The sequence below is a fragment of the Chlorocebus sabaeus genome, chromosome 9, assembly GCF_047675955.1.
Source record: "Chlorocebus sabaeus isolate Y175 chromosome 9, mChlSab1.0.hap1, whole genome shotgun sequence".
In the NCBI taxonomy this organism is placed as follows: Eukaryota; Metazoa; Chordata; class Mammalia; order Primates; family Cercopithecidae; genus Chlorocebus; species Chlorocebus sabaeus.
In genome coordinates, this window is record NC_132912.1 from 54354646 (window position 1) to 55508078 (window position 1153433).

Below are 1153433 nucleotides of genomic sequence, written 5' to 3' on the forward strand. Positions count from 1 at the left end.
ACCATGTTGGCCAGGCTGGTCTTGAACTTGTGACCTTGTGATCTGCCCACGTCAGCCTCCCAAAGTGCTGGGATTACAGGCATGAGCCACCACAGCTGGCCATAATTTTTTTTTAAATTAGAACTAGGCTGAGCGTGGTGGCTCACACCTGTAATCTCAGCATTTTTGGGAGGTCGAGGCGGGTGGATCACTCTATCCCAGGAGTTCAAGACCATCCGGGGCAACATGGTGAAACCCCATCACTATGAAATATACAAAATTAGTCGGGTATGGTGGCACGCGCCTGTAGTCCCAGCTACTTGAGAGACTGACAGGGGAGGATCACCTGAACCCAGGAGGTGGAGGTTGCAGTGAGCCCTGATTGAGCCACTGAACTCCAGCCTAGGTGAAAGAGTGAGATCCTGTCTAAAAAAATAAAAAATAAAAAATTTAATTTCATTAAAAAAATTAGAACTGGATAATGAAAATAAAATATATGAAAAGTCATGGTGCCGGGCATGGTGGCTCACACCTGTAATCTCAGTACTTTGGGAAGCCAGGGTGGGTGGATCACTTGACTCCAGGAGTTCACGACCAGCCTGGGCAACACAGTGAAGCCCTGCCTCTACAAAACACACCAAAACATTAGCTGGGGTGGTGGCATGTGTCTGTAGTTCTAACTGCTTGGGAGGCTGAGATGAGAGGATTGTGTGAGCCTGGGGAGGTCAAGGCTGCAATAAGCCATGGTCACGCCAATGCCCTCCAGCCTGGGAGACAGAGTGAGACCTTGTCTCAATAAAAAATACATTGACTGGGTGCCTACTATGCGCCAGGCCCTGTTCTGGGCACTGGAATTTAGCAGTAATGAAAGACACAAAACTCCTGCCTTCATGAAGCTCACATGCTAGCAGATACATAATAAAAATATGCTATCTGGCAGTGAGAAGAGGCGGTGAGAGGTAGTCAGATTCTGGGCATAATTTGAAATGGAAATGAGGGGTAATAAATGAATTATATAAAGGGAGGTGGTGTCACAGTTGTTCCGTGTTTGGTGCCTAGGAGCTCAGTGAAGGGAACTGAGCTATGAAAGGCTCATGGGTTACACACATGTTGGTGGGGAGGGTCTCTGGGTTTAGTTTCTATATATGATGTAGGAGATGCCTGTGAGACATCCAAGGGGAAAGGGTGGATGGGCGCCTGGATGTGTATGTTTAGGAAATGTTAGGATTGAAGCTACAAATTTGGGAGTCATCAACACGTAGGTGGTGTTCCAAGTCATGAATCTTGGTGGTCTTATGGGTTATTTCAGTGTTGGAGGTGGGTTTAGTTGGGCCCTCCTCCCTCATGAATGGCTTGGTGCCCTCTCTGCGGTAATGAGTGAGTTCTGATTGTATTAGTTCGCGTGAGATCTGGTTGTTGAAAAGAGCCCGGTGCCTCCCTCCCTATTCTCTTGCTCCCTCTCTTACCATGTGACATCTCTGCTCCCTCTCTGCCTTTTGCTTTGATTGGAACCTTCCTGAGCCTTCACCAGAAGGAGATGCTGGCACCGTGCTTCTGGTACAGCCTGCCAAACAGTGAGCCATAGAAACCTCTTTTCTTGATTACCCACCCTCAGGTACTCCTTTATAGCAATGCAAAACAGATGAATGCACCTTCCTATAAAGAAAACACTTGGCCCGTTTACTTTTACTGGTGAGTTTTCCAACATTTTAAGAAAAAAGTAACAACAGTGCTATATAAAACTCTTTAAGGAAATAAAAAAAGAGGAAATACTTTTCCAACACGTTTTATGAGACCCATTTGTCCCTGACACCAAACCCTGATGTGGACATTGTAAGAAAGAAAGATTGTACTGTAGTCCAATCTTTCATGGCTTGGATGTGAAATGGTAATAAAATGTTAGCCAGTAAATTACAGCAATATATAAAAATGTGGCTGGACGCGGTGGCTCACTCACGCCTGTAATCCCAGCACTTTGGGGTGCCAAGGCAGGTAGATCACCTGAGGTCAGGAGTTCGAGACTAGCCTGACCAACATGGTGAAACCCTGTCTCTACTAAAAGCTGGGCTTGGTGGCAGGCACCTGTAATCCCAGCTACTTGGCAGGCTGAGGCAGAAGAATTACTTGAATCTGGCAGGCTGAGGTTGCAGTGAGCTGATATCACATGACTGCACTCCAGCCTGGGTGACAGAGTAACACTCCGTCTCAAAAAAGACAAAAACAAAAAGTGAACACCTCACAACCAAGTTGGCTTTATATTAGGAAAACAACCGGTCATCTGTGTGCATAAAAGCTTCTGCACACTCCTGATCTCAACCTGTGGCCCCTTCTTTTCCCTGCCTCACTTCTTGGTGGTCTTAATGGCTTGGAATAACCCGTAAGACCACCAAGACTCATGACTTGAAACACTACCTATGTGTTGATGACTCCCAAATTTGTAGCTTCAATCCTAGCATTTTCCTAACTGTATATATCCAGGCGCCCGTCCACCCTTTCCCCTTGGATGTCTCACAGGCATCTCCTACCCCATATGTCAAAACTAAATTCTGAAACCCTCCCAAACAATCTGTATGTAACCCATGAGCCTTTCATAGCTCAGTTCCCTTCATTGAGCTCCTAGGCACCAAACGTGGAATAATTGTGACACCACCTCCCTTTATATAATTCATTTATTACCTTCTCACTTCCATTTCAAATTATGCCCAGAATCTGACTACCTCTCACCGCCTCTTCTCACTGCCAGATAGCATATTTTTATCATATATCTGTTCATCATCTCTCTCCCCTGCTAGCGTGTAAGCTTCATGAAGGCAGGAGCTTTGTCTCTTTCATTACTGCTCAATTCCAGTGCCCAGAGCAGGGCCTGACACATAGTAGGCACCCAGTCAATGTATTTTTTTATTGAAACAGGGTCTCATTGTCTCTCAGGCTGGAGTGCAGGGTCATGATCACGGCTCATTGCAGCCTTGACCTCCCCAGGCTCACCAATCCTCTCATCTCAGCCCTCCCAAGTTAGAACTACAGACACGTGCCACCACCCCAGCTAATGTTGTCGTGTGTTTTGTAGAGACAGGGTTTGCTGTGTTGCCCAGGCTGGTCATGAACTCCTGGAGTCAACTGATCCACCCACCCTGGTCTTCCAAAGTACTGGGATTACAGGTGTGAGCCACCGTGCCCAGCCCTCATCAATATTTTTACAAATAATGACCTCAAGTGTTTTTAAATACATCACACATCTTAAAAGATTGATACCATCTCCTTTGTAAGGATGTTGGGCCACAGGTACACGTTCATAAACTGCGTGTGTGAGTGTAAATTGTTATAGCTTTTTTAAAAATAGACTTTATGCCAGGTGCGGTGGCTCACGCCTGTAATCCCAGCACTTTGGGAGGCCGAGGTGAGCGGATCACAAGGTCACAAGTTCAAGACCAGCCTGGCCAACATGGTGAAATCCTAAAATACAAAAATTAGCCGGGCGTGCTGGCTCATGCCTGTAATCCCAGCTACTCAGGAAGCTGAGGCAGGAGAATCACTTGAACCAGGGAGGTGAAGGTTTCAGTGAGCTGAGATTGAGCCATTGCACTCCAGCCTGGGCAACAGGGCAAGACTCAGACTCAAAAAAAAAAAAAAAAAAAAGACTTTATTTATTTATTTATTTATTTATTTTTTATTATTATTATTTTTTGAGATGGAGTCTCGCTCTGTTGCCCAGGCTGCAGTGCAGTGGCCGGATCTCAGCTCACTGCAAGCTCCGCCTCCCGGGTTTACGCCATTCTCCTGCCTCAGCCTCCCGAGTAGCTGGGACTACAGGCGCCCGCCACCGCGCCCGGCTAGTTTTTTGTATTTTTTAGTAGAGACGGGGTTTCACCATGTTAGCCAGGATGGTCTCGATCTTCTGACCTCATGATCTGCCTGCCTCGGCCTCCCAAAGTGCTGGGATTACAGGTTTGAGCCACCGCGCCCGGCCAAAAAGACTTTATTTTTTAGAGTAGTTTTAGTTTTACAGCAAAATTGAGTGGAAGGTGCAGAGATTTCCCAGGTACCCCCGTGCCCACAGCACGCACAGCCTCCCCCACGATCAGCATCCTGCGCCAGTGCCGTGCATTTGCTACAATCAGTAAACATGACATATCATTGTCACTCAGAGGCCAAGTTTACATCAGGGCTCACTCATGGCCTTCTATGCTCTGTGGGTTTGAACAAACGTACAATGACATCTATCCACCATGTTAGTGCCATACAGAGTACTTTCACTGCCCTAAAAATGTTTTGTACTTCACCTATTTATCCTCCCTCAATGTGACAGCCTTTACAGAGGTCAATTTGAGGGTATCTATTGAAATTGTAAAGATGGGTATCTTTTGACCCAGAAATTTTTTTTTGTAATCCATTGAAGAAAACACTTGTATTGTACCCAAAGAATAAATATGACTATGTTCTCTGCAACATCAGAATAGTGAAAAATGAAAACTCCCTGAATGCCCCTGAGTAAGGAGATTGCTGCTGAACAAAGTGTGGTCCTTCTTTGCATGGAACATCACACAGCAGCAAAAAGAAAGAGCTGGCTCTTGTGCTGACCAGGAAAGAGAAAGTCATATTTTTAAGAGGGAAATTTAAGTGGCATAGTAATATGTACAGTGTGTTCTATCAGTTGAAGTATATATATAATTTCCATACATGCTTGTGAGTGCATAGATGGAAAAATTCTGAAAGGCTAAATATCAAACTCATAGTTATTATTTCTGGGGGATGAGATGAAGGGAGATACAAGGCAAATTTTGTTTATTCTGTATTGATTTGGATTTCTTTATCTCTCTCCCCTCTTTCTCTCTCTTCCTCATTTCTCTTTCTTTCTCTTTTCTTTCTTTCTTTCTTTCTTTCTTTCTTTCTTTCTTTCTTTCTTTCTTTCTTTCTTTCTTTCTTTCTTTCTTTCTTTCTTTCCTTCCCTTCTTTCTTTCTTTCCTTTCTTTCTCTTTCTTTCTTTCTTTTTTCCTTCCTTCCTTCCCTCCCTCCTTTTTCTCTTTCTTTCTTTCTTTTTTCCTTCCTTCCTTCCTTCCTTCCTTCCTTCCTTCCTTCCTTCCTTCCTTCCTTCCTTCCTTCCTTCCTTCTTTCTCTCTCTCTCTTTTCTTCTTTTTCTTTTTTTTGGAGACAGGGTCTCACTCGGTTTCTCAGGCTGGAGTGCAGTGGTGCTATCATAGCTCACTGCAACCTAGAACTCCTGGACTCAGGTGGTTCTCCCACCTACAGGAAGTATAGGCATGCACCTGGAACTACAGGCATGCACCACTATGCCCAACTATTTTTTTTTATTTTTGTAGGGACAGGGTCTCACTCTGTTGCCCAGGCTGGTCTCAAATTCCTGAGCTCAAGTGATCCTCCCACCTTGGCCTCCCAAAGCACTGGGATTACAGGTGTGAGCCACCACACCCAGCCTGGACTTCTTTTAAATGAGAATATACTTATTCATTTCCTATGTATTAAAAATAAGTTGAAAAAGTCAGGAAAACAAATGAACAGACAAAAAGTTTAGCATTGTTATTTAGAAGGGGTCGGCAGAGGGTGCTGAATATTGAGCCATATCTAAATGATGACCTGCTTACATTCAAGAGCAGCTAGAAATCCACACTTAGTTTAGTTAAAATAGTCCTGATAGCTCAGTGGAAACCTGACCCCTGTGAAGCAGATTATTATTCTTTATTGCCAGAAGCAATGGATATAATAACCATGTTATCTATAGCTAACAGTTCCTGAGTGGTTTACATGCAATGTATATTTCAACAAGCATCATGCGAATGGGTTAATGCTAAAATGAGCCCACTCCTTCAATTCTTTAGGAATATGAGCAAAATTAAGAATGGTTCTTGAGGGCTGGGCGCGGTGGCTCAAGCCTGTAATCCCAGCACTTTGGGAGGCCGAGATGGGCGGATCACGAGGTCAGGAGATCAAGACCATCCTGGCTAACACAGTGAAACCCCGTCTCTACTAAAAAATACAAAAACCTAGCCGGGCGAGGTGGTGGGAGCCTGTAGTCCCAGCTACTCGGGAGGCTGAGGCAGGAGAATGGTGTAAACCCGGGAGGCGGAGCTTGCAGTGAGCTGAGATCCGGCCCCTGCACTCCAGCCTGGGCGGCAGAGCGAGACTCTGTCTCAAAAAAAAAAAAAAAAAAAAAAAAAAAAGAATGGTTCTTGAATCCTTTTACTGAATGTCTTGATTCTCTAAAACAATCCTCAGCCAGTCACAGTGGCTCATGCCTGTAATCTCAGCACTTTGGGAGGCTGGGGCAGGAGGATCGCTTGAACTCAGGAGATTGAGACCAGCCTGGGCAACATAGCAAGACTTTGTCCCTACTAAAAATAAAACAAACAACGAAAAAGTTAATTAGACATGGTGGTGCTCCAGCAGTCTCAGCTACTTGAGAGGCTGAGGTGTGAGGATCTCTTGAGCCCAGGAAGTAGAGGCTGCAGTGAGCCAAGATTGTGCCACTGCACTGCAGGATGGGTAACAGAACAAGACTGTCTCAAAAATAAGTAAATATGTAGCTGGGCACGGTGGGTCACACCTGTAATCCCAGCACTTTGGGAGGCTAAGGCAGGTGGATTGCCTGAGGTCAGGAGTTCGTGACCAGCCTGGCCAACATGGTGAAACCCCATCTCTACTAAAAATACAAAAAATTAGACGGGCATGGTGGCACATGCCTGTAATCCCAGGTACTCAGGAGGCTGAGGCAGGAGAATTGCTTGAACCCAGGAGGCAGACGTTGCAATGAGTCGAGATTATGCCATTGCACTCCAGTCTGGGTGACAGAGCAAGACTCCATTTCAAAATTAATTAAATAAATACATAAGTAACAAAATAATCTTAGAAAAGAGTGTCTAATAATGAAAATAGTCAATATCCAAATTAGTCTGTTCAGGGTATTTAAAGTGTTTAAAAACACCTGGAACAGGGGAGTAAGATGTGAGAATATGGCCATTGTCTGCTGATTAACAACCAAGACTTAGGAAGCAGCTGGTGAGAGAGTCCAAGTCCACCTCTAAAGAAGATCAGTGTGCTTTGAAAACAGTCCCTTTAGCTGTCCGGTAACACTAACTGATCGCCTGATTGAAAACCTAAACTCTGAGAATAGAAAACAACAGAATTTTCACTGTGGGCTTTTCTCACAACCACCCTGAGGAATTAGTTGAGCTCTGAAATGGGGATGTACTGAAATGAAGTTATCACTTTCCAGTGAGACTGAGCCTTTTACTTTCGTAATCACAAGCCTTTGAAAGTGCTAAAAAAAAAAAAGGCCGGGCACGGTGGCTCATGCCTGTAATCCCAGCACTTTGGAAGACTGAGGGGGGTGAATCACCTGAGAGCAGGAGTTCCAGATCAGCCTAACCAATATGGTGAAACCCCATCTCTACTAAAATACAAAAATTAGTGGGCATAGTGGTGCACACCTGTAATCCCAGCTACTCAGGAGGCTGAGGCGGGAGAATCGCTTGAACCTGGAAGGCAGAGGTTGCAGTGAGCCGAGATCATGCCACTGTACTCCAGCCTGGGCAACAGAGTGAGACTCTGTCTCAAAAAAAGAAAGGGAGAAAGAAAAAGAAGAAAGAAAAGAAAGAGAGAGAGAGAGAAAAAAAAAAGAAAGAAAGAAAGAAAGAAGGAAGAAGGAAAGAAAGAAAGAGAAAGAAAGAAGGAAGGAAGGAGAAAGAAAGAAAGGAAGGAAGAAAGGGAAAGAAAGAAAGAGCTAAAAAAAAGTTAAGGTGATTTTGGGGAGGACAATTGCAATATGAAATGAAAAATCAACACAAATCCTAAGGTATGTGGCTCTTGGGGTTTTATTTGAGGAGTTTTTTCCTGGACTCAACTGTCAAGATTGGGAGGGCATGACCATGTCAAGGGTCTGGCGTGTGCTGAGTGCTTTCACGTAACTTTTCTGGCATAACTTCTCCAACATCCTAGGATGATGGGTGGGTGGTATCTGTGTTTTACAGAGAAATAAATCCCGTGTCATGAGTCTGGATTAGCCACCTGAGGTCACATGGGGGCAGGATCAGAATCTGAACCCAGGTCTGCTTGATTCCCACAGCAGCCGGGAGCCCCGAGACCCCATGCTGTCCTTCCTGGGTGGCCACTCCTGTAGCCCCTGTGTACGCATTCCTGAATTTTTCTGTTTTATAGTTTTCCCTGTTCAGTTAAAGTTTGTTGAGGGCAGGAAGTCGGTTTTATTCATGTTTGAATACTCAGTGTCCTACTGAAACTATCTCAAAATGACTTTTTATTTTTATCTCAACCAATTACTAAAATAAATTCTGATTCCTTGTAGCAAGGACAAAACCACTTAAAGTTCTAAGGAAGAGAGTAATTAGAAGCAAGAGAATTTCAGGAGAGACAAATATATTAAGTAAAGAAAAATATATTAAGAGAATGGACCTCACGGGTTTGAGTGTTCTAGGAATCAATTCATGAGTCAATTGGCACCTCATGATGAAGGGAAGATAAATACTTAGAAAAATAAGCAAATTATTAACCTACAGGAAATAAAGTTTCACGAGAAAATAAATGCAATCATAGTACAGTATACATGGTTCACTGGGTAATATTTACACAGTTGTAATCATGAATGTTGAATACTGAGTATTGATCTCACCAAAACTTGTGATAGAACTTTACTGGGGAGATATGTGTGGGGCATAGGAGAGGGAAAATCTAGTCTTCGAGGGCAGACAGTCAATGGAAAAGTCAAGAAAAAGCAGTATAAGCATATTGTTTAAAAATACGGAGTAAAGGCTGGGCGCAGTGGCTCACGACTATAATCCCAGCACTTTGGGAGGCCAAGGCAAGTGGATCACGAGGTCAGGAGTTCAAGAGCAGCCTGATCAACATGGTCAAACCCTGTCTCTACTAAAAACACAAAAATTAGCCGAGTGTGGTAACGGGTGCCTGTAATCCCAGCTACTCAAGTGACTGAGGCAGGAGAATCGCTTGAACCCGCGAGGCAGAGGTTGCAGTAAGCTGAGATCGCACCACTGCACTCCAGCCTGGGCAACAGAAAGAGACTCTGTCTCAAAAAATAACATAAAATAAAATAATAATAAAATTAAAATACAGAGTTAAATCAACTGGCAGAAAAAAGCAGGTGCCAGGGCTGGTAGAGGGTGCTTTCCGGGAACAGAGGTCAATGGTGAACTGCAGAGCCAGGGAACCGGTAGTTTTAATTGTAAGCATTTTCACTGTAAAACGTTTGATTTTTAAAGATATGCACACTTATTACTTCGATAGCGATAAAACTCAAGCTATAAAAGGAAAGTGAGGGGCCAGGCACAGTGACTTGTGTCTGAAATCACTAGTCAGAGACTAGGGTGGCTGAGGCAGGAGGAGCACTTGAGGCCAAGAGTTTGAGACAAGCCTGGGTAGGATAACAAGACCCTGTCTCTACAAACAATAATTTTGAAAAGATTTAATCAGGCATGGTGGCATGAGCCTGTAGTCCCAACTACTTTGGAGGCTGAGGAAGGAGGATTGCTTGAGGCCAGGAGGTTGAGGTTTCAGTGAGCCATGATTGTGCCACTGTATCCAGCCTGTGACAGAACGAGACCCCAGCTCTTTTTTTTTTTTGAGACGGGGTCTCGCTGCAATGCCTGGGCTAGAGTGCAGTGGTGCCATCTTGGCTCACTGCAACCTCCGCCTCCTGGGGTCAAGCAATTCTCCTGCCTCAGCCTCCCGAGTAGCTGGGATTACAGGCACCTGTCATCATGCCCGGTTAATTTTTGTATTTTTAGTAGAAACGGTGTTTCACCATGTTGGCCAGGCTGGTCTCGAACTCCTGACCTGGGGTGATCCCCCCAAAATGCTGGGATTACAGGGGTAAGCCACCATGCCCAGCCAAGACCCCAACTCTTAAAAAAAAAAAAAAAGAAAAAAAGTAAAGTGAGTGGCAGCTGGGACTGGCTTTGGGTTGGAAACCACATCCTGAATTGAACCTTTAGACCATGGAAAAGTTTCTGAGGCATGTAAGCATGAATTTTTGCATGATTGGCCATGTGACACATCAAATAGTTTTTGGTAACTAAACTGAAATAATAAAAAATACATTTTCAGGGTTTCAGTACTATAGTTGTCAGTACTGTACTTACATAGCGACCCATGGAAAATAAAACAAGACAAACCAAATATTACATAAGCACACACTGCTACTCTAACTTCTTCTGTTTTATGTTGCTGTCATCCAAGGAGAAAATTTAAGCACAGCTTTCATAAAAATAGCTTGCCTGCGCTGAACATGCGCTATATATATGCCAGAGTCTGCAGAAACCACATCCTGCGTTTAACCTTTGGATCACTGAACAGTTTCTGAAATGGTAAGCATGAATTACTGCACAATCCACCATGTCCAGACAGAAATAGTTTAAGTGGACTAATATTAAATATAGCATTTATTTTTAGGGTTGTAAGAGTGACAGAGAACCCATACACAAGAAAAACTAAAATGGAGTAAACTATCTTACTTCAGCACCTGTTACTGTTCCAACGACTGCCTGATCATGCCTCTCCAGCCCAGGATGATGTTCTGAGGAATGTTTTTAATATTAATTGTGAACATTCACTGAGCACTTAGAATGTGCCTGGCAGTCTTCAATTATTTATTTATTTTTTTTAGAGATGGAGTCTAGCTTTGTCGCCCAGGCTGGAGTGCAGTGGTGTGATCTTGGTTCGCTGCAACTTCTGCCTCCCGGGTTCAAGCATTTCTCATGCTTCAGCCTCTTGAGTAGCTAGGATTACAGGTGCCCAAAACCATGCCTGGCTAATTTTCATATTTTTAGTAGAGACGGGGTTTCTCCATGTTGGTCAGGCTGGTCTCAAACTCCTGACCTCAAGTGATCCGCCTGCCTCTGCCTCCCAAAGTGCTGGGATTACAGTTTGTGAGCAACCATGCCCGCCCTGTCTTCAATTTTCAGATACTTCCAGAAGAGTTTATGTTTCAATTTTGGGTTTCCGGATCTATGCGTCAAGAGTTCATAACGTGTGAACAGACAAACTCTTACCTAATTTTCAAGGCAGTGTGAAGTTAAAGAAACAACAGGTTTACTTTGGGCACTGCCTGGAAGTGTATGAATTGTTTATAGCGGAGCATGTAGGTGTCTCATACACAGCAAATTAACATAATGCCATTTTAATCAAATATTCTACCTGGTCAAATGATGAGTATGGTGATATAATGTACTAAGAGTGAGCCACAGGTATGTACAGCCTGGCATGGGAGAAAAAAGAACAACCTCTTTACAAGGAACAGTGCCAGGTGCGGACAGCCCACAAAGGCCTGATTTCTTTTATTTTCCTTTCTTTTTCTTTTTCTTTTTCTTTCTTTCTTTCTTTCTTTCTTTTTTTTTCTTTTTTTTTTAAACAGAGTCTTGCTCTGTCACCCAGGCTGGGGTGCAATGGTGTGATCATAGCTCACTGTAGCCTCAACCTCCCTGGGCTCAAGCAATCCTCCTACCTCAGCCTCCTGAGTAGCTGAAATTACACACATGCACCACCCTGCCTGACTAATATTTTACTGTTTGTAGAGATGGGGTCTCACTATGTTTCCCAGGCTGGTCTTGAACTCCTGGGCTCAAGTGATCCTTCTGCTTTGGGCTCCCAAAGTGTTGGGATTACAGGTGTGAGCCACGATGCCCGACCAGGCCTGGTTTCATGACAGGTGATGAAGTGGATGGACAGGGCCAGCTTTCTGCAGGGCTGGGTTGCACCATGGTCCGAGTGGAAGCCAACGTCTATTGAACACCTACTAGGTGGTTTATGTGCACTGTCTCATTCATTGTCACTCCTCTTTTACAGCTGTGGGAACTGTGGCCTACAGAAGTCAAGGATCACAGCTAGCAGATAAGGGCCCAGTCCATGCTTTGCCTCAATTCTCGGAGTCTGGGCTGTAACAGCAATGCTTCCTGTGTCTGCGAGCTCGCAGCTCTGAAGTGCACAGAATTTCCTGTCTGAGCACTGTGGGTGTTTCCTGAAATAATCTGCTGGGTCAGAGGCTGATGCGTGCTGTCTGTGCAGTCTTTGACATTTATTTCTGTTTTGCTCCACCTCCGTTTGCACGGAGGCTTTGGATTTATGAAGATTTAGCTGGAATAGGAAATCCAGGAAGAAGCTGGGTGGAGTGGGAAAGTGTCAAGAGAAGCGACTGATTTATTTATCTAACCTGGGGTTACCCAAGATAGGTTTTTTTTTTTTTTTTTTTTCTCATTCTTAACAATGACAATAAAATATTTTTAGCCCAGCTTTAGTCTCTTAGACTGCACACTATCCCCGTGCATTTCCTGAAGGCTGGTTCTCATAAACACAGATGACTCCTCATGCTGGTGTGGAGCTCAGCATCCTGGTTTTAGCACCTGTTTGTGTTTGTTATAGGGACAGTGGTAGCCAGTATCTGAAAGTTTTACAAGAGCTCAATGGGAAAGGAGAGGATGTGTTCAGGCAATCCTTAATGAGCTGTTGAGAAGAGAGCAGAGTCAGAGATAACGGGTATCAAGGCCCACATGGGGAGGGAGGTATGTTGGATCCCCCAGCTGTAGTTGAACCACCTGAAGACACCACGTGGAGAAGGATAAGCTATGCCCACTGAGCCCTGCTAAACTCCACAGAATCATGAGTGACAAATGCTGTTTTGAGCAACCAAGTTTGGGTGTACTTTGTTACACAGCTATAGCTGACTGAGACAGATACTTATCAGGAAGAGTCAAAACGAAGGGTTCACAGATTCACAGGCCATGGTCAAATTCAAGTCAGCTAAACTCATGAGATGGAAAAGGTCCACAGAAGAAAGGGAGAGAGGCTAAGGCAGGAGCAGAGATAAACTGAGTCAACATGAAGGGGAAGATAAAGCCAGTTCTGTTTCCGAGGCATCAGTCAGATGACCTGATCCTTAGAGAAGTTGGCATGATGTCTGCATGTGGCCGAAGTTCAAATAGTATTTGTGGAATAAACAAAAGAATTCATGAAGCAGTCTGCTTTCCTGTTCTACTTATCTTCATTTCATCAGCAAAATACATTCCTCTCAACTGTGTCACCTGGTTTCTTGTTTATCCTGTGAGTCATTTGTTTTTTTTTGAAACAGAGTTTTGCTCTTGTTGCCCAGGCTGGAGTGCAGTGGCGTTATCTAGCCTCACTGCAACCTCCACCTCCCGGGTTCAAGCAATTCTCCTGCCTTAGCCTCCCGAGTAGCTGGGATTACAGGCATGTGCCACCACGTCAGGCTAATTTTGTATTTTTAGTAGAGATGGGGTTTCACCATATTGTCCAGGCTGGTCTTGAACTGCTGACCTCAAGTGATCCACCCGCCTCGGCCTCCCAAAGTGCTGGGATTACAGACGTGAGCCACCGTGCCCAGCCCTGTGAGTCATTTTATGCTCCTAATAATACTTAATGTCTTTGCTATATTTGTTCACTGTGATTCAAGTGTCTCTCCTTAGGCCAAATGTCAAGGAGTCCAAAATTCTTATACAGGGAATGCTGGGGAGGGGAAATCTGCTTGAAAGAGAGAACTTGTGGGCCGAGCGAGGTGGCTCACGCCTGTAATCCCAGCACTTTGGGAGGCTAAGGTAGGCGAATCACTTGAGGTCAGGAGTTCGAGACCAGCCTCAACATGGAGAAACCCCTCTCTACTAAAAACACAAAATTAGCCGGGCATGGTGGTGCATGCCTCTAATCCCAGCTACTCAGGTTGCGGTGAGCCGAGATCGCACCATTGCACTCCAGCCTGGGCAATAAGAGCGAAACTCCATCTCAATAAGAGCGAAACTCCATCTCAAAAAAAAAAAAAAAAAAAAAGAGAGAGAGAGAGAGAACTAGTGGACTTAAAAAAATATATATATATAGTAGAATATGCAAATCTTAACTGTACAACTCGATAAAACTTTTCATGTGTATATACAATGTAACCACCACTCAGATCAATATCTAGAACATTTCCATCATCCCAGAAGTTTCCCTCACGTTTCTTCTCAGGCAAGACCTTTCCCCACCAAAAGGCAACCACTATTGCAACTTCTACCATCACCGATTAATTAGAACATCATATATATAGAACCATACAGCATGTATGTATCTGACTTCTTTTGATCTACGTAATGTTGGAGATTCATGCATGTCACTGTATCAGTAGTTTGCTCTTTTTAATTGTATAATATACCACAATTTATTTACCTTGTTGGTAAACATTTAGTTTGTTTCCAATTTAGGGCTATTCTGAATAAAGCTATCATGAAGAGTTTCGTGTATGTCTTTTATAGATATATGTTCTAGATTGTTTCTAGTGTGGGGCTATTATGAATAAAACTTTCATGAACAGTTGCATGCATGCCTTTTATAGCTACACGCGCTAATTTCTTTTAGGTAAATAGGAGTGAAATTCTGGGTCATAGAGTAGGGCATATATTTAACTTTAGTAGATATTGTCCAACTGTTTTCTGAAACAGAAACATGGATTACTCTCCCTCTGACAATTAATGATAATTTCCAGCTGCTCCATAACCTTGCTAGCACTTAATATTGTCACACTTTTATATTTCAGCCACCCTGTCTGGTATGTGATGGTATCTCACTGTGGTTTTCATGTATATTTCTCCCATGAGTGATGAGGTTGAGCACTTTTTCATGGACTTATGGGTTATTTGGATATCTTCTTTATGAAGTGTTTGTTCAAGCCATTTGCCCATTTTCTAATTGAGTTGTTTTTTAATTGCTATATGTTTTAAAATATATTTTGCATATTAATACTTTGTCAGATCCATGTGTTGCGAACATGTTCTCCCAGTCACTGGCTTGCCTAATAATGATGTCTTTTGCTTAATGTAAGTACTTAATTTTAACAAATCAAGATTTACCTTTAAAAAAAATATAGGCCAGGCGCGATGGCTCACGCCTGTAATCCTAGCACTTTGGGAGGCTGAGGTGGGCAGATCACCTGAAGTCAGGAGTTCAAGACAAGCCTGGCCAACATGGTGAAAACCTGTCTCTACTAAAAATACGAAAATTAGCTGGGTGTAGTGGCATGTGCCTGTAACCCCAGTTACCTGGGAGACTGAGGTAAGAGACTCACTGGAACCTGGGAGAAAGAGGTTGCAGTGAGCTGAGCTGAGATCACACCACTGCACTTCAGCCTGGGTGACAGAGTGAGACTCTGCCTCAAAAAAAAAAAAAAAAAAAAAAAGAAATATATATATATATGTATGTATACGTATATATAGCATATGTAAGTTATAATGTAATACAGTGAATATGGCAAGCCTGCCCCAAACTTCAACTCTTGAATGTGACCATTTGGAGCAGTATGCCTCTCCCTTATGCCAACCCCTGCCTCCCTCTCTACTCTTCAGCGTAAGGTAACTACTACCTTAAATTTTGTGTTTATCATTTTCATGCTTTTGAAAATAGCGTTAGCTAACATGACTATATCTCTGCTATAGAGATACATGGTCTAAATGTGTCCCCCAAAATATGTGAGGTGGGGCCTAATGGGAGGTGTTTAGGTCATTCGGGCTCTGACCTCATGATTGGATTAATGCTGCTATAAAAAGGGCTAGCATGCCAGGCGCTGTGGCCTGTAATCCCTGCACTTTGGGAGGCTGAGGTGGGTGGATCACATGAGGTCAGGAATTCCATACCAGCCTGACCAATATGGTGAAACCCTGTCTCTACTAAAAATACAAAAATTAGTTGGACATGGTGGTGTGTGCCTGTGGTCCCAGCTACTTGGGAGGCTGAGACAAGAGAATCACTTGAACTTGGGAGGCAGATGTTGCAGTGAGCCAAGATCGCACCACTGCATGCCAGCCTGGGTGATACAGGGAGACTCCATCTCAAAAAAAAAAAAAAAGAAAAGAAAAGAAAAGAAAAGAAAAAAGGGCTAGCAGGAGTGGGTTTGTCCGCTTCCACCTTCTGCCGTGTGAGGATGCAGCGTCCCTCCTCTCTGGAAGACACAACAAGATGCCATCTTGGAGCCAGAGATAAAACCTGCTGGTGCCTTGATCTTGGATTTCCCAGCCTCTAGAACTGTGAGAAATAAGTTTTTGTTCTTTATAAATAATCCAGCCTCAGATATTCTGTTACAGCAGCACAAAATGGACTAACATGATCTGTAAACAACATGTTGCTTGGTTTTGCCTGTTTTTGAGATGTATAAAAATGTACCTTATAATGCGCTGTCTTCTGAAGGATTCCTTTTTTTTTCCCCACTCACTTTTATGTTTCTGAGATTTAGCTTTATTGCTACATGTAGCTGTAGGTCATCCATCTCCACAGCTGGATAATATTTCATTACATGAAATTTCCACAGTTTATTTATGCAGTAGCCCATCCATGGAAATATGGAATGTTCTCAGAATTATTTGTTTTATTTTTATTTTTTTGAGTCAGAGTCTTACTTTGTTGCCCAGGCTGGAGTGTAGTTGTATGATCTTGCCTCACTGCCACCTCCGCCTCCCAGGTTCAAGTGATTCTCCTGCCTTAGCCTTCCGAGTAGCTGGGACTACAGGCGTGCACCACCATGCCTGGCTAATTTTTGTATTTTTAGTAGAGATGGGGTTTCATCACATTGGCCAGACTGGTCTCAAACCCCTGACCTCAAGTGATCCGCCCACCTCGGCCTCCCAAAGTGCTGGGATTGCAGGTGTGAGCCACTCTGCCTGGCCCTCCAAAGATTTTTAATTTCAAAGAATTCTGTTATGATCTGTTTTGTAAATATCTCCTCATGCATATGTACAAGAGTTTCTCTAGATAGATACCTAAGAGTGAAATATCTAGCTATAGGATGTGTGCATATTCAGTTTAAAATACTGTCAACTTGTTTTCCAAAGTGACTGTGCCAATTTATACTCCCATGTGCAGCTAAAGGCGTCCCTACTGCTCTATCTTTGCACCAACACTTTGAACAATCAGATTTTTAAATCTTTTGCCAATTTGATGGATATAAAATAGCATCTCAAGTGTCATCTTTATTTCCATTTTCCTGATTACTGGTGAGGTTGAGCATATTTACAGACCACTGGTCTTTTGTCCATTTTTCTATTGAATTGTCTATCTTTTTCTTACTGATTTTTTTTTTTTTTTTTTTTTTTTTGAGACAGAGTCTCACTCTGTTGCCCAGGCTGAAATGCAATGGCACGATCTTGGCTTACTGCAACTTCTGTCTCCCGGATTCAAGAGATTCTCGTGTCTCAGCCTCCTGAGTAGCTGGGGCTACAGGCGCTTGACACCATACCTGGCTAATTTTTGTATTTTTAGTAGAGACGGGGTTTTCCATGTTGGCCAGGCTGGTCTTGAACTCCTGACCTCAAGTGCTCTGCCTGCCTTGGCTTCCCAAAGTGCTGGGATTACAGGCATGAGCCACCACGCCTGGCCTCTTATTGATTATTATACTTACATGTTCTGAATATGATTTCCTTGTTGATTATGTATGTTGTGAATATATTCTTCCAGTTTGTGGCTTGACTTTTCACTTTCTGTACAGTGTCTTTTACGAAATAGAACTTTTAAATTTTAATGCAGTTGCATTTATTAATCTTTTCCTTTTTTCTTATTCTTTTTTTGTTTTAAAATGAAGATGAAATGTGCCTTCATGTTCTGGAAGGTTTTTTTTTTTTTTTTTTTTTTTTTTTTTTTGAGACAGGGTCTCACTCTGGCATCCAGGCTAAAGTGCAGTGCCGTGATCTCGGCTTACTGCAACCTCTGTTTCCCAGGCTCAAGCAATCTTCCCACCTTAGCCTCCTGCGTAGTTGGACTACCAATGTGCAGGTGCGCATCAACATGCCTGGCTAATGTTTTTGTGTTTTTGTAGAGGTGAAGTTTCACCATGTTGCCCAGATTGATCATGAATTTTAGGGCTCAAGTGATTCACCTGCCTTGGCCTCCCAAAGTGCTAGGATTGTAGGTGTGAGTCATTGTACCTGGCCCAATCTTTTGTGATTCCAATTTTTAATATATTATTTAATAAATCCTTCTCTACCGAAGTTGTTAAAACATTCTCCTATATTAGTTTCAAAAAGTATTAAACTTTGATTTTCACATTTAAGTGATCTTTTTGAAATTATTTTTTGTATTACAAATATAAATTTTGTTTTTTTTCCATATGAACAACCAATTGTCCCAGCACCATTTCTGTCCTTTCCCTGTCGGTCGGTCTTTGTGGTAGGCTGAACAATGGTTCTCCGTAGATGTCCACATACTAATATCTGTAACTGTGAATGTGTTACTTTGTAAGGCGAAAAGGAATCTGTAGATATGATTAAGTTAAGGATCTTGAGAAGGGGAGATTATCTTGGATTATGTGGTGATCCCAGTATAATCAGAAGGTCCTCATTGGAGGGAGGCAGAGAAGTTAGAATCAGAACAATGTAAAGACACAAGCAGCTCAGGGGTTGAAGTGATGCACGTTAAAAATGGAGGAAGGGGTCACAAGCCAAGGAATGTAGGCTGGCTCTAGAAACTATAAAAGAATTCTTCCTTTGAGTCTCCAAAAGGAACAAAGCCCTGCAGACACATTAGAATTCTGGCCTCCAGAACTGCCTGATAATATATATGTATTGCTTTAAGTAACTAAACTGGTGGTAATTTGTTGCAGTAGCAATAGGGAACTAATATAGTATTCAAAATCACCTTTGTCAGATATCAAGTTTTCATATTCTTCTGAGGTCGTTTCTAGGTTCTCTTTCCTGTTCCATTAGTCTACTATGTATCCTTCTGCTGATACCACACTCTTAGTTATAGTAGCTTCATTATAAATATTGACCTGGTAAATCAGGTCCTTTATCCTCCTCTTCCTACCTGTGTCATGGCTACTTGACTCTTCTAGGGCCTTTGCTTTTCTAGATAAATTTCTTTCTTTTTTTTTTTTTTGTTTTTTGGGATAGAGTTTTGCTGTGTTTCCCAGGCTGGAGTGCAGTGGCACGATCTTGGCTCGCTGCCACCTTCGCCTTGAAGGTTCAAGTGATTCTCCTGCCTCAGCCTCTCTCCCAAGTAGCTGGGATATATGCCACCATGACTGGCTAATTTTTGTGTTTTTAGTAGAGACGGGGTTTCACCATGTTGGCCAGGCTGGTCTCGAACTCCTGACCTTGAGTGATCCACCCCCCCCTCAGCCTCCCGAAGTGCTGGGATTACAGGGGTGAGCCGCTGTGCCCAGCCTCCAGATAAATTTCAGCATCTGCTTATCAAGTTCCTCAAATATGACCATCGGGGTTTTTGTTTATAGTTACATAGATTCTAGAAATCAATTTGGGAAAAATTGACCTCATTCGGTATTGAGTTTTCTAAAAACACATTATACTCTTGTATTTATTTATGTCCTTCATATATTGTAATAAAGTCTTTAAATTTTTTTCTTACACATCTTTTGTAAGACTTTTTTCCTAGATACCTTGTATTTTTTTGTTCCTAATGGAAAAGTATTATTTTAAAAATTATCCATAATTTAAAAGACTATGCTTTCTAGCTGCTGTTGTATAAAAATGCAATTGATTTTTACATAAGCTCTTATTAGTATACTAAATTATCTACAGATTTCTTGGTTTTCTATTAGATATGAATATCTCCTGCATAATGAGTTTTGTTTCTGCCTTTTCACTTTTTTATATGTCTATTTTCTTTTTCTTCTCTTACTGTGCTGGCTAGGATTGCCAGTATAATACTGAATAGAGAGAGTGATAGCGGTCATCCTATATATATTTTGACATTTCTCATTGAGAATAATGTGTGATGTTGATTTTTTTTTTTTTTTTTTTTTGCCCAGGCTGGAGTATAGTGGTGCTATCGCGGCGTGGGAGCCGCCTTCCAGGCGCGCTCTCTGCCTCCAGAGGTGCTGGCACTGCCGGGCCCCAGTCATGCCCGCGGCCTCAGTCTCCCAATCCGAGAAGTGGGTGGGCAAAGAAGAGCTCAGCAGAGCTGTGTCTCCAACTCCCTGCTCTCCCCTAGGGGAGTCCACCAGCTTGAAGGTCACTGCAACTTTCGCCTCCCGGTTTTAAGCAATTCTCCTGTCTCAGCCTCCCAAGTAGCTGGGGCTACAAGCACCCACCACCACACCCAGCTAATATTTCTATTTTTGCTAGAGATGTGGTTTCACTATGTTGGCCAGGCTGGTCTCAAACTCCTGGCCTCAGGTGATCCACCTGTCTCGGCCTCCCAAAGTGCTGGGATTACAGCCATGAGTTACCACACCTGGCCGTGTGATGTTGATTTTTAAAAAATTCTTGGCCAGGCATGGTGGCTCATGCCTGTAATCCCAGAGGTGGGTGAATCACCTGAGGTCAGGAGTTGGAGACCAGCCTAGCCAACATGGTGAAACTCCGTCTCTACTAAAAATACAAAAATTAGCTGGGTGTGGTGGCGGGCACCTGCAGTCCCAGCTATTCAGGAGGCTGAGGTAGGAGAATCGCTTGAACCCAGGAGACGGAGGTTGCAGTGAGCCAAGACTGAGGCACTGCACTCCAACCTAGGTGACACAACCAGACTCCATCTCAAACAAACAAACAAAAAACAAAACAAAACAAAACAAAAAAAACCTGGTGTTGAAGTTTACCAAGTGCCCAAGTTCATGTTTTTCTTTCAGTGAAGTGCACCAGTGTTTTCCAGTAAGAATGAGTTGTCCCTGCTGTTGTCTTTGATTGCTTCTCTTTGGCATCTCTACCAGACCTGTCAGTCAACTTTTGAACTAATCTGCTTTGCCATAGCTCAGGAAGGGGCAGCGTTGGTGACCTCACCCAAGAGTGGACACATGACCCAGTGTACACATGGCCGAATGCCAGCCAATTATTTCAATGTCAAGATCCTTAACTGTGAGCAGAAGTGTGGAACACAGGAGCTTCCAGGTCACAGAGATGAGAGGTCAGAATTGGCTCCAGGGCAACGGAAGATCAGTGCAGGATGAAGTCATAGGGCACAGAAACTGGAGCCACAGAGGACAGGGCAGAGTCACAGAAAGGAGACACATACATGGAAAGAGGAGCTTTCTCCAATCTTAATGATTCCCAGATCTCAGCCTTGTTTCTGTAAGGCCTGACTCGGCTTCATCTCTGCCCTTAAGGAAACTCCCCCTTCCTCCAGGTAGACTGAATAGGCTTCTCCACCTGATTAAAGGAGTCACACCCATATCCCCTGGCACTGGCTTGCATAGCACCTGTCCCTTTGACCTCTGCTTTTCCATCCCCATCACCACATTCAGGTCCTTCTCATGCAGCACCAGGCCTCTCTTGCTCTTGCCAAACCAGTCTCTGGCTTGCCTTTAGGAAAATCACCTTCTCCAGCCACAAATGTGGCTTTCTGCAGCCCAGCTCCAAAACCATCCCTGCCCTTTGGATCACCCCGCCTCAGCTGCCAGCGCCTTTTGGAAGTCTGACCATCTCACCCTGGCATTCAAGGACCCACGTGATTCAGTCTCACTGCCTCTCAGAGTTATGTCTCCTCTTGGTTACAGGCGACCCAGTCGGCAAGTAAACTGTCCTGCATTGGGCCCTGCTGTGTCGCTCTCCGCACCAGCCTTTGCCTCTGCACTTCGCTCTATGAAGTCCTCTCATGCTGCACGGAAGGACGACTCTCTCAGGTCCCTTAGCGATGGAGACTCAGGGACATCAGAACACATCTCAGCGGTGGTGACTAGCCCTCGGATTTCCTGCCATGGTGCTGCCATTCCCACCGCCCGTGCCCTCTGCCTATGCTGTTCCTGCTGCACCAAACGCCTTCTCCTGCCACCGCCCTTTCTTTAGAAGCCCCTGCCAGCACCCGAGCTCTCTGCAGATTGCTGTTCCTCCCAGTCTGCGGAAGCTCTGCCCATACGCTTTCCTTAAAAGGGCTCTGGGCAGGGCAAGTGCCTCCACTTCTCAGGGATCCCCTCCTTTTGTCTTCAGCTCTCCTTACCAGATATCTATATATTTGTATATATTCAGTTTCACCAACAATGCATCAAGTACTTTTTTTTTTTCAGTCAAGATAAGAAGCGCACTCATCAAACCGGAGTCCCATTGATTCCCCACCCCCCACTGCCCCAAATCTGGCACCTCCCAGAGGTATCCTCAGAACCATTTGGGGTGTCCTTTGGCATTGGATAATAGAAATAAATTTTTACCTCTTTCTACCATAAATTGTACCAGGTTTTATGTATTGCTGACCCCCTTCATCTGACTTATTGTTGTTTATTTTAGAATATTTTCTCTTTGAAATTTTTTTTTCGGCAAAAAGATACGACACCGAACACAGTGCTCCGAAGGCAGAGGCGGATGAACGCGGGAGGCCTGCCTTCGTCTCCGTAGGCGACGCCCTCCCACCCCTTCCCTTGTTCTCACGGCACTCCTCACTGCTGGCAAAGTAGACGTGCCAGTTTCTGCTGCTCCCCCACGGAATGGAAGCCCCAGAGGGCAGGGACCTAGTCTGTCACGTCCCAGGCCTCTCCCCAGCTCCTCTGAGTAGTGCTGGGTCGGGGCATCTGCAGGGCTGTGCGGGCGGCGGGGGAGGGAGAGCCCTGGAGCGCGGCCCCAGTCCTGGGAGGGAGAGGTGTCCTTCCAGGAAAGGGACAGAAGAGAATTGAGGATAGAGGTTCAAGGGGAAGAAAGAGGGAAAGGATAGGCGTGAGGAGGACGTCCGGGCGGGGTGCGGAGGGCCCCGGGCGAGGTCCGGCCCACAGGCTTTCTAGGGCGCGTCGCAGCTCAGGGCCGCGGGTGTGCTCTCCGATCCAGTCCGACCGCCCAGACGCTGTAATCTCCTCCGAGGCTGGCTCTTCTGCCTCGAGGCAAGCTCGGGTCTGGCATGGAGCAGTGGGAAGGGCGGGAGATTGCCCCTAGCGGACTCCCAAGTCCAGCCCCTATCCCTGGACACGTCTCGACACTTGCTGGATCGCGGAGGAAATCCGGTCGCGGTTCCCCAGCCAGCACCGGCGCCCGCCTCGGCTTCGCCCCCTTTACCCAGAGGTGGCCTTGGAGGCCAGGGTGCGGCGCGCCGCTCACCTGGAGAGGAGGCTGGGGGTCGGGGGACGCGCGCGCCCTTAGGCCCCACTCCTGTCTTCTGCCCTTTTTATTCTCCCCTGCACCCTGGGGCGGGCGGCGCGGGGCCAGGGTTTGCCAGTGTCACCTGCATGGTAAGTAGGTGGGCGAGTGACGCATCGCGGCGTGGGAGCCGCCTTCCAGGCGCTCTGCCTCCAGAGGCGCCGGCACTGCGAGGCCCCAGTCATGCCCGGGGCCCCAGTCATGCCCGCGGCCTCAGTCTCCCAACCCGAGAAGTGGGTGGGCGAAGGAGAGCTCGGCCGAGCTGCGTCTCCAATTCCCTGCTCTCCCCTAGGGGAGCCCACCAGCTCCAACCGCGACCTCTTCTGTCCCCAAACCACAGACCGTAGCCCGCCTTGGGGACCCGGATATGGAAGGAGCTGTGGGGCGTCCTGGCCTTGATCCACCCTGGGCCGGGCGGGCGTTCGGGAGGCTGTGGGGCTGCAGCCCATCCTCCCCGCCTGGAAGGTGCGGGTGTGGGAAGAGCGGGAGACTGAGAGGCCGACTCAAGTCCCGCGCGACCCGTGGCGAAGCCCAGAGCCAGGCTAGGAGCGCGCCCAAGCGAGCTCGGGGGAAGGCCGAGAAGGCGAGCCGAGACCTGGCGAGAGACGGGGCGGGGTGACGGGGCGGGCCGGGTGAAGAGGCGGGCCCCACCCCAGGAGCGCGGGGCCACACGGACACGGGCGGGCGGTCTCCCCCGGGATGCGCGGGGATTGCAGGCCTCCAGCCGACCCGCCCGCCGCCTCCGCCCTCGCGCGCCGGGGCTGCCAGTCCGGCGGGTTCTGCCGGTCCTCGGCCGTGCGTATGGGGTCTGGATCCCCGGCTCCGCTTGCCGCGAGCGCGAGGGTCAGCCGACTAGCTCCGGACCGCACGGAGCAGCTCCCGCAGGGCCACAGCCGCGGGTCGTCGCTGATTGCCAGCTCCGCGCCCACTGCACCGTTGGGCGGCTGACTAGGGCTCATCGCGCGGAAGTCGGCCGGGTCCCTCCCCTGTGCTAGAAGGGGCCGTTCCTCCCGCGCGGTCGCGCTCTGTGTTGGATGCGAGAGAGGCTTCTGGGCGCGTCGCGGGCTAGGTCCGGGAGCTGCGGTCATCTCCGAGGTCTCAGTGTGCCCGCAGCGCCCCCTGCAGTGCGTCCCCTGCACGGGGCCCGGAACACATTCTTGCCTCCACCAGGCCTGGAGGCCCGAGCGCCTGCCTTTCATCCACTCTGCCCACCCGCCTCCTTGGGCGCTGGCCTTAGCAATTCTGAGTTTGAATTCAATCGCCAATACACAGAAAGCCACACAAATGTGAAGCTTTGTGAATTATTATAAAATAAACACCTTTGTAACCACTACCCAAGCCAAGACATAGTACTTTCCCTTAGAATACCTTGCTCGTGCTCGCCCCCGATTTCACTCGACTCCCTCCTTCCCAAAGTAGCCACTATCCTGCCTTTCATAATAATTACTTAACTGAGTTTTTAAAAAACTATTGTCACCCAAGTTCGCCTATCTAGAGGCTATAAATTAGACTTGCTCATTTTGTTAATATCTTTTAAGTCTCTTTAATTTGTAGTTTCTTTCTCCATCACTTTGTTTTCCTTGCAATGTATCCTTGGAAGAATCTGAAGAGATTTCTAGTCTGGATTTCATTGATTGCATTCTCCTGGTTCAGTTCAACACATCTCCCTGTTTTCTGCATTTTCTCCAAATTGACAGCTGGATCCAAAGCCTTGATCAGACTCAGGTTCAAGATTTTTGGTAGACTCCAGGTAGTGGAGTGCTGTTTTGTCAGGAGGCAGATCATGTTTGGTTGTCGCTCTTTTTTGAGATCTGAGGAGAGATGATGTCCAATGCTTGCATTCATTAATTCACTGGGGGATGAAAATGGTGATATACTAATTATATAGTTTATTTTTCATTTATCATCTGGGTTGATTTTATAAAGAGACTCTCCTCCTCATCTGCTATTTGGTTACCCAGTGGAAGCATTCACAGAGGAAAGGCAGGGTAAATGCTTGTTTCTTTGCATTTATTTATCCATTTTCAAGATAATGAATTGCTACCCTGTCATCCTCCCAAAGTGAAGGATGAGTTAAAAAAATATACCATTATGATGCCAAGGATTTAAATGTGCTAGATGGATTTCAATACATTGCAGTTACTGTCAGTGCTGACATACAAATGGTCCCATATTTGGGCAGCTGGAGACTCTTTAGGTTAACTCTTGAGTCCTTTAGATGTGACCCTAGTAGTCTTTGAACACTTCCTTGTTATCTGGAATGACAAGACGTCTTACCAGTTTAGGATGCTAGGAATTCTCTTCACTTCTTGGTTGATCTTTGTTTCTAGGTCTTTTCAATGGATGGGCTATAAATTACATATATGATAAAATACACTGGGAATTTATACTGATGTAACTAAGTTAAATGGAGGACTTCTTGATTACACCTGTATTTCTTTTCTTCCACACTGGGAATCCTGGTTCTTAAGGACACCGGGAATAACTGAATTAGAATCCAATTAAGCATTTGTTTTATTTCAATTTATATACTTACAGGTTCAGAATAACAATATCAATACCATAACTAGCTATAATTTCTGAAAACACCTAAAACTTTTTCTTTCTGCATATGTTATTTCTATCCCCCCCATTTTTTTTTTTTTTGAGACGGAGTCTTGCTCTGTTGCCTAGGCTGGAGTGCAGTGGCACACTCTTGACTCACTGCAACCTCTGCCTCCTGGGTTCAAGCGATTCTCCTGCCTCAGCCTCCCGAGTAGCTGGGATTACAGGCACATGCCACCATGCCTGGTTAATTTTTTAGTAGAGACAGGGTTTCGCCATGTTGGTTAGGCTGGTCTCGAATCCCTAAACTCAGGTTATCTGCCCTTCTCAGCCTCCCAAAGTGTTGGGATTACAGGTGAGAGCCAATGTACCCAGCCTCCCCCCTATTTTTGTTTGTACTCTACATTCTCAGATGGTAAAGCTATTAGATAGTATAATCTCTCTTTTTAAACCCTCATTTAGTCTTCATTCCACAAATAACTATACATTTGTTAATCATCACCAATCATTAATGTGATGTTTCTCTAGTTATTTTGGTCTCTGCGGCTGGTGCTTTAGTAAATCCTCAAGAAGGGCTATGGACCATGTTACCGTATCACTGTAATTAAGACGGGATCAGCATCACTGGTTATTCCTTTGTCCTCAGGCTCCAGTATGGTTCAGTACAAGACTATTAATATCCTATCTTTATTTAAAAGTTTGATATTTTGTTCATCATGGATTTTTTGGCATTGAATTTGGTTTAAAAAAATTATTGCATTAAAATCTCATTTTCTGCATTCCTGAACTGTTTAGTGCGCTCTGAAATTCTGTGCTGCAGGCCAGGACCTGTCTCTACTCACCTGCCTCACCCTGGTTGGAGATGAGTTGGAGCTCCTCTTTCCTTGCTCTTTATTTTTCTTATCCTGTTCAAAAACAACAACAGCAGCAACAACAACAACAAAAAAAAAACTCAGCAGGCGAGTTTAAAGAGACTGGGTCTTGCTATGTTGCCAAGAGTGGTCTCAAAATCCTGGCCTCAAGCAATCCTCCCACCTTGGCCTCCCAAATTGCTGGGATTACAGGTGTGAGCCACCATGCCTGGCCCTTGCTTAATTTTGATTCAATTTCCAGCAGTTGCTGTCCATTGTGGGGGTGCAGTCTGGAAGAGAGCCCTGGCAGGTCAGTGAGAGAATTCACAGACCTTCAGATCTTACCGCAGACCTCTGGTAAGATCTGGAGTGAGCCAAACCTGCTGTTCCTCACCTGGCCCCTGCGCTGTACATGAACAGGGCCCTCAAGTGCCCAGGTAACCTGTTGCTTCCCTCTGCTTTCCCCCAACACATGCTGATACTATGCAGGAGTCATGGCTATTGTCTACCCACTTGCATTTCGTGGTGACAGGATACCCTGTCACTTAGTTTTGTTGCAATATTGTCCACAGCTTTTGGTTTTAATGTCTTGTTGCTCTGACTGTATTTATGTGGGGATTCAGAAAGCACAAATTTATGTTTCCACCACCACTGCCCCTTTCTCAGATTAAATTTAATTTATTTTAAAAAAGACACTTTGTTTTATTGATATATGATGGTTGTATATATTTTGAGGGTACACCCAATAGTTTGATACATATATGCAATGTGTAATGATCAAATTCAGGTAACTGGGATATGCATCACCTCAAACATTTTTCTTTGTGTTGGAAACATTCCAATTCTTCTCTTCTAGCTATTTTGGAATATACAATCAATTATTGCTAACTATAGTCACCCTACTGTACTATCAAACACTAGAACTTATTTCTTCTAACTGTAGATTTGTACTCAGTAACCAACTTTTCATTATCTCTTCTCCCTTCTACCCTTCCCAGGCCCTGGTAAGCACCATTCTACTCTCTGCCTCCATAAGATCCACTTTTTTAGCTCCCACATATGAGTGAGAACATGTGATATTTGTATTTTTGTACCTGGTTCATTTCACTCAACATAATGAACTCCAGCTCCATCCATGTTGCTACAAGTGAAAGGATTTTATTTTTTTTTATGGCCAAATAATGTTTCTTTGTGTATATATAACACATTTTCCTTATTCATTCATTCATTGGTGGATACTTAGGTTGATTTCACTTCTCGACTAATGTGAACAGTCTGTAACAAACATGGGTGTGCAGATAGCTCTTATGTACACTGATTTCCTGGCTTTTGGATATATATCCAGCAGTGGGATTGCTGGATCATATGGCAATTCTACTTTTAGTTTTTTGAAGCGCCTCCATACTGTTGTTCATAGTGGCTGTCCTAGTTTATATTCCCACTAACGGTGTATGAGTGTTCCCCTTTCTCTGAATCCTTGCCAACATCCATTATTTTTTGTCTTTTTGATAACAGCCATTCTAACTGGGGTGAGATGGTATCTCATCATGGTTTTGATTTGCATTTCCCAGATGATTAGTGATATTGAACATTTTTTCATTTACCTGCTGACCGTTTGTATGCCTTCTTTTGAGAAATGTCTATTCAGGTCTTTTGTTCATTTTAAAAATGAAGTTATTTGTTTAAAAAGGATACTTTGAAGCCAGGCACAGTGGCTCACATCTGTAATCTTAGCATTTTGGGAGGTTGAGTTGGGCAGATCACTTGAGGTCAGAAGTTCAAGACCAGCCTGCCCAACATGGGGAAACCCCGTCTCTACTAAAAATACAAAAATTAGCCGTGTGTGGTGGTGGGCGCCTGTAATCCCAGCTACTTGGGAGGCTGAGGCAGGAGAATCTCTTGAACCTGGGAGGTGGAGCTTGCAGTGAACTGAGATCACACCACTGCACTCCAGCCTGGTGACAGAGAGAAACTCCATCATAAGTAAATAAATAAATAAGTAACATACAGGCTGGGTGTGGTGACTCATGCCTTGTAATCCCAGCACTTTGGGAGGCTGAGGTGGGCAGATTGCTTGAGCAGGAATTTGAGACCAGCCTGAGCAATGTGGCAAAATCCCATCTCTACAAAAATAATAAAAAATTAGCTGGGCGTGGTGGCATGCACCTGTAGTCAGTGCCAGCTACTCCAGAGGCTGAGGTGAGAGGGTCACTTGAGCCTGCAAAGTAAAGGCTGCAGTAAACCATGATTGTGCCACTTCTCTCCAGCCTGGCTGACAGAGAGAGACTTTCTCTTAACAACAATAACAACAACAGCAGCAACAACAAAATATATATGTAGGCTGGGTGCTGTGGTGCATGCCTGTAATCCAAGCATTTTGGGAGGCCGAGGCAGGAGGATCACTTGAGCCCAGGAGTTTGAGACCAGCCTGAGCAACATAGTGAGACTTCATCTACTAAAAATATAAAAAAACTAGCTGGGTGTGGTGGGGTGTGCTTGTAGTCCCAGCTACTTGGGAGGCTGAGGTGGGAGAATCGCTTGAGCCTGGGAGATGGAGCCTGAAGTGAGCTATGATCTTACCCCTGCACTCCAGCCTGGATGACAGAGTAAGACTGTCTAAAAAAAAAAAAAAGTCAAAATAACAATAACAGCAACAATAAATAATAATAATAATAAAGGCTAAAATTATCCCTGCCTTAAAAAAAGAAAAAGAAGAAGAAACCTTTACTTCCATACACCCATAAGATCTGCACAACTTAAAAAGTCTGATGTCACTTTTTTTTTGAAACGGAGTCTTGCTCTGTTGCCCAGGCTGGAGTGCAGTGGCATGATTTCAGCTCACTGCAACCTCTGCCTCCTGGGTTCAAGCGATTCTCCTGCCTCAACTTCCCGAGTAGCTGGGATTACAGGCTCATGCCACCACACCCAGCTAATTTTTTTATTGTTTTTATTTTTATTTATTTATTTATTTTTGAGACGGAGTCTCGCTCTGTCGCCCAGGCTGGACTGCAGTGGCTGGATCTCAGCTCACTGCAAGCTCCGCCTCCCGGGTTTACTCCATTCTCCTGCCTCAGCCTCCCGAGTAGCTGGGACTACAGGCGCCCACCACCACGCCTGGCTAGTTTTTTGTATTTTTTAGTAGAGACGGGGTTTCACCGTGTTAGCCAGGATGGTCTCGATCTCCTGACCTCGTGATCCGCCCGTCTCGGCCTCCCAAAGTGCTGGGATTACAGACTTGAGCCACCGCACCCGGCCCACCCAGTAAATTTTTAATATTTTTGGTACAGATGGGGTTTGACCATGTTGGCCAGGCTGGTCTTGAACTCCTGACCTCAAGTGATCCACTCGCCTTGGCCTCCCAAAGTGTTGGGATTACAGGTGTGAGCCACTGCGCCCAGCCCTGATGATACATTTCATTTTAAACTATCGTTCAGGAGTAAGGGTAAAACAAGATTTTCAGAGAGGGAACCATAGGGAAGCTGGCGAGACTGTGGCAGAAACAGGAAATTGTGTACTCCATTTGTTGAAGTCTGAATCAGCCGACTATGTGGAGAGCACTTTGGTAATCCTACTTAGATATCTGCATACTTTGTGGTAGAGACATTTGTAAGTATCAGCTCTAGGGAAACCTGTTCCTATGTTCGCAAGGGCATAAGTACCAAGATATTCACTGTGGCACTGTCCGCCATTCTAAAGAAATGGAAAAAACCCGACTCTGCCCTGGTAGGAGAACAGGAGGTGAGATGCAGCATTGCCTATCATCGAATACTGCAAAGCAACGAAGCCAGAGAGTACGAAACTCCATCTGCCAATGCATTGAAACATCAAAAACATGATGCAAGAAAAAAGCAAGCGGCAACACGATATACACAGTATTATCATAATTTATGTAAAGTGAAATACACTGAAGCTGTAATATATATCATTAATGGAAATATACACATATATCAAAGTGTAGAAAAGTCAATTAGACTTACAGCTGACTACTTAACACAATAACCAATACTACACGTCAACAGCTGTGCCACTGGGGCAGGGGGAGGGGAGGGGAGGGGAGGGATGAGCCTCAGCTCTCTCCATAGTGGTTTATTTCTAGTAGATAGAGAAAGAGCTCCAAAGCAAAGGGATTTCATGGGTTATTTCTCCATGGCCAGTAAGGGTGTCTGTTACATCATTATTTTTCTGTATGTTTTAAAATTTTGTAATTACAATGTATTATCTCTGCATGAGCACTTTTAATTTCCCCTGTGAAGTAATCAGAAGAGTTGGAAAATAAATAAGAAGGAAATAACTTTATCATTCTGCAGTTGAGTATAATTTGAAGTTTAATTCCTGACTGTCTATCACCCTCCATCCTACCAGTGCTGGAGAATGCCTGGGAGGAGGTGTGAGAGGCCCGGCCGAGTCCAGTGAGTGTTTGCCCTGGTGATCCTCTTCCTTCTTGTGCCCATGACACTGCACCTTGATGTCCTGCTCTACTGCAGTGCCTGTCCCACCCCCTTGCTGCTGCAGCCCCATCCCTGGCCTCCGTGTCCTCCCATTGCACATTCTTGCTTCATATCCCAAGCAGTGCTGCACACACAGTGTGATGTCATTGTGCATCTCACTGTCACAATACGATAACAAAATGAGTGTTTTAAAAAGAAGAATTGGGCCGGGTGCAGGCTCACACCTGTAACCCCAGCACTCTGGGAGGCCGAGGTGGGCAGATCACCTGAGGTCAGGAGTTTGAAACCAGCCTGGCCAACATGGCGAAACCCCATCTCTACTAAAAATACAAAAATTAGCTGGCATGGTGGCACGCGCCTGCTAGCTACTTGGGAGTAATCCCAGCTACTTGGGAGGCTGAAGCTTGAGAATCGCTTGAACCCAGGAGGCAAAGGCTGCAGTGAGCTGAGATCATGCCACTGCACTCCAACCTGGGCCACAGAGTGAAACTCTGTACCCTCACCCCCCAAAAAAGGAAAAAAATAAAAAGAAAAGTTAGCATTTCTCCCTTCCCCCTAATAGTTGGGTCCACCTTCCTGGCCCCACATCTTAGTGTTGGATGGGGCCGTGCTTGCTGACCACATGTCACTTGCACACTTTCCCCAGCTTCAGTCCGCCAGGATAGGGTGACAGTACAGGGCCCAGGACTCAGAGGGAGGAGACCAGCAGAGGCAGGTGGAGGCAAGACTTGACCTTCCTCTTTCAATAACTCTAAATTAGTTCTTGCTGCTTTCACTCATGCAGGTTGACAGACTCCCTGAGACATGCAGACATGACTTCCTAAGCATCATTCGTGTGTCCATCCCAGCGCTGCCCGGCCATTTCTGACCTGGGCTCAGGATGGCACTGGCACCCAGGGTGATTTAGGGGTCAGGTTTCAGCGGGCTTTACCTGAGGTAGGCTCAGGTCACAGAGCACAGCCAGGAAGGAGAACCAAGCTCTTCTAGGAGTGTATGGAAAGAGTTCCAGGAGGAAGAGCTGCCTGGCTGAGCCCGGAGTTGGCCAGGTACTGGGGGAGGTGGGCTCCAGTGCTGTGGCCAACCTCACTGATGACACTTCCCAGGTCGCAGCCTTCTCCCCTACTCCCACCCTGCCCCTTGCAGCCCCTGCACTTACCCCACCTCCAGACTCCCCTTGCTCCCCTCCCCTTCCAGGGCACTCTCAGGGACTCTAGCCCCCAAGCTCCCCCTATCCGCATTCTTCTCTGAGCATCCCACCCTGATGCTTTGATAGACATGGGCTGGCCTAGGCCCCGCCCCTTCTTCAGTCTTCTCCAGTGTGGGGATACCATTTCCTCTCCTGCTATCAGCAGTCCGGGCCTGGGAGATGTGGAGTCTGTCCTTAGAGACAGGTCTCTAAGGTCTGTCCCCAACTTAGAGCATTTCTCCTTTCCTTCCAGCAGTTCCTTCTCTCTAAACCCGGTCTTGGGAGGACCCGGTCTTGGGAGGACCACGGAGCCTGTCTCCCAGCTGTGAGTGCACTCTCTGGCTGGCACCTTCCTCATCCCTCCTCCCTCAGGAGTGGCCCCTCCGGGCTCTGGTGCATCTTCTCTCTCCTCAGGGACCTGTTCCCACACCTCCTCCTTCCCTCCTCTCCCTCTCCTGGGGGCTTCCCTGGCCTCCCAACAGGCCCAGGAGGCCCTAAAAAGAAAACAAACCAAACTTCCCTTGACTCCACAACTCCCTCCAGCTACTGTCTCCTCTCCTTCCCCTGTTTATATCTACAGGTGTTTTCTAATCTCAGTTGGTGACTCTACTGTCCTTTTTAGCTTGTAGCTTCACCCAGCATCCCATCTGCTAAGGTCACCAGGGACCTCCCGGGCCACGTGTAATCACCACATCTCAGTTCTTGACTTCTGAAGTCCCTTGCTCTGCCTCTTCCCTTGTTTCAAGCTCCAGGCTCTTCAGTTTGCTCCTGGATTCACTCCCGCACCAGGGCCACATGGTCTCAGTCTCCTTGCTAATTCCTCCTCCAGGCTGCCCTCTAAAATTGCACCCCACCTTCCCCTGCCCCTGCTCAGCTGCTCAGTTGCTCAGTTGCTCAGCTCCTGCCCTTCTGTCTCCACCTGACCTCCCTAGACCTGAGGTTCTCAATCTTAGTTTGCATGAGAATCATCAGGGAGTTCTGTGAAATGCTGATGCCCAGGCTGATCGCATCCAGGGGAGGCCCAGGGTCACTGGTATTTTTCCAACACTCCCAGGTGATATAAGTGCTCTGTGAGGGCTGAGAAGCCCAACCCAGGGTGTTGCCTACACTATCAAGGCACCAGCATCGTGTCCTACGCAGGTGCCTTCCAGCCTGACCCCTCCTCTGAGCCCCACCTGCCAGTATGACAGCTCCATCTGGCATGGGAAGCGGAAAAAAATGTTACTTAAAAATCCAGCGAACTTATTAAGGAATCTGTGGCTGCAGTCCGAGCTGGTCCCTACAGGCTCGTGGTTCTTCTTAATCAAGTAGTAAATTCTTTATAAGGTGGTGTCTCACCACAATCATATGACCTAGATGTTATTATTCCCACTTTACAGACAAGGAAACAGACACAGAAACTTGCCCAAGGCCATGCAGGTAGCAGGAGGTGGAGCTGGGATTACAAACCCAGACAGTTTTGGCTCAACAGTCCAGGGTCATAACCAGTGCAGCTGCAGTGAGTCCTGCTACCTTCACAGGGGACAGCAGCCGGCAGGGTTGACTCCTTGGGCTGGTCACACAGGGACACGGGGACAGGTAGGCAGACGATGGGACTGCAATCGCCACATACACGTGACAATCTGCTGCTGCCTTTATGTTCCATTCCTTAAATACCTCTCCCCAGGATCAAGGCTGGCTGCAACATTTATCCAGGCCCAAACTCAGCATAGGCAGAGTCCAGCCCCACCAGGCATGGCAGCATTTTTTGTGATCTGGAGTAAGACCTTCTACCAGCAACTTCACTGGAAATTCCCTGGTAAGCGGTTTCTCCCAGTGATTTAAGTATTGGAACAGATTTGCTCTAATCTCACGAGTGTCAAAGGTTTAGTGGCCCCAAACTGCCTTCTGGAACGACCTCTCCCCCTTCCTGAAGTGGCAGCTCCTCTCTGCAGCTGCTTAAGCCAGAACCCTGGGGTCTGTGTTGGCTGCTCTTTTTTTTTTTTCTTTTCTTTCTTTTTAAATTTTTATTATCACCCCCACGTGCAGTTAACTCATCCCCAGGTCCCATCGATTCTAACTCCAAAATCTATCCGTCTCTACATCTGCCTCCACTCCCTGGTCCCGGCTGGCTCTGGCCCTATTCCTGATTCACGCTTTTCACTTCCATTTCTCTCTCCCTCCCATCCAAGTGAGAGGTGTTTACAAGACAAATTTGATCCTGTTTCTCTGGGGGCAAACAAAAGTATCAGTGGCCCTTTGAGGAAAAGCCCAAATCCTCATTGGGGCCTCAAGCCCCTCCTCCTCCCAGCAGCCCGCCTGGCGAGCCCAGCCACACCGGTCTTCTCTCTGCGCCTCCAAGGAACGCCCCCCGCCCCAGTTTCAGACGCCCCAGGCCTAGCCACCTCCTCGCTCTTTGCCTGGATATTAACCCATTCTTCAGCTTGCCCCCAGGGTTCCTCCACCCTGAGCCCGCAGCTCCTCCCTGACGCCTCGCCGCGGGTCTCGGGCGCTGTCAGCCCGGTGGGCGCAGTGGTAGGTCAGACCAGTAAGGGGCGCGAGGCCGGGGTGGGAGGGGACCTCAGGCCCAGGCCCCGCGGCTGCGCGGCCGCCAGCACTCAGGTGCGCCCAACTGGCTCTGTCGCCTCCCGGCGGCAGCGGCGACCCCGGCCCTCTCTCTCTTCAGCGGTCCCGGCGAGGCCTGGTGCTTCCCGGACCTGGGAAAAGGGGACCAGCAGTGCTGCCGGAGCCCCGCAGTTAGCCGGCGTTGCTCGGGTATTGAGAGAATGCTAACGCCCAGACCTGGGAGCACAGGATCCGAGGGCGGGGCGGGGCTTCCCAGCACTGCCCCGCCCACCTCTGGCCACGTCCTCTCCAGCTTCCTGGTGGTAATCAGCTAGGTCTTTGCTGGCTCCGCGGTCAGAGACGCCGGGTGCAAGTTCTCTGCCGCTTTACTATGTGGCGTGTGCAAGTCACCCTCACTCCTTTAAAGAACATTGACTGACCCTCTTTCACGTGCCAGGCACCATTACAGGCACTGAGCATACCGCCTGGAGCTTACAGTCTACTGTGGGGAGATTGATAACAAGCAAATAGGTTTTTTTTTGTTTTGTTTTGTTTTAAGACGGGTCTCGCTCTATCGCCCAGGCTGGAGTGCAGCCCCGCAATCTTGGCTCACTGCAACCTCTGCTTCCCGGATTCAAGCGATTCTCCTACCTCAGCTTCCTGAGCAGCCTGGACTACAGGCACGTGCCACCACGCCCAGCTAATTTCTGTATTTTCAGTAGAGAGGGGTTTTCACCATATTGGCCAGGCTGGTCTGGAACTTCTGACCTCAAGTGATCCGCCCCCCTCGTCCTCCTAAACTGCTGGGATTACAGGCATGAGCCACCGCGTCCGACCACAAATAAGTTTTTAAAAAGCATAGACTGTTAGGTGGTGATACTCCTTAGGGGAAAACATAGCAGGAAAGGGGATAAGGATCGCAGGAAAGAGGACCTGCAGTTTTAAGTAGGGTGGTCTGGGAGGCTTCCTCCTGCGGAGGGAGCTTTTCCTCTGAGGGAGGAGGGAGCCGAAGGTTCTCAGCAGAGGAACGACAGGACGCGACACGCTGTGTAACTGAGTCAGTCTGGCTGCTGTTGCTGCAAACACGCTGCAGGGGGCACGGGTGGGATCCCGGGACCAACTAGGAGCTCTTGCAATGAGGCAGGAGGCCTCGGCGGTGGTCGCGGAGGGGTGAGAAGGGGCTGGATTCTGATTTATGGAAGACAGAGCACACAGGATTTGCTGCTGGCTTGGATGTGGGGTGGAAGGAGGGAAGCAGAAAGTTAGGGATGACTCGCAAGTTTTTGGCCTGAGTTTCAGAAAGGATAGAAGTTGCCGGGATGGGGAAGGCTGCAGGAGAAGCCGGTTTGGGGGTGGGGAGATGTGGAACTCACTTTTGGGCACCTCCCATTGAAGATGAATATTCCACCTTTAAGTGGAGATGATGGTTAGATGCTGGCTGTGTCAGTGAGGCAGGACTTCACGGGGGGAGAGTTGGGGGTGGTGGGCTAGAAATCAAGATTTGGGAGTCATAACGTAGATATGGCATTTTAAAGCATTGGAACTGGATGAGATCATCCAGGGACTGACTGAGAAAAGCTGGGTAGGGGAGATAGGAGAAGGAGAGACTGGAGGAGATTGAGCTGGAGCAGTCAAGAAGGCTGGAGAAAAACCAGGAGGGTGGGGGGAGGCCCTTAAAACCAAGTGAAGATAGTGTTTAAGAGGAGGGCTGCTCAGCTGTCCCAAATGCCGATGACAGTTCAAGAGGAGGACTAACAGGCGACCATTGGATGTAACACCATGAGGTCATTAGTGAGGCTGATAGAGCAGCGTGGGTGAATGGTGGGGGGAAAGCTTGATTGGAGTGAGTTCAAGAGAGAAGGAGAAGAGAACTGCTGGAGACAGTGAGTCTAGACAAGCCTTCCCACAGTGTGAGCTTTGAAGGGAAGATGGGGAGCATCTGGAGGGAGATGTGAGTGCAGGTCCTGCAGAGGCAGGTGGGTTGATGCAGGAGAGGGAGGCCTGGCAGAGCAAGGCCTAGTGCTGGCTGTCAGGAGGTGCTTCAACCACAGCAATGAGCAGGAGGCTACAAATTATGCGCACGTCGCTGCAGCTAGGTGGGGCTTGTGGAAGTTCTCCTTTTTCCCCTTACGCTAACAATATTTTCTGAAAAGTGCATAAAACACAAATATGCCATTTTGTGAATGAAGTAGGTACTATGTAACCATCACCCAGGTTAAAAAAATTAAGGGTACTAACACCTCACCCATCTTCCCAGTGCTCCTCCACAATCATAATGCTTTCCTTCTGCTCTAGATATAACCACCATTCTGGCTATGCTGATAGTATTTTATTTTTATTTTTGAAACAGAGTCTCACTCTGTTTCCCAGGTTGAAGTGTAGTAGCACCATCTTGGCTCTGCAACCTGTGCCTCCTGGGTTCAAGTGATTCTCTTGCATCAGCCTCCCAAGTAGCTGGGATTACAGGTGTGTGCCACCGTGTCTGGCTACTTTTTTGTATTAACATTTTTAGTAGAGACGGGGTTTTGCCATATTGCCCAGGCTGGTCTCAAACTCCTGGCCTCAAGTGATCCTTCCACCTTGGCCGCTGAAAGTGCTGGGATTACAGGTGTAAGCCACCATGCCCAGCCAACAGTGATAATATTTAAAAAGTAGTTTTTTACTATCTCAGTACATTCCTAAATTTGTTTTGGTTGTTATTTAACTTCATTTGAATAGAAGGCCACTAAATATGGTTGTTTTTTGTTTTGTTTTGTTTTTGCCTTTTATTCAATGTCATGTTTGTGAATAGCATTCATGTTTTCTATAGTTTTAGCTTGTTCATTTTCATGGCTGCATAGGGGTCCATTGTAGAAACATATTGCAGTGATCTATTTACTTATTCCACTAAGATGGAAGTTTGGGGTGTTTGCAGATTCTGCCTTTCACAAACAGTGCTGCTGTGAACCTTTGTAGGTCTGTCACATGTGTCCTTGAGCAGGAGTCTCCCCGGGGGTAGAGTGGAAATGCTGGGTCAGAGGGCATGTGTATCTGCAGCTTGAATAGGTGATGCCAAACTCTTTCCAAAGTGGACACATAATTTTACACACTTACATTTTGATGGATGTGTAATGGCATCTCATTCTAGTTTTAATTTGCATTTCTCTAATCATAAATGAATTTTTTCATTTGAAAAAGTACCTGTTCAAGCGTTTTGTCTATTTTTCTATTAGGTTATAGCAGTACATAACCAACCACCCCAAAATTTTGTGACCGGAAAAAGCAGCACTAATTTCTTTCTTTCTGTTTTTTTTTTTTTTTGAGACAAAGTCTCGCTCTGTCACCCAGGCTAGAGTGCAGTGGCCAGATCTCAGCTCACTGCAAGCTCTGCCTCCCAGGTTTATGCCATTCTCCTGCCTCAGCCTCCCGAGTAGCTGGGACTACAGGCGCCCACTACCTCGCCCAGCTAGTTTTTTTGTTTTTGTTTTTTTTTTTTTTAAGTGGAGACGGGGTTTCACCGTGTTAGCCAGGATGGTCTCTATCTCCTGACCTCGTGATCCGCCCGTCTTGGCCTCCCAAAGTGCTGGGATTACAGGCTTGAGCCACAGCGCCCCGGCCAGCAGCACTAATTTCTTTTGCTCATGGGTCTTCAACTTGAGCAGGACTTGTCCTCAGCTGTGATAACTCAATGGCTGGGGGTGGGGCTAGCTGGAGAATGGCTTCTTCACAGCCAGCCAGTCTCAGGAGTACCCCAGAACAAGCATTGCAAGCATTGGGTGGAAGTGCAGGGCTTCTTCTGACTTAGTGTTGAATGTCCCAGATGTGTTTTTTCAGTCAAGCAAGTCACTAAGGCCAGCCCAGGTTCAAGGAAAGGGGAATCGGATTCTACCTTTCAATGAGAGGAATAGCAAAGAATTTGTAGTCAACTTTGATCTCCCTTGACTGTAACTTTTTTTCATATTGATTTGTAGTTCTTTATATATTCCCTCTATTTGTAATTATTTATTTTGGAGAGTTATTTTTTATTTATACCTTATCCCATCATGGCTTTGTTTTTACTCTATAGCTTTTCCCCGCTTTGTGGCTAATGCTTTATAAGTCTTGTTTAAGTTTTCCCCTCCCTCAAGGTCATAAGAGCTGTCTAACTTTCTAATCTAACTTTCTAATCATCTGAAGATTTCTGTCTTTGTCTTTCTATTTAGGTCATTAATCAACCTGGAATTTACTTTAGTGTATGGTGTGAAGTAGGGATCCAATTTAACTTTTTCCTCATATGGATATCTAAGTGTCATTTATTAAGAAGAATGTCCTTTCCTGTCTGCTCTGCAGCGCCACTTTGGCCAGAGAGCAAATGTTTGTGTATGCAAGAGTCCTTTCTGGGCTCTCTATTCTGTTCCATTCTAATATTCTATCTTTGAGTCAATACCACACTGTCTGAATTTCTATTTGTAATAGGTCTTGACATCTAGCAGAATAAGTTCTCCCATCTTGCTTTTCCTTAAAAGTGTCTTGGCTATCCTGTTTTTAAAAAATACTTCTTAATACATTTTAGACTCACTTTACAAGTTCCACAAAACATCTTTTGAATTTTTTATTTAAACTGACATCTGTATCATATTTGTTCTTCCAATATGTATTCGTAGTGTATCCCTTCATCTATGTAGGTGTTCTTAAAGCTTCTCACTGCACCTTTTTTTGTTCCATAGAATCCACAGGGTTTCGTATATTTTTCCTCCTTCAATCCATTACAATGTGGTGAATATCATTGATTTTTAAAAATTTAAGCCAATTTGCATTACTAGAATACATAAAATTTGGTCATGATGGATTATATATTTATAATATCTTTATATTTTATTGATATATCTTTTGATTTGGTTGGCTAATGTTTGATTTAGAATTTTCGCATTTACTTTCATGAAAGTGAGTGGTTTGTGATTTTCATTTCTCTAATGTCTTTGTCAGGTTTTAATATTAAGGCTCTGCTGGCATCATAAAGAAGTTGGGATGGTTCTTCTTTTTCTTTTCTTTACCTTTTTTTTTTTGAGACGGAGTTTCACTCTTGTTGCCCAGGCTGGAGCGCAATGGCTCCATCTCGGCTCACTGCAACCTCCGCCTCCCAGTTCAAGCGATTTTCCTGCCTCAGTCTCCCGAGTAGCTGGGATTACAGGCATGTGCCATCACATCCAGCTAATTTTGTATTTTTAGTAGAGATAGGGTTTCTCCATGTTGGTCAGGCCGGTCTCAAACTCCCCACCTCACATGATCTGCCTGCCTCGGCCTCCCAAAGTGCTGGGATTAGAGGTGTGAGCCACTGCGCCCAGCCTGGTTCCTCTTTTTCTGATCTATGGAAAAGTCTGTGTAACAGTGACATTGTTTCTTCCTTAAATGTTTGGTAGAATTCACCAATGAAGCCATCTGGAATTCAAGGATTTACATTTCTTTAATAATTGTAAGACTGCCCAAGTTACCCATTTCCACTGGTATAAATTTTGGTAAATTATATTTTAGAGAGAAATTTATCCATTACATTTGAATTTTCAAATATATGTTCATACTATTTTCTTATTTTTTGATGTCTGTAGGATCCTTGGTTAACTTCTCTTTTTCTTACTCTTGCTTAGTTATTTTCATTCTCTTTCTCTTTTTCTCTCTTCCATTTTGATCAGTCTTGCCAGGATTTTTTAACTTTGTTAATAGTTTCAAAGAAATGACTTTTGACTTTTAAATTTTATTTTGATTTCTCTATTGCATGTATTATGTTTGTTTCATATTTTATTAATTTATACTCTCAACTTTTTTATTCTACCTTTTTGGGTTATTTTACATTTCTTTTTCTAATGTCTGAAATGGACACTTTTTCATTAATTTTCTGACTTCCTTCAAGACTATAAATCTTCCAAGTACATAAAAGGCTACTTAGAGAGAAGCACAAGTTTTGATATGTGACATTTTTGTTATTCTTCTGTTGTAAATATTTTCTAACTTTCATGTATCATTTTCTTTTTGTATACTGAGTTGTTTAGGAATGTATTTCTCAGTTTTATTTTTAATATTAATTACCAAGTTGATTACATTGCTGTCAGAAATCATGTTTAATGGCTGGGCGCAGCAGCTCACGCCTGTAATCCCAGCACTTTGGGAGGCCGAGGCAGGCAAATCACGTGAGGTCAGGAGTTCGAGATCAGCCTGGGCAACACGGTGAAACCCCGTCTCTACTAAAAATAGAAAATTAGCTGGGCGTGGTGACACATGCCTGCAATCCCAGCTATTGGGAGGCTGAGGCAGGAGAATCGCTTGAACCTGGGAGGCAGAGGATGTGGTGAGCTGAGATCACACCATTGTACTCCAGCCTGGGCAACAAGAGTAAATCTCCGTCTCACCAAAAAAAAAAAAAAAAAAAAAAAAAAAAAAAAGAAATCATGTTTAATACTATTTCAATCAAACATTATCTTTTTTTTTTTTTTTGAGATAGAGTCTTGCTCTTTTGCCCAGGCTGGAGTGCAGTGGTGTGATCTTGGCTCACTGCAACCTCCGCCTCCTGGATTCAAGTGATTTTCTTGCTTCAGCCTCTTAAATAGCTGAGATTACAGGCACACACCACCACGGTGGGCTAATTTTTGTACTTTTAGTAGAGATGGGGTTTCGCCATATTGGCCAGGCTAGTCTTGAACTTCTGACCTCAGGTAATCTGCCCATCTAGGCCTCCTAAAGTGCTGGGATTAAAAGCATGAGCCACCGTGCCCGGCCTAAACATTATCTTTTTGTAAATGTTCATGTATGCTTGAAAAGAAACTGTAATCTGCTCTTGTTGAGTGCAGTATTCTGTATGTGTCCACTAGATCAAATATGTTAATAATATTGTATAGATGGTTTATTTCTTCCCTGAATTGTGATGGCTTTTTACTGCTTTTCTTGTCTATACTGAGAGACTTGTGCTAAATTCTCTCACTATGATGTTGGATTTGCTTTCTTCTTGTAGACACATAATTTTGGGCTTTATATATTTTGCGACTATGTGGTTAAGTGCATACAAATAGAACATTTTTATGTCTCTCTTGTAAATAGAATATTTTATCATCACATAATAATCCTCTTTATCTCTAATAATACTTTTTTGCTTTAAAATCTATTTTGTCTGACATTACTATAGCCACAGTAGCTCTTTTTTGGTTAATGCTCACATGGCACATTATACTTATTCCTTTTATTCTCAATATTTCTTTATTTTTTATATCCTAAATGTGACTTTTGTCACATCTAGATTTTCACAAAAAATCCAATTTACTAACATTTGCCATTTGACTGAAGCATTCATTTCTCTTACATTTAATATACTTATTAATGTATTTCTGTTTTTAAAATATCACTTTATTTTGGGCTATTTGCCTTTCTGTTCTACGTTTCTTTTTCTTGCTTTCTTGGGCTCAATTGTATTTTCTTGGACTTCGCTGTACTTTGTCATACATTTTCCATCAGAAGTTATTGTCTCCTTTTGTGTGTATGTGCTTTCCTTCAAAATTAAAATCTGCATACTTAATTTACCAAAGTTTACAGTTAATGAATACTTTTGCTATATTCCCCAGGCAATCCATGTATTGTCTTATATTTTAGTTCTTATTTTTTTGTATGCCGTAGGCATCACTGTTCTAGACAGTGTTCATTTATATTCACCCATGCATTTAAATGCTCATTGCTTTTCACTCTTTCCTGTACATAGGTCCTTCCATCTGGGATCACTTTCCTTCTGCCTGAAATAGCTCCTTGAGCATTTCCTTTAGTGAACGTCTGCTTCTAATTGAACTCTCAGAGTTTTTGTTTGCCTGAAAAAATCTTTATTTCATCCTAATTCTTGAAAGACATTTTTTTCCTTAGTGTGGAGTTCTAGGGTAGAAATGTTCTTTCAGCTCATTGAAGCTACCACTCCACTATCTTCCGCCTTGTTATGTGTGTACTGTTGTTGAGAAGTTAGATGTCAGTTTGAGACGTCTGTTTTTTCTTCTCTAGCTGCTTTTACAATTTTTCTCTGTATCTTTGGTTTTCTGCTGTCTCACTATGATGTATCCAGGGGTGAATTTCCTATTGACCAGGAGTTCCAAAGGCATGTGGATGGGTTTCAGCAGTTGGGGAGGGCTGGGAGGTGGGATCAGATACGGGGATGCCTGCAGCTTGTAGGGGATTGACCTGGGATGCCACATCATTGAGCCTCAGCTGTGTGCTCTGTAAAAGAGGGTTGATGATATTTACTTTGCCTCTCCATCTTCATTCAGTAAGCATTGATTGAGAACCCATTAGGTGCTAGACCCTTTCCTGGGTAGTGAGAACACAAGATGAGTCTCAGCTTTTGAGACTCTTCCAGCTAGAAGGGGAGGCAGGTGTGAGAACAGACATATATGATGGTGGATGCTACAGCCACAGGTGGCCCAAAGATGGGTCACTTTCACATGGGGTTGGGGGTGTAGGTAATAAAGGCTTCCTGGTTCATGGAGCTTCAACCTCATCTTAAAAGCCGCATACATTTTTAGTGGACCATCCACGAAAGAAGGCATTCCTAGGAGAGGGAACAGCAGGGGCTGGGAGGTGGGAAACAGTGTGGCTCATTAGTGTTACCAAATTGTTTCACACTGGGGGGTTGGGAGCCCTTTGGAAGGCTTCTGTTCTAGCCAGTAATCTTTTGGTTACCAGTGACCATAACACATGGCAGAAACTCACACTGCAAAGGTAGGGAGGGCAGAGGGATGGCCACCCCCTCTTGCCCCTACTTCTCTGGTTCCTTCCACCCATCAGGGATCATGTCTGCCCACCTAGCCTGACTTCACATCTTACATTCCCACCACCTAGAGGGCCAGATTCTCTTTATTCTAGTTAGAGCATTCTGAGGAGGGTGCTGATTGGCTAGTTTGGAGTAGGTGACCATCTTCAGACCAATCAGACATAGGGCCTGGGTCTTCTATGACCTTAGTCATTCCTGCTACAGCCCTGTGTTGTTTTGATGGCACAGCTCCCAGGGTAGGGGGCATTGCCTGGGGCCAGTCCTGCAGAAATTCACTACAGCATAAATGCTGTGGAACTCAACCATTGTTCTGCAGACAGAGGGCCCAGCGAAGGGTTTGTTTAATTTTATATTATTTTTATTTTTAATTGTGATAAAATACACATAATATAGCATTTACCATCTTAACCATTTTTAAGTGTACAGTTCAGTGGCATTAGGTACATTCACATTGTTGTGCAACCCTCACCACCATCCGTCTCCAGAACTTTTTCATCTTCCCAAACTGAAACTCTGTCCCCATTAAACAACTCCCCATTCTCATCTCCCCTCGGACCCTGGCAACCACCATTCTACTTTCTGTCTCTATGAATTTGACTACTCTAGGTACCTCCTGTGAGTGAATCATACAGTATTTGTCTTGTCTTTTCTTCTTTTTAGATGATGTCTCACTCTGTTACCCGGGTTGGGGTGCAGTGGTACGATCTTGGTTCACTGCAACCTCTGCCTTCCAGGCTCAAGCCATCCTCCTGTCTCAAACTCCCAAGAAGCTGGGACCACAGGTGTGTGTAACCACGCTCGGCTAATTTTTTTGTATTTTTTGGTTGAGGCAGGGTTTTGCCATGTTGCCCAGGTTGGTCTCAAACTCCTGAGCTCAGGCAATCCACTTGCCTTGGCCTCCCAAAGTGCTGGGATACAGGCATGAGCCACCGAGCCGGGCCAGTATTTTTCGTTTTGTGATGGGCTTATTGCATTTAGCATAATGTCCTCAAGGTTCATCTATGTTGGAACATGTGTCAAAATGTCCTTCCTTTTTAAGGATGAATAATATTCCATTGCATGGATGGACCACAGTTTGTTTATCCATCATTTGTTGATGAACACCTGGGTTTCTTCCACCCCTTAGCTATTGTGAATAACATTGCTATAAATATTGGTGTACAAATATCTCTTTGAGGACCTGTTTTCAATTCTTTTGGATATATACCCATAGTGGAATGGCTGGATCATGTAAAAGGAAATAAAATTTCAGGATCCTCTAAATTTATTATACCAAGGGGAAAGGCTCATTCATGTAGCATGTTTGCAATTCTGCTTCTTAGATTATAGATTAAGGCCGGGTGTGGTGGAGCACACCTGTAATCCTAGCACTTTGAAAGGGCGAGGTGGGTGGATCACTTGAGTTCAGGAGTTCGAGACCAGCCTGGCCAACATAGTGAAACCCCATCTTTACTAAAAATCCAAAAATTAGCTGGGCGCGGTGGCAGGTACCTGTAATCCCAGCTACTTGGGAGGCTGAGACAAGAGAATTTCTTGAACCCAGGAGGCAGAGGTTGCAGTGAGCCGAGATCACACCACTGCACTCCAGTCTGGTGACAAAGTGAGACTCAGTCTCAAAAAAAAAAAAAAGAAAAAGATTATAGATTAACTCTTTTACTCATTGCTCTTGTTCTGTAAATGACTAGGGGAGACCAGAGACCATAACTCCCCACTTCCAATCACTGATCTTTGTTATGGATTAACTGCCATTTTTATTGTCCTATACCTAACTTAGACCAGATAGCAGCCAAGACCCCATGACAGTTACATCTTCAGTGTGGAATGTTAAGTATACCTTTCCCGGAAGAAAAAGACCATCTTGACTAATCAGATCATTGTAACTATGTATTAAGCCATACATAAAAAGATGTTGAATGTTCTGTTAAGCTTCCCTAAACTTTGTCTGTATGCATGACCCTAAACTTCTACACTTTGGATCTACACTGACTTCCATCCTTTGGAATCTTTGCTTCCTGGGCCACTTGTCCTTGAACTTTGCACTTAATAAACTCTTTAAGTGAGATTCTGACCCTTTCGGTTAAGTTGGAAATCACATGGTAGTTCTATTTTTAATTTTTTGAGAAATGGTCTACTGTTTTCCGTAGCGGCTGCACCCTCTTACGTTCCCACGAATAGTTCACAAGGGTTCCGATTTCTTCACATCCTTGCTTGTGATTTATTGATTGATTGCGATTAGTGTGTAATGGATGTGAGGTGGTATCTCATTGTGGTTTTTATTGCATTTCCCTAATAACTAGTGATGTTGAGCATCTTTTCATGTGCTTATTGGTCATTTATATCTCTTCTTTGGAGATACGGCTATTCATGTCCTTTGCCTGATTTTTAATCAGGTTGGGTCTTTTTGTTGAGTTGTAGTAAAGAGCTTTAAGTAGGACTGTCACAGTTTGACTTACGGTTTTGACAGAATTGAGCCTGAAACTTTGGCAGGAATCAGGGTGAGGGGGAAGCGGCAAGAACTTGGGGCTGCCAGGACGGACACTGCACACAGTGGGCTCTTCGCAAAAGCTGAGCTCACCCAGGCCCTCTTCCTGCTCCGGATCTTGGATGGCCTAAGGAGGAGGACACTGGGATCACCTCTTTGGATCCTGGCCTTTTTTTTTTTTTTTTTTTTTTTTTTTTTGAGATGGAGTCTCGCTCTGTCGTCCAGGCTGGAGTGCAGTGGCGCAGTCTCGGCTCACTGCAAGCTCCGCCTCCCGGGTTCACGCCATTCTCCTGCCTCAGTCTCCTGTGGATCCTGGCCTTTTAAGGCTCTCAGGGAAGGCTCAGGCAGTCTCCAACAGACCCCTGGGAAATCCAGGGCCCTAGTTCCTCCATATGTGGTCCAGACGGAGAATGGTTAATGATCCACGCTTTAGGACACCTGCCTGCTATTTGCAGCAGGGGCTGACCATGGGGGTTGGGCTCTAGAAATCCGCAGGAATTTACACATAGGTGCTGGGCTGTATAAAGGTGGATCCCCCACTGGCTTTTCTGACTGGCAGATAGTTCAAAGACGTGGGCTGGGGAGCCAGAATGCCTGGGTCCAAATCCTATTTTGCCACATACCACCTGGGCATATTACACAACTCTTTTGTGCCTCCATTTACTGCTCTATAAAATGGGAATAATAAAAGCGCCTCCCTTATGAAGGATTGGGTGAGGATTACATGAGTTAATGTATGCAAAGCGTTGACATAGTGCCTGTCTCGTAGTAAACGCAATATAAATGTGGGTTATTGCTGTTATTTTCACTGAGACCAGGCCTTGTTAGGCTTCCCACCGCCCAGCAGCCTGCAGGCCTCCCGGACCACGTGGAGGTGTGGTTATCCTTGGGACGGGTCCTGCCTCCTGGGGCGGCTCGCACGGCAGCGCCTGGGGCCCGTTCCCGCGATTGCCGGCAGGGGGCAGCATTGCACTGCGACTGCTCCTGGGCGGCGCCGGCGGTCGGGCTTGGGAACCGCTCCTCGCGTGGGCCCGTGCCCTCGCTGCGTGCCTCGCGCTGTCACCTGCGACATCGGCGGGGTAGCCTGTGTAGCTGTCTGCCCAGTAGGGCTGGTATGGGGGCCGGAGACCACTGTCTCTGTTCAGCCCAGGGTCTCTTGGGGCAGGGCGCCCCACCGCCTCTTCCACGAGGCTCTCCAGCCCTCGAGTCCCCGGCGTGTGTGGCTCTTTCTCGGCCTCTCGTGGGGCCTGGATGCCCTTGACCGTCTTTGTTCCGTGCACAATCCCCCCATCTGTGAAATGTGGGCAATTGCGCGGTGGCTCAGGGCGCAGCCCAGGCCAGGCACAGAGTGTGAGGGTCGGGAGATGTTTGGACAACCCCCACCTCGGCCTTATTAAGTCGCGGACAGGCTGGGCCTGAGCGGTATTGCAGGCGCACGTGGCCTCTGGGGAGGGAGTGTGGCGGAGAGGATGTGCGCACCGTGTGGTCCTGATCTGGGCTTGAGCCCACCCCATGCTTGAATCTGCTCTGGGCCTTTTCTTATGCTCAGCCTGCTTCCTGGAATGGCTCCCCCTTCCTCCTTATTCAACCCCCTCGGGTATCTCAGAGTCCGTAACAGCCTTCCAGGTGTCAGGGCCTGGCATCAGCTTCCTTCCCCTGCCAGTCCCCAGAAACGTCTAGTCCTCGCCTGGGCCTACCCTTCACCCCCCACCACCAGACTCTGGGTCCACATTAGGACTTGTGTCTGTCCTGCCCACCATGACCCTTGGCAGGGGATCACGGGGATGGCCCGGCCTCCTGTGAAGGAAGGTCAGCTCCGTGATTCCAGTTGATTTTAGTCTGGAAATCTCGTGGACTCCAGAGGTCTAGCCTTTGGCTACTCTCCCCCACATTTCCTGGAGAGGCTTGACCACTGGCCCATAGGCCAAGGGGACCCTCCCTTCTGTGGTCACAGACCTTCAACAGATGATGGCAGATGCAGGCCACTACCCTCAGGTGACCCCACAAAGAGCCACACACTGGGGAAAGAACAGTCAGTGTTCCCAGTGAGTGGGAAGTGCACCCTAAAACAACTTAGAGATACAATTTTTCATTTATCAAGAATGAAACAAAGAATAATGTTTAGTGTTGGTGAAGGTGCAGAGCAGCAGACACTTTCATGAACTGCCCATGGAAATGTAGATTGGTTTTAAAAACAGCTTTGGAGGGCAATTTTGGAACGATGTATTAGAGACTTAAATGATGCATAACCTTTGACCCAGCAATTCCACTGCTAGGTATTTTTTCTACTAAGAAAATAATTGCATAAAAGTTGAAAATGCATGTATAAGTATTTTTACCGAAGCACTGTTTATAATGGTAAAAATTGGGGAGAATGTTCAACAGGAAACGAAGGATTGAATAATGTATGATAGCTCCATGGAATAGAACTGTAATCAGCCATTAAAAAAATCACATTTTTGGAAGAGAATTTCATAGCAGAGTTAAATGCTCACATTAAAATGTTCATTCATTCACTAATTAATTGATTTAACATTTATTGAATATCTGTGAGACATGCCAGGTATTCTTTTAGGCACTGAGAATACAACTGTAAATAAGATAAATACTATCGCCCTCCTTACTGGGCTTTCCTTCTATAGGCAAAGACAGGCAAGAAAGAAGTGAAAAATAATTTCAGGTAGTAATACTTTTGTCTGTTTCTCTTTCAAAATTATACTTGAATAGGAAAAAGGATGGGAAGAAGAGCATCAGAATGTCAACGGCGGTTATTTCTGGTTGGTGGTATCAGGTAGGATTTGTGTTAAGTTACGAGTAACTGAGAACTTCACTGTAGAAGCTTATAAAGACCAGGGTCTGATTGGCTCCTGTGTCCTGGGCTGATAAAGCAGCTCCACTCTGCCCTCCTGAAACGCAGGCTGTGCATGCCCTGCTTGGCTTCTCAAGGTCACAGGACGGTAGGCTTTCCTCCGGGTCTCCTGTCTACCTTCCATGCAGGAAGAAGGGGGAAGGCAGAGGAACAAAGTCTTTCTCCTCCAGAGGCTCTGCCTTTTATTTTATGTGAACAGAGCTTCAGTCAAGGTCTCATTGGTCAGAATGGACCACTTGGGAAGAACATGGAGGTAGTGTCATGGGTTATCATCATTTTCTTCTTCACATTTTCTGGCATTTTGTAAATCAAACAAGACATTAAAACTAGCTTCTGTGTATAAGAAATGAAGGACTTTTTGCGTTTTAAGAAACAAGGTTGGGGTGGATTGCTATGTGGGAATGGAGGGCAGAGGGCAGGCAGTTGCAGTTGGGCTCAGACACAGCTGCTATGGGTGCTGCGGTCCTGGAGGTCTCTCCCACTAATTTCCATCCCCCTGGGTCCTGTGTGCCCCTGAAGACTGGTGCAGTCCTCAGAGGACACGGTGGAGTGCAGGACTGTGGCTGTCCCTGGGAGGGCCGTACCTGTCTACTGGCCGCCTTGCTGACTGCCCTAACTCTCTCTGTTTGCTGGTCTCCAGGAAGGCTTTGTGGCTGCTGGGGTGAGTGTGTACAGCCCGGGCTCATGATGGGCTGGACTGACTGGCCCTGGGGCTTTCTCCCCAAAGGAGCTGGGGTTTGTCACCATGTGCAGGGCTGGTGGGTCATGTCAGGCTAATCTCGGTCTGTGTCCTGGCCTCTGCATTGTGTTCATTTCCTGTGGCTGCTGTATGAAATTTCAGCTTCTGGTGGCTGCCCGCATTCCTTGGCAGGGGGCCGCGCCCCTCCAATCCCTGCCTCTGTGATCACATGGTCTTCTCTGTGTCGTCCTTCTCTGACTCTTTCTTAGATGGACATTCATGATGGCATTTAGGGCCCACTTGGACAATCCAGGACCATCTCCTCATTTGCAGATGCTTGACTTAATCAAATCTGCAAACGCTCTCTCCAAATAAGGTCACATTTACAAATTCTGGGGATTAGAATGTGGACATCTGTTGGGGGCTATTTTTCATTAACTGTCCGGTGACTTTACTGCTCTGAGCCTTGATGATCTCATCTGTAGAGTGGGGATAAGAGTCCCATTCTCACAAAGTCTTGAGTCAGTCACCAACAGGCTGTGAGCAGGCGCTCGGCAGGCAACAGTGAGTGTTCCTCAGTGGTTGAGCCCTGCCCTGCCCCTCCCCTCTGACTGCTGAGGCTGCTTCTCCCTCGCTTTCTCTTGTTGGTTGATCTGCCCTGGTCCTGGAGACAGTGAGAGGACCTGGGTGGCAGGCCTGCCGATGGCCTCTGATCTGCAGACCCTTTTTCCTGTTTCCATCCCCTTCTCCTTCCACTGCCTGTCCCCACAGTGAGGCGTGTGTGCTGCTGTGGTGTACACAGGCCTTGCGCTTGGCAAGGGTTAAGCACATGCAGGCTCCTTCCCTGGGAGCCTCCCCTGGGGGCTTCTGCTTCCTCCCACTCCCTCTTCTGTTCCCTCATATCAAAGCTCCCACCAGGCTCAGTGGCTGAGGCCTGTAATTTCCCAGCACTTTGGGAGGCTGAGGCAGTCAGATCACTTGAGGTCAGGAGTTTGAGACCGCCTGGCCAACCTGGTGAAACCCCCCTTTCTACTAAAAATACAAAAATTAGCCAGGCATGGTGACACATGCCTGCAGTCCCAGCTACTTGGGAGGCTGAGGCAGGAGAATCACTTGAACGTGGGAGGTGGAGGTTGTAGTGAGCTGAGATCATGCCACTGTACTCCAGCCTGGGCAACAGAGCAACACTGTCTCAAACAAACAAACAAACAAACAAAGCCAAAACCCCCAAAACAAAAGACATCTCTGGGTCCCTCTCTATTTTCCAGACAGATCTCTGGCAAGTCAGGACTTTGCCCAAGGTTGCCTAGCATATTGACAGTGGATTCCGAGCCTTTGCCATGTTCCTGCCTCATCTGAAGGAGTTCCAGGCAGCCCTTGCTCCAAACCAAGTCTCCAGAAGCCTCCTGGGAGGTAGTACTTCCCCCCTTTAGGTTTACAGGGTGCTAAATGCACTATGGTGCCCAGATAGGAAAAATCAATCACAATTTCACTTCATTGCCAGATGGAAGAAGAGGTTTACAGGCCAGATAACCCGCTCTTGGAAATGGGTGTGTCCATATGTAGGGTGCTCAGATCCATTAGGGGCTGTGTTTAGCTGGAGGGCTGGGTCTGGGGAAGGGGCTTTCTGTTGGATGAGCAAGGGCTTCAGGTGGATGCAGCTCCCCCTATCCCTGCTCCCTTGGGAGAGTCAGGGACTCGGCTCTGAAAGACTGTGGGCTGCTGGGAGCCCCTGTGCTGCACCCCACTTAGGAGGATGGGGTGAGGAGGGGTGTGGTGGGGTGGACCTCTCACATCCATTGAACAAAATGTCTGTGCAGCTCCTGGCCTGCTGTGCAGGCTGACATTTAGGTACCTCATCTTAAACAAGGAGCAGGGGGCGTCTGGTGAGCAACAAGGCCCCACTCTATGTGTGGACACTTGCAGCCTCATTCCTGGGGAGGGCAGAGGACATGTGACTGGCATAGAGCATTATGTATAGAACCAGGGTGCGACAGTCTCCCATGAGTTCCCTGGTAGCCAGGAGGACAAAGACCTCTCACTCCACTGTTTAAGTTCCCTTTTGCGGATTGGTGATTCTCTTGCCCAGGATGTCCACTGAAGACATGATGGTTGACAGGCCTCTGGCTGCCATGATGCCACCCCAGACCCACTCTGTGGAGATGTGTTTGGGAAGGAGCATGTCTGGCTTTAGCATCTCCCACCAGGACCATTCTGTCAACTTCTATCCTGGTCCCTCTGCTGCCTCCTTCTTCCCACCTTGCTACTCTCCCCACAGCCTCCCCTTACTTGCTTCCACCTCCATACCTTTCCTCTTGCTGTTCCCTTCGCCTGCAATGTACACTCCCTTCCTTAACTCAGCTCAAGGTCTCAGCTAAACCTGTGTGGAGCCCTGGAACCCAAAGCAGGAGATGACAGGGGCAGGAGGAGCCCTGGGCAGTGGTGGGAGGGGCAGGGGCCTCTGTGGCACTTCATGTTCTGGGACAGTCAGGCGGTGACTGTTGAGGGTACAGGAGCCTGAGTTCAGCTCTGGGGTCAGACAGGCCAGGATTCAGGACCCTGCCACTTAGTCCTTCCAGTCATTGGGGAATAGAGTGGTCTCCAAAGTGCAAAAACAGCAGAGTTGCAGAGCCCAGTTGTTGGGGAGAGAGGAGAGGAGCCACCCCAGGCAGGCGTTGGGGTTGGGAAGCAGGGAGCCCAGCAGGTCTCCTGGGAGGGCCTAGGCCAGCCTGTGGGCTCTAGGACAGGCTTTTCAGGGTTGTGGTTTTACACGTGTGAGCTGCAGCAGCAGAAGCCATTCTCTACACACAGGTAGACTCAAAGCGCCCATGCCCAAGGCTGTCTATGGACGTGGAGTGGCGTTCTCAAAAACCCCGAGCTTCCTCTGGAGAGCCTCTTAGATCCAGGCTTTGGGGCACATACTTGGAGAATCTCTGCTTTAGCAGGAGGTGAGACACAGGCTGCCCCTAGAGGCCTGGGACTGAGATGACAGCTCCTGGGGGTCGTTCCTCCGACCTGAGCCTTCCTTCTCCTTTGCTCTCCCTTGGCGTTTGCAGATGCCTTTGTACACACTCCAGCTTGCCTTATCTGACTTTTGCAGGGTTCTAAGGAAGGGATGAACCTTGCTGGATTCCAAGGGGTCAAAGGGAGTCCTGGATGTCAGCATGAGAGCCCCAGATGAGCCTGAGCTGCTGTTCAGTCCTGCCACCCACCCTGCCTGGAGAGCCTGAGTCCAGGAAAGAGACCTCTGGAGTTCCTTGCTTTTGCAAAGGAAGCAATTTTCCACACAGGTAACTTTTTGGACTAGTTGATTCTAAGCAGACTGAAGACCCAGTCCTGAGTCCCAGTTTCCTGACTGTATAATGGGGGTAAAGAGGTCCTTGCCCTGGAAAGATGAGGCCTCCCTATCTAGGGTGGACACACAGTGTGTGATTTCCTTTCTCCTCATTGGCCCATGGGGCACGGCTGTGGCCCACAGAAGCCCTCCCTCACCTGGGCTGCCCGACATGGGTGTCTGCACCGTGCCATGGGAAGGGTACAAAGGGGCATAACAGTGGGTCTCGCCCTGGTGGCTGAGGCAAGCTGGTGCTGGAATTTTCCTTCTCCCTAACCTCGGGAAAACCAAGGAATGAATCAATAGAAGTCTCAAATTAATAGAATGAACAATGCAAAAGATTGCTGGACTGGGAAATTTAAAGTAAAAACCCATGAGGCTACCAAGAGTAAAAGTAAACTAAAAAAATACAGTAATATAAAAGAAGATCAAATAAAATAAATACGAGCTGAGAAACATTAAAAATAAGATGAAAGAGGTTGGCAAGAAAGGGTAGTAAGGAAGACAAAGTAGAGACAGACAATTCACATTCGACTGAAGAGCCAAAGCAGTGCTGGGAGAACAGATGAAAAAAGCAATAAACAAGGGTGTTTAAAAAAAAAAAAACAACAAAAAACAAAGCTGGCGTGGTGGCTCACGCCTGTAATGTTGGCACTTTGGGAGGCTAAGGCAGGAGGATTGCTTGAGTCCAGGAGTTTAAGACAGCCTGGGAAACATGGTGAAACCCCATCTCTACAAGAAATGAAAAACATTAGCTGGGCGTGGTAACATGTGCCTGTGGTCTCAGCTACTCAGGAGGCTGAGGTGGGAGGACTGCTTGAGCCCAGGAGGTGTAGGCTACAGTGAGACATGATCACATCAATGTCCCCTGGCTTGGGTGACAGACCAAGACCCTGTCTTCAAGAAAAAATTAAAAAAAGGAAGAACCCAGTGGGTTAAGAGAGGAAGGCAGCAGTGAGATTTTCTGAGCTTGGATCTTGGCAGAAAGTGGGTTCCCTGGAGCCTGTAATGACAGATGAGGCTGGCAGCAAGACTCCTTCCCAGATGCCTACAGACTCTTTCCTGGGGGCTTGACCTCAAGACCTGGGTTGGCCTCTACCCTGTGTACAACGGACAGCTGGGTTCCATGCCAAAGCCTGCAGAGAATTCCCCAGGCTTGGACTTGACCTTTCTTTGCCAGCAGGGCCTGGGCTGAATCGTCTTCCATATCACTGGTGGGCTCTGTGCTGAGGAGGGAATGAGGAAGATAGAGTTTTGGGGCCCTCCCTGGAGACGCATGATTCAGGAGGGGCACTTCTGCAGGGGTTGGGCACTGGTGGTTCTGCATCAGGCAGGCAGCTCCTCAGGATTGTGCCTGGGAGGCAGGTCACTTGGAAGGCCAGGACTCCAGCTGGCCTTTCCTTAGTCCAGCTCTTGGCTGGGGTGAGAAAGAAGGCAATGGAGAAAGGAAAGGTCTGCATTTCTGGAATGACAAAGCTTTAAGTCACAATGATTGTGGCTTCCAAGTAGACCACTGAGGCCTCTCTCTGCCTTGACATTTCACCTACAGCTTCTGTGGCCAACTACTAGCTTCCAGTGTTGTTTCAGTTGAGATTCCTGATAAGCCCAGTTTATCTTTTTGCACCCTCCTTCCATTTCCTTGTGTGTAAAATGGGATGACCATCTCCTCGGTAAGATGTCAGGTGGTGAGCATAGTGCCTGCATGTGGTAAGTGCTAAAGAAAAGTAATTAGAATCAGTAAAACTGAAGAACTCTTTAGAAAAAGCAGTCACCTGTGCTGGCTGAGCTTGTGTAAAAGAAAGATTTACTGACTCAGTTTTAATTGTTTTGAATACACCTTTGTGTAGTGAGGAGCAAACCAAGAGGACTGAGCCTTGGGCCTGCCAGCAACTCACCTGATGCTTTTCTCTGGGCCTCAGTTTTTCTGTCTCTGAAGTGGGTGTGTGTCATATGACCCAGAGATTGCTAATCTATCTTCTCCAGCTAGATTCTTGCAGTAGGGGTGAACTTGTTCATTGGGTAGAGCTGCTTCCCCTGGTTTTGGAGAGGCAGCATTTGCAGCCCCAGAGGCTATCAGGGATAAGGGTGTTGGGCCAGGGATAGCTGGGCCAGGAGCAATAAATTGTTAAGGGCTTTATGAGTCTGAGCAAGCCACCACTAACAGTCAATGCCCCTGGAACCTGGCAACTCCAACTTTAGGTGGCAGAGGATTAAACACATTTTGCCTCAAGGTGAGTCTGTACAGGTCCCCAGTGGTCTCTGGGCCTGCCTCCCAGCTCTGTGAGGAACAGGAGCTGAGCAGAGTGCCTACAGTCACCACACAAGGGGTGTTCAGGGGATTGTAGCCTGAATAGGAAAACTGGCTTGGCTGAGTGGACTGTCCCAGGGTGAGCATCTGGGAATGAGCATATGGGGATGGCAGACTACCACACGCCCTGGAAGCTGGAGGGTAAGGAGGCACCTGGGACAGAAGGTGAGGTTGCCCCAGGTCAACAGCTTCAGATGAGATCCACCTTGAGTCATGATCCTCAGATGCCAAGCCACAGGAACTTCATCACCCACCTCATCATCCAAACTGGAACTTGATGGAAATCACTCCAAAACTATGTGTTGGTGGGTTGTCTTCTTAATACTTGGAAGGAGGTCTTAATACTTGTTCCACTGAAATCATGCTACCTACACCTAGCAAAACACACATCAAAGAAAAACTTCTAACTGGGTATATCACATGCCCACTGTACTAACACACTGGAGAACCCCCAACAACAGGAGACCCTGGGAGTGTCCCTGACCCACAGGGACTTCAGGTCAAGACCACACCCAGCATCCTTTCAAGGTGGAGACAGTCCCCGTAGGAACCAAACTGATGTATAATAAAACTCATCATTGATTTCTCTTCTCCTTACAACATTTCAGCCAGTGAATGGTAGAATTTTGCAGGAATGAGAATTAGAGGCATAGAGGGTTTTGAGATGCAAGGTGGGTCAGGTTTCACTACTCAAGGACCCTAAGACAGGTTTTTGGAAGAAGTGTGTGTGTGTGTGTGTGTGTAGGAGCACACTCAGCCACTCCCATGGGCAAGTATGACCACTCCTCTCTTCTTGCTCCCTGGTCCCAACTTGGAAGCTACCTTGCTGGCCCATGGGATTCCTTGATACTTCTGCAATCCAGCTTCTCTGCTCCACCATGCTGTCCCTGCCCAGCTGAGCTGGCCCCCTCAGGGTTCCCTCACAGGGCTATGGGCCTCCACTGGCCCCCTCAGCACAGCCCATCCTCTCCAATCTTTCTTTCCAAAGTGAAATCTACCAATGATTACTCTTTGGCTGGCCACATGGGAGACAGACAGACATACAGACACACATACTTCTTTCTTTTTGCCTTGGCTCACCACCGTTCAATGCCTGGAAGCCTTATTTTCTCCTTGGGAACTTCCACTCAGTCTTTACAACTGTCACCTCCTCCAGGAAGCCATCCCTACTCTTCTTCCCAGGCTGGGTCAGAGCCCAGGCATCTGAGCATACACAGCTCATTCATAGTACCCCCCAACATTTAAAAGATGACCTGGTTAGGTGTCTGCCTCGCTCACCGCTCTGGGAGCTCTGGGCAAGGGCTGTGGTGGGAGCCTCTCCGCCTCCCTCGAGCTCGAGCACCACCTGGTGCGCGGCGGGAGTCCTGGGGACGTTCCCAGGCTTGCCGGAGGAGCAGCTTTCGAACGAGGCTCTGCCAGGTCCCAGACTCCAGGAAACTCAGCTGTCTCCTCGTAATCTTGGGGGTGCCACATGGAGCCTAGTCCCTTTCAGGCAGGAGCCCACAACAGCTTAACGCTCTTTGGTGGTGGCCGGCCGGAGGCAGGCACCGGAGGCGGAGGGAGCCCCGTTCCGCTATGGCCGCGAGGAGCGGGCTCTTCGCCCGGGCTCGCGCAAGAAAGCTCCGTGCAGGGTCGGAATCTGAGCCCGCCGGCCGCTTGGAAGGCTCCTCACGTCCAGGCGCCGCGGTCACGGCTGCGCCGGTTTCCGGCCATGAATTGGGCTTCAGAGTCCGAGCCTCCTGCCGACTCCCGGCTGAGTGCGCTGCAGGCGGGGCGGGGGATGGGCGCCCGCCGAGGTCCGCGCGGTCAGCCAGGGTTCGAGCCCGCGGCCCGGGCTCTGCTCCGAGATGCTAGCGGCGGCCGGACCCCTTTGGCTCCCCAGGTGTCCCGGGGCCTGGCCCGGCGCCCCGCCCCGGTCTCTCTTCTTGTTCCCCAGGTCCCACTCCACGAGGAACGGTCTGTTTCGGCCGGGGACATGACCCGAGACCCGCGGCTGCTGAGATCGCCAGGGCGCTTCGGGAGCCCCTCGAGGGCAGTTAGCTGCCGGCCCTCCTCCGTTCTCCCGCCCCTGGTGAACCGGAGAAGGAGGCCCGGACAGCCACGGCTCGGCGCGCCGCAGCCCAGGCTGGTCCCCGCCGCCGTGCCGGTCTCCGAGCGTCCCCCGGGCTGGGAGCGTGGAGCACCCGGCGCCCCCTCCGAGCCGCGAGCGGGCGAGCGCCGCGCGGCGAGGCCGAGGCTCCGCAGTCACGTGGTAGAGAGAAGGGCGGAGGGGAGGGAGGCGGGCAGGGAGGGGAGGGGGAGCGGAGCCCAGGGGGAGGGGGAGGGGAGGGGGCGTCCTCCGCAGTTCGCTCCTCGCCGGGGCTCAGACACACAGCCAGCCCAGAGCCGCCACGCCAGCCCGGCCGCCGCCGCCACCGCCTCAGCCTCCCCCGAAGCCGCTCTAGCCGCGGGAAGCGCCGCTGCCACCGCCGCGGGCCGCCCCCGCCGCGCCGGCCTGGGCTCAAGCTGCCAGCGCCGCCGCAGCCGCCACCGGAGCCGGAGCGGGAGCCCGACCGCGCTGGGCTGGGCTGGGCTGGGCTGGGGCGGGCGCAGGGCGCAGGGGCGGGCGCGCGGGGGAAGACGCACGGGCGGGCTCGGCTCTCCCGGGGAGCGGCCCGGGACTGCACCGGGACCAGCGCCTCCCCGCTTCGCGCTGCCCTCGGCCTCGCCCCGGGCCCAGGCGGATGAGCCGCGCGCCCGGGGGACATGGAAGCGCTGACGCTGTGGCTTCTCCCCTGGATATGCCAGTGCGTGTCGGTGCGGGCCGACTCCATCATCCACATCGGTGAGCGTGGCTGGCTGCCGGGCCGAGGCTGGGCGGGGGCCCCAACGGGGAAGGGGGTGCGCGGCGTCCAAACTTGGCGGTTCCCCGGGCCGAGGGGCTCGGCGGGCGGTGCTCCCCCGAAGGGCCGCGCCGCGCCGCCCGGCGGAGAAGCTGTGCACGGGCCGCGCCGCGCTCCCGCTGGCTGCTACCGCTCCCCGGGGCTCCGATCTCCGCGCGGGGCCCCGCGGCCTCTGCCGACACTTAGGGCCGAGGCTTCGGAGAACACCGGGATGGACGCGCGTCGAGACCCGCGCCCTTAGAGGGGCCGTCGGCGGGTCGGGAGGTCCTTTCCGCGCCGCTCAGAGCAGCTGGGGGCAGGGGAAGGCACGGCGGGGGGCTCGCCAAGTTGGCAGGGCAAGATCAAAGAGACCGGACCGGAACCGTGTGTGAATGTGTGTGGGTGCGTGTTGTCAGCGTGTGTCGCTGTGTGCGCCTGGCACGGTGTCCGTGTTACTGCGAGAGGGCGTTGGGGTGTGTGGGGCCATCTGAGCGTGTGTTGGTGCGTGCACGACTGTCAGCCTGTTAGAGTGGACACAGTGTCTGCCTGCTTCTCTGGTGTGTCTGTGTAGCTCTCGGTGTATGTGTGGGTGCGTGTGTATCTGGTTGTGGCGACTGCAGCCCCATCCTGGACAGTCCCAGAGTTTTGCGTGGTCCAAGTCTTGGGGGCCCAGACAGTCTGGGTGCTGGGAGCCGAGGGAAGAAGCGTGGGCAGCACGGGGTAGGGGGATGCTGAGCGGGAAGAGATGGATAGAGAGAGGGAACCGGGAGAGAAGATGAGAGAGCAGAGGAGGAGGGGGCGCGCCGAGGGGGAGTGGGTGGGAGTTGGGAGCAACACGGGAGGAATCTCGGGAAGTTAGGCCGAGTTGGGGGGCTGACAGCGGTCGCTTTGGGAGTCCCTCCGCAGTCGTCTTTCCGGAAGTTGGGAAAGACCAGCGATCACAGGGAAACTGGGGGTTGGGAGGTGTTGAAGGCGAGGAGGACGGGACAGGCGGGGCCGGGGCGTGGAGTGGGGTGGTGAGTACTAGGCCTGGGCTCAGAGAACTACGATTCCCCTGCAGGGGCCCATGACCAAACCTGCTTCCCGCCCTGGAGGGGTGCGGGTCTCGCGGTCAGCATTGCGGCTCCGGCTCCGGGTGTAGTGAGGAATCGGGGCCTCCCTCTTCCTACCCAGCCCCCAGCTTGAGGGATCACTGGGCCTAGCTCCGGGACCTCAGGGACCCTCGGGGCTTGGTGAGGCGGGGTGTGGGTGACTGACTCCAGAGCTGCCCAGGTTGCGGGACTAGGCTCGGGCTGGTCGGACGCATCTCGGCTGGAAGCGCGGGGTCCGCGGAAGCTGTGCTAGGTGCACAAAGCGCCAGCCGGAGGGCGCCCTGGAGGAGCTGTCCGCGGTTCTACAAAACCCTTCAAGAACAGGTCCTTCTGGGACCCCCAGTCCCCCTAGATCTGAACGTGGAGGCGCCTAGGACACAGTCCCCTTCCCCCACTCCCCTCGACAGACATACAGGAAATGGAAGTGGGGAAGGATGGAGAGTAGGAAGCTGAGTTCAGGGCGCCAGGCCGGGCAGCGTCACAGCCAACCAAGCTGCAGGCCACCGGAGGCCCCTGACTAAGGAAGACCCCTCTGTGCAGGAAAGCCAACTGTAGGCCTGCTTCGCTCAGCTCCACTCAGCAGGGGACGTGCATGGCAGAAAGGAGTCATCATTCTGTCCTGGGGTTTGGGTGGCGGACACCACCCTACTGGGGAACTTCCTGGCTCCTGGGATGGGATTTATGGAAGGCATTTGGGCACTGCCTGGGGCCACCCCAGCTTGGCTTAGTCCCTTGTGTGGGGTATGGCTAGGACATGTGGTGCCTTGGTTGTGAGACACGTGTGTGACCTGGTGGCAGCATGTGGGATGTGCATGTGTAACTCATGTCAACTGTGTGCACGTGTGCGCTGAGGGCTGCTGGGGGGAGGGGAGCATATTCCTGTGCGGGTGGAGATGGGAGAGCCTTATTCTACCCTGCCAAGCTGAAATCCCAGCTCAGACTTCCCACCACCTGGCAATCATCGGTCTGCGAGTGCCTTGACCCTCGGGCTAAGGGAAGCGGGGAGAGGGTTCTTGTCCAGGTCCGGTCTTGATCCCTCCTCTCCTTCAGGTGCCATCTTCGAGGAGAACGCAGCCAAGGACGACAGGGTATTCCAGTTGGCGGTATCCGACCTGAGCCTCAACGATGACATCCTGCAGAGCGAGAAGATCACCTACTCCATCAAGGTCATCGAGGCCAACAACCCGTTCCAGGCTGTGCAGGAAGGTGAGTGACCGCTGTGCCCAGGGCCCACTGGGACACGGTCTGTGAGGCGTCGCAGCAGTGGGCACAGGCGGGGTTGGGGACGAGCTGGGCTATGCGGGTCCCTCTCTGCTCCTGGGCAGCCGCGGTGCTACACGCGGTGGCGCGCCTTCCCTGGCCCACCTAGGCAGCGGCGCCAGGACTGCTCTGCGCTGCGGGCCGGCAATGAGAGCCTGCGAGCGCGGGGAGCTGGGCTTCTTGCGGGTTGCGCGCCGCCTTTCGGGCTGTGTGGGCGCGGGTGTGCGCCCAGCGCTGGCTGCGCAGGCGTGCGTGGCTCGGGGCCGTCTTTGTTTCTCGGTGTTTGGGGGTGGGCGTGTCTGCGTGCCCCCCCCCCCCCCCCCCCCCCCCGGTCTCGGTGGGCCGGTGTTTTCCTTGCTTCCAGGTGAGGAACGCCCAGCGCCTGGATCCCGCCCTGTCTCCTTCTCCCGGGCATAACCTGGTAGGCGCGGTGTTTCGCGCCCCACTGCCCTCAGAGCCTCAGCCCGGCGCTTCTCTGCCGCGCTCCTCCACCAGGTTTGGAGGAGCGGGTTTCTCTATAGCTGTCCGCGCCGCGGGCGGAGGCGCCGCCGCCTGGGCCGGAGGTGGGCGCTGTTCGCCCAGGAAAGGAGCGGAGCTGGGCTAGTCCGGCTGCGGGGAAATCCTAGCTTGCGCCGGGGCCGCCCCTGTCCACGGCCATTGCCTGCGGTCGGGCCCCGCGGCAGGCGCCACAGGTGCGCGGCGAGGGCGTTCGTGACAGCAACTCCCTCTGCTTTCCCTCCTCTCTCCTAGTCCCTCCCCTTCAACCTGACTTTCAGCTCCGGAACCCTGGTTCCTTCTCCAAGCCTCCAGCTTCTTGGTTAAGGCCTAAGGCTCCATCTCTGACACTTACCCAGCTTAAGTCCGTTCTCCTTCCCTCTGCCTTGCTCCCCACAACCATGGGGACTCTGAGGCCAGTGCCCCTCAGTGCTGAGGATAGAAGGGCACAGTTAGTGGTGCAGGATGCAGGGATTCCTTGCTGGAGGAACTGGTAGGGCAGTGTAGAGAGGGCAGTGGGCGTAGTGGGAGGTGGGCTGGCTAAGAGCTCCGGGCCGGTGCTTTCTCCTCAAGCCCCTTGAGCCCAGAGTCCTCTTGCTGCTATGGTACACATGGGCTGCTAGTCTCCCTGGTGCCTGCAAGGACAGAATACCTCGATGATGGCTCTGGTCTGGGTCTGGGGTGTCAGAGCTGGTGTTGGGGAGGTCGTTGTGCTGGAAGGAGGAATTCTGGGGGTCTCCTATTCTTGGGTGCAGCAGAGGAAGGAAAGGGGCCAGCTCTGGGGGCAGGGACCGGGGACTAGTTCTGGGGACTGAAGGTCCAAGGATTACTTGAGGTGGTTTTACAAACTGGGAGTCCCAAGTGTTTTCTCTGGGCGGGGGGTGAGGCTAACACTGCTTATTATGGGAGCTGCTGCTTCCAGCTGTGACAGATGTCCATTGTCAGATGTCTGTTGAGGTACAGGGAAGAGGAATTCCTGCCCTTCTTTGGTGTCTAGTGCCCCACCAGCAGTCTCTGTCTCCAGACACCCCCTGTTCTGGACTTCTTTTCGGTGTGCCCTTATCACAACTCCTTGCAGGTTCTTGGGGTGGGCTCCAGCCAGAGGAGGGCAGGGCCTTCTTAGTGGAAGGAACCCTAACTGGGGTGGGGACCTGGGGTGACAAGCTACAACTTTCACATTGCCTCCTGTTCCCTTGACACTGGCTCCACACACCCCATCTCTGTCAACATTCATTCTTTGTGCTTGGGAGCCGAAGCCACAGTTTGGAAGCACATATTTCCTGGACCCAGGAGCTCCCAGTGTAGTGGAGACCCTGCCTGTGTTCCATGTCTGGTGACACACCTCTGTTGACTCCCCTCTGCAGTGTTGAGTATCCAAGCTCATTCATTTTGCCCCTGAATGATGCCCGTTCACTCCCATCAGCAGTTCCCCAGGGACTAAACAGGGTGCTCTTGCACAAGGTTGCCACCTCATGCAGGTAACACACAAGGATGAACCGGGCAGCTGGTTCCTGTGGTACCTGGAGTACAGGGCCTGAAGAGGTCATCTCCATGAAAAGATGGAGCTGACACACAGCTTTAACAGATTTTGCCGTTGGGAGTGAAAATCCTACTGTTGTAGACGTGCTGATTTATTTTTTTAAGAGGAACCCCAAATCTGGACCTTAATGTAAAATTTGATTTAAAGTTGTCATCAACTAATAAAGCAATGTAAACAACACAGCACAAGCCACACAAAACATAGCTATGGGTGATTCAACCTGTAAGCTCCTCAAAGCAACTTTGTCCTGGGGACAAATGTTCCACCCAGGGGCCTTTTCTGGGTCTCGGTTTCTCTGTTTGTATAACTGGAAAAATGTCTCAGGCTCCAAGGATGGCAGGCTGACACGGTCTCTGTGGGGTGTGAGAGTGAGTGTTTCTGCATGTCTGGAAGTAGGGAGTTAGATTCTGGTGGTTGACAGTTGTCGAAGGAGAGAGACACTGGCCAGGTATTGTTGCTGGGCTGCCTACTGCCCAGAGAGTTTGTGCTGGTGAAAGCTGGCATTTACTTTCATTTTATGAGTCTGGTGGACTGAAATCCATTGTTATCCTGTGACCTTGCATAGCCCTTGGGTGCCTACAAGGGATGGGAGGAGCCAGCCTTGGAAAGCCTCTGGGAGGGGCAGAGCAGTGCTCATCAGCCTCCTTTTCCCTTGCCTGGGGCTCTGCTGCAGGTACTCAGCTCTCTGGATGTCCTTCCTTGGCTGTACTCTGTGGGGTGCTTTTCCATCACCGGGCTTGATCCCTGCTTGATGAATGGCTTCTTTCTCACTCCTGGACCTGGACATTCATTGCAGCAGGACATGGGTTGTCGATACAGGTTGAGTAGGAAAGAAAAAGAGTTTTAGTAGGGGAGTGGTCAGGGATGGAGAGCAAATGCAGATGGGGGCTCGATCTCCATCATTGACTGGACAAGCCCACAGTGACCTCTCAGTAGAGTGGTGCTGTAGCTGTTTTGGTCTGAGAGGCAGTGCCATGCAGCGATAAGAGCTTGGTGGAGCCTAAAGAGTTTCAGTTCCCATCTTGTCTTCACTCACTGTGTGACCCTGGAGCCCTGCTCTGAGCTTCTGTTTCCAGATCTGTTCGAAGGGAATAATCATAGGATTTGCCTCATGGGATTGCGAGGATTAAATGAGATGAGACGTGTGTAAATCGTCTGCATAAGGCCTGAGGTGGGTGTTCTGTAAACAGTAATTCCCTTTCCATTCCTTGACCCAACTGTGAATCCATCTCAGCTTCTCTTGAGACTGTTGATATTTTCAGCTACACCATTTTTTTAAGCTAGTGAATTCCTTGAGAGAGGACCCAAACTGACCTTTTCATTTTTAGCTCTTACTTTTTTTCCCTGATTATAAAAGAAAATACATTGCTGCAATGAGCATGTATTAATATAAAAATATAAAAAAGAAAAAGGGCAATGTGTGCTTATTATGTAAAACGTGGAAGGTACAGGAAAGCATCAAGAAGCAGAACAAAATTGCTCTGAATTGCACTAGTGTTGTTTCTTTCTAGTCTTTCCCCCACCACTGTATTTTATAAAGTTTGAGAGCTCCCATTCTGTTCAGTTTTATATCCGTTTTTTTTTTTTTTTCCCATTTAACATCATTGGCCTATTCTGAAATCACTGTGAACTATTTGTAAACATTACTTTTAGTAACTGCATACATTTCTCAATGTTCAAAACTTTTTTTTTTTAAAGGAACTATTTATGCTGAGATATGCAGAATTAAATATTCCTGAACAAAATAAGAAACTCGGCCTGGATATATTGGTCCTAAGATTTATATTTAACAATTTCTTTAGGCTGACTTTTAACAAGCTCCTTACAAGCACTGCCTTTTAGGACATTTGGTCAATTTATGGAAAAGAATGGATCACACCATAAAATATCCATTTGATAAGGACTGAAAGTTAGCAAATAACACAGAAAGGACATTTAAATCTCTAAAATGTTACATCTTAGATTTAGCTGGCAAAGTCCATATTAACAAATAGTGTGAAAATTTGTCTTCTAGATACTAAAAGAGATCCTAATTTGTTAAATAAAAAAAATTTCAGATTGTCATAAAGTGCCTGCTCAAGTAGGAGGTTATATAAATGCATATAATTTATATAAAAGAACCGGCTGAGCACGAGTCTTCTCATTTCCCAGCATTACTTTTTACTGTGAGTAAAAGATGTGAGTTATTGGATATGCTGTAGATATACCTGTCGCAGCGTGGAGGGATAACAGTTTAGGGAAGAGGCAGAAAAAAGGAATGCATGCAAGTGAGGCAATATTCCTTTTAGTTATCATAAGCACAAAAGGGTTCTAGGAAGACATAAACATTACCAAGAATAGCTTGTGGTTCACAGAATGAAACAATGAAATAAAATAAAAATGAAACACAGCGAGCTTGTTTTGCCCATGTGGAGGCCTTGCTCAGTTTATATCCGTTACCTTCTAAGTGGTCACTCTGCCCCTCACTGGCCACACTGGTATCTAGACATTCTGCTAGCTCTGATGGCTTCTGGCATCTTCCTTGGCTTCCATTCAGAATTATAGAGAATTGTAGGTCCCATCGAGGCCACACCCTTGCAGTCCTGCAGGCAGCCTCACCAGACACTGTCAGAGGCTGTCTGAGTGTGATGTCCGTGTCTTCCTAAAGATGCTGTAGACCCCTTATTCCCATCCTCTCAGCTGTGTTAGTTTTCTTGTGGTGCTGAAACAAATTTTACCCCAAATTTAGTTGGTTAGATCAACATACATTTATTCTCTTGCAGTTCTGCAGGTCAGAAGCCTAACATGGGTCTTGCTGGGCTAAAATCTGGGTCTTTCTGGAGGCTGGAGGAGAGAATTGTTTCCTGGCCTTCTCTAGCTTCCGAAGGCTGCTGGGTTCCTCAGCCCCTGGCCCTTTCCTCCATTTTCAAGGCCAGCAATGGCGAGTCAAGGCCTTTTCACATCCTCTCATGCTGACCTGGCTTCTGTTATCACGTCTCCTTCTCTGACTCTTCTTCCAACCCCCTTTTCCACTTGGGTCCCTCTTTCAAAGACCTTTGTGGTTATATTGGGCCCACCTGGATGATCCCAGATAATCTCCTCATTTTTATTATTACTATTTTTTGAGACAGAGTCTCGCTCTGTCGCCCAGGCTGGAGTGCAGTGGTGCGATCTCAGTTCACTGCAAGCTCCGCCTCCTGGGTTCACACTATTCTCCTGCCTCAGCCTCCCGAGTAGCTGGGACTACAGGCGCCTGCCACCACGCCAGGCTAATTTTCTGTATTTTTAGTAGAGATGGGGTTTCACTGTGTTAGCCAGGATGGTCTCAATCTCCTGACCTCGTGATGCACCCGCGTCGGCCTCCCAAAATGCTGGGATTACAGGCATGAGCCACCGCACCCAGCCCTCCCTATTTTAAGGATAGCTGGTTTGCAAGCTTAATGCTGTCTGCAACCTGTGCCATGTAGCCTAGCATATTCACAGATATGGAGATTAGGATGTAGACATCTTTATGGGCCATTATTCTGCTACCACGTTGGCACACCTGTCTTTGCCCAATGTAGCCAATGTGCACTGTCCACCTCCACTTTCCTTCCACCCTGATAATCTTTTGCATGCTTAACTGCACTCTTGCTTACTGGGGGGCATCCTCTTGTCTTCGCTGGGCTTGCTACAGTCACCTGGGATGGATGGCTATGTTTCCTTTCCATTTCTACAAAGCTCACTCTGGAAGCATCACACTGTAAGCTTGTGGGGCCTCCACAGACTTACCTGTGTTCTCCAATGACATGCCAGCTTCTTTTCCTGGGCTTGGCTGCTGCTTGTGCATAAGGAAGTTCCTGGAGGAAACTGCTGTTTGAATAGTCAGACTGTAAGTTGATGCTGCCGCTTGGACCCAGGGCCTCTTTTCTGCCTGGGCAGGTTGTTCTTCAGAACCTCACCATCTATGCCCATGCCTACCTAGAGCCCAAGGGAGGGCCCTCATTGAAGTCAATCTTGCTTTGCTGCCCAGGGTCCCACAGAGAGCTGTTGTTCCTGGACCCCTCAAGGGCTACTGCCAGTGATAACAGCTGTGGATGAGGCTGCAGGCATTGATAGTCTGGAGTTAAGCATTAGGTCCCCTCTCTGGATTTCCCACAAACCTGTGCTGAACTCACGGTGTCAGGGTGCTGAACTCATAGGCGTCAGGGTTCTCCTTCATTCTGGAGTCACTCCTGTGCAGGTGCACACACATGCATGTGCAACACACACACATGCATGCATATACTCCAGCACACACACATCCACACGTACTCAAGAGCACACACACATGCACACATACATGGGGACACACACACTTTCTCATTTTATAGACTACACTCCAGCACCACCCACTTCCTCAAATTTTGGGTTCAAGAGGCTCCCTTCATTCCTTATTGCCATGGCTCGGCTCTCTAGATTGAGAGGTTGGACTTAACTGGCAATGAGCAGATGTATACCTCATGCCAGGCGTGCGGGAGAGGTCACGGATCATACTGCCTCTGAGCTGCTGCTGTTCCTAGTCCTGGGCTGGCCTGTGATAGCCCCTTTCTCTGGGGTGCTCCCCTCTCTGACAGGCATTGGGCCCAGGAAGGCAGCTGGATCTGTGTCCAACATCTCAGCTAGGCTGTCTGAGTCCTTCCTCCCAGCCGGTAAACAGCCAGTTTCCTGGCCAATGGCCACAGTTGAGAAAGAAGAACCCAGAGTTCCCCCTTCTGGACCTGAGGTGTGGGCAGGGTGGCCTAGAAGGGATGAGATGGCACCTTCTGTTTCTAGGTCTAGGACATGAGTACTTTGACAATTTTCCTGCTGGGGCCATTTCTCCAGGTTTCTCTTGGGGGCCAGCTAAGGCTGTCCCTCAGCACTTATAGTCACCTCTTGTAATGGCAGACAGACTCTCTTTCCCAATTCTTGTAGCTGCCAGGTTGAAATCCTCTAGCTTTGTCCTCACAGCAGCTGTCTTCCCTCTTCACTGAGCCTTGTACTGCCCAGGAAATGCTGTCGCCTGACAACTCAGAGCATCCCATCTGCCCTGCCTCTTCCCAGATCATTTCTAACCCATTCCATCCCTGGATGTGATTCTTTTTACACTTGGTTACCCATGGCCATGCCTGTGGGTCTCCACCCTTTGGTTTTGCTCTGTGTTTCCCAGTATATGAGTCAGGGGAGACTAAGTTATGCTGCAGTAACAAACAATCCAAAACTCCCAGCAACTTGCACGACACAGTATTTCCTGCTCCTGCTGTGTGTCCATTGCCGGTCAGTGGGGAGCTTGGCCCCTCATAGTCACTTCACTTGGTTGTTGCCAGTTGCTGTGCCAGAGGGGAAGAGAGCTCTGGGGGGCTCAGCCTGGATGTGCCCACATCACTTCTGCTTATGACTCATTGGCCGCAACCAGTCATATGGCCGCAGCCAGTCACAAGGGATCTAGGAAGCACAGCCCTACTATGTGCCTGGAAGCAGAGAGAACTGGAAACAACTGGTGAGCAACAGAAATGCCTATTTCCCATTCATGTTGAAACAGCCTTCCTATTTCCTTGACGATTCATTCAAACAATAGCAACAAACAAAAAGCAAAAAACAATTTTAGGTATTGGATGCTAGGTTGGGTGGAATCCGTGGCTCCCATCGATTCCCCATTGTGTACTCAGCGACTTGTCCCTCCTCTGCAGACCTCTGGGCAGCCCTTCCTTGTGCTGGGAAGTCAGGAAGCCAGGGTCCCCAGCCCGGGCCGGGGTTGCACCTCTGCTTTTCTCCTTGTCTGCCAATCTTGTGCTCTGTAAACTAGCGCCTGGACAATCCCAGCTCTCAGGAGTGTTGAGCTAGTCATGAGGTGAAGATTGGGTTCTCGGCCCAGCCACCGACAGGACCAGCACCCATGACCTCCCCCTGTCCCCGTAGCTGGACTTGGCAAGTCTGCACTTTCCACAGCTTCAGCCCTGTGGCCCTGTCCCTCATATAGACTCCCACGCCTTGCCCCTGCTGCCCCACGAAGCGGCAGCCCTCTCCTGCTAATGGCAGTGGGCTGGGGCGGAGACCACATATCTCTCTGCTGTTGCTGGCCTGTGACAGCCCCTTTCTCTGGGGTGCTGCCCTCTCTGACAGGCATTGGGCCCAGGAAGGCAGCTGGGTCTGTGTCCAACATCTCAGCTAGACTCTCTGAGTCCTTCCTCCCAGCCCGTAAACAGCCCGTTTCCTGGCGGATGGCCATGGTTGAAGAAAGGAGAACCCAGAGTTCCCCTTTCTGGGCCTGAGGTGCGGGCAGGGTGGTCCGGAGGGGATGAGATGGCCCCTTCTGTTTCTAGGTCCAAGCTGTGGGCAGTGTAGATTACCAGTGGGTGAGGTGGAGGGTGTTAGCTGGGGGCCCAGAGTGGTCCTGAGCCCAGGCTGCCCCTCCTCCTCCACCCAGGTGTGGGACATGTGGCCCTGAGGCCGCATCTTTCCAGTTTTCCCTCACACTCGTCCCTCGACAGACCCTAGGTGAGGCAGCTGTGCTCTGCGACTGCATCTCCACCTGACCCGCCCCAGTTCCCCACTGTGCTCAGCCTGGCGCTTCCCCATGCCTCCGCCGGAGCATCCGTGTGGTGTCCAGGAGCTGAGGGGGCGGGAGTGTAGTGGCTGTTCCTCACACAGACTGGGGCTCCCACCCCTACTCTGCTTTCTGACTCTGGGTGGGCAACCTCGGTTTCCATGACTGTAAAATGGAACAGAGGACAGCTGAGAGGATCAGTTGAGGAAACGCACTAGAATAGCCCAGCCCAGGGCGAGCACAGGGCAGTGACTGGGTGAAGAGGCGGAGGTGGCTGTGATCTTACTAGCTTGAGTGATCTATGGTGGAGACTTGTCCTCCTCTCACTTCCTGCCCTGGGCTGGGCAGTGTGAGCAGGTTCCCACAGCCTTGGCCCCACTTAGGGCGGTGGAGATGTGCGGCTTGGGGTTGAGCCCCAGCCATTCTGGGTGCCTCAGGAGAGCAGGGAAGGAGGTCAGTGTTGACCACATGGCTCATATGGAGGCTGCTCAGAGCCTTCCATATGGGCTGGGACTCTGGGAACCTGTGGACTGTCACGGCATGGTATTTCCATCTTGCTGTGGCCTTGTCTGCTCTGAGTGCATGAAGTGGCCAGAATCCCACTGGCCTGCCCCTGCCTCCGTAGGACCTGGCCATAGGGCAGGCCTACCTTGTGCTATTTGGTGGAAAGGGGTCAGGCAGGTATGGGTTCAGTTCCCAAATCTGACTGATTAGCTGTGTGTTCTCGAACAGATCACTTTCCCTCTCTGACCCTCAGTCTCAACCTCTGCGAAATGGGGCTGGCTTGGGGTTGTGGTGGTGGATCTAGAGAGGATGTACTGCCAGCAGGAGGGAGGCTGTGGTGAGCGACAGTCCACCATGGTGCCCGAGAGAGGGGTACTTAGTGCCTTGGGGCTCATTCTTGCATTGAGGGCATGGGTGCTGGCACATAGTATGTTCAGGAGGCATTCGTTTTTGTTGTGTCCTGGCCACAATGTTTTCCATCCTCCTAGGACCCTGCCAAGGTACACGACACCTCTTGGTCTCTGGGTCCTGTCTGGGTGCTAGCAATCCCCAGGTCAGGGCTGAGACACAGGCCTTGCTGCCTGGAGCTCTGGGCCCAGCCCACCCATGGCAGTTTATAGTGCCCCTATAAACTGGGTCCTGGTCTGGCCTGGAAGGCCGTCTCCTTGCTCTCTGTCCCCCATGGCACTCCTCCTGCCTTGATTCAGCTGGGCTCTAGGGTTCCTGCCACCTTCCCTGCCATGGCTGTAACATCCAATGCTGCTCCTTCTTTGTCCCAGGAGGCTCCCAGGGTACCTGCCCTCACTCACCTCTCCCACAGGGTTCTGGTAACTAAAACAACCCCGTGGGCCACCCCCAAGTCCTGCAGTTTGCTAGCCTGGGCCTGGAGAGCTGAGGGTGGGTCTCTCCTTATCACAGAACCCCAACTGGAGCTGGCCTAAGGCTTGCTGCTGGGGTCCAGCTCTGCGCAGGGACCTGAGCCTCAGCTCTGGGCATCTCCTGTGCACCTGATAAAGGCTTTGGAGGGCTGAGCCATCACACTGCTGGAACGGGTTCCTCCTGTTCCAGGAGGAACATGGCCATAGGTGCCCTGGAGAGTCCAGCAGTGTGATGGCTCAGCCCTCCAAAGGGCTTTTGGGGGCTCTGGTGTGGTGGGCAGTGCTGAGCAGGTGTGTATGTACACAGACACATGCACACACAAGGAGACTGTTGCAGACACCCATGCTGCCTGGGCATGTTTAGCAGAAAGAGCCAAGGCTTCCAGCTGCTGCTTGGAGCACTGCTAGCTCCCTCACACTCCTCCTGGACTCACGTGAGGTTCCAGTTGGGAGGTGGCATCCTGAGGGTGCATCCCAGCACCCACAGGAGACTGGCCTGGCCATGTGCTCCCCTTGCCTTGTGTTTCCTTTGACTTGCTGGTGATGCCTCCTGGAGGTTGTGGACTGTGGGGAGGGAGGGACTCGGTTGCTTTTGTTCCCTGTGGTATCCTCAGCTCTAAGGGCAGTTTGTAGTGCACACTCAATAAATACATTTTCCTCTCCCTCCTGGGGCACATTCCTGGCCTCAGATGTGTAGGCCTGACTCCGGGACCCTCAGAGATCATCCAATGGGATGGTCATTGCAGTGGTGGTCACTTAACTTGGCCAAGGTCAGGAGGAGGCCGCAGACAGCACCTTAAGTGCTTCTTCATTGTCGGTGTCATCTGTAGCATCTCAGCATCATGCTAGTGGGATGAGAGGGAGCCAGTCTGCCTACCACCCCAGGGAGTGGCCCTCTTGGGATCTCAGCTATACAGGTCAGCAGATGTCAGAGTTCTTGTGTCCAGAGCTGAGGGGGCCATGCAAAGCCAAGGCCAGACTGGGGGAAGGTCTAGAAGTGTTATGGACTGAATGTTTGTTTTCCCTAATTTTATATCAAAGGACTTAACCCCCAATGTGATGGCATTGCAGGCAGGGCCTTGGGAGGCAATTAGGTTTATATGGGGTCATGAGGGTGGGGCCCTCATGATGGGATTAGTGGCCTTATAAGAAGAGACACCAAAGAGCTTGCTGTGTCTCTTTGCTATGTGAGGATGCAGCAAGAAGGCAGCCGTCTGCAAGCCAGAAAGACAGCCCTCATCAGGAACCAACCATGCTGGCACCCTGATCTTAGACTTTCAGCTTCCAGAACTGTCTGTTGAGAAAATAAATTAGTCTGTTGTTTAATCCACCTGGTCTATGGTGTTTTGTTTTAGCAGCCAGAGCAGACTAAGACAGGAGAGGAAGGGCTGTGAGCAAACTCTGGCTTGGGGCTAGACCTGGCCAGGCACCGACTGCCTGAGGGAGCATGGGCCAGCCTGCCTTTTCAGGGCTACAGTGCCCAAATTTCTAAAATCCAGCCTTGAACCACATGAGCTGAAGATCCTTGTACCTCTAAGGATTGGTGACTGTCATCTCGGACAGTCTTTATGCTGAGCTGTATTTTTAGTAGAGATGGGGTTTCACCATGTTGGTCAGGCTGGTCTCAAACTCTTGCCCCTGTGATCTGCCTGCCTTGGCTTCCTAAAGTGCTGGGATTACAGGTGTGAGCCACTGCGCCCAGCCCCTTTTGTCACTGCCCCTCTTAACACACAGGGTCCCTGGGACATAACTCGCAGAGCCTCAGCATTCCTTCCTGTACACTTGGGATACTGGTGCCCCCACTTAATGGGCTGTCTTCGGGAACAAATGAAGTAATGACTACAGAGGACTTAGCATGTGCCTGGCACAAAGGAGGTGCTCAGTAAAGAGCAGCTACAGTTATTGTCCTCGTGAGGTCACCTGGCCAGTGCAGAGGGATGGGAATGGTCACTGCTTGTTCAGGATACTCTGCTGATGCTGATGAAGCCAAAGAGGACACTGGCTTCCCAATTCACTGCCTGCTGTGGCTCTGGGTAAGCCTCTGATCCTCAGGCTCTGGGATCTTCTCCCAAGAAAAGGGGGTGCATCAGACACCCCTGCCAATGCTCATGCAGCTGGCTATTTGACTCCAAATGTGGATTGTACACTGACTCCTTTAGTCCAGTGTGTTCAGAGCTCTGCGAATCTCATGCTTACTTTCTAGAGGTAGCTGGCTGTCTTTCCCAGCCCCAGCCACCTTGCAGGGAGGCCTGTGCTGCCCTCACTGACCTCAGAAATGTCCAGCAGGCTGGACCTAGGCCTGATCCCTCAGTCCACCTCCCCAGCCTGCCCTGTGGCTTGACACTGGGTCACAGACCAGCTCCTATGTGTGCTATAAGAATCCCAGAAATCCCATTAGCCCATGCATGTCTGCACCTGACTCAGTCCTGCACACTTTTTCTATCCACATACACCGTCTCGTGCATGTTTCATGGAGCCATGGGATGTCGGAGTTGGCTGGGGTCCTGGAGCCATTTCAGCTAATCCTCCTTTCATTGTAGAAGCCTCATGGACAGTCACCTGTGTGGTGCTTGCAGCTGGCCCAGGAATCTCACTCGGGAAAGGAATGTGGTGAGCTTGGCAGCGTCTGCCATACTGCAGGCTCCTGGTGATTGCCTGTCCAAAAGCAGAGGCATCTGCATGTTCTCACTCATGTGGGAGCTAAACACATTGAACTCATAGAAGTAGAGAGTACAATACAGGTTACTAGAGCCTGAGGAGGGCAGGGGAAAGGAGGATAGGGAGAAGATGGTTAAGGGATACAAAGTTACCGCTGGTTAGGAGGCATAAGTTCTAGTGGTCTAGAGCACTGCAGGGTGACTATAATTAACAATAATTTATTGTATATTTTCAAACAGCTAGAAGAGAGGAATTTGGATGCTGTCAACACAAAGAAATGATGAATGTTTGAGGTGATGGATATGCTAATTACCTGATGTGATCATTACACGTTGTACACATGTATTGAAATATCACTCTGTACCCCATAAATATGTACAATTACTATACGTCAATTTAAAAAAAAGCAGAGGTGTCTACCAATACATTACAAACTGCCCAGGGCTGTCTGTGCATCATCTCAGGACAATCCTGGGCAGTACAGGGAATGACACAGAAAGCAAAGTGAAGCAGGGATTGCTTAGGGAGTGTGAAGGACTGGCAGCCAAGCTGGTGCTCTCCTTGTACCTGCTGGGCCTCCCACTATGCACCTGGCTTTTGTCTGGTTCTCTCCACCTCCACTGCCATCTCCCCAGCCCTAGCCTGGACACTTGAGGTCACTTCCTCATGGCCCCCTGCTTCTGCCCTTCCCTCCAGGCCATTGTCCGTATAGCAGCCAGAGTTATCTGGAAAATCAATCTAATCACCTCCCTCTCCTGCTGAAACCCTTCAATGGCTCCCCATTGCACTAAGAATAAAATCCAGACCCCTCGCTGGGGCCACAAGTCCCCAAGGACCCTGACAAAAGCCGATCTTACCTGTGTCTCAGTCACCACTTCTCTTGACCTCACTGCTCTGGCCACATTGGCCTTTTCCCCATCTCTCCAACAAGCCAAGTATGCATCTACCCTGGGGCCTTTGCACATGCTGTTCCTACTATCTGGAAGGTTCTTTGCATGCTGGGCCCCTTCTCAGCCTTTGGCTATGCCTCTGATCTTACCTCCTCAGAGGAGCTCCCCTTGGCTCCAAGTAGGGCCCCTATTACTCTACCAAAATGTTATTTTCCTTCTTTGCAGGCTTCCTCATCAGCAATGATGTTAATAATTTATTTGTGAGGGCCGTCATGTCTGTGAGGGCAGAGAAGTGTCTGTCTTGTTTGCTGCCAAGTCCTCAGAGCCAAGCCTGGTATGAGGCTGGTTGGAGGTATTCAGTAAAAGTCCCTGGATGGGCGACGGGATGGAGGGACTCATAGGACCTCTGCTCTCTGCAGCCTCTGCATGCTGTTGCTCCTTGTCCTGTGTTCTTTCTCAGGACCACTTGGGGTCGCACAGCTGTGTGTATAGCAGTCCTGTCCTGCCCTCTGTGGGTCTGCCTGTGCTAACCCTTCCTTCCTGGTCAGCTTCTGCACTGAAGATCTTCCTGTCAAGAAAAGATGGGAGCTGATGGCACTGCTTCTTCCTGGTAGTGGCTATTTATATGAGGTCTTCCAAGGCCACATGCAAAGGGGAGAACCATGATGGAGATGTTTCCAATACTCACTGGCTAGAGTGGGAAAGTTCTGGAGGCCCCATACCTCTGTATGCCTGAGGTGTGCCTGTGCAGGTGGGGGTGAGTGGAGAAGCCTTGCAGAAGAAATAGAAGCTCACCCGGGCTCCAGGTGCTGGCGGTGTGAGCTTCTGCACCAGAACCTGGGTTTGTCTTCTCTTCTCCCACCTGGGAATTTTCCTGTGGGCTTAGGAGCCCCTCTGCCCCCAGCAGTCTCCATGGGTGAAATGGGGCTGACATGGTCCTGGCCACTGCCTCTTTCTGGCCAGGGTAGGTGGAAGGGTCCCTGGCCAGGAAGGGGAGGAGCTCTTGCAGGTCTGGAGTGGCGAGCCTGACAGCTGTGAGCTTGGCAGGGAGGTGCTTCCCACCGGCTCCCACCAGCGCCTCCCTCTGCACTCCAGAAGCTGCTGACCATTACCCGTCTGAGTTCATAGCCAGCAGCCACTGCTGTCGCCACGTTGGCCTCTGAGGAAGCAGGAGCTGGACCCCTCCTGGTGAGCAGGGGCTACAGGGGCTTTGAAGCTCTGTGGTTGTTCATGCTCAAGCTTTCTCAGGAGAAGCCTGCATGAGTACAGCCGGGATGGGGTCCCACTGCTTTAGGCTACTTAGCTCCTGAGAAGAAAATTAACATTGTTAAAGGCAGGACAGCGAGGTCTGTGATGAGTCTCAGCATGCACTGATCAGCACTGGTGAGTGCTCCTGGGGGCTCCTGGATGTCAGGTGCAGCTAGCAGGGGCATGCATGTGGCTCTGCCTTGGCCTTGCCCTGGGATGCTGTCACGTGGACATGCTATGTGCGTGGACGTGCCGGGGCTCTTGTGTGCCAGCCCAGGCACTGGGACATGGCAGATGGGCCCCCACTCAGCCTTGCCCCTCAGAGCTCCCCAGGGCATCTTCCCGACACCAGGCCCCTGTGGCTGCTGGCCTGCAGGGTCACACCTGTGCTCAGCATTCACGTCCTCGTGGTCTGGCCTCTGCCCTGGCATCCAGTCTGCTCTCTCCTGGTTGCCTACACCCGTGCACCCTGTGCCACCGAGCCCTGTCTCCAGTCTCAGCTCTGTACGCTCTTCACGAGGCCTTTCCTGGCCACTCTGCTTCCTCTGTCTGGGCCAGGGCTGCCTCGTTACTGCCATGCCATTCATTGTGTCTTAGTTGGCGTCTGGCTTCTACATGCGCCTTTGAAGTCTGTGAGCACCAGCACCATGAACTCATCTTGGGACTCCCGGGCCTGTACAGCCCTAGGCACATGCAGGGGTGGAGCAAATGTTTGTTGAGTGGCTGTCTGACTGGACCTCTGGCAAGTACACACCAGGACCTGCACACACACACTGCATGCACACTGTGTGTCCCAGAGAGCTCACAGTGCACACCTGCTGTTGGACTGAGACCCCAGTGACAGGTGGTCTAGGGGCCATCTTCCCAGAGAGCCCCTCCCTGGGGGAGCCTGTCTAGATGTGCTGGGAGGTCCCCACTGGGACCATGGGGAAGGTGGCCAAGCCTCGCACCCTGTGGCATGTAGGGGTTTCCGCCTCTTATGGCCTGTGGGGAAGTTATGGCCCACATGTGTCGTTTGTCAGAATGCTAAAGCAGACCATCTGAGACTATCGCCCTCAGGGAAACCTGCTGTGGGTCTGAAATAACCCTCCGTGTTAGTCATATTAATCATGCTGGTGTCAGAAACCCTCATTTGGGCCTAAGCAAAACAGGGATCATTATTAGGCCATGTAATGGAAAAGGCCAGAGGCTGCGTAGCTTCAGGCATGGCTGGATCCAAGGCCCAAATGGTATCCACAGGACTTTGTCTCCGTCTCCACACCCCTTGTCCCTGCTGTCTCCTGGGTCGTTTCCTTCCTGAGCAGCCTCCTGCCTGTTGCAGGCTGATGTCTAATCAGCCCAGCCACCTGGCCACTTGACCCTGGAAGAGGGGAATTATTTAACAAGAGTCTCACAGGAGTCCCAGGACTGCAGCCCACTGGGCTGGTATGGGGCCGAATCACTTCCTCCCTGAATCAATCCTGGTGCCCAAGGAGTAGAACACCCTGATTGTCAGGCTGGTGGGGGCTGCCCAGTCCCTGGACTGAGAGTGAAAGAGGCACAGTAGATGGGGGTGGGGTCACCTGGAGAGGAAGAGAAAGGATGCCGAGACGGCAGCAGCATCCAGCCGGGGGCTTCTCTGCCACAGGCACTTGGAATGTGGCCTGTCACATTAAGGGGCGATTGGACTGGGAGCCTCAGGGCAACAACACCTGGTGACAGTTGTTCCAGTGAACTCCAGGAGACCCAAACAGTGCTGGCTGGAAGCCTCTTTGGGGACAGGAGAGTAAGGAGGGGAAGGACCAGGCTTTGAGCTCTGTGGTGTGTCCACGGGTGTGTGGGGCAGGCAGGAGGGTGGGGCTGGGTAGTTAGGGTAGGCTTTCTGGGGTAAGAGATATGTGCCAGCCCGCAGGATGACACCTGTGCTTGGCATTCATGCAGGGTACGGGGCCTGGGGCTCTCACACATAGCCCTCACTATGTAGCTGCCATGTGTGCTCTTGTTCCTGGTTTTAGTCTTCCCCAGCCGGCAGGCCTCTCCTAACCCCATGCATACATTGTGGGTGGAGATGTGTGCTTTCTTCCTCCCAATGGGCACATTTGTGGGGAACCCTGAGAGCTCCTTCCAGGTTCCAAGGGACAAGGAGGAGTCCTGGGCCAGCAGCCTTGCCCCATCCTACCGGCTAGCCTCTGTTTATCCTTCTGCCTAGTGGGGCCAATACCTGGGGCTGCTGTGGACTTCAGGAAGCTGGGCTGCTGCTGGGAGGTGGCTGCCTTATCAGCATGGGCCTGGCTCCTGCCTCCTGGGCAGCGCCTGCTCTGCTCTGAATGATTAATTGAATAGAAATCCTCGCACTGTGAGGCAGAGCTAGGGCCCTGCCTAATCTCATTAAGAAGTCCCCTGACAGTCTCATTAGGCGGCTGACTGCTCAGAGAGGTTTATCTCTGCCACAGGATGGTCAGGCCCTGGGGGGGTGGACCCGGGGCCAGGCCCCACCCAGCTGCTCTCCAAACACAGGCCTGGGCAGAGACGAGGCTATGGCACCTCTGCTGGCCAGCACCAGTTCCTACTTAATCGGTTATGGTTTGCTGGACTTAATTACTTTAAAATTATTAACTTCAGCTGGGGAAACCAGGTGGTGGTGGTCCAAGAAGAAATGTGAGCCTTCTTAAGGGGTGTGAGGCGGGCTGGGGCGGAGAGGGTGTTTTCCAGCTGGCAGAGTCCATGTGCTGGAGTTGCCCTGGCAGGCCACACCCAGCAGCGGGTCTGGACACTGTGCATACATATTATGCCCACTGGCTGGGTGTGGCAGGGACAGATGAGTGGCCTAAGAATGTGATGCATGCTACAAGAGAATGAAGCCTGCCCAGGGGTGTGGGAGCACAGGGGTGGTGCCTAACCTAGCCTGGGCTTGGGGGCAACCAGGGGAGACTTCCTGGAAGAAGTGACTTCTGAGCTGAGTCTTAAGTGTGGAACAGGGGTTGGTTAGGTGAAGAAAGGGAGGCAGGCACTCCAGGTAGTGGCATAGCTGGAGCTAGTGCTCAGAGGTGAGCTGTCCAGGGTCCCTGGACATAGACGGAGGAGGGTGCTGACGTCCTGGCAAAGTCTGCAGGGGCCTTAGGGCTTCTCTCTGGTACAGGCAGAAGTGGCTCAGGACTAAGGCCCTGAGCATCAAAGGATCTAGGATGTGGGCCACTGGAGGGGACATTGCTGGGGCTCAGAGCCGCGCACCTCCATCCAGGCCCTTAAGCTGTGAGGAGAGAGGCCTGTGAGGATGGCAGAATTGCACAGGCCAGTCAGCTCCCCCAGCCCCTGCCTCTGCAGGCATCTGCGCTCTGGACTCAGGGCAGCTCCCCGAGGATCCCAGGTGCAGAGCATCTCATTCTTGGAGGTTTCAGGACTTCTACATGGCTGAGGCCCATCCCTAAGCCTGGCTTCTGCCTCCCATGGCCACAGATTCCTGGCCTGCCATAGAAGAGGGGAGAGGAGGAGCAGGCTGCTAGGCTGGCTGGCTTCTCCTTGGATGGGGAGCAGGGCTCAGAGCCCCAAATTTGCCCAAGGCCTGGTGGTAGGTCTGGTAGCCCCGGGCCTCTCTCTTCTCCACCCCAGGGGCCCGTTCCTGTCCACCCAAGCTGCACCACTCTGAGTGACTTTATTACATATACTGTTGAGATGGTGCTGGCTTATGACAAGGGTACCTGCATTTCATAAGATATGGCAGCCTGAGGCCCCTCCACGAAGACATGAAGATGAAGATGTCTCATGTCAGACATCTGAGATGAAGGCTCATGCGCCCGCAGGGGACTTTGGAACATATGCCAAGGGAAGAGGAAGTGTGAATCAGGGTAGGAGGGAAGGCCAGTCTGACTGGTCACTGCCAGGGTTCCTTCCTGCTGGGGCCCTCCAGGGAACCACAAAAAGGGCATCTGGATTGTCCATCTGGGCAGGGAAAGTGGGAGCATTTATCCACCAGTCCACTCCTCACTGGTCAGAGGGGCCTGGTGCTGCTCCCTTCCCAGCTATTCCAGGTTTGTGCAGCAGCTTGGCTGGGCAGTTCCCACCTGGTGCCAGCAGAGAGGCCCCTGCTGAGCAGAGGTGAGGGCTGCCCAAGGATACCTGTATGCAGCCAGTCACCACAGCAACAGGTGGAGAGGTGGCTGAGAGGATGTGACATGGGCCACAAGAGTTGTCTAGAGACCTGAATTCTTCCAGACTTCTTACAGTGACCTAGTGGTAAAATTCAGGTGTCAAGACAGGGCTTTCCTGGTGTGTGGAAATTATATCCTACAAATGTACTTTGGCCCCAAAAGAGACTGGTGTAGGTTGGGCTATGCCCCATTTCTCCCCAGCACCTGGTGGCATTGCTAGACCACTGTGGCCTCAGAGGCAGCCTCTGGCTCCTGCTGGTCCCTGCTTCTCCCCTAGCTTCCGGTCCAGTGTGGGGCACATGTGGGCCAGTCTTGGCTGGGGGAAGGCAGGTGGGATAGGGTGAAGTCTCTGAATCATCTTTGACACTGGACAGTGCTGTGGCTGGGCCGAATCCCTCTTCTGCCTATTATTGGCCGTGCAAGTCAGTACATGTTCCTCTACATATCTGCGCCTCAGTTTCCTCATCTGTAGGATGGGGATACTCACATCTACCTTGAAGAAGAATTGTTTTGAGAATCTGAAGACATGGTATGCATACAGTGGGTGCCCATTTGTTCCCTGCCCACACGTCTCTGGAGGGTTGACCCAGTGCCAGCCACTGTGGGCACAGCAGACCCAGGCCCCAGGAATTCAGAAAAGTGTCAGTGCCCAGGCTCCGCCCCAGAGAGCTTGATTTCACAAGACTGGCAAGGGCCCAGGCACTGGTATTCTCTAAGAGCTTCCTGGGTGGTGCCAAGGGGCAGCCAGGGCCAGCCAATGAATGGTGGCCTTTCGTGATGTAGAGATGGAATGCCAAGGGCCAGGCGTGGCCACGTGCTTTCCCGCCCCGGCTCCCAGCAGGTACTTGGCTAGTGGGGGTACTCTCACTGTTGATTTCCTTCATCACAGCTCTGGACATGCTCCCCTAGTTCAGACTGAAATACACGCTTGTGCTGCACAAGGCGGGGTTCGTGGCTGGGCCATGACTGTCATTCTCTCCATCCCCCTGCATGACAGCGATTCTCCCTCATCAGACACAGGGTGCCATGGTTCACTAGGGAGGTGTGGGGAACCACGCCTCATTAACTTCAAGGCTGGGATTTCTAGAAAGGATACCCCGTCATACTGGCTGACCACCTCCTTTCCCACCTTGGGGACCTCAGCCACCAGATGCTGTGTACGCCCAGCAGAGCTCTGAGCCAACAATGGCTTATGTTCTCTGCAAGGAATATTTCTCTGCAAGGAATATTTCATCTCATTTTATCAGTAATATGGAGCAGTGGAGTGATGGTACGTACGTGTTCTAATTCATAATTTTACAGTGATTTTAGAAAACTCAAGATATTGGTTTTCTTTCCATTAGTGAGATGGTGGCAGGCAGTAAAGCCCACTGTCTTTTTATAATCGGATTTAAATTGTTTTAATTATACAGCCCATATTCTCTCAGTAACATACCATCTCTGTGAGTTAATGGGCTTTGAAATCTTCTTTTGTTCCATACACTGTAGATACAGATTTTTTTGTTAAATGATTTATTTTATATATAGAAATCCAGAAAATTAGCTGTGAGATAGCTTAAGATGAGAACTGGGAGGTTCTGTTCTGTTAGAAGAAGGCGAATAACCCTCTGCAGAAAACCCAACCCTAATTCCTGGATGGAATTCCGAACATCTCATCTCCAAAACAAGGTTTTAAGAGCACAAGTGATGGAGAGTGCTATCAGCAGAGAGAACATTCACATGGCTGAAAGGCTGCTGCACAAAGTCCTCTGTTGATCCTTCAGTGGGGATAGTATAAAGGAAATGTCCATTCATTTGTTCATTCATTTCCTGAGTACCTACTGTGGACTGGCCCTGGCCTTGGGCATATACAGTAAGGAACTCTAGGATCTTTATCTTTAAAGAGCCTGTGCTTTTCAGAGGAACAAACATTTGTATTTATGACAAATAAGACCTTTCAATGGTCAGTCCTTCCCCGGAATGGGCTGCCGGGCCGGGGCTCACAGCACACAGGGCTTGCTCACTGCTGGGGCTCCCTCAGTGCTGAGGGGTACACTGCGGTGGAGGGGGTAGATCGCTACCCGACTCAGGCTGCTCCTGGGCAGGGAAGCAGCGTGGGTTCCCTAGGGCTTCCTGGAGGGTGGGCCGGGCTGGGCCAAACTTCCTGTTCTCTGGATGTCCCTCAGGCCTGCCCTCCACACTCCGTCCTGGGGGCATGGCCAGCCCGTGGGTCTCAGTCCCCCTTGGGTATCTAACACAGCCCAGCCAGCCCCTTAACTGGGTTGGGCTGTCCCAGTTAGGCCAGCCAAGTTACCCAAAAGACTTCTGGGGCTTAACAGACCTTGGGTGAGGACATGGTGGGGTGTGTGTGTATTAGGAAAGGAGCTGGGATTCATCTTGATTTCCACCCCACCTCCTTCTTGGTTCTTTGGACCTGGGGTTGAGGCATCACTGGGACCGGGACTTGGACCTCCTGGCGGGCACAGCACCGCTGTGTGGCCTTTGTGAGCTACAGCCCTCTCTGGTTTCTGACATTGGCTGTGTGCAGCAGTGCCCGCAGCATGAGGGCCGTGTGACCTGCCTATTCCAGCACTCCCCTCTCGTCCCTGCTCCTGGACACATGGGGCACTTGGTTTGGAGCCACCTCGGGAGTAAGCAGAGGTGGATGAGGCCCAGAAGGTCACACCAGCCCCTCAGTTGGAGGAGCCCAGGGTGACTCTTCTTTAAAAGCTCCCAGATGAGAACCTCAAGCTCAGGACTAGCTCCCCATCTCACAATAGAACTTCTAGAATCAGTGCCCTAAAATCCAGATCCCCGGGCTGGGCTTGGAAACTCTGGCATAGAATCCAAGGAAAAGATGCTCCCGGGAAAGTCCCCAAGGCCACATCCCTAAACTGGGGCTCCGCGGACTAAGAACTGCAGGCGCACAGCTCTTGAGCCTGGAAACCCCATCTGGAAGCCACCCGGCCCAGGCCCTTTGAGCCCAGGGCCCCTCTCTGGGCGGACAGGGCTGGGAAGAGGGGCAGGGCTGTGTGTCTACCCCACTGCCCGAGGTACCAACTCCACAGATGTAAATGCCAGGCTCATGGCAAGAGACCACATGTTGTGAAATGTGGCCGTGGTTTTGTGGCACGTTCTCTCAGTGTGTCTGTTATTTACAGCTGGCGAGGAAGGCCTAGCTCTGGGAGCTGCAGGAGAGGGAATGCTCAGGCTGAGGGAAAGCCATGGCCGGGAGCCCTGCGGGGGAGGATGCCCATCCTCACTGGCTGCCGAGAAGCCACCTTTAAGGTTTTTGGTTAAGGTTAAACATTTCCCTGAGCGGGCCCTTCTGGAAACATGTGTGAGGAAGGGGCACCATGTGAGCACCCAGGATCCCACCAGGACCTCATCCCAGTCCCTCCGTCCTCTGGGACTGTTTAGTGGGCAGTGCAGGCTCTGGGGCATCCAGGGCTCAGTGTCGGTGGTAGGATTTTCTTACTATCTCTAGAAGCACTCTGCTCCTTTTGTTTTTGTGTTTTAGGGGACCACGTTGAAAGGATGGACCTGGGGGATCAGGGGCAGTCCCTGGAGCAGGGGGTTTCTTAAATGAAGCCTGAATAATACGGAGGAGGGAGGATACACAGCATATGCAAAGGCCAGAGGCCAAAGGACAAGTGTCCAGGAGGAGGTAAAGACAGAAGGGCCAGTGGGGGTCGGGAAAGGCAGGGCTCCCTCTGAGAGTCAGGGGATTGCAGTAACTGGCCTGGATCTGTCTGCTGTAGGAACTGGACAGAGAGGCCCAGAGTTAAGGGGGACGGGGTTGGGGGCCACCTGTGGTCCTTGACTAGGAGGAGGCCTGAACTGGAGTAGGCTCCTGAGAGGCAGAGTGAAGGCCTTTCTCTTCCTCCCTTGACACCCTCCAGGTGTTTGTCCAGGGCCACCGCCTCCAGGCAGCTTCCCACTCCAGTCCTCATCCAGTTGCTCTGCGCTGTCTTTGTAGGCCCTGGCTGCCGCGGGGACTTCAGCAGGCAGGGCCATCTTGCCTCCTTTTTTCTTCTTCCCTCCTCCCCTTCTAGTTTTTGATTTTATCAAAGTTATTCATGCAGGTAGTTTCAAGAGCCCATGATTTCTATAAGGTCTAGAGAAACAGCGACTCCCCTCCCCTGCCTTCCTCTCCCAGAGGCCACCGTGCCCCTGGAGTATTCACCTGCAGAGTTCCCAAGTGCGTGCTTGGCTCCACCCCTTGATGTTCCCCTTGTGGACGTCTGTATTGGCTTCTCGCCTCAGAGGACGGGAGTCATGGGCTTTCCCTCCCTCTGTGCTCTGCATCCTGCCCTCTGGGTGGCGGGTCATGATGGTGCTCTGCAGTCTGGTCAGATCCATGATTCACATTTTCTGCATTAGGCCTGTGTCAACACACAGCACAGCCCAGTTAGGGAAGCGCTGCCTTAGCCTTTCCTGTCCCACATTTTGCTTCCCCTGGAGTTGCTGATTGACTTTTTGGTGGTTCGGGGCTTTGCCTGCTATGCATCTCTCGCCATTTCATGCTCGCGCTCTCAGCTGGGTGTCTGAGTGCCCCCTTGCTCTGATCCTGGCTCCGCTCCTCCTGGGGTTTCCATTCCACTGCTTGGCTGCTTGACCTTCTCCCCAGGAGCCTCCCAACTGCTGCAGGGGGCACTCTCCCTCATCTGTGAGGCTCACTCTCCCCTCCTCCAGTCCCTGCTGTCTCCTCCTCTATTAGTTCTTCCCTGGGATCCATGCAGAATTTCACCCTGCTCCCTACCCCACTGCCGCTCCCCACCCTACTGCAGCTCCTCCCGCCCTCCTGGTGCTGCCTGTCTTTCTCTGTAGTTCTCATCTCCTTCTCATAGGCCACTTGGCTGGATGATGAATTAACCTAGTTGTTGCTCGTTCACCTCTATCCCAAGTGGAAGTTTTAGGAGGGCAGGGATTTCTGTCCTCATCTCTAGCGCTGTGCCTTGCACACAGCAGGAGCTCCATCAATGCAGGTTGCATGGAGGACTAAATACCTCTGAGCTGGCTACCAGACCCCAGAGCTTGACACCTCCTCCTGAGGTCACTTTGGTCTGCTGACTCCCAGCCTCCCCACTCTGCTCGTTCCCTCCTTTGCTGTTGTGGGTTCCTCAGCAAGATGCGGCTGGCCTCCTCACTGCCCGTGAGGCTGGTCACATGGCCATCCCTGAGGGCCCGCTCTAGGTTCTCCTCCCCAGCGGGAGGCAAAGGCCTGAGCTTTCTTCCTCAGTGTGCATCCTGCAGTGTGGTTCTGCCTGCCTAGCTCAGCCACAGGGTGCAGTGGGAACTACCACACCCCTGGGAGCTGCAAGTTAATTGGTGTAGGTGGAGCCAGGACTGGGTAATCACCGAATCCACTCCCCATGGGCAGGCCTGTGCCAACCCCCAGCCTTCCTGCATGGGGCTTTGAGGTGCCCTGGCCTGGCCTCTGCCAGGCTTGGAGGCTTCTCTCACCCCATGCCTCTTCCTCCTCCTCCCCTGCCTTCCCCTGCAGCTCAGGAGATGTTTCTCGGGAGTGCAGGATTCCTGGGAGGCTCCTAGGAGATGTCCAGGTGTGGCAGGGCAGAGAGCATTTGTTCAGTTCGCAGATGTTCACTGGTGTCTTGTCTGGGCCAAGCACCAGGCACTGTGTTGGGTGCTGGCGTTCAGGGTGGACATGGAACCTGGAGCTTGCCTTTGAATGGAGAGAGGAGGTGACAGACAGCACTTTGGAGGCAGATCAGCTGGATCTGAACCCAAGCTCTGCCACTGACTATTTTATTTTTATTTTTTTTGAGACGGAGTCTCGCTCTGTCACCCAGACTGGAGTGCAGTGGCTCAATCTCCTCTAATTGCAAGCTCCGCCTCCCGGGTTCACGCCATTCTCCTGCCTCAGCCTCCCAAGTAGCTGGGACTACAGGCGCATGCCACCATGCCCGGCTAATTTTTTATATTTTCAGTAGAGACGGGGTTTCACCGTGTGAGCCACGATGGTCTCGATCTTCTGACCTCGTGATCCGCCCGCCTTGGCCTCCCAAAGTGCTGGGATTACAGGTGTGAGCCACCGTGCCCGGCCCACTGACTAGTTTTTGACCTTGAGTAACTTACTGAAGCTCCCTGAGCTTCACTTTCCTCATCTATAAAATGGGGATAAGCATAGGCCCTGTCACTCAGGGTATCTGTGTGAATTAAAATGGGAGCCAGGCACGGTGGCTCACACCTGTAATCCTAGCACTTTGGGAGGCCGAGGCGGGCAGATCACTTGAGGTCAGGAGTTCAAGATCAGCCTGGCCAACATGGCGAAACCCTGTCTCTACTAAAAACACAAAAATTATCTGGATGTGGTGGTGTGCACCTGTAATCTCAGCTACTCGGGAGGCTGAGGCAGGAGAACTGTTTGAACCCGAGAGGTGGAGGTTGCAGTGAGCCGAGATTGTGCCACTGAACTCCAGCCTGGGGGATAGAGTGAGACTCCTCCCTCCCCAGGGGGGCTGGTACTGTGGACTCTCAGGTGGGAGGGACCAGCAAGTTTCCCAAATGTATTCCTGCTGTGGTTTCTTCAGCTGTACAGGACAAAGATCCAACTCACCCTGGTCTTTGCCAAAAGGAGATTCAGGGCAGGCTGGATTCTGGGCTGTGGAGTATCTCTTTGTGGCTCTGCTTGACTTCACTTTGTGCATGCTCCTTCCACGTCATCCACTCTTCCTGCTTGGCAAAAATGGTAGCGACCACATTCCCTTTCCACTCCTGGGAAGGGGTCCTCAGAGGACTTTGATTGGCCCACCCTAGTTCATGTGCTTATCCATGAACCAATCAGTGCTACAAGGGACAGGGCTATCCTGATTGGCCCAGCCTGGGTCATGTGCATATCCATGAACCAATCAGTGCTACCAGGGATAGGCTTATCCTGACTGGCACAGCCTGGGTCATGTGCCCATCCAAGAGCCACTCAGTGTTATCAGGGAGGGGTATTTTCATTGGCCAGCCTGAGCCATGTGCCTGCTTCTTTCCAAAAACAGGTAGTATTGGAAGGAGGTTCGGGGTCGGGCTGCCATGGCTCACGCCTGAAATCCTAGCACTTTGGGAGGCCGAGGCAGGTGGATCACCTGAGGTCAGGAGTTTGAGACCAGTCTGGCCAACATGGTGAAACCCTGTCGCTACTAATAATACAAAAATTAATGGCGTGTGGTGGCGGGCACCTGTAATCCCAGCTACTCCGGAGGCTGAGGCAGGAGAATCACTTGAACCTGGGAGACAGAGTTTGCAGTGAGCAGAGATCGTGCCACTGCACTCCAGCCTGGGGGATAGAGCGAGACTCCATCTCAAAAACAACAACAACAACAAAAAGAATTCCCAAAAAGAAAGAGAAAGGCTGTTAGCAGGATAAGGTGAGCAAATCAATTGTGCTGGACATTCAGAACTGTAACTTACAGACTACCACAAGGAGCAGTTCTTCCTTGGTGGCTGTAGACATTGACCTCTGCGGTCCTCCCCTGCGGTTTTCAGGCCGTCTAGGCCACCCCTACTGGTGGGAGTTCCCTTATTTCAGGACATGGGAGGGTCGAGACTGGGGTCAGTGTCTCCCCGAGTCCCGGCTTTCTGTGGTGGTGTAGCTGGGGCCCAGTGTGGTTGGAAGCTGTCTGCTCCTTACAGGATGGTGTCCCTGTGGGAAGGCCCTGGCTAAGACTGCTGAGCCAGGGAGTACACAAGGTCAGGGATCAGAGCCTCCCAGCTTCTGCCTGGGATGGCACAGCCGTACTCCCAGGCAGCCTCTGGTCCTGTCCTGCCCACATGCAGGTTGGAGGGGCCGGTGGGCTCGTGGGGGGCCTCCCTAATAGGGGATAGGCTGCGTTCCTGCTGGCTGACTTGTGGTTAGTGTCGGTCGATCAGTCGGTCAGATAAAGAGTGGGCCAGGCAGTCAGCAGGCCAGGCAGTCAAAAGGGCTGTGTGTCAGGGTCTTTCTAGAAATGCCTACAGATGAGTGGGTGATGCTTACATGAAATAACACAACTGTCAGAAACAATTTATAGCCATGTTCCCATGGAGCCAGGTCTGGTTATGACTCTGCGTGCTGCCTTCTGGCAAATGAGGTTTGTCACCTAATCATTGCACTTTAGTACCTGATATGAAAACCAGCCCTGGAGCCTACTGGTTGGGGACACCATGGGGTTCCAGGCATCCAGAGGACGGCAGGGGGATGGGGAGGTGTGGACCTGGTGAGGGTGGGAAACAGCATTAGTTGTCACCGTGGAGGAGGCTGGGTTGTGGACATACACTTGTGTTTCTTCTTCAGTTGCCTGCTTGGGCTCTAGAGGAGTCCTGGAGCCCAGAGTGTCACTGCTGCAAGGAGCATTGACATTCTTGGAGGCCCCCACTCCCAACCTTCTGTTTCCTGGATGTCACAGTTCTTCCATTCCATCATGAAATCCTGTCCAATTCCTAATCGTGTGCTTGGCCAGGGGCTGGGGATTACAGTGGAGATCAGCCTTTAGCCTCTGCCTCTGCCATTGTGCACCCCATTAGTGTTCCTATGTGTTATTGTGTACATTTTATTGCAAACACTGTGAAACAATCTCCTTCTTAGACACAACACTGGACAAGTAAGTCCAGTGATCATACTCCTAGGAGAGCAACCTAGGGTTGTCTGTGATAGACACAGCCTTCAGAAAGGTGGAGTGGAGCAGCCTCTGCCGCCCTCCTGTCTTCAATGTTTGGGATCAACAGGTGTGATGTTCATGTGACTCCTGGATTCCTGCCCCTTCACTGGCTGGTTAGGCCCCATGTAAAACCATGCTCAGCTGGACTGGGGTGGGAGGGCCCCTCTAAGGGTTTACCCTGTGTTGGGACCAGGCCAGGTGCCTGCATACCCAGTCCCTTCACAGTCTACCTGGTTGTGGGGTAGGTTGGTGAGGGCTTCTTTCATGAGCTTTAGAGAAGTGGCCATGGGAAGTGTAAGGAGTTTGAAAGAGTCACATACTTTCAGAGTGTTGTCCCAGCTCTCCCCTCCATGGCCATTGGCTGGGCATCTCTTCATATAGCTCCCAACTGTTTGTCAAGGGCCTGTTGTGTGGAGGTCTCCATGCTGGATGCAGGGGATATAGCAGTGAATGAGAGAGACCTCATGAGTGTGTTTCTTCATATCTAAGATAGGGACAGCAATGGCCACTTTCCAGGCTGGGGAAGAATAGAACAGTATGTCCCAGATTGAATTTTGCACAACTGATTTTACTGCATATTGTGGGAGAAAACAGGCTCTGTGGCCAAATACATATGACCCAGCTAGATGCTTCTCTTGAGGACATCACCACATACATCAGCATATTTATGGCTCTGAGAAGTCCTGCAGTAAAGAAGCCTGTTAACTTTTGTGAACTCAGAGTTTGCAGGCTCAGTTGAACATGGAACTTTATTTGGCAGAGCACCTATTAACATCCTGTGTAATTAGTGCTTTGCAAAACCCATTTTGGAAATGCCAAGGCAGCATATGTAAAATACTCCACAGAGTGCCCAGCACCTGGGAGGTACTCAATAACTGTGAGTCTTTCCCCCACTTGGCGTCCTGGAGGAGGCAGAAGGATAAGGCAGCCCTGGCTGGCTGCAAATCAGCTTGGAGGAGCTGACAGTAGCGAACACTCTGGTTTTAATGGTTATAGCAATGAAAGTCTAAGTGAGTTTAATTTTAAAAGACAAGGAGTGATTTCCCCCATGTTCTGCCAAAATGGGACTTCATAAATATTACAGCAGGATGTGCTAGGTGGTGGGCACATCTCCTGGTTGAGCAAAATCTCTGCAAAGCACCATGCAGCAGCAAATGGCTCCTCCCAAACCACACTCCTATTCTTGTTTAGCAGGACATGCCACTTGACAGATTTACCTGCCAGCACCGCTGCTGGCCAGGAGATGGCAGCTGATGTAGCAGACCTGTGTTCTGGAAGTGGGGAGGGACTGAGGCTGTGGGAGGGCTCTGCAGACCCAGCCACATCCTCAGCCTCCCAACCATGGTCCATTATCAGGGAGCCTCGGTTTCCTCCTCTGGAACATGGGGATGATGATCAGCACTGTGTGTCCCTTGAAGCAGGGACTGCATCTTTCTCCTTTGTGTCCCCAGAACCCATCACAGATGAAAATCAGAATTGGGTTTTGAAGGATGAGTAGGAGTTTCTTATGCATACAATAGAAGAAGGGCATTTAGACAGATAGTCTTAAATGCCCTTCTTCTACTTCAGGTACAAAGGTGTAGAGGCCTGAAAAAGTCTGACATGTGATATGAACCATAACCAGACAAGGAGTGTTAGTCATAATTGAGCAAGTGACAGAAAACCCTTTTCACTTGGGTTGCTTAAGGCAACTTTGGGGATCTGCTTTCTGTGCCAGAAGAGACACCTGGAAGGAAAGCATGGTGCATGCGGAGACAAAGGTGATCCCCACCCCCATCCACTCTGGGAGCTGCTTCACTTCATCTAGACAGCCAGCAGCAGCAGTAAATGAGGGAGATGGAACGTGTTATTTTAATTATATACTCTCACCACCTAATTATAATTTTAATTGATATGTGAGCAGGTGCTATGCTCTTCAAAGCAGTTTAAGGCAGGAATATTCCCCGGAAAAGGAACACAGGTTGTTCTGTTCATTAGTCAAGCAGATGGATAGGCCAGGGGACTAGGGGGCCAGGTGGGGGGAGGCAGCCTTTGCCCTGAGTGATGTAGGAGGTGAGGGGCTTCCCCTGGCCAGACAGAGCACAGCTTGAGGGAAGAGGAGAGGAGGAGGGGTGACAGCTGGCATCCAGTGCTAGTGGATTGATTCCTTTATTCACTCAGCTATGCAGTTGACCCTTAAACAACATTGGTTTGAACTGTGTAGGTCCATTTACACAAGATTTTATTTCTCCTTTCCCAACCCTGAGACAGCATAACCAACCCCTCTTCTTCCTCCCCCTCAGCCCACTCACTGTGAAGACAATAAGAATGATGATCTTTATGATGATCCACTTCCACTTAATAGTGGAATAGTAAATATTCTTTCTCTCTTCCTTATGATTCTTTTCTCTAGTTTATTGTAAGAATACAGTACATAATACATTTAACATACACAAATATGTGTTAATAGATGGCTTATGTTATCAGTAAGGCTTCCAGTCAACAGTGGGCTATTAGTAGTTAATTTTTTAGGGAGTCAAAAGTTGTACTCAAAAATTTGACTGCATGAGGGGTCAGCACCCTAACCTCTCATTGTTCAAGGGTCAGCTGTACTTTCAACCAACATTTGTTGACAGCTTGCTGCAAGGCAGGCTCTCTGCTAAATCCAGGGGATTCCAGGATGGCTCCAGCATAACTCCTTTCCTCCAAATGTTCCCAGTCTAATGGGGAAAGCGTAGATGTGGAAATAAATATTTATAGTTCATGGAATAAATGGGAAATTATCCTAGAAGCAGCATGGACTGGCGGGAACGTTTTGCTCTCTAGTGAAGTTAGGGAAGGCTTCCTGAAAGACACTTTAGTTGGGATTTTGAAGTGTGGATAGGAGTTGAGCAGATTGCCTAAGATGAGGGATAAGAGATGGTGGTGGGAGATGGCATTCTGAGCAGAGATGGGAAACCTCCATCTGTGGGGTGTGCAGGGAGTGCCTGGTGGTTTGCTGGAGCACTGGCCTGACGGAAGATCTGGTAGGAGATGAGGCTGGAGGTTTGGGTGGTAGGTGGGTCTCCCAGGAGCAGAAGCTGGACCTCGTACTGATAGCAGAGAGGAGCTTGGAAGGATTTGAAGCTGGGGGTGATGTGATGGGTTTGTGTTTCTGGGAGGCCACTCTGGTGGAAGGTGGGCTGGACAGGCTGATGGTGCAGCCAGGCAGACAAGCGAGGAGAGGCTGTGTGAAGGTCAGAGCAGGAGCTTGGAGGTTGGCTTCTGGGTATTGGAGTAAGGGAAGGGAAACATCAAGGTGAAGGTCATGTACACGCTTGGGCCTCAGGGAGGCCATCTTTGAGACGAGGAGTCAGGAAGGAGCAGGGGAAGATGTGAGGTCAGTGTAGACCATGGAGTTTGGGGTACTTGGGGGACCTGGGTGAGGTGTCAGGAGGAGAGAGGTGTGCTGGAGGCATCACTTCAGGAGTCACTGTGGGAAGGCAGGGAAGGAAGCCCCAGCGGGGATGAGGTGGGGGCCTGGGACACAGTGTCAGTTCCAGGGAGCTGAGTCCAAGTGGGATTTTGGCTTTTAGGAGCTTATTGGGGGTGACATTGGGATCTGCACCTGGGGAAGGCAGAGAAAGGAGTCAGGCCAGGCAGGACACAGACTGAGGGATGAGAGGCCATCCCAAAGGAAGCCCCAGCTCTGAGGCTGAGTGGCCCTTCAGAGGCATTCTGAGCTGCAGGGAGAGGGTTGCACCCTTCATACCTCATGCCGCTCAATCCTAGGGGTCCATCTAGAATTCTCCTTCAGGAATGCATCATCCTCCTCTTCAGGGGCTGTTCGTGCCCTCCCTTCACCGTCCTAGGGCAGCCCCCTCCTCCAGCAGGAAGTTGGCCTGGATTCTGGAGGAGTCAGGGAGGGGCTGTGAGAAAGCCAATCCAGCCATGGGGGTGGGGAGGCCAGGGATGGTCCTTTTGAGCCCCACCCTGACACTGGCCAGCTGCATGACCTCAGGGAAGTCACCCCTGGCCTGGACTCCAGGTTTCCCATCTCTGAAATGAATGGTCTCGCATTGGCAGGTGCTATGGTGTTGCAGGCATGCCCTGAGCCCTGCGGCCTCAGTCTGATTTGTCCTGACTCTCAGTTTCTGCTTTCTGTGTCATTCCTGTCCAACAGGATGACCAGTGTCTCGGGCAGTAGGCTCGCATCCGATGCATTTCCGCCCACCATACACCTGGCAGAGACAGTGGCTGGATCCTCATTGCTGGAGAATAGGCAGTGACTTTGCTTTTACTGAGCACTTGTTCTGTGCCAGACCAGTTACTAGCAGTAGGCGTGTATTTTTCACAGCAACTTGTCTGCAGATGAGGAAATGGAAACTGAGACACTTGGTACCTGCCCCAGGGACCAGAACTGGGGTAGAAGTGACCGCTGAGCTGGGGACCCAGGCTTGGTGACCCCAAAGTCTGAACTCTTTCTGTTCACCCTGCTCCTGGGGTCCCGAGGCAGTGTTTTGGGGAGACTAGGAGTCTCTGTCTCTCCAGCCCTGTCCCATGGAGGGCACTGGTGGAATGTCTAGCACTGTGTTGACTCCAGCCCTCCAGCTTCCAATGGGTTGTGGGCACGTTGTACACCTTGCGGAGAGGGTGGGGGTATTACCATCGCTACCAAGCCCACACACTGCCCTGGGCCACCCCTCCTGACTGCACACAGAGCTGCTCAGGCTCAGCAGGTAGTGACCTCCCTGGGTAGTTGGGGGAGGGGGGCTCTGAAGGCTGGGAGGCCCTGTCAGGGCGGCTCTGTGTGCCCCCTGCTCCAGCCAGGGCTGTCTAGCATGGGAGTCCAAGGCTGGAATGCCCAGTGAGAACCTAGAAGCCACTTAAAGAAGCTGTGGTACTCTGGGCGGCTGGCAGAGAGGTGAGGGGTGGGGGAAAAGTGGAATTAGCAATATATCCCATGAACCAAGCCAAGCCAGCAGCTCTGCATGGGTGACAAGTCTCAGCGATGGGCTTCCAGATGCCTCCTACATGCGCCGGCCCTGCCACTGCCTCCCTGGATTGTTTACGGCGGGACCCTGGCGGCCCTTCTCTCATGGTGTTCCTGGGGCGGCCTGGGGCATGCAGCCTGCCTTTCCTCTTCCTTCCTTGTTCACTAGTCCTGGCCTCCAGACCCTCCTGCCTCTTGGCTGCAGGACCTTGCTGTGGTCCCCCAGCTCTCTGAGGCTCAGTTCCTGCAAGGTGACGTCAGTGAGATGAGCCATCACCTGCCAGGGCAGTTGTACCAGGTCTGTGGGTGTGCCCATGTGCGGTGGGCTTCCTGGACGTGCTGCTCCCGTCTTATGTGGCTTACATTTGCCAGGAAACCTACTTTCCTCTGCATCTGGCCTCACCTGAGCTTTGCTGTGAGCCACACCAGGATTAATTTCTAGCTTCTCCTCTTCCTGGCTGTGTGGCTTCACACAAGGTATGAAGCTGGTCTTGGCCTCTACTTGCTGCTTGGCCCTGTGGGGACCCTGATGGCAGCCTCCTGCTGTGGTTGGGGCAAGAATGGGGTGAGATGCTGTTCCCAATGCTTGGTCAGGCTTGGAAATGGGCGCAGCCACCATCATTGTGACTGTGCAGTCTCCAGGGGTCTGCTCCTGGCCATCTGTCCTGAGCCCTGGGCTGTGGGTGGGCTTGCTGGAGGGGAACTGGAAGAGGGAGAGGTGTCTAGCCCTGGTGGTGTTGCCAGCCTGCTGGACCCAGGGTTCAAACTTGTGGGGTGGCCAGGACCTCCTGCCTTCTGCAGAGGCCTCCTTTGCCTGCCTAAGGAGCTTGAGGGGAGAGGAGCCCCCCAGGAAGGCTGGTGAGGGGGTGGGGAGGAAGGGAAATTGGCGTACTGCAAGAGGGAAGGGTGTGAACCACCCCCGAGGTGGGAATGGTGAGTCTGGGGTCAGTGGGAAGGGCTGAGCCCCTCCCCAGGGCTGGGGATGCAGAGGAAACAGAGATTCGGTCCTGCCCTGGGGGAGTCACAGTCTGTCCATGATACAGGCGCTGATGCCTGATGCTACTGGGATGGGGGAGGGGAAGGACTTCATGGGGAATGAGCAGGAGGGGAGGAAAGTCCTGCTGGCCAGCTCAGCATGCAGGGAGGGAGCCCATCCTCGAGATCAGAGCGTGGGGAGTGGTGCAGGAGCTAAGGAGAGGGCTGTGGTGGTCAGTATCTGGGGTGGGTCGTGCTTGGCCTCACAGGCTGGCCTGGAAGGGAACCGATGATGCCAAACTGTGATGTGGCCTGGTTTGCTTCAAGGGAGGCGCCCCCCCCTCCAACTTCATAAGGAAGATTCAGGCTCTGGGTCCTTGGGGTTGGATTCTGAGTTGTCCAGAGCATGAGCAGGGGTAGACTGGCAGGCCAATTTGAGCAGAAACCCCCCAGCAGAGCCCCTTTGCTGAGACTTTGTGTCTGGGACCTCTGGGTTCGTCCAGTTGGCTGGTTGGGGATCAGGGGTCAGTCAATGGATGTGGGCCGGGGGATGGTCACAGAAGGTAGCATGTATGTTCAGAAAGGTCATTTGGGTCATTTTGTCATTGACAGATGAGGGAGTCTGCACACTAGGCCCACCCCTGTCCTTTGACCAGTAGGCAGGAGGCTCCTTGCCAAAGCCCTTCCCAGGGCAGAACCACAGGCTCTGGTGCGTGGACATCAGCTGTCCCCCTTCCTCCTGGATTCCATGGAGGCGTATTTGGGTGCTCACCCCCAACCACATGGGCTGTAGACACCTGGCTAGTTGGGGTTGGCGGTTGTTTGTAACCACAGCATGTTCACTTGCCTTGGAGGGCCCTAGAGGAGGGCCCATGGTGTGATAGTTGGGGAGAGGCGGCCTGGCCAAGGCAACCTGGTGGACCCTGCAGTGGGCAGCATGCACGTCTGTGGTCAGCAGGGCTGGCCAGGGCAAGGGAACCAGGCAGCTGCTTTATCACTTTACATTGGAGGGCTCAGGACGGATGCCCTGAAGGTGTTCCTGCATGTGGGAGGCAATGCTGGCGGGTATTTGTCTCACACCCTGCTTCTTTCTCTGAGCCAGGGCTTTGCTTTCCTCCTGGGCTTCTTGGATATGGTCACCCAGCCCATAGTGACAGGGCTTCTGGGCTTGAAGAACACTCAATCCTTATAGCCTTGGGGGTCCCCAGTTCAGCCCCCAAATTTCCAGGTCTTGGACTTACTCTCTTGTCAAGTGCTATACAGGGAAGTAGAGGCTGGGGGTGGGGTAACCCCAGGGGTCCTGGCAGGGCCCTAGAGGTAAAGGGCCTTGTGCAGAGTCCTCAAGTCCTGGGAGTCTCACAGCTTACAGGAAAGGTGAGTCTGAGCATGTTGGTGGGGGTGGGGGTGGGGTGGGAATGGGGTCTTGCCAGGCACACATAGAGTTCCAGGGCTCACTCTTGACCCATGAATCAATTCTGGGGATGTGAGAAAATCTATAGGGAACCTCTCCTTAATGGAGAGTGGAGCACCAGCCAGCTGCACGTAAAAATGCTTCCTGAATTTTTCTGATTGTAAAAGCAATATGCGGGTATCACGGAAAAATGAGGACATGCGGAAAAGCCTATGAAAGTGCTTTCGTTACCTGGCAAGATAAATGCTGCCAGGAACCCAGCCATGCAGAGCACTGCTGCTCACGGCTTCCAGCCTCTCCTCTTGCAGACTTCTTCACATGGCTGAGCACATAACCATTCACTCAATTTTGTCTTCAGCCTTCAACCTTAACACTTTTATTTCTTTAAATATCACAAATAATACACAAACCCATCTCATTATGAAAGACAAGAAATAATTAAAAGAAACAAAAGCCCCATTTCCTGCCTCAGAGGGAAAACTGCAATCAGCTTGCTCTGTATTCCTGCAGAACTTTCCCTCTGTGTTTACATGTAGAGAAATGTAACCTACACACATAACAGAATAAAGAGTTTTGCGTTCTTTTTGTGTGTTTTGTATATATAAATAATGCCGACTACACATATTTATTGTACTTGCTTGTTTTCATGCATCAGTGTCTTGGTGGGCTTGCTGTGCTATTTCATATAAATCCACCACATTTCAAACAGAGTTTCATGACATACATGAAACTGTTAGTACATATTTAACAGATTCCTCCTCTTAATAGATAGTTAGGTTATTTTTAATTTGCACAGTAACAAACCATATTGTCATGCAAATCCTTATACATGCCTGTGTATCTAGGTAGACTCTTAAGATGTGGAATTGCTTGTCTGAATAACATGCACATTTAATTTAAAAATAACTTCTGCCAAATTGTCCTCCAGAAAGTGGAATCAATTTGCACACCCAGCAACAGGGCAAGAAGAGCACCCACTTCTTCACATTCTTGCCAAGACTTGATATCATCAGCCTTTTAATTCTTGTCAGTCCAATGGCTAATAGGCAGTACCTCATCGTTATTTTCTTTTCCATTTCCCTAATTACTGTGAGGCTTCTCTTCTACCTAACACATGCAGTTCTAGCAGATCTTGTTAACAGAAATATTATCTTGTTTAATTTGTTTATCCTAAGAGTTCACTGCAAACACAATTAACAATGGCGTTCTTTTCCAGTAAGATACAGCATTTAATGAGCTCAGTGATAAAACTTTTGAAAGAGCAGTATATAGGTGTCCATGACTCAATACTGGCATTGATTGATTGTGAGTGCTATTGTTCTCATGTGGGTTTGCTCTACTCTTTGGCTGCTTGCGGAAATTCTTTAAGATGCTGTTGTCCAAGGGTGGGGTCTCTGGCAGTGGGTAAAGTCTGCCATCCTGATGATAGCATGCTGGGTAGAGATAACTAACATATAACCAGTGTTACAGCAAGACCCTTGGATCCTCTAAGCACTGGGATTTTAGGCTCCGTAACTAACTCAAAATAACAACAGCATTAAACTATAGCATAAATGTAAGGATATCCAACAAGGGTGTTCATTTTCGTAACTAACTCAAAATAACAACAGCATTAAACTATAGCATAAATGTAAGGATATCCAACAAGGGTGTTCATTTTCGCAGGATGACTTACTTTGAAATCAAATTCTTTTTGTTGTTTTTGAGATGGAGTCTTGCTCCGTCTCCCAGGCTGGAATGCAGTGGTGCAATCTCGGTTCACTGCCACCTGCGCCTCCTGGATTCGAGTGATTCTCCTGCCTCAGCCTCCCAAGTAGCCGGAATTACAGTAGCTGCCACCATGTCTGGCTATTTTTTTTTTTTTTAGTAGACACAAGGTTTCACGATGTTAGCCAGGCTTGTCTCGAACTCCTGACCTCAGGTGACCCACCCACCTCGACCTCCTGAAGTACTGGCATTACAGGTATGAACCATTGTGCCCGGCCAAAATAAAATTCTTTTAAAAATGTGTTCTTATTTTAGGGCCCCACTTTGCTGGTTGCCTCCTGGGTAACCTGGCATCTGCTCCACTCTCGCTTCCAGTTTACCATGTGGTGTGCCCACAGCTGTGGCCCACACCTCCGATGTTATGTGCATCCATGGGACTTCAACTCGCTGATTATTGAAGGCTGGCACCGTTTGCTTGGGCCGACAGTACTCCGTTGCTTCTCTTCCAACGGCAAATTGTTCTTCTCTTTGTTTGATGCTCTTTGGTCTCTCTGTGGCTCTAAATTTTAATTTTGGTCTTATGGACGATTTGAACTGCCTTCTACTTTTTCATTACAGTTTCCCTCCGATTTTTCAGAATTTGTTCCTGTGGTTCAGACCGTTTTACCCTTCTTCAAACTTTCATACATTTGATTAGGTAAATAAGTGCTCAGTAAATGCATGCAATTCTTGTGGGTAGACACTAGCTACTTGTCATCCACTACTGTTTGCAATTATACGTGAAAATGTGTGTCTGTCAGTGGGTGCTTTGAATATATAGATAAGGCAGGAGCTCCCAGCTTCATAATAGGAACAGTTACCAACCCAGGGCGTAGTGTGTCTCCCCATTTATTTTGGGTCTCTTTAATGCTTTTAGTAAAGTTTTATGTTTTTCTTTGTGTAGGTCCCACACATTTCTTACTAGGTTTTTCCCCAGGGATTTTATCGATTTTATTTCTAACACAAATGAGCTTTCTTTTACATTACATTTTCTAATTGGGAGTGCTCCCATACACGAAAGTTATTGATTTTTACATATTGATTTTATATCCCTGAGTTTTGCTGAACTCTTCTATAAGTTCCAATGGTTTATTAGTTAATTCTCTTGGAGTTCATAGGTGGATACCTATATTTTCTACAAATTATATCAATTTTGTCTTTCCTTTTTCAACACTTGTCCATATTTATTTTTCAGGTGCTGTCACATTGTCTGGGACAATGCTAAATATTTTTAGTGGTAGAACACTCTACAGTTTCACAGTTAAGTGTGATGCTTGTTGTAGGTTTCTAGGAGATGTCCTTTATCAGGTTACGGTTATTCCTTTTAATCCCTAGTTTACCAATAATTTTACAGAGTATGATTTTAGCCATATGCCAATAGGTGCTCAATTCAAATTAATTTCTAAATAGTTTGGAATTTCTCTTGTTATGTTCTCTTAAGCCAGCAGGTATAAAAAAGAAGTTTTAAGCGTTCTAAGTGGATAGATTAGGAAGGAGGTTTCTTTTATTGTTAATTCCTAGTCTTATTGCACTGGACTTCGTTAATGCCCAGTGAATTTTTGAATACTTTTTTCTTAAGGATTTTACTGAGATTTCTACTGTGGAAAGTTGGGTGTGCATGGAAGACAGTGCTGTCTCTTTTGGGTCTCAAGAGAGGGAGCGTAAGTGCAGGTTGAGTGTACAAGCTTTGGGGCCAGTGCCTGACTCAAACCCCAGCCCTGCCTCCTGCTGTCCATAAGATGGTGAGTAAGTTGCTGGTAATCAGTTTCATCATGTGTCCAATGCATAGGATAGTAGTGCCTACTTCATGGCACTGTGTAAGAATGATATTCGTTAATATATGTAGAACTTTAAACCAGAACTTAGAATATAAGTATTTAATACAATATTGTTAGATAAACGTATACAAGTGAGGTGTACAAATCTTTTATATTATTTTTTGCTCACTGAATCTGAAAGAAAAATGTTAAAATCATCTTTAAGATTGTGGTTTGGTTGGTTTCCCCTTCAATTATTGTTAATTTTGCCTTATCTATTTTGAAACTGTGTTGCAAGGTTCATATAGTGTCATGACTGTTATATTTTTGGTGTACGTGGTGTCTTTTATCAAAATGAACTCTTGCTGCCTGTTCCTTTGAGTGCTTCCACCTTGAACTCTTATTTTGTCTGATACACATCCCCTTTTTCTGGTTATTTTTTGCTTGGCGTTGTTTTTCTCATCCTATTATCTTGAACCTTCCTGGGTGTTTGTTTTGTATTTTTGTAAAATGTTATGTCATGATGAAACAAAAATATCGCATCTGTTTATTGAGGATTTTATTAGCATAATTTAATCTATTTACTTTTATTGAGATGGTTGATATGCCTGGACTTTTCCTTGCCATTTTATTTTGTGTTTTTTGTTTGCTATGCTTTCTTGTGCTACTTTTGCCCTTTCCTGCCTTTTATTGAATCAATTGTGTTTTCTTTGTCCGGGTTTTTGTTCCTTAAAGCAGTTTTCTCAACAGTGGCCCTGCATCCTTTGGGTGGGACTGTACCTTGGGCTGTGGGAGTCTTTGCTGCACCACAGGGCATTTGGCATCCCTCTCGCTGGACACTAAGCTACAGCAGACCCCAACCATCTTGTGACAACCAAAAAGTCCCCTCCCCTTTTCTCCCAGTGGAGAGCCATCCACTAAGGGTTCAATAATACATTACGTGTTTGTTTTTCTAGTGGCTGCTTATATTTTAAAGATACCTTTATGTTTACATGTGTCTCTCAACATATAATCAGTGTATCTTGGAACAAATGGAGACCTTTCTATGTCTCAATGGCCTTCTGCCCTGAGCTGTATCACTGCCTAACATGAGGCCAACTGGGATTTTATACTTAATAAAAGCCAATAATTTTTTTTTTTTTTGAGACAAGTCTCACTCTGTCACCCAGGCTGGAGTGCAGTGGCACAATTTTGGCTCACTGCAATGTCTGCCTCCTGGGTTCAAGCGATTCTCCTGCCTCAGCCTCCTGAGTAGCTGGGACCCCAGGTTCACACCACCATACCCAGCTAATTTTTGTATTTTTAGTAGAGACGGGGTTTCACCATGTTGGCTGGGCCGGTCTCAAACTCCTGACCTTAAGTGACTCACCCACCTTGGCCTCCTAAAGTGCTGGGATTACAGGTGTGAGTCACTGCACCAGGCCTCAATAAAGTTTTAATGATAAGTTTTAATTTTTTCTCACTACTGCTTTTGCATTCCACATCATGTTCTTAGATTCCTTTTTTTAAATTGTGGTAAAATGCACATCACATGATTTTAATCATTTTAAAGTATACACTTCAGTGACTTCCAGTACATTCCAATGTTGTGTAACCATTGCCACTACCTAATTCCAGAACATTTTCATTATCCTGAAAAGAAACCCTGTACCCGTTGAGCAGTCACTCCAATTTCCGCTCCCCCTGGCCCCTGGTAGCCACTCACCTCTCTGCTCTCTGGATTCATTTTTGTGACTGCTGGAGCATACCATTTGGTAATTCTTTCCAAGAGGGTTTGTGGTGGTGAACTTTCTGTATCTTCACATTTCTGAAAATGCCTGTTTCCTTCCTAAAAGCTGAGTAGAGAATTTAAGGTTTATGCCATTTCTCTCCTAAGCTCTTTGGAGATACTGTTTCATTGACTTGTATGCATCCATGTCCTCAGAAACAGTGACAGCTACGATGAATATAGTGTGTGCTTTGCACCAGTGCTTTATACATAGTAAGTCATCTAATTCTACTGACAACTCTGTGAGGCTGGAGCTGCTCCTCACATAACAGGCAGAGAAAGTGAGGCTGAGTGAAGAGAAGCCCCACATCCCCTCAGCTAGGAAAGAGGCCACCCTGGCTCTCAAGAAGTTGCCATCTACCACTTCAGCTTCTGCTCCTCTGTAGGCAGGCTGTGTTGTTTTCTGGGAGAATTTGGCATTTTTCCTTTCTCCCTTTGATTTTTATGTTTTCTTTTTCATATAGAGTCACACTCTTTAACCTTGGTTGGAGTGCAGTGGTGCGATCTCAGCTCACTGCAACTTCTGTGCCTCCTGAGTTCAAGCGATTCTCCTGCCTCAGCCTCCCGAGGAGCTGGTATTACAGATGTGCGGCACCACACCTAGCTTTTTTTTTTTTTTTTTTTTTTTTTGTATTTTTAGTAGAGATGGGGTTTCACCATGTTGGCCAGGCTGGTCTTGAACTCCTGGCCTCCCTTGTGCTGGGATTACAGGCATGAGTTACCCTGCCTGGCTGTCCCTTGGATTTTGAAATTTCACTACTCTGTGCCTAATATTTTTATTATGTATTTATTTATTAAAAAAATAATTCAAGGCTGGGCATGGTGGCTCACACCTGTAATCCCATCACTTTGGGAGGCTGAGGCGGGTGGATCACCTGAGGTCAGGAGTTTGAGACCAGCCTGGCCAACATGGTGAAACCCCATATCTACTAAAAATACAGAAATTAGCTGGGCATGGTAACGTGTGACTGTAGTCCCAGCTACTTGGGAGGCTGAGGCAGGAGAATCGCTTGAACCCAGGAGGCGGAGGTTGCAGTGACCTGAGATCATGCCACTGCACTCCAGCCTAGGCAACAGAGCAAGAATCTGTCTCAACAACAACAAGCATAATTCTATTTTGCATGTGGTAGGTTCTGTCAATCTGAGGACTTGTGTGTTTCTGCATTTTCTTTTCTAATTTCCCATATTCTGTCAGGTCTCTTTTTGGAGTTCCTTTTAGGTGGTAGTTCCTTCATGTCTTTTAATTTACTTTTATCCTTTCCATCTCTGGGTTTTTGTGCCATCTGGGAGAGTTCCTGTCTCAGCCCTCTAGGTGACTAATTTGATCTTCATCTGTTCCATGCTGCTATTCAGCCCCTTTTTAAACTTTAATGATGAAATGTTTGGTTCCCAGATCTAGTTCATTCATTTCAAATGGATGTGATAGCCTCTCCCCTCTCTCTGTTTTCTCGTTCAAAGTGTCGTTCTGCTTGTCCTAGTACCCAAGTCCTCAGGGGTGCATTCATTTAGCAGATGAGTTTGGTGTGCCTCTTTCGATGTATGTGTAATCTTCTTAATAAGGTAGGTGATTCTGGGTTGCCTGCTCATCTTTGTGTTTGAAGGCTTCTGTTATCCTATCTGTGAGGCTGAACTCACACACTGGATGGGGAGAACTGTGGTGCCAGCTGGAGCAGATCCCAGTCTTTGGGTGTGGGCTCCACTGACCTCCTGTGTGTTGGTGTCACTCGAGGGCCGCCTCCCCTACTCCCTGCCTCTGCCTGCGGGCAGTTGCTTTTGCAAGTCACTGCTTGGCATCATGGCCCTGCCAGCCACCCTCACATTTGATTTGGAGCTTCTTCTGGGTCCCCATTTTCTGGGCTTCCCAGATTGGAGCTGCCATTTTCGTGGCAGCCCTCTCCCCGGTATGCTTTGTCCTGTGGTACCATTTCCAATCTGAACCCATCAGCCTTGCAAACATTCTTCATGATTCCTGCCCTAGTAAGAACCTCATTCTTCTTCTTTTTTTAAAAATCCAGCTTCTGCAGGAAAGAACCCCATTCTTGTTTTTCAGCACTGCTATGGATTTTTAAAAAAGTATTTATGTTACTTTTAGGGTTTTTGTATTGGGAAGAGGCAAAATGTGACCCTAGGCCATCATTTTGGCTCAATCTCTGTTCATTTTTACTGGATGACCTTGTTCCAGAAGAGATTTATAATGTGGCACGTCATTTCATATAATTACCATGCTATGGTAATTATTTCCTGGGTCATTAAAATTTCTCCATAATCACTATTTTAATGACTGCATAATATTTTTTCTGGTGGGTATATCTGAATTGACAGCTGTTTCCTTTTTCTTCCCAACATTTTACTATAATAAAAAAATGCCACAATGAACATCTTGTGCTTGAAATTTTGTCCACATTTGGAACTATTTTCCTAAGGTAGAGTCCTAAGATGTGTGTGTGTGTGTGTGTGTGTGTGTTAAAATGTACATAACATTTACCATTCCAGCCATTTTTAAGTGTACAGTTCAATGGCGTTAATTCACATTCTGTGCAACTATCACCACCATCCATCTCCAGAGCTTTTTCATTTTCCCGAACAGAAACACTATAGCCCTTAAACAATGACTCCCTCTTCCTTTTCCTCCAGCCCCGCAAAACCACCATTCTCCTTTCTCTCCTTCGGACTTTGGTTACTCCAGGTACTTCATACAAGTGGAATCATATAGTACTTTTGTGATGTGCTTACTTCCCTTAGCATGATGTTTTCAAGGTTCATCCATGGTGCAAATGTGTGTTTGAAATGCCCATTCTGTCTCCCCTACCTCCTGGCTGCCCTCCCTGAGATCCACCCCCTACAATGTTTGGGAATGCATAGTAATCTCTCAGGAGGTGGCCTGGGTGTCTCTCCTCCTTCCTGTGTAGAAGGGTTCTTCCCGGAGACTCTGCCATCCTCATTTGCTTAGTGATTCATCTCAGAGCTAGAGCCAAATGAAATGGATTTCATTCCCAGCAGGGCTAGTTTGAAAGTTTGTGCTCATAAACTTGCTTTACCGTAATTTATAAATTGAGTTTTCGCGCTCTGCCGACTCTATTTCTCCCGCCTCTGCCAGACATATTGCCACATTGGGCTGCTGGGCCCAGGCATGAGGGGAGCCCCCAGGATGCTCTGTGCCTATGGAGGTGCAGTGGGGATTGGTGATGGCGAGGGGGTGTGGTTTGAACATGTAATTGCATTTCATTACTTGATTATTGCTGCTGCTGTCACTGAGGGAGCTAGGGAGCTCCTGGTACAGCTGCTTGTTACTGTAGTTCATGTTCTAATATCTGATCCTAGGAGGGAATTGATAGAGTAGAAGGAGGAGGAGAGGAGGAGGGGCAGCCCCTGGGCACCCTGGACAGCAGATCCTCCTGAAAGCCATCAGCAGCGTCTTCACCACGCTCCCTGTCCCCGTCAGCAACTTCTGCAGACACCAGGATTGCCCACCTCCCAGATTATCTCATGGAAGCCTCTGAGGCAGCTGCTACTATTTATTGGAAGCTCTTTGCCTGAAGTCATAGCTGGAGTGTGCTCCCCATGGCGGGATGGGTGCTTTACCCACAGGAGTGAGGGGAGAGGGGAGGGTAGCTGGAGTTTTCCCAGGGCCTAGGGCAGAGGGAGGGGATCCCACCCCTTCTTCCCACGCCAGGCAGAAAAGTGTGGAGGCAACAGCTGGAGACCTGGATTGCATTCCTGGCTTGCATTCCTGGCTCTGCAATCCTGGCTGAGTGACCTGAGATGAGCTGCTTAACCTTTCTGACCTTGACCCTCTCACTGTAACACCCCTAGGTTGTGGCCAGGTTGGGTGAAGCTGGCACTTCAGGCTGGTCTCCATACTTCTATTCCCAACAGAGTTGTCAGAGTGAGCCTTTGAAAATAAAGGGAGGCTGTGACTCTTTTGCTTACAACCCACCATGGCTCCCCGTTTCCCTCAGAGTCAAAGCCCAAGAGGCCCTTATGATCTTGTCTCATTTTGGCCTCTTCTACTCCCTTTCTCCCTGGGTGCCTCCCTTGCAGCCACAGTGGCCTAGTCCTTGCTCCTGCAGCACCCCAGGTGTGGTCCAGCCTCAGGACCTCAGGGTCTTTGCATTCCCAGTTCCCCCCGCCCAGAATACCCTTTCCGGGACACTCATATGACTTCCCTTCTACCTTCACCATCTCGGTGAGACCTACCTTAAGCCCCATCTTAAAACCCATGACAAGCATAATATTTCTTCAATTTCCTTTTCCCTGGTCTGTTTTTCCATAGAGCTTCTCACCTGGCACTCATGATGTGTATGTATTTACTTGTTTAGTTTTTAGTGCTTTCTCTCCTGCTAGAATGGAGCTCCATGAGAACAGGTTCTAAGTCTGGTTCTCAGATGAATCCTAAAAGCGTGGTGACCAGTAGGTGCTTAGTTGAACGAATGAATGAATGAATGAATGAGGGAGTGAATGAGTGAATGAGTATCTAGCAGATTGCCCTGCATATGGTAGGGTCTCAGCAAGAGTGAGTTCCTTTTCCCTGCTGTCCCTCACCCTGCCGTGTCCTCAAGCTCAACTTCTGGCTCCAGGGAATGGACAGGGAGGACGCCAGACCTAGCCTGTGTTGGTTCTCTTGTCCTCAGGCCCTGTGGCATCCCCAGGACATCAGAAGTGGGCTTTTCATAGCAGGAGGGGGCTGCAATCTGAACTTTACTCCCAACCTGTCAGCCTGTGTGGACCCCTGGTATGGGCTGGCCCTGGCAGGCAGAGGGCAGGACATTCGGAGTAGCCACTGCAGCAGAGCACGGAGCTTGGCTGGTGACAGAGGGTGTTTTCCAGCTCTGGCATGGCTTCTGTGTAGCAGCAGTGGCCATGACTAGGTCTGAGTTACATGCAATGTGCAGAATTAAAGCCAAGATGGGGCTATGACTTCTGGGGTCCACTGTGTTCCAGCAGCTGGGGAAGGGTAGACAGCCACCCCTGGCAACAGCACTCAGGTACTGAGTCATTGCCTTTACCTGCCTACCTTAAGGGGGCCTTGGCCTTTCTCATACCTCTGAAGAGCAGGCAGGCAGTGAGGTGAGGCTCCCCAAGCGCATGGGCCTTTTTCTTTCTGCTTGGGGAGCCCAGCCCAGCCCTTCAGTCTGTATGAGTCAAAGGATGAAGGTCAGGTGCAGTGGCTTGTGCCTGTAATTCTAGTGCATTGGGAGGCCAAAGTGGGAGAATCGCTTGAGGCTAGGAGTTCAAGACCAGCCTGAGCAACAGCAATACTCTGTCTTTACAAAAAAATAAAAAAAATTATCTGGGCATGGTGGCTTTTGCTGGTGGTCTCAGCTACTCAGGAGGCTGGAGGGCGGGGGATGGGGGAGGATCACTTGAGCCTGGGAGGTCAAGGCTGCAGTGAGCTATGATTGTTCCACTTCATTCACTCCAGCCTGGATGACAGAGTATGGCCATGTCTAAAAATTAAAATTAAAAATTTAAAAAATGACACAGATTGGGAGAGGATCCCTTGACCTCCTGCTCTTTAAGTCAGTCGGGAATGGGGACCCTCTTGCTCTCATGGCCCGGCCAGAAGCACTAGCTGAGATAATTGGGTGTGGGGTCCCTGCTGCCCGAGGCCTGCCCACCTCTTTCTGCCATCCCAGCAGAAATGGGGTACAAGGATGCCAGATGTGTGTTCCCAAGAAATGTGGCAGTATGGAGAATCCACACTTTCAGCAGGTGAGATGTAATTGTGGGTAATTGAAAAACACCATCAAAGCTATTTGTCGTAATTTTAACAAATGCTTTCTTCCTGGGTCATTCATAACACTTCTGGAAACTCACAGATCCACGGAACACCTACTCACATGCTTTCCTTTACCCTGCGGGAGTCTTGTCTTGTTCAGAGTGGGAAAGGAGGCCTGTGGATGAGACAGCCAGGCCTGGAGGTGTAGCTTGCCTCTCAGGAGGGAGCTGCAAGCCAAGTGTCTAGAATCAGGGTATGAGGAGATCAGGACAAAGGGGTCGCTATTCAGACTTGGGATGAGCCCTGAAGCCCTGAGCAGATGCCCAGGGCTGGTCCAGGCAGAGGTCTGCTTCCTGCAGAGAAGCAACGGGTGGGGAGCCAGGCAACTCTCTTTTGCGGGGATTCAGATGTGTGTTGTTCTGTACTGAGTGGCCCCTGGGGCCACATGGATCAGAATTACCAAGGCTGTACTTTTATACAGATTCCTGTCCCCACACCCCCACCAGCTGGACTGAATCTCTTGGGGAAGGGCCTGGGGATATGCATTTTAGTGGGAGTGATTCTTGTGCACACTTAGGGGTGAGAAGCACTGGCTTGGAATAAGGTGCTTCTGAATGCCAGCCTGTCTATGTCTCATGGAAAATCACATAAAAGCAATACAGCCATCTCATCTGGCAGCTGAACAGGAGGCTGAACAGGTCAGTTGGGGTTTGTGGGTCTGTGAGCAGGCCCCAGGAGTGACCTTGGAGGATGCAAGGCTGCTGCTTAGGAGCGCTAGGGCTTTAAATTCACAGTGCTGGCTCATTCCAGGCTAGGTACCCCTTGCTGTCTTGGGAGCTGGCTTCATCTCCACCCTGTGTCCCATCTTCCACTGGGGCTCTGCCCTCCCGAGCCTGGAGCCTTTGCCTGGCTGTTCCACCTAGGCTGGGGCAGCTTTGAGGGGCCTCTGGGTCCAGCACTGGTTTCAGGAATGTGCAGAGCTTCAGGGGCCAGGCTGTGCCTGATGCGGGGGATTATTGTGTCTCTGGACTCTGGAGAACACTGACTTAGACTGGCTTCTCTTGCAAGTCAGGGCTGCAAAGGCCCTGACATGAAGGAACTGTCAATCCTTGCTGTGGGGGTGTGTGGGAGGGTGGACAGTGAATGTGATGTGATCTCTGCCTTAGTGACCAAATGTGCAGAATGTATTGGCAGCATAGAGTCTGCCTGGGGTATTCTGGGGCACACCTGGTGGCGTGTCCCAGAGTGCAGCAACTGAAGGTCATGGGGAGTGTTGGTCAAGTGGAGGTCCCCAGTGTGGACCAGGGTGGCTACTGTGGCTGTCTGTGACCAGTTCTAGCTCCCTGGCTATCTAGTCTTATATTTTGTGATGCTCTTACTCCGTCTCATCAAAGTGGGGGATGGATGTGTAGGTAGGTGAATAAGTGATGGATGGGTGCATGTGTAGATGGATAGATGGATGAGTGGATGGGTTGACAGGTAGGAGTTAGAAAAATGGGTAGATGGATGGATGGATAGATGAAAACCTGGCTGAGTTTATTACTGCCTGGGTGGGTGGCCAGTGGGAGGATGTGTAGATAGATGGATTGATGGGGATTGGAGCTGGATAGGTGGCTGGATGAATTGTAGGTTGGGGATGGTTGGATAGATGGTTGGGTTGATAGAGTGTGAGTGGGAGTAGATAGATGGATGAGTAGATGGTTGGAGGCAGATATATATGGGTGACTGAAGGAAAATATGGGGGCATATGAATGGATAGGTGGGAGGATGGATGGATAAAGGGGAGGGTGAATGCATGGATGGGTCTACAGGTGAATGGGTTAATGTGACTGGAAGGAGGCATTGTGGGGCAGGAAGCAGATCAGGTGGGTGGCCAGGTTCACTGATACAAAATTAAACTGTGGACAGATATGCAAAAATCCAGTTCCTTGTGTGACTCAGAGGCCATGGTAGTTCTGAGAGGAGTTGCCCAGCCCTGGACTCATTAGAGGAAGCAGCCCCAGCCCCCTTCCTGAGCCACGCAGACCATGTTCCTGGCCTGGGCATCTCTCTGCTCCATGTGCTGATGCCTCAGCCCTCCTTGCCTGGGGTCCAGCAGTGCTGGCCAGCATGTGGCTGTGCCTGGCCAGGATGACAAATTGCAAGAACCTTGCGGTGGCTATTGGGGGTGGGGGCTGGAGGACAAAGGCTGAGGAAAGAGAACGGGCCTTTGCTTTATCTAGGCTCCACCAGGCAATGTGCTAAGTGCTTTGAGCATGTTGCTGTTTCATGTTTGTGACAGCTGGGGAGGTATGGACTCCACAGATGAGGAGTCTGAAGGTGACTTGCTCAAGGTCATGCTGTTTGACAGAGGCAGAGCCTGGAAGCTTGATGGAAACAGGGCGGCTCTGAACTAGGTGCGGCACAATAGGATCCGATGCCAGCAGTGGGTGGGGGCAGAAGGTCAGTCCTGGGAAGGACAGGTTGCATGGAGGTCCTGACTGCAGGCCCAAGCAGGGGAGGACTTCAGGGAGGGTTCCCATGGGATGGACTAACACAAGGGCTTGGTGGCTCTGTGATGGATCCTGGGGGCTCTGGCTGTGTACCATGTGGCCTTTCAGATGCTCCTGCAGTAGGTCTCAGGGCACTGGGCAGAGCTCCGAATGGCAGCCTCAGATTCTGGGCTCAGATTCTAGCCTAGAGGGCTAGGACAGCTGGCACACATCTGAGGAGTGCTGGGAAAGGGAACTGTTGGCCCAAGAGCTGAGGTTGACTTCATAAGAGGTGCCATCTTCAGAGAGCAGTCTCCTCAGGGAGTCTTCTGGTGAGCAGCAAGCGCTTCTTGCAGCCCACTGACCCTGTCCTTCTAAGGGCACCTGTGCCACTGTTTCCCAGGCCTGGCAGGAAACGCCCCCAGAACACCTGAAGCTTCCTTGCCCATCTCTGGGCTAGGCCAGGGATTCCTCTGATATTTCCCCAGGCCAGGCTCTGCAAGCACAGCTGATCCCACCCTGAGGGGTCAGGGAGGCAGATGACCACTGATCACCAGAGCCCAAGGAGCAGGAGAAGCCCTCGTCTCAGGGATCTGAGCCACCTTTATGTCACCTGCTGTCATCTGGAGTTTCTGACTTCATGGTTGGGACAACCCTTGGGACCTGTCCCACCCATGCTCATGTGGGGGCTCTTCATTCTATGGTGGGTTGCAGGTGGGAGTCAGCTCTCAGCAGCTCAGACCCCGAGCACCAGCTGAAAGCAGCCAGCCCCACCTCTTGGCTACAGTATCTGAGGGGCAAGGAAGTGGAGCCTCAGGAGTGAAGAGCTGGAAGCCACTCATGTTCAGGAGGAAGGAGAGAGGAAGCTGGACCTTACCTGTCCTTAACAAAGAAAGATAAAGCAGGAAAAACCGAAAAGTAATTTTAGTGCATTAGGCTAGAGATGGGAGAGTGTTTACGGATCATTTAGTTTACGGATGGTGATAGGTTAGTGGTTAGATTAGCAGGAAGCCAGTCAGCTTGAAAGGAGTGAATTAATTTATGAGATTGCAAAGGGGAAAATTATTTGCAAGAAATACAGGGGTTTTGTTGTAATGGCATGGAGTTTAGCAGAAACAACAAGCGCTGGCAGGCCCAGTTGTCCCTCAGGGAGCCAGCCAGGAGTGCCAGTCTAGGGGCTGGGGATGTGTGGGAAGAGTGGGACGCCCCCGCACAGGGTGCAGCCCAGCTCTCACCTGCTCCCTAGCTGGGGGGAAGGTTGTTCCTCTCCCACGAATTTCCTGGGCTTTGGCATTGAGGTTTAGGATTGGGAGAAGCTTTGGTGATAGGCGGGCAAGTTCCCGGACATCATTACATCTTGTGCCAAGGACCTACTGAACTGAGCCTAAAGGGGGACACTTCCCTGCCACAGAGACTCTTCCTGCCCCTGTGCCACACTTCAAGTTCTGGGGAGTGGGGATCTGAGGAGAGGAGCTCGGAGCCTGGAGAGTCCTCTGTTCATGACGCTAACATTTCCCATGCATGACAGGGCCAGAGAAACTGGTTCCAATTCCAGACCCATAAATTAGTGGCTGAGTGATTTGGGCAAGTTGTTGAGCCTCTAGGAACCTCTGTATCCTCATCTGTCAACATCTCAGGGTTGTTGTGAAGATGACCTGAGAAGATATGTGTGAGGAACTTGGCCCGGTGCCTGGCACATGGTTAGTGCTGGGTAATGATCGCCGTTAGTATTTTCACGGTTACTTTAATGGCAGAGGAATTAAACAGAGCTTGCCAAGTTCCAGCTTCTGATCCCCCTTTCCCCCACTGCACAGTCTCAACCCCAGTTCCCTCCACAGGACTTGCCTCTTGCCCAGGCTCCTCCCCCAGCCCTGACTGGTGGCTCTGTCCAACCCACCTGGCCTCTCTCAGCCCTAGAGCCTGTGCTAGCTGAGCTGTGGCTAAAGTCTTGGGGCTTCCTGATGCCGTCTGTGCTCTGCCCTGTTGTTTCATTGCCACAGCTCCGCAAGACGCTAGGCATCCTTGAGGCGTGCCTGAGTTTGGGATCCACCGTCCTGGTTTCCTGTGCTGCAGAGCCTCTTGGGTGTTCTGTTGCTCCTCCCTCAGTGGGTGGGCCACCGCTAATGTTGCCACTAGGGTTTGTCCACAGACACCCCCTGACTGCAGGAGACACACTCCAGGGCTCTGTTCACTGCAGTCTATGTGGATGGCATCCCCTGGGGTGGTGCAGGTGACAGCCCTGATAGCTCCTAATAGTTTATAAAAGGCTCAGTCTCCCAAGTCACCTTGTGAGATGTGATTGACAGTGATTTCAAGAAAGGTGGAACATCTTGCCCAAGTTGCAGGACTAGTGAGTGTTGGAACCAAGATTGGAACCTTCCTCCCATGGCACCCACTGTTCCCTATTTCACTGGCCCTTGGGGTCTAAGGTGGGTCTCCCCATGGACTTCAGGGAGGCAGAACCAAGGCTTCTGAATCCACTACCAGAGGCAGATGGGAAGAAATCCTTTTGGAAGAACAGATTGGAAGGAAAGCAGTCCCCTCCCTTTGCTGACTAATGAAGGGTGAGCTTGCTCCTTTGGAGGTGATGAGTAAGTGCTCTTGTCATTAGCTCCAGCAAAGAAAGGGACGGTGTGTTTAGGGTGGGGTGGGAGACCAAAGAGTGCATTTCCTCCAGCTACTTCTTGGCACCACTGTGGAAAGTCATTTTTCCAGCATGGGGGAATTTGTTTTGAAAGTGAAATGACTCTGATGTCATCTGGGCTTGAAGGAGCTAAGCCATCTGGAAACATTTGGAGATAGGTTTGCCTTGTTTTCACCCACATTTAACTTCACAGTAGCCGAGGCAGTCTGAACTTTACAGAAGTGCCCTGTCAGCAGAAAGAGCCTGTGCGGTGGCAGTCAGCCACAAGGTACTTTGCACAAATTACAAGTGCTGGGAGACAGAGGCCAGCCCCCAAGGCAGAAGTGGGCTCCCCAGTTCTGTTTACAGTGGTGGATACTCTGGTTTGAATAATCTGTGAGATTCTCAGACCTGTAGACCCAAGGGCTTCAAAACCAACTAATTAAAACAGATTGTGAGGCTGCCGATTTGTCTTTTCTTTTAAGCCAAGGTCTCACTCTGTTGCCCAGGCTGGAGTTCAGGGGTGCAATCACATAGCTCACTGCAGCCTAGAACTTCTGGGCTCAAGTGATCCTCCCATGTCAGCCTCCCAAAGTGCTGGGATTACAGGCATGAGCCACCATGCCCAAACTGTCAGTAGATTTTTGACTTAAGTTTTGAACTCTCAGGTTGGATGGATGGAAGGGCAGAGAGAGAGAGAGAGAGAGAGAGAGAGAGAGAGAGGGAGGGAGAAAGAAAGAGCGAGGCAGCAGTGCATTTTTTTTTCCCCCACTTTGGCAGCCCAGTGTTCTCAGGAGCCCCTGCACCTCTCTAGGCATTTGCCATACAGGTGTGGTCTAGGCATTTGCCTTGCCTGGCTAGAGAGGCCCAAATGGGAACCAGTAACTCCTTCAGGCTTTGATGGAGGCAAGTTTTGTTGTGGGGCCACACCCCGTGATACAGCAAAGCATTATGGGAGCAAGTATATATGTGACACCTGTCTGCTATTCTGACTGGGTCTCCCAGCTGCCCCAGGATGTCCTCCTCCTGCCTGCTGAAGCTGCACCGTACAGTGGAAAGAGCATGGCCTTTCACTTCTGGCAATCTGAGTCTACATTTCCTGGCTATGTGATTTAAGGACATTTCTTAATATCTCTGAGCCCTCTTTTCGTCAATGGTAATGAGGCAATAATTCTTGCTCAATAGGCTCTTGGAGGATTGAACAAGATACCACTATATAGTGTCTTAGTTCTGTGGCTGGCACAGAGGAGGGTCTCAGAAAATATCAGTCTACCTTTCCTCCCTGTCTCCTTCCTCCTCGTCCTCACTGCCCCTCCTCTTCCTCCTGCCCATGTCCTCCTCACGCTGCTCCTCCTCCATCTTGACCCACGAGGCTCTTTCAGGATGGATTGGCTGGAAATCTATCATGCTCACCTTCCTGTACCCTCTGCTGTCTGGGATGGAGAGATCTGAGCTCAGAGATAACAGGCTATTACTGAACAGACTGCTGCACGGTGTTACCAAAGACAGCCAAGTTGTAAATTCCTCTGACTTTGGCTTTTTGGAAGTTCCAAAAATAAATGTGGGGGCATTTCAGTCTCCAGCAGACCGGGGTGCTCCAGCAGACGTGGAGTCTCTGGGCTGAGGTGACAGAGGGCAGCGGATGTGTCTGTCTAGGTCTGAGGGGCATCAGCTGCCTTTTCTGGAGTCTCCATCCTCTTTGCAGAAACCCCGCATGGCACAGTGGGAAGCCTGGAGACTGGATAGTTATATGCCTTTCTCCCCAACACTCAGGCACCTGATCCTCAGCAAGGGCACTGGCTGGCTGATGCACCCAATTGTGATTGGGGTACTGAGGGCTCAAGGCACACTGGTGGTGTCAGGCACAAGTTGGAAGCTGATGGAGGCTTGCTGCCCACCCCTCTACCCAACACAGGGCTGGGGACCACCTTGCTGGGGATGGAGAGGAACAATGGCCAAGTATATAAAGAACTTAAGTGTGGCTCTGTCTTGAGCAGCCCCTTGAGGTACAGTCCATTGAGAAGAACATGATGGGGAAAGCTTTGGGGGCATTGGGCTATGTTCACAACAGGACCAACTAGTGGTTATAGGCCTGGTTAGAAGGATCTGGGCTTGGGGATGGGGCCAGAGGGTATGAGGGCTGCTCGAAATTTCTTAGGGTCAGGTCAGAGGCAACAGGAGAGTCAGGTAAGGGTGAGGGCACTGTCCTGTGCACAGGATTCTGGCTCAGCAAACAGCAGAAGTGATTCAAGCAGTGTAGGTGGTGGAGCTGAGGCTGCTGACCCTAGCAGTGGCCTCAGGCCAGCTGGCTTGGACCTGAGGGGTTGGTGGTGGGCTTGAAGCTGTGAGTTCTGGAAAGGTGGTGAGAGAGAGATGGAGAACAGCTAGTTGTGTCCTGGCTGGAGAGCACACAGTTCAGAGGCTGAAATCATTGAGGCACTGGCATCCTCTCTTAGGATGTCTCTTCCAGCAAGAAGGCTTTGTAGGAGGAGGGACTTCAGTGCAACCTTTGTGTGCTAATTGCACAAATATACTTCAGAAGGAAGGACCTTGAAGGCTATTGATCCTATTCTACTTATTGGACCTCCCTTAAGTGGTTCTTTGATGGCAGTGACCGTGGAGGCCAGAGGCCACACTGCTAGCAATTCAAGTCCCCCATAAAGATCACTGGGAGAACAAATGCTGCCATCTCCAGTTCAGAGTTCCTCCCATGTGTTGCTGCCAGGACAGGATGCTGCCAGGTAGAACAGAGGAGGCCATGTGGACTTTTTCAATTCTTTACAATGTTGAAACAATGCTTGTGGTAGCCACAGCATCTGTGTACTGTGCCCAGGAAACATGAGCATGCAGGCATGATCCCTTTTATGTAAGACTGCTTTCTTCGCCCACTACTCAACTCCCTCCAAACTATGCAAGTACTTCTCCCAGGGTAGTTCTGACAAGAGCCAACACTGCTCAGTTATTTTATCTACTATGGTTTTGTTAATTATTGTGTCATTAGCATAAGGAGGGGACCCCTTAATGGATGACTGAGGATGCTGTCTGTAGGCTCTTGTCTCATCTGGACCCCATTTTTCACTTTGTCAAACTCCAACTGTGTCTTTAGTACTCACCTTACTCTGATGTTTTAAGAAAATTAATGCTCTGAAGCTTCCTAGCCCCTTATCTCTATTGCGACTTTGTAAACCCTGAGTACTAAGACAAGTTCTCCTAAATTCACTAGTTGACTGTATTGTCTTCCTACTGACAGAGCATAGGCTATATCCAAACATAAATAACTAGATAAATATATTTTTAGAAACCATCTGCTATGGTTTGAGTGTCCTCTCCAAAATGCATGTTGAAATTTAATTTCCATTTTGATGGTGTTAGGAAGTGAGACCATTAAAAGGCGAGTAGGTCGCGAGGGCTCTGCTCTCATGAATGGATTAATGTTGTCATTGAGGGAGTGGGTTCATTATGGAGAGTGAGTTGTTAACGAAGTGAGATAGGCCCTCTCGTGCCGTCTCATGCTCTCCTGCCCTTGTGTCTTCCGCCTTCTGCCATGAGATGATGTGGCAAGAAAGCCCTCAGCAGATGTGGGCCCCGTGACTTTGGACTTCCCAGTCTCCAGAAGTGTAAGGAATAAATCTCTGTTTTTATTTTTTTATAAATCACCCAGTCTCGAGTGTTTTGTTATAGCAACATGGGATGGATTAAGAGCTTCTCTAACCAAATGTATTTTACATACTTACCATTGGACCTAATACGTTTCCTTCTGCAGCATAGTAGATTTCTCTTTTGAACAATACCACCCCATGGGAGAGTCTATGGCTTGTGAACAGTGACACACAGTCACTCGGAGGTTGGGTGTTTGGTGTTTGTATTCCATCAGTTCCTTTGGGTGTAGACTTCCTTGCCCCTCCAGTTTGTCAGGATGTACAGAAGCAATGACTTGTTTCAACCAAATATCCACAGATTCTGGAAGTGGCTCTGGGGCCGGGGCCAAGGGCTGGGGCCTCATCCCAATGTCTGGTGGGCCCTAGTTCAGGTCTGGAGGTAGAGGGACCCAGCTGGCCACTCAGAGGTGGGCTCAGTTTGCATGTCCATTAGGATAAAGAGGAAATGCTTCTGGAGGTGGGGCAGGCTGGAAAGTGAATGTCTAGGGTTGCACAGTAAAGATGGGCAGGATGGCAGGGAGTGAGAGCAGAACTCTGGACTGCGGAATTCACACTGAGGTGGAAGCCAGGAGTGGAGATGAAGAATGGTGGTCCTTGGGGGAGAGGGATGTGGGGGCTGTTGTTCAATGGATATAAACCTACAGTTGTATGAGATGAGTATGCTCCGGGGATCCACTGCACAGCATGGTGCCTGTAGTTAACAATAGGAGATTGTATATGTAGAAATTTGTTCAGAGCATAGATCTCACGTTTAGTGCACAAACATATGCACAAAAACAACATCAACAAAAACAAAGGGACAAAGGACATTTTGGTTTTACTTGATTTTCCTCCAGCTTTATTAGATACAATGGACAATAAAATATTTAAGGTGTACAACACGGTATTTTGATGTACACTGTAAAGTGATCACCAGAATCAGGCTAATGAACATATCATCACCTCATATAGTTAACCTTTTCTTTGTTGTGGTGAGAAAGCTTAAGATCTACTCTCTTAGTAAATTTGAAGTATACAGTACATTATTGTTAACTATAATCTGCATGCTGTTCATTACATCTTTAGAACTTATTAATCTTGCAACTGAGTTTATACCCTTTGACCAAAATCTCCCCATTCCCCCTCACCCCAGCTCCTGACAACCACCTTTCTATGCTCTGCTTGTCTGAGTTCTACTTCTTTAGATTTCCACATGTAAGTGAGATTGTGCAGTATTTGTCTTTATATGTCTGGCTTATAACAAAGCATAATGTTCTCTAGGTTCACCCATGTTATTGCAAATGGCAGGATTTAATTCTTTTTTAAGGCTGAATTCCATTATGTATGTATACCACGTTTTCTTTATCCATTCACTCATTGATGGTCACTTAGGCTGTTTGCATACCTTGGCTATTGTGGATTATGCTGCAATGGACATGGGAGTGCAATATTTCTTTGAGATACTGATTTCATTTATTATTATTATTATTATTATTTGAGACAGAGTTTCACTCTTGTTGCCCAGGCTGGAGTGCAGTGGCACAATATCCGGCTCACAGCAACCTCCGCCTCCTGGGTTCAAGCAATTCTCCTGCCTCAGCCTCCCGAGCAGCTGGGATTACAGGCATGTGCCACCACACCCAGCTAATTTTGTATTTTTAGTAGAGACAGGGTTTCTCCATGTTTGTCAGGGTGGTCTCGAACTCCCAACCTCAGGTGATCCGCCCGCCTCGGCCTCCCAAAATGCTGGGATTACAGGCATGAGCCACTGCACCCGGCGAGATACTGATTTCAATTCCTTTGGGTATATATCCAGAAGTGGGATTGCTGAATTATATGGTAGTTCTATTTTTAGTTTTTTTATAGAACCCCCAATACCCAATACTATTTTCCATAATGGCTGTTACCAGTTTACAATCTCATCAACAGTGTGCACAGGTTCCCTTTTCTCCACATCTTCACCAATACTTATCATCATCTGGGGACACAAGGTAATTCTTGGAAGTAATGGGCATGTTTATTACCTGTACTATGGTGAGGGCAGCACAGCTGTTTACACATGTCCAAAATAACCAAATTGTAGATATTGATTATGTGCAGTGTTAGGTATACCAACTATATCTCAACAAAGGTGGATCAGTACCTCGGACAGCGCCAGGAAGGCGCTGTTATCCTAAGCTCTTGTGAGGCAGAACCGTCTGGCTCTCTCTAACTTTTAGCTGTTAGGGAACCTTAGAACTTTAATGTCAACATGGTCCTTAGGGGCTTTGGATCTCTGTTTCTGGAGGACACCTTTGTTTTCTTGCCTGGGTGCTGGACCTCTTTCTTCCCCCTCTCTCTCTTTTTCCCTTCCTCCTTTCTTCACTGCTCTGACTGTGGGCTTCTGGAAGCCAGATCAAGGCAAGCACAGGAGGGAGAGATTGGAGGGAACTGAGCCCAGTACAGGAGGCCTTCATCTTGAAGTCCCTTTGGTTTCTGAGCCCAGGTTACCACAGGTTTCTACTTGGAAATTTCTAGATAGTTTCCTCTATCTGTCCCTGGGATTTGGAAGTCTCCTTGAATCAGATAAGTGAGTGCCAAATGTGACTAGGAGTATTTTAAATCGCTGAGAGGAAGCTATTGGGGAATGTTACCTGAACAAAGAGCTTTCTCCACTGGTTTTGGCTCAAGAGAGCCCTGGATAAGCCCACCAGGGCCCATGAATACTCACAGTTCTTGTGAGAGCCAGAGCTGTAGCAGGGGACCAACTGGGGCCTGGGACTCCAGCATGAGGGACTCCCAAGTTAGGTCCCTAAGCTCGGAGGAGGAGTCTTTCTTTTAAGATCTGGAGAAGAGGCTAGTACCCACTTGTTTGCCCAAAGCCTTGACTAAAGGGTTTTGATGGAACACTCTCTGAAGGCTTTTCCTCCTCTCTGCAACCACAGGTCAGGTGGAGTCATCTTTCCCCATGGCTGAGAGACATAAGGAAAAAGTTTCTAAATGTAGTCAGGGTATATGTTGGGGCACTGATCACTGCCAAGTTATGGTGGGCGGAATTGGGCTGGAACATAGGAGTGTGCATTTGTAAATGTCTTGTATCACATTCTTCAGAAAGAGAAGCCTTGTGTCTTAACTCCTTGAGCCTCAAGTTTCTCATCTATAAAATGGAGACAATGTTATAGAATTGTTGTGAAGATGGTAGACAAAGTATAGAAAGTGCTTAGTGGGAGGTTCAGCCCCTCCTTTCTCCCCAGAGGGCTGAAGGTATTGTGTGATCCTCCTCTCTGAAATCCCAGGGAGCCATCTGTTCTGGCTCCAGGAGAAGACCTTACTGGAATCCCCAATTCCTGTTGTTTCTGAGAGATAATGCTCCCACTGCTCCTATTATGGTGGTGGTGGGGGGCAAACTGAGAAATGTCTGTATGTAGAGGCCCTCCCCCTCCCCACCGGCTGCTGCCCTCACAGCCTTTGGGGCCTCAGATATGTGATGTTAGACATCCTAGTGCTTCCCAGGCATGAGAGACTGAGGAGAAGGCAGTGATGTCTGAGAATCACATGGTTATGCAGTAAAAACTCTTTCTTTCGGGTTTTTACACAATCCTAAAGCCAAGATCCATGCTCGGCCATGTCACTTCCAGTCAATTTAAGAGAAATAGAGACAGGCTTATGGGACACATCTCAGAGCAGGCACAGGCCCTGCCTCTCAGCACTTGTCATGTGCTCCTGACCAATGATGGGAGGTTGAGGGAGGGCTTCACCAAGGAGATGGAATTATCTTACACGAGTGTAGGCTCTGGCAAGTCCGAAATCTGCAGAGCAAGCTTCCAGCCTGGGGAGAGTTGATGTTGCAGTCTTGAGTATGAAGGCAGTCTAGGGACAGAATTCTTTCTTCCTCAGGGGACATCAGTCTTTCTTTTTTTTTCTTAAGCCCTTCAGCTGATAAGACCCACCCACACTATAGAAGGTAATCTGCTTTACTCAGAGTCTACTGATTAAATGTTAATCACATCTGAAAAATACCTTCATAGAAATCTCTAGACTTGTGTTTGACTAAATAACTGGCCCCCATAGCCTAGAAAAATTGACCCATGAAATTAACCACCACAGACAGGGACAATGCCACCCAGGGGCTTTAAAGTGCTGCTTTAACCCAGATGTAGACCAAGAGGCTCAGCTCTGAAAACATCCATACCCTGACCATGGAAAGAGTGTGGCTTTGAAGTTTGCCAGCCTGAGTTCTAACCCCTACCTCCCCACTTCTCTGACAAAGACAAGTTACCTTGTCCCTCTTGAAGCTTTTATTTTTCCATCTGTAAAATGGAGATCGTAGCTCCTATCTTACAGGAGTGTTGGAGATTGACAGAGATGATGGATGTGGCAGGACTGAGCACAGTGCCAGGCCATGACTCATAACTTAGCAGTGTGTTAGCTTCCTCCCAGTTTCTCCTTCTGCCTTTGGGGGCCTCCATCAGCAGCCCTGAAATCTACCATGCCTTCTGTGCTCAGGATAGTGGACAGAGGGATAGTTCTGTGGGGCTTAGCAGGTGCCTACTGGATCCTGCTCAGGGGTCCAGGAGCAGAAGTGTTCTTCTGTGGACCCCAGCAGCTGAGCCAGGGGTAGGCAAGGGTCAGGATTCACAGGGAGCTGAGTGAGGCAGCTGAGGGTGGGACATGTGGAGCATGTGTCCAGGGGAAGGGAGGGGAGGAGTCCCCTCTGCCAGATGTCTTCCTCAACATAAGTATGTTGGGGCTCCTGCCCTCTCTTTGTCCTGGTGCATCTTAAACATACAGCTTCTGGGCTCCCCAGGAGACATCACACAGTGGGCCGGGGGGCAGAATGCATTTTGAAGCAGGCTGTTGAGGAGGCAGGACAGGTAGGAGGTGCAGAGAAGTGCAGTGGAGTGAGCTGGGGTAGGTCCTTGGGTCCCTCTTGATGCCTCCTCTGGGTGGGGTAAGAGCAGAGAGTCACTACCAGTGTTGCGGGCTCCACAGCCTGCAAGAGCCTCCGGCTGGAGGGGGAGGAAATGATGGAGATAGGAAAGGCCACGGCAACAAGAAGTAATGACCAACGACCTGAGACTAAAAAGGGAAAACTGGTGTGTCTTTAAAAGGTCAGAGGCAGCAAGGGTAGTTAAGCCTGGAGATAACATGTGGAGTCAGATCTTAGAGGGAGTGCCCAGAAAAGCCCCAGGAGAGACAGAAATAGTTCAGAACGAGCCCTGCTGGCATCTCCTGCTGACATCTGAGTGCCCAGAAGAGATTCAGGTGAGGCTTCTCGAATAGCTCGCTGTGCAACCGGGTGAGTTGCTGGTGGATTGGAGAGAGCCCAGGGGTGTCACTGAAATCCTGTCCACGACCCTTAATAACTGTGTGATGTGGGGCAATGTGGTATCCATTAGCTGGCTCAGTTTCCTTATCTGTAAAACAGGGTTAATGAGACCACCTCATGGAATGGCATGAAGATCAATGAGGAAAATAAATATCCGCAGCTGTCATGCCTCTTAGATAGTGAGCGCTTGAGAGAGGCATGCTCTCCCCTTGCCTGCTTCTTCCCTGTGCGCCACCTTCCTGCTGAGCACAGTCTCTGCCACGCGGGGAGAGAACGTGCGCTGACATCTTCCTGGGCATTGCTCTACTCTTTGTTTAGAAAAACCCTAATGAGGTAAGGGGTTCTTTCCTTATGTTTCTAATTTTTATCATAAAATATTTTGGTACATGCAGAGTATAGACTAGTGTAATGGACATAGCCATCATCTGGATTTAACCATTGTTAACATTTGTCATATATCTGCCTCATCTGTTTTTTGTTGTTGAAATATTTCAAAGTAAATTACAGACATCATGGCATTTTACTGCTAAACACTTAAGTATGCATCCCTAAAAATTGGAGGACATTTTCCTACATTTCATGCCTAGCAGAATAATTCTAATTTCTTAATATAGTCTAACACAATCCATATTCAAATTTCCCTAATTGCCCCCAAAATATCTCTTATACCTGATTGGTTCCAGCTGGGATTCAATCCAGGACAACACATGTGATTCATTATTTCACATAAATCTCTTCCTATTTAGATGAATGTTTGTCAGACTTCTGTGTGTGCACACAGATCACCTGGAGATCTTGCTAAAATGCAGATTCTGCTTCTAGGTCCAGGGAGGGCCTGAGATTCTGCATTTCTAACAAGCTCTCAATTGGCGCTGCTGTTGGTGGTTCATGAAATACATCTTGAGTAACTAGGGTCTAGAACAACCAACCTCCTTTCTTTCCTATGACATTGACTTGTATAGCATAGGCCAGTTGTCCTGTAGAATGTTTCAGCTACTGGATCTAGCCAATTGCTTCCTTAGGGTGACATTTAACCTGTTCCTCTGCCCTCTGTATTGCCTGCAAGCTGGAAGTTGGGTCTGGAGGTGAGTGTGATCCAGGGAAGGCATTTGTGGTAAGCATACAGGATTGGGGGTGCTGTGTGTTTCATATGTCATCATGTCAAGAAGCACATCCACACACCTTTCACCGCGATTTATGGTTGAGCATCCTTGGCCATGTGAGGTTGTAGGCAGAGGCTCTGTAGATTTGAGCATAGACCTTGGGGGGGGGGGTGTGGGGAGAGGATTCATTGGTTGCATCAAATTCTCAAGGAGGTGTTAGAAGTTTTCATTCACAAAAAGTACCCCAGAGTGCTTCTCAAACCTCTGAGGTACATCAGTGCTGCCCCTGGTTCCCCTTTCTTTTCCTCTGCTGGGCAGGGACCACTGCCTCTTGCCACAGATGTGTCTCCCAAGGAGGCGCGGTGGCCCCTGTGGAGTGAGTCTCAGGGAGGCGCTGCTGTTTGTGTCTAGGATATGCCTGCCAGGCCGGGTCACATCCTGCAGAGACCTCACCTGGCTGTGACCTAGACCATGTGCCAGGGTGAGGAGGGAAGCTAAGGGTCAAAGAAATGGAGCTGTCTGAGCCAAGTGAGGCTTTTAGCACAGAAGTAAGTGGTGGGCCAGAAGCCAGGGAAGGCCGGAAGTAGAGTGCGGGTCAGTCAGGTGACCTGGGAGCCAGGCGGCAAAACATGGCTTTGTCTGAGCCCATTTTAGGGGGTGCAAACATAGCCTTGATGACTTAAGAGGCTCTTTCAGGTACAAAACCAATGAAGACACCTGAAATGTGTTTGCTCTGTTGAATCAGAAAGCTGTTATCTGAGGGTTGTGAACATCTGCTCTTTTTAGTAGTACTGAAGCCTTAAGAAGGGTAAAGAAACTGATTGCAGAAGGGGTCCTTGGGGTCCGTTATCAGTAATGATTATCCATTCTGGGACCAATGGTGACAATGGTTCAGGCAAACACTGCTCAGAGGCAGGGGGCTGGATGCATTGGCTTTCTCATTCTCAGGCCTCGGGGGTCCCTGCTGTCCCTTTCCTTGGGAAGGTGGGGATACAAGGTTGGAACAGTTCCTTGTGGCTGAGGGTTCATCTGCTGGATGTTAGGCCCCTTGAAAATGGGTCTAGATCTGGGTGAGATGTGTGTCTGCTCCCCCTTTAAAGATTTGGCAGAGATGGAGAGAAAAGCACATGTGTGCAGGCTCAGGGGAAAGATAATGCTGTATAATTTTATATCTTCTTTTATGCTGTGTCTTAGCCACACACCATTAGCACAACAGGAAGGAAAATGAATGGAAATGAAGGGTGTCAGTGGCAGAGATAGATAGATGGAGCTGATTGATTTTTGATGTTTCTTCAGTGCAACCTGAAGCAGAAAATCGACAAGCCACTCTGAGCTAGAGTCCACCAGGGCCCCCAGCAGCAGGTCCAAGGTGAGGTACCTCCCAGCTGGTCTGTGGCCTGTGGCTTGGTCCTTGTGGTGAGTTGGGCTCACTGTCTCTTTTCTGCTTCCATGGGCAGGTGGGTCGGGGGTACCTGAAAGCTAAGCATTTATTCCCTTAGCTTTCCTTGGATGGCAGGAGACCCTCCAGGGCCTGTGCATTTTGACCTAAACATATAGACTAGCAATAGAGAGGGTTCAGCAGCTTCTCTAAGACCACCCAGCTGGTAAATGGTGGAGATGGAAGTTGAACCCAGTCTTTCTGCTTCCAAAGCTCCCACTCTCTGCCCTTCCCATTCCCCAGGATGCTGTGGTTCTGTCTTCTCTTCTGTCTTTTCTTCCTGGCCCAGGCTTCCCGGGCTGCACCCTGGACTCTAGGTGCATTCACCAGGTGGGAGTGGGAAGCGGCTGGCTGTGTCATGGTGGAGCGGGCTGGAGCCCAGGGAAATGCTGTGCTTGGAGGAACTCCATTTAAGGGAAAGATCTTTCCAGGTATTTTGTTTTTTCCCTCCCCTCCCTTCCCCTCCCCTCCTTCCCCCCCTCCTCTCCCCTCCTCTCCCCTCCCCTTCCCTGCCTTTCCTCCCTCCGTCCATCCCTCCCCTGTTCGCTCTGGCTCTGTCACCCAGGCTGGAGTGCAATGGTACAATCATAGCTGATTGCAGCCCCAAACTTCTGGGCTCAAGTGATCCTCCTGCTTTGGCCTTCTGAGTAGCTGGGACCACAAGCTCGTGCCACCGAGCCCACTGTTTTAGTTTTCTAGGGTTACCATATCAAATTTACACAAACTGGATGGCTTACAACAACAGAAATGTATTCTCCCAGTTTGGGAGGAATTCTTCCTTTCCTCTTGTAGCTTCTGTGACTTCTGGTGTGCCATACCTGTCTTTGGCTTGTAGATGCATCCCTCACTTTCTGCCTCCAATGGGCTTCTTCTCTCTGTAATGTCTCTGTGTGTCCTCTCCTCTTCATATGAGGACACCAGGTGTTGGAGGTAAGGCCCTCCCTAATCTAATATGACCTCATCTCAACTAATGACATCTGCAAACACACTATTTCTATATAAGGTCATATTCTGAGGTTGGAGTGGACGTGACTTTTTGGAGAACACTATTTAGCCAAGTACATATTCCACTGTGCCAAGTTCAGGCAGGGGATTGGAAAGTCCTCGTGGAGGCTGTCAGCAGTGCCGAATTTCAGTGTCCCCAAGACTAACTCCAGCACGTGGGTCTATCCCATTTGTAGTTTAGTGGCCCGAGTGTCAGTGGTAGAAAGCAGTGTCTTTGGAGTAGGGAGTGTGGTTCATGGGCCCTTGACTCTGCTTGGGTGTTGGAGAGGCAGGCACAAGCCCTGGATTTTCTGTTGGCTTTCTGCTAAGCCCTCACAATCCACATTGGCAAAACGCTATTGAATTCTTATTGCCCACATGGAAAGCTAGTCCTTGTCCTGCAGTACAACATGGAACAGGCAGGCAGGATTGGTTGTCTGTGACGTTACGTCTCTGAGCTTGTGAGGGCACCTATAAAGTAGAGGTGATGATAGTTACCCTTATAGGGCTGGGTGGGGGTGGAATGGAATAGGGCATAGAACTATCCCCAGTGCCTCGGATATGTGAGCTCCTTTCCTCTGCATCTAGCCCGGGAGCTTCTGGAAGAAAGGATGCTGTCCACTCCTTCTTCACGTGCCACCCAGGCTTGGCATAAAATTGCAGGCCAGGGATCCGTAAGTGGTGAACAAACCATTACCAATATCTGCTTTGTACCAGGCCAGAGCTCAGCACTGGGCTTTCAGACACAAACTGGGTAGAATCACTGCCCTCAAGGAAACCCCGGGCCGGGAGCTGGTCACAGGACATTCTGGCAACTCCGTGTCTGGGACAGTTGCAGTTACTGTAGGGGTGGAGTGGGATTGAGAAACAGAGAGGAAGGTGAGGAAGCCTCAGGGGCATGTTCAGCTCCAGGATGAGTCCTGAAGGAGGGGCCTTTCCAGGGAGGTGGAAAGGGCATTTCAGCCACACCAGGAGAAGCACAGCAGAAGCCTGGGTCTCCTGTGCACCCTGGGCAGGCCAGGCCTGGGTGAGTCCTCACAAGAATGGCCAGGGCTGCCCATAGCCCCACACCCCTAGCACAGGGGTTCTGGAGTGCAGGGAGTGAATGTCAGGTGAGGCTGACCTCATAGCTAAAGAGACTCCTTTGTCTGAGTTTTTGTGTAATACACAAAAATGCTATTACATTAGAATGGAAATAATAGAGCCAGACTCCATGGTTCTATTTTCATTTTCTATATTCCCTTCCAGTCGTTGGTCTGTAGACATATTTTTAATCATGGCAAAACTACAGCTTTGGTTGTGACTTCCTTTATTATACTGTAAACATTTTTCACTGTTGCTACAGTTTTCATAATTATCATTTCAATGGTTGCATAAATTGGCCATTAAATTGATGTTCTTTAATTTATTTAAACATCGCCTTTTGTTAGAGGTTTAGATTGTTTTCTGTTTCTGGATATTATAAATCATGTTGAACATCTTTTTGAAGCAGTCATTTCTTTCTAACGAATTATTGTCTCAGAAGAAGTGAGATTATTGGGTTAAAAAATGTGGGCATTTTTATGGTACTTGCAATGGTAATGCCAGATTGCTTTTGAAAAGATCATTTCCTGTCAGTGCGAAAGAAGATCGGTTTTACCACAACTCAGCAAGCATTTGATGTGGCAATTAAGCCTTTGTTTTTCTTTTTCTGCTATTTTAATAGAGGTGACCTTCCATTGGATTCCCAGAGAGGTGGATTCTCCTGTGTTTACTACCAGCACCTTCCCATGGGTGGATTTTCTGTCCCGCCCATTCATCCGCTGGCATCTGGGAGTTCTGCTTTTTATAACCATTTGTGTGAACTCCTTATTTTATAGTTATCAATGCTGCCTGACGCACTGCTACAAATGTTTTTCATAGACTATTTTGATTTTAGTTATCTTGTTTCTTTCCTACAAAGCTTTTGTACTTTTTATATTGTTGAATTGTTATCTTTTTATTTGTACTTTTTTTTATCAGTATGAAACTTGAGAAGTTATCACTTCCTCCAAGGAATAGATAAATATTTCCTTCCATTTCCTTCCATTTCCTGCTAGGTTTCTTTCATTTGACTTCTCTAGTTGACTCCTTAATCTCTCCACCGTTTATTTTCTGATGTATGAGGAAAGGTGTGTTTCTGAACTAATTACTTTTCCTCAAAACTATCAGTGCAATTTATTAATCAAGAATTCCTTTCCCCATGACTTGTTGACACCTGCTTTGTAATGCATTAAATTCTTGTATGCAATGAGGTCTTTTTCTAGATTTTTAAATTCTGATCCATATTTCAATTTTTGTGCAAGTTCTACAGTACTTTAATTATTATTGCTTTATAATGATTTTTATATCTAGTTTCCTCTCATTTCTTTTCCTTTATTGAATTTTATTTATTTTTCTCATCTATTTATTTTCAAAATGATTTTAGAATAACTTTATATAATTCCTTGGGGAAATCCTTTTGAGATTTTGATTGAGATTGAATTAAATGTATAAGTTAACTTTTGGGAAAATTAACATCTTTATAACATAAAGTCCCATCTGGGAACAGTTATTTTCTCTATTTATTCAAGCCATCTTTTATAGCTCTCAATAAAGTTTGGTAGTTTTCTTTACACGGGTCATGCACATCTCTAGTGAAGTTTTATTTCTAAATAGTTACACTCTTTGTTGCTTCTGTGAGTGAGATCTTCTTGCTCATTTTAAATAATATTTTTGCCTGTGTAGAATACAGTAGTAGAATAGGTTTTATGTATGTATGTATGTATGTATGTATGTATGTATGTATATATATATTTATTTTTGAGATGGAGTCTCCCTCTGTCGCCCAGGCTGGAGTGCAATGACATGATCTTGGTTCACTGCAACCTCTGTCTCTCGGGTTCGAGCGATTCTTCTGCTTCAGCCCCCCAAGCAGCTGAGATTACAGGCATGTGCCACCACGCCCAGCTAATTTTTGTATTTTTAGTCGAGGCAGGGTTTCACTATGTTGGCCAGACTGGTCTTGAACTCCTGATCTCAAGTGATCTGCCCGCCTCAGCCTCCCAAAGTGCTGGGATTAACGCTGTGAGCCATTGCGTCTAGCCTATTTTTTTAAAAATCATACTTTTAATTTATTGTATAACCAAGATGGCAATAGCATTGCAGAATTTAAAAAGAAAACAAAGGAGGAACCACTATCTCACCACCTTAACAAGCAAATGGTTTTAATTTTTCTGTGGTTCTTTCTAGAACTTGTCCTCAAACAGACAGACATTAGGCACAGCTATAACCACAGTGGTGATCTGTTTTGCCTCCTGTGGCTTCTTCTATAATACCATAGCATTTTCCTTGTTGTCACAGGATTTTGCTAAAGGTCCCAGTTAATGGTGAGCCACTGGGACTGAGCGTTGGTTCTTAGATGCTCTGAAGAGTGTATGGAGACATTGGAGATGGGCTGTGGCTGCCGGCCAGGGTGTGGGAGTCACTGTGGTTAACTCAGGGCTGGTGGAGCCAGTGCTATGGGGAAACTGGCTCCTGCGCTTGGTCTGCTTCCTCTGCAGCTACTGTCCTCTGCGTCTCCTCTGCTGCTCCCCCACCCCCTTACAGCAAAGCTCTTGAAAAGGCTGGTCTGTACTCTCTGTCTCCCATGCCTTTCTCTCCATTGCTCCTGTGCCCACTGTGGTCAGGCATTTACCCTCACGACTCTCAGAGCTGCTCCTATGAGTATTCTCATGACTTCTGTGTGACTTGGTCCAGTGGCCCAATCTCAGTCCTTTCCTTACCTGGCCTGCCCTCACTGTTTCCTGGGCTCAGGGCTGTAGCCTCCCTCCTCCTGGCTCTCTGGTGGGTGTGCCTTCCCAGTCCCATTGCTGGTCTCTTCTCATCTCCTAGCCTTAAAACTCTGGCATGTCCTGTGGCCCTGGCCTTGATTGTGTTGTACTCCTTTTCTTGGTGACTTCTGACTTTCTCACACCTTTGAATATTACCTACCCACAGAGGACTTCGCAGTTCTGCCAACTTTCCTCTCGCATTAGCTCTAGATTCTCTGTCCACCGCTTCTCCACTGGGATGACATAGGCTTTTTACATAAGCATGTCCCCAAGCTGGGTGCTTCAGCCCACACCAGCTCCCCCTGAGGCTTCTCCAGCTGCCCTCCCTCCAGTGCTCAGGTCCAGTGCCTTGGGGTCCCCTTCACTCTCCCCTCTTCCCATTCCCAGGAGCCCACCCTTCTCGCTCAGCCCACTGACCACCCCCACGGCTAAGCCACCACCATCTCTTCCCTGGATTCTTAGACTGGTTTCCTGACAGGTCTCCCTGCCTCCGCCCTGTCCCGCTTGGTCTGTTCTCATCATGGCACCAGAATTATGCTGGTGCACACAGCTCACTCACATCAAAATCCCCAACAGCTTCCATCTCACTAGAGGAAAGGTCAGGGTCCACACAGGAGTCGCCAGGCGCTGTGTTGCCCGTCTGCTCCCCCAGGCCTCAGCGCTCACTGCCCTGGGCCGCCTGCGGTGTTCTCCTTGCCTTCACCAGAACTGGTACACCTCTCTTAGAGACTCAGCCCCAGAGCTTGCCCCAGGACTCCCCGAAGCCTTTACCCTCACTTCCTGGTGCTGACCAGACCTGCCTAGTCTCCTCTCCATACTCCTCCAGCCTCTACCCTAGACTCTTCTGATCCTCTGCCTCGATTAAGTTTTTACCCATAACAGTGGTCACCTGCGAATGTACTCTATCATCCAGTCAGCTATATTTTTGAATTGACTTAAAATGTTTTCTTTGACATCATTGCCTTAAAATTTTTATTTATTATCTTATTGTTATTTTTTATCCATCAACCATTTTTAATTTTACTAGAGCCTTAGCTCCAAGAATACAGACATCTATGTTTGGTGCAAATGCACCCAGCACAGTGCCTGGACCAGAGAGAGCGCTGACGACGTTTGTGGGAGGAATGAGTGGTGAATGAATGAATGAAGGAATGCATTCCAGCCCAGCTGCAGTGTCTCCTTCCCCACCCCTCCCTATGGTCTGAGTCTGTCTCTGTGCTGACAGATTGGTGTGGATGCAGGCTCCCTCATGCTGCAGCCCTGAATCCAGGGCCTGGTGCGGGAAGCAGCAGGTTGCTTTGTGGGGAATACAAAAGGTCTTTGCTCTGAGGATTGGTTTGGGGTTTTTGTTTGAAATGTAATATGCAGAATAATAACAAAAAAAGTCTTTAACATGTAAATGGTTCTGCTTGGCAGAGCCAAGTAATCAAATAAAATGGCTCTTCTTCTATGCCTACCCCATCCCCAAGGCATTGCTGGCACCAAGGAGTTCCTCTGGGGCTTTGTTAGTGAGCTGGTGGGGGTAGCTGCAGGAGCCTGAGCAGTATGGGAGCCCTTCTCTTCAAGTCTCAGAGACTGGCACGCCTGGGCCAGGGAAAGACATGGGGAGGTAGGCGATGGCTCCTTCTCCCTCTCTGGCATTGGAGTGTGTGGCCTCCACGCCATGGCAGCCCTGCATGGGCCACAGGGAAAGAAAGAAGGAGTGATAACAAAGCTGGGAAAGGTTGGAGCTCTAGGAAGACCCCGGGCTTCTTGAGACCTTCCCACAACAACCTGCAATGGTACAGGGGTTGGGCGGAGGGAGCGCTGGCACAGCTGGGGCACAGGACACAGCTCTGGGCTGGGCATGGTGCCAGGCAAAGGAGTGAGAGGCTGGGTCTGCAGCAGGGCCTCAGGGAGTCTGAGGTCTGTGATTTTCGTAGAGCCCAGGCCCAGTCGGCTTTCTTTCCACAAGGGTCCATCCATCTGCCCCCATCCATCTCTTCACACAGACACCCTCACTCACACCCACACTCACACGGCTACCTTCCACACCCATATCTGCCACACTCACAAACTCATACATATACAATCCCACACAAACTCACACATTAACATCCACACTCACACTCACCCACACTTACATACACACACCCAGACACTGTCACACTCACACCCACTCCCACCGACACTCACACCTACCCACACTCTCACCCACCCACCCACATCCACACTCACACTCACCCACACTTGCACACACACCCACACACCTCACACTCACATGCACACACAGAAACGCCTTGGCCCTGAAGAGAGGGAGGAAGGCAGGGTAAAGGGAGGCACAGGTGGACCCCTCCCCAGCCTCAGGGCAGCAGATTGCTGTTCGCTCCGTTGGACCAGAGGAGGTACCGGGGTGACGCATATCCCTGAGCTCAACTCCAGTTTACCAGCAATTGCCGTAGGAGCTGCTGTTCCTGAGAACTGAGCCTTTCTTCCTGGCCTAGTGATGCTTCCCTGGGGCATGTGGCTGCAGGGCGAAAAGGGAATCCATTTTCCCAACAGGGAAATGTCGCCCTGTGCATCTTGGCTGCTGTCAGTCCTGACAGTCTCCTGAAATGAAGCTCGCAGGTGAGCAAAGAAGAGCTCCCTGCAGCTCCGAGGCCTGCGGATGCGCCATCCTTCCCAAAGCAGGAAGTGGGGCTGGAGGCAGAGCTGAGGGGTGGCGCCCTTGTGGCTTCTTCCCTTGGGCAGGTTCCCCTGAGTCTGTGCTGGGGGGTGGGTGCTTTTTCTTGCACAAGCCTGCAGCCTCTGTTTGTCAGGGGTCTGACCTGGAGGGTGTCTGTGGAGGGGCTTCCCTGACCCTGTGTGTGGGCCCCAGTGCCTCCTCTGCCCAGGTTTCCAGGCAGCCCCAGACTCTAGGTGATGATGACAGTGAAGGAGAGGAATAGGCCCTGGCTTGAGAATCAGACTGGCCTGGGTTTGAGTCCTTCTCAAAGGGCCCTGGCTGGGTAACTTGCCCTCGATTTTCTCTGTCGGGTGGGCATGATAATCCCTTGATCAGGGCCGCATGTTGAATTGCTACTGCCTGCCCCCGCCCCAGACCTTGCTGTGCTATGTCCGTGTGTCATGGGCTCAAGGCATGGTGCTAGCACTGATGGAATGGTTACTTTGCATCAGCCTTGGAGGTGAGCTGATGTACTTATTCCCACGGAGCTCTCTGTTTGGTGGGGGAACCAACACGGAAACAGAGACTCAGCGTTGTATATCTTGCACCAGCTGAGATGAACAGGGGGTGGTGTTGGGGACAGCAGCCTAGGGCAGCCCCACATCCAGGAGAAGGTGTCTGGAGGGCTTCCTGGAGGAGGATGGCCTGTGCTGAAGCCCAAAGGCTGAGTGAGAGGCTTGTGCTGTGCCCCTGGGCTGAGGCAGGGCTGGTGCTGGGGAGGCTGCTGTGGGGTGAGCCTGGTACTGCCCGGAGTTGGGGAGTCCCTCTTACTCAGCCTGTGCCTTCCCTGGGAGTGACTCATTTCTGCTTTCCCTGGTTTCCTCAGCTTCCGTTCCCCTAGCCCGGTCCTAACATGGTTTCTGGGCCAAAGCCTAGGGCCAGGCTAGGGCGAGGAGTCAGTGGGGATGGAGAGTGGGGGTCTGGGTTCTCATCCCCTTCCTGCCTCTTGTTGCGTGCTCTGTGCACCGCGCTGTGGATCTGGAGGCCCTCTGGGCTCTGCTTTCCACCCCCCTGCCACAGGTCCCCTTCTCTGCTTTGCCCCTGGGCCTTGTGCCTGTGGCCCATGGTGGTCATGCTCCCTGGGGGCTCAGAGCTGCTGGGAGCAGAGCAGTGCAGACTTTCAGGATCTTCACAAGCTGTCCTGGTCCTGGGAAGCTCTTGGGGCCTGGAGCTTTGCTGCTCCTCCCTTTGAGCTTTTCAGGGACTGGGACTTGGACTGTCAGGATCTCACTGCTGCCCTAGGCTGCTTCCTCTCCAGGACGGCTCTCTGTCCTGGATTTCAGGGGTGCAGTGTGGCCTGAGGAGGTGTTCTCTCTTGCTGGTCTATTAAACAAAGTCTAGATTCATTAACAGAGGGAAAAGACCCTCACCTCATGATCCATACTGACTCATTCTTTGCTTTCCACAACTGCCTCTTGCCTTATTGTTCATACTACTTCCTATTTCCCCCAAACACATTGTGGTCTTTCATGCTTTCTTTGTGGCTCTCTTACCTGGAATGTGTTTTATTTTATTTTTGAGATAGAGTCTCACTCTGTTGCCCAGGCTGGAGTGCAGTGTCATGATTTTGGCTCACTGAAACCTCTGCCTCCTGGGTTCAAGCAATTTTCCTGCCTCAGCCTCCCGAGTAGCTGGGAGTATAGATGTGCACAACCACACTTGGCTAATTTTTAAATTTTTATTTTTAGTAGAGATGGAGTTTTGCTATGTTGGCCAGGCTAGTCTAGAACTCCTGGCTTTGAATGATCTGCCCTCCTTGGCCTCCCAAAGTGCTGGGATTACAGGTATGAGCCACCGCGCCTGGCCGGGAACATCTTTTAAATGATGGCTTTGATGTATCCTGCCCTGGGAGCACCCCATAGCTCTCAGCCAGAATGAGGCACTGCCTCTTCAGTGCTCACAAGAGCAATTTGCATTTCCTATTAGTTTTATCAGGCACCATGTTTTATGAAAATTATTTGTTTATCTATAGTCAAGTCCACTTATTTTTGCAGGCATGGGGAGATGTATTAATCAGGACTGTTGGTTGAAAGTGATAAAAATACCAGTTAAATTGGTTTAAGTAAAAAAGGGATTTATTTTTAGCTTATATGACAAAGTGATCCAAGGATGTGCTAGCTTCAGGCATGGCTGGATCTAGCGGTTACGCCTTCTCTTTTGCTTTCTCTTTCTTGCTCCCTCGGGGTGTCTTGTTTCTCTTCTTCTCTCATTGCCTTGACTCTTAGGAATGTCCTCCCCACCCAGTGACAAAGAGGAACCACAACTCTAGCTTGTCTGGTCTTTGGTGTCCACAGTCTCAGCACAAGTAAGAGTCCCTGTTTGGAAAGCTCAGGCAAAGGCTTTAAGGATATAGTATTGGCCCAGCTGGGGTGGCCACCCATCCCTGAACCAATTAGGGTGAGTAGGACACTCTAGTTGGGGTGGGCTGCCACTGCATCTGGCCAGCCCACTAGAACTCATGGACTAGGAGTAGAGGGAGGAGGCTCTGCAAAAGAAAATCGGGGTGGGAGGCTGGGCAGGATGGACGAGTGGCTGCCCCCTACAGGAGCCATTAGAGCTTGGTAAACAGGAGCTGGGGAGATCAGAGCCGTGTTTTAGAAAAATTAAGCCAACTGCAGTTAGGAGAGTGGCACGGGGTGGCTGGGGGTGTGGGCACTGGGCCACCGAGAGGCAGCATCCTGGGTCCCCTGGAAGCAAGGGTGGAAGAGGCTGAGGTAGCAGAGCTTGGCTTGGCCTGTGCTGAATCACCAAGGGCAGCTGAGGGTTCTAAAGGGGTGATGACTGCTTCAGCTGGCAGATGTTCTGTCTCTCAGGGATTCACAATTAGGATAATGACGCGAAGGATGACATTGCCCCCAGTGGTCTCCAGGCCCTTCCCCCCTTCCTCACTCAGTTTCGTGCTTCTTGGAGCCCTCTGTTTTTCATGGCTGGGGCTGATGTTCCTGGGCATTAATTGGTCTTCATTAGACAGTTTGAGAGTTGGGGATGCTTTGGGCCTCACTGTATCCTCCCAGCCAGCGTCGGGGGTCCATTGGTCTGTCAACCTTGAGTGACAGGGATATTCTGAGTCCACTTTTCAAGTGTGTAGCTCTAGTGATTGTGCTCCTGAGGCCCAGTGGGAGAAGAGGCATGGGAGGCAGAACAGTGGTATCTACACATATTTTTGTTCACATAGAAGCCTGGACAGACATGGTGGGGTGAGCTGCATCCGTGGCCATGTCCTCTTGCTGAGCAGGAGGCTGCTAAGTTCTAGGGAGTGGCGGGGCCTCTGTTCTCCTGCAGCCTTCACCCCATGCTTGTACGGGGTGTCTTGGTGCCTGCACTGCCTGCTGTGTTCATGAGGTTGGCATAGCCAGTCAGCCCTGCTCAGAGAAGCGCTCTGGCTGTCTCTGCACACTGAAGAAGAGGTGACAGCCACCCACTGTCAGATTGACATTATCTGGCAATTTGGGTGCTGCCGCTTTGAGGTTTGGGGTGACAATGGTGATGTTTGAGAGGGAACCCAGAGACCCAGGTGCCGCTTTGAGGAGGCTCCAACGTAACTAAGCTACTTTCCCTCCAGAACGCACCTTAGAGGCCAGCATGGCTGTTCAACAGGACTCCTGGGTTCTCACAGAGTTCCACCTTGTTTCTGGTTTCGGAGTCAACTGAAGAGCAAGTTGCTGAAATGGATGTTGACCACATTCTAGAATAGCAGTGTGGTTGCCTCATAAAAGCCTTGCTTGTAGGCATATTAAGATGAATGAACATTGCCAGAGAGAACCCCCTTCCTCAAAACTGTGACTGATCACACACTCTACAAACAGCAGGTGCCATTATTGTCTCTGGAGACTGGAGACTGTGGGCTCTCCTGGGCTCCCTGGGGACATCCTTGGTCAGCCATGCCTGGCCGCTCCAGCTGAGGAGTTACTGTTCAGGAGACATGGGGGACTCTTGGTGTTCGCTGATGAACTCCACTCTCGCAGGAGAACAGGTTCACGGGCAGGGAGATCCTGACCTGTGGGGAATGTGGCAGGTGGGCAGATGTGAGTCTCTGCCCTCACTTTGTACCCATAGACTCAACTTCTGCCAGGCAGCCTGGCATCTTCCTGCTGCCTTTTCCCCAGGAGGCAATGGTACAACTCTGCAACGAGCATCTTTGGTGGAGGCAGAGCATGACAAGGGCTGGGCAGGCTTGGAGGGCAATGCTAGACCTGCATGGATCATGTGGAACTGGAGGAAGAGACCTTTACTGGCTAAGGAGCAATTTCCTGGAGTCTCGTGGGTACATACTCTAGTGATCCTGATGCCAGCCACCTTCTGCCATCCTAGATATGGGTGTCTAGGAAAGCACAGAAAATCTCTGGCAACAGGAACTTTGGGCTGAAACCATGTGGCTCAGAAGTTAGGCTGACCACTGAGAAACCATTTAAACTGGGAAACTTTTAAAAGTGAAATTAATAATTTCACTAAAGAACAGGTGCAACGGCTGTGCTGGGCAAATGAGGATGCACGGCCACCTGTTCAGGGCAGGCTCTGTGGACTCTAATGGTTGTGGTCAGGGCTGGGGCTAGAAAGTAAGGACCTAACATGGCAGGCTGGCCTTAGTATTGAGATGTCAGGACTGGTTCTGGTGCACAAGCCCATTTGATCCAGGGTGCCAGCGCAAGCACTGTGCAGTTGTTCATTTTCATTTTTTTTCCTCTGTTGCAGAAGACACTTGGCAAAACAATAGCAGCAGCTGCTTTTGGTTAAGTGATGAATTACTGGGACCAGGAATGGTGCCCAGGGCTCTCCCCTGATTATCTCTTGCTTTGAGGTAGGCACCCAACTTTTAGTTATGAGAGAATTGAGTCAGTGACCTGACTCAGAGGAACTTCCAGTCCTTCAGGGATACAGGGGGGAATCTGGGGACTGCAATTCAGGCTTCTCATATGACAAGGTTGCTTTCTCTCTGGTCCTGTTTCTGCCCCAGACTCACCTGCGACTCTTTCCCCATGGGACCTCCTGTGCCCAGGCATTCCATCTATTTCCATGCCTCCAGAGCTGTCCTGTGCATCCTTCTGGACCTCACCTTCTCAGCCTTTAGGGTCCTGCTCGGTTGTGCTCCCTGAGCCACTACTGCACTGCCTGGGGTCACGTGTCTGCCTCCCCCACCAGCCTATAAGAGCATGGCTCATAGGAGCAACACCAGGTGGCGGTGTCTATGGCCTAAGATCTTGCAGGTGCCCAGGCAGTGGTGGTCCTATCACAGTGGCCTTTCTGCTGGGAGGGGTCTTGAGGGCCCTAATTTCTGCTCCTCTGGTTTTCTGCATGGGTGCTGACTTCTTCCCACTCACAGTAGAAAGCTGTCAACCCTGCCGGCGCCCAGAGTGGAGAGCTGTCAGGCTCTGCCCCTGGGGTAGGTACCATTGTTGTCCCATTTTACAGATGAGAAAGTGAGGTGCAGAAGGCAGGTAACTCCCTCACGGTCACATAGCAGGGCAGGGCTACGATGGAATCCTGCCTCTATCTGACCTGATTCCAGGATCTTGACAATTTGCTGAGCCGCTGAGAAGTGTTTCCTGTCTGCCTTGCGATGCCATGGAGAAGCTCTTTGTGGAGCGCATCCTGTGCTGCAGATTCCTGCCTGGCTTCTTGTGGCCTCTCTCGTGGGCGGAAGCAGGGACTTCGTGGACCCCATGGTGGTTCCCCCAAAACTAGTAAAAAGGCAGGAGAGGGAACGGTGCCCAAGTGTGGAATCTTTTGCTGACGATGGAGCCATGGAGACTGCCTCATCTCCAGCCAGGGGGGCATAGGCTGCTCCCTCAGCATGCTTCCTGGGTCCTCAATGAAGGCCCAGCACCCAGGTCAGTGCTGGGTGGTGGTCCAGGCTCACCGTCATGCTTGTTTCCTCATCTGTAAATATTTGTCTCTTTATAGGGTTGTGGTGAGGAACAAGATGATCCTATAACTATACATCTACACTTCAATATACCTATGCACCTATATCTATGCCTCATCTATACCTCTCTCTACCTACACCTACAGGCTACCCCTAACCTCTACTTATACCTACACCTACAGCCTGCATCTAACGTATTCCTATCCCTATCCCGACATCTAATTTAAATCTATATCTATATCTACATCTCATCTATACTTACACCAATTTCTAGACCTAAACCCACATCTACAATAAGTTCTTGCTTAATGTTGTTGATAAGTTATTGGAAACTTTATGCAAAACAATGTACAGCAGGTTCTCAAATAAGGTTTTGCTCAAATGTCTTCATTACAATGTTGATGAGAAAAAAATTTGGTTTCCATTATACATTGTTTCGCTTAAAGTCCTATCAGTGATGTTAAGTAAGGACTTACCATATATCTAATCTATGCCTTGACCTCCTTCTACTCCTATTCCTATTCTTACATCTAATCTGTACCTGTTCCTAGACCTACAACCATGCCAACACCAGCACCTACACCTGCGCCCTCATCTCCAGTACGTATCTCAGAGCAGTGTCTGGCATCCTGAAAGCCCTGTGCAGACATGCTGACATATGGTTATTATTACCGCAGGCCAGGTGGTGGGCACAGTGCTGGTCTCTCGGAGGTGGCACAGGTTTCCTGCATTGTTGACCCAGTCGGCAGGGGCCCTGGGCTGGGGCATTTAAGCAGCATGTTGATGAGAAGCTGTGCCCTTTGTTTCTGTGACGGGCGGTGGCTGGAGTCTCCCTGGCTGCATCCTCTTTTTGGGTCATTAAGAATGTCACATTTGGTTTAGGCAAGCGTGTCACTGCAGGCTTCACCATGAGTGTCATGTGCAGGGCGATCCTGAGCATGCCATCTAGGAAGTCCCTGCTAGCAGCCTGAGACGGAGGCGGGAAAGGGTGTCTGGCTTCAGAGCCATCGCTGTCAACAGATGTTCGCCTGGCTCAGGGGAAGCCAGGCCTCACAGGCTGTAGAGTCTGACACTACTGGTGCTGCGGTGGTGTTTGCAGGGACACTCTGGATGCTTCCTCTGGGCTGAGGAGGGGTAGAGGCAAAGGTCCCTGGCCATGGGGGGTGGGGTGGGGTGGGGGGCTCACTCGTCTCTTCTCCTGACTCCATCACCATGGAGGGAGGACTGTCCACCTGTGGGCTAGAGAAGCATGGCATGGTCTTGTTGTACCTTCTAGCAACCCCATTACTGTTGTCTCCATGGTTTAGGTCTTGACACTGAGGCTCAAGAGGTGGCAAGGCTGTCCTGAACCACTCTGCAGACCAGGGTACAGCCAGACCTGAGTGGCCACAGCCCAGTTTTCTTCCCCTGTATCGCAGTGCCCACTGCCCACTCTGCCGTCTCCCTCTGCTGCGACCCTATGCCCCATCCTTAGACTCTGACCCAGGATGTTGGCTCCTGACAGTGGATGGCATTGTGGCCTTTCCCCACAGCATCCACGTTTACTGAGGGCGCTCTCTTAGCTTTTCTGCCTGCCTTGACAGCCACACTGAGAGCCTGTGACCTGCAGGGCCCACATTTGCTGCTTCGGGAGCTGCTCTGAGAGGCCTGGCTGTGTGGTGGAGCAAAGCAGCTTTGTTGGCCCCCACCTGGGAGCTGGCAGAAGAAGAGCTGGTTCACCTCAGCAATGGTAGGGCAGCCCTTAGCTCAGCAGTAGTGGAAGTGGGTGTGTCCTGCGAGCTGGAGCTCTGGTTTTGTTTAAGAGGAGCATTTGTAGTCTCCATGGCTTGGAGATGGAACCTCTAAGTTCCTGTGTGCCTCAGTGAATCAGAGCCTGATTAGGAGGTGGCTGAGCTGCTCGAGGAGACTCCGTTTGTAATTGAAAATGCAGCAGTGACAAGGGTGGGCTGTGTGTGTGTAGGGGTGCATGTGTGTGCAAGTGTGTGTGATGGCAGACGTGTTGTGTGCAGGTGTGTGTGTGAAGGCAGATTGAAGACAGGTGTATATATGCAGGTGTGTGTATGAGGGCAGGTGTGTATGTGTAGGTATGTGTGTGAGGACAGATGTGTGTATGCAAGTGTGTGCCTGAGGGCAGGTGTGTATATGCAGGCGTATGAGGGCAGGTGTGTATGTGCTGGTATGTGTGAGGGCAGGTATATATATGCAGTTGTGTGTGAGAGGGCAGGTGTGTATATGCAGGTGTGTGTGTGAGGGCAGGTGTGTATATACAGGTGTGTGAGGGCAGGTGTGTATGTGCAGATGTGTGTGAGAGGGCAGGTGTGTATATGCAGGTTTGTATGTGAGGGCAGATGTGTATGCAGATGTGTGTGTGAGGGCAGGTGTGTATATGCAGTTGTGTGTATGAGGGCAGGTGTGTATGTGCTGGTGTGTGTGAGGGTAGGTGTGTATATACAGATGTGTGTGTAAGGGCAGGTTGTATGTGCAGCTGTGTGTGTGAGGGCAGGTGTGTTTGTATATGTGTGTGCATGTGTGTGTGAGGGTAGGCGTGTGTGTGCATGTGTGTGCATGTGTGTGTGAGGGCAGGTGTGTACGTGTGTGTGTCATATGGGCAAGCTACCCAGCCACAGCTCTTTCCAACCAAGAGCCTGATGCCAGGCCCTCCTTCTCTAGCAGGCCAGTTCCCCTAAAATCTGCTTGGTCCTGCTGAATCCTTCCTTCCAGCCAGGGAGTGGGCTAGACACTGGGGCCCCTCACCACATGTGGGGAGCTGAATGAGTTGAAAGGTCTGCGTGCTGTCTTGAGGAGGTCTGAGTCCTCCCTTCCTCCTCCCCAGTCTGTGCAAATAGCACAGGGGAAAGGATAGTATGGGGGCTGAGCTTTCCCGGAGGAGAGTCTCCTAACCCTGCCTGGGGAGGAATCTCCAGGGAAGACTACCTGGAGGAGATGGTGCCAAAGCAGAGCCTTGGAGGATGAGTTGGAGGAATTGGCCAGGCATGCAGCAGGGCAGGGACGGGCATTGCAGGCCATGAGGGCACATGGACAGGCAGAGAGGTGCCTAGGGTAGGGGGCTGGTGTCTTAGAAGAAGTGAGAGCAGTTCAGAAGGTGTAGGGGATGGCAGGGGTAAGGGTGCACTGGTGGGCAGAGGCCTGGCCCTGCCTGTGAAGGGTCCTTATGCTACTGGGGAGAGCTCGGCCTTGACTGTGAGCCAAGTGGGTTGCTGCTGAGTGGCTTCAGGTGGAAGAGTGGCATGAACAGATCTGATTCTTGGAGGGTTTCTCTGCTGAGGGTGGAGAATGGGTTGGAGGCAGGGCTGGTGTGGACATCTAGGAGGGAGATAATGGCTGATCTTGGGCCATGGCAGTGGGGGGCTCAGAGGACATGGGAGGGGAGCTCCCAGGGAGGGGCCACAATCCCTGAATTTAGGGGGTGTCTAGTGAAAGAGGCCAGCACTCTCTGTTACTCCCTGGGAAGAGCCCTCGTGCCCACCCTTGGATACTGCCATGCTTAAATGGTCTTGCTGCTCATGGTTGCTCTTTACTTACACACAAACGTCCTCCAGTACAGCCTCTTTTCTTCCTGGGCTGGTTGGGATTCAAGAGCTTGCTGGGGAATTGCACTCTTTGAACTGTTCCCTGAGATGGACCACGGATCCCCTGAGAGGACAGACTCAGCCAGCACCTGGACCCATGGAAGGGCTATGCTCTGAAGACTCCCTGTCTCTGATTTCCCTGGTGGAGTAAAGAAACAAAGGCCCAGCTCCTGCTGTGGTTTTCTCCATTTTACAGATGAGGCAACCGAGGCCCAGAGAGGTCCAATGATTTGCCCAAGTAACCCAGGGAGAGAGAGGGACACCCAAGCCTCCTGCCTCTACCTTTAGAGGCTGGGATGGGAGCACGAGGGCACTGCTTGGACATCTGCTGTATGCTAGGATTTGCAGGGACTTCATGAATTCACTTTCCCATTTCATTCTTCTAGCAGCCATGCAAGCTGACAATGGTCTTCCCAGTTTGCGGATGAGCAAACCAAGGTTCTAAGTGGTGGAATCACTTGTCCAAGGCACCACTCTGTGGGATTGGGATGCAAACCTAGATGACTAGATGCCAGGGTCTGTCTGAACCTAACCACTGGGCTATTGTGCTTTCCACTGAGGAGTATGGGAAGGAGTGGCATTTAAGCAGACCTTACAGAAGGCAGGAGGCCTCCTCCCTGAGCAGTGCTCTGTCCCCATCCTAGAATAACTGTGGGCTGGAAGAAGTCCTTCCTAGGCCGAGGGTCTCAACCTGGCTGCCCAGCAGAATCATCTGGGGGAGCTTTTAAAGTGTGCTCAAGCTCTGATCAATTGAAATTGCATTTCTGGAGATGGGACATGGGCATCTACATTTTAAAAACCTCCCCAGCTGATCCTGATGCCCAGTGAAGGCCTAGGACTACTGTCCTAGGCCTCAGGCCATGGGTCTGTGGGCAGTGGGAACCCAGAGCACCTGCTTCCTTTCTCTAACTGCTGGGCACTTGAAACTCCTGAATTTGGAAGATCTCATGAACAACAAAGTTGCTTTTGGCCATAGTTCCCCATGCTGATTTTCAGATGAACTCCAAATAAGCCAGGGTTAGGCACAGCCGCCTGCCCAGTGGGTAGGAGAGGAGGGTAGATGAGGCAGCAGAAATGTTACAGTTTTCCTCTAGCCCAGGACGGCACTGGTGAGAAATTCTCCCTGAAGAGCCAGCCCACCTTGCTGTACCCCATAACCCCTCTGTGGCCACTGGCCACAATAGGTGCAGCTCTACTGTGCACCTCAACTTCCTCTGCAATCCCAGCAGCTCAGTGTCAGAGAGGAAGTAAATGAAAGATGCCTTCCCCTCACCACATCATTTCTTGCCTCTCTTTATCCAAGTATTCCATTTCCTTCCTCTTTCCAGATGAAGCCACTTCCTCCCCCCTCTTCCAACACTTACCAATGGTTTCTTTTGCTGTGCCAGGCCCTGCTGGAGGTACTTTGGGTTGTATAGATGAGCCAGATGTAGGCTCTGCCCTATCTGGCTATTGCATTCTCAGTCAGTACAGGAATTAGACAAGAAACACATCCCAAAGGGAAAGTGCCCCTGGCTCCAGGCGAGGCTCAGAGGAACGGTGATCCCCATGGTTGGTAGAGTCAGGGAGGGCTTCTTGGAGAAGGAGGCATTTTCAGCTGGTCTGTAAGGGCTGAGAAGGATTTGGATATGGGCAGAAAGAAGAGTAATTGAGGCTGGAGAATGAGCTGTAAAAGGAGAGAAGGAAGAAGGGAAAATGGGGGAGAGAAAATACATGGATATTTTATGCACTGACAAGGGAAACTGTAGGGGAGGTATGGGGAGCAGTGAATCCATTTAGCTGGCAGAAAGGGTCAGTGAAAGGAGGTTAGGGGAAAGAACATTGGAAAAGTAGGTAGGGGGCTGGATCATGGCCTTGAAAGCTGTGCTGAAGAGTCAGGGCTTGATTCTATGGGAGAGGCATGATGAAAGCTTTTGTGAAATAAATGAAGAGAGGAGAGATGGAAACCACTCAGCCCCTGCTACAATGACTTAGGAAGGCTTTGCTCCTTCTGCTTTCACAAGGGTTCTCACCATAATGAATGTCTCCATGTTAAGTATTAAAACTCTCTTTGCAACTGATATCATTGCTATTCTGAATCTACTGGCCATACTGAGGAGCTTGTTAAGTTTGGCGTTGACTGTGCTCCTGAAATGAAGAACAAGGAATCATTGAAGGAGCAGCAAGTAGAGGAGGGAGAAGATGAAGGATAAGTTGTCATGGTGGAAATTTTGTCAGACTGGTCCCTAAATACTCCATTTTTGATGCTATTGTGAATAATATTTTAAAAATTTTAAATTTGTAATATACAATTGAGTTTGATATATTGATCTTTCATTTTATTTGAATTTATTTTTAGAGACAGGGTCTTGCTCTGTTGCCCAGGCTGGAGTGCAATCATAGCTCACTGCAGCCTTGACCTCCTGGGCTCAAGCAATCTTCCAATCTCAGCCTCCTGGGTAGCTGGGACTAAAGATGTGCACCACTATGTCTGGCTAATTTTAAAATTTGTGGTAGAGATGAGATCTTGTTATGGTGCCCAGGCTGGTCTCAAACTCCTGGCCTCAAGTGATCTCTTGTCTGTCGCTCCCAAAGCACTGAGATTACAGGCGTGAGCTGCTGCACCCAGCCTGTATATTAATATGTAGCAATGTTGCTAAACTTACTTATTGGTTTTAGCACCTTTTTTTAAAGGGTAGATTCCATCAAATTTTCTAAATAAATGATAATGTCACCTGTGAAGAAAGACAGTTTTGCTTTTTCCCAATTTGGATGACTTTTATTTCATTTTCTTTATTGCAATGGCTGGAACTTCTTGTAAAATGTTAGAAGTGATGAGAGTGAACATCCTTTTTTCTGATCGTAGGAGAAAACCACCCTTTTCAGTCTTTCAACACTAAATATGATGTTAGCTGTAGGTTTTTATAAATGTTCTTTATCAAATCAAGAAGTTCCCTTCTATGCCTCATTTGCTGAGAATTTTTATTAGGATTGATTTTACAATAGTCAAATGCTTTTACCATGTTCAATGAGATGATCATATGTGTTTCTTTTTGGGCTTGTTGATATGGTGATTTGATTGCAAATGTTAAGTTAAATGTTAACTCTTACTTAGTCATGATATATTATCATTTTTATATATTATTGGATTTGATTTGCTAAAGTTTTTGCATCTAAATTCATGAGCGATATCGGCAGGTTGTCTTCGTTTATAAGGCTGCTATAACAAAGTGCTCTAAACTGGAAACTTATCAGTAACGGAAATTGATTTCTTACAGTTCTGGAGGCTGGAAGTCTGAGGGGGATACCAGTATGGTCCCGCATTGATGAGGGCCCTCTTCTGAGTTGTAGACTGCTGACTTCTTGTGGTACCTTTCCATGGTGGAAAGAGGGCAAGAGAACTCTCTAGGGTTCCTTTTATAAAGAATTCATCACATTCATGAGAGCACCACTCTCATGACCTAATTTCCTTCCAAAGATCCCACCTCCTGATACCATCGAATTAGTGATAATACTTCAACATGTGAATTTTGGGGGAACACAAACATTCAGTCCGTTACACATGTGGTTTATTATTATTATTTCTTGTAATGTCTTTGGTTTTGTTATCATGGTAATTTTGTCCTAATAGAACAAATAGGGAAGTATTTATTCCTTTACAATTTTCTGGAAGAAGCTATGTAGAATTGGTATCATTTCTTTCTTAAACATGTGGTAGAATTCATCAGTGAAGTCATCAGGGTCTAGAGTTTTCCATGTTGGATAGTTCTTAACTCCAAATTCCATTTCCTTCATGGATAATAAGGCTAGTCAGGTTATCTGTTTCTTCTTGAGTGAGCATTAGTAGTTTGTGTCTTTCAAGGAATCGGTCCATTTGATCTATGCTGATGAGTTTATTCTTGTTCATAATATGTCCTTATTATCTTTTTAATAGCTGTAGGATCTGTAGTAACGTCATCTCTTTTATTTCTGATATTGATAATTTATGTCTTTTTGTTTTATCTTGATCAGTGTGGCTAGATGTTTATTAATACTATTGATTTTTGAAAAAAAGCCAGCCTTTGGTCTCATTGATTTTCCTATTGTTTTTCTGTTTTCTATTTTATCCTTTTTTTGCTTTGATATTTATTATTTCCTTTATTCTATTTACTTTGGGTTTAATTTGCTCTTCTTAAGACAAATGCTTAAAGCAGAAACCCAGGTCACTGGATTGACCCTTTAAAATTTATGTACAATGACTTTCTTTATCTCTTCTTATAGTTTTGACTTACAGTCAATTTGAAAAATAGTGGTATAGCCACCCCACTTCTTTTTTGGTTACAATTTGTATGGAATATCTTTTTCCATCCTTTCACTTGTGACCTGCTTATGTCTTTGGATGTAAAATGAGTCATTTACCTTCAATCATGTTTTGTAAAATTTACTATTGCAGCCCCTGTCTTTGGTTGGAGAGTTTAACCCATTTACATTTAAAATTACTATTATTTTGATAATTATTGATAAGAATATACTTACTTCTGCCACTTGACTATTTATAGTTTAACCCATTTACATTTAAAGTTATTATTGATAGGAATATACTTACTTCTGCCATTTTACTGTTTATAGTTTAACCCATTTACATTTAAAATAATTATTGATAAGAATATACTTCTTCCATTTTACTATTTATAGTTTAACCCATTTACATTTAAAGTAATTATTGATAAGAATATACTTACTTCTACCATTTTACTGTTTGTTTTCAGTATGTCTATTAATTACTTTTTTGTCCCTCATTTTCTCTATTAATGGCTTCTTTTGTGTTTAGTTGATTTTTTTTGGTAGTGAAACACTTCGATTCCCTTTTAGTTTCCTTTTGTGTATATTCCTTGGATATTTTCTTTGTGGTTACCCTCAGGATTACACTTAACATCCTAAATTTATAACAATCTAATTAGAATTGATACCAGCTTCAACAGCATACACAACTATGGTCTTATATATCTTTATTTCCTTGTTTATGTTATTATGACAAATCACATCTTTGTCAATTGTGTGCCGATTAAAATAGATTTATAATTAAAAATTCATGTGTTTTAAAAATTATGTAAAAAATAAAAGTAGAGTTATAAACTAAAAATACAAGAATGGCTTTTATGTTTGCCCATGTAGTTACCTTTGCATTTATTCCTTCATGCAGCTTTGAGTTAATGTGTAGTGTCCTTTCTTTTCAATCTGAAGGACTTCCTTTGGCATTTCTTACAGAGAAGATCCAGTGGTAAGAAATGCCCTCAGCTTTTGTTTGTCTAAGCATATCTTAATTTCTCTTTTTAAAAGTTGTGGTAAAATTTATATAACCTAAACTCTACATTTTAAACTATTTTTAAGTGTATTGTTCAGTGGCCTTAAGTACATTCATATTGTTGTGCAGCCTTTACCACCCTCCATCTTGAGAACATTTTAATCTTCCCAAACTGAAACTCTGTACGTGTTAAACAATAACTCCCTATTTTCCCCTCCCCCCGGCCCTTGAAAACCACTATCCTACTTCCTGTCTCTATGATTTTGATGATTTTAGGTATCTCAGATAAGCAGAATCATAAAGTGTTTGTCCTTGGTGACTGGCTTATTTCATTTAGCACAATGGCTCTCTCTTTTAAAGGACACTATTGCTGGATTTAGAACTCTTGAGTTTTTTAGTTGTTTTTTTTTTTTTTTTTCCCAGCACTCAAAATATGTCATCCCACTGCTTTCTGACTGCCTTGATTTCTGATGACAAATTGGATGCTAAATCTTATTGAAGGCTGGGTGCAGTGGCTCACGCCTATAATCCCAGCACTTTGGGAGGTCGAGGCAGATGGAATACTTGAGGTCAGGAGTTTGAGACCAGATTGGCCAATATGGTGAAACCCTGTCTCTACTAAAACTACAAAAATTCACTGGGTGTGGTGGTGGACGCCTGTAATCCCAGCCACTCTAGAGGCTGATGCATGAGAATCGCTTGAACCTAGGAGGCGGAGGTTGCAGTGAGCTAAGATTGTACCACTGCACTCCAGCCTGGGTGACAAAGTGAGACCCCTGTCTCCAAAAAAAAAAAAAAAAAAAAAAAAAAAAAAAATTCGTATTGAATGTCATGTGTTGAATTGTGTCTCAAAAAATTCATATGTTGGAGTGCTGACACACAGTACTTCAGAATGTGCACTTGTGAACTTATTTGGAGATAGGGTCATTGCTGATATAATTAGTTAAGATGAGTTCATTAGGGCGGGCCCTAATCCAATATGACTTGCATCCCTATAGAATGGGAAAATTTAGTCACTGAGATAAACATACATAGAGGGAAGACGGTGTGAAGAGACATAGGGAGAAGATGGCAATCTATAAGCCAAAGAGATAGGCCTGTAACAGATCCTTCTCTCAAAGTCCTTACAAGGAACCAGCCTTACTGACACTCCCATTTCAGACTTCTATCCTCCAGACTGTGAGACAAATCATTTCCATTGCTCAAGCCACCCAGTTTGTGGTATTCTGTTATGACACTCCCAGTAAACCAATGCATTGGGAATCCCTTGTACATGACAAGTTCCTTCTTTCTTTATGCCTTTAAGATTCTTTCCTTGTCTTTGTCTTTCAATAGTTTGATTATAAAGGGTCTCTGTATGGGTCTATGAGTTTATCTTACTTGGAGTTCGCTGAACTCCTTGGATTTTAATTTTATGTCTTTCATCAAATTTGGGAAGTTTTTAGCCACTATTTCTTCAAATATTCTTCTTCCCCTTTATCTCTCTCTTCTCCTTCTGGAACACTCATAACGAGTATGTTAGTCTGCTTGATGGTATCTCATAGGTCATTTAGGTTCTGTTCACTTTTCATCTTTCTCTTTTCTTTCTGCTTCTCAGACTTGATAATTTCAGTTGTCCTATCTTTAAGTTCACTGTCTTCTGTCCATTTAAATCTGTTCTTTAATGCCCTAGTGAATTTTTCATTTCGTTATTGTGCTTTTTAGCTCCAGAATTTCTATTTGCTTCTTTTAAAAATTAATCTTAATCTTTTTATTGATTTTCTCATTTTGTTCATATATAATTTCCTCGATTTTCTTTAGTTCTTTGTCCATGTCTTCCTTTACCACTTTCAGCATATTTAAGACAGTTGTTTTAAAGTTGTTATCTAGTAAGTCTGATGCCTGGGCTTCCTTAGGCATGGTTTGTGTAAATTCACTTTGTTCCTTTGAATGGGCCATATTTTCTTGTTTCTTTGTGTCCTTTTTTAAAAAAGGACATCTGAGTATTATAATGTGGTAACTCTGGAAATCATATTATCTTCCTTCCCCAGAGGCTGCTGTTTTTTTTTTTTTTTTTTTTTTTTTTTTTTTTCCTAATTGTTGAAGGGTGTATACTTCTTTGTTTAGTAACTTTCTCAAAGATTATATTTATTGTCTGGTGTGATCACTGAAGTCTCTGATCCTTTAGCTTGTGTTTGGTTAATGTTTTGACAGATAATTCCTTGAATGTCATGAGCTAAAAGCAAAACAACAACAACAAACAAACAAGAAAAACAGAAATACACCAGACATCTCTCTCAGTCTTTGCAGATTTCTCTGTGTTGGGGAAATCCTTCAGCACTTAGCCAGGCTGGCATTGTGCCTAGAGATTAGTGTGCCTAGAGATTAGTGTGCCTAGAGAAAGCTTAGGGTCTTCTTATTTCTTTTCTTAGCATGCATCTTGCCCTATGCCTAATGTAGCTTTTTAAATTCCTCAGTATAAATTGGTACTTTTGAATGTCCCAATTTCCCAAAGAATGTTCCAAGATTTTCCTCACAGGTCTTAGGCAGTCTATTGTATGTCTCAACTGTGTCTTTTATCCCAAGTGTCTGTGAGTTGTTCGTTTGCTTTGCAATGTTGTGAGTAATGCCTGTTACTTTTTGGTCTAAGTTCCAAGTTAGGGGGAACGTAGAAGAGTACCTTGCATCAATCCTTCAGGTATCCCTCAGACAGCCTATAACAGATAGTCATAATAATTTGTGAATAATATCTGCTCTGCTCCCTCTAGAACTAGAGATGAAGGTCTTACAATGGGAGCATGGGATGGCACCACTTCAAGATGGCACCACTTCAACCTAACACCATGCTGGGGGAGGGAGGGGGCATGGGCAAGTAAAAATGCCACAATACCTCCCTAAAGTTGCCTTTTTCTTTTCTTTTCTTTTTTTTTTTTTTAGACGGAGTCTCGCTCTGTCGCCCAGGCTGGAGTGCAGTGGCCGGATCTCAGCTTACTGCAAGCTCCGCCTCCCGGGTTTTCGCCATTCTCCTGCCTCAGCCTCCCGAGTAGCTGGGACTACAGGCGCCCGCCACCTCGCCTGGCTATTTTTTTTGTATTTTTTAGTAGAGACAGGGTTTCACCGTGTTAGCCAGGATAGTCTCGATCTCCTGACCTCGTGATCCGCCCATCTCGGCTTCCCAAAGTGCTGGGATTACAGGCTTGAGCCACCGTGCCCGGCCAGTTGCCTTTTTCTTGACTAAGTGTTCTCTTGGTTGTTGTAAACCTTTGACTGTTTTCCAGAGTTTTGACAAAGTTGGCTCTGGCAGTTTTTGCTTTTTTGTTTGTTCATTTTTTGAATGTTTCTGTAGGAAGATTAGAACTTGGAGTTGTCTACTCTGCCATTCTAGTCCACCATCATTTTTGAAAGATTTTTTTTTTGTAGTATAAAAATCTAGGTTGATAGTTTTTCTCTCTTTCAATACTAAAGATGTTTCTGCATTGTGTTCTATTTGCATTGTTTCTGATCAGAAATTTACTGTCATCCTTATCCTTTTTCCTCTGAACATTATATATTTCTCTGGCTGCCTTCTCTTTATCTTGATTTTTATCATTTTGATTATAACGTGTCTTGATACATTTTTCTTCATGTTTCTTGTGCTTGTGATTTCTTAAGATTTTTGCATCTGTGCATTTATGGTTTTTGTCAAATTTGAAATTTTTCATGAATTATTTCTATAAATATTTTTTCTTTTCCCTCCCACTCTTCTCCCCTCTGGGACTCCAGTTACACATATGCTAGACCACTTGACGTTGTCCCATTGCTCACCAATGTTACTTTCTTTCTTCTTTTCTCTTTTTTGATTATTTTTCTTTCTCTGTTTAACTTTGGATAGTTTCTTTTTCCATGTGTTTAAATTTGCTCATTTTTTTCTGCTGTATCAAATTTGACATTAATCTAATTCAGTTTATTTTTTAAATCTCACATATTGTACTTTTCATCTCTAGAAGCTTGATTTGCATCTTATTTTAAATCTTCCATGTCTCTACTTAACGTTTGAACATACGGCATGTAGTTATAATGACTGTTTTAATATCTTTGTCTGCTAATTTCAACATCTGTTTCAGTTGTGGTTTGCTTTTGATCAATTGATTTTTTTTCTTCATATGAGTAAATTTTTTTCCTGCTTCTCTACATACCTAATCAGTTTTGATTGTATTCCAGACATTGTGATGGATATTTTTGCATTCTTAGAAATATCCTTGGGCTTTATTCTGGGATGCAGTTATGTGGAAATAGTCTGATCCTTTTGGGTCTTGCTTTTACTATTTGCTAGGCAGGACAGAGCTGCTACTACTGAGGCAGGACCTTTCTACATACTCTACCCAATGTCCTGTGAATCATGAGGGTTTCTAGTCTTGTTGGAAACGGTCACTGTTCTTGAAAGTACCAGATACTATTCCCTCAAATCTTTTGGATGATTCTTCTCCTGGCTTTGGGGCGTCTACTCACACTCTGCCGAACACTTGAGTGGGAGTTTCTGAAAGCTCGCCAGGTGTCTCTCTCTGTGCCCGTCACTCTTCTCTGGTACTGTCCTATGAACTCTGGCAGCCTTGGTCTCTAGACTCTGAGCTCCAAATCTGCAACTCAGGACATCTGCTGGACTCTGCCTCCTGTGTTACCCTGGGAAGTCCCTAAAGACAGCTGAAGAAATTGTAGGGCTTGCCTTGTTTGATCTTAGCCTCTGGAATCACTGTCCTTCATTGCCTTCTCTCCAATGTCTTGAAAAACCATTGCTCCATATATTTTGCTCATTTTTTTCTTTGGTTATTCCATGAATAAATTCTGATTGGCAAATTGGATTCCTCTTACTTTAGCTGGGTTAGAAGCAGAAGTACAAATTATTATTATTATTATTATTTTTGAGATGGAGTCTCGCTCTATTGCCTAGGCTGGAGTGCAGTGGCACAATCTCGGTTCAATACTTCAACCCCGCCTCCTGGGTTCAAGCAGTTCTCCTGCCTCAGCCTCCTGAGTAGCTGGGATTACAGGCATGCACCACCACACCTGGCTAATTTTTGTAGTTTTGCTAGAGACAGGGCTGCACCACGTTGGCCAGGGTGGTTTCGAACTGCTGACCTCAAGTGATCCACCCGCCTTGGTCTCCCAAAGTGCTGGGATTACAGGCATGAACCACATGCCTGGACCAATTATTATTTATTTTTAATAGTTGTATCTGAGCTCATTTAATGATGGAGGGAATGGAGAGAATGAAGGGTGGGGGTGGTAGAGAGGAGGCAATTGTTGGAGTGAGGTGGATAGTGATTTAATGATTTAATCTGCTACTGATCACTGTTCTGTGCCAGGCCCCAGTGGGTACTGAATGGAACAACTTATAGCCCCTGCCCTCAAGGAGGCCACAGTCTGAAGGGGTGAGGGAAAGGCTTTATCATTGTTTTAATCAGAAGATTCGGCTGCTCAGACAAAGCAGATGTTCCATGTTTCCAAACTATTGAGAATTAGATTCATTTAAAATGCTTTTCATTGAATGCAATTATGAACACTGTTCCAGGAAGACCTACAAATAAGGATAGGTTTGTTTGGTATTAAGGGAAGGGGATGTTTAATTCTGTGAGGGAGGCTGTAGGGAGGAGCTTGGGTCAGAAGACTCATGTGTGAGCCCTGTAGACCCCTTCCCTACAGGGGTCTTAGTGCCCATAGCACAGTGAAATGGTACCTTGTATTACAGGCATCTTGCGGGGTTTTCATGGGGTACACCTAGGCAATGGTCAATAAATGTGGGTCTCATGTCTTAGAGGGGCAGCAAAAAGCAAACAGGATGTGCCCCTACCTTCAAGAAGTTGCTGCCAATCTGCCTCAGAAGTCCAACTTGGGAATTGAGACTAAAGGGTAGTGAAAGCAGCCCTAGATGGGGCCTGAGGAAAGGGCCAGCTGTGACCAGGGAGGATGAGAGGAAGGACTGAGAACCGGGAAAGGCACAAGGCTAAGGCCAAGAGAACTCTTAATTAGCAAGGGGTCAATGCCAGCCAGTGTGCAGAGCCAGAAATGGTGTCTCTCAGAATGTGTGTGGGTGAAGGGGCAAGGGAGCTGGGTGCATAACTTGGAGCATTGGCTTGGTGACCTCAGTGAGGCCAGCACAGCAGGAGCTGGGGCCTCTGTGTGCCCTGTGTGGGTGGGTGTCATCTTAGATACAGCCTATCCTCAGTTACCTGGCTGTGCTGGAGCCTGCCCAGGCCAGGGCTTGGGACTCAGGCCAGTTCCTCCTGCCCCCAGCCCTCCAGGCATCTTGGAGCTAATCAAAGGTTAGCCACCCTGAGCAATGGAAAATTCTCAATGTGCCAGACACTTTATATGTGATGTCTGTGCTCCTGTTATTTTAAGAATGCCCTGGGAGGTAGGTTTTGTTGCACCTACTTTAGGATAAGGAAACCAAGGTTCACAGAGGTGAAGGGATTTGTCCAAAGTCACAGACGTGACTTAGCTTGGATTTGAACCCAAGTCTGCTTTCCAAACCCCAATCTTTCTTTTCTTTTCTTTTTTTTTGAGACAGAATCTCACTCTGTCACCCAGGCTGGAGTGCAGTGGCGTGATCTCAGCTCACTGCAACCTCCGCCTCACAGGTCAAGCAAGCCTCCTGCCTCAGCCTCCCAAGTAGCTGGGACTACAGGCATGTGCTACCACACCCAGCTAATTTTTGTATTTTTAATAGAGATGGGGTTTCACCATGTTGACCAGGCTAGTCTCAAACTCCTGACCTCAAGTGATCAGCCCGCCTTGGCATCCCAGAGTGCTGGGATTATAGGTGTAAGCCACGGCACCCGGCTCCAAACCCCAATCTTTCTAACATGCCTCACGTGCCTCTTCCTTTTTCAGATTTCATCATGTGGTTATTGTAGGGACACACCTGGCACTAAGTCTATGTAGAAAGCCAGCCAGTGGTGTTGGTGGCCTCCCATTAGAGTCCCTGACCCTTGTGCTGGCCTGGACGCTGCAGGAAGCATGGTTCTTTCACACCTTGCATGGGTTAGAATAGACTAGCCCCTGTGGCAGTAACTAACAACCTCCACACTTCAGTGACTGATTCCTCGCTCAGGCTGCATGTCCATCGTGGATGGTCCTGGGCTATGCTCCCTCCCATCCTCTTCCTCCAGGAAGCAGGCTGACAAGCAGCCAGTATCCAAATGCTGTTGGTGATAGCGGTAGAGAGGAATCGGGAAGCTGGAACCAGCTTGGAAACATCTACCAGGAAGAAATGCTTATCACATGGCTTCCATTTCATTGGCCAGAGCAGGTCCCTGGCAGACCTAGCTCTGAGGAGTGGAGGAGCATACCGGGTAGCAGTTGACTATGGATACCCTGAAAGTTCCCATCAGTGGTGACTTTCAGATGCCCCATGTGTGTTCTTCTGTGCAGAAACGGGGGCTGCTTGCTGGAGAGGGGCCCCTCTAGAAGCTTACTGTCTAGGGGAAGGGATAGTCATAACCCAGGAAAGGGACACCTCCACGTAAGATGACTGTGCATGACACGAGCGAGCACTGGGTTGTGGGTGCACAGAGTGGTGACACATTCTTCATAGGGAGAACTGCAGAGGGGATAGTGTCTGAGCCCCCAGTTTGAAGCTAAGAAATCCCTAGTGAGGCACAAGAATGGAAGGGCCTCTGCAGTGTGAGGGACAGAGTGTGAAAAGGTGCAGGGATGAGAGTGCGGTGCTGGGTGCAGGCTAGTGGCGTGTGTCTCTGGAGCTCTGGAGACCTATGGAAGTGTGTGGGCGGAGGAGGAGGCTAGAGAGCTGGGCAGGGCCAGGAGTAAGGCTTTCTTCATTGTGGGTGGGATGTCATGTGCCTTTTGCTGTCTTTCAGTTGAGCTATGGCTGTGGAGTTCTGGCCAGTGGGTGTGGTGGGTGCTCAGAACTACCTGCCCAGAAGGGTCCAGCGAAGGCCAGCGCTCAGAACTACCTGCCCAGAAGGGTCCAGCGAAGGCCCCGACCCTGCATGCATCCATCCAGTCTGGGTGGCTCTAGGCTGCATTCACAGGTCTAGACCCTGCTGTTCACCCTGGGGGGATGAATCAGCTTCATTCTTCCTGAACAAAAGCTTCTGGGTTGCCAGGGAGATGTAGGGGCTGCCGCCTGCACTTCCTGGAGCTGCAGTTTGGTGACAGGAAGAGATGGGCACTTAGCAGCCCCAGGATGGGGCTGGGTTGAGCTACCATCACCACTGTTGTCGTTGTTGAATGGGACTCTATGTGGATCAGAGACAGCAGAGCCTCTGAGTTTGCACAGATTTGGGTTTGAATGTGGCTCTGCCCATTGATGGCTATATGACTTTCAGCCACAGTCTGCTCTTTTGAAGCCTGTTTCCTCAAATTGAAGTTGGGATGATAATATCCAGCTTGCAGGAGCTGAGATATTTCATGAGGTAACAGTTGGAAGGCATTCCATCTATTCATTTATTTAATACATGTTTGTGGCTGTCTGCTGTGTGCCAAGCACTGTCCTGGGGTGGGAATCCATGCCGTGACGTGATGCTGACATGGCCCTGTGCTGAGTGGTCAGCCTGGCTGGCACCATGCTAGGCACACAGAGAGCCTCACTAAATGGTATTTACTATTGTTCCTGGGGACAGAGACTCTGTGGGGATAGGTGAAGAGTCCTCCCTGGAGTTTGCCTGGTCTTGGGCACTTTGGGAAAGTGGAGGGGTGGGGGGAATCCCACTCCCCAATCCTGTAGCCCGGCAGGAAGTAGTAGGCCTCATGAGAAAACCCTGCAGACTTAAGCTCCACGCTGCCTGTGAATCCCAGGGTTCAGGGGACCAAGAGGGTTTCCTAAGCCTGTGAAAGCTGCTGCAATTGGTGTTGAGGCCACCACAGAGCCACAGTCCAGAGGCCCAGTGGGCCTTTTCTTATCTGTCTTGCCAGGCCACAGAGTAGGCTCTGGAGAATTGGGCCTGGCAGCTCTGAGCTGGGCTGGTACCCATCGCTGACCTGGGATCATGGGAGTCAGGCAGGAGGGCCTTCCCCTGGGAAAGAATCCTCTCATCTGACTGTAGTGTGTAAAAGATCGGGAAGCCTTAACTGATTAGGGCGGAGCTGGGGACAGGTGCAGAGTCTGGGGGCTCCTCAGCTGTGCAGAAGTGCTGGGAATGCACGAAGTGTATTTAGGGGTCAGACGTGGTAGTTTTGGGGTTATTGATGGAATTTGGGGGTAAGCAGGGATGCTGTGTGTGAATGCTCTGGGAAGAGGTTTGGGGGAATTAGAGGGATTTGCTGGAGGAGCTTTCTGATGGCGTCATTGGTGCTGTGCACTGGGGGTTGGTGGTAGGTCCTGGAGTCATAGCTGGGGTCATAGGTGTGTTAGGGAGGCAGTGATGATGGGTTATTAGGAGGGGGAGGATCACTGATGAGGTGGGAGGTGGGAGCAGTGAGGATGGGATGGTGCTGTTGACCAGGGGGTTCTCAGTGACTATCCCAGCAGGTTGGCTTCAACTATAAGCTCTGGTGTGTCTGTTTCTTGTCTCAGTGCTCCAAGGAGAAGTTTAGGCCTGAGCCTCTGAGAGGGTTCACTGGGCAGAGAGACCCTTGGATCTCAGAGGGCTGAAAGGGGAGGTGAATGGTAGGCATGGATGGCAAGGGGCTGAGCCAGGGCAGTGGAGGAGTCAGGGGCGTGGGAGGCTGGGCTGCTGATCAGCGACTTTGCAGATCCTCAGGGTCATTACTTGCTGTTGTTGCCGGGGAAAGTTGCAAAATGAAAATTAACTGTCAGAGAAGATTGATTCTTTTGCAGTCTAACCAGGAGCAGCCTTTTATTGCTGTAAAATGTTGATTTCCTCTTGCCTGCAATGACAGGTGAGTGTTAGTGGCACTGAAGGAAGACAGACCCCCGAACAGAACTTGCAGACACCATCCCCTGAGGGGCTCAGCCCTCTTCCCTCCATCTTCCATGGCTGCAGGAGTGGGACTCAGTGTCTGATTTTACTCATGGGGTGAGAACACACCTGTGGGTGTGCCAGCCACGTGGCAGGGCTGGTGGTAAGATCTGGGGCTCTGGATTCAGACACATCTGGGTTCACATCCAGGCTGGGCCACTTAATAGCTTTATGCCTGTGGGCAAGCCTCAGTGTCCTCATCTGTAAAACAGAAGGGTCATACCTAATTAAGTCCTAGATTTTAAAGCACTTGGCACAGTGTCTGGCACAGGTTATCAGGGCTGGGTCCAGTTGAAATGATCAAAAGCTGCTGAAATTCAGAACTTGGGTCACTTTTGCAATAGCAGCATTGGTCAGGGGGCAAGGATGGGACCAAGGCAGGACAAGAGTCAAGAGAGGGACAATCAGTGAAGTGGAATGGGAGGTGAGCAAGGACAATTTGTTATAATGGAACCATGCCTGAGGTGGGGGTATGGGAGCTAACAGCTATGGGGGGCCGGGCAGGGTGGGCCACTCAGCCTGCAGGCCTGGGTCAGGCTAGCTGCTTGGAAAAGATGAGCAGCCCAGGTCTGCCCCTGCCCAGTGTGTGACCAGGGGATCCTCTCCATGCCCATGCCACTTGTCTTGCTTAAGTGTGAGTAGGAAGGAAAAGGCTGGGCAAGTGCAGCTCCTGCCTGACTGATCCAGGTCTTGATGGCAGATAGCTATGTTCAGAGGGTTTCCTGGGGTCGGGGGAGCAACCCTTCTCCTCCAGGAGCCTCTGGTCAGCAAGGAGTGCATTTGGCTGCAGGTTGGAGGGCTTCCTCGTCTGCAGGGCCAAGCAGGAAGGGGCGGCGGTGACACAGACAAGCGAGCGTGTGGGAGGTCTCTGTGTTGGGCGTCTGTCTGCCCGCATGCCTGCCTCTCTGTTGCTCTGAAGGAGGCAGGGGCTGGGCCTGCAGCTGCCTGGGCAGAGCGGCTCCTGCGTGGGACATGGCTCTTCTCTCTGGTTACAGACTCACCACTTCGCTCCCAATCTACTTCCACGGTCAGCGTGGGGCATCAGGGAAGGCCCTCCTGAGCCAGAGAAGATTGTGGAAACCTTGCTCTCCAGGTGGAGTGGCCAGCCTCTGGGAGGTGTTCAGGGAATGGGCCCCTAGAGAGTGTGGTAACCTCAGACTGGATCTGAGCTGGGCAAAGCTGTTTCCAAGGGGGGCCCGCATCCAAGGGACCGAGTGGTGGTGGGATTCCTTGCTCTGGGTTAGTCTCCAGCCTGTGGGACAGAGGTACAGGGTACAAGGGGCAGACAAGATGTAGGGAGGACAGGCAGGAAGTTCCAGCAAGTTTCCGGGCCAAGGAAATGTTGTAGAGAACCAGAGGATGAGAGGAAATAACAAATGAAGGACAAATGAAAAGGCCTTGCCAGGCTCCGGAGTGGGGCATGTTGAAGTCTGAGGGTCATGGGTCTCACCTGTTGGTGGGGCTGGGCTCTTAGCCCCAGCGTGGGGTGGTACTGCAGCTGCTGGGATGGGAGAGGAGGGTGCCCAGTGGTACCTTCCATGGGTCAGCATGACTGGCAATGAAAATGAGGTGAATGAACATCCCAGGAGCTCATGCTGCCAATAAAATACCTGACCCAGCAGGTGGGCGGCCTGGATTCGGCTCCCAGCTTTGCTGTGAACTTGCAGAGGCTCCTGGACAAGTCCCTTCCCCTCTCTGGCTTTCTGTTTGCTCCTCTGCAAAATGTGAGCCAAATATTTTCAAGCAGTGGCACTCCGTTCAAATGAAATATTCCATGAAACCCACTTTTCTTAACTGAGTGAAGAGGGTTGAGGTGGGGAAACCCAGTGGTCTAGCCCATCTCCAAAGCCTACTTCCAAACATAAGCAATTGTCCTAGATTTTAAAAATTAATATTTTAAAACCAACTCTTATTGAGCACTTGATATGTGCCAGGCACTGTTCTAAGCACTTTATAGACAGTGACTCAATTCTCACAACCCGAGGGGGAGGGAGGTGGGGAAACAGGCATCACAGGTCAGGTGACATCTCAAGGTCCCACACCTAGTGAGTGGCACAGCAGGATTCCAGCTCAGGCAGTGGGGTCTAGGACGGGGTTTGCCCTGTATTCTCGCTGCCTGTAGGTGCTGGAGAAGGGGGCAGCTTGTTCTGTAGGAGAAAGGCCACGGCGCCCACGTGACTCGGTGCTGCGCGCTGGAGCCCCGAAGTCAGTGTCTGGGGAACAGTCCCGTTAGGCCTGGATCCCGACTAGCTGGGAGAGGCGGGATTCTCCCCTCTGCCCTCTCATTTCCCAGCTGGCCCACCGCAGCCCCGCCACTCCAAGGCCGGTTTACAATGGCAACGTTGCGCGCCGTGGCGCGTAGGGAATTGAATGCGGGAGCTTCTCCGCCAGGCACACACTCTAACCACCAAATTTATTTAAGCAGATAAAATGCAGGGGTGTAATGTCAGATTAATGGATAAATAACCGTTCTGGTTTTTGGCACGATGACGGGGAGCTGTAGTGAGAAGCCTCATTATGTGCGGCTCTGCCTCGAAGAACAAGCCTCGTGCTGCAAGCCCAGCACCCGGGCCCGCGAACAGAGCATTAAATTGTTGGGAATGGCTCCCCTTCACTCGCAGAACAAAGATGTTTTCTCCAGAATAAATTGACTCCCTCCCAGCGCGCTGAGCCCTGGTTTCCCACAAACGCTGCCTATGCTCTCGGGGGAGGGAGGGCGGGCGGTGCGGGCCTGGGAAAGGCGCGCAGGGAGCTTCCTGCGGGGGCGGGCTCGGGGCTTCTGGCTCCTGGGCTCTCTGCCGCCAAGCCTCCGTGGTAAAGGAGCAAACCTTTAGTTGTGTGGACAACGCGGAAGTCTGGCGGAATCGGGGTTGGAATTAGAGTGCGCTGAGGCAGTGTTCCTTGGTTAGGGCTTTGCGTTTCGTGTCCCTAGGTTTGCATGTCGTTGGCCAGCTGGGCGATCTTCAGGCAAGTTACTTAACCTCTCTTAGCTCAGTTTAACAGTGAAGTGGGGAAGGGGCCCTTCCTAACAGGCCTGTGGTCCCGAACACCCTAATAAGAGAACGCTTGGGGGTGGAGCCACGTTCCCTTACTCCAGAAGGCGCCCTCCGCTCTGACACTCTGCCAGCATCCATGCCGAAGATGGTGTGATGGGGTGTGGGGACCCAGGAGGCTGCTGTCCGGCTGGGCCTAGACCCTGTAGCATGGACCAGGGGGCCGAACTGAAGGACTCAAGCTCTTTGAGGTGGGTGGGGGAATAAAGCCTCCCTTCCTGGGTACCCAAGGTTTGGCCAGTGCCTAGTAAGCCCCTGGCTGGGTGGGATCAGAATCTCAGTGCAGAGCTTGGCTTTGCTCTGGGCCAAATTTAAAGACAGCCATTGCCTCCCGGAGCCACTGTGCTTGGTTTCTGCCTGGCTTCCTGGGCTCACTAGGAGCAGAGCTCCAAGAGACTGCTGAGGGGCAGACTAATTGCTTTCAGATGAGCGCCTTTCTTCCCCTCCTTCCTCCTCCTTCTGGAAGGTGACTTACACAGTGTAAAGAGCGCAGGCTTTGGGGCCACTGTCACCTCCTCCTGGCTGTCACCTCCTCCTGGCTGTGTTACGCTGGACACACTGCTTCACCTATCCATGCCTCAGTTTTCACCTGCGGATGCCAGAATAATACTTTCACTTTGTAAGACTGGCATGAAGAGTGAAGCTTCTGGGCTGATGTCTGGCACAGGGCTCTTTGGGCCCCAGTGTTCTGTAACAAATGCTTATGGAGTACATACTTGGTGCCAGGCTCTGAGATACAATGGTAAGCAGTGCAGCCGTGTGTGACCTCCAGGGGTTGACTGGGGAGCAGGATGACCTGGATACTGGTGGCCGCCCGGATGTGTATGTGTGTGTGCCACCTCCATGCACCTGCTCAGGTGAGAGTGGGTGACCTGGGGTTTTGCTGCATCCAGCAGGATCTGGCCTTTGGGATGGTGGGTTGCCTCTGTCTTGCGCTGCCTTTTCCTTGTCCTTTTGGCCTTGCTCCTTCTTACCTGCTCCACCCCAGTTTCTCACTGACCTAACCAAGAGGTTGGAAAAGGAAAACGCCCCTGGCTTGGGGCAGGACTATGGGTCCCAGCAGTTTGTGGAGCACCTCCTTCCCAGTGCATTGGGTGCTCTCCAGGCACTGGGGGCCCCGGTGAGCAAAGTAGATGAGGTCTCTGTCCTTGTGGTGCTTGCAGTCTTCTGAGTACTGACAGCGACTGAGCATTTGCCCAGTGCCAGGCTCTGTGCTAAGTGCTTTTCCCATCTGATCCTCACTATGCGATGAATAGTCTGTGGCCGGCTTTGAACCCCACCCCTTTGTCATGCCGGCAGGTCCTGGGGGCCCTTTTTCTCCCCCAGGGGTCCTGCAGGCCCTGCCAGGATAGAGCTCTGGACTCAGATAGGGGTAGCTTTGAGCTTGGTTCTGTCCTGTTATTTTGCAAGTCACATAACTTGTGTAAGCCTCAGTTTCCTCAGCCACAAAATTGGGATAATCATAGTACCACCTCGCAGGGTTGTGAGGAGGAAGCACCAAGCATAGACCCTGGGTTACTGCCGGAGCCCAAGCCCTCGTGGCTGGGTGTTTTGCTCCCTGTGGAGTGGGCACAGAGGCTTCTCCGGGCTTTGCAGCCCCCACCCAGCTTTTTCTTTGGTTTGAGGAACGTGTGTTTAGGAGGCTAGGAGAAGGCTCTCCAGGCAGCGCTCCTTCTCCCACGTGCTGGGTCTTTGTTTAGCTCCAAATTAAAGCTAAAGCAGAAAGCACAAAACATTTCCTCCATCGCAGGTGAAGGAACCGTCTGTCTTATCAGCTCTGGCGCCGGGTGGTTTGGCATGCGTTTGCTGGTAATTGTGGAGTCTGAATGAGGGGGTCTCTCTGGGGGCCATGCATTCCCTCACTGTCCGTGTCTGTTATCATGATTATCTCATTCCCAACCAGGCTCAAGGGAAGTGGGGCTGGGTGAGGATTTTCCATTTTCCGGAGGCTCACATCCCATCTCCGCCTGCTTACTCATTCCGATTGCCCGGCTCTTAACAGCCCTCCCTGGGCTCTGCCTTGATCCTTCTAGGATGTCATCTGCTACTGGTGTCTATTCCAGTTCTGTCTGTCTGCATCTCTATGAAGACCAGGAGCTCCTGAAGGTCCTGCTAGAGTCCAGGGATTATTGATGAAGCTCTAACCAGGAAGAGAGAGTGGGACACATGGTGGGGGTGGTGGGAGGACTGAAGTTCTTAGAGGCAGATCTGGCTTGTAAATCTAGCTTTGTCACTTGCTATGTGACCTAGGGAAAGTTACCTAAGTTCTCTGAGCCTGGCTTTCCTGATTTCTAAAATGAAGGTGTTTCTGGTACGTGCTGTTTGTAAGGATTGGTGTAAGTATTATCATGAAGTAATATCCACAGTGTGTAGCTGAGTGCCTGGCATGGAATCAGTGCTTTGCAGTGCTGGCCCAAAAGTGGCAGGAAGCCATATGGGTGGTACTCAGATTTCCCTGTTGAAGGTAGAACAGAGAACAAAGTGCAGGAGAGGAAGGCTGGTTGTTGCCCTGACCACTCCACACAGCTGTTCCATGGAGTGGGGGCAGGCTCACTGTTATCTCAGTACCAGCTAGAGACCAGTTCACACTAACCAAGCTCATAAGAGACTGATTTTTGGCTGAACACAAGCCAGCATATTAATTCACAAGGAGAAACCACTGCCTGGGCTCTCATGTGCTTCCCCAGTGAGAAATCCTAGTGAGCCAGGTAACTAGGTGCTTCCCACTGGATGGAGGGACCTGCAGAGGGACTGCCGGTGGGTCTCAGGGTCTTCTTGATCACTATATAGAGCCTGCTATGGAAGAGGTCAGAGTGTGGCCTCTATCTGGCCTCTTCCTCTCAGTTCACTTTCCTTACTGGACTCTCCTCTCTTTGCCTTCTGCTGTCTTTCCTCCCCTGTCCCTGCCATTTATGCAGGCTGGCACACGCATGTGTGTGCACACATATACACATGCACACAGACATGTTATTAGGAATGCAGCTGGACTCTGCACTTGATTGAATTTGAAATAATTGACTTCATTTCTGATTTGCAACTTACAGATTCCCCACTCCCCTATGTTGGCAGTACCCACGTTTTTCCTTGACAATTTGTATTTTTGAATTAATATATTTATATAACCTCATATGTAATGATATAGATGTATTTATATAATTTAATGATATTCTTTAATAATTCAGAGATATTCAGCTTTCTGTATGCATAGTTTACACGCACATGAGGGAGGAAAGTCATTAGTTGTCATCAGTGAATATGGACAGGTATAGATTAAGGAGGGAGGGGAGAGAGAGAGAGAGAGAGAGAGAGAGAGAGAGAGAGAGAGAGAGAGAAAGACTGCAGAGGTCTGGAAACAGAATCTTGTCTTTACATTTTTACATTTTTGGGTGAAACTGTTAGGGCTGACAGTTTGAAAAGAGGTCAGGCTAGGCCACCTGCCCTAGGGTAGGGGGCTGGGTCATCAGAGGAAATAGCTCCATGTTCTTATAGCTCCTCCTGCAGCTTCAAGGGCACAGCTGGGCAGCACATGTTGGCCTGTGTCCAGCCATCAGTGCCCACCTTCGTGAGGCCACAGCTGCTCTGTTTTCCTCATCAGAGGTTCTCTCTTTTTCTTTGAAATTTAAGCATTGTTCAGTTATGAAACTTAGCATTAATTTCGGTGCATAAACTAAGACTGGTTGTGTCCTTTTGATTTCTAATCTGAGTTCTTCATTCAGTTCCAGGAATTTTTCTATTGAGTTTATGATCAGCTATGATCAGTTTCTTATGTCTTTGGAAATCATGTCCCTGTAATTGGGTTCTCCCTGCATTTTCTCTTGTATGTGTCATCTTTCACATTACACAAAGCCTCCACTTATTCTATTGTCTGGATATGTGCAGTAGATTGTTTCATTCTTCACAATATCCACTGCTTCTCTCTGTGGGAGGATTTACAGGCTGCCCTGATGATGTCATCCTTGGCCATGTGATTTGCCAGGGCCAATGAAGTGAGGGTGAAAGTGACAGAGGCCTCTTTTGAACAGAAGCTCCAAGAGCTGCCACATTATTTGTTTTTCCCTCTGCCATGAGAGATGGGGGCTGCTCCCTCAAGCCTGGGTCTTGGAATAAAGATGCCATGGGACAGAGCTGCAGCCAACCTACAATAAACAACCTACGAAAAACAGTGTGAGAGGAAAATCACTTTTTACTGATTTAAACCACTGAGATTTTGGGGTTGCTTGTTACAACAGCATATCTTAGCTTAAACTGACAAATACATTTCTCAAATATATTCTTTGTTTCACTGGTATAGTTTCTTGGCAATACCAATTTTGTTTTTACAGCTTCCAACAGTGGTTCTATTAGAATCATACAGATATTAATTTTGTTTTGAATTATATCATTCAGTTGATGTATTTTTTTCTCTTTGAAAATAATTGGTAGTATTTTTCTAAAATCTTATGCTCTATATGTGAGTCTGTTTTAGGGTTGGCTATTCTCATGAAATTTTTATATTGGACTGTAGGGATTTTTATGTCATTTACCTATTTACTACACTTTGAGTGTTCTCTGTTGTTCCTTCCTGTTTTGCTGAGGGGCTTAGAAGCCTCATTGGGGTAGAAAGTTGTGGGGCTGGAGGCGGGACACCAACCAGTTGGAGACTGGGCATGTGTTTTGCTCATTGCTGTTGGTGCTGCTGAGGAAGTCTTTGTTTCAGTAGATTGCAGACTATTTTAATTGGGTTAGAGGGGGAATGTCCTTGGCATTGCTCCCCTGTTCTTTATCTTCCTGGAGGTAATCCTTTTAGGTGTCTGGAGTTGGCGCTCATGTCATCTTCACACTTAGTCTGCCTTCTCCCAGGGCCTCTCTGGGTCTCTCAGCCATGCCCCGTGATGACTTCTGTGTCCTATACACCTGCCTGGCTGTCCCCTTCTACTTCTTCCCCATAGTATTACTATCCCTACTGAATGTAGAGCCCAGAATGGATTTCAGCGCTCAGCTGCCATCTGGACTGCTTGGAGGGGATCTCTCCCTCCTTATCCAGGGTATGATATCATGAATTCACACAGTCGTGGCCACATCTGTCTGTTGGCCCTTATTAAGCTTAAAGGTGGTTGCACACAGGTCTTCTCCCACAAGCTTCTAGTTGAGTCTTTTCCACCTGTTCTTATGTCTGTGACTTTCAATCCATCACTATTGAGCTCTGTTTTGCTCATGATGGCCCATTGGTCCAGATGGCCAAGATCTTTTTGTATCCCAGACACTGTATTAACTCTCTCTCAAGTGGAATCAGTAGCAATCGATATCCTCTGCAGTCATTCATAAACCTGTTGAGCAGATAGGTCTGAGGATAGAGCCCTAAGGCCTGTCACTAGAGACTCTGTCAGTTGTTGTCTCTGAATGCACCTAATTGTACTAGCACTCAGCCCACCTCAGAGAAGATTGTGTGAATACCTTGTTGAAACTCTGCGTCAAAGCCTAAGGGTGCTGACTCTTGAGGTGCATTACTCAGTGTTTGGGAAGAAACAGATCACATATTCCAAAGGGGCACTGAACAGATTTGAATACAGAGGAACCCAGCAGGGACAGGGAAGCACTCACAGGGTATCAGTGCCAGGGAGCAGCACTATCCCTGGGCCTGAAGCGATAGGGGCTGTGTTGCTGAGCCTGAGAGAAGGATACAGCGGGCAGAGTGGCTGCCAGTGGGAACTGTGTCCTTCATTGGGGAACACAGCTACTGTAAACCCAGGCCCAACTCAGCCCTCTGATCTGATGCTTCCCGGTAGCTGAAGCCAGGTAGAAGCCAAGGGGCAAGGGAGCCCAGGAGCTGAGTCCATTGAGGCCAACCTTGCAGGGCACGCAACAGAGTGGACAGGAGGTGCCAGCACAGTAGGCAGCTCACCAGGTCAGGCTGTAATCTCATGCGCTTCTCTAAGCCTCCGTGTTGTGCTACACTAGGTTACTTGTTATGTCCCAAAGAGTCTTGTGAATTATATATACATATATGGAGAGAGAGAGAGAGAGAGAGAGAGAGAGAGAGAGAGAGAGAGAGAGAGAGAGGGAGAGATCCCTTGGGATAGAGAGAGAGAGAGCTTCTCTATCACCACTTTTGAACCCTCTTGCCAACAGGGTGAGTTTAATTGCAGTCATGGGGACATGATGACATTTAGTTAATTAATTATTTAGAGATAGGGTCTCACTCTGTCACCCAGGGTGGAGTGCAGTGGTGCCATCATGGTTCACTGTAGCCTCAGACCTCTGGGCTCAAGTGATCCTCCCACCTCAGCCTCCTGAAATGCTGGGATTACAGGTGCGAGCCACAGCACCCTGAGACGTTGATATCATCTTAACAAATTCAATGCCCATGGGAGCTGACTGGGCTGTTCCTTGTGGGAGCAGAGCCCCTGCCCTGGCCAGAGATGCAGCCTCAGGGTGACAATAGGGGAAAGAAGAGCAGTCAGAGTTGCTAGGAGTTGGAGCTATTGGGTGGGGTCCCATGGAGTCACCCATCTGTCCAGGGCTGTCCTGAGCAAGACACACAGACAAAATTCACACAGACCCACCTGTGGGGCTGCAAAAGCTGTGCCAAATACTGCTGAGCTGGGATATTTCTGTTTCATGCCTGCGTTTTAAGAAAAGGCGAGGGCTGTGATCCGAATGACCCTGGGATCCTCTCCAGGAGCCCTGGTTACCGGCTGTTGTGCACACCATGGGGAAGGCTGTGTAGTGGTTGGGGGTGCAGCAACTTCAGAAGACAGGGCAGACTATGTTGGACATGGGAAGTGAGATATGGTGTGTGTGGAGCTAGGCAGCCCAGGCGAGGCCTCTGGGGCTCCGGCTCAAGTGGTCTGTCCACCTGCCGACTCAGCCCAGCACAGGTGAGTGCACACCGCCATCTCTGTAGCTCTGACATCCCAGCTGATAGGACCAAACCAAATCCTTATGGGGACGTGCTGGGGACACCCTAGGTCCCTGGGGGGTAGTGCAAGTCCTCTCTGAGGTGATGATGGGTGTCAGTTTGCCAGTGCCATAAAGCTGGGCACTGGGCAAGAGAGTTTGTGACTGCAGGAGGAAAAGGGTAATCCGAGCCACAGGTGCACAGAGCCTAGCCAGATGTGCACACAGGCGGCAAGGGAGCTCAGCCACTGCATCCCGAGGGTGGTGAGCACAGGGAGGGCCTCCTGAGGGGCTAGTATATGAGTGTCGGTTGACATTGACCTTGTCCTTAGTGCACTTCTCTGAAAGTGCTACCCAGCCTCTGAGTTGTGCTGTACTCACTTGTTAATGTCCCAAAGAGTCTTGTGAATTGTGTGTGTGTGTGTGTGTGTATGTATGTGTGTGTATATATGTGTGTGTGTGTATGTGTGTATATATATGTGTATATACATTGATTCCCTTGGGATGGAGAGACAGCTTCTCTCGACACAGTTTGTTTTAATTATTAAAGTACATATTCAAAATAGATGCATGACAGAATCTTTGAAAAAGAAAGAAAAACATGTTTGCATCTTGGCTTGCTTCTTGGCACGCCCTTCTTAAATACTTGTGATTCCCCAGGGAGTGGGGGACAAGGCTCTGGGGTGACATCCAGGTGGGTGGGGAGCCCATGGAGCAGGAAACACAGTGGCAAAGGATCAGGGAGAGAGGCTATGACCAAGGGCAGGCCTGGTCTTAGGGGTGTGGAGGCCAGGCTCAGGCTGGAGTTGTTCGTCCCGGGCTTCCTCATGTGGCCTGCTCCAGCGGCTGGTCTTTATCTGGGCTTTCTGAGGCCTGGAGGCGTTCCCCTGCTTTGGTGAGTAGCCCTCAGGCAGGGCCAGCCTGTTTGGGGGGATCCCTGGCTGGGGCTGTTCAGCTGGCACTGGTTCAGCCAGGTCTGCTTGCAGGAACTCTTGTCTCTTAGGCATTTCTGTGGTCCAGTGGGGAGCTGCTAGGCATCTGACAGGTGATGGCCAGCCCCAGGCTTCAGTGGCTGTGCTTTAGTGGCAGCACATCTGGAAGCCTACTGGGCCGTGCTTGCCATTGTGGAGAAGCACACAGGGCCAGGGTGTGGCCCCAGCTGCATACCCTGTGTGAACACTGACTCCAGGCTCCCACACTATGGGGCTGCAATGTGAGTATCAAGGTTTTTGAAGGCTATCCAGGTGATTCTAAAGAGCAGCTATGGTAGTTCTCAAATTTTATGTGCATCAGTCACCTGGATCTTGTCAAAAGACACAATTACAGAGGCCCACCTCAAAAGTTTCTGATTTGTTAGGTTTGTCTGAGAATTTGTAAGAAATTGAAATCTAACAAGTTCCCAGGAGATGCTGCTGCTGCTGGTCTGGGGACCCCACTTTGAGAACCTCTGGCCTAGATGATGTGGGAAATTCTGGTTACCTCCAGAAGGCAAGGGCAGGTGTCAGCTCCCTCGGATGGTGAGGGCAGGTGTCAGCACTCACAGGTGGTGAGGACAGGTGTTGGTTGTCTCTTGGGGTTGTGAGGGAGGAGGCTGGTTGTCACAGGTGCTGAGGGAAAGTGTTGGTTGCTATCCTGTGCTAATAAGGAAAGGTGTTTGCTGTCAGGCACCTAGGTGGTGTAGGAGGGTGTTGCCTGGTATCAGTAATGAGGAAAGCTGTTGGCTGTAGGTTTGGGTGGCAAGGGAAGGGGCTGGCGGTGACAGATGACAAATCAAGGTGTTAGTGTTGGTGGGTGGTAAGGAAAGCTGTTGGCTTTCTGTACAGGTGGTGAGGGCAGGTGCTGCCTGTCCCAGATGGAGCGGGAAGCAGCTGGCAGTCACATACCTGAGGTGAGGGAAGGTATGGCTTTGTCATAGATGTGAGGGGAGGTGTCAAGTGTCACAGATGGTGAGGGAGTTGATGCTGTGTCATAGATCATGAGGGAAGGTGGTGATGGTTACAGGTGGAGAGGGAAGGGGCTAGCCCTTCTAACTGGCTAACATGGACATCGGCCTATTTCCTACTGAGGCTGAAGGCACCTCCAGCTCCCAAGTTCCCTCGTGTGTCTATCCTGATCCCCTTTCCTGATGCCCTCCGAGCCTGGCCTTCTCATCCTCCCATGCTGCAGTGTAGACCAAGAAGGTGGGTGGAGCTCCAGGGCCTGGGTGGGTGTGTCTCTTGGCCTGGGAGGGAGGAGTGTTCGGGTGGGCTGGGGAGCAGCAGCGTGGAGCTCTGTGCTGGGGAAGTGCTTTGCACAATTTCATACTGGCCTTCAATAATGCATCCACCACAGAACGATGGCCCCGGGAAGCCTCACTCCCTGCACACATTCAGGAGGCACATTTCAATGCAGAAGCCACAGGAAGAGCGTTCTCATCTCTGTCTTTTATCATCAGTTTCCAATCAAGAATCACAGCAGCCTGTGTCCTGGGGCTCCAGCCTGGTGCCTGTGGGGAAAACAGTTCTCCCAGGAGCAGGCCTCCGATGCAGAGATGCAGGATGTAGAGCCCGGCTTTTGGAGACGGCCACATGCAGATGAGCTGGTCTTAGGGGGAAAGACAGAGCTGTCAGCCTGGCTGTGTCTGATGTCCCTGGTTTCTATAGCTACAGTAAATGTAATTACCAAAAAGTAACCCTTTTCGGATTTCATCGTAACCTCAGAGAGCTAATGACATTTACTGGGTTTCTAGCAATCTGGGACAAAATGCTCATTTTAAATTTAACATGAGTAATGCCATTTTCCATCTTAGTTAAGTACTTTGTGTCATAAAAGAGTTATCTGCGCAGAGCCCCTGGTTCTGTCAGTAAACATATTACAAATATTATCACCACTTATTTTCTGGATGAAAGATGTGGCGAAGGCCCAGAGAAACACTCCTCCTTTACATTTATGACTTTGCTTGGAGACTCAGCAAATTCAGCATGAAATCATCGTGGAGGTAATTCAGACTGTGCACCAATATCTCACACTCAGCCGGAGGCCCCCGGAGATAGTAATGCTATCTCAGGGAGCACAAACTATGTAAATACATCCTTCTACCACCTGACCACAGTAGGCGTCAGGTGGTGTCACTTGGCTACCAACAAAGGTGACAGATGCTAAGTGTCTTTGGTGTAGAAAAATGGAAGTCATTGACTGCAGCTTGTTAGGGGGAAGATGAGTTTCTTCTCTCTTCCTGGAGACATACAGAATTTGCACACCAAAGCAGAGATGGTGTCAAACCACATATTTATTTATTCATCTGTTTATTCATGCACTTTGTGGATCCATTCACACAGACCCGTAAATAATCCTTACAGTGCAGTGTAATGGCTATTCTAATGGAGGGATGTACCAGGCTTGCTGCAGTGGAGGAAGCACAGAGCGGGAGGCACATGAACTGCCTGGGGAGTCCCAGGAGGCCCATAGCGAAATTGATGTTGGACCAGGCCTGGGTGGATGTGACTGAGTTGGACAGCCGAGGCTGAAGGAAGATGCTGCAGGCTGGGCGTGATATTAACGCTCTTCTTGGGCCACATCCGGGTCTCTGCTGGAGTAAGGACTGGCATTGCCCTGCCTCCCCTAGAATCCAGCACTGCTTCGCAGGTCCAAGGCAGAGGGGAGAGCACCCAAGGGCCCTGAGAGAGCTGGACCTGGGCTCTGTATCTGGCTCTGCTACTTAGTAGAGGAGTTACTTCAGGTAAGGTCAGAGCCTCAGTTTCCTCATGTATGGAATGGGGACACCCATACCAACCTCTGCAAGTGATAGTGAGGGTGACATCAAACCATAGCCCAAGATGCAGGTGCCACTGCTGGTCTTGCTGCAGGTGGCTGCTTTAGGGAATGAGAGCACCCATCCCGTGGGGGAGGTTTGTGCTCACAGAGTGCTCTAAGACAGCCCAGCCCTGAGCTGCTCAGGGCCAGGCAAAAGTATTTTTAGATGTGAATGTCAGGCCATGCAGGTGCTAAGCATCTGTGCCTCCTGACCCCTGCTGAAGGCCTGTTTCACTCTGGCTGATGCCTGGTCCTGGCTCTGACACTTGTCAGCAGTGACTGGCAGATTCTGAAGTGTGAGAACTTTGGAGGAGGAGCTTCTGAGCTTCCCTTCCTGAGTCAGTGCCCAGCCCTGACTCCAGAACCCCAGGCCACTCCTGTCAGGGGCCTGATATTCTAGGGAGGCAAGCAGAGGGGTGTAAATCTAGGGTTTTCCAGAAAAAGCTGAGGTAGTAGCCCTGCAAGGCTTGAGGGACCAGCTCCTGCAGACATGAGAGACTTGAGCCTCGGGTGTGAGGACAAGCCATGGCCCCAGTGCTGTCAGTAGTTTGGCATAATTGTGTCATATTGCCTATAAAAATACATGTGATTTTTAAGCTTTCCTTAGATTAGCCTGCTGAGTGCCCCACTGGGGAGCCAAGACACAGCACACTCACACAAGCTGCCTGCTGCTCACTGAGACCATTTCTCTTGGCTGATGAATACACTGCAATGCTGAAACTGTCCTGAATGGCTCTTCTTCCAAGAAGGCCTGTGCATGGGGATGGTAACTGTAGAAACAGAGGGGCTGCTCAAAGGCAGCAGGAGGGGAAACTTAGTGTTGAGGGGATGCTGGAGAGGTACTTCAGCCATCCCTCTGCCTTTACTTAGCGCCACCTTGAATGCCTGGAACAGAGGGAAACCTGCCCTATTCCCAGGCTGGAGGAGACTGCATGGAGGGGATTTTGGCGACTGGAAGCAATGTCCCCACTGGCTTTTGCCTTTGCCTCTTCTTTATGCGACCTTCCTGTTGGACTCATATATGCATGCATCCATCCATCTACTCACCCATCCATCTATCCACCCACCCACCTACCCACCCATCTATTGCATTCACCCATCCACCTACCCACCCATTCATCCATCCTTCCACCCACCCATTCATCCATGCATCCATCCATCTATCCACCCACCCACCATTCACCTACTCACCCATCCATCCATCTACCCACCCATTCATCTGCCCACCATCCATTCATTCATCCATCCACCATCCATCCATTTATCAAACATTGATGGGAGTTACTGTACCAGTAACTGGGGATTGGAAGGTTCTATTGTGGGGAGATAGACATAGAAGCACACATACGTTAGAGGACTTGGAGGCCCAGTGATGGAGGTGGTGATTGGAGGCTTTCTCAAGGAGGGCCATCTGAGCATTAGCAAAGTGGTGGTTGAGGGAGGGGAGTTTCAGGCAGAAGGGACTGCCTGGGCAAAGGCATAGAGGCCAGAAACAGCTATCTTCCTGTGGTGGGGGGGCAGTGGGGGGAGAAATGGAGGTGAGTTAAGATGTGTGGAGGAGAAATGGAGGTGGAGTGTGGTAGTGAAGACCCTCAAGGAGGATGCCAGCTATTGTGCGGCTGGTCTGAGGGCCAAGCGAGGGGCATAATCAGGTCTGTGTTCAAGTAGATTTGTCTGATGTCAGAGACTGGAAAGGATGAGGTGTGGGATAGGAGGGTCCAAGGATGGATCCAGAGCAGGCTCTGACTCAACTCTAGAGAAGTCCTTGAAGGCAGGACTGATGGTGACCTTGGGACTCGCTAGCCTATGGGTGGCCAAATGCCAAGCCCTTTCTGATCTCCCAGGTCTAACCCAAGGGCATAGGTCCTGCTGCCAAGGAAGGGGCACCCTGGGATCCCCCATCCTCTAAGAAATAGGGAGGTCTCAGTATGGGACCCTCTCCCCACCTAATCATGGCTTTCGAGGCATCGTGGCTGTCAGAAGGTGAAGGTGTTTGGGAACAGGAGGGTTTTCTGGGAGCCGCTGTGGACTGCCCTGCCCCAAAGTTAAGTGCCGATCTTGGCTCCCTGGTGGTGTTGGCTCCTCCAGTGAGGGAGACAGCTATCAGGCAGGCTGGCTCTTTTTCCCTGGGAAACTGAGGGTGGGGGTGGCCCTGTTTCCTAGAGTCTGCATGGCTCGAGTGTTGTGAGCTGATTTGCTTTTTCAGCTCCTTCAATCTTGATAGCAACTGAGACGTAAGAATTGTCATGCCCAGGCTGGACACCGTATTCCTAACACTTTGGGAGGCCAAGGCAGGTGGATCACTGGAGCCCAGGAGTTCAAGACCAGCCTGAGCAACATAGTGAGACTCCATGTGTACAAAAAATACAAAAATTAGCTGGGTGTGGTGGTGCATGTCTGTAGTCCCAGCTACTTGTGAGGCTGAAGTGAGAGGATTGCTTGAGCCCAGGTGGTGGAGATTGCAGTGAGCTGAGATTGTGCTGCTGCAGCCTGGGCAATAGAGTGAGACCTTGTCTCAAAAAAAAAAAAAAAAAAAAAAAAAAAAAAAAGAGATTTGTCATGCCCAATTTACAGACAGGGAGCAGAGGTCTAGAGACATTGGGATTTATCCAAGGTTTTGTATGACCGGTGCAGAAAGAAAACTTCTGTCAAGTCTGCTAATTCTGAAGCTCATAGTTATTTTTTGTTGATTCATAATAGAATATTGTTTTAACCACTCCAGGTTATAATCCCTCCGCCCTCCCCCTCCCAATTTGGTTCTGTAGATCTGTCTGAATATGGCCACCTGCTGAGGTGGGGCCCAGCACAGCAGTGGGTGGTGCTGTGGGTGGGGCCTCAGCACTCAAGCAGCCCCAGCCTGCTGTGGGGGTGAAGGTGGGTGAAGGTGACTCCTGCTGGCAGGAGCTGCCTTATTAGACGGTGCCTTTGCCATCTGAAGCTACTGTGTCTGCACCGTCTGCCTACTTTGTGGAAGTGGCTTTGGTTTATTGGAAAGGAATTTAATAAGCAAGCAGTGATTCGGAACATTCTGGGGGAAATGGGAGGCAGTTTGAGGGGTGGGCAGCCCCTCTGTTGGGCCCCTCAGGGGCAGCACTTGTTGATCCCTCATCTCTGTGGAGGTTGTGGGGGGACCTGGTTGTCAGGATGGTCATAACTACATTCTGGGCCTGCTTGGTGGATCTGGAGACAACTATCAACACGTGTTTGGTGTTCAGAGGGCTTGGTCTTGGGCTCAGGTTGGTCCCTTCAGACTCTGCCTGGGCTCTGTGCATGTGTCAGGCCTCCTTGAGGGAGGAGTGCTAGGCCATCCACTCTCTAGTTCATGGCTTGGTGCTCCCTGGGGCCTCGGGGCCTAGCTGGTGCTAGTCTCTGCTCTGTCTAGTGTGCTTGTTCCCACACTCCTCAGCACTTCCCCCTCTCAGTCGCAGACTCTAGCTCCCACCTCTCTCATCTGAGTTTCCCAACTTTGAAAAAACTTTTAGGGGTAGTCATGGCCCCTTATTGGAAGACCCAGAGCCTTTCCTTCTAGCCTTCTGCCGTTGGAGACTGCTTAGCCAAACTTTCACTGTTATGGGGCCGGTTTGGTCTCTTTTTTGGTGACTAGTTTGAGAATTTATCTATCCATCTATTCATCCATCTATCTGTCAATTCTTCTATCCTTCTTTCTACCCACCCATCCAATCATCCATCCATTCATCTACTCATCTGTCCATCCATCCATCCATCCATCCATCCATCCCTCTGTCCTTCCATCTACCCACCCATCCACTCATATATCCATCCATCCATCCATCCATCCATCCATCCATCCATCCATCCATCAGTCCCTTTGTCTTTCCATCTACCTACCCATCTATTCATCTGTCTACCCATCCACTCATATATCCATCCATCCATCCATCCATCCATCCATCCATCCATCATCCACCCATCCATCCATCCACCTACCCAGTTGCCCACTTGTCCATTTGTCCATCTGACCATCAGTCTATCCAGTCATTGAGTCAGCATGTATTTATTGACACCTGCAGTGTTCCAGGCACAGTGTCAAGCAGCATAGACCCAAAAAGAGATAAGGCTCATTTCTAATTGGAGAAGCAATGTGCAGAGGAGACATCAGTCATTCTTATGGGGCCATATTTAGTGATCCAAGGATGCAACAGGGCTTGGTGAGCTACCCAAGGGCTCTGAACAAACAAGTGGACTCATCACAGTGATTGTTACTGAAGGTGAGTGTGGAGGGGCATGTAGGAGCCAGCACGGGCTGGGGGAGGCCCTGCATGGGGGTTGGCTTTGGAGAGGTGGCTACTGTGAGAACATCAGGCCTAGAATAAGCTTTCAGGCCATGCCATTCCCTGTGGGTGGCAGGGTTGTCAGGAAGACAAGAGGAAGTTCTTGTGTGAGGTACATGGGGGTGGGACAGGGTTCTGGGCGGTGGAGGGAGGATGGAGGGACCTGGAAGGGGAGGCAGGGGCTTTGAGGAGGCTTCGGGTTAATGGTAGGGGAATGCCAGCAAGGGTAGATGGGTCAGTGGTCCCCACGTGGATGGGCAGATTCTCAGGCTCCTCCTCTTCCCTGTGAGCTGGCCCAGGTGCGGCCCGGTTGTGGTGGCCAAGACCCAGCTGGAGTCACTGTCAGGAGCTTCCTTGCTTGTTCCTTCTGTTGGTGGCCAGGGCTGGGCTCCTCTCAGGTACCAGACAGGCCAGGCTGTCCTCAGAGAGAGGCCACGAAGAGTGAGAAGTGGCCTCTCTCTGAGGACAGAGACACACAGGGCCCTCAGGGAGCCCAGGTGGGCCGTGGCTTCACAAGGCCCTGTGGCTTTACCGGCCTGGCTGTGATCAGTGGGGTCAGGGAGTGGCAGGGCCGGTGAGTGCAGCTGAGGGGAGAGCATACTTTGCCCTCTAGGCTGGCTCTAAGTCAAGGCCAGAGGGTTCTGGAACGGCACAGTCCCTGGTTCCCAGATTCTGGTAGCACTGCCCTTTCAGCCTCGTGTCTCCCTGGGAGGGCAGAGCTGGGAAGGACTCTTGTGTTTTTCCCTGACCCTGGGTCATCTTGGCCCCCAGGCACATGGGTGCCTGCCCCAGCTTTTGGTTCACCTCTCCCTTTTGCATGGGTTGTGGTGGGTATGGGAGTATGTGTGCACACTCTTGACAGATGTCTCAGGGAGGCTGGCTGCTGCAGCTGGAATGGGGACCTTGGGGGTTCTCTCTTCCTGCCTTCCCTGGCTTCCTGTGCTTCCCCAGCCTTCTCCTCCTGCTGACCTCTGGCCTGTGGCTTTGTGAGTGCCCAAGGCCGGCCAGCTGTGGCTGGCAGGAAGCAGGGGCTTCCTTTCTGCCCAAGCTTCTCATGAGAAAGCGGGGCAGGGACAGCTTTGGGGCAGGTGAGTGGTGGCTGCTCACTCATGTGGCTTCAAGGACCACCTGAGATGCCCACTCACCACTTGGGGACAGTACTGTAAGAGGCAGTTCCTTTGGGTGGGGCCTTCTCTGTTTTGTGGAGACCACTAAAGAGAGGAGGAATGGAGTAAAGCGAATGGTAGTAGGAGGTGCAATGATGACGGTGGTAGACCTTGGGAATGGGTGACTGTCTGAGGGGCAGGTGTCCCAGCATGGGCAGTGTCCTGACTTCCCCAGGCCACTGGCCCCCTTGCTCTAAGGGGTTTCTGTGCCAACCATGGGAGCAGCAGGTGGGTAGTGTCCCCTGTTTCTTCCCCTGGCTTAATCCAGTTCCCCCAGAGCCCAGGAGAGGAGTTTCCAGGTAGTGGGAGCTGAACACAGGCCCATCCGTCTACAGGGAGCCCCAGGCTCTGTACCAGGCCAGGTTCTTAGTGCCTAAGGTCCCCTGCCATCGCCTTAGGAGGAGAAAGGAAAAAATGAAAACATGGAATCAGTGCAACCGGGGTCTAATTATTCTGGGTAGCATCAAGCCTCCAATTTTGGGTCCTGGTGCTCCTTTTGATTTGGGGTGTTTAAATATTTACCTGCAATGGAGGGGAAAAATCTTTTGGGCTGCAAGGCTATTCTGGCAGCAATGCACTGAGAAATTCATTAAACCACAGTTAATTAGGGGATGAAAGATACATATATAGCTCATTAGCTCAACCCACATAATTTGCATCTCTGAGGATATTCGAGGACTAACTCAGTTTAGGCTCTCAGAAATGATGTCTTGAAAGGAAACCTCTCACTTTGGCTATTTATTTGGGCCTGTGGGGTTAGGGAGAGGGTGATGGCTGCCCTCCACCTGTCTGTCTGTCTGTCTGTCTGTCCATCCACGAGAGGGTGAAGGGGCTGAGGCCTCGCTGCCTCTTGTGTTCCCCGTTGGAGCCAGAGGTGGGGCTGACTGACTGCTCCTGCTGCCAGGGATGATTAACGAGGGGGCGGCAGCCTCCTTGCAGGCGCGCTGCTTAGCATAATGGTGCGGTGTCTGCGAGGGCTTTAAGCTGCATCGAATCCGGTTTCTAGATCAGAGACATTATCCCCGATTTAATCTGTAACAGTCAGAGAAATCAGGGCGGGAGCATCAGATCCACATGTCTCTTAACAGACAATAGTTCCTGTTCTGGCGCCTGCTTGGGGCCTCTGAGGGGAATTGGGGGGCCTTGGCTCTGCTGAATCTGTGACCAGGCCTTGCACACCCAGCAGGCCCCCACTCTGCCCCCTTGAAGGGCTGCTCCTCTGTGCCACTGTCCCACCAACTTGGGGCTATGACAGGATTACTGACCTTGCTAAGGGTTTCTGCATAGTTGTCATCTTTTGGTGGATATTGGTAGGAAGTGCAGTTGGTTAAAAAAAAAATTTCCTGGCCAGGTCCCACTATCAGCCCTCACCCTGATTATGCCCCCAGTTGAGGAAGAGAGGTAAGGAGAGGAGCTGTGTTTGCATACCCATGTATATGTGTATACAGGTGTGCATACGTACATGTATACATGCATGTATATATGTGTATACACAGTGCACACGAGCACACGTGTGTGGATGTATGTGCAGGTATGTATGCATGTGCTTGTGTGCACATGTGTGGCACGTGTGTGCAGAGATGGTGGCGAGGACTGGGGAAGGCTGGATTAAATGTCCTGAGGGATCAGCATGGCCCCTCCTCGGCCCTGACATCTGCCTGCGTTGTGCTGGGGGCTGCGGGTGAATGGAGGTTGGCCAGAATCAGACTGGAAGGTATGAACCCCATGCTGTTAATGGGTGGTGCTGGCATTTTGGGCAAGCAACTTTCATCTCCAGGCCTTGATTTCCTCATCTGTATACTGGCAGCAGCAATCCCTCACTCAGGCTATTTTTGAAAATTAAGGGAGATGATACAATTGACACTCTTTCTCCAGGGCCTGGCATAGAGGAACTGCTCCCTATGTGTTAGCTCTTTTCATTATTGTTTTTTGTTCTTTACCACTCTGAGCCTCAGTTTCCTCGTCTGTTAAGTGGGGTTGCCTAGCTCACAGGGTGGTATGAGGAGCTGAGTTCCCATTGGCATCTGACACACAGGATCCAAACAGCCGAGTGGCTTTAGGCCATGTCAATGAATGGGGAAGGGTGGGCACAGCCTGACAGTGCTTGGTTCTCTAGGCCCGGTTGGGGTCCAGGAGTAACTGAGCCCCTAAAGACTCCATCTGAGGATACCTGACCCTTATCCTGGCCTACCCCAGTGGAGAACTACCCTATTGAGCACGGGTCTGCAGAGCCAGGCCTCTCTCTGGGCCTTGGTGATACCGCCTACTGGCAGGTCCCTTTCCTCTTCTTCTGGGTTTGCACCTGTTCCTAATGGCACCCACACCTGCATCGGGTTCCTTATATGAACCACCACCATGACCAGATAGCAGCAGCAGCACCAAGAATTACAGGTGATGTGCATTCTGCTGGAATTGACATCCTCATACCCATCCTGGGAAGTGGGCATTATTATAACTCTTGTTTTACAGGTGAGGAAGCTGAGACACAGGGAGCTTGAGCTTGGTCCTAGCGAAGGCCTGCTGGAGGTGGGGAGTTGGGTGAGGTGGGGAGTTGGGTGAGGTGGGTGGGGCTGGGTGAGGAGCTGATGGACAAGCAGTGTCCATCGGCTGTCAGTACCAGATCCCTGCCCTACCACTTGTTACTGTGACTGTGGGCATGTTGCCTCTCTGTGCCTGAGTTTCCTCATCTGTAGCCTGGATGTCATTACTCGGAGGATGGAGCAAGGTCACCATGCAAAGCACCAGTATCGGACACATGGAGAGCTCTGATTTTTGGGAGTAGGGTGGGAAGAGTGTACTCCTAGAGAGGCCCTCTTGGAGGAGGTGGCCTGGACAGGGGTTTTAGAGGTAGGCGTGGGCAGGGGGTCCAGCTTGGCCACTCTTCCTATATGGCCTTAGGCCTTTGCACTCTCTAAGTCAGTTGCCTTACCTGTATCCCTTTCCAAAGTGCCCCAGTTAGGGCTGAGCCAGGGCCTGCGGATGCCTGATGAGGGCATCCCTCCATCAGCAGGCAGCTCAGGATACTGTCAAGAGCCCTTGTCCTCTCCTGGATGTCGTGGGAGGGGAAGTGTGGCAGCCCTCAGCCTGGCCCCCTGAGGCTCTCAGGGTCAGCGTCTGGGTCAGGAGGCAGTCTCCCTGTTCCTCCATGTCCTCATGAGCAACTTGTGGGGCCTTTTGTTCCAAACACTCCATGATCCAAAAGCTGGCCACTGTTCTGGAATGCTGTTGTCCTCCTCCAATCTTTGTTTGTGATGTTCCTTCTGCCAGGAACAACTGATCTTATTCTTTCCTTGGTAAATCTTGCTCTGCCTTCAAAAGGCTCAGTTCATGATTTAGCAACCACATACTTCCTACCAGGTGGGCTCATTGTTTCTATGAGGTTCCACTCTGTTGCCAGAACCTAGCACGGGGCTTGGCACATAATAGATGCTCAACAAAAATCTGTGTAATTGAATTAGTGCACATTATTACAAACCATCTGTTTCATGTCTCTGTTGCTTCTTCCATGTGAGCCATTGAGGCCAGGCCCCCCCCCGAGGGTCGGCGGAAGCTCGATCCTTGCATCCAGGGACCCAGCATGGGCACTGGCACACAGGAGGTGCTTCCTAAGGGTCTGTTGAGCTCAGCAAAATACCCGGGGCTCTGACCAGGCCGGGTCAGGTGGGGGTGTCTTCTGCCCCATCCAAGCAGTCTGGGCTCTTGCAGGTGATGGTCTCCCAGGGGCAGTGGTCAGGGGTTTGTCTCAGCAGGACTTTGAGTAGGAACTTGCACTCTATCACTCATAACTAATTAATTATATCGTAGAATTGAGGCTCATTCCTATTATTCACTGATGAGAAAATTAAAGATCTATTGATATTGCAATAATTAATTGAATAAAAATGTAGAAATAACTATGCAAACTCTGTCTAGGATTAAGTTAGTGACATTAACTCCCCAGTGATCAGATAGCAGTGGGGGGGAGTTCTGCTTAAGGGGAGCATGGCCCAACTAAGGCCTGGAGGCCCTGTCTGAGGTAGTGTGGACTGATGGGTAGTGCTTGTTTGACAGGGGCGTTGCCCAGAGGGGCTCAGCCTGCGGCTGTATGGGGCCCCCCTGTAAGGATGCCTCACTCTTAACTTGCCAGAGGTGGAGGAGTCCTGATGGCCAGGGCCAGCCAGAGGGTGGAGCCTTTCCCCTGAAGGGCTGGGACAGAGAGGGAGTTACCAGGAGGAGCCAAAGTCACTTCAGGGAATAGACAGCCTGGGAGGGTGAGGAGAGGGGCTGGGGGGCCAGGGCATGGTGGGCTGAAGGGTCAGAGATAAGGCGAGAGTTCATAGCCAAGGCTGAGAGTGGTGAATAAGTGGGAGCTGGTGCATTTTGTGGGCAACAGGGCCTTGGACCCCTCACAGAGCACTGGGCAATGGCCACTCATTCCAAAGAATAGTGGCTTCTCCCCAGACCCTGTTGCCTAGGCTTTAGCATCGGGCTCTGTCTCCTTGTGTGCTTGGGTAAAGAGGCAGTGTCCATTCAGGCTTCATGTCCCCAGGGCCAGTGGGGCCTTCTCAGGGGCTCTGACACAGCCTGGCAGGGACACCTTCCACGTCTTTCCACATTGGCTGCTCCTGCTGCTCTGTGCTTGGCTCCCCGAGGCTGATCTGGGGCTCCCATGCTGCTATCTCTGGAGGATGGGGACCTGAGGTGACCACAGGTGAGCCACTGCTTGGCGGCAGTATTGATGCCATGACTGGAAAGCCACACATTCCTATGTTCACCCTGACGCACCTGGTGGCTGCTCCACTGAGTGCAGCTGCTGCTTGGACTCCTCATCTGGGCAGCACATTCCATAGGGGAGCAGTTGGTCTCTTTTCTTCTGGAGCTAAAATCTGCTTTTCAGGGGTCCCAGCTCTGCCCTGCCCATTGCCCCCCATCACTGCCGCACCCGCCCAAGAGGTGGGCCCCTGGACGTATCTTGCTCTCTTCCATACAGTAGCCATAGCTCTTTTTCAGAACCTGCTTCACTGACCTGCTGCCTTCCCTGCACCTTCCTCTGAGTGCCCCTGGCTCTCCAACATGGGGCTTAGTGCAGAGGAGGCAGCACTCCACTCTCATTCTCCAGATAGTCCCAGAGTGCCCCTGTGAGCCAGGCACAATCCCAGGCCAGGTTCTAGCTCCCAGGAAGCTCATGTCCTAGTGATGTGTGTGCTGGAGTGATGGCAGGTGGACAGGGTGGAGGCCCAGGGCCCTAAAACCAGACAGCCAGGCTTGCCTCTCCCCAGCCATGGGCCTCAGGTACAGTGTCCCCTACTGAGCCAGTTTCCTTATCTGGAAATGGGATATTTGGTTTCCTGGGGCTTCCAGAACAAAGTCCCTCAGGCTGGTGGGCTTCAAAAAAGATTTTTATTTTCTCACAGTTCTGGAGGCTGGAAGTATAAGATCAAGGTGTCGGCAGGGTTTGTTTCTGCTGAGCCCCTCTCCTTGGATTGTGGATGGCTGTCGTCTCCCTGTGTCTTCACATGGTCTTTCCTCTGTGTGTATCTGTGTCCTCGTCTGCTCTTCTTATAAGGACACCAGCCTTACAAAGGTGGAATAGGGCCCACCTTCCTGACTCATCTTAATTTAATCACCTCTATAAGGACCCTGTATTTGATCATTCTCACATTGTTATGAAGAACTACCTGAAACTGAGTAATTTATAAAGAAAAGAGGTTTAATTGGTTTTATGGGCTATACAGGAGGCATGGCTAGGAGGCTTCTCTATAAGGACCCTGTATTTGATCATTCTCACATTATTATAAAGAACTACCTGAAATTGGGTAATTTATAAAGAAAAGAGATTTAATTGGTTCTCCAGGTTGTATAGGAGGCATGGCTCAGAGGCCTCAGGAAACTTACAATTGTGGTGGAAGGTGAAAGGGAAGCAGGCATGTCTTACATAGCTGGAGAAGGGAGAAGAGAGCAAGGGAAGGTGCTACTTGCTTTTAAACAACCAGATTTTGTGAGAACTCACTCACTATTGCAAGAATAGCAAGAGGGAAATTTGCCCCCACGATCCAATCATCTTGCACCAAGCCCCTCCTCCAACACTGGGGATTACAATTTGATATGAGATTTGGGTGGGGACACAAATCCAAACCATATAATTCTGTTCTTGGCCCCTCCTGAATCTCATGTTTTTATCACATTGCAAAATACAATCAACCCTTCTCAACAGTGCTCCAAGTCTTAACTAATTTCAGGATTAACTCAAAAGTCCACAGTCCAAAGTCTCATCTGAGACAAGGCAAGTACCTTCTGCCTAAGAACCTGTAAGATCAAAACCAGTTAGTGACTTCCAAGATACAATGGGAGTGCAGGCATTGGCTAAATACACCCATTCCAAGAGGAAGAAATCAGCCAAAACAAAGGGGCTGCAGGCCCCATGCAAGCCCAAAACCCAGTCACTAAATCTTAAAGCTTCAAAATAATCTCCTTTGACTCTGTCTCATGTCCGGGCAACACTGATACAAAGGGTGGGCTTGCAGGGCCTTAGGCAGCTCTGTCCCTATGGCTCTGCAGGGCTCAGCCTCTGCAGTTCTGGAGGACGGGGTGTTGAGTGCCTGTGGCTTTTCCAGGCACATGTTGCAAGCTGTTGGTGGATCTACCATTCTGGGATCTGGAGAATGGTGGCCCTCTTCTCACAGCTCCACTAGGCAGTGCCCCAGTGGAGACTCTGTGTGGGGGCTCCAACTCCACATTTTCTGTCCACACTGCCCTAGTAGTGGTTCTCCATGAAGGCTCTGCCCCTGCAGTAGACTTCTGCCTGGACATCTAGGTATTTCCATACATCCTTTGAAATCTAGGTGGAGGCTCCCAAGCCTCAACTCTCACACTTTGCACACCTGCAGGCTTAACACCTGTGGAAGCCCACAAGGCTTATGGCTTGCACCCTCTGAAGCAATAGCCCAAGCTATACCTTGCTACCCCCCCCCTTTTTTTGATGAAATCTCGTTCTGTTGCCAGGCTGGAGTGCAGTGGCTCAATCTCGGCTCACTGCAACCTCTGCCTCCTAGGGTTCAAGTGATTATCCTGCCTCAGCCTCCCAAGTAGCTGGGACTATAGGTGTGTGCCACCACACCCAGCTAATTTTTGTATTTTTAGTAGAGATGGGGTTGTATTTTTAGTAGAGATGGGGGGCAGGATGGTCTCAATCTCTTGACCTCATGATATGCCTGCCTCAGCCTCCCAAAGTGCTGAGATTACAGACATGAACCACTGCCCCTGGCCACTTTGGCCCTTTTAGCCATGGCTGGAGCTGGAGTGCCTGTGATGCAGGCTGCCATGTCCCTAGGCTGCACAGCAGTGAGTCCTGGGCCTTGCCTACAAAATCATTCTTCCCTCCTAGGCCTCCAGGCCTGTGATGGAAGGGCTGCCGCAAAGGTCTCTGAAATGCCTTTGAGGCATTTTCTCCATTATCTTGGCTATCAACATTTGGCTCCTCTTTACATATGCAAATTTCTGCAGCCTGCTTGAATTCTTCCCCAGAAAATGGGTTTTTCTTTTCTACCACATTGCCAGGCTGCAAATTTTCCAAACTTTTATATTCAGCTTCCCTCATCTTCCTGTTTTCTTTTGAGCCCTCCAAACTGTTCCAACCTCTGGCAATTACCCAGTTCCAAAGTTGCTTCCACGTTTTCAAGTATCTTTATACCAATGCCCCACTTCTCAATACCAATTTTCTGTATTTGTCTGTTCTCAAATTGCTTTAAAGAACTCCCTGAGATTGGATAATATAATTTATAAAGAAAAGAGGTTTAATTCACTCACAGTTCCACAGGCTGTACAGGAAGCATGACTGGGTAGGCCTCAGGATCATGGTGGAAGGCGAAGGGGAAGCAGGCATGTCTTACATGGCAGGAGAGGGAGAAGGAGAGAAGGGGAAGGTGCTACATGCTTTTTTTTTTTTTTTTTTTTTTTTTGAGATGGAGTCTCATTCTGTTGCCCAGGCCGGAGTGCAGTGGCGCAATCTTGGCTCACTACAAGCTCCACCTCCTGTGTTCATGCCATTCTCCTGCCTCAGCTTCCCAAGTAGCTGGGACTACAGGTGCCCACCACCATGCCTGGCTAATTTTTTGTATTTTTAGTAGAGATGGGGTTTCATTGTGTTAGCCAGGATGGTCTCGATCTCCTGACCTCATGATCCACCCACCTTGGCCTCCCAAAGTGCTGGGATTACAGGTGTGAGCCAATGTGCCTGGCCAGGTGCTACATGCTTTTAAACAACCAGATCGTCTGAGAATTCACTCACTATCATAAGAAGAGCAAGAGAGAAATCCAACCTCATGATCCAGTCACCTCCCACCAGGACCCCCCTCTAATACTGGGGATTACAATTTGACATGAGATTTGGGCAGTGACACAAATCCAAACCTTATCAGACCCTGTCTCCAAGTAAGTTCATGTTCTGAGGTACTGGGGGTTAGGGCATTTTAAGGAGACACAGTTCAGCCCTTAACACAGGAGATAATGTCAGGAGCGTAGTGAGGAATGGCATAGTGTCCATGACACAGCTCCTGGCACAGAAGTCTCCCTGGTTCTCCTGGGCTGTGGGTCTCTGAGGGGAAGGAGTGTGGAAGCAGAAGCAGAGGACTGTGTTGTGCAGGCACATGGAATTAGAAGTTTTTCCTGAGTGCATCTCACCACGTCTCCCTCCCAGCAGCAGTGCTCAGGGGCTCTAGCATGGCCTGGCCCCCAGAGTGCCACTCTGTCTGCCTCCTGCTCTCTGCTTTCCTGCTAATCCTGAGAGCCGCGCCTAGCCATACTTGCTGGGTCAGGCGCGTAGCCCTTCCCTGGCACCCAGGATGTGCCATGCACATTTTCCTTCTCTGTGCTTCTGCTCCTGCTGACCCATCTGCCAGGACATCTTGTCATCCTGCCCTTACTCACACCTGTCACTTTTGAGATTGTGCTCCATTCTCAGTGCTCCTGTAATGGGTCTTGCCTGCTGACGTTGCACTTTGCTGTGTGAAGACTGGAGCTGGTGCCACTGATGATGTATGCAGGCCCTGGAGGGAACATGCTGGGGATGCTGGGATGGCCTAGGGCTCAAGCTGTCCTAGGTCCTCATCTGTATTGTGCTGGGTACTTCAAGTTGAAGGCCAAGACCATGCAGACCATGACTTCCAGGGATGAGGTGGGGACAGTGATGGTAGTAGTGGCTCTATTTTTCAGTGGCCTATGTGCCAGGTCTGGCACTAGGCACTCATCATCCTTGTTCTTTACTACAACATGGTAAAGTATTATGGCACGTTCCAACTTGCAGGTGAAGACATTGAGAGGTTGAAATATTGCCTAAGAGAAAAAATGTGCAAATCACATATTTTATAATGAATTTCTGTCCAGAACATATAAATGAGTCTTCCAATTCAATAAGACAAGCCACCCAATACAAAATGGGCAAAAGATTTGTATAGATACTTCACCAAAAGAGATATACAGATTTCAGATACACATGCAGAAAAGATGTTCAATGATGTTAGTCTTTAGGGACATGCAAATCAAAACATAATCAGATACCACTTCACACCCACCAGGATGGCTGTAATAAAAAAGACACTAGCAAGTGTTTTGAGGATGTGGAGCAACTGGAACCCTCATACACTGCCAGTGGGAATGAAAAATGGTGCAGCTTCTGTGAAAAACAATTTGACAGCTTATTAAAAAGACAAACTTATATACGTCACCATATCATTTAGCAATTCCACTCCTAGGAATTTACGAAAGAGAAAGAGAAGCGTATGTCTACACAAAGACTTATACATGAATGTTCATAGCAGCATTGTGTATGATGGCCTCAAACTGGATACAACACAAATATCCATCAACTGGCGAATAGATAAACAAAACTGGGTATTCCTATTCAGTGGAATACTACTCAGAAATACAAAAGAATGAAACACTGATACATGCTTAACATGGATGAACCTCAAAACATTATTCTAAGTGAAAGAAGGAGACACAGAAGACTACATGTTGTATGATTCCATTTATGTGCAATTTCCAGAAAAGGCAAAACCATAGAGACAGAAACCAGATGAGTAGCTGGCTGGAGCTAGGGGTGGAAGCAGAGATTGACTGTAAACAGGCATGAGGGGACCTTTGGGGGGTATGGAAATATTGTAAAACTGGATAGTGGGGATGGTTGCACAATTGTATAAATTTGCTAAAACTCAAAACCACACAGTGGGTGAATTTCATAGTATGGAGTTTGTACCTTAATAAAGCTGTTTAAAATAATCTTGCTGAAGACCATAACTAGAAAATGGTCAAGGCAGAATTCAAACCAAGACCAGCCTGCTCCAGGCGGTCTCTGGTCCACACTGCCAGGTACAGAGAGGTCAATCTTGGGCAGGAGTTGAGAGACCTCTGCCCTCTGCAATGTGGGAGCCACAGGGGAGGTGACAGTTGCATTTGGTGTTGGGTGGAGGACTAGGAGGTTGGGGCTGGGCCTTCTCCAGGGCCTGAATATTTGAGGAGGGTATGTATATGAGTGTGCAAGGCCCAGGGAGAGAGCTGGCAAGGCTCTGGCCCGGGCAGTAGGGAGGTCAAGAGAGCTGGCCTGGGCAGCTGCAGTTCTTTTGGGAAAAAGTCTATCTGCATGCACGTCCGTGGAGCTTTCTCCCCTCCACTGCACTTTCTCCTCTCCACTGCACCTCCCTCCCTTTGAGGTTTCTCCACCTCTATTGATTTGGCTGGTGGTTCCACCATCAATATGCCTGCAGGTAGTGATTTTCCCCATGAACTGCATCTCGGCTCATTAAGGAAGCCGATGGCTTCCTGTGTCGCCAGTATGCCTGCTGTATTTTGCTGATGGGCCCAGAGCTGTATGGGCCATAGAGGCTGCTTTCTCACCCTCCCATTCTCATCATTAGCATTCCAAAGTCGAAAATAAGCCTGATGTTTGCTGCCTAAATATTTATGGAATGCTGCTGGGGTCAGAGGACGAGAGCAGCAAGTGAAATCAAAGATTTACACCGCAACACCAACCTGGGGGGCTTGGGCCTTGGCTTGCTTTTTGTGTTGCTTAGAGAGTTTTCTTTTTTCTCCTAGGAAACTTAGTTTTTGTAGATATTTGAAGCAAAATGCATGAAATTTTAATCTTTTGCTTCACACTGGATCTTCCTAAGTTGTTAGTTACTAAGGAGCCGATGGGTGAGAGGTGCAGACCCTTCTATGTGTCTGGATGCACACAGGGATTCTGGAAAAACCAACGCCATTGTTTGGCTTTCATTCTTTTGGCCCCACTGGGGAGCAGGGCTTATTTGGTAGCGTGGGAGCTGCTGCCTGTGTAGGGATTAGCTGAGGGCAGACGTGCCTGTTGTTTGTGTCTTAATAACTCTGAAAGCTGCCCACTTCTCTCTTTCTAGGGTGTCTCTGATGAAATCTCCCATTTTATGTTGGAGGGAGGAAAAGGGGGATGGAGCATTTCTCCCAGGCCAGGTAAGGTCTGGTGGAAAACAGACCCTGAACAGAGTTTTCCCAGTAGTATGGGCAAAGTTAAGGGCACCAGCTGTGTTGAAGTGGCCTCAGGAGCTGTTCCTGTCCCTAGTCCTGAAGGGACACAGAGAGGGGAAAGCAACTGGAGCAGGTAGTGCAGCCAAGGTCAACCCAGCAAGGAGGCAGTCAGGGGAGAAGCACTCCCACCCCCACCCACTCTCCTCCCCACCCCCACCCCCTCTCCACCCTCTCATTTCCTGCCTGTGTCTCCCATTGGCCAAATCACCAAGAGACCTGGGGACAAGGGAGTCTTGGCCATGCCGTCCGCAGCAGTCAGCCTTTCAGAGTCCCAGTAGTGGATCTGGAGGGTCCAATTGTCTCCGGTCAGATTCTCTAGAGGCAGAGCCTGGGACAGGGGTTGGGTGTCTGAGATTTACGGAAGGAAGCAGGCTAGAGAGGAAAAAGCGACAAGGAAGGATGTGGTATCATGTAAGTCTAGCCTGTCCCGATCAGGGACTCTGGAACACAGAGTTGTTTCCTCTGAAGGGGAGGAGGGGTGACCTCCGCTACCACCACCACTGTCCGACGTTGGCTGTGAGCTACCCTCGGGTGGGGAGTGGGCCATCCCCTCTGGTGGCTCCCCTGGGTGAGGGCAGTTCGCTGGAGAAGGGGGCACCTGTGAGGCCCAGCCGCCTAACATTCAGAGCAAGAGGGGATGGGAGTGTCCATCTGTAAAGGGGGCCTGGCCTGGACACTAATAGCATCTGTGGCTCCATCAGGGAACAGCCTCCGCACCACAGCCTGGCTTTGTGGGAGGACTGAAGTCAATTAGCAGACGCCTCTGGATTAAAGAAAGCGGCCCCTTGCTCCCAGCCATCTCACCTGGGGAATTAATCTGAGTCCTAGTCTTCTCAGAAGCTGCACCCAGCCTGGCTGAGGTGGTCACAACAGAAGCAGAGCCGCTTCTGCAGCGGACGGCTTTCCCTCTCTCAGTGGCCGAGGCCGTTGAGCTTTCCCTAAAACGCTCCAGCTGGCCACTTCAGTGGGTGTCACATCCTATCCCCCAGCCTCTGCCGTAGACGTCCTGTTCTCCTGCAAAGGCCTGGCTGAAGTACTCCCTTTGGTTATCCTGAGAAATTATCCTGAAGGGTTCCTGCAAGTGAAGAATTTTAGATGAGGGTATTTATCAGAGCTGAACATTAATAATAAATGATGCATGATTTTTTTATTAGAGGAGCCACATAAATGTGGCCGCTTCAACTTTTTAACTCTCAGGAAAGCTTGAAGTTGCAGGCTACTCTGCTGTGGGAGAGTGCCAGCTAATCAGGTCCCATTCATATGCAAAGTACTTGCTAAGCTGAGTTCATCAAAATGCAGTCGTTTCTTAAAAAAAATATTTATAGACTTTCCCTCCCTGCAAAAGACTGCAAGGAAGATGGATAGTGAAAAATACAAATTGTTAATGCCCTGAAAAGGAAGCCTCATTCTGAGCCTTGCTAAAGCGTTCCCTATTCTTTGAGAAAAACTTAAAAATGGGCATTTGTACTCTAGAGTTCTCTACTTCCCTTTACTAAACTCTCTCCCTCCTCTTATTCTAGTCACTTCTCAGTATCTCTTTGGAGTCTAGTCTGATCTGTCAGACGAGGTGGTGGTGGGGGTAGATTCAGGGTGGGTGGGGAATACAGCAGGAGAGGCAGCTGGACTGTATTGAGTCCTGCCTTGACTGTACCTGGCACTGTGCGGTCTTGGGCTTGTGAAACCTCATTGAGTCTTTGCATCAAGTCTGTCCCCATTATAGAGACTGGAAAACTGAGGCTCAGAGAGATGCCCAGTAACTGCCAGCCAGAGAACCCTCAGTGTATCAGTTCCTAAGGGAGCAGCATTCCAGAGCGTGCAGGAAGAGGGATGCTCAGCTTGCCTTTTCTCCTGGCTCCCTAATACAATGGCTGCGTTATTACCCTGGGGCGCTCCCTGGCCTCCCAATTTTCTTCCTCATGGGATTGGGATGCTCTGTTTTCATTGCACCTAGGGATGAGAGAGGAGAAAACAGGGAAAGGGAAGCTGGGATTCAGGGCTTCCTGGCCTACTTCTCTACCCTTGTTTCTCCTCTCTTATCCCCAAGTGCAATGAGAACAGGGTACCCCAGTCCCTGGGAGGAAAAGAAATGTCCATGCAGATACACGGGAGTATAGGAGCAACCCTCACCCCATCCCTTACCCAACGAGCATTTGTTGAGTGTGTTCTGTGTGCCGGCCTCGGGGAATCATGGTCACACAAAGGTCCTGGACTGCTTGCTTCCTTGGGGAGACATTAAATGCAGGTTACTGTGGAGAGTCTTGCTCATGAGTAACTGAAGACACTGCGTCTCCAAATACAATAGGAGGCACAGACTAGGTGCTGATAGACGTCAGCTGTCTAATGACCCCTGTGGTGGTTAATAATAGCTGTTCACTCTGCTTCCTTTTGTGGTAGCAAATACCCTTTGGAGACACACTTGGACAGGTTATTCTTCCCATTTATCAAGTGGGAAAGCTGAGGCCTATAGAGATGACATGACCCGGCCTGTGCTCTTCATGCAAAGCTTTTGCTGTCTCATTGCTTGGACACTTGTGGAGAGAGCGAATGGTTGACAGTAGGGCCCATGGGCCTGCCTGGTTCAGCACCCCCTGGCTCAGGTCACAAGGGTCCACTTAGGGGATCTGGAATAGGGTTACCTGTGGCCTCTGGGTCAGGGGCCATCAGAGCCAGAGGCTCTGTCCTGAGTGCAGAATGACTTGGCTCTGCTTCCCAGGCAGATGGCTATGCCCTGAGTGTGCAGAGATGGTTGGGGGTCAAGATGGCATTTCTGACCTCCTGGGAACCAGCCCGGGCCTTTTGCCTCCCTCCCGGGAGACACTATCTTCAGATTTCCAGGCAAATTAGCAGCAAACCAGCCATTTCCGCTTGGAATTTGAAATTGATTGTGGACAATTTTCTGACATGCATGTCTCCTGCCATTTGCAAAATGTGTTTCACAGGCACCTTCTGGAAGCCTAGCTGGGCAGGCAGTTCTCCCTCTGTCCCCAGCCACCACCACAGATGTTTGGGTTTGCTGGAGCCAGAGTTGTGCTTAGAGACCTTGGAAACAGCCCAGTGCTGAGAGGCCTGGTGCTCAGGAAAGTCTCAGGGAACGAGGGATTGCAGTTTGGGCAGCAGTGTGGCCACTTGGGCCTGTCACTGCCCACACCGCTGGACACAGAGATGGGTGTGCATTACTCATGCCACCATCCATGGAGGGAGCCCATCTGCCAGCCCTGGGTGAGAGATGAATAGATGGGTTGGACATGATCCTGCCTAGAGGAGTTCACAGACCAGAGGGGGAGACAGCTCTGAGAACACAGAGGAGAGATCTGGGAGAAATCAGGGGAGACTTCGTGGAGGAGATGACAACTGAGCAAACTCTTGAAGTATGAGTAGGAATTTATAACAGTCAGAGGAGACTTATGCACATAGAGGAAACAGGGCATGCAAAAGTACAAAATGTTGAAAGGTGACATGTGTTTAGGGAACAGTGGGTAGTTCAGGTGTGGAGACAGAAAGAAATGCATGTTTTCTCACTCCAGGCTCAGTGCTGATGATGGCCTATCCAGAGTTGATCAGGAGAAGCTGTTTGAGCTCTGTCTGCTGTCCTTCTGTTGTGCATTGTCACTGAGCAGCTTCTGGGAGGGCTGAGGCTTCCAGCTCCGAGGGAAGCCAAATGTGGCACAGGAGTTCCTGGTGGTGGTGTCCCCACTGGAGACTCATTTCCTCATCTGTGATAGAAACTCACCCAGGCAATTGTGTGACCAGAGAAGTGGAGACCTGTGGTGGCCTCTCTCCTCTGTAATTCTTGATATGATTGCCCAGTCTGGTGCGGGGTGGGGTGGGTGGTGGTTCTGGGATGGGGTGGGACTGTAGGGTGAGGTCAGGCAGGGCCTGGAGCCGGGTTTAGGAGGCAGGGGCAAGTTGGGCTGGTCATGGGCTGCTTGAGGCTGGCTGGTCACCATAGGCAAGAGGGCTGAGGCCAGGAGGAGGAGCTGCTACCAGGAGCAGGATGCAGGGGTCAGGGATGCCTGGAGGCTGTTACTCCTTCTCTTACCAATGGTCCTGTGTTGAGTCAACAAGCACCCTCAGGGCCTGCTCTGGGCCAGGCTCTGGGGATCCCAAGGTGAGTCAGACAGATGTGGCCACATGGTAGAGTGACGGCCTGAGGACAGGACTCTATGTGTGGTGGTGTCTTACAGAGGACATGCCTAGCCTGGGGTTCAGGGCAGGTCATCTGAAGGAGAGGTGTCTGGGCAGGACTTAGTGAAGGGGGATTTGTGGAGGAGGCTACAGCAGATGCCGGGTGTGGGTAGGAGACCTGGGCCGGCACACCCAGCCATCTGCCCTGGCCATGCCATCAGAAGGGTTGAGGCCAGATGGATTGAGCTCCAGGCAGTGCTGGGCTAGGACAAACCTGCTTAAGAATGAAGCTTCCGGGGTCCCTGGAATGACTGGGGCCTGCGTACTCCCAGAAGTGCGCCCACTGCCACCCCCAGATCATAAGAATAGCTCAAACTCCTAGAGGGTGCCCTGTGAGTCAGGCTCGGCTCTCAGCAGTTTACACCATTTACTCAGCCTGTGAGGCAGGGCTATTATTAGCCCGTTTTGCCAATGAGGAAATTAGGCACAGAGAAGTTAGGGGTCTTGCCCAAGGTCACAGATTTAAGTAGCTTTAACCTTGGCAGCCTGGTTTCTTCATCCTTTCTCTGAACCCTACACTCTACTTGCAGTGCTGCCTGGTGTTTTGGTGGCCTCAGACCCCAGCAGGTGCCTTAGCTGCTCCTCTGCCCTGGGAGGAGGGGGACTGGCTGTGCTGGCCCCAGGCACTTGCTATAGAGTGGGGTGGCCTGGCTTAGGCTGAAGCATTGGGGTTTCCATGGGAGGCACAGAGGGACATGGCTGGAGAGATGAAGGCAATGGGGCTGAGTAAGGGGTCACAAAGTAGAAGGCCCAAAGGAGATCATGTGGGGACCCTGCCCTAGCTACAAGCAGTCCCTATTTTGAGGGCACGGAGCCCCACTCTGGACGAAGGCAGCCCCTGCCTACTGTGAGTGCCCGCTGCCTCCACACCCACACCTTGTTCAGGGTGCCTCTGGGCAAGTGGAGCATTTAGAGGGGTCACACTTGTCTCCCTCAGTCTCTGCTGTTGCCTCTTTGGTGTTGAAGAGACCAATGCAAGATGCCTTTAGGGGTCCCTCTTGGGGTCCCAGCTCTTTAGAGCAATGAACCGGTTGCCAGGTGAGTGTAAGAGGAGAGTAGCTGGGCCAGGAGGGGACCCACATATCCACTTCCTGAGGGGTGACCCAGCTCCCCGAATGTGTGTGTGGGGGTGTCTCTTGGTATCCCCAAGCTCTGCTGTGGGCTGGAGCTCCTGGGACACTGTTGTCCTCATTGGATCCCAGTGGGGGGTCCAGGAGATTGATTTTTCTGCTGGCCTTGGCTGAGCAGGCCCATCTCCTGCCATCCCTCATATGGGGCCAACACCTGGTGGCTCTGGGATGCCTGGCCAGGGTGTCAGGTGGAATTAACTGGCAGCAGGGCCAGGTGGGTGTTGATTGAGGCTGATTGCTGGAAGGCAGCGGCTGCAGGCTGCACAGAGCTATTTCCAGCTGCTCCAATTGTATCAAGGAGGCTTAATCCTTCTAAGTGCCTTTGTGGTCGGGTGGTGTGGAGCGAGGATGGGGGACCAAGGCTGGAGCAAGGTCAGATTTCCTCTGATTGTCTACGTTTCCTCTCCCATTCACCCCACCCACCCCTTCCCATGCACCAAGCCACCCTCATTCACTCCCTCACCACACTGTCCTCTCCCCCACCCCTCCATCCACCCACTTACATATCCATCCAGCCATCTACTCACCCACCCACTTACACATCCATCCACCCACCTACTCAACCAACCACCTGCACATCCATGCACCCACCTACTCACCCAACCACCTACATATTCATCCCTCCACCTACTCACTCACTCACCTCATATCTATCCATCCCTACCTGGTCCCCCATGCATCCATGCGTCCAACCATATTTCCTTCCATCCATCCAACTATACTTCCATCCACCCATCTGTTGATCTATCCATTCACTCATCAATGTGCCCACCCATCCACCCACCCATCTGTCTATTTTTTTGTGGCCATCATTCACCATTTTCCTCAGTGTTTACTATGTAGCCACCATGTGTCAGGCACCATGCTGGGCCTGGGGCTAAGCACAGATGAGGCATGGCCTAGGTCCTGCAGTGGCTCACAGTCTAGTGGTGGGAACAGTACATGGAACACCCATGATGGAGGGAGGATGGCCACCACAGGAGCTTGCCTTGGGAGGGGAGCCATGCTGAGGGCCAAGCAGGGCCTTCACATGTGGGAGCTGGGCTGAGTATCCTCCAGGCAGAGGGCTGGCATGGGCTGGGGCTCAAGAGGTGTGAGGAAGGACAGTGGGGTAAGGAATGGGGTGGGAGCAGGTTTTGGAAAGGGATTAGAGAACTGGGCTGGGCTGAGCTCATGAGGGTCTTGGGGCTGGGTATCTGGCTGCTGGTCCTGTGAGAATGGGAGTCTTTGAGAGTCTTAAGCTGGGGTAGGTTTTAGGAAGATTGCTCCTGTGAGCGGTGAGCCCAAGAGTCAAGGCTGGAGGCAGGAAAATGAAAAGACCAGGAGCTCCTGCCTTGGTGCTGGGGCTGCAGCGTCCCGCTACTATGAGCGAGCTCTTAGGGAGTGCTATGAGCTATCCACCACCCCTACCTTAATGCTGGCTCCTGGGCCACCTCAGTGCCTATGGCCTACCATCCACCCCAGGAGGGCCCCTTTGAGGGGAGGGGCGGCCCCAGTTGCCATTGTCTTTTGTCTTCTTTTTCTCAACTCCACCTTTCCAGGCTTCTCCTTTCACCAGGCTCAGTCCCTCCTCTCAAGCCTCTTCCCCACTGGGAAGCTGCCCTGGCAGAGCAGGTGGCTTCACCCAGGCCCATATCAGAGGGAGGCTCCCTTTCTCGACTCTGTGGCTTCGGAGGCTTCCCCTTTCCACCAGTTGCAGATGCACAGCTCAGGGTGGCTCCTCTGGTAGATGCTTGATAATGTAGAGAAAGATAAACTGCAGGGCAGGAGGCCTGTGCCAGCAGGGCATGCAGCACCAAATCAGAGAAAGCAGCAAGGCTGAGGCCTGGTAATTCCCTGCAGTTGTCTCCAGGTAGCCTCTGGTGGTTCCATTTCCTAATTAGTGTGTGCAAGCTGACTGAGCTCAGGGAGGAGCGCTGGCTGGTTCAGGGGGCTGCGGGTGAGGGGAGGCCTGGCTGTCTCTCTGCTGGGACTGCTGCTTCTGGAGGGAGTGGGTGAGGAGGCCGGGTCGGGACTTGGGGCTCCTGTCCACCTGTCCAAGGTAACTCCTGTTGCTGCCAACACCCCCACTCCACTGGGAAACACTGAAGGTGGGAGGGTATGCTGGGGTAGGAGGGTGTGCTGGGGTGGGCTCTGACCGCTGCTTCATGGGGTGTCAGCTCAGGGAGGTGGCTTTTCAATAGCTTTGCATATATGAGTGAGGTGTATGATATGTGATGGTCAGGGGTGGGTGGGTAGGATCCCCAGTATGTCTGTGCGGGGAACAGAAAGGTCCCCTGTCCAGAGGCATGGCTCTTAGGTCTTCTGGGTTGTCCTTCTTCCCTTTCATTCTTACCCTCTTCTTGCTTCTCATGCCTCTGCCCTTTGCCCCATCAGCCTACCTGTCCACCTGCAGAGTCTTGTCAACTTCATTAGGTGACTATTAATTGAATCGGGCCTGTGGAATTCCAAAGCCCCAATGAGTGGGTCCCCATGAAGCCCCCAGCTCTGTAGAAAGGGGTCAGGACCCCATGAATGCCTGCAGCCTTGACGGTGACTTGATGCTCACACGCGGCTGTGATGTCATGGTTGCTGTAATAACATGCAGGTTTATTTGCTGAGGGTACATTGGCTTCAGGTCGTGATGAGTGCTCTCCAGCAGCAGGCACTAAAGTACAGCTACCTCGTGTAGGAGCCAGTTTTGAACTTTATAAAAGAATCCTGTCACCCAAAGAGCTGGGGGATCTCTGTTTCTGGGCTTGTCCTTAGCAGATCTTTCTGCTCCTCTCCCCAACAACTTGGGGCCCGTGGGCCTTCTTGGTCCCCCTCCAGGGCAGGGTGTCTGGCAGATGCTGTCTTTCATTCCTAAGCGGGGCTGGAGCTGGGACGCTAGCACCTCCCCTGTACCTTCCGGACCCTGCAGTCTCCAGGCCGGCATCCAGCCATTGGGCCTTCTTCCCTGCAGAAATATATGCTTTGAGAAGAGTGCAAATTGCAGTGAGCAATATATAGTCCTCATCTGAATACGATTATGCTTAAACACTATAAATATTCGTAATTCTCAGCCTTGAGTACTGCTTCCCTTGGTGTTATATCCTTTTAAAAAACACTCGAGAAGTCAACCATTTAAGGCAAAAAAGTGCTGAGCTCATTCTGGGCAGTTTCCTTGGCTGGTGTCACGGCTGGAGAAATGCCAGTAGTGAATCGAGACTCTTGGCTCTTAGTCTGGTTTACCTCGGGCTCCTGGACAAGTCAGTGAGCTATTCAGCTCTCCCTTGGCCTGGGAGGGGCTGGGAAATGTCAGCCCCCACCTTTCTCCCTGCCCCTCTGTCTTCACACCAGGGTCGTCTGTTGGAAAACTAGAGGTAGGGTTCTATAGGGCAAAATCGATGCTTTCTGTGTGAAACTAGTCCTCTGCACCTGGGCTTGATCTAATGCAATAGTTTCATTCGCTCCTTCAGTAAACATTCCTCCGGCACCTGTGCCTTGGGGACCCTGAAGTGGCCTCAACACGGTTCCTAAATTCCAACAGCCCACAGCCTGGTGGTGGAGACAGAGGGTGATGATTCCGAGTGATAATGCCTGGGCTGTGCTCTGAATGTTGCGAGGGTGGGAAAACCCCGGGGACTTCCTGGTGGAAGGGGCACTTGAATTGAACTTTGAAGGGTGAGGAGCAAGGGACAGAGAGCTTGGGTGTTGGTGTGTCAATAGCTGGGCTTATTTTAGTGGCTAGTGCTCTGGATGGCTGCGTAGAGGGAGATGAAACCTGGGTGCATTAAGGATAGCAGCTGGCTGTCTCCCCAGCTTACACCTCCCTCTAGCTTCCTAGAGCCCCTAGGGGTTGATGGAGGTGCAGGACAGGTGCCATCTGGGCTGGGATCTTTGAGAGTAGATCGCTTCTCTCCTATTTGTGTGCTCCCCACATCCCATCCTGCCCAGTCCCCATGAGAACCTGTAAGAGCAGAAGCAGCCATGGACCCAGCTGTGGCAGGGCAGTGGGTGGTAGCATCCCCATGCCTGGGACTCCTGGTGTCCTCTTCTGGGAACTCCCAAGCCCTGGAGCCTTGGGTTGGTCTGTTTTCTCATGAGCTGAATGGAGTGTGGGCCGCCTTCCAAGAAGGCACTGGGGGAGGAGGAGGCTTACCCCTGTCTGGTAAGGCTCTGCCTGGGTAGGTGTGGACGCTTGGGCTCACTCAGCCAGTCAGCACACTTACCTTCAACCAATGCTATTGTGATTTAAGCAGATGCAGAAAATAGGTGTGTGCATCTGTGTATGCTGGGAGTGTTGGGGGTGGGAGCTTGGGAGGGTGGGGATTCTGGGAGTTCAAGAGGTTAGAGGGGTGAAACCGGAGTACAGTTGGTGGGAACGTGTGCCTGGGATGAGAGCAGGAAGGTTTTCCTTCTTTCATATGACTTGGAATATCAGTATATCACCTGCTGGTCCTTGGTCTGTCACCTTCTGGTCTTCGATTTATCACCTGCTGGTCCTTAGCCTATCACCTCCTGGTCCTTGGTCTATCACCTGCTGGTCCTTGGTCTATCACTTTCTGGTTCCTGGTCTATCACCTGCTGGTCCTTGGTCCATCACTTGCTGGTCCCTGGTCTATCACCTGCTGGTCCTTGATCTATCACCTGCTGGTTCCTGGTCTATCACCTGCTGGTCCTTGATCTATCACCTGCTGGTTCCTGGTCTATCACCTTCTGGTCCTTCGTCTATCACCTTCTGGTCCTTGGTCTTCAAACGCTGGTCCTTGGTCTTCAACTGCTGGTCCTTGGTCTATCCCCTGCTGGTCCTTGGTCCATCACTTGCTGGTCCCTGGTCTATCACCTGTTGGTCCTTGGTCTATCACCTGCTGGTCCTTGGTCTTCACTGGCTGGTTCCTTGGTTTTCACCTGCTGGTCCTTGATATTGACTTGCTGGGCCTTGGTCTAACCTGCTGATCCTTGGTCTTCACCTGCTGGTCCTTGGTCTTCACCTGTTGGTCCTTAGTCTATCACCTGCTGGTCCTTGGTCCATCACTTGCTGGTCCCTGGTCTATCACCTGCTGGTCCTTGGTCTATCACCTGCTGATTCCTGGTCTATCACCTTCTGGTCCTTCGTCTATCACCTTCTGGTCCTTGGTCTTCAAATGCTGGTCCTTGGTCTATCCTCTGCTGGTCCTTGGTTTATCACTTGCTGGTCCCTGGTCTATAACCTGCTGGTCCTTGGTCTATCACCTGCTGGTTCCTGCTCTATCACCTGCTGGTCCCTGGTCTATTACCTGCTGATCCTTCGTCTGTCACCTTCTGGACCTCGGTCTTCAACTGCTAGTCCTTGATCTATCACCTGCTCGTCCTTGGTCTATCATCTGCTGGTCCTTTGTCTATCACCTGCTTGTCTTTTGTCTATCACCTGCTGGTCCTTGGTCTATCACCTGCTGGTCCTTGGTCTTCACTGACTGGTTCCTTGGTCTTCACCTGCTGGTCCTTGATATTGACTTGCTGGGCCTTGGTCTAACCTGCTGATCCTTGGTCTTCATCTGCTGGTCCTTGGTCTTCACCTGCTGCTCCTTAGTCTATCACCTGCTGGTCCCTGGTCTATCACCTGCTGATCCCTGGTCTATTACCTGCTGGTCCTTGGCCTTCACCTGCTGATCCTTAGTCTATCACCTGCTGGTCCTTGGGACATCGCTTGCTGGTCCTTGGTCCATCACTTCCTGGTCCTTGGTCTATCACCTGCTGGTCCCTGGACTATCACCTGCTGGTCCCTTGTCTATCATCTGGTGGTCCCTGGTGATAGACCACCAGCAGACTGTCACCTGCTGGCTCTTGGTCTATCACCTACTGGTCCTTGGTCTCCAACTGCTGGTCCTTTGTCTATCACCTGCTGATCCTTAGTCTATCACTTGCTGATGCTTGGTCTTCACCTGCTGGTCCTTGTCTTCACCTGATGGTCCTTAGTCTATCACCTGCTGGCCCTTGGTCTATCACCTGCTGATCCTTGGTCTATCACCTGCTGATTCTTGGTCTATCACCTGCTGGTCCTTGGTCTATCACCTGCTGGTCGTTGGTCTATCACTTGCTGGTCCTTGGTCTGTCACCTGCTGATTCTTGGTCTATCAGCTGCTGGTCCTTGGTCTTCACCTGCTGATCCTTGGTCTATCACTTGCTGGTCCTTGGTCTTCACCTGCTGATCCTTGGTCTATCACCTGCTGATCCTTGGTCTATCACTTGCTTGTCTTTGGTCTATCACTTGCTGATCCATGGTCTATCACCTGCTGGTCCTTGGTCTGTCACCTGCTGATCCTTGGTCTATCACCTGCTGATCCTTGGTCTATCACCTGCTGATTCTTGGTCTTTGCCTGCTGGTCATTCGTCTTTACCTACTGGTCCCTGGTCTATCACCTGGTGATCCTTGTTCTTCATCTGCTGGTCCTTTGTCTTCACCTGCTGGTCCTTAGTCTTCACCTGCTGGCCCTTGGTCTTTACCTGCTGGTCCTTAGTCTGTCACCTTCTGGTCCCTGGTCTGTCACTTGCTGGTGTATCACCTGCCGGTTCTTGGTCTGTCACCTGCTGGTCCGTGGTCTGTCACCTGCTGGTCCTTGGTCTATCACCTGCTGGTTCTTGGTCTGTCACCTGCTGTGGTTTTGATTCTCATCTGTGCCACTTGGTAGAGTGGGAAGAGAGTCTGTAAAGTCAGACTTACTTGAGTTTGAACTCAGATTCCATTGCCTTCTTGTGTGACCTTGGGCATGTGACTCTGCCTCTCTGAGCCTCAATGTCCTCATCCGAGAAATGGTAACAATACTTCTTACTTCAGAATTGTCAGGTGGATCAAATGAGGTGAGGAAGGGAAGCTGCTAGACACAAAGTGGTTTGCTCTGTGTTTGTAAGAGGGGTTCCTCCGTTGGCCTGTGCTTTTCTTCGTGTCAGTGTGTCCCTGAGTGAGACACAGTATGCGGTTGTCACTTGCTGCCCGTGCTACCTCAGTCACTTCTTGGAAAGCAGACCCAAGCTGCCTCAAAGCCTGAGCTGAGCTGTCCTTGTTGGAGACAGTGCAGAAGCAGTCCTCAGAGCCCCTCCCCATACCTCCAGAACTGCCTGGAATCATCCGTCCAAATGTCCTGAGAGGCTCAGTGGCCTTGGGTATGACTGGGACAGCTCCCTGCACCATCATGGGAACTCCTCCTCAGTGCAGAGCAGCCACGTGTGCATGTGCGGGGGGCCATGTGCCTGCAGGTGGTGTGCTTGCACGCGTACCAGGCAGGGCATTTGGAGGGGCTGAGCCCCCAGCTACAGCTCCGCAGCTTCCTGTTCCTTCTCTGGTGTGTGTCCTGGCAGCTGTGTCCTCCTGCCTGTCATTCCTTTGTCTCTTTCTAGGGAAGGTGTCTGGGCAGAGGGTGGAGAAGGGGAGCACCGTCTTCTATGTGCAGGGCAGGGCTGGAGCTGAGCACGAGAGCAATCTACTGTGCCCTCCAGACCTAGCCATCCCGCACGCAGCCACTTTCCCAACAGGAAAAGGCCCTTAGGGAAGGCAGAGAGCAATGAACAGTATGTGGTATTTTCGGGGGATTCTCAGAGCCCCCCTGCCTTGGTTTGATATGCTATAGTGCTCCCTAGAAGCAGGTCAGCGGCATGGGAGCATACATGCCCAGGCTCCTCTCCCAGCCAGGAGCTCATAGTTCACAGTGGGGTAGGGACCTATGACCCCAGCTGAGCTTGCTGTGGGGTGGGGGAAGCAGTCTCACACATCCCCCCAGGGGGTGACGGTGTTGTTTTGGGTGTGCACCTGACACTTCTATCCCTTGCCTGACTGGCCCTAGTGCCCTAGTGGCTTGGTGTTGTGGTGGTAAGGAAGGGGATGCCCTGCCCCCCTTAAGCTGGGCTCCAGGGAAGTGCTCGGGCTCTGTGACTTGTGTCCACTCCAACTTGGGGAATTGCATAATGCAGTTTTGCCCATGCTTCCACCCCTTCTCCCCTTTGGATTCAGTCTGTCCCAGTGGCTGACCCTGGCACTTAGGGGCTCCTATAACTCCACTGCCCTGAGTTGCTAGGCTGCCTCTCCTGGGGTGCGTCTTTCAGAGGCCCCTCCATTTTTCAGTGAACAGGCCTGCTCCCCAGCTGCTGGGTGGCCCCTAAGCTCAGCCTGGCCTGCAACATGCATGGTCTCTACAGGGCTTCTTCAGGACACAGTGGGGTGAAGGCCTTGCTTTTCCTCCCCACCTGACCCACTGCTCCCACCACACCTTCCCTGGGCACTTAGATGGCACCGAGTCCCTCAAGCCTCTGAGGGCAGCTAAGGTGCCGACTGGAGGCTGAAGGGCTGACCATGCCCTCCCGCTGGGTTGGGAGGCACCTGGAAGCCCAGGCTTGGGGTGGGCAGAGTGTGCCCTTGGAAGGCCTGAGTTCTTGGCCTAGCTCACTCCCCACTAGCCATGCAGTGGATCATACGTGGCAAGAGAGCTCACATTGCCAAGCTTCAGGTGCCCCCTCTGCAAATGGGTGGGGGACAAGTGGTGGCCCTCCCTCTAGGCCTGGGATGACGCCATGAGATGGCATTCAGGAGCCTTGGGGGCCACCGGGTGGTAGGTGCCCTCACCTAGTCCTGCCAGCTTTGGGGTTCTTGGGGCTTGGTGTCTGTCCTTGACCTGTTCCCTTCTTCCCCTCATGCTTTAGCTGGCTCTGCTCCCTGTTTCTGTGATGGCCATGATGCTGTTCCCGCTGCCTCCTACCCCCTGCCCTTCCTACCTCTGTTCCTGCTGGGTGAGGAGGAGGAGGGGTAGGAGGGGGCTTCTGCCTCCAGCCCTCTGGCTGCATCCTCCCTGTGGCCACCTTCCCAGAAGTAAGCTCTGAGCAGGTCCTCCTTCTGCTCCGAAACCCTTCAAGGCTCCCTGCTCCTCCTGGGATCAAAACAAAGCCCCTCAGCTGATCATCCAAAGACTTCTGGGGACTCCACCCTCCCTTTCTTCCTAACAGCCATTGCCCAACCTCTCACCCCAATGTGAGGGGGCCATTCCTGGAGGGCGCTGGGCCTTGGCTCACAGCAGCCACTGGCCTGGGTTGTCCTCTTTCTCTGCCCCAGCATCAGCTGCTGTCCTCTGTGAAGCCCCTTTGACACCCCAGGCTACATGACTGTTCACCCCCACTCCACCTGCCGGACTTCCACCACTCCCCAGCGCACAGCCTGGCTTCCTCTCCAGATAGCCTTTGCTGGGGCCTGTGCTGGGATCTGCCTCAGTTCTGTGTTCCCAGCGTGGGGTGCTTGGGGAGATTTGTGGGGGGCTTCCGGGAGGCAATTTGATTACCTGCTGGGAGAATGTGGCTCCCAATCTGCCTATTGTGCCTAAAAATGTGCTGGTGGGAAAAATGTAGCCTTACCGACCAGGATTCTCTAAAGTTCCTCTCTGGTTTATGAGTTTTGTTGTATTATTTTTCAATTTTCTCCGAGCATCTGCTATTGTGAAAATTTTCATTATCACTGGCAAAGAGCCCCTCTCATCCCTGCTGGCTGCGGGAGATTTCTGATTTTGCTCCCCGACTGCTCTGAAGCACCTAGGGGCTGAGATGGTAATGTCCCAGGGCCAGCTGGGCTCTTTCTCAGAAAATATTAGGAGCAGGGCCAGCCTGAACGGCCAGGGAGGCGCTGGCCATGGCTTGTGTCTTGATGGCTTTGCCTCCTCCTGGAGATGCAGGATTGGTCAAGCTGAGAAAGCTGGCTTTGGGGGCCAGCCAGCACATGTATCCACTTTTCCATCTTGAGAGACCCTTGGCCCCAGGGTGATCCCCTTAGATGCTGGTGCTGGGTGCATGGTGCACCCCTAACACCTGGCTGACTCATTCTCTGAAACAGGCTTCATGTCAACAACTTCAGAGGCTGTGTACTGTCATGCTGGCTGTTAGGATGGCAATGAGGTATTGGAAAACAAAGCCCATGCAAAACTTAGGGTGAATGAGAAGAGCTCCTGCACCATGTGGGACCCAGGCTGGGTGTTGCCCCCCCCTCACCCTCACCTGCAGAATTGCACCTGGGCATCCTGCTCAGAGGTGGCACCGATGAGCAGAGGATGGTCTTGGACATGCCCAGGCGTCTGACCATCAGCCTAGACCTCACTCTCCTAGCTTGGTTTTGAGTTTGAACGTAGCCAGGCTGCTTTCTTCTTGCTCTTCTTGCAGTGGGTGGTAAGTTACCTGCACTTACTGGTGCTGGTCGAAGTGCTTCCTCAGTACTAACTTGACTCTCATTATCACTCTATGAGGTCAGGACTATCATAACCCCGTTTTCAGGGTAGGGCACGGAGCAGGTGTGACTTGCCCACAGCAGTAAGGTGCAGAGCAGGGATTCAAGTCCAGGTAGTTTGGTGCCAGAACCTGTCCTCTTACCGCTGGGCCAGTTCCTCTCTCTGAGAGGTCTGGACAGCCTCCTTTCTCTTGTGTTATTGGGCGTCCTCTGCACTAACGTGGTTTTCAGTTTCAAAGGGGCCAAGAAGGAGTGTGTTTGGCACTTGATTGGTAAATGAATGAATGAACACTTCCTGAGGAGGAGGAATTAGCATTTTAGAACTTATTCAAGATCTATTTTGTGCCAGTGGCTATATTTTTACATCTGTGTGTGGTGCAGGTGCCATGACCTGTTCTTCGCTGCCCTCCCCCAATTTTACAAAATTAGGCATGAGGCATGACCAACCCAGGTTCCGGGCTGCTATGTGGTAGAGGTGGGCTGGGGCTTGGGCTTCGTGATTGCCAAGTCCGTTCTCTTTGCACAGCCCAGGCTGCTTCCCGGGGGGAGCATCTGTGAACTGACTGGACAGAGTTAGTTTGTAAGAGATGCCTTCAGCTTCTGTGGTGTCACTTTGCCTCTTCCTCATTCTGTTCACAGTCCCCTGGAATTAGCATTTTGACCAGTAAATGTGGACAACAGTCCACTTGCACTTGGCCACATAAGAATCACAACAAGAAGGATATAAAGAACAGAAAGGACCTGGGATGGGGGAACCTGCTCCATTTACCCCCACCACCTCCCCAGCCTCACTCCAGCTCTCTCCCTCCTGCCCTCACTCAGGGACGGGGAGGGCTGCACATGACGAGGGCCGTAGGGGAGTAGCATGCAGAGCAGGGAGAAGGGGAGCAGGGGGGCTGCCCCTCACGGGTCATCTCCCTGGGCTTGGCTGCAAGGCATGTTGGGGGCTTGCTGGCAGCCAAGGTCGGTAAACAACCAGGCTGAGCAGAGTGAGGCAGGGTCTGCGTCTGTGGGGGGGATGGCCCTTGAAGAGGGACCTACAGCCCAAATACCTGGTTTAAGGGCCATTGGGCAGCTGGCAGCATTGAACTCATGCTGGAGGGTGGGCACAGTCCCTTGGTAATGGAGTCAGGAAAGGTGGACGATGGATTGGGGGTTCTGGGTCAAGAGCCCAGCAGCTGGGGGTGCAGGGGTGGCACTTTCCCCTTGAGGGAGTGGGCTAGACCTGCCCGTTGGCAGGCTTCAGGCCAGTGCTTCTGTCTTCGTCCCTACCAGGTGACAGGCCAGGAAGCAGCACAGAGGGCTGCATGCACTCCCACCTGACCTGCCCAGGCAGTTGTAGAGGGAGTGAGGCGGGTGTGGGCGTCGCTGTGACTCTTACCCTAGAGACAGACCCATAGGGTGATGACTGGCCGCCATTGCCTATGGTTTGCCTGGCGAGCCCAGCTGTCTTGGGCTGTCCTGGCGATAGTGGGTGGACCACGGCCAGGCCAGGATGATGCACATCCCGCATTGTCCTGTTGCTGCCTGCTGCTCCAAGGCATCCAGAGCTGGGGGTCCCACTTCACGTGGGGTGCTAGGGAGAGACAAGTCCTGAGGGAGCTCAGTGCAGGTGGTAACAGGGACCCAGGAGCAGTCAATGACACTGAGCTGTAATCATATATAAAGCAGAAAGTGACATCAGAGGAAGGGCCTGTGTTGTCCTGATTGTGGGTAAACAAGAAGGTCCCTGGAGAGGAGGAGGCACTTGTCTGGGTTGATGATAAGGATTCACCATGTAGATAGGAGCCAAGAGGGGACAGTGAGCTTATGGTAGGGGAAAAGCAGGTGCAGAGATGAGGACACAGCATAGCCTCCAGACCCTGTGCTGTATCTTGGAGCCTGGAAGTTGCCCTGGGAAGTCTGCTGGCCATGCTGCAGGATTAGTACAAGGCCTTAGAGCTGGGGCTTGGGGCTGGTGAGGCTGGCAGGGTGGGCCACTCCAACCTTTCCTAGAAGGGCTGCTGGCCAAGGTGTGAGTTTTGCTCCTGCTGCACGAATCCCTGGGAGGGGAAAGACTAGACAGCTGAGGGCCTAGCAGGGGGCATCCTGGTCAGCTTCCAAATCCGGGGTGGAGACGAGAGCCTTGGCAGAGACAGGAGCTCTGGAGCAGTCAGCCCTACCAGGGAGGCAGGACATCGGCTGCGGTGGGGAGAGTGATTTCCACCTACATACCTGCATATACCTTTGCTGGTGCGTGCATGAGAACACACACACACACATGCACGCACACACACACAGAACCGAGACTCAGAAAGTCAGAAGTAGTGATAAGGAGGATGAGACAGCCAGAGAAAGCTAAAAACAAAAGTTGGACATAGGTTGAGATGAAGAGGGAGAGCCAGAAACTTCACAGAGCCTAAGTTCTCCATCTGGGAGGGATGCTGGGGCCTGTTATCTGGATGTTCTTATCTTTCAGGAGACGAATGCAGGTGGGGTAGGGGAGAATTGGACATGGGATCGGGCCTGGTGGCCCAGAGCTGCGGGGAGGGCTGAGGCAGGCTCTGTGGTGTGGCCTGTCTGTAGGAGTCTAACTGCAGGCTCCAGTTCTTCAGACCTGGCCTTCAGGGGCTTCTCAGTGGTCTGTTGCCAGGAGACCAGCTGGCCCAAAGGCCGGCAGGAGGAGAGACCACCATGTAGCTTCCTCCCTGAGCCTGTTTTAGAGTGCAGTGGACATTCTCTGTTCCCATGGCCCAGTGACTTCTGAAGAGGTATTGCTTATGAGGTGTTGCTTACAGGAGCACCAAACCTGCAGGCATGTGGAATTTCTGGGAAGCCGGCTGCCTCTTTTCTAGGGCCAGGCCATGATTGGTGTCTGGCCAAGAGTTTTCTGCTCAACAGTGCTGAGACTACCTCTCCCCACCCAGACTGAATGAAGGAGTTGGCCCCAAGCTCCTCCACCTTCTACTTGGCTGAGTCTCTAAAAACAGGATCCCATATGAGAGGGCTGTGACTAACAACAGAAGTTGATCCTTTTTTGAACACTTACTATATACCAAACGTTATTCTAAACTTTTTACATGAATTGGTTCATTTAATCCTCATGTCAGCCCTAGGAGGTGGGGACTGTTATTATCCATTTACAGGTGACTGACCGAGGCTCAGGGAGGTTAAGTGGCTTGCCTGAGGGCACACAGCTACCACAGTGGCCTGTCTCCTGGGCTGGTCCCCTAACTTTAAGATCAAAGACAGCTCAGGGTTTGAACCCAGGCTCTCTTGTGATTTTAGGCAATGCTCTAACCTAGGATCTCTGCTCTTGTTCCTCCTGTCTAGAATGAGGTAGTAGTACCCACTTCCCAGGGAGACCATGCGGTTCAGCGATTAGGTGAGGGGGCCCTGGCACAGCTCTCTTCCTCTTCTCCCACTGTCTGCAGCAGAAGGCATGTCCTTGCCCCACCCTGAGCACTGCCATAACCTTATCCTCTTTTTCAGCCTTTTTCTAAACAGAGCTGGAAACACCTCCTTGGTTAGCCTAGGGATCCTTTTCTGGCCCCAGCCTTTCCTGGATGTGGCCACACCTGTCCCTTTCTTTCCCCCTCAGTCCATGTCCTGGGCATAGCTGAGCTCCTCGGAGAGCTCCGTGTGCTGCCCAAGTCTCCCTCCTCTCCGAGCCAGCTGTGCTTCATAGTCTTGGGACCCGAGTTGTCCTGCCCAGGGCCCCATGGAACCAGGGGTTCTCAGATCTGGCTGCTTATCTTTCCCTTCCTTTGCCAGCTTCAGGACAGCATTGTTGCTTTCTCCCAAGCTTCTTGTTTTCCTTTTCTGACCCCGAAACACTCTCTCCTTCTTGGGCAGAATTAGATGAAGTGAATTGCCCAGGGCTCCTGACTCATTCATGCAGGGACTGGATTCTGAACCAAGTTTAGGAGGCCCCACATTCCAAGATCTTTTCTCATTGCACTGCTGAAGGCTAACTCTAGTCTTGGACAAGACAGAATTTTCCATTGCCTGATTCCTAACACGACTCCCATCCCATTGATTCTCTGACGTAATCGTTTACCTTGAAACACCAATATTTTAAATGATTTCTCTAGTATGGATGTATCTGTGCTTTCACTCAGCTCATTCAATCATTCCGTATCTTCTGAATATCTCTGCATTAGGCCCTGACCCTGAAGATACATAAAGCCATGGGCCTCAGCCTCTCTTCTTGTGACCTTAGGGATTAAACATGAGATAATATGATACGTATGCAATAGAAGTGTGCTAGGATAAAGTATTCCTGGACCTGCAGGAAAAGGAATGGTTAACTTTGCCTAGCAAGGGGAAAGTCAAATAATGCCAAAGAGCAAGAGGCATTTGAGGTGGGTTTTGGGGAATGAGTGGAAGTTTGAAAGGCAAAGTAGGGGAGGAAGAGCATTTCAGGAAAAGGGAATCAGCACATGCAAAGATAGAGATTAGAATGGGCATGTCTACATGTAAAGAGCATGGGACATGTGACGGTTGGCAAGTAGACTGGCACCATTGTGATGTGTGGAGCTAGGGAGCGGTGCAGGATCTCACAAACTGGACTTTGATCACTTGCAGTGGGGAGCATGGCTGATATTTCAAAGACATGCTTGTTGCTGAACTTTGGTCTGTAGAGTGGGTTGGAGAAAGAAGGGCTGGGAGGCAGGGAGACCAGTTCGCTGATAAGGGAGGGATACAGACATTCAAAGGCAGAGTGAGGAGGTGACGTCTTGTGGGCTGGCCAGGGGCTGAGGGGATGCCCAGGAGGAGCTCTCTGGGCTTGGGAGTGCTACAGGAGGCCGTAGTGCTCAACTCCTTTTGAGTTTCTCCAAGACACTCCTCCCTGCAGGCATGCCCAGGACTCATCACTGTCCTGATTTAACTTTGACAGTGTAGGCTTCCCTGTGAATCCTGGCTGGGGAGCCTAACGTTTCATTGGCGGAGCAGTAAAAGTCATTAATGAGAAGCTGGAGAGCTATAAATAAGTGAGCATGATCCCACCCAGTGTTCCCTGTGTTTCCAATCTGCAGGAGTAGGGAATTGGTTTTGATTCATTAATTGTTAGAGGAATGAGGCCCCAGAGATCCCATGGTGCTGCCAGCTCTTCCCCACCCTCCTGGTCTGCTTTGTGCATCCTGACTGCATGAGCTGCCCACCTGCCCTGGATGACAGCCCATCATTCCTCAGGACCATTCGGCCGTGCTCTCTTGGGCCTCCCTGGGCCTCCCTGGGCCTCCCTGGGCTAGGCTGAGCTTGAGGCCAGAGAGGCTGGGGCTCTCAGCCTGGTGGTGCTCCTGGTGAGATACTTGCACAGCTGCTGCTGCCTGAGCCAGGCCTCAGGCTCATCCCTCTTTCCTCCTCACTGTCTCCTTGGTTCTCTGCAAGCTCTCGGTGAACCCCTCCTTAGAGGGAGTGTCACCTTTAAGGAACTGGCTCCCCTTCTCTAAATTGTGGGATTTGGCTTTACCTTTTGGTGAACATGAGCACTGTGAGACCTTGGCAAGTTTGAAAACTTTGTGTCTTACCCACGAAATCTGGACTCCAGTTGTGCTTATTTTCCAGAGTTGTTAGGATTATGTTCTGCCCTGCCCTGCCCTGCCCTGCCCTCCCCTCCCCCTCCCTTTCCCCCCTCCCCTCCCCTCCCCTCCCCTCCCCTCCCCTCCCCTCTCCTCCCTTCCCTTTCACTTTTTTGATACGGAGTCTTGCTTTGTAGCCCAGGATGGAGTGCAGTGGCACTATCTTGGCTTACTAAAACCTCCACCTCCCAGGTGCAAGCAGTTCCATACCTTGGGCTTCCGAGTAGCTGGGATTACAGGTATGGGCCACCATGCCCAACAATTTTTTGGTATTTTTTTTTTAAGTAGAGACAGGGTTTCACCATGTTGCTCATGTTGGTCTCAAACTCCTGAGCTCAGGCAATTCACCCACCTTGGCCTCCCAAAGTGCTAGGATTATAGGCGTGAGCCAGAGATTACGTAGTTTCTTGCTCTGCTGTACTGTGCTAGGTGCTGGGGGTTGGGGCGGTGGGTAAAAAGTGAAGGTGCTTCTGCTTATGGGCAGAATTGAGACCACACAAAATAGTCCAGCATTTGCCATTCCAACTGGGCAGTTGGAATGGCAAATGTTGGTTAGTGCCATGAAGGCAAACCATGGTGAGGGAAGATTGGGGACCATGTGGAAGGTTCTCTAGAGGGAATGATGGTTACCCACCCAGCACACAGGAGAAGGAGAATTAGCCAGACAAACATAGCAGGAGTACTTTAGGCAGTGGGGGGAGTGTGGGAAGAGTCCTGGTAGTGAGCAAGAGCTTGGGACACTTGAGTTACCGCATAAAGGCCTGCTACTTGGAACGCAGTGCATAGGGTGTGGAGTATGCTGGGTCTGTGGGTCCCATTAGGGTATGCATTTTGTTTTAAGGCCAGTGGGAAGCTCATGTGGTTTTAAGCAGGGACAGCACTGTCTGGTTGGTGCTTTATAAAGGCCAGCCCACTGTAGAATGGACAGTGTGTTCATCTGGGACAGGTGGGGAGGTTGGAGGTGTGAGGGTCCATTGGGGAGGTGACAGTGTTCTGGACCAAGGCGATGGCAGTGGAGTGGAGGAAAGTTGACAGACTCAAGATATATTTGGGATATAAAGCATGCAGGCCTGGTGATGGCTTGGGTGCAGAGGGCCAGTGAGAGAGAAGGGTTAGTAACTAGTGGGTGGATGGGGCACCACTTTACTGAGGTTGGGAGACTGGGAAGAACAGACTCACATCCTAGGCAGCTCAGTGTTGATGCATCAAGTTTGAGCTGCCAAGGGACTCATTAATTGGAGATCTCAGGCAGATGGGTGGGTGGGGGTCAGGACCCCAAGGGGAGCCTTGTGGGCTTGAGCAATAACGGTGGAGCCCTCAACAGGGCCGGACTTAGGGTGGGTCAAACATGCAAGGAAGGTTGATGATTCCATAGAGAGAGGGTATAGATGATGGATCTGGGTGTAGGAAAAGGCCAGAGGAGGGAGCCGCCGGAGCTCAGGAGCAGAGACCAGCCTTAGGAGAAACTTCTCTCTTCAGCTTTCAGCACAGACAGGGAGGTGTGGAGCTCTGGAGGCAGGAAGTCATGCGAGATTGCTTGTGATGATGTTTTCTAATTCATGAAAAAGGCTGTAAGTCATTCGTTGAACTTGGGGAATAAACCTGGGTGGTTCAAGAAGAACAGGGAGAGAGGTGGTAGAGAGGTGTCAGCGTGGGAGCCCTGCTGAGATGGGTGACTGCCATGTGGCCAAGGTCACCGAGTTGCCAGGGTGTGGCGCTCTCTGTGGCCCTCCACTGCTTGCCAGCAGTGTGGAGAAGAGCGTGGGCAGGTTGATCCACCCTGAGTTGACTCCTAGTTAGGATTTCAGCAGCCAAGCTACATAAGGAAAGAGAGGGAGTCTGTAGTGGAGTGACCGTAGAGGAGGAAAGCAGGCTCCAAGGAAGGAGGTGGGGTTGCTGCAGGTCTCTGGGAAGTCGGAGAGTGGGCAGAGAATCACTGAAACACACAGTCTGTGGGACAGGATGTACGACGCCTGTCAAGTGTGTGTCCTGTGCTCTCAAGGGAGGCACCTTCTGCAGGAGCACCAGCTCACTCCAGGGCCCAAGCTCTAGCATTGGCCTCTTACGGCACCACCACCCATTTTATGGTTTTGGTTACCTTTTAAATGTCTTAATAAAAGATGAAACGTATTTACTCTCCATAGATCAATTATTTACTATGAGTTATAACAATACTAAATTTGGTCAATTATTCATCAGCTCTAAAGTATTTATAAATGCTACCTTAATTTGAAGCATTAGCCATTGGAATTCAAATATTAATATAGCTGTTTCCCATTTAAAGGAAGAAACGAAGAGTACAGATAATGAGGGTGACTGGGGGCAGGTGGGTGCTCGTGGAGGTTAAGATTGTTGGAGAAATGAGGTGGCTCATGGAGCAGCCTGGGGGTCGGCAGAGGTGCTGGACTCCCTTGGGGAGATACCATTCCTTCTGGCAGGCAGGGCTGAGCCCGGGTTTGCCCAGAGCCTGGCTGTTTTTTCTGCTGCCCACGGGGAGGAGCTGAGCCTTGCCAGGTTCCTCTGAGGTTAGGGCATCAGGTCATTTCTCCCCAGGTGGAGGCTCTCTCTTGCCTCATCCATTTGGAAACATCCTGCTGCTCTTTAAGGTGGCACCCAGAGGCCGGCTAACACAGGGGTTGCCAGTTGAGGGGGTTGGGACCTCAGAGTAGCAGGGGCTGCATGGGCAGATCTTCTTCCAGGGTGAGCAAGCCTGGGAGCGATGCCTCAAGGGCACCTGACAGAGGGAAAGGCTGAGCTGGCAGTGGCCAGTGTCATGACCGGGGGTGGCACCAGGAACTGTGGGTCTCTTCTAACACATGCCTTCTGGGGTATTGCTTCCCACAGCCTTGTTCTGAGAATGTTCCAGAAATCCCCATGGAGATGGAGAATAGTGGGCATGGATTAGTGATGGTGCCCAGAGTGACCTCAATTTCTGGGGCACCTCTCTCACCTCCAGCACCCACCTGCAGGCACCCAGTGACTTGATGAGTCAAGGATCTGCTTTCAGGGGAGACAGGCGTTGTTCCTGCCTGCCTGCTCCTTCCCTGGGGCCTGCACTGAGCTGGGAGCTGCCCTGGAGATTTCTATCCAGGGACAGTTGGGTAGAGTCAGCCTGGAATCCTGGGTTCTGTCCCTGCTGGCCACTTTCTCTTTGCAGCATTGGATATAGAGGTGCCTGGTGGTCTGGGGTTCTCTTTGCTGTTTGCTCTCTGGCTATGTGGTCCTGGCCAGGCAACTAGCACTCTCTGTGCTGTATTTTTTTTTTTTTTTTTTAACCAGGAAATCAGAAAGCTCACCTGGGGTGAGAGTTACTGAGAGTTTGTCCTATGAAGTGGCCAGTACCTCACCTGACATGTCTCATCCCTGAGAGTCTGCTGTCTGGAAAATTTTTGCCTGTATGGGTGGGATGCGAACATCGTCTCCAGGGAAGCAGGTGGGAATGTGACTATGGATTGTGGAGTTGAATTGGGAATGCTGGCTGCCCCCCACCCTCGCCCCTGAGCTCTGAGTAGCCCTTTCTTTTGTGGAGACCTTCCACTTTCCCAGGACACAGGGTGCAGGTGAGGAGGCTGGAAGCTGCTCATTACAGTTTGTCTTACTTTCTCAGCTGACGGATGGGTCATTCTCAGGGGGCCCTTATCAGTCCATCAAGCCTGTGTTGTAATCAAGAGAGACATCAGCTTTGTGACCATATAATATGGAGGCAAAGAATTATAACAAAAGCTGTTATCCTCTAGAGAGCTGTACAAACATCTTTGAGCATCATCCTAGGTAGTGGTGACTTCCGATTTGCTACTATGTGCGAGGCAGCATGAATGGCCGTCCACATATAAAGACCTTTCATGGCACACGTGGAGCAGCCCTGTGAAAAGGGAGCCATCATCTTTATTTGACCCCCCTAAGAAGAAAGAAAGAAGGAAAAAGAAAGAAAGAAAGACAGAAAGAAATAAAGAGAAAGCCAACCAGTAACCCAGAGAGGACAAGCCCTCACCCACGGTCCCAGTGTGTGACCAGGGCAGGCCCCGGACTCCAGCAGGTGGCCAGGCCTGGTCCTGGGGTTCAGCATCTGTCACAACAACCAGGGCATGCATTGTGTAACATCCCATCACACACAACCTTGATTAAGCTAATAGCTGATTTGGCTTTGATCTGATGTATTTTGATCTTATTATTTTTATGTTAGAAGCCTCCAAATAACCATCATTTCAACAGTGCCCCAATTAGCAGGCCATTCACAGTGGATTGGAAATTGACTCACATCGGGCCTCTCCATTAGCGCCTGGGAGAGGCTTCCAGCCTTAATTACCCACCCTGTTTGTGAGGCCTGGCGCTTACGACGCTGCAGGTGGCTCCATGAGGGGTGGGCCGGCAGCACCCACCTCCATGGGGAGGGTGAGATGGCTCTCGCCTGAGACTAGTAATACTTAAGATCCTGGGCATGACTTTGATGGAGAGATGGGATGTCCAAGGAAGGGGCAGGAGGCTGACATCTGTTCAGCATCTTGTGCACTGTGAGACATTGGCTCTTGCTGTCTGCGTCCTAAGCCAGTGCTCTCATAGCTCTGCTGGGTAGAGATTCTTATTCCTATTTAATAGAAAATGGAGGCTTAGAAAGGGACATGCCCGTGGCTGTGTGGCTACTGACTGGGGGAGCCAAAACTGGAACTTGGGTGAACGTGAGATGCGAATGCTCTTCCCACCACCCTTGGTGAGGTGGTAGCTGGTGAGGGTTCTGCCCGGCTCTATGTCATCGTCAGTCTGCACCCACCTTGTGCTGCTCTCTCTGAGGGAGACCCTGAAAGGTTCTAAATCCTTTCCTTCCTTTGAGGCCCTGGTGCCGACCGCAAATGAATTTACCCTCCTTTGTGTCCCAGGGAGCTTCCTCTCTCTTTCCTCCAGTTGAGTTGCAGAGTCTGTCTCCTCGGTGAATCCTAACCTCCTCAAAGATGGGACCTGTGGTCCTCCTGCTTTTCCCCCTAATAGTGCTTAGGGCAGGGGCTGGCTTGTGGGGGGTGGGGGGTAGGCAGGAATACCAAATGTATGTATGAGACAAGGAGGGCAGTAGCCAGTGGCATGCATGCCCTGATGGGGAAACTGAGGCTCAGAGACATTCTGCAACTTCAAAACCTGACATATATGGAGTGGGGACAGATGATGACCTGGGAGGGAGCCAGGCATGTGGGGCAACAAGAGCCAAAAGTGACTGAGGGCTGCAAGGAGGACTCTCCATGGGAGTCCTGGGATGGGAGAACTCCACAATTGAGCATTGGAGTTCCTGGACAATTTACGTCCCAGGGATATACAGTTTATTTTATACAATTGCTGTTTAAGATTAAAAATGTATAGTATTGGCATTAAAGAGAACATGCACAAGAAAAAATATCCATGTACTGTCGTAGCGCCTTAGCCTTTAGTATTTTCTCTTGCCGTTTTCATGGGTGTGCTTTCTGCCTAGCTGTAATCATAGTTAGCATATAATTTTGTGCCCTGGTATTTTCACATGGCCACCTCTCAGAAGCATTTTCCCCATGTCTGTAGCAATGTTCATTGTGTGGCCTCACATCTCATTGTCTGGAAAATGGATGCAATGATACCTACTCTACACAAATGTCCTGAGAGTACTGTGAATTCACATGTACAAAGGACACTAAGAGAATTTGGCACAGAGGCAATTCTCACACAATAGTCGTTCCTCCTATATAGTTTTCCTACTTATCCATTATCAGAGGATTATTTTTCTATTTAAAAGGAATTATCTGTTTATGTCACAAAATTTTGGCAAAATATAGAAAAGAAAGAAGACCACTTTCAGGTTTCTTCTAAATTGCAGTGACTTTTAACATTTTGCAATATTTCCTTCTGGTTTTTCTTTCATGCATGCTGACGTTTTATTTAATTGATAAAATAAAATACATGTAATTTTGTATCGCTTTCACCTACTTTTTTATGACAGGCACTTTCCCGTGTTATTGTAGTATCTTCTTGAGTAGTTTAAAGGCTGTATATACTTTCAGCAAATGGGGCCCTTTCATAACCACTCACCTATTTGCATCTTTTAGATTGTTAGCAATATTCCAAGAGTACGGATAGTGTCCTCTGAATGGTTTTGGATTGAATGCTGTTCCTATGGTTTGGACAGGTACCCACAGAGGAATTACTGACCGGGGCCATGGAAATTCTTGCATGATATTCTTGCACGAGTCTTTATTGCCTATTGTGAACTGGGCTTAGCACATGTCTGGGAAAGGATAGTGAACACAGCAGGCATGACACTTGTCATCCTGGAACCTGGGGTCAAGCTAGAGAACCAGCCAGTAACACAGGCAACATGTGGCCCATGACAGGGAAGTGCAGTGAAGGGGGATCTTGCCAAAAGGGTCATGAGCCAGTCTGGGGATGCTGAGTCTGAGTTTTGAAGCAAGAGTGAGCATCAAGATTGAAGAGGTGAGTTTGAGGGTCCAGGGTGGACAGTTGGTTGGGATGTAACAGAAAAGGGTATGGTGAGGAGCGTGAGGCTGCAGGCGTGGGAGCTTGCAAGACCACTTTTTCAGGAGTGGACTTTTACTTTATCCCTACGGCTAAAGTAAAACGGGGGCACAGCGGGGCTTTAAACAAGACATGCAATAGATTTCTGTTTAGGAGATAATTCAGCAGACTGGAGCTGGGGTAGGAGAGGGCCAGGGCATCTAGGGGGCTGTGAGATTCACAAGACATCATCATCTCTTGTTTAGCTACCCTTGCTGGTGGCCTTGAAGAGGAGAGAACCATGGGATTTGGTTTCTCGTCCTGCTGGTGCTCATGCCAGTGCAAGGCGAGCGCCCTTGCCCAGAGGGCAGCCGGACTTTGCTGCTGCAGAGTGTGGGGGGACCCTCCCCTTCCCACATGTTCCCCTGCCTCCCACTGCCTTGCTCCCTGGGGTCAGATTCCCCTGTTCTTCTCTCCCTCTCCCAGCCTTACCTGAGGCATTACATAAACCCAAGAGCTCTTGACCGAAAGAACTGCATTGTCAAAAGTCGTTCAAAGTCTGCTGTGTGCAGCAGATGGCCTGCTGCCATTCACAGGCTGTGTTTTGAAACTGCATCTGCTTCTGCACATCCTTGCCATCGCATAAACTATTAGTAAGAAATGTTTGCTTCAAAACTGGTGCAGTGAGTTGCGGCGTTGGGAGTTGCATCTTTCTATTAATTGGTTGATATCCCAAAAAAGTGTAGGCACATGGCTACAAGGGGTGCCTCTTGCAGTTACAGGAGAGCTTGGAAAGATGAGCCCCTGAGCATGTCAGCCCTAGAAGCGGCTGCTGGAGCATCCGTTGCGTTCGTCCTCTGCACCTGTGGTAACTGCCTGAGCAGCGGGAGCGTCTTTCTTTGTTATTGTCAAGTGGCTTTTGAATAATCCTTCTGGAACAACTGCTTCATCTGGGGTTTGGCCCAGTATTTTTATGATATGGATCAAGTGGATTTGGCCAGAAGACCTAGGGTGTCTTTTCTTTTTTTCCTACATCTTGGGTCCTCTTGGGTAAGTGCCTCCCTGACTTTCGGAAGCCATTTAGTCCCTTCAGTCCCAATCAGTTCAGTTCAGTCAACAGTTGTAGAGCACACAGTGTATTCTCCGCCCACAGCTAGGCATGAGGATACACAGATCAACACAATGATGTTTTGGCTCTTAACGGGGCTTAGAGTCTGTTGCCAGGATGGCTAATCTCATAGCTTGGTTGGGGAGTCAGGCAGATTTGCGATGAATCTCTACTCTACCATCCTTCCCTGACTAGCCTAGGGCAAATGGTTTTACCCCTTTTGACTTCTATTTTCTCATGTTAAATGGGTACAAGAATGTCTAGTTGGCATTTTCACCAAGGATGTCAGTGGGGCTGTGCTCATGAAAACTGCTGGCCTGGGCCAGGATGGTTCTTTGTCCTGGAGGGAGGCAGCCTCTCCTGGGAGTCCCCAGGCACGAGCTGCCAGGCATGGGGCCTGCAGGCTGAAGCTGGTGCAGCATCACCCTGATGCTGACCCCTTCCTCTCTCTCTCCTCTCTTTCTAGCCTGTGACCTCATGACCCAGGGGATTTTGGCTTTGGTCACGTCCACCGGCTGTGCATCTGCCAACGCCCTGCAGTCCCTCACGGATGCCATGCACATCCCACACCTTTTTGTCCAGCGCAACCCCGGGGGGTCGCCACGCACCGCCTGCCACCTGAACCCCAGCCCTGATGGTGAGGCCTACACACTGGCTTCGAGACCACCCGTCCGCCTCAACGACGTCATGCTCAGGCTGGTGACGGAGCTGCGCTGGCAGAAGTTCGTCATGTTCTACGACAGCGAGTATGGTGAGTCGTCAGGCAGGAGAGCCAGGGCTGCTCGGGGGCAGGGATGGCCAGATGCTGGGAGACTAGAGAGTGGGTGGGGCCCTGGACTGGTGGTGGGTGGTCTGTGCTGAGTGGGTCTCCAGGTGATAGGGTCAAACCTCAAGCTTCATGAGTCAGGAAGAGCTGCAACAACAGCTACATAGATAGGCACTAGAGTTGCCTAGCAACAACACCTTATCATGATGGCTGAAGTTTGAATCATCTTAGAGGTTTCAATAAAATATTAATAAACTGCTGGCAGGGATCCAAAGGGCTGTGTGCTGGCACAGGTGGAGGCCGGCCAGCATGGTTCCTCCTGGAGGCCTCCTCTCCAAAGAGTGCCCTTCACACTGGACGATTGCCAGGCCTTCCTGGCTCCTTGCCTCCATCCATCCCAATCGGCCTTCAGTTTCAGGGTTCCAGGCTGGGGCAAAGGTCAGGGGGAGGAATGCCCTGAGTGTCATGGAGCCAGGCTGGGGTTGGTGGGTTGAGGACACTGGGTAGGGCTGGACATGGCTTCTTTGAAGGCCTCTCATATGAAAAAAAATCATCATTTTCTTGTTAGGAAACCACAAAATGGGCTTTGGAGAAATGGCTTCAGGTTTTCTTATAACTGCTCTGTAAAAATAGACTAGTCGTAATCCTGAGATAGAATGGTTTCCATGTTTAGTGTTTAAACAATTTTTTTTGAAAATTATGAGATAACTTAGATTTACATGCAATTATAAGGAGCAACCCAGAGAGATCCAGTGTGCCTTTCACCCAGGTTCCCCCACGGTAACATCCTGCATAGCTGTAGTACAATATTGCAACCAGGATTTGATACAGCCCATAGGCCTTGTTCATATTTCAGTAGTGCATGTGATCTTGCAGGTATGGATTTATTGCCATGCATTTTAAAAATCACATGTGTAGATTCCTGTGACCACCAGTCAGGATACAGAGTAGTTCCTTCACAAGGATCCCTATCTACCTCTGTACAGCCACAGACACCCCCATAACATGTTAGAGGGTGTGGGAGACTGATGAGGGTTGGCAGCCCCACGGCCGGTGCCAGGATGGAATGGGTGGACCTTCGAAAGTCCCATTTTGTCTCTGAGTGATATAATTTCTTTGCCAAGAATGTAACTAAGAAAAGAAATCAGCATATGTTTGCATTTGCCTAAATACCCTTCTTCTCTAAGACTGGAATGTTGTCCCCAGCTCTTGAGCAAATATACTGTTTGGAGTCTTCCAGGAAGAATTGAAAGAGCAAACAGTCACTGTGCTGAAATAAAAATGAGGTGGATGGGGACAAGGGTGGGACCCGAACTGGACTCAGTCCAAGACCTGGCCTCTCCCTCCCACGCTCCCACTCCTGCTCAGTCCCTGGCCCTTGGGGAGGAGTTGGAGGCTTTGTAAGAGCCCTAAGTTGCCTGCAGGGATGCGGGGCCAGGCCTTCCCCTGAGAGCCCTTGAGGCTGGTGGCTCAACCCCAAAGTCCAGCCTGCTCTGAGGCTGGGCCCTGTGGAGAGGCATGGACACTGCCGGGGATGGGGGTGCTGTGATCCAGTGTGCCCAGGCCCTTCCCACCCCACTTTCTCTGGGCATCATTGCTCTGTTTCCAATCTGGCCTGCAGACACAGTTTTCCTCTAGAGCCTGGAAGGCGACCTTGATGGGAACCTCAGCTGCTGGGAGGGCAGGTGATCAGCTCTCTAGCCTGCCCACCCGTCTGTGCTCCTGTGACTCCTGCAGACTGAACAAGGCCTGGTGGCACTTGCCCAAGTCCTGTTTTCTTATTACACTCCTTACCCTCACTCTGCTCAAGATGCAGGTCCACAAAGAAAAATGTTCCTGAGCCTCACCTGTCCTACAGAGCTGGCAGCTTGGTTACACGCTCTCGCAGACATGCTCGTCCTGCCCTCAGCCTGCTCTCGGCTTGTCCTGACTCTCATGAGGGCTGGTCCTCCATGAGTGCTGGACTGCCTGGTGAGGCAGTGAAGTCCGGGAGAGTGGCTGTGTACTTCCCACCACAATGGCCCTGCTGTCTGCACGCTGCCTGGCACAGAGTAGCCCCTTGACACATTCATGGATGGGGACATGGAGTTTTCAAGCCATTTTCAAACAAGACAAAGGAGGAATGGGGAGAAAGACAAGGGTACTGGATAGTCTGACCTCTGAATATGAGGTGGCAGGGAAGGGGTGTAGGCTAGGAAATGGGTTTTATTCTGCAGATACACTTCCCCACCCCTCTTCTCTCCTCCACCTGGAATCTACAATGGGACCAAAAGCTGTGTTCCTCTTTTCTGACATGGACACCTTTGCTACCTATGGTGGGGTTGAAGTTAGTTTCCAGTCAGACTGCTCCTTATCAGTAATTCCATAAAGTTACCAAGTGACCAGTAACTTTCATCTGGAGGACCACTGTAGGTGGTTGGTTGAGGCTGCTTGGGAGCTGTGCTGGGAAGGATTCTGAGGCTGTGTGTGGGCTCAGCAGCAGAAAACACCATGGTTGGTCTGTGAGACTTCCATGGTGCAAGAGAGGGATTGGCAGGGACCTGTCATGCTTGCTGGTTCAGACCTGGAGGGTGGAGGTGAGTGGAGAACCCCAGAGGTGGGGTTCTCAGTCGGAAGACAGCCTCAGAGCTGTATACTCATGGCGCTGTCCAGGGTGCTAGCCCTTCTGGCTCTCCGCTTGCTGGAGGCCAGAGACCTCTTTTTATTGGATTCTGTGCAGGACCTCTTGCCTTTGCCTTCCCTGGTCATCGGCCTCCTGATGTGACAAGCAGTGAGGCTTGGTTTCTGCCTCTACACATTTTCTGTAAAATTTTAACTCAGTGCCCAGTGCTCGTCCTGGCTTTCCCCTCATGCCCAGCCCAGCTGCTGCCCATTTCCAACGTGCCTGAGCCAAGGCAGCTCAGCCTATCTGCTGTTTGATGCAGAACATTCAGCCCTCGGAGTGGGAGTGTGGCTGCTCCCTTGGCATGGCTGGCTGTGGCCTGTCCCAGTGTCACTTCTAGGTGGATACACATTGCCTATATAGCCAAGACAAACAGTGCCTCTGGAACGCCTCAGAGCCCCTCCTCCCCCCGACTCACTGCAGCACTAGCTGCAGATGAGCCCAATTAAAAAGCAAATTAAGTGTAAAGACTGTTCTATTCTTTCCAAAGTCAAACAGAAGTGGTTTGGGAATATAGCAACTTTTTTTCAATGCTTCTGCAAGTATCTTTATGTATTTTACTTCACTCTAGCCACCCAACATCCCTCTGAGGTCGGATTATCACTACATTTTACAGATGATGAAAATGAGGCTCAGAAAGGTTCTTTTTGACTTTAGTACCCATGCATTTAGCCAAGGCATCATCCTGTTTCTGTAATTTGGACTTACTAGCCTCTAGCTTCCTGCTGCTGTCCCCAACCAGTCAGAGTTGATGCCAAGAAAAAGGGAGGTAGTTTAGAAGGGACATGACATGCTTTAGGCTGGTGCAGTCACTTCAGTGAGCATCACACATAGGCTTCCTCCTTTGTGGGGCAAGGCCTGATTCTTCCTCATTTGCTCATCAGCCTCCCTTTAAACCCAGGAATGTCCTGCCCCATATAGAGCCTGAGGACTGGGCATTTGAGTCAGGAGTTAGAGATCAGAACAGGAAAAGCCATTGGCTCCAAGACAGAATTTGGCAGAAGGGTGAGAGAGGAGATGGTATGTATATGGTTTACAAGATGTGCCATTTGGTAAAATTCCACTGAAAATACTTGTATGCTTGTTGTGATAGTGAAAGGAAAAACAAAAGAGAAGATGACATTTGAGAGAGAAAATTTGCAACATTAAAATACCAAAAGTTTGGATCGAAAAGAATGGAGAACTTTCTGAGTTGCCACTTCAAATGCTGGGATATTCATGTGTGTGTATGCATTGGCAGGGGCCGGGGTGGGGATGTGCTAGTAGCTGTATCAACAATTTCCCTCTAGCGAATAAATTTGGATGAAGGTTGTAATTATGATGAGCTCTTAGATATCACTGACTCATTCATTCAACAAATATTCACGGAATCCCTACCGCATGCCAGGTATTTTGCTAGGCACTCATTTTCAATGAAGACACAGATGGGTGGAGTAACTTGGCTAATGTTGCATGGACTGGCATTGGAAGTCAGGGCCCAGGGGCCCAGGGGCATCTCCAGGGCACGGCAGTCGCTCTTGGCCTCTGGGCTAGCTTGCAGACTGGGGATGGGTTGGAAGCTGGGATTCCACAGAAACAAAACATCAGGGCTCTGTATGAGTGACTAGTATCTATTTGTGCCAGTTTAAAAATTATTTTTTAATTGAATGCTACACGTGGTTACAATGTATATGTTCAATTAAAAGACTGATAACCTGAAGACTCATGAACGCACAATCAGTTTAAAAAATATCAAGGAGCCCTTGTGTGCTTCACCCTGACCATGTCTCCCTTACAGAGGGACTTAAACACTCTCCTGATTGTGTGCTAACAAGTCCCTCGCTTTCCTTGATATATTTTTTTTCTTTTTATGTGTCTGAAGTTTTGCCAAGTTGTATCTAAGCATGGAAATTTTAAAATTATGCCTCATATTTTTAAAACACTGTACATGTATTTCACTGTTTTAGAGGATCCCAAGCCAATGTCTTTTTTTTTTTTTTTTTTTTAACTTTTATTTTAGGCTTAGTGGTACAAGTGCAAGTTTGTTACATAGGTAAACTGGTGTCGTGGGAGTTTGTTGTATAGATTATTTCATCACCAAGATAGTAATTCTAGTACCCATTAGTTGTTTTTCTTGATCCTCTCCCTCCTCCCACCCTCCAATCTCCACCCTCCCTCCACTCTCCACCTTCCCATAGGCCCCAGTGTGTGTTGTTCCCCTCTGTGTGTCCATGAGTTCTCATGATTTAGTTCCCACTTAGAAGTGAGAACATGCCCTATGTGGTTTTCTGTTCCTTAGTTGGCTCAGGATAGTGGCTTGCAGCTCCATTCCTTGATAGTTTTATTATACAAGTATGGGGCCCATGGTTGGTTTGCGACTCGTATATGTGGAATAACACTTCTGCGTGCTTCTGGGATTTTTTTTTATTTTCACTCATCATTAGGTTTTTGAGATTCATCCGTTTGATACAGGTCGGTGTATTAATCATTTTTATTGCTGCACTGTATGCTCTGATTCATTTATCCACTTTATTGTCCATAGGCATTTGTGGTGTTTCCAGGATTTTGTTATTACCAACAATACTGATAGGAACATTTTCATATTTGTCTTTTGGTGTTTGTGTGCAAGTTTTTCAGGGTCTATTCTGAGGAGCAGAATTGCTGGACTGTTGGGTCAATGCATATTTCACTTTATTAGGTTAGATCAAACTGTTTTCCAAAGCATTCCTAGCGATACATACTACCACCTGCAATATGTGAGAGTTCCCCAAGTCCCCTAACCTCACCAACACTTGTCTTCTTGTTACTTTTAGGTTTCTAGTCCAAAATATAATCTTATTTTGATTTTAATTTACATTTTCTTGATGATAGATGAGGTTGGGTATCTTTTCATATCTTTATGGGCTATTTTTATTTTGTCTTCTGTGAAACACCTGTTTACAGTTGATTTTTTTGCCCGTTTTTAAAATCGAGCCTTTTCTTTTTAAGTGTGGCAATATCTTCTTTAAATTAATTGTTTGTCTTAGTGAACAGAAATTCTTTATTGTATTGTTGTCAAATGTAGTCATCTTTTTTTTTTTTTTTTTTTTTTTAATGGCTAGCTCTCTTGCTTGTCTTGTTTAAGAAGTCCTCTCCTACCCACATGTCAGAAAGAAATTTTCCTGCTGAAACCTCCCTCTCTATATGGAGAGCAGATATTGTCCACCTGGCTAGGTGTCCACAGCTAGGGTCTGGCCAGGCTGTGCCTGTCTCCCCTGCTTCTCCGTGAGCCTAGCAAACCTACCTCTCTCAGCAGCTGTGGGTTGATATTCCTTCCACCCTGACACTGCTCCACTTTGCCGTGCCTTTGGACCTGTCTTTTTCTTGGTGGTAACTGAAGAAAGCTCATGCAAACTCAGTGCAGCCTATGGCAAGGTAGTTAGGAAGAGCTTCCTGGAGGAGGTGACATTTAAGCAGGTGCTTAAATAGGAGTAGTTTTTATTTTTTATTAGGCAATTAAAGGGCACTGGGGGCTGGAGGTGACATTTAAGCAGGTGTTTAAATAGGAGTAGTTTTTATTTTTTGTTAGGCAAGCAAAGGGCACTGGGGTTGTAGGAAGAGTGTTCCAAGCAGAGGGAAGAACTTGCTTCCCTCTTTCCTGAGGAAAGGCCTAGGGGCAATGGAGAGGAGGAAAGATCATATGGCTGGAATATGGGAATTGGCTAGGGATGAGACTGGAGAGACAGTCGGAGGAGACTTTAGATGCTCAGGATCCCCAGAAAATCCTGGGAGCCATACCTTGCTACCTTGGGTGGCACTCTTGGGTCCTGTTCTTTATACCCCGTCCAGGGATCTGAAGACAGACAAAGGCAAAGCCTTCATCTCTAGAAGGCTCTAGTCCTTTCACTGCTTCCTGTCTGAAGTCATTGTCTGCAGACAAAAGGGCAGAAACTGACACATTCTCAGGAATGATGATCTGTCTTAGGACAAACCACAGCCCCAGAGTCTAAGCCAGATGTAGGGCCTGCATTTCCCAGATGACCCAGGCATCATGCCAGCGGGTAACAGCTCCAGTCCCTCTAGCCCTTGCTTCGTCCTGGGTGCCCTGAAAGAGCGTGGAGCTGCCCTTGCTCACATCATCCCAATAGCAACCCCACATGGTGGGTTCTGTATTCAGAGAAGTAAAGGGATTTGCTCTAGGTCATATGGCTGGTGAGTGGGGGGCTGGCCAGCTCTGGTTCCCAGAGGGTCCACAGCTCTGTTGACAGCCTCTTGGCATATCTGTGGGGAGCAAACACTGTGGTAGAGTGTTTGCTTGATGTACTAAGATTTATTGTGGCATATTTGGTGACATCAGAAATTAGCAACAATCTAAATGTCCATCTTCAGCAAATTGGTTAAATATATTATGATATGTACATTTAATGGAAAACTCTAGTTTATTATGTGCTGAGTGGAAGTAGTTCCAAAACATGGTGCTGTTAGCTGACAATAGAGAAATGAGAATGGTGACGTAAGCGTTGCTTTGTGTACAAGTGAGCTTCTGTGTGTGTGTATCTGAGTGGACACACACAGTCACTTCAAGGAAATGCTGTTTAAGGGAGGGAAACACAGTGGCTTGGACTGGGATGGGAGATGAATTTTTCACTGCATAACTTCTTGTACTTTTTGAGTGTTGCATCAAGGGCAAAAAATAAATGAGTAAATAAAAAAGTAAGCATGGATCGCCACCCCTCTCTGCCTCCTGCTTCCTGTGCTAGGTGACTTCTCTGAGCTTCAGCTTCCTCATCTATAGGGTAATTTCTGAGCTGTAAGGGCAAAACACCCGGTAGAGTACCTGGCACATGGTAAGTGGTCTATATGATCACAGCAAACCATGCGTGGGGACCAGGAGTGGCAGGAACCAGAATTCTTCCCTCATGGCAGTGCGTATGGGCACTAGGCAACCTTGGTAGAATCTTGGTGCAAGAGATTTGGCTGTTTGCTCCTCCAGTCAGGCTCAGGATAACCCTTGCATTTAATAGTTAGGGGTGTGGGATCCAGAGCAGTCTTCTTGTTGAATCCCAGCTCTGCTGCCTTAGCTGTGTGACATTGGGCAAGTCACTCAACCTCTCTGTGCAACAGTTTTCTCATTTGTAACATTGTGATACAGTACTCATTTCTGCCTGATGGGGTTAATGTGTGGATTAAATGAGTCAATAGATGTCAGGGGCTTAGCTCAGTACCTGGCAGGTGATAACTGCTCAGTAACACTTACTACTCTGGAGCTGTGCCCAGCGGTGGTCCCATTGCTGTCCATTCTTCCTTGGCTGCCCAAGGCAGACCTGGTGAATCCCAGTCCTGGCTTGTTCAGCATCCCAGAACGCAGCTGTATTTTGGTTGTGTTCTTGGTGCTTGGGGAAACAGAGAGAGCTTGGGGGTCAGCTCTCTCACCTGCAGGGTATACACCTTGCCCTATGGAGGAGCTGAGCTGCCAAGGCTTCCCCAAGGTCTCCTTGCATAGTCACAGGTGACTCCGAAGAGCCATGCCTTCTAAGCTGGACAGCTTAACTGATTTTCATAGCAAATATCTGTCGGGATCTCACCCCCCGAGTCTTCCTGAAATAAAATTCCCTGGAAGAAAGGGAATTATTAGAGCAAATGTTACTTTATAATCAGTGCTCCTGGCTGACGTCTCCTTTGCGGCCCCTGGCAAAGCAGTCCAGATGACTGAACTGCCATGCCCGATCTTATTAATAACACACATTGGATCGTTATGGCATTAGTTTAAATTGAAGTAATACATACTTTTTCCAGACGAAATGAGTAAGTGGGTTTAATTGCTAGGAAACCTACGGAAGAAGTTTGACAATAACTTTACCTGGACGAGTGTTTTGGGTTTTGTTCTTCGATCTAATTACAAAGTAACTGTACTTTGGGGTGTGTTAATTGTAGTGTGCACTAGAAGATTATAGTTTATTAACTCTGAAGTTCCGTCACCCCTCCGTCAGATTCCAGAGTGCGTCTGGAGAAGTGAGGAGATGCCTGATGCACGCGTGGATAGAGGACTGGAAAGTGAGGCTATGCCGACTCCCACACATGCCCCAGTGTGCCACTGGGTCCTGCCAGAGTTGAGGGAGCAAGAACTTGGCCAGATCCCCTGTTTCCTCTTCTCACCACACACTGTTGTGCCCTTGCAGGACCAATGCAGGCTCCTGTTGATATCCCTCTCCTGCCAGACCCACACTCCCCAGACCTCCTTCACCCCACACATGAGAGGGAACAAGGGAGATGTGTTGTTAAATACTAGAATTTCAGGAAGGGTACCAGTGAGATGTGGCTGCAGACTTCTGAAAGGATCACTGGTGCAGATGGGACCTCCCGTCCTCCCTCTCCCTGTCTGCTCCCCTCCAGCTCTGGCTCCTTGGTGCTCTGTGAGCGTGCCCGGCACAACCTGCTGCAGAGGCTTTGGACTGGCTGTTTCCTCTGCCTGGGACACCCTTCCTGGATGTGCAAACATCTGTAAGCTGCACCTTTGGGGCTTTGCTTCAATTCCATCTATCCCGTGGGGCCTTCCCTTTCTAATTTATTTAAAAATGGAGCTCTGTTTTCTCTTGGCACCCCTTTCTCCCTTTTTCCATTGAATTTATTCCCATTTACTCAGTTTTTGATGTCTATCTTTCCCCAAGTAGAATGTGAGTTCCATGCAGACAGGCAGTTTTGTTTGCTTAGATGAGTGATACTGGACCCACAGCGTTTAGAACAGCACCTAAAGCTTAGAAGGTGCTCATTAAATATTTGATGAGTGAATGAATGAATTGATATTTTGGGGGTGTTTCATTGCCCATTTATTGGCCTAGGAGCATTTGTTTCTTTCCTTGAGTTTACCAATTACAGCAGTAATATATGCTTCCTATGGAGTCCAAGGATGTGCAAAGGCAAAGCCCCTCCCTCCTCCACTTTCAGCAGAGCCCTGGCTTGTTCAGCCTGCTGTGTTTCTGTCTATACCTTCCTCCTTGTCAAGTGTGTAGACTGCCTGTGTTTGCCAGGGGTAAGGACTGGATCGCAGTTTAGATGTGCCCAGCCCCTGAGAAAGTTCTTCCCATAGCTTCAAGAAAAGAATGACTGCAAAACACATATGAATCATAGTGAGATGGCAACGGTGTTGCTGAGGTCTGGTGGGTGAGCCTGGCTTGTGTTGGAAGACTTAGTTCTCTTCCTGGCTTTGTCTTTTTCTAACATGCTTCTGGGCACACTGACAACTCTTTCTGATCCTTTGTTTTCCCACTTTGGTAGTGGGGATAATAAAAACGCCTACCATGGTGGGTTCCTGTGAGGCTGAAATGAAATGAAATGAAGTAATGGATTTGAGAGTGATTGCACTCCCTGAGGTCCCAGACCATTTCTCGTTTTTCTTACTCCTCCGCAGTACCCAGAGCCAAGTGGTGAACAAACTGTGCTGGGAGCCCTGAAGCCTAGAGCCCCAACTCTGTCCCGGGAGGCAGCGGGTTTTGAATTACAGCTGGGAGCAAGAGGGCTTCTGCAGATGGAGGAAACCTGTGACTGAAATGCCAGGGTGTGAATGGCATGGCATATTTGAGAGGGACTAGGTACGGAGGGTCAGTAGCTTATGGGAAAGGATGAAGGGGTCCATGGAAGGGAAACTGCTCTGGCAGTCTCAGAGGCCAGGTCATCGTGTCTGTCGTAGGGTTTTTCTCTTCTGATGTGAGGCATGTGCTGTGATGTAGAGACTTGTCCTCTGTGTGAACTTTCTCCTGTGTAGTAAGGATGCTCAAGAACGGAAGCCCGTCCTCTCTGGTTGCATTACTCTGGAATGTTAAAAGGATGAAATTGCCTGTATCTTGTGTGGCTAGTTCTGGACTGCAGGAAGCCTGCTGGTTTTGATCCAGGTGGCAACTGCCTGCCCTGTATTTCCTGCAGAAGACACTGCGAGTGGTGACAAGGCTACTTAGAACCAAAAGGTGGGGATCACGGCCAGACACAGCCATGTGGGTAACGTTGTGTCTCCTCTCAGCCCTTCATGTACCCAGTTCCTTGCTGGAAGTTAGTCTCTTACCCACCCAATGGCGTGGTCGCCACGGGGGCTTGTTTGCTGCCAACCCCCAGCCAGCATAGGAGGCTGCACGTAAGCCTGGCACGCTGCCTCTGATTTTTGGTTTGATTGTTTCAGGTTGCATTATCTGCCTGTTTGCTTATTTGTTTATTTCCTGTGCACATTCAGAGAGAATTTGCAGAGGCTTCTAAGGTCTTCTTAGAGAGACACTGAGGTTAAGAAAGCAGCTGCGTTAGAAAATCAAGTGGCACCAAGGACGGCTGTGGTCATGCTCTTCTGGCAGCCACAGGTGACAGAGACCACAGTCCCTGGGTGGGAGGAAGCGGAGGGACCAGGACCCCCCTCAGCACTGCAAATAATCCTCCCTGAGGGACCTGATCTCTGCAGGAGACCCTGAAGGACAGAATGGATGGCAATTCTGGCTCAACCTTTACAGCAAATGCAGAAGTGGGTTTTGCTTGGCTGTTTCTTAGTCAAGCACAGTCGCTGACTGTGGAGTGTGGCCCTCTCATGGCTCAGCTGATCCCAAGCTGGAACTCACCATTCCTGGAAGAGAGTAGGGATAGGACTTTTCCCTGCCTAAGCTTCCTCTGGGCCGGACTTGAAGCGGGTCACAGTAAGGGTTGTGTGTTCCGGCACTCCTTGCTGCCCACGGAGTGAGGCTTCATGTGTCCATTCAGTTTAGTTCCATTGGACAAATGTCCTCCGAAGGCCTTTGCAGTCCCAGGTGCTGGGTGGGGCTCAGGAGGAGAACACGGCAGGCATGGTCCCTGCCCTGACAGGAACTGCTGTAAGTGGGACAAGGGGTGTGATGGGGGCTGTGCAGTGCTCGCCACAGAGCCGTAGCAGCGTCTGGGGAGGCCTTCATGAGCATTGGTGGCTGAGTCCAGTCCTGATGGGGTGAGGAGGGCTGAACGGAGACCAGCCCAACGTGAGGGGTTCCAGCAGGGCAGAGGGGCTGCCTTGTATTCTCAGGGGAGTGGGAAGACATGGAAGGGGAGACCACTCTGCTTTGGGACTTTTGCTTTGAAATTATTTTTATCATGTACATAAGTCATACACAAAATGAATATGCTCTTGTTGAAAAAAAAATTAAAACAACATAGACATTTAAAACAAAAAGCAAGCACCCATTAGGCACGTGTTCTCCCTCTCCCACCTATCTGCCTTCCTCTCTTGAGGTGAGTAAAGGCCTTGCCTGGACATGCCACATGTGCACACAGACACAGTGCTTTGCAGACACAGAAGGGGGAACATGTCCTGGGCATTGTTTGGTGACATGCTTTTACTTGATGGGCTTTGCAGCTTTTGCTCCATATCGCCCACTTGGTTCTACCCCGTTCTTTTTGCCTGCTGCACAACATTCTGCAGGGTGGGCCCCATGGGCTTTATTCCTCCATGTCTTGATTCAGGCGGCTTCTAGTTATTGGCCGTCACACAGGGCTGCAGTGCACAGCCGTGGACACACATCCTCATGCATGTATCTAAGTACTTCTAGGGGTTGGATTGCTAGAAAGCAGAGCAGCTGGGCTGCAGGGGATTCTGTTTTCAAATTAGGAAGCTAGAAGACAGTGATGAGATGCCAGTTACCAAAATAAGGCAGGGAGAGGAAAGTGTTCTGGAGGAGAACAGACCTTGTTCTGGCCCCTGTTGTTTCCATTCTTAGGTGCCATCTTGCTGAGAAGTGTGATTGGACAGAAAGTCAGGGACAAAATCCAAAATCAGAGAACCAGATAAAATGCAGCAAGGACCCACTTAGGCCGGCAGCAACTCTTGTGAGAAGTGATTTGAGGATTGAATTATCTGCAGCTTGGTGGGAGTGAGCGGTGGGAGTAAGCAGTGGAAAGGAGGGAGGGAGGTGGTGAGGGCTGGGTGGTCCTTGTGGTGTGTCCTGCACCGAGGGACATGCCTCTCTGGTGGAATGGAGACAAGCTGGCAGGAATTCAGAAAGGAGGGATTCTGAGGTCGCTGACAGGCCTGGAGCTAGGGGAACGGGCTGATGTGTGCTGAGGGGTCCCAGGACTAGGATTAATGAGGAAATGCTGCAGAGAATAGAGTGCAGTATGTCAAGGAACTTTCCGACTGTCAGAGCTGATCTGAACTGGAAGGGGCTGACTCTCTCCCCCAGGGACCCACCCTGGGTACTATGGCAGGAAGGGTTCTTAGCTCTGGTGTGCCCACAAGCCCCTGGCTGATTGGCCATCATGAGATAGAGGTTCTCCCCAGAGACCCTGGCATGGTTTCCCCAGGCCTAGAGGCTCACCAAGGGCCATATGGTTGAGCTTTGCTAATGGATCATAAAGAGAATGACGTGCCCTGCACTGCTTCTCCCAAAGGAAGCGAATCAAACTTTCACTGTGTAGTTACCCTGTGCCAGGCACACAACCACAGTTCCTGTCTTAGTCTTTATAGTAACTCAACAAGGTAGGCATCTGCCACCAGGTCACATAGGGAGCAGACTGGGGGCACCCCAGCTATAGGTGGTGATTCAAATCTCAAGCCCTCACTCTCCTGACTGCAGCCCAACCACCCTGAGCTACAGGTGAGCATGTTCCGGATACCATGCCCTGGGAATGAGGAGAGAGCGGAGGGTGTAGGTAGGGTGAGCTCCTGAAGCTCTGAGTTAGGAGATGCTGAAGCTGGATGGGGCTCAGGGAACTGGGAGGCATTTTTCATTGCCTCACCTTCTCTTCTGCTCTCCTTGCTCCCCATCCTCGCCGGCTCTCCTGAGATACAAGATCTGGTCTCTCACACATGCCATTTGCAGAGGGACCTGCACACAGTGGAGCCTTAGGCCTGGGACTTGGGCTCTGGGAGGCTGCATCCTCACTGTGGGGCCTTTAAGGATTTTGTTGCTGGAGACCCTCATGGTTCTGTGGAATCACCACATATATCGGTGCGAACATCACCTGTTGGCCTTGGTCCTGTGTGCTGGATTCTACCTGTGCTCTGGTGGGAAGTTCCTACTTTACTTTTGTAGTTTTTTTTTTTATTATTTTTTTTTATTTTTTATTGTGGAAAAATATACATACAACACAAAATTTACCATGTTAGCCATTTTAATGCACAGTTCAGCGGCGTTAAGTACATTCACCTTGCAGTCACTACCATTCATCTCCAGAAGGTTCTCAACTTCCCAAACCGAAACTCTGTACTCATTCAACAAACACCCCCATTCCCCCCTCCCTTCAGCCCTCCGTACCCACTGTTCTCCTTCGTGTCTCTGTGACTTTGACTGTTCTAGGGGCCTCATGTAAGTGGACTCGTACTGTATTTGTTCCTTGAGACTGACTTATTTCACTTAGCATAGTGCTCTCTGCATTCCTCCACACTGAGGCGTGCGTCAGAACGTCCTTCCTTTTTCAGGCTGAGTAATATTCCATTGTGTGGATAGACTGCATTTTATTGATCTATTCCTCCATCAATGGACGCTTAAGGGTCGCTTCTACCTTTGGTCTACTTGGCTTTCTGAGGGTGTTGGGAGAGGAATGTTGTCTCTCGGAGCCTCTGTGTGTGTGTGTGTGTGTGTGTGTGTGTGTGTGCAGGTCTGTGTTGCTGCAACAGGATTGTGTGTGTGTGTGTGGTGGGCATTTTCATGCTACACTATTTGGAAGACATCCATTCATCCTCCATTGTGCCACCAAAGTCACCTTCCTTAACTCACTGCCATGCTTAGACCCCTGAATGGCTATGCGTCTCCTTAAGGATCAAGTTCAGATCCCTTCTCAGAGTACACGGGGCCTCCAAGGTCTGTCTCTCCCTGGCCTCTTCTCTCATCACTCCCTCAAGACCTCTGTGTCCCAGCGACGCAGGATGGATGAGCAGGGGTGCCATCAGGAACACATGGCCTACTCTAGGTCATTCAGAGGAGGGGATTTAACATGAGGAACTACTGACAGGTGTTGGCAGAGGTGAGGACAGGTGGAATGGATGCAGCCCAGACTAACAACTGGGCAGGGCTGAAGGGACTCCCAGGGCTCGAGGGATGAATGGGAGAGATGGTCCTGGAGCCATGACTGCCCAGTGGGTACTGAGACCTCATAGAGGGGCCACCCTGAGGGAACTGGGAGCATGTGGGAGACCCACCCATGGCCAGAGACACTGGAGGCAGAGAGAGGATGAAATACCTGGCTTCCTCTTCCTCCTGTCCCTGAGCCTCCTGATCATGCTTCTCAGTGGTCAGTGGCAACCAGAAGGATAGGGAGTCTGGGAAGGGGAGGTTTTTTCTGGGGGAGGGGTGGGCACTCCAGAGGGCAGAACAGGAGAGGGTGGGGGATGGATGTGACTACAGTCTGCACTCTCCACCACACCCAGGGACTCACCTTCCTGAATGTGTCCCAGTCACACCCCACCATCCCACATGCCTCCCCGACCCGGACCAGCCACCTCACTGCCTGAAAGCTACTCCTCCATCCTCAAGACTTATTTGACTGTCTCCTTGTTTGGGAAGCTTCCTCTGTTCTCCTTGTTCCCCTGCCAGGTGGACTGTCCCTTCTCCGGGTTCCACAGCTCTCTGTGCATCTCACCCCAGGTTACTGGGCCATAATTACTCACTTCCTTTCTCCCTCCCTCTGGACAGTAAGCTCCTCCAGGGTGAAAAGCCTGCTTTACCTGACTTTGAGTCTCTGGCATCAAATGCGTGTAACAGGCCTGAGCAGATGCTTATTGTGTGATTCAGCAACTAGGTTAGAGGTGACAGAAATAAAAAGCCCAGAGATCTGGAGCTGTCTGTCTCTCACACATGCATATGTGCACGTGTGTTCACACAGGCACATGCATTTGAGCACACACAGATGCATGTGTGCATGCATGTACACACTCATGCATGCATGCACGCCTGTGCACACACATGCACATAGACACGTGCATGTAAACACCCACACATCTGAAGTGCCTGTGGTCATTAAAGTCAGAGGTGCAGATGAATGTGGTCTGAGGCTAGCTATGAATCTTGCTAACAGTCACCAAGAAAGATCAATAAATTTAACTCCTTTCTTCTAAGTTGGCACAAGGTTTCACTGGAGGGCCTCCAGCAGCTCAAGGTGAAATTCTTCCTGAGGTCTTCCTTCTAGCCTGGCCTGTGCAGGGAAGGGAGAGCCAGGTGAGCTCCAGGGGCCCTGCACACCTGCAGGATGGGGATGGGCATGTCAGGGGTGCCTTTGGTCCATCTTGGACCTATCCAGATCTTGGCTACTGCCACTGCAGTCAGAGGCCCTGGCTACAGAGCCAGGCTGTAGCCATGGGGCACTGCCCAGCCCCTCCCTGACACCAGCATAGCCAGGCTTCGTGGGCCCCCACACCTGTTGTGGGGTCCGGGGGCAGCAAAGGGAGGAAGCATGTGGGGTGCCTTGGAGCCTGTGCAAAGGGGCTTGTGTGAGCCACCGTGCCACCTCTTCCCAATTCCGTGTTTGGTGACAGCACTTCAATGGCTAGAAATCAGTCCTGGTGGGAATATTTACTCCGTGGAGGCCAGTAAGTGCCATACGTCAGAGCTTCTTATTCTGGAGGGCCGGTTAAGATCACACCATGTGTTCCACTCACAGGGTGTTTGTGACCTGCTTGGGGGTGGGCGACCAGATGGTGACACAGAGGATATTCAAGGTAACAGTGTATGTTGAAGGGAAGGCAGGAGCCTGGGGCTGAGTCACAGAAGGCGTGCTGTGGACTTCCACTGGGCTTTGGAAGGCAGGGAGGGCTTAGGCAGAGGGAGACAGAGGTACCCAGGAGGGGAACAGCCTGAGCACAGAGAAGCACGAGGGTCAGAGAGTGGGGCATTAGCAAGGAGGGTTAGGTGAGTTTTCAGGCAAAAGAGGAGGGCCTGGAGAACCATGTTAGGAGTTGGTCTTTGTCCTTGCAGGGAAGGGGTTCTTAGTGGGTACAAGAGCCTCCTCCCACCTCTGGCCCTGGGGACATTTGGCAATGTCTGGGGACATTTGTGTTTCTCTGTCATAACAGGGGATGGGGAAGAGTACTAGTGGCCTCAGTGGGTAGAGGCCAGGGATGCCAATAAACATCGCACAGCACCTGCTTAAGACAGCCCCTGACAGTAAAGAACTTTCTGGCCTCAAATGTCAATAGTAGGTAACAGGGCATAGATAATAGGGAGCTATTTCAGGTTCATGGTCAGGGATCTATAAAGTTGTGTTTTCAGTGCAGTTTGTGGAATAGAGTGGAGTGTGTGTGTGTGTGTGTGTGTGTGTATAGAGGGTAGGGATGCTGGGGACAGGGAGACCACAGGCAGGGGAGTAATGAGGAGGCTGTGTCAGGATTTCTGGGATGGTGATGAGGGCTTACTGGGGGTGGTAGCAGTGAGATCACAGCAGAGAAGACACATGGGACTTTGTAGCAGGAAGTGATGTGAGTTGGAAGCAGACTGGTTAAGCCAGGTGAAGTGGGAAGGTTGACATCAGAAGTTCCCCAAAGGTCCCATCACTAGCCTAGGAGGCCAGGGGTTCCATCATCCCGGAGAACACGAGAGAGTTGAAAGGAATGACGGCAAGTCTGGTTTGAGTCCTGGATTCCAGGGTCACAGAATGTCTGAGCTGCAGACATGACACCCCCTTTTAGAGAAGGGGAATAGAGCTTTGAAAGTGCCAGCAGGTGCCTGTGGGTGTTGAGATGCAGGAAACCAGAGGGAAGTGCCTTTGGATGGTGGAAAATGGGTGTTTCAGAAATCTGCCTGCTTCTTCAACTGGTGTGGGTCAGGAGAGCCCTGGGCCTGGCAGAGTGGGGCTTCAGCCACAGCTCTCCCTGTGTCAGACATTTGGTTCCCCCTGTGGCTCCTTGTGGTTAGAGTTCCAGAACTGGGCTCAACTTGTGCTCTGACACTTGTCTGGTTGGACCACTCTGACCTTCAGAGTCTTCATTTATCAAACAGAGATAACACTGGCACCAATCCCATAGCTTACATAGTGGATTAAATGGGATTACTGATGTGCCTAGCACAGGGCCTCACACATTTGGGGGTCTGTTATGGTTATTCTTTAATAGAGGAGGTTGGCAGTGGTGGGTGATGGATGATGAAAAGAGTAGATATGTATCCTGTAGCCCCAGGACAGCCCTGCCAACCTGCCCGCGCCCCAAGGGAGAGGGAGGTGCTGTAAATGCTTGTCTTCATCCCTCCCAGCCCTCTGGCACCCTTCCTGTATGCCTTGGGCACAGAGGCTTCTCTATTCCTCAGAGAGTGGGTCTTGGCAAAGGAACCTGTTTCTAGGCTTAGACAGTGGGCTGGCAGGGGGATGAGGTAGCTTGGCAGAATGGAAGGTATGGGCAGGCTAGGCCTAGCAGGGGCTGCTCTCCTGGTGGGGTGCAGCTCCCATTTTCCCTCTGGCCTGGTTTGTTGGGGGATGAACTAGTCCCTGAAGGGAGAAGAGCCTGAGCCCTTATTGGCATGGGGATGGCATCAGCATAGCTGAATGGACATTCCAGCCATGCAGGGACTCAGCCTTGTGCTAGGGGAAAAGTGGGGTTTAGATGTATGCAGCTTTTCTACTTATTATCTGGGCACCTTTGAATTAACTTATCTTTCCATCTGTGCAATGAAGAACTAGTGCCCAACTTGCTGCAGTCCACGTAGGAGCCATACACGCTCACACCTCTATTCACTTCACCATGTGTGTCACTCATCAGTACTAATTGAGGATCTGCACTATAAGAAGCTGCAGAGGATGGACAGGGCAGGGCAGGGCAAAGGCCTGGAGTCCTCCTGGAGTCTTCACCCAGCCCTTCCATCACCCACCAATGGGCCTTTGGTGGGTCTCTTCCTTCAAGACTTATTTCCCTTCCTTCCACCAATTAGGACAGGGCTAGGGGTGGTCCCTGTGGTTCTGACATCTCTAGTTATGTGTCTTATGTAGCATCTGTGAAGTAAAAGCTCTTTAGGAGATGGGTGGTGGGAGCTTCTTGAATTATTCCTCCCATGTAGCTGCCTTATGGAAATGAGCCGATAATGGCCAATTCCATGTGCAAATCAGCTCTGGGCTCAGCTCAGCCTGAGCAGGCGTGATGCCTCCTGCACTATAAATACCTCCCCTGGAACTAGGGCAGCCCCAAGAGTAGCCCCAGTGCTTCTCAGCATGCACAGATGCCAAGAACATCACCTGTTCTTCCTGGGGCTCCCCACCCTCTGGCTGCTCCTTGGAATCTCACATTTCCTGGTCTAGTTCAGTGCTGGGTGCCTTAGGTATATTTGTTATTTCTCATAAAACCCTGGGAAGATAGTGCAATTAGCAGCACTGGATGGTGATTTAGCACTAAGACTCTGGTGCTGACTGTCTGAGTTCAAATCCTGCCTCCAACCTTTCTAGGTAGCATGAACTTGGGTGAGATATTCAGTGTCTCCATGTCTCAGATTGCCTGTAGGCATCTACATTGGAGTCTTCTTGTAAGGCATAGAGAGCTGGCACCACAATAACACTCAGTGCCTGTCCCATAGAAAGTGCTTATCAGATACTTGATATTATTATCAACCCCATTTTACCAATGAGGAAATGGAGACTCAGGAAGGTAAAGTAATTTTTCTGAGGTCGCAGAGACAGCAAGTGGCAAAAGAGGTCTGACCCCCACCTCGCCCCCAGTGACCATGCTTTTCCTACCACAACCCACCTGGATCTCTGTCCTCTGGGGATGGTCAAATGATAAGGTAAAAGCTAAAAGAGATTTGGGGCTGCCTTTCCTTGGCTCTACTCTGGATTGTCTGCCAAGTCATTGAGTGTCATAGAAAACCTGGTTTCCCCAGCTTAAACCTCTAAAGCTAGTCCAGAGGAACATTTGGTTCTGCCTGGGAGTTAGTCTCTGTACCTCAGTTTGCTTCTCTCTAAATGAACAGATCAGATCTGCTGGACTCTCTTGTGACTACATTGATTTCTGTGTTTTGTGGCTATGGTGTGCTTCTTGTGTGCTCTGGGGTTGTTACCCAAAGAAGTGATGAAGTGGTTGCTTGTCATGGGGACAGGAAAGAAGGAGCATTTGAGTAATCACTGCATGCCAGCATTGGGTTTAGTGTTTAAAAAACTGGCCCCATTGAGTTTTCATAACACCCCGGTAAGTTAGGTACTTTTGGCACCATTTTCCAGATGGGAAAACTGAGGTTCAGGCAGGCTATTGAACTTGATTGAGGTCACCCATCAAGATAAACAAACACTGGTGGCTATGTGGCTTGAAGTCCCCTTGTCCCTTAGGAAAGCAGAAAGTCCTCAAATTACCTGAGCTTCCACCTAGGAAGCTAGGAAAAAAGAGCAAATCAAATCCAACATAAGTAAAAGAAAGAATAAATGAAGATTAGAGTGGAAAATGATGAAGTGGAAATCAGAAAAACAATAGAAAAAATAAATGAAACAAAAAGCTGGTTTTTCATGAAGGTAAAATTGATAAACCTCTAAACAGACTGACCAGGAAAACACAAGAGAGAAGACACAAATTACCAACTTCAGAAATGAGAAAGGTGATATCACTATAGATGCGAGAGACATTAAACAATCATAAGGGAATATTTTGAAAAATGTCATTCCTTGAAAGACACAAATTACTAAAGCATAATCCAGAAGAAATAGAAAGCCTGAATGGTCACATACTGATTAAAGAGATTGAATTTCTAGTTTAAAAACCTCTGAGAAAGAAAACTCCAGACACAGATAGCTTTGCTGTTAATTCTGCCAAATATTTAAGAGAGAAATATTTCCAATTTATGCCAATTTATCTAGAAAACTGAAGAGAATACTTCCCAACTCATACTATTAGATCAGTGTTATCCTGGTACTAAAACTGACCAAAACGTGACAAGCAAATTAAACTGATGTCCTTCATAAGAACCTCAACAAAAGATTAGTAACAATATATAAACAGAATACTTCATTGTGAGCAAGCAGGGCCTAGTCCAGTAATACAAGGCTGATGTAACATTCAAAAATCAAGTGATGTAATCCCCCATTATTATAGACTTAAAAAGAAAACACATATGATTATGTTGCAGCATTTGATGAGATCCAACATCCAGTTATGCTAAAACTCTCAGCAAACTGGGGATAAAGTAACTTCCTTAACTTCATAAAGGGAATTTATAAACAATCCACGAGGAACATCATACTTAATAGTGAAAGACTATATGCTTGTCCCTTAAGATCAGGAGCAAGACAAGATGTTTACTCTCACTGTATCTATTCAATGCTGTAGCTGAGGTTTTAGCCAGAAAATTAGGCAAGAAAAAGAAACAAAGACACCCAGATTAGAAAGAAAACGTGAAAACTTTAAATTTACTGATTATATGATCATCTTTGTGCAAAATTAATGGGATCTACAGAAAAGTACTAGAATTAACAAGTGAGTTTAGCAACATTGCAGTCTAAAAAATATACAAAAATCCATCGTATCTACATACTAGCAATGAACAATTGAAATCAAAATAAAGAAGAACACTATTTATAATAGCATACAAAATGGGAACTACTTAGGGATCAATCTGACAAAAATCAACAAGATCTGCACATGGAAAACTACAAAACACTGCTGAGAAAAATTGAGGAAGATCAAGATAAATGGAGAGACATACTGTTTTCGTGGATTGGGAGACTCATTACTGGTAAAAATATTAGTTCTCCCCAAATTAATCTATAGGTTCAATGCAATCCCAATAGAAATCTCAGCATGCTTCTTCTTTTTGGTAAAAATTGCTAATTGTAAAATTTGTATGGAAATTAAAGTACCTAGAATAGTCAAAACAACTTTGGAAAGGAAGAATAAACTTGAAAGATTAACACAACATGACATCAATTTCAATTTCACTACATGACTACATGATTTCAATTATCCATTGCTAGTTTATAGATACAATGGATTTTTGTATATTGATGGTTTTATACTGCAGCGTTGCTAAACTCACTTGTTAATGCTAGTAGCTTTTTTGTAGAGTCCATTGAGTTTTGTACATAGATCATCATATGATCAGTAAACTAAAAGTTTTAGTTTTTCAAAGTTACAGCTTCAAAACATTTAAAAGCTAAACTAATCAATACAGGGTGTTTTTGTGTGAACATAGAGAGACAGACTACTGGAACAGGAGAGATAATCCAAAAAGGGACCCCCACTTATATGGACAATTGATTTCAACAAGGTTGCAAAGGCAATTCAGTGAAGAAAGAATAAATAGCCTTTTAAACAAATGGTGCTGGGACAACTAACTTTCTATATGCAAAAAAAGAAATATACTTCATTCATCTTGCCCATATGGAAAAATAAGTCAAAATGCTTCACAGACACAAGAATAAACTTTAAAAATGTAAAACTACTAGGAGAAAACAGTGGAAAATCATCGTGACCTTAGATTAGGCAAAGATTTCTTAGATGTAACACCAAAGCACAATCCATAAAATAAAAAAAATTAATAAGCCAGATTTCATTAAAATTAAGAACTTGCACTCTTGAAAGATACTGTGAAGAGGACAAAAAGCCAAAACTGAGGAGAAATATTTATGAATCACATAACTGATAAAGAAATCATGTATAGAATATAAAAAACTCTTAAAACTCAGTAATAATAAACAACACAGTGAGAATTGGGCAAAATATTTGAGTAGACACTTAACCAAAGAGGATACGTGGATGACAAGCAAATGGAAAAATGCTTATTATTGATTAAGAAATTGCAAGTTAAGGCCACAGAACATGCTATGTCATAACAGTGATTAGAATTGCTAAAATTAAAGATGACTGACCATACTAAGCATCAGGAAGTTTATGGGGCAACTGGAATTCTCATTTACTGCTGGGGGGAATGTAAAATGCACTACCAGTTTAGCAAACTGTTTGGCGGTTTCTTAAAAAGCTAAACATATACCTATCATATCAGTCATTCTCCTCCCAGGTATTTACCTGAGAGAAATGAAGGCACAAGTCCACCTGAAGATTTCAGTAGCAGTTTAATTTATAATAGCCTCAAACGGAAAACAACCAAAATGTCCATCGGCAAGTGAATGAATTAAAACATTTTGGGCTGGGCGTGGTGGCTTACACCTGTAATCCCAGCACTTTGGGAGGCTGAGGCAGGTGGATCACTTGAAGTCAGGAGTTCAAGACCAGCCTGACCAACGTGGTGAAACTCTGTCTCTACTAAAAAGACAAAATTAGCGGGGTGTGGTGGCGCATGCCTGTAATCCTAGCTACTTGGGAGGCTAAGGCAGAAGAGTCACTTGAACCTGGGCGGTGGAGGTTGCAATGAGTTGAGATCATGCCATTGCAACAAAAGTGAAACTCTGTCTCAATAAGTAAATAAATAAGTAAACAAATAATTGTGGTACATTTATACGATGAAATACTACTCAGCAATAAAACGGAATCAATTATCGGTACAAGCAACAACATGGATGAATTGCAAAATAATTAGGCTGAGTGAAAAAAGACAAAAAGAGTACATACTGTGGGATTACATTTATACAAAACTAGAACATAGAAACTAATCCACAGTGACAGATTGCAGATCAGTGGTTGCCTGGGGACTGGGGTGGGGGATAGGGAAAGAAAGATCACAAAGAAGCACAAGAAAATTTGGGGACTATGTTCAGTATCCTGATTGTGTGATGCATGTGTCAAAAATGCACTAAAAATTTACATTGTAATACGTGCAGTTTATTGTATGTTGCACATTAGTACCTCAATAAAGCTGTTGAATAAATTCCGTTGCCTTTTCCTGATACCATGCTGCCTATCACAGGGGTTCTGTGTCCACGCCAGAGAAACCATCACACCTGAATTCATTCAAATAATTGCATATCCCTTATGTCTGCAAAGACTTGTTAGTTTGAGAATCCATCTGTGTAACATCTACCACATAAGCAAGCTGTGCTGGCTTGTTGGAATTCCTGTCACACATGGGACAGAAAGGGTGGAACAGTCAGGATTATATTATAGCAGGGCCCCCAAATGCAATGAGCAATTTCAACTAATAGTCCTTGAAATGTATGACAAAGGAAGCTAAGTACATTGCGATCTAGAAGCTGACATCACAGTTTTTAATCTCTATGTTATAATTTTCTTCCTTTATCACCAGTCTGCATTAAGGTTTATTAGTACATCTCTGGCCTGCTCGGAAGCCATCAGGTGGGGACAGATTAGCGTGTCAGTTATGGAACAGTGGTAGGCAAAAGCCGATCAGATGAACTCAGACAGCACGGTAATTAGCATGCCCGAGACACCAGGCTGCCGCGCTGGGGCGGCCTTGGCCAATCTCACTGTGGAGCAGTTTGTTCCTTTCCTCAAAGAAATTCATTAGTGGCGATCAATGGCATGCAGTGTGGAGGCTCCCCCACCGATGCCTGGAGTCTCCATGGCCCAGAGTCGCCCCCTGCTTGGGGCTGGGAGACAGAGGTATCCATGCCAGCTCTCTGGCTGCTCAGCAGGGCCACTCAGCAGCCCCTCAGGGCTAGGCTATGGGGAAGCACCCGCAGACACTGGAATTCTGCACGCAGCCATGGTCTCACCCCACAGTCTCAACGGAAGGACGAGCACACAGCTCTAAGGCTGTCTGCAGCCATGGAGACTGATGTGGAATTGATGCGGGGGTCGAGTGCAGAGTCTGAAGTCATTAAGCTCTTAAAGAAGCCAACTTCACTTTTTGATGTTTGCCCCATGCCAGCAGATTCTAAGTACTGAAACATTAAGTTGTAAATTCGTGTCTTCGTCCAATGAGTATTTATTGTGTGACTTTTGCATGCTAGGTTCTGGGGATTCGTGGAGAATGCGGGGGCCAAAGTTCCTGCCCTCATGGAGCTTATAGCCTGGCTTAGGAAACAGAGAATAAATAACTAAGAAAGCCAACAAGATAAGTATCACTGAGTAATTAAGAAAACTTGTTATTATGTAATGTCCTGAATACAGCATGACTTTCTTATTCAGAGATTCTTCCCCTGGGCTCATAGACCCCATAAGCTCCTTGAAATAGTATGGAAAAGTATGTGTGTCTGTGTTTCTGTTTTTTTTTTTCTCTAGGGAAAGTCCATACTTTTCACCATATGCTTAAAATGTTTATACTCCAAGAAAGGTGGACAAATGACTCTAGTTCACCCCTTAGGTGTCCATGGGCACAGGCATTCTTTCCTAACCCTCTCCTGGACCCACTGTGACTATCTCCTCCTTGTTTCTCTAAATCACTCCCAGAGAAGTCTGTTCCGGGACTGGGAGCTGTTGCTTCCCTCTCTGGGTTCATGTCAGTGTCCACTGGAAGAGGCGACCTACCTTTATTCGATCAGCATTGCTCTGCAGCATTGAGAAGAAGCTCTCCATTTCCCAGGGGAGGGCCAGGTCCTGAGGGCCACAGCTTCAGGGGCAGCTGGATGGGAGACCATGTAGCCCTGTACCACCAGCCTGATCTCCTGGATTTGTAAGGTGATGGCTGCAGTGGGAGGCTTTGGGTGGGTGCAGGTAACCAAGTTCACCTGTGGGATAAGAGTGAGGGGTTTGCAAGCAAATACTAGGGAACGTGCCCTGGCACCTGTACTGGGGGTTGCTCTGTATACCTGCATGGTTGGGAGTGTGTGTGGCTTGTATAGCCTCATGGCTATATCCTGCCCAAGCACTGTGTGTTCAGGTGAGGTTCAGCCTGGGTTTGGCTGTCCTCATGGCCAGCATCCAAGTGAGAACCCTCACTTGCTTGCCCTGGTCCTCAGCACTACCTCTGCTCCTCCAGGTTAGCCTTTCCTGAGCTCAGAGTTTGCCAGTTCCCTTACAGAGCCTTCGGCCTCTCTGGTCTGGCAGTGGGCTCCCCAAGCCCTATCTCAGGAGGGGGCTACAGGGATCTTGTTGATATTTGTGTCACAATCTCTGAGGATGTTCACAGCCCAGTTCCTGGGCCTAGGCTCAGGTGGTGGAGCAGGCCCTCCCTTTGTCCAGCCCTGCTCCTCTGAGCTGCAGACAGAGCCTTGTTCCTGCCTGCACCTCACATGGAGAGGGGGCCTTCTGTGGAGCAGCTGTTGGAGTACATGGGGAAGCCTGGGAAGTGGGTGCACTTGGGCTTTGTTCTTTAAAGCTCCTGGGTGCTCAGGTCTCTGCCCAGCCCAGCTTGGGACAGGGAGCACATGGGCCTGGCAACCTTGGTCCTTCAAAGCATCGTTGCCCTTGACCCCAGGACCTGTCCTCTGCTCAGCAGACCACCAGTTTTAATTATGGTTAGGATGTGGTGGGTATGGGGCACTCTGAGGACAACCTCTGTGGTCCTAAAGTCACTTTTCTTACAGAGGATATAGGACCGTCACACCTGCCCAAGCATGGCCCCAGGCAGCTGCTCGATCACCCTGGACCTCTATGCCGTTTGTCAGTAAAATGAGGGGCTCCTGCCTGTGGCATGGAGGAGAGGAGTTGCTGAGCCAATCACTGTGGGCCACAGGCGTGGTGCCCACCCCCGGTGTTCTCTGGGTGTCCTTCTGTTGCACCAGACAGAACCTTCTGCTCACAGGCTAGCTGGCGGCCACCTCTCCTGCACCTCTCCACCACTCCACCACTGGGCTGGCCTCCCTTTGTCCAGCCTGCTCCTGCTCTGCCCTGCCCACGGGCTCCCAGCCTCTTGACTTGGCCTCTGCCATAGGTTGATGGAGCTCTGGTTTCTTTGTGGTGCTCCAGGCCTCTGCAAGGGATTCAGACCCTTCTGCATCTTTCTGGACTCATTCTTTGGCTCCCTCCTGCCCATGTGCCGCATGGGATTCAGACTGAGGTATGTGTGTAACAAATGTGGGCCTCCTCTTCTCTCCACTTTTCGGGGGAAGATGGGCTTCCTCATGACCCTTTGGAGGATGCCCTGGGGAGGATCATGTGGTGGCATTTCATTGTTAGACCTCGCTTGATTAGTGGCTGAAATCCTAGTGGAGGTTTATTTAGACATAATGCACTGGTTTGGGCCAGAAGACCCATTGTGATTGATCGGCTGTGGCCCTGAGGTTCATACAGATGTTCCCATAGAGGGAAGGACTCCATCCCATGGCCAGCTGGAGCAATGACTAGGGACTTAGGGAGCAGAAGGGGACTTGAGGCCCTACAAACTGTCAGAGAAAATGAAATGCAGTTTTCTGTGGCTGTCCACTTGCAAATTGTGTGACCTTGGACAAGTAAGTAGAACTGTCTGAGCCACGTTTCCTCCCTTGAAAGCTGGGATGGAAGTGACTCCCTGCTGGGGTCGTGGTGAGGACCAGAGGAGGTCACCTCAGTGAAGCTGCCTGACACACCATCCGGGACAGCCTCAGAGAAGTTTAAATGAGTAAATGTCCGGCTGATCCTAGGAGAGCAAGGAGAAAGATGCAGGGAGGGGAAGGGCGAGGAGGGCTGCAGTCCAGGGCTGGGGCATGGGTGGGGGCTGCTGCAAGGTAAGCCTGGCCAGTCTGGGTTTGTGTGCTGGTGGCAGGAAGAGGAACGTAGCCAGGCTCGCTTTGGGAATGTGTGTGCTGTGGGCCCCAGTGAAGGCCCTGGAACTTAGCCCTGGGCGCTGATACTCAAATGTGTGTACTGTCTTGGGGGGATTTCTGCCTTCTGGGTGAGAATTGGGTCTGGAGCCTGGAAACACCTTTGGTCTGATGACCTAAGCCCCGGGCATTCCATCCCATCCTTGGCTCAGACTAGGCTGGGACCTGGGATGACTCCAATCCCAGCTCTCCTATTGGCCCCAGGAGTGTACGGCTGGGGCAAGGCCTGATTGTAAACCAGACCCTCCAACCTCTGCATTGCCTGCCCAAGGTCAAGGCTCTTGGCTCAGAGTGACAGAGAAAATTCTCTCCACCAGGAACCACTCTAAGGCTTCCCTGGACAGGGCACTGACTTTGAGGGTCTCTGGGCTAAATGGTCTCACTCCAAATTAAGCAGGGAGGCTGGGGAGAAACCGTGGGTTCGGGAAGGGGAATGAAATCAGAGCCTCTCAAAGGCAGAAAGGGCCAGGAGGCCTGGAGATGGCTCCCAGGGTCTGATGCATGGAAATGAGGAGTCGCTTAGTTTAAGGAACCCGTAGTTCTCTGTGTGTAGAGCACCCCAGGGTGGATGCACGAGCCACCTGCTGGTCATCTGGAGGCAGCGCATGGGCTCTCTTGGGTCTGTCCTCTGTGGCAGAGGCCCTTCCTGGGCCTAACACCCTCATGAAATGGCCTATGAGTTTGAACCTGGGCCTGAATGTCCTTACTAATGACCCAGCACTGTTTGCCAAAAATCAGGCCAGGTTGCCCCTGGAGAGCCTGTTAACTGAATGACTTGCTGTCACACAGCCTTGCTTCTTCCCCATTCCCCCTCCACTGCTCCCGCTTTTGTGTGCAAATAGGCAGGCAGGGGAAGGTTTGGGGCCATGTCCAAAAGAAGGGCACAATGAATATAAAATGTAAGAAAAAAACTTCTCAATAATTTGGTGATCTGGAAAATCAGCCAGAGGTCATTTGGGAGACAAGTGATTTTGTGACCTGGTTTCTGGTGAGTTGGCCACTAGGAGAACTGCTCACTTGAAGATTTTGTCACTTGGGGAACTGACTTTGGAGATTTGTTTTTTGTGGAGTGGAGCTGATTTCTTAAGTGAAATCTCAGCACAGAGGTTTATAGGAAGTCAGAGTCCTCCTCACTTGAAAACTCACACCTCACCCCTGGTGCCCCTCAAGGCTATGTCTCCGCTGTGTCCCCATGGAGGGGAGCATAGTATGTTCTTCACGGTGGTGGATTGGGATCTCTTTGTCTTGCGCTCTCTGTGTCTCTTTTACACACATACGGGAGCCTTTGTTTCTGTTTCTCTCTCACGCACACATACACACATTCACTGAAGTCTCTGTCTCTCTCATGCACACACATATGCATACGCTAAAGTCTCTGTCTCTGTTTCCCTGTAATACATGCACACACAGGCACACACACACACACACAGTCTCACTCCTGCACATATACGCACACTGGAATCTCTCTCTGCCTCTGTCTCTTTCTCTCATATACACAAAATGGATCTCTGTCTCTTTTACACACACATGCATACACATGCTAAAGTCTTTGTCTTTCTCTGTGTCATGCATGTGCACATACACACCGTCTCTGTCTCATGCACATACACACATACTGGAATCTCTCTTTTTCTCATGCATGCACACACACACTGAAGTCTCTGTCTCTCATGCACACATGCATGCACATGCTAAAATCCGTCTCTCTCTCTGTAATGCATGCACCCACCCCCCTACACACAGTCTCTGTCTCTCATGCACATAAACACACACTGGGATCTCTCTCTGTCTCTGTCTCTCTCTCTCTCTCTCTCTCCTGCCTGAAGCTGCCAGAGAAGTAAGTTGACTGTTGAGCAGGGTTTTCCCATGGGGTGGCTCAGAAGCAGCCGTAATTGGAGGGAGTAGGGAAAAGACAATGCACTGTAATTGGTCTAAATTACCCTTTTTGCTGAGTGTTAAAGGCAAATAACTTCTCAGGAGCAGACCTGGCTTTTTCCTCCCTAGGATTTTCCTGCTTGTTCCTGGAGGGTGTTTTCATCTCTTTTGGGGGAGGTGGGAATCCTGGGTGCTGTTGGGGTTTGCTGCTGTCAGGGGTGGGGGCGAAGGGCACCAGACAGTGATGTAGTGGAAACTGTACCATGCATGCCTGGGGCTGTCTCACAGATGCTGAATCTGAACTCACCGTTTCTCCTCCAGATCTGGTCTCCTTTTGTGGTGACATCACTGCCACTGGATGATGTTTCTTACTGTTGCCACAGCCACTGAGAAAGCTGACACCTTTTCACAGCTTTCAGTGATTGAACACTGACTCTTTTCAAGCATCCTTGCATCTACTTTTCCATCTACATCATTACTGTCCCTCATCATTTCTTACCTAGACTGGCACAATAGCAACCTATCAAGGCTTTCTGCCACCAATGTCTTCTTTCTCTAATTCACCCCATTGGTCACTAGAGGGGACTTGAGAATATGAGTCTGATTAGTCAAATCCAAGCTTGAAAACCTTCCGTGGCTCTTCATTGCCTCAGGGTCAAATTCAAGCTTTGTAACTTGACATCCAGGACACTTTCCTACCTGGCCCCTTCCTTCTTTTACATGATCATCTCATCTTTCCCCTCATTTGCCTTTGGTCTCTGGCAATGCTGAACTGCTTTAGCTCTCAGAGCATGCACAGGCTTCTCCTTGCTTTTGCCTCCACTTTTTCAGGCCTCCGTGCCTTTGCACATGCTGATCTTCCTGCCTGGAAATGCTTCCTTTCGCCTCATGCCATGATGAATTTAATAAGGCCAAGTTCCCTGTTCTTTTCAGTAACATTAGATACACTCTCCTTGTGCTATTTCTGTTCTTCTTTTGATGACAACTATCATGCTCCAACACTGTGCTATTATTCATTTGTTTCCATATCCTATTCTCCTCCTCCTCCAGCCCCAGGATGTGGTGTTCAAAGGCAGGAAATATACTTTGTTCACCTCTGTATCCCTAGCATCTAGCCCAGAACTCAGCCCAACAGCTGGTCTTCAAAAATTGTGATCCTGGCCGGGCGCAGTGGCTCACGCTTGTAATGCCAGCCCTTTGGGAGGCCGAGGCAGGCAGATCACAAGGTCAAGAGTTCAAGACCAGCCTGGCCAACATGGTGAAACCCCGTCTCTACTACAAATACAAAAATTAGGCCGGGGGTGGTGGCTCATGCCTGTAATCCCAGCACTTTGGGAGGCTGAGGCGGGCAGATCACCTGAAGTCGGGAATTCGAGACCAGCCTGACCCTGTCTCTACTAAAAATACAAAATTAGCCAGGCATGGCGGTGTATGCCTGTAATCCCAGCTACTTGGGAGGTTGAGGCAGGAGAATCACTTGAACCCGGGAGGCGGAGGTTGCAGTGAGCAGAGATTGCACCATTGCACTCCAGTCTGGGCAACAAGAGTGAAACTCCGTCTCAAAAAAAAAAAAAAAAAAAAAAATTATATATATATGTATAGACTCATTCCCCCTAAATGAGTTGTGAATTCATTCCACAAACATTTACCAAACACTGCCCTATGCCAGGCACAGCTCTGGGCACTGGGGGTACATGGATGTGAGTGTCGACCACTGGGTTTACAGCAGTGGTGTCCTTGACAAGAGCTGTTGCAGTGGGGCAGTGGACACATGGGGTGGGTTTGAGAGATGGCAGGAAGAGAGGAAGTGGAGCCAGCTGCCTAGATCATATGGAATTCTCTTTGTAAAGGGGTGTGGAGGCATGGTGGCCATTGAAGGAGGGGTCATGGTATCAAGAGGGAGATATTTTAATAAAGACAGAGGGTAACTTAGGCCACCACTTTCTTGGAGTCTTTTTTTTTTTTCCTTGCTTTATTGAGGGCAAGGAGGTAGAGAAAATGGCCTTTTGGGAGTAAGCAAGTGAGAAAGGGGAGAGAGAAATACACAGAGAATAACCAGATCCACAAGTCGAGACAATGTATCTGTAGCTACTTCTGGTACCCATCCCTATAGCTATTGCTGCATCTATGTGTAAACATATATACCTCCTCCCCTACACACACATGTTCACACACACATCTTTATTGATCGTTCAATGATTTCCAAAGGTCCTGTGGAATGCTGGTGTGCTGCCTTGTGGGGAGAAAAGAAGACCGAGGAGGAAAGTTTAGACTAAAAGTGATTTAAGAGACGTATCAAACAACTGGCTATATGTATAGACTTTGTCAGGATTCTGATTTGAAAAAAATTATAAGAAAACATTTCTGTGGCCATGGGGAAATATGAATACTGGCTGGACACTGGAAGATAGTAAGGGTTTGTTTACTTTTTGTAGGTATGCTTTTGGCATTGCATTAAAAAAAATTTATTGTCAGGCCAGGTGCAGTGGCTGACGCCTGTCATCCCAGCACTTTGGGAGGCTGAGGCAGGGGGATCACTTGAGCCAGGAGTTTGAGACAAGCCTGGACAACATAGCAAGACCCTGTCTCTACAAAAAACAATAAAAATTAGCCAAGTGTGGTGGCCCACACCTGTAGTCCCAGCTACTTGGGAGGTTGAGGTGGGAGGATTGCTTGAGTCCAGGAAATCAAGGCTATAGTGAGACGTGATTAGGTCACTGCATTCCACCCTGGGTGACAGATATTCTGTCTGTTCAAAACAAAACAAAATGAAATAAAACAATAACAGGGAAAAATCCTTGTCTTTTTGATATACAATTGAAATGTATACATGTGAAAGATGTGATGCTGGAAATTTTCTTCAACATAATTTGGGGTGGGTGAGGTGTAGGTGATAACAGTTGAAGCTAGGTAAGAGATACACAAGGCCCACTACTCTTTTTTCCAATGTTTAAAATTATTTTATAATAACAAGTAAAATAAAATCAAATAATAACAGTTTTTTCTTAGTTATACAGGAATCCTGTTTGCTTTTTGTTTTAGGTTTTACGGCCTTAACTTTTCTGGAATATTAGGTGCTGTTATCACTTGCCGGCTAGAGAGAGGAGCAGATGGCAGGATGGATGGATAAGTAATGAGCAAATATTAATGAGAACAGGAAACTATCAATCGAGTTTCCTGGACAGATTGCTTTTATCCCTGGATACTTCTGCAAAATTACATGCATATAATATAGTCATATTATTTTTTGCTAGAAAATGATTCATACCATGGGATTAAGTAGGGCAGTACTTTGTGGTGGGAGGGAGGTTTATAGAGGCTTACGTGTGGGCTCTGGAGGCAGACTGCCTGACTCTGCACTCAGTAATCCTCTGACCTGGGGCAGTAACTCCCCGTCTGCAAAATGAAGATAAAGTAGGTGTATGCATGAATATACACCTGATGTATACTCACACAATGGAGTATTATTCGGACACAAAAATAATGAAGTACTGATGAGTGCTACGGTGGCGATGAACCTTGAAAACCTTATGCCAAGTGAAAGAAGCTAGCCACTAAAGACCACATATTGTATGATTCCATTTATGTGCAATGTCCAGGATAGCTAAATCCATAGACACAGAAAGTGGCTGCCAAGGGCTAGGGTGGGATGGGGGTAGGGGGGTGTAGAGAATAATTGCTGATGGTCATGAGGTTTCTTTTTGAGTTGATGGGAAAATTCTGAAATCAGATCGTAGTGGTGGTTGCAAGAGTCTGAATATAATAAGCCATTCAATTGTACACTTAAAACACGTGAATTTTTTGGCATGTAAATTATATCTCAATAAAGCTGCTTGAAAAAAATACACCACCCACATCACAGAGTTAAGGATTAAATGAAAAAGTGTGTGTAAAGTATTTCCTGGCATGCCACGTACAGTTTCTAACTCCAGGTGCTTTGCTGAAATCATTAGGGAAGAGCGTGTTCCTCCGGCGTTTGCTTTCTGAAATGCTTGATATGAATCATGCTATGAAGACTCTGGAAGTGAGTGGTTTAGGTAGAATTACCATTTCAAGTTTCTAATGACCACATACTGGTCTAGAATTAAAAGCCTTCTTAATGGCCCTAAAGTAGATTATTCATATTGCTCCAAATTTTTGGGCTTTAAAACCATCTCTCTTTGAAGCTTGGAAATCTTTTAGACAGTCTACAGTGTGGAATTCCATGCACAGCCCCCACCCTACGCACCTCTGCAGACGCTCCTCTTTTCCCATGGGACTTATGTGAACGCCTGAGCCCTGCTGACGTCTTCACCCTCTGGGTCCCCACCTCAGTTAATAGAGATGAAGCCAATTAGTAGCTAATCTAATGGACTTGTGATGTCCTAGTTTATCTCTCTTTCTTCAATATTTCCTTAATTGCCTAAAATGTTGTGAGAGAGGCACAGAGCTAGCTGACCCACAGAACTGATGGGGTTGGCCTTGGACTTGGGGATTTTCTTCCTTTCCAACTTTCAGGCTTGAGGACCAAATCCCTGGGCTGGAGGCAGAAACACTTCTGCTACCCCAGGTCCCTTCCCCAGTGTTTCTCTTGAGCTTGAGAAGAATATGAACCATCCCTTTAATTTAAGCTCTTGCTGCCCTGGCAGGGCCAAAGAATGCTTTCCATAGTGGCTGCACCTTGGGATCACTTGGTAAGTTTCAAAAAATACAGGTGCCTGAGTCCTGCCTCTAGACGCTCTGATGTAACTGGTATAGGGTAGAGAGTATTAAAACCTTCCAGGTGATTCTAGTATGCCTTGAAGTCTGAGAACCACTGCCTCAGAGGGAAGTCACGCTGAACAGGTGGTGGCGGTCTGAAGGCAGGGAAAAGCAGAAGTGCTTAATGAGTTGGGGGAGGAAGCGTGGGGGGTAAACGTTTTTCTTGACTTGAGTGTAGAGGAGAACCTGTGAGTAAACATGCTATTTTAAACGGGTTGGCCATTTGGCTGAAAACAGACAGAAAGCATGGGTCCAGCAATCCATTCAGCTTTTAGAACGTGACCCCAAATAGCTTCACTCCTGCTCTGACACATCCGCAAGAAGGAATCTTCCTCCTTTGTCAGCCAAACATGTCAGCAGTGGTCTTCTGGCACTTGGAGTGTGTATGTGTGTGTGTGTGTGTGTGGGTGTGGGTGTGTTTGTGTGTGTAGGAGAGAGAGAGACAATAGAAAGGTTGTGCATAGCCATGGCAGACTCTGCACATGCTTCTTTGTGGTTCACTGGTCCCTTGGGGAACAAAGTGGGAACCCTCCTAAAGATGGGCAGGCCCAGCAGGGAAAAGAGCAGGTCCATTCATTAAAGAACAGGGTATTGCCCTCTCCTGGGGGAGCTCACATTTGTGATGGGGCCTATGGAGGCAGGCACTGTCCTAGGGCCGTTATCTCCTGTAGGCCTCAAATGACACTCCTATGAGAAGCTCCACTTTACCGGGGAGTCAGTTGAGGCTTGTGGTGCATCCAAGGACATACAGATGGTGGGTGATAGGGCCCTGATTAGAATCACTGTCTACTGGACCATGCCATCCGCCTGCTGGCTCAGAGGTGGCTGCTGTGGAGTTGACACCCCTGGATGCTCTGGGAGAGCTGGTACAGAAACCCAGTCCTGTGGGCTGGGCCAGAGCCACGCAGGCTCTAGGTGTCACCTTGGGCACTGTTGTAGTCCTTTTTGGCTCTGTGATTTCCTCAAGCCCCAGGCTTGCCTGGAGACCTTTTCGGGAGAGGTGGCTTGGGATAATGCTTTTCATTAAGGATGGGCAGAAAGGCCTGTCTTCTGAGAGTCCTTGGCAGTGCTGATTCAGAACCCGAGCGCCAGGTGCCCGAGTCTTGCACAGGCCCCTTTCCTGCCTCCCCTTCGCTTCTGCGAGCTCCAGCTGTGCTCTGAGCAGGACAAAGGAAGTGACTGTACCTTGAAGAAGAGGGATCCTCAGAAGCCCCAGTGGAGCCACCTGGGCTGCCGCTGGGTTGTTTCAGCGGTAAATCTCCCTGGATGGGGTATCTTTGGGGAGTTCCTCCTGCAGGCCACGGCAGGGCTTTGCCTGTAGCACTGGGGCATCTTCTGGGGACTCTTGAGTTGAACTGGCTGGTGGGGTCTTCTGCCTGGGGATTGAAAGTGACCATGTTTCAGAAACCCCAGGCTGGACTGCTGCTGGAAACTGCTAGAGGAGTTTTGTGCTCTTCTGACTTGCTGGACTCACCAGGCCTTATGGGTTGCCCTGTCTGCTTTCCCTGAGGTTTCAGGCTTTGGTTCCCACTCTCGTTTTCTCCTTGGCAGCATCCTTTCCACCACCTCCATGATGCAACTGGGCACATGTGGGTACCCCTGTGCAGGGGTGTGCTGGAAGCTGGCATCCTAACTCCATGCTTAGTAGTGTCACTTGGTAGCTTGAAATCTACCATGGTGGAAATATTTACATCAAGGAAGTTGGCAAACGCTACAAGTTAGGGGTTTATTTACTTCCAGAGAGCCAGTTAAACCTTTCCTAGTACACCACTGCCCCTGGGGCTACAGCGTGGCTTGACAAGCTCAATAGTACTTGCCTCTTTCTCTATCTGTGTGGCCTAGGGTCATTGCCAGAAGGCACTTAGCTATCTCAGGGCAGTGTTTCCAGACGCTACTGTGGCCCTTTTGGTCTGCTGTGACCAAATCCCTAGCTCTGACACAAGGCCTTCTTGTTGCAGTCAGGCCTAGCTCTTGCCATGATCCTGAATTGGCCTGGACTGGTGCGTTGAAGCATCTTTTACATCAGACACACTGTCCTTCAGCCTTCCTGCACTGGCACTGTGCGCCCATGCAGGTGTGTGAGGGTGGAGGGCGAGGCCCGGCTTGAGCTGTGGGCCTGGGCCCCCTTTCTAGCTTCAGTTTCTTTCCTCACAGAATGAGCTGAACTCACAAGGTCCAGCTCATACTCTGTGCCCAGGGAGTCACCCTGAATAGTGCTGCCTCCTGTGCCCCTTGCCTGGGATGCACGCCTGCCTTGCGTCTTTGCCCTGCCCTGTCCCCCAGGGTAAGTGGGTGAGTTAGAAGAAGGTCTTTCCAGAGGCGGGAATTTTGTGAGTCTCTGAGTATGTGACTGGGTATTTCTGTGTGTCTGTGTGTGCAAAACCTGAGTGGGTTCTTTCCCTGCCAGTCTTACTCGCCACTCTGCCCTGGGCTTGCTGAGGCTCCCTCAGGGCCAGGGTGTGTGAGGAAGGGCAGCTCCTCAGGGTGCAGTGGGCACTTGGCTCAGAATCCTTCCCACACCTGACAGAGGGGATTCTGCATCAGCAGGTGTTGTGTGGATTGCAGGCTCTTGGGTTCTAGAGATTGTCGTGGTGTCCCGGTTTCTAAGGGCTTCCCAGGGTTCAGATGCGCCCTCGGTGAACACAGCCCACAACTTGGGCAGGGCCTCCCGTCTCAGTGCAACGCTCAAGGATGGGCGAGTTTCATTTTTCCCAGCCTAGGGTCATGCCCCTTGCCTGCACTGTCTCCTCGGCTCCACACACAGCCTGGTGAGATCATGTGCCTATTTTTCAGTAGAAACTGAGGCTCAAAGTGGTTAAGTCCCTGTCTACAGTCACACAGCCCATAAATGTCAGGAGGAAGATTTGCCTTAGACTCAAAGGTCCACGCTGTGTCTCACTGTCACCACCCTGCCTCAGGCAGGGAATGGAGGTCCACTCCTGCAGGCTCACCTTGCCCTGTGGTGCCTCTGGTGGAGTCCAGACTTTTTTGGGCTGTATTCATTTCAAACCACTGATGCCATGTCTGCCTCCACTGAGCAGCCTGCCTAACTGCTTCCCCTCTTCTTCGGTTTTCACCACACTCAGTGTGCTCAAGGCTGTGGGGGTCTGTGGCGCTTCTTGTAGCTCCTTCTGTCCTGGAGAACCCACTGTGAGCCTGGCCTGGTGCTTCCCTCAGTCACAACTGCTTGCCTCTGGGCCTCCTCTGCTGGAACACAGCGTCGTCTTCTCACAGATGTCTCCTGAGAGGCTCAGGCAGGAATCCTGGGTGGTGGCTGCCCAAGCTGAGCCTGGTGCTTCTGTGAGAAAGGCAGAATCCGTCCTGCTTTGTGTCTAACATCAGAGGCTCGGGAACAGGCTGAGGAGGGCTGACTCTGCAGTGATGGTGGGGCAGGAAGATAGCAAAACCTCAGTTTCCTCATCTGTAAAACAGCTACAGTGCTATGGACCCTGCCTGGCAGTGGGGAACACCAGCTGAGATGGTGCACACCTGACACCTTGGCCAAAGTGTGAGGCTGCTGCTGGAAAGCCCGCCACTCCCTCAGCAAGCACTGTCCCCACAGGATGTTGGCTCCATTTGCCTGGTCCCGAGGTCCTTGGGAACAGCCAGGGGCAGGGTGTCTGTGGGCTGTGGGATCTCTCCTCTACTTCCTGGGGAGATGCATGGTTCTCTTCCAGAATGGGCAAGCACACACTCTGGGGCCAATTCGGTGGCTCCTTCTGGAAGGCAGGCACTCTTTCTTGGTGGCGCCTGCACTCAGGCCTTCAGGCTTCCTCTGTGGCCCCTTCTCCCTGCTGCTCATCCTCAGGAAGAAAGCAGCAGGGAGGATTTGGCCTCCTGACTGGCTGGACACCCTCCCAGGGCCTAGGCCCCTCTGTCCTGCCTTATTGGCAGCTCCTTGGCCCCCCAATAGATCAGTGCTCTCTTGACTGTGGAAAAACCTCTGGTATCCCTGATAAGATGGTGCAGGTGTTTGCAGGGAAAATGACAGTGCTGCAAGGAGGGAGAGGACTTCCCCTTCTACCCTTGTAGGCTGGGTCTTTTCTGGGCTGGATGGGGGGTACTCCCCATTCAGCCTCTCTGCCAGTAGGCCTCAGATTCCTTGCTGCAGCAGAAAAGTAGCAATGCCCGTAAGCTCCTGAATGTAAAGGCAGGAAGACTTGGTGCTTGAGATTTGGGACTTTGGGTTTGGGGCCTGACTCAGGCTTAACCGTTTGGGAGGTAAGGATGTACTGGGGGCAGTGCAGCAACCAAGCCTGCCACAAATAGTGTGGAAATAGAGATTGCCCAGCAAAAGCTTAGACATGGCTGTGAAGACTGAGGGGAACTGCATTCTGCTCACATAAAACCTCCTATTTGAGAAAGCAGAGATGGAGTATTTGGTCCCACCTAAATTTTAAATGTCGGCCAGGCCAATTTATACTGTGGGGCCAGGAACTGGGCTGTCCTGACAGCAGGTCCTGCTTTGCCACTTCCCAGCTATGGGACTTGTGCCAAGTTATTCGTCCGCTCAGAACCTCATTGTGCTTGTTTGCAAAATGGAATAGTAATATAGGCCTTGCGAGTTCTCCTGAGTACTAAGTGAGAAAACATCTGCAAAACACAGGTAAAGCTGCACCCCCCGGCTCAGTAAATGCTGCTAAGATAGTGACAGTGACATAAAGAACTGCTGAGAATGACATAATGCATGTGATGGAGGCTGATCCATGGGTCTCATTTACTCCATAGTTAGCCAAGGCATAATGAATGTGAAATGTTTCCCTGTGTCTTCAGCATTTTGGTGTCTCCCTTTGCTCTCATGTCCAATCAACATGACCTGAGCCTCCTCTGATTGTGGTGGGAACCGTTGCTCTGCACAGGATTTCTGGGGGTGTGAACGAGGAGTGAGTCTTACCTACTGAATCCCAGGCCCTGCCGAATGTCGGTTCCCACCAGCCACTCGCAGCACCGCCTTGCCCTAAACAGAAGCTGCCCTTGGTTTCCTCCCATGAGCACCTCCTGGGAGGTGGTCAGCAGGACAGTTTGTCACTTAAAATTTGGGAAAACAGGGAAGGATGGCTACTCACCTGGATCTCAACTCCAAGAATTCTAACCCTTAACCCTAGCCCCAGTCTTTTTAACCTTAAACCCAACCCAGAACTGGAAACAACTTACCACCCAATACTGGATCTCTGTCTTTGTAGACTAGGCCAGCCACAGGCAGCCTCTTTGGCCCTGGGCTTCAGCAGGGATGGGTTCTCAGTCCTGGCTCAGCACCTCCCCTCTTCTCCCAGCCCTCTGTCTCCAGAAGGCCAGCAAGCAATGCTGCAGTTCTGCCCTGCAGGGCCCGTGTGCTCCCTTTTCCCTCTCTGCCTTGGTCTAGCCTGGGCCTGGTCCTTCACACAGAAAAAGGGTTATTCAGGCATTTTCCTCCAGAAACCTTGAGCACCGAGCAACACAGCAACTTGCAGATGCTTTGACACAACCATTTGTCTTGGCCTCGTCTCAGATCGAGTTCTTCATCAGGGCTTTCTGCCCACTCTGCTCCTCCTCCTACCACCAGGATGTAATTAATACAGGAGCATGGGAAATGTGCACCGAGAGCAGCCCTCCAGGTTCACAGATTTTTTTTCCCTTCTGTTGGTCGTAGCTGGGGTTGATTGAAACCCCCTGTGACTGCTCCGTGGCTGTTTGTCCTGCCAGACACAGTCTGCCTCTGGAGCACACAGCAGGGCAGAAGGTACTTCTGCCATTGTTGGAATCCCCAAATTTCCTATCCCCCCGCCACTGCGCATTCGCCTCTGTCCACTGTTCTTTGCTCCATTTCTCTGGCCTTTGGATGCCTGGTCTGCCTTCTGGTCCCCATCATCTAAGGACATGCTGTATCACCACCCGTGCTGCCTCCTCCATGCCACTGATGTGCCCCCAGCTTCATCCACTATTCCTTGGGGCCCCAAAAGAGGGGCTAAGTAAGTATAGGGCTGACTACATTGGAGGGAATGGCTTCCATCGGTCCTGGAGGAAGCCAAGCCTCCAGGCTTTGTTCATGCTATTCCATCTGCCTGAATGCTGTTCCCTCTCCCACCTCTCTGCACCCATTGCAAACTCCTCCTCCATTCCTCGGCTTAAAGTCATTTTCTTGGGAAACTCTCCCTGACACCCTGACAAAGTTAGGCTTTGTCCTTGTTTAATTGTAATTTAACTATTTGATTGTGCCGTTATGGGCTTAATTATACTTCTGTTTCCTCCACTGTGCTGGGTGAGGGCAGGGACTGTCCCTCTAAGACTGTGCTTAGCAGGCTGCCTGGAACAGTGTCACTTAGTAGATATTTATCCTTTGCGCAAATGAATGAATGAATGAATGAATGAATGCTCCAGGCTGCGGGGTTCGGGGCTGGACCTCAGCACTGAGCTCTTTTGTTCCCTGCTCCCTGGTGCTGCTGGGGGTAGGTCGCCCCAGCGCTGGCATCCTGCAAGTCTTGCTCACCTCCCCAGTTCTGAACCTCTTTTTCCTCCTGGTTCCTGGGCTGCTGTTCCAGGTCGCTGGGCTGGAGCCTCCCCCAGATTTTGTCCTTTAAAACTCATTGATTTTTGTGCTGACTTTTACAGTACAAATGTCATCGTTAGATAAAATAATTGAAGCGGGTAATCTGTTCGCTGAGCTCACACAGCCCCTCCCACTCTGCTCAGCCTGGTGCACCGGTGAAAGCACTGCCCAGGTTTGTTTTGACAACTGTTCCCCACCTGGGGTCCAAGGACTGCGGCCAGCTGGAGTGAGCAGCACCCGGTGGTGCAGGGGCCTCAGGTCTGAGACCCTTGCCTGCCACGCCAGTAGCTTCCGAGATGGACAGGGTGATGCAAGCAGACGGGTGAGGCTGAGCAGGCGATCACATACCAGCGGGGGGTGCTGGGCCACACTTCCTCCTCTCTGTTCTTCATCCTCTCAGCCATTTGGTGGGGATAATCATACTTCCCTAGAAAGAAGATTAAGAGACCACAGATGGACTGCCCCCACCGTCCCTCCTCCCGAGTGGGGACTCAACAAACATTGTTTGACCCAGGCCTCCCACACGGAGTCCCAGCTCGTGACTCTGGGCCAGAGGGGCAACCAGAGACCAATTGTAGGGGCAAGGCTCAAAGTCTCAGCCTCTGACCCTTTCTCTGCCTGCCAGGTCGGTGGCTGACACTGTCAGTCCAAAGAATCATGCTCACGGTCTTCATCACTGGCTTAACAGCTTACATGTTAACAGAGGATCTTTAAGAAATGCGTCAAAAAGTGCTGCCCTGGGGCTTGTGCTCACAGGACAGCTATGCCCTGAAGCCCCTAGCTCTGCATCTGCTGTGGGCCTCAAGGACAGGATGGGCCATGGAGTGACTCACCTGGGCCTGATGGAGACAACTGGCAGTGCCATGGCCCAGGGCAGCCATGGGCTCAGATGCAAGTGCCAGGCCAGGCTGTGCTGCTCCTACTCCTGTTGTTCCAAGTGGTTCCAGCCTGCCCTATGCCAGCCTGGGATGCATAAAGGGCACTGAGGGCACTGGCCCATTGGAGGTCCACAGAGTCACTCCCACTCCCTGCTTCCACCTCTCCAGTGTCCTGGCCCTCAGTTTCGGAATCTCAGCCCCTGTGTTTCCTCAGGTTCTTGTACCCTAATGTGCTACTTACTTGGTACAGGCCTCTCCAACTCAACAAACCCCTGACACTGGCTTTCAGAAGGCTCCTTCAGGCCCATGCCCATGATGGTGGATCAGATATACGCCCCCTGCCAGGCTGCCCACCTGGAGAGAAATCTGCAACCCCAGGACTCTGTTTGCAGTAGCCCATCTCAGCCCTGGGCACAGGGCATGGCCCAGAAGGTTCTCTCTGGGTGTTGGGACAGATACCCAAAGGCCATTCCCAAAGAATAGTAAAGCCAAGAGGAATGATGATTTCTCCATTCAGTGGGTGATGTACAACCCCATCCAACACCCTCACCTGCCCACTAGTGTGCACCCTCCTGGCTCCAGGTCTAGACAGACTTTATGCTTCTATACTTTTGAAAAGGTGGCCCCAAGACCGTTTTTATGCACAGGACACCCCTGTTTTTAGGGTTGGATTTGCAGAATTGGGAATGGAAATTGAGTTTGAGCTACTATGTGACTTATCCATGGAAAGCTTCTGAAAACAAACAAGATTGGCTGCCCTTTGCTTTTAGGTGAGAGAATACACAGTTTGCAGTTAGTTGGCCCCAGTGGGCTTGGGAAAGGAGGAGCTGTTTGGCTGGGCTTTGGGTGGCTGGGATGGGGATGTATGGCTCTTCTTCCTGTTCTCTGCATGGGGTGAGGGTCCCTGGGCCTCAGCAGGGACACAGTCATGATGGCCCCATGATTTTGCCCTTTTCCTGTCTTTATTCCTGGGGCAGTTCCCTCCTTGTGATGGCTGCACCCTCTTCCCTTTTTCCTCCCTGGGCCTTGCTGCCTGGGACACCACCCACCCAAGGCCCCAAAGGGTGCGGGGGTCCATCTGGATAAATTACTAACCCTAGGACACATTCATACATATTCATTTGTTCAATATTTAATTTTAATTAGAAGTGAAATGGCTTTGCAAAAACACCCTGCCACAGCCCTACCACTGGTTGGGTGTCTTGCCGTCCCTCCAGAGCAGGCCAGCTGCCCCAGGAGCCCTTCCTGGGTGACCACCAGCATTTTCCTTCAGTAAACAGACAGTGACAATTGGAAGTCTGCACAAAATACAACACACTTGGTTTTCTGCCTTCTCTATTGATTTGGTTTTAGCAGGAAGAAGCTGGTTGTAAGTTTTGTTTGATTTTTCTCTTGGTTTCTGAGTGGACTGAGATGTTGTTGTCAATTCCTCCACCTCCAGCCATTTCAGTGATCCAGTTCCATTGTGACCACCATCACCTGCTTGCAAGCCTGTGGCTTGTGCAAGTCAGCCAGCAAGTCATCTCCATCTGCTTGCTAAAGACCCTGCCCAGAACCAGGGTGATGTGGCGGAGATGTGCAGCATTTTTGGGAAGGCAGATTCTGACTGATGAGAGATAAGCCCTCCTAGAGACTCCCTCAAGCACTCATGGCCTACAGAGACCCTCAGTTCCCCAGCCTCAGTTCCTAAGGTTACTTTTTGGCTTAGGGCACTCACTGAGCCTCACTGTTGTCATCTGTGTAATGGGGTTAGGGCATTTCTCATGGGAGAAACAGGAATGCTCAGTGGGGGTAGCATACATCAGCCTGCCCCAGAGCCTGGCACCAGGTGAGAGCTTCATAAATGCTGTTCCCTCCCCGCAGTTGCCTGTCCTGGGTCAGCTTCTCAGACTGAGTCACTCCTCCAAGTGCCCTGTCTTCCCTCTTACACCACCCCCTACCCAGGCTTCACAAACCCCTAGCTACCTGAATGTGCCTGAATGTGCTAGGATGTCAGGCCCTGTATTTCCCTCCTGACACTCCTTGCTACCAGCTTATTTTCTCATGCTGTCTCTTATTCCTAAAAGCGTGGCTCACACCTTAGTTGTTTGAGTCGCTGGGGTTGGGCGGCCAGGGTGTGGGAGTTTCACATCGTGTAACCTGTCTGTTGTTGTTGGTGCTATCAGCTGAGAGGTGGGAGGCCTGGGACAATGCACAGCTTTCCTGAGAGCCAGCGGGGTAAACACTTTTTCACAAGAACACCCTCGTTCTTAAGTATTGAGGGGAGCACCCAAACAGATGTTGAGAGGTCAAGGCAGGATTTTGGCCTCTAAGAATAAAGATGCTTTGTTTCCAGCATGCTGAGCGTGTGCTCGGACAGTGGGCTACACCATTTTAAGAGAACAGCTTTTGGACTGGAATCTCCTAGACTCCGTTCTCTGCTTTACTGCTTATACCTTGTGTGACCCTGGGCAAGTCACTTCACCTCTTTGAGCCTTAGGCTACTGATCTGTAAAAATGGGGTTATTATTTCCCCCTGGAAGGACTTTTTCAAGGGCTAAATGAGGGAATACATGGCTCCTGGCACATCGTAGGCCCTCAGCTTATGCTGTGGCCTTCTTCCTATGGCACTGGGGGTTGCCGATGATGAGCTTCTTTCTGCTTGGCATGTCTGGGCAGGCATCTGGGTCTGAAAATGGTGACCACCAGCAGGTTGCTGGTTTCTGGCCATTCAGCCTTCTGACCCTTTGTTGATCATGCCTCCTTCTTCCCCTCCACTCTGAATGCCAGAAGGTACACAGTGAACTTTCTTTTTGTTGGCATAATTGTGCAAGCTCTTGAGGTCGTTGGTCCTGAAGAGTTACTCTAGAGTGGCAATGCTAGCCAGTTGGTCTGCAGGAGGCATGGCAGCTGGGAGGGGAGGGGCAGAGTAGGTGATCTGGACTGAACTGGGAATTCCATGTGGTTGAAATGAAATTTGTGCTTTGGTGAGGTGCATGCAGCAGGGAGGGAGGACAGGCACACGGTGAGAATTTGCAGGATGCCTTAGGACTCAGCTGTGGCTTTGGCAAGACCGAGCATAGCATATACATCTATGGCTGGCTCCTTTGTGTAGAAATCAGACCCATCCTGGCTTAATCCCCTAGTTGAGGGCTTGGTGTTCTGGAGGTATGGCATGGACAGGTGTGCTTTGGTTCACTTGATGATGATGATGATAATGATGATGATGCTGGTGTTGATGGTGGTGATGTTGATGGTTATGATGATGGTGGTAGTGGGGGTGGTAATGATGAAGGTGATGGTGAAGGTGATGGTGAAGGTGATGATAATGGTGATGATGGCAATGTTTATAATGATGGTGATGATGGTGGTGGTGGTGGTAGTGATGGTGATGATGATGATGGTGGTGGTGATCGAGCTAGTTCAGCTCTTACCACATACTGGGTACATTTACCTGCTTTGAATGTAGATTTAATTCTCATAAGAATCCTATGAGGTTGGCTTTGTTATCATCTCCATTTTATAGATGAGGAACAAAGGCAGAGAGAGGTTAAAATTGTTCATTGCTGAATGGTTGGTAAGGGGTGGAGTCCAGTGTCCACCTGGTTCAGATAGGCTCATTGTTGTACTTAAGTCCACCCTGGCTGACTTAGCCCTGTGCTGCCTACCTCTGTCCCAAGAATGATGAGCAGGCATGCTGAGCAAAGCTGTGTCCTGTGGCACAGACCAGGCTCTAGCCCAGCTCTAACAGAAACATAGTCATGCATTGCTTAATGATGGGGATACACCCTGAGAAGTGTGTCTTAGATGGGCTCATTGTTGTACTTACTGTGTACTTACACAGACCTAGAGGGTACAGCCACCTACACACCTAGACTATAAGGGACAGTCTATGGCTCATAGACTACAAACCTGTACAGCACGTTACTGTACTGAATAGTGGAGGCAGCTGTAACACAGTGGTAAGTATGTGTGTATCTAAACAAATATAGAAAAGGTAATGATGTTACTACTGTGGCTATGATCTCACCAGGCAGTAGAAGTTTTTCAGCTCCATTATAACCTTTGGGATTACCGTGTTCATTGTTGACTGAAATGTCATTTTGTGGTGCATGACTGTATAGTGTGAACCACATATGTAATTTAAAATTTAAAAAGTAAAAAGAAAAAGGTGAAATTAATTTAGTATATTTCTTTTAGCCCATTATTGTCATTTCAACATATAATTAATATAAAAATAATTAATGGGAGGCCAAGGCGGATGGATAACGAGGTCAGGAGATTGAGACCATCCTGGCTAACATGGTGAAACCCCGTCTCTACTAAAAATACAAAAAAATTAGCTGGGCGTGGTGGCGGGCGCCTGTAGTCCCAGCTACTCTGGAGGCTGAGGCAGGAGAATGATGTGAACCCGGGAGGTGGAGCTTGCAGTGAGCTGAGGTCAGGCCACTGCACTCCAGCCTGGGCGACAGAGCGAGACTCTGTCTCAAAAAAAAAAAGAAGATAATTAATGAAATATTTTGCATTCTTTGTTTTGTATCAAGGCTTTGAAATTCAACCTCAGCTTTACACTTACAGCTGATCTCAGTTGATTCCGCCTCATTTCAAATGCTCAGGAGCCCCCTGTGGCTTGTGGCTGCCACATCGGACAGTGTGGAATCACCCAGACTCTGCCTCAGGGTGTACAGTATGACTGGGGACATCTGCTCATATTTTGCTTCCCATTGGTCACACAAACCTCTCAGCCTTGATTCAGTGTCTCCTGACTTGTCCCATGGCCTCCTGAATTGCCTCTTTGAATAATTTCCCATCTCTGTGGTACCTCTGTGACCTCACACAGGTGCTGCTTTTGGTCTGGGAGCCCTTTCAAGTGGGGTTGGAGCTGAGTTCTACAGAGCAGAGAGAATTTGGAAAGGTTAGGAGTCAGGGTGCTGCTGAAAGCCAGGACAGGCAAGGGCACATCAGCTGCTTCCCAGTGGCTTAGTAGGTGAGTGAGTAATTTCTGATGATGGTCATCGTAGCTGCAGTTCACTGGGCACCTCCACAAATGCCTGACCTTTAATTCTCACAATAACCCTGTAATGGAGATACATTTCCCCTTTTAATTGTAATCAGTGTTTTCATTGGTAGGGAGATGATGGTGCAGAGAGGTGAGAGGTACCTTAGTTGATGGGTGGTGAAGCCAAGACTGGGGCCAGGGCTGTCTGACTCCCAGGGCCAGGCCCTTCCCCTCTGTCAGGGTGCTCAGTCTCAGGCCGATGAATGGAAATTCTTCCACGGACCCAGGAGCCCTGTAGGCTTGTGAGCAGGCCTGTGTCAGGGAAGAAACACTGCGTTGGGTGGACAAATCTGGCATGAAATGACACAGCAGAAATCTTGAGAATTCATGCTGTTTATGAAAATCCCCTTGATCACTGTCTAGGCTGTGCTGGTCCCATGCTCTGGGGGCCCAACATCCTTTCAGGGAGACCACAGCTCACCTGTGGGAGCAGCTGGAGCCAGAGCCCAGGCAGCCACGCTTATGGACAGTCCTGAGGAGGCTACTATCTCCTATTTTTTGGATAATGATGGAGGGGGTGCTGACAACACCTTCACTGACTGTTGGCTGTCAACTTGCATTTATAATTTGGGAGGATTCCAGGTTGTCCCTAGGGTAACCTTACTGTTACTACCTGGACTTTCCATCTGCTTTCTTCTGTGGAGCCCACAGAGGTGGCCTAAGAACTCAGGTTACTGGGAAATACTCCCAATTCCAAGCCGTCCACGGGAGAGGTCCTGCTGGTGAGCACCTGGAGGAGAGACGTGTTTAGGGAGATAAAAGGTTGAGCGTGGCGTACAAGCCCTTCTTTATGTTTCTGCATTTGTCACTCCACTAGAAGTTCTCTGGGGGCCTCGCCATCATTCATGGCACAGGCAGCACCGTTTTGAGCTCATCACCCTTGAGCCCTCCAAGCACCCAGTGGTCTTGGCCACCCTGCTTACTGGAAATGCCCCCTTTTCCTGCTTGGGGGGCATTTGCCTTCTGAGTCTCATGCCATGTCCTTAGCCCTATTCTGTCTTGCTCTATATCTCTTCCTGGGCCAACATTCACATTTGTGGCTTCAGTTGTTCCTCTGGTGAGGACACAGCAAGTTACATCTGTAGCCCTGATCATGTTTGGATTCCAGTTTTCAAGCATCTGATTAAGATGTGCTTCAACACCTCACAGTAAACAAGCCCGCATCAGAACTCACAGCTTCCATCCTAAGCTTGTTCCTCCTTCTCTGTTTTATGGATTCACTATTGCCACCTTCATGCTTCCGGAGGTCCTATTTGGAAGCCTCCAAGCCATCCTAGCCTCCCCTTTCTTCCCCTTTCTCCATCCAGACAGTCAGCTTGTTCACTCTTCCACTGAGCACCTCTTCTTTATCCTTATTCACTCCTGGTACCCCTCCCCTTGGAGTCTGCCTGTCATCCTCTCTTGCCTGGTCTGTTGCCACACCTCCCACTCCTGTCTACTGTTCCCTCCAGACCACTTCTGTTGGCCCAGCCCTGTTTATGTCCTTCCCCAACTTTAGGATCTCCCTCCTATCTGAGGGTACAGACCCATCATGCTGGCCTTTGAGACGTGAGATCACCTGGACATGACTTGTTCTAGATGTCTCTTCTGACATTCCCTTCCCCATCTGCTCCCACATAGCACCATTAATCACAAGTCACACATTTTCTTGCTTCTGGGGTTTTGCTCTTGTGGTTCTCTTTTGGCAATGGGTGACAGAAACTCACCTTGAGCTACCTTAGTTAAAGGGCCGGAGCCGTCTGAGCCTCTGGCTTTGTCAAACCAGGGACTCAAATGTTGCCCTTTGGTTTCTTTACCTGTATATCGGTCAATTCCCTCACCCCAGCTTCCCCCATTGGACAAGAAACATGGCAGCTGTCACCTCCTGAGCCTCCTACCAGCTTTTTCTAGGGGGCCATCCCTCTTCTCTTAGTTACAGTTTGAAAAAAAATCAGGGAAGGGTTCAGGCTGGGCCTGAATCATGTGATCTCTTCTGGACTAATGACCTATGGCCAGTGCCTGGGGGACAGGTTGCATGGATGGCAGCACCCACTAGAGCTACAAGATCAGATTGGAGCAGGATAAGGAGGAATTCCCCCAAACAAGAGCAGGGAACTGTTTTCAGAAGAAGAGGGATGTGCTGGGCAGGCAACAAGTTGTGCATGCATGTGCTGCCCCTCTCTTCTCCCCTTGCTCACACCTTCCCTAGAGGCCAGGCATTCTTTTGGGCTCTCCTAGCATTTACATGTGGATGGAGTTCCGAATTTTGCAGCTTGTTGCAGCTGTCTCTACATCTGACTCCTTCTCCAGCCTGCTAGCTGGAGAGTGCTCAGCTAGGAAGGTCAGCCTGGGGACTGGAACTTGCCTTGGATGTCTGGGGGCTTTGGGGCTTTGTCCTCCCCATCAACAGGCATGGCTACCCTCGATGCCTTGCACCCATCCTGTTGCTCAGAGGTTTCCCTGCCTTCCCATCCTCCTCAGGCCTCCATCCTGCCAGTGGATTTTCAGAGCTTCCTGGAGACAAGCACACAGCCCAGCCCCAACTAGAGATTCACGACTTTCCTCCCTCCTGCCCTCTCTATTCCCCTACACCCACTGGAGAGTCCTGAGGACTATTAACCTGTCCCCTTGTTTAGGGCTGATGTATATATTCAGTGGAAAAGGCAGGGGAGTGGAGGCGAGAATGGGGGACTTCCACCAGAGCTTCTGATACCTCTGATTGCCCCAGGAACCTGTGCTAACCCACAGACGATTGGATCTCCCCTTTATCCTGGTGACAAGGCTTGCGATGAACTGCTCATATTTTATTCCTCAGGAAGTTTTATTGCTATTCCAGAATGGTAGGATTCATTCTAAATGCTTTCTGGGGTGTTCATTTCCCTCTAAACTGGAAATCACTATAATTGCAATGAAAACTCTGACTCAGAATCCGATCTGCCTTTTCGGTTGCTCTTGCAAAGTTGGTTAAAAAAAAAAAAAAAAAAAAAAAAAAAAAAGCAGCTATGGGTCAGGAAAGCACCCATGTGCTGTCCCGGGCAGAGGCTGTGTGGTTGACACCTGGAAGAATGGCAGGCCAGCCGTTGAATGGGCCTGGTTGAGCCAGACAAAGTGGGCACCCAGCTATTGGCTGCAGGCAGGGGCTGCACAGACCCAGGGCCACCAGAGGGCCTTCCCCAGCCTTCAGCAAACCATACAGCCCATGATGCTGGCCTGGGCAGAGGGCATCTGGCAGAGTGTGGATTTAGTTTTGATTATTGTTTTTTCTGGAAGGTGAAGGGGGCTAACAATAATGAGGGGCTTCTTTATAGGAGGCATGTTCCTAAATATCAGAGAGACTCAGGGTAGGGGCTTTGGAGTCAGATTGACTTGGATTTCAACTGTGGCATTGGCACTCACCTCTCCAAACCTCAGTTATCTGTAAAGTGGGGATAATAATCAACCTGCCCTCCTGGGGTTGCTGGGGTGAGTAAATGAGATGGCGAGTGCATGCGGCTTGGCACAGTGCTGGGTGCACTGCTGGGGTGTCCCCCGGTTTTGCTCCTGGACAGGTGGCAGCGAGCAGAGGTGTGTGCTCTTGCCCATCCCACGATGGCAGCTCTTTCAATTCCTCCTCTTCAGTTTGCACAGCCTAGCTCAGGTGTTGGCTTCTGTGTCAACCCAGTGGGCTCCTGTTGGACTTGAGCTTCCACTCCTGGACAAGGAATTGCATTTCTGTAATTAATTTGAACATTATTTCCATGTGACTTTTCTGAGCTGCTATTGCATGCCAGGCTCCGTGCTTGGATCTGGGGATATGCAGTGCTGAGAAAGATGCCCAGGATCTGGGGCCACTCTCTAAAGACACCTGCTGCTGCTGGGAGGGACCCCCTCGGATATGGAGGTTGGTCAAGAAGTCAGGAGCCCTCCTGGAGACCACGGTGTGGACTGTGGTCCTTGGGGCTCTACATTCTGTTGTATCTGTCTCCTGGAGGCAGCAGAGCTGGACAGAATCAGACCTCCTGGCTCAGCCCTTATTACTAGAGTGCCTGAAGCTCTCTAGGCCCCAGTTTTTTCCTCTGTAAAGCAGGAATGAAAATCCTGCCCTTGTAGGCTTGCCGTGAGGAGGAAATGAAAGGGAGAGTGTGGGACAGTGCAAAGAAGGTGCTTCATAAGCCATAAATGGGGGCTCACTTCCCTACTCCCCTGGCCCAGCATTCCTGGCAGGAAGGACATCTGCCCTTTGGAGGAGGAGAGGGGACAGTGTGGGTCCCAGCAGCCGTTTCCCATGACTGCAGCCCCACCCCACTGGCATTGATCATACTATTAGTCCAGTTGTCTGCACCTTCCTCAGAGCCCAAGAGCAGCCCTGGCATTTCCAGGGCCTTCCGGCGGCCGTGATGGATGGCCCCACGGTCCAGTCCTTGCTTGTGCCAGGCCTGGGCGGGTGCGGCATGTGATGGATCAGACTGAGGATGGTATTTTGGAAGGAAAATTCAAATTATATTTCAGGATAATACCCTGCCTCCCTGGCCCCCACCCTACATCCCATTTGTAATCGGGCCCAAGAGGTTCTGGCAGGAGGTAACGAGTTTGTGATGGATGGGCAGACAGCCCCATTAGGCCTGCAGATCCTGCCTTTTAATTAATATAGATGTGGCTTTAATTTGGGGGCTTAGCAGGCATGTTTTCGTGGTGGGGCTCTGTGGGGTGCAGAGGCCCTGGGCCACCTGTGTTGCTCCTAGCATGGCCGGGCTGCCTGGGCTGGGGTATCCAGCCATGTCACCACTCCGTTCTTGCAGAGCTCCCCGCCTCTACTGACCACCAGCCCCATCTTGAGCAGCATGATGTCCCTGGACATGGAATTGGGAAGCAGGGACACCCATTATTTCTGGTGTTTCACATAGGATAGACATTAATAGCCTCAAGAGCGTAGATAATAGTAAAATGCAGCAAAATAATTAGGGAATGATGAGCTTTGTGTATTTATCCATTTTGTTTGTTAATGGAATTTGTTTAATGATAGGTTTATATAATTTAATCCATACTGGCTGTGTTTAATAACTGGCTTGCAAATTCCTGAAAATGTAACAATAGGCTCTGGCAAAATGGTAGGATGGGCTCCAGCCCACTAAGTGTGTGTGAGTACAGGTGAGTGTGAACATTGGTGAGTCGGAATACCTGAGTGTGTGTGTGTGAGTGAATGTGTCAGTCAGGGAGGCCTTCCTTTGCACCCAGACTCAGGCCTGGGGCAGAATCCCAGATGTCACCTGACCTGGCACCCACTGGGTTCAGTCACTGGATGCTCTGTGGCACCCTGGAGCTCAGACAGAGTGAGGTCCCTCTGTAGAAGTGGCGTCAGGAGGCCCACAATGAGGGGTGGTGGCATCTGTGGGCCCCTTGCTGTGGCTTCACTTCCAGCTCTGGTTGCTATTGTCCCTTCAAAGACAGGTTCCCGAGGAAACAAATTAAACCCGAGTAAATATCAGAGAGTAATTATGTAAATTAAATACATAATTTAAAGAACACTTGTCATGAGGTCAGTGGAAAGCTGTGAAGACAGAAGCCTCCCTGTCAGGGCTGGCAAGGCACAGATGGGTGAGGGGCGGCAGCTGCACGAGAGGATGGGCTGCTGTTCCGAGTGGCCTGCCCCTCACATGGGCTCCGTCCCAGGTGCTTCATATCTGTCCTTCCATGTGCCCCTTACAGTGGTCCTACCCCTAGACAGCCTCACTCTGCCCAATTTAGAGGCAGTGGCTGAAGCTCAGGGAACTTAAGAGCCATGCCCAGACCAGAGATGGCCACCCGTGAGTCTACCTCCCCTGTGGCAGGCCCCCAAACCCAGGCTCTTTCTCCCACAGGAGGGCCACAGCCCTGCCTTGAAGTGGCCTCCCTGAGAGCTAGGCAGCAGCTGCTCAGGCTGTGGGGATTCTTGGGCGCAGAGCGGGGCTTCAGGGCTCACTCCAGTGCAGTAGCTCTGTTGCTGTCATCCTTTCTCTGCCTCAGAGACAGGAGGCAGTGGGCAGGAGTGGTGGGCTTGGCATGGCTGGGCCCTAATCCCTGGTATCAGGGTTTTCTGGCACCCTTCCTGTCCAGAAATGCCACTGTGGCTATCCTGTTGGCGGCACACAAGGCCTCACACCCCTCATACCAAAACAGAACCACGCACAGGTCTCCAGGTGGGCTGTTGGGTTCCATGAGGTCTTTGATCCTGACATCCTCTCGGTCTGGAATACTCCCTCTCTTGTCCATGCAGAAAATGCCTCTTCATCCTGCAAGTTCCAACTCCTGACTCTCTGAAGGCTTTCTTGAGACCTTCCCTCTGTCTGGGGAAACAAATCCCTTCTCGTGCACTCCCTGGTGTTCCTAGTACATCCTCAAACACTGTTTTCTTGTCCGTTTCCTGTTGGACTCCCTGACAGAAGGACAGGATCTGATCCTTCTCTCTAGTATCCACAATAGGGCATGGCCTGGTCGGGCACCAGACATAGGCTTGGAGCAAGCTTGAGTGGGTGAGATAGTGTGGGGCAGTCCCATCACCCTGTCACTGAGAGGGTGGGAGTTGTGGGCAGTGACCAGGGCAGGCCCACACACATTCCCCACCAGAGCAGATCCCGAGACACTGCTGGTCCCAGGGATCAGGAGGGCCCATTGGGTGGGTGGGTGACAGCCCCTGGGTGGCCCTCGGACAGGTCTGCAGAGGTGGAACCCAGCCCAGGTTGCTTCCAAGTTAACTCAGTTGGGGCTGCTCGTTCTAGTAGAATGGGCTTTACTCAGAGTGATAATTTACAGAACTAATGAAGATGCTACATTTCACTGTGTAATGTCACTTATTAATACTGATTGCAAATTAACAGCTGGTAATGGCATGCATCACGGTTTCCTCTTGCCATTCTTAAATGCCAGACTCCAGCATTTGACCAGCCTGCTGCACTGTCTCTCTGGAGTTCTGTATGCCTGCGGTGGCCACTAGGTAGGTCTGGGGTGGGGATGGGGGTTTCCATGTGTTGGTACACAGAGAGCAGAGCCCCTTATGGTAGACAGCTCTGGGGTTGAATCCCAGCTCTGTTCTGAGCCAGTGACTTATCTGTGAAATGGGCATACTCTGGTAATTCCCTATGGGTGCTCAGGCTCAGGTGAAATGTGTGTACCTCAGCATCGCAAACCAGACCATTGCAAACATGATGGGGTTTGCAAACCTGCCTCCTTCTCATCCCTGTCCAGATGCCTTCAGCTTGTTAGTGAATAAGGCTAAAGACCTCTGGCTCTGGAGTCAGAGGCCCTGGATTTGAGCCCCTTCCTAGGCTGGATAAACTCAGGCAAGACATGAGGGTGTCATGGGGATTAAATGAGACAGTATATGCAAATTACTTCACATAGTGCCTGGCAAGAAGGCAGACCTTGATAAGATGTGCTGTGTCCTAGTAAGCTTGGGTTGCCATAACAAATACCTCATGCTTGGGGGCTTAAACAACACACATTTAATTCTCACAGTCTGGAGGCTGAGAAGTCCAAGATCAAGGTGCTGGATCTGACATCTGGTGAGGGCACTCTTCCTAGTTTGCAGTTGGCCATCTTCTCTCAGTGTGCACACCTGGTAGAGAGAAAAAGATCTTGAGTCTCTTATTTTCTTATAAGGCCACTAATTCCAACCAGGAGGTCTCTGCCCTTATGACCCTAGTTACCTCCCAAAGCCCCCTCTTCTAATACCATCACATTGAGGGTTAAGATTTTAACACATGAAATTTGGGGGAGCACAAACATTCAGTCTGTAACATGCTGTTACGATTATGCCATCATTGGTTTGGCCGTACCATGGAGAGACGTCATCGGGCTGTGGCATTAACAAAATCCAAAGACATCAGCTTTGGAGCCCCTGGAAATTCACATGTGGCTGTTTGGACAAACACTTGGAAATTACTTCTCTAGATTTGCTTCTCTACTTAAATGAAAGAGGGATCCAGAAAAATACCCAGAGCTCCTTCAAAGCAATGATGTGGGTCGTTCCTCTGTGTTCTGAAGGAGGAGCTCAACTTCTCTGGCCTTCAGTGTTTTCATCTTTCATGATATGGTTAGCCTTCCTCACAAGCCACAGAGAGGGAGAAAAGAAACGAAGCATTGAAGAATCCAGCAGCTCAGGGAGAGGGCACCAAGCACCCAAGGACTGGAGGCGAGCCTCCCGCTGGGTGCCTTCAGCTGGGGTCTTGCTCCTGCCCCAAGGGGCCTGTTGATGCAGGAAAGAAGCTTATGGGGAAATGCCATGCTGATTCCTTGTCCTGAAAAAATGGCATCAAAACAGCGGGACTCTGAAAACCATCCTTGCAAATCATAGAGGAAGAACTGCTAACATCATTACCAAATACCTCGTAAATGAAAGGTGACAGGAGGCCGGGCGCGGTGGCTCAAGCCTGTAATCCCAGCACTTTGGGAGGCCGAGACGGGCGGATCACGAGGTCAGGAGATCGAGACCATCCTGGCTAACACAGTGAAACCCCGTCTCTACTAAAAAATACAAAAAAATAGCCGGGCGAAGTGGCGGGCGCCTGTAGTCCCAGCTACTCGGGAGGCTGAGGCAGGAGAATGGCGTGAACCCGGGAGGCGGAGCTTGCAGTGAGCCGAGATCCGGCCACTGCACTCCCGCCCGGGCGACAGAGCGAGACTCCATCTCAAAAAAAAAAAAAAAAAAAAAGAAAGGTGACAGGAAAATCAAACTTTATTTGTGAAAATTCTAAAAATCATTAGCATATTATGGATTCCTTAAAAATATGATCTCACTCAGTTGATGGAAGGGAATTGTATATCAAAGGGACTATTTATTGCAGTGGGAACAAGGGACCTGCCAGATTAAAAGAAAATATTGAAGGAGCCAGAGATTTGAAACATGAAAGACAGTAGCAGATAAACACCGTGGAATTTTATCCAAATACTGGAACCCAACTTGGAACACAAGTTGGTGAAGAATTATTTTATAAAGTCATTTTCATCATAACATGTGTAAAATGCAAATCTTGATAATTATGTAAATTAGTTACTTGGCATAATTTACTTAATTCAAAGCACTTAATGTAGCGTGGTATGTTTTTTCCAAAGTGCCAGAGTAGACGTTTATTTTAAATTGTTTTTAATCTCGATCTTCCAGCCTGATTATTTAAAATGTTTTTCCCTGTGTTTGTTTTTTAAATGGAAAGGAGTAGAACTTTGTGGGAAATTGGAACATGGTTGGATCAGCCGAAGCCTTCCATTGTCAGTGCCCCAGGCAGGGGGTGTGGGTACGGCTCATTCAAGGTCCCTGTGTCTGAAACAGCACACATGTGAATACACAGTGTGAACGTGCCCATACGGAGTCATCCAGACCACCCACTCCCTTTCCTGAATCTGCCCTTATGTGGCTCTGTGGCTGGTTCTGAAACCTGTCTGAGCAGAAGGCTCCTGGGTACTATCAGCCCTTATTAGAGGCAGAAACTTGTTTCCTTTCTCAAAGAGTTTTCAATGACAGACCTTCCCCTTCAAGCCACTTTACAACTTTGGAATTTCCACAATCACAGAAGGGAGAGATGACCTTTTTAGTTTTCTATTGTGTCACCCGATTGTCAGGATGGCACCTCCCTTCTTGATGAGACTCTAGAACAAGAGAGATGATTTGTTCATTTGGGAGCCCTTTTGGGGGCATTCCCTGCACTGATGAGAAGGTTGGAAGGGAGCTGACAGCCACTGAACATCTATTTTGCACTGTGCCAGCTGTGATGTATGCCCCTCACTGAAGGGTCTAAGGCCTCCTAGGAGGAAGGTGGGGTTGGCTCTGCTTTGCAGGTGAGAAAATGGGCTCAGAGAGGTGGTTGCCCAGGATCACCCAGATAGTGAACCCAGGCTTGTGTTTATTCTGTGTACCCCTGGGGGAGCAGGGCAATGGGGCTGCTTCTCTGTGCCTTTTCCTAAGCTGTGAATCTCAGACCACCATGGAAGATAGTGGTTTTTTTTTTTGACAAGTAAAAGTTATGTTTTTATGATATACAACATGTTTTGATATATGCATACATTGTGGAATGGCTAAATCAAGGTAATCAACATGTGCATTATCTCACATGCTTATTTTTTTTGTGGCGAGAACACTTAAAATCGACACTTTTATGAATTTTCGAATATGCAATATATTGTTATTAACTGTAGTCAACATTTATACAATAGATAACTTGAACTTATTCCTCTTGCCTAATTGAAATTTCACCTCCTTTGACCAACATCTCCCCAATCCCCTAACTCCCCAGCTTCTGGTAACCACCTTTCTATTCTCCATTTCAAGTTAAACTTTTTCACATTCCACTTGTAAGTGAGATCATGCAGTATTTGTCTTTCTGGGTTTGGTTTATTTCACTTAGCATAATCTGCTCCAGGCTCATGCACATTGTTGCAAATGACAGGATTTCCTTCTTTTCAAAGGCTGAAGAGCATTCCATTGTGCATGTACACCACGTTTTCTTCATCCATCCATCGGCTGGCGAACACCTAGGCTGATTCCCTGTCTTGGCTATTGCAGAGTGCTGCAAGGAGCACGGGAGTTTTAATACAGGTTTTATTATGATTTAAGTATAGCAAGGCCAATACATTAGGAGATGACTACCATTGAAAAGATCATTTGTTATACTTGCAGATTCCCAGAGACGAGGGCCTGCCTTGCCAGCAGATGCTACAGGGAAGCAGAAGGGAGGAGGGGGGATACTATGGGCAAGAATCGCCTGTGCTTTCCATGGGGAGGAACAGGCGAGGCAGAGTAGGCGGGCTTAAGATTGGCTGATGGGAATAAGCCCAGTGGGCTCTGGGGCATAGAGTTGTCCCTGGTTGTCTGGTACCTGGCCCTGGGGTGATTGGGACAAGTGTATAGTGGCCCTGGGTGTGAGATCCCAATATAAAATGTGCTCGGGGTTCTGGGCTCTGGATTGGTTGGTTTGCAGATAAAAGGCATGCTCTGGAGCAAGTTGCTTACTAACCCAGGGAGAGACAGGCCCTCCAGGGTAAGCAAGGCCCCAGATGTCAAAGCATCAAAAGGTAAAAGATGTAAGGAAGGGGTCCAGTTTTAGTCTTCTGCATATGGCTAGCCAGTTATCCCAGCCCCACTTAGTGATAGGGAGTCCTTTCCCCATTGCTTGTTTTTGTCAACTTTGTTGAAGATCAGATGGTTGTATGTGTGCAGCTTTATTTCTGGGTCCTCTTTGCTGTTCCATTGGTTTATGTGTCTATTTTTGTACCAGCACCCCTATGCTGTTTTGGTTACTGTAGCCTTATAGTATAGTTTGAAGTCAAGTATGTGATGCCTCCAGCTTCGTTCTTTTTGCTTAGGATTGTCTTGGCTCTTTGGGCTTTTTTGGTTCCATATGATACATTCTGAAACTAAAATAAAAGTTAAATAAATAAGTTCATATCTTTGGGAAAATGATATGGTTAATACAGAGGGTGGAGGTTTTTGGGGTGAGGGATGGGATGTCAATCTGGAGGACCTCAGGGCCAGGCCTACCATGAGTGTTGTCTGGGCAGCTGGGATTGTGTTGGGGACAGGGGAGGCCTCCCTCCCAGACAAGACTCTCCCAGATGAGACCTTGGGCAAGAAGACTTAGAGCAGTAGCCCTGTGCTGCTGAAGCTGGCGGGACACCATCATTCTACTCACCTGAATGCAGCCCTTGCCTAGGCTCTGGGGGACCTTGTCACCCCACGACAGGGGAGCTCTGCTTTCAATTTTACCAACAGCTGCTGGATGTGCCATACCTTTGCTGAATTGCGCCTGGGCCTGCTTGGTACCCCTCTGACTTCCACAGAGAGTCATCTACATGGATCGATTGCAGGGAATTCATTTATTTATGAAATACTCTCTGCAAATGGAACACATTCTGGCAGTAGGAGGTACTCAAGAAGTGGCAGATGGGAACCACTCCTTTCTTCAGGGTCAGCGTCAGTCTTACCCTCAGGACCCAGAGCTCCTCCAGGACAGGGCTGTGAAGTTTTAAAATTCTGCTGTTCTGGAACCAAGCATAGGGCCTGGCCCAGGACAGTGCTCAGGAAATATGTGAGGAAGGAAGGAAGAGGGCGGGAACGGAGGAAGAGGAAATGCATAGCTGAGAAGCCGAGGTGTGAGGTGTGTGGAGGTGAGGCTCCAGATGGATTCCAGTAGGCAGAGGGCAAGGGTATCCCCTGTGATTGGAGCCACAGCAGGTAGTTCTTTGGGTTCTCTTGGAAATGGCAGACCCTGCCACCATCACACCTGCTCTGCTTGCAACAACTATGGTGACGTTAGGAGCTGGTGGTGGGAGGGGAATGTGCAATGAAAGAGGAGAGGAGGCTGGACAGGGCTCTTAGAAATGAACTTGAATTATGGGTAAACTACATCTGGGAAGAAATTCAAAGCATATCTTTGGGGGCTCAGATAGGAAAGAAGTAAAAAAAAAAGAAAGTCTGTGGAATCAAAGTTGTGTCTCAGCCTTTGGAAAATTTGCCAATAATCCAAAAACACTTCTAACTGTGAACTTCTTCTGGGTGTGAGGTGGCAGCGTTCATACATATATATGTACATTACAGATGGTAAAATATTCTCTATAAGTACTCTCAGTGCCTGGGCCCTTCTCAGAAATTGAAAATAGTAGGGGAAGCAATTTGAAATGTCTTCTTTCACTTCAATTACTTTTCAGAAAGAAAGTATTAAAAATACCCAGTATTAAAAATACTATCTGATTTTTTTCAGAGGGAGTGGAGGGATAGTCACAGCTATAACCTTAGATTTTTGAAAAAATGATTTTCCCGACTTCAGTTCCTTACTAAGTAGGGCTTTGCCTCCACCTGATACGTGGTCATCGTGTGGCTGCTGAAGTCACGCCGGGCTTCAGGCAGGTTCCCGCTGCGGCTCAACTTGATTCCATAAACTTTTACTGTTTCTGACTCTGTACTAGGCACCAAACCTTGGGGTTTGATAAAGAACACAAATGAGAAAGGCCTAGCTCCTGTTACCCATATATTATGATTTAATGTTATTAATATTATTTAATATTATTAAATTTGAAGGAGGCATGAATTTCAACTTGAGGACCTGAGATGGCCTCAGAGGGGAAGTTTGAATTGGGTCTTGATGGAGGAGTAGGGCTCTGTAAATTTCAAATTGGGAGCATCCCAGTGGAGGGTGTGTGTCTGTGTATGGAGGATGTCCAGGAGTGGGCAAAGAGCTTCTTTTTCTGGAGCCCAAGGTACATGGTTTGAGGAGGTCATGGTGGAGGCAGGTGATGAATGTTAAAACAAATAGAAAATGCTGTTAGGCACGGTGAAACCCTTTCTCTACTAAAAATACAAAAATTAGGCGGGTGTGGTGGCGGGCGTCTGTAATCCCAGTTACTCTGGAGGCTGAGGCAGGAGAATTGCTTGAACCTGGGAGGTGGAGGTGGCAGTGGGCGGAGATCACGCCACTGCATTCCAGCCTGGACAACAAGAGAGAGACTCCGTCTCAAAAAAATGCTATTAGGACCACAGTCTCTTAGGTACTCAAAATGTCTGGAGTCTATTTTGTGCACAATAATGAAGTCTCTAGAAGACTTTTTATTTGTAACTTGATTGACTGATAATTTTGAGGATATTAATTTCTTGGCAACTGTTACATAAATTGTGTTATTTGTTGAAGGTTTGGAGGAGGGCTGTATTGTGAGAAGATATAATCTCAAGAGAGAAAATTCTTGTGGAATGTGTTAGAGGGCAGATGCTAGGATCAGGGGACCCTGCAAGACACTGTTGCATGAATCCTAGGGAGGAGGTGATAGTGCTGAACCTGAGAAGGGAGAGTGGAACTCGGGAAATGTTTAGGAGGAGAAGTTGAAAGGCTTCCGCCAGTCCAGGATGTAGGCCTCGTTAGTGCATGTGTGGTGATGCTCTTAGACACGTGAGAACAGACATTGTAGGTAGTACCAGGGGGAAGTCCAGGACTAGTGGGAATGTGACCGGGAGCGAGTGAGGGAGGAGAAGGGAAAGCAGGTGAGAGCAGAGGGGCGTATAATTGTGCTTGCAAGTCCAGGGGGAGAGGGCATTAGGCAGGGCTGCAGGCTGGATGCTGGAGAACTGTGGAAGACAAAGACCGAGGAGGGCCCCTGTTTGTTGATGACTTTGGTAGGAGCTTTAGAGCAGAGTCGTGGAGCCTGATGCAGGGGGAGAGGGCGAGTGGCCGGGATGTGCTGGGCAAGCAGGGCCAGGCGTCAGAAAGCTGGTGTGGAGGCAGGGAGGGACCTGTGTCCTCTCCTCCCCCTGGGTGGTCCCTGGTGCCCACTGACCCTCAGCTTCCTTTCCTGGCAGTTCCACAGTCCAGCCTTGTCATGGGGCGAGCAAGGATCTTCTTCATTTGATGTCAAAGATGCTTCATTCTGGAACTTTCTGTGTGCTGTTTCCCTCTCCTGGAATGTTCTTCCCAAGGGTTTTCCAGAGCTGCTTCTCCTCACCGAGGCAGAATCCCACCCTGAAGTCCCCTCCAGTCCAGCATTTATTTCTTTGGCTCTTCTCACTGTTGGAAATTATCTCTTTGTCTTTTCTGCTGTTGATTTGTTGTGGTTTGTTCTCAGCCTCTGAAATGTTAAGTTCTGTGATACAAGAACCCCAGGGGCTCATTCAGTTTTGTTTTCCCATACCCAGGGGAGAGACAGATACAGAGTGCTCAGTGAGTACTGGGGGAAGAAGGAACGGGTGGGTGCTGGCAGGCAGAGAGGCGACGTCAAGGCCTGACCCGGGCACCGCCACCTTGCATTCCTCGCAGGAGTGGACTGGCCCATGCTCCCCAAGCTTCCTCCTTTCTCTAAGGCACAGGACTCCTCTCTAGGGAGCTCCTCCCTATCCCTGCAGTGTCCAGTGGCCTTTTCCGGAGTCCATGCCTCTCCTGGCTGCCTGGAGACCCAGTGGCCATTGCCTTTCTCATGCCTGTTCTGGATCAGGTTAATGCGAGGCCTGACAAGGCCTCAGTCAGCAACCTTCCCCAGGGGCGGGTGGAGGTGCATGTGGTTGGTGGAAGCTGCATTGGGGATGGTGGGTAGGGCTGGCCAGTGTGTATAGTGAGCTTGCTGGGGAGGCCCTGGGACAAAGTCCAGAGCCCTGTGGGAGCCAAGGGATTCCAGGGGAGGGGCACTCACTCTGTGGCCCAGTGGGGGAAACCCCAGATCTGTTCATTGTCTAACCTCTTGGGGAATTCTCTGTGAGCAGCAGCAGCAGTCAGGTTTTTTTGGGGGTGGGGGATGGGGTAGGGTGGAATTACAAATTCGGTTTCTTGAAGGGAGAAAAGGACTTTGTGGGAGAAGTGGGCTTCCGTGGCCCCATTCCTGGAGAGTGGCAGGAGGGCTGCAGCACGGGCTTGGGCTCCCCACTGTTACTCTGCCTCCAGCCCCACCCCAAGTGCAGCTGGACAGAAGCTTCAGGGAAAGGGGGCTGAGAGTTGATCTTGTCAGCCAACTGGGAGCAGCTGGTGGTAGCCAGGGGGCTGTAGTCCCTCAGGAACACTGGCTTCAGCTGGCATCATTGATTTCAGGCGTGAGGAGCCACCGCTGGCAGGGAGCTTAAACTCTCTCTGATGGATTGTAAACCCTCAGTCCCATTAGTGGCTGCTGGAATAGAAGCCAGAAATGCAGCAGTGGGAGGTGCAGAGGAGCTCTGAGGGCTTGTGTCCTCCCATAGGGCATGTTCTCGTGTACTCATGGATGCCAAGACAGTTGCTACCTGCCCATGGCATCTCCTATTCCCTGAAGAAATGAAATAGTCCTATGGGTTGAGATGGTTTTAGGTAGAGGGAGCTCAGGGAAGGGACTGAAGGAGACTTTTACGCCAGGCTGAGAGGACTGGCCATGCTGGCATGAGGCATAAGGTCCCTGGGGCCCCATGGGTGTCCCTACCAGACTCATGGACTCATGCAAGCCCTCATGGTACACATGGTAGACGTGCAGAAAGGTATGCTCTGTAGACATGGCCAGTCTCTGCCATTTTAAAGACTTGCAGTGGCCTTAGAAGATGCTGGAAGGAGCAGAAGCTTGTAAATGACAGGTCTCAGGATCCCACCTTCATGCCCATCATGCAGCTGTGCTCGGATCTGGGTCACAACCAAGGCCATGGGCTGTGAGGACCACTGGTGTTCTAAGGAAGGGACGGCTGCAGAAGCTCCCTGTGGACATGTGGCCTCGTCCTGGGGCTGACTAGCACTCAGCCCTGTGTGGACAGTTCCACAGGTAAGCTGTGGCAGGGCAATTTTTAAAGGCAAAGGTGTTGCTCTTTCACTTAATGTTTTCATAAGCTATACCAGATATAGTGCATCCGATGACCTTGATCTATCGGTTTGTTATTGCTGGGAAACAGACGATCCCAAAACTTAGTGACTTAGAACAGCAGTCATTTATTATTTTTTATGAGTCTATAGGTCAACTGGGCGGTTCTGCTCTGGGCTTGCTCGTGCATCTGAGTTCGGCTGGCTTGCAGCTGGGCATGGCTGCCTGGGTGCCTGCCTCACTCTCCTCTGTGTGTCCACATTCCTCCAGCAGCTGTCCTGGGGATATTCTCATGGTGGTGGCATGGTCCAAGAGTGGAAATGGAGATGCACAAATGCTTTTTTCAAACCTATGTGTGCGTCAAGTTTACTACTGTCCGATAGTCAAAGCGGGTCACTTGGCCGAGGCCGGAGCTGGAGCTGGAGGAGTCCTCACAGTGAGAGAACAAAAAGCCTGGGATTAGGAGCCTTTGCCAGGGGCCTGAAGGCAGCCAGTCTCCCATATTTAGGAATATCGTTTACACCACACTGGTTAAAGGTGGTTTCTCCAGGCAGTACCAGGCAATAGGACTTTCTGTGATGATCAGTCTCATATGATCTATATCTGTGCTGTCCAACATGGTAGCCACCAGCCAGATGTGGCTGTTGAGTACTTGAAATGTGGCTAGTGCACCTGAGGAGCTGAGCATGTAATTGTGTTTCTCTTCAATTAATTGAAGTTTTAATGGCCATATATGGCTAAAGATTGTGTTATGTACAGCCCAGATCCAGGGGGAAACCTTCATTGGCACCCATGGAAGGCTGTTATGTGCCCAGCACAGCTGCCCACTGCTGGTTTTGGTGTGGGTGGCCACTGGGTGCTGAGATGTCCTCCAGCTTATGATGGACAGATTTGCATTGCGCTGTACTCCAGAGAGGGCAGGACTGGGGCTGACACCAGCGCTTTTGTTTCTGGTTGGGGCTCCTGAGCCATCTCTGCACGCTTGCCCTACTACTCCCTCTGATTGGTTAAGAAGAGGTCTTTAGCTTCTTCACCTTTTCTTTCAAGAAGCTTGGGAGCTACAGATCTGTATAGCCCTGAACAGGCTGATGGAGACTAAATTGCCTCTCTTGGAACCCCAAGGGTGTTGAGAGCCTGGGGCTTGTGTGTTGGGGGCCTGGAGTGCCGGTGCAAGTGTAAGGTACCGTATTGTCCTCAGTTGGCTACCTTTCCTCACTTTGGGGGAGCCCTGTGCTGGCCACTTCGTCCCGGCCCTGGGGCTGGCTCTCCTTCCTGTCTGACACAGTGGGAACAGCGACACCGAGACCCCTGTGCTTTGTGAAGCCAGTGGGTTAGGTCACATGGCTGTGCTCCAGGGACCAGGCTGCTGATGGACAAGGGGCCAGCTGAGGTCATGGTTGGATGGTCACACATTTGCCATCTCTAGAGGGCCCCAGGGTTCTCATTTGTATGCTACTGTGCCCTCCCCATGTACCACCAGGAGGTGGGCTCCCTGTACTCCCAGGTGCAGGCTCCTGAGACACAAGCAGGTGGCCTGCACAGGAAGTGTGGTTCCTTAGAGTCCCAGGAAAATGGTAGTTGGTGATTTTCATCCCCATTTTACAGAGAGCCCTTCAGGCTCAAAGGGGATGGTGATTTGCCTGAGGGCTTCGGGGACTGCACTGAGTCCTAGGTGTCGGGGTTCCTGGCAGGTGCTTTCCCCCTGCAGTGGGAAGGGGGTCCCTGTGCACAGCTCCCAGCACCCTCATTATGCTGGCCATAGTGCTCTGCTCTCCTCCTTCGCGCTGCTTGGTTCCCCATGATGGCTCCTGTCACACAGTCCAGCTGAGACTACACTTAGTGGTGAGCCTGCCCTCTTGGCACAACAGGGAGCCCGGGACTCCTGCAGCAGCTTGCATGGCACTTGGCATGAGTGTAGACCAGGAAGTTTGCAAAATGAGTACAGAGAGAGTTTTGGAGAGGGACTGGTCAGGAGCAAAACCTGGTTGAACTAACACTGTTTATTTGGATTTCGATCTTGGTGACTGCATGGGCCAGGCTGTGCCTGTGGGCATCCCAGGGCATGGGGACAGTGAAGCTTGTGGATCTGGGCAGACCTAGAGTGTCCTTTGGAGGGTGCGACTCAGGCATGGGTCTTGCTTATGGGAGGTGAAATGCAAGGATGGGCCAGATGCAAGAAACATCCCAGGCTGTGAAAAAATGGTCTTTGGATTGAGACTCTGGGCTGCACATGACCCACCTTTGGCAAGCGAAGGCATTCACTGGCTCATGAAACTGGAAAGTTCGGGAGAAACAGGCTTCAGCCTCACATGGACCCAGGGGCTGAAATGACATCGTCAGGACTATGTCTTACTCTCAGACCTGCCTGCCTCTGTTCTGGGCATGTCTCTTTTTGGGAAAGCCAAATGGCTTCTACAAGGCTGCTGCTAAGAGATGATTTTGGCACTGGTTGAAAAAACTTTAGCATCCTCAGGCCTCACAAGGATAGATTTGTAGCATCGTGCAGTGCAACTATATTGGCTTCCAGGTTCCTTCTTGTTGAATCTTCCATCCCTGGGTGGTTTGTGTCTACAGGCCTCTCTCCCAGTGATCACCAACGTGCCAGGATGGGCTCTCTCTGTACCTCCTTGAACCCCCTGCTCATCCCTGATCCAGTCAGGATGTGGGCTTCTGACTGGACTTGGAGTGAGAGTCACTCCAGCTGGAAACAGGCAGGAGGAATGTTTCATCAAGGAAAATCAGGTCCCTGAAGCCAGATGGGGTCCCACACCTCAGGGCTGGGGTGCTGTGGTGCAGGCTGTGCATTTGCAGGATTGGTGCAGGGACTGAGGGCTTGAACTGCCCATCTGCTGAGGCCAGGCCCACTCCAGTCAGTGGCCTCAACTGGCCATGGTTGGTCAAGGAGCCTCATGTGGAGAGCAGAGGGAGTTGGAGGGGACTGGGGATGTCAGGCCCAGGGACCTCCAGCAAATGTGGCCTGAAGGCCAGAATTGCTGTGATTGGGCCCATATAGGGAGAGAAAGAGAGCTTGTCGTGAATCAAGGGCATGTTCTGGCCATAGGACCTGTTGGATGGCATCCAACCTGTTGTGGGAGACAGTCAGCCAGGGCTGGACACTGGTGAGCGTGGCTGGGTCTACGCCGGTGTCCTCCAACCTCTGTTGAGGGGAATCCCTGAGGCAGACTTGGACCCTTGTTTTTCGCGGTGGCCTGCAGGGGTGGAACGTGTTGGAGTTAGACACCCTCCCTGGTGCATTCCCACTTAAAGATGATTTTTCTCCTCCTCCTCTTCTCCCACTGCTCAGATATCCGTGGGCTTCAAAGCTTTCTGGACCAGGCCTCGCGGCTGGGCCTTGACGTCTCTTTACAAAAGGTGGACAAGAACATTAGCCATGTATTCACCAGCCTCTTCACCACGATGAAGACAGAGGAGCTGAACCGCTACCGGGACACGCTTCGCCGTGCCATCCTGCTGCTCAGCCCGCAGGGAGCCCACTCCTTCATCAACGAGGTAGGTCGTGGGGGCCTGAGGCCTCAGGGGCCTGGTGCCCAGGGCTCTGCAGAAGATGGCTCAGGTGGGCTGTAGGGCACAATCGTCTTATGCACGGCCTCAATGGACATGGAGACACGTGGGTGCTCGGCCCACAGCACACAGCCTGTGAGGGGGGGGTTCTCTTGGCTCCTGATTGTTCCCTGACAGGTCACTCAAGGCCTGCCCAGCCTCTGAGAAGCTGTGGGGAGGCTGATGGGAAGCCTGTTTGCAAGTCACTGCCAGAGATTTCTGACGCAAGACTCAGGCCTTTTTTTTTTTTTTCTTTTTAATTTTCCTCTCTTTGTTGACAGGTGTAAGCCTCTAGGGATAAAATAAATTTCCAGCTTTCTGCAGAGGTGGGTAGGTCTGCCTTGGGATTTCTTAGCACCTGGAAGAGGTGTCTTTGCCTATCGTTGAAGGATACATTAGACGTTCTTATTTTTTTGGCACTTGGGCTAATAATCAGTGTGTATTTCTTTTATAAACATCTCTGTTCGAGGTTGGAGCCTTCTAATGAAGACAGGGCCCATCAGTTTAAGAATCCATTAGTTAGAAAAGAATCCATTCATTCGTAAAGAATCCGTTAATTTGAGAACAAACTAGAAATAACCTATGAGTTGGCTGATTGGCGCCGGCCCAGGTAGTTTAATGGCAGAGAGGTGATGGGCTGGAGTTGGCAGGTCTCCCTCTGGCCTGGGTTGGTTTTAGGGGTGAGCTGGGGATGTGGTGTGCCTGGGAGCAGAGGCGGATTGAACAGGTCACAGGGTGGCCAAGAGCTCCCTGCAGATTCTCCAGACAACCCCAGTCACCTTGCTGGTCCTCTCTGATTGAAAGTAAACTGAAGTGAAGCATGGCATTATGCTAATTCCATTTGATGTTCTTTGCTTGCTTATTCTGCTTTTCCCTCTAATTAATTATTACTCAGAATGCTACCTCATGCATCAGGAGCCAGCCCAAAGCCCACTGCTGGGGAACTTAAAATTTGGAATGCTTAATATGGTACAATTGGCCGGCAGCCCTGATGCTCTCTGCTAAGCAGGCCCCGAATCACGCTGGTGGTCCGTCAGGCTGTGATGTCCTGTCGGCTCCCGGCATTTTCACCAGAACATGTTGCCCTGTGTGAAGTGATTCAGTCCAGTAATGGGCAGCCTGGGATTAGCAGCACTAACATGTCCATTCTTTCTCAGAATATACCCAGCTGTGCGTTTGCAAAAGTCTGCTCAGAGGATGGCTTTTCTGGCAGTATTTCCCCAGCTGGAGTCTGTACTGGTGATGGTGTCGGCTAATCTCATTGCTGTTCCCCTTGCTTCTTGCTTCTCGTCAATTCCTTGCCCCTTCCCCTTGCTTCCTTTCCTCCTTGCTCTGCTGTGAAGCTTGGGGGTGGAAAGACTATTGGCTTTGGAGTTGAACGGATTTGGGGGCAAGTCCCAGCTCCCTGAATTATTATTTGTGTGACCTTGGGCCATTTGCATCACCATCTTAGCCTCTGTTTCTTCATCTGTTAAAAGGGATGAAGGAGACAGCTATGATAAAGCATTTAGCGTATAGCTTTTTAAGAAGCATCTGTTTTATTTTCACTGCACATATTCATGCATTTTCCTTCTAGAGGATTTTAGCCCCTTCCTGTTTCTAGCCCTGTGAGGATTTAACACATAACTAAGACTGGCCTAAGGGTGTTATTTCCAAGTGGTTAATTATGCAAGTGCCTGCAGTGGTGGATTCACTGGGCTTGCTTTGTCCTGCTCGCATTGCTGGTTGTGATGGGACTGGGGATGCCTCTGGGGTGGCCACTCTTTTTGGTCAGGCCATTATTTTATTTTTAAATTTCAACTTTTATTTTAGATACACGGGGTACATGTGCAGATTCGTTACATGGGAATCTTGTGTGATGCTGAGGTTTGGAGTATGGATCCTGTCACCCAGGTGGTGAGAATAGTATCCAGTAGGTCGTTTCTAACCCCCCACCCTCTAGTATGCTACAGTTTCTTTTGCTCCACTCTTAACTTCAGTCAAGTCTTTGGGAGTGTTGGCAGGAGACGGGGGGGAAGGATGGCATTTGGACTTTGGGCCAACAGCTCCCACCGTAGTCTTCAGTCTCCACCGATGATAAGAGTCTTGTTCCCTGTTCCCATGTGCCTGCTATTGGGAGCGAAGAAGCTGAGGTTTCTCACATACCCACGATGGCTCTGGTCCTTTGTGCGTTCTCTAATCCTCACACTTTGCAAACAGAGGAAACGGAAAAGCTAAAGTTGTTAAATGACTTGCTTAAGGTCACACAAATAGCCACTTAGGCATTGAACAGGATTCAAGTCCGGAGTTTACTCCCTCCAGAGCCCCTCTCTTCCATCTGTGATGATTCCAGGAACACAGCGTACAGCACTGCACTTGCTGGAGTGGGGAAATAGGGCATGCTGGCTTCATGGGGAAAGATATGGTTCCAGTGTCTCTGGCCAGGGTTTGGCAGAGGTTCTCAGGGTACTTATACATAAAGCATTTTAACGTATCTCCTAAGTGTGGTGGGGAAGAAATGTGGATTCTGGAGTAAACATGAGCTGTCTGACTGGCTAGCCCAGCAGGTCCCCTAGGAACACCTGGGAGTGTGGTCCCTGCACGAGTGTGGTCCCTTCCTCACCACCTGGAGGCATTGCATGGGTTTCTTGAGCAGATGACCCAACCTCCTCTTTGTTGTGACAAGGACAAATGATGTTCACAAGGATGACACACTGCCAGAACATGTCCTGAATTTTATGAAGCCCAAAGCACAGTTAAGGAGGAGTAAATGTCCCATAGCGCCCCCCACACATCGACTGCATGTCAATGTTATGCCGCATCTGGGATGGTACGGATGAGCTACAGTTGGCGCGGGCTATGTGGCTTTCCTAGTTGTAAGTTCTCCTCTTCCCTGCTCAAAAAGCCTAGTCACGTGGGAGAGGGAGGGAGTAAGGAAGACAGAGCTGCTGGAATCTTTTACATTTTGCAAAATAGCATTCATTCACTGCAGGTGGCTATTGGCCTGGGGGCACATGGCACCACCAGCCTCTCTGTGATTCCACTTCATGAGGGGCTGTGCTGGCGGGGCCTACAGGTTCTGCGAGCCTGGCCTTGGCAGTGAGTGGGTGAGTGGAGGAGTTGTGGCAGGCCAAGGTGCTGGGGCCCACCTGGGGACACTGTGGGCTTGTGTGTCAGGCCCCACCTAGACCCCTCACATCCCTCGCTCAGTCTTTATTCCACATTCATCCTCTGAGGCCTCCTCATCACCATCTTAGTAGCCACCACAACACTGCATCATCTTAAAGACGTGTGGAGAGGCTCCCCTTGGGGAGGATGGGCCTGAGGGTGATAGAACTCAGGTCTCCAGATCCCAGGCCTGGGGCCACCATGGGGCTGCTCTGGGGGCTGCCGAGGGTATAAGCTGTGGAAGGTCCCTTCCTCCAGGGGGGCCTGTTCTGTCCTGGGCTTGACCTTGGGACCCTCCATGTGAGTATGGGTGCCTCTTTCCAGTCATACCCTAATTGGGGAGTGGACTGGACTCATTGGATCCTCAGCTGGACCTTGGTTCTCTGGGCCACAGGTTGCTCAGTGGGACTTCAGTGCACAGTGACAACTACCTGTGATGTTCTCCTCATGCAAGCCTGTCAGCTTCCTCACCAGCTGGGGATCACGGCCCATGGAATGGCTGAAGTGACCAAGGCAGCAGCTGCTGAGAGGGGTCTTGCTCTGGGAATCCTGCCGGTGGCTGCTGGAGCTTTCTGTCTTCTGCTCATGGCTCTTCCTGTCACTTCTCTAGCATTTACTGAGCCCCAGCCTGTGCCAAGTTCTATGTGGGCATGTAGGCTGTTGTCCCTGCTCTCACAGGGCTCCCAGCTTGGTGGGGAGGACTGAGGTGTGAACAGACCCCTTTACCTGTAATGGCAGAAGTGTGGCCAGGTCTTGTAAGAGCACGGAAGACAGAGAGATGTCCTCTGGCCATGGACAGATGGGGTCAACGGAAGCTTCCTGGACTAGGTGATTCTGGGTCTGGGTCTGTAGGAATGAACTTGCACTAACTCTGGACAAGGAAGGGCTGGAGAGAGGGGTCAGGAGATCCCTAGTGTATTCAGGAACTTGTATGTCATGCAGTTGCAGTCATGGGTGTGCAGGGGAGGGAGTGGCTGGAGTTGAGGCTGGGATGTCAGCAGGGAGGGCTACCTGGCTTGGGGCAGGAAATCCAGACTTCAGGACTGGTGTGTTCTTGGGGTTCTTTCCAGGGTGTTAGAAGTTAACACCCTACAGTTTACATGTCTTATTGTTCTTGTTCTTCTCTAGGTCAGGCTTGATGGGGAGAACTCCAGTCCACAGTCATTTGGCCCTGGGCTTCATCTCAGCTTCCTGGAGGGATTCTGTTCATCTATTCATCTGTCATCCATCTCTCTCCTTTCATCCATTCATCTGTCCATCTACTCATCCATCCATCCAATCATCTACTTAACCAACAAGTACCAATTGGGAGTCTCCTATGGATGAGGAACCCTATCAAATGCTGGGGGGCATGGAATTCAGGGGCAGTGCCTCCTCCTCTCCAAGATTGGTTATGATATGGAAAGTCATGGCCACATACCATGCCACTGCTGGGCATTCCAGTGGCTGGCAGAGCAGCTGTGCCCCGGGGCTGTGATCACTGAGGCCTCTTTCAGTGTCCGTGGGCATTTTGAGGACTCCAGAGCTCTGTCCTTTCACCTCTTATTTATTGGTTCTATGCCACTGTCTCTACTGTACATAGGCCTCCCTCTTTCCTTTTGTTTCCTCTGTGTTTCCTCCTCTCCCTTCTAGTCTTTTGTTTCACTGGAAAGAGTGGAAAAATTAAATGATTTTAGACCATTTGTGATCTTTATAGAGAACAGTTGCTGCTTCTTCCTTCTACTTCCCAAGGAGACGGGGCAGCCTGCCCAACCCTGATGCCCAGGCACTGTCCGTTTCTGTTTGTCCTGCAGATGTTGAACAATCTGTCCCTCTAACTAGAACATGCTGCCTGTAGACCAGGGACTGTGTGATGTTCACCATTTTATTTCCTGAGAGCAGTATAGGACCTTGTCTACAGTAGTGTTCAGGGAATAAATGAATGGGCATTTTATGTTTCTTACTTCCAATAGAAATGGGGTAAGCTGTTTTTGTGTGTGTGTATACTTTGGTTGCCTGTTTGGCTGGTCAACAACTCCTAGGCCAGCACATCAGCAAGGGCTTTGGTCTGAAAACTTTGGCTAGTGGGAAGGCTTATGTTTGACTAAGAGTGTTGCCTTAGGCCTGGGTGGGTCAGCAAATGAGGCTAGGGCTGCTCCTGCAGGTGGGACATTCCTGGGCCCAGCTGTAGCACATGGCAGTGGAGCATGGGGTGCAGAGAGATGAGCATGTGTGGGGGCGGTGGGGGTGGTAAGCAGCAGTGGAGGAAGGTGTGGGAGACCAGGCATTTGTGCACACACACACACACACACACACACATGGACACAGCCTGATGCAATGATACAACCAGCAGCCACATACACTGGCACAACCAGACCTTCAGACTGGCACAGCCCAACAGGCACTGACACACGCACATTACCTGTGCAGATCCACACATCAACATGCGCACACATCCACCAGGAGGAGAGCATTGCTGGTGGCAGAGCAGTCTGGGAGAGGTATTCTGTCTTTGGAAAAGAAATGGCAGCTACCCAGTGTCAGTTGCAGCGGATGGCATTGACCTCTGCAGTTAGATACCAGTGATCTCTTTCTGTAGAGGGGAAAAGGGGAGAAAGAACAGCAGAGAGAGAATAGCTGGTTGGTCGGACGGCTTTCTATTGCTCTGGTGCAAAATGTTACTTTTCATCCAGGCTGGATGGAATTAGGTGAAGGAAAAAGGTGGAAGGGGCCACTCCCAACACCTCTCCCAGATTGGCTTCCCAGGCATGGTGTGTGCCTGGAGGTCAGTTTAATCCTTCATAGAAACCCAGCCTGGGTTTAGTCCTGTCTTCAAATCAACTGCTTCTCAGAGTTTGCTGCAGTGACTGAAGCTCCCGCAATTTGAATATAAAGACTGTGCTTTTTAATACATTTACAGCAAAGGTAAATTAAGTAATCTCAATGTTCTGTTGTCCCACATGATATATGCAAATATTTCTCACTCGAACACGGTAAATCTTTAGCAGACGACTTTATCACTCAGAGCTAGGATAATTTTGTGCCATTTAAGTATCATTTACCAGAATATTTTAAATTACTAATTAATTATAGGAGATTAATTTTTGAATATGGCCCTGCATTTGCATTTAATTATATCCCACTGTTTACGGATTCTAAAGCCTTAGCACTTTAGCAAAAGTGCTTCCAGTCTGCGAAATTTCTATTTTCTCTTAGGAATTCTTAGAAATAAGATCACAAGAAACAAATGTTTCTAGATTTTGTTCTGATGGCTTGGAACTCAGCGGCTGCAAGAGGGGGCCAGAAGGCGGGGCCTGGCTAAGTTCAGGAAGAGAAGAGAGAACTGTCCTATTAGGGTCTGTATTTAAGGATCTACATGGCTCTGTCCCTTTCCTCCTCTGTCCCCATCCTCCTGCTCATCTTTCCAAAGTCTCTGAGTGCTGGGGAAGCTGCTGTGAGCTCTGTCCAGGTACCAACCAGCACTGGTCTTGCAGGCCTCTGGCATCCCAGCCCACTGTCCCCTCTCTATGACAGCACCATCACATCCCTCAGAGCCTGCTGCCTCCTGAACACACCTCCATTGCCACCTCATCCCAGAGCTAGCCCTGCACCTAGTGCTTGTGCTGTGACCATCTATTGCATCTCCCTCCTTGTGTGACCTGGGAATGCTGAGGGCAGGAACTGGGGCCTGTTAATCTTTTTAAATCACCTTTTCAGGGGCCATGTGTTATGGTTGGTAAACGAATGGAGGGTGGGACCCCAGGAGCACCGACTTCTGTGCCCACACAAACATTGTCTGGAACTTCGATTGCCCACTGGGCAAATGAAACACATTCTTAGCACTCCAGCCAAGCAAGGGTACCTGAGTAAAACATTGTAAGAATTTAATGTTTGATTTTTGATATTTCAAAGGAGCATCTAAACAATCATCAGGGAAAAAGGCCTAAGTGCTGCTGGACTTTCTGGTGTTTATTTTCTGGTTGGGTGTTTTTTCTATTTTGAGTTCCATCTCAAATCATGCCATCCCATTCTTGGTGCTCAGGGGTGCTGAAAGCCTTACAGAGACTGTCTGGGAGGCCTGTCTGGGGTCAAAGAGGGCTGTGAACCTGAAGCATGGGCCTGAAGACACCTGGTGGCCTTTCCTTCCTTTGTGGGTCATTAAATAGCAGAGCAGAGTGTCAGCTCCTCCCTGCAGAGTCTCTGTGGCTTATTAGCAGGTAGCCCCTTGAGGCAGCAGACATGAGAAATAGGCATTTACAAAGGGAAACAGCCTGCAGCAGCCAAAATGGCTCAATTACCCTTTCTGCTCGGATCCCCAAGGGTTTTCAGCCTGGGGGGCCTCGCCCCTGAGCCTGAGGTGAGTCAGCCTGTTTGTTGACTGAAGAGCTGATTGGGGAGCTCAGCAGCGAAGCTGTAAGAAGACATGGTGGGAGGCGGGGGGAGGGGGTGGGTCATGAGAGGCAGAAATGAGAGAGATTATCTAAATTGGTATGAATTTATCTCAGAAAAGCTATCTGTGCCATGTAGTCCACATCTGGTGCCATCCTCTGCACATGGCATCCCCAAACAGAGCCCTCTCCTGGTGCTGGTGAGATGAGAGACTTTCCTGATCCCACTCGCAGGACATGGGATAGGGATGTGGCTCCTTTGTTCGGCTGCGTGCTCCTTACGGGAGGGGGGGCCTGCAGAAGGGCAGGTACAGGAGCTGGGGTGAGTGCTTTTGGGCTCTGGCCCCATGGTAGCATCTAGGGATGGGTGCCTGTGACTCCCAAAGCCCCGGTGGGTGTGTTACAGTGCTCTTTTAGCTCTGCCATCTGCAGATGGCTTAAGTGTTAACCAGCTCAGTGCCCTCTTGGTACTCAGGTCCTTGTCTGGCATCCAGGAATAATAGGGCCACATGGACAAGTTGAAGGATGGTAAATGCAGGGGATTTTATTGTCAGATGGAAGTGGCTCTCAGCAGGATGGATGGGGAGCTGGAAAGGGGTTGGAGTGGGAAGATGATATTCCCCTGGAGTTCCACCATCCTTCAGCTGATCTTCTCTCTGACTGTCTCCAACCAAACTCCTCTTGATGTTCAGATGCTCCTTTTCTTCTCTCCTTCTCTGCTGTATCACTCTTCTGTTCCTCTGCCCTTCTACTTATGGAGCCTGGGGTTTGGGGTTTATATGGGTACAGGATAGGGGGGCATGGCAGGCCAAAAGGCAACATTTGTGTGTGAAAACAGAAATGACTGTTCCCATTTAGGGCTGTGGGTTTCCAGGCTTGTGGGTGGGGCCTTTGCTGGGGAACTTCCCTCTTCTACCCAGTATTTCCTGGCCTCCTGTCTGTGTCACTGGTAGGAACCTGGCCTTAGTCACCTGCCATCTGTGCTTGAGCTGCCAGTCCCCTTGGAGAGAAGAAGGATTCTGCAATCCTAAAACTCAGTGTCATGTGACAGTAAGCATGTGTTGTTACTTGTGAACCTCCTGGTCAGCAGACCTGGGTTAGACTCACTGGATCTCAGCTGGGCTGGCTCATGCATCTGGGCTAGCTGGTGAGGATGGCACTGGCCAGCTGTAAGCTGGGGTGATGAGCCTTGCCCCTTGACAGGCACACTAGCCCAGGCTTATTCATGTGGCAGCAGCGAAGTTCCAGGAAAGCAAGTGTGAGTGCTCAGGGCTGCTTGAACCCTGAGCTCAGACCTGGTGTGTTGTGATTTCTGCTGCAATCTCTTGGCCAGAGCAAGCCATGAAGTCAGCCCAATAGGCAGGGGAAGGAGACTCCTCCTCTGGATGGAAGACTGCTCTTGAAGGGGGAAGTACAAAGTCACATTGCCAAGACAGTGGCTGCATTAAGGGTTGGAGAGTTGGGACCATTTTTTTGTCCATCCAGCATGGTCCTAGTGTGCAGATGAGCTTCCTGGGTGGAAGCAGGTGGCAGCAGGTCTGCGGGTGACCTGGGGTCATGTACCTCTTGACTCTCAGTTTGCTTCAACATTGCTCAACTTTGGGGTGAACATGGCAAAGAGGGGGGATGCAGGGCAAAGGGAGGGATAAAGGCAGCTTTTATTTATCAAGTTCACCATATTTAGACCTTGAAACTCATGAAATCTTCTCAACAATGCTGGAAGAGAAGGGCTCGGATGGAGCTTTGAGCCTGCAGGGATTTTGGGGTTTGCTCATGGTCCGGAAGATGAAAAATGGCAGAGCTGGGCTATGAATGCTGAATACCCTGACTCAAAACCCAGCCTTTTTCCACCACTATGTGCTGTTGGGAGAGGAGGCTTGTTGCCATTGACAGATCAAGGGGGAGCCCATTTTTCTCCTGGAGTATAACACAGAGCAGACTAGGTGAACATTGCCATGGAGTAGCAGGTAGCATGGGGAAGGGGACTGGACACTTCTGAATGCTCGTATGGAGATGGGGACAACCCCCAGTCCTCTCTCTGCCAGCACATCTGCAGAGAGCCTGAGGGGATGGATGGGGTGCCTCTGCCTCTCAGTGGACAACTAGAAGAGCAGTTTCCACAACCTCCCAGGCACCTGAGAGTCTGGGGACTTTTTATATAGGCTTTCTGTCTACAGGGCAGGCAAGGGCAGAGTTCAGGCAGACCCAGCCCCTTTCCTGCCCCACTTTCTCACCATGTGGCTTTCTGAGCTCTGGTTCCTCATCTGCTCAATGGAGTTAATATTTGATTCACAATGTTCTTTTAAGTACAGATTATTTTGGGATGTAGGTTTTCCTTTTTCCTTTCTCACAGTGCTTGATGTGGGTATGGGTACCCAGAACATGCCCAGTGACTGATGTGTGAGTGGGGAGATTGACGAGTCTCAGAAAATGTAAAGATATGGGTATGAAGGGCATTGAGAAAAGTGAAAAGATCTTCTGTGACCCTGGGCAAGGTCAACATTCTGAAATTTGGGATGTGCTAGTGCTTGACATCAGGGATTGGGCTGGTAACCTGCTGCTAGGTCGGTGGACCTAGGAGAGAAGTGGCAAGGTCGGTGGGCTGTTACCAGGCATGTGTACTCTTCACCTCCAAGTTGCCTGCTGTGCAGGGCATGGTGTGGCCTCTCCGTCTCCCCATTGCATTACTTATATCTGCACTATCACCAAAGTATGCTGTGAGCGATGTCGGGGAAAGCAATGTACGGGGTTGTGGTCCACAGTTGGAGTCACGGAGCCTGGGGGAAAGAAGCTGCTGTAGGAAACAAGTGTGAAGGTGCAGAAGAAAAGAACTGGAGGGAGGTAGATCATCACAGGAAGAGCACACATGAATTCCCCCAACCACATCCAAGAAGCCCTGGGTACATGGGCACAGGGAAGGAAGGTGGACTTCAACAGGGAGATGCAGGACTTGAACCACTTCGATTTAAATAAGAAAAGGCAGAGCAGAGCACCTGAGAGTGTCCCCCTCCTCCCACACCCATTCCACCCACTCTTCTCTTCACAGAGGAAACCTGAGGCTTTCAGATGCTCAGCTGGGGCCATCATGATGCTTTTTTTTTTTTTTTTTTCCCCCCAGGGCTGGGGCTGCTGGTGGCACAGAGGAAGGGGCATTGTCCTTGGAGCAAATGGACACAGAATCAGAGCCCAACTCTGCTATCAGTGCTATCTTTTTGAGGCTGTTTACTGGTCGTAAGCTGGGGTATTAACACCTTCCCAGAGGGTTGCCATGGGAATTAAATGAGGGAACACGCTTGAGAGGGCCTGGTGCAGGGGTAGTGCTCTGCAAATTGTAGTTTCATTATTGTGCCTGTGGATGGTGTTTGGCTGAGATTGTAGAACCAATCTGGGACTGTTGGGGTCAAGCATGGAGGTGCCTGTGGCTCAGAGATGGGGAGCTGTGGCCAGCCTGGCAGAAGGATAGCTCCCACTCACTCTGTGTCACGAAGCATAGCTCCCAGAGCCTAGTGAGGAAAGCCAGATGTGGGGTGCACCTTGGGTGGTAAGAGGAGGGGCTAGGAAAAAGTGACAAAGTGCTCACAATCTCCAGCCAGCCCAGCTGGGTTTGAGAACTGGCTTGCAGTCCAGCACTCAGCTGGAGAGGATGTTAGAGTCCAAGGGAGAGGGGGAGAAGAGGAGGGCTAAGTGCTGCCTGGGCTCCAGATGCTGGCTGGGCACTTTTGGATCTTGTTCAGGAGCAGGGTGGGAGTTCACAGGGCACCTCCCATCTGGGCTGTTATTGGAGCACATGAGCAGGAGCAGCTACTAGTGACTTTTCAGGAGTGCTGGTTACTGGGCTGATAGAAAGAGGGACAGCCGCTGATGCTTTCTGCCTGCAGAGTTACTCTTCAGATGAGAAGGCATCTCTCAGCAGCCTGTCGGTGGCCAGTCCACCACTAAGACAGAATGGGCTCCATCCCCGGACCTCTTACACTGGGTGCTTTGGGGGAGAAGGAGAAGGACATGGTCTCTGCCCCTGAAGCACTGCCAGACTACACTAGAGAGAGAAAACAGTGAGTACCCAGTTGGAGACTGCCCTGCACCTAGCGAAGCAGGGTGGGAAGGGGCTGCATAGCTGCCACTCTCTCGCCCTGTGATGATCAAGTGGAACCATCCCATCCAGGCCACCGCGTGAGCCACTCTTGGGTAATTCTGTAACTTGGAGCTTTTGAGGACAATCAAAGGGTCAGAGAAGAATGGCTAAAGCCACCCTTTGACATGATAGCAGGCCATAAACCCAAATGGCTATGGCATCCAGGCAGGGATATTAAGGCAGACAGCAGGTAGGCTATAAGAACTGAGAGTATTGCAGCTGCAGGCACCTGGGGAACATCCTTCTCTGAAGAGGACTGTTAGGCTCTGCCAAGATTCCCCTGAGAAGGCCTGGTGTGGTCACTATTTCTTGTGTCTCAAGAGGAGCCAGAAATTTGGACTTTCTGTGAAATCTCTTAGTTTTTTAATGTTTGTAGCTAATTACAAAAATGCTGAACTCTCTGTTGGCCAACTCTGCCTGTGGCAGGGCTGATAAGGCTTGTAGACTGCCAAGTGGCAATGTCTGATTTATTGCATATATACTGTCAACTTAAGCTCATTAACTATGAGAATAGTGTGAAACAAGCCCTGTTCTCCTTTCCCAGTCCTTTCTTGCTGAGGATCGGCAGTCATTCTTAGCACAGTGGTCCTAGGAGTTCCTATTTCTTTCCTTTTTTTTTTGAAATGGAGTCAGTGGTCCTAGGAGTTCCTATTTCTTTCCTTTTTTTTTGAGATGGGAGTCTCACTCTGTCGCCCAGGCTGGAGTGCAGTGGCATGATCTTGGCTCACTGCAGCCTCCGCCCCTCCAGGTTTAAGCAATTCTCTGCCTCAGCCTCTGCAGTAGCTGGGATTACAGGCATGTGCCAGCACACCCGGCTAATTTTTTGTATTTGTAGTACAGACAGGGTTTCACTATCTTGGCCAGGCTGGACTTGAACGACTGACTTTGTGATCCACCTACCTCGGCCTCCCAAAGTGCTGGGATTACAGGCATGAGTCACTGTGCCCGGCTGAGTTCCTGTTTCTTTCCTTGGCTCCTCAAGGTACCACCCCTGTTTTCTGTGATTCCAGCACCCTTCTTACTTTTGTTGGTGGGTGCTGACCTGCCTTAGGGGTCTCCTTCGTGCAGTTGACCCTTGAACCATGCAGATATTAGGGGAACCAACCCCCTATGCGGTCAAAAATCTGTGTATAACTTTTGACTCCCCCAAAACTTAACTCCTAAGCTTACTGTTGGCCAGAAGCCTTACCGATAACATAAACATTTGATCAACACATATTTTATATGTTATAGGTATTGTATACTATATTCTTATGGTAAAGTAGAGAAAATGGAATTAAGAAAATCATAGGAAGAGAAAATATATTTACTACTCATTAAGTGGAAGCGGCTCATCACAGAGTTCTTTGTCCTCATTATCTTCATGGTGAGTAGGCTGAGGAAGAGGAGGAAGGGTTGGTCTTGCTGTCTCATGGGTGGCAGAGGCGGGAGAGGTGGAGGAGGGATAAGCAGAGGAAGGAGAGGCAGTCACATTCGGTGAAACATTGATTGAAAAAAATCCACAGGTAAGCGGAGCCTCACAGTTCAAATCTGTGTTGTTCAAGAGTCAACTGTAGTTGCCAGAAGCTCTTGTTCTTTTTATCCACCATTGCTCAGATTCTACCCTAAATGTGAACTGAGCTCTTTAACCATTACAGGCACTTTTGGTCTTTCCTGTGTGAAGGTCGGCTCTTTAGATGGGTGGTGATCATTGGCATTGGTTTGCTCTGCCTAGCAGTACTCCGCAAGGCTGCTGCTGGTTGTTAACTATCTTGGGACTGGCAACTTCCAGTTCGTGGGTCTTAATGGCTTTTTCCTTTCTGCATTTGGGACACACTGACTCTGCTGGTTCCCTCTCTGTGCTGGGGTGGGGAGGGTTTCGGCCTGCCTGACCATTAGCGTGAGAAGTAGCTTCCTACTTAGGGCCTGAGTGGCAAAGTCTTGCCCATTGACAGTCACGTGGAAGCCATGGTGCTTTTATGTTCTACTGTCAGATTTTCTTCCTCCAGTCCCTGCTGTGGGTGCAGCATGTCCAGGGAGCCTGTTCAGGCCAGTGCTGAGGCGTTACTGCATTGGGCTGTGGCCTTAATTTTCATGTTTTTCTAAAACCATATCTCACTTGCAGGGAGGGACCAACCTCACCTTACGATTGCTCCCTGAAGTGCATTGAATGGACCATGCAGAGTAGGTGCTCAGCAAGTCACTGACTGCATCAGCCAGGCCAGTAGGGAACTGCCCAATTCCCCATATCACACCTTGGAGCTCTCCAGAGCCTGGGACTAAGGTTCGCACAAGCTCTTGCCTTGGCTGTGTCCTGTTCCCTGTATGACTATAGGGCACTGCCTTGCCTTTCTGGGTCTCATTTGCCTGTCTTGAAATGGATTCAATATTAACTGGGCAGTGAATATGGACCAGGCTCTGTTCTAGACCCTGAGAATATAAAGGGACTGAGACAAACAAAGTCCTTGTCTTCAAGAGCTAACATCTTAGTGGAAGTGGTGGTCAGACACTAAACAAATAAATGAGTAAACCGAAAGTCATACAGGTAGTGATAACCCCCAGGAAGAAAAATACAGTAAGGTAAGAAGAGAGTGGTTTCGTGGGGGCACCACTGTAGAGCTGTGGTCAGGGACAATGATGCCAAGAAGGAGGCATTTATCGAGAGACCGGAAGGGTGTGATGGAGCCCCCCAAACAAGATCTGCTGCAGAGGGATTGTGGCAGCTGGAGTGGCATGTGGTCCTGAGGCTGGAATGAGCTCAGCACATTGGAGCATCAGTGAGGAGGAGGATGTGCCTGGTGCCAGGTGAGCCAGGGAGAGAGTGGTGGCAGGTGACATTGGGAGGTGTCCAAGATCAAAGCACTGGGGGCTCTCAGGCCTTTGTCAGATTTTGGGTTTGGTTTCAATTGAACAGGAAGTCACTGGAGGTTTGTGAGCAGGTGAGCAGCATGATTTGGAAAGGGACCAGGGTTAAGGTGTTGTCTCTGCCACTTTCTGATTCCATGGGAAGCAGCTCAGGGACACAGAAATCCTGAGGAAATGGTAATCTATAGTTATCAGCCAACAGGGAGCCTGGGAGCCGAGAATGGCTACCCTGGGGAGGTGCTCCCTCTGTCTTCCTACTTGTCTGGGCCACGAGGCCTGGATGGGCAGCCCCCTGCCTGGCAGCCTCATTCTGGGCTCCCTTCACTCAGGCCACCTGCATGGGCCCTTGGTGTGGGAAGCCAGGCTGGCTCCTGCTTTGTGCCTCACGGAGCGAATTCACAGGGGTGAGCTCAGCCTCTTGGCAGCCACCATAGCGGCTTCCTGTGAGGAGCAAGCAATCAGCCTAAAGAGCTTTGCACATTATTAATGTGTGTGCAAATGGGCCTGCCTTGCTGCTCCAAGGACTCTCCTTGTGAAAGGGCTGAGAGAGGACGTGCCCTTTCCAGTGCATCTTTCCTTTTTCCTTCAGCAGGGAATTCGGGGAAGCAGCAAAAGCAACAGCAATAACAAACCCCAACCACACAAACTTGTTCATCACCTAATGAGAATCAGGCAGGGCTGCTACCAAGCCCAGTGCAGGGCCTCCCCTCCCCAGGGCTGCGATTTGTTTGCCCTTGTGCCAATAGGTAAACAAAGCAGGGATGCCAGTGTGTGGACACATGTGGGTGTGGGGGTGGGTGCAGAGTTTGCATGTGTTCCACCTTTGTCTGCCTGTTTCCACATTGGCCTTTGAAACTGTGTGATGCCCCTACCTCCACCATAAAGGACTCACTGACATTGTGGGAGATAGTGATGTGGGGCATCCCACACCCCATCCCATTCTTTGTTGCTCCCAGCTGCTTCCCCTCCACTCTCAGCATCACTGGTAGGTTCCAGGCTATGGCCCTCTGTCCTCTGTTCCCTAGGTTTGGAGTGTAGCTTTGCCCTTAGGATAAGGTGGTTTTCAGTAGGGCCCCCTTCCCCTCCTGTGACCCAGTAGACTCCAATCCTCATCCCCACCATTCATTCGAGATCCCCCAGGGCACTGGCAGTGTTGGGGCGGAGAAGTAGTCAGGCCTGGCATTGCACAGGACCAAAATCATGACATGACTTGATTCAAAAATCAAGCAGTTGCCTGGTTCATCCTCAAAGCTGGGTACCTTTCAGAGCCTTTGCAGTGATGCTTGGGTCCCTTGGTTCTGCTGCCATGGCTCTGAAGTCCTGTGTCCCTGGACTCTGGACTTGATCACTGCCCAGGCCCGCACGGCAGAAAGAGCTGCAGAAAGTGGGGCCCAACAGTTCCAGCTAGGCTCTCCCCTTGTCTCCACCCCTCCCTCATGTGTGCTCCCACCCCAGGGTTGGCCCTGAGGGTCAGTCTCATCAGAGGCAGCAGCTGTGGTCCAGACATACTGGACCACAGAGGCCAATTAAAAGGTGAGGAAAAAATAAATTTATCTGTGAAATGGGGAACACTGTTTGCACATTTATTTCAGTGACCAATTAAAAAACTCATGACTGTTTCTTTCTATGAGGGGCAGTGTCCTTTCAAATCTGGCTAGTTTTAGCTTCCAAAGGAAGATAGGTAAAGGGGAGTTGTATAAGCTATCCAGGCACCCAGTGGAGCTCCAGTGCCAGGGAGAGGCTGAGCAGGAATTCCAGCTCCGGGGCTGCTCATTCCTCTTCCAGTTGTTGGGTATTTCTTCCTATGCAGAAGGGGCCATGCCCAGGATGGCCATCAGCCCCTGGAAATGCAAAGCAAGCACATCCTGGCTCATTAATTGCTCTAAGTGAATGTGCAGGGAATGATCCTGCTTCTCTGATAGGGTCAGACAGAGGGACCTTGTCCCTGGCTCAGCATGTGGTACCTGTCCTCAGGGTAGGGAGGGGGGAACAGTTGGGGACAGCAGAAATAGCAGGGTTTTGGGGGTTACTCAGCTTTGCTTACTCTCTGAACCTGTGTTCACTGGTGAAATGAAGAAGCTAGTCCCTGCTCACCCCCAGGGCTGTGGTAAAGTTTAAAGGAGGTAATGTGTGGGGAAGTGCCTGGCTTGGAGTAGGTTAGTAAATCACTGCATTTGTCTCCCTTCTATGGCACAAGGTGCTCTTAGGTCTGTCACTCTGTCCAGAGCCAGGCTGTTGTCACTGATCCCATTTCTCAGATGCAGAGACTGAGGCCCTGCAGGGTTGTATTTGGAGCCCTGGGGTATCCAGTGGAATGTTTCTAAAGCAACCAAGGTAAGGAGCAGGTTTGAGGGGAGAGATGTCAGAGCAGGTAAGAGCATGTCTAGCTTTTGGAGTTGTCTGTTTGGTGTTAGAATCCAAGCACTGCCCTTATGGCTGGTGGCTGTGGGCAAGTTATAAAACTTCTCCAAGCCTTTGTTTTGTTATCTCTGAAGCAGGGATAGTGGCAGGACTGCATCATAAGATGTGATGAGAGTTTAACAAGACAGTCATTTGAAGTGTTTAGGATAGTTCCTGGTACATAGTAAGTACTCAGTAAATGTCCCTGGTATTACTGTGGTCATGGTGATAATGACGATTTTGATGGTGATGATGCTGTTGATGGTGATAATGATGGCGAGATGATGGTGATGGTGGTGATGTTGATAGTGATAATGATGGTGAGATGATGGTGGTGATGATGATGGTGATAATGATGGTGAGATGACAGTGATGATGGTGATGATGGTGATAATGATGGTGAGATGATGGTAATGGTGATGATGGTGGTGATAGTGATGATGGTGATAATGATCATAAGATGATGGCGATGATGGTGATGATAATGGTGATGGTGGTGGTGATGATGGTCATGATGGTGATGGTGATGATGATGATGATGATTGTGGTGATGATTATGATGATGGTGATGATGCTGGTGATGGTGAGAATGATGGTGAGATAATGGTGATAGTGATGATGGCGATGATGGTGGTAGTGATGATGATGGTGATGGTGGTGATGATGGTGATGGTGGTGGTGGTGATGATGGTCATGCTGATGGTGATGATGGTGATGGTGGTGGTGATGATGATGATGATTGTGGTGATGATTATGATGATGCTGATGGTGATAATGATGGTGAGATAATGGTGATGGTGATGATGGTGATGATGGTGGTAGTGATGATGATGGTGATGGTGTTCATGATGGTGATGGTGTTGATGATGATGGTGTTGATGATGGCAATGGAGATAAATGATGGTGAGATGGTAGCATTGGTGGTAATGGTGGTGGTAGTGGGTGATGATGGTGATGGTGGTGATGATGATGGTGATGGTGGTGATGATAATTATGATTATGGTGCTGTTGATGTTTGATGATGACAATGACAACAATGGTGATGACAATGACATTGATGGTCATGATAGGATTGATAATGATTATGGTGATTGAAGATAGTGATTATGAAGACAATAATGCAGAACTACTCTGCCTTTGGCATCACTTTGGCTTTCTCAGAAACACAAGTAACCAGGAGGTCTCAGCTCAATCATAGAATGCCCGAAGTGTATTTTTACTTTAGTTGTGGTCTGGTGGGTCGGAGTGAGGTAGGTATGAGAATTCCTTTCTGTGTGAGATTGACAGGAGTCAGGGGATGCCAGGTTCTGTGGTTGTGGGGCCTGAATGAATGTTTCAGGAAGACGTTTGAGCCAGAAGCACCAGCACATTGGAGAAGGGACAGAATAGCTTTCTCTGTCTGACAGTGGGACCAAGGCTGTGTGGGAAGCTGAAGTTTGCTGCTGGAAGAAGGATCTGAGAGGTGTTTGTTTACTGCAGTGGCTCTGATGTTGGACCTTTGCTCTGGTTATCTGTTGCTGTGTAATAAACCACCTCAAAGTTCAGTGGCTTAAAACAACAATCATTTTATTATTATTCATATTTTCTTTGGGTTAAAACTTTGGTAAGGGTCGAGCTGGGTGGTTTGGGCTCAGAATCTGTGATGTGGTTCAATCAGGACTTGGAAGAGTGAGGGGCTGGAGAAACTGGAGACTGGCTGGGCAATCTTCCTCTTCATTTGGTCTTTCTGAATACATTAGTTTGGGCTTTGTCAAAGCATTGTGACTTAATGCTGTTAGGATTTCTTATATTCTATGCTGAAGCTCAGGGACTTAGTATGCAGGGCTCCAGCAAGCCAGGAGGAAGCTTGGGCCTGTTCATTCCAGACTTCTGGCAGGATCCATGGTTGGGAAGAGGACTTAACATGGAAGCACTGCGTCCTGTATGTGGCTTTTGCGTTATGAACATTCATGATCCTGCCATTTGAGAGTAGCCTGAAGGTGACTGACCAGAGGTGAAGTTTTTGTTAAGGTGCAGAATGAAATTGCAACTTTAGGGACAGAGCCAAAGCAGGGCTGGAGGAGAAGATGTGGTAGACAGGTGGAGGCCCAGGAGGAGCCTTCCTGGTCCACAGCAGCTCATCTTCCCCTCCCTGACTTACAATGTTGTCTGCACCTTGTCATAACTCCTGAGTCTCCCTTGCTCCTTGTGGTTGCTCTTACTTCATGTTATGGAGGGAAATGGAGGCCATAAGGGGATGTGCAACTTGAGGATCTCCCAAGAGACTTGAACAGATCCCTCCAGAAACTCAAAGGGCCAGGCGTGGTGGTCTGCACTAGGGCATGTGAGAGACAGGATGTGGCAGGGCCAGGTATGTCAGGAGCCCAGCCTCAAGCCAGGGAGGAGGCATTCTACTTGGAGGACGGAGGCAGCCTGCAAACCAGATGTTCCACTTGGCATCACTCCCCCCATGACAAAGGCACTTCTCATCAAAAACTGGAATTTCTAATTCTTGCAATCACAGTCGGAAAATAGTTACATAGAAGGTGCTATTTAATATTTATGTCCAAACTGGCAATACCTTGACATTAATTATCCTGTTATAATTAAATCTAGTATTCCATTACATTGCCATATAATGGATGTGGTTATATAGGACTCTAGTGAGGATAATGGAGTTCTGAAGAGCAGAATTTGTAATTTAAAACCCAGGAACAAAAGCCCTGGATTGTTGGCCATGAGTTTTCATGCCACCCTTTTTTTTCCCAAAGTCATTTACTCATCATTAAATAAATATTTGTTGAAGGTTGGCAATGGAGAGACATAGGTGAGAGCACTTGTCTGTCCTTAGGGAAAGTAAGCAATCAACGACGATACAGAATAGTTGTAAGTACAGGGATTGCCAGGGCGTCCTCTGAAGCCAATACATTTGTCCTGGGGCAAAATAAGGCTTTCTGTAGGAAGCACTGTCTGAGCCGAGTCTTAAAGGACAGGCAAGGGCCAACCAGGGAAAACAGTGGGGCAGCAAGGATAGGAGCATAGATGGTCAGAGCATGGGCATTAGAGGAAGTTTCTGGAGGAAAGAGCAATTGGTGTTTTAATATAGCAACATCAAAAGAGGCATGTGGAGGAAAAGGAGGCCAGGCTGGGAAGGATCCTGTATGCCACACTAGAGGCTATAATCAGTCCTTAAAACAGTGGGAGCCAGCCCGGCACAGTGGCTCACGCCTGTAATCCCAGCACTTTGGGAGGCCGAGGCAGGTGGATCACGAGCTCGGGAGATCGAGACCGTCCTGGCTAACACAGTGAAACCCCGTCTCTTCTAAAATATACAAAAATAAATAAATAAATAAATAAATAAATAAATAAATAAATAAATAAAATAAAATAAAAATTAGCCGAGTGTGGTGGTGGGTGCCTGTACTCCCAACTACGTGGGAGGCTGAGACAGGAGAATGGCGCAAACCCGCACTGCACTCCAGCCTGGGCGACAGAGTGAGACTCCGTCTCAAAAAAACCAAAAAAACAAAAAAACAGTGGGAGCCATTGCAGCATAGATGTGCCTCCTCACATCTGTGTTCCTGAAAGCTCTGAGTGGCCTCAGGAAACAGGATGCCCTGGATGGGATGCCTGTGGCGAGGAGGAAGGGCAGTGCTAATATTTGGGTGAGCATCAACATAACATCGAGCTAAGAAAGGGATAATTGGGGAGGAGGAAATACTTTAGAGGAGTATTTTAGAAGTGTATTCTATATAATTTAGGGTGAAATTCCAATTTTTTGAATAAACTTTACATTTTAGGATCATTATGAAGATACTATAGAGAGTTCTCATATACCCCACACCGAGTTTTCCCCATTTTTAGCTTCTTACATCAGTATAGAACATTTGTCATAATTAGGGACCCAATACTGATGCATTATTAACTAAAGTCTACACTTCATTTATATTTTCTTAGTTGTTTTTTGTTTGTTTGTTTTTGAGACCGTCTCACTCTGTCACCCAGGCTGGAGTGCAGTGGCGTGATCTCAGCTCACTGCAACTTCCGCCTCCAAGGCTCAAGCAATCCTCCCACTTCAGCCTCCCATGTAGCTGGGGCTACAGGTGCGCACCACCATGCCTGGCTAATTTTTGTATTTTTTGTAGAGACAGGGTTTTTCCAGGTTTCCAGGGTTGCTCTCTAACTCCTGAGCTCAAGTGATCCACTGCCTTAGCCTCCGAAAGTGCTGGGATTACAGGCGTGAGCCACTGTGACCGGCCTATATTTTCTTGGTGTTTACCGAATGTCCTTTTGTTTTGTTTGTCTTAGTATCCTATCCAGGATACCACATTGCATTAGTTGTCACGTCTCCTTAGGTACCGCTTGGATGTGATAGTTTCTCAGGCTTTTCTTGGCTTTCGATGACCTTAATGTTTTGAGCAGTGCTGGTCAAGTATTTTGTAGAATTCCCCTCAACTGGGATTTATCTAATGTTTTTCTCATGATTAGATTTGGGTTATGGGTTTGGGAAAGAAGACCATGGAGGTAGTGCCATTCTCATCACACCATGTCAAGGGTACTTACTATTAACATGACTTATCACTGTTGGTGTTGACCTTGACTGCCTGGCTGAGGTAGTGTTTGTAAGGTTTCTTCACTAAAAAATGAACCTTTGTTCCCCCATGCTGCCCTCTTTGGAAAGATCTCACTATTTGCAGCCCACACTTGAAGAGTGGAGAACTACACTTCATCCCTCAAGAGTGGAGTATCTACATCCATTGTCTGAAATTCTTCAGACTGGAATTTTTTAAAAATTTTTTAAATTTTTAATTTTTTAATTTCAATATGTTCTTGGGGGACCAGGTGGTGTTTGGTTACATGAATAAATTCTTTCGTAGTGAATTCTGAGATTTTGGTGCACCCATCATCTGAGCAGTGTACATTGTACCCAACGTGTAGTCTTTTATTCCTTGCCACCCCCCGCACCCTTTCCCCCAAGTCTCCAAAGTCCAATGTATCATTCTTAAGCCTTTGCATCCTCATAATTTAGCTCCCATATATGACTGAGAACATACGATGTTTGGTTTTTCATTCCTGAGTTACTTTACTTAGAATAATAGTCTCCAATTCCATCCAGGATGGATGCGAATGCCACTATTTCATTCCATTTTATGGCTGAATAGTATTCCATGGTGGTGTGTATATATATATCACATTTTCTTAATTCACTTGTTCTTTGATGGGCATTTGGGCTGGTTCCATATTTTTGAAATTGCAAATTATGCTGCTATAAACATGCATGTGCAAGTATCTTTTTTGTATAATGACTTCTTTTCCTTGGGGTAGATAGTTAGTAGTGGGATTGCTGGATCAAATGGTAGATCTACTTTTAGTTCTTTAAGGTATCTCCACACCGTTTTCTATAGAGGTGGTACTAGTTTACATTCTCACCAACAGTGTAAAAGTGTCCCCTTTTCACTACCTTCAAGTCAAAGTCTATTATTTTTTGATTTTTTGATTATGGTCATTCTTGCAGGAGTGACGTGGTATCACATTGTGCTTTTGATTTGTATTTCCCTGATAATTAATGATGTTAAGCATTTTTCCACTCAGCTGGGATATTCTAATTCACTTTTTGAAGGTCAAATTGGTTGTGATCTGTGAGGTTAATGGTGGTGGTGATGGTGGTGGTGGTGATGATAATGATGGTAATGATGATGGTGGTGATAATGATAGTAGTGATGATGGCAGTGGTGGTGATGATGGTAGTAGTGATGGTGATAGTGATGGTAATGGTGGTGGTGATACTGATGATGATGGTGGTGATGGTGTTATTATTGTTGGTGATGGGAATGGTGGTGGTGGTAGGATGGTGTTGGTATTGGTGGTGGTGGTAATAGTGATGGTGTTGGTGATGGTGCTGGTGTTGGTCATGATGGTGATAGTGATTGTGGTAATGGTGGTGGTGGTGGTAGTGGTGGTAATGATGGTGGTGATGTGATTGCAGTGATGGTGGTGGTGATGGTGATGGTGTTGGTGTTAGTGTTGGTGGTGGTGATGGTGGTAGTGGTGATGGTAATAGTGACGGTAGTGGTGGTGATGATGATGGTAGTGATGGTGTTATTGGTGGTGCTGGTAATGGTGTTGGTGATGTGGTGTTGGTGGTGATGGTGGTAGTATTGCTGATTGTGATAATGGTGGTGCTGGTGATGGTGGTGGTGATGTTGTTATTGGTGGTGGTGGGAATGGTAGTGGTGATGATGGTGGTGGTGATGGTGGTAATATTGGTGATTGTGGTGATGATGGTGGTGATGGTGATGAGGATTGTGATGATGATAGTGATTGCAGTGATGGTGGTGGTACACAGGCTAGCAGGAGAGGACTCAAAATTTCCCTGAGAATTATTCTTTGGGCCACCTATGCCCCTCTGGACCTGGCTCCAAGGGACAATTTATTTAGTGGTGGATTGAAGACTTGTGCTACATTCCGGGCTGGAAGGTGAATAAGGCTTGGGTTCTCTCTTGGTGAGCCTTAGCCCCTGGCCACATAGTCTGTCCTCAGGCTGCTGGTGCTCCTCTCCCCATGAGTGGTGGTGGTGGGGGGGCTTTTGATTTAACTTAATTAAATCCAAATCAACCCCATAAGCATTTTTTGCATGTTACCTTTTGCTTGTGCTAGATCTAGGGCTCACCTCTGGAAATAGATGAGTCAGAGGTTCTTGTAGCCCTGGAGAAGCCTACCATTTATGGATGACCATCTTTCTCCCACAAGCAGTTTCTGGCCCTTTGGCCTCTCTCTAAGACAAGTTGAAGTTGGCCACCTGATTCTTCCAGCTGGTTGGGAAGGGCAGCTTCTCACCCTGGGCTCCTCCCTGAGTGCTCGTTTGGGGAGCTGGGGGAGAGAGAGCAACCTTGTTGCCCTTTGAGTATCTGCCTAACAGATTCTACGGGTAGAGGCATTGCAGATGTGCCTTGACCTTAACACTCCAAGCTCAATCTTTTCCAGATACCTATTTTTCATGTTATTTTATTGTTTGTGTGAAATAAAATTTTGTAAGCACTTACTGACTACAGCCAAGAAAGTGACAACTGCACTTGGTTGTTATTTCTGCTGTTTATTATTGATCTATTAGAAGATATACAGTCACGCATCACTTAATGATGGGGATATATCCTCAGAAATGCGTCGTTAGGTGATTTCATCAATGTGTGAACCCCATAGAGTGTACTTGCACAAATCTAGACAGTACAGCCTACAGCACACCAAGGCTTTATGGTATAGCCTATCGCTCCTACACTACAAACCTGCATAGCATGTGACTGTGCCGAATGTAGTGGTAACACGGTGGTATTTGTATATCTAAACACACTTTAACAGAAAAGGTACAGTAAAAATTCAGCAATATAATCTTCTGGGACCACTGTCTTATATACAGTCTATGGTTAACTGAAATGTTGTTAAGCAGAGCCTGATCGTACACATGTTTTGGCCTCCCAGGTAATAGCCCAGCAGGCTCCTTTTGCCAGGAGCAGCTGGGATGGGGCTGGCCCAGTGTGCTGGGGTCACTGGCTCTGTCAGTCCTTTTTGGCAAGTAGATCACCTCATGGGTTAGCAGAATGGCTAAGCAAATGGGTCAGGACCCAGACTTGAGTTGGAATTCTGTCTAGTCATCACTTATTAACTGTAGAACCTTAGGTGAATGCCTCAGTTTTCTCACCTGCAAAATGGGGATAATGAGATTACCTACCTAGTAGGTGGCAGGTTAAAGAAGTTAGGACATGTAGAGCACTTAAACACATACCTAACACATTTACCTAGTGGTGTTAGCTGCTATCGTGTTTAACATAGGCAGGAGAGACTTGGGACTTTAGGAACTAAACAATGGGTTCCTGGTTTTCATTCATTCATTCATTCATTCATTCATTCATCTATTGTTTCATTCATTTGTAATCCAAATATAAGTAGTGGTGCCTCATATAGCAGTGGTGCCCTAATGTCTATGTAGAGTCACATTAGAAAAAGAAAGTAGTGGCATGCAAAGCAATCCTTTACTGATACTCTAAGCGCCTGAGTCCACGGCATTCATGTTGGTTTCCTCCATCTCGGTGGGATCATAACCCCCTGAGGGAGGGTGGGGCCTCTTTCCCCAGCAGGGGCTCTCTGCACAGGGTGGGGTTGGGGTGTCAGATGGAGCACAGGTATCCACTTGAATGTCAAAGAGGATCCTTGTCATAACTCACAGCCTTGTTTCTTAGAATACTCCTATTTCTCTCTCTTTCCCTTGTCTCTCACAAGCCGCCATCTCCCCAAACTCTCCAGATATGTTACCTTTCATAGCCCCCGGGAGCTCTTGCTTCTCCTCCCTGCTCCTCCTTCTGTTCCTCTTTTCCCCCCACAAAAGTCCAGAAAGCCTGAGGAAATGGGGAAGATACATGGGCCAATATTGGATCCTAGGAGCAGGCAGGGAGAGAGGTGGATTCTCACCTGCCTTAACTACCTCCCTGCTGAGTGCCTGCCATGGGAGTTACCTGTATTGGGTGATGGAAATGCAGATTTATGATGGAGTCACGTCCTGGAGGAGACCGTGGCATCACAGCTCTGTGCCTGTTGACGCTGGGTGGAGGGAGCCTGCCAATGGGCTGGTTCTACCAGCTTCCCTCCGAATAGCTCTGAGTCAGATGGCAGAGTGCAGAACTGAGTGGGGTTCCAGTTAGGGCTTGACCTAGGAGGTTTAAGGGGCTTCCTTTTCTCAGAAGACAGGGGAGAGGGAAAGACAGGAGGAGTTGAGAATGTTTCCAACTGGCAGGTCTGCAGTCTGAGGGGAGCTGCCTGACCTTCAGGGGTCAAGCTGTCAAGAATGCAGGCTGTGGCATCAGTCAGATCTGAGCGCAACTCCCAGCATCTCCCAGACCCGCTGTAGGACTTGGACAAATAATGTGACCTTCCTGAGCCCTGAGTTTCTTATCTGTGGGATGGAAGTCATGTTCTCCTTCACAGGGCTGTGGGAGCATTGGCAGAGGAACAGTTAGAGGGCAGCTTGTGGTGTTCCCTGACTGCCACCTCTGCACTGCCTTTCCTGTCCACTCCCCAGGCTTGTGTCCCTGGAGGAAAGCATAGACTACAAGCTTAGTTCCTCCAGGAAGGTGCCTGCCTCCACATGGGGGCCCCATGGATTTAGCCTGGCCTGAAGCCTCCAGTTTACCCTTGAACAGGAGCCAAGAACGTATACTGCACTCCATGTCTGGTGGATACCTGTACTCCATCTGACACCCCAACCGCACCCTGTACAGAGAGCCCCTGCTGGGGAAAGAGGCCCCACCCTCCCTCAGGAGGTTATGATTCCACTGAGATAGAGGAAGCCAACATGAATGCCGTGGACTCGGGCGCTTAGAAGGATGCTCATCTCTCCACTACACAGGCTCCAGCAGTGGCCTCCGCTTACAAACCTCTGCACATGGGGAACTCACCATCGATTAAGGAAACCTATTTTGTTGTTGGGTAGCTTGACAGTGAGAAAATTACCTTATGTTAGGCAAAAGCTGTCCTGTGGCTTCTACCCATTAGTTCTGGATTGGTGTTCTTGGTCTACACAGCAATTTTACTTTCTTTTCCCATCAACCCCTCGGTTATCTGAAGATAGGTGCATGCACTTTGTGGTCTTCTTGGTAAGCCCAACTCCACCAGCTCACCCACCGGCCTGAGTCCTTCAGTAGTTACCGAGCATCTCCTATGTGTTGGATGCCCCGAAGCTCTGCAGGGTGCAGGGGTCTGATGGGTAAACCAGGTGAGGCCGCCACACCTATGGAACTTACATTTTATGTGAGAGAGGGAGAGGCAAAAAAGCAAGATAATATCATGTGAAGAGTTCTGTAAGGAATTAGAACAGAACCATGTGATGAGACATGACTGGGGCTGCTTTTGGCTATGTGACCACTCTGACTTTTCAGCTGACATCTGATTGCTGGAGTCAGCCCTGAGAAGGCCTTTGCTTTTGTAAGGGAGACCTTTGCCATTGCAAGAGTCCCAAGATGGAATTAAAACTGGCCTGTTAGAGAAACAGACAGAGAATGCCTGTGTGGCTGGAGCCTAATGAAAGGAGGGGAGGCAGCAGCATGGTGGGGTCAGAGAGGTGGGTGAGAGAATGCCACTTGGGGTTATGTGGTCTAGACGAGGAGTTAGGGTTCTATTTTAAGTGTGATGGGAAGTCATTGGAGGGTTTGTATAGGGCAATGACATGACCCATTTCCTCTTTAGTGAACCCTCTGGCTGATCTGTGAAGAGCCTTTAAGAAGGCAAGCATGAAAGCAGAACAAATGTCATTCCTTGCATCACATGAGTAAGATCCTTAAAGCCTCACTTTAACAAGTATTGGACAAATCAGAGGCTAAAGGTCTAGTCTGTGGCAGAGGCTGGGGTCATCGAGGGCTTCTGAGTCTTGGTACTCTAAATACCCAACTTCTAGGGGTGTCTTCTACTCATAAACTTTGTGTGCCTCTTTTCCCCCCTAATTTTGGGTAATCCTGGCCAATGCAAAATATGCATCCCTCAGCCAAAGCCCCCAGGCTGTGAGCGTGGCCAGGCTCCTGGGGAGAAGAATGCTGCATGACACCACCTCATCAGCAGTCCCTGAAGGTGCCTTGGTTCTCATGATGTATCGTTAGAGAACATATCAGTGGAAATTGCTCTTTCATCTTCATCAGTATCACTTTTATGTTGTGGAGAAGGGCCGTCCTCATTAGGAGCCGAGGAGGAGGTGAGATTTGCAGCAGGAGCCCTCTGGCAGACACCACAATCACAACCCCCACCCCCACCCCACTCGGCCGCAGTTGTCATTAATCTGTATTTCACTCTTACTTTCATCCTTCACTTGCTGTTTGTCATTTTTGGAGAAGGATCCTCTCTGTTAGCACATTTGGAACCTATTTCATTGCTGAGGAGAAGGGAACAATACAGGTTTTCATCTCAGACTAATTATGCCTCCAGTACACTGATGCTAAATAAAACCAAGGGGAAGGTAATTGGAAATTCTTGACATGACATTCACAGCTTTGAGAAAAACAGATGTTCACTTGAGGAGCTGAGAAGAGAATACATATCCCTGTGACTGGCCAATGAGATCAGTTCCAGGAGGTTTTGAGACAGAGCTGGGCCACCCCTCATCCTGCAGATGTGGTGTGTGGAATCTCTGCTGAGCCTGCCTGTTGCTTGCTAGTCTGGCTTGACCTGGGGTCCTAAGTCCCAGCACTGTGTCCCCTGTCTCTAGTCCTGGGGACTAAGTGCTCTGTCTTCACCTGGGATGACTTGGACAACTCCTGTGTTGAGTCATCTAAAATACTTTGTGGCAACTCAGGTCTTGCACCTGAAAGTGCCTACCTGCAGCCTTGCCTCAGCCACTCACCAGTGTGGGACTGTGGGCCTGGACTGTAGCTTCATGGTGGCCCATGTCTTTATTGTCGGGTGGAGAGTATACCTCATTAGATTCCTGGAGGACTTGGACAAGACAATGTCTGTAACATGCCCAGACCATGGAATGTCATTCAGAGGTTCTATTTCTTTGCAAATGATGGCACTTTCCAGCGGGTTAAGGCTGTGCCTAATCCTCAGTGCCTCTTCCCATCAATTTGAGTTCTTTGACTTCCTTCAATGGCATGACTGATTGGACCAGCCAAACATTGGTATCTGTTAGCCTGGGAAGCTGTGAACACCAGATCCTCATCCTCTTTCATATGAACAGTTTCACCAGGTGCAAATAATAATGAAGGCAGTTGAGTGTAGCTTGGGTTAACCCCTTTATTCCTCCAAGTCCCTTCTTTTCCACCTATTAAGTGGGTGACAGCTCCTGCCCGGTTTAATTTATAGGGCACATATATCAGGGAACAGGTGTCCTTCCCTGAGATACATACAGGTATCCTTCAGGCTAGAAAATACTCTGGATTCCAAATAACCTCAGTGATTGGGACAAAATCATATTGTGCTGCAACTATTCCTGATGCATTGCTTTCTCTGTCCAGGCCAGGAGGAGGTCCTTTAGGTCAGCAGCTGGGCATGGTCGATTGGATGGTTGCCCCAAATTATTCACACAGCCCTGCATCCACATGCTTGCTATGTTCTTGTGGTGGGTGGATTTTAGTAGGGAACTAATAGCCCTATGACTTGCTGTGGCCAAGGGCATGTAGGCAGAGATGACAACCTGCCAGTTCTGAGCCTGGGTTAAAAAAAGAGATATTGGACATTTCCACCTATCCTCTTGAGTTTCTATCACCTTCACGTTCTTGAAAACTTACTGGTTCAAAGCAGATGAAATACATAAGGGGCAGACAAGAGCCACTGAGCTGAGCTACAAACTTGCAGTGAGGAGCAGATCTGCCCAACCAACCCACACATCTGTGTGAATGGATGATGCTTGTTTTAGCTACTGAATTTTGAGTTGTTTGTTATGCAGCATTATTTTGGCAATTGCTAACTGATACACTGGGCTTTATTTGTGTCTCTATCCTCCACATCCAGCAAATTTGTGCCTGGCATAGAGGAGGCTCTTAGAACTGTTTACTGAATAAGCACATGAATGAATGAGTGAAGAATTTTATTTGGTTGTTAAATCTTACTGTGTTAATTCTTTCTTTACATTGATACACATGAACACTCTGAATCTGAGGGTCCTCTGGGGTGCCTACCTCATCTGGTTGACTCTTTCCAAGTTTTGTTGGGATGAAAGCTGTGGGCTAGACTCTTTCTCAGTGTCACAGCTGGGAAAGAGAGGAGGAAGAGTGGCGCCTGAGAGCAGACAGGGATTGCTAAGCCTGGTCCTGGGATGGCCATCCCAGTGATGGCCTAAGGAGGGCAGTAGTGAGCCCCAGGCCTCTGGGTGATAGAGGCTGGAAGTCCCCCTGATGCCCAGCTTTCCCCCCATTACCTCTCTGCAATGGTGCCCTCCTTTTCAATAGGTGGCTGCTGTAGGGAGGTGTTTGAAGAGGCCTGTGGCAGGTGTTCTGCCCCAAACCGTCTTCCCCTCTTCCTGGGCCAGCCAGCACAGACTGACCTAGGGCTAGCACAGACAGACCCAGGGCCAGCACAGACTGACCCAGGGCCAGCACAGACAGACCCGAGCCCTTTTCATTTCTCTCTAAAAAGCGGGGCCACCTGGTAGAGCAGGGAGAGAAGTGGACCTGGGATGGGTGACCCAGGGGGTGAAGAAAGAATGGTAGGCTGGGTGCGGTGGCTTATGCCTGTAATCCCAGCATTGGGAGGCCGAGGCAGGTGGATCACCTGAGGTCAGGAGTTTGAGATCAATATGGTGAAACCCTATCTCTACTAAAAATATAAAAAATTAGCCAGGCATGGTGGCACGCACCTGTAATCCCAGTTACTCAGGAAGCTGAAACAGGAGAATTGCTCGAACCTGAGAGGCAGAGGTAGCAGTGAGCCAAGATCACTTCACCGCACTCCAGTCTGGGTGACAGAGCGAGACTCCATCTCAAAAAAAAAAAAAAAAAAAAAAAAGGCAGAGTTAAAGATTTATTGAATGCTAACTTTGTGCTAGGCCCTTGACATGCATTTTTTTCTTTACCTATGAGGAGTGCTATAGCTGAGGACACTGAAGCCTAGTGAGACTGGGTAACTTGCTGGAGTTGGACCATAGAAGCAGGATTTGGACCCCAGCCATCTTCCTCTGGAGTTCCAGCTCTCGAAAGCCCATGGTCTCACCCTGGCCTGCGTGTTAGAATCACCCAGAGAGCTTTCAGATAAGGTCAAGGCCCAGATCCCATCTAGACCAACTAAGTGGGATCCCTAGGGAGGAGGCCAGTCAATGAGATGCTTAAACATCTCCCCAGGTGACCTGATGACATAGAGAGGCCTTCTGCAACCCGACTATCATGCTATGTCCAATGGCAGGCCTGGCTCATAGTTGGGGTGTGCCTGCAGTGCAGGTCTGGCAACAGGGCACAAAACATTGTGTGTGGTTGTCCTGTGGAGTTGTGACATGAGAGGAAGCGAGCATGGGCTTGGGGAGAGCCCTGTTCGGCCACTGGGATGTTGAGGGAGGCCGTTGTTCCTCAGCCTGAGGACAGTGATTCCTGGAGCCCATTAACAAGGCCCCTTGTGTTGGGGGCCCAAGACCTGTGCTGAGTTTTGTAAGCCTTGCTCACCCTGGGCAGGTGGCAGGAGTCTATCCTCTGAACACTCAGTGTTTCATTTTCTTTGCACATCAGATCTGCTCTTTCCTTCTGTTGTTCACCATGTCTTATTAGCAGCTAGGCTGAGGCCCTCAATGGAGTTAAGGGAATGGTTGTTTTGACTTACAGAGGAGGGAAACTACTTTGAAGCAAGATAAACAGGAGGGCAGATACATGTTGTGAAATATACTCAATCTATAATCACAGCTGGAAGAACGTTTGCTTAAAAAAGGGTCAGGAGAACAGAAGAAAAGGTGGATGAAGGGAAGGTGGAATGAATGTTTGGGTTTCTTTAATGTGGGAGATGTGCAGGCTGGGCTGCAAGAACTCGGTGAAGGCAGCGCATGCTAGGGATGTCGTAGGTTGGGGAGGGACTCGGAGGGGGAAGCCGGCCAGGATGGGCACTGATGAAAGCCAACCTCGGTGGGGGCTGCCCTAAGACAACTCAGGAAAACTGAGTGATCGAAACGCAACTGCCAGACTCACAGGCATTGGTGGCCCTTAGGTGCCTGGGCGTTTTTTAAAACATGCTGGTGAAATTCTGAAAGTGATCAGATACCTCTCTTGTTAAACATAGAACCTGCAAATCAAAGGAAGTGGGAAATCAGAAAGACTAGAAGGGAGGCAAATAAGGAAATGCAAACAACCCCAAGGAGAAAAGCAGAGCAGAGCCTGGTGCTGGGGATGGGGTGTGAGGGCTAGCGCTGCTCCATCCCAGGGATTCTACTCTTTTGGGGAGATGGAGCTCCTTCTGGAATATTGTGTGTACATGTCTGTGTGCATGTGTGTGGGTGTGCACGTGTATGTGCATACATGTGTGAACACCTTCTCTTATGGAAGTTTCCAGTCCCAGAGGAGAAAAATAGGACAATTTGGTGGACAAAGCTCCATTCCAAGCAGGCAGAATAATAACTGCTAATACCTGTTGAGGCTTACCACTTTTCTGAGCACTTTTTGTGTTTATCTTGTCGAATTCCCTCAATTCCATAAGGCAGGGTTTTGTTAAAATCCCTATTTTATTTAAGGAAGCTGAGATGCAAAGAGGTTATATTGAAGTGGGAAAAGTTCTCTTGTCCTCCTCGCTGGGCATGCAATGGGGGTGAGGCTCGTTTCTTCAGTGCCCTGCTGCTCAAACCTCTAAGGGAGCATACAGACGGGCAGGCTGTGGGACTCTGACCCCACGGTGGTGTCTAGGCGTGAATGTTTACAGCTCCTGAAGCCCCAGAGGGCAGGTGTTACAGGGTGCTCTCTTAGTTTGCTGTCTATAGGTGACTTGTGTTAATCAGCTCAGTTAGACCCTCTACCTTGTTGCAAGGACAGAGGGCTTTCTGTATCCCGGGTTCTTGCCTTGGTGTACGGGAAGAATTGGATCACATGTGGGCTTGGAGAATGAGTGCAAGGTTTTATTGAGTGGAAGTAGCTCTCAGCAGATGGGGGAGCAACAAGGGAGATGATTTTCCCCTGGAGTCGGGCTGTTTGGCGGCCTGGGTTCTCCTCTGAGTACCCTGGCCAAATTCTGCGTTGTTCTGCTGGTCAGCGGCTGGCTGGCCTGCCGGTGCCTGCTGAAGTGCTCCTCTCGGCGTCCAGCCACCTGTGTGTTCCCCCGCTGATGTGCTCCTCTCAACATCCAGCTGCCTGTGTGTTTGCCTGTTAGGATCTCAGCGTTTTTATGGGCACAGGATGGGGGCATGGCAGGCCAGGGGAGGTCTTGGGAAATGCAACATTTGGGCAGGAAAACAAAAATACCTGTCTTCACTTAGGTCCATGGGCACAGGCTGGGGAGTGGAGCCCTAGCCAGGGACCACGCCCTTCTTTTCCCTCGTTCTGTATCATTTAAAGGGCCCATGCCCTTCCCTTCCCACACTTCCCTTCCCCCCTCCTGTATCAACATAACTAGGCCAAGGTTTGGGCCACCCTGTGGGGCTTGCCACTGACACTTGTCAGGCTTGTGTATTGTACCTGCCAAAGGACACCCTTCAGATTACGGTCCTCATGGCTGTGCATTGTTACCAGGACACACCTCCAGCAGTCAAAGGTCTCCAGCAGAATAGCTATTTGGGCCAGGGCAGGGCCGCAGGGCTCAAGGTTCCCTCCCAGAGCAGCTATCGGGCAGTGAGAAGGCGGCACCTGGATAGGATGTAGGCGCACCATGGTGCCACCTAAGGCAAAGCGCTAATACTCAGTGAGCTGTCACTAGGCCTAATGTCTGGGTTGCAGGCTGGGCTTTCCTGCTCTGCCTGCACTGGGAAAGTTTCCTTTTCCTAGACTTGTCGTGCAGGATTTGTGTCACTTGGTGTTTTCCATAGGCAGGTCTGGCCCTCACTCTCCACAGGGGACTGGATTCTGTCACCGTGAAGACCCATCTAGGCTTCTGACCTAGAAGTCCTCTCTCCTAAAACTTCACCTCTCTCCTCACCTCCTCCTTGTTGTCGGTTCATTTTCCTCTTCACTCCTGGGCTCCTTCACCTCCCCAGCTCCATTCTCTATCCCATCTTAGCTGCCACCTCCAACGGCCTCATCCTGGAGCCTGCCCAGTCCCGGAACTCTCCACTACCAGCCACCATGCAGTCCTGCCCTCCGTTCCCTTGCTTCCCTGGACGTGCCCTTGCACCTCACCAAGACCCCTCTTCTCATTGCACATTCCTGATCATCTCTGATGATCTCTGATGATCAGGAATCAGAGAAGTGAATGACTTGGCCCAAGTGTGCAGCCCAGGAAGAGAACTTTGATTTGAACTCAAGGCTCCCTCCTCCCATCCCCACACCTGAAGCCGGCCCCTCCCTCCATCCCCACACCTGAAGCCGGCCCCTCCCTCTATCCCCACACCTGAAGCCCTCCCTCCATCCCCACACCTGAAGCCGGCCCCTCCCTCTATCCCCACACCTGAAGCTGGCCCCTACCTCTATTCCTGCACAGCAAGTTGGCCCCTTCCACTATCCCCACACCTGAAGCAGGCTCCTCCCCCAACCCACACAACTGAAGGCAGATCTCCTCCCATCCCCACACTTATTTTGCTTATTTTAAAAACATATGACAGTGTCAGGAAGAATTCCGTCACCTTACTGCCTAGCCTAGTCATTGTTTTTGTTTTTTGTATTCTTCTCTGAACGCATGCACACTGATTTTATATAGAGATACTCATAATCTAGATGAGATTTTGTGTTCTGCTTTTTTGACCTAACATCCTGGCATAAACATTTCCTGTGTGGTTGCAAAGCCTTTCTAATCATCATTTTTAATGATTGCATTGAGACGAAGAATTGATGTTGCATACCCTATCTAATGTTTCCTATCATTGGACATTGTGACTGTTTCCAATCTTCAATTTTTTTGACAGTGTTCAGTGTAAACCTTCATGTGCAGTGTTTGATTTTTCTCACTTGGATTATTGCTGACAGGAAATTTCCTAGAGCAGGAGCAAAAGGTCAGGGAAGGACAGACACTTGGGGAGCTCCCAGACCCTGGATCTCACAGTCCCCAAGACCATGATCTTGGCTGAGGTGCTGAGCAGTGGATATCATCATCCTCCTTTGCAACTGGGAACACTGGCCTTTCCAGAATCTTCTCTCACAAGGCGTCCTCTCCCTAAAGCGGCCCCCATCCTCTTGTCCCCCTTGCATACCATACTAACTCTACCATCATTTTCATCTCCCCATCGCGGCTCCTCAGGGCAGCATTCCTGGGTGACCTGTGGTGCCCAGGCCAGTTAGACACATGCACAGTGCCTGTGCTTTTCCCTCAGGATGCAGACTTCACTCTGCAATGATCTGTCTATCACAGGCTTATTTGACTGGTGTCAGTCTCTCCCCTAGATTCTAATCTTTTCTGGAGAGGGGGGATGGCCATCTTTCTCTCCACAGTGCCAGTTACAGTGCCTGGCACACAGAAGAGGCTTCAGTGCTTGCTGAATGGGGAACAAAGGCTCTGTGTGCCCCGGACACTGCTGGGGAGGGGCAGCTGGCCCCTAGGGCTCTGCTTTCATTGAAGAGCGTGTTCCCCACCCAATCTAGAAGTGTGCCTCAGAAGGCTGGGACTCAAGTGTGGGAATTGTGTGAGAGCCACAGGAGGCAAGAACAGCCAGTGCTGTGTGTTCTGAGGAGATAGCGTGGTGCAGAATCAAGCAGGGCGTCTGTAACAGACAGGCCATGCTTCTGACCGACTCTGTGCTCCACAACTGTGAGACATTGGCCAGAGTGCTACACCCTCTGGGCCTCAGTTTCCTGGTCTCTGTGATGGGCACACTCCAGACCTTAATGGATGGGCATAACTTTGCCTGCCCTCACTGTCTTCTTGGGCAGATTGAAGCTATCCCAGTGCCTAGTTCATGCAGCTTTTCCCTCAGGTATTTGGGGTAACAGTTCTTGAGAAAACATGGCTCGTTAAATTGAAAAGTGCTTCTCCAACTTCCTGGGAAAGAGGATGGCACTAACCCGGTCCAGATCTTCAGAGCCACTGTAAATCAATTCCTTAAAATTCCCAAACTTGAATGTAATTATGTGAATATATAATGAAGTCAGAAGTGGGTAGGATTGATTTGTCAGGTGAATTAATCTCCACAGCAAGTGGAGGCACGCGGGGGCACGAGGCCTGTCACAGCCTTGTCACCTGCTGCAGGCATCAATGGCTTCCCGCTCTCAATGCTGTACCTTTTGCCCCCCTGTCCTCTGTCGCACACCCCAAGCACTTGCTGTGTGTGGCCATCGGCCTTGCGTGGAGGTCCAGTGCACTGTCTCAGGCCCTGCAGGGTCCTGGGAATAAGATATCAGGTTGAATTCAGTTGGACCTGACCATGGTGCATGCTAGGGTGTGGGTGTGTGTCCAACACTGAAGGGACAGAGGCAGAGCCCTGTGGTCCTGAGGGCCTGGGGGGTGGGGCAGCTGGGCCAGGCCTATGGAACAAGGCAGGAATGACTCTGGGCATTCAGTCTGCCAAGGATTGCCCCGATGTATGGCATGGAAATGTTCTCTGGCCTCAGAGGAGCCGGTGCTCCCTTTGTGTCATGCTGCCTGTCTGCTGCCAGCTAGGGCTGGGCCTTGTGAAACTCTGAGCGTGGTGGGCATGCACCTGTCTGGGCCATCCTTGCAGCAGGGACCTTTACCCTGGGAGGGAAACCTATGCCCTGGCTAAGCAAGTGGGTGTGAGTTGTGCCCCTCGGACGTTGGAGGAAACAGGTGTGGGATGCCTGTGCCGGGCCTTCTCATGGGGGTCTGGCCATGAGACCTCTGCACCTGCTGAGGCCTGGCCTCCAGAGTTGGAGGGAACTTCACAGGGCAAGTGTGGTTGGGTCTGGGGTCCCAACTGCACCCTGGACTCTGAGCTGGGTTGGCCGGCAGCTTTGCAAGAGGAACTAGCCCCTTCTACCTGCCAGGTTTGGATTTGAACCCTGGTCCGTATGTCTCCAAGCCTGTTCTTGTTAAAGAACAGGGTGGGCAGAGAGTGGAGTGGTGCCTACCCCATAGGATAAAGCACCCACCTCTCTGCCAGACTGGAGCAAGTGTGCACACATGTGCCCTTACATGCGTGTGTAGCTGAATAGAGTCTGAAGGCCACATTAGAGAGCCATGCTTATGAGGGAAGCACGGCAGGAAGAGCTGTCCTCCTGACGCCAGGAGGAACAGTTGTGATGCATGAGATTGGGTGGGAACACCATGAGGGCTGTCACTGGATGACTCATTGCCCCATGTGCAGGGTTCAGCCCAACAGTACTTAGTAATGATTCTCTCTCTCTCTCTCCAGTGACATGGCTGGGCCAGGGGAGGTAGGCAGTGTCTCAGGGTGGCCTTACCCTCTGTCCTTGCTACCCTTGAGGAACAAGGCACACACCTTTCCTAAGGGCTTCCCACTGTGGCAAACGTTTAAGAGCCATGGCTGGAGCAGAATGTGAGATGCTGTGGAATGAAGGAGAGCCTGTTCCTGTCCCCAAGAAGGCATTGCATGAAGCAACATCGGAAGTCCTCTTCCTCCAGGGCCTGTCTGCAGTTTCACTGCTTGTCCACATGGGCTCCAGCTCCCATGGCTGACGCTTGCTCCGGGGAGCCTAGGCCTGTGGACTGGGGGTGCAGTTGAGCCTCCTTACATGGCATAATGTGAATCTAGCCCTGGGCACTAAGCTGAGGCTGAGCAGGTGGCAGGGGACTGAGGGCTTCATCACAGGCTCACAGGGAATGACTGAGGGCCTCAGAATTCCCCATTTGGGCCCTGTAGGGAATTGATGGCCAGCTCTGGTCTCTGGCCCCAGGAGGTCAGCCTCAGGTGGCAGAGTGGCAGCTGACTCTGGTGCTGTCCTCTGTCCTGGCTCCACCTCTGTGATGCACACAGGGGCTTAGTGGGCTGACCAGTGAGGGGTGTGGCCTGAGCTGCCACCTCTTCTGCTTGTCTGTGCTGACTTTGTCCTCTTGCTTTCCTGCTGTATTAGTCCATTTTCATACTGCTATGAAGAAATACCTGAGACTGGGTAATTTATAAAGAAAAAGAGGTTTAATGGATTCACAGTTCCACATGGCTAGGGAGGCCTCACAATCATGGCAGAAGGTGAAGGAGGAGCGAAGGCATGTCTTACATGGCAGCAGGCAACAGAACATGTGCAGGGGAACTGTCCTTTTGTAAAACTGCCAGTTCTCATGAGACTTATTCACTATCATGAGAACAACATGGGAAAAACCTGCCCTCATGATTCAATTACCTCCCATTGGGTGCCTCCCATGACATGTACGGAATATGGGCACTACAATTCAAGATGAGATGTGGGTGGGGACACAGCAAAACCATATTACCTTCCATAGACCTCGCAGTCTGGTCATGAACAGAAAAAGAGGTTTAATGGATTCACAGTTCCATATGGCTGGGGAGGCCTGGCTCCCATCCCCTGGGCCTCTTGGCACTGCTCCCGGGTAGGGTCTTTCCAGGACTGGGCATGTTTATGTTGTGGGGATCAGACCTGGATTCCTCCTTAGGGAAGAATGTTTGTTCTGTGTTTAACATAAAGCAAATGGTGTGGCAGTGCCTGGCAGGGCTTGGGAACACCAGCCCCAGTTTTCCCTCTCAATGAGTGGACATGGGGTAATACCTTGCCCACGCTAAACCATCTCTGTGAAATGGGCCCGTGACCCTTTCTTCAGTTGCCCAGGTCCAACATCTTGGTGCTGTCTTTGCTGCTTCTTCCTCACACCCCTCATAATTAGTCCATTAGCAGTTCTGACACCCTTACCCTCCATGGTCTGGATTCGGATTACTCCTCACCATCCCAGTGGCTGTGTCCCTGGTCTAAGCCATCACTGGCATCAGCCTCCTGACCTGCCTTCCTGCTTCTCACCTTGCTCCATGCAGCTTGTCATTCTGAGGCAGCCAGAGTGACTCTGTTAAAATTCCAGCTGATCACGTCATTACCCTGCTCAGAGTCTTCCTATCTCACTGGGGTAATAGCCGGAGTCCCTGTGTGGACAAAGTAGGGCGAACACACTTCCTGGTCTATGAGATGGTACCCACTTATGATTTTTGTTCTGGAAGAAATATTCGTTCTTAAAATCATCCTGGTTTGCTCTTTGTGAATGCTTATAGTGGCTTTGTTGTAATAACCCCAAACTGGAAACCATCTCAATGTCCTTCAGCTGGTGAATGGGTAACAAACTGTGGTATATCCATACAATGCAATATTATTCAGCATTAAGAAGGAGCTTGAGACCAGCCTGATCCCCATAATAAGACTCTATCTCTACAAAAATATGTATATATATATAAAATAAAATTAGCCAAACCAGGCATACTGCACGTCATGTAGTCCCAGCTACTCAGAAGGCTGAGGTGGGAGGATCTCTTGAGCCAAGGAGATTGAGCCTGCAGTGAGCTATGATTGCACCACACTGCACTCTAGCCTGGGTAACAGAGCAAAGACTCTGTCTCTTAAAAAAAAAAAATAATAATAATAAAAAACAAACCAGGAACAAACTACTGATACACACAGCAACATGAGATGATTCTCAAAAGCACATGCTGAGTGAAAGAGGCTGCACTCAGGAGGCCTCATACTCCATAATTTCAATTATGTGATGTTCCTGAATAGGCAAAACTATAGGGGCAGAAAACTTATCGGTGTTTTCCAGGCCTAGGGATAGGAGCATTCACTACAAAGAGCCATAAGGAATTTCTGTGGGCAATGAAGCTGTTCTATATCTTGATTATAGTGATTATGGTGTTTGTTACATTTCTGTCTAAGTTTATAAAACTCATAAAATTATACATTAAAAATCATGCATTTTGCTATGTAAATTATACTTTGATTTAAAAAGCAAGTCCTGGTTAGGGTGATAAATTATATGGTCACTCAACCTCTAACATCTTACCCGATTCATCCTCTCTTTGATGTCATCTCCTGCTGCTCCTCTCCTGGATCTCTCATTCCAGCCACCCAGGCCACTTGCTGTCCCGTGAATATGCCAGGTGGGCCCCTGCATATGGTTCTCTATACTTGTTCTCTTCTCTGCTTCCAGATAGTCACGAGCCCCTTCTCTCTCACTTCCTTAAAATCTTTACCCAAAAGTCCCCCATCAGTCACCAGTGACCACTTAATGCTGCATGACAAACAGCCTCAAGTTTCACTGGCATCCAGCATCTCATGCACCCTACAGATTGGTGGAGGTGCCACATCCAGGCTGGGCTTTGTGGGCTCTGCTTCCAGCTGTGGGTCTGCTTGCCAGCATCTCAGCAAGGCCAAGACTGGAAGAGCAGCAGCTACCCAAGGGACACTCTCTTTTGGCCATGGCACAAGCATGAAAGACACGTCCTGCATGTGCACATTTCAAGCTTTTGCTTGTGCTGTGCCAGTTAACATCCCATTGGTGACAGCAAGTCGAGCTGTGCAGTATACTCCACCCACAGGGAGGGGAGTGAATATCACCAATAATCCAAACAGTCCCCATCACCTTCCCAGTGAGGGCTTCTCTGACCAACCTGCGAAAACTTGAGCCTCCGCTTGCCATTTTCTCTTCCTCCTCTCTGCTTTGGGCAGTGTTTTCCTAACACTCCTGACTGTATAACTTATTATACGTTTCATTGATTAATCTTGTTTAGTTTCTGTCTTCCAGTCACTGGAGTGTAAGTTTCACCAGAGCACAGGACATTTATCTGTTTTTTTTTTTTTTTTTCACTCCTATATCTCCAGCACCTAAGAAAAATGCTCAGTAAGTATTTGACTAAATGATTGAATAGGGTTATGCTAATAATTTATTGAGATGATATATGAGACATGTTTAAAATACAGTCCTGCACACAAGAAGTGCTCGGTAATTGGAGGCTCTTGTACTCTACAGCCTGCATGCTGTTGGGAGAGTCAAGGCTCAGTTATGTGTATGATTACAATACTTTGCACAAAAAGCCTTTGAAGCCAGATCTGCTTTAAGTTTGGCTTCAGAGATAAGGCGTTGAGGCTTGGAGAGACTGTTCCTTGCCCAGAGTCACTTGGTGAGTCAGGGTCTCTTTCCCTGAAGCTCATGTACTTCTCCCCATGCTATGCTGCCCCTACACCTTCCTGCATGCTAGTTACCAGGCTCTGGCCTCCTTCCCTGCACCAGCATCCCTGAGGAGTCAAAATAACTGATGATATTAGAGCTCTAGCCCATAAGGGTGCTGAAGTTGGCCCCAGATACCCCTCCCAGTTCTCTGGAAGCCAGTTGCTATGCAGGGCCTCTGGAACACTGATGGCTGTCCTGCGCCACCCCCAGCTACTAGTGGCCCCTGTGCGTGGAGACCCCAGAGAAGCTGCTCCCTGCAGACCCTGAAGCAGTTGGACCCTGAGGATGGACAGACGGCTGGGCCTCTGGTCAGAGATCACAGACACACATGTTAAGGAAAAGCATAGGCCGCTCCTGCCAGGAGAGAGTCACAGAGGGAGGGCTTGATGGACGGGATGTGGGGAAATTTATGAGAGTCATTCCATTTGCTCTGTGACCCCTTATGGATGACACTGGGTTGGAGGAGTCAGACTGTGCTCCAATGTGAAACTTCAGAAAGATGAATTTGACCTTGAGTGGCAGATTCTGCCCTGGTGAAGGGACAAGGGGCCTGGGTTGTGGCTTCTCAGTGCCTTGTACATGCGTCTGTGAGGGCCCTGCCATGATGATTGGCTCATAGTGGTGTGTTTGTTTGTTTTCTCTGCCAGACTCTGAACTCCTGGTCTCTGTATTTCCAATGCCCATCAGAATGCTTGGCCCCAATGGCATCTGCATGTGTTTGTGAAATGAACGATTTATAGAGCAGTCACCATGGGCCAGGCACTGTGCTTAGCACCCCACAGCTATGATTCATTTGACTCTTACCTGCCCCAGGAGGGAATTGTTGTTATCCCTGGGGATGGCAGAGTTGGGTTATAGATGTGGACTCAAAACCACTGTGCTACCTTGTCCCCTGAAATTGAAAGAAATTCTGGTACCAACTCTGGTGGTTAGTGGTTACATGACCCTGGAAAAGCCAGTGTAATCACTTTGAACCTTTGCTTTCTGCTCTGTAAAATGGGGATTACGAATCCTATTAGTCCTACAAAGAAGAGGGTTGTGAAAATCAAACCAGAGTGTGCTTGTGTTGAGTGCTCTTTAGGTTTGAAATTTTATTACTAATATTATTTCAAGTGGGCACCAATGGCAGTCAATAAATAGGGGAGTTGTAGCAGAAGTGTGACAAAAGAGAGGGCTTAGAGAAGCTTAAGTATGACACCGATCATTTCCAGTAGGTAAATGTGCAAAGAACATGATCAAACAAATCACAAGAGGAAATGCAGCTTGTTAGCAAACATATGGAAAACCACTAAAACTTCAGTTGTAATCAAAGCAATGTAAATTAAAACAAGATGCCATTTTTCACCACTCAGTTAAAGAACATGCAGTGCTGGGGAGACTTTGGCAAAATGAACACTTGCCTGTAACCTGGTGGAGATGTTCTGGAAGATAAATCAGTAATGAGTATCTGGAACTATAAAAATGTTTGTACTTTTTGACCTGGTAATTCAATTTCTAGGAATCTCTCCTGAGGGATTATTCTAATTGTCCAGGAAGCTTTCTGCATGAAGTTGTTCAAAACAGCTGAATAAAAATTGGGTGATAATCTAAGGAGCCAATGTTAGGGGTGTGGTTAAGACAATGACAGTATCCAAGTGATAGAGGATCCTGCAGGGACCCACAAGTGCTTGCCAAATCGCATCAGATGACTGTGTAGGCTCTAAGGGAAAAGCAAGACACAAGAATGCACATATTTTATTACAACTATGCAAGATTGTGTAGGGATCTTTGCATAGAGCCAAATCTGGAAAGAGGTGAAACAAAAAATGTTAACAATGGTTGTGTGAGGGTGGGATGAATATGGGTGATTTAAGATCATCCTTTTAATAGTAAGCATGTACTCCTTTCATATCAGAACCATAATATGGTGACTACATTGACTTGAGGATATAAAAGGAGGCCTGGATGCCACTGGAATAGAGGCACCATGGTTAGGAAAACTGAGTCAAGAAACTACTTATCTTGTGTGGTATTTTTATCTAAAATCCACTTTGTGGAAAACAAAGGGATGATTTCTGAAGATAAGCCATGCTGGAAAATAACCACTCGATTGTATTTTCTTCATATCTGGATTTTTTTTTGTTTCATATTTGGTTATTTATTACTGTCCCTTTTTCTCAAGAAGTGATTGGAATGTTTTTCTTCTGCTGAAAAACAAGAGAAAATTATATTAACTTTAACCATGATAGATTCACATGCAGTTGAAAGTAGACTTGGCTTTGTCTCACCCTCTTCAGAGATAACCACTGTTAAGAGTTCAATATGTATCTGTCCACGTTTTCCCACATATGTGGTGTTGTATAATTATTATTTATTCTTTTTTTAAAACAAAGTTTGGGGTATAGTATGCATCTTCTGTTTTTCATTTAGCTATATATCTTGGGCATTTTTCTATTTGAGTTCGTATTAAAGTTCTCCAGATAAAGAGGACCAACAGGATATAGATAGATGATAGATAGACAGACAGATAGCTAGATAGATAGGTAGATAGATGGATATATAGACAGATGGATAGATAGGGGTAGATAGATAGATGATAGATAGATGAGAGGGGATAAAAGTGTTCCTTTTACCAGTGTCCCCAGCACTGCATATTCTTTAACTGAGTAGTGAAAAATGGCATCCTGTTTTAATTTGCATTGCTTTGATTACAACTGAAGTTGTAGTGGTTTTCCATATGTTTGTTAATCCCCTAATAAATCTTCTCTTATCTATTTATCATCTATCATCTATCTATCGTCTGGGATTGGCTCACGTGATTATGGGGGCTGAGGAGTCCCATGACAGGCTATCTTTAAGCCGGAGATGTTGGGATGCTGGTAGTGTGGCTCAGTCCAAGTCTGAAGGTCTTACGACCAGAGAAGTGGATGGTGTCACTTACACTTTAAGGCCAAAGGCCTGAGGACCCAGGGGACCACTGGGGTAAGTACTGGAGTCGAAAAGCTGGGAAGCCTGGAATTGTTGCCCAAGGACAGTCCCTCTGAAACTAAGACCTCTAGGCCAGCAGAGTGTGAAGTTGTAACAGGAAGCAAAATTTTGCTAGTGGGTCACTTGGGGTAATGGTAAGTGGTGCCACTCCCACTTCCGCCCCTTGATTCCCGGACCTGTGAATCCTGGCTATGGAAGAAACAGTACCACATATTGGGTGCTGATTTAGAGCATATACAGCCTTCTGGAGAACGTTGTCCCAGCCCTGCAAGGTACTGACACCTAGCTGGTGTTGTAACTAAGTATTTAAGAGGCTATCCCATCATTCTATCAAACTGGCTACTCCAAGATGATGGGTAACATGGTAAGACCAGTGAATTCCATAAGCATGAGCCCACTGCCACACTTCTTTGGCTATGAAATGATTTCCCTGGTCAGTAGCAATGCTGTGTAGAATACTGTGACAGAGGATAAGGCATTCTGTGAGTCCACGGATTGTAGCTTTTGCAGAAGCACTGTGTGCAGGCATAGCAAATCTGTATCTGGACTAAGTGGCTATTCCAGCAAGGACAAAATGCTGCCACTTCTCTGATGGAAATGGTCCAATATAATTAACTGGTTGAGCAAGATTGCACCTTTAATGGAGACAAAACTATGGAAACATTTGTGGGGCTGGAACAGTCTGTGGTTGTGGGCAACTCCTTCAGCCATTATTTTGTTTTCTTCCATAAGTTATTGGGGACAGGTGGTATTTGGTTACACGAATAAGTTCTTTAGTGGTGATTTGTGAGATTTTGGTGCACCTATCACCCATGTATACACTGCACCATATTTGTAGTCTTTTATCCGTTGCCCCCTCTCACTCTTTCCCTCAAGTCCCCAAAGTCCACTCTATCATTCTTATGCCTTTATGTCTTCATAGCTTAGCTCCCATATATCAGTGAGAACATATGATGTTCAGTTTTCCACTCCTGAGTTACATCACTTAGAATCTAATAGTCTCCAATCTCATCCAGGTCACTGCAAATGTTGTTAATTCATTCCTTCTTATGGCTGCATATATATACTACAGTTTCTTTATCCACTCATTCATTTATTGGCATTTGGGTTGGCTCCATGATTTTGCAATTGTGAATTGTGCTGCCATAAACATGTGTGTGCAAGTATCTTTTTTGAATAATGACTTCTTTTCTTCTGTGTGGATACCCAATAGTTCGATTGCTGGATCAAATGGTAGTTCTACTTTTAGTTCTTTAAGGAATCTACACACTGTTTTCCATAGAGGCTGTACTAGTTTACATTCCCACCAGCAGTGTGGAAGTGTTCTCTGTTCACCACATCCACGCCAGCATCTACTGTTTTTTGATTTTTTTTTTTTTTTATTATGGCCATTCTTGCAGGAGTAAGGTGGTACCGCATTGTGGTTTTGATTTGCATTTCCCTGATCATAGTGATGTTGAGCATTTTTTTATATGTTTGTTGGCCATTTGTATATCTTCCTTTGAGAATTGTTTATTCACATCTTTAGCCCAGTTTTTGATGGGATTGTTTGTTTTTATCTTACTGATTTGTTTGAGTTTGTTGCAGATTCTCGATATTATTCCTTTGTCAGATGTATAGATTGTGAAGATTTTTTCCCACTCTGTGGGTTGTCTGTTTGCACTGCTGACTCTTCCTTTTTCCATGCAAAAGCTCTTTAGTTCAATTAGTTCCCAGCTATTTATCTTTGTTTTTATTGCATTTGCTTTTTTGTTCTTGGTCATGAAATCCTTGCCTAAGCCAATGTCTAGAAGAGTTTTTCTAATGTTATCTTCTAGAATTTTTATAGTTTCAGGTCTTAGATTTAAGTCCTTAATCCATCTTGAGTTGATTTTTGTATGAGGTAAGAGATGAGGATTCAGTTTCACTCTCCTCCTGTGGCTGGCTAGCCAATTATCTCAGCACCAATTGTTGAAAATGAATTAGGGAGGGTTTCTTTCCCCACTTTATGTTTTTGTTTGCTTTGTTGAAGATCAGTTGGCTGTAAGTATTTGGGTTTATTTCTGGTTTCTCTATTCTGTTCGATTGGTTTGTGTGCCTATTTTTATATCAGTTCCATGCTGTTTTGGTGCTTATGGCCTTATAGTATAGTTTGAAATCAGGTAATGTGATGCCTCCAGATTTGTTCCTTTTGCTTAGTCTTGCTTTGGCTATGTGGGCTGTTTTTTGGTTCCATATGAATTTTAGAATTTTTTTTTTTTTCCAATTCTATGAAGAACGATGGTGGTATTCTGATGGGGATTGCGTTGAATTTGTAGATTGCTTTTGGGAGTATGGTCATTTTCACAATATTGATTCTACCCATCCATGAGCATGGGATGTGTTTCCATTTGTTTGTGTCATCTGTGATTTCTTTCAGCAGTGTTTTGTAGCTTTCCTTGTAGAGGTCTTTTGACTCCTTTGTTAGGTATATTCCTCAGTATTTTATTTATTTTTTGCCACTGTTGTAAAAGGGGTTGAGTTCTTGATTTGATTCTCTGCTTGGTCGCTGTTGGTGTATAGAAGAACTATTGATTTGTGCACATTAATCTTGTATCTGGAAACTTTGCTCAATTCTTTTATCAGTTCTAGGAGCTTTCTGGAGGAGTCCTTAGGGTTTTCAAGGTAAACGATCATATTGTCAGCACATAGTGACAGTTTGACTTCCTCTTGACTGATTTGGATGTCCTTCATTTCTTTCTCTTGTCTGATTACTCTGGCTAAGACTTCCAGTACTATGTTGAAAAGGAGTGGTGAGAGTGGGCATCCTTGTCTTATTCCAGTTCTCAGAGGGAACCGATTTCCCCATTCAATATTATGTTGGCTGTGGGTTTGTCATAGATGGCTTTTTTTACATTAAGGTACGTCCCTTGTATACTGATTTTGCTGAGAGTTTTAATCATACAGTGTTGCTGAATTTTTGTCAAATGCTTTTTCTGCATCTGTTAAGATGATTGTGTGATTTTTATATTTAATTCTGTTGCTGTTGTGCATCACATTTATTGACTTGCATATGTTAAACCATCCCTGCATCCCTGTTATGAAACCCACTTGATCATTGTGGGTTATCATCTTTTTGATATGTTGCTGGATTCGGTTAGCTAGTATTTTGTTAAGGATTTTAGCATCTATGTTCATCTATGTTCATCAAGGATATCAGTCTGTAGTTTTCTTTTTTGGTTATATCCTTTCCTGGTTTTGGTATTAGAGTGATGCTGGCTTCAAAGAATGGATTAGGGAGGATTTCTTCTTTGTCTTTCTTACAGAATAGTGTCAAAAGGATTGGTACCAATTATTCTTTGAATGTCTGGTAGAATTCTGCTGTGAATCCATCTGGTCCTGGACTTTTTTTTGTTGTTAATTTTAAATTACCATTTCAATCTCACTGCTTGTTATTGGCCTGTTCAGGGTATCTAATTCTTCCTGGTTTAAGCTAAGAGGGTTGTATTTTTCCAGGAATTTATCCATCTCTTCTAGGTTTTCTAGTTTGTGTGCATAAAGGTGTTCGTAGTAGCCTTGAATGATCTTTTGTATTTCAGTGGTGTCCGTTGTAATATCTCCTGTTCTGTTTCTTAGTGAGGTTATTTGAATTTTCTCTCTTATTGGTTAATCTTGCTAATGGTCTATCAATTTTATTTATCTTTTCAAAGAACCAGCTTTTTGTTTCATATGTCTTTTGTATTTTTTTTTTTTTCAATTTCATTTAGTTCTGCTCTGATCTTGGCTATTTTCTTTCTGGGTTTGGTTTGTTCTTGTTTCTCTAGTTCCTTGAGGTGTGACCTTAGATTGTCTGTTTGTGCTCTGTCAGACTTTTTGATATAGGCATTAAGGGCTATGAACTTTCCTCTTAGCACCACCTTTGCTGTATCCCAGAGGTTTTGATAGGTTGTGTCATCATTGTCATTCAGTTTGAAGAATTTTTTAATTTCCATGTTGATTTTGTTTTTGACCCAATGCTTATTCAAGAGCAGGCTATTGAATTTCTATGGATTTGCATGGTTTTGAAGGTTCCTTTTGGAGTTTATCTCCAGTTTTATTCCACTGTGGTCTGAGAGAGTGCTTGATATAATTTCAATTGTCTTAAATTTATTGAGGCTCATTTTATGGCCTATCATATTGTCTGTCTTGGAAAATGTTCCATGAGCTGTTGAATGTGTATTCTGCAGTTGCTGGATCAAATGTTCTGTATATATCTGTTAAGTCCATTTGTTCCACGGTATAGTTTAAATCCATTGTTTCTTTGTTGACTTTCTGTCTTGATGACGTGTCTAGTGCTGTCAGTGGAGTATTGAATTCCCCCACTATTATTGTGTTGCTGTCTATCTCATTTCTTAGGTCTATTAATACTTGTTTTATAAATTTGGGAGCTCCAGTGTTAGCTGCATATATGTTTAGGATTGTGATATTTTCCCATTGGACAAGGCCTTTTACCATTATACACTGTCTCTCCTTGTCTCTTTTAGTTGCTGTTGCTTTAAAACTTGTTTTGCTTGATGTAAGAATAGCTACTCCTGTTTGCTTTTGGTGTTCATTTGCATTAAATGCCTTTTTCCACCCTTTAAGTTTATGTGAGTCTTAATACACATAAAGGTTTGGTCGTTTAACATAATCCCAGACTTCTTGGCGGCGTTGTTCATATTTTCTTATTCTTTTATCTTTGTCTTTGTTGGATTGGGTTAATTCAAAGACCTTGTCTTCGAGGTCTGAATTTGTTTCTTCTACTTTTTCAATTCTATTGCTGAGACTTCCCAGGGCATTTTGCATTTCTAAAAGTGTGTCCGAAGTTTCCTGAATTTTTTGTTTTTTCTTTAAGCTATCTATTTCCTTGAATATTTCTCCCTCTATTTCTTGTATCATTCTTTTGTATTCCCTTGCATTGGGCTTCACCTTTCTCTGGTCTCTCCCTGATTAGCTCAATAGCTAACCTCATGAATTCTTTTTCAGGTAAATCCAGGATTTCTTTTTGGTTTGGATCCATTGCTGGTGAACTAGTGTGATGTTTTTGGGGGTGTTGAAGAGCCTTGTTTTGTCATTTACCAGGGTTGGTTTTCTGGTTCCTTCTCATTTGGGTAGTCTCTGTCAGAGGGAAGGTCTAGGGCTGAAGGCTGTTGTTCAGATTCTTTTGTCTCATGGGGTGTTACCTTGATGTAGTACTCTCTCCCGTTTCCTGTGGATGTGGCTTCCTGTGAGCCGACCTGCAGTGATTGTTGTCTCTCTTCTGAGTCTAGCCACCTGGCAAGTCTACCCGGCTCTGGGCTGGTACTGGGGTTGTCTGCACAGAGTCCTTTGATGTGAACCGTCTATGGGTCTCTTAGTCATGGATACCAGCACCTGTTCTGGTGGAGGTGGCAGAGGGTGCAATGGACTCTGTTGAGGGTTCTTAGCTTTGGTGGTTTAATGCTCTATTTTTGTGCTGGTTGGCTTCCTGCCAGGAGGTGGTGCTTTCCAGAAAGCATCAGCTGTAGCACTGTGGAGAGGGACTGGCGCTGGGAGGGGCTCTAGCACTCCCAAGGTTATATGCCTTTTGTCTTCTGCTACCAGGGTAGGTAGGGAAGGACCATCAGGTGGGGGCAGGGCTAGGCGTGTCTGAGCGCAGACTCTCCTTGGGCCAGTCTTGCTGTGGATGCTGTGGTGGATGGGGGTGGGATTCCCAGGTCACTGGAGTTGTGTACCTGGGAGGATTATGGCTGCCTCTGATGAGTCATGCAGGTTGTCAGGGAAGTGGGGGAAAGCCAGCAGTCACAGGCATCACAAAACTCCCACGCAAACTGAAGGGCCGGTCTCACTCTCACGGTGCCCCCTACAATAGCCCTGAATCTGTTTCCAGGCAGAGCATGAGATGGGCTTGAAAATTTGCCCAAAGCTATCTGCCTCCCACCTGGGAGAGAAAAGGGCTTGGTTCTTACCCAGCCTGTGAAGTCTGCACACCAGATTCGTGCCCTTTCCTGAGTTCTGGCCAGGAGTCTTCTCACCCCTTTCAAATTGTTACAAAGTTCAGCTACAGAATTCCTTCTCCCTGTGGAGTTTTACCCCCTGCTCCTCTGGCCGCCCTCCCGATAGATCCTTGTGGTGCCAAGCAGGAAAGGGCTGACTGGGGACCCAGTGAGCTCCCAGGGCCTTTCTGCTGCTTCCTCTACCCCTATATTTCACTCGGCCCTCTAACTTGACTCAGCTCCAGGTAAAAGTGGAAACTTCTCTCACAAACAGACCTTCAGCTTCTCCGGTGGGGGTATGTGTTCGGGAGAGGAGGATCTCCCTTTCCCACTTCTGGAGTTGGGACATTCACAGCATTTGGGGTGTCTCCCGGGTCCTGCAGAAGCAGTTTGCTTCCTGCAGAGTGTCTGTGGGTCTTCTTGGGATTGCTGGTTTGTTCTTGCAGTCAATCTGGAGCCAAAATTCACAGTGCAAGCCTCTGTATTGCTCTGTCCAGAGTTGCAATCTTGACCTGCTTTCTGTCCGCCATGTTTCCCTGTAGCCATTATTTCTTCAAGTACTTTTTCAGCCCCATCTTCTTTCTCCTTTCCTTCCAGGACTCCAATGACACAAATGTTAGATCTTTTTTTTTTTTTTTTTTTTCGTAGTCTCACAGGTTCCTGAGGCTATGTTCATTTTTTAAAAATTTCAGTCAATGCTGTCTCTGTTGTTTAGGCTGAGTAATGTATATTATTATATCTTTTTATTTTTTATTTTTTGAGACGTAATCTCACTCTGTCACCCAGGTTGGAGTGCAGTGGTGTGATCTCAGCTCACTGCAACCTCAGCCTCTCAGGTTCAGGCAATTCTTCCGAGTAGCTGGGACTACAGGTGTGCACCGCCATGCCCACTATTATTATTATATATATTTTGGCATTTTTAGTAGAGATGGGATTTCTCCATGTTGCCCAGGCTGGTCTTGATCTCCTGGCCTCATTGATTCCCCATCTCGACCTCCCAAAGTGCTGGGATTATAGGCGTGAGCCACCAAGCCTGGTCATATCTTTTAGGTCACTGATTCTTTTCTCTGTCTCCTCTTTCAACTGAGCTTTACTTTTGGTTATTGTATTTTTTAGTTTTAAAATTTCCAGGCCGGGCACAGTGGCTCATGCCTGTAATCCCAGCACTTTGGCAGATGGATCACCTGCGGTTAGGAGTTTGAGATCAGCCTGGCCAACATGGCAAAACCCCATCTCTACTAAAAATACAAAAATTAGCCAGGCTTGGTGGCGTGTGCCTCCAGTCCCAGCTACTTGGGAGGCTGAGGCAGGATAATCATTTGAACCTGGGAGGCGGGTTTTTTTTTTTTTTTTGGTTTATTCCTTCTTTATCTGTTGTATTTCTTTGCTGAGATTTTCTTTTTTCATTTGGTTCAAATACATTTGCAATTGCCCATGGAAGCATTTTTATGCTAGCTGTTTAAACATTTTTGTGAGATTGTTCTTTATGATTTCATCATCTCAGCGCTGGAATCTATTGATTGATTCAGTTTGAGTTCTTCCTGGTTCTTTGTGTGAATAGTGATCTTTGTTTGAAACCTGGAAATTCTGGGGAATTACGTTAGGCTCATGGGTCTTCCTTACACCTTCTGTTTTAGCTGGTTTCTTCTGATACTGCTCTGGCGAGGGGGTTGCTGTCTCATTGTCAAATGAGGGTGGAAGTCCAGGCTCTCCTCTTGGTTTCTGTTGAAACCTGAGGTGGGGGTTCCTTGTTACTGCTGGGAAGATGTGGAAGTTCTAGCTCCCTAGTGAGGCCACCGCTGACCCCTCCCTGGCTGGGAGAAGTAGGGATGCATTGTTACTGCTCTCTAGATGGCCTCCACTGACACCACCTTGGTGAGGGGGCGGGCGCAGTTTGTTTGTGAACTCTTTATGGTAGTGGTGAAAGTTCTGATTCTACACTAAACCCTTTTGGACATGACCCGGCTGGGCAAATGGGGACTTCATTTCAGCCTGGTGACGATGGGGAGTGTAGGGTCTGCACTCAGGCTTTGCTGGTGTGGGTGAGGTGAAACCACACTTACTTTCTGGAATGTTTGGCTGGAGTATGGTGTCTTGGTAGCTTACCCCTTTCCTGGACCTTTGGCTAGAGAGAGCAGGACTTCTGTTCACAGCATTTTTTTTTTTTTTTTTTTTTTTTTGCCTGTGTCTATTGGTCTTTCTGGGTTGCTGAGTTTTCTGCTGCAAGTCTGCAAAATATGAGGCCAAAAGAAAACTCCAGACATCAACATCATGTCATTCCTCAGGTCCTGAGGTCCTGAGCTGTTCTGCCTTCTTCTCTCCGTTGAATTATCCCAAGACTCTTATGTTTGTTTTCTGTACAATGTTTGGGCTTTTTAGTTGTACTTAGTGGGGAGAATAAGGAAAAAGTCTGTCTACTACATTTCCCTGGGAGCAGAAGTCCTCATTCTGGCCTGCCCTCAACCATGAACCCTCAAGGTTTTGAGCTGAAGTTCCTCCCAGCAATCTCTAATTTGCCCTGGAGAAGCAGAGTCACTGTTTCAGAGCTGGGATCCCCATGCTCTCTGGGACGTGACAGCTGTTCTTTAATCAGAGAGATACAAAATTAGTCAAAGTACAGTTGCTCATTTTTCAAACATATTTAATGACAGAATACATTTGCATGCTAAACAAGTATATCTGGATTCTAAGACAGTATTTAAGGAATCTCAAGTGGGGGATATTTATTTAGTTCTGAATTAACAGATGTGATCTCTCTATCTCTCTCTTTCTCTCTGTTTTCCTTCTTATTTGCCTTTTATCCCATTGTTGTCTTTTAATTAAACAATTCCTTCACAGGATGTTCCTTCATTGAGAATTATTAAAGATGTAAACCTTCCTTTATCAAACAGTGGACTGTGCAATTATTGTATAGACTTTACATTTGGCTCTGGGGAAATTTGAGAATTGCGGGAGAGAAGGTGCTTCATTAACTGGTTGAGCAAGATTGTGCCTTTAATGGATACAAAGCCACGGAAGCGTTTGTGGGGCTGGAACAGTCCGCGGTTGTTGGCCAGGACAGAGGCGGCCAGTGTTGGGGGCTCTGCAGACAGTTCCTGCTTCTGCACTGCCTGTAGAACGTGCTCTGCATAAGCAGATAGAGGACACAGGGGGTGGGGAGGAACTAGCGCTGTAGGGGCCTGACCCAGAGCTGGTGGCTGCACCACCATCCTGAGCAGAGCCATGAAAACTTACGCTGCCTTTGCACAGTGGAGTCTCAGTGGTCACGGGCTGGGAGGGAGGTGGGCCAGCAGCCATGTGGTAGGGGATGGGAGCTTCTCCCTTGTGCCGTCTGTGCTGGGCTGCACATCTCTGTGATACTGTGAGACTGTGTGGACAGGGACCCAAGGGTGATCTCGGCTTTCCTTCTGTTAATGAATAAATTAGTTGGTTGTGCTTATTGGACACATAGGAGTGGCCAGTGAAGGAAAACAGAAAGAGCTGGCCTGGTCTCTGTCTTGTCAGTTTTCACTCTGGAGGGGAAGCAGAAAACACACACACACACACACACGGATCTGCTTGTAGAGACACAGGTATAAACAGTCTCAGCAACAACCCATCACAACAGGTGTGTACACACACATACACAGACGCCCCAGACTCACACACACAGACTCCATTATGCAGACACAACACACACACACACTCACACACACACACACACACACTCACACACACTCAGATCCACATGTACATTCATGCCGTATACTGACGTACTAACATATTACACACACACACATAGATGCTCAGACACAAGAACTCCCCCGACAGACCCACACACACACATACACCATCTTCTAACATAGAGGCGGGCATAGAAGCAGGATGGAGAAGACCCAGATGGGAAGTGTGTATAAGCGTGTATAGCCATTACAAAGGAATCAGAAGCTTGTATTGGTTCCATGCCCCATGCCTTCCATGTAAGCAAATTCATTTTTTGACCCTAAACTATTGGTAATTTTGTCTCTAGAGACTCAGGTGTGTTCATTCCTTTCACATACACAGGCAAGAAAGCACAAGAACTTAAAGCAATGACAGTGCATGTATGTACAGCTCTTGAATTTGCAATTAGTTGAGCCAACTTTTACTGATGCTTAGCTGGAGGGCCTGTGGAACGTCCTGGGCATAAAGCTGTGAAAAAGATGAGCTCCTTTTGTTCCATGAGCTCCTGGACCTGCAAAGGGGAGTCATGTTCAGGAGTCTGGGGGCACTGACACACACATGCACAAACACCAACACACACTGTGCACACACATACATATCTGTGCAAATATGCACACACACCCACACTTGCATGCAAGTACACACCTCCACATGCCCATGCACACACATAGACACTTGTGCACGCTTTTGCACATATACATGCACATACATGCTTGCACACACAGGCACACTCAATTGTTTCATTTGCTTCTTATAACCCCCTGTGGGCTTTGCAGAACCCTCAGACAGGTGTGGCTTTGAGTCTCAGCCCTGCCCCTGACTGTCTGTGTGACGGTGGCACTCAGTCTCCCTGGGCTCGCTTTCCTCATCTGTAAGGTGGGAACAGTCATTCCTATTTAAAAGCAATCTCCTCATAGATTCAATAAAACAATGGGTGCGGAAGGGTGTGGCAGATCATATTCATCTGTTCATCCATTCTACAAACATTTTTGACTCCTAAGTGCCTAGTGCCGAATCTGGGTGCCAGGCCAAAAATAACAGACAAGAGCAGACCTCAGCCCTCATGGAACCACAAAGTAGAAGGAGGAGAGATAGGAAATGAATAAACAGAGACAGTATAAGTGGAGCAGAGAATTGTGGAGGGTGGTGAGTTCTGTGGCAGGAAGGAGCCAAGGGATGTGATGGAGAATAGCTAGTGGTCGGGGAGGGCTTCTTGGGGGTAGTGATTTGAGCTGAGGCCTGAAGGAAGAGCATAGGCCAGCCCTGGGGACACGGGGAACAGCACTCTGAGGGGAGTGGACAGTGAGTGCAAAGGGCTAGAGGCTCCAAAGAGTTTGGTGAGCTGGAGGAACAGAAAGGCCCAGTTGGGCTGGGGTGTGGAGACCTGAGAAAAGAATGGGCTGAAGCGAGGTCAGGATGCTGGGGAGTGCCTGGGCCAGATGTCCTGATGGCAGTGGGAGAGGCTGGGTTCTGCTCTTGGGGCTAGGTGAGTATCAGGACTCTTCCTAATTCCCCAGCCTGTTCCTGGTTTGATACCATGGGCTGTGGGATCAGCAGGGAGCTTCGGGTCGATGTCCCCTGCCTGCAAGTCCTAAAGACCCCTGGGATCCCCAGGGACATGGAGACCATTGGATGGAGGTGACAGCTCTCAGCTGCCACCTGCCTTCCTGGTGACCAGTAAATAAAGGAGACGTTCCCAGTGACTGTCCATTTCATTCTGTGGGAAGACTCAACTTTATTTACTTTGTTCCTAGTGGGCAGGCAGGAGGTTACCTTTGAAGGTATTCATCTTCCCCACCCAGGTCCCTGGAGCACCCTGGCTCTTGGAGAGTACAATTGGGAGGGTATACAGGTCTCATCCGGTCCAAAAAGCCATGCTCTCTCGACCTTTTCTGCTTTCATGCCTGGTTTCCACATTTTCTCACACTTGCCTGCATCTGCCAGTTCCACCCTAATTTCTTGTCCTGGGGTGCCTGCGCCATCCTTCTGAGGCTGGCACTGGAGGTCCACAGAATGGCAGTGGCAGAGCAGAGCTGCTATGGGCAGGCAGTTGCTGGCTGAGCCCCGAAAGCCCAGGGAAACAAGCCGAGGACCCAAGGTTCCAGGCTGCCTCTCTCGCTATCCCTGGAGGGGTTTTTCCTGCTCACTCCAAAGGTAGGTGTCTCTGCCCTGCCACATCTGGGGCTCGTCGAAGCAGTGAGAGAGAGGCTTATCACAGGGGTTTCTTCCTGAAATGCTCTTCCCTGGAAACTCCTCTTTCTTTATTTGTTTAAATACACATTGCATGAGTATTGGTAAAATACATCACATAAAGTTTACCATGTTAACCATTTTTAGGGCATTAGATACATTTTCAGTGTTGTGCAGCCATTGCCACCATCCATTTCCAGAACTTTTTTATTAGCCTAAACTGCAACTTTTTACCCATGAAACAATAACTCCCCGTTCCTCCCTCCCCTCAGTCCCTGGCAACCACCATTCTACTTTCTGTCTCTGTGAATTTGACTGCTCTAGATAACTCATATAAGTGGGATCATACAGTATTCTGTCGTGAGCGGCTTACTGCACTTAGCATAATGTTCTTAAGAGTCATTCATGTTGTAGCATATGTCAGAATTTCCTTCCGTTTTAAGGCTGAATCATATTCATTGCATGGATAGACACCATTTTGTTTGTCCATTCATTAATTCATCAATGGACACTTGAGTTGTTTTATCTATTATGAATAATGCTGCTGTGAAAATAGGTGTGCAAGTAGCTCTTTGAGACCCTGCTTTCACTTCTTTTGGGTATATGTTCAGTGTTGAATTGCTAGATCATAGGGTATTTCTATTTTTAACTTTTTGAGGAATTGCCATACTGTTTTCTATAGCAGAATTTCTATTGATAGAAATTTTACATTTCTATCAATAGCACACAAGGGTTCCAGTTTCTTCACTTCCTCAAAAATATGTATTTTCTTTCTTTTTCTCCCTTCCTCCCTTCCTCTCTCCCCCCATTTCTCCCTCCTCTCCTTCCTTTCTTTCTTTCTTTTGATAGTAGCCATCCTAATGGTTCTAAGGCCTTCTCATTTTTTAAGACACAGGTCAGTCACCACCTCTTCCAGGAAGTCTTCCCTGGTGCTCACCGTCTGGCTGGGCACCTGTCCTTTGTGCTCCTTCAGTGCCCTAGGCTTCCCTCGATTGCATTTGTGTGTGTACCTACTACCCCGTCGCTGCTCTGTGAGTCCAGAGGGACACACTGGATATTCAGTGCATGTCCATCCTGCCATGCCAGGGCCTGATCTTGCCAGTGGCCCAGGCAAGAGATGATGAGGACAGGGTGCAGGAGAATTTCCAGGGAGAATTTCCACGGGAGGCACACAGGACATCTTTGTGGAGTGGATGCTCAACAACCAGACCGAGGCTGATGTCCAGCAGGGACTCCAGATGCAGTGAAAGAAGCCTGGCCCCTTCCCTTGGGACACCTGGAGAGCTTTTTGTGAGTGTGGGCACAACCCTAGAAAGCAGCCTCCTGTTGCTGCAAAGTCTCATGGCTGAAAACACACAAGTACAACTTACGAGCTGAACTGGAGTTTGGTGTGCACTGGATTGGGGTATTCAGGTGGAAAGCTGCCTGTAAGGTGCATGCTGAGTGGAGGTCATTGGCCATGTTGACCAAGGTGACCTGATTCCTGAAGGTAATGCTGGCAGATTTATCATTCTTCTTCCTAGGGATGAAGATAACAACATAGCTTATATTCCCTGTGATTTAATGACAGACCCTTCATTTCTCAGAACGGCCCAGAGACTTGGATCTGAAGGTAGGATGGACTTTTACTATCACTTGAAAAAGGAATATAAGTTGTAGCTATTCCCCATCACCTCGTGCAATGTCTGCTTCTGAAACAAGATTTAAGGATCAGACTTCTTGACAACAGTTGTCTCATGACAGCGAGGAAGGAAATTCACTGGCTGTGGTTGAGACCAACTGTGTGTCACATTGTGCAAACCCACCGTGCACTTCACTGCTGTTCTACAGTGGCACAGGAGATAGCATGAGTGGTACCACGCCGTGCTTAGAAGATGGAAAGGATGGCACGGAGCTCCCAGGTGGCCACACACTCAGGAACAAGTTCTCCCCGCCAGTCCTCAACCCCTACGACAGCCCTGGTGCCCTTCTCAGAAAGGGCATCTTCCAATAAGTGATGCTTTAGAAACAACCGCATGAGAATATAATGTTCAAGGGGAGAAGAAAATGCTGCTTTGAATTCCAAGTTCAGATGGGAGCCAGACCACGTGACATTTCAGTCCACTTGCACTCACCTGTTCACTCAGTCATTTCACAGGCTTTACTGAGCCCCCACTATGTGTCTGGCTTTGCGCCGGGTGTAGTGACAAAGATGAGCAATGTGACATCTTTCATCCTCCAGAAACTCTTGGTCTAGTGGAGTGAAAAGGCAGACAATTCCTCAGGAATAGAAACAGAGATCCAGAGCTGAGATCATCAGCTGCTTCCCCCCACTCTGTCCTTGCCTGCTGGGAAGACACTGCAAAGGAGGAAACATTTGAGCCACATTTCAGAGAATGGAAGTGCAGAAAGGGGGCAGGACGGTGCAGGCAGAGGGGACAGTCTGTACACAGGTGCAGAGTCATGGTTTGGGCAGCACTGAGTGGCGGGGCAGAGGGAGGGGTAGGGTGGGGACATGAGGTTGGAGAGTCAGCTTTGGCCTGGAAGGCTAAAAGGTTCTTGTGCGTTGTGTGAAGGAGCCTGTGCTTTATCCTGTGGGAAACGGGGCACCTCCAGAACTTGGGAAGAGGGGCCGTGGCCCTGTTGGATGAGTTTTCTTTGAGTCTCCCTCTGGCAGTAACATGGGGATAGGCTGGAGTCTGGGGGATAAGTTAGAAGCTATTACAATGGCCCAGGCAAGAGATGATGAGGACAGGGTGCAGGAGAATTTCCAGGGAGGCTTGCTTGCCTAGAGCAATCCCAATTTTGCTTAAACCCAACTCCCTCCCTGCTCTGCACCTGCAGCTGCCCCTGGGCAATGGAATGCTGTTGGCAGAAAACACATAGCTAGGCTGCAACTGGCCTCTAGGAACTCCCACCTGCCCTCAAATGGGTCCTTCATTCTGCAGGATTATTCTACTGCATTGCCCAGGGCCATTTATATCACGTGTTCCCTCCCCTCAAACCTCTGAAACTGCTTCTTCTGCAGTTACGTCTTACTATTATTTTTCCTTGTTTGAAAAAATTAAAGGGCTTTACTTTTTTGAACAGTTTCATGTTTGCAGAAAAATTGAGCAAAAATTACGGTGAGATCCATGTAACTGCCTCACTTTCCCCCAATTTCCTCTATTATTGATATCTCGAATTAATGTGGTATAATTGTTACAACCAATAAGGCAATATCTGTACATTCTTATTATCAAAGTTCATAGTTCACATTAGGATTCACTCTTTGGTGCTGTAAGTGTTATGGGTTTGGACAAATGTGTAATGACATAAATTCACCATTATTACTAGTATGCAGAATAATATTACTGCCCTGAAAATGCTCTGTGCTCTGCCTATTCATGGGCAACCACTGATCCTTTTACTGTCTCTATAGTTTTGCCTTTTCTAGAATGTCATATGGTTGGAATCATGTAGTATGTCGCCTTTTCAGACTGGCTTCTTTCACTTAGCAATATGCATTTAAGTTTCCTCCATGCCTTTTCATGGCTTGATAGCTCATTTCTTTTTAGGGCTGAAGAATATTCCATTGTCTGGATGTGCCACAGCTTATTCATTCACTTACTGAAGGACATTTTAGTTGCTTTCACATTTTGGCAATTGTGGACAAAGCTGCTATAAACACAATGACTTTGCTTTTTAATTTACTGAGAAAACAGGAAGGATGAGGGCAGAGTTGATGTATGCATTCACTGCCATGTCTATCAGCTTCCATCATCTGTGGCCATAAGCCTCCTCTTCTGTCTGATGTTGAGCGGGAACACTGTGTGCTCCTTCTAAACGCAAGCCCTTGGATACTAGAAATAATTCCCTGTCACCTACTTAAGGGTGGAATTCTTGTACTGTCAGTTTCTCCTTTTCAAATGGATCACATCAGCCAGCTCTCAGGCACACTGTAATACCCACCATCTCCGCACGGCCCTCTTTGCGTCTGTTTTCATCCCCAGCCCCATTTATCTGCTCCTCTTTGAATAAAACTCTTCAAAATAGTTACCTTGTCTTGAACTCCTGGGCTGGCCTGGGTGACAGAATGAGACCATCACAAAATAATAATAATAATAATAATAATTATAATAGTAATAATAAATAACAATAATAATAATAAAATGAGATAGTTACCTTCACTTGCTGTTTCCACCACAGTTCTTCCCATTCTCTCAGGAGCTCCTCTGCGGCAGATGCTGGCAGTGACCACGGCCCATCCTTGGCCCCTCCCCTGTCAGTGGGCTCTGCAGCATCTGCCTTTCCGTGTCCGGGGCTTTTTCTGTAACCTTAAGGGCCATGCTGTGCTTGCACTCAGAGCAGGCTGGAAGTGAGGGAATTAGTCTACCTGGGAGCATTCTTCAATCAAAGACAGGCTGGAGTTGGTGTATAGATACCCTGTCCCCTGTCCCTCGGTGGTAAAACCTGGAGGTCCAAATTCCGCATTGTTTCCCTGATGGAGGAAGCTCCAGTCGTCTGTGTGGAGATTTCCTAGTAACACCCATTGTGGGCTGCTTTTCCTTCCCACTTGCCTACTCTCCATCAGTTTTCCCTGCACATCACAAATGAACTTCTTGTACTTGATTCCTTTTGTCAGAGTTTGCTTCCTGGGACCCCCATTCAGACACTCCACTCTCCAATCAGGAGGATGCCTGGCGTCCTACAGATGTTGCTCCTGGGGGCCAAACCTAGTGGTGAAAAACCCTGGGCTTCATCTTACTCCGTTTCTTTCTTCTTTCTTTCCTTCCTTCTTTCCTTTTTCCTTTTTCCCCTTTCTCCTTTCCTTTCCTTTCTCGCTTTCTCTCTCTCTTTTTTTTCCACATAGTCTTGCTCTGTTGCCCAGGCTGGAGTACAGTGGCACGATCTTGGCTCACTGCAACCTCTGCCTCCTGAGTTCAAGCAATTCTCCTGCCTCAGCCTCCTGAGTAGCTGGAATTACAGGAGTGTGCCACCACACCCGGCTAATTTTTATATTTTTAGTAGAGACAGGGTTTCACCATGTTGGCCAGGCTGTTCTCGAACTCCTGGCCTCAGGTGGTCCACCTGCCTCAACCTCCCAAAGTGCTGGGATTATAGGTGTGAGCCACTGTGCTGGGCCCTTACTCTGTTTCTTAACAGCCTTTGGCCATGGTGGTCACTCCCTTGCACTTATCCTTTGGGACATGGTTCCCTTCTGGGTTTCCTCCTCTTTACGGATTGGTCCTTTCAGATTTCCCTGCTAGCTGCTTCTCAGCTTCCTGCCCCTTGCACCCACTGCCAGGGAGGTTAACCAGAGTATTGTATACAGAAAGGAAATAACATCCACTTAAAGAAGAGTGGGAGTTCATTTACTCTATAACTGTTAGGTCAAAGGGGGAAGTGACCCCATTTAAGTGTCTGACATGCTCTGGGCACTTTGCACCCATTAATTCGTTTGATCTTGAAAATAGCTGCATAATGGAGGTGCTTTTTATCACCATAAACAGAGGAGGACACAGAGGCCCAGAGAGGTTGAATGACTTGGTCAAGGGCACCGAGGGTTGGTGCTGGGATTTGGAGCTGGGTCTCTGTCACATTCCATTTCTTTTAAGGAGCTGCTGACTGATACAGGTGTGTTCAAAGTGGACCCTGGTTTCTTTCCCAGCTTCTTTCTGCCTCACTTCCTGGTCTGATGGATGTCTTATTCCCTCCAACCCAGTGCCCAAGGCCCTTGATTTGGCTAAGCCCTGGAGCCCTAGAGCCCTGGAGAGAAACACATGATTAAATCATCAGTAGTACAGAGCCCCAGTGACTTGCAGGCAGCCTTTTCCCCTACCAGCCTAGAACGTTCAGCCTTTATCAGGGAGAACAAGGATGACTTCAGAAATTCCTTTTTGGAACTGTGTTCAAAGGGTAATCAGCCCCCATCCAGGCCATTTGCTAAAACAGGGCTGAGTAATTCAGCAGGCCGCTCCAGGAGGCTGCCGTGACTCAGCTGGTGCTGTTGAGCTGCTAATGGGCTTCCTGGAAGTGTTGGGTCCCATGTCCCTGCACTCACCTCTCTGAAACCTGTGCTGCTTCAGTTCGAGGTACTGGGTACAACAGGGAGTCTCTTTATGCTGTGTATGGGGGATGAGCAGCTGCTGGGCTGTTACCCAGTTTCTGAGTGCTGTGCTGATGGGGGTAGCTCCGTCCCAGAGGAGATCTCCCTTGTGCCTATTGAGCCCCCTTAAGGGTGGACCTGAGTTTACACAGCTCCTGACACAGAGCTGGGTCCAGGGAGGCTACCTGTCAGGTTTGCACAAGAGAGGAAACCCTTGCTGGCTCTCCTCAGGGCCACCCATGCTGGGCGCTGGGGGAAGGCAAGCACAGTCTCAGAGTTTTAGCTGTAAGGCCGGGGGCTGGGGACCCTAGGTTCCATGGAGAAGGCTGGGGCTGGACACCTTCCTGCCTCTCCCGAGCCCTCATGCCTGGCTCCCATTGCCCAGCCAGCCCTAGGCCCCCAGGGGATCCTTGAACAGTGGAAGGGTCTGGTGTTGAAGGCAGGGCTGTGTTCCCATTATCGATCTTATGTCTTATTCCTTGCTCAGAGAAGACAAGACATTAAGCAGGGCTTTCGAGAACATGAAGTCTTTTGAGAAAGAAGGTATGAGTCCCAGGTTTACATGACCGAGAGATGAGAGTGTGAGAGGAGGAAGGACAGGGGGATGGCTTGTGGAAAAGCTGCTGCAGGTCATGGAGCACCCGTTCCACCCACCGTGTGTGCCCAGGGCAGCCAGCTGCTGACCGTCCACAAGAGGACATTTCTAATTTAACAGATTTTACACTTTGCAATGAAGAAGCAGCTGTGCATTTTAGCAGGAAACTGGAAGGAGGCAAAAAGCCCAGGCAGAAATGGATCGATTGTGTTGTCCATTAAAATCGTTCCAGGGCTTTGCTAAGCATATCCCTGGAGTTGTCGCTGTCTCCTGGCCTCTGGGAAAGATAAGCTGTATGATCACAGCCCTCTTCTGGCTGTGGAGATGAAAATCAATCCTTATGCATTTCCTTGGAGATGGCCCATGGATGGGCAGGGTCAGGCCTGCCAAGGGAGGCATGAGTGCCAGCCCTGGCACTGCCAGTTCCCTCTAAGCCCAGATCCTAGAGAACCCTTGAGTCTCAAAGCGGCCAGGCTGGCCATGCGTCAGGATGTTGGCTCCTGAAAGCCCCTTGGGCAGCCTCAGAGGATCCTTCCCAGTGAGCTTTGGAGTCAAAGCTTCTTAGGCTTGCTTTGTAGGCCAGGCCAAGCGAGCCATTTTCCTGTCACTTTCCCTTGAGTCACTTAATGTCCATGCCCTGGTTCATGCAGACTGTGTGTGGGGCTGAAGTTGAGGTTTTTTTCCATCCGTGATTTGTCTGCTTTCAATCTGTGTATTCCTCAGCTTCCCATCCTAATATCCAGCTCCCAGTATAGGTTATCACAGGGCTGCAAAGAGTTCTCAGTCTACAGTTGGGGACAGTGGTCAAATTAGAGTGGGGACAGATTCCTTTATCTTTCAACGCACATGAATCACTGGTCATAGCCACACAATATGTGTTCGAATGGATGTCTGTGCAGGATGTCTATACAGATGGAGATGTAGCAAATAGCATGATTCTGTCTGCAGGGAGCAGGGAATGCTTTGGAAGAGGAGCCCTAGTGCCATAGGTTTAGGTGGGACTGAGCTCTAAAGGGGGAAGGGCACTCCAGGCTGGAATAATGGGGTGTGCAAAGGTGTGGCTGCTGCAGACTGCAGCGGGTGTTCAGGCAGTGGGCGTGTTTTGGAATTCTTGAATCAGAAGGTTTGATGGAAGACTTGGTGGTGACCAGATCAGGAGGGGCTTTGGAGACTGTCCTGAGGAGATGAAGCTTATTCCGTAGGTGATTTAGAGCAAGAAAGATGGTATCAGTGAAAAGCCATGGAACAGGGAATGCAAAGATCTGGCCTGTGGGTCAGTTTTAGAGAAGGAATTGGAGGGGTTAGGAGGGCAGCAAGGAGGTTGGTGCAGGGCCCAGGTGAGTGAACAGGTGAGGGCCAGTGGTTTTACTATGGTTTGAAGGTCTGTGTTTCCCCAAAATTAACATGGCAACCTAATCCTCGTGTCACATCTCGACCTAATCCTCAATGTGATGCTATTAGGAAAGGGAGTCATTGAGATCTATTAGGTCATGAGGATAGAGTCTGCATGAATGGGATTATTGCCCTTATGAATGAGATCCCAAAGAGATCCCTTGCTCTTTCTACTGTGTGAGAATGCAGCTAGAAGGTATCATCCTAGAACCAGGAAGTTTATCTTCACCAGATACTAAATTTGCTAGCACCTTGATCTAGGACTTCTCAGCCTCCAGAACTGTGAGAAATAAATTTCTGTTGTTTATAAGCTGCTCAGTCTATGGTATTTGGTTATGACAGCCAATGAATGAAGACAGAGATCTTTTCCACTGCCATGTCAGCTACTATTCTGATTTAGCCTGAGATCTGGGGGAACCTTCATTCCTCTCTAGCGGGTTCCCTAACTTTTATTCCCAGGTGTGGCAGTTAATTTTATGCCAATTTGGCTGGGCTCTGGTACCCATATATGTGACCAGACATATTCTAGATGTTTCTGTGAGTGCATTTTTGACGAGATTAACAATTAAATAGATGGCCTCTGAGTAAAGCAGTTTGCTCTCCATGATGTAGGTGGGCCTCACCTAATCAGTTGAAAGCCTGAATGGCCCAAAATACTGACCTCCACCAAGCACAAGAGACTTTTGCCAGTAGACTGCCTTTGAACTTGAACTGCAACATGAGGTCGTCTATGGGTCTCTGGTCTGACAGTCCCCCTCACAGCTTGTGGACTTGCCAGCTTCCATCATCACATGAGCCAGTTCCTTAAAATAAGCCTCTTTCTCAGTGCACACATTTCTTATTGGTTCTGTTTCTCTGGAGAAGCCTGACTAATACACCAGGTTTGGCCAGACTGTTGCTGAGAGCAGCAGCTGCCGAGCTTCAGGTACCCCAGACCAACTGGCCTGCACTCCAGTGATTCATGACCGACTTCCACATTTTTATCATATCTTCATATCACCTGTTCCTTACTTACTGTTTCTTTCTTTAAACTTTCTGTTTTCATTACTTAAATGTTGTCTCATCCTCAATCATAATTTTCTTGAAATTATGGCTTGGATATACTAGCAGGGAATATTTGCCCAGTTATAATTAATTAAAATAGATAGATCACCATGGAAAATGTTTGCCCATGTCCTACCTGTGTCGAATCTGATAGAACTTGTGGCAGCTGATAACATGTTGAGAAGAATAAGTAGACCTTTCCCAGAAAACAGGAGCCATTTGTTTTAGATTTCACAAGTCTTTCCTCCTTGCTTCCCTCTCTCCTTTAGAACTTTCCTAAGCACCTACTAGGTGCCATGCATAGGGCAGGAGCTGGGGACACCAACATGAGTCTTGGCCCCAACTTGCTTGGCTCTGTGGGGGGAGTCAAGACACCAGCCCTTCCTGTGCTGGGGAGGCCCAGTGGTAGGCATATTTCTAGCTGCCCCGTGGTGCCCTTCACATCCCATTTCCTCTGAAGTTTCCTTATATTCCTGGCCAAACTCACTGTGTGTGGTGTTTTCTGTTTGCCTATGAGCAGAGGGTCCTCTGCGTGTTCTCTGAGGAAGTGCCATGTACCTCGTGCCTGCCTCCCCTTGGGCATCTCTTCCAAAACAAGCCCTCCATCCTGTTGATTTGTGGTGGCCACGGGCAGTGTCTGGGCATGGGAAGCACCTGGAGGAACCTCCCTATGCCTTTGGGATAGTTTGCTAGGGCAGTTGTAACAAAGTACCACAAATGGGGTGGCTTATTCAGCAGACATGTATCATCTTACAGTTCTGGAGGTTGGAAGTTCAAGATCAAGGTATTGGCAGGATTGGTTCCCTCTAAGGGCTGTGAGGGGGAATTTGTTACCGCCTCTGTACTAGCTGCCGAGGGTTTGCTCAACCTTAGGCCTTCCTCGGCTTGTGGCAGCATCATCCTGATCTCTGGCTTCTTCTTCTCATGGCGTTCCCTGTGTCTGTCTCCCAATTTCCCCTTCTTATAAGGATGCCAGCCATGTTGGATTAATGACCTCATTTTAATTTGATTATCTCTATGAAATCCCTATTTCCAGATAAGGCCAACTTCACAGGTACTGGCGGTTAGGACTCTGGCATTTGAATTTTGGAAGGGGACACATTTCAACTCATACTGAGTCAAACTGGCAGGGTGGGACAGTGACAAGTGAGGAGCCTTCCGCAGGGACTGTGGTGGGTGAGCTGAGCTGGACTCTCCTCCCAGGCCTCTCACCGTGGGGTGTCATGCTTAGTGAAGCTTGCTCGTTCCTTTTGTGCATTTGGTCATTCATTCAGCTGCACAGTGATGGTCACTGGCTCCTCATTCCCACACGGATTTGCTCATTCACACATTATGCACTTCATTTGTTCATTTATTCAACAACTACAATAATATTCAGTGACTTCCTCCTTCCCTCTATCATTCATACGTCGACATTCATCTCATCATTCATTCCTTTGAACACTTCTCAAGGGCAGATGGAGCCCTGTCCTGCACCGTCTCTGTGTAAAAGCTGAAGTCAAATTTTAATAATCCATTCCTTTCCTTCGGAGTGCTCTTCAGGGCTCAGAAAGTGGGAGCACTGCTGAGTACTATCCAAGGAAAAGGAATCAGTATATCAAAGGGTTACTTGCACCCCTATGTTTACTGTGGCACTGTTCACAGTAGCAAAGATGTGGAATCAACCTAAGTGTCCATCAGTGGCTGAATGGATAACGAAAATGTGGTATACTCAGTGGACTATTAGTCAGCCATAAAAGGAATGAAATTATGTCATTTGCAAATTATGTAAATTTCATTGTAAATGACAATGAAATTATGTCATTGCATAAATTAGGTCATTATCTTAAGTGAAATAAGACTGGCACAAAAAGGCAAATATCACATGTTCTCATTTCTATGTGGGAATGAAAACATTTGAACACGTGGAGGCAGCGAGTAGAATGATAGTTCTCAGAGACTGGGAGGGGCGAGTGGGAGGGAGGGGAGAGGATGAAGAGAAGTGGATTAAAGTGTGCAAACATTTAGGAAGATAGAAGGAATAAATTCAATGTTTGATATCAGAGCAGGGTGACTATACTTAACAAAAACGTATTGTGCTTGGGTGATGGACACATGGCTTGATCACTACACATAACATACACATAACCAAATTTCTCATGCACCCCATACATTTGCGCAAATGAGAAAATAATAAAAAAGAAAGTGGGGAGGGATTTTTTTTTGTCTACTATTTTTTTTTGAACAGACGGACTATTGAACTATCTATCTCCACTTCTTCAAAGTGGTATGATTTTCCAGGACTGGAGGACAATGGTGGTTTGGTGAGGAATGGACGTACAGGTTGGCTGTACAGTTGATTTCTTGGCTACTTCTACTCAGAATAATGGGGATTTCCCCCACCCTCCCCCAAACTGGTCAGAGGGAGAACTCTGTCCTGGGTGCATTTGTTTGAAACCAGAGTGCCTGTCTGCTGTGGTCCTGACTGTCCACATCTCTGAGCAAGAGGAGAGCGAGCCCAGGTATTCAGTCCTGTCAGCCAGGCAGGGCATGTCGTTCTCTTCCTTCTGACCCTCTCTTGTGTCTAGGTCCTTAATCTTGCTCTGAGGATTCCAACCAAGTGATGATGTTTCTTTTTTTTTTTTTTTTTTTGATGGAGTCTTGCTCTTTTGCCCAGGCTGGAGTGCAGTGGTGTGATCTCGGCTCACTGCAACCTCCGCCTCCCGGGTTCAAGCAATTCTCCTGCCTCAGCCTCCTGAGTAGCTGGGATTACAGGCGCCCACCACCACGCCAAGCTAATTTTTGTATTTTTAGTAGAGATGGGGTTTCACCATGTTGGTCAGGCTGGTCTCGAACCCCTGACCTCGTGATCCACCCACATCGGCCTCCCAAAGTGCTGGGATTACAGGCCTGAGCCGCTGCGCCCGGTGTGATGATGTTTCATCACTGATCATGGTGCCTGGGGCAGCTTTACCCTGGCATCAAGTGGTGCCCACCTTGTGATCCGGAGCTCAGTGGAGCTTGAGAGTGCCCTTAGTTGTGCCTGGAAGACAGGTGTGCATGCCAGCTTCCTGCCAGCGGGGCCGGGCCCAGCCTGCTTTTCCCCCTGGATCATCCCAGCAGGAGGCAAGAAAACATCATCACGAGCAAACCCTGTTTCCAGGCTGTATAACCACACCCCCAGGGAACCCACCAGACAAAGTTATACTGTTAGGGTGCACAACGGAAAGCAAAACTGTCCCAGGAAGAAGGCAGTGGCTTCTGTGCGATGGCTACTCTCCCAGCACACAGATGAAGTCTGGCTTCACCCTACCCCAGTGTGTAACAGGGAATAAACACCAGTCCCCCTGCTGCACAGAGCTGGAGTGTAACTAAAAGGAGGTTGTGCTAAATAAATTGGTCCCTCCCTCAGGGGTGCTCTGTTGGAGAGAAAGGCTGTGTGATGAGCATGCATTCGTGTTTAGATGTTTATGGAGTCTCTATTTGGCTAATCATTTTAATCAGAATTTATTTCACTTACTGCAATATTTGGGGGTGTTAATACCTCCTCCTAAATCCCTTCAACAAACAAAGATTTTTTAAATTGCTAACAACTTTTGAACTGGAAATATGAGTGGAGGTTGTAGCTCTTTCTTTATTCTTTATTCTCAATACTCACAAAGCCACACATCTGGATGAGAATTTCTGGAAAAATTCCATCAGCTATCTTCATGTTTCCAAATATTGTGGCTTCGGCATTGGATAGATGACATAATAGAATTAAAACGCATTTCATCTCACCTCCGTGCTGTGTAGGCACTAGCACATGCTGTACAGGCACCTGTGCCTTTCCTGGGCTGCAGCAGCGTGCGTGCAGTGAGGACAAGTAAATCATTGTTTCTGTATACTAGCAAAGACCCTATACTATCTTCTTGGTGTACAGTTAGGTCTGAGACCGTGGAAAGGGGTGGGATAGATGGACGAAAACCCATGAAGAAAAGCTGACATTAAAAAGGAGAGATGTTCACTGTGCTGATCAGATCGAGCTACCTTGGGCTTCTGTGGATAATTATTTTCTCCTTACTAATTTGGAAAGAATTCATCTTACTTTACTTCTATATTGCTATCTTTAATTACCTCTGCTATTGAAAGCATACCTATATTTCCTGAGATGTGTTTATATTTCTTTACCTAATAAAATAAAAAAAAGAAAGAGTAGTTATGGACTCCTCTGGGTAAGATGAGGAAATAACTTGTATTGTCTAAGAAAAAAACATTGGCCTGAAAAATGGCTGGGCATTGCCTTTCCCATGAGTCTTCTTTTAGCTCCCTACCTGTTTCAAATTGCAGAAGCTTCTCCTGGCACCTCGCCCTTGGTTAGTGATAAATCTTAGTTTACCGTTTTCATCCTCGTGTGAGCTGTGATAGATTTTTTTGGAGGGAAGTTGGCTGAGGTATGGATTGTTGCCAGATACTACCTTAAACTTGAATGTCTGAAATATAAAACTTATCTTGTTCCTCTGCATAAAACATTTCCACACTTCCTGACGACCCCAGAATAATGTCCTGCTCCTGTAGCTCCCAGGAGGCCCTTAGAGACTGGCTACCTTTCCTTCATCACCCCCAGTTCCTCCCGTCTTCCTCTCACCTGACAGTAACAGCAAATGACTCACAGTTTCTTCCTTGCCACCAGCCCCTTCTCCCCTCTCTTGGCATCTGCTCATGCAGGTATCTCTGTCTCCCATTCTCTTTCACTTCACTATTCCTTTCACCCTTCAACATTTACTCAGGTTCTGCCTCCTCCTCCAGGAAGCTGTTCCTGACCACCTCTCCCACTGGCTAGGGCAGCTCCTCTCATGGCAGTCTGGGTTTCCCTCTCCTTTACCAGCTCCCAACTTACATGCACCACAATATAGATCATTTATGCATCTCCAAGTAGACCATGAGCTCTTCAAGGCTGCACATACCCCACCTCCCCACCACCTCCCTCAGTGTGCCTATAGCACCGAACCTAGCAGGTAATGGGTGCTCTGAAAATATTTGTTATCATCTGTAAAAAGAAAGATGTCAATGTTGACTTACTGTAAGAGGAAGGCATATGAGTTTAATGAAGCAAGGGCAAACTAGAAAAAGGCAATGGCTTGGATTTGCAGAAAAGTGTTGCTTTCAGAGGCTGTAATCTGAGTTATTTGCTTAGCGTCTCACACTATATGACATGGCACCTGTGAGAGTATTGTGTACCCAGTTTTGTGGCTGATGGACCAGAGACCCAGAGGTTAAGGAACTTGTTGAACTTCCGCAGCATGGCAGGCAAAGCCAGGACGCAAGTCATTGTGCTACCAGCCTATTGCATTTGAGATCTGTGCAGTTATGCCAGGTGGGGTGGACATTCTAAGTGGCACCAGGACTGCTCTATCTTCCCAGGACAGTGAGCTCTCTCAGCACAGGCTGGATATGGGTTGTCTGTACCTCTGTGTGCCTATTGTGAAGCGGGAAGATTCTCCAGTTGAGTCTGTTCCTAAGCAGTTATTCTTGTTGGAATTTTAAAATCGGCCAAAGCAATGAAAAGCATTCACACAAGTTACCTCAGTACTGGAAGCAGATAAGCTGAGGGCTGCACACCCAGAGGCCACTTTTTTTCAAATTCACTGGCAGTGTGTCAGCTTGGGGTCAGGGTGAGGTGCAGGAATTGACCCCTGGGATGCAGGTCACAGATGGATGCCTTTTCAGTGGCTTGCAGGGAGGGAGATGTGCATGCAGTGGTTCTCTTCCCAGATGCTTCCCTCTTTATTGGTTCCTCTCCATTAGCCCAAAAGCTCCTCCAGGGTAAGAACAAGATGGGATTAATCCTGTTACTCTCTGTATCAGCTGGGCCTACTTCAGTGCCTGGAATAGTCAATGAATGTTTGTTGAAAGACTACTTAACACACAGATGAGTGGGTGAATGTAGGCATGTGTGCAGGGATGGATGAGGGGCCAGGAAGCAGCGTCTGGGTCATATCACAGAGATGCTTTCTTGTGGGCTGCCCTGAAGGTTCTGAGAAGGCTGATGGTTAGTTCCCAGTGTCCACTGTGGAGAGAAAGGAACTTGGGCACCCTGCAGAATTCCCTTCACCAGCTCCTGTTCCAGACACTAATGACAGGCAGGATGGATGTCAGGAAAAGGCATCTGGTGCACGTGCCCATCCCAGCCTGGTCAGGGCAGCGTTTAAGACAATTATCTTAATTTGCGCCAGGAAGAAATAGCTTCTCTATGGAGGGTTTGATTCTGGAAAGACACCCTCTGGTAGAGGTGGGGCTGGGTAAGGAGTATGGACCACACAGTCTGACCCTGCTCCCATCAGGGGTGCATGCTTTGATTTCTACAACTGGCACAGACACTCCCAGTGCCCCAGTGCCCTCTTCCAAGCCTGGATGCCTGTTACTCCTCTAGTTAGCTCAACTCAGGGGAATTTAATTCCAGAAACCCTTCCAAGCTCTGAGGAGGAATAACAGGCCAATGGGGAGGTAAACATGAGATGCAGGTAGCATAAATTATCGGCTTTCCATTCCACAACACTTCTGAGAGATGGTCTCGAACTCCAAAGAGCTGGCACAACCACAGCACCGCCCTACCCAGGCTCCTGGATTTCCTTCTGCAAGCTCATTGCCCTCTACAGGCACCATATCAGGACCCAGGAGTTTCCTCTTCGGCATCCCTGTCTTCCCACAGTCAAGAGTGAGTGGCCCCTCTCCCCTCACCCATGCACCACTCACTTGGGGCTTTCTGGGTCTTCTACACCAAGAATGATTTTTATCTACACATCACACCCCAGCTGAGGCATAGAGTAGTGTTCTGGCTAACAGGAAATGAAGATGCTGGCTGGACTAGCTTGCCTTGTAACTTCCTGGGCGTCTCTTCCACTGAAAACAAGGTTCATCATGGTCTTACTGATGAAGCTTCTTGGCCTTTCAGAATGTTGGAGAGGGAGGCACTTATTTATTTATTTATTTATTTATTTATTTATTTATTTAGAGACAGAGTCTTGCTCCCAGGCTAGAGTGTAGTGGCGCAATCTCGGCTCACCGCCAGCTCTGCCTCCCAGGTTTACCCCATTCTCCCACCTCAGCCTCCTGTGTAGCTGGGACCACAGGCACCCACCACCATGCTGGGCCAATTTTTTGTATTTTTAGTAGAGATGGGGTTTCACCATGTTAGCCAGGATGGTCTCGATCTCCTGACCTCATGATCTGCCCACCTCAGCCTCCCAAAGTGCTAGGATTACAGGTGTGAGCCACCACATCAGGCCGGGAAGCACTCTTGACTGCAGTCCTCCCAGGGCGAGGCTCTGTGGTCTGCAGCAGCTCCATCCCCTCATCCCCAGCCTCTGAAAGCTGGGGCCTGCTTATAATTCTGCTCACATCACCTCTGAACCCCCTTGGCAACTGTCATGTCATTGTGTCTGCAGTGGCAGGTTTTCTGCAAACCTGGCCCAGGTGAGCAGAGGCCCCTCCTGCCAGCAGCTCTCATTAGGGAGCCTGAAATATATAAACACCTCCACGCCCTGGCCTTCCCTGGCCCATCCTCAGTCCTCCCCAACCTGACCTTCCTCAGCAGTCTGCGTATGCTTCCCCTTCCCACAGCTTCTCCGGGAAATTGTTGGGTCTAATCAAACTAGAGACTAGGGGCTTGGGGAGCAGATTGGAGTTTCTGACTGTGGCAGGACTTGCTGGACACTGGGCAGGGGATGAGTAGATGCAGAATGGCAAGCCCATGAGAAAGGAGCCTGTCTTTCCTCCCAACTCCTGATCACGCATGCTGCCTGCCAGCAGAGAGGGCACTTGGACAGTAATTAATAGTTACATAGGGGTGGCACATTTCACTGTTGGTTTTGTTTTGATTGGAGTGAGGCTATCTGCCTTCTTAGGATGCCCATGTCCTTGGATGACACCATCTGAGCAAGTTGCCTCCCTAGACACTCATCACAGAGCACATTTTAATTCAGCAGGAGCGTGTGTGACAGTATCTGAGGCACCGTCGCTGGCAGTAGGCTTCTTTACCTTTATTGAAACTGTTAGCTCCTTTAAGCAGAAGCCCCATGTGGGAAAATTTGCCTCAATCTATTGACCAGTGAAATATACATTCTAAATTAAAATGTAGGGTATGTTTTATAATTGGGAATCAGAGAGGTGGCAAGTGGTTAGTTTCTTGCCAAGCAATATGTGAAAGTCCCACTTGGGGATGGCGAGGAACACACAGAATGGTGATTTGAACTCCTCAGTGGGGGGAAGTTTCTCTCTCCCTGCTGGTCTTTCAGCTTTCAGCCTGGTGTATCTTTTCAGATCTTTTTAGAGCTCCATTCTCTCTTCTCCTGACTTCACAGAGCCCATTGTAAACATGGGGAAGTAACGTGGTGCCATGCAAATACGTTTGCATGGGTTTCTGCATCAACCACACCTGGGTCACATCTTGCCTTTGCCACTGAGGAGCCATGTGACCTTGGTCAAGTCACTGTCCCATTCTGAGCCTCAGTTTCGTTATCTGTAAACGGTGACATTTTCCCATACTCCACAAGTTTGCTGAGGAACATTAGTGAAATAGTGAATGGAAAGTGTCTAACACAGAGCCGGGCACAAAACAGTGTTCCAAAAATCGTAGTTCTAATCCCCTCTCCTTTTCTCCCTGCTTAAGTTTGACTCCTTAGCAGAGCCAGGCATTGCACAAGTGATTTATCCAGGGAGAGCTCTCTGGTGAAATCCTTAAGGATGTGGAGGTAGCAGGATGGGGCAGGGGAGGAAGCTTGGCACAGCGGGGTCTCAGCTGAGGTCAGGCCTTGGCCTGATCTTCAGGGGAGCTCTGGCATAGGAATGGCACCACAGAGTCATCGTGGCTTGAGGCTAAAGGGCTGGAGTTTTGTGCCCCGTAGTGCTCACTCACTGACTGTGGGTCACCCCAGTTGGAGGGCATAGCCTTCCAGGCCTTTCTGTGTGAGGCAGAGGCCTTTGCAGTTCTCAGGGGCCTGTGCCCCAGCTGCTGGGGATGGGCACACCCAGCAGTGAAGGGGATCTGGGTGGAGAACCACAGCACCTGTCACCTTCCCCTTGCCTATTTTAAAACTTTTTATCCCAAGAGTTTTAAAAAATCAACTGTAAGTGTAAGCATGCTCAAGAAAGTTTCAACTACATTCCCAAATGCCTGATGCCTTCCAGTTTGTAGATTCTCTGGCTTTTTAGGGTGAGGTCTGTGAAACGCTCTTTACTCATGCAGTCCCTTGGTGTGCAATATCCTGGACTAGCCACAGGGCAAACCTGACCTGCCTCGTAACTCAAAAGTGGTGGAGATGCAGGCTGCCGCTGTCTCAGGATCAGTTCCAAATTGAGAAGCTCCCCAGGTTTAATTGGCCAACCCTCCAGTGCTGCTGGAGCCGTCTCTAATCAGCATGCGCTAAGGTTTATTAACACCTTATCAGTGCTTGGGACGGCTCAGTGTACACTCCCTTGTCAGTGGCATTATCTCACTCTAGGAAACTGAAAACATTAGATGGCAAAGCCATCTTGCATGCCTCATTAGTTGTTCAAAGCGTGCATGGTTTGAGGACCATTAGGGGGGATTCCATCAGCTCCATGTGCTATTAAGGAAGGGGTGATTGATAGGTGGGTCCTATCTGGAGGCTTTGTAGCTCCAAGGGCTTCATAACAGGTGTGACAGTGGCCCAGGGAAAGCCCAAGGCCCTGCCAGCACCTATGGGATGCTGGTTCCTGGGCGGCCCCTACCGAGGGTTCCAGGCTGTGGCTCTTGGTGTTTGCCATCTAAGCCCATTGCCACTCTGCAGTGACATCTAGGCACATTTCCTTAAAGGGGAGGAGGTGGCCTGATGACAGGAAAGAGCACACAGAACCTCCCAACTTAGGCAATGGCTTGAATTTGCAGAAGAGTGTTGTTTTCAGAGGCTGTTACCCGAGTTACCGTTTGCTGAGCATATCACACTATATCACATCACACCTGCAAGAGTATTGTGAACCCAGTTTTGCAGATGATGGACCAGAGACTCAGAGGGTAAGGGACTTGCTGAGCTTCCATAGCATGGTGGGCAGAACCAGGATGCAAGCTTGGGTTTGACCTCCTTCAACTCTGCCACTTACAAGCTGTGTGAACTTGGGTACTTGGGTGCATTCTTCAGTCTCCTCATCTGGAAAATGAGTGTCCTCTCTTAGGGCTAAAAATTGTAATACCCCTGGCATACAGCCCACTGGAAAGTTCTAGACACATATTAGCTGCTCAACTATCAGTAACAGTTTTTAGTATCACTCCTGGATTTCACCTCCCAGCTTGGGTTTGAGCTCATGGGAGGTGTGCAGTCCCCCTTGGTGGGTGCTTGGGTCGGAGCCACCGTGGAGCAACATCCCTGAATTCTTCTCTCTGGGAAGGGGCTGCCGGGCTGGGGGATGTGATAAATAACTTTTCTTCCGAATTGAGTCTTATATTTCAGTCAACTCAGCCTCCTGCTATGTGTGGGCAATTGCACCATCTTAATACTGCTCTTCCCCCTCTTTAATCTGTCTTTTCAGAATGTTCTGTCAATTAGAAAATGCTTGTCAGCTAAGTGACTACTCAGGAAAACAGCCTACATGACTTCTTCAGCACTTGAAGAATTTAAAATAATGTCGGGGGATTAACTTGCAGGGAAAGGCATTGTTAGGAAGGAGGGCTGCTATTCAGAACTGCCTCCTAGTCTGTACGGTTTCATTAATAACACCTTTCATTCTGTAGCCCCTCACATCTAGAAGGATCTTGAGTGATTAACAGATGCTTTGAATAGGAATTACTTCATCTTCTGCTGAAATATCACTTCTCCTTGGAGCTGCAAGCATTTGATTCTCACCATCCTTGTCATGCCAGACATAGGAGGGCTGAGGCTGCCTCATGGTCACTCTTGCTCCTCCAAATTAGGGGGGTATAAATCATCACCAAGTGAATCAGTTTAATTCTGCAGAAGGTCCTGAGCCCTGACTAAGGGCCTGGCTTTGTGCTAGGTGCTAGGGAGGCAGGAATCAGAAATAGCTCCTGCCCCAAAAGATCCCACTGGCTATTCCTAGACAGGTAAAGAGCACCTGGCCACAGGGCAGGGGAGTGCATGCAACAGAAATTTAATGCATGTGGCTGGGAGCTGGCCCAGGACTCAGCTGTGCTGGGACCAAGGCGGAAGGATGGGGGTACGAGATAGAAAAGGCTGACAGAGGGCACAGATTGGCCTTGGTGCTTGGGCCAGAGTCCACAGGGCTACAGCAGAAGTTCTCAGAGGGTCAAGTATTGTATTCCCCTGGAAGGCTTGCTACAGCACAGACTGCTGGGCCCTAGCCCTGGAGTTTCTCACTCAGTAGGTCTAGGACAGACCTGGGAATTTGCATTTCTAGCACATTTCCAGGCAATGCTGACTCTGCTGGTCCAGGAGCACACTTGGAGAACCACTGTGCCAGAGGATTTAATGGAAGGGTTGCACTCTCAGATAGATGTCTATGGAGGCCAGTGAGGGAGGCCGGGTGGTGGCCCTAGTGGGGTGCTCAGCCAACTGGGAAGCATGCATCCTGTGCAAAGAGAACAGCTGCTCCTGAGCCACAGCCTGTGGCTGCTACATGGTAATGTGGGATGAGCATTACTAGATTTTCTGCTCAGTCTGGAAAGAATGGGAATCTCAATTTTTAATATAAAATGTTATTTTTATGATGCCACATGGGTCTGAGGAAATGCATTTGCAGGCTTCATGTGGCCAGCGAGTTTTCAGTTTGTCTTCTTTCTTTTAAAGAATGAATAGGAATTTTCCAGGCAGCTGGGGAGGGAAAGGACTTTTATGCAAAGGAATCCACAGGTGCAAATGCCCGGAATAAGATGCTCTGAGTGAGGAAGTGTGAGGCTTTCTGATTGGCTGGAGCATCGTGGTTGCTGGTTAATGGGGAGGGGAAAGGGGGAATTGTCAGAGAGGTGAGAGGCAGCAGCTGAAGGGCATATGGAGCTTGGAGAAGGTTTAGATTTGATCTCTGACTCCAGCGTGGCCAGCTTTGCCTACCAACCTTGGTTCCTCTGTGTCCTGGGATAGAGGAAGCATTTGATACTCATTGCAGCTGGCCCAGCACACTGAGGCAGGCACTGTGCCCTCCAGGAGCCATGAAGAGTTCTGATGCCTTGCACCAGAACTGGATAGGATGCTGGTAACTTGCATCCCATCCAGGCCAGCTTCTGTGAGGAGGCAGTGCCTTCCTTCGGGGAGGGACTTCTTGTCCCTGTCTCCCCAGAAGAGAAAACAGGAGGCCTTTTTTCATCACAGATATTGTGCTCAGCATCTTATTCTGAGAGGGTCTTTGGGTCAGACAGACCCAGGCTGGGTCTCACATGCACTGTGGGCAAGTTGCTAGAACTTTCTCAAACTCTATTCCTCAGCTATAAAATGGGAAAAATGCTTGTGAACATTGATAAAATTATTTTTAACATAAGTAGGCCAATAGATTGTTTTTCTAAGCTATGTGCTTTTTAGGGTATTATACATTATCACAGCAGAGAAAACATAAATATATAAACAGCCATAAAGGAAAAAAACCCAATAATTTAAAATTACACAAGTTCCTAGTACCTTGATATAAACATCATTAATATCTTTGTAGCTCTTCTTCTAGACCAGGGGTTGACATGCTCTTTTTTAAAGGGCCAGATAGTAAATAGTGTTGGTTTGTAGCATATGTGGTCTCTGCTGCAACTCTTCATCTCTATCCTTAGGCCTGACAGTAGCTACAGATAATTCATGAACAAATGCCTGTGGATGTGCTTTAATAAAACTTTATTTATAAAAACAGGCCCCTGAGTTGAGTTTGTTGACCCTCTTTCTAGACTTTCTACAAAGTTCCATGTATCCTATATTTTATAAATATGTAAGTATTCCTACTTTTTCTTCTTTGGTCTGACTTTTCATATCACAGTATATCTTGGAAGTCTTCCATATCAATATATATTCACTTACATTTTTATTTCTAAAAGCTGCAAAGTATGTCTTACAATAGCAGATTGGTTAAGCACATTATGGTTCTATTCATAATTTATTTAAGCATCTGGTACTGTTGGATGCTTTTCCAATTCATTTTTATTGAAACATGATGCTGAGGATAAGATGTATCTTACACTATTGCACACTTGCCCAGTTTTGAAATAACCTTTTTGGAGTCTGGGCACTGTAGTTATTGGGGAAGTGCAGGCTGCTCTCTCTGGGCCCTCTCAGGTTCCCCTTCTGGCATTTCCTATCAGTTCATGTTCTCCATTGTCCAGTTCACCATGAGCTCCTTTATGCTTCTCAGTGGCTGGCGTGTGTTTCTCTGTGGGTTTTCTAATATTACTTTGTCAATTTTATATACATTGTGTATATAGAAACCTGTGGGTTTTCTAATATTACTTTGTCAATTTTGTATACATTGTGTGTACTCACCATTTCCACCTGAGCACGAGCATATGGACTTCAGGATTTATTTCCTTCATGCTTTTGACAAGTGTGTTCCAGGGCAGTTGCCTCAGTTGTCCTGCCTCTGACAAGAGGGGGTGGCACTGTTGCCCTCAATAGTGAAGACACATGGGTGCCAGGCTGGGTGGAGTTGGAGGCTCCATCCTGTCTCCCTTCCTGGGCTGGGGCTTGTGACAGCCTCCCGAAAATACCCCTGTACTCATCCTAGGGGGGTCCCTCCCAAGTTCTGGGCAGGACCCATCACCCCGAAGACCTTGGAGATGCTCAGGCAAGGGGGGAGGGGTCCTGTTGATCTGTCCCTAGTGAGCAATAGTGAGGGAAAGTTTGGGCCCCAATGGGAGTCTGCTGTTAGCCCTGGGCATGTGGTCAGTCACAGCTACAGGACCCAGCCTGTACCAGACAGGTGCTGGGCATGGGGTTCACACAGATGTGGAAGCCATGGTCTCCCCTTTCAAGGAGCTACATTCTGGAAGGGGAGGTGACAGCACATGACTCGGGGGATATGAGCGAAGCTGGTGACTGGAATGGTGGTGATGGCTCTGGGAGCTCATATTCATGGCAGGGACTCCACCAGGTACTTTGTATTCATACACAGACTCCCCATGACAGTGCCGCAAGGCAGTCATTTGTCTAGGGCAGGCTTCTTCCGAGCAAACCTTGAAATGAGGGTTCTGGTACCAGTATTTCCTAAGAAGGTGCTCACAGAGGAGCCTGGGAAGGGAGGGGAAAGCAGGACAGGGAAGGGCTGGAAGCAGGGTTGGAAGCGAAGCTAAGTGGGACCTCCAGAGAAGACCCCTAGGTGTCAGAGGAGCTCCAGGTTCTCTGGGGTGAGGGTGAGTCACAGCCTGGAATGTCCCTGAGGCAAAGGCAGAGCTGGGTCATCACACGCTCACCCTCGTCTTAAGTGTGTGTGTGTGTATGTGTATGAGATACTTAGGCCCTTCCAGGCCTCTCTGCCTGTGGCCAACATAGCTCCAGGAGCCAGAAGGCCATTCTCTGAATAAGAGCCCCAGGTAGGTGCCAGGGGTAAGATGCAAAGCACAACAAAGGTTCACCCTCATTTAACCAGAATGTTGCAATTCCCATTGCACAGATGGAGAAGCAAAGGCACAGAATGGATGATGGGCTCATCTGCAGACTGTGGGAAAGCCAGGATTGTGGCTCAGCCTGTTGGATGCTTTCTCTGATATCCGTGGGGGTGTCCAAGGGGGAGAATACATCACGGGCTCTTAGTTTCTGTTTCTGGTTGGGCCAGTAAAGCCGCTTCCTCATCTCTTTTCTGCTTATCACTAGAGAAAGAAATTAAAAACCCCCACTTCAGGCTGCTAAAAGCCTAAAACAAAACCAAGCAGAACAACAACAACAACAAAATAAGGCGGGTTGGACAGGCTTGTGACATACAGAAGTGAGCATCTGGCCTTTGGAGAATGGGAGCACTCCAGGTGGATTCCGGCAGGAGGAGTCTTGTGTGAAGCCTGAGTGTGCAGGGATGGCCCTCGGAGCACTGGCAGGAGGGACAGAAGTGGGCTGGGTCTGAGAGAGGTAGGTGGGTCCTGCATGGTGGGGCCCTCCGGAGGGGTCTGGGGGAGCAGCAGCCTTCTGGAATCACAGTGCCAGGCTTTGCTTCACCTTGCTGAGTGGAGAGGGGCCTTGGCTGCATCTCACTGGTTCTTCTTTGAGGAATATGAACCTGTCAGTGGTGAACAGGACAGATTGGAGAGGGCGAGCTGGATGGCAGGGCTGCCATTTTGAAGGTGATGTCTACTGGGAGGTGGCTGCTTTCACAATGGAAGGGGAATCCTGTACAGAGAGGATCGTGTCTGGATCCCTGCCTGGGAAGGGGCCAGGGAAGAGGGAAGAGTCAGAGGCCAGGCCAAGGCTTGAGGGATTCTTTGCAGTGCCCTGCAGAGGTGGAACTATAGTGGAAGCTGGGAGTTGTTATTTGGTTCTCTTGAGCTGCCTTTGGCAATTCAAGTGGTGGAGCTGCTCAGAGCTGCTGGAAGGTAATTGGATTGGAGGGTCCTGAGCTCTGCAGGGAAAGAGGCCAGTGCTGCAGATATGAGTGGAAAACAAAGCCCATAGAGTACCCCCAGGAGGTGGGGATGGGAGAAGGATAGTGGAGGCACCAGGAAGGGCCAGTGCCATGGGGGCCAAGGTGAGAGAGGCCACCAGAAGGATGGTGCAGGTAACCGGGGAGGCATAGGAAGTGCTGCGGGGTGGAGGCTGCTCTGCCTTCTCTTTGGAAAGGGATGCATTGTAGAATCAACTGATCTGCTAGTGCCTGCCAGCTCTGTTGGGAGGTGGCTACCCAGAGGCCTTGACATCTGTCAAGGAGGGAGCTGCCTGTGGACAGGGAACAAGTTTGAGTGCCAGTCCATGGAGAGTACAAGGCATCTAAGGAGCTTGCTGGCCATGGTGGAGTAGCTGTGGCCTGGAGGCTGGAGTCCTGAGCCTGGACTGGGAGCCGTGTCTTCTGGAGGGACTGAGTGAGACACAGCCTGAGGTTCTGTTCCCCACAAACTCAGGAGCACTGTTCATGTGTTGAAACTAGTGGCAGGTCACCCAGGCCAGCGCCCTGCTGTGTTGGGGCATCTGACTCCCAGGGACACCTGACATGGTTAAGTGACCCGGGCTTCAGGGTGGGGCAGATGAGGCTATAATCCTGGCTGTGACTTTTGTGCCTGTGCCCCTGAGCTGCTCAGCCTTCAAGGCCTCCCTGGATGTGATCCCTCACCAATATACTGGGGATATGCTCCCTCCAAAGTCTGGGTGCCCACACTGGGTGCTCTGGCTGGTGGGTTCAGATCTATTTTGTGGGTAGAATTGGGCAAGCTTCCCAGTTCGCTCCTGTAGCTAGTTCCCATAAATGCTGGAATATAGAACATCTCCTAATAGAAAGTGCTTTATGCATTTTCCCAGTGGGGAAATCCTATATTTAGGGGAGGGGGTCAACTTGTAGTTGAATATAAAAATTCTTAGGGAAGCAGATGAAAGAGTTTATGTCTATTTGTAGCATTTGACTTATTAATTTAGTTACACATACATATTTAAATTCCCATGCCATGTAAAATAGTATTTAATTTAGAAATCTGCCTTTTTTCCCTTTCTGGCAGTTATAGAGCAAACTTTTATTCAAAGCCTTCCCAGGCCCCATCATTGCCGGAGCCACCGTGTGCAGCATTGAACACAATTTTCCAGGGCACAGAATCTCCACTTCCATCATGGTTATTTGAGACCCAACACTTGTGGCTTTGTGTAAAATGCTGTCACTGGAGAATTTATCACAAGCTACCTATGCTCATTTGCATGATATTAGCAGAGTGTTTTTTTTTTTTTTTCTTTTTTTCTTTAGGTATATATCTAGGATGTTCATAGTGTAACTACTTCTGATATCGCTTTTTAAAGTGATTTGTAAAAGACTTGTTTAGACCAACATCCCCAGCTTGTAATTCTAAGATCAGACCTAGGAATAATTATTAAATAGGGGTTAAATATCTTTGCCTTCTCTTTTAACGATTCCATCAAGCAAATTCTTATGAGCATCCAAAACTAGCATTGATTGAGGTCATTTCAGGCTAATATCTTTTCCCCAAATGGTACTTTGTTGGTTAAAATAAAGTAAATGAGAGAACTGCCCTTTAGCAGGAGAGTTTGTCAGGAATTTGAATATAAGTTCACTCACTCTTCTTATTGAAGGATGATTTTGGAAAAAAATTACCTTTGCTGTTTGCTTGGTCACAGAGAGTAGCAGTGGCTCCACAGGTAATTGCTACATTGAATGAATGCACAAATCTAAGGATTTCATAAATGCCTGTGTATGGCAGAATGCCTGGCACGTAGTAGGTGCTCATCGAAGACAGTTCTTTTCTCCTCCTGAGCTCCACTGTATCTTTACCATCTTTGCATTTAAGGAGAGACCTGCAGGTTACTTTTGCCTACCCTCTTTCACTCATGATGTTATCAGGCCCCCGACAAGCAAGACCCCTTGACATCCACTCCCACAAGACTCAGGACCCTTGTGGACCAGCCACACCTACTCCCTTTGCCTGCTTTGTCTCAGACCACATGGGTCCTCCTCCTCCATGGGTCCGCTTTGCATGTGCTGCTTCCTCTGCTGGAATGCTTTCTCCCCACCTCCTCCTCCTCACTAGCTCATATCCATCTCTGGTGACTTCTCTGGTCCCTAGATAAGATCAGTCATCCCCACTCAAACTCCATCTGCTGCCCAGTGTTATGTCCTCATAGGGCCCAGTACCTGTCCTTCCTAGTGTTTATCCAGCTACAGTTTAGCAGGCATTTGGGTGATCATTTGATTGATGCATGCGTCCTCCTCTAAATTATAAGCTCCTCAAGGGCAGGGACCTGGTGTCCCTTCACAGCTGTGATCCCCATGCTGAGCACGTGCCAGACACACTGCAGGTGTTCAAGAAAATATTTGCTGCATGTTTGGCTGAGTTCATGGTGCCTGCAGGTTAAGAAGTTTAATGGAAAATGAAGGGTGGCATCTTAACATCCTGACCTGCTTCTTGGGTCTTGAATCCCCTCCCACAGGTCTCTGGCACATGTCAGTTTCTGTCGTTTTGCACAAATCTGATGGGCTCAGGAAATGAAGGTACCTGGATGCCCAGAACTTCGAGCTGTGGGTCATTATCTCTATACAACGCGCCACTTCTTTCTTTGAAGAGAATGAGTTGGACCTTTTAGTTATTCAGCCAGTTTTGGTATTTCTGGGACTCAGGAGTGTGGGCTGAAAGTAATCTTAAAAGATCACTGTACTGGAGAAGCTGAAATTGTGGGCTAATGGGGAACCAGTTGCAATGAACATGGAGAGGTTGGACTTGATAGCTCTCATGTCAGCATGCCTGGAATCTGGGGCAGGAACCATCCAAACCAACTAGAAGGTCACACAGAAATGAGCTGAGTTCTACCTTGCTTCTACCTGACCTGTTGTGCACACAGGTGTTCCATCCAGCCTCTCGCTTTCTCTATTCCTTTCCCTAGGGGGGCTGGGGGAGGAAAGGTGTCCCAGGGGTCTCATTTATGCACTCCAGCTCCCTCCCTTCCTCTCTCCCTTCCTTCATCCCTTTCTTCCCCACTTCCCTATCAGATTTTCCTGGTTTTACTTCCCCAAAGCTGATTTCTACTCAAATTTTGATCCCAAGATCTACTTCTGGGGACACCCAACCTATGACACAATGGATCCTCCATTTCCCAAGGCAAAACTCCTAGTTAGTATTCCACAGACATTTCTGGAGTGCACACCCCATGCCTGACATAGTGTTAGATTTTCAACATGCACACGTAAGCCAAAGCAGGCATGGCTCCTACTCTCCTGGGGTTTACTGACCTGTGGAAAAGACAGACATTAACTAAACAGTTCCATGACCAGGAGAATAAAGTTAAGACACTTAGTGTGTGGGGGAGAGAAAGAGATGTGGTTCTGAGAGGGAGTAACTCTGAGGAAGTGGCCCCAAACTGGAGGATCAGGGAAGACTTCCCTGAGGCAGTGGCCCTTGAGGTGAGACCTGAGAGTGGGGAAACTGAACCAAGGCCCTGTGCTGAGGGATGTTAGTCAAGGAATTGAAGGAAATTGGGATATTGGGAACCCAGCAAGGGAGGGCTTGCTGGGTGTGCATAAATGAGATCCATCTGAGGGCCAATGGAGCAGGCAAAGGTTGAGACTGCAGGGTGTCGTAGGCTGCATCAAAGGTTATCATCTTTATTTAAGAACAGAGAAGAGCCATGGCTTGGTTGAAGCAGTGTGACTGTACTAAGCAGGATGGGAGTATAGGCCCTGTTTGGCCATTGCAGAAGAAGGTCATCCCAGACACTGGGGAACCTGGCACATCTGGGAGGTGGCTGTGTGTTACCACAGAAGGCAGAGTTCTCATCCACCTCATTCCTGACCTGAATCCTAGGTGACTCCTGTGAAATCTCCAGAGAAGTGACTGCAGGAGGGATCTCCTTGAAGGCCCAAATGTCCTGTTCTTTGAAAAGGTTTCTTTAGTGCTCCTTCTACTCTGTCTCTCTCTCCAAGCCAGGATTAGTTGCCCTCTCTGTGGGCTCACAACCCTGTAGAAACCTCTGTAGAATCCTCTCCACTCCCTGGAGGGTCCTCGAGGGCCAGGACCACATCTTGTTAGTTGGAGTGCAGCCTGAGCTCCAGAGACAGCAGCCCTTTGTGGATGTGCTGAAGGAACTTCATCTTCTCTAAGAGTTCCACCACAGCCAAAAGCCAGGCTGAGGGCAGCACTCCAGCTCTGGGGGAAGCACAAGGCATCTTCTGATGCTTTGTGGCATCTCAAATGAGGCTCTGTCTTTGCACAGCAGGTGGGCCCCAAGCCCTAGGGGCTCCTGATTGCTATGTGGTTTGCAAGCCCTTGGAAGGGCCTGCCAGGCTGCCATATGTATGGGCAACAGCCAAATAACCTCCTTAAGCTACAGTCTCTGCTACAAGATCCACCACGTGGCTTTGGAGAGGCTGTGCATGTGACCTGGGGGCTCTGTCTTCTGCATGCAGGGAGCTGCTGCCTCAATGATGCTGGTGGGTGGAAGCAACTTCATTTTCTTGGCTTTAAAGGAGACACCCAGGTCCTACCATCTGTCTGTGCTATGTTAACTGTGTGGCTCAGCAGTCTGATTTGTGGGGAAGGGTTTGGGAATGGGGACAGGTGGGAGTAGGAAGTCATAAGCAGATCCTAAGAGTTCTGGCTTCTGGATCTCAAGATTGGCATCCTTGGGACATGGGTCGCAAACGAGATGAGAATTCCTGAAGGACAACTCTTCCTTGTTCTTATTACACCTGGAAAAGCAGATCAGCCTGGTTTGGACAAATGAGTGCTTCATTGGGAGACCTTTGTTGTAGCATTTCCTTTGCCTTTCTATATAGTCTGACCTTGGCCAATTCATTTGAATCATCTGGTCTTCAGCATCATCATCTATAGAACCAGGAATTTGGAGTTAATGCCCTCAAAGTCTGTTTTCAGCCTTGGAATTCCATGTGCCTAGAACATTTAGGATTCTAGGACACCTCAAGGCAGGAGGCAGCCCCAAGGGTGTGGCTGAGAAATTTGAAGTGGAGTAAAGTCCACCTGCTCTGGTCACTGCCCTGAGGCTGGGCAGGAAGCTGTGAACTCCTTATTAAGCTTTGGAATCTAACTTTGTCACCTACCAGCTGTGAGACCTTGTCTGCTCAGGCTGCCATAACAGAATACTGTAGCCTGGGTGGCTTAAACAACAGAAATTTGTTTTTCTCACATTTCTGGAGGCTGGGAAGTTCGATGTCAGGGTACTAGCACTGTTGGTTTCTGGCAAGGGCTCTTTTTCTGGCTTGCAGACAGCTGCCTCTTTTCTGTGTCCTCACATGACAGAGAGAGAGAGAGAGAAAGAGAGAGAGAGAGAGAGAGAAAGAATGAGAGCAGAAGCTCTCTGGTCTGGCATCTCTTCATCTTCCTTCTTCCATCTTCTTTCTTTTTCTTCTTTCTTCTTCTTCCTCCTCCTCCTCCTCCTTTTTTCTTTCTTCTTTCTTCTTCTTCTTCTCTCTCTCTCTTTTTTTTTTTTGTTGTCATTGTGGTTGATATGCAGTCTCACTCTGTCACCCATGCTGGAGTGCAGTGGCACAATCTCGGCTCACTGCAACATTTGCCTCCTGGGTTCAAACAATTCTCCTGTCTCAGCCTCCCGAGTAGCTGAGATTATAGGTGTGCACCACCATGTCTGGCTAATTTTTGTATTTTTAATAGAGACAGGGTTTTGCCATGTTGGCCAGGCTGGTCTCAAACTCCTGACGTCAAGTGGTCCGCCTGCCTCGGCCTCCCAAAGTGCTAGGGTTACAGGGGTCTCTTCTTAAAAGAGCAGTGATCCCATCATGAAGGCCCCACCCTCATGACCTGATCTAATGACACATCTCCAAATACCATCACATTGGGTGGTTAAGGATTCAACATATGAATTCTGGGTGTTGGGACACAAACATTCAATCCATAACAAAAAAGTTTCTTTCTCAACTTGAGTGTAGCAGCAATAATGGTACTCACTTGTATCCAGTTATTTATTGCCATAATAATGCAGTGTAACTCTCCCCAAACTTACAGTTTAAGGCAACAACCATGTTTTATTTCTCATGATACTACAGGTCAGCTGGGTGGGTTTGCTTTCCTGGGTCAGGCTTGGCTGATCTTGGGTGAGGTGACTGATGTCTGTGGGCAGCTCAAGTTTTGGCTGGTTAAAGGTGGCCGTGGCTCATGTGGCTTTTCTCCACGTGATCTTCCATCCCCAGCAGGCTAGCCCAGGCTCATTCTCATGGAAATGGCAGGATTCCCAGAGAGTGAGTAGAAACGGGCAAGAGCGCTTGAGTTCTAGGCTCAGAATTGGCACATCACTTTGCCTCATTCTAATGGCCAAAGAAAGTCACAACATCTGCCCAAAGTCAAGGGATGAAATGTAGACCCTACCCACTAATGGGAGAAGCTGCAAAGTCACATGGACAAGAGCAGGGATATAGAGAGGACTGGGAAGTGGGCCCATTTTTACAGTGAGTCTTCTACACCACCTCATATCCTTGCTGTGAGGCTTAAATAAGATTGTGTTCTTACAGTGCCTGATAGTGAAAACACATTAAGAGATAGCTGCTATTATGTTAGTATTACAGTTAAGAGTTTGCAGAGCTAGACACAGGGTCAGCCACTTTATGCAGCCAGGGTCAAAATGAGAAGTCCCTCTGGCCTGAGCCTTTGCAGGACACACTGCTCTCTCCTTCATACTCACAGGGAGGAAAATTGTGGATAAGTGAGGGGCCCTCACCCAGAAGGGAGTCGGCAGGACTCTGCTCTTGATCTTCTTTTAGAGTTGGGGGAAGATCAGCCTACATCTGAATCTCCAGCAACAAGTCATCTTTGACGCGAGAAGAGGGTCAGCATATTCTCAAAGACCAACTGCATCAGTTGGAGGGGGCTTGACTCCCTTCCAGGTATTTCTCTCATCTCTGATGCCCACTCTGGTTTCACCTTGCCTGCTGGGTCTACCCACCCCAACCCCCAGCCCTGACTGGAGTAGACAGAAAAGCCTGCTCTCTGCCTTCCTGTGAGTCCTGTGGTATCGCACTTCGGGCCTTCAGAGTTGCTCTTTCACCTGCCTGGGATGATAACACTTCTGGCTTACTATCTGAGTTCTAAGAAGGCATTTTCAGGGGTCATGAGAGTTAAGTGGCTTTTTGGAGCCTGGACTAGGCATAAGGACAGAACTTCATGGCATAGTATTTGTGTTTTTTTCCATCTACATACTCCTTTATTAAGGTTCAATTTTAGGCAGAAGGCCTATTTACAAAACATGAGAAAGTGGAATTACTCTGGCTGACTGTATGTGTAAGAGAGCTTGTGTATGTGTGTAAATGTGTGTGAGTGTGTGCAGGTGTGCATGTGTGTGAGAGCATGTGTGTGTGCACATGTATAAGCATATGTGTACCTGTGCAAGTGTATGTGTGTGTCTGTATAGGGATGGGGGCCAGCATGTGGAGCACAGCCTCAAATCCTCCAACTTTCCCCTTTCCCCATCTCTCTTGCCCTCAGCAGCCCGTGAGGAAAGCCTCTGAGGAAAGCTTTTGGGTTTCACCATAGCACAGTTTAAAAATATTGTAGTAAAGACCAGGCGTGGTGGCTCACGCCTGTAATCCCAGCACTTTGGGAGGCTGAGGTAGGTGGATCACCTGAAGTCAGGAGTTCGACACCAGCCTGGCCAACATGGCGAAACCCCATCTCTACTAAAAATACAAAAAAAATTAGCCAGACATGGTGGCTCATGCCTATAGTCCCAGCTACTCAAGGAGGCTGAGGCAGGAGAATTGCTTGAACAGGAGAGGCAGAGGTTGCAGTGAACCAAGATTGCACCACTGCACTCTAGTCTGGGTGACAGAGGGAGACTCCATCTCAACAACAACAAAAAAAAAATGGAGCAAAGAATCGAGATAAGTAGAAGTCCACGAGAGTAACCATCTCAGATATCAATCAACAAAGCTCAACTTTTTCTTTTTTTCTTTTAAAATAACTTTTATTGTTTTTTAGTACACAAGGAATATATATTAATTGTAGAAAAATTAGAAATTGTAGAAAATATTAATGTGCAAAAAGAATAAAAGTCATCCATTACCCCACTCCCTGGGATAGCTGCAGTGAATATGTTAGTGTATACCTTTGCAGCAGAGGGTAAACATCTTTTGGTATCATTAAATGTGCTGCAGCATACATTTGGAATCCCTGCTTGGGATTCCATTGTATGGGAGGCCATGACTTACTAAATTAATCACCTGTTTCTGAGCATTTGTATGTAAGGTACAGCCTTGTACCTGTCTTTGAGCACAATCTTAGTGATTTTCTTTAAAAAGATTTCTGGATCTACAATTGCTGGGGACAAAGGACACTCATTGCCTATTGAAATGTTTTGAATTATGAAATCTGCATATATGCGCACATACATATTAGTTTTATGTAATGTATATGAATATGAATAGTTCAAACACGTTGTGATGTATTTTTGTGTGCCTTATTCCTTCACAATTCCATTATCTGCTTCTGGCACTTTGCTTTAGTTCCACAGAGTTTGGCTCCCTTTCCCATTCTTCTTCTCTATCTTTGTTCTTTATCTCTGTAGTACTAGAGTTTCTTTCATTTTCATATTCTCTGTGATCTGTTCCATTAACATTTAGTTGTCTCATTTTTTAAAACATATGTATCTATCTGTCTATTCATTTAAAAAGGCAACAGCATCTGGTATTCCCAGGCAGTCTCCCATTCAGGTACTAACCAGGCCTAACTTTGCTTAGCTTCCAAGATTAGAGGGGACCAGACATGTTCAGGGTGGTAGGGCCACAGACAGCATCTGTCTTTGAAGAAATAACTTTAATATATTTATTTAATTTTTGAATAGGCTCAAAAATTAGTAGTGTAAAAAGGTATTGGGTAAAAATTCTCCCAAGCTTCATTCTATTTCACCCCTCCCCACTCCCTCAGATAAACATATTATTAATTTTTTAGTGGGGGATTTTCTAGATTTTTAAAATAATTATAAGCAGATAAGAGTATAAATTCACATTCCTTCACTTCTGTATGCAAATACAGGCATGCTATGTATACTTTTTCTTTACATTGATTTTTTTATTCCATAACACATCTTAAGAGGTATTTCTGTGTTTTTTTTCTTTTTTTTTTTTTATTATACTTTAAGTTCTAGGGTACATGTGCACAACGTGCAGCTTTGTTACATATGTATACATGTGCCATGTTGGTGTGCTGCACCCATCAACTCGTCATTTACATCACGTATATTTCCATATTAGAAAGGCTTGCCTGTTTTTCTCAGATGCCCAGTAGTTTATTGCATAGATGTGCCATAACCTACTTAACCAGCTTCCTAATAACATTTAAATTCCACACATTCTTTTGCTATGAAAAATTGTGCTGCATAGAATAATCTTGCAATTAGGTCAGTTTGCATTTTTGCAAGTATATCTATAAAGATAAATACATAAAAATGGAATTGCAGAGTAAAAGGATTTTTGCATTTGTAATTTTGGTAGATACTGCAAAATTCTCTTCTAGAAGGGTTGTGCCAATTTATATTCCCACCAGCAATGTATAAGCGTGCCTGTTTTTCCATAGTTTTGTCAACAGAATGCGTTATCAAACTTTTGGATTTTTGCCAATCTGATGGATAAAAATAGTACGAAAGCAAGCTTTAATTTGCATTTCTCTTTTGAACAAGATTAAGCATCTTATCACATGCTCAGGAGTTATTTGTATTTCATTTTCTGTGAGACGTGTACATGTACTTTGCCTATTTTTCTACTGATTTTTGGGAAATCTTTATAGTAGGGATTTTATACCTTGATTTTTTGGCATGTGTTGAAAATATTGAACCAGTTCGTTGGTTTTTATTTGCCTTTTCCCTTCATGAAACAGTTTTTGATTTATATATGGTAAAATCATTGATTCCTTTTTCTTTTATGACTTCTGAATTTTAGTTCATAGGAAAACATTTGCTAGTACAAAGTTATAAAATATTTCCCTTATTTTTCTTATAAGTGTTTTTATGGTTCCATTTTAAACATTTAAATCTGAGGCCCTGTTAAAGGTTTTGTTTGTTTGTTTGTTTTGTTTTGTTTTTGTTTTTTTTTTTGGTGTATAGTTAATCTAAATCCCGTTTATTGAAAACTTATCTTTCGTTCGTTGATTTTCATTGTTATTTTATAGTATATTAAAATCATGTGTATATGTAAGTCTATTTCTCGAAATGGTATTCTGTTTCATTGATCTTTCTGATGGTCGTTCACATGTCTGTACCACACTGTTTTAATTATTGGAGCTTTATTTTTTATATATATATATGCACACACACACACACACACACACACATATATACACACACTTTTTTTTTTTTTTTGAGATGGAGTTTTGCTCTTGTTGCCCAGGCTGGAGTGCAGTGGCATGATCTTGGCTCACTGCAACCTCTGGCCCCCAGGTTCAAGCGATTCTCCTGCTTCAGTCTTCCAATAATATGTATATTTTATTACTTGATATGATTAGGTCTCTATGAACCTCCAGCTGTTCTTTTTTTTTTTAACTTTTTTTCCTGGTTCTTATGATTGTTAGTTTTTTGTTTAGAGTTTTAGAATCAGTTCATCTAGTGCCCAAAATGCGGCCTATTGACATTCCATTGCAACTGCTTTACATTTATAAGTTATTATAGTTTAGGGAAAATCAATCTTTATGATATTGGATTCTACCCAAGAACTTGGTATATCTTTCCATGTTTTTCATTCCTTTCTTTGCACTCTTTTGCTACTATTTAAGAGATTCACTTCGTATAGATTTATGCGGTCAAAGTCAGCTTATTCCTAGGTATTTTATCTTGCTATCTGGGTTTGTAAAATTTTCCCCCTTCTGCTAAATCTTCAAATTCATCATTGTTTGAATATATGAGAATTACTGACCTTTTAGTATTGATTTTGTACTGCACTCTGTTTACATTTTCTGTTTTTTGCTTACCAGAAGTGGATCAGCATTTCTTCATGTGTTTTTCAGAGTTCTTATACAAGTTTAGCCATGGGTACACATTTAAAAACGTATCCACACATTATTAAATAAATAAATGCTTGAAATATGTAAAATTATTTATTAATTGAATACTAAACACTACATATATACACACACATACTTCTTACAAATACTTTTGAGCATTGTAAATTCCAAATAGGTTTTGCCAATAGAGAAAAATCGTGTGCCTCCTTTTAAAATGCTTAAGTGGCTAAATATGAGAAACATAGACATTTCTTGTAAAGTGTCACTGATGCCCTGTCTCCTTGGTCATCCCTCTTAAGTGTATTGACTTGATTTTCCAGTGATCCCTGTGAGCCATCTGTGGAATCACACCTTGCTGAGTCTGGCAGGAACACACCTGGGTTTTTGTGTGTGCATGGATCCCATGGTCCCATCATTTCTCCTTTGCCTGCCACACATTTTGACAAAGGTGGATGAGCAGACAATCAGATTGAGTTCTCTGATGGGTGTTTAACATGTACATACATGTGTCCCTGTGAACGGAGGAGAGTCTCACCTTTGAAAACCAGCTATGGAAGGGGCAACATAGACATTCTATTAAAGAAACACTGACAATGGCTTGCTGGGCTTAAACAATGACAAAAAGAAGAAGACGATGAGGTGAGTTGAAGGCAGAGCCCAAATATGTCTCCAAGAGGAGGTTATGTATTTCTCAAAGACTTGGACAAGTAAGAGTCATGGATGAATCTGGTGCCAGAGGTAGTCAAAGCCAAGCAGTGCAGTCATACCCACCGACAGGCCTAGTGCCCAGGAAAATGCATGTCTTCTAGAGTCACCTTGATTCTGGCAGGCTCCCCATTGCTGGGTAATGGTTGGATTTTCTCAGTGCCAGTGAGAAGCAGCCTTTGCCTTATCCAGGGATTAAGCACATCTCTTCCTGGTGTGGCATGGCCGGACTTGCTTTCTGGTTCAGTTCCCCAATGTCACAATCAGGACAGGCTTTTCCTGGGCCATATAGTAGCCCCATCTCCACCAGTTCTTCTTATTCAGGAAATAATGTCTTTAAGAAGGAAATTTTATGGGTCAAAAATATCTACACTGCTGGAAAGTTAGGTCAAGTCTAACAAGATAAAATTTGATATGGATCAATACAATGTGTAAGAGATCCTGCCGCACCATCCCACTCATCTAATCAAAGTATGTTGGTGGAAGTAGAGGGGGGTGAGGCTGTGGCTGCCACTTAAGAGGCTGCTGGGGGCCCGGTCAATTGCTCAGACACTCAGCATCGTGTGATGGTGACAGGCTGGGGCCTGTTGTCAATACATGAGTTCACTTCTCAGTTCTGCCGTTTACTGTCTAATGACTTCAGTACCAAGTTGCTTAACTTCCCTGAGCCTCCTCTCCTCATCTGTGAAACAGGGATAGTGGTAGCTCCAGGCTCATGGAATGACAGAGAGCAAGACAACATAGGTAGGAACTTGGCACAAGGCTCGATGTACAGAAGGGCTCTTTCTGTTTTCAGTTCTTGCACTCATTCTGGGAGACAGGTGAATTACCATTTCCATTTTGCAGAGAAGGGACTGAGCTTCAGAAAGGGGAAGGAACCAAAGAGCCAAGGTCTGTAGGGCCCTTGAGCTTGCGAACCTCCTGGCATGTCCTCCAGTGTCCCATAATGTTGTTATTATTACATGTTGACACTATAAACAAGGTGAGTCTTCAGTAGGATGTGTCCTGAATAAAAAGTGAATGTGGCTTTAAGCCATGTGGATCTATCATTTCAGCTTCCACCCCTTCCCATGGTATTTCCAAACACAAGCACTCACCCAGAACCCTGGCTCCAGAGGGGAGAGGCCTTTAGCATCAGCTGGGAGTGTTGCCATGAGCGTCGTGTGTTGGGGCTTCAGCCCAGGCCCCTAGCCTGGATCTCTTTTTCCTTGAAATGGTTTTATTCCTCAATCTTGTGTCATGCCTCTGCTCCTGGGCCTGGAAGAGCCACTCTGGCCTCCCCTGACAAGCGCCTGTAACTTAGAATATTAAACTGCAGGAATTGGAGTTTTGGTGCCTTTTCTCTTAGAGGACTCTGTAAGGTTTTGAAGGCTCCAAAGGAAATGATTTCATAAATAGACTCACAATCCCAAGGCAGTGGCTGTCTCTGTGCCCTACTTTTACCTAAGATGGGCACTCAAGTGGTCCTCTAGAGGTCAAAGAAGTCAATGTCTTCTATTCTCTATTAAAAAAAAAGGTATGATACTCTGCTTCATATGCCTATGAACTTGAAATGAGATGAGTGCAAATTACAGCCCCTGCTTGGTGATCTCTGATCCTGGAACCTCAGAATACTTTGGCTTCTTCACTGGACATCTGGAGTTTGCTTCCCAAAGTGAGGAAAATGAACACATGTTCATTTGTGTGCAAGGATGGTGAACTTGAGGTCAGGGCCAGGAGAGCAAAAAGCAGAAGCCGACAAAGGGAATGCAGTCACCCCATTGCCACGTCGGGTGTTTCCAATGAGGACAAAACAACCATTATTTTCCTCCTGGGAAGTTCCAGTTGGCCAGAGAATAAAAATCCAAATGCCTTCATCAGCAGAGTTTACGCCTAAGTTCTTGCTAACCTCTGAGAACAGAAGCTCAATATTACAGCGAGCTCTCTAGTTTGTGGTTTGTGGCTGTTTCTATCTAATTAGACATGTAATTTCATTTCCCAGTCTTGATTAAAAGTCATTTTTTCCCTAGAAACCACATCTCTGAGTGCTTCTGCTGCACCGTGGAGGGCATTGAGGTGGCTCCTCCGAGATTACCCCAAAAATCATCTCCAGCATCATTGCTGTGTTCCAATTAACCCAGAGCTTCTTTGATCTCCTCAGTCCTTAATGTTTACTTCACAACAATTTGAAGGCAAAGAGAGGGCAGGGTTAGGAACTCTGTTTAGGCTGGGTAATGTAGCGGTGCTCCCCCCAAAAGTCCTAATTAACCATGAAATTGTACACACCACCCTATTAGCAACAAGTCCCTTAACATCCCCATTCACTGGGAATAATTGCATCATTTCTCAGGGCTGCCTCTATGTCCCAGGAAAAAGCCAACTCTATTAATCACCTAAAGCAGAATAAGTGATTTTCAGCTTATGTTTTAATAATGTGTGCCCAGCTCCAGTCTGTGTAAGCAGGGGTTGGCTCTGGTCCACACTCGTGGATTACTGTTCTGCCTCTTGCCAGACTACCTTCTCCCACCAGGGCCCAGGTAGCTCAGGAGGCTAAGTCATTTAGATGAGTATGTTTCCTGCTGGGGAGCTGTCTTTGATGATGAACTCAAGTTTGGTATTTTCAATCATTGAAGGTGAGACTTCAGTGAGCTTAACGAAGATTAATTAGTTTTGAGAATGAGCAGCTAATTAGTTTCAAGGCAATCATTTGTTCTGATGCTCAGAGAACATGGTACTGAGCCATGGAGAAGTCCTGCAACCTCTAGGGTGGCCACTGCCTGACTTGAGAGGGCGGGGGGAGCACATGTGGCCTTTCTGCTGCCCTGCAGACCTAGGTAGTATCCCTACTTGACTGTTTGCTAACTGTTTGATCTCTCTGGGTCTCTGTGTCTTTTTTTTTTTTTTTTTTTTTTTAATGGGCTTAACAATTTGCAGCATTATTGTTGGGATTCAAAGCACTTACAGATGTAAAGAGACTGCATTTAAGTGATTAAAAGTGAGTTTTATAGAGATAATTGTCCAGAGATGAGCAACTGGCATTTCCTTCTTTGACAGTTTCACTCATCAAGATAACAATCCCTTCCTCTGGTGGGATGGGGAGATGAATCCAGATGTCAAGGTGAATCTAGGGTTAACTGTTATATACAATCTTTATTAGACCAACTTGGGGTGGGGGGAATAAACTTTGGGAGGAGAATGAAGAGAGAAATTTGTAATTGTCTGCCTGATGTGGTCATGCTGACTATTAACCTGGAACTCAACTACAGGCCACTGAGATCTAGGTGAAATTGATATAGGACAGGCAAGTCCCCAGTGGGGCTTAGGCCCTGAGGATTCCTGGATTCGCCCAGGAAAGGATTCAAGGGCAAGCTGGTGGTAGGGTAGAAGAAAAAAGCTTTATGGAAGCAGCAGTGTTGCAGCTCTGGTGGTGGTGCAGCTCCGTGACTGCTCCTGGAAAGCAGGGTGCTCCACAGGCAGTGTGCTGAGACAAGCAGCTCAGAGCAGTTCGGGAGTCATATTCACACCTACTTTTAATTACTCGTAGATTCAGGGGCGGTTTATGCAGAAATTTCTAGGGGCAGAGTGGTAACTTCTGGGTCTTCAGGTCATTGCCATGGAAAGGGGCAGTAACTCCCGGGTGTTGCCATGGCAATGGTAAACTGACATGGCACAACGGTGGGTGTGTCTTATGAAAAGCTGCTTCTGCCCCATCCCTGTTTTAGCTAGTCCCTAGTTTGGTCTGGTGTCTGAGCCCTGACTCCAGAGTTGAGTCCCACCTCCTACTTCAGAATCACCTGAAAATCTCCTGCTCAAGTCCATGGCCAGTGGAAGTCCAAAGCTCACTCAGAGATCTCCCCAAGGGTTTGTAAACCACTGGCATCCTTTCTCTCTAAACTGTGGTTTCAGCAAGTGCAGCGTCTGTCTTGCACCACACCTTTCCCAATGTGAACCTTAGTCCTCCTCTGTTTCCAACCATAACAGCAGCCCTCACACCAATGACCAGTCATTATGACAATCGGTTATGAGATTGATAGACATTCCTTAAGATTTGCTGGATGGAGTATCCAGAGACGGTCAACCACCACTCATTGCCTTACCTTCTTACCACCATCTTGCTCTCTCTCTCTCCCCCCTCACTCTCTCTCCATCTCTTTTGCTTATCTTCATCCTCCCAGAGGATCTCAGGAGCCCCATATGCTTCTCTTGTATTATGTAGGCCATATTCCCCTCCTCTGAAGCTTTGGAGCTAGGCTACCCCGAGGACTGATGTGACTCATCTGTTGTTGCCGTAAGCGTCTCTTCTTAAGGAAAATCCCAGTCTCACTTGTTGAAATAATTTTCCCTACCATATTGCTCTGTTGATTGACACATTGTATGTCCATTTTGCTCTGCAGTACTGCTCCAGCATGTGTAGATATGGTCACCCAGTGCTTCTAGACCATGGTCCAAAAAGCCACTGCAGTGGTTGCAAGTGAAGATTTCTGAAGCAGAGTCAGGGTTTGAATTCCAACTCTGCCATTAATAGTCACATAACCCTGGGCAAATGACTTAACCTCCCCATGCCTCAGTTTCCTCATGTGAAACTGGAAGCAGTAACAGAATCTACCACAATGTGTTATTGTGTGGGTTGAATGAGTTAATGTAAATCAAGAGTACTGGCTCTTGACAACACTTGCTACATACTCTTTGCATATAAACAATTTCCACTAAATTGCAGGCTGCACCGGAGCAAGGATTTGTGGGTCTTTGCATCTCAGTGTCAAGAGGAGGGCCTGGTAAATAGTAGTTGCCAATAAACATCTGAGGAATGAATATGTAATGAGTTTGTGTGATTCTGCCTGGTACTGACTCAGGGCCCTGCAATGCTCTTGCGCTCCACCAAGGCTCCTTGCTACAGCATCCAGTTCGGCAGTCTACACAGAATGTGCTTTTGGCCTGTATGAGATAACTTGCAAAACGAGCCACCAAGTTCTACCCAAGAACAAAGGGTATTGCTTCTCCTTTAGCAGATAAATGTATGATTTCTGTGAGGTCCCCTGAAGCCTGGAAATCACTCATGTTGCTCTCTTCCCCTGCCACATACCATGGTTGCACATCTCTAAGAGTTGGGGAATCCATGGGGAACCCTGTAACAGCACCTCTGTGATATGATGAGTAGATTTTCCTTTTGAGTAAGGTTTTTAGGGGAGGTGAAGTCTCAGGACCCTGGGAAAACCAGGTGGGCTATAATTCACCCTTGGTGGATATGCAGATGAAAGGGTAGCTTTTATGAATGTCTACTTCTTTACTAAGCAAGTCCAGTATCTTCTGTTGATCAGCAATGTCCCAGTTCTAGCACTGAAGAAAGACCAGCAAAAAGACCAGCAATTAAAATATAACCAAGGTAAAGTCACTCACTAGCATGTCAAAAACCATTAAGCCAATGCTGGTTTATAAGTTTATGCACTATGATTTTGGGAAATGAAGCAGGTCTTTACCTAGAATTTTAAAAATAAATAATACAGTGGAATGCCGTTAGCCACTTCACCCCTTCATTCAGCAAACATTTATATGGCACTTATTATGTGCTTGCCACTTGCTAGACTCTGGGGATGGAGTTTAACACAGTATAGTTTACTTCCTGACCTTGAAAACTCTACTATCTTGAGCAGTGTTTCTGTGTGGGGGCTTGGTAAAATATCTGACATTTCTTTAGTGGACTATTGAAAACAGATGTAAAACTAGTATTATATAATAATACGTAACTCGCTTTCTTACTATTGAGCACATGTAGGTAATGTTTATTAAGTCTTTCAATGATCATGTTAAAAGAACTTCATTTTCATTTTCTATTGGCATGCGTTAATCATCACTGAAATTTGAAATCTCACAGGCTTATATTGCTTGGGGATAATTCGCCTTGTAAGTAATGATCGTTATTTAAAGATCTAGAAAATGCAAGTTTTTGTAGATTTGTGAGATTCGGTGTAAGGGCTGACATTTGGGAAACAGAAATGGAGGATGTGAGAAGAAATTGTATGTGTAAAAGTGTTCAAAAATCCTGTAGTTGGATTATTTATGATGTGTTGTACAGTTCCAGAGGGGGTTTTATTGAATTGAGTTGAGCTGTGAATTTGCCAGAGATCAGATTGAAGCTCTCGCTGGATGCAGAGCTGAGGTAGGTCACCTATAGCCTGCAGCCTGCCCACCTGTGCCCTTTCCTGCTCCTCCGGGCCCCAGCCTGCCAGTAATGAGGGCAAGGATCACCAGGCTGCCAGCAAGAGGCCCACAGGAGAGCTGCAGGCTCAGGCCTGCAGGATGTACTCCCAGGGGAGGACTGCCCTGGGCTCCCTGGCTTCCTCCAGGTGACGCACCTGGCTGTCAGGAAGTTCTGCCTTATGTCGATCTAATTCCATCAAGGTAAAGAGGGAGCTCTTTTCCAGTGTCTGGTCCTCAGATTCTTGATAGCCTTCTTCTGAGGGGTCTGGCGAGATGGAGGAACAAAGGCTGGTAGAGAGGAGACAGTCTGGGAGAAAGTCCCTGGCTGGGTGCCTGTGATGAAGGACTTGAGGCTGGGGAGAATGTTCCCCAGTTGGGGATTTCAGGTATATCTTTGTGTGGACGAAGGTGTGTAACTCCACTCTCTGCTGTCTGATAGAATAGACACTTTCTTTTTTTGGGAACACAGTCTTTGTCACCCAGGCTGGATTGCAGTGGAGTGATTGATCTCAGCTCACTGCTGCCTCGACCTCACTGGCTCAAGGGATCCTTCCACCTCAGCCTCCCGAGTAGCTGGGAATACAGGCACACGCCACTATGCCCAGCTAATTTTTTACTTTTTTTTGCAGAGATGGGGTCTTACTATGTTGCCCTGGCTGATCTCGAACTCCTGGGCTCAGGTGATGCTATTGCCTCAGCCTCCCAAAGCACTGGGATTTCAAATGTGAGCTACCATGCCCAGGCTAGAATAGACATCTTGATGGATTCTCAGAAAGTTTTTTCTCTGTGTTGGCGTCTTGGGCTTTCTATGATGCTCAGAGATAAAGATGAAGATGCTCTGAGCACAGCTTGGCCATTCAAGCAAGGGCAGGGCCACCACCTCCTCCAGGCAGGTCCCCTGGTTCCTGTGGAGTTCTTGGTGTAGCCTGTAGGTCTTGAGTTTGCTATTAGCCTACAGTTTGGGTGTTACAATACCCCCTGCTATTTCTAGGTCCCCACGCTCCAGAAGCTTCTTGGACCACTGAGCTTCCAGTTGACACCCACAGAGCTCCTGCTCTCCCCTTGGTCCTGGAGCTCTGCTCAGGCAGGGCTTTATCTCTCCTGGTCGAGCCCCTCTTCCTGGTATCTTTTTCCTCCAAGTACTGTGGCCCACGCTGTGCACCCAGAGGCTTCCCTAACCCTCATGGAGCCTCCCAGTCTTCTTCAGCATCCTCTTGGGGTGTGAGCCTGGAGTCTGTGGGGCCAGAGGCCTGAGTGTCAGACCAGGCTGACTTCTCCCAGCTGAGGAGAGACTCCAAAGACACAGAAAAACCTCCTGTCTGTCCCAGGGGGGATTGAGAAAGCCATCTTTTTGGAGGGAAGATGGCTTTAAGGACTGGATGAACTTCATTAGAGAATTTGACTGAAGCCCTCATAAGGAACCTCTAAAGACCCTCCCAGTTTCCCCCTTGCATGGCGGGGGCTGTCTGAGGAGCTGGTGGACCTGTTCCTCTCTCAGCTTGGTGATTGGGAAAGGGCTGCTACCAAGCAAGAGGGTTGGCTTTGATTGGTCCCCTTAAATAAATCTCCAGGTTAAGGCTGGCAGCAAGAGAGGAAAGTTCACCTACCCAAGTGGGAGGCCTGACAGGGCCCTCAGTAGCAGGCAGCATGAGGCCAGATATCCATGGTAAGGGACATGTGACATCCTGGGCAAAAAGTGGTGGAAATTGTCAGGGCTCCAGCAGACAACTCTACACTCACGCTCCTCCTTTCAGATGACAAAGCTGATAATCTTGGGGCTTACACAGTGACTTTTGGGTTGCAGACTTGACGTTAGTGTTCTGTCTTACACATTGTAATAGCTCTGAGCGACGAAACAGATTTTACAGATTAGGAAACCGAGGCTTGATGGTCAGGGGACCTGTCCTGGGTTATCTAGCTAGGATGATGGGGGACTGGGCTTTGAACCCAGGAAGAGTGACTTCCAAGCCCGTGCTCCTCAGGATACTCAGGCTGCTCCAGGTGTATCCCCTGGCTGGCCCCACTATGGAAAGCAATCCATCAGCACCTGCAGGTCCCCTCTTTTCAGGTCGCTACCCGATATACAGCACTGGCCAGAGAGATTTCTAAATAAGGTCAGCTTTCTTGTGGATTATGGGACAGGGTGTGGCTAATGGACTTGCAGCTCAAACACCCTTGCATTTCTCCCTGAGCCCTTGGAGGCAGTAATGGTGCAAGCAGATGCACATTTTGTTCTGTTGTTGTGGTGTTTGCAAGACTTCAGACCTTCCAGGAGGCCTCACTAGGGCTCAAGGTCTTGCCCAGCCACTCACACCCTGGGTTGGTTTGCAGGAAACAGATGTCAGCAGACCTGCCTTAAAAACTGCTAGTCCAAGGAGCTCAGGGAGGTCTCCGTGTGGATGAATAGGTGGAGTGAAGTGGTTAGCTTCAATACCAATGGATAGCCACATCTTGGATGACACATGTAAGCAAGGGTGAGAGAGAGGCTGAGTGGGAAAGAGGACAAGTATCAGGAACTGAGCAGGAGAGGATAGGCGGAAGGAGGCAGAGCCCAGAGAGAGCCGCGTTGTGCAGCTACACCTGAATTCTACCATTGTGGGGACAGCCCCACCTTGGGCTGCTGAGCACTTGGATCCTGTAGTCCGGAGACCAACTTAAAAAAACATTTACACATAATAATTGTACATATTTTGGGGGTACCATGTGATGTTTTAACACTTGTGTACATCGTGTAATTATCAGATCAGGGTAATTAGCATATCTATCACCTTAAACACTGGTCATTTCTTTGTTGTGGGAACATTCAAAATTCTCTTTTAATTATTTGAAATATACAATGCACTATTGTTAGCTATAGTCACCTTAGTTTGCAATGGATCAGAAGAATTTATTCCTCCTATCTAACGTAACAAATGTAACACTGTACCCATTGGCCAACCTCTCCCCATTTCCCCCTTCCCCTTTTCACACTGTACCCATTGGCCAACCTCTCCCCATTTCCCCCTTGCCCTTTTCTCCTCAGTCTCTGGTAACCACAATTCTACTCTCAACTTCTATGAGATGAGCTTTTTTTTTTTTCAAGATATGAGTGAGATCATGTGGTATTTGGCTTTCTGTGCCTGGCTAATTCTCTTAACATAGTGATTCATCCATGTTGTCACAAATGACAGATTTCATCATTTTTATGGCTAAATAGTATTCCGTTTTATATATGGCACATTTTCTTTATCTGTTCATCCATTGATGGGCACTAAGTTTATCTTGACTTTTGTGGATAGCACTGCAATAAACATGGGAGTGAAGGCATCTCTTCAACATACTGATTTTATTTCCTTTGGATATATACCCAGTAGTTGGATTGCTGGGTCATACAGTAGATTTATTTTTAAGCTTTTTTTTTCCTTTTTTTAAATTATTATACTTTAAGTTCTAGGGTACACGTGCACAATGTGCAGGTTTATTATATATGTATACATCTGCCATGTTGGTGTGCTGCACCCATTAACTTGTCATTTACGTTAGGTATATCTCCTAATGCTATCCCTCCCGCCGCCTCCTACCCGACGACAGGCCCCAGTGTGTAATGTTCCCCATTCTGTGTCCAAGTGTTCTCATTGTTCAATTCCCACCTATGAGTGAGAACATACGGTGTTTGGTTTTCTGTCCTTGCGATAGTTTGCTGAGAATGATGGTTTCCAGCTTCATCCATGTTCCTACAAAGGACATGAACTCATCCTTTTTTATGGCTGCATAGTATTCCATGGTGTATATGTGCCACATTTTCTTAATCCAGTCTATCATTGATGGACATTTGGGTTGGTTCCAAGTTTTTGCTATTGTGAATAGTGCTGCAATAAACATACGTGTGTATGTGTCTTTATAGCAGCATAATTTATAATCCTTTGGGTATATACCGACTAATGGGATGGCTGGGTCAAATGGTATTTCTAGTTCTAGATCCTTGAGAAATCGCCACACTGTCTTCCACAATGGTTGAACTAGTTTACAGTGCCACCAACAGTGTAAAAATGTTCCTATTTCTCCACATCCTCTCCAGCACCTGTTGTTTCCTAACTTTTTAATGAGCTTAAGGAGATTTTGGGCTGAGATGATGGGGTTTTCTAAATATACAATCATGTCATCTGCAAACAGGGACAATTTAACTTCCTCTTTTCCTAATTGAATACCCTTTATTTATTTCTCCTGCCTGATTGTCCTGGCCAGCACTTCCAACACTATGTCGAATAGGAGTGGTGAGAGAGGGCATCCCTGTCTTGTGCCAGTTTTCAAAAGGAATGCTTCCAGTTTTTGCCCATTCAGTATAATATTGGCTGTGGGTTTGTCATAAATAGCTATTATTATTTTGAGACACGTCCCATCAATACCTAATTTATTGAGCGTTTTTAGCATGAAGGGCTGTTGAATTTTGTCGAAGGCCTTTTCTGCATCTATTGAGATAATCATGTAGTTTTTGTCTTTTGTTCTGTTTATATGCTGGATTACGTTTATTGATTTGCATATGTTGAACCAGCCTTGCATCCCAGGGATGAAGCCCACTTGATCGTGGTGGATAAACTTTTTGATGTGCTGCTGGATTCAGTTTGCCAGTATTTTATTGAGGAGTTTTGCATCGATGTTCATCAGGGATATTGGTCTAAAATTCTCTTTTTTTGTTGTGTCTCTGCCAGGCTTTGGTATCTGGATGATGCTGGCCGCATAAAATGAGTTAGGGAGGATTCCCTCTTTTTCTATTGATTGGAATAGTTTCAGAAGGAATGGTACCAGCTCCTCTTTGTACCTCTGGTAGAATTCGGCTGTGAATCCATCCTATCCTGGACTTTTTTGGTTGGTAGGCTATTAATTATTGCCTCAATTTCAGAGCCTGTTATTGATCTATTCAGGGATTCAACTTCTTCCTGGTTTAGTCTTGGGAGGGTGAGTGTGTCCAGGAATTTATCCATTTCTTCTAGGTTTTCTAGTTTCTTTGAGTAGAGGTATTTATAGTATTCTCTGATGGTAGTTTATATTTCTATGGGATCGGTGGTGATATCCCCCTTTATCATTTTTTATTGCATCTATTTGATTCTTCTCTCTTTTCTTCTTTATTAGTCTTGCTAGCAGTCTATCAATTTTGTTGATCTTTTCAAAAAACCAGCTCCTGGATTCATTGATTTTTTAAAGGGTTTTTTGTGTCTCTATATCCTTTAGTTCTGCTCTGATCTTAGTTATTTCTTGCCTTCTGCTAGTTTTTGAATGTGTTTGCTCTTGCTTCTCTAGTTCTTTTAATTGTGATGTTAGGGTGTCGATTTTACATCTTTCCTGCTTTCTCTTGTGGGCATTTAGTGCTATAAATTTCCCTCTACACACTACTTTAAATGTGTCCCAGAGGTTCTGGTATGTTGTGTCTTTGTTCCCATTGGTTTCAAAGAACATCTTTATTTCTGCCTTCATTTCGTTATGTACCCAGTAGTCATTCAGGAGCAGGTTGTTCAGTTTCCATGTAGTTGAGCGGTTTTGAGTGAGTTTCTTAATCCTGAGTTCTAGTTTGATTTCTCTGTGGTCTGAGAGACAGTTTGTTTTAATTTCTGTTCTTGTACATTTGCTGAGGAGTGCTTTACTTCCAACTATGTGATCACTTTTGGAATAAGTGCCATGTGGTGCTGAGATGAATGTATATTCTGTTGATTTGGGGTGGAGAGTTCTGTAGACATCTATTAGGTCTGCTTGGTGCAGAGCTGAGTTCAATTCCTGGATATCCTTGTTAACTTTCTGTCTCGCTGATCTTTCTAATGTTGACAGTGGGGTGTTAAAGCCTCCCATTATTATTGTGTGGGAGTGTAAGTCTCTTTGTAGGTCTCTAAGGACTTGCTTTGTGAATCTGGGTTGCTCCTGTATTAGGTGCATATATATTTAGGATAGTTAGCTCTTCTTGTTGAATTGATCCCTTTACCATTATGTAATGGTATGTAATGACTTTCTTTGTCTCTTCTGATCTTTGTTGGTTTAAAGTCTGTTTTATCAGAGACTAGGATTGCAAACTCTGCTTTTTTTTTGCTTTCCATTTGCTTGGTAGATCTTCCTCCATCCCTTTATTTTGAGCCGATGTGTGTCTCTACATGAGAGATGGGTCTCCTGATTACAGCACACTGATGGGTCTTGATTCTATATCCAATTTGCCAGTCTGTGTCTTTTAGTTGGAGGATTTAGCCCATTTACATTTAAAGTTAATATTGTTATTGTGAATTGGATTTGATCCTATCATTATGATGTTAGCTGGTTATTTTGCTTGTTAGTTGATGCAGTTTCTTGCTAGCATCGATGGTCTTTACATTTTGGCATGTTTTTGCAGTGGCTGGTACTGGTTGTTCCTTTCCATGTTTAGTGCTTCCTTTAGGAGCTCTTATAAGGCAGGCCTGGCGGTGACAAAATGTCTCAGCATTTGCTTGTCTGTAAAGGATTTTATTTCTCCTTCACTTATGAAGCTTAGTTTGGCTGGATATGAAATTCTGGGTTGAAAATTCTTTTCTTAAAAATGTTGAATATTGGCCCCCACTCTCTTCTGGCTTGTAGAGTTTCTGCTGAGACATCCACTGTTAGTCTGATAGGCTTCCCTTTGTGGGTAACCCGACCTTTCTCTCTGACTGCCCTTAACATTTTTTCCTTTGTTTCAACTTTGGTGAATCTGACAATTATGTGTCTTGGACAATTATGTCTCTTCTTCAGGAGTATCTTTGTGGCATTCTCTGTATTTCCTGAATTTGAATGTTGGCCTGCCTTGCTAGGTTGGGGAAGTTCTCCTGGATAATATCCTGAAGAGTGTTTTCCAATTTGATTCCATTCTCCCTGTCACCTTCAGGTTCACCAATCAGACGTAGATTTGGTCTTTTCACATAGTCCCATATTTCTCGGAAACTTTGTTCATTTGTTTTTACTCTTTTTTCTCTAAACTTATCTTCTCACTTCATTTCATTCATTTGATCTTCAATCACTGATACCTTTTCTTCCAGTGGATCGAATTGGCTACTGAAGCTTGTGCATGTGTCATGTAGTTCTCATGCCATGGTTTTCAGCTCCATTAGGTCATTTAAGGTCTTCTCTGTGCTGTTTATTCTAGTTAACCATACATCTAATCTTTTTTCAAGGTTTTTAGCTACTTTGCAATGGGTTCGAACATCCTCCTTTAGCTTGGAGAAGTTTGTTATTACTGACCGTCTGAAGCCTTCTTCTCTCAACTCGTCAAAGTCATTCTCCATCCAGCTTTGTTCCGTTGCTGGCAAGGAGCTGTGTTCCTTTGGAGGAGAAGAGGCACTCTGATTTTAAGAAGTTTCAGCTTTTCTGCTCTGGTTTCTCCCCATCTTTGTGGTTTTATCTGCCTTTGGTCTTTGAGTCTTTGATGATGGTGACATACAGATGGGGTTTTGGTGTGGATGTCCTTTCTGTTTGTTAGTTTTCCTTCTAACAGTTAGGACCCTCAGCTGCAGGTCTGTTGGAGTTTGCTGGAGGTCCATTCCAGACCCTGTTTGCCTGGGTATCACCAGCTGAGGGTGCAGAACAGCAAATATTGCAGAATGACAAATGTTGCTGTCTGATTGTTCCTCTGGAAGCTTCGTCTCAGAGGGGCACCCGACTGCATGAGGTGTCATTCGGCCCCTACTGGGGGGTGCCTCCCCGTTAGGCTACTCAGGGGTCAGGGACCCACTTGAGGTGGCAGTCTGTTCGTTCTCAGATCTCAAACTCCATGCTGGGAGAACCACTACTCTCTTCAAAACTCAGTCGGAAATGCGGAAATCACCCATCTTCTGTGTGGCTCACGCTGGGACTATAGGCTGGAGCTGTTCCAATTCGGCCATCTTGGAACCTAATCCTCTATTTTTAAGTTTTTGAGGAAGCTGCATACTATTTTTCATGACGGCTATACTAATTTACATTCCCATCAACAGTGTATAGGAATTCCCATTTCCAGAGACCATCTTAACTTGCTTTTTCAGGCCCCACAACAGTGGATGCCCTACTTGAAATGTGGCAGGCACTCAGTGCTTCTCAGAGTGCATCCTATTCTGTGGAGAAAAGACTCAGCCCTCTCCTTCAGGGGCTTCTGATCCACAGGGGGAAAGTGACAAGTTGACAGATAATTACCACTCCATGTACTAGTCTTTTCCTGTCACACAAGTTCTGGATTCCAAGGGCTAATTATTCATACCCAACTATTCTGTGAGTTCTACACTAATTCAGAAGCATACATAGAAGTGAGATAGAGAGAAGGTCTCTATTTTATTGCCGGATTAAAGACCTGTTTTGGAGCTGAGACCAAAAATGGATTTTCCACTATTTCCCCACAAGTGCATTGCTTAGGCCCTACAGGTTGAGGTAGTTGTCTGTAGATCTGATCCTTGTTTAGGGGATCGCAGCCTGGGCCTCAGCTCACCCTTCTACTCACTCTTGCTGGCCACCACCAGTTAGGTGAGCCAGTGGGTGTCAAACTCTTCCCTTCTCACCAAGCAGGTAAAACCTTTCTCTTCCTAAGGAGAGAAGTTTGTGAAAGGTGAAGGAAAGGACAACAGCTTTTAAAATATGTATTTAAAGGGTAAAATTTCTTATTTAAAATCTGGGATAAAACATGGGGAAAGGGAGCAAGTGGTCCCTCATAATGATTCATTAACACGGACTGGAAAAACTCAGAAAGGGGTTTTGAACGGTGAAGAGGAGCTATTCCAGGTAGTCCAATAGGGACCAAAAGGGAATTTTAAGTGGAACTATTTATTCCTAGAGTGGTGAATTGGCATGAGTTCTGTCACAAAATCCAGAACTGTCAAGGTTGGGAGGAATAGGGGAAAATTACCATAGAGAGGTTAGGAGTGAGGAATGACAAGGTCCAATTTGCATTCTGATTCTCTTTCTAGTTGAGCATAGGAAGGAAGGAAGGGAAGCAGGGAGATAAAAGAAAAGTGGTTACCTAGGAGGCAATGGAATAGTCTTGGCAGATGTTCAAGACATAAAGGAAAGAAGTGATGGTAGGGATATACCCTAGGGGTGATAGAGAATAAGGATGGATTTCTGACCTGTTTGGAAAGCAAAATTGGCTGGGCTCTTTTGTTGCTTGGTTTGCTTACCACAAGGATAATATTGGCTTGGAATAGGGCTTGGAGTTATAGATTTAGCCTGTTGAAGAGAAGGGTGGGGGCTGTTGTGAGATTACTCCCCTACTTCAGGAACTAGGAAATCAGAAATAAGACCATCTTCTGTGAGTCATCACTTTAGCCAACACACAATAGATCTTCACAGATATGTACAAAGTTACGTTAAAGAGAAATGACACAATGGGATATTTAGAAGGACTGAGAAGTAAAAGTAGAGGTTTGTCTGCCCAGAAGAAAATACAAAGAGGAATTTCAGAGGCCAGTGTTGGCCATGTGTGTCTGAACACAGTGCACAGGGGCCTGGAGCTTGATTCCTGGACTTCCAGGGTGTGTTTTCACTGGCAGTGCCATCACCTTTTTAGGGCACGGCACCTGAAAGCTAATGGGCTTTTAGGCTCATGAGCAACCATGGCAGCTCTGCACATGATCATGCATTTGGCTAAGTCCCCTTGTCCCATTAGTCACCTCTTGCTTCTGATTCAGCATCCTAGGAGCAGTACCTCCAAGAAAAGACTGTAGCATGTCTGGTGGATGCAAGATTTCAGCCTGAGTCTCAGATTTAGCTGGTGTTTGTAATCATACCTGGCTTGTATCTGTTCATGGGAGCCAATCATATGTGTCTCTTCCGATGGTGTATCACTTGGAGACATTACATTGGTAGCTTGAAATTGGCCACAGTGGGAGTATCAGTGAGCTGGGGCTACCATATCAAAGCACCACAGACCAAAACAGAATTTATTGTCTCACAGTTCTGGAGGCTAGGAGTTCAAAATCAAGGTGTTGGCAGGGTTGGTTTCTCCTGAGGCCTGTCTCCTTGGATTGTACATGATGTCTTCTCCTTATATCTTCACCTGATCTTCCCTATGAGTGTCTGTGTCCTAATCACCTTTTCTTATAAGGACACCAGTCATATTGGATTAGGGCCCAGCCTAATGACCTCATTTTAACTTAATCACCTCTTTAAAGATCCTAGCTCCATATACAGTTTCATTCCAAGGTGCTGAGGGTTAGGCCTTTAACGTATGAATTTTGAGGGAACACATTCAGCCCATACAATGGTAGTATTTATAGCATGGAAACCAGCAAATGCACAACTCAGGACTTCCCACACCCACCTGAGAGCTGGATGTTAAACATTTACCAACACACCATTGACTATAGCTCTCACTGCCACCCCACTCTTTTTTTTTTTTTTTGGTGTATGCATCCATTTCTTTGAACTTGGTTATTTCTCAAAGATAAACAGTTTCTGAGTTTCTGAACTAACAAGGCTATTACTAGGCCTCTCCTTGGAGAAAGGGGTATCTCTGTAGTGCACCTAAGCCCCAACCTCAAGGCTTCCTAAGACAATAACCTCTTGAACCTTCTAAGGGAAGTGTATCTTAGAATAATAGTAGCAATTTTTATTGATTTCTTCCTACGGAACAGACCCTGGTCGAAACACTTTGCATAACGTAGCACATCAGTCCTCACAGTAACTCTGCAAGGTGGATATTATTATTGCTATATCCTTTTCTGGATGAGAAACTTGCCTGACACCACACAGCTGCTAGATGGCAGTTAGGATTCTAGCCTTGCATGTTCTTGATCATCAGGCTCCCTGCTCTTTGAGGCCCGGATGTTCCCTCATTTCACACCACCTCAAGTAACTAAGTGTGATTAACTCTTTCCAAAGCCAGATCTTGGTCCTTGACGGCCTTGGTTCTCCTTCCAGGAAAAGAAATACATCTTTGCAAGTACATTTGTAACTCAAAGCTTGGATGGCAGGTTTGATGATATTTCTGGCTACCTCGAGCCCCTTTTTCCATTCCAGAAAGTGGTATCAAAAGGGCACCTTTAGAATTCACTCTGATTGCATAAGTACTTTGAATAACACATCTGTAATTTGTGACATATATTCTCTAAGCAAAATATAGTGAGCCATGCTTCAGGGAACACAATGTGCTGTTGTACTAATTAATTTGTCAAGTTATGGCTAATTATAAAATGCACTGTTGCTTATTTTGATTTGTAATGTAGCCTACATTGTTTTAACCACTAACGGGAAGTGGCAGAGTGTGGGGGAGTGCAGTGTTCCCTCTAGGCTGCAGAAGCCATGGGCTGGCGTCTGGGTTACCTGGGTCACCAGGTGTGTTTCAGTCAATCCTCACCTGCTCTGTAAGGCCAGAAGTCCCCGTCCACTCCTTTCTCACCAAGTGGATGGTGGAGGGCCTTCCTGCTTGTCAGCTGGTGGACACTCTCACTGTGTTGCAGTAAGAGGGTCTCACAGGGTGGCACTGAAGCCTTTTGTTTCCGAGCCCTTCAGGGACAGGGAGGCAGGACAGGGCCACAGGAGGGTGTCCTGGCCCTCCAGACGAATCAGTTCTGGACCTTTGGCTGGTCCTTCTTGGGGCTGGAGGTGACAGGCTCAAGATGAACAGGGGAACAGATCACAGTGCCTGCGGCTGCCTTCCAAAACTTTACAGATGGCAGCATTCCTTGGGAAGTCTCCCAGGGTGCAGGGTTGGGCATTTGGACTGATAGCCTCAAAGCTCGATTTTGTCAGTACACTTAGAGGGACTCCCTTTCCAGGGACAAACTCACAGCAACCAGCCAAGAAAACTCATGTGTGACACAAGGCCAGAAATCGCAGGACAGTACCTGATGGCCTCACGGAGAGTCTGCCCAGCCCAGGGCGGACTGTCTCAGAGTGGTGATGTCACTTGTCTTAGTCACCCGGGACTGGTCTGCCCAGGGCTCAGCAGGCGAGAGCCTGGGGTCCTACACACCTTTCCCCCAATTGCATTACATGAGTGCTGTGACTTCTGTTTCTCTGGGCTTCCTTCTTCATATATCAGGCTGGTCACCTCCCCTCCCTTTTTTCTAACTGATTGTAATGCTTTTGGTGATGTGCCCTCCCAGCCCTACCTTTTAAAGACCATCCCAGTCCACCTGAGGTGGGCTTCAGGGGGCTCTCGAAAGCTTTGGCCTGAGGCTCCTATTCCAAGTGTCTGATGATGCCAGTGTGCTGATATTTCCCCATATTTTACCCCCACTATTTTGTTCTCTTAAAGCACCTGTTATTTTCACTGGGCATGTGTATCTCACCTTATATCGATTTATTATTATTTATAGATTTATGTTCTGTATTATGTTATAAACATATTTATTTATTTACTTTAATGCTCATTATCTGTCTTCCTCCTGGATCATGCTGTTTTTTCCACCAAAGCACACCTGGTGCCTAGCTCAAGGCCTGGCACCAGTGGTCACTGATAAAATATTTATTGAATGTACAAAAAATCCTGCACTGCGAGGGGACTCCGGGAACCCTTCATAAACCTGCTCTGTGCTGCCAGCCTGCTTTGACTCTGGACACGGTGGATGGTGCTTGTGCGGCCAGTGCCTCCTCTGCTGGGACCTGTGAGCACCTGCCTGGAGCTGGATCCTGCACAGCACACTCGCTACCATCCATGCTTTCATAGTCAAGAGGGCACTTAATGAAATTAAAAGGCTGCAAATTTAAAATAGACGCCCTTTTTTGGCAACGTATTATTAATCAACCTTGGGAACTCACTCCTGCAGGATATCATTGAGTCAAATAATTCAGCACAACTAAGGAGGGGATTAGAAAGCTCTATGAATAAGAATAACATCTGTTAGGTTGGAGCTTCCCTTTCCAGAGAAATCCACCCCTGAACTGTTAGGTAAAATCTCAGCCCCAGCTATGATGAAGGGATAACAGGCCTATTAGCGCTGATTAGGTAAAATCAAGGCTGCTAGTGAGAGGGTGGTTATAGACACTGACCAGGGAGAGAGATCTTGTCCCAAAGACAGCCCAGTCCCAAAATCCTCCTTTCCAAATGACTGTGCTCCCTGGAGCCTAGAACTTAGATTTAGTAAGTCCCCAATGATTCCATGTACCTATATACTTATCCATCCACCCACCATCCATCCATCCATCCATCCATCCATCCATCCATCCATCCATCCATCCATCCACCCACCCATTGATCTATCCATTCATTGCATCCATTCATCAGTAGGTCCATCCATCCATCCATCCATCCATCCATCCATCCATCCACCCATCCACCCACCCACCCACTTGCCTGCCCATCTGTTCATACATCTGTTCATCCAGGCACAATCTGAAGAGAAGATAGACAAGGCCCTTATTTTCAGAAACTCTCATGCTCCAATAAGGCAGGCCAAAGAGGAAACAGATCATTGTAATTGTAATCACATGATAAAATGATTACAGGGGACCTCCTAGGTGCCAGGGGAGCCCAGGGAAGGCCCCTTACCAGGAAGCAAAGCCTCAACTGGTTCCTGGGAAGCAGTGTGGTATTGCAGAAAGAATGTTTGCTTTGGAACTAGTCAGAAATGGATTTGAATTCTTGTTCTGTCACTTACGGTCTGAGTGACTATGGGCAACTGCTTGGAGCCTTCATTTTCCTCCCCTCTAAAATGGAGACAGCTAAATCCACCAGGCTTCTGGGAAGATTCAGTGAGGTGGTGTCTGTGCAGGGCCTGACAGAATGCCTGCCATTAGCAGCTGGTGGGTAAATTGTGGTGCCTTTCCCTCCATTTTCTTCTTTCTGTGGTTAATTTTGAAAGTGAAATACAGATCATGTTTAAAAATATTTATATATTTGATATTCTACACACACATACTCACACACACATGGAATTTAACACTCTCAGTTCAGCATTAAATTTCTCCCTTTTTCTGGGCAACTCACAAGGACATCTGTTACCTCGGTGCCATTAGCTGCGTTAGCACATCATTAAAAAAATCAAATATTAACAACATAGCGGGAGCTGTAGGCTTTCCATTTGATTACTCTGAAGGGTAAGTTTACTTAAAATAAGCTAATTTATAATTCTGAAGTTGTAAATTTGAATAGCACTGTCCCTTGAAGACTTTTTTCAATGAATCCAACTGTAGACATAGAATCCTCAGTTTCTATAGGGGCAGCCCCAGGGTCAGTGGGGATGAGCTGACACAGGGTGACATCCTCTGATTGGCACCCTTCTTCTCCCCTAACTCAGGGGGAACACAGCCAGCATCTTTAACACTGGAGCTGGTTGGTGGTCATTGAGCACTTGTTGCTGTGGTAGGAGTGGTTACCATTTCCATCTTGTTAGGACCCCTAGTGAGCCACTGGTTCTGTGGGTGTGATGGGAGAGAGAGCTGACATTCTTGCTGACCTGGAGTCCTGTCCAGTCTGGAGGCCCAGTGGCCAACTGAGAGGGCTCCGGGTGGCCCATCTGCCTGGGACTATGGGGAGGACACAGAGGTGCTTTTCTGTCTGGATGTTCCTTGGGGCTATCTTATAGTCCACACTTTTGCAGGCAAGACTGCTACCCCCTGCAAGGGCTTCAGGTGGTCTCCCTGCAGACTTTGATTGTGTTTTTGAAATTGAAGTCCACTTCTTATCTCATCTACACCCAATTCCCAGCCTTCTCCAACTCTTGTTTTCTTCCCACCCCTTGGATGACCCAGAGACTGAAGCATCATTCGTCCTCATGGGCTTCCATGACTTGCTGTTCTAGCTCCTCTCTCCCTCTGAGGAGTGTGCCAAGCCGGGCAGCAAGTGCTCATGGGCCCTTAATAGAAATGTTTGATGATGATAATTAAATCATGGGCGATTTGTTACCATAACATTTACTTTTCACATTTTTCTTGGAAATTACATCTGTCTGCAGCTCTTTTGCTTGACTCAGGACAGTGATTTCATTTTTTGCAAAGAATGTGGCCCAAAGAGGCAGTTCATTGTTGAAGAAAGAGCGAAGGCTACAGAACTGGGTGGGCCAGGCTTCTATTCCAGCTTCTCTGTCTTCTAGCTGTTTGAATCTGAGAAAGCTTAAGTTTCTGGGCTTGAATTTTCATGTTTGCAAAATTCCTTCTCCCTCCCTCTCGTAGATATTTAATGAGCACCTAGTACATGACATTCAGAGAGAGATGGCCACCAGCCAGACTAAGCCCCCTTTGTCATGGAGCCTACATTGCAGGACAGGTGACGACTAGATAACCAACCGCATAGATAAATGATAAATATGGTAAAGATGAGTAAGGGGAAAAATGGGGTGACGGTCATATTACAGAAAGGTGGGGAGGGAAGGGAAGGCCCCTCTGACATGGGGGCATTTGAGAGGCCTGAAGGAGGTGACAGAATTAACCACCGGGACGTGGGGGAAGAACATCTAGGCAAAGGGAACAGCCAGCGCAAAGACTCTGAGCAGGGGTGTATTTGGCATATGCAAGAAACACTTTGGCAACAGGTCAGGTAGGGCTTTGTGGGACTTTGTAAAGAAATTACAAAAGTATAACGAAATGCACTTTAAGATGGAGGTTGTTAGAGAGTTTTGGGCAGAGCTGCTGTGAAGAGCAGACCATGAAGGGAGAAGGGAAAGGAAGGAGGCCTTTGAGAACATTATGGAAGCAACCTAAGCAAGAGGTGGTGGGGGCTTTGACGAGGGGGCAGAGGTGGAAAATCTAAACAGTGGTCAGGTTCTGGATGTATTTTGCTGTTTTGTTATTTTTGTTATTTTAGAATCAGAGGGTACACGTGCAGGTTTGTTACGTGGGTATATTGCATCATGCTGAGGTTTGGGTGTCTAATGATCCTGTCACCTAAGTAGTGAACATAGTACCCCATAGGTAGTTTTTCAACCCTTGACCTCCTCCTCCTGTCCCCCCTTTTGAAGTCCACAGTGTTTATTGTTCCCATCTTTATTTCCATGTGTACTCAACATTTAGTTTCCCCTTGTAAGTGAGAACATGCCATATTTGGTTTTCTGTTTTTGCGTCAATTTGCTTAGAATAATGGCCTCCAGCTGCATCCATGTTGCTGCAAAAGACATGATTTTGTTCTTTTGTTTGGTTGTATGGTATTACCTAGTGTATATGTACCATATTTTCTTTATATTTTGGATTTTTTTTTTTCCATTTAGGAGTGGAGGTTTAATAGGCAGAAGAAAAGAGAAAGAGAAATAGCTCTCTCTTTAGAGATGGGGGATCTCCAAGCAGAAAGGACTGGCTGGCAGCAAAGCGCCAGATTTTATAGGTAGGTTTGAGGAGGTGGTGTCTGATTTACATAGGGCTCACATGCTGGTTCGATCAGGTATGATGTTTACATAGTGCACAGGGAAGGCTGGTCACCCCACCCTAATCTTTTTATGCAAATGGGCTTTCCAGTTGATTGGCACCATCTTGTTTACTCCTTACTGTACACGTGGCTGACAAAGAGAAGGAAGATGGAGCCACCATCTTGAACATGTCTAGTCCCTAGTTCCTGCCGACATTCACCCATGCAAGCTCCCAGCTTGCTTGTCTATGTCTGCAGCCTGACTTTACAGGCTGCTCTTTGTTAGAAAATGATTTGTGGCTGCTTTTTATTAAAAAGGAATGCCTTACTGAGGACTCCCATACCCTTACTATCTTCCTAAGTGATTTCTTCTTAGCTCCTACAACATTCCTCACTCTGGAGTGGTAACCCTAACAGCTGTTAGGGAGTGTTGGATGATGACTCTTTCTGGGTATTTACTGCTGAAAAGGGGCATCACGTGCAGAATAGCAGCTAGGGTTCCTCCTGGGGTCGATCTAAGGGTCGCTGGAAGAAAGGCATGTCCATGCATGGTTCTATCTGCAGCACCATTTGGAGTTTGATTGCTGTCAGTCATTCCGATGGGTAGTAACACTGGTTTGCCTCCACCAGATGTAGCTGAAATGTCAATATAAAAGTAACATTCCTTTTAGGATGAGTGGTATTGTATTTAGGTAGCTAGAGAAACTTTAGTGTTAACCTTTGCTAATTCTTTCCTGCAATTATTAATCCCTTCATGACTTCCATAGACCATCTAAGACATGCTTACATCTTCCGTCTTGTCCTAAATATCCCTGTTTTAAACCAACCATTCCCTTTAGGAAAAGTATTTACCAAACAAGATTCTTTCTTATATAAAAATCTCTTTATAACCTTCTTTACATAGCCAGGGTGTGACATATTACCAAAACCAATAAGAAGTTCTAGTAGACTCGGTGATAGTAAAACTTTCATGATTTCTTTTTGTTGGTGACTATTATCCCTTCTATAAAGATAGGAATTAAGCAAAATGCTATAGCAATGAAAACTCTCTGTCCAATATTTCAGTTAGAAGGTGCTACCGTGTATAGCTCTACTGCAAATAGTAGAGTAAGTATAGCAGTTCCTGCAAGCGTAACATAGTAGATTATTTCCATCTAAAATTTTACTTGCCAAGATATAGAATTTCCTTCTGGGGGTCTATGAAGTTCCTTGGTTTTATTTTCCCAAACAAAGAAACCTCCAGGTTATGGACACCCTACTCACTTTCATTACCTGGCAGAGTTTGCAGGTTAATTGTCCAGAACTAGCATATTGATACAGATTTCTATGCTACCTATCCCTTTTCGTTTCTTTCAAGCTGCAGAAGATCACCATTAGATTCACAAGAATAAGCAAGGTTAGTCTAAAGTGTAGGCAAAAAGCTTAAAAACAGTTAATGTGACTAGGATTTAGTGACAAATGTATGATAAGCTTTGGAGTATAATTTCTCTCTTCAGTCCTCATTTTTAGTAAAAACAAATTATGATGGGACCATGTTGTTCATAGAATAAACTTTAGTCTTACACTTGGCCTGATTATTTGCAAAAAGTACAAGAATGATTATTAGGCCTTTTGAATTGACTTTGATGGAACTCTGTTCCACAAGGAATCTCAGATAAGACCTCTTAAAGGTGAGCCCAGACATGGGTTCGTATTCTCAAATACCTGTGAGTTGGGTGATCCTCTCCTAGATTTTGGATGTATTTTGAAGGCAAATTGACAAAATCTACCTAGAGCTTGGATGTGGGTCTTCAGAGAAGAGTCAAGGACAGTGCCATCACTTTTGGCCTGAGTAATAAGAATGGTGTGACCAATTTCTACAATGACAAGGAGGACAGAGGAGTGGGTTTAGGGGGAAGTGGAAGCCAGTTTGTTTTCGGAAATGTTAAATTTGAGAAATCCAATTAGAAGTTGAAGGAGGCAGCTGGATCAACCATGCTGGAGATGAGAGGAGAGGCTGGAGCTTCAGGTACACCTGGGGACTCACCAGCATGCAGATACTGTGGAGAGCCATAGTATAGTATTAGAGGGATGCTTAAGGGAGGAGAAGGGATCTGGGGACTGGTATCAGAAGGATTGCTGTAAGGGCTAAGGGGAGCATAAAACAATCAGCTTTCTTATCTCCCACCCTTCAGAATTCATGAGACATTTCTTACCTTTAGATTTTACAATTTGGAAGTCTACTGGAAGACCTGGGACATGTTATTTTATTTTAGTTTATTATTATACTTTAAGTTCTAGGGTACATGTGCACAATGTGCAGGCTTGTTCCATATGTATACATCTGCCATGTTGGTGTGCTGCACCCATTAACTCGTCATTTTCATTAGGTATATTTCCTAATGCTATCCTTCCCCTCTCCCCCACCCCCAGGACAGGCCGCAGTGTGTGATGTTCCCCTTCCTGTGTCCAAGTGTTCTCATTGTTCAGTTCCCACCTATGAGTGAGAACATGTGGTGTTTGGTTTTCTGTTCTTGCGATAGTTTGCTGAGAATGATGGTTTCCAGCTTCATCCATGTCCCTACAAAGGACATGAACTCTTCTTTTTTGTGGCTGCATAGTATTCCATAGTGTATATGTGCCACATTTGCTTAATCCACTCTATCACTGATGGACATTTGAGTTGGTTCCAAGTCTTTGCTATTGTGAACAGTGCTGCAATAAACATACATGTGCATGTGTCTTTATAGCAGCATGATTTATAATCCTTTGGGTATATACCAAGTAATGGGATGGCTGGGTCAAATGGTATTTCTAGTTCTAGATCCTTGAGGAATCACCACACTATGCTCCACAATGGTTGAACTAGTTTATAGTCCTTCCAACAGTGTGAAAGTGTTCCTATTTCTCCACATCCTCTCCAGCACCTGTTGTTTCCTGACTTTTTAATGATCGCCATTCTAACTGGTGTGAGATGATATCTCATTGTGGTTTTCATTTGCATTTCTCTAATGGCCAATGATGATGAGCATTTTTTCATGTGTCTGTTGGCTGCATAAATGTCTTCTTTTGAGAAGTGTCTGTTCATATCCTTTGCCCACTTTTTGATGGGGTTGTTTTTCTCTTTTAAATTTGTTTGAGTTCTTTGTAGATTTCGGATATTAGCCCTTTGTCAGATGAGTAGATTGCAAAACTTTTCTCCCATTCTGTAGTTGCTTTTTCACTCTGATGGTAGTTTCTTTTGCTGTGCAGAAGCTCTTTAGTTTAATTAGATCCCATTTGTCAATTTTGGCTTTTGTTGCCATTGCTTTTGGTGCTTTAGACATGAGGTCCTTGCCCATGCCTATGTCCTGAATGGTATTACCTAGGTTTTCTTCTAGGGTTTTTATGGTTTTAGGTCTAACATTTAAGTCTTTAATCCATCTTGAATTAAGTTTTGTATAAAGTGTAAGGAAGGGATTGAGTTTCCACTTTCTACATATGGCTAGCCAGTTTTCCCAGCACCATTTATTAAATAGGGAATCCTTTCCCCATTTCTTGTTTTTGTCAGGTTTGTCAAAGATCAGATGGCTGTAGATGTGTGGTATTATTTCTGAGGGCTCTGTTCTGTTCCATTGGTCTATATCTCTGTTTTGGTACCAGTACCATGCTGTTTTGGTTACTGTAGCCTTGTAGTATAGTTTGAAGTCAGGTAGCGTGATGCCTCCAGCTTTGTTCTTTTGACTTAGGATTGTCTTGGCAATGCGGGCTCTTTTTTGGTTCCATATGAACTTTAAAGCAGTTTTTTCCAATTCTGTGAAGAAAGTCATTGGTAGCTTGATGGGAATGGCATCAAATCTATAAATTACATTGAGCAGTATGGCCATTTTCATGATATTGATTCTTCCTATTCATGAGCATGGAATGTTCTTCCATTTGTTTGTGTCCTCTTTTATTTCATTGAGAGTGGTTTGTAGTTCTCCTTGAAGAGGTCCTTCACATCCCTTGTAAGTTGGATTCTTAGGTATTTTATTCTCTTTGAGGCAATTGTGAATGGGAGTTCACTCATGATTTGGCTCTCTGTTTGTCTTTTATTGGTGTATAGGAATGCTTGTGATTTTTGCCTATTGATTTTGTATCCTGAGACTTTGCTGAAGTTGCTTATCAGCTTAAGGAAATTTTGGGCTGAGATGATGGGGTTTTCTAAATATACAGTCATGTCATCTGCAGACAGGGACAATTTGACTTCCTCTTTTCCTAATTGAATACCCTTTATTTCTTTCTCTTGCCTGATTGCCCTGGCCAGAACTTCCAACAGGGACAATTTGACTTCTTCTTTTCCTAATTGAATACCCTTTATTTCTTTCTCTTGCCTGATTGCCCTGGCCAGAACTTCCAACACTATGTTGAATAGGAGTGGTGAGAGAGGGCATCCCTGTCTTGTGCCTGTTTTCAAAGGGAATGCTTCCAGTTTTTGCCCATTCAGTATGATATTGGCTGTGGGTTTGTCATAAATAGCTCTTATTATTTTGAGATACATTCCATCAATACCTAGTTTATTGAAAGTTTTTAACATGAAGGGCTGTTGAATTTTGTCGAAGGCCTTTTCTGCATCTGTTGAGATAATCACAATTTGGAAGTCTACTGGAAGACCTGGGAGATGTTTGTTTGTTTGTTTGTTTTTAAGTATAAATATTTTGCTCATGATGACACAATTTTTATTTAGTTACAAACCTGTCATTTGAGATGAAAATGGCTCTTTCCCACAGTCCCTCCTACCAGGTGGCTTTTCAGAGAGAAGGGTGGATACTCCAGGGCCCTGGGCACTGGCTAAGAGGTATGCTGAGAGGAGCCCTGGCTGTCCTGAGCAAGTCATCTCTGGTAAAGACTGAGCATCACATGCTCCCCCCTTCTCTAGGTTTGAGCATGTGAATGTGCACATGAATATTTAAAGATCCCAATATCTGAAGATAGTTCTCATAATTTCTAGAACATTCCAGGGTAGACAACAGATACCTGTTTTGTTGTTGGAAGATCAGGGCCAGTTCAGTTCAGTGGACTGACTCACCTGAAGTCAGACAGTAAATCAGTCCATACCAGTGACCCTGGCTTCTAATCCCATGGCCTAGGACCTTAATTCCATAGCCTTGATGCATATATAAAATTCTATAACCTTCCCAGAATGAAAGGGGCAGAGTTGCCCCCAAAGAGCATATAAGGATGGAAGCTTTGATTACTTGCACAGCTGCTGTGGTGTGCAGTTTGATGGGGCAGCATATAGATGCAGTGGGAGCAGGATAAGGTGGCTCCTTGCTCATAATTATTGGTCAAGGTGGTATTGGTTGGAAATGCAGGAGGCAGCTTTGGAGCCACACACACCTGGCGGGTGAACGGCATCTCAGCGTCTTGTGAGATGTGTAATTTGAGAAGAGTCCCTTCACCTCTTTAAGCCTGAATTTTCTCATCCATACATCATGGGATATTAACTCTGAACTCCAAGAGTGGTTAGAAGGGTTAGTCAGATGACATCCATAAAGGAGCCGGCACAGAGCCTGGTACAAACCCGGTGTTCACTCAATGTTTATTCTCTTGTCTATATACAGCCAATGAGAAATTCATGATGGTAATAGGTACAGGTTAATGATGAGCAGTTTCTGTAATGACTATTGTGATAATGTGAGTGTTGATTTTATGCCAATAAATCAATTAGGAAACCTGAGCTGAGGAAACAAGGTGTCTGATGTGTAGGCAAAACAAAGGCAAACAATGTATGTGACTGGAAGCCGTCAGCTCTGGCTTTTCCTGAAGGAAACTTAGTCTCAAATGGACCTTGGGAGAAGCAGCTCCAGACTCCCTAAGCAGGATATGATGATCTGAGTTCAGGAATATAACACGTGAAAAACTGGAACTAAAGCTGTCTCAGCCACTAAAATCAGATAAGGGTTTCATAGCAGCAGTGTTCACAACAGCCAAAAAACGGAAGCCATTCAAACGTTTATCGACTGCTGAATGGATAAATAGAATGTGGCATATCCACACAATGGAATAGTATTTAGCCCTGAGAAGGAATGCAGTTCTGACACATGTTACAGCTTGGATAAAACTTGAACACACTGTTCTAAGTGAAAGAAACCAGGCAAAAAAGGACCACTATCCCATGACTGCATTAATATGAAATGTCCAGAACAGGCAAATCCATGGAGACAGAGAGCAGTGAGTGGTTGCAGGGGCTGGGGAGAAAGGAAAATGGAGAGTGACTGCTAATGGATACAAGCTTTTCCTTTGGAATGACAAAAATATTCCAGAACTAGACACTGTTGATGTATTAAATGCTATGGCATCTTATACTTTAAATGACTACAATTGTGGATTTTATGTCATATGTATTTTATCATAATTAGAAATCAGATAGAGAAGTCTGGGATTTTACTCCAGGAGATCCTCAAGACAGGCTGCTCCTTCTGAGTGGCGCTCTTTGTCCTGCCTCCAATGGCCCCACTGTGGGCCAGACTTAGCCCAGAACGCTTTAGACAGGTTGTTTCTTTGTCTTCACAGCAGCTGTGAGAGTGGTGCTCTCCTACTTTGCAGGCCAGGAACAGAGGCTGAGAGCATGTCATGCATTTTCTCCAGTCCCAGGCCAGCAGGTGCTGAGCTGGGATTCACACCGCACACGTCTCCACATGAGGGCTGGACCTGCCACCATAAGCACCAGTCTCTGGTCATCCAGCACAGCCACTGTTGTTTATTGAGCATTTACTATGTGCTGGCTCCAGGGTAGGTCTGGGCTGCTTCTCACCAGTTAGATTCAATTCTGGGTCCCCTATGCTGAGTACAGTGTCTGGCAAAGAATAGAAGCTGAGTGTGTGTTTGTTAAGTAAATATTAGGTTTTTGTCACTGACGTAGTTGACTTGGTTGTAGATGGCAAACTGTATAGAAGGAATGGCTTTCTCTTTGACAGCCAGCACCAGTGGAGATTTCAACAAGAGCGAGCCTGACTCCTAGCTTCTCTGAAGTAAAGCTGCTTGAAACCCTCATCCTCCGTTCCTCTGATACTTGGCAACCACAGCTCATCAAGCAGTTGAAAATCATTTATATGTTCAGAAATGGACAATTCAGTATTGTAAATTTGGAAAATTAACAAACTGTTAGAGGATCACTGTGCACTTGAAGTTGTGGCAGAGAGCAAGCATTTCTGCGCTTGTAAGAGCAATATGTATGTGTGTGTGTTTCAGATATTACTCATCAAATACAAGCATATGTTTATAACCCTCCATCTATATGCAAGTAGTGTGTGGTGTGGCACTCATATCCCACACAAATAGTGTGAAATGTATATAAATTATGCAATAATATAGATGCTGCACATATGTTAGTTGGAGCGAATTGTCATAAAAACTCCGGGATTGGATGGGTTTGTGTTGTGCATGTTAGCCACACCCCCTTGGGCCTTGAGGGGAGTGCCAGTGAAGGTCTTGCTGTAGGAGCAAGCCAGAGGGTAGTGTGGCCTTGGAAGGAGGCTGCTTCCCTGCCCCAGGGCACAGAAGGACTATACCCTGAGGCACAGGGCTTAGAGGTAAGTTCCTCAGAACAGAGGTCTGTTTTTCAATTTTGCAGGCTCAAAATTCAATTTTACTGGAGTTCTAGGGGAGTGACTGGGCCAGAGGCATTACTCCAGGTCCCCAAACTGGGTTGATTATCTATTCACAGTGAGAAGTCCCACTGTCCAGGCTGAAGTCTCACCCTGGCTGAGCTGCACGATGTCTGCTTGTATACACAGTGCAGGGCACAGATATCAGGTTCTGCTCCAGGTTCAAAATTCAGCCCTGCCACTTACTATATGTATGACACCTGAAGGAAACATCCACCCTCTCTGAGTCTGTTTTCTTATTTGTAAACCGGGCAGATAATGGCTTCTGTTCTAGGGTTGTGGAACAACTAAATGCTAGAAATGACAGCATTTGGAAAGCACGTGGTACATAGAATGTGCTCCCAATTGGTGGAACCCCTTGATTGTGACTACCATCGTAGGAAAGCTACAAGGGGGAAGCCAATTCTAATAAGGCTACTTGTGATAGGAAGTGAGGAGTCAAGTGAGTCAAGTCACTCTCATTGGAATCACTCATATTCATGACCTGGTCTCTGCACTTAGGGTGTGTAGTGTTGATGGCAGGACAATGCTTCAGAAATGAGCAAACCACCATGATCATTACATTTACATGCATTTTATTACCTAGTGCTCCCAAAAGGAAGACTTGTTACTATTTCTATTCATGGTCTGCAGCTCAGCCAGGGGAAGCCATGTGTCCGGGTCACAGAGCTGGTGAGAGGGGGCCAGGATTTGAGTCCAACCTCTGTGGACTGACTTCTCCATCAGGGCTGCTTCCTTGCAAATAATTCTGGCCACGTGGGGACGTGTTGCTGCATTTTGAGCCTCTTATCACATGATTCCTGTTTATGGCAGTTTCAAACCACTGGTGAGGTTGGGAGACTAACATTGGGACTGATATTGCAAACTGCTCAGACTAGCTTTCCTGGAATCACCTGGTATAAAGACTCCTGGGGCCCAGATGACATCCTAGGATGCCTGGCCTCATCTCATCTATTCTGTGGATGTTTTCCCTGTTTGGGTGTTTTTTTGGCAGATAGGGGTGGGAATACCCACCCACTGTTTCCCTGGGCCGGGGGCAGGGACACCCTTGCATGCTGAACCAGAAGTGAGTGATGGGACAGGAAACCACCAGGGGCAGGGAGGAGAGGCTCTGCCCAACCGGCTAACTGTGAGGCTGCTGGGAAGCAGAGCTGTGGACAGAAGCAAGTCTGGGTTGCAGTCAGCCGGAGAGGTGGGGCTCAGAACCAGGGAAACTAACTTTTGGGAGGAGCCCTCACCTGGCTCAGATCTGCTCATCTCGTGGAGCCCCGGCGCCATCCACGTCGTGGTGAGGCTCCTCGCAGTGACTTTGCATGGATCACTGTGTACCATTTAGAGCATCTCACAAGCAAATTTAGCCAAGCTTATTTTAGGCCAATTGAAGTTGTAGGCATGCTGCCTGGGGAAAAAATAGATCTTTTCTCACTTGATGTGTGACAGATGAGAGCGACAGAGAGGCCCCTGCACTCTATCCTACACACCGTGATTGCTGCTTGGGGAACTAGGGGCTGGCTACCTTATTATCCTGCTTCTCATAGTCACTTCTGAGGTGTTTAAATGGGTCGTTTGTACCAGACGGCTGGGGGATAGCAGAAGAAGAATGGGAAAGAAGAAATAAGCAAGTTATTTTGTGGGATGCTAACCAGGTCTGGCCATCTCTGCATATTCATTTGTAAACTGGGTGATCTCATTCCGGAATGCCCGTTCCAGCCCAGGTCATGGTTCATGGGGCCCTTGACTAGGGAAATCTGACAGCTCTTATTCCATCCTCAGCATCTGGAGACATAAGTGGCTGGCCTTGGTTCAGAGGCACTGTAGAGGAGAGAATGAAGAGGAAGAAGAGGAAGGCATTAATTTAACATAATTAATGAGTACTCACTCATGTGCTAGGCATACAGACATGACTGTGATGATGATGATTATTTTTGTGTACTTGTCTGTTTATTTGCTGCAGCCTCAGTGAGAGATGGTGAAGCCCCTGTCATGTGTAGTGCTGGGACAGAAAGGGAACTTACTCGATTCATCTGAAGGGAATAGACGCAATTGAACTTAGAGAGGTAGGAGACCAGTGAGATATAAGACAGAGTCTGGGTTCTTGCATGTGTGGCTGTGTAAATCATACATGATTCAGGAAGCATAAGAAGTCAGGAAGAAGAATGTGCTTGGCCAGGGGGAGGTGATGAGTCTGGCCTTGGACATTCTGGGTGTGTAGCGTTGGTGCGGTTTATGTGTGCAGGTATTGTCAGCAAGCAGTGGGTAATAAAGAAATGGTGTTCAAGAGAGGGGTCTGGACAGGGACCTGGAGAAGCAGTGGGCATGGAGCAGGTTGCTGAAAGAAGGTTTAGAGGGAAAACTAGACTGAGGGACTGAGCCAGTGGAGACGGGATGGGCAAAGGCAGCAGGAGTTCAAGGGTAACCTTTGAAAGTGGGTTCAGATTAGTATTTAGCTTATGGAGTTGTGAGAATTCAAGGAGGTAAGGGCTTACAGTGAAGCACAGGACACAGAGAGCCCACAGGCCATATTGGTTGCTGGTGTGGATTGCACTGATGACTGTTATTCTGCCTCGATTAGTTTTCTCAGTCTTTCTTGGGACATACATTTCACCTTTGGACTAGGTCACATCTTAGTGCGGAAAGGGGCTGGGTCTCATTACTGCATCCCTCAGCAGGGCCTCTCTTTCTCCAAGCTGGGAACCCCTGAGGACAGAGTGGGAGGTGGCAGTGTGAGGAGGTATTGGGAGCTCCAAGCACCCTGGGCTGAGGTTTGGAGGCTGGGAGAGCTGCAGTCACTCTGCCCAGGAGGCAGTGATTACAATATCCTTGTGGCCCCCCAACATATGACCCTTGTTTGAGTGCTGGTCTCTCAATAATCTTGCAGGTCTTAAAAAATGAATTTTTTTAGTCTTTTTTTTTTTTTTTTTGTGATGGAGTCTTGTTCTGTCACCCAGGCTGGAGTGCAGTGGTGCAATCTTGGCTCACTGCAACCTCCTCCTCCTGGGTTCAAGCAGTTCTTTGGCCTCAGCCTCCAGAGTAGCTGGGATTACAGGCGCCTGCCACCATACCTGGTTAATTTTTGTATTTTTAGTAGAGACAGGGTTTCACTATGCTGGCCAGGCTGGTCTCAAACTCCTAACCTTGGGTGATCTGCCCTCCTCCGCCTTCCAAAGTGCTGGGATTACAGCTGTGAGCCACTGTACCTGGCCAAAAAAGGAATTTTTGATGCCTTCCATTCCCCAGTAGATTAGCGGCCTTGAGCTAGCCCCTCACAGAGACCTTGGGAAAAAAAGAGCATCAGAACTGCCCGTTTTTTTTTTTAATTTTTTTATTTTTATCCTTTAATTGACTTTGGGGTTTGGGGCTAATGACCCTCATGGGCAGGAGGCAGCATGGCTGACCAGGGGACCTCCCTGGCCTCGCCCTGTGGCCTGGCACTGTCCGACACAGGAGCCAACAGACACAGGTGGTCATTGAGGGCTTGAAATGGGGCCAGTACTACTGAGCACCTAAATTTTAATAATATGGAATTGAAATTAGTTTTAATTTAAAAACTGACACTTGATTCAAGTATTAGAAAAAATTTTAAGTATGTTTGGAACAACTTGATTATGTGGATCTTCTAAAGATACATTTTATAAAATATAAAATCAGATCAAGTATTTCTGATGAAAATTTAGCATTTGGATTAAGATGTGCTGTAAATGTACAATACACACTGGTTTAGAAGACTTCATATGAATGTGAAATATCTTATTAATAGTTTTTATATGATAATATTTTAGACATATTGGGCTAAGTAAAGTGTGTGGTATTAATCGGTTTCTTTTTACCGTTTTATAGTGGATGCTAGACAATTTTAAATTGAATATGCAGCTTGCGTTCTACTTCTTTTGGATGGGGCTGCTGTAGTCAGCCCGGGACCCAGGCTGCAGCTCACCCTCAGCTGACTAAGAGCTACTAAACCCTTTGCAGACACACCTGAGGGTGAAGTTCTCCAAATCTTCTGGGGAGGCCTAGCTCAGCTTATGGTCTGAGAAGCTGATGGCTCCAGGGTTCACTTACAAAATATACCACGCAGGTCAATGGGAAAATTTTGCAGGTTTAAACTACACACCAACCTGAATATAGACTATGGACTTGGGGTGAAAATGATGTGTCAGTGTAGGCTCATCAGTCGTAACAAACACGGTACTGTGGCATGGGATGGTAATAATGTGGAGATCATGCATGTGTGGGGGCTGGGTGGATATAGCAATCTGTCTTTTCTGTTCAGTTTTGCTGTGAACCTAATACTGCTTTTAAAAATGAAGTCTTTTTTTTTTAAATTATACTTTAAGTTCTAGGGTACATGTGCACAGTGTGCAGGTTTGCTACATATGTATACATGTGCCATGTTGGTGTGCTGCACCCATTAATTTGTCATTTACATTAGGTATATCTCCTAATGCTATCCCTCCCCCCTCCCCCCTCCCCACAATAGGACCCGGTGTGTGATGTTCCCCTTCCTGTGTCCAAGTGATCTCATTGTTCAGTTCCCACCTATGAGTGAGAACATGTGATATTTGGTTTTCTGTTCTTGTGATAGTTTGCTGAGAATGAAGTCTTTTTAAAAAATGAAAAGCCTAAAGCAGAAGAAAAGAGTAAGAAAAACAATTAATGAAACCAACAAAAACCCTAAACAGACATCTCAGGGTGTCATCAATGTCTTTTCCTAGGGAAAGAAATCTGCTCAATTAATCCCTACTCACCAAGGGCGGTGTCTGCTGATCATACCAGATCACAGCGTTGTTGAGCACATTATAGTATTATAATAAAAGGCTCAGCAGGAGGGAGGAGACACCTGTTTGCCAAGGAGTCTCTCCTGAGATTCTTACCAGGAAACCCAGAGAAGCCCAGATAGGGAGGGAATGCCTTTTAAAAATTTGCTTGGCTTTCATTTGGGAGATTAAGGCCTTAAATCACACCCGCAATTACAAGTGGATTCCTCCCAAGCTTTGATCATGGTCTTTGCATTGTAAAGCGGCTCTCAGACACTTTTATCGTCCTCCCAGGCAGGCAGGCAGGCAGGCAGGTCAGGTTGAATTAACCACATATGAGAATCAGACAAGACAAAAACGCCTTGCAAAGTGGTCTCCAAGAGTTCTGGGGGGCTGCTAATATTCTGTTTTCTCATCTCTGTGTGTTCATTTATGAAAATTCACAAGTCTCAGGATTTTTGCACTTTTCTGTATGTCTATTATAACTTCAGTAAACATAGTTTAACAAAAGGCTGCAGAGTCAGCTGTCACTGTCATCAAATGCACAAGGAACCAGGAAGATGCTGCTCCCAGAGGGGCTTCCCTTCTCCCCAGGGAGGTCTCATTCTGTGAGGCCTGCCTGTCCTGTGGGCTTTGGACACTGGAGGCCTGTAGTGCCAGCTGACCTTAGATGATGCTTTAGAATTTTGCAAATGGTGGAAATGGAGGTAATGATGAATTACAAGGCACTTTCCACTCTCTCTACTCCATCTGTTACTTCCTCTGACCCACAATCACCTCCATGCACTTGACTCCAGTTTAATAGGCAGGAAATTGAGGCTTAGAGAAGCCAAGGTCACTGAGCAAATAAGCAGTGAAGGTTGGAACTCAGTTCAGCCTGATTCCCCTGAGCCCACAGGCTGTGCTGGGGCTGTGCCTATATGCACACAAGGGCCCACAGGCTGGAGGTACATGGGCGAGTCTCGGACTCCTACACATCCAGCATGGATGGCTCAGTCGGTCAGTGCCAGGAACCATCCTGTCAGTCACACGGAATCTGGGTAGCCGGCTCTGCTTCTGCTCCTTTCCTGTGCCAGGCTCCGTCCTTGCTCCTGCCTGGCGCTTTGCAAATGTGTGAGGGTCCCACTCTGCCATCTAAAGGAAACTGATTTTTCTCTCACACTGGAACAAGTTTGCTCATAAGCGGATGTGCAGTGTCTCACCTTGGCCAGGGCACTGCCAGCCCTCTGAGGGGAGTGTGCAGAATGCTAAACACGCTTGTTGACATTACACCTGAGACATGTTTGTGTTATAAATGGGTACAAATTGAATTTGGCTTAGGTGTTATATGATGTCTGTCATGTTTTCCCCCATGGTAAGTCAGTTAGAGGAAAGCTAATTTATTTCAGATTGGGCATTCCAAGCCTTCATTGTGCTTAGCATGGCCATATTTCGCTCTGCAATCACGAGGATGAAGCTGGCAGTGTACCAGGGCTGCTGGTGAGCTGGCCGCTGCCTTCAGTGTGCTCCTCAAACCACCCTGGCCCTGGGTACACATGCTGAGGATGCCTCGTGGCCTTGGCCAAATAGACTTTTGCCTTCTTTTGGCCCATGAAGACCTGGCTTAGAGTCAGACCTCTGTTTGAATCCTGATCTGCCACTTATGAGCTATCACACTAGCTGTGTGGCTCAAAGCAAGTCACACACCTTCTCTGGACCTCAGCTTCTTAATTTGTGAAAGACAGAGATGCCAACTTCCACCCAGGGGAGTTCTGGGAGGATTAAATGGACAGTTTGCAAAGGGCCTAGTATGCATGTGAATTGCTTTTCCTCATCTGTGCATTGAGAATACAGATTCCACCTGTGTACCTGGCTGGCCAGGGTATGGTTGGAATGGAGCTGGGGTCATGGGCAGGAAAGGGGAAATGCCCCATGCCCCGAAACCCTCCAGTCCTCAGGAGCCCTCTCCCTGATGGGGACACTATGGACTTCCTGATGAGAGCAGGTGGCTGAGGCATTAGGGGGTTTGTAGAGAGGTTTGCAGGAGAACACCACCATGCTAAGGGGGCACGTGCCTATGCAGAGCACAGCTAGGGTGGAGGGGCAGCTGTGTGAGGACACACATTGTCAGCACTGGGGATGGGGGTGTGCAGGGGTCCATAGGCCCTTCTGTGGTGCAGACGCCAAACCTGGTCCATATGTGTTTCTGAGTGGACTTTGAGGCAGCTGCCAGGCCTCTGGTTCAAGTTGCCCATCTCTTTTTCTCTGTACTTTTATAGGAGAGACAAGGCTCCACCTTGATCAAAGGCACCATCTTGTCTTGAAAGAGCCACTGTGTCCTGGGTTGTACACACAGTCCAGAATCCAGTGTCCGGTGTCCTGACTGTGCCTTCTGATTTGGAGCTGCAAGCTCTTCAGCCCACATCATCAGTATCTTTTGGAGAAGGTCCATCATGGATGGAATTTGCATCCACTCTTGAAGTTAACCAAGTGCAGAAAAATACTTGGTTGCATCATGAGAAAAAAGAAGACAATATTGTGTGGGTGGTGTTAAAACCCTGAGTCTGTGGCTGGTGGAAACTGTTGAAACACATGGCAGCCTCCTGTCATGCAGCCTCTGGCGGGGCAGGGAGATGGGGCTGGAAGGTGGGGATAATCCTTTCAACCACAGGCCAGAGCTCCCCGAGCAGCAAGTCTTTATCTGTGGCCCCAGCATTCTGGCTGGCTGTTTAGGCTGGTAGTCTCCAGAGGCACTCACAGGAGGTTTGGAAGAAACAGCCTGAGCAGCTGCCTCAGCAGCTCTGGAAGGCGTGGGCACCTGCAGTCACGTGCATGTAACAAAGCCAGCTGTTTGCTCTTGGCCTCGGAGCTGCAATCAAGAACCTAGGACTTGTTAGAGTGAGAAACAGGTTGTCATGCTGTGTGAGAACACTGCATGTGTAACTCAATCGAGTTCCCCCAGACATTTTGGCATGGGATGCTGTCTGTCTTGTAGCATTTGCTGATACTTCCCATAAGCCTGTCTTTTCTCCCCTGACAAGGTTATGGGAGGCCAGAGAGCCAGTCTGCTTTCCTCACACCTGCTGCAGGCACTCACAGAATTCTGACCAAGCTGGGCAGTTCTGATGTGTTTCAGGGAGAGGTTTCTGATGCCAGGGTTTGGTTGTGGCTCATGGCATGAAGGAGCTCATCAGAAATCTGTGTGCCCAGGGCTGAGGTACATGGCCCAGGGCCAGATCACCCCTCCACTGGAACAGAGGCAAGCAGACTGCACTGTTGGATGTGAAATGTTGCTCCATATCGTTCTCTTTTTCCTAGAGCTGTGGGACAAGTACAGCACCTTGCAGCTGGGGGTGAGGTGCCTGGGAGAGTCTGTGCGAGGAGGAGGTAGGTGGTGCAGGAAATCTGCAGTGAGGCAGCTGTAGCACTGAGTCTGGACATGGTCTGTTGGGCTCAGAGATGGGGCAAGTGCCTCTGCACACCTGTGCCCTAAGGGATTTGCCAACCTCCTCTCTTTCCCTCCTTTGCAAGGCCCAGACAGGACCTGCATCGTCTCCAAATCTTCCTTCTCTTTCCTACTTGGAATCCCCACACCTGATTTTCTATCTGCAACATGCTCAGAATTACTAACCATTCACAATCATCAGGGATGGCTACGTTGATTTATACAAATGACTCAAGGGTGGAAGGACACTTGTGTTGTCAGATGGATACTGTGGCCGTCTGCATTGAATGTCTGCCAGCCATACCTGCCCCTTGTCCTGGAGACACCAGGGCCAATACAGCCAAATGGGCTGTGACATTGAACCATGACCCAGTTGTGCCTGCTCAAGGGTTTTGGAGAAGGTGGCTGGAGAACCCCTGCTTCTGCAAATAAGGCTGGAGGAGGCAGCCTGGTGCCTGGTTCTGCCTCTGCAGGCCGGTGGCTGCAGGTCTGTAGCAAAAGTCAGCACTTACTAAAGTGGGGTCAGTGCTTACTAAAGTCTAACACAAGACCCTGTAGTCCAGCCTTCTCTGACAATTCAAATTCTGAGCACTTGCTGTGTGCCTGGTCACATTGCCCAGAAAAGCAGAGAAAGAAGATGGAGAATAAGGACAGGTTATACATGTCTCCTGATACTTACTCATGTGCCCAGAATTCTATTTGCAGTTGTTATTCCCATAGGTAAAATGAGGGAATTGAACCTTGGAGAGATTTGAGTTATTGTCTCAAACAAATGTTTTATTACACATAGCGAGTAAGTGGTTGGGGTCAAATTGGAACCCAGGAATACTTAGCAGCAAGTCCAATACTTTGTGTTGGTAACCTTTGATCTCTGTAGTTACATGTGTGTAACGTCTTCCTGGGATTTCAGACTGTTTCTACTTCAGGGCCTAGCAGATGATTGGCACACAGCAGCACGTAGTAAAAGTTCATCGAATGAATGAATTAGGCCATGCTAGACTCAAGACCAATGCCTCCTCTCATCACAGCACCCTCATTCTGTGGATACTGAGTGTGAGAGATGATACCCCTGACTCTAAAGTCCAGGGTCCCTCAACCACATGGTTCTGGCCATCCAGCTGCTCACCATTTGTGTGGAGATAGAATAATACACTTAAAAGAGGGCGGTGGGTTTAGAAATGGAAGGCAGAGATCTGAGAGAACAATTGCGGTATAAGGCTATTTTTCAGAGTCATTGGAAATAAAATATCACAGAAGCAGGAAAGATGTGAAATGGAGAAAAGCAAGACTAAGTTCCTTCATTCATTGTATATTCCACTGATATTTATGGAGGACTACTGTGTGCTAGACGCTGTTCTCGGCTGCTGGGGGATAGGAGTGAAGAAGACAGAAAGAGTCTACCCAATTTAGAGAGAATTCATAGAAATAAACTCTTACTCATAACTCTCACTTACATGGTTACACATGAAGAAGGCTTGCTTCACTTAATTCCTTAGTAAACATTTGCCGCCCTACGCTCTAGGGATTCAGAAACAGAGATCGCTGCTACTCTTGTAAGAGATGGTGCTCTTTGGGGTTAGCCTGACTATTTAACTCAGCCTGTTGTTTACTTCCTACCACTCATCTGAGACTTTGGTCCCTGGATAACTGTCTTCCTCACCAGCCCAAGTCTAGACATAATGCTCGGTAACTTCCCTGTCTATGTGGCAATCCCTCAACACATTTCCTTGACCTCCTGATTTCCTCCTCCACTGTCCCTCAGCTTTCTACTTCCACAGTCCCACCATGGCCCTTAGCATCATCTGAAATGACTCTAGCTCCTACTTTCTGGCCACATCTGTAATAATATCTGTAATAATTTCCCATGCTTCACCTTCTATACTGTCAGGGTTCTGATTGCAATGATGAAGTCTGCTCCCATTAACTTAATCAGCTAACATGATGGATTGTTAAGATATTGGACAGGTCACAGAGTTAATGAGAAGTCCAGAGAACCAAATTAAGAAAATGAGCAGCAACCAAGGGAGTCTGGGCCCAAGAGCAGTTGGATCCCCTTGGCCACAGTGTGGCTGGGCAGCAGGGCTGTTGCTGAATGTGGCTGCCACTTCCACTTGCCCTGCCACTGCCTCCACAGCTGGACATTGGCTTGCACTAGCATGAGGTCAATACTCTCTTAGAGTGCTTGCATTTTTGTATCACTTTCATCATATGTGGAAAGTTGGGTAAGATTATCCCATTTCCTCCTTTTGCCATACCTGCCAGAGCATTGGGAGAGAAAATTATCTAACTCCATTAAGCATCTTTGGTAGGAGGAATGAACTTTTCTTCTATGAAGACTAAAGCTGTGGTTGAGTTTCTAACCAACTGAAAGGGAGTTTGGTGGCTGGAAAGCCAAAGGAAAACCAAATGGTCACGACATTCTTCCTTTTTGGCTGACTGACACCCATATGCATTTCTTTAACCCATAGTTTTGAGCACCTGCTGTGTAACTGGCACAGTTCTAGGGGCTGAGGCAGTGAACCAAATATAAAATTCTCTGCTCAGATGAGACTTTGAGGAGATGGACAATAAACAGGATGAATAGGTATATGGTATGTTATGATAAGTGCCATACAACATTACAGGAAAAGGAGCCATAACATGTTTAGAGGGACTCAATGTTAAATGTGGTGGTAAGAGGAAGCTTACTGGAAAGTGGGCATTTGAGTGAAAACCTTATAAAAGGTGAAGAAACAAACTATCTGAATAACTCAGGAAAGGGTGCTCCTGGCAGAGACGACAGTAAACATAAAGACCTTAAGTGAAGGCTTGAGTGGATGTGGGGGCTTACATGGATATGGGGCTTGAATAGAATGTCCTCCAATCAGATGAGAGGCCAGCATGGCCGGAGTCACATGAACCAGAAGTAGAGTAATAGGAGATGAAGTCAGAGGGAATAGTGCCCAGCCTGAAGACTTGCTCCCTTTAAGTCTATGACATTCTGGCTAGAAAGTGAGCCATTGACTGAGTGTAATTGTAGTGCTATGGCAGTGTGCTTCTGGATGGCATCTACATACTTGCCGAGTGATCTTTGTGGTATGCCTAAATCTGTTTCTCCCATCCATGCTAAAGACAATCCTGATGTGGGTTGAGAGAGAGCCTGCTGCGTGGCCAGAATGTGCAGGCAAGGAGAAGCCTGCTGGTGGCTTTCTTGTGGCTCCAGGGCCTGACCAGGCATGACCATGTACATGCCCTTGTACTGGATGATAGAATGCTAATGCATATCCTCAACTTTCTGACTCACTCAGTGAATCTGAAAACATCCAATCTGTGTTGGGTGGCTCAGCCTATGCATTAATATCGTTTCCGTTTAATATGGTTTCCATTATTAGGCATTCCTTCTTTCCTAAGTCTGTTAGAAAGTCAGGAACTGCTCAGTATGAAAAATGAGAATAGCTTGTTGTCAAGCAGGGTATAACTTGGCCCCCAAGCCCTATAAATGTCTGGCATGTTTCACTTGTGTGAGCTCTATACAGCATCCTCACTCAGTGGAGTCATGTTAAGTCCTGGCTTGTGGGAGCTGAGTGTCAGAGCCTCTGTGCTGCAGCCTGGAAAAAGCAGATAGTTTACTCTTTATCTGGGCCCCATTAAGACTTGTCAGATTTTCAACTTCTCCAGTGAGTGGATCAGAGCAGCCCACCCAAATATGGCATCTGTTGCCTCCAAATCCAGAAAGGCTCACCTAGTGTTGTGCCTCTTTGTGAATAACATGGGATGCAGGGGACAGCATCTTGTTTTTTCTTCTGCAGGGTGCATTCTGACAAACCGTACAGCACTGAGCCTCCAAAAAGCTTAACTAAGTTTTGCAGGTTCATAGAAGTTATTTTCTACCATATATACATGTATCTTATCAAGGCACTTCGTACCTGCTAATTTATACCCTTTATGTCTTGTCAGCATGATGTCATCAATGTATTGGACTAGTATGATGTTCTTCTCTTAAGTGGTCAGATGGTCAAATTCTTATGGACTGTGTGGCTCAGAGACAGAAAGTTTCTATGGATCTCAGGAAGGATAGTGAAGGTTTATTGCTATAGCTATCTGGAGAAAGTAAACTGCTTCTAGTACTTTTTGTTGTTGTTTGGGATAAAGGGAAAAACATACTGACAGGTCAATAACCATGTACAAGTTGCTAGGGTCTGTATTGATTTGATCCAGTAAAAGACCGTATCAGAAACAGCAGATGCAATTGGAGTCACCACTTGATTAAGTTTATGATGATCCACTGTCAATCTATATAACTCACTATTTTTTGTGTCTGCCAACTTAGAAAGTTCATATAGGGATGTGATTGGAATCCTCTGCTTTGTACCTTTCAAATAGTTAATGAGGAAGCAAATTTATCTGATTTCTCTGGGTATGTAGTCATGTTTATTTGTTGTTATTTTGGTAGGAAGAGGGAAATAGTTTACGTTTTATCCCTTTGGCCTTATTTGCCCTCACTTGATTTTCAGGGAGAGTCAATCGGGAAGTTTATCTTATTGCTAAAGATATCTATTCCAAACAGACACTCGGGAAATTGGAAAACAGCTATTGAATAGGTCTGAGGTCCCACTGGACTGACTAGGTTGAAACTCTATTTTTCATTTGACCTGCATTAGCCCCTACTGTGACCCATGGGTGGATTCGGATGTCCAGGAATTAGGATTAGTCAAGATCCAGCATTCAATGATACCCCAAAGATCGTGCTATTATTTCCTTTCCTCCAGTGCAAAGTTATCCTGATAAATAGTGTCTTAGGTCATTTAGGCTGCTATAACACAATACCATAAATGAATTAGCTTATAAAAAACAGTAATTTATTTCTCACAGTTCTGGAGACTGAAGTCCAAGATCAAGGTCCCAGCAGATTCAGTGTCTGGTGAGGGCCTACTTCTTGGTTCATAGAAGGCATTTTGTCATGGAGTTGTCACATGGCAGAAGGGGCAAAAAACCTCTCTGGAGCCTCTTTTAAAAGAGTGCCAGTCCCACTCTGGCACTTCACGATCCAATCACCTCCCAAAGGCTCTATCTCCTAATACCATCACCTTGGAGGTTAGGATTCCAACACCTGAATTTTGGGGGTGGGACAGACAGTCAACCCATAACAAATAGTTTCAGGTCCCTTTAGGGAAGGCTAAGAAATGTTAAGTATTCGTGATACTTAATTGTGATGGTATATGTGAATTGAGGTCTTCCTTCCTTGTAAAGGGTTCCGGGTCAGAGTCAGTTAACCTCTGCCAACTCTCTCCATGGGTTAGAACATTCTGACGACCCCTCTGGCTCTGCCGATTCCCTAAGTGCCAGGTATACTTTACTCCTGGTGTTTGTGTGGGTGCTCTGCCCATCTCTGTTGAAATCAGGGCACTAGTTTCAATTGCAGTTGACTAACACTTTATAGTCTATGGAGACCAGGCACTAACATGTTTTTCCAAAATGCTAGCACTCCCCTCACCTTTGTATTTATCAACACTTGCTGAAGGGAGTGGCTTTTGGGAGTGTGGTTATAGGTGAGTAGGGTGAAGTACATCTACTTTATTTATTTATTTTTTGAGGTGGAGTCCCTCTCTGTTGCCCAGGCGGGTGCGCGGTGGTTCAAGCAATTCTCTTGCCTCAGCCTCTTAAGTAGCTGGGATTACAGATGCCTACCACCACACCTGGCTAATTTTTGTATCTTTAGTAGACATGGGGTTTCACCATGTTGGCCAGGCTGGTCTTGAACTCCTGACCTCAAGCAATCTGCTTGCCTCAGCCTCCCAAAGTGCTGGGATTATAGGCGTGAACCATCACGCCTGGCTGAGATACATCTACTTTAATATTTTTTTGGTCTTTGGACTGTTTCCTCTACATTATGTCAAAGAAGTTTGGCATCTAAACTTTATTTAGAGTTCATCACTGTTGAGTTTATATTTCTGTTAAATAGCTGAGCAAACAATTAGAACCACTCTCAGCTGCTTATACCAGGATATTGAATTTAGAATTCTGGCAAGTTCCTCCATATCAGGGAATTTAGTCTGATCTGAAATTACGTTCTTTCCTCCTTAGAATAGCCTTGTTAGGGTCCAGTCCTTTATGTTCAGTTCATATATTGAGCCTCAGATTTAGAGATCTGAGACGTTTTTTCCCCTCTTTCCTTCATTTATACAGAGCACTTAGAAACTGCCCATCCTAATCTGTGCCATTTTAATTAATCTCTTCATGCTTTTCATAATATTCTTTGGGAGCCAAGCATTAGTGTCCCAAAATTTTGCTTTCAGTTCATTTATTCACTAAACAAATATTTAACGGCAAGTATTATTTGTTAGGTATTGTTTTAGGTGTTAGGCATAGCAGAGGAAAAAAAACAATGACAAGAATCTCTGCTCTCATGGAGTTCCCAATCTAGCAGAAAGTTTGTTTCAGATGATCACATGTGCTAATTTAGTGAGTTATTTCGTCACTGCAAAAATATTGGCTTCTAGCTCCTCATTTCTGAATCCAAATTAGATTTTCATTATCTTTGCCCTCAATGAGATTAGAATATCAGCCCCAGATTTCTCCCCTTACTTCTTATTGCAATTGGCTATTAAGTAATCCTCACATTTTCATTTTGACCATCTCTATTCTTCATCCAGAGTGAGTTTTTTTCAAAATGCAAAATGTGAAAATCATCTCCTGCACCTACCCTGTCCTTTAAAGATCCGTGTCCCAAATTCCTTTAAAGATTTCTATAGAATTTAGGACAAAGACCGAAATCTTGACTGTGGCCTTCATGATTCATCTGCTGCCTAATTTTGTGCATATTTCTTCTGCCTTATTTGTTTCTACACACACACATACACATACACCTTCAACTCACTGCTTTTTTTTTTTTTTTTTTGAAGACATAGTCTCGCTCTGTTGCCCAGACTGGAGTGCAATGGCAAGATCTTGGCTCACTGCAACCTCTGCCTCCCAGGTTCAAGCAACTCTCCTGCCTCAGCCTCTTGAGTAGCTGGGACTACAGGTGCACACCACCATACCTGGCTAATTTATTTGTATTTTAGTAGAGATGGAGTTCCATCATTGCCCAGGCCTATCTAGAACTCCTGAGCTCAGGCAATCCATTCACCTCGGCCTCCCAAAGTGCTAGGATTATAGGAATGAACCACCATACCCGGCCTCATTACTTCCTTTTCATATTCAGAAATCAATTTAAACTACTTTCTGGAGTCCCAGTCCCACTCCTGCCAATATGGTCTGGTCCCTGGGCACCCTGCCTGCCCTTCATAGCCCTCCCTTTGATTTGTAATCAAACATACAATATTATGGCCATCTGGTGAAGCAGTTTTCCCTTCCTGGGAAGTAGCCCCCAAGAAAATGGGCACTGTGTTTGTGTTCACTGCTGTAGCCCAGTGCTCAGCACACTGTCTAGTATGAAGTAATATTCAGTGGATATTTGTCTAATGAATTAGGAACACCATGATAGCCATTGTAATGATTTCTTATTCTCTAAGTGCCAAAATAGGAGTATATACTAACACTGTTGTCAATTGCATAAGAGGCCCTGCAAGGATTCCAGGGACAGTCAAGGATGGCTTCCTGGAGGAGAAAGAGTTTGAGCTGAGAAGAGAACTGAGTTTGTCTTTTCACAGGTGTTTGAGAGTTGCCTGGGTGTTTTTGCCCTGGATCCTATTTTGTGTCTGATATGCAAAGCTGGATGAGGTAACTGATGGTTTAAAATCACTGTCTGGAGTCAGTGAAGTGGAGAGGTCTCATTTTTCTACCAGTCCTTTGGAGATCACTGAGACGTGGGTTTTCAGCCTTGTAACTTTCTTGCCTATTTGTCTGCTAATGGTTATGACCCATCTTTTTGGGTTAGTTCTCCTTTTTCTCCATTCTGGTGTCTGATGCAGAGAATTTAGGAAGTTTACAGACCTCTGCTTAGGTTGAGTTAGGAAAATTCCACATAACATGTTCATGTCCCTGGTTCTTCAAAGTTCTTGTAGGAGGGTGAGAAAACCTTTGCAGGGAAAGAACATAAACAGTGTTGGGAAAACTGAAATCTAATAGCAGCTTTTTCTGCTGTTCCTGCTATAATTACCTTCCTTCTTGGCAATGACTTTACCTCTTCTATCACTGCTGTTTCATTTGTCCAATAAACTCCCGATTATCCATCTTCAACAGCGTGGCCTGGCTTTATCTCAGGCAATTGGTTCCAGCAGACGGATTGATTAGAAGCCATTTCCTTCCCAAATTCTGTAGCTTGATGTTCCTGTTAACTTTTATCATCAGGGCTGTAGAATCCTCTCTTAACTCTGCCTGAATTCATGCATAAATAAAACTGGCTGCAGCTAAACCCCCAGCCTCTGCCATTTAAATCCCTATTTATCTCACTCTGGGATGCTTGGGTAGAAATTTCATTTGTGGTATTGGGTTGAAAAATGTCAAGAGGGACTTGCTGTTAAAAAAAAATTCTTCTGCAACAAACACTTATGCCTCTTGCAAGGATGAGATCACAGCATTTGTCTGACCAGGGAAAGGAGTGTCCTTTCAAAAAAAATTCTCCCCCTTTTTTTCTTTTTCGGTTATATTTTGGACCTCAGAATTGGATTATTCATAATCCTTGGTTTGTGACACATTCTCATCATTGCTGTGTGTGGCCAGAGCTCATTAGCATTTTGAGTGCTATATAATATTACAATGGGATGCTGTTGTGAATGGTGTCTCCTTTGTAATCCATTCCCCTGTTGATAGGCATTAGGCATGATATCAAGATTTTGCTATCGTGAACTGTGTTGTTATGAACATTTTTGTGTATGCTTCCTGCTATACATGTGCAAGAGTTTCTCTTGGAGTGGCGTTGGATAGCTGGGGATATGAATATTTAAATTAAACCAAAAAGCTCCCAAATTGATTGTATCAATTTATCATTCTATCAGCAAAATATGGGAGATGTTCTTGATTTATATACTCTGAAACACATGGAGGTTTCTTAATCTGTGTCCATAAAATGTGTATAAAATGGCATTTTATTGTGGCCTGGATTTGCATTTCTCTGATCACCAAGGAGACTAAAGATCTTATTTTTATTTTTCACAGGTGTTTCCTTTTCTGTGAAAAGACCATTTGTGTCTTTGCTCATTTTTCTATTGGGTTGAACATACTTTTCTTATTGATTTATAGAAGCTCTTTATATATTATTTATAAATTCATGATCACTTATAACTGTTACAGCTATTATTTTTCCATTTGTCTTTTTTACTTTCTTGAAGCTTTTCATTGATAAATAGAAGTTGTTAATTTGGATATTGTAAAATTTATCCACTATTTATTATATACAGTTTTGTTTTGGTTTGTTTAAGAAATCCTTTTCTACCCCTAGATCAGAAAGATATTCACCTATGTAAAAGTCCTAAAGGTAGCTTCTGTCATTTAAGTTCTTTTTTTCCTTTTTTTTTTTTTTTTTTTGATAGAGAGTCTCACTCTGTCACCAGGCTGGAGTGCAGTGGCATGATCTCAGCTCACTGCAACCTCTACCTCCCGGGTTCAAGCAATTCTCCCACCTCAGCCTCTCGAGTAGCTGAGACTACAGGTGCATGCCACCAGGCCTAGCTAATTTTTGTACTTTTAGTAGAGACGGGGTTTCACCATGTTGGCCAGAATGGTCTCAATCTCTTGACCTCATGATCCACCCACCTCGGCCTCCCAAAGTGCTGGGATTACAGGCATGAGCCACCATGCCTGGCCCTGTCATTTAAGTTCTTAATCCAACTACAGCTAATTTTTGTGTTTAGAGTGAGTTAGGTTTTGAAATTAACCTTTTTTCCCAAGTGGATAATCATATTTTCTTATCCTATTTATTGAATAGTCTTCATCTGTCTGATGACCTGACCTGCCACTTTGGACATCTAGAACATTTTTACTTACAAATAATATCTATTTTAGGGCTTTGTATTCTATTCTGTTGGTTAATTTATTAATTCCTGCACTAGTACCACCATGGCTTAATTGCTTTAGATTCATAATAATTCTTGATATTTGATAAAACAAACCTCTTCACTCTTCCTTCTCAGAAGTGTACTGGCTATTCTTCCATGTAAATTTTAGAATTAGCTTATTAGGGTTGATGAAATTCTGTTGGAATCTTGAATAGAATTGCATTAAATATACAGATAAGTATGGGAAGAATTTATGTCTACATAAGATTATATATCCTTATCCACAAGTATGATACATATCTTCATTTATTTAAGTTTTTCAGAGACCAGATAGGGCCCGTGTTTCAATAGTTCTCTTGCCTGCTGTCATGCAAATCTTTGTCACTTACCCTTTCATATCATACTGCAAGCTATCCCCCATAACATTATACATTGTTGTATCTTGTCTGAATTCTATGCCTACTCTTACTCAAGATAATGGTGATGGTTGTCTGACATTAAGGAGTCTGTGCTTTGGAGCTATCACTATGACCCCCATCAGAATTTGACCACAGTGTGGGATCCCTTATCTCATCCTGGTGGTTAATTTATCAGTGATTTTTTTTAGTGCTTGCTTTCACTTTTTGGTAGTCCAGGTATCCTGTGCTTTGTTATTAGATATTCTAGTTTCACACCCTTGTTCACCTGCTACCTAATCTACGTGATTAACTGGTAGTCTCTCCAACAACATTTACCCTTGCCCATGATCTTTCTCCTTACTGTCTTAGGGGTGGCCTTTTATGAGAGGGCAATGAGTTTTGCCTTTTTTAAAATTTTATTTTACAAGTACTTATTGAATGGAGCTGGCCACTGGGAGGCATTACAAATGTATGCCCTGGGGGAGGGGGTATCACCAAGTACAAGATGGGAGCCATCACGGTTGGCTGGCCAGAGCTGTGGGTCACCCATAGAGTCTTCTGCAGGAGAACTATTCCTTTCAGTGATCCTAGTACCAAAACTGACCAGCTGTTGGGATTCATGGCATCTGCCCACTTGTGTTTGATTGCTAGCAGAGCCAAGGCATGCCCACCATCTAGGTCCTTGCCATATGCTTTGGGAGAAAAGATATGGAGTTTGAGCCTGAAAATATTTCATCACTTGCCTGATGTGAGACGTTGGTAAGTTATTCAGCTCCTTTAAGCCTCAGTTTTACCCCTTATAAAATGGAATCAATGATAGCTTCCTCAGAGTGTGATGTTACAGTAGTTTATATCTTCTTTGTCCTTCTTTCAAGATTCCAGACAGGAAAACGTAGGGAACAGTGCAATGAGGTCACTTTTCATCTGTCCATCAGATGCTGCAATACTGAGCAAGTGCTGGAGAGAGGGAATGTTAGGGTTCTCCAGAGAAACAGAATCAAGTATGTGTGTGTTGGGGGGCGGGGGGGGGGAGGGGGAGAGAGAGAGAGAGAGAGAGAGAGAGAGAGAGAGAGAGAGAGAGATTTTAAGCAATCAGCTCACACAATTACAGAGACTAAAATCTGCAGAGTGAGCCAGCAGGTTGGAGACCCAGGAGAGAGCCAATAATGCAGATGAAGTTTGAAGGCCATCTGCTGCAAAATTCCCTTTTGTTGAGAGAGGCCAGCCTTCTGTTCTATTCATGCCTTCAACTGATTGGACGAGGCCCACCCACATCATGGATGGCAATCTGCTTTACTCAAAGTCAGAGGATTTAAATATAAACCTCATCCCAAAACCATCCATCTTACAGAAACAGCCAGAATGTTTGACCAAGTATCTGGACATTGTGATCCATCCAAGTTTACATAAAATTAACCATTACAGAGGGACTTTGGGAAGCTCTTTTTGGCAGGACATCTATCTCTTCTTTGATAATTAGGACATTTTTCAAACATGTGTAAACCTCCGGGAGAATTGCAATTTACCTCCATGTCCGTTCTGCACATTTCTTCAGAGGCAGGATTGCAGAATGGGTAAGATCACAGATGTGGGGTCAGGTGGCCTGGGTTGACCTCTGGCTCTGCCTAGATGTGTAAACTTAGGCAAGTTACTTACCCTGTCTGTTCTTCAGTTTCCCCATTGGGAAATAGGGTAAATAGTATACCTCTCTCGCAGGTTAGCAGTGAGGATTATCTGTTGATTGGATTCCTGTGCACAGTTTCCTTCTTCCTGTTGCTCTGCTGCAAGACATTGGGGAGTTTCTAATGTTTTGCTGAAATGGGCAGTGCTGCAGTGAACAGCATCCTGTTGTTTTCCTTGTGCCCTATGTGTGTGGCGCAGGGCAGGCAAGTTGGCAGGTTTCTTAGCTCTTGCCAAAGGGATCTCCAAGTTTATTATACTTTGTTTTTCACATCCTGGCAAATATTCGATTGACATTGTTACACTTTAAAATCAATGCCTATAGGATGGGTATAAGTAGTGGCTCCTTACAATGGGCATTTCTCCATTTATAGATGTTTGACTGTCTTCTCATTGGCCGTTGACTTCTATTGGCCATTGGCCTCTAAACCCTTATGGAAAGAGAGCTGCTCTCACATTTGGTGTCTGCCGATGGCAGCCTCCTTGTGTACTTGGGTTGGGTGAATATGGGAAGTACTAAGGCACACCTGGGCTTCATGAGTGGCTGCCACGTGTCCTGCTGGCTACTGGTGGCCTTGGCAGATCTCAGAAGCTGCCTGAGCTCTCAGGAGTCTGGATTAGTTGGGCTTCCCTGATTAGTCACTGAAGTAATATTCTAAATAGGGCACAAGTGCCAGGGAATTAAAAATACTTCTTGTTTTTGAATAAGAAGCTGACATGTTCTTAGGACATCAGGGCTATATCTGGATGAACAGCTGTCAGCTGCCTCATGGGCTCTCCCTTCCAGCTGATGTGCCAAGGACTCCCCATTCTCCTAGCTCCCTGGCTTCCCAAGAGCAAGTCTCGTTAGACAAAGTTCAGTGAGGGCATCTACCTCCTGGTTCTTCATCATCACTCTATCCCCATGGCTCAACACGGTGCTTGACACGTTGTAGGTATGCATTTTCATTTGTTAAATGAATGTGTCAAGTGTCTACAGGTGCCCAGGAGGTTCTGGGTTAGTCTGGTTTTGGGCTGCATTGGGTTCAGGAGACAGAAGAAAGGGAAGCCCTTTTTGCTCTTGTGGGTTTGCTGTTGACTTGTGCAGTGAATCAAACTAGCTGGAGGACAGTCATCCCTTGCTCTGCAAGAGGAGTTAGGGCCAACCCTAAGATCTTGCTGTACCTTGAGAACATTTAAGACATTGAATTTTCATAAGTTTTCATGGCTTTCTTCTGTTTGTCTTTGTATCCCCAGCACAATACATGAGGTGAGGACATAGTATGTGTGCGGTGAATATTTACTGATGGGATAAACAAACCAATGGAGGAAGGCACGATGATTCTCATTAACTGTGGTTTTGAAATGCCACTTTTGTGTCTGTATATTAAAAGGTTTAATTCTGCAGTTTTTAAAAAATATGTGCGTAGTTCAACATAGTCCCTTTAAACAAAATAACACAGCAATCACTATGGCTCCTTTCTTTTGTAGAAAGTGTGGCTGAGTCTGGGGGATTGTAAGTGGAGAGACATTTGTTTGTGCTCCTCCCAGGCCCAATAACCACCGTGATAATTTTGTGAAAAGGCTAGGAGGTTATACAAGGATTTTGCTGAGACTTAGGAAATTGAGACACTGGAGAATGTAAGTGCAAAAAGGCATTAAATTTTATGTCTGTGAGTGCTGATTTGAAAACTTTATAAAGAGGTGCGGTCTGCATTATAGAAAAACATACAATAATGCAGCTCTGTTTTTCCAAGCAATTAAAAAAATGCAGTTCAGGGTAAGGGGAGAAAGGACTGAATGCCAGTGAGCTTTAGAATCAGTTGCTCTTAGTACATTAAACAAATGAATGCCAGCATTCTTGTTTTACCTGTCATTTTCTATTTTCTATTTTCTATGAAATCTCAGTATTTTAGGTTGAATTGTGTCACCTCATGGGTGTATTGAAGACTTAACCCCTGATAACTGTGAATGTGACCTTGTTTGGCAGTGGGATCTTTGTAGATGCTGTGAGGTTAAGATGAGCTCATGAGGGTGATCCTAATCCACTATGACTTGTGTTCTCATAAGAAGAGGAAAATTTGAAGACAGACATGCACAAAGAGGAAATGCATACAATGACACGGACACAGAGAGAGGTGGCCATATGAAGAAAGAGGCAGAGACTGGAGTTATACTGCCACAGGACAAGGAGTGCCTGGGGCTACTAGAAGCTGGAAGAGGCAAGGAAGAACCCTTCCCTAGAGACTTTGAAGGGAGCATGGCCTTGCTGGCACCTTGACTTCAGACTTCTAGCATCCAGAACTGTGGGAGAATACATTTCTTTTTTTTTTTTCCCACCCATTTTGTGGTCCTTTGTTACAGTAGCCATAGCAAACTAATATATTTGATGTAGTTGTTCAGTTACAACAATCAAGCTAATTGTCAGGCATCTCCCACAAATGATAGGGAAACTTTCTGCATCATTGGATGCTAAACTTTGTAGGAAAATCACAGATGCCTCTGAAGCTGAATCTGCATTTGTAACAGGTGCCCTTTCTCTGCACGGCCAAATTCCTTCAGGAAATCTTTCCCAAACTCTGACATACAAGAAATGCTGAAGAACAGCACTCTAAGGAATCTCCAAGGTCAAGGAAAGAGACTGAACAGTGCTCCAGGCTCAGAAGGAGGAATTTGGACGTAAAGTCAGGTGGGTCCTCCAGGGTCCACCTCTGCCCTTTCAATGCCTTATCAATCTTCCTTCTGTGTCTTCTGAGAGACTGCGTGAGAATTGATGGGGTGTTTTGGAGTGTTTTGTGTGGTTTCTGTCATTTTTTTTGGTTTGCTTATTTTGTTGCTGTTCGCAGTTCTCTAAATTTTAACATATATAAAGATTCATGGAATCACCACCTCAATCAGGATACAGAACAGCTCCATCAAAAATTTTCCTTATACTATCCCTTTACTGTGGCAGCATTTTCCTACCCTGAGCCTCTAGCAATCACTGATTTGTTCTCCATCATGATGGTTTTATCATTTTGAGACTGTCACATGAATAGAAGCAAGCAGTATGTAGCCTTTGAGACCAGCTTCTTTCACTGAGAATAATGCCTTTTAGATTCATCTACATTGATAGGTGTATCAATAGTTCACTTTAAAAAAAATTGCAGAGTAGTATTTCATTGGTATGTCATAGTTGGTTTCTCCATTCACCTGCTGAAGAACAAATGGGTTGTTTCTAGTTTTTGGTAATTATGGAGAGTGCCACTAAAAGCTTTTTCTTGTGTGAATTTTTTATTCTTGTTGAGTAACACCCAGGAATGGGTTTGCTTAGTTGTATGGTAAGTTTGTATTTAACTTTATTAAAACTATCAAACTTTTCCAGAATGATGTTCCATTTTGAGTTAACTTTTGGGCAAGGTGTGAGGCTTAATTTAAGGTTCAACTTTTTTGATACATGGATTTCTAGTTGTTCCTACACTATTTGTTAAGACACTATCCTTTATCCATTGAATTGCTTTTGCACTGTTGTTAAAATCAATTGGCTATATTTGTGTGGGTCTATATTTGGACTCTTTATTCTATTCCACTGATACGTTTGTCTATTCCTTCACCAATACCATGCTGTCTTGATTACTATAGGTTATGGTAAGTCTGAAAATTGGTTAGAGTGATTTCTTCAACTTATTTTTCAACAATGTTTAGCTGTTCTAATTCCTTTGCCTTTCCATATATATGTTAGAAGTGGCTTGTCCATATTGTGAAAAATCCTCTTGGGATTTTGTTACCTATAGACCAGTTTGGAGAGGATTGGCATCCTTCCTCTACTGAGTCTTCCAGTCTGTGAACACAATTTGTCTTTCCATTTACTTATGTCTTTGATTTCCTGCCTCAGTGTTTTGTGCAGATTCTGCATGAATTGTTAGTTTTATAACTTTTTCCCCCAAGCTATTAGGAATAGTATTGTCTTTAGATTTTGTTTTCCAATTCTACATTGCTAGTATATGGAAACACAACTGAATTTTGTATATGATCTTGTAGTATATCACTTTGCCAAATTTCATTTTTGTTTCAAGAAATTGTTTTGTAAATTAATTGAGGTTTTCTATATAGACAATATTGTTGGTTGTGAATAGGGACAGTTTTACTTCTTTCTTTCCAATCTGTACACATTTTGATTTCTTTTTCTTGCCTTATGGCACTGGCTGGGGCTCCCAGTAAGATGGGGAATAAGAATGGTGCATGTGAACATCTTTACTTTTTTTGTTCTTAGTGGGGTAAAGTTTTCAATCTTTCACTATTAGGTGTAATGCTAGACATAGGTTTTAAGATAGATACCCGTTATCAAGTTGAGGAAGTTGTCTTTTATTTTTGGTTTGCAAGGAGTTTTTATCATGAATGAAAGCTACATTTTGTCATGTGCTTTTTTTCTGCATCTGTTGATGTAATCAAGTGGGTTTTCTTCTTTAGGCTATTAATATAGTATATTATATTGCTTGATTTTTAAATATTGAATTAATCATGCATTTCTCAGATAAATCCAACATGGCCCTAACATTAATTTTTCAATATATTGCTAGATTCAATTTGCTAATATTTAACATTTTCTTAAAAATTTTTGGGTCTATGCTCATGAGGGATATTCATCTGCAGTTTTCTGTTTTTGTACTGTTTTCGGTTTTGGTAGCAGGGCAAATCTGGCCTCATAAAATGAGTAGGGGGTGTACCTTTCTCTTCTATTTCTGGAAGAGATTTATGTAGAATTGGTGCTATTTCTTTTTTAAATGTTTGGTGGAATTTTTCAGTAAAATCATCTAATACTAAAGATTTCTTTTATGGAAAACTTTTAACTATGCATTAAATTTATTTAATAATTATAGGAGTACTCAGGTTACTGAGTTAATCTTGAGTAAATTTTGTTGTTTGTGTTTTTCTTTCTTTTTTCTTTCTTTCTTTTTTTTTTTTTGGAGATGAAGTCTTGCTCTGTTGGTCAGACTGGAGTGCAGTGGCACAGTCTTGGCTCACTGAAACCTCTGCCTCCCAAGTTCAAGTGATTCTCCTGCCTCAGCCTCCCAAGTAGGTGGATTACAGACGTTCACCACCACATCCAGCTAGTTTTTGTATTTTTAGTAGAGACAGCGTTTCACCATGTTGGCCAGGCTGGTCTTGAACTCCCGACCTCAGGTGATCCACCCACCTTGGCATCCCAAAGTGCTGGGATTACAGGCATGAGCCACTGTGCCTGGCCTTATTTGTGTTTTCCAATGAGTTGGTGTTCTATGTCATCTAAGCTGTTGGGTTTAAGTGTACAGAGTTTTTTGTAGTATTTCCTTAACATTTTAATAGCTGTGGAGTCTGTTGCGATGTTTTATCTTACTTTTCTAAAATTGGTTATTTGTGTCTTTTCTTTCTCTTTTCTTTGTTAGGTGTGATAGAGCTTTATCAAGTTTGCTGATGTTTTCAAAGAATCAGTTTTAATTCTGTTGATTTTATCTGTTGTTTTTAGGTTTTTAATTTCTTTGATTTCTGATCTTTATTATTTTATGCCATCTGACTGTTATGGAGTTAATAAAATGCTTTTATTCTTATAGTCTCTTAAGATAAAAGCTAAAAGCTTAGTTTAGTTTTTTGAAATCTTTCTTTTTTTTAGTATAAGTATTTTATTGCTATGCATTTTCCTGTAAGCACTGGTTTACCTGTGTCTCACAAATTGCGCAATGTTGTGTTTTTCATTTTTATGTAATTCAAAATATTTTCTAATTTTCTTTTAGACTTTTTTTTACCCATGCATTTTTTATAAGTTTACTTTCAAGTGTTCAGATATTTTCTTATTGTCTTTCAAATACCAAATTCCAGTTTAATTCCATTATTTTCAGAACACTTTTATATGATTCACTTATTTTACATTTGTTAAGATTTGTTTTATGATACAGGATATGGACTTCCTTGGGGAATGTTTCATGAGCTCTTAAGTATATTCTGTTGTTGTTGTGTGAAATATTCTGTAAATGTCAATAAGATCTAGTAGGTTAATGGATTTATTTAGTTCATTTTTATCTTTAATAATTTTTTTGTCTACTAATTCTATCGCTGACAAAGTTGTGTTAGAGTCTATAAAATTATGCATTTGTTTAATTGTTATCTTAGTTCCTCCAGTGTTTGCTTCACATAACCTTTATCATTGGATAATATTTCTCTATGCATTATAATCTTCTTTGCTCTGATATTTCATTTGTCTGATATTAATATAGCTACTCTAGCTTTTATTTGTTAAGTGTTTGCACAATATGTTTTTCCATTCTTTTATCATTAATCTACCTATATCAGTATATTTGAAGTGAGTTTCTTGTAGGCAGCATATAATCGGTTTGCTTGTTTTTTTTCAAAATGTATTCTATCAATTTTTGATTGATATGTTTAGACCATTTACATTTAATGCATTTATTAATTTCTTTAGATTTACATCTTTGATTTTCTTGTTTTCTGTTTCCTCCCTGTTTTTGCCTTTTGCTATTTTCTGCCTTCTTTTGGGTTATTAAAACATTTTTTACTATTCCTTTTGGATCTATTTATTGTGATTTTGACTATATATCTTTGATTATTTTTATAAGATTGCTTTGGAGACTATAATATGCATACTTACATTTTTATAGTGTACTGAGAATCAATAATTTGCCACTTTAAGTGCAATGTAGAAATCTTGCCACCATTTATAGTTTCCTCTACATAAATCAAAACGTTATCCAACTATGTTTTTTTTATATATATATGTGTATATATATGTGTGTGTGTATATAGATGTGTATGTGTGTGTGTATATATATATATATTTTTTTTGAGGTGGAGTCTCGCTCTGTTGCCCAGGCTGGGGTACAGTGGCGCGATCTTGGCTCACTGCAGCCTCTGCCTCCCAGGTTCAAGCAGTTCTCTGCCTCAGCCTCCCGAATAGCTGGGATTACAGGTGCCCACCACCACACGTAGCTAATTTTTGTGTTTTTATTAGAGATGAGGTTTCACCATCTTGGCCAGGCTTGTCTTGAACTCTTCACTTTGTGATCAACCCTCTTCGGCCTCCCAAACTGCTGGGATTACAGGCGTGAGCCAGCATGCCCAGCTTATATTATGATTTTTACTTTTAGCTATCGCATGTTTTAGAAAACTAAAAAGGAGAAGAATCTATTATATATAGACTTTATTATTTTCAAGATTTTTTTCCTTGTCTCTAGTTTTTAGCAGTTTAATTGTGATTTGTCTGAATGTGGGTTTCTTTACGTTTATTCTGTTTGAGTTTGCAGAACTTCTTAGATCTATAGATTTTTGTCTTTTACCAAATTTGATAAGTTTTAAGCCATTATTTCAGTTTTTTTCTTTTTCTTTTTCTTTTCTTTCTTTCTTTTTTTTTGAGTTGGAGTTTTGCTTTTGTCATCCGGGCTGAAGTGCAAAAGCACAATCTCAGCTCACTGCAACTTCTACCTCCTGAGTTCAAGTGATTCTCCTGCCTCAGCCTCCTGAGTAGCTGGGATTACATGCACCCACCATCATGCCTGGCTAATTTTTGTATTTTTAGTAGAGGCAGGGTTTCACCATGTCGGCCAGACTGGTCTCTCTGATAACACAAATATTAGATCTTTTGTTTTTGTTTCCTAGGTCCCTGAGGCTCTGTTCATTTTTTAAAATACATTTCTCTTGTTCTGATTGAATCCTTACTATTGATGTGTCTTCAAGTTTATTGATTCTTTACTCTGTCATCATCATTCTTCATTGGGCCCATCCAGTGAAATTTTTTTGGTGTTAAATTTTAGTTATTGTATACTTCAGCATAACATTCCTATTTGGTTTTTAAAAAGTCTCTTCTATTTCCTTGCTGGGACTTTTTATTTTTCCATTTCTTTTAGGAGTGTTCACAATTGCTTGTTGGAACATTTTTATAATAGTTACTTTAAAGCCTTTGCCAGAAAATTACATCTATGTCATCTTTGGGTTGATGTTTGCTGATTATCTTTTCCCATGTGAGTTGAGATTTTGCTTGTTCTTATTCTGAGCAATTTTGGATTTTATCTTGGAAAATTTGAATATTATGAGACTCTTGGTTTCACTTACATTCTATGAAAGATGTTGATATTTTTATTTTAGCAGGTTAAGTTCAGGCCACAAACTCCAGCATGTTGTCTGTGGGCTGTTACCAATTGTCAGCTCAGGTTTGAAAGTGTTTGCAGTGCTCTTCTAATCATTCCTATGTGTGTGCCACCCAGTGGCCAGTCTGGAACCTAGTGGTAATCTGTCTTTTATCTTTTATTCACAGCTTTTATATACTGATTAGAATCCTATCCATGTGTGAGCAGCTCAGGAGTGAGCCCAGGAGTTCGTAAACAGCTTGCTAGAGTTGTTTTCCTGAGATTTTCCTTCTCTGTGACATCCTCACTCTTTTCCTATTCTGAGGGACTCTTTGATGGTTCTCCAATCAGCTGTGGCTTTGGAGATCTTGCTCTGCTGCACACTTTTGTGGCTGCATCTGCCTCTAGGGCAAGGGGTCAAGACGGTTAGAGGATAAAAACTTGGTAAACTTATAGCCAGTTTGGTGTTCTTTCAATTCTTGTTTCCTTCTCCTATCTGCCTGCTCATGTTTACTCATCAGACTCCTTGAATAGCTGCTACATGCATTCTGTCCAGGTTTTATGACTATGTTCAGGGTAGAATCATGGTGGGTGCTCTTACTCCATTCTACCTAGTCAGTGCTCCTTAATCAGACATGCACACCTAGTCAACTGGGGAACATTTTCCCTTTGCATAGTTTTTATGGAGCCCTGTGAGTAGGGGGACCCAAAACTCTTCCTCACCCCCAAGGCTGGAGACCCTGAAAACTAAGGCAAAGCCAACAGGTTGGGAGCAGAGGCATCCATCTGCCTGCTAGTTGGGAACTTCCTCTCTTGCCAGGATTATCTTAGGACGCTTGTTCTCCCAGAAATAAAATACAGGAGAGCCAATAGGTGGTCATCCCATCAAAGTTCTATGACTAGTGATAGATTATTGGAAACCACTTCATCCCTGAATAATGCCTTTATGTTGAACTGTTATAAGAGAAGCTTCTATTTTCTATGGCTGTAGCATCATTTTCTATAGGTACAGGGTTCCACTTCTGAAAAATAACTTTTAACATAAAAATCCCCAAGTCTAACATGAAAAATAAATGAAAAGAACATAAAACTCTATGTGCCTTTAAAAACATTTATAGTAAGCATGTGAAGGCAAACAGCGTCTATGAAGGTTAATTTTACATTCACAGTTGTTTCAGCCAGGTGGAAATGTTTAAAAATATAAGCCAAATGGCATTTTGACTAAAGATTCTGTCTTGTATTCTCAATAAATTTTATATATTAGGTGCTTTTGATTGCTTCAAGAAACTTTAAACTGAATTCAAAAACAGGGAATTCTGGTCCATAGTAGGCTGTCTCTGGAAAAGCACAGCCTTCTTACCTACTGTTGTCTGACAGCTGGAGATAAGGTTACAGCCATGGTTTCTGGACTATCAGGTGACTAGTTGGGGGACCCCAGCATTCTGTCCACTGCCATAGCTGCATAATCGCGTGCTGAGTATCTAACAGCTCACCAATAAGTGGCAGCGTGTGTGTATCCATATTCCGACCAGAATGGACCTCTATTTCTTCATCTCAGGGCATCCCAGCATTCCTTGGGTTTGGCCAGTTTTATGGTTATCACTGCAGTGGGCAGCTAGGGTTCTGTGTGGTCCCCAGCGTCTAATTCCAGGTGTGTGATTTAAGGGCAGAGATGTCAGGTGCTGCGATTGAGATTATCGGCTGTTATGGGCTGGATTTTAAACAATTTTAATCTCAAGTTGGCCTGATGCCAGGTGAGCTATGTCCTCTGGAAAGCACCCTGCCTTACCTCTGCCCACTCACAGATGCTGACGCTGTGGGATCCTTACCGCAGCCCCGGCAGGTCAGGCTGCCATGCTGTGGGTCACTGCACAGCATCTGTAAACCCAGATGGAGGGTCTGTTTCTTGAGCTGGAAGAGCTATTTGGAGGCATTGGGTCAAGCCTCTTTCTGGGTCTGGTTTGCTCATTTTTCTTTCCTGTTGTTTAGTGTGTTTGAAAAATCAAAGCCGTTTGCAGCTCCTGGCCCAGGACATGTTTGATTAGCTGGTTCATCAGGGAAGATGGCTTAGCAGGGCAGGAGTCCAACGAGGTTAAAAGTTGCAATGTCCATCTCCATGGCAGGGGCACCTGCTCCGTATTTAAACTGGTTGCCTGACAGGTCTTGGACATGACTTCTGTGTCAGGCTGCCGTGCAAGGAAACATCATCTACCGAACATCATCAGAAACGGAGAGGGGTTCCTGGCTTGGACTTTGGGCGAGTCTCATTACTCTCCTAGGCACAATTCCCCTGTCTGTAAGATGGTATACAATGTAATTTTACTTTACAGTTTGTCATTAGGATAAAATAGGACAATTTGTGTAAAAGCAATTAGCCATAGGCTCACGTGAAGTAAAATACTAAGTAAATTTCAATGGTGCTCTTCATCATTTTCTTCTCCTTCTTCTTCTTTTATTACTAGTCATGGGCCCTGGCTGGGGTACCTAGTTTCTCTAAACCTTTCTTTTGTGTATAGAGTAGGGGCAGTAGTAGCTCGTTTGCAGACCTGTAGGAGGATTAAATGGGACAGCAGGAGGACTGAATGTTCCTAGGACCAGTGGGTCCAATACTAATTGCTTCCCTGACCCCATTTGATTGATATAAACGTCCATGCTTTAAAAATATTTGCTAATATTTACACACACAGGTGACCCTTGCACTGTGGCTTGCCCATGTGAGGCAGTGTCTTGGGATGGCCCATACCATTGAGCAGAGAATTAGAGGCCCGCTCCCCACTGCACATCTGCCAGCTCCCATCCTACTGCCTTGCTTACCTTGGCCAAAGCTTCCCCTGCACCTGCACCGATTCCACCTGCTGTCCTCTCCCACATCCCGCCCCTTGTCCTCTATACCTACTGTACTGAGGCCAGCAAACACGCTGGCGTCCTCCTCTTCTCTTACCTTATTTTCCTTAACTCAAACCGGCTATCCTCTGGGGATAGCCTGTCATGTTGAAGGTCTTATTCCTTTCACATTCCATGTCCCTCAGGAGGTGTCCTTTTAATATTATCTCTTTTATCCCCTGCAAACCATTTCTTTCCCTTCCTGCACCACCCTATCTTTTTCTAGTTCTTTAAAAAACTTGTAAAATTGTTATTTTTTAGAGACAAGGTCCCACTTGGTCACCCGGGCTGGAGTGCAGTGGTGCAATCATAGCTCACTGCAGCCTCAAGCTCCTGGGCTCAAGTAGTCCTGCTGCGTCAGCCTCCCAAGTTGCTGAGACTACAGGTACATGCCACTGTGCCCTGCTCATTATTATTATTATTATTAGTTTTTAGAGACAGGGTCTCACTATGTTACCCAGGCTGGTCTTGAACTCCTGGGCTCAAACAATCTTCCTGCCTCAGCTTCCCAAAGCACCAGGATTACAAACATGAGCCACTGTGCCTGGCCTCTTTCTAGCTTCTTCTAGCTCTTACCATTTGTGCCCACCCTCTCTACCCCCCACCTCTCCTCATCCTCACTGCCAGCTCTGTCCCCTCTGTTATCTTTCCCTGAACACTCTGGCTCCCTCTTTCCTCCCTTCTCCAGTCTGGCACATGCCCAGTGACCTCCTAGTGAGACCTCCAACCTCACGTTTTCACAAAACCCTTGTCTTCATGCCTTCTTAGTGAAGCTTCAAGTTACTGATCCATAATAATCTCTCCCTTGCCTACCCAATTTTCCTGGTCCCTTTTCTTTGTGATATTCACCAGGTAAAACTCCCACATGAGCTAAGCCTGACCATCCACTTTTGCATACCTGTGCCTGAGCACTGAGTGTTGCTGTAGATAATGACAAAGCTAGGATGCTGGTCTTCCTTGGTATTGCTCCTTACAAACCTCCATGGCTTGCACTGTACTTCCCTAAACCCCTATTCCATGCTTTGTCTTCTCCTTTCAACCCCTTCTCCTCCTCCCTCCTCATTTAGCCATCAGATGGGAGCCCCCTCATCTCCCATCTCCAAAGTCAAGCCCACCTACACTTGCACCAGCTGGCTCATTGCCCCATCCTGTCACACCCAGGGAAGTTAAGTATCTGTTCTTGCAACAGCCACTTGACCCCTGCCTTGAATTCCTCCTAATTTCCTCTCTAGGATTTTGCCTTTTCTTTTCCACATTTCTCTGGTGCATTACCAATCTCTTCCTATCCACTCCTGTATTGCTGCTCTGCCTAGAAACTTGTTTTAGAACATTTAGTCTAAGAAAGCAACCCCCCTCCCACATTTTCCACATCCCCATTCAGTGATTGCTCTGTTTCTCCCAATTTCGTTTTCTTTTTGTCTGATTTTCCACCTGCCACAGTTTGGCTACTGATTTCACCCCCCTTCTCCTGAAATTACCTTTGTCAGGGCTAACCATCTTCCTATTTTCCAATTTGCTGCTCGTTCCCCTCTTCCTTGCCCACTCCGTGACGTTTGATACAGTGAAGTGCGGCCTCCTGACACATTTGCTTCTCTGGTCTATGATATTAGCGTCAGCCCAGAGCCCTCCTGACTTGGCAGCTTCTTTTGCAGGCTCCCCTTTCTTGCCCAAACTCCTACTGCCCACATACCCCGAGGGCAGTCCCGTACCTCTTCTCTGTCTCTTCCCTCCTTCCTTGGTGGTCTCATCTCCACCAATGGCTTCAACTACTTGCACATTAATCTACTCCAAATGTTAGTTTCCAGCCCAGGCTTTTCCTGTGAGCTTTGGCATCCATCTGGATGTTTTGCAGGCACCTTGGCCTTAGCATATTCCAAAAAGAATTCTCTACTTTGCTCCTCCCTTACTTTGCCCACCTCTCAAAATGAATTTACAGGCAGCCAGTTGCTTGAGTCCAAAATAGAAATCATCCCCATCTCCCCGTTTCCCTTGTATTCTACATTCAATTCAATGGATCCACCAGCATCATAAAGAACTAGACCCAGCCAGAAGGAAGACAGGGACCTCACCTCATCCACAGACAATCAGGCAACTCTGGGCATCTCTCTACTCTTGCCCCCTTCCCTCATGGGCCAGAGGAGTGGAGACTCCGAGGAGCAGGGAGGGTGCAAGAGGAATCTTGGTAGAAGATCATGCTTCCTACCGCAGAACAAGGTTACCCATACCTTGGGGGACAGTGGAGGTGAGCATTAAATGGGGGTAAGATGAACCTGGACTTTTTAATGATTACAAATGACCTTAAAGTTATGGGTGTCATTCTGGGACCAGGGATAATGACTGAAGGAAAAAAAACTCTTTATATTTTTATTCTATTGGTTTCTGATTTGCCCAACAAACTAATTATAGTAAACATGACCACATCACTCCCTGTTTCAGACTTCTCAAAGGTGTTCCATTCAACTTAAAATAAAACCCAAGCTCCTTTTAGAGGCCTCCATGCATTCTACTGACCACCTTTCTCCACTTGCAGGGGACCTCTCTTCCTCCTTCTTCAGCACTCTGAGCTCTTTGAGCCCCATGGCCTTTGCACATGATCTTCTGGTTTCCTGGAAAGGTTTTGACTGCTTCCTTCTCATTTTTCTTAAGGGCATCTCGGTTGAAAGGCTGTCATCTCTCACGATTTGTTTTCTGTGTTTCTGTCTTAGCACCCATCACGTATTTTTGAATTCCTTGTTTCACTGCATATTGTCTCCTTTAAGTGAGTCCTGTGAAGGCAGATCATTCCTGCCTTGATCACACTTATTCCCCCTGAGCCTCATACAAGCTCTGCATGTGTTAGGTCACTGATAAATACCTCTTGAGTGTAAGAATAAAATTCATTTACTGGCTTACTGATGTCACCATGAAGGGCTATTTCTTCTCTGCCGAGCAGAGATGAGGGTATTGTGAAGCTAACGATGCCTACGTTTCAGGGCCATTTGCTTTCCTGGGTTCCTTCTAAGGCAAAGTGATCAATAAAGTCATGTTTTTGAATAATTTGCAGAAGTGTCTTGTTTGAACTGTTATAACAAAAATACCATAGACTTGGTGGCTCATAAACAACAGGAATTTAGTTCTCACAGTTTGGAGACTGGTCCTAGATCCAAGTGCAGACAGATTTTGAATCTGGTGAGGGCCTGCTTCCTGGTTCACAGGCGGCTGTCTTTTTGCTGTAATTTCACGGGGCTGAAGGGGCAAGGGAGCAACCTGGGGCTTCTTTTTATAAGGCACTCATTATGAGGGATACACCCTCTTGACCTAATCACCTCCCAAAGGCTCCATGTCCTAATACCATCTTGGGAGTTAGAATTTCAACATGTAAATTTTGCAGAGATACAAACTGTCAGATCCTAGCAGTTAGATGAAAATCATGCTTTCTTTTCCCTTCCTGTAGAACAGCGGTCTCCAGGCTTTTTGGCACCAGGGACAGATTTCGTGGAAGATAATGTTTCCACAGACCAGTGGGGGTTGAAGGCTAGTTTCAGGATGAAACTGTTCCATTTCAGATCACCAGGCACTAGTTAGATTCTCATGAGTGCATAACCTAGATCTGTCACATGCTTAATTCACAATAGGGTTTGCAGTCCTGTGAGAATCAAATGCTGCTGCTGATTAAACAGGAGGCGGAGCTCAGGTGGTCTTGCTTACTGGCCTGATACTTACCTCCTGCTGTGTGGCCTGGCTCCTAACTGGCTAAGGACTGGTACCTCTATTGGGCTAAATAGGCGAAAATGCAGGTACCAGCCTGTGGCCAGCGGGTAGACCCCTGCTGTAGAACACTTCTGGATTAACATGTTTTTGATTTCCTGGATTTTAGGATGCTTTGACATGTTGGGGCTTTACTGACCAGGGAAAGCCTTCCCCTCAGGGCAAGCTCATTCCTAGAGACAGCAAATGACCCACCTGTGACACACTTTTTGCATGTCAAGCAACCCATCCAAAGCCCATGACTCCAAGAGCTGCCTTTGTGCCTTTGTGGAACTCTCACTGGTGAAGCCACTGTTCCCCTGCCCTGATCATCCCAGGGTCAGGTGGTAGGTGACTCTTGACAGTCCCTAACACCCAGAGCCTGCTGGAATTATTCACACCAGCCAATCCTAAACCTATGTACTCTGCCTCTCTTGTTTCTTCCCTCATAAACCACACAAAAAGCTCTTGTCCACATTTTCCTCCTGCCCTCTGTGACCTGACCCACGCTGGCGCTTCCCTATGTGGCCCCAAAAGATGCGCCCTGCCTCCTTTGTCTAGGGATCTGTGACTCTGTGACCACAACGGACTTCTTCCTGCATGTGAGTCATTTCTGTGTCTGTGTATCTCACCATCCTTGATTAAAAGAAATCCTGGGGATATGTTAAAAATCCTCCCAACTTGTATAAACAGATAGCATCCCTTGGTCAAAGTGGCTTTGGTTGTGAAGTTCCCACAGATTTCTGTGCCCATACCCATGTACATCTAGAGGCCACCTCACCAATCTGTGGCTCGGCCACCCCTGGGACGGAAAAACAGCAAAGGCCCGGGAACTTCTCAGTGCTTGAGCTGTTCATCCCCTATGGGCAACGGTGATCTTGAGTGGATCACACTTTCTCTGCTTAAAGTCATTCCCTAGTGCCCCTAGGCCCAGGGGTCTAGGAAGGCCCAGGTTGGGGAGCAGACTTTCAGGCAAGGGTGAAAATGTTACTTCTCTTCTTGTAAACGATTCATTTGATCACAGAGCCTCTGCCAGTAGTTACAGAGATTCTAGGCTGAAGTGCCTAAAAAAAGCTTCCCTCCATATTTACTTCATTCATCCTTTTATTTCATTCATGCAACGTTCACCGGACTTTTGCCAGACTCTGTGTGAAGGATAGGGGACACAAAGTCCAATAAAGCCACCTCTGCCCCCGAGGATCAGACAGATTAATCAATGATTGAGTCTCAGGGTGACACCTGCAACAATGGAGGAAAATGCAGGGTATTGGGAGAGTAGAGGGGAGTGGGGTAGGGTCACTTAAATCTGGCAGGAGGTGGAAGTCAGAAGAGGAGGCAACACTTGAGCTGAGTTGTGAGGGATGACTAGGAATAAGATGAATAATTGGGGATGGAGGGGGCATGCCAGATATTCCTTGCTATTCAGCAGGTCTTTTGTTTTTGAGCAGGAATTTAATGTGGGTCTCTGTGTTCGGTGCAGGGGATTTGGTGGTGACAAACCTGATGATTACCCACTTTCATGGAGTTTTTAGCTAGAGGGGAGATAGACATTACACAAAAAGTGGCTCAGTCACACTGAAGAGTCACAAATTATGATGTCTGTGAAGAAAAAGGTGAGGATGTGAAGAGGTGAAATGGTGTTGCTGGGGGACCCCATTCAGATGCAAGGTATGGGAAGGCCCCTGAGGAAGCACTACTCAAACTTGGGGCTTAAGGTGAGAATGTGGGAAAAGGGCAGTGGCATGGGAGGAGCATCCTGGATTCCGGAAAGAAGGAACTGGAAGTGCCAAGGACCAGAGGGACGAAGGGATATGTTGGATTAGAGCAGGGTAAGGCTGCAGGGGAAGTAAGGGTAGGAGCAGGTAAGGCTGTAGGGGAGGTGAGGCTGGGGAGAGGTAAGACTGGCGGGGGAAGGGGTGATTAGGTTGTGGGGGAGGTATAGCTAGGGGGAAGGTAAGGCTGTGGGGAGGTAAGGCTAGGGGGTGATTAGGTTAGGGGGAAGGTAAGGCTTGGGGAGAGGTAAGGCTGGGGGCAGGTAAGGCTGGGATTGATTAGGTTGGGGGAAGGTATAGTTGGGAGAAGGTAAGGCTTGGAGGAGGTAAGGCTGGGGGGGATGGTTAGATTGGGGGGAAGGTAAGGCTTGGAGCAGGTAAGGCTAGGGGGATGATTAGGTTGGCTGTGGGAAGAGGCAAGAGTGGGAGGTGGGAGGTGAGACTCGGGGAGGGGAGGTAAGGCCCCTTGTGAGGGAGCCATCTCAGTCAAGGTGAGGACAGGCTGGCTGATCCTGGCAGTCCAGGCTGTTCAAGATGGGGACCATGACTCAATCCAAGGTGGGCTTTGAAGATACCCCTGAGGCTGTTGGGCTGGGTGGCTGGGGAGCTGGGGCAACTCTGAGTCCTGGGCATGGAGTGGCTGCCCTGTGGTCCACTAGGTGCCTGTGGTACCCCTTCAGCCTTCAGTCTGGTCGTAAATGGGGAGGAGCTGATTACGGTGAGGCAGGAAAGTCCTGACTCGTCTGCAGCTTGGGCTGGGATCCTCCCTTAGGAGTCGGTGCCTGAGGCTGGGAGCTGCAGTGGTTGTGAAGGAGCTGCTGCTTCTGAGAGTGCTGAATGGGGCCATCTGTGGAATGAACAGAGCGGAACAGACTCTGGTTCTTTTTCATACTCCACTTGGGTTTCATAAGAGAAGGAAGCTCTATCTGTGCTGTCCTTTGCAGTATCTTCAGTATTTAGGATCATTCTTTGGAATTAGAGCTCTGCAAACACTTGTTGAGTAAATGAATATCGCATCTCTCTTAGACATAGGAGCAGATGCAGGCTGAGCTGACCAGGGAGCCAGGGCACATTTTGGAAGCCTGGCATCTCAGTCTCTTTCCTCACCTCTGTGGGCCTGGCACAGACTTGCCCTTGCATGCTCAGACCACTCCTTTCTCCAGTGTAGGTGGCAGGAGAGGCAGGTTGCAGGTGGGGTCTGGTGGCGATGCAGGCTCTTTTCCACTGCTGTATTTACCTGATTATTATGTGATGCTCTTCCCAGCTGGCCTCCTATCAGGCCTGTCTCTGCAACTAACACAATTTCCCTGGCAGAATGCACAGACAAATGTCTCAGACAACAAACTGGATTATTATTATTTTCTTCCTCTTGGACTGACTGCTCCAGTGCCCACCAAGGGCTCTCCCAGGGCATCTCATTTGGAAGCGTTGTGGGCTTGCTATTTGCAGGCAGTTGCCTTTAAGACAAAGGTGGTCTGAGACAACTTCATTACCGTTCAGGTTTTTTTCGGTTAAATTTGGGCTGCCTCAAATATAGGAGACTGGCTTACCATGGAATTCTTAGCGTACATTTATGCATCCACCCAATCCATCCGTAAGTTACGAACACCTGGGAGGCACGCAGAACTTTCCTCCTCATTGTGCTTAGTGCTTCAGAATTTTATTAAACATGATTTATTGAACACCTTGAATGCAGTAGACACTGTGCCAGGCATTTAGCCTCCAACTTCTTGCTTTGTCTCCACCACATCCCTGTGGGGTGGGTATTATTATTTTTCTTCTTTGGAGGAGTGAATTCATGTTCTGAGAGATGAAATCACATATTCTGAATTTGTCAGGATTTGTACCAAGAGACCAGGCCTTGCTGCTCTAACTTGACTTTGGGGAAACAATGCAGCCAACAGCTGAGTTGTTTTTTTGCCTCTCCCTGCGGGCCAGGTAGCCAGATCCAGGAGATCCAATGGGGCCATGTTTGTAGATGGGACCCCCACCAGCTCCAGGTGCTGGTTGAGGTCCGGTAGAAAGATTGCTTGACCAGAGGGGAATCGCAGTGGGGGACACACAGGGGAGACAGCTGCCCAACCAGGTGGTGACCGTGAGTGCAGGTAGCATTTCAGAGGCTCCTCAGGCACTGAGCGGCCATCCTGGGAACCCAGAGGTAAGTTCTTGCTGCATCTGGGGTTCCAGGATGGCTAGTGGCTCCTACAAGGAGAGCCTGCCCCATGAGCTTCATGTACCATGCAGTAAACCCTGCTTCTGGCCTCTGTAGGTTACCATGTAGTTAGATTCACAGGGGCTGCTCCTAATTTATCGATCAAATTCAGGTATCACCCACTAGCTTACAGATGGGGGAGACTGAGGTGGGCAGCCACTCAGTATTGATCTTTGCATCAGGAAATAGAGTTTTATGGCAGAAAATGCCCTGGACTTTGAATCAGAATGCCCTGGGTTCAAACATGAATATGGCTACTTGCTTAGTGACGTTGGGCAAGTCGATGAACCCTCTCTGAGTCTCAGTTTCCTCACTTGGCAACTTGAGATAGAAACATCTATTACTATTGTGAAGATTAAATGGTGTATGCCAGTGGTTCTAATTTGGGTGCAATTTTATTCCCCAGGCAATGTTTGGCAATGTCTAGAGACATATTTGGTTGTTACAGCCGGGGGGTTGGGATGCTACTGGCATCTGGTGGGTAGAGCCCAGAGACGCTGATAAAAATCCTGCAATGCAGAGGTCAGCCCTCTGCAACAAGGTATTATTCAGCCCAAAATGTAGTGCTAGGTTGAGAAACCCTGGTGTAAATGAGTAAGCATCACCTAGTGCTTGGGGAGAGGGTGTTAGGGCTAATTGAATTAGAGCAAGAGTGTTAAGAGCCAGAGGACTCCCAACACTGGGGCTCCAGTGCTCCAGAGCCCCATGGTTTGCCCCTGGGACTTAAGGTGGAGCTGTGAATGTACCTGTGTGCTTTTGTCAGGGAACTAGGAGTCCTGATCAGTTGCTTGTGAAGGACACTCCTTTCCCCTTCTTGAGCCTCTCTGCCTGCATCCTGCTGGTGTCCGACAGAGCTTCTGAGGGCCGTTCGGCTCTGATGTTTCTTTCCAGGGGCTCGGATATGCTGGGATTTGGCCAGGACCAAGGCTCCTTGCACTTCTATTCATTAGCATGAGTGTCCTGCCCACCCCTCCCAGCTCCAGGTCCTGGACACAGGCCCATCCCACCTGCCTGCAGGTGCCACAGCCATTGGGAGAAGGCTCTCCTGCCCAGACCTCTCGGCACCCAGGCTGCTTTCTTGACATAAGCAGCTCATGCCTTGGCCCCAGGTGGCCGGGTGGTAGATGGAGACTAGAATCCCCCACCCTGCCTGCTGGCTTGGGCTTGAAGGAGACCCTTGGGTTTAATCTGGGTGTGGAGAGTCTGGAGGAAGGAGAACTGTTATGTCTCTTTCTGGTTCCATGTTGGGTGGTTCCAGGTCTTTACTGAGGCCCTCAGGTTGGGGGCTTAGGGGCATAGGACACCTGTTAGGAGCCTTGTGAGAAAGTAAGGGAGAGGAGCAGGCAGGAATGAAGCCAGGGAGATGGATTGGAGCCTCTCTCTGTGGTCCAGGGAGAGGTGAGGATGCTGCTGGGAGGTCACGGAGGAGGGATAGAGAGGAGGGCTGGATTCAGATTACATTCCTGAAGTCCAGTGGCCAGGGTGGGGAGGAGACAGGCTGACACTCACGTGTCCAGAGGAGATGGAGGAGTAGGGAAGGAGCAGGTATGAGGAGGACCTCAGCTGGCCATGCTGAAAGTGAGGATCCCGTGGGCATGGGAGAGAATGATATTGTCAGGTGAAGCCTGAAAAGAAAGGGCCTCTTTTTTAGCAGCTCCCAAGCTCATGACCTCGTGGTGAGTCTTGGTCCTCCCTCCCTTGACCAGGGCTTGGGGAGGGAAAGCCCCTGAGCAATGGAGTGTGACCTTGTGAAGCATCTGGGACCTGCCTTGGAGATTCCGTGGGAGCTTTGGCCTGGTCAGTTCCTGCTCACCATTCACAGGGCCTGAGGCTCATTCAGCTCTGACAACCCTGGATGTGACACCCTGGCCCGGGAGAGGATGGCAACTGGAACTTGTGGGTGGTCTCAGAAGGAGATCCATTCTGTTCAAGTCTCCAGGCCACATCCCCTGTCTGAGCTTCAGTTCTCTCATCTTTAAGATGAGATAATCGTTTCCACCCTGTTCATCTTAAAGGGCAGTTGCAAAAATTAACTGGACTCATTTCTGGGATCGTGTAGCACTGTGGACTGGGAAGTTACCGCAGGGCCAGGTGGAGCCTATTCAGGACTGGGGTCCCATGCAGTGGGCAGTGGATAAGCAGCATAGTCTCACCAGGTGAATCTGCACATGTGCCTCACTCCTTTCTTCCCCTCTGGGCCTTCTGTGTGAGTGGCTCCCCCAGCTTTTCTGATTGGACCAGGTCTTACACCAGGTGCAGGGCCAACCAGCACATGTGACAGAGACTCCATTTCCTTACTCACGAACTCAACAGAGGCTCTCCAGTCATCCTGACTTCAGACAAGGTGGTGGGTGGGCTCAGGAGCAGGGCTGCCCACCTGCTTCCCCCACAGAGACCTGTGTCCAGGCCGTGGCCGGCGCTCCACTCAGGCAGCTCCCTGTGCTCCAGTTTCCAGAAATTTGTGGTTTCTGGGCCCCACATTGGCTAATTGGATCAACAATAGAGGGTCTCAAGAGGATATGCCACGTAGGTTTCTAAAGTGTTTTTAGGGAGCCATAAAAGTGCCAGGTTGTCTTTTTTATGATGGCTTTTACAGTCTTGATTTAAGAGGTTCTTGAGTTTTCCTGTTTTTGCCTGTGGGTTGCTCTTTCTGAGAAACTTGGGCTGAGGGAGTTCCTTTTTCAGTGACAATAGCTACTGTAGGGAAGAAATTCTTCCCAAAACAGAGATGATAGCAGATGGGGAGGGAAAGTCACTTTTGCTGAGGTCCTAATATGAGTCAGGTGCTGTGCACAGCCTTTTGCATATGTTATCTATTATGCTCCTACTGGATACCCATGTGGTACTGGGTTTGCCCTCACTGTATAGAGGAAGACACTGAGGCTCAGAGAAGTCCCAACTTATCCCACATCACAGAGCTGCCAAGGGCTGGGCTCACCATGGGTCCCCTGTCCCCTTTCTCCCCTACAATACTTGGCTTGAGAGCCAAGCCATTCACCCTTGGCTCTCACCTGATGGACAATGGCCACAGGCGTCTTTGGGATGGCTGCACTTCACCCTTGACTCCTTGAGTCAATTTTCCATATAGCAGCTGGTCAGATCACTATTGATCACTGGTCAGATCACTATTGCTGAAAATGCTTCCAGTGGTTTTTGTTTCACAAAATAAAATCCAAAGATTTTTTCTTAATAAAAAGTATATATTTAAGGTGTACAATATGACGTTTTGCTATACATACAGATAGTGAAATGGTGGCTATATAGCCAAGCAAATTAACACATTCATCATCTCACATAATTTACCCATTTTTTTTTATGGCAAGAGCCCTTTTCATCAGTTTCAAGGCCTGCACTAAATGGCCATTTTTCCATCTGTCCTCATCTCCTACTTCATTCCCCAGACTCACCTGGAGCCTTATTTTTGCTTCTCAAACATGCCAAACAAGCACTCACCTCAGGGCCTTTGCACTGGCTGTCCCCTGTCATTGGATCACTCTCACTTTTTGCCCAGATTCCCACATAGCTGGCCTCCTTGCTTCTTGGTGCTGCGGCATGATGCTGCCTCATCACAGAGGCCTTTCCTGACCACCCTGCCTGAAGCAGCACACTCCTCCTTCTCCCTGGTCCCTCTCCTGCCTGACTTCATCGTATTTGTCATGACTTGACATTGATTCATATGTTAAGTGGGTGGTTGGTTTTTGTAATAAAAGAGGCTCTGTGTGTTTTGCTTCAGCTCTATTCTCCATGCCTGCAACAGCATCTGGCACATAGTAGGTGCCCAGAGCATCTAGTGAATGAACAACCCACTGAACTAACACAGGAATCAAAGGGGCAATGGGAGTGGGGAAACACGGAGAGCAATGGTGAAGGAAAGGGAAGCTTTAGACAAAGCTTTCAGATATGTGCATCTGAGGATAAGGGCATCAGCCTGCCAGAGAGCCCAGGGCAAGAAGGCAGAGCTTGGATGAACATTGATGTACATTTGAAGGAGGCCGACATGAAGTCCTTTGCCAAGGTTCCTAGTGGCTGCTGGACTCCCATCAAAAGCCAAGTAGGCATTGTAGCCCTTGTGAAGTTAGCATCCCTGGCAGCCAGCTGCTTCCAGATTCCCTTCTACAAAGGTTGATGATCTGCGAAGGCTTTTCCCTGGAGTGACTGCAGTTTGTGTCCTTTGCCTGCATATTTCAAGGCATAACACAGAGCAAAACCAAACAGGTCTTGTCCTGGCAGCTTCCAAGTCAGACTGAAAGCCTGTGCCTGAAGAGGTGTGGGTTAGATCTGCTATGGTGGGAGGGGCATATTCATTGCTGTTGACTGCTGGTGGTACATTTCTTCCAGGCCCTGGGACAGAGCGTGGAGCCTGTTGGTCAGTTCCCAACTGTCTGTGTTCATGGGCCGCTGTTGAGCCGTGAGCTACTGAGGTGAATCCCCACATGCAACCTTGTCCTGTGGCTTCATTGGGAGCTAGTGGCCCCTCCACACTGAGGCTGTCCAAGCTATGGCTCACCTGGGAGAAAGGCAAGAGACAGCTGTCACTTCCTGGGTGCCCACAGTGACAGGCATCAATCTAGGCATTTATGTATTCATAATTTCCAAAATCCTCACTGTGAAATGGGTTTCATTGTTCTCTCATGTGTTACAGTGGAGGAAAGCAGGGCCCAGAGAAGCCATGTGACTCTCATAAATTCCTGTTTCTATTAAGCAGACACAGGGTTGAGGACTTACCTTGAGGCTCCAAGTTTGGGGCTCAGTTCATTGCAATGCATGCAGGAGACACATCCCTGTTCCTGACCCCACTTGGGGATGACCAGCACTCTTTACTGTTTTCTTTATTACTCTCTTACCAACCCTTCACCCCAGGGCCTCATATGGGAACATGAGTGTGTTTTCCATGGGGAAGAAGGAGCAGGGAGGTTTGACTGCTGGCCAGGAAACATCCAGAGATGTTGCAGAAGGCAGACTCGGATCTGTCCCAGCCCCAGCTTGGGGAACCAGAAGTTTGCCGTTGAGAACTCAGCATTAGGAATCAGATGGTGTTAACTGTGCAACCTTGGACAAGTCATTTCTATAGACAGACAGTTTCTCATCTGTTATATGGAAACAGAAGTTTCCTTGTATCTAAAGCTCCTACTGCAGGATAAGCTTAAAGGCATTACTGTCCCACTATTTCTTCACTTAACAAACACTGAGCACTGTTCATATGCCAGGCACTGTCCTAGGAGTAGGGCCCAGAGGTGAGCAAAACAGCCCTGACACTCTCCAGCAGGGGCTATGGGTGGCACAGGAGATGGGCATGGGGGAATCCCACCCTGAGGAGAAGCCCATCCACCTGGGGTCTGACGGGTAAGAGAAATTCATTGTTATCAGGTCTAGGTAAGTCCCAGGTGGGGAAGGAGGAAGGGGAGAGCGTTCCAGGAAGCAATCCAACATTTGGAAGGTAATGAGGATGGAATGGCTTCGTTCTCTCCCCTGAGACTAATGGACCATCATTGAAGTCTTCTAAGCAGTGACTGCTCTTATCAAATTTGTGTTTTGGTTGAAAAGTTTATTCTGGCTGCTGTGTGGAGCCTGGATGGGAGGTAACAATTGGCATGAGTGAAGATCAGCTAGGAGGCTACCCAAATTGTTTTGGCAACAGGTGAAGGTAGTTTGGAGTAGGCAACTGGATAGACCCATTCTCTGCCTGTCCTCCTGGTCTCTTCCTGAGGCCTGTGGACCAGTATCTGCCTCCACCAAGGACAGCAGTGCTACAACCTTCTGTTATGGACTGAGTTATGTCCCATCCCAAAAAGATAAGCTGGAATCCTAACCCCAGCACCACAGCATGTGATCTTATTTGGAGACAGGGTCTTTGCAGATGATCAAGTTAAAATGATGTTATAAGGGCGGACCCTAATCCAATATGACTATTTCCTTATAAAAAGGAGACATTTGGATTCAGGACATTCTCAGACAGAGGGAAGATGATTTGAAGATTCAGAGAGAAATGGCTATCTACAAGCCAAGAAGGAAGGCTTGGAAGTGATCCCTCCTTCCTGGTCCTCAGAGGAACCAGCCCTGCTGACACCTTAATCTCAGACTTCCATCCTCCAGAACTGGGAGATAATACATTTCTGTTGTTTGATCTAGCCACCTGGTCTGTGATATTTTATTATGGCAGCCCTAGCAAATGAACACACCCTCACGTCTTTACATAGAAAACTTGGGGACCTCTAAAATTTCGCCACTCTTGGGTCCTACTGGTGGAGATGCACAGATACAGCATAGATGGTGGTCAGGCCTCTCCAGATGATGCTGATGGGCACTGGGAGTCATGGGAGTGGGGCTGGAGGACACAGGTCTCATGCAGGGCCTTCCTGTGTGCACTCACACCCTTGGTCCTCAACTTTGTGCAGCCAGACCTCCAGAAAGCTATGTCCTTGGCCTTTATTATGCTCACAGACCCCTTTTAGAGCCCCCCCACCCTGCCCCCTCACACAAAGTTCATCTCTTGTCAAGGTCCTACAAGAAGAAACAAGTCATGCAGAGTCAGAGAATGGGGCTGTCACTTACTGGTTTTGTGAACTGGGCAAGACACTTATGCTTTCGGAGCCCCAGTTTCTCTGTATACAAAATGGAACCATTGTCTCTGGAGGGTTACTGTAAGCGTTGCAGGAGGATGAGTACACAGGGTCACCACATGCAGCTGAGCAGGTTGCCTCCTGCACCTGGATGACTGGGAGGTGAGTCTGGACTTCATCAGCACACTGATTGTCACCCAGCAGGGCTTCCCCACTGGGGCATTTTCTTCTAATCTGAATAAGAGCTCATGCAGGCAGGGAGGACCCTGTATGGCAAATGTCTCACAGTGTTTCTAGCATGTAGTAGACATTCAAGAAGTGTTAGCTTTTTTTCCATTAAAATAATTGTCCATTACACAATTTGGAGGAATCTCTTTCAGAATTTAAGGAATATCTGCTTCCTCCTTCCTGGTAATGTGATCAATGTAACAGTGTGTTTCCCTTTTTGCTCTTACTGCTGGGAAGGTCAAGTCCATTTATTCTTAGGTTTGTACAAATGTATTCACTTTTCCCTGACTCAATTTATTATGCTTTATTTATGTTATACCAGTTGATTAAATACGTTCTTTATGGTAAGTTATCCAGTCTCTTTGGAGAAAATGCTTCTAAGTAAATGCAATATGTTTTTAGGCTTGGGCAACATATAATCTAGCTGCTTAGGTCCTTTGGCCTAGTGGATAGTCAGAGGTGAATGGAATAGCCCTGGCGTCTGCATGGTGTTGACCCTGAACCCCAAGGATGTGGCTTTGGGGGATTTTTAAAAATCACAGGTTAGGTAGGGAAGATGCTGCATGGACTGGAAAAATGTCCACTCTGGGACCACTTGTTGATGGCTTTGTATAGTAAGCAAGAACTATAAGGATAACCCTAGCTATGTGTGGATCCCTGGAGGGTTAGTAGTATGTTTTCAGAGAGCTGGATACATTCCCAGGCTCTTTTGGCCCTCTGGACCAATTGACCTCGGCACTCTCATGTGGGCCCTGGAGTGGCGTCTGTGATCACAGCTGCCATCATGTTCATCCTTCAGGGCACTAGATAGACCAGACATCTGCCAGGCACCTGAGTGTGGTCCATCAGGGCGTTACTAGTGTTAAGGTTGGCATTGTGCTTAAACAGCAGCTTAGGATTTCACTTTCAGTGGGTGGGGGGCGGTCTTCAATTGGCTAGTGACTGTTTGCCATGTAAGGACTGGCTGGGTATTTCTGGATGTGAAATAGGGACTTGTGATCTAATCCAGGGCAGTAAGGAAGACCAGCCCACTGCATTGTGTCTGGAGAGGGGCTGTCTTGAGTGTGAGTTCAAGGGAGCACTCCCAGGCTCTGCAGGTGTGCATGGAGCCTTGCTCTAATCTAAGCCTGAGGGGTTGATTGCTCACTTTATGTTGCTAGAAATGTTTCATAGCTATGAGTATGCCCTTGTTTTTCATATTTTTCTCTTCTCCAGAGTTGAAGCTCACTGCCCATGGGCTGAATTCAGATCAGAGATGTATTTGTGTGGCTGGCATGGTGTTTTCTACAATATCAGAGTCCCTTTAGGTGGGGTCTGCACTCTTGAGTCAGGCATAGGTCTCATTTCTCCTCATAGGCTCATCCCTACCTGTTCCCCTCACTTCTCACTGTATTACCTGCCTGGGACAGATTCTGTGCTACCTCCAGCATTTACACTTTGGCCACAATAGGCTTTAGGATGGAAAGAAAGCTTTGTTGAGCATCTACTACATGCCGCCACTTTTCTAAGCATTTTTGGAACTCTAGTCTTCTTCAGACTTTGTATCAACCCTATAATGTAGACACGAATCACATTTATAGCAGAGGGGGCTGAACTCCAAATCAAATGCATCAGGAGAGTATGTCCCAGGATTTAAGCAGCCCTGGCTCCTACGCAGGCTTCATGGGCTTCGCTTCTCCCCTGAAGCTGGGCCTTGTCAGAGGGAGAAGACTGTGCTGGAATCCACAGGCCAGTGCTTAGTCCTTCCTAACTGCCTTCCATTTGGAGCAGAAGAAGAAAAACCATCTCTGTTAGTTGCAGACAAGTCCCATTATGGTTGGAGTAAACCTGCATCCATGTGATATATTTTCCTGAGGCCTTGGAGACACGGCACTCCTGTCTTAGCCTGTCATGTGGGGTTTTTGAAGACTGTCAGGCCTGAAGGCAGAATTTAGCAAAGAGCATACACAGAGGGAAAGAGGTAAGCCTGCTCAGGTCTGCAGCTAAGAGCAGCAGCTGCTTCTCTTCAGGTTGCTGCAGGGACACTGGGGAACTGGAAGAGGGCTACATCTCCTGCATATCATCCTGGAACGTGAGGGATCCTCCTGCAGGTGCATGCACAGGTGGATGCCATAGGGTGGCAAGGGGCAGGGGAGCTAGATGGGTAGGTCAGGTTTTCTAAGACAAGGAAGCAGTGGCTCGCCTCATAGGTGAGTTCCTGCAGAAGCCAGAATCTGGAGCCTTCCTTCTACTCACCTGAAGGAGCTGCCATCCTCTGGAGGGAGCCAGCCATAGGTCTGGTGAGCAGTAGCTCAGCCTGCCATCACTCAGTCTGGAGGCATTTCCACTCCCCGGGGCAGTGTCTTAAAATCACTTGACCTCAGGCCATGCTAGTAATTGGGATGTATTGATGGAGCACCATCCAGAGTCGTGATTAACTTGGATCAAAGTGCTCAGCAGAACACAGCCTTGCAGATAGATTAATTGCTGCAGGAAATGATCAGTTTGATCTCTGGTCATTTTGTTGTTATTTGAAAACAGAACAAAAAGCAATAATCAAGTTAGAGAAAATAGATGCTTTTAATTAATGAAGGGGAAAAAAAGAGAGGAGAATAGCACAAAGATCGTAAGAAAGACAAGGCACACATGGCAGAAGCATTGGCATCTATTAGACAACACTTGCCCACCCTGTGATGAGCTGGTAAAGTGAACAGGGGCAGAGGGTTCCTGAGCCATAGGTGAGCTCTCCTGGGGCTTCCTGGTGTTCTCACAGATGGCACACTAGTTCTAAATGACAGGTTTTGGAAGACTAATAAGGAAAAACCACATAAATGTGTTGATATTTTTCATGTAGATGAAATATATTTTATAGGAAAGAAACCACTGTTGTCCTTTTGGGGAGCATGAATTAAGTTTTTGGGAACAGTGGCCTCTGAGAGAGAGAGCTTGACTTTGAGGGTCGATTTTTTTTTGATCATCTGCTGGGCAGTCCCTGCCTCCTGGAGCTTAGTTGAAAGAAGGCAACTCAGAGACCCCTTGACCATAGGCCTGGACCAAAAAGAGTCAGTCTTCAAAATTTTGGGTTCTGGGGTAGCTTACTACAGACTGGACACTGTTCATTGTCCACAGGGAGGCCATTCAGCTTTTCTTGTTTGCAAACTCCAGTTGATCCCAACCACAGATAAGCCATCTGCTAGACCTCATCAAGCATCTTATAACTTTTTTATTTTATTTTGTTTCCTTTATGGTAGAGGATCCAATTAGGACAATTGCCCTCTTGGCCCTAAATGTGGATGGCCTGGAGGAGCCACTTGGTGAAGTGGAAATGAGAGTAGCCTTGTGTCAGGCTGGCCCAACTGATGGCTCTTCAGTTCCCCACAGTCAGCCAGGAAAGGTTGGGCAAACCCTGTCCACCCTGCACCTCAGCAGGGAGGATTTCAAAAAGTCTTGAGAAATCTCAGTGTTTTTGTCAAAATAAGGGAAGATGGCTTTTCAGGTTGTGCAGGCTAGAAACTGAATGTGAGGAAGTAATTATGAATGTCCCTAGTAGAGACAGAGAAGGTTGGGATAGACTAACAGAGCCACCTTCAGAGATTTTGGGCAAATTTATTTTTAGGGCATGGGCAAATGATGAGAATGGGAATGTCTAAGGTGGCATATTTAGATTTATATGAGACTCTGGATGATGCCCTTGTAGAGAACATGGAGAAACACAGAATTTTAAGCAGGGCAATTAGGTTGATGTGTAACTTTAAACACATGTACCCAGAAATTATTGATTCACTGATCAAAGTCAACCAAAGAAAGGCTTTAGGCCATGCTCATGGCCCACACCTATAATCCCAACACTTTGGGAGTCCAAGGTGGGAGGATGGCTTGGGGCTAGAAGTTTGAGACCAGCCTGGGCAACATAGTGAGACCCTGTCATTGCAAAAATAAAAAACTAGCCAGGCATAGTAGTGCGTGCCTGTGGTCCCAGCTACTTGGGAAGCATTAGGCAGAGTTCAACATGTCCACCATCCATGAAGAGTGGTGGAGCACTGACTGGTTGCAGAAAGTCAAGAGGGTCGCTATTTCATTAGTGCCGCACAACCTGCCAGCTAATATAGGGGAGCATATTTAGCATAGTGCTGTCATATTCATTTGCTTGACAGGTGAGGATCCCAAATATCTCCAATGACTGGCGCAGTGTGTCAGAGATAACAAGATAAAATCTGATGTGGAAAAATTGAAAGTCTTCCACTTAGGTTGAAAAGGTCAATGGCAGCATTTGGTCTATAATTAAAAACAATAATAGTACCTGACATTTCTTATGTTCTTGCTACTTCTCAGGCATAATGCCAAGTGGTTTTCAGACATTATTCCATTTAGTCCTCACACATCCCCCTGAGAGAGGCAGGTGATAATCTCTGTTTTACAAAAAACAAAACAAAACAAAACAAACAAAAAAACCTGAGGCTTGGGCTTTATGTGACTTTCCCTAGGTCTTCCTTTCCTAAATATTGACTGATGAATTTATTTATATGTACAGTTGATGCTGGATCTGGTCATGAGCTTGCTTTGACCAATGGCATGCTGGAAAAAGTGAGCGTACAAGTTCTGAGCATAGACTTTCAGTAGAAAGCATGCGTCCACCTACCCCTCTACTCTGATAAGGAGAGTATGCCCCGGGTATACACTATCCTCACACCTGAGCCCAAGAATGGGATATGTGGAGCTGGGCCATCCAGATGACTCCTCAATCTGCAAATATGAGACATACACCATTATATTGAGTGATACTGAGATTTTGTGGTTGTTTGCCACTTAGCAGCATGACTAATACATGTTGCCAGTTTGTAGTTAGGCTGGGATTCAAATCCACATAATCCGACTTCAGAGCCCATGCTCTTTGGCTCTTTACCATATTTCATTGAAAGAAATAAGAGATGAATAATCAAGGAGACTAAATATATTGCCTACTGTAGTCTTTTGGCTAAATACTTAAAAAGTCTATTCTCAATTTATAATTGTAGCCTAATCCTCATCAAAATTTCCATCCAGTGTTTTATTAGATTTTTACAAAATGATTAGAAAATAAAATTGGAAAGGAAAAGCTACTTTATATAGAAATAGTTAGAAAATAAGAAATAATGAAGGGGGCCAGTATTAATAGATTTTAGAACATAGAAGCCCATGGTAATTAAATCCGAGAAGCACTGATACAGAGCAGAGACTTTCAGCAACAAAAGACAAATCTGAAAGAGTTCCTTGTACATAAAATGAGAGAAGATAAAGGAGGAATCATATACCATGGAGAAAAGAAGGATTTGTAATGAAGGATGTTGGAAGAATGTATTAGTCATTTGGAAAAAAATAACTACAAATAGCAAAAAGCAGACTACAAGATTTTTCAGGTAACACTCTAAATTTTAAAGTGGTAAAAATATTTACAAAGTAAATAGGTCCAACGTATAAAAAGTAAAAATTTCTTTATAAAGACAAAAAGAAAGAAAAAACGTGGAGGGAAAATTATTTGTTACAAATATGACAAAACGGGAATGTTTACCTTGCCTTGTTCAAATTAATAAGCAAATTCAAACCCTGGTTAACACTAGACAAAAGGTATGAATGAACAAGTGACATCGGAAGGAATAAGGTTCAGTTCACCTGAAAAGTCACGTGGTGCCACCTTCCTCTGTGCCTGGCCTTGTTAAATACCAAGACTTCAAAACAAACATAGCAAAATGAACATCTTCAGGAATAACCAATGAATTTCAAAATAAAATGAAATCCATGCAATCATCTTATATCTATTATAGATGATTAAAGGTAATAATGCTATCAAAGTTGTGGTAAAACTGGTGTCTTTATACATTGCTGATTGCTGTGTCAATGGGAAAAATCATTTGTAAAACATAGAATCATTAATATGTTCATTTGTTTGATCCAATAATCTCACTTGTTAAAATTCATCCTAACCTTGTAATTTAAGTGAGAAATACATTAATATACAAGGACTGTATTGTAGTGCTATCTTCCATACTGAAAAATTGGAAAAAACCTAAATGTTCAGTGTAGGGAATAGCTAAGTACATTATGGAATAGCCATACAATAGACTATTATGTAGCCAATAAAGATGATGATTGCAAAGGCTCTGAGAAAGTATTTCTGATATGATCATGAGTATTGAAATAGCAAAATCATACCTATGTAATGATTATGAGTACATAAAAATTAAATATATAAATGACTAGGGACTAGAGGGCCCTGGAATCTGACGATTCATGGGATGGCTGGCCTGTGGGAAATTATGCTCTTTCCAATTGCCTTTGATTTCCATTAGGGTTGTTTTATTTTTCAGTAAACAAGTAAGAAACATTAGATTAAAAAACGTGCCGAAGGATGGAATGAGAACAATGAGTCCTAGCTGTGCAAGGGGAAAAAGAGACTTAGGAATGTGAGTTGAATTCAAGCTCACTATGAACCATCAAAATTATGGGTCAGTTAAAAAAAAAAAAAGAAAAGAAAAATGGTCAGGAAACCCTTGAATGCTTCTGCTGAGACACAGCATGAGATCCACAGGAGATGTCTGGCTTCTGTCATGCAACATAATGTCTTTGACATTTTCTCATGTCGTTGTGTCTATTAGGGGTTGATTCTCATTTGTTACCATGTAGAAATGTAGAATTCCTTTGTAAGAATATACTGTCATTTATTTATTCTTTTCTTGATGGAAATTTTGGTTATTTCTAATTTTTGGCTGTGATGAATAAAACTGTTACTGTTTTATTCTTGTTCTTGTCTTTTGGTGGGCATATACACCCACTTATCTTGGATATATACCTAGAAATGGGATTGCAGGATTATAAAGTCGATGTATGTTTCGTTTTAGAAGATGCTGGCAAACATTATCCCAAAATGGTTGCAGGAATTTTTTCCCACCTGAACTGTATGAAAGTTTCAGATACTCTACATTCTCAGCAACACTTAGTGTTGGTAGTCTTTTTAATTTCAGCTATTCCAAAGGTAGGAGTGAGTCTCACTGTGGTTTTAATTTCTATTTCCCTGATGACTGAATATATTGAGCATTTTTCACATTCTTACCAGCCATTTGGAGATCCTCTTTTGTAAAAGGCTTGTTGAGAACTTTCTCCCACTTTACCTTTTCAATTGGGTTGTTGGACTTTTTCTTTTTGATTTACAGGATAATCTTAAAACTATATATTCTGAGTATGGGTCTTTCGGGGACATAGGTATTATGAATATCTTGTCACTTATATCATCTTTTTCACTGTCTAAGTTTGGTGTCTTTTGGTGAGAAACAGTTATTACTTTTTAATAAAGTATGATTGATTATTTTTAAATGGTTACTGCCTTTTTGTCTTATTTTAGAAATCTTTGCCTACATTAAGGCAAAGAATATATCTTTCTATATTTTCTTCTAGAAGTTTATTTATTTATATTTTACCTTTTACATTCATATCTGAAGCTGAATGACTCCTGAGGAAAGGTCACTGGGGAACTATCTAAGTGCATCTGTTTTCACTTAGATTTGTTGTTTTTATTCCTAAATTTGATTTCCTTTTCATACCATTGTAAATGGAATTTTTAAATTATTTTTATTCTCATGCTAGTATATAGAAATAGAATTGATTTTTATATATTGATCTTGTTATCCTGCAGCCTTACAGAATTCATTTATTAGCCTTGATAATTTTTTTGTGTGAATATCTTAGGACTTTTAAAAAAATAAATGAGCTATGTCATCTGGAAATATAGTTTTACTTCTTCCTTCCTTTCTATTTCCTTCTAGATGTTTTAAAATTTCCTTTTCTTGCCTAATTGGCATGACTAGAATCTCCAGTACAATATTGAGTAGAAGTTGCAAAAGCAGATGTCATTGTCTTGTTCCTTGTCTTAGGGGAAAACATTGAGTCTTTCACCATTCAGTATGATGTTAGCTGCAGGTGTTTCATAGATGTCCTTTATCAGGTTGAAGGAGTTTTCTTCTATTCCTAATTCGTTGAGTAGTGTTGTTGTTTTTAATCATGAAAAGCTTTGGATTTTGTCAAATGCTTTTTCTGCATATGTAAAGATAATAATATGGGGGGAGGCGGAGCAAGATGGCCGAATAGGAACAGCTCCAGTCTCCAACTCCCAGTGCGAGCAACACAGAAGACCGGTGATTTCTGCATTTTCAACTGAGGTACTGGGTTCATCTCACTAGGGAGTGCCGGACAATCGGACAATTGGTGCTGGTCAGCTGTTGCAGCCCGACCAGCAAGAGCTGAAGCAGGGCGAGGCATCGCCTCACCTGGGAAGTGCAAGGGGGAAGGGAATCCCTTTTCCTAGCCAGGGGAACTGAGACACACAACTCCTGGAAAATCGGGTAACTCCCACCCCAATACTGCGCTTTAAGCAAATGGGCACACCAGGAGATTATATCCCACACCTGGCCGGGAGGGTCTCACACCCACGGAGCCTCCCTCATTGCTAGCACAGCAGTCTGCGATCTAACCGCAAGGCAGCAGCAAGGCTGGGGGAGGGGCACCCACCATTGCTGAGGCTTAAGTAGGTAAACAAAGCCGCTGGGAAGCTCAAACTGGGTGGAGTTCACAGCAGCTCAAGGAAACCTGCCTGTCTCTGTAGACTCCACCTCTGGGGGCAGGGCACAGCTAAACAACAATAAAAGCAGCAGAAACCTCTGCAGACGCAAACTCTGTCTGACAGCTTTGAAGAGAGCAGTGGATCTCCCAACACAGAGGTTGAGATCTGAGAAGGGACAGACTGTCTGCTCAAGTGGGTCCCTGACCCCTGAGTAGCCTAACTGGGAGACATCCCCCACTAGGGGCAGTCTGACACTCTACACCTCACGGGGTGGAGTACACCCCTGAGAGGAAGCTTCCAAAGCAAGAATCAGAGAGGTACACTCACTGTTCAGCAATATTCTATCTTCTGCAGCCTCTGCTGCTGATACCCAGGCAAACAGGGTCTGGAGTGGACCTCAAGCAATCTCCAACAGACCTGCAGCTGAGGGTCCTGACTGTTAGAAGGAAAACTATCAAACAGGAAGGACACCTACACCAAAACCCCATCAGTACGTCACCATCATCAAAGACCAGAGGCAGATAAAACCACAAAGATGGGGAAAAAGCAGGGCAGAAAAGCTGGAAATTCAAAAAATAGGAGCACATCTCCCCCGGCAAAGGAGCGCAGCTCATCACCAGCAACGGATCAAAGCTGGACGGAGAATGACTTTGACGAGATGAGAGAAGAAGGCTTCAGTCCATCAAACTTCTCAGAGCTAAAGGAGGAATTACGTACCCAGTGCAAAGAAACTAAAAATCTTGAAAAAAAAGTGGAAGAATTGATAGCTAGAGTAATTAATGCAGAGAAGGTCATAAACGAAATGAAAGAGATGAAAACCATGACACGAGAAGTACATGACAAATGCACAAGCTTCAGTAACCGACTCGATCAACTGGAAGAAAGAGTATCAGCGATTGAGGATCAAATGGCTTGAGCCACCGCGCCCGGCCTATTTTTATTTTCTTAAGATCAGTAGTGAAGTCCCTTCTTTTATTTCTGACTCTAGTAATTTGAATCTTCTCTAATTTTTAATTGGTAAATCTGGTTAAATTTTATCAATTTTGTCAGTCTTGTCAAAAAATCAACTCTTTGCTTATTGATTTTCTCTATTGTTTTTGTATTCTCGATTTCATTTATTTCCATTCCAATCTTTATTATTTCCTTAATTTTCCTTATTTTGGTGTTAGTTTGCTGTTTATCTTTTTAGTTTCTTTTTTTTGTCTTCGAGATGGAGTCTCGCTCTGTTGCCCAGGCTGGAATGCAGTGGCAGGATCTTGGCTCACTGCAAGCTCCACCTCCTGGGTTCACGCCATTCTCCTGCCTCAGCCTCCGGAGTAGCGAGTAGCTGGGACTACAGGTGCCCACCAGCATGCCTGGCTAATTTTTTGTATTTTTAGTAGAGATGGGGTTTCACCGAGTTAGCCAGGATGGTCTCAATCTCCTGACCTTGTGATCTGCCCACCTCGGCCTCCCAAAGTGCTGGGATTACAGGTGTGAGTCACCTGTGCCTGGCCTATCTTTTTAGTTTCTTAAGGAAGAAGGTTAAATTACTGATTTGAGGCCTTCTTTCTCTTTCAACATAGGTGTTAACAGCCACAAATTTTCCTCTAGGCACTGCTTTTGTCGCATCCTATAAATTTTGATATCCGTATTTTTTTCTCATTCATCTCGAAGTATTTTAAATTTTTCTTTATAATTTCTTCCTTGACTCATTGATTATTGAGGAGTTTGTTGTCTAATTTCCACATATTAATGAATTTTCAAAATTTCCTTCTATTATAGATTTCTACTTTAATTCTATTTAGGTCAAATAACATACTTTGTATGATTTTAATCCTTTTACTTTTATTGAGGCATGTTTTATGGCATAGCACATAGTCTGTCCTATCCTGGGGAAATGTTCCATGTGTGCATGAGAAGAATTCTCCTTTTGTTTAATGGCGTGTTCTATAGATATCTGTTAAATTTAGTCAGTTTATAGCATTTTTCAAGCTGTTTCCTTATTGAACTTCTGTCTAGTTGTTCTACCGATTATGGAAAGTGAGGTATTATAGTCTCCAACTATAATATTATCACTGAATTATTTATGTCCGCCTTCAATTCTGTCATTTTTTGCTTCCTGTGTTTTTGGGGTGCTGTTGTTAGATGAATACAGGTTTATAAAACATACCTTCCTAATGGATGGACACTTTATCATTATAAAATGTTCCTTTTGTGTTCAATAACACTTTCGCCTTAAAGTCTAATTTGTCTGCTATTAGTACAGCCACGTCAGCTGTCTTGTGGTTATTGTTTGTATGGCACATATTTTTCCATTGTTTTACTTTCAACCTATCATATCTTTGAAACTAAAGTGTGTTTTTGTAGACTACATCTGGTTGTATCTTTTAAAAAATTCACTCTGTCATTCTGCCTTCTGATTGGAGTATTTAATTCATTTACATTTAATGTAATTACTGATAAAGTAGATTCACACCTTCCATTTTGTTGTTTGCTTTCTATATGTCTTATGTGTTTGTTCTTTTTTTCATTACCGCTTTATTTTGCATTCAATGTACATTTTCTAATGTAATGCTTTAATTCCCTTGTTTCTTTTTCTGTATATATTTTTTAGTTATTTTTGTAGTGGTTGTGCTGGGAATTGCAATTAACATCTTACCTTAAAACAAACCAGAACAGATTAATGGTAGCTAATTTTAAATGTTATGCAAAAACTTTGCTTTTGTGTAGCTGTTTTCTCCCCCTTCTTTATATTATTTTTGCCGTTGAAATTGCATATTTATATATTTGAAGCCTATCAATACAGATTTAAAAGTATTATTATAGGCAGTTGTCTTTTAATTAGATAGAAGGACAGACTTACAAAAATACATTTATACCTTCATTTTTACTTATATTGTTACCTTTATCAGTGCTCTTTATTTTGTATGTTAATTCAGATTATTATCTATTGTCTTTTCATTTCAGCTTAAAGGACTTCTTCTAGTATCTCTTGTAAAGCCAATATAAAAACAAATTATATCCATTCTCGTTTATCTGTGAATGTCTTAATTTCTCCTTATTTTTGCTGGGTAGTTTTTGCCAGATATAAAATTCTTGGCTGATGGTGTTTTTCTTGCAGTACTTTGAACATGTCATCTTACTACCTTCTGGCCACCACAGTCTCTGCTGAGAAGTCAGATGACAATCTTATTCCTCATCAGTGATGAGTCATTTCTTTCTTGCTACTTTCAAGAGTCTCTGCCTTTGGTTTTATGATATATTTAGGCATGAGTCTCCCTGAGTTCTCCTTCTTAGCATTGATTGAGCTTCATTCAAGAATTTCATTTAGTTCTTTAAAAATATAATTTCTGTCTCTTTATTGACATTCTCCATTTGGTGAGATACTATTGTTATACTTTTTTAGACATGATTTTCTCTAGTTCCTTGAAAATATTTTTAATAGCTGACTTAAAGTCTTTGGGTACTAATTTCAACAACTGTGCACCATGGGACAATTTATATTGAGTGCATTTTTTCCTATTTTTCTGAATGTCTCATCATATATTTTGTTGAAAACTGAACACTTTAGATAATATGATGTGGCAACTCTGGAAATAAGTCCCCCTTATCGTGGGTTTGTTGCTTTTCTTTTTTTTTTTTTTTTTTGGTGGTGGTGTTGCTATATACTTGTTTAGTAACTTTGATGGACTAGTTTTGTGATGTCTTTATTACATGTGGTGTGTGTCTGTATTAGTTTGTTCTCATACTGCAATAAAGACATACCTGGGACTGGGTAATTTATAAAGAAAAAAGTTTAATTGACTCACAGTTCCACATGGCTGGGGAGGCCTCACAATCATGACAGAAAGCAAGGGGAAGCAAGACACGTCTGCTTGGTGGCAAGTGAGAGAGCTTGTGCAGGGGAACTGCCATTTATAAAACCATCAGATCTTGTGAGACATGTTCACTACCATGAGAACAGTATGGGGGAAACTGCTCCCAGTAGTCAGTTATCTCCACCTGTCCCTGCCCTTAAGGCATGGTGATTATTACAATTCAAGGTGAGATTTGGATGGGGACACAGCCAAACCATGTCAGTATCCATTGAAGTCTCTGCTCAGTCTTCTTAGTAGTCAACTAATAATTGGTCACATATTTCTTTCTGCTTTTTTTTTTTTTGAGGTGGAGTCTCACACTCTCTGTCACCCAGGCTGGAGTGCAGTGGCATGATCTTGGCTCACTGCAACCTCTGCCTCCCGGGTTCAAGCGATTCTCCTGCCTCAGCCTCCTGAGCAGCTGGGATTACAGGTGCATGCCACCATGTCCAGCTAATTTTTATATTTTCAGTAGAGCTGGGGTTTTGCCTTGTTGGTCAGGTTGGTCTCAAACTTCTGACCTCAGGTGATCCACCCACCTCAGCCTCCCAAAGTCCTGGGATTACAGGTGTGAGCCACCATATCTGGCCAGATATCTCTTTAGATGCCTTTAGTCAATATAATTTTTACCCTTTCCTGGGGATTCCTATGATGGGGCATGCTTTAGATGCTCATGTAGGCATGTACAACTCTCTGTATCCTTTACTTTCTACTTGTATATGGTCTCAAGGCCAGCCAGAGGTAAGATATTGGGGCTGAGATATTTTCCAGGTGCATCCTTCTAAATATCCAGGAATAGATCAGAGATTTCCCAATGTCCCTATGGGCATCTTTCTCTCTATTTTCCTTTTAAGGTTTTGGCCAGGCTGTTGTTTTTCCTAACTGTTATTACAGACTCAGGTATTTGTGATGCCAAACAACTCTAAGGACAGGGCTTTTCCAACCTAGTGAGCTGTAAGCCAGGTCAAATAATGACAACACCCTGTGAGTGAGAATCTTCCAGGGAGCTGTGAAACACATCAAATTGTGACAATGCCCTGGAGAATGGAACTTTTTAAGAAGCTCCAAACTCAGTTCCCACCCCATCTTATAGCTGCAAGGAAGATGGTCTTCATAACTACCTGGGTTGAGGGATTGCTGTTTTTTAAGGCTACTCTGGAACTGGGGAGGAGGTGGTGAGAGTAGATCTAGTTAAAGTACCATAAATCCTGGTGTTCTTACCAAGGATTAGTTGGGATTTTTTGAGTAACTACTCCTTGGGTTGTTATATGGCTTTGGTTAATTTTCAGAGTTGTGAAGAAGTTTTTTTTTTTTTTAATTTATTTTAAGTTCTGGGGTACGTGTGCAGAACTTGCAGGTTTGTTACATAGGTATACCTGTGCCATGGTGGTTTGCTGCACCCATCAACCTGTCATCTACATTAGGTATTTCTCCTAATGCTATCTCTCCCCTAGCCCCCCACCCCCCAACAGGCCCCGGTGTGTGATGTTCCCCTCCCTGTGTCCATGTGTTCTCACAGAAAACTCACTTATGAGTGAGACCATGTGGTGTTTGGTTTTCTGTTCTTGTGTTAGATTGCTAAGAATGATGGTTTCCAGTGTAATCTATGTCCCTGCAAAGGACATGAACTCATCCTTTTTTCTGGCTACATAGTATTCCATGGTGTATATGTGCCACATTTTCTTTATCCAGGCTATCATTGATGGGCATTTGGATTGGTTCCAAGTCTTTGCTATTGTGAACAGTGCCACAATAAACATACATATGCATGTGTCTTTATAATAGAATGATTTATAATTCTTTGGGTATATACCCAGTAATGCGATTGCTGGGTCAAATGGTATTTCTAATTTTAGATCCTTGAGGAATCGCCACACTGTCTTCCACAATGGTTGAACTAATTTACACTCCCACCAACAGTGTAAAAGCATTCCTTTTCTCCACATCCTCTCCAATACCTGTTGTTTCCTGACTTTTCAATGATCGCCATTCTACTGGTGTGAGATGGTGTCTCATTGTAGTTTTGATTTGCATTTCTCTAATGATCAGTGAGGTGTGCTTTTTTCATATGTTTGTTGGCTGCATAAATGTCTTCTTTTAAGAAGTGGGTGTTCATATCCTTTGCCACTTTTTGATGGGGTTGTTTGTTTTTTTCTTGTAAATGTGTTTCAATTCATTGTAGATTCTGGATATTAACCCTTTGCAGATGGATAGATTGCTAAATTTTTCTCCCATTCTGTAGGTTGCCTGTTCACTCTGATGATAGCTTCTTTTGCTGTGCAGAAGCTCTTTAGTTTATTCAGATCCTGTTTGTCAATTTTGGCTTTCGTTGCCATTGTTTTTGGTGTTTTAGACATGAAGTCTTTGCCCATGCCTATGTCCTGAATGGTATTGTCTAGGTTTTCTTCTAGGGTTTTTATGGTTTTAGGTCTTACGTTTAAGTCTTTAATGCATCTTGAATTAATTTTTGTGTAAGGTGTAAGGAAGGGATCCAGTTTCAGCTTTCAGCATATGGCTAGCCAGTTTTCTCCACACCATTTATTAAATAGTGATTCCTTTCCCCATTGCTTGTTTTTGTTAGGTTTGTCAAAGATCAGATTGTTGTAGATGTGTGGCATTATTTCTGAGGCTTCTATTCTGTTCCATTGGTCTATGTCTCTGTTTTGGTACCAGTAGCATGCTGTTTTGGTTACTGTAGCCTTGTAGTGTAGTTTGAAGTCAGGTAGTATGATGCCTCCAGCTTTGTTCTTTTTGCTTAGGATTGTCTTGGCTATGTGGGCTCTTCTTTGGTTCCATGTGAAATTTAAAGTAGTTTTTTCCAATTCAATGGTAGCTTGATGGGGATAGCATTGAATCTATAAATTACTTTGGGCAGTATGGCCATTTTCATGATATTGATTTCTCTTATCCATGAGCATGGAATGTTTTTACGTTTGTTTGTGTCCTCTCTTATTTCTTTGAGCAGTGGTTTATAGTTCTCCTTGAAGAAATCCTTCATATCCCTTTTAAGTTGCATTCCTAGGTATTTTTTCTCTTTGTAGCAATTGTGAATGGGAGTTCACTCATGATTTAGCTCTCTGTTTTTCTGTTATTCCTGTATAGGAATGCTTGTGATTTTTAAATTTCTTTTATGGAGGGGCTTATTTATGGAAGTCCTCATTCTGCCGTGTATAAATCCTCTTCCAGTTAGATACAAGGACCCTTTAAGTAATTTCTGCATGCCCTATGTTAGGTGTTGCTGCTAGAGCGAGAAATAAGATATAGGGCTTGTTTTCATCTCATAATGTAAAAAGGAGAAAGATAAGTTGCATACAAAAGCAACAAAATGTTATGCACGTAGAAGGCTGACCAGGGTGAAGTAATGACTCAAGGAATGTAGTGGGTACTTCTACCTTTGGGGCAAGGTGTGACCAGGAGAATCGAGGTGAAGGAGTAGTCTTATACATATGGACAAGAAATAACCCCATGGATTTGGAGAGTTGCTTTGGAATCAAGGTTTGGAGTGGTAAGACTGGAGGATGGGGAGATCATCAGGGGTCTGGTGTCAGGAGGTTAGAGTTTTTTTGAAAAGCTATGAGAGCCTTAGTAGAGGTTTGAGCACAAGTCTGACTAGCTCAGATGGAAGTGAGCAAAAGTCACCCTGTCCACTGTGTGGCAGGTGCATTGGAGGGTAAGTGAGAAAAGGGATGGGAGTCTTAGGAAAGAGGACTGGTTTCTTCACTTGGCAGAGAGGTGATGGCCAACACCTGGGAGTAAGGTAGTGGCAATGGAGAAAGGAAGGAAGGGTTGGAGTGAAGAGATAATTCAGCAGTGGAATCCTTGGGACCAGAAACCCATTTGCATATGAAAGAAAAGGTCAGAAACATCTTTTTTTTGTGTGTGTGTGGCTGAAAGATGTAACTAGTTCCCACGAGGAAAGCCATGGGCCCTCTAAGTTTCAACTGCCTCCAGGAACTGTATCATGTCTTGGAATCCATGATACAGTTACAGCAATGGAATTAAATAAATAAATAACCTACAGTTCAGGCATCAGTAACACAGATCATTCTTCCAGACTTCGCTGGCTGGGTTGGGCAGCTCTTCTTAGGCTCACACAGAACCTGCTTCTTATGCCCAGCAGAACACTTAGCATATTATTTTGAAATTATCTATTTGTGTGCCTCTCTTTCCCTGTAAACCATGAGTGGTTTAAGCATAGGAACCAAGTCTCACTCAGCATTGCTTCACTAGCTTGTCCTAGAGTAGGGATTAACAATTGTGTGTTGAATTAAGGATGGATGTAGAGGGTTAGGAGGAAATGGAATCTGAAAGGGTAGTACTAAGTGGTTTCAGAAATTTTTAAATTTCTCTCCAAACCCAGTACCTCCCAAACCTGAGCATAGTGTTCAGTTGTCATAGCCCTGCTCAGTGCTTGAGACACTCAGTCTCCCTGGGGCAAGGGTGCCACCTTGATGCAAGTTGGTTTCTCTTGAGCCACCATCTTGCATTCTAGGAACACCCCTGAGAGCTGTTAGTGTGCCTTGAGGCCGTGTTGTGCTGGACACATCTGTGATGATGTTTTCTTCCCTCCTTCTCCACTTATTAAGCTGATGTGGCTCCAGGCAATGTTACTTCTCTGGACATCATTTCCAAGTGGAGCTTTTGGACAGTTGTAACATTTGCCAGGTGCTTGGGAGTTCTATGAAGCTGACCTGGTGCTTTTTCTGATTTTTAGGGACTGGCAGCTTCAGGTTGTCACCTTAAGTAGAGAAGCAAGGTGGAAATTGGGAAAGAAGGCTGTAGGGGAATATCACTTCCATCCAGACACCAGATGCTAAGCAACTTTGTAGGGGAGAGCAATGAACCCGGGGATGCTGGAAAGGAATGCTGGGTAGGGAAGGAAGGAGGGGAGGAGTGGCAGACCCCTGTAGGAGCCTACCAGGGACCCTTGTACCATGAGCACAGTGAAACCTGGACCAGTGAGGAGGCCTGACCAAAGGAGAGCGAGTGGCCCAAGCCATAGACCTCAGGATCCACAGACCACCCTCTGTCCTCCCTCCCTCTGCCTTTTTCCTTCATTCCCTTCCTCCTTCTTTCCTTCCTTTCTTCTGCTCTTCTTTCCTCCATATTTTCTTCTTTCCTTCCTTCCTTTCTTCTTCCCTTTCTTCCCTCCTTCATTCTTTTCTTTCTTCTTTTCTTCCTTCCTTTTCCCCCCTTTTCCTTCCCTCCTTCCCTCTCTCTCTCTTTTCTTCCTTCCATCTTTTTGTCCTTAGGAAGGAAGGAAGGAAAGAGGGAGGGAGGGAAGGCTGGAGGAAGCAAAAAGAAGAAGGAAGAAGGGAAGAGAGGGAGGCAGGAAAGATAGAAGGAAGGAAGAAAAAGGAAGAAGGGAGGGAAAGAAGCAGGGAAGGAAAAAAGGAAGGAGGGAAGGAAGGTGAGAAGGAAGGAGTGAAAGAGGGAAAAACAGATGAAAGGCAGAAAAGAAGGAAGGAAGGAAAGAGGGAGGGAGGTAAGGTAAAAGGAAGGAAGGATAGAAGGAAGGAGGAAGGGGAGGAAGGAAGGGAGGAAGGAAGAAAAGCAGAAGGGAGGGAGGACAGATAGTGATCCATGGGTCCTGAGGTATTTGGCCATGAGTCACTTGCTTTCCTTTGCCTCAGGACCCGAGTGGCGGGAGTCCTCCTCACTGGTCTGGGCTTCACTGTGCTCATGATACCACGGTCCCTGGTGGGCTCTACAGGGGGTCTGCTCATAGCTCCCGGACTGACAGATGCGGGAGACTTGTTGGGCACAGCTAATGTGCCTGGTGGTGCCAGCTGTGAAGGGAGGCAGGGGCAGGCTCAGAGGAGAACCCAGTGCCGCATGATAATTGAGGCTTGCGTTTGGGGAGCAATTTAGTGTTTTCAAAGCACTTGCATGTACATTATCTCATTCTGTCCTCAGAGCAATACTGTGAATGTGTTATTATCACTCTGTTCTGTTCAGAGAAGAAATCTGGGCTTAGGATGTACTGCCATTCAAAAAGGCAGGGCCTACTTCTGAGGCTCATGAGACTGGCCCTGGAGCCCTTCACTGCAGGCCTGGACACCGCACAGAGAACTCCTTGCCAGCTTCCATGCAACTCCACTACTGAGCCTCTCTCTGAGTTCTCAGGGTGAAGGCCTGGGTTAATAGCAGGGTCTGCAGAAGCCCCACCTCCCGCCTCAAGCCACCAGCAACAAGCGGGAAAGTTCTCAAAAGATCAAAAGAAATGTTTTCCCTGTGTGAGGTCAGTGCTCACAATGGTGCACCCATGGGTGGAATGCAGTGCTGCAATTCTGTGAGGCTGGTATGGCCATGATAGAAGCGATTAAACCAGATTCAATCCATTGATTCATTCATTTGGATGTTCACCAACATGTAGCACCAATTGTTATTGCAAGGCAGGTGAGAGATTCTTAGGGGTGGGGACAAGGGGAGAGACACACACGTCAGTAGGGCGAGGTCCGGCCCTTGAGCCTCGGCTGGTGGAAATGTATAGTGCTCTTTCTACCTTAGCATGGCTGTGCTGTGTGGATACGTGCCCTCATGCCCACAGCAAATGCAGAGGGGAGCTCAGTGTTGAGGGCTAGAGAAAGCTTAGAAAGCTTTAGCAAAGAGAGGACTCTAGACCTGGCCAGGGAAGGCCTGCTGTACTATGATATGATCACAACCTTTTCCTGACTCTTCATCCTGCAGGCAGCACCTGAATACCTCGCCACCTGTCTGTGTGGGCAGAGTGATGTTAAAACTTTGCCAACTTTGCTAGTGAAAATGGAAGACAGCGCAACTACTTCAGAGGACAGTTTGTCTGTTTCTTGGAAAGCTAAGCATAGAATTACCTTAGGACTTTGCTATTCTGCTCCTAAATATTGACCCAGAAGAGGTTGGGCATGGTGGCTCACACCTGTAATCCCAGCACTTCTGGAGGTTGAGGCAGGCGGATCACTTGAGGTCAGGAGTTTGAGACCAGCCTGGCCAACGTGGTGAAACCCCGTCTCTACCAAAAGCTATAAAAATTAGCTGGGAGTGGTGGCACGTGCCTGTAGTCTCAGCTACTTAGGAGGCTGAGGCACAAGAATTGCTTGAACCGAGAAGTTGGAGGTTGCAATGAACCGAGATTGTGCCACTGCACTCCAGCCTGGGTGACAGAGTGAGACCCTGTCTCAAGAAAAAAAAAAAAAAAAAAAAAAAGATTACCCACGAGAAATGAAAAAATATATCCACACAATGACTTGGACATGAATATTTAGCGCAGCTTTTATCGAAATAGCAAAAAGCTGAAAATGATACAAATGTTCATTGACAGGTGAATAAACAAATAGTGATGTTCTCAGTAATAGAAAAGTCGACAGCAATTAAAGAAAACAATCTGGTGATACACACAGTGACAAAGATGAATCTCAAAAACATTGTGTTGAGCAAAAGAAGCCAGACCAGGAAAAGAGTACATTATGTATCATTTTATGTCTATGAAACCCTGGAAAAAGTGAATCTGATCTTGAGCTATGGAAAGCAGACCAGTGGTTGCCTTGGGTGGGAGCAGGTGGGAGACTGGCTGGCAGTGCACAGGGAACTCTCCTGGATGATGGAAATGTGCTCCATCAGGATCAGCGAGTGGGTGCACAGGTGGATACCCTTGCCAACTCATTGCCCTGAACACCTCCAAGCAGGTGCTGTGAAGGCACTGGAGCAACACCCTGGAGACCCTGCTGTATCTCATCTTGTTCCCTTTATTTGCCAGGTCACAGAGAGGGCCAAAGTTTCCCAGGGGAGGGTCCAGTTTGGCCAGGACAGGGCAGGAGTGTTGCTGAGAAGTGTTGCATCAGTCAGGGCTCTTCAGAGAAGCAGAATCAGTATGCATACACATAGAGAAAGAGATTCATTATAAGGAATTGACTCAGGCACTTTTGGAGGCTGACAAATCCCAAGATGTGCAGTCAGCAAACAGGAGACCCAGGAGAGCCAGCGGTGTCAGTTCCAGTCTGAAAGATGTTTCAGTTCAAGTCTGAAGGTTGGAAAAGACCAATGTCCCAGCTCAGCATAGTCAGGCATACAAAGTTCCTTCTTCCTCAGCTTCTTTTTTTTTTTTGAGATGGAGTTTCACTCTCATTGCTCAGGCTGGAGTGCAATGGCAGGATCTTGGCTCACTGCAACCTCTGGCTCTCGGGTTCAAGTGATTCTTCTGCCTCAGCCTCCCGAGTAGCTGAGATTACAGGCATGCGCCACCATGCCTGACTAATTTTGTATTTTTAGTAGAAACGGGGTTTCTCTATGTTGGTCAGGCTGGTCTTCTTTCGACCTCAGGTGATCTGCCTGCCTCAGCCTCCCAAAGTGCTGGGATTACAGGCGTGAGCCACCCCACCCGGACCCTCAGCTTCTTTATGTTTTGTTCAGGTCTTCAACTGATGGGATGAGGCCTACCACGTTAGTGGGGGTGATCTACCTTACTTAGTTACTGATTCAAATGCTAATCTCATCCAGAAATATCCTCACAGACACACCCAGATTAATATTCAGCCAAATGTCTGGACACCCTGTGGCCCAGTCAAATGGACATGTAAAATTAACTATCACAGGTGTCACCAAGGGGCATTGAGGCAACAGATGGGTGTAGTATTGTTTAGTGTGTTCATATGGGTTCAGTTTAGTGTGTTCATATGGGTTCAGTTTAGTGTGTTCATATGGGTTCAGTGTAGCAGGGTACCTGTGAATGAGGGACAGGTAGTTTGTGACTTACCCCTGGCATTCCTATCTTTGAGGAGATTATGGTGCCATGAGAGAGACTGTCATTAGTAAAAAGTTACTCATGGAAGTAAAATTCAAACTGCAGTAATATTTACAAAGGAACATGTGGAATCCAGGAGAGGCCCAGGGTGACCTGACCCGGCAGGGGCCAGAGGGGTTTCTAGAGGTTATTGGCCCTGGGACAGTGAGGTTTGCCTTTGTTGTCCGCTTGCTGGGTTTTGCCATCATGGCCCTGACTAGCTGGCACATTTTCTGACTCCCTTAGGAGGAGTTTCACATGTTTCATTCTTGCTTTAGTTAAAAGTAGCTCAGTTTGGGGAAGGTCCTTACTTGCAGCTTGTCTCACCTTGGTAGGTGACATCCAGCTTTGCAGAGGCTGTCTCTCCATGTCGTGTTCACCCTGGGGAGCCAGAACAGGCTTATAGACATCCCCAGCCTGGCTTTCCATTAACCTCTCCTCTCCCAAGCTTGGGGGAAGAGTTACCTGGGAATGGGTGGCTGCTGACCTTCAGCATGGGTGCAGGGAGAGCATGGCCTGCAGAGCAGGCTTGGGGTCTTGCCATACGAACCCAGTCTGGGATTCAGGGTGTTCTAGATGGGCTGCAACTCTACCAGGTGGGCTCAGGGTGTCAAGACACTCTTTTCTGCATTTTCGCTGGGGAGCACATTCATCCTTTCCTCCTTTCTACTGCTCTCTGATTTCATTTTGGGAGCTCCATCTTGCCCTTATGTGTAGTCTGGGGGGATTATCCCATTTACAGAAGCCAAAGGGGCCAGATATGTCTTCTTAGCTGCCTAATACAACCAGGGGGAACACCAAGACCTAATTTGGCCACTTAAATGCTTTCTTGTGGGGTTCTAAAAATTTGAGGACCAAAGACCCGGCTGGAAAGCATTCATGGGGTGTGTGAGGCTGGAGGACCCTCTGGCCACACCATTTCTACTCTAAAGTTATTACTGTAGTTTGTTCTCCAAACCCCTGGAGCTGCCTCATATCCCAGCTTCATTCTGTAGCTTTGGCAGTGTGATATGGTCTGGCTCTGTGTCCTCACCCAAATCTCATCTTGAATTGTAATCTGAATTGTAATCCCCATGTGTTGGGGGAGGGAATTCATGGGAGGTGATTAGATCATGGGGATGGTTCCCCCATGCAGTTCTCGTGATAGTGAGTGAGTCCTCAAGGGATCTGTTGGTTTTATAAGGGGCTTTTGCTGCTTTGCTCAGCACTTCTTTCTCCTGCCGCCACGTGAAGTAGGATGTGTTTGCTTCCCCTTCCACCATGATTGTTTCCTGAGGCCTTCCCAGCCATGTGGAACTGTGAGTCAATTAAACCTCTTTCCTTTATAAATTACCCAGTCTTTGTAGCAACCTGAAAAGGAACTGATACACAGTGATTCTGTGAGTTGCCAGATTCCTTCCATCAGTTCCCCAACTTTAATTAGAATCAATTTCTGTTGCTTGCACTAAAGAGCCCAGTGGTTCTTGCTGGATCCATTTCAAATTGATGCTCCCCATGCCTACCCTGTTCTGCACTCCTCAATGGGAGAAAAGGCATTTTCCATTAATCTCAATGAACCTTTTTTGATTAGAGTTTGTAAAGTGCTGGGATGTGAAGGGGCTTTCCTTGTGCTACCACTAAATGTTTGGGTAGCTTAGAATAATCAGACCACATGCATGAGCCCAAACCAGACCAAGATGGTCCCTTGGGGTCAAAACTGCAGTTAATCCCCACCTGCCCCATTTGAAAAGAGAAATCCTGAGCATCTATTTTAAACTTTTTAAAGATATGGTGTTTATGTAACTCACCTCTTTGAAGTTGGATATATCCTCATAAACTTTGAAAGGAATGAGCATCGGCAGCTTATAAGTTTCCAGAGGAGAGTGCTGGGGAGGTCGGGCTAGTAGGAGTTTGCTAGAATAGGAAGGGTTGAGAAAGGGAGTTGGCACAGCCAATTAGAGAGTCAAGTGGTCAGGGTGCCCAGGTGTAAGGAACTTACCCCTGGAGTGCAGGACTTGCACAGCAGGTGCAAACTGTTTGACACTATGGCTTACAGTCTGACTTGGGAAATGATTTGGGTTAAAATTAAAATAAGAACAAGATATGAGTATAACGAATGTTGAAAGAAAGAGGCTGCCCAGGGGCTTGGGCATTGCATACCCTGAGTAACCACATCAGGACTATGGCCATCCACTTTGAGGGCCTGGAATCAATTTTGCCAGAGAGCCTGGAGGTGACTCCAGTGGGTCAAGTTCACAAGAAACTACTATGAATGTCACATCCTAATTTCCTTATCATGCTGAGAAAGAGAAAGGGCTGAGGGGAGCACAATGGCCAGCTCCCCTCTGGTGGAGGCTGAGCTGGAGAAGCCTCAGGGGTCAGAAGGGGAGGAGTCCCACTCTAGGACTGTGGGCACAGGTCAGCTGCACTGTCCACTGTGACTATGGCAGACAGGGACAAAGTGTGGTCTTGTAGGGAGCTCAGGAAAGGTGCTGACTGACTGTCTTGATGACTAAATGAATCATGGAGAAAGGACAGCCTGGGGTCTCCACCTGTTTTGTCGAAAGAGACCTTTCTGACCCACTGGACCCTGTCAGTCGCTAGTTGTTTCTTATCCCAGGCACAACTGGAGGCCCGGAAGCACTTTCCCTTCACCATGCCCTATATCTTTGAATAGGATAGTACCCCTAATGAGGCTGAATTCATGTTCTCAGGTCCTGCTGTTTCTGCTTTGACTACAGAGTCCCTCCTAGGTAGGGAACTGGGCAGAGGCCAGCTGGCCCCTCTACCACTGATTCCACCCATTTTACTCCCAGAGGAGGCCGTTGCATCCAGATTCTTGGCACTTCCATAAGTTGTCTCTCATGCTGGAGCCTAGCTATCCTGATGCAGGTTCTGAGGGGCCTCTTGGTGTCCCCATATGTTGTTGAATCATGGCTACAGGTTTGCCACCTTGATGAACTGACCCCAAGGACTGGGACTCTGGAGCAAGGGCAGAAAAGTTTCTTTGGCCCCATTTCTACTGAGTGAGTAAGTTCTTCCCTGCACCATGCAAGGGACAGGGAGATGGAGTCTTTCCTTCAGGCCCTGGACTCTCATCCTTTAGACCTGTTTCAAAGTATATACTAGAAAATGAGAAAAAATACAAGTTCAACAAGTGTCTGTAGTGGGTTTGACATTTTATATTCATGATCTCATTTAAATTTCACAACACCATGGAAAACTCAACTATGGCTCGGAGGGATTAAGTGACTTATTCTAGATCACAAGATTAGTAAATGTTTGAGTTCATACTACTTCAACACTTATTAGTGTAATTTACTGCCTTTATCTATTTTGGGGATTTAGGACAGTTCTCCCAGTTTGGAAGGACCTGGGAGGCTGTGTAGGGACAAGTATTGCCTGATTTTGCTATTTTCTGCTTATGCTAGAGTACACTGCTTATGAGGAACCACATGATACAGTACTGTTGTCGAATTTAGGGGCAACTTCCTTACATATATCAAGGGCCATCTATCTTTGGCCCTTTTATAATAATTCCTTTTATAATAAAGGAAGTATAAAGGCTTTTGTTGGTTGCCTGGACTGCTGGTAAAAGGACCATTAGTATTTCCTATATTTATGACTTAGGCTTTCATGTAGACTTAATTTCTGAAGATTGCTTATTGCTGCCAGTTACTCTCAGTCCATTAAATAGTTAGGACATAGGATAAAGAGAGACAATGTTTAGAGTAACTTGGCATGCTTGCTGGATACAATAATTAGCAGTTATTCATTTATAGTGGAAGTGATGGTAAACCTTTTACTGTTAGATTTCATATTTAATTGAACATCCTCTATTGCCATCCTCCTGTCCTGAGTGCTATCCAGTTATCTTCATTAATGGCATTTCATGGTGTTGTTTTCTGGGACCAGAGCTTCCCATTGGCTCCCCTTCTTTCCACCATTTTATACATTTGTTAATTTCAAGGCAGTTTCAGACACTCCTGTAAATTGTTGAGCAGAGATAGACTCCCCTCCTCTCATCTGACTTGATTGTGAAGTGCCAAATTCCAAGTTCAGAAGGATTTGTTATTTGGAAATTATTTCATCCTCTTTTGTAAATTAATTTCCTTTCCTGCTAAAACAGCCAAAGAACTGCAATGATTTTCTACCACAGAGAGGTAATGAGGCTTAGGGGAAAATGCTTAATAGGAAAACATTGTCCCACACTGAGAATTAGGAACTCAGGGTGGAGAAGAAGTGAATATTAAAACCAGACAGTGTGATATTTCTGTGTGAGGGTTTCTGTGAAAATGTGCATGAATTATCCTGGGAAGGAGTTACACCTGTACCTTCATGCACATCAGAGACGTACCTATACAGAGAGACCGTGAAATAGCTAAGCACTTAACCCCTCACAGGCTGAAGCGGGGGAAAGGAGTTTGCAATTGAGTGTGATGTTGGGAGGCCAGGAATATTATAGAGTCCACAATTTCTGCAAAGTGGGGAAGGCTTCTTTAGTTATACATAGTCTGGAAGTTTCTTCTCACAAAATATCCTAGCGATTACAGTTGACCTTTGAACAATGTTGAAGTTAGGGGTGCTGACTCCCTGCATAGTCAAAAATTTACATATAACTTTTGTTGTTCAGATTATTTAATCACTCAGGTATTAAGCCTAGTACCCATTCGTTATTTCTCCTGTCCTCTCCCTGCTCTACCCTCCACCCTCTAATAGGCCCCAGTGTGTGTTGTTCCCTTCTGTGTGTTCTCATTATTTAACTTCCACTTATAAGTGGGAACATGCAGTATTTGGTTTTCTGTTCCTGCATCAGTTTGCTAAGAATAATGGCGTCCAGCTCCATTCATGTCCTTGCAAAGGATATTGTCTCATTCTTTTTTATGGCTGCATAGTATTCCATGGTGCATATGTACCACTAAGGAATACTTTTGACTTCCCCAAAATTTAACTACTAATAGATTACTGTTGATAAGAAACCTAACTGATAATATAAAAAATTAACACATACTGTGTTTGTTATACATATTATATACTGTACTCTTACAATATATAAGAGTACAATATATAAGAGAAAAGAAAATGCTATTAATAAAATCATAAGGAAGAAAAAATATAGTTACTATTCATTCAGTGGAAGTAATCATCATAAATGTTTTTACCTTTGTTGTCTTCACATTGAGTAGCTGAGGAGGAGGAGGAAGAAGAGGGGCTGGTCTTGCTGTCTAGGGGTGGAAGAGGCAGAAGAAAATCTGAGTGTAAATGAATTCATGCAGTTTAAACCCACATGATTCAAGGATCAACTGTGTTCTCCTTGATAATAGTTCTCCCAAGATAATAGCCTAGGTCATTGATTGGGGGGGGGGGGTCATACCAGAGAGAACCCTTGAAAGAGAGATGTGCTTCAATTTGCAAGGCCCTGTTTTGTTTCTTTTTCTTTATTTTTTTTCTCTCTTTTCCTCTTGTGGCAGAGGCTTTCTTTGGAGAGTGAGCCAAGCCTTGAAGGAAAAAAAAAAAAAAAAAAAAACACACAAACACAAAACACCTCCTTAAAAAAATGGGTTTGTTGCAGATCCCACACTTAAACCTGAAGGCATTACAGTAATATTGCAATTAGTATCAAAGTGTCTGTTTCATCACAGATGAGTTGAGGAGTTTGGGAAAAGAGGATTAATAAAAGAATAATTTCTAAAACATGGCATTGCCAATTTTTTCATGTCTAGCTTTTCCTCTGGATGGATCTTAAAAAACAAAACAAAACGAACAGAACCAGGCCATTTTTGGTTGTTCTCTGAATTGTTTTGAAGATTTAGCCTGTTCTAGGAGTTTGCTTCCTCATGCTGTTTTCAGGTTGATGTTGTAACATGTGCCCCTCTTCATTTACTGGAAATTATTAACTCCGTTCAATTGCTCTTTCATGTCTTTATTTTTGCATTTCCTTCCTGTTTGTTTCTTAGAGGATGCTATTCCCATGTAGGCACTGTGCTGCAAGAGACAGAAGGGAGAATCGACATATGTCTTGTTTTTGAAAGGTTTGTTTGGAAAGATGGAATGTTTGGTGCTTTGGATAGTGTTCCTTAGAAGCAGGGCCTGACATGGACATTTGTGAGCACTTTATTTATTGAGAAAGGGAGATGCTCATAAAGCAGTTAGGGAGATGGGGTGGAGGAAGGGATGGACCTACTCAGGCAAGACGTCGGCCTCACCCCCAGGAACACAGGTGATGCTACAGAGGGTCCTACGGGCTTTTGTTCTCCAGCAGCATTGGCCATGGGGTGGGAACAGGGCCCTGTAGGCACCTCTGGGCTTTGACTGTTCCAGGGAAGGTTGTGAGTGTGAGCCTTTAGCCAGCACCTGCAGGCCCTGGGGCAGGGCCAGTGAAAGGGATCCTGGGGTGTGTCTGGGTGGGCACCAGTGATGTCCACTGCAGTTCTGTACATAAATTGCCTTAGATAAAGGTAGAAAATAAGACATGTTACTAGAAGTTTGAGATAATGTGCAATGAAACTTCATAAGGCATAGAGGGTGACTTGGCCTGGGAGCATCTGGGAAGACTGCATGGGAGAACCAGCATATGAGACGAACCTGGAGAGATTTGAGCTTTTTGATCATGGGTAGGGAATTGCATTTTGGTTGTATGTGACAGAAATCCCAACTAAAGCTAGTATAAGCAGAAATACAGAAACATAACATTTGAGCACACTTAATGGGGAGGTCTGAGGGTGCATGCTTAGAACTCTCTCTGAACACTGGTGCTGCTTGTCCTTTTATTTGCTCCGATTCCATCCTGTCACATTCAATTATTAATTCAACAAACATGCATGCACTGTATGCCAGACAAAAATCCCTTGCCCTCCTGGAGCCCAGAGTCTGGTTCTCCTCATGGTAGGCAGGGTGGTAACTGCCAGCCCCAGCTCAAGGAAGACAGTGACCTGATTTGGTCTTGCTTGAGATGTTTCCATCCTGTGGGCTGGTCCCTGTGAACAGGAGGATAGAAATATCCAATGACCGGGATAGGAGTGGGATCTTGTGAGTGGTATCTAACCAGAGCCAGATGGAGTCCTGCAGGGGTCATTTCCCAATGGAATGGGGATGCCAGACAGGCCCCTAACTTCAGACATCTCCCACCTATACTCCAGGCCCAGGGTTCAAGTCAGATGATGGTGTAATATTCCTCCTGGAAGGAGACTCTTGAATGATCAGTGATGGTGTGGTCAGAGGGCAGGACATGTGGAGAGGAGTGGTGCAAATCAGGCTGGGACCTGATTTGAGAGGACTCTGAAGCTGCACCATGACTGTAGACCTTGTTCTGGAAGCCTCAGAGAATGATGGGGCGTGGTATGCCACAGTGGGGTGTAGGAAGATCACTCTGGCAGGAAGTTTGTACAGGGCATAATGTTTTCTGGATTTGAGAACTGATTGAATTAGAGGACGAATCAAAGGTGACTGTAAGGATGTGCTTCTGCTTTTAAATATTTTGTTATCTCACAGGCCTCTTGAGATGTTCTCTGCCTCCACTCCTTGACAAGACCATTGATTACAGTCTGGTCAGGCTTGGATTTTCAGAGCCTCCCTCATCTGTAGCTGTATCATTTTTAAAAGTCTCAGGACATGGAGTTACATCTTGCTTTTCTTTGGGCATTTCACAGTCTCTTTGGCTAGAGTCTGGGATACATTTGTGATTACACTGAGCTGTACCCTTTCTGGCTAGCACATGCTGTTAAAATGACATGACCACTTTCTGTCAATGTTCTTGCCACTCCATTTCCGGAACCATGTCTCTTTAGCTCTAGAATAGTGGCATTTACTCCATCACTTCTAAGTTGGAAAATTGTCACTGCAGGTGCACTGCTCTGGGCTTAATGGCTCTTCAAGCAGATACTTTAGTTGAATGTAAAACTCCCATTGCTGCTGTATTTTGTCTGCTCCCTATTACCATAACAGGAAAAGGAAGGAATTTAAGTCCATTTAAGATCATTAATTTATAAAATTCCTCCATGCCTTGATGCTAGGCTTTGTTACCTACCAGGTGTCTCTCTCTCTCTTTGTTATCTATCTATCTACCCATCCATTTATCACCCACTCACCCATCTATCCATCCATCTACTCACCCATCCATCCAACTACCCATCCATCCATCCATCCATCCATCCATCCATCCATCCATCCATCCCTATAGTCCTCTCTCTCTCTTTATATATCTCTCTCTTTTATCTATCTCTCTACCTATAGACACACACACATCAAACACACAGATATCAGGGGAACAACTAGTCATTTTTGTTCATTTTCTTTTAGTCATTAGTATAAGTGCATTTAATCCCGGCAGTATATGTATAAAGTAGATATTATCACTCAGTGATTATTCACTGAGTTTCAGGGAGGCTAAATAATGTGTTCAAAAATATAGATAGTCTTTGGAGATGCCAGGATGGAAGCCTAGAGGGTTTGATATAAAGATTATGCTCATCAGAGCACAAACAATATGGCAGCACCATCCATAATACAAAAACCTGGAAACACTGTAAATGAAAATCAATAGGTGTTTGGATAAATAATTGAATATTTATCCATAAAATGAAATACAATAGCACTTCCCAAAAGAATGGATTAGGCCTACATACCCAAAGAGTGAGAAAATGTTCATGATCCATTGTTTTATGACAAAAAGAAGCAAATTATACAATAGTATGTATAATATGATTTATTTCTGTTAAAGTTATTCTTATATATATGCATAGAAAGGGTCTGGAACAATGTCCAAAAATATGCAGTTACCAGTGGTTACTTCTGGGATATGAAATTAGGGAATAAAAAGGAATTTTCAATTAAAACTGTTTTTAAATTTTTACAATTATTATTATTCTAATAATAGTTTTTGTTATTAAAAAAGGTGTAAAAACCAATACAACACCCTGGTATGAAAGGCTATCTGCTGCCCTTCCCCTCCCACACCTCACACCTGTCAGAGTACCCTCCTGGGAGAAGCACCTCTTCTGTTCCTGTAGAAAGTGCTTCCTTTGTCCTCTCCACCCAAATTTAAGCATCATGTCCAGATGGTTTCTCTCCTCTCCAGTTTGTGTATTCTTTTGTGGGCTTAAAGTGTATTTTTCTATTCATGTTCCTGATTATAAAGTTAATACTTAATAATAAAAATGTCAATTCAGACAACAATGAAATATCATATTACCTTTCAGAATGGTCAAGATATTTTGGAAGCAGTTTACATATATTTATTTTTTCCTTAAAGCACATGTTTTTATTTAAAATTTGAAAAGATTGTATATACTTAGAAGACTTCAGAATGTCAAATAAACAGCAGGGTCTTTTTTCTTGCAATTATAAGCTGGTATTAAGTTCACAGAAGAGTTAATACAAGTTGCATCAAAAACAAAACTACCACTCCAAATATAGTTTGTGTTATATGTGACCTGCTTTAAATTTCTGTGTCAATTTACAGCCCCATACTGTAAGATACAAAGTTAGTGGCTATTGCAAATACCTCTAAAAGACAGGTTCATAATGTTTTAATCTTAATACTAGGCTTACTATATAAGAATTATCTTACACATCCTTATGATTTCAATTTTTAAAAAACCAAGTGAGATGTGTGTAGGGCAGTTAATTCCTTCAGAGAAGACAACATCTTCTAAGTTGGGAAATTGTCATTCCAGGTGACAATGCAGCTTCCCAAAAGGACTACCTAATTCCTCAACTGTATCCTCAACCACTTCATCCTCATCTTCCTCTTCCTTGGTCTTGCTCTTTTTATCCTTGGCAAGTCTCTCTGTTTTTTAAAAATAAACTTTTCATTTGGAATAATTTTAAATGATTAAACAATGGACAGAGAGTTCTTATCTATCTCCTTACTCAGTTTCCCTTGATGTTGATTATCTAATCTAATCATATTCTTTTTTTTTTTTTTTTTGAGACGGAGTCTTGCTCTGTAGCCCGGGCTGGACTGCAGTGGCTGGATCTCAGCTCACTGCAAGCTCCGCCTCCCGGGTTTACGCCATTCTCCTGCCTCAGCCTCCGGAGTAGCTGGGACTACAGGCGCCCGCCACCTCGCCCGGCTAGTTTTTTGTATTTTTAGTAGAGACGGGGTTTCACCGTGTTAGCCAGGATGGTCTCGATCTCCTGACCTCGTGATCCGCCCGTCTCGGCCTCCCAAAGTGCTGGGATTACAGGCTTGAGCCACCGCGCCCGGCCTAATCTAATCATATTCTACATTGCCTTGGTACATTTGTCAAAACTAAGACACTGACAATGGTGCATTACTATTAATTAAACCCAAGACTTTATTTGAATTTCACTAGTTTTTCTACTAATGTCCCTTTTCTGCTCTCTGTTCTAGTCTAAGATACCACATTGCCTTTAGGGCAACTACTTCTTCTCCTATGGTAGGCTTTAACCTGGCAAAGCAATACCATTTTCAAAATTTTCCTCAGCTTGGTAGGCTTATTGTAAGGTTGCTTATCACCTGCAGTGCTATTCAACATTCTCCCAATTCTTTTGTAACATCTCCAAGATCCTCTCCTTTGATTTCTGGGGATAGACGGAACAAAATAAGAACAAGGTCGAAGGAGGCTATTGAGTGTATTGGGACTCCTGACCCTCTTTCTTTCCCCTTCAGAAGGAAATAATGCTTTCATAGCGAGGCTTTATGCTTTTGCCACGTCTTCAGCATCCTCTCTTCTCAGCAGATTTGGTGGTCTTCTTTACTAAGCATTTTTTAGAAAATTCTGTGAAGTTGACAGAAGCATCAGGTGCTGCTTGTGTGTCTTTCTCTGGCACAGCATCCTGCAAAGTCACGACACTCTCCATGGACATGCACTTGCGGGTCTGTGGTGACCACAATGCCCCTGGGACGATGACTGGGTTTTCTAGGGGAATCTGTAGCCATAGCTTCATTCCCAAAACTTGCTGACATGTGCTCTACATACATATCTTTAAATCATATTTTATATGAGTTATGAAAGTTATGCATGGCCATTATAACAAGAAAACCAGTTCAAAGATGTGTAAATCAGTATTCTCCCCACCCCACACCACCTCCAGTCCCAGGCTTCCTGTTCACAGCTTGGAGTGTATCCTTGCACAGCTCTGTGTGGGTAACAAGGTACCAATGCATGTGGTGGGTACTTATCTCAAGCCACAAATTCAGAAGTGGAAACAACACAGCCTTTTACATCTATAGCTGAACTTAATTTTCATCTTGCACTCCCCCTTCTGTGTGGGGGCAGAGAATGCAGCCACAGCCATGCTCTGTTTCCCCTGTCCCCTTCTCCTGGAGGAGCCTCTCTGATTTGGCAGTGAGAATAATGGTGTGGGTGGACAGTGCTGGTGGGGACTGCTCTGGTTCATTGTCATCACTGTCCCACCTCTTCTGAGCCATACACTGTTTCTTCTGGACTTGATGTCATCTCTCTTGCTGTGTTCGCCAAGTCATCCACATTTCCGCATCATGAACCATTGGAACTCATGACTGTGTGCTTCTCATACTCACCTACTATTGTCCTGTCCACAATTCTCAGGTCACCAGGCAGCTCCACAGGCCACACTGGGGAGTGTGGGTGGGGTTCTGGGAGGCCCCTCATGTCTACCTTCCTGGATGCCTGAGAACACTGGGCTTGTTGGCATCACAGTGCCAAATGAAACTGAAGACAGTTTCTCAGAGCCGCCCAAGACTGACCTGGGGATTCCTCCCCCCGCAACCCCTGGGGCTGACCTTGACCCTGGGAGCAGGGACAGCATCCCTTTCCAAGCTCCCACTGGACTCTGTTACTCAAGTCTCTCATGTCATCCATTTTTGCCTGAGCATTTTTCTCTCTTCATGGCATCAAAAGTATTTTCCCAAATAAATTATTTAGAGTAGTGATTTCCAAAGTGGGTTACACAGTTGATTCCCTGGTGTGTCAAAGAAAAATATTAGAATTTCTCTTTCTAATCTTTAAGTAAAAAATCAAAGGAGTGAAGCTTCCCAATATTTAACACGAGTTGGCACTTGGGTCGAATGGAATAGACACTGAGCAGGGTTTGGAGCAGTGACATTACCTGGCTGTTTATCTTCTCAGGGCATTGAGCACAACCCATTTAATCTGCCATGAGATACCATTAGCTTATTACTTTTTAAAACATAAGACCTTTCAATGGCAGACTCTTTATAGTACCTTGTAATGAAACGGGGAGAAAATTTTGAAATCTTTTGTACTACCCAGAGCTTCACCAGTGATCTTTTGGCAAAGTGCTTGAAAGGCTGGGACTTGATGCTTAGATATTTTTCTCTCATTAAAAGACAAACTTTCAGGATTGCTGATCCTTTTTGTAATAATGAGATAATGTCAATTGAATGCTACCTGGCAGATACTCTTCTAAAAATTAACCATATTTTATCTGTCCCTTCAATGTTTTAACAATACATAAGAAAGTAATTGCTTTTTGAAAGAAATTCTTGCTTCAAGAAAGCATTTTGAAAATGAATGGTTGGAAATATTTCCAGTATTTTTAGTTTTTGTTGCTGAGAACCATATATGTCACTCATAAATAATAATTTAAAGCCCTTATATCTGCTTACTAGAAAACAAACCTTGGAAACAGAATTTTCTAATCCGTATGTAAACATCTTCCACAGTGAAGCATCTCAGGATGTTTGGAAAGTGCTGAAAATGAAAACTATGAAAATTTACCATCCTAAAAACCTGGAAAACAGAATTTTCTTGCCCATGTATAAGAACCTTCCAGAGTGAAGGGTTTCAATGTGCTTTGAAATGAGTTCCTAAAAACATGAAAGTTCAGTATGTTTGAAGTATCTGGGAAGATAGAGATGTATCAGTCAACTTTTTGACAAATTCTTTGTTTGCTAAGATTGAGGAAGCAATATCCCAAAGAACTTCTTCAGTTTGGGCATATGGAACTCTGAGAGATACCTCTTTCAGCTACAACACCCATTAAAATCAAGTATTGAAATAAATGGAAACTGGAAGCAGGCTTTGAATTATTGTATTAAAAAGGGTTACACCAAGATATTTAAAAAATTAAAGCATTTTCAATTACATTGCTGCACTTAAAATTGTTTATAATGGAGCATATATGTTTTTAATTATACCAAAAAGATTTCATACTATTAATCACATTAAATCATAACTTATTAAAATCATTTATTTATTCTTTTGGATCTCCTTTTAGTATTATATATTCTAATATGTTTTATAATCTACAGTAATTCATATGCATAATTTTTAAAAACCTAAATATACATATAATGGAGCACCTGCTTCAAAGGTTTTACTGATAGGTGTTCACGGTTAGGATGCTTGGCAGTCATAGTTTAGATGAGGACCTCAGCATTTGAAACTCAAAGTCATGAGTTAACCTTTATTTCTGTAGTCTGCTGGGGTACCCATTATTTCTATGTTTTTAGGAGGGTCACTGGATAAAAGAAATTAGTAAGATGAAAACACGTCAATATTATAATATTCTGCAAAAACACATATACCTATAGCATCGTTTTTATTTTAGAAAAAATGGAATTGTACTGTATCCATTACATTGTAACTTGCTTTAAAAAACTCAACAGTAAATCACATTCATCTTTCCAAATTAGTAAATGTAAGTCTAATTTACTCCTTTAATATTTATCTAGTGACCCGTAATACGCACATGCTACATTTTACTAAGGATTTTCCTATTGAGAGATATACATGTTTGCCCCAGGTTTTCTCTTGCATTCTTTTCTTTCTCACTACCTCCCTCCCTCCCTTTCTTTGATGATTCCTCCTCCCCCAATACAGCCAATATGCCAATAAGTATCCTTGTACTTTTTTTTTTTTTTTTTTTTTTTTTACTGCTGTAAGATAAATTTCTCAAAATCGAGCTCTAGGGTCAAAGGCTATATGTATTTTCAGTTTCAATAGCTATTGTCACATTACTTTTCAGATATGTTAGCAGCAATTTGCACTCAGCAATGAATAGAAATATTTCTTTCCATCCTTGCTGAACTGAAATTATTATTCTTCTTCATTTTTGTTAATTTGAGGGGTTAAAAATAATACTGTGCTTAAATTTGCTGCTTGTGAGCTTCAGCACATTTTTATTTGTTTATTAGCTATTTTTGTTTGCTTTTGCTGCATAACAAATCACCCCAAACCTTAGTGGCCTAAAGCAACAACTATTTGTTTTAGCTCACGATTCTGTGGGCCACCAGTTTGAGCTGGGCTCAACTGGGAAGTTCTGCTACTGGTCTTGGCTCAGCTCCCTCACAGATCTGTGGTCAGCTACTGGTCAGTTAGGTGGCCCTGTGGTTGCCAGTTGGCTGGCTGTTGGCTAGGGCTATGGAGACCAGCGGGCCATACGTGTCTCATAATCCACCAGGCTAGCCGGAGACTGTTCACAGGCTACTGTGGCAGGATTCTTCAGAGCAGCAAGATAGGACAAGCTCCAGTGCTGAGAACTTTTCAATTCTTTGCTCAAGTTATATTTGTTCATTTCCCATTGGCCAAAGAAGTCACACAGCCAATCCAGACTCTGGGCTTGGGGACGTAGACATCGCTCCTGATGGGAGGGAGAATCATGTGGCCATTGTTTGTGATCTAGCACATTAGCTTTTTCAATTTCTTTTTCTCTGCATTGCTTTTGCAATCCTTTGCCCCATCCTCCTTTATTTTCTTGTTAATACTAAAGGAGCTCTTTATTTACTGATATTAACCAGTTGCTTGGCAGGTATAGTTGGCCCTTGAACAGCATGAGTTTGAACTACGTAGGTTGACTTTTCATATAGATGTGTTCTGCAGGGCCAGCTGTGATTTTAAATGTGCCTGGATTTTGGTATAGGTGGGAGTAGATTCAATTTCCAAGTATAGCAAGGTACTTTACATTGCAAATATTTTCTCTAATCTTTCATTTATCTTTTTGCTTTATGGTATTTTTCACTATATTGAAAATGATCTGGCTTAAGAAATTCTTCCTACTTCCATGGTGAGGTAATGCTTATGTTTCTGGTATTTTTTTCCCTCCCAGTGTAGATATTTTATTATTTCCATTTAGAGCTTTAATCTGTTTGGCATACAGTTTTAAAAAATATGGCATATATTTTATATATCTTTGATTTATTCCAGCATTCTTTATTAAATTTCCTTATTAAATAATCATTTTCCCTCACAGAACTCAAATGTTTTTTCTGTAAAGTTCCCATATATAATTTTTTAGTAGGGGGCTATTTGGCAATATCCTTTGACATAACAATTTTTCCTCTAGGAATTTATCTTCCAGAAATAGTTGATCAAGTGAGCAAGAGATATGCACAAGAATGTTCATTGAAGCATTAAAGAGTGAAAAATTGGAAGCAACTCTATTTTTGAAACAAATGATTAGATATTGAAATGGAATAATAGAATATTGTTCAACTATTGCAAAGAATTTATTAGCCCAATAACTCAAAGGCATATTGTTCAGTGGTGATAAGAATATTGTAGAAACTATGTATGATATGCTTCCACTGCCATACTGTTACTAAGCTATGTATCTTCATTTCACATAACCAAAGACATATATAGTATTTAATATTTTTGAATATGAACAGCTGCTCTTTTCTCTTCTTTCTATGCCTCACTTCCTCTCCTCTCCCAGTCTTAAGGCAACACATAGGACCACAGGACAAAAGTTAATTTCAGCTTTGGAATTTCAAAATAGACTTTTGTAATCTATAATAGAGACATTGATTTGAGAAGAAGACTTGCATAGTCTCCATTCCAAGGCAGAGAGAAAGGACCCCTGGCATCAGGTTTATGTCTTAAACCTTGAACATGAACAAGTCTCTGCTCAGGTTATATTTGTTCATTTCCCATTGGCCAAAGAAGTCACACAGCCAATCCAGGCTCCGGGCTTGGGGAGGTAGACATTGCTCCTGATGGGAGGGAGAATCATGTGGCCATTGTTTGTGATTTATCACATTAGCCTTTTCAATTTCTTTTTCTCTGCATAGCTTTTGCAATCCTTTGCCCCATCCTCCTTTATTTTCTTGTAATACTAAAGGAGCTATTTATTTACTGATATTAACCAGCTGCCAGGTCCATGCAAAAGAGATAAAGATTACAGTAGCTGCAAGAAGGAGAGGAAGCTGGGTGGAGAATCTGAGTGTTCTCATTTAAGTTTTGGATGGGCATCTGTGAAGGGATCTATGTCTTTGAGGCCCCCCTAGGGTGGGGAAGGAAAGTCTGGATCACAGGCCCCAGATAGTTTGGGACATAAGAGTCAGAGACCCCTCTGAACTCTGTGGAGGTGGAGACCCACACCAACATCCTCTGAACCAGGTAGAGGCAGAATCAGAAGATTAGAAATTGGCAGGGTGGGGGTGGGAGGCAGGTCTAGACAGAGAAAGCCTGTGAGTGCCCCTTCTGGGGGAGCACGGGATAGCATCTGGAAGCTTTCCTTGTGTCCCCTTGAGGGGGCCTTTGAGAAACTGAGGACCCAAGTCTCTTGGACCAGAAGAGAAAGTGGTGCCCCAGTGTGTTTGGCATGGGTTGATCAGTGTATTTGAGAAACTTGGATATCTAAGAGTCCATTAGTTGGGATAGACCCTGAAGACCAAGGGCAGGGGAAAAGTACATCTAGGTTCAAGCTAGGATGGAAAGATGACCCCTCCGGTGCCCCACTGCACACTTCAACACCATGTAAGCTCCCCAGGATGAAGATGCAATTCCAGGGAGAAGTAGGAGACAGGAGGGAGTTAAAGCCATCGGGAAAATTCTTATTTGGCTGGGAGCATTCTTATTTGCTTGATCTCACTTTCCATTGCTTAAAATTACGTTTCTGCCACTAAGTGAAATGGGGCCTGGGATAGAAATAAAATTCAATCACAAAAAACTAAAGATGTCCTCTTTTGCACAGCTCCTGAATTTGTGACCTGTGAAATTCATGCCCTGTACATATATATTTAGATAGGCACAGAAAAACATCTGGAAGAATTCATAACAAGCTGTTCCCAGTGGTAACAGAGTTTAATTTCCTACACTGAACATGGATCACTTTTGCAATAAAAATGCAAATCTAGATAAATATTTCAAAGTATGTCATGTTCATTGTAGGCAATTTGGAAAATATAAAAAAGTACATTTAAAAATTAAATCATCTGAATTCCCACCATGTGGATATAACCATCGTTAATACTTTTATTTATTTTCTTTCATCTATCTATGCATATATATTGACAGTATATAGATATGCATATATTCAACATGTATATATTCTTTTTACAGAACCAGAGTTACATGGTTTTTGTATGTCATCCTCCATTTTTTTCTTTTAATGTTGTTAATGACCATTTTCCCATGCTATTAAATATTCTTCAAAAACACACTTTAAAAGATTCAGGCTCTGTGAGGTATAGACTACAGTTTCTAAATACAGATGAGAAAATGAGGGTCAGAAAGGTTAAATAACTCACCCAAGGACACCCAGCTGGCATATAGTGCAGCTGGAATTTGAACCTAATATTCCTGATTATGAAGACCAACCCTCCTAAGGTGGGAAGAATAATTGAATACACATCACAGGTTGATGAAAAGCACCCGACATATGTGGGTCCTTAATACACATAATTCTTCTCCAGTCTCCCCACCCCCTGATCTGACCTTCCCCAGGCAGAATGGTTCTTATATTGGTAGTCAGTCTCGGTTTATAGCAACCCTTCTGAGGAAGCTCTTGGAGCTTGAGTGGTTGCTTTGGCACCCTGAGCCCCTGCCTCGGTCTCTTCTCCTCTCTGAGATTGTGTCTGATGCTTTCTCCAGCCAGGGTCTGGCTCTGCCTCTTTGTGTTTCCCGTGCCACTGCTCCCAGTTGTCCGCATGGGTCAACAGTGCTTTTGTCCAGGCCATCCAGACGTTTAACAGAACCTCCACAGAAGACAAGATTTAAACAGTGCAGGCAGTCAAAGTTCTCCCTGCACCCCTTAAATTTAAAGCGATCAATTGGATGAGTTATTGTGGAGGCAGTAACTGGGTTTTGGCTGGGAGAAGCCTAGGGTCTATAAAATTCAGATAAATCATTCCATAGATGTATATTCAGAGCTATAAGTCACCCAGACATCGATAGAAACGGATGTTTCTCCAATTTCTTTTTCAGAAGCCACATCAGTGTGTGCACCCTGGAATCTGCGTTTATTATTCATTCCATTAGCTTTGGAGAGGGTTGCCAGCAGCTCTGAGCGTCTGCATATGGTATCACTCCTCTGAGCTTGGCTTCCTAAGAGCAGAGCTGAAGCTAAGTGAGATGGGCCCTCCTTTGAAGATTCACTACACATGGGTTAGAAACTCAGCTGCCTCTGTGGGCCAGGTAGAGAATGTAAACAAGAGCGGAGTGTTGGAAAAGACAATAGGGAGTCTTGGGGACCAGACAAACTGGAGAGGCAGGTCCCATCAAAAGGCATTCAAATTCAATTAAGAAACTACTATGATAATTCCTCGGACAGTTTGCTACTACATCTAAGAATTGTGGCAGGCAGAACAATGCCCCCTGCCCACAGCTGTCTCTCTCTTTTTTTTTTTGTTTGAGAGGGAGTCTCACTCTGTCACCCAGGCTGCAGTACAGTGGTGCAATCTCAGCTCACTGCAACCTCCGCCTCCCAGGTTCAAACAATTCTCCTGCTTCAGCCTCCCAAGTAGCCAGGATAGCAGGCACGCACTACCACGCCCAGCTAATTTTTGTATTTTTAGTACAGATGGAGTTTCACCATGTTGGCCAGGCTGGTCTCAAACTCCTGACCTCAGGTGATCCTCCCACTTTGGCCTCCCAAAGTGCTGGGATTATAGGCATGAACCACCACACTCAGCCTGTCTCTGTCTTAACTCTTGGAACCTATGAATATGTTATGTTACAGGATGAAAGAAAATTAAGGTTGAAGATGGAATTACTGTTGCTCATCAGCTGACCTTAAACAGGGAACTTATTTGGGTTATTCAGGTGGGCCCAATGGAATCACAAGTGAGTGTGAAAGTGGAAGAGGGAGACAAAGAGTCAGAGGAACACATGACTCCCCAAGAAAGGCCCAGAGAGATGTGTTGCTGCTGCTTGTGAAGATGGACGAAGGGGCCAAGGAATGAGAGTGGCTTCTAGAAGTTGGAAAGGGCAAAGAAACACACTCTACACTCTATCCTAGAGCCTCTAGACAGGAATGCAGCCCTGCCAACACCTTGATTTTAGCTTAGTGAGCCTTCTAGTGTACCAAAGTTTGTAGGTTTGTGCTAAGTCACTAAACTTTGTGTGCTTAGTCACTAAACTTGTGGTAATTTATGGCAGCATCAATAAAGAGCTAATACATGTTGTGTCCTGTCTATGAGCTAATAAGAAGGCAATCTCTGTTGGATCAGGCGTCCCAGTGAGACCTGCTTGGGTGGGGAGAGTTGGGTAAGCATAGACTTGACTTTGACCTCCTTGTTGAACTCAGGTTGGAGGAATCAGGGGTGCCCCGGGGGCAGTCCAGGTGGGCTGGCAGAGAGGCTGTCCTACAGACCAGGCACCAGGTGGCCTGGGACTGAGCAATGACCCACCTGCCGAGGGTTGACCTCCAGGGAGAGCCATTTGACAAGGCTTGGTTTTCCAGGGGGCTACAAGTGTCAACGTCCATTTAAAAACGAATCAAACTTTGGCAGGTTTGAACAACTATGCACAAATTTAGTTGATTAATTTGGTTTGAAGAAATTAACTTTAAAAAGCGATTTTACTTAATATATGTTCATATGACTTTTTTTTGGTTGAATATGAGAGATTGTTGTTGCTGGTATTATCAAGTCGTAATTTTTTAAAGCTTTCCAAGTCACAGGTTAAATGCCTACCTGTGATTACCCAGCTAAGGGCTGGCCAAATTAGCTTCTGGCCCGTTTCTAATCTGTTGTTACTGGTGATGACCCATAGGGACTGGGTTTTTAATTGGCCCTCAGAATACTGTTGATTAGAATTGGAGAGCCTTTTGTATATTTTCAGCATGTTCACTCACTATCCCTGAGGTCAAATCCTGGCTCTTTTGTATCGTGGCATTTTTATGATGTCTCCGAGGCTCACTTCTCTCATTTGTAGAATAGGAACCATGAGAGAAACTACCCCATAGGGTTGTTGTGAAAGTTACGGGAGCCAAGCCATGTAAAACTCTGAGCACATTGCCCAGCATGTAGTAAGTGCTAAAAAAATATTGATTTATCTCATTATTATTCTAATTTTGGAATATATAATATGAAAAATTGGAGAACATTGTGTTGAAAGTCAGGGCACGAGTAGATGGTGGACTCTGACCCCGTCCGAGCACTTAGATGCTGGTGATCCACTAGGGAGGAATGGATGTGGCTGAATTTTTCCCTCAATATTGGTCTTACTTATAGAAAATGTGTCCAAGTATTTTTCTCCTTAATTCAGGTGGATTTTCCTGGTGAACTTGCCCTAGAGAGTTGGACTCTCCCATCCAGATTCCCCCTGGCAAAATCTTTGGGATCATAATTGGAATGCAGGCATTCATACCTCTGGAAGAAACTCTGTTGGTTGATGGCTTTGTAGAATATATTAAGCTCAAAGCCTTGTCAAATTGAGACCAGATAGCTAATAAATCTGGGATGGAGAGTCTAGATGTTGATAGATCACATTGGTCTTATCTGAATGATGAATAAGTATGGGAAGAAGAAAGTTCTTGATGTGAATATCTTTCTGATATTTAGTGTCAACTTTGTGTTGAACATTAAGCTAGCCCTGGTTTTCTCAACCTCAGCAGTGTTGGAATTTTGGGCTGGGCACTTCTTTGTGGCAGGGGCTGAACTGTGCTTGTACGACGTTTAGCAGCATTCCTGACCTCTACCCATTTGATGCCCTTGGCCCCCTCACCCCAAGTTATGAAAACCCCAAATGTCCCCAGACATTGCCGAATGTTCCAGTGGGAGGAGGATAGTGGAGATAAAATTGTCCCTGGCTAAAAGCTATGGGGTTAGGCATTGGAGTTACAAAAATGAATCAAACTCTGCTCCTATAATCTAGAGTCTTACAGTTTAAGAGGGGAGACCCTCAAGGGCAATGGGCTATGATAATACAGTCAGGTCAACCACAAGGTGAACCCTGAGCAGAACATAAGACTGGAGATGAGACGGGGAGGGCGGGTGATACCTTCAACACAGCTACTTGGCTGGATACAGAGAGAAATGGTCCTTTTCTGGTGAACACAGGTGGGTATTTGGAATACCAGTTTTGGTTTTCTGATGCCCACAGGGGCCAATCAGAAGGTGCTACCTTTTGCCCCTGCTGCACATGGGCCACGGCTGCTCTATATTTTGACCTCCTGCATCTGTGTTTCATATGTTAGACTGGGCAGTTTTCACATCTTGTTGCAGAGGCCATCTTTGTCTTTAGCATCTTTGCTCTTCTTTAGAAGTACTAATGCTTGTCCAGGCCACAACCCAGACTAATTAAGCCAGAATTGTTGGGATGAGGGCTGGACACTGGGATTTTCTGAAGCTGCTCAGGTGAATCAGAGGTACAGCGTTGAATACCACTGGTCTCATGTAAAAGAAAACAGCCGGGTGAGGATTTGAGCAGAACAAACCAGGATATGGGCTGGTGGTGCCTCCAGAAGCTGGTCTCCAGGTCTGGGCTTGGTTCACATCAGTAAAATTGGGTAATGGTCACATCTAGGAAACAAAAGCATTATTTTGATTTATAAAATCAAATTCTATTGTGTTGAAAAACAAATGTGAATTAAAATTAACTTAATAACTGATCTTTAAATTTAGTGCAAGAAGAGATTGTATTAATGTCATTTTAAAACTTTCCCTTAGCCAAATACTTTTTAATTGAACATCAAAATAATAAAAATATTGAATGTCTGCATTTTCTCTCAAGATAGAGGCAAGTAAACAAGAGCAAAGGGATCCTTATGCCAAAAAACATAGGCTAAAGGAGGCTCTTAACATTGCCCTCTGCTCTGAGCTTCCCAGTAGGCAAGGCAACAAACAGAACTGGATAGAGTGCATGGCTCTCAATGCTTACTACAAGGAAGAATGCCAGTCCATTGGGAGTGACGCTTCTATTTTTTACCTTTTTTTTTTTTTTTTTTTTGTTTGGTGCTTTTTTAGGAGGCGTTTATCACATGAGTTTCCAGATAAGGGACATAGAACAATATAATGGGTAGTGTCTTTGCTTGCAGTTTTACAAACAATGCAAATGCGATTCATGTGGCTGCCTCTTATATCAGCTCTGGCTAGAAGCCAAAGGCATAAACAGTGTGATATTCTAGTTCAGTGTGAATTTTTCCATGGAGAGCAGAAATGATATCATCCAGGCTTAGAGCTTCCCAGGGATTTGACTTGGCAGTAGGCAGAGCTTAAAAGCCTTAGAAGAATTAAAATTTGGTGTTTCTTAGGCTGTCTTTCTGGCTAACTTCCATTTAATTTTTAAGATGTAGTTCCAGCATCATGTGTTCCAAGAAAGTTTCCCTGACTCCCTGAAGTTGAATTAGGTATCCTAATAATGTGTTCCCATAATATCCTGTGCACCCCACCTTTCCACAGAACCCCCACCCCATTATACCTGTGTATGTGTGTGTTGCAGATGATGGACCCTGAAAGGTAGGCATGATATCAGTTATGTTTGTATTCCCAGCTCATACACTGGTTCTGGAACATAGTAGGTCTTCATAAATATTTATTAGGCATGCCAAACTAGAGTAATTCTTTCTATAAGGCAAGGTAGTATGCAGAGAGGTTAGAGTCTTGGTTTTGGCACCAGATTGCCAGGATAAAATTTAAGCCTTTACCACTATCTAGCTCCGTTACCTTGGACAAGTGAAAGAATTGTTCTGTGCCTCTGTTTATGCATCTGAAACACAGAGCTAACAACAGCACCTACCCCTAGAGTTGCTGAGGGGATTAAGGGAATTGACATATGAAGCATACTTAGTACAGTGCCTGGCATATAGAAATTGCTATGCAATTGGCTATGATGACTGGTGTTTTTGATGTCCCCATGGCTCTTTTGCCAGGGTGAATGTACAGAGGGGCTAAGCTGTGGTCCTGGCTGGGCCTGGCACACAAATACTTGTTACTCACTCGAAAGTAGCTCCCATGTGCCAGCTCTCAGGCATGTGGAGGGCCAGGCTGACACTCTGCATGCATACTGGCCCTCCAGGCTGCCTCTGTCCAGAGGTTGGGCAATCTTATCCATCCTTCTCAGAGCTCCCTGTCTAGCCACACTGGGGTGGGTTTTGGGAGGATATTTTGTAGTCTCTAGGTCAGAACTCCATCTCTGAGGCTTTCTACCTTCTTCAGGTGACCTCTCACCCTGCCTTGGTTTCCCGTGGGAGGCAATTGAGGGGTTTTTGGCCACAAGCAGACTTGGGATCCTCTTCTGGCTCAGCCTCTTATTTTCTGTGTGATCTTGGATGAGTAATGAAACATCTCCAGCATCAGCTGTCTCATCTTTAATAATTGAGATGATAGTAACCCTGATGAAGTGGCTACTGTAAGGATTCAGGGAAGTAATCTGTATAGAGCTGTTAGCCAGGACCCGTCATGATCAGCATGTAATCAATATGAGATGCTTTTGCTCTTGATGGTGAAACTGGCTTCTATGAAGTCTATACCTGGTCTTTTTCTCCATGACATGAGCTTTCTTTAGAATGTATCTTTGATAAAATAACCGGAAAAGCTCTGGAGGCCTTAAAGTACGGAGGTGGCTTTATCCCAAACAAAGTCTACAGGACTTACTTATAGGTAGGGATCAGTGCTCACTAACCTGCTCCTGAAGATGCTGGAGGTCCCTACTTACCTTCTCCCTCCTGGAGCTGCCTGGCACTCAGGCCATGCCTGGCAGTGGTCCCAGCCAGCATGACTGTCATCCTGTCTGCTTGTGGCTTCTCTTTGCCCTTTTCATACTAGCTTCATTTTCTGCTCTAAAAGACATAGGTATTTTACAAGAAAAGGATTAGGAAAGAAGAAAAATTAGACACTTTTCATCATATTTGTACAGAAAGTGATGTGTAAAGTGGTTTTGTTGAGAACAACATATGATTTTTGTCCCAAAGCACTAAATGTGAATCTAGACTCTTAGAATATAGCCCAGACTCTACTTCCAATCCACAGCTGGCCAGGAGGTGTGCCATTTTGATGAGCTATTTATCTTTGCTGTATGTTTGTATGTGTGTGTGTCCAATCTCTGCAGCTTAGGGTTCTTCCATTCCATATTTTGGGGCATATTATGGGCACACTGGACTCAGAGTAACTTTTCTTTATACGTATGTTAATTTTGAGGGCGAGGAGATGTTTTGCTCTTTCTTCCTTCACAGGATTTCAATGACCTACTTCTTCCTTTAGGTCTACCCAAACCTCTCACTCTTTCAACCCAGTACCTCCATGAAGCCATTCCTACTATTCCAGCTTGCTCTCACTTTTCCCATCAGAGGTCCCTCCAGACAGCTTACCTATCCACAGACTGCCTGTGCTATCTCTTCCTTCCTACATAACCTGACAGTGGAGCCCAATCTGATTGAGGAAAGGGACAGCATCAGTGGCTTTCCTTCTTGCCCACAAATTCACCCTCACTGAGGACAGGATACCTAGGAAACCCTCAGCCTATATTTATGTTGAAGGAGCTCAGATCTCCTGTTCTGTACATTTTTAAATCATTCATCCTTCTAGAAAGATGTGTTGATCAAAGTGAGCCAGTATGTTTGAACTATTTCTTTGAACAGACTGTTATAAATCTCCAGCCCTCATGCACATCCTGTTGATATAATGTCAATCCCGAGGTTACTGATGATTCTGCACCTCTTCTTTCTTTGGGTTGCCTGATGTATGTTCATTTAAATGGGCTATGGAATGAAGTTGTAGGATAAGCATCTGACATTCTTCCCTTCTAGAAGTGATAAATAGAGCCTGAGCCCAAAATGGGCTTGTGGGCTTGATCAAGAATTCTCTATGAAGTTGTGTCTGTTCTAGTGCTTGATTCCAAAGAACACACAGCCCAAACAGCCTCCAGGGCCTGGAGATTGGAGCAGAGAATTCCTTCTCTTATCTCAACATCTGGCCAGAAGGTCCACCTTTCCAAAGTGTATGAAAATAAGTTATGTCTTAGTCCATTTTGTTCTGCTATCACAGAATACCTGAGATTAGGTAGTATATTGAAAAACAACCTGTTGGGTACTATGCTTATTACCTGGATGATGAAATAATCTGTATACCCATCCCTCATAACATGCAATTTACCTATATAACAAGCCTGTGTGTATATACCCCGAATCTAAAATGAAAAGTTTTGTTTTGTTTTGTTTTGTTTTTTAGAACAGAGATTTATTTCTTATAGTTTTGGAGGCTGGGAAGTCCAAAGTCGAGGAGTCTGCATCATTGGCAAGGGCCTTTGTGCTGTGCCATTCCATGTCAGAAAGCAGAAGGGCAAGAGAGGGTAAGAGAGGGCGAGCAGGAGAGCAAGAGGGAGTCAAACTCACCCTTTTATAAGGAAACCATTCTTGCAATGCTGACATTAATCTATACAGGAGGGTGATGTCCTATGACACAAACACCTTCTATTAGACCCCACTCTCAACTCTATTGCATTGGGAATTAAGTTTCTAACACATATTTTTTGGGGGATACGTTCAAACCATAGCAAGTTCTATATAAGAAGTTTTGGAGTTTGGGTTCTCAGCTAGTTTTCCAGGCTTGGTGCAGAAAATTGATATTCCTTTTATTTTGTTTTGCTGCCAATTTTCCCTCTTCTGTCAGCCCCTGCACAAGCCATGCTCATCCCTGCTGTGCCCCCGTCCAGCCACCTTGCATCAGTCAGTGTTCTTAGTCTTCAACAACAGAAACCTGCTCTAGTTAGCTTAAGGAAAAGGAGAATTTATTGACTTCTGATGGACTTGGGATTTATTGACTTCTGATTAGACAAGTCTGATTGGTTGCCCATGTTTATCCCTGCTCTCCCCTAAACTATTCTAAAATGATAGACAAGAATTAAATGTTATAAATCTACAAGATCAAAGAGTTCATAATAGGAGACAATAGTGGATGGGTGCTTGGGGCTAGTTTTTGGAAAATAGAAAGTGGATGGAGGGCCGGGCATAGTGGCTTATATTGGCACTTTGAGAGGTTGAGGCAGGAGCATCCCTAAGTCCAGAAGTTCGAGACCAGCCTGGGCAACATAGTGAGACCCCGTCTTTACAAAAAATTAAAAAGAAAATTAACCAGGCTTGGTAACATGTGCCTGTAGTAACAGCTACTCAGGAGGCTGAGGTGGGAGGATCACTTCAGCCCAGGAGGTCAAGACTACAGTGAGCCAGGATTGTGCCATTGCACTCAGCCTGGGTGATAGAGGGAGACCCTGTCTCAATTTTTAAAAAAGTGGATGGAAGAAGGATAACTGATTTAGCAGATGCAAGGATGTTACAGTGTTAGTGCTTGATAATAAAGATGCTATTGGGGGATAAGCCTGGTTCTGCCGGCAAGCCTCTGAGAGCCTCAGCACCCAGAAACTCCAGAAAGCCGAGGTTAGGCAGGTGGCACAAACCAGGAAAAATTAAGCAGACATTGACATATTTGATAGTAGAACCTTTGGCCGCTTCTTCTGACCTACTCACAGGATGCCAGTGGCTGGAGTGCTCTCTTCTGGCAGGATATAGTAGGAGTCATTTCTGGAGAAACTGAAGGACTCTGGGGAAAATACCTCCAAATGCTGACATTGGGGAGTCTTCCAATGCAAAGGACAGGAAGTCCCCCTATCCACAAGTCACACCCATACCCTTCAATGAGCTTCTTAATGCTTCACATTAAACATGAAAGGACAATTAAGGATCATTATGCATTTGAGGAATGTCTTTTATGTGAAACAGAGAGTACAAAACAAAGGGATACCAAAGGGACCCTGGACAAACTAAATAATGTGAGGAAAAAGAGAAAACTTCAAAAACGCTATTATTAGTCTTAAAGAGATTAAAAAATATTGCACCCTTAAGACATGAACAGGTTGCTATGAAAAAGAACAGAGATCACAAAGCAGCAATTGAAGAGAAACGTGATGACTGAAATTGTAAAAGTCCAATTGAAGTAAAGCAAAAAAGGCAAAGAGGTATATAATGAGAGGGAAAAGTTGATAAAAATGCATGGCTCAATTTAGACAGTTTAATATTCTAGTAGAAATTCTAGAGAGAGAACAGAAAAAATATAGAAAAGGCAAATATCAAAGAAATAAGTAACAAAATATTTCAGAGTTAAAGGACATGTGTCTCCAGATTAAAAAGCCCTCCCAACCATGTAGCTCTTACTCAAAGTAAACGAAAAGAACAACCACACCAAGGCACTGGGTAGAGGGGTAGGGCAGGGGGAGAGGGAAGGAAGGAGGAGGAAAAGGGGAAGGAGGGAAAGGGAAGAGGGAGAGCAGGTGACATGAAAAGAACAGGAATCAAAATGGCATTAGGATGCTTAAGAGTAACACCAGGCATGGTGGCTCACGCCTGTAGTCTCAGAACTTTGGGAGGCTAAGGCTGGCAGGTCACATGAGCCCAGGGGTTTGAGACCAGCCTGGGCAACATGTCAAAACCCAGTCTGTACAAAAAATGTAAAAATTAGGCCACCACAGTGTTGGACACCTGTAATTTCAGCTACTTGGGAGACAGAGGTGGGAGACTGCTTGAACCTGGGAGGTCGAGGCTGAAGTGAGTCATGATCATACCATTGCACTCCAGTCTGGGTGACAGAGCAAGACTCTATCTAAAAAAAGAAAATAAAAAAAGTAACATCCATACTAGAAGATACTGGAGAGGTGCTATTTCTGAGGAAGAATTAATATTCACATATTCTATACTAAGTGAAGCTATCAATCAATATTATAGCAAAGTTAAAAAAATTCATACATGTAAATACTCAAAAACATATACCCTGTGAATCTACTTAAGAAATTACTATAGTAGGATGGGCTTCAGAAAAAAAAAAAGTCAAAACACACAAAAAAACATAAAAGTAAGCACAATGGCAGTTACAGAGAATCCAACCAGCAGAGCACAAAGGAAGTCTCATGACAGCCCCTGCTCATCTGTCTGGAGACCAGTTGGTCCACACAAGGGAAGGGAGAGAGCTGGAATGGGCTGTCTCCAGGGTTTAAGGAAATGGAAAGCTTATTTTGTTGTGTTGCGCATTTGGAAAAGTACATTATATTATAAATATGACATAATATATAACTACAAATAAATAACTAAATATAAATAAAAATTTTGTGGTTATAAATAACTACAAGTCAGAGCAATTGCTAATGCAAAAAAGCAAAAGTTGTATAAGCAAGGAAATAATATAATCATAGTCTACTGTTTGGTTTAGTAGTGAATAGTATCATAATCATAATGGAGTCAATACAATTGTTTTAATTTATAAATTGTGGTACAGCTAGATTGGAAATACTGGGAAGGGAAATGAAAGGATGAGAGGATTGAGAGACTTAAGTCGTCTCTGCAGTATCAGGAAGATAATAGATAGTGCTAAAGTTAATCAACCAAGTATAGCAGTATGAACATGATTAAATATGATTAAGAAACATGGAAGTAAATCCCAAAGAAACAGATGAAAGAGTTGTAAGTGTTTGCCTCTGGGAAGCAGGACTGGGAGTGGCATTAGGACCAGGGACTGCCATTTTTCAATAGAAGGCTTTTAATTCTGCCTTTTAAAAATTATGATTTAGTATAGAATAATAGGCTTAGAAACTATTGTCTATAATTGTCACATTGTGCTTTGAAATTACTCAGTTTATTCTTCCTTTTAAAACATTTGATTATACTCTTATTCGGCACATGGCTCTTACCAGGTTTTTATATTCAGATTTTAAAAATAAATATTATTTTCCCTATTGTTTGTATAAAGTTTTAGAACAGAGTTACTAAGAAATAAAAGTAATTTATTCAAATGACACTGGTCAGCTCACAGCGGTGGACTGAATGCTGGAGAGCTAGGCCCAGAAAGCCATGGGAGGCTGGATGGAACAGATGTGGCTGAGGTTACCCTGGGTCAGTCTGGATAAGACACCATTGGTGGACCCCAACACTGCTGTTCTCGTGGGGAGTGAGTGAGACCTTTGAGTCACTATCTCAGGATTCGGGGGGATCTGTTGTGCTAAGCCTAGGTCCTATGCTGGCCTTGCACACAATGGGCATCTCCACACACCAAAGACTCCCTGATATAGGGTAGACAAAATTCTACAACTGTTTCTCACACACCCCCATGTGGGACACCCTTTCCTTTTCTCCCAAACGACTGGATTCCTCAAACTATTGGGAACCTGCCCCCATAGCATTTTCGAATATATTGAGGTCCAAGCATCAGTCTTGTCTATCAATCTCCCAGACTTTTCAGATGAAAAAGCAATGAAACCCGGGGAGTTTAAAAGCAAAAGAGAAAAAGCAAGAGCTAGGTTCATAGTCCTTTTCACATATATTTCCCTGGTTGATCAAACAGGGTGCTAGTCTGATAAAGTTTACCTTTGCTCACGATCTAAGGTGAAGAGGGCAGTGTTGGAAGACAAGAAGAGGTTCCAAAGTATTCTGAATGGTTTGTGTAGAGCAGTGAACTGATTCCAACAACATGACATTTACAAGGATAAGGATGAAGGCTTCCAGTGAGGCTGGGAAACCCCCTGAACCAGTACAGAGAATGTAGGTGTATGTGTGTGTGTATAACTCATAATTTTAAAAATACATTCCTGAGGCTTGAAAGTGGGGCCACTGGGTGTGAGCTGTGCTGTCCCCAGGAATGTGGAAGCTCCGCAATAGCGAAGCAATCGTGGTGCAAGGGGGAAAGGGAGCTTCCTGTCCTGCCACTTTCGGCCCAGTTCCCAGCCTTCACAGGTCACCAGTTCTGCAACTGGAGTGACTTGGTGTCTGCAGGCCAAGCCTGTCAGTGCCGATTCCCACACTGGAGGACGAGGACTCTGCAGGCTGCCTTGCTGCTGCATAACCTGCCTTGTCCTTGCGGACCTTTCCCTTTTGCCTGAGTGAAGCCCTTGCCCTATCCCTGTCTGCTCCTGTGATTACTCATCTCTCCCAAACTTTATGTATTTATGTAAGTGTTTTAGAGATGCAATCTTGCTATATTGCCCAGGCTGGCGCAAGCTCCCAGCCCTAAACGATCCTCCGCCTCTGTCCCAGAGCAGCTGGATCACAGGTGTAAGCCACCACACCTGGTCTCTCCCAAACTGTTAAGATTGTCCTCTCCAACTTCCTGCTGCCTGAGGGAGTTTAGCGGGATGAATCATCATCTTCCTCACTGAGCCTATCCAGCGTCTGTCTTTATGCAGCTGCATCTGGAAGTCACGTCAAGTTCCTTTTTCTCCTTGTACCTCACTCAGTTTTCAACCTATGACCCCATCCCGTCAGTGTTTTCTTTCTAAACGCTTTAAGCTCCATCCTTTTCTTCCTGGGCCAATGCCTCATATCCTGTTCTGGTCCTCATTGCCTCTTTTCTGGATCATTCTAACTACTTTTCATCAGATGTTTTAAATGCTCTCACTTGTTAAATTCACCTCCACATGGCCAGACTGGCCTATCTGGAATCCAGATCTGACCATACTCTTCCATCCTAACTTCCTTCCACGCATGCCCAAGGCTGCAGCTCCATTTACCTGACTGTTCCTGTTGCAACCTCAGTGTCCTGTGAAATATTGATGTGTTTCTTGAACAAAGAAAGTGAATATTCTGGGAAGATTCGCTTGATAAATAAACTCTGGATTCAGCCAAGTTTGACAAGTTTCTGTGAAAAGAGGACTTGCCTGTTTAGTATGCTTTGTCATTCTCAAGCTGGAGATATAAATGCAGTATATCTCCAACTTTCCCACAGATTTTTTTTTTTTTTTTTTTTTTTTTAACAAGAAACTTGTATTTATCTCCTAAGACCCTCCCATTCTGTGGAACACAATCTGGAAACTCTCATTTTATGGGGTAAAAGCCAGGCTCTGCTGCCTGGCAGAAGACCCTGTTGACTGGGACCTGGCAGCATTTCAGGTAATAACTCACGCCTCATGTCACTGATCCTCCCACCTCGGGTATTAAGCCATGGGGTGACCAACAGTGGAGATGTATCATGTGCACATTTAACTCACAGTCCTTTGGTTCTCAGGCCAGATGATGCCACATCTGCCTCAACAGGCAGTAGGCATAGTGAAACCTGACGTAGTTTGTGTGCCAGGACCTGCTGGGGGAGTGCGCGCGTGGCCTCGAGGGTTTCTCACAAGGGCAGCTTGCCCACACACTTCCTGTCCTAACTTGCAAGGCAGGAAGAGCTTCCAAAGTGGTCTGAGCATTTGAATTAGAGCAGTGGCCTGAGAGAACAGGGCTAGGTAAGTGGGTGATGATTTAATCAATATACTCAGGGAAGAAAATGAAGCTCTAATTGAGGGCTGTAGAGAAATAGTGATTGATAAAGGTTAGGGGAACAGACACAGCGTTCTTTATACAAATGATGTTTTCTGTACCATTTCATATCCATGAATTAAGAAATCTTTATGGCTAATTTTGTCTAATTGATTTTTGCCTCATCTGGTAACTTTAGATTCAAATCCTCACTCACATGATGTGATGATGTGGCTCCACCACTGTCCCTACAAATCGAATGCCTTTTCACATCTCCAGGCTTCTGCACACTGTCTCCTTAGAAGCCCCGTATCACAGAGTTTTCTCTCTAAGCCATGTCATTCTGTGGGTGGAGCCTTTTCAGGTGCTTTGTGCTGGCAGTGGGGTGAGCGTTGGGCAGCTGGGCCACACCCCTGAGGAGTAAGAGCAGGCATCTTTGGTTTCTGATTCTGTTTCTACTTTCTTTTTTTTTTTTTTTTTTTTTTTAATTTATTTATTATTATTAAACTTCAAGTTGTAGGGTACATGTGCACAACGTGCAGGTTTGCTACATATGTATACTTGTGCCATGTTGGTGTGCTGCACCCATCAACTCGTCATTTACATCAGGTATAACTCCCAATGCAATCCCTCCCCCCTCCCCCCTCCCCATGATAGGCCCCGGTGTGTGATGTTCCCCTTCCCGAGTCCAAGTGATCTCATTGTTCAGTTCCCACCTACGAGTGAGAACATGCGGTGTTTGGTTTTCTGTTCTTGTGATAGTTTGCTAAGAATGATGGTTTCCAGCTGCATCCATGTCCCTACAAAGGACACAAACTCATCCTTTTTTATGGCTGCATAGTATTCCATGGTGTATATGTGCCACATTTTCTTAATCCAATCTGTCACTGATGGACATTTGGGTTGATTCCAAGTCTTTGCTATTGTGAATAGTGCTGCAATAAACATACGTGTGCATGTGTCCTTATAGCAGCATAATTTATAATCCTTTGGGTATATACCCAGTAATGGGATGGCTGGGTCATATGGTACATCTAGTTCTAGATCCTTGAGGAATCGCCATACTGTTTTCCATAATGGTTGAACTAGTTTACAATCCCACCAACAGTGTAAAAGTGTTCCTATTTCTCCACATCCTCTCCAGCACCTGTTGTTTCCTGACTTTTGAATGATCGCCATTCTAACTGGTGTGAGATGGTATCTCATTGTGGTTTTGATTTGCATTTCTCTGATGGCCAGTGATGATGAGCATTTTTTCATGTGTCTGTTGGCTGTATGAATGTCTTCTTTTGAGAAATGTCTGTTCATATCCTTTGCCCACTTTTGGATGGGGTTGTTTGTTTTTTTTCTTGTAAATTTGATTGAGTTCTTTGTAGGTTCTGGATATTAGCCCTTTGTCAGATGAGTAGATTGCAAAAATTTTCTCCCATTCTGTAGGTTGCCTGCTCACTTTGATGGTAGTTTCTTTTGCTGTGCAGAAGCTCTTTAGTTTGATGAGATCCCATTTGTCAATTTTGGCTTTTGCTGCCGTTGCTTTTGGTGTTTTAGACATGAAGTCTTTGCCCATGCCTATGTCCTGAATGGTACTACCTAGGTTTTCCTCTAGGATTTTTATGGTATTAGGTCTAACATTTAAGTCTCTAATCCATCTTGAATTAATTTTCGTATAAGGAGTAAGGAAAGGATCCAGTTTCAGCTTTCTACTTATGGCTAGCCAGTTTTCCCAGCACCATTTATTAAATAGGGAATCCTTTCCCCATTTCTTGTTTCTCTCAGGTTTGTCAAAGATCAGATGGCTGTAGATGTGTGGTATTATTTCTGAGGACTCTGTTCTGTTCCATTGGTCTATATCTCTGTTTTGGTACCAGTACCATGCTGTTTTGGTTACTGTAGCCTTGTAGTATAGTTTGAAGTCAGGTAGCGTGATACCTCCAGCTTTGTTCTTTTGACTTAGGATTGTCTTGGAGATGCGGGCTCTTTTTTGGTTCCATATGAACTTTAAAGTAGTTTTTTCCAATTCTGTGAAGAAACTCATTGGTAGCTTGATGGGGATGGCATTGAATCTATAAATTACCTTGGGCAGTATGGCCATTTTCACGATATTGATTCTTCCTATCCATGAGCATGGTATGTTCTTCCATTTGTTTGTGTCCTCTTTGATTTCACTGAGCAGTGGTTTGTAGTTCTCCTTGAAGAGGTCCTTTACATCCCTTGTAAGTTGGATTCCTAGGTATTTTATTCTCTTTGAAGCAATTGTGAATGGAAGTTCATTCCTGATTTGGCTCTCTGTTTGACTGTCACTGGTGTATAAGAATGCTTGTGATTTTTGCACATTAATTTTGTATCCTGAGACTTTGCTGAAGTTGCTGATCAGCTTAAGGAGATTTTGGGCTGAGACAATGGGGTTTTCTAAATATACAATCATGTCGTCTGCAAACAGGGACAATTTGACTTCTTCTTTTCCTAACTGAATCCCCTTGATTTCTTTCTCTTGCCTGATTGCCCTAGCCAGAACTTCCAACACTATGTTGAATAGGAGTGGTGAGAGAGGGCATCCCTGTCTTGTGCCAGTTTTCAAAGGGAATTTTTCCAGTTTTTGCCCATTCAGTATGATATTGGCTGTGGGTTTGTCATAAATAGTTCTTATGATTTTGAGGTACGTTCCATCAATACCCAATTTATTGAGCGTTTTTAGCATGAAGGGCTGTTGAATTTTGTCAAAAGCCTTTTCTGCATCTATTGAGATAATGATGTGGTTCTTGTCTTTGGTTCTGTTTATATGCTGGATTATGTTTATTGATTTGCGAATGTTGAACCAGCCTTGCATCCCAGGGATGAAGCCCACTTGATCATGGTGGATAAGCTTTTTGATGTGCTGCTGAATCCGGTTTGCCAGTATTTTATTGAGGATTTTTGCATCGATGTTCATCAGGGATATTGGTCTAAAATTCTCTTTTTTTGTTGTGTCTCTGCCAGGCTTTGGTATCAGGATGATGTTGGCCTCATAAAATGAGTTAGGGAGGATTCCCTCTTTTTCTATTGATTGGAATAGTTTCAGAAGGAATGGTACCAGCTCCTCCTTGTACCTCTGGTAGAATTCAGCTGTGAATCCATCTGGTCCTGGACTTTTTTTGGTTGGTAGGCTATTAATTATTGCCTCAATTTCAGAGCCTACTATTGGTCTATTCAGGGATTCAACTTCTTCCTGGTTTAGTCTTGGAAGAGTGTAAGTGTCCAGGAAATTATCCATTTCTTCTAGATTTTCCAGTTTATTTGCGTAGAGGTGTTTATAGTATTCTCCGATGGTAGTTTGTATTTCTGTGGGGTCGGTGGTGATATCCCCTTTATCATTTTTAATTGCGTCGATTTGATTCTTCTCTCTTTTCTTCTTTATTAGTCTTGCTAGTGGTCTGTCAATTTTGTTGATCTTTTCAAAAAACCAACTCCTGGATTCATTGATTTTTTGGAGGGTTTTTTGTGTCTCTATCTCCTTTAGTTCTGCTCTGATCTTAGTTATTTCTTGCCTTCTGCTAGCTTTCGAATGTGTTTGCTCTTGCTTCTCTAGTTCTTTTAATTGCGATGTTAGAGTGTCAATTTTAGATCTTTCCTGCTTTCTCTTGTGGGCATTTAGTGCTATAAATTTCCCTCTACACACTGCTTTAAATGTGTCCCAGAGATTCTGGTATGTTGTATCTTTGTTCTCATTGGTTTCAAAGAACATCTTTATTTCTGCCTTCATTTCGTTATGTACCCAGTAGTCATTCAGGAGCAGGTTGTTCAGTTTCCATGTAGTTGAGCGGTTTTGATTGAGTTTCTTAGTCCTGAGTTCTAATTTGATTGCACTGTGGTCTGAGAGACAGTTTGTTATAATTTCTGTTCTTGCACATTTGCTGAGGAGTGCTTTACTTCCGATTACGTGGTCAATTTTGGAGTAAGTACGATGTGGTGCTGAGAAGAATGTATATTCTGTTGATTTGGGGTGGAGAGTTCTATAGATGTCTATTAGGTCTGCTTGCTGCAGAGATGAGTTCAATTCCTGGATATCCTTGTTAACTTTCTGTCTCGTTGATCTGTCTAATGTTGACAGTGGAGTGTTGAAGTCTCCCATTATTATTGTATGGGAGTCTAAGTCTCTTTGTAAGTCTCTAAGGACTTGCTTTATGAATCTGGGTGCTCCTGTATTGGGTGCATATATATTTAGGATAGTTAGCTCTTCCTGTTGAATTGATCCCTTTACCATTATGTAATGGCCTTCTTTGTCTCTTTTGATCTTTGATGGTTTAAAGTCTGTTTTATCAGAGACTAGTATTGCAACCCCCGCTTTTTTTTGTTCTCCATTTGCTTGGTAAATCTTCCTCCATCCCTTTATTTTGAGCCTATGTATGTCTCTGCGTGTGAGATGGGTCTCCTGAATACAGCAGACTGATGGGTCTTGACTCTTTATCCAGTTTGCCAGTCTGTGTCTTTTAATTGGAGCATTTAGTCCATTTACATTTAAGGTTAAGATTGTTATGTGTGAACTTGATCCTGCCATTATGATATTAACTGGTTATTTTGCTCGTTAGTTGATGCAGTTTCTTCCTAGCCTCGATGGTCTTTACATTTTGGCATGTTTTTGCAATGGCTGGTACCGGTTGTTCCTTTCCATGTTTAGTGCTTCCTTCAGGGTCTCTTGTAAGGCAGGCCTAGTGGTGACAAAATCTCTAAGCATTTGCTTATCTGTAAAGGATTTTATTTCTCCTTCACTTATGAAACTTAGTTTGGCTGGATATAAAATTCTGGGTTTAAAATTCTTTTCTTTAAGAATGTTGAATATTGGCCCCCACTCTCTTCTGGCTTGAAGAGTTTCTGCCGAGAGATCTGCTGTTAGTCTGATGGGCTTCCCTTTGTGGGTAACCCGACCTTTCTCTCTGGCTGCCCTTAAGATTTTTTCCTTCATTTCAACTTTGGTGAATCTGGCAATTATGTGTCTTGGAGTTGCTCTTCTCGAGGAGTATCTTTGTGGCCTTCTCTGTATTTCCTGGATTTGAATGTTGGCCTGCCCTACTAGGTTGGGGAAGTTCTCCTGGATGATATCCTGAAGAGTGTTTTCCAACTTGGTTCCATTTTCCCCCTCACTTTCAGGCACCCCAATCAGACGTAGATTTGGTCTTTTTACATAATCCCATACTTCTTGCAGGCTTTGTTCATTTCTTTTTCTTCTTTTTTCTTTTGGTTTCTCTTCTCGCTTCATTTCATTCATTTGATCCTCCATCGCTGACATTCTTTCTTCCAGTTGATCGAGACGGTTACTGAAGCTTGTGCATTTGTCACGTATTTCTCGTGCCATGGTTTTCGTCTCTTTCATTTCGTTTGTGAGCTTCTCTGCATTAATTACTCTAGCCATCAATTCTTCCACTTTTTTTTCAAGATTTTTAGTTTCTTTGCGCTGGGTACGTAATTCCTCCTTTAGCTCTGAGAAATTTGATGGACTGAAGCCTTCTTCTCTCATCTCGTCGAAGTCATTCTCCGTCCAGCTTTGATCCGTTGCTGGCGATGAGCTGCACTCCTTTGCTGGGGGAGATGCGCTCTTATTTTTTGAATTTCCAGCTTTTCTGCCCTGCTTTTTCCCCATCTTTGTGGTTTTATCTGCCTCCGGTCTTTGATGATGGTGATGTACTGATGGGGTTTTGGTGTAGGTGTCCTTCCTGTTTGATAGCTTTCCTTCTAACAGTCAGGATCCTCAGCTGTAAGTTGTAGCTGTAGGAGATTGCTTGAGGTCCACTCCAGACCCTGTTTGCCTGGGTATCAGCAGCAGAGGCTGCAGAAGATAGAATATTTCTGAACAGCGAGTGTACCTGTCTGATTCTTGCTTTGGAATCTTCCTCTAAGGGGTGTACTCCACCCTGTGAGGTGTGGGGTGTCAGACTGCCCCTAGTGGGGGATGTCTCCCAGTTAGGCTACTCAGGGGTCAGGGACCCACTTGAGCAGGGAGTCTGTCCCTTCTCAGATCTCAACCTCCATGTTGGGAGATCCACTGCTCTCTTCAAAGCTGTCAGACAGAGTCGTTTGCGTCTGCAGAGCTGCTGTGTTTGTTATTATTTACTGTGCCCTGTCCCCAGAGGTGGAGTCTACAGAGACAGGCAGGTTTCCTTGAGCTGCTGTGAGCTCCACCCAGTTCGAGCTTCCCAGCAGCTTTGTTTACCTACTTAAGCCTCAGCAATGGTGGGCGCCCCTCCCCCAGCCTTGCTGCTGCCTTGCCGGTAGATCACAGACTGCTGTGCTAGCAATGAGGGAGGCTCCGTGGGTGTGGGACACTCCTGGCCAGGTGTGGGATATGATCTCCTGGTGTGCCTGTCTGCTTAAAGCGCAGTACTGGGGTGGGAGTTACCCGATTTTCCAGGTGTTGTGTGTCTCAGTTCCCCTGGCTAGGAAAAGGGATTCCCTTCCCCCTTGCGCTTTCCAGGTGAGGCAATGCCTCGCCCTGCTTCAGCTCTCGCTGGTCGGGCTGCAGCAGCTGACCAGCACCGATCGTCTGGCACTCCCCAGTGAGATGAACCCAGTACCTCAGTTGAAAATGCAGAAATCGCCGGTCTTCTGTGTTGCTCGCGCTGGGAGTTGGAGACTGGAGCTGTTCCTATTCGGCCATCTTGCTCCGCCCCCCTGTTTCTACTTTCTATAAGGGCCAAATGCAATTTCCTGGCTTACTGTGAGGTCCCAAGAGCTCTGCGCAAAAACTAAGCTCCTGACCATTCCCAGATCTGGGACCGAACTACATGGGCGCTTTGTGCTTGGAGAAGGGCTGTCTTAATGGTTGTGAAGCAATTTACATTGTGGATGCTAAAAATAGATTCCTTCTCCCCACACTCTCTTATTGCTGAATTTGCAATATCCTCTCTTCCTTACTCCCTAAGACCTCAGAGCCCCCCATGGTCTCTCAGTCACTTTCTGTAGAACCAGAGTCCCAAATTGAATACCGAGGTGGCCAAGGTAAGAGGTAAGCAACGGCTTATGCCCCAGCTGTCGCACCATCCACCTCCCCTCCCCCACTGCACTGGCCACCTCCCCTGGTTTTTCCATGTCACAAATCCAGAGACTTGTTTCCTGACAATTTCTGGGCCAGGAGTTCCTCCCTAGCACCATGAGGTAGAAGAAGCTTATGTCTCCAGAACTAAAAAGCAGATATTTTTCTTTCTATTCCATTCTCAAAAAGTCAGGCTCTTAAAGAATACAGATTATACTCAGCAGCTCTTATCAGCTTGGTAAAGAATTGCTACTTTCCACTTTATTGCCTTAAAAAGAATTCACATGTTTCCATCTGTTAAAAAAAGATTTGGGTTGAGGGAAGGAATTAGATTCATGTGCAGAAGTGGCTTGCCTGAGCATGATTTGAAGGGGTCACGGCATTAACCTTGAACGCTGATGCTTTAATTGAACAGCTGGGAAAGTGTAGCTATTCTTCCAGCGGATGTCCCCGCTGTGGGTCAGGGGCTCTGAGACTGACAGCTGCACTGGAAGGGAGGGACTCTCCTGTCCCAAATGGCTCCACACCCTCCTTCAGCAGTATCTGATGCTGTGGTCCCTGGAGTTGGTCTTTGGATGCAGGCAGCAGCTTCTCAAACTCCAGTATGAACGTGAACATTTTCTCCTCCCTCCCTCCCACTGGAGGGAGGGAGGAGAAAACATTTCTAAACAGTTTTGGACTTTGCTTGTATTTGAAAATCACTTGAAGCTGGAGCTGAATGGCAGAGTGTATGAGAAATGGCTCAGCACAGCCATCTGCACCCCAGGGCCGTGTCCCCTGTCCTCAGGGACCGAGTCATGAGATTGTTCACAGTGCACACTGCAGAGGCTGGTGGCTTGCCCCCGCCAAACCAGAGTGAGCATAAATAATCTCAGAAGTGATTTGTTCCACTGTACATCCAGGTCCTCAAAAGGGGTTGTGTGACAGCATCCATGTGGCCAAAGGCCTGAATGTCTTGCTCCTCTGTGAGACAAGATTGGACAGAAAAGCTGGGCTCCGTTGCCTCCCATCAGGACATAGCCTGAATGCCTGTAAGAGTGAGGACATGGGGGGCCTTATTTGGTTTCTGTGCCCTCCAGGTGGCAGGGAAATTATGGACCATTGATTAAAATCCAAGTATCCATTGGCCAATACTCATTGGTGCCGCCTGGCTTCACTTCTCCAAGTTGATCTTATTAAACAGATCGTGCCTGCGAGCAGTCTCCATTTCATTTTTCTTCTGATATTAACGTTTCCTTATAAATTGTCCACATGTAGCATATTCTCACTTTTTATTATAGTAAATTGCACTCCCTGCACAGCCCTGGAACTTGCCTCTATTTCATCTGAAGGATCCACAAATGATCTGTAATGAATCTTCATTCCCCCGGGGCTGTGAGAGGGCGCTTCTGCCATCCACACGAACAGGGAAGGCAGTTCAGACTGGCTATTGAGCTCAGACTTGGTCAACAAGAAGGACTGAGGCCGGAGAGGTCTAATGATTTACTAGAAATTTTTCACATCTGTCAGAATTTTACATGAATTTAGTCAATTATGCTTTCTTTCTTTCTTGTTGTTCCATAGCAACATAATAGTTTTTCAGAGATCTGAGCCAATGTCAAAAAAGTCTAATGTTGAACACTCTCTCTTCCAGTGTACTCTCTTTCAGTAGTATCTTTTTAAATGTCACTGATTGACCAAACTAGTCCAGCACTTACTATGCTGTTAGGCATGATATATGGGAACTAGCATCAGGAGGATCAGCACTCAGTATGAATGAAGAAACAATTGTATCCTGGAGGAAAAGCTCTAGAATTTGATCATGTTTCCATCAGCTCCTAAAGGTCACGGCATCTTGCATTCATTCACTTTAAGTTCACTTTGTTTCTTTCTCAGATCCTCTCAGATGTATAGAACGGGGTGTTATTTGCAAATACAGGCTGCAGTCACTTTGCACGGCACAATGTTAACCAAAAATCAAGTGTATAATCAAGTTCTTGCAAGGCAAGGACACTAGTTCCATATGCACAGGTTTTGGTTACCACAATACCATGCACCATGCAAACAAAGGTCACCTGTACATTCATATTCTTTTTAACTGTAGTAAGGTTTCTATTTATGCTCCCAGCCTTCCTTCTACTCAGTCCCAGGAATGTGAATCACCCATTAATTCATTCTATAGGCACAGTTTGAAGTTCAGTGTCTGCCAGGTGCTATGTCCCACAAATGGCTTCGTGGTAATTAGACCAGGCTTTGGCCTCCAGGAGCTCACTTCCTAGTGAGGGACTAGAGGCTATCCCCATAGGCAAAAAAATCCTTTGGCAACCAGAGGTGCACGTGATCCAGGAATTTTGAAAGGAGGTGACAGGAAATTTTGGAAACCAGGATCAGACTTTGCAGAAGCCCCTGTAGCTCTCTAGGCCCCCACTATCCAGTCACCACTATCACTGTCACCTGAATAACCTTCTGGTTTAGCTGTTGTTTTTGCACTAAACACCTGTAAAAGGCACAGAGATTGAGTTTCGTCTTTTCTTGGTGCCCAAGTCAGTGGAACACGGTAGAAACCATATGAGTTTTGCATTGGAAAGGCCTGGTTACTCTGACTTTCTGGGAGACTTTGGGAAAATAACTTCATCCTTCTGAGCCTTGGCTTTTCCATTTGTAGGCTACAGCTCAGTAGCCTCTTTCAGTGGGCCGTTGTGAGGGTTCAGGGAGGGATCGTGTGTAGAGGGCTTAGCTCAGGGTCTGGGTTGGATGAGGTGTTCTGGAAATGCCAGTGATTGCCCCCAGCCTGCAACCAGCCTTCCACTCCAGCCTTTCCCAGCCAGTGCCTTCCCTGAGCTCTTAAGTGGCAGGTTCAACTTTCTCCCAGCGAAACAGCCCTCTTAAAGGCCTCCCCCAGAGCTGTGGTTTAGCACTTCACAGGGTAAATTCTACACCTTTCTCAGATGACTTTGCTAGAGCCAGGAGGAATTGCCTTGTCTCCACCATCCTTCAGTGACCTGAGCCCATGCACTCCCCTATGTTCAACTGCTTTTCCCTGTGCCCAGATGGGGTGTTTCCTGTTCCTGCCAAGGGTGGGGGCCTTGGGCTTCAAGAATCCTCCAGCAAAGAGATGGGTGAGGTGGGAATAGATGACCATCAGGTGGGGCTGACTTCTGGGAAAGGCTTGGGAGAAAACACTGGAAAAGAGACCTTCTGGGATCCAAGATTCCCCAGTGGGATCTCAAAATAAGGATGGAGCCAGAATTAGGACTCGTGGGAGATGAAGAGAACTTCAGGGCAGTTTTCTGGTGAACACAAACACCAAAGAGGCTCCAGAGAAAAGACTGGGGCAAGGAGAAGCAGCTGAGCCAGCATCTTGGGATGTTTTCTCAAGCAGGCAGGCCCCCAGGAGGCACAGCATGGCTGAGAAAGTTCTGTGATAACCGCTCTTTAGGGGTTTCCTCATGCTTCCTGGCATAACTTCTGAAACTTGGGCCTCATGGTGTCTGCTTTGCTGATTTCCTTTCAAATGGGCTCTTCAAATAATCCATCCTCCTGCAGCTAGCTACGCCCCTTCCTTGCAAATGGAGGGGCGTTGCGCTCCCGCATGCTTTGGAGGGGTGACATTGCAGAGAGAGCATTGTTCCTAAATGACATGTTGTTGCAAAGGCAGCAGTGGGCCTTTAACGTGAGCTCAATATCTGTCCTTGGGAAAGTGCCAGGCCCTGGGCTCCACAGGGGGAATGTTCTCAAATGTTAGAATTGGGGTTTTAAAAAGATGCTAATTGCTGACAAGCTTTCCCTATCTCAGGCTCCCAGTGTTGGGGGGATGCCTAGATAAGTGGTCAACAATTAACACATACATAAATAATTGGTGGCATTTGCACTTTGTAAAATAAATCCTCAGCGATGTTATTGGAAGGCTTCCATGTGGAGGTCTTTTTTCACTCCATTTACTATTCCTTTAGGCCAAGATAAAGAGAAACAGTCTCACACTTAAGAAATGCAAGTGGGATAATGGTCTCAGGCTTATGAGAGCAAGTTAACCTGGAGAAGGACAGCACTGTGACTTGTAATGGTGTTTTCTTAGATACGAGAAAAAAGACCATTTGTTCCTATTGTTACGGGGCCGGGTTCAGACCCAAAAGCTTTTTCAGACAGTTATCTGGGGCTTTTGGAGAGCAACATGACCAAAAGAAAGAACACAGGCTTTGGAGACAGTTGGGCCAGAGTTCAAATCTAACCTCTGCTGAGTACTGGCTAAGGGACCTTTTGCAAGATACGAGTCTAGATTGAGGTCTCAGTTCCCCATCTGTGAAGCAGGGATAAGAACACTGCATGGCTTGTTAGGTTGTTGGGAGTAAATGAGGTGTGTGGGTTGTGAAGCAGAGGAGATGTTGTATTGAAGTATCTTGGGGGGGTGGTTAATTAAAGCAAGTTCTCGTCGCCCTTGGAAATGTCTCCAACTCAGACTTGAGGGAAAAGCCAAGGACACAGAGGAAGGGGCCCCAGGCTGGAGATGCCTCCTCCAGTGCGTTCAGCCTCATTGTTTTCTCTACCTCCTTCTAGGCTCTTGGATGTTAGAAATGATCCTCACTACCATATGGTCCAGGGGCAGCTGTCAGCTCTCCCCATCACCAGTCTAGGAGAGCCACCTCCACCCTTGACTTTCATGTCAGTGCTCAGGGACTCCTTTCTGTGCAGAGTCTGTTTGGAAGCTGGGAGCCAGTGCTTGGCCCACATCTATTTCCCTATGAAAATCGTGAGATCAGGGTGGCCAGAGCAGGACCCAAATGTCCTCTGGCCCTCAGTGGGCCTGCAGAATGACCTGTTGGTGTCCTCTGTCGCTTACAACTCAGCTCTTAGGCATCACTGGGAAAAGGCATCTGAGATTCAGATTGGGGCTGTTGCTCTCGAGCAGGGAGACACGTTCCCTTCCACAGTCAGTCGGCTCCCCCAGCGTGGGAATAACAGCCGCCTTCGGCCTCCTTTAGCTGGAGTTTGCCTATAACAGCACACTTTTCTTTCCAGAGGGTGGAATGTGGGTGTCAAGATGTGGATGTACACATAAGTCAACACACGTGTGGACACTTAGCTGTTCCTTCTACCCCTGGCTGACTGTGCTCAGCCTCCCAGCTATCTCATGTGCCAGTCACCACCATCAGCATCTGCTGTCTCCTCCATTCAAAAGAGGCTAAAAAAGAAGTCAGCTGGATGCTTTGCAACTTCTTACATCCTTAACTCTTCTTCTGAAGTTCTGTGTTTGCCAAGGTATGATGGCCACAGGAGCCAGGCAGACTGGCCCAGTGGTTTGACTAGGTCTCGTGGGATTCACAGCAACTTAGAGGGGTGCAGGCATCTGGCCACTGCAGCAATTCCTTTGGGCTTATTGGGCCCTAGTTCCCAGCTCCCACAGGGTTTGTGCCCCCAGCCACAGTGTCTCACTTCAGGAGAGAAGTCTAACTGCAGACTGCAGGGAATCAGCCACCCTACCTGCTGGGAGCCCACCCTGAGCAGGAGGCCAGCTCCCCTCCCCTCCCCACCCACAGGGTACAGGGGCTGCCCTTTGCTTGTCTGACTGGGTCATCACTTCTCTGCTGATGCCCACAGCATTATGCAACTCGATCCACACTGTGGCCAAGATGGGAGGGAAGCACCACGTCCTGCTGTCTTGAAGGGGAGCACATGGAGGTGGCGGTGCCCAACACTTTGCAAAGCTGTATTGATTGTTGGTCTTTTTGCCACTGGTGTCTCCATGATGGCAGAGATGAGGTTCCTGGTTCACTCCCCTACCCAGGAGAATTGGGATGGCCTGTTGGGGTTGGGTGGGCTCTGTCTGTTGAATGAAGGAAGGAATGAATGAATGAGGGATTATGCACTTGTACACATTCAAAAGAGACCGTCGAATCAAGACCAGGCTGGAGACTCCAGTAGAGAGAACGGGAGGAACTTTGTGCTGACTGATCATCTTTAGTGAGCTCCTTCCTGGGCTGGAAGTGTCACCTGTAATTTCATTTGACTCTCACAATAACCCTAAGTGGGAGGTGTTTGTCTTGAGTTGGGTTCGCAGAAGTAGACATGGAGATGAATTTTTTTTGTATGACAATGATTTATTAGAAGTTATGGGGAATTTAGAAAAGAAAGACAGCAGGGGAGTGGGGACTTAGAACAGGAACATAAAGGAAGCCAAACAAGGTGATTTTGGCTCCACCCTGCAGAGGAATTCTGGAAACAGCTGAGATCACACTCTGGAGAAGTCTCCATTAGGGAGCAAGGCAGCTGCGATTTGTTTTCATGGCACTCTGGGTCCCTGGTTAGGGGCGTGCATTCCAAGCCACTGTGAGTGCCAAGCAGGGTTCAGGCAGCCTGAATTGGGACTGTTGGCTGTTGGGAGTGAACACACATGCTGAGTCAGTGTAATAAAAAATGCTAACAAGATTCACAGGGACTGTGGGCAGAGCCCCCTGTAGCACTGTTGGTATTCAAATGCCTTATGGGTGTGGAAACTGCAGCTCAGAGAAGTGAAAAGGCTCACCCAGGAGCACTCAGCCAGGAAGTGGCAGAACTGGGATTCCAGTGCACTCTGCCTGCCTGCTGGAACTCTCCATAGCGTTCTCCCTCTGCAGACGAAAGGGAGGACTTACCTCTATCTGCTGCAGATGTAGCTGGAGAGGAAAAGGGAAAGGGCAGCACTTAGAAGGGGAATTAGTGGTGCTGGGAGGGACATTGCCCACTGGGGTGTGAGCATTTAGGACTCTTCCCACAGAGCTGGCAGCCCTCCAGTAATTGCTGGAGTAGCGTGGGGTGATAGAGGACAGGGGGAGGCAGGCAGTGTTCCTGCTAAATGTGCTATAGCTTCTCCTTCTCTCCATCTATCTTAGCTTCTGTGCGAATGGCACCCTCTGGAAAAGGCTGCAGAAAAGCACTATTTATCTCCGTGTGGGGAAAAGAGGCTTAACAAATTAGCTGATGCTTAATTGGTGAGGAAAAGTAGGACAGAAAAGTTGACCAGTTGTCCCGTGGGGTTTTCTGATCAATTGTCTCCACCAATATCTTCCCTGCATAGGTCTGATACTAGGTGGAAGTACTTCTTAGGGTGGCCAAATCTCCCACCCACTCCCTGGGGTCTCCCAGCAACTGAATCAGGTTGTCTGCGGTGCTGGCTTCTTCCAGGACAAGCAGAGAACCTCTCACCTGCACAGGTATACCCAGACCTTCAGATTCACAGAACTGCATATTCTGAAGCAGGACTCTCAGCCCCTGAAGCCAAGAGGCAGGGTCAGAGCTCTGAAACAGCACAGGATCTCAGACACAGCACAATTGCCAGTGAATTAGGATCCCTAGCAGTGGGGCCTGGGGGCCCTCTTTTTTAAAGCTCCCTAGGAGGTTCTTAAACACAGCCAGACTGGAGAATCATTGCTGAAGAATGTCAGTGCATGATAAAACTTTACTTCTCACAAATGGTCAACCTTCTTAGATACATGACACTGTAAAGAGAGTACTGCTCACCTTCTGCTCAGGCACTTTCTGGGATGGGACGGCGCTACTCCTGAGACATCGCATTTCATCTTGAATGACTTGGAAAGTCAGAAAGTTGTCTCCTATATTGAATTGATATCTGCCTCCCTGATTATGGGGGCCATTGGCTCTAAGTCAACACTCAGAAGATGCACAGAGCAGTTCCAATCTCTCTTGCACATGACAATTTAAAGACACCTGTATTATCCCCTCTAAGCATCCCTGATCACTTTAACTGTCCCTCTTCATGACTGGGCTATAGTGTGCATTGTCCTTCATCGAGTGGGGTGAGCTGGTTAGGTCCACCTGCCAAGGGGTGGAACAAACTCCTCCCACACCCTTCTTTCCATGAGTTGAGCTAGAGGTGAGCTAGAGCCCAGCGATGTGCTTTTACCTACCTTGGGAGACAGGAAAGGGCAAGTGTTATCTACATTTTATGAAGGAACAGAGACCAGAGTGGTTAAGTGACAGCTTGGTGGAGGCAGTCCCCTTTGGTTTTTCCTCAAGAGTGTTGCTTTCAAACTTTCTTTCCCCATTTGCCCTTCTGCTCCTGGAAACTGAATGTAGGGCTTGAGTTTGGCCTTGTTAAACCACATGTCTTTAGATTCAGTTCAGTGTTCCAGCCACTGAGATGTTATGACATCCTCCCAGATTTGCATCTGTGCACATTTAATAAGAGTATTGCCAGTGTCCTCTACATGAGTGTCAAGGAAATGTTGAACTGTTGGCAATTGAGGTGAGCTAGAGCCCAGTGATGTTCTCAGAGCATTCTCAGCCCACCCTATCTCCACTTCTCCCTCTATCTTTTCATCAGTGCTTCCAGGCTTTTGAAGACCTCCCTGAAAGTCTGCGTGTTGACAGGAGAGAGGCTCTGGACGGGGTGGCTGAGACTCCACCCTGACGTGTTCTCCTTCCTCTACCCTGACTGAAGGTCCCTTTGAGCTTTGGCTCTTCAGCCCTTGAAGCTTCTCTGGAGAGAGCCGGGTTAACTGAGTTTGTAGAAAGGGGCAGAAAGTGTCTTCGGGATACAGCCTTGCAGCATACCCAGGTACATGGCTTAGCATCTCTTGGAGCCTCCTTTCTTTCCAGTGCAAAAGAGAGGCACCCTGTACATGACAGTTTGCAGGCTGCAGCACCATGCAGACCTAGGGTCACTGGTGGGGTCGTTGGCACAGGCCCTGACACCTCCATGCCTCATTTGTTGGGAGTGAGTCAGATCTTTATGTACTGATGAGGAAAGATATTTGTGTTACACTGATAAATTAAAAACTAGAGTCTTAACTGGATGTGTATTTCATGGTCTGATTTTAATGAAAACACTTGTCTGATATCTATTTGTAGCTATTTACTTGCGGAGGTAACTGTAAAATCTTCTAGATGGTGACACCTCAAACAATGTTTAGAGAGTAAATTTGGAGGGATAAAGGGGGAATTTTCACTATGGCAGCATATTTTTTTAAATGGGATGGGATGATGGGATGTGGAGCATTTTTATTTTTCTGCATTTTTTTTCGATAACAGGAATAATAAAATTCCATTTCAAACAAAAAAACAGGACTCCAATCTGATAGCTCTTGTCCAGGTTCATAGTCGGCCTGGCTCAGTGCCCAGGCTCAGCAAGCACTTGGCACCTGCTCACGGGATGTATTCATACGGGACATGCTTGGAAACCATCAGTCTCTTCCAATTCTTCCAATCTGTTGGCTTTCCAATTGAAGGAGAGGGAAAGCACTCATAAACACATACAGGAAACAAAATAATTAACTGAATTCTGTCTGCCTCGGCCTTCCACTTCATTTGCATAATCAACAATGTTTACTGAATACCTGCTGTGTGCTGGTTACAGCTATTGGGACACAGCTGTGACCTAGGAGATGTGGCCTTTGACATAATGGCAGAGGAGATAAACAATAAGAAATATTCTGGCAGAGGAGATAGACAATAAGAAATAAGTAAACTGATAGCCGTTCAAGCACAAAGATGGCAAGTGCCATAAAGAAACAGAACAAAACACTGTAACAGAGAGTTACAAATGGGGCTATGGCCTAGGAACTAGAAAGAGCATTGTTCTGTGGATCCTAAAGAACTGAAGGAAGCTGGGAGCCCCAGAGCTGCTGTGAGCTGCTGTCTTCCTGAATGTCACTCAGTACAGCTGGACTAGACAAGCCCCCATAAATCCCTCATTCTTGTTTCCTGATTCTGCAGCCTGGAGTAATGATAACACTCATCCCCTAAGCGCCCCAGCAGAAAGGTGTTTGCAGGCATTCCTAGGGAAGGGAGGCTGTACCTGTGTCTGTGACCCTGTGCTGCCTGCAGGAACCCAAGCATCTAATCTTGCTCTGGGCTGGTGCAGGAGAGCGTGGAGGGAGAGCAGGAAATCAGATGTCTGTGTTCAGATGAAGCTTCTTGCAGCTAAGGCAGCCGGAGCAGGCCCCAGGGGGATGGCATGTTTTGTGAGGAAAATATTCTCTAAGAACAATGTTTATAAAACTCTGTCTCGGCAATCATCCTGTGTCTGCCAGCTTCTGTCTTGCTTCTGTTCATGTTCGTTCTTTTTCTCTCTGCAGGCTGTGGAGACCAACCTGGCTTCCAAGGACAGCCACTGGGTCTTTGTGAATGAGGTAAGGGCTCTAGAAATGTGATGAGCACGGCCTGGACTGAGCCCCTAGCCCCTTGGTAAAGCTCAGCATGATCCTTTTGGGTTCAATTCTGACTTAGGGCGCTGTCGTGAATCCTGGGGCTCCACCTAGCCCAGGCAGGAGCTCAAAGAGATGAACTTGACCTAGCAGGGTGCTCACCTGGCAGATGAGAACCAGAGAAAGAATCTTGACCCAGGTCCATGAGGAAGTCAAAAGTCAGAGGGCAGTGGTGGCAGGGATGAGGCGTGCTAGGTGAGGTGAGGCAGCCAGTGGGAGCCAGGGGCTGGAGCAATTAGGGCAGGTCATGAATTGGGATGCAGAGGCGGTGGGGCAAAGGAATGAGTAGGGGAGGAAGGCTGAATTTCATGCAGGATGGTAAGGGTGTGCATGAGTGTGAGCGAGAGTGTGTATGCAGGGTGTGCACATGTGTGCGAGAGTGTGAATCCAGGTGTGTGTGTATGTCTGTGTTAATGGTGTGTGTGTGTTTATGAGTTGTGTGTGTGTAGGTGTGTGTGAACATGCATGTGTGTGGATGTGTCTGCATGAAGGTGTGTGTATATATGTGTCTGTGTGAAGGTGTGTGTATATATGTGTGTGGATGTGTTTGAGTGTGTGACAGGTATGTGCATGCATGTGCAAGTGTATGTGTGTGTGTGAGTGTGTGCATGTGCAAATGAGTGAATATGTGTGTGGCTGTGCATGTACAAGAGTGTGTGTGTGTTTGTGTGTGTCTTTGTGTGTGAACTGTATGTGTTGAGTGTATGTACAGGGGTGTGCATGTGCAAATTTTGTGTGTGCATGTGTGTATGTATGAGTGTGTGTGCATGAGTGTGTATATGTGAGTTTGTGTATGTATATGTTTGGGTGTGTATGTATGAAAGTGCATATATCTGTATATGAGTTTGTGTGAGTGCTGTGTGAGTTGTATGTGCATGTGTGTTTGTGTGTGCATGTGTGTGTATGTTTGTGTGTGCAACCAGAAGGTGTAGGGATAAGTGTACCCACGTAAAGGGAGTAAATAGGAAGTCTCTCCCATGACTGACCATCCCACCAGCTTGGCCCCAGGGAGGAATGACAACACCAGGGATCATGGTGACCTGGCCTGCTCTTCATTACTTGTACCCTGTCTGGTCCTGGTCTCCTCCATGCTGCAGTCATTGCATGAGAGTGGCCTGAAATCGCACACCCTAGCTTTCCCAAAGAATCCCCTCTGCCCACATGTCGTTTCAGGAGCACTGACTCTGGTGGCCTGTGTAACCTCAGTACGCTGTATTCACTGACAGCAGACTCAGAATGTGTTCTTGGTGCAAGATTTCATCATGGCTCATCATGGCTATGGCCTTCAGCTGCTCCTAAATTAGCTGATCAATTTCTAATGGCTTCATCTGGAAGATGCAGGTTTATTATGTAGGCAATTCATTCTTTTATGATGTCTGTTTCCCCATTAGTTCTTTGCTAATATGTCTGAAATAGTCTTGGGTGGCTTATTTTAATAATTGTGCAGGTAGTATCAGATTGTAACTACTTGCAAAGTCCACTTTTCATAGATTTCCCTTCATGAATTCACATCTTATTAGCTCCATGTCCACAGACGCCAGGTGGGGACGTGTAGTAACTGTCCATTTACCGTGGGGTGCAGGTGGTTGTGCTGGTAATTAGAAGGGACATGACCGCCTCCTCCTGTTTTCAGAGCCTGTGAGAGGCTGCCTTGATCCTTGAGAAGTTTGGATTCTCTGGGGTTTGCTGACTTCTCTATGGTTCTTCACAGTCCAGTTTTCTTTGTTCCAAAGAAACGGTGCATTCCTGAAGTCAAATGTCTGATGCTGGTTTTACTTTTTTGATGAATCCTCCAAATTGGATAGCCAGTGTTTCTCTGTTACCAGTCTGCAAAAGAATTGCTCTGCTTTTACATTCCTAACCTGTTTTCTTTTCTTTCCCCAAATCCCCACCCACCCTCAGGGGCCACCTGTCTGTCCCTCTTGACTCACTCTTCAGGGCTGGAGTTAACTTCAGACTAACCCAGTGTGCGGTGCCCCTAGGGCATTCCATACTGGTAGGCACATTGGCATTACTGGGGTAGCTGGAACCCAGGGCTGAGTGTCATCCGGAGGAGTCAGATATGGAGTATACCTATTGGAGCCACACTGGAGCGGCTTAGAGAGGATGGCAGTGTCACGCCATAGCCAGCTGTGTACCCTGTGCCAGCCCAGGAGCACACATGGATGGTGCGAGTATCTCCGAGCTAAGTGTGTCCTCCTCCAAATGTGAGGGGCCTCCAGGGAGCTCCAACTTCCTCCTTTCTTGACTTGCTTTTCTGTGAGGCAGGGGATAACATCTAATATTTCTTATTTTTATTTTTTTATTTTTTGAGACTGGAGTCTTGTCTGTTGCTCAGGCTGGAGTGCAGTGGTATGATCTCAGCTCACTGCAACCTCCACCTCCCAGGCTCAAGCAATTCTCCTGCCTCAGCCTCCTGAGAAGCTGGGACTATAGGTGTGTGCCATCTCGCCCAGCTAATTTTTGTATTTTTAGTAGGGTGGGGTTTTACCATGTTGGCCAGGCTGGCCTCGATCTCCTGACCTCAAGTGATCTGCCCTCCTCGACCTCCCAAAGTGCTGGGATTACAGGCATGAGCCACTATGCCTGGCCAGCTAATATTTCTTAATCACCTACTATGCGCCAGGCACTTGTCACTGCATTTGCTACCCTCCTAGTCCTCTTCAACAGCCCAGTGTGACAGTTATCCTCATTTTGCAGATGGGGAAACAGAGTCTCCAGAGGTTAAATCACTTGCCCAAGGTCATGCAGCTATTAATGGTGTATTAGGATCCTATTTGAGGACTGTCTGGCTCCAAAATTTTTCCATCAAACAGTAGCTTCATGCACATGGCCTTGGCAAAGATCCCTAACTCACGGTCAGTGTCTGATTCAGTGAAGCCAGTCAGTGGGGGTCAGGTATGTACACTGATAGGGAATACTCTTGGGCTGGCCTTTGGTGTCAGCTCATGGACTTTTTTGAAGTCTTCTATCAGAAGGTAGGGCCTGTTGGAAAGCTTTCACCCAGGCACCCCAGGGTAGCCTCTGGTTAAGGACCCAGGTGTTTTCCAAATTACATGTAGGCCTATCCTTAGGATCCGGCTATATTCAGGACTACTGTTTCCGGTTTCAGCATGGCCCCAATTGAACACAGGAGTCCTGTTATTCTTATTACAATGTGATATCATTTTAGGCTTTGCCCAATTTTTAAGCTATCCAAGTATAGAGCCACAGGAAAATAGTTTCCCAGCCACCTTCCTGTTTGTCTTATATAATGACTAGAGATAAAGTAAGGGGGAAAAAATAAAGAAAAAAGGAGAGTCAGGGGCAGGCGTTTACTGGCTCACTTTCCAACATGCTCCAGAATTCAGCTGCTTCACTGGGTCCTTGCCTTCCCACTTCTTGAAACTGCTCCCCACTTCTCTGGATTAAGTTCAGCTCCTCAAACAAGATCAGGTCTGTGCCTCCCCGACCACCGCAGGTGTTTTTGGGGCCTCCAGCATGGCCCTCTAGCTGTGCCCCCCACTCGCTCTCATTCCTTACAGGTTCTGCCTTTCAGTTTCCTTCTCTGTATTTGATTTGTTTTATGCATTTTCCTGGATTCAAAATAAACACTTGAGGGCACATGTTTTATTTGCTTTCTTTATGCAGTGGTTTTCTAAATACATCTGCCCTCTTTCTGGTGAGTATTGGTGCTACATATTACAGACCTGGTTTATTTGGAGAAGAAATAATTGGATGCAGAGGAAGCCTTGTGTGAGCCCTACTGACAGTTCCTATAGGTCTCTGGGCACCACTCTGGGGACACTGGAGAGCGGATGTATTTTTAGATCTGCTAAAAGTATTTAAAGAATATTTTAATTGACTGATTAGGTTGCAAATTACCTTAGAGAGGGTAGGGGATTCAAAAGAACTTGTGGAAAACAAAATGAACTGTTAGTCAAGGTGGCCACTGAACTGTCAGTCCCTTGAGGGCATGGCCAGATTCAGCTCATCACTGAATCCTCGATGCTCTGAGTAAGGAATAGATTCTTCAAAGGTTTGTTTGAAGGCAGGTCGATGTACATAGTGTAGAGCAAATTGCATTGACAAGCATTTCCCTGTCTGCCTCAGAGAAAAGACAAAGGCAACAATTAAGTCCTGAGTTTCAGCGATGGAAAGGACCTCTATGGGTCATTCATCAGATGTTGCCAAGTTCAAGCCCAGTCAGCCTTGACTCTGGATGAGGCGGGTGGCTTTTGGAGCCTCCTTAGCAGCTGAGGTAAAATGTTTCCTCTCCACGCATCCTCCAGCAGATGCCAGGAGAGTCGGGGATCCCTGTGGGTCTGACCTTTTGGGAACTTTGTTCAGGGAATTCTCCCATAGAAAAAATCAGTATGACTCTCCAGCCTCTTGAAGAACCAAGGATGATGGGGATTGAAGCACTCTGTTTGTTGCTGGGCAACTTCCATTGTTACATGAATTCTTCCAGACATTGAACCAAACCACACACGTACTTTGGTGGAAATGGTTTAAGGTGTTTAACGGATGATGTGAGTATGCACACATAACCTTTGCACCTGGGTTTTATCAGAGAGTGAGGCTCTAAGAGGTGATCTGTGGATCAGCAGGGGCCAGGAGGAGGTGACTTCTAAAAAGAGAGGAGGTATAGTCAGCAGGCCCTTGCCACTTCTTCCCGATTGCCAGCGTATGTCGGTGACTCCACATCTCACGTCCATTCCAGACCTTGCCCTTCAACTCCAGATCCAGAGATCCAGCTTGACTCAAGATCCTCTTGACTTGGCCACTTGGAAGCTCCATCACCACCTCAAACTCAGCGTGTCTCTCTCCAAACTCACCATCTTCCCCAAACCTGGCTGTCTCTTGGTGCTCCTGATCTCAGAAACCACTGTCGCCATCCTTCTGGTTGGCTTCTCAGACACAGAAAAGACAAAGGCATGATAAAGAAAAAGACTGTGATGTGAATGCTGAATCACATAGCTTTAAGAAATCTCCCCACTGGGCCGGGCGCGGTGGCTCAAGCCTGTAATCCCAGCACTTTGGGAGGCCGAGATGGGCGGATCACGAGGTCAGGATATCGAGACCAGCCTGGCTAACACGGTGAAACCCCGTCTCTACTAAAAAATACAAAAAACTAGCCAGGCGAGGTGGCGGGCGCCTGTAGTCCCAACTACTCGGGAGGCTGAGGCAGGAGAATGGCGTAGACCCGAGAGGTGGAGCTTGCAGTGAGCTGAGATCTGACCACTGCACTCCAGCCTAGGCGACAGAGCGAGGCTCCGTCTCAAAAAAAAAAAAAAAGCAGGATGACCCTGACCCCACATTTGCACCCTTATTTACTTCTTACTATTGCATTCCTATCTCATGGGTCATCCCTGCAGAAGGATGAGTGACTTCTTGTTTCTTGTATTTACTTTTCCCTGCTAGCTTTGGGGTTTTGGCAGCGTTTTTCTTTCCACCTGCCGTGTCCTTCTGAATCTGTGATTGTCTAGGACTTCCCTTTCTTGCAGGGATCTGCTTAACATTGCCTCTGCCAAAAGGACTTCTGTATTTCCCCAGTAGGGTGATTCTTTCACAGCCTCACCCCAGTTCTGCTGTGTTGGGGAATTGTGCACATGCCTGATTCCCTGGACAAGCTGATCTGCTTTCTCTGAGGTTCCCTAAAGTTCCTAGTATGAGGAGCTGACACACAGAAGAGCTCGCTGGGTTAAATGATCTGACTGTATCTTAAGAGACCCCCCATCTGCCACCCCAAGGACAAGGTCATCCCAGTGTGTGGACTTCTTCAGTACCTTCTGCCTAGATGCTCTCCTGTTCTTGAGCCTCAGGTCCCAGTCCCCATCTTATCACTTTCACTAGTTTGTCACCAACAAGTACTCAGTGAGGATCCTTAGGGGTCAGTCCTTGCTCTTAGAGCAGCCTCTGTCAACAGTCCAGGGACATCACTCCAGACTTTCAAATCTTCCCTATCCTAAAGCACACACCAAGGTAAAACAAATGAAAATAAAATTACGCTCCACATGTATAACGTGGGAGAGGAAGATGCTAATGCTCTAATTGAAGAAAACAAAGAAAAAGACCATGATATGAATGTTGAATCACATAGCTTTAAGAAATCTCTGTTTGGGTCCCACAGAAAGAGAGGGAAGGAAAAGATTGTTTTCTTCCTTTTATTTTGAAGATTCCAATTCTGTTGGACTGTTCAGTCCCTGTACCATTTACCATCTTCAAATTTAATTTAGTAACACTCAAAAACAATTATGTTTGTCATAATCATTTTACTTGTTTCTCTCCCAGCCTCACTGAGGAATCTTTGAGGACAGGGAGCACATCTTACTACCTTTGTAGCCCCGGCTCAGAACTCTTGAATGAAGACCAAGAGTTGCCATTTATTAGACCTTAGACAGAGCCAGACATTGTTTTTGAGTATCACCTTCATTACCTTTTTCTTTTTTTCTGAAAAAGTAACAGCTTTCTTGAGGTTTAATTGACATGCAAGACATACAATATTTAAGTGTATAAGTTGTTAAATTTGGCATATGTATATACCCAGGAAACCATAACCACAATGGAGGTAGTGAACATATCCATCACCCCAAAAGTGTCCTCATGGCCCTCAGGAACGCCACCCTCCTGGCCCACTTTCTCCCACTTTCTAGGCAACTACTGATCTGTTTCTGGCTCTACTGATTATTTGTATCTTTGCGTTTTATGTAAGTGGAATTACTCTTCTGCTTTTGGTATGGCTTATTTTATTCAATGAAATTATTTTGAGATTCATCTTATGTTGCAATGTATAGCAATAGTTCTTTCCTTTTTATTGATGAGGAATATTTATTTGTACATGGGTAAGCCACAATTGGATTATCTATTCCTCTGTTGATGGACATTTGGGTTGTTTTAGTTTTTTTGCTATTACAAATAAAGCTACTATGAACATTTATGTATAAGTCTTTGTATGGACATATACTTTCCTTTTTCCGGGGCTTATACCTACAAGTGGAATTGCCAACCCCTATCGTAGATTTATGTTAACTTTTTAAGAAACTGCCAAGTTGCTGAGAGTTCCAATTGCTTCATATCCTCTTCAGCACTTGGTATGGTCAGGCTTTTTGATTATAGTCACTCTAATGGGTGTGTAATGGTTCTCGCTGTGATGTTGATTTTTCATTTCCCTGATACCTAATAATACTTCCTAGCATCTTTTCTTGTGCTTATTTGCCATTTAGATCTAAGTATCTTCTTGGCAAAGTATCTGTTTAAACAACTTCCCTATTTATATTGGATTTTTTGTTTTCTTATTATTGAGTTTTGAAAATTCTTTTTATATTGGCATAAAAGATTTTGTAAAAATCAGATATATACTTTGTAAATATTTTCTCCCAGCCTGTGGCTTTTCAGTCTCGCACTGTCTTTTGAAGAAGAGACATTTTAAATTTTTATGAAGTTTAACTTACCAATTTATTCTTTTAAGAATATATTTTTAGTGTAGTATCTGAAAAATGCCTGTACTCTTGATTCTATTCCATTGATCTATTTTTTTTTCTATCTTTATGCCAATCCCACATTCTTTTGATTACTATAGCTATAACTTTATGATACGATTTGGAATTAGATTTTGCTAGGCTTCTGCCTTGTCCTTCATCTTCAAGATTGTTTTGGTTGTCTTAGGTCCTTGAACTTTTTGTATACATTTAAAATCAGCTTGTCAGTTTCTACAAAAAGCTGACTGGGATTTTATTTGGTATTGCAGTGAATCTGTACTCCATTTTTGGGAGAATTGACATCATAAAAATAGTGAGTCTTCTCACCCACAAACAAGATATATCTCCCTAATTATTTAGATTTTCTTTAATTTCTCTCAATGTTTTATCTTTTCCAGTGTACAGATCTTTCACGTCTTTCTGTCAGATTTATCCCTTAGTATTTTATATTGTCAGTGCTACTGACAATTATACTTTAAAACAAATTTTAATTTCCAATTGTTCATTGGTAGAATATACAAATGCAATTGATTTTTGCATATTGATCTTGTATCCTGGAACTTTGCTAAACCCACTTACTAATACTAGTGGAGTTTTTCATAGATTCCATTAGATTTTCTTAGAGAAAATATTCTTGACTATCATGTCCTCTGGGAATATGACAGTTTTACCTCTTCCTTTCCATCTGGATACCTTTTATTTCTTTTTTCTGCCTGATTGCACTGATTAGTACCTCCAGTTCAATGTTCAATATAAGTGGTGACAGGAGACATCATTTTCATATTCCTGATATTAGAGGAAACACACACAGTTTTTCATCACTAAGTATCAGGTTAGCTGTAAGTTGTTTATAGATGTTCTTTATCAGATTGGGGAAGTTCTCTTCCATTCCTAGACTGGTGAGAATTTTTATCAGGAAATGATAATGGATTTTATCTAATGCTTCTGCATCATATGGTTTTTCTTTTTGCAGAATATGCTGAATTACATTGACTAATTTTCTTTTTTTTTTTTTTTTTTTTTTTTTGAGGCGGAGTCTCACTCTGTCACCCAGGCTGGAGTGCAGTGGCCGGATCTCAGCTCACTGCAAGCTCCGCCTCCCGGGTTCACGCCATTCTCCTGCCTCAGCCTCCCAAGTAGCTGGGACTACAGGCCCCCGCCACCTTGCCGGGCTAGTTTTTTTGTATTTTTTTTAGTAGAGACGGGGTTTCACCGGTTTAGCCAGGATGGTCTCGATCTCCTGACCTTGTGATCTGCCCGTCTCGGCCTCCCAAAGTGCTGGGATTACAGGCTTGAGCCACCGCGCCCGGCCACATTGACTAATTTTCTAACATTAAAGCAATCCAACATCTCTGGGATAAAACCTACTTTTCATATTATATTATCCTTTGTATATATTGTTCTATTTGATTTGTTAAATTTTTGATTAGAATTATTCTCCTATGTTTACCAGGTATATTGGTATTTATTTATTTTTTTCTTTTTATGTCTTTCTTTTTTTTTTTTTATATTTTTTTATTTTTTTTATTTTTTATTTTTTATTTTTTATTTTATTTTATTTTATTTTAAAATTTATTTATTATTATTAAACTTCAAGCTGTAGGGTACATGTGCACAACATGCAGGTTTGCTACATATGTATACTTGTGCCATGTTGGTGTGCTGCACCCATCAACTCGTCATTTACATCAGGTATAACTCCCAATGCAATCCCTCCCCCCTCCCCCCTCCCCATGATAGGCCCCGGTGTGTGATGTTCCCCTTCCCGAGTCCAAGTGATCTCATTGTTCAGTTCCCGCCTATGAGTGAGAACATGCGGTGTTTGGTTTTCTGTTCTTGTGATAGTTTGCTGAGAATGATGGTTTCCAGCTGCATCCATGTCCCTACAAAGGACACAAATTCATCCTTTTTTATGGCTGCATAGTATTCCATGGTGTATATGTGCCACATTTTCTTAATCCAATCTGTCACTGATGGACATTTGGGTTGATTCCAAGTCTTTGCTATTGTGAATAATGCTGCAATAAACATACGTGTGCATGTGTCTTTATAGCAGCATAATTTATAATCCTTTGGGTATATACCCAGTAATGAGATGGCTGGGTCATATGGTACATCTAGTTCTAGATCCTTGAGGAATCGCCATACTGTTTTCCATCATGGTTGAACTAGTTTACACTCCCACCAACAGTGTAAAAGTGTTCCTATTTCTCCACATCCTCTCCAGCACCTGTTGTTTCCTGACTTTTTAATGATCGCCATTCTAACTGGTATGAGATGGTATCTCATTGTGGTTTCGATTTGCATTTCTCTGATGGCCAGTGATGATGAGCATTTTTTCATGTGTCTGTTGGCTGTATGAATGTCTTCTTTTGAGAAATGTCTGTTCATATCCTTTGCCCACTTTTGGATGGGGTTGTTTGTTTTTTTCTTGTAAATTTGTTTGAGTTCTTTGTAGGTTCTGGATATTAGCCCTTTGTCAGATGAGTAGATTGCAAAAATTTTCTCCCATTCTGTAGGTTGCCTGTTCACTCTGATGGTAGTTTCTTTTGCTGTGCAGAAGCTCTTTAGTTTAATGAGATCCCATTTGTCAATTTTGGCTTTTGCTGCCGTTGCTTTTGGTGTTTTAGACATGAAGTCTTTGCCCATGCCTATGTCCTGAATGGTACTACCTAGGTTTTCCTCTAGGATTTTTATGGTATTAGGTCTAACATTTAAGTCTCTAATCCATCTTGAATTAATTTTCGTATAAGGAGTAAGGAAAGGATCCAGTTTCAGCTTTCTACTTATGGCTAGCCAATTTTCCCAGCACCATTTATTAAATAGGGAATCCTTTCCCCATTTCTTGTTTCTCTCAGGTTTGTCAAAGATCAGATGGCTGTAGATGTGTGGTATTATTTCTGAGGACTCTGTTCTGTTCCATTGGTCTATATCTCTGTTTTGGTACCAGTACCATGCTGTTTTGGTTACTGTAGCCTTGTAGTATAGTTTGAAGTCAGGTAGCGTGATGCGTCCAGCTTTGTTCTTTTGACTTAGGATTGTCTTGGAGATGCGGGCTCTTTTTTGGTTCCATATGAACTTTAAAGCAGTTTTTTCCAATTCTGTGAAGAAGCTCATTGGTAGCTTGATGGGGATGGCATTGAATCTATAAATTACCTTGGGCAGTATGGCCATTTTCACGATATTGATTCTTCCTATCCATGAGCATGGTATGTTCTTCCATTTGTTTGTGTCCTCTTTGATTTCACTGAGCAGTGGTTTGTAGTTCTCCTTGAAGAGGTCCTTTACATCCCTTGTAAGTTGGATTCCTAGGTATTTTATTCTCTTTGAAGCAATTGTGAATGGAAGTTCATTCCTGATTTGGCTCTCTGTTTGACTGTCACTGGTGTATAAGAATGCTTGTGATTTTTGCACGTTAATTTTGTATCCTGAGACTTTGCTGAAGTTGCTTATCAGCTTAAGGAGATTTTGGGCTGAGACAATGGGGTTTTCTAAATATACAATCATGTCGTCTGCAAACAGGGACAATTTGACTTCTTCTTTTCCTAACTGAATCCCCTTGATTTCTTTCTCTTGCCTGATTGCCCTAGCCAGAACTTCCAACACTATGTTGAATAGGAGTGGTGAGAGAGGGCATCCCTGTCTTGTGCCAGTTTTCAAAGGGAATTTTTCCAGTTTTTGCCCATTCAGTATGATATTGGCTGTGGGTTTGTCATAAATAGCTCTTATGATTTTGAGGTACGTTCCATCAATACCGAATTTATTGAGCGTTTTTAGCATGAAGGGCTGTTGAATTTTGTCAAAAGCCTTTTCTGCATCTATTGAGATAATGATGTGGTTCTTGTCTTTGGTTCTGTTTATATGCTGGATTATGTTTATTGATTTGCGAATGTTGAACCAGCCTTGCATCCCAGGGATGAAGCCCACTTGATCATGGTAGATAAGCTTTTTGATGTGCTGCTGAATCCGGTTTGCCAGTATTTTATTGAGGATTTTTGCATCGATGTTCATCAGGGATATTGGTCTAAAATTCTCTTTTTTTGTTGTGTCTCTGCCAGGCTTTGGTATCAAGATGATGTTGGCCTCATAAAATGAGTTAGGGAGGATTCCCTCTTTTTCTATTGATTGGAATAGTTTCAGAAGGAATGGTACCAGCTCCTCCTTGTACCTCTGGTAGAATTCAGCTGTGAATCCATCTGGTCCTGGACTTTTTTTGGTTGGTAGGCTATTAATTATTGCCTCAATTTCAGAGCCTACTATTGGTCTATTCAGGGATTCAACTTCTTCCTGGTTTAGTCTTGGAAGAGTGTAAGTGTCCAGGAAATTATCCATTTCTTCTAGATTTTCCAGTTTATTTGCGTAGAGGTGTTTATAGTATTCTCTGATGGTAGTTTGTATTTCTGTGGGGTCGGTGGTGATATCCCCTTGATCATTTTTAATTGCGTCGATTTGATTCTTCTCTCTTTTCTTCTTTATTAGTCTTGCTAGTGGTCTGTCAATTTTGTTGATCTTTTCAAAAAACCAACTCCTGGATTCATTGATTTTTTGGAGGGTTTTTTGTGTCTCTATCTCCTTCAGTTCTGCTCTGATCTTAGTTATTTCTTGCCTTCTGCTAGCTTTCGAATGTGTTTGCTCTTGCTTCTCTAGTTCTTTTAATTGCGATGTTAGAGTGTCAATTTTAGATCTTTCCTGCTTTCTCTTGTGGGCATTTAGTGCTATAAATTTCCCTCTACACACTGCTTTAAATGTGTCCCAGAGATTCTGGTATGTTGTATCTTTGTTCTCATTGGTTTCAAAGAACATCTTTATTTCTGCCTTCATTTCGTTATGTACCTAGTAGTCATTCAGGAGCAGGTTGTTCAGTTTCCATGTAGTTGAGCAGTTTTGATTGAGTTTCTTAGTCCTGAGTTCTAGTTTGATTGCACTGTGGTCTGAGAGACAGTTTGTTATAATTTCTGTTCTTGTACATTTGCTGAGGAGTGCTTTACTTCCAATTACGTGGTCAATTTTGGAGTAAGTACGATGTGGTGCTGTGAAGAATGTATATTCTGTTGATTTGGGGTGGAGAGTTCTATAGATGTCTATTAGGTCTGCTTGCTGCAGAGATGAGTTCAATTCCTGGATATCCTTGTTAACTTTCTGTCTCATTGATCTGTCTAATGTTGACAGTGGAGTGTTGAAGTCTCCCATTATTATTGTATGGGAGTCTAAGTCTCTTTGTAAGTCTCTAAGGACTTGCTTTATGAATCTGGGTGCTCCTGTATTGGGTGCATATATATTTAGGATAGTTAGCTCTTCCTGTTGAATTGATCCCTTTACCATTATGTAATGGCCTTCTTTGTCTCTTTTGATCTTTGATGGTTTAAAGTGTGTTTTATCAGAGACTAGTATTGCAACCCCTGCTTTTTTTTGTTCTCCATTTGCTTGGTAAATCTTCCTCCATCCCTTTATTTTGAGCCTATGTATGTCTCTGCGTGTGAGATGGGTCTCCTGAATACAGCAGACTGATGGGTCTTGACTCTTTATCCAGTTTGCCAGTCTGTGTCTTTTAATTGGAGCATTTAGTCCATTTACATTTAAGGTTAATATTGTTATTTGTGAACTTGATCCTGCCATTATGATATTAACTGGTTATTTTGCTCGTTAGTTGATGGAGTTTCTTCCTAGCCTCGATGGTCTTTACATTTCGGCATGTTTTTGCAACGGCTGGTACCGGTTGTTCCTTTCCATGTTTAGTGCTTCCTTCAGGGTCTCTTGTAAGGCAGGCCTAGTGGTGACAAAATCTCTAAGCATTTGCTTATCTGTAAAGGATTTTATTTCTCCTTCACTTATGAAACTTAGTTTGGCTGGATATAAAATTCTGGGTTTAAAATTCTTTTCTTTAAGAATGTTGAATATTGGACCCCACTCTCTTCTGGCTTGAAGAGTTTCTGCCGAGAGATCTGCTGTTAGTCTGATGGGCTTCCCTTTGTGGGTAACCCGACCTTTCTCTCTGGCTGCCCTTAAGACTTTTTCCTTCATTTCAACTTAGGTGAATCTGGCAATTATGTGTCTTGGAGTTGCTCTTCTCGAGGAGTATCTTTGTGGCGTTCTCTGTATTTCCTGGATTTGAATGTTGGCCTGCCCTACTAGGTTGGGGAAGTTCTCCTGGATGATATCCTGAAGAGTGTTTTCCAACTTGGTTCCATTTTCCCCCTCACTTTCAGGTACCCCAATCAGACGTAGATTTGGTCTTTTTACATAATCCCATACTTCTTGCAGGCTTTGTTCATTTCTTTTTCTTCTTTTTTCTTTTGGTTTCTCTTCTCGCTTCATTTCATTCATTTGATCCTCAATCGCTGACATTCTTTCTTCCAGTTGATCGAGTCGGTTACTGAAGCTTGTGCATTTGTCACGTATTTCTCGTGCCATGGTTTTCGTCTCTTTCATTTCGTTTGTGAGCTTCTCTGCATTAATTACTCTAGCCATCAATTCTTCCACTTTTTTTTCAAGATTTTTAGTTTCTTTGCGCTGGGTACGTAATTCCTCCTTTAGCTCTGAGAAATTTGATGGACTGAAGCCTTCTCTCATCTCGTCGAAGTCATTCTCCGTCCAACTTTGATCCGTTGCTGGCGATGAGCTGCGCTCCTTTGCCGGGGGAGATGCGCTCTTATTTTTTGAATTTCCAGCTTTTCTGCCCTGCTTTTTCCCCATCTTTGTGGTTTTATCTGCCTCTGGTCTTTGATGATGGTGATGTACTGATGGGGTTTTGGTGTAGGTGTCCTTCCTGTTTGATAGCTTTCCTTCTAACAGTCAGGATCCTCAGCTGTAGGTTGTAGCTGTAGGAGATTGCTTGAGGTCCACTCCAGTCCCTGTTTGCCTGGGTATCAGCAGCAGAGGCTGCAGAAGATAGTATATTTCTGAACAGCGAGTGTACCTGTCTGATTCTTGCTTTGGAAGCTTCCTCTCAGGGGTGTACTCCACCCTGTGAGGTGTGGGGTGTCAGACTGCCCCTAGTGGGGGATGTCTCCCAGTTAGGCTACTCAGGGGTCAGGGACCCACTTGAGCAGGGAGTCTGTCCCTTCTCAGATCTCAACCTCCGTGTTGGGAGATCCACTGCTCTCTTCAAAGCTGTCAGACAGAGTCGTTTGCGTCTGCAGAGCTGCTGCGTTTGTTGTTTACTGTGCCCTGTCCCCAGAGGTGGAGTCTACAGAAACAGGCAGGTTTCCTTGAGCTGCTGTGAGCTCCACCCAGTTCGAGCTTCCCAGCAGCTTTGTTTACCTACTTAAGCCTCAGCAATGGCGGGCGCCCCTCCCCCAGCCTGGCTGCTGCCTTGCCAGTAGATCACAGACTGCTGTGCTAGCAATGAGGGAGGCTCCGTGGGTGTGGGACCCTCCCGGCCAGGTGTGGGATATGATCTCCTGGTGTGCCGGTTTGCTTAAAGCGCAGTATTGGGGTGGGAGTTACCCAATTTTCCAGGTGTTGTGTGTCTCAGTTCCCCTGGCTAGGAAAAGGGATTCCCTTCCCCCTTGCGCTTTCCAGGTGAGGCAATGCCTCGCCCTGCTTCAGCTCTCGCTGGTAGGGCTGCAGCAGCTGACCAGCACCGATCGTCTGGCACTCCCCAGTGAGATGAACCCAGTACCTCAGTTGAAAATGCAGAAATCACCGGTCTTCTGTGTCGCTCGCGCTGGGAGTTGGAGACTCTTTATGTCTTTCTTTAGTTTTGGTATTGGCATAAGGCTGGCCTCAAAAGTAATCTGGGAAGTATTCTCTCTTTCACAGTTTCTGGAAGAGTTCATAAATAATTATTATTTTTTTCCCCTAAATGTTTGTTAGAATTTACCAATGAAGCCATCTGGGCCTGGGGTTTTCTTTAGAGGAATGTTTTAACTACAAATCACATTTATGTATTAGACATAGAGCTAGCTATTTGTTCTCAAGTAAGTTTGGTAATTTGTGTCTTTCCAGAAATTTTTCCATTTCATCTAAGTTGTCAAATTTATAGGCACGGTCCAGGCATGGTAGCTCACCCCTGTAATCCCAGCACTTTGGGAGGCCGAGGCAGGCAGATCACTTGAGGTCAGGTGTTCTAGACCAGCCTGGCCAACATGGCGAAACCCCACCTCTTCTAAAAATACAAAAACTAGCCAGGTGTGGTGGTACACCCCTGTAATCCCAACTACATGGGAGACTGAGACATGAGAATCACTTGAACCCGGGAGGTGGAGGTTGCAGTGAGCCGAGATTATGCCATTGCACTCCAGCCTGGGCAACAGAGTGAGACTCTGTCTCAAATAAACAAAACAAAACAAACAAAAAAATTTATAGGTATGAAGTTCATAATATCCTGCTATTATCCTTTAATACTTGTTGAATCTATAGACATATGATTTTTCTCATTTATAACATTCATTATTTGTCTCTTTTCTTTTTTTCTTGATCAGTCTGATTGGAGGTTTATTGATGTTATTCATTTCAAAGAACCAGTTTTCAATTTCATTGATTTTCTCTATTGTTTTTCAATATCCATTTATATTAGTTTATTGTTTTGTCTTCATCATTTTATTTTCTCTGTTTACTTTGGCTTTAATTTGCTCTTTCTTCCCCCTAGTTTCTAGGGAACAAGGTGAGATAATTGATTTAAGATCTGTCTTTTTCTTTGCTATGTTTCCCCTTAAGTGATTTAGTGACATCTTACACATCTTGATATGATGTGCTTTCATTATTTAGTTCAAAATACTTTCTATATTACTTTTGGATTCCTTCTTTGACCCATGGGTTTTAGAAGTATGTTTTTAGTTTCTAAATATTTGGAGATTTTAAAGAAATCTTTCTGCTATTGATTTCTAATTTAACTCCACTGTGGCTACAGGATAGAGTTTCTATTATTTGGGTCCTTTTAAAATTATTGAGACTGATTTGATAGCCAGTATATTGTCTTTCTTGCTAGATATTTCAAGTATACTTGAAAAGGATCCATTATCTGTTGTTGTGTGGAATGTTTCATCAATGTGAATTAGGTCATTTTAGTTGAGTGTTGATTGTGCCTTCTGTATCCTTTATGATTATTTTGTCTACTTTTTCTATCAATTATTTAGAGAGGAGTATTAAAATATTCATCCTTAATTGTGAGTTTGTTTATTCCCCTTTCAGTTTTATCAGTTATTGCTTAATATATTTGGACGCTTTATTTCAAGGGGCAGAAATGCTTAGGATTTTTATGTCCTCTTGATTTATTAACCCTGTATCATTAGGACATAAATTAGGATTTATCCCTGATAATTTTTTCTGCTCTGAAATATACTTTATCTGATATTACTACAGCCATTCTATATTTATTTTGACTTGTGTTAGCATAATACCTTTTTTCACCATCTCACTTTTAACATACTTGTTTCTTTATGTTTAAGTATATTTCCTGGAGGCAGCACTTATTTAGGTCTTGCTATTTTATCCATTATAACAGTCTTCACGTTTTAATTGAGGAATTTTAGATAATTTATACTGAATGTAATCATCAATATTGTTAGGCTCAAGCCTGTCTTCTTGCTGTTTTGTATTTGTTTCATTTCCTTTGTTTCCTTTTTTCTCTTTTAAAACTTCTTATGGATGAATTGAGAATTTTTTATGATTCTATTTTAACTGTTTTATTGGCTTATAAGCTATATCTCTTTTAAAAAATTTTAGTAGTTGCTTTAGGATTTATAGTATACATCTTTAATTCACCACCATCTACTTTTAAGTGAAATTATACTACACCACATATATTTCAGTATAAGTATCTTACAATAGTATCCCTCCGTGTTACCCTCCTGGACTCGATATAATTGTTGTAATAAATATTACTTTTATATGTGTTATATACACAAAAATACATAGTTATTATGTTTATTAAAAGAGTCAATTATCTTTTAAAGAGATTTAAGTAATAAGAAAATAATCTTAAATACTTTTCTCTGCCGTTATTGTTTCAGGTGGTATTTATTTTTTTGGTGTGAAGATCTGTAGTTTGATCTGGTATCATTTCTCTTCTGCTTGAAAGACTTCCTTTGACATTTCTTATAATACAGTTCCGTTGGTGGTGAATGCTTTCCACTTCTGTATGTGTGAAAATGACTTTATTTCACTTTCATTTTTGAAAGATATTTTTACTAGGTACAGAATTCTAGGTTAACAGTATTTCCTTTCAGTACTTTAAAAATGTTGCCACCCTGTCTTCCTACTCATATTAATACTGATAAGCATCTGATATTATCCTTACTTTTGTTTTTCTGTACATAACATGCTCTTTATCTCTGGTTTCTTTTAATGTTTCTTCTCTTTCTCTGGTTTTGATCAATTTGATTATCACGTACCTTGGCATGGTTTTCTTCTTGTTTTTATTTTTGTGTGTGTCTGCACTTTGTTGAGCTTCTTGGACTTGTGTATTTATAATTTTCATGAAAACTTTAATCCATTATTACTGCAAAATGTGAAAAAGATCTTTTATATTTTCTATTATTTTTCTGCCTCCGTATCCTCTTACTTGAGATTTTGAGTTACGCAGATATTAGGTTTTTTTGAAGTTATCCCACGTATCACTGATGTTCTCGTCCTCTTCTTTTTTTCTGTTTTATTTTGCATAATTTTTATTGTTATGTGTTCAGATTCAGTGATATTTTCTTTGTTGGTGTCTAATTTGCCAATTATTCTGTGCAGTGTGTTTTTTAAATGTCATGCATTGTGGTTTTGATCTCTAGAAGTTTGACTTGAGTCTTTTCTTTAAATCTTCAATGTCTCTACTTACATTTTGAATGTAAAAAAAGTAGTTGTAATAACTGTTTAAAGTCATTGCTAATTCTCATTCTGTTTTAGTTCTGGGTCAGTTTTGTTTAATCGATTTTTCTTCTTCTTATGGCTTATGTTTTTCTGAATGCCTGGTAACCTTTGATTGATGGCCAGACTTTGTGAATTTTACTTTGTTGAGTGCTAGCTATTTTTTGTGTTCCTATACATATTCTTGAGTTTTTTTTTCTAGGATACAGTTATTTGGAAATAGTTGATCCTCTTGCTTTTGTGATTTAATAGGTGTTTCTCAAGTAAAACTCAGTCTAGGGCTAATTATTTTACACTGTTGAGGCTAGACTACCTAAGTATTTTGCTCAATGCACATGAAGTATGAGGTTTTCCAGTCTGGATGGTAGGAAGAAACACTCTTCCTAGCTCTGAGTGAGCTCCATACACTGGTTTGGTTGGTTCTTTTACCAGCCTCAAGTAGTCTCCTTACATGCATGCTGTGGTCAGCACTCTGCTCAGTATTATCATGGGGGACCCTCTCTGAGTGACCACATTTTTCTCTCTCTGTGCAGTTTTCTCCTCTCTAGTACTCTTTCCTGCAAACTCTAACTGCCTTGCTCTTCCAGTCTCTCGGGTCCATATCCTTAACACGTGGAGTCTGCTGGGTTCCGCATGCTTCCTCTCCCCACCTGCACTGTGGCATGGAAATTCTCTAAAGGCAGTGATTTAGCTCAGTCATAAAGCTTGCCTTGTTTCCTGTCTTAGAGGATCGCTATTCTTCATCGCCTATTTTCCAGTGTCTTGCAAACTATTTTTTCATAGGTTTTTCCTAGTCTTTTTGGTTATTTCATATCAGAGGGTAAATCCAATCCCTGTTACTCCATCTTGGTTAATTATTGGTGTCATCTTTGTTATCTGACTTAATTCTCAGAAAACTCCTGGTATTGTGGAGCATATTTTGAATGGGGCAAGACAGATGACCAGATAATTATTACATTTATAATTTGATGAATTTGTTAGATTCTATGTAGTGTAATAAAATCATGTAAGGCAAAAAGAAGGAGAAGGAATGGATTCTACTTTACATAGGGTGCCCATGAGAAATCTTTTTGATGAGGTAACATTTGAACAGGGACTTGAAGAAGTGAGGAAGTGAGGAAGCTGTGCATATATCTGAGGGAACAGCATTCCAGTTTGGAGGAGAGAACAGGTGTGAAGTCTCTGAGTGGGAGTCTGGGGATAGGCTTTAGGAATGGTACAGAGGCCAGTGTGGCTGGAGCACAGTGAGTGATGGAGAGAGTGGTGGGAGAGGGGTTAGAGGCATGGCAGGGAGCCAGGTCACGTAGAACTTCTCTGGCCTTTGTAAGACACGATTCTTATTCTGAGTGAAGTTGGAAGCAAGGAGAGAGATTTGAGCAAAAGATGGCAATCTATATATATATTTTGAAACTATACCCTCGTAGCTGCCTTAAGAGTAAGTGAGGTGGTGAGGGGTGTAGGGATGAAATAAATTATTTATCAGGCTATTGTGATTATCTAGGAAAGGAACGGTGGTGGTTTTGACTATGAGGTAGAATGGAGGAGGTAAGAAGTAGTTGGATTCTGAATATATTTGGGGTGGGGAGCAGGTAAGATTTGTTGTTGGATTAGGTGTGGATTATGAGAAAAGAGAAACATCAGGTATGATTCTAGGATTTTCATTTGTTTTTAGCTTCAGGAACTGAAAAGGGAAGACATTTCTTGAGATGAGGAGATTGAATATTTGAGGGGTAAGATCAGGAATTTGGTTTGAATCTGGTGATTTTGAGATACCTATTAGACCATTACACAGAGATGGTATGTAGACACTAGACATGTGGCTCTATGAGTCTGGAGTTCAGAGGGAGGGTAAAGCTGGTGATATGAATCTGGGCGCCATCTGCATATAGGGGATATTTAACCTCATGCGACTGGATGAGACCACAAAGGGGTTGCATTACTAAAAATGAGAAGAGGCTCAAACCCTGGCACCTCTGGGGCATGCCAAGCCAGAGAAAGGAGGAGAAACTCACCATGGATGCTGACCAGGAGCAGCCTGAGGTGGAGGAGGAGGACAGGTAGGTGGTGGTCCCAGAAACCAAGTGAAGAAACCATTTCAAAGGGAAGGAGAAGTCAATGTCAGGTGATGCTGCCAGGAGGGTGTGTGACCTAGAAGGGGAATACCAGGAAAGGTGGGAGGACGGAACCCTCAAGAACTCCAACTTCTATTATACCATCCTACAGATAGGAAAACAGTTTGATGCCACGTAATTAGTAAGTGGCAGAATCAGGAATTGAGATCTGAGTGACTTCGAATTTAAGAACTACATACCTGATGTCACACGGCTCCCCCCTTATCTTCCCTCTCACACCCAGCACTGGTTGAATGCTGAATAAGTTATGGAATCCCAGCAATATTTGAATTTTTCATAACTTTGAAACAGTAATATAGTTTGTATTATGGAAAGTCTTACTATAAAACTTTTGTTAATTTATTGCAGTTGTCCCTCCTTATCTGCGGTTTTACTTTTTATGGTTTCAGTCACCCACTGTCAACTGAGGTTCAAAAGTATTAAATGGAAAATTTCATAAATAAACAATTCATAAGTTTTCAATCACACGCTGTTCTGCGTAGTGTGATGAAACCTCGCGTTGTCCTGCTTTGTCCCACCCAGGATATGAATCATCCCTTTATTCAGGGTCTCCACACTGTATGCACCACCACCCATTGGTCACCCAGTGCTAGGTTATTGGATAGAAAAAACTATAGTATATATAGGGTTTGGTATTATCTGCAGTTTCAGGCATGCACTGGGGATCTTGAAATGCATTCCCCGAGGATAAGAGGGGGCTGCTTTATTAGATTTCTACCCTTTATGTTATTTTGCACATTAGTGCCTTATTTTTAAAATCTATTATGGAAAACATGAAAGAACCTGGCAAAAACCCACACAAATAAACTTATACATGTCCCATGAGGAAATACCTGAAGGAAACAAACCCTATTTACTGGAAATGCACTTCTATATGTTAATCACAATAGGTCTATTCTTCTTTCTCAGTCCTAAAGGAACCTATGAGATTTAACATTTATGGTTGCAGATATATGATGTCATTGTTCTGCAGGATCATTCTTTAGCCCTTTGAAAAGCCCTGTGGAGAGGGTGTTTGCAGCTGCACAAATGATGGGTTTGGGGAGCAGGACCGAGGAAGAAATGACATACCATTGTGCTTTAGATCGCAGCCTTTGAGAACACACCATGGACATGATTTTGGCTCCAATACTGACCACTTCTATGACTGTTTTATTTCCTTCCTTGAGCCATATCTTCATCATTTACTCAGTAGACTTTGTAATAGTTACCTCCTAGGACAGACCTCCTAGGACAGTCATGAAAATTAAATGAGCTAACATACAGGAAGTGGCCTAGCACAGCATCAGGCAGACAGCAAGCACTCTTAAAAGATAGCTCTTCTTCTTTGGGAGGCCGAGGTGGGCGGATAACGAGGTCAGGAGATGGAGACCATCCTGGCTAACACGGTGAAACCCCGTCTCTACTAAAAATACAAAAACAATTAGCCGGGCGTGGTGGCGGGTGCCTGTAGTCCCAGCTACTTGGGAGGCTGAGGCAGGAGAATGGCGTGAACCCAGGAGGCGGAGCTTGCGGTGAAGTGGAGATGGCCACAGAGCGAGACTCCGCGTCAAAGAAAAGAAAAGAAAAAAAAGATAGCTCTTCTTTGTAACAAGTGACTCACATCCCGTGGGAAAGTTAGCGTTTGTACTTTAATCAAGAAAACACACAGACTTGAGGAATTAATTCCTTTTGTTATTTGTTATCAATCCGAATCACAGCATTTATAGTTCTGTTCTGGGCCTGCTGAGACCCTCGTTCTTCCCGAAGTCTCATGCATCCTTTAAGACAGTTCAAATTACTGCCTCCCCCACTTTTTGCAATACCTATTAATGTCTTCCATGGCCTTTCCTTCTTTCCACACTGCATACAACTTATGCTGTGATTCTTCAGTGGTCCTTACCTTTTTCTTTCATGACCTCTCTCCCTCCCATGATATATAACTCTTGACAAGCTATTGTTCATTCGTCATACATGTACTGAACACCTGTGAAGCACCAGGGATGCTCGTAAGAATTTGAAAGATGCATCCCTCATCCTCAGAGAGCTTATAGTGTCATGGGTGAGAAACATGTGTCCATGGATCACTAAATTACAGCTCAGCCAAGGCTGTGGGGGCCACTCCAGATCCTCTACAGTTCAAGTTCCAACTCCCTGTAGACAGACAACCTGCCATTGCTGTGGAATCAGACTCCATGTTTTTAGATATGAATCAATTGTTCCCAACAAGCGTATTGCCGTTTTGCAGAGTTTTGACAGAAAAATGCTTGGGAAAGGGAGTGCTGACACTTAGGGAGTTTTAAAAATAGCTTTAATTACCACGTGCAGCAAATGTATTTGAAAACTAAAGGTTGGTGTCTACCTTTCCGCATTCCTATCCATCTGTCTTCCAACAAATGGATTCTGGTGGATTCAGATGAACTTGCTGCTTGTGCCAGAAAGGCCCTATTATCTGTGCCTTCTACCCTGTTATTACACCTCCTTCGCCAGGCTGGATAATCATTATGCACCACACAGAGGAGAAGCAAACGCGCCTGCATGCACACGTACACACGCACATTCACACGTGGCTGCTGCCTTCACACAGCATGGGGAATTACAGGCCCCTGGTGGAGCTCCCCAGGAAGGGTCCTTTCAAAGCTGGAACAGAGCAGAGGCGGGAGATAGTTCAAACCACCAGAACCTCTTTCTGTGAAGTGTCTTAAGGGATTTTTGAGGGTTTACAGAGACAGTAGTCTCAGCTTTGGTTCTCTTTGCTACTGCCTCAAACCAAGAGATGCTGTGTGCACTGAGGCAACTGTCTCTTAGGGGTGGCTGGAGAATCCCAAATCAATATTACACAGTTTTGGAAAGAAAAGTGAGGAGGCAGTTTAATTGCCAGTGACTGGAACTAGGATGCAGTTTCCAGCAGCCCTAGAGGCCAGCTTGTCAGCTTCTGAGGCAATGAGGGGCTGAACTTTCTGGGTACTTTCATGCCCGATACTCCTCTTGCTCAAGAATTTCTGAAAAGCCCACTGTGTGAGGCCCATGGGGATCTGAACGCGTGCCTCCCCATGTTCAGGTTTGTGCTTGCTGTTGGCAAGGCAAGAATAGCAAGCCGAGGGGTGGCCCTCAGAAGCAAGCAAAATCACGTTGCTGAGTGCCTACTGTGTGCCAGGTCCTGCTTTGGATGCTTTATAGATATTATCTTAAAACAAATTAAATTTACCCAATTAAAGGGATGGCAAGAAACTTGATCTCAGTTATAATAGGATTGCTTCCTTTCTGCCCTCCTGAAGTATGTGCAAAAGTTTCTGGGTTTTATACTAACAAGATCAATCATAGAAAGATGTCTGTAGACTCAGCAGTCCCACTACTGGGTGTACATCCAATGGAAATGAAATCAGTGTATGGAAGGGACATCTGCACTCTCATGTTGATTGCAGGACTATTCACAATAGCAAGATATGGAATCAACCTAAGTGTCCATCAGTAGTTGCATGGATACAGAAAATGTGGTCTATCTACACAAAGGAATTCTATTCAGCCTTAAAATGGAAGGAAATCTTGTTATTGACAACGTGGATGAGCCCGGAGAACACTATGTTAAGTCAAATAAGCTAGGCATAGAAAGACAAATATGGCCTGACCTCACTTACACACTTACGTGTTGCAGAATGATGCTTCTGCCAACCACGAAGCCTATCTACAACAGCAGTGCCATAATATTTTAGTGGAGCTGAGAAATTCCTACCACCTAATGACTTTGTAGCCATCCTAATGTCATAGTGCATTACATTACTCCAATATTCGTGGTGATGCTGGTATAAATAAACCCACTGTGCTGCCATTCGTGTAGAGTAGAGTACATACAATTAGGTGCAGTCCATAATACTTGAGAGTAATAATAGACGGCTATACTATTGGTTTATGTATTTGCTATGGTATATTTTTTATTGTTATTTTAGAATGTACCTCTTCTAGTTACAAAAAAGAAAGTTAACTGTAAAACAGCCTGAGGCAGATCTTTTTTTTTAATTATTATTATTATACTTTGAGTTCTAGGGTACATGTGCATAACGTGCAGGTTTGTTACATATGTATACTTGTGCCATGTTGGTGTGCTGCACCCATCAACTCGTCAGCACCCATCAACTCGTCATTTACATCAGGTATAACTCCCAATGCAATCGCTCCCCCCTCCCCCCTCCCCATGATAGGCCCCGGTGTGTGATGTTCCCCTTCCCGAGTCCAAGTAATCTCATTGTTCAGTTCCCGCCTATGAGTGAGAACATGCGGTGTTTGGTTTTCTGTTCTTGTGATAGTTTGCTAAGAATGATGGTTTCCAGCTGCATCCATGTCCCTACAAAGGACACAAATTCATCCTTTTTTATGGCTGCATAGTATTCCATGGTGTATATGTGCCACATTTTCTTAATCCAGTCTGTCACTGATGGACATTTGGGTTGATTCCAAGTCTTTGCTATTGTGAACAGTGCCGCAATAAACATACGTGTGCATGTGTCTTTATAGCAGCATGATTTATAATCCTTTGGGTATATACCCAGTAATGGGATGGCTGGGTCATATAGTACATCTAGTTCTAGATCCCTGAGGAATTGCCATACTGTTTTCCATAATGGTTGAACTAGTTTACAATCCCACCAACAGTGTAAAAGTGTTCCTATTTCTCCACATCCTCTCCAGCACCTGTTGTTTCCTGACTTTTTAATGATCACCATTCTAACTGGTGTGAGATGGTATCTCATTGTGGTTTTGATTTGCATTTCTCTGATGGCCAGTGATGATGAGCATTTTTTCATGTATCTGTTGTCTGTATGAATGTCTTCTTTTGAGAAATGTCTGTTCATATCCTTTGCCCACTTTGTGATGGGGTTGTTTGTTTTTTTCTTGTAAATTTGTTTGAGTTCTTTGTAGGTTCTGGATATTAGCCCTTTGTCAGATGAGTAGATTGCAAAAATTTTCTCCCATTCTGTAGGTTGCCTGTTCACTCTGATGGTAGTTTCTTTTGCTGTGCAGAAGCTCTTTAGTTTAATGAGATCCCATTTGTCAATTTTGGCTTTTGCTGCCGTTGCTTTTGGTGTTTTAGACATGAAGTCTTTGCCCATGCCTATGTCCTGAATGGTACTACCTAGGTTTTCCTCTAGGATTTTTATGGCATTAGGTCTAACATTTAAGTCTCTAATCCATCTTGAATTAATTTTCGTATAAGGAGTAAGGAAAGGATCCAGTTTCAGCTTTCTACTTATGGCTAGCCAATTTTCCCAGCACCATTTATTAAATAGGGAATCCTTTCCCCATTTCTTGTTCCTCTCAGGTTTGTCAAAGATCAGATGGCTGTAGATGTGTGGTATTATTTCTGAGGACTCTGTTCTGTTCCATTGGTCTATATCGCTGTTTTGGTACCAGTACCATGCTGTTTTGGTTACTGTAGCCTTGTAGTATAGTTTGAAGTCAGGTAGCGTGATGCCTCCGGCTTTGTTCTTTTGACTTAGGATTGTCTTGGAGATGCAGGCTCTTTTTTGGTTCCATATGAACTTTAAAGCAGTTTTTTCCAATTCTGTGAAGAAAGTCATGGGTAGCTTGATGGGGATGGCATTGAATCTATAAATTACCTTGGGCAGTATGGCCATTTTCATGATATTGATTCTTCCTATCCATGAGCATGGTATGTTCTTCCAGTTGTTTGTGTCCTCTTTTATTTCACTGAGCAGTGGTTTGTAGTTCTCCTTGAAGAGGTCTTTTACATCCCTTGTAAGTTGGATTCCTAGGTATTTTATTCTCTTTGAAGCAATTGTGAATGGAAGTTCATTAATGATTTAGCTCTCTGTTTGTCTGTTACTGGTGTATAAGAATGTTTGTGATTTTTGCACATTAATTTTGTATCCTGAGACTTTGCTGAAGTTGCTTATCAGCTTAAGGAGATTTTGGGCTGAGACGATGGGGTTTTCTAAATATACAATCATGTCATCTGCAAAGAGGGACAATTTGACTTCTTCTTTTCCTAACTGAATCCCCTTGATTTCTTTCTCTTGCCTGATTGCCCTAGCCAGAACTTCCAACACTATGTTGAATAGGAGTGGTGAGAGAGGGCATCCCTGTCTTGTGCTAGTTTTCAAAGGGAATTTTTCCAGTTTTTGCCCATTCAGTATGATATTGGCTGTGGGTTTACCATAAATAGCTCTTATTATTTTGAGGTATGTTCCATCAATACCGAATTTATTGAGCATTTTTAGCATGAAGGGCTGTTGAATTTTGTCAAAAGCCTTTTCTGCATCTATTGATTTAATGATGTGGTTCTTGTCTTTGGTTCTGTTTATATGCTGGATTATGTTTATTGATTTGCGAATGTTGAACCAGCCTTGCATCCCAGGGATGAAGCCCACTTGATCATGGTGGATAAGCTTTTTGATGTGTTGCTGAATCCGGTTTGCCAGTATTTTATTGAGGATTTTTGCATTGATGTTCATCAGGGATATTGGTCTAAAATTCTCTTTTTTTGTTGTGTCTCTGCCAGGCTTTGGTATCAAGATGATGTTGGCCTCATAAAATGAGTTAGGGAGGATTCCCTCTTTTTCTATTGATTGGAATAGTTTCAGAAGGAATGGTACCAGCTCCTCCTTGTACCTCTGGTAGAATTCGGCTGTGAATCCATCTGGTCCTGGACTTTTTTTGGTTGGTAGGCTATTAATTATTGCCTCAATTTCAGAGCCTGCTATTGGTCTATTCAGGGATTCAACTTCTTCCTGGTTTAGTCTTGGAAGAGTGTAAGTGTCCAGGAAATTATCCATTTCTTCTAGATTTTCCAGTTTATTTGCATAGAGGTGTTTATAGTATTCTCTGATGGTAGTTTGTATTTTGTGGGGTCAGTGGTGATATCCCCTTTATCATTTTTTATTGCGTCTATTTGATTCTTCTCTCTTTTCTTCTTTGTTAGTCTTGCTAGCAGTCTGTCAATTTTGTTGATCTTTTCAAAAAACCAACTCCTGGATTCATTGATTTTTTGGAGGGTTTTTTGTGTTTCTATCTCCTTCCATTCTGCTCTGATCTTAGTTATTTCTTGCCTTCTGCTAGCTTTCGAATGTGTTTGCTCTTGCTTCTCTAGTTCTTTTAATTGCGATGTTAGAGTGTCAATTTTAGATCTTTCCTGCTTTCTCTTGTGGACATTTAGTGCTATAAATTTCCCTCTACACACTGCTTTAAATGTGTCCCAGAGATTCTGGTATGTTGTATCTTTGTTCTCATTGGTTTCAAAGAGCATCTTTATTTCTGCCTTCATTTCATTATGTACCCAGTAGTCATTCAGGAGCAGGTTGTTCAGTTTCCATGTAGTTGAGCGGTTTTGATTGAGTTTCTTAGTCCTGAGTTCTAGTTTGATTGCACTGTGGTCTGAGAGACAGTTTGTTATAATTTATGTTCTTGTACATTTGCTGAGGAGTACTTTACTTCCAATTATGTGGTCACTTTTGGAGTAAGTGCGATGTGGTGCTGTGAAGAATGTATATTCTGTTGATTTGGGGTGGAGAGTTCTATAGATGTCTATTAGGTCTGCTTGCTGCAGAGATGAGTTCAATTCCTGGATATCCTTGTTAACTTTCTGTCTCGTTGATCTGTCTAATGTTGACAGTGGAGTGTTGAAGTCTCCCATTATTATTGTATGGGAGTCTAAGTCTCTTTGTAAGTCTCTAAGGACTTGCTTTATGAATCTGGGTGCTCCTGTATTGGGTGCATATATATTTAGGATAGTTAGCTCTTCCTGTTGAATTGATCCCTTTACCATTATGTAATGGCCTTCTTTGTCTCTTTTGATCTTTGATGGTTTAAAGTCTGTTTTATCAGAGACTAGTATTGCAACCCCTGCTTTTTTTTGTTCTCCATTTGCTTGGTAAATCTTCCTCCATCCCTTTATTTTGAGCCTATGTATGTCTCTGCGTGTGTGATGGCTCTCCTGAATACAGCAGACTGATGGGTCTTGACTCTTTATCCAGTTTGCCAGTCTGTGTCTTTTAATTGGAGCATTTAGTCCATTTACATTTAAGGTTAATATTGTTATGTGTGAACTTGATCCTGCCATTATGATATTAACTGGTTATTTTGCTCGTTAGTTGATTCAGTTTCTTCCTAGCCTCAATGGTCTTTACATTTTGGCATGTTTTTGCAATGGCTGGTGCCGTTTGTTCCTTTCCATGTTTAGTGCTTCCTTCAGGGTCTCTTGTAAGGCAGGCCTAGTGGTGACAAAATCTCTAAGCATTTGCTTATCTGTAAAGGATTTTATTTCTCCTTCACTTATGAAACTTAGTTTGGCTGGATATAAAATTCTGGGTTGAAAATTCTTTTCTTTAAGAATGTTGAATATTGGCTCCCACTCTCTTCTGGCTTGTAGAGTTTCTGCCAAGAGATCTGCTGTTAGTCTGATGGGCTTCCCTTTGTGGGTAACCCGACCTTTCTCTCTGGCTGCCCTTAAGACTTTTTCCTTCATTTTAACTTTGGTGAATCTGGCAATTATGTGTCTTGGAGTTGCTCTTCTCGAGTAGTATCTTTGTGGCGTTCTCTGTATTTCCTGGATTTGAATGTTGGCCTGCCCTACTAGGTTGGGGAAGTTCTCCTGGATGATATCCTGAAGAGTGTTTTCCAACTTGGTTCCATTTTCCCCCTCACTTTCAGGCACCCCAATCAGATGTAGATTTGGTCTTTTTACATAATCCCATACTTCTTGCAGGCTTTGTTCATTTCTTTTTCTTCTTTTTTCTTTTGGTTTCTCTTCTCGCTTCATTTCATTCATTTGATCCTCAATCGCTGATACTCTTTCTTCCAGTTGATCGAGTCGGTTACTGAAGCTTGTGCATTTGTCACGTATTTCTCGTGTCATGGTTTTCATCTCTTTCATTTCGTTTATGACCTTCTCTGCATTAATTACTCTAGCCATCAATTCTTCCACTTTTTTTTCAAGATTTTTAGTTTCTTTGTGCTGGGTACGTAATTCCTCCTTTAGCTCTGAGAAGTGTGATGGACTGAAGCCTTCTTCTCTCATCTCGTCAAAGTCATTCTCCGTCCAGCTTTGATCCGTTGCTGGCGATGAGCTGCGCTCCTTTGCCGGGGGAGATGCGCTCTTATTTTTTGAATTTCCAGCTTTTCTGCCCTGCTTTTTCCCCATCTTTGTGGTTTTATCTGCTTCTGGTCTTTGATGATGGTGACGTACTGATGGGGTTTTGGTGTAGGTGTCCCTCCTGTTTGATAGTTTTCCTTCTAACAGTCAGGACCCTCAACTGTAGGTCTGTTGGAGATTGCTTGAGGTCCACTCCAGACCCTGTTTGCCTGGGTATCTGCAGCAGAGGCTGCAGAAGATAGAATATTTCTGAACAGCGAGTGTACCTGTCTGATTCTTGCTTTGGAAGCTTCCTCTCGGGGGGTACTCCACCCTGTGAGGTGAGGGGTGTCAGACTGCCCCTAGTGGGAGATGTCTCCCAGTTAGGCTACTCAGGGGTCAGGGACCCACTTGAGCAGGCAGTCTGTCCCTTCTCAGATCTCAGCCTCCATGTTGGGAGATCCACTGCTCTCTTCAAAGCTGTCAGAGTTGTTTGCGTCTGCAGAGGTTTCTGCTGCGTTTGTTATTGTTTACTGTGCCCTCTCCCCAGAGGTGGAGTCTACAGAGACAGGCAGGTTTCCTTGAGCTGCTGTGAGCTCCACCCAGTTGGAGCTTCCCAGTGGCTTTGTTTACCTACTTAAGCCTCAGCAATGGCGGGCGCCCCTCCCCCAGCCTCGCTGCTTCCTTGCTGGTAGATCACAGACTGCTATGCTAGCAATGAGGGAGGCTCCGTGGGCGTGGGACTCTCCCGGCCAGGTGTGGGATATAATCTCCTGGTGTGCCCGATTCCTTAAAGCGCAGTATTGGGGTGGGAGTTACCCGATTTTCCAGGTGTTGTGTGTCTCAGTTCCCCTGGCTAGGAAAAGGGATTCCCTTCCCCCTTGCCTTCCCAGGTGAGGTGATGCCTCACCCTGCTTCAGCTCTTGCTGGTTGGGCTGCAGCAGCTGACCAGCACCGATTATCCGGCACTCCCTAGTTGGATGACCCCAGTACCTCAGTTGACAATGCAGAAATCACTGGTCTTCTGTGTCACTTGCCTTGGGAGTTGGAGACTGGAGCTGTTCCTATTCGGCCATCTTGCTCCGCCCCCGCCTGAGGCAGATCTTCCAGGAGATATTCCAGAATAAGGCACTGTCATCATAGAAGATGACAGCTCCCTGCATGTTATTGCCCCAGAAGACCTTCCAGTGGGACAAGAAGTGAAAGTGGAAGACAGTGATATTGTTGCTCCTGACCCTGTGTAGGCCTAAGTGTCTTAGTTTTTAACAAAAAGTTTTAAGGAAATTTAAAAATAGAAAAAAACTTATAGAATAAATATATAAGATATATAAGTATATAAGAAAACAATATTTTTTATAGCTATACATTGTGTTGTAAACTAAGTGTTACTATAGGAGTCAAAAAGTTAAAATAGTTCAAAAGTTTATAAAGTAGAAAAGTTGTGGTAAGTTAAAGTTAATTTATTGTTGAAGAAAAAAAATTTTTAAAATAAATTTTAGTGTCACCTATATGTACAATGTTCATAGCCTCTATAGTAGTGTACAGTAATGTCCTGAGCCTTCACAGTTACTCACCGCTCACCCACTAACTCACCCAGAGAAACTTACAGTTCTGCAAGTAAGTGTACTATACAGTTGTATAATTTTTAATCTTTTATAGCATATTTTTACCATACCTTTTCTATGTCTAGCTTTGTTCAGATATACAAATACCACTGGGTTACAATTGCCTGCAATAGTCAGTACAGTAACATGCTATATAGGTTTGTAGCCTAAGAACAATATGCTATACCATATAGCCTAGGTGTGCAGTTGGCTGTTCCATCTAGGTCTGTGTAAGTACCCTCTATGATGTTCTCACAGTGACACAATCATCTAACAACACATTTCTCAGAACATATCCTCATCATTAAGCAATGTGTGACTGCATGTGGAATCCAAAAACGTTGAACTCGTAGAAGCAGAGAGAAGAAGGGTGAGATGCCATGGGCCAGAGTGACAGTGGGGGCTGGGGAGATGGTGGTCCAAGGAATCAAAATTTCAGTTAGAAAGAATTACTAGTTCAGGGGATCCATTCTACAGCATTGTTACTATAGCTGATAACAATGCATTGAATACTTGAAGAATGCTAAGAAAGATTTTAAATGTTCTCATCACAAAAAATTAATATTGGATCAATTAATTAGCATGATTTAACCATTCCACAATGTATACATGTCAAAATATCATGTTGTACATCATAAATATAAAACATTTTATTTGTCACCATCATCATCATCATCAAAACTTCTGTAGGTATTCAATAACATTAACTCCAAGCCACTTTGGGCCTCAGGCATGATGATTTGTTTTCTGAGGTTGAGAGACCCCATGCCTATGGCCAAGCCTTCCTGAGGGCCCAGTGTATCAGCGATGGGTCAATCCATGGCTTCTCCTCTCTCTCCCTCCCCATCTTCCCTGGAGTTTTCCTGGCTCAGGCCACTTTACCTATCCCCATTCTCCAAGCCACAGAGAACTTCCCAGCCAACCATTATGTCAGTTCACCTATTTTTTGAAAGAAAATATCTTGGGAGAAAGAAAAGCATAAACTTTCTAGGGCATAAAGTGCTGCTTACCACTGTGTGGGTGTGTCTGGGTGTGTGTATAATGAAGGGGAGGGGCAGGGATAGAAGCAAAACAGAGAAAAATTGCTCTAATTCCTTCTGCTCCTTCTATAATGATAAAATAAAATACAAATTAATGTACCAATAAATTATCCTTTCAAACAGCCTTATATATGTCATTTATTTTGCCACATCAAGATTTTACTGTTATGTTCGGTTTTGTGTCTCACTGTTTTCAATTAATAATATATCATTAACAATTTATCATGTCAGTAAATAGCATTTGAAATAATATTTAATGACCTTGTAGTATTCTGTCATTGGAGGAATCATAATTTATGCAAATCTTCTCCTTTGTTGGAAACTTAGCTTGGTTAATGCTATTTTAAATTATGCTGCAATCAACATCCTTATACCTAGATCTCTTGATGTCTCCTTCTGATGATAATATTACTATCTCAAAGTATGGAAACTCAAAGAGTCTCAACTACTTTTATCATGGTGTCCATCTCATCTTACTCTTGCATCTTGTGACATGAATATAATAAATTGTTATTTGTTTTTACTAATATTTTAGAGAAAAAGGTGCACTGCATTGTTTAATTTGTACTTCTTTGCTTATCAGCTAAGTCAAACACTTAATATTTCTTGATTGATCATCACATCTACTTCTATTTTGTGACATGGTTGCCTATGTCCTTTGCACAGATGTGTTAGTATCATATAACTTTATCCTTACAACAACCTTATAAGAGAAATATTATTAAAAATCCAGTAGAGGTGATGAAGTTGAAGCTCAGAAAAGGTCTGAGGTATCACAACAATATAAAGACAAGCTAGAATTTTAAGCTCAGGTTGGTCTGATTCCAAAACCTGTGTTACCTTCATGCAGTACTGCCTTTGAACCAGCCCAGCTCTACCTTAATGGAAGATACATGTTGATTTTTGTCCTTTAAAGGTCAAAATTTCTGCATCAAGCCAAGTAAAACTTCTGATTGTTATACTGGGGTAGATCATTTTAATGGCTGAATCAAAACTTGACTTTGCAACTTAAAGTGACAGAACTTCCTATTAACTAGAAATAGACAGAAAAGCTACAAAACTTCATCCGACAGATGAAATTCTCATCCAGTAGAAGAGAATGAATGAACAGATTCAAAGGGCCAATGGAAGACAACGTAAAGTAGCTTTTATGATTTACCACAAAGAATCTTGCTTGTTTAAAGTCCTAGCTGTCTTACGTTGAACTCTTCAATGGCCCCACCAAGAAGACCTGCAGTGAGGGACAGGCAATCTCCTTCCCCTTCTGGGAGCGACAACACATTCGTGTTCTGTTTTTATCCCAGAAAGATGCTTCTCACTAAATCCTCTTTCCCATAATTTTGACTCTTGTGGACCTTTTATATCCTCCTTGTGGCTGAGCATTTTTGGAGTCAAGAAACTGATTCTTATTTTCCTTGGATCATCTGCATCTGGGTCAGGCACTTCACTGTGGAATTTCATTATCATTAAGACTATGTGCCTTAAAGAAAATTTTCAATTTAGCATAATGGTTCAGTTAATATGAAACGCTATTTCTTCCACCCAAATATTGGCTGCAGGAAGACGGGTTCTAGTAACCATTAGGTTTTTGTCCCTCAGCTCACACCACACAGTACTGGGAGAAATGTGTACCCCAGATGAGAAGCAGTCACAGCCAGGAACCCCAAGAACTGGGAAATATGGTGATGGCTTGTGGATGAAATATGGGCAGACAGCTAATAATGGGACAGTGGCTTAGAGTCCAAGTTGATAACATACGAGCAGGGGTGGGATGAGTTTCTGTGGTATCTGGTCTCACAAGGACTTGGCTTCTATTCTGATTGAGCTGAGGAGACACTGGAGCATTTTGTATTGAGAAATGACGTGACTTGAATTATGTTTTTGAAGGACCACCCTGACGTCAGTGTTGAAGATATATCATGGGCGTTGGGGTAAGGAGGGGTAGGAAAAAGGAAAAAAGGTGGGGCCTTTATTAGAGATGATGGGACGTGGACCAGGATGGTTCAAGTGGAGGTGGTGAGATGGATTCAGGCTCAGGAGTTTCAAAGGTGGGGCTAACAGGAGCTGCTGAGAGTTGATTAAACTGATGTCAGGGAGGACCAATGGTTAGTGCAAAAACAAGCACCTCTAAGTAGCAAGTGTTGAAAGGAGATGAAGGCCATAGGTTCTGTGTGGGGTGAGTTATATATATATGTGTATATATATACACACACACACATACATACACACACACACACACACACACACATATATTATTTTTTTTGAGGAAGAGCCTCAGTTTGTCACCCAGACTGGGGTGCAGTGACATGATCTTGATTCACTGCAACCTCCACCTCCCAGGTTCAAGCAATTCTCCTGCCTTAGCCTCCCAAGTAGCTGGGATTACAGGTGCATGCCACCATGCTGGGCTAATTTTTGTTTTTTTAGTAGAGATGGGGTTTCACCATGCTGGCAAGGCTGGTCTTGAACTCCTGACCTCAAGTGATCTGCCTGCTTCAGCCTCCCAAAGTGCTGGGATTACAGGCATGAGCCACCGTACCAGGCCAAGTTCTGTTTTATTTGGAGTGCTCTGGGTCTGAGCAAAGGTAGTCTGATTCCAGTGCCTACACTGCTATTATTTTACAAATTTTTAAAAGTATAATTGACACTTAAAAAACCTGCACAATCTGATAAGTATGACTGGAGTTTTGAAATATACACTTGTAAAACCATCACCGCAATCATGATAATGCACCTTTGCATTACCCACAAAAATTTCCTCCTGCTTCATATAATTTCTCCCTCCACCTAATCTCAAGACAACCTCTGATCTGCTTTCTGTCACTGTAGATTACTTTACATTTCCTAGAATTTTATATCAATGGACTCAAACCTGTATTATACTCTTTTTTGTGGAGCTTATTTCACTCAGCATATTGATTTTGAGACACATGCATGTTGTGTATATTGGTGGTTAATTTTTGCATATGATGTGAGGTAAGGGTTAAGGTTAATCTTTATTTTATTTTCTTACATAATTATTTAATTGTTCCAGCACCAACCATTGAAAATATCCTTTCTACCTTGGATCCTTTGCCAAAAATCAATTGCCCTTCAGTATGTGTATCTATTCTTGGACTTTCGATTCTGTTCCATTGACCATTGACTGGCGGAAAGATTGTCTATCGTCCCAGCAGTGCCACACTATCTTAATAACTCTAGCATTATAGTTAATTTTGAAATCAATAGGAGGAAGTTCTCTACTTTATTTCGTTTTTGAAACTTTATTTTCACCTTTCTAGGTTCTTCACATTTTCACAGGTGTGGGACTAGGGTGAGACAAGTGAGGCACCCAGGACACAAAATTTAAGAGGAATTCACTCTGAAGTTTGTGATAGCGCCTTACACTAGTTGAGACCCTGCATTTCCGTATGCATTTTAGAATTAACTTGTCAATTTCTAGAAAAATCCTACTAGGATTTTAATTTCAATTGTGTTGAATTGGCATCTTAACAATATTGTCTTCTAATTCATGAACAAAGCATATCTTTTCATTTATTTAGGTCTCTGTTAATTATTTTTAGCAATGTTTTGCACTGTTAAGTGTATAGGTCTTGTTGTTAAATTAATCTCCAAGTATCTAATACGTTTCATATAATTGTAAATGGTGTTTCTTTTTTCATTTAAATTTGCAATTATTTGTTACTAGCATGTAGAAATACAACTGGTTTCTGGATATTGACCTTGTGTTCCTAATCTTGCTAAAGTCAGGTCTTAGTTCTAGTCGCTTTTTGTTTCAGATTTCCTGGGATTTTTCTATATAGACTATCATGCCATCCATGAATATAGTGAACTATCCTTATTGCTTTCCAATCTGGATCTCTCTCCCTTATTTTTCTAGCCCTGGTGCCCTGACTAGAACCTCCAGCACAATGTTGAGTAGAAGTAATAGTAGCGGATATCTATGCCCTTTTCCTGTTCTTAGGGGAAAGAATTCAGCCTTTTATGATTAATGATGATGTTAGATGTAGGTTGATTGTTGGTATTCTTTATCATGTTGAAGAAGTTTTCTTTTATTCCTAGCTTGCTGAGAGTTTTTAACATAATTGGATCTTGAATTTTGCCGAATACTTTTTGTGCATCTATTGAGATAATCAGGTTTTGTCTTTTTTATTTTGTTAGGGTGGAGAACTAAATTGATTCATTTTCAAGTGTAAAACCAACCTGCAGTCCTGGGATGAATAGTTTTGTCTTTTTTAAAGAAAATGTTAGATTCAAAATTAAAATATTTTAGCTAAAGTATTGCTAAGATATTTTAAAGAAATTTTAAATCTATAAATTTTGTATCTATGCCCAGAGATACAAAAATTGACTTTAGTTTCTTATCTTGTAAACCCTTTGTCTGGTTGTGTTATCAGGGTAGTGATGGCCTCCTGACATGAGTTGCGATGTGTTTCCTCCTCTTCAATTTTCTGAAAGTGTTTGTATAAAATTGATATTCTTTCTTCCCTAAATGCATATAGAATTCACCAGTGACGTTATCTGGGTCTGAAAAGGTTTCTCTGAATACCCTTCATGGAAAGATTTTAAGAACACATTCTGTTTCTTCAGTAGATCTAGGAATTTAGGTTATCTTTTTTTGTGTGTAAAGAATTTTTTTTTTTTTTACTTTTTATTTTTCTAAAAACATCTTTGCTTTGTTTTTGCAGGTATAAAAATCTAGGGAAAACAGTTTTTTTTTTTTTTCTTTTCATACTTAAAAGATGTATCACGGACTTCAGGCTTGCCTTGATGAGGACTCAGCTCTTAATCTTATTTTTATTTCTCCCTGCATATTGGATCTTCCCCTTCTAGCTGCTTTTAGGATTTTTTCTTTGCCTCTCTTTGTTTATGTGCTTAATTAAGTGTGCTCTTCATCAAATTTGGAAACATTTTGGCAATTATTTTCTCAAATACTTTTTTCTGTATTTCCTCTCTCTTCTCCCGCATGGACTTGAATAACTTGTGTATTAGGATGCTTGAAATCATTCCATTGTCACTAATGCTCTGTTGATTTTTTTTCAGCTATTTTTTTTTGTCTCCATGATTCATTTTGGATAGTTTCTGTTGCCATACTTTCAAGTTCATTGATTTTTCTTCTACAGTGTCTAATGTGCTGTTAATTTTATCCAGTGTATTTTTCATCTCAGACATTACATATTTTATCATTAAATCCAATTTGTACCTTTTATTTTTCTCCCTATCATGCATGTTTTGCTCTGTCTTCTTGAACATATGGTATGTGTTTATAATATTTATAATATCTGTTTTAATGTCCTGTTTTACTAATTACCATCTACCATCTGCATTATTTCTGGGTGTGTTTCTATTGATTGATTTGTATCCTCATTATGGATTATATTTTCCTGCTTCTTTACGTGCCTGGTAATTTTTGATTAGATGCCAGACATTGTGCTTTTACATGGTTGGGTGGTTGATTTATTGTTAGTCCTTTAACGACTTCCTCCCTCCTTGGGACACAGCTGAATTACTTTGAATATTTTTATTTTTCAAGACTTACTTTGAAGCTTTGTTATGCAGATCTCTTTAGTCTGTTGCTAATTTGGCCTGTTTCTAAGGATTGCTGCACCTTTTCCTTTCAGATGGTCCTTTCCCTGGATTCAGGGGGTTTAGTTATGTCTGTCTAGTTATGCCTGTTATCCAGTGTCTGAAAACTTGTTGCATATATTTTGTTTGGTTTTAGTTATTTAAGATGACAGGTAAATTCAGCTCCTATTAATCTACCATGGCCAGCATTTGCACTCTTAATTACCACGCTATGTTTCCTTCTGAATGTATGTTTTTTATCTTTACTCTTGGGTCTACAAAATTGGATCTTGTTCAGATGTAAGGATTAGATGTGTTAAATACAGGGCTATAAACTCCAGAATCATGACACTTAAGGGCTCTGGGCCTTGTAATTTTATTTCTAAATCATCTTTGGAAAGTTTTTTGGGGTAATTTTTTAGGATTTCAAATTATATATGTAATTAAAATTATAATTCTCTGTCAGCTCCTCAGGGATAAAAAAAAAAAAAAACAAACAAAAAAAACCAACCATGAGGTATTAATGTGAAACATAAGGTCTCATTTTCCCAGTTGTGGGGATAGTTGTGCACAAATAGAAACAGATTTAAATATTCCCTTGAGATAAACAAATAGGTATTGCAAACAAAATAATTAAAGTGGTTTGTAACAGGCAAGCAAATGAGGACTGTGAAGGATCAGCTGCTATTATATTTATTTTTCTGTTTGAATATCTGCCTGGGGAGTAAACTGTGAATTAAAGGGCTCAGTCAGCTTTTAATAATTTAACAACAGAATGAAAAGAATTGGCTTTGTGTTATGGAGCTAGTTACCCAGGTCATAGTTTAAAATATTAAAAATTTTGAGGTTCACTTCGTGTGTGTGTGTGTGTGTGTAATTCTAAATACCTCATTTTCTCCCTTCTTCCTTTTTTTTTCTCTCTTTCTTCTTCTCTCCCTTGCTCCTTTGCTCTTTCCTCCTTCCCTTTCCTTCTTTCTTCACGAGTACTTACCAGGCCTGGTGCTTAGAGCTAGGAAGATAGCACAACAGGAGACATTTACCTCACCCTGTAAGAGCTGGTTCTGGTTCTAACTCCAGCATACATAGAGCATACATGGATTATCACTTGCAATTTCCTTTTGGTTTTGGAGGCACAGTGATAATTTACAGTAGTCTTGAACTAAATGAAAATTGTGGCTATATACAGTGAATGACCAAAAGATCCTTATGAATTTTAGATCTGAATTAATGGAGTTTCTTTATGCATTTCTTAACACCCATGTTCTTTTTTTAAATTGACACAATAATTGTACATATTTATGTGGGTACAATGTGATATTTTCATGCACATATACATTGTATAATGATCAAATCAGGGTAATTAGCATATCCATCATGTCGTACATTTATAATTTCCTTGTGGTAAGAACATTCAGAAACCTCTCTTCTAGCTATCATGAAATATACAATATATGATTGTTAACTATAGTTTGCCTGATGGGCAATAAATTCCCAGAATTTATTTCTCCTAACATCAGTAATCATCAGAGAATTGCAAATCAAAACCACAATGACTCACGAGGTAGAAGGAATAAGTTCTAGTGTCCTGCAGCACTGTAGGATGACTATAGCTAACAATAATATACTATATAGTTTCAGATAGCTAAGAGGAAGATATTGAACATTCCCAAGACAAATAAATGATAAACTTTGAGGTGACGGCTATCCTAATCACCCTGATCTGATCACTATGCATTGTATGAATTGAAGCATCATTATATACCCCCGAATATGTACATTATGTGTCAATTTAAAAAATAGAACACAATGAGATGCCACCTCACTCTTTATCAAAATGACTATTATAAAAATGATAAAAGATAAAATATGGATGAGGGTGTGGAGAAAAGGGAATCTTAACACACTGTTGGTGAAAATGTAAATTAGTACAATCATGGAAAACAGTATAGAGGTTTCTCAAAAAATTAAAATACAACTACCATATGAACCAGCAATCCAACTTCTGGGTATCTATTCAAAAGAAAAGAAATCAACATCTCCAAAGATACCTGAACTCTCATGTTTATTGCAGCACTATTGACAATAGCCAAGCTATGAAAACAACCTAAGTGTCCCTCAACAGATGAATGGATGAAGACATTGTGATATATATCCAAAAGAGAATACTATTCAGCCATAAGAAAGAGTGAAATTCTGTCATTTGAGACAATATTTATGAACCTGGGAGACATTATGTTAAGTAAAATTAGCCAGGCACAGAGAGACCATTACTACATGATCTCACTCAAGTGGAATCTAAAAAATATTGATCTCATAGAAGGAGAGAGTAGAAAGGTGGTTACCAGAATCTTGGGAGGAGAGGGGTAAGGGGAGATTGGAGAGAAGTTGGTGAATAGTTACGAAGTTGAAACTCCTTTTCTGGGCCTATTTTCACATTGCTTTGTTGGGTGCAAGGGATCGCAAAAAGGGGCACGTCTCTGCCTGTGATTGCTGAAACCCATTACCTGGAAAACTTCCCACTTAGCCTCTGCCCTGAGTTGTTGAACCGCAGAGACTCGAGATTTGCCATCCCTCCAAATGCCAGACAAAGCTGTTTTAGCTTGTCCCAACAGTTATTTCAGTGCTTTTAAAATCCAGGTTTAGACCTGTAGAAGTTTACATTTCAGGTGCAACTTGGAGCATATTTCAGGAATATCACATCTGAAAAAGTCAGAGTAAGGTTAGCAATTGATAAACCACTTTTGGGAATTGCTTTGACCTACCCTGAATGTTCTGAGTCCATTGGAATTAAAGGAAATTGAATGAGTAGGGATGGGTGAAATGGGGTTTTGAGAATTTAGAATTTGCTAGGTAGAATTTTCTATGGCAGAAGCAGTAAGCTCAGAGAAGATGAGGGGAAAAGAGGGTGAAATAAAAAGAGAGGGAGGAAGAGTGAGAGACAAAGGAAACAGTAAAAACAAAAGGAAAGCAGAAAGTAAAAGTAGGTGACAAGAAAAAAGAGATGAGGAGAGAACTGAGGAGAAGGTGGATAAATCTCACAGACAGCCCACCTAAACACGTCTATCACCTATAAATAACCAACCAGCCAGAGGAGCTTCAGTCACTCTCCTCAGTGTGGGTCCCTAGTCTCATCAGCAGGGAGATGTCCACCTTGTGGTCATGGTTAAATATGATTGAACAAAACAGAGTAAAATGTGAAGAAATACAAATTGGTCGATAAAATGGTGTAAGCTTCTCAAAGTGTAAAGTTCTTGGGACTTTGGACTTCTCTGGCTGGTATAGCAGGTTCTTCTAGTAAAGCAGTAGACCTGGGAAGGGTTTGCCAGAACTGAGCAGAGAGCCTGTTCCTCCATGTGCTAGTCTTTAGGGAGAGGAGACTGCTGCAGATTGCTGGCTGTGCTGACTGGGCCCACTCATGGAAATAGGCTGTGATGGAGGAGGTGGATGGGAGGCAGCTCTGCTAGCTGAACACTCGACAGCCAGAGTATGAGGGCAGGCAGTGTGCTAACTCTACGGTGAGCAGAAGCTATTGTGCCATTAATACAAACAAAGGAAACTGCACTGTTTTTCAAACAATGGCCCATTTTATTTAATAACAGAACTGTTGAGTCCTATTTTGATGTCCTGGCAAGGGGCAAGGGTACCTAAGATTTCTTGGAGGTGAGGAAGAGGAAGGGGCTAATTGAAAATTGAGATGGTGTGCTATGGGCTTCCTTCAGGGTATAGAAGAGGTTGTAGGAGGAATGGGATGATGGAAAGGGCAGAAAAAGGGCTACTCTGGCTTGCATGGAGGCCAGGTAGAGGCAGGTCTTTGATGGGTATCAAAGATTGTAGAAAGAAGTTTAGTTTTTGAGTTAGATGGATAAGGAGGACTCACTGCAAAACTTTGGGCTAGATGCATTGTATCCTATTGAATTAAAGCCACTGAACTTTGTCAAAACCCTAGGAAGTACTATTATTCCATTTAGAAATGATGCTCAAAGAAATTAAGTGCCTTGTCCAAGTTACACCACCAGGAAGAGGAGAAGCCGGGGTTGGAATTCAAATCCATCTGATTTCAGACCCTACACTCATCACTTCACTGCATAATATCTTAGACCAGGGCTTCTCAAACATTAACGTGCCCATAAGTCACCTGGGGATCTTGTTAAAATGCAGATTCTGATGAGATAGGTCTAGGGTGGGGCCTGAGACTTTGCATTTCTGACAAGCTCCCAGATGATGCCATTACTGTTGGACCATGGATCTCACTTTAAGAAACAAAAGAATGCTTTTTGGCAAGTTTCTGTAGCCTATGCAAAGCAGGGAGACTCATGTATACCCCATAAGTTTTTAGGGGACAGCTAATGAGATGATGTGCCTCTGGTCTGAATGACTACTCAGAAGATGCCCCTTCTTCCACTGTCCACTGTCCTGGAGATGTAACCAGTGCCAAGCTTTGGCAGTGTCTCCCACTCTCTCTTCCTACCCAGGATGTCCTGATCTCCATGGAGCCTTGGTCTGCCTTGCCCTAGGTGGTCTATAGGGATCTGAATGCAACACACATTCTGTAAACCCTGCTGACTTCAGCAGGAGTTATTCTTTCCTCACGACTTTATTGAATTCTTTTATTTTCTCAACTTTTCTTAAGCTGGCCTTGTCTGAAGTTTCTCTACTGTCATCAACTTAGATTACAGGCACCGTGGTTTGGAGGAGGAAAATAAACTTTATTATTTCTCCAGAGATGGAGTAATGCTGGTATCATACAGATGTTTGATAGATCTAGGTCTTCCAAAGGAATAAAAGGAAATGACTAATAATGTAATTGCATAGCCCTATGTAAGTTTAGAGATTTATATAAATGTTTAATAATATTTTTCTCTGATATCAGAACTTTCCAAAATTTTACTGAAGTTTTGCAGATCAGACAAAACCTTATTTGTGCATGAGTTTTGCACCTGGTTTGCCAAAATATATATTTAGAATAAAAGAGATCCATACTATTTTAATTGTTGCTTTGAAAATTTCTCTTCATTATAAAAATTTATCCTCTTTGCTCCTCAACCTGACTTGAAGTGAGACCTTTGCAGTTACTCTTTCTCTGTTTTCAATACAATATTTCTAAGATGCTTAAAAGATACAGAGAGTAATATAACAAACACCCACATGTCCATCATTGAAATTTTGCCATATTTGAGATCTCATATTTGGAGAAATTGGCTGTTTTGGACACAGTGAAAGTCTGCCCTGTGCCCCATTTCAAGTCCCATTAAAGTGTGAATCAGTAAGGTTGTTTTGACTACAGTAACAGAAAAATATGCATCAAATTTCCTTGAACGGTCTAAAAATTTATTACTTCACTTTACATATGGTTCAGAGACAGGTCATAAGGTTTCAAGGTAGAACAATTCAGAGGCTAAGTGGCATCTTCAGGCTTCCTGATCTTTGCAGTGTGAGGGGCCAACCCTCAAGTGGACTCTGCTCAGGACTCAAACATCCAGAGGCAGAAAGGTGCTGTCTCTTCTAGGTCTTCTTCTTAGGATTCAGAAAACCATCTCAAAATCCAGCATGGAGAACCCCCTCACGTCTCAATAACCAGAAATGGGGCCATGACTATTAAAACTGGGACAACCCAGGTGGTCTAAGACCAAGCAGGACAGAGCTCTGGTTCTGGGTATCCTGGAGGGGAGGGCACCCTGGGGTTGCCCTAGCATGGAGGAAGTGGGCAAGAGTCTCAGGCAGACCCCAAATCTGCTGGTTAGCTCCCTGTTTTCCCCCAGGGACAACTACTGTCCTGAAGCTGGGTGTGTCATCATCTAAGTTTTTATTATACTATACATATATCTTTACTATAAATGTATTTATATACCACTTGATAACTTACTCCTCTTTTCCTTTCTTTTCTGCTTTCCTTAACTCTGTCATCCACATCCGTGCAGGTGACGAAGTAACACTGCAGATGTATTCAGTCATCTTTCTAGCTGGATGGTAGTCCGTCATATTCCATTACTTCCTCTATTCTTTCTTTTTCTGTTATGACATCAGAGGCCTGAATGAATGTGAGGAAGAAATAGCTAAATCTGACAGTTAGTGAAACTCTTGTGTCTCCAAATTATCCCATTGATATTATCATCATTTTTATTCTTCTCATAATTAGCAACAAAGAGCACTTGAGGAACCATTACTAGCCTCCGTATCAGTAATTCATCACCTTTTTGATTTGATTAAAGGCTTCTTTGAAAATCCAATATAGTCTATGGGCTTTCTCCACAGGAAAATGCACATATACTTGTATACTTTACACTTTTTGGAATGGCAAGTCCTCCGGAAACCAGCCATATAGCCTGGCTGAATACACATGTTCCTCTGAACAGGGGAAATCACATCTTACCCCCTTCCTTAGTGCATACTATAAAAAGGACAGTTTTGCTTCAAATCAGTGAATTAAGCGTGTGCCTTTTGGGAGAATGTGAGGATTGGCTTTTCTTTAGATTTCTAACTTTTCTTTGGTCTTAACGTTTTGCAAGTGAAGTAGAGATTTGCAGAGGTTTCTTAATAATTTATTTGACTCAAAATGCAGATTTTCTAAGATTCAATGTATTCTCAGTAGAGAATTAGAGACAGCGATTATTTTTATTATGTAGTGCATGAAGCAATTTCTCACATTTTAGTGTATTCACAGAAATCTTTTATTAAGTATGGTATAAGGCAATAAAAGAGTCTTTTTTCACTTTCTGATGACTGCCAAAAAGGATATGATGTTAACTTGAAACTCCATCCCTCATTTCTTCTCTACTTGTTTTTGTTGTTACAATATTCTGGTTATTAAATTGCAAATACTTCTCCCATTGAAAATGGAACTGCTCCATCAGTATTTTGCCATCGATCAATTCCAATTTCATCATCAGTTAATGCTCCAAATTCTAAATTTTACCTAGTTCTAAAGATGACCATTTGCAGCCACCTTAGCTTAAGTTACCATCATCTCTCACAGGGCTAGTCTCTTGAATGAGCAGTACTGATGAAATAGGATTTATGGGTGGAAACTATTAGATTGTAGGAGAGGAAGTAACAGAAATTTAGGGATATCTTTCAGGAGCAACACACAAAATAAGGTGGAATCTTCAGAATATTTACATTCTTTCAGTCACGATAGTGAGATTATTCAAGAATACCATTCAGATTTGGCCAAATGGAGGAGAGTGCACATGCCTCTCTTGGGCCCCTCAGAAATAGCCCTCTTTCTAATATTAATGACAAGAAACTTAAGAAAAGGCAGTCAAATGAAGCAAATATAAATTATAGCATAATAACTGAGGGTTAGTCAGTCACAAAGTCGAAACATATAGGGAGCTATTTGGGAGGCAGATGTGTGTCCCAGAAAATGAACAGGGTCATGAGCTAAAGAATTTAAATTCCATACAAAAGGTTTAGTAGTATGTCTTCATAGAAGAATAATTAGCCTGAATGACACTCACAAAAGGAAAAATGACCCAAAAAAGCCAGATATAATACATTTAAAAATACTTAAAAATAGAGTGCATCAAGAATAACATCTATGAAGGCCAAATATAAAGTGGCAATAGGAACTTTCAGCAATATGTGAGCTTCAAATTTAATTTTTGCCTTGCATGTATTTGCCCAACTGTGAAAACGCTGAGTTTTTTACTTATGACTGTGCAAGGAATAGGGCATATAAGATAAAGTCTAAGAACGAAACAAATGTGGAGCCTGGTAAGAGATTTCTATGTAAAGCTGGAAACTTCTATCTTCAGTGTAAGGATTAATGAGAAATGAGCACACTCTGCAGAAGGAGATGGCAAGGGAAATTTTCAGTCTTGACTGGAGTTGCATGGAGTGGGGAGGTTTCTTCAGAATTGCTAACTCCCACGCAGGTTTGTGATCCAAGTTTCCAGTATTTACGGTGTCTTTAAAAAGCTGAAAGGAAAACTTAATTTGTAGTGGTTATAGATTTGTAGTGGTTATAGATAACTAGTGCTCCTAGTTAGGTGGTTGAAGCAAGCATAAATAGTTTTTGAAGTAATGTGAATCAAAGGCTTCATAAGGAAGTTTTAAGGAAAATGAGATTACATTCATGATGGAAAAAAACAAGGAAGAAAGAGAGGGTAGGAGAGAGGGAGAGAGGGATGGAAGGGGAGAGAGAGAGACAGAAAGAGAGAAGGAAAAAAAGAAGTAAAGAAAAAAGTCACTATGAGTGAGAACCAGGAAACAATAAGGTACAGTTTAGTCAAACCTGAAATAATTTTATGTATTTAGAATAATCTGACATAGAATATTAAATAAGTGTGCTTAAATATGTTTCAAAAATAGAGACTGGAAAATATGAGCAAGGAATAAAAGGCATTTAAAAAGCAAAATGGAAAAGGAAATGAACAGAACATCAGAAAATTAAGAATCTAACAGTTGAAGTTAAAAATCTTAGAGGAGAGGTTGAACACCAAAGTGGATACATATGCAGAAAGAATTAGCGAACTGGAAAATATGAAGAAATTATTTAGAATGAAGCCTAGAGAAACAAAGAAATAGAAAATATGAAGGAGAAGGTAAGATACATGGAAGGTAGAATGAAAACATCCTACATGCTTTTGATTGGATTTCTAAAATGAAATATGAGACAATGGAGACGAAAAAATAATAAATGATGTTATGGCTTCTAATTCTCTAGAATTATTGAAAGAAACCAAACGCCATACTCAGGAATCCCAAGAATCAGAAACAGAATAAAAATTAGAAGTCCATATCTGGGTACAGCATAACATATTTCTGTAGAACACCAAAGACAAGCAAAACCTTAAAAAGCATCCAGACAGAAAAGTCATGTCATCTACAAGGCAATGACAGTTAAAATGATTCTTAATATCTGGATGTGGTGGGCTGAATAATGGACTCCAAAGACATCCAAGGCCTAATCCTAGAACTGCGAGTATTACCTTATATGGCAAAGGACATTTTGCAGATATGATGAAGTTAATGATCTCTTAAGATGGGGCGATTATCTCGGGTTATCTGTATAGGTCTTAAATGCAATCTCAGCATCCTTATAAGATGAAAGCAAAGGGAAGTTTGACTGTACAAAAGAAGAGGAGGTAATGCAATCATAGAGACAGAGCTTGGAGTGATGCAGCCACAAGCCAGGGAATGCTGATGGCCACCAGAAGCTGGAAGAAATGAGCAACATATTTCCCCCAGGGACTCCAAAGGAGGGCATCCTGGCCACCACCAAGATTTCAGCCCAGTGAAATGGATTTTGGTCTTTGGTCTCCAGAAATATGACAGAATAAAACTCTGTTATTCTGAGCCACTAAGTTTGTGATAATTTGTTAATGCAGCTGTGGAAAACTTATACACTAGACAGCAGTGGAAGCTAGAAGACAGTGTCGTATTACTTTCCATGTCTAAGAGAAAATAGTAGTCAACTTAGAATTATATCTTTCAAGAGTGAGATAAAAATAAAGGCATTTCCCAGTAAACAAAAACTGAGTTTATCACCAACAAACCCAAATTAAAGGAAATTCTCAATAATATACTTCAGGAGGAGGAAGATGATCCCAGATGTAAGGTTTGAGGTTTCTAAAAGAATGCCAATAAGCTAATGAATATTGGTTACATAGACAAATATTGGCTGTATCAAACAATAGAAAGAATGTGTAATAGGACGACATAAAGAAAGACTGAATTAAAATACTGGAGGTTTTTTTTTTTTTTTTTTTTTTTTTTGAGACGGAGTCTTGCTCTGTCGCCCGAGCTGGAGTGCGGTGGCCGGATCTCAGCTCACTGCAAGCTCCGCCTCCCAGGTTTACACCATTCTCCTGCCTCAGCCTCCCGAGTAGCTGGGACTACAGGCACCAGCCACCTCGCCCGGCTAGCTTTTTGTATTTTTTAGTAGAGACGGGGTTTCACCATGTTAGCCAGGATGGTCTCGAACTCCTGACCTCGTGATCCGCCCGTCTCAGCCTCCCAAAGTGCTGGGATTACAGGCTTGAGCCACCGCGCCCGGCCTAATACTGGAGGTTTTTAACGTGTTAGTTGGGATAATGGTGAGTGGAAGTAAACGTTAAAGAAGAGAGTAAGAATACTTATTAACTTCATTCTTTGTTAGATATGCATATTAAAATATCTAGAATAACCAATAAAAGATAACATAGAGAACATAACTGCCAAGGGAAGGTAAATAAGTGAAGATAGGAAACAAATCATTTTAAGGGGAAACAAGGAAGAAAGAGAAAACACCCAAATATATAATATAAATAATATGATAGAAAACAATCCAAATATATAAATAATCATAATCAGTAAAAGTGGATTGAGATTTCTACTAAAAATTCAAATATGGATGTAAAATATCTAGTATATTAGGTTTACAGGAATTCCAACTAAAATGAGAGACAGAGAAAGACTGATGGCAAAGAGATGGAAAAAGTTAGAGCAGGCAGATGCTAATCAAATAAAACTCGTGTAGCTATTTTAATATCAGACACAATAGATGATAAGGCAAGATGTATTACTAGAAATAGAATATCTATATGATGGTAACATTTAATTCAGCAAGATGCTATCTTTCTACACTGTGTGTAACTAATAAAAGAACCCGTCAGCCAGGCATGGTGGCTCACACCTGTAATCCCAGCGCTTTGGGAGTCCAAGGCGGGTGGATCACCTGAGGTCGGGAGTTCAAGACCAGCCTGACCAACATGGTGAAACCCTGTCTCTACTAAAAATACAAAAAACAAAACAAAACAAAACAAAACGCCAGGCATGGTGGCATGTTACTGTAGTCCGAGCTACTCAGGAGGCTGAGACAGGAGAATTGCTTGACGCTGGAAGGTGGAGGTTGCAGTGAGCCGAGATTGTGCTGTTGCACTCCAGCCTGGGAGACAGAATGAGACTCTGTCTCAAAATAAATAAATAAATACATAAAATAAAATAGCCCCAAAATATATTAAAAATAGCCAATATTCAAAGAGAAACACACAGATTTTTAATGGACCTAAAAATGACCATTGACACCAACAAGTGAACAGTGAATGCACATGAAATGTTCATATAATACAAACTGACCACACGGTAAGCTACAAAGCCAGCCTCTCTACAAAGAACCACGTTAGATGGGTTTGTAGTCTGATTCTAACAAACATTCCAGAATGCAGAGAAGGGATCTGTCATGGGTGACAAAGGCTTTGTATCTAGAATAAAAAAATGCAGTCCCACAAATTAACATGCAATAGAACCAACTCAGTGGAAATTGGACAAAAGCACAAATGCAGGAAAGGCAATACAAATGATTCATAAGTGCATAAGAGAGATTCAACCCTATTAAGAACTAGGGAAGTGAAAATAAAATTTAACAATGTTCCAACGTATGCTTACCAGACTGTCAAATATTAGGAAGTCATACAATATCAGGTGTAGGCAAGGATGTAGAGCAACAGAAACTCCCTTTACCACAAATGATTATAAATTTGTAAAACCACTTTACAAAAAGGAAAAATGAAAAAATAGCAAAATATGGAATATAAATAATATGACAGAAATCAATCCAAATATATAAATTTATTTTATACTTTACATATTTGCTGTTACCTAGTAAATTTGAGTGTGTTCCTATTTTCTAATCAAGGAATTTTAATTCTCGATATATATCCTAAAGAAATTCTTACTCAAGCACACCAAGACAATGCACAAGACAATGTACATGGAAACTTTGTAATAGCAAACAAACAAAACAATCAAATGGTAATCAACAATAGGGTGAATAAATTGCAGTATAGTCATACAATGTGATTGTGCACAGCTTCGAAAATGAAAAAACTAGAGCTTCACCTACCAGCGATGAATCAATCACTAATGCTTAATGTTCGACCAGTGGTTATTAAATGTTGGTGAGTATTGGAATTATCTGGAAAGCCCATGGGGTACCCAGAGATGTTTCTTGTTAAAGTGGGACAGGACTGGAGCTTTGTAATTTTGTTAAGTTCCCCAAGTGATACTGATACACAATGAAGTTTGAGAAACAACGTGTTAGAACACAATTGCAAGAGGCATGCACACTGTTTAGCTTACCCAAAGCTAAACAGAACAAAGGAGACTAAGCTGTATGTTACTTGGGTTACACGACACTAATCAGAGCATGGCAAAGGCTGCTTCTGTGAGGAGGAAGGAGTAAGCATTTGAGAAGGAGGCATCCAACCAAGATGTGGGTAATATTTTATTTCTTAGCTTGATGAAAGGTACACTGAAATCATTTTATTGTTCATATTTAATGTATGTAATGTTTGTACATAAGATATATTTCACAATATAAACTTAAAAAGTAATAAAATAAAAAAGGCTTACTTTGAGCCTGTGCACTCCAGTGAGCATCTGTGTATGATATGTTACTTTTGTTTGTGCTGCTGATGTACTGACTTCTAATAGTGTTGTATATACATTGTCTTGCTGCTTCTGCTCATTGGCTGCACTACTGGAGGGAATGTTTGCCCAGGACAAAGGGAAAGTTTGTTTTCCAAGAAGCCACTTGGATTGCCCTCTGCACACTTAAGAAGGTCCCGAGGTCAGGGTGTCTCACAGTAGTACAGAGTGACCTGATGTGTGCAGCCAGGAAGTACAGTCTGGTGTGTGCAGCCTGACATCAGTGAGCAGGGAGTGGTTGCTTCCCTACACTCACCCCTGTGGCACTCAAGGGACCCAGGAGGACCAACAGGACAGGAGCAGGGCCTGGCATGAAACTGCTAGAACTGACTGATCACAGAGGTTTGCGACTGAGGCAAGGAGAAAACTGACCTTTTTAATTGCCCCCCAAGGAAGTGGGGAAGCTGCTTCTGTGGCTTCTTAGATTCTGATTGCAGATATCTCTGGATTGTACAGTAAGAATAGTCCCACAAGTGCAAGGAGGTGGGTGGGAGTACATTGGCAGCCAGCATACATGCTCTGACCCAGAGCACATGGATGAGAACTGGGTTAGGGGAAACAGGAAGTTCTGCAAGGTACCTGCAGAGACCCTCACTGTGAGGAAGGCATATGGCAGCTAATGGATTGGAAAGGGAGCCTTCAAGAATTCCCGGGTGGGTAGAATGGAAAAGAAACAGTACAGACTAGGGCAGCTGGGGGCAGGGGCTGAGCCCACTTGATATTGTGGCTGCCCTTGGCCCATTTAGCCAGTCACTCCAGGTGCTGCCCAAGGTTGCCAGGGAAAGTGATGGTTGTGCTTACAGAAAGGGACTGTGCAACTTTGTAAGTCAGCTCCACTACAGATTTCCAAGGTCCTGCTTGGGGTGTGGTGTGGTAGGGAGAGCTCAGTACTGCCGATTCTCCCTCCAGAAAGTTGAGGAAGCAGGAGAAGTTTAATCAAAGGACTTCTAGGAAAATGGCCTGTTATTCCTACAGTGCCCTCTGCCATCAAGACAATGTGGGAAAAACGAAAGGCATGAGACACATTCAATCCCTCTTGGAGGTGTACTGGCCCTGATTCCCCCTTTTCTGCATAATCTAAATTAGGGTCTTCATGACCTCATGCTTTTTCTAGATAAAAATTCCCTCCCCAAGTCCTTTATATTCCATCTTCAAGGTAAAACTAACTAATCTACTCATTGCTTTTTCTTGTATTCCTACTTCGTGTTCGATTATAATGTGATTTCTCTCATTCTGTATCCTGTGTTCGGGGCAGGGCCTTGGTCACCAAGGCAGCTAAGAGCAGAGCTGAGCATGCACATCCAGGCTCAGCTGTGCTCTCTGCTCCCCTCCCTGAAGCCCAGCTGTGTTCTAGGCCCATTCCATCTGGTAGTCCTGAGATATGGACATTGTCAATTTCCCCACCTTTGACTGACTGTTGGTTCCAATCTAATAAAATCATCTTTCCTTGAACAGACTTTTTCTGAACTACAGTTTAGTAGTTTAAGCCCAAATCCAATATGTAATAGCATTTTAGTTCTTTTGAAATCCCTGTAATTCAGTATATTTAGGAACCATTAATTATCCTAAAAGGATACAAACCTTAATTTTTTACTTTCTCCCAGATCCAGCATGCGGTTTCAACTGACCAGGCTTCACACACATATCAGCTTCTTAAGACAGCTCCTGAAATACATTGTTTACCATCTTACCCTTAAATATATTATGTTCTTGTTTAAATGATTTTGAAACCCTCATTACTAATTCCTAACCTTATTAGCTTCCTTTTTACCATCATATTGTCTCAAAGTTAGAATGTATCACGTGCAAGGAGAAAGATTTAAGACCTATTTCAAAATGTAGCTATTTGTAGATAAAATTTTGTCTGGTAATTTACCACTGGTTTAGTCCCTTCTTAGAAAGAGTGAACCAGAGCCCTCTCTTCCACCACTGAAATTGTTGGCTTATACAGGCTGTCCCTGACTTAGAATGATTTGACTTACAATTTTTTGACTTTACAATGGTGTCAAAGTGATACACATTTAGTAGAATGCCCAGTTTAGTACCCATAAAACCATTCTGTTTTTCACATTCAGTACAGCATTCAAGAAATTCTGTGTGAGATATTCAACACTTTATTATAAAATGGGCTTTCTGTTGGGTGACTTTACCTGACTGTAGGCTAATGCAAGCATTCTGAGCAAGGCTAAGCTGCAATGTTCGTCGGCTAGGGGGATTAAATGCATTTTTGATTTACAATATTTTCAACGTATGATGGGTTTGTCAGGATATAAGCCCATCTTAAGTGGAGGAGCATCTATATGTGTTAGTTTCCATTTTTGTTGTAATTCCCATGTTGCACCTAGCTACAGAGATGGGTGCTCTCTTCTCTGCTCTCTCCTCCAGTTTTGTTCCTCTCTAATCCTCTCTCCCTACTGCAGTCAGAGGTTTTAAAAACTGTACATCTATGGCTTGTTTGAGGCCAGATCCTTTCAAGGGCTCCTTGTCTCCCTTAGTATGGGCATTTTGTGGGGTGTCCTGACTCGCTGTTCTCCCATCTGACCCTGAATGGGGCTCTAGCCCTGCCTCTGACCACTCTTCCTTCTGCCTCACAAGCATTCCCTGCTGGGGGGCGGTCTCTCTGTCCCTCCTCAGGTTGCCTAGGGCTTTAGCATTTAACACTCCTTGCTGCCTCTACCCTCTACCTGGAACAGGGAGCTATTGGCAGCTCCCTCCACCTTCCTTACACAGCAACCCCAGCTCCTCAACTGCAACCCTGCCCTGCCTACCAGCGGCACTTTGGCTAACAGGTTCTTCCTCCAGAACTTGTTAGCCAGAAACAAAATCTGTATTAGTCAGGGTTCTCTAGAGGGGTAAGAGTAATAGGCTAGAAGTATATATGAAAGGGAGTTTATTAAGGAGTATTGGCTCACACGATCACAAGGTGAAGTTCCACAATAGGCTGTCTGCAAGCTGAGAAGCCAGTCTGAGTCCCAAAACCTCAAAAGTAGGGAAGCCACAGTACAGCCTTCAGCCTGTGGCCAAAGGCCTGAGAGCCCCTAGAAAATCACTGGTGTAAGTACAAGAGTCCAAAAGCTGAAGAACTTGGAGTCTGATGTTCAAAGGCAGGAAGCATCCAGCACGGGAGAAAGATGGAGGTTGGAAGACTTAGCAAGTCTGCTCTTTCCAGCTTCTTCTGCCTGCTTTATTCTAGCCATGCTGGCAGCTGATTAGATGTTGCCCACTCAGATTGAGAACGGGTCTGCCTCTCCCAGACCACTGACTCAAATGTTAAAATCCTTTGGCAACATCCTCACAGACACACGCAGGAACAATACTTTGCATCCTTCAATCCGATCAAGTTGATACTCAATATTAACCATCACAAGTCCACCCCTTGTCAGATTCCTCAATGGAAGCCCTGTTGTGGAAAGAGCCCCTGTGGTCTCCTCCCCTTGCTGTTTCTATGCTCCACAGTGGATCATACCAGGATGGGATGTTGTGAGCCTAAATGAGTTAATGTGAGCAGAGGGTTTTGTGTAGTCAATATGGACAGCGCATAGATTTCCTTAGCCCTGGAACTCGGCATATTCCATCCTAGGATGTCCATGAGATTTATGGGACAGGATAGGGCCTGATTTGTTCCTGGCTGTATCCACAGTGCTTAGTACAGAACAAACTTCAGAGATGTAGGTAGATTTTGTGGAATGATTAGTGAATAAATGAATGGATATATCCTCAAAATTCATATGTAAATATTTCGTAAAATGAATGTAATTCTAGAAGAATTCAGGGAAACTCATTGTATATTGATCAACTATGGCAGAGAAACCCAGCTTTCCCTGTCAGAATCAGGTAGGTGACTTCCAAAAGGAAAGTTAACCTTTCTCTCTTGCTAATGTCTACCATGACCTTTGACAGCATTGGTTCCTAAAAGCTTCACACCTGTGGAAACCAGTGCTTCAGTGGTTTAGCCTCAAACATCTTTTTCTGGCCTTCAGGGAAAATGTTGACTAATCTTGTTTGCCCCTAAAGGATAGCAAGTATTATTTGTGAATAAGCAACTAATGAACTGTGTGACCTGGGCCCAATCCCTTGCCTTCTTTGGCATCAGTTTTTCAGGCTGCTGGCCTAGACACCTCCTGATAGGTCTCTTGCAGAGATAGTTCATGAGTGGATGGTAAGCATGGGCCTGGTTATTTTTCTAGGAAATCAGTGACCCGGAGATCTTGGATCTGGTCCATAGTGCCCTTGGAAGGATGACCGTGGTCCGGCAAATCTTTCCGTCTGCAAAGGACAATCAGAAATGCATGAGGAACAACCACCGCATCTCCTCCCTGCTCTGCGACCCCCAGGAAGGCTACCTCCAGATGCTGCAGGTCAGTGCTCAGCCTCTTCTCCCCAGTGCCCTCCACCAAGAGTCTCACCCACACCCTTGGCCAAGGGAGACGTGTGGGGGCCTCCTGTTGCCACCAACTTCAATTACTAGCTCTGTCATTTGTTGAAATTGAAACCGGTCGACTGGGCAGTGTCTCTGAGCAGTACTAGCAGGCAATTATGCCTGTTGTCAGCAGACAGGGCTTATTGGCTCACTGGGTGTCTCTGGTATTTAAAAGTCCATGCATAGAGGGTAAAAAGATTCCTGTCTCTTATGTCTCTGTGGTGACTGCTTTGTGGGAATGTGTTTGTCTGGCAGGGCTGGGGATGGAGTCTTCTTTGGGAAGTGATCATTTTGAACCTGTTTTAGGCTCTTCTTAATACAGACGTGACCCTTGCAAAGCAAATTGGGACTATCCCAACACATAGGTTGAGTGCTGAGGCTTGGGTCACCCAGGACACTGCTGGATGCCCAGCTGAGCAGGGAGGGGCAGGACAGCAGGACCATGACATGGAACCCCACGCACATGGTTCCTTCCAAGGCCAGAGGTACCAAGTGTTTCTGGTCATTCCTTCAACCCTAAGTATGTGCAATTGGCACTAGCTTGTCTTGGGCCTTGGAATATGATGGAGAGCTATGTGCCTGGTGTAAGAGGTGGTTTCTCTCTGGGTGTTTGGGAGCAACAGGGAAGCAGTGTGGAGAGTACCCACTGGCAGCCTCAAATCCACTTCTAGGTTAGGAATGTGGTGACTCAGAAAACTTTCACTGATGTTTAGTGAGAGCCACAGGACAGAAGGAAATTTCTTCCAGTTAGGTTTGTGGAAATTGCCCAGAAGTTTGTACATGTGATATACTTTCCACTCAGCATTTGAAACTAGTTCTGCCATCTTTACCCAGCCAGGCATGAGGGGTAGAAATCAGGGTTTCCGAACAGAGATGGCTGTACCTGCCACCTGAATATCAGCCCCACCCCATAACATTTTGTTCTCACCGTATCAGGGGCCACATATTTTGTAGAAGGGAATTATTGGAATCTTGAGTGGGGTGTGGACATGTGTCAAATTTGCCAAAGGAATGAATCTACTCTATAATCTCACATGTAGGGAGAAAAAGGAAACATGCCTCAATGATGGTAGGCATGATAAATGTGTTCTTGGTTGAGGTGGAAACACAGCACACATTGATTTTAGCTGGAATAATCCCCATTCCACCAGTGTCCTCTGCTCCAGGTAGCCCACCAGAGTGTCTGGGGTCTTTCTAAGGTGGTAGAGGGGTGGCGAAGAGAGTGGACCCAAGGCCCCTGCAGCACTCATGGACTCAAGAGCCTGGGCACCCGAGTCAGAGTGAAAGGCCCTGGTGCAAGAGTTTACGTTGAGGTGCTGCTGGTTTATTCTGCCTTCCTCTATGTGGAGTCTGGAAGAAATGGTGAAGGCCAAGTAAGTTCCTTTCACTGTGCCTCTGTAGTCATCACTCCCAGCCTCCATGTGGATGGAAATGGCCTTAGACAATGGGGCTCAGGGAGCGTGTGCCCATTCCCACCTAGTGCACCGGGAGAGGGGAATCCCTTTGCTCTCTGTGGGGCCAGAGCCTGTGAAGGTCTCACTCTCTGCAGGGTCTTTCTAGCTTCTCTCTCCCTTGAAGGGCTTCCTCCCTCCAAATACATGGCACCCTTGCCTCATATGCCCTAAATCATTCTCTGGGTCTTAGTTAAACTGCGCTCAGTCTCCTTGAGGAACAAAGATGGGGCCACTTTCCATGGCATAGAAGTGTCTGCAAAGGTTGGAGCAGGGGAAAGAGGAAAGTGCTTATTGTTGGGGCCTGTGATGCCTCCTTTTGCTGTGGGTGAAAGGCGTAGGTGGGCCCTTTGGTTGCATATCAGACACATTGGATACAAAAAGTCTTTTCACTGGAGTAGAGAGAAAGAGAGACCGAGGGGTTCAAAAGGGAATCTATCTGAGGGCCTACTTAAATGACACGTGCCCATGGAGAGGAGAAACAAAAGCGCAGCTCCCAGATATGTGACCGAACATCATCAAATGAGGTAAATGCAGTGTCAGACCCAGGAACACCTCCCTCTGTTCCTGCTGAGACCCAGGCACTGCATAAAGAGCAAAGCTTAAGTGCAACACTACAGGAATCTTGTAGTAATAGAAGCAACAGTAAAAGAGGAATCAAATCACCTGGGTTCAAATCCTGGTAACTCTAGTTACTAGCCAATTATTTCATTATTATTATTTGTTTATCATTCCGTGCCTCAGGTCCCTCCTCTCTAAATTGAGGTTTAGAGTATTACCCCCGCCCCCCAGAGCCATAATAAAAATTAAATGGGAGAACATACGGAAAGCATTCAGTTCAGAGCTGAGCTATTAGCAGTACAGGTTGAGTATCTCTAATCTGAAAATCCAAAATCTGAAATACTCTGAAATCTGAAATTTTTGAGTGCCAAAATGACACTAAAAAAATGTTCATTGGGGCATTTCAGATTTTGCATTTTTGGATTAAGGATGCTCAACTGTAATTGGAATATAATGCAAATATTTCAAAATCTGAAAAAAAAATCCCAAATAAAAACACTTCTGGTCCTAAGCATTTAAGATACTGGATACTTAACCTATTATCATCATTACTGAGGGTGTAGACAAGTACATTTAGGGTTTCCATGGAAAAGCTGAACATAGCCTCCTTTTTTTTTGGTGTGATTTAGTCTACCTATCTCCAAAGTGTGCTTTTTAAAGATATCACTGCAGGTGGGAGGGCAGCTTCTATCTTTCCAGCCCCTTATCACAGGTTTTGTGTACCACTTATTGTCCACATCTCTCCCATGGGTACTGAATCATAGCTTCCTTGCTTGGGAGTTGAGAGGCTATGTCTTTTAGACTCATGTAGCTCTTTATACAAGACCACAAGACCCTGCTCATTGAAGACCCTCGATAAGGAATTAAAGGATGAATCTATTAAGAATGCAGGTCTCAATACAAGTTAAACTGACTCTAGATGCCTCTTTATATATATGTGTGTGTGTGTGTGTGTGTGTGTGTGTGTATATATATATGTGTGTGTGTGTGTGTATATATATATATGTAAAACACTTTATTAAAGGAATCTCTGTCTCCATTTGTTGCATCTGCTTCCTTGTGAGGCGGTATCATGAGAGGAAAATGTGGATTTATTTACTCATCCTGCCCAATAACTACTTGGGTATCTTGTAGATTCATCTCATTTACAAGCCATTCCCTTCCAGTTTCCTCCATAGCTATTACCACTTCTTTCTTTCTTAATGACAGTGTCGAAGGCAAACTAATTTCTACTAGCCTCTAGCTGTGAGATTTATCGAAAAGACTCTAACATGTTTAGAACAACTAACTCAAGGAAAAAAAAAAACATTTATGTCATGGATTATTAACTTTGTCTTGATGAAATTAGTGAAGATCCTTTTGGAAATGGAGCTCTCCAGTCCATCTTTAGTCCCCTCTGCCAAATGGCTACTCTTGGGAAGATCATTCTGGTTTAGAAGTTTCTTGGAGGACCAAGAAGCACAGGGAATTTTTGTAATAGCATCCATCCCTTGGCTTCTCTATTGAGCTGGCCTCAGAAACTCTGTCATCCTCTATGAGGCCTGTGGTCAGGGCTTTCTGTGCTCTAAAGCCAACCAAGGACTATTATAGCAAATCAATTTGGTTCCTATTTAGCAGAACAAAAGACCCTTGGAAGAAAAATACCTAAATCTGTGACCCCTAGTGCTCCAAATGCATGCCTTTGCCAGCGTGCAGCACCGTTGTTTATTTTTCCCACAAAGCACTGTCTTATTTGTGTGTTTCTCATTCTTGTTTCCTTGATAAGTCAGTTTAGGACTTGTCTGACTCAGCTAGTAATAAAAGTGATAACCAGTCCCTCGGAACTCTGAGACTTTGCTAAGATTTCACGGACATCTTTGCTCAAAGGAGAATCTGTAACGTACTCTGTCTCTGGAACTGTTCTGCCCTGTGACATCAGGGCTGCAATTGAAGTAAGAGGCGTATTATCACATAGCCATCCCCGCGTTTATATTCAAATGTGTTTCTAAGGGGTGACAGGCAAATGATATAAACTGTGTTGTGTGGTCACTGTGGACCCAGATCCCTAAATTAAGCTTTGGGGGCTAACGTGATATTACCATAAAATGGTCACTCAGGTTGAAATTTATCTTCTTTGTGTATTTAAAAATTGTCGAATGGCTTGATGGAATTGTTCTTCCTCTGTGCTGCACACAATCTATTAGAGGATTTCAACCCCTCTCCCTCTAACATCCCTTTTTTTTAGGGCTTTCTGTACTCTTCCATGGCTAAAAGGTTTTTGTCAACCTGTTGGTAGAAGCCTGCCCTCTGGAGCTTCACCGAGCCTCCACATACCAGCTACCTTGGATTTCATGTCACTTTCAAAGGTTTACTTAGCCCTAAAGACCCATATGGGAGCATTTAACTCAGAGAGTGGGGAAGGCTTTGTCGGAGACAATTGCACAGGTGTTCTCCTTGGGTGCAACCGGCTGCTGTTCTGACTGCAGGTGGCCATGCGTGCATTTGGAGCCCAGAAAACCTTGGGTGTGGACAGATAGCCCTCTTCACTCTTCACACCATCCCCTCAGATTCAGCAGTGAGCAGAGCTCCCTGCATCCCCCGTGCCCTGTGTTACCATCTGCTTCCTCCTGAGGCTTGGCTGTGGTGCCCTATCCCAGGACAGCTGGACTGGCAGCAGTTTGGCAGAAAGACTTCACCTGGCATGGATTTCTCAAGCTGTGACATCTGTGTGTCAACTTGTCCTCCCCGCTGGACCCTCTGTTAGCTGCTTGTCTAACTTTGCTGGCCAACCACAACCTGTCTGAGGATTTGGTCAGAGGTCAGTTCCTACTGTTTGCCTCTGTGATGTCTCCCTGAACAGTCCACTTTGCTTGATTAATGACAGAGGGAAGAGAAAACTAGGCTCTTTAAAAGCCTGGAGGAAATGCAGCCTTTCTTAATGAAAACATTTCCCACACTTCCAGCTTTGGTGTTAGGAGGATAACGGTCTGGTTCTGACCCTGGCCTGCGATTCATCTTCCTTCACCTCCAAGGATGATTTTTACCTTGATAATGCGGATGCACAACAATTCCCTGGGCCCCAGAGCATAACAAATACTAGGCTGGAATACCCCCAGATTTACTACAGAGAAGGTATGTGCTGCTGCCAGGAAGGCAGACGGTCTGGCCATCCAGCAGACACACTCTCCTGTCTTCCAGGGGCCTCTCCCTTCCCCACTGATGGGAGCAAAGGTCTTAGCTGGATCATCCTGGGAGCCTGCAGCACTCCTGAGGACCTCAACACACTTCATGGGGGACTTACATGCTCATTATCTTTGGTCCTGATCCTGCTTCCAGGGATTCAATAACAGACCAGAACACCTGGGCTTCCAATGTGCATGCCTCCACCCTGCCCAGTGCTTGCCCAGGTGGAAAGTCAGTGCCTTCCTGGTTTCAACAAGACAATAAATTCCCTTCTGCACAAGATATCCACTGTGGTCTGAATGTTTGTATCCCTCCAAAATTTCTATTTCAAAACCTCATCCCCCAGGTGACAGTATTAGGAGGTGGGATCTTGGGAGGTGATGAGGGTGGAGCCCTCATAAATGGGATTTGTGCCCTTATAAGGGGCTGCAGAGACCAGAGTTCTCTTCTTCCACTCTGCCAGGACAAGATGAGAAGGCATCACCTATAAGCCAAAAAGCACATCCTCACTAGACACAGAATCTGTAGGCACCTTGATCTTGTACTTGCCAGGCTTCAGAACGGTAAGAAGTTAAGTTTCTATTGCTTATAAGCCACCCAGTCTGTGGTTTTTTGTGGCAGTGGCCTGAGTGGACGAAGTCAGCCTTCACATCTCCTCGGGAGCCTCAGAGCCAGTGTTACACATGGTGGGATGTTGGATGGGGCATTTGCATTGTAACTGCTCAAGCAGGATTCAGCCTTCGAAGCCCTTCCCCTCTGGGGAATGTGCAGTGTTTCTGAGCACTGCTCCCCTGCCCCCAGTGCTCCATCCATTTCCTCCCTCTGGATCTTGATTCCTTATTTTCTCATGAAGATCAATTTAACAGTCTTACTGGTGGCCTTTGCTCCTGCTGACACAAGGTATTTTCCTAAATAAAGTATAGTTACTGATGTAATAGAAATTCTGGTAATAAATTTTTTAAAAATCTATTTTTCCATCATTGGTCCTCAGTTAACTTCTTGTGACTCATCTCTAATTATCCAGCAGCCAAGAGTGTCCACCTGGGTCTCTCAAGAGCTGCAAGCCCCCAACAAGAGCTCACGGCTGAGTTCTCTCCTGCTTCCCAGAGACGCCTCCTACCTTTCCTGTTATCTTTCTGAGGACCCATCTCCTGCTTGAGTAACTGATGTTGGAAATTCATACCTTGCCAGGATCCTGCCATCTCAGGGAAATGCATAGCCTGAGATTCTGGTGGGAGATGGCCGGTTCCACATTTATTCACACAGAGCTCCCGTCTCTTTCCCCAGCAGCCTCTATCCACCACCACTTGTCTTCTAAGAAGAGGCATCTTCTTTGCAAATGCCTTGACATCTCTTTAACTTCGTGTTTCTAAGAACATGTTTAGAACTCTTATTCAACTTTCAGTAATTCCATAAATACCCATTTATGCATTTGTTATGCATTTCTTCTTATGTTAGACCTTTCACAAATGTTTCCTCCTAATTCTCATAAACCCCTCAAAATTGGGAATTTTAATTTCCACGTTGTAGCATGTTCTGATTAGGGAAACTGGCATGTGCACAGGCCCAGAGGCCTGAGAGAGCAGGGCAAGGGGTGAGAGGCAAGAAGTTGCGAAGTAACTTGGAGGGGACAACAGCGACTGGGACTTTGCCCTTGGTGATGTGATGTGGAAGATGTGTATCTGAGAAAGGCAACTCTATGCAGTGTGGAAAGGGAGGATCTGAGACTGGAGACAGGTTAACCAGTGGTTACCATCTCCCTAGGGAAAAATAAGGGCACCTGAACTTCACCCCTAAAATGGGAGGTGACCATTGAGTGAGGACATCTGGAGGCTTCCCCAGGACTGAAACCCCTGAGCTGGGCAGAGGGTAGAGTGCAGAGCACCTGCCTTCCATGGATGCTGGACTGCAGCTGGCCTTTGTTCCAGCCATACCCTGCCTGCCTTCCCCACCTCCCCTGCACACCTTGCTGATCTCATTGCAGAATCCACTGTGCCAAAGGCTCCTGTGGCTGAGCCAGCCTTGCTGTGTGAATGTCTGGCTTTTGACTGCAGCGGGCCATACTGTCTCCCTCTCAGGAACCAGAGTCAGGGTATTATAAAGCTTTCCCCTCCACCCCTTGCCATGCAACCCACCCTCTCTGAGCCTTCCTGTGTTGGTACCTTTAATGAAACATCCTAGGGGCAGAGAAGTGGCCTTTCCCTTAAAGGGCTGCCCTGCAACACCTCAGATCATGTAGCCCTGAAAGGTACGGCTCAGACCCTGGGGGCTGTGGCAGCTGTGGCTGTGCTGCTGGGACCTGGAGGAGGCCAGCGACATGTACACAGGTGCTCAGGCGAGCAGATTTCAGGTGGGACTGGGATTAATATTCAATGCTGATTCTTGCTTAATCTCTGACCCTCAAGCCTATAGGAGTCAGACATGTTCCCTTCGTGCCTTTGGAAGGCTTTAGGGACCAAGAAGGGACTTTGTGGGAGAGGATGAGTGGTGTTGGAGGATACAAATTCATTTTCTTAGTAGTTCCCATGTTCTGCATCTAGACTCGTGCTGACCCCAGCTTCTGCGGACATCCTTGGAGGAGCTCTCAGCTCATACATATTGAAATCAGGAAGCTGCTTAGATATTTTATTTGCCTCTTCTATTCCTTTCTGTCTCTGCTCCCTCTGAAAATGAAGATGTGTGCAAAGATCTTAGAATAGTACTTGGCACACAGGGGTACTACCATCTGCATTCCACAGGTGGGTAAATCAGGGCTGCCACATTGTACCTCTCCAGGGGCCCAGATCACACTGTATTTTATTGTTATAAAGGTAAGTCTCAGAGTGTTCAACAGCTTGTTCAACATCACTCAGCAAATGGATGCTAATGGAGATCTACTTCACTTGTTCAGTCAACATTTATTGAGTGCTTGCTGTATCCAGGCACTAGTGTAGAGACCTGGGGTCCAGCTGTGAGCAAAGCGGTCCAGGTTGGGATGAATCCAAAGCTGTTGCTGATCCTATTAGACCACTTGCCTAAGCTGCAACCCTAGTGTGAGAGTCGTACTATATGGTAATTAGTGAAAGAGGAACTTACTGTAAATCTCTGGGGTGGCTAAATGAAACCATCCAGTCCCTCTTCCAGCTCTCTCCTCACTTATAATAGAGCCCACGGGCTCCCAGGAAGGCCTCAAGCCCTTTTCCTGGCTTCTGTCTGGCCTTGATTTCACTCCCTCTAGCATCTCTGACCTGGTTGTAGGTATTTTGCTTTGCTGCCAGGTCTCTCCTCTGCCATGCCTGTGGCCTTGGCACTTTGACCTGTCTTTTGCTTCTCAAATTTACTCTTACCTGGAATGCTTTTTTGGTTCCTGGAACTTTATGCTGCAGTGTTCCTAGGACACCCAGAGCCCTGGGCTCCTGCTTGCATGGGAATGAGGGTTTAAATAGTAACAGCATCTGCTTGCTTGCCTTACCTTTGCTGATGGACTCTGTGCTATGCCTAATCTAAAATATGAGGGAGTGAGGCAAGGACTTCTTCAAGCCAGGCCTCATTCTCTGCACCTGTGGTCTGTGGCTCCAGCCTGGGCTGTTGGCCCCTGGTGGTCAATGACGAGTGAGCATCCATGCATCTGGAAGCCTCTCTCCTTCCAGACTTCCTTCTCAGGGGCTTGACATGACCAACCCTGATACTGGTATCCAGTTATCTTCCCTGAGGAAAGGCTTCTTTTATGTTTATCAGGCTCTGGAGAGGGCCCCAAGTTTAAACTGCCTTTCTACTATCTACTTGTGATTTTTTTAATCCAAAAATCCCTTCTCAGAATCGGTTGTGAGGTTAGGGCCTTTCCTACCCTCTGCATTGCTACCAGTGAACTGTCAGCTAAAGTCAGTTTGCACAAAGTAGGTTGCCTCCGTGAGGGTGCTGAGGTTGGAGTGCAGATGGGGGAGCCACAGATTATTACTGAAGTGTTAGATTATGCCCATGTCAGGGAGAGACAACATCTTACCAGGGAACAGTTAGGAGTAACTGGAGTAGATGGAAACAGCTCCTTGGGAAGATCAAGATGTTTTGAGGAGGTTTTAGACAAGAACAAATTGCTGTTTGAAAAAAGGAGGCTCTCTCCAAAGTCAAAGTTGGAGGGATAAAATCTCTTTTATCTGCGATTCATTTTCTATAATTTCTCTTTTTTGTAAAACATGGTTAGTGTATGCCTTCTGAGAAGATCCATCCATCCATCCATCCATCCATCCATCCATCCATCCATCCATCCGTCCATCCGTCCATCCGTCCATCTGTCCATCCGTCCATCCGTCCATCCATCACTCCATCCATCCATCCATCCATCCATCCATCACTTTATCCATCCATCCATCTGCTCATACATCTACACACTCATCTACCCTTCCGTTTGTACATACATATGTCTACCATGTGTTCAGCATGAAACATACATTAAGTACCAGCTATGTGCTTTGATTGGTGCTGAGTTCTAGAGATAGTACTTAAAGAGCTCAAAGTTTGCTGAGGTAAACACATTTATGAGCTGACAACATATGTAATGGAAGAGGGTACATCCAGGGTGATATGTGGGCAGTGGGAAGGCCTGCCTATCTGTGCCTGAAAAAGTGCATTGCTCAAGCCTGTTCCTGTGAACTGGGATGTATTTGCCCTTCCAAGCAGACATACTTGTGGAAGGACTGAGGGCTTCCTTTGGCCTTTCTGAGTCATGTCCTGCTTTTTCCTCTTTTTTCAAGACCTCTCTGCATTCATATGTTTGTTGAGTACCTTGATTCATTGTGAATAGAAGTGCTGAAGTGAAAGGGAGATTCCACTGGGTTCTGGCCAGAGCCACAGATGAGCTGGTGCTGTAGATTCTGCCCTGATGTGTAAGTGTGTGGATGGATAGGGGTAGGGGTCAAAGAGACCTAGCTGGTTAAATAGCAGCAGCTATGAGTGGGTGACTGGTAGACCCATGAATGTCTTGAGAAAAGAAATCTTCACATCATTAAGGATTCTCAGCTTCAAGTTATTCTTTTGGGTAAAGAAAAAAAAAAAAAAGAAAAAAAAAAAACCCAAAACAACAAAGCAATTCTAAGTGGCTTATATTCCTTATAACAACATCTTCATCATGGGTTTGTTTTCCAGAGGGAAGGAAGATTTAAAACACATGCAGTGGTGGGGGCTCCTGAGGGCTGGGGAGTTGCCAGCAACAAAGAGTGAATTAGTCCTGCTCATTGAGGAAATGCTCCTCTAGGCCTCAATTGGCTGAAGGCACAGTTCTGTCATGGTGTTCTGTGTGCGGTGGGGGGTGAGCTCCCGGTGGGTGGTGGTACTTAGTTTTCCCCCTGCTGTCAAGTAAGCTCCTGTGTGCTGCAGGCCCCTGAAGAGGATCAGCCCAGGCCCTGACCTTCTGCTCCCCCTCAGTTCAAGGCTCTGGTTTCAGCACACTCTTGACACCTCTGCAACATCTGGCCATCGTCCACGTACCTATCACACCTACAGCATGCAGAGACCCTGGGCGTGCAGCCCATGGTGGTCAGAGCTGGGTGACAGGACAGTGACAGACAGGACAGAGCTCTTCAGCAATGGTCTGTGCACAAGGACACCTACAGGGGTGGCAGTCAGCTCTGCCTGGATGTGACATGCTGGGAATGGCCCTTGAGGACTGGACAGGCATAACGGGGCAGATGTTTGTGATGCCTTGCACCTCCTATTGGCTCCTCTCAGACTTCAGCTTCAGTTGCTGGAGAGTTCCTGCCACCTAAGTTCTGATCTAAAGTTCTGCTTTTGGAGCACCTGGACTAAGAAACATGAGGAAGTAAATTGCAGACAGAGAACAAGGCACAGAGGTGTTGTAGTACGGGGACATATTGAGGAGGGTGGGAGTGAGGCTGCGGGAGGAAGGGTTCTTTTTGCAGCCCAAGGAGCCTATTTGATCTTCGCAGGAGTCCTGTGAGGCTGACATGATCTCCTATTTTTATCTGGTGATTTTGTTTTTCTAAAATATTTTTAGCAGACGACTTGCTGCTTAGGCATTCAGAGAATGGTCCCCTTGACCCACTTTGGCTGAGGGTTGTTTGTGCAACAGTTATCAGTGGGGGGCCACAAACCTGACTGAGGGTGGATGCTACCTCGCCCTCACCCCCTTCCCTTCTCCTACTCCTCTCCTTTGTGCTCCAATGTCCCCGTGGAGGGCTGGGGTGGTGTGAAGGTAACATCTGAGAATAATGCTGTGCTTCTCTCCCATTGGGCTCCCGCTGGGCCCCTGGGAGGGCGGGTTCCATCTTCCAGCTCCTCCACATCCAGATCGGGGTCTGTAGCCACACTCAGGAGGCTGAGCCTGGCCTGCCCACCCTGGACCCCACACATGGGTTGGGCTCCGATGCTGTAGTGTTGTTCTTCACACTGCTACCCTAGATTCTCACTCATAGCCTTGCTCTCCAGAGCTCTGAGACAGGCATGTGTCTCCTCTACCACTGAGCTCACATCAGACAACTAAGCAGAAGGGTGGTCCTCAGATGGGCACAGTTGCAAATCCCAAATGTGTTCCCTGGGTGGCAGTGGCTCCACTGCACAGCAGGTACCAGAATCCTCATCTCTTGTTACCACCGTCCTCGCTGTTACCTCGTCACTCAGGCCACCATTCACGCTAGGCCCATCCAGTGACCAGAGAGGTCTTTCTGAGGCCCAGGTCTGATCTCCAGCTTCCTGTATACAGACCCAACAATGGTGTCCTTCCCCCTACAGTCACCTGTGTTGCTATTCCTCCCTAGCAAGTCCCTAAGTCTTTGCAGGGCTCAATCCCTGCTTCTCTCTTGATCCTGCTCCCTCTGTATTGTATCCATTGACACAGTCGTCTTGAGCTGCTTTCGGTTCCTTTAACCCAAGGATCTGCCAATGGTGGCCCATAGGGCAAATGTAGTATATTGCCTGTTTTGGAAAATAATGTTTTATTGCACATGGCTGCACCCATATGTTTATATATTGTCTATGGCTGCTTTCAAGTTATAACGGCAGGGTTGAGCAATTGCAAAAGAGACCACTAAGCCTAAAATCTTTATGAGCTGGTCCTTTTCAAGAAACTCTGGTGACTGCGCTGTACCTGGCCCTGTCTCTTGACACCTTCATGCCCTTGCAAATGCTGTGCCCTCCCTTTATCCCACTAATCCTTCAACCCTGAGCTTTCTGCTTATCCTTTCCTCCATCCTCCCTTACCTGAGTGGGTAACTTGCCTGTGTGCACATCTCAATCAGCTACAGATCAGGGTTCTCCTTGCTGATGTACAGATGCACCTCCCACTCTAGTTCCTGAGGCAGGGCAAGGCCTTATTCCATTCAGGACTCCAGAAGCTGGCTGGGTTTTTGAACGTACACCTAAAAGCCAAGGATCTTGGCATAGATACTCGGCACCACAGCTTAGTGTTGGCATCCTGCATTCCTCCTTCTTTCTGTGGATTTCTCCAAAGCTCTCTGGAAATGCACCTGTGGAAAGGGTTTCACTGCCTCTGTCTTTGCAGATCTCCAACCTCTATCTGTATGACAGTGTTCTGATGCTGGCCAACGCCTTTCACAGGAAGCTGGAGGACCGGAAGTGGCATAGCATGGCAAGCCTCAACTGCATACGGAAGTCCACTAAGCCATGGAACGGTGGGAGGTCCATGCTGGACACCATCAAAAAGGTATGTGTGAAGGGGCACCCCCAACCTGCCCAAAGAAAGGCCACTTCTTATACCTCTACTGTGTTCCCCTCTAGCAGCTGGCCTGAAGCTAGGCTCTGTGTGGCTGCCCTAGTAGGCCCCTCCCCATTCCTCTCTCCTCGTCACTCTTCCTGTCCCAGCATCTGCAGGCCAGGTGAGCTGTGGTCCACGAATACATACTATCATTACTGTCTTCAATTTAATATAAGAATTTCTGAGAGGCTAAGCAACTTGCCCTTGGCCGCAATTGTCAAGTAGGTATGAAATGGAGGCAGCTGCCTATCCCATGTCTGCAAGGTACCCCTCTATGCAGACCACCACTCCCCAAGAGAGGAGTGCACCTGTATGTGTGCTTGTGATGTATCTCATGTGCTGAGGAGGGATACTGAATTAGAAAGCTGGATTTGAAGTGAATTGAGTAATCTATGGACCATTTGTTAGAGTGAATTGACTTTTAGAGGTTTCAAAAGAGTATTTAGGGAAATCCATAGCATTAAGAGTTTAGTCACAATGAACTGCTTGTGGTTTCAGTAGCAGTGAACATGCTGTACATGCTGTAGCATAGGTGAGAATCCACTACAGCCCAGGGCAGAGCCAGGGCCCCTTCTGGGCCAGGTGTTTCTGGGACTCTGTAGGCTTACAGGGACTATGAGAGAGAAATCTGGATGAGAATCTCACCCTGGGCTTGGAGAGAGAAAGGGGCTCACCATGGCTCCCTCAGCCTCCTGCTGCCTCCTTCTCCTATAGAGCCCACTGAGCCAGTAGAGAGAGGCAGGGGGACGGTAGCCAGTCTGTGCTGGATGCTGTGCTTTGTACCTACTTTCTCCTTCAGTCCTTGTGGGCTCTATGATGTGGGGCTGATTAACTTCAGGCCAAATCTGGGAGATGGGCAATGTGCCCAAGGTGGCACAGGTGGCAAAGTCAGGATCCAAGCTTGGGACCTGGCTGTGCCCTCCAATGTACATGCTTGCTGCCCTGCAACTTAACATCATGTGTCTGATATGTCTCTTATTGACCTTTGAATTTCCTCTTGGGTCAGGCTAAGGTGAGCCCCTGGAACTGATTGCAAGGGGAGGACTAAGCTTCAAGAGGGCAAGGAGAAAAGCTGCCACTGTTTAATCTCATGGCTAGCATGGTGCCTGGCACATAGCAGGGACTCTAAGCATATAGATGGTATGAATGACAGGTACAAGCCTTAGGGATTTCTCTCATAAGCAAATGTCCTAGGAAGTACTGATCCTGCTCTGAGGGCCTAGGACCACCAGCCTATCTTGTCCTCATTACAGCCTGTCCATGGTCTCAAGACTGATTGCTCCCTTCTTGATGACCACTTCCTTGCTCCTCTTAGCCTTTGGGACGCCATCCTCTACTTTAACCAGATTTTCCAATGGGTTTTTCTCCTCTTCTGCAGGGCCACATCACTGGCCTCACTGGGGTGATGGAGTTTCGGGAGGACAGTTCGAATCCCTATGTCCAATTTGAAATCCTTGGCACTACCTATAGTGAGACTTTTGGCAAAGACATGCGCAAGGTAAGCCCCAGGCTCCCTATCTTCCAATCTTCCTGCTATGGTGCCACTGAAGACAGCAACAGCTACAGGATCCCTGGGCTCCCAGCAACTGTTAATTGGTACAGATATCCTCCCTCCCAGTCTCTCTCTGCTGATGCTACCATTGCCTGGTGTTTATATAGCATGCTAGGGAGTAGGTGCAGAGACAAATTCCAAACAGAATTTGTCACTAATGGAGTCTCTTTGAGTAGAGCAGGGGTACCTGGTAACAACTGGGTCCTACTGCTTGGATCAGGGGGGCTTCTTGGAGGCTCTAAAGGACAATGTGTTTTCTCAGAGCAGTGAAGTCAGCCCAACCACAGGGACAAGTGTGAATTGCGGTTGAGGCCGGAGACAGACGTTACAGCTTGAGTGTCCTCCAGATCCAAGAGTGAGACAAGGCCACAAACAGAAAACGGAGCTGCAAGGAGGGTGGAAATTGGAAAATGCCAGAGCCCAACAGAAAGAGAAATGAGAGACAGATGAGTTGAACAACTCAGAATGAGGTTTGGCTTTTTTTATTTGGTGCTGGTGCTGGTGCTGGTGCAGGTGGCAGCCTGGGTCTTCCCAGTGATACTTTCCCTCTTCTTCCACCTCTTATGGGGGATAGAGAACAGTTTTTCAGGATTGTAGATAGTAGAGAGGTGGCCTTTTATCCAGGGTGGGGATCCCCACAGTTAAGGGGACCCATGACACCAAGAGTCTAACAGGGCTAGGACAAAGAGGCCCATATGGCAAGTAAGGGCTTGGAACAATTATCCAAGTGAAGGACCTCGGATGTGGTCACTGTGAGCCAATGTGGAGCTGATGGTGGGTATCCTGGTGTGGTCAGTGGCTGGCTGTCCTGGGCCTGACCAACTCCACTGGCTTGGATGCACTTCCAGAAATAACCTGTACAGGAGAGAGACCAGAGATGGGACTACTCATGGTGTAGAAGACCAAGGCCACAGGGGCTTGATCTTCTCTGGAAATAATGAAAGCATTGACTGATTGGCCTGTACTCAGGCACAGCCTCATGTAATCACAGACATGCTCACACACTTACACATGTACACACTTCATACACTTCGAAGGAAGATGTCTCCACTAATGATGGTACCTGGAGCATGAAGGACAGTCCTTGCAAGCAATGAGCTCTCAGCAGGGGCTGGATAAGCCCTCAGTAAAGAGCCCTCTAGCCTGACATCAGCATTGGCTAGGAGCAGTGCTAGAGGGAGGAGGCAAGGGCTAAGTGATGTTGGGGTACTGAGAATCTGGGTGGGGGACTTCTAAGGTTTTGCTCCTGAGGGCCAGGATAGAAAGACACATGTGTGGACTGGTGGAGGGTGTAAGAGCTGGAGATCAGGGAGGGAGCAGTATAGAGCTCATCAGTGACAGATGGGGCAGAAGACTAGCTCACCAGGGAGAGGCTGGGATGGCCTGGGTGTGTGTGGGATGGGGAGGTGGGGAATTTTTAGCCTACTCTGTGATGGAAGAGGGAGTCATGGATGGGTCATATAAATAATTGAAGTTTCAATAATTTGTTGTGACACAATGTCTGACATACATGGCTTGATGACATTTTGGAGCTCAGAGGTTTGTTGGTGGCATCCTAGATGGAGCTGGCTAGCAACTATTCTGTGACTTCCCATGGAGGGCCAGGGTGTGACCTGTGATGTCCAGGAAGCCAGGGCTGGCCTATGATGTCTGTTAGGATGCCCAAAGCTGTGAGACTTGGTGAGGGGATGGGGATGGGGATGGGTTGTCAGCACTGGTCTGGGTCATGACCACAAGAGATATGGGCTTGCACTGGGACTCCCACCAGGTAAGGTGGGTTCTTTCAGTCACTCTGGTATGAAAAAGCTTGCCAAGTGTAGCTGGCTGCCGAAATAACTGTTCATATTGACCATGGTCCTGGCGCAGTTGCCTTCATCCCCAAGTCTTATTCTGAAGTTAGGTCCTGCCTGCCGGCTCCTTCCGTCTCCCACCCACTTCTTTTGGTGGAAATGCTGGTTGTGGAGGTCCCTGCCTTGTCTCAAGCAGCTGACCCTCCAGTCCTGTGCCTGGCGCCCTGCTGGCCACCTCAGGTGCCTGAGAGACGGGGAGGCACTGTGTCCTCCACTTCCTGTTTCAGGTGTCTGGGCCTTCCATGTTGCCAAGGCAACGCGCCTCAAAAACCCCGAAGCCAGTGGGAGCTGGAATCTCTCAGTATAAGGAGCTTTGAGCAGGAGGCCTGAATGTAATTGAGTTGGAAGGGAAGCTGATTTTCAAGTGGGCTTTATGTTAAAATGTATCTTTTTGTCATTTTAAAATCTGCCCTTAATAACTGCATATCCTAGTTGTTATCTGTCTGCCTGGCAGCTTATCACTGCTAAGGGGAAGTTATCTGGAAAGCAGGGAATGGGATTTACCATAGTAAATGTTTGTGATTCAGGCCTAGGGTGCATTAAAGCAAGTCCAGGGGGTTTCAGATGAACCAAGGAGAAGGGATTAGGACTGTATCATGGGGGTAGGGCAGCATTTGAAGGCAGAGCTGAGTGGTGGTTTCGGATGGGAGACGGGGCTGCGAAGGGTGGGGCTGGAAAATCAGGGTAACTTAAAAATAAAGGACATTCACATAAAGAAGAAAAAAATTGAGGATGGGTGACAAATTTGAGGGTAGGGTCCTGAGCCACACCAAAACAGTGCCAAGATCAGTCATCTAAGGAGTGCCCAAGGTCAGAGTCCAAGGGGTCACAGCTCTCTTGGCCATGCAAGGTGCACAGCTGCTGGAGGAGCCGACTGAGCAGACTCCTAGATCCTGTTATGCTGGACAGGGGCAGCATTCCCTGCAAAGATTATATATGTCATATATGAACAAATCAGACACAGACTAAGCAGTTTCTTTAAGACTTAAACCAAGAGGCATCTTTTAAATTAAAGACCAAGATATTTTCTTAAACTAAATACCCTGGAGGGAAATCTCAGGGACAGTGAGTCACCCAGACATTTTAGATTAAGTGGTATCAAGAGACTGTAGATTACTCAGCCCCTTCATTGGAGGGAAGGAGTGGGTGATCGCCTTTCACTACAGGGTGCTGGACAAATACTAATTCAATTCAATTATCTCATCCAGGAAGTGTGTTCTTAGTGAATGAGCTTTGTATGGAAAAACCAAAGGTCTATGTCATCAGCTTGCTGTGTAACTACTTGCAAAATATTAATTGTCTGTTTTGTACTTGGAGCTGTCTGGCATGGGTCTGCCACCAGGGGAAAGGTTTGCTGGAAACTCTTCCAGCTCTCACAAGCATTGGTCTAACATTTGTCTTGGTGGGGTGGGGGATGATATATGCTTCTTCTATCCTATTGGAGGCATATTTTTTTTCAGGGCTCAGAACTGTAACAGGACCTCCACAAATTTCTATTTGGCTTTCTTTCTCTTTGTTCAGACAGGAATCTCCAAAGGAGGATGCCATGAACATGTCCATGTAAATGTCCTTAGCTCATGATTGAGCTCTGACAGATGTGTCAGCCACCTGTAGTCAAGTTTCCAAAGGTGGGGTGAGTGGGAAGCTGCTAGGTGTAGGGAGCAGGCAGGAGCTATTAAGCATCCATGGTATCCAAAGGTACATTGTACGTATGTTGTCTCATTGACCTGGGCCTTTGCTTTGCTCCTGGTTCTGCCTCTCCTGAGTTTTTGCACAACTTCCCTTTTCTGAACCTTTGTTTCTTCAGAGGAAAGTTACAGGTAATATGAGCCTACTTGTTGGATGGAGGGGTCAGTCAGTGTAATGACACTGTCAGCACTTGGCAGTGAGCGCGTGCTTATATGGCACAAGGCATCAGCTTTGGGCAAATGGGACTGTGCATTTTCTCTGAGTGTATCTATCTCAGACTCCACAAGAGCAGAGAGGCACAGGAAGGCCTAAAACACAGCTTCCAGCCTGACAGTACCCTAGATTATAGCTCCAAAGCCAAGGCCAGAGATGGGAGGCTCCCTCTTGCAGCTCTGAGCTGGTACAGCTGGGATCACTCAGCTCTGTGTGCCGGGGCAGTGCCAAACTCCCCTTCTATGCCTGGCAGCAGATGTCCACTCCTTATAAAGACCAAGGGCTGTGAGGGATCTGTGGAACTTCACCTCTGATAAGATTTTATTTTCAGGGCTGTTTTGTTGTTGGTGTAATCATTGCAAGAAGAAAAACGTGGTTGTCTTTTTTTTTTTTCCCCCCACAAGCATGACTTGCTTAGATAGGAACACTAGTTATAGCCCAGAGGAAATGTTTCTCCATGACCTGATTGCTGAAGCTGTCCGCCTTTCTCCATCCTAATGACATTGGTGTAGGGAACTCATTCTCTTCCACTAACTCCGGGTCCCTTGTGCTTGAAAACCCTGGGAGAATTGCCAACTGCTTGCAGGCCCTTTGAACCTCATTTTCTGTGGGTGGCATCTACCCGATTCAGTGGCTCAGTGGAGGGCAGCGGGTGTCCTTGGGCAGGAGGGTGGGGGAAGTAGGCAGAAGCATCTGGACAGCCTGTGGCTTTGTTTTATGCCTTGCATCCTGGATGAGGGAGACCCTGATGTGGTGTGAGACAACAGAGCTGCTTTCTTCTCCTTTCTAGAATCAAGTTAGGACCAAGAGAGGCTGAAGGAGTATTTTGTCCAGGGGATCAAGTTTTTCTCTGGCCCTACAAAGTCTGGTCAAGCAGGATCTTTCTGGGACCCAATTGTATTAAATATACATAGAAGCACATGTGCTGGTTGCAATAGGTGGGGAATTGGGGTCTGCACAGCTAAGTTTGGGAAAGAGAGGCCCAGAGACTGGGGAGACGCATAGCACCAGCAAGCATGATGCTGTGCTGGGCTTGGAAGGCAGATTTCCTGGGAGTGAGAGGGGGTTAACAGAGGACCCAGAACATCCTTTCTGAACTTGAGGTGATGCAGTTCTGTGACTCCCTCTCTCCCCTTCATCTCACTTTCTGCTCCAACCTTCCCCAGCCAGCATTAGTGCATCACAGTCCCCTCCTGTTGGCTGGGAGCCTGCTGAGTTGAAATTTCCACCACTGCCCTTGGCTCAGCCTCCCTGTTCCAGCGATTTCCCAGGGAAATAGAAGGGCCTCATTCCCCTTTACTAGTTTAAGATGCTTCTTCTAACTTCTCTGTCAATGTTGATTCTTCATAAAAGCTGGCTTTGGATGGGAATCAAATGCCCCCCTTGATGTTGCATCCCTGGGAGAGCCTTGTGACTGCTGATAATTCACTGAGTAATAACTGCTCTTTGTGCAGCGATTGCCACGCCGTGAGACCTCAGTCCTCCCTGAGCTTGAAAGTGCATCATTAACATTCTTGTGCAGATCCACTATGCGGTGTTACAAATTGCCCCAAATTCTCAGGTTCAGAAGTTGTAAGAGGTGAAGCCAGGTTGAAAAGGCTAACTCATAATGAAGTAGAAGCTGCCTTTACCTGGTGGCTCCAGCAGTTGGTGCTAGGAGCCTGGGAAGTGGGCACAGCAGTGAGGAGGGGGATATGGGTGGAGGTGGGGCTGCGAGGATCTAGTCTGAGGACTGTGCAGTGTCTCTATTAAGCTGCTTTCATAGAGACTCCCTGCTGTGCACAGTGAGTCGCAGAAGAGAAATAAACTTGAGTCTCTTCATAGATTAACATTCTTCCAGTGTATTTTCAAAGTAAAATGTCAACCGTTCTGAACCCTTGTGCAGAACTATTTTTGACAGAGCCGAGAACTGAAACAAACACTGCTGCTTCATCCCAGTAAAGAAATAAGGAAAAGATGCAATTAAGTATTTCATTTTAGGTAGCGTTTTATCAATACATACCCATTAAGGGTAGAATGTTCAGAAAATACAGATAAATGAAAAGAAGAATGTAAAACTCAGCTACAATCTTTAAACCAAGAAATAAATACTGTTAATGTTTCTGGTGTATTTTCTTGTTTTGTTTTTGTTTTTGTTTTTGTTTTCTCCCTCTGTACATAGAGATCATGATATGTATATTTATCAAATTGCTATTTATTGTAATACATTTTATATCCTGACCTTCCTACTAAATGTTATATTGGTAATATTTCCTCATTTCTTTGTGCTTTACAACTGTGATTTTTTCCAGTGGAAATACATTACTTAACTTCCAGGCAGCCATAATTTATTGCATCTTCCTATCTGATGAGTATTTAGGTATTTTCACCACATTTGTTATAGAATAGTGTTGTCATGAGCATCTAAAATACATAGTTTTAATTATATCTATATTTACTTCCATATTATATTTTTTAAGAAGTAGAATTACCAGAACAAGAATATTAATTCTTTTAGGCTCTTAATGTACGTGATACGTATTTTCAAATTGATTATAGAAAGGCCTAATAACTTTCACATCCATGAGTAGTAAATAAAGTCTATGTTATATGCTAAAAAGTATGGTTAATATATATTAAGCATTTTTGCTAGTTTGGTAGCAGGATGAAAAAGCGATATACTAAATTTGCGTTTCTTGTGAGATTGTACATTTTAAAGTATAATTATTGGTCATTTGTATTTCACATTTTTGTAAATTATACCTCAGGTTCTTTGCACATTGTAAACCTATATAACCTCTCTTTCAGCAAGGAATTGATAGTTATTTGTGTTCAGTATTTTGTTCCAATAAATAGTTTGCCTTTGAATTAAAAAATATTTTCACATACAGACATTAAAAAATGCATGTGGTCAAATAATTAGATTATCCATTTGCATTTTTTTATATTTGCATTTTTTAGAAACTTATACCCAATTCACAAAGTAGATACTGTTTACTGTTACTCATTTCAACAAAATCTACCATCTAACTGGGATGGATTTGGGATAAATTGTGACATAATGTCCTAGCTTTTACATTTTTTTCACTAAATGGTTTCTACTACCATTTATATAGCAGAGCTTCATATCCCTATTGACTTGAATATCACATTTTATTATAAGCTATATAAATTTGCATATCTCCTCATTGATTTTTAGAAATTATTAATCATTTTTCTTTTTTTTCTCAGCTTAAATTTAATTCACATTTGTACATTTTCAGAATGTGCTTGTCTTCAGGTAACAGAATGTCCACCTTAAGTGGATTACACAATAAGAAAGACTTACTATCTCACATTAAAGAGGACTGCAACTAGGAAGGCTTCAGGGTTGGCCAAATCAGCGATTCATTGCTGAGCCCAAAGGCCCAGGTCTTTTTCATATCTCAACTTGGCTGTTCTCAGGCCACAGTCTTAATTTTTCTCATAATTTCAGAATGACTGTGGCAGTTCAAACTGTCATACCCAGAAAGATAGCAGTAAGTAGAAGAAGAGTACTCTTTTCTGTGTGTCTCCATTCTGTAAGTGAAGAGCCCTTTCCTAGAAATTGGTCCTGGCTTACTGCGCTATTTTATATCATTTTTTTTTTTTTTGTTATAGCAGGTGAGGGTTTCCTGTTAGATGCATAAGTAACATTGGCAGAATTTCTCTCTCAGATGCTTGTGTTCAGCTTGCGTTAGGCTTGTGCTCTTTTCATAACATGGAAAAGAAATTGCTCATTCTTTTGTACTTGCATAGACAGAGCTCTTGAATGTTGGAAAGAATTGGACTGTACAATTTTCTGGACTAGTTGCTGGTTTTGGAGATATTACTTTTGTATCTTGGAAACTTTCTTTCCTGGTTTCTACATTTCATTTAATCATTTTTAGTAATCTGCTTCACTGAAAATCTTGCAGTTCACTGGAATTTTCAAATTCACTACTTACAGCTCTATATAGTGCTTGTAAACAATTTTAAAAATACTGAGCTGTTGACATAACTCCTTCTTCATTCCTATTTTTACATATTTGTGTTGTCTTGCTTTATTTTTTGATTAGACTTGACAGCAGATTTTTCTATTGATTTTTTTCCAAAGAACTAGGTCTAATTTGTTTAATCATTTTTTGTAATTTTTTTCTGTCTGCCTGCTACATAATAATTGTTTTATTGTTATTTATCACTTTTTGAGACACTGTCACTCTGTTGCTGAGGCTGGAGTACAGTGGCACAATCATGGCTCACTGCAACCTCTGCCTCCTGTGTTCAAGTGATTCTTGTGTGCCAGGCTCACGAGTAGCTGGGACTACAGGCACATGCCACTATGCCCAGCTGATTTTAATAGAGATGGAGTTTCACCATCCTGGTGACGCTGATTGCAAACTCCTAGCCTCAAATGATCTGTCCCCCCAGTCTCCCAAAGTACTGGGATTACAGGTGTGAGCCACTGCACCTGGCCAATTTTATTGCTATTTTTAAAAACTTTTTATATGAGGTGTTAGATAATTTATTTTTATTCTTTCTTGTTTTGGAATGCCTTGTTTTATTCTGAATATAGTTGTGACTGAATTCTTAGTGGTTTTGCTAATATAAACTGAAGCATAAACCTCATACAGAAAAATGTTGAAATCTTATGTGAATCACAGTGAATTTTCAAAAGTGAACATGCCCACACAGACAACACTTACATCAAAGAACGTCACCAGCACCCTCAGAGCTCTCCCCTGTGCACCCCTTTAGTCACCACACCCACCAAATGGAACCAGTTTTGATATCTAATGACCTTAATTAGGTTTTTCATGTTTTTAACTTGATATCAGTGATATCAAATGTTCCATACTCTTTCGTATCTTACTTCTTTTGCTCAACATTGTGTTAGTAGGATTCATTATTATTGTTGTATGTAGTTTTAGAAAATTCATTATTGTGTTTTACAAGGAAAGTTTTATTATCATACAGGTATAGAAAGGCCAACAAATCAGGAGATGACTGCCATTGAAAAGATAGGTTGTTACTCACAGTTCCCCAGAGGAGCATGCACAGCACACTAGACAGGACCACAGGGTTGGTCAGGAGATGGAGGAAAACCTGAGCAAGCTTCATACTTACATTTCAAGATCAACTTGGTGATTCTTGACTCTTTGCATTTTTTTATACATTTTAAAATTAGATTTTTATTTTCCACAAACAAATTTGGGATTTTGACTGAGATTGCCTTGACTCTTGATCAATTTGGGAGGTGTTAATGTCTTACCAATATGGAGTAACGTAATTCATGAATATAGTATACCCCTCAATTTATTTATGGCTTCTTCAATTTCTCTCAGTAAAGTTTTGTAGCTTTCACTGTAGAGATCTGAATATCTTTTGTTTGATTTATTCCTGGATATTGATTTATGATTATATGTAGTAAATTTCAAATTGAGTTTTCTACTTGTTACTGTGTGTATATAGAAATGGAATTGGTTTTGTATATCAAACTTATTTCCAGTGAACTAACTGTATTTGCTAATTTATTTTGCTAGTTTACCTTTAGATTATTTTATATTTTCTGTATACACAATCATGTCATCTATAACTAATAAAACTTCTATATTTGCATTTCTAATTGCCATTATTATTATTATTTTTTTGAGACAGAGTCTCGCTCTGTTGCCCAGGCTGGAGTGCAGTGGCACGATCTCGGCTCACTGCAAGTTCTGCCACTTGGGTTCACACCATTCTCCTGCCTCAGCCTCCCAAGTAACTGGGACTACAGGCACCCGCCACCACTCCTGTCTAATTTTTTGTATTTTTAGTAGAGATAGGGTTTCACCATGTTAGCCAGGATGGTCTCGATCTCCTGACCTCGTGATCCACCCACCTCAGTCTCCCAAAGTACTGAGATTACAGGCGTGAGCCACCGTGCCTGACCTCTAATTGTTATTTTTAAAATTTCTTTCTCCTGTCTTGTTGCATTAGTTAGGGTCTTTAGTTCAAGTTAAATAGATGTAATAACAATGGACGTCTTTATTTTGTTCTTGATGTCAGAATATAATTTGTAATAATTTATTCTTTAATATGTTTGCTTCATAATTTTGGTTTAATGTTCTTTTTTCAGATTAAGAAAATTCCCTTGAATTCCTATTTTACTAATAGTGTTATCAAGAATGAGTGTTACATTTATTTAAAGGCTATTTTGCAACTCTCAAGATAATTATGTAATTTTTATTCTTGCTCTTTCCTGTTAATATGATAAATTATGTGGCTATATTCCTTTTTGATGGTGCTCATTTCTCTTTATTGCACGAATATCATACCATACCATACTGTTATTATTATTTTATAGTATATTCCAATATTTGCTAAGTTTGATACCATCTAATTTATCTTCCTTTTCAGAATATTTTACAATTACATTTTTATTTTGAGTTGGTATAGATTTACATGCAGTTTTAATAAATAGTGTAGAGAGATCCAGCATACCCTTTATTCAGTTTCCTCAGTGGTAACATCTTGAGATGCAATAACACAATAAGGATACTGACATTGATACAACCTATGGATCTCATTCAGATCCACATTTTCCCAGTTTCATTTGTGTGTGTGTGTCTGTGTGTATTTAGTTGTATCCAGTATTTTCCTGCGTGAGCTGATATATCCACTACCACATCCAACACCCAATTCTGTTACCAAGAAAATTCCTTCCCCATTTGCTCTTTTATGACCACATGGACCTTAGTCATACCTCCCTGCCCTTCTTGTTCCTACCTCCTGATAACCATAGTATTTTCTATTCTCCATTTCTAAAATTTTGTCATTTAAAAAATGATATATAGATTGAATCGTATAGTATTATAATTTTTACTGGCCTTTTCTCACTCTAGAAAAAAAGGCATAATTTTCTAGAGGTTCCATCCAAGTTGTTGCATGTATGAAGAGTTTCTCCCTTTTATTGTTGAGTATTATTTCAAAGCATGGATGTGTCCCTATTTGTTTAACCATCCACCCATTGAAGAACATCTGAATGGCTTGAAGTTAGGGCAATTATGAATAAAGCCACTATGAGCATTTGTGTGCAGGTTTTCTGGGATAAATGCCCAAGAGTGCAATTGCTGTGTCATATGGTAATTACATGTGTAGTGTTAAAAAAAAATAACAGCCGAACTCTTTTCCAGAGTAGTTGTACCATTTTATACTTCAGCCATGAAATGCATAAGAAAATGCCTCTACATCCTCACCTGCATTTTGTGTTATCACTATTTTTTATTTAATAATTGCACAGAGATATCTTATTGTGGCTTTAATTTGCACTTCACTGATAGTCAGTAGTGTTGAAATTTTTTTATGTTCATATTTGCCTGTTTGCCATCTGGATATCTTCTTCAGTGAAATGTCTGCCCAAGTCTTTTGACTGTTTTTCTAAGACGATTGCTTATATTATGCTGTTGAGTTTTCAGAATTCTTTATATATTCCAGATACTAGTCTTTTAATGGATATATAGTTTGCAATCATTTTATTGCAATTTGTAATTGGCTTTTCCTTTCCTGTTGAGGACTTTTTGCAGAGCTAAAGTTTTACATTTTAATGAGGCTAAGTGTATCAATTTTTCCTTTTATATATCATGCTTTTGGTGTCAAGTCTAAGAATTCTTTGCCTATCCCTATATTCCAAAGATTTTCTCCTATTTTTTAAAAAGTTTGATATTTTCATATTTTTAAGTCTATAATCCATTTCGAATTAATTATTTTAGACATTGTGAAGTTTAGGTTGAAGTTCTTTTTTTTGCCTATAGGTATCCAATTGCTTCACCACCATTTGTTTAAAAGACAGTCCATCCTCCATTGAATTGCTTTTGGATCTTTGCCATAAATCATTTTGGCATATTTGTGTGGGTCTATTTCTGGGTTCTCTAGTCTATGCCATTGATCAGTGTGCCTATCTTTATGACCCTGTGTTGATTACCAAAATGTTTCATACATTGTTGGATTGTATTTGCTAAGACATTGTGGGGGATATTGCTATTCTGAATTCATGAGAATATTGAGGTTTAGGGTTTTTTTTTGCTGTTGTACTATCATTGTCTGCTTTAGGCATCAGGGTAGTATTAGCCTCATAAAATATGTAGGAAAACATTTGTTTTTCATCTTTTGGAAGAGATTGTGTAGAATTTGGTTTTAATTCCTTAAATGTTTGATATAATCCTCCAGTAAAATCATTATAGCCTGGGGATTTCTTTTACGGGAGCTCTTAAATTACAAATTAAATTTCTCCAATGTTTATTGGGATATTCAGATTATCTATTTCATCATGGTTGACTTCTGGTAGTTTGTAGGAAATAATTGGTCATTTCTTCTAACTTGTTAAATTTATGAGTGTAATGTTGTTTGTATTTTCTTTTATTGTTTAAATGGCTACAGCATCTGTAATAGTATCTCTTGTGTTATTCCTGACATTCGTGATTTGTCTCTTCTTTATTATTATTTTTATTAGTCTTGTTAGAGGTTTATCAATTTTATTGATTTTTTCAATTCTTATTTTAAGTTCAGGGTTACATGTTTAGGTTTGTTACATACGTAAATGTGTGTCATAGGGGTTTGTTGTACAACCGGGTATTAAGCCAAGTACCCATTGGATGTTTTTCTAATCTTCTCCCTCATCCCATCCCCCTACTCTCTAATAGGCCTCAGTGTGTGTTTTCCTCTATGTGTCCGCATGTTCTCATCATTTGGCTGCCACTTATGAGTGAGAACATGCAGTATTTGATTTTCTGTTTCTATTCTGCTAAGGATAATGGCCTCCAACTCCAACCATGTCCTTGCAAAGGACATGATCTTATTCTTTTATGTGGCTGCATAGTATTCTAGGGTATATATGTACCACATTTTCTTTACCAGTCTAACATTGATGGACATTTAGGTTAATTCCATGTCTTTGATATTGTGAATTGTGCTGTAGTGAACATACACATGCATGTGCTTTTATAATAGAACAATTTATACTCTTGGGATATACACTTAGGAATGGGATTACTGGGTTGAATAGTATTTCTTTCTTTAGGTCTTTGAGGAATTGCTACAATCTCTTCCACAATGGTTGAACTAATTTACACTCCCAGTAACAGTATATAAGTGTTCCCTTTTCTCCACAACCTCGCCATCATCTGTCATTTTTGACTTTTTAATAATAGCCATTTTGATTGGTATAAGATGGTATCTCATTGTGCTTTTAATTTGCATTTATTTAATGATCAGTGGTGTTGGGCTTTTTTTCATATTATTTTTGGCTACCTGTATGTCTTCCTTTGAAAAGCGTCTGTTCATGTTCTTTGCCCACTTTTTAATGTTTTCTTTTTGATAAATTTGTTTAAGTTCCTTATAGATACTAAATATTAGACCTTTGTGAGATGCGTACTTTGCAAAAATTTTATCTCATTCTGTAGGTTGTCAATTTACCCTATTGGTGCAGAAGCTCTTTCGTTTAATTACATCCCATTTGTCAATTTTTGCTTTTGTTGCAATAGCTTTTCGCCTCTTTGTCATGAAATCTTTGTTCATACCTATGTCCTGAATGATATTACCTAGGTTGTCTTCGAGAGCTTTTGGAGTTTTGGGCTTTACATATAAATTTTTAATCCATATTGAGTTAATTTTTACATATGGTGAAAGGAAGGGGTCCAGTTTCAATCTGCATATGACTAGCCAGTTATTCCAGCACCATTTATTGAATAGGGAATTTTTCCCTATTGCTTGTTTTTGTCAGGTTTGTTGAAGATCAGATAGTTGTATGTGTGTGGACTTATTTGTGGGTTCTCTGTTCTTTTCTTTTGATATAGATGTCTGTTTTTGTACCAGTACCATGCTGATTTGCTTACTGTAGTCGTATAGTATGGTTTGAAGTAGGGTACCCTGATGCCTCCAGCTTTGTTCTTTTTGCTTAGGATTTCCTTGGCTATTCAGGGTGTTTTTTGGTTCCATATGAATTTTAAAATGCTTTTTCTAGTTCTGTGAAGAATCTCAATGGTAGGTTAATAGGAATAACATTGAATCTGTAAATTGCTTTGGACAGTATGGCCATTTTAGCAATATTGATTCTTTCTATCCATGAGCATGAATTTTTTTTTTCATTTGTTAATGTCCTCTCTTATTTCTGTGAGCAGTGTTTTGTAGCTCTTTTTGTAGAGATATTTCACTTCCTTGGTTAGCTGTATTCCTTGGTATTTTATTCTTTTTCTGGCAATTGTGAATGTGAGTATGTTCCTGATTTTGCTCTCTGCTTTACTGTGCTTGATGTATAGGAATGCTAGTGATTTTTGCACATTGATTTTTGTACCCTAAGACATTGCTGAAATTCTTTATCAGTTTAAGAAACTTTTGATTGGAGTCTATGTGGTTGTCTAAATATAGGATCGTATCATCTGCAAACAGGGATAGTTTGACTTCTCCTCCTCCTATTTGGATGCCCTTTATTTCTTTCTCTTGTTTGATTGCCCTGGGCAGGGATTCCAATACTATGTTGAATAGAAGTGGTGAGAGAGGGCATCCTTGTCTTGTGCCAGTTTTCAAGGGGAATGCTTCCAGCCTTTGCCTATTCAGTATGATGATGGCCATGGGTTTTTAATATATGGCTCTTATTATTTTGAGGTTCAAGGATATTGGTCTGAAATTTTCTTATTTGGTTGTATCTCTTCCAGGTTTTGGTATCAAGATGATGCTGGTCTCATAGAATGAGCTAGGGAGGAGTCCCTTCTCCTCAATTTTTTAGAACAGTTTCAGTAGGAATAGTACCAGCTCTTCTTTGTACATCTGGTAGAGTTCAGCTGTGAATCTCACTGGTCTTAAGCTTTTGGGGTTGGTAGGCTATTTATTATGGCCTCAATTTCAGAGCTTGTTATTAGTCATCCAGGGCTCAATTTCTTCCTGGTGCAGTCTTGGGAGGGTGTATGTGCCACAAATTTATCCATTTCTTCTAGATTTTCCAGCTTATGTGCATAGAAATGTTCATAATATTCTCTGATGGTTGTTTGTATTTCTGTGGAGTCAATGGCAATATGCTGCTTTTATTTCCGATTGTGTTTATTTGAATTTTCTCTGTTTTCTTCTTTATTTGTCTAACTGGCAGTCTATTTAATTTTATTTTATTTTTTCACAAAACCAGCTCCTGTATTCATTGATCTTTTGAATGGTTTTCCTTCAGTTTAGCTTTGATTTTGGTTATTTCTTTTCTTCTGCTAGCTTTGAGATCTGTTTGCTTTTGGTTCTCTAGTGTTTTTGTTGTAATGTTAGGTTGTTAACTTGAGATCTTTCTAACTTCTTCACGTGGGCATTTAGTGCTATAAATTTCACGTTAACACTGCCTTAGTTGTGTCTCAGAGGTTCTGGTACATTGTGTCTTTGCCTTATTAGTTTCAAATAACTTCTTGATTTCTGCTTTAATACTATTATTTACCAGAAAGTCATTCATACAATCCATGTAATTGGATGCTTTGGAGTAAATTTCTTTGTCTTGATTTCTAATTTAATTACACTGTGGTATGAGAGACTATTATAATTTTGGTTCTTTTGCATTTGCCGATCAGTGTTTTACTTTGGATTTTGTGATCAATTGTAAAATATGTTCCATGTGGCAATGAAAAGATGTTTATTCTGTTGTTTTGGGGTAGAGAGTTCTGTAGAGATCTTTAAGTTCTGTTTGATCCAGTGCTGAGTTCAGTTCCTGAATATCTTAATTTCTTCTCTCAGTGCTCTATCTAATATTGTCAAAGGGGTGTTAAAGTCTCCCACTATTATCGTGGGAGAGTCTGAGTCTCTTTGAATGTCTCTAAGAACTTGCTTTATGAGTCTGGGTGATCCTGTGTTGGATGGATATATATTTAGGATAGTCAGATCTTCTCACTGAATTGAACACTTTACCATTATGCAATGTACTTCTTTGTCTTTTTTGATCTTTATTGGTTTAAAGTCTGTTTTGTCAGAAACAAGGATTGCAACCTCTGCTTTTTTCTGTTTTCCATTTGCTTGGTAGATTTTTTTCCTTTCTTTATTTTGAGCCTAGGTGTGTCACTGCGTGTGAGATGGGTCTCTTGAAGACAGCATAACAATGGGTCTTGGTTCTTTATCCAGCTTGCCACTTGTGCCTTTTAATTGTGGGCATTTAGATTATTTATATTTAAGGTTATTATTGATATGTGTGGATTTTATCTTGTCATTGTGATATTAGCTGGTTATTATGCAGACTTGTTTATGTGGTTGCTTTATAATGCCACTAATCTATGTACTTCAGTGTATTTTTGTAGTAGCTGGTAAGTCTTTTTTTCCATATTTAGTGCTTCCTTCAAGAGCTCTTGTAAGGCAGTTCTGGTGGTAACAAATTCCCTCAGCATTTTCTTATCTGAAAATGCTCCTTTGCTAATGAAGCTTAGTTTGGCTGGGTATGAAATTCTGGGTTGGAATTTCTTTCTTTAAGAATGTTGAATATCAGTGCCCAATTTCTTCTGGCTTGTAGGATTTCAACTGAGAGTTCTGTTGTTAGTCTAATGAGCGCTTCCCTTTGCAGGTGACCTGGCCTGTTCCTCTAGCTACTTTTAACATTTTTTCTTTCATTTTAACCTTCGATAATCTGATGATTACGTGTATTGGGGATGATCTTCTTGTGAACTATCTGACTGGTTAGAGAGGTTAACATTCAAATTCAGGAAATTCTCTACATTTCCTGAATTTGAATGTTAACCTCTCTAGCTAGGTTGGGGAAGTTCTTATGGATGATATCCTGGAATATATTTACCAAGTTGGTTCCATTCTCTGCATCTCTTTCAGGTACACAAGTCAGTTGTAGGTTTGGTCTCTTTACATAATCCCATATTTCTTGATGGTGTTATTCATTCCTTTTTATTCATTTTTCTCTGTTTTTGTCTGCTTGTCTCTTTTTAGAAAGGCAGTCTTCATGCTTTGAGATTCTTTCCACCTTTTGGTCTCTTCTGCTATTAGTACTTGCGATTGCATTATGAAATCATTGTAGTGTGTTTTTCAGCTCTATAAGGTCAGTTATATTCTTCTCTAAACTGGCTATTTTGTCTGTCAGTTCCTGCAATGTATTATCATGATTTTTAGCTTCCTTACATTGGGTTTCAACCTACTCCTGTAGCTTAATGAGCTTTGTTCTTATCCATATTCTGAATTCTATTTCTGTCATTTCAGTCACCTCAGACTCAGCCTGGTTCTGAACCCTTGCTGGAGAGATGATGTGGTCATTTGGAGGAAAGAAGACACTCTGGCTTTGAGTTTTCAGCGTTCTTGTGCTGAGTCTCATCTTTGTGGGCTTATCTACCTTCAGTCTTTGAGGTTACTGACCTCTGTATGTGTTTTTTTTTTTTTTTTTCCTTTTGTCCTATTCAATGACCCTGAGGACTTGATTATGGTATAAGGTGGATTCACTAACTTGCTTTATTTCTGGAAGATTTTTCAGGAGCCAGTGCTCAGCTCCCAACTCCTAGACTGCATGCTTTGACTCTGGAGAACTTGTATTGGGCCCCAACTTTGTTCTCTGGCTCCTAGAGGCTTGGAGTCCACTGTGCTGGGAGTACCAAGGTGCAACAGCTGCAACAGAGTGCTAGCATGTGCAGGGGTGCCTGCCTCACTGTGGGCATTCACCACAGTGGCAGAGGGCAAGACAGCTGGTAGTAGGAGGGGCCCTGATGGAGACTATGCGCACTGTTGTGCTGGAGGTGGAGTTGGTTTGGGATAAGGTGCTGGCTGGCATAGGTCTAGGTGCTTTCTTTATGCCCCCACAAGCTAGAGTGATCACTCAGGTTGTGGGAGGATCCCTTGTTCTCTGTGCAGCATTAGCACAAGTATGGGACACTAGTGGAGGCAGGGCTTGCTGGGTGTGTGCCATGAAGGCTCTGTCTGCAGTGACAGTTGGTGGTGGTGGGGGGGGACAAACTGCACTCCCACATGCTGGCAGGGCAAGTAAAGCAAAACCCACCTGTGCAGACACATGCTAACAATGTGATGTGAGGGGTTGCTGTGGACTCAGGGGAAGCTGCAGTATAGGGAGGTGGCATGTGGGCTGGTGTGCAGCCACAGGAGCCACTTCTCTGGAGCTCTCCACCTGTCAGGCTTGGTTCTTTGGTGCAGAAGCTATGGTGTGTGTCCCCAGGACACCTGACGCTGCCTTATAAGCAGGCATGGTGATGCTGGGGCCCCAGGAGAGGTAAGCAGGCCGAGGAGTACTCAGGTTGGACAAGTCCTGTTTGATGTACAAGACCACCTTACAGAGATCAGGTCTGACAGTTCCCCTAAAGCTAAAGTCTCTTCTTTAGGAGCAAGTTGAGCCTAGGGTGATAGCTGTCCCTGGCCATGCTCCATTACAGCTACCCCTACACCAAACCCTCTGTACTCTGCATCAGCTAACTGCTGCCCCACCACTTCTCTAAGCAGCAGTCCCTGCTATCTCAAGTGTCTGTGGTAGTCAAGGGGTCCCCTCCTGCCTGGGATCCAGAGGCCTGTGGTGAGAATGGGTTGCTCCTTGCCAGTTCAATTCATCCATTCCTCTAGAGCTGTTGTGGGTCAAAAATGAATCCCAGTGCTGAGTAGCCTTTGTGGGGTTCACAGCTTTCTCCCTCTTCAATCTAGGTTCTATGTCTTTCCTCCATTCACTCTCGGTGCCTTCCCTCTGAAGATCTGTTAAAACCATACCTGTCATTTCTGTCCCTCCATGGGAGCTACTCCACTTGTCGACATCTAGTTGGTCATCTTGTCCTCCCCTCCTTTATTGATTTTTTGAAGAACAATATTCTGTTTCATTTTAAAAATTATTTTTCTATTTTTAATTTTAATAATTTCTGCTCTCATCCTTTTTTATTTCTGCTTGCTATGAATTCATTTTGCTTTTTTTTACTCCTTGAAGTTGAACCTTAGATTATTTGAGACATTTATGTTTTTCTTTTTTTTCTTTTTGTTAGTTCTCAAACTTGCTGTTTTCCTGTTATTTCTATTTTTTTTTTTTTTATTATACTTTAAGTTCTAGGGTACATGTGCACAACGTGCAGCTTTGTTACATATGTATACTTGTGCCATGTTGGTGTGCTGCACCCATCAACTCGTCATTTACATCAGGTATAACTCCCAATGCTTTCCCCCCTCCCCCATAATAGGCCCCAGTGTGTGATGTTCCCCTTCCAGAGTCCAAGTGATCTCATTGTTCAATTCCCACCTATGAGTGAGAACATGCGGTGTTTGGTTTTCTGTTCTTGTGATAGTTTGCTGAGAATGATGGTTTCCAGCTGCATCCATGTCCCTACAAAGGACACGAACTCATCCTTTTTTATGGCTGCATAGTATTCCATGGCGTATGTGTGCCACATTTTCTTAATCCAGTCTGTCACTGATGGACATTTGGGTTGATTCCAAGTCTTTGCTATTGTGAATAGTGCCACAATAAACATACGTGTGCATGTGTCTTTATAGCAGCATGATTTACAATCCTTTGGGTATATCCCCAGTAATGGGATGGCTGGGACATATGATATTTCTAGTTCTATATCCTTGAGGAATCGCCATACTGTTTTCCACAATGGTTGAACCAGTTTATTAGAACTATTTTGGCTGCATTTTACATAATTTAATATGTTGCATTTCATTTATATTCAGTTCTATATATTTTCTAAAAATTTCCTATTTGATTTATGGCTTAGGTTAAAACTGTACTGTTACTTTCCACATGTTTAAGGATCATCCTTTTGTTTTTCTCTTATTGAATTCTAGTCTGATTCCATTATAATCAGATAACATACTCTATATGATATCAGTTCTTTAAAATTTATTGAAGTCTCTTTATTGTTTAGGATATGATCTATCTTGGTGAATAATCAGTGCACACTTGAAAAGATGTGTATTCTGCTGATATTGGGATAAATGTTGTATATGTGTCAATTAGATATTATTGGTTGATTGTTGTATTAGTCTGTTCTCACACTGCTAATAAAGACATACCCAAGACTGAGTAATTTTTAAAGGAAAGAGATTTAATTGATTGACTCACAGTTCCACATGACTGGGGAGGCCTTACAACCATGGTGGAAGGCAAAGGAGGAGCAAAATCACGTCTTACATGGTGGTCAGCAAGTGAGATTGTGCAGGGGAAGTCCGATTTATAAAATCATCAGATCTCATGAGACTTATTCATTACCATGAGAACAGTATGGGGGAAGTTGCCCCCATGATTCACCTATCTTCATCTGGCCCCACCCTTGGCATGTGGGTATTATTACAATTAATGGTGAGATTTGGGTAGGGACACAGCCAAACCATATCAATTGTGTTGTTCAGAGTTTCAATATTGTTGTCAATCTATTGGTTCTATCAGATGCCAAGATGGGGTTGTCAATGTCCCCAACTATAATTGTGGATTTGTCTATTTTTCTTCTCAGCTTTATCAGTTTTTTCTTTGTGCATTTTGAAGCTCTGTTGTTTGGAGCATGCACATTTAGGATCATTATGTCTTCTGGATGGATTTTTCCTTTTAAAATTTTGTAATGTCCCTCTTTATCTCTGTTGATTTTATTTACCTGATATTAATATAGTCACTCCTACTTTTTAAAAATTAATGTTCGCATGGTATATTTTTGAGATTTTTGACATTAACCCCCCATGTTATCGCCTTTGAAGTAACGTTTTTTGCAAACAGCATTTAGTTGGATTTTTAAAAAATCTATTCTTCCCATTTTTGCCTTTTAATTGGCATATTTACATCCTTAAGATAATTATTGTTGTTTTAGCATTTAAGTGCTATATCATAATTGTTTATTTCCTCTGTTTTTAATTTTTCTGTTTCTCTTTTCTTACTTTCTTGTGGGCTACTTGCATATTTTAATGATTCAATCTTGATATATTTATAGTGTTCCTTAGTGTATATCTCTGTGGAGTTTTCTTAGTGGTTGCTCTGAGTATTACAATACACATATGTGACTTAACAGTTTATTGGTGCTAATATTTTACCACTTTGAGTGAAATATAGAAACCTTACTTCCATTCAGGTACCTTTACCTTTCATACTTTTAAATGTCATTGTCTTGAGTATCAAATGGTGTTATAGTTTCTGTTTCAATTATCAAATACATTTATAAAACTCAGAAGAAGAAGGATAGTATATCCTCATATTTCTGTTGCTTTTACTTACTTCCTAAAGCTCCAATAATGCTTTTATTTTTTCTTTGCTTAGTGAATGTTGTTTATCCAGTCTCAAAGGATTGGTCTTCTAGGCACATATTCTTTTGGTCTTCCTTCATCTGAGAATGTCTTTATTTCCCCTTTTTGTCAGAAAGACAGGTATAGAATTTATGGTTGAGAGTTCTTTTCTTTCAGGAATTTAAATGTGTTGTGCCATTTTCTACTGATTACCGTAGTTTCATATTCTCAAATCGCTGTATTTTTGTATTCTTCTGGGTAGTTTCTTTCTAGGCGCTTTCTTTTTTTTTTTTTTTTTTTTTTTTTTTGAGACGGAGTCTTGCTCTGTAGCCCGGGCTGGACTGCAGTGGCCGGATCTCAGCTCACTGCAAGCTCCGCCTCCCGGGTTTACGCCATTCTCCTGCCTCAGCCTCCGGAGTAGCTGGGACTACAGGCGCCCGCCACCTCGCCCGGCTAGTTTTTTTTTTTTGTATTTTTAGTAGAGACGGGGTTTCACCGTGTTAGCCAGGATGGTCTCGATCTCCTGACCTTGTGATCCGCCCGTCTCGGCCTCCCAAAGTGCTGGGATTACAGGCTTGAGCCACCGCGCCCGGCTCTAGGCGCTTTCAAGATTTCTTTTAAAAAATTTAGTTTTCAGAAGTTTTATTATGATATGTCTTGACATGGATTTATTTGGGCTTATCTTGTTTGAATTCTTCTTGAATTTCCAGGTTTACATCTTCCACTAAATCTGTCAAACTGCTAATCATTATTTATTTGAATAGTCTTTCAGCCTCATTCTCCTTCTCTTCTCTTTCTGGAATTTCAGTGGAATTAATGTTGGTGTTGGATCTCTTGTTATTGTCCCATACACCCTCGAGGCTCTGTTCATTTCTTTATCAATCTGTTTTCTCTCTGTTTTTCACATTGGGTAAATTTTGTTCATCTGTTCTCCAGTTTGCTGACTCTATCCTCTGTTATCTAAACACTATGATTGATTTAATCCAGTGAATGTTTCATTTTAGTTATTCTCTTTTTCAGGTCCATAATTTCCATTTAGTTCTACTCTATACCTTCTTGTCCTTTGATGAGATTTTCTACTTTTTGTATCAAGAATTTGTAGTTGCTTGTTGAAGCATTTTTATGATTTTATTTATTTAAAATTATAGTCAGATAATTAAAACATCTGATCCATCCTGGTCTTAGCATCAGTTGATCATTTTTTCTTACTCACGTTGTGGTTTTCCTAGTTCTTAATTATATCTTGAACATTGTGGTAATTGTCTTAGGAGGCTGTGTGTTCTGCTTAAATCTTTTTTTTTTTTTTTTTGGTAGGGAGTTATCCTGGTTAGTTTTAGTACACATGTCTGGCCTACTTTTATCTGCTGTGCTTTCAGTGACTACTTAATTTTAGGAGCTGGTGTTATTTTGTGGTACTATTTTGGTCTATTTAGTTTATCTGGTGCTGTTGGGGCTTCCACTGATCTTTCTTTGTGATTCCCAAGAAGTATGACAGGGATTTTCCAGGCTGGGCCACCTGGTTTCTGTAGTTGAGAATGAGGAACACTTCCCAGGCACTTGTGACAACACTATCTTGCCTGTAGGGAAAAGAGGGCACTTCCCTGGCTGGGGACTGCTTGTGGCAGGATCCCTTTTGCCAATGCCACCTGCTGACTCTGGGTGGAGGAGGAAAGATTCCAGCCTATGGGGATGAAGAGTTTTTATGGGCTAGGTGGAATCACCCTTGCTGGTCCTGCCCAGCTGCCTGAGTAGGGGTGTGGAGTCTTGGACCCACAATGACAGAGAGGATTCCTGAGCTGTGTCCAGTAATGATGAGATCTCTTTGCCAGTGCTGCTTATGGTGCCTGGTTTCTCATGGTGGGTCAGGGGAGTCCCAGGTTACTATGGAGGGTGGTTGGTGTGGAAGGGTAGTGCTTCTAGGGCCGGACCATTTGTTTTCAGCAGGACTTCTGATTGATTGTCCTTTTGGTATTGCTTGTCTGGTCTGGCTGGGAGAAGAATGAGCCTACCTGGACCATCTTCTGTTGCTAGGTTGGAATTTAGAAAATTCTAGGCCTGTGTTTGTTGTATTTTTTTTATCTTGTTGGGGGCCATAAGACACCCTGTCACTATGTTTTTCCTGTAGTGCTGAGTTCCGTTACTATTTTGTCTTCCTCTTCCCATCTTTCAGAATTCTCCTTTCATTGCCTTTTGTGTTATTTCCAGGGTTTGTAGTTGTATATAGCAGAGAAGAGCAGGGAGAAATGAGTCTACATCATCTTCTTGAGAAGCTCTCACATTGATGGGGTTTTGGAAGTTGAGGCATTTTTCACTGCTCAAATTATGCTTGGTTGTAATTTATTATCCTTATTGTGTATCACCACATTTGATTTTCTAATATTTTGTTAATAATTTCTTTATGTTCATGGAGAATTTGTCTGAAATTTTCTTATGTGGCAATGTCCTTGTCAGTTTTAGTATTCAATAGTCTTAGTATTAAGACTATTGAATGCTGGGGCTCTTATAATGAGATAAAAAGTGTGTATTTTTCTCTATTTCTGAACGAGTTTGTATGAAGTTGGTGCAACTTCTTTCTTAAATGTTCAGAATAATTCATTAGTGAAGCAAACTGTCATTGAGTATATATATTTATGCAAACATGCTAGTATGTACATTTAGATTTTATATTATTTCTTGACTCAGTTTGTTAAGATGTGATTTTCAATAAGTATTTCCACTTCATCTAAATTGTCAAATATCATGGCACACACAAAAAATTGTTTTTTTACCTGATTTTTGTTGTTTTCATCTCTTTATTCTTTTCAAAAAACAAATTTTGGCCTTATTACTTTATTTTGTTTAAAATTTTTATTAATCTTTGTTCTTATTTATTTTATTTTCCAATGTATTTTATTATGATTTGTTCTTTTTTCTGGCTTCCTGCTATGTGTGATTAGATAATTTATTTTTTGTGTTTATTTTTCTTTCATTTAAAGCTATGAATTTACTTTACAGTACTGTTTTAGCTGAATTCCATATATTTTGACATATTTTACTTTCAATGTTATCCAGCTCAAACATTATTTCATTTACTAAAAAAAATTGTTTTTGACCCAAGTTTTATTTAGAGGCATATTGCTTATTTTCTAAGCATAGAAGGTTCTCTAGTCTTTTCTTTGGTTAGTCATTTAATAGTTTCTAACTTATTTTCACCGTGATCAGCAAATTTGTAAATGATTTTGGCTCTTTAAATATTATCTTGGCTCACTACATGACCACCATACAGTCATCTTATGGTATTACCACCATAGAGGTAAATATTTCATGTGCCCTTAAAAAGACGGTATCTCATCTTATTGTTTCATATTGTGGTTGTGGATTTACCTATTTTTTCTTCTTTTTATTTTATATCTTATAAAACTTATTTTAGCTTCAGGGGTATATATGCAGATTTGTTATATAGGTAAGTTGCATGTCATGGGGTTTTGGTGTACAGATTGTTGTTTCATCACCCAGGTAATTAGTATAGTACCTGATAAGTAGCTTTTCAATCCTCTCACTCCCACCCTCCACCCTCAAATACTCAAGTGTCCATGTGTACTCAGTGTTTAGCTTCCACTTATAAGTGAGAACACATAGTATTTTGTTTTCTGCTCTTGTGTTAGTTCGCTTAGGAAAATGGTCTCCATCTCCATCTAATTTTCTGCAAAGGACATGATCTCATTTTTTATAGCTACATAGTATTCCACGGTGTATATGTACCACATTTACTTTATCCAGTCTACTGTTGATGGGCATTAATGTTGACTTCATGTCTGCCATTGTCAATAGTTCAGCAATGTGTATGTGTCTTTATAATAGAATGATTTATATTCCTTTGGATATATACCCAATAATTGAATTGCTGGGTCAAACAGTAATTTTGCTTTAATTTTTGAGAAGTTGTCATACTACTTTCCACAATGGCTGAGCTGATTTACATTACACCAGCAGTGTAGAAGCATTCTTTTTTCTCCACAACCTCATGAACATCTGTTATTATTTTATCTTTTAATTAATAGCTATTCTGACTGGTGTGAGGTGATATATCATTATAGTTTTGATTTGTGTTTTTTTAATGATTAGTGATAATGGAACACTTTTTCATATGCTTGTTAGCTATGTGCATATCATCTTTTGAAGTGTCTGTTCATGTCCTTTTCCCACTTTTTAATGGAGTTGCTTTTTGCTTGTAAACTCGTTGAAGTTCCTTACAGATTCTGGATATTAGACCTTTATTGGATGCATAGTTTGCAAAAATTTTCTCCCACTCAGTAGGTTGTCTGTTTACTCTGTTGATAGTTTCTTTTGCTGTGCAGAAGCTCCTTAGTTTATTGAGGTCTCCTTTGTCAATTTTTGTTTATGTTGCTATTGCTTTTGGTGTCTTTTTTGTGAAATCTTTGCCAGGGTCTATGTCCAGAATTGTATTTCCTAGGTTGTTTTCCAGAAATTTCATAGTTTTTGGTTTTACATTTAAGTCGTTAATTCATCTTGAGTTAATTTTTTAACTATGATGTAAGAAAGAGGTCCAGTTTCAGTCTTCTGCATATGGCTAGCCAGTTATCCCAGCACCATTTATTGAGTAGGAAAGCCCTCTCCCATTGCTTGTTTTTGTTTACTTTGTCAAAGATCAGATAGTTGCAGGTGTATGGCTTTCTTTCTGGGCTCTTTATTCTGTTCCATTGGTCTATGTGTCTGTTTTTTTTGAGTACCATGCTGTTCTGGCTACTGTAGCCTTGTAGTATAGTTTGAAGTCAGGTAATGTGATGCCCCCAGCTTTGTTCTTTTTGCTTAGGATTGCTTTGGCCATCTGGGCTCTTTTTTGGTTCCATGTGAATTGTAAAATAGTTTTTTCCAATTCCGTGAAGAATGCCATTGGTAGTTCAACAGGGATAGCATTGCATCTGTAAATTGCATAATAGCATGGCATCAGTATGGCCATTTTAACAATATTGATTCTTCCTATCCATGAGCATGGGATATTTTTCTATTTGTGTCATCTCGGATCTCTTTGGGTTGTGTTTTGTAATTCTCATTGCAGAGATCTTTCACCTCTTTAGCTAGCTTTATTTCTAGGTATTTTATTCTTTGGGGGGATATTTTGAATGGAATTGTGTTCTTGATTTGGCTCTTCACTTGTACGTTGTTGTTGTATAGAAATGCTATTGATTTTTGTGTATTGATTTTGTATTCTAAAACTTTGCAGAAATTAACTATCAGATCAAGGAACATTTGGGAGAGACTATGGGGTTTTCTAGATATAGAATTAATCATCCACAAACAGAGATAGTTTGACTTCCAATCTCTTGCTATTTGGATATCCTTTGTTTTTTTCTCTTGCTGATTGCTGTGGCTAGGACTTCCAATAGTGTGTTGAATAGGAGTCATGATAATGGGCATCCTTGTCTTGTTCTGGTTCTCAGCGGAATGCTTCCAGCTTTTGACTATTCAGTATGATGTTGGCTCTGGGTTTGTCATATATGACTTATTTTTTTTGAGGTATGTTATTTTAATGTCTAGTTTGTTGAAGGTTTTTAACATTAAGGGATGTTCCATTTTATCAAAACCTTTTCTACATTTATTGAGATAATTATGTGACTTTTGGTTTTAGTTCTGTTTATGTGATGAATCACATTAATTTGTATATGCTGAACTAACCTAGCATCCCTGGGATAAAACTTACCCGTTTGTGGTGGATTAGCTTTTTGCTGGATTCAGTTTGTTAGTATTTTGTCGGAGATTTTTGCATCTATGTTCATCAATGATATTGGCCTGATGTTTTCTGTTTTTGTTGTGTCTCTGCTAGGTTTTGGTGTTAGAATGATGCCAGCCTTATAAAATAAGTTAGGAAAGAGTCCCTCCTCCTCAATTTTTTAGAATAGTTTCAGTAGCAATTTTAGCAGCCCTTCTTTATACACCTGGTGGAATTCAGCTATGAATCCACCTAGTCCTGGGCTTTTTCTGGTTGGTAGGCTTTTTATTGCTGATTCAATTTTGTTACTAATTTTTAGTCCATTCAAGGATTCTGTTACTTCCTGATTCAATCTTGGGAGGTTGTATGTTTCCAGGAATTTATTCATTTTTTCTAGGTTTTCTAGTTTGTGTGCATAGATGTGTTCAGAGTAGTCTCCAAGGGTTGTTGTCATGGGGATTGTTTTGGATTTCAGTTCAGTAGTAATGTTTTCTTTGTCATTTCTGACTGTATTTCTTTGGATCGTCTCTCTTTTTTCCTTTATTAGACTAGATGGTGATCTATCAATCTTATTTATTCTTTCAAATAATGAACTCCTGGATTTGTTGATCTTCTGTATGGTTTTTCACATCTTGGTTTCATTCCGTGCAGCTCTGATTTTGGTTATTTCTTTTCTTCTGCTCCCTTTGGAGTTGTTTTGATTTCTTTTTTTCTCTCATTTCTCTAAGTATGATGTTAGGTTGTTCATTCGAAATCTTTCTAACTTTTTGATGTGGGATTCAGCACTATAAATTTTCTTCTTAACACTGCTTTAGCTGTGTCCCAGATATTCTGTCTGCTATGTTATGTATTTCTTTTCATTAGTTTCAAATCATTTCTTGATTTCTTGCTTAATTTCATTGTTTACCCAAATGGCATTCAGGAGCAGGTTGTTTAAATTCCATGTAATTGTATGGTTTTTGAATGATTTTCTTAGTATTGATTTCTATTTTTATTGCACTGTGGTTGCATGTTGTGGTTGGTATGATTTCATTTTTAAAAATTTGCTGAGAATTGTTTTATAGCTGATTGTGTAGTCAATTTCAGAGTATATGCGATGTACAAATGAGAAGAATGTATATTCTTTTGTTTTTGAATGGAGATTTCTGTAGATGTCTGTAAGGTCCATTTTGTTGAGTGCCAGGTTCAAGTCCTTAATGTCTTTGTTAGTTTTTGCCTTGATGATCTGTCGAATACTACAAGTAGGCTGTTGATCTATCCCATTATTATTATGTGATTATCTCAGTCTCTTATCAAGGTCTTAGAAGACCTTGATGCTTCTGTGTTTGATGCATATATATTTAGAATAGTTAGGTCTTCTTGTTGAATCGAACCCCTTACCATTATGTAATGCTTCCCCCCCCCCCCCCCCCACTGTTGGCTTAAAATCTGTTTGGTCTGAAGTTAAAATAGCAATCCCTGCATTTTTCTAGCAAGATTAGATGTTTTCATGGACACTATCCTCAAAAATTCACTTTCCAAGTTGCTTGCTTTGTCTTCCTCTCTTTCAGTGACTCCAAGTCATAGATTTGGCCTATGAGTCATAGGTTTGGTCTTTTTACATTTTCTCATATGTCTCAGAGGTTTTGTTCATTCTTTTTAATTCTCTCTCTCTCTCTCTCTCTCTGTCTGTCTGTCTGTCTTTGTCTGACTGATTTAATTCAGAGAACTGTTTTTCGAGCTCTGAGATTCTTTTCTCAGCTTGGTCAATTCTGTTGTTGATACTTGTGATGGTATTATAAAATTCTCGAAGTGAGTTTTTTAGCTCTATCTGATGAATTTGGTTCTTTCTTAAAATGGCCACTTCATTTTTCAACTCCTGTATCATTCTATTGTATTCCTTAGACTCCTTGAATTGAGTTTCAGCTTTCTCTTGAATCTCAATAATCTTCATTCCTATCCATATTCTGAATTCTATGTCTGTCATTTCAGCCATTACAGCCTCACTAAGAACCATTGCTGGCGAACCAGTGCAACCATTTGGAGGTAAGAGGATACTCTGGCTTTTTGAATTGCTAGAGTTCTTGCACTGGTTCTTTCTCATCTGTGCATACTCATATTCCTTCAATCTTTGAAGTTGTCCTTTGAATTAGATTTTTTGCTTTCATTTTCTTTGATGCCCTTGGAGGTTTGATTGTGGCATAATGTGGGTTCAGTCAATTAGGTTTATTTCTGGAAGATTTTAGGGGATCAAACCTCAGCTCAGCACTCCTGGACTGCCTGCTCTAACTCTTGAGGCTTGGTGCCAGGCCCCCAGTTTTGTTCTCTGGCCCCTTGAAATTAGGAACCTGCTGTGCTGGAGGAACTGAGGTGTTACCAGTCTGTTGGTGGCAATGCTCTGATGGGCAGTACTGGCCACAGTGCTTCACTGAAATGATGGCAGCAGGATCCTTGCTCACTTGTGCCTGCCAGTAGCCACAGCAGTGTGGCAGGGTGTAGGGTGCAGTGTGGCAAGCTGAATGTTGCAGGGTGCATGTGTTGGCAAGTGTGGGGCACTGGCACAAATGGAGCGACAGCATTCCGGCACATGCTCACGCTGGCAACATTGGTGGCACAACAGGGTTGGGGGACTGGGGAGGGTCATAGTTGCTGGCATCTACGAACACATTCACAGGGATTTTCCCTTCTTTTTAGTATGAAGTTAAGTAATTGGGGATGCGAGTCATTATTATTGATTTTTAAAATTCAAATCTAATCCAATCTGACAATTCTGGACATTTGCGTGTGTGTGTGTGTGTGTGTGTGTGTGTGTGTATGCGCGCGTTTTTGACGGAGTCTCGCTCTGTCATCCAGGCTGGAGTGCAGTGGCGCGATCTCGGCTCACCGCAACCTTCGCCTCTGGGGTTCAAGCGATTCTCCTGCCTTAGCCTCCCAAGTAGCTGGGAATACAGGCATGTGCCACCACGCATGGCTAATTTTGTGGGGTTTTTTTTTAGTAGAGACGGGGGTGTTTTCTCCATGTTGATTAGGCTGGTCTGGAACACCGACCTCAGGTGAGCCACCTGCCTCAGCCTCCCAAAGTGCTGGGATTACAGGCGTGAGCCATCGCGCCCGGCCTGCTTGGGGGTATTTTATCTACTTACATTCAGTATAGTGACTGGTTTATTTGGGTTTATGGTTATCACTTTTCTCTTTTTTATTTGTTATTTTATCTTCTTTTTCCTCTTCTTTTTTACCTTAATTTATTGAAGAATATTATTCTGTTTTCTCTTTCATAACTTACATTTATACATATTTGAAACTATGTTATTGATAATCAGTTTGTGAATCAATATTCTTTGCATTACACACATATTTTTTCTCCAGTTGTTTTTTACTATCTTTTCCATTCTCTTTTTGTGATTATGCTTTCTATTGCATTTCTCTCTTGCCATATTTTTGATTGATCATTTAAAAAATTAGTTCTTTTGCCCCCTCTATTAACTTGTTATCTTTTGCTATTCTTTTAGTGAATTCCCTAGAGATTAAATAATACATTTGACTCATTACAAACCAGCATAAATTATTCTTTTACCTTTTCCACACTAACACTAGAAAGTTTCAGTATTAGTCTGTTTTAACATAATTAAATTCAAATGCTTCTGCACAGCAAAAGAATAATCAGAGTAAACACACAACCCACAGAATGGGAGAAAATATTTGCAAACTATGCATCTGACAAATGACTAATATCCAGAATCTACAAGAAGCTCAAATAAATCAGCAAGAATAAAACAAACAATCCCATCAAAAAATGAACAAATGACATGAATAGACACTTCTCAAAAGAAGATACACAAATGGCCAACAAACATGAAAAAATGTTCAACATCACTAATCATCAGATAAATGCAAATTAAAACCACAGTGAAATACCACCTTATCCCAGCCAGAATGGCCGTTATTAAAAAGTTGAAAGCAACAGATGTTGGCATGGATGTGGTGAAAAGGAAACACTTATACACCGCTGTTGGGAATGTAAATTAGTACAATCTATATGGAAAACAGTATGAGCATTTCTCAAAAAACTAAAAGTAGACCTATCATTCAGTCTAGCAATCCCACGTCTGGATATTTTTCCAAAGGGAAAGAAGTCATCACATCAAAAAGACACCTTCACACATGTTTATTGCAACACAATTTACAGTTGCAAAGGTATGGAGCCAACCTAAGTATCCATCAACTGATGAGTGAGTAAAGAAAATGTGGTATATATGTAGTGTGGAATACTACTGAGCTATAAAACATAATAAAATAATGTCGTTTGCAGCAACTTCAATGGATCTGGAGGCCATTATTCTAAGTGAAGTTAACCCAGAAATGGAAAACCAAATACACATTCTCAATTATAAGTGGGAAATAAGCTATGTGTATGCAAAGGCATACAGAGAGGTATAATAGATATTGGAGACTCAGAAGACCGGAAGGTTGGTGGGGTCAGGGGGTGAGGGATAGATATATATTGGGTACAATGTAAACTACTTGGGTAACAGATGCACTAAAATCTGATATTCACGGCTATACAGTTCATTCATGTAACCAGAAACCACTTTTACCTGAAAAGCTATTGAAATTTTCAAAAATGTGAAAAAATGAATTAAAAAACAACAATAAAAAAAGGCTGGGCATGGTGGCTTATGCCTGTAATCCCAGCACTTTGGGAGGCTGAGGTGGGCAAATCACTTAAGGCCAGGAATTCGAGACCAGCCTGCCCAACATGGTGAAACCCCGTCTCTAGTAAAAATATAAAAATTAACCAGGTGTGGTGGTGTGGGCCTGTAATCCCATCTACTTGGGAGGCTGAGGCAAGAGAATCGCTTGAACCCCGGCAGTGGAGGTTGCAGTGAGCCAAGATCGTACCACTGCACTCCAGCCTGGACAACAAGGCAAGACTCCATCTCAAAAAACAAACAAACAAACAAACAAAATCAACTCTTTTAAAGTGCTTTCCTCTTTTGCCTTATTGTTGTCATGTACTTTCATTGTGAATATTTTAAAACCCTTAATACATTGCTATTTTTTGAACAATGATCATTTAATCACTATTTAGTTATACTTAATCACATATTTACTTTTTCAATTGTTCTTATTCCTTTCTACTTTTCTCTGGGATCCTTTCGTACCCAAGGAACTTTCTTTAGTGTTTCTTTCAATGCAGGTTTACTGGTGACCAGTGGATTCTCTCAGTATTTATTATTTTGAAAATATATTTTTCCAGCACTCATTGATGATGATTATTTTTACTGGGTGTGGAATTTTAAGCTAGTAGTTATTTTTCTTTCATAACTTTAAAAGGTATTATTCTACTTTCTTCTTGATTCCATCATTTCTGGGACTGTCAGTCTTACTGTTTCTCATTTCAAAGTAAAATGGTAACATTTTTTCCCCTGACTGTTTTAAAGTTTTCAGTAGTCTTACTATATCTAGATAAGGTTTTTTAAAAAAATTTCTCAAGCTTGATATTCACAGAATTATTTAATTATTTGGATTTAAATATATTATCAGTTTTGGACGATTCTCAGTTTGTATTTAATCTTATGTTGCTTTTGGTGAATTCTCTCTCTTCTCTCTGAAATGCTAATTACACACATTAGAGCTTTTAAGCATGACCTACATGTTAATGTTTTACCCCCTTCTTTGGTTTTAATCATTATGCATTTTTAATTTTCTGTTTATTTTTGTTTATATATATTTTAATTAGATTCTAATTATTTCTCAAATGATCTATATTTTTATCTTTTTTGTAATTTAAAAAATTTCTTGAACATATCTTGGATTTCTCAATAACTTGATTGAGGCATATTTTACACATCATATAATGCACCCATTTCAAGTGTATATTTCAATGACTTTTAGCAACTTTACTGAGAGATGATTAAAGTAAAATAATTGAGAATATTGATAATGTACATTTTAATAATTTTCAGGATATATACACATATACAGATATATATGAATACAGACACCCATATATATAACAAATTTTTATTACAATCAAGATAACAATTATTTGTATCACCCTCAAATTTGCCTGTACTTCTTTGCAATCCATGTCTCCCTCTAACACAACCCACAGTCAACTGCTGATCTGTTTTCTTTTTTGTTTGTTTTTATTTTTTATTTTTGAGATGAAGTCTTGCTCTGTCACTCAGGCTGGAGTGCAGTGACACAATCTCAGCTCACTGCAACCTCTGCCTCCCGGGTTCAAGTGATTCTCCTGCCTTAGCTTCCCAGGTAGCTGGGATTACAGGTGCCCGCCATCATGCCCAGCTAATTTTTGTATTTTTAGTAGAGACTGGGTTTCACCATGTTGGTCTGTCGGGCTCGAACTCCTGACCTCAAATGATCCTCCCACTTCGGCCTCCCAAAGTGCTGGGATTACAGGCATGAGCCACCGTGGCTGGCCTGATCTGTTTTCTGTTACAACGGTTTATTTGGTGTTTCCTAGAATTTTATATAAATATAATACATAATGTGCTTTCTTTTACTCTTTCTTCTAGAATGTGATTTTGAGACTATCTACACTGTTATGTTTGTTAAGAGGTCTTTTCTTTTTATTGATGAGTAATTTCATTATATGGGAAAACCATATTTCTTTATCTGCTCATCTGTTGATGAGCATTTGCATTGTTTCTAGATTTTTGGCTATTTTTAATAAAGCTGATACAAGCATTTGTGTAAAATATGTCTTCATGTGGATATGTATTTATATTTCCCTTGAATAAATACCAAAGAGGCAGAATGGTTGGGTCATATTGTTGATGCTTAATTTTTAAAGAAACGTCCGTGCTGTTTTCCAAACTGCATATTTGATTTTTAATTTCCTTCAGCAATGTATTAACATTTCAATTCTTCTACAGCTTTGCCTCCATGTAGTATAGATAAGTTTAAAACTTTTTAGCCATTATAAATGGTATAATGGTATAATAGTGGTATCTTGTTGTGGCTTTTATAATTAAAAAATAATTTTAGAATTTGAAAAAACAGCACAAATAATTATTTTATGTACTTTGCTTAGCTTCCTTTAATTTTAACATCTAACATAATAATTATAAATATATAAAATCTGGAAAATTAGCCTTGGAATAATATATTAACCTATTTATTCCTGAGGTTGCAATTTTTTGAATTTGAAAAATCAGATCTTGGCGATGACTTTGAGCAGTAGGATATAAAGAACTCCCACATCCTTAGCGTTCCAATAATGGAACACTAGGCATATGAAGTAAACTATGGACTTTATTATGATTTTGCCTGTTTTTCTACTAATGTTCTTTTCCTTTTTCAGGATCTTTTCCAGGAATCCACATAGCAGTTAGTCATTGTGGCTCTTTCCTCCTCCAATCTATAACAAATTATTAGTTTTTTCTTTTTTGAAAGACCTTGACAATTTTGAAGAGTATTCATCAGGTATTTTGTAGAAAGTTCCTCAATTTGAGTGTATCAGAAGTTTTCTTTCTTTTCTTTTTTCCCTCTTCCTTTCCCTCCCTCCCTCCCTCCCTCCCTCCCTCCCTCCCTCCCTCCCTCCCTCCCTTCCTTCCTTCCTTCCTTCCTTCCTTCCTTCCTTCCTTCCTTCCTCTTTCTTTCTTTCTCTTGCTCCCTCCCTTCCTCCCTCCCTCCCTCCCTTTCTCTCTTTCTGTCTTTCTTCCTTGACAGAGTTTTGCTCTTTTCGCCCAGGCTAGAGTGCAATGATGTGATCTCGGTTCACTGCAACTTTCACCTCCCGGGTTCAAGTGATTTTCCTGCCTCAGCCTCCCGAGTAGCTGGGATTACAGGTGCCCGCCACCATGGCTGGCTAATTTTTGTATTTTTAGTAGAGACGGGATTTTATCATGTTGGCCAGGCTGGTCTGGAACTCTTGACCTCAAGTGATCCGCCTGCCTCTGCCTCCCAAAGTGCTGGGATTAGATTACATGCATGAGCCACCATGTCTGGCCAGAAGTTTTCTTATGATTAGATGGAGGTTACAAATTCTGGGGAAGAACACCACCTGGTACCCTTCTCACTGTATCGTATTAGGGGATACATGATATTCATGTGATGTTAACCTTGATTGCCTGTTTATGGTGGTGTCTGTGAGGTTTCCCCAAGGTAAAATTACTAGTTTTTTTCATACAATATTCATTAGAAGCAAGTTACTAAGTCCAGATCATGTTGAGGAAAGGGGAGTTAAGATGCATCACGTGGTGTGAGGAGTAACAAAAAGTTGTGGGTCCTTGTCAAAATCACAGTAATTAAGAAACGTCTGGGGGAATATGCTTTGAAACTGTGCAAATGTCTTATTTCTTCTTTATTTTTTTCCCACTAATTTTAGCATTTATCAGCGAATCCTGCATGCAGCAATTGTTGCTATTGTGCTTTTTGTGATGATTTGAAGTTTCCCTTGTTCCTCTTACCTTACTTGAAATTCTTACATAACGAGGATTTGACTCTTCCTCTCCCTCCCATTTATTTATTTGTTCAAACATGCATTATATCAGTATGAACTCATGAATATTTTAATGCTAATCTTTGGGTTATAATCAAATACTATTGCACAGGACATGGTGGCTCACTCCTGTAATCCCAGCATTTTGGGAGGCTGAGGCAGGTGGATCACTCGAGGTCAGGAGTTTGAGACCAGCCTGGTCAACATGGCGAACCCCCGTCTCTGCTACAAAATACAAAAAAATTATCCAGGTGTGGTGGCATGCGCCTATAGTCCCAGCTACTTTGGAGGCTGAGGCACGAGACTCACTTGAACAGGGGAGGCAGAGGTTGCAGTGAGCCAAGATTGTGCCACTGCACTCCAGCCTGGGCGACAGAACGAGACTCTGTAAAAAAAAAAAAAAAAAATTAATATTGGTACGTTTTTCTGGCTTTGGTTACTGGGAACTGTGTCAAGTAGCCTCCTATCTCCTTTGGACATGCCTTCCTCATCCTTTTTGAGGACTTCTTTACTTTCTGATGCTATAAGATGCTCTGTTTCCATCTCGTATTTTCCTTGCCTCTGACCTAGAATTAGCCATTTCTCCAAGGAGCTCTGGCTTGTTTTATTGGTATCTGGCTTATATCAGTGGTATTCAGAAACTAAAATATGGGTCATTAATGTATCTGCTTTTACTGAGATATCATTGCTTCTGGGACCTTTTAATGGACAAAGTGAGGAAGAATATGCATGTGTATTAACTCATGTATGCACACACGTCTCTATTTCTGTCTGTCTCTCCATGTATATGCATGTGTATTAACTCATGTATGCACACACATCTCTATTTGTGTTTGTCTGTCCATGTATATGCATGTGTATTAACTCATGTGTGCACACACATCTCCATTTCTGTCTGTCTCTCCATGTATATGCTTGTGTATTAACTCGTATGCACACACATCTCTATTTCTGTCTGTCTCTCTATCCATGTATATGCATGTGTATTAACGCGTACTCACATACATCTCTATGTCTGTCTCTCCATGTATATGCATGTGTATTAACTCGTACACACACACCTCTATTTCTGTCTGTCTCTCCATATATATGCATGTGTATTAACTCATGTATGCACACACATCTCTATTTCTGTCTATCTCTCTATCCATGTATATGCATGTGTATTAACTCATATGCACACACATCTCTATTTCTATCTGTCTCTCTATCCATGTATATGCATGTGTATTAACTCATGTATGCACACACATCTCTATTTCTGTCTGTCTATCTCTCTATCCATGTATATGCATGTGTATTAACTCGTATGCACACACATCTCTATTTCTGTCTGTCTGTCTCTCTATCCATGTATATTCATGTGTATTAACTCATGTGTGCACACATATCTCTATTTCTGTCTGTCTCTCCATGTATAGGCGTGTGTATTAACTCATGTATGCACACACATCTCTATTTCTGTCTGTCTCTCTATCCATGTATATGCATGTGTATTAACTAGTATGCACACACATCTCTATTTCTGTCTGTCTGTCTCTCTATCCATATATATGCATGTGTATTAACTTGTATGCACACACATCTCTATTTCTGTCTGTCTATCCATGTATATGCATGTGTATTAACTCGTGCACGCACACATCTCTATTTCTGTCTATCCATTCATCCATCTGTGTGTGTGTGTAGATGTATATTTGTAGATACAAATAGATGGAAACATAGGTAGATTTAAACACACATACTTGTATGTATAAATAATCACAATATTTAACTCATCTATCAGGAAGGATTCATTCTAGTCTTCTCTTTTTACTTATTTGTTACTTCACTCTTTGACAGTGAGAAACTTGGCTTCCATTATCTATAAATTATTTACTTGTTTGTCCAACCCTTGGATACATAGAGTATCAGAACTGCTAATCAGCATGCATGTGAGAACCAAATTTACCAACTAAAGAACAGTATTTAAATACAGTTCTTTCGGTATTTGATATCAGAGGATCCAAGCATATCACTGTTTCCGAAAGCTACTTAGGTAAACTCCTGTTCCTCCTCTGCCTTCAGTGAAGTTATGCCTTTTATTTGTGCTACAATGAAATTCTTTTTTTTTTTTTTTTTTCTCTGAGATGGAGTCTTGTTTTGTCACTCAGGCTGGAGTGCAGTGGCGAAATCTCACCTCACTGCAACATCTGCCTCCCGGGTTCAAGCAATTCTCCTGCCTCAGCCTCCCAAGTGGCTGGAATTACAGGCACGTGCCACCACATCTGGCTAATTTTTGTATTTTTAGTAGAGATGGGGTTTCACCAAGTTAGCCAGGCTGGTCTCGAAGTCTTGACCTCATGATCCATCTGCCTCGGTCTCCCAGAGTGTTGGGATTACAGGTGTGAGCCACTGTGCCCGGCCTTCTGAAATTCATTTTTTATAGCCAACTTTCCATCATGGAATATTTTGACATTCTGGCTATAAATCTTAAACATGTTGTTATTATTGAGATAGAGTATCACTCTGTCATCCAGGCTGGAGTGCAGTGGCACAAATATGGCCCACTGCAGCCTTGACCTCTTGGGCTCAGGCTATCCTCCTACCTTAGACTCCTGAGTAGCTGGGACCATAGGGACATGCCACAATGCCTGGCCGATTATGTATTTTTTGTAGAGGTGGGTCTCACTGTGTTGCCCAGGCTGGTCTTGAACTCCTGGACCCAAGCAGTTCTCTCACTTTGGCCTCCCAAAGTGCTGGGATTACAGGCATAGAACTTAAAACAGAATTACCATTCGACCCAGAAATCCCACTATTGGGTATATACCCAAAGGAATATAAATCATTCTACCATAAAGACACGTGCATGTGTGTGTTTGTTGCAGCACCATTCATAATAGCAAAGACATGGAATCAACCTAATTACCCATCAATGGCAGACTGGATAGTGAAAATGTGGTACATATAAACCATGAAATACTATCCAGCCATAAAAAATAATGAGATCAGGTCCTTTGCAGCAACATAGAGAGAGCTGGAGGCGATTATCCTAAGGAAACTAACACAGAAATAGAATATCAAATACTGCATGTTCTCAGTTATAAGTGGGAGCTAAACAATGAGAACACATGGCTGCTAGAAGGGGAACAACACATTCTGGGGCCTACTTGAGGGTGAAGAATGGAAGGATGGAGAGGATCAGAGAAAAATACCTATCAGGTACTATGCTTATTACTTGGGTGATGATATTATCTGAACACCAAATCCCTTTGACACACAGTTTACCTGTATAACAAACCTGCACATGTACACCTGAACCTCCAATAAAAGTTAAAATAATAATGATAACAAAAAGCATGAAAAAATTATACAATAAAATTTACTTTTGTGGTGTGCAGTTTTTATCGATTTTGACAAATGTACAGCATCATGTATCCACCAACATGGTAACATGCGGAATAGTTCTATCACCCTAAAAATTGTCTTGCGTGGCCTCTTTCTATTCAACCCCACATCCTTAAAAACCAGCCAGGCAACCAACCACTAGTCAAATTTTTGCCTCTATAGTTTGACTTTACAAGGGTTTTATAAATGAGTTACATGATATGTATGTAGCCTTTGGGGTCTGTCCTCTTTCACTTAGCAAAATCTATTTAAGATTAACTTACGCTGTTCTGTAATTTGTTTCTTCATTTTCTTGCTAAATAGTATTCCATTGTTGGATGTACCAGGGTTTGTTTATCCATTCAACTCTTGAAGGATATCTTGATTATTTTCAATTTTTGGCAATTCTGAATAAGGGCATTATCAAAATTTTTGTAAAGATTTTTATGTAAAAGGAAGTTTTAATTCATTTGGATAAATATCTTGAAGTAGAATTGATGGATCATGTCATAAGTAAATATTTATTTTCATAAGAAACTGCCAAACTTTTTATCAAAGTGGCTGTATAATTTTGCATTTCCACCAACAATGAATTAATGTTCTTTTTGCTCCACATTTTTGCCAGCATTTGGTACTGTCAATTTATTATCATAATAATTTTTTTAAAAATTTGGCCATTCTAATAAATATATAGTAGTGCCTAATTGTAGTGTTAATTTGCATTTAACTAATGACTAATGATGTAAACTTTTTTTTTGTTTACAAAAAGGAGTTGTTTTGCTTTATTGTTGAAGTATTAATTTTCTATAGATGTATTCTTAATAGAAGGTGTTCATTAGATAAGAGTTTTAAAATATCTTTCCCCATCTGTGACTTGCCTTTTCATTACTTAATAGTGTATTTTTGCAGAACAATCAGTACTTAAATTTTGATAAATTTCAAATTACATTTTTTTGGTGCATTGTGATTTTGGTGTCAAATGTAAACTTTCTAGAAACCTAAGTCCATGAAGATTTTTCTCTTATGTTTTATTCTAGAAGTTTTAAAGTTTTACATTTAAGTCTGTGGTCCAATTTGAGTTTGTATCTGGTGATCTTGTTAAACTTACTTATTCGTTTACTAACTTACTACCTACTAGTGTATTTTAATGTAATTGTTTAGTTTTTTCTACACAGAGAATCGTTTCATCTGTGAATAAGAGACAGTTCTATTTATTTCTTTCCAATCTATATTTCTTGTATTTCTTTTGTTTATTTTTATTGTCTTATTGCATGCCTTCCAATATGATGGTGATTAGGAATTGTGAATTAAGGCATTCCTTCCTTGTTCCCACTCTTAGGGAGAAAGCATTCAGTGTCTTTCATTAAATGAGGCATTATTGCAGGTTTTTAAAAAGATGTCTTTTAATAAGTCATGGAAGTTTCCTTCTGTTCTTAGTTCCTTGAGAGTTTTTATCATGAATAGATGTTTAATTTTGTTGAATGGTTCATTGAGATGATTATGTTTTTTTTTTCTCTCAGGTTTTCAGTGTGATCATATGGTGAATTCCGATGACTGATTTGTGTATGTGAAAGCAGTATTGCATTTGGGGGATGAACATCACTTGGTCATGATGTATTATCTTTTTTATATGTGGCTCCTTTCAGTTTGCTGGTATTTTGTTGACAATTTTACATCTATGTTTACATGATCTGTCGGTCTCCAGTTTTTCTGTAATGGCCATTTCATTTTGGTGTTAGTATAATGGTGACCTCATAAAAATAATTGGTAAATGTTCTCTCCTCTTCTATTTTCTAGAAGAAATTGTGCAGAATTGGTATTATTTCTTTCTGACTCCATCAGTGAAACTATAGGGGCCTTTTGAAAGATTTTTAACTATAAATTTAATATCTTTAATGGATATGAAGTGATCTCATTATCTATCTCTTCTTGAGTAGATTATAGTAATTTGTATCTTTCAAGGTATTGATTATTTTCATCAAAGTTGTTTGACTTATAGAAATAGAATTATTAATGGTATACCCTTAATCTCATTTAAAAGTATATAGTAATGTCCTGTTTTAATTCCAGATATTAGTAGTTGGTGTTATTTCCACTTATTACTTGAGCAGTCTGACTAGAGGTTTATCAATCTTACCAATGTTTTCAAAGACATGATCTTTTGGTTTCATTGATTTTTCTCTGTTGTTTTTCTGTTTTTAACTTCGATCATTTCTACTTTTACCTTTATTATTTTCCTTCTATCGCTTGTTTTAGCTTTAATTTGTTCTTTCTCTAATTACTTAAGTTAGAAACTTAGGTTATTTATTTTATATCTTTATTCTTTCTTTAGCATAGCGTTTAATTATACATATTTCCCTCTAAGTCCTGCTTTGGCTGCATTTCACAACATTACATAAGTTGTATAATTATCCATCCATTTATTTTCAATCTACCTGGCATTTATGTTTAAATTGTTACTTGTATATGCAGCCTATGGCAGGGTATTGCTTTTTGTCCACTCTATCAATATCTGCCTTTAAATTGGAGTGTTTGGAACATCGTATAATTTTGTGTAATTATTGATAGAGTTGGATTTATGTCTACAATTTTCTTATTAATTTTTTGGTTGTTCAGTCTCCATATCCCTTTTCTTGCCTTTTTTGAATTATTTAAATTTTTTAAAATATTTCATTTTATTTGTTTACTTTTTGGATATATATTTTCTGTCAATATTTAAGGAATTTATTTAGCACTAATGTTGTATCACTTTACGTAAACTTTAGAAAATTTGTAGCATGTAGGTCCCTATAACTCTCCTCCCTTACCCATGCTATTTTGCATTATAGATGTCATATATATCTGCATACATTGAAAGTTCTAACAGATGATGTAATTTTTTATTTCAACATTCAGTTATACACATTGAAAAGTACTTAAGGTATAAGAAAATAGTCTAGATATTTACTATTTATTTTATTCTTTAATTTCTGAAGATGCAAGTTTCCCTCTGGTATTGTTCTCCTTGAATATTTTTTAAACATAATTTAAAAAAATATTTTAAAGCAAATTTTAAAAAACCATTTTTAATATTGTAGGCCTGCTGTGAAACTTCTATTTGTTTTTCTTCTTGTGAGAAGATTGTAAGTTTCATTTATTATTGAAGGATATTTTTATAGGATATAAAATTCTGGTTTGACAGTTCTTTTTTTTTTTTTTTTCCAGCGTTTCACATTTTAAAGATGTTGTTCCACTTTATTCTGGCTTCCATATCCTCTGATGAGAAATCAATGGTGATTCCAATCCGGCTTCCCCTGTGTATAATGTGTTGTTTTCTTCCGGCTGCTTTCAGGATTTTTCCTTTTTATTTTGTTTTCAGCAATTTGATAAAGATATATGTAGACATGGTTTTCTTTGTGCTTATACTTTTTGGAGTTCACTGTCTTGAATCCATAATTTATATATATATATTTTTTGTATCAAATTTGGAATGTTTTCTATAATTACTGCTTTAAATATTTTTGCACGAATATGTTTTTCTCTTCTTCTGGGGCTCCAATGGCACATCAATTAAAGCATTTAATACAGAGTCCTAGAGGCTCTGATCTTTCTTTTTCAATCTTGTCCCCCTTTTTTTCTCTTCAGATTGAATTATTTCTATTGCTGTATTCAAGTTCATCAAATATAAAGCAATATATGAGTTTTCATGCTACCTTTAGGTACCAATGCTGCCATTACCACCATGCTGATATACAGCAAGAACCCTCTTAAGTTGAAAGAGAGCAGGAGAATACACACACACACACACACACACACACACACACACACACACGTACATGTATATATATAAAATATACACACAGATATACACATATTAATGCACATACATATGTATGTATAGACACACACAAATATATAGTGAAAGAAAGAGATGGGGGGGAGAGAGAGAGAGAGAACTTCTCCTGTTTGCTTCTTTAGTTTTGACTTTCTTTCACAATCTGCCTGCATTACCTCACACTTTAGAGTCCTCAGGTAATTATTTTCTGCATGTTTTCCAGAAAGTATAACTCCAACTAACAGAAGGGCTGGGCTGTAATAGATTTCTACCAGCCTAGCAGAATTGGAATTCCAGTTATGTCTTTTAAGTAAATTAAGAGGATAAAAAATAATAAAATGCTAATAATTGCTATCTCCAAATGGGCTTTTACAGCCACTGTACATCACTGTCATTATCACAACATATATGTCATCTTTGTACATACACCCTGATCATCATTTTTTGAAGCTCATTTCTGTAGATTATCAAGTTCCAGGTTTGTAATTATCTTTATTTTAACACTTTACATATGTAATCTTATGTCATGATAAAGTTTGATTTTTTTTTCTCTTTCTCCTTTGTGTATCTGTTCTAACTATGATTTTTGTAATTTTTTGTGTTTTCATGATGATAGTAATCATCTTTTCACTTCCGGATGAAGGACTCCCTTAAGCATTTCTTTTAACACCAGTATAGTTGTGAATAATTCCTGTAGTTTTTGCTTATCTGGGAAATACTTTATTTCTCTTTCCTTTCTAAGTAACAGTTTTGCTGGGTTCTTGACTGGCAGTGTGTTTTTCTTTCAGCACTTTCTATAAATTATTCCATTCTCTTCTGGCCTGTAAGATTTCTCCTGAGAAACCTACTGTTAGTCTAATTGGAATTCTCTTATATGTGACTTACTGGTTTTCTCTTGCTGCTTTTAGAATGCTCTTTGTCTTTGATTGACAATTGGCTCTAATGTACGTGGGAGAGGATGTATTTCTGTTTAATCTATTTGGGGTCCTTTGAGCTTTCTGGACCGGATGTTCATCTCTCCCTCTCTAGACTTGGGAAGTTTTCTGCTATTATTTTATCAAAAATGTTTTCCTCACCTCTTCCCTTCTCTTTACCTTCTGATTGCTCATAATGCAAATAGTTATTCACTTAATGGTTTTCCATAAACTCTGTAGGCTTTCTTTATTTGTTCTTTCTCTTTCTTTGTCTGCTTTTGTTATTTCAAAAGATCTGTCTTGAAGTTTAGAAATTCTTTCTTTTGCTTGGTGTCATCTGTTGTTGAAACTCTTGATTGTATTTTTTATTCCATTCATTAAGTTTTTCAGGTCTAGAAGTTTTGTTTGGTTCTTTTTAAAAATAATATCTATCTCTTTGTTGAATTTTTAATGCAGATGCTAAATTGTCTTCCTAATTTAATTGAATTGTTTATTCATATTGTCTTGTATCTCACTGGCGTTTTGTGTATTTCCTTTGATTTGGGGTCTATTACTGGAAAATTATTGTGTTACTTTGGAGGTGTCATGTTTCCTTGCTTTTTCATGTTTGCTGTGTCCTTACATTGATATTTATGCACCTGAGGGAATACTAGCTTCTTCCAATTTTATAGAGTAGGTTTCATAGAGAAATCTTGTTCCTATAGATGGGTTTTTATATGTTGATTGGCTGGGGTATATTGACTTTGGTTCTTGGTAGATAAAGTAGTGTAGTTTCTTCAGATGTAATCCATGTTAGTGATGTTTGATAGTGCCTTAGTGGCCTAGGTTGTGAGGATTTGTGGTGGTGATGACACAGCTTCTTCTGGGGTGGGCTTGCTGAAGTGTTTCTCAGTCTGGGGTATATGCATGAACACAGTGGATCAGCCAACTTGAGGACTGGTTCACTAAGATTTGTGCCACCAGGATGTTTTTTGGACTGTGGGTGAAGGTGTGCAGGATGAGTCAGCTGGCTTGGGGACTGGCTCACTGGGTTCAGGGTCTCTCGTTTATTACTCCAACTGAAGACATGAGTCATGGCTGTTTGTCTGGCTTGGGATAACTATGCCAGGGTTGGATCTACTCAGCTATTTCTGTGGTCAGGGTAATGGGTGCATAGCCACTAAACCATTTCAGGCATATGTCTGCCTGGGGGAGGTCCACTAGGCTGTTTTTCTGATGGGGAATATGATGATGCAGATGCTTGGTAGCTTAGGGGCATGTCTGCCAGGGGCAGGTTTGCCTAGCTTCATCTCCAGTTGGGAGTAAGGGTGCATGGTAATTAGGTCAGCTCAAGACCAGGTCTGCCTGGGATGGGTCTGCTGGAGTGTTTCTCTTACCAGAAACTCAGGCACACAGCTGCTCAGCTGTTTTGGGGCCTTCTCTGCTAGAGTCAGGTCTGGTAGACTGTTTCACCAACTCTGGCCACAGCTGCTTAGCAGCTCAAGGGTGTGTCTAGCCAGGGTCAGGTCTGCTGGATTATTTATTGGCCAGGGACATGGGTACACAGCAGTTCAGCTGACCCAGGATGGCTTACCTACAGTGTGGTAAGGGAGCAAGAGCCATTCCTGGGCCTAGCGCTCTGAGCAGCTGGGGTCGTGGTGTTACAGCCACCCATGTGGGTGGAAAGACTGTGGAATCCCACGGTTGGAGGCCCAAAGTTGCTATTGGCCCCCAGGGCAGAGCACACTCCAGTAGTGGCTCTAGTTTTAAGATGTCACCACACCCCAGCAGCTTGGGTAATTGGATAATGGAAGTACAAAATTTGTACTCCTAATCCAGTGAAATGCAACCATGTGAATTCCAGACAGCTCCCAAATGGAGCTGAGGGATTACGAGGACTGTGGGATTCTTCTGTAGTAAAGATTACAGGGTGGCTATAGTGACAGTGAGGGCTGCTGCAGGTCCTCTGCTATCCCTTTCCCACAGGAAGAAGTCCCTGTTAACTCTGAGCTGATCTCAATAAGAGAGGTGGTTCAGCAGAGGCAGGGTGCCTTGCTCCCCTCTTTATGTTACCCTCTTGGGTTTCTGAACACTGAAATGACTTTACTACTCCTTTGTTACACTTCAACACTTTTCCTCTGATGCTTCAGTAAAACTTTTAGTTGTTAATTCACTTCCGTGCTCCTTTTATATATATATATGTATATATATATATTTTTATTATACTTTAAGTTCTAGGGTACATGGGCACAACGTGCAGATTTGTTACATATGTATACATGTGCCATGTTGGTGTGCTACACACATTAACTCGTCATTTACATTAGGTATAACTCCTAATGCTATTCCTCACCTCTCCCACCTACTCCCTCCCACGATAGGACCCGGTGTGTGATGTTCCCCTTCCTGTGTCCAAGTGATCTCATTGTTCAATTCCCACCTATGAGTGAGAACATGTGGTATTTGGTTTTCTGTTCTTGTGATAGTTTGCTGAGAATGACGGTTTCCAGCTGCATCCATGTCCCTACAGAGGACACGAACTCATCCATTTTTATGGCTGCATAGTATTCCATAGTCTATATGTGCCACATTTTCTTAATCCAGTCTGTCACTGATGGACATTTGGGTTGATTCCAAGTCTTTGCTATTGTGAATAGTGCCGCAATAAACATACGTGTGCATGTGTCTTTATAGCAGCATGATTTATAATCCTTTGGGTATATACCCAGTAATGGGATGGCTGGGTCAAATGGTATTTCTAGTTCTAGATCCTTGAGGAATCACTACACTGTTTTCCACAATGGTTGAACTAGTTTACAGTCCCACCAACAGTGTAAAAGTGTTCCTATTTCTCCACATCCTCTCCAGCACCTGTTGTTTCCTGATTTTTTAATGATTGCCATTCTAACTGATGTGAGATGGTATCTCATTGTGGTTTTGATTTGCATTTCTCTGATGGCCAGTGATGATGAGCATTTATTCATGTGTCTGTTGGCTGTATGCATGTCTTCTTTTGAGAAATGTCTGTTCATATCCTTTGCCCACTTTTTGATGGGGTTGTTTGTTTTTTTCTTGTAAATTTGATTGAGTTCTTTATAGGTTCTGGATATTAGTTCTTTGTCAGATGAGTAGATTGCAAACATTTTCTCCTATTCTGTAGGTTGCCTGTTCACTCTGATGGTAGTTTCTTTTGCTGTGCAGAAGCTCTTTAGTTTAATGAGATCCCATTTGTCAATTTTGGCTTTTACTGCCGTTGCTTTTGGTGTTTTAGACATGAAGTCCTTGCCCATGCGTATGTCCTGAATGGTATTACCTAGGTTTTCTTCTAGTGTTTTTATGGTATTAGGTCTGACATTTAAGTCTCTAATCCATCTTGAATTAATTTTAATAAAAGGAATAAGGAAAGGATCTAGTTTCAGCTTTCTACTTATGGCTAGCCAATTTTCCCAACACCATTTATTAAATAGGGAATCCTTTCCCCATTTCTTGTTTTTGTCAGCTTTGTCAAAGATCAGATGACTATAGATGTGTGGTATTATTTCTGAGGGCTCTGTTCTGTTCCATTGGTCTGTATCTCTGTTTTGGTACCAGTACCACGCTGTTTTGGTTACTGTAGCCTTGTAGTATAGTTTGAAGTCAGGTAGCGTGATGCCTCTAGCTTTGTTCTTTTGGCTTAGGATTGTCTTGGCAATGTAGGGTCTTTTTTGGTTCTGTATGAACTTTAAAGCAGTTTTTTCCAATTCTGTGAAGAAAGTCATTGGTAGCTTAATGGGAATGGCATTGAATCTATAAATTACCTTGGGCAGTGTGGCCATTTTCACAATATTGATTCTTCCTATCCATGAGCATGGTATGTTCTTCCATTTGCTTGTGTCTCCTCTTTTATTTCACTGAGCAGTGGTTTGTAGTTTTCCTTGAAGAGGTCCTTTACATCCTTTGTAAGTTGGATTCCTAGGTATTTTATTCTCTTTGAAGCTATTGTGAATGGGAGTTCATTCATGATTTGGCTCTCTGTTTGTCTGTTACTAGTGTATAAAAATGCTTGTGATTTTTGCACATTGATTTTGAATCCTGAGACTTTACTGAAGTTGCTTATCAGCTTAAGGAGATTTTGGGCTGAGATGATGGGGTTTTCTAAATATACAATCATGTCATCTGCAAACAGGGACAATTTGACTTCTTTTCCTAACTGAATACCCTTTATTTCTTTCTCTTGCCTGATTGCCCTAGCCAGAACTTCCAACACTATGTTGAATAGGAGTGGTGAGAGAGGGCATCCCTGTCTTGTGCCAGTTTTCAAAGGGAATTTTTCCAGTTTTTGCCCATTCAGTATGATATTGGCTGTGGGTTTGTCATAAATAGCTCTTGTTATTTTGAGATACGTTCCGTCAATACTGAATTTATTGAAAGTTTTTAGCATGAGGGGCTGTTGAATTTTGTCAAAGGCCTTTTCTGCATCTATTGAGATAATCATGTGGTTTTTGTCTTTGGTTCTGTTTATATGCTGGATTACATTTATTTATTTGTGTACGTTGAACCAGCCTTGCATCCCAGGGATGAAGCCCACTTGATCATGGTAGATAAGCTTTTTGATGTGCTGCTGGATCCGGTTTGCCAGTATTTTATTGAGGATTTTTGCATCGATGTTCATCAGGAATATTGGTCTAAATTCTCTTTTTTTGTTGTATCCCTGTCAGACTTTGGTATCAGGATGATGTTGGCCTCGTAAAATGAGTTAGGGACATTTCCCTCTTTTTCTATTGATTGGAATTGTTTCAGAAGGAATGGTACCAACTCCTCCTTGTACCTCTGGTAGAATTCGGCTGTGAATCCATCTGGTCCTGGACTTTTTTTGGTTTGTAGGCTATTAATTATTGCCTCAATTTCAGAACCTGCTATTGGTCTTTTCAGGGATTCAACTTCTTCCTGGTTTAGTCTTGGGAGAGTGTAAGTGTCCAGGAAATTATCCATTTCTTCTAGGTTTTCTAGTTTATTTGCCTAGAGGTCTGTATAGTATTCTCTGATGGTAGTTTGTATTTCTGTGGGATTGGTGGTGGTATCCCCTTTATCATTTTTTATTGTATCTATTTGATTCTTCTCTGTTTTCTTCTTTATTAGCCTTGCTAGTGGTCTATCAATTTTGTTGATCTTTTCATAAAGACACCTCCTGGATTCATTGATTTTTTGAAGGTTTTTTGTGTCTCTATCTCCTTCAGTTCTGCTCTGATCTTAGTTATTTCTTGCCTTCTGCTAACTTTTCAGTGTGTTTGCTCTTGCTTCTCTAGTTCTTTTAATTGTGATGCTAGGGTGTCAATTTTAGATCTGTCCTGCTTTCTCTTGTGGGCATTTAGTGCTATAAATTTCCCTCTACACACTGCTTTAAATGTGTCCCAGAGATTCTGGTATATTGTATCTTTGTTCTCATTGGTTTCAAAGAACATCTTTATTTCTGTCTTCATTTTGTTATGTACCCAGTAGTCTTTCAGGTGCAGGTTGTTCAGTTTCCATGTAGTTGAGCGGTTTTGATTGAGTTTCTTAATCCTGAGTTCTAGTTTGATTGCACTGTGGTCTGAGAGACAGTTTGTTATAATTTCTGTTCTTTTACATTTACTGAGGAGTGCTTTACTTCCAACTATGTGATCACTTTTGGAATAAGTGTGACGTGGTGCTGAGAAGAATGTATATTCTGTTGATTTGGGGTGGAGAGTTCTGTAGATGTCTATTAGGTCCGCTTGGTGCAGAGGTGAGTTCAATTCCTGGATATCCTTGTTGACTTTCTGTCTTGTTGATCTGTCTAATGTTGACAGTGGGGTATTGAAGTCTCCCATTATTATTGTATGGGAGTCTAAGTCTCTTTGTAAGTCTCTAGGGACTTGCTTTATGAATCTGGGTTCTCCTGTATTGGGTGCATATATTTAGGATAGTTAGCTCTTCCTGATGAATTGATCACTTTACCATTATGTAATGGCCTTCTTTGTTTGTTTTGATCCTTGATGGTTTAAAGTCTGTTTTATCAGAGACTGGGATTGCAACCCCTGCTTTTTTGTGTTTTGCATTTGCTTGGTAGATCTTCCTCCATCCCTTTATTTTGAGCCTATGTGTGTCTCTGCATGTGAGATGGGTCTCCTGAATACAGCAAACTGATGAGTCTTGACTCTTTATCCAGTTTGCCAGTCTGTGTCTTTTAATTGGACCATTTAGTTCATTTACATTTAAGGTAAATATTGTTATGTGTGAACTTGATCCTGTCATTATGATATTAGCTGGTTATTTTATTTGCTAGTTGATGCAGTTTCTTCCTAGCATCGATGGACTTTACATTTTAACATGTTTTTGCAATGGCTGGTACCTGTTTTTCCTTTCAATGTTTAGTACTTCCTTCAGGATCTTTTGTAGGGCAGGCCTGGTGGTGACAAAATCTCTAAGCATTTGCTTGTCTGTAAAGGATTTTATTTCTCCTTCACTTATGAAACTTAGTTTGGCTGGATATGAAATTCTGGGTTGAAAATTCTTTTCTTTAAGAATGTTGAATATTGTCCCCCACTGTCTTCTGGCTTGGAGAGTTTTTGCTGAGAGATCTGCTGTTAGTCTGATGGGCTTCCCTTGGTGTGTAACCTGACCTTTCTCTCTGGCTGCCCTTAAGATTTTTTTTGAGAAATGTCTGTTCATATCCTTTGCCCACTTTTTGATGAGGTTGTTTGTTTTTTTCTTGTAAATTTGTTTGAGTTCTTTGTAGGTTCTGGATATTAGCCCTTTGTCAGATGAGTAGATTGCAAAAATTTTCTCCCATTCTGTAGGTTGCCTGTTCACTCTGATGGTAGTTTCTTTTGCTGTGCAGAAGCTCTTTAGTTTAATGAGATCCCATTTGTCAATTTTGGCTTTTGCTGCTGTTGCTTTTGGTGTTTTAGACATGAAGTCTTTGCCCATGCCTATGTCCTGAATGGTACTACCTAGGTTTTCCTCTAGGATTTTTATGGTATTAGGTCTAACATTTAAGTCTCTAATCCATTCAAAAGTCAGGAAACAACAGGTGCTGGAGAGGATGTGGAGAAATAGGAACACTTTTACACTGTTGGTGGGAGTGTAAACTAGTTCAACCATTATGGAAAACAGTATGGCGATTCCTCAAGGATCTAGAACTAGATGTACCATATGACCCAGCCATCCCATTACTGGGTATATACCCAAAGGATTATAAATTATGCTGCTATAAAGACACATGCACACGTATGTTTATTGCAGCACTATTCACAATAGCAAAGACTTGGAATCAACCCAAATGTCCATCAGTGACAGATTGGATTAAGAAAATGTGGCACATATACACCATGGAATACTATGCAGCCATAAAAAAGGATGAGTTTGTGTCCTTTGTAGGGACATGGATGCAGCTGGAAACCATCATTCTCAGCAAACTATCACAAGAACAGAAAACTAAACACCGCATGTTCTCACTCATCGGCGGGAACTGAACAGTGAGATCACTTGGACTCGGGAAGGGGAACATCACACACCGGGGCCTATCATGGGGAGGGGGGAGGGGGGAGGGATTGCATTGGGAGTTATACCTGATGTAAATGACGAGTTGATGGGTGCAGCACACCAACATGGCACAAGTATACATATGTAGCAAACCTGCACGTTGTGCACATGTACCCTACAACTTGAAGTTTAATAATAATAAATAAATTTAAAAAAAAAAAAAAGAAAAGAAAAAGATTTTTTCCTTCATTTCAACTTTGGTGAATCTGACAATTATGTGTCTTGGAGTTGCTCTTCTCAAGGAGTATCTTTGTGGCATTCTCTGTATTTCCTGAATTTGAATATCAGCCTGCCTTACTAGGTTGGGGAAGTTCTCCTTGATGATATCCTGCAGAGTGTTTTCCAACTTGATTCCATTTTCCCCATCATTTTCAGGCACACCTATTAGACATAGATTTGGTCTTTTCACATAATCTCATATTTCTTTGAGGCTTTGTTCATTTCTTTTTACTCTTTTTTCTCTACACTTCTCTTCTTGCTTCATTTCATTCATTTGGTCTTCAATCGCTGATACTCTTTCTTCCAGATGATTGAGTCAGTTACTGAAGCTTGTGCATTTGTCACGTAGTTCTCATGTTATGGTTTTCATCTCTATCAGTTCATTTAAGGATTTTTCTACATTGGTTATTCTAGTTAGCCATTCATCAAATCTTTTTTCAAGGTTTTTAGTTTCTTTGCGCTGGTTACATAGTTCCTCCTTTAGCTCTGAGAAGTTTGATCGACTGAAGCCTTCTTCTCTCGACTCGTCAAAGTCATTCTCCGTCCAGCTTTGTTCCGTTGCTGGTGATGAGCTGCGTTCCTTTGGTCCTTTTTTATAAGGAGAAATGTATGGCAGGCCTTTCTAATTACCCATCTTGCTCATAGCACTCCTTTTGTCTAGGCAGATTTTTGTTTTGAAAGTCATCCATCCTATTGTTGCTCCTTTTAAGGGAATATACTTTTTTGTCTAGCTGCTTTTAAAATTTTCTCTGTATTTGAGTTTTGGGAGTATGTTTATAATGTGTGTAGGTTGGTGTGGTTTTGGGAGTATCACTATAATGTGTTTAAGTAGGTGTGGCTTTTATTACTTTTATCCTACTGAAGTTATTGAGGGAATGGTTTGATGTGTTTTATTAAATTTAATAATTTAAGATGTGATACTTTCTCTCATTTTGAGGCAACGATTAAACATTTGTTAGACATTTTTAACAGGTACTTATATCTTTTATGCTCTTTTTTTCCCTCATTTTATTTTTTCTCTGTGAATCAGTTGAATATTGGGTATAAACATATTTATAGTTTAACGAGTCACATCTTCTGCTGTGTTCAGTCCATTTTATTCTGAGTTAGTGAATATTTTATTTTATATTTTATTTTGCAATTCTTGCCTGTATTTATAATTTTTTGTGGATTTAAATTATCTGTTCAAATTTTTTAACTTTTCATTCAGGTTGTCTCTCTCTCTCATTTCCTCTGTTTTCTTTGATATACAGGCATAATATAGACATAATATTTATTTTTAAATGATGGTCTGTTAACTCAATATCTTCACCTTTTAAGGTCTTAATTCTATTGACTATTTTATCTCTTGATTATCAGTCATTTTCTGTTTTTTATATGTGTAATAGTAAATTTTTTTGTTATCCTGGACATTGTGGTAGATACATTGTACCATCTTTGGTTTATGTTAGTTTTGTCTGATTATTGTATAATTCTGTACTAAAAGTCATTTATGTTGCTAACAAATCATCTTGGTCTTATTGAGGTATGATTTTCAATTTGTTGTGGTGATTCTATTTTAGTCTTTTCCTCACTCTTACTTAGACCATGCTTACACTGAAGGCATAGCCTCCCTTATGTGTCACTTAAAAGTCATTGACATTCATTCATTGAGATGTTTATACTTTCCCTGGAGTTTAACGTATTTCCAGAACTTTGTGACCTCTGAAATATGTGCTCATTTCTCCATTTTCCTAGTTGATCAGTGACATCATCTTAGACTTTTTGCAAACTAGATACATGTCATAGGAGTCATCCAAGAGCGTGAATGCAATTTTTACAGAGATATTTTGGAGTTCTTTCTAATTTCAACTTGTTCCTTCCTCTTAACATACTTCACAAATTTTTCTCATTCCATGCTTGTGTTTGATTTCCATGCAAAACTGATTACAAAATATCTGCAGGTAATAATGTCTGGTGTGAATATGGGCCCTCTGCCATGTTTTTCTGGTTATTTCAAAAGTAACCTTGTAATTGTTGATATCTAAGGCCTGAAATCATTTATTTTATACATTTTAATAAATTTTACAATTATTTACTGTGGGAACTTCCCTTACTTTTATGATTATATTATATATTTATTCATGCCATTTCCCTGAAGTGTTGTTCAGTTTAAATAGTTTTGAACTTTCAAATAAGGGTATCTCCTGGGCTTTACTTTTAAACTCAACACTTTTATGTTAATAAAGTTTATTATAAGTGCAACTATGTTGTTTAATTTATATTACTGATGTACAAGAGTTTCTCTTGACTATGTACAGAAATGGAATTCCTGAGTCTTGTGAATAATAAACTTAAAAAATCAACTTATAATATCTTTGTTTTCCAATGTGGTTATATTAATTATACTTCCAGCAATGAATACAATGTTCCACTGATCCACATCTTCTTCACCACTTACTATTTTTTAGACTTCTTATTTATGCCACTCAATATAATGTAAAATAATATCACATTTTGATCAAGATTTGCATATCCCTGATCACTATGAAAACCAAGCAACTCTTCATATGTTAATTTAACATATGCTTTTTTCCAGGTAATATTCATTTCCATTGCTCATTTTTTCTACTGGAATATTTATCTCTTTCTTACTGATCAATGAGAGTTCTTCATGTGGTTTCTGAAGCTTCTTTTTTAAGTCACATGATTATCTTTCATATATTTGTATCATTCTTCCCTCCATATTTTTAAAGTGTCTAAAATTACTAATTCTTAATCTTAGTAAATAAAGATTCTTTTTCTTTTCTCTTTTTTCCTTTTTTTTTTTTGAGGAGATGGAGTCTCACTCGGTTATCCAGGCCAGAGTGCAGTGGCGTGATCTCAGCTCAGTGCAATCTCCACCTCCTGGGTTCAAGTGATTCTCCTGCCCCAGCCTCCTGAGTAGCTGAGACTACAGGTGCGCACCACCGCACCTGGCTAATTTTTGTGTTTTTAGTAGAGATGGGGTTTTGCCATGTTGGCCACGCTGGTCTCAAACTCCTGACCTTAGGTGATCCACCTACCTCAGCCTCTCAATGTGCTGGAATTACAAACGTGAGCCACCACGCCCAGCCCAAGATTATTTTTCTTTACTTTTAATAAACCAAAATTAAAAAAAAATTTTTTTAAAGTAGTACTGTTTGTCTGAATCCAAGGTAAAAGATATATCCTTACATTTTGTAAAGTTTAAAAAAATCTGTTGAGATGTAATTTACAAATATTAAAGTGCACCCATTTTGATTGCACAATTAGATTAGTAATGATAAATATGTTCATATAGGTAACCACCACCCTATTTAAGGGCTAGAACCTTTCCATGACACTAAAATATTCTCCCATTCCCCTTTTGAATTGAATGCCCCCTTCATTGTAGGCAAATTCTGATTTGATTTCTGTCACTTTAAATATTGTCTATTCTAGAACATACAAATAAAGTACACAGTCATCTTTTATATCAATTTTCCTTTAATTAGCCTAATGTTTTTGGGATTTCCACGTTGTTTTGTGTATTCCTTTTTATTGAATTGTTTGTTCCTTTTTATTTGAATGGCATTGCATTGTATGAATATTATCACAATTTTATGAAAAAATTTTTTTTTTCCAAATTTGGGTTATCATAAATCCAGCTTCTGAGAACATTCACATGCAATTATTTGTGTGGATGGGGACTTACGCTTTACTTTGTCTTAAGTAAATATCTAGGGTTATGACAAATGTCTAGCCATAGTCTAAGAACACAGTCTAAGAAATTGCTGAACTGTTTTCCAAATTGGCTATATCCTTTTGTATTCTCACCAGAAATGTATGGAATTTCCAGTTGTTCCACTTTCTTACCAACACTTGGCATGACTGTGTTAATTTTTGTCATTTTGGTGGGTATATAGTGGTATTTGTGTTTTCAAATTCTTCTATAATGACTGATAATGTTAAGCATCATTTTATGTGTTTATTAGCAATTTTTAATGTGTTCTTTTGCGAAGTGTCTATTCAAATCTTTTGCCCATTTAAAACATTGGATTGCTTGTCTTTTTTTATTGAGTTGTATGATTTATTTAATATTCCGGATACCGTTCAGTAATTAGGTGTATGTATTGTGAATATTTTCTCCCAGTCCATAGCTTGCTTGTCTTTTCCTTAATGGACTTTTTTTTTTTTTTTTTTTTTTAAGCGTGATAGTTATGGGGTCCAATTTATCAATCCTTCTTTTATGGCTTTTTGTTTCCTTTTAAAAAAACTTTGTCCATCCCAAAGTCACAAATATTTTTCCCTGTGTTTTTTGCCTAAATTTTATAGTTTATGTTTTACTTTTCTGGCTATGATTGATTTTGAATTATTGTTTTGTATGTGTTGTGAGGGAGGTATCAAGGTATTTATTAACCTGATTTATCATATGATATCTAATTATTGAAAAGGCATTTCTTGCCTTAATGTATTACTTTGGGATCTTTGTTGAAAATCAATTCAGGTTGTATATGTGGATCTTTTTGCAGACTCTCTAGTCTGTTTAGTTTTTAAAATACATTTATCTTTATGCTAATACCACACCTTCTTCATTACTGAAGCTTTATAGTCACATGATGTAAATTCTTCACTTTTACTGTCTTGGTAAACATTATTTTGTCCATTCTTAGTCCTTTAAATTTTTAGAATCACATAATTTCTTAGAGTCAAATTGTCTCAAAACACCTGGAATTTTTTGGGGGGATTGTTAAATCTTTTGACCAATTTAGGGTTTATTAGACATCTTAACAATTGAGTCTTTCACTCATGAACATGCCAAATCTTTTTGTTCATTTAGGTTTTATTTTATTTTTCTCATCAATAGTTTTTAGTATACAGCCCTTGAATATATCTTATTAAATTTAGTATTATGTAGTTTATGTTTTGTACACGGTTTCAAAAGTTATTTTAAATTTCATTTTTCAGTGGCTGACTAATGGTGTGTAGACAGATATCAGGTTTTTGTATCCTGTGAACTTGTTAAATTTATGTATTAGATCTAGTAGTTTATTCCTGTATTTTATTATATTATGTTATTATATTCCTATATATTATATATAGTATGTTCCTATATTCTAGTATACTTTTCTTATCTTCTTTACGTTTTTTAGATATATGACTAAAAGGGCAGTCAACTTCTTCCTTCCTTTTCTCTCTTCTTCTGTCTCCTCCCACCCTCTTTTTTCCTTCCTTTTCTTTTTTCCATTGTATGGTCTTTTCTTTTGTACCTTTACTATAATTTTGAAAAGATGCGGTGAAAGCTGACATCCTTGTCCCCAAACTTAGTTAGAAAGTATTCAGGCTTTTATTATTAAGCATGTTGTGAAATGAAGGTGTTTTTGAACATGGGCTTCATTCAGTTTCTATGTTGCTGAGGCATTTATCATAATTGAGCTTTGAATGTTAATACAATTTTTATTGTGATTATTATGGTAATTGGTTGCCTTATTCTGTTAATGAGGAGTGAATTATATTGATTGAGTTTTTTTGAAAGGTAAAACAACCTTGCAATTCTAGGACAAATACGTACATAGTCATAATGCTATATCTTTTGTTTATATATAAGTGAATTCGATTTATTATTATGAAGAGTATTAATCCATGAATTTTTTCTTGTAATGTCTTTGGTTTTATATGAACATAACACTGGTCATATAAAATGAGTTAGAAAGTACCCTTTCCTCTGTTCTGTCTGAAGCTGTTTGTGTGAAATTGGTATTGTTTGTTCCCATATGGTTGAGTAAAGCCATCTAGACCTGTGTTTTCTTTGTATGAGGATTTCAAATTATGAATCCAATATCTTTAATTGTTACAGGTCTATTTAGAATTCTCATTTCTTCTAATGTCAGTTTTGGTCATTTGGATCTCAAAACTTTTTTCTTCACTTTATTTTTTCAAATTAATTGGCATATTATTTATAGCAGTCTTTTATTATCGTTTTCATGTTCATAGAATCAGTAGTGATACCCGGTCTTTTACTCCTTAGACAGGTAATTTATGCTTTTTTTCTTTTTTCTTCCTTGACTAGTCTAAATAGGGTTTTATCAATTTTTATTGTTATTGTCAAGAATGAATTTTTGTCTTTATATATTTTCTGTTTTTTTTTTTCAATTTCATTGATATCCCCTCTTTAGTGTTTCATTAATTCTATTTATTTTGTGCTTAATTTGTTCATCTTAGCTCCTTAATTGAAAACTTGGGTTAGTGATTGTATACCTCTCTCTCTAAAAATATATATATAAATATTTAGAACTATAACTTTTTAAATAAGTACTGCTTTGGCTGTGTCCCATAAACTTTGCTATTTGGGTGTGCGTTATTTTTTAGCTCAAAATATAACAAAAAGTATAAATGTGTGAGGTGATGGACACCCCATTGACTCTGATGTGATTATTATGTATTGATGCCTGTATCAAAGCATTTGATGTAACCCACAAATATATACACTTACCACATACCCACAAAAATAAAAAATTAAAAATATATTTTCTAATTTTCATTATTTTTTTAACCAGTTTGTTATTTTCACATATGTTGCTTAAATTTCTTTATTTAGAGCTTTTTTGAAAATGCTTTTGTTATTAATTTATGAATTAATTTTGTTTTGGTCACAGAATATTTTCTGTATGATTTTAGTTGTTTTAAAGTTATTGAGACTTGTCTGATAGAAAATCAATAGTTAATCTAGGTGAGTAGTTCATTTGCACTGAAGTTGTTAGATGTGTTCCATAAATGTCAGTTAGGTTAAGTTTGTATGTGGTGTTTTTAAAAATAAATTAATTATGTTTTTAGTGGGTACATAATAGGTGTATATATTTATAGGATACATGAGACGTTTTGATACAGGCATGCACTGTGAAATAATTACATCATGGGGAATGTATCCGTCCTCTCAAGCATTTATCCTTTGTGTTACAATCATCCAGTTATACTCTTTTAGTTATTTTTAAATGTACAATTAAGTTATTATTGTCTGTAGTCACACTGCTGTGTTATCAAATAGTAGGTCTTACTCATTCTTTTTAACTATATATTTTGTGCCCATCCCCACCTTCCACTCACCCCCAAACTACCCTTCCCAGCCTCTGGTAACCATCTTTCTGGTAACCAACCTCTTGTCCAGTGTTGGAAAACAGTTTTTATTGTATATTTATTCCTGTTTTTAAGTTATTTATGGTGAAAGTGCTAGTACCAATTACTCTCTGTCTCCATGAGTTCAATTGTTTTGATTTTTAGATCCTGCAAATAAGCAATTTGATTTGAATGTGCTTTGGGTGTGTGTGTGTGTGTGTGTGTGTGTGTGTGTGTGTGTGTGTGTGTGTTTGAGTTGTTCTGCTTGGAGTTCTGGTGAGATTGCAGGACTCTCTTCATCTCTTTCTCTTCTCTTGACAGTCACAGTTCTGCCCTGCCTCTTGTCCAGTGTTTGAAAACAGTTTTGTTTTGTATATTTATTTCTGTTTTTAAGTTATTTATTGGTGGAAGTGCTAGTTACCAGTTACTCTGTTATGACCAGGATTCAGAGTTATCCCTATTAAAATTTATTTATTTTTCCTTTTAAATGTAAGATCTGAATCTATGTGGAGATAAATTTTATGCATAATATGAGTTGGCATACAATTTCATTTTTGAAAGGTTATGAATAAGCATTTTACCATAGTTCTATTTATCCAGTAGTCCTTTGCCTAATGATTTATCATGCTTCCTGTTTTCTATAGGCAAATTTCCATATTCATATATATGTGGGTCTGCTTCTGGGTTCTCTATTTTATTATGATGGTCAGTTGATCTATCAGTATACCAATACTGAACTATCTTAATTTCTGTGGCCTAATAATAAATCATGTAAATCATATTATCTGTTAAGTTGGGTCCTCTCTCCCAGTTCTTCTTCAGAAATGTCTTAGCTATTCTTGGCTCTTTACTCCCTCCAGGTTCCTTGTGAAATGTTGCTTTTTTGATTAGCATTTCTTTGGCTGTGTAGAACAATTTCAGAGACAATTGATATCCTTACCATATTATGTCTTGTTTTCCTTGATCATGGGTTAACAGTTCATTTTAAAATTCTTTAATGACTTTCACTAATTTTTATAACTTCCTCATACAGATGTTGCACATTTTTGTTAGATTTATTTGCTATCATAAATGCTGTCTTTTTAAAGATGTTTTCTCTAATTGTTTGGTATATAGAAAAACAAGTAACATTTATAGAGAGATTTTATATTCATTTATCTAGCTAAATTCATCTCTTATAGCTAATAGTTTTTCTCAAGATTATTTTTGTTTGTTGTATATATAAACGTAATCTGAAAATAATATCTCTTAATTTCACATTTCTAATTCTTAGGGTTTTTTCCCTATAATTGTATATTCTAGAACATGTAGTATAATGTTGAATAGATTTGTTAATATTGAACATCATTTTATATTCTGATTTTAAAGCAGTTGCTTTACATTTTCTCATTTATGGTTATGTTTATTAAATGTGCTTTGTAGATCCCTTTTATCAAAATAGAGAACTTTCTTTCCATTCCTAATATATTATAATTTTATCATAAATAGATATTAAATATTGTGGAAAGTTTTCTTTGTCTCTATGAGGTGATGACATGGATTTTATCCATTAATTTGTTTAACAGAACTCATAAATCCTGTTGTATTTAGTTACTTAGAATTTGTTTTAAAGATTTTTATTTAACACTTTTATTTAGATATTTTACATTTATATTGATGAATAAAATGAATAGTCCTGTAAAATTTTCTTCTTGAATAATTTTTGTTTCTTTTCAGTTCAAAATTATAGTGGATTTATAAGATGAGTTACAGTATGCTCCTTTTACTTATATTTTTTGAAAGAACATACATCTTGTAAATTTAGTAAAAATTGCCTATGAAAATGTCAAGAACTTCTTTATGGGAAAACCTTTAATTATTTTAATTTTTTTCAAAAGCTATCAGAATTTTCATGTTTTATTTCTTATTGAATCATTTTACATTAACAAACAGAAATTTTCTAACTTCTAAAAGTTATTAGCATAAAGGAATTAATAATATTCTCTCATATTTTAGTTTTTACTCTGTTACTAATTATGTCACTTTTTCAATCATAATATTGTTTGTTTGTTCTCAGTCTTTATTTCTCTCTCTCTCTCCAAATCAATAATCCCAGAGGTTTGCCTATTTTGTTATTCTTTTTAAATAACTGACCTTTATTTCTATTGGAGTCTTTCTATTTTAACGAAACAGCTCAAAACTCTGTAGCCAGATTCGGGCTCCAGCAATTACTAGCTGTGTGGTTCCGTGTTAATTACTTAAACTCTCTGTGTTTCAGTTTCTATCTCTGTAAAATGGGAATTATATCCACCTCACAGGTTGTTATGTTGATTAGAAGAGTTAATAATTGCAAAGCACTCATGTCGTCTGACACATAGAAAGTACTATGTAAACATTTATTTAGTAAATAAATAATTGTGTTAATTTCTGTTCTTATCTCCTTTCTTGTATATTTTTGGAATTAATGTTACTCTATAGATTCTTAGGTCTTGTTTCTCTTCTAATGTAAGAAGTGAAAGTTAAATATTTTCCTTGAATTACCACTTTTGCTATATTCTATAAATTTAGCTATGTGGTAGTTGTTTTGGGGTTTTGTTGTTGTTATAGTTCTAGATGGTTTTGAACTATCCATTATGGATTTTTCTATAATCTTGGAGTTGTTTACAAGTACTTTAAAATTTTTCTCTCTATAAGAATATCTTATGTTTTTGTTTCTATCTTGTAATCTTTGGTTAAGAACATAGTTGGTTCTTGTTTAGTATGTAATCCAGTTTCGGGACTGTATTATAAATGTCTGAGAATGATGTGTGTTTTTACATTGTCTGATACGCAACTATATGTTCATTAAATTGTGTTGCTCACATCTTCTATAACTTTGGCCATTGGTTTGCTTGACCAATGAGAAAGTTCCTTAGAAATTATTCACTTAGTAGAGTTTTAGAGGGTTTTTTTTTTTTTTTTTGTAATTTTATATGTGTATATCTTGTGACTAATGTATTAGGCACATACTTGTTTAGACATGTGTGAATTAGATATGTATTTTTGATTTGTTAAACACTTTCAACATTCTGTAGTGACTTTCTATATTCCCTGTGTTCCCTATAGTTTTTAATTTTGTCTTTTAATTGACACATAATAATTGTGCATGTTTATGGGGTACAGTGTGATGTTTTGATACATATATACATTGCATAATGATCAAATCAGTGTAATTACATATTCATTACCTTAAACATTTGTCATTTCTTTGTGATGAGAACATTCAAACTTCCCTCTTCTAGCTATTTTGAAATATACAATACATTATTGTTAACTGTAGTCACCCTACTATGCAACTGAGCACCAGAAGTCATTACTCCTCTTTAACTAATTTTATACCCAATAAACAGCCTCTGCCCTTCTCCCCCTCCCCACTACTCACCCAGCCTTTGGTAACCACTGTTCTACTCTCTACTCCTATGAGATTGACTTTTTAAAGATTCCATGAGTGAGACCATGTGACATTTGTCCTGTGCTTGGCTTATTTGGCTTAACATAATGTCCTCTAGGTTCATCCATTTTGTTGAAAATGACAGGATTTAAATAATTTTTTTATGGTTGAGTAATATTCTGTTGTGTATGTATAACACATTTTAAAAATCCATTCATCCATTGATAGGCACTTAGGTTGATTCTGTACCTTAGCTATTGTGAATAGTGTTGTAATAAGCATAGATAAACATAGGAGTGCAGATATTCCTTCAACATCATCATTTTTCATAGATAGAAAAAAAATTATCAAATTTGTATGGAGCTACAAAAGACCCCAGATAGTAAAAGCAATCTTGAACAAAAAGAACAAAACTGGAGACATTACACTTTCTGACTTCAAACTACACCACAAAGCAATAGTAACCAAACAGGTTGGTACCAATGTAGACATGGACATGTAGACCAATTAAACAAAAGAAACAACCTAGAAATAAATGCATACATTTACAGTCCACTGATTTTCACAAAGGTGCCAAGAACAGATATGAGAAAAAATACAGTCTTCTCAGTAATGGTGCTGGAAAACCTGAATATCTACATGCAGAAAAATGAAAATAGACCCCTATCTCTTACAAAAATCCACTCAAAATAGATTAAAGACTAAAATGTTAGACCCCAAACTATGAAAGTACCAGAAAAAAATACAGGAGAAACACTTCATGACATTGATCTAGGCAGTAACTTTTTAGGTAAGACCTCAAAAATACAGACAACAAATACAAAAATAGACTAATGAGATTAAATCAAACTAAAACGCTGCACAGCAAAGGAAACAATCAACAGAGTGAAGAGACAACCTACAGAATAGGAGAAAAGAAATATTCGTAAGCTATGCATCTGACAAGGAGTTAATATGCAGAATATACAAGAAGCTCAACAACTCAATAACAAAAACCAAATAATCTGATTTAAAAATGAACAAGAGATCTTAATAGGAATTTCCCAGAAGATATACAGAGAGACAATATGTATATGAAAAATGCTGATAACTAATCACCAGGGAAATGTAAATCAAAACCACGGTGAGATATCACCTCACTCCAGTTAGGATGGCTACTACTACAAAAATAATAATAATAATAATAACAAATGCTGGTGAGGATAAGTAGAAAGTGTAATTATTTTACCCTGTTGGTGGAAATGTAAATGGTACAGCCACTATGGAAAACTTGTGGTTCCTCAAAAAACTACAAATAGAACTACCCTATAATCCAATAATTCCACTATAGTTTATATATTGTCTATACTGTTTTACCTTAATTTCTATACTGTCTGATGGTGACTTAGTTTTTCTATTTATTAGAATTGCTTTGTGTATCTCTTCTTATACTTTCACTCTTAAAGCCTCAGCCTCCTTAAAGCAAAATTTGCAAAGAAGATGTAGCAGATATTCTTTCCAATCATTGCCTTTAAACTGACAATAATTTTTATTGTGATTGTTAAGAACTTAAAATAGAGTTATGATTCATCTCAGCAATCCCACTGCTGGGTATATACGCAAAGGAAAATAGATCATTATACTAAAAGGACACGTACTCACATGGTCATCACTATGTATTCACAATAGAAAAGATATGGAATTAACCAGGTACCCATCAATGGTGGATTGGATAAATGTGGTATATGTATATACTGTGGAATACTGTGTAGCCACTAAAAAGTATTTCATTGGTCATGGAATGCTATGGAACCATAAAAAAGAATGAAATCATGTCATTTGCAACAGTATTGTTGAAACCGGAGGCCATAATGCTAAGTGAACTAACACAGGAACAGGAAATCAAATACTGCATGTTCTCATGTATAAGTGGGAGCTAAACATTGAGCACAGATGGACAGAAACACGTGTTGTAATAGACACTGTGGTCTGGGTGTGGTGGCTCACACCTGTAAACTCAGCACTTTGAGAGGCCGAGGCAGGCGGATCACCTGAGGTGGGGAGTTCCAGACCAGCCTGACCAACATGGTGAAACCCTATCTCTACTAAAAAAGCAAAACAAAAACCAAAATTAGCCACCAATGGGCATGGTGGCATATGCCTGTAATCCCAGCTACTCAGGAGGCTGGGGCAGAAGAATCACTTGTACCCGGGAGGCGGAGGTTGCAGTGAGCCAAGATCACGCCATTGCCCTCCAGCCTGGGCAACAAGAGCGAAACTTGGTCTCAAAAAATGAAATAAATAAAATAAAAATAAATACAGAAATAAATAATAGACACTGTGGACTACTAGAGTTGGTAGGGGGTGAAGGGGATGTGAATTGAAAAACTAACAATTGTGTACTATACTCACTACTCGAGTAGTCAGCTCGATACCTATGTAACAAACCTATACACATACACCATATATTTAAAATAAAAGTTGAAATTTTTTTTAAAAAAGGAAATTTGAATTTTTTAAAAAAATTATCCAGTGTTTTGAGGTTTTTTAAAAAAACTCTTTTTCAAATAATAAGAAATTTAACAGCTTCATACCACATCATCCTGCTATTTTCTTTTATTCTTGTTTTGGTTTCTTATATATACACTTTATCCTTTCCATTTGGCAGTGCTCTTAGCCTTTTAAAAGACAAAAGAAAATTTTCCAGATATTTTTTCACTCCTACTTCATGTGTCTCCTGCAGCATTTGTTAGGTTTGTGTCTTTTCTTATTTGGATACTTTATCACAAAGTCTTTCTAAAATGGGTCATTGTTAGACAAAACTAATGAAGCCTTCCTTGTATGTCTGAAAATATTTTTATGACACTTGAAAGGCAATTTGTCTGGATATAAAATTTCAGATTTAATGTTCTTTTACTTAAGGTGCCTTAAAATATCTTACTGTGTTGTCTTATTGAAACAAATGTTTCTGTTGCTGTTGAGGTCTGATGTCAAATTGTTCTGAAAGGTTATTTGCTACTTTTTTTTTTTTGAGTTAGAACATTTTAACTATGAGCTTAAATTATTTCAGTGTTCAAAGTCATTGCTTTTCTACCATGATTTGCCCATCTAGACCTCTTAATTTTCAGAGTGGCTAGATTATATATTCACGCTGTTTTTCCAAGCAAGCCACTTTTGATTTTTTCTGAGCCTTTTATATCTTGCAATGTGCTTCTTAATCCAGAATGCACTTCTTGTGGCATTATGTAAGTTGGAGACATTTACTCCTTTCTGTTGTTTCTAGTGTATAAAATGGAAGGTCTGAAATAAAGTAGATTTTTAGTCAACACCATTTTTTCTCTATAAGAATTTGTTATAGTGTGTATTCTTTGTCCAATTAATATTTTAATCACAATATGTCTAGATTTATTTTAAGAACTTTGTTTAGAGTGTGGTAAGTCCCTTTGGCTTACAGTTGATTATTTTAAAATTCAAAAGTATTTCTCCAATGGTGTCTTCTTTGATCCTGCCAAAGTTTTGTGGGTTTTCTGGTTTATGCACTAGTTTTCCCAGAATCATCCGTGATTCTGGCTTTGACCTTTATTCTCTATTCTCTCCACATCATTCCCCTTGTCCCTTGTCATTGCTATCTCTGACCATTCCTTTCACATTGTCAGGAAGAGAAGGCTTCCCATGACTGATCCAGTCTTTTCTTCGTCAATTCCAATGCTGGGATTAGAGGTTTGGTTTTGTTTGCAACCCTCCCTTAACTCACCAGCTCCCCTTTTAAGTTCAGCTTGTCATTTTTTCTGTCTCTTCCTGGGACTCTCCATCTCAGCCTGTTTTCTTCCTTCAGTTCTTCATAACAGTTTCATGATAAACATGTCCTCTGAATCATTTGGAAGATGTTGTTTACTGTTGTGTGTATTGTTTTACCTATGGTCACTTTCTCTGGATTGCTCAGCAAGCAACTGCAAGCCCTACTGTAAGATGTTGAGATTCTTTCTGTCTCAGCCAAATGTGCTTTGCTGGTGGGCATTATGGGTGCCAGGATTCGATGTGCCATTGCCTGTCTCCTTTCTCCTCCACTTCCTGTTTCCTATCTTCCTGCTTGCTGGTAATTGTTTTCCCTAAACTAATTTAGAGCATTTTCTGAAAATATGTTTCAGGGAACACTAGTTCTTCAGGATGTATATAGATGATAAATGAAAAATAAAAATGCCTTGTATTCAAGTGCATTTAAGAAATATTGAATTAAACAAAATCATTACAGGATTGTTTACTAAATGGCTTCTGAGAGCCTTTGATGACTGTGGCTTCTTGAGATGGGACTAGATGAAGCTCTCTGAGGTGCATCTTGTAAGACTGACACGCTGCAGGACACCTTTTAGGTGCGTCTTGTAAGACTGACATGCTGCAGAACACCTTTTAGTGTCTTTTGCTGTCATATGTTTGGGGAGATACAGAAAATGGTCTGGCTGCCCCAGAAACAAGAAGCACACAGTAGAGGAATTGCTATGCACTATTCAATTTGGCATAAACCTTGGGCCTCTAATTTCAAGAACAATCAAAGAAGGAATGAATGATGTTAGAATATCCTTCTGTGGTGATTCAGAGTGGTTAGGCTGTCCTGTCTTTTGGACAAAAGCATAGGTAGTCCAGTGATTATATTTCTCAATCCATATCCATCCACCTATATTCAAGGGAAATTCCTAATATTTACAGTGGGATGACTGTCAGTATTGTCTTCATCTTTTTTTTCCATATTTTCATCATTTCCGTGTCTTTATATTTAGTTAGAAGTTGGGGGAGAATGTGTCATCTGCCATTTTCAACTGGAGACCTATGTAAATAGTGCAAGAGGTTGGTAAGTAATCCACTTTGAATTTGCTGTGTCTTTCAGGCAGGAAAAGCAATCACTTGGCAGTATGTCAGCTTCACACTTCTCCATCAATGTTTGACCTCAAGGGCACGGCTCTACTGTCTTATGATTACAGGAGGCAAATGCAGGATCTTATCTCCACATCAGCTGCCTTTACATCAGTTGGGTCTATTAGCACCCAGTGGTTAATGCTACTGGCTGCACCCCAGGCACTGGCTTAGAAGTAAAACTTTGAACTTGCCGTTGCCATTACTTAGCCCCCATCAAAGGTAGATTGAGAGAAACAACACTTTTAGTAGATTACCTGAAAACTATTCAATCCGTCAATCCTTTGGACACTAACGTTTATAATCAGCAAGATTCTTCCAGTGAGAATTGCTTTCCTCTATGGAGATCCATTTCACCAAATATTTTTGGTGTGATGTCACTGACTGTCATTCAAGAACATGATTAGAAACACATTTATAAAATTCATTATTGACTTTATTGTGAACATGATCCTGAAAACGTTCACTGCCTGACACACGTTTTCTCTTTAGCACTGATGCTCTGAGATTCAATCTCAGGGATGGAAATAGCTGTGCTTGTTTTTGTCCTATGTTATAAATCATATAAATGATTAGGTTACTGATCATATTAAGCAGCTAAAATGATGGGTGACAGAGTTGATATTTAAATCATTATGGCAGGCTGGGTAGAGGCTAACTAAATAACCTCAGCAGTGGAAAATCTACAGCCTTCATTTGGGTAAAAACAATCCATTGAAACACCTGTTCTGACAGAGAGATTAATTCAGCATTTCCAAAAGTATGCTTGGAGATGCAGTCCTTCAAGGAGATGCTTCTTGAAGGAAAGGCCCCGGGGAGAACTAAGTATGGGAAATGCTGCATGTTAAATCTATCTTATCATGATTCATAATAAACATTATCATATTAAAAGTCTGTAGTAAAGAAATCTGTTTAATTCTGTTGTCTCCATTTTTTTCTTCCTAAGTTCATTTAATGCAGAGCTTTTGTTGTTGTTGTCATTCCTGGTAGACCCAGGACTATCCCAGGAATGCTCGGCAGAATTCATTTTAGAAAATTCCAGGTTAAATCATTCAACCTAAGACCAGTGAATTTTCCTTCCCACTGTTGATTGACTCTCACTATAGTAATGCTTTTATTTTTTCATACAGTTTTCATGACCTTTACCATGGTAGTAATAGCTATCATTTGTGGAGTATTTTGTATGTGCCATACATTGTAAAAGTTACTATCAGTGAGCGTACCAGAGATGCCAAATGGTGGAGCCCTGCAGAGACCATCAGGGCCTGAAGAGGTTGGAAAACTCACATGATAGCTGTTGATCCAAGGGCAGAACTGGATTCCTCCAGTCACGTCTTTCCTGACCTTCGTCTAGGCCTGGCCTGGGTTATGCAATTAAAGTTATGAATAAGAAATATAGTCTTTGTCTCCAGAAGCTTAAAATCGAGAGCAGTGACAGACAATGCATGTAAGAGGAGCTGGGTAAGAGACTCCAGAAGAGAAAGTGATTGATTAGTGGAGGTTCAAGTGCACCTTGATTGCAGAGAGTACACCTGTGCTGCTGGATGGACAGCAGCTTCCAGGTGGGGGCAGACTAAGGATCCAGCAGAAGCACCTGCAGAGTCCCAGGACGCCGCTGAAGGAGAGCATATGGCAGTGCCAAGAGTTGCTTCCAGTTAAGGTAGTGGGTTTCACATAGCTGGATTATGGAACCCTTTGGGAGAGGAAGATAGACGTTGGACCTGGAAAGGCTTCAAAGCCCATCGAGAGTGTTGAGCTCCAGACAGGAGGCATGCCTGCACTCTGGAGCTGATATGTGGCACTTGCCAGAAGTTGTATGATGGAAAAGCTACTTAGGGAGGGATGGGACAAGGGTGTGGCAGAGCCCTGAAGCAGGTACTGATGACATCGGTGTAGGCATCTGACTTAATCTGAAATGTTTCACACCCTCCTCACTGCCATCGTTGTGATGGGCAAGTGCCCCTGCTGACTCTTCTCTGTCTGCTCTGCTGGCCTACCTTCTCACAGCCCTATAGGTACTCTGGTGTGGTGTTGTTGGACGGGAACTCAGAATAAGGGTCGTTGTGGCCCCCTCCCTGCAGGACTCTGGGTGTCATTTCCATCATTCCACTGGGATACCAGGAGGAAGAGGCTTCGAGCTTGAGAGGAAAACCACAGCTTCCTGAGAGGTCTGGAGTGGCCCTGCCTTTGAACCGGCCCCATGGATCTGGGTGCTTGGACAGAGCTGCAACAGTCGCTTCATTTAGCCAGTGTTGGGAGGAGTGGAGAGAGAGAGAGACCAGGATCCTGAGGCCTTTGGCACCTCTCAGCTCAGATCGCAAGCTGGGTTCCTCCGGAGTCATAAACCCTGTACCCTGCCAGAGAACAAATCATTCCAGCAAGAAAAAGGATTCTGGCTTCCAGTGTCTGATGACTTATGAAGTGCAGCCAAGAGGGAAAATCATTTTAAAAATATTGAAAGGCACCTCGCCAGGGCTCCCTCCACTGGAGGAAATATCAATACAGGATTTATTTGAGGCCCCAAGTGCTGTGGCATCATCCAGAGATGGGGACAACACGGTCTGCATTTCAGAGCTGACAGCTACAACTTGTTTCTTCCTGCTGCTGCGGCTGCGACTGCTGCCACCGTCAGGAGCTTTGAGCGTCAAGGCGGATCTCTGGTGGCACTGACAGTTGAGGCATAATCCTTCAATGGAGTGGGTGATGGTTTCAGGGAGGCTGTGGTCCCATTCCTGTGGAAGGAGGATTTGGGGAAAGCTATGCTCTGTGGTTTGGACAGCTTGGGTAGATAATTTAAGTTATGTGCTAGTTCATGAATGCAGTTAGGCTTCCAGAACCTAAAGTGAAGACATTCTTTTGGGCTGGCTCCCTGGCCCCCTGCCTGGGGAACCCAGGGACTCAGCTGCTCCTCTTACTCCTGATGCTGCATCCTCCCCGCTGGACCACAGCCCAGCTCTCCCCACTGTGTTCCCTGCACAAAAGGCCAGGGTCCCCGGCTTTGTCTCTTCCCTAACCTGAACTATTTGCTTTTCATCTGTCTGTTGTTTTATCTTTTCTTTGAACTCTTGTATCTCTTCTTGAATTTCTTTTTCCTTCAAGAGACCATGTTATCTGTAACTTTTTTGAGACTGGGGAGAATATTTGCCTGAACTATTAATCTTTTCTGCCCTAAGAGATAATTCCTTGTGATGGATTTTTACATTTTCTTTATCTGCTTTTCTCCCCATGCTGGCTTCTCCCTCCCTTACTCATGATTTGGGGGCATTCTGTTCATATATATATATATATATATATATATACTGTTGCTTTCTTTCTGATTATCATTCACCTTTAAAGAGAGCTGGCTCCCTGTTTCAGAAAGTGTAGGGAGGGACTGGGGACTGGAGTCAGGAGCTTGCTGGGGCTGTCCTTGGCTTCTATGAGAATTGGTGAGTTCTCTCTCTCCAAGTGTTTTATTCACTTTGTCCTGGCTATGTATCTCTCCATAATTTTCAGGATTCAAAATGGGAGGGAACTTTCAGAAAATTCTTCTAAGATCTGCATTGCACAAGTCAGGGTTTTGGCCCTCTGCCCTCAGGTCCTGTGCTCCATCTCACCATGGGGCATCTTTCATGTCCTGGGTGTGGCTGGAAAGCACAACACAGTCTCTGCCTTGCTTGGCCTCCTGTTGGATTTGGGGACCAACCTGGACTCTTCAGGGACATCAGTCACGTCGTCTGTGGGCTCCCTGAAATGCTCTCATCTGAGGATATCTGTATTCTGCTCGGACCTGAGCTCTCAGGTGGGCATTGATATTGGGTGTCACTGCCTGGCTGGTGTGCTTCTGTCGCCATAGGTGGCCATTGCCGGGGGTGAAGTCGCTCGTTGTCTTTGGGAAAGGCAGGATTAGAAGGGGAGTAGATAACCATGGGGGCAGTAGAGTGTGTTGCCCCCAGGCCCTCAGGGAGGCTAGAACCAAAGCCCAGCAAGTTTCTCTACTCTGCCTCAGAGACAGTGGGGCTGTGCCTGGTCTCTAAAGAGCGGAGGAGCCGGGGAGAGAGGGTCCTGTGAAGCCAGGACGAGGGCTTGGTGGAGGCGCTTGAGAGGTTGTGAGGAGCGGGTGGTGGAGAAGCCAGGTGGCCCTGTACAGTCAGCCACCTCTGTCAGCCACATCTGTCTCAGATGCCCACTCATGGAGCATAGGGGTGACCATCCTCATATGCACCTGACCCAGACAATGGATGGGGGACCAAGGGCCTGGATGCTCCCTGCCAGGAGGCTCCTCGTCCAACTCAGGACAGGGCCAGCTCTAAACCTAGTGACCCCAGCATACCTTGGTGCCCCATGCTGACAGGCCCTGAACTCCACCCCCCGACACACACAATCCCTTTGCCCAGACAGGCCCTTCCTTTGATAGAAACATCCTTTTGTCCCACTCTGAATCTCCCTCATCATCTGCCTGTCCTGCAGTCTCCTCACAGATGCAGACCTTGTTTGTTTCTTTCCAGTTTCCCTTTCCCAAGGCCCGAAATGGTCTCTGGGTGTGGAGCCAGGTCCCCTGAGGACAATTGCCTAGTCACAAACTGCTGGGGATTGGCAGACTCCGTGTCATCTCATTTAATCATTCTCCTGCTCCATCTATATTTATTGAGTTCCTGGTATCTGCCAGTCATGGGGTTAGGTGCTGGGGAATGACAGGGGACGAAGGGAAACACAGCCTTGTCCTCCTACATCCTGGGCCGGTCCTCACCCGCTTTGGTGGACAGGCTCAGTCATGCTGTGATAGGAGAGGTGGGTGGATCCAGGAACATGCAGCAGCAGTCCCAGCCTGGCTGGAGGAGGATGAATTGCCCACTGAGAAAAGCTTCCAGACAAAGTAAATCTAAGCTGAGGCCAGAGGCAGAGTCAGGAAAAGGGAGAGGGTTCTTTGGAGATGGAAGAGCAGGTGTGGACGCCAAGAGCCATGAGGGTGGGTGCTGCCACCGCAGAACTTGGGACTCTTCAGCCTGGGGGAAGCCAGAGGGTCTCAGGGCCTGATCACTCAGACTTGCAAATTGCACTTGTGTTTGTACTGTAGGTTTACACTGAATGAGATCACAGTGCCACAGTGTAAGGATGTTCAGGACCCACCCCCTGCTCTTGGCCTCTGCTACCCTGACTGTGAGGCCCCCAAATCTCCTGGGGGATTGTCACATCCATGGGCAGTTCTGAAGCTATCCCAGTTCCTTCCTCTCAGCTGTGGAACCTGAAAGTGTTTGCTGCTTTAATTGTGGCAAAGGAATTCATAAAGCTACAGCTGAAAGAGCATCCTCTGAAGCCTGCCTGTGTTACCGGAAGGGTTGTTTAATAATAGGAACCATACTTGGACCTGGGCACTGCACCGGGAGCTTTGAGACCCATTTTCACTCTCAGAGGTGGTCTTTGTTCCAAACTGCCATTTTCTATAAATTCAAGCTGAGACCCAGGGAGAGAGACACACCTCTGTATTATCCATGGTTCTCCTGGATAGTGCTGCCCACTCTGGGGTGCTCACAGGTCCTCTCCACTCTGTGGCTGCTCTGGCATCTTCCCCAGGGCCCTGTAGGTGGGCACCAGCCTGCACACGGACGGCGGCGCTCGGTGCAGTGTCAGCTTTGGCAGGTGTCTCGGCTCCAGAGCCAGCTCTGTGGTTCCTGCATACACAGTCACAATCCTGAAATTTGAAAATAGATCATAAATAGACATGTAGATGACCTGAATCCAAGCAGAGGGGGCACCCTGGGGGAAGAAGATAAAGCTCATTTATTTATTTATATTTACTTATTTATATTCTGCCTCCTTCCAGAAAAGGATTTCTGACAGTTTACAGAAACACTTAATGTACAATGGGAGGTATCTTTTGGTTTTTCTCCTCTTAATCAAGATATGGGGGAAATTAGGGCAAAGAGAAAATGAGGGCAGAGATGCAAGATGAAGCTGGTGGAAAGCTAAGTATACAAATGCATGTGCCCACCCTGCCTCCCCCGACCCCGAGTTCTCTAGCCTAGTTTTATTTTGCAGCCAAGTCCTAACTTGGGCTGACATCTCCAAAGCAGCTGAAAGCCCTCCTGGCTGGTGCAGTCTGGTGCTCAGCAGCTCATCTGCGAAGGACTTGATTAGTTGCTAGAGGTCAGCTCCAGACACTCCGTATGTGCCTGTGCACCTCCAACTAGCCACAGTGAGAAGGGAAACAGGTCCCATTTCACAGTGCCAGACTTTCCTAACGCAAGAATAAATCAGTGACCCAGAAGAGGACAAGCCTTCCCAGATACTCAGGCCTGAAAAAGTCTGTGGGTAATGACGTATGTGTGGGAACAATTAGGGTTTGCCTTTCACTGGGGAATAAATTCATGAGCTTGGCCAAGAAAACTTCACTGGCCCCACTATGAGCCAGCCACATTGATTGATGTTACAGATAAGACCTTGGGCAGACAGACTCATCCTTGCTTTAATGGGGACCCCAATCTTTAGGGGAGACAAGACCATAAGAAAGAACACACCTAAACATAGTAATTAAATGCTAAGTAGGAATAGAGGAGCTCTGATAAAGATGGGACTGCAGCCGTGCTGGTGGCAGGGATATATTATGTAAAGTCTTCATGTACAAATGGAAACCCAAATGTTGAGAGAGAAAGGCACATAAAGAACCAGTGAAACCGTGTTCTAGGCAGAGGAAAAAGAAAAAGCAAAGGTACAGGGGCATGACAAACCTTGGAGAGCTCTAGTGACCCATGGAAGTCTGTAGGGCTGTGACAGTGTCTCCTGCAGGGCTCCAAGGCCTCTTCCCAAGAGTCTGACTCTGAGACTAGCCCAGTGAGAGGCTCAACATTCTTGAGAGGCAGAGGCTGGGCAGGGAGGTCCATGGTCCTGCCCCCTAAAGCAGAGGAAGCTCATCAGGACCAGGTGGGCTCCAGGTTAGAGTGGCTGTATTTCAGTGGGAGACTTCATCTTTTCCAGTGTAGATCAGATTCTTCTGATGAGAGTCAGGGGAAGCTGAAATAGGAACCTGCAGGCCTGAGGGAGCCTTTGAGCTGTTGGCAGACAAAGATTGGAACAGAGAACCAAACGCAGGAAACCAGACATCCTCCAAGAGATGCCCTCAGACTCCAAGTGTTTCCTCTAAGAAGGGTCCGCTGTTAGTAGTTTTTAACTTCTGGTCTTTCTGAGGATTGCATAGTAAATAACTGCATGCAGGGACCATCCAGCCATTGCCTCCACTTACTCACCAGTGGGAAACAGGAGTCCCCAAGACAGAGGACCAGAGGGCAAATGCAATAGTGCATTTAGGACATGTAGGAAGTTGACTTTGCCTGGCTTCTCCACCCATGAGATCTGACCATGGGTATTGCATGGTACAGAAGGAACCAGATATGACTTATTCTACTTCCATCTGATCAGATGTTGGCTTTGAGCGAGAACAACGGGGATGAAAGAAGGATGCAGAAGGCAAACAGAGAGGCTGCCTTTGGTGGGATCTGTCCCATGGGATGTGGGGTCTCTAGATTCTCTGCCAAGTGGTCACTTTTCTGAGGCTCTGTATTGCTGCAGATCATCCCAAGTCAAGGTTGGTTGGATGTGTTGGGCGCGTTAGCCTTCAGAGGCATGATGGTGGGGAACGGGGTTGGGGCTCGATTGCTGGGGTGAGGAGGCAGCACCACTGATGCTTTCGGCTCATGGACACATCTGTACTTTGATTCTCCATGCAGAGGGTGGAGCCAAGGGGAAAACCTTTGAGCCAGAAAACAAAAATGGGCCCAGCAGCAACTTGGAGATTTTCGGGAAAGCATTTAAGTTAGATTCAACTTTTCCTGGTGAATATCAGGAGCAGAGATAATAACGTAAAAACACAAGCTAGGATGTGCAAATTCCATGGCAAGCCTTGGAGTTTGCACCCTTGCAGGAAGGGCTACCAGACAGGAGATGAGGCCATGCGGAATTTAAAATCTGCTAGTTTACTTACATTGACTAAGTCTCTCCATGGGGTACAATAAGCCTGCCATAGCCTAGAAGTTCCTGTGCTTTCAGGCTCTGCTCAGATGTTTCACTTCCAGCTCAGGAGTCTCCCCAGAGAGAAAAGGAGGCCACCTTTGCAATCTGCCATGCTCTTCTTTCCTCTTGACTCACTGGGCCTGCTTAACACCACCCTCGTCTCTGTCTAGCATAGCGGTGAATGTCTGCTCTTCCAGCCAGGCTCACTGCACCTCCCTGCCCTGACCATATTTTATAAGAAAAGTTTCTCCCACAGAGAAAGAGAAAATCATGAAAGAAAAAGGCTGGCAAGCATCTAGGCAGTCAATAATTCCTGATTTTTTCCCCCTCATTCATCAGCTTTTAATTGGTGTCTGCTGTGTGTCAGACATTCTGCTAAGGGGTAATTAAAAGGCAAAATAACTTCTTTTTCTTTTCTTTTTTTTGAAGTTTATAGTCTCCGGAGGGTGACCGATGAGTTAGCAGATCCTTGTGATGTGCTCAGTACTTTGCAGGGTAACAGGAGACAAGAGCAAAGAGTGGAACCAGGGCCAGACCCTGGGGAGGGATTTGGAAATGGATTCTGTGAGCCACTGGGGACCTTCTCAGTCCTAGGAGCAGAAGCATCAGGAGTAGAAAGAAACTGGAGAGGGGGAGTGCTGGTGGCATGGGGGCCCCTGGCTGTCAGACGGCAGCAGGGCACAGCCGCAGAGAGGGGCAAGGTAGGGTGGGCTTGGCAACAGACCCACCCATTTAGGCTGGCTGGGGGATGGTGGGGATGCAACTGGGCAGTGTGCTGAGCTGAGGATTTACCTGGTTCCACTGTGGTCCACACGAATGGGCGGTCCTGTGTGTCTCAGAAGCAGTGGATGTCACAGAGCTGGGCAGCCTCTTAGAAAGGAAATGGAGCTGGTTCGGCAGGAGATAACCCATGACATCAGTCCCTTGTTCCCTCCCAGGATTCAAAGCATAGCTCCAGTTCCTGTGGGAAGGATGAGTGAGAGGAATGAGGCCTACATTTTTCAAGTCCAGCATGAAGGTGGGTGCCCAGCCCCAGGACATGGCAGGAACTGCTCAGGCCGCTAGCTTCACCCACAGGACCTCTTATGACCTGGGTCCAGGTGGACAGCAGACTCAGAGGACAAAGCAGAGTCCATGGCCACGATGGACCTGAGGACAGAGGGTTCAGATCCAGGCAATGAGGTTGTCAGCACCAGTAGGCCCAGCTGGATAGCTGGGAGTGGCCAGGGCAGGGGCAGGGGCAGGGACAGGCACATTTACCAAACCCTTCCAGAACTGTCCTGGATGCACTGTGTCTGTGATCTCACCACCATACTGCATGAATGCGAATGGTCTCTTCAGCGACCAATGGGAACAAGGCTCAGAGAACATATAAGTAACTTGCTCAATGTCACAGTCGTCTTCTGTGGGTGCTGTGCTCCAGCCATGGCTGCAGGGCATTGATGGGAGATGGTGGATGGCAGCTGGGAGGCAGAGGGGGAGCCTCTCATAGCAGGGGGCCTAGGCCCTGGGGCAAGCCCCAGCCATGGCTCTGCCCCTAGCTCTCACAGGTATGACCTCCAGGCAGGCTGGAGAGAGGCCCCGTTTCTTAATGGCTGGTTTATTTTCAGGTTGAAAGCTTCTCCCTCCCACCACTCCTCCTCCACACCCTGCCCTTTGCAGCCTGGGCCCTGGGAGGCCATAGTGACATCCAATGCTCGCAGCAGGTTCATTGCCTATTGCACAAATCTCCTTCTTATCAGCCGGGTCCTTGCGGGGGGTGGGGCATGCTAATCTAATCGGCCCTTTCCCATCTGTAATTACTGTAATCTATAACAATAATTACAGTCCATTTTATTTTAGTGCCACTTATCTAAATGTGGATATGCACTACTGAGATTGCCAATAGAAATAAGCCCCTGGGTGAGGCAGCAGGGTGGGAGGGATATCCGGGAGAAAGCTATGCCCTGCAGGCCCACGTGGTTCCAATATGCTCCTCTCCAGCCCTTTGCTGCCCTCCTGAGGCACCCTGCTGCCCTATGGAGTCTAGCATGCCTGCAGGGGGTGGACCACTGAGCAACCAGGAAAGAGCAAGCATTGTCACATCAATGCTAGAGTTTAGTGACTTCCCTTGGAACAGGTTATCTTGAATCCTAGAGCCAGCATGGCAGCTGCTATAAAGCCTTTTGGGAACAGGAATCATACCCTCAGCACCCAGTTTCTCAGACGCCAAGTACAGTGTCTGGTGTGTGGTTGGTGCCCAATGAGTGCTTGGTGAATGATGTAGAAATCACACTAAAATCTTATCGTGTCACTCAGGCTGGCTATTGATTCAGGCAGCTTTCCCTTCATGAGTCAGGTCTCACTGCCTCTATACTTTGGAAAGATAACTGCTTGGGGGAATATCATGAAAAAAAATTCATTTTACACAGCATGATGTAGCCAGGCTAGAGATTGTGTGTGCATATGTATGTATATGGTGTGTATGTGTATGTGTATAGTATGTGTATATGTGTATGTAGTGTGTGGGTATGGTGAGTACATGTGTGTGTGTATGTGTGGTGTTGTGTGCGTGTGATGTGTGTGTGTCTGTGGGGTGTTGTGTACTGTGTGGGTGTGGGTATGTGTGTGTGTATTTGTTTAATGCACTTTGAGCTGCTGTTGCCTGTTCTTCCGGTGGAGGAGAGCCGATCTGTCATTGGTCTTATCCTGAGTCACATAAAGTTCCTGATTTCAGGTTTGGGGTGGAGATGGCTGTGGTGGTAAAGTTGAGTGTAAACCATTTATTACCGGGGCTTCATCATAGAGTCCAATGAGGCTGCTTTACTGAATTCACTAGGTCCCTGAAACACTAAAAAAGGAAGTCAGTGCCCCTGTCCTTGGGGACTGGAGGAGACAGATATTTCAGTCTAGCCTAGAAGCCTTAGACTCCAGAAGTCATGCTCCCTTCAATATTTAAAAACAGCTTGAGATTTCATCCAGCTTATGGAGGGGAACCCAAAGCCTGCCACAGCAGAACTGTGGTCATTCTCAGGGAAGCCCCTTTCTAGTTCCACTTTTCTTGTCTCTTTCTGCATCCATGGAATTCATCTCGTGATCATTTTGCTTCCACTTTGCTCTCAACCACTGTGGAACCAGACTCCTTTCCTTTGATTTGCAAAGGAGCTTCTAACACAGGGCTACTGCAACAGCAGAATTTCAGAGAAGTTTTGGGGTGGTCAGAGACCAGCATAGTGAATTCCTTATCTGAATATTTACCCTGTAAGTTTAAAAGCATCTTTACCCCGTTCCAGTTTACTTCTCATTCATGTAAAATCCAAAATAAGTGTTCCTGATTGCTAGGGTGCACAAATGTGTGCATGTACATGCTCCTCTCAGTCAGGCCAGGCCCCAGATCAAATGACTGGTTCAGAAACCACGCTGGGTGACATTATGCTGTCTACATACAAGGGAGAGCATCGGGGATCTCTTCTGCAATTGTGTAGCCAGACTTAGAAGTGTCACCTGTCACATCTCATTGAGCAGAACTCAGTCACATGGCCATGGGGACGGGAAAGTGAGGCTGAAAATGCAGTTCAATTGTGTGCTCAGAGAAAAAAAAGAAATCTTGATAACCAGTGAAAACACTCTTCCATAGTTAGCCCTTGTGTTTACCAAATGTTTCATTGATTTTCCCTCACACAGAGCATGCACACCTTGTCCTTAAAGCAGACAACCTTCAAATCCCACCCAGCCTCTGGATCCGTTCAAAAGCCCAGAACTTCTGGACTCCATCAGCTTAAGATGGGCTCCTTGCTACACTGTGACTCAGGAGCTTAAACAAACAAACTGATGCTCATGGTTGTCTGCAGTCCTCCCTTCCAAAGCACACCAGACACAGTCCTAGAATTGGGACAGGATAAATGCAGTAAGCATCCCACTTGGTAGAAAGGGGAAAGGGAGATGGCATGGCCATCATTCGGAGTGATGCTGAACTCCTGGGAAGCCCCATGAGGACGTTAGCCATGGCAGTGGACAGAGTGCCCCGGGCAGACTCTAGTTCTGTCCCCTAGGAAGAACTCCTTTGACCCATTGTCCTCTGTGGCCCCTGATCCTCTGTCTAGAGGTCTGTACTACCCATTAGCCTCCTGGACACACCTGAGGTGCATGCTGTGGAGTGGGTGTGCGTGTTTATGGGCTTGAGGTTTGGTTTATGTAGTCAGAGCCTCAGAGAGATGAGCAAAGACCCCGCTATTGAGAGTAAAAGTTATTTAATTTACCTCTGGCATGCTTTCAACATCTTGAGCTAGATGATTCCTGTTTAGACAATTAATCCTCAAAATAATTCTTCCAAGAGAAGGACAATTATTACTGTAATAAAATAATGTAAATAAGTAATTTACATTATTTCCTTTTCTAGATATTCTCCAGCTCCTTTTTTATCTGTAGCAGATTTTGCTGAAGGTTTGACATATTGGAGAGTAGTTACATCACAGTCCCACTTAGGAAATATGAGGACACTGAACATTACGTGCTTTTGTTCTTAAAAGACCCTGGGCCCCCTGATGCCAGCGACATCTCCCAACCCTCAACTAACCAATAACCCCCTCATGACATGCGGCGTCTTGGGAGTGGCCAGGCTATCTCAAATACTGCTCTTCTCTAGGTGCTCTTGGGAGGTTTTATTTTGGCTCAGGTAAGCTTCTGGTGACAAAAGCTTTATTTTTTTTGGAGTAAAACAATTCTGGCCATGCTGGATGAGAGGGAGCTTTGGGCAGGTCCCTGATTGCCTATTTGTCTGTGCACTGAAGCAGACTTGTGGCAGTTTTCTAAAGTGATCCCTGTCCCCACCAGCGGTAATCCTCAGCTCACCTCATGACACAAGGATGAAGTGTTTTTAGCAAGATCCTTGGCTTCTACAAAGGTATGTCATTTCCATTCTGGTTTATTTTCTGCAAAGCCTCAGGGGTTAGTCCTCCACTGGCAACCACAAGAGCTATATGGGTTTCTGGACAGTGCCAGGACAGTCCTGATCTCACTGTCACTCTTTCTGACCATAAAATCAGATTCAAGGAACTCCATTCGGTGAGGATTACATGAAGGATGAGAGGTCTTGCCCCGCTTCTTGATATTATGAATCTGTGTGTGGTCAGTCTCTCTGTCAGAGGGTAGCCCCCTCAGATGCCCAGCCCTCTCTTCACCCTTGGCAGAACTGGCTTGAGCACCTTGCACTGTACCTAAGAAACAGGATCTGGGAAGCTTCTCATCACATTCATTGCAAGGGTGCTGCTAGCGATGCTGTTGTCCGCTTTGCTTCACACTGTCTGGATATATGATCCCCCGGGAGACAGTCCTTTCTAATTACAATGCCAAAGACAGTTTTAATCCCTCAGATTGAGTTGTTGGCACTTATTCTCTGGGGATGGTGCATTTGGTGATGAATAGGATTTCCCTGTTTGTGCCTACTCTGACTCTTAGGAGGCTGAGAAGAAAAGTGAGGTCCAGCTGTTGGAGATGTGGAGATCATCTTTTTAGGCATTTCTAGTGCCTTTCTGGCTGTAGTTTATTTCTATCCTTATTCATTTTCTTTCTTCTTTTGATCCCATGTCAATGTGTGTCTTTTATTGCAATTAACTTGGTCAGCTGCCCAAAATTCCTCCTGGAAGATTTAGACATGCACATGCACTGGTTTGTACTTGAATATTTTCTAGGATAGCCTCGAGACCCATGTGACCCAGTCCCCTGTGACATCCCTGGCTCCACAGCAGTTGCCCTGGCAGTATTGCACTCATTTTATGCCTGCCAGGCATTTACCTACCTCAGGGCCTTTGACTTACTGCTCCCTCAGCCCAGAATGCCCTTCTCCTGATATTCGTTTGACTTACTCCCTGCAATCTTTCAGGGTTTTTACTCAAATAACTCTTCTTCAATGAGGCTCTTTTGTTCACTTAACATTTCAACTCTAACACTGCCCATTGCTCATCCCATATAACACCTGTATTAGTCTACCTTCACTAAATTGTAGCATACAAGAGAGCAGTGATTTTTACTTGTTTTGTTAATTGCTGGGTCCCCAAGGTTTAGAACAAGGCCTGGCATGCTCAATAAACATTCGTTGAATGAATGAAGAAATTCTGTTTTCAAGCTGTCAATAGACAATGATACTGCCCGTCCTACAGAGATCTCATAAAAGGCGTTGATTGTTAATTTTCCAAACATTTCCTTGCAATGTTACAATGTGGATTCTGATTACTGTGTGTGTGAGAGTGTGTGTGTGTGTGTGCATGCATGTGCACTCACATGTCTTGTCTGAGGGTCAGTTGTGAAGTGTCGTAATTGGTATTATTGCTATTATTGTGATTTTGGACTAATTGCAGTGGCTCCCAGACCTGGCTGGCTTTTTCACTTAAAAATATTATAAAATTCTTATGAGAACATTAATATGGATTTATTGTAATTAAACTTTTAATTTTTTGCCTCTAGGAACATTAATTTTCAGAAAAAAGACTAACAAAAATAGGTCCAACCAATGTTAAACTATTGAGAATTCCTGGCCTCCTAAATAACCATTGAGGTCTGGAAGAGCTCGTCAGGGCCTAGTGATTAAAATCATGGATTCTAAGCCCAGGCATTTCTATGTATAAATCCAGGCCTAAAAAGTTACTGACTGTGTGATCTTGAACTAGTTTTTTTTTTTTTTTTTTTTTTTTTAAATGTACAATATATCTCTGTTTCTTCACTGGAAATTGAAGACCATGATATTTACTTCACAGGCTTATATAACACTATCCTCTGTGTAAAATGCCCAACATGAGGCCAGCTATGTAGTAGGTATTCATTAAATACAGATTTTACTCAGGAAGTTTGAGGGAATGAGTTAGCATTTCCTGAGTCACATGCTCTGGTCCGAAAGTTTGACCCTCCGTCACCCACTTGTTACCTACTTTCCAGCATCACACAGGCATTTTATCATCTCAACCACCACGTTTGCAACTGGCCAGCCACTGCTATACTGCAGCTCATGTAATCAATAATGTTGTATTTTACAAAAGTAGATTATTCATTTGTCAGAGACATACTACAAAAAAGTAACTGTATGGATTTCAGGGAACAAAGGATTAATTTCTGACAGAGCTAATCATGCTTATGTGGCATAGTGGGAGCACGCAGAGGTGTCTCAATATTTGAAGGGAAATATTCTTCCCCAAATGATATTATGACTCAGGAGTCCAGGAGAATTAGCTTTAGTCTCCTTCTAGCAGAGGAAAAATTATCCTTAATTTGATATTGATTTTTTAAAATTGGGTTCTGCTACTTTTACTTTCCATCTGTGAGCAGAGATTCAAATGCCAGCTTTTAATCCTAGGAGCACCTACTTCATTTCCCCTTCTGGTTAGGGAGACCAGGCGAACCCTCCAAAGCTCTGTAGAGATTGGGGGAAACTTCCTGTGATAGAGAAAATCATTCCTTCCCAGGAATGAGCTCCTGAGCCCGGTGGCTGCTTGGCCCTCCTTTGGAAACTGGGTTCCCAAGCACTCTGGTGTTCACCATGGACACACCCTGGGCCAAGTAGGGCATTTTTTGGTCTGTCTTTACAAGACCACACATTCTGTAAATTTTAATAGCAACAACTATTTATAAAGCACTATGTGCCAGGAAGTTTTTGAATGACTTTGCATCAAATGCCTAATTTAATCCTCAGAACACCACTGTGACTTGACTTCCATGATTAAGCACTGATATTGGCCCCGTTTACAGAAGGGAGGTGTAGCTCACGCAGGATCCCACAGCGTGGCAGAGTGGAAATAGGGTGTGACCCGTACTATCTGCCTCCAGGCTGGGTGTTCAGGAAGCTGGCTCAGAAGTGCCATTGGCATAACTAAACTCGTATGAGGCCCGCGGTGTGCCAGGCATTTTGAAAACGTCGGCTCAGTACTGGTAAGCAGTAGCCCCATAGGAGGGATTATCATCCACATCCTAGTGATGGGGGAGCTGAGGCTGAGTTAGGTTAAGTAATGTGCTCAAAGTCACATGAATAGTAGTTAGGAGAAACAGGACTTTTGCCCAGTGGTGCAGGATGAGAAACGGGGCTCTCTGTAACACCAGATTACACCAGTTCTCGCTCCGGCCCCGCTTCCTCCTCCACCTCCTCCAGGTAGGCCTGGGTTTGTAGATCTGTGAGGGATGTGGTGGCAGTTGCATCTGGGCATGTTCTGAATCCCAGCTGCTGGTGGCTGTGCCTCTGGTCTGTCTGGACTGCAGTGCCCATGGCAGCAAAGCTCTGAGTGGACAGTGGCCTCGCAGATCCTCCTCTTCTCTCTGGCAAATTTTCTCTGAGGCTCTAGGGCTGGGGTTAGACAAAGGTCTCAAGATGTCCTCCCAATGCCAAGCATGGTGCGAGGTGGAGCTGCTCTGCCCCTTTTATTTCATCCAATCTTGACCTGGCACTGCTGAGCCTTAAGGGAGCACACAGCGTGGGCTACTGCCTGGAGAGAAGATGAGATGGAGAATCTGCACGGTGCTACACCTGCCCTTGTCATTTACCCCTTCCCTTTCTCTGGCAGACATCTTTCCATCATCCCACAGATTCTGCTAGCATGCAAAGCCAACCAGGACCAAATGCAAAGGACTTCTTCCCTGCACTTGGTGCCTTCATAGAAACCACCCACCATTTCCATGTGTAACTTTCCTTTTCCCTTTCCATCCTCATCTCCGCAGGGCTGCATTGCCAGTGCCTGTTGTGTGAGATTAGGAGGTATTAGTGACTGCTCATTCAGGGGCCAACTGATAGAACATGCCTGGAAGGGGCAGTTAGGACCTCTTTAGACAGTGTAATTAACCTCGTCACATTTCTGCTTGTAGAGTGGATAATGCTGTCAAATGCTGTCCAATCTTTCTGGTATTCAACATATTTCAATTAAAACAGAAAAGCCCAGCCTGGGCAGGGAGAGGATCAGTTGAGCCTGTCCTTTCTGATTTGCAAAGGAGTTTATCGTTCCCTTGGTCACTGTCCTTCTGAAACATCTGGGAGTGGTGATGTCTGCTGGGAGCATGGGACCTGGCATGCAGTAGCCAGTGGGTGCTCAGTGAGCATCTGATGCCTGCACCACATGGCAGGGATGAAACCCTGGCAGGGTAACTGAGAAGACTCCCATTGAGTTAGAGAGATTTCACTCTCCTAAGGCAGGTTTTGGATTTTTCCAATAGAGTGAAGCAGGGGAACAAAAATTGAATCTTGTTTCCATTTGATGTGCTTTATGTGCTTGCCTGGAGGCCTTCATAGAGTGAGAAGCACCAGCAAATTCGACAAGCTCCTCCTGGGCTGGGGCTTCTGAGCTACATTTTCCTTCCTTGAAAGGCAGCAGAGCTTTTCCACCTAACTTTTCTCCAACAGCAGCTTGGTTACATGCACAGCAGGGAGAAAGAAAAGTATTTAACTTCTCTGAAGACATTTTGAAAAATGACAACTTAAATCATTTCCAGAACTGTTTTTTGTTTAAAGGCTTGGCTGCTTCTCAGACTTCATAGCTACTTTCTTCTCCTTCATCCATCTCTAAATATTATTATTTCCTGGAGATGTTGTCTTTATCCCACACTCTTCCCAGCTATATCTGTCAGGTCTCAGCTTTGAAGGCTTTTCATTTACTTTTTCTGTCGCAGAAGTTTTTCGAAAACACCTTTTACTACTGGGAATTCTTGGTTTTCTGTTGAGTGTAAGTTAAAATCCAAATCATCAGCACAGCACACAGGTCAAACTTGTCCCCTTGCCCTGAAATTGTTTTTTCCTCTTCCCATGCAGTAGAAAGTGAGCTTTCTGAGGTCAGGAACAGTATCTTTTTGCTTATTACACTATCCTGGGGCACTATAATGATGAGCAGAAAAGGGAAGCACAATGAATACTTTTGGGGGGTGAATACCATGTGGTTCCTGACAACCTAGCCTTGGAGTGACATTTCATCCCCAGTGACACTGCATCCAATGCTGTCCCCACCTCCCAACCCCTGCTCTGGCCTACCTCTTACCTTGCTGAGCCACCTGTTCCTCACCTTGTCACTGCATGGCCCTGGTCCCCACCATGATTCCCACTGGAGTTTCTGCTTGTCTAGCAGGTGTGCCGGACACAGGTTCATCTCATGCCCCTGAGCTCTCGCAGCTGCTCTGACACCTCCAGAGCCCCTCCAGGGCCAGTGCCAATGCTCCCTGTGTGTGCTCCTCAGAACCCCTTTTCTTGTCCATGGTGGTCCTAGTCTTATTGATTCCAGCTTCCGTCTTTTCTTTGTTTATCTCTTGAATTCCACAACAGGACATAGTGTCTTCCAACAGATATCATGGACAACAGAACCTGACACTGAGATGCCCAAGAACTGGTTAAATTAATGAGTCTTGAGATGATAGACCATGTACAGAAATTTATTTGGGGTGTGGATTTATTCTTTCCTCAGTATCATCCCCCTACTTTTAATTACGGCTAAATTTCTGCATACAAGAGTGTCTGATGATTGCTGAATGCCTGTCTATCACTGCTGAGTGCTGTGGTGTCCTTGGCTGTGGTAACCAACTTTCCTCATTTGCCCAGGACCAAGGAGTTTCCTGGGACGTAGGACTTTCACTGTGAAAACTGGTAGAGTCCCATGGTTAGTTCATCCTCCTATCCTGAGCTATGACCAGCTGAGGAGTCTCTTTAGTAGGCAAAAAGCAAGTAAATTGGTCATTTCCTTTTATATGAAATCATGGCTGTTTTCTCCATTAGATTATACTTTCTATGAAAACACATGATGAGAACTTCAAAGAAACAAAACAGTACAATATGACATGGGTCTCCAGTCCTTGCTGAATATTAGAATCACCCAGGAGCTCTTAAAAATCCCAGTGCCCAGGTCCTATGCCATCCCACTTACATCATAAGCCCAGGTGTGGGAGCTAGACATCAGTCTATTTTAAAGTCTTCCAAGGATTCCAATGTTCAGCAAAGTTGACAGGCATTGTGGGGACTCCTAGCAGACATGAATGGATTTGTTGAGTGGACAGTAGGCTGGAGGTAGGCAAAGCACTCCTGGCAATATTGCAGGCTGGGAGAAAGGAGGACCCAGGGGAGAGAGTGGACCCCAGGGTTTTGTAGCGTTGGCCTTTGCCCACTGCTGATTCTGGGAACATCCCCGCCTCCCTGATTTAGAGGTCCACTTATTAGAGCAGAGGGCATGGTTGGTAGGCCAGAGGAGAAGGTGCCCAGCTGTAATTACACATTAGGCTGGAGAATTGGAGAGGAAGGTGGAGGTTTGTGCTGATACAGGACCCTTTCCTATTACAGTGGGAAGGAATGCATTTTATTGTCAAATTTGCTGTTTGTTTTTATCCAGATAATGATTTCAGCTGCCAATACCACAATTTGTTGTAGCTATAGGTAGCAAATGCATTTCATTGCTAGCCTCTCACTGTGGTCTGCTTTCTGCCTCCCTGTGTCCCTAGAACACTTGGCTAGTGAGCAAGTCACACAAGGACTAGCAGACTTGAGATTCAGTGGACACAGCAGAGATTTGAGGACTATGCCGGAACATGGCCATTAGCTTCATCCCTGCCTCTCCTTACTCAGTTCAGAGAATCAGTGCCCTTGCAGGCAAACCTCCTCTGTGTTGGGAGAGGATGTTGGGCACTTGGATCACAGGTAGCATTTGCTTGTTGACATAGAGGCTTGACAATCTGAGTTAGGGCTGCAGTCACCACGCTTTGTAGAGCCCTCCATTCTAGGGTGTGGTTTCCAAGCAGTGATCTCTCCTTCTCCTGCCTCCCCTCGGCTGCTGGGTGCTATATGGAAGTCTCAATACAGTCCACCCCAGTTCTTGCCACTTCCTTGGAGAGGTGGCCTCAGCTCTGCTCCAGCCAGGACACTGGCACTGTCTTGTGTGTGTTTCTATTTTTCTCCTAAGTGGAGAAGGTGTGAGAGCATTTCATATTCATTTAGTAACCTTTTATATTCTCTCTGCTATCAATTGTCTGCTCTATGTTCTTTGTTGTGGAAAGCATGAAATTGATCCGAGCCTCACTTTTGTCCCTTATAAAAAGGGTTGTTTTGAGGTTTAATTTTTATTTGACAATGCATAGGTGAAGTGCTTATTCCTGGGCCCATAACATCAAGAGCTGCTTGCTCATCTTTGTAGTCTTCTTTTGGAGCAGCAAAGGCCTTACACCAACCATTGCCTCCAGTAGGCAAGGTCATTGTAGTTAGGAACGCGGAGGTGTTGTGCCTAGGTTGGGACACAAACCCAAGTCTCTTCAGTGCATGGCTTCTAACTAGACCATCTGGCTAACTAATGAGACCACCAGTGCTTTTTTGATTTTTTTTTTTCTGATCTCAGTTACATATATTTTTTAAAATTCATTAGGTTAAATTTGTTTTGATTGTTAAACTATTTGATTATATTATATATTCATGTGGTGCAAAAATTTGAACAAAACTATTATATAGTGAAAGTTCTGCTCCCCACCCACAAAGACAGTGACTTTTTTGTGTTTAGTCCTCACTTCCTCCCTGCCTGAAGAGATGCCTAATGTTGTTATTTTCTCATATACAGTTCTTTAAACCAAATAAACTGGAATACATATTTCTCAACCCCCCTTTCAACAATATTCTTTTACAAAAAATTTAAAAATTTTAAATTTTTAGATGATTTCAACTATTATTTTAGATTTGGGGTGGGGTGTATGTGCAGGTTTCTTACATGGTTATATTGTGTGATGCTGAAGTTTGGGCTACGATGGATCTCATTACCTAGGTAGTGAGCATAGTACCCAATAGTTAGTTTTGCAACCCTTTCCCCTCTCCCCTCCCTTCCTCCTCTAGGAGTCCCCAGTGTCTATTGTTGCCATCTTTATATTCATGTGTACCCCACATTTAGCTCCCACTTATAAGTGAGAACATGCAGTATTTGGTTTTCTGTTCTGTCATTAATTTGCTTAGGATAATGGCTTCCAGCTGCATCCATGTTGCTGCAAAGGACATGATTTTATTCCTTTTTTATGGCTGCATAATATTCCATGGCATTTTCACCATTATTCTTGCAGTTATTTTCATATTAGTTCAGAAAGAACTTCTTGATTCTTTTTTTACAGGTACATTATTATAGTATTTTTGTTTGTTTACAAGTACAATGCTTTCCTTTGAGTAAATAGAGTATGACTTATTTTACCAATACCCAATCGATGGACATTTAAGCTATTTCCAATCTTCTGCTATTGAAAACAGTATTGAATAAATGACTTTGACCATATATTAATTCACAAGTGTCTGGGAGTAACTTTAAGATAAATACCTAAAAATAGAATTACTGGTTAAAAGTATTTGTATATATGTGTGTGTGATTTTGCTAAATATTGCCAAGTTGGCCTCCACAGGTTTTGGGTCAATTTCTGTATCTGTCAACAATGCATTGGAGTTCCAATTTCCTTACAGCCTTGTTACTGCAGTGCTTTACCAAACTTTGGGGTTTTTGCCAACCTGTTAGGTGAAAAATGGTAACACAGAATAATTGAAAATTGTACTTTTTTAAACCCTGTATGAGGCTGTATACCTTTTCAAATGTTTAGAGGCATTTGTTTTCCTTTTCTGTTAATGGCAAGTCATATAATTTTTCCACGTTAAAAACCGAATTGTTGATCTGTGTCTTTCTTATTTATTTATAGGAGTTTTATACATCAAAGAGATTACCCTTTGCATTGGATATTGCCAATATTTTCCTCAGAATATTGTTAGTGTTTTGGATTTTCTTTTTGTTATTATCATTGTTATTTATTTATTTATTTATTTACCACATGGAAGGTTTTCATGCAGTCCAATTACTATTTTTTTCTTTTATGCACTCTAAATTTTAAATAATTTTTCAATGTTATCTTCTAGAACTTTTATAGTTTCAATTTGATGTGTTTAAATCCTTAATTTTTTGGAATTCATCCTGGTGTATTGTGTGTTGTGTGAAAAATGGATTCCACTTAATATTTTTCCAGATGGTCACCCAGTTATTCCAACACCATTTATTGAATACTTCATACTTTCCACACTTCCTTAGGGGTTGGTCAAGGAAAACACATTCTCAGCTTTCATTTCCTTTTAATTGATTTTAACTCGGGATTTCCTGGGAAGGTGATAAAACTTGCCACCAAAGTCTCTGGGGTTTGCATTTCCTGTTCTGTTTGGGGATTACTATGCGTCTCTTAACTCTGTCATTTTGCTTTCCAAGCTTTTGTGGCTTGCATCCCTTGTCAACAGGATTTTTTTCTGCAACCAGCAATGTAAAGGCTCAATGTGTCTAATGTGCCTCTGTGGTCTGTGTGGTCACTATAGCTGTGGCCCCAGCCATAGCCATTTGTGAGCAGAGAGCTCTCAACAAATATCTCACGTTTTTCTATTTCTGCCAAATGATTCTGCATCAGGACAGGATGGGTGCAGCAGCCAAAAGAAATATCAAAGGTGGAATGGAAGCCACATTTGGGAAGTGTGTACATAAAGGCAGAGGAAATTGCCAGCTGTCAAGCATATGAAAAGACAACTGAAGAAATGCCCACCGCTTTCCCTTGAATTCTTCCCTGCCCCTTTTCCATCTCCCCGACCCAGGGACTCTTGCCCATGGAATGAGTAACAACAGGCCCAAAACTTCAGCAAAATGAAAATGACTCAGAACTTTTAGGTCTTATTGGTCTATCTATTCATTTAACAAAGTTCTTTTTCCTATCCTAAAAATAAGCATGCTGGGTGTATATTAGATATGCTATTTAAATTATTTGAATTTTTAATGAATATGATTCAGTGAAGAACTTGAGTCAACTAACAAAACCAAAAATGGATCAGAAAAGATAACTGGTGGTGCAGCCTAGATAATGGAGGACAAGAAATTAATAAAGCTGGGGATGGGACTGGGGGTGATGGTGTGGGAGGAGGATAGGCTCATAGAAGTATAACTTATTGAGTTTGTACAGTTGCTGCATTGCTCCAACTTGGCTCTACATTTCCTAGTAGTCAAATTAAAAAGGGAAATATTAGTTACAACTTTCATAAGACGAATAGCTGCACCTGAGTGGCCCAGCTTCTCCTGATCTCGAGTTCTGGGAATAACTCTGCCAAATGCACTAATGTTCATTCCCAAGAAATTATAAACCTTATTGGAATTTGACAATGACAGACATGGATTTGACTACAGGAAACAAGAGGGGCATGGATATATTCTTGGCATATGCAGGAGAAGACTCTTCCCCTCTAGTTACACGCAGGCCGAGCAGATCTAGGCTTTCTAAGACTTGAAGTGCATGCAGTTTCAAAGGTTTTACTTTAAGGAAAAGAATATGAAATTGTGAATGTAAAATCAGGTATGAAAGTGAATATTTATTTAATGAGAAAAAATTACAATAAAATGTACTAAAAAACATGAAAAACCTGACAGATACAACAAAATCATACACACACACACACACACACACACACACACACACACAGAGTTATCTGCCTTGCACACAGTTCCATAATAATTTCTCCCCTGTCATTTTTGGCTACTCTTTGATCCTCTCCTCATATGATAATCCTTTTGAATTTAATGTCCCATAGAGAGAAGAGCAAGATTATTTCATCTTTCCTCTGGTATGGTTGATTGAAAGTTTTTTATTAGTAGTTGTTTAGAAAAGTTTTGTTTGGTTTCTTATCATTGGTAATGTGTTGTAAATTTAAAACTATTGTCATTTTTTTTGAGACAAGTTCTCGTTCTGTTGCCCAGAGTGGAGTGCACTAGCATGAACACAGCTCATTGCAGCTTCAACCTCCTGGGTTCAATTGGTCCTCCCACTTCAGCCTCCTGAGCAACTGTGACTGCAGACACATGCCCCTCTACTTGGCTAATTTTCAAATTTTCTATAGAAATGGGGTTTCACCACTTTGCCCAAGCTGGTCTTGAACTCTTGGGCTTATGGAATCCTCACACCTCAGTCTCTCAAAGTGCTGGGATTATAGGCGTGAGCCACTGTGCCCAGTCCCTATTGTCAAATTTAAGGAAACCCTTCCAAGTTTCTTTTGTGAGGTGGAAGATTTGGAAGATTTTTCCATGGCTGACTTCCTCCTTGGTTTATTTCAAACCTTGTTTCTCCTCTAGCACATACTTGTGATGCTAGGGCTGCAGCACATGTACTGCCATGACACAACCTCACCTGTGCACCTCTATGGTATGAGACCAGTTGAGTCAGCAAGAAAGCTGGTTAAAATGTACTGCCATGTATTGCCATGACACAACATCACCTGTGCACCTCTGTGGTATGAGACCAGTTGAGTCAGCAAGAAAACTGGTTAAAATTGTCCCCCTCTGGTAGCCAGCAATGTGTTTTCTATGCATGGAAGTGAAACTAGACCATGGGAAAGTATTCCATTAAACTCAGACCCAAAACTAGGCTTCCTAAAATTTCTGACAGCAGCTCCTACAGCAGTAGACACAAGAGAAAGTGTGGCTAATAGGAAGTTGGGTGGAACAGTGGTCTGAATTGATTCCCGTTAAGTTCAGATTGAGTGTTCCTTATCCGAAATGCTTGGGACCAGAAGTGTTTTGGATTTCTGACTTTTTCTGATTTGGGAATACTTGCGTTATTTATGTGCAGTATCTTGGGGATGGGACCAAATTCTAAACATGAGATTCATTTATGTTTCACATACACCTTATATGCATGGCCTGAAGGTAATTGGTAATTTTATAGAATATCATAAATAATTTTGTGCATGAAGCAAAATTTTGACTGCATTTTGACAGCAACATGTTATATGAGGTCAGGTATAGAATTTTCCACTTGTGTCATGTTGATGCTCAAAATGTTTCAGATTTTGGAGCATTTTGGATTTTGCATTTTCAGATTAGAGGTGCTCAACTTGTATCCTACTTTTTCAAATATTACTAAACTGGAGACACATGGGAAAACATTGCTAGGACCTTCCCTGGTAATCAGCATTGCCAAAGCAACAGAAGGGTCTTGAGGCCTAAGCCAGCCCGTGTAGCTAAATCTCCCTCTGGATGCACAGCTTTCTAAGGGTAATCATGATCACTTACACATAGAATTTGGAAGCAAATACCATGTCCTAGTTGAGCCATTTTCTTGCTGTGTAACTGTGGACTAGTTATTCAACTTCTATGAACCTCAATTTTATCTGCTTGAAAACTGAGATAATACAACGTAATACAAAATCATGGGGTTGTTTTGAGGATTAAATGGGATATATTCATACATCAATTACTCTTTTCAGCACCTGCAACATCCTAAATTCTAAATAAATATCAGGTATAAAGATGTACTAGAATCCTCAAAGAGACCATCTAACCACTTGCTTTGTCCTCTTTGGGGCAAAGAAAAATCCCTGCTGCATTTCTGTTATATAGTCTGATGACCCTTTGTATTTTCAGACCAATGGAATTTTACATTCAGTGACCCTGAGTTTTGTTTTCAATTTTCCCTTTCTATTTTCCTTGAATTGTGTCTGGGCGTATACCATGGCTGACATGCTTGCAATGTTAAGCACAACGTGAGCTATGTGCAGAGTAAACCGTAGCTTCAGAAACAGTTGTTTTTTGAGAGTGACGTGAAGGTACTAACTTAGTGGAGAGAAAGATAAACTTGAAGTCATGGGTTTACTAACTTAGACTCAGAAATAAAGCCCACATGTGTTTTTGAGGCTTTCGGACAACTCTTTAGAACATGTGCCTGTGTCTAACCATCATTTCCTGGGCCCTGTATTGTGCTGGACCCTGCGGGGCATGGGGTTCAACTGCAGCAGCCCAGGTGGCTGACTTTCCCCACATCAAGATGACTGGTTCTTAAAGGGACCAGGGGAACTTTGTCCATTCTGGGCTTACTTTCTCTGCCCACTTTGGGCCTCACTGAGGACTTGTGAATGCTACCAGAAAGTGCTATGTGGGGCCATTCGAAGGCCCAGAATTTATCCTGAGGCCCTGTGGTGAGTTCATTTGCCACAGGTGCCCCTACTTAAAATTCCACCCCTCAGAGGGATTCTGTGCAGCCCTTTGAGAACCATCACTTTGCAGGGAAGTCAGTGCTTGGCAGCATAGAATGAAACTGTATCCCTCTAATTATTAAACACAGTTGCCCCTTGGCCTGGGAAGGATTTACTGAGCATTTTGGTCACCTCCTGTCACCCTTCATGGAAAGACTCACCACTTCAGGGGCTCATCATCCTGTTCCTGAACAAACTGGAGTTTTACAGGCAGAAAACACATCTCTTGGCTTTTATTAAGAACTAATATTGAAAAATCCAGCAGTCTCCAGAGGGCTCCTTCTCTGTGGCCTCATCTGTAATTTATCTATTATTTAATCTTTAAATGGAGTCTCTCAGAGACTTTGCTGGAGTTTTTTCATCTGCCTCCCCACACAGAGATGAAATTATTTCCCAAGTGCCTTAGATCATGAATTGGTACCTTTTGGAAAGGAAAAGATAATACTGTTTATGTGCGAGTACAAGAGAATTACTTTACTTGTCTGTAGTAACACTGATTAAACTGAAATGTCAGAGCTAATGTTACAGTTAATAAATGTTATACACATTCAAATTTGTCTACTGATGATTCTAACAAATGCAGAGGATGCTGCTTAAAAATAGGAGGGATACCTGCACGACCATGTGAATGACATTTGTGCTGTCCATTTCCAGTGAGTAAGGTAAAAATGTGCTTTATAAATGAGACCCATGTTGATGATGTCTGCAGGTCATGTTTTATCACTTGAAGTTTTCTTAACCAGATAAATTGTCACAGTTATGGGAAATTGACATAGGATTGCGAAAACATTTTCTGAGATGAGTTGCATTATGTAAATTAGAAGGCAGTGGGATAGAGTATGATGAGAAAATGGAGTGTCAGACCTCAGTGTGCCAGGGGCTTTGGTGAGAGGAAGAGCAAAAGGGAGCACAACAAGTAAGAAAAGCAAGAAAACGAGATGAGGACTGCAAGGTGGGCAGCTGGCTTGGGGTAACTGGCAAAAAGACCAAGACTGTAGTCCACCCTGCCCCTTCTCCCAGAAGTCAAATCTCAGTTTCTGGAGAAAGATGTCACTCTTGCTCTTAGCACAGGAGGACTTTACCTGTTTGCTGTCTACCCCTCCATTCTCCCCAGATGCTGTGCTCTGCTGCAGTTTCCCAGTTTCCAGATATACTGTGGGGTTTGTAGTCTTATACATATAGTTACAAATCCTAGCTGTGACTTTGGACTAGGTTTTAACCCTGAGGCTACTCAGGGGCCTCCTGTCTGTCTCCTAGGATGATTCTGCTAAATCAGTGAGCAAATCAGGCAGCTGACAAATCACCTGACTCACAACTGGCACTCACTTCTTCCCACCCTCCAAACAGAGTTGATTACTTGTGCATTGTTACGGCTTCAAGACAGGGGGCGTTTCTTCTCTTCCCCATTGCCCTCTCTCTTCTGGTTTCTCATGTCTGTCAAAGCCTCTGTAGCTTTTCTGGTCAGCAGATAGGAATAGGGAGCTGGCAGCCTTTTGCCCTCTCTCTGGCACATGCGGCAGTCTAGGGCTTATCTGAAAGGAGGAAGCTGGTTGAGGCACAGTTCCTGCATTGGGGCAGATCGGGGAGCAACTCACACATTCAAGGTCTGGGACATCCCAACTGGCACCCCCAGTCAGGCAGCTCATCACACTAGGAGAATTCTAATTCAGTTGGATTTACCATCAAATGATTGTAACAAAGAAAGGATATATTAAAATGTTCATTGGGGATCTTGGTTATTACAAATTACATTCTTTGAAATCTCATTTAGATCCAGAAATTTCCAGACTGTGTTTGGAAACTCTGAGGATTCGTCCTTTTGGAACAATGGAGTGTCAGTGATCATTTGGAAAAGTAATTATGTCAAATTTAATTATCATGCATATGCATTTCATTGACATCACTGTGCACACCCAGGAGACAGTGGGGAAAGGACTGCTCCAGCATGAGCCCTTGTTGGAGGAATGCGGTGCAAAATTGTACATGTTGTAATTGAGTGTCACTTAATCTGAGGCATGATGGATACAGCGACTGTGGGTGGAGCAAATAGGAGGGAGTATTTGGCCCACTCAGCAGATGTTTGAGATATTTGGGAAGGCTTTTCAATGTTTTCAACATATTGGAGAGAAGCAAACTACATTTCAAGAAGGCTGATAACAATGCTTCCCCGTCTTAAGCATTTCTTTTGTTTTCTGTTCCTGTGGTAGCTTCACCTCTTCTGAATTGCAGGATGCTTTGGCATAATCAAGTAAACTGCTGAAGGAGACTTTGAAAGTGTGTGTGTATTTTGAGGGGTCTGGGGGGAGCATGGCAAAGGGACAGTCTGGCAGACAGAGGGCTCACCATGGCAATTTGCACCCTAAAGTGTTCAGAGTGTGTTCTATTGGCTGCTGACCAACTGGGGACCCGTAATGGTTTTATCTGTCTCCTGGCCTCTATTCCAGCTTCCTCCCTTAAGCTGGCCAGCACGCTTTAGAACTCCCTGTCATTGCCTCTTCCTTAGGGGCCTCCCCTGATGACGCTGGGTTAGGTTGGCTGCCCTGCACTTACTTGCACAGCACAACGGTGTAATTGCTCATTTGTATGCTTGTTACCTCTGCACACCGTGGGCACTGTGAGAGCAGTGACCTTGTCCTTGGCTTAGCATTGGCTCTCTCGTCCCCAATGCAGCATCTGCATAGAAAGGGCTCAGTAAATACTTGTTTGAATGGGTGATCAGAAACTGGAAAGAACTCCGCGAGTCAATTTCTCCTCTCTACACATCCCTAATTGTGCTGAAGCCTAAACAAGCTGTTTCTAAAGCTGCTATCTTTGATTTGAGGATGTGAGATAAAACCGTTAGTGTTTAACGCATGACACTCAATATATGACCAGGAGCTAACTGGTTAGCTTCTCTGGGGCTCATTGAGAATTGTAAAACTGGCTGCAGGCATCGTTGAGTGGAAAAACTGAAATAGTGCACAGCAGGTGCTTCCTTCTTCCTGGGATAACCATAAAAAGTTGCCTTTTTATTTGCTCAGCTGAGCTCAGAGTCTTTTTGTTTTTTGAAGAGCTGGACAATAATTCATCACGGACTGAAAAACCGAAGCCTTTAACTTCAGGTTAGAGGTGGTATTATTGGGTTCTCAGTGCATGGCGCTGAAGCCACAGCTCATGGGTGTGAGTGCAGGTTTGTCCACTTTGAAGAAATGCCTTCTGACCTGTGTTATCTGAGAATCTTGGTGCTTTGGGTAAAGTTTGATGGCCCTGCTGATGCTCTGACAAGGACATTTTGCCAAAGCCTGAGAACCTCAGATTGCTACAGTAGAGCAGAGTGGCTCCTGAACAGGAAATCCAGGCATAACTCCCACTTTCTGGAACTCTTAGAAGATAAAACAGGATAATTGAGGAAATTGTGCTTGAGACACTATAGAATGTGTTGCAAATGTATACTTATTGTTGACATTGTTGATTTCTGTCTCACTAGCCAATACTGTGTGTGTGTGACCAGTCTCATACGTTTTTCCAAGACATTGAAAAGCTTGATGATTAAAGGGTGCAGGGCTCTTTGTGACTTCTGTTGAGTTGCTGTAGTTTACCTGGGAGAAAATGAATGGCGGAAACCCAAAATGGGCAAAAGAAAGGAGCTAAATTGTTTTGAAACTGTCTTGTGTGCCAGGGGGAGTGACAAACACATTTTCTTATCTACTTTAATCTAATTTTCCCAACAACCTGGAAAGTGGGCAGTAGTACTACTTCCACTTACAGTGAGTTGCACAAATCATGCCAATGACAATAGTAATAACACCTAAAATCTACTGAGTTCTTGCCATATGTCAGGCATCTAATAAAGCTGAACAATATAAAATTGCCATTTATACAGGTCAAAAACAATTGATGGTCAACACTTTTCATGTATCTTATTTGTGCCTAAACAAACTTAAGTCAGCAAGGCTGTCTGAGTCCAAGTTTCCTGTTATGACACCACCTCTCACTGAGGTTAAATAGGTTGCTACTAACAAAAAAGGATGTCAGAATCCTGTCTTATATATTCATAATAACACAACTGTTACCATCAAGAGCCCCACTGAGAAGACAGGCCTGGAGACTTGAGAATGTGATGGCGATATGGGGCAAGAGAGAGCAAGTCCCCAGGCACCACACTTTGGGGACTCTCTTTCTTGCATTAATTCTTTACCTGGTATGGCAGGATGCCCTCAGAGGTGGAAGATACTTTTGCTGCATTAGGTTTAAAATGTCATAACTAATTAGGATTGCAGGTTGGGTCAGTGCAGTATCAAGCCTGGGGACTTAACTTTATAGACATAGAACTGAAGGGAAAAATACTTTTCCGAACTCATTTTAAAAATAGTTTCCCTTGGAAATTAAAACCATTAAATGTACATAATTATGCAGATCAGTATTCATGCTTTAAAGAAACATCATTTTGCCTTCACTTAATTTGTTTCTCCAAGACCTAATTATGGATTAGATTAAAAAATGTTATTTTTCAATCACTGTGCAAATCGCCTTTTACCACCCAGGAGGACAGTTCTCTCTGGTTAGTGAGGGTCGTTTCCATGCACTAATCAGTCAAGGAAGAGTCAGAGAGATATATTCCAAGAGGGAGTTGGTTGTTCATAAAGTCAAAGGAAGACAACAAGTGTGATCCTTTTCAGTAAGACAGAGCTGTGGGGATCAGCTTGAATGGGGCTCCAGGTCTTTTCCCAAGAGCAGCTGCATTCAGCACCTGGCCAGACTCTAGGGTTGTAAGGGTGCAGCTGCCCAAGGGCTGGTCCAGGATCCAACAGGAAATGTCTATGGCCCATCAGACTGGGATGCCTGGAAAAGAGCACCAGGGTTGCAGGGAGAGGGAAAGGCACTCAGTGACCTCGAGGGGCAGCCAGGAACAAGGTGGAAGACAACACCTCTGTAGTCATCACTTTGCTTCATGGGAAGTGTTGATGCCAGAGACTTGATTCATGACCAAGACTCAGAGACTGAGGTTGGCTCTGATTAGGATTATAATAATGGAAGTCATCTCCATCATGTTTACTATGTCCTAGGCATGGTTTTAAACACTTTACAAACATCAACTTATTTAATCCTCACAACAATTCTACAAGGCAAGTGCTATTATTATCTTTGTTTTATATTAATAGATGAAGAATTTGAACCACACAGGGGTTAAGCAGCTTTTCCTCTAGTGAGCAGTGAGAATGGAGCAGCCTGTCTGGAGTCTGTTCCACCAGCCTATAGTGGGAGGCTCTCCACTGTGCTGCCTTTCAATACTAGCAGGTCAATCACAACTTGACAAGTGCCATAGATGCTCTAGTACATTTAATCCTATCCATAGCCGTATGGGGAAGATAGGCTGTGGTGAGCTGTTATTCTAATTGGTCCCCATCAAATCATACTTCCCAGTACCCACACACTTTTGCAGTACCCTCCCCTTGAACTTGGGCAGGCCTATACCTGCTTTAATCCACAGGATATGGCAGAACTGATGGTGGGACATGCTATGAGACAGTGCTTACGATCCCTGGCAGTCTGCGCTTTGCCCTCTGGATAAATCCAGATGCCATGTAAAAAGTTTGAAAACCCTGAAGCTACCAGGCTCAACAATGAGGAGAACCTATGTGGAGGAAAACTGAGGTCTCAACAGTTACCCTCTGCTGATCTCCTAAACCACAGCCTCACCAACTTTCCAGCCATGTGAGTGAAGTCAACTTGGAAAGAAAGTGCCCACCCCTAGTGGTTTTCCCTGGCTGATGGCATGTGGAGCGGAGACAAGCTGTTGCCAAACTCTTTCAAAATTGCAAAAGAGTGAGCAAATAAATAAAACAATTGAAAGTGATTGTTGTTGTAAGTTACTAAGTTTTGCCATTATTTGATAATGCAGCAAAAGATAATTAAAATGGTTATAGATTTCACTTTACAGATGAAAAATCTGAAGTCCAAAGAGGCCCTAAAACTTGCCTCAAATGCTATACCTAGATAGTAACAGATGCAGAAATGGAATCAAGAGTGTGAGTGCAGAGGAACACTCTAACTGCCATGCTCTACTCCTTCTGTTGGTGCATCTGCAAGGACTGCCTCAGTGTCCAAGGAAGGTCAGTCTGTGTGAGGCTGTACCAGGAGTGTTATGGTATCAAATTTATGGCCCCTGCCTACCTGGCCTGTCTGTTCTGGTTGGAGCTTACGCTTCCCTTAGAATACTTGCCAGTGTAGCAGCATGCTGCAATATTTACTGAACTCCAAGAATGTACCAGATAATTTTTAGTTGGCTTATCATTGAATCTTAAAGAAGGTAGGAATGACTGTCCCCACCTTGGAGTTGGGAAAACAGGCTTGGAGATTTCAGTAAGATCCTTAGGTTCACACAGTGTGTTTGGATGGAGCTAGAATTTGACCTGGTTCAGCTCAACCACCATACATAGTACATGGACCAACTTCAGCTCCTGTTCCTAGTCTTTAGTGTTCCCCAGTAGGCTCTGTCACATTATTCAAGATGCTGCTGAACTCTGTTCAAAGTGAGCTTCTTCCCACTTTCCCTAAATAACAAGGTCAGCCACAATCCTGGAGATGCTCTGAATGTTTGTAAGACCACCCAGATTTGGTGGCCTCTTATTGCCTCCCTGATCAGAGATCATTATATCTGTTTTCTTGTACATGCCAACTCCCAGAGTGGAGAGGTGGGAGAATTTTCTGCCCTCACTCCACCCATGTGCAGATTGGGCATCAGATCCTCTTAGCATCCTGAAGACAGTTCTCACAACAGCAGCAGCATTAGCCAAGTAAGCATTCAGCTTGGGTTGGGCCATAGGGAAAATTTTCCTTCCCATCCACAGATAATGAGCAGGAAGGTGTTCCTCAGTGAGAGGCTTGTTCTTCCAAGCGAGATTAGGTAGTAGAACCTTGAAGGGGAGTTGAAGGCATTGAGGCTGTGCCTGAGCTCAGTAGAGGAGCATCTGCCAAGTGGGTGAACCCTGCCACCCCAAGTTTGTGCCCTATTGACTTGGTTTGCTCCCCATGCCTTAGATCCTGCGCTTAATTAAGGTACCTTTTAGAAGGTAGATCCTTGGAGGAGCTATACAAAAGCAGCTGAAAGACTATGAGAACATTTTGATCCAAAAGGCAGTCATTAACCCTTAAGCTATAAAACTACACTTTGCCTCAGTCTCCCCATTGTACAGGGAATCAGTAATGGTGCCTACCTCATTAGGTTGTCATGAGGATTAGAGGAGTTTATATGGGTACAGTGCTCAGAGCAACACCTGGCATAACCTATAAATTGTTAGCTCAGTGTAAGTGACAAATGGACAGAGGGCCAAATGCCTGTGTCTATACAGTAGTACTCCCTTATTTGTGGTTTCAGTTTTCATGGTTTCAGTTACCCACAGTGAACCAACCAACTATGGCACAAAAATATTAAATGATAAATTCCAGAAATAAACAATTTGTAAGTTTTAGACTGCAGTGCTGTTTTAAGTAACAGAATGAGGTCTCACTCTATCTGGCTCCATCCTACCTATGACATGAATCATCCCTTTGTCCAGCGTATTCACACTGTAGATAATACCTGCCAGTCGGTCACTTTGTACCTGTCTTGGTTATCAGATTGTCTGTCTTGGGATTTCAATGCTTGTGTTCAAGTAACCCTTATTTGACTTAATAATGGTCTCAAAGTACAAGATTAGTGATGCTGGCAATTCAGATATGCCACAGAGAAGCCATAAAGTGCTTCCTTTAAGTGAAAAGGTGAAAGCTCTAGACATAATAAGAAAAGAAAAAAGTTGTATGCTGAGGTTGCTAAGATCTACGGCAAGAACGAATCTTATTTCCATGAAATTGTGAAGAAGGAAAAAGAAATTTATTCTTCACAGCTCAAACTGCAAATTTACGGCCACAGTGCATGATAAGTGCTTAGTTAAGATGAAAAGGATATTAAATTTATGGGAGAAGAACATGAACAGAAACGTGTTCCAGTTGATGGCAATTGGGTTCGGTACTATTTGTGGTTTCAGGCTCCCACTAAGGGGGGTCTTGGAACATAATGTATCCCCCTCAGATAAGGGAGGACTATTGTATGTGGGTGGGGGTTGAAGGAGAATGGGCGGTGAGGGTAGGAGAGAGATTACCACGGTGAGAGAAGGTTCCTGAGCTATTACCAGTGGCGTCTAGCGCATGGCAGGGTCTCAACATGTCTTTGGCCTGTGGGAAGGACGCTGATAGGTGTGAGTCCCACCTCCTTGTTTTAGGGATGAGATGAGGGAGATTCAGGGGCCAGCAGAGAGGGCTGTGTAATTCAAGTTTGTTCCAGACCTTTTCCATCTAGGTCATGTCACCAGGAAATGGGGTTCTTAGACAAGGGTGTCAGAGCCCCACCATGTGTGCTTATGGCCCCAGCAGAGTGCCTAGGGGTGCCCGAGCAGAAGTGCCACTTCAAGGGCTGAGAGTGAGAGTGGCACCAGCTGGGTCATGTTTTCTCATGCTCTCATGCCAACAGTAGGCTCCTCATCTCATCATGTGCACCCTCCTTGGCAATGTGAATTTGATGCTCTTACCTTTCAGAAGAGTCCTTTGCTTTACTCTGGTAATCCTGGCACTCCTGCGACTTGCTTCGACCACTAGAATGTGGTGGAAGTGACTTTGCGGAAGTTCTGGAGCCTCAGGAGACCACGCAGCTTCCATTTTGCTCCCTTGCACGCCATCCTGAGCTGGGCAGGCACTAAAGAACCAAGGATGGAAACCACGTGGAGAGAAAGGCCAAGTCATCTCAGCCAGCTCAGCTGAACCCAGGACCTATTGATCTTCCAGCTGAATGAAATCCCAGGAGCAGGCTCCATTAGCTCATTGAACTGTTAGAAATAATACATTGTGGCTGTCTGAAGCCATTAAGTTTGGGGCTGGTTTGTTTTGCTTCAATTGGTAACTGAAATGCTTGCGCAAGTTTGACCAGGCCTGGAGTCCTAGGACCCTTTCTAGCAGCCACTCTACTAACGTATGAAAAAGGGCCGGTCAAAAACAGGCTTCATAAGAAATAGTGAGGGGAACTAGTGAGCAGAAAAGGCTGAAAACCCATAGGCTCATGATCAGGCTGTTTCAAATACCAAGATGGCCATCCTGTACCAGAAAGACTAGGCTGATTCGAAAGCATCCCAAGCTCTTTAAGAAAAATTATAACAGTGATAAAAATAAATTTAGTACCTCCAATATGCCAGTCATTTTATGTGCAGCCTACTCTTAATCCTATAAATAACTTTTTAAGGTAGGTAGGCATTAATTCCATTATTTTGTGGGTGAAGAAATAGAATCAAAGAGTTTCCTGCCCAAGTTCACACAGTCTGCAAGGGGAGGAACTAGAATTTGAACCAAAGTTTGACTCCCAAACCCAACCTCTATTTATTATGCCTTATTGTCTTTCTCTTGGCCCACTGGATATAAGTCAAGGGAATGAGAAGGTTTGGGGGAAAGGAATATCTCTGAACATAGCATGCTCTCTTTTTACCACCATTGCTTTGCATATGCTCTTTCTTTGATCAGTAATGGGCTTTATGTAAGTCTGTTTGGGGAAATTCTATTCACTCTTTAACTTTAATCATATCTTACTCTCTTTGTCGTATCTTTCCCTAGTCTCGTATGCTCAGAGGATCACTCTTTTCTCTTTTTCTCCTCAGTGCATTCTACAAACCTTTTTCTCATATGTAACTCATGATTTTAATTACTTTATTTTATTCTCTTTCTCCCTTCTAGACCAGACATTTCTCTGGGACAGGATCTATACTTCATTTCTGTGACCTGTGCCTGTCAGCTTCTGCCATGTGGCAGCCTTCAATAAATGTTTGTTTAATTAATGAATATATTGAAGCTCTGATAGAAGAAAAAACTCTGTGAACCATTGCCCACATTTGAAAAATGACATTTCTGATGGAAGTGAGTCCCCCTCCCCGCATCTGTTGAGTGTCTAGGTAGTCATTTAGGCTGGTGGCATGTGAATTCTGGCTTTGTATGAAGATTTCACAAGATCAGTGCTCTCATGAGTGAAATTGTCATATCACTGGGTGATGGAGGATAAAATTAGAAATTTCTTTTTAGGTTTTTTTGTCTTAAAACTTAAGAAAGAAATTAAGCTTTACAATATTTGCTACGTGCATTAGCACTGGTGCTTATAGGGGAATGGCTTTGCCATGATTGTCTGCTGACCTTGTATGTGTCCAGATAGGCCATACAAGCAAAGGCTTAAACTACAGCTAATGGAAGTCTTGGTGTATCACCTCGCAATCCTTCTGGAACACAAGAAGAAGGGAGGCCTCTGAGGAGCTGCTCTGAGGCCATCTGTCACTCCCCTTCCTATTTCCTGTGGGAGGCTGTCCTGAGACAGTTTTCCATTACTCTTCATGAAGTGTGAGTCTTTCTGCCCTACACCTATCAAGATATAGCTGTAGGCTATAAAATTGCTTAAGTGAAGTCTAGAATTGGCTCCTCAGCAATGGAGTATCCCACAACTGAAGTTATAGTCATTTGGACCAGATAAAGTCTAGAATTGGCTCCCCAGCAAGGGGATATCTCATAGCTGGAGTTACAGTCACCAAGACCCTTTGGTTTTAGTGTCATCTTTTCTGGTATGTAGGAAAACACAGGGAGTGGCCACGTTTGATTAGTCTTCCTCTCTCTGTCCATATAAGTTATAATCTCTCTGAATCCTTAAGTGGCTTGTCGTCTCTTTACCAGCTGAATCTTTTAGGCCTTGGGCCTGGCCTTTCCTGCTGTGTGCTTGATGGTGCCCTTACTGTCTACATGTCAATCTGCCCATGTGCCCCATATGTCAGTGCTTCTCAATTATTTGCAGTAAAGGACCACTTATTTTTATTTTCAATCTTCCACCAACCCATATTTTTATAGAGTATAATAAAATGAATTTCCAAAACATCAAAGATACACAGAATACAAGTCCCTCCCTCTTCTAGTTAAATCAGATGACATAGTGTAATCTGTGAAATTGCTAGATGTTTATAAACACTTTTGATTTCTCTACTTATCTCATTGAAGACTAGGAAGAGTTTGAAGGCTGGCACCGATCCATGGATCACACTCTCAGCAGCACTGAAGTGTGGGACATGAGATACCCAAGGGAAAAGTAGGGATTTCAGAATACAGATGGTTTGCCAGAATGCCCTAAGTTTTTATTTGATTTCTATAAGTTGTAATGTATTATAATGTATATATACCTGGCAGGGAATTTATGTATAATATTGATTTTTAACTAAAATAACCCTTAGAGGAATTTGAAAAAAACTTAAAAGTTACCTTTTAGTAATAGACAGATTGACAATATTAATAAAGGCAAACATAGCTTACAATATGAAAATGGTTGAATGGACATTTCTTTAACTCTTAGTCTCAGCTCCTTGTCAGCCATATTATGAAGTAGACAAAATAACAATATATTCTGGTATTACAGGAAATTGGTTAAAGATTCCAAGTTAGCAATAGACTATTTAAAATATCAATTTGAATTTATAGTGGTTAATAATGAACCTTGTCATAAGTATATATTGGATCTTGAAATATTCATTAATTACAATATGATCTCTCAAGTCTGGCAAGACATTTAACAAAATTTATCTGTATCTCCACTTGTCAAAATTCCATTTTGTATCTATTTTGTAATATATACAATATGTTAGTATATATATCTATATCATTTGTAAATAAGCAGTCATATATTGGTGTGAGGCTTAGCATTTTTTCACAGGGGTCATGTACAGGAAATGTTTTGACCTTGGCATGAGGTCACCTCCAAGGCCTTCCCAATCCCAAAGGTAGTCAGTCATGTCTCAGATTTTACCTTGTGAGTGCAGGTCATCATTTCTGGACTTTCTCCACTTTGAGTGTGTCTCCAAGATTGTGAACTCAGGGTCAGCTCTGGGATGTGTTTCCCACCAATTCTAACCATAGAGGACCTGAGGGCTGTGATTGTATGTGCTTTGGTCTTGCACCAATTACAAGGCTCATAAAGATACACTCAAGAGGGGCATCGACTCTTTCTACAGTTTGTCTATTTCAAGCTTCGTTAAATAATGTGGATTAAAGAAAGGCCATTTTGGGAAGGCAGATGTGGCTCTATCCTGACTAGTCAGAGTAAGGTGACTAGCAGAAATGTGGGGATGATTACTTTCAGCTAGTCACTGACTTGGCCATAGCAAGTTCACAACCCTGGACTTGCATAAAAGTATTTAAAATTTCACTTTATTTAAAATCATACTTTATTTTTCTCATTATAAAAGCAAGTCAAGCTCATTGTGGAAAGTTTTTTTAAAATGCATTTAATTTAAATAAATTTAACAATAATTTTTTTACTTAAAAAATCATTAAGTTTTGGATCTATTATATATTCTCATACCACATACCATACATATATGTGTGCATACATATATAATATTAAATGTGTATATGGTTGTAATAAGAATATATATTTATCTTTTTTAAATAATATAATTTTGATTCCCCAGCTTTTACCTATATAGGCCCCCAAAAGCCACTGGGGAGATTGAGTTCTACTAAGTTTTGATCCTGAGGCTTCCTCTTCCATGTAACTAAAGGGACCAGACTGAACAAGGGAAGCCATGTGAACCCATTGGTGTGATGAGGGCTATCTCAGTGGGATAACAGAAGACCTGATTTTCTCAAGCTTTCAGCAGCAGTCTTTTCTTATCTTGGATGTGATGCTTTCTTTCTAATACCACCTTTGTCTCCTGCACAAACCCTTCCCAAACTCTTATTGAAATCTGCTCCCAAGGCAGAGCTTCTTAGACCCAACCTGGTGCTACCCTAATATCTGCTCATTTCATTTGCATGTGACTTGTCTCATTTATAATATCACTACCAAGAGAAAGGGGGCCTGTAACCAGGGCAACCAGAAGAGGTGCCTTCGAAATTCTGGCTCAGCCAGACTTTCTGCTCTGTTTAGTCAGATTCTTATATGTTCATGGCTCTCTTCTGTCCTGAGATTGTAAGAATGTAAACACCTAGAATCTCCCTCATCTCATATCCTTTTCTCCCAGGGTCCCCTCTGGGCCCACCTACCCAACACATTCTGTTTCTATCGACCTGAATGTTTCTTCAACCGTTACAAGATTCCTATTCAATTACTATCCAATATTATGGGTCATAATATTTTCTAATGTTAATACAGTCTCTGATCATTATTTTTAATGCTGCCTACTGTTATATCCAGGAGCTGGACCATAACTACTTTACATTTCTCCTGTAATTGGATTTTGGGTAGTTTCCTTTTTGTTTGTTTTGGCCATTATGTTTAGTTCTCTGATAATCATCTTTGTGCATTACTTTTGTTTCTGTCATTAATCTATAGGAATCCTTCCCTAGGATAGTTCCCTGGAACTGAAATTAATGATCAAGAGGTATGTTTGTTAGGCTTTTGATGCATACTGCTACGTTATCTTCCACAGAGTATCAGTTTACCCTGTATTATCATTGTGCTCATTTCATGGTATCATTGCTAGGTATTTCATTTTAAAAATATTTTATAAGCAAAAATAGAAATAGAAATAGCATAACATGACAACTTGCCTTTTTATGTTATTAGATTGGACATATTTCCATGCTTGTTAGTTAATTACTTATTCTCTTTGTGAAAGTATTTGTTCTGGTTTTCTTTCCTTTCAATTATTCATGTTTTACTTTGCAAGTTGTTCTGCCTGTGAGGTTGGGCAGAAGCCTTGTTCTTAAAAGAGGAGTAATTGTATCTTTCAGCCAATCACAGGTGATGATCAGATGACCAAATTCTTCCCTGGAAATGGGTCAGAAGAGTTGTGTGCTTCTGAGCCCAGCTGAACCTTCTCTGAATTTTGGTTCAGGTAGAGCACTGTGTGATCATGTATTAAGATTATTCCAGATCTACACCCTAGTCGCCTAAGAATAGATGCTCCTGTTGGAATTCAGCTAACTATAAAAATAGGTATGCATATCTTTTTAATTTATGGTAATGATAGTAATAATAATTCATTTTTACTGAGTGTCTTCTCTGTGCCAGGCATTTTAATAAGTGCTGAAGGACCTGCTGAAAATAGGTCAAACAATACTCTGTCCTCATTAAGCTTATATTCCAGTGAAGGGAGATGGACAAGAAATTTATAAAAAATTTTAGAAACTAAATAATAAAATAAGTTGGATCATTTTATATAGTTATGAATACTATTGAAAACTAAAATAGGAATATAGGACAGAGAAGGACTTAGTAGGGGAGGCTACTTAGGATGACAAGAAATCCCTTTAGAGAAAATAACTGACTAATGCAAGAAGTCGATTAAGAGTAGTTCTGGGGTGAAAATGTTTCTAGAAGAAGAGCATGTACAAAGGCTCTACACTGGGAGTAGTTTTGGACTGTCTGAGGAACAGAAAGTGGGCCAGTGTGGCTGTTTTAGATTACTAGGAGGAAGTGATAGGATATTATTAACTAGGCAGAGGTCAGATCATATAGAATGTTGTAGGTTATGCTTGGGAATTTGGATCTTATTTTAAATGGGTGCCAAAGGAACATTTTAAATGAAGGAGTAATATAAAATGATTTATGTTTCCGAAATGTCACTCTGTATCCTATGTAGGGGATGTATTATGGTCAGGATAGGCTAGACTGTTATTTTTAGAGGCTTAATGCATTAGAGGTTTATTTCTTGTTCACAGAAGGCCTGATGTGGCCAGGTGTTTCTCTAGGGAATGTCTTCTCCATGCAGTGACTCAGGAATCCAGGCAACATCTATCCTGTTATTCTACCCCATCAACTTGTGAACTATATGGTTGCCACTAAAGAAGAAGAGATGGAAGGATAAGCACACAGACTCTTAAGTGCTCTTAGCCAGAAGCAAGAGTCCCCATTGCTAACATTCCCATTTGTTAGAACTCAGGCACATGGCCCCAAACTCACTGGAATGAAGCTGAGAAATTTAGAAGAACATATCGATATTTGATGAATAGTAACTGCCTGTCACCTGGAGGTCCAAGTAAAAATAGGGATATCTGTTACAAAGCAGTTTCAGTGATCCAAATGAATATCGTGGCTGGGATTTGGGAGGTAGTAATAGATATGGTGCAGTTTCCGGATAGAGTTCTGAAGTAAACATGGCTAGCAGATGGCTTTTGTGTGCAAGGTGAAATCAAGGATGACTCTGAAATCTTTGGCTTAAGTAATGAGGTAGATAATGGTGTTTGTAACTGAGATGAGAAATATTTGGAAAATAAAAGATTAGTATGTGATGTGTTTGAGGAGTTTTTGGATGGAAGGTTATGTATTTGAAATTTTTGACTCTGAGTTGTCTATTAGGTATTCAAGTAGAGATGTCAAGCTGGAGCCTGGTCATTTCAGTCTGGAGGCCAGGGAAGAAACCTGATGTAGAAATATAAATTTCCAAGTGATTAGAGCATTGATGAATATAGAAATTCACCAGGACCTGCTATCAAAGTTAATATGTGTTCTAATTTAAGGAAACAAAACTTGAGGCTAAAAAGGGTTAATTAGCTTCCTTAAAGCCATAATTAGTATGTGATTGAGGTAGGATTCAAACTGACGTCTGCCCAAATTCATTCAGCCAAAGATAATAATTATTTCAATATTGCTAATACGATATCAATTTTTGATCAGTTTTATAGCTCTCAACCCTCTTTTACCCATATGATTTCACTGGTGAAGAGGTTAGATATTAAGAATTTCTGCTCCTGGTTTTCAGGAGATGACAGTGAAACATAGGACAGTCACATGAATTGACTAAGGTCACGTGATATTTCTCGGGCAATCTCACCCTTGATCCACAGGTTTTTTAGTGGAAGCACTTTACACCATACTGTACTGTTTCTCAATCAGTGTGGAATTATGTGAATGTTCTACTCCATTCCATTCCATTTCTTTCAGTTCAGTTGCAGATGTTCTTATTGAATGTTTGAATGTCTGAGTCCAGGGTCTTTGGAGGCCACGTAGAGGCAGACGCTCTTGGCTGCCGACCTTGAGATGTACACAGTCATGGTGGGCAGGTGCACCTCACTCCTATGACTCATTTCCCTGAACACAGCCTTCAAGCTCATCAGAAGCAGAATCCCCTCCAATCTTACAAAGTAATGTACTGATCATTTTCTCTTTTTACTGTTGTAGAAAGAAAGGTGATTTTTTGGTTATCTTAATATCTGAGTTACATGTATAAACTAAAGAAGACTTACTGATACTGAAAGCAAGTACTATTCACTTTCTGATTATGGACTATGAAAGATAAAATTAGATATAGGAAGACCCACCTTTGACCCCCTACACTGTCTTGGTAGCTAGATCATCTGGGCTCAAGACTTCTGGTATCCCATAACAGAAATTGCTTTCAAAATCTCTATCTCTTGATTCTTATTGCCTAATATCACTCCCAGGTTATATAGACTAATCACTTTCTGGTATAGGCTTTATTATTGTTATGCTTATATCCATTTTCTGGGTAAGAATAATTCTTTGACTCTGGTGCTGGGGATGAATGAGAGTCATTTTCCTTCTGTGCAGCTGGAGAAACCTCTATAGTATGGGGCTAAGAGGAAGGGGCAGGAGGAAGGAGGCCTGAAGCTTATGAGGTTTCTAGGTTGTGCCCGTGCAATGATCTGGCTCCCAGAATGTCAAATAAGATGTAAGGGGAAGGAAGCCCGCAAAATGCTGACCTCAGGATTGTGTCAAGTTTCTGGGCTTCGTCAGCAGTCCCAGTCCAGATGAGATTTCATCACTGTGGAAGTTAACTGCCTTTGGAACATTTTTCTCTGTTATTCCTTCTTCTCTCCTGCTCACCTTTCCTTTATTTCTTCCTCCATTAAATAAGGAAATGCCTATGCAGACACTACTATGTGCATAGGGAGCATTTTGTGAGGAAAATCCCATGGGCTTTGATTCAGAAGTTCTGAGTTTACAGGCTCTCCGGATTATTTAATTGACACAAATTGCCTAACTGTTCTGAGCCTCAGGTCTCTCCACCAGCAAAATTGAAGATAAAAATTTCTGTTTTACTTAACTCACAACGTGTTGGTGACACTCAAATGAGATATTATGTGTGACAATACTTTGTAGAATGTAAACAAGTTCACCTACTGTATGGGAGGCAGCATTTTAGATGCTGTGGGAATACAGAGCTAAACAAGCCCAGGCTTTTAAGATGAGCATAAAGGCAAATGTATGAGAAACTTTGACTATTGATGCATTAACAAATGACCCCAACATTTAACAGCTTAAGACAGCAATAATTTATTGTATTATTTTATGTAATATTCATCGTGTTTTATTTTATTATATGTCATATATTATGCAGGATTGGATGGGTGATTTAAACTGAGGTCACTTAGCTGTACTCGGGGGGTTCAAGAGAGCCTCATTTGCATACCTGGTACCTTGGTGGGAGTTACCAAAAGACTGAGATCATCTAGAACTATCTTCCAGGATATCTACATGTAGCCTCTTCAGCATGGTGATCTCAAGCTGTTGAATCTCTTATATGGTGGCTGACTTGCCCCAGTGCAAGGGTCATAAGTGGAAATTGAAGGCCATTTAGAATGTAGACTCAGAAGTCACAAAATGTTACTTCCACAACAATTTAGAAATTACAAATAAAACCAATCAATATTGAAGGGAGAGGGGTGAGGTTAGGCTTTGTATGAAGATGTGGAAGTGACAAGGTCACATTCTAGAAGAGCATAGGATGATGTTATTGCTAAACTTGGAAGGTGCAACCTGCTCTCCTGCTTCTGATGGCTATAATGATCCACACCCCTCTCAAATGAAAAAAATACTCTCAACTCCCTCTCTAAAGAACCTCAAAGACTCGTACCATTTAGGGCATTGACTCGAAGTCTAGGATCTCATCATCTAAGTCAGGTTGAGGTACAGATGAAGCTCTTTGAGTACAGATTCTTGGGCACATCTTCCCAAGTATAGTTTTCAACCTGAATACCTAAATCTAAAGAGACAAATGATATAACTCCCTTGCACTCAAGATATGAAAGTAAGGCAGTCATAGGATAACTGCAATAAGGATTACCATTTGTAAGGATGGAGAAGTTGGAAAGCACATAGTGATAACTGGTCGATAGCAATTTTCATATCCAACTGGGCTCATGTCATTAACTCCTCAATTAAAACTTGTTACTGCTTCTCTGTTTCTTCACTCTACCTTTGAGCTCTTGATTCTTCCCAAATCATCCTTAGTTTTCCATTAAAAAAATGTAGATTCTTTTTGCAGCTGATTTCCTTCCCCATAGTTCAGGGATCTAAATGTCTCTCTCATTCTGTGTTGTCTCTGACCCATTTAGTCTAACCTGGTCGTGCTTTTGACACTACACTTACTTTAAAAATTGTGTGGGTTTTAAAATTAAGTTTATTGGTTGTTGACCACATTAGATAAAAGCCACACTTGCAAATATTTTTGACAGTCTCTTCTTTAGCTTGAATTCCCAAACAGGCTGCTAGTGATTTTTAGAATTTCTGTTGTCTAACAGAGAAGGTCTGTGAGGTACACCTTTAAGATTATAGAAAGTCTTTTGTCTTTCTGAGAAGTCTTCAAGGCAGCATTTTAAATATGTATGAAGTCTTAAGAAAGGGTTTACAGTTATACCCTTCATTTCATGGGTCCACATTTTCTGGCTAGTCTGCAGGAGTTGATCTTTGCGTTGAGAACCTCTCTTATTTTGGAATTTTCTGCTAGAAAAGACTGAGAATAAAAAATGTTTTATTTTTGAATCCAACAAATCTTGGCTTCTCTCTTCTATATACTTTCTTTAAATTCTGATTGAAAACAGAGTCCCTTCTTTACTTAATCTATGAACTATCTATGCACCTATGCATGTATTATGACATACAATTAAGAGAAACCAAAGGATCGTTCAAATTTCTGCCTGAACACCTCAGTAGTTAGATTCACCAGTTTATTAAGTAGATTTTCTACTTTCCATATTACTGCATGTGAAAAATTTCTAAAATTTTCTTCCACTAGATATTAGGTTGGTGAAAAATTAATCGTGGCTTTTGCCATTACTTTAATGACAAAAACCATAATTACTTTCTCACCAACCTAATAACAAAGGTAGCTTTTTTTTTTTTTTTCAGCTTCCAATATTTTCTCCTAAACTCCTACAGTAGTTTTCTTGAGTTTTGGTTCCACTAAAAGTCTCCTTAAGGTTCTCCTATCTTCTTTCCTATACACAGCCTCAAAGCCAGTTCCACATATTTTATATATATTTCTTATAGTATCACTGCATTTCCAGGACTAACTTCTTTTCAAGTTACTTACTGCATGAAAACCTAGAATTTCATAAAATAATAATTTATAAATGTCTAATGGATTCTGTATGTCAGAAATTTGGTCAGGGCTTGTCTTGGGGATTCTTCTAATGTTAACTAAAGTCACTCAATGACACTCAGCTAGTTTATGCGCCACTCTTAAGGATCTAAGATGGATTCACTCACATGTCTAGTGCTTTGGCAGAGGTGATTGGAAGGCTGGACACATATGGGATCCATGTGGGACCCACATGTGATCTCTCCAGCATGGTGGTCTCAGGTTTGCTGTACTTTTTGCAGGCAAAATGGGATTCTCCTAGATAATTGGTTCTCAATGGGTGGTGTTTACGGGGGGCGTGGGTGTACAATTCTAACCTCCAAGGGTTTTTGGCCATGTCTGGAGACATTTTTGGTTGTCACACTGGTTGGGGGCCGGGGAGTCGGGAGAGAGGCACTACTGATATCTATTTGGCAGAGGTCAAGGATGCAACTAAACATCCTACAATGCACAGAATAGCCCCCACACCAACCCACAGATAATTATCTGGCCCCAAATGCCAACAGTGTCAGGTTGAAAAACTTTTTCCTAGAGCAAGTATCTCAAGAAAACTAAGTAGACACTGTATGGCCCTTTCTGACCTAGTCCCAAAGACAGAGCATCAGATTCAGACCAGATTTAAAGGAAGAGTAATTAGACTTCTCTTCCTGATAGGAGGTGGAGAAGTCACATTACAGAAGAGCATGTGGGATGGGGAATATTGTCACAACCATCTTTAGAAAATACAATCTGCTGCAGGAACTGTCAGGGAAATCTGAATGTGATCAGTGCCATGAAAAGGGGTAAGCATAATGTGTTAAAGATGCAGGAGGATCTGTCACTTCTAGTTGGAGAGATAAAATGGGGTTTCCTGAAAACAGGGCAATTAAACAATTTTTTTAAACTGACAATTGAACCTTGAAAGAAAGGTAGTGCCTTGAAATATGCAATTGAAGGAAGAACATTCTAGGCAGAGGGAACAATATAATAAAGGTATCAACATTTCAGGGATTAACAAACTATGGCCCTTGGGCCCAAAGCAGCCTGCCGCTTAATTTGTAAGTAAAGTCTACTGGAACCCAACTCCACTACTCAATGTATGGAGTGGCTGACCACAGAGACCATCTGGCCCAGAAAACTTTTGTATTTTTTTTAGTAGCGACAGGGTTTCACCATGTTAACCAGGCTGTTCTCGAACTCCTGACCCCAGGTGATCCACCCACCTCAGTCTCCCAAAGTGCTGGGATTACAGGTGAGCCACTGCGCCTGGCCCACATAACTTTTTGTTAAGGCAGAGACCATCTCTTCTTCATTTTCATTTGCTCAATAAAATCTTGTTTGGAAAACTAATAATATTGATCGTCCTCTGGGTACTTCCTCATTAACTGGCTGGAATGTCATGCTTTTCTTAGAAAACTTAAAATATTTACTGTATGGTCCTTTATGGAATAGTTAAAGAACTATCCATGGACTAGTTCTTTAATTTATTTCCTGATTCAACAAATAATTTGTTAAGTGCATGACATGTGCCAGAAAGTGTGTCAGATGTTTAGTGTATGATGGTGAGCAAAACAGACATCCTCCCTATTATGGAGGGTGCTTTTCACAGTTTCAATATTTGAGAGGTATGAAGAAAATATCAAGGTCTTGTGTTTAAAAATATTAAAATACTTAGGAAGAGTGAACCTGAGAAGGCCTTTATCAAGAGTAAAACTCATCAGGCAAGACCCACCAGATGAGAAAGAGCCAACCATGAGATGTGAATGGCAGAGATAAGATTTACTGGGAACATGAAGGATATGCACAAAGTTCCTAATCAGGAAGGACCTCGGCTTGAGAGAGAAAGTGAAAGGTGGCCAGTGTCGGTGGGGTGTAGTGAGTGAGGTAGAAAGTGTGGTGGATGGGGTTAAAGGCAGACATGGATCACGTCTTGGTGAGTCTTATAGACCATGAAAACGATGACCCAAGTGTAACTGAAAACCATTTGAGAATTTTGAGAAGAATGAAATAAAGCAATTTTCTTAAAGAAAAGGAAAGAAAACTGTCTGCTGGGTTGAGGGAGGCTTAGATAGGGGGTGGATAAGAAAGAAATTGAAGGATAGTTAAGGCAGCTCATAAAGGTCCCAAGCAAGAAATGATAGTACCATGATATAGAAATTGTTCTTCTCTAACTTTACTGTGCCTATGTTCTTCTGGGAATCTTGTCAAAATACAGAAACTAATTCAGTAGATGTGGGATGGAGCCACACTGCAATGCTCCTGGACCACGGACCACACACAGGGGCCTAGTGGTAAAGACATATCAAGCGAGTTTTTAAAGAAAATTTTTATTATCCTAATACTTTACCATGACGAGAAGTCTTAAAGTAAGTTTCCAACACAAAATCATGCAAAAGAGAAAATCCAGCCCAGGAAATTTCAACCACTGGAAATAAATGAGCACTGAATGAGAAAACCTTTTGCAGAGCTTCAAATATAAGGCATAATCTGGAACCTTGAGTCTAAGTAGGAGGCAGAGGACAAAGGAAGAGAAGGATGTTCCAGAGAGAAGAGCCAGTTCATAGTTTGAGAGAGTGTAATGGGAGACATCTGCTACTTTTTTCAGTGTACGAACTCATAGAATTGACTGTCAGAAGTGTCTTGTCAGACTTCAGACTGAGGTATAGTGCACATAGGGTGATTAATTCGGGTCAATTAAAACCAACAAGAATCTCAAATCTGTTAGTATGGGCCTGAGCATAATAGACTTAAGAGGAGATATTATATTATTAATAACAATAACTAATATCTGATGGAACTTGGAACACATGAAGACACTTGAGCCCAGAGAACAAATATGACCAGTTCATACTTTGCCAAAGGTCCCCAGGCTCATCTCTGGAAGAAGCAGTATTCCAGCCTGGCTTGTCCCACTATAGAGAATGCCTTTGCTGGAACTAGCAGTTTATTTAGAGAGAAAAAGCCAATACACCTGAAACAATTAAAGAAAGGTACAAAATCAACATTACAGTCATTAGCTAGACTGCACTGCAGTTTCAAAATGAAAATTGCTTTATTGTTTTTCTTCTGATTATAAAAACAATGCTTCCTCTTGGTACAACAATTCTAACCGTATAGGACTGTGGAGTGCAAGAGATGAATATTCCCTATAATCCCATTGCTCCACCCAATGCCAGAAACAGCTACTTATAACTACCTTTGAGCTTATGCTTCTATGTGCATCATCTCACAAAAAGAAATAAGCTTTTGAAACCATATGGTTTATTTAGTATGTGCAATAAGTCTATCCTTTTGAGGTATACAGTGTTTGATCAGCTCTGACAGATGTATATGGTAACGTAGGCACCAGGCCATTCAAAATATAGAACACTTCCGTTACCCCAAATGTCCCACCTTCCTCTTTGCATTTGATACCCTTCTACCATTACCACCTCCAGACAAACATTGATCTGTTTTCAGTACGTGTAATATTGCCTTCACAAGAATGCCATATTAACAGCACCGTAAATCACACAGTCTCCTATGTCTGGCTTCATTCACTTGGCGTAAGGCTTTTGAGCTTTATCCATGTTGTTGTGTGTGTCAGTTGCTTGTTGCTTTTTATTGCTGAGTAGTACTCTGTTGTGTAAATATCCCACACTTTGTTTATCTATTCACCAGCTGATCTACATTTGGAGAGTTTCAATTTTTTGGCTATTATGAATAAAGCTTCTATGAACATTCACATGTGGACCTTTGTATGGACATGGTTTACATCTCCCTTATGTAATGTCTAAGAGTGGAATCGCTGGGCTTAACATTGTATGTTAACTTTATAGGAAATTGCCAAAGTGTCTTCCAATGTGGCTGCAGAATTTGCCTGCCAGATTCTCAGTGACACCTGGTAACATCAGTCTTTGATTTTAGCCATTTGAGTGAGATTTAGTGTACTGCCTTGTGACCTTACTTTGCATTTCCCTGATGACTCATGATGTGGAGCATGTATGTTTTCATGTGCATATTGGCCTATCACATGTCTTTCTCGTTGGAAAAATAAGTCCTTTCTCTATTTTTTAAAATGAGTTGTTTGTGAGTTTTCTTTATGTGTACTTGATAGATATCCTTTATTGGGTACACACATGTTTGGTATTTTTCCTATAACTTTTGGATGGTAGCTTACATTTTTCTTTTTCCTGCTCCATCCAGTGGAAGTTTGATGGAGAAGGGCTGATGAGTAGATGTGGCCTCCCTTGAGTCTAGGGCCCAGGGATCCTGACTGTTAAAGATCCACACTTGACCTTTAAGATTGTTAAAATTCCAGGGTTTTTTCTTCTTACTCACTTTTATAACTACCACCTGCTTTTGCTCCATGCTCTGCCATAGAGCAGAAACACTTCTTGCATCCTGTCTCTGCTTGGAGGGGTTTCGTACCATTTGAAATTCAGTTCAAAGGGTGGCTTTGTGATTGCAAGTGTCTTATAGGCTAACTTTATATATATGTATGGTTAGTTGATTATAGTTGTTGTTGTTGTTCCCAAATCCTCTTGCTCCTTTCTATATCTTAAGCAGAAGTGGAACTGCCTGCCTCCATCCTCACTCTTAATATGACAAAAGGCTCCATTGACAGCATTATTAGAGTTGGTCGGTCCTTTTATCCTGTGTGAGCCCACTGAGACCTTCGTGGCCTGGGCTTTAAGGTAGTGGAAGCTAGAGCTTGAGCATTTCCTTTGCCTTCACTACGAGTGATCTCTTGCCAGTGCGGAAGGCATTTCTGCTAGTTTTCATTGCCTTTCTCTCCTGCACCACTGGGAAGTATCTTTTCCTCATCCTTGCTAAAGGTTTTTCAAAAGCCCCTGTATATCATAGTCCTCCTGTCCATTTCATTCTTCTTTTAGTTTCTTACAGCTCTGTCCTCTGGACACTTAATACACGTCCTTCTAGGACTTGTTTTTAAGATAGTGTGTCTTTCACACCAAAGTCTCAATTCCTTGTGCAAATGGTCCTAACTGAGATGGATACTCTCAATTCTCTCCATCTCAGGAAGTGATAATCACTCCTTCCTATTCACATGCCTGAGATATTCAAGAGTGGTCCTAGCCCCTTCCTCAGTGGGTGTATTAATTCCGCTCTGAGTGCCAACTCCTGTGGCTCATACCCTCTAAGGCCCAGGTTCATTAGCTCTGATATGCTGGGATTCCCAAAATGAACTCTCAAGTTATACCTTACTTCGGGAATCCTGGCTACCAATATTAATATTCTACCCTCAGATGTTCACAGTCTCCTTCCAAAGTGCTGTGTTTGTATCTAAACATGTTGTTCCTGCATTTAGCTGAAGGTTAAGACTTGCAATGGATTATCTGATATCAGTGCTGGCCGAATGTCCAATTCAAGCTGATTCAAGATAGTGAGTTCTGTTTCACCTTACCCTTATTTAAGGATGTGATCCTTTGAAACATACTCTGAGCCCATTTGCTTTCCAATAAAAGTAAACAAAGAAAAAAAACCCTAAAAGGTGACTTATTGTTTTAGAAAAGCCCATGCACTGATATAACGACAGACCCACTATGGCCATCATCACTGAGGCTGGGGCCATCTGCACTCAGATCATGGCAGTCACTGGTTGATGAGAACACAGCTCTTATGGGATTTCAGATGTGGTTGTGAGGTCTGATAGACATGGCCATAAAATCTTCACCTCTTGCTTTCCAATACTATCTTGAGACAAGCTTACCAACCAAGTATTTGTCACTGAGCTGTAAAATTGTGACTGTGTAGCTTATTGATCTATTGTCTTATTGGATATTCTTAAACATGAGATTTGGGGTTATTTCCTTCCTTCCTTCCTTCCTTCCTTCCTTCCTTCCTTCCTTCCTTCCTTCCTTCCTTCCTTCCTTCCTTCCTTCCTTCCCTCCTCCTTCTTCCTTCTCTCCCTTCCTTTCTCCCTCTCTCCCTTCCTCCCTCCCTCTTTCTCTCCTTCCTTCCTTCCTCCTTGCCTTCCTTCCTTCTCTCCTTCCTTCCTTCCTCCCTCCCTCCCTCCTCCTTCCTTCCTTCCTTCCTTCCTTCCTTCCTTCCTTCCTTCCTTCCTTCCTTCTTTCCTTCCTTCCTTTGTTCCTTCCCTCTCTCATTCCTTTCCTCTGTCCTTCCCTCTCTCCTTCCTTCCTTTCTCCCTGCTTCCTTCCCTCCCTCCCTCTCTCCTTCCTTCCTTCTCTTGCTCCCTCCCTCCTTTTCTCCCTCTCTCCCTTCTTTGCTCTCTCCCTCCTTCCCTCCCTCCTGCCTTCTGTCCTTCCTTCCTTCTCTTGCTTCCTCCCTTTCCCTCCTTCCCTCCCTCCATCCTTCTCTCCTCCCTTCCTTCCTTCTTTACCTCCTTCCTTTCTTCATTCCCTCACTCCCTCCCTCCCTTTCTCCCTCTCTCTCTTCTTCACTCCCTCCCTTCTTCCCTCCCTCCTGCCTTGTCTCCTTCCTTCCTTCTCTTGCTTCCTCCCTTTCCTTCCTTCCCTCCCTCCATCCATCCATCCTTCCTTCCTTCTTTCCTTCCTTCCTTCCCTCCCTCCCTCCCTCCCTCCCTCCTCCCCTCCTTCCTTCCTTCCTCCCTTCCTCTGTCCTTCCCTTCGCAGGAATATACAATGCTCTCTATATGAAATTGGTTATATTCTGTCCCTGGGCTGTAAAACAGATTGCCACCTCTTTCTATCCTCCCTCCCCGTGAAAAGAGAATGACACTTTAAGACACCTTTATAACTAGTCTACAGAACACGAAGCCCAATCTTCCAAAGGACACCTGTCCCATTTAGGGTTAATAACCCTGCATTTATTAAGGACAGGGCCACAAAGTCCCAAATCCCCATATCTTACAACTCAGAAACACTAACTTGAAGAACAGCACCATTGACTTGGGAGATATATTTTCCTGAGACCAGTGATTTGTGAAATATATTCTCCAATTGGCTGATCTCTTGCACAGTTGTTTGTCATAATCAGATTTTGAGGCCATATATCTCCTTTCAAGTGATGATTGTGCTGTAACCTCTGGCTCCATCCACATTTCTGGTTTGGGTAGAGCAGATCTCAGCAATGAATGAAAACCGTAGCTGTCTTATCATATAGCAGCAGTACTTGTTTTGTTTAATAGTGCTGGAAATTAGTTTTTCAGGCACTGATCTTGACAGGTCAGCTGTCAAAAGTGGGTATCCATGGCCATAAATTCATCGATCCTGTAAACAAAATTCTGTCTGCAAAATACAAGGGGAAGTCAGAGTAGACACACTTAGGTACAAATGAAATGGTCTGGAGCTGTATGACTAAGTGTCGGGACTTCTTTGGGTAAAAGGTTTTTCTGGCTTCCCATTTATCAAGTCCATCGGCCTCATTTGGCTTTTATTGACTGAAACATTTTCTTGAGCATTCGGAGTGGGGAGTGCCAGACACCCTCAGGATGGGGGTGGGATGCAAGTCTCTTCTGATCTTGGTTGACTACAGGGCTGGTAATCCATTTAAAGCCTTCATTTACTTAAAAATATTCCACTGGATTATTTCATGTGAACCGTGCTTTTCTATGTTCTGGTCTTTCTATGTTCTTGGATCACAGATGGATGGCCTTGCCCAGAAATGGTGGAGGTTTACCACTGTTGTCTTAAGATTTGGGCAAGGGCACACAGTTTTGTGGAAATGGGGAGATTCACTCAGCCTGGAGCACTTGGCTTCTGTCTGATGTGAGGGAATAATAAACTTTCCTACTCAATATGAAGGATCCTGAATCCTGGAACATAGTTGCACTTTGATGTGTTTGAAAGGCAGAATTTTGATTTTTTGCTTTGAAGTATTTTTTTTCTTGCTTTGCCAGGGTACAGGATGCCTAAAGGCTAGGGAGAAAGAGAAGTCTGTATTAAAGCAAAGCAAAACAAAACAAAAATACTTTTTAAGTCCTAACCACTTTTAGATGAAAAGATAAGCATGATAATAGGCTTGGAAGAATTGTTTTTCCTTCATGAAATTCCATTTTAATTTACATGGCCTTCTCGTATTAAGGTTGTCTGAATATTAACTAAAATGATTTGGAACTACTCCTCTTTCTCAGTGGAGAAAGATTACTTGGATTGCTTATCTTCATGGATCTGGGCCTCAGCTGTGGCCACTTCCTATCTCCCAACCCAACAGTTTACAGAGCTCCCACCATCTTGGAGAGATCCTAGAATATGAGAAGCTGTGCTGGTCAAACTAGCCATATGCCCCTTCATGATGAGGCACCCCTAGACCAAAATTCCTTAGAGCCAAAGCACTGATTTATTGGGTTCTGACTCTCAGATTGGCCTTGACATATTGACAGGTAATTTGACTTCATTTGCTACTCCATCATGCAGTTTTCAGTCGTACAAGTGCATGTGATAGGATATTGCTCAATCATCTATGCTAGTTATTTTTATCAAAAGCTTATTTTACTTCCTATTCGTGAAAATCCTGTTAAAATCAGGAAGAGGATAAAGAAGGATAATGATTACTTATAATTCCATCACCTATGTGTAACACATATATCCACGTATCACATTTTAATGTATCTTCTCCCATTTTTACCACTGCTTTAAAAAAAAACATAATTGAGGCCATATTGTATACAGTCTTATATCCTGGTTCTTTACTTTGTGATTTTTAATTAAGCTATTTTATAATAGACTATTTCAAAGTTGTTTTCTTCTTTGAACAGCCCCTCAATTTGGTAGGCAAGGAAGATTTTTATTTCCCATTTCATAGATAAGAAAATAGAATCGGCTGGGCACAGTGACTCATGCCTGTAATCCCAACATTTTGGGAGGCTGAGGTCAGTGGATCTCTTGAGCCCAGAAGTTTGAGACCAGCCTGGGCAACATGGCACAACCTCATCTCTACAAAAAATACAGAAAAATTTGCAGGATGTAGTGGTGCACTCCTGTAGTCCCAGCTACTTGGAAGGCTGAGGTGGGAGGATCACTTAAGCCCAGGAGGCAGAGGATGCAGTGAGCCATGATCATACCACTGCATTCCATCCTGGACAACAGAGTGAGATCCTGTCTAAAAAAAAGAAAAGAAAAGAAAATGATGGAATCTCAGTAAAGTGTACTTTATTGAAAAAATATTTGTTGACTCTTTCTATGTTTCAAGCACTGTGCTGTCAAGTGCTGTCTGAGGTCACTCACATAAGTGGTGACAACAACTAGAACATAAGTCTACTGACTCATGAATGTCTGCTAAGTTCACACCTCCAAGTTCCCAGTTACAGAAGTTAATGTTGGAGAGGACAGCCTGGAATTCGAGGCAAGGTTGGAGACCCTGAGATGGGAATGAGAAAGGCCAGGTCCCGCCCAGGAGCCTGAGGCTCTAGACAGCTTATGAAGACAGGGTTTTGACCCCAGAGAACATGGCAAGAAACCCCAATGCCACAGCTGACTCACTGACTTAGGCCAAGAGTAGAAGGAACTGGAGATCCTTCTATTTCATTTCTATTGCAGATTTGCATAAATCATGGATATTAGGCTGAACATTCATTAGTTGTGATAAATGTGTCATTCTAATGTTATATCTTAATGGGAAAACTGGGTATCGATCTATTGACATTCTCTGCACAGCATCTACAACTTTTCTGTAAATCTAAAACTATTCTAAAGTGAAATCTCATTTCAACAAACAAGTAAGAGTTTACCAGACCCAGAAGAAGAGAAAGGGCATTCCAGGCAGAAGGAAACCAGATACAAATATCAGGAGGGAATGTGGTGTGCCTGAGAAAGGAGGAGGAATTTTGGGGATTGTAGTATACTGTAACTACATAAACTAAAGTGAGGTTGAGAGTCAAGATTGGCTCTGGATGAGGAAGGCTTTTCTTTTAGGCCAAGTTTAAAAGTCTTAGGATTTATTCTGTAGGAAAAAGGAATTCATTAGAATAGTTTAATTAATATAGTTCATATTTGAGTTTATTTGTTGTAAGGGTACCCACTTGCCTATTGAAGGATGAGCTGTAAGAGAGAGAGGTTGAGAGTAATGAAACCAATGAGAAAGCTGTTGCAAAGATCTAGGGGGACTGAGGTGGTGCCTCCTAGAGCCAAGCAGTGGGCCAGAAGTAGAGAATGATGTTCAGGGCTTCATCCCAACTGTTTCTTCCTGCCTCCATCCTCCATTCTAATTTCTGATTACAATCCCAGTAGAAAGACAGAGAAGGCCTTCTTGATCAAGATGCACAGAGCCCCATTCCAAACACTCACTCAAGCCAACACAGTAGAGAATTAAGATGCCCCTTCACCGTGCCAGGCAGGTTTGGCAGCAGATGTTAGGCAAAAGGGTCCTGGTGCAAGATAGAGTATGGAGTGTCTGAAATGGTTGCATCATCATTAGGACAAGATGGCTTCTGTTATGACTCTATGAGCCATTGGGATGGTCAAGAAGACCTCTACAACTCCACCCACACCCAGGAGAAGTAGCAGCATACACATCAGGGCTAAGCAGCTCCAGCACCTGGGCTAAGCAGTTAAGGTAGTACAGATGCAGGCACCCCAAATAAATATCCACTCCTGCCCCAGTGAGTCCATGGTAGAACATCCAAAAAATAGAGGCAATCAACCCCTTGGCCCCATTTGTCTGAATTTGTTCTCTTCCCTCTGACAAGCATTTTAATCCAGCTGTAGGAATTGATTCTGCATCTTCATGCAATTTCTTCCTTTCCTTTTTTCTTTCCTTTCCTTTCCTTTCCTTTCCTTTCCTTTCCTTTCCTTTCCTTTCCTTTCCTTTCCTTTCCTTTCCTTTCCTTTCCTTTCCTTTCCTTTCCTTTCCTTTCCTCTCTCAATCTCCCCCCTCTTTCTTTCTGTATTTCTTTCCCTTCCTTCCTTCCTTCCTTCCTTCCTTCCTTCCTTCCTTCCTTCCTTCCTTCCTTCCTTCCTTCTTTCCTTCCTTGCTTCCTTCTTTCTTTGGCAGGATCTCACTCTGTTGCCCAGGCTGGAATGCAGTGGCACAATTACGGCTCTCTGCAGTCTTGACCTCCTGGTCTCAATTGAACCTCCTACCTCAACCTCCCAAGTAGCTGGGACTGCAGGTGTATGCCACCACACCTGGCTAATTTATTTTTATTTTTTATAGAGGCAGTATTTCACCATATTGCCCAGACTGATTTTGAATTCCTGGACTCAAGTGATCCACCCGCCTTGGCCTCCCAAAGTGCTGGGATTGCAGGCATAAGCCACAGCTCCCAGCCTATTTCTTAAGATCCAATGGAGAAATAGCCATGATTTTTGCTTTTTTTTTTTAAACTGTATCATTATCCAAAGTGTGGTATGTTGGTATCTTCAAGACCTTTAAGCAGAATTTTGGGTGGATCTTCACTTGTTCTTTATCTCAATGCCCCCAAATTAATTAGTAGTGGTGGTGGTGGTGGGTGGTTCTTCAGGGTACATGGCCATGTTTTTTACTAATTTATTTATTCATCACGCCAAGGCATCCTATTATTTAGGATGGAGTGGGTCTTGTTGGGCATCATGTCCAAGGTGACAACAGGAAATTCCAGGTTTCTGTAAAACTGACTCTAGAACTCCATCTCTTATTCTGATGGTTTTACTTTATATCTCAGAGTTGTTATCTCTTCCAGGAGGAATGGCCCCTCAGGTTCTATGGTCTTATAGTCAGGGCTCAGTGTGCAGACCCTGCTGCAGATGTCAGAGCCATGGGAAATGCTGAGAGAGTAGAAGCATTCTTAAGTGGAACAGTTGGTGGTTCCTTTAGGGCTCCCAGTAGCACTTTTCCACTGGGGTTCTTCTTCTCTTCAGTTTAACTAGGGGATCTTATGGATTTTTCCCTGACAACAGTATGTACTGCCTGTGACAGTTTGACCCTTTAGCCCCCTGCTATTTAAATGGTGGTCCATGGATTAGCAGCAGCAGCAGCAGCATCACCTGGGAGCTTGTTAGACATGAATAATCTCAGGCGCCAGAATCAGAAAGTGCATAGAAAATCCCTGCGCGATTTGTGTGGATATCATAGTTTGAGTATCATGGCTTTAATCAACAACAGTGGTTCACAATTCTGGCTATGCATTAGAATCACCTGGGGAGCTAAAATATTCATCTCTAGTGCACTACAGACCAATTACATAAGAGTCTCTGGGGGTAGGACCCAACTTTCAGTACATTTTATTATAAAGCCCCCCTGAAGAGATACTAATATGCAGCCAAGTTTGAGGGCCAGTGACCTAGAAGAGCAGGGGTTTTCAACCTTGGCTGCAATATCAGGAGCATTTGGGAGGCATTAACTTCCTATGCTCAGGCCCTGAGATCCTGATTTAGTTGACTTGAGATGGGGCTGGGTACCTACATTTTGTTATGTCTTCCCCATTAATAGTTGAGAATCATTTCCCAGACAAAATTTTGTCATTGTATAGACCCTGCAAGGATGCAGGGAGGGGAAGCAGTCTCATGAACAACTGTGTCTCCTCATTGTTTCTGAGCCAAGGTAGGTTCTCCGTGACCACTTTAGGATGACTGTCAGAGATGCATCTGGCTACTGGATACACTCTGCAGGCTTAGGAGAATGTAGCAGATTCTCCTAAGCACATTTACCCTGCCATTAGCCTCTACCTGCCTATCAAGGAAAATGAAGCAGCTGACACCACAGTGAAAACAGGCAGGAAGCTCTTGACCCTGCTTGCCATAGGCACCGGTGTGCAAAGCAAGCACTTGAGTGTTTGCTACTTGCTTTACTGCTGAGCCTCATCCTACCCATGGAGGGAGCAATGGCTGAACTCAAGGGCCTTGTGGCCTGGGCAAGCCAAAGGAATAATTAAACAAAGAGGGTATTTTGTAGGCATCACAGTGACATGGCCTCTGTGGGTGAACAGAATAAAACTGGGCATAAACATATGTTTTAGAGACAAGTTCTCACCAGTTGGTTTCATTTTAGGTCTGTGCTGAGCTCTAGAGATCCAGGCGAGCTGAAGGAGGACATGTAACTCTGTTTACCATATGTCTATTCTCTTTAGGGTTTTAAAATGGCTCTGGGTCTCTGGGAACTCCAGGGGACTGCTGTTACCCTACCTGCCTAATTCAGGCTCCCAGTGTAGGAGGTGAGGTCCTAAGGTGTGCATAGGTGTCAGTTCCATCCCTCATAATCTTTATTTTTCCTTCACAGTTGGCGACGTGGGACTCAGAGAAGGGCTTGAATGGCAGCTTGCAAGAGAGGCCCATGGGCAGCCGCCTCCAAGGATTGACTCTCAAAGTGGTGACTGTCTTGGTAGGATCATGGGGACATTCTGGGAGCTACACCATCCAGGCTGTTGAATCAGAGGCTGCTTTCTGTCTAATGCTGGGTTTTGGGAGAAGAGAATCTTGAGGAGTGTTGTGAGCTTTCATAAGGCCTTTCATTTAACTAATTGTGTGAATAATGAAAGGAAGAGTGAGATTGATGTTTCTGCCCCAGGACCTCTGTGCTTTCCATAGGAAGTCCCTGAGCTGCTCTAGAAAAGGACTTCTCCTCCATAGCCTCCTCTGAGGACCAGAGGGGGCCCAGCTGCTCCCCTTGTTCTTGGATGTAAACTGGATCTTGACCCACTACTGGTCCTTAGGAGAGCTGTTCTGGTAGCCAGAACCCCAAGATAGATGGTGGAGGAGGACATTGTTCTAGCACCCAACACTACAGATGGGCTCATGTGACACAAATTCAGAATGAAGACCATTTGGTAGTTGCAACTTTTCTGCATGGGTATCATGGAATCATAGACTTTTGCATTTGTAAGAGACCTTAAAAACATCTTCCTTTCAATTGCTTTTTTCACGTTTTTATAAAAATTGCAGGAGACGTTATAGATTTGCCTCTTATTGACTGGGTCACACATGCCCAAATGTCCCTTCTGTCCCAGCAGACACTAGCATTCCCTTGGCTCAGAAATCTTTGGCAGCAGTATTTGTGCATTCCCTGTTTGCACACCACAAACAAGCTTTACACCCTATTTCCCAACACAACTAAATTAATGAGTTATACTCCCTGGAACTGTTTGCCAAAGGCCCCTTGTTCAGTTTCACACAAGAAGGAAGGGGAATGGTGGTGAACGCTGAGGCATTTTTCAGATGACCACCTCACTCACATGTGGCATAGCACAACATGTGCAGGTGTGAGCATGGCATGGCTTTGAACTTGGAACTCTGGGTTTGAATTCTATCTTACCCTTTGGCTTCTGGTCTGGCCTTGGTCAGTTAATCCATATCCACTTTCTAGTATTGCCAGTAGACATAATGCTTTTTCTCTCAACCTAATGTCACAGAACTTTATCACCACTTATTATCCTGGATGAGAAGTTTCATGTTTCTTATGTGGGCCTCATATAATTTTGGCATATTCTAAGGACACGGTCCTAACTCTGCATGGATGTTACAAATGGAGGAAGGAAAACAAACCATATTATTTAGGGAAGTAGGGGTTGGAGCAGAGCCCGGGATAACATAACATAGGACAAATGAATCTCCACTCCTCTGCATGGACCTACTGATTGGAGTGATCATCCTGTGCACTGTTCCTTGAGTGTCCATACACGGCTTTTAGAAAAGGGCAAGTAAGTTGAGCCTCCAGTCCTAAATTGGGGAACTGCAAATGTTCTAACCAGATCTTTCTCTCTAACAATACACTCGAGATGAGTGTTAATGAACCTGTTATTTAATTGGAGAACCTTCATTCTGTTGTCCTCAGGAAGAGCCTTTCGTGATGGTGGCTGAGAACATCCTAGGACAGCCTAAGCGCTACAAAGGGTTCTCCATAGATGTCCTGGATGCACTGGCCAAGGCTCTGGGCTTCAAATATGAGATTTATCAAGCCCCTGATGGCAGGTATGGTCACCAGCTCCATAACACCTCCTGGAACGGGATGATCGGGGAGCTCATCAGCAAGGTAGGTCCCCACAGCAGATCCAGGGGGAGGGGCACCCTAGTCTTCCTCTGGGGTAATATCTAAACTTGACCAATTGCACCGTGGAAACCTTAGGACCAGCTAAACAGACCACAGTTACCATTCTCCACACACAAAGGCTCTTTTGTCCTCGAATCCCCTGCTACATCCATTTCTGCTCTTGTATCTCCTCATCCCTGACACTCTGTGTTACCTCCCTGCCCACTTCTGTCATTCATTTGAAGTCTATCATCCACTGTGTCTACTCTGTAGCACACCCTTCAGGGAACGACCCCACATTTAGGGTGAAGCAGAAACCTAGTTCCCACCAGGGGTACTGGTGAGTGCTCATTCTCCCATCCCTCATAGACCACAAGTAGGATATGCATACACATGTGTGTGTCTACATTGCTATGTGTGGATGTATCCCGCAGGTCCTCGTACTCATTTAAATCATACTTTTCTTCCCTCCCATAGAAACTGCATCCTCATTGAAACTCATGGCATGAGGCCAACTTACCATGTCCCCCTTCTTGTCATCTCATGACCCTGGGTCGTTTCCCCATGATCACTGATCATGATGGCATCTGTCTCAAGTCCTCCATCTCCATTATTCCTCCTGCCGCCATTCTGACAACTTCTGACATCCCTGTAGACAACTCTGGACTCCCAGTACTTTGACATCTTCGCCTCCAGGGAGCTTTGCTGTGCTCCACTCCATTGTTCACCCCCATGCATCTTGTTAGCATCTTACATGTCACCATCACTAGCCCACTGCATGACCATAACAAGTTGTCCTTCTGACTCTTTTGAACCTTTATTCTGACAGCAAAGGCCCTTTGCTTTTTAAATCCGTAAAGGCACTAGATTTAAATGACACTAGGCTTGTCATTTGTCTGATTTCTATTAATCTTTTTAAGAAACAGCTTTACTGTGATAAATTCACATACTATAAAATTTACCCATTTTAGATATACAACTCAATGATTTTTCGTAAAGGTACTAGGTTGTGCAACCTTCATTATAATCTAGTTTTAGAATACTTCTGTCAACCCATTGAGATCTTTCTTACCTACTTATAGTTAATGCCATTCCCACCCCCAGCCCTAGGCAACCATTAATCTACTTTGTATCTTATAGAGTTGCTTCAGTGAACATTTTGTATACAAGATGTGGTCTTTTATGTCATACAAGATGTGGTCTTTTGTGTCTGGGTCTTTCCACGTAGTGTGTGTATTTGAGGTCCATCCTTCTCTGCGGCTTCTGTGCCTTTCTGATAAATCCCTCCTCCCTTCATCCCTTGTGACTCCCTCTGTTCTCGACTTTTTTCTTGCACCCTAAGCCTGAATGGATTCTATTATCTATCCTCTTCACTCTGAAATCCCGGTTGCCGCACTCAGTTAGAGAAGGAAATTACGAATCTGTCCAGATTGCTGTAGAAACCCTGTGTGGTCTCCAGAATCAGCTGGGCCCTTCAGTACTGCCAGAATCTTTTAACTTGTCCTCTGTTGGGCTCCTTGGCTATGTTTCTCAGAGACTGTTTAAAAAGTTTACCTTTCTTCTTGAGCTACCTAAGAATTTCTATCCTTCCCAACTGAAAAAAAAAAAATGATTGCACTTCTATATTGGGGAAATAAACTGAGACTTCGGGGTATCAAATTGTACTTCTAATGCCTATGAAATTTACATCTGCAGGCACCTGCCATCTCCCACAGAGGGGAGTGTCCCCTGTCCCCTGTCAGTCTCTCCCACTGTCACAGGACAACCCCTCCACCTGTGTCATGAGTTGATTCCTTTGTGCCTCCTTCGAACCTTTTTTCATAAATTAGTTTACCTTCGTTCTGTGTTATAAGCCTATCCTGCTCCACTAAATTTCTTTTTAAGCCCTTAAATATGCTCCAAACTTTCCTAATCCTAAAAATAGTCCCTGGATGTTGGGATTTTTAGAAGAGAGGCAAGAACCAGAGATGCCAGTGTGACAAGTGTTAAGAGGAGGGTGTTGATAGGGTCACCTCTATGTTTTGTCTTAACTCAAGGTATAGTATTAGATTTCAGTTTAGGACATGAGTATATCTGTCCCTAGCCCACATATTAAACCTTAAAAAAATCCTTCCACGTGTGTTTCCCCAACTGGAGCATGGAGGTTGAATCAGTTGTCACTATTGGTCATTCTAAAAGAAACTGGTTCTGCTGATGCCTCCCACTTGGAGGGCCAAGAGCCCAGATCATTATGATGACTGCCTTTCAGTGCTCTTGTGACTAAAGGAGGACTCTAGACCCCATTGTCACCTGGCATCCACCCATCCAGACATGAAGCTTGTAATTGCCCCAAACTTGGCAGCTTCATCCTCACAGTCTGGATCCATCTTAATGGGGTTTCTGTCTGTTTTTGAAATGGAAGCCCATTTTGGAAGGCAAACATCTTGGGAGATAATTTTGAGGTCACAGTAGGGAACGTCCATAGAGATTCTTCACACCATGGCTTTATCATGGAAGAATCAACCTGTGGGTCTGCAAGCCATGAATTAAGGGTGGGGGAAGATAGAAGTAAGTAGATGACCCCTTTATTCTTTCAGTATTTTACTCTCTGGCATAAAGTCTACCTATAAAACACTCAGTGGCTAATATGTTAATGAAGTCTAATGTAGTTGTAGAGCTCACCATGTAACTTCTGAAGTGTTTTAGAAAAGAGATCAATGTGGGGTAATAGAGTCTGAGGGATGTGAAGAAGAAATGGAGTGTGCCTCTGGTCTCAACATGTAGGGAGGATGCAGACAGGCTTAGAAGATGACAGAAGGGCCTTCTTGGTGAAGGGTAGAGGGAAACACAGGGAAAATAAAAAGAAGATAGCTAAAGTTTGGTAGGAAAACAACAAGAAAGTGAAGATAAACTATAATTCATAGAGAAATGAAGATGCTTTACTCGGCTCTTTTCTGTAGAAGCCGTTTCCTGAAGTTTTTAGAAGAGAGCAACTTGTAAGGTGAAGGAAATAGTAACAGACAACTTAGTGTTGGATTTTCCTTACAATATTCGGACTCTCAGGGCGCCAGCTGTCAAATCCATTCCTCTGAACAGAGCAGTTCAAAGGGCAGAAGGTGGACCTTGACCCAGGGCAGAACCCAACAGTAAGCTGAGGACTGCCGTCTGATGAGATGGCTTTGCCTTTCAGAGAGCAGATTTGGCCATCTCTGCCATCACCATCACCCCAGAAAGAGAGAGCGTTGTGGACTTCAGCAAGCGGTACATGGACTATTCGGTGGGAATTCTAATCAAGAAACCTGAGGAGAAAATCAGCATCTTCTCCCTCTTTGCTCCATTCGATTTTGCTGTGTGGGCCTGCATTGCAGCAGCCATCCCCGTGGTTGGTGTGCTGATATTTGTGTTGAACAGGATACAGGCTGTGAGGGCTCAGAGTGCTGCCCAGCCCAGGCCATCAGCTTCTGCTACTCTGCACAGTGCCATCTGGATTGTCTACGGAGCCTTCGTACAGCAAGGTACCTTTCTGGTTCCCTGATCCTTGAATAGCTCTAAGAGCTTGGAAGAACTTATCCATTGGCAAAGTTCTCAGGTGCATTTTACCAAAGTCATTTCAAATGCAATTTTACTTAATCTCTAGGACAGTACAAATATCATGTTGCACCCAACTTCCCTGAATAATATCAGAGATAAATTAAATGAAACAACAATAAGGAACTCAACTTCAATTCCTGATTCTCCACTTTAGATAAAATTAACTTTGGAGTTCTGCTTTGCACTTTTATCCCCTCCTACATTAATTGCTATGCACATGAGGTTGTCAATGAAACTGTGAATCTTGCTTAAATTTTATGACTTAATGGGAAGAAAAAAATCCCAGTTGTGTTGCAATCATATAAGCAGTACTCCAGCCATTCTTGAGGTACAAATTCTCCTACCTCTGGGGGGTCTGAATGGCACTTCTATCCAGTAGTGAGTTATAGGATTGTGCCATTGTGACTGGAGCAACAAATTGCAAAGTTTCTAATGTGAGTGTTGGTCCTGTTTGCACCATGGCAAATGCTTTGTGAGGTTATGTAAGGAGATAAGCAGTGGGAAGCTCTCTTCTCCTAACACTTTAGAGACCAAGGAGAAATAATTGGCCTCAAAGAGGCTAAACTTCTAACTAAAAGTTTCATGCCATGATTTCTGAAAATTCTGGGGGAAGAAAAGCCATCTAGAGAGGGCTGAATACTAATAAAAGTGATATGGGACATCCCATTTCTGAAGTTTAAAAGAAAAGCCAGGGAGCCCTCCACGTAGGAGGTATTTCTATATTTACAGAATTCCCGAGTCTGCTATATATGAATTTGAAATTGGAAAGGGATCTTACATAAGGCTTCAGCCCTAGAAGTTCTTACCACTGTGAGGTAGAATCTCCTAACTGAAAGATTTTCATATTCAGACCCCCACCCTTGGTGTTTTGATGAACTCCACACCACTAGAAGCCCAATCCTAACTTTTCCATATTTTGTGGTCCTCTGCCCCTGTCCAAGATCCATGGTTTTAGGATCTTATCCCAGAATTGGCACAGATGCCCAGAGCCAGCTGGCAGTCACCTCCCTGGTTCCCAGCCCATCACCAGTGATAGCCTGTGTGCCTGACTGCAGGGCAGAGCACCTCCCTGGGGATGAGAGGGAGACCAGAAGCCACTGGCCAATCCACTTTGTCTGCCTCCCGCAGGTGGTGAATCTTCCGTGAACTCCGTGGCCATGCGCATCGTGATGGGCAGCTGGTGGCTCTTCACGCTCATTGTGTGCTCCTCTTACACAGCCAACCTTGCTGCCTTCCTCACAGTGTCTAGGATGGACAACCCCATAAGGTAAGCCTATTCCTCCTTGATCTGGAGCCAGCAGCTCAGAGAGGCTTTAAAGAGGATGTAAACCTTTCCAGGGCAGTGTGGTATGATGGAGAGAGCCCTGATCTGCAATCTGATGGTCTGGAATCTTTAGTGCGTGGAGAAGAGCTTCACTCTTGTTGTATTTTATCTCAGGCAAAATTACATAAATGTATAAATTCATTAAATAATATTTCCTGCAAATTTAATGCTGGCTACAAAGCTAAGAAATCAATTAACAAATTACATTTCCTCAGACATTTAAACATTGATTACAAACTTATTTAATCAAAATTTTACAAATATTTAGTTAAAATTAATTTAAACCAGAAGTTTAATATGTTTTTTTCAATCTTCAAACACCTTAAAATGATTTTTTCAAAAATACCAATTACCACAATAACTGGAAAACATATTTCATGCACATTTATATGATAAAATTATTGAAACCAAAAACTAAAAATATGTCTTCATTTTTACAAAATATTAAGATTATGGAATAAAAGAACGAGCTCAATATAGCAAAATAAATCTTGGAAGTGACTTTATTTTATGATCAGATTCCCAAATATAGTGCAAATTATAAAAAAAAGAACATGGACAAAGTGCATTTGGTTTGGATGTGTGGTTGCTGAAGTGGCCATAGGCATGGATCTGTTGTACACTTCATTGGGTACAATATTGGTTTCAATATTACCTCTAACTTGATGTCTGACTATGGTTTTTTGAGCCACTGCCTTTAGTAACGTCTCCTTTAATTCATCACACTCACTGCCATCATATTGGTTCTTTTGATCCATAGCTCTTAATCAAGTCATCTATACTCAACCAGCCTCTATGGGTCTCAACTAGCTATTGAAAAGAGTTCAAACTCCTTGACGAGGATTCAAGATTCAGTATGATATTGTCTAATATCTTTATTACATTGACGTTTTTATTGAGATCATTATAGATTCACATGTAGTCGTAAGAAAAATTGCAGAGAGGTTTCCTAGGATCCTTTACCCAGTCTTCTCAGTGGTAACATTTTGCAAAAGTCTAATATTATATCAAAACCAGGGTGCTGACATTGATGTGGTTGACTGATTTTATTCACATTTCCCCTCTTATACTCATCTCTCTGTGTGTCTGTCTATATGTATGTCTGCATTCGGATCTATACTATTTTATCACTTATAAACTTGTATATCTGCACCACGTTAGAGATACTGAACAGATCTATCACCACAAGGATCCTTTATGTTGTTCTCTTATAACCACCCAACTTTTTTCACATTTCTTCCCCTGCCACTCTGTCCCCAACTCTGGCAATCATTAGTTGTGCTCCATCTCTAAAGTTTTGTCATTTCAGTATGTGATATAAATGGAATAATGCCTTTTGGCTTTGGCTTTTTCACTCAACATAATTCCTTAGAGATTCATCCACGTTTTCGTGCATATTAGTAGTTCACTGCTTTGATTATACCACATATACCACATAAGAGTAATATCACATATACCACAGTTTGTCTAACCATTCCCCCATTGGAGGACATCTGGGATGTTTCAAATTCTTGGCAATTATGAAAAAAGCTGCCATGAACATTTGTGTGCAGGTTTTTGCGTGAACATGAGTTTTCATTTACATGTGATAAACACCCCAGAGTGCAATTGCTGGATCATATGGCAAGTTCATGTTGGGTATTATAAGAAGGTATCAAACTGCTTTCCAGAGTGTCTGTATCATTTCATATTTCTGCCAGTGATGAGAGAATAATCCAGTTTCTCTGCATCTTTCCTGACATTTGGTATTGCCATTATTTTTCATTTTACCATTCTGATGGGTGTGGAGTCATACCTCATTGTGGTTTTATTTTGCACTTCCTTAATGACTAATGATGCTGCACACCTTTTTATGTGCTTATTTGCTATGTATATATCCCCTTCCATAAAATATCTGTTTTTAACTTTTCTAAATGGATTGCTTATTGCTTATTACTTTTGAGTTTTGAAAGTTCTTTATATATTTTACATACTAGTTCTTTGTCAGATAGGTGGTCAGCAAATATTTGCTGCCACTCTATAGCTTGTCTTTTCAAACTCTTGTCTTTTCACCATGAAAACGTTTTAATTTTGATGAGGTTCAATTTAGAAAATTATTTGCTTCACGAATCATGCTTTTGCTGTCAAGTCTTTTCCTAGCCTGAGACCCTGAAGATTTTCTACTTTTATTTTTTACTGAAAATGTTTGCATTTTACAATTCAGTCTACAATCAATTTTGAGATAATTTTATACATTTTGAGGTTTAGGTTGAGAGCATTTTTTGTTTTGTTTTGTTTTGTTTTGTTTTGTCTGTCTGTTTTGGTCTATGGATGTCCAATAGCTTTAATACTATTTGTTGAAAAGGCTATCCTTCCTCCATGGAATTGCTTTTGTATTTTGTGAGAAAACAGTTGGGCATATTTGTATGTTATCTAAATTGTCTATTCTGTTCCATTGTTATATATGGTTGTCCCTTTGCCAACACCATACTATTGTGATTACAGTAGCTATAGCATAAGCCTTATTATAGGGCAGAGTGATTCCTTCCATTTTAATCTTCTTTGTTAGGATTATTTTAGCCATTCTTGGACTTACATCTATACACATAAATTTTTTCACATTTGTATTTTTTGTTATTTTCAAAATTATCAGCTAAAGGATTTCAGAATTGTATTCAGAGCAAATGGACTAATTGAAAAATTAACCATATAACACAATAAATTAAAATTTTCCTGTTTAATAATTAATAAATAATGAAGTATCAGTGAATCTAATAGTGGATTGAGTTTGAACCCAGCTCAGTAGTTAGTCAACTAAATATTTTCCTCAAAAAATTGATAAAGCAAGTAGCCATTTACTATTATGTTGATCTTTTGCTAAGCTTACTTATTTTTTTCTTTATTGAGGTATTACTGACAAATAAAAATTTACAGCATACAACATGATGTTTTGACGTTAACAGAGTCTTTCAATGAGAAAAGGTTTTAATTTTGATGAGGTCAAATTTAGAAATTTATTCTTTCATGGATCATTCTTTTTGATGTTGTCTTTGTCTATCCAGAGAGCCTTAGGATTTTCTCCTGTTTTAAAATTCCTAACATTTTTATATTTTTACATTTTACATTTCCTTCCACAATCAATTTTGAGTGAATTTCTGTATGAAATTTGAGGTAGAGGCTGAGGTCTTTTTTTTCAGTCTATGGATACTGATATGATTTGGCTGTGCCCCACCCAAATCTCAACCTGAATTGTATTTCCCAGAATTCCCACATGTTGTGGGAGGGACCCAGGGAGAGGTAATTGAATCATAGGGGCCGGTCTTTCCTGTGCTATTCTCATGACAATGAATAAGTCTCACAAGATCTAATGTGGGTTTATCAGGGGTTTCTGCTTTTGCTTCTTCCTCATTTTCTCTTACCACCACCATGTAAGAAGAGCCTTTCACCTCCCACCATGATTCTGAGGCTTCCCTATCCATGTGAAACTGTAAGTCCAATTAAAACTTTTTTGTTGTTGTTCCCAGTTTTGGGTATGTCTTTAACAGCAGTGTGCAAACAAACTAATACAGAAAATTGGTACTGGAAGTGGGGCATTGCTGAAAAGGTACCCACAAATGTAGAAGTTACTTTGGAACTGGGTAACAGGCAGAGGCTGGAACAGTTTGGAGGGCTCAGAAGAAGACAGGAAAATGTGGGAAAGTTTGGAACCTCCTAGAGACTTGTTGAATGGCTTTGACAAAAATGCTGATAGTGATATGAACAATAAGGTCCAGGTTGAGGTGGTCTCAGATGGAGATGAGGAACTTATTGAGAACTGGAGCAAAGGTGACTCTTGTTATGTTTTAGCAAAGAGAGTAGTGGCATTTCTCCCCTGCCCTAGAGATTTGTGAAACTTTGAACTTGAGAGAGATGATTTAGGGTATCTGGTGGAAGAAATTTCTAAGCAGCAAAGCATTCAAAAGGTGACTTGGGTGCTGTTAAAAGAATTCCATTTTTAAAGGGAAACAGCATAAAAGTTCAGAAAATTTGCAGCCTGACAAAGCAGTAGAAAAGAAACACCCATTTTTGGAGGAGAAATTCAAGCCAGCTGCAGAAGTTTGCACAAGTAGCAAGGAGCCTAATGTTAATCCCCAAGACCATGGGGAAAATGTCTCCAGGCCATGTCAGCCCCTCCCATCACAGGCCCAGAGGCCTAGTAGCAAAATATGGTGTCATGGTCTGGGCCCAGGGTCCCTGTGCTGTGTGCCGCCTAGGGACTTGGTGCCGTGTCCCAGATGCTCCAGCCATGGCTGAAAGGGGCCAACATAGAGCTTGGGCTGTGACTTCAGAGGGTGGAAGCCCCAAGCCTTGGCAGCTTTCACGTGGTGTTGAGCCTGCAGGTACACAGAAGCAAAGAATTGAGGTTTGGGAACCTCTGCCTAGATTTCAGAAGATGTATAGAAATGCCTGGATGCCCAGGCAAAAGTTTGCTGCAGGGGCAAGGCCCTCATGGAGAACCTCTGCTAGGGCAGTGTGGAAGGGAAATGTGGGATTGGAGTCCCTACTGGGGTGTGGAGTCCCTATGTGGAAGTCAAGGAGTTAAGAATTGAGGTTTGAGAACCTTTGCCTAGATTTCAGAAGATGCGTAGAAATGCCTGGATGCCCAGGCAAAAGTTTGCTTCAGGGATGAGGCCCTCATGGAGAATCTCTGCTAGGGCAGTGCAGAAGGGAAATGTGGGGTGTGGAGTCCCTACACAGAGTCCCTACTGGGGCACTGTCTAATGGAGCTGTGAGAAGAGGGCCACCATCCTTCTGACCACAGAATGATAGATCCACTAACAGCTTGCACCGTATGCCTGGAAAAGTCATAGACACTCAATGCTAGCCCATGAAAGCAGCCACGAGGAAGGCTGTACCCTGCAAAGCCACAGGGACAGAGTTCCCCAAGACCATGGGAACCCACCTCTTGCCTCAGTGTGTCCTGGATGTGAGTCATGGAGTCAAAGGAGATCATTTTGGAGCTTTAAAATCTGACTGCCTGCTGGATTTCGGACTTGCATGGGCCCTATAACCCCTTTGTTGTGGCCAATTTCTCCCATTTAGAATGGCTATATTTACCCAATACCTGTATCTCCATTGTATCCAGGAAGTAACTAATTTGCTTTTGATTTTACAGGCTCACTAGCGGAACAGACTTGCCTTGTCTCAGATGAGACGTTGGACTGTGGACTTTTGGGTTAATGATGAAATGAGTTAAGACTTTCGGGGACTGTTGGGAAGGCATGACTGCTTTTGAAATGTGAGGCCATGAGATTTGGAGGGACCAGGAGTGGAATAATATGGTTTGGCTCTGTCTGCATCCAAATCTCAGCTTGAATTATATCTCCCAGAATTCCCACGTGTTGTGGAAGGGACCTAGGGAGACATAATTGAATCATGGGGACCAGTCTTTCCCATGCCGTTCTTGTGATAGCAAATAGTCTCACGAGATCTGATGGGTTTATCAGGGCTTTCTGCTTTTGCTTCTCCCTCATTTTCTCTTGCCTACACCATGTAAGAAGAACCTTTTGTCTCCCATCGTGATTCTGAGGCCTCCCCAGCCTTTTAGAACTTTAAGTCCAATTAAAACTTTTTTTTTTTTTGTTCTCAGTTTCAGGTATGTCTTTATGAGCAGCATGAAAACAAACTAACACAGATACTTAATTGCTCTAGCACTATTTGTTGAAAAGGCTGTTCTTCTATTGAATATAACATTTGCATGTGCACTACGAAATGATTACCACAATGAAGCTAAGTAACATATCTGTTACCTCACATAGTTATCAGTTTTTTGTGTGTGATGAGAATATTTAAGATCTGCTGTTTTAGCCAATCTCAAATGTATAACACAATTTTATGAATTATAGCCACCATGCTCTACATTATATCTTCAGATCTTATTCATCATACCTAACTGAAATTCTGTACTATTTGACAAAATGCTCATAATTCCCCCACACTCCAGTCCCTGGCAGCCACCATTCTCTGGCAACCAATAAACTTTCCGTTCCTATGAGTTAGACTCTTTAGATTCCAAATATAAGTGAGATCATTCAGTATGTGTCTTTCTGTGCCTAGCTTATTTGAGTTAACGTAATATAATATTTGAGTTAACATAACAATATCATCTAGGTTCACCCATGTTGTCACAAAGGAAATATATTTTATTTATATATTATATATATTAATTATACATAATGTATCATATTTATATATTATATGTATATCTAATATATACAAATAATTGCATTTATATACATTATATATGTGTATATATAATATATAATCACATGTATATACATTATATATGTGCATATATATAATATATCACATTTTCTTTGTCCAATTATTTGTGGATAAAAAGTTAGGTTGATTCTGGCAGGCTGCAGTGTCTCACACCTGTAATCGAGCACTTTGGGAGTCCGAGATGGGCGAATCACCTGAGGTCAGGAGTTCAAGACCAGCCTGGCAAACATGGTGAAACTCAGTCTCTACTAAAAATACAAAAATGCCAGGCATGGTGGCGGGCGCCTGTAATCCCTGCTACTTAGGAGGCTGAGGCAGGAGAATCACTTGAATCTGAGAGGTGGAGGTTGCAGTGAGCCAAGATCATGGCACTGCACTGCAGCCTGGGCAATAGAGTGAGACTCCGTCTCAAAAAAAAAAAAAAAGTTAGTTATATATCTTGCCAATTTCTAATAATGCTGCAATGAACATGGTAGTGCAGACAAATATCTCTTCAAGATACTGATTTCATCTTCTTTGGCTCTGTATTAAGAAGTGGGATCACTGAATCATATGGTATTCTATATTTAAGTTTTTGAGAAATTGCCATCCTGTTTTCCATATTCTTATCATCACTTGTTAGTTTTTGTCTTTTTTTTTTTTTTTTTTTTACCATAGCCATTCTAACAGGTGTAAGGTGATACCTCATTATAGTTTTCATTTTTATTTTCCTGATGATAATTATGTTGAATATTTTTTCATGTATCTTTTGGTCATTTATATGTCTTCTTTTGAGAAATGTCTATTCAGCTCCTTGCCCATTTTTATATTAAATTATTTGTTTTGTGGCTAGTGAGTTTTTGATTTCCTTATATATTTTGGATATTAGCACATTATTTGATTTTCTGTCATTTTGCAAGTTGTCTCTTCACTTTGTAGGTTGTTTACTTTGCTATGTACGAGATTTTTAAATTTGATTCAGTTTTTTATCTGAATTTATCTATTTTTGTTTTTGTTGCCTGTGCTTTTGGGTCACATCCAAAAATTCATGCCCCAGACTAATGTCAAAAAGCTTTTTTCTTCTGGAAGTTTTACAGCTTCAGCTCTTACATTTCAGTTTTTAATTTATTTTGAGTTGTTTTTTGGGTATGGTGTGAAATAAGGGTCTATTTTCATTCTTTTGTGTGTGAATATTCAGTTTCTCCAACATCATTTATTAAAAAGACTGTCTTGCCCATTGTGTGTTCTTTGCAACTTTGTCAAAGATCGATTGACTGCAAATGTGCCAATTTATTTCTGGGCTCTATTCTCTTTCATTCTATATCTCGTTTTATGCCAATACCATATTGTTTTAGTTACTATGACTGTATACTATATTTTGACATCAAGTAGTGTGATGTCTCCAGATTTGCTTCTCTTGTTTAAGATTGCATTGCTATTCAGAGGCCTTTTGTGGTCACAGGAATTTTACGATTTTTTTTTTTTTCTATTTCTGTGAAGAATATCACTGGTATTTTGGTAGGGGTTATACCAAATCTGTAGATCACTTTGGGTGGTATTAGCATATTAATGGTATTATTTTTCCAGTCCATGAATGTAGGATACCTTTCCATTTATTTGTGTCTTCTTTAGTTTTTTCACCAATGTTTTATAGTTTACAGCATAGCATACAGATTTTTCACCTCCTTGGTATAATTTATACACAATAATTTTATTTTTATGCTATTTTAAGTAGAATTGTTTTCATGATTTGTTTGCAAATACTTTGTTGTTAGTTTATAGAAATATTCCTGATTTTTGTATGTTTATTTTGTATCCTGCAAATTTACTGCACTATTTATTAGTTCCTGCATTTGTTTGGTGAAGTCAAGGGTTTTCTATATAGGTCATGTCATCTACAAATATATGCAGTTTTACTTCTTTCTCTCTGATTTGAATGTCTTTTATTTCTTTTTTTTTTTTTTTTTTTTTGAACTTTTATGTTCGGGGTACATGTACAGGTTTGTTTACAGATAAACTGTATGTCATGGGGGTTTGATGTACAGATAATTTTATCACCCAGGTAAACATAGTACTTGATAGTCATTTTTTTTCTGATACTCTCCTTCCTCCTAACCTCCACCCTCAAATATGTCCCAGTGTCTGTTGTTCCTCTCATACTGTCTATCCATATGTTCTTGTTTAGCTTCCATTTATAAGTAAAAACATGTGGTATATTTAGTTTTCTGTTCCTCTGTTAGTTTGCTTCAAATAATGGCCTTTAGCTCTATCCACGTTGCTGCAAAGAATATTATCTTGTTCTTTTTTATGGCTGCATAATATTCCATGGTATATATGTATCACATTTTCTTTATCTTTTATTTATTTGTATTGCCTAATTGTTCTGACTGTGCCTTCCAGTTCTATGTTGAATAGATATGGCGAGAGTGGGCAATTTGTTTTGTTCCCAATCTGGGAGGAAAAGCTTTTAGATTTTTACTGTTGAGTATGATGTTAGTCATAGGCTTCATATATGGCCTTTATCATGTTGAAGTACATGACATTTAGTCTCAATTTGCTGAAAGTTTTTATCATGAAAGATGTTAAATTTTCTGTAATGATTTTTCTACATCTTTTGAGATAAATGTATAATTTGTATCCTTCATTTTGTTAATCTAGTGCCTCCTATATCTTGATTTTTGTATGTTAAACCGTCCTTGCATTCTGGGGGTAAGTTCCACTTGATCATGGGATTTTTTTTTTTTTTTAACATGCTATTGAATTGGGTTTGTAAGTATTTTGTTGAAGATTTGCACATCTATGTTATCTGGGATATTATCCTGTAGTTTTCTTTTCTCAAAGATTCCTTGTCAGGCTTTGATATAAAGGTAGTGGTGGTCTTGTAAAATGAGTTTGAAAGCGTTCCCTTCAATTTTTGGGAAGTGTTTGAGAAGGATTGGCATTTTTCTTTCTTGGGAGGTTTCTGATTACTGTTCCAATCTTATTACCAATATTAATATGTTCAGATTTTCTGTTTCTTCAGCAATCAGTCTCAATAGGTTGTATGTTGCTAGAAATTTATTCATTTCTTCTAAATTATTCAGTTTGCTGTTGCAAAATTATTTATAGTGTTCTCTTATGACCCTTTCTATTTCTGTGGTATTGATTGCTTCTCTTTCATTTATAATTTTATTTATTTGAGACTTACCACTTTTTTCTTAGTCTAGCTAAAGGTTTTTCAATTTTGTTTATCTTTCCAGAAAAGCCAATCTTAGTTTCATTGACCTTTGGTAGTGTCTGTCTAGTCTCTGTTTTATTTATTTCTGCCCTAATCTTTATTATTTTCTTCTTTCTGCTAACTTTGGGCTTCATTTGTTCTTCTTTTTGTAGTTCATTGAGATATAAAGTTAGAATATTTAAAATGTTTCTTTTTTAATGTAGTTTTAATCAACATTAACTTCCTTCTTAAAAGGGCTCATGCTGCATCCTATTATTTTTGGTATGCTTATGTTTCCATTTTTATTTGTCTCAAGAATTCTTTTAGTATCCCTTTTTATTTTTTCTATAATCTACTGGTTGTTTCAGGGATGTGTTTAATTTCCACATTTGATAAATTTTCTTATTTTTCTGTAGTTATTGATTTCTAGTTTCATAGCATTGTGCCTCATGAAGATACTTGATATGATTTCAGTCTTCTCAAATTTGTTAAACTTGTTTTGTGGTCTAACATGTAATATATCCTGGAGAATGTTCCATGAAAGTTTGAAAGGAATGTGTATTCTGTGGCTATTAGATGGAGTGTTCTGTATGTGTTTGTTAGGACCATCTGGTCTACATTGTTGTTCAAGTCTGTTTTTACTTACTGACTTTCTGCCTAGATGATCTTTCCATTGTTGAAAGTGGGGCATTGAAGTCCCTGAGAATTCTTGTATCGCTATTTCTCCCTTCAGTTTTGTCAAAATTTACTTATCATATTTATGTGTTTAATGTTGAGTGCCTATATGTATATGTACACATGTGTGTCTATTTTGTTGGATGTAAGTTTAGTCAACCTATTCTATTACCACTTGCATGGAATATCTTTTTCCATCTTTTTTCTTTCAATATACTTGTCTGAATCTACAGTGAGACACCTGTACACAGCATATAGTTGGATCATGTTTAAAATCATTATGCTGATCTCTACTTTTAAATAAATGTTTAATCTGCTTATATTTAATATAATTTCCAAGAAAGGACTTAGTTCTACGATTTTGCTATTTGATTTCTATATGACTTACATTATTATTATTATTTTTTTTTTTTGAGACGGAGTCTTGCTCTGTCGCCCAGGCTGGAGTGCAGTGGCCAGATCTCGGCTCACTGCAAGCTCCGCCTCCAGGGTTCACGCCATTCTCCTGCCTCAGCCTCCCGAGTAGCTGGGACTACAGGCACCCGCCACCTCGCCCAGCTAGTTTTTTATAATATTTAGTAGAGACGGGGTTTCACCGTGTTAGCCAGGATGGTCTCGATCTCCTGACCTCGTGATCCACCCGTCTCTGCCTCCCAAAGTGCTGGGATTACAGGCTTGAGCCACCGTGCCCGGCCATGACTTACATTATTTGTGTTCCTCATGTTTTCTGTTGCTGCCTTCTTTTGTGTTAAATGGGTATTTTTTTTTGTTTTAATTATACTTTAAGTTCTAGGGTACATGTGCACAATGTGCAGGTTTGTTACATATGTATACTTGTGCCATGTTGGTGTGCTGCACCCATCAACTCGTCAGCATCCATCAACTCGTCATTTACATCAGGTGTCACTCCCAATGACATCCCTCCCCCCTCTCCTCTCCCCATAATAGGCCCCGGTGTGTGATGTTCCCCTTCCCGAGTCCAAGTGATCTCATTGTTCAGTTCCCACCTATGAATGAGAACATACAGTGTTTGGTTTTCTCTTCTTGCAATAGTTTACTGAGAATGATGGTTTCCAGCTGCATCCATGTCCCTACAAAGGACACGAACTCATCCTTTTTTATGACTACATAGTATTTCATGGTATATATGTACCACATTTTCTTAATCCAGTCTGTCACTGATGGACATTTGGGTTGATTCCAAGTCTTTGCTATTGTGAATAGTGCCACAATAAACATACATGTGCATGTGTCTTTATAGCAGCATGATTTATAATCCTTTGGGTATATAGCCAGTAATGGGATGGCTGGGTCAAATGGTATTTCTAGTTCTAGATCCTTGAGGAATTGCTATACTGTTTTCCACAATGGTTGAACCAGTTTACAATCCCACCAACAGTGTAAAAGTGTTCCTATTTCTCCACATCCTCTCCAGTGCCTGTTGTTTCCTGATTTTTAATGATTGCCATTCCAACTGGTGTGAGATGGTATCTCATTGTGGTTTTGATTTGCATTTCTCTGATGGCCAGTGATGCCAAGCAGTTTTTCACGTATTTGTTGGCTGTATGCATGTCTTCTTTTGAGAAATGTCTGTTCATATCCTTTGCCCACTTTTTGATAGGGTTGTTTGTTTTTTTCTCGTAAATTTGTTTGAGTTCTTTGTAGGTTCTGGATTTAGCCCTTTGTCAGATGAGTAGATTGCAAAAATTTTCTCCCATTCCGTAGGTTGCCTGTTCACTCTGATGGTAGTTTCTTTTGCTGTGCCAAACCTCTTTAGTTTAATGAGATCCCATTTGTCAATTTTGGCTTTTGTTGCCGTTGCTTTTAGTGTTTAGACATGAAGTCCTTGCCCATGCCTATGTCCTGAATGCTATTACCTAGGTTTTCTTCTAGGATTTTTATGGTTTTTGGTGTAACATTTAAGTCTCTAATCCATCTTGAATTAATTTTCATAAAAGGAGTAAGGAAGAGATCCAGTTTCAGCTTTCTACTTATGGCTAGCCAATTTTCCCAGCACCATTTATTAAATAGGGAATCCTTTCCCCATTTCTTGTTTTTGTCAGGTTTGTCAAAGATCAGATGGCTGTAGATGTGTGGTATTGTGTCTGAGGACTCTGTTGTGTTCCATTGGTCTATATCTCTGTTTTGGTACCAGTACCATGCTGTTTTGGTTACTGTAGCCTTGTAGTATAGTTTGAAGTCAGGTAGCGTGATGCCTCCAGCTTTGTTCTTTTGACTTAGGATTGTCTTGGCAATGTGGGGTCTTTTTTGGTTCCATATGAAATTTAAAGCAGTTTTTTCCAATTCTATGAAGAAAGTAGCTTGATGGGAATGGCATTGAATCTGTAAATTTATAAATTACCTTGGGTAGTATGGCCATTTTCATGATATTGATTCTTTCTATGCATGAGCATGGGATGTTCTTCCATTTGTTTGTGTCCTCTTTTATTTCATTGAGCAGTGGTTTGTAGTTCTCCTTGAAGAGGTCCTTTACATCCCTTTTAAGTTGGATTCCTAGGTATTTTATTCTCTTTGAAGCACTTGTGAATGGAAGTTCATTCATAATTTGGCTCTCTGTCTCTTACTGGTGTATAAGAATGCTTGTGATTTTTTGCACATTAATATTTTATCCTGAGACTTTGCTGAAGTTGCTTATCAGCTTAAGGAGATTTTGGACTGAGATGATGTGGTTTTCTAAATATACAATCATGTCATCTGCAAACAGGGACAATTTGACTTCTTTTCCTAACTGAATACCCTTGATTTCTTTATCATGCCTGATTACCCTAGCCAGAACTTCCAATACTATGTTGAATAGGAGTGGTGAGAGAGGGCATCCCTGTCTTGTGCCAGTTTTCAAAGGGAATGCTTTCCGTTTTTGCCCATTCAGTATGATATTGGCTGTGGGTTTGTCGTAAATAGCTCTTATTATTTTGAAATACGTTCCATCAATACCGAATTTATTGAGGGTTTTTAGCATGAAGGACTGTGGAATTTTGTCAAAGGCCTTTTATGCAACTATTGAGATAATCATATGGTTTTTGTCTTTGGTTCTGTTTATATGCTGGATTATGTTCATTGATTTGCGTATGTTGAACCAGCCTTGATCATGGTGGATAAGCTTTTTGATATACTGCTGGATTTGGTTTGCCAGTATTTTATTGAGGATTTTTGCATCGATGTTCATCAGGGATATTGTTCCAAAATTCTCTTTTTTTGTTGTGTCTCTGCCAGGCTTTGGTATCAGGATGATGCTGGCCTCATAAAATGAGTTAGGGAGGATTCCCTCTTTTTCTATTGATTGGAATAGTTTCAGAAGGAATGGTACCAGCTCCTCCTTGTACCTCTGGTAGAATTCAGCTGTGAATCCGTCTGGTCCTGGACTTTATTTGGTTGGTAGGCTATTACTTATTGCCTTAATTTCAGAGCCTGCTATTGGTCTATTCAAAAATAGATGTTTTTTCTTTACTATTTTAACTGCCTTGATATATATACGTATATATACACACATCACATATTATTATTATATTTTTAGTAGTTGCCCAGGACACTACAATTAGCATCTTAATTTATAACAATTTGTGTTGGATTAATAACAAATTTAGCCTAATAATATACAAAAGTTATGCTGTTATATAGTTCTGTTCCACCTACACCCTTACCTTAATTCTTTTATAAAACTGTTTGATGTGCTCTTTTTCAGGAGGTAATTTTAATACTTTTAATTGATTCAGTAGATAGTCTTCGATATTTAGTTTTAAATTTGTTATTTTTTTACTTGTTGAATAAACTTCACAAGTTTTAAGAACATCTTTAGGTATTAGAAGATATTACTAAATTATTTGTTTATTCTGATTTAAATTTTTATGGGTAAAATATACATAACATAAAACCTATTGTTTTAAGAATTTCTAAATGTAAGTTTAGTGGCACTAAGTATATTCACATTGTCGCAATCAACATTATCATCTATCTCCAGAACACTTCGTCTTGCATAACTGATCATCTGTACCCATGAAAGAACTAATTTCCCATTTTCTCTGGACCCTGGAAACCACCATTCTATCTTCTGTCTCTATAAATTTGACTACTCTAGGTACCTCAAATTAGTAGTAGTATATGGCATTTATTTTTTATGATTGACTTATTTCACTTTTCTGTTTTCAAGATTCAGCCATGTTGTAGCTTGTGTAAGAATGTCCTTCCTTTTTAAGGCTGAATAATATCCCATTTAATGTATATATCATAGTTTATTTATCCATTCATCTATCAGTGGGATCTTGGATTGCTTTCACATATTAGCTATTGTAATGCTACGGTTGTAAACTTGGGTATACAAATACCTGTTCAATGTCTGCTTTTAATTCTTTGGTGTATATACCCAGAAGTAAAATTGCTGGATCATATGGTAATCCTACGTTTAATTTTTTAAATTAATTAATTAATTAATTTTTTATTATACTTTAAGTTCTAAGATACAGGTGCACAACATGCAGGTTTATTACATATGTACACATGTGCCCTGTTGGTGTGTTGCACCCATTAACCTGTCATTTACATTAGGTATAGCTCCTAATGCTATCCCTTTCCCCCCACCCTGCCCCATGACAGGCCCTGGGGTGTGATGTTCCCCATCCTGTGTCCAAGTGTTCTCATTGTTCAATTCCCACCTATGAGTGAGAACATGCAGTGTTTGGTTTTCTCTTCTTGCAATAGTTTGCTGAGCATGATGTTTCCAGCTTCATCCATGTCCCTACAAAGGACATGAACTCATCTTTTTTTTATGGCTGCATAGTATTCCATGGTGTATAGGTGCCACATTTTCTTAATCCAGTCTGTCATTGATGAACATTTAGGTTGGTTCCAAGTCTTTGCTTTTGTGAATAGGGCCACAGTAAACATAAATGTGCATGTGTCTTTATAGCAGCATGATTTATAATCCTTTGAGTATATACCCAGTAATGGGATGGCTGGGTCAAATGGTATTTCTAGTTCTAGATCCTTGAGGAATTGCCACACTGTCTTCCACAATGGTTGAACTAGTTTACAATCCCACCAGTAGTGTAAAAGTGTTCCTATTTCTCCACATCCTCTCCAGCACCTGTTGTTTTCTGACTTTTTAATGATCACCATTCTAGCTGATGTGAGATGGTATCTCATTGTGGTTTTGATTTGCATTTCTCTGATAGTGATGATGATGAGCATTTTTTCATGTGTCTGTTGGCTGCATAAATGTCTTCTTTTGAGAAGTGTCTGTTCATATCCTTTGTCCAGTTTTTGATGGGGTCGTTTGTTTTTTTCTTGTAAATTTGTTTGAGTTCTTTGTAGGTTCTGGATATTAGCCTTTTGTCAGATGAGTAGCTTGCAAAAATTTTCTCCCATTCTGTAGGTTGCCTGTTCACTCTGATGGTAGTTTCTTTTGCTGTGCCGAACCTCTTTAGTTTAATTAGATCCCATTTGTCAATTTTCGCTTTTGTTGCCATTGCTTTTGGTGTTTTAGACATGAAGTCCTTGCCCATGCCTATGGCCTGAATGATATTGCCTAGGTTTTCTTCTAAGGTTTTTATGGTTTTTCAGTCTAACATTTAGGTCTCTAATCCATCTTGAATTAATTTTGGTACAAGGTGTAAGGAAGGGATCCAGTTTCAGCTCTCTACATATGGCTAGCCAGTTTTCCCAGCACCATTTATCATGTAGGGAATCCTTTCCCCATTTCTTGTTTTTGTCAGGTTTGTCAAAGATCAAATGGTTGTAGATGTGTGGTATTATTTCTGAGGGCTCTGTTCTATTCCATTAGTCTATATCGGTGTTTTGGTACCAGTACCATGCTGTTTTGGTTACTGTAGCCTTGTAGTATAGTTTGAAGTCAGGTAATGTGATGCCTCCAGCTTTGTTCTTTTGACTTAGGATTGTCTTGACAATGTGGGCTCTTTTTTGGTTCCATATGAACTTTAAAGTATTTTTTTCCAATTCTGTGAAGAAACTCATTGGTAGCTTATTGGGAATGGCATTGAATCTATAAATTTATAAATTGCCTTGGGCAGTATGGCCATTTTCACTATATTGATTCTTCCTATCCATGAGCATGGTATGTTCTTCCATTTGTTTGTGTCCTCTTTTATTTCACTGAGCAGTGGTTTGTAATTCTCCTTGAAGAGGTCCTTCAGATCCCTTTTAAGTTGGATTCCTAGGTATTTTATTCTCTTTGAAGCAATTGTGAATGGGAGTTCACTCATGATTTGGCTCTCTGGTTGTCTGTTTTTGGTGTATAAGAATGCTTGTGATTTTTGCCCATTTATTTTGTATCCTGAGACTTTGCTGAAGTTGTTTATCAGCTTAAAGAGATTTTGGGCTGAGACGATGGGGTTTTCTAAATATACAATCATGTCATCTGCAAACAGGGACAATTTTCCTAATTGAATACCCTTTATTTCTTTCTCCTGCCTGATTACCCTAGCCAGCACTCCCAACATTATGTTGAATAAGAGTGGTGAGAGAGGGCATCCTTGTCTTGTGCCAGTTTTCAAAGGGAATGCTTCTAGTTTTTGCCCATTCAGTATGATATTGGCTGTGGGTTTGTCATAAATAACTGCTATTAGTTTGAGATATGTTCCATCAATACCAAATTTATTGAGAGTTTTAGCATGAAGGACTCTTGAATTTTGTCAAAGGCCTTTTCTGCATCTGTTGAGATAATCATGTTGTTTTTGTCTTTGGTTCTGTTTATATGCTGGATTACGGTTATTCATTTGCATATGTTGAACCAGCCTTGCATCCCAGGGATGAAGCCCACTTGATCATGGTGGATAAAATTTTGATGTGCTGCTGGATTCGGTTTGCCAGTATTTTATTGAGGATTTTTGCATAGATGTTCATCAGGGATATTGGTCTAAAATTCTCTTTTTTTGTTGTGTCTCTGCCAGGCTTTGGTATCGGGATGATGTTGGCCTCATAAAATGAGTTAGGGAGGATTCCCTCTTTTTCTATTGATTGGAATCGTTTCAGAAGGAATAGTACCAGCTCCTCCTTGTATCTCTGGTAGAATTTGGCTGTAAATCCTTCTGGTTCTGGACTTTTTTTGGTTGGTAGGCTATTAATTATTGCCTCATTTTCAGAGCCTGTTATTGGTCTATTCAGGGATTCAAATTCTTCCTGGTTTGGATTTTCGAGAGTGTATGTGTCCAGGAATTTATCCATTTCTTTTAGGTTTTCTAGTTTATTCACATAGAGGTGTTTATAGTCTTCTCTGATGGTAGTTTGTATTTCTGTGGGGTCAGTGGTGATATCCCATTTATCATTTTTTATTGTGTCTATTTGATTCTTCTCTCTTTTTTTATTAGTCTTGCTAGTGGTCTATCAATTTTGTTGGTCTTTTCAAAAAACCAGCCCCTGGATTCATTGATTTTTTGAAGGGTTTTTTGTGTCTCTATCTCCTTCAGTTCTTCTCTGATCTTAGTTATTTCTTGCCTTCTGCTAGCTTTTCAATATGTTTGCTCTTGCTTCTCTAGTTCTTGTAATTGTGATGTTAGGTTGTCAGTTTTAGATCTCTCCTGCTTTCTCTTGTGGGCATTTAGTGCTATAAATTTCCCTCTACACACTGCTTTAAAGTGTCCCAGAGATTCTGATATGTTGTATCCTTGTTCTCATTGGTTTCAAAGAACATCTTTATTTCTGCCTTCATTTTGTTATGTACCCAGTAGTCATTCAGGAGCAGGTTGTTCAGTTTTCATGTAGTTTAGTGGTTTTGAGTTTGTTTCTTAATCCTGAGTTCTAGTTTGATTGCACTGTGGTCTGAGAAAGTTTGTTATAATCTCTTTTCTTTTACATTAGCTGAGGAGTGCTTTACTCCCAAGTATGTGGTCTGTTTTGGAATAAGTGCGATGTGGTGCTAAGATGAATGTATATTCTGTTGATTTGGACTGGAGAGTTCTGTAGATGTCTATTAGGTCTGCTTGGTGCAGAGCTGAGTTCAATTCCTGGATATCCTTTTAACTTTCTGTCTCATTGATCTGTGTAATGTTGACAGTGGAGTGTTAAAGTCTCCCATTATTATTGTCTGGGTGTCTAAGTCTCTTTGTAAGTGTCTAAGGACTTGGTTTATGAATCTGGGTGCTTCTGTATTGGGTGCATATATATTTAGGATAGTTAGCTCTTCTTGTTGAATTGATCCCTTTACCATTATGTAATGGCCTTCTTTGTCTCTTCTGATCTTTGTTGGTTCAAAGTCTGTTTTATCAGAGACTAGGATTATAACTCCTGCCTTTTTTTGTTTTGCATTTGCTTGGTAAATCTTCCTCCATCCCTTTATTTTGAGCCTATGTGTGTCCATGCATGTGAGATGGGTCTCCTGAATACAGCAAACTGATGGGTATTGACTCTTTATCCAATTTGCCAGTCTGCATTTTTTAATTGGAGCATTTAGCCCATTTACATTTAAGGTTAATATTGTTATGTGTGAACTTGATCCTGTCATTATGATGTTAGCTGGTTATTTTGCTCGTTAGTTGATGCAGTTTCTTCCTAGCATCGATATCTTTACATTTTGGCATGTTTTTGCTCTGACTGGTACTGGTTGTTCCTTTCCATGTTTAGTGCTTCCTTCAGAATCTCTTGTAGGGCAGGCCTGTTGGTGACAAAATCTCTCAGCATTTGCTTGTCTGTAAAGAATTTTATTTCTCCTTCACTTATGAAACTTAGTCTGACTGGATATGAAATTCTGGGTTGAAAATTATTTTCGTTAAGAATGCTCTCTTCTGGCTTCTGGCTTTCTGCCAAGAGATCTGCTATTAGTCTGATGGGCTTCCCTTTGTGGGTAACCCAACCTTTCTCTCTGGCTGCCCTTAACATTTTTTCCTTCATTTCAACTTTGGTGATTCTGACAATTATGTGTCTTGGAGTTGCTCTTCTCGAGGAGTATCTTTGTGGTGTTCTCTGTATTTCCTGAATTTGAATGTTAGGTTAGGGAAGTTCTCCTGGATAATATCCTGCAGTGTTTTCCAACTTAGTTCCATCCTCCCTGTCACTTTCAGGTACACCAATCAGATGCAGATTTGGCCTTTTCACATAGTCCTATATTTCTTGGAGGCTTTGTTCATTTCTTTTTACTCTTTTTTCTCTAAACTTCTCTTCTCGCTTCTTTTCATTCATTTGATCTTCAATCACTGATACCCTTTCTTCTGGTTGATCGAATCGGTTACTGAAGCTTGTGCATTTGTGCACTTGTCATGCCCTTATTTTCAGCTCCATCAGGTCATTTAAGGACTTCTCTGCATTGGTTATTCTAGTTAGCCATTCATCTAATCTTTTTTCAAGGTTTTTATCTTCTTTGTGATGGGTTCGAACTTCCTCCTTTAGCTCAGAGAAGTTTGATCCTCTGAAGACTTCTGTCAGCTCGTCAAAGTCATTCTCCATCCAGCTTTGTTCCGTTGCTGGCGAGGAGCTGCATTCCTTTGGAGTGGGAGAGGCGCTCTGATTTTTAGAATTTTCAGATTTTCTGCTCTGTTTTTTCCCCATCTTTGTGGTTTTATCTACCTTTGTTCTTTGATGATGGTGATGTACAGATGGGGTTTTGGTGTGGATGTCCTTTTTGTTTGTTAGTTTTCCTTCTAACATTCAGGACCCTCAGCTGCAGGTCTGTTGGAGTTTGCTGGAGGTCCACTCCAGACCCTGTTTGCCTGGGTATCAGCAGCAGAGGCTGCAGAAGAGTGAATATTGCTGAACAGCAAATGCTGCTTGATCATTCCTCTGGAAGCCTAGTCTCAGAGGGGTACCCAGCCATGTGAAGTGTCAGTTTACCCCTACTGGGGGGTTGCCTCCCAGTTAGGCTACTCGGGGGTCAGGGACCCACTTGAGGAGGCAGTCTGTCCGTTCTCAGATCTCAAACTCCATGCTGGGAGAACCGCTACTCTCTTCAAAGCTGTCAGACAGGGATATTTAAATCTGTAGAGATTTCTGCTTCCTTTTGTTTGGCTATGCCCTGTCTCCAGAGGTAGAGTCTACAGAGGCAGGCAGGCCTCCTTGAGCTGCCGTGGGCTCCACCCAGTTCGAGCTTCCAGGCAGCTCTGTTTTCCTACTCAAGCTTTAGCAATGGCCGGTGCCCCCCCCCCCCCCCCCACCCCGCCAGCCTCACTGCTGCCTTTCAGTTAGATCTCAGACTGCTGTGCTAGCAATGAGGGAGGCTCCATGGGTGTGGGACCCTCCAAGCCAGGCACAGGATATAATTTCCTGGTATGCCGTTTGCTAAGACCAATGGAAAAGCACAGTATTAGCGTGGGAGTGACCCGATTTTCCAGGTGTTGTGTGTCACGGTTTCCCTTGGCTAGGAAAGGGAATTCCCTTACCCTTTGCACTTCCCAGGTGAGGTGATGCCTCATCCTGCTTCGGCTCTTGCTTGGTGGACTGCACCCACTGTCCTGCACCCACTGTCCAACATACCCCAGTAAGATGAACTTGGTACCTCAGTCGGAAATGCAGAAATCAAATCATGGCTCATGCTGGGCTCTGTAGCCTGGAGCTGTTTCTCTTCGGCCATCTTGGAATTGCCCCCCCATGTTTCATTTTTTTGAAGAATAACCATACAATTTTCTACAGTAGCTGCATCCTTTTACATTTCCACAGCAATGCATAAGAAATCCAGTTTCTCCAAATTGTTGCCAATACTTGTTGTTATCTACTTTTTGTTTGTTTTTATTTTAAATATCCATTTCAATGGATGTGAAGTAGCATCTCATTGTGGTTATGGTTTGCATTTCCATGATATAAAATTTTGAGAATTTTTATGTGTTTATTGTCAAATTTGCATATCTCCTTTGGAGAAATGTTTATTCAAGTTCTTTGCCTATTTTTAATTGAATCATTTATGGTTTTTTTGACCTTAAGTTGTAGGGGTTCTTTATACATTCCAGGTGTTAATCCATTATCATATATATGATTTACAAATTTTTTTTCTATTAGCAGGTTGCCTTTTTACTCTGCTGATAGTGTCTTTTAATGCAGAAACGTTTTTAATTTTGATGAAGTCCAGATTATCCCTTTGTCTCTTGTTGCCTGCACTTTAGGTACAATATTCATTGTCAAATCTAATGTCATAAAGCTTTCCTCTATGTTTTCTTCTGGCAGTTTTATGATTTTAGTGTTAAATTTAAATCTTTGAGCCAGTTTGAGTTAACTTTTGTGTATGGTGTAAGGTAAGGGTACAGCTGCATTTTTCTACATGTGAATATCCACTTTTCCGGTTACCATTTGTTGAAAGACTATCCTTTCTTCATTGAATTGTCTTGGCACCCTTGTTGAAAATCATTTGACCATACCCAAGAGGGTTTATATCTGGGATCACTATTCCATTCCACTGGTCTATATATCTGTCTTTGTGCCAATACTACATTGTTTTTGATCATCATAGCTTTTGATTCCATTTGGAAATCATAAAATGTGAGACCTTCAACTGTGTTTTTTTCCAAGACTGTTTTGGCTATTTGGGGATCCCTTGAAATTTTGTACAAATTTTAGTGTTTTTTTTTTTTTATTTCTACAAAAAAAAAAATCATTGGAATTTTGTTAGAGATTGCATTGAATTAGTAGCACTCTGACCAGTACTGCCATCTTAAAATATTAAGTCTTCCAATCCATTAGCATAAAATGTCTATTTATTTGTGCCTTTAATTTCTTTTTAGCAATGTTTTGTAGTATTCAGTGCATACACCTTTTCCCTTCCTGGTTAAGTGTATTCTTAAGTATTTTATTTTATTCATGGTTTTACTGTAAATGGAATTATTTTTGTAATTTCCTTTTCAGGTATTTTATTGTTAATGTATAGAAACAAACTGATTTTTGTGTGTCTATTTTTATCCAGCAACTTTGCTAAATTTGTTTATTAATATTTACAGGTGTGTGTGTGTTTGTGTGTGTGTATGTGTAATTTAGTGTTGTTGTTTTTTAACCTATACAATTATGTTGTTAAGAATGGAAATACCTTACTTATTTCTTTTTAATTTGAATGCTTCTTATTTATTTTTATTGCCAAATTGCTTGGCTAGGACTTCTAGCACTGTGTTGAATAAAAGGGGTGAAAGTGAGCATCTATGTCCTGTCCTGATCTTACAGGGAAAGCTTTCTGTCTTGCGTTATTGAATATGATGTTAACTGTGGGTTTCTCATATAAGGCCTTCGTTATATTGAGCTTGTTTCCGTCTCTTTCTGGTTTGTTCAGTATTTTCTTTTTTGTCGTGAAAGGGTGTTGAATTTTGTCAAATGTTTTTTCTGCATCAATTGAGATAATCATATTTTTTCTTAATTCTGTTAATGTGATGTATTACATTGATTGATTCTGTATATTAAGCTATTCTTGAATTCCAGGAAGAAATCCCTCTTGTTAATGGTGTATAATCCTTTTAATATACTGTTGAATACAGATTGCTAGAAATTTGTTCAGGATTCATTAGGAATCTTGATCTATACTTTTCTTGTAGTGTCCTTATGTCTGGCTTCAGTATTAGAGTAATGCTGGCTTCATAGAATAAGTTAGGAAGTGTTCCCTCTCCTTTAGATCTTTTTTTTTTTTTTTTTTTTTTTGGTAAGAATTTGAGGAGGGTTAGCATTCATTATTCCTTAAATGTTTGCTGGAATATGCCAGTCAAGCCTCTGGTCTTGGGATTTTCTTTGGTGAGGGTTTTTTTTTTACTATGGAGTCAATCTCCTTTCTAGTTATAGATCTATTTGGATTTTCTATATCCTTATGATTCAATCTTGGTAGGTTGCGTGTTTCTAGGAATTTGCCCATTTCATCTAGGTTATTCATTTTTTGTATATAGTCATTCATAATACTGCCTAATAGCTCTTTTTCTTCTGTAAAATTGGTAGTAATGTCTTCTCTTTCATTTCTGACTTCAGTTATTGAGTATTCTTTCCTTTTTCTTAGTTAAGTTAGCTAAAGGTTCACCAATTTTGTTGATCTTTTTGAAGAACCAACTCTTGGTTGTGTTGATTTTCTCTGTTGTTTTTCTGTTCTCTATTTTACTTATCTCTGCTCTTAATTTTATTATTTTCTTCCTTCTGCTAGTTTTGTATTTAGCATTATTTTCTTGTTTCTTAAGGTATAAAGATAGGTTGTTGATTTAAGCTGTTTTCAATGTAAGCATTTTTAGTTATAAATTTTCTTTAAACACTGCTAATTTTCCTGCATCCAATATTGTTTGGTATGTCGTGTGTTCATTTTCATTTATCTCAAGATTGTTTAATTTGTGATTTCATACTTGACTCACTGATTTTGAAAGAGAGTTACTTAATTTAACCTACAAAATTTCCGTTTCTGTTTCTCTTTCTGTTAATTTCTAGTTTCATTCTGTAGTGATCAGAATATGTACTTTGTGTTATTTAATCTTTAAACATGTGTTAAGGTGTTTTGTACCCTGGTATATGGTCTATTGGGAGAATGTTTCACTGCACTTGAAAAAAATGTATACCATATTCTTCTTTGGAAGAGTATTTCGTATTTATGTCTCTTAACTCTATTTTTTTAATAGAGTTGTTAAAGCTCTCTACTTATTGAGCTTCTATCTGATTTTTCTATTCATTATTGAAAATGGGATTAAATACATGTTTATTCTTGAATCATTTAAAATACCTTATTTGTTTACTATTGTGTTTTCTTTACTTTTCTCTTTCTTTTTTATTTATGTTTAAACTTTTTTCTATATTCACCTTAAGGCTGGGGTATTTTATTTCCTCCACAAATCTCCTGTTGAATCTGACTTTCAAATTACCCCCACAGTCTGCACAGGTAATTATGCAGTCTAAAACTTTAGACTGTCAGAGTTCAAACTGTTGTTCCATCAATTAAGAAGTAACTAATCTCGGACTAAGAAACTCAATCAAAACCGCTCAACTACATGGAAACTGAATAACCTGCTCTTGAATGACTACTAGGTACACAAGGAAATAAAGGCAGAAATAAAGATGTTCTTTGAAACCAATGAGAACAAAGATACAACATACCAGAATCTCTGGGACACATTTAAAGCAGTGTGTAGAGGGAAATTTATAGCACTAAATGCCCACAAGAGAAAGCTGGAAAGATCTAAAATTGACACTCTACATCACAATTAAAAGAACTAGAGAAGCAAGAGCAAACACATTCAAAAGCTAGCAGAAACCAAGAAATAACTAAGATCAGAGCAGAACTGAAGGAGATAGAGACATAAAAAACCCTCCAAAAAATCAATGAATCCAGGAGTTGGTTTTTTGAAAAGATCAACAAAATTGATAGACTGCTAGCAAGACGAATAAAGAAGAAAAGAGAGAAGAATCAAATAGACACGATAAAAAATGATAAAGGGGATATCACCACCAACCCCACAGAAATACAAACTACCATTAGAGAATACTATAAACACCTCTACACAAATAAACTAGAAAATCTAGAAGAAATGGATAATTTCCTGGACACTTACACTCTCCCAAGACTAAACCAGGAAGAAGCTGAATCCCTGAATAGACCAATAGAAGGATCTGAAATTGAGGCAATAATTAATAGCCTACCAACCAAAAAAAGTCCGGGACCAGATGGATTCACAGCTGAATTCTACCAGAGGTACAAGGAGGAGCTGGTACTATTCCTTCTGAAACGATTCCAATCAATAGAAAAAGAGGGAATCCTCCCTAACTCATTTTATGAGGCCAACATCATCCTGATACCAAAGCCTGGCAGAGACACAACAAAAAAAGAGAATTTTAGACCAATATCCCTGATGAACATTGCTGCAAAAATCCTCAATAAAATACTGGCAAAAAAAGCTTATCCACCATGATCAAGTGGGCTTCATCTCTGGGATGCAAGGCTGGTTCAACATACGCAAATGAATAACCGTAATCCAGCATATAAACAGAACCAAAGACAAAAACCGTATGATTATGTCAATAGATGCAGAAAAGGCCTTTGACAAAATTCAACAGCCCTTCATGCTAAAAACTCTCAATAAATTCGGTATTGATGGAACGTATTTCAAAATAATAAGAGCTATTTACGACAAACCCACAGCCAATATCATACTGAATGGGCAAAAACTGGAAAAATTCCCTTTGAAAACTGGCACAAGACAGGGATGCCCTCTCTCACCACTCCTATTCAACATAGTGTTGGAAGTTCTGGCTAGGGCAATCAGGCAAGAGAAAGAAATCAAGGGGATTCAGTTAGGAAAAGAAGAAGTCAAATTGTCCTGTTTGCAGATGACATGATTGTATATTTAGAAAACCCCATAGTCTCAGCCCAAAATCTCCTTAAGCTGATAAGCAACTTCAGCAAAGTCTCAGGATACAAAATTAATGTGCAAAAATCACAAGCATTCTTATACACCAGTAACAGACAAACAGAGAGCCAAATCATGATGAACTTCCATTCACAATTGCTTCAAAGAGAATAAAATACCTAGGAATCCAACTTAAAAGGGATGTAAAGGACCTCTTTAAGGAGAACTACAAACCACTGCTCAGTGAAATAAAAGAGGACATAAACAAATGGAAGAACATCCCATGCTCATGGATAGGAAGAATCAATATCATGAAAATGGCCATACTGCCCAAGGTAATTTATAGATTCAATGCCATCCTCATCAAGCTACCAATGAGTTTCTTCACAGAATTGGAAAAAACTGCTTTAAAGTTCATATGGAACCAAAAAAGAGCCCGCATCTCCAAGACAATCCTAAGTCAAAAGAACAAAGCTGGAGGCATCACACTACCTGACTTCAAACTATACTACAAGGCTACAGTAACCAAAACAGCATGGTACTGGTACCAAAACAGAGATATAGACCAATGGAACAGAACAGAGCCCTCAGAAATAATACCACACATCTACAGCCATCTGATCTTTGATAAACCTGACAAAAACAAGAAATGGGGAAAGGATTCCCTATTTAATAAATGGTGCTGGGAAAATTGGCTAGCCATAAGTAGAAAGCTGAAACTGGATCCTTTCCTTACTCCTTATATGATAATTAATTCAAGATTGATTAGAGACTTAAATCTTAGACCTAACACCATAAAACCCCTAGAAGAAAACCTAGGTAATACCATTCAGGACATAGGCATGGGCAAGGACTTCATGTCTAAAACACCAAAAGCAACAGCAACAAAAGCCAAAATTGACAAATGGGATCTAATTAAACTAAAGAGCTTCTGCACAGCAAAAGAAACTACCATCAGAGTGAACAGGCAACCTACGGAATGGGAGAAAATTTTTGCAATCTACTCATCAGACAAAAGGCTAATATCCAGAACCTGCAAAGAACTCAAACAAATTTACAAGAAAAAAACAAACAACCCCATCAAAAAGTGGGCAAAGGATATGAACAGACATTTCTCAAAAGAAGACATGCATACAGCCAACAGATACGTGAAAAACTGCTTCTCATCACTGGCCATCAGAGAAATGCAAATCAAAACCACAATGAGATACCATCTCACACCAGTTAGAATGGCAATCATTAAAAAGTCAGGAAACAACAGATGCTGGAGAGGATGTGGAGAAATAGGAACACTTTTACACTGTTGGTGGGATTGTAAACTAGTTCAATCATTATGGAAAACAGTATGGCGATTCCTCAAGGATCTAGAACTAGAAGTACCGTATGACGCAGCCATCCCATTACTAGGTGTATACCCAAAGGATTATAAATCATGCTGCTATAAAGACACATGCACATGTATGTTTATTGCGGCACTATTCACAATAGCAAAGACTGGGAATCAACCCAAATGTCCATCAGTGACAGACTGGATTAAGAAAATGTGGCACACATACGCCATGGAATACTACACAGCCATAAAAAAGGATGAGTTTGTGTCCTTTGTAGGGACATAGATGCAGCTGGAAACCATCATTCTCAGCAAACTATCGCAAGAGCAGAAAACCAAACACCGCATGTTCTCACTCATAGGTGGGAACTGAACAATGAGATCACTTGGACTCGGGAAGGGGAACATCACACACCGCGGCCTATCACGGGGAGGGGGGTGGGGGGAGGGATTGCATTGGGAGTTAAACCTGATGTAAATGACGAGTTGATGGGTGCTGACGAGTTGATGGGTGCAGCACGCCAACATGGCACAAGTATACATATGTAACAAACCTGCATGTTATGCACATGTACCCTAGAACTTAAAGTATAATAAAAAAAAAAAAAGAAGAAGTAACTAATCTCATCATGTCTCACATTTCTCATTAAAGGATAACTGCTTACCTGACAAAGGATCTTAGGAGAACCAGAAGACACCAGACATGTTAAATGCATAGTATGACATGTCCTGTGAAACACCTAATATAATCAGTTATTGATTTTTTTAAGTAAACTTTTCTCAATTTACTTTTATTTTACTAATTCCTCCTCTTTCATCCATCACTATGATTTTAATTTCTTTTGTATCTTTGGCTTGATATTATTTTAATTTCTATTCCTTTTAATAAATGGCTAATACCCTGATAACTTACTTGCCTGTATACCTTTGAATCCAATTTTCTCTATTATTTCTTTACTTTTTTATTACAGTTTAGCTATATTTTTATAACTCCCCAATTCATTTTGAAAAGAAGTTTTTCTGACATATATCTATTTGAATTTGAGATTAATTACATCAAAGTACACATAAATTACCTATAATTGCCTATAAATGTATTAAACACAAATGAAAGAATATTTCTTAACATATCAGTATTTAAGCATGCCAATATAATATAATTTTTTTCCAACTCAAATTTTTTTTAATCACCTAAGTCAATTTGTATTTGACATTTGGGTTACATGTAGATGTAAATTTAGACGTATCACTCAACCAACATATGGAACAGCAAAGAAGGGCACTTCTATCCTGGTTTATCTATGGTCTATATTCCTCCTCATGAAATAACCTAGACAAAAATTAAGCGGTATGAAAAGTGCCAAATAGTGATTTAATACATTTTCCTCTCTTTCTTATCTTTTAAATATACAATTGTGCCCTATGGGTGTGAGTGAACTAAAATAATTCTAATCTAGACTATGAGTTCCATGGGCCAAAAGAGAGAGACAGCATAGGTGAGTGGAGGGCACTTGTCCTTCATCAAGCTATTCACACAAACTAATTGAAGAGGTAGACTAAATTCTCTAAGGCTTGATGGGCTTAGATGTTACATAGGTCTTCAAGTGATGTTTTACTTTATTTTGCTTTCATTTATTGCCCTATATGTTGTATGTTCCACTATTCTTGTAATTGGGCCAAAGTGAAAGGTTCAACTAGTCCAAGAATACTTAATATACCCCATAAAGTGTCTGAATCAAATATTTTTATTTATTGTTCTGCCAAACACAACTGATTTCTATCTACAATTATTTTTTAAGATAAGAAACAGTATATCAACTGAAGGAAGAGATGGGATATCAAACTGTAAAACATTATTGCACTTTAGCACACTGACTGAGAAATCCAGAACCTCAGGTGGGGTCTTGTCACTGTTGGCTGCAGCAGGGCATGAGCGCAGCCTCAGTGGGCCTTTTCCAAAAATGCTCTGCAGCACCTGACACGTTGCTGGTACACCATCTCAAAGTCAGGGTCATTCCCTTAACAGGGATTTTCAGTAAGAAGTTGTTTTGGTGGATATAGCTCCTAAGTAGTTCAATTTTAGCTTTGCAGTATTTAACTTTAGGAAATTTTCTCTTCAAATCTCTCAGGTTGTTTTCATTGATATATGATATATACTCAAATGTGGTAAAGTCTTCTTTGATAATCTGCTGAGCCATGTGATTCATGGGCATACCATGCTGCTTCATGCAGTTTTCCTCCCTGTAATCTGGGGGGTTTCCTATTTCATATGTGGAGGTAACTGCATGGTCTATCCTCCAAAATATGTGAAACATTTTGATCATTACACCCTTTCGAAAATTGCTTCTGCAAATGAGTGACTGACTGCAATGGGTGTATGTGTTACCCAGACACATACACAACACTGAATTGGGCACATGCTTGGTCATCTTCTTCTCTCAAGTTTTGCTTTATGCACTTCTATAACCCACAACTTCATTAGGGCTCAATATTTTGCCAATATAAAATGATCATTTTCCAATTTAATATTGTATACCTTAAATCTACTTTATTGAATATTGGTATGACTCTTTTTGATTACTATTCTTATGTGTTTACCTGAAAAGTATTTGTCATATTTGAATCATAGTGCTTTAGGTATTTCGCTTGTAATCAGCATGTATTGTATTTCTGATCCCATTTTATTAATCTTGTATTTTAAAGGAGTATTTTTAACCATTGGTAGTTATTATAATATAAATATATTTGATTTTATTTTTCTCATGTCCACTTTTGCATTTCAATTTTTTATGCTGTTTAGCATTCTGTTACCATTATTATTACTATAATTACCTTCTACCTGAAGTTAACCATTTTCTTTTAATCTCCAGTGGTTTTCTTTAGGCTTAAAAATACATGCAACTCCATTTCTCTTTCAGAATTAGCAGTGAAACTACATATTCATATCTCTCCTTTTGTAAGGTAATACTAAAATACCTTTTTTCCTCCTCTCCTTCTTCTTTCTACTTAATCTTTGTTTACAGAATTTTAGACCCAGTTTACTATGTTTCTTTTTTTTCTTCTTAACATCCTATATGGCTTCTTTAAGATATATATTTGCCATTCACATTCTTTTATTTTTTCCCATCCATATCTATAGTTACAGTTAAGACTGAATTCTATGCTCCAGTTGTTTTAATGATTGTTGAATGTTTCTTTATACTATGATTTAGCCATTGTTCATTTCTTTATTTTGATGGATTTTTGATCAGCTGGAGTAGCTTTTTTAGCAATATAATAAGTAGTATGATTTCTGAGACAGCATATCTGAGAATGTTTTCTGCTGCCTTTATACATTAATTAAAACATATCCGTATGTAATATTCTTGTGTCACAACTTTCCTCTTCAATATTGTTTAGAACTTGCTCGATTGCTTTCTTCCTGTGTGTAATACAATGGAGAAACTTTCACCTATTGATTTTCCTCTCCTCTTTTACTTTCTCCCTCACCCCCTCACAACTTTCTCTCTTCTCCCCTCTTCATCTCCTTCTTTCTTCCTTTCTGTTTCTGTCTGATTCATTTACTCATCTTCTTTCTCCTTAACCTCCCCTTCTCTGTCTTTCCTTTTCACCCACTTCCTCCTCTTTTCCTTCTCCTTCTCCTCACCATCTTTCTTCTCACTTACCACCTCCCTGTTTTTCTCCTTCTTCCTTCTCCTTCTTTTCATCCCTTTCCTTTTCCACGTTTTCCTCATCTCTCCTCTCCGCCTCCATTTATCCTCATACTGCTCCTTTTTCTTCTCTTTTTGTTTTCCTTTTCCTTTTTCTGTTTTCCCTCTTCCTCTTTCACTTGTTTCTCCTTTCTTGTGCTTTCTCCTTTGTAATTATCCTTACTAATGTCTTTCAACTTAAAAACTTCCAGAGTTGGTTGATATGCCATTAATCATTCTCAGGATTCAGTGAGGCCTTCGTATATGCAAACAGAAACTTGCACTTTAGTTCAATAATTTTGTCATCTATTAAACCTTTCCTTATTATTTATATCCCATTTATTTGCATGTTGTTTCCAGGAACATTGATTTTTCATATGTTGGTATTATGATTACTCCACATCTATCACATTCTCTGATCATTTTCAATTCATTTCCTTTTCCTGCTCATTCTGGGGGAGTTCCTCAGTTTGTCTTTCATATTGCAGATTAGATTTTCTTTAGTTTTCACATGCCTTTTAGCAGTATTAATGACTATATAAATTCTACTTATATATTTTTATTCCCCCTTCATTCTTTCTTCCTTTCACTCTGCTAGCACTTCTTTTATTTCTCAGCCAATGTTTTATGGATTTCATTTTAAAGTTTTGCTATAAAGAGTCCTTGCTGTAGTAAATTATACCTACAGAAAAACAAATATTTTTAAAATGTTGGCTTTGTTTTCCTTAGCATATGTTTTTCTAACAATATATTCTTTAGTATCTTTAACACAATATTATATAAACATTTATGTATTATTTCTTTCATAATGAAATCTTCCTTTATGTCTCCATCTTGCTGCTATTTTCTAATTTGGAAATATCTTCATGTCTTTTTCCCCATAGATTATTGAGGAACAGGTGGTGTTTGGTTACGTAAGTTCTTTAGTGGTGATTTGTGAGATTTTTGTGTACGCATCTCCCGAGCAGTATACACTGCACTTTGCTTGTAGTCTTTTATCCCTCACACCCTTCCCACCCTTCCCCCCAAGTCCCCTGGTCCATTGAATCATTTCTTATGCTTTTGCCTCCTCATAGCTTAGCTCTCACATATCAGTAAGAACATATGATATTTGATTTTTCATTCCTGAGTTACTTCACTTAGAATAATCAGTTTTTGTTTAGTTTACTCTTCCTTGAATGTGGAGAGCTCTTTTTCATAAACAGGTGGGTTGATTCTCTTTGGATTTCCTAATAGTACATCTGGATGCAGTTAGAATAACTCTTTCAAGTCTTAACCTGGACTTGTGAGTACAAGTAGAGACTGTGATATAAATTTAAATTCCCATTATCAAAACTATGCCTTAGTAGAATTTTTTCTTTTGAGTCTTTTGCCCCAGTGACAAAGTTTCAGTTTCTAGCATTCTCAGTGATTTAGCCTCAGCAACAGTAAGAGAAGTCACAGTGTACCTTTTCGTAACCTTTTTTTTTTTTTTCCCTTGCCATCGATATTCTCTGCTATTTACTGACAAATTACTATTGTTCGGAGACAAATGCTGGTAAATGAGGATTACTGCATTCTGTACCCTGCAGAGCTGTTAGGAACCTAGGCATTTTCTATTGTTGCTGCTCTGAATTACTTTGCCTCTATAGATATAAGAAGAAATCCACAGAGATGATGCATTTTCAAAGCAAGATGAATTTGAGTCTCCCATTGCTGTCTCCCATTAATATTTTCTCTCTCCCCTAGAAACCTCCCAAAGAGTTTAAATAAGTAGGTAGCAACCTTTCCTGGTTCATGATACATGATTCCCCAGAGTTTAAAAAATGGCCTGTTCATTTCAGTAGTTATCTGAAAGGAGTAAGGATGAATATCTGTTCTCTCTTTATAAATGTCTTTTTTTAGTCATCTTCAACTTATATATTTTCAAGCTAATATAAAACCATTCAATAATGATTGCAATTCACCCTGTCCATATAAATATTCATCATTACTGTCTTAGTCTTAGGAATCTATACATTCCTTAAAAGACATAGACAATGCCAGCATCCAAGAGAACTGAAATCTAAAGAGGAGAGATTCACTTATCAATTACTTTAAGCAATTTTTACCTTTTTCATCAGGGTGAGTGTGAAGTGTGTTCATTGAGGAGAGAATATCTCACTTTTGTTCACTAAGCAGTCTCAAACTACTGTAATTACTTTCATTTCCTTTACAATTACTAATAGATATTTACCTGCTATAATGATGACAGCAGAATCATTTGAAAACAGCAGCATTGACATAAGGTTGAACACTACAGGCACCTTTTAATAATGCCTTTAGGAAATGCATCATTAAATGAATTAATGTCTGCATTTAGGAAATACTTTGTTTTAAAATCCTATGTGAGTAGCATCCTACCTTCAGAAAGATCATATTTGGCCCAGAGGCTCAGGTTGGAAGGCAGGAGGACAGTAGTGGAATGACTAAGAAAGACAAGAAGGCATAGTTGTCTTGAGCATAGACACAGGAGCTTGACTGACTGGTTTGAAATCCTTTCTCTCTCACTTACTTCCTGTGTAACCTTGGAAAATCACTTAACCTCTCTGTATTTCTCTTTTATTATCTCTATATAGGGATAAGAATAGCATCTATCTCACAGGCTTATTGGGAAGATTAATCAATCTATGTTAGAGTTTATAAAGTTACCTGGCACATAGAAAGGGCCATATATCTGCTGGATATTATCATTACTGTTGTTGACAAGGTCCTTCATAGTCAAAGGAACAGCTCTGAGATTTGGAGTCCTGTGCTGAAGAAAGCCAGCATGCCTGGGTGATGTGGGAGAGAAGATTTAGTCTAGCAAGTAGGCAGCTCCATTTTGAAATTGTCACCACATAGCTGGATGGCATTAGAAACTATTCTGATGTTTAGCTTCCATATATGTAAAATAGGGATGTTGATATAAACTGCAATTTAAGATGTTTGCTCATATTTTCACTGGAAATATCAAATTTGTAAACTAAAGTAAGCAAATACTTTGAACAGATAAATTATTGTGTTAAACTAAGGAAAGATAGGCAATCTATAATTAGAGATTTGTCTTGTGTCCACAGATCTGCACAGTTTCAGAGGAGAAAATAATTAGGCTTCTGAATTCACCAGAAGCCTAATTTATCCTGAGGTAGATTCCTTCCAATTATCTCAATGTAAAGAAATAACCTTTATTCATATAAAATTTACTATAAACCTCTGAGTTTTAATTTTGTGTTATTATTTTAAAAAGTCTTTTGATAAACTGAAAATTTAGATGACCTTGGGTTTGGTGGTGACTTCTTTAATACAAGAACAAAAGCATGATCCATAAAATAAAACATTGTTAAGTTGGAATTTACTAAAATTTAACACTTCTGTGAAAGACATTGTTAAAGGAACAAGAAGACAGGTCACAGACTGGGAGAAAATCTTTGCAAAACACATGTAAGATAAATGATTGGTATCCAACATATAAAAAGTACTCTTTTTTTTTTTTTTTTTAATTGTTAGAGTCTTGCTCTGTCGCTCAGGCTGGAGTGCAGTGGCACAATCTCGGCTCACTGCAACCTCCGCCTCCCTGATTCAAGCAATTCTCCTACCCCAGCCTCCTGAGTAGCTGGAATTACAGGCATGTGCCACCACACCTGTCTAATTTTTGTATTTTTAGTAGAGACAGTGTTTCACCATGTTGGTCAGGCTGGTCTGAAACTCCTGACCTTGTGATACACCCGCCTCAGCCTCCCAAAGTGCTGGGATTACAGGTGTGAGCCACCACGCCCAGCCAACAAAGTACTCTTAAAACTCAACAATTAGGCTGGGCACGGTGGCTCACGCCTATAATCCCAACACTCTTAGGAGGCCAAGGTGGGAGGATCACTTGAGGTCGGGAGCTTGAGACCAGCCCTGGCCAACATGGCGAAACCCTATAGTTACTAAAAATACAAAAATTAGCCAGGTATGGTGGTGCATGCTTGTAATTCCAGCTACTGGGGAAGCTTAGGCAGGAGAATTGCTTGAACCTGAGAGGTGGAGGTTGCAGTGAGCTGAAGTCATGCCACTGCACTCCAGCCTGGGCCACAGAGTGAGACTCTATCTCCAAAAACAAAACAAAAAGCAAAACAAAACAAAACCCAAAAGCAAACAAACAAAAAAAAACCTCAACAATGAAAAAAATACCAACCACCTGTTTAAAAATTGGGCAAAAATTCTCAACAGACAGCTCATCAAAGATTTACAGATGGTAAACAAACATGAGAAGATGCTCAAAATCATGTCGTTAGGGAATGCAAATTAAAACAACAGTGGAATACCACTACACACCTATTAACATGGCCATGATCCAAGACCCCAATAGCACCAAATGATGGTGAGGACATGAAGCAACAGAAGGTCTTATTCATTGCTGTTATGGCCACTTTGGAAGACAGTTTGCAGTTTCTTACAAAACACAGCATACTCTTAGCATATAATACAGCAATTACCCTTCTGGTATTTAGCCCAAAGAATTAAGAATATATGCCCACACAAAAATCTTTACATAAATGTTGATAGCTGCTTTATTTATAATTTTCAAAACTTGGAAGCAACTAAGATATCTTCTAACAGGTGAATGGATAAGTCAGCTCTGGTACATCCAGACAATGGAATATGATTCAGTGCTAAAAAAAAAAAAAAAAAAAAAAAAATGAGCTATCGGGTTGAAAAAACGTGGTGGATACTTGAATGCCTGTTGATAAGTGAATATTTTATGATAAAAAGAAATATGTATGGATTTTTAATAACACCTATGTCAAGTCTTAGAAAATGTATTTGTGGATTAAGTGTGGAAAATATGAACTGGGCAGGGCTACTGTGGATCAATTGCTCTTTGGAGACTGAACTTAAATTCTGTTTATACATGGATCATTGCCATTTTGCTGTGAGCCTTTCATTCTTTTAATTGATATGTGGGTAGTGACATTGAATAGGAATCATAAACAGTTGGATATGATCTGAATTTATCTGACATCCTTGGTTTTTTAACAGCACAATGTTTAAAATTTTTAAATTTGATATTTTGGGGGGTACCTGCATTCTCCAGATTGCCATTGGTATAATTAGTTTTTTATTTTTTGTCACCTGCTGGCTTTATACCCTCATATACTCACTGCACACCATCAAGGCATTCATGTCAGTAACTTCTGCCATAGAAAATCTGAATAACTCTTTGCAAGTTAGTGGGTACTGTAAATCCTTGCTATCCAAAGTGAACCATATAGACAAACATCACTAGCATAAGTGAAGTCTCAGGCCTCACCTCAGATATCCTGGATCAGAATCTGTATATGACTAGATCTCTAAATGTTTTTAATCCACATTAATTTTTGGGAAGCAGTGCCTCTGGTTAGGAAAAAAAATGATCTATAAAATGTCAATAGCCTGAAGTGATTGGCTGCATCTAACAAAATATGTTTTAACGGAGCTACATATCAGTTCTTGCCTTTAGGCCACCATAAACTGGTAGAGGAAGGTGGTTCATATTAATGGGACTCATGAAAAAGAAATTGTGTACATTTCTTTACATGTTATGATAAAGTAACAGGTCTTCCCTGTTATGGTAAAGGAACAGGACCAGTCTTCCCATTATTAATAACTATAAAATTGGGAAAATATGCTATATGTAAACATTTTAAGCACAAAAAGGCACAGATAGATTGAGAGAGAAGGTAAAGATATACCATGTAAACAGTGAGCATAAGAAAGCTGGTGAGGCTATATCAATATCAGACAGAATGGACTTTATGCCATAGAGTATTACAGAGGATAGAGGGTCATTGCATAATAATAAAAGGAACAAAGTCACCAGAGAGACAAGTTGTCTAAATATTTATGCTCTTAATAATGGAACAACAAAGTTTATGAGGTAAAATCTGACAAATCTAGTGGAATATGTAGAAAAATCTAATGTAGTCAAAATTTAACTTCATTCTCTTAAAAACTCATATAACAAGTAAGCAAAAAACCATTAAGGCTTTAGAAATCTGTACAACACTCTCAGCTAACTTGACATAATTGACATTTATAGAACACTACACCCAAAAATTGCAGAATACAGTTTTTTAGTGTGCCTGAAACATTCACCAAGAATAATCATTTTTTGAGCCATAGAGTTAAATCTCAGTAAATTTAAAGAGTAAAATCATACATAGCATGTTCTATCCCTACAATTAATTACATTAAAAATCAATAAAAATAAACAATCCAGAAACTTCACAGGAAATATAACTAACATAATATAGCCAAATTATTGCTGAAATATTAGCTAAATATTATCCATAATAAATATTTAGCTAAAATATTAGCTAAATGTTTATCTAATACAGCTAAAATCATGCTTAAAGGGAAGTTTATAGCTTTAAATGCCTATATTAGAAACAAAAAGAGTTTTGCTTAAATTGAGATTCTTAGTTTCCTTCTTAAGAAGAGAGAAAAATAAAGACAAGCTTAGTTCAATGCAATCTGAAAGAAAAAAAATAGAATATATATAACGGCATAGAAAATTAGCAAAGCTTAAAGTTGGTTATTTGGTAATTTTAATAAAGGTATTAAACCCCAAGCAAGACTAACCAAGAAAAATAAGAGAAAATAGAAATTTGGCATGCACCGTCTCTGTCTAGGTGTTTTTAATTTTATCTCCCAGTAGCTTCTGTCTGCTCCTTGAACATCATGGATAGTTTTCTGCTCTTCTTCATGTAAGTTAGTCCATATTTTTAGAACACCCTTCTCTCTGCTTTTTTTTACCTAGCCAATTTCACTCATCCTTCAAGTGACTACTTAAACATCACCTCCTCAGAATGGCCTTCCTAGATGCACCTCAATTTATATCACCTTTCTCTATTTTTTTAAATGTCATAGACCCTATACTTTTATTTCATAGCAATTATTACACTGTACAATTATGTACTTATGTGCTTACTTTTGTTTAACATGCACTCATATCTGCTTAGCACAGTGCCTGACAGTATATATACCCTATAGATATGTTAATTGGATTACTTAATTACTGAAGGCAGACTTGTGCTTTATGGTCCATATATAAAGAATTAGGAACATTGGGTAAGATAGTTCAAGATAAAGCTTAGCTCAGTGGATAAAATAAAGTCCTTTATTGGTGTCAGACATGTCTGAAGATGAATACACATTCTGGGAGGTGATGAATTGTGCATCCCTAAACTGTGTCCATAATAGCTAGGAAGCCATGAAGGTCTCTCATAAACTCTGAATTCATGTATTTTGTGCTCCCTACTCCTTGGGTTACATGCTCTTTACACCTCTGCCATGCAAAGAGGAATTGGCTTGGTTTTTTTTTGTTTGTTTGGTTGGTTGGTTATGGTTTTTCTTATTTATTTTTAGATTGAGGACAATTGCTTGTGTCCAGCACACACATCAGTATCCTACTGGGCAAAGCGTTGACAAGACACCTTTTTCTAAAGGTCAAATTGGAGATTTTCCACATCTTTTGATTTTTTTACTTCTTTTTATTCTTCTATTGCTCCTGTATCCAGAGATCCATTAGAATTGTGTGAAATGCAGTCTGCAGTTTATGTACTGTTTCACTTTGAACAATGAGATTCATGAATTGATAGCATCCACATTTTATAACTGTGATAAGTCATCCATATGCACAACCTGGCTGTAAAATTTGTATTCCTGTTCAGGCTTATGCATACACAATATAGTAGTAAGAATTATATAATTCAGCAAAGCTAGGTTCCAAAGGGGCAAGCATGTTGTACAACTCCCATGATGGGTGCATACCCACTTCTCTCATGTCACATCCAGAACTACAGCATCTGGTTGTCAAAGAAACATCAAGGGCATTGAGTCCAGCCTTCTGCAGTAGATGTTGAGTTTTTAAGGAAGGTAAGGGTCAGCATTACCACAGGCTTACTCTATAGACTGTTGAAAAGACGGCCTTCCTTGAGGACTAACCTAAAGTTGACATATTCAAGGTACTGGAAAATCCCAAATTAGTATTTCTCTTCTCTCCTACATGTTTTTAAAAATTTAGTAGACTTTATTTTTTAAACGGTTTTAGGTTTACAGAAAAATTGACTGGAAAGTAATAGGGTTCCCATATATTCATCTTCTCTTCCCTCCACTTTCCTCTATTGTTATTTTTTTATTTGTATTAATTTAAGGGGTATAAGTACAGCTTCGTTACATGGATATATTGTATAGTGGTAAAGTCTGGGCTTTTAGTCTTACCATCACTCAAATAATGTACATTGTACCCATTAAGTAATTTCTCATCGTCACCTCCCTCCCACCCTCCCACTTTTCCAAGTCTCTAGTGTCTATTATTTTTCTCTCTTTGTCCATGTGTATGTATTATTTACTTCCCACTTACAACTAAAACAAATATGAGGAATTTGACTTTGTGTTTCTGAGTTATTTCACTTACAGTAATATCCTCTGGTTCCATCAATGCTACTGCAAAATATATGAGTTCATTCTTTTTTATGGCTGAATAATATTCTATTATGTATATACACCACATTTTCTTTACCTAGTTACCAGCTGATGGACATTTAAGTTGATTTCATAGTTTTGCTATTGTGAACAGTGCTGCAATAAACATTATCTTTCTGATGTAATGATTTATTTTCTGTTGGTTAGATATTCAGTAGTGGGATCAAATGGTAGTTCTATCCTTAGTTCTTTGAGAAATCTCCATACAGTTTTCCATAGAGGTTGTACTAATTAATTTACATTCCTTCCAACAGTGTATAAGTGTTCCCTTTTCTCCACATGCTCGCCAACATGTTATATTTGTCATTTTAGTAATAGCCATTCTGATTGGTGTAAGATGGTAAGTCACTGTAGGTTTAATTTACATTTCTCTGATAATTGGTGATGTTGAGCATTTTTTCAGGTTTGTCGATCATTTGTATGCTTCCTTTTGAAAACTGTTTGTTCATTTCCTTTACCCACTTTTTAATGAGGTTCTTTGTCTCATTGTTGAGTTATTGAGTTCTTTGTAAATTCTGGATATCAGTCTCCTATTGGATGCATGTTTTGCAAATATTTATTTTCTCCCATTTTTCATGTTGTCTGTTGACTCTGTTGACTATTTCTTTAGCTTTGCAGAAACTTTTTAGTTAATTCCCACTTGTCTACTTTTGATTTTGTTGCTTATGCATTTGCAGTCTTAGGCATAGATTATTTGCTTAGACCAATATCTGGTTTTCCCTCAGTTTTCTTCTAGTATTTCTGTAGTTTCAGTCTTACATGTAAGTCTTTGATTCATCTTGAGTTGATTTTTGTATACGGTGAAAGATAAGGGTCCAATTTCATTCTTTTGCATACGGCAATCCAATTTTCTCCACACCATTTATTGAAAAGTGTCCCTTTCCCCAGTGCATGTTTTTGTTGATCAGTTGGATGTAGATATGTGGCTTTATTTCCGTGTTCTCTATTCTGTTTCATTGACCTGTGTATCTATTTTTATATGAGTACCCTGCTGTTTTGGTTACTATAGCCTTGTAGTATATTATTAACATCTTAGTGTGGCACATTTATTACAGTTGATAAGCCAATACTGTTACCTTATTATTAACTTAAGGTCACAGTTTACTTAAGACTCACTTTTCGTGCTATATATTCCATTGGTTTTGATAAATATATAATGACATATATCCACTTTTACGGTATCATACATAATAGTTTTACTGTACAAAAAGTCTCTATGTTCTACCTATGCATCTCACTCTCCCTCTCCCCAAATATTTTATTGACTAGGCAGACACTGGAATCATTCTAAATATCCACTTGCTTCATACACCCCAGAACTACTCTGTTAATAGAGTCTATCCATTCTATCCCCTAAATCTCTCAAATACATGTGGTCTCTATGTCCTGATGACTACTTAGTTTATTATACCAGCCTCCTGACTTACCTTTTTCTCTCCTCTTTTCACTCCCTCAAATCTTTCTCCATATTGTAAGTACAAAATTCTTTGTAGAATAAATTCTGATAAGGTCAGTCATTGCTTGTTAATCTCTAGTGGTTCTAGTGTTCAGATTAAAGTTCAACTTTCTTAGCAAAGCATCTTCACTTGATTGTAGCCACCTTTACAGCCTTACCTTTACAGCTACATGCATGTTCTGTGATGCCTCAAATGCTAGGCCTTGTTGAATATCTCAAAGTACAGTTATTTCCTGTACCTTGTTAGTCAAGTGTTTGAAATTTTCAGAGTTCAGTTTTATTTATCTTGTAGGATTTTTCTTATGATTTTCTATGACAGCTCCTATATAACTTCTTTAATTGAAATTTGATTACTTATTTGATCTCTTTGTGTTTATTTTTCTTTTTCTTTTAAACAGGGTCTCACTCTGTTGCCCAGGCTGGAGTGCAGTGGCACAGTCTTGGCTTACTGCAACCTCTGCCTCCTGGGCTCAAGCTTTTCTCCCACCTCAGCCTCCCTCCTGCGTAGCTGGGACCACAGGAATACGCCATCACAACTGGCTAATTTTTGTATTTTTTTGTAGAGATGAGATTTTGCCATGTTTCCCAGACTTGCCTCAAACTCCTGGGGTCAAGCAATCCACCCACCTCAGCCTCCCAAACTGCTGAGACTGTAGCTATGAGCCACTGCACCTGTCCTCTCCTTTTGTTTCTATCACTGAACTTATTTAATTGAATTTTTACTATTCATTTATAAGTTCTGTCTTTCATTAAATCATGCCTTCATTGAGTGTAGAAACTGTGTTCCATTCATTTTATAATTCTCCGTGCTAAACAAATGGCTTGGCACTCAGCTTAGCACATGGTAGAGTTGGGTAAATTCATGAATGAACAGACAGTGGAGCTTGAGAGACTCAGATGCCCTAGAGTCAGTAGGTAAACAAATAATAATGAAAACACACTGTGAAAGCTGTGAGAAGAAAAGAATAGATGTAGAGAGAAAGCTGCATAAATGGAGCTGCTGACGAAACCACGAAGAAGGATAGCTGCTGCTGAGAACAAGCTGCCCTATTGGCAGCTCATTGCACGGTGTGATGTAGAACTATCGAGAGGGCTACAGTGACAATCTCCCAATGTGCAATGGGACCCCAACTTCAGAAACCTCTGAGGTGGAAACAAGGTAGTTTAGATGAGCTGGTCATTGCTTTTGGTGTTCAGTGACTGTGGACCCATCTATCTTCTGACAAGCCCAGGGCAAGTGTCTTGGAAAACAGCCAGAATATTTATGGCGCATTTGGGGTCATGCAGAACTGTTCACATTTTAAAAATGAGGGAGAGAAAATAATTTGTTGATAATACAAGTAATGGGAAGTGTGGGAGAAAGAGAAACTGTCTTATTGAAATTTATTGTAATAGATGCGAACTAGAAGGCAGAGTTAGGCACAACTTGGTAGTTAGTTAATTCTTCAGGAAAGCAGAGTTCCAAATTTTTCAGAAAAGGGAACATTCTGAGGTCCACGGCTATGGTTCAAGAGGGGAATGTCTTTAAATCATGCAGCGGGAGTGGTCTAATCACAAATTATCTCAGTGAGGAGGGAACAGCAGGCAGATGCCCACGGGCTCACTATGAGGAGCTGGGGAATCAGAGGGATGAGAGACAAGCATGGAAATTGGAAGGTAATGCACAGAATAATAAAACAAAACAGGGATATTCACTCAAAAGTGTGTATAAGTAGGGCCAAGTGAAATAATGAACTTCAATTGGTGAAAAATGCTGAAGAAAACAAAAGTTATGGCAGAATTGCTTTCTACACTCTCGTTAGCAGAGGAGGTCAGTGTTTAAGGAATACTGGGTGGCATTAACAGACAATAATGTGAAGTAGAATCACTGCTGTCATATAAAAACCATTGGTTCAATTGTTTTGTGTTAGCACAGTGGTTTGCTGGCTGTATGATTTTAGATGGTCACTTTATGGATCTGAGTCTTAGCTTTCTCACCTCCAAAATAGATAGAATTAATGAGTTTAATGGTGGATTATGTCAATTAATTAAATTAGACATCATATGATTCAGCATTGTGTTGACATTCACTTGGTCCTCAATAAATGAATAAATCTATCTTTCCCCTAATGCCTTGTAAAAGCCTGCTTCCAGATTCAATTAGAAAACTATTCCAAGACTCTGGAACAATGTGTGTGTGTGTGTGTGTGTGTGTGTGTGTGTGTTTGCACTGCTGATAATATTTGAAAATCAGAATGGTATTAGAGTATCAGAGATAGTTATATATCTAACTTTTTGAGAAACCATTGAATTATTGAATTTTGTGTTTGATATGCCAGTGAATTTGATGTGCAGCTGTGCCAACATTTACAAATGATTTATTTGGAAGATCTGTGAACACTTGGACAGGAAAAAGTGATCCCTGAAAGGTGGTCCCAATGCCCCAAGAACAGATCATCTGGAGTTAGGCTAACCTCTTTCAACTTGTTTTTCTTTGTTTTTGATAGACTTTTTAGACTGGCAAATCAGAATAATTCATAGACCTGGTATGTCTTGATTTCAGCAGTACATTATTTGGTGGTCTTTGATAGTGATCTTGGGATGAAAAGGAAAATGTGGTACATGGATAAATGATTTGTAATTGGTTAAAAACTATCCTAGTGCATTAATAAAATATATTTGGGTTAACTTGGCAGATTATTGCTTAGTTGAATGTCATAAAGTGCTTACCTTAGAACCATTGTGTTCAACAGTAATCAGGCTTAGATTAAGAGAGCAAACACATACTAATCAATTTCACAGATAATATACAATTTTAAGGATGTATATATCTATGTAAATTTTATTACTGTAAAAGTACATATTCATTAAAGACAATTAAATCTAAGCAAAAGAAAAATGCACAACTCAAAGTACAAAAATATGACTATATTTTAACATATTATTTCATTGCAGATTTAATTCATAGTCAGTTCAGGTAGAAACGATGTGTTAAAACCTTTCTCCATAAGACAATGTTGATAAGTTGGGTGGTGTTCCTTCTGATAGCTTTTTTGGAAAATCTGAGAATCATTTTACATACAGCTTTTCTGCATTTAGGTTCTTCCTGTCGGTTTAACTCTTGATTGGTTGAATTGTGCTTTCACTAGATATTTCAACAAAAGGACATAGATATTTTATTTTCTAAACTCCTACATTTCTGAAGATTTGTTTCATTTCTGGTTCTTTATATACGAATAATAACTTCACTGGTAGAATTCATGTTTATATTCTCTAGCATGTAGGACTTCACAGGAGAGAAATGACCTGAGTTATTTTTCTTCCTTTGAATCTGTCCTTCCTCCTCCTTTTAAAAATCATATGCCTACAGGATATTTTTGACAGATTTTGTTAGCATGGGTACAAGTAATATTTGTTTCTTTCCATTGGATTGCCTTGGAATGTGGTGATTTCTTTCAATTATCATGTTATCTTTTGGTTTTTGTTGTATTTGATGATTTTTTTTCCAATTATAGCTTTGTTTATAACATTTACTATAGTTGTTTGCATGTGTGTCAGCAACTTCTATATATTTTTTGAGGGTGGTGCTCTGTCCTCTAGCCTCTACTATCGACCTTTTATTTTCATTTTTTTTTTTCCATTTCTTTGCTCTTTTACTCTGGATTCAGAGCCAGTTTTTGAAATGTGTCCTTCTTACAATTTATCCTGTTTTCTCTACTCTCCATGTGGATTCATTTGAGCAATTTCAGTTTTTCCCCTGCAATTCTTCATTCTATTAACCATTCCCATTTACATCTTATCTTGTTGACTTTTCGTTCCTGGCTCTTTCCTTCGTAGTCTATCTGTACCAGTTCCAAAATGCTTATAAAGAAATGGCACATTTGCTATTTTACAAAGTTGTAATTTTTTGAATGATGGTGTGATATTTTATCATTTTTATGATTATCGTATTTGGAAGTTGGGAGAGTTGTGCATGCTTGACAGAGACATTTTAAACTGAAAAGCCTGGGATGGTTAATATGTTGACTGATAGAATCAAAATTCTAAATGATATCAACAGGGTAGAATAAAGCACTAAAACGAACAAGATGGATACATTAAACCTGATAAGCTGCCTGATAAGCCACTTAAGTACAGGACAGGGGATGTGTATTTCCAGGCTTATACATCCCGCTCCCTGCTTGGCCCATTCTCCGTACTTCCTGAGCAGTGTCACCCACTCTGAAGGCTTCAATTACCACCAAATGCTGAAGGTGTGACATCTGGGGCCCTGGTCCAGGCCAGGTCCATAGACTCAACTTGTTCAACACTGAGCTCATTAGCACAACCCTAAACCATTCTACCAACATTATTCATTAATGGAAGAGCACCACCATCCTCCTGGCCACTCATTCACCCTTAACCCCAGCCTGTCCTTGTTTCCCACAGGACATCATTTGCCATCTAGAGATGCAGAACACCTCATAAATATGCCTCAAGGTCTCCTCTTTGTTTCACTTTTGAAGCAGGTATTCATATACCTAGATAGCTTTCTTCCTGCTCTGGGGCATGTGGGTCACTTGCAGCCAAGAGTCCAAGTCTGCAGTGAGCTATGATTGTGCCACTGCACTCCAGCCATGTCTCTTTTTTAAAAATTCACCCAATACCTTCTGAGTATTTTTTAAAAGACTAATCAAGTTATTTCCCAGCAGCCCCTTTTCTCCCCAAGACGAAGTCTGTTGTGATCTCCTGCAAGAAGTCCAAGCTGCTGCAGTATACACCAAAGGCAATGACCTGACAGCCTTGCCTGCCTTCATGGCTTCCCCGTTCCCAGTCCTTCTCACTCACCTGATGTTTCAGTCACAAGTTGTCTCCTTTCTGTGCTTTTGAATTTGTTGTTTTATTTTTCTATCCTGGAATACTTTACTCACTTCATCTTCCTGGAAAACTTGACTTTTCCATTCAATAATCTATGCTCTCTTCTCTGTGAATCTGTTTTGACTTACCAGACTGAACAATCCCATTTTCCTGGGATTTCCCAGCACTATTCTCATACCAGCAATCACATCCAACTCCCTCATTTGAAATCATATACTGTATTCCCCACACTTTTAAACACAGTCATTTCACTCTCAGGGAGCCAGTTATTTTCAGGTTAATCCTTCTCCCCCAAATACACATTCAGTTCCTCAGTTTGTTTGTTCGTTTTTTGAAATTTCACATTTCCTCCAGGTCTGGTGAAAGCCTGCTCTTCCTTTAATTGTTCTTGAACTTTTCCCAGTTCATTTGTGTTCTCTTTAAAATCCCTTGTCTCATACGGTCTGTTTGTGCCATGTTGTACTTTATTGCCTTAAATATTTTGTAATATGATTATTGTACTATTTTTTCTTTTTTGTTGTTGTTGTTTTGTGTTCGAGACAGTCTTGCTCTGTCACCCAGGCTGGAGTGCAATGACGCCATCTTAGCTCATTGCAGCCTCAATCTCCTGGGCTCCAGCAACCCTCCTGCCTCAGCCTCCCAAAGTGCTGGCATGACACGCATGATCCACCATGCCTGGTCCTGGTTACATTTTTTTTGTTTTTGCAAATAGTTTTATTCTTACCATACAAATTCAAATTTTAAAAATAACAATTACCAACATTTTCCTCTCTCTCCAAGTAATTAATATTTTCAATTTGGAGAAAACCATTTCAGGAGTCTGGCTCTGCCTATTTATGGATGGATAGAGAGAGGTAATCTAGAGAATAAAATAGGGTCATCTTATAAACCTGTTCTTAATAAAATTATTATATTTATTTTTACTTGACTTTGAGGAACAATGAATAGAAGTAAAACTAAAGATATTGCTGAAGTTTGAATACTTTTTTTATTACAAGAAATGTTAGTTCCTAAATTATCCTAAGTTATTCTGTAGTTATAAAGTCAAATCTGAAAAACTGAAGAAATTGCAGTACTTTCAACTATCGGCTTCAAGTATTTTAATCTCCACTGTGGAAAATAAGATTATCATACACATGTGCAAGTAGCCTCCTATTTCCCTAAGTATTACTTTCCATTTTTTTTTGTTTGGTGTTATATTTACATTACAAAAATTATGAATGTATATTTCTTCTTTGTAACCATAATTATCCAGAGTTGCTAAATATTAAGTTCTATGTGTAAATGGATTCAGTGCTTGTTCAATACCTGTATTTTTATCCTAATTCACATCTCTTTAACTATCTTTATATGTTTTGTAGAAAACATTTAAACGTGAAAAGAAATTAAAAGTAATATAACAAACATTTATACTCCACCACCCACATATAAGAAATGTTAATCAATTTCCTTCAAATTATGTTTTGTGAAATAAAATCTTATAGATAGTATTGAATACACATTAGCACTTATGTCATTTCTTTTTTTTCTCTTCTACCCACAGTCATTTATTGACATGACTTCAGTTTTTCTCCATATATAAATTTTACTATATATAATATGCCTCTGTAAATAAAATATAGGATTATTTAAAATATTTTATTATCTTTCAATTTCTTAATACCTTTGATATTTTAGATCAGAAATATATTTAATATATGTATCATCTTTTAATATCTTCAAAATGTGTGTAAGTACTATTGAACTGTATGTAATTTACAAATAGTAGGAAATCTATGTGTTGCCTTTTAAAATCAATATTTGGTACATATAGGGCTAGTCCATTTATTTAGATACTATATAGTAAAGTTTATTTTAACTATACAACCATATCACGTTTATCTATCCATCACTGGCATTTGGATTGTTTCAGTATTTTGCCAGTGTGCCAATACTGACAGTGCTACAGTATGCATTCCTATACTATCTTGTGAACAACACATGGATGTGTTCCTTGTAATGCATACCTTGAAATAGAATCACTGGCTTATCAGTATAATTTTATTTTTATTTAATTTTATTAGATATTGCCAAATTGCTCTTTAATGTGGTTTTGCAAATTTACATTGCCAGTAGCTGTGTATGAGAGCACACATTGTTTATCAATGCAGTGAATATTTGATGATTTAATATCTTTCAGTTTCAAAAATGTGGTGGGTGTCACATGCTATTTTATAACTATATTAATTTCCAGATTCCTGATTACGAGTGAGGCTATGCATTTTTTTTCATAAGTTTATTTCCATTTGGGCTTCTTCTGCACATTTTGTATTCATATGTTTTTTGCTTTTGGTAAATTATGATATTTGTTTTAATCTTATCAATCTTACACATCTGTTACGTGTATACAATCATTTTCTTCCAGTCTGTGGCTTATATTTTATTTCCTTTGTAGCATCTTTATTATGAAAAGATTTTAATATTAATGTAGTCAACTTTATAAATTATTCCCTTTAGCATTTGTTCTATTTGCATGTTTTTTAAAAATATCATCCCTAACTTCAGGTCTATGATTTATTTAAAAAATTATGCAGTATTGACTTTCACACATAGGTCTTTTATCCATCTTGAATTTACTTTGGAGAATATCATTTAACCTATATGGATAAATATTTTTACAGGGTCATTTATTGAATAGTTCATGCTTTCCCCCTCTGATTTTTTTTTTTTTTTTTTGAGACGAAGTCTCACTCTGTCCCCCAGCCTGGAGTACAGTGGCGTGATCTAGGCTCACTGCCAGCTCCCACCTCCTGGGTTTACTTACTCTATTCTCCTGTCTCAACCTCCAGAGTAGCTGGGACTACAGGCACCCGCCACCACACCCGGCTAAGTTTTTGTATTTTTAGTAGAGATGGGGTTTCACCGTGTTAGCCAGGATAGTCTCCATCTCCTGACCTCGTGATCTTGCCACCTCGGCCTCCCAAAGTGCTGGGATTACAGGTGTGAGCCACCATTCCTGGCCCCACTCTGATTTTTAAATAAACATTTTATTTACAGTACAGTAGTCTATGTTTACAGGAAAGTAAAACCTGCAAAGTGGCTTTTGCCAGGTTTCTCCAATTTGAGGATTTGTATACGTCTTTCCCATATTCTGCTTTTTAGTAGCATGTCATGAAGCACAGTCCACACTCAAGGTTGAAGGTATATTAAGTTCTACTTCCCAGAGGAGGGAGTATCTACATAAGTTATTTAAAATTCTCCTCTATGAAAGCTTTATCTCTTCTTATGTATTTATTTAGTCATTAATTTATAGTAGTATAGATTTATAAATATTTTATTCTTTAAATTATAATCCAATAGTACTATAGTTATTTTGTTGCTCAAATTGTTTTGGCTTTGGCCATTGGTTGGCTCCTGGGTCCCTTTGGTGCAATCACATTCTTTTCTTTTTTTTTTTTTTTTTTTGAGACAGAGTCATACTCTGTCACCCAGGCTGGAGTGCAGTGGTATGATCTCGCATACTGCAGCCTCTGCCTTCCAGGTTCAAGCGATTCTCCTTCCTCAGCCTCCTGAGTAGCTGGGATTATAGGTGCACACCACCACTCCCAGCTAATTGTTATATTTTTTAGTAGAGATGGAGTTACACCATGTTGGTCAGGCTGGTCTTGAACTCCTGACCTTGTGATCCATCTGCCCCGGCCTCCCAAAGTGCTGAGATTATAGGTGTGAGCCACTGTGCCTGACCACAATCACGTTCTTTTCTTCTCCTTTATTTGTATTCATTTTCTTATTTTTTGTCACAAGATGCTCCCCCATTCTGTATGTTCCCTGCCCCAGCCTTAGAATGTGTTGTCTTTCCAAGGAGTTTTTTTGTTTTGTTTTGTCTTTTAATTTAAGAATGGTAATAAATCTGAGACATGGGCTCTGGGTGTATTCATTGCTACTGGGGCATCACTGCTACTGGGTCATCTCAGAGGGTGGAGCTAGGAAGTAGCTGTATGTATCTTGACCCATGTACACATGTACAACTTGCTTGTTTCTTTTATCCAGTCATGTGTTACCTTCACCAAGCTAAACATGAATGTATACTGTTGCCTCCAACTCTAATCCAGTACTGCATATTTCATTCTTGCTTTCTCCTCTTGCCTCTCTGTAATTTCCCTTTCCAATAGACAGACACCTGGATCCAACTATACATCATCCATTTACTTATTGGTTTGACCCTAGTACATTTGGAAAGCAATTTCAGAATAATAACCCCTACTTTCATGAGAATCAAATTTACTAACTAGAACAATGTTTATTAAGAATTTCTTTTTTTAGCCTTATAATTTCCAGTCAAAACACTGTTTTCTGAATTGACAGGTTAGGTCATTTTCCCTATGCTCTTTAGTGGTCGCATCATTCATTTATACTACTGTGAGATTCCTGTGAGACAATCTGCGTTCTATCCTGGGTTCCCCCAAATTCCTGGTCTTTTTTTAAAAAAAAAAAATTTATGCATTCAAGTTTACTTTTTGTGCTGGAAAGTTCTATGGGCTTTGACATCTCCACTGATTTCCAGTATCTCTTCAATCACATAAGTGGGCTGTGTATGTAACTAAGACTCCTGGGCTTTCTTTTCTCCTCCAGTGATCTATTTGTTTTTCCCTGTGCACTATAATAGTTTTGTGTTTGTCACACTTATCTTTTTTATATTTTCCAGAACTTCCTTGAAGCATTATTCTTTTATATATACTTGAAAATCAGCTTCTTATATTTCACATAAACAAAATCAAAATATACTTGGGGATAATGGGCACCTTTATGAGATAAGTTTTTCTATTCATGAACAGAGTATATATATCTTTCTGTTTAGTTTTTTTTCTTTAGTTACTTTTATATTGTTTTTCAATAAAGGTCTTGCACATTTTTATTAAATACATCACTATGTATCATAATATCTGTGTTGTTAATATGAATAGTATATTTATTTCTGCTACATTTTCTTTACACTATATTGCTATCCTATCAGAAAATTACTGCTTTCCTTCAGCACAATGTCGTATAAAGTATATACACATGTTTCTAGAATTACTATTTCCCTTTGGTCTATCTATGTTTGTAAAATACCAAACTATTTTAATTTCTTTAACTTCCTAGTAAATCTATGTAACTGTTATATCCATGTCTCCAACCTAGTTTGTCTCCAAGAGAATTTTGGTTACTCTTGGATCTTTTCATTTCCATGTTTGTTTTTGGATCAGTGTTTTAAGTTTTACCTAAAATTACTGTAGATAGTTTCATTATATTGAATTTACAAATTGACTTGGAAATAAATTACATCATTATAATACTGAGTTTTCTGACCCATGTAAATGGTTTACTCTCTATTTATTGAAGCATTCTTTTTCTCAATTTAATTTATCTCATGTTTTTACCATAAAGATATAGACACCTTTTGTTAGTTTTATTTCAAGGTACTTGACATTTTCATGGTATCTTGTAAACTTTAATTTATGTTTTACATTTATATAGCTGGTGTATGGGAAAACAATTAATTTTGTGTATTGATTTTAAATCCAGTTACTTTTCTGAATAGGCTTATTAATTTTAATAACTATAAATTCTCTTGGAATTTCTGTGTACACAATCATATCATTTGCAAAAATCATGATCTTGTTACAATCTTTAGCATTTTATCCCCCTTTTGATGAAAAAAATAATACCTCCAGTACAGTTTTGAATAAAAGCTATCATGGGTGCTATAGACTGAATTATCTCTCTCCCCCAAACTCATTTGATGAAGCCCTAACCCCTAGTGTGGTAAATATCTGGAGACAGAGTCTTTAGGAAGTAATTGAAATTAAATGAGGTCAAATGGGTGGAGCCCTAATGCAAAATGACTGTGGCCTTGTAAGAAGCGAAAGAGACATTTCTCTCATGTGGGATACAGTGAAGATATCGCAGTCTGCAAGCCTAAAGTGAACCTTCACCAGAAGCCTACTAGGCTAGCACCCTGATCATTGACTTCCAGCCTCCAGAACTGTGAGAAAATAAATTGCAGTTATTTAAGCCACCCAGTCTATGATATTGTATTATGGCAGCCCAAGCTAAATAGTATGGTGGACTTATGCATTTTGTTTCTTCTCTCAAAGGAAAAGCTTTTAATATTTTGCCATTTAGGATGATGTTTGATATGTTTTACAGATATCCGTTACTAAGTTAAGAAATTCTTTCATTTCTATGAAGCTAAGAAGGTCTTTTTCCCTTAAGATGAATATTACATTTTATTAAATGCTTTTTCTATATCTGTGAAGATGATTATAGTTTTTTCTACTTTGATATATGAATATAACAAATTACATAGATAGTTCTAATTTTAAACCAACTTTGCATTTCTGAAAGAAGCTCAGGTTACAATTGCTATATTAATTTTCTTAATATATTGTTTAGGATTTTTATCTCTATATTTCCAAGCAAGTTTGGCTGGTAATTTTTCATTCTCTTATCATCTTTATCATATTTTGTTATGAAAATTGTGCTAGTGGTGGCTGGGCGCGGTGGCTCAAGCCCGTAATCCCAGCACTTTGGGAGGCCGAGATGGGCGGATCATGAGGTCAGGAGATCGAGACCATCCTGGCTAACACGGTGAAACCCCGTCTCTACTAAAAAATGCAAAAAATCAGCCAGGCGTGGTGGTGGGCGCCTGTAGTCCCAGTCACTTAGGAGGCTGAGGCAGGAGAAAGGCGTAAACCCGGGAGGCGGAGCTTGCAGTGAGCTGAGATCCAGCCACTGCACTCCAGCCCGGGCGACAGACTCAGTCTGAAAAAAAAAAAAAAAAAAAAAGAAAAGACAATTGTGCTAGTGGTATACATTGTTTTAGGGGCATGTATACTTGTCAAGTTAGTCTAAGCTATTTCGTGGTAACAATTAAATGCTAAAATATCTTAACACAATTAATTCTGGCTTGTATCATAGTCCATTGTCGTTTAGATCACCCCCTTGGCATAAAAATGACTAAGAGATCCAGAATCTGTACATATTGTGAGGCTCCCATATTAAATGGATGGTTTCTGAAGTTTCCCCGTAAGGGGAAATAACACTTTATGGCCCATTCTGGAATTTTTATACATAATTTTTGCCCATATTTTATTAATTTGCATCTACTCACATGGCTCTAACTGCCAGAAAGGTTGCGGAATTTGGTGTTCCTTTGTGCCCAGCGAGAGGAAGTAGATGAACAGTTAGACATTCTTCATCACAGGGAAAACCTTCATTGTCTATTATCTGTAAGAGTGTGTTGAAGACTGGAAATATTTCATTCCTAAATATTTGGTAGAACACTACAGTGAAGCTATCTGGGCCAAAAGTTTTCGATGTAGAAAGGTTTCAAAATATGGATTTAGTTTTTCTTAATAGTTATAGGACTATTTAAGTTTTCTATTTTTTTCTCAGGTCAGATTTTATCAGAGTTCTTCAACGTAGTTCATGGCCAGTGAGCATGAAAGGCTAAAGCTACAAGGATTTCATGGCAATTTTCTTTACAACTGCTGCTTTTAATGAGGAAAGGAGAAAAACAGCTTGCTTCAAAGTTGACTTCATGACCACTGTATGTTCCACAGTGCCACATTTCAGTTCACCAGTCCTCAAGGCACTGCCCATGTCCCATGCCAAACCTAAGAACTCTAAAACAGTATTGTGAAGATTCTTTTCTGTTTTCTTTTTCAGAGCACTAGTTTAAAAATTTCCACTCTTAAGGCCTAGAGATCTCTTCAATTGTTTTGGCATATTGTCGTTGAGAGAGACATGGAGTTCTCCCTATTCGCTTTGACACTCACATATTCCTCAGATCTCCTGTAAGAGATGATCGTCTTCATTTTTGTCCAGTGAAATTTTATTTTTCTATTTTTTTTCTCTGCATGCCTATAACAAACCTCTAGAACTTCCTAGAAAGCGAGGTCTCTCTTGGTGAATAAGTTTCAGACAGAGATAGAAGGAAGCTCTCTTATGATTTCTGTGTATCTGAGAGTGATGGTAAACTGAGTGTGAGGGCTACTAGCCCAGCCTGTCACCATGGGATTTGGGTATCACTTAAGTACTGACTGAAAAACAACAACGAAAGTAGAAATGTAGGATGTTCTTTACATCCTTGGAAAGTGAAAACTGGCCACAACTGAAAGGCTCCCTAGCCACGTGCTATCTTCCCTGGGGAGGGATGCCAGAAGGCAAATCTTCTTGCACATCTGAAGAGGATTCTCACAACAGGCAGGCTTGGGATTCCTTCCAAGCGGCTACATTCCAGGAACTTGGCTGCACATCAGACACAGGGACTCAATCTGTCCAAGGCTGTGTTGCTGAGGCCATGCAGGCAGGCCTGTGGGAGGCCTTGGCCTCCACTGGGGAAGGGTGCCTGAGGCCTCCATCTCCTCTCTATACCTTAGTTGGAAATTGCAGCTGTTAGTTTATTTTCCTACCTGCCAAAGATGTTTGTCTGTGTTTATAAGGAGGTGGAGAGAGTGGCAAAGTGAGTTGGCAATTTTTTGTGATCTGCAAGCAGTGGTGTGCTGCTGGCTGATGACAATTCACTGACATCACATTGCTAGGGTAAAGTTGTCTATGGTGGAAGTAATGACATCACAGAAAGCAGAGCTTTTTATTCATTTATGTATTTACCTATTTTTGGAGGGTCTGTTGTTGTACAGGCATATGGTCTATGAATAGGTCTATGATCTACTAATCATAGACCGTAATTGCTGCATACACTGCACTAGACTCTGTAGTAAGTGTCTTACAAACAAATCTCATATCATCTTCCCAACTCTCTAGAATGTGGGGATTGCAATTTTTTCCATTTCATTGAAGGAAACAGAGGATCTAGGAAATGAAGAGACTTTTCACGTTATATGACAACTCTTGGAAGATCTGGTCTTGGGACTCATCCCTTTTCCCTCCATCTGCAAGGCCTTCCCTGGGACCCTTGTCCCTTGCTGCAGAGAAGCCAGCTGGTTCTGAGAAGGCACGTCTGTCTTTCTTGTTCTTATTATCCAGGATCTGTTGCTCTCTGCTGCTTGCCCCACCCAGTAAACACTCCAAGACATGAAGGGTGAGACAGGTGCTCTCCCAGTGTTTGCTGGTGCATATGCTATGCCGGGGAAGAAACTGAGTGTACGTGTTGGGTAAATTGCCTGAGGTACCCCAACATTGGTTCAACTCTAGTTGAGCATCCACTCGGCACAGACACCGTGCTGAACATGTATGGGGACAGCAGGCCGTATACTGTGGTCCTTGCAAAAGACCCTCCATCAGGCAGCTTGCTGTCTAATATGGGAAGTGAGAGAGATGCGGAAATGCCAGCAGAACAACCCGGAGTGATCTGTCAGGTGCGTGGGCTAAAGGCAGTGTGGAGGGAATAATTACCCTCAGCTGCGGTGGCAGAAAGGGGCTGGGCCGTGAAGAAGGTACAAGATTTAGAAAGTGACGGTGCATGGAGCATTCCAGGTTAAGAGGCAGTGCATGTGGGGTAAACCCAGGTGGGGACCCACAGTGAACTCTGGGGAAGCCTCGGGTGGTGGGAAAGATAAGAAGACACAGAGACTGTCAGACAAAGTCTGAGTTCCAGCCTTGAAAATTAATAAACTTTGAGAAACTGAAGTTTTCCAAACCTATTTCTTTTCTGTGTTCTTTTACTAGAAACAAATGAAAAATACTAATATCTGCTTCATGGGTGTTGTTTGAATTAGAAAAAAATAGATAATACATTTTAAAATGTTGGTGCAATGTTGGACAAGGAAGTGGTGCCAGAGAGCCCGATTCAGAGCTCCTTTTCCCGAGTTTAGATTAGGTGGAGAACAGGGCTCATGGTGGGAGCCAACTTGAACATGAGATTGGGCCCCATCATGGAGGGCCTGCAAAATGAGATCAGGGATTTCTTTCTTTTTTAGTTTTTACTTTTATAGATTGAGGGAGTACAAGTGCAGTTTTGATGCATGGATATATTGTATGGTGACAAAGTCTGGGTTTTTAGTGTAATCATCACCCAAATACAGTACATAGTACCCCTAAGGTAATTTCTCCTCCCTCACCCGCTTACCACCCTTCTGAGTCTCCAGTGTCTGTTATTCTACTGTCTATGCCCATGTGTACACATTATTTAGCTGTCACTTGTAAGTGAGAGCATGTAGTATTTGGCTTTCTATTTCTGAGTTATTTCACTTGGGATGATGACCTTCAGTTCCATCCACATTGCTGCAACAGTGATTTTATTATTTTTTATGACTGAGTAGTAGTCCATGGTGAATGTGTACACATTTTCTTTATCTAGTCAAAGATAATGCCCATGTTGATGGGCATTTAGATTGGTTCTGTATCTTTGCTATTGTGAGTAGTACTGTGATAAACATGAGTGTGCATATCTTTTTGATATAATGACTTCTTTTCCTTTGGTAGTTGCCCAATAGTGGGATTGCTAGATCAAATGGTAATCTTATTTTTAGGTCTTTGAGAAATCTCCATTCTGTTTTCCATAGGGGTTGTGCTAATTTACATCCCACCAACGATGTATAAGTGTTCCCTTTTCTCTGCATCCTCACCAGCATCTGCTATTTTTTAGGTCAGGGATTTCTATGCTGAATGGCAGATGGATGAGAGTTTCCATCAGGAGTTGGCCATGATCCTGTGGCACTTTGGGAAGATGAGCTGCGTGAATAGGCTGGAGAAGGAAGATGTGGACTCCTGGCTAGGGAAGGAGTTGGAGTGTGGTCTCCAGGGGCAGCCGGAGTGGAGGAAGTGCCAGTGGAAGGAAATGCAGCAGAGGGTTACTGGTGGAGCTGGACACTGGTGGGAGGTGGCCTGGAAAGAGGAAGAAAGCAAAGGGTGTTAAGCTACGCTCTTCTGGATCTGTTTGCAGCCACAATCTGCACTCTTCTGCCACTGCACACACACTTATTCTGTACTCATGTTTACCCTTCAGTATTTTGCGGGAGCTCCAGGGCTTCCTTGGAATGGCTGGAGGAAGTCTTGGGCATCTAAAGCAGAAGGAGGTTGTTAGTACAGGCCTGACGTGGAACTGTGCTGCATGCATAGGAGCCTGAGATGCCCCGCCCAGGGCCTCAGGACTCTTTCCATGACCCACTAAATTCACTGGCCACCACCTCTGCCTAGTCCCATCATGGTCACTGCCTGCATAATTCTGTCATGCTGCATCTTGCAGGGGGTGGGGCATCTTGCATCTAGAGTGTGTTAATGTCCCCCCACTGACTGTTACAGATGGCTTGTCATGGGTCCTGATATTGGTTTTTAAATACTTTCTGCCTTGATTTTATCACTAGCTTCTTGTAGCTTCTTCTCAGCTAGCAGGGTGGTATTTTCTCTGGAAACATTCTTGCCTCATTCACTTCCATTCTCCTGCCAGTAAGACATTTTCTCTAACAGACCAGGGTTCCCTACCTCCATATCCTACATTCTGCATCCTTGTTCCTTCTGCCTGGAAGCCCCAGTCCTCTGCTTCTCCAGGGCATTGATATCTGTATCTGTCCTGCAAGTGTCAATTTCATCGTTCCCTCCTCCAACAGGCCTCCCCAGATCCATTTAGGTTGGGTTGAGGAACAGCTGGAAATGCGCACCTGTTGGTTGGGGAATAGTCGGGGCTGATAAACTCAGAGACTTCAAAGTCTGCTGCAAAAATATTCACTCTTCATTGTGGGAGTTAATGAATTCCCATTGGATATACTGCAGACTGAGAAACCAGGAGGGCTCAGACAAAGACTTTTAAGGTATGGCACATTTAAGGTATGGCAGAGGAAGATGAGAGAGATCTGTGGTTTGGGAGCTTGATCAGAGCCTGGGAGCTGAGATGCTGTGCTGTTCCAAGGAGTAGGTATTTCAAGGATGTATCTGTCTGGGGTTGATAAGCAGAATTCCCTGGAGGCTTCTGAAACTCTGCCTCCCACCACCACTGAGAATTACTGCCATGGTAGTTATGGCAGAAGAATGTTCTATCCCTAGATGTGATGGGGCATGTGAAGCTAGAAAGAGTACTGGATTAAATGACAAATTAAATCATCAGCATTGTTTAAGAGCCTGTTTTATGTCAGGTGTAGATTACCTATAATGATGCACGTTAAGCAGCAGCGTGGGACTTGGCTGAGTTTAGTTCCCTCTCCTTTATCCATTGAGAGAAAAATTTAGTTGCATACTCAAGGTGTAATTTAAATTTCAAGGAGTACAAACCAAAGTTGCAGAAGTGAGGGCATATTATTATCAAGAACTTTAATGGTGAGAGGAAGTGGAGAGAAGAGACTTGTAGAGGCGGTGGTGGCAGAGCTGAGGGAGGTGTCCAGGGAGATCTGGATGTTACAGTAATTATTTTAGAATGAGGTGGACCTTATCATGTCTTTAGACAGAGGGTAGCCAGAGGCAAAGTAAAGAAGGGCTGATGGATGGGGCAAAGTCTCTAAGGAGATTAGAGAAAATGAAAAAAAAGGATGAGTTTGTGTCTTTTGTAGGGACATGGATGCAGCTGGAAACCATCATTCTCAGCAAACTATCGCAAGAACAGAAAACCAAACACCGCATGTTCTCACTCATAGGTGGGAACTGAACAATGAGATCACTTGGACTCGGGAAGGGAACATCATACACCGGGGCCTGTTATGGGGAGGGGGGAGGGGGGAGGGATTGCATTGGGAGTTATACCTGATGTAAATGACGAGTTGATGGGTGCTGACGAGTTGATGGGTACAGCACACCAACATGGCACAAGTATACATATGTAACAAACCTGCACGTTATGCACATGTACCCTAGAACTTAAAGAATAATAATAAAAATAAAAATAAAAATAAAATAAAATAAAAAAGAAAATGATGTTGAGACTCAAGTAGAGAAAAGAACCAGGAGATACGGTGCAGAGACCACATGAGGCAATGGGACCTCTCCACGGGCCACCAATTGCAACAGCCAAGTTTTAGACCTCATCTTTGGGTATTGGACCTTGGGGAGTCCACTCTTCCCAGTTAACAATTTCTGCTCCTAGGCCTTGAGAAAGGGCTGAAGAGAACCACAGCCCAGAGCTATAATTCTCTTTGAATGTGTCTTTGAAAGAAGCCGGTGGATGAGAGATTAGCGAATTATGTCCAGCCTTTGATCTTTTCCTTCAGGATATCAACAAGAAAAAATCACTCCTCTGCTGAAGCATCCCAGTTGAGGTTTTCTCCTGGGGCGCCTTGTCCAGCAGGGAGGTGATCATTTCCCTTTCTTCCTAGCAGAACCCTGACCTTCCTGCTCAACTGAGGCCTCAATTGAAATGCTTCTTAGGGAGCCAGGAAGCCCACCCCACATCTTGCCTTAGCTTTGGCCAACTTAGAGTCTGAGGGTTGTGGGGGGCAGTGTGCTGGTGGTGAAGAAATAGGATTCCTGCCTTTTGAGTGCCAAGTTACTAAGAATGAGATACAGCATCCTGCCTGTACCTGTGCCAGTTAAATCCCTTCTGTAGACACAGGTGCTTTCTGGGGAATTTCTGGCACCATGTCTGTCTCTAGTTTCTCAAGATACACTCTATGAACTCGCTTCCCTTTAATCTCACCAGGCTACAAAATGGAGCATGTCCTTCTTTACCTCCCCCTATTGTGCATGCTCTTCTCACTTCCGTGAATGTGCTTAGAGGTTGTTTTCCTTCAACACTCCTCTTTTCACTCACAGCTCATCCCATAAACACTACTTTGTAGGGGAGACTCCAGTCAAACCTGTGACTCCATTCTTTCCAGGGAAGGTCCCATCTAACTACGATTCCAGAAAAGTATTGAGAGTACAACCTTGGTGGGCTGAAAATCATGTAGTCTTGGGTATTCACCTGATGTAGATTTTTGTCTTCTCAGCTTTGTTTCCCCTGGCTTTTGGATAGAAATATCAATCCCTTCTTCACAAAGCTGTTGAAAAGGTTAATAGAGACAACTATGTGAATGTATCTAGCACGTGATAGGTGCTCCATTGAAGTGAGTTACTGTTTCTCTTTCCTTTCTTCTCAATTCCCAGTATTGATGCATCCAGGAACTAAGTGGGCTCTGATCCCTCCTCCCCCTCAACTGAATCACAAGAATGCCTCATGCCTGTCCTTTTTCCCACTGCTTGCTGGCCACTGTGTGCCAGGCATGCTGGCTGGGTGGGCATTCTTGGCCTGCCAGCATCCCTCACACCCACACCCTGGTCTTAATTAAAACTTACCTACCCACATCCCACTTTATCTCTTACCCTGTTGAACACTTCAGCCCTTGAGATTTTGTTTTAGAAATAGATTCCAGGCTTATCACTAAGGAGGCTCTGGCTGTTTTCGGGGTCAGTTTGCCCCATTTTGAGTTTATCAGAGGAGATCTGTCACACATTGCCAAATCATCAAGACAGCTTAGAATCTTCAGTCCAAATACAGGGTCCGACAAATTAATTTCTCAGCTCATCTGCAAACAGCAGCCACTGTAGGGTCAGGTTTTCTCCTAAGGCCTTATTTATTTTATTACTACCCCAAACATAAAAATGATGGTTCTGATAGCTCTGCCTGCCATTAACTAATAGCAAACCCAGTGACTAATTGTGCTTGAATCTGGTAAGCAAGTGAAATTAATTGTCCTTGCAGAGACTGGTCCCTGCGGACTTGGAGGAGAACAGAAGTGCTGACATGCAAAGAACCAAGCATATGAAAATATGGAGCTTTATCAATCAAGTCAGACCTCCAGGATTTAATGGGTGCTTCCAAGGTGCTCAGTGCTGTGCCTCATAGCTTTCTGCAACTTGGAAGTCCATGGCTTCTCAGCTTCCCTTGCTGTTCTAGAGCTAGGAGAGGCTCGTTGGAAACTGCATCTCCATTGTGGTGTGTTTGACTGCGAAGCTTTCTTGCCTGTAGTTGGGATTCCTACGAGCAGAACCTGAGCTGAGGACTCTAGCACAAATGTTTTCTTGGGTGGAGGGGGAACCTCAAGAGAAGCAGAATGAGGGAAATAGAGTGAGGCAGGGAAAAGGTGCTAAGCAAGAATATGGTGTCAGGTGGAAACTAGCTCCAGCCTGATCCCACAAGAACTCTGGATTGCAAGTGGCCCCACAGATTTGATCCCAACCTGAAGCAAAGAGGCTGCCTTTGACATTCCCATGTCAGTCAGTTGTTGGCTGTGGGCTGCGAAAGAGGTAAGAAGGGGGTCATCTCCAGTGGAGGCAGCTCCCCTCCATGGAGGGCGATGTTCTTGCCCCATTAGCTGCCAGGACTCACGGGAGGAACAGGCTCAACCTTCCAAAAAAGATTCAAGGTGAGACACTAACAGTATTTACTACAGGTCTGGCTGACCTCCCTTCCATGAGCAGAAACTCAAGCTATATCTATGTTCTTTGCTGCCATGAAAATCTCCTTGCTGGAGGTGATCCCTGTGGCATTGCACAGCCTTTTTAGTGAAAACCACTTGGTCACACAGACAGGACAGGAAGCAGAATTTGCCAAAAGCCTTGGGGATTCTGACCCCAGGGCCTGACTGAATCTTCAGTTTCCAATTACAGCTTCATATGCAGGTCCCAGCCCTCACAAGGTGTATGGAACACCCAAAGCAACATGGACACTGCCCCTGCCCTGTGACTTTGCCTAATCTGTCAAAAAGCAAACCTGCCCTTCTCATGAACACCTGAAGCTGATGCCTCCAATTTAGTCTATATGGGTTAATGTCACACCAGGCTGCACGGCGTTTTTATACCAGGGTCCCTGCTGGACATTGAAAGAACATTATTCTTCTCTCTGAAGTTTGAATGTCGAACTCATTGTGTTTATGGTCTCCCTCTGTTTGAGAGAGCTAAAGATGGGAAGAAAGGTACGAGCTCATTTTCCACCACACGAGAACACATTTTAAGTAGCTTGCTTTGTCATTTTCTCAGATACCTCCCTTAAGGAACTTGAGGCATAGTCTGAAGGACTGAATCAAAGAATTTCCCAAGTAATACACATAAGATGTCTGTCATTCCTGAAAGCAGCCTTTCTCACCAGGAGTTATCCTGGATCCCTGTGGTAGGTTCAAGTTCCTCCTGCATTATTTTGCCCCAGGCTGAGATCTTCATTGTCCCTTAGCCTAGGAGGATCTGGAATAAGTGGTGGGTGGAGGGAAAAGAAAGGAGAGGAGAAGAGCACTGCCATTCTAGACTTATCATGCAGAGTTTATTGCTAGTCCTAAGGTGCTTCATCAATCCCTTCTAGCCGCATAGCTCACGGGTGTGCAGCCCCAGAGTAGACAGCATTGCTAGGTATCGTCTAGACCCTTCAAGAGTATGAATAATTTCTTAAAAATTTCCCTGGGAATAGGTTTCTTTTTTTCTGGGCAATTTTCCTAAGAGGAAATGACACAAAGCAGCAGCATTGAACCTGATGGACGGTCTCTTATCTTCTTCAAAACACCTGTAAAGCTATTGATAGTGCACTGAACATGAACCCAGAAATGAGCCCTAAAAAAAAATTTCCAATAAACTCCAATGGAATATATGAGCAGTTTAAGCAGAACGATACTCTAAATTTCTGAGCTTCATGCCCAGAGTTTGTCCTACATATGTCTCCTCCTGGGATAAAGGACCTAGTAAGTCTTTGGTTATAATTTGCATTAATAATGATTGAGCTTCTCATTAGCATACACTGGGCATGTCAGTGTCAGGTAATCCATTTGACTGCTATGGATGGATTTATGCTGCACACCAAAAAAAAAAAAAAAAAAAAAAAAAAAAGGCTGCAATTTTCACTCTTAACTTCTCTTGTACTAAGTTGTGTGGCAGAAAAAACAGGTGATATGGTGCCATAAAATATTAACTCTGTGATCTTGAATAACCCTTAACCTCTCAGAGCCTCCAGATCCTCATCTTTCAAATGAGGATAGTTAATTGCAGTTGACTTCATGGGATAGTCATCTTGATCAATCAGTGTAATCTATGCGATGATTCCTGGAATATTCTAAAATGTCACAAAAGATATAATGTAAGCTTTTATAATCCATTAATCTCCGAAAGAAGACTTTTATAATTTGTCTGTCTTGAACTTTGAGATATATACAGTGGGGTATGCTGAAGCTGTTCTTATTCATTGGATTTCTTCTTAACACACATTTCTTGGGCACCTGTTCTGTGAGGGGCTTTCTATGGGACATCTAGAACCAAGTAGAGAAATATGCAGGCTTTGGCCCTAGGTGAACACAGGGGGAGAACAGATGAGCCCACAGCTTTGTAACTCTTGGGCAGGTCACAGCACACAAGCCAAAGAATAAGCCCAGAGACAAAAGCAATCTTACCATCCTGTTGGAAATATGGATAGAAGGAAACACAAAGGACATTGCATCTGAACTGGTCACATCTAAACCTACTATGTCCAGTAGAGAAAGGTGGAAAAAGCGAAAGATGAGCAAACTAATTTTAATCTGAGGTTAAAACATGGATCTATTAATTAAGAAGAGTGATCTGAGAGGAATTTGTTCAAGTCCAGATCATCTCAAGAAAGTGAATACTGCAATAAATAAAGTCACAGGAATTTTTTTGTTTTCCAGTGCAGATAAAAGTTATGTTTGTATTATACTGTAGTCTATTAAGTATTCAATAGCATTATGTCTAAAAATATATATACTTTAATTTTAAAGTACCTTAAATTTTAAAGTACTAACCCCCATCTGAGCCTTCAGTGAGTTGTAATCTTTTTGCTGGTGGAGGGTTTGCCTCGAAGTCGATGGCTGCTGACTGATCAGAGTGGTGGTTGCTAAAGGTAGGAGTGGCTGTGGCAATTTCTTAAAATGAGGCAACAATGAAACTTGCCACTTGCCACATCAATTGACTCTTCTTTTCATGAAAGAATTCTCTGTAGCATGTGATGCTGTTTGATAGCCTTTTACTCACAGTAGAACTTCTGTGAACATTGAAGTCACACTTCTCAAAATTTGCCACTTATTCATCAACTATACGTATGGAATGTTCTAAACCTTTTGTTGTCATTTCAACAATGTTCATAGTATTTTCACCAGGAATATATTCTATCTCAAGAAGCCACTTTCTTTGCTCATCTTTAAGAAACAAATGCTCACCCATTTAAGTTTGATCATGAGATTGCAGGAATTCAGTCTCATCTTCAGGCTCCCCTTCTAATTCTAGTTCTCTTGCTATTTTTACCACATGTGCAATTACTTCCTCCACTGAAGGCTTGAACCTCTCAAAGTCATCCATCAGGATTGGAATCAAGTTCTTGCAAACTCCTGTTTATGTTGATATTTTGACCTTCTTTCATGAATTACAAGTATTCTGAATGGCACCTAGAATGGTGAATCCTTTTCAGAAGGTTTCAATTTACTTTGCATCCATCAGAAGAATCACTATCTATGGCAACTACTGCTTTATGAAGTGTATTTCTTAAATGATAAAACTTGAAGGTCAAAATTATACCTTGATCCATGGGCTGCAGAATGGATGTTGTAATAACAGACATGAAGACAACATTAATCCCCTTGTACATCTTCATCAGAGTTCTTGGGTAGCCAGGTGCTTTGTCAATGAGCAATAATGTTTTGAAAGGAATCTTTTTGTTTTTCCAGAGCAGTAGGTCTCAACAGTGGGCTTAAAATATTCAGTAAGCCATGCTGTAAACAGATGTGTTGTCATACAGGCCTTGTTGTTCCCTTTAGAGAGCACAGAGGCTGGGTGTGGTGGCTCACGCCTGTCATTCCAGCACTTTGGGAGGCCAAGGTGGGCAGATCATGAGATCAAGAGATCAAGATCATCCTGGCCAACATGGTGAAACCCCATCTCGACTGAACATACAAAGCTTAGCTGGGCATGGTGGCATGCACCTGTAGTCCCAGCTACTTAGGAGGCTGAGGCAGGAGAACTGCTTGAACCCGGGAGATGGAGGTTGCAGTGAGCCAAGATTGTGCCACTGCACTCCAGTGTGGCCACAGAGGGAGACTCCATCAAAAAAAAAACAAAAAACAAAAAAAAACCACAGAAACAGTAGATTTAACATAATTCTTAAGGGTCTTAGGCTTTTCAGAATGGTAGCTGAGCATTAGTTTCAACATAAAGTCATGAGCTGCATTAACTTCTAACAGGAAAATCAGCCTGCTCTTCAAAGTTTTGAAGACAGACATTGACTTTTTCTATCTAGCTATGAAAGTTATAGATGGTGTTTTCCTCCAATAGAAGGCCATTTCATCCACACTGAAAATTAGTTGTTTGGTATAGCCACTTACATCAATAATCTTAGCCAGATCTTCTGGATAATTTGCTGCTCCATCAGCACTTGCTACTTCATCTTGCACTGTTATGTTATGGAGACAGCTTCATTCCTTAAATCTCATGAACCAACCTCTGCTAGCTTCCAAATTTTTTTTCTACAGTCTCCTCACCTCTCTCAGCCTTCATTAAAATTGAAGAGAGTTGGGACATTGATCTGGATTAGGCTTTAGCTTAAGGGAATGTCCTGTTGATCTTCTATTCAGACCACTAAAACTTTCTCCATATCAGTAATAAGGCTGTTTTGCTTTCTTATAATTCTTATGTTGACTGGAGTTGCACTTTTAATTTTCTTCAAGAACTTCTCCCGTGTATTCACAACTTGGCTGACTGGCTAAGAGGCCTTTCTTGGCTTTCAACATCCCTTCCTCACTAAGTGTAATCATTTCTAGATTTTCATCAAGAATGAGAGATGTACAACTCTTTATTTCACTCAATCAGGCCATTTTAAGATTATTAATCAGCCTAATTTCAATAGTGTTGTGTCTTGGGGAATAGGGAGGCCTGAGCAGAGAGAGAGAGAGAGAGAGATGAGGGAACGGCTGGTCAGTGGAGCAGTGAGAACATACACATTTACTGATGAACTTCACCATTTTATATGGGCACAGTTTGTGGCCCCCAAACAATCACAATAGTAACATCAAAAATCACTGATCATAGATCACTATAACATATAATAATAATAATAATAATTTTAAAAGTTTGAAATATTGTGAGAATTACCAAAAGGCGATGGAGACATGAAGTGAGCACATGCTGTTGGAAAATGACACCGACAGACTTGCTTGACACAGGGTTGCCACAGACCTTCAATTTGTAAGATACACAATAACTGCAAAGTGCAATAAAAGGTGTTAAGCCTGTACTACCATAGTCAGATGACAGGCAAAGAAACTGAGCTAAGAGAATGTCAGTAGAAATGAAAAGAAAGGAGGGTGTTGGCAGTAGAATTCTGTTGACTCAACAAGGCAAAGGTAGAAAAAAAAAGGATTATTGAAGAGTCCTAAGACTTTATATTTGGGGGATTGAGGATGGCAGTGTCCTCACAGGATATAGGGAAGTCAGGAGGTGAGCTTGTTTTAGAAAAAGAGGATTGCCTGATGGCATTCTCAGAGCAGGAGATTTCTATTTTGGCATCCTAGAGGCGCTTATCTCAACCCTATGCAAGTAAGAAGGCCAGAGGTTAAGGGAGGAGTGGCAAACCATCTATGACTGGATGGGCACAGGCAGAGCGGAGGGAGGAAAATTTGCAATAAGCAATGAAAATGAAGAGGTGAACCATTGTCAAGCATTGTCAAGTTGGGCATGTAGGTCAGGGCAGTTTCCAGAGGTGGTGGTCTGTGACCCAGCAAGATGGAGGACCCTGTGGGCTGAAGGGTGGGAATAGAAGCCAGTTGGTCATGAGCAGGAGACGAAGATGCAGGGCCTGAGATGAGGGGTCTTCAAGCGACTCTCAGGTCCTTCTCACACTTGCAGTCATCCTCAATTTTGTCTCTATAGACAAAAGAGACTGTCTTCGTGTTTGTTTGGGTGTAGGTGTCATTTTAAACTTCTGATGTCATTTCTCACCCTTTTTCTGAGGTATCTTTCTTCCCTGGTCTCCCTTTCTTGAAAAACAGTGTTCCTTCAGCTAATTATTCAAGATGGAAATACAATGGGCTTGTTTAAAAAGCCCATTGAAATCCTATTTGGGGGCAGGCAGAATCCTCATTGCTCTGTTTCTAATGCAAGTCTCAGCATTGGTGCCCATTTCAGAGCCTTTTGGTCTTTGAATCGTCTACACATCATTTCCCAAGTGGATTCCTAGTAGCTCTGTTTTCTGAAGATGGAAAAAGTTGGGTGAAATAAAGTTGAAAAGTTTCTTTAAAGGGCTTTTCAGTCTTTCCTTTGTTATTATGCACCGTAAGTCTCTGAGAGGGGCTGTCGTGTTCAGTATTTCCCAGATGTATTTATTAATGAACTATTTTTGAAAAATCATAAATATGTATTTCTGAATAGAAAAGTCAAGAAAGACAATTCAATAAACTAACTAGAAAAATATATTTGTATCACATTTTTAAAGAAAACAAAATACCTTGTTACGATGCAGGTGTGTCAGCATTCCTCATTGTAAGCCAAAACACAGTAGAATATGATGCTGCACGAAAAGCAGAATCAAGCCAGAGTAGTCTACTTTCACTAAGTCCCATTCACTGATTGCTGATGTGATCAGCAACTGAGCTAAGAGAGTGCTCAGTTGTTACCGAGGCTCAGATGTTAAACAGTAAACTTGGTTGAAAGAGCTTCCATTTTAGTAATCTAAATTACTGCATGGAATGAAAGTATTAAAGGCGGCTTCCAGTTGGAGCAGGACATAGAAGGGGGCCTCAGGATAAGATCCGTCTGGGGATGGGAGCTAGCAGTCCTTCCCTAGACAGTCTGATCTAAGGATGGGCCAAATCAGGACCCACAGAGCAGGGTAAGTCATGAGAAGTGGGGCTGGGAGTCAAACTGGAGATTCAAGAGGAAGTCATGGATGAAAAATGGGTCAGGAGCCAGGGTGAGGGTGTGGGTATGGAAGAAGAAGCCAGGGACTTCAGAAAGTTTGAGCTCTGTTCTATGTAGATGTATTTTGCTTTTAATTTTCCCAGCCAACTTGTCCACATTTGAAATCATCTGCCTTTTATGCCCATCCTCATGACCGAGAGGGGCCCTTGGAGCCCTCTCAGATTCCCAGTTCGCTCCTCTGTGATATAACATTGACTTCCCCACAGGTGGTGATTGTGAAGAGATGCTCTCTGTAAAGTGCTCTGCACATTGCCTGGCTCGTGGGGCCCCTCAATAAATAGGAAACTGCCACCATCCTCCACCCCTACTTAACCCACTGGCCATTTGGAGTGGGCTTGGTGGACTCACAGAGTCCCACTGTCTAGTGCCCTGCATTTGGGTAATGGTTATAAAATAGTCATTGGACATGGAAGACAAGTCAGGCCTGGTTTGGGCCACATGCTTACTCAGGCCTAGAGTGGGGAATCCTGTGATTAGCCTGTGTGTCATCCTCTGGTGGAACCAAGAGGATTTCTAACTTGGATAATGTTTTTCAAACACCTGACTATGCCAGTGCAAGTCCACAGTGGAAGTCTGCAGTGGTTGCCAATGTGTCCTGCAGGTCACTTTTTTTCTCTATGTCTTCCTGAGATCTGGACCCCTTGAGCACACTCCACTGTCCTGACTTAGAGGATTCACAGGAAGGATCATGAGCTGTTGAGAACACAGCAACCAATATGACTTTTTGATGTGCAACGTAGAGCCTGGATATTGGTGACCTGCCTTTAGAAGCAGTGTCTTATTGCCGTTGCTGAAGTGTGAGATAAATTCTACCTTTAAGCAATGGCAGGTCTTCTAGCAGTCCCTCAGGCATTGTGCAAAGTCCACTGAGTGTGGACAGAGAGTCCTGGTAGACTCATTAGCTGTGTGTCCTTGGAAAGTGACTGCTTTCTGGGTCTATAAAAAGAGGGAATTTTATGAGAAGATTTCTAAACTTGCCTCCTGCTCTGACAGTTTGTGAGCTTATTGACAACTTAGTTCAAACTCTCACCTTAAACAGTAGTGTCTAAAGAACATCTCAGAAGTGGCTTCTCTTGGCTCCACACACTAAGAAAAGCAGGACAAATTTGATCTGGAGTCAAGAACAGGCACATTTTCCTGCTCCCACTTCAGAGCTCCACACAGAGAAGACACACATCAGCCCACAGATGCCCACTCAGTGGTAGCTAACCACACACACACACACACACACACACACACACACACACACACACACACAGAGTCAGAGGCACATGCTCCATTGCTCACATACAGAATGAATCTGCCTGTTGTCTATGTGCATTTCTTTCTTTTACTCTGGTTTCTGTTTTTGGCCAGGAAGGGCCAGACTGAGGCTGCATTTCCTTCCCTGGGATCCCTCTCTGAGCCTCCCTATGGAAGCATCCCCAGTCTCCTGTGTCTGACAGGTTGTGGAATGTGCATGCTGATGCCCTCACATGACTAATACACCTTATCTCATAATAACAACAGTCATAGTACACAGCAGGTTAGCTGGGGATTTTCCTCGGAAAACGGGGATAACTCAGCAGGTGAGATGGTATGTGATTCTGCATGGCTGGCCTTTGCCTGGGGCTTAGGGATGGGGAATGGTGGGTGCCCTCCAGGAAGAGCACTGGCTCAGCATGAATTCATGGAAATGGAGGGCAAGGGGACTTATCATTTCCTGCAGAGCAGGGAAGCCTAGTCAGACAGCTGGGAACAGAATACTACTAGACCAGTTATCAGGGTTTACAGCAATAATACACACAAACAGACTAGATTCATCCACTCATTCACTCACAAAGTTTTTGTTGACCGCCTACCATGTGCTAGGGGCTGTGCTCAGTTCTGGGGGTACGCTGGGGAAGAAGCTAGACCTGTTGCATGTCTTCATGAACTTAAAGTGCAGGAGCATGGTTAGGAGTCCATGTACGGGAGCCAGACAGCCTGAGCTCACATCCTGGATCTGATATTGAATGGACGTGTGACTTTGGGCAAGCTGATTAACCTTCTGGACTCCAGATTCCTCTTCTGTAGACTAAGAATACTAATAGGGCCAACCTAAAAGGTCGTTCTGTAAATACTCAGAACACTGCCCTATACATAGTAAGAACTCACTAATAATCTTCTATTGTTTGTCTTTATCCTTTTTTTTTTTTTTTTTTTTAAAAAACAGCCTACTAGGGGAGTAGGCTAACAGATAAAAAACATTCTCTCTCTCTCTTTCTCTCTCTTCCCCCCCTCTCTCTTTCTGTCTGTGTGCGTGTTTGTGTGTGTGTGATTCTAGAAAGAGTTGCTACATACCAGAATGCCTGCCTCTACCTGGGAGTCCCAGAGGATGCAGGGGAAATTTTTCCCAGGAAGAAGAGCAGATAAAGAATAGATGGGCTTCCCATGTGCTAGATGTGGGTGCAGATTTACACTGGAGACAGTCATGCCATCATATAACCACAGAGGGCAAGGTCTTCACTACTTTGCTGTTATCACTGATCCTGGGTTCTCTTCTATGTGTCTGCTCCTCTCTGCCTCTGCTTAGTTCCCTCTTTTTACAGCCTAATGAATGTTCTCCGCATTTCCTCAACTACGGCAGTAGCACTGATGTTGGAGGAGTAGGGAGATCTGAGAAATATTGTGGGGCTCAACTCGGTCAGGCCTGTTGGAATATGACAGGTGGGAGAAAGGCCAGAGTAAGGGACAAGGCAGCCCAGGTGTTAGTGCGAGACCTGGGTGGATGGGGGCACCTGCACCTAATATGAGTCGTACAGGGGAGGAGCTGGCTTGGGTAGGCAGAACAAGGTCCAGTTGAGACAAGGTAAGTGTTAGATGCGCATAGATATCCAGGTGGAGATGCCCAACAGGTAATGACAGTGGGGAAGCTCGGGATGAGCTGAGGTCACGTCCCCTGTAGTAACCGAAATCAGTCACAAAGTACAGTTGGCTGTTGAAACTCGTTTATTGACTACAATGAAGTTCACCTAAATAAAAAATGTAAAATGAGCACCTCTAAAATCATCCCCCATCCCCTCATGCCTTCCAAGCCAACCTCAACTAAATCTCTTACTTCTCCACCCAAGGTTGCAGGTACCTGCCCCCAGTGGGGAGAGGCATCAAAGTCCCAGTGCACCCTCTGCTGGTGGGAGGGATGGCAGCAAGAAATGCCCCTTTCAAAGGATGTGCTGACCCTGGAGGGAGGTTCCTATCCATACCCACCAGGAGAAGTGTTCTAGGGCTGGCCCCCTGGGAAACACTTGTTCATTCTACCCTGTTCTTTCATGCCTTCTGTTTCAGCAGATCAGTGTAGGGGTGTGGTTTTGTCAAATCTAGTATTCAATACTGGCTGAGACATTGACTAACCATGCTGGGCCTCAGTGTCCTTGCCTATAAAATGGCATCACTCTATCTCTGTCAGTATAGTCTGGAAATTTAGTGCATAATAAATATTCATTCTGTATTAGCTCCCTCCAGACCATATCAGAGGACGTTTACAAAAGTGATGGTGTAGTTCTTTAGAGACAAGGTAGAAAAATCACATATTTGCTCTTTGTCTAGTTTCTTTCTTTGGGTTTAGGAGACATTTGCCAGAAAAGAGCCTTGACCTCCAGCGGTGAGCTGTGCACACTCCTGTCCACCCTTCCTTTGGTGGAATTATGCTGATCTTGCCTGGCAACATGCCTCCCTTCCCGAGACAGCTTGGAGATGCATATTTATGTATTTCCAGTCATCACCCCAAGAGCTCAGATTTTCCTGTCCTTGGTGTCACTTTAATTAATACACTCCCGTGTGCTGGGTGACAAAATTAGGTTGCAGGGGTGGCAGGCGTTTATATCACGAAGGGAGAGAAAAAAGGTGTTTTGAACCATTTTCCTCCTTAAGCTCTGTTATTAATCTTTGCAATCAATACTCCTTTATTTTTGGCTCCAGAAGATGGTAGGGTGGAATCAGACTGTCAAGCAATTTAAGACCATATCTGCATAAGTAATAGAGATGGTGTGTTGCTTTTGCTCTAAGTGAAAACATGTGTCCCTGGCCAGATGTGGCAGGGCTAGACTCTGAGTCTCATGCCAGTTTTATGATACATTTGATTTAGGTAAAGTGCCTGGAATCTGCTGGGACTAAGTTGTTATTAAACACCATCTGCAGTTTTCAGTTTAATTAATATAATAGGAATTAGGATCCCATGCTTTAATTATCATGTTAACCCTTTAAGATCATGGGAAGAAGGAGGGAAACGTGGGAGGGTAGACAAGCGTAGCTCTTTAGAGGACTTTGGATCTGTAGGTTGACACCCTTCATCCTGAACCCCACAGCTGTAAACATGTGTGGTGGGCTAGTCACTGTCCAGGTGTGACCCTGGGGCTGCTGGGGTTTGCTTATGTGGAAAGGAAACTGGAGTATATTTGTCCAGTAGAGGAGGAGTCTACTTAAATATCAGTCACACCTGGTTTCCCAGCCCTGTAAGGGAAATTACTTCAACAACAACAGTAGCACTAATAATGATAGTTCTAATGACATATCATTTGTTGAGGAATTACTTTCATTTTAATATACAGTGTATACTATGTAGTCTGTGTGTGAATATATACTGTGTTATACAATATATTCTGTACTAAAAACTGCCTAAGTGCTTTCCAAAAATTACATCATTTAATTTTTACCACATTAAGCTCTGATTGCTTATGAGGAAACCAAGGCAGAAAACAGTCCGCATACCTAGTGTGAAGCAAAACTTGGATTCAAATGTAAGCTTATTTGAATCAAATCCAATGCTTTACATTAACGTACATCACTTAATAAAACATTCCTGTTGAAAAGTTGAAAGGAAAGACTTCAAGTGGAGAGGGGACCTATTGTGCCCTCCTGGATTTCATTTCCTTTGTGGGAAATGAAACCTCAGATTCTAATATTGCTGCCACTGCCACCTCCAAGGTGCCCATGCCTGTGGCTTCAAGCTCGGCTGTCAGCGAAGAGACTGAGCTCATTGCTTGTGTCCTCCAAGCACAGCTAATGTTGGCTGATACGTTGACAATGCTTCCTCAAACCATGCAGGATAATAAGACGTAAATACATTCAGACATTACAAAAGATAAAAAACTGGAAACAGAGATGGAAAAGTCTGAGATGTAAGGTTAGTCTCAAAGTAATGCTCTGATTCCAAGGGAAGAGCATTTTTGAGGTAGGCACCACTAGGCAGAAATCTTTGCTACCCCTTACTGGCTACAGGACCACAGACAAGTCACCTATCTCATATGCCTGGGTTCCTCATTGGAAAGTGGAGATGTTCATACTTGCCCTTCATGGGTTTCATGAGGATTCTACCCAGAGCTTGACACATAGTAGGCATTCTTTTAAAAGCATGACTCTTCTTACTGGAGGCTCTCACATGTTGACTGTCGGACTAATGGCACAAGGAGGGTGATCTTGTGACTCCCAGTCAAGTGCTCCCTCCTGGGCCTCTCAGTGCCTTCATGCCATGCTCTGCTGCACATCAACACTGAGTGACTATTCCATATGGCAAGGTTCCTCTCAAGAAGCATGACGCCAGGAATGAAGTCATGCTGGAGAGGACACTGTGCCTTTTATACTCTGGGAGGTGTCTCTTTACAGGTTAATTGACTCATCTATTCATTTATTCATCCAGCAGGCAGTATGGAGCACATTCAATACCTGGATTAAGCTGGACATTGGTGGAGTAACAGTGCTATGGTAACATTATCTTGTAACCAACATAATGACCATGTTGCAACAGTTGTCTATGATCAGAAATCATCCTATTCGTTTATTCACTCATTCATTCTTACATTTCTACAATAAAGAGATCATTTGCTCCTATCATTCACCTGACATTGTGTCAGGCTCTGGAGATAAAAAGTGGATGAGAAATCATGTTCTCCACCTTCATGGAGTGGCAGTTGGCAATTCAGAGGAGCAGGCAGAGAAGTGACTCAGTACAGCACAGCAAGATGAGTACCATGATTAGGGAAGTTTCTGTGATTGTCAGGGCACATGGGGGCTGTATTAGTTTCTTAGGGGTACTGTGAACAAAGTATCACAAACTTGATTTAGCTAAAGTGCCTGGAACCTGCTGATACTAAGTTATTAAACACCATCTGCAGTTTTCAGTTTGATTAATATCATAAGAATTAGGATCCCATGCGTTAATTATCATATTAACCCTTTAGGATCATGGGAAGAAGGAGGGAAACGTGGGAGGGTGGACAAGCATAGCTCTTTAGAGGACTTTGGATCTGTAGGTTGATGCCCTTCATCCTGAACCCCACAGCTGTAAACGTGTGGTGGGCTAGTCACTGTCCAGGTGTGACCCTGGGGCTGCTGGGGTTTGCTTATGTGGAAAGAAAACTGGAGTATATTTGTCCAGTAGAGAAGGACAAATTTATTTATTGTCTCACAGTTCTGGAGGCTGAAAGTCTAAGATCAAAATGTGGGCAGAGCTGATTTCTTCTGAGGGCTGTGAGGGAGAATTTGTTCTCACCTCTCCCCCAGCATTTGACGGTGGCTGGCAATTTTGGTGTTCTTTGGCTTGTAGATGCATTACCCTGCTCTCTGCCTTCATTTTACACATGGCATTCTGCCTGTGTAGGTATCTGTGTAGAAATTTCTCCTTTTTATAAGGACACTAGTGGTATCAGAGTAGGGCCACTCTAATGACCTCATTTAACTTGATGACCTCTGATAAGGACTCCCCAAGTGAGATCAAATTTGTAGGTACTAGGGGTTAGGATGCCACATATTTACTTTGGGGGGATGCATTCTAACCCATCACAGGGGAAATATCTTGAACAGAATTTTGAAGGTAGTGATATGTTCCCCAAGATGTGGAATGAGGAGTTGTCCACATGTTTAGAAAGGAGAACTGTTCCATGTGGCATATGAGAAGGACTAGAGGCAGGAGAGAGCACTGTGGGCTTGGGAAACAAAATCTTGCATGGGACAGAACATAAAGTATAGGAGTAGCTGCTGGAGGACTAAGTGGGACAAATCCTTCAAGCCTAAAGAGTCAGATCTGGAGGGATGCCTTCCTCCTGAGGAGAGTGGGGACCCATGAAAGGCTTATTCAGACAGCTTCATGGTCAGAATCCATCCCAGCCTCCCACAGAGAACCTTGTCACGGTGGCGTGGCACATGTGGTGCTTCCTATGATACAGTGCAACTCTCTTCTGGTAGGCCACATAACCCATTAGGCCCTGGCATCAGGAAAAATGTCATACAGGGCTCAGTTCAGGCATGGGGGAACACGGTTTCTTCCCTGGGAGAGGAGCCCCATGGTTTGGAAGGAGAAGGGAGCCTGTCTCTGGTTGGCAATGGCCTTGTGGGTGGGGAGAAGTATTATGGAGGGAGCTGGGGATCCAGTGTACCGGGCAGAGGGACTTGGGGTTCACCTGAGATGGCTCCACTTGCAGCCGCCTTGCTGGCCCAGCGGCTCCCTTCACTGCAGTCATGTGGTCCCTGAAGCCCCCCATCCTGGCATTGGAGCCCTCTCCTACCTGGGGGTCTCCTCAAGCCAAGCGCCCTCTGGTCCTTTTGCTTTTACTTTTCCAGACTGTTTAGCCAAACCCATGAAGGAACATCAGAAATACCTTTACAGAGACCTGTAGTTATCCCTGTTTGTTGACCTGACTACTGTCTCTGGAATAGGAGAAAGGAGAGTAAAACACAGATGAGGCAGTGAGATGTGTGTCTTATACCTCATTCATCCACTCAAACAAATCAGGATGCAACATCTGCTGAGTGACTCTTGGGATTTCAGTGCAAAAATTCAGGTACAGCCTGGTCCTGGTGTGCCTGGCTCTGAATCCAGGAAACACAGGAGGCAGTGTTCCTCCTACCTGGCCTGGATGCCCTGTGAACATGGCAGAAGGAAACCATTCCAGGGAGAACCTTGTTTTTGGCAGACATGGTGGTCTAGAGAGACAGCAGGCAAAGAGAGCACCATCTTGGAATGGTGAGGGTTCCCTTGGAATGCTCATTTCTCTTGAAGAATGGCAAGCAGCTTCCACCCAAAATTCATCTTTGGCTCTTCCTGCTGGAAGTCTCTCTTCTCCCAGAGAGGAAGACATTGGCTTTGCTTTTGGTTTGTGGCTAAATTTTGTGCATTACCTTTCATTCTGAGGCACTACGGGGACCTATTATGTTCTTAAGAGTCAGAAAAGACCACAATGACCTGAGCTGGTGCCTTTGAAGGTGGTTGATTTGCTTTGCCCCATTGGGCGCAGTGTGGCTGTAGCCTTGGTGTGACTTGGGGACAAGCTCCCTGGGTCCCTGCTTCTGAGGAGGTGGCTTCCAGCACCCTGCAGAGGCAAAGCTGCTGGCGTCTGAGCACACTACATTTTAATCACTAGAGGTCTGTTCTCTGTGAGATCCTCCCCATGGTAGCTCTGAGTCCCAAAAGACACTGCAAAATGAGATTCTAGTTTTCAGAGAAAACAGCTATGTTTCAGAGAAAAAAGCCCATGATGCTGCTTTTCTGGAAGAGAGAATCCTAAACAAGATAAGTCTTTTAGTTCCAGCCCAGGCCATAGAATCATGAAATATCACAGCAGGAAAAGGCCTGATGGATCATCTTGTCCAGTGGGTTTCCATCGCAGTGTTTACAGGGCTAAGCAGAGAATGTAAATGTCGGTCTAAGACCAGAGTGCTGAGCCCGTGATGACCCAAAAATCACAGACCCAGGCTAAAAAAAAATGCAGATTCAAAGCAGGCAAAGAGCAGGCTAGTCAAACCAGCCACTTCTGGACTGGGCATGCAGGTTGGCAGTTTACAAGCACTGGCATAGCATCATTCCCTCATGTAATCGTTGGGGAAACTGAAGCTCGTAACGATAGCTAACACTTACTAGATGCTTCCCACAGACTGGCACTATGCTCAGTGCTCTGCCTGAATTCACTCAATCCATGAATATTCCTGTTGTATAGATGAGAACACTGAAGCACAGAGAGGTTAGGTAGCTTATCCACGGCCACAGAGCTAGCAAGATGTAGAGTGATATTTGAAAGCACACTCTGACTCTATTGCCCAGGTTCTGAACCACTTCCCTGCCCTGCCACTCCAGCATGAGTACTCCTAAGAGCAAGGAAATGCCATGTTCCCTAGGCAGGGTCCAGAATCCAGGCCCTGGACTCCTGGTGAGATAGCGCTTGAACTGCAATGTGTTGCTTCCCTTGTTTTCTCTGCTTAAGAGGTTTGATATTTAGAACCAGACTTCAGCCAGAACAGCCTAGCATATGCGATCATCTCTGCTCATGACCAGCTGTAGGGTCCTGCATAAATTGATATGAGTCTCTAATTCTCTGGGGAATTCACTGTACCTCCCAGGGTCCTAAGAATTAGGACTGTTCTCCCAGGGTTGTCACAAGGATCCCATGAAAGAGGGACTGGCACCAGGTCTGGATATGTTTGGATATCCCCAGATGTTTTTGTCCATCTGTGTACTTTCCAACAACCTTTCCATGGTGGTGTATCTAGTGTTCTGTAGTGGGATGTTTTGCTCCAACTGGACAAACGCTGTTGGATACTGGCAGAGTTATCCTGAGTGTCTTGCCCAAACCCTAAAACGTCAATGGGATGAATAATTACTTCAAAGAACAAAAAACAGCACCATGCTCTATCCTGCCAGTAACCTGGTCCTGATTGGGGCATAGGCAGGCTCCCATTGATGCCCCCCTGGGGAGTGCAGGCACCTGCAGTAGATAGTCTCTGTCACTGGCCAGAGAGCACGCCAGGTCAAGGTTATTTGGCATGTGGAGCTCTTGGGGTGCTGTGACTGGCACCTGGCATTGCTAATGGTGCCACAAGAGAAACGGTGTCCAAGATAAAAAAAGTTGTAACCGAACGTTCCATGGCATGGACATCATCCCTAATTGGAGCTGGTTTGGGAAGATAGCCAAGGCATCTAGGAGATCCAGGCCTGGAACAGCTTAGCATGAACAGCTTAACAAGCTCAACTTGGCTTTGGCATGGACCAGCTTCAAAAACTTCATAATTTCCTTATCCATAAGGTGGGAAGAATAGCTTACCACAGAGGGTGGTTCTGAGAATGAAATGTGCTAGCCTGTGTAACAGCACATGGCACAGAGTAGGAATCCTCCCATTCTCTGAACTCAGACAAGACTCATCAATGATAGAGCACAACTTCTCCCAATTCCCTTTCCTAAACTTCCCATCAGAGTCTATATCCTTGTTAATGTGATTTTTCTGCAAACTGATTCGAAACAGCTAGATCTTGTAGCTTCACATTTAATTACAGCTGGTTTTGCATTGTTCAATCACTGGCCCATGTGTGCTAGTATTTTCCCTCCAGCTGTCCCACAAGGGAAGAGCCTCAGTCTGTTTTCTTGCACCATGAGTACTGACTGCTCAGATCCATAAACAAGCTCAGGCAGGCAGATGTCTTGTGTGCTGTGATCCCTTCACCAGCTGCTTTGGTTGGGCTCTCTGCCACATGAATCCACCTCCTCTGGGGTCCCCATCCAACCACTGAGGAACTCACAACCACTCCTTTATTTTGACGTTAGTCATAGCAAATGGCATACCTCCATCCAATTGTCCTGGCCCTCCAGCAACACTCTCTTCCATCTTTCCTCTCTTTTTCCTGCCCTGGGGCCCTTGAGTATACATTCTTACATGAACACACCCAGTCCTGAACAGGTGTGCACATTTATGCATGCGCACATATGTGCAAGCACATGGACTCACAGCTGCTTCTCAGCTCTGCATTCTAAAATATGTGTGGCATACTTTCTGCAGTGGCTTCCTCACTGTCCACAGTATAGGATGTCTCCACCCACTCAGCTCACACATTCTCTGGCCCCATAATTGTCTAGGGAACATTGATAGCTTATCATTTTTCCATTATCTTTGTACTTCCACAAAAATTCCATTATAACAATCCTCTAAGTATTTTATGGACAACTGTCCTGCAATCCTATTCTTAGTGCTTAGTAATATACCGTTTCTGCTGTCTCCTAGTAAACTATTACTAGTTCCAGAAGATTTCTCTTTCTCACACACATCCATGATTTAAACAATGCAATGTTATCTTTGCATAGAACATTTTTTATTTATCTCTTCTACATGTCCATTTCCTGTTTCTCCTTAAGTCTCAGCCTTGGCCTCACCTTCCCATGAACCCTCCCTCTTTGCCCAGAGCCCTAGTTCCTTGTCTGCTAAGCTGGGACAAGTTCAACTTCATGTTCCCATGACTCTATGCTTCATTCTAGCACTGTTTTGCCTGATGTTTTTAATGGTTCATGTGCCTGTTCATGCTCCTCACTTAGCTATGAGCTACTTAATATCACCATAGGATGATACTAATATGGATAGGTTTTTGTACCAAGCAGTCTTGAGTGTGAAGACAGCTCTTGTACTTGCTGCTTCTGTGACCTTCCATAAATTCCTTAATCTCCTGAAGCCTTCATTTTTAATCTGTAAAATGAGGGGGCTAGCAATAATAACTTTATGAAAGGGCTATTGCCAAGGCTCAATGAAACAGTATAAAGCAAGTGTTAGCACAGGGTCTGGAAGTTAGTCTCATTGTATCTTTCTTCTGGCATATCAGTGACTGCTGGGGAAGATGACACACCAGAGGGTTCAGGCAGACATTTGAAAAGAAGAAGAGGGAAGGAAAGATAGTATTAGCAGAGAGAGAAGAGGCTCAGGCTGTTTCTCTGGAGTACAGGGTGATGCAGGCTGTGCCAGAAGGGGAAGAAGGCACCTTCACAGCCTCCCCAAGGGCTGCTACCCTGATTTGCATTTCAGACACATTTGTGACAGCTTCATAATGGATTAAGAGCCCCAGAACTGACATATTAAAGGTTAATGGTGCATCCTGCTTTTATCTTGATTTGTGACAGCAAATATTTGCAGGTGTTGAGAGCTGGGAGCTAGCCATGTTCTTGGCATGGAGGTCTTGCAGGCTGGCAGGACTCCCATGGAGTGGCAGGGACACAGGAGCCAGGGGAGCAGACAACAACTGTATCCCAGGAGAATTCTCTTAATTGGTGGATGCTGATTTCCACTGCACCCACAAAAAACCTGTATCATGAAGTTTCAGCACCCTGTGGATTGAGCCTAAAGAACTAGATCTGATTCCCAGACTCCTTGGCAATCTGTTCCTGGGCAGCCTGAAGCCATGTAGCTTTGTGCTGTGCCTCCTGGCTCAGGGCCACAGTTCTTTGGTTCAAGCACCTCAAACTATTACTAGGCCTGCTTCTCTGCAGATGATTGACTCACAGTTGTCCTGAAGGGAGACTAGTCAACCCAAGATGAAGACTTTTCCAACAGAATATCCAAACTAGATGTTTTAAAGGCAAGAAAAAGGCCAACTCATTCATGTATGATTCATACATATAACCTATGTTCATTGGAGTGTTTACCATGAGCTGGGCACTATTGTAGGTAGGGGGCATATTATCCCAGTTTGGCTAGAACTTTTCTGGTTCTAGCACTGAAAGTCTTACATCCAGGAAATCTCTAGTTCCCAAGCAAACTGGGGTGATTGGTCACTCAAGTTGTAAGCACTGGTGATATACCAACAAAACAAATAGCCAAGTCCCATTCTAGGAGGGGAACTAACATTAAGCAGCCATATATGTCAAGTTGTGATGTGTTTTTGTATTTTTTTCATATACTTTAAGAGGTGTTGTATTTTGTAAAAGATCGTCAACAAAGGCATCATGGAGAAGGTAACATTTGATTCGACTCAGACCCTGAGAGAGTGAGCCAATTACAAATCTGAGGGAAGAGTAAACCAGGATAAGGTTAATAAAAAACTACAGAAACCCCGAGGTGGGAAGGCAGGGAGGCTGGTATGGTGAGAGTAGATATATTGGGGTCCACATAACATGGGACCTTTCAGGCCATGTGAGGACTTTGGATGCTCCCTTTGACTTTGGAGTCAAGAAGTCATTGGAGGTCTTTGAATGATGAGGTGACATGATCTGGCATAGATTTTTAAAGGATCACTCTGCTTGACCTCCCCAGGGAATAGCTGTAGGGGTTAAAGGTGGAAGCAAGGAGTTTCTTAGAGAGACTATCTCAGTGTCCACATAAGATGCAGAGTGAAGGTCATGATAAGTGATCTGATTCTAGATGTATCTTGATAGAAGAAGAGATAGGAAATGCTGAAATTTGTATGTGTGATATATAAGAAAGAGAAAGTCAGTAGTGATTTCAAGGCTCTTGGCTACAGCATCTCAAAGAATAGAGCAGTGTTTGACTGAGATGGGAGAACTAAAGGAAAAGCAGGCATGATTTAGGGGTTAGTGATTTAAGAGCTCAAGTTTGAACATTTTTAGTGTGAAGATCTATTAACCATCCAAATGAAGTGGTCAGGTGGGTGATTGCCAGGAGTGGATGAGGTGGGTCAGGGCTGGGGTGTCCCACTGCAGTCATCAATGTATGCCTGCATCTACAGACAACTGACATAATGAGATTGTGGCAAAAGTCCTGCAACCCAGAAGATAAGGGATCTGTGGTCTGATCCCTGGAAGATTCCAAAATTCAGAGTCTGAGAACAGAAAAAAAAACTAGGAAAGGAAATGAATAAGGAGATCCTCCAAGGTGGGAGGAGGACTGAGCAAGAGCAATTTCTGCAAACCAAATGAAGGAAGGGCATCTAGGAAAGTGGTTGGCTTGTCAAATGCTACTGGTCAGGGGGATGTGAAGACCGAGGATTGGCCACTGTATTTGGGAGATAATTAATGACCTTGATGAAAGTTGCTTCAGATCAGCAGTGGGATGAAAACTGGAGTAAGCCAGGTTTCTGAGAAATGGGAAGAGGGTAATGGAGGCAGTAATCACAGATAACTCTCCAGAAGAAGAGCTGGAAGGGTGGTTGGAGGAGGATGTCATTTCATAGGATTTTTTTTTTCGAGAAAGAAGATGTATGTATGTATTTTCAAGCCAATGGAAATGATCTGCAGAGAGAAATAATTTCATGATGAGGAAGATAGAGGTGACAACTGGAAGAGCAATGTACTTTGAGAAAGCAAGAATGTCTGGGATCTAGGAGACAAACAGAGTTAGACATACAAAGGAGAAAAAACAAAACTGTCATTTTAAAAGGATGGAAGGCAACTATTCTATTTGGTAGTTTTCGAGAAGGGAGTTCTCTGGAAAAGCAAAGTTCTCCACTGATGGCTTCTCCCTTCTTAGGAAACAAGAAGCAGCCTCATTGTCTGAGAGTCATCTGAGAACGTGGGAGGAGGAAGTGCATGGGGAGATTTAGAAGATCTCAGGCAGCTTTAAGGGTCTCCTGGAGGCTAGTGGTCATGATTCTAAAGTTAGATTCACCATGCTGGTGTTTAGCTTGGATCTTCTCCCAGCCATATTCAGCCATTTAGTTCTAAACACAAAATTGTTTTAAAACAGAGTTCATTCTTCCAGAAAACATGAACTCAGCTCCTAATGTCTGTCAGCCTGTATGTGGGGTGATAGAAATTCAGAGATGAACACAGAATCCATTCCCTGGGGGAGCTCAGGGTTGAGGTGGGCAGACAACACAGGAAGCTCAAAGGGGAAAACATTAGGATAGGGCCGAGTTCAGAACACATAGGACTTAGATCCAGTGGGCATGGATCCGCTCTTTCAATACAACATGACAGCTGAGCTGATTCCTTCAGGGTAGGTACGTTTTAGTCACCTGACAAAGGCAGGGCACAGCAAAGAAGGCAGGCAATGAACCTGAGTGAAGACTTGGAGGCCCGAGTGAGCAGGAGGTCTTCCAGGCTGGCACCCCAAAAGTAGGGTAACCGAGAAGAGCTGGAGGAGGCAGCACTGAAGCACTGAAGGCTCTACACGAAGCCTCCTTTGCTGGGGGAAATAGAAGCCCCAGAATTGACCTAGTGAATAGTGTGGACATTGAGCTCCTGACTTGGCTTGGCACCTGGCCCACAATTATCTGACCTCATCAAGGTGATTTTCACAGCTCCTATTACTGAGCTCTGCTTACATACAGGATCTAGGCTGAGTTTGGCAAATCAGAACCACGTATCACATTTGCCCATGTTTAGGAATTCACAGTCTGCTTTGGGACCAGGGCACCAGGCCTGGGTTGAATCCAGGCAGAAGGTGCAGAAGTGAGGGAACTCCAGCCGGCCTTGGTATGGGAGCCTGAGTACTGATTGGCCCTGAGTACCTGGGTATGGCCTCGGACCACTTTGAGTTAGTCTGACATGTTTGTCTTGCTGTAGGGACTGAAGATACAACTATCACAGCCTCCTCGTGGCTGTGGACAGGGTGTTTGATGGGGCTGGTAGAGAGAACTCCTGCCTCTCAATGGATCTTGGCTGATGGGAGGCTAACCCAGGAGGAGGGGGGGATGTAGAGGATAGAAGAGAGCACAGAGCTCGGTTCTCAAGGCCCAGAACTGATGCTTGGGTAGAAACAGGATATTTAAAATCATTCAGATCACATTTTTTATTTATAACATAATAAAAATGCAAATTTTACAAAAATGTGCTTGTAAGAAGTGGAAGTCTTGTAGAAGTTCACTGCTTATCCCTTTTGCTTTTGTTTTTATGTTTATTTACATTTATTAATTATTACTTGTTACAAGTATGTAAATATATTTAAATGCTTTGAGTTTTTCTAGCCGTTTATTTTGGATGTCTTTTAATTTCAATAGCAATTGAAGAAGTGGGATTTGGAGAGAAAACGCCGTGGAGGGAAGGAAGGTGAGGAGGGAGGGCACCTCAGCTGGCCCTCCGAGGCTGGCGTTCAGGCATAGGTTGGAAGAAGGGCTCTGTGGCCTATGGAAGCATGCATTTTCCTGCCGTGGGCACCGCAGCCCTCACCCTGTGGGTCACTAAGTGTTCTCATACAGTGTTTGGATCTGCAGTCCCTCTGCTCACTACTCCAAATCACACCCTGACTAGGCTTTGGATACAAAGGAGAACTGTTTTCTTAGTCTATTTTTTTCTCACTTATAACAGAATACCTTCAACTGGGTAGTTTTTTTTGTTTTTTTTGTTTTTTTTTTGTTTTTTTTTTTTTTGTAAAGGGCATTTATTTCTTACAGTTCTGGAGGCTGAGAAGTCCAAGGTCCAGCAGCTGCATCTGGTATGCACCTTCTCCCTGCAGTGTCATGTGGTGGTGCAGGGCATCACATGGACAGGGGCCCAAGCCTACTCGCATCCCAGCTTAAGCCTCTCTTCTTCTTATAAAAATACTGTCTCCCCTCCCATGATGACTGATTAGTCCATGACTAGGTTAATCCATTCATCAAGGCAGAGTCTTCATGATCCAATCACCTCTCAATGGCCCCACCTCTCAATACTGCCACATTGGGAATTAAGTTTCAACATGAGTTTTGGCGAAGACAGTATTCTAACCACAGCACCTGTGTACACCCAAGCATCACCTTTCCCAGGCTTCCTGGAAGGTCCCTAGGTAAATGTTCCAAGGTAGGAGAGGTTCATAAGCTGGCTCCTTGGCCGCCCTGTCTCAGCTCCTTCGCAGGACAGCTCCAGCAGGCCTCAGCCCCAGCCTCTGCGAGTTCACTCCTCTCTGCTCCTCTTAGTCCAGTGCGAGGACAGATACTAGAGAAACACATGCCCTAGATGTCAACTCCAGTGGCTCAAAATCCACCCTGGCTACTTTATGTAATCACTGCCTCCATCATTTTATCTCACCCTTGCTCTGCTTTATTAATCTTCGTAGTCTTTTTCATCACTTGTTACAGAGCTGCAGGGGTCAGCCGACAATACCCCACAGGCCTTCAGAAGGCCTGCAGCCTGCTTTGACACAGCCTGCAAGCCAAGACTGCTTTTCCTTTTTAAAAACGTTTTAAATGTTGGAAAACAAAACAAAAACAAAAACAAGGAATATGTGACTGGGTCTTGTGTGGCCCTCAGAGACCACACAGGCACTATCTGTCCCTTTGCAGAAACTTTGCTGACCCTGGCACTACCTAGTTATTGCATTGTTGCTGTTGTCATTGATGTTTGTTTCTTTGTCTCATCTCAGCTATGTAAAATCCACAAAAGTAGGAACTTGGTGCCATTCATGCCCTATCCCCAGACCTAGAGCACTGTCTAATGCAGGCAGATGTGCAGGAAATAGGGTTGTTTGAATGATGAGTGAATGAAAGAAGGAAGACACCTAGGAAGCCTTCCCCTGCATGGGTGACAGATTAGAGAGGCCATGGGGCACCCTGGGGAAGAAAACCAGGAAAGGCTTATCAGTGTGCACCAGGGTGGGTCATGGTGCCCTCTGGAAGCCAGTTGTGGAGCCCTAGCCAGGCAATCTGGATTCTTTTGATGATTGCAGCATCATCTCTTATAGAGTCAGACATGAGATAGAAAATCGAGACTGCTGGAATGATAGTAAAGGCATCTGTAGGCTGTAGCTATGAAAGTTTCAAGTCACCAGGATGGATATCCCCACACTCCCATGTCTTTTGAGCCACTTCACCACATTGTTTTCTCCTTAAAGAAGAATAATAGGACTTCCAGATCCAAATGTATCAGGCCCATGCTTATGACATCCCCACCGTTGTTGAAATCCATTACATATACTGAATATTGATTCTGCTCTTGTTGCAAGTGTGTTTATCTCCATTGCCAATGTAAATATTTTTGTAACATGCAAAGATGTATTTATAAATTCTGTATTATTGATTTTTCTCATACTGCAAACACATCTCTTTGTTAATGAACATATATCAAGGAAATAGTAAGACTGATTTATGGAGAAAGGTGTGGGGTGGAAAGGAGGTGGTACCAAGCTGGGGAGAATATCCTTGGCCACAGCTGAAGGATGCATGGTGGGTCTTCCCTGGAGGTGCATGTTTAATTAGAGGACAGTGTTCTCAGAGGCAAGGGATGCTTACAAAGTCCTTTTGCAAGACAATCTGATGTACTCAAAGGTATCAGCTATGCTTTTAGCTTGTGGAAATTTCAAAAATTGGTAATCCAGGTCAGGAGACACAGAGAAGCAGCTTGCATTGGTCTCAAACCCAGTTTTGGTAGGACACACTTGAGTAGAAGATATTGATTTAAACATAAGATTGGAGGAGAGGGTAGGCTTTGTCAGGGGAGGATTCCAACACAAAATATTATCAAAAGGTGAAGTAAGAAGATAGGCAGCAAACAGAAGTGAAGCTCAAGGGATACACAAGCTTGCACCATGGTATTTCATGAGCCAGTGCAGACTCTGGTGGGCAGCCTGGGTCTGATGCTTTTGAGGCAATTCTTCCTGAGCAGTTCCTTGCCTAGGAGTTCACTACTTTCCCAGGGTAGCCTCTGCTAGGCTGTTACTATGACGACCCACAAAGTAAAGTTCAGATTGCCTGCTAGAGGAATTTTGGTGTCTCTATGCTCATCCTGGGTTCTGACTTCTGCAAGTCATCCCTTTAGGTATCCTGAGTGCCTGAAGTGTGTGCTGTTGACAAGGCAGCAAATTGTGGGCTGATGGGGGAGCATTTGCATGTACCTTGGCAATAAGATGGAAACAAGATGGGCCATAGGCTTCTCAATGGGGAGACAGATGGGCAGATGGGGAGATAGGCTCCAATCACATGAGCCTGGAAGCTTAGACATGCGGCTTGCCCATGCTTGCTTCCATCTGGGTGTGACTACTCTGGCCTGTTACCCATGACTCCTTCACATGAGTCCAGTGCTCCAACCATTTGAACTACTGATAAGCAGTCTACTAGAAGGGCTAGCATTTGTTAAACATTAACTGTGTACCAGGTATATGTCTGGGATCATTAATCTTCAACAACCCTGTGAGTTGGGTATGAGTTTTGAAATCTAAGGCCTCAGAGATTAAATGACTTGCCCCAGTCCATGGTTCTGGAGCTTGCATGCATCAGAATCACCTGGAGGGTTGTGGAAACGTAGACTGCTGAGCACCACCCTCAGAGTTTCTGCCTCAGTATGTCTGGAGTGGGGCCCAAGGATCTGCATTTCTCATAAGGCCCAAGGCGCTGACACTGCAGCTCTGAGGATCACTCTTTGAGAGCTACTGGTCTATGTCAAACAGTGAAGGCATTCAGAGGGAGCATCCACACCCAGGACTGCCAAATTCCATCACCTATGTCTTTTTAGCTGATGTGAATTGCTCCCTGGTTTGTGTCCTGAATAAGCCACCTGTTTTCATTACCCAAATGCCTTCTTAGGTAATACCTTCTCTTCTAGGGACATTCTACCCCTTGGTTCTCCATCTGGCTGCCTCTACCCATTCTCTCTGACTCAGCTTAATGTTCCCTCTTCTAGGAAGCATTTCTTTAGCTCCTACCTATGGGTTAGCTACTTTTCTGTGCTTCTGGGGTCCCCCATACAGACCTGTATTTTAATGTCTCTCATATTGTTTGGTCACTGTTGCTTTACTTCTCTGACCACTCACCCCTTGATGATGCCTGCCATGTATTCCTTGCTTGGTGTGCACTGTGCCTTAGTTAGTAGACATTCAGGAACTGTTGGTGAAATAACTGGTTGAATGACATCAGCGAGTTGCATTGTGCATGTGAGGTTAATAGAGACCACACCTGTGATGGGCACGTCTCCTTCATCTCTCTGTGGTAGAGGTACCTGGACACTTTGTAGCAGTTGTTGCTGAAGAGACTGACTTCAGAAAAGTTCTAAATTGAGTGTGCTGCTAGCACAGCCTCCTCCAGGTGAAGCCTCCCTCACTTGCTTGAATGGGCGTCCTATCTGAATTCAGCATCTGTCTTCCGCTGACTGCCAGTGTTGGCTTGGCAGTCTGGTTGCCTGGCTGTCCCCATTCTCCTTTATTCCTCCCTGTGTGTCCCCTCCAAAACTGTGTACTATGACAAGAGGATGACTTCCTCAGGGAGATGATGGCTTTCATGGATGAATAGTTGGGTCCCTCTGTTCAACATCCCAGGTAGCCTTCTATAAGTTTATTCACCTTGGAATAAGATGATAGTGCCCCCTGTGCTGGGCATTAGTGAGCCTGGAAACCTTTGTTGAAAGATTGAGTGCATGTCTGAGATGGGAGAGATTCCTCTGCACAAATTTGTGGCTATTAGAGGTGATGGATGAATGAAGGCTATGACCGTGGGTCTGAGCAGTAAGATTCAAAGAAGATGGGGGTGGCATTTTGGGGTGGAAACAGTGAGGTCTACTGGAACAGAAATGAACATGAAGCCATAAACATTTGGGCTGCCTGCTTCTTATCCAGAGACGTTCCCTGAGCCTCTGGACATGGGCACCTTCATGAATAATACCAAGAGGAGAGAGAAAATCTCCATTTCAAATGTGGGGATGAAACAGTTTGGAGATCCCTGGCAGTTACCCATTCGTTCCACACTCATGAAAACTGCAGCAATTTAGAGCAGCTCAGTATTTAGACTCAACTATGTAATTCATCCTGATGTTTCTCATTCATCAAAGCCTTGTGTTTGTTTGTATTACCATGAGAAAAATTTTTAAAAATGTGGAAAAAAAAAGATTCCCCTCCTTTCATTACAGGCAGATTACGGCAGAGTTGCAACCCTTGGGGCCCTTCAGGCAAAGGAACATCTTGCTTCAATTAGATATAAATAATGAACAATAATTAGAAAGATTTCTTCGTCGAATTTGTTATTTTATGTTTCCTTTCATCTGTAATGTATTGAAACGAATACTGAGCTCTGTTTCTGGGCCACATAGCAGGGACCTAAGGAGTGCTGTGGCATGTGTCTCCGAAGCAAGGGGAAGCATCCACAGCTGGGCCTTCTGTGTGCTGGCTGGGGAGGCTGCTGTCAGCGTTGGTCCAGGGCCATGGGTGCAAAAAAGGGGCTCCTTCAGCTCCAGTCCTCAGTTCATATAGTCCACAGGGGACCCGAATAATCACGGTAGTCAGGGACTGCTCTGAGAGCTGAACACAAATCCCATTTAATCCTCATAGCAATCCTCTGCCACAGGCTCTGCTTCTATCTCCATTATTAAAAGATTTGGAAACTGAGGCACAGATAAGTTAACTAAGTTTTCTGGATCACAGAGTTGGTTGTGGAGGGCAGACAGGCAAGATAGGTAATTGGACTCCAGAGCCCTTGCTTGTCTCTGCTCTGGCATGTGGCCTTCTGAAGTCCCGGTGAGCTCGTGCTGCCACAGAAGCCCACAAGGTGTGGAGAGGGCACAGGGAGGCTGGGGTGGGGACAGCTCCCCAAGGAAAGGGGCAGCTGTTGGCTGCTGGATTTTCAACGGGCTTGTAGAGGTGTTGTTAGAGGAGGAAGATAAAGGGATTCCAGGCAGAGGGAGCACTGTGGCCTGGTGCCACGGATGGGAAGTGTGTGGGATTTCTCATTTCAAGGTTGGCTACGGTGCTGTGTGCAGGTGGGGAGGACAGCCAGAAATGAGACCAGAAGATGGAGGGTTGTGTAGATCCAGTTGAGAAGACTGGCTCTTCCTGTGGAAACGGTGACTCAGAGAGAGGGAGGGATGATGATGTGGGTTGATAAAGAGGAGAGACTGAGATTTCTAGAAGAGAAATAAGTAGAGTGATCAGGTTGGAACCTGGAGAGAGAGGCTAGCTCCCCACTGGGCTTTTTTTACTTTGCAATTCTGTTTGGTACATGACATTCTTTCAACGTGCTGAGCCAAGTACGCTCTTCTGAAGCAAGTGAAATCTTCATAGCGACTGGTCCTTCCTGCTGTGACTATTCGTCCTTCCCCAGAGGAATCTCCTCCTCTGCCCCTAGCTCAGAAGTCTGTTCTTGGGCTGCCGATGGCTGTTGTTTCGTGAAATCTCCCCTCTGATGTGCACCTGGCTGGAGCTACCTGCCACTCCTCTAAGGAGAGCAAACCCAAGGCCTTCAGAAGTGCTCTGTTTTTTTCATTATCTTTTAAATAATTGTCAACATTTTAAAATCAGGAGAGATATAAAAATCCAATTTACTTTATTTTTTCAAAAACCAAATTGGTTGGGGAGGTCATGGGGAGGGGAGCTTTCGAAGTCAATAATTGCCTAGACCCCTAGCACAGCTGCAAGCTTTGGAGGGGATGCCTCTTAATTTACCTTGAGTCAGTTGGTCTCTGAGTGCGTTTCTTCCCCATGCTGTCTCTGAGTGTCACAGGCCAGCCATCATTATCGTCCATAATGCCAACATAGGCCTCTTTCCTGCGCAGCCTCTGCAGACATCTGAGTTGCAGATCTGCAGCAAACAGCCTCTCATGTTGCCCTGACTCTTTGATACTATGATTTTCTGTCTATATGTCTGCTTCTATAGCTGAACTATAAGCTCCTTAAAGGCAAGAATCATGTCTTATTCATCCTTTTATCCCTCCAGTTCAGTAAAGAACCTGGTTTTAGGCACCCAGTCATCTTATTGAATTAATCAACACAGAGAAAACATACCTGTAATTGAATGAGGCCCTCTCCGGGCTGAGGGACTCAAACTTTGGGGGACTGGGAATGAAGAATGTGGATAGTGGGCCATGCTGGGCTTGGACTTCAGAAGAGCCTTGCAGCCCATTTGTAACCTTGCAGTGTGCAGTGCACAGCATGTACTCATGCCTCGCTGCCTTTCTGCATTTCAGGACTTTCCAGGACTTGTCCAAACAAGTGGAGATGTCTTATGGCACCGTCCGGGATTCTGCTGTATATGAGTACTTCCGAGCCAAGGGCACCAACCCCCTGGAGCAGGACAGCACGTTTGCCGAACTCTGGCGGACCATCAGCAAGAACGGAGGGGCTGACAACTGTGTGTCCAGTCCTTCAGAAGGCATCAGGAAGGTAGGCGGGGAGCTGGCGCTTGGGCACGTGCACTGTGACAGGGCCACGGGGTGGTCATCCCCCAGGTGGGAGACACCTCCAGAGGCATCTGACTCTGAGCAGCCCTGTTACCTGCAGGGCAATCCATCACACACGTTCTTTAGGTGGATGCCCCTTCTGGGCAGCAGAAGTAGAGCAGCTGCTCCTTAGGGAACTTCCAAGTTTGCAGAGCAGTGCTGGCTGGGGAGGAGCAGGCAGATTAAGCCTGACCTTTGGCCCACCCTCCTTATGGGCTCATAGGAGGGTGGCACAGAGAGACCTGTCCACCTCAGGTGAGAACACTTGGCAAAAGCAGAAGCAGAGTACCAAGGAAGAGGTGCAGGAGTGAAGGGAGGGTGTTGGGGAGAGGGTGGCCCACTGTGGTTAGCCTGGGGGTCTGGTTGGGGAAGTCTGAACACAGGGAAAGGGTCAGCCAGGTGGGCTGGGCTCATCTCTGGGGCCGTACTGTGAGAAGAGGTGTGCCTCAGAGATGGGGATAAGGGCAGAGAGCCTGGGACAGAACCTTACCGGGCAGAGCCTTGGGAGGACAGGTGGGAAGATACCAGTGCCAGAGGGAAGAAGGGAGGAGAAAGCCCATGATGCTCTTCAGCACTGTTAGATGTTGCTCATTTGTTTCAGTCAATTTCCCACAATGACTCGAATTCAGCGTTATTATCCTCTTATACAGCTGAGGATTGGATGGTTCTGACTCATGACTCCTTGGGTTCCAAGCTGGGGAATTGGCATTTATCCACTTATGTGCAGCTGTAGTGCCCTTGGAGGTCAATGAAGAAGAATGTGGTGGGATGAAGGCAGGTGTTATGATTTTGCTGCTGGTGGTGGGGTCCTCCTGTCCAGTGACCCCCACATATGACAGCTACTGTCCTGAGGTCATTAGAGAATAGGGCCGGAGACAAGTACAGCCCCCTGGTCAGCACTGCTGCCTCTCTGAGAAGACCGACTGCCTCAGTGTCTCCTCCTATCCTTTCTGTCCCAGACCCATCCTGCCACCTCTGTGGAGTCTCCTCATGTATACCCTCACAGGCGCACTCACACCTTACCCCCCCCACAACACACACACTCATCCCTGTGCTGCCCCCTAGCCACTCCAGTGACATCTTGGCCTTCCTGCAGAGAGCGGTGGATGTCAGGACAGCCTGGGGCAAGCTCTGGGGCCACTAAGGTCCACCACCCTGCCCTTCATGGTCCTCAGCAATCTGCCAGCCCCTCCCTGATGTGCCCCAGAGGGGTCAAGGGAGAGAGGCCTGAGTCCCCCTTTGCTTTGGAAACACATGGGCATCAGACAGTGCAGCCTCTATCCCCTGACAGGCTGGGGCACCTAGCTGTGGTGCCATGTGGAGTGAGGCCCACTGGGAAGACGGTTGTGCATAGGATGACTTGTACAGGATCCCATGCTCAGGATGACTTTTCCTTGCCATTTAGCCACATTGAACAGCAGAATGTGTCTAGGCTCTGGAGCTTGACACATTTAGGTGTGAATTCCAGTTTTGTAAGTTACCAACATTGTGAAATGGAGCACACCATTCTCCCTGTCTGGGAGCTCTTGGAGTTGAGAAAGACCTGGGCAACTTTCCATTTGGGGGTCTCCTTAGAGACTTAAATGATCTGACAATACATATCGTGATAAATTTTGAATGTTTAGATTTAACAAAGTGATACTTTGACAATAATAATAGAATGTGGTGTAACTGTGCTATTCTCATGCTTACAAGATTTATTAAAACCTCATAGTTCTCACTTCACTGCAAAGGATGGTGCTCTAGCCTTAAGCTGCAGGGTCTTCTTTCATCCCTGACAGTGAATCTTTGTGGCTGTAGGTGACCTCATTTGAAGATAATGAACACAATGTTGATTTAAGGCCTTTTGTGCATGTGAGGCCTGGGCCAAATGGCCTTCGAGTTCCTTTTCCTGGCTTTCTTTGACTCTCAGAGAGAGCCAGTACTGTCATCCTCACAGGGTCTTATGAAGATTCATTGCATAATGCTAAGAAAAAAAGCACTGCTTAGAAAAATAAAAAGATAGCTACTTTGGACTTTGTTAAAGTTCTGTTCATTACAAGTCACTTTAAGTAATATAAAAAGGCAAGTCACACACTGGGAGGGGATATTTACAATACATATAACCAATGCAAGATTACTATCAAGAATATATCAATAAGAAAAGCTCAAATAACTTAATAGGAAAATGGCAAGAGGCTTGCACAGGCCTGACACAGAAGAGGCAACACAAATGGCCAATAATCAAATGAAGAGATGTTCAAAATTATTAGTGATCTGTGAAATGCAAATCAAGACCATAAAGATTATATCATTTTACACCAATTAGTTTGGCACAAAATGAGAGGTGGTGAAGAAGACGTGGAGTAACAGTTGGTTAATTGCTGGTGGGGGTGTGCTCAGTACAATCGCTTTGGAGAAGAGCTTAGCATTCTCTTATAAAATGGGACACTTACATACCATATGGCCCAGCAATTACACTCCAATGTTTCGACCTAAAATAATGTCCACATACACTTTTGGAGACAAGAAAGGCCATGGTAGCACTTCCTGTAGAACCAAAACCCTGGAAACCATCCAAATGACCATTAACAATATAAAGAAAGATGCTGGCTACAATGAAATGGATGAATCTTAGCAGGACGATATTGAGTAAAATAAACCATTAAAGACAATTTCATACAGGTCAACTAATAGAAGGTAACACAGAATATTATGCCCTCTTAAAAATGTATAAAATATACACATGCACATCCAAAGCAATGATAAAATACAAGATTCACCGCAGTGGTTGCTACAGCTGGGAGAGCCAAAGCAGCAGGGAATAGAGAAGGACATTGTTGGTAAGGCAGGATTGGTGTTAGGTTTAGATTAGCAGGAGATTTTAGATAATTAGTTAATGAGTTAATTCAAAAAGACAGCCATTCCAGGAGAAATGTACGGGTATCCTGAAGCAAAAGTTGTCATTGACCTCATTCTGCTCACCTCCCTACTCTTCCAAATGCATGTCCAGACCAAGCAAGGCAATGCTGTACTCCTCACAAGTACCCACCCCTTCCCTCTTTGCAGGTGACATGTGCCTGCTTATGCCTCAGAAAGGCCAAAAAACACCATCGAGCCCTCTGGATGGTGATAAACCTGGAGATGAGTCATTAGAGGAACACCTCATCGTCATTCTAGCTACCCCTTGTCCATTGGTGGCACTTAGGAAACCACTCACCCTCTGGTGATATTTAGAGTCTTACTCATGAATACAACAATGTTAAAAAATCAGTAGCAAAGGATGCAAACAAAGGATTTTTTATCAATGCATATCACTTCATGGTATAGAATTTAACCTTTTTTAGTACATGGGATGGATTGTTTTTATGATACCTTCATTTTATGAACCCCAAGCTGGCTTTGAGATCACAAATCTCTCTCTTGCATCTGGATCTCTAAGAAAAAGAAACCGACTGCCAGCACTAGACAAATGTTAGGGGTTTTATAACTAGTGTCATAAAAGTGAGTTTATAGTATTGTCAGACAATGAAGTGTGCTGCATTTTTTTTTACTGGAAGAAAAGCTCAGATTTACTCTCAAATCCTCCTTCTTCATGTGCCTGTTTGGATGACTACTGGACTTAAATGCTTGTCTGAAATTTGTCCTCTTCCCTACTTCTATGGAGTGGCCCCTCTGCTCCCTGCCCCCAGACTATGGCTTTAGTAAGCTTGTGAATCCCTGAGCCCAGAGCAGACCAGTCTGGAGATGGCTGTGCCCTAAGTGAGGATGACAACTTGAATCCAGAAACTGCAGGACAAATCCAGCAAGTAGGGAATTATGGACCTAGTATTCAGGGAGGAACAGCCTCTCCAAATCCCAAACAGAGTCTGCTGCCATGCAATGTGGGCAGCCTGGCAAAGGTGAGGAGTTGCCTACCGAGGGGCTTCTTCTGGAAGCTTCTTTAGCAATTGACAGACAATCACACTTCTAATTTTCAGTTGCTCTTTGGTGACTCAGCTCCATTTTCAGGAAGTGTTTGGTAGCGGAGCAATGTCTAATTACTGCAAAAGTCAAGGAGGTTGGTACGGAGGGTGACCCTGGAGAGCTGCTGTTATTTTCTCCTTGGGAGTGCTAAGGCTTTTAATGACATGAAACCAATTTAGGTGGGGAATTGTTTAGAGTAATCATTTGTCCATGATATCAGAACTGGAGAAGGGTTATGTCATGGTTAGCTCACCTCTGGGACCCACTCCTTCATGCCAACACACACCATTGAGCCTCTGGAGGATAATAAACCTGGAGATGAGTCATTAGAGAAACACCTCCTTATTGTTCTAGCTACTCCTTGTCCATTGGCGGCACTTAGGAAATCACTAACCCTCTGGAGATAGAGTCTTATTCATGAATACAACAATGTTAAAAAATCAGTAGCAAAAGATGCAAATAAAGGATTTACAATGCCAGTGGCCACTAAGATAAGGACAAGTGAGATCTTGTCAGACTTTGATGAGGCAAATGTGAAAGAATTTGAGACAGGAGGGAATTTTTATTTATTAAGAGACTACAACACACCATTTTCACAACAAACCTGCCTGGCACCCAGTAAGTCTCGATGAATACAGGATTGTCCCTGAATGAGTCATCTGTTTGCTGTCTGACTGAGCAGAGGCAGATAAATCAGAGACAAGATTCCTGTCACCAGTTAGCAGGTTACCCTCTTTAGATTTCATGGTGGAAGGGACAAGAGAAATAGCTCCAGGGTTCCTGTCAGGCTTGTCTCTTGATAACCTTCTGTAGGGGATAAGATTTTCCTGGTCCTGAAAGATGTGTCACAAAGAGAGAGGAGAGAGGCTGGTTCCATTTCTGTCAGCCACATGCACCTATCAGGCTTAAGGAAAGACTAGACCAAGGATTGGCAAACTCTGACTCCTGTTCAAATCTGACCTACAGCTTGTTTTATAAAGGTTTATTGGAAAACAGCCCAACTCATTTATTTACATGTTATTTATGGCTGCTTTCGTGCTATTTCAGCAGAGTTGAATAGTTATGATAAAGATATATGGCCCACAAAGCCTAAAATATCTATTATCTGTTCCTTTATAGAAAAAGTTTGAGGACTCCCGGTCTAGACAGGGGCAACCCAGGGACATTGCCTCTAGCTGTGCATCATCTCATAGCACACAGTCACCATTAGTAGGTAGCATATCCTCTAACTCTATATAATGGAATAGTGCACAGGCATCTCTACTAAGAAGCTCCTGCTACAGCTCTGCACCATTTAACAGCTCATAGGCGCCTCTAGTAGTGCATCATCCAGCTCTGTACCATCTTGTAGCATTCGGGCTCTGCCCCTTTTTGTCCTCTAGGTCTGTCTCTGATGGCCTAGAAACTTCTCCCTCACTGCACTGAGACCCAGCTTTACTGCTGGTCTGGCCTGGTCTCCCTCTGAAATATATTGAGCAATCTCTACATCCCAGGCACTGGGCCAGATCATTTACATACATTCATACCTTCATCTGAAACCGACTACTTGATTATTATCTCCAAGATGTAGAAACTGGACCTGAGCCTCAGAGAAACTAAGTGACTTGCCTAAGGTTCACACAGATGTGAGTAATTAGTGGCATGGTCACCAAAACCTCATTCTACTCATGCCTCTTCCCATGGGGTGGTAATCTCGTCTTTTCTGCACCTCATTGTGTTTCCACCCCCTTGTGTACACTTTGCTTGTGCTTTTATTTCCTTCCCTCTCTGACACCAAAGTAGGAAGATATACACCCGACTCCCATGTTTGGCAGCCATACTGCTTCTTCCATGTGTCATGGCAAAGGTTATTGAAGTCTGTGACTTTATCTTTTGATTTTCAAACTATTAAAATATCCATTACAGAAACTTGGAGATGCAGAATTGAGCTGGCAAATGGTTCAAATTTATATGATAATAACTTCATCACGTGAAGTCAGGTTTTAATATTGCTGATGGGATTTTTTTTCTTTAGCTTGATCAACTTCATCAAGCAACATCCAGCATAACCCAATTTCTGCTCAGTGCCAGGGCTGACCTGGACCACCAATTTATTAAGCCTTTCCATAAATCAAACCTAATATTTAATAACACTGTCAAATAGAATATAGCGCTAATAGTTTAAATGTCAATCTTCACAGCTCATTGAGGCCTTTGAATAAATAGACGAGTAGCTTGTTTCAGACCCTGTGGCTGGAGATAGTATTTTTCAGAGGGAAGGAGTTTTTTAGGTCAGCATTTGGTGGTAACAAAAGGGGGTGTTTTCCTCTCAGTAAATATAGCTGAAGTCACAAAGTGTGAATGCAAACGCAGGAAGAAAATGGACCCACAAATCTTATTTCCACCCCTGATCTAATGCTTGTCCTTGCACTAGATTGCATGTGGGCATCACCTCTTAGCACCAACATTTGCTCCCTTCCTCTTCCTTTCTGCTCTGTGACAGAGTTGCTCTCCTTGCACACAATCTCTGCTTAGTGTCAGGGACTACACCTGTGGCAGAGAAGCTGATCCCTAGAAGGATGGCAGTCTTCCACAGTAGGATCAGGAACTTTGGCACCCAGATAACCCTCCATTTGGAAAGGGCAAGGTAAGAAAGGTGACCTCATATGTGGCAGCTCCTGGTTCCATGGCATGCTGGAAATTCCTGCTGAGGAGTAGGGTGAGGCTTATATGGGTGGGCACTTCTTTGCACTTTTGGGATGCTAGTTTCAAAGATCAAGAGAATTTGACCAAGATGATGGAAGGGGATGTAGACTACATAGCCACCTGTGTGGTGCAAAGCAAAAATACTGCTCTCTACAACAGCAAGAGCCCTTGTAGCCATGATCCAAGAAATTCTGTTATTTCTCTGCTTCCAAGTGAGTATGGATTGGGGATTTTGTAAGCCTCCTTCCCTCTCAGGCACTCACATGGTGAATCATTCATGTCTATATATTTTGTACCTGCTCAAAAGACCCTATATCTATTTTGCAACTTGGATGGCATCTTCTCTTTATTCATTCATTTATGAACTTATCCATTCAAGAAATGTAGTTTGAGTAGCATCTTCCTTTTAGGAGTTAGAAAATGTGTGTTTAAATTTTATGCTCAACCTAGTCTGTGGCTTTGAACAAGTATATTCACCTTGCTGTACCATCTGTGATACTTGAGCAAGGTCTGTCCAGATTAGTTGCAAGTATACCAATGTATAGGGTCTAAAGCATTCAATGTGGATTGTAGCACAAGGTATATATTCAGCAGGTATCAGCAAACTATCTTAGCAACTGCTATATGTTAGAAAAAGATATTTGTTTGTTTGTTTGTTTGTTTATTTATTTTCTGAGATGGAGTTTTGCTCTTGTTGCCCAGGCTGCAGTGCAATGGTACAATATCAGCTCGCAACCTCCGTCTCCCCAGGTTCAAGCAATTCTCCTGCCTCAGCCTCCTGAGTAGCGAGAATTACAGGCATGTACCACCATGCCCAGCTAATTTTTGTATTTTTAGTAGAGAAGGGGTTTCTCCATTTTGGCCAGGCTGGTCTCAAACTCCTGACCTCAGGTGATCCACCTGCCTCAGCCTCCCAAAGTGCTGGGATTACAGACGTGAGCCACCGCATGCAGCCACGAAAAAGATTTTTTAAAAAAGGCAATAGCACTTAGTCTTTTATGAGGTGCAATTAAAATACACATATAGTATCTATTTCATGAGTTTAGACAATTTATGCAATTCTGTAATAATCACCCAAAACAAGATACCTATTTCCATCACCTGTAAAAATTTTCTTTTGTCACTTTCTAGACACTTCTCCTCATCTCCAGAGAAAACCACTTACAGATTTCTAGCACCACACATTAAATTTACCTGCTCTTGTAGTTCATATAAATGGAATTACACAGAATATATGTATTTGTGTTTCCTTCTTTCACCCAACAAAACGTCTATGAGATTTACCCATGGAGTTGTGCATATCAGTACTTCTTTTTTGCGTGTGTGTGAATGATATTCTTTTGTATGAACCTTGATTTGTTTATTTATTCTCCAATTAACATACACTGTAGTTGTTGCCAATTTAGGGCTACCATAAATATGACAATATGAACAATACTATACAAGTACTTTGTTGAGGTATGTCTCCATTTTTCTTTGCTAAATTTGAAAGAGTGAAATTACTAGGTCATTATGAAACTAACTACCTCCTATGAGGTTATGCTACTTTACATCACCTCTGGTAATATAATCCTTACATACTTGTAAGTCCCAGTTGCTGAATGTCCTATCCTGCATTAGTGTTGCCAGTATTTTTGGTTGCAGCTAATTTAGTGGGTATGAACATAAATCTGATTATTATTTTAATTTGCTTCTCTTTGGGGACTAGTGATGCTGAGCATGTTTTCATGTGCTTATTGGCCATCCATGTATCTTCTTTCATAAAATGTGTGCTTTTTTGTTAATATTTATTTGATTTTCCATCTTCTCATTGCTGATTTATATTCATTAATTTATGTATTCTGGATAGAAGTCCTTGATCAAATATAAGTACTACAAATATAATTCTTAGTCTGTAACTTGCCTATTCATTTTATTCTATTGACCTGTTACCATTATTAAGATAATTTGTATTTAATCAATTGACTACATGCCTTGATTGACAGTCAACTGGCCATGTATGTGTGGTCTATTTCTGGACTCTCTATTCTGTTCCATTGATCCATGTAACTACTCTTATGCCAATACAAAAATATCTTGATTATTGAAGTTTTAAAATAATTCCTTAAATCAGGTATCGTAAGTCCTTCAACTTCTTTCTTCTTTTACAAGATTGGGCAATTTCAGATTCTTTACATTTCCACTTGAATTTTAGAATCATTTTGTCAATTTCTTCAAAAATGCCTGTTGAGATTTTGATCGTTATTACATTTAATATAAGGATCATTTCAGGGAAGACTTACATTTTTATAATACTGAATCTTCCAATCTATGAGCATGGTTTTTCTGTTCAAAAATACCAATTTCTGTCTCCACTGATTTTCACTGTTGTTTTTATATTTTATTGATTTCAACTTTTTTGCACATAAAATATTTTCTTCTGTTTTACTTTGGTTATAATTTTATCTTACCTCTTCTAGCTTTTTAATGTTAAAACTTACATCATTACTTTTACACTTGTTTTCTTTCCTAATATAAGTATCAGAGCTATGAACTTCCCTCTAAACACTGTTTTAACCCCACCCTGTGAATTTTTATATGTTGTGTATTCATTATCACCTAATTCAAAATATGAAGTCTCAGACTTAATCTTTTTGTTAAGGAATCAAGTTCTAGAGGACAGCAAACGGCTGCAATTGATTTAATGTGGGAAAGAATATGGATGCCCAGAGCGGGGATACTTAGTGAAGTTAGAAGAAGCTTTCCAAGATAGTCATGTTAGGAACACATATTTTGTAATCTCTAAGCCTGAACTCCTTTTCTGATTTGAAGTTAAAAGTGTGAGAATGTGAGAACAAACTGGCAAGCAAGAAATAAAAGGTACAGGAAGATAAAGGAAATTAGAGAGGCAGGAAAAAACAGTTGAACTCCATGTGAACAAAACCCACATTTATTTCTACTAAATGTGTAGCTTTAGTAGTAGTTTATTTCTGCTAAATGTGTAGCTTCCTTGTAGGAGAATGAGGGCAGTGGTCTTTTCACTGCTTCATAGTTACTGTCTTCAGTATCTATTCCATGGTCTTGGGCTTCAGCTTCCTGAGTTCTGTAGGCCGTGGCCAATTAAAATGTGCCTAAGCCCTTTTCACATGCTTTGACTCTGCAGTCCACCCAATGGCAGATCCACTCAAATATCCCCCAATCCATATCAACTTTTAAAATAATAAGCATTTTTGAGAGGAAATCTTTAGGTTATACATTTATGATTTACATGTAATAAGTCCCCATTAAGAAAAGTTTAAGAGATTTCTTTTTTTCACCACCTAAATGCAGTTCCAGGAATCCTCTTGTGTATTTCTGTCTAGTCTTTTTAGAATTTCTACAAACATGGCATATAATTATATTGCTATAAAAATATTTTATCCTGCATTTTTCTGACAATGTGGGAAAACTTCATAAAAATTGTTTAGTGACTAATTAGTATTTTATCAAATGTCAATGGATGTAAAAATTTTATTTAAACATTCCTTTCTTGATTGCCATTTGGGTCATTTCCAGTTGTTTACAGTTATAAATAACATTGTAATGAACATCTTTAGGCCTAATGTTTTTCAGTTACTACATTTATTTCTGTAGGTCTAATTCTCAAAAGTAGAATTATGATCCCAAAAAGGACATAAACATTTAAAGCCCTTGATGAAATATTATTGAATATTCCCAAAAGCAGAGCTTTGAATGAATTACATTATTAGTTTTGGGATCTAAAGAATATTTATTTGTCAGTGGATTTTTTTCATCAAATCCTTGTGATTTATCTTAAGATTTTAAAAATAAATTAGTATTTTTCTACTTTCTCATATCTTTCATTGTGATTTTTTGTTTCTTTCTGTTTATATTTTTACAAGTTATTTGTGTATGCATGTATTTTTGCTTTATTTTGATTTATAATTCTGGGGACTAGAGTGGAACAGCAATCATTTTCTTTAAATTTTTTTTCCTGGGCATTGCCATTATAAACTGTGGCTAATTGGGGAAATTGAATAAGATCGTGTTTAGAGGTCTATGGTTGTTCAATAATCAGAAGTGATGGACATGTAAATTTCTTCCTTAAATATAGATTTCTGCAGTGATTTACTCTGTGAAGTATTTTGTATTTTATCCATTTATTCATTCATTTATTCATCAACCCATTTACTAGTGCTGAACTCAGTTAATATGTAAAAGTGGACGTGACACTTTTCCTCCTAAAACTGAGTTAGAAGAGAAGACAAAAACGGACTTGGGACAGTATATTATTTCAAAAGTAAAATATTTGTGTATCCTTTCTTATTTTATCCTGGGTCTCCCTTTCCTCCATTGGGGCCTTACGTCAATGTTTGGACAATCAGGAGATTAATTTTATCACAACAGCTACCATGAGAGAAACCTGGTCTGGACCAGGTGTGAGGTTAAGTTTCTCCTGTGCATCAGGTCAATTGTGCTTCAGCACAACCAGTTCATTAATGAGGAAACTGAAGTTCCAAGAGGGCAAGGGACTTGCTGACAATCAAGCTTGAGTCAGTATTGAACTCTTCTCACTCCAGCGCCCTTGTCGTTACCCTGTGACACTCCACAGAAATGGAAGAAATTCGTGATCAGAATGAAGCTTCAGCTCCCGCACACTGCTTGGAGCACCAGTCTCCTTCTCTGCTTGTCAGGCTGGTTCCTGGTTATCCCTCAGGCCGTAACAGAAACATTAATGTCTTCTGAGCCTTCCCTGGGGTTTCCCTTTCCCCTTACCACACAGGTCATCCCGGAGTGCAGCCTCACCAGATGCCATCCAACCCTCAGTGCCCTGCTCTGTCACAGCCCTGCTAGACTTGGGGCTTTTCTACGGTGAGGCCTGCCTCTTATTTATTTGTCCTTTGGGCTGGCCGACAACAGAGGTGGGCATAGGGATAAAGCGCTTACTCAAAGTCTCCTACCCTTTCAAAAATCAAAGTAAATGTTCAATGAGTAAGGAATGAGAGTGGGAAGAAATGCATTCATATGCATCTTTCTTAAACATGAATGAGCAACAAAATTGCTGAGGTCCACTTGCAGTAAGGGCAAGGAGGGGGCAGGGGAGGGCAGGGGGTCCTCTGCCCTGGGCCTGAGTGGCAGAGTCAGTCTTACTGGAGCCCGTTGCCACACAATTGACTAAGTTGGCCCCTTTATAACTCCTTGCCGTTTAATTCTGTTTGGTGATGACTGGTTTGGGATAATACAGTCCAAAGATCAAGGAAAACCCCCACTGTGCCTCCCTTATTAAATTATTCTGCTTTGGGTTTTGAGCATTGCCAAGCAAATCTTGTTATGAATTCTGCAATTACTTTCTTTTACAATTTTTATAATTGATAGAGTAAGCTCTGGAATCAAACCAATATCCATGCCATCATGCTAACCTTGATTATTTTCAAACTTCTTATTAGAGGAAGTGGGAGGATATTGACTTCTCTTAAATCTGATTTTTTTTTTTTTCAGATTTTCTCTACCCTGTAATTTGCTTTGTACCCAGGTCTGATACGCTTCACCTTAGTGCTGGCTGTAAATGTGGGCTGATTCCATTCTGCTTGTTCCATTGAATATTATTGCTTTGGGTTTTATGACTTAAGTTTTTACATTTTAAACTGAATTGTTTTGTTATTAGATTACATTAAAATCAAGAAGAAATTTCTGGTGAAAATAATTTTGATTTATTATGTCAGCCAGATTGTTGGCAATTTTTGTGTAGCTTAGTTTTATTTCCACTTTATTGGCATAATGTTTATTCAGGAGCAAAAAGGAAGAAAAAGTGAAGAAAAATAACATTTACACAGAAATTGACATGTGTGGCATTGTGCTTATGCACTTTATCTTCACCATTGAGGATCTTTTGTGGCGTGTTTCCATTTTGCAAATAAGGAATGCAAAACTCAAAAAAACTAAATTATTTTCCCAAAAATTAGCTGTCTCTTTCTACCATTTTTGTGTCTTTTTGTTATTACTACTATTATTATCATTGTCATCATTATCTTGTGATCATCCATAAGATAAAACATATTTGGGTAGAAGTAGTGGTTTCCACTGGGATGGGGTGCTCCAATAAACAGCTGATAGGTCTCTTCACTCTATAACATGAGGATATTAAGATTTGCTCTGGGTCCTATATTTTGAAATTGTAGTCTCTCTCTCTCTCTCTGTGTGTGTGTGTGTGTGTGTGTGTGTGTGTGTGAGAGAGAGAGAGAGAGAGGGATAGAGAGAGGTGCCCCCATCAGGACTGTGCAGGAGTTCCCCCACTACCCCTGTAAAGCCCCTTTACTGGTAAACTTTATTTACTTTTTTTTTGAGATGGAGTTTCACTCTTGTTGCCCAGGCTAGAGTGCAATGAGCAATCTCGGCTCACCGCAACCTCTGCCTCCTGGGTTCAAGCAATTCTCCTGCCTCAGCCTCCCGAGTAGCTGGGATTACAGGCATGCTCCACTACACCTGGCTAATTTTGTATTTTTAGTAGAGACGGGGTTTCTCCATGTTGGTCAGGCTGATCTCGAACTCCAGACCTCAGGTCATCTGCCCACCTCAGCCTCCCAAAGTGCTGGGATTACAGATGTGAGCCACTGCACCCAGCCCTCTACCAGTAAACTTTTATGGTTCTTTTGACTTTACAAAGCTGTAAATTCCGACAGGTAGAGCCCACAGCTTATTCAGCTGTGAGGAATGAGAGTCCATTTGTATCTTTTTGGTCAGAATGTGACCTCTTTTATAGCTCCTCAAAGTGCTCCAAGGCTGTTGTGTGAGCTCTGACATTTTAGCAAAGGCCATAAAGGAATACTTAGCCACAAATGGAATTAGAGGATGAGGCTCTTCCACATAAGCCTCTGGAGACGGTCTCCCAGCACATGAAGGGATGTTCGTTAATATTAATTGGGATAGCATGCAATTTTGCTGCTTCTCTCTCCTCAGAGCACAGTTCATGTTGCCAGTTCCCAGCAACCCTTTATGGCTAAAGAGACTTTAAGAAGAAGCTGCTTCAGACAGCAAAGCCACCTTGGCCTCGGGGTATAGTTTCATGGGTCTCACTTAAACTTTATTTCAGTGAAGTCAAGTGCTCAGTTAAAGGCAGCATAGCATAGTGAATAGAGAATCGGATTTGGTTCTGAAAGAACTGGATTTGGATCTTGTATCCATCTTTTACTAGCTGTGAGATCTTGGGCAAATTAATGGGCTCCTGAATAATAAGAGTAATAATACCAGGTCTTATCAGAGTTATTGTAAAGATTAGAAGTGATGTGAAAGAGCCAGGCATGGTGGCTCGCGCCTGTAATCTCAGCCCTTTGGGAGGCTGAGGTGGAAGGATCTCTTGAGGTCAGGAGTTCAAGACCAGCCTGGACAACATGGTGAAATCCCATCTCTACTAAAAATGCAAAAATTAATACACCATGGAATACTCTACAGTCATAAAAGGAACAAGATCATGTCCTTTTCATGGACATGGATGAAGCTGGAAGCCATTATCCTCGGCAAACTAACACAAGAACAGAAAACCAAACACTGCATGTTCTCACTCATAAGTGGGAGCTGAACAATGAGAACACATGGACACAGGGAAGGGAACAACACACGCTGGGGCCTGTTGGGGGGTGGAGGGATGGTATCAGAATAAATAGTTAATGCATGTGAGGCATAATACCTAGGTGATGGGTTGATAGGTGCAGCAAACCACCATGGCACACGTTTACCTATGTAGCACATGTGCACATCTTGCACATCTATCCCACACCTTCAAATAAAATAAAAACTTTTTTAAAATACCAAAATTAGCCCGGCGTGGTGGCACATGTCTGTAATCCCAGTTACTCAGGAGGCTGAGGCACGAGAATCGCTTGTTCCCAGGAGGTGGAGGTTGCAGTGAGCCTGGGCGACAGAGCAAGACTCCATTTCAAAACAACAACAACAAAAAACATTAAAAAGTATATTTTAACAGTGTAATTCTCAAAGGGTGGGCCTTGTTCCAACACTGCCAGCATCATGTGGGAACTTGTTAGAAATGTACCGTCTTGGACTCTACTCCAGAGCTAATGAATTAGAAGCTGGGCAGCAGGGAGGTTAGCAATCTGTGTTTTAACATGTCCTCCAGGTGATCCTCATGGCTTCCGAGTTTGAGAACATTTGCTTGAACAAATGGTGCTTATTGTCATGATTGTTGTTTTATTAGTATTTTATTTATTCTTGAATTTTAGAAACTGAGGCCAAGGGTGCCCATTAATGCTGTCTGTGAAGCCTCTGGAAGAGACTTCAGGGTGGCAAAGGGTGGAGGGCAGACCAGGAGGGGCAAACAGGATGTGCCCCACTCAGCAGCTCAGCCAAGCCAAGACGAAGGCTTCTGGCTTCCCAGATTTTGCTTGCCATCCCTTCATCTTTTATTCAATCACTTTACACATATTTACTTAGCACCAACTCTATGCCAGACATCATGCTAGGGGAGCAAACAGGACATGCATGGTCAAGCTTACATTCTTCCTTGTGTGTGTGTGTGTGGGTGTGGGTGGGTGTGCATATGTGTGTACCTGGCACACAGGGAGTATCTGCACAGTCCTGTTCCTGTACTTTATGGGCTATTTGACCACATGTATGTTTGTCGTCTGTGTACCCTGAATTCATGTATTCTTAAGTTGTTTAAATTTCCTGGGATGGCATTCTTCATTCTGTATTCTTTTCCCTTTGTAATCTATTTTGTATCTGGGTACACAGATTTACTCTTTCTTTTAGGTCATCTTAATTTTTCCCGTGGAATAACTCAGATTAGATTATTGTTTATCATGGTCTTTGGACAATTTAAAATTTTGACAAATCATTGAAAAATCAATGTGTCCCTTTGCCCCACTGACGAGGTTATTTATAGTCCCTAGTTTTGCTGATAGCGTACAACTTCAGAATTTGAGAAAAGAGGCATTGATTTTTCCAACTTAGGACTTTTCTTTTTCCTTTGTACCAAACCAGCTTCTTTTTTCTTGAAAATATAAGAAACCTTATTTTACTAGTACAATTTTTGGCTCACTAAATAAAACTATTCCTCCCCAAAGTGCTGGAGGCCCCAAAAGGGAATGCTGCCATAATGTCTCCAAAGGGTCAGATGCTGGAGGCAGATGTCATTAACAAAGACTTGACAAGAATCTGGCAGCAGAAGAGGGGAGAAAACCAGCATGAGGACAGAGTCAATTGCTCAGGGGGCTCAGTGTGGCTCTTTGGGGCTACTGATACTGAACTTTTGATGTGACAGAGAGGAAGGCAATTTGCAGTCAAGGAGATCTGAGGAGAAATTGAAGCTCTGCCAATAGCTAATTCTGTGGCCTTGGGTACAGTTCTTTTTGAGCCTCAATTTCCTTGGGTGGAAAGTGTACACAATTTGGACTGCGGAAGTTTATCCTGAACTTTCTAAGAAATTCAGGGAACGGAATTGATGGTAAGGGAAGAGAATAGCTGGTAAAGCATAAAGTAGAGTTATTTTCAGGAAGATGTTCAGTGTGACTTTCCTTTAAAATGTGTTTTTAGTAGCCCTGGTCTCTCAACTCTATGGTTTCCCTTCTTCCATTCAGTACTCCAATTCAACACCCTGGAGCTTTAATACTATCTCCCTTTCTAAACCTATGTTCAAGAGAAGATCAGAAATTATTTGACCCAGAGGTCTAAATCATTACATCGCGACTTTAGCATGCGTCAGGATCACTTGTAAAGGTTATTATACCTGATGTAAATGACGAGTTGATGGGTGCAGCACACCAACATGGCACAAGTATACATACGTAACAAACCTGCACGTTGTGCACATGTACCCTACAACTTAAAGTATAATAATAATAAATTAATTAAAAAAAAACACACATAGCATTTTGGACCTTGTTCTAAGGGTCTCTTATTTAGTGGGTCTTGGGATGGGACCTGATAATTTACATTTCTTATAAGTTCATCAGTGAGCTGATGCTGCTTGGCCAGAAAACACACTTTGAGAGCCACTAGTCTATATCATAGACTTTGAGAATGCCAGTTCTGGAGACGACCTGAAGGACCATCTGTGCCACTCTTCCATTTTTATAAATTGATATGAAATCAGTAATTGGGCCAAGACTGTGATCCAGCCTAGTCTAACAATTTTTCTAATTTACTATACTGATGATTGAGGACAATTTCAAGTGTTATTTATTCCAAGGCAATTGCATTATCAGGATCCAAACTTTCAGCTATAAGATAATGCAGGTAATGATTGTCATGATCATGAGAATAGCGTGTTATTGTTTGCGTTTCTTCAATGCACCACACTGTCTTTTCCTGTGACAAATGTGTGAGGTGGGCATGCTATTCCTGTCTTCTAGGTGAGGGCATTCAGCTCAGAGGGCTCAGATAGCTGACCAAGGATGCTAAAGAAAGACCTGGTCTGCCTGTCTCTAAATCCTTGTTCTCGCCAACATATCATGCTGTGCTCTCTATGACCTGGAATTGAAAATTCTATAAACGAAGTTAAAAATCAAAGGGCAGATAACGTAAGAGAAAAGGCATTTCTGTGATTGTTGCTGTTGTTCAGTTGTTTGAGTTTCTTACAAATTCTGACTATCTGTCCCTCCATTAAAAAGTGGGCAAAGGACATGAATAGACATTTTTCAAACAAAGAAATACAAATGGCCAACAAGCATAGGAAAAAAATGCAGAACATCACTAGTCATCAGATAAATGCAAATTAGACCAACAGTGAGATATCACTTACACCAGTCAGAATGGCTGTTATTAAAATGACAAAAAATAACAGATGTTAGTGAGGATGCAGAGAAAAGGGAATGCTTCTACAGTGTTGGTGGGAATGTAAATTACTAAAACTTCTATGGAAAACAGTATGTAGATTTCCCAAAAAACTAAACATAGAACTACCCAGAAATCTCACTACTGGGTATCTATTCAAAGAAAATTATTATATCTAAAAGATAACTGCAGTTATATGTTTATAGCATCTCTGTTCACAATATCTAAGATATGAAATCAATCTGTTGATTGGATAAAGAAAACGTGATATATATATGTATATTTATGCAAAGAAATATTATTCAGCCATTCAAAAGAATAAAATAATGTCTTTTGCAGTATCATGGATGGAACTGGAGGTCACTATCTTAAGTGAAATAATTCAGAAACAAAATCAAATACCACATGTTCTCACTTATAAGTGGGAGCTAAATCATGTGTACACCTAGGCATCGAGTGTGGAATAACAGACATTAGAGACTTGGAAAGGTGGGAGGGTGGGATAGGGGTAAAGGATGAGAAATTGCGTAAGGTTACAATGTAGGCTATTTGGGTGATGGTTACAGTAAAATCCCAGACTTCACTACTATGCAATATATCCATGTAACAAAACTGCACCTGTACCCTTTGAAGTTATACAAATTTTTTAACAAAGAAAAGAAACTCATGGAAAAAAAGGGATTGGTGGCCTTTTTGAGATGCAGAATTACTCTCATTCTCTCTATCCACTGCTGTCCTCCTCACTATTCACTATGTTACTCTAGGAAACAGGAATACCAGGATGAGACAGGCAATCATTTGCAGAAATCCTGGCACCTGGCCATCAGGAGCCGTGTCCTACTGCTGTAGCCTGGCAACACCTCCATCTTCTCAGTTCTCCTGCCCAGGTCATGGGTGACCTCTCTGGGCCTTTCATGACAAAGCTAAGGGCTGCCCTAGTGTCTGTGCTCTACGTGCCACACAAGCCAGAGGCCTTCCTGCTGCCAGATGGCCTTGCTCCCCTTTGGTTGTGTCATCTCATTGTCCAGTCCCATCCTGTTCACTCTGGGTTGCAGCCAGGAGCCAAATTGACTTTGTGCCCTGTGGACCCTCAGGAAAGCAGCTTTTTCAGTAATTGTGGAGAGTTCATCTGCAATCTCTTGCCCCTCAACTAAGCCTGTCCTGGTTTGCCTCCTTTTGCTGGTCCAGAGTCTGATCCAGATAAAAAGTCTTTACCTTTCATTTTTTGGGTAGCAGGTTTCCTGGCAGCCTCCTAGCTGGGCCCACCAATGGTCGGCCTCACAGCCTCACATCATTTTGATTTTGCATCACCTCTCTCCATTGTTCTCTCTTTAGAGATGGGCTCTTTATCTCCAGCTGAAGGTCCACTTTTTCTGAACCCTTCATGGTTCTCCAGCAGCTTGGTACCTGAGTCCTCTTCTCTGCTGCCTCCTTTGGGGCAATGGTGCTCACAATCATACACATACTCATACACTCACACATAAACTCACTCATCAACCTGCACACTTATATACAATTCTCACATGTATACACACACACCTTCACACACACACGTTCCCTCATGCTTACACATGTACACATACTCACATAATTCTCACTCCCTCACATACATTCACACGCATACACAGTCATACCTGTACATACATTATTCCAACATGTGCACACACACACACCCATACACACACTCACACATTCCCATGCACACATACACATAAATACGTACCTATAGACACTAACGTGTATTATCGAATGCACACACACTCACCCCCCCATATATTCTCATGTGCATCCACATGTACACATCTGTACAAACACATCTCCCTCACACTTACACATATGCACATCCACAACTCTCATGCACATAAACACACAAACTCACACTCTTCTGCATGCACACACACTGCATACTCACACAGAGTGTGTTGCTGAGTTGGTGAAGGAAGATGGGGGGTGACTGGCAAGAGGGGAGTAGGTGGAGGAAAAATGCTTCAATCACAGCTGACAGATGAATCTCCTGACCATCTGGGACCCGAAGGAAGGAGGAGGACACGGAACTCGCGTTGAGCCCTCATGCTGTGCCAGGTACAGTGTTTTGCCTTCGGGAATTTCCCACTCACAACCGTCTTTTCAGGAAACAATTCTTAGCCCCTGAGACAGTAGGGTCACTAGAGAGCTGAGCTGTGACAGTGGGCACCCTGCTTTTTCTGCGGCACTGTGCACAAGGAAGGAGGCTGAGCCTCGATATCCATAGTCACAAAAGGTGAGGCTTGCTAAGCTGCAGGAAACGTAGGCAACAAAGAGATGTTCAAAACCAACAAAAGTCACTCATGATGGCACCTCCCAAAGATGACCATGGCTTGTATTTGGCACTTATTTTTGATTCTTCACAAACATAAAGATTTACATAATAATTTAAGAGGCGGTCACAATGTCAATACTCTAGTGTAATAGGTTCATTTTCCACTAAACAATATAAGATTGATTATCATTTATTTAGCACTTAGCATATGTTAAGCAAGATCCTAAGCACATCACACATATTGAGTAATTTAATCCTCATCAGGACTCTGTGAGGTAGGGACCAGTTTATCCAGTGGAACTGAGACTCGGAGATGTTAAGCAACTCGTCTGCACAGACAGCAAGTGTGGAGCTGGCATTTAAACTCATACAGTTGGATTCAGTAACCCAGGCTGGTTGATAGCTCAGGGGTGCCTCTTTTTTTCCCATGGAAATTTCCCTTAACAATCAATGCTCTTTTAAAGCCCCATACTAATGGTAACATAATGTTCCACTATCTAATACTATCATTCACCTAACTGATTCCCAATTACTGAGCATTTAGGTTGTTTCTAACTTCTGACTAGTTTAAACAGTGTTGCCCTGAAAAAATCTTTATGCAAACACTTTTTGAAAATTGAATAATTCCTTAGGATAAATCCCACGGGGTAGAATCGCTGCATGTACACATTTTAAAAACATTCAATTCTCCCCACCAAATTACCATTCCAGAAATATCATGCCAGCCACACTCCCACCAGCCGACTGCAAAATTGTCTTTTTCTCTGCAGATGGTCTGGGTTTTACTGTTGAATCTTATAATTTGGCATGGTGCATACATAATACAGGTATCACTGTAGCCAGGGTTCAGGCTGCCTGTGGTAATGTGTTGCTATTGTATGAACATGACTATAGGAACTAAGACTTAGGATGCCTGAAAAGGCTGAGTTTTGCTTTGTTAGGATAAATGGTGGCTGAAGCAGAGGCAGAATGCACTCTGCACAGATGGTGAATACACACGAGAATGTGTCAGGTTTCCAAAGAGTCCGTGATGTACAGAGAAGGGGCAGACCCCGTGTCCTCCCTTCTTCCAGAGTTTCAGTGACCCCATGAACCACTTTTGTTTCTAAAGCTAGGGAAATACAGGCATTGCCATTTGTGTGTGGTCTGTCACCAGCAATGTTCCCTGGGAAGTGGTCCAAGAGCAAAGACAGTAGGTGAATTCTCCCCAGTCCATTCTTCATGAGTCTAACCAGGACAGAGGAGACAGCACAGACTTCTTTGGAGCCAGATGTAACTCAGGTTGACATGGCTCCACTGTTCATAATTCAAGCTCATTTGGGACATGTCATTTAATTTTTCTGAGCCTCAGTTTTTTTGTTTTTGTTGTTGTTGTTGCTGTTGTTTTTGTCTGTAAATGGGGTGGAATCTTCTGCCCTTGAGTAGTATTACATGGATAAAAAAGGGATCAGGTTTCTGAAGGCATTGGTACCCAGTGGGGGCCCCACACCTACCCTGTACCTGGCACTACAGGCACCTGGCTTCCTTCTGTGCTTCCTTTCCGATAGCGTTTCTGATTGATGTTTGCAGCACAAACATTCTCATTTGGGGGAGCAGTGTGGTTGCTTGTCCCTTTCCAAAGCAGTTAGGATGGAATGTAATAGTGTAATGAGGTTCTTGCCTTGAAGGCTGATGTCTCTGAAAGGTTGTGCTCCAAGTGAGTTCCAAAAGGGGTGGAATCAGTGGAGCAACAAAAGGCAATGCAATCTCATTTTACTGCCGGTGTGAAGTCATGGAACACAAGCAAGTCATCCAATAACCCAGCTCACTTGCGGCTTCTTTTATAGAGCCCAACCTTCCTCCAGCAAATAGAGGCCAATCATATTCCTCTAAATGTTAGGGAGGATGCTGTAAGTGTTAGAGCCAGACTCCCTCACCATGTCAATTTTTTTTTTCCTTTTGCAACAACCCAGGGTGCAGGTAGACTGAGAAGGGAATCTGTTTGCTAAGGTGTTTGCTGGGAGACAAGGCTGGGTGGTCTCGCTAGCTGCTGTTGTCCTGGCATCCCAGGGATAGACGCTCACATGCCTTTGACTTTTTCTCATGCCAAGATATTCTTCCTCCTTTCCCTAAAGTTCCTGCATCTATTCTTTTTTATGTCTGGACCATGTTTGTTTGTTTGCTTTTCTTTTAGGAAAAGGGGAGAATGAAATGAAGCAAAATGTTTAGAGGTAGGCCAGAAATGTCAAGGAAATTTTTCCAAGTGCTTGGCTATTATCAGGGAGCCAGTGTCCTGGAGAGGTCTGAGAGCTCTCCCAGGCCTTTGTGTCCTGTTGATGGGCCAGGGCACTGCTACAGTAGAGCCAGGGCACATGGAGAATGCAGGTTGGATTAGGTGTCTGTGTCATACATGATAGAACAAACTGTGAAACAAGGTTAAATAAAGACAACACTTTCACCCACTTGTCTAGAAAAGTGTCACTTATCCCACTCTTTTAGGTGATGATCCATCTTTTAGAATATTGCATTTCACATGTACACACAAGAGCAATAATACTGTATCTATCAATAATAATCTGTTCATCATATTATTTTCTGTCACTTTCCTTAGGTATTCATATATATGTATATAAATATAAACATATAGTATTTGTGTAAAGTCTTTATATTACTATCTGTTACATAAAATGCTATCACATTTATGAACCATAATTTATTAAGTTGTTTCCCTAATAGTAAATATTTAAACCGTATGTTTACTTTAGAGTCAACTCTTGATTTAGAATATTTATCATGCATTTTAGATACATTTAGGTTACTTTTTTGGTTAAATTCCCAACTTGCAAAGGTGAAAGACATGAGCAGCTTTAAACATTTGTGTTCTGTACTATTGTATTACTCTCCAAAGGGTTGCATCATTTTGTGGTGCTGGTAGCCATGAAGGATTACGCACATTTTTTTCACAGTTCCTTTACCACTAGATATTATCATTTTTTTTTTTAAGTGCTGTGTAAGTGGCCAAATTACATTTCTAGAACATATGGTCTAAAAATGCAATTTGGCCACTTACACATATTAGTTTGCAGACATCTATTTTCTAGGATGATCTGCAGATACGTTTCATAGCTCCTGGAAGAAACATGGGTTGGAGTCCCAGGACCCCGTAACTAGTCCTGAAGGGCTCTCTGGGGTCAAAAGGGCCTGGACTGTTGGATGTCTATGCCCACCTAGGCTCTGCAGAGAGCTGAGGGCTTGGAGCAAGCTTGGCTGTATCCACAGCCTTGTCTCCAGCCTAACTTTCCACCAGCCTTATTCTAAGGCATTGATCCATGGTGAGTCAGCAATTGGAAATTCAGAATGCATTTAATATTATAAATGGACCAGCCAAACCAGGTAAAGGTAACTTAACCCATTGAAAGGTGAAATATAGTGTTTGCTTTTGTTTTCTTTTAATAGCGGAACTCAAATCAGTGGCATCCCTTTTATCTTTTAGGCATTATGAGATAAATGCCAACAATCTCTTTGCAAACAACTTACCACCTATCATGGCTGTTCTCAGACATTATCCTCCTCAACTTCCCACAGCCACCTGGAAGTAGGGACAAGACAGTACTGAGAGATACAGGAAGAAGGAGTTGGTCTGAACAGGAAGTGGCAAAAAAATAGCAGATCTAAAGATCTGTTGTGACACTTGGCCAAGGGACTCTGGGACACCTGCAGGGAGGCGACTGGGTTCACCCTCCTCCCTCTACAAGCACCAGACCATAGCATAAGGTTGAGAGGAAGCTAGATTCCTGCCTATGCTGTGTCTTTTCCAGAGCCTGAAAACATCCTCAACAGAAAAGAGTTAATATAAATAGGAAATGACAAATGCCTCCTAATGTGAGAGGTCTCTGAAATGGAGGTGAAGGGATGGAGAATGGCGAGAAAGAGATAGACATGCTTTCCTAACAGAACTAGAAGCTAGATAAGAGGTTGCACCCACAGAGGAGGTGACTGAACCTAGGAGCGGGATTGGAGGAAATGCTGAGACTCAAGGAAGAAGGAGGGTGAACTTGCAGCAGGAGGGGCAGGGAAGAGAGGACACACTTGGCTGTCCTGGAGGCAGATGCTTGATATATTAGGTGTTCCCCCCCGTAGTGGGGAAGTCAGACCGGTGGATAAGTAGCACAGAATAAGGGGGTGAATTCATCATTATTAGGGGCCACATGGAAAACTGATTCTGACCCTACAAGGAAGAAGCAAAGCTTAGAGTTTTTGTGGGGACAGGATGGAGCTCATTCTGCAAGGGGAGAAGAAGAGGGTCTGTATAAAGACAACAGGGCCATGATGGGTGGGATATTTTGACTTCTTAGAGCTGGTGTCTGCAATGTTCCTGACAGTATGGTCAGACCTAAGAAGCCTTATGTCTCAGACAGGCTCTGTGACACACTGGAAACTGGGGGAGATGTCTGCAAGGTCCAGAAAGTTCTCCTGGAAATAGATGAACTTGGGGACCCAAGGAAATACTTCAGCACTGCCTTTTACTCAGCATGGAGCTGAAAGAGAAGGACTGAGAAAGTTTTGGGATGCCAAGGAAGTGAAGATGACATTTAGAAATGGAGGGTATTTCCTAAGGACAGAGCTAGAATCTGGCCTGTCCTGCCACCATTGGAGCTTCTGATTTGGCCCTGTCAGGGTCCTATCCATAAAGGTTCTTCCCCATGCACAAGGAGCTCTAGGCATGTACTTGTGCTGGATATTGTCACCTGTTCTTGGAGGCACTGAAGTCAAGGCCTTTTCCTGTATTCACTTTAAACGAGGCTCAGTCAAGTTCTAAGTAGAAATATTAAATGGATAAGATTTACCACAGTCCATCCTCCCCTCTTTCCCATCTCTACACTGTTATACTCCCCTACATTTCCATAGAATTACAATCCCCTAGCATTAGATTTTCTGCCCTCTCCAAGGGTGAACCCCCAGTCTGAGACATAGGCCCATGCCATGACCAGAAAGCTCATCCTAGAGCCTACCTCCAGCTCCCATCACAAAATGTGGGACAGCACCCTCTCCAGGTGCTCCTGCTTCGGCATTTTCAGGCAGATTCTAGATCCAGCCACATGCTTCCTCAAGCAGACACAAGAAATATATTGGCAGCCTGGCATAGTGGCGTGAGCCTGTGGTCCCAGCAACTCAAGATGCTGAAGCAGGACGATCGCTTGAGCCTAGGAGTTCAAATTCAGCCTGGGTAACATAGCAAGACTGTCTATATTTTTTTAAGAAAAAGAAAAGATAAATATAATGATGAACTTAGTCCCTGTTTACAAATAGACAAATGGGGATATGGAGTATTCAGCAGGTCCAGAAGGCATCTCCTACTGTCTCCTCTGTACTTCCTTCCTGGTTAGCAGGGATTTGAGGCTGAGCCATTGCCAGCATCCCTTCTGGATGTTCCCTCCTTTTCAGCTCAGGCCAGCAGGACTATAAATGTGGGTGCTTTCATGCAGCTGTGCTCACCTGTCCCTGAGCCCAAACTGAGTCACAAACACCTGTGGCTTGAAGGAAGTCACGTGTCCCATTAGAGTGGCCACATCAGGCTTTCCTTGGAGTCCCTTTCCACTCTGTCTAAGTCAGCATATTTTGTTTTCATTCTTGGAGTATCACTTGAAATGTAGAAACAAACCTGATCTTAATTTTTCCCTCAAAGTGACATGCCCTTTTGAAATTGTACAAATAACAATGTCTGATTGTCATGTTGAATTGCAAGCATGGATGTGAAATGCTCCAAAGTCTGACTGAAACCAAATATTAGGTCATAAGTCAACATTTTGCTGAGAAACTTGGTTACTAAGAGGTTGAAAATGTCTATCTTTTTGTGAGAAAACTTGTTTGCCAGCAGGAAAAATTTATAGGACTGTTATCTTCCTACATGGAAGGAGAGAGATGTGTGTAATTTTGCAACCTGGGTCAGAGTCCTTTAGGACTTCTGAAATTGGATTGGTTGAGGACTGAGGCCTTGGTGTAATATTTGAATTGCTCCCTGAGGTGAAAGTCAATGAGTGGCACAGGTGTGTGTCATTTCTTACAAGGTTGTGGGCAAAATTGTCTGAATGTCTGGGAACAGGCTCTTCCCACTGCAGGAGGTCACACTCTGCCCACAAATCCTTCTAATGGAGAACTTCTGACAAAGAAATAAGCCGTCTTGGGCCATGGGCACTTGGGGTCTTGAAAGAAACAAAATCTTGACTAACTTCATCTAAGTAGCTATGACACTCTTTGGAAAGTCTCAGTGGACATGAAGACTCAACTGAACAAAGGCAGGAGCCAGGGACAATGCCCTCAACAATGCCAAGAAGCCTGTAGCTTGCTAGCATGGCCTATTATTGTCTGTGATATTTCAGTGCTGTTACTAAGCCCATAATGAGGACCCCCATCATCTAGTGCGAGCCATGGTAGAAAGGAAAGAAGTGGCAACAAATTGTCTGTGTGCTCACTATAGCATTAAAGCCAGGCACTTTGCTGCATTAAGAACATCCTACTTTGTTTCAAGATGGCCAAGGGACAGTGTCAGGTTTGCATCTCTTTCCAGAAAGTAAAGCAGCTTGCATTCCCTCCCAGTGCCCAAACTCCAGGCAAAGTTAGAATTGTGGTTCAGGATAGAAGACAACCTCTGCTGTGGATGGGTGTGACAGAGTAGGACTTTAACTGTCACCACAGGCAAATTCCCGATGGAAGAATTTGCCACCACTGCACTGATATGGAGACAGTGACACCAGAAACCTGCACGTGTGTGTGTGTAATGTGTTTACATGTGTGTGTGTACAAACATATATGCATGTGAGTGTGTGCATACGTATGTGAACACATACTTATGGGTGCATACATGTGTGTGTATTACACATATGTATGTGTATGTGCACAGGTGTATGTGTACAGGCATGTGTGTGCATGTGTAGGGGTGTGTGCAGGCATGTGCATACCTTCATGTGTGGGCAATAAAAGACAAGTGGCAGAAGCCTGGCATGGCACCATAACAGTCAAGCCCTGTCCCTGATGCATTTTTCCTCATGCACAGGGGACTCTAGACATGTGCATGTGCTTGTGCTTGATATTAAGTCACCATTACTCTGGGGCACTGAATTCAGGGCCATTTTCCAGATTTACCCTAAGCAGAGCTCAGACAAGTTCTAAGTAGAAATATCAGTGGATAAGATTTGCCACGGTTCTATTCTCCCCTGTTCCTCATCCCCAACTGTTATGCTCCCCAACAATTCTGATCTGAGAATCTCAGTCACCTGGCATTAGATTTTCTACACTCTCCAAGGCTGAGCCTTCTAATCTGAGACATAGGCCCATGGCACTGTGACCAGGATGCTCGTCTTAGAGCCCACCTCTAGTTCCTCCGCCCTTCTCCTCTCCATGAGATGTTTTGTGGCTGGTCTGCACACATTTTATGTCTAGTCAAAGTGAGTGGCCTCAACCAATGCTGATATTTGTAGGCCAGGAAACAGCAGCAGAGTTGCTGTGCTATCTGGTGGGTAGGAAGACCATTGAGGATGGGTCCCTCAAATCCCACCATCAAGATGGCTCACTGATCAAAGCTGACACAACAGGCCAGGCCTGCCTGATTTCATGGTAATTTTGATCTTTCAGGCAAAGAAGGGGAACTACGCCTTCCTGTGGGATGTGGCCGTGGTGGAATACGCAGCCCTGACAGATGACGACTGCTCGGTGACTGTCATCGGCAACAGCATCAGCAGCAAGGGTTACGGGATCGCCCTGCAGCATGGCAGCCCCTACAGGGACCTCTTCTCCCAGAGGTAAGCTCAGGCAGCTGCCTCGGGACTCTAGTGTCTCGGGACTCTGGTGGTCGAGGGTAAGAGAATAACCTCTTAGAAGACAAGAGCCCATGCAAACACCTTTGTTCATCACATTTTCCTAAGCACCTACTATGCCCCACTGCTTCCTCCTCCCCTACCCTCAGACCCTGTGGAAGTGTATGGTCCCTGCCAAGAAGGCTCAGAGTCTCTGTGGGGTCTCTGTTGTGAGCAGGTAATGCCAGCCCAGAGCATATTAGCATGTGGCAAAGACATCCTCAGTATGCTAGGGTAGAGGCAGGCAGAAAAGGGCATCTCACCAGACCCAGGATATCTGAGAGAACTTCCCAGAGGAGGGGACACCTGAGGCTGGAAGAATGAGGAGGAGTTAGCCAGAAAAATGAATAATTAGCAGGATCTGATAAGGGCCTACTAATCACTTTTAAAGAGAAATGTACCTATAAAGTGGAGTAGTCAATATGGAGACTTTTAAAAAGTAGGGTCAGAGAAGCAGAATGTCTCCATATTTATTTGCACGTGGCTGGAGGGGGCCTCTGATTGTAGGGCAGAAGTTTTCTTGTCCAAGGAGATGCTGTCTGCTGGGGCAAGGAAGGGATGTGGTCTTAGCCAGAAAGGGTGGAAGTGGGGCATGGGTAGTTCAGTGGCCTTTGTCCAGTAGTCAGCTGTGAACAAGAGTTCCTGTCCCCAAGGTGTCTAAGCCTTGGGCCATCTTCTTGCACACATCTGGGAAGGGCATTTTGCTGGGTGAAGGGATGAATCTGCAGAGCCCAGTGAGGAAGCCCTAGGGGCCAGCTCTGCCAGAGTCCACCCAAATCCAAAATGAGGCAGAAGCATCTGAATGAAAAGGCTGGCATCATGCCAGGTTCAGGGGCAACGCTTGTCGACTGATTAATGCATGGATTTCAGTACTAAGGAACTTCTATTTGGAGACGTGAAGTCCTTTTAAATCATTTCTTTAACATCCTGCAGTTCAGAGAGGGTAACTGGAATATCCAGGTTGCTGAGCCAGCTGCTGGCAGAGCTGAAAGTAGAATCCAGGTCTCCTGAGCCCTAGGGCTATGCCCATGTGGCTGCTGGATCTCCAAGCCCCACAACCTCCGTTCTCCCACACTCTAGATGTCCACATTGTGCCCTTCTGCTCATGAGTACCTGGGCCTCAGCCCCATCAAGGGAAGGCTGAGGAGGAGGGCCTGCAACCAGTCCATTCAGTGGCTTCTTTGCAAAACCGAGGAAAAGAGTAGGGCTAATTAAGGTAAATGAGACTTTTGGGTTTTCCCTTAAATTTAATCAAGTATACATTCTGTTCCTCCCTCTACTCTCTGGAGCAGAGAGAGATGACAAGAGGAAAGGAGTAGTAGTGATTTATCAATTGCTCAGATTAAATGCATGAAGAAAGAATGGCTTCTCTCCAGGATTTATAACACGTTGGTGTTCTTGAGGTTCACACCAGTTGGTTTTCCGAGATGGGAGGCTCAGGATGATTCCACAGACCATCAACCTCTGAGCATCTCTCTAGAACAGATGGTAAGAGAGCCCATGGGGCCAACACAGCAGCAGCACCAAGACCACTAATGTGCCCCAAGACAGCGCTCATGGAAGCACAGGGGCCCTAGTGAGGAAAGGTTAGCGTCCCCGTGTGCTCACACTGCTCCCATGGCTCCTGAGAGTCTGCTGAAGTGAACATTGACACACTGGAGAGAAGAGGCAGCAGACATTAGTCCAGGAGCCCCGGTCTTGCCTGGATTGCTGAATGGAGTCAGAGCAGAGGGGACTCCCATTAGGTCAGAGTAGAACCTGAGAATACTCAACCTGGGGAAGGTGGAGATGAGTGGGGAGGGATGTGGCTGCTCACCTCCAATATCGTAAGCCTTGCTGGAGGCAGAAGGAGTGAGATGTCCTTTGTGTGACTTCAGAGGACCAGGGCCAGGGCCAACATGGGGTGTGTGATTCCAGAGACCAGGCTTTCTGAAACAGGTCTGCCCACTACCTGTCCACTCACTGACCGTGAGGTCCATGTGCAAAACCTCCCAACAGAGACCCCATGGGCTGCTCTCCTGACTCCAGCAGTCACCATAATCAAATGTGGCTAGTCCAGTTTCCATGTCATATTGACAAGTAGTGTTTGATTACTGTTTGCTTTCATCAGAAGGCATGTGCTCTGTGATTATAAGGAAACGTCACCCGTGGCCTGTGCTGGCCTCCCATGGTTTCCTCATCTTCCTGTATGGTACAGTTCCTTCTGCGCTGGGATCATCCCTTGAGTAGCAACACTCAGACCTCAGGTTGCCAACTTACTGATGCCAGTGGTTCCTTAAAAGGTTCTGTTGGGCTGGGTGCAGTGGCTCCCCGCACTTTGGGAGGCTGAAGCGGGCAGATCACGTGAGGCCAGGAGTTCAAGCCCAGCCCGACCAACATAGCAAAACCCTGTCTGTAGTAAAAATGCAAAAAATTAGGTGGATGTGGTGGCGCACATCTATAATCCCAGCTACTCGGGAGGCTGAGGCATGAAAATTGCTTGAACCCAGGAGACGGAGGTTGCAGTGAGCTGAGATCGTACCACTGCACTCTAGCCTGGGCGACAAAATGAGACCCTGTTCTCAAAAAAAAAAAAAAAAAAAAAAAAAAAAAAAGGCTTTCTTGTATGGTGCATACAGAACTGTGAGCTGCCCCTAGCTAAGGCATGCTTTAGAGGAGTGAAGGGACAGGTCCTGAGAGCAATGCCTCATGCCATTTGTAGAAAACAGGTTCTGGTATAAATGGTAGGTCCTAGCCTTATGTGGAACTGCTGTGACTGTCTTTCCCTTCACCCTGGGAACTAAACTACTTCCTTCAATAAAGATATGCTCTTTTGCTTTGGCAGAAGACAGAATCTAGATGCATGTGCATGTGTGGCAGGGCTTATGTGCTATAAACAGGCTTGCAGACCACGGCATGCAGAGTGGGCATTCAATAAATGTTTAGCAACTTAATAGCCATTTATTGAGCACCTACTGTGTAGCAGGCTCCACAGCTATTGAATAAAAAAAAGCACCTGCAATTATATCTGTCTGGAAAATAGAACAGCTGGCTTCAGGAAGTGGCTATTATCCCTCTGGCTTTCTTGTAAGCGGGAGTATGGATTATTATGGTGTGCATTAGTTTAGCCTCATTCTCAAAGTCATTTTGTACCTGTGACTTGTTTTATCTTTCCTCTGTCCCTTCCATATTTAAATATCATTTTTGTTTGTTTAGGTTTTTTGTTTTATGTTATGCTTTCCTATAAATTGCCTTACTATCATTCTGGGATAAGACTGGGTATAAAAAGTGCATACAATTATAGGGAGCAGGAAGAAGAGGTCAGCAAAATTAAGCAACTTCCCTGACATTGCACAGGATCTGTCTAATGAGCAGAAGAGTGGGGACCTGACCCCACAACCACCATCTAGCCAGAGCCTCACCATCCCCTAGGCCCCAAAGCTGGCCCCAGGAGAACAGCCTGCTGTTCTGGAAAGAGCATGGCCTCCTGGGTCAGAATGACCCAGCTCTGATGAGCAGCATTGCCACTTTCTAATTCAACAGTGGGCAAGTCATCTAGATTCTGAGCTTTAGGTCTTTGAGACGTAAAATAGACATAATAAGAACCACTTTGCAGGCTGTTATGAGGATTCAAACAGTGTAAAATGATCAGCTCCTACTGTGTTCTCTATAAAAGGTCGCTCATGTCAGTGCTGGCAAGATAAGGCTACTGGTCAATGTGGCCATCAGGCTGACAACTACTAACCAGTTTTTATGGAGCTCTGATTACTGGCTGGATCTCAAGCTAACGGTCTGTATGTGTTCCCTCTTCTCATTTTGTCGCAATATCCTGTGAGGTAGGTACATTTATAATAACCTCAGGCTTTAGTGATGAGAGAGCTAAATTTGAGAGACTCCAAGCCTGGATTTGAATGGATAGCCATGAACACGAAGCTCTACCGTCTATCCATAGCTAGCTAGTTGTTCAACTGCTGACTTCCTCAAAGGCCCTGAGGTCCTGCCTATCTGTCCCTGAGGTTCCTGCAACTGCCAGGAGGCTCAGTCTCCTCACGCCTACCAGCACAGACTTATTAAGGCCAGTGAACAGGCAGACGTGCAGCCACTGAGTTGGCCCGACATGATCATATGAGGTGGTACAACACTGCGGCTGTCCGGTTCACCATGTGATGTGCCATGAGAGGGGTCTGTATTGTTCTGGGGCAATCTAAGCATGACCCCAAACCATATAAATGCACATGTATCTTAACAACCAAGTCCCTGAATGTACAGCCACATTCTGTGTCTTACATCCTGACCAGTGCCCTGAGCACTTAATGGACATTATATCAATATCTAACCACAGCCATCTTAGTCAAGTTTTTACTGCTCAATTAGTACATTCACACATTTATTGACACAACAGACATCTACTGACAGCCTTAGTGGTGCCAGTCACTGTGGTTGCTCAGGGAAAACAGAATAACCCACAGCTCCTGTCCTGAAGGATCTGCTCATCTAAGTGGGGGTCAACAGTTTATGTTGCAAAGATGAGAACACTGAGCTTTAGGAGGGGCAAGTCCCTGGTCCAGGTGAGGTCTGGTGCCTCCAAAGCCAATCTTTGCACTGAGCCAGGCCATTCCCAGACATCAAGAGGCCATGCTGTGCTGGGCCCATGATGCTGACAGGTCTTGGGACCCCCTCAGGGTTGTGACTCTTGTCTCCACCAGACACAAGCCCATCTATGGGAATTGAGCATAGCCTCAGGTCTGTGGTCACAGCTGAGCTGGAATGCAGATCCATGGTAGAGATCACACAACTGTCCAGTGGGCAGTGAATTTCTCCCAGCTGTAAACAACTGCTGCTCTCTAACAACACACACCCAGAGAACTCAGAGGGACCTCTACAGATGTTATCAGTCGAATATATCACCATGGATCAGGCTTAAAGAGCTCCACTCCCCACTGGAAAAGCTTAGGTGTTTGGGGTCTGAGTGCTACCAGCTACCACTGGCTCTCTGTAAAGACTCCTGGGTTACAGACAAAAATACCACAACCAAAGAAAACCACAGTGGGGAGTACAGAAGCAGCATGGGTTGTCCCACCATTGCACACATGATGAAATCGAAACTGCCGCTCATGGCCTCTCAGAGCCCGTGTCTGGGCTCTGCCTTCTTCCCTGTCCTCACCTGATGCCTGCTCCCGTACCACCCAATAGCCTCCCTGGCCATTTTTCCACTTCTTAAACGTGCTAAGCGCTACCCCAGACATGACTTTCACATGGGGTGTTAGTCTCAGGGAGGTTCTTCCTCCTCCAAGTTGAAAGCCAACCCTGGCAGCCTCATAATGACTTTGGCAAGACATTTCACCTCTCTGTGCCTTGATTTCCTTCTCTGTAAAATGGGAAAGCAGGAATAACCATCTCAAAGGATTGGCATGCGAATGAAGATTGAAAACTATTTGCCAAGCATGGAGGGTTCCCCTTGGCACGTAGAACATGCTAGACCCATGTGAGCTGTTTTATGATTAATCATCCTTCAAGCTTTCCCCTACCTGTAGGCTCCTTGGTGAGGATTTCTCCAATCCTCCAGTGAACACCACCCACCATGTGCTGTTTCCTAGAACCTCTACTTTGATTAATTTTTTTTTTTTTAAATCACAGTTCTGCCCGTACTTTGATTGAGCTAATTTTTTTTTAGGGTCAGTGATTGTATCTCTAGACCATAAGCTCAGCAGTGCTGAACATCATACTAGGCAAAGCACAGAAGGTCCTCAAATCAAATGATTGTATGAATAATTTGGTGAATCCCAGTGGGAGAGACTTAGGATATAGTAATGAAAGCTCAAAAGAAAGCATTTTCAGGATCAGGAATATCCTAAATCCACAACCTAAATGTTTGCCTCTTTCCTTTCTGTATTTCCCAGTTTTATCTTGAGCTCTTGCCACAGAATCCATGTGACGGGCCTTATGTGATTTGCTGTTAGACTTTATTCTTGGGCAGTGGGATAGGGTGGGAGAGAGCGGGGGGCTGTTGGGGAGGGAAATGACAAAACTTAATGTGCATTTTGGGAATAACACTTTACCTGCAGTGTGGAGAGTGGACTGGGAAGAGAAGAGCTAAGGCAGAAAGCTGCTAGGATGGCTCAATGTTGTCTGTGGTGGGGCCAGCATGGTGGGGCAGGGGCCAGGGCCCTCATGGCTGAGTCGATGAGGTCAGTGGCTATAGCTCACCTGGATTGTGTCTTGCAGGATCCTGGAGCTGCAGGACACAGGGGACCTGGATGTGCTGAAGCAGAAGTGGTGGCCACACATGGGCCGCTGTGACCTCACCAGCCATGCCAGTGCCCAGGCCGACGGCAAATCCCTCAAGCTGCACAGCTTCGCCGGAGTCTTCTGCATCCTGGCCATCGGCCTGCTCCTGGCCTGCCTGGTGGCTGCCCTGGAGTTGTGGTGGAACAGCAACCGGTGCCACCAGGAGACCCCCAAGGAGGTCAGCACCCTGGGGCCTGCCCTCCCTTTCGCAACCTAGAGGCAAGAGTGTCACACTGGGCCGTTGGGAGGGCAGATTGTTTCTAGTTAGTAGTTACCTGAGTCATCTTGTCTGGAGACAACAGAGTTTTATATTGGGGGATTTTGTTGTTGTTTTATTTTGTTTTTAAAACTAGAGAAGAATGTAGGGGATGTTTTCTTGCTTGAACAAAGTGCTGCAGTGCCAGCCTTAGCCACTAAAGTCCTGTATTTATCTATAGAGCAGGTACAGCGTGGGCAGCGCCAGAGAGCCCTTCCCTACCCTGCCCCGCCCATGTGCCTCCACCCTGACCTGGAGAGACCACCTGTAGGGTAAGAGAGGAGCCCATTCCTTCCTGATTCTCTTTGACTTCTCACCAAGGGCCACAGGGCACTGTTCTCCGAGAGCATCAGGGGATCCCTGTCCCTCCCAGCACTCCTTTCTCCCTATATTCCTCCTCCTTGCAGGGCCCAACCTTGCCCCTGTCCCTCCTGGGTACACCCAGCCCAGGGAACACTCTAGCTCTGTCCAGACTCCAGGTTCTGGGCACAGGTCCCTCCCTGTGTGTGCCAACTGCAAGTTGATTCTGTCCCTTCACACTTCCTTCTTATTGGGTTTGTATTCTTCTGTAAGCTCTTTTTTTTAATTTTTATTTTTTCTGAAATAAAGCCTTCACCAAGGTCCCCCAGAGACCTGGAGACAGTTCCCCTAAGGGAGGGTGGAAAGGAGTGTCATTTGGTGATGATGCTTTGCCAGCAGAAACTACACATGCCCAGCCACACCATCCGCGGGGCTGTCACTCTGGGCCACATAGGCCTGAGCTATGTCTAGAACCACAGCTCTGCTTAGAGACTCTGTGGGTGCAAATGGATATAAACCTCAAACAGGAAGCGGTAAGGCAACCTGCATCAGACCCAAAAGCACTTCTGTTTTGTTTTTGTTTTTTACCTGTTTTTGTTTTTACTGAAAGCTCAGATAGTACCGGGCAGTTCATTAAATGGTTTCAGAGGAAGGAGGTCCAAGGGGCACAAAAATAAACTGAGCCAGGAAAGAAAAACAGCCAGGAGGACGTAAGAGCTGGCAGGCTCCTTCTCAGCCTAATTTCAAGCAGGGATTTGGCACCTCTGGACAGGAAGGGTGGGTCCACCATGTCTGTGGCCTGGGTGTCTGGCCACATCTCACCCTCCATTCGTTGGTCTGTAAGGGCATTCCTGGCAGGTCAGGGGTGAGGACAGGGGTGGGTGTCCCTCACTCCTATACAGGACTCTGCATTATACCAGGTAGTGAGCTCTCTGTCCTTACGCTGTCTCTTCCCTGGAAGGAGGAGACTGCTTAACTCTGTACATCTGCAATATTCGGGGACATCTGTCTTCCTCTCCGTCCTTCAGTGTATCTCCATGTAAGGGAATGTGAAGCTGGAGCCAGTTGCAGCTTCAGTGGCTGTCCTGTCACCCCCAGAGCTCAGAAGGGAAGGAAGGCAGAGCTTTGAGGAAAAGGCCTGAAAGGAACAATTGATGGTTCTGTCCCGAGCTGCTTTGGCTACCGGAATATTTTGTATGAAGAAGTCAGTGGGAGGGATAGTGAATTATTTTGACGAGCAGTGCTAAGGAAAGGCCGCACATATCTGACCTCTCCTCATCGTGTCAGCCCCTCCACGCCATGGCCAGTGTGCACCATTCACCTGCTTGGCACCACCCAGGTCTCTATGCACGGAAGCATCAGTGGGCAGCCATGGTGGCGTGGTCCCAAAACCACTCCCAGTAGAACCAAGAAGGATGAGAAGGATGGAAAAGACCAGGCCCCCAAATTGGTCCACCTTGCTCCCACTCCGTGTTGTTTGTTTTGGGTTTTGCTTATTTTCCATAAGTCTTCAGCCTGGTTTCCTCTGTGCAAAGGCCTTTTGTGTCAGGGGAGCAGGGGAGGGTCTCCAGGTGGATGAAAATCACACTGTCAGGAATTTGCCTTCCTGGGCAGCAGTGGGCAAGGCTGGGGGCCTGGAGACACAGGTTCAGGCTCAGCCCCAGCCTCTAGCCTATCATCTGTGAGCCACATGCAGGGAGAGCTCGTCCTTTGGATGGGAAGTCATTGTCTGCTTTTAGCCATGTCCCTTCACAATGCCTAGTTTAGTGACGGTTTGGACAATTTCAGCCTGGACCACCCACAGTTAATTGTTGTGGTATATGTGTGTGAGAGAGACAGATAGAGAGAGAGAGAGAGAGAGAATGAGAGAGAGAGAGAGAGAGAGAGAGAGAGAGAGAGAGAGAGAGAGAGAGAGAGAGAGAGACTGGTGATTGTTAAAGAGACATAGATAGGAAGACAGAAAAGAAAAGAGAAAAAAATGTAGAGACCAGGAGACCAAGGAATCACCTAGCTGTGAGGAACAGCTCCTTTCTTGCCGGTAAAACATCCTAACTTTTATTCTGGCTTCGGCATAAGTCCAGGATCTCAGTTATGAAATGATGAATACATCAGCCCTGCTTCCAGAATGTGGGACTTCCTGCCCCTGCTGCCAACCTGCTTCCAGATAAGAATGAAGACACATGGGGAGAGGCAGGTTGGAAAAGCACAGCAGCTGCCTGTCCTCCAACCCCTTCTGGTGTTCCTAGGAAGGGTTGCATGGAAATGTTCCATCTTTTTCCTATTTTTATGGGTTTCCAAATTTCAAATGCAATGTCTCCCTTCCTTCTTCCCTCTCTCCCTTTCTTCCTTTAATAAGCCTGCCTGTAGAGACTCGGCCCCTGCCTTCAGGGAGCTTACCTCCTCATGCACAGATGTGGCAGAGAGCTGGGCGCAGCAGTCTCCACTCATTGAGCAGGCTGTCCTGCAGTGATCAGCAAGTATCACAAAAGTGCTGAGGGCATCCAGCCCAGCCAGGGCATGGTGGGGTCAAAGGGGTTAGGGGTGTAGTTATTGAAGACTACTTGGGGCTCAGAGCTGTTACAACTGAGCTTTGAAGCATTGATACAAATCCTGGTACTAAAGATGAGACAGGAAGTTGCATTTTGGGCAAAGTGAACAGCACGGAGGTGAAAAAAGTCATCATACCTCCTGGAGCTCTAGGGCTGAAGTGTCAACATGAGGAAGGAGATGCTAGCAGGGGAAGCTGGGGAGGGATACGGGGCCTGCACCGAAGAACTTAAATGCCAGACCGAGAGGTTTTGACTTTATCATGCAAGGAATAGGAACCAGGAAAGGGCTCAAAACAACAGTCTTTTAGAAGCATATTCTTAAAACCTTCAAAAAATAATGATGGTATTTAATCCAGAACTACTTTGTGCTCCTGGTTGCCCGTGTTTTATGGGGCAGCATTTGCAATTAGGTGAGAGTGTCTGGTTGATCTTTCAATGTTTCATTTTGAGGCATTGGCTGTATTTCTTAAGAGCCAGAAACCTGTCTTTGGGTAGAGCCCAAGTTGTGTTTAATGGCTTGCTCTAGGATGTCGTCACAGTTTAGACACCTACTTGAAGAAGAGTAGTAATGTGCGTTCAACCCCTTAATATTCATGTAGATTTGAGCTCATATTTTTTCTAAGGAATCAGACGATTATGTAGTTATCCAATGCAGGTGAATGCACCAAGCTCCATGGATGCAGTAAAGAGCCACCCGCTAGATTTATGGGAGATGTGGAGCCATTGCTCTGAGAATAAAATATTCATGAAATAAAGATGAGAACTGCAGAAATGGGAGATGACATGAGGAGTGAGATATGAATCATCCATCACTGGGCTCGGAGTTTGGAATTGTTGCTTTCTGCCTTGCCTGCCCTCCCTTGGCCTGGCTTCCATCGCACACAGGAGCTGGCTGAGGCCAGGGTAGCCGGGCAGCAGGGGACAGAGGAGCAGACGGCCCCTCTGTTCTGGCTGTGGGCAGCCTCTGTCTGCATGCCCCCACCTGCTATGAAAGATTAGATCCCAGAGGCCCTCACTTCTTCCACTCCACACCCTTCCTTGCCTCCACTCCTTTGATGTCTTCTTCAACTGCATGTAAAGAGTTTGCCCTTCTGCACATTTTTCTTCTTCATTTATGCCAACCCAGCAGTGTTGCATTGAGGATTCAACAAGGGAAGGCATATAAAGTGAATTAAAGATGTGCCTGGCCCAGGGTCGTGCTTGGTTGATGGTGGCCAAGGGGCTACTCCATCCAAAGGTTCTGGGCTAGGCAATGAGGAATATGAGGGAGACAAGTGACACCTTAGGGCTCCTTTCCTGTGCTGAGCAATCTTGTTAGTCCTCTTCAGTAGTTGAGGAAGGCATCCTTATCCTTGATGAAATCCATCTCAGAAGTGAGAAGGGTAGAGATGGGATGTGAACAATGTGTCTACCTCTGTACCCCTGCTGCCTCCCAGGTACAAGCTTTTCAAAAGGCCAGGGCGCTGTCCTTTCCACTGGGTATGTGCATGAGCCCATTGGGTTCCGAGGCAGCATTTTCTAGAGGACTTGGGAATGAAGGTTGTGACTTGGTGCTCTACCCGGGGCCAGGTTCCTGGCTTCTGGTTACACATTTACATTATCTGAACCTCAGTCTCTCCCTTCTGCTAGAAACAACCTGGCCTGAGAACTATGCTCAGGAGCAAATGGCTTAGCATGAGAGTAAGAATAGTGAGTGTGCATATTTCAGCCCACGGCCTCCAGTGAGAAGCCATGGAACACTTACCATACACCACTGTGTATCTCAAAACCAGATCACTTGGCAAAGCCTCCCCTGCCTGCTGCCACCACTAGCTGCCTCCCTTGCTGGGTGTGCTCCACATTGCCAGTAATTATTTACCTGCCTGTCTCTGCTTCAGATCCGTCAGTGCCTCCTCACCTCTGGATTCCCATCAATTTGCCTTCTCTCTGGAACAGTGGAAGCTCTCATTAAGGGGTGATGAATATAATTGAAGTATTGAGCACTTTCTGTGTGCCAGGGACCAAGATAGATGCTTTATCAAGAACATTAGCTCATCTGGTAGTAGGAGCTCAAGCACGTTTATTGAATGAATGAACTAGTCTGGACTCACATAAAGAAAATGTTATTAATGTTAAATTGTTGTGTAATCATTGCAGCTGGATCAATGGCTTTCAATTCTGGCTGCATATCAGAGGTGATGAATTCTGGGGCTTTTTAGAAATACAGATGCTTGGGCCCTGTTTCCCAAAGGGTCATATTAGGGAGATCTGGACTGCCATAATTTCTAAAATCTCCACATGTGCTTCTGATATCCAGCCAAGGATGAAAATCTCTGATCTACGCCAGCATTCCAAGGTGAGAAGCTACTGGGGGTAATGAAATTTGAGTAGAATGAATTCTTACTGGTGTGGGGAGGATGAATTTCTTGACACACTGATGTCATGGAAAAGAGCCCAGGTTTTAGGCTGGGTGTAGTGGCGCATGCCTGTAATCCCAGCACTTTGGGAGGCCAAGGCAGGAGAATTGCTTGAAGCCAGGAGTTGGAGACCAGCCTGGGCAAAAAAAGCTAGACCTCAGTCTGTGCAATTTGTTTTTAATTAGCCAGGTGAGATGGTATGTGCCTGTAGTCCCAGCTACTCAGGAGGCTGAGACAAGAGGATTGCTTGAGCCCAGGAGTTCAAGGCTGCAGTGAGCCGAGATTAGGCCACTGCACTCTAGCCTGGGAGACAGACGGAGACCCTGTCTCAAAAAAACAAACAAACAAACAAAAAAAAAAAAAAAAAAGGAAAAGAAAAGAGCCCAGGTTTGGGAACCTGGTAGATGTGAACTCTCGTCCTGACCTTCCACTTACTGTGGAATCGCGTGGCCTTGAGCAAGCTGCTGTACCCCTAGCCTCAGCTCATTCCTTGGTGCACCTGCTGCTACCACCATGATGTGAAGTCATTGTCGGTTCGCTCTCATTGCCCTCCCTAAAACATCTGTGGTTGAACTGATCAGAACTCTTTCTCCTGGTGCTTTGAAAAACTACCACCATCTCCTGAGACCATTTCACTTACGTAATTGAGCTCCTTTGTCCTTATCCAGCCAATACTCTCAGACCCCTAGCCCAGCCCGTTGGGGTTGGGTAAGTCTAGGGAACAACACTGAAGATTGTGTTGGTGGCATTTCTCCCACCTCTTGGGTCCAATTTAGCACCTGGTTGGTCTCAGTGGTAACAGGATAATGCCACCAACAGCCAGCTCAGTCAGGGGGAAGTCCCTCATCCCCAGTTTTGTTCCTGCCCAACTTAAAATAAGAGCTGTTGGACTCCAAGCAAAGTCTGTTCTAAGGAGTCCCACGTGTAACAGGCTGTTACAAAGATGATAGTTTAGTTAATTACCGTTTTCCAATACACTGTATTATTTCCACATTGGTGAACAGTGGCTTAATTACAGAACTTTATCTCTGCAAGACAATGCCTGGGAGAGGTTCCCCAGTAACCTCTGTTGGTGCATCTGTCGTCAGTTTAATATGGGATGAGAAACACAGAGCTGGAATTCAGCCGGATTCATGGGTAAACACAGTCTGTGAATTTTATGTCATATTCAGGGATGTTTCACTAGGTCAGTTACCTACAGTAAATTAATGAAGGTAGCAATAAGTTTCCAAGTCTCTTTTCACAGCTGTCATTACCTGGCCGAACACTGAAACCTTGGGATAATGAGGATGTAAACGGATGTAGTTCACATAAAAAAGCCCATTATTTGAATTTGCATAACATAATAGAATGCACCATTTTGTCTAAAAGATAGATAATTATTCAAATCACTCCTGCCTCTTTCCTTGAGTAGGCTGATTACTCCTGTCTCCTCTTTCCTTGGCTGGAGACACAGAAGGAACAGCCAGACATGACTTTATGAGTGCTAAATCTACAGCCCCAGGTGATACAAGCAGACCATGCTTCCAGGGCTTCCAAACCAGGCAGTCTGTTCTCTGCACCTCAGCTCTGGCTCCCACAGACAGCAGCAGGAGCAGGCAACTTAAAGGACACATTGTGAGACACAGCAAATGGCTGCATTTGTTTTTCAGAAAACACAGGAGTCATTTGCTGCAGTTATACACGTTTTGTTATTCAGTTAAATAACCAAAATAAGAGGCTCGAGATGGTACCCTCATCTCCCAGGATTTGTCCTGGTGTTGGGGCTATTGGGAATGATGGAATTTGAGTAGAATGAGGTGACACTGATGTGAAGAGGATGGATTTCTTAATAACTATTTGGATAGGAAACTCCCCTGGAACGTTTGTCCATTTGGTGTAGACACTTTCTGCATGTCCTGGCACAGAGACTTTAAAGGCTAATGATAACTGCAATTGGGAGTTGGTTCCTGCAGCACAGCTTAGCAGTCCTTAGAACTGCTTCATCCATCCTTAATTTGAGGCAAGCAAAAAAAAATATGGGTAAAATAAACTTAGTCAAGCTCTTTCTCCAGAAATAACAGACTGGCAGGCAACTAGCTATATCCACATTCAGTCTCAGGGCTGGTTTTGATTCTAAATGCTCTAGTATTACCCAATCCACTCCCCACCGCCATGTTTACTATTCCATCTTGACACCTGTGCCCTGCCACATGACAGTCCACCATGCTCCATCTTTCTCTCCCTCACCCTTCAGTGAAGTCTTCCAGCTCAGAGACGTGCCTCACTCACATCTTCCTTCAGAGGATTTTGGCTGGTCTGTCTTTCCCTGAAGCTCTCATGTTTGTTTCCCTGGCATTAAGTAGAAACAGTTCTTTCACCTTGTCCCTTACTTCCAACCCCCTACCTCCCTGTGGCTTTCTTGGGCAGGAAGTTAATCTTTCCTTCTCTCCAAACTCTGACAAAATGGGAGCATCTCCTGAACACCCTGGGCTAGTGCTCAGTTGACTGAGAAAAAGGACAGGCCCTCTATCAACTGCCAGAATCCAGAGTTGAGCAGCCCTGGAACCAAGACACCCGCTTCCCACTTCAATTGAGTCCACTCAAACTTTATTTCTTTTCATCTTCAAAGGGGTCCTTAAAGTCCTGAAGGGAAGTTAGAAGGGAGGAAAAGGGAAGATTATGCAGCTGACTAGTTACTAACTAGTTCTTCCAGTGGTCCCCAGGTAATCAATTTCCCTTCCACAGAAATGAAAGTCTCTGCCAGTGAGGGTGACCAGCTTGTTCAGCCTTCTCCAAGCTTTGCTAGCTGCAAAGAGAAGAGAAGGTTATCTTATTAAACCCTGAAAGTATCTGAATTCCTCTCTTAACTACTTCAACTTCCAGACTCCCTGGTACTTGTTTTGTGCCATTCATACATTTCAAAATGAACATGCCTTATAGATACAAATATTCACCAAAATGATTGTGGCACTGAGTCTCGCTAATACAGATGACACTCTATCCACAGTTTAACAGGAGCTCATAGCAGTCCCAAGAATGCTAGAGATGCAGACTTGATGCTGGGCAGGAGTCAGGGCTTGTCTGGAAGTCCAGCACCCAGACACTAGGAGGACAGCTGTGGAAGAGAAAGTTTGACGGAGTCCCACTGCTGCAGCAGATGAAGCACCCACTGTTTTCTGTCTCTCCGTCTCTTTGTTCAGGATTCAGCTTCAATCTTACTGTCCTTATTGGGGTCATGGTCCTGTCTCTTTGTCAGGTAACCTGTCTCTTGATAGCCTGTCAAACTGTTATCCAGTGGGGATAGTAACTCCCTAAAAGCAATAAACCATAGACTTCCTTGGGAAAAGATCATTGATGCTGAGTGGCGCTAAGCCACTAATACCCTGTATAACAGTTATAAAATATCCCTAAAGTAGTCTTACATGCAAAAATGAAAACAAAGCAGACAAAATAGAACACACAAAAAGGAGCAAAGTTGAACAGAGCTGGCTCCACCATGGTATAAGGTAATTAGGAAAATAACTTGAATTTGGTTTGCTCTATATTTTACAAATCTTTGAAGGAGTCAGCATAAGCATTGCATGAACAATATTTAGCTGGGCCAAGTAGAAGCCTGGCATTCTCCAGCCAGTCCCCCCGATTTCCCCGTGACACTTGCCATGCAGAGGTGACCCTAACTCAGAGATGGTCTCCAGCACCAATGAACTGAGCTCTGCTTGTGTGGGTGGGCTTCAGATCACTGGAGTTGTGACTGTGCCTATGAAGCTGTGCCAGTGGTTTCTGATGTCATTTTCACCTATGACACCGAGCCACATCCCATAGTATCCTCTACTGTCAAACCAGTTGGCTCTCTTGATTTCCTCCTGCCCTGGCATGACTTGTCAAGTTGTCTTATGGGTTTTGTCAGTTTTCTTGTCCTGGGAAGGATTCTGAGAATGACAGCAGGTGTCTCATCAGAAGCCAAGCTCTGTGTGCCAACCATCAACTCATAAAGGTGTGGAGAGAGCAGTGGTCCCACCTTCTATGTGCCAGGGGACATTGAAGCAAGGAGTGAACTGTAGAGCACTTAACTTCCTTGCCTGGGGAACACTGAGTTGACCTTTCATGGGGGTTAGCCCTGTAATTCATGCACTCATCTGGTCAGGGCTCATGCCCATCTTTCAGCTGAACTTCTGGGGGTGGAAATCCTCTCCCATCATCCCCACAGAAGCTCAAAGCAGTCACTGGAATGGCTCTTAGATTCATGTGATTCCTTTGTTTTCTTCTGAAAGCATATTCAGGACTCCTATGTTTCTTAATATTTCTAACTCCTCTGCAAGGTGGACAGGGGATGGGTTGCTTTCTCTGATACAAGATGCCAACATGAGACCACCTGCAGGGGTGCCTGGGAGCTGAGCTTCGAGACTGTATTTCTCTAGGAGTTTGAGGTGAGGGAGAGGTCACCACGTTCCCTGGCTCATCAGCACCCATGTTGCTTACAAAGTCCCTGCAGCTTCAACCTCACCGGGAAGCTCATATGGCTCCTTTGCTGAGCACCAGATCCTGTGCCCACCTCACTGCGGGGAAGCTAAGGAAGGAGATGATGTCTTCCTTGAGCTTTCAAGCAGTTTGTCTGCCTTTAATTATTCTGACATTGTAGACAAATCATCAAGTTATTTGAAAGGAACAATATTCTGTTTTGTTTTCTTTCTTAAGCAAATGAACAAACCAAGTAATTTCCTGTGATGTCACCCACTGTGGTGAGACAGTATCAGGTGTGAGATCACCCACTTAGATAGCCTTGAACCCTCATGAAACCAGGAGAGTCAGCTGACCCTGGGGAAGTCCCATTCCTCACAATCTCCATGCAGGAACCCTTGCCCCCTTGCCCTTCCAGACAAGGACATGTCCCCTTCCTTGGGCTGCCTGAGGAGATTACACAGGGAGGACAGAGGTCACTGGGTGAGGCAGGGCTTCTCTCTGGCTCCAGGCCTCCAAGCTGCCTCCAACACTCATGGACCTGTGACTCTGAGGAGTCATTGAACCTTCCTGGGCTTGAGCCTCCTCTTGTGCAAGGTGGGGATGATCATACAAAGTCTTTTCATCATCGTGAACTCAAAGTGGCAAATTCATGGGGCACCTTAGGAGCTCAAGGACCATTTCCTTTATTCCTGTGGGACTTCTTCTCCTGTCTCTGCCTGCTCTTCAAAGCATCTTGTCCTAAGGGTTGGTTCTGGGTGTGGCAGTGACTCTAAACTGAGTACAGAGGCAAGGTAGGATGCAGCCAAGGCCTGTTGATGGCATCTTCTTTGTTACATAGGGATCATGTCTACCCCATGGCTTCCCCAGATGACTGAGGGTTTGCCATATAATTGAGGGGAGGTGGGAGCCACATGAATGGGATACTCACCCACAGCCCAAGAGACTGACCAGGCCTGGTGCCTCCAGACATCCAGAGTTGTAGCAAGCCAGCCTTGACTTACTGTTAGGGCCCCACCTGACCTTCCTGTGCCTTCCCTCCAGGACAAAGAAGTGAACTTGGAGCAGGTCCACCGGCGCATGAACAGCCTCATGGATGAAGACATTGCTCACAAGCAGATTTCCCCAGCGTCAATTGAGCTCTCGGCCCTGGAGATGGGGGGCCTGGCTCCCACCCAGACCTTGGAGCCAACACGGGAGTACCAGAACACCCAGCTCTCAGTCAGCACCTTTCTGCCGGAGCAGAGCAGCCATGGCACCAGCCGGACACTCTCATCAGTGCCCAGCAGCAACCTGCCACTGCCGCTGAGCAGCTCAGCCACCATGCCCTCCATGCAGTGCAAACACAGGTCACCCAACGGGGGGCTGTTCCGGCAGAGCCCGGTGAAGACCCCCATCCCCATGTCCTTCCAGCCCGTGCCTGGAGGCGTCCTTCCAGAGGCTCTGGACACCTCCCACGGGACCTCCATCTGACCGTGCCGCCTGCCCTCCCACCCACCCTCCCACCCACCCGACCAGCAGAGCTTTTTAATACAAGAAGACAACAACACAAACCACACACACTGGCACACACACACATACACAGAGACTCTTTCATTTTTCTTGTACATATGTGTAAATAATGACAGAATGGAGTGGGGTAAAAGTGTATTTTGAATATTCCCAATTTTCGAAGTCAGTAAAAAAAACACAAAAACTGTATGAATGACTTTGTAAATTTTGTTCTATATGAATAAAAAGGAAAATTACTTGTGATCATTCTGAAGTGCCAAAGGAGCCCCCCCATTCCTGGGCCTTTCTGAGGGCAGGAGGGGCGACCAGATAAGAAGCCCCTCTCTGCTGGGGGAGAAGGGAAGACGAGGAGCCCCACATGCCACTAGCTGCCTTGTCCCATAGCTTGCTGCCCCATTTCTTTGCTCCTGGCCCCTCATTCCTTTTAGTCCTTCAGCTGGATAAAGAGTGAGTCTGGAGCCCACATTGGGCTCGCCCACTGGGTTGCTGTGCCGTAGGGTGATCGGCTGTTCTGGGTAGCCTGGGACTGAGGAGGTGCCCTGGACTCAGGGCCGTCCTGTCCTGTCCTGTCCTGGATCATGCGGGACGAGATGGTCACTGCTGTGTGTGCCGCAGTGTGCCTCTGCCCCGTGGGCCCAAGAGAAGCTGACAGTTACCTGTAATAAGGTAATTGAGGACTTTGATACTGAGCTGTTCTCATCTCATCCTGTTGGCTTTGTTTCTTATTTTCTTTTCAAAATTAGAAGAATGAAAAAGTGATAGAATATTGGGGGAAGGAGAGCAGACTCCATCATTTCCTCAGGGAGGCTGGGCAGAGGTGGGGTTGATCTGGAAGAAGGTCCATGGGGGCAAGGAGTTTTGAGGTGGGGTTAGTTACATGGACCAGGTGAGGTGGTGGAACAAAAGGCGAGGTAGAGGAAGAATGTTCCCTTGGGTTTCGGCCCATGGTCCCGGGTGAGAGAAGGAAGTGAGGCCATAGATGCAGGGAGTAGAAGCTTCGTGGTGTCAGGTAAACGAATCCTTTTAGAAAGAGTTGGGGGAGGTGCCCAGGTGGGTGGACCAGTACTCCAGGTGATGGGGCACGCTGAGAAATAGAGAAGAGACCATGTTTGCTTAGGTAAGATGAAAGCGTTGCCCCTTAGATAAGAAGCATAAGTGTAACTCCCATCCACCAGGGAAGTTGCTTGTAGCCCCAAAAGTGAAGGCCTATCTCAGGGTCCTAAATCCTGCAGGCAGTCCAACAAACAGGGATGGTTCCAGCACAAACCCTCCCTTCCAGCTTCACCACCCTCTCCAGACCAGACCTGGAGTCCTCTTCAAGCAGCAATCCAGCCCAGAGCAGAGGCCCTCCCCCACTCAGGGCATCTGATATCCTCTGAGATTTCCAGGCCTATGCCTGTGCAGGTACAGCTGTGGGGAAACCCAGTTTTGTAAGCCTAGGACTACCTAACAGCTCCCCCTCCTTCAGTTGCCCTTTCTGAGGCAACTAAACTACAGAATCAGGGAAAGAACCATTCGGAGTGGAACTGGGGGAATCTGAGTTGTGTCACTTCAGTTCCTCTCCTAAAGACAAAGGTTATTCTGATCTCCAGACCCGTCAGAATGGAATACACAGCCCACATCTGTCACTGAAGGAGGTGGAGCTCCCACAGCCAGCAGTAATCACGGAGCTGAGAGCCTGGGTCTGTGATCGTGGAGAAATACAAAGTCCTATTGATTGCTTCTTCTATAGCCTTGTGGAGTTTCTAGAAAGATGTATTTATGAGGGTGATAACTAGCTCGGGATTGATTTCTTTCCTAAAGTCCCTAGTGACATGATTGAGCAGTAAAGAACGGCCACATCACACAGTCAGCTAAAAGCACTGTGGGGAAGAGAGTGTTTATAATTATGTTATTTATTGCTGGATGCTGAGAATGGTCTGATATTCGTGCTACCTAGGCAATCCATTGACATTTCTCCAATCAGAGCATGTGGAGCTTGAAGCCAGGCATGCTCAGAGAAGCCTAGGTGGGCTACCATGACCCCGAGGAAGAGCAGGCTTTGTTTTCCATCAGCACATTGGGGGCCCTGCCCTGAATGGTCAATTTTTCATATATATAGATATATATATCTATATATATATCTATTTTTTTAATCAAACTCTGGTCTCACTGCCTTATCTCACACCAACTCTGTTTCCCCATTGCCCCCTGAGATGGCCTGTCTTCTGGGGTATAGCATGGATGTCTTCTTGGATGGTTCTGCTTAGAATGAGTGTCAAGGAGGAAAGAGAGGGAGATGGAGGATGTGTTTCTGCGTGTGTGTGTGTGTGTGTGTGTGTGTGTGTGTGTGTGTGAGAGAGAGAGAGAGAGAGAGGGAGAGAGACCAACATCCTCAAGAGAAGTATTCTGCTTATACAAAATCCTTAACACCTCATGGTGTTATTCTTCACCATTTATGTTATTATTTTTTTTTTTTAGAATATTCTACCCTTGGCATGAGGGGAAATGATTGATAGTCAAGCAAGTTCTCTAGGAAAAAAAAAATCTTCCCAACTCAGATTTCTGTGTCAGCTCAGAATGTATCTTTTTTCATGCTTTGCTCTTTGGATTTATAACTCTGTTTAGACTATTCCATACATTTTAGGTATATTTTGTGCCTTCAGACACTGCAAATAATAATCAGCATTTGGATTAAAGTTGTTTAATAATAAATCTTGTCTTTGCTCCCTATGCTCTTATTCTCTGGGGTGAAGAAATACTGTCTGCTTGTTTCTGGGCATGCTGAGATTATGAAGTAAATTCTGTGCCATCGGCAGGGACAGTCATGAGAAAAACTCCTCTCCTCAAGGGGGTCTCAGATATGCCTGGAGGTGGGCCATGCCCTCCTCACCCAGTGCATATCCAGAGTTCCCTGAAACCAACTGGGGACAGTGTGAGGGACAGGCTGAGCAGCAAGTCTAATTTTTGGTTAACCTAACAGTGTTCTTTAAAATACTAAGTTCTTGGAAGTGTCTTAGGAGAGAACTGGGTCATGATTGATCAGTGTAGAGAAGTGCTCCCATAGCCTGGAGGAATGAACACCCTTTTAATTGTCAGCGGACTGTGCTGCCACTCTCATCTCTGCACTCACCCTCTCCTCTAGATAAGTTGCTTCCCTGTGCTTAGGTCTCAGGGCTAAGGGACTGTCATTCCTGGTGGAGCCGTAGCTTGGCTTCTCAAAGTTTGGCCCTTACAGGATCTGTGGAGACCTTTCTTCAGTGAACATCCTATGCCCTCAGTCATCCTACAGGCCTCGAGCCATCAACATGATCCTCCACCCTCAGATGCATGTGCTTTTCAGTCAACCTCTGAAAAAGTCCCCTGGCTTCAGTGACTTTGTGGGGGAAACAGCCCCGCTGTTGGCCTCGAGCTCAGTAAAGCTGATCTAAGGGGGCTGTCTGTCATGATCAAGACTTCTTCTTTTAGAAACCAAAGGGAGGCTGCCCAGCCCTAGTTCTTCTGTCCTGCACCAAGGACAGGCTTCTCCACATTGGGGTCACTCCTGAGACTGGGACCGAGGGGTGGGCAACAGACACCACTGGATTCTGTGAGCAGATGGGTGGACAGGAGCAGCTGTGGGGAATCACAAAGGGCTGTTTTCTTAAGAAGAAGCTACCTAGTTCCTAAATTAGAAATCTTCCAAATAGTACCAGGGTAAAACTAATTTCATACCTAATGTTTATCTTTTCAAGCACTGAAGGAGAAGCAGACACATTAAAGAAGAAAAGCCCAGTGATCCTAAAGGCCATGAGGACATGGAGGGATGCAGTCCATGGCCTGTGCATTTTCATTTAAAAGTCATTGCATTTAATAATAGGTGATAGAAATATTATAAAAAATTGAAATATTAACCATTTTAAATATTATTAAATAACAGAGATGGGCAAGGTCTAACAGCTAACTCAGGTCTCTATGTGACCTTCTGCTTCCAAGGTGAAAGGGCCACTTAATTGAGTGCCTCCAGCTTCGTTTTCAGGAAACCTTCACTCCCAAAAGTATCTGCTCATGAATTAGCATCTGCGTCTTAACTAGAGCCTTGTACTCCAAGGCTTGGCAAAAGAAAATGAGATAAAAGCTCCAGATAATTTTAACTGACCTTTCCTTGCTGTAGACACAATAAAAGAGGCAGCATTTCTGTTCCTAATGTAACATTTTTTAATATCTAAAATATTCTTTTATGCCATTAGTTGTTTTAATAAACCTGTTTATTCTTATTATCCTCACCCTTCGTACCAAGAAACTGCACATAAATAACCCTCTTCTGTGCCAATAACTTTACTCATTGTCTGTTTTTTTCTTTTGCCTCTCAGTGGTGGTATTTAGTCAGAGGAGATTACTTACGAGAGAAGGGAACCTATTCCAGATAAATCAGGTGAGCTAATAGTCACCTCCTACGAAAGAGGAAGGGACAATTGTCTGTAATGTCTGATCATCCCTCCCCTGCCAGCATTTATTGTCTCACCTCTGAACTTGACATTGAGCACTGAGCTCCAGAGATAATAGAAACTCTCTCTGCAGGGGGGGGAAAAAAAAAAGATGGGCACAGAAGTTTACAATGGCTGATGGCTGGGATCTAGAAGAGAGGGCACTAGACAGACCTGGATTACTTATGGTGAGCAACCAAATGTGCCCCAAGGAGAGCTCAGTTGCTGGTAGATTCAAGTATACAGTTGCCAGAGACTCAGGGGTGTCCAAACTCAGAGGAAAACAAAATATTCACCAACATATGGAGACTTGTACATCTAAAATAAGTACACACAGACACATATACACATATGTACATGTTCATGCACAAACACCTAAGTCTATGCAAACACACTCACCGTATCAGACACATGCATGTAGAGTTTTACAGCACGTGGCAATGCACTTGGGTGACATAAACAAATGGAGATATGCTCATCAGAAACAGAAACCAGGGCAGAAAAGAGGCTGTTTCAGAGCTTCCCTGCCCAGTGCACAATCTCAATGCAACAATCAGCCAAGCGGTGCTCTGCAATCAGCCACCGAGGAGGGAGGAGCAGCTCCTGCAATGTGGCCTCTTGTCTGCAAAGCTGCCTGGTGTGCTCAGCAAACCCTCCTCTATCATCAGTCCCTCGTTCTAAAATCCTGATTTGCAACCAGAATCCCTGAAATATGCAAAGAATCCCCAAGCATTCTCCAAAACATCCTGCTTCCTAATAAGAATACCCATGATCATCTGTATCAGTGACTATATCTCGATCAGGTGTGGTGTTTGAGGGACTGTACTATACCCCTCACATATAAACACTCTCTTATTCTCAGATCAGTCATGCAAGGTAAAAAATATTATAAACAGATTTATACATAGGAAAACTGAGACTCAAAAAGACATGGTTCCAAAGCTGGTGAGAGAGAGTGCTGGGATTCACTTTCTTGTCTGTCTGAGTCCTTAGTGCATACTCCTGCCAGTACAGCCGGCTCTCCCTCCTGGAGAGCCTACCCACTGTGCCTCAGCTGCTGCACCCGTGCTGACCTTCCCTGTCACCAGCCTATCAGGTACCTCAGCCTCTACATCTGCTGCCTTCTCTCCAGTGGCTTCAGGGCAGTCGGTGAGTATCTGCTTGTGGCCCCCTGCAGTGGCTGTAGCTAGGCTGGGCTAACAGGGTCATTTCTAACCACAGAGTTGGGCTAGATATCTGCTCCCCTGAAGCTGCCTCAGCCAGGCAGGGCATCAGTCTGTTAGGTTTACTCAGAAGCTGGACTGTTCCTCTAAGGGTATCTCCTTCCTCCCCTAGACTCCCCAAGAGGCATCTCCTCCTTCTGCCAAAGGTAAAGTGTGCATCAAGCTAAGGGAAACTCTGAGGCTAACTAGTGCTCTAAAGAGTTTTAGGATTCTCCCCTGGGCAGGAATTCCTCCATCAAAGTCCCTTGACAGACCTAAGAGGTGCCTGAAAAACCTCCAAAAATTATCTGCCAAATTGCTTGTGCATGTATGTATGCATGTGTGTATGTGCATTTATTCCAGGATCCTGTTTCATATCTTTCACATATTCCTAAAATTCTGGTATAAAAGCTCTAAGCCACTTGCCTTAAGAGTTGTGAGTCAGGCAAGCCTCTGCATCTCACTCTTCCAAGGTGAGTGTTTAGGTGCAATCTTATTTTGATGCTCATCTGAGGTGAAAAGCAGAACAGTAGCCAGAGGAGGGAGTGTAGAAAATGCATTGCAGATGCGGGCTTTGGGGCTTTGACTAAGAGGAGGTGGAAAAATCCCACTGGCTGGGCACCCTGGGCACCATGAGATGCATGGGCAACAGGGTGGGGCTGGTGCCCCGATCCTGGCACCCAAGACAGTGGTCAAGATAAGTCAAAGGAATGAATACTAAAACTGGCCAGGTCTGGGCTGGATTCCTATGTCTGGCTCTTATTGGGGGTGACATCTTGAGCACATTCCGTTTTACTTCTTTGAGTCTCACTGTTTCATTCTTATATTAGTGACAATAATACCTATATCTTCTATTTGGTGAAAATTCCATAGTTAGTAATCATAAAAAAAGCTGCAATTGGGAGTTGGTTCCCGTAGCACAACTTTTCAGTCCTTAGAACTGCTTCATCCATCCTTAATTTGAGGCAAGCAAAAAAAATTGGGTGAAATAAACTTATTCAAGCTCTTCCTCCAGAAATAATAGATGGGCAGGGAATTGGCGGTCTCCACACTCAGTCCCTGGGCTGATTTTGGTTCTAAATGCTCTAGTATTACCCAGTCCACTCCCCACCACCGTGTTTACTCTTCCAGCTTGGCGCCTGTGCCCTGCCACTTGACAATCCACCACCCTCCAGCATCCTCTCGCTTGCATTTCAATGGTGAAGTCAACCTCCTCAGAGACCTCCCTCGCTCACGTCTTCCTTCAGAGGATTTTGGCTGGTCTGTCTTCCCCTGAAGCTCTCATGTTTGTTTCCCTGACATTAAGTAGACAGGATTCCTTTCACTTTGCCTCTTACTTTCAACCCCTTACCTCCCTGTGGCCTTCTTGGATGGGAAGGGCCAGTGCCCTGCCTGGGATATATCCACGTTTGCTCTGTTCTAGGCCTGGCTCCCTGGGCAAGGGGTGCAGGAAGAAGGGATTTGTGCACCTTAGATGGGTACAAATGCTAGACAAATGCTGTGTCAATAAAATAAGGGAGACCTGCTTTTGCATTTTGGCTCTGGACTTTACAGTTGTATGATTTTGGATTCGAAGTGATAAGAATGAATTCACAGAGCTATGTGTGATTCATCATTGCTGAAATGATGTTTTCCCAGTTCATAAGCTCCCCTCTTCTGCCAGCTGAGCCTCTTGCAGAACCTATACAGTTTCCAAAGACCAGAGCTGGCTCCTGACAAGTAAGGCCATGCTTTTCTTTGCTTTGTGGCAAATTACTTTTTTTACTGCAAAACAGCATGGCCTAGTGCTGATTCAGTAGATTAGAGTAGGAAAAGACAGATCTGGCTTAAAATCTGTTCTTTGCCACTCACTAGATGGGTATCCTTGATCCTATTACTAATGTGTCTGAGCCTTCCTTCTCCTCCTCACCTGTAGAATGGATTCTGAGTCCTGAGCTGTTTTGAAGATCAGTGATAACGTGGGTAAGGTACTTGCACAAACACACTCTTATAAATAGAAGTTCTTGTGATTTGTGCACCTACAGCATCCTGCCTCTTGGTGTGAACTGCTCAGGCTTTGAGCTTAGTCAACCATCTTATTCTTAACATTCACGTACAGACCACTTCCTTCCAGCTTGTCTGCTGAGATAGAGGAAGGAAGCATTTCCATTTTCATCCATAGAACTGGAATGCTTGCTTTAGGTCTCACTCTCCTACTGGGAGCTAGCAGTAACAGCAGCCCTCATTTCTGTTCCCGAGACCCTCTCAGGTAATCATTCTGATTGTTCTCGGAAAGCAAATGAAAAGCAGCCTGGCTTACCTAGAGAGGAGTGATTTGATTGTGAGAGGCTCAGTCAGTGCCCTCTCAGCTCCTGACTTTCAGACATGCTCATGATGAAGTGCAGCTGAAAAGAAGCAAACTTCAGGGAAACTGCCTCTCCAAAGCTGGCAGAGTTATCTATGCATCTTTCAGAATATAGTTTGCGAGGTAAGGTTCATGTCCATATAGTTCAAAAAAACACAAGACCTTCAGAGGTTCCTAGGGTGATAGCCCTGTGTTTTTCAGGTAGCATCCAACCCCTGGTGTTTTATGGGGGAAATAAATGCACATACCTGAAGCAACGAGCTGTATATGTGCTGGGATTATTTTACATCTATTCCATCATGTCTGCTTTTTTTTGGCTTCTGCCTCTACCTTAGGCCCGAAGCCCAAAGGTAGTTAAATCTTCTTTTGTTGGCAACTTGTCATCTGACCAGACTAAGTAATCTCGTGTAGAAGGTGCTTGTTGTATTCTGGAGAAAATAACAGAGTGAGCTGCTGTGTCAGTAAGGATCCTGCATGGTAAGAAAGAGATGGCACAGGGAAACTGAGAAATTTGGGCAGAGAGACTATTTGGAAAGATGTGCACAGGCAAAGCAAAGTCACAAGGAGAACTGAGGATTAATGAGATTGAGCCTTTTACACATGCTTATGTGCATATTGCTCTTGTGAGCTGTCTCTTTTCTTCCATAGTGGAGAAGCCTGAGTGTAGGAACAGCAGCACACCCTTACCTGCTGACAGCCCAACAAGGTGGAAGGAGGGAGCACATTTTCTAACTGTGGTCAGGACTGCCTGACAGGAGCTGAGTGCAGCTCCAGAGATAAGCTATTCAACGGTGACTCTAAAAGAAGCCAGCTGCGGAAGTGCATACTCTGACTTCACTGGTCTCCTGCCAGCGAATCTCCTGCCAGTCCCAAGAGCAGACAGCAAGGGAGTCCACTGAGGCAGAGTAGAGAAAGATGGAAAATGGGTGTGGGGCGGGAAAGAAATAAAACATATTTACTCTAGGGGAGTCAAGAGGGGAAAGAAAAGGAATTCACTTGGATCATATGCCTACCATGTCCCAGGAGAATTAACTCCTTCTCCCCCTGGAAAATTAAAGAAATCTCTTTTTGATAAATGCAGAAAATGAGACTTAGGGTAATTAAGTGGTTTGCTCAAGGTCATTCATCTTGTCCGTCAGCCTAAATAAAACTCATGCTCTTTCAGCCCTGAATTGCCCCACATGTTCTGAAGATGGAGACACAAGACACATCAGACAGACGGTCACCTCCCCAGATCTAGGTCTCAGCCACCAAGGACTGCAAGCTTGCAGGTGAGGGCAGGCAGTGTGGAAGGTGTGGCATTCATGGAGAAAACACTAGTCAGCCTTTTTGCGGTTGGGATAGTGTGAATGTATCCTGCATAATTCTAATTTGGCTGTGGGAGGCCACTATTCTGAATGGATGCCTGAAGAATACTAATGCACAGAACTACACAGGAGTCAGTGTTGGAATCAGAAAGGTGTGCTTTTGGAGGTAGGTTTTTAGTTATATGACCATGAGTAAGTCCCTTAACTTCTCTGAGCATCAGCTTCCATATCTATGAAATCTAAACAATGTGAGCAGCAATTTTATCTTGAAGAATGAACTTAGAAAATTTGGAGGCTAGGCATGGTGGCTCATGCCTGTAATCCCAGCACTTTGGGAGGCCAAGGTGGGTGAATCACCTGAGGTTGAGACCAGCCTGGCCAACATGGTGAAACCCTGTCTCTACTAAAAATACAAAAAATTAGCCAGGTGTGGTGGTGGGCACCTGTAATCCCAGCTACTCGAAAGGCTGAGGCAGGAGAATTGCTTGAATCCCAGAGGTGGAGATTGCAATGAGCCGAGATTGTGCCATTGCATTCCAGCCTGGGCAACAACAGTGAAACACCATCTCTGAAAACAAAAACAAAAAAAAAAGAAAGAAAAGAAAACTTGGACTAAAACACCTAGTGCCAGTGACTGACATACAGCAAGTGCTCAGAAATGATGACCATTAGTAGTAGTACAGGAAAATGGTCACAAAAGGCCCAATTACAAGGTCACAGTTTTATAATATAATTGTTCAGAAAATTATAAAATTTACTTAGAAAGGTGCATAAATCATAAGTGTAGAGGTTGGTTCATTTTAACATTGTGAGTGCTCTTGTGTAGGCCCTAACCCAAAATGAGAATAGAATTTCCTCTTGTATATCTCCTCAGTTGACAACTCTGGAACTCTGAAGGTAACCAGTACTATAAATGCTAGAACCATTGATTAATTTCATCTGTTTTAGAAATACATTGAGATAGAGTTGAGATTTTTTGAGATAGAGGCCTGGCGCGGTGGCTCTTGCCTGTAATCCCAGCACTTTGGGAGGCCGAGGTGGGCGGATCGTGAGGTCATGAGATCGAGACCAGCCTGACCAACATGGTGAAACCCTGTCTCTACTAAAAATACGAAAATTAGCTGGGTGTGGTGGCACACACCTGTAATCCCAGCTACTCGGGAGACTGAGGCAGGAGAATTGCTTGAACCTGGGAAGCGGAGGTTGCAGTGAGCTGAGATCATGCCACTGCACTCCAGCCTGGTGACAGAGCAAGACTCCGTCTCAAAAAAGAAAAAAAAAAAAAAAAGAAAGAAAGAAATACATTGAGATAGAATCGATTATACTTTTTTGTCTGTTTTTTTTTTTTTCTCTCCCATTCAACATTGGCTTTAGGGACTTTATGGTTCTGCATGAAGTTCATTTCATTGTTATACAGGATTTCTTTGTATGAATATGCCACAATTTATGCATTCTACTATCAATAGATTTTTGACTTGAGTTCGTTTTGGGTTATAACAAGCAGTATCCCAATAAGCATTTTTTGGACATGTTGGGTGAATTTATGTATGCCTTTCTGTTGGTTTGCTGGGTCACAGGTATGCATGTGTTCAATTTTATGTAGATACTTCTAAACTGTTTTCAGAAATAGTTGTACTGATTTATGCACTCGGCCTGCAGTGTTCGAGAGTTGCAGTTGTCCCACATCCTCATTAACACCAGTGCAATCATATATTTTAATTTTCAGCCATTCTAGTGAGAATGCAGTACACTTAATTGTGATTTTAATTTGCATTTACTGATGATTAATGAGATTGAGCCTTTTACATATGCTTATTTGCATATTGCTTTTGTGAGCTGTCTCTTTTCTTCCATAGCATGGTTTACCTTTTCACTCTCTTTCTGGCATCTTTTGATGAACAGAAGTTGTTAATTTAACTGTAAGTTCATTTTCAACTTTTTTTTTTTAATCTTCAGTGTTAGATACGTCCTATTTCTGAAAACTCTGCCTAAACCAGGCCATAAAGATATTTTCTTGTTTTCTTCTGGGTGTTTTGTGTTGATGTTTGTTTTGCCTTTACATTTATATCTGCAAGCTGCCTGGAATCAATTTTTTAGTATGATGTGAGAAAGAGGTTACAATATATTTTTAGTATGGACATTCGTTTATTACAGAAACATTTATAGAAAAACGTCCATTTCTCATTACACTGTGGTGTCAGATTTATCATTAATACAGTGATCTTACGTGTGTAGCCCTATTTTCATATCATATTCTGTTGACCCATTTGTCTGTTTTTGCACTAATGCCCTACTGTCTTAGTTGATGTAACTTTGTCATCAATCTTGATATCTGGTTATGTGAGTCAGTCCTTTGCATTTACACATAAATTTTAAAACATCATGCTATTTTCTGGAAGATTACTCTTGAGATTTTGGCTGAAACTGCATTGAATCCACAGATAAACTTTGAAAAAATTAATACCTTTCCATTTCTTACTTTCAACTTTTCTGCGTTCTTATATTTAAGGTGTGACATTTGAAAGCAGTTTGACTCAAGTTCTGTGTGTGTGTCTGTATGTGCGTGTGTTTTAATATGGTGTTTAAAATAATTAGCGCATTCACATTCAATATAATTGCTGATGTATTTGGGTTTAGATCTATAGTCTTGTTTTCTATTTTTGCCTCTTGTTCTATTTTAATTATCCCCTTTTTGCCTTCTTAGTAGTTAAAATAATGCTTTGTTATTCAATATCCTCTCTCTGTTAGCTTGTTGGTTGTACATTTTTATATTCTTAAAGGGATTATCCTACAGATATAAATATATATTTTACCATGTCCAAGACAAAATCAGGATCTTAAAACACCTTAACTTCATTTAATCCCCTCCATTTTTTATAATTGTAATTTTACATATATTTTCAACAAAACTTCAATAATAATTTTTTAACTATCGCTATATACAGTAAGGAATCATTTGGGCTTTTCAATATACTTTTTCTGTGTTTCTTTATTTCTCCCTCTATGTCTCTGTTTCTTTCTGAGATATTTTTCTTCTGCCTGAAACAACACTTTTAAGAATTACAAATAAAGCTGCTACAAACATTCATGTGTAGGTTTTTGGTGGCCATTAAGTTTTTAACTCATTTAGGTAAATACCTAAAAGCTCAATTGCTGGTTTGGATAATAAGACTGTGTTTGTCAGAATCTCCCGAATTTGTCAGAAATTACCAAACTATCTTCCAAAGTGGCTGTATTCACCACCAATAAATGAAATTTCCTATTGCTTCTCATTTGATACTATCACTGTTTTGGACTTTGTCCATTCTAAAAGATAGGTTGTGGTATCTCTGTTTCAATTTGCAGTTCCCTAATGGCATATGATGTGAAGCATTTTTTATATGCTTATTTGACATCTGTATGTTTTCTTTGATGAAGTGTCTGTTCAAGTCTTTTGCCCAATTTTTAAATTGAGTTGTTTGATTTTTCATTGTTGAATATAAGGCTTCTTGGTATCTTTTTGATAATAATCTTTTCATCAGATATGTATGTTGAAAATATATTCTCCCAATCTGTGGTTGTCTTCTCATGCTCTTGATAGTATCTTCAGCAGAGCAGAAATTTTTAATTTTAATGCAGTCACCTTACTGGTTTGTTATTTCATAGATTTTGCCTTTGCTGTTGTATCTAAAAAGTCATCATCATACTCAAAGTCATGTAGATTTTCTCCTGTGATATCTTGTGGAAGTTTTATAGTTGTGTTCTTTGCATTTAGGTCTATGGTTTCTTTTGAGTTAATTTTTTTGAGGGTATAAGGTCTCTATCTAAATTCTTTGTAGGTTTTTTTTTTTTTTTTCCATGTGGATTTTCAGTTATTCCAGAACATTTGTTGAAAAGAGTATCTTTCTTCATTGCATTACCTTTGCTTCTATATCAAAATTTAGTTGACTATATTTATGTGGTTCTACTTCTGGGCTCTATTATTTTCCATTGATCTACCTGTCTATTCTTTTGCTAATACCACATTGTAGCTTCATAGTAAGTCTTAAAGTCTGATAGTGTCAGTTTTCTGACTTTGTTTATTTGCAATATTGTGTTGGCTATTCTGGGTCTTTTGCTTCTTCATATAAACTTTAGAATCATTTTGTTGATATCCACAAAATAACTACTGGGATTTTGGTTGAGACCGTATTTAGTCTATTGATCAAGTTGGGAAGAACTGATACCTTGACAGTATGGAGTGTTTCTATCCATGAACATAGAATATCTTTCTATTTATCTGGTTCTTCTTTGATTTATTTCATCAAAGTTTTGTCATTTTTTATATAGATCTTGTAATATTTTGCTAGATTTATGCCAAGTAATTTAATATTTTTGGCACTACTGTAGATGGTACTGTGGCTTTAATGTCCAATTCCATTTATTGTTGACATAGAAAGTCAATTTAATATGTATATTAACCTTGTATCTGAAGGCTTTCTATAATTGCTTTGAAGTTTCGGGAGTTCTTTTGTTGGTTGTTTCAGATTTTCAACATAAAGAAATATGCCACCTATGAACACAAAGTTTTATATCTTTCCTCCCAATCTGCATACTTTTTATTTCCTTTTCTTGTGTTACTGAACTATCTTGCTTATTGAATAGTTTTAATATTTTGAAAAGGAATGATAAGAGGAGATATACTTGTGTTTTTCCTGATCTTAATGGGAAATGTTCTAATTTCTCACCATCAAGTAAAATGTTAGTTATAGGTTCTTGTAGATTTTTTTTACCAAGTTGAGAAAATTTTCTTCTTTTTCTAGTGTGCCATGAGTTTTAATTATGAATAGGCATCAAGTTGTTTTAAATGTGCTTTTCCTGCATTTATTGACATAATCATGAACTTTTGGTTGCTGTTGTTTAGTCTGTTGATAGAGTGAACTAGCATTTCATACCTTGAATAAATGACACTTGGTCATGATGTATAATTTTTTTATTGAATTCAATTTGCAAATATCTTGTTGAGATTTTCTGCATATGTGTTCTTTAGAAATGTTAGTCTGTACTTTTATTTTCTTGTAATATGTCTTTGGTTTTGGTATTAGGGTAATGCTGGCTTCATAGAATGAATTAGGAAGTTTGTCCTCTGCTTTTATCTTCTGGAAGAGATTGTGGAAATTGTCATTTTTTTCTTTAAATGTTTAGTAGAATTGATCAGTGAACCTATCTGGGTTCGATGCTTTGGATTTTGAATGGTTTTGAATTTTTTATTCAAATTGTTTAGTAGATACAGGTGTATTCAGATTGCCTACTTTTTCTTGTATGTTATTTGGCACATGCGCCTTTCTCTTCTATTTTATCTAAATAATCAAATTTGTAGGCATTGAGTTATTCATAGTATTTTTATTTTCCTTTAAATGTTCACAAGATCTGTACTGATGTCTCTTCTTCATTTCTGATATTAGTAATTTTTGTCTTCTTTTTTCCTTTGGTAAGCAGACTAGAGTTTTATACATTTTACTCATCTTTCAAAGAACCAGCTTTTGGATTTGTTCATTTTCTTTATCAATTTCCTGCTTTAAATTTCATTTATTTCTGCTTTAATTTTTATTATTTCTTTCTTCTACTTACATTGGATTTAATTTAGTCTTCTTTTGCCAGTTTTCTAAAGTGGAAGCATAGATTATTCACTTTAGATATTTCTTTTTATAAAAGTATATACAGTGACTGCTACAAATTTCTCTTAAAGCACTGCTTTTGCTGCATGCCACAATTCTTGATGAACTGTTTATTTTTGTTTAGTTCAAAATATCTCCAAATTTCTCTTCAGATTTTTTTCATTCACCAATGTTATTTAGAAATGTGTTGTTTAATTACTAAGTATCTGGGGACTTTTCACCTACCTTTATTATTCTTTTCTAGTTTAATTCTATTTTGTTCTGAGAGAAAATATTGTATGATTTCTATTTTTAAAAAAATTGTTGGTTTTTTATGGCCAAGAATGTTGGTCTATTTTGGTAAATATTTTGCATGATCTTAAAAAGAATTTGTACTATACTTTTATTGGATGAAGTAGTCTATAGATGTGAATTATATCAAGTTGATTGATGGAGCTGTTGATTTCAACTATGTCATTAGTTATTTGCTGCCTGCTGGATTTGTCCATTTCTGATAAAGGAGTGCTAAAGTCTGCAAATATAATAGTGGATTCATCTACTTCTCTTTGAAGTTCTATCAGTTTCTGACTTACATGTTTTGATGCTCTTATTTTAGGTGCACACCCATCAAGGATTGTTGTATATTATTGTAAATCGATCCCTTTATCATTACCCCTCTTGATCCCTGATTATATTCCTTACTGTCAAGTCTATTCTGTTTAATATTAATGCAGCTTCTTCCTTTTTGTTTTGATTAGTGTTAGCATAATATGCATTTCTCCACTTCTTCTAATCTATATGTTTCTTTGTATTTAAAGTGGGTTTCTTGTGGGATTTTGATCCACTCTGATAATTTTTTAATTGTGTATTTAGATATTTCATGTTTGAAATGATTATTAATATGGTTGGATTAATATCTTTTCTATTTATTGCCTTTGTGTTTAGTTTTTGCTTTTCTGTCTTTTGTCGCTTTACTTGAGCATTTTATATAATTCTATTTTCTCTCCTTTCTTAGCATATCATTTATACTTCTTTTTCTTTTTTTCCTACTAGTTGGCCTGGAGTTTGCAATATATATTTACAACCAATCTAGGTCCACTTTCAAATGATATTATACCACTTCACAGGCAGTGCAAGTACCTTATAATAACAAAATATTCCTGATCGTTCCTTCTTGTTCTTTGAAACACCACCCTTATTCATTTCACTTATATATAAGCTATAATCATTTAAAAAACTGTTTCTATTATTTGGAACAAACTGTTTTGTGTTAGAACAATTAACAACAAGAAAAATAGAAGTTTTTATTTTATCTTTACTTTTCGTTCTCCAGTGATCTTCCTTTGTTTATGTAGATCTGAGTTTCTGACCTGTATCATTTTCTTTCTTTCTGAAGAGTTTCTTTTAACATTTCTTTCATGACATGTCTACCGGCAACAAATTTCCTCAATTTTTGTTTGTATGAGAATATTTTTATTTTTCCTTCACTTTTAAAGGATAATGTTGCAGCATATAGAGTTCTATGTTAGTGTTTCTTTTTTTCTCCCAACAATTTAAATATTTTACTTCACTCTCTTGCTTGCAGTTTTTCTGAGAAGTCAGATGTAATCCTTTTTTTTTTTTTTTTTTTTTTTTTTTTTTTAATAGGGAGTCTCACTTTGTCACTAGGCTGGAGTGCAGTGGCGCGATCTCTGCTCACTGCAGCCTCTGCCTCCTGGGTTCAAGTGATTCTCCTGCCTCAGCCTCCCAAGTAGCTGGGACTGCAAGCATGTGCTACCATGCCCGGCTAATTTTCTTTTGTATATTTAGTAGAGACAGGGTTTTACCCTGTTAGCCAGGATGGTCTCTATCTCCTGACCCCGTGATCTGCCTGCTTCAGCCTCCCAAAGTGCTGGGATTACAGGCGTGAGCCACAGCACTGAGCTGTAATCCTTATATTTGATCCTTTATGAGTAAGATGTTTTTTACCTTTGTCTTCTTTTTAAGACTTTTTAATCTTTGATTTCCCACAGTTTGAATATAAAATTTCTAGGCGTAGTGTTTTTTTGTCTTGTTTTGATTTTTCCTTTCAGAGGCAGGGTGGTGTTATTCTGTTTGGTGTTCTCTGAACTTCCTGGACTTGTGATTTGGTGTCTGACATTAATTGGGGAATATTCTCAGTCATTACTTCAAGTATTTTATGTTTCTTTCTCTATTTTTCCTTCAGATATTTCCATTAAGTGTTTGTTATATCATTTGTAGTTGTCCCACAGTTCTTGGATATAATGTTCTATTTTTTTCATCTGTTTTTCTCTTTGATTTTCAGTTTTAGAAGTTTCTGTTGACATATCCCAAGCTCAGAGACTCATTCCTCAGTCATATCCAGTCTACGAATTACTCTATCAAAGGTATTCTTCATTTTGTTCCAATGTTTTTGAGTTATATCATTTCTTTTTGAATATTTCTTAAAGTTTCCTTCTCTCTGCTTACATTTTACCTCTGCTTTGCGTATTTTCTATTTTTTCCATTACAGCCTTTAGCTTATTAACGACAGTTCCAAATTCTTGGCCTGATAACTCCAACATATCTGAAATATATGAGTCTGGTGCTGATAGTTGCTCTGTCTCTTCAAACTGTTTTTTTTTTTGTTGTTGTTGTTTTTGTTTTTTGCCTTTAGTATATATTGTAACTTTTTATTGTAAGCCTGACCTGACGTACTTAGCAAAAGGAATTCTGGTAACAGATCTTTAGTAATGTGGTGGTAAGGTGAAGTGTTCTGTCACTCTGTGATTATTAGGCTTTCATCCTTTTGTGATCCTATGCCGCCTGGGTATGAACTTCACAAGGGCTTCTCAGTCTCCCCGACCCCCTGCGCCAGGTAGGACAGGTTGACTAGAGGGGGCTAGAGTTGGGTCTTTCTCTTTCTCCAGGTTGGTTAGGCTCTTTTAAAACCACAAAAGACTAGGCTTTGGTAAGATATTTATTATTGACCGCAGGCCTTTTTAAAAACAGAATGCTTTGGCATATTTCATAATGTTTACTTCTCCTTCCTACTTTCAAATACGTGAGGAAAGTTTTCTCTAATACTCACATAGAGAACCTGAGAGAGCTCCTGGAGGTAAAACTTATAAAAAGTGAGGGGTCTCTGTATTCCTGCCCCCACTGGAGTTTCTAATTCTCAGATTCATCCACACTGAGCTTTTAGCAATTCACGACTTACAGTTTGGGTCTTCCTGCCCTGGTATTTGTTCCCACAGAGGTTTCTGCTTGTGGGTCTCTGTTCTGGCAAGTTGTGATTCTCTGTATATGCTGGTGTGCCTCTTTTATTTTTGGGGAAGAGGTTCATCCTGTGACCTTACTTTTATGACAGATCTAAGAAGAGTTGATTTTTCAGTTTATGTATTTTTTCCTGTGTTTATTTGTTATTAGTGAAGACCTCAAAGCTCCTTACATGCAGGTCTAGAATCCAGAAGAAACTTTAAAAAATGCCTGGTAATATTTTACAGAGCATCAGATATTGTGTATGAAACACTATGTAGGCTCAGAACGGTGTTCTCTTTTCCCAGAAATGATTTACTCTATCATATAGCGGGCAACTAGAGTAAGACAGATAATCTCAATTATTCAGGAATGGAACTGACTTGAGCCTGCTTTCATTTCTTCTTCTTCTTCTTTTTCTTTTCTTTTCTTTCTTTTTTCTTTTGAGATGGAGTTTTGCTCTTGTGGCCCAGGCTGGAGTGCAATGGCGTGATCTTGCCTCACTGTAACCTCTACCTCATGGGTTCAACCAATTCTCCTGCCTCAGTCTCCTGAGTAGCTGGGAGTACAGGCATGAGCCACCACACCCGGCAAATTTTGTATTTTTAGTAGACACAAGGTTTCTACATGTTGGTCAGGCTGGTCTCGAACTCCCGTTCTCAGGTGGTCCACACACCTTGGCCTCCCAAAGTACTGGGATTACAGACTGGTTTCACTTCTTCAAAGATTTTGCCTACTTCTCATAGGGACAGGAGGCAAAGAAATTCCAGGCAGAAAAGAGTGGGTTCTCTGGCAAGGGCCCCATCCTCAAGCCTAGAACCACAGCCCAAAGTGAGAACTTTACATACCCATTTTCCCACTCAAATACTGCCTTTTCCAAACCCACCCCTGGACTGCCCTGCACACCATCCTGTACCCATGAAAACTCCAAGCTCCACTGGCAGAGAGCAGAGAAGGGGAGAAGAGAGGAAGTAGCTGAATGTTGGAGAGAAGCAGTTTGACTTCAGAGGCACAGCTTGATGGTGGGACTTCAGGGGAAGAATACCTTCCCACTCCATCCCCTTTCCAACTCCTCTTCCCACTAAGAGCCACTTCCATAGGCAATAAAATCCCCCACATTTACTATCCTTCAATTCATTCATGTGAACTGATTTTTCCTGGATGCTGGACAAGAGCTCAAGGTACAGAAGGCTGTCACGCTGACCCTCTGCCCTTGCAAAAAGGCAGAGGGTCCACTAAGCTGTTAATCACTTAAGCCATCTGTGGATGATAAAGCTAAAAGAGTGCTGCCTGAAACACTCCTTCTGGGGCTTTGGGGATTGTAGGTACTCCCCCATAGATGCTGCCTTGGGGCCTGCACAGCATTTCGCTCCTGTCAGTGCCCAGAAGCACTTGCTCTGGCTCCTGCACCAGCTCAGCTGCACTGCTCCTCCCACAAGGGGTGGAATGCAGTGGATCCCAGTGAGTGAAGCCTCTGAAGCCACTGGCTAGCTCCAGCACCTGCATTCCAGGTCCCACCTATGAAGGGGTCCAGGAAAATTTCCTGTTTCAATTCTGTTTTATCCCCACTAGTAAACTGTAGACCTCCAGGGATCACGCCTGAACACCTGTTATGTTTGCCAACACCCTATTCTCATCTCCATATTTTTTCTCCCCAGCATAGTGAAATGGCCAAAAACTCTACTCACCTTTTTAGTGTCTTTATTCCTCTGCTCCTTAGTCTTTTTTCCTAAACAACTTATAAATAGACTAATCCCTCAATAAGAAGACTGGCACACAGTGTGGCTCTCATCTTAGTATCCCCATTTCACTCTCCAGGACTTGAGTTCCTCAAGATCGGGTTGTGATTGGCCCAGACTCCAGCCTTCGTTTCCCCACTTCCGTGATATATGGAAAGCACTGCTTAGCTGCTGATTCTCCCTTGGGTTCTTCTCCATTTTCTGGTGGCCACTTATCTCCATGATATACACCAAAGTGGCAATGGCCAATAGGAAAAGCTTCATGCAGTTCCTCACAAGAATGTGGCCTTTAACTCTTGATTATTCAGTATCTCCCTAATACCTGCAAACGACTGTTTCTTTCATTTCATTCAGCTTTTCTAGTTGTTACTCTTGGAAGTATTGGTATCAATAGACAGAAATGAGAGTCCTGGGGCCACTTTTTGTAAGAAGTAAAAGTTTCAGGCTGGTGTTCATAGCAACCTATGAGATGAACAGAGGTGCTGTAGAGAACTCTGGGAAGTTCCCAGAAGGGCAGTCCTTACCATCAATATCATGAGTTAACCCCTGGCTGCAATTGAAGAGGCTGCTGCATCTCAGCAGATCAGAATCATCTGTAAAAACCTTATTTGAAGAGATGAAACAACTACATGCTTTATCCAGCGTCACTCCCAAGAATGTGAAGCAGACAGATCTTTAACACATCATGGAGAGATAGCTTCTTGGGCATGAGCCAAAAAGGAGTTCCTCATAAAAGGTCCAGCTCAGAGCATAAGCACTGGGCCAGTGTCACTAGTGTGCTGCGTCCCACTCTTACCAGCTCATGAAAACCTCGTGTGTGTATCTTTTCTCAACTCTGTGTTCAGTAACACCACATTAGCACCATGAAATTGGCCGTGATGGGAGTATTTACACCATGGAAATCAGCAAACACTGTAAATCAGACCCTTGTTTTATTCAGAGAGCTGATTATAAAACATTAGCCAGCATATCACCACCCAAAGGAGATGAAAGGCAGAACACTAGGGCCAGATTTCAAGTCCTATATTAGGCTTAGATGCTGAGGGCTGACTCAGTAACAGGCATCATGTCAGACTCTTTGCATGTGTTCCATCATTTAATCTTCGCAATAAGACTGTGAGATCAGATGATGGAGGGTAGGAGATTTTATGTAATCTGCTTCAGACCGCAGAGCAACCTAGGTCAGTCTGGTTCTCACATCTTTGTTCTTAATTACAGCACGAAACATCCTCCCTGCAGTTGCACAAAATGGGAAGACAAACCCTAGACTAAATGGATTGGGAGGTTTTTAGTTACTGAGGACAGAAAACATAGTATGGCAGAGTCCAAGAACTGGTGCTGGAACTGAGCACATAGCAAGCCCACATATGATACGCAAACAGACCCTGAGGCAGGGCCTACAGTTTCCCAGTGAGCAGAAAAGCAAACTCAAATAAGTTGGGAGGCAGTATCCAGTCCTGGATGCATCTGTGGCTGATGGACATAGTGCAGTGACACAGGAAACTAGAACCAGCAATATGACATGGCCACGTGCCAGCAGTAGCAGGAACCTGCCCATGGGGCTTGGCAGCAGTTCTCTGCACTCATTGTGAGTGATTTCCAAGAGCTATGCTTATCTGTCAGAGGAATTTAGGTTCTAGGTGGGTTTTTCAGTCTGGGACTTGGTGATGGTCCAGAGTTCCTGCTTTCAGGAAGAGGCAATTTGATCAGAATAGAACTAGCAGAATAGAACTCAGGATTATAAAAGGATTCTGCAGGGTAGAGGAATAGAGGTTCTTAGTATAGAGATGTCCCTGCCAAGACCTAAAAGCTGGGGGAGGAGGGACACCCAGAATACTGAGAACTAAGCAGGCCTGGTAACAATGCCAAGGTGGGATACAGGTACCCCAAGATATGGGTCTTAGGACTGAGTGTGATTCTCAGACCCTGCTCAGATCAGGGCTTGAGTGGAGTAGCCATCAGCCCAATGGCAGCTACCCTTGAGCCCAGGGACATGTCCTGTGTACATTTAAGTTGAAGGTAACAGTTTCTTCTCTTTTCGTTTTTGGGTAATGTTCCTTTTCAGGCATTTCAGAGGTGTCAGAGGCTAGCAGAATATGAATCTATCCTCTTCTGGATAAGCCCAAGAGATTTCAGATGGGTGGGAGTACCTGGAATGGACTATGTGTTGAGGACAGGGCAAACCACAGACAAATAAAAACCAAGACGGGCCAGGAGGGGCAGTCAACATTTCTTGAATACAACAGTGTGCAGGGCACCAACTTTTTCTAGGGACACAGAGATCCATAGAAACTCCCATGGAGATTTCAAAGCAGATTGTGATGAGACTGTAATGAAGATAGTCTTATGTCCTGGTTTGCCAGAGACAGCCCCAGTTTGTGCTTATTGTTCTAACAATTATTAATAACTTTCATTAGAATGATGAATGGTGTGATCACTCTAGCTATAATGGATGTGATGATTAATTTTATGTGTTGACTTAGCTAGGATCGTGATGCCCAGATATGTGGTCAAACACTAGTCTAGATGTTGCTGTGAAGGTATCATTTTTAGATGGAATTAGCATTTAAATCAATAGATTTTTGAGGAAATCACATTAACGTCTGTACTAAGGGTTAGCTTCATTCAATCAGTGGAAGGTCTTAAGAGAAAAAACAGGTTTCCCAAAAGGAGGGCATTTTACCTCCAGAGTCCCTTTGGACTGGAGCTGTAACATGGTCTCCAGCATCTTTCCTGGATCCCTACCTGACCTGCAGAGGGGGACTTGCCAGGGTCCATACCATGTGCACCAATTCCCTAAAATACATAAACAATACATCTGTCTCCTTCTCTCTCTTTCTCTTCTCTCTCTGTCTCTCCCCCACATTCCTCCATCCCTCTCTCTTTCTCTGTTTCTCTGTCTATCTGTTTGTCTATCTATACACACAATCTTTTGGTTCTGTTTCTCTAGGGAACACTGATAAATACAGCACACTAATGTATAAGAGACTATGAAGGCATAGTCGCAGTTGTTGTTGTCACTTCTGGGCCCAGGAATTTGAAGGATAAGCTGCTTAAATTACAATGCTGGTGTGGGAGTAGCCCAGGAAAGAGCCTGCACATGTTGAGGATATACAAAAGCACGATTCTGAACCGAAGCAGCAGCAGGGAGGATGGAAAGGACAGAGATGGATCTGAGAAAAATTGTCCTTGATTTCTTGCTGTTGTTATTGCACCGGTTTGGTGCACCTGTATCCTGAACAACCCAACCACTTGTTTTCTCTGTTCTTATCCCCAGACGGTGGAGTGCAGGTGATGAAAGCTACACAGCAGAGCAGATTGATTGCTGTCATTATAAATTCATGGTTGCCAATCTCTAAGAGACCTGGAAATCTTACTAGGACTTTTTGGCCGATTCTTTCTTTACTTTCCTCAGAAACTGTTCACACATTTAAATGTATAAACACGCCTCCTCTCCCTTACTCAACATTTTTTAATTAAACTTTTTTATTTTGAGATACTTGTGTATTCACATGAAGTTGTAATAAGAGAGTTTCCCTGTACTCTTTACTCAGTTTTTGCCAGTGGTAACATCTTGTGAAATTGTAGCATAATATCAAATCCAGGATACTGACATGAATACAGCAAAGATAAAGTATGTTTTTATCACGACATGATGCTTTATGTTACCGTTTTATAGTCACACCCACTTCTGCTTCTCCTTAGCCTCTGGCAACCACTAATCTGTTCTTCATTCTCATCATTTTATCACTTCTAGCACGTTATATAAATGAAATCATATAACTTATGTGGTTTTAGGATTGGTTTTTGTCAGTTCATATCCATTTTACAGAAAAATAAAAAATAAAATACAAGTTATCAAATGAGAATTTATTTATCTTCCAAGTTATAAATATATGAATGACCTGCATCTGTCCTCAATATCTCCCCTTTTTTGCTATTATAATAAAGGAGACTTTCTCCTGCGAGTTAAAGCCACATCTCATCCCCAAAACCAGATCCTATCCACTCTTGCTTTCCCAGGAGCAATGAAACAGGTTATTTATTCTGTTAACTAGATTTGTCTATTAGCTTTTAATTTGTTCAAACCCTTTCCATTAAATACACGTACAATTCTAACCTCATTCCCCCAGCTATTGCTCTCTTCCTCTATTCTTTTATTGAGCTTCTTAAAGAAAATCTTATTTCTTCATTTTACAATATTTCTTAACCACTCTACTGTGGCTTGGTTCCCATAATTCCACATCCAAGTAGCTCTACTGAATAGAGGTATTTCCATATGGCCTCTTTCTTGAATTCTCAGCACCTTCAGCCCTGATAATCACTCTCTGCTTCTTGCAATGCTCTCTGCCCTTGTCTTCCGTGAGACAGCATTCTCCTAATTTTTCTTCTACCCCACCTACCATGTCTTCTCCATTTATTTTCTGAGCTTATTCTCTTCCACTCAACCAGTGAATGTTGGAGATTTTAGAATTTGGTCACAGGCTGTGTGTCTTCTCAGTTCACTCAAATTTTTCTCCCTGGACGTTCTCATCTACATTATGACATTACTTATCATCTACATACAGACAGCACACATATTCATATGCAGCATTATCTTCCTCTGAGTTTCAAACTTGTAATCCATATCTCTTCTTGGAAGGCTGAAAGTCCCTGCAAACCAATATGTTCATAATTGAAATTAAGATACAGTCCCCAGTGCTGTCCTCCATCACATAATCTTCTTTCTCTATTCTCCAAGTCAGTAAAGGACACCATCATCTATCCACCCAGAAAAGCCAGGAACCTGACATGATGTCCTCTTCTCCTTAATCATCATGTTGATTTTATCTCCCGAACAACTCACCAACCCATCCACCTGTCTCCTGCCCAATTGCCTTCCTACTTATTCAAGAGACCACCAGCCCTCCTGCCAGATACACTGCCATTGCTGGCCTCAACATTCTTCTGCCTCGATCCTTGCTCCTCACCAAGCTGGTTGCCACACTGTAACCAAAGTAAATTTTTCAAAACTCAGATTTGTTTTTCTTTTTCTCTGTCTCATGCTGAATATCTGTAAATGCTTTCACTGTCTTGCCAATGCTGATAGAACAGACAAAGACATAGCTCCTTTATGTGGTCTAGGCTCTGCATGGTCTGCTTTCCTCCTAATTTCCAGTCTCATTTTGCACAATTTTCCTCCAATTTCTGCTTCAGCCACACTGGCCTTTCAGTGGCAATTATGCCCCATGATCCTCCTGCCCGAGGCATTTGCCTACAGTACTATGTGCAGGAGCCATTTGACTTCTATTCAATTATTTCTCTTTCCCTCGTTCTTCAGTTCCTGGCTCAATCATCATTTTCTGATGTCTTCTTGCAATTTTTCACTTGTTTGATGCTGATCTTGTTTATGGTCATGTCCCTATGCTACATTTTAAGAGCCATAAGGGCAGGCCCTATTGCCTATTATTATCCTTATTATTATAGTCATGGTGTAGCAGCATGGCTCACAGGGTCATTGTGCTGCACCTACTGCATGGTGTCCCTGGCACTGTGCTTTATTACAGCTGAAATTACTTACTTCTCATGGAGGAAATTTCAAATAAATATTTTTGAGTGAATGAATAAACAAAATTAAATCAGTGGGATTTAATATCAGTTGGGCATATGTATGAGAGCAATTGATAAGAAGACATAAAATGTGATATTTATTTTTTATTATTTGTAGACATGGGATCTTGCCACATTGCCCAGGCTGATCTTGAACTCCTGGCCTAAGCAATCCTCCTGTCTCAGCCTCCCAAAGCACTGGGATTATAGGCATAAGCCACCATGCCTGGCTTAAAATATAATTCTTAGGTTTCTACCTTGGGTAATTTGATCAAATTTAATGTCTTTAAAACAAAGATTACCCCCCAAAATACTAGGTTTAGAAAGAGGAGGCTGGGTTTATTTCTTGGCACATCATTTTTGCCATGTAAGTACACATCTCTAGTTTTCAGTTAAGATCTGGGATTGGGAAATTGATTTTGGGATCATCAGAGTATGGATGGTATTTGCATTCGTGTCTGTGGATGAAATCTATTCAGTGAGGAGAAAGTGGGCTAAGAAAAGGGTCAAAGGGAAGACTCCAAGTAGCCACCCAAATATTAAGAGTGTGTTACCACAAAAATCAAGGGAGGGCCGGGCGCGGTGGCTCACGCCTGTAATCCCAGCACTTTGGGAGGCCGAGGTGGGCGTATCACGAGGTTAGGAGATCGAGACCTTCCTGGCTAACACAGTGAAACCCCGTTTCTACTAAAAATACAGAAAATTAGCCGAGCGTGGCGGCGGGTGCCTGTAGTCCCAGCTACTCGAGAGGCCGAGGCAGAAGAATGGCGTGAACCCGGGAGGCGGAGCTTGCAGTGAGCCGAGATCGCCACTGCACTCCAGCCTGGGCGACTGAGCGAGACTCCGTCTCAAAAAAAAAAAAAAAAAAAAATCAAGGGAGGAGGATGTTTCAGAAGGGGGTATGATAAGCAGTATCAGAAACTTCCAATTTCAATTAAGAGGAAGAGCAGACTCTTCCCAGAGGGGCCATAGGGAGGTTGTAGGGGACTCAGGAGAGGATGGAATGATGGGTAGTAAACATAAAGACACAGTGGACACTCAGTGGCAACACAGGCTTCAGTGAGGCTTTTTGACAAAGCAAGGTCTTGTTGAAGACTGTGACATCTGAAATCTTGGCAACAGGTGGGGAAAAAGTGAGGGAAGATAAAGGGATATTTTCAGAGAAAAGTTGAAGGAGTTCACACTTAACGATCTCAATTTTCCCAGCAACATAGACCACTTATTCATCAGCTGAGAGAATGAGGGCAGGGGCCTGGTGGGGAGCCTGAAGACAAAGACAAGGCTGAGAGTCATCACTGCAGGGAAGAGGAAAGAGAGACAACTTGAGCAGGATAAAGGATTTTCAGTGAGACTGAAAGATCCAGGAAGGTTGAATTCAAACACATGTAGCAGACTTTGGCCAGCGGCCTCCACGTTCCCTGGGCTGCAAAGGGCAAAACAGGTAATTGTATTAATCCAGACCTGTACATCATGAGAGCCTGTGCAGAGAAAGATTAAGGGATCAGGGGAATTGAGGGAGTTAGTAAACACATAGTTGAAATGATTGACAACAGCAGCCAGGTTGATAGGAAGGAAGTGAAACTGGTCTGGGATTGATGGGCTGGAAAGACAGAGCAGGACTGGAAGGCTGCAGTTCTCCGTGAGTTCACATCAGGGCAGTTTTATTGGGATAGGTGAAGGGACACACTTTAGTCAGACATTGAAAGGTTACATAGAGATTGCAGGAAAAAAAAATGTATTGTGCAACTGATACAAATACATACCTTGATGTTAGACACATCTGTGTATAAGTCTTATTTCTTAGTAATTAGCTGTGTGAACTTGGAACTCAATTGCTTAATCTATAAAGTGGAGAAAATAATAGTTCCTATGTCAAAAGCTTGTAGCGAGAATTCAATGTAGTAGTGCACATAAAGCACTTAGCACAGTATAGAACATGGTAAGCTCTCTAGGAGTAGGTGGATATTTAGAGTTTTAAGATACATATGACCTCAGAATGTGGCTGTGACTGTGAGTGGCTGAAAATGTGCAGATGTGCAGGGTTTCGGAGTAGAGAAGATTTTGCAACTGAGACCAGGGATTGGGAAGGGCCATTCGCATGGCTGTTTTGGTAGACAACAATATTCTTGCTCTCTATCGCTTCTCAGTCTTTTGGCTAAGATCAGTATAATATCTTTGCTCTGCCTCCATTGCTGTTGTGTGTGCCAGGCTGCAGGCTGGAGACGATGCTGTTGGCTCCCCTCTCCACAAAAGACACACAGCAAAGGCAGTCCTGGGCTCTACCCAGTTGGGAACTTCTTTTGACTAGAAGCACATGTGCATCCAAGTTCAGCTTTGTTTGTTCATCGTAAATCCTTGTATATCACAGCACTTCATTTGCATAAAAGGATGCCCAAGTTTTAGTAATGAGACCTTTTTAATTGTTTGATTTCTACACATAAATTGGTTTTGAGTCAGCCAAATATGCTCGTAATTAGGAGATAAATAGCAGAGGCCAGTGAGTGGCATTTTCTTTCGCTTATTTAAATAGTAGGCTTATTTGGAGTGAAGCCATATTGATCCTGAGGAAGCTTTATTCAATTAGTACCCACGTGTGCATTCAGTACTATGTAGTCAGCGAGGACTCAGGTGGCCTTGGGAGTGACTCTGGGTTCTTCCCAGGGGTGTCTGGTCACCACGTGTCTTGCACAAGAAATTGAGACACTCTGGCTTCTATAAGATGGCATTCGTGCCGACCCTACAGGCACCAACTGCATCCGTACCTGTAGGACCCATCCAACCCTGCTGGAAATCCAGTAAAACCCACTTCTGTGTGCCCATCACAGCCTGAAAGTTCTGGGGAAGAATAGTCATGGTTCTCAGCTTAACAGAAAAAAAGGAAGCTAGGTGTTAGTAAGCACCTGTTGTATCGCAGGTACTATTCTGATTTGTTCCTGAGAGCAAATCGTTTGATCATTACTCCTTCTTACAGCAAGGAGAACTAGACTCAAAGAAGTAAATGCCTTGTCTAAAATCACACAAAGTGATATGAACCCAGCTGATATGAAATCTAAGGCCCACATGATCCATGCACTGCTAGTAGGTTTTTTCTTTTCCCTTTTGTATGTGTGTGTGTGTGTGTGCGCGCATGCGCACACTCTGTGTTCTTCTAGGGTTGGTGTTTTTTTGTTTGTTTGTTTTTATTTTTTTTTTCAGGGTTTATTAGTAAATCTGAACAAATGACATACAGCTTGACAGTCCACCGATGTGTGGAATGTCCCTGATCAAAGTGAGATTCTGGAATGTCAGAGCAGAGCACTGAGTGAGTATTCAGGGGCCCAAAGCCTATCAGGAGAGTAATGATGCATATTGCTAGGGTGCGTGGTTCCCTGGGCTTGAAACCTCACATGAAGAGGAATCATAAACAGCATAATTTCAGATTGCATATGTAAGTGAGATCATGTGGTATTGATCTTTCTGTGCCTAGCTTACTTCACTTAGCATAGCTTCCAGGTTCATCCATGTTTTCGCAAATGACAAGATTTCCTTCCTTTTTAAGGCTGAACAGTATACCATTGTGTATATATACCACATTTTCCTTACACATTTATCTGCCCATTATACCTTAATAAAGCTGGGGAAAACAAGTTTCAAGAAGATCAAAGAGCAAAGTCAATCAGTCTTTAATCTAACAGGAGATTGGTACATGTCAGGGAAGATATCCATCTTCCTCTTTGGCTTAAACAACCTAAAATTAAATGAGACCATGGCTGAGGACCAGGAAAACACAGGGATGGCATCAGGATGGAGTGTATGACGGTAGCAGGGATTATCTTTGGGCAGAATAAGGACTTCATTGAGATAAACTGGTAAAGTAAATGTGATGCCCTCTCAGCAAGAAAAAAATAAACAAAAAAAGGAATAATAGCTTAGTCCAGGAGGGGGAATTTAGGGTGAAAAGCCATCTTAGTTTGCCCTGGACTGTCCTGGTTTTAGCACTGATAGTCCTACTTCTGGAAAATACCTTAGTAGGTAGTAAGTTGGGAATGAGTTAACAGTGCAGAGTCCATCGGAGGCTCATGACAAGGGTCAGGAGAGAGGGCAAGGTGACTTAGTGCCTGTCACTGTAGGCAATTAGCTCTCTCAGCCATGGTGTCCTTAAATATGAAGTAGGAATAGGGATTCCTCTTTTGTGTGGTTCCTGTGAGTGAACTGTGTAATGAGGTTTGGAGGAAAGGGGACAAGGAACTAAGATCATAGAGCATTCTCTCTGAAATTATTTGTACTGTAGCATCTCCTCTAGTAGTCACTTGCAATATTCTTATTATTTGTCTTGTTTTAAAAATAAGAGAAAAAGAGAAATTATTGAGCAATCAGGTCAGTTGTCTCAAGTTATATAGTTGGAAGGCAGTGGCATTACATTTGAAAACCAGATGGTAGGGGTAAGGAGTTAGATAGAGCTGAAAGAATGTCTTTGTCAGTGGGGTTGTGAAAAATCTAGGGTCAGAAGTCCCACTGCCCCTTATCCCTACTACCTGATTTTCAAATGTAACTCCACTGCCTTCCAGCCATAAAACTCAGGACGAGTGACCTGGTCTGTCAACAATTTCTCTTTTTTTAATTTTTAAAACAAGACAAATAATAAGAATATTGCAAGTGGCTATTAAAGGAGACGCTTCAGTGCAAACAAGTTCAGAGAAAATGCTTTGTAGTTTTAACTCCTTGTCCCTTTTCCTCCAAGCCTCATTACACACCTTGCTCACAGTAACAGGTGAGTGTCTTCTGCCTGGAAAAATGACTGAGGATGACATTCCTCCAGTTTAAAGTGTCTGAGCTTCAGGGTGCTGAGTCATTCTCAGAAGAGCTGACCTTTTTACCTGATATTTTGTTTTGGTTTTAAGAAGGAAGATATTGATTCCTTTCAATTTCTGTTAAGGAGAGAATTGACCACTCCAAGCAAATAAGGCAGAGATAAAGTGGAACAGGATGTGCTGCAGTCATGCCCATGAGTGCTTGTCAGGGATTATTTCTCCGTGGCTTAAAACAGGATAATCAGCCCTGAAAAGGCAAGGTACCCTTGGGTATGAAATCTGTTTTTACAGAAGCTGGTTGGCAAGCATTTAGTCAAATGGGGATACATACCCCTTAGTCTCCACTGCAACCAGAAGCCCACATGTCCCCACTGGGAAACTCACCGTTGTTAACAAAATTAACAAGGAAAGGCCCTCTCTGGAACCAGCTCCATGGGAACTGCAGAGCTCATGGGAGAGCCCCGGGCAATGGCTCTAGGAGCTTCAGAGGCCTGGAGCAACCAGCTCACCTTTGAGGAAGGAAACTCCAGCCGGATTGGCCTGGCCTTGACACTGCTGGGACTCAGGAAACAAACTCCCAAAATGAAGGCCTTAGAAGCAGCCTCAGAAGCACAGGTCTCTCCCTGACCTTCTCCTCTCCTCCTGCCTCTGGCCCCTCATTCTCCCCTGAGGCTAGCCATGGAAGCCAGAATCCTTCCTCCCCAAGGTGGGACATAGAAATCAGAACCCCTTTCCTCAGAGCCAACCATGAAACCTAGAAATATTACTCTAATTTTCCCTCCACCTTTCTGTGTAAAAACTGGCCATAAAGAAATTATGTGATCTACCATGTTTCACTGTAGGTCATAAGATCCCATTCCAGAGAAGGTCCTGCCCCATGCCTTTAAGGAAGAAATGCTGTGCAGAGAGGCCCGGAAGAATCTAGACAGACAGGCTTGCTGAGCCTCTCCATTCAGGCTCTTAGCATTAGATCATACCCTTTTAGTTCAGTTACATTTCTACATGGCTGTCCACACTTTGTTAAACCTAACCATAAAAATGGACAATTTCCCTGTATATTTGGCTCTTTATTCTGAAGGCTCCTGTGTCACAGAAAACTATGATCAGACAAATTTGTTTGCAAGTTGATTTTTCAGCAAACTTTTGGAGGGCTAAGTGGAACTTTCCCCTTGGCCTTGTAACACCCAGCCTTACAACTTTATCCAGGATACCTCCAAAAGCGACAACTGACCTGTAAATGCTGATTTTTAAAATGACGTTTTCCTAACTCTTATTCAATGCTTTCAGTTTCTCTAAGTATAGAAATTATGGGGAATTTAAAAAAGTATTTACAAAAATGACAACTAATCAATGTATAATTTAAAAATCACCAATTTGCAACCCCTAATATAAAAACTTACTCTGGAAAATACTAGCAATGGGTGCAAAAACCTGTGGGTGAAATGTTTTTGGAAAAAAATTTCACAGTGACACATATTATTGCTCAGTTACTGATTATATTTTTTTTTTATTTTATTTTTATTTTATTTTTTATTTTTTTTGAGACGGAGTCTCTCTGTCGCCCCAGGCTAGAGTGCAGTGGCCGGATCTCAGCTCACTGCAAGCTCCGCCTCCCGGGTTCACGCCATTCTCCTGCCTCAGCCTCCCAAGTAGCTGGGACTACAGGCGCCTGCCACCTCGCCCGGCTAGTTTTTTGTATTTTTTAGTAGAGACGGGGTTTCACCGTGTTAGCCAGGATGGTCTCGATCTCCTGACCTCGTGATCCGCCCGTCTCGGCCTCCCAAAGTGCTGGGATTACAGGCTTGAGCCACCGCGCCCGGCCAGTTACTGATTATAAAAGGAAAAATATTATCTTAAAATGGAGAGACGGTGGTAACCACATTAAGCGAATGATCCAAACTAGCATCATTTATGGCGAAACATCGTGACATTTTTGACTCCTGATAAGATGTTATTTGAAGTTACAATATCACCTATGATGTATTCTTGACAAAAAACATCTAATCTTAATCTAACCAAATCATTAGCCTAAGGTTAAATTTAACTGAAATTCAGAAATAGAGGAATGCTTTGAACAATAGCATCAGTAAACAATCAGAAAAATCCAAATTGTGGAAAATGCAATTAGAAGACTGGTTGCCTGACTCTTTAAAAAGGAAACAAGCAAACAAACAGTAAACAATACACTATTCTAGTTTAAAAGAGATCATAGAAAAATAAGAACAAATGTAATGCATGAGCCTTGATTGGTCCTTGGATCCAGAATAAACAATTAAATAAGTAAAACAAGGCCTTTCTATAATTCCTAAACAATTAAATCAGTTACAGAGACAACTTTGAAGGCAAATGGGTAAATTTGAATATAGAATGCATATTATATGTTACTATGGGATTATTATTAATTTTGAGTTAATAGTGGTATTACAGTTATGTTGGAAAAGGTTCTTATTCAGAGGAAATATATAAGCATTTATGAGTGAATTATTATTATGCCTGCAACTTATTTTAAAATGTCATTGTAAAAAATTACACACAAAAAGAATTTTTTGGAAGTAGAAAAGTGCTAACAATTATTAACATTCCTTCACAATTTCTGAATGTTTAAAAACTTGAAAAACAAAAATTTGTAAAGTTCTTCTTCTGCTATAACAGAGCAATTGGTACCAGATAATCCTTCTTGCTGTAAATAAATATGAAAAATTGGAAAGAAGTATATTAGGCAAAGCTTCTAGATTATGGAATCACATTGCAACACAGCAATGTGCTTCCTGAGATAGGCAGAAACACATGAGGTGAGCCCTGTGATTGCCCTGGCATTTTGCAGAGGGACACTCTGCACTGCTTTGCAGGGAAATAGCGACTTAAGGAAGTTCAGGGGCTTAGAGGAACTGAGATTACAGAAATCAGAGGCTCTGAAAGGTCGAGGCAGCTAGAGACCGCAAAGCAGGGTGCTGGAGAAAAGGGAGCTGTGTAGAGAAGGAACTTCAAAAATCAGTAGCAGGTCTCAAGATTTTGGCCAAATACTAAATTGCTGATATGCAGAAACACAGGTAGACAAAAGCTGCTGGGCAACTGTGGGTTGAATAGAGATTTCTTTGACTATGTAATGGCTGGAGTCATAGGGAGTGGTTCAAACAGCTAGAGTGAAAGGATTCTGTTGAAAATCCTGAGCTTTTAGTTAATCAGTTGATTCCTCAGAATGACAAGTACTAAGGAGTAGGATAAATATACCACATCTATTCAGATCATAGTCCAGCTGCAAAAAAAGAGAGAGAGTGGGTAGGGAAAGAAAGAGAGAGAGAGAGAAGGGGAGAGGGAGAGAGAGAGAGAGAAGGAGAGAGGGAGAGAGAGAGAGAGAGAAAGAGGGAGAGAGGGAGAAAGACAAAAGGGGGGGGGGGAGAGAGAGAGAGATTGAGATTGAATATCCTGTAAAGCAGCCAGAGAAAAATGTATATTACATCCAAGGAAACAATAATTTGAATGACAGCTGACTTGTAAGAAGAAACAATGGAGGCCAGAAGATAGAAAAACACCACCTTTAAAGTGCTAGAAAATGCACATGGGTGTATGTGTGCACATACAGTAACACACATGCATACAAATTATACAACTGGAAAAACTATTCTTCAATATCAGAACAGTGTAAAAATATTTCCAGGGAAAGAAATTGGGAGAATTTGTCTTTACATCTCTTCACACAAAAGCTACCGAAATTGCTTCAGACTTCAGAGAATTGATACCATACGGAAATTCAGATTAACAGAAAGAGATAAAGAGCCCAGGAAATAAAAAAAAACATATAGAGAAACATGACAACCCATATAATTTTTTATCTTAATTTCTTTAGAAAACATAATTTCTAAAGCAATAATTATATACCTGTGTGTATGTATGTATGTGTGTGTGTATATATATATGTAGGCAATAACAGTGCAAAGGACAAGGATAAATATCAAACTATGTCAAAATAAGGTTCTCATATAGATGGCAAAGTGAAATAATATTAACTTTTAAGTTAAAAATTCTTTCTATAATTCCTAAACAATCACTAAATGCAATATTTTATAGTCTTCAATGTATGAGACTTGAATATTATTTGTTATTTTTTTCTTAAATATTTTACATAATAGTTATATTATTGTTTTATAACTTTCTGCCAATTCTTATTTGCTAGTATTAAAAATATAATTGTTTTTTGTATATTGACATTGCCTCCTGTAAAACTACTAAATGTAATTTTAACTTCTAGTAGATTTTTAGTAGATTTCATTGAGTATTTTACATACACAGTCATTATGACAAGCAATAACAGTCAACATTTTATTTCTTTTTTTCTCAACCAATCTTTATTTCCTTTTCCCTTCTTTCCTTCCCTTCTTCCCTTCCTTCTTTATTTTTTCAGTAGTTCGGACTTCCAGTACAACATTGAATACAAACTAAGAGAGTAGATATGTTCTTTTTTCTGATTTTAGTGGAAAATCATTCAATATTCTATCATTAAGAGTGATGTTAGCTAGAGGTTTTGTTTTTGTTTTGTTGTGTAAATACCCTCTTTTCAGAATGAAGGATTTCTTTTATGTTCCTAATTTCCTAAAAGCTATTATGAAGGGGCTGTAAATTTAATCAAATGATTTTCTGCATCTACTGAGGTGATCATTTTTTTCTCTTCATTCTGGTGATGTGGTGAATTACATTGCCTGATTCACAGATGTTGAAACAACCTTGCATTCCTGAGATTAATTCTATTTGGTCATGATTTATTATTATTTTTATATATTGCTGGGAAAGGTTTACTAACATTTTATTAAGGATTTTATGTCCATGTTTGTGAGAGAGATTGATCTGTAACTTTTTCTTCCAATGTGTTTGCCAGGTACTACTATCAGTAATTTTATAAGTTTCACGAAATGTGTTAGAATAACCCTTCACTCCTTTTTAGTAGTATAAAAAATTGTGCAGAATTTTTGATTTATTCTGAAAACGTTTGTGTAGAATTCACATTATCTCTATCAATGTTTCATGGAATTGTTAAGAAGTCATCTGGGCCTAGGATTTTCTTTGTGGAAATATTTTTTAGTATGAGTTGAATTTTTTAGTAAATATTGGGATTTTTTTATTTTATATTTCTTCTTGTATTAACGATGGTAACTTTTACTCTTCGAGGGTTTGTTCACTTAATTTATGTCAAAGAATTTGTCGTCATTAAATTATTTATGCTATTCCCCTATTATCCTTTCAATGTTTGTAAATTTATAATTATGTTTCTTATTTTATTTCTTTTGCTAGATATTTGCATTTTCTCACTGTATCTTAACTAATATTGCTAGATTTTGACCAATTTTTAAATTATTTTCAAAGTTTTGAGTTATCAATTTTTTATTTGTCATTTTTCTATTGATTCCAATATTTATTAATTTTTTTCTACTTATTTTTTGTTTAATTTGCTTTACTTATACTTTCTTAAGTTGGAAACTAAGATAATTCGGTTGAGACCTTTATTATTTTCTAATACAATCATTTAAAGCCATTTAATTTCCTCTAAGTACTTCTTTAGCTATAAGTCACACAATTAGATATGTAGTGTTTTAGTTATAACTTAGACTGAAATACTTTTAAATTTTTTTAATTCCCTGTTTGACTGATGTGTCATGTAAACTGGTATTACTCAATTGTCAAATATTTGGGAATTTTCTGGATACCTTAATGCTACTGATTTCTTATTTAAAATCCTTGTTGCCTACGAAAGTGTCAAACTAAAATATTTGAAGAGATTTATTCTGAGCCAAATATGAGTGACCAATGACCCATGACACGACTCTCAGGAGATCCTGAGAACATGTGCCCAAGGTGGTTGTAGCACAGCCTAGTTTTATACATTTTAGGGAGACATGAGACATCAATCAGATACATGTAAGATTTATATTGGTTCAATCTAGAAAGGTGGGACAACTTCTAGATCTAACCAATCTGGGGAGTGTGGGGATTTGGGGGAGCTTCCAGATCATAAGTAGATTAAAAAATTTTCTGATTGGCAGTTGATTGAAAGAGTTATTATCAATAGAAAGGAATATCTTGTTTATGATAAGCGGTTGTGGAGAACAAGCTTTTATCATGCAGATGAAGCCTCCAAGTAGTGAACTTCAAAGAGAATAGATTGTCTGATCAGATTTAAGATCTATGTTGATGTTAATGCTGGCTGGCTTTTCCTGAATTGCAAAACTGGGGAGGGTATAATGAAGCATGTCCCACTGCCCCTTCTATCACGGCCTGAACAAATTTTTTAGGTTAACTTTAGAATGTCTTTGGCCTAGAGGAGGCATCCATTCAGATGGTTGGGGTAGGGGGCTTAGCCTTCTATTTTTGGTTTATACTGTGGTGGGAGAATATATATATTCTGTGTGATTCCATTCTTTTATATTGATTAAAACTTGCTTTGTGACCCAGAATGTTGGTCTATCTTGGTGACTGCTCTATATGCAATTGAAAATAATGGGTATTCTGCAGTTTTGAGGTGAAGTGTTCTATAAATACCAACTGGGTCAAATTCCATGACAATGTTTTTCAAATTCTGTATTTTACTACTTTTTTATATACTTACTCTATCAATTACTCAGAGGAGTGTAAAAATATCCAACTATAGTTTCTCCCAGCTCTCTTTCTCTGCCCTCAGCTGTTCAGTTGTTGAAGCCTGGCTGCCTTGATAAATCCATGTTTCTCAGCTCCCTTCCTGCCTCTCTGCTTATGGAGTATTCTTGCCTTGCCCTTGGGGGAGGGTCCATGCACCTCAATGGCGTCTCAGCAACTGCCCTGCATTGCCGTTGACACACACTACCCAGGAGCGTTCAGTGAAGACCCTTGGGAAAGAATTGGTGTGTGGGGCAGACTTGTTCTGTAGCCCAGATGCCTCAGAATTTCACACCATCATGCAGGCTCACACTGGGCCCTGGCAAGTTTGTTAAAGTTCTTATAGTTTCTCTTAAAACTCACCAGTGATGAAATTTTCCTCTTCACACTTCCCTACGAGCCATTGGTCTCTTCTATTCTATAATACGTTTATCTTTTTTTTCTGGAATGCAGTGCATTTTGCATTCATAAGTTTCTGATAGGCTTTGACAAAAAAAAAATAATAAAACCTACAAATTTTTTGCTTGACCAGTTTGTTTTGGTTGATAGTGTACAAACAATGATTTTGTTCTATTTTCTAAATACTAACAAAAGAAGAAAGTCTGTTTCAGTTGATTTTTCTATTTTAAGGCTTACTTTTTCAAGTCTATTTTTTAAATAGGTGAAATATTTATTTGGTTCAAAATCAAAAGTGCATAAAAAGTATACTGTGAGAATTTTGTTTTAACTCTGTTCTCCTCTTAAAAATAACAACTGTGCATTGCTTCCTGTTTTTTGTGTGTAGATGGTTTACATAGATAGGTATTAATTTCTCATCCTTTCTTACACAGAAAGTAGCATTCTAATATCTGTTCTGTGCCTTGTTTGATTGCAAACTCAAAAAATTAAAAACATATTCTATTATACAGAAAAGTACACAAATGATAAGAATATAGCCTTGTGAATAATTATAAATGAACGGATTGGCATGATCGCTGCATTTTCCAAGAAATGTTAGCAGAACCCATAATCCTCCTTCGTGTCCCCTTTCCGTCATTACACTTTTCTTTTTCCTCAAATATACCACTATACAGACTTTTACCATCACAAGTTAGTCCTGCCAACTTCTGAAATTTTATGGACAGAATTATACAGACATTCTTATGTCTGGTTTATTTACTCAACAATGTATTTATAAAAGAGTCAACTCTGTTTTTATGTAAAGTCTTAGTTCATTCATTTTGTCTAGTCATGTAATGTTCCATTATATGAATATCATGAAATTTATTTTCCTACTCTATTCTTCATAGATTTTGCAATTAGTAATTATACTTTAAAGTTCCTTATTATCTACAAATACTTTTGTTACTTTCTGATTCTTATTCATTTGTTTTCATTTCCTTGCCTTATTTTGTCACATAGAAATGTGATAAAATCAGTACAAAATTGAATGAACACACGAGAGTTAGCATTCTGGTTGCTAAAATACCAGATGAATTTTTTAAGATTAAGAAAAATATATTCTAGATTTTCAAATTCTTTTTAATTTTTGTCATCAATAGAGGTTGAATTTTATCATATTATACTTAGGCATTTATTGAAATAATATACTTTTATTCTTTATTCCATTAACAAGATATATTATGTTGATTGATCTTTGAATACTGAACCAAATTGCAATCTAGAAATAAACCTAAATTGGGCATAGTATGTTATAATTTTATGTATTACTGACTTTTTAACAAATATTATCTTTAAGAGTTTTTGTTTTTGTGTATAGGCGGGTTGTCCAGTACATTTCTTTTCTTATAATTCCTTCACCATGTGTAAACACCATGTTAACTCTGGTTTCTTAAAATAAAATAGTCAGTGCTCTGACTTTTTTATTTCTTTAGAAAGATTTTTATAAACTTGGTATTATTCTTTTATTAAAGTTTGCCAGTCTTGTCCTTTGAAGCCATCTGAAACTGCTCTTTTATTTGTGAAGAGGTTTTTATGTGTTTTTTTAAAGAATGCAGCTTTTTAACAGAGAAAGGACAATTTATGTTTTCTTTGATCTTATGTCAGTTGTAATAAAATTTTTAAGACTTTTTTATTTTATTCAAATTTTTACATTTATTTTCCAAAAGTTGACCTTAATATCCTTTATTTTTAGATTTGATGTCTTTTTATTTTTTATTTCTGATTTTGGAAATTTGTCCTCTCTTTTTTCTGTTAGTATTAAAAAATTTTTAAATCAATTTTATACTCTATTTAAAGTATAAATTTTTGTTGTTGTCAATCATATTTTATTTTTTATTTAATTAATTTGATCTCTTATATTGATTTTCTTCATATACTTCCTTTGTGCTTCCTTTTTCTATTCAATTTCCAGTTTGTTATGTCTTCTGACTCTCTCTCATCATAGATTATTTTCTTATTTTATGGAAGCACATCTTCAACAGAGGCTATTTTTGTCTGTAGACATATTATACATTTTAATTTTTATGTTGTTGATATAGATTGCTTTGATTTATTTTTATTAGGTAGTCTGCGAGTTTCAACAGTTTGGAGCTAGATTTAACCTTTTTCTAATTTGTGAATTACTTTTTATTCATAGGATTAGACAGACTTTTGATTTCATTTGCATACATGAAGCAGGTTTATGAGTTTAATTCCACAGGAGATATAGAAGACAGTTTTACCCACCCAAAGCCCTAGGCAGAAGCATGTTTGCTTTTCATTTCGCATTGTCCTGGGGAGAGAGTGTAAGTATTGTCTTCTTCCTATCACTTAGGTACAATTCTTAAATGATTCTGGTTCTGAGCAGAGCTGCTCAGCTCATCCTCTGGTAAATTTGAGCCCAAAGCTAAGTGTTCTGTTTCTGAGACAGCACCAAGACCCCGAGCCCTTCCCTCTGAGGTCTGGATCTTTCATGCTATCACACCAGACTTCTACAGAGACATCTATAGGGGTTATTGTTTCATTAATTTTATTCATGGTTTCTAGATTTCATTTTCTTTTAGACATTAAAATACTGCATTGGATACTGCAGTGTGTATTGGGTACTGGATACTGGATGCTGCATTGGGATAGAGATGTATGCTAACTGTTTCCACAATATTGCTGGACTCCTGATTCTAGTCTACCTTTATAAAAGTTAGACTGGAGCCTGATTTGTGTGTTTCAAGTGAGGTAGTGAGGATAACAATATTAGTCCGGATATTGTGGTAAGGAAACTATGCATTTGGATGATCAGGAAACAAGACAAAATGGTTGAACTGTGTAACGTAAATTTTATTCTGTTTGCAAGATAGCAAGCATAGAAAAATACTACTCCTGAGACAGCCTGAATATCAGGCCTTAGTGAACAATGTGCCTGTGGACTTAAGCATCAATAAATCAAAATGCAAAATTTTTTCTTCTTCACAATGCAAATATATGTAAGAGTTGAGGTTGAACATAAGTCCACACTGGGAAAAAATAACTAAGCCCATCAGCATGCATTGGGTTTTAGTGAATCTGGCTTCGTATACTCCTAATTTAGAGTGTCCCAAAGTTTGCAATTAGAAGCTACAACTGAACAGTGGCTGAACACTGACTCATTAGTAGAGACTTACAAAAGCTCAACAAAAACCTCCTAAATTATAGACCACAGCTATTCACAAGGCTGCCTCAGTTTTGGCAAAGCAGTGTTTTTAAAGGGTAAGTATGTGTTTGGGGATGGAATTATGTATGTTTTTCATCACTATGTATTTATTTATATCAATCTTTTATTGTATCACAGGTACAGAAAAGTGCAATAGAACTTCATCATTCAACAATCTAGAGGAAGACTCCTTTAGTTTTTATTTTTAATTTTCACCCATTTCTAACTCCATTTCTCCCCCATCAGGTTATCCCTAATGTGTAAAATGTACATGTTTTGGAGCATATTTTTATTCTTAAAAAATAGTGCTACAGATTATGTGGATAATGTAGGTGCCTCACCACATCCCCTAACTGCCATGAATGTTGACTGGTAAGACCCCAACAATCCCCTTTACTGAATTATTGCCCTTAGCTGTATGAGAGCCACCCCTACCTTGCTTCTGTAAAACAAATAATTGCAACTTTTGCAACTTTTATTTTATATTCAGGGAGTATATGTGCAGACTTGTTACCGGGGTATATTGTGTGATGCTGAGGTTTGTGGTACAAATGATCCTGTCACCAGGTAGTGAGCATAGTACACAACAATTGGTTTCTCGCCCCTTGCCCTCACTTCTACCTCCCTCGTCTAGTAGTCCCCAGTGTCTATTGTTCCCATCTCTATGTCCATGAGTATCCAATATTTAGCTCATACTTATAAGTGAGAACATGCCGTATTTTGTTTTCTGTTACTGTATTAATTTGCTTAGAATAATGACCTACACCTACATCCATGTTGCTGTAAAGGACATGATGTCCTTCTTTTTTACAGCTGCATAGTATTCCATCTACCTTGCTTCTTGCTTCTTTCATTCTTCTTTTCTTTTCTTTTCTTTTCCTTTCTTTCTTTCTTTTTTTTTTTTTTTTTTTTTTTTTTTTTTTTTTTTTTTTTGAGATATAGTCTAGCTCTGTCGCCCAGGCTGGAGTGCAGTGGTGCAATCTCAGCTTACTGCAAGCTCCGCCTCCTGGGTTCATGCCATTCTCTGCCTCAGGCTCCCGAGTATGAGACTACAGGCGCCCACCACCACGGCTATTTTTTTTGTATTTTTAGTAGGGACAGGGTTTCACCTGTTGAGCCAGGATGGTCTCGATCTCCTGATCTTGTGATCCTCCCTGCTCAGCCTCCCAAAGTGCTGGGATTACAGGCGTGAGCCACCACGCTTGGCCTCATTCTTCTTTTCTTAAGAGAAGCGCTTCAACAAGAATTCTTCTCAGGCTCTGCTTTTCGGGAAAACAACCTAAGATGCAGGTTTGTTATAGAAATTATATTTGTACTCGTATATATGACTATTTTAGATATATGTGTATTTTGATAAGAGGGGTAAGAATGGCAGAATAATTTGAAAAAAAAGAGGAATAAGAGGAGAGGAACTTTTTTATTAGATAACATGAACAAATAAACTTTATAGTCATTAAACAGTGTTTCAGACACAGCAATATCAACTCTAAGAAACAGGGTGGAAATGCAGAATGAGAATCAGGTGTAATTATTTTGTTACTGATATGTTACTAGTACTTAGAACACAGTTGAAAACATGATAGAAAATGAAAACATATTGATCAGACGTGCAACATATTGATCAATTGATGTGCAACAGAGCTGGCATTACAAAGCGGCTGGGAAGAAGGGATCATTCCAGTAAATGGTTCTGACATAATAGCTTATCCATATGAAAAAAAAATTGAATCCCATCTTTATACTGTAAAAACAAATCAGTTCCAGTCAGTTAAAGATATAACTGTAAAAAGTAAAATTTTAAAATGTTTAGCAGAAAATATAGCAAATATCTTTATGACCTCAATATTGGAGAATGCTTTTTCAAATACATCAAGAACCATGGGAACATAAAGAAAAGATGGATTTCAAACTTTCAATTTAAAAGAATTCTGTATCAAAAACACAAGCAAATTGAAAAGATAACCCGCAGATCAGGAAACACATTTGCTGTGCACAAAACTGACAAAGAATTAGCATTTAGTAGTGTATATAGAATTACTATAAATCAGTAAGAAAATAGATGAAAATTGAAAAATAGAAAAAAAGATAAGAAGTAAACCCCAAAGAGTAAATAAATACGTTAAGATTCTCAACCTCAGAAGACTTTTTGTATTCATCAGATAAATAAATTTTATAAGGCAACAACTAACAATATTCTCTGAATGTGCCACGTGTTAGCAGAGATGTCAGTAAAGAAAAAGGAGCAGGTACATCCATGCACTAGCAGTGAGAATATAATTGGAGTTACCACTTTGAAGAATCATTTGACAATATCTAGATAAATGCAAACACTACTGCTACAGGAATTTCAGAGTTAGTATTGTACCATACATGAATTCATAGACATGTGAACAAGAAGACATATACAAAAATGCTCATTTCAAAATGACTTGTAATGTCAAAAACTTGTAATGATCTTCCCATCAATATGACAGGGAAAATACTAGGTAGTATATGCACACAATGAAATATGGTACAGTCAAATAAACATACTGGGTGTACAAACAACAACAGAGAGAAAACTCAAAAACACAATGTTAAATAAATCAAGCTGGTTGCAAAAGGATTCATGCAGTATGATATCTTTTTTAGAAAGCTTTAAACATATAAAATAATACTGTATATTGTTTCTGCACAAATACATATGTAGCAGGAGCGTAAAAGTATAAGCAAGAGCTGAGTAATTTTAAACTCTTGCCAGATAAGAGAATATGTTCTTGGAGGTTTAATGTTCAATTACTTATGGGGTTGAATTTTATTTGAAATGTTTAATTTTTTAAGCCAAGGGAAACATTTATAAGGTTTTTGTTAAATGATGTATACTTTTCTATGCCTGAACATTTTATTGATGAAAAGGAAAAATAATCTTATGCTATTTTGTATATATTTAAGTGTACACTATATGCAGATATATATGTGGATATATATATACGTGGATATGTATATATGCACACATATACACACATATATCTGTATTCACACAATATATAGCTTAGTTTTATACTTAATTCCCTCAATGATTTGCTTGCTTGTTTTCATTTTATTACGGTATTTATCCGTCCCATTTTACTTTTATTCTTCTAGCAATGGACAGATAATGCCTTCTGTTCTTCTACTCAACCTCCTGTAGACCTATGCAGAAATTTTCTTTGTGGTGTGGATGAATCACAGAGCATGTACATAGGTAACTTCCATGCACACTCCCAGATATTTCTAAATCAGATAGCCCCAACTGACATCTCATTTTACACTTCTACCAGAAATGAATAAGTGATTATATCTTTCTACAATCATCTCCCAGTCTGTCATTGGTTAATAAAATCTACAGCATTCTTTATTAAGCAGAAAATTTTAAATACAACAAAATTAATTAATTCATTTTTACCTCATACCTTTTTATTTTCATATCTGGTTAAGCAAGTTTGTTCTTAGTCCAAGATCACAAGAACCCTCTTGACCGCGGACTAAGGGTTCTAAAGGTTCTAGCAGGACATTTCAGCTCCTTGAATGCTCTTGGTCAAAGAACTATTCTCCTCTCTCTGAGAAGGTGATCCTCCTCAACCACAGAGGCAGTTTCAGGAAGAGTGCCCTTGGAGGCTTGAAAGGGAGTGTCACATCTAGGCAGCCAGAGCACACATGTTGCTCTCTGGACAATCAACGAACTGTGAGTTGTCGCAGACAAGGCATCCTAACATGTGGTTGGGAAAGTTGAAAGCAAAGCTTGACTTAGCAACAATTGACTCAGCCTTTCCCTTTCTGCACCTCAGAGTTCCCATGTGTAATATGGAGGGATGGACAATATTATATCTATTATTCCCTTACACTCAAACTGTTCATGACAGAATTATTTTTACTAACTGATAAATTTCATCCTTCCATAGCTGTCGGAATCAGGTTTGGTGATATCAGCTTCCCATGTGCTCTACAACAGGCAATTTAAAATCAAGGTCATCTCAGTATCTAGGTGGTTCCATGTTAAACTATTCCCCAAGTATATTACTTTAGCTTAACTGCCATACAGATAAATTCTCAAACTTCAATAATTTCACTCAATAGAAACTCAGTCTCACCCAAATAAAGTCCAATTGAGTGTTTCTGGTAGGGAGACTTTTCAAGCAGTCATTCAAGGACTTGGGCTTTTTTTATATCTTATTTCTCCGCTCCTTTAGGTTCATGATGCTCTCTCTGGCCACCTTCGAGACAGGAAGAAAGAGCAGAGGATCACTGTGAGAGGACTTTGAGGATCAAATCCCGAAGTGGTACATGTCACTACTGTTCATAGTCTCTTTGCTGGAACTTGGTCCTGTGGCCCTACTGGCAGAGAGGAAGGCTGTGAAACCCAGTCTAGGCATGTGCCTAGAAGAGGAAGAAACACCTTTTGAAGAACAGAGAGCAGTCTCTGTCATACCAGGAGTACCTGTCACATACTTGTAGAACAAAAATCAGTGGCATTTTAATTATTGAAGAGGAAGAAACACCTTTTGAAGAACAGAGAGCAGTCTCTGTCATACCAGGAGTACCTGTCACATACTTGTAGAACAAAAATCAGTGGCATTTTAATTATTGAAACAATGTAATAATTTTAAACACAGTTTCATAACCAGGAGTGAATCACCCATAATCTCACACCCGGAACAAAATATCTGTTAGTATAATGCACCTTTACATAGCTGTAATCTTAAAGGGCGTACTTCCTTCTTTGCTTTCTTTTTTTTATTATTATTCATCCTTTCCCTCTCTCCCTCTCACCCTCGCTCCCTTTCTCTCTTCCTTCTTTCTTTTCTTCTTTCCTTTCTGATTTTCTAGCTTCCTTCTTTAAACATCTCTTGATGGTCTATTGGTCTGAACAGCAATAAAGAGATCAATAAGGCATAGCATTTTAAATTTGCCCTCAAGAAATTCCACTAGTAGGCAAGTCACCAATTATTACAATAGTGGGACAAGCGCTGTGATAGAAATAAATACAGAGTACTGCAGTAGTCCTTACCCAGAAAAAGATGTCCAGGGTAGATGGTATCTGAACTGAGAATTAAAGAATAAATAGAAGACAGCATGGCAAAAAAAGTTCAAGAGTGTTCCATTCTTCAAGAATGGGGCATTGAGATAGAACCTGGAGACATGAGATAGAACTGTGCATCCTGGAAATTGCACATAATTCAGATTGATTGGGAAATAGAGTGTGGATGGGAAGTAGTGAAAGCTGGGTCAGTAGAATTCAATGGGGTCAAATTGTGAAAGATTGTGAGCTCTGCTAAGGAGATGATATTTTAGCTTAAATACAAGAAGAGCCATTGAACTATTTTAAGCATAGGAGTGATCTAATCAGAACTCTGCTTGAGAAAGATAACCCTGGTTGCTGTGTGAAAAACTATACCAGAGGCAAACAAAGTTGAAGCCAGGAGACCAGTTAAAAGACAAAATTCATAATTTATATGAGATATGATGATAATTTGACTTAGGCTGTGATTGACATTGTGGAGTAACATATCGTATTCAAGAGATGTTTGGGTGATGAAACCAAGAGGGCTTGGAAATTGATTGGATATGAGGCATTAGAGGAATATGTTAGGGCTAGATCCCAGGATTCTGCTTTGGATAATTGGATAGACAATTAAAGCAGAAACTATTGAAGAAGGGGAGAAGATAAAGGGTTTTGATTTTCATTTCAATTCTAAGGTATTCTTGGAAATATAAGTAGAGGAAGCTGATAGGGGGGTTGGTTATAAAGCAAATTCAAGAGTGAGACTTACACTGGAGTTAAGATATATAATCGGATCTGTAAGAATAAAAGGAAGAAGTTGTTCAGGGACTATGTGTACAGTATGAAGACCAACATCTGAATGAAATATAAAAGAACAAAAGCTGACAATGGAGTCTGTGAAAGAGCGAACAAAAAAATGAGGATTAGATCAAGAGCATGAAATCACAGACACCAAAGGAAGAAAATTTTAGGTGCAGATCAAAGATCAAGGGAAATAAAGATACAAATGTGTCAATTAGATTTGGTATTAAAGACTGCATTAGTATCTTTTTGAGTACAATTTTATGGCTACTTGGCAAAGAATCAGATGACTGGAATCAGGAAGTGAATGGAAAGTGAGAAATGAAAAGGACTGTCAATAAGGGAAAAGATAGGACATAAGCTCTAATGTTTATTTGAAGTTTTTTTGTTTCTTCCAAAGCTGGGAAAGATCTAATAAAGTGTGAATGCTTTTAAGGAAAAGTTTGTAGAGAGAAATTTTTTGACAATAGTAGAGCAAATCATGGAGAAGTAATTGATAGAATGAGGTCCCAAGAAAGCAAGAACATTCCTGGAGGAAGAAGCTTTCTGTTTTAACAGGCAGTAACAAAGATCAATGAATCAGGATGGGTCTACGTTTGTCAGTTTAGAGTGGAAATTGTTGGTAGAGCTCCTGGGACAACTCCTATTTTACTTGTGACAAAAGCTTAACTGCTGAGAGCAAACAGGGTGGTGGGATCAGCTATTATTTTTAAATGGAAGAATTTAAAAATCACAATTGTGAAGTAAAGTCTCCCAAGACAGATAGAACAGGAATACTGAGTAGTGCTGTGTGCCTCTTTGAAGTCAGAGTTGATGCAGTGACCACATGCCAAGGGCTGCTTTGAGGCTTTCTCCCACAGTGCTCATTGAGTTATGTGAGAAGGTGAAGATGGAAAATAGGTGAATGACAGCACACACGTTACGTGAGTTTGGCAAGAGCACAAATGAGGCAAGGGTAGCAGCAAGAGGGTGAAGAAAATGCTCAGCCAGAAAATGTAAGCTGACTATGAAAGGAAAACAGTTCCACAGACTGGAGAGTTGCATGAGATAGAGATTAAGTGACAGTAATTAATTGACTAAGAAAAAATGATAATATCCTGAACATGAATGTTTTACTTTACTATGATATAAAGAGTCCATGGAGATCTAAATAAATACTTGTTGAATGATGAATAAGTGGATTTTTCTGTGTGCACATATAAACTTTCCCCTGTTATTATACACCTAGGTTGCTTTTATTTTCAATTTGTTTTTGAAATTATCAGTGCAGTAGAGTTTTTCTTTCAGAGTGTACAGTTCTGTTTTTAAAATTAATAGACATTATTTTTGAAGCAGTTTTACATTTACAGAAAAATTGAGCAGAAATTTGAGTTTCCATATAATACTCCTCTTCCCCATACCCTGCACACAGTTAACATCTTGCATTCATGTGGTATATTTGTTATCGTTAATGAACCAATATTTATATATTATTATTAATTAAATACCATATTTTACATTAGGGTTTGCACTTTGTGTTATATAGTTTTATGGGTGTTGACAAATATAAATGTTATGTATCTACCACCACAGTATCATACAGAATAGTTTCATTGCCTTAAAAGTCCCCTGTGCTCCACCTACTCATGCCTACCTTCTTCTCATCCACCCTTTTCCTAGCAACCATTGATCTCTTTATTGTCTCTATAGTTTTTCCTAATTCAAAGTCATATAGTTAAAATTGTACAGTATATGGCCTTTGCAGACTGACTTTTTAAACTTAGTACTATTCATTAAGATTCTTCTGTGTCTTTTTTTATGACTCGATAGCTCATTTTTAAAAATCTGAATAATATTCCATGGTATAGATGTATCATAATTTATCCATTCACTTATTGAAGAATGCCTTGGATGCCTCTAAGATTTGACAGTTCTAAATACAGCTGCCATAAACATCCGTATGCAGGTTTTTGTGGGACATTAGTTATCAAATAATTTGGGTAAATTTACTTGGTGATTGCTGGATTGTATGGTAAGATGATGTTTAGCTTTGTCAGAAATCACCAGACTGTCTTCCAAAATGCTGAACCATTTTGCAAATCCCACTATCAAGGAATGAATGTTTATGTTGCTCCATGTCCATATGAGCATTGGATGTTATCAGAGTTTAAAATTTTAGCTATTCTGATAGGTGAGTGATGGTTTATAATTGTTATTTTAATTTGTGATTAACTAATAACGTGTTATTGAGTATCTTTTCGTATGCTATCCGTACATCTTTGGTGAATTACTTGTTCAGATCTTTTGCCCATTTTAGTTGAGTTGTTTGCTTTCTTATTTTTGACGTTTAAGAGCTCTTTGTATATTTTGTATACTAGCCATTGGATAGCTGCTAGGCAATTTTTTTTTTTTTTCTCAGTCAGAAAGTAATGACTTTCTTTTTTCATTCTCCTAACTGTGTCTTTGACGAGCAGAAGTTCTTAATTTTAATGAAGTTCAGCTTACCCAGTTTCTCTTCATGGGCTGTGCTTTTGTGTTATATCTAAAAAGTCACCAAACCCAAAGTCACCTAGATTTTTTCCTGTGTTTTTCTCTAGAAGTTTTATTGTTTTACATTTAAGTCTTTGATTAATTTTGAGTTAATGTTTGTGCAAGGTGTAAGGCCTGTGTCTAGATTCATTTTTTTTTTTTTGTATGCGGATGTCCAGTTGTTTCAGCACTATTTGTTGAAAAGACTGTCCTTTTGCCATAGAATTGTCTTTGCTCTTTTGTCAAAGATCAGTAGGCTATGTTTATGTGAATTATTGCTGTGTTCTCTATTCTGCTCCATTGATTGGTCTATTTTTTTCCAGTATCACACTGTCCTCACTACTGTCATTTCTATGAATTTGAATACATATGTAGGTCTATGTAACTACCACCATAATTAACATACACAACCATTCTATTATTCTAAAACAATTTCCTCATGCAGACTCTTTATACTCTACCTCCCACTCACACGCAGCCTTTGACTACCACTGATCTGTTTTCATCACAATAGATTTCTTTTTTTTTTCTTTTCCTGGGGACTACTGTATGAATGAAATCATGTAATACGTGACCTTTTGAGACTGGCTTGTATCACTCAGCATGATGCTTTTGAGAGTTATCCATGTTCTTGTGTGTATCAGTGATTGTTTCTTGCTATGGCTGAGGGATACCTATGCTGTATGAATGTGTCACTCTTTGTTTATTTGTTTTCTAATTGAGAAACATTTGTGTTATTTCTAGTTTTGATCAATTAGTGATAAAGACATTAAAGTATCCAAGTATAGATTTTTGTGTGCTAACATAAGTTTTCATTTCCGTAGAGTCAATACCCAGGAATGAGCTGCTAAGCCATATGATGAGCATATGAATATTTTAGGAGAAGCTACTTACCATTTTTCATAACAACTGCATCATCTTACATTCCTATTAGCAATATGCAAGAGTTCCAGAAGCTCCACATCATTGGCAGGAGTTGATATTGACCGTAGTTTACAGTCTGGACATTCAGTATGTGGCAGTGATATTTCATCATGATCCTAATTTTTCATTTAGTCACTGATGATGTTGAACATCTTTACCTGTGATTATTTGACATCAATGTTTTTTCTTTGGTGAAGTGTCTGTCAACATCTTGTGCCCATTGGGAAAAAATGTGTTGTTTGTTTTTTTACTGTCAAGTTTTCGGAGTTCTTTATTTACTACCAGTACATGTCTTTTGTCAGATACGTGATTTGTAAATATATTCTCTCAGTCTGTAGCTTGTCTTTTCATCTTTCTGATAATGTCTTGTGCAGAGCAAAATTTGTTAAATTTGGTGAAATCCCATTTATCATTTTTTTATTTTATGTCTCAGGCTTTTGTTATCATATCTAAGAATTCTAATTCTTTGCATAGCCCTAGGTCCTGAAGAGTTTCTCCTAACATTTTTAGTTTAGCACTTTACATTTAGAGGTATGATCAATTCAGAGATAATTTTTGTATGAGGTATGAGATGTAGGTTAAGATTTATTTTCTTGTCTGTATATGTCAAATTGTTCTATTGTCATTTGTTGAAAATAATACTTTTCTTCATTGAACTGCATCTGTAGCTTTGTCAAATATAAACTGGTCATATTTGTGTGGGTTAATTTCTGGACACTACTCTCTTCCATTGATCTACATGTTTGATCTTCATCAATAGCACATAGTCTTGATTGCTATAGATTTATAATAATTATTAAAATTAGTATGATTTCTCAAAATTTATATTTCTTTTCCAAAATTACTCTGGTTATTCAAATTTCTTTGCTTTTCCATGTAAATTTTAGAATCAGCTTATCTACACAAAATATTCTGCTGAAATTTTGGTCAGTACTGAATTCACTTACAAATCAAATTGGGAAAAATTAATATCTTTCCTATGTTAAATCTTGTAATGCCTGAACATGGTAGTTTTCTTCATTTATTTAGGTCTTTAATTTCTTTCAACAGTACTTTATAGTTTTCAACATACAGATTCTCTATTTGATTTTTTTCCAGATTTATGACAAAGTGTTTCTATTTTTATTGGAGTTATCATAAATGGTATTGTTTTTGTTTGAATTTCAGATTTTAATTGTACATTGTTAGTATATAGAAAAAAGTTTAATTTCTCAGTATTGACTTACGTTTTGCAACCTTGTCAACTTTTGTTATTATTTTGGACATTTTTTATTTGTATACATTTATGGGGCACAAGTGTAGTTTTGTTACATGGATAGATTGTGTAGTGGTAAAGTCAGGGCTTTTAGTGTATTCATCACATGAATAACATATACTGTACCATTAAGTTATTCTTATTGTCTATGCCCTCCTAGTTCCTTGCTTTTCTAAGTCTCAGTTGTCTATCATTCCACACTCTATGCCCATGTGTACACATTATTTAGCTCCCACTTAGAAGTAAGAACATGTGGTATTTGTCTTTCTGTTACTGACTTGTTTTGCTTAATGGCCTCCAGTTCTATTCATATTGCTGCAAAAGACATGATTTTATTCTTTTTATGGATGAACAGTATTGCATTGTATATACATACCACAGTTTCTTTATCCAATCGTCAGTGATGGATACTTAAGTTGATTCTATATCTTTGCTATTATGAATAGTGCTAGAATAAACATAGGTGCAGATACCTTTTTGATATAATGATTGCTTTTCCTTTGGGTAGATACCTAATGATGAGATGGATGGATCAAATGGTAGTTCTAATTTTTGTTCTTTGAGGAGTCTCCATACTGTTTGCTAAAGTGGCTGTACTAAATCATATTCCCACCAACAGTGAATAAGCACTCCCTTTCTCTGCATTCTCTCCAGTATCTGTTGTTTTTGTTTTTCCTTCTCTAGGATTTTCTATACAGACAATCATGTCTCTGTGAATAGAGATGGTTTTATTTATTCACGTCTAATTTATTTCTAAAAAATAATTGCTATTTCATGCCTATTGCATTGGCTAAAAGTTCCAGTACTATGTTGAATAGAAATAGTGAGAAAGGATTCCTTATCTTTCCTAATCTGAAGAAGAAAACATTCGGACTTTCATTATTAAGTATGATAGTAGCTGTGGATTTTGTCCTTAGAGATCTTTTATCAAATTGAAGAAGTTCCTTTCTGTTCCTGGTTTGCAAAGAGTTTTTAATCATAAATGAATGCTAAATTTTGTGAACTTCTTTTTCTTCATCAGTTGATCTGATAATGTATTTTTTCTTCTTCAAACTCTGAATGTGATGGATCACATTGATTGTTATTTGAACATTGAACCAAGTTTTATTTTACTGGGATAAATTCCATTTGGTCATGGTGAATTGTCATTGTTATTATGATGATTTTATATAGCTTCATTAAATTTAATAATATTTTGTTTACAATTCTTGCATATTTTAATGCAAGATATTGGTCTGTAGTTTTCATTTTTTTCTACTCTGCTGCTTTAGTTTTGGTACAGAGTGACATAGGCTTCATGAAATTATGTAGACAAAATTTTTTATTCTATTATTTGAAAGACAATTTCAACACCTGATGTTATTTTTTAAAATATTTGATATAACTACACTAGGAAATCATCAGAGATTGGAATTTCTTTTTCAGGAGACTCTTGAGCTACAAATTCAAATTATTTAATTATGTAAGAAGATTTGTCTATTTCATCTTTTCTGAATTTGTAGTTTACAGTTTTTGAGGAATTGTGTCATTTCAGATAAATTATTGAAGAGAGTGCATAGAGTTGAGCTGGCTGTTCACTCTCTATTCTTGTTATATGTATGTCATTTTTAGTAAGAGCATCTCTTTCATTTCTACTGTTGGTAATTTATATCCTTTCTCTCTCTTTTTTTTTTTTTACTATCTTGATATTTATCAATTTCATTGATTATTTCAAAGAACCAGCTTTTACTTTCATTGATATTTAATATTTGTTGCTTGAATTTTACTCTTATCTTTATTCTTTTCTTCTTTAAACTTGCTTTGAATTTATTTTGCTCTGTTTCTTATTTTTTAAGTTAGAAGCATAGAATATTGATTTGAGAACTTTCTTCTTTCCTAATAAATGCATTTATTACTGTGACTTTCAGTCTAATCACTACCTTAACTGTACACAACAACTTTGATCTATTTGTGCTTTTATTTTCTTTAAGCTCTATTTTTTTTTCTATTTATCTTGGAAGTTTCTCTTTGACTCACAGATTACTTTAAAGTGGGGTACGTAATATGCAGATGTTTGCAGATTTTTCAGTCATCTTTCTATTATTGATGTCTAGTTTAATTCCATGAAAGTCTGAGAACTTTGTAGAGTTTAATTATTTTAAACTTCACAAAGTTTTTTAAATGATTCAGGTTCTGGAGTATCTTGGTAAATGTACCATGTGGACTTAAAAAGAATGGGTATTCTGTTGTCACTGAGTGTAGTGTTCTATGAACATCAATTATATGCAGTTGGTTGATAGTTTCATTCAATTCTTCAATATCCTTGCTGACTATCTGTTTTCTAGTTCTCTATACTACTAAGTGATATGTTGAAATCTCCTAATATAATCACAAATGTTTGTATTCGTCCTTTAATTTCTGTCATTTTTGCATATTTAAGCTCTGTTGTTAAACACACATGCATGTAGGATTGTTACTGTTATTTCATATGCAAGAACTCTTTGTAATTTTCTCTGCTCCGCAATGTTCTTTTCTCATATTAGTATAGCCTCTCAGGCTTTTGTGGGTTAATGTTTGCATGGGACATAATTGTCTATCCTTTTTCTTTTCATTTACCTATTTTGTTATCTTTGAAGTGAGTTTACTGTAGACAGCATTTAGTTGAGTCATTTTTAAAAATCCATTCTGAAAATTTCTCTTATTTAATTGCTGTGTTTAAGATTATTATTAACAGATTTGTATTTTACTCTACTATTTCAGTCTGCTTTCTGTTACTTCTGTTTGTCATTTGTTTCTCCTTTTTTGTTTTCAGTGAGTGATATTTAAGTTTCTTTTATTCTGTTTTAATTGATCTATTATGGATTTTACTTTATCTGTTTATTACTGGCTGCTCTCATAATTAAAATATATATACTTTTTTTTTATAAACTTCTAAGAATTTTATTACACTATATAGAAAACTTAGCATCACATAGGTCCCCTTACCTTCCTTCCTTTATGTTATAGTTTTCATATTACAACAACTACATTAAAACGTTATCAGATGAACGTTACAATTTTTGTTTCAAACATGGAATAAGTTTTAAAAATATGAGACGAGGAAAATGGCCTTTATATTTACCAAGATTCTCCTATATTTCTACAATTCCAATGACGTGCATTTTAAATCTTTTATTATTGTCACACAGATCTCTGGGGCTCTCTTTATTTTTTCCCTCTCTGTTTTTGCTAATAAGCCCATCTAATGAGTTTTACATTTTGGTTAGTATACTTCTCAGTTCTAAAATTTCTATTTGATTCTTCTTTTTATATGTTATTTACTTGTTGACTTTCTGTTTTTCCATTTTTTTCAAGAGTGTTTAACTATTGCTTCTCAAGTCTTTCAAATAATAGATGCTCTGCAGTCTTTATCAGGTAATTCCAATATCTGTGTCATCTTGACATTTGTGAGTGTTAATTGTCTTTTCTCATGCAAATTGAAAGTTTCTTGTTTTGTTTTGTTTTGTTTATTTCCCATAGCAAGTAATTTTGGCTTATTTCATGGATATTTTGAATATTATGTTTTGTTCTCTGGTTCTTATCTAAATTCTACGACAAATATTGATATGGTTCTCTTAGTGGCAAGGCAACCTAAGTTCAGACTACAAGTTTCAACTTGCCTTCTGTGGGCTGTGAATTCAATCTCAGTTCACTGCTCAGTGCCTCACAGCGCTATTCAGATTTTGCCCACATGTGTGCCACCCTGTGGTGGATTTGAGACTTGGTCAATGATCTAGTTATTAGTTCTGTCCTCTAAATCTTTATATGCTCAGTAGAATCAGATCCATGCATGTGCAGACTGAAGGTGAACCCAGGGTTTCTTAAACTACTTTATGGGGGATGTCTTCTTGGTTTCCTCCCTCTTCACAGTCTCTCAGGTAAAGCACATCCAGTGGTTTTTTACCAACTCCAAAGGGTCCCTGGCACTCCCCTTTTTGGTCCTCCAGAGAAAGTATTGTGACTTTATTTTTTCTGCCCTGCCATGCACTTCCATGACTACACTTTGTCTAGGGTCAAGTGGAAGGAGGATAATGAAGAAAAAGGCAATGGTAGCTCTCTCCACACTCCTGGGTTCCCAACCCCACTGAATAGTGAGGCTTCTGTCAGTACTGCTGTGATATTACTTGGGGGATAAACAACAGCAACACAACATTGACAACAGAGGATTTCCACATTCCTTTTGAGATTTCAGAGTTCCTTTCTCACCTCCTGGAGCCAGAACTGCAGAGTTTTTCCTGGAAGCCTCTCTGTTTGTGTCAATGACCACCTCTCAGTTTCAGTTTGAATTGCATTCAGCCTAGGGGATAATGTAGGGAAAAAATGCATAAACTCACCACCATTTGGTGATGCTTTGAATTCTGGTCTTCTTTCCAACCCATTTGCTACTATTTACTTTTCACTGTCCTAAAATATCTCCTCCATATATGCTCTCCTGATTGTGTAGTCACAGCGATGGGAAAGACAACAGAAACATAGTTACTCCGAAGGACACAGAACTGGAATATATCCATTAGGGTTTTATTTTTGCATTTTTTTTCAAATTTTTATTTTGAACTAATTTAAAACTCACAGAAGTTGCAAAAATAATACTGGAAGTTCCTGTGCGTGCTTTCCCTAGCTTTCCCCAATGATAACATCTTATATACAAGAGTACATTTTCAAAACCAGAAAATCGGTAATGTTACAACACTATTAATTAAACCATAGGAATTATTTGACTTTTATCAGCTTTTGTTGGCGGTGGTGGTGATGTTGATGATGATGTATGCTACTATGGAATTTCACACATATAAATTTCTGTTGACACCACCACAATCAAGATACAGAACTTTTCCAGCACTACAAAAAATCTCCCTCATGCTGCTACCTCTGTATAATCACACTCTCCCTCTGATTGTAATCTCTGGTAACCATTGATCTGTTCTCAATTACTGTAACTTTTTCATTTCAAGGTTGCTCTATAAATGGAATCATACAGTATAGCCATTAGTTTTTAACAGAATCCGATCTTTGGCACCTCGTGTTTTATTGCTACTAAACATTCAGACATCTAGCAATATTCCTTCAATGGGACAAGGACTGTAAAACTCTGTACCTCAAGTCCCTCTGACAAGTACAGGAGTTGAAAAAAGAGTTATTATAGTATAGGACCTATTTATTGACTAGGTTCTGTTAAAGGATCACATACCCCATTATTATTCATTTCTGATAGCCCAACTGCTGGCCTGTTGGAGTCAGAGAAAAACTAGCTTTCACTGGACTCACGGCTTCAGGTCACAAGCTATGACGAGGAGACCACGCTTGTCTCCTCCCTTCCCCTGTCCCCCTGTGCCACCTCCATGAGTGTGAGGTCAGAGAACAGTGTGCTGGCAGAGCACAGTGGAGCTGTTCAGAAAAAGGCACATTTAAAGACACCTATTATCTCCATGCCTTTGTCAACAAAACATTTCAATTTCTGATGAATCTCTCTGTGTTCCTAGATTCATTTTAGGTGCAGCAAAACAGATTGTTTCTTTGTTTGCTTTTCTATTTGCTCATGGTTATTACTTCCCCCTGAATGGTTCATCATAGCAGCAGTCATAGAGTAATCATCTGACAGTATATTATTATTTATTATGTATCGAGTGCCATAAAGGCTCATAAAGCTTACCAGGTGCCTATAAGGATACCAGTCATTGGCTGCAGAGCACACAGCTGCACTTAGGCACTTACTGGGGAGATGCAGCGGGGGGTCCGAGGATGAGGCAGGCAGTTCTGGGGAGGAACTGATTCCTTCCAGCTTCCCCCTAGTTGGGGGACATGGTTGCAGAGCTCAGGAAGCTCCATGCTGTAAGGACACATAAGAGGAAGTGAACAGAGAATGCACTCCTAATGTGGGTTTCATAGGCGAAGGTGGTGGTGCCTGCAATAGTAGGAGAGGGGTCAAGTCTCCTTTAGTTATAAAAACACAACTCTGATTCTCATAGATTCTGAATGGGATTCTGTAGTCCTGAGAGAGGATAGGGAATGAAAGAAGGAAGGCAAAGATAACTTACATTTATTATCTATGTGCCAGCACTGATTTGGGCACTGGAATAGAGAGGAATGAAACCCATGGTGTGTTACAAAAAAAAACAGACAAAAGATGAATAAATAATTATATAATGTAATGTTTAAGAAGGAGACTGAAGTTGAGTAAGGAGATCAAGCATAAAATGATGGTCATTTCTGATAAACCAGGGAAGCGTGTTCTGAGACATGTCCTTTGAGCAGAGACCTTAATGAACTGAGGGAATGAGCCATGTAAATATCTAGAGAAGGGTTTTGAGTAAGAAGGAACAGCACATGCTAAGGCCCTGGTTATGCATACTCTTGGCAAGTGGAGTGGCAGTGATCCATCAGTGGGATCCATCAGTGGCCCAGTAGACAAGGGGAAGGGTGCTAAAGATGAGGTTGGAACATCAGCCATGGGTAGGCCATGTAGACTGTGGGGGAAAATGGTGAATTTGTTCTCAGGGTGTTGGCAAGTCATTGAAGGGTTGAATTAGGGAAACTGCATGAATCTGTTCATGATTTTAAAAGTTTACGTTGGGTGTTGTGCTAATGTGTGGAGAATAAACAGGGGTAGGTGAGCATAAGAATGAGTCTCTGTGTCCATGACAAGCACTTGCCAGGCTGACATACGCACTACATTTCATTCCTATGAAATTCTACCAATGCAGTAGATAGGTAACAATAATCTCCATGTGACAGAATAGTCAGTGACTCAAGCAACTGCTGTAGTTTACTCATGCAATAAACAGGAAGCTGGCACTTGAACCCAGGGCTGGCTGACTTCTGATCTCTCCTTTTATCCCAGAAACAGCTTGGCTGTGGATACCTTGCTTTTGAGAGCCAGGAAGGGTCATTGCCCCTGCATTCTTGTCTCTATTCATTCTGTTTCCTCCTTGGGTGATGGAGACCAGATTAGTTTATCTCACCCTCATGATTAAAGTTTAGATCCCATTGATCCCTCCACATTTCCCTTTGCCAGTGCCCTCCCAGGTGGCATCAGAAAACACACTGCAGTAATGAAGTGAGTATGGCCCTTGGTGAACACTCTCCTCCCCATCTGGGATTGCCACTTCCCTGTTTAAAGCACCAGACACAGGCAGAGAGTCTCTTCTTAACTTTCCAGTACTATCTTCCCAAGAAGTGCGATTTCCCTAGGTTTGCTCACCCTTAGAGCCCAAATTCTGAAATTAACTGATATTGTCTGTCAGCAAAATGGTAACTAATATAAAATCTGTTAGAAAATTATGATGTTTGGGAGGCTGAGATGGGCAGATCACCTGAGATCAGTAGTTCGAGACCAACCTGGACAACATGGGGAAACCTCATCTCTACTAAAAATACAAAAATTAGCCAGGCATGGTGGCACATGCCTGTAGTCCCAGCTACTTGGGAGGCTGAGGCAGCAGAATGGTTTGAACCCAGTAGGCAGAGGTTGCAATGAGCTGAGATTGCGCCATTGCACTCCAGCCTGGGCAACAAAGCAAGACTCCATCTCAAAAAAAAGAAAAGAAAATTATGGTGATCTCTAACCAAATCCTTGCAATTCACACAAGGGGGTGAGGAACGGTATGTTTTTATAATTTTTCAACCTGAGAAGAATGGGAAGGAAGTTACCACCTTGTGAAATTCATTCAGGATTGTATCTCTGTAATTCTTCTTATTGCAGTGGAGAAAAAATAAAACACTTTCCCCTCTTCCTCTACTCTCTTGGGTTTAGTGGTTAGGGTATGCAAATTAAGCTGACAAAAGACAAAAGAACAGGAGAAAAAACGTACAAATGTTATTGATGTTAATATTTTCACAAGTATAGGGTTTTACAAAAACAACATAACAACAACAAACAAGGAAAACCCAAAGAATTGCGTAGAATTGTAAGGTTATATACCATTTAAACAAAAGGTAAAAAATTGTGGGGAAGTGACTACATAAAGAAAAGGGGAGTTTTGGGCTTTTAGGGGCAGTAAATTATGTGAAGGTAAATATATGAGAGAACTAATGTAAGATAAGCGTTATTTTAGGAAGGTTTGGGTAGACTCATTTTGGTGCCAACTTTCCATCTTTTTCATGACCATAAAACTTCCCTGGAGAAAGGATTTATGATGGTCCTCATTTCTCTGAAGTTTCTGCTTTTTGTCAGATAAGGGAAGCTCCAAGAAGGCTTCTTTCTGCATCTGTTGATTCACAATTGCCTTCAGCTAAAATTTGTCCATATAACAAAGTGAAATATTTTGGGGTAGCATATTCCCCTTCATTACCTTTGACTGGGAAGTAGCATGCAGCCAGCTTTGTTCAATCAGTTCTACCTGAAACTGGCTAAAAGTCCTAGCAGTGCCCAGCATTCTTCCTGAAAGAGGCAATATGATACAGTCAGTAAGAATCTGGCCTCTGCAATCTAATTGCTGTGTTTAGAATCCTAGCTCTATAACTCACTGTTGAGGGATTTCTAAATTATACTTTATCTAATTGTTGTGTTAAGAATCCTAGCTCTATAACTTTGTACTACAGGGAAGTTTTTTGTGTGCTTCAGTTTTATAATCTGTTAAATGGGACAAAAACGAGATATATGTAGTGTGTGCTGGGTGATAGCTTCTGCTGCCATTAACTATATCAAGGACGAGCCTGAGCTAGCTGCACCGGCTGCTTTCTGCAAGCTCATGAGCCTGAGGGAACTTAGTGCAGTTGTTTTTAAATACTACCTGCCCATGTCAAGAAGGAAAGAGCTGCCCGAGGCTGATCTTGCCTCCTGCCCTTGCCCTCTCTACTGCGGTGACTATGGAGAGGTTTTTTTAACCTCCCTCTCGGGGATATACTCCAGTCTCAGAAGGGCAACTGTGCTTTCTTCCTGGGGGCAGGGGCTTTCTTTACTCTTCTCCCTCCTGGGCTCTGCTCATAATGGCACTTCACAACTGTTCCTTCATCAGTACATTCTCTTGGTGTCTGCAAATCCCAATCAGCCAGGAAGATTTTCCAAATTCACAGTGAGGTTTGTATATGAACAAATGCTCTTTTTGACTATGCCTTATCAGCCTATTGATGCCCCTCTGGAGGTTCAGGCATGCCTCTTTATTTCCCCCTGGATGGAAATAAGGTATAATTTAGAAATCCCTCAAGTTTATTTTTTTCACTTTTGATTGCAACACAGGTCTGATGAAAATTTCCCCTATTTTTATTACCTATCAGTCTTTCCAATGGAATTAACAGAGAAAGGCATTTAAACCCTGTGCTCAAATTGCACTATCTTACCCAAAGTCCTATGAAAGAAAAATTTTATTACATATTTTAAATGATATGGAGCGCATATATCCCCTAGATAAACCTTGGAGTCTCTAGGTTAAGTCTTCCCGTTTCCCAGAGCAGACTCAGGTGGACTCTGGAATTTGTAGGAGGCAATAAATCACGTCTTACATATAGCAGGGGCAGTAGTTAATTTTTAGTCTTCACTTTGACCAAGCTCGGGTCCTGACTTACGATCTCAGGCATGAGATGGGTGTCTGCCTTGGGCTCTGCTCTTGCAGAGTCACTATTCTGCAGGAACCAGCTTTGCTTCTTATGCCCAGGAGGACCTGTGGCAGCAGCTCATCTTTCAGGGCCCCGGAATGTAAATCTCATGAAGACAGGATCTGGGCACATTCTGTTCTTTGCTCTCTCTCTCATACCCACATCAGTGTCTGGCACATGGTAAGTGCTCAGCACTTACTGAAAAATGAATGAGTACAATCGGGAGTGATGGCCTAGATACTTTTCATCCTGTGTTTTGTGAAGGTGTTGCTTGCCCATAGCACATGAAGATTTTAATGAATTTTTTCACCTTTAGCTATGACAAACTGTGGTATATAGTTTAATATATGGATAATTAATTATCCATTTAATAAATGGATAATTAAGAAAAAATTATAAATAAGTCTATAAAGAAATTAACATCTTGTTTTAATTAAGAACTTTCTTGCCTATCAGTCTTCTCAATAACTGTGTACTCTGGTCCTTGTGAAACTGAAGGCTGACCTGATTAAGCTTGCCAAACTTAACCTACCTTGCTTGCTTTTAACTGCTTACTTCTAGTTGATCTTAAACTCTTATAGCTAAAAGTCATGTAGCCAAACAATATGTAACTCAACTCTCACCAGATTCCTTAGAGATAATATATCTGATGTGTATGTCACTATGGTAACAGCTGCTTTAACTTGTTTTTCAGGAGCTAGGGGACAGCTCTTGTCTGGTTTCAACTGATTGAGACCACCGACCCTTCAACTGGGCCTGCACAAATGCCTAAAATGTTATCTTTTGGCATCAGAGGGCCAAAACTCCTTCCTCAGATCATGCTACTGAACATGCGTCCTATGAAGAGTCATGATCCTCAGTTACACTTGCAAAGACCATCAATTATGTCATCTTTCCCCACTACCAATCACCTTTCCCCATGTCTGAACCATCTTAATCCTCTATCCCACAAACATCCTTAAAACCCCATCTTCAGGGAGATGTACTAGAGACATGTTCTCCCATTTCCTCACTTGGCTGCCTCATGAATAAACTCCCTTTTGTAAAACTCGTATCAGTGATTGGTTTGCAGTGTGTGGGCAGAATAAGTCTGGTTAGATATCACTTATTAATCTAATAGTCCATGGACAAATGGTGAGTGCTCACTCTGATCAAATGGAGCTTGGCAGGCTTTATTATATAACCTAGCAGCTCAACAAAATTATTCTGTCTAATTCAAGGAAACTTTGAGTTGGTATACATTCCTCTTCAGTCTTAGTGAGATACTTCAGAATTTGGATTTGGTTGAACTTTGGAAGTTCCTATTTTTCAAAGATGTTAACTCAAGAAAATTGCTGAGAAATCCCTGTTTTTATTTGATTTCTCCTCTGCTTCAGTTACTTTGTCTACTTTTATTCAACATCCCAGGATTTCTTGCCTAAGGATATCAGTATCCTTCTGAAGAACGCTCAGAAGAACGGTACGTGAAGGAGGAGGAGACAGAGCAGAAAACTATTTTTCTGTAGAGATGCACCTGTGCTGGACAGAATTTCTAAAAATGGCACTCAAGATTCCATGCTGGAACCTGTGACTATGAAAAGATATTATCCCCATGGCTCTGTTATGTTATATAGCACAGGTGATCTTGAAGATGGGAGATTATTTGGGTTGACCCAGTCTAACTATAAGTCCTCAAATGCACAAAGCTTTCTCTGGTGTGACAGAGGTTCTTTGTTTGGCCAAACGTTAGTCAGTCTCCTGAATCTTCTCCCAGACCCATCCATTTTCCACTTCCTTAGAAAATTCACTTTTAGCAAGAACCCTGCTAAGTGAATTTAGCAAGAACTCCCCACCCTCGATATCTGATTGGACTCCTCATCCTCCACCATCTCCCAGGTGATATCTGATCATCCTGAACTGTCTTCAGCAAGAAACCTGTTAGGTCGGTTCAGCCAGAATTTCCCTTATCTCTGATGCTTCCTCTTCATAATTTTTCATCCACTGTTCCCTGCTTTCTGACTATAAATTCCCACTTGCCCCTGTGTCCATGAGAAAACTCATTGCTGCAGTCCCCACATCTGTTGTGATGGCCCCAAATAAAGTCTGCATTAATGTGCTTTAATAAGTGTCATCGAATAATTTTTTCTTTAACAGGAGAAGAAAGCAGAAGGCAATGTTAGATGTGAAAAGAAAGGCCTTAAAGCACTGTTGCTGGTATGAAGACAGAGGTGAGCATATGAGAAGGAATGTGGGCAGTGTGGCACAGAATGGCCTCAACTGACAGCCAACAGGAAAGAAGGACTTCAGTGCCATCATCACAGGAGCTGAATTAAAGCAACACCCTGAATGAGACTAAAAACCATTTCTCTCCCAGAGCCTCCACAGAAGGGCCCAGCTTGATCACATCTTGGTTTCTGTCCTGTGAGACTCTGAGTATGAAACCTAGCAGAGCCCTCCTGAACTGGACTTCTGACCTATAACAGTGTGAGCTAAGGAAAAGAAGTTTTGTTTTTTGCTGCTAAAACTGTAGTAATTTTTTTTTCATTTTTTTAAGACTGAGTTTCATTCTTGTGGCCCAGGCGGGAGTGCAGTGGTGTGATCTCGACTCACTGCAACCTCCGCCTCCTGGGTTCAAGCGATTCTCCTGCCTCAGCCTCCTGATTAGCTGGGATTACCGGCATGCGCCACCATGCCCAGCTAATTTTGTATTTTTAGTAAAGACAGGGTTTCTCCACGTTGGCCAGGCTGGTCTCAAACTCCCCACCTCAGGTTATCCACCCGCCTCGGCCTCCCAAAATGTTGGAATTACTGGCCTGAGCCAACACGCCAGACAACCTCTAGTAATTTTTTACACTAACGAAAGAAAAGTAATACACATTTTTTCATGTGTAATTAAATTCTAAGTAGAATAGGTAAATGGAGTCCCTGAATATCCTACTTTAAAAAACTAAATTAGAAGGTAGACTTGTCTGTGCTGTAAAAGATTCTTTACGTCACAAAAGGTTGAAAAGGCCCCTTCAAAGAGCACTTAGTGGAGTGTTTGTTTGCAGAGTATGACTTGCTTAACAGAGGAAGAAACTGAAAGCTGAAGTGTTCTATTGCTGACTAAATAGCAATCATAAATGAAGATAAAGTATGAGATTATAATAAGAACAAATGGACATTTCCACATCCATTTCAGAATTCTTTCATTTTACGTAGCCGGACATGAAAATTCCAGAATCTACCCCCAACATCCTTTCAAGTCACATCTAGCTCAGGTAGGAAACTGCAACTCAGGAGACCTTAGAAGTACAAAGAAGAGACAAGGAGTTCTTGCCTTTGGGTTCTTTTCTCCCAACTACTTGGCCTCTTAATGATTACTAACATTGAACTTTTGACCAGAGGAGCAGAGAAGGAGAAGTATGGAGAAACTCAGGAAAAATCCTAATAACAAGGCTCTTGATTCTGAGGAAGAGAAAAGGGGGGACCCTTTGTCAGTCCTCTGCTCTTAGGACCACGCCAGGCCTACTTGACTATGACCTCATTAAATTCTGCCCGAGGTGCAATTTGCCCTGACATTTCAGGTAAATAAGCTAAGAAGGTTCCAAGGTGAAAGCCAATTTGCTCAAGTTTATGAAACATTTAAATAAAGGGCAGACTCAGTTTGGTTCCCGAGCTCATGACATTTCTGTTATAAAGCGGCCTCTCGGCCAGGCGCGGTGACTTACACCTGGAATTCCAGCACTTCGGGAGGCCAAGGCGGGCGGATCACCTGAGGTGGGGAGTTTGAGACCAGCCTGACCAACATGGAGAAACCCCTTCTCTACTAAAAACACAAAAAATGTAGCCAGGCATGGTGGCCCAGGCTTGTAATCCCAGCTACTCGGGAGGCTGAGGCAGGAGAATCGCTTGAACCCAGGAGGTAGAGGTTGCGGTGAGCTGAGATCAAGCCACTGCACTCCAGCCTGGGCAACAAAAGCGAAACTGTCTCAAAAAAACAAACAAACAAAAAAACAAAAACAACAACAACAGTAACAACAAAAAGCTGCCTCTCCAGACATCTGCAGAGATGGACCAGTGATGAGGAGAAGTAACGAAGTCAACGTTAGAGTAAGAGCAATTCTACCTGTCACAGGGACCTTAAGGCTCAGACCGGGCTGCAACAAACTCAAGATTTTAGCTAAAAGATTCCTAAGTGCTTTGATACCCCCTCCTCCTATATACATTAATAAAATGTATATTTTTCCTAATAATTAGTTTTCATAATTATCCTTAATGGTTAGACTTAGGATTCAATTGATCCAGAGAGACATTAGGTGCAAGTAGCCTGTCTTCAATCAAAACCTAAGGTGGAACTAGGGAACATACATTGCTAGGATCTCCAATTGCCCTAAATTCTAATTTTACCATTTAGCATACTATTTAAAGTTTCAAATTTTATTCAAACCAGGTAAACATTCTTTTACTTTCCAAAGTAATAACAGCTTGGTGAATACTGAGCTGTTCGTCATAAGCTCAGTCTCACTATATACTTCACCTGGCATTAGGTAGGCACCCCCTAAGTATTTCTCGAATTAACAGTATTGGTCTGCAGCTAACTCTGGTCCTTTCCCATAACCCCACGGGTTCCATGAAGCAATCAGTCATGCACTCATCCACTCTCGGACTCATTAAATCATTAAATAATTAAAACCCTTATGGTCAGGTTTGTTAAATTTATATTCATTTCCCTCACTCTGTTGAGTGATTTTTTTTTCTTTTTGTAGTTCAAATAAGGGTTTAGCATTTATTAAATGATTTCTATGTGGCAAATAAATTCCCATGACGTATTTACTAATTTTGATACTGGTCTTATGCAAAAGGTTATATTTGGTGCCAGTAGGATACTGAGCATACTGTAAACCACGCATTCATTTGTTCACTTATTCATCCAACAAATATTTACTTAGTGCCAGTTGTTTGTCACACACTATGAATGCAAACACAGAGGTGATTGACAAGTCTTCCATCCTTTATAGAGCCTTCAATATATGTGTGAGAGAAAGAGGAATTATAAGCAAAATATGCCTCTGTAACATACTGGCGATTTTAATTAAAGTGAAAAGTTTAAAACACAGAGGCAGACTCTGCCCCTCCTCTCTACTTTTCCCACCTAAGGACAAGCTCCTTTACAACACACTTTCTTTTTTAAAATATATATATATCTTTTTAAAATTTAAACTAGACTTTTACTACTTTATTGCTTTTATATTTTGTGTTATCCTTGCACAGGGACCATACTAACCTTCTCTGTATTGTTTCAATTTTAGTACATGTGCTGCCGAAGAGAACACATCAACACACTCAGAGACAGAGCCCATAGACAATGGCACCAGATGATCTAGGAGCAGATTTCACTCTCCCCATCAATTTACCTTCCCATATTTTCCCACCTTTTGGAAGCCTGAAGATGCTTTCTTCTTTTTCTTGTCACTATGTAGGATTTATGGCTCCTTGTTAAAATATTATTTAAGTAAGGACCCTAAGCCACTGCCTTGAGAAAGAAACACTTTTGAACTGAGACTTTTCCTGCGTGATGGGTACAGCACGTGTTAATAAACTTCTGCTTGTTTTCCTCACTTGTTTAATCTGACTTTTGTTTTCAGGACAGTGTCTCAACAGCGTCTCTCTAAGAATCAAAAAAGGGAAAGGACAGAAATTATGTCTCCTCCTTTACAATTTGGCACCCAAGATGGGGCCAACAGAGACACCCTGACTGCTCTAGTACCTACAGGTGAAATCCTGGGAGAACTGGCAGATGCAGCAGAAAAAGGTAAGATTTCTCACCAAGGTCAGCTTCTCCCAGGTTTCTATCTGTGGTACCTGGCCAAGAAAGAAGGTAGAACGTTTTCCTCATCCTTCCCTTTCCAAGTTCAGATTGATAGGAGGAAAACATTTACAAATAATAATAAAATTAATTCTTTGAATCTGTGACTTGTAGATTTCTTTAAGTACCTATTTGGTTATTGACCGTTAGTTTTACAAGGATGATCTTTGCTTTCCTTGTCTCTGACTTTCTGAGTGGTTTTTCATAGGAGGATCACAACAAGATTCTTCTTTCATCTTGTTTCATTTCTTGGGAAGCTTGGCTTTGTAAGCAGCAAATTTATTCTGTGGTCTGTGCCACCTTGAGGGCATAAATTGTCTGGCCTATGTCAGGTAGCCAGCTGGGAGTTCCACTGGGTCCAAAATGTCTGTTTGTCTAAATGTGCTGGCTCTCAGGATTTGTCTTAATTGTCTCAACCTTCATTGCCTTGCTAATAATAAAGGTCTTTACTTTCTTAGGCCATCTTTGGAAAAACTTCGGATCTTGAAGGGGATTGCATTTTTACACCATCTTAGGGGATATAATTTTTGTGTCTGGTTATAAGCCATAAAAAGACTTACTGATTTTAAATCACAATTATAGTAGGTTTACTTTGGAAACTGGGACTTTTGTATCTAGAAGTATTTTTTTTAAGGGATTCTTCTTAGTCTCTAGGAGATGTAAATCTTAACCATGACTTTGAAATGTCTAGGGAATTAGATAAGCAGCATTCCAACTGAGATAGGATTTGAAACAGAGTTAAAGTGCTTTGAACCAACCACAAAATTCCTTTCCTCAGTAGGTGCCTTTAGCTCAGGAGAGAAACATTTCTAAAATTATTCATTTTAAACAATCAAGGTATATCTTTGATTTAAATTTTGGCTTACATTTAGAGCATAAGAGGAATTTTTTGGTTTTTTTTAGCTTCCTTTCCTAAGCTAAATGGAACAATATACTTAGAAAAACAAAAGAAACAGTTTATTAAAACATTTTAAAGACAAAGAGTTTTAAACAGTGATCGCATTAGACCTCTAATAAACAAATATACCCACCTCCAAGACTCTTTCCTTATGTAAATTTAAGAAAGGAAAAGGCAAGAAACAGGAATGTTTGCTATTTGCCCAGCTAAAATTTGATAAAAAGATTTTAAGAGCTCTATAGTCAAAAGTCACCTTAATTAAAAGCTGATATTTAGGCTATATGTGTATGCGTATATTTTTAAAACCCTTCTTCTCTATGACAACTATATGCACTTTTTCTGTCTGTTTCTTCTCTTGTTGATACAGTTTTTGCCTCTAAGACTTGTTCTTCCATTTACTTCTGTCTTTCTTTCCTTTTGCAACCCACAAGGTTGCAAGAGGAAAGACTGCCATATTGTAGACTTAAAAAAGATTTCTAACGCCTGGGATCTTGGGAGGAAAACAGAAAAGCCAACATAGACTCCTCTTTTGGGGAGGAACCTCTGTTTTTCCTCAAGGAACCCCAAGAGTTGTGGATGGACAGGTTCCTGTCAGCTGCAAAGCTCTATCTGCTTTTACACTGAACTCTGTGATTTCTCTGGCTTTTATATGCATGCATGTGTACATTTGTAGGTTGTATGTTGTGTCTACGTGTATGTATATGTCTATACATATGTTTGTATATTTTCTACATGATACCAACTTAACTTAAAGATGAGTGCTCATATATTAAATAAATAAGCCCAAATATTTTTCCAGTTAATGTGACTTGAGTAAATCATTTGGGGTAAAGAAGGGTAAATAAGACTAGTTTAATATTGTTGGTTTAATAAAAATAACGATGTCCTCTAAGTTTATCAGCAAAATATTCGTATGTTTAGCTTTCAGGTTCTTGTTTTTCTGATACTTACCTAATCTAACATATAATAAAACAAAAATGATTCATAGAAAATTTAACTTGAGATGATGATCAGAGTTGCCTAGTCTCATAAAATTTTCCAAACATAATTGTTAAATTTAAATAAAATAGATTTGAATAAAAGTTTATAAGTAAAATGTTAATAATAATTATAATTTTTTAACACTTATTTAAAAAGTTTTTCAAATCTTTTAGTAACTATACCCTTAGAGTTTTTTGCTAAGCTAAATTAAATAATTGATATTCATTGAATATCTAGATCATTTCCAAATAAGATATATTGCTAAGATATTACTAAATATGAGTGTAAACTTACATACTTTAGGCTTCTTATTTCAGAGAAAAAAAGATATCTAGACCTATTAGTAAATATATCCTGTTCCACTGAAAAACTGTTCCATTAGAAAGCTTATGTTTCTGAGGATTATAAAATATGTATTCATAAATTGTTAGTATGTGACTGAGTTAAAAATTGTTTACTGCTTAGATTTTCACTATGAATTAAGGTTAAGAATTAAAATTCTGATTAATATATGGTAACCAAAACTAGAACTTAAAAAAAGAAAGGAAATAAATTATGTTTTCTCCTCTACAATTATAAAAAAAATGGTAAGTACTTCTATGTTGGCAAGATTCAGAGAAGAAATGTAAACACAGAGAAAGGACCCAACAGAGATAGAAGTGGGTAGGGGAATGATGAAAGGCTCTTCAAAGGAGTCAAAGCGTGAGTGGAGTTGTGAAAAATAAATAGGAATCATCCAGGTGGATAGGGAAGAAGTGAAAGACAAAGCATATGTGTTTGAGTGTGATATTCTAGGGGACAGATTGGGAAGCTCAGATGTGGCTGACAGATGTGTGAGAACAAAGCATAAGATAGAGACAGAAAGGTCCGTCTAATTCCTGGGTGCTCTGGCTGTGCTCACACAAGGGCTGGGCAGATAAACATGGTGCCCAACAAGGTCCTGGCAGCGAAGCAAAGCTGACAGATGCCAGCTCCTGCTTGAAGTTGGGCATTGTCCCTGTAAGGTCAGGATAAGCTTGCATGAAGCTAACCACTATGGTCGGCCCAAAATGAGAGACAGGCCACAGGATGTGATGGGAAGCACTGCAGACATCTGCCACACATGGTTCATGCATGCGACTTTGGGACTAGGTTTTCCTTGATCCCCAGACATTGCCAGGAAGCCCAGGAAACCCAGCTGAGGTCAAAATAAGGTCTAGATGGGACCTGAAATAGTCCAGCCCAAGGGCCAATAAAGTGGAGACCGGTCAGACAAATGACTGCATTTCAGGTCCTGCTGAACCTTCTGGCCTCTAGGACCTTGCTAACTTGCTAGAAATCCAAACATGGCTTCCTTTTTGAGACAGGTAGGATCTCGACTCAAACGCTGGTGGTGGACATTTGGAAGGCACAGTGGGCAGACATTGGAAGTGGATAAATCTGGCCTGGACAATGATTTCAGTAAGAGAAACCTGAAACCTTTTTAGCAGAACATACAATGTTCAGTTTTTCCGACTCCTCACCACTCCCGACTCCACTCTGCTTCTTTAACACATTCATCTTCCTTTCCTGCCCTCAAGGTGTTTGAGTTTACCACTTTTGTTGGAGAGTAGATAATGGAACTCTAGAAGACACCAGGTCAGCCTGAGGAAGACCAAATAAAAAGAATCAGAGAAAAAGAAGTCAGGGGCATGAAGGAGGCCAGGAAAAAATCCTGTAACTGCCCAATGGGTTCACCTTGCGCACTGCCTAGACAAAGGCAATTTATCAAGAAGGGGATTGCAATAAAGAGTACTTCGCACAGAGCTGGCTGTGCGGGAGAGCAGAGTTTTATTATTACTCAAATCAGTCTCCCTGAGCATTCTGGTATCAGTTTTTAAGGACAACTTGGTGGGTGGGGGGAAGTCCCTGAGCCAGGAGTGTTGACTGGTCAGGTAGGAGATGAAATCATAGGGAATCGGAGCTGTGTTTTTGCATTGAATCAGTTCCTGAGCGGGGGCCACAAGATCAGTTGAACCATTTTATCCACCTGGGTGGTGCCAGCTGATCCATCAAATGCAGGTTGAGCAAAATATCCTAAGCACTGATCTCAGGAGCAGCTTAGGGAGGGTCAGAATCTTGTAGCCTTCAGCTGCATGACTCTTAAACCACCATTTCTAATCTTGTGCCTAATTTGTTAGTCCTATAAAGGCAGTCTAGCCCCTAGGCAAGAAGAAGTCTTGTTTTTGGAAATGGCTGTTATGGTCTTTGTTTCAAACTAGAAACTAAGTTCCTCTCAAAGTTAGTTCAGCCTATGCCCAGGAATGAGGAAGGACAGCTTAAAGGTTAGAAGCAAGATGGAGTTAGTTAGGTTAGATCTCTTTCACTATCTCAGTCATGATTTTGCAAAGGCAGTTTCAACATGGTCACTTAGCAGACAGAGGAAGGCATAGACAGCAAGTCTGACGTCAGGGACTGATCAGGCGAGATGCACATTTAAAGCATCCGCTGGGTGTAGCACTGAACAAAATCAAATCAGATCTTGTCTAGTGACTGTACTAGAAAAGCAATCCTTGTGGCATCACCAGGAACTTGGAAATGTAAGGACCAAGTTCAGTAGAGTCAATATGCTTTATTTTAACCTCTTCACCAGGACTCTCATTAATGAATTTGGGATTTTGTGTACACGGTCCAGAACCAAGTCTAAAGGAAGAACACTGGCTATTTCCCATAGGTTTCTATTTCTGCTCCTTCAATGTAAAGCTTTACATCCACTTTCCCCAAATTGGGCCCAGTCTGTTCTGTACCTTTCAAGCTTCACTTCCCTCCCTAGGATACCTTCCTGCTGCTTTTGTTCAAGGTCAAGGTAATTTGAGCCATTTCTGAAAACTTTTATCAATTTCCCTATCCAGGACATTTGGCTGCTTTGCTTGACAGCTGACACAGCTTGTGTGAAGCGTAGGCTTTCCTTCCTCCTAGTTCAAGGGCATACAGGCAGAGCTTCCTAACATCTGAAAATGGGAAAAAATTTGCAAAGATTACTCACCAGCAGCCTCAAGGGTGAGAGATTGTCTGATATGGTGCCTGGGGGAGTGAGAGGGCAGGTGCTCTCAAACTTCCCCTAACTCTCCTAATAATACGGTGTCATTTTTCTCCTCCCTGAGTGGGAGGGAACTGAGAATAATGAAGGTAGCTGTGCATTTGTAAAAACTTTACCCCACCCTGTCTACCCTACTTCTGCTGATTCTCTCTGTGAGATTGAGCCCATGGAATCAAAATTCTCCCAGGAGAGCCTACATTTTCACTCTCTTTTTCCCAACTATTCTTTCACAGTTGGCTTTCTGGATGAGAATGATCCCTAACATCCATAAAATAATTTCTCTTCACATCTGTGTAAGAATCTCTTACATCTGTAGAAGGTTTGCGTGTTCATTATCTCATTTGATCCTTAGAACTGTCATGTATAATTATGCTAATGATGACAAAAATTATTTAATTCTTATTCTGTTCCATGTACCACCCTAAGGTTATTTACGCCGCTAAATTTGATCTGTCCAAACCCTATCATGGAGACATTTTATTAATTCCATTTTTCAGATGTGGAAACTAAAACCTAGATATGCACATAGATGACTCAGGCAAGGGCATCCAGCTTTTCAAGGTCATTTAGCTTTTCTATTATAGAGTGGGGATCAACAATTAGGTGCCCTGCCTTATCATCTTGTGCTTGTTGTATTATACCAGATTGCTGCAAACCTAACTTATAGAACAGTATTTCCCAAACTATAATAATGTGTTTAAGAGTCACCTGCAGATTTTGTTAAATGCAGACTCTAATTCAGAAGGTCTGGGTGAGGCCCACACATTTGCTTATCAAACAAGCTCCTGGCTGAGGCTGATGCTGAGGACCCAGGGACCACACATCGTGCAACAAGGCATTAGGAGATCCTGGTTGCGACCGTAATTTCTTCAGTCCCTATTTTGAGATTAAAAAAACCGCTTTCAAAAGAGACATTTTGCCACTTGATCTTCATCTTGCTAGTTCTGACCATCGTGCCAGAAACTGCTTTGAATGGACAGGTGAGCTGGCATTTAAAGGCAAAGAATGATCCCTGAGCTAGGGCCTGGAAAGCCTCTGAGAATCTGCATTATGGGGTGTCAGAATTCTTCTCTCTGGGAGCTAAGAAAATCATTGCTTACAGAGAAAAAGTCCAGGGCCCTTGTTCTCAAAGGCAGCTTTACTTCGTATGGGAGAAACATGAGGCTGAGAAAGAGATGTATTTTTTTATTCCAAAGGAGCAAATTTTTTTCTCAGATTATCAAAGCATTGTATACTCTTTGGAAATCATTTGCAAGATACATGAAACAACAAAAACACTATTTAACTCATTCCAGAGCTCAACATCTAGCAATAACCACTATTTATCACTGTTATGTATTTACAGTGAGTTTTTAAGCTAGATGAAGACATCAGCTAGTAGATAAAACAGTGGAGGTTACACTGCACTTTTAGATTTATGTGCTGTGATTGGTTTAACAATTCTGTCAGAAGCATCACCTTGGGTTATTAAGGATTCTCTGTATGCATAATTTTTGATGGTGATGTAATTTTCCACTGTTTGTCCCCATCATAATTTCCTTAACTATTCCCATATTGTTGTTCCTTCAAGTTTTTTTCTAAGTTTTCACTGTTATGATTAATGTTGAAATAAATCTTAGTTTACATTTTTTGTTATTGCCTTACAATAAATCCCTAGGAGTGAACTTAGTGGAACAATGGTCTTAGACATTTTTAGTATGTTTGTTCCATATTGTCAAGTTTATTTCCAGAAATGCTGTTTTCTAGAAAGGATTTTTTTTTTTTTTTTTTTTTCTCCAGGAAGTGTCCCTGGATCCAGAGACTGAGCCGATTCTGACAGCCTTCCTCCTCAGGGAAGCTAGCACTGTGTCTCAGCTATTTGCTTTGCAATTGTTTTCCTAGTCTTTCCTCCCTCTCATTATCAGAAAAGTGGCAGTGGAGGACCAATTTGGTTCTTAATGCACTCTTACTAATTGCACCGTATGTTACACATTTGGGTCACGGTAGTTTTGAATTCTTTTTATGTGTCTTTGGTAAAGAAAATGAAAATGAGCCAATAGAGAAGTGGATCATGCTGTGGGAAGCCCACTCCCCATGCCTCCACCTGCACCCTCCATCCCTGTAGGCCACCAGGACATGTGCACGAGAGGACTGGGAAAAAGACCCACTCAGTATTGCCTTTCTGGTCCATTTTGATAGTGTGACAGCTTAATTGCAGTTAAGCTTAACTGAAATTCAATTGCCTGTGCTATAATTGTGGGTGCTTCCATATCCCCAGGTTCTCTCTTGTTGTTCAAAGTCACACATCTTTACATGTGAATACCATGGCCTATCCAAGATGTGGTGGCCTGTATCACCTGGCAGCCTCCCGTATTATCCTGGTGTTGCCATTTTTGTTCAGTCTTGTCTGTACTGAGCATGAGTCAGGGCATATCACTGCGGACCCCAGGGAGCCCAGGTCTGCAATGAAGGAGAAAGCATGTAGGAGACTTGGTTACAGTGATACAGATGCCAACTCTGAGGTGGGCAAGGAGGAGGCATGAGGAAGAAGATGAACCGCAAATCCCGAGAACAGACTCCAAGTGGTGGGAGGAAGATCCTGAAGCACAAATCTGATAATCCTTCAGTCTGATCTCAGCCTGGCTTCAGACAGAGCCCAGATCCTAGACTAAGCCTGGCTCTTGGTCACAACCTGGACTTACCTCTAGGCTCATTGAGCCCTGACACAAGCCCATGCCAACTTAGACTCTGGCCATTGGAGTAAATCACTACCTGGCAACTATCTGAGCCTGAACCCCAACCGAGAATAATCCTATTTTTCCAATCAAGGAATAATTATTTAGTACCTACAGCAAGCCTAATTCTGGGTCATTCTCTGATTTTGAAGCCTCACCACCTCTTTTCAACATTAGTGTGAAATTTAATGAGAAAATACATGTGCCCGTTAGTCAGTTCTGAAACCATCCTCATAAAATTAGTAAAATCAATTGCCGATGTTTTGACAAAAGCAGAAGACTGGAATACAGTTACAGCTCAACATAACGGTTAACCAGCACACCCTCTGGCCCACTCACTTGTAGTCGCTTACTTCCCATAAGTCACAGACCAGGTCACAAGGCACTAACTTTCCTTAGTTTTTCCTATAGATAACATCTTTATCATTGAGAAATCTCAAGTTTTCCATTTAAGATATTTTCCAGAACTCATATTCCAGTGAAAGTACCAATGTTAGCTAGCCTGAGGGTCCCCACCAAGGAGCTGACTCAACTGAAGAATGTAGTTGTGTCTACATCCTGATGATTTCATCCCCCCAACCCTTACCAAATAGTGATCACAATCTTCTAGCCCCTTTCCTTCCACAATTCCCTTTAAAAACCCTAGCCCAGAACCTCTCAGGGAGGCAGATTTGAGGTTCTTCCTGTCTCTTCATTTGGCTTCCCAGTGATCATGAAACTTTCTCTGCAGTAACTCCTGCTGTTTCAGTGTATTGGTTTGTTACTGCACACTGAGCAAACGAGCCTGGCAGTCACGTAACAGCTCCATTACTCAGCAGTTACCATTACATACCCTTACCACAGTCTGAGCCCTCCTAACCCCAGTCATGGCTAGGGGTCAGTAGTCTTCTCAGAGTGTGGAGGGAGGTTCTGCAGGACTTTCTAGCAGTCCTTGTAAAGGCTTGTTTCCACAGGACTTGCACACATTGTTCTCTGGGTCTCATAGCTGACACATCCTGCAGAGTCACTCCCGCTAGCTTTGGTTTCTGGCCCATCCCCCTCTTTCTTTGCTTTTATCTCAGAGGAAGGACTCCAGACTTCTGGAGAAAACCTTTCTTTCTTCAACTTCCCTCTGCTCACAAGGCTACTTCCTCTAAATGCAGATGTTTTGAGTATAGGCAGGATGGCCCCTCTGGGGTCAGGAATAGGACATTTGCTTGCCTCTTCCAAAGGCAATCATATTTTCCTTTGACACTGAACAGAGCTCTGTAACCCTGACTTGTGGCAGAATGTGGGTGGAGGTTGTCACCTATTAGTGACTCTAAGTGACTGTTCCTGATTCACTTGGCCAATGGTGTTAGGCTCCTAGTGGCACAGGAGGGCATGATGTCATTGGCCTGGCTTCCTCCTTCGAGAAGAAATATGTGGGCATTCTGAACATTTCTGCTCTGTATGTCTGCCAATCTGGCACCCTCTTACCAGACACCAACCTTCAGAGTGCATGAGCATTGGCCATAACTCAAAAGTGATTCTGGATTCTGAATAAGCTCTCAGTCATCAGATCTCACTGGGAGTGCATCTGCAGGAACTGCTCATCTCTCTCAGAGATACAAGGGTTGGCAGACGTGGATATACTCTTTTTTACTTTGCAGAGAACTGGACCAGCAGAACCCACCAGGATAGGGCTCTTTTTATGTTAATGTTAGGGTGCACAAAACAATTCCCCAAAATATAGTGCTTGGGTATGCTGATTGCTTTTGAGAATTGAAAGGACTCAGAAATAAACTTCAGAACTATGGTCTCTCTCTGACCTTTTCCACACCTCCCTATCTCTCTCACCCTTTTCCCTGAAGCACTTGGGAGGGAGTATCTCTGGAATTTCCTTATATGATTAACAAAACTTCTTTCCAAAAGTAATGCAATTGTCTTGAGTTCCTCCCTAAGAATCTCATCAAATAACCAGGAAAGATCAACCACCTGAGAAGAGAAGAGACTGTAAGTCATCACCACACCCAGACATCATCTGCTCTTCTGAGAGCAGCTCCAAGTGATTACGTGGAGGACTTTATCTGCAAAATAAAACAACCTTTGTTCCTGTACAGCTCCACCTCTTACCTTCCAGTAATGTCTGACTCCCACCACCTGGGTCCATTCATTCTTTCTAATGATTGACTGCTCCTCAAAAGAATTGTCTAAATTTTCCATCAGGTCCCTCTTGTGTGAAGAAGGATGCATAAGCATTATACTACACTGGCTTTTTTGGGTGATTACCCTGTGATTCCCTCCTGTACATGTTAATAAATTTGTATGACTTTTCTCTTACTAATATGCCTTTTGTCAGTTTATTTTTCAGTGTACCTTCAGAGGATGAAGGGGAACTGTTCCCTTTGCCCCTGCATTAACAACAGACTGACACAGATTCATGGAGATCAGCCACTAGGAGGGAAAGATAGTTGTTTTCTTTATACAAATGAATGGAAAGCTCATTTCGCTTGATTCTTAATACAGCTGTTTTAAGTCAGTACAATTATCCCTACTTACCTGATTAAGAAACTGAAGCTCAGAAGATGTTGAGAATATCGCATATGCTCACACAGTTATCAACACAGCTGAGATCTGAGGGGACAATTTCTGCACTCAAATGACCATGTTCTAGCACACAGAAACCCACAAATCAGTGTTTGTGGAATACCAGAATGAACTTCAATTTTTGTGTTGTAGTGATACATGCTCAGTCTTCCCCCCTTGTCCCCACCTGGGATGCCTAGAACTTTGGAGCAAAATAGGCTCTTACAAACTCTTCCCACCAAATCAGTATCCATTCTTCACAGACTGGGGAACCAAGGTCTAAGTTCAGGTTGCTTTATGTGAACAGAGCTCTGTTCTCCCAAGTGCTTTATGTGAACAGAGCTCACTTCTCCCAAGTGCTTTAGGGAAAAGGGTGAGAGAGACAGGGGGGTGTGGAAAAGGTCAGAGAGAGACCATAGTTCTGAGGTTTATTTCTGAGTCCTTTCAATTCTCAAAAGCAATCAGCATACCCAAGCACTATATTTTGGGGAATTGTTTTGTGCACCCTAACATTAACATAAAAAGAGCCCTATCCTGGTGGAGATTAGCAGCAGGAGAGCTTTTTCAAACAGAGGTGATGTGATAGAAGCAAAAAGAAAAAAATAATAAAAGGCTTACAGGTTTTGGAATAGACTATAGACACATTTCTTAACCTCCTTCCAACTTCTCTGTTCCCTTATTTGTAAAATAGGAATAATAATACTTGCCAACCGGGGCCATGGAAAGAATTAAACGAAAGTACATTTTTAAAACATCTGTCACTGTGCCATAAAGGTTTAAAGAAGAAATGCTCCACCTCGCAGAATGAGTCTAAAATCTAAAAGTGTGGAACTGCATGAAGTCCCTGTATACCCCATCTCCCATTTCCCTACCCTCTTCCTACCTGTGCCTCCTTCAGCAGCCCCCTGGCCTGGAAGGTCTGGGAGCCCACCTGCCCTCCACTCCCCTGTCTGTCTATTCCCAACCACAAGCACATGTGGCTCATGTTCAGTGCCCAGGAACCCTTTCCTTTCTGCCACTCTCTGCTTGTCCAAACTGTTTCCTGTCTCAGAAAACACCCATTTGACCAGTTCAATGCCCACAGGGCTCTTAGTTAATCTTTTTTATTGTTTCTACTATCATTGGTGGCTCACTGATAACTGAATATCAGCAGTTTTGGAGTGTTTTATCTAAGGCATTGTGAGTCCTTCAAGGACAGAGCTTTCTTTCCCAGTAGAACTGAATACAAGCCTCAATTAATGAGAGTAACAATCAACACATGCTTCCCCTCTGACAGTTCCCATTCCAGGGTATTCTAGAACTACTCATAGAATATGGACGAGAAAGCGAGGGAAAGATTTAGCATCTTCTGCTGGTATATTCCTCTTCTTGTTTCTCTCCCCAAATCCTCACACACACACTGCCTCACACTCAGACACACATGCCTCACATATTCATAGGCACAGACACACTAACTCACACTTTTACCTCAGTAAAACAGAGCACTGGCTGACCCCATTTCACCAAAACAAAGCTTTGTGACTGATTTCTTCTAAGCACCTTCTTGGGAGTCTCTATTATTATGAACTCAGGTTTTACCCATACCCTAATTTATCTAAACAATTCAGGCTAACGTTGTCATTGTCTGGCTACTCAAAGACTCCTGCTAATTAGCACATTCTCTCTGATAGAAAAGTCTTTCTTCAGCTGTATGAGATACATGTGGTGAAGAAGAGGGGGACAAAGCAACACAGAGGTGTGGCTGTCCTGATGTTGGAGCTAGAGAGATCAGAGACTAAATACTTCCCAGAAACTTCAATGACACCTGCTTTAAACACAGACCTCTCCCAAAGCTACACACGTTGTGTCTGACAGAGCACACTTCATTTCCTCTACATGGGAGAGTCTCTCAGTTGTTCCCAATTGCTTCAGAGACAATAGAAAAGGGAGTTTGAGGAAAATCAGATTACCTCTGATCTCATTTCTTTCTCAGTTTCATGGATCATAGGTTTAGGTTATTTTAAGAATTGCCACTGAGGAAGAAAAGGCAAAGAATTCAATATAATCACACTAGTAACATGACTGAATAGGTCTGTGAAAACTTCTTAGTTTTGTCCTTTCTCCCTCCTTTCTTCCTGTGCATCCAACCCTCCTTTCTTTTAGATCACTATCTGGGTAGTGAGGACAAGATACTAGGAAGGTAGTAGCTGTCATTCAGAAGACCACCAGGATGGATAGTAGAAATATTGGCAATAGCAGTTTGCAAACTGGAAAGACATTGTCTATGGCTGGTACTGAAGCTACTTTCTCTTTGAAGAGTGGAAGGACAGGTTGGGTTTTATGACTGAGAGGGCCAATATCCTACATATTCAGCAGATTTGGTAGAAAGCTATACATATTTATGAGAGAAGCCAAGTGCATGCATAACGAGTAAACCTGTGTGTAACATACATTCCATGTTCACTTTAGGGCAGGATTTTAGCATTGAAATGGAGTGGAATTTGGCTCTTTACACCAAAGAGTGAATTATAAGACACAAAGACAATTTGTGCACAGCGTCTATAAGCTGTTGTAACTGGCTTAAGTTCTGCAATTGCTTATTAGAAAAGAAAGTTTGTAAGGCTGGTGGTCTGTCCAATCAGATGTGTAGCAGCCTGGGTTGTAAATCAGCCTGATAGCTCCTAGTGTCGGGGAGTTTTGCTAGGGTGTAATTTTTTTCCTGTGGTCATAGGAATTTAGAAATTTGCCATACCAGTTGGGCCCTGAATGCTCAATCCATGGGTAACTTTTGTTTTCTTAACCTTAGGGCTTTAGTTGATAAAGCGGTATCTATTACAGTCTTTCAGACCACACAGGTACTGAGGATAAGGAGAGAAGTAACGGCAACACCCTTCCCTAGTTCACAGGCCACTTGGCAGAGGGAACAGCATAGAACAGACTCAGTTTCAGATCAGAGCTCTTCCAGTGACCGCAGGTTAACACTAACAAGCCCTTCTCCTTGCTATGCCTCAGTTTTCTCTCCTATAATTACTGTTGTTATCTTTCAGATTCAGTGCTATTAAAGAGTGAAGCCCTGATGGAAACAGAAGACTCAAGGAAGAGAGAGCAGATTGCAGCAGACAAGATTAAAATTTAAGATTGTTCAGTCTTCATTCTTTGTTTTGGCATATTTGTTTTTAATAGGCTTTCTTCTTATACACAAAGCAAAAGCTTATACTAGAAACATTATTCAAAAAGATAATAGTTCACATTTACTAAGTTACTACTTGGTTGCTAGGCCCTGAGCAAAGTAAATTACACATTTTACTGCCCTTGAGACTTGGAGTGATTGAGTTACCAATGTGGCAGGACAAGTAAGTGGCACATCAGGATTTTAACCAGGGTGCTAACTTCAGAACACAGAATCTTGATTATTAACCTATTTTGCTAAGCAAAAGGGGGTCAGTTAATCCCATCCCACTATAAAGTAATGTTGGTTAGCATGCTTCCTTCTTTTTTTTTTTTTTTCTTTGAGATGGAGTCTTGCTCTGTCGCCCAGGCTGGAGTGCAGTGGCACGATCTCAGCACACTGCAACCTCCACCTCCTGGGTTCAAGTGATTCTCTTGCCTCAGCCTCCGTAATAACTGGGATTACAGGCGCCCACCACCACGTCCAGCTAATTTTTATATTTTTAGTAGAGACAGGGTTTCACCATGTTGGCCAGGCTGGTCTCTAACTCCTGACCTCAGGTGATCCACCTGCCTCGGCCTCCCAAAGTGCTGGGATTACAGGCATGAACCACTGGGCTTGGCCACTTCCTTCTTTCTAATATTTACAACTCTTACTTTTGACCTCAATAACACTGAGTTCCACTTCCAGATGAATATTCAATAACATTGATGTCACCTTACCTTGTATCAGATTTCAAAATTTTAACGAAAATAGTTACATGAAAAGTCGAGGAAGTTGAAATCCAAAAATCTGGTAGTGCAAATATTCTGAGGTAAAAAGTTTCCAGGTTCTAGGAAGCCTCATAAAATCTAGAGAGGCAGATAGGTGCTTGACCATGACCTGATAGTCAATGGCAAGTTCTTTTGCTAAATACAGTAGGAAATCACCAAATAATTTTAAGCAATGGAAGGGAAAGATATAATGGACATAGTTAAAATGTTCACTTAATTAAAAAAAATGTTGGTAAGTCATGAGAATTGAAAGCCCTGTTTGCTATTAGCAGGGGTGTGAAATGGTGCAACCATTATTGAAAACAGTATGGCAGTTACCGGGAAAGAAGGGCAATTCATTAGGTAATCCCCGTCATGGCCTCAGGTTTCTGCCTGGGAGACAGTTTTCTGATGGCTGCGTAGTGAGCTGGAGTCCAAGCAAAGAACAGCAGCATCACTGATCATAGGAGGTAGATATTAGGGTTTGAGAAAACCAAAGGTGCTGGAATTAATAGGCAGGTACTAGAGGATAGAGAACTGGGCAGAGGTTTCCTCATGAGTCTCCATGAGTCCTTGATAAGGAGTCAGGCTGTACAAGTTTAATGAGAGACTTAGAAGATGTAGCTGCTGTAGGATGGAGAATGGAACAGATACTAGAGCTCGAGCAGTGCTCAGGGATGTTGGAGATATCCACCTGAGACATCTTTAGGCTTTCCCTTATGATATGGTTTTGCTGTGTTCCCCCACCCCAAACTCATCTAGAATTGTAGCTCCTGTAATCTCCACATATCCAGGGTAGGACTGGTGGGAGGTAATTGAATCCTGGGGGCAGGTTTTCCCCTTCCTTTTCTCATGATAGTGAATAAGTCTCACGAGATCTGACGGTTTTTTAAAGGACAGCTCCCCTGCACACTCTCTCTTGCCTGCCACCATGTAAGATATGCCTTTGCTCCTCCTTTGCCTTCCACCATGATTGTGAGGCCTCCCCAGTCATGTAGAGCTGTGAGTCAGTTAAACCTCTTTCCTTTATAAATTACCCTGTCTCAGGTGTGTCTTTATTAGCAGTGTGAGAATGGACTAATACTTTTTATAAGGAAATATTAAATTTTTAGTAAGTTTTACTTTATTTCTCTTTAACAAAGTCTGAAAACAAACTTTAACAAGATTCTGAAAAAGAGACAGTGTTTGGAAGTCGAATCTTGCCATGTTAAAGAGGACATGAAAACAGAACTGGCTTTCAACAGATCTTCCATAATAAGATATAAGAAAACCTACTCAGTTTCAAGGTGAGCAAGAAATAGTCAAACTACTCACTAGAACAAAAGCCAACACTCTTCAGAAAAAGATGACAGAATCCAAAGTCCTTACAGTTCAACACAACAATGTCTAGTAGGAAATCAAAAATTGCTGAACATAGAGAAAACTAGTAATGGGGGAAAAAAAGTCAATAAGAGATTGACCACAAGATGGTCTTTAACATGGATTTAGCAGAAATACACACACACATACTCACACACACACACACACACACACACACAATGTAAAACAGCTACTATAAAGTGCTAGAAGAACATAAAGAAATATACTTAAGGAACTCAATAAAATATTATGTTAATGAGTAAGGCATTCAGAAATCACCACAGAGAAATGGAAACTGTGACAAATAACAAAACACACATTTAGGAATTCATTGCAGGAAAAATTTATTGAATGGTCAGATCAGCAGATTGAAGATAGAGAAAAATTGAGGAATCAAACTTGACTCACAATCTAAAGAAATAATCTAATCTAAAGAAGAGATAAAATAAAGGTAGAAAAAACTATCAACAGAGCCTCAGGGTTATGTAAGTCAATATAATATGGTCTGATGTGTGTAAATATGATTTCTATAAGGAGACTAGATCAATAATGATACAAAAATGCTTGAAATACAATAACTGAAAAGTTACAAGATGTGATGAGAAACATTGACTTACAGATATGAGAAGCTTAATGAACTCCTAGCAGAATAAACACAGAGGAAACTGCTTCAAGGTGTATTACAGTCAACCTACTGAAAACCTAAGAGTAAGAGAAGATTTTTAAAGTATCCAGTGAAAAAAGTCACATTATATACAGGAAAGCAAAGATGAAAATGACAAATAACTTCTCATCAGGAAGACAGCAGGCCAGGGTATAATGTAATGACATCCTTAATGAGCTGGGGTGGTGGTGGTGTCAGTCAGCCCAGAATTCTATACAAACTAAAAATATCATCTAAAAATGAAGGGTTAATAAAGACATCTGATAAATAAAACTGAGAGAATTTATTACTAGCAGACATGCAATGGAAGAAATTCAAAATGTTCTTAAGGTTGAAGAAAAATGACATCAGAAGGAAATTCGTATATATAGAAAGCAAAAGAAACCAACAAAAATGGAAAAGAAGCAGTTACACATAAAAAGCTATGCATTTTGCTGCTTATAATTTCTATAAATAATAGCTGTTTACAACAAAAATATTAACATCATAAAGTAGGATTTATTATGGTGTAGAAATAAAAAGTGGCACAATAGCACTAAAGAAAGGGGTCATGTACATATAATTTTACTGCATTTTAGTTATTACATTTGAAAAGTAATAAGTGGGAGGTGTGAAGAGTACAGTGGAAAGTGGAAGCATCAGAAGAGGAAAGTGTCAGGTGTGAAGTGGAAACATTAATCCGTGTAGATACTGGAAATTTAAGTACAGATTGTTAGCCCTAGAGCAACTATGAAAAAATAGTGAAAGAGGTATTGCTGAGAAGTTAATAGAGGACATAAAATATATGATTGTATGCAAGTATCACCCACTTCCCCCTGCCAAAAAAAAAGAAAAAGCAAGAAAACATCAACAGAAGAACAAAAACAAAAGACAATAATGGAAAACAAATAGCAAGATTGTGGACTTAAACCCAAAGGATAGGTATAATTGCATAGAATATAAACGGACAGAATGCATGCAACATAAACAGTCTAAATAAATGTTGGAGCATCTCAGACTGGAAAAAAGCAAGATCTAGCTCTGTTCATTACGAGACATGAAGAAATTCCAGGACCCTGTGGTTTCACCAATGAATTCCATTTGAGGAAGAAAGAATTCCAATCCTAGACAACTCTTCTAGAAAGTAGAGGGGGAGCGAATGCTGTCTATCTAGTTTTATGAACACAGCATCGACATGATACACTATTGAACAAGAAAGCTATAGGCCAATATTCCTTATGAACATATTTATAAAAATCCTTAAAATATTAGTCAATCATATCTGTAGCTGGCCACACTTATCCCAGTGTTGATTATTTTTCTCTTTTTGCCCCTTAGTTAACACGATCAGAATTTTGTTTTATTGATATTTACAAAGACTCAAAAAGATTTTCTAATTTGTGTTTCGTTTTAATGTAATTTCAGCTTTTAGATTGAATTAAGGGTCTGTGTGTGTTTAGAAGGTAATCTTATGTTTTATTTGTTTTCAATATTCCACGGTCATTTTAAAAAGATTGTGACATACAAAACATATATATCTAGCAAATTAACTTTATTTATTGTATTATTGTTTTCCTAAAACTCATTTATGGTTGTCTATTTGATCTGTCTAAGGTTTAGAGAATTGACTTAGTTTCCTGACTTGATTATGGTTTTATTAATTTCTCCTAGTATAATAGCAGTTGTTATATTTGCACTGATGCAGTGTTATTCAACATAAACAGTTCATGACATGTCTGTTGGAGCAGTTTTCATTACCAATTATGTTATCAATATGAAAAATACTTCCACCTATCTTTAAATATTTAGTTCAGGGGGCAACTTCCCTAACAAGCCTTGCCTTGGTTCCTGAGGCTTCTCTTATACACATCCCCTCTGCCTCCTTGCTTAATTCTACTGTTGCACTTTCAATATTTTATTAATATGCTGCATTGAGAGACTCTATTCCTTATTAGATTATGAGTTCCATGGGAATAGAGTTTATGCCTTTTCTGTTTTGAATTCCAATTCTCGGCCTAGTCCTTGCATTTGGGATGGGGTTGGGTAAATATTTGTTGAACTAGACTGAAAGAAACATGACAAAACAATAGGTATTAGAAGTGAAGAATTTGAAAACAAACAGAAAATCAAAAGAAGCACTCATCTGTGTTTCTCACCTCTCCACTCCACCCCCTCCCCCACACCCTTCTTAGATCTTTCTCTTTGCCAGGCCGTTCTTTCCACTTGTGTCAGCTCCTGAGTCCCCTCTCTGCAGGTCCCCACCTTACCGTTTGCCAGGAGTGAAGCAGAGTTGGAGAGCTTGCTGCTTGTGTGGCAAGTCTCCAGGACAAAAGACTGTGCTTTGATAGCTCTGTGGTGTGAGATCATTCCTTACAAGCCACCTCTTCCCATGGTTCTGTTTAATGGGACGAGGAGAACAAGACAGTAGCTCTGACACTCTGTGGAGACAGGGATGACTAGTTGGAGAAATGAGTGTTGTAGTTTCTGTGTCAGGTACCATATACACACAGCTCAGTGAGCACTTTTGGATGATGCTGGCAATAAGCCTGGGATCAACTGGAGAGTGGTATCGTTGTACCTTCAGCCACAGATTTTGCCTGCTCCAGACCTGAGGATTCCTAACACATCCTGAGCTGTAGCTTCATCTGGGATTCAGTCTGTGGGAGATGAGCCCAAACTACTACTCCAACTTGAACCTATTCCTTTTTCTCTCTCTCCCTGCTCAGTCTTTGCACCCAGGCAAGAGAAGGGATCTGATCAATAGGGCCACTTACCATTCCTGAAAGAAGCATAATCTGTGTCATATCATTGGCCTTTGCCTCTGCTATTCCCCGATCCTGCACCCTTTGCACTTCTTGCAATCCTATCACCTTTCAGGAACCAGCTCAAATGTCAACTATTCTTTGAAGACTTCCCTTTTATCTAAGTATCATTGATAATGTTCTTTTCTGTACTTCTAATACACCCTGGCCTTTTAGCTGTCATAACATAAAACCACTAGAGAGTATTTTTGTTAAGGTATCTTTTTCTCTTATCAGTCTGTGGGATCCTTACAGACAGCACAAAATTTAATCATCTTTTGCACTCTCAGTACCTAGTGGTTGGCATGTAGTAGTACTTAATACTAGTTGCAAATTTATTGGAATTGACGGGGTAGATGCATTCACTGACTGGTAACTGGAGGAAGAATGCTTTAGTTTGGAGAACTAGTCTTTTTTGAGAATATATCTGGTATTTCTGATATCCAGAACTTTTCCCATTTTGGTTCACCCTGTCTAAAAAGCTGTCATCCCTTACTTTTCAAGGACTGATAAGATCCTTGTGCGTACGAATGGATAAATTCTTGCTCCCCCAAACACTAAAGCAACATCATTTATAGGCTCTGGGACTCAACAGATACGGGGTCAAGTTTCTGTTCTAACCTTACTAGAGGCATGGTCAGGTTATAATATTTTGATCCAATTTGCTTATTAGTAAAATGCAGATATTAACTCCTCCTTCTTTTGACATAGCCAAGTGACTGTGGGTTCTTCTATTTTAATAATTTTTATATGAAGTCTAGTCTATGATTTATGGCATCCCTGACCTCTCCAGAGCATTGTGGAGATTAAACGAGATGACATAGACCACTGATCAGAATGGCACTGGGAGTTCATGCAGTGAACCTCCCTTTGTGCTAAACACAGCAATGATAGATGAGCTGTGTTCACAAACAAGAGGAACCTCTCGGGGAGCCCAGAGCATAACTGAAGCCTCTGTAGTGAGCTGAGCAGAAGTTGAACCCTACCAAGCTCTGCTTCTGGAAGCAGGCAGAGGCAGCTTGGAGTGTGACATCAGGGGGATCATGGGAACCAAATGCACCCCACAAGCCTGGGGTATAGGTCCTGAGCCAGCAGGGTGCATGAAACAAGAGTAAAGGCAGGGTCCTTGAATCTGGCAAGATGGCTGAAAGAGAGGCTGTAGACACTGTCCTGAGGCTGTGGCTTATATAAAGCTGTATGTGCCATGGCTGAAGAAAGATTTTAAAAGCTCATTTAGGACTGGATTCAAGCCCCTATTAACACAGTGCTGGGTTTGCTGGGTGATACTTGCAATATCACTCCAGGATGAAGTACTTGTGTAAAATCTGATTATAGACTGGATAAGGCTGGGGCATATGGATGCAATGGCAAAGCTGCAAGATTTCAAGGGATGAGTATAGAGTCTAGATTGCAAGACAGAGGTAACAGCCTCTCAAGCTGCATCTGCAAAGTGAAGTAAATTCCAGGCAGCCTGAGATGCACTAGGAGCTCACAAAATAATAATACTGTGTCTGCGGGAGCTCTATCTTTTTCTACTTTTTGTTATGTATATTTAAGTCCTGGTCACATTTTTCTTTCAGTCAGTGTGCTCATTGAGTACAGTGGCTTTCACCAAGTCTCCCTTCCTCCCTGCAGGGGTATGGGACCAGGCAAACAATAGGAGCTCAGTGACTGTTTATTTTTGGGAGAAATTTGTGTATGCTTAATGCTGTGAGTGGAATCATTGCAAAGAGCACAGTGGGTGTGATCCATGACTGTGTAAAAGGGAGCTTTAAACACTTTCTTTCCATTTGACCATTTCTGAAGACTGAGTAGTTGCTCTAGGAGCTTTCCTTATTTCCTAGAGCTAATAACATGCTCTACAAACACAAACTCAGGGCCTAGGAATCCTTGTGGCCATGCATTTAGCTGCTACCACAGAGCAGGGAAAATCTCAAGCGAACAGCTGCCCTGTGCTCGAGGCACATGTAACACATTTCATCTTTCTTTCTGGCCAGTCCTATTGAGTATTATTTTCCCCACTGTCTTTTTGGATCTTTTTTTCCCCTAGTCTATTTCCCTTGCTTGGGCTGGGAAGCTCTGTAGTATATAGTATGAGAAAGCCAGCTTCCTTTATTATTTTTTTTCTTCCGAGTGTTTGATTTTCATATTTTCTGTGAATTTGATATCATTTGGTAGCACTTTATCTGTGCATACCCTGGGGCTGCAGTTTATCTTTAAATGAAACTAACTTTGCCTCTGAAATTCTCTCCACTATTTCTTGCTATTTTGATCCTTGTCTGAGAGCTCATGTCTGTTCTTCAGCATCTGTCTTTTTTACTTATGGTGCCCCATTCCTCTTCCTTTGTCCTTAAGTGCTTGGATTTGCAGAGCAAGAGTCCTGGTCTTGCTAAGGCAGTCCTGCCATTGCCACCCCTCATCATGCCAATTCTCACCTATATTTTAATTCCATGAGCCAGCAGTTGCACAGTATTTATACCCAATACTTTGTTTTTACTCACACACCATTGAGCTCATCTGAACATGAATAAGACAAAATGCAGGCATGTAAGGTAAGCAACAACAAAGTGGCTCCATTCTAGACCTCCTTGACCTCAATTCCATTCTTTCTCCATCTCACCATGATGACACCCTCCCTACAGCCACCTCCCACTATGCCAAGCCTTCTCCACCTCACCCCATCACACACCACGCTTCTTTCTGGTGTTTATTGTCTATCCAGCTTAGAATGTCAGTCATAGTTGTCTAAAAAGAGGGATCTGAATCTTCTACCTGGACTGACATATGCATTATTGGCTTAGTTGCCAGAAGTCTGATTCTGCCCTGAAAATCTTACTGAAATGTAAACCCTGGCCCTTTCTCCTCAGTCCATGTCCTATATTTGAAAACTTTCCTTCTGTCTGTCTGTAGGTCTGCTTCTTCCTAACCCTGCTTCCATCTTTTCTCCTTGCTTCCTTTCTGAACTCTGGCTATGAATGGGTCTGGAAGCACACAGATGTGACTTGCACAGTCCACCACAGCACCTCTCAGCAGCTATTCTTTCACTCTGCCTTTGTTTAACTTGCATACCAGCAATTTCAGGAGGTACAACAGGATACAAAACGTCCTCTCATCCACCACACCCATCTCGGCACCTCCCATCTGCAGCTGATAGACCACCTTCCCCATTAGTTCTAGATGTGGCCTGGTATGGGATTTTGGCCTGGAAAGTGAAATGTAAATATAAGCAACACGTATTCCCCTCACTGGAAATAACAGGGGAAGGAGAAAAGTAGAAAATAAATAGCGGATGGATACATACCGACATATTTAACAAAAACGTGCATAGTGGCTATAGTCTTCATCTGTGTCTGGCCATGGGCTGGAGTTTCTTCTTCTAAAACACATTTCAAGTTCTCTTTTCCCCCGGCCAGCACCTTGTCTGGTTGGGATTCTTTATCTGGTGGGGTAATGTAAACCTGCCTTTTAAATAAAAAGGTGTGAGGTCTCAGTAGCCCTGTCTCTGCTGGATTGCCGTTGCCTTCTACTAACTTTTACTCCAAGATATGGGTGCTCCAGTCAAGCCCCTAAGTTCCAGATATACACACTGACTATTCCAGTTTACCTTCCATTTTATTTGGTAGAAGCATACCAATGCTCATTTGTTAATTGGTATAAATAACTCCAGTTAGGAACACTACCCCATTCTCCACCTAGCAGTACAGTGGCCTGAAGAGCACAGGGTGTCCAGAAGACAACCTCAACTTCCAATTCAGTGGAATTGTTGGTGAGCATCCTGTGGCAACATTTTTCCTTTGGAAATAAAGACCTCTGCACTCTGAAAATCTCAGGTCACTAGGCTGCAAGTCAAATGGATTGGTAGGTAATATCCCTTGGGTAGGTACCGGATCCATGTAGTGTGGGGATGGGAGAAGCGACAACATATGTTGGCTGCTGGTTCAGAGTGCGTGTCACATCCTACAGGCAGCAGTCCTCACTTACAGGATGTTGGCACCTAAACTAAATGTTCAGTCAGGCATTCTGCCATTCTATCAGACCAGCTGCTTCTGAGTGATGGAGTATGTGATTTGAGCAGATAATTTCATGGGCACAAGTTTACTGGCAAACTTATATTGCTGTAAAAAAAAAAAAAAAAGTCCTTGGTCAGAAATAATGCTATGAAGGGACTATACAACATTGTAAAAGGCTGAATTGGAAGGAACATTTCAAATGGGGAAGACAAGTCCATATCCAGAATATATGTCTATTCTTGTGAAGATAAAGCCTGTTCCCCTGTTTCCTTCATAATGGAAGGGATCCAATGAATTTGATAACTGATAGCGAAAGGTGCTGGATCAGGGGCCCAGCACTGGGCGGTGCTGTTGGCAGGCTGGGTAGTCAGCATGTGCAGAAGCCAGATCAGGTTTGGTGAAGGGAAATCCACATTGTTAGACCTGTGCTTATTTTCCATCAGTGCACCATAGCCACTTTACTCATGGACCCATCAATCAAGCAAAAGGATAGCTAAGGAAAGAGGTGTGTTATCCATGCAGTGAACTATCTTGCCTATCTGATTGCAGGAAAGCCTCCTTTGCAGAGTATACCCTGCATTTAGGAAACAAGTGTCCTCACAAGTCCTAGCCAACTGGCCAAATTATTAGCCACTGCCCTTGAATTAGTAGCGATCTACCCATTTAGCCATGCATCCTTAAGTGAAGGTATATAAACAGATGCATCACTTGAAGTCTTACTCCTTCCCCACTGTCTTTCAATGCTCTTTCTGCACGCAACTATAACTGGAATAATTTGCTGCACACACGGTGCCCAATTTGTGATGTTTACAAGGTCACTTGGTTTCCTTCACCAGGTACTCAGTCTGCATCAAGGCATAATAATGACTCAGAAAGTGGCAACCATTGTGGTCAGAGGGACCCCTGTCCAACCCAGCAGAAGAATGATTCTACCTGGGCTGCTCTCTGCTGTTAAAATGAGGGTTGGAAGAAATTGAGCCTGGATTGCTTTCCTTTGTTGGTTGGGGTGAGGGGACTAAAGATTCCCTGCCAGTAGGTTGCTCTTCCAGTTCTGGGTTCTCTCACCAGTATGCCTTTCTCTTTATATCCTTTAGAATTCTTGTTGAGTGCTTCTTGCATTATTTTCAGCAGTTACAGTTATTCTTAGTGGAGAGAATCAGGGAAACACTGGCCTATGATATCTCATCTGGATAAGAAACACCAAAGAGAAGAAAATTTAAGAATAAAGATGTCTATTGTTTTGCATTGCTGTTGGGTTAAAACTTTTCTTAATCTCCTTATTCTCATCTACAACCAACTTTCGTAAAGCTCATCACACACTCAAACAGACACAATTGTCAGTGAAGTCTGTATCTAAGAATGAAGACGTGTGTAAGTAAGTTTGTGGGGTGTGTGTGAGAGAAAGAGAGAAGGAGAGAGAATAAAATCTAAGTGACTGTTTTTCACGACACCATGCTGTGAAACTAGAAACGACGTTTATAGAAAGAGTAAGTAATTGGCTGGGCACAGTAACTTACACCTGCAATCCCAGCAATTTGGGAAGCTGAGGTCAGGGGCTTGAGACTAGCCTGGCCAACAAGGTGAAACCCTGTCTCTACTAAAAATACAAAAATTAGCTGCGTGTGGTGGTGCATCCCTGTAATCCCAGCTACTTGGGAGGCTGAGACACTAGAATCACTTGAATTTGAGAAGCGGAGGTTGCAGTGAGAAGAGATCGTGCCACTGCACTCCAGCCTGAGTGACAGAGTGAGACTCTGTCTCAAAAAAAAAAAAAAAAAAAAAAAAAAGAAAAAGAAAGAGAAGAAGTAATGAAACTAGCTAAAGGCTGTCATGAAAGCCTTGGTCTCTTATGTATTTAAAAATAATCTCTGAGAAAGTTAATATTCCACAGAATTTGGAATGAAGATTTTAAATGATCTTAACAAGATATCAGAAGGCTAGGAAATTCCAATTGACATGTGAGTTACATGTGCTTTTTCTTATCATGGGATCAGGACTTATGTTGATTCAAATTATAAAATTGCTAAAGTATTTGCAAATAAGTTGGAGATTTAGATAAAATGACTCTAGATTTATTATACTCCCCTTTGTCTTATAGTCTGTGTTTAGTTTGCAAGGTGGCCAGCTGATGTAGTGTCTCTTTGACATCCTGAGCTGTCAAGAGAAAAAACCCATGCTCATTTGTCTATTCATAATCCATGCATGTCTGTGAATTTTGAGATGGCACAAATGCTTCTGCCAGAATGAGTGTTCAACATTTGGTTGGTGACTTGTTCCATGGTCATGGTTGTGTTGTCAGGAGGAGCATGCAAAGATAGAATAGAAGAGACTCAAAATTCTTGTTTGGAGACCAACATATCTGAGGGTCAGGTAAAGGCAAACACCTAGAAACGGAGACTAATATATAACAGAGAAGAACGGGCAAGAAAATGATATTTTGTTTATCATGTTTTCCAAGGGAGAGGACGGTGGTAAGAAGGTCAAGGCCTTGCCCTTGTAGGCATCTGAGATGTGGACACTCTGTTTGGCATTAGGGGGAATTTTGAATGGAAAATTTTGGTGAGTGGTGGTAATGGAAGATAAATTGTATTGGTTGAATAGTGATCATGAGACAAAGAAGTCTGAACTTTAAGAAAAGAAGGCATAGAAATGTTGAATGCTTGCTGAATTTTGCATTCTTGATAGTCCCCTGAGGAGTATCTGACACAAGACAGACGTTTAATAACATTCCTATTTGCCCCCTTGGAGCCTGGATTTCTTGGGCTTCTCCAGGGAACTGCTCTGGGCACTCCTCCTAGGAATGGCAGTTGAGTTTCCTGCAGCTTGCCCTGGCACTGTGCCTCCTAATGGTGCTTGACAAGCAACATTGTGAGCTGTTGGTATTGAGCCATTAGCCCCAACTCTGCTGTGGCTGACCTCAGCCTGCTCACCGGTAAGGGCTTGCTGCTTACTATCCCAGAGAGACGAGGGAGGGCATTGCAACGTACACAAGGCTGTGCTCAGATAATTTCACAGTGATGACAACTCATCCATTATAAGTGCAAATGTTAGAATAAAGGAAACACACTGTTAAATAGCTGTAGGTTTAAGAGATGGTTGTTGTCAATCATGGTGTCTCACTGGGCAAAGACATTTTTAATTAGCTGGTTTGGGAAAATCATCAAAGGAAGGACATTGCTTTTAAACTGATGAATTGGATTTGAGTGATGGCCAAATTCTGTGATTTTCACCACCTGATCAGCACAACCCACTATTTTCTATTCACTGTATTTTATTTTGAACTTCTCTCTCCTTGATTGGAGATGTTTCCTCAGCCATGAATGACTACCACCCAACCGGACCATTCAATCTCTTCTCTCAGCTGTGAATAGATTGCAATTCCCCCAGATCTTCTCCTTTGACTCTACTCCCCTATATCCTTTTGAATGTTTTAGGAGGATCTCTTTGAAATAAGAATTGTGCCAGAATAAGCATTATGTGCCTTCTCTTTCAAAGGAAAAAAGTATACAATGCGTTGAGCTTTCCGCTATATGCTAAGCACATCCACAAATACTATCTAATTTAGTCTTTACCACAACTCACTGGAGTATGTTTAATAACCCCATTTTAAAGACAAAGGAATTGAGTCTCAGATAAATAACTTACCTGTGATGACATATCCAATATGGTAATAAAACTATAACTTATAGACAAGTCTTTCTTACTCAGTGCATTGCAGTCTATAATGCAAATTAAATCTGTGGAACCACATAGCTCCCTGTGGCTCTTGTTATTTCCTCTACCTAAAATGTTCTTTCCTGTGTCTGGATGTTTCTGTTCATTTAGTCATAAACTTAAATATTATCTCCTTAGAGAGCCTCTTATGACCACTCCAGACCTCCGGTACTCCTATCACAATATAGCCATTATCACTAGTTGGCAGTTTATTATTTACTTTGGGTCTTTATTATCTGTCTTTTCCTTCTAGAATAAAAATTCTGTGATAATAGAACTCTTGTCTGTCCTAGTCAACATTATGTCCAGTTTCTATAGCAGTGTCTGGCATATTGTAGCCCTTTACACTTGCATGACATTGAATGAATAAATAAATGAATTATGGATTAAATGAATAACTGAATAAATGAATAGAAATTTCTCTATGCCATGGGCTATACCTTTTAACTATTGTTTTACCCTACAATATAAATTATAAATCAGTAGTTCTACAGAGGAATGAAACATTCCTTTCAAAGTGAACTGTGTTTAGTTGATTTAGAAGAACGTACACAGGTTCAGTAAATAAGTCAGTAGGAAAGTGTAAGCACTGATGGAGATTTAGGTGACTTGGATTCTACCACTAATTTATCAATGCCTGGCTATGTGATTCAAGGTAAGTAATTCTTTTGTGGAATCAAATTTTCCATTCATTCCTGGTTTAAAAATCTAAATTTGTGTGTAAATATTTGCCTGTGCCATCTTCTGAGACACAGTCCCAGTTAGCATGCAGAAACTTAAGTACTTGAAAAGAGTTTCCTGAAAATAATTCATTGCTTCCGATTTCAGACCATGAAAAAGTGCATATCAGTTTACATTCCTGGGTGTGTTGATAGATTCATTTTCTATTGCTATTGTAATAAATTATCACAAGTGTAATGCCCTAACACAGCATGGATTTATTCTGTTACATTTCTGGAAGCCAGAAGTTCCAAATGAGTCTTACTGAGCTAAAACCAAGGTGCCAAACCAAGTTGTATTTCTCCTGGAGGCTCTAGGGAAGAATCCCTGCCCTTGTCTTTTCCAGCTTCTAGATGCCGTTTACATTCCCTGGCTCAGGGTCTCTTCCTCTATTTTCAAAGGCAGTTGACTATCATCTTCAAATCTGTCTTTTACTCTGATACTCCTGCCACCCTCTTGTAAAGATTCTCGTGATTATAGTAGTCCCACCTGGATCACGCAGAGGAACCTTCCCATCTCAAGATTCTTAATCTAATCATGTATCCAAAATTCCATTTGCCATGTAAGGTAACATATTCACAGGTTGGGGAATTAAGAAGGGGGCAACTTCGAGGGTCCATTTTCTGCCTGCCACAGTGGTATGGAAACACAGAAGAATTAGGTGCCAAGCAAATAAATTGGTTTCTTAATTGACACCATTTATAAAGATTCTGCTGTGTCCCTGGCATTATTGTACATGTTGGGGATGTCCTGTGGCTCTGGAGATGGTCTGGAGTATTTACAGCTTGAAATTTACATCTGTCCAAACCTCCTCACAATCTGCTTCACCAAATAGAATGACAAGATCTCCTTCCTGGTGCAGCAATCAATATTGCTACTTCCCGGCCTTTTCTTTCCTTTTTAGCATGTTTTGATTCCTCTCTTCTAGTGATATGCCAGTGCTGCCTCGAAACTAATATTTTGGAAGAGATGGGAGGATTTTAGAATCAAACATGTTAATATCATTTATCCATTTTAATTTTTATCAAGGCTCTGTCAACATAGAGCCATTTGCTATTTTTTACATAAATATGTAGAAATTATCTCTTTTTCTTGTCATTCCACAAAACTAGGCATGTCTTTATCTCCTCTGCAGACTCAACATTCTCAATATTGTTATTGGAATTTTAAAGCCGTCATCCTTGATTCTTTTCTTTTCTCACTCGATGCTCTTTCCTTAAGTAACAAAATCTATTCCCAGTACTTAAATTTAGATGCAGAAGACTACCAAATATGTCTTCAGCTCTGACCAAGTTCTGATGTTATATACCTAAAGAACAAATTTTAGGAGTTAGAGAAGGCACTATAAGTTGTATTTCACTGGGACTGTGGTCATAAACTTTACTGTCTGAAATAAACTTAGTCATATGACCACTTAAATTATGATCAATCTCCTATTTCCTATTTCTTTTTTTCCCTTGGGCATCCTTTAGATACCTCAGACTCAGTATCTCCAAGTTGGAACTTACAGCCTTCCCTTGCAATAAGTAGTCTCTTCCAGTGTTCCTTACCTCAGAGAATGGCATAAGTATTCAGTTGCATAAAGAAAAAAATGTAGTGAGCCGGTTCCAAGATGGCCGAATAGGAACAACTCCGGTCTGCAGCTCCCAGCATGGTCAATGCAGAAAATGGGTGATTTCTGCATTTCCAAATGAGGTACCTGGTTCATCTCACTGGGACTGGTTGGACAGTGGATGCAGCCCATGGAGGGTGAGCCAAAGAAGGCAGGGTATCACCTCACCCAGAAAGTGCAAGGGGTTGGGGAATTTCCCTTTCCTAGCCAAGGGAAGCCGTGACAGACTGTAGCTGGAAAATTGGGACACTGTCACCCAAATGATGTGCTTTTCCAATGGTCTTAGCAAGCAGCACACCAGGAGATTAAATCCTCCACCTGGCTCAGCGGGTCCCAGGCCCATGGAGCCTTGCTCACTGCTAGCGCAGCAGTCCGAGATCGAGCTGTGAGGCGGCAGCTGGGCTGGGCAAGGGGTGTCCACCATTGCTAAGGCTTGAGTAGGTAAACAAAGTGGCCAGGAAGCTCGAACTGGGTGGAGCCCAGTGTAGCTCAAGGAGGCCTGCTTGCCTCTATAGAGTTCACCTCTGGGGGCAGGACACTGCTGAATAAAAGGCAGCAGAAACTTCTGCAGACTTAAACGTCCCTGTCTGACACCTCTGAAGAGAGCAGTGGTTCTCCCAGCATGGTGTTTGAGCTCTGAGAACAGACAGAGTGCCTCCTCAAATGGGTCCCTGGGCCCCGTGTAGCCTAACTGGGAGACACCTCTCAGTAGGGGTTGACTGACACATCATACAGCTGGGTGCCCCTCTGAGATGAAGCTTCTAGAGGAAGGATCAGGCAGCAATATTTGCTGTTCTGCAATATTTGCTGTTCTGCAGCCTCTGCTGGTGATACCCAGACAAACAGGGTCTGGAGTGGACCTCCAGCAAACTCCAACAGAACTGCAGCTGAGGGACAAGACTATTAGAAGGAAAACTAACAAGCAGAAAGGAAGAACATCAAGATCAACAAAAAGGACATCCACATCAAAATCCCATCTGTAGGTCACTATCATCAAAGACCAAAGGTAGATAAAACCACAAAGATGGGGAGAAACCAGAGTAGAAAAGCTGAAAATTCTAAAAACCAGAGCACCTCTTCTCCTCCAAAGGATTGCAACTCCTCACCAGCAATGGAACAAAGCTGGATGGAGAATGACATTGACAAGTTGACAGAAATAGGCTTCAGAAGGTCAGTAATAACAAACTTCTCTGAGCTAAAGGAGGATGCTTGAACTCATCACACAGAAGCTAAAAACCTTGAAAAGAGAGATTAGACGAATGGCTAACTAGAATAAACAGTGTAGAGAAGACCTTAAATGAGCTGATGGAGCTGAAAGCCATGGTATGAGAACTACATGATTCATGCACAAGCTTTAGTAGCTAATTGGATCAAGTGAAAGAAAGCGTATCAGTGATTGAAGATCAAATGAATGAAATGAAGTGAGAAGTTTAGAGAAAAAAGAGTAAAAAGAAATGAACAAAGCCTCTAAGAAATATGGGACTGTGTGAAAAGACCAAATCTATGTTTGATTGGTGGACCTGAAGGTGATGGGAAGAATGGAACCAAGCTGGAAAACACTCTTCAGGATATTATCCAGGAGAACTCCCCCAACCTAGCAAGGCAGGCCAACATTTAAATTCATGAAATACAGAGAACACCAGAAAGATACTCCTCAAAAAGAGCAACCCCAAGACACATAATTGTCAGATTCACCAAGGCTGAAATGAAGGAAAAAATGTTAAGGGCAGGCAGAGAGAAAGGTCAGGTTACCAACAAAGGGAAGTCCATCAGACTAACAGTAGATCTCTCAGCAGAAACCCTGCAAACCAGAAGGTGGGGGGGGGGGCACTATTCATCATTCTTAAAGAAAAAATTTTCAACCTTCATATCCAGCCAAACTAAGCTTCATAAGAGAAGGAGAAATAAAATCCTTTACAGACAAGAAAATGCTAAGAGGTTTTGTCACCGCCAGGCCTGCCTTGCAAGAGCTCCTGAAGGAAGCAGTAAACATGGAAAGGAACAACCAGTAGCAGCCATTGCAAAAACATGCCAAATTGTAAAGACCATTGATGCTAGGAAGAAACTGCATCAACTAACGGGCAAAACAGCCAGCTAACATCATAATGATAGGATCCAATTCACACATAGCCATATTAACCTTAAACGTAAATGGGCTAAATGCACCAATTAAAAGACACAGACTGGCAAATTGGATAAACAGTCAAGACCCAACAGTGTGCTGTATTCAGGAGACTAATCTCACGTGCAGAGACACACATAGTCTCAAAATAAAGAAAATGGAAAGCAAAATGGAAAAGAAAAAAAAAAAAGCAGGGGTTGCAATGCTAGTCTCTGATAAAACAGACTTTAAACCACCAAAGATCAAAAGAGGCAAAGAAGGCCATTGCATAGTGGTAAAGGGATCAATTCAACAAGAAGAGCTAACTATCCTAAATATATATGCACCCAATACAGGTGCACCCAGATTCATAAAGCAAGTCCTTGGAGACGTACAAAGAGACTTCAACTCCCACACAAAAACAATGGGAGACTTTAACACCCCACTGTCAATATTAGACAGATCAATGAGACAGAAGGTTAACAAAGATATCCAGGACTTGAACTCAGCTCTGCACCACGCGGACCTAATAGACATCTACAGAACTCTCCACCCCAAATCAACAGAATATACATTCTTCTCAGCATCACATTGCACTTATTCCAAAATTGACCGCATAGTTGGACATAAAGCACACCTCAGCAAATGTAAAAGAACAGAAATCACAACAAACTGTCTCTCAGACCACAATGCAATCAAATTAGAACTCAGGACTAAGCAACTCACTCAAAACCACACAACTACATGGAAACTGAACAACCTGCCCCTGAATGACTACTGGGTAAATAATGAAATGAAAGCAGAAATAAAGATGTTCTTTGAAACCAATGAGAACAAAGACACAATGTGTCAGAATCTCTGGTACACATTTAAAGCAGTAATTCCTGGACACATTCACCCTCCCAAGACTAAACCAGGAAGAAGCTGAATCCCTGATGAGACCAATAACCAACTCTGAGATTGAGGCAATAATTAATAGCCTACCAACCAAAAAAAGTCCAGGACCAGACGGATTCACAGCCGAATTCTAGCAAAGGTACAAAGAGGAGCTGGTACCATTCCTTCTGAAACTATTCCAATCCATAGAAAAAAGGGAATCTTCCCTAACTCATTTTATAAGGCCAATATCATCTTGATGCCAAAGCCTGGCAGAGACACAACAAAAAAAGAGAATTTTAGATCAATATCCCTGATGAACATCTATGCAAAAATCCTCAATAAAATACTGGCAAACCAAATCCAGCAGCACATCAAAAAGCTTATCCACCATGATCAAGTGGGCTTCATCCCTGGGATGCAAGGCTGGTTCAACATACGCAAATCAATAAATGTAATCCATCATATAAACAGAGCCAAAGAAAAAAAACACATGATTATCTCAATAGGTGCAGAAAAGGCCTTCAACAAAATTCAACAGCTCTTCATGCTAAAAGCTCTCAATAAATTAGGTATTGATGGAACGTATCTCAAAATAAAAGCTACTTATGACAAACCCACAGCCAATATTTTGCTGAATGAGCAAAAACTGGAAGCATTCCCCTTGAAAACTGGCACAAGACAGGAATGCCCTCTCTCACCACTCCTGTTCAACATAGTGTTGGAAGTTCTGGCCAGGGCAATCACGCAAGAGAAAGAAATAAAGGGTATTCAGTTAGGAAAAGAAGAAGTCAAATTTTCCCTGTTTGCAGATGACATGACTGTGTATTTAGAAAATCCCATTGTCTTAGCCCAAAATCTCCTTAAGCTGATAAGCAACTTCAGCAAAGTCTCAGGATACAAAATCAATGTGCAAAAATCACAAGCATTCGTATACACCAATAACAGACAAACAGAGAGCCAAATCATGAGTGAACTCCCATTCACAATTGATACAAAGAGAATAAAATATGTAGGAATCCAACTTACAAGGGATGTGAAGAATCTCTTCAAGGAGAACTACAAACCACTGCTTAAGGAAATAAAACAGAACACAAACAAATGGAAGAACATTCCATGCTCATGGATAGGAAGAATCAATATCATGAAAATGGCCATACTGTCCAAGGTAATTTATAGATTTAATGACATACCCATCAAGCTACCAATGACTTTCTTCATGGAATTGGAAAAAAACTACTTTAAAGTTTATATAGAGCCAAAATAGAGCCCGTGTTGCCAAGACAATCCTAAGTCAAAAGAACAAAGCTAGAGGCATCATGCTACCTGACTTCAAGCTATACTAGAAGCATATAATAACCAAAACAGCATGGTATTGGTACCAAAACAGAGATATAGACCAGTGGAACAGAACAGAGGCCTCAGAAAAAACACTAGACATCTACAACCATCTGATCTTTAATAAACCTGACAAAAACAAGAAATGGGTAAAGTAAAGGATTCCCTATTTAATAAATGGTGCTGGGAAAACTGACTAGCCATATGTAGAAAGCTGAAACTGGATCCTTTCCTTATACCTTATACAAACATTAATTCAAGATGGATTAAAGACTTAAATGTTGGAAGTAAAAGCATAAAAGCCCTAGAAGAAAACCTAGGCTATACCATTCAGGACATAGGCATGGGCAAGGACTTCATGACTAAAACACCAAAACAATGGCAACAAAAGTCAAAATAGACAAATGGGATCTAATTAAACTAAAGAGCTTCTTCATAGCAAAAGAAACTATCATCAGAGTGAACAGGTAATCTGCAGAAAGTAAGAAAATTTTTGCAATCTATCCATCTGACAAAGGGTTAATATCCAGCACCTACAAAGAACTTAAACAAATTTACAAGTAAAAAATCAAACAACCCCATCAAAAAATGGGCAAAGGATATGAACAGACACTTCTTAAAAGAAGACATTTATGCAGCCAACAGACATGAAAAAATGCTCATCATCACTGGTCATCAGAGAAATGCAAATCAAAACCACAATAAGATACCATCTCACACCAGTTAGAATGGCAATCATTAAAAAGCCAGGAAAACAACAGGTGTTGGAGGGGATGTGGAGAAATAGCTATGCTTTTACACTGTTGGTGGGAGTGTAAACTAGTTCAACCATTGTGGAAGACAGTGTGACGATTCCTCAAGGATCCAGAACTAGAAATACCATTTGACCCAGCCATCTCATTACTGGGTATATACCCAAAGGATTATAAATCATGCTACTATAAAGACACATGCACACGTATGTTTATTGCGGCACTATTAACAATAGCAAAGACTTAGAACCAACCCAAATGTCCATCAATGATAGACTGGATTAAGAAAATGTGACACATATACACCATGGAATACTATTCAGCCATAAAAAGGATGGATTCATGCCCTTTGTAGGGACGTGGATGAAGCTGGAAACCATAATTCCGAGCAAGCTATCACAAGGAGAGGAAACCAAACACCGCATGTTCTCACTCATAGGTGGAAACTGAACAATAAGAACACTTGGACACAGGGCAGGGAACATCACACACCAGAGCCTGTCATAGGGTGGGGGGATGTGAGAGGGATAGCATTAGGAGAGATACCTAATGTAAATGACAAGTTACTGGGTGCAGCAAACCAACATGGCACATGTATACATATGTAACAAACCTGCACGTTTTGCACATGTACCCTAGAACTCAAATATAATAAAAAGAGAAAAAGAAAAATATGTATTGTCATTCTTTAAACAACTGATTCCTCTCTGACACCAAAGGTTCTCTCCATGTTAACTATCATAAACCTAGGTTGAGCGGGCAGCAGTTCTTATGTGGACTGGCTTTCATATATTCATGCTTGTTTCCTCTGAAACATTCCCCACACATCAGCCAGAATAATATTTTCAAAGTGTAAAAAGATCACGTCAAACCCTCCGCAATTTTACTCCCTTCAAAATTTTCCTCCTTATTAGAATAAAACCCAACGTTTTCAAAGGGCTTTTAACCATTTGTTGGTTTATTCATTTAACAGTTATCTGTTGACAGCTTGCTCTGTGTGAAGCATTATTGAAGCCAATGGAGGTACAGAAAACAGCAAATAAAATGCAATTCTTTTTTTAAAGAAGATATTTCTACTGGGAGAAACAAGCAAAATCAAAGGAAAAGACATATAAAATAATTTCAAGGTATATTGACAATAATGGGAGTCAATGAGATAATGAGATGATTAAAACCCAAGTGGAAAAGAAAGACCATTCTGAGGGCTTTCCTTTAAAGAAAAAGAATAATGCTCTTGCGTTATAGAGGAATAGTGTGTGCAGATATCCCGTGTTGGAAAAGACTATGGAAACTTGAGAAAGGTAATGTAGTAGAATATAGTACTACAGGAGAAAAACACAAAACAAGATAGAAGACAAAAAGTCACATCGTGTAGGGCTTTTCAGGCCACAGTATAAGGCCTTGAAAAGCTTGAGGGAAAGAGGGACGTCATGAATATTTCTCAGTTTATGGTTTGAGTAACTGGAGGATTAGTAGTTCTACTTATTGAAAGAAGGAAACCTGAAGGATGTTTAGGAAAGTTAAGAGTTTAAGAAAGATAATCAGGACTTCTGTTTCAGATATGTAATATTTTGAAAGCTCATTAGACCATCAAGTGGAGCTATTGAATGAGAAATTGGATGGATGAGTGTGGAGTTCAAGAGAATGGTCAGGTCTGGAGATATTCAGTTAGAGATTGACATTTCATCATGCTAAAAGCTCAGTTGTCAATTCTAATGTGTATGCTCCTATTATTAATGCAAAGACTGACAGAAGTAAAGAGAGAAATAGGATAACCCAAGCCATATTCAAAAATTTCAACTTTCATCTCCCAGTAACTGATAAAACAAGCAGGCAAAATAATCAGTAAGAATAAAAAAGATTTAAACAAAATAATCCACACATGTGATAGAAAATGCAACATATAGAACACTGCACCCAATGAATACAGAATAAACATTATTTTCAAGTACACATGGAACATTTACCAACATTGACCACATGCTGGGGCATAAAGGAAATCTCAATAAATTTCAAGAGAGTGACATTCTACAGAGTAGGCTCATTGACCACAGTGATATTAATCCAGAACTCAATAACAACAACAACAAAAAAAACTAAGATGTTCCCATTTGTCTAAAAATTAAGAAGCATGGTTTTGAATATATGCTTCTACATAGAGAACAAATATAATTAGAAAATATTTGAGCTGAATGATAATGAAACTGTTATATATCAAATTGTTGGACTATAAGCAAACACATAATTAAAGATAAATATAAAATATAAAATGTGAATAGCATAAAAGAATAAAAGCTGAAAAACAGGTGACCTAAGCATCCAAGTCAGAAAGAAAGAAAGAGTAAAACAAGTGAAACTCAGATAAAGCTTAGAGAAGGAAACCATAAAGAGACAAGTGAAAATAAGTAAATTGCAATACATGCAGGGAAGGGATTAAAAAGTTAAAAGTCTCTTTTTGAAAAGATTAACAAAATTGTTAAGACTGACAACAAAAAAAGAAGACTTGAAGGTTTGCTTTTAACAATGAAAAGAAGTGTTAATATAAATGTCAAAATATTAGATAATGAGAATATGTGATGACCTGTTATTATAACAAATTTTAAAATGTAGACTAAATTGTAAAATATCTAGAAAAAGAAAATACTAAGTTGATGAAAGAAAAACAATCAAGAGTCCTCTAAATATTAAGACAGATGAGTCCTGCAATTTAAAACCTTCCAACAAAGAAAAGGTAATACTTACATGGAATGTCCTTGGAAAATTCTAGTAATATTTAAGCAAAAATAATAACAATGGTTAAAAGCTTTCTTTCTGTGATTTGGAATACGATTTTTTCCAAAAGGAACACAAGGATTACTACTATATTTGTTCTCTGTGTCCAGAATAACCTTAATATTCCAATTTGACATGTACCTTAGGTGAATGAAAAATAAAGTACAATTTCATTCTTGATGAAGAAAGATCCAAAAGGCCTAACACAATTCTGCAAATATAGCTCATAATATATATGAAAAGTATGAATCTTCATGACCATGTTGGGTTAATTCCAGGTGTTTTAAATATTAAAAAATCAAATAATGTGATTTACCATGCTAAATATTCTATGATCATTTCAACAGATGCAAAAATGTTGATAAAATTTAACATTCATTCATCTTTGATGTCTTAGCAAACTAGGAATAAAACAGAATCACCTTGAGCTGAAAAAGAATATTTATAAAGAATTCCGTCCCAAATATCATACAAAATACATTATGGTAATATTATAAAGACACACAAGTAGACCAAAGAAATGATAAACAACCCAAATTTATGCCTACTTATAAATTGTCAGTTTCTTTAAACAAAAGAAGAACTATAGAACAACAGGAAAAGAAAACATTTTTCAATAAAGGGTGCTGGGTCAACTGAATATGCAAATGAACAAAAATGAAATTGTACTTAACACAAAAATAAATTTCAGGAGAGCTTCAAATCTATATATGAATTGTAAAATGGTAAGACTTCCAGAAGATAATATATACAAATATGCTCATAACTTTGGTAATAAAAAACCTATTTAAAATAAGACATACATATCCAGTAAAAAGGAAAATGTTGTAAAATGGCATTATATTATAATTACACACTATTATTTACAAAAAACAATATTAAGAAACAAAAATAGTGAGCTACAGTGTGGGAGAAGACATTTGCAGCCCATCTAACCAATACTGAGCTCATATACAGAATGTATGACTACCTTTAACAAATTCATTAAAAAAACCTGTACAATAGAAAAATGTACAAGAGATCTGAACAAGCATTTTACCAAAGTATTTGTCCAATTGGAAAATAAATTTACTTTTAGAAGTTTAGATAGTAATCAAAGAAATGCAAATTTAAATAATAGGCAATACAACATTCCACCACCAGAATGACTAAGAGAAAAAAGACTAATGATTCTAAGTGCTGACAAATAGGATGTGGAACAACAGGCACTCTTCAAACACTCTCAGTAGATGTGTAAGTAGGCCTAAATATTTTGAAAAACATTTTTTATTATCTATGAAAGTTGAATGTATGTAAAGTCTATGATCCCTCACTTTCACACCTACATACATCCAAAATGAATGTCTACAGATATGTACTAACAGATAGATGTGTTCTAGGGTGTTCATTGAAGCATTATTTATAAGAACTCTAAACTGAAAATAATCCAGTATTTTTGAAAAATAGAATGGAGAGAGAAGCATGTTCATATAATGCAGGACTTTTCATCAGTAAAAATGTATAAATTACAGCTTTGTGCAATAACATGGATAATGCTCACAAATATGATGCTGATAGAAAGATGCTAAATACAAATAATGTCCTACCATATGGTTATGTTTATGCAAATTTAAAACATCAGGCAATACTAGGTAAGCTAAACTATAGCATTTAAGAATGCATACATAGGTGGTAAAACTACAAAGCAAAGTAAGAAAGTGCACAAGTAAAATTAAGAATAGTGATTAATTTTGAAGTAGAGAGAATTGAGAAGGGCTGAGGGAAGGCTTCTGAGAGCTGACACTGTTCTATTGTTCTATTTTGTCCTGGGTGGCAATTAAATCAGTTGTTGCCTTTTTCTAAATGTGTGTAATATTTCCCATTTAAAAAAAAAAGTGTATGTGTGTGTGTGACAGAGAGAGAGACATACAGAGAGAGAGAAAGAGAATGGGACATGAGAAATTGCTTATGAGACAAATTTATAATGAATTTTATCTATAAAAAGAAAGAGAAGCCAGGTACAGTGCCTCACACCTGTAATCCTAGCACTTTGGGGGGCCAAGGTGGGAGGGTTACTTGAGCCCAGGAGTTCAAGACCAGCCTGGGCAACATGGCAAAACCCCATCTCCTCAAAAAAGTACAAAAATTAGCTGGGTGTGGTGGTGTGCACCAGTGGTCCCTGCTACTTGGGAGGCTGAGGTGGGAGGATCACCTGAGCCCAGAGAGGTCAGGGCTACAGTGGGCTGAGATTGGGCCACTATACTCCAGCCTGGGTGATGGAGCAAGACCTAATCTCAAAGCAAGAAAGAAAGCAAGAAAGCAAGAAAGCAAGGAAGCAAGAAAAGAAAGAAAAAGAAAAGAAAGAGGAAGGAAAGAAGGAAGGAAGGAGGGAAGGAAGGAAGCAAGGAAGGAAGGAAGGGAGGGAGGGAGGGAGGGAGGGAGGGAGGGAGGAAGGAAGGAAGGAAGGAAGGAAGGAAGGAAGGAAGGAAGGAAGGAAGGAAGGAAGGAAGGAACTGTATGGCAGATGTTAAGGGAATATAAGCATTAATGGAAATTTTTCTCCTTTATTTCAGATAGGAGATATTAGGGTATGTTTATATACTAATGGTAATTTTGCAAAAGAGAAAGGGACATCAATGAGGCTGAACCCAGAAAAAACTAAAAATGTTGAAATACTTGAAGATGGTGGGAGTGAGTTGCAGGCCATGAACGCAGTGATTGGCCTTTTAAAAAAGCAGCTCTGCAGAGAAAGGATGCTTGAAGTAGGTCCAGATGAGTGTAAGTATGAGAAACTTTGCAGGTATGAGTATTAGAAGTCATCTTTGTCCTCTGTGAGTTATGGGTGTCAGCACGTTGTCAGGCTCATCTCAGCCTCCAGAGCCTTCTTTCTGTTCATGTAGTGGACCACTGTTCATCCTACTGATGCACCTCTGTGCATGCTGTCTGCTGCATAAAATGATTATACTTTCAGCCTCCCTCACTTGGCTAATACCTATACATCCTATAAGTCTCAGTGGAATTGCCAAGCATGCAGGAAAGCAGACTCTGACTCCCCAGGGCACATTCTCAGCTCTGAGGGCAACTTACCCTCACAGCACATATTCACATTGTAATTGCATATTCATTTTATTTAGGCTGTCCTCCCACAATACAGTTTGTGCTATGTATTCTGGGAGTATTTCTTCTTTGAACCAACCTCTGGCATAGTGCCTAGCGTCTTGTAGGTGCCATTTTTTGAATGCATGAATACATGAACAAGTGAAGGTTGTGCAGGAGTATTCTTAAAAATATTATTTGAGAAATCAGAATTTGTTGACAAGAAATGTTATTTGCAATAATGCTTCTGCTTAGTGATCAAATGCTCTAATATATTTAATCCATAAAACATAGATTCATTTAGACAGCCGTTCAGTAATAAACATGTGTTTAGTAACGATGCTATGCCAAGTACTGAGAAAGGCAGTGCCATGGTCAGTTCTGTGACACACTTCTGTGACATTCCCTTCTGTGACAGGGAAGGGTCCCAGAAGCAATTCAGGTTTGTGTGAGTAGAAGAGTTGTGGAAACAGACTCTTGCATTGGAGTTGTATAGTTTACACTTACATTCTAACTCTTTTGTTTACAAATTTGTTGGCTTTGGTCAAGCCTCCCAAATTCTTTGAGCTGTTATCTCCTTATTAAAAAATGAGACTCATCCTTAATCCCTTACAATATTGCTGTGAAGATTACATATGGCAACCTTTGTGAAGACTTGTAGGGTGCCTGGTGCAGAACTCTGTTCTGCCCTTGGTTAATATCTAAGTGAGAAGTAAGGCAGGAAGCTTGGGTCCTAAGTATACTCTGATTCTGCACATTAATGAAGCTGGGGAACTGTTGCTAAAGGAGGTCTTGAGCTGATTCTCAGATCATTAGATGAATGCAGTGTCACAGCTGGAAGGAAGTTAAAATTCATGTTGTCAAAATACTTTCTATATAGGTGAGGCCTCTAGGGCTCTGAGAGGGGAAGGGCTTCTGCCGGGCCAGGGCTTCATCTCAGAGCAGAGGGCCAGCTGTATCTTAGAGACGGCACACTTCTTCCTCCCTTGCCAGTGGGGATTCTCAGCTGGGGTGCTAACAGGCAAGCTATTTTGAGCCAGGAGTTGTATAAAGAAAGGCTCACAGCAGTGCCCAGCCTTGGTCTTGCCATTGTGTTGGCATCCTGCGATGCCCCCCTCCTTACAAGGCACTTTGTGTCAGCAGGAATGTGAGGCAAGTTGTGAAATTCAATTAATTCTACAGCCAGCCCACATACCTCCCTCCAGGGCTGGACCAGCCTGGACGATGCAGCACTACCCTCTCTGAAAATGAGGCTTCCTGACCCATCTCCTTCCCTTCTTTCCCTTCTACCAGCCCCTCCTCAGGTCCTCCCCTGCCTTCCCTCAATGTCTTTACAGAAGACAAAGCTCCTCTCTATGGGGATGTGTTTCTGTGTTAAAATACTCTTGCATAGCTAATTTTTATCTGGAATCTCTGGAAGCTTAAATTATAGAATTGCTTTTGTTGAAGTTGGGAGGGAGTGACAAAGATACTCTGTCCTTCTCTCTTGAGTACTAATGGGTAAAAACAAAAAGCACAAATACCTATCTGACTAATACGTTTCCAAGATGTGCCTGTAATCCTGAAATACAGGAGTGCTAGGTAACTGAAACCAAGATAGCACCAACAGTTCTCTCTCCTACGAAGGAGGGTGCGAGGGGCAGAGACTTGCCCTGGTTTAATGCATGGGTTGAGAAAGCAGTGAGTCCAATATCCTTATAAGAGACCTAGCTATAAGGAAGTGAGAGAAGGGGAAATCTGATTCCATTTTCGAGGCAAATTAAGTGCTCCTTCAAACCTAGTGAATATCCTGGACTCTACGTATGGAAAGAGAAAATTTGTAAGAGTGCAGAGAAGAGCTGAAATTTTTCACTCCAATATTTTCTCCTCCTGAGTAGTAAAATAAAATCCCCTTTCTATGGACAAAGTGAACACAGAAATACTGGATCTACCCTGACAGTGTCTAAAATATTTAAACTGATTTTATTAAATTTGAGAGTTAAGATCAATCAGGAGTACAATTGTCCTTTTAGAGGCTGAAAATCTATGAACTTCTGGAGCAATCCCGTCTGTTCCTTCATGAAGTCACTCCTCATTAGAGGTGGAAAGGTCAGATATGAATCTCTCATCCCAAGGAAGCTCTGAAATGGGTTATGTGGGGCCATTAATTAAATTTAATTTTAAGGTCAAATTTTCCCCTTATCAGATGGTTTACCCGTGATTCTGTTTTCATTCCACATTAAGTCTATCCATATTGTTCAACAGAAAACACTGGGAAAGGTGGTATAATGAACACTGTGTGGTACTAGCATTTCCGAAGCTGAGTTATCCAACTTTAGACCCTTATTTGCCCCACATTTGTGACAATCCCACAAAATCACATAAGAATCACAGTGTTTGTATAATAACAAAAAGTGCAGAAAACACAAGAAAATCTCTAAATTTTTTAATTAAAATATTGCTTCTGGAACACAGTGCAGGTATAATCTAGATTTACATTGCTAATATCAATCAAAGATCATAGTGGAGATTTCCGGCTATCTAGAGGCTCATAGAAGAGAAAATGAAAAAAAAAAAAAAAGATAGACTATTCTTGGTGTTAGCACCAAAACATCAATTTATCTAGTGAGCAGACTCCAGATGTATGTGGTCTATGATTTATAAAGTTCCCTGCAATGGGAGAAATTTCCCAGAGTTTAATCGTGTCTTAGTTTGTTCTTCGTTTTCTGCCTCTTTGAAATGTAAATTTAGTTTTTTATTTGAGATATTTTTACTCTATTAATGTAAGTGTTTGTTGCTGTGAATGTCCCTCATAGAACTACTTTTGCCATATCCCATAAATTTTGGTATATTGTGTTTCATTTTGATTTGTGTTGATGTATTTTCAAATTCTAGTTTTTATTTCTTTCTTGACCCAATAGTTACTCAATAGTATACTGTCTAATTTTTACTTATTTGTGAATTTTCTAGTTTGTCTTCTGTTATTGATTTCTAGTTTTATTCCATTGTGGTCAGAGAAGATACTTGATATAATTTAAATCTTCTTAAGTTTGTTAAGACTTGTTTTGTGTCCTAACACATGATCTATCCTGGAGAAAAGTCTATGTGCACCTGAGAACGATGTGTATTCTGCACCTGTTGGGTGGAATGTTCTGTATATGCCTGTAGGTCCATTTGGTCTATAGAGATGTTCAAATCCTCTGTTTCCTTTTTGATCTTCCATCTGGAATTTCTGTTCATTATTGAAAGTGGGGTTTTGAAGCCTCCTATTATTACTATATTGCTGCCTACTTCTCCCTTCAGTTCTGTCAATGTTTGCTTTACATACTTGTGTGCTCTGATGTTGGGTGCATATATATTTATAATTGCTTTATTTTCCTGGTAAATTGATCCTACTATTACTATACAATGTTCTTTTTTGTCTCTTATGACAGTTTCAAAAGTCTATTTTGTCTGACATATGAATAGCCACCATTGTTCTTTTTGGTTATCATTTAAATGAAATATCTTTTTTTCATCTCTTCACTTTCAGCCTATATGCATCTTTCAATCTAAAGTGAGTTTCTTGTAGACCATACATCGTTGGGCCTTGTTTGTTTGTTTCTTATCCATTCAGAAAGTCTGTCTTTTGATTGAGGAGTTTAATTCATTTACATTTAAAATAATTATTGATAAAAAATAATTTACTTTTGCCATTTTGTATGTTTTTGATTTTGTATAGAGTATATTTTCAGATTTATTGAGGGAAGATTGACAAAAATTGTATACATTTAAGGTATAAAACATTATATTTTGATATATGTATATTGTGAAATAACTATCACAGTCAAGGTAATTAACATATCCTTCATGTCACCTAGTTACCATATTTATTTTTCTGCTGATAATACCTGAGGTCTCTACTCTCAGCAAAGCTCAAGTATATGATACATTATTGTCAGCTATAGTCACCAAGCTATACATTAGATATCCAGTACTTATCTTATAAAAGAAAGTTTGTATCTTTTGACCAAATGGTCAAAATCAATGGTGGCTATTCTTATACCCCCTTTTTTCCCTTCCTCCATACCCTTTCTCTGTTTTTGATAAGAGCAATTCTAACAGATGAGGTGATATCGCATTGTGATTTTAACTTAGATTTTCCTGATGATTAATGATACTGAGCATCTTTTCATACACCTATTGGCCATTCGTATGTTTCCTTTGAAAAAAAAAAAAGGTCTATTAAGGTTCATTAATTGTTCTTTAATCCAGTTTTATACATATATAGATATGAAGATGTATGAGTACCTTATGTATTTTGGATATTAAGCCCTTATCAAATATGGTTTACAAATATGTTATCTCATTCCAAGGGTTGGCTGTTCATTTTGTTAGTTGTTTGCTTTACTAGGCAAAATCTTTTTAGTTTGATGTAGCCCCACTTGTTCACTTATGCTTCTGCTGTCTGTGCTTTTGGAATCAAATTTAAAAAATTATTGTCAAAACCAATGTAAAGGAGTTTTCTCCTAAGAGTTTTACAGTTTCAAGTCTTTCATTTAAGTCTTTAATCAATTTTGAATAATTTTTTATGTATATTGTAAAGTAGGGTCTAATTTTATTATTTTGTATGTGGATATCCAGTTTTTCCAATATTATTGATTGAAGATTATCCTTTCTCCCTTGTGTATGCTTGGCACCTCTGTTAAAAATTAATTGACCGTATATGTTAAGAGGATTCTATTCCATTGCTCTATGTGTCTGTTTTTATGCCAGAAGCATACTGTTTTGATTACTATAGCTAAGTATCATATTTTGAAATCAGGACATGTAATGCCTCCTGCTTTGTTCTTCTTGCTCAAGATTGCTTTAGCTATTTGGAATCTTTAGTGGTTTCAGGTGAATTTTAGGATTGTTTTTCTATTTATATGAAAAATGCCATTGTTATTTGACATGGATTGCATTAAATCTGTAGATTGTTTTGGTAGTAAGAACTTTTAAGAATATTAATTCTTCTTAATTCATAAGCACAGAATAACTTTTCATTCATTTGTGTCTTCTTCAAGTTTTTTCAATAATATTTCATATTTTCCAGTGTAAGATCTTTCACCTCCTAGGTTAGACTTATTCCTAAGTGTTTTATGCTTTTCGATGTAATTGTAAATGTGATTGTTTTCTTAAATTTTTTTGGGGGGTAGTTTGTTTTTAGTATATATAAATACAACTATTTTTGTTGGTTGATTTGCTATCGTGCAAACTTACTGAATCTTTGTGTTAGTTTTTACAGTTTAAAAAAAAATGGATTCTGGAGTTTTCTATACATACAATAATGTCATTTGCTAACGGGGCAATTTTATTTCTTCCTTTCTTATTTGGATGCCTTTTGTTTATTTATTTTTGCCTCATTACCCTAGCTAGGACATCCAGTGCTATGTTGAATAGATGTGGTGAAAGTAGACACCCTTGTTTTGTTCTTGATCTTACATGAAAATCTTTCAGCTTCCAACACTGAATATGATATCTGCTGTGGGGTATCATATATGGCCTTTATTATGTTGAGGTTGAGGTAACTTACTTCTATACTTAATTTGTTGAGAGCTTTTTATCATGAAAGGATGTTGAATTTGTCAAATACTTTTACTGCATCTATTGAGATTATTATATTTATTTTTTCCTTCATTTTGTTAATGCAATGTATCAAGAATAGTGATTTGCATATGTTGAACCATTATTACATCCCAGAGAAAAATCCCACTTTATCATGGTGTAAGATCCTTTTAATATATGTTCAAATTCAGTTACTAATATTTTGTTGAGGATTTGTTGCATTTGTGTTCATTAAGAATGTTGACCTATAATTTTCTTCTCTTATAGTATTCTTGTCTATATGGCTTTGGTATTACTGTAATGCTGGCTTAATGAAATAAAATTTGAAGTATTCCCTCATCTTTAGTTTTTTGGAGAAGTTTGGAAAGGATTGGTGTTAATTTTTCTTTAAATGTTTGGTAAAATTTACTAGCGAAGGCATCTAGTCCTGAATTTTTCTTTGTTGGGAGATTTTTCATTACTCATTCAATCTTTTTACTCATTATTAATCTCTTCAGACACCTATACCTTCATGATTTAACCTTGGTAGGTTGCATGTATGTAGGAAATTATACATTTCTTTTCAGGTTATTCAATTTGTTGACTTATAATTACTCATAAGTAGTCTCTTCGGATCATTTGTATTTCTGTGGCATCAATTTTAATATCTCCTTTTTCATTTCTGATTTGTTTATTTGAATTTTTTGTCTTTTTCTTATTAGCTAAGAGTTGATCAGTTTTGTTTACATTTTCAAAAAACCAACTCTTTGTTTTACATATTTTTTTTCTGTTGTTTTTCTAGTCTTTCATTTATTTCTTCTATGATTGTTATTTCCTTCCTTTTACTAACTTTGGGCTTATTCTGTTCTATTCCTACTTTTTTGAAGTTAAATTTAGCTTGTTTATTTGACATCTTACTTTTCTATAATATAGACATTAATTATCATAAACTTTCCTTTGAAAATGGCTTTTATTAAAACAAACAGCCCTATTAAAAATTAGGCAAACTGTATGAACAGATATTTCTTGAAAGAAGATATAGTAGTGGCCAACAAAGATATGAAAAAAATGTTCATCATCACTAATTATGAGAAATACAAATCAAAACCACAATGAGATAATATCTTACACAAATCAGAATGACTTTTGTTACAAAGTAAAAAAAAAATAACAGATGTTGATGAGGTTATGGAGTAAAGGGGACACTTATACGTTGTTGGTGGAAATGTAAATTATTCTAGCTACTGTGGAGAATAGTTTGAAGATTTCTCACAGAACTAAGAGTTGAACTACGATTTGATCCAATAATCCCATTACTGGGTATAAACTCAAAGAAAAATGAATTGTTCTACCTAAAGGACACATGCACCTATGTGTTTATCACAGCACCATTCACAATGGCTAAGACATGGTATCAACCCAGGTGCTTATCAATGGTGGACTGGATAGGTCGGGTGCAGTGGCTCACATCTTTAATCCCAGCACTTTGGGAGGCCGAGACAGACAGATCACCAGGTCAGGAAATCGAGACCATCCTGGCTAACACGGTGAAACCCTGTCTCTACTAAAAATACAAAAGATTAGCCAGGCGCAGTGGCGGGTGCCTGTAGTCCCAGCTACTTGGGAGGCTGAGGCAGGAGAATGGCGTGAATCTGGGAGGCAGAGCTTGCACTGAGCAGAGATAGAGCCACTGCACTCCAGCCTGGGCAACAGAGTGAGTCTCTGTCTCAAAAAAAAAAAAAAAAAAATCGTGGACTGGATAAAGAAAATGCAGTACATATACACCAGGGAATACTATGCAGCCATAAAAAGAACAAAATCATGTCCTTTGCAGCAACATGAGTATAGCTGCAAGTCATTATCCTAGGTGAACTAATGCAGAAACAGAAAACCAAATACCACATGCTCTCACTTACAAGTGTGAGCTAAACTTTGGGTACACTTGGACATAATTATGTGAACAATGGAAGGGCCTACTAGAGGTGGAGACAGGGAAGGGAGCAAAGGCTGAAAAACTCCTTCTTGGGTACTATGCTCACCACCTGGGTGATGGATTCAATCATACTCTGAGCCTCAGCATCATGCACTATACCTTTATAACAAATCTGCATGTGTACTCCGATTCTAAAATGAAAGTTGAAAAAAAAACCTGCTTTGGCTGTATATCTCATATATTTTGTTTCCATTTTTATTTGTCTCAATATATTTTTTAAATTTTGCTTTTGATTTCATCTTTGAGTTATCGGTTGTTCAGCGGGGTGTTGTTTAATTTCCACATATTTTTAATTTTTCTGGCTTTGTCTGTGTGTTATTTATTTCTAGTTTCATACCATTGTGCTCTGAAAAAAATGCTTGATATGATTTCAATCTTTAAATTTGTTAAAACTTGTTTTCTGACCTAACATATGATCTATCCTGGAAAATGTTTCATGTATGCTTGAGAAGAATGTTTATTCTGCTGCTATTTAATGAAATTTTCTGTATAGAGTTAAGTCTTCATTCAAAGTTATCGATAGGTTCTTGGCAACTGTGACTTTAAGTAAAATAGTGGATTGTATAATGAAATCAATTTTACCATAAGCTAATTAATATTTAAAGAGTCAAGTTCCTATAGCATACTGTATGTAATTTTACTTAAAGCTGATATGAAGACTTACTGTATGCCTGTCAGGTGTATTTGTTCTAAAGTATATTTCAAGTCCATTGCTCCTTTATTTTCTATCTGCATAGTATTTCCATTATATAAAGTGGGGCATCAAAGTCATCTACTATTACTCCATTGCTATCTATTTCTCCCTTCAGATCTGCTAATATTTGCTGTATATGTTTAGATTCTCCAAAGTTGGTTGCAGATAGTTAGATAGATAAGATAGATGATAGATAGACAAATGTTTATATAAACATTTGATGAATTGACCTCTTTACCAATATATAATAACATTCTTTGCCTTTTGTCAGAATTTTTAACAAATAGATTATTTTATCTGATATAAATATGGCTGCCCTTCTTCTATTTTGGTTTCTATTTGCATGGGACATCTTTTTTCATCTATTTACTTTTAGTTTATGCATGTCCTTAGTGAAGTAATTCTTTTGTAGGCAGTATATAGTTGGGTCTTGCTTATTAATTTATTCATCCATTCTATGCCTTTTGATTAAGTAATTCAAACCATTAACATTTAAAGTAATTATCAATAGAGAAAAATTTATCATCGCCATTTTGTTAGCTGTTTTCCATTAGTCATGTAGTTCTTTCGCCTGTCTTTTCCTCTCACTGTCATCTTTGTGTTTTGTTCATTTATATATTATTATACTTTGATTCTTTTCTCTCTTTCTTGTGTGTAACATCTATAGGTATTTTTATGTGTGCAGATACTTTGGAGATTATATAAAATGACATATTTGTAACAGACTATTTGAAGCTGACAACTTAAATTCAGTCACACACACAGACTTCACTTTAACTTCTCCTCTTCCCATTGTTTATGTTATTATTGTTATACTTTACATCTATTTATATTGTGTATCTTTTAACATATTTATAGTTATGCTTATTTGTAATACTTTTGTCTTTTAACTTTAATAATATAATTAAAAGTTATTTAACCACCACAATTATAGTAGAATGTATTCCATGTTTGTTAATATATTCACTGTTATTAATGAGTTTCATACTTCCTTATGTTGTTGTAAGAAATAACAAAATTTACAATAAAAATAAATAAAATAGAAAATAGTAAATAAGCATAGATTGAAAAAATAAAAATGTCAAAAAGGAAATCAATTTAAAAATAAATGAAACTGAGAGTTTTTTTAAAGACAAAATTGACAAACAGGTAGACTAAGATAACAGAATAAAAGATAAAAGTCACATGATTATATCAACAAATGCAGAAAAATGTATTTTGTCATTTGATAAAATTTAATATCCTTTCATTATTAAAGACTCATAATAATTAGGCAAAGAAGGAAAAACTGTAATGTAATGAAGGTCATATGTGAAGAGTTCACAACTAATATAATGCTCAACAGTAAAAGACTAAAAGCTTTCGCTCTGAAATAAGAAACAAAGAGAGGATATCTACTCTTGCCATATCAATTCACCATAGTACTGGAAGTCTTCGCCAGAGCAATTAGACAAGAAAAAAATTAAGCAGCATTCTAATTGAAAAGGAAGAAGTGAAATTGCCCATACTTGCAGATAACATTATATATATATATATATATATATATATATATATATATATATATATATGTATATGTATATTCCACAAAAAATGTTAGGGCTTATGAAGAATTCAGTAAAGTTGCAGAATACAAAATCAATAATTTTTTGTGTCTTTATACACTAACAATGAACTATCTGAAAAGGAAATTAAGAAAAATGTCCTATTACAATACAATCAAAAGAGTTAAATGTCTAGGAATAAAGTTTTATGAACCAAAAGACTTAATATTGTAAAAACATTCATATTCACTAAAGCAATCTACAGATTTAATGCAATCACTATCAGAATCCCAGTGACTTCTTTATAGACATTTTTAAAAATTCTACAATTAATATGGCATCCTTAAAGAACATAAATAGCCAATGAATCTTGAGAAACACCAAAGTAGAAGACAACACATGGCCTGATTTTTAAAAATATGTACTACAAAGCAACAGTAATCAAAACAGTATGCTACTGGCATAAACACAGACATACAAAACAAAGAATAAAATAGAGGCCCCAGAAATAAATCCATACATACGATCGACTCATCTTTGACAAGGCTGCTAAGAATATACAATGGAGAAAGCACAGTCTTTTCAACAAAAGACATTGGGAAAATTGGATTTCCACATGCAAAAGAATGGAATTGAACCCAATTTTACATCATACACACAAAAAACTCAAGTCGAAATGGAGTAAAGACTGAAACATAACACCTGAAACTATAATAATACTATAAGAAAACATAGGGAAAAAACTTCATGTCATTGGTCTCAACAATTATTTCATGAATAATACAACAAAAGACAAAGAACACAACCAAAAATAAGTAAGTGGAGCTATGTCAAAATTAAAAGCTTCTCTAGAGAAAATAAATCAATAAATGGAATGAAAAGAACACCTACAGAATGAGAAAAAATTGCAAATCATATTTCTGATAATTATTTATTATCCAAAATATATAAGAAACTCCTGGAACTCAATAGTAAAGTAACAGGTATAACCAGGTTAAACAGTGGGCTACAAACTTACTCCAAGAAGATATACAACTGGCCAACAGATAAATGAAAGATGCTCAACATCACTAATTATCAGGAAAATGCAAATCCAAGCTGCAATGAGGTATCAACTCATAACTGTCAGGATAGCTATTATTTAAAAATGGCTACTATTAAAAAGACAAAAAACAACAGATGCTGGTAAGGACACAGAGAACTGGAAGTTCTTGTACACAAAAATTGGCAGGAATGTAGTTAGTACAGCTACTACATAAAACAGTACGGAAGTTTATGGAAAAACTAAAAATAGAACTACCATATAATACAACAGTCTCATTTCTGGGTATCTATCCAAATAATTGGAATTAGTGTCTTGAAGAGATACTAGCACTCATATTTATTGCAGTACTATTTACAATCAAGTTGTGGAAACAGCTTTATTGTCTGTTGATAAATAAATGGGTAAAGAAAATGTGTTATATACATAAAATACAGTACCATTCAGCCTTAAAAAAAAGGAAATTCTGCAATATGCAACAACATGGATGAACTTTGAGAACACAATAATAAGTGAAATAAGCCAGCCACAGAAAGACATATATTGTGTGATTACCTTACTCCGAGGTTTCTAAAATAGTCAAATTAATAGAATCAAGGAGTGGTGGTCATTGCCAGGAACTGGGGGAAGAGTAAATAGGGAATTTCTAATCAATGGGTATAAAGTTTTAGTTAAGCAAGATAAATAAGCTCTGGAGAGCTGCCGCACAACATTGTCCCTATAGTAAAAAATAATTCATTAGACACTTAAAATATGGTTAACCAGATAGATCTCATGTTAACTGTCCTTACCAAAATACACCTTTTCGAGTTTAATTTTATAATTGTGAATGAGCACTTTCTTAGCTTGAAAAAAGTTAATTCATACTTTTTCTTAAAAGTATATATTCAAAACATTGCTATTTTTGAAATATTTAGAAACTTGTTATGGTGACACCCTAAATTATTAGGTATAATTGGACACTTATATTTTCTCACATTCACTTAAAATACCTTTATTTCTGTTTTCCTTTTATCCCTAGTTTCTGAGTGGGGACTCTGTCTTGTGACCCTATTTTTCTGTGTAAGAAGGTAATCTTTTTTTTTTTTTTTTTTTTTGGCAAGAAACTCTAGGGATAAATTTCATTTCCTTATATTTCACATGTCCCAAATTTTTACTCTTATTTCTAGAATTACCCCAATACAATCTTAGAGAATTCATCTTTTTAGTTCTACATGAATTCATAAACTTCTGAGTTTTTCTTTAAGAAATACTAATTAACCTAAATAATGGCCATAAATTCCCACTTTGGCTCACAGTGGCTGCCATGCACCCCTCATCTAAGGGGTCTTCCCTCATCTAAGAAAGGAGAGGGCACCTGCCAGGCAAATGAGAAAAACTCATTCATTGACAAATATTTATGAATGCCTTTCATAAATGCCTTTATGATCCCTTCAACAGACATCTATGAAGTGTCAATTTTGTTCTAGATGCTGGAGATATATCAGTTAAGAACAGCCAAAATATCCTGCCCTCCTGGAGGTTATATTCCAATGAGGGGAAGAACAGAAAATAACCAAAACAATCAAGTAAATGCCTGTTGCATGTTAAAGTATACATATTATGAGGAAGAATGAAGCAGGTTAGAAATTGTCGAGTAGTTGTAGATTTCCATGTAAATATAGTCAGGGAAAGCATTACTCAGACAGTGACATTTGAGAACAAATGTAGATAATATCAGGAGAGAAGGCTGAGACCCTCAGACGCACTTACACACTGACACTCTGGACAGGTAGTAGAGAAAGCAAAGGCCAGAAGCTAACTTATTACGACCCAACATTGAGCAGTTGCAAAAGTTACCCTAAAGCTACAATTAGGTGGCAAAAATAAATCACATTGTCAGAATCAGTCCAACTACAAAGTAAGAATAAATTATGGAGTGGAGAAAGGGGACTATGGTGAATAAGAAAGCTATCGGTGAGTACATATTAGATATTTATTATGCTCAGACCTGTGCTACATACTTTACAAAGATATCTCATTTCATGCACTAATAACTTTTGGAGATAAATAGGCTTAGCCCCCCTTTGTCAGTTTAGAAAAATGAGACACAGAATGGCTAAGTGACTTACCCATTTGTCCCATAATGTCCTTTGTATAGTTATTTTCTCAGTTTAGTAATCCAATATTAAAGGCATTGCATTTAATTGTCATGAGTCTTCAGTCTCTAATATGAAATATTCTAACACTGCAAGCATAGTGTTAGAATGTCCATCAATTTGTGTTTGTCTGATGTCTTCTCATCATTTTATTTATTTATGTTTTTATTATTACTTGTCACTTGTGGAACAGAAGCAATACTGTATACTTCTCAATGCATTTATATCAAATATCATATGATTCTAGATTATCCAATATTAGTTATGTTAACTCTAATCACTTGGTTAACATGGTAATTCACCAGACTTCTCAACTGTGAAATTACTTTTTTTTCCCTTTTGTAAAAAATAAATTGTGGGAAGAAACTTTGAGACTATGTAAGTATCCTTTTCCCCATGAAACATTCATTCACTAGTTGTAGTACAAGTGGGGATTATCTAACTTTATTATTAATTCTGTATTTAGCATCATGCTAAGGGTTTTCCTTCTCCTGCATTAGACCAGATCAATCACTTTTCTTATGTGTGTGTACATGGGTATACGTGTGCACACTCAACGCGCATATGTGCACATGTATATGTATGGATACACAATTGTCAAGTTGGTATCCTGTATACTCTGGCAGATAGTGCTTTTGTCTATGTCTTGAGTGGCTTTGAATGTCTGTTTAGATTTGAGGTATTTTTTCCTGTTAAAGGGATTTGGAAGTCTTGATTTCACGGTATTATCATGAGCTCATTAACTGGGATCTGATGTAGAAAATTTTTCTCCACTTGGACAAGGATGTGATCAATATCTGAAATCCCACAAGTCTATCACCTCTTGTTTGAGTCCTTCTTTCTTTGAATTCACACAGAATCTGCAGCACTGCATCTGTTGAATGGATAAAATCTGGGTTGCCATGCTCAGAATGGCAGCTTGGAGAATAATCCCTGGCCCCAGCAAGCCTCAGCTACCTGCAAGCCTGGTATGTGCTTTCCACCGCCAAACTTAACTGATCACCCAATGACAAAAGCAAAGAATGGCTAGACCAGTCAACAAGCAGCCTTGAAATGGAGTAGAGACTTACCTTTTTAAAATTTTGATCTGTAGTCCAGAGAGAATCTAAGATAAAATTTATTATAAATATAAATATATCACAGTGAACCTGGCAGCATAAAGATTATGCCTCATGCAAAGATGCTCAATGTGATGCCTTGTCTAGTGGCATCACTAAGCCTCTGATAGCTCACTGGGCTATACTCCATCATGGTGGTAAACAGCTCTATCCAGATTCTTCTGTGAAATCCTAGAGTTAGCCAAACTTTCTGCCTCATATTCTTGCAACTTTTTATTCTATAATAAAATGCATGTCTTCTCTGAACTCCATACTGTTTTAGAGTTTCTGCTTCCAAAATCCACCTTCATGCTGTTGCACTTCCTCTAGCACTGGAGCCTTTAAGGTCTTGCTATATGTTAAACCAGCACATGCCCATCATCAAAGTACTCACTGAGTCTGATAAAACTAATCTTCCATATACCCTGCTGATGCTGATTTATGGCAGTCTTCATCAGCAGATGCTCACTCCGAGGTAGGAAGCTCTCAGTGCCTCTTCCAAATTATTTCTTTGAACCCAAATAAACCATTCCTCTCATCTTAGGTAGTAGTTAAGTGTGCAAAACCAGGGGTTGGATGGCCTGAATAAAATACTGCTATACCCCTTACTGAACAGTTGTTTGACTCATTTTTATAGTGCTCACCTGTAAAGTGAAGAAAATAACATAGAATGCATATACCCATATAGATATTTTGAAAATTAAATTAACATATATATCCATACCTGGCACTTAGAAGACACTTAGTAAATACTAGCAACTATAATAGTTATCAAAGCTGATGACATTCAACCAGAAAACTTTCTAATTCTCCCTTTCTACTATTTGTTTGGTCACATATTACAATTCAAGCAACTTGGGCACCTAGTCTAGCCTTCTACCCTACCCTAAGACCTGATTTTACTTTAGGTCACATGCAGAAATAGCCATCCAACTTCCTGACATCTAGGATCTTTCAACTTCTGGAACTTGCTACACTCTGAATGTAAAGTTCTATGTCTTCTGCCATCTAGATGCCTCACCTCATCTTTCAATGTAATAAGGCAGAAGACCCTCAATTTTCCATGCTCTTCTATCTATCGATGTCTTTTCAGGTTCACTTCTTTTTCTATATTCTCACCAATAGCCTCATCTTCTTCTCCCTCTTCCCCTCCATAATACCATGAGCTTGAGTAAATAAAAATATGTGCCTTCCTTTTCTCTTGCATTGTGACTGCTTGGTATATCTAGAGAACATTAGACAAACCTAGAAATGGGTGATTTTGAATTTCTGGCCTCCAGAACTGTGAGTCACAAATTTCTGTTGCTTTAAGCCATCTGGTTTGTGGTACATTTTTAAAAGTAGTAACCTGGAGAACAAATACAAACAAGGTCAGAAACTTTTATATACGTGCATTTAGCTTGTAACTTAGGGCAGGGCACAAGGTAAGTTCTCAGGAAATTATTGTGGAATGCGTGGTCAAAGCAAGATGGAGATACTGCATGCAAGCTTGTTACTAGGACAAGGGTTGATTACTGGAGGAAAGGGGCAATTTTTAGTCTAGTTTGCTGAGTGTGATGAAGATTGAGCCCAAAAGATTAGATTAGATGCAGTACATGGTAGCCCCATTTATGGCCTAATGAAAGCCTTCTTCACAAGCAGGACTCTACAGGATAGAAAGATACTTTCCCTACTTCGGTGTCATGGAGAGTTGGGTGGATGCACAAATGTGGGAGAAAAAAGAATTGTAGCATCATATCTGGAACTGAGAAGTAATGTGACCAATGTCTGTGGTTGGAGGAAGATCGCAGAGTTATAGTATCAAGTCAAGCAGTAGGAGAAGTAGGTGGTTCATTCCCAATATGAGTGGGGATCTAGCATAAGGAGGAGAAGAGGAGAAGGATGCCAATTAGCTATCAGGTAAATATATTGAACACAGATAAAACAAGCACAGCAGAAACCTGTGGGAAGAGAGGAGAAAGAATTTGTTACTGTATTTCTCATAATTATTTTATTGGAGGAAACAATCTCTGCTTCATTTGGACTTTATCTTCACGAAATTACATGTCATTTATGATTCAATTACCTTTATTCAGAGGCCCCTAAGATTTGGAATGTGGATGAGATTTCACTTTTTGGCACGCAGGAAAACTTAAGCTCTTTAAGTTACATGGAAATTTGGCTAAAAACGCTAAGCCAAAAGTTTGCTTACAAGCCAAGCACTGTCATCCTATTCTGTGTTTGTTTCACTAGTAAATGTTATTAAAGGGGAACATTTGTTTGAAACTTCTGGCCAGTTATTTTTCTGCTCCTTTTGGTTGCTTTGTGTTTTTGCAAATCATCTCTGGGCTAGAAGCCATTCTTGCTTTTTTTTTGCTAGAACTCTAAATCCAAACAAAGATGCTGTTTGGCATGATCACACATGAAGCCATCTCAATAATTAGTACAGCCAATGTATTCAAGCCAAACAAGAGAACTGCTGGACTGTAATCTGGTGGACATGTTGAAGATGACACCATCTATAAATCTGTTGTGTTCTACCTTAGGGACCAGTGGCAAGAGAAACCCGTCAGAGTTTCCCTTTAAGTCTCTGGAAATCTAATCTGGAAATTCTGATTTATCGCAACACCTCCTAATCTGTTGATGAATTGCATTCAGAAGTGTCCTTACTGCTGATATGCTATGTTTGGCAAATTGAGCAAAGAGAAATTCAGGACTTAAGATTGGTTTGCCATAAGACAGGCTGAAATATGAAAGGGATTAGATAGAGTATGAATGAAAATAAGGATAGGGATACTGGGAAGGGAATATAGGTAGTGGAATTCAAGTTGCTCAGAACAAGAGACTTGGGGACATCAATGAAAATGGAAGGGAAATTGTGGATAACAGAATTCTCGTGAAGTTGTAATAATTCAGTAGTACTAGATTGCAAAAATAAGATAAAAAAGGCATATTATGTTCTTATTAGGTCTACACTGCTGTAAGTGCATATATTGACTCATTTGATTGCCATGACTAGGCTATGACTATCATTTTCATTTACAAATGAAGAAATTAAAGCAAGGTCAGGCAGCTACAGAATAGCAATTCTGGGACCACAGACTTCATATGGCTCCAGAATCCATTCTCTTAACCTCCAATGATATTATTCCTCATAATGTGTATTTATTTATATTTGTTTAGTGGGCATTAGAGATAACATGGTGATCCATTTTTGGCACCCTGTGATTGTTAACTCAAGGTCAGGAATTAGGCATAAATGGATCAGGGTTAAGGAGGGTGATAGGCTGATCATATAATTGATGGAATTAAAATTATATCATTTTGAAATATTTATCAATTGATTAATAAATTGAATTTATTGTATTGGTAGATGTGTAAAATGACTATTTATAATGATTTTCTGTAACTTTTTCTAAAACATAATAATATGCTTTTGCATACATTAAAGCAACATAAAATAAACCTTTTATTGATTATCTAAAATTACAAGAAACAAAAATTATTTTATTCTTGGCAAACACTTGTATCCTCATGAATTTTGTAGCTTACCTGTGTCATAGGTATTTTTCAGAAGATTTTATTTTTAATATGTACTTATTAAATATTTTAATAATAAAATGTCTAAAATGTTTTCAAAGTAGCCTTTTACAAGTAAAACATTTCAAACTGTTGACATTTTCAATTAATCTTTCTTTGTAGACCACAATGTTTTTAAATGAAAAAGTACTCCCTCTTTACAAGTGCTGAGAAACTTTATAATTTCAGAGAAAATACTGATAAATAGAGGTTAGTCATAATTCTATTTTTGTATCAAAATTGGTATCTATTTTAGATAATATATTTTCCAAGGACTATTAATTGGCCTCAGTCAAGTGTACTTTTCTTTGAAAAATATTTTTGTAACCAAAATCTCATCAAATAGGTTATTTGCAATTATAATTTTTTTGACTGTTTTATCAAATTCAGTTGCTGTAAAGCCAGAGGTCATCTCGATTTCACTCTGCTCTCTTACTGAATATCAACCTATTGAAATAAAAATAGAATCTTTATTTAAAAAATTATTCCCACAACTGAGATATTTGAAAGCATAATTATAGAATTTTAAAAAATCTTGAACACTATTTGAATTCTTCTTGTGTAATTTTTTCAGTTTCATTTTATCGTTTGAATAATTAAGTTTAAATTTCTTTCTGTTTGTAAGCTTTGCTTTCAAAAGTTCCAAATTTTTGAAAGTGCAAAAGCGGATTCTTTTGTGCTCTATTTATTGAATACACTGCCTAATGATTTACAGCTGATTTTTAATAAAATACATGAAAGATTTAGAAAACTTATTTGAACAATGTCCAATACCATTGTAGGACATTTAAGTTGATTTACACAGTACTTCTTCAAAAGGCTTATATGTTTCTAAAATTTGACTGATATCAAGCAACACAGAGTGAAAGAATGTGCTGTCATAGCTGAATTTTTGTACTTTATTTCTGTCACGCTAATTGTCATTCAGTTTCTCTGTATATATGCAAATATTGTTATATTTTGGCTATGCTTTCTATCTGCATCATTAGAATACTGATGCTTGAGAGCAATTAGAAATTATGTGTGTACTATAAACAATTCCAATTACATTTTTATTACATAGGTCCATTAATTTAGTAAAATTGTTCTTTTTGCAAAAGAATGTAAGACTGTGCTTCACTAAAATTTTCATTTGTACTTTTACTGCCCAACAAATTAATTCTCAAAATGGAAATTTTTAGCTGAAGTTAAAATTGTATTTACAGTAACACTGTATGTTTATCCTTCAATAAAAGGAACTTATAACCACTTTATTTAGATTCTCTAAATGGACTAAAATCTGATTCGTTTTTGGAGTTACCTCAATTAATTTTCTGTTTGAAGCATCTGATAGAACTTATAAAAGTCTCACTTCATTTAACTATTTGTTAAATCTTCCTTCTGATATTTAAATTAACTTGTTAACAGCTTTTCCTCACTCTTCATATATTCAAAAGAAATTCTGAAATCAAATATAAGTGAAATTAGAAAAGCAGTCATTTGATCTAAGTGAAAAGCTATTTTATTATATAAATTACATAAATGTAACTTTTGTAGTGAATGCATTAAATCATAATCTATAGGCATCATTTGTAAAGATTGGTAACTTTTGAAGTTGCTGCTAAAGCTTATTCAAATTTGTCTTCTTTTATCTGATCAAGGGTGTCATTATAGACAGTTTTGGTTTTTTTCTTTTAGCATTTTAAATATATCTTCCCACTACCTTCTTATCCCCTTAGGCCTTTTTTTTTTTTTTTTTTTTTCTTGTAAAATTGACGATTAATTTTATTAACAGTTCCTTGTATGTGATGAGTTGCTTTTCTCTTGCAACTTTCAAAATTATCTCTTTCCCTTGGCTTTTGACAGTTTGACTATACATCTCACTGTAAATCTATTTGGCTTTACCCTACTTAGATTTTATTGAGTTTCTTGGATTTGTAGATGCATATCTTTCATCAAATATGCAAAGATTTTGGCCACAATTTCCTTAAATAATATGTATCTACCTTTTTACCCCTCTCTTCTCTTTCTGGGATTCTTCTATTGCATATTTTGGTCCCCCACAGTTCTCTTAGGCTCTGTTAACTTTTCTTCATTCTTTCCTTTTTTATGCTCTTCAGACTGATTGATACAAATTGTACTATATTCAACATCATTGATTCTTTCTTTTGCCTCATCAATTCTGCTGATAAATTCATCTAGTAAACTTTTTATTTCCACTATTTTATTTTCAACTCCCAAGTTGTTACTTCGTTTGTTGTCAAAAACTAAACATTTAACTATTAAGATATGCTAAGGTTTTCTTCCTAGTAAGTCACTGATAGTCTCATTTTTTTCATTCCTGGTCTTCCTGCTTTCATTTAGTCCTTCCTTTAACTATTTGAACATATGGCAGACAGTTGTTTTTAGGTTTTCTTCCTTGTCCAATGTATGGATTTCCCCAGGAATAGTTTCTGTCAATAAGTTTTTTTCCTTTTTTTTTTTTCTTTTTATTTTATTATTATTATTATTATACTTTAAGTTCTAGGGTACATGTGCATAATGTGCAGGTTTGTTACATATGTATACTTGTGCCACGTTGGTGTGCTGCACCCATCAACTTGTCAGCACCCATCAACTCGTCATTTACATCAGGTATAACTCCCAGTGCCATCCCTCCCCCCTCCCCCCTCCCCATGATAGGCCCCGGTATGTGATGTTCCCCTTCCCGAGTCCAAGTGATCTCATTGTTCAGTTCCCACCTATGAGTGAGAACATGCGGTGTTTGGTTTTCTGTTCTTGTGATAGTTTGCTAAGAATGATGGTTTCCAGCTGCATCCATGTCCCTACAAAGGACACAAACCCTTTTTTATGGCTGCATAGTATTCCATGGTGTATATGTGCCACATTTTCTTAATCGAGTCTGTCACTGACGGACATTTGGGTTGATTCCAAGTCTTTGCTATTGTGAATAGTGCCGTAATAAACATACGTGTGCATGTGTCTTTATAGCAGCATGATTTATAATCCTTTGGGTATATACCCAGTAATGGGATGGCTGGGTCATATGGTACATCTAGTTCTAGATCCTTGAGGAATTGCCATACTGTTTTCCATAATGGTTGAACTAGTTTACAGTCCCACCAACAGTGTAAAAGTGTTCCTATTTCTCCACATCCTCTCCAGCACCTGTTGTTTCCTGACTTTTGAATGATCGCCATTCTAACTGGTGTGAGATGGTATCTCATTGTGGTTTTGATTTGCATTTCTCTGATGGCCAGTGATGATGAGCATTTTTTCATGTGTCTGTTGGCTGTATGAATGTCTTCTTTTGAGAAATGTCTGCTCATATCCTTTGCCCACTTTTTGATGGGGTTGTTTGTTTTTTTCCTGTATATTTGTTTGAGTTCTTTGTAGTTTCTGGATATTAGCCCTTTGTCAGATGAGTAGATTGCAAACATTTTCTCCTATTCTGTAGGTTGCCTGTTCACTCTGATGGTAGTTTCTTTTGCTGTGCAGAAGCTCTTTAGTTTGATGAGATCCCATTTGTCAATTTTGGCTTTTACTGCCGTTGCTTTTGGTGTTTTAGACATGAAGTCTTTGCCCGTGCCTATGTCCTGAATGGTACTACCTAGGTTTTTCTCTAGGATTTTTACGGTATTAGGTCTAACATTTAAGTCTCTAATCCATCTTGAATTAATTTTCGTATAAGGAGTAAGGAAAGGATCCAGTTTCAGCTTTCTACTTATGGCTAGCCAATTTTCCCAGCACCATTTATTAAATAGGGAATCCTTTCCCCAATTCTTGTTTCTCTCAGGTTTGTCAAAGATCAGATGGCTGTAGATGTGTGGTATTATTTCTGAGGACTCTGTTCTGTTCCATTGGTGGTGTATCTCTGTTTTGGTACCAGTACCATGGTGTTTTGGTTACTGTAGCCTTGTAGTATAGTTTGAAGTCAGGTAGCGTGATGCCTCCAGCTTTGTTCTTTTGACTTAGGATTGTCTTGGAGATGCGGGCTCTTTTTTGGTTCCATATGAACTTTAAAGCAGTTTTTTCCATTTCTGTGAAGAAACTTATTGGTAGCTTGATGGAGATGGCATTGAATCTATAAATAACCTTGGGCAGTATGGCCATTTTCACGATATTGATTCTTCCTATCCATGAGCATGGCATGTTCTTCCATTTGTTTGTGTCCTCTTTTATTTCACTGAGCAGTGGTTTGTAGTTCTCCTTGAAGAGGTCCTTTACATCCCTTGTAAGTTGGATTACTAGGTATTTTATTCTCTTTGAAGCAATTGTGAATGGAAGTTCATTCCTGATTTGGCTCTCTGTTTGTCTGTTACTGGTGTATAAGAATGCTTGTGATTTTTGCACATTAATTTTGTATCCTGAGACTTTGCTGAAGTTGCTGATCAGCTTAAGGAGATTTTGGGCTGAGACAATGGGGTTTTCTAAATATACAATCATGTCATCTGCAAACAGGGACAATTTGACTTCTTCTTTTCCTAACTGAATACCCTGGATTTCTTTCTCTTGCCTGATTGCCCTAGCCAGAACTTCCAACACTATGTTGAATAGGAGTGGTGACAGAGGGCATCCCTGTCTTGTGCCAGTTTTCAAAGGGAATTTTTCCAGTTTTTGCCCATTCAGTATGATATTGGCTGTGGGTTTGTCATAAATAGCTCTTATGATTTTGAGGTACGTTCCATCAATACCGAATTTATTGAGCGTTTTTAGCATGAAGGGCTGTGAATTTTGTCAAAAGCCTTTTCTGCATCTATTGAGATAATCATGTGGTTCTTGTCTTTGGTTCTGTTTATATGCTGGATTATGTTTATTGATTTGCGAATGTTGAACCAGCCTTGCATCCCAGGGATGAAGCCCACTTGATCATGGTGGATAAGCTTTTTGATGTGCTGCTGAATCCGGTTTGCCAGTATTTTATTGAGGATTTTTGCATCGATGTTCATCAGGGATATTAGTCTAAAATTCTCTTTTTTTGTTGTGTCTCTGCCAGGCTTTGGTATCAGGATGATGTTGGCCTCATAAAATGAGTTAGGGAGGATTCCCTCTTTTTCTCTTGATTGGAATAGTTTCAGAAGGAATGGTACCAACTCCTCCTTGTACCTCTGGTAGAATTCAGCTGTGAATCCATCTGGTCCTGGACTTTTTTTTGGTTGGTAGACTATTAATTACTGCCTCAATTTCAGAGCCTGCTATTGGTCTATTCAGGGATTCAACTTCTTTCTGGTTTAGTCTTGGGAGAGTGTAAGTGTCCAGGAAATTATCCATTTCTTCTAGATTTTCCAGTTTATTTGCGTAGAGGTGTTTATAGTATTCTCTGATGGTAGTTTGTATTTCTGTGGGGTCGGTGGTGATATCCCCTTTATCATTTTTTATGGCATCTATTTGATTCTTCTCTCTTTTCTTCTTTATTAGTCTTGTTAGCGGTCTGTCAATTTTGTTGATCTTTTCAAAAAACCAACTCCTGGATTCATTGATTTTTTGGAGGGTTTTTTGTGTCTCCATCTCCTTCAGTTCTGCTCTGATCTTAGTTATTTCTTGCCTTCTACTAGCTTTCGAATGTGTTTGCTCTTGCTTCTCTAGTTCTTTTAATTGCGATGTTAGAGTGTCAATTTTAGATCTTTCTTGCTTTCTCTTGTGGGCATTTAGTGCTGTAAATTTCCCTCTACACACTGCTTTAAATGTGTCCCAGAGATTCTGGTATGTTGTATCTTTGTTCTCATTGGTTTCAAAGAACATCTTTATTTCTGCCTTCATTTCGTTATGTACCCAGTAGTCATTCAGGAGCAGGTTGTTCAGTTTCCATGTAGTTGAGCGGTTTTGATTGAGTTTCTTAGTCCTGAGTTCTAGTTTGATTGCACTGTGGTCTGAGAGACAGTTTGTTATAATTTCTGTTCTTGTACATTTGCTGAGGAGTGCTTTACTTCCAATTATGTGGTCAATCTTGGAGTAAGTGTGATGTGGTGCTGAGAAGAATGTATATTCTGTTGATTTGGGGTGGAGAGTTCTATAGATGTCTATTAGGTCTGCTTGCTGTAGAGATGAGTTCAATTCCTGGATATCCTTGTTAACTTTCTGTCTCGTTGATCTGTCTAATGTTGACAGTGGAGTGTTGAAGTCTCCTATTATTATTGTATGGGAGTCTAAGTCCTTTTGTAGGTCTCTAAGGACTTGCTTTATGAATCTTGGTGCTCCTGTGTTGGGTGCATATATATTTAAGAGAGTTAGCTCTTCTTGTTGAATTGATCCCTTTACCATTATATAATGGCCTTCTTTGTCTCTTTTGATCTTTGATGGTTTAAAGTCTGTTTTATCAGAGACTAGTATTGCAACCCCTGCTTTTTTTTGGTTCTGCATTTGCTTGGTAAATCTTCCTCCATCCCTTTATTTTGAGCCTATGTATGTCTCTGCATGTGAGATGGGTCTCCTGAATACAGCAGACTGATGGGTCTTGACTCTTTATCCAGTTTGCCAGTCTGTGTCTTTTAATTGGAGCATTTGGTCCATTTACATTTAAGGTTAATATTGTTATGTGTGAACTTGAGCCTGCCATTATGATATTAACTGGTTATTTTGCTCGTTAGTTGATGCAGTTTCTTCCTAGCCTCGATGGTCTTTACATTTTGGCATGTTTTTGCAATGGCTGGTACTGGTTGTTCCTTTCCATGTTTAGTGCTTCCTTCAGGGTCTCTTGTAAGGCAGGCCTAGTGGTGACAAAATCTCTAAGCATTTGCTTATCTGTAAAGGATTTTATTTCTCCTTCACTTATGAAACTTAGTTTGGCTGGATATGAAATTCTGGGTTTAAAATTCTTTTCTTTAAGAGTGTTGAATATTGGCCCCCACTCTCTTCTGGCTTGTAGAGTTTCTGCCGAGAGATCTGCTGTTAGTCTGATGGGCTTCCCTTTGTGGGTAACCCGACCTTTCTCTCTGGCTGACCTTAACAGTTTTTCCTTCATTTCAACTTTGGTGAATCTGGCAATTATGTGTCTTGGAGTTGCTCTTCTCGAGGAGTATCTTTGTGGCGTTCTCTGTATTTCCCGGATTTGAATGTTGGCCTGCCCTACTAGGTTGGGGAAGTTCTCCTGGATGATATCCTGAAGAGTGTTTTCCAACTTGGTTCCATTTTCCCCCTCACTTTCAGGCACCCCAATCAGACGTAGATTTGGTCTTTTTACATAATCCCATACTTCTTGCAGGCTTTGTTCATTTCTTTTTCTTTTTTTTCCTTTTGGTTTCTCTTCTCGCTTCATTTCGTTCATTTGATGGTCAATCGCTGATACTCTTTCTTCCAGTTGATCGAGTCAGTTACTGAAGCTTGTGCATTTGTCACGTATTTCTCATGTAATGGTTTTCATCTCTTTCCTTTCGTTTATGACCTTCTCTGCCTTAATTACTCTAGCCATCAATTCTTCCACTTTTTTTTCAAGATTTTTAGTTTCTTTGTGCTGGGTACATAATTCCTCCTTTATCTCTGAGAAGTTTGATGGACTGAATCCTTCTTCACTCATCTCGTCAAAGTCATTCTCTGTCCAGCTTTGATCCATTGCTGGCCATGAGCTGCGCTCCTTTGCCGGGGGAGATGCGCTCTTATTTTTTGAATTTCCAGCTTTTCTGCCCTGCTTTTTCCCCATCTTTGTGGTTTTATCTGCCTCTGGTCTTTGACGATGGTGACTTACTGATGGGGTTTTGGTGTAGGTGTCCTTCCTGTTTGATAGTTTTCCTTCTAACAGTCAGGACCCTCAGCTGTAGGTCTGTTGGAGATTGCTTGACATCCACTCCAGACCCTGTTTGCCTGGGTATCAGCAGCAGAGGCTGTAGAAGATAGAATATTGCTGGACAGCAAGTGTACCTGTCTGATTCTTGCTTTGGAAGCTTCCTCTCAGGGGTGTACTCCACCCTGTGAGGTGTGGGGTGTCAGACTGCCCCTAGTGGGGGATGTCTCCCAGTTAGGCTACTCAGGGGTCAGGGACCCACTTGAGCAGGCAGTCTGTCCCTTCTCAGATCTCAACCTCCATGTTGGGAGATCCACTGCTCTCTTCAAAGCTGTCAGACAGAGTCGTTTGCGTCTGCAGAGGTTTCTGCTGCTTTTGTTATTGTTTACTGTGCCCTGACCCCAGAGGTGGAGTCTACAGAGACAGGCAGGTTTCCTTGAGCTGCTGTGAGCTCCACCCAGTTCGAGCTTCCCAGCAGCTTTGTTTACCTCCTTAAGCCTCAGCAATGGCGGGCACCCCTCCCCCAGCCTGGCTGCTGCCTTGCCAGTAGATAGCAGACTGCTGTGCTAGCAATGAGGGAGGCTCCGTGGGCGTGGGACCCTCCTGGCCAGGTGTGGGATATAATCTCCTGGTGTGCCTGTTTGCTTAAAGTGCATTATTGGGGTGGGAGTTACCCAATTTTCCAGGTGTTGTGTGTGTCAGTTCCCCTGGCTAGGAAAAGGGATTCCCTTCCCCCTTGTGCTTCCCAGGTGAGGTGATGCCTCGCCCTGCTTCAGCTCTCACTGGTCGGGCTGCAACAGCTGACCAGCACTGATTGTCTGGCACTCCCTAGTGAGATGAACCCAGTACCTCAGTTGAAAATGCAGAAATCACCGGTCTTCTGTGTGGCTCGCACTGGGAGTTGGAGATTGGAGCTGTTCCTATTCGGCCATCTTGCTCCGCCCCTCCAGTTTTTTTCCTAATTTACTTTCTGTCAACTGTTTTGTGTCAATTAATTGTTTTCCTAATTTCCCCATTCAGGGGAATCTTTTACTGTTTGTTTTTATGCCTGTGAGTTTTGTTGTTGTTGTTGAAAATTAAACATTTAAGTATTAAGATGTAGTAACCTTGGAAATAAGATTTTCTCCCTTTTCTAGGGTTGCTAGTTTTGATTGTACAAGACTTTAATTATCCTGTTGTTTAATGGCTTTTCAAAACTATTTTTGCATAGACTGTGTTCTTTGGTGTTTATGGTCCCTGAAATATCTAATTCTTTGGCTTGAGTTTATCTAGTGTTTTAAGAGTTTTCTGTGAATTCCAAGGCTAAAAATAAAATTAGAACAGTAAAACAAAGCACATGTCTTAGACTGTTTTGTGTTGCTATAAAAGAATATCCAAAAGTGCATAATTTATATACAAAAGAACTTTATTTGACTTAAGGTTTTGAAGACTGTATAAGAAGCATGATACCAGTGTCTGCTTCTGATGAAGGTCTCAGAACACTTGCACTCATGATGGAAGGTGAAGATGAAGCCATATGTACAGAGATCACATAGCAAGAAGGGAAGCAAGAAAGAGCAAAAGAGGTGCCAAGCTCTTTTTAACACCAGCTCTTGGGAAACAGGGAACTCATTCTCCACTCCAGTTAGGGAAGGAATTAATCTCATATGGTATCAGCCCTCATGAGTCAAACACTTCCCATTAGTTCCCACCTTTGACATTGGGAATTAAATTTAAAAAGAGATTTGGAGGAAATATACAAAATATAACCTTTCATCCCTGGTCCCCCAAATCTCCTGTCCTTCTCACATTGCAAAATACTGTAACACCAACTTAAAATTTCAAAATCCAAAGGCTCATCTGAAACTCAAAGACAGTTTCTTTCTTCCAGCTGTGAGCCTGTAAAATAAAAACCAGATTTCTTACTTCCAAGACACAATGTTGTATAGATATTAGGTAAATATTTTTACTCCAAAAGGGAAAAATTACCCAAACAATAGCTATAACAGGCCCCACACAAGTCTGAAACACAGCAGGGCAGATATTTATTAATTATTTAATTATGTAATATTTTATTTTTAGTAGCATGAGGTCTCACTCTGTCACCAAGCCTGGAGTACAGTGGTGTGATCATAGATTACTGCGGCCTCAAATTCTTGGGCTCAAAGGATCCTCTGCCTCAGCCTCCTGAGTAGCTAGGACTATAGGCACATGACACCATGCCCAGCTCAGATACTAAATCTTTTTTAAAAATAAATTTACATCCTAGGGATAAATTCCACTTGATCACGATGAATGTTCTTTTTAATATATTGTTGAATTTAGTTTGCTAGTAGTTTTTTTTGAAGATATTTACATCAATATAAGAGATTCTGGGCTGTAGTTTTGTTTGTTTTTTGTGTGTCTTTGTCTGGTTTTAGTATCGTGGGAATAATGGGCTCATAGGATGGATTTGGAAATATTCCTGCCTCCTTTATTTTTTGAAATGGTTTGAGTAGGATTGGTATAAATTCTTCAGATATTTGGTAGAATTCAGCAGTGAAGTCATTGGAACCCAGGCTTTTCTTTACTGGGAGATTTTTTTATTATGGCTTGATCTCTTTACTTGTTATTAGTGTGTTCAGGTTTTGGATTTCTTGCTGGTTCATTCTTGGTAGGTTGTATGTGTCTATTTTTTCTAGATTTTCCAATTTGGGGGCATATAGTTGCTCAAAATTGGTGACTTTTTTGAATTTGTGCAATATCAGTTGTAAGGTCTCCTTTTTCATCTCTGCTTTAATTTCTTTGGATTTTCTCTTTTTTTTTATCAGTATGGCTAAAGGTTTGTTAGTTTTGTTTAACATTTCAAAAAACAAATTTTTCATTTCATTGATCTTTTACATTGTTCTCTTCACTTCAAATTTTTTTATTTCTGCTCTGATCCTTATTATTTTTGCCTTAACCAATCCTTATTTTTACTTTTATTTATTTTTTTCTCCTTTATAGTACTTCATTTTCAATTATTTATTTTATAACTTTTAGGTTCAGGGGTACATTGTAGGTTTGTTATATAGGTAAACTTGTGTTGTGGGGGTTTATTGTACAGATTATTTTGTCACCCAGAAAATAGACCTAATACTCAATAGTTTTTTTAAAAAATAATCCTCTCCCTCCTCCCACCCTCTACCCTGAAGTGCACCCTAGTGACTATTTTTCCTCTCTTTGTGCCCATGAATTCTCATCATTTATCTCCCAAGTATAAGTGAGAATGTCTGGTATTTAGTTTTCTGTTCCTGCATTAGTTTGCTAAGGATAATGACCTTGAGCTTCATCCATGATCTTGCAATAGACTTAATCTTGTTCTTTTTTATGGCTGAATAGTATTTCTTGGTGTATGCGTATCACATTGTCTTTATCCAGTCTGTCACTGATGGCCATTTGGGTTGGTTTTATGTCTTTGCTATTGTGAATAGTGTCACAATGAACATTTGTGTGCATGTGTGTTTATGTTAGAATGATTTATATTCCTTTGGGTATATTACCAGTAATGGGATTGCTGGGTTGAATGGTAGTTCTGCTTTTAGCTCTTTGAAGAATCATTACACTGCTTTCCACAATCATTAAACTAATTTACACTGCCACCAACTGTGTAAGTATTCCACTTTCTTTGTAACCTCCCCAGCATCTGATACATTATGACTTTTTAGTAATACTCATTAGGACTGGTGTGAGATAGTATCTTGTGGTTTTCATTTGCTTTTCTCTAATAGTCAGTGATATTAAAGTCTTTTTCATATGCTTGTTGGCCACATGTACGTCTTCTTTTGAAAGTGTCTCTTCATGTACTTTGCCCACTTTTTAATAATATTGTTTGTTGTCTTCATGTAAATTTGTTTAAGTTCATCTAGATGCTGGATCATAGACATTTGTCAGATGCATCGTTTACAAAAATTTTCTCCCATTCTGTAGGTTGTTTGTTCACTCTTTTGATAGTTTCTTTTTCTGTGCAAAAGTTCTTAAGTTTAGACACCAATTGCGAACTTTTTTTCTTTGACTGTGATTGCTTTTGGTGTCTTCGTCATGAATTTTTTGTCCATTTTCATGTCCAGAATGTTATTGCCGAGGTTGTCTTCCAGGGTTTTTACAGCTTTGGGTTTTACATTTAAGTATTTTAATCCATCTTGAGTTGATTTTTGTACATGGTGTAACAAAGGGGTTTAATTTCAAACTTCTGCATATGGCTAACCAGTTATCCCAGCACCATTTACTGAATAAGGAGTCCTTTCCCCATTGTTTGTTTTTGTCATCTTTGTCAAACATCCTATGGTTGTAGGTATGCAGCCTTGTTTCTGGGCTCTCTATTCTTTATCATTGAACTACGTGTCTGTATGTGTAACAGTACCATGCTATTTTGTTTGTTGTAGCCCTGTAGTATAGTGTGAAGTCAGGTAATGTGATGCCTCCGGCCTTGTTCTTTTTGCTTAGGATTGCCTTGGTTATTCAGGATCCTTTGAATATTTGCATGCTTGTTTGTTTATATTAAAACAATTTATATTCCTTTGGGTATATTCCCAGTAATAGGATTGCTGGGTCGAATTTTAGTTCTATTTTTAGCTCTTTGAAGAATTGCCACACTGCTTTCCATAATGATTGAACTTTTTATGCTGCCACCAACAGTGTATAAGTGTTCCATTTTCTTTGCAACCCCTCCAGCATCTGTTATATTTTGACTTTTTAATAATATTCATTCTGACTGATTCCATATGAATTTTAAAATAATTTTTATAGCTCTGTGAAGAATATTATTGGTAGTTTGATAGAAATAACATTCAATCAGTAAAATGCTTTGGGCAGTATAGCCATTTTAATGATATTGATTCTTCCTATCCATGAGCATGAAATGTTTTTCCATTTGTTTGTGTCTTGTCTGATTTCTTTGAGCAGTGTTTTGTAATTCTTATTGTAGAGATCTTCCACCTCCTTGGTTAGCTGTATTCCCAGGTATTTTATTGTTTTGTGGCAATCGTGAATAGGATTGCATTCTTGATTTGGCTTTTGACTTGGCTGTTGTCAACGTATAGGAATGCTAGTAATTTTTGTGCATTGAATTTGTATCCTACAACTTTGCTGAAATTGTTTATCAGCTGAAGGAGCTTTGACATAAAATTATGTTATCTGTAAACAGGGATAGTTTGGCTTCCTCTCTTCCTATTTAGATGGTCTTTATTTCTTTTTCTTGCCTGATTTATTTTGCCAGGACTTCTAATACTATGCTGAATAAGAATGGTGAGAGAGGGCATCATTATCTTGAGCCAGTTTTCAAGGGGAATCAGTCCAGCTTTTCCGCATCCAGTATGATGTTGGCTGTGAGTTTGTCATAGAAGGCTCTTACTAATTTAAGGTATGTTCCTTCAATATCTGGTTTCTTGATAGTTTTTAACCTGATGAGATACTGAACTTTATCAAAAGCCTTTTCTGTTTCTATTGAGATAATCATGTGGCTTTTGTCTCTAGTTCTGTTTATGTGATGAATCACATTTATTGATTTGTGTATGTTGAGCCAACCTTGCATCCTCGGTATGATGCCTACATGATCATGGTGAATTGGCTTTTTGATGTGCTGCTGGATTTGATGTGCAAGTATTTTGTTGAAGATTTTTGCATCAGTGTTCATCAAAGAGATTGGCCTAAAATTTTATTTTGTTGTGTTTCTGCCCAGTTTGTATCACGATGACACTGGTTTCATAGAATAAGTTAGGGAGGACTCCCTTCTCATTTTCTGGAATACTTTCAGTAAGAATGGTACCAGCTCTTCTTTTTACATCTGGTAGATATTACTTCTTTTCTTTTACTAATTTTGGCTTTGGTTTACTATTACTTTTTTTAGTTCTTTATGATGTATCATTAGATTATTTTTTCTTTTTTGATGTAGGTACTTATAGCTATAAACATCCCTCTTAGTACCGATTTGGATGTACCTCATAGGATTTGGTATGTTGTGTTTCTATTGTCGTTTGTTTCAGGAAACTTTTCTTCTTAATTTCTTCATTCCCACTGGTAATTCAGGGACATATTGTTTAATTTCCATGTATTTGTATAATTTCCAAAATTCCCTTTGTTACTGATTTCTAGTTTTATTCCACTGTGATCAAAGAAGATGCTTGATATTATTTCAACTTTTTGAATATTTAAGACTTGTTTTGTGACCTAACATATAATCTATCCTTAAGAATGATCCATGTACTGAGGAAAAAATTGTGTATTCTGTAGTTGTTGGATGAAATGTTCTGTAATATCTATTAGATCCATTTGGTCTCTAGTGCAGATTAAGTTTGATGTTTCTCTGTTGATTTTCTCTCTAGAAGATCTGTGCAATGCTGAAAGTGGGGTGTCAAAGTATCCAGCTTTTATTTTATTGAAGTCTCTCTCTCTCTTTTGCTGTAATAATATTTGCTTTATGTATCTGGATGCTCCAGTGTTGGATGCATATACATTTAAAATTGTTATATCCCATTGCTGAATTGACCCTTTTACTGTTATATGGTGACTGTCTCTTCTTATAAGTTTTGCCTTGAAATTAATTTTGTCTGATGTAAGTATAGCTATTTCTGCTCTTTCTTGGTTTCCATTGGTATGGAACATATTTTTTTCATCTTTTTATTTACAGTCTATGTATGTCTTTATAAGTGAAGATAACAGATCAATGGGTCCTGTTTTTTCATCCATTCACCCAATCTATGTCTTTTTATCAGGGAGTTTAGTCCATTTACATTTAATGTTATTATTGGTAAGTAAGGACTTGCTTCTGACATTTTGATATTTATATTATGGGAATTTTGTGGTATGCTCTTTCTTCTTTCATTCCTTCCTGTCTTCTGTTAGTGAATACAATTTTCTCTGGTGATATGATTTAGTTCCTGTCTTCTGTTAGTGAATACAATTTTCTCTGGTGATATGATTTAGTCTCTTGCATTCTATTTTTCATAGATTTGTTGTATGCTTTTTGGTTTCAGATGACCATGAGGCTTGCAAGTACTATCTTATAACCAATTAATTTAAACTGACAACAACTTATCATTGTTTACATAAACAAAGAAGCAAAAAGAAAACTAATAAAGCCTCTAAGCTTGAAAGCATTTTATCCCCACTTTTATTTATTTATTTTTTGCTTCTGTTTAGATCTTATTATACTGTCTATGTCTTGAAAGTTGTGATTTTTTTACTGGTTCATCATTTGGCCTTTCTACTTACAATAATAGAATTTTACACACCACAATTACAGTGTTATAATATAATACTCACTGGCACTTACTGTCACTGTTGAGTTTTGTACTTTCAAGTGATTACTTTTTGCTTCATTAATGTCCTTTTTTTCCTACTTGAAGTACTCCTTTTAGCATTTCTTATAGGACAGGTCTGGGGATAAAATTCCTCAATTTTTTTTGTCTGGTAAAGTCTTTATTTCTCCTTCATGTTTAAAAGATATATATATATATATATATATTTTTTTTTTGCCAGATATGCTACTCTAGGATACAAGTTTTTTTTCCTTTTTTTCTTTAGCACTTAAATATGTCATGCCACTGTCTCTTGGCCTGTAAGATTTTCACTGATGTCTTCTGCCAGATGTATTGAACATCCATTGTATTGTATTTGTTTCTTTTCTCTTGCTGCTTTTAAGAACTTTTGTTTATCCTTGACCTTTAATTATTAAATGCCTTGAGCTAGTCTTTGGGTTAAATCAGCTTGATGTTCTATAACCTTCTTGTTCTTCAATATTGGTATTTTTATCTAGGTTTGGAATGTTCTCTGTTATTATCTCCCTGAAGAAGTTTTCTACCCCTATTTTCTTCTCTGCTTCTTCTTTAAGGTCAATAACTCTTAGATTTGCCCTTTTTAGGCCATTTTCTCTATACTGGAAGCATACTTCATTGTTTTTTATTCTTTTGTCTTTTGTTTCCTGTGACTATGTATTTTCAAACAGCCAATCTTCAAGCTCACTAATTCTTTCTCCCGCTTGATGAGCTCTGGAATTAAAGGAAGGACTCTGATATATTCTTCAATTTGTCAACTGCATTTTTCAGCTCCAGAATTTCTGCTTGATTCTTTTTAAATTATGTCTATCTATTTGTTAAAATTTTCTGATAAAATTCTGAAATCCTTCTCTGTGTTATCTTCAATTTCTTTGAGTTTCCTCAACACAAGTATTTTAAATTCTGTCTGAAAGGCCACGTATCTCTGTTTCTCCAAGATTGGTCCCTGGTGACTTATTTAGTTTATTTCCTGGAATGTCTTGATACTTGTAGTTGTTCATCTGTGTCTGGGCATTCAAGAGTTAGGTATTTATTTTAGTCTTCACTGTTGGGGCTTGTTTGTACCTGTTGTTCTTGGGAAGGCTTCCCAGACACTCAAAACAACTTGGGTGTTTTGATCTAAGCTGTATCTACTTTAGGGGGTACCCCAAGTCCAGTAACATTGTGGTTTTTGCAGACTATTTGAGGTGTCATCTTGATGGTCTTGGACAAGATCTGGGAGAATTCTCTGGAATACCAGGCAGTGACTCTTGTCTTCAACCCTTATTTTCTCCCAAACAAAGATATCTCTCTCTCTCTCTCTCTCTCTCTCTCTCTCTCCCCCCTCCCCCCACTCAGCCACCTAAAGCTGAATGTGAAGTGACATAAGTGCCCTTGTGTTCACTGCCACTGTGACTGTGCTGGGTCAGACCCGAAGCCGGGACAGCACTGGGTCTTGTCCAATGCCTGCTATAACCACTCTCTGGCTACTGCCAATTTTCTCTCAAGGCCCTGGGGCTCTACAATCAGCAGGTGGAAAAGTCAGCCAGGCTAGTGTACTTCCCTTGAGGGTGATGGGTTCCCCCAGGTCATGGGTGTGTCCAAAGGTGCCATCCAGGAGTCAGCAACTAGAGTCAAAAATGTTATAAGTCTACTTGGTACTGCAGCTGAGCTGGTTCACAGACCACAAGATGCAGTCCTTCCCACTTTTCCTTCTCCTTTCCAAATGCAGAGGAGCCTCACCCCACGGCCACCACCACCAAAGGCCCACAAGGAGTACTTCCAGACTACCACTGATGTCCCCTTAAGACCCAAGGTCTCTTAAGTCAGCTTGTAGGCCTGGCCTGGGATTCATCCTTTATGGCAGTGGGCCCCCTCAAGCCCAGGGCAGGTCCAGAAATGCTGTCTAAGAATTAAGTCCTGGAATCAGGGATCCCAGCAAACTTCTTGGTGCTCTATTCTCTGTAACTGAACTGGTACCTGAAGCCAACAAATCTCAGAGGTTTACCCAAGGCCCTCGATGAAGTACCTGAGTATCACTGCTAGTTATTCAGGGCACAACGGCTCTTCAGTTAGCAGATGATGAATTCTGTGAGGACTGGGTTCTTCCCTTCTGGCTCAGAGTGTGTCTAGAAATGCCACTCAGGAGGTAGGGCTTGGATTGGGGGTCTCATGACTCTGAATGGTACCCTGTGCTGCTGTGGCTAAGTTGGTATCCAAGATGCAAGACAAAGTGGTCCCCACTCTTCCCTCTCCTCTCCTCAAGTGGAAGGAAGGAGTCTCTTTTGGAACCACAAACTGTGTAGGCTAGGGTAAGAAAAGGAGTGATGTCAGCACTCCCTTAGCCACCCCAGCATCTCAGTTGGTCATGTGCATTCCCAGTCCACTGTCTCTGGATCAGTTCAGCACTAAGATTCACCTAAGAGTTGTAGTCTGTGTGGTCTAGGCTGCCTTTCAAGTTTACTTAGGGCCTCAGAGCACTTTAGTTCATGGTATGACATTTGCAGGAACTCAGTTTCTGACCAATGGGATTGGTGATTCCCTCTGGCTAGGGCTAGTTTAAATGTTCCCTCTGTGGATGAACATTAGATATGTTTAGTCTGGTTTTCCTTTCTGGTTTAACAGACAGCATCGAGTTCAATGCCTCACAATTGCTGTGCTTTCCCTCTCCCAGCACACAGAGACACTCTGTACCACACTGGTCAGTGGGGTGGTGGTGGAGGGGTGGCGTCAGTGATTCAAGACTGTTTTCTCTACCTGTTTAGTGCCTTTTCCAGTGATAAGAAGTTAAAATCAGGTAGTATGAGTGCTCACTTAGTTTTTGGTCCTTATGAAGGTGATTTGTGTGTGTGTGTGTGTATGTGTGTGTGTGTGTGGAGATAGTTGTTAAATTGGTGTTTTTGGTGGGGGAGTTGACTGGTGGAGCCTTCTGTTCCACCATCTTTCTCTGCCTAGATATGAAATCTTAAAGCTCCAAAATAATCCTTTGACTTTATGTACTTCATCCTGGACACACTGATGTAAGGAGTAGGAGGTTCCCAATATCTTGGACAGCCCTACCCCCAAGCTTTGCTTGGTGTAGCCCATTTGGCTACTCTCATGGGTTGGACTCAAATGCCTGTGGCTCTTCTAGGCTAAAGTTCCACACTGCCAAAGGCTTTATAATGCTAGGTCTGGAGGGTGATGGCCACGCTTATATGACTCCATAGGTCCTTACCTAGTAGAGGCATTCTGTGGTGGCTCCATTTCTGTGGCAGGCTTGTGCCTGGGCACCTGGGCTTTCTAATACATCCTCTGAAATCTGGTTGAAAACCACCAAGCTTCTCCCATTCTTGCATTCTGGGTGGATGCCTGTAGACTCAGAACCATGAGGATGCTGCCAAGGCTTACTGCTTTACCTCTTTAGAGCAGATGGTCCAAGCAGTACCTGGGGCAGTTGAGTCTTAGCTGGAGCCAGAGTAACTGAGATGTGATAAGAAGTATCAGGGCAGCACAATGAAGTAGCATGCCAGGCCCATCCCCTGAAACCATTCTGTCCTCCTAGGCCTCTGGGCCTGTGATGGGAGAGGTGACTTTGAAGATTTCTGAAATGTCTTCTGGTCCTTTTTATCATTGTCTTTATTATTAGCACCTGGATCCCTTTTATCTGTGCTAATCTCTCTAGCAAGTGGTTGCTCCACAGTGCCCTCAGGTTACTCTCATAAAAATCTTCTTTCCTTCTCTACCACAGAACTAGTCTGCTAATTTTTCACATGTTAATGCTCTGTTCTCTTCTTAATCATAAATAAATTCCATCTCTAGGTGTTTTTTTTTTTTTTTTTTTTTTTTTTTTTTTTTTTTTTTTTTGCTGCTGTATCTGATTGCAAGCTGTAAAAAGTAGCCAGGCAACTTCTTGAACACTTATGTTTTTCTTCTGCCAGTTACCCTAGGTCATCACTCTTAAGTTCGGCTTTCCACAGAGCCTGCAACATGGACACAATGCAGCCAAGATTTTCATCACAGTGTAACAAGAGTGACCTTTGCTCCAGTTTCCAATAAGTTTCTCATTTCTGTCTGACACCTCATTAGCATGGCCTTTGCTGTCTATATTTCTATCAGGATTTTGGTTACAACCACTTAACCAATTTCCAAAAGGTTCCAAACTTTTCTTTATGTTTTTTCTTCTTCTGAGCTCTCCAAACTCTTTCAACAGCCCATTACCCAATTGTAAAGGCACTTCACATTTGCAGGTATTCTATAGCAACACCTCAGTATTCAGCACCAATTTTCTGTCCTAGTTCATTTTGTGTTGCTATAAATGAACACTTGAGACTGGGTAATTCACATAGAAAAAAGTTTTGTTTGGCTCATAGTTCTTCAGACTATACAAGAAGCATGGTACCAGTGTCTGTATTTGGTGAGGGCCTCAGGAAGTTTCCACTAATGATGTAAGGTGAAGGAGTGCCCACATGTTCAGGAGGTGCTAGGCTCTTTTTATCAACCAGTTTTTGTGGAAACTAAAATATGAGAACTCACTTACCCAGTCTTCGTTGCTGGTGGGAGGGTATTAATCTATTCATGAGAGATCCACCTCCATGACCCAAAAACCTCCCATTAGACTCCATCCCCAACATTAGGAATCAAATTTCAACATGAAATTTGGAGGGGACACACTTACAAATTATAGCACTACAGCTTACAGTCTTTTATTATTATTATATGTATATTTTTACTTCTTTTGTTTTTAGAGACATGGTCTTGCTATTTTACTCAGGGTGGCCTAACCTCCTGGGCTCAAGTGATTCTCCAACTTCAGCCTTCTGAGTAGCTATGACTCCAGGTGCATGGCACCATGCCCAGCTCTCTTTTCAGATTAGTTTTGTGCTGGAGCACTTTTTCAATGCTATGCTAGGTTTCTTTCTCTGAGCCTAGAGATTAGCCAGTGGTCTTCTCAAATCTTTTCTGAGCATGCATTCTACTCTGGGTATGCACATGGTGTTTTTGAAAGTCCTAATCCCCTCCCACCCCCCAAAAGACTCCCCCCCCAGATCTTCCTACAGACTTTAGGTGATCTATTATGTGTCTCAATTTTGTGTCTTAATCTTTATCTCAGGTGATTGCAAGTTTTTCCTTCATTTTACATTTTCTAGCACTGCCGGTGACTTTTCTATCTTGCATGAGTTCTGAATTAGGCCAAACAGAAATGAGGGACTTGTATAAGTTCTTCAGGTAACTCCCAGGCATTTTAGAACACAAACACAATAACTCGTTAAAAGGTCTTCTTTGCTCCTTCTGGAAGCACAAACCGGGGTCCCCTCCTGGAAATGCAGGTTGTTTTCTTCAAAACCACCTCTATCTTGGGAGGGTTTACAAGGCCAAGTAAAAATACCATGATGTTTCTCTACTATTTTCAAGTTATCTCTTTGTTTATTCAGCATTTGCTTAGTTTCTGTAAACTTTTAACTATTTTTTAAGAGCTCCAGCAAATTTGGATCTTACAGTTTCTGCTTGGTTTTCAATGTTTCTGTGGAGGCAAAAAAGCTTGTATCTACAAACTTTACCATTTTGCTCACGTCACTCATCAAGTATTTTTCTTTGGAAAAAAGGTTTCTGGGCTTTTTTTTTTCTTTCTGGAACCTAGTAGTAATTGTATATATGGTAATGAGACTCTTGCTATGCAATCCATCACAGTGTAATACTTGCAGTTTTGTTTTTGTTTTTTGAGACAGAATCTTGCTTTATTGCTCAACCTGGAGTGCAGTGGCAGGATCATGGGTCACTGCAACCTTGATCTCCTGGGCTCAAGTGATTCAAGTGATTCTCCTGCCTCAGCTTCCTAAGTAGTTGGGACCACTGGTACATGCCACCATGCCCAATTCTTTTCTTTTCTTTCTTTCTTTTTTTTTTTTTTTTTTTTTTTTTTTTTTGTAGAGACAAGATCTTACTGTGTTGCCCAGGCTGGTCTCAAACTGCTGTGCTCAGGTAATCCTCCCACCTCAGCCTTCCAAACTGATGGAATTACAGGTGTCAGCCACTGGGCAAAAACCTTTAGATTTTATTTTTAAATTTTTTGTAGCAATATGGTTGTACTATGTTGCCCAGGCTAGTCCTGAACTCCTGGGCTCAAGTGCTTCTCCCACCTCAGTCTCCCAAGTAGTTGGGACCATATGTGCACTATGTTGCCCAGGCTGGTCTTGAACTCCTGGGCTCTAGTGATCCTTCCATCTTGGCCTTCCCAAGTGCTTGTATTATAGGCATGAGCCATCACACCTTCATCACATTATGCTTTTCTTTTTTTATTTCATTTTTCATTTTTTATAGAGACAGGGTCTTACTGTGTTGCCCAGGCTGGTCTCAAACTCATGGGCTTAAATGATTCTTCTGCCTCAGCCTCCCAAAGTGTTGGGATTACAGGTGTGAGCCACTGCACTTGGCCACTATGATGTTCTGAAGTACTTGATTAGCACCTGGAAATAGTTCATGTGAAATCAGGCTGAAGCAGATCCTGAATGAAACAAGATTTTCATGCCATTCACTTGTGTTGCATTGACACTACTCTTTCAACTCACATTTTCAACTTAATGGGGAGAGTTCCCTGTGACCAAATATTTTAGTCTTGATTTATAGATGGGTATGATAGTAAGCTTACATGAGCCAATTTTATAGCCCCAATCTGGGGTAGCCATCAATTGCAGTGGGGAAAACATATTTTATCACTGGGCAAGACCATGGTCAGTAAATTTGTTTGCTCACTTTAATTGAGATAAGAAATAGAGGTATCTATGTGCACTGATTCATGGGCAATGGCTAATGGTTATGTCTAATGGCCAGTGACATGGAATGGCAAGATTTGAGAATTAGTGACAAGGAGTTCTGGAAAAAGAGATGTATGTGTGAATCTCACAAAATGGGCCCTAATTGGAAGATAGTGACTTGTGTGAATTCACACCAAAGAGAATTCACACTAGGGAAATCCTCAATAATCAGGATGACAAAATGACAAAATTGTGGATGTAGTCAACATCTTCCATTAGCCACTAAAATAGTTGTTTACAGAACTCAAGAGTTGAAGTGGCTGCCAGAGCAGTAGGAATGAACAATATTTATGGACTAAACCTCATAGGTTCTCCCTGGCCAATACCAAGCTAGATAACTTTGTGTGTGTGTGCCTACCAGCCAATGATAGAGAACAACATTGTACCCCGAATACAATCACACTCTCTGTGGGAATCAACCAGCTACTTAGTTGCAGATTGATTGCAATGACCTCTTCCATCATGAAAGGCCTTCCATTGGGGATGTGTTTGTACTCACTGGAGGGCCTTCTGCCTTAGATATGAGATTGCCTTAATATCTTAATATTTCTGCCAGCATCACCAACGAAAACTTATAGAATATTACCTTTTTGTCCCAAACAACATTGTTTCTGAATATGGGACTCATTTACACACTGTTTTCCAAAGTGATTTTACCAACATTTGCTCCCACTGAACTTAGGAAGATGAGACTCTCTGTTGCTCCACATCCTCATCAACACTGCTTATTGTCCAATTCCATTTATGGGTAAACAGTCTGTCATTTCCAGTGAAATTGACAATGAGAATATCTTATAACTTAGCAATTTATTTCATCAGTATATGCCCTAAAATGCTCTTGAGAAAGTTCGTGAGAAGGTACTCACACAAATATTCAGAGCAACATTATTCATGTTAGCAAACAAATGGAATTTCTATTTTACATAAATAGTAGAATAGAAAATGTTGGTACATTCACTCACTAAAATACCAGGCATTAGTGAAAATAAATGAACTAAAGTTACATGTTGCAGTGTGAATAAATCCCAAAAACATAATATTGAGTCAAAGAAAAATATATACATTATGATTCCATTTATATAAAGTTAAAGAACAGGAACTCTGTACATATTTTTTAAAAAAAATACAAGCAAGTGTTTGATTCTGTTTACAAAGGAGGAAGGGAATGGTTAACACAAAATTTAAGATAGAACTTTGCTATGAGAGGGTGGTGCGATGGGTAGGGCACATATGGGCTTCTCTGATACTGTAGAATTTGTCAAGCTGAGTGGTAGGTATATATATATTCATTTACTATTTTCTTTAAGCAATGCTTGCCAGAATATATGCTCTGTGTTCACAAAAACTTGTTCTCCTGCAGGGTACATAGAGTTCCACATTTCCCAGCCTGCTTGCCTTTAGGGGAACCCATAACTTCAGTTCTAGTCAATAAAATGTGAAGGGACGTGAGGAGCATCGCTCCCACACAGAGATAGTAAAAACGATCACATGATCTCCTTGAGATCTTTTCCCTGTCATGTTGACTGAACCAGAAGATGGAGACAGCCTGGACCTCCTGGGTCACTGCTGAAAGGGGGTGCCCTGGAGAACCTCTGGACCTGCAGTGAACTTTGTGTAAGTGAAAAACTATAATTTATGTGCTAAGCTACTGAGATGTAGACATTTGTTACTGCAGAATAAATTAGTCTTTCTTGTTTAATGCAGTGAACTTACATGATTTATTTATTTACCCTTGTGTACACAGTAAATTTCCCAATATAAAAAAGAAAGCTCGTGCTTAAGGGAAAGACTTGGAGAGGGAAGCAGAATCACACACAGTTCCATCTCATACTAGGCAGGCTCCTTATTCAAATGACGACTTCCTGGAACCTCAGCTACTTCGTTTAAACATAATTGAATAATTATGCCTGCCTAATAGGGTTATCTGGGCATTAAACGGGATAATGTATTTCATTGACTTAGTAAAATGCCAAGTATCTATAGATATTAAATAAATATTAATTTTTGTTTTGTTCTTCTGTAAAAGGAAGAGAACATATAGAACAGGTAAAAGGAGCGATTAAGATAAGATTAAGAGATAAGATAAGCGATTAAGATTAAGATTAGTGTCTTGACTGAGCGAAGACCAAAGAAAATGTAGGCAGAAAGAGCTTAAAACAATTAGTTAAAGGGAAAACCCAAGTAAACCTCAGGGCTGGGATAGTTAGGACTTTCCATGGCCCCCTCCCATCATCTGGTAGTGCAGTACTGGGAACATGATAAAGTGGCATCATTGTCTGTGGTAAATATTTGAGGTTTGTTGTCTTACGCCAAGGAAATCGAGGATGCAGGCACACAAGAAGTGAGTTTAAGAGTGGAGGTTTAACAGGCGAGAGAAAGAGAAGAGAAAAGCTCTCTCTCCTGCAGAGAGAGAAGGGATCCCGAGTGGGTCTTCCGGTTTTGTGGTGAAATGCATAGGGTTTCATAGACGAGCTCTAGGAGGCAGTGTCTGGTTTACATAGGGCCCGAAAAATTGGTTGGACCAGGTGTGCTGTTTGCATAGCCTGTGAAGAAGCTGGCCATCCCAGCCTAATCTTGAATTATGCAGATGGGGTCGCTACCTAGCTGGCACCATGTTGTCTGCTTTTTTACCATACACATGGCGACAAAGAAAAAGAGCGAGGGAACCTCATGTTGAATATACATGGTTTCCATATATTGCTTTTCTGTTGGCACAGCTGCTGGCATTTTTGCTTGCTTATTTATGCTTGCAGCTTGATTTCTCAGGCTGCTTTTTGGTACAAAAGAAATGATTTGCGGGCTGCTTTTTATTAAAAGGAAACCTTATCAAGGACTCTCTTACCTTCACTATCTGCCTAAATAATTTCTCTCTAGCTTCTGTGTTAATGAAGATCATCACAACGGTGATGTTGAATCATGAATTACCACCCTGAAAGTTAAGACCACCAGAATGTCAAGAAATTCACTGTGACTTAGACCAAGTATGCCAGAGTCACCTCCTTTCTGAGGTCATTCTGGGTAGACCTGCAATGAGTGAGCTTCAGAGACCTCTTGAGCTGGCCTGTCTTGGGTCTGCCAGTTCTCAGCCACTGAGGACAGGTCTCATTCTTCTCTATGAACCTTTCCCTCTTTTCTTCTGTCCCCATACCAGGCATCTCCTAGAGTACTACTCTCTTTGCAAAGAGCTGAGATATCTAGGCCGGTGGTTCTGAGTGTGCAGAAGTGTCAACTGGAAGGCTTGCTAAAACACAGATGGCTTGACTTCTCCCTCAGAACTTCGGATGCAGTAGGTTAGTCTAGGGTCCAAAAATTTGCATTTCTATCAAGTTCTACAGTGATTCTGAACCCCACTTAGAAAACAGTCTTTGATTTTCTCCGGTACTCAGAAAGTAAGAGATAGAAGGAGTTTCCGCCATATTAGAGGGTCAAATTCTCCAAGGGCACCAGCCATTTGGATATGCATTTTCCTGAGTTCTGTGGTGGGGGCTAATTGTCTGATCTCACAACTAGAAGTGATATTGGTGTTTGCATTGGTCCCTTTCAAGTGACTCAATTAAATAGCAGAAAGTGATAGAGGAAACCAAAGAAGGGGACTGGAGCTGGACTTCTTTAAAAGGACTTTTTCGTGAAAAAAATCTGTTATTCTCTAAGAAGAAGTTGCTGCAGGCTGATTGTAGGAGTGACCATTTGCAGGAAAGGAAAGGAGGCAATTCCAGGCACCCTGTGGGACCTTCCCAGCTCTAATTTCTCATTGTAATGAAGACTGATGGGTAATGGGATCAGCTTTTTGCCCAAAGGCCTGCATGGTTCTGTGGGAACATTTTCCCACTGCGGCACATTTGGTCTGTGGGGAGAGGATGGATGCTGGAGGCAGACTTGCTGGCAGGAAGCAAAGCCAGGCTGACCTCTTGTCATCTGATTTTCTGTGTATGGGGCTGGCCCAAGGGAACCTCATGTCCTCCTTTCTACCCAAGGTCACAAGGAGCTGCCAGGGCTGATGACGGCCCCAAGTTATAGCCCCTCAGGGCAGACTCGGTGGAGAAATGTGACTCCATTAAAACACAGCCATCACCCTGGGGCAGCTGAAGCAGCCGATAATAATCTTTAGATCTAACCCTGAAGTTTCAAGAAATTACTGAGAATAAAATAATGTCAGCACAATTTCCAAACAAACAAACAAATAAAAAACAACAACCTAGTCCTGGTCTAGGCCAGTTAGAGAAGCTGGGGTCAAGGAAATAACTGAGTTTTCTTGAGCACATTCTAAGTACCTGGTGATTTACATATGTTTTCTAGTTTGCACATTTAGGGCAATGCTGGAAACTAGATTTATCATCTTAATTATTTGAGGAAGTAAGCTAGGGTCAGAGAGGGTAATTGATTTGCAAAGTTTGATAAGTGTCAGAGTATGGCTATGAAGTATAAACTGGCCTGACCCCAGAACTATGTCCTCGGCCGTAGGCCCCTGCTTTCAGGAATGACAGGCCCGTTTTCACCAGAATGAAGTAGAAGTAGGCCATTCGGGAATAAAAGGTCTGTACACATTGACACGTGCCTTTTATTTTCTAAGAAGGGCCCACACATTTGCCAAACTCCATGCTTTTTTCCTGATGCAAATGGGATATTCATCCCTAATTCTGAGAACCACCCCAAATGCCAACTTATCTGTAATAGCTCTTCCTCTGTAGCTCATGTTTCCTGGAATCCTGCCTTCTCAACATTTCTATAGCATTACTGTATCTCACACCTCATTCATTTATTTATTAATTTATAAACTAAAAATAAAATGCTTTCTTCCCTAAGGGCATAACAGAAACCAGCCCATTCAGAAGACTTTGCCACTGATTTCAATTAATCGCCTGACACTGCCCCTCCTGTTTTGTCTGATAAGAGACCACCCACCACGGAGTTGTTCTGGCCAGTGCACTAAGAATATGAAGTGAGCGGTTTTTTTTGTCCTCTGTTTCATCTTTTAACATTAGAGGGCTGACAACTCCAGCCTCAGATCATGCTAACACCGCCATTTCTTGTACAGGGATCCCATTAAGGGGCACAAAGTTCAATTGCACATGGACACATTTCTCCTTTCATGAATACTAATAACTCCTTCTATAGCTTATTAAATATGTATGTTCAGTCACTCCGTTCAGCATGCATTACTGCTGTCTGTGTCCCTCCCTTGAAGTATCTGTTCTGGTTTCCTTCCGGAAGCTGTGCTACCCAAGTTGTCAGAAAGGCCACCCTACAGGCTGCAAAACTTTGTGAGAAATAAAGCTCTCCTTTCCAAATTTATAAACCTTGTCATTCTGCAGTTGACACATTCATTCAATAGACATTTATTGAGAAATACGTTTCTATGCTAGATTTTTTTTTTAGGCTCTAGGGGCACAGAAATGCAAAGTTCCTGCCTTCCTGGACCTTTACACACACACATACACACACATACTATATATATATAAAATATATATGTAGTTTGATTTCAACTGGTGAGAAGTGTTATGATAAAAAATACACCTGAGTGAGCAGCTCAAGAGTGTTTTGGAGGAAAGGACTTATTATAGAAAGAATGGTCTTAAAAGGCCTTACTGGAGAGGGGACATTTGATCAGACACCTAAAGTTATAGAGCAAGTGATATGACAATGTTTAGAGGAGAATATTCCAGGCAGAGTGAGTAGCAAGTACGAGGGCACTGTGGCGGGAAAGAGTGATGTGCCTACAGTGAGAAGGAGTGATGTGTAGGGGCAGCATGCTGTCCACTGTGGCTGGGGTGGAGTAAATCTAGGGGATCATGATTGACAATATGATGGTAAAAGTCAGACAGCTCCCAGCTCCCATCTTCCTAGCTCAACCTTGGGCAAGCCAGATCTCTTTTCTGAGCCCTGATCTGCTCATGAGTAAAATATGGACTACAATGCCTATTAGACTGTGTTATTTGAGAGCTGAACCAAGAAAATGTGGAAAAGGCCTAACTTAAATAGACTCAATCATAATCTTCAGTTTTCTTCCTTTTTTCTACTCTCCACTCCTTCATGTTCTCTTTTGTTTCCCTTTCCTTCTTCCAAAAAAAAAAAAAAAAACTTAAAAAAAAATTCTTGCTGGTCCTTGAGCATATGGAAATGGCTTGATGAAGTTTCTTGCTGTCCTTATCAGAGGAAAAGTCCTTGGTGACAGTAGAACCAGCCTGATGGTCTCTTGAGTGCTGAGTTCCATCCCGGAGGAGCAGGGAACAGAAAGGGAGTAGCTGCCTGGAGGTGTCATCAGTGAATGAGTCCCAAGCAGGTACTAATTAAACTGTATTTTAAGGGATGTCTGGAATATTCTAGGGCGTTCCAAGTAGGGCAAAGTGTATTCTCTATGATAGGCAAATAATGCCGCCCCTGAAAACTTCCATGCCCTAATTCTTAGAACTTGTGAATATGTTGCCTTACATGGCAAATGGGACTTAGTGAATGTGATTAAGTTAAGGATCTTGGAATGGATAGATTATTCTGGCCCACCCAGGCAGGTCTACTGTCATCACAAGTGTCTTTATAAGTGAAAGAAGGAGGCAAGAGTATGAGGATCAGAGAGAGAACTGAAGACATTCATCTGCTGGCTTTGAAGATGGAGGAAAGGGGCTGTGAGCCGAGGAATGTCAGCAGCCTCTGTGAGCTGGGAAAGGAAAGGAAATGGATTATCCTTTAGAGCCACCAAGGGAACACCACCCGGCTAACACCTTTGTTTTAGCCTCGTAAGACCCATTTCAGATTTCTGGCCTCTAGAATTGAAATATAATATAATTTAAGTTGTTTTAAGTCACAAAGTTTGTGGTAATTTGTTACAATAGCTGCAGGAACTTCATACATTCCAAAGAGAGAAAACTGGGAGCTGGCTCCAGAGAGGTTGTGTACTCTAAAGGGCTTGGTTCTCCATGCACTTCCTCTTGTAACCAGGACACGTACTAGTTTCCTTCTGCTCATGTCTCAGAGTTTTTAACATCTAGCAAATAATGTTACTGAAACCCTGGTTACCTACTTCTAAACCCTCCTCACACTGGAATTCTCCTTCCTTATTTTCCCTCAGACTTCATCTTTGTATTCATCAGACAATGTATAGAACCATTCCCAAGCCAGAGTTACTCTATGTCAGATTGTCACATTCTTAAATGGTTCCCGACTCTAATTCTTGCTTCAATTTTCACCCTGTTTTAAAACCCATCTCCTCATTGTAGTTTCCCACATCAGATGTATACTCTCAGCTACCAGATATAGCATTGCAACTTGGATGTCCTACAGTAACTTCTACAACTGAATTGCCCCTCAGGCTCATCCCAAATAATCATGATGAATGGCAGAAACATCTTCATAGGAAGATAGTGGAGAAATTTCAGAGGCACACTTAGTTTCTCCTTCTCCATCCACTGTGATGTCTAAGTTCCTATGTGTTTATTGCTAGCCTTATAACATCTTTTGTAGCTATTCTTTTCTCCAACCTTCCACTGTCCATAGCCATTTTATTTCTTTACTGTATGCCTCTTGACTGGCCTTCTCTGTCTTCCCTCAGTGTCCTCTAATTTGTCCTGCAGCTGAGTTACCCGGCAGGCTAGTGCCACGTCCATCTTGGGCTGAGCAAGTTACTCCCCGTTCGACTGCATACATAGCAGTCTGTTCTTTATCTGCCATTCCAAAATATTTCTGATTTGGCACCAGTCTAATTTTTCATATGAATCTGACCACATTTTCCTGCCAGCATACTGTACATTGCCCTGTTCCTGGCAATTCATCAATCCTTGAATACACTCTTATTTTTCTGATTTCATGCCTTTATTCAGACTATCCTACATATGACCTCCTTTCTATTGAAGTGCTTCCTTTTTCTTCTAGACTCAAAGAAAATGCTAATACCCTTCTAAACCCTTATGAGATCCCCTGTCTATCTTCTTAATTAATGTGCCCCTCTTCTATTTTTCAATATTGAATATGAGAGTTGAGCTCCTCTCACGATAAGAGTTGAGTCATTTTGTGCCTTATAATCTTTCAAGTTTGTAGCCAGATCTTTTGTTTGAAAGCATATCAGGGATACTCAGTTTGTAGCCATTTTTTAGGGTTTTTTGAATGTTTTCATATTAGCCACCCCTCCCCATCTTCCCATTCGGGGTTAAATGCCTGCCCACAGGACCACCTTTCTCTCAAATGCAGTTTCACTCTTTGGGAAATGTGCTGGGCATCTTCCATTTGCCTCGCTCACTCTATTTCCCACCCTTCTTCACCCTCCTCTGTGCGGCTAGGGGCTCAACTATATGGATTGTATTGATGGGTTCCTTTACTGCCTGGCTTTGGTTTCAGTTTGTCCAATAGGAAGCACCATTAGGAGACTGGAGGGTCTCGTAATGCAGGGTCTGGCATGTAGAATCCAGCAAACTCTTTTGATGGTAAGGGTGGGTGGGCTATGTGTAAGCAATTTCTGATGCTACCGAGCCCTGCAGTAATGGTACTGTCAGCTGTCATTATTGTCATTCTTATGAACTTGTTGAGCAACAGTTAGCAGGCATCTCTAGAACACTACAGTTCTCAGCATATGGAGATTGCTTAGTAAATGATGGTGGAATCAAGTGGAATCAAACAATGGCTGAGTCCTTCTTTCTCCTATAGCTGTTGGAACTCAGAGATGTCTACTGCTAGTGGCAGGATAATATACTTGGGTCACATAATCTCTTTTTTGCCCAAACTTCACTGCTTTCCTATATGTGATAAAATTCCCCAAAGGCTATTCTGATTCTTTCTGGGACTGAGAGAGCATGGCAGTATTTGATTGGCAGTCCAGAAAAGGCAGCTTCTCTGGGAAACAAGACTAGACAAGGCAAGAGGCTGCTGAGTGAGTGAAACAACCAGATCTCTGGGGAAGTGGAACCCCAGCTCTTGGCTGAGACAGATTGTGGATAAGCAGCTCCCCAGGAAGAGCACTCCCTCAGCCTGGCACATACAGCTGCCCATTCCACTTCAGCTCTGCAGACCATGCTGGTATTATTTATAGGGAAGATAAAAGTAGTTGAGAGAGGTCCTAGGACACGACACTGGGGCCAGTAAGTAGCATTTCTGAGGAGTTGTTGCAGCGGAAGGCCAAAGTCTCTGGAAAGAATCACAATGAAAGGAGTCTGAAATGGAGAGAGATGGGTTAGCCCTCGATGGCTTTTGATGTGCGGTGCAATGCTGTCCTGAAGTGAATCCCAGTGGTAGTTCTTGTGTGAGCCTGGACCAGCAGCATTAGGGTTACTTTGGAACTTTTAAGAGATGCAGATTCTCAGGCCTAACCCCAGTGTATGGAATCAGAATCTCTGAGGCAGGAGGGCCCACTTGTGATTCTGAGACTTGCTGGTATTTGAGAGCAACGAGTTAGAGGAATCTGTTGTTATCACTCCTACTGGTATACAGGGTCTACTAGTGGGTATTGTAGGCTAATGTGGAAGTAATGTATCCACTGCCTCTCCAGAAAGATGGCACAATACAGAGAGAGTTAGAGGCTTGGTGTGGGGATGGAGAAGGCATTTATATATGAAAAGCTTTGACTTCTCTCTTCGAATTTCATCTAAATCTTGTGTGTTAGAGTCTGTGATGACTGAAGGGAGAGATTCTCAGCAAAAATGGAGGGGTGGATAACAGTCCTGAAGGGACCCTGGGCTCCTGTATTGAAATTGGCACCCAGTGTTTGGCTAGCCCCCGGCTCAGGATTGCATGAGGGACCCTGAGTCACGTCTCACTGCTGAGACTGAGGAACTGGAAAAACCTGCCTCACCTTTGGTCTCCAGCTATTGCAGAAGAGAACAGACTTGAGGGAGATGCTCAGGCAGAGATAATCTCAGTATATGAGTCAAGAAACTGGCATCAAGAAGCATCTCACAGCCCAGGAGCCACAAGTAAAGGAAAGTAAATTAAAGGCAAGAGGCTCAAGGACACATCAGCAGCCCCAAGCTTCTGGCTTATGGGTCTCATTGGGTGGATGCAGCTCTGTTTCTGTGCACTGATGTCTGACATGGGACAGATGATAATTAAGGCAGAGGCCAGTAGAAGCTCTGTTCTGCATCCTCAGAATCCCTCCGCTTGGTGGGTGGGCCTTTTATTGGGAATTTTGAATAGATGCAAAGTGTTGATCATGTTATAGTTGGCACTCTGCTGGCTATGGGGGCTATTTGGAGATCTCCAGCTGATATTCTGGTGATATTTGACAAGGGGATCCAAGAACAATCAAATTTGCTGAAGATGCCATTGACAAGTCACCTTTCCCTGCACGGGCCTCCCAGGAAATATGTGTGCAGAGATAAAAGCCAAGCGAAGCAGCACTTCATCCCTAGCACAGCTCCGATCAACTATGGTGAACAAGTACAAAACGTTCGTCAGAATTTATGGAGATTCCTGACCTTGGGCGGGCCATCTGCCCTGACCACCTCCACCTGAAAACCTACCTCTGTGTCTTGGAACTCCATTCCACAGTTCTGGGGAAGTCACACGCAGGATGAAGTAGAGTGGAATGCCAGAGATGGGAAGCATCTCTCACAGGAGACAGATGCTAGGGAATGCAATTGAGAGGAAGAAGGAGAGGCACACTCCCATGGGACCCCCTAGAGGTTGACAGAGATCCAAGGCACTTCTATATTTTAGGTTCCTGATATATCAAAAACACAAAGAAATTGAAAAGAAGGTCATAGAATTTATAGATATTACATGCTTACTTTAAACAAGTTAGTGTTTTCAACAAAAATAAGGCAAAGATAAAATTGTACAATATAATCCCAGAATTAAAGAAACAAAACAAAACAAAAAAACCTCATGTAGCTGATATTACAAGATGATGCTCCAGGAGGCTTGGTGTGGGGATGGAGAAGGTATTTATGTATAAAAAGCTTTGAATTCTTTCACACTTAAAGTTGTGTGATGGGTGTCTTCTACCTTCAGCCAGCCGAGTTAGCTCTATGACTGTGTGTTATTGTACTGAACATAAATGTGTGGGTCAAAAAGCATGCATTGGAAGTCTCTGTATCATCAGAAGCATTAACTGAATGGCTTTTCTGTTTTGCAACCCTTATGATGGACTCAGACCTGTCCCAGTCAAATCTTCCTTTTCAGTGTGACGGGGAAGATGGCATCCAACACAGATACCTGAACTCAGCATATGACCACACATACTGAGCAGGCCTGTCCTACCAGAGAATGGTAGGTGATTCCCACCTTCACCCACCCAAGGGGAAGGACTAGGAAGCAGGAAGAAGAACCTCTATTTCCTCTCTTAAAAGCAACAGAAGGCTGGGTGTAGTAGTTCATGCCTGTAATCCCAGCACTTTGGGAGGCCAAGGCGGCTGGGTCACGAGGTTGAGAGATTGAGACCATCTTGGCCAACATGGTGAAACCCCATCTCTACTAAAAAAATACAAAAAACTATCCGAGTGAGGTGGCAGCTGCCTGTAGTCCCAGCTATTTGGGAGGCTGAGGCAGGAGAATGGCGTAAACCCAGGAGGCGGAGCTTGCAGTGAGCTGAGATCCGGCCACTGCACTCCAGCCTAGGCGACAGAGCAAGACTCCGTCTCAAAAAAAAAAAAAAAAAAAGCAAAAAAAATAAGCAACAGAAGCCTCATGGTAAGCCTCACATAATCCTCACTAGCAAGAGAACAAAGAGATGCAGCATCTTGTTCCAGATCACAAAAGGAAAAGCAACTTGGCTGAACCAGGACTGCCCTGGCTTGTGATTGCTCTGCTCAGGGACTTCATTGCTGACATTCCTGGATATAACTATATCTCATTTGTGCATTTTGAGCTTACCTGGCATTCAATGCACACGTAAAATTTTTGTTGGTTTGTTTTATGCAAGAATCTATTTGTCACAGCTTCATTTCCTTTCCGGCTTCCTCAACAGCTCCATTCACTATGGACGTTATCTGAGAGTTAGGAGGATGACAGACACTTGGCTGCTGAAACATTTGACTGCTTCCCCAAGCATCTGAAGCCTCCTGGGAAGGTTTCACTGAGAGAGATGGGAGACAGGCGGGGTGGGTCTTCCTTGCTTCTGTGCATTTGAGCTCAGGCGCTGGCCCATTTATCTGCTGCAGTGAAGCTCTACTAATGCAAAAGAAATACATTCAGCACAGAGTGCCCTGGAGAGCAGTGAGGATAATAATGCCACTATTCATTATTTTAAAACAAACACAATTTGGAGTGTGGATCTATCTGGAAGTGTGAAATTGGTTTCTCTTAAAGAGCAACTGGCAAGGGAAGAACATGTGACCAGCCCAAGGGCAAGGAATTCCACCAGGGGCAAGCAGTGCAGTGGCACAAACTACAAGCTGGCCCTGTTGGCTGAGCCGCAGTCACAATTGATGTTGGAATATTATAAGAGATACCTATCATCCACTGAAGACCTATTAAGTGCTCTGTATGCTTGATCTCATTGTCTGCTTACAACTACCCTATATCATAGACATTTTTTTTCCCCATTACCTATAAGAAGAGACTGAGGGTCGAATCAGTGGACAGCCTTGGCAGAGAAAACTGCATTCCAGACTGTTGGGACTTCAAGGCCATGCTGTTTTCACAGTACTTTGTTGTAAGTGCAGAGATAACACTGAACTGTGAAACAAGACACTCCAGATTTCACTCAGAGCCAGGAAATGGTATGAGAAAGTAAGGCATGCAAAAAGGAAGAAGTCCTTCCCACTGAACAAGTCAAAGCTAGATCTGACTTCCAGCTTGACCAACTCTAGGCACCAAAAATAGTACAACATTGGACAGGTTGTTTGCCAGTTCTGCCCCATTTCTCCCATCTTTGAATAAGATAAAAGCTATACTCTTAAAGGTCTTAATTTTGCTAGAATCTTATGCCAGTAGGAATGTTATTCACTGACCCATCCAGGCCCTTACATGTTTAAAAAAATCCCCACACTGGCCGAGTGCAGTGTCTCACACCTGTAATCCCAGCACTTTGGGAGGCCAAGGCGGGCGGACCACGAGGTCAGGAGATTGAGACAATCCTGACTAACATGGTGAAACTCTGTCTCTACTAAAAATACAAAAGTTATCCGGGCATTGTGGTGGGTGCCTGTAGTCCCAGTTACTCGGGAGGCTGAGACAGGAGACTGGCGTGAACCCAGTACTGGCTGAGTACTGGCTGAGTACACGCCACTGCACTCCAGTCTGGGCAACAGAGTGAGACTCCGTCTCAAAAAAAAAAAATAAAAAATAAAAAAAAATAAAAGTAAATCCCTACAATGAGTAGGAACCCAATCTAGAACCACGGGGCTGGAAGGTACCTTTAAGGAGAGGGCAGCTCAAAGCCCCACCTGATTATGAGATTTCATTCACAGAAGCTTCAAAAGAAGAATCTGCTCTGGAATTACGTGTTTCCTGGGAGCTCTTGTCTTACAGTCATTTGGAGTTTTCTGTCCTTGCTTGATGGAAGAGTATTGAGTTGAATTCACAATGCTGCTCTTGAAAAGTTGTTTCAGAGATCATGTGACTGGTGTGGGGTTGGCCTGTCTGGACTTGATGTCTTGGTGTGATCTTACCCTGAAGTCCCACTCCACTCTGCTGGTGATCTTAAAGATCATTGTGATGCAATGGAGAAAGCATGGTTTGGAATCACACCACTCTGGGTTATTCCATCTTCTATGTATGCACCCATCCTGGGCAACCTGCCCAACTACTTGGACCTTTGGCCTCTCATCTGTTAATTGGGAAAACTGAGGCAGCCTTACCGCTTGAGCATTAGATGGGGCAACTGCATTAGATGCTGGATGTGAAGCAGCTGACTCAATGCCGGACCCAGGGCCAGTGTCCTTTCCCCTCTTTATGCCCTTCAGTAAAAAGATTCCTCCCCTGAGACATGGCTCCTGGACTTGGGATGACATCTGGCATGGTAAAGTCGTAAGAGCTCTGTCTCTGAAAGTTTTGGGGGGCCATTGGTCCTTTTGAGAGCAAAATGAAATTTGTGAACATTTTTCCGAGAAAAGAATCACTTGGAGCTATTAATGCTGACGCTCACTTTTAAGAATCTCCTCCCAGAATCTCAGTCAGGCATTTCAGGAGTCTCCCTGCCTTTAGAGCTGCCTGTGATTCAGTCCACAGGAAACAGGCAAACCTTTCCCAGACCTTGGGAAGGCATCGAGAGAAGAGGCTGAAGGCCAGGCGGATCGCCTGCTGGCCTTTCCTAATTGCTTTTCTTGTGCTTGTGCGCAAATGTGCTCTTGTTAACCTGTACTTCCTGTACCCCATGGCCCTGGCACCTCCTCTCTGATCTGTGACACCAGCAGGAGCACAATTAGTCAGGAAGAACAAAAGCTCTGAGGTGCGTGGACTCAGCTCTGACCTCACCAGATGTTCTGGCCTGGTTGTTTTCATGTAGGTTTCTGGAGCACCCTGGAGGCTGCTGGCTACTCCTCTCTAGAACACTCCCTAGTACACTGAGGTGGCCGCATTCCTCTATGTTTAGTTATCCTGTGCAGCTACAATCATCTGTCCGCAGGCACTTCATTCACAACAAAGCCAGAGATGCCCATTTTATGAGATCAAGGCTCCTTTATTTATGACATGACAGGAGAACAGAACAGACTGCTACGCTTTAACGCGAGAAGAAGGGCCTCTTGATTCCTGGCCAGCCCTGTGCATGTGAAACCTGGCAGCTCAGGCAGCAGCATCTCTGAATGTAGGGAACAGCCACTGGCAGCTTGCTCAAAAGGGCCCTCTCCTGGGAGGAGGTGCCTCCAATTTGGCTAATTGTCTGGCTCTTTTTTCCCCGAGTCCAGAGGCTCTGTACCTAGGTCACCCTTGATGACACCCAGTAGATTCTAACATAACACTTCATTTCTGGAGCTTCTTCTTGGTGACAGCACATATCACTTTGTCCTTTCTCCATACTACCCTGTTTGTGTGTCCTTGTCCCATGCACAACAGACCTGGATTACAAATGTTTTCATCTTCCCAGTAGCCACATGCAGCCCCTTCCATCTTCCCAGCAATCTTCTCTTTCTCTAACCTTCTCTAGCTCATTACCCTGTTATATTTTTATCTGTAGATCTTACCATCCTCCGAAGGTCTATTACTTATTTATGTCTTTACCTGTTTATTATCTCTCTTGCTAAAGGATAAGACCATGAGAGCAGGCCCCATGTCTCTCTTGCTCACGTTCTATCCCCAGGGCAAGGACTAAGCGCACAAAATCAGTTCTGTTGAATCAAGAGTTTGTGGCAAATGCAGTGATATATTATTATATGGATTCAAAACTTTCCCCTGGGCCTTGTTTTGTGGAGAAATTTATTCATCCTGGAGAGAAGGATTCAGGAAGCTTTGCAGATGGCGAGACAGATTAGTTGTATCTCTGAGATAAAATGTAGTGCCACAGGAGTGGACTACACATTACAGACACTGTGTAGGTTTGTGGGTTCGTGCAATTGTTTTGTTTGCCCTATTTCTGAGCACCTAGATCTATCATTGTTACCCGCTTGCTCTTCCCACATCTCAAATTCACCTTCAATCATAGACATGGAGTTTCAGACTTCCTAGAGGTGGCTCTGTGTGCCGTATTGTGCAATCCAATGGCCAACTGTTATTATGCAGCTATGATGGTGCCCACAATGATGGTCACGGTCTCACTGACATGTCAGTGTGGGTCTTGTGGGCAGGATCTTGGAGCGATAATATTTCCTTTTTCAAAGTGTGGTGTAAGAAGCCATAGTGGTTCATGCTGTTGTCTGTCTAGTTGCCAGGAGAAGCTGGGCCAATTCTAAGCATACGGGATCTGCAATGGTAATGATGTTGGAGATGATGATAACGATAGGTAAAATATATGGAGCATTTGCACTGTGGTAGCAACTTTGCTGAGTACCCTACACGTTATTGCATTTAGCAATCACAACCATTGAACGAGGTAAATCTAATGGTCATCCCTACTTTGCAGAGAGGAAGGCTCAAAGAAGCGAAATAGCTAGAACTTGGGGTGATTCTGAAGGCAGCACCTTTAACCACTGTGCTCTGTGGCTTTGGTTGTATTTTGGTATAGAAAATAGATTAGAAAGTGCATGCCTAGGTGTAGAGAGGGTGGTTGGGAGGTTCTTGCAGCGGTTCAGATGGGAGTGGCTTAGAGCTGGGGCTGGCAGAAACAAGGCATGGTTTTCTTATGGTACCACTCTTGACTTGAGGAGCAGGGAAGATAAGTTCCAGCAAAAGGACAAAATGCACAGAAAAGAATAAAAATGCCCTCAAGTGTGAGGCTCAGAATACCAAGGTGCCGCAGGCAGGAGAGAGCTTTGCCTAGCCCAGTGTCACAATGGCGAGAGAATTCGAGTCTATGAGGGAACAGGCTGTTCCACAGAAACCAGGAAAACAAAACAAAACAAAACAAAAAGCAGAAATACAGTGGGTAATGGTGATACTGGTGGGGTGGGAGAGGCAGAGTGGCTGGGTTAAGCAGACCCAGTCCCAGCTGGGAAGTGACTCAGAGGAGCTACTCCCTCATGATGCAGTGAAAGATGTCAGTTGGAGATGCCTGTTGCAAGATTCAGAGAGGGTAGGATGATTTCCAGACAGTCAGTCAGAGGTGCTGTTTGGAAACCAGGTTTCCAAGCTGTTAGCAAGCTTGTCTTCGGGGGTTTTTCAGAGTAGAATTATTCTCATCACTTGTCCTGCATGTCCTCTCCATGTGGCATTTCCTTGAAATATTTTCTTGATTTTGGAGGGTCTATGAACATGAAAGAGAATATTTAGTTTTTGCTCCTTCCTTCCTTCCTTCCTTCCTTCCTTCCTTCCTTCCTTCCTTCCTTCCTTCCTTCCTTCCTTCCTTCCTTCCTTCCTTCCTTCCTTCTTTCTTTCTTTCTTTCTTTCTTTCTTTCTTTCTTTCTTTCTTTCTTTCTTTCTTTCTTTTTCTTTCTTTCTCCTTCCTTCCTTCCTTCCTTCCTTCCTTCCTTCCTTCCTTCCTTCCTTCCTTCCTTCTTCTTCTTTCTTTCTTTCTTTCTTTCTTTCTTTCTTTCTTTCTTTCTTTCTTTCTTTCTTTCTTTCTTTCTTTCTTTCTTTCTTTCTTTCTTTCTTTCTTTCTTTCTTTCTTTCTTTCTTTCTTTCTTTCTTCTTCCTTCCTTCCTTTCCCTCCCTCCCTCCCTCCCTCCCTCCCTCCCTCCCTTCCTTCCTTCCTTCCTTCCTTCCTTCCTTCCTTCCTTCCTTCCTTCCTTCTTTCTTTCTTTTTTTTTTTTTGACAGAATCTCACTCTGTCGTCCAGGCTGGAGTGCAGTGGCATGATAGCTTACTGTAACTTACACCTCCCAGGTTCAAGTGATCTGCCTCATCCTCCTGAGTAGCTGGGACTACAGGCATGTGCCACCATACCTGGCTAATTTTTGTGTTTTTAGTAGAGACGGGGTTTCACCATGTAGGCCAGGCTGCTCTCAAACTCCTGACCTCAGGTGATCCACCCGCCTCAGCCTCCCAAAGTGTTGGGATTACAGGTATGAGCCACCCACCAAGCTCGGCTGCTCATTTCTTATACAAGCATATATAACCCTTCCCTAATTATCAGGGTAAATTGGTTTGCAGAAAGCATGGACAAAAAAAGATTCCAAAACATGTATTCAGCACGCACTGTCCTGGTATGCACACAATATATAACCATGATCCGACCAATCCCACTTAGTTGTGGCTCTGCTCTCTAGGAAGAAAATATTTCCCAGTGCCCTTGCAGTTAGGTGGGGTTCAATGACTAGCTCTAGCCAATGAAGAAAAGTGAGAATAAAGTTTGTCACTTCTGGGCTGATTTATTAACAGCTATTTCTCCTTGTCCAGACTCTTCCTGGCCTCTGACCTCAGAGGTCATCCATTCAGCCTAGGTCCCTTAATGACTGTGTGGAGCAGCATCCAGGCTCCCAACCCCATCCCAGACTCTCCTTGAATATGTGGATCTGCAACTGATGAAAATCTTTGTTGTGATAAGCCACTGACATTTTAGACGTGTTGTTACTAATGCATAAGCTATTCACTTTCATGATCTTTCCTTTGCCTGGAATGTCTCCCTTTTTCTTTTCTGCATGACAAACTGCTACATTTTTGAAAATACCCAGCTGTCATATTAACATCTTGTAGGAGATTTTTATCACTCTTTAGCACAATTACTTGCTCTCTTTACCCCCTGCAGCACGTTGCAGACACCTTCTTACTTTGCATTGCACTTATCTTCCTCTTGTGAGTCTGTGAGCCCTTTGGAGACCAGAATCATCTGTTATTTATCCTTCTATCCCTAGCACCAGCACAGGTCTGGCTCTGGGAGGGAAGTCACACACCAATACTTGTCTGATTGAACTTGGATGGGCACCGTTGTGTCTGTGATGAGATTCGTTGAGACTTTTCCCCAAGGTCACACTCAGTGTGATTTAGGGTTTAGGATTTAGATCCTTGCCTCTAGAGTCTTCATGGTCGGTGAGGCCCCTTTTGTGTTGCCTTAACATTGGGTCCTCTGGATATGTCTCTAGATATTTAGAAAACTGCTCCTGAGGGTGGGTGGCTCCTTTCTTCTCTTTGGTTAGCTTCTTAATTTTATTATATTGTTGAGTCCTAGAACATGCAGCAGTCTGGATTTGAATAACCACACTGGAGTATTAAAGCATGGGCTTTGGGCACGGATATGGTCCCTTCCACCTCTTGCTATTGATATTGCCTCAGCCAAGTCACATCCTCTCCCAGACTCCTCCATCCCTAATCTGGAAGAATGATAACAAGCTCCTTCAGGGCTGTTATGGGGGTTAAATAATATAGTCACTTACATAAGATAACCACTTTTCATTTTCCCTTACTAACTGACAAACTGCCAAGTAAGCACAAGAGATAAAAAGCATGTGAAACTCTCTGGGCACCCTCCCTCCACCCTCCACCTCTGTCCAGGCCTGGCTGATGAAGAACGGGCAGTCACCTCTGCCAAGCCCACCATGGGCATTACCACTCACGTTGTTGGGGGAGGCCCTACAATTCCACTGTAGGGTGCTGATGAGGAGACTGCTGATTGATGCACACATGGCTGCCTGCCATAGACACATACATTCTTATGTCAACTATGATCTCTGGAGGATGCAGGGACTAGATTTGTTTGAAGCCACCACTTTACAGATCCAGGCCCTTAACTGAGGTCTAAGGATGGATCCTCTATGGGGTGTCTGTGACACCGAAATTACATGCACATAGTAATGGAGGCTGTTATATGTATTTATTTTTTTCCTGAGGAAAGGATCTAAAGCATTCATCAATTTCTCAAGGAGTTCTATGACCCAGAAAACGTGAATGGATGGCAAATCCTATGTGGCAATCTGTGACACAGAGGAAAGAAGCTTGGTCCCTGGCATGCTGTGGGATCCAACACACATGAGGTGTGAGAAGAGAGGGGAAAAGGGGGTGAGATGTGTGAGAACATCCCCAGGGTCCAGTGTTTCCTCTTTTTCTAAATGTGTTAGAATGGGGCAGTCAAAGGCAATCTGGGCACAGGACTAATTGAACAAAGTCAGCCTAGGGCCATCTATGTTGCACCTCCGACATCAGGCCCTTTGCCCTGTAATCCCAATGAAGTCCCATGGCTGATCTCTAAGGCTGGTGCCAATTAGCCACATTTTATAGGTGGGTGGAACGAGCCCAGGGATGCCAGACTACTTTTCCAAGGAAAACCAGCTTGTAGGTGAATGATCAAGGATTTTAAACTCAAATATGTGTGACCAGCATGCCAGAACTTCTGAAAAGGGAAGTGAGAATGTAGAAGAATAGTCATCATCAGTAGAGGCCACTCAGGAATACCCGTTGAAGAAAAGAAAGGAAAAAAAATATGGAAGAAAGCAAGGAAAAAAGGAGAAAATCTTAAATCTTAACAAATACAAAAGTTATGAAAGACCCAGCGACTAACATCACCATCTTGGGTAATATAGAAAATTTTTTTTCCCTAAAAGATTAGAAACACATTTTCATCTTTTTTCCTTCTTTTCTAGGGAAAATTTCTCTCCTTCTTTCCTTCCTTCCTTCCTTCCTTCCTTCCTTCCTTCCTTCCTTCCTTCCTTCCTTCCTTCCTTCCTTCCTTTCTTCCTTCCTTCCTTCCTTCCCCTTTTCCTTCATTCTTTTCTTCTTTCCTTCTTTTTTCTTCCTTTCTTCTTTCAATCTTTTCTCCTTTCTTTTCTTAAACAGATGTCTTCTGAGCCCTTCTTTTGTGAAATACTGAGCAGAGGGCATTGAGGATGATACAGATGTGTAAACATTCCTAATGCCTGCCTGCTGTCAAGAAAATCTTAACCTTTTAGCACGCTTATATCTAAAGCCAATGTAGGGAAAGATAACTTCCTGACAAATGAAAAATCTAAATGAAAATTTAGAAGAATAATTGTAGAATTTTTGGATGAATGCATATTTTAGAGAAGAAAACTTATAGCAAAAATACCATATATGGCAAAATATATGATGTATTAATCAAGTCTCTTGCAAGTGAAAGAAAAAAAGTGAAATTAGCTTAAGTGAAAAGAAAATTTAGAGGCATTCGTAGGTAGCTGAAAATCCAAACTGCATGTAGCACGGAAGGTCACTTTCCTGAATATGTCAAGGACTCCCACTCTTGATATGTTGTTTAGATAGATAATAGGTAAGTGAAATAAGATATGAAGAACACATTGCTGATTAATTGTAAATTGCTTTAACTTTTAAGGAAAATAATATCAGTGTACAGAGTGCAGCTGAAAGTATCTATGTTGACCTTTTGGAAGGTGATATTACAAATATGAGTACAACGTTTATCACAGTAATGTTTGCAGTATTCAAAAGAGAAAACACAGAGATAAAAACAACCTAAATAGCTACCAGAGGGGAATGGTTGATTAAGCCACAGAACATTCTTACTATCAGATTTTATGCTACAGTTAAAAGGGAAAAATGTGGTGCATGTTTGAGGGTCAGGGGGATTTAGTGGTCACTGAGTACAAAAATCAAAGGGCTCAGTCATGTGAATAGCATCATCACACTTCTGTAAAACAATTAAAAATGAAAAGTCTTTTATATGCATATCTATTATCTATCTATCCATCAATCTATCTATCATCTGTCTTCATACGATTAGAGAGAAAGGCAAGGATAGACCCTGCAAATGCTGTTTAACTCAGGTGGGATTAGGAGATGGGGAGTAGATTCAATAATATTTTTATAACTCTGAATTTTAGAATGTGGTAGAACTACTATGCATCACTGCTATCTTTAAATAATGAAACAATTTCTAAAAGGATAAAAATAGACCATCAAATAGGGAGGTAAAATTCATTAAGAAAGAGCAGGTGGCCTGCGAGGCCCAGTCCTATACAGAGTTGGTATTTGACAGAACTCAGTTTGGGTTTTTTATTTTCATTTTTGGGGTGGCTGCATTAACTCAAGACCCATCTTACAGACAGGAAAGTGAATTGTCAAGAGTGAGGAGATGTGCAAAAAGATGGAAAACTCACAGCCTCTTAAAATTAAGAAGAAATGAGAAAACAGATGATATGCTACTTGTATAATTGAAAACCTCCCAATTTTAATTGTGACTGGTGAAAAAAGGACAATTTTTATCTGTGTTATAAATCAGCATAATTTCTGAATATTGTTCACTGCAGCCCATTCTCTTTAGAACAATTTATTTCTATTGCCCTGTAGATAAGCGGGCTCAGCTTACTTTCAGCAACTGCAACAAGTTGAGTCTTGATGTACATAATTAAATTAAAAAAACCGTGAGACACTTGCTGAAGTGAGAAGACTAGGGGAAATTTTTTCTAAAGTGTAAATTAGCTGGAGAACACGAGTCTTGGATGGTTGTATTGGTGCCAAAGGATGAGTTAGTTTTCTCGGATACTGCCTAGCCGCATAATAAAGGTTGTTTCACAGGCTTCCGGTTCATATGAGCTGTTTGATTTCAAACCCTGCCTGTCTTATAAGCAACTGGGTCATTAACCTTAAAAATGTCAACTTGTTCACATTCATGTGAAGTAAGTTACAAGCTAAGGGACCCTGCAGACTCGGCAGGCATTATGGGCGTGCACATGGTACTCTGCCCTCACACTTCTTCAGACCCAAAAGTAGGGAGATGCAGAGACAGCAGGGGGTGGCACACAGGAGTCTCTCGGTCAGATATGCATGTGTCCCCTGGGAGGAGAGAGGGAAGGCAGGTGTGGGAGGAGCAGGATGCCACGGTGGAAAAATCCAGGGCATGGGCTGAGGTCAAAGCTGGCCATGAACACAGACTGGGGAGGGTCCCAGAAATAAGCGTTCAACCAGAGCGGCATGGTCGTGTCAGAAGGACTTTGTGTGGGGAGAAGGACGGGAGTGTGTCTCCAGCTCCTCCTTTACCCTGGTCTCTGGTTCTGGAGACCAGCTCCTCCATACTTTTCATGAAGAGAACACAGCTCCACAGAAATGATAAACGCTTGAGGAGATGGATACTCTAAATACCCTGACTTGATCATGACATGTTCTATGCATGTAACAAAATATCACACATGCCCATACATATGGACAATTATTATGTGACAATTAAAAATAATAATTAGCAGCTCTCCTGGCCTGGGGGAAGCAAACTAGGTCTGGGAGTCCCACATTCTTTTATTGAAATTTTATATAAAGTCAATGGCCAATTATTGACTGTATTAGTCGGCCATAACCGAGTTCCACAGACAGTGGCTGAAGCAGCAGAATATCATTCTCTTGTATCCCTGGAGGCGGCAGGGCTGAGATCAGGGTGTCAGCAGGGTTGGCTCCTCCTGAGGCTTGCAGATGGCCACCTTCTCCCTGTGTGCTCACATGATCTTCCCTCTGTGCCTGTCTGTGTCCTCATCTCCTCTTCCTCTACGGACAACAGTCATATTAGATTAGGGCCCATCTATATGACCTCATTTTACTTTCCCATTAATTACCTCTTTAAAATCCTTCTCTCCAAATATGGTCACATTCTGAGACATTGGGGATGAGGATTTTGACTTATGAATTTTGAGGGTTGGACACACTTCAGTCTATTTATTTCTTTTGGTATATTTTCCACTCAAATACCATCAACTGTCCAGATAGAAATGTGAGCGTGTGTATGTATATGTGTATGTGTGTGTATGTATGTGTGCATATTTGCGTATGTATGTATGACTGTAAAATGACTAGTTTTTCTCTCTGATAATACTTTTATCTCCCTACCTTTCAACTGCACTGCACCTGACAGCCCCTGGGCTGTGTGCCTTCAAAAAGCATGGCAATTCTATCTCTGGTAGAGCAAGTTCTCTCTGAGAATTTCCACATAAAATGGCTTTGAAACCCATTTCCATTGCTTCCCTCTGAGTTGGACAGAAGCACTGACTCCTCAAATAGGGCATGAAGTCAGAGTTTGTCTCTAGATCTGATTCTGTCAGGCCCCTCAGCCCCTACATGTGGAGGGGCAACTTGTGAAGTGCTCACTCCATAGCAGATCCTTTGCCAGGTCCTTGATGGAGCTCAGCACCCTGGCCTTGTATGACTGCCTTTGTCTCTAAGGCACTATAAGTGCACAGGCATATTTGCATGTTGATTATTATATATCACTACATGCCAGGCATTCTAAATGTTCTGCAGAAGTGAATTCATTTAATCCTCACAATAAATCTATAAGACAAGGACCCTTGATAGGCCCATTCTACAGATGAGTAAACCAAGGCCCAGGAAGCAGAATGACCTACTTGAAGTCAAACATCCAGCCAGTGATAGGTCCTGCATCTGAAACCAGGTAGCTCAAAATATATTTATTCTTCACACAATCTTGTGAAAAAGGGGCTGCTATCACTATCTTGCAGATGAGGAAAGAGATTTATAGCTGTTTGGACCCAGGAGTGTCTAACTCCAAAGCCATTTTTCTTTCTATTGTGCCAGCCTGTTTGCCTGGACACCGCCTATTCCCCAGTGTCTTGGCTAATCCTCTCTCCTGTCACACATCCCTGTGAACACCCAAAGTCAAGCATGCCTGCTTCTTTACATCAATATTAAAGAGCACAGAAAGCTGTCAGGCCTATTTGGGGAAACAGAAAAGGCACAGGCTTGCTCAAACCTTAGCTCTTTTACTTTCCCACTTTCTGGTTCTGGCCAAGTTACCTTCCTAAATTTTAACTTCCTCATAAAAGTGGGGATAATAATAACTAGGTAATAGTAGGTCTTCAATGTTCAACAAGTATCAGTTAATTTGTCACCATGTTAGTGTTGAGCAGGGTAGAAAATTGATTGCCAAGTGACCTCTGCTTCTCCCATCAGGAGATGACATTTACTTCCCTACCTCAGAAATCTAGACTGGCCTGGTGGCTTGTTTTAGGAAAAAGAAAGTGATAGAGGTAAAAATGTGTTAGTTCCAAACCTGAAAAGGCCTTGCATGTTTCCACCTTTTCGCTTGAATTCTTACCATGGCCATGAGAACAAGCCTGGATCAACCTGCTGGAAAATGAAAAGAAACCCAGAGCAGAACAGTCATTCCAGCTGAGGTCACTGTAGATGAGCAAGCCCCAGACAACTGGCCAGCTGACCACAGATGCATGAGCTAGGTTCAGCTGACCACCCAGCCATCTTCTTGTTGCCTGAGAAATTCTATACGGGTGTTATTTAGGTCATTAATTTTGCTGTGCTTTGCTATGCAGCAATAGCTAACTAATACAATCACGTATTATCAGTACTATTTAGAAAAAGCTCAAAAACATGATCAGTTTTATCCAGAGTACTCTCCTTTCCCTTATCTTCATGTGTGCTCTCATCTGCATGCTCCTATTCTCCTTGTACATACATGAAAGCAACTCCACATTGGCTACTGCTGATGCTTCTAATGAGTGAGAGAGGAAGCATTTGTTCCCATGGGTTCAAATAAACTCTCTTTGCATATGCTTCTCATTGTCCTTATGTCAATATTGGCTTATGGAACTGGAATCTTTTTTATGAGCACTTTAGAGTGTGATTTTAGCAAAGAGACTAACACTTCTTTTGGCAAAGAGAACACAATTCAAATGCCATTAAAGTGTTAGAGAAAGGGTCAGCTTCCTCCCAACCTGACCAGTTAAGCAGGGCCAGGGGCCTACAATCATGATTCTGAGCTTATCTTTCTGTTCTGTGGCTACAGCCAAAGTACTCTGGGTACTGACCTGTCTGGATGGCCAAGGCATACTCCAAGTTCCTGTAACAACCACTGGCCTCAGATTAGTCTACAGAGCTGTAGCATTTACCAGGACTGACTGTAATTATTTTGTGTGTGTGTGTGTTCCTCCCATTATGTTACACAGCAGTGAGATTAAAAATGGTTGTACTTTATGGAGTCCCGAGTATTTATGATAGGTACTTCCTACCTCAGTTGAAAGACAGGTCAGGAATTCCCACTGAAGTTATTTGGCTCCAGAGCACCTAACAGTCACAGCCATAATAAGTCTCAGCTATAGTCACAGCTATAGTAAGGTACAGGTGTCTTTGTGGCTTTTGATTCTCGCACCGTATCAATATGGTTCCCTAGTAAATGTCTTTTGCATGAACCTAACACCACTCTTCATGAAGAAACCCTTCATTTTCTTCCCCTTGACCTTAAAAAATATCATTTCTTTCAGAGTCTGCTATAATTGTTAGCATTCTAGGTTGGGTTCGGGTTTCAACTCCAACCCTTTCTACCTGGATGGTCCTATATAAACTCCTTGACATCGATGAGTCCCAGGAAACAGGTATATAAAACACCTAATGCTCTCTCCTGCCTTGTAGTGTTGTGGTGAGGAAGTACACATAGGTACTCAGAAAAGTTAATACATTATCAGATGCCTAGAATACTGCTTGACATATGGTGGTGGGAGTGATTAAATAAATGTCACCTGTTCTTCATTTGTACATCTGTTTGTGTGACACTATTAGAGCAGTAATTACTTGTCGTCTCCCATGACAAAGATAGAGGGATGGAAAAGACCTGGCCTCTACCGAAAAGTTTCCTGATTGGGAAGGGGAAGGTGCTGGTATGAGCATGTTGTTGTCCACAGGGGCAATTGTTCCTGCCATGAAACCAGAGGTCTGAGAAAGCCCGGGGACAGCAGTGTCTAATTCCTCCTGGGTTCAGGGAATTGAGGAAGGCATCTCAGAGAAGGCGGTATTTGAGTTGAGTTCAGAAGGATGAAGGGGAATTTCACAGCTGAAAAGGTCAGGTCTTCCAGGAAGAAGGAAGGGCCTGCAAGAAGGAGCCAGGCCATTGTAGGCCAACATGGAGAGAAGCTGGGAAGGAAGGCAGGCAGGCTGTCAGGAGACAGGTCTCGGGACAGAGCTGAAAAAGAGACTGGGGACAGAAGGAGGTCCCGAGCTCTTCAAGAGGGCCTTGTTTCCTTCAGCTGCCTGTGTAAGGGGATGGGAAATAATGTTATTTTGGATGTTGGAAACAGAATTCCACTCAGGGAGAGAATTGTGCTTGTTTAAAAACAAGCCTTAATGGGCCTTTACGGATATGATTGGAGGCCCTGTGGGGATTGTCTGAGTGGGTTGGGGGTTTATCAAGGAAAGCGAAATGTTCACGCTTAGAGGAATTAAGGGGGAAGCGTGGGTGGGAGAGAAGGAGATTGACGCAGGGCGGAGGAGAAGCAGGTGAGACAGTGGGGGAAGGGAGCAGCAGGAAGTATTGTCTTGCTGAGAGGGTTTGGTGCAGCTGGTGGTGCAGGGGAAAGGGCATTCCAAGGCTGCTGAGAAGAGAACTAGGTGTGTGTGGTGCAGTCTTAGGTTGTTTGCTGAGCAACACCGTCGAGCTTCTTCAGGAAAAGCAACTGCGAATCCAAAATGCCTGCATGAATGGTGTTTTCCAGAAATTAAGGGGCGGGGCCTGGGTTCCAGGTCAGAGATTAAGACAATCACGAAAGGAGAGGATCATCAATATAAGCAGACAGCAGAAACTGGGTGACATAAACAAGGAAGTCCCTGGGAAATCACAAAGACATGGGCAAATATTAAACTTCAGAACAGAAAAGCATATACTTTTGAACCAATTTTATTTGAATAATAAAGAACAGAGAGATGCCAGCTGTCACCCTTGGCTACATGTGTATGTCAAATGTCACTCATGATATTTGCATGTATAATGTCTTTTTAGAATACTATGTGCAGATACTACATCTTCAGGAGAAACAAGGATGGTTGATTAGGAGGATATTTTGAATTTGGGGGCTTTCAGTGTATCACAAATTTTCAGGGCCACATTTCTTACTTGGTGATATTAGGATATCCCAACCTTTTGAAGTTTTTTCCAGCCTCTTTTTCACTAAGACTATAAACTACATGGGGATAGATCACAGGAATGTCAGAACAGTGAAAGGGGTGGCAGGAATGTTCTAGAACACTCAGTGCCTCAGACACAGATGAGCATTTAAAATTCAGGCATCACTGAACAGAAAAGCACCCAGAATATTATAAGCAAAATACAGGAATAGAAACGCATCCAGAATATTATAAGCAAAAGGGAGGTGTTTTTGGAAGGACATAGCAGTTGCCTGAAGGAAACTGAGGTGAGGAGTAATAGCCAGGTCTGGCAGGGAATGAACATGGAAATGAAAATTTAAGAAGCAAGGTCATTGCTTGTCTTCTAGGGGCCACATGGTATCTTGATTGTTTCTTCCAGCTAATTTTTTTGTTTTCCTTTACAAACAACTTCCCCCACCCCAGCGTGCCAGGGGTGTCTCAGTCCTTCTCTAGCTGGGCTGTCAGTTCCAATGGGCTCCAGAGGCCTACAAGAGCCCCTCCACCTCAGTCTAGGTTCCTGGAGCCCGAATCTCACCAGTGTCACTGTGGAAGCCTCCCCTTTCTCCAATCATTTGTCTCTGAGTGTGGAGGCAGATCACATGGTGTCCACATGGCTGCAGGGCCTCTGCTGCTGCACTTGGGCAGTTCCCAAAGAGGGAGATGCAGGCTGGAAGTGAACTCACGTGTGCAAAATGTAACAGTTTCAAAGAAAGAAGATGAATGATAAAATATACACCTGCCTGTTGGCCAGCACTGCTGCAGTGTACTGTGTCTCCACAGCAAGGAGAGGACAGTTTTAGAGCACTGCATCTGTATAGCCATACGCCAGACACTTATCTTCTCTGGCTTTCTTCCGTCAGCTACTTTGCGTGGGAGACACGGCAGTCCTCATTTTATGATTGGCAACTCGTTTGGGACCTTATGACGACATTCCACCTGAAGGTACCCACTTTCTTCATGAACTGGAGAAAGCTGATGGGCCTACTCTGGAGTCACTCGCACCCCGGTCCTCCTAATCCCTGGCTCTGCAGGTCTCTTGAACGTGCTAGATGAATTGGGTGGCCTTGCCAAAGTGGCTGGTCCCATATCTGGTTATTGCTTCTGCTGTTGCAGCAGCACTTAAAAGGGCCAAAGGGCCACAGACAGACAATCATCCTGTGAAGAGACTGATGGTGAAGAAAGGGCTTTCAGGAAAATAAATGGATCAATGAGAGGAGGTGGCTTAGACTACATATGCATGCAGGTGAATCCTGTGCACAGAGACCCTGTACAGGAGACCCTTCCATACGTCTGTGCACTTGCACACCCCTACCCCCACGTACCTATACAACATACATGAGTATTTGTGTATATACATATATATTAGGAGCCCTGTTTATCTACAGTGTGTCAGACTACAGAGTTAATCTCCACTTTGCCTTTTGCCACCTGTGTGATCCTGAACAAACCATTCTCTGACAGTAACTTTCTGCATCAGTTAAAGTGAAAGTAATTATAGATTTTTAAAGATGTGAGAATAAGCTAATATATGTAAAATACAGTGCCTGACACATATTTTGCTATAGAGAAATTCAAACTAAATATAAACTACATTTAAACTATGCTTACGTAGACTCACATACACATATTTATTCATACGAATGCATGCGTGCATATATGCATTCCTATACACATATAAATTCTTACATATATACAAGCACATACATAGTCATAAATACCAATACACAGAATAATTTTATACACATCTGTGGATGGCATTAACACTTATGCTCATTTATATATTATACATATAAACTTTAATATACACATTCATGAACATATATCAACTTACTCTCAGATACACCACACTATTAGACACACATATATCCACACATGCATACATACACATATTATATATGTATGTATGTATGCAGGCATGTGTATAAACACACATTCTACATAGTAAGAATTCATCTCTAATATTGAAAAAAGTCAAAATAATTCACTATCTAGCTCTGAAAATAACTCTCTGGTAGGTCAACCTTATTGCCTCATGTACGGAAAACGGCTCCTGTTACTTCTTTTAGAGAAAAATATGCATTTTGTCATCTTCGTAAGCCTATTGGTGGCAGAGGAGGTCCTTGTTTCATGTTATGGCCACACCACTTTCCTGTCTGTGGAGAGGTGCCGGGTCTATGAAGATCCAGCCCGTGTTTGGGATACCACAGGGCCACTGTGAGATGGGCTGTTCTTATACAGAAGTTCTGTCTTCAGCGCTGGCTCATGAAGGCCAGGCTTGGGTCAAGCAAGATGTTTTGCTTCTCTCATTGATGCACCCTCAAGTGAGCTACTGAAGAGCTGCAGTTTTTATTCCTGAGCCTGTGTAGCTTGTGGGAGGATGGGGAGGGCTGTGTGCAAGGCCCCAGAGTTCGCTCAATCCATCTGCAGAGCCTCCAGAAGTCCTTGGGAAATTGAAATAGTGTTCAGTGGCCCTGAGGCAGGAACACAAGCCTGTCATCGGCACTGTCTGCTGCTGCCTGGGTGTCTGAGGCCTCCATGCTCAGGACCCCATGCCATGGCCACAGGTCTGTGTGGGGTCTATTGGTTTGTGAGCTCACTTTGGAGACTCAAACATAAAGGACGAAAGCTGCAGGCAGAGTTGGCGGGAGGCTGGTCTTTTGCAAGGAATGGCTGGTTATACTCCATGAGGAAGGACACCCTACCACCTTATTTATATGGTCACACTTCCATTTATAAATTACAAAAGGGATGAAGAAAGAAGACTTTGAGCCATCAAATTTATGGATTCAATAACTGTTGCCATTTCAGACAGCAGGGTCTCTGGGGAATATTTTCCCATGTGTGCTTAGGTAGCAGAGAGGGAGAGACAAATGCTAAATATTCTGCTGTATTTATGAAATGTCAAATGTGCTTTCCGGGGTAATTGCATGAATATTGAAAAGCCTCGCTGAAATTTATAACCTTGCAACTGAATGTTTGGGGATGCTTCTTGCCAGCAGCCCCTCTGCAGACAGGACAACAGCCCTGGCACGAAATGCCCAAATGAAATGGGATCCAGCCTGGCCTTTCCTGGCCAGCCATTGCCAATGCAGCTGGACAACTTGGCCCAACTTCATGAATGCTTCCCATGCAAGGAGTCCAAGTCAGGCCCAGTGGACACATTCAGCATAACTAGGGGACTTGGTTAATGTCAAATATCCCATGATAATTCTAAAAAAAAAAAAAAAAGGTTTTTCTGTAACTTTCTCCAGATCTGGTGGAATAGCATATAGCATATCAGAATCTAGGTCTATTCTGTTGGAAGATAAACCTTTCCTCTGTTTTTCCAAAATCCTAGCGTATTCTTTGACCAAGCAGGACATTCTTACCCCTGGCAAACAAACAAATTCTCAGCATTAACTGAAGAAAAACAAGTGGCCTATCCCAGCCATAGACCTTGAGTAGCATTGAAACATGGCGGGGTGGGGGATGCATCGTAGTTGGTATTTCCTCCTTTTTTAAAATTTCACTTAAGTCAGTTTAATAGTCTCATGAGTCATTCTCACGTTCTCTTTCTTTTTAACCACACGTAACCACCCCATCATAGATCTGGCTGCTTTAATCTCAGAAATGTCTCTTACAACCCTAACTTGCTTTGCTTCCGGGGTGGCTTTTCTTTATGATGTCATAACTTTTCTTTATGACGCCATAACTTTACAGACACATCACCCACTGTCTCCCCATGCATACTGTGCTCTGTCTCCTCAGTGCTACTCACACTGTCTCCATCCCTGGTGCCCTCTGTGTATCTCTGTGCCTTTGTGCACGCTGCTTCCTCTGCCTGGAAGCCCTTCTTCCTTTCTCCACACAGCACATCCCTCCTTACTCATTAAAGTCCCATACAAATGCTAAAGGCACCTGATAGTCTCAGCAAACTTGGTCACCAAATATGAAATCTTCTCCATCTATGCCCATTAGTCATGGACAAAACTCAAGAGTTGCATGAGAACTTCAGTTATCAGGCAATGGTACCAGGGTTTGGGGTAGAAGGAATAGACAAAAGGGATAATTCTGAGGAAGATGATGGAAAGACTGATCCCGATATGGTGAGGATGATTCCAGCGCTACTCGTACTACACTAGGTAAGCCAGGAGCTGGAAGGAAGGGTGGTATGGAAGAAGGTTGAGGTGAAACTGGAGAAATTTTGGGAAAGAAAACTACATTAGAGGTTATGGGCTTTCTGAGGCCACCAGAGGTGAATGGGAGAAAAAAGAGTGATATCAGCTAAGCCATGTACTTTTCTAATTTTCAGGATCCGACAACTTGAAATCTCTCTTTGCTTTTATTGGGCAATCTGTTCTAGGGATCACAGCCCCTGTCTGTAACTGTCGCCTCTTTTGAGGTACAATTATAGGACTCCTCCATCATTACATTCTTTCCTCTCCTCCCATTGCAATGTTTCCATGCTGAGAGGGCTCCAGATAGATATAGGGAAGCTCGCTAGTCTCTGTGCTGAAGCTCAGTGCTTGGCATACCTCTGCCTTTGATGAGGCTCTGGCACAGCCCTGCATCATTCTTCATTTGCCTGCACATTAAAGAATGCCCCGGTGCTCATCAGAGCGCCTCGCGTCAAAGGCTTTGTCTGCACCTCTCTGTGCCTAGGTTGCAGGCACAGCTTTGGATTTTTTTATCCTCCTCTCATGTACTTGTGTTCAGTTTGGGTGAGTTCCTCTTCTTAGCCTTATTCAACTGAAAAAAAAAAAAAGATTCTGATTTCTTTTGGCCATATGCTGCATTACAAAAATGCCTAAGGCCCTCAAGTTAGCAAATTAGATCCCACACGAGACTCTGAGCACAGACAATTTGTCAAGAGGTGGGGTAAAGTTTACATTTCAGGCTCACCTCTCCCACCCATCTGGGTGATGCCCCAGTGACCCATCATGGGGTGTGGATATTAAAATAATAGTAGAACTCTCAACCAGGAGGCAATTGTACAACTGGAAGGGGAAGGGGATGCACATATGTGTGAAGGGGTGTGTGTGTGTGCGCGTGCGTATTTACTCATCCATTTATACATATATATGTATATTCTTGCATTATTTTAATACCTACATCTCATGATAGGTGTGTGATTTTATACATACATATATACATGTATATCATGGGATGAATATATATGAATATATGTGTATTATATATGTACATATATGTAAATATACATATATACACCAAGTATATATACACTACATATTAGTCAATATGTATATACACACATATATATGAATAACACACGCACACACACAAACACACACACACACACACACACACACACACACACGCTTGGCTAAAATGTACTACTCTGAGCTAAACTTGAGCCATGACTCACTCTGCTCCCATGATAGCAGTGAGTACTGTGAAGTTCAAACAAACAGAGGGAATCAAAACAAATAAAACTGGTCTGTATCATCTCTGCATGACCAGAGACTCTCCAGGGCCCTTACAACCACCAACATGTGGGGTTGAGGATGGAGGGCTCCTGGCGCCAGTGACACCTCTTGAACCTCTGTAAGAGTACAGAGCATGTGTCTGAATGGACACGTCCCATTGTAATCTTTCCCGTAATATCATGCCCGCTCCAGACGGGGCTGTAACTTTCTCACACTGGCATTCTCAATGCTGACTACAGAACCCGGCATACAGGCACTCAATCTTTTCGTTGCTGTTGTTGTTGTGGTTCTTCATTGATAGAATGTCCTTGGCTCATCGTCATCAATTTTCATAAAATTTGATCTGCTCAATTGCATATGCACAGATTGCATTGTGTTTTATGAAGAAAATTACAACATCATTTCTTCTTCCTGAATTTTGAGGAAAGACAATGAAATGTTTACCAGTCTAAATCAGCAATGGAAAAATTGATACAGTATGGATACTTTTAAAGGACTTTTATCTTGGGAGTCCAGCAATTAATTTTAAATGTCTTCTTTTTTTATGAGATTTTGTTACACAATACAGATTCATTTTGAATATATATATTCATATTTATACTCATATATAAATATATAAACTTAGATTTATATATAAAATCACAGCCCACAATACATATTGGTCCCTGAGTATATCATCCAATGTATCGTGGGGTGAGTTTGTTCTTCTGCCATTCTAAGAAATACCTTTCCCAGTCAGGCGCGGGGGCTCACGCCTGTAATCCCAACACTTTGGGAGGCTGAGGCGGGCGGATGACTTGAAGTCAGGAGTTCGAGACCAGCCTGGCCAATATGGTGAAACCCTGTCTGTACCAAAAATACAAAAATTAGCTGGACGTGGTGGTGAATGCCTGTAGTCCCAGCTACTCGAGAGGCTGGGGCAGGAGAATTGTTTGAATCCGGAAGGTGGAGCTTGCACTAAGCTGAGATCGTGCCACTGCGCTCCAGCTGGGGCACTGTAGTGAGACTCCATCTCAAAAAATAAAAATAAAAAATAAAAAAAAAAGGAAAAAGAAAAAAAGGAAAAGAAAAAGAGAAAGAAATCCCTCGCCCGCCTACCCACCTATCTTGAAGTGAAAACATACTTAATCCACAAGGGAAGTCAAACCAGTCTTGACTGAAAATATGGGAAAAGAACTGTGTTCGAGGCCATATGGGGTTAGTATTCTGTGCATGTGAGTAGAAGGCTCACGGCTCCTCTCTTTCTCTTGAACTTCCTAAGGTGCAAAACACTTCACCATCATTCCCCTGGGACTCTGCCCCCTACTTCTATGAATCTTTTCATTTTCTTCTTTCTTTCTGTGTTCCTCTTCCTTTAAGCCCTCCCTGTGTGATGATCCTGCCTCCTAGTGCCCTGGGAAACCATATCTCTCCCACTTCATGACAAGAGTTCAGTCCAGTTCTCAGGTCCTCTTATAAGGTTCATAGCCTCAGAGTTTATTCTGTACTCGGTTTCTGCTGGTGGCCAGGAGAGAATGGGCTCTGGTCTCAGTTCTCTTGGCTTTGAATGATCTCCAGACAGGTACATTGGTGGTGGTGATAGGGAGTAGGGGGACTTCCAAAGTGGGCTGTGCCTGAAAATATTCATTTTTATGAGAATTAATTGCATTTTGAATATCATTTAGTCTAGTCTTTGTTCGTAATTCTTTTCAACCCTGGCCTTATGATGCTAAGGGCACAGTTCTCCACTCCTTAATGTAGGTTTCATTTGAAAAACATTCCCACATTTAACTGACATGCTTAAACAACTTCTGTGAAATTGCTGATAGGGAAAAGGGAAAAATCCTGATTTCCAAACTCAAACCCTTCCCACTACTCTTTTTCTAGAGCATTTTATGATGAACTCAGCATTCCTCATTGTGAATCAGACAGTCATTCACCTTAAAGCTATTGGCTGGCCCTCATCAAATGTCTCAAGTAAATCACCAGAAAGCTTGAAAGTCAAGATCCCCTTCCCATGCAGTGGTGGGGTCCTACACTGCTGATTCTGTGCAGGTGCAGTGAGTTCAGTTTGTGTTCTCAGAAGTGCATGGACTGTGAACATTAGCTGAGCTCAGAGAACAGCAGATGCATCTGTGTCCAGAAGCTGAGATCCATGTGGGCTGTCATAGAAAGTGCAATTGCAGAATGGGCTTCCAGTTGGCAACCCAGACTCCGTGCATCTCTTATCCCCAGTGCTCTGCACAATGCACTTCCTCAGCAAGAATCAATGAATGAATGAATGGATGCACTAATTGAAGCCTAGGATCCGGCTGGGTGCGGTGGCTCATGTCTGTAATCCCAGCACTTTGGGAGGCCTAGGCAGGTGGATCATGAGGTCAGGAGATTGAGACTATCCTGGCTAACACGGTGAAACCCCGTCTCTACTAAAAATACAAAAAATTAGCTGGGCCTGGTGGTGGCAGGCACCTGTAGTCCCAGCTACTCAGGAGGCTGAGGCAGGAGAATGGCATGAACCTGGGGGGTGAAGCTTGCAGTGAGCCACTGCACTCCAATCTGGGCAACAGAGTGAGACTCCATCTCAGAAAAAAATGCCTAGGTAGGATCCTAGTGATCCTATTCCAGGAGTTAGCTTTTAAGAAAATACTGTGGCAGTGGGAGTTGAACAATGAGAACACATGGACACAAGGAGGGGAACATCACACACTGGGGCCTGTCGGGGACTGGGGGCAATGGGAAAGACAACATTAGGACAAATATGTAATGTATGCAGGGCTTAAAACCTAGATGATGGGTTGATAGGTGCAGCAAACCACCATGGCACATATATACCTATGTAACAAAGCTGCGCATTCTGCACATGTATCCCAGAACTTAAAGTAAAATAAAAAAATTTATAATATTTCGACAAAAGTCTGGTGAACAATATAATTGAAAGAATGTGATTCACTTCATGAGCAGTTTGCTAGGCATCTCACTTTCAGAACCCGAATTTGTCTGGGAAAATCTGTGAGGAACAATTGTGACCACAAGATACTAGGGAACAGTATTTTGCAAACTTGAATATGCATATGGATCACCTTGAAGCTCCTGTTTAAATGTCAATTCTGACTCAGTAGGCCTGAGAAGAGGTGTGAGATTCTGCATTTATTTTTAACAAGGTCTTGGTGATGCTGACGCTGAAGCTTCTGGTCACTTTGAGTAGCATACTTTGAGAAGCAAACCACACTTTGAGTAGCAAAGCTTCACAGGCAGCTTGCTAGAGTGCAGTGTTTCTCAACAGAAGGTGGGAGGGCAGAGATTTTCCACCCCTTCCTGAGGATATTTGATGATGTCTAGGGATCTCTTTGGGTTCCATAACTAGATGGCTACAACTGGTATTGGCCAGGGATACCACTAAACATCCTACAATGCACAGGATAGGGCTTGCCACAAAGAATTATCTGGCCCACAATGTCAACAGTGCTGAAGTGGAGAAATCCTGATTTAGGGGAAAGAAAACAGGTTTTCAGTCCAGTGGCCCAAGCAGCAAACCATGATCTTTCCACTTAATTGCTGTAATCTTTACAAGACTCTCTGAATCTCTGTTCCTTGGAGAACTATCTAATGATGACCAGTAGAGTATCTGCATATGCAGTAAAAATTCAATAATACTTGATATTGATTGAATGATTGTAGAAGAATAACTGCCTTCCCTGGAGACCAACAGAAAAGCAGTTACCATTATTGAGTATCTATTCTATATCCAGATAAATATTTTGGATATTTCAAAGATACTTCAGATATATAGGCAAACTCAGAGGGATAGACAAGATACCTCTTGAATCTGTAATATTAGATTTCTAAGAACAAACTCTTGCCTCAGTTCCCATTGCTAGGCAGATATTGGTAGCAGAAGTGCTCAGAGAGTACCAAAGTATAATGGCCAGTTGATTGCAAGAGTTGGGCACGATGTTTTTGACCATCCCAATGGCAACAGTTTTTCTCATCAGCAGAGCACCCGGGTTTGACTTGCAAAGGCCTGGGTGCAGTGCATTCTACTACCGGTGATCTCAGGGCTATCCTTGATTTGCTTTCAGAACAAGAGCAAAGCTAGCCCCTTAGGGAGGTCAGAGCAGAGGTGGTGGGGCAGCAGAAGGCTGAGGCTGATGGGCTTCTGGTGCTGGTGTACATGCACTTTGGGGAACATCTGAGGCTTAATCTTTCCCATGTGTTTCAGAATGCTTTCTCCATGTGTTCCTCTGCCGTACCAATAATTAGACTTCTCTGCCCAATACATAAAGAGATGAGCATGCACAGTCACACACAAACACACATACACTGCTACATCTATGTCTCAGCAGATGAGTCTTTCTGCTGACTGCCTGTAAAAAGAAAAACAACCAGATGGCACAGCTGGAAAAAAATGTCTGTGTTTTAGAGGGTCTATAAAGCTCTTTATCATCTCAGCAGGAATGGGCAAGGACCTGGCAGGACACCGAGGTGCACAAGAAGAGTATTGAGCATCTATTTGACATGTCAATGAAGCTTTCCAGAATCATCTCCAGGCCTCTCTCTTGCCAAAGATAGACATGATAGTCTTGTGACCCAGAGATAGTCTTCTCCTGGTTCCTCCATTTTTTACCACACTGGCCTCCAGCTTGTCTGCCTATAGAATTCTATAGAGACAATTACTCTAAAAGGTTATTATATTTGCCTGGATGATGACAATTAGAATAATCTGTGTGATACAGTGATTAAACATAGTGGTATTCATGGCTATAATTTATTACAATCAAAGGATACAAAACAAAGTCAGCAAATGGGAGAAGCACATGAGATGAAGTTCAACCTTCAAGAATCTTCCCTCATTGGAATCATGCAGGATGTACTTAATTCCTCCAGTAACAGGTGAGTGATGTTGGCCATTAGGAAAGCTCATTAGAGACTGAGCACCCAGGACTTTTACTGGGAGCCAGTCATGTAGGCAGCCTCTACCTAGAATGCACCAAAACTCCAGACTTCAGAAGTAAAGCAGGTGTTCAGCATAAATGACATTGTTTGTAAAAAACAGCTTAGGTATAGTGAGTCACTCTAATCAAGGAATGATGAGAACTCTCTGAACTCTAAGTTCCTAGACACTAGCCAGGGACTTACCTTGCCTTTCCAAAGATAACAGTTTAGACCCACAGTGTTAACTCTTTTCAGTACAGCTGTGGATCCTGTACTCTATGGGACAGTTGGTGGTTCAGTGGGACCCCAGAGTTCTAGAGGTGTGACAAGGCACCTTGAGACCCACATTCTCCCACAGAGGCTATGAAAACTGGTCCTCAGCCATGCTTGCTGGAACCTTTGAAGACACTGTTCTACAGGGGAGTACTGCTCCTCCCAGTGATAACAGTTGATGCCAAAACAAAGACAATCTCTTCTTAAAATCTCTCCTGTCTGTAACATGAGCTGCTCCATTTTCTTCTATTTTGAATCGGGAACACTCAGGGTTTTATTCTTGTAAGTCAAAGAATCTTTTTAAAGGATAGCATGTAAGATATATATTTTTTCTTTTTGGCTCTTTGACTTAAAAGCTTGAAGGAGTTTTATCTTTGAAATTGAAAGCTCCTCTCCCTCCCTCTAGGATATGCCTTGGCATATGTTCTTATTAATTCTGTTGAACATGTGACGATCCCACTCAATTTCTTATCTCAGATCCCTTTAATATTTTCTTTTCAGATCTTCCAAGTTTTCTTCTATTAGATCTGTAATTATTAATGTCCATCTTTGGGGATACTGACCATCACAGTCTGATTCTCTATGTTCCGTCTTGTCATTCATTTCCTAATCCACTCATTTATTTTATTTGGGAATTTTTTCACTCGTTCAATAAACAGTCCCTAACCATCCCTACCCACTAGAGACACTTCCAGACATGAAATTGAAAGATAAGGTATATTGTTGGCCATTCAGGATACCAACAGTAAAAAGATACCTGCAGCTGGGCACGGTGGCTCATGCCTGTAATCTCAACAGTTTGGGAGGCTGAGGCAGGTGGATCACTTTAGGTCAGGAGTTCAAGACCATTCCTGACCAACATGGTGAAACCCCGTCTCTACTGAAAAATACAAAAATTAGCCAGGTGTGGTGGCAGGTGCCTGTAATCCCAGACACCCAGGAGGCGGAAGCAGGGAGAATTGCTTTTACCTGGGAGGTAGAGGTTGCAGTGAGCCGAGATTGTTCCACTGCACTCCAGCCTGGACGATAGAGCGAGACTTCATCTCAAACAAAACAAAACAATACAAAACAAAAAAAGACACGTGAATCCCCAGAACAATAGGGCTTTCATAGTGGCTTGTCCACCAAGCAGGGGACCACAGAAGATAGGGGGACTTAGGGTGATGTGGGGGGCTGTCTGAGATTATTTTCCTTAAGTTTATCTTTTATGTCATCGGGTTGATTCTCTGAAGAGTCACATTTTACTTATCTCAACATCATTTTTATTTGATTGACTGTAGTGTCTGTGCTTTCATATTTTGCCAATAAGCAACAGGATTTTGTACTTTCTGATATGCTGACCATCACTTTTTTCTAGTTATCTAAAAGAGGTACATCTAAAGTTCGTGTCCAGCTCACATGGATCTAGTCCTAAAGGAAAAGTCGACGAGGAGGTCCCATTTTTCTCTTTCTCCTACACCCCACCCTGAATAGAAGCAGAACAATTAAAGGCTTAGGTCCTTTCTGTTCGTCTGTCTAAGTGTAGATACTACCTGGAATGGGGACTGGAAAGCAAGGCTCTGGGAGCTTCAAGGAGAAAGCCACAGAAATGTCTGGCTGCACCAAGGAACTCTACTTAGATCACAGGGGAATGAATGTGGTGAGCTACTCCTGAAACCTGCCCCAGGGGCCTTGGCCCTCTTAGATGGTCTCCTGCATCCTTGGCTATAGCACATAACAGGCGAGGGGGCATATCACTGCCATCAAACAAGAGCCATGGCCGAATACAGAAACAGTTCCCTAGTGTGGTGGGAGTGACGTGGCAGAAAGGAAAAAATGCTATGAGACTTCCATTCCTGGGAGCCCTGGTTGTTCCCTGTCATTGCTGCTCCTGCTGCTGTTAGGAACTCCTTGAGTTGGATGATTTAATAGTAATAATGATGAGCATTAAGGGGAATAGATTCCTTGTTATTCATCTTATTCTGCCATCTCTTCAGAATTATTTTTACTAGTTTATCTACAAGTAGAGGCAAGTGAAAATTAATTTTTGTAATAAAAATAAAATCCTCTTAATATAATTGGAGCCACCAGACTGTCTGCCTAGTCTAAATAACAATTCATCCCAAACATGGTTTCTAATGATGTTTGGGGGCATTATTTCAGGACAACCGGGCAGAGAATGAGGTGGACTGCTCTCTAGTGAGTATTTAGCACCCATTAGGTGCTAGACTCAAGGCCCTCTCCCTGTGTTATTTTATTTGGTCCACAAAACAAACCAACAAATAAAATAATGGTATCCTCGTCTGACAGTTGACAAAACCAAAGTGGAAGTAAGATTGGGGGAATCTATGCCTAAATAAACGTTGGGAATTTCATTGGTTTCTGATCCACTGTAACTGGAAACACGCTCATCTCTCAAAGGTCAATTAATCTCTTACCTGCACGGGTGGTAGAATGTCATTCCCAGAGCTGCTCTCCATTTCCTTCACCTAGCTTTGGGTCAGTCTTCCTTCATAAGGAATTTATGAGTTATTTGGGGTCCCAGGAGGAAGAGCTTTCACCATAGCTTCTCCCTTGGTTATCCCATCCTCATCTGCATGCTGGGCTATAGAGGGTCAGGTGGGCTTTAGGATATAGCCCTTAATGAAGTCTCCATACACAGTGCCAGTTTTCATTAACTTCTATTTTATTTACTTATCCAGAACGTTTTTTTTTTTTCTTAGATGGTTTTAAGATGCATTAACATTGGGACATCTATGATTTCAAGCCATCATTTGGTAATTACGGTGAAGGAAACATCTTTTTTTTTATTTTTTTATTATTATTTTTTTAATGGAGTCTTGCTCTGTTGCCAGGCTGGAGTGCAGTGTTGTGATGTCGGCTCACTGCAACATCTACCTCGCAGGTTCAAGGTCTTCTCCTGCTTCAGCCTCCCCAGTAGCTGGGACTACAGGTGTGTACCACCACGCCCAGCTAATTTTTTGTATTTTTAGTAGAGATGGGGTTTCACCATGTTGGCCAGGATGGTCTCGATCCGTTGACCTCGTGATTTGCCCGCCTTGGCCTCCCAAAGTGCTGGGATTACAGGCATGAGCTATCGCTCCCAGCCAGGAAACATCTTTGCTGAGGTCACCTCTGAGGATTGTACCACAATCTTTCATCCTTGATTGCGTGGACTCTCCCAACTACAGTTGGTCAGGTGCCCTGTGGATGAGAGTATGTTTATAGAACATCCATGACATGCCGAAACAACATCCTTATTTCCAGTTTTGTTTATTTGTCATTTTGCCTTTCCTCCACTCTTTTCTTTAATGAATGTGTTAATCTGTCCAATAGAAAAATAGATGGAGGAGATGGCACTAGAGGAAAAAGTAGAAGCAGAACATGTAGAGGCGTAGGAGGAGGATTAATGAAGTCTTAATCACACAGTTTTAGTTATTCATTCATCCAACAGTTCATAAATGGGGACCACCTGTTTGCACTAGATGTCATAATAGAGCAGTAGTTCCTCATCTTTTTATTTTTTAATGTTATGGATCCATTTTAGCTCTTGATGTCAGCAACAGGCAGCATCCTACTTTTCAAGGTGTTTATGATTACCTTGACACTAATATATGGGCCCTAAATTAAGAAACCACAGCTAGATAAATTCTAATAGCCCATCTAGTCCTTAGCTCCTATGACTCCTTTTTAATTTTAATTATGCAGAGAGAAGCAATGAGATTTCTAAGGAGGGAGTTTAAAAAAAAAAACCTCTTCTATCGCCATCTTTTTATTCACCTCTAAAAACCCAACCTTTTCAGTCAGACTCTATGACTGCTCTAAAGTGGTGTGCTTCAATATATGAAATTTAAAATGGGGGATTTTAGCTCAGAAAACTGAGCTTGGTTTTTTAAAAAATGTGGGCTTAATAATGTAAAAAAGGCACAGCCAGGCCAAGGTCTTCCTTGGGAAAGGCCTAAGGGGCAGCAAGGGTCACACCTGTGGAGCCCTGTGGAGTTGAGGGGTGTGGGGGCAGGATCCACTCTGCAGAAAGCTGTGCTGTCACAATCACAGTCCCTGCCGCTCAGAGAGAAGTGCCCCTCATTAGATGCACAGGCATCAAAAAGCAATGAAACTCTGATTAAGGAGCTGCCCTCTTTTTCAAGTACAGCCACATAGGCCTAGCCTGCTGCCATTTTAGACCTAATTCAGACTGTTCATCTGGAGGGGTGCACCTTGTGGAAGTTTTAATTCCCAGACAAAATATACCCTAATTAGATTCTCTCTTCCGCTCCTCCCTGGGCTTATTGAGAGGAAACTTTCAATAACTTGGGAAAGTACCAGAGGCCCGTGGAGGTGAGTTAGGGTTGGTGGGGGGTGGGAGTGGGGTTTCTCAAGAACAAGGCTGAGCACCCCGGGACTATTAATTGAGGATTCCATGTGCACGCTCACCCTGAGGCACAAGTCTGAGGAAAGACGAACGGAAGAGAACATTTTCCCATTCAAACCAATTGATTCTTCAACAACAACCTGAAAATTGAAGCTGAAATGTCCATGGAACTCCAGCTCATGAAAGGTTCCAGTGAGAGCTGTGGAGGAGATAGGAGACCCCTGCTAATGAGGAGAGTTTTAAAACCACTGCAGGCCTGAATTTTAAGGTTTTTTTTTTTTTTTTTTTTTTCTAAAACCTAGATGACAATTTCAGAAACTGGAGGAGGAAATAGAAAAGGTTGAGGTTTCTTAAAGACAAAATTTCTTGCTGAGACAAACTGTCAAATTTTTCATTATATCCATTTCAAGGCAGGCATTTATTACCTTTCCAGTGACTATATCTCCCATAATGTTCTTACTGCGATTTGTCTCTTAATTACCCACAAAATTTGCATTTAAACCGAGTTAAAGGATTCCATCTACTCTTTGCTTCCTGCAGCTGTTTCCATGGTAACCAAAGGGGTCTCCCAGTGGCTGGCTGGGCTGAATATCAGGTTCTACAGGCCTGGAAGCATCTCCCCGCCCACTGTTGATCCATCTCCTTCGCTTCACTGAGGAAAGTCAATGGGAAGCGTCAAAGGATCCACTGACCTCTGTCGGATTTCTCTGGAAACTACTCCCAGCAAACAAGATTCCCTTTATTTGATGAGCCCTTCAGGACAGGGGTCTGGGGTTGACTCTTCTCCATGCAGGCCTACACAGACTGCTTCCCTAAGCAGCAGCTACATGAACTGAGCGGGCCTGGTTCTGGTCCCCACTTTTGATTCAGAGCCCTCAGCACAGGTCAGGAGCCTGGGCACCTCCTTGTCCTGAGAGCATGAGTGGACACTTCCTGGTGGGAAAGCAGCATGCCCCTCTTCTAGTGTTAAGGGACACTTCAGCATGAATATTAAAGACAGTTGCAGCAGGAGGTTACGGAGAGTCACAGAGGCGGGGTGCAAATTACAGTGAGCTGATTTCACAAAGTACCTGGACTCCAGTCCCAGCTCTGCAGTCTTACACAAAGCTGGTTCAACCCTCCAAAACTGAACAATAGTGTAAAATAAGGTGCATTGGTACCAAGTGATTTTCCTGGATCCTTTCAGCACTGAAAGCTTGTATTATTAAAGTCAGATTTTCACAAACAGGAATAAATTGAAAACAAAGGGGCAGTATAATAGTTCCGGAAAAACAAAGTTGCTTGGTCTTGTACACCACCACAGGGGAAGACACACAGCATGATGGGAAGTGGGACCCCTAGAGCAAGCAGATAAGAAGAGAACTGCAGAATTTTCTCTGTTTCTCTCCCTCAGGTCTGTGTTTTTCTCTGTTTTTTCTCCCTCAGTTCTCAGAAAAAGCTAAACAAGCTATGTTCACATCTCCAAGGACCAGTGCTGAGCCCCTTAACAAACATACCTCTTAATCCTTTCTGCTGACCATTCCCTGGGGTTAGGCAGAAGTAAAGTGCACATTCAATTCTGTGATATGACTTGTATTATAATATACCACCGTAGGAGAACAAGCAATTCTGGTGGGGGTGGTGATGGGCAATAGTTAGTGATTCTAACTAGTTCTTCTTGATTATCCTGCCAGTCAACTTTCCAATGAAAGCAAATTTTCAAGTCAAAAGTATGACAGATGTCAGTCATCATGTTTCACTATTAAAGTTCTTTTGAAAAATCTCCTTTATTGGATTAGAACATTTAATCTGCTTTGTCCTCAAGGTTGGCCATAATTGAGCATGAAATTATGTTGCTTTTTACTATACAATTGTGTTTTCTCCTCTCGTTGGATGCTACAGGGAACTTATTTTAAGTAACTTCATTGCAAACTCATTTGTGATTCAGCGTGAATGTCTGGGGCACATGTGGGTATTGCATGTCACTTAGGCATCATTCTTCTGTGGGCTCCTGACTGAATTCCCAAGGGGAAATAGGTTCCCTGCACTTATCTTGTCCTGTTTTCATCGTGTTCAAAGTGGACCACAGAATGATCTGTACCTGTCTTCCAGGACGTGGTAAGGGCAGTAATAATGAAGACAAAGCTTCCGTTACTGGGATTTAGAAAAAGACTTTCCTGGCAAGCACCAAATGGCTGTGCAAGGTAAAGTTGGGGGACCCCCAGGAACAGGGGGGCATGGAGGCAGTGCATCCTCTTAGAAACTGAGAATTGAACCACAGACTTGTGCCTGCCACTTTTGGTTTTTCTCTTTCACGTGACTACATGAATATAAAGCTTTCACCAGGGTTTTCTGTTCTCGAAGCTTTAGGCTTCAGTGTTCTCAAAACTGACCTTAATGGCTTCCATTTTGGTCCTGCACTAAGGGGATTTAAAACAACGTAACCTCATTGAAGACTGGTAGACAGAGCCAGAGGCTAGCATCTTGCAGTTTTCTTTCTTTCTTTCTTTTTTTTCCTCAAGGAGTCACTTAACACTCTAGCCTCTGTAGGTGCATAGCCCCAGTCCCAAGGTATAAGTAAACTTATGTGATTCACTTACATATGTGATATGAAAGGATGACTTCCCAGCCATGAATGGAGGGGTCCTTATGGACTTCCAGTGATAAATTCATTTTCCGTATTAGGGTTTGTAACTTTTACTAGCCCACTCTTGAGTCCAATTACTCTGTTAATTGTTCCTTTTGTGTAGTTGCAAATAAAAGAAATGCAACTCAAAATATCTTTTTAAAAATGGGAAGCGATTTATTGGTTCATGTAAATACCAGGGAAGAGCTGACTCTTAGAATGAATGGCTGGATCCAGAGGCTCAAATGGGTCATTTGGAACAAATACCCCGGAATCTCCCAGCTCTGCTTCCCTGACTGCTCCCATTGCCATGGCAGGTAGGCTCTTCAACTGAGATGATGAGATGGCGCTGCAGCTTCAAGCTTACAGAGTACCTTCCTCCGGAAGCAACAGAAAGAAGAGAGGGCCTCTTTGTCACTGAGCATTTGAGTTGTGCTACTTGTTGGATCAAGCAAGATTATCCGTCCACAGCTGGTCCAATCATCATGGCCAAAACCATGAAGAGCAGTGATTGGTTTAGGCGTGGTCCGTCTGACCATCCCCTGTGGATAGTCTGGATATAGTCCAATCTAAACTACATGAACCAGAAAAATCAGGTGCACAACAAGAGATGTGATTACTCCAATTCTATATTTTATTTCATCATCACAAGAAAAGCACTATTTTTCTTACACAAATGAGGCAACTGATGCTAACTGTAGTAATATTAGAGTATGACACAGCTAATAGATTATGATTTGAACCCATCTGACTCCAAAGTCTATTTTTCTGATACAAATTCCCCTGCTCCATTTTCCTCCTTGCTACATCATGGAGACTGGACTCAGAAATCTTTAAGTTTGTTTTTTTTTACCGTGCAAAACTTTAGTAATCTGAAGCTGGCATAATAATGATGATAATAATTTTTTAGTTGATATTACGCTTTCTAAATTTCTAACTATGTTGCTTTCCATTGTTTTCTCACTTGATGATTTAAGGCAAGTATTTACCCACTTTTTTAAAGCTAAGAGAGGTGAAGATGAGTTTTATGGTGTCATTGACTGAATGTTTGCTTCACCCCCAAATTCATATGTTGGAGCCCTAATGCCTAATGTGGCTATATTTAGAGATGGGGTCTTTGAGGAAGTCATTAAGAAATTAAGTTAAATAATGTCATAAAGATGGTGCCCTGATTTGATAGAATTAATGTTCTCATAAGAAGAGTCACATCTCTCTCTCTCTCTCTCTCTCTCTCTCTGTCTCTCTCCCCGCCACCCACCTCCACTTCCTGACTCCAACCTGGCCCTGATTTCTGAGGACACAGCGAGAAAATGAGAAGGCAAGTCAAGAAGAGAGCCCCAGAAATCAACCCTGCTGTACGCTGACCTGGGAATTCTAGCCTAAGAAATTTATTTCTGTTGTGTGAGCCAATTAGTTTGCTATTTTACTGTAGCAGGCTGAGTTGACTTATATACGTAGTCCCCAAGTTAGTGAATGCGAGAGCCAGAATTAGAAACTGTGTCTCCTTTCTTTCATTTTAGAGTCCTTTCAACTTCCTCCAACTCTGTTTTCATGCACTTCTTTTTTTTTTTTTTTTTTTGCCAAGCACAAACCATCTAAGTAGGAAAGTGAGACCGTAAGTATTCAGAGAGCAGAATCATTTATTGGTCCTGATGGAAAAAAAATCATATGAATTGTCTAGAAGTAAATAGATGAATACGATCAAGGTTTGAAAACCACTGTATTAACTGGGAAACCACATTTTCTATCACTACAATAACTCCAGGTCCCCCCAGGCATCTCTGTTGGCCCTGATTTGTTTTTATTTTTTTCTGAAGGAATTTTATAGTACTACAGGGAAGAAAAGTTGTTAGCTTGTCCCTTGTTCAAGGGATTTTTTTGTTTCAGCTTTTCCATTATCCACACCTTGGGAAATGGAGATGCCAATCTGATTGGTCTGAGACAGTGATTGGCTATGCTTACTAGTGTGCAAGGTCACTGATGCCCAGGTGGACAGTAGCATGTCAAGGATTGGGCAGTGGGGACGTCTGTCCTGGGTGCCCATCATAAAGAGGTGCATTCTTTGCAGGAAACTTAAAAGCAATACTAATATCAACTAAAAGTTGGTCTGCTTTTTATTACCATAATGCCATGGCAATTTAAAACCCAGTATCAATAACAAAGCCCCTCTACCCATAGAAGTAACTGCACCTGTTGCCGTTATCCTTTCTATGCCATTGCAGGCAGGTGTTAATAGATGGAGAGGCCAGGGAAAGTTGGATAGAAATTCCCAATGCATTGCATCTACTGAAGCTCTCCTCCCACCTGCTGGCCCAGCCCCTGCTTGCCTACAAGTGTTCCAAAGGTGCACTCTCAACAGGGGGATTTCTACTGATCTATAATTGAAAACTGTCTGAGTTCCCTTTGGGGCGTTTGCCTCTCCCAAGCAACTGCCAGCCTGAATGAGCTCAGGAGTGGGATCCCCAGAGGCAGCATAATGACCCAGACTATAAATGCAATTATTACCACTGCAGCACTGGGTAATAGAGAAAGAGAGAGCGAATATGAGAGTCAGAGAGGGGCTCTGAATCAGGTGCAGGAGTGGAGAGTGAAGAGGTGGTTGGGAATGTGGATGACTACATCATGGGAGGAGGAAAAAAGATATTCATGGAAGGCCTGAGCTCCCTGTGGTCCAACTAGCACTTCCTGGATAAATTTTGCCTGTACCTCTCTGTCCTTTGCCTTTGTTAGCAATCATTCCTCACTTGGGTAATTACTTATAATTTGTAATATTATTCAGTTTTAGAGAAGTGCTAACTTGCTTAGAAAGAAGCAGAGAATAGGATTGGAGTTTGCAGGGAAAACATCTCCAGCCCATTCAACCCTGATGTGCTTTCCTGGGCTTTCTCTATCCTCTGCAAACTTTTATTCCTTATGAAAAGCCTCAACTCCACATCCTGTGATAATGCCCTGCCTTCTGACTTAAGCCCAGGGGATGAGGATGGCATTCTCAAACAAACTCAGAAATTGTGTCTGCACCTTGAGGACAGAGGGCCCATCTCTTGGCAGAGAGAAAAGGAGCCTGGTGCCAAACAAAGAGAGGAGTTAGAGCAACAGGTCTCTAGAGGGAAATTCTGCGAAGACTGCTATCTGGGACCTTCTTGCTCCTTTCTCTGACCTTGGGATGTCATTGTCCTGAGCTTTGGGGATCATCTCTGCAGGCCACCTTTAGTGAAACATTTGCTGGGCTTCTTTGATCTCCAGATGAGAGTGTGTTTCCTGAAATACCCACTGGTATCTGAAGATCACTGGTGCCATGTCTGGCCCCTGTTCCAGGGTTGCATCTGAGATCAATCCCTGGGTGAGTGTGTGATCGCAGATAGGGGCATTTTTCTCTGTACCATCTGTCGATGCCTCTAAGGCTATGTGTATGGAACATCTCTGTAGACAATTCTGTCTTTGCTTTCATGACCTTCTGCATGGAGCAGATATGGGAAGCATCTTGCCTGTGGCCTCATGGTCTCTCCCATGGGTACTGCCCATGGAACAGTCTCCACAAGCACTGCCATCCCTCGACATGTATTAATATCTTCTGGAATATGTCTCTGCCTCTGTGACTGGGGTGGGTATTTTCTATGGAACAGCTGTAAGCTCCAGTTATCTTTTAGGATTTTCAGGAAATTATGGTTTCCTTGCAGAAATGCGCCCAACATTGTTTGGCCCTAGGGCTGTCAGTTCAGACTGGAGGGCCCCTGGGCATCCTGCATAGAGCAGAGGGATAAGCAGCATTGGATGGAGAAAGCAGGAGCAGAGTCTACCCTGGGCTGCATTGTTTGTAAATAATTAAAAAGAACACTGCAATGTTCTGAAAATCAATGTTTTATATTGGTGTTCATTTTCTTAGGCTGCCATCACAAAGTATCAAAGACTGAGTGGCTTAAACAACAGAAATTAATTTCCATACAGTTCTGGAGGCTGGAAGTCCAAGATCAAGGTGTGAGCAGGTTGGTTTCCCCTGAGTCCTTTCTCTGTGGCTTGCAGATGGCTGTCTTCTCACCATGTCTTCACCTGCTCTCACCTCTGATCACACATCCCTGCTGTCTCTTTGTGCATCCAAATTTCCTATTCTTATAAGAACACCAGTCATAATACCAGATCAGGCCCCACCCTAATGGCCTCATTTTACCCAAATTAACTCTTTAAAAATTCTATCTCTAAATACAGTCATATTGTAAGGAACCAGGGGTGAGGGCTTTAACATATAGATATGGGAGAAGCGTGATTCAACCCATAACTCTATTATCCCCAGGCTCCACCGATTCTAAACAATTTCAGTAAGAAAATGTTCTCCCCTTCCTGTTGTTTTGTGATCTAATTTATAAACAACTGCTCCAGTTATTGTTGAGTTTTTCTATTTATCTTTTAATAAACATATTTAACCAAAGTCATATTAATTTTGAGAAACACCAGTTATACATCTGACCCCAGGCACCTATAGATGCAGCTGCATGTTGTTATTGTCAGAGTAAGTTCTTAAAGTTGGCAGCCATTTATTCGTCATAGAATTAGAAGAAACTATTTTAAAATTGATATGAAACCAAAAAAGAGCTCGTGTAGCCAAGACAAGCCTAAGCCAAAAGAACAAAGCTAGAAGCATCATGTTACCTGGCTTCAAACTATACTGCAAGGTGACAGACACATAGACCAATGGAACAGAATAGAGAACTCAGAAATAAGACCTCACATCTGCAATCATCTGATCTTAGACAAACCTGACAGAAACAAGCAATGGGGAAAGGATTCTCTATTTAATAAATGGTGCTGGGAGAACAGGCTAGCCATACGCAGAAGACTGAAACTGGACCCCTTCCTTACACCTTATATAAAAGTTAACTCAATATGGAATAAAGACTTAAATGTAAAACCCCAAACTATAAAAACCCTAGAAAAAAATCTAGGCAATACCATTCAAGACATATGCACTGGCAAAGGTTTCATGACAAAAGCATCAAAAGCAATTGCAATGAAAGTAAAAATTGACAAATGGGATACTAAAGAGCTTTCTGCACAGCAAAAGAAACTATCATCAGTATTGGGAGAACCCACCCCCAGTATTTCAACATAGGTTCTTTCTATTTTCCATAAGTGTCAGCTGGCTGAGAAATAAAGAGAGACAGTACAAAGAGAGGAATTTTACAGCTGGGCCACCAGGGGTGACATCACATATTGGTAGGACCATGATGTCTGCCTGAGTCTCAGACCAGCAAGTTTTTATTAAGGGTTTCAAAAGGGGAGGGAGTGTAAGAACAGAGAGTAGGTACAAAGATCACATGCTTCAAAGAGCAAAAAGCAGAACCACTGATAAAGGTCTAACAAAGATCACATGCTTCTGAGGGAACAGGGCAAAGGGCAAAGGCAGAACCACTGATAAGGGTCCAACAAAGATCACAGGGCAAAGGGCAAACGCAGAACCACTGTTAAGGGTCTACATTCAGTGATGCATGCATTGTCTTGATAAACATTTTAAACAACAGAAAACAGAGTTTGAGAGCAGAGAACCGGTCTGACCATAAATTTAACAGGGTTGAGTTTTCCCAACCCTAGTAAGCCTGAGGGATCTGTAGGAGACCAGCGCTTATCTCAGTCACCTCAACTGCACAAGACAGACATTCCCAGAGTGGCCATTTATAGACCTTCCCCCAGGAATACATTCTTTTCCCAGGGTATTAATATTAATATTCCTTGCTAGGAGAAGAATTTAGTGATATGTTTCCTACTTGCACATCTTTTTATAGGCTCTCTGCAAGAAGAAAAATATGACTCTTCTTGCCCAACCCCACAGGCAGTCAGACCTTACAGTTGTCTTCCCTTGTTCCATAAAAATCACTATAATTTTGTTCTTTTTCAAGGTGCACTGATTTCACATTGTTCAAACATACATGTTTTACAATAAATTTGTACAGTTAACACAATTATCACAGTGATCCCGAGGTGATGTACATCCTCAGCTTATGAAGATAACCGGATTAAGAGATTAGAGTAAATACGGGCATAAGAAATTATAACAATATTATTTGAGAACTGATAAATGACCATATTAAGATGAAATCTTCACAATTTATGTTCCTCCACTGTGGCTCCAGCCAGTCCCTCCGTTCGGGGTCCCTGACTTCCCGTAACACATCAAAGCGAACAGGCAACCTACAGAGTGGGAGAAAATTTTTGCAATCTATCCATCTTACAAAGCTCTAATATCCAGAATCTACATGGAACTCAAAACAATTTGCAATAATAAAAAACCCATTAAGAAGAGGGCAAAGGACATGCACAGACACTTCTCAAAAGGAGATGTTCATGTGGCCAATAAACATCTCAAAAAAAAGCTCAATATCACTGATCATACGAGAAATGCAAATCAAAACCACAATTGGATACCATTTCATGCCAGTTAGAATGGCGATTATTAAAAAGTCAAGAAACAACAGATGCTGGTGAGGTTGTGGAGAAATAGGAACGCTTTTACACTTTTGGTGGGAATGTAAATTAGTTCAACCATTGTGGAAGAAGATGTGGTGATTCCTCAAAGATCTAGAACCAGAAATACCATCTGATCCAGTAATCCCATTACTAAGTATATCCCCAAAGAATATAAATCATTCCATTACAAACATACATGCACAAGTATGTTCATTGCAGTAGTATTCCCAATAGCAAAGACATGGAATCAACTCAAATGCCCATCAATAATAGACTATCTATTAAAGAAACAGTGGTACATATACACCAAAAATACTATGCAGCCATAAAAATGAATGAGATTATGTCCTTTGCAGGGACATAGAAAAAACTGGCAGCCATTATCCTATGCAAACTAATGCAGGAACAGAAAACTAAATACCACATGTTCTCAGTTACAAGTGTGAGCTGAACAAGGAGAACACATGGACACAGGGAGGGGAACAACATACACTGGGGCCTGTCAGGGGAGTGGGGACTGGGGGAGGGTGAGCATCAGGAAAAATAACTAATGCATGCTTGGCTTAATACCTAGGTAATGGGTTGATAGGTGCAGCAAACTACCATGGCACATGTTTACCTATGTTGCAAACCTGCACATCCTGCACACGTACCCTGGAACTTAAAAAAGAAAAAATGTTGGCAGTCATTTGAACTTACTTCTACTGCAGCCGATCTCTCTCAGCCCTGTGCTACTCCAAGTGCCTGTGTTCAAGTGGTAAATTAGAAATTAATGGTAATTTTGGAGACAAGCAAATAGAAGTTGAGTTACTTCCATTGAAGTTTGTGTTTAAATTTTAAAACAGTGAAACAGGTATTTTACACTTATCTCCAATAATCCACAATTAGTTGAAATTTAAAACAATATTTTCCCTCTCTGTGTTTTTCTTTCTGGTCATTACTATTACCATGATTTATATGAAAATGATTTAGTTACATGGGAATATCTTTTTTAAAGTCGCTGCAAAATGATCTTTAGCTTTATTGGGGATTTAGAGACACCAAGTGAGGGAGAACCAATAACTAGATCAAGGTTAAAATGCAGGAAGCCAATAACCAGAGTCTAGGCAGTAAACCTAGGATTCAATAGTGAGGTAGAGCCCTTCACACACACAAAAACACACACACATAAATATGCATACACACACAAATACACAAACACACAAATACACACACAAACACACACATATACATATATGCACATCACATGCAGATACACACACACACACACACACACACACACACACAGATCAAGACAGAAGTCCACTTCTGTGAGGCCATGTGTGGGGGCCTAGCCACTATGCAGGGGCTCCGTTCTGCACCCTATCTCATCACAGCAATGAGATGAAGCCAGTGATCTCTGCTTTAGGAATGTGGATCCCAAAGATCCCCATTGAGACTCACAGTCAGCCACTGTGTTGCAAGGAAGACCAATTAGGGAATATAAAGAGTCCTTCATTTACCAAATCCTCCCAGCCTTCTCCTCCAGCTTCGAAGCACTCTGCCAAACATGGGTAACACACAGAATGGGGACAGGTCTTTGCCCCGAGAGAACGCAGTATGCTGGGGGAGTCAAAAATGTAAACAGACACAACTCACCTGCTGCCAAATTTCTGTCCCATGGCAGAGTGGAGAATGTGTGTAGCTTTGAGAGTGCCTGTCACTCGGAGTGTAGTTCCAAACTCCAGAGAGCAAAGGTCGCTCTGTGTCTAGCTGGGAGTGGTATCCGTCAAGTCCAAACAAGCCTCCAAATGTGATGGGCCAAAGCTAATGTTGGAAATGTGATGCTTTCAATATTGGACAAAGAGTGGAGAGTTAAGGAGCAGAGTTCCAGGAAGATGATGGAGGAACTGTACATAGAACGATTTTGTACCTTGACAGGAGCATGTGCTCTTTCCCTAGTAGTTGGGGACTGGTTCCTATGTGCAAGTGCTGGCGTGGTCTGTTAGAAGCCAGCTGCCTCCATTGGTCCAGGACAAAGTGAGTTAGTTTAGTTGGGCATGCAAAAAGGACAGGGAGGGCACAGCAAAGAGCATTCAGGAAGCTTCCCGGGAGGATTCTTGAGATGAGCAGTTAAGGATGAACATAACTTTAATTTGGAAAGGAGCAAGGAGAAGTTATGCATATTATAAGATGAAGCATTCAAAAAAGTAACATGATCACATGAGGTAACCTGAGTTAGCTTGCAGAGAACTTCAAACATTTCTCGTGTAATTAATATGGGGTAAGGGCTTGTAGGTGGAAATGGATACAAAAGTCTGAGACCAGCCCTACAGTGGTATTCCATGATTCCTGCTGAAAGAGGGGGAGTCCAGGCCTTTAGAGTCAATCAGTGTGTTAGAACTCCCTGTTCTAGGTCAGTCCTTGGGGAGGGTGATTCAGGGCCCTGCCACCTGACTGCCCTGGGAATTGGGGCAGAACAGCTCCTGCGGGTGGAGAGATCAGAGGCTCAGTGGGGAGAAAGCAAGGCAGGGAGGCAGACTTCTGTAATCGCCTCTGTGGGGTGTATCCTGTGAAACCAGAAGGTAGCTTGTTAAAATGCAGGTTGAATTAAACTCAAGGCATTATCTCCTTTCTGTCCTCTGATCCAGGGTTAACACTCCGCAATTATTGCAAGAGATAAGAAAAACCTCAATGAGAGAGAAGCAGGAGGGGGCCGGGGACTCTTCACCTTACTAGGAAGGAAAGTGGGGGGATGAAGTCGAGCCTCGGGGAAATGGATTCACTCCCGAGCAAATTAAAATCAACAAATTGGCCAAACTCAAGGATGTGCTCATTATGTCTGCTTGAGACAGAGATTCTCAGAAACCAGAGCATTTACCAACGACCTCCAGAGATCAGCCAGGTCACACCTGCCTACTGAAAACTTTCACTTAAAATTGGCATCTTTTAAAAAGTAACATTTTCCCCTATGATCCAAATCATATATGCAATGCAGAATCTTTGGAAAATAGAAAACAGACTCAAATCATCCATAAATAATACCTCACTCATCAATTACCAAGGTTAATATTTTGGTTTAAATCTTTCCAATCCTTTTACACACACACACACAATCACTCCCCTCATACTTCTGGTTTTACCAATATAGTAGGAGGATCCTATTTGGAAAACTGATGTTTAGCATTGATTAACAATCTATTCATTTATAAAGCATGTGTGAATGCCCCTTTGGTGTAGGCCTCTCTAGGCCTGCGGATGCAGTGGTGATTAATAGTTCCCATGTCCTCCTAGAACTGACAGGGCACAGAGGGAGACAGCAACCAGGAAACTTAACATTAGAGCTTAAAGTAAAGTATTTTGATGAGGATAAAGTACAGAAGCAAAAACTAATATGGCTGGAGTGCAGCCTGAGACCAGAGGGTTTGGGAACGTGGTGGCAGCCAGAATAGTGACCTCAGTGAAGGGGATAGCAACCTTATAGGCCTTGTTGTGAGAAGGACTTTGGTGTGCAGGAGGGACTGGCGGAGGGCAGCAGGGTGGAAACAGAAGGAATTAAGAAGTCAATTGGATAAGAAGAATAGGGTCTTTTAAGGTAAAGAAAATTTTACTTTAAATAAAGAAGGAAGCCATGAATGGATTGTAAGCAAGAGCGTGTGTTACTTAATCTTATAATGTTTTAAAGAAAGCATCCCTCTGACCAATGTCTGGAGAACATATTGTGAGGGGACAAATCAGAAGCTGAGAGACGAATTAGGAAGCTATTGCAGTGCTCCAGGCAACGTGCCATGGTGGCAAGGCCTGCATTGGTAGCATCAGGGATGGAGAAAAATAGAAACTTCTGAGATATACTTTGGAAATAGACCAGTCATCTATGCTAATGGTTGGATGTGGGTGGTCACTTATATCTTCAAGGCTTTTAAAAAAGGTGGTAATACTTACTGATATGGATCCAGCTAGGGGAAGACTAACTTTGAGTTGCTTTTCTTTGAGGGGAGATAGGGATGGGGAAATTGAGGGCTTCATTTTAGGTATGTGCTATTTGAGATGCTGTGAAACATCCAAGTGGAGGTTTTAAGTAGGTCATGAGGTCTGCTTATCTGGAGTTCAGAGAAGAGGCCTGAACTGAAGATATGAATGTGGGACATTGACTTTGGCACTGATGTTGGCCCTGGATTTATAGAACAAGGTACATATGAGATCAGAGGAGACCCTCGGAGGAGTTCAGCAGTTGGCAAGAGAAGCAACAGTCAATGAAGTGGACGGAAGCAGGAGAGGTCAGTGAAGTCAGGGGCAGGGGCAGTGTGAGAGCATGGTTTCATAGAAGTGGAAAGAGGAAAGTGACTTACCTTTCCTGTGATTAAATATTCTAAACCTTAAATGTTAATGTCTGCACAATGTTTTATTGAATGGATGTACCATAAATTATTGAAATTCCTCCGTCTCCTCCCCGCCCTACACACATCTGGGATGGAGGCTGTTTATGACATTTTTGTAGTTAAGATGAACATCATGACAGTGAATCTGTAGGCACATATATAATGAATCTTAAAGGTATATTTCTAGAAACAGGATTATGGAGTAAAAATTAATATTAATACATAGTTTCACATCTAATGTATGATGTCTTCCCTACTGTTTAAAAAGACATTAAAAAAATTAAATGGCATAATTTTCATTGATAATATGTCTATAATCTAATAAAGTCATTTCAGAAATAACACAAAGCACTTATTAAATACTTATTGTGTCCTAGATGTTGTGTGATAGATTTAGAACTCTTACATTTTAGCTATAGCACTGAGACTCAGGGAACTCACTCCATCTTGAATTGTTTATTTTGTTATAATGTTGTAAAGATTTGAATGAATGTCTGTCTCCATATTCTTAGTTCATTTAAATTTCTCTGATGATTTCTTTCCATTGTTTTACCTTTATCAGTTCCAAACTCTCTATATTGCCCCTTTCCATGTTGGCTATACTCGCACTAGAGTATCTTCTTTTCAATGTCGGACAGCTCCTTCTTTTTGTCCTTACAAATCTCCTGTCTTTACCTAATATTTGCAATGACTGTGATTCACGCCAATTCCTCCATATAAGCTCACCTCTATTATGAGTCCACTCTCTGCAGGGTAGAGTGTTGCATTCATCTTAAACAAACGTCACTTAGTAGGGAGATCTGAGGGCCCCAAAACAAATCTTATTCATCGCTGTAAGGCTTCGTCAGTAGCAGGAATGAATAAATGATTGTTGAAATTAATCAATATACATCTTACAGATTAATAGATATAATAGCTATAATGTAGTAATCATTTCTCCAGTGTACCATGTTCTGTGTTAATCAGTTTACATATATTTATGAACTGAAGATACGAATGTGGGACATTGACTTTGGCACTGATGTTGGCCCTGGATTTAATAATTAATTCTAGGGTCAACACTAATATAAATAGTATCTCCACTTTAAGGTAAGCAAAGCCAACCCTGCAATATAAAAATCATTTTTATTTGCGTAAGAAAAGTTAAGAGAGATGAAGTACATCATCTGAGGTGTCACGGGCTTTCTAGGGACAGAATTTGACTAAATTCTGCCTGACTTTAAAATCTGTGTGTTTTTGGGGAAAGGATTCCCTATTTAATAAATGGTGCTGGGAAAACTGGCTAGCCATAAGCAGAAAGCTGAAACTGGATCCCTTCCTTGCACCTTATACAAAAATTAATTCAAGATGAATTAGAGACTTAAATGTTAGACCTAAAACCATAAAAACCCTAGAAGAAAACCTAGGCAATACCATTCAGGACATAGGCATGGGCAAGGACTTCAAGTCTAGAACACCAAAAGCAATGGCAACGAAAGCCAAAATTGACAAATGGTATCTAATTAAACTAAAGAGCTTCTGCACAGCAAAAGAAACTACCATCAGAGTGAACAGGCAACCTACAGAATGGGAGAAAATTTTTGCAATCTACTTATCTGACAAAGGGCTAATATCCAGAGCCTACAAATAACTCACAAATTTACAAGAAAAAATCAAACAACCCCATCAAAAAGTGGGTAAAGGATATGAACAGACACTTCTCAAAACAAGACATTTATGCAGCCAACAGGTGCATGAAAAAATGCTCATCATCACTCACCATCAGAGAAATGCAAATCAAAACCACAATGAGATGCCATCTCACACCAGTAAAAGTGGCGATCATCAAAATGTCAGGAAACAACAGGTGCTGGAGAGGATGTGGAGAAATAGGAACACTTTTACACTGTTTTCCACAATGGTTGTTAGTTCAACCATTGTGGAAAACAGTGTGGCGATTCCTCAAGGTTCTAGAACTAGAAATACCATTTGATCCAGCCATCCCATTACTGGGTATATACCCAAAGGATGATAAATCATGCTGCTATAAAGACACATGCACACGTATGTTTATTGCGGCACTATTCACAATAGCAAAGACTTGGAACCAACCCAAATGTCCATCAATGACAGACTGGATTAAGAAAATGTGGCACATTTACACCATGGAATACTATGCAGCCAGAAAAAAGGATAAGTTCATGTCCTTTGTAGGGACATGGATGCAGCTGGAAACCATCATTCTCAGCAAACTATCACAAGAACAGAAAACCAAACACCACATGTTCTCACTCATATGTGGGAATTGAACAAGAGAACACTTGGACACAGGAAGGGGGACATCACACACTGGGGCCTGTTGTAGGGTGGGGAAGAGGGGAGGGATAGAATTAGGAGATATACCTAATGTAAATGACGAGTTAATGGGTGCAGCACATCAACATGGCACATGTATACATATGTAACAAATCTGCACGTTGTGCACATGTACCCTAGAACATAAAGTATAATAAAAAAATTAAAAACCTGTGTGTTTTATTTTTACATAATCTTGCTTGCATGGATATACAAAATATCACCCACAGACTTACCATAAAATTGTTAGAATTAAATGAAATCTTGAAAATTTCATCAATACAACCTCATTGCACATCCTCAAAAGACTGGAATATTTTCCCATGAGTAAGTGTAGCAAAATGCCTCATTGCCTACCACAGAATCTGAAAGAGACACCACTGCAAATTAATGTTTTCCAAATGAATGACTACAGCTATAGGAAGCTATCACCTCAGAGGAAACCTTTCCATTTCCACCCAAAATAATCTTTGTCTTTCACGTCACTGCCACAGTGCCCTAGGCCCCACTCTTTCTTTTAGGTACTTAGAATCCTGGGCCCCTTTTGCAGAGAAACAAGCAGTATCCTATAGGACTGTGGTACTCAACTCCTGCATGAAAGTCAATAGGTGACTTGCTGGCTACTGTCCGTAGAGATCTTCCTGGATCACAATGGAGAGGAAATTGAAATCAGCACCCCCATATAGGTGAAGGACAGCACTTCCCTAGGAGGAAACTGAGGCCAGAAAGGCTCAGGATATGCTTTTATGGTGTTTATTCAGATGGAGGCCGGGCTATTCCTGGATGCTGACCGGGGTTTTCATCAGTGCTGCTCATAGACAGACACTTCTTTCCTCTTTTCAGACACATGTAGGATGGTTCCTCTGGACCCCTGAGGTTGAGTGGGGCTATCTGACTAGCTCTGCCAGTGAGCTTTGATCAGATGGGATAGGCATCACCTTGGCTGGAGCATTTAACTCTCAGCTTGAGAACAGTGATTTCTCTTCCTCTGACATAGCAGCTGGCAACATTCAATATGGTAGGTGCTCTGTCAGCCCAGGTCTCTGTATACCTGGAATGAACAAAGCCCTGTCAATGACACCATTGGGTTCATACAATAAATAAGACATGAACTTTGGTATTTGAAGCCTCTGAGATTTGGGGGTTGTTTGTTAGTGCAACATGTTCTAAATTGTTCTGACTGAGTCACTGTTTCCTTTCTTGCCTCTTTGTCTCCATAAGCCTCAAGGAGACCGCAACCCTGATTTTGACACCCTCTGCCCTGTGCCATGTGCCTCTCAGCCTTTTTCCTCTTCATAACCTGGGGAACCCGGCAGGGCATGTGGCTGGAGGTAGAGACTATGTTCTGCCCCAACATGCTGCTTTTTCCTAAGTGTCCTCTGTCCTCCAAGAATTAGACTTTTAAAACTTCAAAAGGCTCTAATAACCCTTCTCTGAGGTTTAACTGGGTAAGAATAGGGAGAAAAAAATAGTAGCAGAAAAATAGAAACACACTGCTTTATGTGTTAAAATGTTGTTCTGGCTCAGCTACGTCTTCCTGGGCCCCTGTAAACCACTTTATTAAACTGCTCTTTTGTGTGGTGCCATTTGATTAAATTGAAGGTCACAATAAGGAGTGACCCTGTGAAACTTGGTATTGTGAGTACTGTCAGAATGTTGCTGAGGACACTGCTTATTTGATCACATGTGGTTCTTTGTATGACAATACACAGAGAAAATTCAACACTAAGAATAGTCATAATTTTGAGCAATAATTTTGCTTTTATATTACACACACTGTTAGCTACGCATGTATTCATCCATCTATCTACTCACCTATCATTAATAACATCATCCTCAGGGCACATCTAGTAAAGCAAAGCCTCATGGTAAGATTGGACTCAGCTATTCCTGTCCCACTGTGTTTAGAACACTGGATCACCCTCTGAGCAAGGTCCAGCAGGTCATCAACAGTTCCCTTCTAGGAGGAAAGGCTCTGTCCCACTTGACCTTGATCCTGCTTCTTCACAGCTCGAATGTATTAATAGAGGCTTTTACAGCTGAAACCCAAGATTTAAGTTGTCTTTTATTAGAGTGACAGAGGGCCACAAAATTAACAAATAATGTATTCATGAGACTTTGCAGGAAACCCAACATCTTTTTGATGCATCGGGTATCTAGCTGCAATATGAGTAACCAAATCTTAGAACATCTAGGATCACCCTTTTAAACTCCATTATCAATGCTGTTGTGTTTGGTGTCTTTGTTAACTTGGCTATGCTAAACCACACTTTCTAGAACTCCCTTTCCTCTATGTTTCCAGTCAGGGTGGGTCATGGGGAGACCTGGAGGCAGAAAGACAGTGGCAGTCACCTTGGAGGTCAGCCACAGTTGCTCATCTGCTGACCCACCTGTGGGAATGAATCTGCAGCTGGTCCTGCACCTGCTTCACCTTCCCCTGGATCCTGCTTCACCTTCTCTGACTCTTGAGCCAGGTGTGTGTTTAAATAATAAGGAGCATAGGACTCTGCAGGACATCCACACCATGGAGATTCTGCTTCTCTGACTGAGCCTTGACTGGCACACTGGTATTCACATAGCACGAGATAAAGAATCTGCACAGAATGGCTGCAAAAAGAGCTTCTTCTAAGTCCTGCTCAAGCAGCTCCATCTCCTCCGTCAGCATAATGCTTTATTTCTGTCAAATGTGATGTTCCAATTGTGATGTTTCATTTCTCACTGATGGCCTTGCCTGCTAGTGAATAGGCTTACGTTCATCCCATCATTCAGCAAAGAAATACTGAGCACCTAATAGCAATGTAGCTAAGTCACTTTCAGAATCTGGGAATATAAAGATGAGTGATGTGGGTAGAGATCGTCTACAGACAATTGCTAAAACATGGTGAGAGGTAGCAAATGGATACAAGTTTTCATGAGAGGGAGTGGAGAGAATGACTTCTACTGCTTAGAAACAACCCGAGACCACAGAGGACTTTATAGTGAGATAAGAAATGCTGAGCTTTGGACAAGTTCACCAGACATTAATATTTTTAAAAACAAAGAAAACTCTAGCACTGCAAGATGACCCTGTTAAATTAAGTGGGGTGTATAGGTATAGCTGCTGGGGGCAAGGCGATAGAAGATGCTTTTCTCTTTTATACATGTGGATTATCAGATGCCAGCAGGACATCTGATGCCCAGTAGAATGCTGTCTATTTTGACTCATGTTTTTGGATAGTGTTTTGGGGTAGAGATTTACATTTGGACACTTTAAAAACAGGTGGGAAATGGAGTCTAGGCCAGGACTTCAATGCAAGAACATATAGCTTACCTCAGCCTGTCTGCCCACTGCAGCAGGAACCACAAACAAAATGTATGCAGCTCTTTATTCATGGCTTAAATAATCCATGGTCCTTTTGTTTATTCTGGGCTTCAACTCCCCATTTCCATACTCCACTAGCTTTGTGTGTTGGTTCATGCTTCTTATCATAAGCTTTCTGCCTGTGTATCCCATTTGGGGATCACATGGGATCATGATTAGTATTGTTCTCTAGACTCCATGCTCTGTACCTGCAGTGAAGTAGCAGGAAGTGCAACCCACACTCCTGTGATGCGGCTTTGGTGATTCCCCTGCTTTCTGCTCTCGTCTTGAATCCACCTGTGTGTCCTACTAAAGGCACCTCCAAACAAGCTGTGCTGCTCTGAGTTTCACTGCTGCAGCCATGGTCTATCCCACTATCATATTTTCCTGGGACACTACAGCAACCTCCTCACTGCTCCCCCTGCTTCCAAACTTGGGCCCCTATAATTTATCCACTGCCTATATGGCAGCAAGAGTGATCCCTTTAAAAAATAACTGTGATCATTTCCTTCCCCTGCCTAAATCCACTTAATGGCTCCCATTACACTTAATATAAATCTAGTTCTTTACTGTGGCAGGAAAGGTCTTGCATGTAGGGCTCTTGGGTCCTTCTAGAAGGCCATGGTGTGCCCCTTGTACCCTGGTAGGTGCTTTGGTCACAATGGTGCCTTTTCTCTTCCTGGAATATGCTAAGCCTTTCCTCACTTCAGTTTATCACATTTATTAACAGCCCTACATAGACTCTCTTCTCCTAGCTCTTGGAAAGCTTCTCTTCATTATTTAAATCTCGGCTTAAATATCTTTTCCTCAGACAAATTGTTTCCTTACCACCTAATCTAAAGAAACCTAACTTAGCTCAAGCTGCTAAACAGAACACCATGGGCAGGGTGGTTTAAACAACAAGCATTCATTTCTTACCTGGAGGCTGGGACGTCAAGATAAGGTGGTGGCTGATTCAGTTCCTGGTGAGGGCTCTCTTCCTGGATCTCAGGCGGCCACCTTCTTGCTATGTTCTCACAAGGAGGAGAGAGAGTGAGCAAACTCCAGTCTTTTCCTCTTCTTCTAATCCCATTCTCATGACCTCATCTAAACATAATTTCCTCCTCAAGGTCCCATCTTCAAATACCAACATTGGAAGGTAGGGCTTCCATGTATTAGTTCTGGGGGGACACAAACATTCAGTCCATAACCTCATTCACCTAGTTACACACTCCCTGTCACCATACTTATTGCCACTAAGCTTATCACGACTGCTGAATACCTTATTCATTCAGTGATTTTCTGCCCATCTGTTGTGCTCCATACTCCACAGTAAGTTTATAAAGATATGTATTGATCTTTTTTCCCCTTTGTGTTTCTATTTGTTAGCTCACTACTCAGTTCAAATTGCTACTGCTGTGTCTGGGGGAGGTAGTCGGGTGTATGTGTGTATGTGTTTATAGGAGAGTAACCTTCCCCTATATCTGTAGAAGATAATTTGATTTGATAATTTATGAGCACATAAAGAAAGGCTGATGTCCTAGGGAATAATGTGTTCTTACCATTTTGTGTTCTACAATTTTAATTTAGCTTTACTTCATATTTGTTTCAAGTGACCACAGTTCCATTTTTTTTTTTATTTGGATAGACAACAATATTTCTTTATGTTGAGTTATCATCCTCCCCGTTTGATTGGTAATTTAATTATTTGCCAGCGTTTTTCCTATTTCTACTTGTATTTCTATGAGGACCTAAAACTGTTTATTTTTATTCAGGAGAATATCTTTGGGATATAATCACAGAAGTTGAATTTCTGGGTCAAAACTGTAAACAGTTTTAAAGATTTTATTACATAGCAACGGATTTCTCCTTAGAAAGATTGAATCGATTTGCTATGCCAAAAACAAAGTGCACCGTTCATGTTTCCCCACAATCTTCTCAGGATTGACTTTAAACATTTTTTATCACTCATAGCTTGTTTTCCTAATTTAGGTTTGTTGGGAGGTACCCCGGGAAAACTGCAGAAAGGAGAAATACATAGTGAAGCCACTGTGTTCCAGAGTCAGGTTCTCATTTCCACAGTTCTAGAAACTTCATTTTGTCGGAGTCTGAAACATTTTGTCAGAGCCAGAGACTTATCGAAATGTCTTAAGTCACAGGAAACAAAAACCCCAATTCAAACTGGCTAAAACCACAAAGCAGATTTACCAAGTCAGGTGCCTCCTCTGTTCATTAGCACCTGGCTCCGTATTTCTACCATTCTCTCGACATTGCTTTCCTCTTGGCGTCCACTTCATCTTGACGCTGAAGGAATGTTAATTTTTAGGGTCTCTATTAAAGAAAAAAAAGATCGAAGAGACTTCCCCAAAACAACTGCTCTCCCATCCTAGGTATATTCCCCGTGAGTCTTTGGACTAAAATGGGTCTCTTGCTCATTTCTGATGTAATTGCTATATTTTGGCTGATGTTATCTGTGTTCCTGCAGCAATCTTCACAATCCCTGCAAGGATCATATCTACAGTGGGTTACAAATTAGAACCACTCCCCTAGAGCAGGGGCTACAGTGAGCTACTGGGAAAGGGAGAGCAGATAATTTTTAAAAACAAGTATTATTAGGAAGAGAAAACAGATGCTGGATAAGCAAGCAACAATTTCCAACAAACATCAGCGTATGATCACACTCACATTAACCAAATTCACAGGGACTGAGATACAAATGGATGTCAAGGTTACAGTGAGAAATAGGACCCTCAAGGGGAAATAACATTACGCTAAATAATCAAAACACTTTCTCCCCGCATGTAAACAGCATAGAATCAATTTGGGTGGAAGTGCCACATGGACAATAGTAAGTCCTCCAGTCCATTAACATGGAATGCCTCTTAGTTTATTTATACCTTTTCTATATTCTCTCAGAAATGTTTGTAGTTTTCTGTGTGTAGGAACTTATTTATTTCCCCAATGTCTTTTTTTTTTTTTATTTTTAATGAGGTGAATGGAGTCATTCTCTTAGTTTCATATTTAGCTTATTTATTGTTCACATATATAGATGGACTTGATTTTTGTATATTGATTTTTGAACCCAGTGATCTTGCTGATCTGTACCATTAGTTCCAGTAGTTGCATGTGCATTTGCATGTGTGTGCACGTTTATGTGCGTGAATGCCTTAGGACTGTCTACGTATAGGATTGTGCATACACATAAAGACAGTCTTATTTCTTTTTTACAATCTGAGTATTCTATATTTCAGTGTGATTGCACTGGACATAACTTTCAGTATAATGTAGAATGGAAGTGGTAAGAGCAGGTATTGTGCATTGCTACGGATCTTAGGGAGACAACATTCAATCTTTTACCACTGAGTGTGATGATAGATGTCCTTTTTCAGTTTGAGGACATTCCATTTATTCATAGTTTGTTGAGAGATTTTTATCATAAATAAGTATTAGATTTTGTTAAATGATTTATTTGCATCTATTAAGATGATCCTTTTTGTCCTTTATTTTATTAATGTGGGGTATTACTTTGCTTTTTGGATGTTAAAATAACTTTGCAATTCTAGTACAAATTCCACTTGGTTAGATGTGTTATTACTTTTACATGTTGTTGGATATAGTTTGCTCATATGTAGTTGAGAATTTTTGTATCTATTTTTCACTTTCTTTTATTTTCATGTCTTTAGCTTTAATATGTTAGTGTTGGCCTGATAGAATGAAATGAGAACTGTTACCTACTTCTCTATTTTCTGAAACAGTTTGTAAAAGGTTTGTATTATTCTTTAAATTATAGTCCTTAAATATTTGATAGATTACACAAGTCAAGTCATCTGGGCCTGGACTTATTTTTGTGAGAATATCTTAAATTAGGAATGCAATATTTATATGTTGGTTATATGCATATTCAGATATTTTTTCTTGAGTCATCCTTGATAATTTGTGTTTAAGAGTTTATATTTTATTCGAGTTGTTTAATTTGTTGATATCGTTATTTATAATTTTTTGAGACGGAGTCTCGCTCTGTCACCCAGGCTGGAGTGCAGCGGCGCATGTCCGCTCACTGCAAGCTCTGCCTCCCAGGTTCACTGCATTCTCCTGCCTCAGCCTGCCGCGTTGCTGGGGCTACATGCGCCCGCCACCACTCCCGGCTCATTTTTTGTATTTTTTTTTTTTTTTTAGTAGAGATGGGATTTCACCATGTTAGCCAGGATGGTCTCTATCTCCTGACCTCGTGATCCGCTTGCTTCAGCCTCCCAAAGTGCTGGGATTACAGGCGTGAGCCACCGTGCCCCGCCTATTTATAGTATGTTTTTTTAAAAAACAGTCTTTTGATTTACATGGTGTTGGGAGTGATGTTTTCTCCTTTAGTCTTGGTTTTGATAATTTGTGTCTTTTCTATTTTTAGTTTGTCAGTTTAGGTAAAGATTTATTCATTTTGCTTACATGTTCAAAGAAAAACCATTTGGTTTCACTGTTATTTTTCTTTAGATTTTTCCTTATTCCATTTTGTTGATTTCTGGTATAATATTTGTTTCTTTCTGCTTTATCTATGTTTACTTTTCTCCTCCTTCTCTAGTTTCATATGGTCAAAATTTAGGTCAACGAACAATTTGAGACCTTTCTTATTTTCGAATATAGGCCTTTAACGTTGTAAGTGTCCTTCTAAGCACTGATATAGCTGTATCTCACTAATTTTAACTTGTGTTTTCATTGTCATTCAGTTAAAAATACATTCTAATGCCCCTTTTCAGTTTGTTTCATTATTTTTCTTATTTTGTTTTGCTATGCTATGATCAGTGAATTATTTAGAAATGAACTGTTTAATTTTCTCCCAGACTGAGCTTTCCTTTATTCTTTTGAAGAGCAGATTTTTAAAAAGTAACAGTTAAGTCTAACTCATCAATTTTGCTCCTGGGGTTACTGTTTTCCACGACCTCTCTAAGAATATTCCTAAATCGCAAATATATTCTCCTGTGTTATCCACTAAAATCTCTTTAGTTTTAGCTTTTATTTTAGGCCTCAGATTTAACTTCATTATACGTATCATATTAGGTAGGGTTGAAGGTTCATTATTTTTCCCAAAAAGAATATCCAGTTATATAAGTACCATTTGTTGAGAAGAATTTTCCTTTCCCAATAAATACTTTTGAGACCTTCATTAAAAGGAAGTGACTGCGGGTGTATTTCTGGATGCTCTAGTTTATTTCATCTATGTATTTGTCAACTATTATGTCAGTACTACACCGTCATGAATATTTTAACTTGGTGATACCCAATATTTACACTCTTGACATTTTGGGTTACATAATTATTTGCTCTATGCATCTGTCCTACGCTTTACAGAATGTTTAGAGATCTCTGTGTTCTAAACACTAAACTTTATGGCACCCTCCTTCAAGTCTGGGTTTTTCTTATAGTTTGTGCCCAGGTACAAAGGATTTTCTTAGTTTTCTTTTACATAAAACTAAATTAATTTCTCACACACTCTTAAAGATATGCAATTCTGGATTGAGATTACTTTTCTCTCAATTCAAAGATATCTTTCCACTGTCTTCTAAACTCCGTAATTTTTGAGAAGATAGTGGTCATTCAAATCAATATGTGTCTATAGATAGCTTATTGTTTTCCTATAGTTGCCTTAACAATTTTCTCTTTCTTTTTGGTTTTAGCATGTTAACTGGTGTTCCCAGAAGTGTGTGTGTGCGTAACCTGCTTGGAGTTATATGAGCTTCTTAAATCTATACATTTAGGATGTCATGTTCTGGTCACCCAACAGAAGTGGGATGAAGTCCCCCCAAACCTCCCAAATTGATGCAAATTTCAAGCCTGATAATGCCATGCACACATACCAAGATAATATGAAAATATTTATTACTCACTTAATAAAACTTTCCAGGGAGAGAAGGGCAGGCTTCCCAAGAAGATCCAAAATGACATGAGAAAGCAGACAAAGGGGATTGACTTGGGGTTTTTATGGTGGTTAGGGATTAGATTCAGCATGGGTGTTCCTTCATGCACTCCAGGGCTGCCTGGTTTGAACTTCCCATTGGTGTAAAAGGAGGACACACATGGGCTTTCTTATTTGCTTGCCTTAATGTGGGCTGAAATCCAAAGAAGCAGAGTGGGGCTTAAAAGCAGTCAGCAATCAAACACTAAACATGGAGTTTGTCTCTTTATTACATGTCACCAAATCGGAAACATTGAAGAAATTACAATTTCAAGTTTTTTTTTTCTGCTCTGGTTTCCCCCGTCTCTGTCTCTCTCTTTCTTTTAAGCATTTTCTCCTTCTGTCCTGTAATTTATAATCCCTATTTTTCTACCTTTAAGTTCATGGATTTTTTCCTTTGTCATATATATTATGATGTTAAACCCATGGAGTGTGTTCTTAACTTTAGATAATACATTATTTAGTTTTATAATTTCCACTTGAATTTTTGTAGATTCTATATTTTCTGATATTTCCTAAGCGTTTATTTGTGTAAGCATATTTTCTTTTACTTATAAGATGTAGTTATAACAGCTGATTTAGGATTTTTGTTTACTAATTTCAACATTTAGATCATTTTGGTACCAGTTTCAGTTGACCATTTTTTCTCTTGAGGCTAGGTCACAATGTATGATTCTTTGTATGTTACCTATTTTGTTATTGTATCCTGTCCACTGTGAATGTGCTCATGTGGAGACTCTGGATTTTGCCTATTCTTCTGTAGAGTGTTAACTTGGTTGAACACAAATTGATAACTCTGTTTTGTGTTTGTCTGCTTTTTGTCAACCACAAGTTTAGATTTAAAAAACCTCTAACTGTATGGCTTTGAATCTGCCCTACACATGTGTGGTTGAGGGTTAAGCCAGCGATTTGGGCAGTGTTTAAACTGCCACTGGCTTGCATTTTCTTTCAGCAACTGTTCCCATGTCTGGCCTTTTTTTTTTTTTTTTGGTAGGTTTCTGTAATCAGGTTTTAGTATTAATAGCTGTGATTGTTTCAGACTCTGTCTCAGGCTTTTCAGCTCAGACAAACTGCTTTCTTTTATTGGAGTTTTAGCTGCCCTGTAAAATGTTGACCTTCTCTCTCACTCATGGCACTGGTGCCTTCTCCCAAGCTTTAAGTCCCTTCCAGTTGTAGGTGCTTTTCATACTCTCTAGTGCCTTTATGTAATTTTATTTTTAAAAATTTTCTTATTAAATAATGGTAAATATATGCTTATTATTTCCAGAATATTTGGATCAAGTAAAAGCTTGCTTGGTCATTCTAGAATAAGTAAAATTAGTTTTTCCACTACTTTTATTACATTGTCAATATTTTTCTTAATGATTTTTAAGAATTATGTATTTTGGATACGAGTCTATTTGTTGGAAATATGTTTTGTGAATATCTCCTTACACTCTGAGGCTTACATCGTTGTCTTAACTCTCTCTTGTAGGTTTTTTTGTAGTCTCCCAAAAACATCTTTGCTTACTCCAAGTCATGAAGATACTTCCTATTTTTGCTAGTTTTACAATATTTATAACAGCTTTTTATGATGTTTAATTGACATATGATAAACTGCACCTGTTTGAAGTGCACAGTTTGATAAATTTTTACATATGTGTACACTTGTGAAACTATTACCACACTCAGGATAATGAACATATTAATCACCTCCAGAAGCAACCTTTGATAATACTTCCCTCTTAAACCTCCTAGATCCACTCAGCCTCTTAGACTTTCTGTCACCATTTTTTTCTGTCACTGAATTCATTTCTGTCACTATTTCATGGCTTATTTATATAATTTTTATTTTTTTATATATAAATGAAATAACACCATCTTTGGGGATTTTCTTGGGGAGGGGCATCTGGCTTTTTTCCAACAGCATAATTATTTTGAAATTTACCCATGTTATTTCTTGTTTGAGTAATTATTTCCTTTTTATTGCTGAGCAGTATTGTATTGTATGAATTTAAAACAATTTGATTATCTATTAATCTGTTAATAGACATTTGTTTCAATTTTTGGCTATTACAAAATAAAGCTTCTATGAATGTTTGTGTAAAAAATATGCTTTCAGAGGTTCTAAGATGGTTGAATAGGAACAGCTCCAGTCTGCAGCTCCCAGCGTGAATGACGCAGAAGACTAGTGATTCCTGCATTTCCAACTGAGGTACATCTCACAGGCACTTGTCAGATAGTGGGTGCAGCCCACAGAGCAGGATGGGGCATTGCCTCACCCGGGAAGTGCAAGGGGTCAGAGAATTTCCTTTCCTAGCAAAGGGAAGCCATGACAGATGGTACCTGGAAAATCAGGAAACTCCCACCCTAATACTGCAGTTTTCCAATGGCCTTAGCAAAAGGCACACCAGGAGATTATATCCGGTGCCTGGCTCAGGGGATAACACGCCCATGGAGCCTCACTCACTGCTGGCACAGCAGTCTGAGATCGAACTGCAAGGCTGCAGCGAGGCTGGGGGAGGGGCATCCCCCATTGCTGAGGTTTGAGTAGGTAAACAAAGTGGCCTGGAAGCTCGAACTGGGTGGAACCTACCACAGCTCAAGGAGGCCTGCCTGCCTCTGTAGACTCCATATCTCCGGGCAGGGCATAGCTGAACAAAAGGCAGGAGAAACTTCTGCAGACTTAAACATCCCTGTCTGACAGCTTTGAAGAGGGTAGTGGTTCTCTCAGCATGGAGTTTGAGATCTGAGAATGGACAGACTGCCTCCTCAAGTGGGTACCTGACCCCTGAATAGCCTAACTGTGAGGTGCCTCCCAGTAGGGGGCGACTGATGCTTCATACTACTGGGTGCCCCTCTGAGACGAAGCTTCCAGAGGAAGGATCAGACAGCAACATTTGTTGTTCTGCAGTCTCTGCTGGTGATACCCAGGCAAACAGGGTCTGGAGTGGACCTCCAGCAAACTCCAACAAACTTGTAGCTGAGGGTCCTGACTGTTAGAAGGAAAACTAACAAATAGAAAGGACATCCACACCAAAACCCCAACTGTATGTCACCATCATCAAAGACCAAAGGTAGATAAAACCACAAAGATGGGGAGAAACCAGAGCAGAAAAGCTGAAAATTCTAAAAATCAGAGCACCTCTTCTCCTCCAGAGGAACATAGCTCCTCACCAGCAACAGAACAAAGCTGGATGGAGAATGACTTTGACGAGTTGAGAGAAGAAGGCTTCAGATGATTGGTAATAACAAACTTCTCCGAGCTAAAGGAGAATGTTCGAACCCATTGCAAAGAAGCTAAAAACCTTTACAAAAGATTAGACAAATGGCTAACTAGAATAACCAGTGTAGAGAAGTCCTTAAATGACCTGACTGAGCTGAAAACCATGGCACAAGAACCATGTGATGCATGCACAAGCTTCAGTAGTAGATTTGATCAAGTGGAAGAAAGGATATCAGTGATTGAAAATCAAATGAATGAAATGAAGCAAGAAGAGAAGTTTAAAGAAAAAAGAGTAAAAAGAAATGAACAAAGCCTCCAAGAAATATGGGATTATGTGACAAGACCAAATCTATGCCTTATTGGTGTACCTGAAAGTGATGGGGAGAATGGAACCAAATTGGAAAACACTCTTCAGGATATTATCCAGGAGCATTTCCCCAATATAGTGAGGCAGGCCAACATTCAAATTCAGGAAACACAGAGAACACCACAAAGATACTCCTTGAGAAGAGCAACTCTAAGACACATAATTGTCAGACTCACCGAAGTTGAAATGTAGGAAAAAATGTTAAGGGCAGCCAGCGAGAAAGGTCAGTTTACCCACAAAGGGAAGCCCATCAGACTAACAGTGGGTCTCTCAGCAGAGACTCCACAAGCCAGAAGAGAGTGGAGGCCAATACTCAACAATATTAAAGAAAATAATTTTCAACCCAGAATTTCATATCCAGCCAAACTAAGATTCATAAGTGAAGGAGAAATAAAATCCTTTATAGACAAACAAATGCTTAGAGATTTTGTCACCACCAGGCCTGCCTTACAAGAGCTCTTGAAGGAAACACTAAACATGGAAAGGAACAACTGGTACCAGCCACTGCAAAAATATCCCAAATAATAAAGACCATCAATGCTAGACACTGCATCAACTAACAAGCAAAATAACCAGCTAACATCGTAATGACAGGATCAAATTCACACATAACAATATTAACCTTAAATGTAAATGGGCTAAATGCTCCAATTAAAAAACACAGACTGGCAAATTGGATAAACGGTCAAGACCCATCAGCGTACTGTATTCAGGAGACCCATCTCACGTGCAGAGACACACATAGGCTCAAAATAAAGGGATGGAGGAAGATCTACCATGAAAATGGAAAACAAAACAAAATAAAAAAGCAGGGGTTGCAATGCTAGTCTCTGATAAAACAGACTGTAAACCAACAAAGATCAAAAGAGACAAAGCCATTACATAATGGTAAAGGGATCAATTCAACAAGAAGAGCTAACTATCCTAAATATATATGCACCCAATATGGGAACACCCAGATTCATAAAGCAAGTCCTTAGAGACCTACAAAAGGACTTAGACTCCCACACAATAATAATAGGAGACTTTAACACCCCTCTGTCAACATTAGACAGATGAATGAGACAGAAAGTTAACAAGGATATCCAGGAATTGAACTTAGCTCAGCACCAAGCAGACCTAATAGACATCTACAGAACTCTCCAACCCAAATCAACAGAGTATACATTCTTGTCAGCACCACATCACACTTACTCCAAAATAGACCACATAGTTGGAAGTAAAGCACTCCTCAGCAAATGTAAAAGAAGAGAAATTATAACAAACTGTCTCTCAGACCACAGTGCAATCAAACTAGAACTCAGGATTAAGCAACTCACTCAAAACCGCTCAACTACATGGAAACTGAACAACCTACTCCTGAATGACTACTGGGTACATAATGAAATGAAGGCAGAAATAAAGATGTTCTTTGAAACCATTGAGAACAAAGACACAACATACCAGAATCTCTGGGACACATTTAAAGCAGTGTGTAGAAGGAAATTTATAGCACTATATGCCCACAAGAGAAAGCAGGAAAGATCTAAAACTGACATGCTAACATCACTATTAAAAGAACTAGAGAAGCAAGAGCAAATACATTCAAAAGCTAGCAGAAGGCAAGAAATAACTAAGATCAGAGCAGAACTGAAGGAGGTAGAGACAAAAAAAAAAAAAAAAAAAAAAAAAAAAAAAAAAAAAACCTTCAAAACATCAATGAATCCAGGAGCTGGTTTTTTAAAAAGATCAACGAAATTGATAGACTGCTAGGAAGACTAATAAAGAAGAAAAGAGAGAAGAAACAAATAAACACAATAAAAAATGATAAAGGGGTATCACCACTGATGCCACAGAAATACAATCTGCCACCAGAGAATACTATAAACACCTCTATGCAAATAAACTAGAATATCTGGAAGAAATGGATAAATTCCTGGACACCTACACCCTCCCAAGACTAAACCAGGAAGAAATTGAATCCCTGAATAGACCAATAACAGGCTCTGAAATTGAGGCAATAATTAATAGCCTTCCAACCACAAAAAGTCCAGGACCAGACAGATTCACGTCTGAATTCTACCAGAGGTACAAAGAAGTACTGGTACCATTCCTTCTGAAACTATTCCAATCAATAGAAAAAGTGGGAATCTTCCCTAATACATTCTATGAGGCCAACATCATCCTGATACCAAAGCCTAGCAGAGACACAACAACAACAACAACAACAACAACAACAAAGATTTTTAGACCAATATCCCTGATGAACATTGATTCAAAAATCCTCAATAAAATACTGGCAAACCGAATCCTGCAGTACATCAAAAAGCTCATCTGCCATGATCAAGTTGGCTTCATCCCGGGATCCAAGGCTGGTTCAACATATGCAAATCAATAAATGTAATCCATCATATAAACAGAACCAAAGAAAAAAACTACATGATTATCTCAACAGATGCAGAAAAGGCCTTCGACAAAAGTCACCAGCCCTAATAAACTAGGTATTGATGGTACGTACCTCAAAATAATAAGAGCTATTTATGACAAACCCACAGCCAATATCATACTGAATGGGCAAAAACTGGAAGCATTCCCTTTGAAAAGTGGCACAAGACAGAGATGCCCTCTCTCACCACTCCTATTCAACATAGTGTTGGAAGTTCTGGCCAGGGCAATCAGGCAAGAGAAAGAAATAAAGGGTATTCAATTAGGAAAAGAGGAAGTCAAATTGTCCCTGTTTGCAGATGACATGATTGTACATTTAGAAAACCCCATCACCACAGCCCAAAATCTCCTTAAGGTGATAAACAACTTCAGCAAAATCTCAGGATACAAAATCAATGTGCAAAAATCACAAGCATTCCTATACACCAATAACAGACAAACAGAGAGCCAAATCATGAGTGAACTCCCATTCACAATTACTTCAAAGAGAATAAATTACCTAGGAATCTAACTAACAATGTGGAAGAGGATGTGAAGGACCTCTTCAAGGAGAACTACAAACCACTGCTCAACGAAATAAAAGAGGACACAAACAAATGGAAGAACATTCCATGCTCATGGATAGGAAGAATCAATATTGTGAAAATGGCCATAATGCCCAAGGTAATTTATAGACTCAATGCCATCCCCATCAAGCTACCAGTGATTTTCTTCACAGAATTGGAGAAAACTACTTTAAAGTTCATATGCAACCAAAAAAGAGCCCACATTGCCAAGACAATCCTAAGTCAAAAGAACAAAGCTGGAGGCATCACGCTACCTGACTTCAAACTATACTACAAGGCTACAGTAACCAAAACAGCATGGTACTGGTACCAAAACAGAGATATAGACCAATGGAACAGAATAGAGTCCTCAGAAATAATACCACACACCTACAACCATCAGATCTTTGACAAATCTGACAAAAACAAGAAATGGGGAAAGGATTCCCTGTTTAATAAATGGTGCTGGGAAAATTGGCTACCCATATGTAGAAAGCTGAAATTGGATCCCTTCCTTACACTTTATACAAAAATTAATTCAAGATGAATTAAAGACTTAAATGTTAGACCTAAAATCATAAAAACCCTAGAAGAAAACCTTGGCAATACCATTCAGGCCATAGGCATGGGCATGGACTTCATGACTAAAACATGAAAAGCAATGGCAAAAAAAGTCAAAATAGACAAATGGGATCTAATTAAACTAAAGAGCTTCTGCACAGCAAAAGAAACTACCATCAGAGTGAACAGACAACCTACAGAATGGGAGAAAATTTTTGCAAGCTACTCATCTGACAAAGGGCTAATATCCAGAACCTACAAAGAACTCAAACAAATTTACAAGAAAAAATCAAACAACCCCATCAAAAAGTGGGCAAAGAATATAAACAGACACTTCTCAAAAGAAGACATTTATGCAGCCAACAGACACATGAAAAAATGTTCATCATCACTCGCCATCAGAGAAATGCAAATCAAAACCACAATGAGATACCATCTCATACCAGTTAGAATGGTGCTCATTAAAAAGTCAGGAAACAACAGGTGCTGGAGAGGATGTGGAGAAAAAGGAACACTTTTACACTGTTGGTGGGACTGTAAACTAGTTCAACCATTGTGGAAGACAGTGTGGCGATTCCTCAAGGATCTAGAACTAGAAATACCATTTGACTCAGCCATCCCATTACTGGGCATATACCCAAAGGATTATAAATCACATTACTGTAAAGACACATGCACATGTATGTTTATTGCAGCACTATTCACAATAGCACAGGCTTGAAACCAACCCGAATGTCCATCAATGATAGACTGGATTAAGAAAATGTGGCACATATGCACTATGGAATACTATGCAGCCTTAACAAAGGACGAGTTCATGTCCTTTGTAGGGACATGGATGAAGCTGGAATCCATCATTCTGAGCAAACTATTGCAAGGACAGAAAACCGAACACCACATGTTCTCACTCATAGGTGGGAATGGAACAATGTCCAAATGAGAACACTTGGACACAGGGTGGGGAACATAACACATGGGGTCCTTTCGTGGGGTGGGGGGAGGTGGGAGGGATAGAATTAGGAGATATACTTGATGTAAATGATGAGTTAACGGGTGCAACACACCAACATGGCGCATGTATACATGTGTAATGAACCTGCACGTTGTGCACATGTACCCTAGAACTTAAAGTATAATTTAAAAAATATGCTTTCATATCTTTTGGGGAAATATTTAGGATGAGAATTGCTGAATCATAAGTTAGGTATATATAATATTTAAGAAAACCTGATGAACATTATTTTGCTGTTTTGGGCTTTATTTCCTCTTTCTAGTGTCCTAAAGTGGAAGTTGAAGTCATTGATTTGAGGCCCTTGTTCTTTTCTATGTGTAGTGTTATAAATTTCTCATTAAGCACTGCTTTAGCAGTATCTCACAAATTCTGATATGTTACATTTTTGTTCTCATCAAGTTAAAAAAGGTTTCTAATTCTGCTTTTGGTTTACACTTTGACTTATTCACTGTTTAGACTTATTTAATTTCTGAATAGTTGAAGATGTTCCAAATGGTTTTTTGTTATTTTTTCTCAAATGTGTTTCCATTGTGGTCAGAGAACACACTTTGCATGACTTGAATCATTTTAAATTTACTGAGAACAGTTTCATGGTCCAGAATATGGTCTGTCTTGATAAATATTCTATGTACACTTGAAATGAATGAATATTTTCCTGCTGTGGAGTGGAGTGTGGTATAAATGTGAATTAGGTCAAATTTTGCTAGGATTGCTCAAGTCTTCTACACCCTTACAGAATAAGGGTGTCTACCAGTCGTTCTATCAATTATTGAGTAAAGGATATTGAAGTGTCTGACTGAAATTGTGGATTTGTTGATCTTTACAGTTCTATTACTTTTTGCTTCATGTATTTTGAAGCTCTTTATTAGGTGCATAAATATTTAGAATTGTAATTTTTTCTTAACAAATTGACTTATTTATTATGTAACATAAACTTATTTATCCCTGGTAATATTCTTTGCACTGAAATTTTCTTTATCAGATATTAATGCAGCTACTTCAGCTTTCCTTTATTTTGTTTTAGCATGATTTTTTTTTTCATCTCTTTACTTTTAACCTGTTTGTGTTATTACCTTTAAAGGAAGTCTTTTTGTAGGCAGCATATATTTTGATCTGCTTTTTCATCCAGTCTAACAATTGTTGCTTTGTGTTTGTGCAGGAAAACCATTGGTTTAGATCATTTACATTGAATGTGTTTATTGATATGTTTCAGCTCAAATTTACTTTTATTTGTTTTCTGTTTGTCCCATCTGTTTTATCTCCTACTTCCTCTTTTTCTTCCCTCTTTTGGATGAATTGAATATGATTTGTGATTCTGTTTATCACCTTATTGGCTTACTAGCCATAAGTTTTTGTTTTGTTATTTTACTAGCTGTCCTAGAGTTTAGAATATACATCTTCCTTTATAGATGTCTGCATTTAAGTGACATGCCATTTTATTTATAGTATCAGAACATAACACCATTCTTCAATTTTCCCACTCTGCTCTATTCCTGTTTTTGCCATTCATTTTACTTCAGCATTTATTACAAACTCCACACTACTTTGTTATTATATTTTGTTCAAATAGTAATCATCCTCTAAAAATATTTAAGTAACAAGAAAAATGCCTTCTATGCTTATCCACATAGTAACCACTTCTGGTTTTCATTTGTCTTTTATGTAAATCTTTATTTTCCTCTGTTATTATTTGCCTTTTGTCTGAAGGACTTCCTTTAACATTTTTTTGTAGTACAGGTTTGCTGATGATTAATTCTTTCACCCTTTGGTTCTCTGAAGAGAAACTTAATTTTTCGTTTATTTTTTGAAGGATATTTTCAAATGGTGTAGGATTCTTGTTCAATGGATTTTTTTTTTTCTTTTAGTGTTTAAAAGATTTTTAAAGATGATGAGAAATCTGCCATCATCTTTATGTTTATAGTTCTGTACTTAGCCGGCATCCTCACCTCTTTTTTCTGGCTACTTTTATGATTTCTATTTTCATCACTAGTTTTGAGCAGTGATACGTATCTCTCTCTCTCCTTATTTGTTATCTACCTGTCTACCTCCCCACCTATCTCTCTCTGCTAACCTTAACTTACTTTCTGTATGTATCACTTTCTGTCTCATCATTTTTACTCCTTTATTTCATTTTTCTCTTCTTGGATATTTTTATTCATTTCTCTAATGTTCCATTTACTGTATTGAATTCATTCTTCTTTGGACACCATTTAATTTAATCTTCATTGCTGAGCTAATATCTCTTAGTTCACTTTCTTTCCTGAATTCAATTAGCTCTTTTCTCCTTTTTAGACATTTCTAACTTGAATTTGATGTCAACACATCATTTTATATCATTTTGTTTATAATTTAAATTACCCTTTTCTACTGTATATTTCCCGCACATAATTTTAAAACTATATATTTATCTCTAAATCAATTAACTTCTTTCTGATATCATTTTGAATTTTTAATAGGCAGAAAATTTAACTCTCAATAGCAGGAAAATTGTATTTCTCTTGGCATAATTTAGGTATTTGACATAATTGCTTCTATATATTATAAACATTTTGTCATATCACATCAGTATTTAATTAATCAAATAATATATTAATATATCCAATGCCTATTCTTCTGTTGCATCTCTTCTGCTATGTCATTTTTAAAATTTTTCTGAAAATTTTAAAATTATTTAAAAATAATTTCTAAAATTATTTTAAAGTTTTATTTCTTTATTTTATTTTATTTTATTTTAAGTTCCAGGATACATGTGCAGGATGTGCAGGTTTGTTAGATAGGTAAACGCATGTCATGGGGGTTTGCTGCATCTATCAATCCATCACCTGTGTATTAAACCCAGCATGCATTAGCTATGTTTCCTGATGCTCTCCCTCTCCTCACATCCCCACTTTGACAGGCCCCAGTGTGTGTTGTTCCCTTCTCTTTGTTCATTTGTTCTCATTGTTCAGCTCCCACTTATAAGTAAGAACATGCGGTGTTGGTTTTCTATTCTTGCGTTAGTTTGCTGGGATCCATCCATGTCCCTGCAAAGGACATGATCTCCTTTTTTTTTTTTTTTTACGGCCGCATAGTACCTCTTCTCATAAAGAAGGCATATAATTTTAATATTTACAGTTTTGTTGTCTTTCTGTCAATAAAAGACTTGTTGGTGCCTATACTGTAGATTTTAGTCTCTTCATTTTCTTGTATACCCATTTAAAGCTTACTAATATTTTGTTAATGAATACCTGTAAATGAACCAAAATGCTAAATATTACTTATTAACTGTCAAAGACAGAGCCAAAGGAGAAGAAAAATCCTTTTCCTTCTCAATGCTGTTTAGTTGAAAAAATGACATAGGCTAGAAAACTATTCAGAGGAATATGTTGATACTTTTTATTCATTTTTATAGTAGTTTATATTTAAACAAGGATTTCATAGATATAGGTTCATTATTAGAGATTACACTAATCATATAATAAATTTTACTTATTTTTGTTTTTTGAATTATTTGTTCTCTTGTATTGAACTGTTAGTCCTATATAGGAAGACTGTAGTTGTAATTATAGTGTTTTTATATCAGCATTTTATAATTTTTTATGTTTTTAAGATCAATAATTTGTATTTTCCATTTTCAAAACTATATTAGATATTTTTGCACCATTGCTCTTTTAGAATCAAACTGTTAGGTCTTCCAGAGAAGACATTCTATTGGGATATTTGTGATTCAAATGGCTTTGTCAACTAATAAGTAGAAAAATAGATATTTTCTAAATGCTAAGTTTAAATGTACTATACTACGGTAAGATCTTAACAACAGAGGAAACTGGGTACGGGGTACATGGGAATTCTCATACTATTTTCACATTTTTTCTGTAAATCTATTTAAAAATAAATAATTTATATAAAAATAGTAAGTTTTGGCAGGGGAACATTCTATATCTGTCATATTTTTGGCACTTTTTGAATGTTTTTTAATAAGATTCATAGTTTCTGTACATTTCTATTTAGGGTGATATCTAAGTCTTTTGTTGACATTATGCATACAATTTTTTCTCCCAATTTTTCTTTCCAATTAGCTACTTCTAGAGTATGAGAAAATTCCTAATTTATGTCTATTGAACTTTTGCCTAACCACTTTTAGAAATTTACGTGGAAGGAATACTAATTTTTCAGTTGATTATCTTGGATTTTCTTGTTATGCAATAAAATTATCTACAAACGACGACATTTGCAACATTGTTTTTAGTGCAACCTAATAGTTTTTATTTTTTATTATTTTTATCTTTATATTTTAAGTTTTATTTTATGTTGTGGGTACATGTGAAGGTTTGTTACCAGGTAAACACATGTCATGGGGGTTTGTTGAACATATTATTTCATCACCCAGGTATTAAGTCCCGTACTCAATAGTTATCTTTTCTGCTCCTCTCCCTTCTCCTACGCTCCCCACTCAAGTAGACCCCAGTTTTTGTTGTTTCTTTCTTTGTATTCGTAAGTTCTTATCATTTAGCTCCCACTTATAAGTGAGAACACACAGTATTTAATTTTCTGTTCCTGTATTAGTTTGCTAAGGATAATACTTTTCAGCTCCATTTATGTTCCACAATAGACATGACCTCATTCTTTTTTATAGTTGCATAGTATTTTATGGTGTATATGCACCAAATTTTCTTTATCCAAACGGTCACTGACAGGCATTTAGGTAGATTCCATGTCTTTGCTATTGTTAATAGTGCTGCAATGAACATGCATGTATATATGTTTTTATGATAGAATGATTTCTATTCCTCTGGGGATATACCCAGTAATGGGTTTGCTAGGTCAAATGGTAGTTCTGCTTTTAGTTCTTTGAGGAATTACCATATTGCTTTCCACAGTAGGTGAACTAATTTACACTCCCACCAACAGTGTGTAAGTGTTCCCTTTTCTCCACAACCTTGCCAGCATCTAGTTTGACTTTTTAATAATTGCCATTCTGACTGATGTAAGATAGTATCTCATTGTGGTTTCGATTTGCATTTCTCTAATAATCAATGATATTAAGCTTTTGTCATATGCTTGTCAGCCGCATGTATGTCTTCTTTTAAGAAGTGTCTGTTCATGCTCTTTGCACACTTTTTAATGGGGCTGTTTGTTTTTCCCTTGTAAATTTGTTTAAGTTCCTTATAGATGCTGCATGTTATACCTTTCTCAGATGTGTAGTTTGCAAAAATTTCATCCCATTCTGGAAGTAATCTGTTTACTCTGTTGAGAATTTCTTTTGCTGTGTAGAAGTTCCTATTTAATTAGATCCCACGTGTCAATTTTTGCTCTTGTTGCAATTGTTTTTGGTATGTTTGTCATGAAATTTTGCCTTTTCTTATGTCCAGGATATTATCTCCTAGGTTATCTTTCAGGGTTTTATAGTTTGGGGTTTTACATTTAAGTCTACAATGCATCTTCGGTTGATTTTATTTTTGTGTATGGTGTAAGTAAAGGTCCAGCTTCAATCTTCTGCATATGGCTAGGCAGTTATCCCAGCACCATTTATTGAATAGGGAGTCTCTTCCCCGTTGTTTATTTTTGTCAGCTTTGTCAAAGGTTAGAAAATTGTAGATGTGTGGTCTTATTTTTGGAGTCTTTACTCTGTTCCATTGGTCTATGTGTTTGTTCTTGTACCAGTATCATGACATTTTGTTTACTGTAGCCCTGTAGTATAGTTTGAAGTCAGGTATCATGATACCTCCAGCTTTGTTCTTTTTGCTAAGAGTTTCCTTGGCTATCTGGGCTTTTATTTTTTTGGCTCCTTATGAATTTTAAAATAGTATTTTTTAGTTCTGTGAAGAACGTCATTGGTAGTTTGGCAGAAATAGCATGGAATCTGTAAATAGCTTTGGGCAATATAGCCATTTTAATTGTATTGATTCTTCCTATCCATGAGCAGGGGATGCTTTTCCATTTGTTTATGTCTTCTCTGGTTTCTTTCAGCAGTGTTTCGTAATTCTCATTGTAGAGATCTTTTAACACCACGGGTAGCTGTATTCCTAGGTATTTCATTATTTTTGTGGCAATTGTGAATGAGATTGCCTTTCTGATTTGGCTCTCAGGTTGGCTGTTTTTGGTTTAGAGAAATGCTAGTAATTTTTGTACATTAATTTTGTATCCTGAAACTTTCTGACGTTATCAGCTGAAGGAGCTTTTGGACTGAGACTATGGGGTTTTCTTGATTAGAATCATGTCGTCTGCAAACAGAGATAGTTTGACTTCCTCTCTTCCTATTTGGATGCCTTTTCTTTCTCTTACCTGATTGCCCTGGCCAGGACTTCTGATACTATGTTGAATAGCAGTGGTAAAAGAGAGGATCCTTGTCTTGTGCTGGGTTTCAAGGGGAATGCTTCCAGGTTTTGCCCATTCAGTATAATGTTGGCTGTAGATTTCTCATAAATTGCTCTTATTATTTTGAGGTATGTTCCTTTAATATCTAGTTTATTAAGAGTTTTTAACATGAAGTGGTATTGAATTTTATCAAAAGCCTTTCCTGTGTCTATTGAGATAATCATGTGGTTTCATCTTTAGCTCTACTTATGTGATGAATAGCATTTATTTATTTGTGTATGTTGAACCAATCTTGCACTAGGCATGAGCCTACTTGATCATGGTGAATTAGCTTTTTAATGTGGTGTTGGATTCAGTTTGCAAATATTTTGTTGAAGATTTTTGCATCAATGTTCATCAGAGATATTGGTTAAAAATGTTCTTTTTTTGTTGTGTCTCTCCCAGGTTGTGGTATCAAGATGATACTGGCCTCATAGAGTGAGTTAGGGGAGAGCCCCCCCTCAATCTTTGGGAATAGTTTCTGTAGGAATGTTACCTTTTCTTCTTTGTACACCTAGTAGAATTTGGCTGTGAATCTCTCAGGCTCCAGGCTTTTTTTGGTTGGTGGGCTATTTAATACTGATTCAATTTTGGAACTCATTATTATCTGTTCAGGGAATCAATTTCTCCTTAGCTCGGTCTTGGGAAGGTGTATATGTTTAGGAATTTATCCATCTCTTCTAGGTTTTCTAGTTTGTGTGCATAGAGGTGTTTGTAGCAGTTTCCGATGGTTGTTTTTATTTCTGTGAAGTCAGTAGTAACATTCCCTTCATCATTTTTAATTATGTTTATTTGGATCTTCTCCCTTTTCTTCTTTGTTAGTCAACTTAGTGGTCTATTTTATTATTTTTTTTTCAAAAAAACCAACACCTGGATTCATTGATCTTTTGAATGGTTTTTCATGTTTCATTTCCTTCAGCTCAGCTCTGATTTTTATTTTCCATAATTTGCTAGCTTAGAGGTTGCTTCGTTCTTACATCTCTAATTCTTTTAGTTGTGAAGTTAGGTTGTAAATATGAGATCTTTCTGACTTTTTGATGTAGGCATGTAGTACTATGAATTTCCTTCTTAACACTGCCTAAGCTGTGTCCCAGAGATTCTGGTATGTTGTATCCTTGTTCTCATTATTTTCAAAGAACTTCTTGATTTCTGCTGTAATTTCATTATTTACCCAGAAGTTATTCAGGAGCATGCTGTTTAATTTCCATGTGATTGCATGGTGTTGAGAAATTTTCATAGTCTTTTTTGCATATTATGATATTTTTATTGTTTGATGTTTTCACTGTGTTTGTGAAATTCTTTTGTTTTTCACTTTTATTTTAAGTTCTATGGTACATGTGCAGGATGTGCAGGTTTGTTACATAGGTAAACATGTGCCATGGTGGTTTGCTGCACAGACTTCCATTTTTATTGTGCTGTGGTCCAAAAGTGTGTTTGATATGATTTTGACTGTTTTACCTTTCTTAATGACTGTCTTTTTTGGTTTTTTTTGACGGAGTCTCTTGCTCTGTCACCCAGGCTGGAGTGCAGTGGCGCAATCTCGGCTCACTGCAAGCTCCCGGGTTCTTGCCATTCTCCTGCCTCAGCCTCCTGAGTAGCCGGGACTACAGGCGCCTCCCGCCAAGCCTGGCTAATTTTTGTTTTGTTTTGTATTTTTAGTAGAGACAGGGTTTCACTGTGTTAGCCAGGATGGTCTCGATCTCCTGACCTCGTGATCCATTTGCCTCGGTCTCCCAAAGTGTTGGGATTACAGGTGTGAGCCATCACGCCCGGTCTCTGTTGAGGGTTGTTTTATGTCCAATTATGTGATCTGTTTTAGAATATGTGGCATAAGGCTATGAGAATAATGTATATGTTTAAGGTCTACTAGATCCATTTGGTCCAATGCTGAGTTTAGGTCCTGAATATCTTTGTAAATTTTCTGCCCCCCAATGATCTGTCTAATACTGTCAGTGGAATGTTGAAGTCTCCCACTATTATTGTGTGAGGGTCTGTGTTTCTTTGTAGGTCTCTAAGAACTTGCTTTATGAATCTGGACACTCTTGTGTTGGGTGCATATATATTTAGGACAGCTCGGTCTTGTTGAATTGAACACTTTACCATCATGTAATGGCTTTCTTGGTCTTTTTTTTATTCTTGTTGGTTTGAAATCTATTTTGTCTGAACTTAGGGTTGCAATCCTTGCTGTTTTCTGTTTTCCATGTGCTTGGTAGATTTTCCTCCATCCCTCTATTTCTAATGTTTATGCCTCCTTTTATTTTATTTTTATTGCATGAGCAAGTACTTCCAGTACAACTGTTGTAAAGAAGTATTAGAGTTTTGTCTTATACCTGACATTAGTGGAAGCATGCATAATCATCTCAATTGAATGGGTGTGTGAATAATTCTTTTATCCTTACCTAAATTCATGAATACAGAATTTGACCCAACCCCTTTCAGAAGATAGTGAGAATATCCTATGATGTTTCTTTTTTGATTTCTTATAGAAGACAAATCCTGTAGTACATTTCTTAGTATGGAATCAATCTTTGCATCCTTGTAAAACCTAGTTAAGTATGTTCTATTATTCTTTAATAATAGACTGTCTGGAGGATTCCATTTCATGGTATTCTAAGAAGTCATCATTCAGTTGGAGGTTTGCCTTTTATTTTTGTATATGTGTAGTTTGGGGTATTTGCTTAGTTTATATTGGATTTTATCTTTTTTGGAAAAAAAAGGCTTTATCTTTGAATAACCTAAGAAAAGTGTCAATTTTAGTCATATAACTTGATGTTTTCACAAATCCAAACATGTGTGTTGACATCACCAAAGGCAAGATATAAGACATCTCTATTACTCCCCAAGTTTTTCTTACGCTTCTTTGCAGTCAATACTCTCACACCATCCCAGATCCAGTTAACCTCTAATTTGCTTGCTGTCAGCATAGATTTGACCTTTCTAGAATTTAATGTGAATGGGACCATGCAGAATGTAGCCTTTCATGTGTGGCTTTTTAAATTTATTTTCTTTTTAAAAAAATTGACAGCTAACCTTGTATGTTTTTATCATGTACAATGTTTTGAGAGTTATTCACGTGGTTCATGCATCATTAGTTTATTCCCTTTAATTGTATGGATATGCCATGAGTGATTTACTCATCTACCAGCTGAATGGAAATTTGAGTCATGTCTAACTTCGGGTTACTTTTGATGAATAATCCATAAACATTTTTGTATGCTATTTGTGTAGACATAAATTTTTATTTCATTTGGATCAATACCTGGGAGTAGGATTCCTGCCTCTAGTATTGCAAGTGCATATTTAACTTTATAAGAAACTATAAAATTAAATTCCCATTAACAAATATCTGAGAGTGTCAGTTACTCCAGATCATTGTCAATATGCGATTGGTCTTCAATTTTAGCTGTTCTAGTAACTAGTGACTGTGTAATATAATAGCAGTAGCAGTCTATCATTATAGTCATAGTTTGCATTTTCCTAATGTTGAATGATGTTGCTAATCTTTTGCCTATTTGCCATTCAAAATTCTTTACTGGTAAAATTTCTGTTCAAATCTTTTTCTGTTTATTTTTAGTTGCTTTTAAAAATATGTGTTTATATTTAGATTTAAATGTTCTTCATATGTTCTGGCTAAAGGTATTTGTGTTCATTGTATTTCCTCTAATTTGTACCTTGTCTTTTTATATTCTGACTCATAGTGACTCAAAAGGTAAAAAAATACCCAGGTCATAGGAGTTTCTCCTATAGTTTCTTCTATAAGGTTTATAGGTTTAGGTTTTACATTTTAATATTAGTTATCTGGATTAGGCAAAGGTTTCTTAGATAAGAAACAAAAATATGAACCAAAAAAAGTAAGAAAAAATACGTTAGACTTCTTAGAAACAACACAAGGTAGGAGACAGTGAAGGAATATTTTCAAAGTACTGAAAGAAATAAAACAAAACAAAACTGTCAACTTAAAATTCTATGCCCAGTAAAATATTTGCAATAACAAAGGTAAACTACTTTTTTGCAGGCTTACAGAAGCTGAGATAGTTTATTACCTGTAGATCTACACTATAAAAGGGGTTAAAGTCCTAATGACAGAAGAAAAAATAAATGAGGTAGAAATAAGATCTACATAAAATAATAGAAACCACTGGAAATGGTTAGATATGTGGTAAATATAAAAGATATTTTCTTATTTTATAAAATCTCTTTATAAGATAATTTATCATTTAAGGCAAAAAAGTATTATGCAATTTATAACATGTATAAATAAAATGCATAACAATAGAAGAAAGACCAGGAGGACAAATGGAAGTCTACTGTTGTAAGGTTCTTGTACGTATAATATGTGTAGTGCTATAATACTCAAAGGTAGGCTGTGCTAAGTTAATGAAGCATACTGTAAACCCAAATGTGACTGCTAAAATCATAAAATGACTAAGTATACCAGATAAACCAGGTAAATAAATAAAATAAAATCATAAAATCTGTATGTGTGCCCACAAACACATACACAAAAACTTGCAATTGGAAATTTTATGTATTTAGAAACTTTTCAAATACAGAATTTCAGTGGGTGTTAAGCCAATTTGTTAAAATATTAAAATGAAATATTTTTTCATTAGTGTGTAGGAACTGCTGATTGACTTCAGGATCCATGGAAATATACAAGTCCAATTTCTGCAAATACCATTGCATAATGTGGATGATAAATGATATTGTGATTAATTATGCACAGCCACATCTGGATTCATGAATCTTTGGGAGCTATCTTTTTTTAGATACTATAGGCATAAAACCAAGAACCAAAATAAACTGAACATCAGACTTTTGAATTTTTACATCACTAAGAGTGAAACAAATATTTTTCAAAAATAATATATATATTAAAACACATTGTTCTTATGGACATTTTATTATTAATAAAAATATTTACTTTTTGAAATGGTGTGATGTAGTGATGTATATTTAATATGTAGAAATTATTTTAAAATTATTTAAAAATGTAAACATTGGTTATTTTATGTTTGTCATTGTTTTCACTTTTCATTTTTATATGATCTATAATGTATATAATGTAATATGTATATACTTTTAAAACTACAATTTATTTTATTTGGTTTATTATTATAATTATGTTTTACCTAGTAATATATAAATCTATATAGTATAAAAATACATTTAAAAATGTAATATGTATATGCTTTATACTATTACATATTGCTAATTGTGAGAATTAGTATGAATATTAGTCATTTGGTGACTAAAACAAATAAATATAGTGAGATTTTAATGAATAGAAGTCTCAGTTCTAAAAGTTTTGTTCCTTCTGCTCTGAGACACTATAACTAGATGTTCAAGCATGAACTTCTAGAGAGATTTGTACAAATTCAGTTTCAGTTTTAGCACTTTCTAGCTATGACACTTTAGGAAAATTAAGGCTTACGAAATAGCCTTAAAAATGAATTAGAAAAAATTTTTTATTAAAAAGCATATATTAGTACCTTTCTCATTGAGTAATTGAAAGGCTAAAATAAATTAAAATATGTAAAATAATTAGAATAATGTATGAGACACACAAGTGCTTATGACTATCACTATGATTACTACTACCAATAATGACTTCTAATACTGCTTAGCATTTAATAAAGTGTCAGGCACTATTTTACAGAACTCTACATAGATTAACTCACTTAATTCTCATAAAAAGGTGGATATGCATGAGATATATTCCCATTTTGGAGATAAGGGAACTGGCACAGAGGGATTTAAATCTTATTCTTATGTTTGTGTTAAAGCTGACAGCTATTAATATTTAAGGAACAAGTTGTTTTGATCATGGTGATAAGTAGAGTAGTAGTTTGGTTAAGATAAGCTTGAAAAAATAGTTTTGTATTATCATAGGTTAGACTATCATTATGTGTGCGTTTTCATTTTTGCCCATGACATCATGTTTGACAACCAAAGTCACGTTTGCTTCATAAAATGAAGTATGCAAATTAGCTCTAATATTTTTAATTTACTTTGGAATGGCTTGTGTAGTCAGTGTGCCTACTGACTCAAATGTTAATCTCTTTTGGCAGTGCCCTCACAGACACACTCAGGATCAATACTTTGTATCCTTCATTCCAATCAAGTTGACACTCAGTATTAACCATCCCAATGATTTATCAAAAGCACACATCTACTGGATCCATTTATTTTCAGAAGTACGGTAGCAGAAATCTCATGTTCTCTCTTCAATGAGCATGTTTTGAGCATCTACTTTTGCGCCTAGCACTGCTATAATTATTGGGCACCTAGTAATGTGAGGAATCAAATTTCTTACCTAAAGCAATTCACAATGAGTGAGACAGCGTAATAGCAATACATAACTGCAGGTGCTATAATGTCTAGTGATATGGGAATATAGTAATAAATTAGAGGAGGTCTCCATAAAGAGAGGATACTTCAGCTGTATTCTCAGCATGATAGATTTTGTGGGTTGTTTTTTGTTTTCAGACGAACTAGGCATTCAACATAGCAGGTGTAAAGACATTGAACTGTGAAAGAACAGAGCATGCACAGGATACAGTCAATTCAAAGCGATTGCAGGTGAAGATGTATAGAGGAGATGGGATTAATTAATAAATGGTTTAGCTTGTATCCTATAGAAAACAGAAAACCAATTAAGGTAGTTTCCATAATCAAATGTGCTGAGTCACAAAAAGATATGTTGGAGCTTACCCTGTGTCAGGCACCGTGTAAGCCCCCCTGGAAATACAGTGATGAAGAACATAAAAATGCTTCCTGCCCTTGGGAAATTGAGGGTATTGAGGACATACCAAGATACTCACAATCCTTTTGGAAGGTGAATTGGACAGTGATATTATTGAGACCTAGAGGAAGAGAATTAGAGTCAGGGAGGAATATGCTGCCCCGTTGAGTTTTTGAAATGAGTTTCAAATTCTTTTCCCATGGCTGGACATACCATGGAGCCAGTTAAAATAATACTCCTCATTAATAAGGTGCTAGTTCAAATGTCACCTCCTCAAACAGGGCTTCTCTGACCACCTTAGCCACAGGAAATATTCTTCACGTATTATACAAGAACCTTATAAGAATGTACTTTCTCCTCTCCTGACCTTTCTGCTATTGTTATGCGTTTTACTTATGCACATGCTATAAACTGCATAATACGTTTTTTGCTTAGTCACTTTCTATCCCATTGCCTCAATTTATTTTGTTAACACTTCTTGCTACCTGTAACTATCTAATTTATCTACTTGTTCATTTTCTGTTTTTCCAACCTAGAATGCAAACTGCATGAAGGTAGATAAATGGTTCATTCTTTTTCTATTCACCATTTCATCACAGGAATGGAAACATAATAGGCTCTCAAAACATTTTTGTTTGGTGTTGAATTGATGGACATAGGAGAGAGCTCAGGCTAACTTGGAAGTCATTGATGTGTAAGCACAGGTGAGTGTGAGTGTGGGTGAGTGTGTGAAGTTAGTCTCTCTGGAATATATTCTCAGTCTTTCTGCTATCTTTCACCACCTCCTTCTCTTCTCCAAAGGGCAACTGGTTGTTACAGAAAAGAGAGCATTCAAGAAATCATGGAGGTAGAATGCAGGAACCTGGGTGCCACAAATGCAGATTATGTGTTGCTCTAGGTTCTTTTGCCTTGACTCCATATCTACCCCCTCAGTCTTTCCAGGATACAATGTGGAAAACATGGCCACTGACAAGTTGGCATAACTGCCAGAATAGCTTTATTCATCAAAAAGACAGGGACAGTCCTACTTACTACTAGTTCTAAAATTCCTAGAAAAAGACTGCTGTTGAATGGGCTTTTCAATTGCAGGTACCAACCCTTGACCCAATCCATGGTGATCGGTGTCAGAAGCTTCATGAGTACAGTGAGAATGCACCCCAGCGTGCCTAGAATGATCCTGTTTACAACTCTCAGCCTAACGTAATCATCCACAGCACCCTCCCTCACTCTCAAATAATGTGCTCTAGTTTAGGTAATAAATTATAGAGTACTTCCATAGGAACAAAATGATCCTTTCATGGTCACCATGCAGTTGGTGATTGACTTCCAGAAATACGCTTCGGGTGACAGGAGTAGAAAGTGGCTGGAAACCTAAGATGACCAAAAGGTGGGAGAACTCTCCAGGAAGCCAATTGCCTGTGTCCATCCCCCTGTCCATGCCATCCCCAGTGTACTTCTTCCAGACATGACACCTAGAGTTAGGCAGTAGAGCCTGGCATACTTCAAGATTCACCCATAGGTGTGCTGATCTCTTGAAAGCCTCGCTCTTCTCATGATCCCACAGGCAGGGGACTGAGTCAATGGTAAACTATAGAATGAGTATCAATCTGAGGTTCTCAGCTAACTATCTCCTCCACTTTAAAGGTTTTCCTCCCATTGGCAAGTCCTGCACTTGGATTTCTCCCGAGTGAAATACTTGGTGAGGGTTTCACTGACAGAATTCTTCCCAGGCCCCAGGATGATCTTAAGATTCCTGGAAATAAACTAAGAAGTAAATTTAAGGCAGCATCTTACACTTTCATCTAATTCCTTACCCAAAATGTGTGAACCTGAAGGCAACTCAAAATTCTGAGTGAATTTCCAGATTTTTCTTGGAAGTGACAAGAAAGCAACCATGGGCACCACCCAGCCAGCACAGGGAGACATTTGCAGCGTTTTCCGTTCATTTGCCTTGTTTTCTTTAACACTTTTCTGCCCTCATTTTTCACTGGACATTCTCTTGTTTTGTATTTTTCCTCTGTCTCATTTTATTCTCTTTGTCCTTTTTAAAAATCATCTGCCTCTTTTCTGTCACATCTTCATCCCCTCCTTTTATTCCTTCCTTTCTTCTCTTCCTCCCTCCTCATTCTCTCTCTGTCCTTTTTCCTTGATGAGACACACTGAATGTGAAGCCGATTTGTCCCTGGACGTAGCTGTTGCTTGGGAGGAGACACACCCCAGGCTCTGAAGACTCTCTACTTCAATATTGAAGGACGTCGGCCTAGCACTGACATGAGTTATGTAAGATGGTGGCCCCTGAAGGAGCACTAAACAAGTTACATTAGTGAGTGCTCTAGATCCCTTCTACACAGCTGTGCTTGAAGGTCCAGAACTGATTGCCAGTGTGTCTTTGGGGCATGCATTTTCTACTGCCTGTTCCACTCTGAAGAGCTGGCTTCCTGAGTTAGATATAAGGTCTGACTGCTTAATATTTGATGACATGATTTTCCCACTGCCCAGATGAATACAGTGTTGTATAAGGCCAATGCAATGCAGAAGTTGTCACTCCATAATTTCAGAAAAGTACAAAGAAACAAGCAGAGAAGGGAGCACATAAACTCATAAACATCTGTGGGAAACAGCAAAGAGATTCATTTGGAAAATGAAAAAGAAACTATAAAAAGATATTTACATTATCCTGAGGAGAAAGGGCTATATTCACAGACTTTATTATTAAATTTTAAAGATAATTCATAATATATTTCTCTCTGGTGCTGCAGTAAAATTTTATGTTCAGGACTTTGGATATATGCCTTGTGTTTTAGGTCATGGCCATGGTAAGTGCCATATTGTGGGCCTTTGTTCATTCATTAATTCAACAAATACTTCTTGATGCACTTGTAATATGTTGGCCACTATAGCATACATGGGCTATATGGACATGACCAAGACAGGCAGGTTCCTACCTTCAAAGAGCTTATATTCTATTGATTATATTCATAGATACAAACAAATGAATCAAGGAGTGGTTTAAAATTACTGAACTTTTGGAACAGAAAGAAGGCTAGTATGGCTGAAGCATGGTAAACAGGGTCTGGGTAGTGTAGGATGAAGCTGAGGGAATAGACAGAGACAAGGGTCATGATGAAAAGTATAGATTTTATTCTAAGGGTAAATAATACTTCATAATTGTGGCTTCTTCTTCAAGACCAGAGCTAAAGACCAGCAATTCCTCTTACCTGGCTAGACTTCAGGTACTGTTTGTCCACATTCCCCGTAATCCCTAAAATCCCTCCATGTGGGGATCATTAATGCCATCTTTAACATAAAGTGACTTAAATCCCATAGAATTAGAAAAACCTCTCAGCAGAATTAACTCGTATTGTCCCTCCATGCCTGACCACCTGTCACAAATCTTTTCTCTTTTCTTGGATGTCCAGTTACAACATCAGCTTTCTAGGGTCTGGCCATCGCCTCTTGACTTCCTGTGAAAAGGCCTCACTTTCTGCCTCTGTGATTATGAGCAAAAACTATTACATGTATCCTTCTGGCTGTTTCTCATTCTAGGGCTTGGGTTACAAAATATGAATTAAAATATAAGCCATTTCCATTATTATCCTTTACTAATTTTTATGAACAGTTGGGAAATGTGCCATTTCAAACATTTTGCTTAGCATCCTCTCAAAGGCATGAAACTTCTGCATTTTTTGAACTGCTATGGATTAGCAATAACAGAATGGTAGGAAAAGAAGGATTGAGCACTTTTCATACCTCTTTTACCCAGATTGACCCCTTGGCCAAACTCTGAATGTTGTTTAAAATTTGCATAATATTTTACAATTACAGCTTAAACTTGGCTTTAATTTTCCAATAGTCAGCATCCAATTTAGTACATCTTGTTTTTTTTTAAATCTCCTCTTTTCAGTTTCTTGTAGGATTTTTACATTTAGTATTTTTTTTTAATTAAAGGAAACTTGCAAAATTTCAATCTTGTGTAGACATAATTGAATTCTGAACAGACAGAACCTTTGGATAGAAATCTTTGCATTTTGAGAACACCACTCTAAGAAATGCCTTAATGGAGTAGCACTTTCCAGTAAGATGAAGAGTTACAGATAGGAGCAAATTGCAACTGAACTTGTGTTTTCATGTGGCTGAGTTGCCAGGAGCCATGTATTGTTCGTATTGTTCTGTAGATCTTTGCTGGAAAGTTTACATTCATTGATTGCTCAAGGCAAGTGCTGCAGCTTGGTGAAACTCTTTTCTAAAAAGAAAAATGTACAACAGGTACTCAGATACCCTTACACTGCCTTCTTTCCACCACTGACTTCCACCTCCCTCCAAGAAAGTAAAAGTATGTGGGAAATGGAAAATATGGAAGGTAGGTAAACCATGGGAGATTGGAAAAGGAGAAAAGAGAAACAGGGGACTAGTCCAATGGAGAGGTAGAAATGGGGAAGAAAGAAGACAAAAGAGGGAGGTGTTGGAGAAGGGAGGATATAGGATCACTTTTAAGGTAGAAGTTCTGTGAGGAAAGAGCTGGGGGAGATAGGAGATGAAGAAAATGAAGATGGAAAACTTTAGAACTGTTGTCAGAACAGGCTGCCATTTTTTAACCTGAAAGTGATTCCAACCTTGTATTAGTCTCACATGGCTGCTGTAACAAGTTACCACAAACTTGGTGGCTTAAATAACAACACTGTTTTTGAGGTAAGAGGTTAAAATTGGTCTCACTAGGCTAAAACCAAAGTATCAAGAAGACTATGTTCCTTTCTGGAGCCTCTAAGGGAGAATTTGTTCCCTTGCCCTTCAACTTCTGCAGATTGCCCACAATCCTTGGTCCACAATCCGCTTCCTACATCATTAAAGACAACATAGGCAGATTGAGACTTTCTTACATTAAATGACTGATTTCTGCTTCCAATGTCACATTTTCATCTCTCTTTCCCCTGCTCCCTTCTTCCACTTATAAAGACACTTGTAATTACACTGAACTTGTCACCACCAGGGAACGTATCTGAGTCACATGGCACCAAAATATGTTAGCAGCTGCAAATCTGTACAGGTCTGCAGCAGGCTCAATTCTTGCCCCTCAGAGGGCATAATTCAACCAAGGGTAATAAGATGGAGGGAGAGACTGAGGCAAGTTTTACAGCAGGAGTGAAACTATTAAAAAGTTTAGAGTAGGAATGAAAGAAAGTAAGGTACACTTGGAAGAGGGCCAAGCAGGCAACTTGAGAGAGTCAAGTGTGTGGTTTGACCTTTGACTTGGGGTTTTATGTATTGGCAATATTCCAGAGTCTGCATCTCTTCCCCCCGATTCTTCCCTTGGGGTGGGCTATCTGCATGCGCAGTGGCCTGTCTGCACTTGGTGGGCATTGTGGGGAGCATGAGCAGTATGTTTACTGAAGTGTACATGCTCACTTGTGGTATTTTTTTCCACATTGGTTGAGTGCTCCTAGTAGATTGCATACCAGTTAAACTCTGCCATTTTGTCTCTTAGTGCACGTGCTTGAGCCCACTCACCCAACTCCTGAGATATTATTGGGAGGCCGCTGATCACTAGTTTTAGCGTTTCTATCCACTGGGAGACTGCCTTTCCCTGGCACTGACTGTAACCAATTATTATTTTAAAGTGGCAGTTTAACAACCTCCTGAACATCACCTGATGTGCACCCGAGATACCTTGGCGGGGAGAAGGGGAGCCCTCCTGCCGTGCTCATGTCTGCTTCTGCCTAACGACCTACTATAACAAGCCCATCTGGACAATCTGGGGTAATTTTCCCATCTCAAGGGCAGCTCGTTGCCACTCTAATTCCATCTGAAACTTTGGTTCCCCCCACCCATGTAATCTACAATATTCAAGGATTCCAGGGATTAGTATGTGGATACTTTTATGAGGGCATTGTTTGGCCTACAGAAGTCCTGGTAGTGTGATAGGAATCTGCCTGATTCCTGGATGGCTCAGACTTCAAACCCCACTATCACTCTATTTCTTTTGTCACATCTTCATATTAAGAATGAGGCTTAATGCAAGGTCTGGATTTCCATGTCTTTCTTTATAGGGGCCATAGGGGATCACTCTTTGCCTTCATTAGTATCTGAAATATATTTTACAAATTTGAATTGTGTTCACAGTATCCATCTATTGTGATTCAATTCCTCAAGCTAAACCAGACTTTGATTAATAAACAAAGTCTGAAATATCTAAATAAAATAAAGGATATGAAAGTGCATAAAAAAACAATTTGTTCTTTCTTAGAGTGGCCACCATGGCTTATAGAGAGAAAGTCCCTGTTCCGTGTGAGCAATACCAGATGAAGGATGCACTGGCACATGAGGATGAGAAATCTGGGCTAGGGTTAGAGGTGATGCTCTGAGAAAGATCCGAGGAAAAGACATTGTATCAGTAAAATAATTACATAACTTCTTTGCAGTTTTTATATTTCCTGTTTTCCTGGAAGGATTCTCTCTTATTTGTAAACAGTTTTTGTGACTGATTAAACTGGCTACCTAGTCACTCAAGATCGATAACTCAACTTTTTAATTGAACAAAATTGACTGATGCTGTGTATTACAGTTAATATTACAGCTTAGATAGATGAAATGAACAATTATCTGTGCATATGAGCAGTGCAAAGAAAGAGGATTTCTGGGTTCTGTTTGTTTAAATACATGTGCATTTGAACTAATTTGTCCAAATATCAGTCAATAATATACAAATGTAAAGTTATAGCAACCATACTTTAAATAAGATAATATTACAAAAACATTTTAACATAGTATCACGTATTTATTTGTGGAATGGGATTGTTTCCACTATATAATCAAAGAGAGATAAGAAACTTGAAATTGACAAGGGAAATTTAGTAAACAAAGTCTTCATATATAACCTAAAGCTAGAAAGAAGATAGGCACTCCTTTAGCATAAGTAGGTCTAAAGTGATATAAGCAAACAGGATATGAATTCGTTCTGTGGAGCCATTGATGGGATCTGAAAAGGTGAGATATCTGACTTTTTAAAATACGTGATGACCAAAAAAGGCAAAAGCAGAAAGGGATATTATGAGACAAGTTGAAAAAAAAATCCCCAAATCCCTCAACTTCCCCCATCCGCATCTGAAAAAGACCAACAACAAAAGGTTCTGCTTTGTGGTCAGAAGGATCCAATTTTTACAATTTTAGAACACAAACTGAAAAGCAGAGTGATTTCTGCAGAGAAACTTACTAGTTTCCCAACTCAGAAGATCAAAAAAATAGTTGTACCTCAATGCCCAAAAATTACTGAAGTTCACAAAACCAAAAGAGATATGAGGGACAGATTAAGCAAAACTGATGTAGAAATAATCAGAGTTATTAAAATGATAAGTAGAAAAGTCAGATTAGAATAAATAACCAACATCAACTAGAACAAATTTCCTACTACAAGTTTCAGTCAGAATGTACAGATTTTCTACACAGGAAAGAGAATCAGATAAACTCAGAAATCCTGAAGTGAACATATGTAGACTACAGAATTACATATGAGACAAAAATCTATCTAGCCAAGATATTAATTTGTTAGAGCAAGGAGGGGTGTGTGTGTGTGTGTGTGTGTGTGTGTGTGTCTTTCAAGAATTCATAGGACATGTTACACAGTTTTATCTAAAGAAAAATACAAGGCTATAAGAACATGATGTTGTCAAATGGCAATTAAATTAAAACAGATATATTAAATAAAAGATAACAAAGAAAGCACTTTGGGAGGCCAAGACGGGTGGATCACGAGGTCAGGAGATCGAGACCATCGTGGCTAACACAGTGAAATCCCGTCTCTACTAAAAAAAAATACAACAAAACTAGCCGGGCGAGGTGGTGGGTGCCTGTAGTCCCAGCTAATTGGGAGGCTGAGGCAGGAGAATGGCGGGAACCCGGGAGGCGGAGCTTGCAGTGAGCCGAGATCCGGCCACTGCACTCCGGCCTGGGCGACAGAGCGAGACTCCGTCTCAAAAAAAAAAAAAAAGAAAAAGAAAAAATAAAATAATAAAAAAAAAAAAAAACAAAGAAATAAATCAAGAGCAAAGATTTTAAAATACATGCATAGACATTTATGTGCACATATTTATAAATATGCATTTATAAGATAAACTGATAATGGTAGTATGACTGATAATTTTTACTATAAGATTTAAGTAAAGGTAAATAAGACATAGACAACAAAAATCAGGAAAAACATTTAATAGCCTATAAACAAAATATTTCAAATTATTTAGAATAAACTTTAAGTTTTATGATCAGAAGTTAGAGATTTAAATGCCTTTGAAAGATTTCATTTTATGAAAATGGGAAAAGTAAGAATGGTTGAGCAAAATATTTATTAGAAATATATAATTATTGTTTAATATGAATATAGTTACCAATAAAATGAGGCAAGTTAATGTTTTTATTGTTGAAAAGATAATATTTTAGGTCATTTAAAATCATACTGGAATTTTACAATTAACAGTGGGTGGTAACCAGAAAATAATCTAGGCCAGCAAAAATAAGGATTAGAAGAAAGCAAACAGCATCAATAAATAGGAGACAACAAATAGCAAATACAAGCTAGGATGAAAATAATAAAAACCAAAATTTTAGTGAACACAGTAAGTACAGGAGGATTAAAATAGTCCCTCATGATGTTCATTTTCATAATACAATACATAAATACACATACACATGCACAATGTGTTTGATATATTCAAGTAGAATACCCATGAAAACTACCAAAGCAAAGTTTGAAATAAATATTCTAGCAAATATAAACTAAGCAAATGTAATAAGATGAAATAGAGTGAATGGAGATAGCCAAATGCATCATACAGGAAAAATAATATTATGTGCAAACAATTATTAAAATATATCTCTTTATGCAAAAACAAAATGGAGCCAAACAAGGAAAAACCTGCAGAAAATGGAACTTGATAACATGAAATTATAGTAGAAGATATTAATAAAATTTATTTTTCTGAAAGGACACATGATGTCAATAATAAATGTACATAGATAATGAGGATTTGGATTATTAAACAGAAGGATTTGATTCTATCAGATAAAAGGATTTGATTTCAAACAGTTGAGATATTATTAACCTTCTTCATTGTTCATAAATATATGAAGTAAAATGTCAACCATAGAATTATACACAAACTTAATATCATGATAATTAAGACACTCGTAAGTAATCTCTGAAGCAAAATGGATATCAAAATTGAAGTAAAAACTACCTCAGACTGATCTGGGTGGCTCATGCCTGTAATCCTAGCACTTTGAGAGGCTGAGGCAAGAGGTTCGCTCAAGAGTTCGAGAGCAACCTAGGACACACATTTGAGACCACGTCTCTAAAAATTTTTTCAAAAAATTAACTGGGCATGGTGGCACATACCTATAGTCTCAGCTATTTGGGGAGCAGAAGTGGAAGGATTGCTTGAGCCCAGGAGGTTGAGGCTACAGTGAGCCATGATTGCACCACTATACTCCAGCCTGGGTGACAAAGCGAGACCCTGTTTCAGAAAAAGGAAAAAAAACAAATCTATCTGAAAAGGAGAAAACTACATGCTAAAATATGTGTAAAAGCAAAATGTGTAACTATAAAAAATTCATAATAGTACTTTTTTTACTATTAAAAGGCTAACAGAATAATATATTGAGTATATTACTACTAAATATAGAAACATTAAGAAGAACTAAAAGGATGAAATTAATTAAAATTAAGAACTAAAACTGAAGGAATAGAAAACAACCAAATGAGTAAATAGGAAAATAAAACATTTTTCTCTCCAAAATAGTAAAATAAAATCCCAAGAAGCTCACCTTATGAGAAAAAGAGAAAATGAAACAACTAAAAACATTAAGGATGACAAAGGGGGTTTAAGAAAAAATACAAATAAATTTGATTTATAAATGATTATTAAGTTTAACAGTATGAATTTGATAATTTAGTAGAAATAAATAGTTTTCTAGAAAAAATATGAAATTTTCATATTTCAAATGGCAGGACGAGCCTTCTGCCAATTACTTCTCCCACCCCTACCCTAAGTGGTGTTACATAGACAATATGAAATGAAAAGCCAGCTAAGCTAAACAAGAACAGCAACAACAACTCATCAACAGGAAAAAATGAAAAAATAAACTGCAATAAATACAAAAAAGCCACCGAAAACAAAAGGTTATCATTGGTAATGGCATAACCTGCTCCTGAATGACTTTTGGGTAAATAATAAAATTAAGGTAGAAATCAAGAAGCCCTTTGAAACTAATAAGAACAAAGATACAACATACCAGAATGTCTGGGACATAACTAAGGCAGTGTTAAGAGGGAAATTCATAGCACTAAATACCCATATCAAAAACTTAAAAACATCTCAAATTAACAACCTAACATCACAAGTAAAAAACTAGAAACCAAGAGCAACCAAATCCCAAAGATAGCAGAGAACCAGAAATAACCAAAATCAGAGCTGAACTGAAAGAGATTGAGACATGAAAAACCATTCAGAAGGTCAATAAATCCAGGAACTGTTTTTTTTTTTTTTTTGAAAGAATTAATATAACTAGCTAGACTAATAAGGAAGAAAAGAGAGACGATTCAAGTAAGCACAATCAGAAAAACAAGGGAAATACTACCACTGACTCCACAGAAATACAAACAAACATCAGAGAATATTATGAACGCCTCTATAAACATAAACTAGAAAATACAGAATAAATTGATAAATTCCTGGACACATACATCCTCCCAAGACTGAACCAGGAAGAAACTGAATCCCTGAACTGACCAATAATGAACTCTGAAATTGAGAGTAATAAATAGCCTGCCAACCATGAAAAAGCCCCAAACCAAATGGAATCTTGGCTGAATTCTACCAGATGTACAAAAAAGAGCTGGTACCATTTGTATTTAAACTATTCCAAAAACTTGAGAAAGGAACTCCTCCCTAACTCATTCTATGAGGCCAGCATCATTCTGATACCAAAACCTGGCAGAGCTGCCAGGTGCAGTGGCTCATGCCTGTAATCCCACCACTTTGGGAGGCTGAGGAGGGTGGTTCACAAGGTCAGGAGTTCAAGATCAGCCTGGCCAAGATGGTGAAACCCTGTCTCTACTAAAAGTACAAAAAAAAAAATTAGCTGGCCATGGTGGTGGGCACCTGTAATCCCAGTTACTCAGGAGTCTGAGGCACAGAATTGCTGGAACCCAGCAGGTTGACGTTGTAGTGAGCTTAGATTTTGCCACTGCACTCCAGCCTGGGTGACAGAGCAAAACTCCAAAACAAACAAACAAACAAAAAACCTGGCATAGACACAACAAAAAAAGAAAACGTCAGGTTAATATCCTTGATGAACATACATGCAAAAATCCTCAACAAAATGCTGGTGAACTAAACCCAGCAACACATCAAAAAGTGTATCCACCATGATTAAGTCGGTTTTATTTCTGGGATGCAAGATTGGTTCAATATATGCAAATCAATAAATGTGATTCATCACATAAACAGAATAAAAGACAAAAACCACATGATTATCTCAATAGATGCAGAAAAGGCCTTCAATAAAATTCTACACCGATTCCTGTTAAAAATTCTCAATAAACTAGGTGTTGAAGGAGCATACTTCAAAATAACAAAAGCTGTATGTGAAGCACCCACAGCCAATATCATACTGAATGGGCAAAAGCTGGAAGCATTCCTCTTGAAAACCAGTACAAGACAAGGTGCCTTCTCTCACCATTCCTATTCAACACAGTATTGGAAGTTCTGGTCAGGGCAATCAGGCAAGAGAAAGAAATAAAGGGTATTAAAATACGAAGAGAGGAAGTCAAATTATCTTAGTTTGCAGATAATTGATGGTCCCATATCTAGAGATGATCCTATATCTAGAAAACCCCTTCGTCTCCACTCAAAAGCTTCTTAAGCTGATAAGCAACTTCAGCAAAGTCTCAGGAAACAAAATCAATGTGCCACAATCACTAGCATTCCTATATGCTAACAACAATCAAGCTGAGGACCAAATCGTGAATAAATACACACCCATAACTGCCACAAAAAGATTAAAATATCTTGCAATACAGTTAACTAAGGAGGTAAAAGTTCTCAACAAGGGGAATTACAAATCACTGCTCAAAGAAATCAGAGGTGATAGAAACAAATGGAAAAACGTTCCATGCTCATGTATAAGAAGAATCAAAATCATGAAAATGGCCACACTGCCCAAAGCAGTTTATATATTCAATGCTATTTCCTATTAAAATCCCACTGGGACTCTTCAGAGAACTAGACAGAGCTATTTTAAATTTCATATGGAACCAAAAACAGCCTGAATAGCCAAGACATTCCTAAGCAAAAAGAACAACACTGGAGGCATCACCCTACCCAACTTCAAACTGTGCTATAGGGCTACAGTAATCAAAACAGCATGGTAGTGGTGCAAAAACAGACACATAGACTAATGGAAGAGAATAGACAACCCAGAAATAAGACCACACACCTACAAACATCTGATCTTCAACAAACCTGACAAAAATAAGCAATGGGGAAAGGATTCCTTATTCAATAAATCATGTTGGGATAACTGACTAGCCATATGCAGATTAAAACTGGACCCCTTCTTTACAACATATACAAAAATTAATAACTCAAGGTAGATTAAAGACTTAAATGTAAAATCCAAAACTATAAAAACTCTGGAAGACAACCTAGACAATACCATTCAAGAGATGGAACAGGCAAAAATTTCATGTTGAAGACACCAAAAACAATTCAACAAAATAAAATTTGACAAATGGAATCTAATTAAACCAAAGAGCTTGTGCACAGCAAAGTAAACTATCAACAGAGTAAACAGACAACCTTTAGAATGGGAGAAAATTTTTGCAAACTATGCATCTGACAAAGGTCTAATATTCAGCATTTGTAAGGAACTCAAACAAATTTACAAGAAGAAAAAAAGAAACAACCTCATTAAAAAGTGGGCAAAGCACATAAACAGGCACTTCAAAAGGTAACATACATACATCCAACAATCATATGAAAAAAAGCAAATCATCACTGATCATTAGAGAGACACAAATCAAAACCACAATGAGATATCATCTCACACCACTCAGAATGGCTGTTATGTAAAAGTTAAAAAATAACAGATGATGGTGAGGTTGTGGAGAAAAAGGAATGCTTATACACTGTTGATGGGAGTGTAAATTAGTTCAAGCATTGTGGGAGACTGTGGTGATTCCTCAAAGAGCTAAAGACAGAGATATCATTCAACCTAGCAATCCTATTACTAGGTATATACCCAAAGGAACAAAAATCATTCTACTATAAAATGCACACATGTGTGCATTGCGGCACTATTCACACATAGCAAAGACATGAAATCAACTTGAATGCCTATCAATGCTAGACTGGATAAAGAAAATGTGGTACATACATATCATGGAATACTATGCAGCCATAAAAAAACCAAGATCATGCCATTTGCAGGGACATGGATGGAGCTGGAGGCCATTATCCTTAGCACACTAACACAAGAATAGAAAAACAAAAACCACATGTTCTCACTTACAAGTGGGAGCGAAATGATGAGAACACATGGACACATGGGATTACGGGGGAACAACACACACTGGGGTTTATCAGAGGGTGGAAGGTGGAAGGAGGGAGAGGAACAGGACAAATAATGAATGGATGCTTGGCTTAATACCTGGGTGATGAAATGATCTGTACAACAAACCCTCACAACACAAGTTTACCTATGTAACAAACCTGCACATGTACCCCTGAATTTAAAATAAAAGTTGAACAAAGCAAGTTAACTGAGTAATTCCTGAACATCGTGAAATGGATAACTTCTAGATGAAAATAAATGAAACCACAGCAAAAACAAGGACAGGACAAGACAGCTAAAATAGTAGAGGTGTTTTCAGAGGCTTTCCAAGCCTGAAAATGGAAGACATTGGAAGATAGGGCCATATGTCTAAGCAGTGTGATCAGTTAGGATACACAATTAGGCCAGCTTTTTGACACCTGTGCAAAGTTCCTCTCTCCTATAAAACCTATACAAAGCCACAAAGCAGTGTAGCTCAGGGAAGGAGCAGTGAGCTTAGGTACTTGTGTCAAAATAGTGGGACTATGCCAGAAATACACAGGAGGAGGTGGTACATTCTAGCTCCCCCTCAAAACATAAAGCATATACTGCAAAGTACTCCCAAGCAGGCCAAATAACACTCGAGTACCAAAAAATACTCTCTGAAACAGTATCAATATTTTTTTTAAAAACTATACCATGATAGATAGAAATCATGTAAAACCTATGTCAAGTAGAAAAAAAAAGATAAATAGGGTTATTTCTTTGTTTTGTTGGGTGAAGAATTAAAAGTGAGAGGAGGAGGGTGATACAAATATGTATTAATGCTAGAAAGACTTTGACAAATATAATTTTAAGTACCTATGTTAACATCTTTAATGTAAATAGAAATAAATTCCAGATCATTAGAGAAACAACAGCAGCAAAATCCTTGAAGGAAATGTAATAAATAAATATATAAGAACTTAAAAAGTGGAGGAAGATGTAATGAAGACTTAGGATAAAAATAAGTCACTACATAGGCTGAAAATTTTAAAATAAGATAATCATTGTCAACATAAATGGATAACATTAATCTACTAAAAGCACATTTTTTGAAGAACAAACAAAATAAAGCAAGCAGGATCAAGTAGAATTCAAGATGAAAAGTGAAATATAATTTTTCATATTGATGAAATGAATAATCCACCATGAAAATATTTTAGTCAATAATACGCATTCAGAAACACAGCTTAAAATACGTAAAGAAAAAATGATTAGCTGTAGAAGACAAATTGACAAAGCTACAAAACTAGTGAGAGAGTTTATTACACCTCTCTCAAAAGTGACAGAACAGATAACTAGACCAAAATAAGTACAGGTATATTGAATAATAAAATGTTTGAACAAATAGAATTTAAATTCAATAGAGGTTGCATTTTTTTGTTAATGTGAATTATTTATTTGAGCAAATAGATATGTATTCCTCTAAATTTAACAAAACTCTACTTTTTAAATAACATATACAAAACATACACAAATAATAATTATGAACTAGGAACCAAGGGAAATCTGAACAAGTTATAAAAAGCTGATTTTATGTAATCTATATCCATTAAATAAGACCCAATACAATTAAGAATTAACAACAAATTAGGAGCAAAAAAAAAAAAAAAATACTGAAGTGTAAAATCTATGCATATATAAAACATTCATTTATAGAGAACTATTGAGTCAGATAAAACATTAAAATGGAAATTTGCTGTTAAAATTGATAGCAAAGGTAACACTTAGATATATAAAACAATTGTGGTGCTGAATTCTACGTGTCAACTTGCCTGAGCCATGGGATGCCAAGATAGCGGTTAAACATCATTTCTGGGTGTGTCTGTAATCTGTAAGGGTGTTTCTGGAAGAGATGTGCATTTGAATTGGTGGACCGGATAAGCAGATGCCCTCCCCCGCCTCCCCACCCCCGCCACTGTGAGTGGGCATCCTTTCATTTTCTGAGGGCCTGAATAGAACAAAAAGGTAGAGTTGAATTCACACTCTGCCTGACGGCTTGAGTTGGGACTTTGATCTCCTGCCTTTGGCTTTCTTGGTTCTCAGGCCTTCAGACACAGACTGTGGCTTGGTCTGTTTTCTGTTGCTTTTAACAGAATATTTGGAACTGGGTAATATATTTAAAAAAATAAAAATAAAAAAAGGAATTCATTTCTCACAGTTATGGAGGCTTAGAAATCCAAGGTCAAGGAGTTGCATCTGGATCTCAGGCCTTCAAACCACACTATAGTCTTTCCTCTGTCTCCAGCTTAATGATGGCAGACTGTGGGACTTCTCAGCCTTCATAGCCATTCGACCCAATATACCTTCTAATGAATTCTCTCTCTCTCTTTTTTCCCCAGTCATCTATTGGTTATTTTTCTCTGGAGAGTCCTGGCTAATACAATAGTAAACACTGACTATTAATGAACTTAAAAGTTAAAAAAAAAAATAGGAAATTTTGTAAATAAAAGAAATTAGTTTTTGATTTAAAAACCTGGAACAGGAAAAGTCTGATTAAAGAAAAACAGAAAGAAGAAATTAGGCCTGGCGCGGTGGCTCACGCCTGTAATCGCAGCACTTTGGGAGACTGAGGCGGGTGGATCACCTGAGGTCAGGAGTTTGAGACCAACCTGGCCAACATGACGAAACCCTGCCTCTACTAAAAATACGAAAATTAGTCAGGCGTGGTGGTGCATTCCTGTAATCTCAGCTACTGGGGAGGCTGAGGCAGAAGAATCGCTTAAACCAGGGAGGCGGAGGTTGCAGTGAGCTGAGGTCACACCACTGCACTCCAACCTGGGCGACAGTGTGAGACTCTGTCTAAAAAAAAAAAAAAAATTAATAAAGATAGTAGCCCCAAAACAAAAAGGTAAAACCTTAAGTTATCCAAAAGCCCAGGGAATTCTTTTCTTTTTTTTTTTTTTTTCTTTTTTTGAGACAGAGTCTTGCTCTGTCGCCAGGCTGGAGGGCAGTGGCGCAACCTCTGCCTCCCGGGTTCAAGCGATTCACCTGCCTCAGCCTCCCGAGTAGCAGGGACTCCAGGCGCAGGCAACCACGCCCAGCTGATTTTTGTATTTTTAGTAGAGACAGGGTTTCACCATGTTGGCCAGGATGGTCTCCATCTCTTGACCGCATGATCTGCCTGTGTCAGCCTCCCAAAGTGCTGGGATTACAGGCGACAGCCTCCGCACCCAGGACCCCAGAGAATTCTTAAATGTTTGTAAAATTTGTCAATGTATTTGAATTAGGAAACCAACTGGGGGTTATTTTTAGTACATTTGGGGAAGTGACTGGATTACATAATCTTTGGCAGAAATTGTCTTCTTTATAGTGAATACTCCTGACAATCTCAACAACCCTACCTCATAGATCTAACACACTGAACTACCCTAGCCCTTTTAGAGAAGGCGCAGAGAAAATGAGGAGTTCCATGAAAGCACCATTCACCTGCTAAAAATGCCAAGTGATCAGACACAAGGCAAGACTAGATGAGGAGCACTGGGCAGGGTGATGAATTGCATTTCATAAAGCCCAAAATAGTCTATGCTCATTTACCAACTTTAAGGGCCTTCATCAGGACAAGGGCCCTCTGCCAGGAAGCAAACACCTAAAGTGGGTGACCTTGAATCTTGGCTTCCTGATAATGGACCACAAAGAATTGATAAAATCCGACTGCTTGCTGGAAGATATATGACTTCCTTCAGCAGGCAGGTGAAAGGTAAAATAGGTTGGCTTACGAAAAACAAAAAGCCCTGGACTTACTGATTTTTATAAACAAAACCCTTTGGGTGCCCTACAAGTAGAAAGATGGTATGACAATCTGTCTTTCTGGAATGAAAATAGAGATGTGTATATATTAAATATGCTTTACTTCTGAAATGTATGCTACAGTAGAAGAAAAGTTAACTGCTACTCAACTTTTTTCTTTCCATTTTGTTTTGTCTTAAAGAAGGTTGCTTAGCTTTCTCTTTCTTTCTTTTTTTTTTTTTTTTTTTTTTTTTTTTGAGACGGAGTCTCCTTCTGTCGCAGGGCTGGGGTGCAGTGGCGAGATCTCAGCTCACTGCAACCTCTACCTCCTGGGTTCAAGCAATTCTTCTGCCTCAGCCTCCCAAGTAGCTGGGACTACAGGCACATGCCACCACGCCCAGCTAATTTTTGTATTTTTAGTAGAGACGGGGTTTCACCACGTTGGCCTGGATGGTCTCGATCTCTTGACCTTGTGATTGACCGGGTACAGCCTCCCAAAGTGCTGGGATTGCAAGTGTAAGCCACAGTACCTGGCCCAGCTTTCTCTTTCTAATAAAGTAGAGACCGCTGCTCTGAGGCCTCCCCAAAGCCTTGATGCATGCAGGGATTAAGAGTTGGGTTGAAGCTAACTCCTATGTATTCTATGAACTTTAACTTAAATGGACATTTTTTGGGGTAGTACTTTGTTTAATTAAAATGTTCTCCACTCTGGGTTTATAAGCTTTTCATTCATTTCTCCATGAAATAATTTCCTAGATTATATTATTTGTTTACCAACCCACCTCACCCTCCCCTCAAGGAAGCAAGCCAAAAGTCATTTGTATAGTTTTAGGACCACACAGCAAGAGAGCAAAGAAAGGAGGAGAGGAGTTCTTTCTTTGCAGCTTTTAGTGATCATTCTGTAAATGGTATTCTGTGGATTATTTCACATTTTATTGCATTAAATCTATACACTGACCTTGCTTTATTGACAGATATCTTCAGATTATATATGAAGCTTACAAAATTTAATGACTTTGATTAAGGTTACAAAGCTCGTTCACATTGTAACCTTGATCTAATTCCAAAATATATGCTCTCTTTGCCACTACGTAATTATGTCAATTTTAAACGCAAAATAAATTGTCTGCAGTGTTGTCATTCTTCACAAAAGATGAGCCTCAGACATGTACAGTGGACCTTTCAAGTGCCCATGGTCACAAAGAAGAATCAGAGCAGGAAATATGGCACCTTTTGATGATGGTGTTTATTTAAGTCGGAGTGGCACAGGCTTGATTTTAAACATGACTGAGAAAAGATAGAGAAAGCTTCCCAGGAGATGAATGCAGTTGCCAAGGAAAATGCACAATTCAACCTTTCTTCACTCAATAGCAATTGAAGTATGAATGCATTTAAACCCCTTCTAGTTCTGATTTCATATCCAAAGTTATAGCTAGAACATCAACTTTGATAAGAAGTAAGTTAATTTGCTAACCCCATAGCCTTCAAACAATAATAAAGACACTTGCACATGTATTTCTTCTGACACACATGTATATGTGTCAGATAAAACACGTGCAAGTGTCTTTATTAAATATATAATTTTATATATATATATATAAAATTATTTTTTTTTGAGACAGAGTCTCACTCTGTCGCCCAGACTGGAGTGCAGTGTGTGATCTCAGCTCACTACAACCTCCACCTCCCGGATTCAAGCAATTCTCTGCCTCAGCCTCCCAAGGAGCTGGGATCGCAAGTGCCCACCACCATGCCCAGCTAGTTTTTTTGTATTTTTAGTAGAGACAGGATTTCACCATCTTGGCTAGGCTGGTCTTAAACTCCTGACCTTGTGATCCACCTGCCTCAGCCTCCCAAAGTTCTGGGATTACAGGCATGAGCCACCATGCCCGGCCTATACATTTATATTTTTACCTGGGTTTTCTCGTTCCATATATATATGTATATTTAAACACACATATTTTGTGTGTTTAAATATCTGCACATATACAACCGTATGTCACTTAAATGACAAGAATACATTCAGAGAAATGGTTAGATGATTCTGTAGTTGTGCAAACATCATACAGTGTAGTTACATACATGCAGATGGTTTAACCTACCACAGACCTAGACTATACGGCATATAGTCTGTTGCTCATAGGATACAAACCTTACAGGATGTTACTGTGCTGAATACTCTAGGCAATTGTAACACATTGATAAATATTTGTGTATCTAAATATATCTAAAAGATACCATAAAGTATTAAAAAATTTAAAACGGTACACTTCTATAGGCCACTTACTAAGAATAAACCTTGCAGAAACGGAACCTGCTCTACATGAGTCAGAAAGTGTGTGGTGAGTGAATGTCAAGGCCTAGGATGTGACTGTACACTACTGTAGTTCATAAATACTGTACACTTAGTTCACACTCAATTTATGTTTAAAAAATTCTTTTGTCAATAATAAATTAACCTTAGTTTACTATAACTTTTTAACTTTATCAACTTCTTATTTTTTGAATTTTTTGACTCTAATAACACAGGCTAAAACACACATTGTACAGCTGCACAAATATATTTTATTTTTTATGTTCTTACTCTGCAAGCATTTTTTATATAAAATATTTTTTTTCGCTTTTTACCTTTTAAAACTTTTTTGTTAGAAATTAAGACACACATATCAACCTGGGCTTCCACAGAGTCAGGATCATCAATATCACTGTCTTCCACCTCCACATCTTGTCCCACTGCAAAGTCTTCAGGGGCAATAACGAGCATGGAGCTGTCATCTTCTATTACAACCATGCCTTCTCAAATACCTCCTGAAAGACCTTATTGAAGCTGTTTTATGTTAACATTTTTTTTTTTTTTGAGACAGGGCCCCAATTTGTCACCCAGTTTGTCGCTGAGACTGGAGTGCAGTGGTGTGATCTCAGCTTACTGCCACCTCTACCTCTTGGGCTCAACTGATCCTTCAAACTCAGCCTCCCAAGTAGCTGAGACAACAGGTGCACACCACTATGCCTGGCTAATTTTTTTGTTGTTGTTTTAGAGATGGAGTTTCACCATGTTTCCCACGCTGGTCTTGGACTGGGCTTAAGCAATCTGCCCGCCTTGGCCTCCCAAACTGCTAGAATTACAAGTTTATAGTTAACTTTTAAAAATATTTAAGTAGACCAACATGGCACATGTATACATATGTAACAAACCTGCACGTTGTGCACATGTACTCTAGAACATAAAGTATAATTAAAAAAAAGATAAACATTGATCTCATTTAAAAAATATTTAAGTAGAAAGAGTACACTAAAATAACAACTAAAAGTGTAATATAGTGAATAGTAGGCAATAGGAATTTTTCAGCTGCACTATAATCTTATGGGAGCATCGTTGTATAGGAAGTCCATCAGTGACCAAAATGTTGTTATATGGTACATGACTATGTAATCTATGTACGTAGAACTATTATATAATAATATATAGTATTACATATATAGTACACACACACATACACACATTGCATATATAAAGATTATTCTGTTTCAGGTAACATTAGGCAATTCTAAATAGTTTAAGCATAAATGGGAATTTCTGGAATTATACTGGGCTGTCTCACGGGATCAGAGAAACATCAAGCTGGAAATCAACTAGAATTTATTTAACCAGAAGACTTTGATGTCAGGGGTTTATTAAACTTCTCTCCAGATTGTTGACATAAACATGGCTTAACTCACAATTTGATTAGCACATCTTAGATTGGTGTCCAATTCTGGACAAGCCAGAACTGCCTGATGGTGCATAAGTTGTATAATATAGACATATAATAAAGACATGGAGATGAAAGAGATTCATCATTGTTTTGAGGAGGTAATAAACAGAGAAGAGGGAATAGTTGTTAGCCTGGATAATACATTTTTCTATGATAATTTTGATGAAAACTTCCTCCAAACTTTATTTTTGGTTTCTAATAGTTCAGAAAATCAGGTCTGGTTAAGCATTAAGTACAGATTTTGGCTTAATTAAAATCTTGATTTTATTTAGTTGGGTCCTCTCAGTTTAGGAATTATTATAATAACAACATATTATATTTTTTAAAAAAACAAAATGATGCATTCAGCATGACTGAACCTCTACTCTATAGTAAGAACTTCCCATATTATACTTCCCAAATATAGCCATATCAGTATATATCCCACGCTACCTACTCCTCTTACAATGAGGGGTTGGCACTCCTGCATTGACAACTTTAATCTATGCTCCTTTCCATTAAACCTGCGTAGGGAAGAACTTTGTAACTGCTACAAACAACAGAATTGGTGGAAGTGACAATGTATCCCAATCAAGGATAGGTCATAAAATGCAACACAGTTTCTGCCTGGCATGCTGTCTCCCCTTGGAATGCTTGTTCTGAGGGAAGCAAGCTGCCATGTTGTAAGATACCACCTAGAGAAACTGAGGCACTGGCTGACAACCAACATCAAATGCTAGACATATGAGTAAACAAGCATGTAGTAGGCCCCACCCTCCAGGCCTCGAGACACTCAGGGAAGGAGGCAGCTTTCCTTTGTTGAACCCTCGAGAGAGTGCAGATTCCTGACACATTTAAATGTTGTTGTTTTAAGCCTATAAGTTTTGCACTGGTTTGTGATGCAGCATTAGCTAATTGGTACTGATATTTGTATCTGGATGTTGAAAAACCTAACATTGTGGTAGTAGGTTTGTGACTAAGTAACAGGTAGTAGTTGAAAGGATGTAGAGGAAATCTAATGGCCCTTTTGGAGTCTATCAGTTATGGTATAAAGAAAAATGAAAAAGTGTTCTTGGAAACCGAGAGAAATTAAGTGATTTCAGGGAGTTTAGCAAATGTGCCATGTGTCATAATGTGGCAAATAGAAAATGCCTCATGAACTGGATGATCTAGCTGCAAAGATTTCCAGGCAAAGTGTTGACGGTGTTACCTGGTTATATTTTTACTTGCTTATAATAAAATGTAAGAAGAAAGATTCAAGCTAAAGAAATAACTGTTAAATAAAAAAGAGTCAGTACTTAATGGGTTTGAAAATAAAACTGTTTCTCATTTCCATCTTCCTCGTTCCAAAATTAAGAAAGGGTTTTACAGCAAAGATAAAATCCAGAAGAGACTATAAGATGCATTATTAAGACTTCAGAAAAATCTAAGGTAGTTTCTCAGAGAGTCATTTAGTCAGACAAATGGTATGCCTTCTGGATCTTTTTTATTCAACAAAAGGCCCTGAAAAGGTCATGCCCCACAGCTGATTTAAACAGAAAGTCTCAAGTAGAGAAAATCTTTTCTTGAATAGATTCGTAAATGTGGATCTTTGTCAATTAGAATTGATTATAAATTAATTCATAAAAACCCCTCAAAATTAAAAAGAATTACATCAGTTTAAACAGATAAAAACAATACAAAATTAAAATAGGTCTTGGTATCTCCAAATTACTCCTATCAGAAAGCATTCTGAGAAAACTGCATGGCTACAAATAGCAGCCATTTCGAATGGAAAAATAGGATGACTCACAGAGTAAAGCTAAGAGGTAAATGGGTGGAAATGAGAACCATAGAGAATCATTGCAGACATTAGACTGAGTTCTCACCCAGTAGCCAGCATCATTTTCTAGCTGAATTTCAGAAGTGCTATGGAGCAATAACTACTGAATGTGTCCCATTTTCTCTTCTTTGAACAGGAAGGTCCATAGCAGTTAACCAAAGCCTGTTTCACCATTGTATGCTGGGCTTGCAAGGGGCATATATCTTGCCTTTTCAGTTCACAAGTCATCAGATGTAAAGAAACTGTACTTGAAGAGCTATCCTTGAAGATTTTCACCTTCATGGCAGCTGGGCATGATTTGAATGCTAAGAACCTGGATTTTGAAATGATGCATCTTTGAGATAAGACTCAAGGTTTTGGAAGAGACAAATGACTATTTTTTTGATATGGAAGAAGTAGGATTATTGTGGTCAGAGAATGGATTGTGGTAGATAGTATTTTCCAAAGATAGAAACATCAACATTTATTTGATTCCTCACGTTCTTCTTAGAGGGTGACATTGAAATTCTTTCATCAAGAGATGAGCTTATGTGACATTTTCTAGAAGCAGGTGTGCTTTCATAACCACCTTGCTTAATGGAATTAATAATGACAATGTGACTATTTCCCAGGCTAGGTCACAAAAGGCAATGACTTCTACCTACTTTCTCTCTTCTCTCTCTCTCTCTCTTTCTGTTTCTCTTTTTCTCTCTGGAACACTCATTCTTTGGTCAAAGTTACACACTATGCTAGGAGGAAGTTCAAACTAACCTGTGGGGAAATCACATGGAGATGCCATTTAGAGAGAATATTAAGAGCTGCAGCCTTCCCCTACTACCAACTACCACTTCACCAACTACATGAATAAACAGACTTTCAGATGTTCAGAGTCCTCAGATGTAGAGTCACTTCAGGGTGCTTATGGGAGCCAGCTTTTCTCAAATCCTACTTAAATTACAGATTTATGAGCAAGTAAATGTTATTGTTTTAAAACAATATATTTTGGGGGTATTAATTATGAAGCCTTAGGCAACTGAAACAAAAACTACATATGTTGGAATATTTATATTATAAATTTTGAAATTAATATGCCCATATTTTATCAACTTCTGACTAAAACCTGGGATCACGTGAACATTCATGACAAAACACCATGGCTCTAATTCCCCACCCACACAAGCAGAAACTCATTCTTCATCAAATCACTATCTTGGTCTTTTGTGCTCTACTGCTTAAAAAGAAGACACACACACACACACACACACACACACACAGTTCTTCCCTATCTAGACAATTCAAATCACTTTCATTTAAAACATCAATTTTTTTTACTCTAGGAAACATAGTCCCCAGAGATGCATTTCTGTCTACCTATAGTTAGATATAAAAAGATATTTTTTTTTCTCTGTTCTCAGGTCCCAGCCTCATTGTCAATGAGGAATTGTTATTGAGTCATAATCAGAGTCACTAATGCAAAATTTTGTTCCATGTGATTTTCTTTGATGTAAAGAAGATCTTTTGGGCCCTCTGTTGGTGCTGTACTTTACATTGAACTGCTAGTCTTTACTTTAAGTCTTTATTCATCTGTTCTTAATTTTTGCTCAACATTCAGCCTCTTTTATCCTCCCTCCCTCCTTCCTTCCCTCCCTCCCTCCCTCCCTCCCTCCCTCCCTCCCTTCCTTCCTTCCTTCCTTCCTTCCTTCCTTCCTTCCTTCCTTCCTTCCTTCCTTCCTTCCTCCCTCCCTCCCTCCCTTCCTCTTTTTCTCTCTTTTCTTCTTTTTTCATGACCGTAATGCTTGGCTTCCCTGCAGCTTGCACTGCAACCTGCTGGCTTCCTGCTCTTCTTGCTAATGATTGGATGAAATTGCAGATATCTTTTGCTTCAAAGAGAGAGCCCCATATCTGAATTGTCTCTGGCATCATCAGCATTCTGCTGCAGCTTTGGCAGTGGAAGCAGTGCTTTACATTACTGAGAAGAGACTGATAGGGAAACAGATTCCCATTGTGCAAAGCACTGATGTTTTTTTGCATTCCACCATTGTACCACTTTCCAGAAACTACAGCTTAAGGGCATCATTGGGTAATTGTTTTATACCCAATGTCATGGTAGGTTTCATGTGCAAATATCTTTGTTATAACCCTGGCGTTCATCCTTTCTTGCACCTGTTTCCTCAGTTAAAGTTAATGTATATCGATATTCCTACATGGCTTTTGAAAATATAATTTTAATAGTTGCATATAGCATTCAATTTAGTGGATCAACCATAACTTACTCAGTCATTCCATTATTATGAAAACAGTACATTGCTTCCTATCTTTCACCATTTGAATTCCACCCATGTGAGAACCTATTTAATATAATAGTACTTTTCCCACATAATGGACAACTTATTTAATCCCATCGAGAACTAAAAAACTATGCTTCCAAACACATATTGCTATTTTTATTCCCTGAAGTGGTCTGCTCTCACTTTCATTGCCACCTTCATTATACAAGAGAAAACATTTTCCTTATTCTTGCTGGGATCAGGTGTTTATTCTATTTATTATATTTTGCCAATTTCATAAATAAAAAAAGACTGGTTGCCCTAGTGTACACTTTTTGATTATTGGCAAAGATAAACTTTTTTTCATAGCTTAATTGTAATGTTTACTTGTTACTATTTCTCTTATGAATTGTCTGGTTTTGCTCATTTACCTTCGCCAAAAGTCATAGAACTAGTCCCCTGCAAAGCTGGTGTTTGACGCCAGGATTTCCAGACTCTGAGCAAGCCATATCATTGCATTTGTCATCTATAATGGCATAAAGACATGGGATTTTAATAACGTGATAGTCTAAGAAGTAAAACTAGAAAGCAGTGGACAGTCAATAAATAATTCTTGATAATATTGTTATTTTGTTATTATTACAGAAGTAACTTCATTGTTCATAAGAATATTAGGTCGCAACAATGACAGTAATCATCCTTATTTGATTCCTGATGTTTACAAGAAGACTCTTGTTTTGCTGCTAAGTATCATTTTGAACATTGATTCTAAGAAGATATCCCCTATTAGAAAGAGTTTTTTAATTTAACAAGGCTTTTTGGTTTCTGTTGAGATGAATTTCATTTTGCTTTGTTTTCTTTGACTTGATCAATTGATTTGGCATTTTATTATAAAAAAAAAGTTCCTCTTTTGTGTGTTTAAAAAATCAACCTTATTTGGTCAAGGTAGAAATGTTTTAGCAAGCCATGGCACGGTGGGTCACACCTGCCATCCTAGCACTTTGGGAGGCCGAGTTGGAAGGAACACTTGAGCGTAGGAGTTTGAGATGAGCCTGGGCAGCACAGAGAGACTACACCTGTACAACAAAATTAACAAACTAACTGGACATGGTGGCGTGCACTTCTAGTCCCGGGTTCTAGGGAGGCTGAAGTGGGAGCATCACTCGAGCCTAGGAGATCCAGGGTGCAGTGAGCTACAATCAGGCCACTGCACTCCAGCCTGGGTGACACAGTGAAATGCTGCTTCAAAAAAATAAAAGGAAAAAGAAAAAGAAATAAGAGAAAAAATTGAGGGTTTCCAAATCAAACTCATTGACCTATAGTTTTCTGTTTGCATTTTTCTGGCGTATTTTGTTATTGGAGTTATATTTTTCTTACAAATTAGTTGGTTTGTTTATTTGATCTGGGTTTTAGATTATCTATTGTGTGAAAATTTTCTGCTGCTGAATATTTCTAAGAACTAGTCTTTATGATCCACAAGACTTGAGTGAACTTGGGTCATTCTTTAACAAATTTGTAAACTACCTCTCTTGTTTTCTAGTTACTGATTTTTCTACTTCATTTTGTAACAATTTTGGTAACTTGAATTTTAATATTTTATAAAAATTGATATATAAAAATTTCAGATTAATCAAGATATGCTACCTGTTGTATTATAAATTAAACATTTCTTTAAAATTACTATTGCGTTTCCTTCTTTCTCACTTTATTTGTAGTTACTTAATTCTTTTTCAGATTTACTTTGTTGAATATTTATTTTTCAAAATACAGAGTATTGTAGTTTTATAATTTATTTTGCACTGTTTACTGTCATTAATTTTTCTTTAAAACTCAAAATTTTCACTTTCTTTTATAGAAACTTCCAGTGCATTACATTACTATTATTTATGATTAAAATTTTGAGTCTGTAAAGTTACCTCTTTATGCATCTTTGCTATTAAATTTAACTCCAGATAAAGTGCTTTTATAAATTTCATTGATTTAAACCTTATTTGTTGATTGTCAATTATGTGCAGGCAAATACTTGTCATCCATGATATAATTATAAATATGATATTGTTATTACTACTTGAAGCTTACATGCAGAAAAATAAATGTTGGTAAATAAAGATTGATGAGTAATGGTGGTAAGCATTGTAATAATAACCATGCAGTCCTGTTGAAATACAGAAAAGAAAGTATATATAAGAAGCACCATATAATATATGAATATTTAGTATTGCTTTTACTTTTTTATTTTCATCTTGTGTCATCTTTAAGACATTATCCAAAAGACAGAGTCTTGCTTTATCCCTTAGGCTGGAGTGCAGTGGGGCGATCTCGACTCACTGCAACGTCTGCCTCAGGGGTTCAAGTGATTCTCCTGCCTCAGCCTCCAGAGTAGCTGGGATTACAGGCGCCCACCACCACACCCAGCTAATTTTTGTATTTTTAGTAGAGAAGGGGTTTTGCCATGCCAGGCTGGTTTTGAACTCCTGGCTTCAGGTGGTCTGCCTGCTTCAACCTCCCAAAGTGCTGGGATTACAGACATGAGCCACTGCACCTGGCTGACTTTACTTTTTTGTGTGTTCTCCCTTCCACTATTCTCTCTCACTCCCCAATGGATAGGATACTGATGGGATGTATCCAAATATTGACTGTTTTCTTTCTTCCCTACTTTTCTTTTTTCCTTCATTCCTTCCTTATATCATAATTTATCTGTCTAATCTGTTAGTCTGTGCAGCTGCAGACAAAGAAATCTCCCCTCATGCTTGGACTGGTTACGAAGGGCTGTATGTCAGCCCAGAATATTTATAAAGCGACTTCCACAATTAATAGGAATTACATGAGAAACAATTTGGACATCTCTGTGTGAAAGAATTGTCTCTTCTCCTGGTATTTTCAGAGACTTTAATATGCCTTGAAATCTCCAAGAAAGAAGTGTAGGATGAAGCATATTTTATACTAAGTATGGACTCCTTTGATCTGGTAGCTTCATGAGAGAACAATGTTCCTTCCAACAGATTTTAGGAAGAGCTCATTTATATTACTGTGAATTTTAGGGTTTGGGATCCTGCTAGATCCAGAAAATGAGCCATAGAAAGACCACTGAATTTGTCTACATGTATTAGGAAATGTTAATTGTAGGATAAATCACAAGTAAAACAAAAAGCTCACACACAAATAATAAAATATACAATACAGTATGCACACATACGCACTATTTAAACCATAAATCATATAGTGCCTTGCAGTACTATAAAACAAAATCGTTTTAGTGAGACTTGTTTCTCATGTGTCACACGTGTGTGATGAATTACATACAAAATGGCTATTAGAAGATTTAGGAAAAAACAAGTTGCTCTGTTTTCTGAGACAGCAAAATGGCATGAAAAATGTAACAAATGATTGCAAGGCTGACTTTTTATTTTTAAATTGGTGAGACTTATGATTAACATTTACAGGAACCAAACTACATTCAGCGGGGGGAAACATATAACAAATTAAACCTACCACGACTTGGTTTTCACTGAAGAGGAACTCATGGTGAGGAGAGAATTTTTCTGTACTTTTAAGGCATCAACACCACTAGGATTAACTGAAGTTTGATGATAATTCAAAACAGGATGACGAAACAAGCCATTAACCCAAAGGATCTTCATTTCCAGGATAAAATATCATTAGACTGTATTATTTTTTCTTTATTTTGAAATAATTTCAGACTTACAGATGACTTGCAAAAATCATTTCTGCACACCTTGCACCAAGCTTTCCCTAACTTTAACATTGCACATAACCATGGTGCAACTATCCAAACTAAGAAGTTAACAATACTAGTACCTAAACTACAGACTTTCTTCAGATATCCTCAGTTTTTCCACTAATGTTCTTTTGCTGATGTTGTTCCAAGATTGTACATTGCATTCAATTGTCATATATCTTTGTATAATTTATATTAATTCCTGTTATTCCTTGTCCTGGTGACCTTGATGCTTAAAATGTGCTGGCCAGGTATTTGTAAAACGTTTACCAATTCATGTTTGTCTGGTGTTTTGTTGTGATTAGACTGAGGTTATATATTTTGGGAAGAACACCCAGGAGGCAACGGCTTTTCATATTGCATCATTATTAAGGGCACACAATATCAATGTGACTGGTGATGTTAACCTCTATCACATGGTTAAGGTCATGTCTGCCAGGTTTCTCTGTTGCAAAAACACTGTTTCCTTTACACCTTTCCTTACTCTATTTATTAGATGACTCGCTAAGTCTAACTCCTACCTAAGGGGTGAGGAATTAAACTCCACCTACTGGAAAGAGAAGTATCAACCATAGTAATTAATAAAGATGAAAACTGCCATCATAATTAATAAAGATTAAAACCACCATAGTAATTAGTAAAGCTATTGGGTGAGATTCCTTGAAGTTATGCAAACATCCTGTATCTCTTTAATATTTTATCTACTAAATTTAGCATTTATCAGTGGATCTTGGGTGCAGCAGTTATGATTGTGTTCTATTGATAATTTTCCATTTCTCCCATTCTTCCATGATTATTAAAATTTTTCTGTAAGGAAAAGTTGGCATTTCTACTTCATTTATTGTTTTATTCAATTAAGTACTTGTTATTAGTATGTGTTTATGAATATTTATTTAATTCTTTGGGTTATTACCCAAAACTACCATTTTTTAATTATGTTGCTTAAATGGTTCCAACTTGGGTCACTGGGAGCTCTTGCGGATTGCCCTCTGTGACCTCAAGCCATAAAGTAGAATGCTCAGAAAAACCCAAGAAAGAAAAATACTTCTGACATAATAAATAAAATTTGATCATGGGTTCCTTTGATCTGGGACCTTCAGATCCCAGAGAAGAATGTTCCCTGCAACAGATTTCGGGAAGTGCTTTTTCATGCTATCAGGAATATCTGGGGTTTGGGAAACTGCCAGACTCAGAAATATCAGACTCATGCTGATATTTTTCTGTTTTTAAAAGCATTTCTTACATGCTGGCGTCAAAAGATGCACTAGGCTTATCTTTTATTCTTCCTGTCCCAGCCTTGGAATCATCCATTTCTCCAAGGAGCCCAGAATGGTGTTTAGAAATAAAAAGTAAATCTTTCTGTCCCTCTCTAGAAATATATAAAATATATACAGATGTATAAATACACACATGTATATATATACACATATGTATGCATGTGTGTATATACACATACTTATTTCTGTATCTATGTATCTGTAGGTACATTTTTAAAATAGGAGGATATATTCATATACCCAACCTCAATCCAGAACCCTGGGCTCATTGTAGCATTTCTCCATTGCTTATTTGTAACGTCTTTCTATGGAAGCGAGAAATTTGGCTTTTATTGTCTAAATATATTTTATTTTGTCAAAACCTAGTGTATATGTAAAGTAGTTTTTGAATGTCTTACCAATTAAAATACAGTGTTTATATGCAGTTCCTTTTGCCTTTAGCCTCATGATATATGGCTGAAATCACTATCTTCTGAGGATAATTATACCAGTTTCTCTTTCCCACATCCTGTAGTGCGGTTGTGTTATACATTTGCATTACAGTTAGATTCATTTGTCGAAAGCCTGTATTGCATCTTGGGTTAAGAACTACTGACTTCTGCCTTCTTGTATTATCAATTAAAAGAAAAGTGTTGAAACCTCCAACTCTAATCACAGATTTATTTATTTCTCATTTCAGTTCCACCAGTTTTTCCTTATGTAGTTTGAACCTTGGTTAGGGGCATATGCTTTTAGTATTAATACATCTTCTTGGATAATTGAAGTCTTTTATCATTAATTTATGTTTACTTTTGTTCCTGATAATATTTGTCTTGAAGTCTACTTTGCTTATGTGAAATCATTTTTATTTCTTCTTCCTTTTAGCAATTTATATTTTTTAGTTACCAATTGACCTTCTTGATACATACTTCAATGTACAAATTTATGCATTCACCAACACAATAAGGAAAAAATAATTTTTCTCTGAAACAGAACTTTGTCCTTTGTGGACACACCCTTAACCCCACTCCTAATTCCCAATACTTGATGATTTATTCTCTGTCATTAGAACTCTATCTTTTTGGGAATGCCATATAAATACAATTATATAATATGTATCCTTTTTTAACTTACTTAGCTCACTCAGTATACCTTTGAGGTTAATACAAGTTGTTGATTGTATCAATAGTTTGTTTCTTCTTATCAAACAGCATTTTTCCTGAAAGGATGTATCATTTCTTCTTAATCCATTGAAGAACAATTGTATTGTTTTAAATTTTTGGAAATTGTGAATAAAGCTGATAAAATACTTACAATCTGATTTTTTATGAACATAAGTTTTTGCTTATCTAGAGTACACATTCTTAATGAGAAAATTATTATCTTCAAAGTGGCAAAAATTGGTTTTGAGGTTCAAAACCATCCTGTTCCTATTATGTCTAAAGCACAGACATACATAGAGTATATAAACAATTGCAGATAATCCTTGTAGTATTAAAATTTCATGGGGAGATAATTAACAAAAATGTTTAAACAGGTTTTCTACTATTGTGGTGATGAAAAACATGTTTAAAAATACTGCTCTAGAGTTTCCACCTAGAAGTGAGGTTGTCTAGTCTTACTTTAAGTGTGTGTTTTTCTGTAGAAAAAAATGTCAAACTGTTTTCCAGAGAGGCTGAAACATTTTGGATTTCCACCAGCAATGTACGAGAGTTCCAGTTGTTTCACATTCTTGTTAGTACTTGATATTACCAGTACCTTTTAAAAGCCATTTTTATCGGTGTGTATTGGTACTTATTGATGTTTTACTATATGTTTACCTAATGGGTAATATCTGTGAGCATGTTTTTATAAGCTTGGTTGTCATTCTTATGGCCTTTTGTGCATTTTTCAAAGCAGACGATTTTCACAGTAGTTCCAGGTTTACAGAAAAATTTGTCTGAAAGTGCAGAGTTCCCATACATTTTCTCTACCCTTCACTCTCAATTTTGTCATTATTAACATTTTGCAATAGTTTAGCTTGCATGTTTTACAACTGGTGAACTGATATTGATACATTTTAATTAACTAAAGCCCATAGTTTACATTAGGGCTTAGGGCTCACTCTCCTCCTCTTTCTCTTCCACCTCCTCCTCATCCTCCTTCTCTTTTTTTTTTTTTTTTTTTCTGGCAGAGTCTTTCTCTGTCGCCCAGGGTGGGGAGCAGTGGTGTGATCTTGCCTCACTGCAACCCCAGCCTCCTGGGCTCAAGAAATTTTCATGCTGCAGCCTCCTGAGGAGCTGGGTGTACAAGCACATGCTACCACGTCTAGCTAATTTTTGTATTTTTGGTAGAGACGGAATTTTACCATTTTGGTCAGGCTGGTCTCTAACTCCTGACCTTAAGTGATCTGCCCACCTCAACCTCCAAAAGTGCTGGAATTGCAGGAGTGAGTCACCGCGCCCAGCTAGGTTTCACTCTGTACAATTCCATGAGTTTTAAAAAATGCAAAATGTTTTGTATCTGCCACTTCAGCATCCTTCAAAATAATTCCACTGACCTAAAAATGCCCTGTACAGCACCTACTTATCCACCCTTTACCCATCTCCTACCCTAAACCCATGGCAACTACTGGCCCATTTACTGTGTCCGTTGCTGTTCTTTTTAAAGAATGCCATATAGTTAAAATCATATAGTTCATGAACATTTTAGCCTGGCTTCTTTCCATTATAAATATACATTTAAGCTTTCTCCATGTTTCTTTACCACTTGATAGCTCATTTCTCTTTATTTCTGAATAGTATTCCACTGTATGGAGGTACCACTGATCTATTGAAATACAGCTTGCTTGCTTCCAAGTTTTGGAAATTGTGAATGAAGCTGCTATAAACCTTTGTGTGCAGGCTTTTGTGTGAACACAAATTTTTTACTTATTTGGGTAAATATCTAGGATCACAATTGCTGAATCCTGTGGTAGCCCTATGTTTAGCTTTGTAAGAAATTTCCAAACTGTCTTCTAAAGTGTCTGTACCATTTTGCATTCCCACCAGCAATGAGTGAGAGTTTCTATTGCTCCATACCCTCAAAGCATTTGGCATTGTCAGTGTTTTGGGTTTCTGCCATTGTAACAGGTGTGTAGTTGTATCTCGCTTTTGTAAAATTTTGAATTAGGTTGATCGACTACTTATTGCTGAATTTTGAGAGTTTTAAATGTTTTCCTTATACAATTCCTTTTCTCCATCTGCTTTTGAAACATTTTCACTTTATGTAGAGTTGAGGAGGAGCAGTTTTATTTCAGATTCTGAACATGTTTCTCTGTTGTCTTCTTGCCTGCATGATTTTGACAAGTCTACTGAAATCTTATTCTAGTCTTCTCTGGGTAGTGTCTGTTTTCTCTAGTACCTTAAGGATTTTCCTCCTGTCTTCAGTTTTCTCAGTATAAATAAGATGTGACTAGACATTGTTGCTATTTTGGTATTTATTAATCTTGGTGATTTCTGAGTCTCTGGAATCTCTATTTTGGTGTCTGTAGTCAATTTGGAACATTCTTAGCCATTATTTCTTAGCTGTTTCTTCTGGTTCATCTATTTTTCTTACACTGGACTATCAGTAACTTGTATGGTAAAACATTTCATATTGTCTCATAGCTCTTGGATGTTCTGTTTCATTCTAGTTTTGTTTCTCACTCTCCTGTTTCTTTTTATATTGAATTGTGGGTACTTATTATGGATCTACATTCAAATTCACTGATTCTTCTTTCAGCTGTGTTGTGTTATTAGCTTGTTGTATACATTATTTATATCTCCTGTTATGGTTTTAATTCCTAGCACTTCTACTTAATTATTTCTTATGACTTGCATCTCTTTGTTGAAATTACTTATCTGATCTTGATCCATTAGAATCTTTAGCATATTAATCAGTTTTTATTGGCTCCACTTGATAATTTCAACATTTGACATACGATTTATATCCTGATGATTGCTTTGTCTTTTGGTGATCTGTTTTTCTTGCTTTTTCATGTTGCTGTTGTTGTTGTTAAAAAGCTGGACATATTGTGAAGGAAAGTAGATAGCCAGGAAAGCTTTTGTTTGTTTGTTTGTTTTTGTTTTTTGAGATGGAGTTTCACTCTTATTGCCCAGGCTGGAGTGCAATGGCATGATCTCAGCTCATTGCAACCTCTGCCTCCTGGGTTCAAGTGATTCTCCTGCTTCAGCTTCCCAAGTAGCTGAGATTACAGGCATGCACCACCACGCCTGGCTAATTTTGTATTTTTAGTAGAGAGAGTTTATCCATGTTGGTCAGGCTGGTCTTGAACTCCCGACCTCAGGTGATCCACTTGCCTTAGCCTCCCAAAGTGCTGGGATTACAGGCATGAGCCACTGTGCCTGACCTCAGGAAAGTATTTTGTATGCTTCAAGATGAGCACAAATTCTTTCTCGCATATTTTCATAGTGCAGGTTTGTGTTAAGCTAGCTAGGAGTTGTTCTGGCTTCAAAGTTAGTTTCTGCTATGGTTATCCTCAGTGCAAAATGGGCTTCAAAGTCCTCTAGTGATACACGAGTTTAGGTTGTGAGCTTGTCGGACAGAGGCTATCGTTTCAATGGCTGCTTCCTCCTTGCCTCTGGATCTTCTCTTTACTCTGTGTCCTAGAAGGGATTTATCTCTTGTAGCTTTCCAGTTAGTATTTTACTGTTACTTGACTCCATGATTGTTAACCTTTTGGTGGATGGCAGGCAAACGGACTGTTCCCTGATGTTCTGGTCAAGCCTCAATCTTAGGTAGACATTGTGTTCCTCCTTTCCCAGTGTCCAGCCTTCACAGTGATCCTGCACCTCCTCCAGACTTTGTACTGTGCCTGGAACATATTTTTGCCTCTCCAACTGGGTTAAAATTTATTTCTGTCACTTCACCACCTGCAATGGATGTCCATCAGTGCCTCTTGGTGGCAGTTTGTGATCACTTCCCCATGCAGATTAAGTTTTATCTCTGTACGTAATAGAGGAGATGCATGTTATGTTGATGAAAAGCCTAGAACAACTTAAGTAAACAACTGAATTAAAAAATTCATATTTGGAGTTTATCAATAAACTGGTCACAGGGGAAGAGAGAATTTGTGACCAAAACATAGATCAGAAGAAAACGTTTATACTAAAGCATGAACATGTGAAAGTAAAATACAAACAGAGTAAAAGACACATGAAATATAGTGAAAAGATATAACATATGTGTAATTGGACTCCCAGGAGGAGAGGAAAGAGATAAAGTGTGGGAGAGCAATAGTTTAATAAATAATGACTTAGAATTTTCCACAAACTAGCAAGCAATATATAGCCCCAGATTCCAGGAACTGAAAAACACACAAGAAAAATATTTTGAAGACCATATCCAGGCACATAATAGTAAAATTTCAATTCAAAGACAAAGCAAAATATCTTAAAAGCAGCCTGGAGTGGATGTTGCAGAGATGTATTAATTGAAAAGAGCAATAATAGGCTCTTTGAAGGCTAACAGATGATGTCTCAACATGAAATGAAATGTAAAATAGAAGATAATGGAATTATGCATGCAAATTACTGAAAGAAAATAAAAATCTGTCAATTTGGAAGTCTATGCTGAATACAAATAGCTCTCAGATGTTGCTATGATTTGAATACATGTGTTCTTACCAAAGTTATATGTTGAGACCTAAGACCCGGCGTGATTAAGAGAGGTGACCCTTGGTGATTAAATCATGAGGATTCTGCCTTCCTGGGTGGGATAAGTACCCTTATAAAAGAGCTCTAGAGAACTAGCTGGGCACAATTTTTGCCCTTCTTCCCTCCCCCTGTGAGGATACAGTGTTCTTCCCTTCTGCCATGTTAGGACACAGCAACAAGGCACCATCTTGGAAGCAGAGTCAACCCTAACCAGATACTAAGTCTGCTGGTGCCTTCATCTCTTGGGCTTCCCAGCCTCTAGAAATGTGAGAAATAAATATCTATTCTTTATAAATTACCTAGTCTCAGGTAATTTGTTATAGCAACACAACTGAGCAAAGACAGAAATCGGAACTGAAAAGTGTGTGTTGCTATAACAAATACAAGAAACTGTAAACACCTTGGAACTGGGTAATGAACAGAGGCTGGAAGAGTTTGGAAGTGTATACCAGAAAAAGCCCAAATTGCTGTGAATGGAGTATGTAGGGTGATTCTGGTGAAAGCTTGGAAGAAGGCAGTAGAAAGAGCCTAAATCTTCTCAGAGATTATCTAACTGGTTGTGATCAGAATGCTGGTAGGAATATTTACAGTAAAGACCATTGCTTTTCAATTTATTTATTTATTTTATTTTTATTTTTAATTTGTGTGGCAACATAGTAGGTGTGTATATTTATGGGATACATGAGATGTTTTGATACAAGCATGGAATATGAAATAATCATATCATGGAGAATGGGGTATCCACCCACTCAAGCATTTATCCTTTGTATCACCAACAGTCCACACTCTTCTAGTTATTTTGGAATGTACAATTATTATTGACTACAATCACCCTATTTTGCTATCAAATAGTAGGTCTTATTCATTCTTTATGTTGTTTATGTTGTTTTTTTGTACCCATTAGCCATCCTCACCTCCCCCACAGCCCCCCAGTATCCTTCCTAGCCTCTGGTAACCATCCTTCTACTCTTTACATTCATGAGTTCCATTGTTTTGATTTTTAGGTCCCACAAATAAGTAAGAACATGTGATGTTTGTCTTTCTGTGCCTGGTTTATTTCACTTAACATAATGATTTCCAGTTCATCCACGTTGTTGCAAATGACAGGATCCCATTCATTTTTATGGCTGAATTGTCCTCCAGTATGTATATGTACCACATTTTCTTTATCCATTCATATGTTGATAGACACTTAGGTTGCTTCCAAATCTTAGCTATTATGGACAGTGCTATAACAAACATGGGAATGCAGATATCTGTTTGATATAATGATTTCCCTTCTTTGAGTATATACCCAGCCGTGAAATTGCTGGATTACATGGTAGCTCAATTTTTACTTTTTTAAGGAACCTCCAAACTATTCTCTGTAGTGGTTTTACTAATTTACATTCCCACCAACTGTGTACAAAGGTTTCCTTTTCTTCACATCCTCACCAGAATTTGTTATTTCCTGTCTTTTGAATATAAGCCATTTTAACTGAGTTGAGATGATATCTCGTTGTAGTTTTGATTTGCATTTCTCTGATCATCAATGATGTTAAGCACCTTTACTTATGCCTGTTTGCTATTGTTATGTCTTCTTTTGTGAAATGTCTACTCAAATATTTCACCACTTTTTTGGATCAGGTTACTAGAATTTTTTTCTGTAGAGTTATCTGAGTTCCCTTTTATATCCTGGTTCTTAATCCTTTGTCAGATATTTGTCAGATATGCAAACATTTTCTTCTATTCTGTGGGTTGTCTGTTTACTTTGTTAATTCTTTCCTTTGTTTGCTGTGCAGAAGATTTTTAACTTGATGTAATCCCAGTTGTTCATTTTGGTTTGGTTGCCTATGTTTGTGGTGTATTGTTCAAAGAATTTTGCCCAGGTCAACATTCTGGAGAGTTTCCCCGAATTTTCTTGTAATAGTTTCATAGTTTGAGGTCTTAGATTTACGCCTTTAATCCATTTAGATTTGAATTTTGTATATGGCAAGAGATAAGGGTGTAGTTTTATTCTTCTGCATGTGGATATCCAGTTTTCCAGAACCTTTTATTGAATAGAGTGTCTTTTCTCTAGTGTATGTTTTTGACACCTTTGTTAACAATGCAGGTGTGTGGATTTGTTTCTGGGTTCTCTATTCTGTTCCATTGGTCTATGTGTTTGTTTTATGTCAGTACCATGCTGTTTTTGTTATTATAGCTCTGTAGTATAACTTGAAGTCTGATAATGTAATTCCTCCAGTTTCGTTCTTTTTGCTTAGGATAGCTTTGGCTATTCTAGGTCTTCTGTGGTTCCATATAAATTTTAGGATTTTTTTCTTAATTTCTGTGAAGAATGCATTGATATTTTTAAAGGGATTTCATTTAATCTGAAAGGTGCTTTGGGTAAAGACCATTCAGATGAGGTATTGGATAAAAATAAGGAATATCTTATTGGAAATGAAGGAAAGGTCGCCTCTGCTAAAAAATGGAAAGAAAGTGGCTGAATTGTGTCCATGCTCTAGTACTCAGTGGAAGGCAGGGAAGGCAGAACTTAAGAGTGATGGACTACAATATGTGGCCAAAAAAATATCTAAGCAATGTGTTGAGGGTGCTCCATGGCTTTTCTTGATTGCTTATAGTGAAATGTAAGAAGAGAGACATGAATTAAATATGGAGTTTATAATTACAAACTTAATTTTAAATAGAACCTAAAGATTTGAAAAATTCTCAGCCTGGTCAGAATATTAAGGCTAAAAAGGTGTGTTCAGGAGACAATATCAAAGAGTATGGCCAAGTGAATGATGACGAGATTAATACGCACATAAGGAAGCCAGATGCTGTTCTTTAGACAATGGGAACATGCCTAGAAAGAATTCCAGAGATCTTTGAGATTGTCACACCTATCACAGGCCCAGAGTACCAGGGCCCTGAGGACAGAACAGTTACAAAGGAGGGGCCCAGGGCACCTGGGATCTTGGGGCTTGTTGCTTAGCACCATTTGAAGTCTCTGCTCCCTGCATTTTGGCTGCCCCAGATGTTTCTGAAATGGATCCAAGTATATCTTGGGCCAGTGCTCTGGAAACACAAGTGGCAAATCTTGGCAGCATGTGTGTGGTGCCAAGTCTGCTAGTGTGCAGAGTACATGAGCTATGAAGGCAATGGCTACTTCCACTTAGGTTCCAAAGAATGCCTCAGAGAGCCTCAAGGCCCAGGCGGAGAACTGCCACAGAGACACAGTTGCCACAGACCATCCCCAGTAGGGCAACACTTAGTGTAGCCCATGGGAGCAGGGCCCATGCAGAGAGTCCCCACTAGGGCAATGCCAAGCAGAGTCATACACCAGGACCACTGTGATGAGCCCTCATTAGGGCAAGGCTTAGTGGAGCTATGGAGACACGGCTGCCTCCAAGATCTCAGACCTTTAGAACCACCAGCTGCACAGCCTGGGAGAATTGCGGCCACTAACTGCATCTCTGAGAGCTAGCGTGTAGGTGGTCTAGGGCCTTAAGGCCAGTTCCCACCCCGTGTGTCTAGAAGGTGAGATCTAGAGTCAAAGAAAATTATTCTGGAGTCCTAAGATTCAATATTTGCTCTGTTAACTTTTGGATTGGGTTGGAACCTATTACCCTTTCTTTCTTTCCTATTTCTCCCTTTTGGAATAGAAATGTCTATCCTATGCCTGTCCTCACCATTGCATTTTGGAATCACATAATTTGTTTGATTTTACAGGCTCACAGCTGGAAAGGATTTACCTCAGAATGAATTGTACCTTGAGTCTCATCCATATCAGATTTAGATGATATTTGGATGAGACTTTGGACTTCGACTGTTAAGTCGTTGCTGAAACAAGTTAAGAGTTTGAGGGCTATTGGAATGGAGTGATGTATTTTGTATGTGAGAAGGGCATGAGTTTTGGGGGGCCAGGGTTTTAATGCTACGATTTGAATATATGTGGCCCCTCAAAATTCATATGTTGGAACTTAAGACCCAATGTGATAGTATTAAAAGGTAGAGCCTTTAGGGGGGTGATTGAATCATGAAGGACCCACATTTATACTTGAGATTTGTGGTGCTCTTATAAAACAGCTTTGGAGAAATAGCTAGATCCACTTTTTTTCTTTTTCTTTTCTGCCCTTTTTCCATCCACCATGTGAGAACACCGTGTTAGAACACCATGTTCACCTCTTCTGCTGTGTGAGGACACAGCAACAAGGCACCATCCTGGAAGCAAAGAGTGAGACTTCACCAGACGCTGAACCTAGTCTCAGGTATTTTGTTATTTTGTTACAGCAGGACACATGTACTAAAACAGAAATGAAGCAAAAATATAGATATTTCAAACACACACACACACACACACACACACACACACACACTTGAGAGACCATCACCAGCAGGTCCACACTAAATCAAATGTTAAAGTGTATGTTTCAGGTGGAACAAAAAAGTAACCCCAGGTAGAAGCTCAAGAGAGCATAAAGAAGCAAAAAGCAACGGAAAGGGTAAAAATGTAGACACATTTAAATGAATTCTAAGTGCATAAAAACAATAATAATGCATCATGGTGGTTAAAATATAAAAGTTCAAATAATTAAAAATGTGTATGTTAGAGGGTAATTAAATATAGGTTTGGTATTCTAGCGTCCTTGCCTTGTCTAATAAATGATAAAAGTTCTGATTTACATTGGACTTTAATTAGTCAAAGATTCATGAAGGATTTTCTAGGATAACAAGCTAAGAACAACTTAATGAGGGGAATGATAAGTAATAACAATAATTCCTCAGAAAAGGAAGAAGGCAGAGGGAAAAAAAGATAGGAGGATGGGACAAATAGAGAGCTATTAAGAACAGGGTAGATTAAAATACAAAAATTGACATTTAGTGTAGGAAAACTAAATAATCCAATTAAATGGCATGCATTCTTGGACTTATTTGAAAAATACATACAAACATTAAATATAAGTGACAGATGTATGCAAAAAGCTTGCAAACCAAAAGATGTAAAAAGTTATAGCATGCAAACACTCAAAATAGAGGCAGGGTAGTAATATTAATATCAAAGTAGACTGTAAGCTGAAAATCATAGATAAATAAGCACATGTAATAACTATAAAAGTTTCAATGTTCCAGAAAATTACACAAACTTTAAACTTTTATGCACCTAATAACATACTTTATCAATCAAGTCAAGTGAGTGGTTTAAGACAACAGAAATGGATTCTCTGACAGTTCTGGAAGCTGTAAGTCTAAAATTAAGGGGTCAGCAGGGCCATTTCCCCTCTGGGACTCTGGGTAGAATTATACTTTGCTTCTTCCTAGCTGCTAGCTGTGGCTATAAGCACTTAGCATTCCTTGATTTTCAACCACATCACTCTGATCTCTACCTCTGTTGTTACATGGCATTTTCCTCCCTGAACCTCTGTTTTCTCTTCTTATAAGGACAGTCATATTGGATTTGGCACCACCCTAATCTGGTATGATCTTATCTTAACTTGATGACATTCACAAAGACCCTATCCAAATAAGGTCAGGACATTCACAGGTTAGAACTTAAACATATTCTTTTAGAAAACACAATTCAACCCACAATAACCTCAAAGCATATAAAGCAAATACTGACAAAACTAAAACAAGAAAAAATTTAAATGAAAGCATAATCAATGTGAAAGATAAGATACCACTATAGTACTGATAATAATATAAAGACAAAAAATCAAGAATCTGATTAAAATGATTAAAATAATGCATCTCACAATTATAAAATATATACTTCATTTTAAAAGTATATAGAACATTTATCATAATTGACCAATTATTGGATAAATGCAATTGTCATCAGATTCTAAATGACTGAAAATTTTAAAGCTTTTATTAGAAAAATGGTTTAGATTCTATAATTTATTGAAATGAATAAATTCAAATATGCAGTAGAAAAGAGAATACAAATACAAAAAAGAGGAGGCATTATAAAATATTTCATTAACTGGATAAGAATTATGGTAGCAGTCACTAGCAAAAAATAGCTGGAATATCCTATACATTTGAAAATTAAATAGTGCACTTCTAACTAATCCATGGTAGAGGAAGACATGAAGATGAAAATTGGAAAACAAAAAATAATGAATTGAACCATAGTATAAATTTTATGTATTTAAATTTGGTACTAGAGTAGAGCTATGATTAAAGGGAAATTTATAAACTTAAACATGTGTTTAAAGGGAAATGTATAACCTTCAACATGTGGAATATAGGTACAGTCTGTATTTCAGGAAGTTCAAAAGAAAGCATCAAATTAAAGCCAAAGAAGGTAGAAAGAAGAGAACAATAAGGACTAAACACACTAGAGTCTAAAATAAACCCATTACAAAGATAATAAACAAAGGCAAAGGTTAATTGAAATGACTAAAATAATTGATAAACTCCTAAAGGAAATAGCAAGAAAAATAAATGAATGACATAAACTTCAAAATGAAATGAGATGAAAAATATGATTGCAGAATCAACAGACACTTTAAAAAGATTAAAAGATTATAAGGGGGCACTATGAACAATTTTCTGTCCATGATTTTGAAAGTTTTAGTGAAATAAATTCCTAGAAAATACAATTTAACCTAAGCTGACACAAAGAGGCACAATTAATCTGAATAACCCTATACCTATTAAAGAAATTAAAAATTTCCACAGAACACAACTGTAAGCTGATATGCTTTCACCAGTGAAACCAACCAAATTCTTATGAAAGAAAGGACACAGACCTTAAACAAACTTGCCAGTTAATGGAGTAAGAAGGAATACTTCCCAACTCATTTTATCAGATCAACATAACTTTAAATATCAAGATCTGACAAAGAGTTTGCAAAGAAAGACAATCTCTTTGAGGAACATGCATGCAAAAATTCCTAAACTCTACTGCTAAACCAAATCCAGTTACATAAAAAGCAAATATACTTTTCCAACTAAGCTGTCTTTTTTATTCAGAAATTGACATTTGAAAATCAATCATGCAATTTAACACATTAATAGAATAAAAGAGAGAAATCATGTAATCATCTCAGTTGATAAAATAAAAAGATTGGCTAAGGCAGGGAAAATATTTAATTTGTAAATTACAAAACATGCATGTGTGCACATGCAAACACACAGACACACACATTATATCCCTTAATTCTTGATTTCACATGTGAATTTGCAAAGTTCTAATACAAAGAAGGTTCGGATTCTATGAGTCCTTGGAATGACTTTGGAAACAATAATTTCAAAGATGCAGTAAGAAAGGGAATCCACTCGCCAGAACGAACCAAATGTTGGAGATATGTTTAAGCTTTTGGATAAAATGCTACTTCTGATAGGATAAAAAAGAAAATTCCAAGCGAGTCTATGCCTGTTTCTTCAGATGGAGCCTGGCTAGGAAAGTAATCAAATACAGAACAGAGATTAAACCACCAAAGCTAAGGACCCTCACAGAGGCCATTGCAACTTCTGTCACCTCCACCAGAAAAGGTGCTGTTATCTATGGCTGAGACCCATAGATGATTTATATCACAGGACTCTGTGCAGGCAACCCCCAGTACCAGCCCAGAGCTGAGTAGACCAGCTAGGTAGCTAGTCTACAACAATCACTGCAGCTTGGCTCACAGAAGGCCACATCCACAGGAAAACAGAAAGAGTACTACATCAAGGAAACACTCTGTGGGACAAAAGAATCTGAACAACGGCTTTCAGTCTTGGACCTTCTCTCTGACAGAGCCTATACAAATGAGAAGGAACCAGAAAAACAACCCTGGTAATATGACAAAACAAGGCTCTTCGACACCCTGCAAAAAATCTCACTAGTTCACCAGCAATGGATTCAAACCAAGAAGAAATCCTGATTTACCTGAAAAAGAAATCAGGAAGTTAGTTATTAAGTTAATCAGGGAGGGACCAGAGAAAGGCAAAGCCCAATGCAAGGAAATTCAAAAGAATTATGCAAGAAGTGAAGGAAGAAATTCATGCAAATAGATAGTTTAAAGACAAAACAATTAAAATTCAGGAAACTTTTGACACACTTTTAGAAATGTGAAATGCTCTGGAAATTCTCAGCAATAGAATTGAACAAGTAGAAGAAAGAATTCAGAGTTCAAAGGCAAGGTCTTCAAATTAACCCAACCCAACAAAAACAAAGAAAAAAGAAAAAGAAAATGTGAACAAAGCCTCCAAGAAGTGTGGGATTATGTTAAACCACAAACCTGAGGAAGAAGAGAATTCTAAAAGCCTGGAAAACATATTTGGGGGAATGATTGAGGAAAACTTCCCGGCCTTGTGAGAGACCTAGACAGCCAAATACAAGAAGCACAAAGAACACCTGCGAAAGTCATTGCAAAAAGATATTTGCCTAGGCACATTGTTATCAGTTTATAAAAAATTAAGATGAAGGAAAGACTCTTAAGAGATGTAAGGTAGAAGCACCAGGTAACTTCTAGAGGAAAATCTATTAGATTAACAGAAGATTTATCAGCAGAAACCCTAGAAACTGGAAGGGATTTGGGAACTATCTTCAGCCTCCTCAAACAAAACAATTATCAGCCAAGAATTTTGTATCTGGTGAAGCTAAGCATCATACATGAAGGAAGTATACAGTCATTTTCAGACAAACAAATGCTGAGAGAATTCGCCATTACCAAACCACCACTACAAGAACTGCTAAAAGGAGCCCTAAATCTTGAAACAAATCCTGGAAACACATCAAAACAGAACCTCCTTAAAGCATAAACCACACAGGACCTAAAAAACAAAAAGAAAAATTAAAAAGCAAAAAAAAAAAAAAAAAGAAACAAAAAAACCCCAAAGTACACAGTCAACAAAAAGCATGATGAATTTAATGGTATTTCATACTTCAATACCAACATTGAATGTACATGGCCTAAAAGCTCCACTTAAAAGACACAGAACTGTAGAATGGATAAGAACTCACCAACCAACTACCTGCTGCCTTCGGAAGACTCATCTAACACATAAGGACTCAGATAAACTTAAAGTAAAGTGATGAAAAAAAGCATTTAATGCAAATGGACACCAAAAGTGAGCCGTGGTAGCTACTCTTATATCAGACAAAACGAACTTTAAGGCAACAGTGACTAAAAGAGACAAAGAGGGACAGTATATAATGGTAAAAGACCTTGTCCAACAGAAAAATATCATAATTCTAAACATATATTCAGTTAACACTGGAGCTCCCAAATTTATAAAACAATTACTACTAGACCTAAGAAATGAGATAGATAGCAACACAACAATAACGGGGGACTTCAATACTCCACTAACAACACTAGACACGTCATCAAGACAGAAATTCAACAAAGAAACAATAGATTTAAACTATGTATTGGAACAAATGAACTTAACAGATATATACAGAACATTTCATCCAATAACAGCAAAATACACATTCTATTCAATAGCGCAAGGAACTTTCTCCAAGATAGACCATATAATGTGCCAGAAAATGACCCCCAATAAATTTAACAAAATTAAAATTATATCAAGCATTCTCTCAGACCATAGTGGAATAAAACTGGAAATCAACTCCAAAAGGAACCTTCAAAACCATGCAAATGCATGGAAATTAAATAACCTTCTCCTGAATGAGTATTGGGTCAAAAGAGAAATCAAGATGGATATTAAAAAGTTATTCGACTGAATGACAATAATGATACAACCTATCAAAACCTCTGGGATTCAGCAAAGGTGGTACTGAATTTCATACCAGGGATGCAGAGATGGTTTAACATACACAAGTCAATAAATATGAGACACCACATAAACAGAATTAAAAACAAAAGTCACATGATTATCTCAAAAGAGCAGAAAAATCATTTGACAAAATCCAGAATCCCTTTATGATGAAAACTCTCAGCAAAATCGGCATACAAAGGACATACCTTAATGCAATAAAAGTCATCTATGACAAACCCACAGCCAACATAATACTGAATGGGGAAAAGTTGAAAGCCTTCCCTTTGAGAACTGGAATAAGGCAAGGATGCCCACTCTCACTACTCCTCTCCAACATAGTACTGGAAATCCTAGCCAGAGCAATCAGGCAAAAGAAAGAAATAAAGGGCATCAAAATCAGTAAAGAGGAAGTCAAACTGTCACTGTTTGCTATCAATATGATTGTTTACCTTGAAAACCCTAAGGACTCCTAGGAGCTTTCTAGAAGTGATAAAACAATTCAGCAATGTTTCCGGATATAAGATTAATGTACCAAAATCAGTAACTCTTCTCTACACCAACAGCAACCAAGCAGAGAATCAAATCAAGAACTCAACCCCTTTTACAATAGCTGCAAATAATAATAATAATAATAATAATAATAATAATAATAATAATAAAATACTTAGCAATATACCTAACAAAGGAGTTGAAAGACCTCTACAAGGAAACTTCAAAACACAGCTGAAAGAAATCATAGACAACATAAACAAGTGGAAACACATCCCATGCTCACGGATGGGTAGAATCAATATTGTGAAAATGATCATACTGGCAAAAGCGGTCTGCAAATTCAACACAATCACCATCAGAATACCACCATCATTCTTCACAGAATTAGAAAAAACAATTCTAAAATTCATATGGAACCAAAAAAGAACCCACCTAGCCACAACAAGACTAAGCAAAAATAACTAATCTGGAGGCATCACACTACTGGATTTTAAACTATACTATAAGGCCATAGACAACAAAACAGCATGGTACTCATATAAATATAGGCACATAGACCAATAGAACAGAACAGAGAATCCAGAAATAAATCCAAATACTTACAGCCAACTTATCTTCGACAAAGCAAACAAAAACATAAAGCGAGGAAAGGACACCCTTTTCAACAAGTGGTGCTGGGATAATTGGCTAGCCACATGTGGGAGAATGGAATGGGATACTCATCTCTCACCTTATGCAAAAATCAGCTCAAGATAGTTTAAAGACTTAAACCTAAGACCTGAAACTATAAAAATTCTAGAAGATAATATTGGAAAAAACCTTCTAGACATTGGCTTAGGCAAGGATTTCATGACCAAGAACCCAAAAGCAAATGCAATAAAAACAAAGATAAATAGCTGGGACCTAATTAAACTAAATAACTTTTGCACAGCAAAAGGAACAGTCAGCAAAGTAGACAGACAACCCACAGAGTAGGAGAAAATCTTCACAATCTATACATCTGACAAAGGACTAATATGCAGAATCTACAATGAACTCAAACAAATCTGTAAGAAAAAAACAATCCCATCAAAAAGTGGGCTAAAAAGTGGACTAAGCAAGGTAATTTATAGATTCAATGCCATCCCCATCCAACTACCAATGACTTTCTTCACAGAATTGGAAAAACTACTTTAAAGTTCATATGGAACCAAAAAAGAGCCTGCATTGCCAAGTCAATCCTAAGCCAAAAGAACAAACCTGGAGGTATCACGCTACCTGACTTCAAACTATACTACAAGGCTACAGTAACCAAAACAGTATGGTACTGGTACCAAAACACAGATATAGACCAATGGAACAGAACAGAACCCTCAGAAATAATACACACATCTACAACTATCAGATCTTTGACAAACGTGACCAAAAAAATGTGGAAAGGATTCCCTATTTAACAAATGGTGCTGGGAAAACTGGCTAGCCATATGTAGAAAGCTGAAACTGGATCCCTTCCTTACATCTTATACAAAAATTAATTCAAGATGGATTAGAGACTTAAATGTTACACCTAAAACCATAAAAACCCTAGAAGAAAACCTAGGCGATACCATTCAGGACATAGGCATGGGCAAGGACTTCATGTCTAAAACACCAAAAGCAATGGCAACAAAAGTCAAAATAGACAAATGGGATCTAATTAAAGAGCTTCTGCACAGCAAAAGAAACTACCATCAGAGTGAACAAGCAACCTACAGAAAGGGAGAAAATTTTTGCAATCTACTCATCTGACAAAGGGCTAATATCCAGAACCTACAAATAACTCAAACAAATTTACAAGAAGAAAACAAACAACCCCATCAAAAAGTGGGCAAAGGATATGAACAGACACTTCTCAAAGCAAGACATTTATGCAGCCAACAGGTGCATGAAAAAATGCTCATCATCACTCACCATCAGAGAAATGCAAATCAAAACCACAATGAGACACCATCTCACACCAGTTAGAATGGCGATCATTAAAAAGTCAGGAAACAACAGGTGCTGGAGAGGATGTGGAGAAATAGGAACACTTTTACACTGTTGGTGGGACTGTACACTAGTTCAACCATTGTGGAAAACAGTGTGACGATTCCTCAAGGTTCTAGAACTAGAAATACCATTTGATAGCCATCCCATTACTGGGTATATACCCAAAGGATTATAAATCATGCTGCTATAAAGACACATGCACACGTATGTTTATTGCGGCACTATTTGCAATAGCAAAGACTTGGAACCAACCCAACTGTCCATCAATGATAGACTGGAATAAGAAAATGTGGCACACATACACCATGGAATACTATGCAGCCATAAAAAAGGATGAGTTTGTATCCTTTGTAGGGACATGGATGCAGCTGAAAACCATCATTCTCAGCAAACTATCACAAGAACAGAAAACCAAACACCACATGTTCTCACTCATAGGTGGGAATTGAACAATGAGATCACTTGGACACAGGAAGGGGAACATCACACACCGGGGCCTATTGTGGGGTGCGGGGTGGGGGGAGGGATAGCATTAGGAGATATACCTAATGTAAATGACGAGTTAATGGGTGCAGCACACCAACATGGCACATGTATGCATATGTAACAAACCTGCATATTGTTCACATGTACCCTAGAACTTAAAGTATCATTAAAAAAAAGTGGGCTAAGGACATGAATAGACAATTCTCAAAAGAAGATACACAAATGACCAACAAACCTATTAAAAAATGATCAACATCACTAATGATCAGGAAAGTGCAAATCAAAACCACAATGCAATGCCACCTTACTCCTGCAAGAATGGCCATAATCAAAAAATAAAAAAGCAGTAGATGTTGGTGTGGATGTGGTGAGCAGGAAACACTTGTATACTGCTGGTGGAAATGTAAACTAGTACAGCCACTATGGAAAACAGTGTGGAGATTCCTTAAAGAATTAAAAGTAGAACTACTATTTGATCCAGCAATCCCACTACTGGGTATCCACCCAGAGGAAAAGAAGTCATTTTTTGAAAAAGATGCTTGCATACGCGTGTTTATAGCAGCAGAATTCACTATTGCAAAATCGTGGAACCAACCCAAATGCTCGTCTATCAATGAGTGCATAAACTGTGGTATATATATACAATGGGATACCATGCAGCCATGAAAAGGAATGAGTTAACAGCATTTTCAGTGGCCTGGAAGAGATTGGAGACTATTATTTTAAGTGACGTAACTCAGGAATGGAAAACCAAACATTGTATGTTCTCACTGATATGTGGGAGCTAAGCTATGAGGACACAAAGGTGTGAGACGGATACAAAGGACTTTGGGGACTTGTAGGGATGAGTGGGACGGGGGCGAGGGATAACAGACTACAAATATGATGCAGTATATACTGCTCAGGTGATGGGTGTACCAAAATCTCACAAATCACCACTAAAGAACTTACTCATGTAACCAAATACCACTTGTACCCCAAAAACTTACAGAAAAATAAAATAAAATACAAAACAGAGAAATGGCTGCAGGTATGTCTGTGCTAACAGCCCTGAAGGAGTCTCAGAGCTCTAATACAGAGTCTTTCTGGTGAAGGAGAGCATCCCTGTGCACCAGGAGTAATATGGTTGTGATAAAGGGCTGGATTTCCAAAGGCTGAGGTGGTATATTTCTAGTTGTAAAAAGGCAGTTGAGAGAGAGCTACTGAGCAAGGAGACTGAAGACTGGAAACCAGGAGTGCAATACCTGTGTGGACTGAGCCAGGAACCAAACATAAGTCATTGAATCTGAGCACATGCAACAGGTTAGACAGTCACTTGAGCACATGCTTCCCACTGCACCCTAAAACCATGACACATGCAAGACTCTGGAAGCCCAGACAGAACTCTGAGTGACAGAGAAGATAGCCCAGATTTGAATATTATGTTTTCAATGCCAAGCTTCTCATATGTCATGTCTAGTTAGAGGCAAAAAAATTAAAAATACATGGGTGCACACCTAAAAGAGCCTTCTGGGGCCAAAGAGCTAGGTATAGTAATGGGCCTGAGTTTGAGACTAGTCTGGAATCACTGTAGAATTGCAATCTGCAATCTTAATTAGAGACATGATCCTTGTCAAGTGACAGTCAAGGATGAGGAATAGAGATGCAGCTTAGGCACAGAGAAGGGTTACTGTGTGAGGTCTTCGAAGTTGGATCCCAGTGCTAGCAGTACCATGTAATATGAACTGTGAGAACTAGCCCACTCTTATCTGTGGGTAAGACGTACAGGCTTTGTTCCCTTTGACTTTTCAAATATGTTTACCATTAGTCTGACAAATAGGAGTGGTGCAGAGGTCTGTTAAGCCCTGAGATCAGGCCACGAAGAGCTCCTTATATTGGAGTTCAAGAGCCATATCCCCATCACGAGCCTTCAGAAATGCTTGCCTCTCATCCCAGCACTGGCAGGGGTCTCCCACCCACCCTGGATCTCAGCAGGTTTTATTTTAGGGATGTGCCAAGTTGTTAAAAGTTGATCCCAGAAAATGATATTCATCAAAAGAAATGAGGTCACTGGCTTAGAGCCTCTGCTTTTAAATAGCTGGTAGACCTTGAGCAATGCCAGTTGACGTCTTCATATCTAATCTACAAATTGGGCACATGGTTCCCAAACTGCTGATGTTGGGATAGCCCACTGGGACATCAAATGTAGCTTAGCTCCTCTTTGCATGTCATTAATTATCATAATATGGAAGTCAGTATTTGTCATCCTAAAATAGAAACAGCCCATATGTTGAGAGATTTAAACATAGAATAAAGTTTGCATGTCTCGCTCCCCCTTCCCACCAAATCCATCCCCTCTGGGCTGACATAATTTTTGTTTGTTCTGAACTTGGAAATAGAACATTTGTGGCGCTGAGACTCCTCTTGTTTCCTTCTTTTGTGGGAACAGTGTAACATTCACTTCTATTTTGGACAGAGGCCTTATGTTTTGAAAGTTTGGGGGAGAGAAAGGCCTGCGGCCCTTCGTCAATACAGCATATGTCAGTGCAAAGCAGTTAATTTTCTGAAAAAGAGAATGTGCTTGTCTTTAACTTTTTAAGGTGCTATAGCTAAGGACAGAGAGTGTTGCTGCGACTCTTAGGGAAGCTAGTTCTGTGCAGGAGTAAGCAAGTAGTGCTGAAAAAATCCAGGTTGAGGTTCTTTATGGGGGATCTGAGTGTGGAGTGGGAATTGGCGCTTTCTAGAGGATGCTTTTCAGTATGTTTACTGGAAAAGGCAGGCTTCAAATCTGAGGGGCTCCTGAGCCAAAGAGGATGGAATGCTGCAAACTCAAGGATGGGGAAAGGGCATCCAGCAACAAAAAAATATGCCACTTGTTTTACAGGACCACATTACCTAAAAATTAATTTGGCATGAAATTATGAGAATGAACATCTTAACTCTTTGAGGTCGGTTTCTTTTATTATTCTTGGGCAGCATATGTCATGGAAAGAGCAAGGGCTTCAGAATCAGACTGGAATTACCAGCTGTGGGGACTTTAGGTACAGCACCTCTGACATGTGAGCTTTATTTTTTTCTTCTGTGTAATGGAAATAGTAACTGTTAATAGAAATTTGCTGTACAGATTATATTTGGGAAACATAGTACACACTTGGAAAGTAGAAAGCACAGATTGGCTGTTTTTATTATATAGCATCTGTTTTTATTATGAAAATAAGATAAGCATTCTCTAAGAAAATCTTAGACCACCCAACTCGGAATATCATTCCTTATTGCCATTTTTGATCAATCTAACTAGCATAATGATTATCTTCTCTTTAATTGTTTTTATTAATCAACTGATCAGGAAATATAATCTATCATTTGTTGCAGCAATGTGGTGAGCTGACTGAATGCAGCAGTGTAATATGGAAATTTCACAAGCTAGACTTAAATGTAGGCTTCATTTCAGGACACACATACACACATGTGTAGCTGTGAAACTTGACACATTTATTTAGGCTTTAATTCAACTTCTCTCGTTTTGAAGATGAGGAAACTAAGACAACAGGAGTTGAAACACAGAGTTCAGAGGTCCTCAGATTTGAAAATAACCTAAAGAGAAGCAGTTATTTGATTGCAGATTGCATTTCTCCTACAACATCTCTGATAAGCCTATTTCTTTCCTATGTTTATTCATCTCTAGAAAGCCGACTACCACAGGAGCCATCCACTGTCTATAAGAACTCAGAAGGTCTGGTAGTTTCCTTTTAGTGTGCAATGGAAGCTGAGTTTCCTGAAGTTTTCATTGTGATTTTACCTCCAGGCTCCATGAAGAAAAGGTCTGATCCTTCTCCCACATTCTGGTGCCTCGATGACTTCTTGACAATATCATTCCTTGCTGGGACTTTTCTTTGTCAAAGCCTTACCCTATTGTCTTCTTCACCCTGAACTGATGCTCTGACCAGATTCACTGTGTAACAAACAGAAGTAGACATTGGGGATTTAGCATCAAGTTGGACCTATGAGCTCAGATTTCTGATTTGTGAAATAGTAATAAGGGTCCCCAACTCACAGGCGTGTTGTGAGAAGATGTTGCAAACTCATGTATTTATTTGCCTCCTTCCCATTCTTAATCCACATGATTTAACCAGAAATGTATTTCTAACTGAACTATGAGTGGATGATTGGTGGAGATCCAGGAGTTCGGCCTTTTTCCATGGTTAAGAATAAAGCCCAATATTAAGAGATGAGAAAGAGAGATCCATTGCATTGCATTAATCTGTTCTTCCCCCCAAACTGTTGCATAATTACATTGTCTGAAAGCTATGTAATTAGAAGTTATAATTCTTATTCCATTATAGTTGATTTGAACTTTAACAAATTTTAAATTTAAGCAACATGCATATGGTCTATTATGTTTATAAAAATAAGAAAAAAAAAGCAGAATACAACCACAGTTTAAGTAGCGATGATTGTTTTGCTTGCCTCCTCCCCCACCCCAGCTAGAGGTGAAGCTGATCTCTCATAGTTGTAGATTCCCTTGATTGCTTGGTTATGTGTTTCCCTTTCCCTGAAAGTCACCAAAAACAAGCCCTTAGCAAATAATTTGAATATTTTAATTTTTTAAACAAAATTCATTAAGCATTTATCAAGTACCAAACAAAATGACTGTGTTGGATTACTTTTTCTTTCTTAAGTAATCCTAATGTATCCCAGTGTCTGATAACCATAGGGCATTAGAAGCTACTGGAAAGCATGCAGTACAGAGACAGGACACAATTCCCTTCCCTGTGGTCTGTAACTTGAGTCCTGGTCTGAGTCAAAGACTCCTGCACTCTCTGGTATGGTCCAGGGCGGGGGATGAGGGAGATGTGGGAAGCTGGTGGGCCCAAGGACATGTCTCTCAGGGATGGAAAACAGACAGCTGCCATTCAGGAGGAGGCCATTCTACCCCAAGCCGGAAATTGTGTTCATTTAAAGCCTCTGAGCTCAGGTGCAGGATTTCTCAGTTAGACCACAGGGTATGGAAGCAATGACTTGGTTTATACCTGGTGAGTGTGGGAGTCACAGACCTTATCAGAACTTCTGAGTGGACGTGAGTGATGCCAGGAGCTGAATCCTAGCACAGGATAAAGGAAGGTAAGGCTGGGCAACGAAACATCAAACCAGGAACTGAGGAGAAAGCCCATGAACAGGCTGCAGACACCTTATGTGGCTGGCCTGATAACCGTTCCTACTCTCACCTGGCACCCTGGGGCTCTGCTCTCTCAGGGACACCTCGGGCCATTGCTGGAGAAGGAGTTCTGGCAACATAGGAGGGTGAGTGATCACAGCCTCTGACACTGGATGATAGACTTCTCCCTGCAACTGGCAGAGCCCTGGAAGGCAGATTCTTCCCAAGCACGCGAGTGGTGGCCAGGAAACTGACACCCAGAAAACAGTGTCTGCTTAGTGATGAAAGGAGTTCTCAGCACCTCAACCCTGCTCCACTCTCCTCCAACCAATGGTCCTTTTCCTGCTCAGATAAGACGCTCACACTAGGGTGCCAAAGACTAATTATTTAGTGTCAGTGGAGGGTGGTATTTTTGATGATAAAGAGTTTCACGTAACTGCTAAGTATTATTATAATTAGAGAGCTAAGCAGACACATTTATCCTGCATCTAGTAATTAGGCAGGGAAGTAAATTAATTTTTCCCTATCCGTGCTCATTTTGCTTGTTTGTTATTTTTATATCAAGTACGAGGAGACAGCCTTATCTGTTCCATTATGGATTATATATGCTGTGCTCCTCTGTCCAACCAATTTAGATAAAAGTGGATCCGCCCTAGAGAAACTTCATTTGGGAGAGTGTGGTAGGAGGAGGAGATAAGGCCTTCTTGTCTAAGTGAGTTATAAATAGCGGGCAAATAAATAGAAAGTCCCAGCTGCTGTTGGGAAAAAAAAAACTCTGTGTGTGTGTGTGTGTGTGTGTGTGTGTGTTTCTTCTGTTACTGTATAATTAGCATGAGTCACTGTCCTCTTGGCTGGGAGTGCATGATGCAGAGAAGGAGGAGGTGTAAAGGAAGACAATCGGTGGGCATTCAGCTGGGAGGAAGACAGCCAGGCCTGGGTTTGAGGAAGGTGCTGGTCTTCACTGAGTTTCCAAGACATAGGAAGCTCAGAACAAATGGCACACAAACAGCTCTCTAGTCCTTGTGGGGTGAGCCGGGAGAAAAGAAACATCACTGCTGAATGCGCTCCATAGAGGAGAATTGTGGATGCATGTACAAGATGTGTAATGCTGCATTTCATTTCCTCTGTGAGGCCCCATTCCCCCGGAGGTTTAAGTGCTGCTGAACTATGGTCTTCCCATCATGTTTCTCTGATGCACGTCCCTCTGGGGGACAGAGAGCTCATTTACTCCTTGGTGATGCCCATGCAGTCAAGCTCTGAGATAACTTCATCCCCTAGGTGGCTTGCAATCAATCACATTCCCAGAAAAAGGCAAAGCCTCTCCAAGCCTGCCTCTGTCTGAGCAAAATCGACTCTACACTGTGTTGTTACTAGAGTGAGGTGTTACTCCTGCACTACTGGGAAATCATTCTACTGTTCTACACCTTCCTGCCTGTCTGCCACTCTATACCCCCACTCCACAAACACACAGACACTTAGCCTAGCTCTGGAAACCAGCAGGAACTCCAGTGGACTGTCTTAACCTGCTGCCTAGACAAACCATTTCTGGTCTACCACTGCTTTGCTAGGTTGGAGAACTGAGCCACTCCAAGACAGGTCTCAGACTAAGGTGGGATGAGAGAGGCACCTATTGCACAAAATTGAAGGAGGTTCTCATTATCAAGTGGTTATCTTTCACTTGTATGTCCCTGAGTGCAAGGGCCTCCTTAAATCATGTGCTCAGGGTGTCTGACTCACCTTAACCCAGGCGCCACTGGACTCTAGGACTTCCCAGGCTTTACTCCTCAAAGGAGTTATGGTAGCATAGGTAATGGCCCCCAGAGATGTCCAGGCCCTAATCCCCATTCAGCCTGTGAATACGTTACCGTATATGGCACAAGGAGTTTTAAGTTGTGGATCTTGAGATAAGGAGATTGTCCCGGATTACCTAGGTGGGCTGTAAATGTAATCACAAGCGTCCTTACACTTGTAGGAGGCAGAGAAGCATTTGACTACAGGGACAGAAGAGAAAAGGCATTGTCATGACCTTTGCAGAGGGAGCAAGATTTGAAGACTTTGTGGCTTTGAAGATGGAAGACAGCCACCCGCCCTGGGGTGTGGACAGCCTCTAGTGGCCAACAAAGGCACGGATATGATTCTCTCCTAGAGCCTCTGGAGAGAGTGTGGCCCTGCTGACACTGTGATTTCCATCCACTGAAACCCAATCTGGGAACTAAACTCTAAGAGGACAAATAGTTTTCTCAAAAGCCACCAACTTTGTGTTAACTTATTGCAGGAGCAATAGGAAGTAAATGAATATAGAAACCCAGCATCCCTCTTCCCTTGATTTTCCCAGAACCATCTGAGGTGCCTGTGATCATGCCAAGAATAGGTTAGAAGGTCACAGGCCACCCAGCCACACACAGCAGTGTCTAATTATTGGCTTCCTCTAGGACTCTGACTTTCAAACTTTTAGCCACAGATTTGACTTCAGTCCACTGAAGTCAGGTCTACAGCCAGATATTTGGCCCTTATAACTCCAAAGCTCAGGATTGACACAGGTGGTGAAGGTGGAATTCTTAGGGAAGGGGGCAGGAAGAGGGAGTCTTAGTAAACATCATGACATGCTTTATCTTCACAAGGGCAGGAAGATACTTTGTACACTAAGATATTTGCCTAATCAGGGCAACCCAGTTCACTCTCGATGTGCAAATAAGCAGGCAGAGAGGGTTAATTTATTGATCCTGGTCTTACAGTTGATAAAGAGCATAACAGAGACTCTTTTTTTCCCCTAACCCTTATTTTCTTCTTCAAACCAGGAATTTAGAGCCCCCTCCTTGATCTTGTAGGATCTGGAATTTAACATCTGCCACCTATAATGAGCTTTGGACCAGAACCCAGATAACCACCATCAAGGCAGCCTCCTTCACATTGCCCCAGCCACTGCTAGTTACAGGCAGAGTAAAGTTAAAACCCTTACCAAGCCTTGGGAGGTCTTCTGTGATGTAGCCTGGCCTTTGGCCTCACTGGGCATGATTGGTCTCCCATAATCATCCTACTATTCCTTATCCCCACCCAGTCTCCAACACTGGGCCCTGTCACATTTCAAGACTCATGTGTCCTCATCTCCCCTAGTTATGGTAACCAGGTAGCTGTGCCTTTTTTTTTTTTTTTTTTTTTTTTGCACATGACCTCCTTTTCTTGCAGGCATCAAATCACTCTCTGGTTGAACTTCTGATAGCCTTTGTGCAGAATGAGGGTACTCTTCTTGGTCTCAGGGTTTCCACCTGAAGCCCTATCTCACTCCTCTTTGATTGGTTATTTTCTTTCTTCCTGCAACAGACAGAATCCACATCTTACTAAATCTGTATTTTATACCTTAAGCATCTGGCACAGTGCCTGGTACATAAAGTCACTGATAAATGTTTTTTCAGTGAGTGAATGATTTAATACATAAACACAATAAAGTAGAATGTTAGTATTGATATAAAATTAATTCTGGAATCTCCAAATAGCACCATCAAGCCCAGGGTGAGATAAAGCCTGGGAGAAGACTTTGGAGGATAAATTCTAGCCTGACCCTTTGGAAATGGGGTGAGGGAGTGCTGCAATGATTTTTTTTCTTCTTAGTTTTTACATTTCATTTCAGTAACTACATTCCATTTCACACACAGTGGAGCTGTATGTCTCGTAGAGCACATCGACATAGAGTGAGTGTGCCTGGGAGATTATGCGGGGAATTGAAGATGAACATCAATTTACTTGGGCCTGAAAATAAAAGTTTCATGGTAAGAAAAATCAGCAATGTGAATCTTCCCTTGCATTCAGAGGTAGATGAATGGATGAGTCTAAACAGTGATACTTTAAAAACATTCAACAGAATCTGGGAAAGCAGAAGAATAATTTTGACCCGTACTTGGTTGAGCTGGGGGCAGAGAGAGGAATCCTGAACAAGGAAATACAGTTTGGAAAGCTCTTTTTTCTTTCTTCCTTCCATGTAATCTTTCTCACTTTCACCACAAGCTTGGCCTAAAGTGTGCATCATTCAAGAAACTCATATTTTAAGTCTTGTCGCTTCAGTCTCTTATGTTAGTGATTATACGTCTTAGTCCCCACAGTCTGCAATTGTAAAAGTCAAAAAGTCTTGGAGGATGTGAGTTGAAGATATAATGGCAAGCTGCCTGAGGTTTCAATCCTCGATCATAGAAAAGCAAGCCCTACAAAATATGTTTGCCTTAAGGATAAGTCAATATCATAAGGACAAGTATTTTCTGGTTTTCTGTTTCCTGGTTTAGTGGAAATAAACCATGACCTATGGGGTCAAAGAGGCACTAGGCTCATGTCCCGGCTCTGTCACACGTCAGCTCTGACGCAGTGGCAGTGGGATCAACCAATAAGTTCCCCTTTCCCTGCAACCACTTGTCTGCTAATTCAGATGCAGAATTACTATTGTGTAGCATGTTAATAGTTTGTTAAATGTTTTATTATTTTAACGTTATGACATTACCCTCCTTGACCTTTTACCTGGAAGCTAATTGTAAATTTCTCTTGATTAATTTGTAGATTTTCTATAAACTTCTACATTCTTTTATGCCATTTCCTGAGGTTAAATTATAGATTTGCTTTTCCATACATTTCTCTCCTTGGATTTCGGGGCATTAAAGGATGGTATTAAGTTGTGCTTGCAGGTAACCATCATTGGCCTTCAAATCTGTATTGAGTCCTTCCATAAGAAAGCCATAGTCATGATGTGTGTGTGAGTGTGTGTGTGTGTGTGTACACACATGTATGTGCATGTATATGTATGGAAGGTCATAAAGAATGAATGCATATGTATTTATATAGAGAGATCTCATAAATAGGTCTTCAGTTGATGTTAGCCCTTAAACAGTAATCATGTATCTATTACATTTGGCTTCTCTGGAAGATCTTGAGAATTTGGAAACAGTTAAATTTAAAAAGCTGTCATTTTTGTCACTGACATGTGCTTCGAAAGAGATCTTCTGTTGCAAAAAGCAGGCATGCACTCAGAGAAGCTTATAAAAACAGAACATTGGTTGTAAGAAGATGGGCTCACTTCGACAGTACCGCCAAGTCGCATAGGAGTACCAACTCTTGAGGCTGACTTGATCACCTATCATAGGCTTTTCCTACTTCTGGGACTACCTGGACTCTTGCCTCAGTGCAAACTGGCTGCTTCTGCAAAGCTCATTGTTTCTCCCATGGTTTCTGTGTCCTTGTCCCCATGTCTTTGGCTTACATGTCAGGTAATTTCAACCAACCCTGACACTACCTCTGGTCCCAACTCCACATATATTGTAGAACAGAGGTTGTATTTTTTTGGTTTCACAGAACAAAATATTTTTTAAAAATAACAGAGTTTTCTTAGGTTGGCCCTGGTCCCATCTGCTGTAGATTGGGGAAAATTCAAGGTCAGGATGATGGCATATATTCCATGATTGATTCAGACCTTATTGTATCTCTAGTATGGAAAATAATAATGCATGGTCCAACCTTTTAAAACAAATTGGAAATTTAAAAATGGACTTTTACAATTGCTCTGAATCTTTGATCCATAAATTCTACCGTCTGGACTGCAGAGTAAGAGCATTAGATTGAATTCAGAAACAAACAGTCACAAAAATGTTCAATGAAGCATTGAAAAAAGTGCAAAGAAAAGAAAATTCCAAGTTCTCAACAATAAAGACCAATTGAATGACTGAATAAATCTGCTTCTAAAGTACTTTTTAATATATATAATTTTATTTTTTATTGATACATAATAGATATACATGTTTTCAGAGTGTATCTGCTAATTTAATATATTCCTATAATTTGTAAAGGTCAAGTCAATGTAATTGGGATATCCAGCACCTTAAATATCTTTTCTTTATGCTAGAAACATTCCAATAATTCTCGTCTAGCTACTATGAAATACAAAATAGATTATTATAAACATACAATACATTATTATATGATGTATTACATAACTACCAAATGTTTAAGTATGATGACAAATCTTTAATTTAGTTAAACAAGTTAAAAATTGTATATACAGGCCGGGCACGGTGGCTCAAGCCTGTAATCCCAGCACTTTGGGAGGCCGAGACGGGCGGATCACGAGGTCAGGAGATGGGGACCATCCTGGCTAACACGGTGAAACCCCGTCTCTACTAAAAAAATACAAAAAACTAGCCGGTCGAGGTGGCGGGCGTCTGTAGTCCCAGCTACTCGCGAGGCTGAGGCAGGAGAATGGCCTAAACCCGGAAGGCGGAGCTTGCAGTGAGCTGAGATCCGGCCACTGCACTCCAGCCTGGGCGATAGAGCGAGACTCCATCTCAAAAAAAAAAAAAAAAAAAAAAGTATATACAATAAAATCTGTAATATTCTTAATAATTATAAAACTACATCAAAATATTTGCACCTGATAATTTGGGTTATGAATCAATTTTTTTTCCTTTATTCCCCCCTGAGTTTTCTGTGTGCTACAAATGTTGTATTATAAGTATACATTATTTGATACCAAAATTAGACCTCAAGTCCTGTAATCCCGGCTTTTTAAAAAAATTTTAGCTCCTGTGTTGGGATTAGAAATGCAAACTCAGTCAGTTCATATCCTTTGCCCACTTTTTGATGGGGTTGTTTGTTTTTTTCTTGTAAATTTGTTTGAGTCCTTTGCAGGTTCTGGATATTAGCCCTTTGCATGGAATACTATGCAGCCATAAAAAAGGATGAGTTTGTGTCCTTTGTAGGGACATGGATGCAGCTGAAAACCATCATTCTCAGCAAACTATCACAAGAACAGAAAACCAAACACCGCATGTTCTCACTCATAGGTGGGAATTGAACAATGAGATCACTGGGACACAGGAAGGGGAACATCACACACCGGGGCCTATTGTGGGGTGCGGGGTGGGGGGAGGGATAGCATTAGGAGATATACCTAATGTAAATGACAAGTTAATGGGTGCAGCACACCAACATGGTACATGTATACATATGTAACAAACCTGTGTGTTGTGCACATGTACCCTAGAACATAAAGTATAAAAGAAAAGAAAAGAAAAGAATTGCAAACTCAGATATATGAACATGGAAGGTTGCAAGCAGAATTATGCTGATATGAAGTTCAAGAAGTAAATTGATGTACTCCAATTTGTGACAAAATACTCTAAACAGGGCTTTCATTTTGCCAAATATCAATTAACCTTAGGCCCCTTTTAGATATGTTAACACTTTTTTTGTCAGCCTGAGATAAATGATGATTACTGTCTGCATGTTTCCAAATCCTCATTAAGTCTTCTATTGAAGTCCTCACAAATGACAGCGTTTGAGAGATGCATTCTGCTACACAATTAAAATAAACCTTAGAAAATGTCATTGATCACTTTTTTCTTCTTGAGAAGAAGAAACTTAATTATAGCTATTGGAGATCTATCAATATAGTCTAAAATAGCAACTAATCTGCTAGAATTTTAAGCTGGTCTCTGAAAAATTCTGGCAGTTATTTTTCATTGTAATAATGCTCTCCTCCTCTTCTGTTCTGTAAACATTCCCCTCAAAAGTAAGGCTTCTTTATTAATGAATGTATACCTCTTGGGTTGATTACCTGAACACCCCATTTGCAAACGGATGATCAATAAAGTAAATTTTAATATCATTGGGAAGAAAAAAATACCAACTTAGCGTTGTTACATGCCAAGTCATATTTTTGTCTGTTCCTGAAGCATACATATCATCTAAACAACCGTAATTTTAAAAATTTCATTTTAATTTATCCGTATATTCCTGGATATATTCATTCACAGATGTATCCATTTACTCAACAGGTATTTGTAGAAAGGCCTAAAAGAGTTACGGAGAACACCTCAAAAACTATCAGAATATTAGGAGATCTCTAAAGAGCACCCTGCAGACTGTTCCTAGTTCTCTAGGCCCTGGGGGTAGAGTAGTTAACAAGGTAAAGCTCATGCCCTCATGGAACTTACATTTCGGTGAGAGACATACAATAAAGAAGCATACACACATAAGACATATGATATACATGTCATAGATATTAATAAACATGATATATATACACATGGGTATGATATATAATATATCATAATATACTTACATAAATGATAGAATATGTATATGTGTGAATGCGTGTGTATATGTATGTGTGCATATATACACACACACACATATATAAATAATATGTAAATGTGAAAGTTCTTCTATTGGGCCACACACCATAGAGACTGTGTGTTCCTTGACTGACTTTGGGAGTCACATGCATTGAGTTTAAACCCTGGTTCTGTTAGATCAGATTCCTGAACTTAAGCAAATGACTTAGGTCCTCTGAACCTCAGTTTCTTCATATGTAAAAGGTAAATATCTGGCATTGGACCACAGTAAGCACCGAAAAATACTGATTATTATTGTGCTATTAGTATGGGAGGTAAATAATTGTATGTGTATATATAGTACACACATATATACATATATATTTGTCTCTATAATAATGCACACAAATACACAAAAACACATATTATGCCATAAAGCAAATAAAATAGACTAAAGAGATAGCACTCTGATATTTTAACAAGACTGACTTATTTGAGAAACTGATATTTGAGCAGATACCTAAGTAAAGTAAGAATAGTAAGGTATATAAATAAATAACTAAGGGAGTTCCAGGTAAGAAGAATAGAAAATGCAAATAGGTTGAGGCAGAAGAGGGTTAGGAACTGGGAAAAGTGTGCTATTTACACATATTCTTTGCTCTGCTTTATTATCAGCATGGCAGAGCTCACATTTCATCTTTGCCTGGGTACAAATGTTTGTGAGAGACCAGAAAAATCTCAAGAAAGAATTGCCAAGAAACATACAACTGATCCCAGACCTGGACTCTTTAAGAAAAAGAGGTGTGTGGAGAAAAATAACAAGTATTGGTTTCCCTCTTCCGGTCCAGCGCATAAGGAGCTTAGAAGTGGCCTCTTCATTCTGCCAAATAAAAAAGCTATACAAACTGAAAAACCCACAACTCTTTTTAGATCCATTGGAGAAATGAGATCACAGGTGAACCACTGCTCTGAAAGTCGAAGAGACTCACAGGCAGGTATTTCATGACTTACTGGAGTGGCGTGGAAACTCTCAAGCTGAAGCTTTCTTAGAAACAAGTACCAGGGAAAGAAAGCCTGAACTTTAATCAATGAATTACTAGAGGCTCAGTGTGGACAAGCCTGAGAAGTAAAATCTCAAGAGGGATCCAGTTATTGGGAAGCCCCCATACTTTTGGGAGTTTTACCTCCAGGAGCTGTTCCAGGTTCTCAAAGTGAATATCAGAAAATTCTCATACTTCTGGTAGAAGAAAGGGTAAAGGAACCATTATGAAATACACATTGTCTTCTACTTACAAAGACCTGTAGGCCTGTCCTCCAGAGGAATTATTTTACCAGAGCCTAACCTATTGAAATTTTATGAGTCTAACTCACTGAGGGAAAGGAAAATATCCAACTCTAGCCTCATTACCTAAGGGGTTGAAAAAAATTTGAAAACCAAAACTAAAAGACATTTGTGACATTTATAGGCCAGGCTCACTGAAAGACAGAAACTTAATTATAGGACTATAGAAAGTTCCCCTCCCACTACATTGTATCATTACATCACTTAAGACTTCTTTACCAAATTACTTTTATCCAGTGCATCATGTCTACCTTTTAATTAAAAAATTATAAGGCCTACTTATAATTTCCTCATAAACGAAAAAAAATCCACATAATTTGAAAAGACAGAGCAAGCATTAGTACAAGGTCCAGATATGACAGGAATGTCACAAATATCAAACTGTGAATTTAAAAGAACTATGACTAATATGCTAAATGCACTAATTAAAAAAGTAGAGAACATACAAAAACAGATGGGTAATTCAAACAGAGAGATGAAAATTCTAAGAAAAAATAAAAAGTATTGGAGATCAAAAATACTGTAACAGAAATGAAGAATCCTTTTGTGTGGCTCATCAGTAATCTAGACATACTTGAAGAAAGAATCTTTGAGGTTGAGGAGATCACAATAGATCTTTCCATAACTGAAAACAAAGAGAAAAAATAATGGAAAAAAAGAAGACAATATCAAAGAACGGTGAGGCAACTGCAAAAGCTATAGCATATACATAATGAGATTACTAGAAGGAGAAGAAAGAAGGAAACAGAAGAAATATTTGAAGTGATAATGACTACTTTTCCCAGCTAATATCAGACACCAAACCACAGATCCAGGAAGCTCAGAGAACACCAAGGGGTATAAATACAAACAAACAAACAAATGACACCTGGGCATATAATATTCTAACAGTAGAAAATTGAAGAATAAGTAAAAAATCTTGAAAGAAGCTTGGGATGGGGAGTGAAAAAGGGAACTTACCTGTAAAGGAGCAAAGATAAAAATTACATGTGACTGTCCCCAGAAACCATGCAAGCAAGAAGATTAAGGAGTGACATATTTAAAGTGTGGAGAGAAAAAACAGAAAAACACCAGCCTAGAATATATTGTTGCTATTATGATTTTTGAACAAACCGTTATTTGTTACATCAATTAAGTGTAAGAAATAAACCTTTTAAAAACTTCATTTATTGTTCCATGCTCTTTCTTTCTCTGTGCATATCCAATATTATGACCTATATCATTTTCCTTCGCTCTGAAGAACTCATTTTAACATTTCTTTCAAGGCAGATCTCTTGTCAGCAAATTCTGTAGATTCACATTCATAGATTCTGTACCCTGCAACATTATCTTTCAAAAGTGAATGAAAAATAAAAACTTTCTCAGACAAACAAATATCGAGAGAATTTGCTGACAAGAGACCTGCCTTACGAGAAATGCTAAAGTAAGTTCTTCAGAGAGAAGGAAAATGATACAGGTCTTAAACTTGGATGTGCACAAAGAAAGAAAGAGCATGGAAAAATAAATAAAGGAAGTTTTTAAAAAGATTTATTTTTTTGACTCTTAATTGATGTAACAAAAGTTTGTTCAAAATCATAATAGCAGCAATGTATTCAATTATATGTTATATAATATATAGTATAAATGCTTATGTGTTGTAGGTGAAATACATGACAGGAATAATACAAGGAATTAGAGACAGAAATTTATAATACTTTGTTGTTGTAGGATATTTATGCTACCTATGAAACAATATGGTGTTATTTGAAAGTGAAATTGAATTAGTTGTAAATGTATATTTCAAAATCTGGGACAACCACTAACAAATAAATGTATAATTGGTATGCTAAGAAAATGAAATAAAATGGAATTATATAAAGTGTTGAATTAAACCACAGCAGGCCAAACAATACAGAAGACAAAAATAGGAATGTAGAGTAAAGGCAACGAATAGAAAACTGTAACAAATGTAGTAGATACTAATCTACTTATATCATTAATCACTTTAAACATCAATGGTTAAAGTACATACAGTTAAAAGACACAGATTGCTAGCAGAGTAGATCAAAAATAAGAACCACATATAGGTTGCCAACAAGAAACTCACTTGTGATTAGTGTGTGCTAGCATGGTATATTTTTGCATTCCCATTTTATATTACCATTTTGCATTTCCATCATTGATGTAGAGACACATAGATTAAAAGCAAAGGGATGAATGAAAAACATATCAAGCTAACAGTAATCATAAGAAAGTGTGATTAGCCATATTACTTTCAGAGAGATCAGATCTCAGAGCAAGGAAACTTGTCAGGGATAAAGATGGGCAATGCATAATGATAAAGGGGTCAATTTCCCAGGAACACATAGCGATCTTTAATGTGTATGGCATATTATGTTAAAACTCATGAAGCAAAACTGATAGTACTGCAAGTAAAAATAGATGAATTCACTGTTATAATTGGAGATTTCCAAACCAGTCTATCACAAACGGACAGATCCAATAGTCAGAAAATCAGTAAGGAAACAGTTGAATCCTGAAGACAGAATCTCTGATCAATGGGATATAATGGACATTTAAAGGCTATTTCATCTAACAGTAGAATACAAATTTGTCTCATATGGAACATTTTCCAAGATAGCCAGAAATCTAGACCATAAGATATATCTTAAAAATAAAAAGAATAGAATCATACAATGTCTGCCCTCAGACTACAACAGAATTAAAATAGAAATCATAACTGAAAGATAGAAAAATATCCAAAGTATTAGAAATTAAACAACACACTTATAAATACATTGTTCGAAGAAGAAATCTCAAGGGGTATTTAAAAAGTGTTTGAACCAAATCGAATACAAATACAACTTATCAAACTGTAGGATGCACAAAAAGCAGTACATAGAGGCATATTTATAGCATTGAATGCATATATTAGAAAAGAAGAAAGTTCTAAAATCAATCATTTAAGTGTCTACCTCAGGAAACTAGAAGAAGAAGAGAAAATTAAATCCAAAGTAAGCAAGAGAATAGAAACAATAAAAATTTCTGCAGAAAGCAATGAAATTGAGAATAGGAAATAGAGAAAACCAATTAAACCAAAAGCTTGCTCTTTGAAAAGATCAATAAAATCAGTAAGCCTCTATCCAAGCTAAGAACAAAGAAGACAAATTTATAATATCAGAAATGAAAAAGGAGGCACCACTATAGATCCCATGGACATTAAAAGGATAATAAAAGGAGACTATGGGGCCGGGCGCGGTGGCTCATGCCTGTAATCCCAGCACTTTGGGAGGCCAAGATGGGTGGATCACGAGGTCAGATCGAGACCATCCTGGCTAACATGACGAAACCCCGTCTCTACTAAAAATACAAAAAAATTAGCTGGGCATAGTGGCGGGTGCCTGTAGTCCCAGCTACCCGGGAAGCTGAGGCAGGAGAATGGCGTGAACCCGAGAGGT

General features: G+C 43.2%; 1 protein-coding gene, 2 long non-coding RNA genes and 1 pseudogene across 7 annotated transcripts; 2 read left to right on the forward strand and 2 right to left on the reverse strand.

The window, feature by feature from the left end:
• Positions 1–57333: 57333 nt before the first annotated feature.
• Positions 57334–855645, forward strand: GRID1 (glutamate ionotropic receptor delta type subunit 1). 5 transcript variants are annotated; one of them, XM_038008970.2, is made up of 17 exons: positions 57612–57815; positions 59994–60149; positions 214562–214846; positions 280544–280749; positions 517614–517667; positions 571997–572167; positions 584896–585057; positions 586487–586606; positions 711361–711462; positions 712912–713109; positions 716276–716600; positions 717805–717943; positions 807455–807650; positions 835011–835177; positions 841436–841676; positions 841936–842026; positions 852484–852591. In XM_038008970.2, the coding sequence occupies exons 1-16, from the start codon at positions 57737–57739 to the stop codon at positions 842023–842025; spliced, it is 2691 nt and encodes an 896-aa protein (XP_037864898.1). In that variant the 5' UTR covers positions 57612–57736; the 3' UTR covers position 842026; positions 852484–852591. The 5 variants fall into 5 exon arrangements, with proteins under 5 accessions (XP_007960909.1, XP_037864898.1, XP_072875117.1 ...); XM_007962718.3 differs by lacking the exon at positions 841936–842026 and having other exon boundaries at positions 57334–57815; positions 852484–855645; XM_073019016.1 differs by lacking the exons at positions 571997–572167; positions 841936–842026 and having other exon boundaries at positions 852484–855611.
• A 63053-nt stretch (positions 855646–918698) lies between these two features.
• Positions 918699–918799, reverse strand: LOC119628161 (U6 spliceosomal RNA; annotated as a pseudogene).
• A 94276-nt stretch (positions 918800–1013075) lies between these two features.
• On the reverse strand, positions 1013076–1029434 carry LOC119627850 (uncharacterized). The gene is made up of 3 exons (XR_005244070.2): positions 1029146–1029434; positions 1017494–1017700; positions 1013076–1015248 (listed from the first exon to the last, which is right to left on the reverse strand). It is a non-coding gene; the product is annotated as an uncharacterized lncRNA (long non-coding RNA).
• A 93-nt stretch (positions 1029435–1029527) lies between these two features.
• On the forward strand, positions 1029528–1030375 carry LOC119627851 (uncharacterized). Its single transcript, XR_005244071.1, has 2 exons — positions 1029528–1029898; positions 1030069–1030375. It is a non-coding gene; the product is annotated as an uncharacterized lncRNA (long non-coding RNA).
• The last annotated feature ends 123058 nt before the right edge of the window (positions 1030376–1153433 follow it).

Excerpts from the sequence above, each read along its gene's own strand:
- GRID1 (XM_007962718.3), top strand. The coding sequence starts at position 57,737 with ATGGAAGCGCTGACGCTGTGGCTTCTCCCCTGGATATGCCAGTGCGTG. Across the intron at positions 214,847-280,543 it reads GTTCTACGACAGCGAGTATG|ATATCCGTGGGCTTCAAAGC; the intron begins GTGAGTCGTCAG and ends CCCACTGCTCAG. Across the intron at positions 713,110-716,275 it reads TCGGGGAGCTCATCAGCAAG|AGAGCAGATTTGGCCATCTC; the intron begins GTAGGTCCCCAC and ends TTTGCCTTTCAG.